Source organism: Macaca thibetana, chromosome 17 (genome assembly GCF_024542745.1).
Source record: "Macaca thibetana thibetana isolate TM-01 chromosome 17, ASM2454274v1, whole genome shotgun sequence".
Taxonomy (NCBI): Eukaryota; Metazoa; Chordata; class Mammalia; order Primates; family Cercopithecidae; genus Macaca; species Macaca thibetana.
The window spans coordinates 53277239-54430671 of NC_065594.1; the positions used below are offsets into that span (position 1 = coordinate 53277239).

At 38.1% G+C, this 1153433-nt stretch overlaps 1 protein-coding gene and 4 long non-coding RNA genes across 12 annotated transcripts; 2 read left to right on the forward strand and 3 right to left on the reverse strand.

Moving 5' to 3' along the window:
• Positions 1 to 139681: 139681 nt before the first annotated feature.
• LOC126940822 (uncharacterized) lies at positions 139682 to 164146 on the reverse strand. 2 transcript variants are annotated; one of them, XR_007720930.1, is made up of 3 exons: positions 164054 to 164146; positions 162881 to 162983; positions 139682 to 140079 (listed from the first exon to the last, which is right to left on the reverse strand). It is a non-coding gene; the product is annotated as an uncharacterized LOC126940822 (long non-coding RNA). The 2 variants fall into 2 exon arrangements; XR_007720931.1 differs by lacking the exon at positions 139682 to 140079 and adding an exon at positions 155417 to 155515.
• Positions 155735 to 772191, forward strand: LOC126940821 (uncharacterized). Its single transcript, XR_007720929.1, has 3 exons — positions 155735 to 155744; positions 769843 to 770192; positions 772051 to 772191. It is a non-coding gene; the product is annotated as an uncharacterized LOC126940821 (long non-coding RNA).
• KLF12 (KLF transcription factor 12) lies at positions 320331 to 942284 on the reverse strand. 6 transcript variants are annotated; one of them, XM_050766996.1, is made up of 8 exons: positions 942264 to 942284; positions 628628 to 628691; positions 577921 to 578010; positions 480373 to 480919; positions 447798 to 447933; positions 399089 to 399151; positions 350054 to 350211; positions 320331 to 329903 (listed from the first exon to the last, which is right to left on the reverse strand). In XM_050766996.1, exons 2-8 carry the CDS (start codon positions 628658 to 628660, stop codon positions 329722 to 329724), a joined length of 1209 nt encoding a protein of 402 aa, XP_050622953.1. In that variant the 5' UTR covers positions 628661 to 628691; positions 942264 to 942284; the 3' UTR covers positions 320331 to 329721. The 6 variants fall into 6 exon arrangements, with proteins under 6 accessions (XP_050622953.1, XP_050622951.1, XP_050622950.1 ...); XM_050766994.1 differs by lacking the exon at positions 942264 to 942284 and adding an exon at positions 768183 to 768638; XM_050766993.1 differs by lacking the exon at positions 942264 to 942284 and adding an exon at positions 767950 to 768173.
• On the reverse strand, positions 385659 to 399081 carry LOC126940819 (uncharacterized). Its single transcript, XR_007720926.1, has 2 exons — positions 388217 to 399081; positions 385659 to 388031 (listed from the first exon to the last, which is right to left on the reverse strand). It is a non-coding gene; the product is annotated as an uncharacterized LOC126940819 (long non-coding RNA).
• LOC126940820 (uncharacterized) lies at positions 872157 to 900328 on the forward strand. Of its 2 annotated transcripts, XR_007720928.1 has the most exons (5): positions 872157 to 873324; positions 890959 to 891158; positions 891916 to 892335; positions 892711 to 893639; positions 899238 to 900328. It is a non-coding gene; the product is annotated as an uncharacterized LOC126940820 (long non-coding RNA). The 2 variants fall into 2 exon arrangements; XR_007720927.1 differs by having other exon boundaries at positions 892711 to 900328.
• Positions 942285 to 1153433: the final 211149 nt, after the last annotated feature.

Genomic DNA, 1153433 nt, shown 5'->3' on the forward strand with positions numbered 1-1153433 from the left:
CTTCTGTCCCACTACATTTGTCAGCTTTTAAAGCAAGGTTTAGCAAACATTTTCTGTAGAGGGTTTTGCGTGCCAAATGGTCTCTGCCAGCCTCAACTCAGCCACTGCAGTGTGAAAGCATTCATAGATAAAATGTAAAGGAATACTCGCGTGGTTGGTTGTGTTTCCACAAAACTTTATTTATGGACACAGAAATTTGAATTTCATATAATTAATTTTCATGTATTGCTTGTGTTGCTTTGTTGCTTTTTTTCTTTTCCCCCCCCAACAATTTAAAAATGTAAAAACTATTCTTAACTTGACCGTACCACACAGGCTCGGCCCGTGTTCTATAGTTTGCTCATCCTGGTCTCAGTGATAAGGTTATTTCCCATTTATTTTCATATAACAACACACTAGGCACTGAAGGAACATTTGCTAAAATGAACCACATGGAGAAAAATGATTACCATTTGATGTTATCTTCCATCCCAAACTGCAGTAGTGTGATACAGTAAAGTTTTTTTCATTAACTGAAGATTAACTAGAAAATCACTTTTAAATTTTAATGTTTGTTAAAAAAAAAAATCTTCCTGAAGTATGTTATTCCAATTTTCTGCCCTAGTAAGTACAGTTTAGTGAACACATTTGATGATTGTCTTGCAGTGCCCCCAGGTCATGATTAAAGATAAGAATTCTCATTGTGTAGCCAAGTAAATGTAGATAGAGAAGGTATAGGTAATTGAGCCCTGAATGCATATAGACTGGGGTTCACTCTAGAAATTGACATTTTGATGCAGAGATTAAATCTCTCACATATACTGATTTTCTAGTGATATCCTTTTTTCTCTACAAAATGGGGCATAGGAGCCAAAATCAAAAGAAACAGCTATTTAATGAAAGAAAGGTTCTTATTAGTTGGTCCAGTTCCACCGCTCCCTATATAGGGAAGTGTGAACACTGCTGTTGAGTTCTTCTTTCTTCCTACTCCTTCACACAAGGAAATTAAAGATGCAATGCTGGTTAAGGAGAAATTACTAAAAATAAGCAAATTGTTCGTAACATTGACCTACAGGGGAAAAATCAGAGTTATCTATAGCATGAATAACCTGGCTTAAATGAAGTTTTCCTTTAAATTAGAGTACCAAAATGGGCATTCTAGAAAACACCAAACTCATCAAGGAGTCCTCCATGTGGCAAAAGCACAGAGTCTTCTAGTTTTTTCCAACCAAAATTCACCTGAATGCTTTCTTCTTTCCTAATCATAGTAGATTCTCTATCTTATTTTCCAGCATGGTGCCATGGAAAAAGCACTCATTTGGATCAGAAGAACTTGGGTGCCTATGTTTGTTCTATAAATTCTGAAACATATGTGCTCTCTCTATCTGATGCCTTAGCTGTCTAATTATAGAACAATAAGCAAAGTACTGATTGATATTTCTCATCATGTTGTTGCCTATTAAGAAAGGACCAAAAGAAGTGGTCTTGTTCAGCCATTGCATTGTACTAGAAGAGGCATCACTTTCTATTTTTACAAATACAACCTCAAAGGGATAAAAAAGATTAACATCTGCAAGGTCAATCTGCAAGGTCAACTGCATCCTTCTATTCCAGCTGTCAGTAATTAAATGCCATTCTTGTGATAGTTATCATTAATGGTAGAGACTGATTTGCCCCATGAATTTTGAAAAATAAATGCAGTGAAAGACAGTTCCAGAAAAGGGCTGATCTGGGCTCAGCAGCAGCTCTTCTCCATTCAAGACACAGAATGTGAATATCAACAGCCAGATGGTCCTCCAGGTAGTATGCTTTGAAAGACATCAGGGAGGACCCTCTGGCAAAATCTGTCTTTTATCCAAGCTGTCACTGTGTTTGGAATTTCTTAAGAATTTAATCTTTTGAGTTGAGCAGTGTGAATTCTTTTTCTTCTTTTCTCTATTCATTCAAGAATTATTTATTAAGCATTAATGATGTATCAATGAGTACGAGATGCTAGAATAAAAAAAAAAACTGTCTTAGCTATTAAGATGTCCACAGTCTACAGAAAGAGACAGAAAACAAGCAACGACACAACAGCTAACATGTATCACATGCTGAACACGGAGAAACAGTTTCTTGGTCTGCCCTAATTCTCATAACATACATATATATGAAAGGCCAATTTAATTTTTTTTCTTTTTTAAATAGAGACAGGGTCTTGCTATGTTGCCCAGGCTAATCACAAACTCCTGGACTCAAGCGATTCTCCTGTCTCAGCCTCCCAAAGTGTTGGGATTACAGGTGTGAGCTATTGCACCTAGCCTAGAAGCTAATTTAAAACTTCATTTTCCATACAGAAGATGAATCCCAAAGAAGTAGATAATATTTTAAGGAAACTGACCTACATTAGGCCATGGGAGGAAAGATAGAGAAGACAGGATAAAGAATCAACTAAGAGGGTTTCCTGCTACCTTACTGGTTACTTTTTCCTAATTGCAGTTTTTTCTCTTGTCACCAACTTTCTGATGTTGGAATATCCCAGTACCCGGTCCTTATTCTTTACTTTTCTATTTTTACTGTGTCCTTTGGTGAACTCATTTAATCTGACAGTTATGAAGACATATATATATATATATATGATTACTAATTTAATTTCTCTAGCTGGTCCTCTCTTCCAAACCCCAAACATATATCCAACTGCCTACCTGAAACCCCCATACAAATATCTTATAGACACCATAGACTTAACATGTTTCACTAAACACTGATCTTCCTCTAAACCTGTTCCACCTATCTCAGTTGATAACACTATCATTCCAGTTGCTCAGAACAAAACTGGAGTCATTCTTGACTCCTGATATTGTCTGATTCCCCATATTTTACTCTGTCAAGAAATCTGACTGGAAGTTAATATCACCAGTTAGTAAGACACATTGATGACATAGATATCTTGATATGATGCATTGAGGAGGACACACATCATTTCTGTAATATTCTTGACAAAAAATGCAATCCAATCATGAGAAAACAGCAGACAAACCTACTCACGGGTCATTCTACAAAAAAACTCACCATTACTCATCAAAAGTATCAAGAAGAAACCCTAGGAAATACTGAGGAACTGTCTGTCACAGATTGGAGAAACCCAGGGAAACACAACTACTAAATTCAGTGTGGGATCTTGGAATGAATACTGGAACAAAAAAAGGACACTGGGGAAAAGCTAGAGAACATAACTTGAACTTTACATAATGGTATTGTATCAGCGTTAATTTCCTGAATTTGAACTTTACAAAATGGCCACATAAGTTAACACTGGGAAAAGCTGAGTGAAGGATATATGGGAATTCTCTATATTTTTGCAATATTTCTATAAATTTAAAATTATCTCAAAAAAAAGAAAAAGAAATCTTGTTGTACCTTCCTTCAAAATTTATGTGGAATTTGGCCATTTCTTATAACCTCTGCAGAAACCACGTGGAATTATGATATTATCCTTTACTGGGATTATTGTCATAACTTCCTAATTGTTCTTCTTGCTTCTGTTCTTGCTCTCCTAAAGTCTGTTTTCAATACAGTAGCCAGAATAATTATAAGTCAAATGTAAAATTCTACCACCCTCCTCGCCCCCACCAGTAGACTTAGTGTTGTAAAGGCTAAAGTTATTCCATTACACACAGGTCTGACACTGCCTGGTCCTTGCTTTCCCTTCTGGTCTCCCCTTGTACCACTCTCTGACTCATTCCCTAGCTCTCACCTCACTGGCCTCTTTGCTGAGTATATTAGAAATACTCCCACTGTAGAAACTGCATGCACTGGCTGTTCCTTTTGCCAGGAACACTCTTCCCCCAGATACCATCTTGGCTGATGCCCTCATGCTCGAATATCACATCTCAGTGAAGCTTACCTGTCCTCTCTGTTTAGAATTTCACTCCCTTACTGGGCGTGGTGGTTCACACCTGTAATCCCAACACTCTGGGAGGCTGAGGATAACTTGAAACCAGGAGTTTGAGACCAGGCTGCGTACATAACAAGACTATGTCTTAAAAAAAAAAAATTAGCCAAGCATGGTGATGCATGCCGGTAGTCCCAGCTATTCAAGAGGCTGAGGTGGAAGGATCACTTGAACCCAAAAGTTCGAGGTTGCAGTGAGCTATGATCATGCCACTGCACTTTAGCCTGAGTGATAGAGCAAGACTCTACCTCTAAAAAATTAAAAATAAAAAGAAAACAAATTTCACCCTCTATTGCTCACTGCTCATCTTCACCGGTACTCCCAGTCCTCTTAGTTCTGATCTACTTTAAAAAATTGTTTTCCATCACACTTCTCATTTTCTAAGAGACTGTTTATGTTATTTACTTATCTACATCACCATCATCATCATTGTCATTATTGCCAATATCACCCTCAGTACTGGTCTTTTAACACTTGAACGTAAACTCCAGGATGGCAGGGATCTTTCCCCATTTTTCTTGCTGACATATCCCAAGAGCCTAGAAAAGTTCCTGGCCTAGAGTAGGCACTCCCTAAGAACTGGATAAATTGGATAAAAGGTAGACTAGACAGGACAGAAAACTACTGTGTTAGGTAAGGTATAGGGTGTAGTGCAACTCTATGGCTATTGACTAGGGTAACGGGAAGGAAGACTGCACCAATAGTCAATACAGAAAAATAGGTTTATAAGGAAAGATGTTTGCTGGATATTCATGTGAAGATGTCCCATACACTAATTTGTACCCTGCAACTCAGGGTAAAGATCTGGGATGGAAAGAGAGATTTGAAAGTCTTCTCTTGTAACTGAGGCATGAGAAGAAAGACAAAAGGAGGGTGTCTTGTGATTTTGATATTCATATCCTCAATAGGAGGAAGCCTGTGTGGCATGAAGCTCAGGAAGGCTAGAGGTGGGTGGGAATGGAGAAGAGATCAGAACTGAAGTTGACTGGGTGCCAGAGACACATTTTACCTGCTTCAGAATTTGCCATAAATCAAATCTGTTTATGGTTGAGGGAGGGAGAGGGTTAGAGAAGGCAGACAAACAATTCCTTGTCATTTAAAATAAAGCAGAACCAATGGATGGCAGGGCATTACTTCGAATGCCCTACCCAAAACAAATCAGTCTCAATCTATGTGCAATTTTGCTATTATAACTGGACCGGAGCTGGGGCAGGGTTGGGAACAGTAATGAGGTGCAGAGGAAGGATCATGGCTGAGGTCTTCATTTTCTAAACTCTAACAGTTGAGGGAACACTCAAAGGTGTTTCTCTTCGCCTTTTAGACTATCACCTTGTCCCTTCTTCAGAGCATAAATTTGTCATTAAAGCTTTCACTTGGCACAAATCCGATTCATCAGGGAAGACAGAACTCTGTGTTTGCATGCTTCAAGGCAGAGCTTGAGTCTACTTTGGCAAGTGTTACAAGGAAAGGGAGAAAAGAAAATAAGAGCCATAAATCATCTGGAGGCCAGAATACAGGATTAAAGACACTCGATCCATTTCAGAAACGGCTTCTGCTAGCATGTGTTTACTCAGTGACCCTGTATTCTCCTTTCAGCCTTTAGTCCCTCCCACTCCATTTGAGCTAGAGAAGTGACATCTTACATTAGAGCCTGCCCTGCTGTGGGGAAAGATCTGGTTCCATGTAGACTGGTAGAAGGCTTACTCCCGGTGGGGGCTTGTTCTTAGGCAGCATCCACTTTGAGAATTTCCCGTTCATGTTTATGTGATAGTACATCTTCAGAAACAATAAACACCTGTAACGCAACCCTTATTGGTCTGCGGTAAACAAAAGAGAATGGCGTGATTCCCATCTTCTAACTAATCTGCTCCTCTTCACATGACTGACTTAGCTGTGCATTCACAGTCTTGGTGAGAATCTGATTGTAAGGGAACATACATTTCATGAAATTGGGCAATTTCTAAAAACCTAAGCTTTCAGATTTGTGTTCTCTACAACTGAACTTTAATGAACTGTTCTTCCTTTTTAGATAGCTTGAGAACAGTTCTACACCTCATCATGAGTCACCTGGGTAATTATTACCTGGTGATTTTGTAATAAAATGCTACCTATCAAATGTATCATGCCACTCTTTGCATTACGAAGAAAAAACAATTTCTATATGCCAAATTACACCTGAAAATCGAGGAGAAAAAAATGTTGTTGTAGTTTCTTTTTAAATGTAATAACACTCTCTGTCAAGAAATACTGTAAGGAAACTGTTCAGATCGTATTCTCAGGTACAGAAAGGCATTTTACCTTAATTCTAGTTATCAGTATCCATTTGGAAATGAGGTAACTTGAAAAAGAAACCGACACTTTGGAGCCTCCTATAACCTTTTGTGTTAAAGCTGGAATTTAGTTAAAGGCAGTCCTCAAATGATGCCTTGTCAGTTCATTGTTTTCAATTAGAACGCATTTATCCAGAGAGAAGAAAGAATGAAACTAGTATTTATTTAACGAGGGTTTCCTGCTATAATCTTTCCAGTGTAATGATGCATGTACGCAAGAACTTAGTATACTGTGAATAAATATTTGTTGAATGAATAAATAAGCAATTAGCCAATGACAAAGTGTTCTCTTTGATTCCAGGGACAAGGGGAGCCTTTCAAGCACATTCACCTATTGTTCCCTGGAGACGAGTGACATTAATGGGGAAAGTACTCATAGACCTACCCCTGGAGGTTCCTGTGCCTCAGCAGTAGGGCTGGAAAAGTGTCCTCGCAGCCAGGAGAGGAGGCTCAGGCCTGTAACCCCAGCACTTTGGGAGGCCGAGGCAGGTGGATCACCTGAGGTCAGGAGTTTGAGACCAGCCTGGCCAACATGGTGAAACCTCGTCTCTACTAAAAACAGAAAAATTAGTCGGGCGTGGTGGTGGGCGCCTATAATCCTAGCTACTTGGAAGGCTGAGGCACAAGAATCACTTGAACCTGGGAGGCAGAGGTTACAGTGAGCCGAGATCACACCACTGCACTCCAGCCCGGGCGAAAGAGTAAGACTTTGTCTCCAAAAAAAAAAAAAAAAAAAAAGTGTCCTTGCATTTTCCTGCAGGCTATAAGAGAAGTAATCTCAGTTTCTCTGGGAATGGAAGGTTAAGAGTTGTAACTGGGTATCTTTCTGAGATTCTCAACCTCCTATCTTAGTCCATGGGTGACATCCAGGGAAACTCAACAATTCCACACTGGAAAGGAGTCTCCAGTTCCAACACTTCCCTCCCCCAAACACTCACTAATCACCTGGAAGTATGATTTCAGAGTTAGAGCATTTGGCATAGTTTTGAAATACTATATGTAGCAATAATGATTTCATATCAGTTTTTCATAACTTATGTGATCAGAATAACCTAAGTCAGAACCATTCACCAGCCAGGTAGACTTCACATCACAGGAGTGGGGCGCTTAGGATTTCACTCACCTTCTTTATTTGTATAAGTCACAAAGACAAAAGCTAATCCTGTTGCAAAGCCATGGTTCAATTCATCCATGATAGGCCCTGAGAGGTTTGCCTGGATTTCAGCTGTATCTAATTAAGCCATGGCAATTTGCAGTAGGAGAGAACAAGATGTGACTGATGGCATTTACTGTGGATCTGTAGAGTAAGCAGTAAACTCTTCTTTCTAAGGTGCATTTGGTTACTTCAGGTCAAAGAGATTTGCATGAGAAATTTTTACACCTGGCAATATAAATTGCATGCTTAATAACTGCATGTGTGGTAAAGGAAATTTTATTAAGGCCTTAGAGAAGATTGGACTTACAGACCATACATGCTAACACCAGGAAGGCGCAAGCACAGGGGCTACTTGCAAAGGATTATAATCTGAGTCTAGGTCTGATGTAGACTCCAATTCCGAGCAACACTTTTTATGGTTTGTACCAGGAGTCAGGGCTGGGAAATGCCTCTGAGCTAAATGAGCAGAAGCAGAAATTTGGTACTTGTCTCTCTCTCTCTATATATATATACACACACACATATGTGTGTGTGTGTGTATATATATATGTGTGATATATATATGAAATTGTCAAGTTTTGTAGGAGAAGATTAAGTTTAAGCAGTCTAAGAACAGTTTGAATAAGTTACACTCTAGAACTCTAGGGAGATGAAAGGTGAGTGATTAAGGTGGTGGTTTCGGTCTACAGCATAGTGAGTGTTCAGCACTCTCTTTGGCACCGATCAGTTTGCCAGAATTGTTACACCCTTCCCAGAAGCTTGGGGCTAAAAGATTAAGGACGGTACAGGTCAAAGGTTAGTTATGTTAATGTATTTATTTGGGAAAATATACAAAAGCCCTGATGAACCTTGGCTTTTGAAGTCTGAGCTGTCAATCCTTCATGTTCATGATCAGTTTTCATCTGAAAATGTTTTCAAACAGTCTAGTATCAAAACAGAATCTATGTACCTCAGGTAGAAACATGTTGAACTGCACGGTACCTATAATATTATGTACACTGGCAGCCTCATTTGGTAGATACCTATCATGTAAGCTACTCTTTTGTTCCTATAAATTTAGTTACTATTTTAGGAGAGAAGGTAATTTATTAAAAAAAAAAAAAAAAAAAAAAAGATGGGGTGGAAGGAACATTCTCTATTATTTAAAAAAATATGTACTTTTTAGAAATTAAGCTTTCAGCTCCTTAATCTGTTAGGGGAATACTTACTCAAAAAACAAAACAAAACAAAACAAAACCAAAAAACCCCACAAAACTCTATGTGTCTTTCAGTCTTATGGGGGTTTAGCAACAAACCATTATTGTTTGCAGACTGATTTTTCTGTGAGAAGGCAAGCTGCCTTAATGACAGCTTATGCAATAACAATCCGTGATATAGTACTTACCTGGATGTAGCAACAACTGTGCTTTAAGCCAAGAAGAAGGAGGAAAAAAAGTCAGTATCTTGTGCGTGAGAAGCTTGTAGATACCCTGAGGTGACTTCATATAATTCTAAAATAGCAGGTAGCTTCTTGCATAGCTAATCAAGGTATCAGCGCCTGGAGCAAATGGAGGTGGCTGACAGCGTGCTTTGGTTTCAGATGCATTCAGCTCTTTTTGAGTGATATGAGCTTAATTCATGGTCTAGTTTCCATACGAAAAGTTTATGCATTCTGATTTGGCAAATATCCCCTCCTATAACCTGACAGCTCTGTGCTTCGATAAAGCTGTTGACCTGAACGTCTTACTTGTATTTATTCATTATATGTGGTGAGAAAGTTAGTATAGTTTAAAAATGGGAACAGCCTTTCTTTTTAATAAAGCATTTGAGTTATATACCCCAACCCTCCACTTTTATTCATTGCTTAGCAAAGCAGGATACAGGGGGCTCACCTAAAAAACTTGAAATATACTCTGCAGGAAAGTGGAAAGAGCTTAAAGAGAAGGAAGTCTAAAAAAATTAATTTTAAAAAAAAAGAGAGAGAGAAAAGAGTCATCCTAACTTTGTAAGGTGGGTGGGTCATTTCGGGAGAGAGCAGTCCCTGGGTCAGAGTGAAGGTCGCAGAGTGACCGCCTCTGGTAATTTTAATTGCTAGTGTCTTGAGGTTTTCTAAAGAAAGTCTAACATTAGCAGGTAGCTTTGGTTTGTCATTGTGTCTATCCAATATCTGGGCTCTCCAACATGGTGAAACCCCATCTCTACAAAAAATAAAATAAAATAAAAACAAGTTAGCCAGGCATGGTAGTGCACGCCTGTAGTTCCAGCTACTCAGGAGGTTGATGTGGGAGGACTGTTTGAGCCTGGAAGGTTGAGGCTGCAGTAAACCATGATCATGCCACTGCACTCCAGTCTGGGTGACAGAGTGAGATTCTCTCTCAAAAAAAGTCTAGGTTCCCTTTCTGAGTCCCTCTGGATTACTGCCTAGAGGAAACAGTTTTTCTTAGGGAACATTGGCCACCAGTAAGGCAATAATAAGCCCGAAGTGGACCTGCCTTACAAAAAGGAGGGCTCTGAATCACATTTATTGCTTTGGTGCACAGGAAGCTACAAGTGAAAATGCCATGTGCAAAGAGCCCATAATTTTACTCTAATAGATATTTAGCAGCTTAAATGAAATAACAAGGAATACATTCATCCAGGCGCCATCCAGGAGGATTTGGTGGGTATTTTACATTCCACTCTTTGAAAAGAAAAACATAATTTTTGATACTTTCCCAAGATATATGAATATTTCAGCATGCAAAGCAATAATACATAGCATGCGTTTCAAGTTGAACCAAATTCTGTTTGGCCAAAAGGATTTATTGCTGTCACTATAATGCAAGCCAGTCAATCAAGTTGAATTTTTCTTCCAAATCAGTTGATTAGAGCTCAGTCAGGCAGCTACTTGCTTTCCTGTTTGTTCACATGCTGCTGATTTTCTTGTGCTTAGCTAAGAGGCATGGAATCAACAAATATGAATGCTATAACTTGCCACTCTGTGCATGTCTCTCCTTAATCCCTGGATCCCAGCTCTCTCATGGATGGTTTGCATTCCTATAGTTTTTCTTCCTAGCCACTCAAAATTCAATGGGTCTAAGGAGAGTTTATTATCCTTTTCCCTCATCCAATCTCATACTCCTTCAAGTTGCAGTCCTTAGAGCTTTTTGAATTTTTTTTTTTTTTTTGAGACAGAGTCTTACTCTGTCTCCCAGGCTGAAGTGCAGTGGCATGATCTTGGCTCACTGCAACCTCCACCTGCTGGGTTCAAGCGATTCTCCTGCCTCAGCCACCCCCGCACCCTTGAGTAGCTGGGATTACAGCTGCACACCACCATGACCAGCTAATTTTTGTATTTTTAGTAGAGATGGGGTTTCTCCATGTTGGCCAGGCTGGTCTCAAACTCCTGACCTCAGGTAATCCGCCCCCCTTGGCCTCCCAAAGTGCTGGGATTACAGGAATGACTTCTTTTGATCATTCATTGGCACCTTCATTCAATGCCTTCCCTCCATCGCTCTTGCCATCATGCAGTCTGTGTGCCTGCACTGAACTGCTGCCACCTTAGCAGGATTATTGTGCAGTGGTTACCCTAGGAAAGCACCCAGGCTCTCCAGTTAAACAGAGCAGGATCAAATCCTGCCTCTGTACTTGGTGTAGGACTTTGGTTATCACCCATCTGTGATACAGGAATAAATTACAGGACTTTCCTCTTAAATAAGAGCATGCAAATCAAGGACTTAGCATGTGTGTCTGGCTAGTCAGTGCTCAGTACATTGTAGTTATTATGAGTGTCTGTTGGTCTTCCTGCCTCTCTGTCTCATCTTCCCACAATTTTAGTAAAGTGGTCTTCCTCCTACAAGGAGTCAATTAGTCCCCTGCACTCTTCAGACATCTCTAGTCATTGCTAGTCCTAATGGTCCAGGCTTTTCAATGCACTCCAAGACTTTCCTCCAAAATGGAGGAACCCCAGTTCTTTATATCCAAGTCTTCATGTCTGTGTCCTGCACCCCAGACCCACAGGACATTTTGTGTTGTCCAATCCACTCTTGTACCTCTGGGCCTTTGCTCACGCTCTGTCTGGAATGCCTCTTTCTTTCTCTGTCTCTTGTTAAAATTCTACTCACCCCTCAAGGTCTTGTTCAAATGCCACCTCTTTTGGGAAATATTTTTGTCTAAATGTGTTTTGAAATATTCCTTGGCCATCTAGTTAGAATTGATTCCTCCATTAGCCACAGTCTCACAGCACTTTGCTTGTACCTTGAGTTCAACTTGACCCACTGTATTTTGCAAAAGAGTTAGTTGCTCAAATCTGTATCCTTCATGGCCTTCTAAACAACTTCAGGGAAGGAATAGTGGCTTTGTAAAATCAGTATCCACACAGTGCTTTGCTCCTAATACGTGATCTGTGTTTTACAATTGAATTAAAACTGGATATTAAATAGATGGCTTCTAAATATTTGTGAGTGAGCTGCGGCCATTGGTCTGGTCAGATCTGTTACAGAGCTTAGTAAGTGTGACTCTGGCAACATAATAGTGTAGTAAAGGGAAAGACACAAGACTTTCCAGTGTCTTTGACAGCAGCCTAATCTTCACTTATTCCAAACCGTTGATGAGATAGCAGATGGGATGTGAGCTGATGGATGAAAGTCATCTGTTACTTGAAGAAGTTAAGGGAGAGGGGTTTCCTCTTCTACTAAAAGGATGGAAAGAGGAAGAGCTACTTCTAATTGGTGCATAACTCCAAGTTGTGGTTCTTGGTCAGTCTGTGGTAAGATCTGGTCAGGGAGTTGGGATTCATTCCTGGATTCCAAGTGGTTTACAGGTTGTGCTGACATAACAGAGGAATTCAGCTTCCAGCATAGAGTCATGCTTTCTCAGTAGTTGAAAAAGTTCACTAGCTGTGGCAATGGGAAAGGTGTTCAAAGTGTCTGTGGTGAGGATACTATTTGTCTACTGAAACCTTCTTTCTCTTGTTCCTGAATAAGAGTTGCAGATGGAATATGGTTGCCTGCCTCAGGACCTCAGTTCCCAGCGTTTCTTGTAGCTAGGTCAGGCAGAGAAATAGGCTCAAGAATGTTGTGTGCAACTTCCCACTCTTCCTAAAGGAGAGTTTCTGGTGCTGGAGCTCCACTTTTTCCTTTCTTCCTGTTAGCTGGGATGGAAGCCCTTAACCTGGCCCTGGAAGCCACTTGTTGAAGACGGCAGAGGTCTGTCAGCCTGCCTCCCTGAACACCTGAGTGAATGGGAGCCTCCTGATGGGGCTGGGAGAGTTTCAGCCATTGCTTTGCAGTTGTTTTAGTAGCTGTCATTTCTGCAATACAATGTCTTTTCTTTTTCCATCTCTATAAAGCTACCAACAAACATTTATTGAGCAATGACTATGTGTTAGGTCCTGAGGGAGATAAACAGAAAATAATGCTTCATAGTCCCTGTCCTTAAGGAGTTTATAGTCAGGTTGACCAGAAAAACAAACAAACATGAAAAAAAAAAAAAAAAACTAGATAAGAGTAAAATGAACTGTGTAGTCAGGCTATCACTCAGATCACAGTGAATACACACACTAGGATAGAAAGATTCCTTTAGGCTACAGAGAGCTAGGAATTCTTTTGAAGGAAGTAAGACTTGAGACATTTCTTGAGGACTGATCAGATTTGGAAAGCTGAAGAGAAGCCAGTAAAGCACAGCAGATGGGCAAGTGCAGTGTGTGTCTTGAGATTGGGCAAGGTGCAATAGCGAGTCCCCTGATTTGAGTAGATGAAGCAATTCGTTTGCTTCAAGGAGTAGTGGTAGTTACCTTTGGAGAGATTGTTGGGGTGCGATTAGGCGAAGTCTTAAATACCAGACTGCCCAGGAAACTGGTTTCTCCCTGCAGCCAGTGGGGAGTTGCCTAGGGCAGCATCCTTGCATACCAGTGTGAATCTACCAGCGTGAATGTAGTCACCCAAGCAACTTTTTGTTGTTCACAAATCTGTTGTCCAGGCATTTTGTAGGAGGCTGTAAAAGGTCTGGGTAGGTCTCCAAAGTACAGTTTTCCTACAAATAGCTGGTTTGTGTGCTGAGGGCCTAAGGCCATTCTTCAGAACAAACTGTAGAGGAAGAAATACATGGATGGTTGTCTCACAGGTTCAACTCTTTCCTGTTAACCCCACCTTTAAAATAAACTTCCTTTCAGCTTCCTGGTCTCCCATTTTCTACACCAGTGACTTCTCACTGTACCTGTCTTTGTAGAATTACTTTTAAAAAATGCAAGTAAACTTTGCATGTTTAATCTCATTCTTCTTACCTCATTCACTGGCGTTTTATTAATTTCCCTGTTCAAGAAGTCATGTTCAGACTCAGTTCCTCTGCAGTCAATCTGTCTTGTTTTTATTTATCAGCCACCTAGCAACATAGTCTTTAAGAAAGCCCTCATTAACGATTGATATTCTACATGCATTTCTACGGTATTGTGTAGATTTTTCCAGCTACATGCAAACTTCTCCTCCATTCAAACTGGTGGCAATTATCTCAAAAATTGAGAGGGTATCAACGGCTTGTCTTTCTCTTCTCCTCAGGGAAAAACAGGCTCATGGAACAGTTATTTCTAGGTGTTTTTCTTTGTCTTATCTCCAAAGAGTTGGACTTCTGTTGTCTTGAAAGGTGCAAAAGTTTAGTTGAAGGAGAGTTTGATTGCAGCTGGCAATATTTGAATCACAGCTGTCAACTTGGGCGGGCTATCATTAACTTCAACGTGTTTCCTAAATATGGGAGGGTGGAGGACCAAGATGCCAGAACAGTTTTCTGTGACCTTTTGTCCAAGAGCAACCTTTCTTAAATTATTCAATCTGATGTGGGAGAAAATAGTATAAAAATAAAAAGTCTTCTCAGGTTAAAGTGTTTTAATTTTACAAAATATTACTTCTGACAATATGATGGAAAATGTTGTGTAATTCATTTTTGCAACTTAGAAAGTTAGGAATAGGGGCTCCTTTTGGGCTATCAGAAAAGATTCTCAAACTTTTCTATCTCAATAACTTCTTAACTTATAGAATATTGTATGGTTTTGGTGAAGAGAATTATGGTCAACATTCTGGTAATTTAGCTTCATTTTTATCATATTCTGGCAAGTTATGTTTAAACAGGTCATGATATTGTATTTTTTAAATACTGTCTCTGTGTTTTCTTTCCTTATAAAAGTGAGATTATCAGTTAGGAAAATGAGCCCATGTTGGTGTTAGCATCGCTGGGATACTTGCTGAAATATGGGTTTGAAGTGAACAACATGATTATTTAGCTCCATCCACATGCAGCTTTGCTTATAGTTTCCTACCCCTACTTTTTGCTGTTTCTTCTTTTAGTTCCCCCATATTACTTTTCTTAGTCACTACATACCATTGTTTGTAAAGTCTATGATTAGGGTTGGGGAAGAACGGGGATTGACTGTTGATGAGTACAGAGTTTCTTTTTGGAGTGATGAAAATGTTCTAAAATTGATTGTGGTGATGGCTGTACTCTGTGAATATACAAAAAACATTGAATTTATACTTTATGTGAATTGTATGGTATATGAATTATACCATACAATAGAATTGTCATTTTTTAAAAAAGGCTTATGGTTATTCAGATCTCTGAATTTAAGAAGTTTTCCAGAAGATATTGTTCTTTCTTGTATTTCCGACTCAGCTTGTCCTTATTGCTATATTAAGAAGTTCATCATGAAATCAGGTTGACACTACCAATCTTCTCCAAGTTCTGCATATTTTATTCAGTCTTGGCTGAGACATTGCAATGTGTAATTGAAATCAATGATTTGTGGGATATTACCCACCAAGCAGAAAGGTCATGTTTTACCTTAACATTTTGCTACAATCTTACCTTACTTAGCCTTAATTTTGCCTGTTGATTTAATAACTTTTTTCATCATAATCTGAAAAATTGACTTTAGAGGTATAACATTAAAAATCTTGGTTTTTTTTTCTTTACTCCAAACTTTGCAGATAGATAGATAGATAGATGGATAGATAGATAGATAGATAGATAGATAGATAGATAGACTCATAAAGTTTCATAAAAAAATTAATTGAACCTGACATGAATATTTATATTCCCATGAATCTGCTAAGGCAAATGCCCTTGGCTTGGTGACTTCAATGATTATTCAATAAAACCCGTTCTTCAACGTCTAGCTCAAACCTAACTGCCCCATAGAACGTTTGATGTGATCTCCAGCCTACTTTCTCCTAAGTTACAAAATATTTATAGCTTTCATCGTCAGAGCCACAGCATGGCAAAATATTTAACTTCAATGTATTTGACTTTGACAATAGATGTTCAACGTATCATGAGACTTATATTATTTATTTATTTATTTTGAGATGGAGTCTTACCCTGTCGCCAGGCTGGAGTGCAGTGGTGCGATCTTGGCTCACTGCAACCTCCGCCTCCCGAGTTCAAGCGATTCTCCTGCCTCAGCCTCCCAAGTAGCTGGGACTGTAGGTTCTCGCCACCGTGCCCAGATAATTTTTGTATTTTTAATAGAGACGGTGTTTCACCATGTTGGCCTCTTGGCCTCTTGATCTCTTGACCTCGTGATCCACCTACCTCAGCCTCCCAAAATGCTGGGATTACAGCGACTTATATCCTTTATTTAAATTTGTATACAAGTAAGATAACTATCCTTTATTATCTAAATTGAATTGGTTCCTGAGTTAAGATGGTTAACTTTCAGATTCAATCAATGTAACGGTATTTAGAATAAAACATCAAAGTTCTGTTTCACACCCTTTCCACTTCTATCATCTCATTCTCTCTCAGAAGTAACCACGATTAACAATTTGCCTATATACATATATATGGGTTTTTGTTTTGTTTTTCAAGATAAACAGGAACATTCTATATGAACTACTGGGCCACTTGCTTTTTTGTCTTTATTTTTGTTGTCGCTTGTATTAGCCCATTTTCACACTGCTGATAAAGACATACCTGAGACTGGGTAATTTATAAAGGAAAAGTTTAATGGACTCACAGTTCTACATGGCTGGAGAGGCCTCAGAATCATGGCAGAAGGTGAAAAGGCATGTCTTACATGGCAGCAGACCAGAGAGAAAAGAGAACCAAGTGAAAGGAGTTTCCCCTTTTAAAACCATTAGATCTCATGAGACTTATTCACTACCATGAGAACAGTATGGGGAAAACCACCCCCATGATTCAATCATCTCCTATTGGGTCCCTCCCACAACACGTGGGAATTATGGGAGCTACAATTCAAGACACAACCAAACCATATCATTCCACCCCTGGATATTTGAGAGGAGCCAAATATCATGTCCTCACATTTCAAAACCAATTATGCCTTCCCAATCGTCTGCCAAAGTCTTAATTCATTTCAGCATCAACTCAAAAGTCCACAGTCCAAAGTCTCATCTGAGACAAGGCAAGTCCCTTCTACCTATAAGATTGTAAAATCAAAAGCAAGTTAGTTACTTCCTAGATGCAATGGGGGTACAGGCATTTGATAAATACACCCATTCCAAATGGGAGAAATTGGCCAAAACAAAGGGGCTAAAGGCCCCATTCACGTTCAAAATCCAGTGGGGAGTCAAACTTTAAAGTTCCAAAATGATCTCCTTTGACTCCAGGTCTCACATCCAGGTCACACCAATGCAAGAGGTGGGTTCCCGTGTTATTGGGCAGCTCCACTCCTGTGACTTTGCAGGGTACAGCTTCCCTCCCAGCTGCTTTCACAAGCTGGCATTGAGTGTCTTTGGCTTTTTCAGGCACATGGTGCAAGCTGTCAGTGGATCTACAATTCTGGGGTCTGGAGGATGGTGGCCCTCTTCTCACAGTTCCACTAAGCAATGCCCCAGTGGAGACTCTGCACCACGTTTCAACCCCATGTTTCCCTTCTGCACTGCCCTAGTAGAGGTTCTCCATGATGGCCCCAACCCTGCAGCAAACTCCTGCCTGGAAATCCAGGCATTTCCATACGTCCTCTGAAATCTAGGTGGAGGTTCCCAAATCTCAATCCTTGACTTCTGAACACCTGCAGACCCAACAGCACATGCAAGCTGCCAAGGCTTGAGGCTTACACCCTGTGAAGCCACAGCTGGAGTGGCTAGGAGGCAGGGCACCAAGTCCCAAAGCTGCACACAGCAGGGGTCCCTGGGTCCAGCCCATGAAACCATTTTTTCCTTCTAGGCCTCTGGACCTGTGATGGGAAGGGGCTGCTGCAAAGGTCTCTGACATGCCCTGGAGAAACTTTCCCCATTGTCTTGGTTATTAACATTTGGCTCCTCGTTACTTATGCAAATTTCTGCAGCCAGCTTGACTTTTTCCTCAGAAAAGGGATTTTTCTTTTCTATGGCATCATCAAGCTGCAAATTTTCCAAACTTTCATGCTCTATCACCTCTTGAATGCTTTGTCACTTAGAAATTTCTTCCACTAGATACCCCAAATCATCTCTCTCAAGTTCAAAGTTCCACAGATCTCTAGGGGAGGGGCAAAATATACCAGTTTCTGCATAGTAAGGGTGATGTTGACTCTAGTCCCCAACAAGTTCCTCTTCTCCATCTGAGATCACCTCAGCCTGGATTTCATTGTCCATTATCAATATCAGAATTTTGGTCAAAACCATTCAACAAGTCTCTAGGAAGTTCCAAACTTTCTCACATTTTCCTGTCTTCTTCTGAGTCCTCCAAACTGTTCCAAGTTCTGCCTGTTACCCAGTTCCAAAGTTGCGTCCACATTTTGGGGCATCTTTACAGCAGCACCCCACTCTACTGGTACCAATTTACTGTAATAGTCCATTTTCACACTGCTGATAAAGACATACTGAGACTGGGTAATTTATAAAGGAAAAGAAGTTTAATGGAGTCATCGTTCCATGTGGCTAGGGAGGTCTCATGATCATGGCAGAAGGTGAAAGGCACATCTTACACGGTGGCAGACAAGAGAGAAAAGAGAACCAAGTGAAAGGGGTTTTGCCTTATAAAACCATTAGATCTCGTGAGACTTATTTACTACCATAAGAACAGTATGGGGGAAACCTCCCCCATGATTCAATTATCTCCCATTGGGTCCCTTCCACAACACATAGAAATTATGGGAGCTACAATTCAAGATGAGATTTGAGTGGGAACACAGCCAAACCATATCATTGCTGTTGATTTGAGAGAAACATTATATCTTGAAAATATCATTCATTTTAACTTCTGCATTGTATTTCATGGTATGGAAATTACCACTATTTATTTCAACCCTTAGCCTAGTAAAGGATGTTTAAGTTTTACAGTTGGTTATTTTAACAAACACTGTTCCCTCAGACATCCTTGTGTATGCTTCTTTGTATCCGTATAGAAGCATATCTCTAGGATGAAGACCTAAAAGTGAAATTATTGGGATAAGTGATATTTGCATTAATTTTTATTTTTTTTTCTTGAGACAGGATTTCACTCTGTCACCCAGGCTAGAGTGCAATAGCATGATCACAACTCATTGCAGCCTCGACCTCCCAGGCTTAAGTGATCCTCCCACCTCAGCCTCCTGTCTCTGGGACTACAGGCATGCACCACTATGCCTGGCTAATTTTTTAAGTTTTTGTAGACATGGAGTCTCCCTATGTTGTCCAGACTGGTCTCAAACTCCTGAGCTCAAGTGATCCTCCCTCCTTGGCCTCCCAAAATGCTGGGATTACAGGCATAAATCATGGTGGCTGATCTGCATTCACTTTTTAGATCAATGCATTTAAAATGCTGCCTTGGTTTCCTCTTTCTTTCCAGCAACAGGATGATCACTTAGGTATAATCTTGTTCAGTACTCAAAATTTATTTTCATTTTCTCTGATTTACAATAAAAATATTTTGTGGTATCAGTTATATAGATGCTTTTTTTTAAATTGAAACTTTCATATGTCAAAGTCAACACTGCTTTTATCCATTCAGCAGATGTGTATTGAGAGCCTTGGTGAGCCAGGTTCTGCTTAGGCCCTGGGACCAGTGGTTAACAAAATTAGTAAGTTGCCTGTCTTCATAGGATTGGATAGTCCTTTGTGATGGAACCAATACTAAATAATTTAAAAATTATTCTATATATTAACAAATTATCTAAAGAATATTTTAAGAGAAAAATATTGTAGAGAGTTTATTTAGGATGGAATCATCAGAAGGACTCTCTTTGAGACGGTAACATTTCAGTGAACCTGAATTTTGAGGGGAAACTCAGACATGTGAAAATTTGGTGCAGGAACACTCCAGGCAGAGGGAACATGTAAGGAAAAGGCCTGGTATTGCTGAAGCATAGAAAAGGAGGGCAGATCTTGCAAGGTAAGGAAACTGATTTTTTGGCTGGGTATAGGGGTGGCTCACACCTGTAATCTGAGCACTTTGGGAGGCTGAGATGGGCCAATCACTTGAAGTCAGGAGTTTGAGACCAGCCTAACCAACATGGTGAAACCCAGCCTCTACTAAAAATACAAAAATTAGTCTAGTGCGGTGGCAGGTGCATGTAATCCGAGCTACTTGGAAGGCTGAGGCAAGAGAATCACCTGAACCTGGGAGGCGGAGATTGCAGTGAGCTGAGGTTGCAACACTGCACTCCAGCCTGGGCAACAGAGCGAGACTCCATCTCAAAACAAAACAAAAGAAAAACAAAAACCAAGAAATTGATTTTTGTTGTTTTTGTAATGGTCAGTCACTGAAAGATCTTAGGTAGGGGTGTACTGTAGTTTGATTTTGTTTAGAACGACTTAGGAGACCTAATAGAAGGCTGTTACATTGCTCTAGATGGGAGAAGATGTTTATATTATGGTGAGAGTAGTAGAGATGTATGTGTTTTTAAAATATTTCCTACCATAGTATGACAAACACAACGGACATTCTGTTAAGTGAATGAATGTTTGGAGAAGACCATTTGAGGACAGATATCTAAACAACTACAAAAGGTCATTGATATATTGACCTTTTGTGGAATGAAATGTTGACATTTGAATTTACCAATAGTTGTTGAGATCATGGAGGATGCCGCTATGGGTTTCAGTCTGAACTTGTGTATCAGTAGAGATAATACAAGGGTAATTCCTTTGTACTTCACTGTTCATCACAATGCAATGCTGAAAGAAAGGATTTCATTAGAGGTTAAAGAGATTGTGCAATGGGAAAGTAGGGGTGGTTTGACTTTTAAGGTAATCTCTTTTCTGTACCTTTATATCTTCCTGTTATTGTCTCTACTTGTCCTGGTGATATTTGTTGAGTTAAAAACACCATTTCTAAAAATAGAGACCTAGAACTTAGAGGGTCAGTAACATTGTAATAATATTCACTGGGGAGCAGAAACCGGAGCTATGACATGTGGAACATATTCTCTGAACAATCTATCTCATTATTCAAGATATAAGAAGGCCATGATACCTGCTAAGAATTAGTTCCATATTTGGATTTCTTGTTTCCTAGAAATTAACTTTGTCACAACAGGTCCATGCATCTCTTCTGGGAAACAGCTGGCATGGAAGGGAGAGTATGTCCTTTGAATATCAGTTTATATCCTGGTTTTGCCACATACTGATTTCAAGAGCTTGGGAAAACTACTTCACTTCTGGGCTCATAGCTCTAAGCTGCAATATGGTAGCACTCATCTACTATTTTCAGAAATAACTGCTTTTGAATGCTTTTTATTTGTGAGATCACGTATATGAATTAGCTTAAAGCATGGTCTCTTTGTTTCCTTCCTAAGTGAGTAGTTGTCAGATATAATTTTATTGCTCATCCATATTGCTATGTTGGGAGAACATAGAGGATTGAGAGATCCCAAGACAAAGGCTCATCAAGGTATTAAATCGGGTGTAGAGTCCTGGCTTTCCCTTAGGACATGCAGGGACAGCCAAAGTAGGCAAGAATTAAGTGAGCTGATGGGTTTCGATGATTAAGCCAGAATCTGGGAGAATCAAAAGACCACGCTGGCTATAAGTACATTTGGATGAAGGCTGCTGAGAATGGGAAAGTACTGAACCTCCATTTAGATGTGAGTTTTTGACTTGGTTACACTGTTTCCTCTCCAAACTGGCACTTTATTCTCAGCCCTCAAATAAAGAGCAACCATTGGATTTTGTAATGTAAAAACCATTATTGCCCTTAGGGAAAGGATTACTGAACTTTCTTTACCTAGTGTTTATGCCTTTAATAGGCACAGTGTTTCCAAGAGAATTGAATGCCTTTTTGTACTATGATGTTTTTCTATTACTACGTCTAAGTTTTGTACCTTAATGTCTGGGAAGCTTGTTTACATAAATTCACAGAAACCTGACAAACAGTAGGAATTTGTTCCTGTAGAGATGGGTAAATCCCTAAAGAACTTGTTGGTTTCATGCTAACCACTTTGCTGTAGCCAGGCGCCTTTCCTTTCTAAGGAAAAGATTTATAGATGGGGAAAAGGTTCATGGGAAATAACACTCAGGTCACTCAGCAGCACCACACATTGAAAGTTCATCCAGCTCCATATGAAAACTCTTGCATGCTCTAACATTTGACTGAGCTTTAAGGTTTGTATATAGCATTGCATTTTGATCCTAAGTATGACTTAATAAAGGGCAATAGCATAAAAATACTTCTCCTAAACATTAAAAGCCAAAACATGAGGAGGAAGAATCTAAGAATGGAGAGATGAGAATGGAGAAAAAAGCAAGAGTCAGATGCCAAAGGGCTTTGTGTACCAGTTTCAAGGGTTTAAACTTTATTCTCAGGAAACTTTGGAAGAATGTGGGAGGCTCATAAGACAGGAGACAGTATTTTTAGAGATACAATTTAGAAAGGTATTTGTTGGGGATCAGTGGAGGTTTGATTTGAAGGGTGAAGCCTAGAGGGAGGTAGACCAGGTAGATGGCTTAGAGGAATTAAAGTGAAGAAAGAGGCCATGAAGTATGGCCATGGTGGTAAGGATGGAAAGATTGGGACAAGTTTGGAAGGATGAATGAATAAAGAAAAAGCCAGGGCAACAAAATAATGGCAGTTAGAACACATGATTAATTTACTCTCTTGACCAGCCAATTTCCTAACAAATCAACAGATTGTACCATGTTGAAAGAAACATTTTTGTGTAACATTTATCAAGAATATTTAGTTGGGTTGTGGAAACTTTGTAGACTCTGGACAGAGCTACTTTTCCACTCACTTTTAAAACACTGCTTTATCATCATTTAGAGTGCTTTTTAAGAGATTCTCCTTATTAAAATCAACCAAAGGGAAATTAAAATAGAGGTAAAATATTATATATTTATATATTTATTTTACTTCTGCTGTTGGATTCTTTGAAGGTCTACTGTGATTTCTTAGTTCCAGTAAGTTTTTAACGACTGTTAAAGAGTTCATCTCATTGGTTACTTTCATATTAGGAAATAAAGGAGGAGATTTAAACTGAGGAATACAACAGTAGTAGTTCATATTTTTATTTATAAAGATTTATAAAATATTAAAACTGATGAATGCTTGGTGTGGAATTAGACATTTTTTGGATGTTTTCCATCCCGTATCCTCTTTAGAAAGCATTTACAGTTCTTATTTACACCCCCCTGAGACCACTAGTTCACAAACGCAGGAGTCATATTGAGTCAGGAGAATAGGGTCTGGAGGCAGGGAACCTAAGGCCAGTTCACACAGACTTCCCAGATCTAAATCAAAAGGAAAACCCCAACTTTCCATACCCAAGTAACAAGAGGACCAGAGGCTCTCCCTTTGCACTGCCTCCGCTTTTCTGCATGTCAGAAAAAAATTGGAAGTACCTCTAATTGGTCCCCTCCCACAACCAATCAGACTGGTCGTCGGCCAAGTGTTCACTTCATAACAGTATAACTTGTAACTTCACTTCAGCCTCTGATTGGTCAGTTTCTGCAACCAATCAGACTGATCGCAGGCAACTACTTCATCTACATAGGGTGTACACCAAGTAACCAATGGGAAACCTCTAGAGGGTATTAAACCTCAGAAAATTCTGTAACCCAGCTCTTAAGCCGCTTCCACCTTGTGGAGTGTACTTTCATTTTCAGTAAATCTCTGATTTTGTTACTTTATTCTTTCCTTGCGTTGTGTGTTTTGTCTAATTGTTTGTTCAAGATGCCAAGAACCTGGATCCCCTCCACCGGGAACAGTATATATCACCTATGGAAAACATACACTGCTATGCATACAGTAGGCATTAAGCAAAATCACATCATCATGCATAAGTATGTGTTGTGAGCATAGCACTGAGTTGAGGGGGTGGAAAATGAAAGGTGGGTCCAAAAAATAAAAGTTTCTTCTCTTACAGTTTAGTTAATGAGACAATACATATCAATGTACAAGATTTGATGACAAAGTTGAATGGCAATCCAAGGTAATCACAGAATACAGCAACAAGAAACATATGGTTGCGAACTAAATGAGTGATGGTGACAATAAATGTCTGAGAAGGAGAGAAAGCCATATGGGCTGAGGTGGTCTAAGATGGGCCCCAGTGGAGCTTGTATAGATGGAGAGGAGGAAGCAGAAAACACAAAGACAGAGAAATGCCAGGTATGTTTTTTTTGAAAGTGAACAATGGATAGTTGCAGCCTGAAAAGTAGATTATTGTACAAGAATAAAGACAATATATCTTAGGTATTAAGAGTTGCTTTTGAGTTTTGAGTTAGAATTCTAGAACAGTCATCTGCCAACTATTTTTCTTTGGGCAAGAAAGTATCTTTCTAATCTTTAATTTCTTAGTAAAATTTGACTAATAACAATTATTCATTGGAGGTGTGTGTGTGTGAACACGCGGTGCATGTTTTAACTGACAATGTGTAAAGTGCTCGGTACAGTGCTGTTTAGTAAACAGCAAATTAAAGAACATAAGCTGTATAAATCCTTGGGTTATCAGGGATGGTTTTTAATGTGGACAGTGACATAAAAAACTCATAAGAAAGAATGATAGGGCCGGGCGCGGTGGCTCACGCCTGTAATCCCAGCACTTTGGGAGGCCGAGGCGGGCGGATCACAAGGTCAGGAGATCGAGACCACGGTGAAACCCCGTCTCTACTAAAAATACAAAAAATTAGCCGGGCGCGGTTGTGGGCGCCTGTAGTCCCAGCTACTCGGGAGGCTGAGGCAGGAGAATGGCGTGAACCCGGGAGGCGGAGCTTGCAGTGAGCCGAGATCGCGCCACTGCACTCCAGCCTGGGCGACAGAGCGAGACTCCGTCTCAAAAAAAAAAAAAAAAAAAAAAAAAAAAAAAAGAATGATAGGACAATGATGAGTAAGATAGGGTAAAAGTTATAGGGAAGGACGTGCTCACATTAAAGCTATCATATTAAATCTAGCATGAGCAAGTAAATGTACAAATTATTATTATGTTTTGTTTTGTTTTGGTTTGGTTTGGTTTTGAGATGGAGTCCCACTCTGTCACCAGGCTGGAGTGCAGTAGGGTGATATTGGCTCACTGCAACCTCTACTTCCCAGGTTCAAGAGATTCCGCTGCCTCAGCCTCCCGAGTAGCTGGGACTACAGGTGCACACCACCATGCCTAGCTGATTTTTGTATTTTTAGTAGAGACAGGTTTCATCATGTTGGCCAGGATAGTCTCCATCTCCTGAACTCGTGACCCACCCACCTTGGCCTCCCAAAGTGCTGGGATTACAGGCATGAGCCACCGTGCCTGGCCTAAATGTCCAAATTATAATGGTGATAATAAAGATTAAAAAAAAACAAAAACAAACAAACAAACAAACAAAAAACAATGGGGCTTAGATTTAAGAGATTTTAAATAGAAGAAAAGTAAGACTTTGTGACTGGTTGAATACAGGTAAGGGGTAAAGGCAAGAGGAAATCTACACAGATAATTCTGAAATTGTGAGAGACTCTGATGTAGGAAATGCTGATTCTATTTTCAGGGAAGTGTGAAGGGACAGCCAGTTGGGGGGTGGGGTGGGGTTTGGTTTGAGATACATCGTTTTGCAGGCAGGAAGTAAAATGAAATTGCTGAGGTTTAGTAAGAAAGGCTCACAGGGCAGAGCTCACACCTGGGAGAAGCTCACACCTAGAAGAGTGAGAAGGGACAGGGGAGGCTGTAAAGAAGGCAGGTGAGCAGCAGGCAGGAGTGGGAGGAGAAACCTCGGGATGTAGTAAGAATCCGCCACACAGAAGGGAACATCCAGCATGGATGTGGTGTCTAATCTGTAGAGTGACACTGCAAAGGAGCCTGAGGAATGTGCCAAAGCCTCTGAACTTGTCAGTGGGAGGTCACTGTCAACCCTTGAGAAGGCTGTTTTCATGCTTGAGAAACATGGTGGGTGGGAAAGAGACCAGAGTGAGAAGAGACAGCAACAGTAGGGACAGAAGACTGCAGGTGAGAAGTTGGACAACCAAAAGCAGAAAGCAAATTATAGGTATCAGGAATGCAGATGGTTTTTCAAGACGAGTGATGCCAGAACCTTTAGGCAGGCAGAAGGCATAGAACATTCAATGGAGAAAACTCAGTGTGCTGGAGAGGCAGGCACTAAGAAAAGAAGTAAGTTCTTGGAGTCGGAAGTTGATAAAATGGAAAGAAGGCAAGAAACTGGGTCAAAATGGAAAGAAGGCAAGAAACTGGGTTATCTCTACCTATGAGATAAGAGAGGGAAAAAAAATGATAGATATAAAAACAGGTATCTTGAATGGGGACTTTTCATTGGCCTTGGAAAAAACAAAATTTGAAATTTTCTGCAAATCGGGAAGTGAGAAAACAGGAACCAATAATGGGAAAATGAGAGACGTTCTTTCAGAAAGAATCATGGTGTTTGGCCATTATAAGGAAAATGAAAGAACAACAAATCTCACGTCCAGTATTGTGGGATGGGCAAAGGCATGGTCAACTAAGTAACTCTAATAACCCACAGTAATTCATGAAAGCATCTGCATCTCATCACAGAATTCTAAGATAAATTAATAAGGGTGATGACACATTCAAGGTAAAATGGTGCTGAAGGAAAACAAAGCTTTCAATGACGGACTATCCTGCACTGTGGAGGCAGAAAAACTGGCATTTCCTGATCAGGTGAAACTATGAGAAATGAAGGAGAAACCAAAAACAGTAGTGTACAACAGCTTAGAGTGTTTTGACATCAGTCAACAACCAGTGGGATTGCCCAGAAGGAACATTTAAACAGCCAATGGAAGTGATCCAGAGAATAATAAACTCTTGTTTTTAAGTTGCCTAATTAGAAAGTGACATGACAGCATATAAACATGCAATATGTCAGCATTTCGTCACCAAGCATCTGAAGTTGACAAACCAACCAACTGAACAAAATATTACTGAGTGGGACAGGCCATTGTGAAGGGAAACTGCTCACAAGCTAAAATAAATACTCTTTTATGTGACATTTCAGAATGGTGAGGCTTCAAAAAATAGCAGATGAAGAAGCCCTTGCTGATAATGAATGAGAAGAAAGAAATACCTGAGACTGTGGAGAAAGACAAATGTAAGAGAAGGCAGAATTTAGATCAGTTGTAGTTTAAGAATGTGGACTGCATTTTGAGAAACCTGTTATCTAATCAGTCTTTGTGCCTGAAGGTACAAATCAGAGTAGGCTGTTGAAAATATTTCCTTGGCCTTAAATGGCAGGGGGACCCTACATTACAGTTTGCCCGTTTCCAAAAGGATTGGGTTGAAACGATGATTAGGGTCACTTCTAGATGTGAAGTTCTGTGATATTTGATGTTCAGGTAGGCTTTTCATGCAAGAATTCAGACACTATTGGATATTAGAAAGAACATTGCTTAAGGAACAGAAGAATCAGAAACCATAACTGTGTGGCTTCTGACAAGGCATTTGACTTCTCAGGTTGTTTTAGAACTACCATTTGATCCAGCAATCTCATCATTGGGTATATACCCAAAAGAATAGGAATCATTCTATCATAAAGACACATGCACACATATGTTCATCACAGTACTATTCACAATCACGAAGACATGGAATCAACCTAAATGCCTATCAATGGTAGACTGAATAAAGAAAATGTGGCACATATACACTGTGGAATACTACACAGCCTTAAAAAAAAGATGAGATTATGTCCTTTGTAGCAACAGGGAGGGAGCTGGAGTCCATTTTCCTAAGCAAACTAACACAAGAACAGAAAACCAAATACCACATGTTCTCACTTACAAGTGGGAACTAAACACTGAGTACAAATGGACACATAGAAGGGAACAATAGGCAACAGGACCTACCTGAGGATGGAGGGTGAGAGGACGGTGAGGATCCAAAAACTACCTATTGGGCACTATGCTTACGAAATAATCTGTTCGCCAAACCCCTGCTGCAGGCAATTTACCTATATAACAAACCTGCATATGTACCTCTGAATCTAAAATAAAAGTATTTTAAAAATCAGGTTTTTTTGGCCGGGCGCGGTGGCTCAAGCCTGTAATCCCAGCACTTTGGGAGGCCGAGACGGGCGGATCACGAGGTCAGGAGATCGAGACCATCCTGGCTAACACAGTGAAACCCCGTCTCTACTAAAAAAAAAAATACAAAAAAATACAAAAAACTAGCCGGGCGAGGTGGCGGCGCCTGTAGTCCCAGCTACTCAGGAGGCTGAGGCAGGAGAATGGCGTAAATCCGGGAGGCGGAGCTTGCAGTGAGCCGAGGTCTGGCCACTGCACTCCAGCCTGGGTGACAGAGCGAGACTCCGTCTCAACAAAAAAAAAAAAAAAAAAAAAAAAAAAAAAATCAGGTTTTTTTTTGTTTTTTTTTTGCCAAATATCAGCTATCGAAACAACTACGTTATGGGTGACAGAAGCTGTATCACCCTCTAGAAAAGAGATACTTCCTATCGGGAGGGGATCTGGTGCCTAGTGCCAAAGCGTGGCATCTGGTGATGGCAGTGGGAGGCCTTGCTGTTCATGAAAGGGGTCAGTTGGTGGCTTTCCTGAGCTGGCTGCCAAGCTGTTTCCTTAATTAGGTCACAGGGGATGGTGCTGAAGGTCTGGGAAGACTCCAAGGCCTCCAAAGACTCTAACACTGTGGTCATGTACTGAAGAGTAAATTTTTACTTAGGCCCTGCGACTGGTCAGGGGTTACCATGTATGTTGGGGAGGCATCATGGTGGCATGTCATACCTCTCAGAAAAGGTGACATACACCTGCCAGGGTTTTGCTGTGATATGCTGAGGGTTGCTTGAAGCCATGAAACAAATATATCACATCTTCCTGGAATATCAATGATTCCTCAGACATCTTGAAGAAGAGTAAGAGATTTAGATTGTTAAGGCAAAGGTAACAGCTGTAACAAACATAATATGCAATGACTCAGGCATGTAGAAGTGTTTTCTCACTAATGTAATTGTGAGCTTGGCATACAGCTTTCCCTTCAAGGGGTCATTCAGAGACCCAGGGTTTTTCTTTGTCATAGCTCTGTCATCTTCAACATGTGTCTTCCAAGGTCAGACTGCTGTTTTAATTTTTTTTCAGAGAGAGATGGGGTCTCACTATGTTGCTCAGGCTGCTGTCAAACTCTTGGGCTCAAGCGATCCACCCACTTTGGCCTCCCAAAGTGCTGGGGATTACAGGTGTGAGCCACCACTCCCGGCCATCATGCTCTTTTGCTTAAAGTCACTCAAAGGAGAAAGGGCCTAGAGGATTGAGCTTTAAAAAGTTTATCAGTAAGGTTTAGAACAGGGTCACATGTCAACGACTGACACTCAAGAAAATGGTTACATATAACTGCAAAGAAGACCGGGCAAGTGACTTTAGCCCCATACATAGATAGATAAAATAGCTTTGGAGAGAAGCTATGTAGCATTCTAACAATAATTGATAATTCAATATTATCCAGACTTCTTTTTTATTAAAACAAACACATATAGGATGTAAGACACAAATTCACATAGATTCTGAAGCTAGTGTAACTAAAATTCGAAGATGCTTTCAGCTAGCTTCAGGCTACTCTGTGTTTACCATACCCAAGATTCTTGGAGTTCCACATTCAATCTTCTCTACCAGATTATTAAAAAGGGGCATAAACTTCATTCTACCTAGTTTATAACAGGCATTTAATATATATGTTTTGATTAAATAAATCAGTGGATGCATGAAATACTATCAGTCAGTACTTGTCTGATTCATAGGAAGTGGGCAAGTGAGTGTCAGAAAGGCCTCTTGAAAGTACTTTCCCTTGGTCAGCTTGTAAGTTGTCACCTGGATAACTTGGAATAACTGAAATTTTACTTTAGAGACTCATGCTGGTTAAATATGATAACTTTTAGGAGTCCTTGCTTTTTTTTTTTTTTTTTCCTTTTTGTGGAGAATGGGGTCTCGCTATATTACCCAGGCAGGTCTCGAACTCCTGGGCTCAAGCTATCCTCCCACCTCTGCCTCCCTGAGAGCTGGGATTACAGGCATGAGCCACCGTGCCCAGTTAGGAGTCCTTACTAAAGGGATAATATATTAGCAGTTATTCATATCTTAAGTTACAATGAAAATGCTGACTAAGATTAAAGCTGCTCAGATAATCTGCATCACTTTAAAGAGCTTCTTGTTTTGACTGAATTAACAAAGCAGTTTATAAACAACTGAAGTCAGTCATGTGACTGATGTGATAATAATTTCCATGTAATTGATTGATAATTTGACTAGATTAATCACCCTTCCCCCACCCCCTTTTGTTACAGTTACTCTTCACCTGAATGACTTAAGAAGAAAAAGTGGGTAAAATAACTGGCATGCATTAATGTAACTATGTATTCACAAAATATAATGTGGGAAGAAGTAAGAAGGAATAAGAATAGTAAGTGATAGAAGAATAAGAAGATCATATACTGTGGATTTCATCAGTCACCTGACTGCTAAAAAAAAATCTAGTGATTGACTGGGCGCAGTGGCTCATACCTGTAATCCCAGCACTTTGGGAGGCGAAGGCAGGTGGATCATGAGGTCAGGAGATCAAGACCATTCTGGCCAACATGGTGAAACCTCATCTCTACTAAAAATATGAAAAATTAGACAGGCGTAGTGGCGGGCGCCTGTAGTCTGGAGGCTGAGGCGGAAGAATGGTGTGAACCCAGGATGTGGAGGTTGCGGTGAGCAGAGATCATGCCACTGCACTCCAGCCAGGGTGACAGAGTGAGACTGCATCTCAAAAAAAAAAAAAAAAATCTAGTGAGTTTCAGGAAACTATAGATAAGACATTTGTCATTCATTGCTTAGTTTCCACCATAATTACCAATAGTCATTCATTTGTGTGTTCAACAAGTATTTACTATGTGCAATTACTGTCTTAGGAGGTAGAAATATATTCATTAATTCAATAAATATTTGTTGAGTACCTTTAATGTGTGAGCTATTGTTCTAGGAGAGTAGATATAGTAGTAAGCAGATAGCCAATAAAATAAATATAGACTATGGCAGGTGAGGTAGGGACAAAGAAGAGACATAAAAGACCATAAAAGAACAGAGAGTGATGAGGAAGTTGGATAGGGTTAAAGAAGACTTGTCTAGTAAGGTGATATTTGAGCAGACTGCTGCAAGAAAGGAGGCAGGAAGCCATGCAGGAATCTGGGGATAGAATGATCTAAACATAAGAAACAGCAAGTATAAAAGTCCAGAGGCAAAATATCCTTGGTGAGAAAAAGCAAAGAGGTATATATATTTGCAACACAGTGAAGGGGAGAGAGCGCTAGAAAATCTAAGAGGTACGAGGAGGTGGAGATGGACTAGATTATATATGCCCTTGAAGGCAATACTAAGACCTCTGAATTCTCTTCCTCTTGAAACTGGGTTGAGCTTAGTAACTGCATTAGTCAAATGGCATGCTGGGACTCCTGATGCTAGATCAAAAGAAACTTTACAGATTATGCTTACTCTGGGGAAGGTAAGATGCCAAGTAAGACATCTGGATACTGTGCGACTGCCACGTTGGATAGGCCACAAGTGGCTGCTCTGGTCAAAAGTCCCAGTTGAGTAAGATATGCAGAGCTAGGCCTACAAGTGTACAAACTGTACGGTTGCATAGGGCTGTGCTAGTGCCTTCTTGAAAATCTTTTAAGAATTATCACAGGAGCAGGCTAGTTTATTGCAAGAGTAGGTTGTTATAAGGCAAGCCCAGATCCTGGAGCTCCTCTCTTATGCACACTCTCACTTGACTGTTTGCTCTCCCACTGTGGAATAGCACAGCATGATGGTCCTCACAAGATGCTGGTGCCATGCTCTTGGACTTCTCAGTCTCCAGAACTGTAAGAAATACATTTCTTTTGTTTATAAATTACTCACTCTATGGCATCCTGTGATGGCAACAGAAAATGGACTAAGATAGTCCCATAGACCTGTCTATTCACTAAAGTACCCTTAAATGTTCTTATGGGGAACAGAAGAATCACCAGCTGAACCAAATTTGTGACACATAATAAAATAGTTGTTGTTTTAAGTTACTACTCTTTGAGCAATTTTGTGTGCAGCAGTAGGTAAAAAGATCAGTCATCTTATGAGCTGTTTCTGTGATATCCAAGTGGAAATACCCAGTAGATACTTCTCTGGGTTGAAAATAAATACTTGAGAACCATCAGCATATAGATGATATTGAAGCCAGGGGACTGAATAATGTGACCTGGGGAGTGAGTGTAGATTGAGGGGAGGCCAGAAGATTAAGTCTTACTTTTTGCCCTCCAAGGTTGTAAGGGCCTAACAAAGGAAATTGAGAGTAGCTTTGAGATTATAGGAAAACCAAGAGATAATAAAATCTAGGCGGCCAAAGAAAGTGATGTGCTATGGAGGATGCAATGATTAATGTTGTCAAATGCTACTGATCAAAAGAACATGAGGACTGAGAATTGTCTATTGGATTTGGCAATATGGGGTCATTACTGAAAGTGATAAGATACATTTCATAGAATAATGGCCATGGCAGAAAAGGAGAGCAGGAAGTAGATCTAGCAAGCACGGAAACCCTTTCAATGAATTTTGCAGTAAAGGGAACCAACAACCGAAGAGAAATATAGATAAGGTCAAGGAGTTCTTGTTTTGTTGCTCAATGGGAAAGAGAACGATGCAGTAAAGTAGAAAAATGGATTATTCAGGAGCCAATTGGCAACAGAGACACAAATAACTAAGCAAAGTAATTTCGGATTGTGGTAAATGCTGTGAAGAAACTACATAGGATGCAGGACCTAGAGAAATGTTGGGATTTTACTTTGGATAAAGTGGTGAGAGAAGACCTTTCTGGGATGTTTGAGTTAAGATCCAAAGATTTTCTTCAATCACCCAGGGAGAAGGATGAAGGGAGAAGAGAGAGAGAAGAATAGAAAGAGAGAAAGTTCAGGTGACCCAGCTGAGCTTAGTTGGGCATTTGGGGTGTGAGGAAAGGGGCCAGTGCTGTTAAAGAAAAGTGAGCAGGGCCGGGCGTGGTGGCTCATGCCTATAATCCCAGCACTTTGGGAGACCAAGGCAGGTGGATCATCATGAGACCATCCTGGTCAACATGGTGAAACCCCATCTCTACTAAAAATGCAAAAAATTAGCTAGGCATGGTGGCACATGCCTGTAGTCCCAGCTACTTGGGAGGCTGAGGTGGGAGGATTGCTTGAAGCCGGGAGGTGGAGGTTGCAGTTAACCAAGATCGTGCCACTGCACTCCAGCCTGGAGACAGAGCAAGACTCCATCACAAAAAATAAATAGAATAGAATAGAATAGAATAGAATAGAATAGAATAGAATAGAATAGAAGAGAAAAGAAAAGAAAGAAAAAGAAAAAGAAAAAGAAAAGTGAGCAGCGATAACTGAGCTGAAGAGGAGGCAGGTTCCAGATCTTGTCATTGTTTGTCAATCACAATAAGTTTAGATTTTATTGTAAGTGCAAAGGGAAGTCCCTGGAAGATTGTAAACAGGAGAATAGTTTAATATGATCATTAATAACATGATTAACAGAAATTTTATCATCTTGCATTTTGAAGTGCTTTATGATTTATAAGCGCTGAATCTCATAAATGGAGACTCAGAGTTTGAATCATTTGCCTAAGGTGTGAGCACAGATCTGGACACCCAGCTCAGTGGTAAGTGCAGAGAATGGACCCAAACCCAGTTCCATCACTTGCAAAGCCAGTGATATTTTCCACCACTCCAGTCTGCTATTCTCATTGCTTGTTTACACTCTCTGCACACTGGAATTCATACTGATCACTCTGTGCCTCAACAGAAACTCTCTACTGTTGTCCCTTATGTCTTGTCTTTGATTCTTAAACACATCAGAATTAGTCCACGCCTTTCACATTTTATGCCTCCTGCCACCCACCAAAAAGGTCAAGTGAACTTCTTCCTGCTCTCCTGCTTCTCCATCCCTTCTCACACTGAGCTCTACTGTTATTGTTGTCTATTGCTCTTCATTTTATGAAATTATAATGACTTCTTAGAGGTCAAAGACTTTATCTTAATACTTCCTTCAATTAATCTTACTATGCACCCAATAGGCAATAATACATGCCTCAGATAAATGAGGCAATGTGTTTCAAGGGCCAAAACTTGTTTTCATTTAGAGCTATAGAATGTCTATGTATTCTTAACAAGGTCAATGAAATAATCACAGAGGATGCTATTTCAAAATGTCTGGTGCAAGTAGCCCTGGAACTACTGGATGGCATTGTGTGTCATAGGATCAATGTTCTATAAGACCCTGGGGACATTTATGTTTACTGAAAAGATAAGCTTTTCAAATTTGATAGATTGAGAAAGCAGAAATGTTTCTACTATCTACAATTGAAAAATACTATTTTTTTGGTATTTTTAAAATGGATATGTCATCATACTTATTTGGTGGTACATGTGATACTTTGATGCAAGTATACAATGTGTAATGATCAAATCAGGATAATTGGGATGTCCATCATCTTGAAAATACTAATTTACAATGAGAAACTTACTTTTATTGGTAAATGAAAAAGATTTGGTATTTTAAGCAGAAGAGATTAGGAATTATGCCAGCTATATAAGAGTAGGTTACTAGAGACCAATATATTTTATTAAAATCAATGAGATTTGTGACTGGAACATATTGATTGAATTATAAAAGCCTGTAATATAGTTCTTCACTTGTGACTATTTAATTTTCATGTTACACTTTTCAGGCATTTCGATCATTAGTTTTAGGCATAAGTCAATGAGCAAAAGCACATCTTAAATCTTTGCAATACAGGAAGGATTCCCAAATTAGAGAATGTATTTTAGTCAACACAGAATTTACCTTACAACGGAGTCAGAGAGATAGTGACCGAAAATGTTCCATTGGCTCCAGTTGTCCCAACTCATGAAAAAGTCCCAAAGAGAAGAGCTGTTAAGTCCAGGTCTCTACCATCTTCACCATCCCCACATGGACATGGGTCAAGGTAAATAAAATTTCCCTTGGCCGGGCGCGGTGGCTCAAGCCTGTAATCCCAGCACTTTGGGAGGCCGAGACGGGCGGATCACGAGGTCAGGAGATCGAGACCATCCTGGCTAACACGGTGAAACCCCGTCTCTACTAAAAAATATAAAAAACTAGCCGGGCGCGGTGGCGGGCGCCTGTAGTCCCAACTACTCGGGAGGCTGAGGCCGGAGAATGGCGTGAACCCGGGAGGCGGAGCTTGCAGTGAGCTGAGATCCGGCCACTGCACTCCAGCCTGGGCGGCAGAGCGAGACTCCGTCTCAAAAAAAAAAAAAAAATAAATAAATAAATAAATAAAAAATAAAATTTCCCTAATATTTCATTCATTTCCAATCAGCTGCTGCCACATAGAAACAACAGTATGGTGCCAAATTTATTGCAGAAAAGTTTAAATTACTAAAGATTTGGTATAAGATAGGAACATCTGTATTAAATCATTATTTATAGGCAAAGATTATTAAAAATTTATTTTAACCTAGAACATAAAATTAGTGCAGCACAAGATTCATCTGCAGTGTAATTATTTCACTTTGTGTGGGAATGAAGTTATTCCTTTTGAGTTTAAGTCATCAAGAGGCAAAAGGAGAAAAACCTCAACCTAAAACTGAAATTGCTTTACTTGTTAGGGTGGAAGTGCAATAGAGCTACAACCTTAGCTACATATAGATGACAAAACTAAGGAACTACTTTTACAGTAAGTCAAATTATGAGATAATATTTTATGCCATGAAATCCTAGTAATATATAAAAAAATCTGTCAAGAAATTTGCAAATGATTCAACAGCAAGTTGAGACTTGGAAATGAAAAGAATTGCATAGTAGTCACCTGTATCACCTTAGTTATAATTATGTAGATAAAACTATATGTAATTTTTTTTTCATTCAGTATTCATTTATTCAATTAAATTAAATAGATAAAAATGGAGAACCTGCCACATATGAAGCACTGTGTTAGTCACCACTAGAGAAGCACAGATAAGTAAGATATGGTCTCTGTTCTGAAGGAGTTTATTGTCTGGTGGGGGAGGTGGACAAAAACTAGATGTAATACAGGTCTGGCTGTGACCAGCACTACATGATATAATAGCACACAAGAAAGTGTCATTGATTCTACCCAGAGGAGTCAGGAAGGCCTCACCATTCACTAAGGTGAATGGTAAGTAGAACTTCTATAGGCAGAGAGGAAATAAAAGCTTTCCAGGTAGAGGGGTAACATGATGGAACGTGTTTAATTATGGCTGGAACACAGAGCCCTGATAGGGAGTGACTAGAGACAAATCTACATGGGGGATGGGTTGGAGGTGGAACATAATGGACCTAAGGATAGATATTCAAACTAGGGTATTGACAGTCGGAATGAAAATGAAACAGGGGCTTTGGGACATTTGTGATTCTGCCTTGATTGGGCACTCTTTCTGTGCCTGAAATGATCTCTGGGAGATTTTCTGCTTGTCTTTTAAAAATCAGCTCTAATAGGCTCTTACAGAGTAAGCCTTCCTCCACCTTGTCAGGCAGCAAACGTCCCTCTACCCTTGGGGGTCCCATAGCATTTGGATCACATCATTCATAGAGTTCCTAGAGGCTACAGCCCATATGAGCAGCGGGCTTTGAGGAGGGTTTCATTTTGGATCCACTGTTTGCAAGGCGGTTTTTGGTAGAGGTGGCCAGCAGGCAGCTATAATTTCATCTGTAGCTCAGAAAGGAAAAATAAACTTTAAGATACAGATTTGGGAAGAATTTGCATAGAAATGGCCATAGGATTGAATAAAATTTAGGAAAGAAACTCTGTTTACTATATATTGAGTTTCAGATGTCTGTAAGATATGCATACTTGGTTGGGCACGGTGGCTCACACCTGTAATCCCAACACTTTGGGAGGTCGAGGTGGGTGGATCACCTGAGGTCGGCAGTTTGAGACCAGCCTGACCAACATGGAGAAACCCCATCTCTACTAAAAATACAAAATTAGCCAGGCGAAGTGGCACATGACTGTGATCCCAGCTACTCAGGAGGCTGAGGCAGGAGAATCATTTGAACCCAGGAGGCAGGGGTTGTGGCGAGCTGAGATCATGCCCCTGCACTCCCGCCTGGCCAACAAGAGCAAAACTCCGTCTCAAAAAAAAATATGCATTCTTTATTTTTTTAAATTCAGGACTAGCTGTGGACTTATGTCTTTGGTGAATTTATGATCTAGAAATGTGTGATCAAAAATAAAGTATACTGTTTGGTGGTAAGCTCAACATTTTTATTGGAGAAATTTAAAACAAGATAATATAAATTATTATTAATATAAAGCAAAGAAAACATTCTCTAAAAAATTGTAATTGTCAGTATTTTAATAAAAAATGGAATGCCTAACTGGGCATATACTACTTAAGAGAGTATCGGTTATAATTATCAGCAGCAGGATGCTGCTTATGTGAAAATCAGCAGTTAGCTTCCAAATGTAAGCCAATTTTCGACTTTTTCCAGGTTGCGTCCCCTACATGAGGAGACAAGAGGAATGTGTTGGGGTAAAGGAATACGTAAGGTAGGTCCTATAGGTGAGGAAGCCAGGATGAATGAGAGGGACTGAAAAAAAGGGACTTGGGAATGAAGAACTCTTGGGAACAGGATTAGGACGTGGGAGGGAAGTGCTCACGGAGGGAAGATACTGAAGGAATAATTGTAGACTCAGAAGGCTATCTACGAAAGAAACTGAGCAAGAGTCATTGCCAGGGAACCAAAAGCAGGGGGCAGGTAGGGAACCAAGAAGGGCCATAAAGCTGCAGACCAGGAAATCTGCCCTCTAAGGGCACAGAATTTAGAATGTACAGCAAATTTAGTAAAAGTAGGTGAGCATACTATGGCTCAGCAATGACTCTCAAATGTTTCCACTGTGCACACATGATCGAGAATGTTCAAATGTTTTATGTTATCACGGGAGTATATATTTTCTGGCAAATTAACTGTAATTAAATCTCATTCTCACCCACTCACAAAAAGCCTATAAAAGTGCAAATGAGAAAGAGTGACATTGAATCCTCTTTCGTTTATACAAATCACTGGCATGCATGTGCCCCCAAACAAGAGAAAGGGAAGCTCCAAAGCTATGGATTAAGAGGATAATAAATTAGGAAAGCAGACAGAGACGATTTTGTGTCTGAGCCATTTCAGGTTAAAAGGGAAGGCTCCTGTGGAACCTGTGGCCCATAACACCGTACGATGAAGAAGCTGTCAAATAAATGTGCCTTGAGAAGTAAAAAAATATGTGAAAGAGAAAAACCTGAAGTGAGGGGCAAAAACTAAAGAGGACTAAGAAGATGGAGAGGATATGAACAAAAAAACAGGCAGTGTCCCAGGGAAGAAATGATGGGGAGACCGAGAATTTGGGAAGGGGTTCTAGGAGCAGAGATGGGGCAATTTGCGTCTGCACTGTTTCACTGCTGGCCAGAAAGCAGGCATTGCCCCGAGATCGAGACGCCAGGCAGGGTGGTGAGGCCAATGAGCAGGGCGGCTCATAAAAGCAGTCTTTTTGTTGTGGAGTCAAGAGACTGGTGGGTTAGATAGACCAGGTTTTTCCCCTTTGTCCCCTTTCTTTGACTTTTGCAAGCTTCATGGGCAATGCGTATTTTGAAGTCTTTAAGTACCACTCAATCATAGGGGATTTTCCACAAGGACTTACAAAAATGCAGATTGCACTGTAAAAATGCTTTTCAGTCAATAAAAGTCCATTTTTACTGGGTAAATTTCTTTATGGTGTTTAACTTTGGTTCAGGTCCTGATTCCAAGAAGTGAAATTTGGTGCAGTGAGGAGGAAAAACAATGTGGAAAGAAGGAAACCCTGCGATAGCCATTCAAAACCCCACAATCAGACCTTGTTTATGTGATATGGACTCTGAGCTTTCTCTTAAAAAATGCATGCGATTAAGAAAATACTTTGAGAACCTAATAACAGTTCCCTGAAACCCGAGATCCACCTCTCATCTTTCTAACTCTTGGGAATGGAGCTAATAAGAATGTATGTTTTTAATACACTGATTCTTAGCAACAAAGTAGTTCTTTAATTAGTACAAAACTCGAATAATGCATTGCCCATTGTTGTGCATGGCACATAACATTCGGTGACTTGTATGGGCATATTCGTTTACATATGTCACTGCTGTACCTGTAATTTAGTTTAATGCCAAGTGTGTGTGTGTGGGTATATGTGTGTGCGTGCGTGTGTGCATGTGTGTGTGTGTAAAGCTCTTCCCAACAGTCGTTTCATGGGACTTCTCAGTAGTAACTAAAACAGTGTTCATTTTAGGAAATCACAATCAAAGTGCCTTTTTTTTTGCAGGTGTCCATAATATTCTTTACTCACACTAGGGCACTGAGTGACTCATCAATGGTTTTCCTTTTAGGAAATTATTTAATATTATCTTTTAAAAAGCAAAATACTTGGCTGAAGGAGCAATTCATTTTCCATAGTTTTGCCAAGAAAGGTGTTGAATTTTGAGTTAGTTAAATCAAAATAAAAGCACAGAGCATGAAATCAGCTCGTGAGACCCAGTCAGATGGTTAATTCAGAGGAAAGACCAGATGCAGATGATCTGACTGAACTTTTCCAGTTTTAATTTTTCTCATTTCTCATGTTGAGACATACAATTTCCTGATCCAGGGAATCATTTCTTGGCAGAGAAACTGAGTTTTTCCCACGTGACCAACTTGCCCAAAAGGAGGATGTCCGAAAAACAGTGCATGCCAGGTCTTTTCAGTATCAATATCAATCTCCATCAAAATCATCTTGTCTCTACAGATGTTGCAGCTAGAAGCTTTGGATGAAAAGGGATTCCAAGAAAATGAGGCAATCTCATCTCAAAACTGTTGAAAACTACTCTCCTGTCTCTCGATGAACCGTCAGTAGGAAAGGCGTCGTTTATTCCCTCACTGCACACTGGATTCAAATGGGCTGATAGCAGGAGGATTAAAAAATTTTTCATCATGAGTTAAAGCCCTAAGATTTAGAGTATTTTGTTTGTCTGAATGTCTAACTGGTACAAACCTTAGCAATCCGTATTAAAATGGAGAATTCCTTCTTTTGGTATTCACAAGCATAACATACATAATCCTTTATCTCTGGCAAAGCTATTCACTTTTTGGCCTTTGGCTGGTCGATGTATACAGTATCTATAGTTATTGCATGCAAGAGTTCTCAACTGACTTGCAAACTCTTTGGTTGGAACCAGCTAAACTTGATTTTCCAGATTATTCAAGAGACAAGGCACACAACTATCAGCTTTACAAGTCCTGGCAAGCAATCAAGACCCCATGCTCCCCACTCCCTTTATCAGAATCAAAGGTAAACAGGGAGCCAGTTCTCATTTAAATATTTAGCATTGGGATCTTGCCTAGACTTTCAGGGCTGTAGGAACAGAAGAAAAACAACAGTTGCCGTAAGAAAAAGGTTTCTTTGGCATGGATGCCAAACTAAATAATGACACCCAAAGCAAAAACATGCTTCATTGAAACTTGACTTTAGTCGATTCAGCCTACTTAAAACAAAGCTTTTTTTGTCATTTCAAAAGTGAACATTGTACTTTGCTCTGGCAGCCATTTATACGTTTTTGAATGATTCGCTTATACATAAATCTCCGGCCTCCAGGCCTTTCAGCACCTCAAACCCATGAGTGATTTGAAAACACAACTGAAAATTTCTGTATACAGCGCCTGCCTTTTCTTCCTCTTAACCTTTTAAACCATCCACTCTGAGTGACAATGTATTGACATACATCGTCATGGCGCACTTCTCCCCGCTCCTGCTTTTATTACCTTGGAAGTATTTACAAGAGATCAAGGACTGTATTTCCTTTTCCTGAGGAGCAAGCGTTCTTCATCACACCATCATCTCTTTCTTGCTTGCTCCGTGGATGCCACCATTCAATCGACTTCACTAAGGCAGAATTATTGGAAGACATCATTCGTGACCACCTTTGTAATCTGTGCAATCTGTAGTAGGAAGGCAACCAATGAAAATCAGATTTCTTTTTTTTTTTTTAAACTAAAGTAGCAATGTCAAGGCCTTTATTCAAACAGTGATAAGTCTGCTTGGTTAGTGAGCAGCTGATGGGGCTAGCAGAGTATAAATGGTACTAGTTTGAGAATGTGTGGTGGTTTGGAAGGGGTTGAGGAAGCAGAGGACCATTTTCTTAGCCCCTCTTTTCTTTGGAGGAGTTCTAAGCACTGATGGCATAGTCTTTGGTATAAGTGCCGTTCTAGAGGCAGGAGTTCTTGGTACATCCTGAACTAGGTCTCAGCACGTTTTCCAGTTAACTTCTTTTATTTTTTTTTCTTCTAAAATTGGAAGGGGATGTCCCGATCATTTTGGCTAAATTTCCAAATTGCCACTGCATCTCAGAAGTTTCCACAGATGTTAACAGAATACTTTCCTTACCTTGCTATGGCATCATCTGCTAGCTCTTGTTTGGCACTGCAGAGCAAGTTAATTGGGGGTTGCCTCTTGCATTAAAACCATACAGGTGTGACTGACAAGCATGGTGAAGTCAAAAGCGATACTTCCTACTACGGTAGATCCTCTAAGGGGACTGTTGAAATCGAGTCAAATTCTCCACAAGCTGCTCCAATGCCCCAGTGTAGCCATAAATTGATCTCTTAAAGCCAATTCTGGGGTAGGATAAGTCCACCAACCATTATGGGACTTCCTTGAAAAGTCATTATTCCTAAGACCTACCTTTTAGAATAGATAAATATATTTAGAGACAGAAAATTCTTGTGGCTCTCAGCAGCTGTTGATGCTGTTGCTTACTTCATCTATGAGTGTGTGTGTATGTAAAACTGCACTCTTTTTTTTTTTTTTTTATCCCGCCCCTCTGACAACTTCTTCCTAGTCTCCTTTGCTCTTTCCACTTGTTCTAGAAGTGCCAGCCAGGTAACATTATTTACTAGTAGAGTTTCAATTGCTGGCTCTATGGTAATAATTCTTTAATTTTGAGGCAACACTGTTCTTTAAGATTTTAGAGTCATTTATTCAACTAATAACTAGGTATCTGCACTCAGAAGTCCCCCAGATACCTCAAACTCAACCTGTCCAACACTGTCATCGGGGACAAAACTGCATCTGTTCTGTGGCCTATGACCTGCATCCCCGCGAATAGCACAATATTTACCATGTTTGTTTAAGCCATAAACCCAAGAGCCCTTCTGATTCTTTCTCTTTACTGACCTCATACATTTAATCAAACCAGGTCCTACTGATTCTATGTCTCCAAAATGTCTTAGATCTGCTCATTTCACTCCAGCCCCTTTGGCACTTGCCATGCACAGCTCTGTACCACCTCCTGCCTGGGTTATTATTTGGGCTTCTTGTTCTTGGCCTTGGAGATAGAACTTTCTGGACTATAAGCCAAACCTGCCCTTCTCTTTAAAGCCATCAATAGCTCCCCCTTTCTCTTTGGATAAAATCTAAGCCCCTTTACATAGCCTGTATAATATGATACTTTTTATACCCCTCCCACCTTATCTCTTCACTCTTCACTTCTTGAATGCTATCCTTCAGATACTGACTGTCTTTCAGTTCTTTCAAATGCTCTTTAACTTCTGTATCTTCCCTCACGCTGTTTGTAGCCTTTTGCCTGGTTCTATTTGCTCCTCCTTATACCTGGATGATGCCCAATTTTTAAGTCTCCTTTAGACATGGCTATTTCTAGGAATCCTTCTTCAGTGTCTCAACTCTGGGTAATAGCACCTCCTATTGCCCATCTACACTCCTGCACATAACACTGTGGATTTGATTGTCTCTTTAAGAGTTTTCTATTTTTCACTCTCCCATAAGTTCTGTAAGGCCAGTGACTTGGCAAATGTCTATCATGTAGTCGGCAGTTAATAAATAGTGGCTGGGCACAGTGGCTCATGCCTGTAATCCCAGCACTTTGGGAGGACGAGGGGCAGGTGGATCACAAGGTCAAGAGATCAAGACCAGCCTGACCAACATGGTGAAACTCCGTCTCTACTAAAAATTACAAAAATTCGCTGGACGTGATGGAGGGCACCTGTAGTCTCAGCTACTCAGGAGGCTGAGGCAGGAGAATCGCTTGAACCTGGGAGGTGGAGGTTGCAGTGAGCTGAGATCACCCCACTCCACTCCAGCCTGGCAACAGAGCAAGACTCCATCTCGAAAATAAATAAATAAATAAATAAATAAATAAATAAATAAATAAAATAAAAACAAGTAAAAATAAAAAATAGTTTGTGGAAAAAAAGAACAAATGAATGCATCAAAACAGGGTTCTTCAATACTAGCAGGCCCTCCTTGCTTGATGAGACAATGTGCCTCCATTTTATATTCCCAAATCTGGTGCTGTTAGAATCATATTTAATTGAGCAGGGAGAGAAGATCAAGGCAACCTGAGGGTTTGCAGGGTCCTTAGGGATTATATTCATTTTATAGATGAAATACGTAAGGCCCAGGAAGAGTAAGTCACTCATTACCATGCCATAGGATTACTCCTGTGACTCCCAGCCTAGCATCCTCTTTCCTCAGCCTTTCGAATTTCTGCCACCTTGATATGTATGAAATAGCGGCCTACCTTGGGATTTCTTTGTTTTAATTTGAATTACCCTGATTACTACCGAGTTGAACATATTTCTAAAAAAAAAAAAAAATATATATATATATATATATATACACACACACATATATATATGATGGAGTCTTGCTCTGTCACCCAGGCTACACTGCAGCGGCATGATCTCAGTTCACTGCAACTTCCACCTCCCGGGTTTGAACAATTCTCCTGCCTCGGCCTCCTGAGTAGCTGGGATTACAGGCGCATGCTACCGCACCAGCTAATTTTTGTATTTTTAGTAGAGACAAGATTTCACCATCTTGGCCAGGCTGGTCTCAAATTCCTGATCTCAGATGATCCACCTGCCTTGGCCTCCCAAAGTGCTGGGAATACAGGTGTGAGCCATTGCGCCCGGCCCCATATTTCTAATATTTAACAGCAAATAGGGGTTTCTCTTTTTTTTAGTTGCCTGTTTATATCCTTTGTCCATTTTTTATTGAATCATTTATTTTTCTTACACATTTGGAGGAATTGTTTATATATATTCCATATACTAATTCTTTGTTGTTTACATGACTTGCAAATATCTAGCAAATGTGCAGATTTTATAACCTGTAATCCAGCAATTCTATTCTTAGGCATATACCCTTGAGCAAAGCTCTCTCATACATGCCCAAGGAGCTATTTACGAGGATGTTTCCTGTGGTGCTATTTGTAAAAGCAGAAAATGTGAACTAGCCTAAATGTACATTCGGTGAGTGAATGACTTATCAAATTATGGTATATTCACATAATGGAAATAAGAGGTTAAATGAATAACTTGGCTTTACATGTTATTAACAGAGATGATGCCAGAAAATATTATATTGGTCAAAAATGCAAATAAAAAATCAATACATTCAGCATTGGATATATACAAGTTTCAAATGTCCCACAAAACAATTCTAAATAATATTTATGGGTAAATACATATAAGGCAAAAGCAAAAACCACACACTGCAGAACAGTGTTTGCTTCTGGGGAAGAAGATGGAGTAAAGGTAGAATATTCAACTGGATCTGCAGCACTTCTTTAAAAGAGATTAGTGAAAAACACCAAAATATTAGCATGTGTTAAAAGAGTTGTGGGTAAATGCATGCCTGTTATATGATTCTCTGTAGTGTTTGTGTGTGTTTGAAATATTTTCTAATTACAGGGAAGGGAAAAAAGGCAAAGAAGGTATGCCAGAACCTTCTTCCAGGCAGACATGACAGCATATGCACATCTTTGAGGCCTGGGATAACATGATCCATTTGAGGAATTATAGAAGGAGTGAAGGGTTCCAGTGATGGGGGAAGGTTCTGGTGAAATAGGTGGTCGGAGAAAGGCAGATCATGAAATACCCTGCTAACTGACCCAGGATTGGGAACAGTTACCAGTCTATGAACATTATAATTCCTAGAAGGAGAAATACATCAGTGGAAATAACAAGCTTCCATTAAACCTTTACGATTTATTCAAGTTAACCAATTATAGGAGCTTTAAAATAACTCAAAGTGTATGCAGTCTGATGCCTTCTCTTAGTCATAAGGAAAATGAGGTCCAAAAAAACGAAAACATAAGGAAAATGGAGAGCATTTTGCATAAGAACATTGAGATACAACTAACCCACTGATTCTGTATATTTACATTGGCTGACCTGTTCACTGATATGACAGCTAACGATACTGTAGATATAGTAGGTTTTTGAGACAATGTTACGGAGGATAGACACATTTTGATTAGGAGGTATGGACACTGATTTGACTAATGGGACATAACAATGCAGACTTTTGGGCATCAAACAGGTAACACAAAGTGGGCTATTCCTGTTATATGGAGAGAATGCAGAGGCTCCTAGGGAGAGATTGCAGTTAAACTGCTGCTACCTCACAGTTGTGCCTAGATGGGCTGATCAATATCTTGCTTGAATCTCCCAGGCTTTTATGGCTCCTATAAAGACTATCTTGTTAGGTAGCCCAAGGCCAAGAGATAATTGTAAGGATCTTCTATGAAGGTTTACAATGGTGATCTAAGGTCACCACCACTAAGGTGGGTCCCTGTGAGTTTTCTTAAGGACTTTCTTCTGGTCATGGGCAAGATGTGAGGCCTAGAAAGCCCCAGGGCATCTGCCTGAGGATCACTGTCAGGTCTCACCATGGTAAAGATAAAGGAGGCGGCAGAATGCAGTGTGAACCACTCTGTCCAAATTAGCTCATCTATCAGCTCTCCCATCATAGTTGATCTCAAATTTAGCCAGTTAGAAATACTGATTTATGAGGCTGGGCATGGTGGCTCACACCTATAATCCTAGTGCTTTGGGAGGCCCGGATGGGAGGATCCACTGAGCCCAGGAGTTCAAGATCACCCTGAGCAACATAGGGAAACCTTGTTTCTACAAAAAACAAATTAGTTGGGCATTGTGGCATGCACCTGTAGTCCCAGCTACGCAAGAGGTTGAGGTGGGAGGACAGCTTGATCACAGGAGGTCGAGGCTCCAGTGAACCTTGATCATGCCACTGCACTCCAGTCTGGGCAATAGAGTGAGACCCTGTGTCAAAAAACAAACAAACAAACAAAAACAAAACAAAACAAAAAACAAAATACTGATTTATGGATACCAGAGGGGCTTGATTTGTCCTTTGATGCAAACAAATGGAGCTGTTCAGAGAAGAGGTTCTTCTGAAGTTATCACCAGGAGCTTTTATTCCACAGGCATATCAATACTACAATGAATTTATTAGATTAGCTAATTGCATTTTTAAAAGAATAGGGAACTTTGTCCTCAAGAGGTGAGATGGAAGACTGGCAGGTTTCAACATGTTGATGATAGGCTAGACTAAATAAAAACATCAGAGCCTTAAACATCTCTTGGCCCACTCCCACGCCGACATGTTCAGGTTAGTTTCCTCTATCTTACAGGCCCTCATAAGTGTAACACATATGAACATTTTAATTAAAAACTCATTTGTGTGATTTGTGTTTAATGTTTGTCCTTCTAGATAGCCTGTAAACTTCACGAGTAGAGGGACCACATCTTTTATTGTTTACAACAAGGTGTCCAATCTTTTGTCTTCCTGGGCAACACTGGAAGAAAAATTGTCTTGGGCCACACATAAAATACACCAACACTAACCATAACTGATGAGTTAAAAACTTGCAAAAAAAATCTCATGATGTTTTAGGAAAAGTTTAGTAATCTGTGTTGGGCCGCATTCAAAACTGTCCTAGGCCACATGCGGCACACGGGCTGTGGGTTGGACAAGTTTGGACAATATCCCAGAGCCTAGCCTGGTGTCTAGTTTATAGTGTAGCTCAGCATAGACATGTTGAATGTGTATGTGAGTAAATGAGTGAATAAACATAAGAAAATGAGTGAATTAAAAATGAACAAATCAATGGTACTGGTGGAGCAGCAAGAATACTAAGGAGAAGGGTAGCCCACATAGGCCACCATGGGTGAGGTCCTGTCCTTCAAGCAATCAACATGAGCTGGGGCCAGGAGTAGCAAATGTTTTAGGGTCAGGAAGGAAAAGTTCCCAAGCAATGGGGGAATCCAGAAGCTGTTTCTGAGAATAAAGAACGTAAGTTATCCGTGGAGGTGTTCCAAAGTTAAATTTGACCTATTTCTTAATTTTCCCTGGGTTGACCACATCAGAATACACTGCACGATTACTGCAATGTCATCCCACAACCTCAAAAGACAGTATCTAGAGAAGGGCCATGACAGCGTCTCTTTAAATATGTATTTAGTCATTATAGAGTTTGTAAGTTCTGGACTCTGATAATCCTCAAACTCTTCACACAATGGTTTGCTGTAACTGATGTCATCTTTTATGCTTAATTGAACTACTTGTTCTTAAGATGACTCAGGACACAAAGACATCACATACATATGAAATATTGCCATACTGTAACCATTTGATTCTAGATGACTTACCTTAAAGAACAGTGTATTACTTCCACTTTCCCATGACATTTAAATCTTGGCTTTTGAGATTCCTAGGAAAGGAAGTAAAAAAAATCCAGAAGAACTCAGAATTCAGTTGTCTGTGTGATCTAGCTGCCCCTCCCATTACCTTTAAGCTATATGTAGATGGGCCAAAAATACAGAAGTCTTACAGGATATAAAATATTTTATCTTTTGTTCTGGGCTAATAAATAGAGGTATCAATTTCATGGTGATCATCACTGATCTTTACTTTAAAAACTGATAATTCATTTTTTGGTTCAAAGTAGACTAAGGACTCTGATATCATTGCTCTTTTTGAGCATGTCGCTCGTACACATAGGCTCAAGGAAGAGTCATAATCAGGCTGGAATTTTATATACTGCTTCTGCAATAAGAGGATATCATTAGTATTTTCAAAAATATGATCTCTTTGGCTTTTGTTCAAATATGATTCAAATTTTAAAAAGTAGACTTTACTTTTACGAGCCCCTTTAGGTTTCCAGAAAAATTAAGCAGAAAGAGAGTTTCCAGTACCTCCTCTATCCCCGATGTCACACTTTCCCCTATTATTAAAATTTTGTTTTGGGGTGGTACATTTCTACAGCTGAAAATATTGATATCCTATTAAAGTTCATAGTTGACACTAGTTTTTCTCTCTGTGTCGTCTAATTTTATGGGTTTTGACAATTACATAATGCCATGTATCCACCATTATACACAATAAAAACTATCCTAAAAATTTATTGTGTTCCACCTATTTATCTCTCCCTCCTCTCAGCCTCTCAATGATTTAATTTATAAAAAAATTATAGAGGTGTGCAAACTACCATGGAGGTCTCTATGTGGGACTCAAGTCATGTTCCTTTAGTTATTATCATGTTTCTGGCATTATTCTATTTTGCTGTAAAATTAGCCAGGGCTGCCACCGAACCACTAGGAGATTTGTCAACTTTATGTTAAAAACATTTTGCTTCTTGCCAACCTAAAAGACCTGCCTTAGAGAGAGAAATAAGGTGTTAGGGACTTGGTACCCATGTCCCAGGAAGAGTTCTGGGGCAACATAAGAGCAAGTCCCATAAAAGGCTCTCAGCATCTCTCCTTCCGCAAATGTGGTGCTGAAACCAAAGTTGACTATATTTAAATTATGTTCTTCATGCAGTAGGATGTTCTGCGGCTTCAGGTCCCAGTGCATGATTTTCTTTCTGTAGCTGTACTGGAGGGTGGACAGTGTCTGCTTAAACAGGGCCTGGGCCTTCTTGTCATCCTTGATGTGGCTGTGATGGTGTATTTAGTGGAAAAGCACTCCTTTGAGGGCATATTCCATCACCAAATAGAGGGTGTCCACCTGCCAATCACCTAGCTGAGTTTGATGATGTTCAGGTGATTCAGGGCCTTCATGATTTCTACCTCTTTCTGTAGAGAGAGGGTAGGGAAGCCACTCATTTTATAGATGATTTTTGTAACCACCTGTGTCCCAGTCAGTATGTGCCCTGTCAGCTTCACCTGGACGAACACGCCCCTGCCACTGGTCTTGAGGAACATGTACTTTTTGATCTCCTCCCTAGGTGAGTTGGAGGCCAAGCTCTGCTACATGGTGCCTCCTAACTACAAATCCTACCTATGCAAGCTATGCTAACTAATGAACAATGCCAACTATACTAACTAGGCTAACACCACTAACAGACTCCACCAATTGTATTAACTTTGCTAATACTACTAAGTATTATTAGTATGCTAATAATAACCATGGTAACAATACCAGCCAACAATACTAACTATACTAACTGCACTAGAAGTCCTAACTAAAAAAGTTAAATGGGAAAAAAGAAAAAAGTAAGAAAAATTTGCAAAGAAAATAGATGAAATGGGAAAAAGAAAAAATAAAGTGAGAAAATAAAAATAAACATGAGAAAAACAAAAATAAAGAAGAAAAGAAAAGAAATAAGATAAAGGAAAGAGAAAAGAAAAAATAAATTGAAAAATGAAGTAGAAAAAAAGAGGAAAAAAGGAAAAAATGTAGAGAAAAGAGGAAAAAAATAGGAAAAACAGTAACAATGAGAAAACAAGCTAGATACAATCAGAGTCCACAGGTCACCAAAAACAGCTTCCTGGTCTACACGAACCAAAAACCTAGGCCCAGCTGGAGACTTATATAGCTACGTGTAATTCATCACAGTGGCTCTTTTTTTTTTTGAGATGGAGTCTCGCTCTGTTGCCCAGGCTGGAGTGCAGTGACACGATCTTGGCTCACCCCAACCTCTGCCTCCCGGGTTCAAGCAACTCTTTGGCCTCAGTCTCCTGAGGAGTTGGGACTACAGGCACATGCCACCACACCCAGATAATTTTTTGTATTTTTAGTACAGACAGGGTTTCACCATGTTAGCCAGGATGGTCTCGATTTCCTGACCTCATGATCCATCTGCTTCGGCCTTCCAAAGTGCTGGGATTACAGGCATGAGCCACTGCGCCCGGCCCACAGTGCCTCTTTATAAGGTCAGGGCAAAACATGAACTAATCATGACTGGGGATAATTCACTGTGGTTTTTTCACTTTTGGCCCCAAGAACATTTTATTTTTTTTTAATAAAAATTGCATTTTGTCTACGTGGGTCATAGAGATTGATGGTTTCTTAGCTACTCAAACCTGTACAATGCCTCAATGGCATTTTTTGTTTGTAGTTTGAAAATCTGTAATAAATTTTGGCTTTTAAAGACCTCCTAATGTCTACATTCAAAATATTTCATTCGTTTTTAAAAAAACTCTGAATGATTCGTCTCAGTCATGGTGGGGATGAGGGGAATATTTTTCTTCTCTTTAGGGTTTTTCCTTTCTCATATGGTTGAGATCATGTCATGGATGCAGAAGGAAACAGACAGATCCTACCCTTATGGAGCTTATCCTTGTAGGGTGATGAGCATCAGCTGAAGTGGAGACCAGAGGAATAGTCTTCTGGGCCACAGGTTGGTATTGGGTGAGGTGGAAGGAGGCGCTTTCTGGAAGCCAGAGTGCTGAGCCCTGCAGTATGAATAGGAGTCACCTAAGTGAGCAGGGGACCACTTAGGAGGGCAGCCTCTGTGAAGGATGGGGATGAGAGAGTGTGGCACGCTTGAGAGATGACGCTAGTCTAAAGGTGGGATTGGGGCTGGGTTGGGAGAGCTCAAGTCTCACGACAGAATCGGAGCCTGTGTTCTGAGGGCAGAGGGCTCTACAGAATAGTTTAATGTAAAGGGGACGCAGTCAGGTCTGTGTCTCAGGAAGGGACATCTGGTAGCTCTTGGAGGGTAAGGTGGATGGGGCTGGCAGGGAACAGGCTGACAAGTGAGTACTTGGCAATCACCACAGTGGGACCGTCTGCAGTGGGAGGGGAGCCCAGCCTGGGCAGGGAGTCAAGGGGCAGAGCTGTAGGACCTCTCAGAGTGAACTCCTGCTCTCTGCACCCCAGCTGTGTCACCAGAGAGAAGGGTCCTCCTATGGAGCCCCACATTTTCTGGAGGTTGGGTGGGAATGACTCCCTGTTCCACAGACCTAAGCACCACCATTTTACATGCAGAGAGACTATGAGGCCCTTGGCACCATGGTTACCCTAGGCCATGAGTGGAAGTGAGAGTTTTGTGTGAAATATTTTAATTCTTCCTTTGTTTACTGGATATTATAAAGACTCCTTAGTTTTACTCATTCACTCATTTTCATCATTAAACAAATATTTTTTGGAATCTTTTGAAAATTTCAATAACTTTTGGGGTACAAGTGGTTTTTGGTTACATGGATGAATTGTACTGTGGTGAAATCTGAGCTTTTTAGTGCATTCATCCCTCAAGTAGTGTGCACTGAATTCAATATGTAGATTTTTACTCCTCACTTCCCTCCCACCCTCTTCTCTTCTGAGTCTCTGAAGCTCATTATACCACTCCATATGTGTTTGCGTACCAATAGCTTAGCGCTCACTTATAAGTGAGAACACGCAGTGGTTTTCCATTCCTGAGTTACTTCACTTAGAATGATGGCCTTCATCTTTCCTCTTTTATTGGAGACAACAGTCAACTGTGGGTCATTTGAGAGTAAAATTACCTCTTGTTCCCAAGTCATCAAAATAATCACATGCCCCCATAACTAACACCATCTTAGGCATCATCAACATCATCAACAATCTTTACCAAATACCTAGATGTGCATGATACTGTTAGGTTTGACCTATCAGAAGGAACTATTTCTGGATCCCTGAAACCTGCCCAGAGCTTTCTTTGCCACTCAGAGAGGATGCTTGAAATAGAAAAATCGTTCACTTGGCTTTGTCAAGCAATCAGGCTTAGATCCCTGGAGTAGATACCCCTTTCCCTGACATTGCTGCCATGTGTTGTAGGAGGAAAGCACATATAAAAGGTGGTAGAGGAGGCATCTCTCTACTCTTGACCAAAGGACCAGGAATTTCCCAGCTCTGCAGTAACTGAACTCTCTAAAGAAGAGCATGACTAATTCACATGAATATCACCTTCTTTAGCTTTCATAGAAGCCTCTAAAGCATGACACTTAATTGTTTTTCTTATTAGTTCAAAAATAAAACATGTTGAAGATATTACCATGGCTACTCCTTTAATTAATAAAAAGGCTTGTTGAGTTTAAAAACAACTAACTCTTTTCATATTCAAGTTACTTTTAGTAGCTATTATAAATTATTACCTTCTTTTACATCAGAAGTTTCTTATGACTAAAGGCCGAGCCAGCCCCCAAGATGCTCTTTAACAATGACTCTTATGTTTCTTTCGGTAAACTCATAATGTTAATTACACTGTGCAACAGATGGAGCGCCTTCCATCAAGGACCTCAATGCACCTTACATACGTCATGAGTCATCAAAGCCCTTCTGTAATGGAGGTAAATATCCACGGCCACAATTTTATAGTTAAAGAAGCACGAAGAAGGTAAGTGTTTTTGTTTTTTAAAGCTGAATATGTTTCTGTAAAACAATTTATCATTTAAGAAGGCAGGAAAACTCAGTGAATATTTATTGAACAAAGAAATGAATGAAATGACTCATCAGCAAGATTTCGTTGCCTCTCAATAAACACCTGAACGATATGAATTATTTTGGAGAGTGAGGGGTAAATAGATCAGAAGCTATCTACTGCTAGCTAATCAGTCATTATAATGATTAGTGTAGAAAATGGCTACCTGACTACCATAGTGATAGAGCAAATCTAGATAATAAAAATGGCCACTTTTGTAACAGGATACAGAAACACTGAAATTTAGAGCTAAAAGATTCTAAACGTTGTCCAGTTAAGCACTTTAACATTTTAGATGAGAAAATCGAGATCCAGAAATGTTAATAGGTGGCCTGCATGAAATCACTTAGCTTTTGAAATCTTAATTTAATTTAATACTTCTTCCTGTTTCAGACAGTATTTAATTGGCTTGGTCCCTCAGCTGGTTAGTGGCATTGATAACTAGAATCCAGGCTCCTGACCTTAAGCAATCCATCTTCCCACTAAATTTCATTAAAAAAAACTTTTACAAATGATTGTCTTCCTACACCCTAAGTATCATAAAAACCATATAAAGTGAAACTTGTTAGGAGGTTACTTTTGTTATACTTTTCTTTAATTGGTGGGGAATCTGATATTCAGGGAATTGAAGGGGATCACTCAGGGTCTCATGGCTGATTACGGACATACAGAGGCCTAGACTCCCCACTCCCCTCATTTCCACTACTTCAGAATCTGGAACTTTCATCTGTTAATCAAGATACCAATAACCAAAACCACGTATATAATTTCATTCTGATTTTTCTGCAATTTTCATTTACTAAAAACAAATGAGAAATAGACAAGGTAATATTAGGGATTTTAAAAATGAAAAAAAAAAAAGGGGTCCAGGACGTATCATTAGGTCAGTAGTAATTGAAATTCCAGTCATTTATTTGATATCTTTCAAACCTGTGAATCCAGGTAATTATTATAATTTATTCTAAGAACATTGAAGGATCATAAGATACCAAACTGCTTACTGACTTTTCAGAGATTAAACTACTTCCTTGAAGGTTTCAAGGTTGTACATTTTTTAATTTATGATGAAAACTGGCAACCACAGGCAAAATGTATAGTAATCCTCATTGAGCCAGAACATCTAAATAAAAGAGCACATTGATTCTTTTTTTTTTTTTTTTTTTTTTTTTTTTTTTTTTTTTTTTTTTTTTAGACAGGCAGGATCTAACTATGTTGCCCACGCTGGCCTTGAACTCTTAAGCTTAAGCAATCCTCCCACCTTACTCTCCCAAATTGTTGGGATTACAGGTGTGAGCCATTGTGCCCAGCCTACACATTGATTGTGAATCATCATTGATGACTAAGCGTTTCTAGCATTTTTATGTATTTTGAGTTTGCATCATCCCATTCTACAATCACAATTCTTTAATTAAATGGAGATCACCCAATGAAACAGAAGAATGCTTGAATTAGTTTCCAGGACAGTTTTTCCTCTAATTTTACATAGCCTTTCCTCCTGTAGAAGTTAGCATGCAAATATACACTTTGAACCATCTAGTCTATTTTTTTTTTTAATATTCTAAAGTGAAAGCATCCATGTGGCACAAAACTTACAATATAATAACACTCTCCAGTTATATGGCATTTTTAACTGAAGTTGGTAAGGAGTCTGGGCTATTCTTTGGAGAGCCCTGTGAACGAGTGAAACAGACTCCTCCTATTTCGGAGATGGAAAAGGTAAGGACTGGGGTGGAGGTGAGGAGGAGAATTGTTAAAGACTTCCCTTGAACGCAGTTCTCAAGTTGTCAAGTGCTCCTCGTATGTCTTCAACTTCAATGGCAGACACAGTAGAGCTAGGGAGGAAGTATTGGACTATGATTCTGAAAATATCATCTCTAGACCTATTTGCTATTGCTAATATTTATTCTGCTGCCTTTACATCTCGTTTCCTTGACACATTTAAGCTTACCTTATGAAAATGATTCCCTGTTACTATATGTATTGGAAATCATTCATAGAGCTTTGCATTACTCTGTTTATCTCTCCTTGTATACTAGGGTCTTTGAAAGGTTGTACTGTGGAATTTGTACTGTGAGTTGAATATTAATAAGATAAGGAGAAGAAATAAGTTCTCCCCTTTCTTTATAATCCCACAGTGGCCCTGTGAGCAGGAAAACCAGCTCACATGGGTAGGCCTAGACATCCCAGCTCTGCCCTCCGTATCCCGTTAATACCTCATGACAAATAGAGGGGCCGCTTTATGACAGTTTTGGATTTTCTAAGTAAAACATTCAAGAAGTCAGCATCCTCTGCTTTAATTGAGTGCTTTATTTATTAGGGGAACTATGAAATTTTAGCCTGTTGCTCTTCTTTTTACCTTTTTTTAAAAAGTATAGTTAAGGATTAGCAAAGACTTTTACCACAAGGAATAAAGCATTTCAAACTCCTTAAAAGATACACTAATATTCTACTTTATTCCTGTATTTTGTAAGTACAAAAACTAATTTTTGTAGATTTTTTCCTCTGGCAGACTCTTGTCTTCCTTTCCTTGTGTAGGCCCTTAACCTCAGTGTAAAAGAGGCAAATGATCTATACAAAAATATTTTAGGTGTGTATATAAATGAAGCTTAGAATGAGAAAGTTGAGATGGGAAAATTGAGACTAAGGTTTCTTTTTATTTTTTCCTATAGCTGATTGATAGGTAAACTCAGAGGCCAATTTTTAATCAGTGGTTATTGTACTTTACATTCTCACATCTATCACACCATCTGAGAATATCCAAGTGTTTAATGGCAGTTGGAACGGAATCTTCACAACATCTTTTCAAATTAAATAGATGGCTTGAATTATCAGCCTCATTTGTTAGAAAAAGAAAGAAGGAGATTGATTGTGAATTACGTGAACCAAAGAACATTGGTAGCCTAACTAGTAACTGAAAGTCTAAGTTCAAGTTCTTGCCTTAAAAATTTGAATTCAGGTCAGTTCAACAAACTGGAAGGAGTCTCTACCATGTGCCATGCACGAGGCTGCCTAAACATTGTAGTATAAGTTGGAAGGCAGAGTAAGGGTTAAATCAAGATTAGTGTTCAGGCCACTGACCCAAGCTTTTAAAATTATGACTGAAATTATATACTTTTCTGTATATTGTGTTCTGTAGTTGGAAAAAAATTATAGAGAGTGATGAGGCACCCAATAAATGCTCAGATATGGGAATGGAGTCAATAATTGGTAACTAAGTTATTTCAAAGCAAGATGAGAGTCAAATTTATTTCTAAGCAATAGGAATTTTGATATTTATTTACCAAAGCTTCTGAAAATTATTACAACTTCTAAAAGCCATTCTATCAGTGATATTAACTGAATCTTTATCATATGCAAAGCATCATCCCAGGTGCTATGGGGATCCAGAAATAAGAATCCAAAGGGAAGCATTGAGCACTAGAAGCTAACATGGAATACGTGCTTGTGCAGAGTCATGACCTCTGGTTTACCAATTATGAAGTCTTAGCTCATTTTTCTACTTTACTCCCTCAATTGCTTTGGTTTATATAGCTTCCCGCTTTCAGTAGAATTTATATTATAGAATGTTCCAATTTACTATTTTATTGTATCTCTTTAGCATTCTTGAGATTGAAGCAATGCAGTTGCTATGATCTCCATTACATAGACCACAAACTGAAGTTATTAAGAAGTTAAATGAATTTTTCAAGGTCAAGCAAAGAGCAAGGGTGAGACCTCTGTCTCCTGTCTGCCCCACTCATTTTCTTTTCACTAAACTGCCTTGCCCGAAGGACTATTTGAGCTTCCTAGTAAAAAGTTGAAAGGTACTTCATAATTTTTTCTTCAGTAAGCTTTCTCTTATTAAGATATTTTATTACACTATCATTACAATGAAAATAAGGAAATAAAAATACATCTCATCCCACTCACCCAATTTATTTTCCTCAATGATCTTCTATGCTGATATAAAGTTTTAGAAATGAGATCATACCACATTAATTGCTATATCCAATAAATGTTGAGTGATTATTGTACTAACTGGGGAAATGACTATAAAAGAATTTCATCCCTTTCTTATGGTATATATCGTCTGCTTCGATCATTTATTTATCACATTTCTTGTCTTCTGAATTAAGTTTTAGTTGTTAGGGGATAGAATCCATATCTGACCTACTTTTGTTTTAAATCTTCTCGGCACTTTGCACCACGAACTGAACGGAGAACAGAGAACCGTGCTCAGTAAACATTTGCTTAATGAATGAGTGATTACTTCTGCTGAGGAAAACAAAACATGAACATGTTGGTGACAATGGATCAATTCTCTGCTTGCTTTCTCTCCCTCTTCCTTTTGTTTGAGCTCCCTGAAGGCTCTTGCTGGGTGTTTTCTCTCTCCAGTAGCATAGCTGGTCATTGAAAGCCTAACTTTAAGTCCTGGTCTCACACTTCTAGTGTCTCTCTTGTGGCTTCCTGGTTCCACACAAGTACTCCATAAATGTTTGTAGAATGAAGGCAGCAAGGAAGGAGGGAGGGGAGAAAGAGTAGCTAAGGATGTGCTTAACAATTGTTGCATGCTTTCTAAGGGCTGAGAACTGCTTTAAATGCCTTATTTGGAAAGTCATTCACTCCCCTCAACATTGCTACTAAGTGGATTCAATCAGTAGCCCCAATTAAAACCAAACCACAGAGAGAGTAAGTAGTAGTTTGTCCAAGCTCACATAGCTAAGTGGTAAAGGCAGAATTCAGACCCAGTGTTTTGTTTTTGTTTGTTTGTTTGTTTTGTCACTGAGTTATATTGTGTCTTGATATAGCCACCTGGATTTTCAGTACAGCACAGGATAAAAGAGGGAAGGAAACAATGGTCACTAACAGAGCATCAGTAACAACCAACATAGTGGAAGAAGCCCTAGAGAAAGAGCCAAAAATTCTATGTCCCAATGAGAGTGTTTTTGTATTCAGTTAACTTCATCTAATGTCCCTGGACTTACTATTCTGATCTGCTAAATGGGTATAATTATCCTAGACCTGCCTTGCTTACAGTTGTAAATTTGTGCAAACACAATTTGAAATTAAGTGTATAATGTGCTATGACTATGTAAGCTAAGTATTTTAACAGCTGTTATATACATATCACAGCACATTTTACCTGTTACTCTCAACAAATCTTCATATAACAAATATTAACTTTATTCAACTGAATAGAGGCACAAAATGAGCACCACTAGACTTTGTTTAGATTCTGTGCAAATGCAGCTTGATAAAAATAGTTTTAATATAATCAAAGCTTTTTATATAAAGTTTTATGATGGAGCTGGATGGAGTCTCAGTTGAATATTAGACATATCGAGCATCACCCAATGAACTCACAATACAAGGGTGGAGGAAATGGTTGTTGGTGGTGGTGGGGTAAATAGATAATGAGAGAAAAGAGCTCCACCTGCTGATCAGCAGTGCCACTTCCTACCACACCCTTGGAAGTCAGCCTCATACACAGTGGATCATAGCCTGTTCACTTCGGAAGATAACGTTAGGAACATAATTACCATCACCACACACACGCAAACGCTCAAAGCCTACCACTTACTGAGTACTTATTTTTTCCCAGGCGATGGAAAGTGATTTCCGTTAATCCTAATACCCCGCCCCCGCCCCCGCCAATGGTAGTGATAGAGCAGAACCTGAATCCAGGCCACTTGGCTCAAAGCCTGAATCTTCCATTTTCTAGGTGTGGCCTTGGGCAATACATTTCCCTGGGCCTTCAATTCTCCGTCTCTAAACAGGGTTTATAATAACTTCTACCTCATTGGGTTGTTACAACGATTCAATGAATCAATGTTTGTAAAGAATTTACAAAAATTGGCCGGGCGCGGTGGCTCACGCCTGTAATCCCAGCGCTTTGGGAGGCCGAGGCGGGCGGATCACGAGGTCAAGAGATCGAGACCATCCTGGCTAACACGGTGAAACCCCGTCTCTACTAAAAAATACAAAAACATTAGCCGGGCGTGGCGGCGGGCGCCTGTAGTCCCAGCTACTCCTTAGGCTGAGGCAGGAGAATGGCGTGAACCCGGGAGGTGGAGCTTGCAGTGAGCCGAGATCGCGCCACTGCACTCCAGCCTGGACGACAGAGCGAGACTCCGTCTCAAAAAAAAAAAAGAATTTACAAAAATTCTTAGTGCATGATAAGTATTTGTGAGATAGATTTTTAAAAAGGAAAACAAGCTGTAGTTTACAAAACTTTATCACAGAAGTCTTAAAAGGGAAAGTCAGGAGTTGAACACAGACTGTCTGACCCCAGTGCCTATGCTCTTAAGCACCAGGCTATGTAGCTTCTCAATACGTGACTATGATGAAATACAACCTAAAAGAACTAAGGACATGTCCTTGAGTTAGTTACAGGAATGATGATTTGCTATTTGAATTACATCAAGTTTAGTTCTTTCCATTATTTTATTTCTTATGTTGGATTCCTAATCATTGCCTCCCCAACCCTTTAGCTTCAGCCAATTGTTGCTACAAGAATTTTCAGAAAACATAGCCATAATGATGCCAGATGACGGCAATCATGAAACACTTCTCTTTTTATTTTTCTTATCATTTTGATGGCCTTTCCTAAGCACCTCCTTGCCACTGCTTGCAAATTTCTCATTTCAAAGTTCTGTCTCAACTGGATTGTTAAAATCACATATCCAACTTCTGATACAAAGGCATGTAGTAGTAATGATAATCTGCTCACTGTGTTGAGGCTGCTTATGGCAATCTTCATGGTCCAGAGAAATCATAAAGAAAAGACTTCATGTTTAACATAGTGTCGAATTGGCTCCAACTGCTGAGGCAATGACTTTAGACTTATTGGAGAAATTTGGAATTTGGGTTGAAGGGTGGGACATCCTGCTTTGAGTTGACTGATGATTCCTATTTGAGAGAAGCGGAGAGTCTAAAGGTAAGAGGGATTATTGGAGGAAAGTTCTGAGCATCAGTAACTCCAAACTGAAGCTGAAGAAGAGACAAAGCCAAAGAGGGCCATCCACATACAGCTTCTTTTCCCACCTAATGTCAACATATTGCAAGATGTAGTCACAATTTAGTGATACGGGAAGTGGAATAAAATATTTATTTGGAGAAACTACTGGAAATTTATTACACCATTTTAAGTATAATTGGATCTGTCTGTATTTTACATGGCCTTTAAAAAATTTGTTAAGCACCCAAAAAGAAACAAAGATAATTAAAATGTTGGGAAATAGAATAGATGAAGAAAAGTTAAAGGGCTGTGGAAAATGTAATTTGAAAAGAAAGCAATTAGGGATAACTTCAGTGTTTTCAAGTCTATGGAATGTTATTTATTAAAGAACCAAGTATCTGTTCTCTATTTCCATAGAGATCAGAAATAGAAATGGGCTTAAGTTGCCGCAAGAAAGCTTAGGTTTACACACAAGAAAAAACTTCTTGATTAAACTCTAGAACTTACTAGGGAGGGAAATTGTGGGTCTTTGCTCCAGGAAATCTTTAAGAATTGAAGAGGTAAGCCCTGGGTAATCTGATGTGGTGTTGGGTTAAAGCAGAAGGCTTAACTGGAATTTCTTTAGGTCTCATCTAGTACTTAAATGCCATGATTGCATAAATAAGAATTTGTCCACAAAGCAGGAAGGAAGCAGACAGAACAACCAGGCATGGCTCATTTAGCAATGCAGTTGCTATTTCTGAGGGAAGATTTCTGGAAATCTCTGTTTTGAAGTAGAGTTACAATGTCATAGCCAAAACCTTGTGAACAACTTAGAAGGCAGACATTCACTTTTTTTAAGCCTTACTGATAGAGTCAACTGAAGTAATAAAGGACATAGTTATAATTTTCCTTTTGTGTCGGAATTTATGACCATTTTGAGAGTGCCTGTGTATCTACAAAATAATTCATGTTCTAATAAATAGAATATTTTAGATGAATTTGTCTGACATAGCTATAATCTAGGCAGTTGCTTTTTGGTAGTTTTCTGATGGTTGTTCTTAAATGGAAATTAAAAGCTGATGTATGAGGGTGATGGTAAGGCATCCCCTGAAATTTTGAAAATAAGGTGCTCTTTTTTAAAACATTAACTTTCCATGAAGTTAGAATTGTGAAAGTTTTACACAGTGGATATGATTAGCCATCTATATGAGGTGAATGGAGAATTTGGGAAATACCGTCATTTCAGCTTAGGTAAACAGAGGAATGTGAGAAAGAAAGACTGGAATGTGATTGTAACTTTGTACTCAGTTTGTGGAAACTCAAACATGTGTTTCCTCGCCTGACTGGAGGAAACGTCTCTGATAACAAGGCTCATCAACTACTGAGGCTTAGAAAATGTTGAGTCACAGAAGCCAAAACTCTCAGGGGAGACTTGACAACACTCTCCTCTACTGACTGAGGATCTCATGCTATTTAAGATCAGCTCAGTCTTCCATTCCGATTCCCTCCATGCTCCTCACCATGCAACCTTCAACATTCAGATGATTTGCCTTTCCACGTGGCTTGATGGTGGGAGAAAGTGTGCTGATCTTCAACCTTCCTGACAGTTGAATTTCTTTATATATATATATATATATAATTTCAATAGCTTTTGGGGTACAAGTGGTTTTTGGTTACATGGATGAAATATACATGACGAATTCTGAGATTTTAGTGCACCCATCACCTGAATAGTGTACGTTATATCTAATGTGTAGTTTTTCATCCTTGGCCCCTTTGCCACTCTCCCACTTCTGAGTCTCTAAATTATATCACTCTGTATGCCTTTGCGTACTCGTAGCTTAACTCCCACTTGTAAGTGAGAATATATGGTTTTTGGTTTTCCACTCTTGTGTTACTTCACTTAGAATAATGGCCTCCAGCTCCATCCAAGATGCTGCAAAAGACATTATTGCATTCCTTTTAATGACTGAGTAGTATTCCACGGTGAGTATATATATATGTATCACATTTTCTTGATCCACTCATTAGTCAATGGGCATGTAAGTTGGTTCCACATTTTTGCAATTGTAAATTGTGCTGTTATAAACACATGTGTGCAAGTGTCTTTTTCATATAATGACATCTTTTCCTTTGGGTAGATACCCAGTAGTAGGATTGCTGGATTGAATGGTAGATTTACCTTTAGCTCTTCAAGGAATCTTCATACCTGACAGTCGAATTTCTCATAGTAAATGATTTATAGATCAGCTCCTGAGCTGAATTCACCTAAATCTACACATGAGGAGATGGCTTGCCCATTGGCAGGCTGGTATGAGGGGTCTGAATCTATAGGTTTCATATCATGGTATTTTTTTCTTTTTTTTTACAGTGAATGCAAACAAGGATTGCATAAGCAGTCTCTCTCTCTCTCTCTTTCTCTCTGTCTCTCTCTCTGTCTCATTGCTTGCCCTCCTCAAGCTGAAACAAAAATATTATTTTAAAATATTTTCTATTAAAGTAATGATTCCTCTCCAGCTCACACAGATGAGATCTCCCTTCCTAGCCGTAGAAGGTGGAGATGATGGGATTGGGTTATGCCTTCGTAGAAGGAGGTACTGAGAGGCTCTCAAGCTGTGCAGCAAGAATAGTTCTCATGTGAGAACAGTGGTGGGGTTGATGACTCACAGGAGCACTGGCCACATTGAATAGACACTTTTTACTTCAATCATTTTGAAATGTTAACAACTCCAATATTCATTTTGACACATATTGGTAGTTTCCTGCATTGCTTTCCAGTGAGTCAATAGAAAGGCTTTGTCTACATGACTGGTAAGAATACGGTTCCATATATCATAAAACTGTGTAGATAAATGTGTATTGGTTTTAGATAGTCATGGATTTGCCAACTCTTAGACCAGCACTCTAGTGAATCTCACTACCACACTACCTCTGGTTGTGACCTTATCAGATTTCATAAGCTGAACAGGCTTTGGCTGGGACAATTTGTGAGTGGCAACAACCCAAAGAAAACCAGGTGCTACAGGAAGTGGAATGGGTGATTCAGTCAGGTGCATTCTTTCTTATGATTCAGGCTGACCCACTAACTAATCATTGTGAGTGGGCACTCTGCTCTCAGGGGTGCTTGTGAATAAGACGTATAGTAAAGGTCTTAATCACTTTTGCTGACTGAAAAGCTTTCACAGAGATTGTTTTTCAGAATTTCGAAATGGAGAAATCAATTCTATTGTGGTAATAAAAGTTATTGGTAATCCCATTGTGGATATGCTGTATGCTCTATTTCCTATCTTTACTCAATATTGCAATGTGCAATATGTTATTAAGTACCCAAGGCATTTTGATTCAGCACTATGTTTGCATTTGGCAAATTTGTATTTATTCTTTTTTTGAGTTTATTAAGTCTTTGAACTTTAAAGTAATATACAAGTAAAGTTACTTGTTTATTTCATTTATTTATGTTCTCTTTGCAGGATTTAATAAGAACTAACAAATAGAAGCAATAAGTTAATAAATGAGAATACTGAGGCAAGAAGAAAATACAACTAAGAAATTAAGGCAAACATAAATATTAAGGTTAGCATATATTATGGCTCATATAAAAAAAGACAGTTATAACAAAACCATCTTGCCTAATTCAGAGGAGAAAGTGTCATTATTAAGCTCTCACTGTTTGCCATGAGACAGATCTGCTTGGCCTCTCAACTCTGCCATTTACTCTGTCACCTTGGGGCCATGTGAAATGACAGTAGGAGTTATATCTACTCTCAGGAGTTTTTCGTGAGTATTAAAGGAGACTGCTCTGTGAAATGTATAGTGTGATGCCTGGTACGTAGTAAGGTTTATCAAACGGTAATTATTTATATTATGATAATGATTATTACATTAATTTCCATAAATTTCTGATTGAAGAGTTCCCAGTTGCCTTTGAAAAAAAAAAAAAAAAAAAGCTTTAATGCGACCCAGGTGCCTTTTAAAATATATACGTGTCCTTCTGACGATCAGAGGGGGCATGACTTCAGCAGGTCTTGGAGCATATGACATTGTTCATGTCCATTGTCTTCCTAAGCCGCAGAGCAGGATCCCTCAGTGATGGCTCGATCTGCTTCAGGGTCCTGCTATAGTTTAAGCCTCCCTTGCCTTCATCACTTCCAGCTTTTCAATGGTGATATGTATGCCTCCTAAAGGCTTGGATGGCCAATGCAGGAATCGGTTAATAATGTATTTGTTCATTTTATGAGCAATGTGAGTATGTAGGGAAATTTTCTGGTTCAGCTTCACTCAGAGGTGAGTAGGAGATCCACTTGCCTTGGCTGCTCCTCACTGCTCGTGGTCTGAAGAAAATGGAATGTTCCCAGGGCTTTGACAAAGACCTTGTACAACCTGCAGCATTCTTCACCTAATCCCCCAGTCTCTTCTTCCTTAGGAGGAGCTGCTTCTGACTCACTGCCACAGGCACAGCCACCTACAGTGCTTACTTAGAGTGACACTTTGATCCTACAATGCAAGAATCATCTTAATGACGCTGCAGCTGCCCTAGGCAGGATGGCTGCTCACTATCTATTTGGGAAAATAAAGATCTGCCAAGGAAGGTACATTCAAGGAGGCCCGGGGCTGGCTGTAGGGAAGGAAGAAGGGGCTTCGCTGTCCTTTGTTTTTTGTTTTGTTTTCTTTTTTGAGATGGAGTCTTGCTCTGTCACTCAGGCTGGAGTGCAGTGCCATGATTTCAGCTCACTGCAACCTCTGCCTCCCTGGTTCAAGTAATTCTCCTACCTCAGCCTTTCAAGTAGCTGGGACTACAGAGACGCACGACCATGCCAGGCTAATTTAGGTAATTTTAGTAGAGACAGGGTTTCACTATGTTGGCCAGAATGGTCTAGATATACTGGATTAAAGTGATCTGCCCGCCTCGGCCTCCCAAAGTGCTGGGATTACAGGCGTGAGCCATTGTGCTGGGCCTTCACTGTCCTTTCTAAAAATATTTCATTACATTAATAAAAAAATTAATTATAAGTAGTATTTACTTATTGAGAACATCTACTACAAGAAAAAGAAATTATTCTTCAAAAGGATCTTTTGAAGGTACCCCATATTTTCCCTTCTAACATTTCTCCTTAAAATAATTTAAGTAAATTCAAAACTAGTAGAACTTTCCATATGAAAATAGGTCAGATGTATTGGGGTGAGAAGCCTAGTTCACATTTCTGAAATGAGCTCATCAAGTGGTCCTTTACATTTCCCCAGCATCTTTTATGAACCTTTGCCCCGGATAGATATTCAATTAGGTAGAGTACCTGAACTGCTCAAATAACATTTCTGAACTGGACTTGTTTGTCCTAGTAAAGTCTTACCTTAGTAAATTCAGATCTTACATTTCAAACTTTTCTATAGTTTCTAAACTTGTTCTCTTCTCAAATTACTGAATATGATTACTTTTGGTGGGCTCTGGAGTCAGCCTAGGTTCAAATCCTGGCTCAAACACTGACTGGTTGTATAACATTAAGCAGGTCATCTCATCTTTCTAATCCAAAATTTTCTCATCTGTAAACTGAGTATTAATATGAAATAATAAGGTTGTGAAGAGTAACACATGTCAATTGCTTAACGCACTGCTTAGCATATAATTCATGTGAGCTACTACTGTTATTACAGTCATTATTTCAACACTAAATGATAACTTCAGAAGTGATCAATTCAAAGGATATGAATACACAATTTGCAAAAGAAAAAAATTCAAGAGGCACATACATTTATGAAGAAATACTTAAATTAACTAAAAGTGAGATAATGCAAATTAAACGTTGATAGATAATTTTACTTATAGAATTGGAAAAAACTTTTGAAAATGATCATCTTCTACTTTGGCAAAAGTACGGTTAAACAGGTGGGTACTCGGAGACCTAAGAGTGAACTCTAAATTGGTATAAGCTTTTGATAATGCAATTCAATATGTATTGTGTTTTAAAAGACTTCACACTCTTCAACCTTGTAACTGGATGAGTCCTTTAAGGATACAGGGAGGCTGTCAAGGATTTTTATTAAACCATAATATATTAATGATAATAAAATGAAACTAATGTGTGAAAGTGGATGAATGTTAAAATATAGCAAGGGACATTATAAAGTTTTAAAATAATATTCTCAAAGAACATTTAAGATTAGGAAAAAAATACTTCTAACATATTACAAAACTGAATAGAGTATTGTGTATGATCCCCCTTTGTTATTTACATACATATATAACATACACCTATCACTGATGTCTTTTAGACAGCTTCACATTGATAACCAATAATCATCTCAAACTTTACGTGTCTACATTCAGATTTTTAAATTTCTAGCCATAAAGTGTTAAATCTGTTTCTCCTGTAGTGTTCCCCATCTAGATAAAGGGAAACTTCATCCTTCCAATTACTCAAGTCAAATATCTGGGGATCTGTTTTGATTTTTTTCTTTCCTTCATACCCACATTCAATCCATTCACCTCTCCTCTCAAAGCATCCAGAATCCGATCCCTTTCCATGAATCCCAGCTTCTTCTCTGGCTCCCGCCTCCATCACCTCCTGCCTAAAGGTGACTGCAGGGATCTCTCAACTGGGATCTTTGCACCAGCCCTTCCTCCCTCCATTCTTTTTTCTCAGCACAATAGCCAGAGACAGAGGGAGCCTTTAACATACATCAAATCATGTCACTTCTCTGTTCAAAAGCCTCCAAAAGCAAAGTCAGTTCTGTGTATTGGCCTGCAAAAGCCTTCCTGATTGATGTTCTGCTGTCTCTCTGAACTTATTGCCCACCACTCTTCTCAAACTTTCGGTTTCGCCAGGCCCAGTGGCTCACACCTGTAATCCCAGCACTTTGGGCAGCTAGTCGGGCAGATCACCTGAGACCATCCTGGCCAACATGGTGAAACCCCATCTCTACTAAAAATACAAAAATTAACCAGATGTGGTGGTGTGTGCCTGTAATCTCAGCTACTTGGGAGGCTGAGGCAGGAGAATCGCTTGAACCCAGGAGGCAGAGGTTGCAGCAAGCCCAGATCATGCCACTGCACTCCAGCCTGGGCGACAGAGTGAGATTCTGTCTCAAAAAAAAAAAAAAAAAAAAAAAAAAAAAAAACGAAAAAAAAAGAAAGAAAAGAAAAGAAAAAAAAAAGAAAGAAAAAGAAAACAACAGCAACAACAACAAAAACCTCGGTTTCAGCCCCACTAGCCTCTTGTGTGGCTAATTCTCACCAAACACCTTCCTTTTCTTTCCACCCACACTTAACCTCCGCCTGGAATGCTCCACATGGCTGGTGCTGTCACCTCCTGGAAGTCTTTGCCTAAGGGCCATCTCCTTGAGTGCATACCCATGTTTAAAGACATTCCAGTCTCACCCCAGTATTTCCTCTCTCCCTTAGAAAGCTCCCCCGCAACCTTTTTTTTTTAATAGCACTTAGGAACAAGTGACTTGTTTTCCTTATTTATCCTTTCTCTCTCCAGTAGAATGTAAGCCCTTTGAGCTGGGGACTTTTTCTTGTTGCTCACTGTTGGATCTTCATTACTTAGAACAGTGCCTGGCTTATGTGGTGAATGAAAACATACATATTTGTTGACTAAATAAAGAAATGTGTAAGCACATGATACATATCTAGATAAATTTAATGTTTTTTACTTTCTTGTTTAAACTCTCCTGTACTTAAATTTTCTAAATTGACATTATTTTTCCATCTTTATTATCAGAAAAAACCCACAATCAATGTCATTCTTTTTTATTTTTAACTTGGTAATTACTGGTATTTATGGGCTAACTGAATGTATGAATCTTCCAGCCTTTCTGTATTTTGGATAGCTCACTATGAGGGACAAATCATCTTGATAAAGGATGAACTTCTTTGCTTTTCTGTAACTCTCATTTCCTCTTTTTCATAGCATTGTTGAAAATACCATATTTTCTGCATTTTCTAACTCCGAATCAGTATTAGGCTGGTGGGCTAGCTCCTTGCCCACTCTTTCAACGTATTATTACCACTACTATTGCCACTACTTCAATTATTTGCTATTAGTGGCCTTTTTTCTGTCTTTTCTCTCCATTTCTTCCTAGCACATAAGATCCTGTTCTGATCCCAGTTCTGAGGTCAGTGCATCTATGTACGTCTATGTACACTGGAAGAGCATTAATATCTATAGGGCAGCCCAGGTTCTGGGAACCTGGTCACGTCATCTTATGTATCCTATATCTATTCATCCTCAGAGTAGCCCTCTTTAGCAGCTATCATTACTCCACATGACAATGGGGAAACTGAGGCTGGGAGCTTGAGGAACTTGTCAGAAGGCACACAGCTAGGAAGTGGCAGAGAGCAAATGTCTTGACTTTGAAGTCCACACTCTTTCTACTTTTCGTAATGGTTGCCTCCCAGCTCTAAAATGTGTTTATTTCTTCATTTATATACTCTGTCTTTTCAGAAAGGATTTGAGAGAGATGACACATTTGTTATTGTTTCTAAGCTCTGGCTTCTGCCTCCATACTGCTTAAGCCCAGAAGATTGAGGAGGATGGTGTGGGCTGGAGGTGGACTGTGGGAGAAAGCTCTTCCTGTCACCAGAACCCTCTCTTGTCACCAAGTGGCCCACTTGCAGCAGACTCCAGGATGTCCCAGCCAGGGCAGTGTTGGAGTTGTTTGTCATCGGGTGATCCCAGGCTTAGCTTGGTGAGTGTAGTTTGGTAACTAGTATCATAGTAGGCAGTCTTTGATCTAGAGCTTTCATTAGTCCTTTAGTGATTCTTTTCTTTGGCAAATTATTTTTTCTTTTGAAGTCTTTTGAAAAATGTCATATATATTCTTATTCAATCTATTTTTGTGGTGAAAAACTCTACAACTTTTTAAGAAGAGAAGAGGATCTTAACTAACATCTACAGAATAGCACTTTAAATGTATTATCTTTTTTAATATTCACAAATGCTAGTGAGATAGATCTCATTATCCTTTTTTGATAAAATAGATGAAGGAATCTTGGCAGAAGAAAATTATGTAATTTACCTAACGGAGGCTTTAAGATTTATTTTTTTTCTACCTTTGAACTCATTCTACTATTACATATGCAAATATTGAGATAGATTGGACTGCAGCTCTGACACTCATGGCCTTTAAACAAAAAGAACTCATAGTGTAGTTACAGAATTTGAGGCTGCAGAGGAAAATGGCAATATTCCAGCCAATTAGAGAAAGGCAGCTCGGTTTCCTGGGCTTCGGGGGGTGCTCTGATCATTGGTATGTTATTGATACATCTATCTGTGACTTATTTTTTGTAATTTGAAATCTGTTTGTAGAGGAATATCAAGACACTGGTATTCCTCAACAACATTAACATTACCAAGTCACCTTACTGTATAAACATCTGTCTAAAATATTTAAATATTGATTTGTTGAGGGGCAACATGGGGGTTAACACAGGACTTCCTTAGCTCCTTTTCTGATTTTGACTGATACAATTCTATTGCTTAATTTCCACTGAGATTATACATTATTCACACTATCTCACTTACCTAGAATGTGATTTTCCAAGAGTTGCTTGTACTTAGGAAGAATGAAGTTAGTCTCTGATGGTATTTAAGGGGCTTCAGAAGTAAACTAGTTCCTCCAGTGTCAGGAAACTGTGAGTCATCTCAACTCTCATGCTTTCTGACTCTGAATGAAGAAGGGCAATGTTCACATAGAAACCGTATAATTTGTCACGTTAAGAACAGACTGATCTTGTTCTGATGCTCTTGCAGAGCTCCAGATATCCTTATATAAGGAGAAATTTTCAGAAATTAATAAAATGAAGTTCAGCGTTATGGAATGTGACTAATACATCTGAGGTAAGTGACTCAAACATTAGAAGAGGGAGATACTTGCAGTTTTAGCATTAAACAATTTTGAGTTACTTGAGATTTTTTTTTAATCATCGGAACTCATTGTTTTCATATTTGAAACATGAGAAAATTTCTTCACTTTGTAGATTTAAAAGAAACTCACTGGATAGAAATAGACCAAAAATTTAGTCCTTAGAAGATAATATTTTAGTAGTATTATCTCATAAAGAGTAAATAGTTGATGCAACTATTTGCATATTGACCTCAATGCATGATTTTAAACCCATGATCATTTCCCAAGATAATTTTCTAATGTCCACATTTCCCCGAGTGCTTAGTGCCACTCCCAGACATATCTATGTGTCATTAAGTCTGCAGGCCTGTGCGGATAAGTGTGTGCACAAGTGCATGCCTAGGTAACAGGAACCCTTCAGTGATGTCAGATGTGCTGAACATTGGAAACGGGAAATGTTCTGTTTGATGACCTTTGCCAAATTGCAAAGTGCAAACTGGCAAAGTGAGTTTCATCACTCAGAATCTCAGTTTTGGAGATAGCAGAGATACATTACTATCTAGTTAAATCCCTCATCAAATCAAGAAATAAAATGAGGTGTCTGGGCTGTGACTCATGCCTGTAATCCCACCACTTTGGGAGGCTGACGCAGGTGGATCACCTGAGGTCAGGAGTTTGAGACCAGCCTGACCAACATGGTGAAACCCCGTCTCTACTGAAAATACAAAAATTAGCTGGGTGTGGTGGCGCATGCCTGTAGTTGGGGGCTACTTGAAAGGCTGAGACAGGAGAATTGCTTGAACCCAGGAGGAGATTGCAGTGAGCCGAGATCACGCCACTGTACCCCGGCCTGGGTGACATGACAGAGTGAGACTCTATCTCAAAAAAAAAAAAAAAAAAGGTAGTGAAATTGAAATGAGGATTTTCTTATGGAATATATCTATCTTTTCATAATTACACACTTAAGACATTTCTACCCCTCCACAGTGTGTTCAGTACTCATTGCTCAGTACATGATTTCTAACTAAATATTTGTAAATGACTGAATAGATGAATGAATGAATGAATGGGTGAGTAAATGATAGAATGAGTCTCAGAGAGATCGTGCAAACACGTGCCAGGAAAAGAAACCCAGGTGTTTCTTTTTTTTCCGTTTTCTAGTTCCTGCAAGTTCTCTTTAGGTGAGCTAATCAACTCATTATCTTTTAATCTTTAAACCCTATTTCTGGACACACCACATATTCTTAGCTGAACTAGGCCCCTTTCTTCCCCTATTTTCACCTCTTCCCCAAAGCTTTGCTGGGTAACTGGAAAAAAGGTGATTTCTTCCTCAACCGTTCTTTGTCTGAACATGCAGCAATGCATGAGTCACTCTTCACTCCTAAGACACAATAGAGCTTTCCATGGCTTGTATTTGCTATAAATATTTACTGCCCTGATCTCTGATTTACTTAATGTTAACACAATTGTCTGGGTAGCCTTAGACCTTTGGTATATATACTAGTCTTAGTATTTGTCTGAGATACCAAACTACATTAGGGTTCTAAATTTGGTAAACATGGAATCCATTCCAATTGAGGTTACTGGCAAAGTTGAAAACACTGTCATTTTTTTTCTGGAATAATAGGTATTGTTCTAGCGAATGTCTGTCTGTCTATCTACTTAAACTCAAATCCCTCTAACAATCTTATGGGGTAGTAGCTGAGACTTCCAGAAATGAAATGACCTTTAGAAAGTACTAAAGCCAGTATTTAAATTGAGATTGGTCTGTCTTTTCAGGCCAATTTGTGCCCACCACATTACGCACTCCCCTCTTCCCATCCCATAATCATGGAGAGCATTTAAAGGCATCAGAACCATTAAATACAGACTACCATATCTAACAGGGCAGAAAATTTCTGCTCCATTACTCCTTCTAGCCTTTAGGTTCTGAGAAGGCATAGTGAACATGAGAAGACAATAATAGAGAAAGTTGCTCTCTGGCTATGTCTATCAGACCAGTTTATGGTGTCACCAAATGAGAATAAAGAGAAATGACCTCTTCATATTTCTCACAATCAAAGTTTATTAATCTCCCCTCCACAGCTATGAGGATGCTTTATTTTTTTAATTTTTTAAATTTTTTTATTATACTTTAAGTTCTAAGGTACATGTGCACAATGTGCAGGTTTGTTACATATATATATACATGTGCCATGTTGGTGTGCTGCACCTGTTAACTCGTCATTTACATTAGGTATCTCTCCTAATGCTATCCCTCCCCTCTACCCCCACCCCACAACAGGCCCCGGTGTGTGGTGTTCACCACCCTGTGTCCAAGTGTTCTCATTGTTCAATTCCCAGTTATGAGTGAGAACACACAGTGTTTGGTTTTCTGTCCTTGTGATAGTTTGCTGAGAATGATGGTTTCCAGCTTCATCCACGTCCCTACAAATGACATGAACTCATCTTTTTTTATGGCTGCATAGTATTCCATGGTGTATATGTGCCACATTTTCTTAATCCAGTCTATCGTTGATGGACATCTGGGTTGGTTCCAAGTCTTTGCTATTGTGAATAGTGCCTCAATAAACATATGTGTGCATGTGTCTTTATAGCAGCATGATTTATAATCCTTTGGGTATATACCCAGTAATGGGATGGCTGGGTCAAATGGTATTTCTAGTTCTAGATCCTTGAGGAATCGCCAGACTGTCTTCCACAACGGTTGAACTAGTTTACAGTCCCACCAACAGTATAAAAGTGTTCCTATTTCTCCACATCCTCTCCAGCACTCGTTGTTTCCCAACTTTTTAATGATCACCATTCTAACTGGTGTGAGATGGTATCTCCTTGTGGTTTTGATTTGCATTTCTCTGATGGCTGGTGATGATGAGCATTTTTTCATGTGTCTGTTGGCTGCATAAATGTCTTCTTTTGAGAAGTGTCTGTTCATATCCTTTGCCCACTTTTTGATGGGTTGTTTGATTTTTTCTTGTAAATTTGTTTAAGTTCTTTGTAGATTCTGGATATTAGCCCTTTGTCAGATGGGTAGATTGTAAAAATTTTCTCTCATTCTTTAGGTTGCTTGTTCCTCTGATGGTAGTTTCTTTTGCTGTGCAGAAGTTCTTTACGGTTTAACTAGATCCCATTTATCAATTTTGGCTTCTGTTGCAGTTGCTTTTGGTGTTTTAGACATGAAGTCCTTGCCCATGCCTATGTCCTGAATGGTATTGCCTAGGTTTTCTTCTAGGGTTTTTTATGGTTTTATGTCTGACATTTAAGTTTTTAATCCATCTTGAATTGATTTTTGTATAAGGTGTAAGGAAGGCATCCAGATTCAACTTTCTACATATGGCTAGACAGTTTTCCCAGCACCATTTATTAAATAGGGAATCCTTCCCCCATTTCTTGTTTTGTCAGGTTTGTCAAAGATCAGATGGTTGTAGATATGTGGTATTATTTCTGAGGGCTCTGTTCTGTTCCATTGGTCTATATCTCTGTTTTGGTACCAGTACAATGCTGTTTTGGTTACTGTAGCCTTGTAGTGTAGTTTGAAGTCAGGTACTGTGATACCTCCAGCTTTGTTCTTTTGGCTTAGGATTATCTTGGCAATGCGGGCTCTTTTTTGGTTCCATATGAACTTTAAAGTAGTTTCTTCCAGTTCTGTGAAGAAAGTCATTGGTAGTTTGCTGGAGGTGGCATTGAATCTATAAATTACCCAGGGCAGTATGGCTATTTTCACGATATTGATTCTTCCTATCCATGAGCATGGAATATTCTTCCATTTGTTTGTGTCTTCTTTTATTTCGTTGAGCAGTCATTTGTAATTCTCCTTGAAGAGGTCCTTCATGAGGATGCTTTAATTTTTTCTTAATTCAGCCCGGAATATCAGGTTGAGGTAGGAAGTTCAGGGCCATTGGTCAGTTGTATCTTAAAGGCATCCACCTATTCTTTTGACACCTCCATTCTTTTTCCAGTGGAAGCAAAAGACATGTAACTCCTGCAAGTTAAACTGTGACCAACAGCAAAAATTGGTTTATTTATCCGTCAACAAGCATTTATTAAACTATACTATGAGGAAAACATGAAATATTAGAATAAAAGGTAGACAGTGATAATTAGTTTAAAGGACATGCAGAGATGAAGGTTTAGAAGAGACAGGAATTACAGTTGGGGAAGAGAACCTGAAAGACTTCCTGGAGAGCATGGTGTTTGCACTGGATCTTGGTAGTTTGGGAAAGGAAAGGAGCCTAAGTGGAAATTAGTATGAATGGAAGGAGTGGGGATCAGGTTACAGAAAGGAAATAGCTAGTGAGCTAGTTTGAATGGAAGACTTTTAAAGAAAAGAAGTGGAGAATATGGAAAGAGAGGGTTAAGCTCCTTCTGGAAGACAGGGACCACATGTCTGAGAATATTGCTTTATGAGGGTTCAGTATATTCTTGGGGGCAAGCTCAATCTCACAAACCAGAAGAGTAGGTCAAAATGCCAGAAAAATATATGCAGGACTTGGTGATGATGGCAGTGGTAGTGGTGACAGTGGTGAAGGTGGTGGTGATAATGACAGAAGTGATGCAAATTTTGGTGATCTGGTGACAGGGATGACAGAAGAGGAAGAGGATGTTCAGCAGGAAAAGCAGTTTATTTGAAAAGAAATAGAAACTGACCCTTTTTTTTTTTTTTTTGAGACAGAGTTTTGCTCTTGTTGCCCAGGCTGGAGTGCAATGGCACGATCTCAGCTCACCGCAACCTCCACCTCCCAGGTTCAAATAATTCTCCGCCTAAGCCTCCCAAGTAGCTGGGATTACAGGGATGTGTCACCACCCCAGGCTAATTTTGTATTTTTAGTAGAGATGGGGTTTCTCCATGTCGGTCAGGCTGGTCTCAAACTCCTGACCTGAGGTGATCTTCCCACCTCGACCTCCCAGAGTGCTGTGATTACAGGCATGAGCCACCACGCCTGGCCAGAAAACTCACTTTTAAAAAAATAACATTACGTTATTGCTGAAAATGTATCCTAAGTCTACGTAAGGAATGCAGCATCAACTATGGTATTAGGTATGGAGGGAAACCGTGAAATTGCTAATTCAGTAGATTTCATAGTTAGCTAAGCTAATTAAAAAAGGCATTCTATTTAATTATTTAAGCGATTAAATTAAATCACCCAATTTAGTGAGAGTGATTAGGCCTCTTTCAAACAAAAGAAAACCCAGTTAAAAATAAGTAAAATTGGTAACAAGGAAATAACCTAACATATATAATTAACCTGTAGAACTTAGTGTCATAGGATTGAATTAATGATAGTATTTATTAAGGTAGAACTGTAAGATTGTAAAAACATTTGGCACTTACATGAATAATCAATGTTATTAGTATCTAATATCCCCAGAGATAAGTATCATTATCATTTATTAATTTCACTTAAGTGCTGAAATATACATTCTATAGCTTGCCCAATGAATATGAGAATTTTATATTTTATAGTCTTGAGTTAATTAGGAGCCACATAAATTCTGTAGTAGAACATCATTGAAATAAATGGAATCAACATGACAACTAATCAGTGTTTTTGCTGCCAAAATGAGTGTTCTTTTTTCAAAATCCTCATTAATATTACTTCAAGCAGGATTTCAGTGTTCTTATGATAGCTTCCATTACTTCCCTAGGGAAACTGTTCTATAAAATAATACTTGTTTCTAACAACTTTTTTCTTTCTTTCTTTCTTTTTTTTTTTTTTTTTTTTTTTTTTGAGACAGAGTCTCTCTCTGTCACCCAGGCTGGAGTGCAGCGGTGTGATCTCAGCTCACTACAACCTCTGCCTCCTGGGCTTAAGCAATTCTCCTGCCTCAGCCTCCCAAGTACTGGGATTACAGGCACATGCCACCACACCCAGCTAATCTTTGTGTTTTTAATAGAGACGGGGTTTCACCATGTTGCCCAGGCTGGTCTTGAACTCCTGACCTCAGGTGATCCACTCTCCTCAGCCTCTCAAAGTGTGAGCCACCGCACCCGGCCCCAACTTTTCGTTACTTGTAGTCTTCTTCTTTCTCTCTCTATCCATCAACCATATCTCACTACCAGATACACATTTTCAAAAACTGCAAAATTCTCATCCAAGTCTTAGATAAATTTCCTCCTCCTAATATTTTGGGTCCATTTCTCCCTCACCTTCTCATGTTTATGTATTAGTTTGACAAGTCTTTTTGGAACAGCTACTTACCACATCGGCAGGTAGTTTGAAATGGCAAAGAGGACAATGGCTTTGGAATCTGATAAATTAAGGTTTGAACCTTGGCTCTGGTATGTAACAGCTAGTGACCTTGAACAAGTTGTTTCACCAGCTTGAGCCTCCGCCATTATCTGTAAAAGGGATGGAAGGATGAAAATGCTTCCCTAGCAGGATTCTTATGAGGTTGTGAGAGAACGTCTGGTATCTGGAACATGGCGGACACTCATTCTGTAGCAAGCGCACTGGGCTACTTTAGTTTTGCCCTACTGTGTCATAGGAGAGAACACAGAGCAAAACGTCTTTTAGCTCTTCCCCATTTTTGCTGACTCTTCCTGTTTTCTATCTGTTTTACTTCTGGATCTCATTTCATGCCTAACTAAACTCCGATTTTCCTTGTTTCCTCCCACCACTTCCGCCTATTTTCCAAAATGTTGTGCACTTGTATTGACCAACTAGGCTACATGGAGAACCACCAGTGAGTCTTCAGCAGACAGTATTTTCTTGTCTTTTTTCCTCCAGGCTTGTAGGAGATCACAACAGGAAAACAAAAACCTTATTTTATGCAATAATTTTGCTTATCTGATTTACAGGAAGGGAACTGTTTAATAAGAAGGAGCTTGCATATAAGGGTACCAAAAGGCATGAATAGTATTTCTGGAATAGTAGAGACAATTTTTATCTGTTTGCTTTGTTGCTGGCCACAAAATAGATAAAATATTATGAAACTACAACATTACATAACATTTACCTGCTTGTTTTTCTCATTGCTAGCTTATATTTTTAGTACTTGGCTGTTGCTTTAGCCTTGGAAATATGTCAAATAGGTAGTGCACCCAGATTTGAAAATGGAAGAAAAGGAGAGAATCTCCTTCTCCATAACAAAGAAGAGGGAGGGAGAGACAGAAAGTGAAAGAAAGAGAGAGAGAAGACTCAGGTCATCAGAGAGCTAAGAATCAGTGAATCCATACATTTTACTGAGAAGCCAGAGTTTGCAAAGCACAGGGTATGGCACAGGAACTGAAATGAGCTTGATATCCAATGCCTGGTATGGGGACATTTACTCAATACATATCTGGTAACTGGCTAACAGCAGCTACTTGTTCTCTTCCGGGCCTCTTTATAGAAGAGACCCTTTTCTCCTGTTCCCTTTATTTTAAACTTACAGGGCAAGACCATCTACCCTGTTGGAACTATTGACTCCACCCATTTGCCCTTAAAGTAACAGGAACAATTTGCTGAGATAAGGCAGAGATAATGAACATCTTAGCATGTCCAGTTTAGATATTCTGGGCTCTCTCTTTTTCAGCCTAGCCTACTTGGAGGGTTGGGCATATACTTGTCCCCTCTTGTTCCTCCCATGTAAGGCACATCTTGATTAGGGCCCAGCACCTACTACCGAAAGACAGATTGGGGCCCATCTGAGCCTTGGGCCTTGATGGGCTCACTCCTGGCTGCAAACTTGGTCATGCTGCTTAAAAGATTCTCCATACAAGGGATTCTAGGTCTAGACTGGAAAAAAATTTGAAGGAAGGCCCCTATTGATGGAAGAGCCAAATCTTATTTTCCAGTCCAGGTTTACAACTGAAGTATAAGACACCTGGATTTCTATCCAGCTTTTGAAGATTTTGTTCAATAGGTGTTACTCTTAGAGGGGGTTTGGGAATGAAGCGTGCTTAATGTCCTCTTTGCAAAATACAAACCTTCAGAACTCTTGATCCCATAGTGAATTCACTAGGAAAGCTTGAAATTCAGGCACAAGGGCTAGCTTGCATAAAAACAACAACAGCAATAGCAAAAGCACTTGGAGATATCAAGGTTCAGCAGAGGTAGGAGATCTGGGTGCTTATTAAAACACACTATTCGACTCAAATGTAAAATTTCAATTTTATGAGGTTGTTTATTGAACATGATTATATACATGAGTGTCATTTAAAGTAAGCTATAGTTATACGAGGCTTGTTGAGATATGTGGCAGCTCAATGCCCCTCTACTCTCCTCTTTCTCTCCAATGGAAGCAACTTTTCAACTCATATAACTGGTTTTTCTTATTTTTTTTTTTTTTAGTTTTTAGTGGGTTTTTTGTTTTTGTTTTTGTTTTTGCTTTGCCTCCAAATGACCAGAGGACATACTTACTTCACTACTTTCTGACTTTGAGGTTGTAGACATTGCTTATTTCTTTAGCCCTTATTTATTGACTTCCCATTTTTGAGAATGAGGATTTGGGTCTCTTTCACAGCCCATCTTTCACCATACAACCTCCCCACACCCCATTCTCCAAATATATTATAATGTTGGTAAATTCAGTCTTCAGGATTTTATCACTGTGATAGTGAAAACATGATTGGTAGCTGAGTTCTACAGTATAATGTAATTGATGTAATTTTTTATTTTCCGCATTACTTTTTTGTATGTGTGGAGTCAATAATTGTCATTAGCTTAATGCCAAACTTACGCCTTCAACACATCAATTATCCTATCAGTTTCTCTTTTCCAGGATGTCTCTCCTGGAGGCGGTTGACCTCTCCAGTATGAAGGAAGTCCCCTCATTTCTGGTGTTCCACTGTCATTATACTCCTCATCCCTCTTCACTATAAGCCCAATGATTCTTTCTGCTGCTCTTGTGTCGGATCTTCTCCTTCCTGGACATAGTGCCATCCTTGTTCTTCACATGAGGCACATCCTCCGCAAGATTCCTGCCTAGAGCACTCGGTCTGGAGGAAGCTCAATTGCTCAGAATCTCAAGAAGGAAAAAGACTGATTTTTAAAATATGCTTTGGCTTTGATGTCTGAACAGGAGTAGAAAGAGACCAAAAGCAAACAGCACTCCAACCAGGCTGGAGTAAGAAAGGGATTTCTTTAGAAAAGAATCTGTTGTCTTGGAGATTCGGCCAGGCTAAACCTACTGCCTATGTAAGCCTAAAGGAGGTACTCTGCTTTTAAAGAAGCCTTCATTGTCTGTCACTACATGACAGCGTTTGACTGGTATCCAAGGAAATCTCATACAGGAAGGGAGGTAAGTTCTCAGATGACAAACGGAAATGACTCCCCCTGAGAGTATCTTATCTAGAGAACTATTCAGAGCCACTCTTTAGTTATTATTTTTTATTTGCATAAATTTAGGGGTGCAGGTGTAGTTTTGATGCATGAATATATTGCATAGTGGCAAAGTCTGGGCTTTTAGTACAACCATTACCTGAATAGTGTACATTGTACCTGTTAAGTAATTTCCCATCCCTCACCCCCTCCCTCTCTCCCACCTTTCCAAATCTTCAGTGTCTATTATTCCACACTCTATGTCCATGTGTACACTTTATTTGGCTCCCACTCATAAGTGAGAACATGCAGTATTTGACAGTATTTGACATTTTGTTTCTGAGTTGTTTCACTTAGGATAATGGCCTCCAGTTCCATCCATGTTGCTGCAACAGACATAATTTCATTCCTTTTATGGCTGAGTCATAGTCCATCATATACATATACCACATTTTCTTTATCAAATCACCTGTTAATTGACACTTAGGTTGATTCCATAGCTTTGCTATTGTGAAGAGTACAGAGTCACTTTTTCAAAGCTTTGTTTGGAGTAACAACCCCTTCAACACTGGGATGCTTATACCAAGTAGTTACATTTGAGGGAAGACTGGGATGATCAGGGAGAACACGCTAAGTATTATTAATACAGGAAAGTTTATAGGTGACAGTTATTTTAGCTGACCAAACGAGTATATCATCTATGCAGAGAAAGCAAGTATGTTGTATACCCATGCCCAGGAAATTCATTAAGTTATAGAACTCTAAGAAAGAACAGAGGGCAGATGAGACACAGCTATGGGGAAGCAGTGAGGACAGCAATATTTTGTTGAAATCATCTCCTGGAATTTCTCACTTTTCCCATAAAGGTGGAACCATTAAACAAACACTAAGAGCACTGGAGAGAACCCTGCACTTCTCCTTCCACGGTCACTGATGACTCCTTCTTAAGGGAGGGATGACTTGTCCTTGTGAGAATGCATATGCAGCATGTCTCCAAACCCTTCAAGTTGTCTCATTAAACATATGCAGCTTTTTATATGTTAGTCATACCTTAATAAAGTGTTTTTTAAAATAAAAAAGATTGCATATACAGCTCAGCTACTTCTGGAAGATCTGTTTTCTAGAGAAGCCTCCCCAGAAGGCAAATGTGTCCCCCCTTCACACTTGCCCCCAACTTGATAAGGCTTCCTGGGGCAGGGTCTTGGGTCTAGAGACCTGTCTCCCTCTTTCTTTTTTTTCTTTTTTTTTTTTTTTTTTTTTGTAAGAGACAGGGTCTCACTCTGTTGTGCAGACTGGCCTTAAACTTCTGGGCTCAAGTGATCGTCCTGCCCCAGCCTCCTGAGTAGCTGGGATTACAGGTACATATCACTGCACCCGGCTATCCTCTTTCTTGAGTCTTGACATAAGAGAGGCTCACCAGGATTTGCTGGGCTGCTGAGTGAGCAACTGTCTGATTTACAGACTCTCTCTTTAGCCAAGTCCCAAGGTCTAGATTGGGAGAAAGTTGAAGAAGCTTTGTTTTTATTGCAGACCCAAATCATATTCTTCAACCCTACTTTGGAGAGAAGAAAGCTGATATATTAATCACTATCTGACTTTTTTGTCCATTTCTCAAAGGATTCAAAATCTATGGGCACAAGGGGTGAGTGAGACTCCCACATCATGGAATATAGTCTAGCAAAGTTTAAGGCATTAATATGGTGATGGAAGAAATGGAAAATAGAAACAAAAATCACTTTTATAATATGGGTAGGAAATTCTTAAGTAAGAATGAAGAAGAATGGCTCAATTTCTTTCTATAACTTTGTTGAATTTATTGGGGGTTGCAGTAGATTTAAATCCAGTTTTTCTTTTCTTTTAAAATTTTTGGAAACCTGGAGACATTCCTACCCAGTAATAATGCATGAGTTACATTTTTACTAAGAATTTTAGAATTTTTAGATAAAACAAGCTGGAAGCTATTTGTTGAGCAACAATATTTTCAAGACAGTGTTAGACCCTGTAAGGAAATAAACATGTCTATAATAAAGACATTGCAAGTTTTTCCATTTTGGGTTGGGGAACAGTGTCTCAGTATGGTTGCCCAGGCTGACCTTGAACTCCTGGGGTCAAGCTATCCTCTTGCCTCCACATCCAAAAGTTCTGGGAATACAGGGATGAGCCTCTGTATCCCACAAGACATTGCATTTTTATCTACATGGTAAGCCTATTATTTGTTGAAAATTAGACATATTCCTATAATACAAGGAAGATATTATTTCAAAAGAGGTACATGAAGAGTTGAATAGACCTAAGTAAAATAATAATAGATACCATTTGTCAAATACTTACTGTTTGCTAGGCATTGTGCTATGCAGTGAATGAATTCACTCATTTAGTCCTCATAATCATCTGATGAGCTAGATACTAGGGCTGTTAGTATTTTAAAGATGAGCAGAATAAGGCCAAGAGAGTCAAGTAAGTCAGCCACATTCATATAGCTGCTAAGTGGCAGAATCAAGAGGGATCCAGGCAGCTTAGCCCCAGAGCTACCACAGTGCTGAAGGAGCTGACAACCAAAAGCCTTTATTTTCCCCAGAGATGAGTCTCTAGTCATACAGCTCCCCTCCAGGTTAATATATGAGTTACCTTTTTTTGAGATGAAGTCTTGCTCTGTCACCAGGCTGGAGGCTAGTGGCATGATCTCAACTCACCGCAACCTCTGCCTCCCAGGTTCAAGCAAGTCTCCTGTCTCAGCCTCCCAAGTAGCTGGGACTACAGGTGCATGCCACCATGCCCAGCTAATTTTTGTATTTTTAGTAGAGATGGGGTTTCACCTTGTTGGCCAGGAGGGTCTCAATGTCTTGAATTCATGATCCATCTGTCTCAGCCTTCCAAAGTGCTGGGATTACAGCTGTGACCCACCGCGCCTGTCCAAGAGTTACCTTTTAAGAGTTGAGATTTTCCAAGCAATTTTACATTACTATATCTGGGTTATTCTCACCTAAAAATAGCTATTTATGGCCAGGCACAGTGACTCACATCTGTAATCCCAGCTACTCGGGAGGTTGAGGCAGGAGAAACACTTGAGCCTGGGAGATGGAGGTTGCAAGGAGCCGAGATCATGCCACCACACTCCAGCTTGGCAGACACAGCAAGATTCTGTTAAAAAAAAAAAAAAAAAAAAGCTATTTATGAGACCTTTATCTGAATTTAGAGAGTTTGGCCTGCCATCATGATTAAAAACTCAGAATAGCATTGCAAATAAACACACATGAAATATATGCATGTGTGTATATATGTATTATATTATATATTATACATGCAGTTATAATATATTACATTATACATATAATGTGTATGCATGTCTTCACCTTTGAAAATCCCAAATGACTGAATTAATCAAACAGCGTATGTATTTTCTTCTTATTGCTGCTGTAACAAGTTGCCACAAACATAGTGGCTTAAAAGAACATCAATTTCTCTTACAGTTCTGAAGGTCAGATTTTGAAATGGCTTTCATTGGGCTGAAATGAAGGTGTAGGCATGGCTGCATGACCTTCTGAAGGCCCTGTGGGAGAATCCATTTTCATGCCTTTCCCAGCTTCTAGAAGCTGCTTGCATTCTTTGGCTCATGCGTCCCTTCCATCTTTGAAGCCAGCAATTGCTGTCAAATCTTTTTCATCATACTGTCTCCCTGGATCTGACTCTTTTGCTTCTCTTTCTCCCATTTAAAGCCCACTCAAATAATCCAGGATGATCTCAATATTTTAAAGTCAGCTGATAAGCAACCTGAACTCCACCTGCAACCAATCACGTACTATTGCATATTTCTGGGGATTAGGGCATGAACACTATTCTACCACCACAAACAGGAATTTTTCCTGCCCCTGAAGTGTACCCGTTTTTGGAAAAAGCATAATGGTCTTTAACTTTACACAACGAAATGATCAATTTTACCATTTAGGACAGAAAGTGAAGGATAACTATATTAGTCCATTCTTGCAATGTTATAAGGAAATATCTGAGACTGGATAATAAAGAAAAGAGGTTTAATTGGTTCACAAAAGAGGTTTAAGAGTTCTGCAAGCTGTATGGGAAGCACTGAGACAACCAGGTGGAAGAGGGGAACACTGGAGAAACTCCAACCTGCCTGCCCACTGAGGTAGAGCCTCAGGAAGTTCACCCCTTTGGCGGTGGGGAGGAGCCTGGCCTCTCCTCTTCCTATGTGGAACCTGGGATTCAAATGGCAGGCAGGAAGCACTCTAACAGGGGACTCTGGCCTTGCAGAGGAACCCTGTTTCCCCCTTTGTTTCCTTTTACCCAACAAAATACCCTTTAAACTGTCTGTGAGCCTAAATTTCTGTGGCCATGGGATGGACAAGTACCCTGTCCTTGGCTGAACTAACGAAAAGTCCTGCAACATTTTTGGCGCCCAACATGGGGCTCAAGAAGCCGTGATTGAAACGGGGACACAAAACCTCTCACTGTTGCTCCTAAGCATTTTCATCCTCGGACTTTTGAGGGTGGGGGAAACATGCCCCCAAACCCCGTCACTCCTGGAGGTTGGGGGAAATGCCCTTTCCTTCTTTTCTCAGTAAGGACAGGCAAGTAGGGGCTCCTTGCCACCCCTCCCCTCCATGCGAGGGGTGGAACACATGGCCCAAGGGTCACACATACCCGGCTGGCTGGTTCCTAGTCACAAGCTGCTGCAGCCTTCTCCTTCCCTGGTCAAGGGTTTCAGCTTTATCAGACAGTAACTAAGCTTTTCTCCTGATGGGGGAACCACTTGCCTAAGAATCAGAGTTTCCTCCCCAGCCATGTTTAAACTGTTTTTTCTTTTCTTCTCCCTTCTCTACCCCATCAGCAGTTAATCTTTAAAGTATTTTTTCCCTTTTAAAAGACGTTTGATATCTGCATGTTCTCCTAGCCCTGTCTCTTAAAGAACCCCACCCAGGGACTGAGTTTTCTTCTGCCTGTCTCTGTGTGTACTATATGTGATGTCTGTAAAAAGAGTTCTAATTAATTTGGCCTAAAGAAAGACAAGCACTTGGATGTAATATTTTTAAAGAGAACTTAAAAGCTGTGGAGCCTTTCAGTTCACATGACTTCAATCTTTAAGAAATAAAAATAGGCTTAAAGACTATTGGTAAAATCCAGGTCAGATGCAAGGTTTGCTAAGTGTTTTGAGGTTACAAACTGTCTTTTGGGTTTTGAGAACTATTTAACTTGCCAGCTTCACAACTGGTAAGGCCTGGGGACATAAGAAATGGGAACCACGCCCTTAACTAAGAATGCAAACCTTGGCTGCAGTTAGCACACAATTAAAGCAACTTACCAAGTTTTACCTTAAAGTTAAAAATTGCTAGGAGTTAATTGAAACTACTAGAAATAGATTTACATGGAAGGTGTGTAACAACAGTAAAATGTGTTTTTTTAGTAAAAGGTTATAAAAAGGCATGGAAATGTAAACTTTTGTTTAGGGTTAAAGGATTGTTTTAAATTAGATAGGAAAAAGCTGAAGGTTCAAAGAAATAGTAGAAGCATTGTTGAAATAATCTTGCAAAAGAGGTTCTCTGTGTGAACATGTTGACTAAATTAAAAAAGGATATTATATGGTTTTTCTGTAAATTGAGCATTGAAATAAAAGCATAACAAGGTTTTCCTAAGGTGCTAATATGCTCTTTGGCAAAATTTGTAAAGGGTTATGAAAGGTTTATGCTTCTTTAAGATTTTTGAGTCATCATTTCAGCAAAATAAATAACTTACGGCAACTTGGAATTCTATTTCACAACATCAAGTGTTTTAAATCTTGAATATTTAATAGCCTTCCCCAAATCAATCTTCAGTTTCAAAATTGTCTTTCCTGACACCTGGTTTTTCGGATAGTCCAGAGGGCCCCTGGAATGTCCAGAAAAGAGAGGTAAACAGGATTATTTGACATGTTTATTTAGGTACATGGAATTGGCAAAATGATGTTCAATCTTCTTTAGGTTATATCTTGGTAAATAATGCTAATATATGTTCCAAAATTGTATGAGATTTCTAAAATTCGAAAGTCTGAGTATATGCTGCCAATCATAATTAAGGTTATTATGTTAAGTTATTGTGAACTACAGAGATAACCAAACTTCTTTGTCAGTTGTGTTTCTAACTGTAACTACCCTGGACATTTTGCTCTTCACAGACAATTGTTTTGTTTTAATCCTTTTCAGAGATGGTTTATACTGAGCTATAGAAGTTTAACAGGTGCTGGCTATGCGCAGTGGCTCATGCCTGTAATCCGAGCACTTTGGGAGGCTGAGGCAGGCAGATCACGATGTCAGGAGATTGAGACCATCCTAGGTAACATGGTGAAAGCCCATCTCTACTAAAAATACAAAAAATTAGCCAGGCGTTGTGGTGGGCGCCTGTAGTCCCAGCTACTCAGGAGGCTGAGGCAGAAGAATGGTGTGAACCTGGGAGGCGGAGCTTGCAATGAGCCAAGATCACACCACTGCACTCCAGCCTGGGCGACAGAGCAAGACTCTGTCTCAAAAAAAAAAAAAAAAAAGAAGAAGTTTAACAGCTGCTTTCAAATACAGGCTTCTGATAACTTTAGAGATTGTACATTGGAATAAATGAAAATGTACAGGACTCATGAAGAGCTGAAATGCTCTTGAATATCAAGCAAAACCAGAGTTTACTAAATGGACTGAATTCAGAAAACTGAAGGAACTTTTTGACTTTTGCTTGGAATATTGCTGATTCTTATTTTGTTTTTCAGAGTCAAGGAAACCTATTTGAACTATTTATGGCCTTTAATAATTAAGTAAGATACACACTTCTGTGATAAAAATTTGGAACATGTTTGTTTACCTCTGCCTGATTCCTGTAGAATTTGGAAACTATCTGTGAGTATTCTAACCTGTGGCAATATAGTTGTTTGCATCAGTGCAATAAGATTCCATTTTTTCTTTTGCAACAGGACACAATTAGATAAAATGGTTATTTTACCAAGGCTTTGACTAGAAGAGTATTTTTCCCTTTAAGGAGTCAAGCTGAACTTACAGAGCTGATAAAAGCCCTATGGGAGACTGGCCTCATACCTTCATCTATACAGTCTCTGTACAGGGTTCCTGACCGGTGGTCAGTAAAGAATGTCACTTTTGGCAGGGCACGGTGGCTCACACCTGTAATCCTAGCACTTTGGGAGGCTGAGGCAGGTGGATAGTGAGGTCAGGAGATCGAGACCATCCTGGCCAACATGGTGAAACCCCATCTCCACTAGAAATACAAAACTTGGACATGGTGGTACATGCCTGTAATCCCAGCTATTTGGGAGGCTGAGACAGGAGAATCACTTGAACCCAGGAGGCAGAGGTCACAGTGAGCCAAGATTGTGCCACTGAACTCCAGCTTGGAGATGGAGTGAGACTCCATTTCAAAAAAAAATAAAAAGATTGTTGTCACTTTCTAACAGGTTAGGAGCTCCAAGTTTATCTTGGGACCTTAAGAGGAGAGGATCACCCAACTCACAGGTTTTTGAGGATGCGAACCCATGTCTGGGTTGGGCTTTAAAAGGTCTTATCTGAGATTCCTCGTGGAACAAATTTCCATCAAAGCCAGTCCAAAAGACCTTTGTAGAAATAATTATTCTTGCTGCACTTTATGCAAATAATCAGGCCAAATATAAAACTACAGTCTATTTTGCATACAACTCAGTCCTATCATAATTTGTTGTTGTTGTTGTTTTTTAAAAAAAATGAGGACTGGAAAGAGAAAAATTATGTTCCAAAACTTATCAAACTTATCATACATCGGTCATTAACTTCTAAACTCATTAGTTTTTAAGTTTTTGCCTACATTTTAGACTAACTCTGCTTGTTCCCGTGAACCTACCAGCAATCTCTGGCTACAGCTCAGAAAGAACAAAAGGGATGGGTAATGTAGACATCTGAATTGCTATTCTCTCTCTGAGCAATTATCCTGCAAATCCTGCCACGTGATGGGAAAAAATAGGATGCCCATCACTTGAAGGTATCATTTCGGGAAAGTAAAACAAAGAGAATTAACCAAAGCCAAGCACCATGCACCCAAATCTTAGCAAGCATAATTATAACCACCAGTTATCTGGTTGTGTCACAAGACATCCTTTTGTCTTTCTTGTTGGAGGAGGACTCAGTTCCACAGTTTCACCATAGCATTTGGCTTATAATAAGGAGTCCATGCAACACTGTCCAAACATGTTTTTGTCCCAGATTCAATTCCAAACTTTGGGTCAAAGCCCTAGGAAAGAAAACTGGATCTGAGGGATCCAGAAGCAGGTGATAACAGAAGTTAAAAGGTACAGCACAGGTGAGCATGGCTGATTCCTGCTAAATTAGCCAAGTCCAAGCTTCCTATTTCATGGATAAAGGCCTTTCTAATATCCACGGCATAAATGAGGTCCAGGGAACTCCAAGGCTACTGACAGTAGGTGGGAAAGAGACATAGGGGAGAATGGATAATTCCTGCTTCATGGGTGCAAGCTGCTTTGATGTTCATGGTGGTAGCTGCCAAGGTCATTGGAATTCAGAAATACGAGGATGGAAGAGGGAAAGAGGAAACTCTTCCCTCTCTCCCTTAAGTACCCTGGGTATCTGCTGGGAAGAGAGGAGAGCCAGGGACACCTGCTCCCCTCTTTCCAGATAGCTAGGCATTCACCTTCATTGTGTACCCCTTTCAAATGCATCCAAAACCCCGGTACTCCTTTGAAAAAACACCTTCTTTTTTTCCTTTCTTCTCCTCTGTCCTCTCTTCACTGATAGTAATTGTGTCTCTGTAGTATGGAACAGTCCCCACACATGCATCCTCCAAACTGGAAAGAGTTAATTTCTCAAATCTTAAACTGGTTGGCTTAGGACTGGGCTCAGGGGAAGGGAACCCAGAAGCCTGACATGCTGGCAAAAGAGTAAAGTTTTCTTTTAACCAGTTGGGCTTTTGGCCTCCCTCTCCCTGGGCAAACTGGTAAAAGGCCTCAGAATTTTTGAACTGTCCTTATTCCTCCCCTTGTTTCATTTTGATACATCATGTTTTCTAATAACTCGGTTTGTTCTTGCCTTCAGGCCATCACACTCGTCATGCAACTGGAGCCTCTAACAATGGCCTCTTTTGCTGGGAACCCTTAGATAGGCCTCTGAGGGAGATCTGACTGCTCTTTTCCCAAAATGGTGTCCCCTGTCAGCAGGAAGCTGTTAAGATCGGTCTTTGTCCTTATCTTCAATCTAACAGCGGTTAGAAGTACTTATTTAGAGGGGGGAATGAGACAGCCGGGTGGGAGGGGGACCCTGGAGAAACTCTAACCGGCCTACCCACTGAGGTGGAGCCTCAGGAAGTTCGTACCCTTTGCAGCAGGGAGAAGCTTGGCCCCTCCTCTTCCTGTGTGGAACCTGGAATTCAAATGGGGGGGAGGTAAATGCTCTAACAGAGGACTCTGGCCTTGCAGAGGATCCCTGTTTCCCCTTTTTTCCGCCTCTTTCACCCAATAAAACCTTGCTTTACCTACTCTTTAAACCATCTGAAAGCCTAAATTTTCGTGTCTGTGGGACAGACAAGAACCCTGTCTTTAACTGAACTAAGGAAAAGTCCTGCAACAGCATGATGCTGGTGTGTCCGGAATTGGTTCCTGCCAGTGGGTTCATGGTCTCACTGACTTAAAGAATGAAGCGGGGGACCTTCCCCGGTGAGTGTTACAGCTCTTAAAGATGGCATGGACCCAAAGAGTGAGTGGTAGCAAGGTTTATTGTGAAGTGCAAAAGGACAAAGCTTCCACAGTGTGGAAGGGTACCTGAGCAGGCTGCCACTGCTGGCTGGGGTGGCCAACTTTTATTCCCTTATTGTGCCCTCCCATGTTCCATTTCTGCCCTATCATAATGCCCTTTTTTCAGTCCTCCCTGTGATTGGCTACTTTTAGAATCCTGCTTATTGGTGCATTTTACAGAGTGCTGATTGGTGTGTTTTACAATCCTCTTGTAAGACAGGAAATTTCCCCAAGTTCCCACTCAACCCAGGAAGTCCAGCTGGCCTCACCGCTCACTGGCATCTTCTGGGGAGGCCTCAGAAAACTTTCAATCATGGTGGAAGGCGAAGGGGAAGCCAGCACGTCTTCCACGGCCAGAGCAGGAGCAAGAGAGAGAGACGGGGGAGATTCCACACACTTTTTAAATGACCAGATCTCATGAGAACCCACTCACTATCACAAGAACATGAGCAAGGGGGAAATCTTCCCCATGAGCCAATCACCTCCCACCAGGCCCCACTTCCAATATTGAGGATTACAATTCAACATGCGGTTTGGGCAGGGACACACATCCAAGCCATATCAATAACTCAACTAATCCAAACTGGAGGGGCAAACAAGAAGCTGGGGCCCTGCACTGATCCTCAGTTGCCCAACTTCTTTGGGCTTTGGTAAAAAGAGATACATTTCTGACATCATTTTTTTTTTTTAAATTAAGATTTTCTACAGAGACAGGGTCTCATGATATTGTTTAGGCCGGTCTCTAGCTCCTGGCCTCAAGCAATTCTTCCACGTTGGTCTCCCAAAGTGCTGGGATTTACTAACGTGAGCCACTATGCCTGGCCTGTCATCATAATTTAAATGGAGAAAACATTATCTTAAATCACTTGGTCCTGAAAAATCTTAATGGTTTGGTTGATTATATTCAAATATATGCTTGTGCATTCTTTGTGCTATTTCTAGTAGTTTTGCTTACAGGTTTATTTCATACAGCTGTTAGTGTCATTTTTCCAGTACTAAAAAATATTCTAACAGCAGTAATTCACCACACAATTAAAATGACCACACACACACACACACACACACACACACACACACGGACACGCACAGGCACATATCTATTGTTAACGGTCTAGTAGTCAGATTCAAAATGGAGAAATTTGTTGTAAAGGTATTAACACACGATGGTCTTTATAGATCATTGCTTCCAAAAATGCACTGAAAGTTAAAGCTGCGTGCATTTTCTGGGAAAATTAATATGTAACATTCTGAAAGTCTGCATCTTTCATTGGTCCTTCTAATAGGCTCATGGTTTCATTTCCTTTGTTTTGCTCAAGTCTGTAATGCAAATGTTAAGCTCCCTCTATTAGTGCCCCTTAAAAGTAAGTTGATACTTTGGAGCTTTTAAGTGGACCTAAATGGTTTTTCAGGCATTATCATTTCTGTTTTCTGCTAGCCAGGGAGACCCTAAGGGTGGGGAGACATGGCTTCTTTGTAACCCTCACAATGCCCATACAGTCCATTATGGGCTTAGTAGGATTTTTGTTATTAACTTGGGAATGCAGTAGTTGTCTGTAGAAATGAACAGGAAATAAACATTGTCTCCATGCAGAAATGATGCAAATTTTAAACTCTTATAGTACACTTTTGAAGCCAATTTTAAGTTGAGACTCAGAGCATAGAAAAGTAAGCATTCTATAATGTATCTCTGAACAGGGCCATTTGACTTAAAATTAGTGAAGTTGTCTCCTTGACCTCAAAGGTTGAAGACTCAATGAAAATAAATTAGAGCTGAGCTTTAAACCATTCATTCCTTCCCACTCCCCAAGTTTCCAATTGTTTTGGGTCCTGATTTAGAGAAAGCCAATAAAACATTACGGCTTTCTAAGCTATCAATTAATGGGCAATTCAGAAAAATGCTTATGGGTTGTCTTCCATCTCCAAACTTGGTGGAGCAAATTGAAATGGATGACTCATTTCTCGGGGATCCAGCATGTTAAATCAATGAGCATGTTTGCTTGAATCTCATCTCCTAATGAGCTGAAACAGATAGAACATTTCTCATGCATCCAGATGGAATTATTTTGGAAAGTAAACTAATGCACATGCCCACACAAAATTCCTCTGCTATCTCTAGCCAGATTCTGTTAGCTGTTCACCAAGATGATTTACCAACAATATGATGTTGGGCTGTTTCTTAATATTATTGGCTCCATAGGAATTCTTCCAGAAGACAATTTTTTTCTGTTTTGTTTTGTTCAACTTAATAATACCATGTACAATATTTTCTAGATGCTGTGAGTTTGTATGTGTATCTGTGAATGTGGGGGAGGTTTAGGTTTTATGACAGTAGGTGGAATTCACTTAGTAAGGTTATTTGACTTAGAATTGATCATTTGTGCCAATACTTGCTAATATTTAAAATTATTTCACTGTTCATTGTCCTTACTATGTAAAACTCCCTTGAAAGTCACTAAGAAAAAGCATAAACAACTCAAAAGAAAAAAGTAATGTGCTCTGGTTATGTACATTGGAATAACTTTTGGAGGGCAGTTTTCCAATGTGTATCAAAAGCCTTAAAAATATACTTCCCGTGCAGCCAGCAGCAATTATATGTCTAAGCTTATATACTAAAAAGTTAATTAATAATGGCCATGTATCAGATCTTACAAGAAATTTCATTGCAGTTCAATTTAATACAAACAAACAAACAAAATGCATGATAGCCTGTGTCCGACAGTAGGGAACTGGTTCGCGTTAACCTGGGTCTTCCAAAAAACAAAAACTGAGATAAGATTAATAATGCAACAGGGCAAACACCCAAGAGAGGAGACGGAGAGAGATAGCCATCAAACTACCATGCAGTTCTCACAGTGGCAAAAGAGAGAGGGGAAGAAGGAAGTTTGGGTGAAAGAGTCTTAAACAGCAGTATAGTTTTAACAAACTTTTGGCAATGTTGATAAAGAGTCCTCCAGCGAAAGGCACCTATCAAAGGGGTCCTGTGTCTCTCGGGAATACTCACTGGAAATGTGGTTTTTGCACAAGTTCAGAGGTGGATTCCAAGATTAGCAGCTGAAGCCATCAGTCAATTATGTTTCATGCAGTAGGAGATTTGAGAGGAGCATTTTTATGGCCACCATACATTAAATAAGTTATAACATGACCACACATGAATGTAACCACTAAAGTCAAGTAGATGAATAATTGTTGACAAGGAAAAATGTTTTTATCTTTATTAATAATTAAAATATTAATCCACTTAAAATTTAATTAACTTTATACTTTTTACCATATCCACAGAGTAATCACAAATCATTTTTATACCTTTTACAATTTCGGAGAAGGCAATATAGATTTAAAAACAAAAAAACTAACAGAATTGTCACTGGAAATACAATTCATTTACTTCACATTCACCCTCATTTTTGCTTTTTTATCCTGGGATGCCTAAGTTATAATTACAATAAAGAGAAAGAAACTTATAAAATTCAATATTGAACATGAGTCAGTCATCCATGAATATTAGATTAGGGAAGCTATTCTAGTTAAAGCATAGGGCTCTAACTGGGGCTATTGCTTTAAAATATTCTAAAAATAAATTTGATTTTATTTTCTGGAAAAAAATGGTAGAGATGTGATGAATAAATGCTGAGTAGAAAAACAGACCTTTTGATTATTTAGAGTCTCTATTGCTCCATACAGAAGGCGAGAAGAACAACAGGGTGCAATGAGTAATACCAGTAATGAGTAATACCAGTTTACACTATGGTGAGTCTGGGACCTTATCTCTCCAAACAAGGGCACATATGCATAGGAGATCAGCCCCTCAAGGGTTAAGAGAATAAGAGGAGAATAGAAAAACCCTCTCACTGAAGTAGGATTTTATATATTCTTGCTCTGTTCCATGTTCCCACACATTCACCTGTGAAGCACATCATTCAATGATGATTAATAATTGCTGTGATGATGACCTTTGTGTACGTGCCAATTTGCAATTAGCTCCTTCAGACTGAAAAATGGAATTTCAGACCTGGAAGCAACCTTGGAGTGCACTATTCCCATGATGCTCCTGTGGTCAAATAAATTTAGATATTGCTTCATAGTATAACCCCTCTCCCCAATTTATAATGGCAATTAGTATATTAAAAAACATCCACTGGTGAAACTCCATTTAAGTTTGTTTCATATAGCATTTCTGAAACATAAAAAAAAATGTAAAATTCTTTTTGCACATAATACCTTAATAGGTGTTATGTATACCCAGTGTACTCATGAAATGCACTGTAAGAAACCAGAATGTTATCCTATCTTTTCATTTTCATCTAAAAACTTTGAGGGGTTAAGTTACCTAAGGTCACACAGATGGGTACTGGAAAACCAAATAATAAGACTAAGGTACTTGGCTCAGCAATAATATTGACTATACCTCTAGCTTGCTATTATTGAAGTTGGTATGGCCATTTCACCATCTTCTTTAGATAAAGGTAGCTGAACTTCGTAGATCTTTGGAAATTTAACTAAAACTATTCAAAACAACTACTTGAGAAAGTATCCAAATTATTTTGAAGTATACCAAAAGGACAAGTGGAAAATAAGATTTGTTATCTTTTTCATCCTCCTCGGCTACTGTTTTCCGGATGTGTTTTAGATTATTGGGCTGAAGAGCAAGCTTCCTTGAGGAACTGCTTCTGAGTAGCGATTTATTAATTTCTTCTGAAATGATTTTGAGTTATGTTTCTTTTATTGGATTCCATAGTGGAATGCGACAGAGTATGTTGCTTTTTCTTTGATGCTTTCAGAGTTGTTATGGAGGCATCCCTTCGGCCAAGTGGAAAGCATATTTAAAAGCAAACATGGAAATGTGTGCTTTGCGGTGATTGTGGATTCTTCATCTCCTGAGGGGGACGAGCAGCTGTACCCTCAGGTTGCCCCTTCTCCTGCCTGGAAGGCTGAACTAATTTCCCAGAAGACTAGAAATAGATTGATGTAAGGGTGTGCAGCCTGGGGGTCAAACCATAGGCTAACTGGCTCTTCCAGTTGTTGATGTTTTTGTTAAAGTTTCCAGTGATCTTGATGCCTCATGTTGAGTAAGAGATCCAAGAATGTAGCCAGGTCGCTGGACTGAAACCAACTATACAAATTCTGAAGCTCTGCTGGGCTCAAACCAAGAAACACAGGTGGTCTTACCGAGTCGCTTCAATCTTAGCCCAGCCTTAGAATAGCAGCAAGTACCTGGGTGTGTTTATTATTCTCCAACAAATATTTTTCCATTTATTTCATTTTTAAAACAACCAAAGACAAAGCTTATTCAGCTGTAAAAATGAATTTATGTCTTGATTCAGTTGATTTTTCTTTTGTATTTTTCTCAGTTAAAGGGAAAAGGGAAAGTGGTAGGGAGCAGCAATAATTTATACAAGGGCATCAATTAGGGAGTCCTTCAGTGTAACCTGACATTTTTTAGGGGTAAGAATCTCCTGACTTGTTCAATTATTTCTGGACTTTTCTACAAAGACCCTCTGAATGTTTGTTTCCACAGAGATCTTGACAAACACTAAAGACCCATCAGCCGGAGTGAATTCCCTCGGTGAAATCACTATTCTCTGCCAAGAATCAAAGGTCATCCCAGTGGAGTGCCGTCTTCGTGTTCAGCCGCTACGGAGTGTCTGGAACAGAGTGAGAACAAAAATTATCCTCATTCGGTGCCCCTTGACTCTTTTGGGAAGAATCCCAACAAAACTGCCACTGGGAATTCAGAAAGCACATTTGGAGACTGGGAAAGGGCCAGGCTAAACAGAAGAGAATGGCAATTTAGAGTCAATAAGATAAAGGAAATAAATGACTCAAAGAAGAGTTTTAAGCCAATATTTACACCCATATTGCCATATTTACAGCTTAAACACTATGCACTGAACGTGCAGGAAGTAAGTTTTTATGGATCTCTTAATGAATGTTAAGTCAATAGTATCCCAAACAATGGGCCCCAGTGAACTTTCTTATGAAGGCCATACAGTGACTTATTCAAATGGAGTCAGAGTCAGGTTGAGCTCGGCAATGTACAGTTTTAGAAAAAAAGCAGTTTTCCACCAGGCAGTGTGGCTCACGCCTGTAATCCCAGCACTTTGGGAGGCTGAGGTGGTTGGATCACTTGAAGTCGGGAGTTCAAGACCAGCCTGGCCAACATGATAAAACCCTGTCTCTACTAAAATACAAAAAAAAATTAGCCAGGTGTGGTGGCAGGTGCCTGTAATCCCAGCTACTTTGGAGGCTGAGGCAGGGGAATTGCTTGAATCCGGGAGGTGGAGCTTGCAGTGAGCCAAGATCATGCCGCTGTACTCCAGCCTGGGTGACAGAGCAAGACTCCCTCTCAGAAAAAAAAAAAAAAAAAAAAAAAAAAAGCAGTTTTCAAAGTAGGCATTTCTAATATGATAGATGGCCTCTTAAATGTGTCTATTATTTAAGGGAACCATGACATAGAATTAGAAGTCTGCTATACTGTCTGACTCTAACTATCTGTACAGCAGATGTTATTGTAACAGAGGCAATGGTCAAAGATGCTACCATCACCACTATCATAAGGGAACAATCATGCAGACAAAGCTAATGAAAGGGCTAATTAGCAAATTAATATGTGCAATTGTGAGTCCATGACAACCAGGCAACTGAACAGTAAAATGGATTTTATCAATTGGTTGGTGCCATGGAGTCAGTAACTGCCTTTTTAAAACCGGTAAAACCAGTTTTTTCTTTTCCTTCTTTTTATGGGGGAGGGAAGAGGATCTTAGAGACGTCAGACCCGTATAGGCTGATTGGCAGGTCCAGATGAATGATCAATAAGGCAGAAACACTCTGATATGTAAAACAGAGGCCCAAGGAAAATACCACAGAGCTCTTTGATCTTGATTATATGCTCAGACAAATTTCTGGAAACTTCTATCTATTTTCGAGGGGTGCCCCATTGTTCAGCATCCTCTGGTTGCATTTACAAGTGTAATAGAAAATGACAGCCCTGCTATCCTTTCTTAAAATGTCAAAGACCACATAAAACAAACCTCATTCACAGACATCCCCCACTTTTAAACATCATGCCAGGTAACCAGCATGACAGAGCAGACCTCATATTTTGAGAGTATTCATTCTTGGAAATTCTGACTTTGTAAAAAAAAATCGTTCTGATTAAAAAAAAAACAGAGAATAGTATTCTAATTGATGGCTCATATACAAAATTAATAGACAATTATTGCACCAACTGACAGTCCAATAGAGCAGACATCCAGTTTTCTATCTGTAAAGACACAAAACTCATTATCACACAATTTAGATGGAAATATAAGTAAAGAGAAAACTTTTTTTTAATAGTCACTAGCACTTTCTTAAAAAGTAAAATCACGTAATTGTTCTGGCAGATGTTACTGTAAAGTTGTAGAGGTCAAGCCATTGGAGATAAACTTTGGTTCCAATTCTGCCTATTGGGGCTATGCAGGCCACAGATGTAGAAATCAACTTCTTTGAACCTCAGTGTACTCTAGCAAAATGGGCATAGTACTGGTCTCCCAAGGTTGTGGTAACAATGAAATACTTGTACATATGAACTTAGGTAGCACCTTGCCTTGTCACTTACATGAACTATATCTGAATAACTGTTTCTTACTATCATGGAGTGCAGTGGCGTGATCTCAGCTCACTGCAACCTCCGCCTCCGGGGTTCAAGCGATTCTCCTGCCTTGGCCTCCTGAGTAGCTGCATCTTAGAGACTTCTATTGTTCGAAACCTGTGGTGGGTTTCCAAACATGCACACTCATCACAGGACACGAGTGAAAACAAGGGATTAATAATAAACATCATAATACAATTATGAAACAAGTTTTGACCTCACGGGCTCCCTAAAAGAGTCTCAGCATCCCTGGCTCAGGGTTTCCCAGATCACTTTTTGAAAAGTACCAGACTAGGGAAAGCATTTGAACCTGTTGGCCAAGGAGAAGCCCTAACAGAAGTAATATGGTGAAAACGGAAGAGGAAGTTGAGTCCTCCTTCACTGAGTATTCTCCCCAAAATCTTCAGACAAAATGTGTCATGGTGTGCAGATGCCAAATAAGACGTGATTGCTGAGGAAAGACAAAATAAAATGCATGGTGATGATTCCCAGGAAAATCAGACAAGTTGGCAGTCAAGAATAGATATTTTTCCCCTTTAGGTGCTAACTCTTTATTATTATTATTATTATTAATCTTACTTTAAGTTCCAGGATACATGAGCAGAACGTCCAGGTTTGTTACTCAGGTATACAAGTGACATTGTGGTTTGCTGCACCTATTGACCCGTCCTCTAAGTTCCCTCTCCTTGCCCCAACCCCCAACAGGCCCAGGTGTGTATTTTCCCCTCCTTGTGTCCATGTGTTCTCATTGTTCAACTCCTACTTATGAGTGAGAATATGCAGTGTTTGGTTTTGTGTTCCTGTGTTAGTTTGCTGAGGATGATGGTGTCCAGCTTCATCCATGTCCCTGCAAAGGACATGATCTCATTCCTTTTTATGACTGCATAGTATTCCATGGTATATATGTGCCACATTTTCTTTATCCAGTCTATCATTGATGGGCATTTGGGTTGGTTCCATGACACTGCTATCGTAAATAGTGCTGCAATAAACATATGTGTGCATGTGTCTTCATAGTAGAATAATTTATATCCCTTTGGGTATATACTCAGTTATGGGATTGCTGGGTCAAATGGTATTTCTGGTTCTAGATACTTGAGGAATTGCCACACTGTCTTCCACAATGATTGAACTAATTTACATCCCCACTAACAGTGTAAAAGCATTCCTATTTCTCCACAGCCTCGCTAGCATCTATTGTTTCTTGACTTTTTAATAACTGCCATTCTGACTGGCATGAGATGGTATCTCGTTACGGTTTTGATTTGCATTTCTCTAATGATCAGTGATGTTGAGCTTCTTTTTCACGTTTGTTGGCCGGGTAAATGTCTTCTTTTGAGAAGTGTCTGTTCATATCCTTTGCCCACTTTTTGATGGAGTTGTTTGTCTTTTTTCTTGTAAATTTGTTTAAGTTCCTTGTAAATTCTGAATATTAGACCTTTGTCGAATGGGTAGATTGCAAAAATTTTCTTCCATTCTATAGGTTGCCTGTTCACTCTAACGATAGTTTCTTATTCTGTGCAGAAGCTCTTTAGTTTAATGAGATTCCATTTGTCAATTTTGGCTTTTGTTGCAATTGCTTTTGATGTTTTCCTCGTGAAGCCTTTGTAGCTCCTTTTTTTTTTTTTTTTTTTTGAGATGAAGTCTTGCTCTGTCACTCAGGCTGGAGTGCAATGGTGTGATCTCGGCTCACTGCAAGCTCCGCCTCCCAGGTTCATGCCATTCTCCTGCCTCAGCCTTCTGAGCAGCTGGGGTCATAGGCGCCTGCCACCACACCTGGCTAATTTTTTGTATTTTTAGTAGAGACAGGGTTTCGCCACGTTAGCCAGGATAGTCTCAATCTCCTGACCTCATGATCTGCCTGCCTCCGCCTCCCAAAGTGCTGGGATTACAGGTGTGAGCCACCACGCCCGGCCGTAGCTCCTTATTTTTGATATTTAAATTTTTGTTTTTAGCTTTTTATATCACCTTTTAAAAGTCAATGCTCTTTGAAAACTCACTTCTGTTAAAATTATTATTTGAGTGATATACTTCTGATCATAGATGACCTGATTTAGGGAAAGCTATTTACTCCCCACACTGTAGGTGAAAGAAGTTGAATGAGAGGTGACCTCTGACATGGAGATGAATGAGCTGACCAGGGTGATCTGTAAAGGGCTTGTGTGAGCTGTGCTGAGAGTGGAGGCTGGAGCCAGGGGTGGGGGGCTCTGAGGGACAAAGGGGATTCAAGAAGAGTGTGCACCAGGGAAAGAGGACCGGATTAGCACAGCAGAGTGTAAGAGAAGCAGGGGTCTCTGCTATATGTGTAATGGGCCAGAAATAATGTGTACAGGTTAGAGGGGCTTATCCTGGGGAAGCAGAAGTGTCCATCGCAAGGATAAAATTAAACATGGATCCAACATTGTGTTGTAGGTGCACAGACCCTCAGTTCTCTGTTAAGGGCTGCAAATTATTTATTCAAATGTGTTTATTCCAAATTAAGCAAGCATGTTGCTATGGTGGCGATGCTATGACAATTTGAAACTCCAAAAATGTAAGGAAAATCTTAATTCTTTATTTGAATCCTGATTTCAATCATCCTTATTTCAATCCTGAGAACATCTTTATTTCAATCATGAGAATTTAGGAAAAAAATGACTTTTAGAAATCTCAACTTTTTTAACAGGTCACAGAATGAAAATCAATGGAAAAAATCTGACTTGGTTTATGCAGAAGATTGAAACTGGACCCCTTCCTTACATCATACACAAAAATTAACTGAAGATAGTTGGGTGTGGTGGCTCACACCTGCAATCCCAGCATTCTGGGAGGCCAAGGCAGGTGGATTGCTTGAGTCCAGGAGTTTGAGACCAGTCTGGGCAACATAGTGAAACCTTGTCTCTACTAAAATTACAAAAATTAACCGGGCATTGTGGTGTGCACCTATAGTCCCATCGCTTTGGGAGGCTGAAGTGGGAGAATCACCTGATTCTGGGAGGTTGAGGCTGCAGTAAGCTGAGATTGTGCCACTGCACTCCAGCCTGTGAAACCAGAGAAAGACTCTATCTCAAAATAAAAAAAATTAACTGCAGATGGAGTGAAGACTCAAAAGTAAAATTCAAAACTACAAAAGCTCTGGAAGACAACCTAGGCAACACCATTCTGGACATGTGTATTAGTCCATTTTCACGCTGCTGATAAAGACATACACGAGACTGGGGGAAAAAAGAGGTTTAATTGGACTTACAGTTCCACATGGCTGGGGAGGCAAATCATGGCAGGAGAGGAAAGGCACTTCTGACATCGCGGCAGCAAGAGAAAATGACAAAGAAGCAAAAGCGAAAACCCCTGCTAAACTCATCAGATTTCGTGAGACTTATTCACTGTCATGAGAATAGCATAGGAAAGACTGACCCGCATGTTTCGATTACCTCCCGCAGGTCCCTCCCACAACATGTGGGAATTCTGGGAGATATAATTTAAGTTGAGATTTGAATGGGGACACAGCCAAACCACATCAACATAGGCACAGGCAAAGATGTCATGAGGAAAATGTCAAAAGCAATTGCAGCAAAAGCAAAAATTGACACATGAGATCTGATTAAACTAAAAAGCTTCTGCCCAGCAAAGGAAACTATCAACAGGGTGAATAGACAGCCTACAACATGAAAGAAAATTTTTGCAAATTATGCATCTGACAAAGGTCTAATATCCAAAACCTATAAGGAATTCAAACAAATGCATAAGCAAAAAACAAACGACCCCATTAAAAAGTGGGCAAAGGACATGAACACTTTTCAAAAGAAGATATACACATGATCAACAAGCATATGAAAAAATATTCAACATCACTAATCATTAGAGGAATGCAAATCAAAACTTCAATGAGATACCATCTCGCACCAGTCAGAATCGCTGTGATTAAAACGTCAAAAAATAATAGATGCTGAAGAGATTGTGAAGAAAAGGAGCACTTATACTTTGCTGGTGGGAATGTAACTTAGTTCAGCCATAGTGGAAAGAAGTTTGGCAATTTCTCAAAGAACTTAAAACAGAATTACCATTTAACCCAGCAACACCATTACTGACTATATACCCAAAGGATATAAATTGATCTACCATAAAGACATATGTGAATGTTCATCACAACACTATTCACAATAGCAAAGACATGGAATCAACCTAAATGCCCATCAATGTAGACTGGATAAAGAAAATACGATACATATACACCATGGAATACTATGCAGCTATAAAAGGAATGAGATTATGTCTTTTGAGGGACCATGATTGGAGCTGAGCCCATTATCCTTAGCAAACTAACACAGGAACAGAAAGCCACATACAGCATATTCTCACTTAAATGTAGTAGCTAAATGATGAGAACACATGGACACATAGAGGGGAACAACACACGTTGGGGCCTACTGGAGGGTGGAGGGTGGGAGCAGGGAGAGGATCAGGAAAAATAACTAATGGGTACTAAGTTAAATACTTGGGTGATGAAATAATCTGTACAGCAAACCCCCATGACACAAGTTTACCTGTGTAACAAACCTGCACATGTACCCTTGAACTTAAAATAAAAGTTAAAACAAATCTGGCTTGGTATATAATTCACAGCCTCATAAATTACATTCAACATTGTAGTTTCTTAATTTTTAAGCACAATTTGTACTCAATATGTTAAATCCAAATAGTGTTTCTTAAAAAAGGAAAACTATTACTATCATATTATCATTCTAAGAAGAATGCAAATGAGTAACCAATAAAAATAAAGTATATGAAAGTATATAATCAATTTTCATATAAGACTATAGCCATAATATTGCTTGATCAGGGATTGAGTCTTCTGTTAACTTGTAAAGTTATTTTTCAATACAAAGTATTGAAGTGTTATTAAAATCTTTTACTTTTTGTTTGGATTTTTTTCCTCTTACATACAGATAATAGTTTTCCCACTCTTATTTTTCTTTAAACAACAGAATATTCCAAAATTATGTTTTGTCAATATAAGTTCTACATGATGCTTGTAGATATTCCCCAAAAAGATTTCATCGTTAAAGAATTTTGGAAAACCATGAACACAACAAAGAAGTTTCTTTATGATATTACTTTCACAAGCCTTTGCTATGACACTGTTCATCAAGAAATTCCGAGAAGGTCATTTTTCCAAGATGACTTAGCTTGAAAAACTTAACTTCATAGGGGCTCTACCAACAGCTCTTAGAACTAATATTCTGAACGAAAGCACTGAAATAAATGTTTCTTTGAACTGATGAGCAAAATATCTGGATTTGTACATAATATTTTTGCAAAGCTATTGGGTTCAAATTTCTGGAGGAGCCTCCTTTAGGATTAAGGAAAACCAAGATGAAACATCAATAAGGCAGATCTGTCACCTTCATATTTTACTGCTTATCAAAATGAAGCTCAACAAGGCTTAAGTTAGAATAACTGAAGTAGGAGTATGTCATAGGAGAAATTGCATTCTTTCTGCTCTTCCATGCCCAGGGTGATAAAGAATTGCTAAGAAGAGCTTCTGCTTCTGTAAAAGAGAACGCTCTTGTTGTGGTGTGTATGTGTAGCTCTTATCCTATATATATATAGATAAGTAATGCTTTGTTCGTGATTGCCCACACGATTTTCTCATTTGGTTTTGCTGAGGCTAATGCATGTACAGTAGGATTTTCTTATTTTTAAAATTATAAAAATATTTAAGATTGACACATAATAATTGTACATATTTATGGGGAATAGCATGATGTTCTGATATGTGTATACACTGTATAATGAGCAAATCAGGGTAATTACCATATCCATCACCTTAAATATTTATCATTTCTTCATGATAAGAACATTTTAAAACCTCTCTTCTAGCTATTTTGAAATACATAACAATATTACTGTTAATTCTAGTCATCATCCTACTATGCAATAGAACAGTAAAACTTATATCTGACTAGAGTTTTGAACCCAATCTTTCTCTATCCCACTTTTCCGCTTCCCTCCCCATCCTCTGGTAACCATTATTTCACTCTTACTTCTGTAAGAACACCTTTTTAGATTCCACATGTGAGTGAGATCATGTGGTATTTGTCTTTCTCTGCCTGGCTTATTTCACCTGGCACAATATGCTCCAGGTTCATCTATATTGCTGTAAAAGACAGGATTCCATTCTTTTTTATGGCTAAATAGTATTCCGTTGTGTATATATGCCACATTTTCATTATCCATGCTGTGCAGTGTTGACTGTCAACACTGTCAGTTTTTTGCACAAAGTGGGGGAGGAATTGTGCAGTTAATGGAATGGGGGAGGTGGCTTGTCCTCCACCTTCTCCAGAATTAGGGCTTCATTAATTTGTTTAAAATATTTCAAATCTCCAGAATTGAGGCATATCTACAGTAAAATGTAAATACAGGAACACTTTTCAAGGAGAAATATTCAGGATTCATTGATTGTTTTTCTTTTCCATCAATATGCTGCCATTCTCCTTTATTGACACAGATACTCAAGAATCGGCTATGCAGTCATCCCTTAGTGTGTGTAGGGAATTGGTTCCTGGGCACTCCCCAGCCCACCATAGATACCAAAATCTGTGGATGCTCAAGTCATATATATAAAATGGCACGCAGTATTTGCATATAAGCTATGCACATCCTCCTATATACTCTAAATCATCTCTAGATTACTTATGATACTTGATTACTTATGATTACTTATGATACAATGTAGATGTTAAGTAAACAGTTGTTATATGGTATGTTTTCATTTGTATTGTTTTTATTGTTGTTTGTTACTTTTTCTTGTTTTTTTTTTTTTTTTTTTTTTTTAATATTCTTAATCCACAGCAGACTGAATCCATAGATGTGGAAACCATGGATACAGAGGGCCAAGTGCACTTTGTTTATCCTAAATTAAACTGTTCCTAAATTGGTTTTTTTTTTTTTTTTTTTTTTTTTTTTTTTTTTTTTTGACTGAGCTTCGCTCTTGTTGCCCAGGCTGGAGTGCAGTGGCGTGATCTCGGCTCACTGCAACCTCCACCTCCTGGATTCAAGCGATTCTTCTGCCTCAGCCTTCCTGAGTAGCTGAGATTACAGGCATATGCCATCATGCCTGGCTGTTTTTGTAGTTTTAGTAGAGACGGGGTTTCTCCATGTTGGTCAGGCTGGTCTCGAACTCCTGACCTCAGATGATCCACCCTCCCTTGACCACCAAAGTGCTGGGATTACAGGCGTGAGCCACTGCGCCCGGCCCCTAAATTTTAAGTGCCCCTCAATGCAAAAACACATTGTCACCCATAAGCTTATTTCAAAAAAAAAAAAAAAAATAGTAAACCTGAATAGAATGAAGCCTCAGAAAATTCAGAGACCAGGAAAAAAAAATAGCTGGAGTTACCTTAGAGGGATTAAATCATCAAAATCCAGTCTACAGGAAACTTCACAGGCCAAATCACTTGATTTCTTCAAATTGCAAAAAGCAAAAATGGGGAGGGGGAGCTATGAATTGAGAGCCCTCAAAGATACTTATTTTTAAATAGTTCACATACTGAACTGTTGTGTAGAAGGATGCACATTTAGGGGATAAACCATGAAGAAAAGGGAGGAAGTGATGACTGTCAACATCTGGACAGTTGTTGCTTTTAGGGAGGAGGTAAGGGCTGTCACTGGCACAGGACACAGAGGCAGTACTACCAAAGCGTTTGGCAAAGGTCTGTTGTTCCTAATTTTAAATGGGCTTAGCTAGAAAGGAACATATATTAAACATAAAAAGCACTACAGGGAGTTTATAATTTCACCATCATTGTATCTCCTGGTAGTTTCTGAACTATCACACAACCCCAGGTTCTCTGGAGTCCTTCATGCCTACTGTAGAAGGGCACAAATTCCTTATCACACTTCAACAGCTGTCTGTGCACATTTGGTCAAAAGTATCAGAGAACATCAACTCCTCAAAAAGTAGGAGCATGGGAGAGGGAGGAAGGTTTAAGCCTAAACCTAATTTCCCAGTTCAGACAGTTGTTGGCACTAAAGGGCTCCTATTTTCTTTCAACAGAGATAGCATTTGGTTTTTCATATTTATATTCCTATATACTTATGTGTACAATGCAAGCTTTGTTGTGCTGTATCTGGCCAGTGTTTTCATCCCTTTACAACAGGCAGTAACTGTAACTGTGCATAATGTACCTGACAGTGAAGGTGGCTGGCTATTGGAGTCTCCTGTTGGGCAACATTTGTGCTGGCACAACCATGGTATTTGTCTTTCTTCCTGTCCCTCCAAACTTTCTTGATTTAATGACAGTCTTATGTTTCATTTGTTTTCTCTGATCCAACGTGTTTATATGAGGGCAGCTCTAGAGTACATAAAAGTCCGTTGCAGGGTGGTAATTATTGACCATGGTTTTACACAGCACCTCATGTGGTAAGAAGATAAATGCATAATCACCCAGTAATAAGAAAAGCTCTGACTGAAGGACCAAAGGACGTTGTCATTTTACTCCACCCTCTGTGAGTCAGCGAAATGGATTGAATTATAAACCAGAAACCAGCACTTCAATCTGATGAAACTCATCCTATAGAGGAAAGTGTCACTACATGTTGGCAGTTTGTAAAATGTGATGATCTGCCCTAATCCATTGGAACTGACATGTCCTTAATAATAGCAACATTCTTTGTAAATTAAATAGCTATTATTTTTTTAAACCTGTCAGGATATGCTTATGCAGTTGACGCACGTGTGATCATAGGCATGTTCACTGTGTCTAAAAGTCAGAAAAATAGAATCCATTTTGGAATTTGTAAAATTAAGCCAGTATCTTGGTCTCTCAAGGCATGAACCAAAACTGAGCTGAAAACCCTGGGTTGATTTTCCACATATGAATAAACAGAGTCTGGATGGTCGCATATGTCCCAAGGTCATTGTGCAACAGTAATTAATGATTAATAATCATGTAGTAAACATTCATTGAGCACCTATTCTGTCCTAAACACAGTGGTAGGCAAGGTTGCAGCAGAGAAATGGCAAGAATCATTCTCATCTGTTTCCACTTCTCCACTGCTTGTTTAACCCTTGCTAGTCAGCAACCTGGTGCTCTGGCTTCCTTCTTTTCTCTCCTGTGAGGAGGTCTCCTGCTTCGGTGGGGAGATGACCTTCTGTGTTCCCTGTGCCTTCAAGGCTGCCCTTGCAAAGGACACTTCTCCCACAGAGAAACAAGTGACATATGGTTTATGTTGGTGGCTTAGCTGAAAGGGAACATATTTTCAGCATAGTGCTACCACCCTTTTAAAAAAATTTCTTGTAACCTCCACAAACCTCAGGAGAAATTCCCTAGAATTATTTTAGAGTACATGAACAATTCTTTTGCAAAGTTATTTCATGACTTGAAGATTATAACAGGTAAGGATTGCAACACGAAGTCATGCAAGACAGGCTTAAAATAATTTGAAATTTTCTGACGTGTCTTACAAATAAACCACTGTGAGAGTCATCTTAAATTCAGGCTTTATCTTGGACACATCAGCTTATAACCTGGGTAATGATGTGTCTGAAGCAGACAGGATATGGCAAACTGGGAAGCCAAAGGTTTAATCAGGGGGCTTACTATCAGCAGATCTCACTTAATGGACTGTTATCAAGGTGTTGCTGAAGATTGCAAATATTAAGCCCGAAACACCCGATGGTTGCTGCTTTGTTTATAATATTTGAATGAGAACAGCAAATGAAGAGTATAAGTTGGAGCTATTGTACATGTAGGCTGTGCCTTGCACAAGGGCACCCAGTGGAGAAGATAGCAGGCTGGGGCTAAAATCCCATGTGCACCTTGCTCACTGGGCCATACACCCTGAGGTGAGGCTACACTGACTCTGAGGGGTGCCTTTTGTGTGTTTGTATAAAGGTGCTATATGGGTGGCATTGGCACGAGCACTATTGTCTTCCCAAGATGGATTTTTGGAAACTGCTGACATGGCTAAGATAGAGGAAGGACTGTCTTACTGCTAGTGGAAGAACTAACTCCAGCTAGGATATATGTTCTTTCCCAGAACAAGCTGGGCACGCTCCAATGATTCCAAGTTACCAGGCAATTCTGGGGGTGGAAGAGCATTGTTGCTCCACCCACCTTCTTTTCCTGGAGAATTGTCAAGATCTAGGATTTCCCCAGAGCTAGAATAATTACTGAGCAGAGTCCAGCCCTGCTGAGAAATTGCAGAATTGCAGAGTAAATTTCCCCTGAAGGCCATGTCTCCTGCATCCTGCCACCTGCATCTGGGTTGTAGTTTAAAAGTCTTGTCCAAGAGGATTGCTAAAATATAAATGTCCAGACTGACAGCTGCTCTCTGCATAGTGTGAACACATTAGCTTATAAGAAATCCTAGGTTTCCAGTGTTTACCATCACATACCACTTCCATGGAATTAAGTTGGGTCTCACTAATGTGTGGAATGTTCCATATCCTAATGAAATCCTCTTTTGCATATGTGCATGATATGAGAGTGTAACAGCTCAGAAATTACCACAATGCTCCACTCTACATTTCCTAGCTCAAACACACACACACACACACACACCCCCCAACCACTATTAGTAACAGTAACATTAAGTGGAGGAAGCTATCAAGATATAAATAAGGAGGGCCAGGCATGGTGGCTCACGCCTGTAATCCCAGAACTTTGGGAGGCCAAGGCGGGTAGATCATGAGATCAAGAGATCGAGACCATACTGGCCAACATGGTGAAAACCTGTCTCTACTAACAATACAAAAATTAGCTGTGTGTGGTGGCGCAGGCCTGTAGTCCCAGCTACTCAGGAGACTTAGGCAGGAGGATTGCTTGAACCTGGGAGATGGAGTTCCAGTGGTTGCACTGAGCTGAGATCACACCACTGCACTCCAGCCTGGCAGCAGAGCAAGACTCCATCTCAAAAAAAAAAAAAAAGAAAAAGAAAAAGATATAGATAAAGAAACATACAAAACACTTTTTTTTTTTTGAGAGAAAAAGCCCAAGCAAATGGGTGTTAAAATTCTACTTCTATCACTGCACTCCATTTAAAAGCTGAAGGCATCAAGAGTTGACGTTGCTCATGGCACATCAAGGGAAAATTCAGAAAAGGAAGTATCTATTCACTCATTACCCAAATGTAAATTATATGTGCTCTTGAAGCATGCTCTTTATTTAATTTTAATGCATTTTAAATTTTAATATGAATTACTCTACATGAATCACCCTTTTTGTTTTCAATGCCATTAGCACACAAAAATTGAGGAAGGGATTCTATTTTCTGATAATTCAAACTATTTTATGAGGTGCAGCACATGATATTGTGTCTTCCATAGAGAAGGAACTCAGTATTTGTTGAAACAATTTCAATGTGATATGTTAGCTATGATCTAATGTGAGTAGGTAATGACTTCCCATATTCTTTTTATTTTCTGCAGCTAAAAGGGATTCTTCTATTCCCATTCATATTTTTAAAAGTCTTTGGTTCTCAGTAAAACCAAGGCATAATTTTTTAAAGAGTATCTTGACATCACTCTCAGACTTATGCAATCAAAGAGATTCAAAGTCAATATTGTGAAGATGACCATGTTGCCAAAAGCAATCTACAGATTCAATGCAATTCCCATCAAAATATCATCACAATTCTTCACAGAACTAGAAAAAACAATCCTAAAATTCATATGGAATCAAAAAAGAGCCCTCATAGCCAAAGCAAAACTAAGCAAAAAGAACAAATCTGGAGGCATCACATTTCCCGACCTCAAACTATACAATAAGGCTGTAGCTACCAGACAGTATGGTACTGGTATAAAAAATAGGCACATAGACCAGTGGAACAGAACAGAGAACCCCTAAATAAAGCCAAATACTTACAGTCAACTGGCCTTTGGCAAAGCAAACAAAAACATAAACTGGAGAAAAGACACTTATTCAACAAATGGTCCTGAGATAATTGGCAAGCTACATGTAGAAGAATGAAACTGGATCCTCATCTCTCACCTTATACAAAAATCAACTCAAGATGGATCAAAGACTTAAATCTAAGGCCTGAAACCATAAAAATTCTAGAAGATAACATCAGAAAAATTCTTCTAGATATTGGCTTAGGCAAAAAGTCTATGACCAAGAACCCAAAAGCAAATACAACAAAACAGATACATAGATGGTACCTAGTTAAACTAAAAAGCTTTTGCACAGCAAAAGAAATAATCAGCAGAGTTCACAGATAACCCACAGAGTGGGAGAAAATATTTGCAAATACTGCACTTGACAAAAGAGTAATATCAAGAATCTACAAGGAGCTCAAACAAGTTAGCAAGAAAAAAACAAATAATCCCATCAAAAGTGGGCTAAGGACATGAATAGACAATTCTCAAAAGAAGATACACAAATGGCCAGTAAACATGTGAAAAAAAATGCTAAAACTCACTAGGTATCAGGGAAATACAAATTAAAACCACAATGAGCTACCACCTTACTCCTATAAGAATGACCATAATTTAAAAATTAAAAAATAATAGATATTGGCGTGGTTGTGGTGAAAAGGGGACACTTTTACACTGCTGGTGGGAATGTAAACTAGTACAACCAATGTGGAAAACAGTATAAAGATTCCTTAAAGAACTGAAAGTAGAACTACCATTTGATCCAGTAATCCCACTACTGGGTATCTACCCAGAGGAAAATAAGTCATTATATGAAAAAGACACTTGCACACACACGTTTATAGCAGCACAATTAGCAATTGCAAAAATATGGAACCAGCCTAAATGCCTATCAACCAACAAGTGGATAAAGAGAATGTGGTATATATAGACCATGGAATGCACTCAGACATAAAGAAGGGATGAAATAATGACATTCGCAGCAACCTGGATGGAGTTGAAGACCATTATTCTAAGTGAAGTAACTCAGGAATGGAAAACCAAACATCATATGTTCTCACTTCTAAGTGAGAGCTAAGCTATGAGGATGCAAAGGCATAAGAATGATATAATGAACTGTGGAGACTCAGGGAAGGGTGGGAGGGGGCAAGGGATAAAACACTACATAATGAATACAGTGTATACTGCTTGGGCAATAAGTGCACCAAAATCTCAGAAATCACCACTGAAACACTTATCGATGTAACCGAAAACAACCTGTTCCCCAAAATTATTGAATTAAAAATAAAAATTTTTTAAAAATACTAAATTATTTTCCAGGTTTTTTTGTTTGTTTGTTTGGTTGGTTTTTTTTTTTTTTTTTTTTTTTTTTGAGACAGAGTCTTGCTCTGTCCCCCAGGCTAGGCTAGAGTGCAATGGTGCCATCTCAGCTTGCTGTAACCTCCGTCTCCCAGGCTCAAGTGATTCTCCTGCCTCAGCCTCCTGAGTAGCTGGGATTAAAGACATGCGCCACCATGCCTGGCTAATTTTTTGTATTTTTAGTAGAGACAGGGTTTCCTCATGTTGGTCAGGCTGGTCTTGAACTCCTGACCTCGTGATCCGCCCACCTTGGCCTCCCAAAGTGCTGAGATTACAGGCATGAGCCACTGCACCAGGTGTAAATCATTTTCTTATCCTGTAAAGGCACTCTATAAGGTCTGACTCTTTTTTCACTTGAATAAATCCAGTGATTTGAAAAACCTATTTGATATGTGAATACATTAAATTAGTGGCCTAGAGATAGTAGGAGACAAACATTATATTTTTAAAAAACTAGTCACGCACTGGCGGCTCATGCGTATAATCCCAGGACGTTGGGAGGCTGAGGTAGTAGGATGCCTTGAGGCCAGGAGTTTGAGACCAGCCCTGAAAACATAGCAAGACTCCATCTCTATAAAAAATTTTAAAATTAGCTAGGCATTGGTGGCTTGAGCCTGTGGTCCCAGCTATTTGGGAGACTGAAATGGGAAGACTGCTTGAGCTCAGGAATTTGAGGTTGCAGTGAGCTATGAATGTGCTGCTGCACTTAAGGCTAGGTGATGGAGTGAGACACTGTTTCAATAAATAAATAAATAAATATTTTTTAAAAACCAGACAGACACAAATACTTGGGTCATGATTTGATGTACTTTTGACTTTGAGAAGGAGAAACAACAAACATACACCTAACTCTGATGCAAGTTGGAATGTGATAAACACCAGACAAGAAGTTCTAAAATTGAAACAGAAAGTCAGAAAGCAAGGCTGAGGCTAGAGGGAGTATTTTATGGAGAAGACTGTGGAAGATGGCATGAACAAAGGCAGAGTAGTGGATGGCTTAGAGTCATTGGGATAAGTACAGCATATTTGATGGCTTATAGTCATTGGGATAGGGACAGTGTGGTCAATGGCTTATAGTCATTGGGATAGGTACAGTGTGGTCTCCTTTGATTAGAGGAGAAGACACATGAAGGGAGAAGTTTGGTGATCAAGCTTCAGGATAGGCTGGAACCAGGGTGTAAAAGGCCTTGAATACTGGATATGGGCAGTGGCATCATGCAAAACGTTAAATTACCAGGTATTGGGGTGAGGGAGAAGGGGAGCTAGATTTGCAGAGTTCACTGATTTTAATTCCTTTTTTTTTTGGATGGAGTTTCGCTCTTGTTGCCCAGGCTGGAGTGCAGTGGCGCGATCTCGGCTCACTGCAACCTCTACCTCCTGGGTTCAAGTAATTCTCTTGCCTCAGCCTCCCAGGTAGCTGGGATTATAGGTGCCCGCCACCACGCCTGACTAATTTTTTGTATTTTTAGTTGAGATGGGGTTTCACCATGTTGGGCATGTTGGTCTTGTACTCCTGACCTCAGGTGATCCACCCGCCTCTGCCTCCCAGTATGTTGGGATTACAGGTGTGAACCACCGCGCCCGGCCGAGTTCACTGATTTTCTAATCTCACAGGAGCCCACTGAACATGAAATTGGGAAGCGATGCTAACAAGCAGCTCTTGGGAGCTGATACAAGTCAGCTCCAGCACACCAGCACATAGGTGTGGAAGCTATGAGAAGGATGAGATTGCAGAGGGAGAGGACAGTATAAAGAAAACAAACAAACAACAGACAATAAGACCAAGCCAGAGCCTGTGGATTGCCAGTGTTTAAGCATAGTCAAGGCAATGTGGAGTCAGACAAGGGTAGAGGAGCTAGAAATTCGGAAAGCAGATCAGGATAAGCAAGTGTCACGGAAGCTAAAGGAGAGAGAACGCCAAGATTGAAAACATATTGCTCGATTTGAAAGATAAAAGAAAATTGGGGATTTTAGGAGAATAGCTTTAGGAAAATGGTAGGGATAGATGTTAGGACGTAGAGGATTAAGAGTTGGGTCAATGTTAATAAGCTGACATTTATTAACAACCACCATTGGGCCATATTCAAACAATTCCACTATCTAAAGGAAAAACTGTACAGGGAATTTAAATAAATATACAAATTAGTCCAAAACAAGTGAAATTAAAAATTCCACAGCAAAGATTTTTGGCACACACTCTCTACAACTTAGTTGGTTTGGGATGCTGCAGTGTCTTTCACATTTTCCTCCATTTCTTGACTTTGTCCATTCAACGAAAGCCTCCTCAAAACTTATCTGTGAGCCATTAGGTGGGACATGTGATGCCAATTTTTGGTGTAATCTCACACTGAAAATAATTTTTAAGTTATAAAATCCAGGAAGTCCATCTAACTCTCATAAGACCCTCATATTTAACCATCCATCCCTCTCCTGCTACCATTCTGAGACTTTCGCAGCTGCTTTTCTCTCTAAAAGCAAAAGTGCAAGAAGTTCTGCTTTCAAGAGTTCTCCACGTGCTTTCGGCCACAGAGAATCCATACATATCCAGCTTCTTTTTAAGCCCTTTGTCTAGAAACCATAAAGTTGATTGACAAACTAAGACACTTCAGAAAGCGGAATAGTGTGTAGTAGTCATTACCCTGGGACCAGATGCTCTCCCTATGAGAAGGGTGACCAGATCACATACAGAACAGCCAGTTACACTTGAATTTCAGGTAAAGAATGGATGACATTTTGGCATAGATATGGCCCATGAAGTATGTGGGATATGATTATAAGTATTCCCATGGAGTATTTGCTGCCTATCTTGAAACAGGGTGTCCTGTCTGTTTGTTTGCTAAATCTGTCAACCCTGCCCATTTACATGAGCAACACACTGTCTATACCCAGGGCAGCAAAACTGTTCTGACCCAAAACTTGCTGCATAATTTGCAGGATCCAGTGAAAAATTAAAATGTGGGCTTTTCCTGTTCAAAAATTATTACAAATTTGAAGAGATGACAGCAGAGTACTAAATCAAGAATGGGGCCTTTCTAGGTTGGGGGTACAGGTCACAAGTCCATAAGGCTGGCCCTGTTCTTACCATTGATATGCTGCTATATTTTACTGAAGTAAAAATTTAAAATATCTCATTTTCCATGTATAAAATAAATAGGTAGAAACCAGCATGCCTCAGACTTAAGATTTTGATGAAATATTTTGAGTGTAACCTCATTTGGAGTGGATCTTTTTTTTTTTTTTTTGAGAGGGAGTCTCGCTCTGTCGCCAAGCTGGAGTGCAGTGGCGTGATCTCTGCTCACTGCAACCTCTGCCTGCCAGGTTCAAGCGATTATTCTGCCTCAGCCTCCCAAGTAGCTGGGATGACAGGCATCCACCACCATGCCCAGCTAATTTTTGCATTTTTAGTAGAGACGGGGTTTCACCATGTTGGCCAGGAAGGCCTCGATCTCTTGACTTTGTGATCCACCTGCCTCGACCTCCCAAAGTGCTGGGATTACAGGCGTGAGCCACCGTGCCCGGCCTTGGAGTGGATCTTGGTTATAGGATATCCAAGATCAGGGATCACATTGGATTTACCCAGTGCCTTGTACAGTGCTCGACACATTAAATCATTTAATAAATATGTTAAATGACTGTACTATGGATATGCATATAGTATAACAAGTATGGTATCTATTTACCCTAAAGTGACATTTAAAATTAAATGAAGGACACGCTTTAAGGGCAATTATAACTTTCATTTCAGTACTAAGAGATCAGATGGCACAATTGCCCCTTAATATTCTGTATACTACATGATATGCGTGTCTGTATACTATGTAACATATGTGTAGATATAATGTTATGCGTGCACCTGGCTTCTCCAGTTGGTGAATATTTTCTTCTTTTTTTTTTCAGATGAAGCCTCACTCTGTCACTCAGGGTGGAGTGCAATGGCATGATCTCAGCTCACTGCAACCTCTGCCTCCTGGGTTCTAGCAACACTCCTGCCTCGGCCTCCTGAGTAGCTGGGATTATAGGCACATGCCACCACGCCTGGCTAATTTTTGTATTTTTAGTAGAGACAGGGTTTCACCACGTTGGCCAGGCTGATCTTTTACTCCTGACCTCGTGATCCGCCAACCTCGGCCTCCCAAAGTGCTAGGATTACAGGTGTGAGCCACTGTGCCAGGCCAATATATTCTCTTTCTACCCACATCCTGATGCTCTGAGCTTGCCTACCAGTCATAGATAGGTCCTGACTTCCTGCAGCTTCTCTTCACTCGATATCTCTGAGAAGCCTTAAAAGTACTTACTCAGGAATCGAGTGTCCCTTAGGCCATCCTGTTGGTGTAAGTCAAGTCTACTTGTCCTAGGAGTCCCAGAAGGGAAGCTTATGATGGAAGCTCCAGTGCCAGAGGCCATGTGTGGCCATCACTCCACCACCATCCTGTGGTCACACTGTCGCTTTTGACTATGGTGTCACTGCTGCCATTCTCCTCTGGCCCAATGGTTCTCGTATTGTCTGTGACCAGGTCTTTCACAGCAGGCTCCCACACCACAGTGGTTTGGGTCCCAGTGGCACACTCATTGACATCTAGCAGATCACTCAGGGGCTCCCGGGATGAGGGGCATTGGGTCAAAGATGACCACACACAGGACTGGGACCCTCTGGCATTAAGTATGAGAGTCAGGCGATGCTCTCTGTTTACTCCCAGTGTTCCATGTTTCCCTCCCTGGAAGGCAAGAGGCATTGTTTCACACACATCAGTCTAAACCTGAACCCTATAACAGTTCAAGACCTTTCCCAGGGAATCTTGAGCCCCAGGCAAATCAAAGATACATTGGGCTTCTGCTTCTGTCGCCCTGAGTAACCTGTGGTGGTTAGTTACTGAGCCTTAGTTGCCCAGTACACATGAGGGACATCTAGATGTGGAGGCATCCATATTTCTAACGCTGCAGGGACAGTGAAAGGAGTTCTCAGCTGGCATTGTAGCCAAGATGAGCTAATATCTGTATTAAATATGTAACTTCCAGAAGCTTCTTTTTTTTGGTACCATGCTAACTTGCCCTTGTTTATATTACATAATTTTCCTTAAATTTTTTTTTACTAAGTAATTTTTTCATTTTCAAATATTTTCATGTGAAAATAATGATCTCCGGTGAAACTAGGTGGGCATGATCTCTTATTCTCCAGTCCAGCCAAATCAGGGAGGTACTCAGGCATGAACTCAAGTACAGGCAATTTGTCTTCTGAAATATGATTTATAAACCCTTCAAACACTATAAACCCATTTTAATGAATTGTTTCTTATTTATACAATGCACTTAAAAATTTATCATTAACATTCCATGGAGTCAACATCAGCTTGAGATGGCACCCAAATCACCCTTTTCTGGTATAAATACACAATATATTAAGTTTTATACTGTATAGTTTTAGGTTTTCTTGAGTCTATATATTAATACTATATATGGTTTTATTTTTTCTAAATATGGACTAAATGGAATGATTGCAATAATAAGTTACTAACTGCTCACCCATAATGTCAATGGTAAAACGTGATTTTCATGGTGCACTAGGGTGTATGTTTTCTGGTGAGAAAGTTGTATCTAAGAAATGACCTAGAGCTTAGTTGCTTATTTCCAAACTAGATATACCTCAGCAGATGATACACAAGATGACATAGCGGGTCACTTTTCAAGACTGCATCATGAATTTCAAATCTACCACATGAGTTTAAGACCATACATTTGTCTTAGTGAGATGTTCATGTTATTTTGTAAAAGAAAAAAAGGGCTTTGGCATTCTCAAGCTTAAGGCAGCAGAACGTGGTAGAAATAATACTGGTTTGGAACTTGAGTACTCCTGAGAACTAATCCCCAGCAACTACTAACTGTGTTAACTCACTGATCTCCCTGAATCTCTGTTTACTCTTGTGTAAAGTCAAATGTTATTAGGATCAAAGGAGCTAATGCAGAACCCATGGCTCTGGGAACAAGAACATGTGCTGATGGCTGAATAATCAACTTTTCTTCAAACATACTTAAAAGTATTTTCTTCCTATAAGTGTTACTCCACCCTTCCTTATTGGCTGTTAATTATTTCTTCCTAGCCAAGCCATAAACTTTTGGGGCCAGCTCAAGAATACACATGGAGGCCCATATACCATATGTCTAGATGTTTACAAGTTATAAATCAGCCTAATACACTGCTAAATTGAATATATACTGTCTTCTAATTTGACAAATCTACATTTGCAATAGCCTGGAGGGCCAGTATGAATTTGGCATTCTCAGACTCTTTGCATGATGTGGTGGGTGGGGAGAGCTGGCTGCAGCCTCTGGCCCTTGGTCTGTCAGTTTTCTTCTCCAGTTCCCAGCTCCCACCCACGCCATGAAGATCTGCAGGCATTTCCCCCAGTTCACTCTTCCCTGCTTCTTCCACATGTCCCATAAACAGCTACCTCTTGACCATAAATTGAGCCTACCAAGATGAAAACCAGAGAATGGGCACACCCACCCCTCAGGAGAACAGACTAGGGAAAGAGCCACACAGGTCCTGGGTGCAGATAGGGCCACGGAGACAGATAATTATGGGATCCCAGATACCCGGAGTATGGTCTGGATGTGAGGCTGGCGTGGACCAGGCTCCTAGTGGATGTGTTCTTCTGGTTCCATGGACTTTTCATTCTATAGGAAAGGGAAAAGTTGGAGGAAGGCCAAGGTCAGTTCCTTCAAAGCACAGAGCTCAGGGCTGGGACCGTCTTTTCTATATCTAAAGGCAGTGCTTTCCAGATCGACTGTGGGCCTGCACGTATGTGTATGTGTGTGTGTGTGTGTGTGTGTGTGTATGTGTGTGTATGTGTGTGTATGCTTGTGTGTGGAACACCTCCAAAGGACAAGGTATAGCAAAAGCTATTCTAATCTTCTAACATCAAGTAATATTTATTCTTCTTCCTCCAGCTGCCTCTTAAATGCAGGGGAATTCTATCATCACCTGCTTTTATTATCTTGTTCCGTATTCTTGCTGGATGATTTCATCTATATCCAAGGGTTTAATCATTCTCTATACTCCAGTGATTCCAAACTCTCCACCTCTCACCTCTTTCCTGAGCTTTATACTTACTACTGGATACCTTTGCCTGGATACACAAACGGCCCAGGAAACTACATGTTGAAAACTCAAGTCGTCCTCTCCCTCCGGTTTTTCCTATCCCAATCTGCTCCTCCAGGGCTTCCCTTCTCTCATCCAGTGCTCCATCACCTAATTCACCAATTACCCTGGCCATAACCCTAGAGTCATTTTTGATTATTTTCTTGACCACATCTCCTCTCCAATTTATCCCCCAGTTTCATGGATTCCAGCTTGTTAGCATTCTTCCAAGCTCTCAGCTCTACTCCTTTTTCAGGGGTCTTATCATTTTTTTGCCTAGATTCCCATGGCTTTCCCTTTCCCCAATCTTTCTTTTACATTCCAATGAGAGTATTCATTTATAAATACTAAGTAGTTGTAAAAGATTGAGGAAGCTTTCTATGTATTGACAGGGGAAAATCTTCAAGATCTATTATTAAGTAGAGAAAAAAGCAAAGTGTAGAACTTGTAGTAGAGTATGTTATGTTTTATGTAAGAAAAAAGGGAAATGAGAAATATATTTATATTTTTGCATTTTTATGCAACTAATGAAAGTGGCTATCTGTTTATTAGGGGCATTTGAGATGAATGTTTTGGGGCAGGAATGAATATGAGATAATTTATTATATGCCTTTTTGATTGTTTTGATTTTTGAAAATGTGAATAATAAATTCAAAAACTGAAATTTCAAAAACTAATCAAAAATTTAAAACATATATAAAAAACTATTATATATTAATAATTATTACAAAATTATTACACATTATAGTATATAATATATAACCATAAAACACTTAAGAGTGAAGATGCATATCTAGTCCTGCCATTGCTTTGCTTACAATGTTTCTTAAGTCCACTATTACCTTCAGTACCAAGTGAACACTATTTAGAATGACAGAAATCTTTCCAGGATATGGCCTTTCTCCACTTCTCAGCCACATAACCCCAAATACTAATATATTTCATGTTATTAGAATCAAAGAAGCCCATAGCCATATTGAACGCTATGATTATTCACGTCACATATTATGGTCTGAAATGCCCAAGTGTTTCCACTATTTGGAATTTCCATTTTGCCCAGCTCAGTCTGCCTGCTCACACCAACTGAGTCTTTAAGACTTGGTTCGAAACTTCTTTCCTCTAAGTTGAATTAAGCAGTTCTTTTCTCTACTGCTTTATCACTCTGTAGCTTTCTTTCTAATTGCACTCACCTCTCTGTACCGTAATTATTGACTTACATAACTTGATCTAGACTGTGCACTCATTAAAGATGAAAACTATCATATATTCCTCTTTGTGTCTGCAGCATACAGTGTATAGTCCGCACAGGACTGGATAAATGAATCTATAGATGGAAAAATATATGAAAGAATAAATGAGCGAGTGAGTGAATGAATGGGGAAGAGTATTTACAATGCATTCATCTCCCTTACAGGTGCCTTCCATGCCCCCGATCAAGAACATGAGAGAGTGTTACTGTTTTGCACCTGGTTGTTCAGTGCACCTGACTCACAGAGTCTTGATTTTGGTGCAGCTTCTCCACCTAATCTATGTTGTTGCCAATTCCTCATATCTAAATCAGATTTATCCTTTGAAAGTGAGTTCCAAGTGTTTTCTTTCCTGACCTGAGTAGTTTAGCTTTATATTTCATTCCCCTTCAGCTTTCTGAGAAAGGGTCAATTTCTCAAATGATCTTTCCAAATATTCTCTGGAGCAATTTCTGTTGAGGGAGATTACAAAACTCCAACCTTGGTGTTAAGGTTCAGCCTTGGATGAGAAGACAGAAGAATGAAAAAAAATACAGTGTGGGTTTTCTTCATAAATAACTCTCATGTGTAATGATCAAACACAGTATCTCATTCTCTACCTAAAGCTGCCAAAAAGAAGAGGAGGGCAAATCATCATTTTGGGAATTGAGAGTTCAATTATTCCATAGTTCACAGAACAAGTATCCATCTAAAATTGAGAATTATTTTTTAAGTTTTAAGAATGTATGTTTAAAACTTACTTTTGGAACAAACTTTTTTGGAAAGATATGATGATCTCGCCAAATAATACCAAAAGACTAATTTTGATTCACAAAATCTAAAGTAAAAGAGATCAATAACTAATCTTTTAGGCCAGGTTCTAAGTATCCTAGATTCATAAAGAATAGGCAGGTTAATTTGGAACTTCAAGCAGAATCCAGCCCTGTCATTCGCTTCGCAGGCAGCAGATCCCTGATGTGAGGCTGCCCAGAGGACCCCATGAAGATGGTTGCTGCTTTGATCTTGGGGTGGAAAGAACCCAAGGAACAAAACCCTGGGCCACTGGCTTGTTTCTTCAAGGATCTGGTTTTATTGGATGAAATTTTCTGTGTTGATGCTATTTCCCTGAAGTGGCCTCTGGGCTCATCGATACCACAAGTTCATAAATACTTGAATATTAAAAGGAATTCTGCTCATGGACTGGACTGAGAAAAATTATCTTCTTGGACCCAACTACTTGAACTCAACTGCTTATTTTTAGCATTTTAGGTGAAGTCTCATGCTTTGTCTACTACTGTTCTGTTGAGAAGTAAAGACATTTGATTAGGCCGTGTTTCCAGTACTGTTTAAAACTGAATTAGAGAATGTGCACTCTGAAAGATGTGTTAGTTTTAGGATTTCCAACGTGTGGCTAAAGCACCCCGAAATTAAATAACTTGTCCAAGGCCAGTAAGTGTTATAACCTTAGAGTTTTGTACGAAGATTTCTGCACTCATTAATGTTGCATCACACACACACACACACACACACACACACACACAATATTATACACAGTAGGGATATAGTTTGTTGCCTATTATAAGTTGAGCACAAAATGCTAACTTTATGTTTTTAAATGTCATAGTCCTCAGGAATGTGAAACCCATAGAAAATTTAAGCTTCTATTTTTCTAAAGACTAAAGGATCGTTTAAATAAAGATGTCAGTACCCATGAAAGGTATCAGATAAACAGATAAATAGATGCTCTATTTATTCAATTTATGCACAGAATATCTGTTCAGTTCCTGTTGGCACAGGTCTTTCTGGTAAAGTCAGGGGACTTGAGGCATTTCAGTACTCTGTTGGGAGGATAATATGTGTTTCAATAAAGGAGCTTCCTTTGGGGAGATTTGAACTAAGAAATTAATTCATTTTCAGTAGGATTACTAAGTAGATCTTCTTGGAGCACAGAAGTTTTAATGACAGCTATGACAATACCTTATGTATGACAAGCCTGCTTGTTGCATAACCTTCATGTTTTGCCAACATGGCCTCACCCCTCTCATCTCACATCCTTGGACAGGCACTGAGGTATATCTGTCTGCGTGATTTTTCCTGTGTATACCTTCTTCCGTACTTCAATAAAGTTGGTCTAAGTATTAAACATGGATTTCAATCTGTGATTTATTGATAATTCATCTAGTAGTCCATTATAAACCTCATCTGTAATACTATTTTGGACCATCTCTTGAGTGGATCCCATAAGAAAACATTTGTTAGCTTTTAACTCTCCAGCAACTTCTGTCAGGTTTGGGCTCCCTGTCCTTGGCTGTGATGTTGCTGCTGCAGGCCAGGATAGCATGGATCAGAAGAGGTGTAAATCTGACAGCCAGAAGTCAAGAGAAAAGGGAAATATACAACCATAATAGGTTTGTTTTGAGGAAAAACAGGAATAGTCATAATGAGTCCCCAAAAGGACATTTACTTAGAAGCAGATTTGAAACCTGGCATGTAGGGAGAGTTCTAGAGTTAAATATAACTTCATCGCACGATCAAAGTATGGATTTATGAGTCCGTTTTGAGAATTACATGAAAAGATTTTCATAAAACACTTATTAAAATATAGAATTATTAGTGTTCTCTATGCATTCCATCGAAGTATTTAGTTCACATACTGTGGTTCTGCAGCATTCTCGTACATAAATACAAAATAAACATACATCTACGCACATTAAGAAGGCATTATTGGTGCTTTATCATAGAAATTTTCTAGTCTTGTTAATATTCAAAAACCTTCTTTTCAACCTTGTGATTATGGGATGATCTTCCATTTAAACTAAAATTGCATCTATGAGGCTCAAGCTATTCTTAAAAATATGATACTGTTCACATAATGTGAGAAGCCTTCATTTAGGACTGAGGACAAAAAACAAGGGGAGAACTTCTTGTAGCAAAAAAATCAAGCAATGTAACAATCTAAGGTAACCTTTTCTCAGTGGTTATCACCACGAGCATTGGTCAGCCCAAGTCCTGAGCATTCTGAAATGAGGAGAAAGGTTGCCAGTGCTCCTAAATGGGAACCTTGCAGAGAAGAGAGTTGGACTAGGAATTGTGAATATCAACCAGCTTTTTGGTGAGCAGCCAATAGCCTTCTTGTTGGAAATGCCCAAGTCTTTCCCAAACCATTTGGCTCACCTCCTGACGTAATTGCATCTGTAAAAGAAATATTTAAATAGGCTGGAGTGATAGTAATGGACGGATTTCAATTACCAGGGCGCATACTGGATTACTTTAAGTGGCATAAATTGGCTGTAAGGCAAACTCACGAATCAGGCTCAGCATAGCTTTCCAATGCAGTATTCTCTCTGAAGGTACCACTATGTGCTCTTAGGTAATGTAAAACAAAGGTTAGGAGTCAGGATGTAATTGGAGCAGATATTCTACTGGGAAACATACAGTATAATTTCGAATGTGGAGTAAGGCCAAAATGGTTGAGCATGCTGAAATAATGATCAAGGGGCTCTAGGTAAGTTTGAAATGATGTAAATAATTTTAAAAATTCATGGAAATGTATATTGAGAAATATTTGGAGAAACCAATTAAAAGCGGTTGGAAAGTTTTAGAGCAAAATATAATATCTTGCGTATCCAGCCAATACAAAGAATTAGAAACTTTGCATTTAAATACTTAAGCAAAATAGAATAGAGCTTAGCACTAAATGTAGTGATACATGTTTTACTGAATAGCTCTCACATCATTGGCTGTGTGTATGCGAAGTCTCCTTATTTGAGTGCTAAGGGATTTAGCTGGATCTGTTTCCAGTCATCAGGATAGCTGGCGCTGTGCAGTTTAGACAACATACTTCTCTTTCCTGGGATTTTACACACTGTCCTCTCCTTTGTATCTTGCCTCTTTGCTTTCTTCTCACACGGATACTCTCCTATTGCGTCTCCTAAACTCACCAGTCCTTCTCCTTCTCCTCCTTCTCCTTTCTAAAACCTTACCTCTGTCCCAAGACTGGCTTCCTCTATGAAAACACCACTTTCTTTTGGCTTACCAGCCAAGGCCTCCCCAGCTGGACTGGCATCTTCCAGACTTTTCCTTATTTCCTTTTTCAAGTTGCCTTATGTTGTACCTACTAAGCTCTTTTGCTACTTGGTCAAGTTGGCCAGGTAACATACACATATTTTATATAGGTTTTTTTTTAAAAGTGTCAATCAAGACGACTGCAACCGCCTATACCAGGAAAATAACAATAATTAAAATAAAATGTGATAATGGTACAAAAGTAGGCATATGTGTTGATAGTAAAAGAGGCCAGAAAGGGAACTAGTGAATTTTGAACCATCTTATGCTAACATTTACAGATCACTTACTGTTTGCCTAACACTAAACTCACTCCTTTCATCCTCTCTGTGACCTGATGGGAATATCATTAGAGGTGAAGGTGCTAAAAGTTGAAGTAATTTTCCCAGACTAGCTTCATCATCCAGAGCTGGAACTAATATTAGATCCAAGCCACTGGGCTCTAGAGCTATATCTTAACCTTTACACTCTACTGCATCTGAAAAATGAAGTTTAATAAAACAGTTGGGAAAGTTATTATTAACTAATAAGCACTTTAGGTATAATTAGCTTTTTGGTATTTTATACCCTAAACTTAAATGAACTAGGAAAAGTGTTACACACTTTTTAAGCCATGGAAAAACACTGGAAACCACAATATAGAATTCATTTCAACTCTGTTAGAAATGATAATTTTCTAACTATTGAACAATAGAAAATGCCATTATCCTCAGCAAACTAACCCGGCAAGAGAAAACCAAATATGGCACGTTCTCACTTATATGTAGTAGCTAAATGATAAGGACACATGGACACATAGAGGGGAACGACACACACTGGGGTCTATGGTAGGGTGGAGGGTGGGAAGACGGAGAGGATCAGGAGAAATAACTAACGGGTACTAGGCTTAATACCTGGATGATGAAATAATCTGTACCCCAAACCCCCATGACACAAGTTTACCTGTGTAACACACTTGCACGTGTACCCCTAAACTCAAAATAAAAGTTAAAAAAAGAAAAAAAGTTACAAGATCACACATTTGTCTATAATTTATCCTTTATACTATTGACTTTTAAACTTTGTTACTATTAAAAACAATAAAACACAACTTTAAAAAGCCAACAGAACAGGAAAGTATTTGTGATAAATGTGATTAATGAATTAATACTTCTAATATATAAAATGCTGTAATGTTTACAAAAATACAAAGGTCTCAATCAGCTAAACTGGCAAAAAAGTTTCACACAAGAGAAAACACAAATAACAATAAATAAATTTGTGCTGGTCAGGCCACATTCAGAGTGTTAAAATTATTTAAACTAATTTTGTTATAAAAGCAATATAGAACAGTTAAACATGCTACAAAAACCTACAATGAAGAGACTTGAAAATTTTTCAGAGGAGGAATGAGTGGTGAGGTTGCTGAGCAAAGAGGAGCTGGGGGCCTTGGAGAGGAGCAAGCGATGATGCTGAATGATATGTCCAGGTCTGGCTCATGGGGTTGCCTGGCCTGGAGCTTGGAAGAAGGCTCGGAAACTAGAACGAGGCTTATGGCAATAGACCTCAAACTTTGAGGTGTATCAAAATCGTCTGGGAGGTGCATCAAAATCACCTGAGAGCTTAACACCTGGATCGCTAGACCCCACTCCCACAGTTTCTTATTCAGTCAGTTTGGAGCAAGGCGATTGCCCGTATTTCTAAGAGGTTCTCCAATGATGCCAATGTTGCCAGTCTGGGACTCGCACTTTGAAAACTGCTGGCTTACAGAATCATCTGCAGACGTAACAACTGAAGTGTAATAAAAACAATGGAGCAAAGGAAGGGTGGTGGGAGAGATGAGGCAGGGATAAGGAAAGAGGAAAGGATTGAGAGAGACAGACAGGCAGAGAGGAATATAGGGCAAAGTGCTATTCCTCAAAATTTATCATGGCCATTCCCACACCCTGGCCCTGTTTTGTTCCCTTCCCTTCACTGTCAATCATTCTGAATGACTAGTAATCTGCTACAGCTTCTCCCTCTTCCACCTTCACCTCTAACTAGTCCACATTCCTTATCTCCTGCCTTCACCTCTTCACTGCAATTACTCTTTCAAGTCGTCGAATCTGCAGATCTGCTGTCAGCTCTGTATCCTTGACACAACAGCAGTGTTTGATAGTTCTGTCCACTTGCTTCTTCCTTGTTTTTCGTGACATACACTAACCTGGTTATGTTTCTGAATAGTGAGCACTGAATTGCATTTTTTTTGCAAAAGGCAAAGTAGACTTTACTGTATCAAGTAGAGTGAATGATCCTAATTACCAAGGGAAGAAAAGGTCCATTTCTATATAATAGGTGCAAAAAGGAATATGTTTGGAACTCAGGGTCTTCTCAGAGGCAATCATTAGCACTTTTGATCATTCAGGGGTAAAAGGTAATAGAAGAGAACAGCAACCCAGCAGAGGCAGGAGCACCAATAGCTCAGACTCTTTAGGAAAGAAAGGAAAGATCATCCTACCAAGTAAAGAAGCAAAGAACCAAGAGACACCGAAGTGCTGGCCGATGACAATGGGAGCCTGAACTGGGTCACCAAAGTGGCATCTGAATGGCTTCATGACCAGTTGCACAAACAAGGACTAGAGTTGCTATGCACAGGTTCTTCTGCACTTTATGTATATATTTGCATATATTAAGTTTATTTCCACCGCTGTGCCACACCCACTGCATTATACAAGATGTGTTTTGTTGGAACTATTAAGTTTTGTCTTTCAGTTACAAGAAGTCAAAGGCAAGTGTGACTAGACCCAAGACAAGCCAGTACCTCCCAGAAATGGAGAATGTTACTGAGGAGATTCTTTTGTCTTTTTTTTTTCAGACAGTTTCACTCTTGTTGCCCAGGCTGGAGTGTAACGGTGTGATCTCGGCTTACCGCAGCCTCCACCTCCCAGGTTCAAGCGATCCTCCTGCCTCAGCCTCCCAAGTACCTAGGATTACAGGTGCCCACCACCAGGCCGGCTGATTTTTTGTATTTTTAGTAGAGACAGGGTTTCACCATGTTGGCCAGGTTGGGCTCGAACTCCTGACTTCATATGATCCACTCACTCTTGGCCCCCCAAAGTCCTGGGATTACAGGTGTGAGCCACCATGTCTGGCCCTCTTTTTCTTCCTTTATTGGAACAAATTTTAGTTTCTTCTCAAAAAGCCCTTCCTTGCTCCTCCATCTAAAGTAGATCCTTATGTATAATACCTATGTGAATTGCCTGTTTGTTTTGTCCATTCTAAGCCTCATCAAAACTTGTAATGGTTTTCCTTCTTTAGCTGTTTATTATTCTTTATTTGACTATCCCACCAATAGGGAAGCTTCAGAAACAGTGCCTGTGTCAAATGTACATATTCACATGTAGCACAGTGCCTGACACACAGTAGGTAACTAATACTGTGGATCGAATGAATAAATTGGCACTAGTAGGAATGGTGGGCAAGAGGCTAGTTCAGAAGGGTTTCGGGTCCCTCAGTTCTCTACACAGCAGCCTCTTAAATATGATTGGAAAACCAAATGCTTCAAAGTCACAATATGTTGCAGTTTGGAGTAAAGCTTTTAGAATAAATTCTTCTAAGGTTCTCCAGAATCCATTTGTGTTGTACCAGAGGACATAGTATATTCTACCTCATTTGATCAATGAAGACAGTAACATTCTATTTTTGTCATTTAATACATATTTATTGGGTATCTGTGGTTTGCCATGCACTGGGCACACTGCAGTGAACAAGCTTGACAAAGCCTTGTGCTTATGAAGCCAACATTGTAGTGGGGAGGATGCAGGCAAAATATTGATCAACAAAGAAATAAAAGGGATAATTACAGCTAGTGAAATGTGCTCTTAAAAAATTAAAACAAATTGCTATAGTGGACAGTGCCCACAAAGTTTCCCTAACTTTGTGTTAGGGAAATCAGGAAGGTTTCTCCAAGGAGGTGATTTTTGAGCTGAGATCTGAATAGTACAAAGAAACAAATCAGGTGAAAACAAAGCCTTCCAGCAACAAGGAGGTCAGTGTGGCCAGTGAAGGGGACATGGAAAGTGATGGGGACAGAAGGATATACAGAACCATGTCACATGGGGCCTTGAAGGCTGATATAGTCTGGATGTTTTATGTTCTCCAAATCTCATGTTGAAATTTGATCTCCAGTGTTGGAGTTGGGGCCTAATGGGAGGTGTTTGGGTCATGGTGGCGGATCCTTCATGAATGACTTGTTGCTGTTCTTGCAGTAATGAGTTCTCACTCTATGTGTTCATGTAAGAGCTGGTTGTTTAAAAGAGCCTCATACCCCTTCCCTTTCTCTCTTGCTCCCTCTCCTGCCATGTGCCATGCTGGCTCCCCTTCACCTTCCGCCATGACTGGAAGCTCCCTGAGGCCTCACCAGATGCAGATTCCTGTATTTCCTGTACAACCTGCAGAACTGTGAGTCAAAATAAAACTCTTTTTTTATAAATTACCCAGTCTCAGGTATTCCTTTTTAGCAATGCAAATGAACTAATACAGAGGCCATGGTAACATGTTTGGAATGTAGTCTTAATACGATTTTTAAAAATCTACTGGAGAATTTTAAACAGTAAGTGATATGGTCTATTTTACATTTTAGCATAATCGTTCCATAAAGATGTTAAAGATGGTTGATTGCTCATGTGTGTTTTTTCTTCCTCTTATTCCAAAGACTGTGCTGAAATAAGAGCAAAGGAATAAAAAAAGGCATAAACCTTTAAGAACGATGAGGGAGGTGAGGAGATAATAGGAGCTATCATGTATTTTTTTGAAAATGGAAATAGATGGACAGAGGAATGAAGAGTGAGCCAATTCTTACTGTCCAAGACTTGAAGCCATGAGGTATCATGCAGAGCAGGATGGGTGAGCGTCTGAAAATAGGGATTGGATGACAGTTTGTACATGAAACTGTTAGTCTCCAGATGCCTGTGCCCATCAGGCATTGAGATGAAGTCCTCTATGGCAAGAAAATGAGCATGTATTCTATGGAGCATTTGGCTTTAAGTGGCTAGGGAACCAGGGCACATGGTAGAATGAAGGGTGGGTGTGTGCAGCTTGGGGATGAAAACAGAAGTTTAATTAAGAGCTTTCACACTGAGTAGGGAAATTCCCAGACCCCATATACCTGCCTGTTGTGTGAATATTGGTCCATACTCCACAGGAAAGAGACTTGGGGAAATTCTGCTCAGATGAAACTGAAAAGTCCCAGAGAGCACATTTTTACATAATTCCCAGACTGTGTGGCTTACAGTGAAGCCACCACTTGGCCAGTCTTGATTGTGGACTAGATCTGGTTTCCAAGCACCATTCAATGTAAACAAGGAGATAAGAATCATCAGACATTTGAGAGAAACCTCCAATATAAAAAAGAGAGCTCAAAGCAAATAGAAAAAAACTTCTAAGGGAAACAGAAATAAACCAAAGAACAACATAATAATTTGTAAAAATTGTTAATATCATTAGAGAGATAGGATATTGCATACCTAATACAAGATCAGGAAACTGTAAGAAAGGAACCGAAAAAGAAAGAAAGTAGTGATGAAATAAGAAGTACAAGAAAGGTGATAGAAAATAATGTTGAAGAAATCTTTCAAAAAGTTTAACAAAAAACAAAATGATCACGAAAAGAAGAAAAAAGACAAGACTTGTAGGACCAGAGTTTTTAACATTTAATTCATTTATTACAGAGAACTAAGAGAGAAAAAGATAGTACGAAAAAAATTATACAAGAACATTTCCCCCATTAGAGGATGTGAATCTTCAGATTGAATAGTTTTACAGAATTTCCAAGAGAATGAATACAAAAGACCCATGCAAGACACACCATAATGAAATATAAGAGCATCATGAGAGGCTTTTAGAAACTTTCAGATAGGAAAAGATGGGTTACGAAGGAATAAGATTTAACATACCATTTGACTTGCCAATACTAATGTCACTGAGAAAAGGAAATGAGGAATGCTTACAAAGTACCAAGGAAAATATTTTCTGCCTAGGATTTTATGCCCAGCCAAATTATCATCAAGTTTAAGGGTAAATTAAAATTATTTTCAGACATTTAAGTCATCATATGAGAACCCAAAAAATTACGTCCACAAACGAAACACAAAAATACGTAAAAAAGGAAACTACTTAGCTCTGGAGTGAAAAACTAACAATTTAAATGAACAAAATAAGTCCCTGATAAATTATTTAGTAATAAAATAGTAACATTATTCTGAAATAAATAGAGAAGGGGGGAAGGGTGGTATAAGAGAGCTAAGTCTTCACCAACCATAAAAGGCAGCCAATGAATAATACTGAAAATTCATAAATCAAGAAATAGTATTTTATTCATATTATTTAGCAATGTGTAAGTAAACACCAGAAGAAACATGAAAATAAAGGGAAGTGAGTTGTTTTTCAATACTTCACATAGTGTACGTTCATGTATCATAGTTTTTCAATACATCATATATTTTCAAATTTTGCATACATATCACTTTCACCAAAAAGAAACAAAACTTGAGACAAAAGTTTCTTGTTGCAGGGTGGACACTAGATTGCAGGGAGACAAGAATAGAAATAGGTAGTGATTTTTGCAGTTCAGCCGAGAGATGGCAGTGGCTTGGATCAAGTGGTAGTGGTAGAGAGAGAAAGAAGTGGACAGATTCAGAGCATGGTATGGAGTTGACATAATTTACTGAAGTATTGGCTGTGAGTATGAGGAAAAGAGAATCTTCAAGAGTGACATATAGGATATTAGATGGTGGTTCCACTTGTGAAGATAAATATGCCTAAATAAAATCTTAGTTGGGAAATCATCAATCAAGATTTCTATTTTGTACGTGTTAAGTTTGACATTCCCATCAAAGACGGGTGTCAGGGAAACAGTTTGATGGTGTCGTGAGTTGAACTGTACCCCTCTTGCCTGTCCCAAAAGATGTTGCAGACCTAATCTCCTGAAATAGGGTCTTTGCAGTTGATGAAGTTAAGATGTGGTTTTTAGGGTGGGCCCTAGTATATGAATGTGTCCTTGTACAAAGGTAACATTTGGGCAGAGGTAGACACACAAAGAAGGAATTGGAAGTGAAGACACAGGGAAAACACGATCTACAAGCCACGGAATGCCCGAAGCTGTAAGAAGACAGCAAAGAGGAATGGGCTAGATTGTGCCTCACAGCCCTTGGAAGGAACCAACCTTGCCAACACCTTAATTTCAGACTCCTGACCTTCAGAATTGTGAAACAATAAATTTTACATCGTTTAAGCTACTTGGTTTGTGGTACTTTGCCAAGGCAGCCCCATGAAACCAGTACAGGATAGAGATACATGTGGAGATGTCAGAAGAGGAAACAGTGGAGATACACATTTTGGAATCTCATGCATGTAAGTTGCATTTAGAGCCATGTGACTGGAGGAAATCACCTCAGTAGTGAGAAAAGAAGAAGAGGATAAGGTTCAGGAATCAGAATGGAGACTAGAAAACTCCCATATTTAGAGACTTAGTAGAGGGGGCAAACTCACCAAAGGAGAATGGGAGAACGATGGCCAGAGGGGTGGAAAGAAACTGGGAGAGTATGGCATCATGGTGATCAACAAAGTAAGGCTTTTTAAAAAAAAAAAAAAAAGAAGGAGTGGATAGCTGCCAAGAAGATAAGCAAGATGATAAGCAAGATGAAGTGAAGAGGGCTGGCTGCTTTTGGAAACGTGAGACTCCTTATTGACTTGAGAACCCCACATTCTTCTGTTCCAAAGGGGCTCAAGATAGAATTGCAGGAGAAGGAGGTGAGGACCATAATATATAGAAAGCTCATAAGATGATTTGTTCTGAAGGAGATCAGAAAACCAAGTGAGAGCTAGAAGAAGATATGGGTCCAAGAGGCAGTTTTAAAAGATGGAGGACACTGATGTTGGATGTGTTACCAAAACACCAGGGGTTTGGTCTAGGTCTTGCTGCTCGCTGCATGGAAAACCAGTCACTGAGACGACCAAGGAAGAAGGCTTTAATTGGGTGCTGCAGTCAAAGAAATAGGAACTCAGTCTCAAATCCATCTCCCTGACTGACTAAAACTATAGCAGGCAAGAAATATAGCAATGTGTAAGAAAACAGGAACTAGGAAGGGACAAGGAGGCATCTGGTGCCCTGACCTGATGAGTTTCAGTTCTTTAATACTTTTTTTGAGAGGCCTGAAGGTCCTTTCCTGAGAAAGAACTCAGATAAAACAAATGCAGTCCTAAGTGAGCCAAAATCCTCAGTAAAAGAAGGTAAGTGATCAGGGGAGGTTCGTAACAACATCAAAAAGAAAAGGGGGGTGTGTTGTCTGGTGTCATGAAAGTCAGAAGGGTGAGGGCTTTTGAAGGAAGAAGGAAAATAAAATGACTTAAAACCACCACTCTGGTCCAGTTTCAGGCTTTTGGGTACCAAGATGAATGAGGATAAACAGCCTCCTCCTTAGAAGGTTGCAGAGATCACTGTGACCTGTGCACAGAACCCCTCAGTTCTACTGGCCCCTCCCAGGGTGGCTATGGGCCTTCTACATTTCTCATTTTTACTGCCATCGCCCCAGGTATTTTGTAGTTTATTTATTTTCTTTTCATTAAGGGTGCTCTCCAAAATGTATGTTTCAGGACTTCAAAAACCCTGGATTCACCCTTACTTGAAGGGCTGGATGGGGTGGGAGTGCTGATAGTTTCAATAACTTACATTTACAGTCAAGAGAGCTTTCAGAGGAAAGGTTGACAAGTAGGGAATTTGCCAATGGTGCATAGTGAGATTTAGAATCTACTAAAAAGACAGAGTCAACTTCCCAGAGGACGTATATTCTGCAGAAAAAAAGTTGGAACCCAGATCTTTGAGACTCCCCTTTGGAACTTCTGTTTTGAAGCAAGGCATGCCACCTCTGTCACTTCTCTTGAGAATGGCACTTCCCTGGCCCACCAGTTGAATGGCTTGATTCAAAAAGATAAAAATAAACCATTGATAGTTTCATGTCTTGGTGTATGCAAAGATTTTTTTTTTTTTTTTTTTTACGTAGGGCAAAGTGCTAATTTAAAGGGGAACAATAATAAAATTGATCTACATTAAAATTAATAACTGCTCATCAAAAGACACCATTTAGGAGAGTAAAAAAGCATGCCACAGACTGGGAGAAGATACTCCTTGCAATATTATGCTGACAAAGGACTTGTATGAAGAACAGAAAAAAACTGCAATCAAAATATGATTTTTGTTGAGTTTCATTCCAGTCCTTGCCTGATACATATGTTTTCATTTTATTACTGTGTTTCCGCTTCGTTTCACAGAAATAGGATCACTCTGTACATGTTGGTTTGTACCCTTTCTCTCCCCCGCCTCTGTTTAGTTGTGTATTACAAATAATTGGATCTTAGCACTGTAAGACACAGATGATATCCTTTAGTCTAAACATTTCTTGCAGGGTCCTGGAGCAGCAAAGTGACTTGTCCAGGCTTGTGTAATTGAATGATACCAGGGGAGCACTGTGTCCTGGCCCTCGTCCACTCTCCTCATCCAGGGAGAGAAAGTCTTATAGAGGGCCCGAGTTTATCCTTTGCTCTCCCTCTGGGTTGTACCCAGTTGGGTGCCAACCTTTAGAAAAAAATATTTGTAAAGGTAGGTTCCATGATTTCCTTTACTAGCTCATTTTTGGGGGTGTCCAGATTCCTGTAGGGAGGAAATTTTGATGAATTATAATATTCCTGTGTCCCCAGGATAAAAAGGAAAAATTCTTCAGGAGCAAGAAGGAAGAGAAACATTCACTGCTAAGAAGGGCTCAGGTTGCAAACTCCTCTTGCTTATTTATTGAGGTTAAAAGTTAAACTGGATTAGGACAATCATATTTTTCTGACACATTGAATTGCTTCTTAAGAAAACATATTTAGCTTTTTTTTTTTTTTCATGAATCATTTCAGTCGAAGAGCCAGGAGTTCAGTTCATATGCTGGGTAGAAGCACTGAAGGCCCCTTTGTGAAGGACTTAGCTAGCTTACATGTATTTATTTGGCTCATTTTGTTTTTCTCCCTGGGTTAAATTTTGACTTAAATATTTGTATGTGGAGCAGGAGGTAAGGCAGTCAGGCTCATTTTTGTGATTTTCCACAGATAAAATTAGCACTAAATTTATGGGCATAGTGGCATTGTTCTGCAAGCTGTGGCCTGGAAGGTTTTCGTGTGGTTGTCACCATTTCCTTCTCTCCCAGCTTCCTCCAACTGTGCTTTCTCTTGGTTCCCAAGAACTGGCTCACTTTGTGCTGGTGAGTGAGATGAAATAGGGCTGAGAAGCAAATCAAGAGCTGCCCACCTTCAGAAAAGCAACATCCTGATACTAAGAAATCTCCCCCACAAATAGAGTGCCAGTCTGCAAAGCCTCTTCATGCCATGACATATGTGACCCCTCATTCCAAGTGATCATTCTGTCTGCAGAGGTCCACACAGCCACCGGATGTAGGGATTTCCCATTGACTTTGTCAATGTCTGGAAGTTTCAAGTACAGAGCACATTTTCCATTTAGATTTTCATTAGAATTTAAGTAAGGCTGGTTTTTGATCCATGGATTACATTTCACATCCACCTATCGAAAATGGCCAGAAATTACTTACCAGGACATCTTCTCCTTTATAATGGGAAAATGAAGGGGGGCAGGAAAATTCCTTTATTGTTTTCTCTTGATTATAATAATTTAGAAAATGTAGACAAATATAAAGGAGAAAGTACAAATTTTTTGTAATCTCACCACTGAAAAATAATGTTGATATAATTTTGGTTTGTATTTTTTTAAAAAATGAGATCCTACTATAAATATTCTCTCTGTGACTAGCTTTTTCAGTTACATGTACATTGGTCTTTTTGTATGTCAATAAAAATAAATTTGCATTCTTACCAAATGAAGGATATTCCATATATAAATGTACCATTTGTATTTAATTAATTCAGCATTGGTTGACAGTTGGACTCTTCCCAATTTTCACCAAGTGGTCAATCCTTGTGGTGAAAATCTTTATCATATCCTGTGCTCTCTTCCACCCATTACTGAGAAATAATTCTTAGGAGGGGAATTTCCATGTCAAATGATTTGTATGCCACTAAGGCTTTTAATACATGTTACCGTATTTCTTTATAGGAAATTTGCACTGACTTAGACTGTCACCAACAAATGCACAGAAGTGACTTGTTGCCTTCATCTTCATCAGTTGTAGGCATGATCACTCTAAAAACCCTTTCTTAGTCTACTGGGTGAAAGTGCTCTATCCCGTTATTATATATTAATTTGAATTTATTTATCAGTGAGATAGAATATCTTATTTTCTACTTGGCTGTGTTATGATGTAAATTCTCTTTTCAAGTCTTTGTCATTTTTTTTCTATGGGAGATGATTTTAAAAATTGATTTGTGAGAACTCATGTATTAATTGTAGTTATCTTTTGTCTATCAAGTATTTTACATATTCTGTTTCTAGTTTTGTGAATAGTTTAGTGGGTTTTGCGCTACAGAAAATGTCATTCTCATGTAGTTAAATCTAAAATGTTTTTCATAATGATTTCTGCCTTTGGGTGCCATGCTCAGAAATTCTTCTAAACCAGTTTTTTAAAGTAAATACACAAATAGGCACAAGCCTCCTTGTGAACATGAATAGATTAGTGACAGAAGGGTCTTCAGATTACTAGAAGGCTTCAGGCTGAACGTTTTTTAAATATAGAATTTACAGAAGTTTTTACTCATGGAAATTTACTGATGGTAAGTCTATGAAAGACAAATCTGTGATTCACAATTATGGATTTGTAACTGTGATTATAATTATAATTTGTAATTTGTGATTATAATTTCTTAGGAATTATTATATTTAAAATAATCTTTGCTCTAGCATTTGGCATTGAAAGCCATCTATTCTTTCTATCAGTCTTTATTTATGCCAAGATATCCATTTTGTTTTTCCTGTGAGTAATAAGTTCAATAGAGGTAAAGTTGAGTAAATAAATAATATTGAGAAGCACAATGCTTACAGTTCTACTTAAAGTGGTATAGTGTCATCATAACAAAAATTAGTACATTTATACTTCATAAACTAATGATGTTCAAATTATCTTAAGTATTATTTTCATAACTTACTAGGGTTACAAAAAGTAATAGATATGATTTTCCTTACAAGCTACAATTAATCCAGAAATCTCAGTTTTTAACCAGCAGAAGGCATAATCACAGTTTATCTCTTTCTTGAAAATATTATAAATGATGTAGTTAATTGAGGAGAAGAGGGGAGAATAGAGGAGAGAAGAGACATAATAAGACAGACAGGAAGAACAGTAGAGACACTGCTATTTTCCATGTGGCCTCATTCTTTAATTCTATGCGATGAATTCATCTCCAGGGTACAGGACATCAGCATTCAAAATGTTCAAAATGAGCTAGGTGTTAAACTCTGACAGCAATTCTGAAAAAATTTGCATAATATTTAGATTAAAAAAATCGTTTTAGGCCAGGCGCAGTGGCTCACGCCTTTAATCTCAGCATTTTGCAAGGCCAAGGCAGGTGGATCACCTGAGGTCAGGAGTTCGAGACCAGCCTGGCAAACGTGGAGAAATCTCGTCTCTACTAAAAATACAAAAATTAGCTGGGCACAGTGGCAGGCGCCTGTAATCCCAGCTACTTGGAAGGCTGAGGTAGGAGAATCATTTGAACCTGGGAGGCAGAGGTTGCAGTGAGCCGAGATTACACCATTGCACTCCAGCCTGGGCAACAGAGTGAGAGTCCATCTCAAAAAAAAAAAATCATTTTCTAGTCAACCAAAATAAGATCCTTTTATCTTCCTTATCAGTTTTGGAAGGAGCTTCCAAACCATCGAGGGCACAGCGTAAGTACACTTGATGTCAGAGTTATCCATCCTGCCCTGACCATTCATTACTGCCCGCCAGCGACCCTGCCCATCAGTGATTATGCCTACCCCTGCCCTTACCCACCAGTGATCCTGCCCATTAGTGACTGCCCACCAGTGACCCTGCCCACCAGTGGCCCAGCACAGGTTTCCATTTGCTTTGGTCGTCTTTCAGTCCTGCAAATCTTTCTTCCTTTCTCTCTTTTGCTGTATTATGATCCATTAATAAAATTCCACTAGAAAATTTCCTGTGAAAACATTTCATAGTTTCGGTGCCAATCTGTGTAATTTATTCAGCGTGCAGATAAAATATTCAGTATCTTCTGCTACATTGCATATAACCTGGGTTCCAAGTCAGAGACATATTAAAATTGTGATTATAATTATAATTTGTAATTTGTGATTATAATTTCTTAGGAATTATTAGATTTAAAATAATCTTTGCTCTAGGAAAAAGGAAGTGTAAAATGCTGTATGTAGGATGAATGTATTTATTATCCAAACTTAGAAAGTGAAGGGATGGAAAGGACTATCAATAAGTAAGCCAAAATAACAGAAATAAACCGGAAGTGTCCCAGGCAAGCTAGGGCATAGGATTCCCTTGTTTGGAAAAAGATTTTAAAATACCATGTGTGGATATTGTCATCACTGAGTACAAACTGCTTCTGAGATTGCCTGTTTGAATGGATCCATTTTAAAGGCTCTGATATCTTAAGGAAGGAGGAGATAATAGATGCTATATGCAACTCTATTATCTGGCAATCTTTCATTGAATTATAGGCTTCCTAAGACATCATCATTTCTTTTACCTTTTTTTTTCAAAAAATTAAGGAATAAGCAACTTAAGAAAATGGCAGATGTGTAGAAAGATACCTCCACTGTAAAGGCTTTTAAAGTCTGTGTTTATGCTTTCTTCAATTGTGTGTTTGCTTATTATTTATGATTGTGAAATATTTGTAAGTATTTGGATGTTGACTCACTGGATTAGAATGTAGTTTGTATATGGTAAATACAAAAAGCAGTAATAACTACAGAGCACTATTAATAAGCAGAAATAATAATAGTTATTCCACACATATTATCTTTAATCTTTATAAAAACCTTGTAATGTACCATTAGCCCCATTGTATAGAGAAGAAAGTGAGGTTCCCTAGCTTGATGAAGGCCCCAAAGTTGAGACTAAACAGGCCAAAACCCACGATCTTCACTACACGTTGTCTTTTTCTTAAGAAATACCTTGAGATTGTCCTTGTCTAATGTGCATCTTCATCTCAAATTTTTTCTGGAATGGTTAAAGACCTATAATTACAGTATAATAGTATGTACCTTTCCTAGCAAAAATAAATCTGTTATTTATGTTGTCTGTGGAGTGGATTTCCTAGTCTACCTGCTATACCAGCTTTACCAACATGTTTAACCAAACAAAATTATAACAGCCTTCTACAACTGATGGTTGTATGCCAGAGACAGGAGTGACATTATTTACTTAATTGCAGCAGTTTTGGAGGTTCTAGTGGACTAAAATGAATAGTTTTTTTCCTAAAACACACTGCGTCTCTGCTCGTTCCATTTCCCATAATGGCTATCTGACTTGGGAGCCAGTGTCACCCACTTCTTACATATTCTGGTCTACTGTACCTCACAGCCACAGCATCTTCCCAAGCCCTATTTAGATAACAAGTAGTAACAGGCCCTTGATGACTGTGGAAATTGTTCATAGGAACACAGGTCTAATGAGTGGTAATGACACACGGGTGAGCATAAACATCATGCCACTGATTTTACGTAACAACAATAACCTCACTCACGAAACCTGCCTCAGTGTGTTTGTACCCAGGAGGCAAGCCAAATCAGTCTCCTACAAGATCTGAGGTCCAGGAATATTGGGAACAGTGGTGCTGAAAATCCTGGCAACCGTTATCTCTATTCCCATCAAGACGGACCTATAATCCACCTGCTACTACATTCAAGAGTCACTCTGAAGTAAAGGGGTATGTTCTTGGCTTTAAAGCATTTGCAATCTACCTGAAAGCAAAAGTGACCTTTTTCCAGTTGCTTTCTTTCCACATCCTATGAAATTTAGCATGCTGGATTGAAGCATTTCTTAGAATGGGTTCCAGTTGTATTTCTCTTTCTAATTTGATCTTCTCCTCTGCCTATCACATCAAACATGTCAATATTCTCCTGATCCTAAAAAACAAAACAAAACAATCAAAAATCATAACAAAAATTTCACATTCCTTTAACAATGCCTCCACTCAAATTCTTGCCTTATATCCAGCTTTCTATTTTCAGTTTTACAGACGGGGTCGTGCTCTAACCTCGAATGCCTGGGTTCAAGTGATCCTCCCACCTTAGCCTCCGGAATAGTTGGAACTATAGGCATGAGCCACCACACCTGACCTTCAGCTTTTTATTGATGTTGTCATACATTTTTAATACTTCCTCTTTTATTTAAAAATAGTTTTAAGGAATTTTTACTTTATTATGGAACAACCCCAGCCTTTTAGAAAATGTGCAAGTATAGTATAGAGGACTTTTTCTCCCAGAACTACTTGAGAGTAAATTACCAACATTACCCTTAAATATTTATTATTTGGGAAAGAGACCTCAATGATGTTTCATCTTCGTCTTTCTCAGTGTAAGAAACCACACTGCTGTATTCATAGCTCTGCATTTGGAACTGTCGAGCCCTAGGTGTGTATATCTTAACTTTACTAGGCAATGCCCAAGTGTTCTCCAAAGTGACTCTCAGACTTCCTGAAACAGTCTTGTGGCCTCCACTTTTCTCATCAACAAATCTTTCTTAAACTCCAAATCGTGGCCTGTGTTCCTGCCCCTGTACAGGAAGGGTCCCTGTGGAGATCATATCAGACTCCTTACTGTCCACAATAAAGTGCTCTTATTGTCTATCCTCATCCTCCTTGTTTTTTTTTTTTATAGTACTTGACATTTTTATTACCATCCCATACTTTTTGAAACTCTGTCCTTTTAATTAGTTTCATTCACTTGTCTGTTAAATTAATGAATAAAAATGCTATTGGTTGAACACCTGTTATGATTCAAGCATTGTATATTCAATGGTGAATAAAACAGAGAAACTCTCTGCTTTTTGGAACTAACATCAAACTGAATTAATTTTCCTAAACCACAGATCAGATCATGTTATCAAATACTTTTTAATACCTTCTTCTAACTTAAGAAAAATCCTTTATAATCCTTCATTCTGCATCCTCCTAAAATGATAATATCCTACCAGCCTTGCCCTCTGTTACTATCATACCTGACATCAGTGAATTCTAAACAGTGGGCCAAGACCTCTGCCTGGGAGAACCAACTTAGTATGACAATGGAGCCATGAATCAATGTATATCTCAGTAGTAGACTGACTAAGTAATAGGTCTTGTACATCTAATCTCAATATTGTTCAAATGTATATAGATGTTGCTGTAAATTTATTCCAAAGTGAATTCAGGGTAACTTTGGAAGTCATACATTGATTTCTATGAAATACTGCTAGAAGTATGATATCATTTCGGGGTGGGGTGGAATGCAAACCTTTTTATAAAGTCTTAATTCTAACAAATCTGGACTTCTTTCTTCTTCTTTCTTTCTTTCTTTTGTTTTTTTAATTTTATTATTTATTTATTTATTTATTTTTTACAGAGTCTTGCTCTGTCACCCAGGCTGGAGTGCAGTGGTGCGATCTCGGCTCACTGCAAACTCTGCCTCCTGGGTTCAAGCAATTCTCCTGCCTCAGCCTCCCAGGTAGCTGGGATTACAGGCATGCGCCACCTCACCTGGCCAATTTTTGTATTTTTAGTAGAGACGGGGTTTCCCCATGTTGGCTAGACTGGTCTCGAACTCCTGACCTCAAGTGATCCACCCGCCTTGGCCTCCCAAAGTGCTGGGATTACAGGCATTACCACGGCACCTTGCCCAAATGTGGACATTATTTTCCCCCTCACTATCCTGCCTCTAAGACTCTGTTAAAGCTGATTATTCTGTGATGTTAGCTTCACCTGCAAGAATCCTGTCCAAGGTTCAGTTTTTATTTCAGAAATATCCTCCTCCAAAGTGTCCATTCATGTTGTAATCTCCTCCCGTACTATCCTTCCCCATGGTGGTCCCAGTCCTATGTGTAAAAGACTATGTTTTCCTTGTCTTTCTATCCCCTGAAACACCTAGCATAGTGCTGGCACATACGAGCAGAAAAATTATTGTAAAATCGACATAAAGATTGTCCATGAATAATCATCATCAACAAGTGTATAACATAATTACAGTCACCTATATTACAGCCAATAAAAGTTAAGTAATATATTTCAAGTAATGTTTACTTTATTGGAAAAAATGCGTAAATTCATTATTAGGATACGTTAGGGCTTTTAGAACTCTAGAATTCACTCTGCTTTTAAATTATTTTCAGCCCTTACACCTAATGCAGAAGAAGGGAAGGTGAATTATGTCATGCTTATTCCAGATGGAAAATAAATTTCCTTTTCCAGATGATTAATAAAATAATATTCTTCCCCCAAACAATGTTGCCTGATTAACATATTTCTATGAAGGGCTAATCTGTGAAAGTTGAGGCAGGAGCTCAGACTTGGCACTGTGTTGTAACAGAAATCTTGTTATTTACTGTACAACTTTGATAGATCTTTAAGTTATTATCAGGGACAAAGACCCTAACACGTTCATCTCTGTATTCTCTACTCCTAGAGAAGCCACACAGCTTCGCAGAGAATATGTGTTTAAAGCATCTATTAGGGGAATACACACATGAATCTGCTAGAGGAAAAGCCCTTCCTGACCTGGATGTTGGGTCTAGTTAAGTAAAACAGACCCCTGTGAAATAATGACTTACAGTCAAGGCCTAATAGGTAAGACAGGCCTTCATTTCTACTTATCTAAGAGAGAAGCATGTGGCTTTTCTTCTGTCTTGTTAAAAGTATCTGATAAATCTTTTCTCTATTCACAGAGAATTGTAACGAATTTTTATCAAACAAAGATACATACCTTTGTTGTGTAACCAGCATTCATTCAAATTATCCAGCACTTTCAGATCTGTTACGGTTATGAAGGTGTACATCTGAGAATAGAAAACTGCAAAGCAATCCTTGGAAAGTGGTATGGTCTGAATGTGTGTGTACCCCCCAGAATTCATATGTTGAAACCTAATCACCAATGTGATGGCATTAGGAGGCGGGAGCTTTGGGAGGTGATTAGGTCACGTGGGTAGAGACCTCATGAATGGGATGAGTACCCTGCTAAGGGGCTGAAAGGACTGGAGTTCTCCCCTTTCCACCTTGTGAGGACACAGTGGGAGGGCACCATGTATGAAGCAGGAGATGGTGGCTCACCAGACCCAGATCTGCTAGAGTTTTGTCTTGGACTTCTCAGTTTTTAGAACTGTGAGACAAAATTTCTGTTGTTTATAAAGTACTCAATTCATGATATTTTGTTATAGCAACCCAAACAGACTAAGACGGAGACCTTCCAGAATTTCTGAATATTATTTTGGTCTGTATATATAGATCAAGGAAAACCGGTAAAGGGAAGTTCAGAAATTGATTTTTTTTCTTGCTTTTTATGATTCATGTATGTTAGAAGATAGGTTCTTATCAGTTAACATTCAGCAGATCACTTCTCTGTCAGTTTAGAGAATAGTAATTGTGACTTTAACTGGCAAATCATCTCAAAATTGTAAGTGATACTTCTTCAGAAAGAACAAGCTCTTCTTGTCACAGTGCTAATAGTGTACTGAAGTAACATCATGAGGCCCAAATAAGAGACGCTTTTCATGGCAGGGTGTAGAAAGGCAAGGACTGATGTTCCTGACGCAACTGTGATCCTGATTCAAGGCAGCTTGGTGGACACATGAAGATTAGCCCCACTTCCCATAGCGGAGCTAGGAGCAGGATTTAGGGAACCTAGAAGAGAGAGATGGGACTACTGTCAGAATGACGGCCATACAGATTTGGAAATGAACACCTCATGGCAGTAGGATTAGGAAATATTCCTTAAGGTCAATTGATTCTATCATCAGACAAGCTATTTTTAAAAGTGTTTTTTAAAACCTCCATATAGTCTTACTGGGGCGCGGTGCTTATTTCTTCCTTCCTTTATCTTGGCAGAACATCCCTATAATAGATTTCCTACAAGGAAGTGCCAAATTCTAATATCAAACAGTTATACTCGGAGCAAATAAAATTATTCCACATTCCCCTTTGCAGACCAATCATTGTTACTATAACCCATTATATTTGTAAGAATGTACCCAATTTCTTGATACACTTGTACGCATTTGAACATACACATACACACACACACACACACACACACACACACACGTATGTATTTTGAGATATGGACTCGTTTTGTTGCCCAGGCTGAAGTGCAGTGGCGTGGTCATGGCTCACTGTAGCTTCTGCCTCCCGGGATCAGGTGATCCTCCCACCTCAGAACCCAAGTAGCTGAAACTACAGGCACTTGCCACCACACTCAACCATGTTTTTTATATTTTGTAGAGACGGGGGTCTCCCTGTGTTGCCCAGGCTGCTCTTGAACTCTTTGAGCTGAAGCAATCCTCCCTCCTCAGTCTCCCAAAGTGCTGAAATGACAGGTGTGAGCCATCGCACCTGGCCTAAACCGACATTTTGAAAGATCTTCATTTAGTAAAAATCCAACCAAAGGAGTGAGTAAAGCGTGACAGTAAATGAGACAACAAATAGACACACTTCAAAGGTTACTAGACCTTAACAGAAATGAGAATATTTCAAGACAGAGCTCTCTTCCTGCAGCTCCTAAATCTAAGTGTGGGCTGGGAGGGGCAGGAGAGGCAGGAGGCCGCAAGGTGTCCTTGTCCTGGAGTAGAGAGGATCCATTTTAGGGTTAATTACAATGGTTGAGAAGATGCCCTGAGAGGAAGGTGATCTTTTGAGTCATCAGAATTTAAAGTCCAGCTTAACAGTTGCTCACATACTGAGAAACAAACACGGAGGATGGGCAGTCCTCAGCCACCGGTGTGAACTGTCAGCATCCTGAACTGGTCATTATCCATCTACCAGATCTTCAGACCTCTCTGAAATTGTTACCTATCATTGAACTCTAATTCTAGGAGGTTGCTTGAGTTTTCTTTACTAGGTGGGGGGAAAAAAGCAAGGAGGACCTATTCTTCTTTAGTTTCATCTTAAAATGCACTTCACACTGAATAATCCAGAGAGTTAAATGGCATTTGCTGTCGTGAGTTTTCTAGTTTTTGCTCACAGCAAGATTAACAAAAACATTCAGTCTTGCATGTGATATCAATTCAGCAATATCAATGCTTTCCAGCCCCTTTGGAAGGACAAAAATACTGACTACAAAGATGCTGCTTTCTCTCTTCTCATCTTTTTTTTTTTTTAATTGCATTTAGAATGTCCATGGCATTTATTATTATTACTACTATTGTATGAGAAATGAACCATACTCACTAAAGAAAGATCCAATGATGTGCTGAAGTGGTAAGATAATTCTCTTTAGATTTTATCCTACGTTGCCAAAGCCCCCAAACTCCAAAGCATAATAGTGACAGTATTAATAGTTTCAAAGAATTGGCAAGTTTTAAGAGATTGGTGTAAGACTCATGGGTATTTTAATGACAAATCATCATTTATTTAAATCCAAGTAAATATCATCTACTAACCTGTATCAGAACAAGACATTAATACTTTGTTTGATTCTTTAGGCAAAATCACATTAAACTTAAGTAATCCCTCCCAGGGATTGTGCTGAAACACCTGTTTTCTTAAGCAGCGTGTCCTCCGTGAGAAATAAATTCAAAGTAAATAAATAGGACACGAGACCATTTTATAATTTCTGCCAAGGTAAAATCAAAAAATACATCCAAAGTTAAGCCCAGTGAAAACAGAAATATGTGACAGGTTTGTCGACTAATAACCCTGTGTTGTTAATTCAGGTTATCTCTATATAAAGCTGTTTGATTGAGTCTCATCTTATAAAATATGTGTAACCGAGTTGATGCCAAAACCTACTTCATAATGTACTCCACTTTCTTTTAATCTTGCTAGCAATTCAGACAGAAAATATACTTTAAACATATCAATATTATGTTTATTTTTAGCTTATTCATTTATAGAATGTCAGAGCAAATTAATATGGACCCAGAAAAGGCTAAATTTTAAGATGGGCATTTTTAAGACCTAATATATTTTACTTTCAAAACAGCACCCCATGTGTGTGCCTTAAGGATCTTAGTGTGTTTAGACTGTGTATTTCCTAACTATTTTTTGAACAAAGATCTGATGAACTCCCCTACATATGTCAATACTCAACTCATAGCAAAGGCATTTTAGAATTCTTCTCTATCCTCCTATTTCCTTTTGCCCTAATCTTTAAGTCACAGCAGGTGCCATACCATATATATTATTACTTGGAGATTCTTTAACTCCTCTCCAGAATGTCATATCTGGATGTTTATACTTTTGTGTATGACCCTGTATTAGTCTGTTCTCACCCTGCTAATAAAAAGGAAAGAGGTTTAATTGACTCAGTTCAGCATGGCTGGGGAGGCATCAGGAAACTTACAGTCATGGAGGAAGGGTATGCAAACATGTCCTTTCTCACATGACGGCAGGAAGGAGAAGTGCCAAGCAAAAGGAGAAAAGCCCCTTATAAAATCATCAGATCTCATGAGAATTCACTCACTATCATGAGAACAGCATGGAGGAAACTGCCCCCGTGATTCAATTACCTCCCACAGGGTCTCTCCTATGACACATGGGGATTATGGCAACTACAATTCAAGATGAGACTTGGGTGGGGACATAGCCAAATATCAGTCAGTCCCCTAATGCCTTTCAGTGGACACATGAATAAACAAATTAATACCTGCATTATATAAGGGCCTAGAATTGAATCATTTTAAAATCACATGAATAGTGAAACAAATATAAAATTTTTGTAGCATCTACTAAAATTTAGTGACTATTAAATAGAGATACACATTTTCATAGACAAGAAGCTTCCTTGCTGCTTATAGCCCTATCAAAAAGCCAAAAAAGAAATCAAAATAATAACAGAAATGTTATGGGGTCATCAGATTGATTAATTTGGCTTAAAATGTAAAAAACACACACACACAACAAAACTAGCCAGAACAAGAAAAATACTTTTGTCCTAACAATTTCAAATGCTTGATATCATTCACGTTCTGAGATGCACATCTTTGGTGATGGCTTGTTTGTTTTTGATAGTGAAAATGTGTTGCTGTAACAAAACCATAAAAGGCTGTGTGAGATGGAATCTGGAGAATCCAAAGGTATTTAAAATAAATATTTCTGCCCTTATTTCCACCCCTGACTTTAGGAATTTTGAAAACAGATGTCTTCTATCAAAGATAGTAGCAGATTTTTTTTCTTCTTTAACTTGGCAGGGACATTTGCATTTTCTATACTCTCAATTCCCTAATAGGGAAGGAGTTTGTTTTTGGATTTTTCTCTTGCATTTTTCCTGATTTAGAGCTGTACCCTGAGGGATACAGATAGTATGGCGCACTGGTTAAGCTTGGTGATGGGTTTTATAGTTCAACAGTACTAAGTTCAAATCCCAGATTACATAATAATAAAAGCTCATGTTTGTGGAGAGCTTATGAGGTGTCCAGCTTTGGTATAATAATTTTTGCATGAATTATTTCAATATCATTTGATTTTTCACAACTTAATAGATATTATTATACAAATTTATAGACAAGAAAACTGATATTTAAAGTATTACGAAAATTTACCGAAGGGATTCAGCTAGTAAGTGGAAAGATGGGATTTGAATCCAGGTCTGCTTAATTCCAGAACCATGTTTTATCCACTACACTCTAACCACCTACTAATTGTGACCTTGGACATGCTCCTGCACGTCTCTGCATCTTGTATTATTGTAGAGATGAATTAATATTTGTAAAACATTTAGGACGCAGTGCCTGATATAAAGTAAGCTTCAATAAATCATAACCTCAAAATGGTTGTTTGCCTTGTCTGTTAGACAATTAGAAAAAATTATATTTTATATTTATTCACATATTTATATTTCACATATCCTTCATTCCATCCTGTAATTCTAAATTTCCATCTAGTATTATTTCTCTTTAGCCTGAAATGCTCATTCCTTTACCCTTTCTTATAGGACGGATTTGCTCACAGCAGATTATCTCCACTTTTGCCTATCTGAGATTTTCTTTATTTTCTCTTCACTTTTTTGAAGGTTATCATTTGAAGGTTATATTTTGAATGTAGAATTCTAAGTTCATGGGTTTCTTGTCTTTTTTTTTTTTTTTAATTTTAGCAGTTTGGTGATGCCAATCCATTACTTTCCACCCTCCTTTTTTCTGATAACAAGTCAAATGTATTATTGTTCCTCTACATGTAATATTGTCTCTGGCTGTTTTTAAAACTACATATTTGGCTGGGTACAGTGGCTCATACCTGTAATCCCAGCACTTTGGGAGGCCAAGGAAGGAGGATCACTTGAGCCCAGGAGTTTGAAGACCATTTTGGGAAGCATAGGGAGCTCCCATCTCCACAAAAAATAAAAAATTAGCTGGGTGTGATGGCATATGCCTATAGTCCCAGCTACTTGAAAGGCTGAGATGGGAAGATCACTTGAGCCCGGGAGATGGAGGCTACAGTGAGCTGTAATTGTGCCACCACACTCCAGCCTGGGTAACTGAGTGAGACCCAATCTCTAAAAAAAAAGAAAAGACTTTTTCTTTGGTTTTCAGTAAATGTGTCCTATTTAGGGTTTGCTATGCTTTTTGAATCTGTGTGTTGATATTCTTCATCAAATTTGGCAAAATGTTGTCCAATATTCCCTCTTTTTTTTTCTGTTATCTCTCTCTTCTCTCCTTCTGGGACTTTAAGTATATGTGTGTTTGACCACTTGATACTTTCACATAATTTGTTAAAGTTCTGTTCAATTTTTCTTAATTGTTTTGCTTTCTGTGCTTCAGTTTTAATAATTCCTACTGACCTGTTTTCACCTTTACTGATCCTCTACTTTGTGTTGTCCAACCTGCTACTGATCTTAACAATGCTTTTGAAACTTCAGATACTGTATTTTTAAATTCTAGGGGTATCATCTGTTTCTCTTTTAGAGTTTCCATCTGTCTCCTGAATCTACCTGTCTCTTCATTTATTTTTCCTGAAGATCCTTTAACAGTATTTATTGTAGTCATTTTAAAGCCCTTGGCTACCAATTTCACGTGAGAGATGTGTAGGTCTGTTTCCATTGATTCATCTTTTTCTTGGTCATAGGTCACATTTTTATATTGTGTTTTGTTTTGTTTTTCGGGGTTTTTGTATGTTTAGTGATTTTTTTTTTTTTTTTGAGACAGAGTCTCACTTTGTCATCCAGGCTAGAGTGCAGTGGCATGATCTCAGCTCACTGCAACCTATGCCTTCCCGGTTCAAGCGATTCTTCTGCCTCAGTCTCCCTAGTAGCTGGGATTACAGGTGCGCATCACCATGCCCATCCAATTTTGTATTTTTAGTAGAGACGGGGTTTCACTATGTTGACCAGGCTGGTCTTGATCTTCTGACCTCAAGTGATCTGCCCACCTCAGCCTCCCAAAGTGCTGGGATTACAGGCATGAGCCACTGTGCCCGGCCCATGTTTAATTATTTTCTAAAAGAAATTTACAATGGGCATTGTGCATGATGATACATTACAGAGATTCTGTGCTCTGCAGTTTCCTCAGAAGAGCAAGGAGGCTTTATTTTTAGCAGGCAGTTAAAACACTAGTGGATTACCTTGATGCTTTCACTGTTTGGTTTTAGTTTGGGGCTTTGTTCAGGTGAATCTATTTCTGTTTTGATCTTTGTTTTGGGATGCGATTCTTATTCCTAAGGTGTGGCCATTCTGAGTTTTAATGGAAAGTCCAGGATGTTCACCAAGCCCTGTTAACTTACTAAGACTTCAATGCCAAATTCTGTTAACCCAGACTAGGCAGATGTTGAAATCTCGCCCAGCTACTTCAGCCTTTGAGCATTTGATTCCCACTTAAGACATTCTTTTCAATTGGCATTTCAGAATATCGCTAAAAATATGAAGGATCATTTTGTGCAGATTTGAGGATCTGCTCCCTTTGGTGACTGCTTCATTTATAGAATTTCTTCCCTCAATTTTCAGGTACTCTGGCAGCCCTGAACTCTGACTTTTGAGCTTCTCAGCGGGGAAGGATTTCTATTCTCTGACAGAGCTCTAGACCCCATATGCTGCACGGACTGGGGATTTCCCTAAAAAGAAATGCGAGAACAAATATATATGTATTACTCAACTTGTTTTGATTATTTCAAGGATCATATCACCTTCATTTTCTGCCTGCTTTTGGTTGCTCTTTGGTAACTCAAGCGGTTGCGTTTTATATTTTGTACAGAGTTGACCATTGTTAATGGCAGGAAATTATTCTAGTATATGCTACTTGCTATAACCAAAAGCCAGCAATGTGTGTTTTTAATAAATTATGTTATAAATGTTAATTATCTTTTTATCAGTGAGACACTATGAATGTTAAATTTTTGGCATAGGACCACATCTGACATAGAAAGCGCTTTCAAATTATAAGCCCATCATCATTAGAGGAATGAGTTAGAGCTTATCAGAAGGACAACTAAAGAGGAGACAACCACAGAAGAGAACGTTGCAGTACACACAAAGCCCTGCAGCAGCCTGAACTCATGATAACCTGCTGTCATTTGCACAGCATCCACTGCAGCTGTGAAGTCCTTGTAGCCAGATGTTGCCTCTGAAAAAGTCATTGTAAAGTTCATAAACTCAAAGCAAAGACTTCCAGTCTCTATGTGGTGTAGCTAACAGACTAAGGCTTAGCCAGATACAGAAATCAAAGAAATAGATAATGTTAGATAGATAATGTGAGTCTCGACCTACTGTGGCTAACAGACTAAGGCCTCAGCAGATAGAGAAATCCAAGAAAAACACAAGACTTATGACATTTCAAAATAATTTTCTACATTGGAATAAACAAGTCTCATTGGCGACAGATCATGTTCATACGCTTCTACTTCAGAAGCACGTAGAAAATTGTGTTGCATAATGTGCTCATGTAAAATGTGTGGTACAGCACCTACTTATGGCTCCTATCTAGTGTTTTAGACACTGGTTGCTTTTATTTTTATTTTATTTTATTTTATTTTATTTTATTTTATTTTATTTTATTTTTGAGACGGAGTCTCACTCTGTCACCCAGGCTGGAGTGCAGTGGCGCGATCTCGGCTCACTGCAAGCTCCGCCTCCCGGGTTCACGCCATTCTCCCGCCTCAGCCTCCGAGTAGCTGGGACTACAGGCGCCCACCACCGCGCCCGGCTAGTTTTTTGTATTTTTAGTAGAGACAGGGTTTCACCATGTTAGCCAGGATGGTCTCGATCTCCTGACCTCGTGATCCACCCGCCTCGGCCTCCCAAAGTGCTGGGATTACAGGCTTGAGCCACCGCGCCCGGCCTATTTCATTTTATTTTATTAAGAAGGAGACTCGTTCTGTTGCCCAGGCTGGAGTGCAGTGGCTCGATCTCAGCTCACTGCACCCTCCGCCTCCCGGATTCAAGCAATTATCCTGTCTCAGCCTCCTGAGTATCTGGGACCGCAGGAGCACGCCACCACGCCCAGCTAATTTTTCTATTTTTAGTAGAGACTGGGTTTCACCATATTGGTCAGGCTGGTCTGGAACTCCTGACCTCAGGTGATCCACCCACCGGGGCCACCCAAAGTGCTGGGATTACACGCCTGAGCCACCGTGCCTGGCCTCTGGTAGCTTTTAAATACAACTATGGGCCGGGTGCAGTGGCTCAGGTCTGTAATCCCAGCACTTTGGGAGAATAACATGAGCAGATCATTTGAGTTCAGGAGTTGGAGACCAGCCTGGGCAACATGGTGAAACCCCATTTCCACAAAAAAATTTAAAAAATTAGCCAGGTATGGTGGCATGTGTCTGTGGCCCAGCTACTCGGGGGGCTGAGGTGGGAGGATTGTTTGAGCCTGGAAGGTGAAGGCTGCAGTGAGCCTAGATCACACTACTGCTCTCCAGCCTGGGTGACAAAGTGAGACCTGTCTCAAAAAAATAAACAAATTATAAATAAATAAATAAATAAAGCTATGAAAATACATACAAAAGCACAGCTGGAAAAAAATCAACAAATATTTATTGTTGAAATATTTGAAAGAAATATCATGAAATATTTAAGAAATATTTGAAATATCATGAAAGAACCTCCATAGAGTACCTAAATATTGGCTTTGTTCTAAAAATTATAAATGCAATAGAAACTCTGTGAAGAATCCTGGACAGATAAACGTTCTAGAAAGCACAGCAAATTAAACTAGAATTTGAAAAGTGAAAGTAGAAACTATAGAAAAGTTGGATAGCATCCAGATACAGGGATAAACATAACCAAAAAATCTAGGCAATAAAACATATGATGGAGATGAGAGCAGGTCAGTTTAATTATGGTGGTGAATACATGGTAGAATATGAGATTGAGTTAATAGTATCGGGTAAGGTGAGGATAGAGCAAGTCAAATGCTATGGGGGAGGAGTTTGATCCTGCCAACATGACATTTTCCAAGTCTAGAAAATAGTAAAGGGAAAATGGTACACTTTAAGAAATACCTTTAATGGAAAGGCATATTTGCTATTATGATATCACACATTCAATTTTACTTCGTATTGCTTCTGAAATTTTTTTTAATAAAAAAGAGAAAACACAAGACACACTCAAGCAGTAGAGGAAAATGTCCGAGACAGATTTTGCACTCAGTGGAAGTTCAGTTACTGTGATAATTATGGAGATAATTATTATAATGAAATATGAAGGGAAAGCCCTTTTGCACAGCCTGACTTCATGCATTCACCCCTTTAGGAGCATATTTCTACTCTAGTATAGTCAGATAGTTTTAAAAGCAATTTTATGCCATACATACTGAAATTGACATAAAAGAGACATTTATTTTGTGCTCTGAATCATACAAATTCTCCTTTCATTCATTCAGGTATTCAGTCAGCCATTTATTATTAACTGACTGTCTACAATGTGCCAGACATCATTTTAGACACTGGGGCTACCATGGCAAACAATTTGATGATTTTCTTCCTCCATGGAGTCTACTTTTTGGGCTTGATCCTTACCTACTCTCTCTGCTTCTTTGGGGTCACAGCCTTCCTGCCCGCTCTCCTTCCTTCAGATTGATGGACAGTCTACTCTATTTTAGTTTGAAACCTCAGTTTCCCTGTCTTCTCTCTCCTTTCCTTCTTAGTTTCATGAGATCTTGAAGAACTTCTGGTGTAAAATCTAGCTTTGAGAATTGCTTCTTTTATATCCCAGCCTGCATACAGAACAATCCCAAGTCAGCCTCAGCCTCCTAAATGGGACCCAAGCCCAAGACCTTGGTAGGTATTTGGGAACATAGCTGGAAATTAACCTATTTCACTTTGAACAAACTAGTGAAGATGTTGCTGAATAGATTCAGTTTCAAGATGTAACAAGGGTTTCTTATTGGTATGCATAATATAAAGCCTCACATACTTTTTCCTCAGTCTATTAATCAAGTGTCTCCTCTTTTATGTTCTCTCTTTTGTTGAAATAAAGCAACAACCATAGCTCCATCATGTAACTCTTTCATTTTGTTACTCTTTCACAGGAGGACACATAATGTTAAATCCTAATGTTCTCTGTCGCAAGAAGAATTAAACCATATCTTGAGGCTGAATTATTTTTTATGTGGTATGAATGACGCTAACTCAATATAGATCTCAAAGCAGTAGAACCTATCATCAGTGCTTTGGTCTCCTAGTATTTGGGTACGTCAGCAACTCCATATGCATGGAGTTGAGAGAAGCTATGAGGCAGTTGAGGCCAGTGCTGAAAGCAGAGCCGGTGACCCAGAGCTTATAAACCCTGTGCATTGATATTAATAGCTTGATTTCTAGAAATCAGTTTTATCTGAGGCCAGCTGTACTAATAGCCATAGTTCTAAACATCTTAGTACCTCTTCTATGGCCTTCCAGGCATATTTATAAAATGAATTCATGTGGTGTTCATTGACAGGTATTTAGCCTATTTAGCAGATTTTATATTACTAGTAGCAAAGAAGTTCTCATGGCAAAAAGACCCCTGCATATAACTATGCCAACTTGGTTCAGAAAATCTTAATAAGGTCTATAAAAATATTCTCAGTAATAACAGACATGCCAACAAAAAGATTTATGAGAATGAGCAATTACACTTTACTTTCATTCTCTCTCTCTCTCTCTTTTTTTTTTTTCCCCCAAAAAACGGATGGCTTCTACTATAAATCAAGAACAAATTCCAGGATAAAATGTCTATGAGTGGAACAGTTAACACAATGGCTCTGTAATTTCCTTATGCATTTTTTTTTTTTTCCTTGAGATAGGGTCTTGCTCTTTCACCCAGGCTGGAGTGCAGTGGCACGATCTTGGCTCACTGCAATCTCAACTTCCCAGGCTCAAGCTATCCTTCCCACCTCAGCCTCCAAGGAGCTGGGACTACAGGCACATACACCATACCAGGCTAATTTTTGTATTTTTTTTTTAGAGATAGGGTTTTGCCATGCTGCCCAGTGATATGGTTTGGCTGTGTTCCCACCCAAATCTCACCTTGAATTGTAATAATCTCCACGTTTCAAGGTCAGGACCAGGTGGAGATAACTGAATCATGGAGGCGGTTTCCTCCATGCTGTTCTTGTGACAGTGAGTGAGTTCTCATGAGATCTGATGGTTTGATAAGGGGCTCCCCCTTCGCTTGGCACCCATTCTCTCTCCTGCTGCCCTGTAAAGAGGTGCCTTTGCCGTGATCGTAAGTTTCCTGAGTCCTCGCCAGCCATGTGGAATTGTGACTCAGTTAAAACTCTTTTCTTTATAAATTACCCAGTCGCAGGTGTTTCTTCATGGCAGTGTAAGAACAGACTAATACACCCAGGCTGGTTGATTTAAGTCCAGATGGTGACGTGGTAAATTTATTATTCAGAAAAGACAGTAGAAGATGACTGAAGAGCCCCCGCTATAAAAAGTTACCAGAACTTTCAACCGCATATTTTCCAATTTCAGAGCCCAAGCTACCTCAACTGTGCCTTACTGCCATGACTGAGGCCACAAGACATGGCATCCTCAAACTGGGGACTATATTTCCAGGCTTCTGAAGAACTCACTAGAACAATCTAATTCATAAAATATTCCATAGCTGTGATAAGTGTGAGTCCAGTGGAATTAAAATGAGAATTTAGATATATAAGTATAGTAGACACGTTGGGTTATCTGAGGGGTCCTTCTCTGGAATTCCCTTATCCCCACCACTAGTCACAGGGGCAGGTTCCTAACAGTCATCTTTAGACATTGTGACAAGGCCCAATAGGCTCCAGTCTTATCAGTCCAGTGTTAATCAGCTAAGCCAAGCAACATCCCTTTCTTGGCAATTTTGAGGGTGGCCGAAGAAATTTCAACTTCAGTTTGTGCTGGTGAAGGAAAATATAAACACTGAGGCCATATTTTCTGCCACATAGATCAGGGGCTGAGGAAATAGCCTGGAAAGATGGAGAGGAGAAAGAAAGGGAAATACATGGAAAAGGAGAAGCAGAGGATTGGCAGTGAAATGGTAGAAAGTAGGGGGCTTGGAGGAGGTTTCCCATGATGCCTGTTTCTGTTGAATGACTACTCTGTTAGATTGATGCTCCTATGTGTTTCTCTAATTCCCTCAGACCCCTTAGGGTGTCATGGATTTCCTAGTATCCATATAATAAATCCTCTTTTTAAAACTTCAGCTCTCTCTAGTTGATTTACATTATTTGAGCCCCAAAGTCTATATAATACAAGAAGAAAAATTAATCCTAAAACATAATTTCTAAGACATTTAAAGTAGACGTTCATTAGCTGTGTCCATTTTTCCTATTCATATCCTGCCCATGCATGGGGATTTCATGTCCTGGACTTGTATTAACAAGTCCTGGCTTCTGCCCTTTGTGTCTAACCACCAAAATCCAGGTCAAAATGCAGGTATTCCAGGAAACCATCAATCTTCACCAAGCCCCTTATGATTTCTTCATAAGTCTCTTCCTAACATCTCTCCACAGCCCTAAGAACACACTACATTATTCTTCATGTGTTTAAATGTTGCCTTACAATCATTCTTAAAATGCTTTGTTTGATTATGTTTTTTTTCTCCAGAGAGACAATGAATTATTTGACAAAAGGGATAAAATATTTTATTTAAAAAAAGAGTCAGAAAGGAAATATTTTACTGATTTACTTTAAGTAGTCCCTGTACTATGAATTGCATACCATAGGTGCCCCATAAATATGTTAACGGCCTCTAGCACATTGTGAATTGGTCATGAAAATCCCAATTTTCTAATACTCGAAGTGAATATTTGAAAACCACTGACTTAAAGAAAACAAGATAGTGATGATGTCTGGAAAGGGCAAAATGTTAACCATCCAAAGTTTACCTATGATGCATTACTTCACTAATAGATTTCCATTTTTCAAAGAGAAGCAGTGTCAGAGTTCTAATGCAAATTCTTTTATGCATAATATATCTGGGTGACTAACCCCAGAGGTCCTTCCTTCTAAATGAGGGCAAGCAAAGGGCAGTTCTCCTGTGAGTCCAATGCCTTGGATTAGATTTCCCAGGCCTAGCTCATCAATAGATACAGGAGATGATAAACATTTTAAAAAGAACACATGCTTGCAGGGAAAACACCAAACTGTCAAGAAAACGACACATTAAAACCTTTGAAAAAGTGTTTGTAAAAAGTGCAGGGGGAAAATTTTTAGATTCTAATCTAAAATCTATAATATGTCATTTAAAAAAATTACTCCTTTTCTAATGAGACTATTTTTTAATGGTAGAGGTACCCCAAGACATTTTTAAATTCATTGGCAATTGGGGAATAATACAAATTGCATGTACAAGAAATTTTAATATTTTCAGAGGGCCAGGAGGAAGCTATTGTACAAAGCTGACATACATAGAAATTTTCTTTAATGAGTCTCAAATTTTATACTGTCACATGCCCTGAAGCTGCTGGGATGGGAACATTTTTGTAAATCTAAAATAAATAACTGGAGTAGATTTGTTACTCACAGAAAAACACAGCATGTTTACATGAATACCTCTTCTACTTGATTCCTTTGACCTGAGAACTTGAGTAAAACTCTGAAAAAGCTGCCAAGTTCCAAAACTGGGAATGGGCCCAGCCCGGCATGATTTTTATTCTCTTCCTCTAGCTGGACACAGTATCTTAAGTGGACAGGGTTAAAAAATACACAATTCAATTTGTTTATTATTTTTCTTTAAGTTCTGGCATATATGTGCAGAATGTGGAGGTTTGTTACATAGGTATACATGTGCCATGGTGGTTTGCTGCACTTACCAACCTGTCATCTAGGTTTGAAGCCCTGCTTGCCTTAGGTATTTGTCCTAATGCTCTCTCTCCCCTTGCCTCCCACCCCCCGACAGGCCCCGGTGTATGATGTTCCCCTCCCTGTGTGCATGTGTTCTCATGTTCAACTCCCACTTATGAATGAGAACATGTGTATGCCATTCAATTTTTACCAAGCAATATTTGTGCTACTTTTGAGACTGCATATATACAAAGAATAACAAATAATTTTGTTTTAGTCATTGGTTAGATGTGAAAAGATTTTCACAACAGTCTTCTTGTTTTGTTTTGTTTTCCTATTTCCCTATCTCTGCCTTCTCAAATCTAGTATTCCATGGATTTTTATCCTGTGGTGCTCTTTGCCCCAGTGTATTTCGTACTCAAATCAGCATCTGCTTAAACCTGCAGACCAGCAGTCTTCCCCTAGCCATGGCCTTGATAGATGACATCTCTGGTTATCTCCCGGGTCAAAGGACCTTTGGTGACTTGTCAAGTTAGGAAAAGCCAGTAGGAAGCAGGAAAGAGTATCACCAGAGAAAGGGCAGAAGAAAAACCAGCAAAGGAGCTGTGCTCTTGGGGGGTCTATCTGTCAGGGGAGCAGCCATACCTACCCATTTACTGTGGCCACCATGAGACCCTCCAGGCTTTTCTTCTCTTTTCTGGAGTCTGACCCAAGTACTGGTCATTTTATCCACTGATGTTTTATTGGCTCCTTCTTCCAGTCTTATCTCAAGGCATTTGGTTTCAGGACCACAGAAATTAGACATGCTTGCTGTCTGACTCAGAGGGTATGTGACCATTTTTTAAAAATCTCAATTCATTACTCTTCCCAAATTATAGACCTCTTGGTTAACTGGATATTTATCAGAAAGCTTGCTTGGCTCTTGCTAGACTGACCATAAACTGGGATTTCTCCAGTCAGAGTTTCATATAAGCAGCCATCAAACTCTAGGCAAAACCATTCTACTATAGTCTACCCACTCTTAGCCAACTTGTGGAAAAATCTCTCAGAGACACTTGATGTCCTTTCAAGAATAAAGCCCTAGTCAACTGAACTCTCCTCTCCCTTTCTTTTGACTTTCCTTATTTTAACCTGTCTTATCAGAAAGTTGTGAGAAATTACACATTTCTTGTAATATTCCTTTGGCTTGGGGTCACAGAAAGATACAGCAGTGAAGATAAAAACATTAGAACTTAAAACAACCAAAAAAGCAAATTATAATTTTAGCTAAACGTCTATTTTCCTTTTTGATTTCTCCTTAGAGTGACCCGTATCACAGCATTATCTTATTTGAAGTATTTTTTTCCTCATTGGTTTTATGGTTTCCACATTATGTGAATGACCTGCCATTTTTTGTGTGTGTTAAAAAAATGAAAATTTTATCTACAAATTTACTCTTTTAATATATTTTTGACCTTATCATGCCTTTAATTATTTTTTTCCCACATGGCACATTACATTTTTTGTAACAGGAAGAAATAACTTTCAGATGCAGGGAGCTCTTGGAATGAAAGTTTGAGTATCTTAGAAATTCAAATAATCTTGACTTTTGGATGCAAACAAAACATAGGGACTTGCAAATGTTTGTGACTGCTAATAGAAATGCGTCCTTTCATCCAAGGGATTTTTCAGTACTTAAAAAAAGCTGGTGAGAATGCAAAATGGTACAGCCACTTTGGAAGAAAGTTTGGCAGTTTTTCAGAAAACTAAACACATTCAAATCATCTGGCAATTTTGCTTTTTAATATTTACCCAAATGAATTGAAAACTTATGTCCCCACAAAAACCTGCACACAAATATTGATAGCAAGTTTATTCATTGTTGCCAAAACCTGGAAGCAGCTAAGATGTCCTTCAATAGATGAATGGATAAAAAAATCTGTTACCTCCAGACAATGAAATATTATTCCTGAAATGAGAAATAAGAATCAAAATGAATGGTCTATCAAGCCACAAAAAGACATGGAGGAAAAAATACATAGTGCCAAGTAAAAAAAAAGGCCAGTCTAAATGCCTACATACTATATGATTCCACCTATATGATATTGTGGAAAAGGCAAAAGTATAGAGACATAGATCAGCAGCTGCCAAGAATTCTGAGAGAAGAAAGGCAGGATGAATAGGTGGAGCACGGGGGTGTTTTAGGGCAGTGAAACCATTCTGATTGGTACTGTAATGGTGGATGTATGTCATATGTTAGTCGAAACCCATAGAATTTACACTCAAAAGACTGAACCTTAATGTAAACTACAGATTTAGTAAGAATAACATATCAACATTGGCTCTTCAATGCAACAAATGTACCACACTAATGCGAAAATATTAATACTATTGTTGCAGGGCAAACCACCAAATTGGGGCTCAGCCCAGGAAACCAAGTGCATTTTTGGCTTCATGTAGGAAAAAATTCAAGAGCAAGCAGACAGAGTAAAGTGAAAGCAAGTTTGTCAGGAAAGCAAAGGAATTAAAGGGCGGCTACCCACAGGCAGAGTAGCCCTAAGGGCTGCTGGTTGAGTATTTTTATGGTTATTCTTTGATCATATGCTAAACAAGGAGTAGATTATTCACAAGTTTTCTGGGAAAGGAGTGAGGTATTTCCCCATTGCCGAGGATTTCTTTCCATTTTAGACCATAGAGGGCAACTTCTGGGAGTTTCTGTGGCATTTGTAAACTGTCACGGTGCTGGTGGGAGTTTCCTTTAGCATTCTCATTTATTATAATTAGCATGTAGCAGCAGCAAGGGTACCCGTCGCCATCTTGGTTTTGGCAGGTTTTGTTTGGCTTCTGTGTGGCATTCTGTTTTATCAGCAAGATCTTGTGACATGTGTTTTGGGAAACTAGTCTTGCAAACTCCTATCTCATCAGGAGAAATTGTCGGGGATGAGGATGGGGCAAGGCAGGGAATATGTGGGATCTCTTCATATTTTCTGCTCAATTTTTCTGTAAACCCTAAACTCCTCTTTTACAAAGTCTATTAATTTAAAGCAAAAATGAACTTGCTTCTTCTCAATTATTACAGAGTAAGAAAGTCTCAATGGCTTTCAAAGCTACTTTTGGTAACTTCATGGTCCTTTAGTAGGCTGGCAGGCAGAAGGAACATGTAGCACAAGGTGCATTTTGTGTGCCAGCCTCTATGCCAGGTGCTTTCCATGCATGATCTCAGTGGAGCCCTGGAAGGTGGTTATTATATGAAGCATTGAGGTTTAGAAAGATTAAATCATTTGTCCAAGGCCATGGTGCCTGGAAATGGTGAGCTAAGTCTCAAATCAGGTCTTTCTGGTTGAAGGAAGAAAGGAGGCAAGTCCCCTTTCACTCTCGAGGCTGGGGCAGGGTGCAATGAAGTGGTAAAGAGAAGCTTTTCACTACCCTTCAAGGAGCCCACTCTAGTTGTTACAGGAAAGGGGTCCCGATCCAGACCCTAAGATAGGGTTCTTGGATACCATGCAAAAAATAATTCAGGGTGAGTCCATCACTGAAAGCAAGTTTATTAGGAGGGTAAAAGAATACAAGAATGCCTTCTCCATAGACAGAGAAGCCCTGAGGGCTTCTGGCTGCCCATTTTTATGGTTATTTCTTGATGATATGCTAAACAAGGGGTGGATTATTCATGCCTCCCCTTTTTAGACTATATAGGGTAACTTCCTGACGTTGCCATAGCATTTGTAAACTGTCATGGCATTGGCGTGAGTGTAGCAGTGAGGATGACCAGAGGTCACTCTCGTGGCCATCTTGGTTTTGGTGGGGTTTGGCTTCTTTATTGCAAGCTGTTTTATCAGCAAGGCCTTTATGACCTGTATCCTGTGCCAACCTCCTATTACATCCTGTGACTTAGAATACTTTAACCGTCTGGGAATACAGCCCAGTAGGTTTCAGCCTCATTTTACCCAGCCCATTCAAGATGGAGTTGCTCTGGTTCACATGCCTCTGACACAGTTAGAACTCCATGGGCTCCAGAAACCATGCCAAAGCAAAGCCCATGACTACCCTGTGTCCATCCCAAGATTTTCCTGCTGTGTTGGGCACAGCAGGGAGTCTCTCCCTGAGGTGACCAGGAGTTCCTGAGTCAGAGGGAAAACACAACAGGAGAAGAATGGCTGTGTAGATGGTCTGCATAGTTGATCTGGTACTAATAGATCTTTCAGAAGACACTTGCAACGTCCTTTATGATCCTCTCAGGATATTTTTATTACAATTATGGGCAACAGCCCATGAAAGATATGCCACAGTTCTCAATTTACCCAAGCAACTACCATACTCTTTTCTTTACTTCTGTTCTTACATTAAAAAAAAAAAAAGTTTCAGGGCTTACATATTACCTTTGCTAATTTTGAAAGAGAAGGAAAACCTGCAGAATCAAAAGCTCAAATAGCTCACTTTAAAAGCACTTGAGAACAAGAGAAAGTTTTATGTGATTACATTAATAGCAGTGACAAATGCATGTAAAACACTTAACCGTGGTCTGTGATGCAAAGAAAACCCATTTAGGTGTCATTCATCTTTTTCACATTAGTACAATGAGTACTCTCTGCTTTCTCTTCTCAGGCAACACTTGAATTAGAATGCTGCATTTTCAAGAAGCAAGACTTCTAACTTTTCTTTCTAGCACACCCTTCTGTAGAAATGGTTTAACCTCTGAAGCCCAAAAATATGAAAACGAGATCTTTTTTTTTCCATCTAATTCCATCTTCCTAAAATTTTTTTGGAAACACTTTGTCTTTGAAGGGACCTAATTTTTCTTTACCGATTGGCTATCTCTCATATTTTTCTTTTAAAGAAAATAAAGTATGCAAAAGACCAGGCATGGTGACTTACACTGGTAATCCCAGCACTTTGGGAGGCCGATGCGGGAGGATCGTTTGAGTCCAGGAGTTTGAGACCTGCCTGGGCAACATAGTGAGACCCCCTCTCTACAAAAAAGTTGGGAGATGTGTGATGTGTGATGGCACGTGCCTGTAGTCCCAGCTACTTGGGAGGCTAAGGTGGGAGGATCTTTTGAGCCCAGGAGCTCAAGGCTGCAGAGATCCGTGATTGCACCACCACATTCCAGCCTGGGCAATAGAGTGAGACCCTCTCTAAAAAAAAAAAAAAAAAAAAAAAAAAAAAAAAAAGCACAATAAACTATACCCACTGGTAAGGTAAGGTATTTCCTAACTCAGAATCATGAAGAATAGAAAAGAAGCAGAGAGATGACAAAGAAGAAAACAGTGACAACGTGTGGAGAAAAGGTGGAAGGGTGCGGGGAAGAGATGGCGAGGAGACAAGTGAGGAAGAAACGGAGGTATTAGAAATGGCTGCTCTGAACATGCATCAACCCAGCTTCCCACAGCCATGGAGGCCGCACAGCATGAAAACTTCCAGAAACTTTCGCAATTCTTCCCCTCCACTCCTCCTAACTGCCAAATTCTCCCCACTCCCCAGTCAAGTTTTACAGGTGAGAGAAACTGTATGATGTGTGAAAAAAAAGATTTTATGAAGACTCAGATGACCCACCTCTAACTAACCGTGAGCTTGCCAGGTCATTCGGCTCCTCCAATCTTCTATTTCCACACTAGAAATAGCAGGGAGTTGGGCCTGAAGATCCCACAATCCCTTTCATCCCTGACTTATTTGAAAACTCAGACTCGGAGAAGTTACTTGTGCAAAGGCACATAGCTAGCTAGGGGCAGGGCCAGGCTGGATCTAGGGGCTCCTGGGGAATCATAAGGTTTTTATAGCTTCCTTTAGGTGGAGTGGATTGTGCAGAAATTTATTCCGTGGACTAACACAGGCACCCACCTTACTGAACCACCCTGTGTTCCCCCAAACCTCCTTACAATTTTGGTTTTTGTTTTTACATTTTTCCTGGAAGGTCAAGTCAGCCTGTACAAGAAACCCAGCAGTAGTGGCTGTCTCATTTTCACTGTGAAAGTGGAAGCTTGGAGAAGAGCAGCCTGTTTACTAATGAGAGCAGTGAGGTCTTACCTCACTAGAGAGGAAAGAGGACATCAGGCAGGTAAGAGCTTCAGAGGGTCTGGGTGGAGAATCAGTGCCAGTCTCCTCACACCAACCTCATCCCTTCCCCCACAGTTGCACACTGGAACTGGGTGGACAGGAGGTCCAGTGTTGGCTGTCCCTCCTCTCTGCCCTTCAAATAAACATTTAAAGACTCCCAGAGGGATTTCTTGCAAACTTGAGTTTCTGATGTGGAAGGAAATGTTTCCAGATATTTTTAAAAAATCACAACAAGCTCCAACATCACACAAAGGAAAAGAAAATAGTTAGATTTACAGCTTTGAAGGAATATTAAATAAGAGACAGAATTTTGGTTATGCCAGATATGAATGCCAGTACTATAGGAAAGAACCTCATAAAACATATCAAGCCCAGGCAAAAATAAAACAAGCAAAAATAGACTATCATTTGAACTATAGCAGGCCCATAAATTCAGCTCCAAAATTACAGCCAACACACATACCATATTGTACAACTGAGCCCGCAAAAGAGGAAATTAACAATAAACCAAAAAGTTTTTAAAAATAACATGTTGAAGTAAAGAAAAAATGCAAAGCTACAAAAGTCATAATAAGTAACTTTCTTGGAAAAAACACCAATGAAGTATCTGACTTTCCTTTTTAAAGATTCTGGATTGCAGAGAGCATCTGAGATCGTGGATGAGTCAATATGGGTGGGTAGGTTCAGCGTGTTTGACAAATAAGTTTTGCTCCTCACCAGGACATTTGGATGATACATAAATAGAAACCTTCTTTTCATCTTGAGAAGCATAAGGAAGTGCTTTCTCAGAGTGAATATTTTCCTCAAATCTCTTGGAAAATAGAAAGAACATTTATTTCCATGTTTCTTGTATCTAGCAAACTCTATTGACCTTAGGTTGAACTTGAAAACATTGTTCTAGTACAGTCTCTCTGTCAGTTCCCAACTTGTCTTTCTTTACCATCTGTCCATGGTCTTAGAAACACCATCTCCTGCAGTACCTCTCTATTTATTTATTTGAGGCAGAGTTTCACTCTTGTTGCCCAGGCTGGAGTGCAATGGTGCGATCTCGGCTCACTGCAACCTCCGCCTCCTGGGTTCAAGTGATTCTCTTGCCTCAGCCTCCCAAGTAACTGAGATTACAGGCATGCGCCACCACCCCTGGCTAATTTTATATTTTTAGTAGAGATGGAGTTTCACCATGTTGGGCAGGCTGGTCTCGAACTCCTGACCTCAGGTGATCCACTCGCCTTGGCCTCCCAAAATGCTGGAATTAGAGGTGTGAGCCACTACGCCCGACCCTCCCACTTTAAAGAATGCTTTTTTGTTTGCTGGAAGGTTGGGTAGAATCCCCTCCAGTGCTAATGCCAGTGTGTGAAGTTGAGCACAGGTCACCAGCGTCTGCCCCAGCCTCCCAGCAAACCTCCCTGACTACAGGGGGCTTTTGTGCAGGGCGATAAGCTACGGTGCTGCATGCTGGGACAACAAATTGAAGGTCACCATTGACACACCCTTGTTAAATCAAGGTGTTCTTTTTACTTGCTTGCACCTGTAGCTCACACCTTCCAGGACCTGGGGAGAACAGAGAATCTTTCATGCAACTTGCGCGAGAACCAGGCCCCACTCCAGCGTTCACTGTGCCAGGCTGCTGTGTTTCTGGAATGCTGAGCTACGTTCACATCCATTTCCACCCTCTCTAGAAAGCAGCAGCAGGGCAGCTCCCAGGCTGGGCTGCTCCCAGGCTTGGCCTCCTGTTGCCAAGGCCTGAAGTTTGTGGTGTAAGAGGTGGGTTATGTTTTCAGAAGGTGATACTCTGCTCCCCTGTTGCCGCCTGCTTCTTACCGGTAGTGTTCGAAATTTAAAATTCAAATTTGTCATTCACATCTGGTGTTATTAGACCTGTTTATTTCAATAGGGAGTAGGAGAGATGACTATACATAGGCCCTACAGAGTGAAAGGAATCGTACGAAGGAAACAGATCAGGTGCTTGTGTTTTTTGGTTTATTCGTTTCTTGGCTGCAATTCTCTTTGAGTCTCTCGTACTTAGTCTCTGACCCACAGTTGGAGCTAGAATACAGATCGCTATCCTTAGAAGGAAACTGAATAATTAAAGGTCATCTAATACATCGTCATTCTTTTATATAACCTCCAAGGGAAAGCCACTTAGGGTTAACAATACCATATGGTTCGGTTTTGTAAAAGTAGAATTATCATCGTAATCCTAGAATGTCATGCTTTCTACTCAGCATAGACCCGATGCTCATTCTTAAATAATTGCCGTTAAGTTAATTTGCTAGGGTATGTACTAGGGTGGACATTCTAAGGCATTCTGTTCCTTCAAAGAGCTGATGTTTGAAAATCCCAACTGTTTGTACTTATCTTAATTGCCAAATATATGATATATGTTTAATTGCTATATATATATATATATTTCCCCTTATAACACATTCTGCCTTCAAAAAACTCAGACTTCTCTCTGTTTTCTTTTAGATCAAATCTGAAATATAAGAGGCAATAGCGTTTCACTGTTATTCACTTATCAAATGTAATTCCATGAATATGGTATGGAACATAGGAATTCACGGGATTCTGTGTGGCAGTCCTTTCTTGACTGCCTTTGGAAATACTGGGAAAAGGCAGAGATACGCAAATGCATATTTATCCTATTGGGGAATGTCTGATTGAATTGAGTCGTAGCATTTCTCCATTTTTGGGCAGGGAGCATGGGCTGAACAAGGGGGAAGCTGGGAATTTAAGCTAGCCTAACTCTGGCTTGGGCTATCTAAAGGAAAAATGCTTGATTTTAGATTATCTGATGCTTTGTGTCTAAAGAGTTTCCCAACATTTTTCACATGAGGTTTACTCAGAAAATAAAAATATTTATACCACAAACTGGGGTCAACTTAATCGTATTTGGAAGATAGTTGAGGATCTTCTGTGCTGCAAGTGACTTGCTCAAGAGCTTGGCCCATCTCTGGCCTCATCTGGCTGCCCAAGGATGGGAAACATCCTTATCTTGGAGTGCACCAGTTGGAATCCAAACCCCAGTTTAGCTGCCCTGGAAAGTGGGATTGCAAAGCAGACAGGATTTGTCTTTTCTCCCCCATCTTGATCAATTTCATTCAATACATGAGTATTTAATAAAACTCTAAAACATGATGTCACTGGGCTCTTAATTGTCCTGCATGAAATGATCAGAGCTGTTCAAGACATGAAAAACAAATCTGCCAGTTGCATATCTGAGACTGTTATTATTATTTTAAAAAATGTATCATAGAAAAAATGAATTATTCTTTATCTTTACCTTCAATTACTTTATCTGTATTCTGGCTATCTGCATATCTTGTCCAGTCTTGCCACCATCAAGAAATTACTCCTTTCTTGGCCCCAGTTGAAACTTTTATTCTCTATCAATTAAAAATAGTTCAGGTTAAGAGGTATTTAACTCCATCTATTTAAAAGAGTTTGTCATCATAAGTCAATCTTTAATTATTGGAACACACAGTAACATAGCAGGCATTTTTTATTTCCTCACAAAATCGCTGGGACTTTCTCTCCTTAATTATGTCATTTTTCAAGGAGCAGATATAGGGAAGCCATTTTTCTTGCCGAAGAATCCCATGAGCTACCCTCCTCTTCCTTCTTGGAATCTTTCCCTTTCTTCCCAAGTTCAGAGAGAAAAGAGCCATCAATTTGGAAGAGTGCGTACTAGCACAGGTAGCTGAATTTTAGAAACTTAAATCTGACTTTCATGAGAAGTGCTTCTTTTATCTTGTTCTCAATTGTCTTGAGAGATTTACTTTTGGTTTGTAAACATCAAGCTCAGGCATGGTGGCTCACACCTGTAATCCCAGAACTTTGGGAAGCTGAGGTAGGAGGAAGACCTGAAGCCAGGAGTTCAAGACCAGCCTGGGAAACATAGTGTGATCCCGTCTCTACAATAATTTAAAAAATTTAAAAAATAAGAAATAAAAACGTTAAATTGCCTGAAACTTCAGCTCCATGTTTCAGAAGAGAAACGATCATAATATCATGAAGACAAAACCAGTTTACCTCCTGTTTCAGCTTGATTGATTTCAGCTTGATGCTTGATTGCCCACTGATATCACAGTAGCCTAGAAGCAGTGTGGTGAGGGGAGCCGCACCATCCAACAGAAAAACCAGACTTAGAATCTGGAAGACAAGTTTGAATCCCGATTTGGCCACTTCCTAGATGGGTGATTTTGTTTTGATTACTGAAGCTCTGACTTGTCTCTGCTTCTTCATTTGTAAAATGGGCACTTTTTTGGTGTGTTTATAGTAACTTCATTCTTAAAACCAGAAACAACCCAAATGTCCTTCCACTGATAGAAAGAGAAGCTTGAGTACATCCATATAAAGGACTACTACTCAGCAACAAACATGAAAGAACTACTGATAGAATAACACAGATGGATCTCAGTTTCATTATACGAAAGAAGCCAGACTCCAAACCTACATATTCTGCTGATTCCACTCAAATGATATCCTGGGATAAGCAACGGCACAGGAATCGAGAACATACCAGTGAGTCCCATGGATTGGAAGCATGGGGAGGGTTTGATACCAAAGGGACAATATGATGGAATGTTTTTGGGTGATAGAATATTTATACATTCTATTTATACATTCTGATTGTGATGGTTATACAACTGTGTGCAATTATAAAAGACCATAAAACTACACGACAAAAAAAGTGAAGTTTACTGTATGAACATTAAAAAATATATTTGAATATGATAAATCAATTGGATTTTAAAATCATCTGTGTGTTGCTTCTTTTAAGGAAACTCTGTGTCAATTAGAATCTACAGTCATTCCTTGGTATCCATGGGGGTTGGTTTCAGGACCCTCCATGGATGCTAAAATCCATAAATGCTCAAGTTTCTTTTTTTTTTTTTTTTTTTTTTTTTTTTTTTTGACGGAGTCTCACGCTGTTGCCCAGGCTGGAGTGCAGTGGCGCGATCTCGGCTCACTGCAAGCTCCGCCTCCTGGGTTCACGCCATTCTCCTGCCTCAGCCTCCTGAGTAGCTAGGACTACAGGCGCCCGCCACCGCGCCCGGCTAATTTTTTGTATTTTTAGTAGAGATGGGGTTTCACTGTGGTCTCGGTCTCCTGACCTTGTGATCCGCCTGCCTCGGCCTCCCAAAGTGCTGGGATTACAGGCTTGAGCCACCGCGCCCGGCCTCAAGTTTCTTATATAGTATTTGGTATGTATGATAGTATATATACTAAAATACTATACTATTTAGTGTACTATGTGTATTTCATGTATATATATGTATATATAATGTTATAGTATTTGCATATAACCTAAACATATCACCCTATGTACTTTAAATCATCTCTAGATTACTTGTGATACCTAATATAATGCCTACACATCATTTCATTCATGTAACTTCACACAGTACTTGGCATGCGACAAATTCAAGTTTTGCTTCTTGGAACTTTGTGGGACTTTTAAAAAATCTCACTGCTTGATATTTATTCAAAGGAATGGAAAATGGTATATTGAAGATATAGTTGCACTCCCATGTTTATTGCAGTACTAGTCACAATAGAATAGTTTATATGGAATCAATTTAGGTGTCCTACAGCAGGTGAATGGATAAATAAAATGTGTCACTTGTATACAATGGAATACTATTCAGCCATAAAAAAGAAAAAAAGTAATTTGAGGCAACGTAGGTGAGCCTGGAGGACACATGTTAAGTGAAATAAGTGAAGCACAGAAAGATAAGTACCACATGTTCTCACTTATATGTGGGAGCTAAAAAATTTGAGCTCATAGAAGGAGGAAGTAAAATTACGGTTATTTGAAGCTGGGAAGAATAGGGGCATGGAGAGAATGGGGAAAAGTTGGTTAGCTGATACAACATTACAGCTAGATAGGAGGAATAAGCCTTAGTGTTCTGTAGCAGTATAGGGTGACTATAGTTAATAATATATTGAATATTTTCAAATAGCTAGAAGAGACAATTTCAAAGGTTTTTAACACAAAGAAATGATAAACTTATGAGGCAATAGATATGCTAATTACTCTGATTTGATCATCACACGTTGTATACATGTGTTGAAATATTATTCTGTATCTCTAAATTAAATGAGCTATTAACCCTAGCTCAAAGAGGTTGATGTGCAAATGAAATGAGACATAAAAGTGTCTGAGCACACAGAATTCCATCTATAAGTGGTAGTCTGAAATTAAATGGATGATGCTATACTGTAGTTTATCTAGGTATTTCTTAAGCCACCACTCTGCTACAGGGTTTTGGATTCTAATTAAGTGAATCAAGGGTAACTATCACTTTCCACCTCAGCCTTAGGGGTAGAAAAAGGAGAAAGTAGGACTCACTTCTACATTTAGTCTTGCCCTAAATTTGTAATATCAAGCCAAGCTTCATTGGGAAGCCAGGAACTCAACCCCTTCAGGGCTAATTCCACCACCCTGGAGACCTGCTGTCTCAGAAGCAAAGCCCGGGTCAAGACTGATCTTGAGGATGTCTTCCTCTGTATCAGGACCCAATCTCCATACCTGCTGCACATTAGAATTTCATATGGAACTTGAAAAATACTGAGAGCAAGGCTATAGCCCCAGAGATTTTGATTTAATGGTCTAGGTTAGGACCTGGGCAATAGTAATTTTTTAAACTGTCTCCAGTGATTTCAGTGTGCAGCCAGAGCTGAAAACCACTGCTCTAGATATTGCAGATCTAAGTGACCTGGAGACATTAGAGCTCAAGGTTGTAGTTGGAGGCATCTGATGGCCTGATACTGAAGAACCCTCCCTTTCTCAGATGCTTCAAGCATTGAGTCAAGAGCAAGAGAAAAGGGATTGCAGTGATAATCTCACTTCCAAAAAGAAGAAAATTAGCAAAGTAAGCTTCACCCCGGGCAAATCCTGGGCGATGCTAAAGAGCCCTTTTCTTGCCTGCCTGTGGGTTCCAATTTTCCAAGTAGCACTTGAATAACAGAACACTGCAGATTTTTTACAATGTAGTTCCAGAAGCCTCATTTAAGCTGATATCATTATGGACTTTTAAATCTCCTGCCTGCATTTAGTTCCTTGGTTTCTAAATTAAGAAGTACTTAGAATGTAATGACTTACTTAGATTGCTTGTTCTCTAATGGTGGTTACAGAGCTGTGCTCTTAAACCACTGCACGCAGAGGATATTTTGATCAAGTCACAGCCAATTGTCTTAAAAAGCCAAAGTCAGAAAGAGCAATGTGAAAGCATTCAAATGATGGGAATAGAACAAAGATTTCTTCATTTCCAGTCTTCTTTATCAGTTGAATCACATAATAACAGTCAGACAGGGCTACTCCTCTCTTTTGAAATAGTGACATGTATATGTCTTTTCCCCTTTCTCTTACAGATGAGGATCTCTGACCAGTTGTAATGACCATATTTCTTTTCTGCCTCACCCAATGAAACCCTTTTTGCCTAATAAAATCCAATTTATTTATTTTTTTTTTTGAGACGGAGTCTCGCTCTGTCACCAGGCTGGAGTGCAGTGGTGCAATTTCAGCTCACTGCAAACTCTGACTCCCTGGTTAAAGCAATTCTCCTGCCTCAGCCTCCTCAGTAGCTGGGATTACAGGCACGCGCCACCATGCCCAGCTAGTTTTTGTATTTTTAGTAGAGACGGGGTTTCACCATGTTGGCCAGGATGGTCTCGATATCCTGACCTCGTGACCTCCTCCCACCTTGGCCTTCCAAAGTGCTGGGATTACAGGTGTGAGCCACTGCACCCAGCCAAATCCAATTTCTATTTTCATTCTTGTCTGTTCGCACCTCCAAATAAACTGAAGATCTTTTTGCTAGAATGGTCCCCACATTCCTTTCTAGTGAGCAAAGCCTCAAACTGAGTAAATGGTAATCTTAAGCATCTTAACAGAGCAGAAGCAATATCTCCCCTGTCATTGCTAAATAATTAGGAGCTACATTAAGAATTATATAAAAACTACAATTTCATGGAAAAATAAATATTTCTGACTTAGGCATCTGCACAAGTAGGGGATTCATTTAACCACCTGATCCCAAATCAAAGTTAAAGGACTTCTCTGTCCTTATACTACTTCCCCACTGAAAGATGTTAATATTTATCATCAGGGAGAAAATTGATAACTCATTGATATGGTTTGGCTCTCTGTTCCCACCCAAATCTCATCTCAAATTGTAATCCCCACATGTCAAGGGAGGGAGGTGATCGGATCATGGGCGCAGTTTCCCCCATGCTCTTCTTATGACAGTGAGTGGGTTCTCACAAGGTCTCATGGTTTTATGTGTTTGACAGTTCCTCCTTCACACACTCTCTCTCCTGCCACCTTGCGAAGAAGGTGCCTGCTTCACCTTCCACCATGATTGTAAGTTTCCTGAGGCCTCCCTAGCCATGCAGAACTGTGAGTCAATTAAACCTCTTTCCTTTATAAATTACCCAGTCGTGAGTATTTCTTTATGGCAGTGTGAAAACAGACTAATACACCCATTGGGGTCTGATATAAGCAGAATGAATTTTATTACCTTCAATTAATTTGGGCAGGAAAGCATAAGTGATAGTCATGAAAATAACCTCCTACTAAATCAGAATCTGTTTCTAATCCTACTGACAGGAGAGCTAAAGAAAAAAAATAAAGTTTTAGTGTCTAACTTGCAGATGAAGGCTGTCATAGGAGCCACGGGTGTTAGTCCCATAGAGGAGACTGCTTCAGAAAGTGAGCTCCCAAGATTAATGACTGGTTCACTTTGTATAGTGGATTCCTTTATTCCACAATTATTTGTTGAGTGCTAGGCACTTCTTAGACCCAGAACAATGAGTTTATTGGAAGTGTAATATCTCGTTAGGCAAGTGTGGTGACGCTGGTAAGCAAATCAGCCAGATCTGTTTGGGCTTAGTGTATCCTGAATTTAAAATGACCTCTGCATCCTTGGTTCCATGGCACTCTTAAAATGTATTTGAAAGTTTCTTGGAAAAAATATCCATTTATTACAATTCTTTTAATTTTCTACCTGTAGTTACTGGTTACTTCAGTGATATTGTTTCTTCTTTTGATATTAACTCTCAATTATATTTGCTACAGGCTTGTCAATATGTGGTAGTGTCTATCAATATAAAAACTAGCTGTTTATACAGATTATTGTTATATATCGTAAAGCATCTATTATTCAGTGAAAAAGTAAGGTGTATAACAATATGCATATTGTATTATTTTTTGGGTGATCGGTATATTTATGGGAATGTGGGTGAATTGAGGGACTAAAGAAGGAAGTTCACTTTTATTCCCACTTTCTTTGCCATTAACATTCTTTGTCATGATTCACTTTAGTAATAATTTTAAAGTTCCTGTTTTTTCATTAATTAGAGTGACTCAAGACCAATGTCCAGACAGGACTCAGTACACTGAGGGCCTGTTTTTACTTTTATTTGCTTATTTATTTATTTATTTATTTATTTTTGAGACAGAGTCTCACTCTGTCGCCCAGGTTGGAGTGCAGTGGTGCGATCTTGGCTCACTACAACCTCCGCCTCCTGAATTCGAGCGATTCTCCTGCCTCAGCCTCCTGAGTAGCCGAGATTACAGGCATGCGTCACCACCCCAGGCTAATTTTTATATCTTTTAGTAGAGACAGGGTTTCACCATATTGGCTAGGCTGGTCTCGAACTCCTGACCTCACGATCCGCCTGCCTCGGCCTCCCACAGTGCTGGGATTACAGGGGTGAGCCAGCGCGCCTGACCTTATTTTATTTATTTATTTATTTATTTATTTATTTATTATTATTATTTTTTTTTTCTGAGACGGACTCTTGCTCTGTCACCCAGGCTGGAGTGCAGTGTTATGAGCTCAGCTCACAACAACCTCCGCCTACTGGGTTCAAGTGATTCCCCTGCCTCAGCATCCCGAGTAGCTGGGATTACGGGCACACGCTGCCACTCCCGGCTAATTTTTTGTATTTTAGTAAAGACGAGGCTTCACCATGTTGGAAGGCCTGTTTTTAAAGCCCAGTGGTCTCAACTCTGCAGGCTTAGGCTTCAGTTCTACTGAACTTGATTGTGCTTTTGATAACTGGCAGTGTGTCATCAGGGTGGATTGCCAGAACACTTAGGGGAAGTCACTTGATCAACTTGTCCTTGGCACAATGGCCATTCTGAAAATAGACATACTGAAGTGAAATGAGTTATACTAAAAACTTTTTCCAAACGTTCAGTTAACTGCAGTGTTGTATGTTGTGTTTGAAAAACATTTTTTAAAATGTAGAATTGTTTTACATTAAAGTGATAACCCCTGCCTGAATGAAAGTATTTAGTGTTGACTCACGTATATGATCTGGCGTGCCCTTCTGGACTGAAATCCCTTTTCCCCATCCATTTGGGGATTTCTATGTGCTCAGGGCATACGCCAAAGCAGGAAAGATCCCTGTGTCTGGAAGAGAAAAGATGACCAGGGAACATTGAGACAAATTTGCTCACAAAAATATACCCTCCATGCAAAACCAGAAAAACATTTTGTGGCAAATGTGACACAGATAGCATTACCTTGTTAATTGTAAGATAAGCTTTTGCAGACTCACTCGGCACACACCAAGATAAATAGGCAAGGTCTATAAACCAATGGTTCTCAAATGAGGAAATATGGTTCATTCATTCACTAATGTAATGCAATTTTTATTAAGCCCTTGATACAGGAGTATAGCATATTTGTCATGAGTTCCCTAACTGAGACTAACCCATGTTGGAAACCAGGAGGAGAGAGAGAAACCTCACCTACTACACATTAGGAGCCTCCATCATGACTCCTAGTCTTGTGACTACAAAGAGCATTATTTGATAGAAGACAAATGGATTTGCTAGGAGTACTGGCAATACCTTCCCACCACACAGGAATAGCATGTGCTATGCTTGCTTGGTTTGTAGCCTTCAGACACAGCTAGACTCACTGTAACTACCAACAATATGCAACACCAAGTTATGCCTGGTACTATACTTGAATCTCTGGGCTTCACTTCTGGCATGCACCATTTCCATGAGCCTCACATTCCTGTTTATCCCCTTCTTACTTTCTGTCAGCTGGTTACTATTCAGTAATTTAGGACATAGAGTTTTATAATTTACGACGTAATTCAGGACAGGACCTGGCAAGTTATTGGATGCGGCCTATGGGTGGGAAAAAGGGAATAGTGAATGACTCCTAGGTTTTTCGTGTGAGCACCTGTGGGATTGTAGTGCCCGTAACAAAAACAGGAAAACCAGAGGAGAGTATGAGAAGGAGAGGAGCTCAGTTCTGAACATGTTGAGTTTGAGATATCTGTGAGATATCAAAGAAGGGATGTCCACAAGGGTTTGGTTTCTACTCATCTGGTGTTTTTAGATGCAATCAACATAAAGATGGGAATCAAGCCATTCATGGGTGTGGACGAGACTGTTTAAGACTTGTTTGTAGTATGACGTGATTTAGTGGGCCCAGGCTAGAGTCCTGTGTAACCCCAATTTTTTAGGAGTGGGTCAAGGAGGAAGAGCTAATAAAACGGCCACAAACGCAGAAGGAAAACTGGGACAGTGCCTTTGTATGAAGCTGATCCCTTTCCCTGAAGTAACCTCCCTCTCTTCTTTGCGTGGTGAAATACAGCTAATCCTTCAGCATCTCAAATGTCCCTTTGGTGCAGCAAACGTTTTCGATGCACTCTCTACTTCCCCAAGAGCCGTAAAAACCCCATTGCTCTCTTTTCTCTGCTTCTACAGCACTTCAAAAAAGCCAAAAATGAAATTGTGAATGTGGCTGTTGAAGACCTCTCCCACCTCCACCCCTATAATTTTCTGAGCTGATACATAGCAAGGACATGGCAGGTGATTCTAATTTATTTCCGTTTCCTAACACCAAGAAGCACATACAAAATGGCCAGTAAGTGTTGAGTTAATATTGTTTGCCTGACTTTGAAAACTTTGTTCCTCATTCTGACAAAGATTTAGGTCTAGTAGGACACGTTATTCAGAAAAGGCTTTAAAATGGAATCATTTCTTGTACAACATTGCAAGTTAATTAGTTTATTATTCATGCCACACCTACTTCCAAAAAGAATTTGAGATAGCTTGCAATGAGTCACTTGAATAATTACATCTTTAAAAACATAATGAAAGCATCGTGCAATGGAAAAAGGTGATAACATTATCTGATAAGGGAAGCCAAAGAAAGTTGCTGCAATTGAGATTACAATACAGTCTTATACTTCTTAGCAGAGACGTTGATATGTTCTTTTTGAATAGCTCATGTACTTTTGAGGGACTTTGTGTAGGTGGAGAACAATGCATAGGCATATTACCTAGACTAGCTAAAATTCTGCTGGGCTTCATTACAATCCTCAAACTCTTTATTTGCCATGTTGTGTATAATTTACTTAAAAGTGGCCTGTGAATTAAAACAACAAAAAAACAATTCTCTCACTTGCAAGAAAAACTAAACAGATCTTCTCTGCAGAATGAGGATTCTTTTTTAAGGTAAAAATATTTCAAGCTCTCTTATAATTGTACTTTTAGAATATGTTGCTTGAGAACATATGACAAAAAAAAAAAACCTACCATAAATTTAGTAACCCTTAAATGTTTTCTATTTATTAAAACATAAAACTAACTGAATATATTTTTAGGAGATGGCACAGGTATTTGCATAACATTACTTGTTTAGTACAGAGACATTGCTTGGTAAACACATGGGTTTGAAATGTTTTCTTGTATTGGCTCCAAGAGTCTTCTGACCAGAGAATGAGAGCACCCGGTCCAGGGTAGTGGTTTTCAAAGTTATTATTGTAATTAGTTGGTTTGTTTAGTTGTAATTGACTGTGTACCTTTTTGTTCAAAGAACTCAGGCTCTGAAGATCAACAAATCACAGTTCTGATAAGGTTGGAACTGGAGTCAACATGAATGGGTGTCCAGAAAAGACCTTATTTAAGAACTTATTATCATCCAACCAAAATTATACTAAAGAGAAAATATCATTAAAAATCATCAGTTTGCCTGCATGATGATGAGTAGCTTGGCAATTAATGTTAGCTTCAGCATACTCATTTAAAGATCCATAACTTTAAAATATGCACTGTCTTTATTTTTATGTCTCCAAAATTGCAAATTTCCTCTAAGAATTTTCCCAAAGTCCTAGAAGATTCTTTAGATTATAGCTTAGTCAAATATGCAGACTTTGAGGGGAAAATGATAGTCTGTAATTGCTTTATCAAATCAGATGGAGTTCAGATTTTTCAAACTCCTATCAAAAGAAAGAGAACTTTGAGGTGAATTTGTTCTTCAAGTTTTTGAGTTCCACCTGTTACTACTGCATCACAAAGCGTACACTGTAATTTTATTCTATGATAGAATTTCCGTCTTCTTAATGTTTCTGTAATTCAAAAAGATAATTTTGATTAATAATTTATTTAAATAACCTTCATTTCATAATGTTCATAAAATGAATATAAAAATATCTCTCTTTTCTTAATTTTTTTTAGTTCTGGGGTACATGTGCAGGATGTGCAGGTTTGTTACATAGGTAAATGTGTGCCATGGTGGTTTGCTGTACCTACCAACCCATCACCTACGTGTTAAGCCCAGTATGCATTAGCCATTTTTCTTAATACTCTCCTTCCCACAACTCCACCACCCTGACAGGCCCCAGTGTGTGTTGTTACCCTCCCTGTGTCTATATGTTCTCCTTGCTCAGCTCCTACTTATAAGGGAGAAGATGCAGTGTTTGGTTTTCTGTTAGTTTGCTTAGGATAATGGCTTCCAGCTTCATCCATGTTCCTTCAAAGGATGTGGTCTCATTCCTTTTTATGGCTGTATAGTATTCCATAGTGCATATGTACCACATTTTCTTTATGCAGTCTATCATAGATGGGCGTTTGGGTTGATTCCATGTCTTTGCTATTGTAAATAGTCCTGCAATGAACATATGCATGCATGTGTCTTTGTAATAGAATGATTTATATTCCTTTGGGTATATATACTAGTGAATTCTGTCACATTATAGTGATAAATGATATTATATTCATCTGTAGATTGATAAACTGATTGGGAAAAAAGCCATCTTTATCCGTTTCAAAAGGAGTTGTGTTTTCAACAAACTTTACTCTTTATATTAAAAAAAGAATATCTCTCAGTGTGTCTTAAACATATAACACATACATACCCCCATATCACAGTTAAAATCACCTACGTGAAAGAACGAGATTATCCTCCCTTCACAAGCCAGCATTTCTGAATCAGCACTCAGTATCATTGTGGGATATCTCCCATCTCATGGATTATCTGTTCTGTGATTTGACATAGATCCTGGGCCCTGGGAATTTGCTACTGACTCAAACTCCTTGAGGGCAAAGACAGCTTCCTGCTAATCCTGTTATATCTGGCAGCATACAGCACAGTCCAAGTCTGCAGAATTTAATTCAATTAAATGTAGATCCCTATGTAAGTATGAAAGAGGGTGGGTGACTTCTTGTTGTCCTCTCCACCCTTCTAAACCTATCCCCACATCTCCCCTCCACCCACCCAACTCTACCCTCAGTCATCATGAACTCAGATTAGTTCCCAGCATGCTTCTCCCTGAAATTGCCTTTAGCATTTTACAAATGCTATTCCCTTTGATTGGAATGTCCTTCCTCACCTTTCACCTAGCTAGGTCATACTCATTTTTCAGGTTTATGCTTTTTTGCCTTCTCTTTGGGGACACTTCATAACTCCCCACATTTGGATTAAATATCCTTCAAAATGTGCTCCTGTAGCAACGGTGGCATAGCTTTCATCAAACACTGTTGCAATTGAATTATCCCCACTAGATTGTAAATTTGAGGTGGCAGGCAGAGTATGTTATTTTATTCACCTGTATATCCTCAGGATCTTGATACACTGAGTGATTTACACTTAGTAAACGCTCAATAAATACTTGCATAGGTAAAGAAATGAATCAATAACATTCAATAGCCAGGAACCCTATCTCAAGAATCCTTTCTGCCAGCAACTCCTCAGCACTTATGACTTCATTGGCACAGAAGTACTGTTTCAGGTAAAGCCCCGTAACTGTGTTTATAAGACAAACAGCTGAAGTTGCTCATGAAGCTGGAAGTGCCAGAGAATCAAAGTTTGCATCTGTGTTCACATTACACTAGCCTATGTAGACAAGGATGGCACTTAAGCTTCTTGCCTTCAGCTGAAGCAAGCCAACCTGGTTTTTCTCGTTTAGTTTCTACTTTGTCAACTGGTATCACTTTGGATAAGGGAATGTGATCTCTTTATTTTCATTCATCCAACAAATATTGATTAACGGTCTCCTGTAAAAAAAAAAAAAAAAAAAAAAAAATCTGTGGACTTGCCACTTAGCCACTCAGCCACTCAAGAACCAGAATTCTGCTGAAGCATGCCAACATCTCAGCACTTATGAGCCAACAAATGCCAGGCAGAGAATGGGTAAGGGGAAAACCCTTACAAACCATTCTGAGAGTGCTCTTCAAGTTATAAATATGTATTGGCAAAACCCTTTGATCAAATCTCAACATGTGCCTTTCCTCATAGTAAGAAATCATCTCCACCCTCTCTTAAAAAACAGATGAAGGCACACTTAGAGCCATCTGGAAGAAGATGCTGGTTGATTAGGGTTCAATCTCTCTCCTTAGAGAACAGCTTACACAAAATTACACTGAATAGAGTTTCAGAATCAAGCTGCTTTTCCCTTTTCCTTTTACAATATGTACTTTACCAAATGCATAGTGATCTCTCTTAAGAGATTTTCTCTTTTATTTCCTAGTCCCTTTCTGACAGAAATTCTTTTCTTTGCAGAGAAATAAGGCTTTTCTTTCATTGCCTCTATTCCCTTGATGACATGAAATATTCAATCACAACCAATTTACAGATAATGTGCTAGTTTCTTGTGTGTGTTTGTCAGTTTCGTCACCTGTGCCAGATTGTCAAATGCATGCCCTAGATAACGTCGCTACCTTAGTCAACAAGTCTGATCGTGCTTCTAAATGGAAATGTTCTGGAAATTTTCCTCTCGGCTTCTTTTTTTTTATTCCCTTGCCTGTAACCTACTGGATGACTCTGAAGTGGATTTTTTTTGCCCGGCCAGTGCCTCCTGCTCTTTAGTCACTTTATTTAGAGAGTTAACTCTGTTGTTAGCTCTTCATTCAATAAGTCTGTGAACAAGTTGTCAAATTAACTTCCCAAGTCACAATAGGTCATGAGCCAGGAAATGCAGAAGGGATGAAACAAATCTTCCATCCGCAGGGCAGAAACGGATATGGAGGGTCTTCAACTCGGTGGCTTGCTTCTGATCTTCACAGTGGCAGGCCAATGAGCCAAAGCTCTTAAGATGGCCCCTGCTTTCCCCTATAAAGGCAAGAAAAAGTCCAAATCATATGAAATGCTGCAAAGAGTCTAGCCATTTAGTTTTGCAGTGCTGTTTGGGTAAAACAGCTTAATAAAATTTTACTTGGTTGGAATAATTTTGGTTTTGGTGAGAGGAGAGATTGGCCAAGAGAAAGAATTTAGTCCTGGCTTTGTTGATCTCATCAATATTAGTGACCTAAATTACCTTGCTACTAATAAAGTGAAACATAAGAGGCAAGGCAGCTGCAGATGAAAGATTTCTAATCTCCAGATCTCTACCTATACATGTACACAGCCAGACTCTCATTTTTTCTCTTAGTCAACAGCAGGAGCTATGTGGGTGTGCTTGTTGCCTCTCCCCTGTAGATTGACAACCACAACAAAACAGTTGGCGTGTCCCTAGATTGTGGCATGAAGGTGGGTTGTAATTTCTATGATCCAGTAATGATCAGTCAATGAGAAACAGATGCAGTTGTGACCAGAGTTAGAGGCAGAAGTTCTGGGTTCTGGGATCTCCATGAAAGGCTGACTTCATAAGCATGCAACCAGGGGCAGTTCCACAGGGCATGTGATTAAAAGGCCCCTGTGCTTGGTTTGATCCTCTGCTATTGCCCTCTTGATATTTTTAATAATTTTTGAACAAGGGGCCCCACATTTTCATTTTGTGCTGGGCCTAGAAAATTATGTATCCAGTCCTGTCTCCAAGATGTATTATTGAGTATTAAAAAACAGGGCAGAAAAATGTGTATAGGATATGTAAAAAAATAGAGTTCTATGCTTAAATTACCACCCTCCCCGCCACACGCACACACGCGCACACACACACACACACACACCTATGTATGCATTGAAAGGCAATTTTGTGTAGCAGTTAAGAATAGACTCTGGGCTGGGCACCATGGCTCACGCCATCCCAACACTTTGGGAGGTTGAAGTGGGAGAATCGCTTGAGCCCAGGCATTCAGGACCAGCTTGGGCAATATAGCAAGACCCTATCTATTAAAAAATTAAAAATTAGTTGGGCATGGTGGTGTGTGCCTGTAGTCTAGGTGCTCGGGGATTGCTTGAGCTCAGGAGCTTCAGGCTGCAGTGAGCTGTGATTGAGATACTTGTACTCCAGTCTGGGCAACAGAGCAAGACCCTATGTCTAAAAAAAAAGGATAGAGTCTGCAGCTGGATTGCCTGGGTTTGAAACTTACCTTAGGAAAATTACTATACATTTTGATGCCTCGGTGTCCTCATCTGAAAAATGGGGTGAAAATAATACCTATAAAAAACCTAAAAAATAAAAAAATAGTACCTATCTCATAGGGTTACTGTGAATTATCTATTATGTTGTTGTTACTAATTTTGGTTATGTTAGTATTATTTAATTAGATTATCTCTGGAAGGCTATATGATAAACTAGTAAAAGTGGTTCTCTGGAGATAGGGACTAGGCTAGAGAACAGGAGTACATTAAGCAAAAGTTGATTTTTATAAGATGCAAATTCACACAATTTTAAGGTCCCCCTTTTAAAAAAATACAAATTATAAATAAATATAAAGCAAACATTTATTTAGAAAGAAAACATTTTAGTGCTGACAAATACTACAAAATAGCCCAGAAAAAATGAAATATTATTCTTATTTATTAATGCACTAACCTCTAAAACTCCTTTCCCTCACATTTTTGCTGCATAATCTTTGATTGCCCCATCATGTGACATTAATTTTATAATATCCTTTTCTATTGTGAGAATAGAAAGATAATTCAGTTTTTTGGCCAGGTGCAGTGGCTCACGCCTGTAATCCCACCACTTTGGGAGGTCGAAGTTGGCAGATCACCCAGTCAGGAGTTTGAGAACAGCCTGGCCAAAATGGTGAAACTGTGTCTCTACTAAAAATACAAAAATTAGCTGGGCATGGTGGTGGGCACCTGTAATCCCCAGCTACTCAGGAGTCAGAGATAGGAGAATTGCTTGAGCTCGGGAGACAGAGTTTGCAGTGAGCAGAGATTGCACCACCGCACTCCAATTTGGGCAACAGAGTGAGACTCCACCTTAAAAAAAAAGAGAGAGAAAGAAAGAAAGATAATTGAGTTTTTCTCTGTCTATATAAAATGTTCAGAACAGGTGGAGGAAGTTCCCTTCTATTCCTTGTTTGCTTAGAGTTTGTATTGTGAATGGGCATTTGTCTTGTCAAATGCTTTGGCTGAATCTACTGAGATGATCATGTGGATTTTCCCTTTATTCTACTAATATGATGTATTACATTGATTCATTTTCAGGTGGTCTACTAACTTTGTCTTCTTTGGTAAAGCTGGATTTCTGCTACCTAGATTTTAAGCTGGTAGAATTACTACCATGGTTTATGACATTTTTATATGTATTCCTTTTTATATGTTGCTGGGTTTGGTTTGCTAATATTTTGTTAAATATTTTTCTATCTATATTCTTGAGGAACACTGTTGTGTAGTTTTTGTTTCATGATGTATTTGGATAACACTAACCTCATAGAATGAGTTGCGAAGTGTTCCCACGTCCTCTATTGTCTGAGTAAATTTGAATAGGAATGTTATTATTTCTTCCTTAAATATTTGAGAAAATTCACCATTCTAGGTGATTTTGATGTAGGGGTTCTTAAGCACAGAGGGGCTGGCTCTTGGGGGCAGGAAGCTACAAGCCTACCTGGTATTATTTTTTTCTGTGTGTTTGTGCTTCACCTCAAAAAGAGAGAATGAAAGAAATATTTGTTTACTGCGCCTCCACCCATACTTGCTGATGTCTCTAAGACTTTGACATATATTATTTGTATTTTACTGTGAGCGAATTTTAGATGTTGTCTTATAGGGGCAGGTTTTGATAGGAAGAAAGTATGAGCACACTAGGCCACTGCAACTGAGATGTTTCCAAGGAAAGAAGGGTCATAGAACTGGGAGGACAAACGACCATTTCTTCATTTTACTCATAAATAGTCGTGTCAGGCAGAGTCAGAAAGCAACCTGTTTACCTTTTGTGAAACTATGGGCAAATCATGGCAGTAATTTAGCCAGCTTAAAATCCAGCTAGTGGATCAGCAGGATCTGAAGTTTGGGACCAGTTATTAAGACTGAACCTAAAAAACAGGTTGAAAGCCACCATTGGACAAGGACTGTTTTCAGATTTCACCAGGTCAGGGATATTAATATTTTCTGCCAAATCTGTCCACAGATATTACTATGAACAGCAATCACTGAGGTCTTCTGACCTTTGAGATGTAAATAAAATGCAACTTGACCATAATCCAGGTGAATTTAGTGAGTTTGGAGCCTCTGAATTTTTCTGTCTTTCTTTCTAGAGCAAAGGTAAACAAAGTTTTTCTGTAAAAGGCCAGATGGCAAATATTTTCAGCTTTGTAGGCCATACAGTCTCTGTCACAACCACTCCGTTCTGCCATTGCAATGCAAAGCAGCTAGAGGAAACATGTAAAGAGATGAGTGTGTTTGTATTGCAGTAACACTTTATTTCTAGAAGTAGATGGTGGGCCAGGTTTGGCCCCCGGGTATAGTTTTCAGAAGATGAAGATGGTTCACTACTACTTGCTGTCTTAGTCCATTCAGGCTGCTATAACAAAATACCACATACTGGGTATTTCTGTAAACAATAAATTTCTATAAATAATATAAATTTATTTCTCACAGTTCTGGAGGCTGGGAAGTCCAATATCGAGGTACCTGTAGAATCAGTGTCTGATGAGGGCCTGTTTCTTGGTTCATATGGTATCTTCTTGCTGCATTCTTACCTAGAAGAAGGGATGAGGCAACCCTCTGGGACCTCTTTTTTTTTTTTTTGAGATGCAGTCTTGCTCCGTTGCCCAGGCAATGGCGCAATCTTGGCTCACCGCAAACTCTGCCTCCCGGGTTCAAGCGATTCTTCTGTCTCAGCCTCCCAAGTATCTGGGATTATGGGTGTGCACCACCATGCCTGGCTAATTTTTGTAGTTTTAATAGATACGGGATTTCACAATATTGGCCAAGCTGGTCTCGAACTCCTGACCTCATGATCCACCTGCCTTGGCCTCCCAAAGTGCTGGGATTACAGGCATGAGCCAACTCAGCTAGGTGGGACCTCTTTTATAAGAGCCCTAATCCCATTCAATGACAGCTCTGCTCTCACAATCTAATCACCTCCCAATGGCCGCACCACCTAATATCATCACATTGGTGATTAGATTTCAACATACGAAATTTGGGGGAATTCAGACCATAGCACCTGCATGTCTCTGGTTCTTAGCCCTTGCTTCTGCTGAATTATTTCAGTTTATTGGACATTTTATCATCCCGTGAATCTCTCCTTGTTCCACGGGTTTTAAGGCTAAAAACGGAGCCCAGGCAGCCTGCTTGGAAGCTTATTTACACTGAGATCCACTCAGGCACCTATGTCTAACCATGAGATGTATCCCTTTTTGGTAACTTGCTTGGCATACTCCACACTGTTATATAATTCTCAGCTGACTCACTCTTTGCAGTGTGGAAAACAGGTTGTACCACCTTGTGCTAAAGGAAGCAGGAATGAAACTGATGTCTTCTCAGCAAATTCTTGGAGTGGGGGGAGACAGATTGGGTTCCATATATTACTCTATAAACTAATAGTTGTCAAGCTAGTACTACAGATTAGGCTGGTCTGCTATCAAGTTGTCTTCTCTAACTGAAAAAGTATGGGTTACTCTAACACTTGGAATGCAAAAAATGTCACATTTCCCCATTGTGCTAAATTATATTAAATATAGCTTGAGCTTTTTATTTTTCAAGATTGATGAGAACTTCAAACTTAGTGATTTTCAGGACCCTCATTTTCTACCTTGGGCTAAGGACCTCAAGATTTGAGGGGTACAGGATGATGGAGGACAGCAGCATCATTCCTCAATCTCTATTTACTTGTGGCTGCCACAGCCCATGTTTCAATGGCTTGTTCACAGATGGACTGCTCTCGGGCAGTTCCAATTTTTCCAGCCACACGTGACTTGGAGACCCTCATCGGAGCTTCCTAGGTCACAGGACATCGTTCTTAGTCCTTTCAGCAATAAGGGGCTACATTTTAATGGCGCTGACCTATGTTACTTGTGCACCCTAAGCCTCTTTTTCTTCTCAGTTGAAGAGTCAAACCAATTTCCCAGTAACCTGGTTGTTCCCTTACCACATTTTAAATCAGCAGGTCTCCAAAGCCTTTCTTTTTCAGGTGATCCAGTTTATTTTTATTTCTTTATTTTTAATTTATTTTTAGAGATGTGGTCTTTGTCACCCAGGCTGGAGTGCAGTGGCAAGATCATAGCTCACTGTAACCTCCAAATCCTGGGCTCAAGCAATCCTCCCACCTCAGCCTCCTGAGTAGCTAGGACTGTAGGTGTTCACCACCATGCCCAGCTGATTTTTAAATATTTTGTAGAGGCAGAGTCTCACTATGTTGCCCAGGATGGTCTCAAACTCCTGGCCTCAAACCATCCTCCTCTCAACTTCCCAAAGTGTTCACACAACTGCACCTGGCCTCCAGCAATCCAGTCTAATATTCTTGTTGGGCCCAGAATTTTAAAGGTAGAAATCGTTTGTCTCACGTAGTGATTTGTTTTAATTAAACTTCAATACCTTTAGACTGGACATGTAATCTCCAGTTGGCCATCCCCACCGCTCTCTATTATCTTACTCCAACTTGAGGGGAGGTGGAAGAATTATTTTAGTTTCTTCCTTAAGAGTTTACAGTAGTAAGAAATAATACAATTTGATTTCTCTATAGTGTATTTTACTACATAAATTTTTCAACAAACCACTGTGTTATAGAATCTATTTATTCTAGCCCACTGGTTCTCAAGGAGTGGCCCATGAATCAGAAGTTTTAGTATCTCCTGGGAACTTGTTAGACATGCCAGCCCCCACCTCAAATCTACTGAAATAAAATCCTGGGTGTGGGCTCCGCAATCTGCATTTCAAAGAGCCCTCTAGGAGATTCAGATGCATGTGCAAGTTGAAGAACTCCTGTTCTAGAATGTCATATGCTTTGAGTATAATAATCCATAGAGAAAAATCTGTCATTTAGAACTATTGGTAACTCCTCAGATAAGTCCTTAGTTCTCTGTATTTTTCCTTCCATACTCTCTTGGAGTGCATATTCTTTCAAAATTTTAATTGATGCCCTCTTGTGGTTATGAGAATTCCCATGTACATCACTATATCCCAGATCTATTATTTTCTGTTTTTTTTTTATTATTATTATTTTAAAATCACTGTTTTATTCCAGGAAAACTCAAATTTAATATTCTGACATTATTGGAAACTACATTCGTCATTTGTCCCCCATAGCAATTTATCTTCCCTCTTTTCCTCTTTATCATCAGTGGGGAAAGGTAAGCTGAATGAGTCACTTATCTCAGGTGAAAAATTTAAGGGGGTAATAAAAAATGTCAATAATCAAGACAAATAATATTTTAATGAAATTTTTTAAAGTTAAGATTAATGCAAGAAAATCCACGATGAGTAAAAATAATTTTTTTAAAAAATAGAACTAGTAACCTTGCTATGCTAAGTCATATTGGAGCTTGAGGCAAACGGAAAAAAATCAGTAGTACTGATCCTGTCTTTATTGAAAATTTTGGTAGTTTTTATCATGAATATTTTTGCATATATTTTATCTTAAAAAATATTGCATTAAAAGATTATCTATCCTGATTGTTGTGTTATTTGGTGCTGACTTAAGTTTTGTGCCCAAGACAAGTCCTCACCAAATCACTGAAGGTTGGAGCATCAGTTTTTCCTGTGCCTTGCATACAAATACAGCTCTTTCAGGCAGGTGCCTGTTACTCTTCTCTGTATAAGAAATCTCTGCTGATTACAGATGGAGCCAGCAGGCACGAAAGAAAGTTGATTGCATTCAATGATTTGAGAGATACTCAAAGATCACCTGACCCATTAAACTAATTTCCCTCTCCATTAGGTTATAATGGCAAAGTTGATAATTTGGTTCAAGAAGAAACAAAACACATATTGGTTTCAAAGGGAATACAAGGGAAAATCTTGGATGTCATAGGTCTCTCTTATATTGGTTCATAAAGTGATTGAGCTCCTGGAGAATAAGTTCCTAAGGAAGAGGAATGCTGAAATATTAATAGAAGGTAGGAGTTCAGGAGAAGACAGGGACCACTACTTGCCCAGAGCTGATGCTTATCTGCACATCGTCTGTTTAGCAACTGCACACTTAGTGTATACTAAACAATCTTAGACTTGCTCACAGGCTGCTTTGTAATTAGTCTCTGGATGAATCACATGTGTATATTTATCTTCTCCAATTAGATGGTGATTTTAATTTCAGAAATCATGTGTCCTCTCTTTTTTTGAATCCTATTCTTTGAAGAGGATTTTCTTAAGGAGCCATTCCAGAAACTTTGTCTGAGTTACATCTGACTTCATTCATTCAGTCTTTTGTTTATTCTGTTCACACACAGTACACTTGAGACCAAATAGAATGGAGTAGATATTGAATTAAGTAACTAAGCATTAAAAAGAATTAAAAGCCCAGTTGCCTTCAGTGTTTATTAATTGCTGAGAGCTACATGGAGATAATTTCTATTCTCCAGGAGCTTCTAAAGCAGCAAGTGGATGCCTCCAATACAGATACACATGAATAGCACACATAAAATAACTCAAAACTTTAAATCTATGTATCAAAGCAAATTGACAGTTAAATCACATTCTTAAGGCATAGCAATATTTGTTTCATATATTTCCAAACCTAATGTTGCATGCCCCTACAGCCAAACTCATGAGTCTTTGAAAATTCAAACAGTCTGAGTACAAATTCACTTTTCACGCAAAAATTCCAAAACCCAGCCCACAAATGTGCCCTTCATAAATCACCAAATAGTTTCTTCAGTTGTAATACTATATGAATTAAAATTGTCAAGACGGTTTTCCTTTTATAGCAGTTGATTCAGTATCTTTTAAAGTCCTCAAAGCTGTCAGATTTCTACAGCTTGAACTTCAATAAATAAACTTACGCTTTTCTTTGTATTTAGAGGTTTACAAGAGACTTTCAAGCTCTGACATGTTTAGAAAATTACCTTAGTAGGTTGAGATTTGATTACTATGGTAACTTAACAAGACAGAGGTCTTAAGAGTAATTTCCTCTGTGACTTTCAGAAGAATTTACCATTTATGACTTGAGAGCACTGTCTTATATAAAAACTTATATTTTGGGAGATTATCTTTCAACAGAACATGTATCTCTCTCTATTTTTTATATTCTGGAATGCACTTACAAGTGTATTGGACAGAAAGAGTATCTTTTGGAACATTTTTGCACTGATGAAAAGTTGTTCCGCTTTTGTAGCGCTTCGTGCCATGAAGTCAGTGAATATGCCAATCCACGCTGCCTGGTTCAGCAACAGGCGAGAAGGAAACTCCAACTCCGTGATGACTTATTTGTATTGAGCTGATGAGCAGCAGTGTGAGATGCCAATAAATGAGGGAAGAAAGCAATTCCCATGTCAACAGGAGTCCCAGGGATTTACCAAAAGAGTCACCTCTATAAACATCTTCCAGAGGATAATGCCCATTTCCTAAGTTCACTGGGATTTGAGGACTCACCACTCTGGTATAGAGACCACCTCGCTGCAGTTGACCTCCAAACCTGTGAGGTACCAGAGAAGAGACAGGTAGAGGAAGAACAGGATATTTGTTTTTATGTCTCCTGGCTACAGAAGACTCAGAAAAGTGTACCTGGATGTCCAACACAAGGGAGGGCTCATAATGGTATTATACACCCAGTTTTCATTACTGTGAAGGCCATGACCAGATGGGAGGAAGGTACCTTCTGATGACATTACTGTCCTAGAGAACATTTGAGTAAATAAAAGGAAGATGCCACGGTCTTCAGAATCGTTTTGTACTATGGTATATATAATAAATCATGAAGCAAGTTAGAGTGGTGTGAAGTTAAGAGGAACTTTTTATTTTGAAAGATTTAAAATGATCACCAAGCATTATCACAGTAGAAAAGGGAGAGAAAAATTAACATATGTATATTAATTGTATAATCTATTACGTGATATAATAATATGTATGTGTGTGCATGTTTGTGGGTGTTTTGCTTTGTTCTCAGCTGTTTCTCTGACTGTTGTCCTTTTGGGATTTATCTGCTCCCACAATACCTGCTGAGGATGAGTCAATCCTCTTTCAGTTGGATATAATTTGTAGCCACATTATCCCATCTAATAGGAGCAAAAAGCAACCAGAAAGATTTCCTGAGAGGAATTGCTGGCACATGCAAATGGGAAACTGCTCATTTTAATTTTGGTTGTCATGACGTTTCTGCAATTACCTCATTGACCTGAATCATCACACTTCTTTACACTGTTTTCAGCCTCATTGTCTGGAAAATACAGACTTGTTTTCTTATTTGGAGAGCCTAAGGAAAAACCATGAGCAAGTCTGGATGTTATGGTCCTCCCAAGTGTTGCATATATGCAGAAAATATCATTTGAAGCTTTAACCTACAAGAGTATAATTGAATGCTAGTCAAACATTCACTGGGTTTGTTTCTTTGTCAAAGAGTCAACCCTGGCTGATATCTTCATTTTGTAAATTGAGAAAGATATACCTATAAATGACAAATGTGGAGGGTACCAAGCACATAAGGCTAAGAGAAAAAAATATAAATATATTCATGTGAAACCTTCTGGAAAGCATGGAGACAAACACTTGTATGTTCTATAAAGTAATCTGTCCTCATTTCTCCAGATAGAGGCTTAAAAAATGCTATTCATTATCTTCACTGTAGCTGAGACAATTTGATTAATAATAGCTATAATTGTTTATCAAAACATAAAGAAGAAAAAGAATAGTCAAATCTTTGCCATCACTATACAGCAATTTGTCCTTAGGAAGACATTCAGTATATTTTCTAGCTCTTTTTAATGATAAATAGGAAAGATTTTGGTAGACATTAGACGAATAGATGAACCAATTACTGACACATAAATATATGAGAAACAAATTAAAAATCTAAAACTTGTTCTCACAGGAAGAGACAAGGCATGAGTTTTAGTAATAAAGAAAGAAAGAATTAGTCTTGATTGATATCTACAAGCTCAACTCATTTTATAAAATTAGCCTGTGGGGTGGTACTAATAGGAAAATAAATGAAATCAATAATTACAGTAATAATTATCTGCTTACATTAAAATGCCTATGAAAAAAACTTTAAATTTCTTTTCTCCTCAGCTGGTCTCCAGCCTGCACGGGTAATGAACAGAGTTTACCAAACTCGTTGCTGGTGAAAATTGGACAAGCAGAACCTTGGTTCCTTTTCACTATGTCCAACCTATAAAAAAATTCAAGGCTGGTCTTTCCCAGAAGTGGTGAGGGTACATTGTGTGTTTGAGATCAGATGGTCAGGTGTGTGGCCTTTGTGAATAGGCCTGTTCTGCTAATATTTACCAAGGACCACAAGTTCCTGTAGCTAGAAGATCTAGGAGCTAGTCTATTGTTTGAACAAACTGAAGCTTTCTTTGGAAAATCTTGGCAATGAGAAGTGCATTTGCGTATTTATGCATAAGAACTGTCACACATTTTTCTCTCTGAAGAAAATAAGTCTTTAATTTCCTATTGAACTTGTTCAATTGACAGAATTTTTTTTTTATGCAGCAGCTTCATGCATAAAACATGAGGCAGAAACAGACTACCAGTACTATATGGAAATCTTCTGAAAGGAAGATCTTTTTGGTTAGAGTCATTTACAATGGAAACAAAAAAAATGATCTTACTGAAAGCAGTGCTATATGAAGTGGATGGCTAAAATAATTTTCAAGTTTCATCTCCTTATAGAGTCCAGATAATGTGGTAGTAAATTGAAACTGGCGCATGTTGATACTTTTAGAAATAGGTTTGCAACCCAATTTTGACAATAGTTTTTTCATAGCATTTCCTTGTGTGATATTTTCCAAATATTGGAGGATACTAGAAAACTCATCATAGAGATATACAACCTACATTATCTTATTTGCATGACTTTTAGTAGCTTCTATTCAGCTCCCAGGATATATAATTCCCTACCCTGTGTTGTTACTTCAACAATACCTTAAAGCATATCCTTGTTCATATGGCGATGCCACTGGAGGAAGGCACCTAGCTTATCAGAGCATTCTATCCTCAGCCTGGAATCTGGAGAGCTATGAAACCCCTCTATTTTTACAAATTTCTCTCCATTTGAATTTACTGGCCACAGCCTGGTTTCTAGATTCCAAATTTCTCTCTCAAAGCTTTGAGACTGAGTCAAGTCAGAAAGCCTACAGTAACACAGCAGATCCTCTTAGCCTAATACATTTGTCAGAAATTCTGAATGCCACTTACTTCCCATACTCCTCATTCCCATAGTTGTTTTGAGCCTAGCCTGAAACCACATTTTGAGAGTGATCTGAAGATCTTCAAATAAACCTATATCCTCCAAATGGACCTAAGTTTTCTGAGCAGGTCTTGGCTAGTAACAGTATGAGAACTCTCTGGAAGCAAAACAAAACAAAATAAATGCAATACTTTGCCAGCTAATTAGCTTTTTGGTTGCCGATAGGGAATTTTTCATTTCCATGCATTCCTTTTCTCTAACACGTTATGCTAGTCTGGTGTTAGTTCAGTCATAATATAGCAAAAGATATATGTGTGTTCTTAGCTTATCTGTGTATATATTTTCTTTCTGCCTGAGTCAATCAAGCATTTATTTTTAGTACCTTCTATTGCTAAGCACTCTGTAAGGTGCTATGGGTTACATAAAGAGTCAGAAGAGTCCATTCTTAGTTTCAGGTTTACAGTTCGGTTGAAAAGAACAAATTAATGGAAGCCAAAAAAGCAATGTATTGTTACATTATCAAGTATGAAGTTTAGCATGATAGAAGTTCACTGAATAATGAAAAGATAAGATAGAGTTCAGTTGGGGAACATTCAATGAATAAAGTAATGCCAGAGCTGTTTATTGAAGGATGGTCTTTTTTGTTTTTTGGGTTTTTTTATGGAGTCTTGCTCTGTTGCCCAGGCTGTAGTGCAGCAGCGCAGTCTCGGCTCACTGCAAACTCTGACTCCTGGGTTCAAGCAATTCTTCTGCCTCAGCCTCCCGAGTAGCTGGGAATACAGGTTCATGCCACCATGCCCGGGTAATTTTTGTATTTTTAGTAGAGATGGGGTTTCACCATATTGGCCAGGCTGGTCTCACTCTCCTGACCTCATCATCAGCCCACCTTGGCCTCCCAAAGTGCCGGGATTGTAGACACGAGACACGGCACCCGGCCAAAGGGTGGTCTTGATAAGGCATATTTATAGATGCGAAAGACAAGTCATATTTTCCCCCAGACATAATTGTCTGTCTTAACCATGTAATTTCCTTCCAATGCAACACATTATTCCAGATATAAAATGGTCACTTGAAAGAGAATCAGTCTTTTCCTCAGTTTTTCTGGAATGTAAGTGCAGTTCTTTTTCTTTAAGGCTAGAGACTTGGTATATTAAATGTACTAAGCTTTCTTTTTAATGTTAAGTAGAGTGAGATTTTGAGGATGTAATCTAACTAACTGTATCCAATACCAAGTAACTTACTGCACCAAGTTTTAAATACCATGATGAAAACAATATATATTTCTTATTAATTATAACAAAATAAACTACCTTTAAAAGTATATTAAGCTTCCCAGGAATCTAAAGATGCAGGAAGATAGTTACAATATAGTTCAAATTTAGTTTGCCCCACAGGGTCCATCATGAACACACTATGCCTATGTGTTAATGTATGCTAAGTTTGGTAAAGCCATGGCCACCTTCCTATGGCCAGAAACCAATCTTTTGCAGAGGAGTGGCCCCCAAACAAGCCCAAATGCCTGGCTTCCCAAAGTTTTTTCATGACTATACAGTCCCATAAAATGTTGCTAAGGATATTACAGTGTCACCGAGCTTTAGAGTTTGGAGGAGCCATAGAGATCATCATTCAGCTCTCGAAATTACAGTGAAGAAAGCACAGCTTCATGGAAGTGCCATCTCTTTTCTGCTTTGCTGTAGACTGATCATACTGGACCCTCTTCTGGACCTCCTTCTCAACGGTAGGCATCCTAACACATGGACTGCTTCTGAATCCTTCCACGGTATGGCAGGACTACTGGAATCTTGGGAGCCTTTTTTGTGCCTGATGACACCGAATAGAATGTACACCACAGGGTTTCCAGATGATCAACCAGCAAGGGAGCTGTTTAAGCAAATGTATGAATGAAGGTGGCCATGGTTGGTGTGAGGCCAGGGGAACACCCTGCTTTAGTCTCATTGTATGTGAAATTCAGTCCTTTGATGAAAATGTTAAAATCTGAATGCATATAGATAGGGGGAAAACTATTATTTAAGAGCTGCAAGCTGTGTTCTACCTCTAGCTCAAATTTATGTAGCAAACTGGGAGAAATCCCATAATCTGCATTTTTTTGTTATGTAAAAGGTAAGGCAGAAGTTCAACCGTAGTTTTTAAGGGGAAACTTAAATAAGTGAGATAAATTAGATTCAAATGTTTTAAACTAAGAAGTGAAATTCTCTGTTTGTTCATGTAAATGTAGGTATGTTTTAGCAGTTGCTACCTAGGAGCCAATGTTTCCTTTCTCTGGGTGGAATTAGATTCTTCTTGCATGTTTATTATTCAGTGGCCTTGAAGAGTGATTTTTTGTTTGAGGTTCTCTTCACCATCCCCGGGAAAGTTGGAGCCATTTCAGCGAGAACTTGATGTTTACCTTATCCTGGAAGAGAAAAAAAAATGTTGTGGTATGCAACCTATACTGAAAGATTGCTGTCTATTTAAAGCTAAATAAGGCAGATTTGGGTAAATATGTTAAGGTTGTAGTGCTATATATGGATGACGCCATAGGACCAGACCATATCTCTGAAGATGGAAGTTGTGGTTTCCCCTGAAAGTAGAGTGATCCACTGCCCATCGCCCTGGGAAGACGCGAATCTTCAGACTGCAAGTAAAACCTTGGGATTGTGGGGTTTTGACCGTTAGGTTCGGGAGAGAGTGTGGGGAGTCTTTTCTCTTTCTGAAGCTTCATGGAAACCAAATAAAGCAGATATGCTAGAGGGCACACCTGTTGAAGAGCGATTGCCATCCTCCTCCAGACACCAGACTGGAAGACAGACAGAGAAGTATTATTTAGGGACTCTGAAGAATGTTGTCCTGAACTTGGGGCTGGGAGGACTCTCCAGAGTAACTTGAGAGGACATCCACTGTAGCTTCTAATGTATTCTGCATGTGGATAGTCCCTTCAGTTTTCTATTAACTTTCAACAAAGCCTGATTAGAAGTTACCACCTGGTCTCTTTGCTTGAGGGAAAGAGCAGTGTCCTCTTTTAGAGGCCACGGGGCTGGTGGCATTGGTAGTCATCAGGAGAGGATAGCTGTGTCTGGTCCAGAACACACGTGACAGGGGTTCTCAGTACAAAGGCAGCAAAGTACAGTGTGATGAGCAAATGCATGAACAAGCCTGAACAAATGTGTGAGAACCATTATTTCCTCCCAGAAAATAGCTCAAAGATGCTTGGAAGTTCCCTAATTCATGGAAAACAAGTACATGGGACTCGAGCTATTACTGTGGGAGCTTTACAAGGAAATATAACCTTATTTTATATTCATACATAGCTGATGCTTGAACATTTAATTATACGTATTTGTGTAACAGGTACCAGAGACTGTTGCCTTCTATTTTACCAAACATAGTAAATCATCATATAACAGATCATTTTCCAGAATCTCACAGTTTTTTTTTTACATTAAATAAGGATAGGGTGACTACTGGGCAGTCTTTACCAAGGGCAAGAGTATAATGGGAATCTTTTGCAACCTGACCAAAGCTAGCTCCTCACCATACCTCTTAATCAGCATAGCTGGTCACCAGAGAGGAGTCTGATAAACTCTGGACTTTCTGACTAAAGTCTGAAATTATGGACTTTTGTTCACCTCTTGAGATGGCCTGGCATGGGTAGACCAAAGTGGGCAAACAGGATATCAATAGCTTCAAAAAGAAACAGAAAAGAAGAATGGGCTGTGTGGGGATGGTGGCCGTTGCTCTATGACAGAGGAAGGCTGTTTTGGAAAACAAAAATGTGGCGCTTGAAAGTTGCCTTAGGATCCAGCTATCCTGGCATATTGTTGTGGTTTGGGAACAAAGCTGAACATTTGAACATGGGACACTCTTTGGTTTAGGTATGAGGGTGTCCTTGCAGGATGGACATGCTTTCATGGCATGGTGCAAAGCTAGTTTTAACAATGATTTTCAGTGAGTGCAAAAAACAGAGCTGTAGTAAAGGATTAAACTCCTTTCCCTAGGGAATTGATAAGTCTTGAGATTCTTAAACTTAAATTCAAGTGTAACAAGGGTCTGTATGTGTGTGGGAGAGGAATGCTTTCCAGGGGAGGTTTCAAAAGTGAGATACTAGACTTCCCACTAATATGTCACGTGGGTGCTCACTGGAAATATAAAAGAATATGACTGCTTTGTACCCTTGCATTAATGAATCAGTCCATGCCTATTGCGTTTGTTAAATTATAGAGAAATTACAATGTTATATTGTGTAGGGCAATCTCAAATCACAATATATACTGTAATTTTTTTATGTTTATTAATTTAAATGAGAGATCCAGGGAACACATCCTAAAAACCACAAAGATGATTTGTTCTCTTTTGGGAAGTCTATGACAGGAAGTCACAGCACAGAAATTCTCTTGCACAGCTGACTGCAGAGTAATTCTGAAATATCCCCTTTTCAGTAAGTTCAGTGGACGCCTGAAAGCATATAATATAAACACTGGGTAGTCTATCAACCTGTGGCTTCTCATTATATATGTGATTGTGTGTCCGGAATTGGTGGGTTCTTGGTCTCACTGACTTCAAGAACGAAGCCGTGGACCCTCGCGGTGAGTGTTACAATTGTTTTTTTTGTTTGTTTGTTTGTTTTGAGGCTGGAGTGCAGTGGCAGGAGCTCAGCTCACTGCTAGCTCCACCTTCCGGGTTTACACCATTTTCCTGCCTCGGCTCCCGAGTAGCTGAGACTACATGCGCCCGCCACCTCACCCGCTAGCTTTTTGTATTTTTTAGTAGAGACGGCGTTTCACTGTGTTAGCCAGGATGGTCTCGATCTCGTGATCCGCCCATCTTGGCCTCCCAAAGTGCTGGGATTACAGGCTTGAGCCACGGCGCCCAGCCGAGTGTTACAGTTCTTAAAGATGGTGTGTCCGGAGTTTGTTCCCTCAGACGTTCAGATGTCTCTGGGGCTTCTTCCTTCCGGTGGGTTCGTGGTCTCGCTGTCAAAAGAGTAGCTGCAGACTTTCGTGGTGAGTATCACAGCTCTTAAAGGCAGCACGTCTGGAGTCGTTCCTTCCTCCCTGTGGGTTCACGGCCTCACTTGTTTCAGGAGTAAAACTGCAGACTGCAGACCTTCGCAGTGAGTGTTAGACTGTTACAGCTCATAATGGCAGGCAGCGTGGACCCAAAGAGTGAGCAACAGCAAGATTTATCCCAAAGGGCGAAAAAACAAAGTTTCCAGCGTGCAAAAGGACCCAAGTAAGTTGCCACTGAGTCTTCAGACAACCTGCTTTTATTCCCTTATCTGGCCCCACCCACATCCTGTTGATTGGTCCATTTTACAGAGCTGATTGGTCCACTTTACAGAGAGCTGATTGGTCCGTTTTGACAGAGTGCTGATTGGTGCGTTTACAATCCTTGAGCTAGACACAGAGTCACAGAGGGCTAGTTTTCCAAGTCTCCACTAGGTTAGCTAGATACAGAGTACCAATTGGTGTATTCACAAACCTTGAGCTAGACACAGTGTTGATTGGTGTATTTACAAACCCTGAGCTAGACACAGAGTGCTGATTGGTGTATTTACAAACCCTGAAGTAGATATAAAAGTTCTCCAAGTCCCCATCCAGTTCAGGAGCCCAGCTGGCTTCACCCAGTGGATCCTGCACAGGGGTTACAGAGGGAGCTGCCTGCCCCTGCCGAGCGGCGCCTGCACTCCTAAGCCCTTGGGCTGTGGACGGGACCGGACGCCACGAAGCAGGCGGCGGCGCCAGTTGGGGAGGCTCAGGCTGCGCGGGAGCCCACTGCAGAGGGGGAGCTCAGACATAGCGGGCTGCAGGTCTGGAGTCCTGCCCCGCGGGGAAGCAGGAGACGCCCAGCGAGAATTTGAGTGCGGCGCGGGCGGGCCGCTACTGCTGGGGGATCCGGCGCAACCTCCGCAGCTGCTGGCCTGGGTGCTAAGCCCCTCACTGCCCTGGGCGGGCGGTGCCGGCAGGCTGCTCCGTGTGCTGGCCCGCCGAGCCCGCGCCCGCCGGAACTCACACTGGCTGGCTAGTGCAGCCCCGGTTCCCGCCCGCGCCTCTCACTCCACATCTCCCCTCAAGCAAAGGGAGGAGGCTCTGGCCTCAGCCAGCCCAGAGAGGGGTTCCCACGGTGCCGTGGCGGGCTGAAGGGCTCCTCAAGCGCCCCCAGAGTGGAAGCCGAGGCCGGAGGCCGAGGAGGCGCTTAGAGTGAGGGCTGCTAGCACATTGTCACCTCTCAATTCAGTATGTTAACTTGGTGCATTATATAACTTCGCGATTTACAAAGCACTTTCACGTATGCTATTTGTGCCTCACAGTAACACTGATCAGTATGTAGAGCTGTGATTATTAACCACATTTAATACTTGAGGACACTGGGCCCAAAGATAAATTATATAACCATAAATAAGGACAAGAGGGTCTAAATTTAAAGAATAGATACTTGTTGCAAAAAGAAAAGGAATAGCTTTGCAGTGATCAAAGTTAACATCACCAATGAGGACACATGTCAACATCATGTACCTCCTGATCTTATGCTCTAAGAAGACTACAACATCACTTCTATAGGATTCTTGCCAGAAATACATAAACTGAATCATGAGAAAACATTAGACAAACCCAAATTGAAAGGCATTCATTCTATCAAATAATTGGCCAGTACTGTCTAGGTCGATTTTGTGCTGCTATAACAGAATACTTGAGATTAGGTAATTTATAATGAACAGAAATTTATTTCTCATGGTTCTGGAGGCTGGGAAGTCCAAGATTGAAGGGACAGCATCTGGTGAGGGCCTTCTTGCTACATTACCCTGTGGCAGAAGGCAGAAGGGAAAGAGATCTCCTCAGTGAGAGAGCAAGAGGAGGCCAAATTTGCTTTTATAATTGATCCACTCCCAGAATGAAAACACTAATCCATTCATGAGGGCAGAGTCCTTGTGATCTAATCACCTCTTATTAGTGTCCCACCTCCCAACACTGTTGCATTAGGGATTAAGTTTCCACACAGGAATTTTGGAGGACACATTCAAATCATAGCAAGTACTATTAAAAAATGTCAAAACCATAAAAGACAAAGAAAGAATGAAGAACAGTTGCTGGTTTAGGAGCAACTAAGGAACCGTAGGAGTTTAGGAGACTAAGGAATCGTAACCACTAAATGCAATTTGGGAATTTGGATCCTGGACCTGAAAAAGAACATTAGTGGCACAACTAGTAAAATCTGAATAAGAACTATAAATTAGTTACTAACATTATTGTCAAGGTTAATTTCATGATTTTGCTAATTGTGCTATGGCTATGTAAGATGTTAAAACTTGAGAAAGTTATGAGAAGGGTATACAGGAATTCTCTGTACTGTTTATACAACTTTTTTGTAAGTCCAAAATTATTTCAAAACAAAAGTTAAAATAAAAAACAGGCGTTCTAGTATAGCCACGCCAATTTTTATCTCCAATGACAATGTACATAAGCTTCAAAACTCAATGTTAATCAAAATAAATAGTCCATTAATCTAAATACTGGACTCATAAATGATCCTATGGGGCCCTTCTATGTTTTACCATGGAATACTGTGGAATTATGGGGAGAAATAGAACATAGTGGTAAAGACTTTAGGCCTTGGATTTGGATAGATCGGTTTTAAATACCAGCCCTGCCATTTTGCACCTATGTGAACCTCAGTTTCTCTATGTAAAAAATTGGAATGCATAGCAATATCATAAGATTGTTGAGGTAAGATTAAAAGGTGTCAATGCATGCTAAAGCCTGAACACAATGCTAGGTACAGGTCCCAGCTTTTGAACTGTAATTGAATTTAAATAAAAGGGTGAGAAGAGAATGCCGTGGGCCATTTGCCACTTTTTGTCAGAATGGCTACTTGGTTTAATATTTCATCAGCTTAAATAGGCATGTTTACTAACAAGCCGCTCATACATGCTTACTACTGATAATACAGAAGGGAAATAATGTCATTTAGACACATTTTCCATGGATATTTTGAAAATAACTGAATTGCAGCTGAAAGCTTGCCATGGAAAAGATCTCAGCTGCCACCCCTGCTGCATCTGGAGTCACTTGGGTACTGTCACCAGGAGAAAGTGGAAAAAAGGATCTCTGCTCACAGCTTCAGTGCCCATGACAGAGAGCTGGGAAGAAACCATGATTGCTCCCAGAGTACAGCAAAGCCTGCTCTGAGTGGGTGGACAGGGCTTTATAAAACTTGGAAAGGCTCTTCAAAGAACAATTAAAAACAATCTCCCGTAGTGGGAGGTGAATCTGGCTGGGAAGCTCCTGCTTGCTTTCCCCAGGGTAGAATTCCCAGGCTTCTGGATCCTGGTGGAGTGCCCTTGGCAGTGGACAGCAAATCATGTTCTCTTTTCACTTTCCTGGGGTTCAGAGTGGTGGTTTTGAGTACACGAAGTGAAGAACATCTGGCTCTCCTGAAGCTGAAAGAGATCTGAAGTCAGCAGGTGGGGGTTGGAGGTTTATGAAAATAGTAGGGTGAAGTTCATTTTGTGGACAACTCTTGGCCCTGGGTGTTATTTATTTCAAATTTTATACTGCTGAGCTCCTGTGGACTTATTACAGATCAATTCATAAACAAACACACACTAAGTTGTGTCCTGGGGATAAATGATGAGTTTATGTGACTTTGGGGTTGCGTGTTAGAGGTAAGAGGGGAGCCACAGCTGAGGACTCAGTGTAATAAACTGGAATTCCAGGCTACACCCCTATGTGGGCAAAAGACTTGAAGAAGAAATGTCCATGAACTATGCACAAGTTTTAAGGCACTGAACTCATATATTTCACATTTCTAAAAGGAATTACTGTGAATTAAAGGCAAAAACACATCCCACGGAGCAGCCAGCTCTAAGAGTGCATGAATAGGTGTGATAAATATTTTTGGAGAACTGATCTGATCTATAAAATCACTTTAATATGTATTTGATATTTCTAGTAATAATGATCCAAAATCATTTATGCAATCATCTCACAAATACCTATGTGTCAGAATGACATATAAGCCAAGATTTTAAATAATTTATGCTAAATATATTTCAATGATTTTATAGTTTTTCCTTCATAAGAAAGATTCTTATGATGTAATAAGCATCAAGAGACCCCTTTCCCAACTCAAAACGGATCGCTTTATGGTAGTTCTCTGTGCACATAGACTGTTAATCTGTGTGCGTTTGAAGTGGTGGAAACTCAGTAAATGAAAGGATGAGTAATCACGACGGTTATGTGTGGCAGCCCTGTCTGAGCAGAGCAGTAACAAGGGAGGCTTCACAGTTCCAAATTACACATGAAACAAAAGGATGTTCATTTCTCATGATGAAGTCAATTTCCATGAGATCCTGGGAAGAAAAGTCCTCATCCAAGAGAAAGAATGTTAGCAATTCTAAGAGATCATTTAGCCTAGAAGTCCAGAGTCTTTTTGCAACACAAAATGTCACAGGTAGGCAAAGATATAATTGAAAGAGAAGAATGAGGGGAAAATGAAGGAACAATTTGATCGGAGAGGGAGAGACTCAGACAGAAGACAGAGATTAAAACTGAGAGAATTCCCACAGAAGGACACAGAGCTTCCCCCGCCTCAGCCTTTCTCTGAATGTGACTCAGTAGTGCTCAAGGCATAAGCCGTTCTCCTTGCTTCATGCCCCCCTCATCCTCAACACAGGTTCCTGCACAGACAGAATGGCTGGAAGCTCTGGATAGAACACAATTCCAAGATTTCCCTATCCTAAAGTCAGGGAACAACCACTCTGTGAAACAGACTCTAGAAGAACAGCAATCGGATGCCTTTGTTGTCTGTAAAGTAACCAATGGGCAATGGATTGTAACTGAGTTGCTGATGGGATCATCATGTTTCTCAATCCAATCAATAGAACTCTTCATTGTATTGTGATCTACTCACTATAGGGTAGTTGTGATTTTGGTAACTAATAATAATAGTAATTGGATAGTTCAGAATGTTTTTGTGTAATTTGCTAGCATTTATTCAGTCTAGACCATGTGAAAAGAAGCACTCTATCTGAAAAAAAAAAAAAAAACAGCTATTTCAATCATTACAAGGGCGAATTTGGTACTTAGGACAAAGAATCTCTCACTCTCTCTCTCTATCTCTCCATCCATCCATCCATCCATCCATCCACACATACATCATCTTCACATCCTATGTATTAATTGTACTCATCTTCTCAATTCTGTACTCATTTCTGTGTCTCAGTTCAGACCTTATTCACCTTTTTATTTTGGAGAATTTTAATAGTTTCCTGAAGGGTTTTCCTGCCTTTATTCTTGCATACCACTAATTGATTATCCACACTTCAGCCGGAGTGATTGTTTTAAAATTCAAATCTGACTAAACTACTTCTGTACTTAAAACTCATTAGTGACTTCTCATTGCTTAATCACCCTTGATGTTCTTAGGTGTCTAAGGCCTGATGGAACCGTCCTCTGCCTGGCATGTTCTTCTGTCTACCACCACAGTCTATGGTCAGCTCAGTGTAGAAGTAGTGAATGAATAGCTTGAATAAAAGATCCCCACAGGCTTTTCTCATGTCTGAAAAGATAGTCTCAAATGGCTTTAGCCTTGATATTTCCCTTGCCTTCATCAGCATACACTCTGATTGTGTTGAATTTTGTGATTATTGGATGTTCCCTTGATAGCCTTATATCTTATTTCTACTGGCTGTTGAGGGCTCATGTGTTGATTTCACATCATATCTGGTGTTTGTTCCCATTGAGTAAAGAAGTCTGCTTCATGTTCTAACAAAAAATGGAAAGATTTAACATCATATTGCCAGAATCTGAGGATCTCTAGTAATAGCATATGCCATTAATTTCAGTGTTTGATAACTTCAAAAATATGGAAAATTCCCACTCCCCACTTTTTTGCAGGATTCACAACTCTGCCAATTTTGTAGTTCATCAGGATGTTGACAAGTTAAATTTTGAGCTGTGAGGGAAAAAATCTTCACATCTTTAGTTAGAAGCTTTATAAAGAGCAAAGCATTCAAATAAGCTAGTGTGGCGAGGCGGGCAAAACACGGGATTCCATTTCCAGCTTTTCCAGGAACAAGCGGTATGATCAGGGGCAAATCCCTCAACCTTTTTGGGACTCAGTTTTCTCATTTGTTAAACAAAAGCCTTGGCAGATGACTAAAATTACTCCCAGCACTAAAACAAAACACAACAACAAACAAAAACTTTGACAATTTTATTTCAAATTCCTACCCAAATTGGTGACTATAGAATATTTCCTTCATGGGGAGGGGAAATAAAAATAGGCATTTATATTTTTCAAAACTAAGTGATTCTTCTTTAGAGCCATTAGCCCTTCATTTCCTACAAATCAAGTTATTTCCTACAAATCAAGTTAACTACCATTTTAAAGTAGTTACTGAAAAATTAAAGGAATTTTTTTTTCTTCCTACCAACTGATGCTTCAGGTAACACCATTTCACTAATGCTGACAGTATAAAGTACAGCCTGGGAGAAAGTCTTCAGCTTCCTTGAAAAGGAAAAACATCTTTCCCTTGGAGTAAGAAATATTCTAGCGCATTTACTACTCTCAAGTTAGTATACAAAGATGAATGTTTTAAAAAGTGTAACTAGCTAGTGGCTGACTCTGATGAACAAGGAGTCAGGACCAGCATGAGCGAGGAAGGAGAGAGAGTTTATGTTGAAGGTGATCTAAAGCAGTGATTTCTCTATGGAGGGCCTTATCATGTCACTTCCACATTCTAGATCCTCAACACCTCCCCAGAAAAATGCAGGATTCTTCTCTTTCCTTTCAGATATATAACAGATGTATAATGTTTAGACTATAACCAAACAGAAACCATAGTCAGCATGTCAGCCGCAATCAAATCGGAAACTGTGATGTGATCTGGGTGACTGTATTTTCTGATTAAAACACAAATAGTAAGTTGATAATGGAAATATATCCGTGAAAAAATCCATATTTGGAAATTGACACATAAAACGTATATACACACACACGTGTGTCTATTACATACATATATAATTATAAATTAGAAAATACTCAGAAGTGAAATATTTGAAAATATGATATCAAGTATATGATATAAAAAATATATCAAAATATAATACCACATATGAAGATTTGTGGGTAGCAAAGCAGTAATGTACGTTTTCACTTTAAATGTTATTTTAGGATAGAAATTAATGAGTTACATGGACAACACAAGAAATCAGAAAAAATACAGCTGAAAAAAAAAAAAAAGAGAAGAGATAAAAGACCTAAAATTACTGAGAAAATATTTAATGCCTTAGAGAGAAACACAAAAATCAATAGCTTATTCTTTGAAAAGCTAATAAAATAGACAAATCTTTGGTAGGATTTCTCAAGGGAAAGAAACAACAATATTAGAAATAAAACGGGAGGGCATATCTGCAGACGTAGCCTAAATAGAAAGTAATGAGAATATACTCTCAATAATTTTGTGCTAATAAATCTGCATACTTGAGGGAATGTATAATTTTCTAGAAAAAATAACTTATCAGAACTGACTCTTGAATATAATACAACTGAATAGTAACCTCTTAACACACATTTATATACATGTAAATCCTAAGCACTGCCCAGACTATTTCACAAATTCTACCAAACATTCATGAATCAGATCATTCCTATCATCTCCAACTGCTCTGGGAACACTAAAAGAGAGAAAGCTCCCTAATCCTTTGTTATATGTTCATGTAAAGCTTGATCCCTAAATCAGAAAAGTATAATATGAGACAGGAAAATTATATATCCATCTCCTTTGTCCTCATAAATGTAAACTTTCTTTTAGACAGAGTAAGCAAAACTTAACAATGCATTTATTTAAATACATTTACCACATTACAGATTAAAAGAAGAAAAATCGTATGATTACTCAAATGGATTCAGAAAAAGCAGGTAAAATTGAGCAACTTCTGATTTGATAAATACTCTTAGCAAACTAGGAATAAGAATGATTTACTTATCTTCATAATGAGTGTCTTTCAAAAAACCTATAACAAACTACACATTACAAGAGAAATTTAAAACAATCACTTAAAATATGAAAATACAAGGGAAGAAGATGCCCATTATCCTGACTTAAACTGGAGTCTCACTCAGTACAAGACATAAATAAAATAAAATAAAATAAAATAGAAAAATAAAAGGAGAAAAATCTGTCATTATTATTGATGATGATTATAAACATAGAGAATGTAAGAGAATCTGCAGAAAACTAGAACCCTCAGAGAGGTTGTGTGATACATGATAATTATTCAAAAAGCAATAATTTGCCTCTACACTATCCGAAAGGAGAAAATGTAGTTTTAAAAATGTAGTATTAACTACAGCAAAAAATATAACGTACTTGAGAATAAATCGAACAACAGTGCAGCACAAGACCTTTTTAGAAAAAATATTAAAATATTGAAAGATATTAAAGAGGCTCTAACTACATGGAAAGACATTACTGTATCCAGAGGTAAGAAGAATCAATAATAAATGATGTCAATTCCCTCGTAATGCAGGCACAACATTATGCAAAGGTTGACCCGTGATATGATTCATTACATTACAACCAGTGCACCAGACACTTACATTGTTCTATTCTATATTTAAAATAATATAAATAAGAGCCAAGTTAAGTTGTGTTTGTTTTTAGTTATCAAAAAATTGAGGACCTTTTTTTTCTCACTAATCGATGCTGCTAGTGACATCATTTCACAAACATTGACAATATGATGTATAGCCTGAAGATAATAGGCAATATTTTTAGGAAGTTTTCATTGGGGGATTTTTTTTGAGACAAGGAAGAGTATTATTGTTGTTCAAATAGCATTATAAAGCATTCTTTCCTTTCACTCATTCTCCTACTCTGATCTGTTCGTTGAGTGCTCACTCTGCCTCTGCTCTCAGTCAGGCAGAAAAAAATACGTTTCATTTTGCTATGTTGCATAGTCCCTAAAATGTATTCACTAAAATGAATAAAGTGAATAAAGCTTATTCGCTAAAGTCACTAAAGATTATTCACTCCTCTACGTGAGGCTGGATTTCTACCTGGTGAGGAGCAGAAGAGGTTCTAGCCAAGCATGGTCCATCTTAGCTTCAACTCCATTAGTCTAGAGAACCCTGTCCCATTCCCGGAGCTTCACAAGTAAAGCCACGGCTCAAGGCTAAGATGACAGCAGGGCATAGATAGGTTTCCTTGACTACTGGAATCAAGCTTTTCTGCTTGGCACATAGACATAGGTGAGAAGCAGCACTCTTGCACAGAACTGGAACTTGTCTCCTTATTAGGCCCATAACTAGTGCTGTCAATTGGCTGTGGCAACAACAGACTTGGGATCTTAGAATCCAACACTAGAAAGAGCGTTGTGAGCATTTTACTCTGTCTCATTGAAGCTTCTGTCTTCCACTTCTAAACATTTTTTTGTCCTTTTTTTCCTCCGTTAACTTCCCTTTTCCCCTCGTTCTCATCTGTGTAGTATCTTTCCTGTCATTTTCACTCTATTTCATTATTTTCTTTTTTTCTCACTTCTCTCTCCTTCTTATCCTTATGTACTCTTTTTCTCTACTTCTTCAGCCACTCCATTTCCCCCAGTTTCTGGGTATATTCCCATACTTATACCAATTTCCATAGGTTCTCCTTCTCTCTGACCCTATTCCGTAGCCTTCTAACATTCATTCTTCTAAAACTTTTCTACTGATCATCTCATGCAACATGTAGGCCATCACTTTAACAAAGAGAAATAGCAACATTCCCAGTGCGGCAGATGCATGTTAATAGAACAGAAACATCATCCAGATGAAGAGTCTTTGCTCCATTTACCTCCAAGCCTCCTCTTCTCTTGGCAAATGTGTTTCTTTCTTTTCTTTTTTTGTGTAGGCAGAAAACATTTCAGATAATACCCCAGAGATTATTTATCGTGAATTAGCCCAATTCAGTTTTTACTGCTGTGTTTTTTATTGTTTTGTAGTTAAATATTGGCTTAGCCATGAATCCAGAAACTCTCACTGGAGCTCTATATCCAAGTTATTTTATCAATAAGACTATTACACAAATAACTGAATATTCATATGTGCTTATGAAAATTAGAATTACTTATGTGAGCCTCAAGAAATTAAAAAAATGATTAATCTATTGATTTCAGAGGGAAACAATGTCCAGGCTGATCAGTTTGGAGAATCATTTTCATCTTTGCGTCCTCAGTACCTGCCACGGTTCCTTGCACCCAATTGAATTTCAGTAAGTGCTTGTTAGAGTGAATATTGGTTTTCATCCAATGTGTCCTCCTGGGATCCCTAAATACATAACCAAAGGGGTTTCATATGACTACATATTTTCCACTCCTACAACGAAAAACAAAATTTGCATGTAAAAGATTAACATGACTGAATTATTTCTTGGTATTTGCAAGCCACTTGCTAGTTTTTATGAACTGGCTATTCATCTTGAAAGCTCTACGGAAAAGGGATCTTTAGAAATGTACTGATGCAAAACCCAAGGAAGAAAAATGTGCATCGATCCTAACAAGGAACAGTTTTCCCCTGAGTTTAAAACAGGTATGGGAGCCAATAAATTTTTGAGTCAATAAATTTTTAAGCCAATAATTTTAAGCCAATAAATTTAAAACTTAGGGAAAATCATCCTTTAATCTAGGTTTTTTAAGAAAGAATATGAACAAATGGTATGAGCAGAAAAAAAAAAAAAAAAGTACTGAAATTACCTCAAGTGACCTCAAGAGGTCTTTGGGTTTCACAGTTCACTTGGCCCCCCAGCTTTCTCCCAGTTTTCCTCTAGAAAACCAAAGACATAGCAACTTAATAGCAAAGTCCAGTGCTAGATTACCCAGTGGACACTGTTAACCCATGTTGGCAGCACCAGCAAAACAGAAACACAAAAATTATTTTTTAAAAATCGATATTTCAAAAAGAATTTTAAGATAGGCACCCCAGAAACTAAAATCCTCTTGGTCACCTTTTTCTCTTATAGTTTAGAAATATTTTAAAATTCTGAATTATAGATAGCAGGGTTTGAGGAAGCCTCAGTAGGTGATGATATAGGGTCTGTAAAAGACCAACCCAGGCAGGATTTAGTTATAAAGTTTGGCAATTTGCTTGATTCTTGGCTAAAGTTTTTACACCTTTTGAGCAATCATACACATATGCAAAAATAATAACTCTATAAAGAGACCAATCAAAACAGCCATAAGTATTCATCTAACCCATATTGAATACCACACATAATCATTACAGCACAGTTAAAAGTATTTCTTGCTCGTAAAGATGCTCAGGACCATTTCTGACCCTTAGTTCTCTCGTCCCCACCCTGCCACTATCAAGCTAAGACTGGAGATTTGTTAGCTAATGCTAATCTGAGTTTCTCACTGGATGAGGATGGTAAGGAAGAAGGGAGCAGCACAGAGTCAGGAAGAACAATGGACTTAGGTGTGAGACAGATCTCACTTTAAGTCCTGGCTCTCTTACTAGCTGTGTAATCCTAGGGAAGTTTCTTAAGTCCCTGATCTTAAAATAGAGGCAATAATACCTACCTCATAGAACTGGTGGGAAGATTAAAGAGATAAAATATATGAAGACCTACAAAATATGGGAAAGCTGCCTCAGTACAAGAAGTAGGTATTCAATCAATGGTAGCTGCTGCCACACAGTCATTACAACTCAGTTTCCTAGATTAGAAATTATTCATTTATTCATGTAATATCTATTGTGCACATATCATTAGCCAAGTACTCTGTTAGGTGTTGAAATGGGTTATAGAGGCCGGGCGCGGTGGCTCAAGCCTGTAACCCCAGCACTTTGGGAGGCCGAGACGGGCGGATCACGAGGTCAGGAGATCGAGACCATCCTGGCTAACCCGGTGAAACCCCGTCTCTACCAAAAAATACAAAAAACTAGCCGGGCGAGGCGGCGGGCGCCTGTAGTCCCAGCTACTCGGGAGGCTGAGGCAGGAGAATGGCGTGAACCTGGGAGGCGGAGCTTGCAGTGAGCTGAGATCCGGCCACTGCACTCCAGCCTGGGCGACAGAGTGAGACTCCGTCTCAAAAAAAAAAAAAAAAAAAAAAAAAAAAAAAAAAGAAATGGGTTATAGATTATTCCTGATGTGGGGGAAAAGGTGATATGGAAACTGGAATTGAGAAAAAGATATGGAATGTAACAGGAAGTTGCTCTGAATTCCTTGACAGAGAGGGCCAGATATTCCTGCTTCTCCAGTCTTAGCTTGATAGTGGCAGGGTGGGGAGGAGAGAGCTAAGGGTCAGAAATGTTCATGAACATATGAAAAAAATCAAAGGATCTGTAAAGTTGGTGAACCTACGACAAGGCAGAATTAAAAGAGGTATTTCCATTTCATGCACAGTTTCCCTATTTTGAACTTCTCTTGCAAGGAGTTTGCTCTATTCATTTAGTTGCTAAAGCCTGGCCTCTTCTAAGGTTGCTTGGACCTCATCTCCAAACAAAATGTATAGGGGAGAGAAATTGAAGTAGTTCTCACCTCTTCCTACAGCAGAAGAAAGTCTACAAGTTTTATTTTTTCCCTTCTCTGTCTCCATTATGAGATAACTCTACTCAAAAGAGTCCAGTTGAAATCAAGAAGTATATGCCTACCTGTAATACAGCCAGAAATATGACCCATTAAAGTTTTTTTTAACATTTGTAATCAAATGCCACAAGAAACTATAGACTGTGCCAGCCATTACAACCTTACTGCGAATGTGTTTATTTCTCCACTTTCTCCTTAATTCTTAGCCAATAGTTGAGGGAATGAAAGGTTTTCCAGAGATGATGGGTTTTAATTCTCCCATGAGAAACCTGAAAGCTCTAGTTATCTCAGTGTGGAAGGCAGAATAATGGCCCTCAAAGATATCCACATCCTTATCCTTGGAAACTGTGAATATGTTAGCTTACATGATAAGAGTGACTTTGCAGATGTGATTAAGTTAAAGATCTTGAAATGATGAGATTATCCTGGATTATGCAGGAGGACTCAGTCTAATCACTTGAACAGCTTTTCTCAACTGTGATCAAAGGAAGAGGTTCAGCTATGGAAGGAGGGTCAAGGAGATGCTAGATTACTGACCTTGAACATGGAGGAATGGACCCATGAGCCAAGGAACAGGTGGAGCCTCTAAAAGCTGGAAAAGGTGAAAAAACAGATTCTCCCTAGAGCCTCCAGAATGGCTGCAGCTATGTCAACACCTGGATTCTACCCCAGTAAGACCTACTTTGGAATTCTGGAACTGTGAAGTAATATGTTCGTGTTGTTTTAAGCCAATAAATTTATGGTAACCTGTTACAGTAGCAATAGAAAACTAAGGCACAGGGGGACAAGAAAGTGAGAACTTTAGGTGAGGAGGGAGGAAAGAGAAATTCAAGTCAGAGCAGTGGGAAGGTGAGTGGAGACAACCTCCATCCCTCGTCCGGAGACTATACAGTAGAATCACCATGCTGCTGCTATGGACAAAATTAGAAGCTGGGCATTAAAATATAATATGTCATGTTCACATGCTTGCTTACTTTCTAAAAACTTGATATTGCATTCCAGGGCATTTCTTCACTAAAGATCTCTCTTCTTATTGTGTATCACTATTTCTGTTTTATTACTTTCCTAGAAGTTCTCATGAGATATCACCATTTTAATTCTTTTCTGGATTATTTTAAATAATTTCTTTTATATTAGAATACAAGCTCCCTTATTCTGCATTAGACTGCAAGGTCCAAGACCCAAAGAACTACGTGTGTCCCTTCATCATTGTATTTCTAATATGGCAGAAGGAATGGGGAGGGGGGACTTCCCATCTGTCTTCTGAGCCTGCTATCTGGATACTCCAGGCCGCTACTGTCCTCTTAGCTCACACAGACTACCATGTTAGTCTAAGGAAGATGGGTGTGGACAAAAAAGGAAGTTTGTCCTTAAGTATTTCAAGATCAAGAAATTGATTTAGTTACAGCAGCTAAATCATTTATTAAAGTTCATTTTGTTTTATTCTTTGGGTTAACCTTTCAGATATGTGTACCATCACGTGTACTTTTAATATGACTGTGGAACAATTTCGAGAATCAAAACACCAAAATAGTCACCATACAAGGTGAGAATATATCTGGTTTTATTCAATGAATCAACTTGATATACAAAGTTCTTGAAAATTTTAAGGAAATTGATCCTAAGGGAAACCAAAGGCCAGTAGATTGGACCAGCCAAAGGTCATATATAAAAAGACTGGGTGGAGTTGGAAAACAATCTGGGACTCATGATTTTTAGTTTAGAAGCTTTTTTTTTTTTTTGCCTTGTTTTCCTTAAGCATCTTCTTTCCCAGCAGATCCATCTGAAAGTGAGCGTGACCCAGATAAATCCTATTTTTTCGAAGCCTCTTCCTCGACTCCTCCAAAAAATATGTTTATATTCATGAAATCAGGTGAAAATATTTGTGAGCCTCAGTTCTTATAATCACCACTTAGTCAAGTGGAGAGGTGGGAAGAGCTCCTCCCTCATCTGCTGCCCATCCCAACACAACCTGGAGCACGTGCCAGAAGGCGCCGCCCAGTGTTGCCCAAGAGGCCCATGTTTAGTCCTTTAAAAGATGCCCAAGAGTCAGACCCACCCACAGGAATCAGGTTTATTGCCCTTTCCTTCTCATCTCTTCTCTCCATTTCCTCCCTGTCTTCTTACTGAAATCTCATGATAGCCCTTAGACTGTGGTTGTGGTCTCACCCCTAATTCAGCTCTTGGCCTTGCTCTGTTCTAATATCCAGAAACCAGTTCTGGCCTTCCTGCATTACTTCACCTCTTGCTTCCTAGACAGGGCTTGATATTCATCTCTGGCTTCCCAGCCAAGGATGAGTTTGCTCCAAGTTTTAGTCTTATTAACTCAGCATGTGACAGGCTCCCTGTGCCTGGGACATCTCTCTGTTTTCTTATTTTTCTTTGTGTTTTCACCTCCAGTGATAATTAATGGATGGGGTACTCATAATAGAATTCTCCTCTTTGTTTTTGTTTTTTTTTTTTTTCCTTTTAAAAATGTTTTCTTCTTAGAAACTGGAAATAAAATGGAGGTGACTGAGGGCTACAGGGAGGGAGAAAAAGGGAGTTGTTATTTAATGAGTATGGAGTTCAGATTTGTAAGCTCTGGAGAACTGCAAAACTATAGTTGACCCTTGAACAACATGGAGGTTAGGGATGCCAACTTCCCCTCCCCACTCAGTGCAGTCGAAAATCCACGTATGACTCTCCAAAAACTTAACTACTCTCCAAAAACTTAACTACTAATAGCCTACTGTTGACTGGAGGCCTTACTGATAAACAGTTGGTTAATACGTATTTTGCATGCTATATGTATTAGATACTGTATTCTTACAATAAAACGTAGAGACAGAAAATGTTATTAAGAAAATCATAAGAAAGAGAAAATGTATTTGCTATTCATTAATTGGAGGTGGATCACCCTAAAGGTGTCATCCTCATCATCTTCATGCTGAGTAGGTGAAGTAGGAGGAGGAAGAGGAAGGGTTGGTCTTGTTGTCTCAAGAATAGCAGAGGTGGAAGAAGTGGAGGAGGTGAAAGGAGAGACAGGAGAGGCAAAGCACATTTGGTGTAACTTTTTTTTTTTTTTTTTTTTGAGACAGAGTCTCGCTCTGTCGCCCAGGCTGGAGTGCAGTGGCTCGATCTCGGCTCATTGCAACCTCCGCCTCCTGGATTCAATCAATTCTCCTGCCTCAGCCTCCCAAGTAGCTGGGACTACAGGCACATACCACCATGCCCAGGTAAGTTTTTTTGTATTTTTGGTAGAGACGGGGTTTCCCCGTGTTAGCCAGGATGGTCTCGATCTCCTGACCTCATGATCCGCCCGCCTCGGCCTCCCAAAGTACTGGGATTACAGGCATGAGCCACCGTGCTCAGCCCACTTGGTATAACTTTTATTGAAAAAAAACTCGTGTATAAGTGGACCCACACAGTTTCAAACCTGTGTTGTTCAAGGGTAAATTATATATTCACAACAATGTGAATATACTTAACACTACTGAACTGTACAGTTAGAAATAGTTGAATTTTATGTTGCGTGTGTTTTTTATCACAGTTTTCTTTAAAAATACTTTTTACAGATGTTTTCTTCTAGAGCTCTGCTCTTTATGCTTTTGAGTGTTGAATTGGGCACCAAATTTAATCAAATGCTTATTCACCTGGATTATTTTAGAAATAAAACCTACCAAATGGACCTATCTTTGGTATTTCTGAAATCATTATTTCTCACTTTACAAACTTGATCCCAAAAATATGGAAGTATACATTCCATGAATAATAGTTAAGCATCAACTAAACACTGCTGAACCCTGGCAGAAATTCAAAGATGAATTGCACACAAGCCATTACTTAGAGAAGTTTATACTCTTAAAAAATAATAGCAACAATAGAGCTGCTATTCATTATGATTACTCTGTACCAGGAGCCAAACTATATGCTTTGTATACATTATTTTAAAAACTCTTTTAACAGCCAAATTAAGTAGGTAATTTTTCTCCAATTCTACAGTCTTTTAGTAGAGATGATATATACCTACTTGGAATGCAAACACAGGATTAAGCTCTATTGAAAACGAGACTAACGTATATTAATGTCTGTGTGCCAAGTAGGATGCTGAGAAATCTTACAGATGACATTTTATCTCCATTTTACAGATAAAAAAATTGAGGCTCAGCCAGGTTAAGAGAATTGCCAAAGCCCACTTAGGTAATAAGACACAGAGATGGAATATGAAACTGGCGTCTGGCTGATCCTCAAGGCTGCATGAATCTTTCTGCCGCACCATGCAACCTTCCTATACAGCAATAATACAAGTTAGAAAATGGTTAAGTGTGTTAGGAATTCTATATGAAATAATGAGGAGATAAGAGAAGCGATTTACCTCTAGCTGGAGTTGGTGAAGAAAGAAAAGTAATCTAAAAAAAGAAAAAATGTAAGAAGCAGAATGAGGAATGTAAGTTTGTGTATGGTAAACAAGCAGTCGAGCTGGTTGGAATCTTCCAGGCAAGAAGCAGAGCAACAGGAGATCAGACTGAAAAGCCACACAAGCCAGGTGCTGTGGCTCACGCCTGTAATCCCAACACTTTGGGAGGCCGAGAAGTGCGGATCACGAGGTCAAGAGATGGAGACTATCCTGGCCAACATGATGAAACCCATTCTCTACTAAAAATACAAATACTAGCTGGGCGTGGTGGTGGGTGCCTGCAATCCAAGTTACTCGGGAGGCTGAGGCAGGAGAATCGTTTGAACCCGGGAGGCAGAGCTTGCAATGAGCCGAGATCGCGCCTCTGCACTCCAGCCTGGGCAACAGAGCGAGACTCCATCTCCAAAAAAAAAAGCCACACGAAAGCCTGGGCTTGTGGGATCCTGATGTTAGTCTAAGGGGTCTGAACTTCAATATCCACATGGTGGAGAACCACTGAGATTTTTCATGCAGAGAAATTACAGGACTAAAACCTGTGCTTTAGGTATATTCATCTAGCAAAAGTGTCTAAAATGAACTGGGGAGGGGTTAAGAGAATGTGGAAAAAACATAATGAACTGGGGAGGGCTTAAGAGAATGTAGAAAAAAAATAGCTAAACTTCTTCTCTCTCCTCAATTCTATCTATTTTAGGTTAACATTGGCCTTACATTGAAAACATGTCCTCAAAAAAATCAAGGATTTAATAGCGCATTTGCCTGAAACCATTTGTTTTTATGTAAATTAAACATAATTTTTTTTAACCTTTCCCCCCAAAAGTCTGTAGGTTTAAAATATAATTTGACATTCCTTTTCCAGAGAGCAATCCAATTTGGCTTTTGTTGTTTCTAGTCAGATATTGTATGATTTTATTTTTATTGAAAGCCTTTAGAATGGCTCACAGATGTTGGAGCTAGAATAGATCCTCTGGAACTATTTGGTTTGAGAAAATCTCTGTTGGAATGGATTAAATTAATAGGAGATCTCTTGTTTAAAATTTAAGGATATTTTCATATTTAGGAAATAATATTCCCTTAAATTTATATAAGGCAGTCATGGTGACAAGTTACATTTGGAATGCTAACCAGGGGTCTGCATTTTTTCACTTTAAGTGAAAAAATTATATTTTTTCTAAACCACTGCGCCCTTAGATCTCCAGCAGTAGACAGCATGTTTATTTTGTTTATCCCAGTATTTTATTTGATGTTTATCCCCTTTCTTGCATCACATCAATTAACATTCTGAAAAACTAGTGTTTGCAAAAGACACTTCTAGACAGCCACTATAGATCATTTTCACTCCTTCTATCCCCTAGCCACTAATAAAATTCATCTCCTTGTGTAATTGGACCTAAGAGCATGTCTAGAGTCAGGCTGCCCGAATTCATTTCCTAACTTCACCACTTACCAGTCATGAGATGTGAGCAAGTTGCACAATCTCTCCACTCAGTTTTTAGATCTTTGAAATGCTTCCTTCTTAAAGGATAGTAAGGATTACATGAAATAATGCATGGAACGCACTTAATACATACAGTGCCTGAAACATAGCACCCACTTAATAAATGTTCACTTTTATTGCTATTATTGTTACCTCTAAAATGTGTCTCAAACATTTGCTATTTCCTAATGCCTTTGACACTTCCATAGTTTAGGTACTCATCATTTCTTTCCTGGACCATAAATAATAGAAATTTACACTTAGCTTGGTTCTTTATAAATTTATGAAATGTTTTCTTGTATATTATCCAATTAACCTAATAAGTATTTAATTTATTCTAATCACAGACTCTCTACTTTGCAATTCATTCCCCCCACTGCCATTTAATTCTTTTAAAATACAAATCTAATGATGCCATTCTTATGCTCAAAAACCCTTAATGATCCTCCATTATGTGTGTAATGAAGGAAAGTAACAACTCCACCTCATGGTAGATACACCCCTGACTTCACACTTCACCACATAGTTTTAGAATCTGGCCACACTGCACCAGTCCTCGAGTTTAGCATAAACAGTGAACTTTCAGATCACCTGCCTTGACTGTTTTGTTTTGCCTTGAATACACTTCCTTCCTTCTTCTACTTGTTAGAAATCCTATTTGTTCTTTAAGTTTTGCTTAAAATTTCATCTACTCTATGACATATTTCTTAATTCTATATTGCTCATTCTTTTCTTTATTCTACTATATATATGTATATATACTGCGTATATATACTGCACATATATATAACTCATATATTTATGCTACATCTCACAGAACTAATTATCCAGAGACTCTTATCTATGTTAAAATGTGAGCTCAATGAGAGGAAATGTCTTATTTGTTCTTTTATACTTTACAAACCAAACACAATATCCTTACAAATATTAGGTGCCCATATAAGCATTTATTGACTAAATTTGCCTATGTAGAAGGCTTCTTACCATTCATTAGTGTATATCGTATCTTAAGCAAATATTACACTTACAGTAGTCATATGGTTGATAATTCTCTTCTTGCCAAAAGTTTCCACTCTTTACAAAAGAAATAAAAACGAGATGCCATTAATAGGGATGTGAGCCAGTATCTTTAAGTAAAAACACAGTCACATGGAACTTTTGCAAAACACGCCTACAACACACACCTGCATCCACCAACCTACCCAGGATTCTGATTTCTTGAGATATTACCATGTTTTCCTTGGGATTCTCTTGGAATAAATATAAAGGCCAATTAATATACTGGCGCTATAAGCATATTGTATCTTCATTTTTCCAATGAAGACTACCTGGTTGGCTCTCGGAGAGGTGATCTAATCTATAGTCTCACTCCCTAATCTAAGTTCACTTTCAGGTCAGATGTCCCTAGTTTGTTTCTGATTCAATGATCTCATCTCCTTCAAGGGAGCTACTCATCCTTCAAAGGACTGCTATTGAAAAATCACACTGGCGACTTACCTACTCCAGAGGAAATTTTCCAGCTCTGAAGTACAGTATTCCCTCTGTGTATTATTCTCCACAACTTCTTCCCTGGCTCTTGATTGGTCTTGGAAATACTGTCTAGGAGTAGGAGGAATAACTCTTTCCTAAACCTTCCATTTTCCTACAAGTGCATTTAATTAATCTGTTTCCCAAAGAAGTTTAAAGCTTATGCTTGAAAGCATATTTTCAGTATTTTTCTTACTTTATGACTGCCATGGGACTTATGTATCAGATTTAATTAGGAGACATCTATGGGGCATAAAAAGCTCAGGGCCAGTGTTGTCCATCACATTCTCTTTGTTTATCCTAATCTTCACCAAGTCACATTTATTATGCACAATCTAATGCACTGGACTTCCTAGCCATTACTGCTTCCCGTGACTTGGATAGTTGGATTCCATCTTGTCGGTTAATAATAAACTATTATCTATCCCTGTTATACCTCTGCCAAGAGCTTTTCTCCAGAAATTACTTTATAGTTATTATCTAATCTTTACAAAACCATGGAGGAAGTTTTCCCATCTAACAGACGGTAAATGATTAAGGAGCAGACAGTTACAGAGCAAGGTGACATGGCAATTAAGTGATGGAATAATACTGAGTGTTCCCAATGTTAATTTTCCATGGTTTAATCTGCAAACCTCACAATATTATCTGAGTTTAAGTTTGTGTAGAATGGCCTCACTTTCCATACAAATCATTAACTGGTATTAAAAAAATGAAAAGATGCATAGGAATGTATAGAAGAGAGTTAAAATGTAGTCTTTAGAGGGTTATGTGCTGATTTCATTATTGTTGTTCACCAACTCTGGCTGGGATTCACATATTTATTGAAACAATCATTTGATTACAAAAGCAGTTACAACCATAGGAATAATTACATACATAAAGTTATTATGACATTATTTAGAAATTTTGTAAATTACCAAAATAATTTTGAAGGACCTATTTTACCTTTTCTAAGTTAAGAAATGTTTTAACAATATTTTCCTACAATGTTTGTATTCATTTTAATAGTATACTCTATCTTTTATTAATAAAAATAATTTGTTATTGAGTAGCAATTAGATGGAAGAAGTGAGAAAAATGCCTGAAATCTCAGGATATTTTCACATTTCTGATGGCTATTAATCATATTAATGCTTTGCACATAAGTAATAAGTGTATAGATAGTAAGCACTCAAATGTTTTACTTAAATAAATTTTTTCAGATTCGGCATGCTGTTTTTTCTAAAAGTTTAAAGAGCCTAAAATTAGCTTGTATCTTAGAGTTTATAATAATTTTATCCCTTCACATTCTACAAGTATTTTTCAACTTTGAATACTTGATTAGATATTGGAGCATATGCCCACCAGAATATAAGTCCCACAGTAGAATGCAACCCCTGTGAACAAAGGGATTTGGTCATTCATGATGGATACCCAGTATCTAAAAATGCGCCTAGATGATAGTAGGTGCTCAACAAATATTTGCTCTCTGGAGGGAGACAGGGATACAAAGGTGAATATAATTATTTCTCTAGCTTCTAGGGTGCCTGAGGACTCTGGAGATGGATCTACTATTGCTATTCAAGAGCAAACCAATTTTCAAAATAAATATTTCAGTTCTTTCAAACCAACAAAATTTTGGTGTATGCAGTCATCTGATAATCGTGCATATGATTTTATTATGTAAACACACATGATGAAGATAGGAAAACGTTCTGCCTTCTCATGCATTTTCACCCACTGTCATTCTTGCGTCTCTGGAGCTTCCCACTCAGCATGGCAAACAGCCACAGTACAATAAGGTCATTCATTGCTCATCTCTGACTGTCCAAATAGATTTTTGGTTTTTTTTTTAAAGAAAACTCACTGTTAGGAAAATACATTTGAAAGTCAGTCATTGCCAAGAAAGATAAACTTTTCTAAACTTTCTTAGCTCCTGCATATCAAAACAACAGCTAGCCTGGCTGACCTGACTACAGAGTGTGCTGTGACCTTTGCTCACCAAGAACCCTGTTGTCTTCTTTTCTCTGGATCCACAGAGAAACTCCATTCTCAGCCTTCCTTGAGGTCAGGTGTGACCCTGTAGTGCTATGTGCCACTTTCAGGCCATGTTCAAAAATGTGTCGCGTATGTTCCCTCCTTCTTCCACATGTCTGGGATGAAGGAAACCCCTGGGATGACCTTAGAAGTTACAGGTTGAGCCCCTGAATGGCTACATGGAACTTAATAAAAAATATGGCAGCTTATTTTCCAAGATGGCTGCCATCAGTTCCTTTCTTACCTATAGGCACATGCCATTCCCCATCAGAAGATGGAGTCTACTCCTCCCCTCCCTTTAAATTTAGACTGACTTCATTGACCTGATTGTTCAATAAATGAAGTACCATTGTGATGCTACCTTAAAACTTCCATCTAGGCTTCTTGGAATCTAGGCACTCTACTATTAGGAAGTCCTACAGAGCCCTGTTAAGAGGCTTCTGAAAACCAGTATCACCTTGCCCATCCATATAGGTAAGTTGTCCTGGAAGGACATCCTCCAGTCCCAGTTGAGCTTCCCCATCTGAGATCATACAGAGCAGAGAAGAACTGTGCAATAGAGCCTTTTCTGAATACCAAATCCACAAAATTCTGAAATATAATAAAAATAAGTATTATTATTATTATTATTTTTAATTTATTTATTATTATTATACTTTAAGTTGTAGGGTACATGTGCATAACGTGCAGGTTTGTTACATATGTATACTTGTGCCATGTTGGTGTGCTGCACCCATCAACTCGTCATTTACATCAGGTATAACTCCCAATGCAATCCCTCCCCCCTCCCCCCTCCCCATGATAGGCCCCGGTGTGTGATGTTCCCCTTCCTGAGTCCAAGTGATCTCATTGTTCAGTTCCCACCTATGAGTGAGAACATGCGGTGTTTGGTTTTCTGTTCTTGTGATAGTTTGCTAAGAATGATGGTTTCCAGCTGCATCCATGTCCCTACAAAGGACACAAACTCATCTTTTTTATGGCTGCATAGTATTCCATGGTGTATATGTGCCACATTTTCTTAATCCAGTCTGTCACTGATGGACATTTGGGTTGATTCCAAGTCTTTGCTATTGTGAATAGTGCTGCAATAAACATACGTGTGCATGTGTCTTTATAGCAGCATAATTTATAATCCTTTGGGTATATACCCAGTAATGGGATGGCTGGGTCATATGGTACATCTAGTTCTAGATGGATTAGAGACTTAAATGTTAGACCTAATACCATAAAAATCCTAGAGGAAAACCTAGGTAGTACCATTCAGGACATAGGCATGGGCAAAGACTTCATGTCTAAAACGGCAGCAAAAGCCAAAATGACAAATGGGATCTCATTAAACTAAAGAGCTTCTGCACAGCAAAAGAAACTACCATCAGAGTGAACAGGCAACCTACAGAATGGGAAAAAATTTTTGCATTCTACTCGTCTGACAAAGGGCTAATATCCAGAACCTACAAAGAACTCAAACAAATTTACAAGAAAAAAACAAACAACCCCATCAAAAAGTGGGCAAAGGATGTGAACAGACAGTTCTCAAAAGAAGACATTCATACAGCCAACAGACACATGAAAAAATGCTCATCATCACTGGCCATCAGAGAAATGCAAATCAAAACCACAATGAGATACCATCTCACACCAATAAGTATTATTTTTAGCTGCTAAGTTTGGGGTAATTTATTATGTATTGGTAGAAAGCTGAAACACTACCTTACCTCCACCCTAAGACCACTCTGGAATGTATATGTGTTTAAGACATAATCTATTATTTTGAGCCTAGATGTTTAGGTGTAATTGCCATTACAGAAAGATGGAGAGGTATCCTTTTCTAGCACAAGTATTGTGAGAAAAGAAAAATGGAGAGAGCGAGAAGAAACAGAGTGAGATGCAAACTGTCCTAGCCTTTCCTCTCTGGATTGAAAGTTCAAGAAGTGATGAAAAGCACTTGAAATACACTGAGGAAAACAAGAGGGCAGGAAAGCTTCTGTCAAACTTTCCATTAGGATCTGAGAGGAAATCCCCTTGTAGACTATCTGTTGCAATCTTGGGGTACAGTGTAGTATTGCTTATAAGAAGAGAATTTGCACACACACACCACAGCATTGAGTCATAAGTGGAATTTATAGAGCCCTGGAGTTCTCCTGGAGTCCTTGGAGTGGGGTGGCACACAGTTGGCTGAGAGTTGGGATGAAGAACTTTGGCTGGAGTGGCCCTGGTGGGGCAACGAGTTGCTAATGTCATGAGCTGGAGAGTTGACAAGGACAAATTTGGAGTCACAACCATATCCATAAAGCAGGTAAGAGGAGCCACATCTTGATAGAGTGTGGCTAGGCCCTGTCAAGCTGAGAAACCAGTCCGCAAGCTACACAAGCATCAGACCCCAACAGCAGACACCCGGACTGTGCAGGGACATGAGGCCAGGACTAATTAGGCAACACTTGTCCCCACTCCAGACATAGCCCAGAGCAACTGGGGACCCAGGCTCCCCTCCGCCACCACGAGGTTGCTGGAGCCACACTTCCCTCTGTGTCCCAACACTGTCCTTAAGAGGAGCAGAAGAGAGAAGCTCAGAAAAAAAAAAGTCAATACTTTAGTCCAAATGAGACTGAGAATTTGTCTAAAGAGACTTTAAGTTATTTGATCTGAATTGGGCTGTGTTATTATGCCACTACCTAGCTTTGTGGAGACTTAGGAAGGAAAACAGATCTGTTAAAGGAAAAAATAAAGAGAGCCCATTTTTTTTCCTACATATTGGAGTGTATAGTTCGAGTATATTTGTGACCCCATTGAAAATATTACGTTGGTGCAAAAGTAATTGCGACTTTTGCCATTAAGAAATCACGGCCGGGCGCAGTGACTCACGCCTGTAATCCCAGCACTTTGGGAGGCCAAGGTGGGCAGATCACGAGGTCAGGAGATCGAGACCACGGTGAAACCCTGTCTCCACTAAAAATACAAAAAAATTAAAAATTTGGTGGGCGCCTGTAGTCCCAGCTACTTGGGAGGCTGAGGCAGGAGAATGGCATGAACCCGGGAGGCAGAGCTTGCAGTGAGCCGAGATCGCCCCATTGCACTCCAGCCTGGACGACAGAACAAGACTCCGTCTCAAAAAAAATCGCAATTACTTTTGCACCAACCTAATATATAGTCATTTTTACTTTCTAAATAAGTACATCAAACCATGAACATCAGAATTATATCCACGACACAGAAGACATTGAACCTCTTTTCAAGCTCAGGCAAGCGAGGTTTTGTATAGACCCTGCTGCCTCCTATCCCATATTCTATATTTATTATCCTGCTTGTGACTTAGACCTCAGATATAAACCTTGAACTTAGTTTTGGGATCTAACTATAACTGTAATAGGGGAGGGAGATAAAGAGTAAATGGTGCTTTCAAATGATTTAACAGAGTCACATAAATCTGAACAGCAAATATTTTCTATGTATTTACACACACAGAGGCAAACCCTGCAGAGTACACGTGTGCGGGTGCACAAAGTTGTGTCATTAGATGTAAAGAATTTATATTGCATACCTGTCCTGTGGAGTGATGGGTACCTGGAGAATTTTGTTAGGCCTAGGGTACTTGCTGTTCCTGTGCCCTATGGAGGAATGTCTGAAGAGGATTGTGATTTGTTTGCCAAATACTCACCTGGCGTCCACCACTTCTAGGAGGAAGTGAAGGGCTCTACACTGCCTTGCCCTTGCTGGGACACCTTTGGGGAATCTAAAAGTTCACCCTGAGCTAAAAGAGCATTAGAGGATCTATGATTTCCCTATAAGATTAATGAATGAGTGTTAAATAGCTGTTAAAAGTGTGATATCTTGCAGTACCATGTAGATTAATTTCCCCAACTAACTTTATAGGACTTGTAGACATTCTGTCTAAGAATTATATGGTCCTGGTGGGTTCAACAGAGTAAGAGTGACTCTGTTTATGTGGGGCTGGAGCAAAGAGGGATCCAGCAGTTCTTGGCTGTATGAGGAAGTGAGAACAGTGGCAACCCTCCGAAGATTTGGCTATAGGGAAGCAGTATTTTTTTTTTTTTTTTTTTTTTTTTTTGAGACGGAGTCTCGCTCTGTCACCCAGTCTGGAGTGCAATGGTACGATCTCGGCTCACTGCAAGCTCTGCCTCCTGGGTTCACGCCATTCTCCTGCCTCAGCCTCCCGAGTAGCTGGGACTACAGGCACCCGCCACCACACCCGGCTAATTTTTTGTATTTTTAGTAGAGATGCAGTTTCACCGTGGTCTCAATCTCCTGACCTCATGATCTGCCTGCCTTGGCCTCCCAAAGTGCTGGGATTACAGGTGTAGGGAAGCACTATTACCAACCATTACTTGAAGGAGCCCACACGGAAGGGAGCAGCGATCACAGGTGCTGTAAGGGGGCACCAGTGAAGCGACTAAAGAGAATCACAGAAAGGCAACCCCTACAGAGGATTCTTCCCTACAGTTCTCTTTCAGAGTGAGTTCCTCTTAATAAAAAGAAAGTCGGGCCAGGCATAGTGGCCCACACCTGTAATCCCAACACTTGGGGAGGCGGAGGCGGGTGGATCACCTGAGGTCAGGAGTTCGAGACAAGCCTGGCCAAAATGGTGAAACCCTGTCTCTACTAAAAATACAAATATTACCCGGGTGTGCTGGCATATGCCTGTAATCCCAGCTACTCAGGAGGCTGAGGCAGGAGAATCGCTTGAACCTGGGAGGTGGAGGTTGCAATGAGCCAAGATTGTGCCACTGCACTCCAGCCTGGGCGACAGAGCAAGACTCCATTTCAAAAAAAAAAAAAAGAAAGGGAAAAGAAAATCAATCCACTTTTTCTACTTAACAACAGTATGGGGGAAAAGGGAAGTTTCTTATCAAAAAAGTAGTGGACATGGACACTTAGAAACTCCAAATTGAAGTTTCTGTCAACACAGAGACTCTGCCCACAGCTTCGCAGCCTTGGGAGTGAACTGAAGGAAAGAGTATTACAGAAATATAAGGGGATGAGCGGTAAGTGACTGTTCTCGCAACCTTATATTAAAATCAACAGAACTTCAGTTGATAGTCCGTTTCTTCTCCATTTAAGGTACAAACTGGGAAACTGTTGAATTTGAAGGCCTTATTTTGAACACATGGCTTGCATCTGTGGAAAGATTTTGTAATATTATCACTCCTGGGAGAAGCAGGCACCCAATCTTTTTAAGAAGCCCCAACAATCATGAAAAAAGAGACCAGGATATAAGAGAGGCATATTTAGGTGATCGGTTGGGTCTTGCTGTATTTCTTAGGTTTAAAAAGGTATGAAATTTATCTGCTAGAAGTACTCTCTGTGTCTCTGATCTTTGTTCTTAGGTATAACCATAACTCTTCAATTACACTGAACTGCTGCTCTCTAATTTATTCATTTTGGTATTCTTTCCCATAAACACTTTAAATGTTAAGTCAGTCAGGCTCCCAAATTCTCTTGTCAGATACATGTTTTTCCAACGCTATTTCACTTACAACTCTCTAAGAAGATGGCATCTCCATACTAAGCACAAATGTACTTTTGTTACTTGATATAGGCAGACAAACCACTTGGCAAGTCTGTCTCAATTTTTTTTTTTTTTTGTATTTAATATTTTTTGATCCAGTAGATCAGTTTTAGAATGACAACTTGATTTAAGAAAGGATCTAGGAACAAAAGCAAAGTTACTTTTGTAGTGTTTTAATCTCAGAGTAAGCAAAGAATCAAAATCAGATCTGGAAGATTTCTTTATTTCTATTTCAGCAGCTTTTCTATCAAACAAAACCCTATCCATATTTTTTACAAAGAATAAAGAAACTGGAAACAGCAGCTCTTTTGGAGTATGATGCTGGGATTTGTTGAGTGGCTGGATTCTATGATTATATTGGTTCTTAAGCTCCAGAGGACAGTGACCTTCAGAGTCCATTGCCGAAGGCAAATGTTCTCTAGAAGGGTCCTTTAAAAAAGAGCAAGTAAGCAGATTCAGTCACTTTTTAATGCAACTTCCTTTTGACTTTTCCCTTGGCAAACACATCAGCAAATTACATGTAGAATGGAAATGTGCTTGATCCAGTCAAATGACTTCTATTGATATTTTACTCCTCAATGTTTAAGGGAGAAATTGAGAGCATTGCTTATTTTTTCTGATTACATATGGTAACAAGACTATATAATATGGTTGCACCATAGAGAAGGACAGGTTTGATAGCTAACTAGAAAGGCACTTTTAGGATCCATTGAAAACAAAAAGGGGTTTTCTGGCCCAGACAGGAAAGTAGATGGAAAAATAGAGGGCAAAAATATGGAGAGTGATTGTGAAAAGACTTGTTTCCTTGCACTCTGGGAACTTTACAGACTTTGGTCTTTCATGGGAAGTAGACTACATAGGCAAGAGCAATCTATGCCTTCATAAAAGATAAAGAAATGAAACTACCACTGGGTTAAACTGACAAGACAGGAGAAAGGACCAGACCAGTGAAGAAAAGAGAGCTGACAAAACAGGAGCTTAAAGGAGATTCCCAGTCACTTCTAAGACTTAGTGAATGCAGTTTGATCTTAGGAAACTAAAGTCGTGTGTTTGTTTGAAAAAAACAAATTAAATGGCTTCAAGAAGAGTGAATACATTTTACAGACAGATTTCTCAGGAATTCCCAGTGTCTATGTGTAAACCTGTCCATGAGTGTGGCTGTATCAAAAAGAGATGAATGACCAATGAAAGTACATACATCAAAAAAGAGATTAATGACAGAAATAGTAAGCAAAGCAAAATTTTAAACAAATTAATTTATTTGCTACAACATTTATTGATTCCCTATTATTTGCTCATTAAAAGCACTTGGGACTCAAAACAAATTTGCTCTTTCAGGTAATTTATATTCTTATGGGGAAAGACAGACAATTGACCACAGTAAATAAAATATATAATATGTAAGTTGATGAGAAGTGCTGTGGAGAAAAGCAAAGAAGTTAGAAAAGTTCTCAATGATAAAATTATATTTGAGCTCAGACTTGAAGGAGGTAAGGGAACAAAGCCTGGGGATAAAAGGAGGTAAAATATTCGAGGCAGACAAAAGAAGAAGCATAAAGGCCCTGAGGTAGGGAAAGGTTTGGCACATTCAAACATGTTCAGAGTAAAATAGATGAGATAAGATGTAGAAGTGAGATTTTTCAAAAGGTACCTAGGAATCACATTATGCTGGATCTTGTAGGTTGTGTATGTCAGTTATCTATTTCTTCGTCACAAGAAATGGGTCCCCAAGCCTAGTGGCAATAACAACCGTTTATTTTGTTTACAAAATCTGCAATTTAAGCAGGGATTGGTGGAAAGAGCTTATCTTTGCTCCACATGGCATCACATGGAGCAGCTTGACTAGGGACTGGAGCATCCGCTTAAATGATAGCTTAGTCACATCCTGGCAAGGTAGTGCTGGCTGTGATCTGTGATCTTGGCCAAAACTATGGGTTATAGACCTCATTTCTACTCTTTATTATCTCTTTCTCAGTATCTTGGGCTTCCTCACAGATTGGTGGCTAGTTTCCAAGTGTGAGCTTCCCAAGAGAGCAAGGAGGAAATGCACGGCACCTGTGACCTAGCCTTGGAAGTCACAGAGCATCACTTTCGATATACTCTACTGATCAAGTCCGCCTAAAGGTCTGTGCAGGTTCAATGGGAAGAGACATAGACCCCATTTCTTGATGAGGAAATGACAAAACTCTAGAAAAGTATACGAGGTAAAAGATATTATGTTCCTATCTTTGGAAAATACAATCTGTAACACCATAATAACAGCTTTGAAATTTACTTTGAGTGAAATGAGTGCCCATTGTAGTGTTGTCAGCAGAGGAGTGACTTAAATTTTCAATAGATTGTTCAGTCTTTTTATTGAAAATAGATTGTAGAGAGCAAGGGTTGAAACAGGTTCAACAGTAAAGAGGCTGTTGTTATAATGAGGTGAGATGTGAAAGTAACTTGGACCAGAGTTGTAACAGTGGGGATGATGAGAAGTGGGGAGACTTTGAATATATTTTGAAGGTAGAGTCAACAGGATTTGCGGAGAGATTAGGAGTGGGGTATGTGAGAAAGAGAGGAGTCACGTATAACTCCTTGACTCCCCTTCAGAGAGGATATCCCCTCCCTGCTATAAATGACTAGTTTTTATTAGATGCTGTCACCATAAACAAATTCAAAAATGAATTAAATACCAAAATAAAACCTGATTGAATGCAGCAGAAAGTTCCCAATGCAGCCATGATTTAGGGATCCGAGATGTCAAAGGGAAGGGAAACACATGAAAGCGAGCCAAACATCTCATGCTACTTTTTCCTTTGAGTCATTTGCCAGTTTATGAATGGGGCATGTCTGAGAGATCAGAGGCTGAGCAGAAACATGAGGCTAACTGGCAAAGAAGCTGGTCAAAGTTATCAGGAATCTCAAGGGGCTAAAGAGACAAAAACTGGAGTTCAAGGCTGTCAACATAGTCAAGAATAGAGGGAACAAGATCCCAGACAGCAGAGTGAAAAAAAAGGTACACCGAAAAAGTGAGCTAAACATTTGGTGATGCTTTTACCTTTAGGAAGACAGTTTCCAAAAGGCCTAGATGCTGAGAAGAAAAAGACAAAAGTGACTGAGAGGCTAAGAAGTTAAGGAGAGCTTTTAAAAGTCATAATATTCATGAAGTCCAGAGCTTGCTAAGGATGAGAGACCTTGATAAACATCCTAGACTTGCAGTAAATACCTAGTACGGCTAGGAGTAAGAGAAAACCTGAAACAGATTAGCATCCCCCAAAATTACAACTCAGCATAGAATCACCTTGATACCAAACTAAATTAGGACGATCTGCTTCTATTCTAACTGCCTGCCAGAAGCAGAAATACATTCTCCACATATCATGCAGAGCCTCTACAATTTTTCATAAATAATATTTATAATGTAATCAATAGTTTTCAGCTCCAGGTATACTAAAAGACGGGATAAGAAAAAAACAGGCAATATAAATAGACGTACAGGTGATCAAGATTAAATTGATCAAAATAGACTTAAAAACACCTGGGTTTAGTACATTCAAGATAATTGATGATAAAGTAAAAATTTCAGCAGAGGACTGAAAGCCATGAACAAAGTAGAAAATCTGGAATTAAAATGCAACAAATTTAACAAAGAACTTCAAATATATGTTTAATAGAATACTAAATAGAGATAAAGAAGAATTAGTGAACTAAAAGACAAATCAGGGGAAAATGACCAGAGAGAGAGAGAGAGAATATAGCAAAGAATGTAAGAGACATAGTATATGTGGTCAAAGGGTCTAAACTGTATGTCATTAGATTCCTAGGGGGAGAAGAATGAGAAAAGGAGATATTATAGCAAAAATGATGGTGTTAAGTTTTCTAAAACTGATAAAAACCCTCAAGCCACTGATTCAAGAAGTACTATGAGTTCAAAAGGAACATAAAGAAAACTACAGAGTCACAACACAGTAAAACTACTGAAACAAAACAAAACAAAACAACAGTAAGAAAATGTTGGAAAAATAGCCAGAGATGGCCAGGTGTGGTGGCTCATGCCTGTAATCCTAGCACTTTGGGAGGCCAAGGTGGGCAGATCACCTGAGGCGGGAGTTCCAGACCAGCCTGACCAACATGGTGAAACCCCATCTCTACTAAAAATACAAAAAAAAATTACCTGGGCATGGTGGCGTGCACCTGTAGTCCCAGCTACTCAGGAGGCTGAGGCAGAAGAATCTCTTGAACCTGGGAGGCAGAGTTGCAGTGAGCCGAGATCGTGCCACTGCACTCCAGCCTGGGTGTCAGAGTGACACTCCATCTCAAAAAAAAAAAAAAAAAAAAAAAACCAGAGATAAAGAAAACAATAGCTATAAATAAGTTACCTTAGACAATAAAATTGTATCTGATTTTTCAATGGAAACAATGCAAGCCAGAAGACAATGGAATGACATCTTTGCTAAAACAAAATAACTGCCTACCTAGAATTCTATACTTAGGGAAACTATTCTTTAAAAATAACAAAGGTGAAATAAAGATAGTTTCAGACAAACTAAAGTGATGTCATATTAACTATTAAACCCATATTTCCCCCAATCAAAATTCCTCAGTGCTATAATAGTAATTGTAACCACTGTACAATATTTATGGGAGATTGAGAAGTAGATTATTTGTGTTGAGAACATGTCTATTTTCATTCTTTTGTTTCATAACGTCCTGTGTCATGGAAGCCTTGAATTCCAGTGCCCATTACTGCTTCTGCTGCCAGTGGCTCCCATTTGTGTTCTCTCCTGTGACATCAGATTCCATGCAGAAATGGGGTAAATGGCCATGTCCAAATAATTGTTCTTTACTTTGTCCCTGAGCCTTTAAGTAGCAATGCTAGTGTCCAGACTCATAAGGAGTTTTACAAAAGTAGCTCCCTCAAAATCTAACTCTATGCTTCCTTCTGGTGGAGCTTAGGGATAGTCTAAAAGAGCCAGGATAGGGTCAGATGGCACTACTTCTACTCCTTTTACTCTCTTGCCTACAGATACTTGTGTACTCATGAGCTCCTATTTCTCCAGCTCAATCAAAGTTATTTTAACAGTAAAAACCAATATGCAAAGAAGAGGAGGGAGAGATGGAGCCATCAAGCCCTCCTGGGCTCGGAATATGTGTGTGTGTATGCATACACAGGTGCATGTAGTGTTGCAATGTAGGATTAAGCTGTACAATGTTCTGTAATCTCCATTTTTCCATTCACTATATCATGAACATCTTCCAAATCACCATATAGTTTTGTATAACACACATTTTGATGACTGAATAGTAATGTATTCTCCACAATTTGTATTTCAAATCTTTACTGACGGACACATGTTATTTACAGTTTTGATCATTAGAAACATAGCTTTAATAAACATTCATATCTCTTTGCACCCTTTTCTGGTTATTCCTTAGGACAGGTTTCTAGAAGGCTATTTCTGTGTCACAAATATGTTCGTTTTATAGATTTTAAAATAAATTTCAGGAATACAAGGACATGAACAGACATTTCTCAGAAGAATAAAAATATGTGGCCAAGAAATACATGAAAAAATGTTCAACATTACTAATCATCAGATAAATGCAAATTTAAACCGTAGTGAGATACCATGTTACACCAGTCAGAATAACTATCATTAAAAAGTGAAAAGACAACAGATGTTGGTGACGATGCAGAGAAAAGGGAACACATATCCACTGTTGGTGGGAATGTAAATTAGTTCAACCTCTATGGAAAACAGCATGGAGATTTCTCAAAGAAATAAAAATGGAACTGCCATTCAATCCAGCAATCCCATTACTGGTTATCTACCCAGAGAAAAAGAAGTCAAATTTAAAAAGACACCTGCACTTGTATGTTCATTGCAGCACTATTCACAACAGCAGTCATGGAACCAACCTAAGTGTCCATCATCAGTTGACTGGATAAAGAAAATGTGGTGTATATACACCATAGAATACTACAAAGCTCTAACAAGAATGAAATCATGTCCTTTGCAGCAAGATGGATGTAGCTTAGGCCATTATCCTAAGTGAATCAACACAGAAACAGAAAACCAAATAGTGTACATTCTCACTTATAAGTGGGAGCTAAACAATGGGTACACAAAGCCATAAAGATGAAAATAATAGACACTAGGGACTCCAAAAGGGGAAAGGGTGTGAGGAGGGTGGGGACTGAAAATTTACGTATTGGTACAATGTTCACTATTTGGGTGAGGGGTACACTATAAACCCAGTCTCCACCAGTATTCAGTATACTCATGTAGCAAACATGCACATGTATCCCCCAATCTAAAATAAAATAAAACTTAAATATATATAGATGAAAAAAGAAATATTCACAAGTAAAACTATATTTATTTATATTTCTATAAATGATATATGAGAGTGCTATGTTTTATTCTATTCACCAGCACAGGTTATTATCATATTCTGATCTTTGCTAATTTAGATACAAAATACTATTTAATTGTCATCCCAATTTATATCTCTTTGATTACTAATATAACCATTCTTTTCATACTATATTTGGTTACCTTACTCAAGTTTCCCTATAACTAGAAAATCTTAGATGATCCCAAAGTTTTGTGGATTACCCACTGATTATTACTGGCACAAAAGGAAGCTCTTTGCTGGGCGCAGTGGCTCACGCCTGTAATCCCAGCACTTTGGGAGGCCGAGGCGAGCAGATCACGAGGTCAGGAGATCCAGATCATCCTGGCTAATATGGTGAAACCCCATCTCTACTAAAAATATAAAAAATTAGCCGGAGTGGTGGCAGGCAATTGTAGTCCCAGCTAGTCGGGAGGCTGAGGCAGGGGAATTGCTTGAACCCGGGAAGCGGAGCTTGCAAGTGAACCGAGATCGAGTCACTGCACTCCAGACTGGGCGACAGAGCAAGACTCTGTCTCAAAAAAAAAAAAAAAAAAAAAAAAAAGGAAGCTCTTCATTGTGTCATTGTCTTTATTTTGTATCTGACCTCTTTTCCGAGCTCAGTTATTAGATCTAGTTATTTTCGATTGACTCTCTTGGGTTTTCCAGGTAGTGAATTTTACCCTCTGCAAGGAATGGTAGTTTAGTATCACTAAGAGATATACCTTTTATTTCTTTTGCTTACTTTTTTTCATTGGGTGTTCCTCCAAAAAAATATTGAAAAATGATAAGCAGGATTATATTGCTAGTTTCTTTATTTTTAAACATTCAAATAATAATGTTGGCTTTGATTTGTGATAAAAATGCTTTGTCAGATAATATAAACATCTTTCTATCTCTAGTTTACTGAGAGATTTATAATAAAGTGTTTAATTTTTATCAAAGGCACTTTTAACATTATTATAATAAAGTATGTTTTGTTTCTTTTGTTCTATCAATGTGGTAAATTACATATTAGATTTCCTAATGTTAAGCTATCACTGCATTTCTAAACTAAAGGGTGTTTTTCCAAAATCTAATATTCTTTTCAGTGCTTTGGTGAACTTGCTAATTGTTCTTGATTTTCTATCCTAGAATCTTATTTCTTCTTGTTACCTTTGTCAAATTTTAGTAACAGGTTATGCTAGCCACAAGTAATAAATATACTTTAATGTCCAGAGTTTTATATGCTATATAATAGCTTCATTAGCATAAACATAGTTTATTATAAAATGATTTTCTAAAAAATTATCATAAGGCCTATGGGGGACGCAGAAAAAGGGAGTAATATTTTGACAACTTTGTTTATTTCTTTTGTGACTATTTGTTGCTTCATTATTGTTTTAACTTCTTCCTTTTTCTCTATTTTTAAAATGTATATATTTCCTAGAAAAATTATATATTTCATCAAGTTTTTCCAAGTACATTAGCAAAGAATTACGAATAATATTCTCTGATAATTTTTTTATTATTGGCCTATAGTTATAACATTTAAATTTTTACTATGTTTTTCTCGACTAAAAGAGCCAGATTTTGTCTGTACTTTTCCCTGAAACTGATCTTAGATTATTATAAATCCTATTTATTTCTATTTTTTGATTTATTATTTTCTACTTTGACATTTATGAATTCTCCCTGCTTTCTTTGGGTTTATTTTGTTGCTATTTTCTAGCTTCTTGAGTTAAAATTTTAATTTACTTGATTTTATTCTTTCTTGTTTATCAAATAAGGTCTTTGAATTTCTGAATGTGTATGTCTTGGCTGTGCCCTCTAAGCATCCATCTTTTATACAGGAATTTATACACACACAAGCACAAGTGCTAGTTTCAGTTTTTGGGAAATGTATCTAAAAGCCCATATTCAAAAGAGATGAATGTGCAAGTGTGAGAAATTTGAGAATTATGGTGAAATGTCCATTAGCTATAACTGACTGGAATCATTTGGTTGGATTTTTGTGCTATTTTTTTTCCCTTTTAAAAGCAAATTGTATGGGAAAGAAACCCTCAAGTAGCTTATGCAATATAATTTTTGAATCTTCAAGGGGATTACTTGGGTCAATACATTATTGATTCTAAACTTCCATGCCCTTTTCAGTTTTTTATAATGATCAATCATGTTCAGAAGGATATTCTGAGGCACTGCAAGATTATCATCAGAAGTTACATTACTATACTAGTGTTAGGGAATATTACTAGTACTATTTACTATACTAGTGTTAGGAAATATTATAAATATTTATAAAATATTATATAAGGATTGGAGGAATATCTACAAGGATTTTGACAAAGAGAAGTTTCTATTCAATTCTTGACAAAACACTTCATTCTCTGACATTTAAATTAAACCTGGTTATATAGTGATTATTATATATCGATAATAATAATGCTTACATTTACTTACAATGAGTCAGTTAGTATTCTACCACTTTTTGTGTATTTTCTTATTCTTTAAGACAACTTCATGAAAAAGGCAGTGATGAAGAGACGAGGCCCAGTGGTTAGGTCACATGGCCACTCGGGGACTCAGACCCAAACTGCCCCCAGAACCCATGTTCTAAATTTTTTTTTTTTTCTTTGAGGTGGAGTCTCACCCTGTCACCCAAGCTGGAGTGCAATGGCATGATCTTGGCTCACTGCAACCTCCGCCTCCTGGTTCAAGCGATTCTGCTGCCTCAGCGTCCTGAGTAGCTGGGACTACAGGCATGCGCTACCAGGTCCAGCTAATTTTTTTTTTTTTTGTATATTTAGTAGAGACAGGGTTTCACCGTGTTGGTCAGCCTGGTCTCAAACTGCTGACCTCAAATGATCCACCCGCCTTGGCCTCCCAAAGTGCTGGTATTACAGGCATGAACCACCATGCCCGGCCTCTTAATTCTTTATGACAGTACCTAGTAATGGGTTGAAAAATGTGAGGCCACAAAACCACAAGAGAAATGCCCTGTTGAATTTACCTGTGGCAGGGATGAGGCAGGATAATGAGACCCAGCAATGTGGCAGCATAACTCTTTGTAAAGCTAACCCACCAGTGTGGGTGACACAATGACTCCCCAGCTCAGAGACACAATCCCTTAAAGAAGATCTGTGAGGACCCCCTGCCATCGCAGGGAGGGATGATGTCCATTCTAGCATTTACATGAACACCTGGACTGTTTCTAGATTATCTTCCAAATCATGTGTAAATTTTCCATCAATGAAATCTAACTTATAGGAGGTACAATGCCCCAGTATGATGCCACACCCAAAAGGAGTATGTGGTTTTATTTGTCTGTGACATCAGTGTTGGGAACCAGGTGCAATGTCCCTCACAGATCACAAGATGTGCCCTCAAACTAGGCCACCCAGAAAGTATGTTTTCTTTTACTTCCATACATTCTTTCCAATTTGGCATGGGATGGGAACTTTGGGTTTGCTTCTGGGGCATCCTTTGTTTTTAAAAAAGCTAATATTCATTTCCTCATTTTCTTTGGCAAAAAATAAAACAACAACAATAGTAATAACACTTGGCACTAACAATGAGAACCTTGGGAAAGATTAAAAGTGGCAACTACAGTAATGAAGCTACTCCACTGGGTAGCTGCATTTAAGGGAACACTCAAAAGATTCACTTAAAAACACCAATATGTATATATATCACATTTTCTTTATTCTTTCATCTTGTGGGGGAGGTGGGCAGGTAGGAATGGCTAACAGGTTAAAAAAACAGAAAGAATGAACAAGACCTCATATTTGATAGCATAACAGGGTAACTATAGTCAATATCTTAATTGTACATTTTAAAACAACTAGCAAGAGATAAATGCTTGAAGAGATGGATACCCCATTCTCCATGATGTGATTATTAATACTTAGTATTAGATAACATAATAGGGTGACTACAGTCCAAATAATTTAATTGTACCTTTAAAAATAACTAAAGGAGTGTAATCAGATGGTAACACAAAGGATAGGTACTTGAGGGGATGGATACCCCCCATTTCCCATGCTGTATTACACATTGCATGTCTGCTTCAAAACATCTCATGTACCCCAAAAATATATACACCTACTATATGCCCACAAAAATGTTTAAAAATTAACCAAAACCAAAACCAAACACCAGTATGTATACAACCTCAAACTTTTCTATTTTCATACATTTATTAAGAGTTTGCCATACCTTGGTAAAAATTAGACAAAAGATGATAACCTTATTTTGACTCTTATTCTGGATGAACTGTTAGGTATTTCACAGCACAGGCCTTTCTTTGCAGGAACCAGTGTCTGTCACTTTTAACGCACTTTGAACCTTCTCTGCCAAGCACTTATGAGTTTCTCTTAGTTCTTGAACTTGCACAGTCACGCAATGTCTTCTTTAAAAAGGAAAAATAAAAGAGCTTGAATAAAACAAACAGTTGATATTGATCTAAGCTAACTACAAAGGAAAGTAATTAAAGGACAGATCATTATTTCTCTGATGCAATTTTTAATCGCCCCCGCAATGTATTCTCCACCCTGATTAAACCGCTACATTGAGAGATTTCAACTATTGTGTTCGAGGTTTCATGCAGTATAGTTCACTTGAATCACCTCATGAAAGTGATCAAGGCAGGCTTATTGGGTTGTCATGAGCCTTTTTTTTTTTTTTTTAAATCCCTGGCAAATAACTTCAATAACAAGAAAGAGTTTACAGAGATGTAGTTGTATCAACAAGAAATTAGTTTCCATTGACTGTTATTCCAATTGTGTCTTATATTTACTTCACTGAATTCACATGAGAGGAAACAAAGTCTTCAAATTTAAACTGTATCTTTATAGAAGCTTTCCTACATTCTCTCTCTATGTATAAAACACCTGGTATATCAAACATGCTATATATGAATCAAAGAGAATAGTTTGAGTTCTTGTGAAAAGGAAGTTAATTTCGTTCCAGTATGGTCAGTCTTCAGAACATATTCCTCATTTAAGAAAAGCAGAATAAAATATATATAAATTACTGTTTTATTACATTAATTTGCTATTTATTGCCTTTTCCTCTAAATATTGAGCTACTCATAATTTTATAACAACACTAGATGTTGTAATAGAGCATTTTGTCTTTAGCATGATTTCACCTCTCCTTCATGTGAAAGTCTTTTCTATTTTTATTACTAAATTATTTCATTCCGATTCTATTCTCTGTGCTATTCATTGTTTTTTGTATATGTTATGCCTCCCACTTAGATTGCAATCTCCTTGCATAAAAGGGAAGGTAGCTTTCCTTCTTCGCATTTTTACCATCTGACTCAATCCTGTAAATGCAGTGGATAAAGAAGAAATGTTTCTCAATTATGATTTGGAATTTGTTTAATAAAAGTTATTTTTAAGTGAGAAAATATTAATGTGACACACGTAAAATAGTAATAAAACCAAGAGGATCAATAATATTTGTGAAGCATGTATGATATACCACCTGCTATATATACTTTACATAATATAACCCTTGAGGTAGTTATTTATTAGTTCCATTTTTCAAATATGGAAATGAAGACTCAGTGAGGTGAGGTTCAGGAACTTGGCCAGTGCCAAACAGTTTAAGAGCTGCAGAGCCAGGTGTTAGGTCTGGCTGACTCTAAAGCATGACCTCCCTCCATTATGCTGTAATGCCTTTCATGAAAACATTAAAACACCACCTTTAATTAAAAACAGATCTTGGATGGGCACAGTGGCTCACATCGCTGTGGGAGGCCAAGGCACTTTGGGAGGTCAAGCCAGGAGGATAGTTTAAGCCCAGGAGTTTGAAACCAGCCCTGGCAACATAGTGAGACCCCATCTCTACAAAAAAATTTAAAAATTAACCAGGTGTGGTGGTGTGCACCTGTAGTCCCAACTACTTGGGAGGTTAAGGTGGAAGTGTCGCTTGAGCCTGGGAGATCAAGGCTGCAGTGAGCCATGATTACACCACTGCATTCCACCCTGGATGACAGAACAAGACCCTGTCTCAAAAACAAACAACAACAACAAAAACAGATCTCCATATTGTGCAAAGTCAAGTGTGCAATATGAACTGTTAAAGAATAGATTTTAAAACCTGAGAGAAAATAAATGTCTGAACCCAAATCAGAGAATGTAAATGAGCGACAACTCAATGAGGAGAGGAAATTCCCAGCAAAGAGATTGTGACAGCACGAGAAAAAAAAAGATGAGGGTCTGTAAAGGAACTGATAGGATGTCACTATGTGGGTAAAAAGGTAGGGAGAGGAGAAAAGATATATATGGATATGCATAAAATATTTCTGGAAGCATCCATAAGAAATATTGGTTGCTCCCAAATAGTGACATTGAGTTGAGAGAGATTGAGAAATAGGAAGGAGGTTTTTCACTACATACTCTTTTTTACGTGTTGAATTTTATAAGATCCAAGTTAAAAATAAAAATAAAATGCTGGGTTACCTATGGTTACTCACACCTGGAATCCCAGCACTTTGGGAGGCTGAGATGGGAGGATTTCTTGAGGCCAGGAATTCAAGACCAGTCTGGTCAACCAAATGAGACTCCATCTCAAAAAAACAATATAAAAACATAAGATGCAAATGAAGAGACTAACATGGCTCTATAAGTATCTCTTGAACACAGAACTAAAAGGTATAACAGTAATAGTAATAACAAGTTTTTGTATATATGTGAAATACATAATTTATAAGGTGTTCTTGCATGTATTATGTAATTTAATCATAATTTCATAATGGCTTTCCTTATAAGATGGGATATGATTTAGCTTTATTTGACAAAGAAACTTAGATTAAGCCACTTGACCCAGGTCGCATGGGTAGTAGATGGCACTCGAATGCTTTGACTCCAACCAAGTTCAGTACTTCCATCATACAAAAGAGGGCAGGAGAGAAAAATCATCCAGAAACACACGAAGAGCACCCTTACCCTGTTAGAATAGGGTGGACAGAGTAAAGCCCAGATTAAGATAAAGCTAACAAAAATGCAAAAGACTGCAAATTTAAATATAGTCAGTACAAGAACAAGAATTTCCTACAGCCCACTTCCTGTGAAAGATGACAGAGAGAAGATGAACTTGGCCACATTCTAATTTGCTTTTATCATCTCTGTCGACATGATTGGCTGGAAAGAAGGAAGACACTTGAGAAAAACAACTGAAGCCTGAGATTAGTTAAGGGATAAAAAGAGAGTACATAATTACTCTAATGAGCTTGAATCTCATTACCCATAGAGATTACATTCTGGATACAAAATGAGCTTGTGTTAGTGATCTATAGAGGACAAGGGAGGTGCTGAAAGACTGAATATATGTACATCTCCAATTTTTAAAGGAATGAAGAAAACAAATCTTGCAAACCACATGCCATAAACTGGGTTTACTATTGGCTGTAGACACAATTCTAGACAGGATTAACAAAGAAATCACTTAGAAACCCTTTAAAATGCCCTAGTCACAGAATGAAATCAATGTTTTAATTAGATTATATATTGGTTTGCTTGGGCTGCCAAAATAAAATACCACAGATTTGGTGATTTAAACCACAAAAACTTATTTTGTTGTAATTCTGGAGTCTAGAAGTCTGAAACCAAGGTGTTAGCAGAGTTGACTTTTTCTGAGGCCTCTCTCTTGGCCTACAGATGGCTGTCTTTTCCCCATGTCTTCACATGGCCTTCACTTTGTACCTGTGTTTAAATTTCCTCTTCTTGTTAGGACACCCATTATATTGGCTTAACCTACCTTAATGACTTCATTTTAACTTAATTACCTCCTTAAATACTATCTCCAAGGTCACTTACATTCTGAGGCACTGGGGAGTTAGGACTTTAATACAGGAATTTTGGAAGGTTACAATTCAGCCCATAACAGATTTCTTTTTATTTTTAATGATGATACAGCTGAAAAGAGAAAAACAAAATACCATTTTTTTTTTTTAACTAAGATGGATGGTTGGTGTGTTAGAATCAAATGGAGTATTCTTCCAAATTATATTCCCTGTTTCTATCCCACACATAGAGATTCAGATTATTCAGTATTCTTCCCCAAAATCCTTGATACATAAATATGTGATCACCTTTGAAAACAGCTAGTAAAGAAGAGGTGAGGATATGATTTCTTGATCCTCAAACTTCAGCGCAGGGATAGTGGTGACAGAGACCAAATGTCTGAGATGTACCTGCAGGCAAGAAAGGAAGGCCCCTGAACCACCTAGGGCTGGGAAGAAGCCACAGGACATAATAACAGAAAGTCCTGATAGGGCCTTTAATGACTGGAGCTGTACAGTAAATAGATAGGAGTCTTCTTGAGGTAATGAGTTCAATACAGAGGATGAATAGAGTTGTAGGGGGATTTGTGTCGAGGATAAAGTGTTGGTTTAGATTCTACTACCAATCTATTGATTCTATCATTTATGATTCTCTTATCATTGAGATAAATTAAATATAGAGAGATTAGTTATCTTAAAGGATAGGTCCAAGTTCAGAGATTACACCTGAGATTGTACATTGATAGAAGCCTATTTTATACAACCACATACTGAATAAGGATGTTTTAGTCAACAATGGACTGCCCATATTAATACAATGGTGGTCCCACAAGATAATAATAGAGCTGAAAAATTCCTATTGTCTAGTGGCATTGGAGCAGTAAAATCATTGCACAATTACTTTTTATAAATTTAGTGTAGCCTAAGTGTACAGTGTTTATAAAGTCTACAGTAGTGGACAGTAATGTTCTAAGCCTTCACATTCACTCACCACTTACTCACTGACTCTCCCAGAGCAACTCCTAGTCTCACAAGCTCCATTCATGGTAAGTGCCCTATATAGGTGTACCACTTTTTATCTTTAATATTATTTTTTTTGCTATACCTTTTCTGTGTTTAGATACAAAAACACTCAACATTGCACCACAGTTTTCTACAGTATTCAGTATAGTTATATGCTATGCAAGTTTGTAGCCTAGGGGCCATAGGCTATATCACATAACCTGGGTATGTAGTAGACTATATCATCTAGGTTTTTGTAAGTACACTCTCCAATGTTTGCACAATGACAAAATCTCCAAACAACACATTTCTCAGAAGGTATCCCCATTGTTGAGTGACTCATGACTGTATTTGCATAACTCTTTACTGTATCCAAAGTGCTTCACAAACCGTATATCCAATATTAACATAATCTCCTTTAGTTATTCACTGGTCAAATCATTCCAATCTAGTTTCCATTTCCACTACTCTACTGAACTGTTTTTAATAAGCAACCCTCTATTTTCTACATAAAATAATGATTTTCATTTTTATCTCACCAGACCCAAACTCTTTCCATTCCTATCTTCCACAACGGCACACATTTCTAATGATATTGCCATTTATCTGACAATTGGTTTTGATTTCCTATTGCCATTGCAGGATTTTGAGCCTTAAAAAGTTGGGGCTTCTTGGGGTTTTGTCCTTTTTCCTGTTTAATTCTTAAGCTCCATATTCCCTTTGAACAATCACATCTAAATCCACAGCCTCAACCAACTGGTTACCAACATTTCCCAAATATCTCCAGCCAAGTCATTGTTTTTGACCTCCAAACCAGTTTTTCCAACTGTGTATGGAATATCTTTCACTTGGACATCCCAGAGGATTTTTGCATCTGCATGGGCAAAATGGAGTAAATCTAGCCTCCTAGTTTCCCTTTTGCTCCTCTCCGTGTTCATAATGTTGTCGGATTACAACATTGTTTTCCAACTTCCAGGCCATTCACATGGAGGTTGTTCCGGATTCTCTCTATTTCACACTCATAATCAGTCACCAAGTCCTGTCATTTCGTAATCATCTCTTGAACCTGTTCCCTTTTGCTACTTCCTCTGTTATTGCCCTATCTCCAGTATTTATCATCTCTTGCTATACTAGCGCAATAACCCACTGCAGTCATAGATTTCATCAGTCCAACCTCCACATCACAGCCCAAGGTGTCTTTCAGAAACACAAACCTTATGGCGCCACTACCCTGTCACTATTGCTCATCAATGTCTTTGGGATTAACAAAGAAGCTTTACACCGGCATGGAGTATATTCTGGGACATTTCTACCGTGCTAGCCTTCTCACTCAGCCCTCCTACCTTGACACCACATTTTATCTAGCAAGTCAGCTTATCTTGGATAGCTCTGGTCTTACATCATACTCTACCACATCCCTGTGCACATACTGCCCCTTCTCTTCATCATTTTTCTCATTTTCTCTTCTACTTAGCTCAGACATCACTTCCTTTCTGACATCTTTACTAGCTGTTTTTCCCACCTGAAAAATTAGGAATCTCTTCCATGCTTCATGAACCTCCCACAGATTTCTGTGTTTGTCCTTTCATTCTGTATTTTAATAGTCCCTGTATTTATCCCTTTCAAAGATGTAGGCGCTTTAGGAAGTTATCACATACCAATCCTCTTTATAACTCAGCAACTTACACAATGCCTGAGTTATGGTGGATTGCAAATATTTGTTGAATTATTAAAATATGTTCTGCATAGAAAAAAATACTATCCATATTTTTTTTTTCTTTTTTTTTTTTTGAGATGGTGTCTCGCTCTTGTTGCCCAGGCTGGAATGCAATGGCACAATCTCGGCTCACCGCAACCTTGACCTCCCGGGTTCAAGCAATTCTCCCGCCTCAGCCTCTCGACTAGCTGGGATTACAGGCATGCGCTACCACGACTGGCTAATTTTTTGTATTTTTAGTAAAGATGGGGTTTCTCAATGTTGGTCAGGCTGGTCTTGAACTCCCGACCTCAGGTGATCTGCCCTCCTTGGCCTCCCAAAGCCGGCCCACAATTTTTTTTTAAATGTGTTCTCACTCTGTCACATAGACTGGAGCACAGTGGCTTGATCTCTACTCACTGCAACCTTCGCCTTCTGGGTTAAAGCAATTTTCCTGCCTCAGCCTCCCGAGTAGCTGGGATCATAGGCACATGCCACCACACCCACCTAATTTTTGTATTGTTACTAGAGATGGGATTCACCATGTCAGCCAGGCTGGTCTTGAACTCCTGGCCTCAAGTGATTCACCCATCTCAGCCTCCCAAAGTGCTGGGATGTATAAAAACTGATTGATTCCCATTGCAGAGTGTGAAAGGAGTTCATATATCTTTGACAGGCATGCCTGAATTTCCTGAGATGAGTGGCTTCTTAACATTTTGGTATTGCTCTTGCCCGCTACTACTGCCATGACTTTAGTAGCAAAAAAAGCAGGCGAGGCTTGGGGAGGCACTCTGACCTTTAATCATCACCTGGGTTATACTCAATGCCTGACTACATAGATACCCCAACCTCCACTCTCACTGACTTTCACAAGGGATAATGAAGAGGATTTTTTTAAAGGGGGTATGGTGGGTGGGGAACAAATTTATAAAAGGAGGTAGAGAGAGCTCTGTGGAGAGGTTCAAGATCAGCAAACAGGCAGCAGAAGTTCAGCTCTCTAGAGAAGAAGGGAAGCATCACACACCACACCTCCCAGTTGCAAGGGGAGCTCAAAAAATATTTCACAAAACTCTTGTCACAAATCCAGAAATGCACCAGAAGGGAGACACTGCACCTCAACCTAGCTGGGCAAGAAATTCAGAGACAGAATGTGGCATATCTCCCCCCAAAGTGGGTTGTGATATTAAAGGAAATTGCCAAACAGGTAACCCAAGGCAGGCTGAATGCCTGTCGGAAAGCAGCAGGAACAAGTTCACGCATGGACACTCTGAACACCACAATGGTTGGCAGCCCAAAATCAAGTCTGGCAAACTAAGCCCTGTGGGGCAAATATAACCCAAGGCCTATTGCTGAATAGCCTGGGAGTGAAAATGATTTTTGTTTTAAAAATATATGTATTTAAATGATGAACATGGAATAGAGACCATATGACTGCAAAACCACATTTGCTATCTGGCCTTTTGCAGAAAATCTTTGCCAACCTCTGTACAGACGCTCTCTGTATAGCTAAGTCTTATATCACACCCAGATCCATAGTAGTTTACAGAAATGCACTCACTGGGATGAGATTGTTTTTTAAAATGTTGAAATTATTATGGCCAACTTGGATTTCTCCATGTGAAAGATTAAAGAGTAGACTTTATTATCTTGCTTCTAAGGATACTCTTTCTCTGAAGCGAGTCTCTAGTGTGGAGAAAGCATAGGACAAGAAGTCAGGAGATCTGACTTCCAGTGACAGCATCAAGATTGATTGACGATGTTAGGCAGCTCACTTAACATCACTGTATTCTAATTTCCTAATCTACCAAACAGGGATAATGTCTACCTTACTCTCCTCACATGGTGGTTGTGAAGATATCATGAGATGACAGATACAGTATGCTTGCAAAGCTGAAAGGGAAATACAAAAAGAGATATTATGAATAATGACATCATCAACCCTTAATTATGGCTACTTTGGGGGAAGATGAAAGACATGTATAAATTAAGTCATTAGTAGAACTTTCTACTTATTTTTATCTCTTTCCTCATTAAATCTTTAATAACACAAGTGTCAGGATAGATTGAGTTTAAAGTTTTCATCCTTTAATTTGGTAAGTGTATGTTTTGTTGATTGCATATTTTGTGCTCAGCACCTGTGGGAGGAGTGAAAATTAACAATGAATGGCTCCAATACAGTCATGAAACTTAGAGGAGGGAAGAAGTGAGAAGCCTAGAAATTTTAAAAGAAAAAATTAAACAAACCCCAAAAACCCACTTTATTATCAACCTCACTATCAAAACCTATTTCTTGAAAGCTGGTTAAAATAGTTTCTATTTAGAATTGAAATCAAAGTTAACCTCCTTGGCAACACCACAAACTCAGATATACTCTGACTTACTCTTTTCTATATCAGAGGCAACACTATTTTTCTCTCTTTCTTTCCCTTTCCTTTTTCTGAGCATACAGAAATACTGCTTTTCCCAGTGTTCCTTACAGTTAGGTAGGGACATGTGACTAGACCTGGATAATGAGCTTAATCCTGAGGCACCTGAGTCACTTCCAGGCCAGAGGATAAAAGAAAGATGTAAGTTTTTCTCTCGTCCTGCTCTGCTTATCATAGAAGCTCCATATCAGGATGGCAGAGCTCAACCTAGTACTGGTACAAAAACAGACTCATAGACCAATGGAACAGAATAGAGAACCCAGAAATAAGGCTACACACCTACAAGTATCTGATCTTCAACAAACCTGACAAAAACAGGTGATGGGAAAAATATTCCCTTTCAATAAATGGTGCTGGGAGAACTGGGTAGTCATATGCAGAAGATTGAAACTGGACCCCTTCCTCACACCATATATAAAAATTAACTCAAGATGGATTAAAGACTTAGTGAAATTCAAAACTATGAAAACCCTGGAAGACAACCTAGGCAATACTATTCAAGATATAGGCACTGGCAAAGATTTCATGATGAAGACACCAAAAGCAACTGCAACAAAAGTAAAAATTGACAAATGAGATCTAATTAAACTACAGAACTTATGCATAGCAAAAGAAACTATCAAGAGAGTAAAAAGACAGCTTACAGAATGGGAGAAAATATTTGCAAACTACACATCCTGCAAAGGTCTAATATCCAGAATTTATAAGGAACTTAAATAAACTTAAAGGATGAGGCAAAAAAAAAAAAAAAAAAAAAAAAAAAAACCTCATAAAAAAAGTGGGAAAAGGACATGAACAGACACTTTTCAAAAGAAGACATACATGCAGCCAAAAATCATACAAAAAAAAAACTCTACATCACTGATTAGAGAAATGCAAATCAAAACCACCATGAGATACCATCTAACACTAGTCAGAATGACTATTACTAAAAAGTCAAACAACAAACAAACAAACAAAAACACATGCTGGTGAGGTTATGGAGAAAAAGGAATGCTTTTACAGTGTTGTTGGGAGTGTATATTATTCAGCCATTGTGGAAGACAGTGTGGTGATGTCTCAAAAACCTGAAGACAGAAATACCATTTGACCTAGCAATCCCATTACTAGGCAAATACCAAAAGGAATATACACCACTTTGTTATAAAGACACATGAACGCACATGTTCATTGCAACACTATTCACAATAGCAAATATGGAACCAACCTAAATGTCCATCAGTAATAGACTGGAACAGAAAATGTGATACATAAAGGCCATGGAATACTATGTAGCCATTAAAAAGAATGAGATCGTGTCCTTTCCAGGGACATGGATGAAGCTGAAGGCCATTATCCTTAGCAAACTAACACAGGAATAGAAAACCACATACTGCATATTCTCACTTATAAGTGAGAGCTAAATGATGAGAGCACATGGACACATAGAAAGGAAGAACACACACTGGGGCCTATCGGAGCCTGGAGAGTGGGAGGAGGGAGAAGATCAGGAAAAATAACTAATGGGTACTAGGCCTAATACGTGACTGATGAAATACTCTACACAACAAACCCCCATGACCCAAGTTTACCCATGTAACAAACCTGCACTTGTACCCCTGAACTTAAGATAAATGCTTTTTTAAAAAAAGGTGGCAGAGCTATGAGATAGAAGCAGCCTGGATCCCTGAGCCATTATTCGAAGGGAGCCATCTTGAGGAGATGGAAGCATCTCCTTTGTATGAAGATTTTTTTTTTTTTTTTTGCAATAAGCCACTGAGATTTCAATATTTATTTGTTGTGCAGCCTTATCTATCTTTTTCCGACTAGTACATTTTCCCTCCAAGCTGGGTATCATCATCAATAGTATTCTTCATTGAAATACTCAACTCTACATTTTAAACAACTCTTACTGTTATTACTGAGATACAGGAAGTTCAATTCTTCCACATTTTTATTTCTGTATGCTTTGGATTTCTGTCTATACTGTTATCCTTAACACTAGATCCAATAAATCACAATTATTTATAGGTTATGACATATTCATTGACTATATAGAGTCCTCAGTCTCTTCTGATATGTGTGTGTGTATATATAGTCATCAAATATGCTGTAACCCACAAATAATTTACACATACACACACACACAATACAGATACATGTATCATATCTTAGAGCCTTAATTATTCTCTTTGCCTAAAATGTTTTCTTCCTAGATTCCTGCTTGGCCAGCTCCCTTACCTTCTTTAACTCTTTCCTTATGTCTCACCTTCTTAGTGAGGCCTATCCTGATATTCCTAGCACAACTTACATACACACACACACACACACACACACACACTACATATTCCTTGTAACTCTGTTTTCACCTTCTAAAAATTTTATTTTCCTGTAGCAAATCTTACCTTTTTTTCTAAATTTTACATGCTACACAATTTTAAAAAATTGTTTCCATTCAATATATTGTTCTGTTAGAAATAGTTACTAAATATATAATATTATTAATACTAATTTTATAAATGATTCCAGCATGGAAAAGTTCCAGTTCCTATTACAGGAAGAGTTATAAACATAGACACCACAGTTCAAAGGCACCAAGAATATGTAACTTCTTTATGCCTATAGTTACAGTATAATTTTCCCCAGGCTGCTGTACAGCAAGGGGAAGCTTAAATTCAAGGAGTGCCTCAGTCCCTTCTGATAGAGACAGTCAGTTGTGGGTAACTCAGCTTAACCTTCCAGAGGCCTGCTGACTCCTTGGCTCCTTCTCAAGCCAATGCTGGCTGAACAGGGAGACATGCCTGGCAGCAGAGGATGAATGCGTGGGATCTCTACATGTAAGTGTTGGGTCATCCTCTGGGTTCTCTGGCCTGGGCAGCACGTGTTGTATTTTTCCTGACTGCTGGGTGCCCTGTTGGCATCCACTGTTGAAGTCTTCAGAAGAGAAACTTGGAGTCTGTTCACTTGTCTTGATCGGGGCCTGGTCCCTTAGTCATATGGCCCCCACTTTGGCCCTACATGAGTAGACCCATCTCTATGAATCACATTTATACTCTCCATAGATCGTCTAGATCGTCTGTCAGTACCACGGCTCGGAGAAACAGGGGTCACTTTTATCCATGTCGTGGAGGTATTTTGGCAGGGTTGCTAGCAAGGAAGGAATTCCAGGTCTGTGCCACCCCATCCAGCAGAAGAGGGAGGCTCTGAAGTGCTGGTCCCAGGCCTCTCTCTGACTAACTATGCCATATCAGATTTTTTGCTCTCACATGGCCACTCCACATAGATGGATGCATTGGGGTTCCCCTCTGAAACTAGTTCCTTCAAGAATTCCAACTGGGAAGCAAGGTGAAAACCTCATTGCTTTTGGCATTCTCATTCTAACACAAACCCCTAGGTGTCAAGCAGCCTATGAGATGGCACCCAGTGATCTCTACCTTCCGATAAGCATACTCTTATGTAATTCTCTCCCCTTGAATATGGGCTGGACCTAGTGACTTGCTTCTAATGAATAGAATATACCAAAAGTGATAAAATGTCATTTCTGAGATTAGGTTTACAAAAAGATTGTAGCTTCTATCTTTCTTGTTTTCTCCTGTTCTCTCACTAGCTTGCTCCCATGGAAATCAGTTTCCATGTTGTGAACTGCTGTATAGAAAGGCCTAGATGCTTAGAAACAGGGCAGCTTCTGGCCAACCACCTGCAAGGAACAGAGGCCCTCAGCCTAACTGCCATGAGGGCCTGAATCCTGCTGATCGCTGTGTAAGTCAGCTTGGAAGTGGATCCCCCTCCATTGAGCCTTCAGATGAGCCTTCAGCCTTGACCAACGCCTTGATGGCAGCCTGTGAGAGACCCTGAGCAGAGGGCTCAGCTAGGGAATGCTCAGATTCCTAACCTGCAGAAGTAAAAGTCACTAAGTTTAGATAACTAATACACATACAAGATTTTGGCCCTGAGTGGGAGGCATTGGTATCTGACTACTTATTTCTCTATCTCATCCTACTTTTTCTCACTCACTCATTGGAGAGAGAGTGTGGAGTTTTCACTTCCTCTTCCTGAGAGCTCAGAACTCCTTTCATGTTAAACCCTCCACAGGTAGGAAGAAAAGCCTCTCCACATCATGGCAGAGACTGTATGGTTCTTGATATATGGGAAAAGCACTAGGAACTGGGGAATGCTGGTGGGCGGGGACAGGAGAAGAGTATTGTTTGAGGTATTATCTTTATTATACCACAAAAGATGAAAAGATGCCTTAGAGTAAATACGAATCTGCTCATGACTATATTCTAGAGTGGTAATGTAGTTCTGCCCATAGAGGAACTGTGAGCCAAATTTTCTGACACAGAAAAGTATTTATTAATTATTTATGTAATTATGTGTTGATACTTTCAATGTGTCAAGCAATAAGGTACTGTGGATCAAATAACGAGATCCTGTTCATTCCATCAAAGAGTTCATAATCTAGTGGACAAACAACTAGGCAGTTACATTGTGGTGTGATATATAAAAGCTCTAATATGACCAGGGATGAGTAGCACACAGAGGTATAGCTAATTCAATCGTGGAGCCCAGAAGGACTTCCTGGAGGAGGTGATGTCTGAGACTGAAGGAATAGTGGGAATTGGCTCCATAAGGCTATAGGGAGAGTGTGCCAGGCCACAGAGGAACCCACGCAAAGTCCAGAGGGTTGTAGAATGTGTGACAAGTGAAAAGCAAGAGATTCAGCAAATGAAGATGTGCAGAGATAGAAAATGTTGAGAGATAAGCTAGAAAATTCAGCCAGAAAATTCTTAGGAAAAGCTCTATACACTATGATAAGGAGTTGAAGCTCTATTTTGAACAACATAAAAGTCTATGAAGAATTTTCAGTAATTTACATCAAGTGTAAATATAAATATGTAAATGTAAATGTAAAATTCAAGTATAAAAAACTTAATGTATAAGCATATTATCCTGATCTGGGGGGAGGTGGCATGGATGATAGGGGATGGAGAAGATGTTCTGAAAGAAAGTCTCCAAAAATCAAACCAAAAAGAGAATTGGTGGGTTTGATTACATCAAAATTAAAGATTTGTGATTAATAAAGAATCCTATAGGCAAAGTTAATAAGGAGTCAGAGATATCTTTAAAAATAAAGAAAGATTATGTCTAGAACATATAAAGAACTCCTGAAAATTAGCAGGAAATACACAGGGAATCCAACTCTTAAAAGGGAAAAAAAGGTAAAAATGGGAGATTCAGAGAAAAGAACACTGAATGACTTAACCTCACTAGTGACTGGAGAATTCTGCTTTAAAACAACTATGAGATACTCCTCTTCACAGTCAGATGGGCATAATTTGGAAGGTTGAATAATATCAGGTTGTAAGCATTTGCAGGGAAATGGAAATTTTCAGCCACTGCTGGTGAGACTGTGGGTTGGTGCTGCTATACTGCAGAGCAGAATGCCAGGATTCAGTGAGATTACATACTCTAACACCCTGTGATACAGCTGGGGGATTAGACTTCTGGTACATGTCCCAGAGAATCCTGCATAAGTTCATGAAAGATGCAGGTAAGAATGTTGATTGCAATATGTGGTGTTTGTGGTAGCAAAAAGTTGGAAGTAACCTCGATGTCTGTCACTAGGGACACGCATGCATATAATGTCATATTTGCTGTTGGTGGAATACGTAGTGGTGAGAAGAAACTAAATGGACAACTATTAACATGAAAGGTCACAAAAATAAAACACTGATTGAAATAATTGTGAAACAGAATAAAGTTTACAGCACAGCTCCATTTATTTTCATTTTAAATCATCAATTGTACAAACACAACACAGCATTTTCAAGGAGGCACATTTATCTAAACAAAAGATAAGAAAAGAGGAATGAAAGGACATAATGTTTAAATATAATCAAAAGTTGCTATCAATAGAGATGGAAAATAATGGGAGGGGGATGAAGGTAGAAAATAATAATTAATAATAAAATAAAATAAAATAAAACTGCTGAGTTTTTATGCTCCTAAAAAATACACGTCCTTACTGGAACCTCAAAATATGACATCATCGTCATACCTCAGTATCCAAGGGGGATTGGTTCCAGTACTCCCATGGATACCAAAATCCATGGATGCTCAAGTCCCTTATCTAAAATATTGCATCATTTGCATATAACCTGCACACATCCTTCCATATACTTTAAATCAACTCTGGATTACTTATAATACAGAATACAACATAAATGCTATGTAAATAGTTGATATACTACGTTTTTACTTGTAGTATTTTTTATTATATCATTATTTTTTTGCTGATTTTGTTTATTTCAAATATAGTATTTCAGTCTGCAGTTGGTTGAACTTGCAGATGCAGAACCCCCAGATATGGAGTCTGACTATATTTGTACATAGTGTTATTGCAGATGTAATTAGTTAAGATGAGGCCACCCTGGGGGGGGGGCCTTAACCCAGTATGCCCAGTGTTCTTTTTTTTTTTTAATTTAAATTTATTTATTTATTATTATTATTATACTTTAAGGTCTAGGGTACATGTGCATAACGTGCAGGTTTGTTACATATGTATACTTGTGCCATGTTGGTGTGCTGCACCCCTCAACTCGTCAGCATCCCTCAACTCGTCATTTACATCAGGTATAACTCCCAATGCAATCCCTCCCCCCTTCCCCCTCCCCATGATAGGCCCCGGTATGTGATGTTCCCCTTCCCGAGTCCAAGTGATCTCATTGTTCAGTTCCCACCTATGAGTGAGAACATGCGGTGTTTGGTTTTCTGTTCTTGTGATAGTTTGCTAAGAATGATGATTTCCAGCTGCATCCATGTCCCTACAAAGGACACAAACTCATCCTTTTTTATGGCTGCATAGTATTCCATGGTGTATATGTGCCACATTTTCTTAATCCAGTCTGTCACTGATGGACATCTGAGTTGATTCCAAGTCTTTGCTATTGTGAGTAGTGCCGCAATAAACATACGTGTGCATGTGTCTTTATAGCAGCATGATTTATAATCCTTTGGGTATATCCCCAGTAATGGGATGGCTGGGTCATATGGTACAACTAGTTCTAGATCCTTGAGGAATCGCCATACTGTTTTCCATAATGGTTGAACTAGTTTACAATCCCACCAACAGTGTAAAAGTGTTCCTATTTCTCCACATCCTCTCCAGCATCTGTTGTTTCCTGACTTTTTAATGATTGCCATTCTAACTGGTGTGAGATGGTATCTCATTGTGGTTTTGATTTGCATTTCTCTGATATGCCCAGTGTTCTTATAAGAAAAAGAGAGGGGATGTAGATACAGCCACACACCGGGAGGATGATAAAGATGCAGGGAGAACACCACGTGACAACATGGAATGGTCTTGTAGAGTGACCACTCCATTTGTGTCAAGCAATGAGTTAGGCACTATGGATCAAATAACAACACCCCGTTCATTCCCTCAAAGAGTTTATAATCTAGTGGTCGAAAAGGACAAACAGGCAGTTACATTGTCATGTGATATATAAAAGCTCTAGTATAATAATCCTGGACAAGATAAAGAATGCCCAGGATTGCTAGCAACTGCCAGAAACTAGGAGGAGGCAGAGAAGAAACTTCACCTAGAGTCTTCAGAGAGAGTTTCACCCTGCTGACACCTTGCTATCCAGTTTCCAGCCTCTAGAACTGTGAGGCAGTATATTTCATTATTTAAGACACTCAATTTGTGGTATTTGTTGTGGCAGCCCTGGAAGACTCATCCTAAACCAAAAAAGATCTTGTTTAAATTCATGGTCATGAGCTGATGAATATGTGCCTTAGTTCTTAGAATAAATGAAGAAAGGGTAATGGAATTCTTTTTTATTTTGGAAATGGGAGATGTCTTAGTTCAGGCTGCTCTAACAAAGTACCATTGACTGGGTGGCTTAAACCACAACCATTTATTTCTCACAGTTCTGGAGACTGGGAGTTGAAGATCAGGCTACCAGCTGGGTACGATTCATGCCCAGTTTTCCATGCAGACTCCTGACTTTCTTATGTATCCTCGCATTGTGAAAAGAAGGTGAGCTAGCGTTGGCCTTTTCTTATGAGGGCACTAATCCCATTTGGGAGGGCTCCACCCTCATGACCTAATTACCCTCCAAAAACCCCTCCTTCAAATACCATCACACTGGGCATTAGATTTCAACGTATGAATTCAGGGGGACTAACACAGTCAGATTTCAACATATGAATTTGGGGGGACTAACAAGGGATGATCTTCACACCCATAGGAGAAGCCTTGTAAGACTTGTACTGTGTAGCATTGTTCTTTGCAAATTACATTATGCAGGCTATGGCTTGATTTATGCCACCTCTGTGGTTGTGTCAGAGCAGCTGTCATAGAAGAGGACTCCTCCTGTATTTCTGCTGAACTTGCTCAGAGTATGAGTAGAAAAAATATTTAGACAAGCTTGTGTAAATTGTTTCTGCAAGAGGTTCTTAGGTCCTTATCAATAACGTATAGCAAGAATGGATATTTTAAATTAGGATGTGGAACAAAAACACTGCAACTGGTCCCAAAACATCAGTTAACTGTTGGCACCTAAGGAAAGGTAAGCGAGCATCTCTGATTATTCCCTTAAATCTGATTTATTCTTAAAAAGAATGGGAACAAATTGCCCTAGGGCAGATGGTCTGAGCATCTTCTTTAAAGTGAGTATGAATTTGAATTAGGAAGCAGAGGGTGCTGCTCCAAGGCTGAGTTGCTTGTACCTGTTAATACCCGCAGCGGCCCTCTCTGACCTGCTTACAACCTCTTGCACAGCCTTTCAGATACAAGGCCTTAGCCACATTAGAAAGAGCCCGGAGACACTCTTTAAAACAGCTGCTCTCAACTTAGATGCTCCTAAGACTCACCTGGGTGATGGCTAAACTGCTGATTCCCCAGGCTCATTTCCTACCCTCACCCCAAGAGATTCTCATTCAGGAGCTAAGTTGGGGCCCAAAATATTCATAATTTTTTAATTAAAATCAGGTGATTCTCATGTAGGTTCTCTAACAATACTTCAAGAAAGAGTTATCCAGACTCTCCAACTCTACGGTACCTACAATTCATGCCCAGTGTCTTGTTAAAATGCAGGTTTTGATTCTCTGTAGGTCTAGGGTGGGACTTGAGTTCTAGCATGTCTAAGAGGTTCCCAGGTGATGCGGACGCCCATGGTCCACTCACAACACTAAAGGTGGGAAGCTTTTAAAATCTGGTGCCCCGAAGGCACTGCAGACCAGTTGATTCAGGAACCATGGGAGTGGCACCCAGCATCAGTATGTGTGTAAACCTCTACAGGTGATTCCAATCCACAGCTCGGCATGAGGCCTCCAGCAGCTCCAGTGGCCACTTTCAGGTGGCAATGGTAGCTTCTAACTCACGGACTCTCTCTAGGCACAGATAAGCAGTAACTAATATCTCAAAAGAAGAGATGACTGACTTCAAAGAAGTGAAATTTAAGGAAAATAAAGCCTTGGTATGACTATGATATTTTCAATTTAACAAAATCATTGTTACAATTGTTTACTTCTATCTGCCTCCAAGGGCACTTGAATTACCCTTAAATGTATTATTTCCTATGAATTAAAAACTATTGTGGGTAGGCCTTATTATGTTTTTGTCATTGTAAATCAGAATTTATTCTGATATGTTTTTCCTTTGAGTCTAGATTTACTACTGGTTTCTACACTGCTGGGTAGTGGTTCAATGACATAGCTGGACAGTCCCTGTGTCCTGTAGGTTAATGATGATTGGAATGTGAAGAACATCCACCTGGACACTCACATACCCAGCACAATTACCCTCCAATTTCCTTCAAATTTCTCCTACCGAGTGCTGCTGTGTGGTCAGGAACGACCTCATATATTCTGAGTGTTTGTTCTGCCCCAACCTGAAACCCAGGTTCCAAATCTTTTTGTTCCTTTCACCAAATGCTTGATTAACAAGGAAATAATTTATGTATTTAAATTCTGATTTCTATAGCCCTCACCTGCTTTTGTGGCAGCTTCAAAGAAGGAGTCTTCTGAGACATTTGCTTACAGGAATCAAACTTCTTTTCTTCTATATCTGATTATTAAAGGGGATAAAATATATGAACAGTGCTTTGGAAACTGTATTGTGCTTGGTCCTCTTACTGTTGACATTAGTAGGATTTAGGAGAAGTCTTCTGAGATAAACAGGAGTAGCATTTTGTCAGATAATGAAAACACTGAACTGAAACAAGGAATCATTTAAAAATGATGAAAACTATCAAAATGTTATACTTTAATGTAAAATAGTTGTAGGCAGAGCCGATATTTGGCCAGCGTGCACCGGCACGGCTATATAATTGCTTAACTTTGAGTATCTTTTCTGATGGGGCAGCATTTGTTCTGCTTGGTCACTGTCAAAACCTTACCAGTTAATAGAGTATTTGGATATAATCCCACCATATTCATCAATCTTTTGACATAGGATCAAGATCCTGTTTTCAGAATGGATCTTCTGATAGCAATTCTGAATCGTTCTTCCATAAACCACAGCCATAATATATTATCCTTAATTTCTAGTGTCAGTTTTTTTATTGCTCAGTGAGAATTAAAAATAACTTACTATACATAATAAGACTTCCACACGTTTATATATATTGCCCTTAAATGTATTATATATATGATATATAATATATTATATAATATAACATATTTAATATTTATTATATTATATATTTAATATATATGATATATTAAATATATATCATACATAATATATTAAATATATATATATATATTTTCTTTCGAGACAAAGTCTCACTCTGTCACCCAGGCTGGAGTGTACTGGCACCATCTCAGCTCACTGCAACCTCTGCCTCCTTGGTTCGAACAATTCTTGTGCCTCAGCCTCCTGAGTAGCTGAGATTACAGGCACCTGCCACCACATCTGGCTAATTTTTTGTGGTTTTAGTAGAGAAGGGGTTTCACTATGTTGGCCAGGCTGGTTTGGAACCCCAACCTCAGGTGATCCACCCACCTCAGCCTCCCAAAGTGCTGAGATTACAGGTGTGAGCCACCGTGCCCATTCCCACTTAATCTTTTAGAATATTTCACCTACACCTCATTTAATGGCAATTTTTAAATCTCACCAAAATGAGTCTTAATAAGCATTCAATCTAATTGTGAAAGAATCAACAACAGCATACTCATATTTATATTCTATGGGCTTACACAGTATCTAATTGAATTATGTAATTATAAGAACTAGCACAACTGTCTTGAAATATATGAAAACAAACACAACTGATCCTGATAAGCATAATTCAAGTGGTGGGAGCGGAAGTTTACTGGCATTTAGACTACAATTTAACCTGCTAGCACTAAGGATTTAATCTACCTGGGGCACTTTTTTATTAAGTAGAAATACATGAAAATGCCGGTTATTCTGGCATTTCTTGACCCACAAAACCAGCAATTTAATATGATTCAGCCAGTATGTTTTACAGGGTGATGACAAGCTGGTCTGGTGACTTAGTTAAGTGCAGGTCATCTGAGGCTGCTCCTATTATAATATTCAAAGAACAGAGCTGTTTTTCAACGTTGTGCTTCCTCTTTAAGTGTTTTGAACCGCACTTATTAATGGTGCTTATTCTTCTGCCAAGCATTTCACAAAAAATTTTCCTGTAATCTCAAAAAAAGTCCCCTCAACCCCACCAAAAATGCTATGGTTGAATAAGCTTGGGAAACACTATACACCATAGCCATCTAGGAGATTCACGATGATCATTAGCATGTTAAAGGCTCTGAGAAGTCCTGTAGGAAAGGCCTTTGTTTAACTTTGTTTACCTTAGGGTTTCATAATTTATTTCACAAAAGTAGGCCGTTTCATGTAACATCTAATCCTGAAGAGCTAATGTTTAATGAAACAACCCCACTTTGGTAAACACTACTCAACCAGCATTAAGGAAAGTATTATTCAGACTTTGTAGTGGATTAAACAAATATCATCTTAATATCTGTTAGAAACAGCACAATTTGTGCAGGTGTCCAAAGCACTATACAAATTTCATTTAGTGGTAATGTTCCCCCCTTGTACAAATAGAAAAACAAAGGTACAAAGAGGCAGTAGGTTGCTTGCCAGAATACACACAAAATTGAGACAAACTGGAACCAAGGCCCACAAGTCCTAACAGTGATTTCTAATCTGTGTTTACAAACAGAACCAAATTGCAAATTGTAGCCACTGGCCACTTCTAACTATTGAAGAGCTAAGGCAAAAAGTATACTCCTTGAGCCAGAAATAGGCAATAAGCCTGGGGAATTCTAGGAGAAGGTAACGTTGACTTAGCTATTTGATTGCTGGTAACTTTCATCAGTTATTGAGAGCAGGGACTCTTAAAATTTCCAACAGCTACAGGGATTCAAGGATTGACTGTCTTAGCTCAAAAGCTTCTTGCAAAAAAACATGACATGAATATATGACTCTCTATTGGAAGATTCCGACCTTGAGAGAATGAATCTCAGTCATTTCTAAAGTTAAATAGATTTATGTGTTCTAAAGCTTGTTAGAGTAATGGGTGTTTCCCAGCATTTTAGAATTGCATGCTACGTGACATGCTAATAACGTTTAGAGCATGCCTGCCCTTTCCCTCTGCCGGGGTGGGGGGTGTGGAGTGGTGATGTGAGACTTAAGAATCAGATTTATAGACATCTTTGTTCCATAAGTGTTATCTTTGAATACACTCCCACACCACAGGGCCTCGTTGCCTCTGTCACAAACAATATCTGTTACTTCAGAACACTGCAATGCTTACCTCAGGGCCAAGCGAGAGCTGTCAAATAAAGATGAAGAGCCTTTTGGCAAAAAAAAAAAAAAAAAAAAAAAAGTGCTCTTAAAATGTTTACCTTCTCATACCTAATGGTTTTAGATCATATCTTATTAGCCTAGGAGACCATTATATAAAGTACAATTAAGATCTCCTTGACATTTTCTAGGAGTTCCAATTCAACTTTCCTAATAGCTATAACTTCATTACTTTCTTTTTTTAAAAATTTAATGCCACACAGTGTTGGAAATGCAGTTTACAATCATGTGGACTACCCAGGGTGCACTTGCAGTAATTACACAGAATGTCAACAGCCTCTCAAGCTGGGTCCTGCATTGATTGCTTTTTGTGACATTCTCATTTGGGCAACTTGCTGGAATTACTCTTCTACCTGCAGGCTCCTTCCTCTCCAAGGCTGTGCAGAAAGTGTTCTCCAAACTTTTGGTTTGATCCCTTCTATTGAGTTTTATAGTACCCAGATTATAGGAGAAATTTGAGCTAGGCATAAGAATAGAATAATTGTTCCCATAGCCAGTATCCCACCCAGACAGTCAGCAACTTTTGTTTTTTGTTTTTGTGTTTTTGTTTTTTGTTTTTTTTTTTTTTTTGAGACAGTCTTACTCGGTTACCCAGGCTGGAGTGCAGCTTCGTGATCCCGGTTCACTGCAACGTCCTCCTTCCCAGTTCAAGCTATTCTCATGCCTCAGTCTCCCAAGTAGCTGGGATTACAGGCACGCACCACCATGACTGGCTAATTAGTGTTTTTAGTAGCGATGGGGTTTCACCATGTTAGCCAGGCTAGTCTCTAATTCCTGACCTCAAGTGATCCACCTGCCTTGGCCTCCCAAAGTGCTGGGATTACAGGCATCAACTTTTGTTCAAGAAACATCTATTGAGCATCTGTTATATTCAGCCCTGTTCCAGGCAGTAAAGACACCAAGCTGAATAAAGCTCTCTCTTGCTGTCGTTTGCATGTGTTGAAGTAGGAGGGTTCAGAAACATCTTTCCACACATGGAAGGATTTCTGCATAGAAAAGATGTCCCATAAGAGTTAAAACTTGAACCATAAAGTTCTATGCCACACCCTTTTTCCTTTACGTCTTTTCCTCTGTGGCCTCATGCTATCCAGACCTCCCATTATCAATAGGCTTAATGTGGTTCACTATTTGGTAAATAAGCAAGAGCTAATATTTATGGAGTTCCCACTGTCTACCAGCTCTGTTATAGCCTCTTTTATATGCCAATTCATTTGATCCTCACGATAAATCTATATAGCAGATATTATTATTATCTCCATTTTGAGATGTGAGGAAACTGAGGCACAGACAGATTAAGTGTCACACACCTAATGAGTGGAGAATCTGAAGTCTGAACCTTGATTATTTACAGTCAAAGACCCTGCCACTGCTCTGCCATTAGCAGGGAAGTTCCAATAAGGAATTGTGATGGCAAATTAAACAACATAGTCCCCAGAATACAATTAATACATGTCATAAAACCAGGATCGCTGAAAATAAACAGGGTCTGGACAGAAATACAACAAAGACTTTTCTCTTAGCTGTTTCTGCTTAAGTACTTACGGCACCAGTTCTTCTGAATTGAGGAATAGGGGCTGAAACAAGAATAGCCCTGTTTGTGATCTACAAATTGTTTTAAACATACTAATGCTTACGTTAGCTGCTTAGTGTAGCTATGTTGATAACATAGGAATGGGGCATTCAGTTGAACTAACTGATTTTGTTCTATTTATAAAGTCCTGAAATAAAGGGACGTTTTTCCAGTATTATGAAAGTAGAAGCCTGAGCAGGTAAGGTAATATCTGCTGCCAGGGCTGTGCTGTGTGAAGTGGGCAGATGAGGAAAGTCACACCTCTTACAGAACCCAATTAAATCAGACTCCTCCATTTTATATGATGACATATTATTTTGATAATAAATTAAAAGCAGGAAGCCAAAAGAGAGTTCAAATTACATTATGCTCCCAGCATACTAAGGGAGGATCCACCTTTGGGAATGCCTGAAGCAGTTATTTCTGAGACACTCATTACATTTCAGGCAATTTGGAATCTGGAAAGAAGAAGTCAATAAGCAGACAGGTTAACTGCTAGATCTAGTTAGCACTAGATCTCAAAAAGTGCTAAACCAGACATGGAGAAGTGTTATACCATTGATCACTGAGATGCCCTTCCTGTTACTCAAGAAGCACAGTCATTCTCAAAGCCAGGATTGCTGGGGTGAGGTTTTTCTCTTTACAGTATCGATCATGTTTTTCACTTGCTTGACGGGTTAAAGAACAGGCTTGGTCCTGTCACTAGATGTCTTCAGGGTTAAATGGGAAAGAATTGTAAAATGGTTACGCTTATTTGAACAGGTTTCTATTTCATTTTCATTGTCTGTGAATAAAATTTATTGTATGCCATTTATGTTCCTTTCAAGCTACTTAATTATCTCTTTTTTTTTTTTTTTCTGACTGTAAGTCCATTTGATACTGGCTGAAATAAGCTCCGACTTTTATTTCTGATTTTCTTGACCACTGAATTAGTTTTGGTCATGCTTTCAATATCGTCATGCTGCAAGTTATTGGTTATAAAACTTTTGTATATTGGTATAATTGTGTTGACTAAAAACTTAAGAATGCTCTATTAATATATTTGAAAGAGTATAATATACAGAGAGCAGATGAAATATGTTTGAGATGTTTATTTTTTGCCATATATTTATATGAGAGGCTTTTTTCTGTGTTTCATTATACTACCTATAGCTGGCTCTACAATCTTAAAACTATGCTGAACACTGAGCTTATAAAGTTTTAGTGCAACCTCCTAAACTTTTTGTAAATTAATAGTATGTGGATATATTTGTGGTATTAAAAAGAATGGCATTGGGGGATCCTATGGATGAAAAAAAATACTGTCCTCAAGTATTCATTCAGATGAGAGGGATTAACTGAGACTAAGTTGTTACCTTTTACTCCTGAGTGAACTATAGAGTATGAAGGACAAGTAAACAGATAAAATAATGATAAGAAAATATGTCAGCATAAATGAGTGCTATAATAGTGTTCATGGTGAGACTATGACAATAAATAGGTACAAGTTTCTCAAAAGAAACAGATTGCATGTCAAAAGTTACACATTTTTTTGGTCAAAACTTGTTGATCTATACAATTAAGAGCTGTGCATTTTACTATATGCCAAATAGTTTTTAAAAAATTTATGCATGATTTAGAAACTTGTGAAATGATGGCTAGAAGCACATTGGTGAGCATTTTAGTAACACTTTATAATTTTTATTTATTTAAAGTAATGTCTAGTAAAATGGACTACTGAATGCAAGTTGTTTGACTCTTAACACATGGACAGATGTGTCACTCCCCTAAAACTTCCTCATTCTATCCATCCCTTGTCACGCTTCCCCCATACCTTTAATCCTTGTAAATCACAGATCTCTTCTCTGTTTTCATAGTTTTGTCTTTTGGAAAATATTATGTAAATGAAACCACACTATATGTAACCTTTTGAGACTCATTTCTTTCACTCAGCATAAGATTAATGCATGCTTCTCTGTGTTTCTATAATTTATTCCTTCTGTAAACTTTTATTTTAAGTTCAGGGGTACAAGTGCACTTTTGTTACATGGGTAAACTTGTGTCATGGGGGTTTGTTGTACAGATTATTTCATCACCCATGTATTGAGTCTAGTACCTATTAGTTGTTTTTCTTTACCCTCTCCCTTTTCCCACCTTCTATCCCCCAAAGGCCCCCCCAAGTGTGTTTTATTCCCCTCTGTGTGTCCATGTGTTCTCATTGTTTAGCTCCCTCTTATAAGTGAGAACATGCAACATTTGGTTTTCTGTTCCTCTGTTAGTTTGCTAAGGATAATGGCCTCCAGCTCCATCTACGTCCCTGCAAAGGACGCGATTGCATTCTTTTTTATGGCTGCATAGTAATCCATGGTGTATATGTACCACATTTTCTGTATCCAGTCTATCAGTGATGGGCATTTATGTTGATTCCATGTCTCTGCTATTGGGAATAGTGCATATTCCTTTATATTGCCATGTAGTAGACCATTGTGTAGATGTACAATTCATTTATCTATTCAGTAATTTATGGACATTTCAATTTTTTATAGTTTGAGGCAGTTGTGAATAGAAAAAATACACTCATTAGTTTACTGATATTTGTGTGACCATAAGATCTTTATTTATTTAGGTTAAATATCTGGGAGTGAGATTGCTGTGTCATATGTAAGTGCATGTTTAATTTTATAAGAAACTTCAAACTGTTTTCCAGAGTGGCTGTGCCATTTTGCACTCCCACTAGTTCAGTTTTTCTTTATCCTTGCCAGCATTTGATATTATCAGTGTTTTTTAAAAAGTCATTTTAGTCATTCTAATAGATATGTAGAGGTAGCTCATGATGCTTCAATTAGTGTTTCTCTAATGATAATGATGTTGATCATTATAAAGGATTCTGAAGGTTAGCATTCTTACATGCTAACAAGCTAGCCTAGCAGTCTCACAAATGCTGACAAAAGACATGAGACTCCTGGGTCAGAGATGAAGGAGGGTGATTATGCACAGTAGTACCAGGAGCTAGAATAGCTGTATTTGTCTCAGTTCTCTAAGCCTCATTTCTACTGGGTGCCAGAAGAGGACCAGGTGACACCTGTATATGCAGTTGATTGAATTATAAGAGAGTAACCCTGAACTTAGAGAACCCAAATATTTATAATGGGCGACAACCTGCTTACCCCTACTGTGAAGGGGGACACCATATTTGTCATCCAAGGCTGTTTGCTACACAAACATCCTGAAAAAATGGAAACAAAGGCCACCAGTGCCTCTGGTTCAATGCTGGGGGATAGTGGAGAACAAGATTCTTGTTCTCATGGGAAGAGATTACAATATAAAAGAAGAACTGGGGAGGAGAGGTCCTGGAGAAAGTTTGCCAATAGAATATTGTTAAATAACCAAGTGTGAAGTGGTGCAGATTGGCCAGGGCTAGGGCAGTCAAGATGGAGAAGACCAGATGTGTGTGACATGGAGGCACTGAAACAGAGAAATAGGATTCATGACATTAACTAAAGAGGAAAGAAAAGAAAGCGCCACTCCCAAGCTGCAAGTTTGTTTTAAATAAAGTTTTATTTATAAAGTTATTTTAAACTTAATTTTTTAATTTTTTATTTTGATCTTTTTATTTTGATTGATTGATTGATTTTTTGAGATGGAGTTTCGCTTTTGTTGCCCGGGCTGGAGTGCAGTGGCGTAATCTCGGCTCATTGCAACCTCCACCTTCCAAATTCAAGTGATTTTCCTGCCTCAGCCTACTGAGCAGCTGGGATTACAGGCATGAGCCACCATGCCCAGCTAATTTTTGTATTTTAGTAGAGACGGGATTTCATCATGTCAGCCAGGCTGGTCTCGAACTCCTGACTTCAGGTGATCCACTTGCCTTGGTCTTCCAAAGTCCTGGGATTACAGGTGTGAGCCACCGCACCTGGCCTAAGTTTTTATTTTTAAGTAAAATAATTTTTACAAAATAAAGGTTTTTCAGTCATGCTATGCATTCAAAATTGGTACTAAATAAAGTCATACAAATTTGATGTTAGCTGTGTATTCAAACAAAAGGTATTCTGCAGTTCTATCTCAAATGTTAAACTGCTCAATCTGTGACTTTGAAGAAATCACTTCTTTTTTTCCGTTGTATTTCCACATGCAAAATTGAGGCAAAAATGTGTGTTTCTATTCCTTTCACAGGAAGATTGTAGCTCAGTCAGGTAAGGGCAGCAAACTTTTAGCACTAAGTGAAAGTTTCTCTTTTGGCATATTATGAGAATCTTTAAAATGAGAAGTATTTGCTTTTTGTAAAAATGTCAATGTTTCCAGCTGGAATTAATCCTCAAAAGTACAGCACATGGTGCTGCGGCATTGGCTCCAAAAATATGGTGGAAAAAGGAGTGAGTTTATGAAGGATGGGAAGAAACCTATTTCTCTTTAAAAACAGTGGCAATGACAATGCTTTTGCCCTTGAAAAATAAGCATTGTTTTACATGATTCTCAAAGCAATATTCTGTTTAGCTAGGGGTTTTTGTTCATCTCATTTTAGGAAATTGAGTCTCTAAGGGCTACCCAAGGTTACACATACTGGCAACCTACAGAGCTAGATTTTTAACTAGGTTTTCCTTTCAAAAGGCAGGCTTGCTTTCTCTCTCTCTCTCTCCCTCTCTCTCTCTCTCTCTCTCTCTCTCTTTCTTTCTCTTTCTTTATTTTGAGACGGAGTCTCGCTCTGTCACCCAGGCTGGAATGCAATGGCGCCATCTCAGCTCACTGCAGCCTCTGCTGCCCAGGTTCAATCGATTCTCCTGCCTCAGCCTCCCGAGTAGCTGGGACTACAGGCACACGCCACCACACCTGGCTAATTTTTTGTATTTTAGTAGAGACGGGGTTTCACTGTGTTGCCCAAGCTGGTCATGAACCTCTGAGCTCAGGCAATCCGGCCGCCTTGGCCTCCCAAAGTGCTGGGATTACAGGCATGAGCCACCACGCCTGGTCCAAAAGGCTTTCTAGTCCACCATAAATGCCTCCCTTCACACAAAAGGGGCCACGTTGTCCCTTGTAGACCTCAAAGGAGAGCCAAGTTGTCCGCCTCCTGAAGTGTACACATTACTGTTCTGTACACATTACTGTTCTGTTGTATTTTGTAGTCTCTGTTTTGCTCTTTGGAACATCTCTTTGGTATTCCTGTGGGATCTCTCCACTGCATTCTACTTTATGTAATAATCTGTTCAATAAAGTAATTTTTCAAAGGAGACAACATTGCCACAGGTGATCTGGAGGCTCCTGGAGGACCTCAGCGACTCAGGTCCAGTCCAAGAAGGGCCACATATCAGGCTGAAGAAGGATGGATCCACATGCTTAGAGGAGATTGAGAAATGCAGGTTCATTTGAGCCCATCTTACCCTTCTGTTCCAATGAGTTTCAAGAACCAGGATCCCCGAGAAATCTTGTCAGCTTGGCTAACCTCTATTTGAGAATAATTTTCCAGGGAAAGGATCATCATACTGCTTCTTTGCAAAGAATGTCATGCTAGAAGACAATTCTTCTCATGACTGCAAGTCTGTTTAAATTCTTACTTTGGGCCAGGTACTTTGCATTGTATGTTACCTTATTTCACCCTCCCAAACACTCAGACAGATATTTTTCTCTTTCCATAGAGCAGAAAATGGAGACTCAGAGAGGTAAAGCATTCTTGCCAAGCTGCTAAGTGTTCTTGCCAAAGTGTGAGCATGAATCCACCTGGTTCCAGAGCCTACCTTCCTTCCGCCATACCATATTGTCTCACTTCAGCTGTTACAGAATGGGCCTGCCAGGTTAGCAGTGTCAAGATAAGGGATAATTCTGTCTTTTGGTCCTGACATTTCCAGCATGACCTGCCTGGCTTCCCTGTTCTTAAGTGCCCAACTTATTCTCCTGGACTCTAGAAGAACCTGATCCTGAAAGGCATGAACATCTTAGACAAGTCTCGGCAAGCCGGCACCCCGGGATGCTCTGCGGGTGAATAACCCTGCTCCCTGGACAGGAAGAGGACCCTGGGACTGTGCTAAAATGGAATCTGATTTTCACTGGCGGATGCTTGGGGTTTCAAAGGCTTGTCCAACCTCTGGTGAAACGCCTCTTCTAGACTCCATTGTATTTATAAGTACAGAAAATTCTGAATGCCCACAGTGGTTTCACCTGTGCTCAATCAGTTGTTCCTCCTTTTTGCTACCTGAAAACCACTATTTCCTTCTCTCCTGCTCTGGGTCCCTGCAGAGACGTGCATTGACCACATCAGTTACGCTGCCAATGCCTCCAGAAGTCTCCCTCACTGCTGCCTGCTGATTACGTCCACACCACAGCGACTGCTGCCCAAAATGACTGCCCCAAAGCTACTTATGTACAGGGCACTGATTTGTCTGGAAGGCTGGCTCCATCTTCCAGAGCTCCCAGCAAAGTCTTTCGCCCTTGCCCATGCTGCTGGAACAAAGCTACCACTTTGCACTCTTAATATCCAGGCAAATTTTAGTGAATTTCCCGCACTTTCTTTCTTTTTTTCTTCTGTTATTTATATTCCCACACCAGGCCTTTTGGCCAAGGACTTCTTAGGAGCTAAGCCAAATATCCAAGTGGCAGATATGGCGTGGTTCTCACAATCTCTTCTCCCTCTCCAACCTCAGACCTGTGTCCTCAAGTCATCCTCTGGCACTTGGGATGAGTCTTTTCATAGGCTCCCCTTGGTCCTTCACTCAACCTTAAAGGACTCACCTCTCTTATCTTGCAAAGATGTCCAGATCGGCTGGTTCCTAAGTGCACACAACATCCCTGGATATAGAAATATGTATGTATACCCTCACGAAGTTAATTACATTTCATATTTCTGTTAGACAGTCAATAACATTCTCAATATGCTTGTTTCCAATATCTTTGAATAATAATAGTTAATATGTATTTATCTCCTGCTATATACCAGGCACTGTAGTGTTTTACGACATCATCTCATTCAATACTCTCAATATTCCCAGGTGGGAGGTGCTTCTGTTGTCTTCATTTTACAGATGAAGAAACAGATGCCTCAAGACACTAAATACCTACCGGAGATCACACAGTGAGGGTTACAGAGCTGTTTCTAACTCCAGCTGTCTGTCTCCAAAGCCTATAGGGTGCAGCACAGTCCTCTTTCATGACACTGGAAGGATGCCTATTATTATGGCTATGCATGAAGTCTGCAAGAGAATCTTCTAGATTGTTTAATTTTTAAAAAAATATTGCCTTTAAATGGGCATCATTGTGTCTAATTACGTTTTTTCTAAGCTCAGCTTAGTCTGTCTTGACTTACGTCCTTTTTCTGAATAACATTTTGTTAAAGAAAATATTTCATAAGGAAGCTCACACGGTAACATTCTAAAAGATGTGGTCTTTCCAGGCTTTTCTATCCAACTTGCCCCCATTTTTATTAAATATGCTGGAAAAACTTCTTTGGATTAAAATTGCCCTTTTAAAAATCACAGACAAATCTGGGCAAATAGTAAAGCATCATTTCTCTTTCAATTACAGTAGAAACTTCAAGACAACTAGAACTGATTTGCTCAGGAGCCCTGTGGGGGGACATTCATTGTGGGATTCAAAGGGGACTGCTGCCCCCTTTAACCTGAGCCGGGAACAGGAAGTGCCACAGCTCCACTGCCCAGTTCTGCAAATCTTCTGGCTTGTTGTTTGGCGCTGGGTGTGCGTTAATCATTCACCTCAAGGATTTCTTAAAGAGTATTTATTCCCAAAATAGAGATGTGGAAGTCAGCCTATACCACTGGGCAATAATTCCATCTCCTGTAACTTTCCCATAGGAGTAAATCTAATCAATGTCACTGTTGTTGAAATTATAAAAGTGAACCAACTACAGAGTGGAATTTCCCCCCAACCGCTCCCTCCCTCTTGTTTTCATGTACTTTGTAACCTGAGGAGAAGTTTCCATGAGGAAGCAGAGTTTATGTTGAAGTTAGTGAGTGATGTATGGGAGATCTCAAACACAGAAGCTGCCTTTAGACGTTAAAAAAGAATAAAACTCTGTTGTGCCCACGATGGACTTGTGCAAGTAGAATGCTCAATGTTTTCCTTTGCAGAAACATTGATCCCCTTACAGGAGGATCTTACAAGATATCCACTGTGCTCCATTCTCACGTCCCCATGGTTGTAGAGCTGCCTAAATAACATTGCCCAGGAGGGATTTTTATTCCTTGGCAATGACGCTCATTCATGATTGTGTGGCCAGCACATTTTGCTTTACTTGGGAAAAGATTTCCTAATGTAGTGATGCCTGCCTAAATATAAGCTGTCTTTGCACACATGAAACTAAGTGGAGAATTGACTTAATTATCTAGTAACTCTGGTTAGTGCTTCAATTTAGAAAGAAAAGTGAGTAGGCTTTTCTTTAGTTTTTCAACAGTAATTTCTTAAAAGCCAAGAAACTTCACATTTGTAGTTATGCCTAGGATGAAAGTTGTTGAAGCTTCTATTCTTGATTCCATCTTTGTTCATGATTGCTTGTTTTTTATCTTTTCCATCTCAACTGTATTCTGAAAATTAGTATAATCATGTGAACATTTCTGAACCACAACATTTAATAGAATTGAATCAAGAACAAAAAAGTTTCACCTAGCAGTTTTTTGACACTTGACAGATGATGTTTACATTTATTTACTGTCTGACAAAATTATCTGAAACGTAACTCAAGGTTTAATTTTCACAATGAAGGGGTTGACAGCAGTGTCCTCATTCAATCCTCAGGCTCAGCCCTTTCCTCTCAGTGGACCTCAGTGGCACTGAATCAGGTTAATCAGAATCCTTGAGGCAGAACATAGCGCCTCTTTGGTCATTCATTCATTTATGTAGGGGCGTTGTTTTTTTTTTTTTTTTTTTTTTTTTTTTTTTTTGAGACAGAGCTTCACTCTTGTTGCACAGGCTGGAGTGCAGTGGCGGATCTCAGCTCACTGCAACCTCCGCCTCCCAGGATCAAGAAATTCTCCTGCCTCAGCCTCCCAAGTAACTGGGATTATAGGCATGCACCACCACCCCAGGCTAAATTTGTATTTTTAGTAGAGATGGAGTTTCTCCATGTTGATCAGGCTGGTCTAGATCTCCTGACCTCAGGTGATTCACCCACCTCGGCCTCCCAAAGTGCTGGGATTGCAGGCATGAGCTACTGTGCCTGGCCATAGGTATCTACTTTTCACAATTCAGTAAGCACCTGTAAATTCACCATCCAACCTGAAGGCTAGGACCTTGACAATAATTTCCATCTAGCTACATAGCCATTCCCCTTCCAATCTTTCTGTTTCCCCATCCAAGGTAGCCACCATTTTGATTCACAGGTCTCTGGTTCCCTTACTTCTTTCGAATATAGTTTCTTCCTTTGAATATAGCTCATCTATATGTATTCCTCAAAGTAAATATTTTTAGTTTAGATGCTTTTACTTAGGAACACCTATTATTTCACCAAAAGAATACCTATTATAAAAAGGGTCTGTGCTATATGTAATATTCTGTCATTTCTTCCTCCATTTAATAAAACTTTTAAAGATTCATCTAATTTTTTAAAAAGATTTAATTTTGAGGGTCTTGCTTTGGGTACTGGCTCTCGAACTCACAGGATGCATTGAATTCCATTTAATCTTTATCTCTGGAGTCAAATTGGTTCCAAATTGAGGAGAAATTTTGATCATAAACACAGTCTACTTCTCTAGAGATCCCCGCATCCATTACACCTGGGATATTTTCTTTCTCTTATGTACAAGGTAGATTTGCATAAAGGGGATTGGGGGGCTGCTAAGATGGGATATTGAGTCCCTTGTTTGTCTTGAGTAGGCATCATATGCTGGATTCAGTCTCTGACACAGGAAAATATTGTCTGAACGAATAGGTAAAGGCTAAAATCATCTAGAGCAACAATGGCTAATTTGTTTAATTTGTTAGATTTTGCCTGTTGGCATTTTTATTCTCAGGAGAATGGTTGTGTTGTTAAGCAGTGGCTGTTGTTCCCTTTGGGAACTATTAATTCTGTGGCAATGCTAGAAATAGTACTAGCTAACAGTTATAGGTGCTCCAATGTTTCTGGCCCAGTGCTATGTGCTGTATGTGTAATCACTCATTGCATCCTTCCCACAACCACACAAAGCTGAAGTAAGTGCTATGGTTACCTTCATTTACAGATGAGAAGTTTGAGTCACAGAGAGGCACTTAAAGTTCTGAATGCATGCTGAATTTGGTCAATGGAGATGGTGGACCAGAAGAAAAAGGAAACTAACATATATTCAGGTCCTAGAACATGCTTAGAACATTATACAGTGTTTAAACAAAAAGAATACCTAAAGGAAGAAATCTAACTCTAAACAGGACCAATAGGGTCCTGAGAAATCAAATTATTCGCTAAATATACTGAGCTGAAAAATGAAAGTAACAGAGAGAAATCCAGGATTCCTCAGAATCCGTTCATCTGAGATCAATGAGGGACCCAATTAACAGCCCCCAGTACCCTGTGTGTAATTTCACGTTAACCATAAAGAGAAGAATGAAGTCTCTGGTGTAATGGATTTCGTCTTTATTCAAAATTGCTTATTTTTTATCTTTTCCATTTCAATTGTATTACGAAAATTAATATAATCATGTGAATATTTCTGAACCACATCATTCAATAGAATTGAATCAAGAATAAAAACATTTCACCTAGCAGTTTTTGACATTTGACAGATAATGTTTACATTTATTAACTTTCTGAGAGAATTAACTGAAATAAATAAATCTGACTCAAGATGTAATTTTGAGGGTCTTGCTTTGGGTTCGTGGGGGTGGGCGTCCAGGAGTTGTCCTTGATTTTTACAGCAGACGATGTCTACAATCATACATTTCTCTTCTGTTTGAACCAAATTGTCTATAAAGTTTAACTAAGATTTGTATTAGTTTCCTAGGCTGCTGTAATAAGGTATCACAAGCCAGATGGCTTAAACAACAGAAGTTTACAGTTTCACAATTCTAGAGTATGGAAGTCCAAAATCAAGGCATCAAGAGTTAGCTTCCCTGTGAGGGAAAGATCTCTTAAAGGCCTTTCCCCTTGGCTTGTAGATGGCCATCTTCTCCTTATTGTTTCTCCCGATGCATGTCTATTTCTGTGTCCAGGTTTCCCCTTTTTATAAGAACACCAGTTATATTGGACCAGAGCTCATTCTAATGGCCTCATTTTAACTTGATTCCCTCTGTAAAAACCCAATCTGTAAATAAAGTCACATTTCCAGGTACTGGGTGTTAAGACTCCAACATGTCTTTTTGGGGGCAGGGTCACAATTCAACCCACAACAGAATTTAATTTAGACTCTTCAGAAATGAGATGTCATGGGGCCCAGGATTCTGGATGCTTATAAAGTATTTTGCTTGGCATGTAATCCTGATGATCACGCTTGGTTGAGAACCAACCTTGGGCTGTGAATGAAAACAAGAAAAATCAACACAGAATGTGCCTGACTCTAGATAGTGTAGCTTGTAATACTGTTGTAATACTGACTGTCTCTCCTGGATGAGAGGTACACTGCATCTCTCCTACATGTGAGACTCCAGGAAGGAAAAGGACAGCTTGCCACGTGTCCCCCTCCCAAGTTCCTATCCCCACTGACTGTGGGCGACATCCCTCCACACTCTGGAGCAGTGCTGGAGTGAGTTTGTATTATAATCAAAGGAGTTCTGCTGGTCTGCTGCTTAAGTAGGAAGGTCTGAATTGGTTTCTCTCCTTCTATTCCTGAGATCCCACACTGTAACAACTAGTTTCCAAACTGCTTATGTTTATCTTTTGAACAGGATATGCTGCACTTCCTCTTTTCTTAGAATGTTTTGCCTTCACATTTTACCTAGTTGGCATGTAAGATAAATGTAATTTTTAAATGTTGTTTCTAAACAACTGCAAAAAAATTACAAAGAATATTTTTATATATGTCTAGTGCATACATGTGAAACTTTAGCAGTGTGAGGTGTGTGCCCGTGTGGGATCATTGGGTGGGAGATTATGTGCATGTTCAGTAACACATGTGTCAAGAAGTTCTTCAAAGTGCTTGTGCCAATTTAAACTTCCCGAAGAACTATCTGAGAGTACCACTGTTCTACATCTTTAATAATATTTAATAATCTTTTAATGTTACCAAAAGTTAAATTTTTAAATTCATATGAGTATTAATTATGTATCTTAATATGTATTTCCTTAAGTATTCATGAAGTTGAGAACGTTTTCATGCTATTAGCCAGTGGTTTTCCTCTTTTGTAAAGTGCTTATTCATACCCTTCACTCATATACCCATGGTATTGTTTGCTTTTTTGGTGTTATTTTATAGATGTTATTTGTAAGTTCTGAATACTAATTCTATAGCAATTAAATATCTAGCATATATATTTTTACAGTGTAGTTTGTACACTCTCTTTGTTTGTGATTTCTATTACATTGTCGTGTTAATGTAACAAAATAGAGAAAAAGAATTTTGATATTCATCTGATCTGCTGATGTGGGACATGAGGACAGAGGCAGACTCCAGGAGACACCTTTAGTACAGAGATATTCAGGTGCAGATTTATCTGAAATTATTTTCAATGTTCAAGGACATGTGTTTTGTGTAATAAGATTCTGAAAGCTCATAAGGAAAAAGATAACAAAGATCTTTGACGCCAAGGTGGTGGTAAATGTTGCATTGTTATCTCAGCTGATAACACTCTTGATGCTTATTATGGGATGTAGGCTATAATGGCAAGGGAGTGAGCAACTGAGTAAATCAGAAAATGCTAAAATGATTTGGAGATTATTTTTTGCACACATACGTATGCCCACTTGTGCTTTTAGGAAGGAGAGAGGAGGAGACCAGGACAGTGATAGAGATAAGAGAAACCCTTTAGATGTATTTCCAGGAGATTCATGGCCTGCTGTTAGAATGCACAAAGGTATAATTAAGTTAAAAAAAATCTGCTAAGAATCTGCAACCCGGGAGGATCTCTGTTTATTTTTACTCCAGGACCCAAGGAGCCATAGTTTTTTGTTTGTTTTGTTTTTGTTTTTGTTTGAGATGGAGTCTCGCTTTGTCACCAGGCTGGAGTGCAGTGGCGCGATCTTGGATTACTGCAACCTCCACCTCCCGGGTTCAAGTGATTCTCCTGCCTCAGCCTCCCGAGTACCTGGGACTACAGGCACACGCCACCATGCCCAGCTAATTTTTGTATTTTTAGTAGAGATGGGGTTTCCGTGTGTTAGCCCGGATGGTCTTGATCTCTTAACCTCGTGATCCGCCTGCCTTGGCCTCCCAAAGTGCTGGGATTACAGGCGTGAGCCACTGCTCCTGGCCAGAGCCATAATTATGAAAGGTGGGGAATTTCCTAGCAGTGGGATCACAGACATAGATTCCTAAATCCCACAAGTCTGACCTCTCTGAGTAACTGGGGTTCACTTTCCTGGACCAGGTGTCCTGTGTGGAGACCCATCTCTCCCTGGTGATGAACAGGAAAAATCCTCTTTGCTTTTACCTGTGGGCCACTCCTGATGCAGAGCGGTGAGGCTCTACCTTTGAATGTTCTCAATGAAAAACCATGTCAAAACACAACCTAGTAACCTTCATATTCGTGTGAGAGATCAACAGTCTTGGGTGTGTTGATACTTCACAATCTCAGAGTTCCTTTTAACCCATTCATAATGTTGCTGCCAATATGGATTGTGCCTGTATGACTTTTGCTTTATGAATCTTGGATTATAAGGCCTGCTGACTGCCTTAGGAGATACAGAAATAGGTTGAGATTTAGAGGCAAAGGCTCACAGACCAAGCGCTAAAAACCACAGGATTCAATTGATCAGATGTTAGTGTCCCTATTACTCTCATTCTTCCATCTTCCGACCATCCATGGCTGTCAGTCGTCACCCGAAGATACAACCCAGTAGATTCCAATTGGCCAAGAACCAGCCCGTGCTTCTTTTTCGTCTCCAGGTCTTTCCACTTTTATTAAGGCAGTTCATTTTAGAGTCTAACTTTTCAAAATTGACTTAGAGAAGGCAATGTGCAGGTTTTAGTCTTTCAGTTGTTTGTTTTAATGCAATTAACTAAAATAAGTACTTCTTTTTTATATATAAAATACATGTCAACACATAGTTTCCTGTTCAAAAAATGGTTTCTGTAGCTATATAGGTATAGGTATAATTATTATTGTTTTCTAATACTAATGTAACCATCTTATAAAACATTTGAAAACACTCTGTAGAGTGTGAATGGATTCAGAAAGAGGCATACTGTTCTACTTTCTTTATCAACAAGGTAAAAATGTTTTCCTATTTACCCAAGTTTCCAGCTTTTGATAGCTTTTTCTATCTTCCTATCTATTGAATTTCCCCAGAATCTCTGATAAGGCATAAGAGTATATAAAAGAGCCATGAGGTATAGAAAAAATGCAGCAATGAGAAATAGTGATGTGTAACTAGCAGTATGCTAAATTGTGAGGATTTTTGTGATGTGTTTCTGTAACTGTAATATGTTTATCCATCTTGTTTCCTTACACACATTCTAAGGAAGTTAAGAACTGTAATTTATTATGCATTAAGAAAATTGCCCATTGTGCGTACAAAAAGAATGTACATGCATTTTCTTGTGTACGTTTTTATCTAACCAATAGAAAAGAACCTAATTTTGAAGGGGATTATATAATTTACAAATAAACTGTATATTAGATTTCCCTAAGGGGTATTTTTGAAAACAAACACTGCTCCACTACAGATCCAGGCACACAGCCCTGAAGCTACATTAAAAAAAATTCAGTCTTGGCATAAGTTGTGATGAGCTGTAAATATTGAAAAAAAGTAAAATTTTCAAATATGCTAAATGTAGGAAAAGCATCACTACATTCATATGTAAGGAGAATATGTAAGGTGTTAGGAAAAGAATTAATATGCTCTTTTGAATGTCTTTGAATCAGGAATTGAAGTGGATTATGAATAATCCAGAATATTTACCTAGTAAAGGCAAAAAAGTTTTAGACCCACAGATATCCTTATATTTGGGATCAAATAATGCCCTGCTGATTATACAATTATACCCAGCGCATCTCGTCGCTCAAAGGATCAACACAAGGTTCAAAGAAGTCATATCAAGTATATGTTTTTAGAAATTGTGAAATCTAATAAAGCCTGAATTCATTACAGCCTGAATTAGTTACATACTAAAAGTGAGAATAAATTTATAAAACAGTTTATATGTGTTTATGTTCTGGATGCAATTCACACTTCTATATTCACAACCAATACAGTGATAGGATCTTAAGGTTGTAGATGGATACTGTGAAACCTGTCTCCCCTGACTCCTGCACATGATTCCTAAATCGGGTTCCAATAACATTGATTTGTAAACTATTTCCATAGTCCACTAGTGGCAACTCTGGCATCATTTGCTTTTTAGTGCTGTCTTTAAAGACATACAGGAGCAAGACACCTCTATGAAATGAGTTGCTACAATAAGGAAATTTGGAGCTTGAAGAAAAGAAAGGTCTCCAGAAACTATAGCACAGGCAAGACTGAAATTGTTTTAAAAATAGCTCATTCTTAAAAATTTAATCTCAACTCTGCTTGTGAAATGCTCCTTGGAGCAGCAGAACAAGTAAAAGTCCAGTAAGACCACAAAGGTTCCAGGGAACACCACCAGGAAACTCCAGTGATAATGCCAAGCTTGTTGAACCTTGGCAACTCCCGTGAAGGAGATCCTGGTCTACAGGAAGCTCTACACGTACAATGAGATGGGCTTCACAGCATCTCTTACTCTTCTTGGGGTCCACTGTGGCTTCTAAACTAAGGGTGCACCTGAAGTAAGTTCTATGTGTATCGTGATAGGGATTAATTTAAAATAAACTCCAGAAGCATTAAAACAACCAGCACAGATGGTTTGTCAATATCCCTGTGAATATCTGATTTTAAAGATTCAATTTCTTTTCTATGTTTACAGGCCAATTTTTAAATCTCAACTCTTCTATTTAAAAAAAAAAATAGCAGGTTTCCTACCTTTGGCATGCAGCATGTTTCTGATTACCTTTTAGTGGGCATGTGCTTAGACATCAAAATTCATTCTATGTGCAGAGCTTCCTGTAGATTGGGATCTCCTTCGCAGAAATGCTGTGTCTCTCCAGGGATGCAGCACACAGGAAGGAGAAGTCACCCACTCCCTATATACATCGCTAATCAGGACTTCAGTAAAATACTGTGTTCACCCTGAGGTCCCATAAATAAGATGTAGCTTCAAAGAATGTATAGTCAGCCATTTAAGAAAAAGAATCCCAGTGAATAAAACCTAGCTTTGTAGCTATTATCTACTGTGGAAGCCTGAAGAAAAATTAAGGATATAAATTATTTTTGATGTTATTCTCTGTTTACTGAGATAAATATGAGAGGATAATTAAGTCAATGCAATTTAAATAGTAATGGGAGGAAGAATAAGTAAGACTTGGAAATAATATATTTTGTTTAATAGTCATGAAACTCAGGGCTTTCAGTCAAAAAGCCATATTTTTGGAGACTATTTAAGAAATAGCTGCGCCGGGCGCAGTGGCTCATGCCTGTAATCCCAGCACTTTGGGAGGCTGAGACAGGCAGATCACAAGGTCAGGAGATCAAGACCATCCTGGCTAACATGGTGAAATCCCATCTCTACTAAAAATACAAAAAATAAAAAATAAAAAATAGCCAGGCATGCTGGCGGGCACCTGTAGTCCCAGCTACTCGGGAGGCTGAGGCAGGAGAGTGGCGTGAACCCGGGAGGCGCTTGCAGTGAGCAGAGAGATTGCACCACTGCACTCCAGCCTGGGTGACAGAGCAAGACTCCATCTCAAAAAAAAAAAAAAAAAAAAAAAAGAAAGAAAGAAATAGCTGCTCAGCTGACTTTATGGATGTTTTTCATACACTTATGATCTAAGGAAGAGGATAGACGAGATGACCAGAAGTTATTTCCAACCCTGTATGACAAGTAAGGTTTAGGTAGAGGTAAAATTTATAAGAAAACATTGTGGAAAATATAAACTTACACAAATGTCCAGCTGGCCCTGGTAACACTCATTAGTATGTTAAATATAAAACAAAATCATGCCTTACTATTGCTGATTTATTTTAATGGGACTATTCATGGATGATATATTACCGTAGAAGGTTACAATGGCCTGCTTTGCATGCAAAATTTAATACACTGTACATTGTCTAGGGAAAATCCAACCACAGTCAATCTTACCTGATTTTCATGTTGACGTTATCGTGTAAGTGGGTACACTGCACCTGCATATTTGAAATGAAGAGGGCTTGCCAAAAGAATCAGTGGATAACTGAACATGCTTTGAACTTTGAGATTGAAAATGTTTTGAATTGTAGTGTTGCTTCTTTTTTTGAAGACTCACATATTCAAGCCAAATCTTAGTGTCACTATTCATTCAACAAGTATTTATTGATATTTACTGTGTAGCAAACACTATTTGTAGTGCTGGAGATTCAATGGTGAACAAACCAGAAAAAAAAAAATCCTTATTTTAGACTTATAGCTTAATTGGGAACTTGAATAATTGTGCGAGAAAATACACCCAATAAATAAGTAAACTAATAACATTTAATAACATTTTAGAATGAAGGAAATAAACAAGGAGATTTGATAGAGAACAGTTGGGTGGGATTGAGGTAGATGGAGTCAGAGGTTACCAGATAATATGGTTATGTCTGGCCTAGACCAGAAACCAGAAGGGGTAGATTTTCACCCAACTTCTGCCACCAATCCAGCTGACTGGCCTTAGAAAAAGGACATCTGTAGACTGAGATGGTCATTTAGACTACGTAATTCCAGGAGCTTTTTACAGCCTATGGTAGGCAGAATGGACCCTCTAAAGTAGCAGTCCCCAATCTTTTTGGCACCAAGGACCAGTTTCATAGGAGACAGTTTTTCCACGGACCAGGAGAGGAGGAATGGTTTCAAGATGATTCAAACACATTCCATTTTTTGTGTACTTTATTTCTATTACTATCACACTGCAACATATAATGAAATAATTATACAACTCGTCACAATGTAGAATCAGTGGTAGCCCTGAGCTTATTTTCCTGCAACTAGATGGTCGCCTCTGTGGGTGATAGGAGACAGTGACAGATCATCAGATATTAGATTCTCATAAGGAGCACACAACCTAGATGCCTCGCATGCACAGTTCACAACAGGGTTCACGCTCCTATGAGAATCTAATGCCAGGGCAGATCTGACAGGAGGTGGAGCTCAGGCAGCAACACTCACTTACCTGCCACCTACTGTGTGGCCAAGTTCCTCTTTTGTTTTTGGAGGCAGGGTCTTGCTCTGTCACTCAGGCTGGAGTGCAGTGGTGCAATCTCAGCTGGCTACAACCTCCAACCCCCTGGGCTCAAGTGGTCCTCCCACCTCAGCCTCCCCTGTAGGTGGGACCACAGGGACGTGCCACCACCCAGCTATAAATAAAGTGGCATGCCACCACCCAGCTGTAAATAAAGCACACAATAAATGTAATGTGCTTTTTTGTATTTTTAGTAGAGACAGGGTTTGGCCATGTTGCCCAGGCTGATCTCAAACTGCTGAGCTCAAGCGATCCACCTGCCTTGGTCTCCCAAAGTACCAGAATTACAGGCATGAGCCACTATGCCTGGCTGCTGCCTGGTTCCTAACAGGCCAAGGACCGGTACCAGTCCTTGGTCAAGGGTTGGGGACCCTTCCTCTAAAGACTTCACATTCTAATCCTCAAAACCTGTGAATGTGTTATGTTACATGGCAGAAGCAACTTTGCAGATCTGAGAACGAGGTGATTGTTCTGGATTACCTAATCTAATCATGTGTCCTTAAAAGCAGAAAATGTTCTCTTCTGATTGCAGAAGAGAGATGCAGCAGAGAAATGCCACAGAAAGGGGAGCTGGAGAGAATCAAAGCATGAGAGGAATTCAACCTGCTGTCGCTGGAACGGGTCCAGATGGAACGCGTGAGAAGAAACGTGCGTAGCATCTAGGAGCAAAGACTTGCCCCTGGCTGACAGCTAGTAAGGAAGTGGGAACCTCAGTGCTGCAGCCTCAAAGAATTGACTTTAACCCACAGCCTGAGTGCGCTTGGAAGCAGATGCATTCACAGATCTTCCAGAAGGGAATAGAGCCCCGTTGACACCTTGATTTTAACCGTATGAGATCCTAAGCAGGGAATCCAGATATGACGTGCTGTGAGATAATACATGGGCATTGTTTTAAGCTGCTAAATTTGTGGTGATTTCCTATGACAGCAATTTAAAAAACTGATACAAAGCTAGTAACCCAAATCCTGTAGTCTTCCATCCTTCACAATTTCCTACTGGCACCTCCAAGCACTCAGCAATTCCAAACAATTTTTATCTCCAAAGCGTGGATTGACCCCATCCTCTCATCTCCCCAGAATTCTACTTTATCTATCATCTGGACCATCCCAAACTGTACCCCTGTTTTGTTCTGACTTTTGACTCTCAATCTGTTCTCCAAACCGTAGCCAATTATTTACTTTAAATATATATATATAATCATGACATTTCTTTGCACACAATCTTTCAGTGTTTCCACATAAGCAACAGATTCCAGTTCAGCCGCACTTTAATGCAAAGACATCCATGACACAGATCCTATCTCCCTGTCCAGCCTTTTATAGTACTCTCTGCCTTTCTCTTTATGGGCCTACATGGAGAATTGTAACTTCCCTTCAGTACCACTCCTAGACCCAGGCATGCAGGGTATCTGTGCTGAGCTTAGATCTTCAGAGGCCTCAGCTCTGGTGCTGCCTGGTCTTCCCACAGGTGAGGAATCTATGTAGCTGAGCAGAAATCACCTGTAGCCCAAGTTTCCTTCTTGTGGACTGTGCCTCAGATGTTTGGTATCCCGATTTCCCTGGACAAAGGGCCCAAAACCCTTCCCAAAGCTGGCATGGGTTAATTTTCTGAGTTTATGTTCTGAAGGATAGCACCTGCCTCCGGGGAGGGGTGAGGTAGGCTGGGAGGCAAATGTGAGCAGTGTTGCCAAAAAGAAGGGGGTGGACTGTGATACCAGGGGTAAGAAAACAGGAAGATGGGTGTCAGTCTGTTTAGGGGGTCCTATCACAAAATACCACAGACCGGGTGACTTAAATCACAGAAATTTATTTCTAACAGTTCTGGAGATTGCTAAGACCTAGATCAAGGTGCCTGGTGAGAACTTTCTTCCTGGTTTCCTCACACGGTGATGTGGGTTGGGGAGGTGGGCAGAATACGAAAATAAGGGTGTTAATCCTATCGTAAGGGTTCTACCCTCATGACCCAATTACCTCCCAGAGACCCCATCCCAGATACCATTATACTAAGAATTAGTTTCTGCATATGAATTTTGGAGGGACTCAAACTTTCAGCCCATAGCAGTGGACCACGGGTTAAGGGCTGTCTCTCCTTACCATCACATTTCTAGCCTGGAATTCCAATAAATTCCGTAATCCCAAATTAGAACCCAGCCTTCCAGGATGTTAGGAAGATATATTTGTCAAAGTAGGAGCATAAAACTTGTTTTACGTAGCAGGTGGTTATCTTGATTTATAGCATCTAACTATTTAGATGTAAGATATGCTACCTCCATTTGCACTTTTACCGGTCTCCATCTGGTATGTCTCCCCCACATACCATGTCTTCTTGTTGTTTCTTCCTGTTCTTCTCGCTTTGTGAAAAGGTCTGCCCACCATTCTTCACCTGGCCAACTCTCTCACATGGCTCAGGACTCAGGTTAGTGGCGGCCTCCTCCAGGAAGCCTTCAATGATTCTCCAGTGGCCCTCCATTTAACATGCATGTATGTGAAATTATTAAAACACTCCTACACTGTAAGACAAAGAACAGAGACAACATGTTATCCATTTTGTTTCACTACCATGGTGTCTGGTGCATGGTGTGAGTTTAATTAAAGTTTATTGAACTGAATACTGAAAGCAAATGGTAAATGCTTCATTCAGAATATATTCAACAAGCATTTAAGGAATAATAGCACAAAGTGAAGAAGAAAATTACTGGGGGTGGGAGAGGACAGATGTGGCAGATTCCTTGTTCCAGGTCACACAATAGTAATAATCATTGCCATTTCTCGAACACTAACCATTTGCCAGAAACAGCACTAAGTATTTCACATGGGTTACATTTAATCCTGCCAACCCCAAGAGGGAGAAACTATTATTATCTTCATTTTATAAATGAGAAAACTGAGGTTTACATAGGTTAAGCGATTTGCCTAAAGACTCAAAGCCAGAAAGGGCTCCAAAGCCTCTGCTTTGACTATGGGAGCATGCTGCTTCCTGACACCTCCCATGCACAAAAAAGGGAGCTAGACCCATTGTCCTTTTCTTTTTTTGGAGAAGATACAAATGGTAATTCTCAAGGGCCTGAGTAAATGTTAGTTGAAAGTTAATTGCATGTGCTTGAGAAATAAATGTGGGAACATCTGAAATGTGTAAATAACAATACGATTGCAAAGTAAGAAGGACCATTTGGATTACAATAAGGAAACGATAATGTCCTCTGCGGACAGTGAGCTGGGGGTGTGTCCCAAAGGAAGTTGGGAGGTCTTGTCTGGAGGCCCTCGTTGCAGTGGACTGGAAAGTTCTTAACACAGGATGTGAGAAGGGAATGTATGGGGGCTGAATTGGTCTTCAAATCCAAAATGTAATACCAACACACGTTTTACATTAAAATATTTAAAGATATAAATTGTTCTTCCCAACAGTTTCTCATTTAAAAGAGGAGTTGTAGCATTTCCTCAAATGTTATTTAAGGCCGTTTTCCATGCCACCTAATTGGACTGAATTATTATTTTTTAAGTTGAATTCAGGAAAGCAACTCTTTTGCCATTTGTTAAAACTACATTCAAGCCAAATAAGCAGTAAGATTATAGCAGGAAAAAAAGAAACAAACCTCACCCACAAACTCTTTTGTACAAGAAATTTCTCTATTTTCTTATGACTGAACTTTATTTTCATTTCCTATTTGGCCAAATGGTTGGAAATTTGATCTCAGTCAAGACAATGTGGTCTCCTACCCCCACATTCAGCTACTCCTTCCTTTCCTCGGGATTAGGTCTAAATATAGGGTGGCTTACGTAGTGTGGAGGCATGGGCAGAGGCTGAAGGGATGGCTGGCATCCACACCTGTAGGACTTACAGTGATTGTTGTAGGCCTCAGCTGCCTCCCTCCTCAGCCACAGCCTCAGCCTCCTTCTGGCTCCTCTGCTTTTGTGCCATGTCCATACTTCTTGGGTGCGTGACATCATTCCATTGCTTCTGTGCCAAAGAGTAGGACTGAGAACTTGATGAAGCTGTCTGGGGCCGTCTGCCCAGCCCTGCTTCTGCTCCCTGCCATGAAGGCTGGGGATGCTGAAGGCTCCCCCTGTCTCCAAGGGATGGGGACTCGGATCCTCTTTGCTCCTGGACCTTCCAACTTCATCCGGAGTTCCATGGTGCCCTCTCACGCTAGGTGTTTGGCTAAGAAGCAGCAGGTCACTGGCTCCCTTCTCAGAAACCAACAGTGTCTAAATTCTCCATCTGCCTTTTGAACTTCTCCTTCTTCATCCCAGATAATCTTTCTCCAGCTTGAGGCAGGAAGCCTTGCTCTTATATCATCAGGCATCGTTTCAAATCTCTTGTTTCATTCCAGGATCTAAGCTTATGAAACAACAAAGCCAGGAATAGACTCCTTTGACTTTGCAATTTTTTCTCTCCCTTGACAGCATGTATAAAAAATTCCTTGCCTTGGCTAAAGGGGCATCCATGGGGTGGAAGAAAGGGGATACAATAAAACTTATAAAACACTGCCACTACCATAGCTCAGAGAAAAGCACCAGATGAGGAATCAGGAGACTGGGAGTTTGCCATGTGATCATGTTACAGTAGGCAGCTAGTCAGACATGAGCAGGACAGAAGAGCCTCCCCCGACCCCACCAGGAACGTCAGGCAACCATCAGGAGATGGCCAGGAGGTTTTTAAAATTATCTCTCTAAAATCATAATGGGTTGCAGCCAGCGCCATGAAAAGACCGTCTCCCAATAGATAGAAAACACCGGAAGCTGGTGATCAGTAGCTTCCCGATAAGATCTCGGGAGTTGGGCAGGTGGACTCAAGCATGCACACTAAGAGGTGGCCACTCACCCAACTGAGGCAAAATGGCCTCAGAGCTTAACTGGTATATGATGGTATTTAAATGGTATATTAACTGGTATACTTCCTTTAGGAACACTGGACTGGTAAGGGAAAACGCCTGAAGTGAGCCTGCATACAACTTCACTAAACACACTGCACACACAGGCCCTCCCAAGCACCAGCAGGCCACTGCACATGCAGACAGCCAAGGGGAAGAATCAGGAGAGAAGGGCTGCAACCCCCTCAGGAAGCATGCCAATGTGTAAAACCCCAAGTCAAAGGTCAAACTGTGCCCTTGATCTCTCAAGTCTGCCACTTGGCCCTCTTCCAAGTATATATATTTTTTCGCTCTTGCTCTAAAGCTTTTTAATAAACTTCTCCTCGACCGGGCGCGGTGGCTCAAGCCTGTAATCCCAGCACTTTGGGAGGCTGAGGGGGTGGATCACAAGGTCAGGAGATCGAGACCATCCTGGCTAACATGGTGAAACCCCATCTCTACTAAAAAATACAAAAAACTAGCCGGGCGAGGTGACGGGCGCCTGTAGTCCCAGCTACTCGGGAGGCTGAGGCAGGAGAATGGCGTAAACCCGGGAGGCGGAGCTTGCAGTGAGCTGAGATCCGGCCACTGCACTCCAGCCTGGGCGACAGAGCAAGACTCCGTCTCAAAACAAAACAAAACAAAACAAAAAAAACTTCTCCTCCTGCCCTAAAATTTGCCTCAGTCTCTCACTCTGCTTTCTGCACTTCGGTTAAATTATTTCTTCTGAGGAGGCAAGAACTGAGGTTGCTGTAGACCCATACGGATTTGCCACTGCTAGCAATCATCGCCAAGTCATTTCCTCTCAGGAACTTGGTTTCTTCATCTATATGATATAAGAGTAGGCATTTTCCATCTTTTTTTTTTTTTTTTTTTTTTTTTGGCTCTAGAAATACTACTTTATCTGATTTTTAAAGAAGATTTCCACTAGCTCTGGTGACTCTGAAACTCTGTGATCATATACTCATGAGAAATAACATGGGGCACCATGATTTACTCTCCACTCCACGCATTTACGGATCACAAAAATAAGATCCCTTGTAACCAAGTTCAGAATTATTTAATTGAGGTTAAGATCTAATTTTCATAGCTCCAAAAGTCATATATGTAATGAATATGTCTCATGTCATTTAAAAGGTGTTCTCTAAAATTTGTGACTTGAAATATATAGGATTCTTATCACTCTCTTTTAATGTGTTCTAATTAGTAATAATATTTCTTATTTGCTTTATGGATTTTTTAGTTTTGTTGTTATTAGAACTGAGGAAAAAAAATTGACAAGGTTAATGAGTAGCTGATAGAGAGGTGTTTTACAAAATAATTAAAATTATATTCTTACAAAAATTTGTAGAGTAGCTTATTTTTAGAAATTGTGGGCTGTTTTAAATAAGGTTTTCAATTTTAAAAATAAATGACTTATAACAAAACTTCAGGCAAAGTCAAGTGTTCTTTTGACAATTTATTCCAAAATTCAGAGAAATAAACACTCACTAAATAACATAATAGAAGAATAATGTCTGACTTCAAGGTCACCAGGAGAAGTAGAAATGAAGTTACAAATATCACACAATGCTTTAAATCAGTGTGGCAGAAGGTCTATTTATGTCACCTGCTGGCTCCCTTGTTATTATTTTTTTCTTGCTAACATAGTTGATATGTTATATATAGCATACATGCTATAAAACACCAAGCCCATGTTTTCAGTTTTCAGACAGTATAAAGAGAAAATTCAAATGAGAATCTAATTTCAGCTTTGAGGCCAGTTACTCTTGTGACTTTGAGGAAGTCCTTTAACTCTGTTTGTATTGAGTTTAAGAAAGGTGACTTCTAAGAGTTCTGCCAGCCTTAAAATTATTTGATTCTGTACATTTTTTCCTTAGCTCTAAAATAGGGGCAATAATATTGGTACTATCTCACAGTGTTGATAGGAGAATTAAGTTCTTTTATTCAATAGAGTCTGTAATTTTGCATTTGTGTAATTATTTGCTTAATACCTACCACCCCAGCAGGCTGTCAGCTCCATGGGGATAGGGAGAGTGTCTGTCTGACGCACTGCTCTATTTCTAGTACCTAGCACAGTGCCAGGCGCTGGTGAATGAGAATAATCAACCTAAGTATTCATTTATAGGGCATTGAAAACCGGCGAGCCTCGACCCAGCTTCCTCTGAAAAAAGTTATAGAAACGTGGCCATGTTTTGTATCAACCATTGATAAAAACCCAAACTCTTTTTCTCAAAGAGAAATAGCATAAGTTAGTACTCCAAGTATGGCCCACAGAAAAGCCACAACAGCGTCAACTGAGATCTGCTCAGAAATGCAGGTTGGGCGCCCTGGTTCATACCTGTCATCCTAGCACATTGGGAGGCTGAGGCAGGAGGATCGCTTGAGCTGAGGAGTTTAAGACCAGCCTGGGCAACACAGTGAGGCCTCATCTCTACTTAAAAAAAAAATTAGCTGGATGTGGTGGTGCATGTCTGTATTCCCAGCTACTCAGAAGGCTGAGGAAGGAGGATCACTTGAGGCTGGGAGGTCAAGGCTGCAGTCAGCCATGATTACTCCACTGCACTCCAGTCTGGGCGACAGAGTAAGACCCTGTTTCAAAAACAAAAACAAAAATAAATGTAAATTGTCTTTTCCTATCTCAGAAGTACTAAAAGAAACTCTGGGGGTGGGGCTAGCACTCTGTGTAAATGTTTACAAGCCCTCTCAGTGATTATGATGTGCACTCAAGTTTTTGAACCACTGTCTCGAACAATCTACTTATCTTCTTTGCATACATATTATTTTACTTCTCTCAGTCCCAAATTAAGTTCTCTAGCTTCAGCTTAGAAAATAATAACAATTACATCAACAACAACAATAATAATAGCTAATACTTTTTGAGTACCTTCCTAGGCTCCAGGCCTTGATTATAATGTGTAAGTCCCACACAAACTTATTGGGGTAACAAACATTATTCTTTCTATTTTATATATTACAAAACCAAGATTTTATTAAATTTTCCCATGGTCAATAAACTAGTGCTTCAAATCTCAGTAGCCTGGTACTACAGCTGGGCTTTTAACTACTACATAATACAGATTCTATGCTCAGCTCCTGGCTGAAGTTCTACCTGCTCCTTTATATTTTGAATCCCAGCTATATAATGAGGGGCACGTGTGAGCAAGTCTACAAAGCTGACCTGACTGCATTCATGTGAAGAGTGAAACACCTTCCCAGAATATGAGCCATTTGATGTCATGCCTGACATCAAAGTCAGATTTTTCGTTAAGAATTATCTTTGGATCTTTTCTCATGAAAAGATGAAATTGTTTAGTGTTGTCTATATAAACTTCAGTGAGTGCCAAAAACTGATTATTTTCAGTTTGGCAGACTTAATACTAATCAGTCATTTCTGGAAACACTCAGACAATAGTATCCATTGTTTCTCGAGATTTATTTTCTCCTTCATCAACCTCAAAAGAGAACTTAGAAAATGGAAGAAAGGAGTAAGTTGAGATGGGATGCAAAAGGAGAGGGGGAAGCGAAGAATGTGTGAGAGGAGAAGAAAAAAAGTCAGAGATTGATGTTTTATCCTGCCTTCCATCATTGGTGTAGGAAGTGTCACTGTGAGGAATCAGGAGTAGGGAGGTAGGCTGAGAACTACCTGGTCAGGGTATCATGGCAATGAGTGAAGCAGAGTGTGAAGGTTGCCTGAAACTGTATGTGTGGACCTAGGGACAATTTAGGACTTACCTACTATACCTGGTGTAGGAAATCAGAGGCTAAATCAGGTGCATGTGCCTAGCATGACTGATAATGAAAAAGAATCAATGAAGGCAGCAGACAGATTGTGGTCAGAGGTCAGAGGCAACAGCTAATAGAGCTCCTAAAGAGAAGTTGTGCTAAGGGAGTTGGCTGCCATGGGCTTTCAAAGAAGGCTGTCCTGGGGACTTGCCTTTTCAACACCAGTCAAGGTGGTTTCTTTTAGGGGCCCAGCCAACAGCAGTGAGAAAGCAACTACTATTGACTGAGTGCCTACCATGCCAGGCAGTTTGCTACTCATTTTATGGGCACCAATCCAGTTGAACTTCCCAAAACATCTAGAAAGTGGTATTATATTCCCCATTTTACACAAGAGGACACCAAAGTTCCACAATATTAATTAACTTGTCTAAGAGCATCAATTGGTAAGTAGCAGAGCCATTCAACTTTTTCTGGTTGTTTTTGTTTTTTTCTATTGGACTCTACCTCTTAGAATGGTGGGAGGGAGAAAGGAGAAGAGAGAATTTTAGGAAACAGTGCCAGCTATTAAGGCTAAATGGGAAACCCTTGAGTGAAACTGGACTTCTCCCCAGTTATTTGAGTTATTGCTCTTTCAAGTTATATTTTTGGGAGCTTGATTAGGTCCCTGGTTGAAGTAATCAAAAAAGTAGCCCATGAATTCAAAACATTAGGCTTCATCAGTATATATGAGGGAATCCTCTTTTGTTTATAAAACTGATCAGTGTTTCCCAAGATCAGTCTTGGGGTAAAAATGAGACTATACGGTTGGTATAAATAACTCTTGGCTATGTACAGTGGATCACAACTGTAATCCCAGCACTTTGGGAGGCCGAAGCAGGCAGATCACTTGAGGTCAGGAGTTCAAGACCAGCCTGGCAACTTAGCAAAATCCCATCTCTACTAAAAATACAAAAATTAGCTGGGTGTGGTGGCATGCCCCTGTAATCCCAGCTACTCGGGAGGCTGAGGTAGGAGAATCACTTGAACCTGGGAGGCAGAGGTTGCAGTAGCATCACTGCACTCTAGCCTGGGTGACGGAGAGAGACTCCGTCTCAAAAACAAACAAAAAAACAAAAAAACTTTTGACTGTCATACTATTCATGTACTGTTATAAGCCTTACTTTAGTTTGAATGTTTGTCCTCTAAATCTCATATTGAAATTTGATCCCCAGTGTTGGAGGTGGGGCCTGGTGGGAGGGGTTTGGGTCGTGAGGGTGGATGCCTCATTAATGTCTTGGTGATGTTCTCATGGCAATGAGTTCTCACTTTATTGGTTCACATGAGCTGGTTGTTCAAAAGGGCCTGGCAACTTCCTCCTCTCTCTCTTCCTCTCTTATCATGTGATCTCTGTACGTACCAGCTTCCCTTTGCCTTCTACCATGAATGGAAGCAGCCTGAGGGCCTCACAAGAAGCCAAGCAGATGCCGGCGCCATGCTTCTTGTACAGCCTGTGGAACTATGAGCCAAATAAACCTCTTTTTAAATAAATTGCCTAGCCACAGGTATTCCTTTATAGCAACACAGATGGACTAAGGCAAGCTTCCTCAAAGCCACCTCCAATAATTTTAAGGACCCTACAAGGGTGTCTCATAGGGATTAACAAGTCTTCTCAGCTAGGATATGGCATCTCCCATTTTCTCCCTTTCATGCTTCTGGCAATGTCAGTTGCTGGGTCCTCTCAGCACTACTACTAGCAGAGTTGTTTGAAGCTATTTCATTGTTCTTCACTTTGCCCGCTACCCCTAAACTCAGCAGAGACTCAGCTTTACCCCAATAATAGAAGGAAAGGCTAGAATCACATCCTCTGTCAGAATTAGGGAACAATGAAATCAAAGAAAATAAACAGTAACAACTAACAGGAAGCAAAATTAAAAAGCACATGTTTGCTTCCAGTGTCCAAGACCAAGTTGGTCTGGGCTGGGCAGGAGCAGAAGTCTTGACTAGACTTCTAAATGGGAGGAAGAGAAGACCCCAACAGAGAGGAAGCCAGAATGAAAGCCAGATCATAAGAGCCTGCACCCTCACAGAAGTGAGCAGGCCTGGCCCTCACCTGGAAGGAATAGAGACAAGAAGGATGTCTGGATGTGTTTGGCAATGCTTGTCCCTTAGAAGATATATTCTACTCAATGCCTTGTGATTAGGCAGATCCAAACCAAAATTTCTCCTCTATAGATGTAGAATATAGGAAGGAAGAAGGCAGAGATGACTTCCATTTCTCGGAGTCAAAATACATGTTCCCAACTTCAAGTAAGATCAATGAAGAATATCCATGGAAAAACGAAAGGTAAAGAAATGGGAACAAACATAAAACTTACCTCCAGTATTTTCTGTTATCTTCTAACTGTTCTCTGTATTCAAAAAATTACTATGCTAGACTCCTGTATCAGGAAAAGTTGTCAGCTAAGAAAGCTCTGATTTTGAGTAAAAATGTATGCCCTGAGGGGAACGGATGGGATTCAAGATATATATAACGTAGCGGAAAAAACATATAACAAGTCTCCAGCTCACTCCACCCCATTGCTCTTCCACTAAATACTGAGTGGAGGGAAGGAGTCAAATTGGAAAGGAAAGGAGAAAAATTTAGATGCTGGTTGGTCCCTGAAAAGGACCTGAGTTCTATCCCATTCCACTTATGAGGCACACGAGGAATGACAGAGACTTCAGAAGAATTTTGGAAAACCTAGAAAAGAGACCTGAGCTCCATTTTATAGGTTTTCTCCAGAAGATGTCTCTGAACTCTAGAAATGGCTTCCTCCTGTGTGTGGGCAGTTAGGGTCTTAGCTTCACTGTACCCCATACCCCACCATGGCTTGGAAGAAGTTGCTTGGTTCCAGGAACAGCACACATGTGCCTCTCTGGGCCAGTGGAAGAGAGGACCCTGCGGAAAGGGGCCTGTGTAGGCCAATGATAAGAGAACCAGAGGGAACAATTGATACCTCAGGGAATATAACCTTCAATAGATGATCAATACTCAGTCCTCATTTTACTCAAATTGCCGACATCATTGATTACAGCTTGGCATTTTCTTCTTCTTCCTTCTTTCTTCTTTCTTCTTCTCTCTCTTTTTTTTAGATGGAGTCTTGCTCTGTCATCCAGGCTGGAGTGCAGTGGTGTGGTCTTAGTTCACTGCAACTTCTGCCTGCCGGGTTCAAGCAATTCTCCCACCTCAGCCTCCTGAATAATTGGGACTACAGGGTGTGAGCCACCACACCTGTCAAATGTTTTGTATTTTTGGTAGAGATGGGGTTTCACTATGTTGGCCAGGCTGGTCTCGAACTCCTGACCTCAGGTGATCCGCCCGCCTCAGCCTCCCAAAGTGCTGGGATTATAGGTGTGAGACACCACGCCCAGCCCCTTTCTTCTTTGAGGTACTTTCTTTACCGGGTTTCTAGCTCTCCACATGTTCTGGTTCTCCTCATACTTCCCTGATCTCATCTTCTCAGTCTGAAAAGGTTCTCAGTCATGAAAACTTCCCCTTCTCTTCTATCTAGAAAGCCCCAGGACTCAGTCTTCCCCTTTCTTCTCTTGTCTAGCTGGATATCTACACTTATTCTTATGTACTCAGCCATTCGTACGGCTCAAATGTCACCATATCAGAGAGGGCTCTGTAAACTCACCTATCTGAAATAGTAGCCCCTGCCTGAATTCCCCTGTCTCCATACACTCTGAGCTATTTTTCTTTTCATTCATACATACACATTTAATTTTGTGGGCACATGGTAGATATATATATTTATGGATTACATGAGATATTTTGATACACGCAAGCAATGCATAATAATCACATTAGGGTAAATAGGGTATCCATCCTCTCAAGCATTTATCCTTTGTTATACACAATCCATTTATACTATTTTAGTTATTTTAAAATGTACAATTATTTTTGACTGCAGTCACCCTGTTGCGCTAGCAAACACTAGGTCTTATCATTCTAACTACTTTTAGTACCCACTAACCATCCCCACATCCCCTACACTCCTACTATTTTTTCCCAGCCTCTGATAATCATCCTTCTACTCTTTATCTCCATGAGTTCAATTGTTTCAATTCTTAGATTCCACAAGCAAGAATATGCAATGTTTGTCTTTCTGTGCCTGGCTTACTTCACTTAACATAATGACCTCCAGGTCCATCCATGTTGTTGCAGATGGCAGGATCTCATTCTTTTTTATGGCTGAATAGTACTCCATTGTGTATATAGTGAGCTATTTTTCTTCATAGCATTTCTTACCACCTAATAGCATGTACATATATATTTACGTGTGTGTGTGTGTGTGTGTGTATATATATATATGTTTCTGTGAAAGCACAAATTTTGTTTATCGCTATAGATCAGGACCTAAAATGGTGCCTGTCACATTATAAGTGCTTAATGAATATTTCTTGAGTGAATAAATGAAGGAATTATGTCAGAGGACCCAAACCCTTCTCCTCTGAATTCTGGAAAAAAAAAAAAAAAAGATGGAATCCAAGATAGACTACAACTGATTTCCCACTATTCCTGGTAAAAAGGAACTTATATTAGAATTAAAACCAAGAAAGATCTCTGGCAAATGTGAGGTTGTGGCTTTCTAATCACAAAGAAAATTAAAGCTTAGTTGAGAGACATTTCTATAATACCGAATACTTCCCAACTTTTTGCTTTTTAAGTTCTAATAACCTATTCCCAAAAGCTTTCATCTGAATAGTGGCTAATTCTAAAATAAAACTGGGTAGTGGGAGGAAGGAGGAATCCCATAGAGACTTGTCGATTTTCTGATGAAGATACATAGTTTGAAAAATGCTTAATGATTTTTGAGACGTCTTGCTACACTGCCTGAGGACAGTGGTTTCAGTGTTGTAAGATATCAGGTTAAAAAAAAAGGCACAATTAAAATATTTCAAAGTGTACAAGAAAAAAAAGAAAAAGAAATAGATGCTGGTTTTATAAAAATAAAATTAGCCTGTAATCTCAGCAATTTGGGAGGCTGAGGCAGAGCTTGAGCCCAGGAGTTCAAGACCAGCCTGAGCAACATAGTGGGATATCATCTCTCCAAAAATAAAAAAAAGCCGGACATGGCGGCACACACTTGTAATCTAGGTACGTGGGAGGACAAGGCTGAGGCAGGAGAACCACTTGAGCCTGGGAGGCTGCAATGAGCTATGATTGCACCACTGCACTCCAGACTGGGCAACAGAGTGACACCCTATTTCAGAAAACAAAAGAAGAAGAAAATTATTATGGCACTGAACAAGAAGTTTCATATAATGGAGAATTACTTCCTTTATGAAATGGTTTTAAGAAGAAAAAAGGAAAAAAGCATCATCGGTACTAGTCTGTTATTGCACTACTATAAAGAAATACCTGAGACTGGGTAATTTATAAATAGGTTTAATTGGCTTATGGTTCTGTAGGCTGTACAGGAAACACAATGCTGGCATCTGCTTGGCTTCTGGGGAGGCCTCAGGAAACTTACAATCATGGTGGAAGGTGAAGGGGGAGTTACCACTTCACATGGCCATAGCAGAAAGAAGAGAGGGAGGGGACAGGTGCTATACACTTTTAAACCAGATATCATGAGAATTCACTCACCATCATGAGAACAGCACCAAGGGGATGGTGCTAAACCACTCATGAAGGATCCACCCCCCATGATTCAATCACCTCCCACTAGGATCCAACTCCAACAGAGGATTGCAATTGAACATGAGATTTGGGTGAGGACACAGATCCAAATCATATCAGCATCAAAAGAAGGTGGAAGTAAGAATAAATAAAGTCCATATATGGGTAAAGTTTTAATATACAATATCTTATTTAATTTTAGCATGATGATAAAAGAATAAAGAAGAAATGTACATCTTCACATAATAGGTATTTAGTCATCATCTACTCAGGCTCAACAGTGGGGCCAGTGCTGAGGAAACTGAGGTGCCCTCAGAGGGGTAACAGTCTCACTGGGAAGGCAGACAGGTCCACAGATAATGACAATATAATATTGGGCATATATATTTATGTATGTGTGTGTGTATGCACACAGTCAGTAGTATCCACCCAGCCTTGGGAAGAAATGGATCTTCAACTTACCAGCAGAAGCTTCCCTGAAGTTAGAATACCTGGGGACAAGGAGAAGTAGCCCAACAAGAAAGGGGTGGTTAACATATTAGGCTATGGATGGAGAAAAGTGGTTCACAGTACTCAACTTGGTACAAAGGCCCTTTGACAAGAGAAAGTAAATTATTTGGTAGCAGAAATGTCAGTAGAGGAGCAGGCTCCTGGCCAGTCTGACACCACAGCTGAATTTCTCCTGCTGGCTGCCTGACTGCCTTCCACACCCTCAGTTGCTCTGTTTGATGACCAACGGGAAAAAGAGGGACATGTCCAGTCTTCTGACATGAGTGTTGTTGGGGTTGGCGGGGTGAAGGGTTACAAAAAGACAGAAGGAATTAGTAGGAACAGATAGATATTGGTTGTACAATCTATTCTGGATTCCTGGGGACTGGATGTGACATGTGACTTCAAGGGATGGAGGTTTAGGGGAAATCATGGGGCCCACCTAAATAAGAAAGGTAGTGTGGATACTTACCATGGGTCAAGCCAGGAAGTGCTTTTGTTAGGCAAACTGAGGTTTTCTATGCAGAGGGCCTAAAGCTGCGGTAGTGTGGGAATATTAGATACTCTCAGTGGGTGTGGCATCCCCCCTCTCAGAGTGGGAAATGTAGGAGTGGACACAGTTGCCCACTCAGCTCCCGACTCTGGGCTTCCTGGATCCTCCTCCAAACCATTCTGAGAGTAATGCCTGGGAAACGTGCAGAAAGGGACCCTTTCATGGACATCCCCTCTTTGTATCTTGGGCAGGTTATGTCACTATGCAATAATGTTTAAATATACATGGATGTGTATTTGAATGGCTGCGACTCACAAGATTAAGAATCAGTTAAATCTAAGCAAGTTCATCACAATGAGGGACAATAATATTGCAACTGGAATAATGGAGGAAGTATATAGTTCCTGGGAGTCCACTTTAAAGGGGAGGAAGACACAAAGAGAATTGGGAAAATAGAAACAAACCAATGGAAACCTAATGGGGGGGGGGGGGGATTGGGAGTTACAATAGAAAATAGCGCATGTGTCTGGGCCCTATTACACGTGTGTAATCAGACTTGTAATGCCAGCACTTTAGGAGGCTGAAGGAGAGGGAATGCTTGAGTCCAGAAGTTCGAGACCATCCTAGGCAACATAGCAAGACCCCATCTCTACAAAAATTAGCCGGGCATGGTCATGCACTCCTATAATCCTAACTACTCAGGAGGACTGCTGGAGCCCAGGAATTTGAGGCTGCAGTGAGCTATGATCACACCACTGCAATCCAGACTGGGTGACAGAGTAAGACCCTATCTATAAAAAAAGAAAAGAAAGTAGGGCAAGTCCATCAAGCCTTTTCTGCCACCATATGTCCACCAGGACATGTTTTATGGCCCTATAGAGTGAGAGGCAAACAGAAGCAAGTTTTTGTGCTTACAATAGAAGAAGGAGGATTTGGAATGATGTATATAGAATTGTTTTATAGTTTAATGAGCCTCTCTTTCAGCTTTGAGGAAATAATGACAATTGTGTAGTGATAGTGGAGAAGATTTTTTCATGCATAAGAGCAAGATGTGAAAAAAGATACTAACTACCCTACTTATCTGCCTTTGCTCTTTGAAACCCTTATCTCCAGGCAAAACCCCTCTCCTGAATCCATACCCACAGAACCAGCCATGACCAGAGACTTCCATCTGGATGTCACACAGCATGATACAATCCATAATCATCTCATTATTTTCTTGCTCACGCTTATAGCTCTTTTCCTGTGTTTCCTCCCAGAAAATACCACGATTACCTAGTTGTGTAGGCTGGAAATACAAAAACCATCGCTGTCCGACCTGTTCAATCACCACAGCCAGTCAACATTCAAGCGCTTTTCAACAGTCATTTAATGCTTATACCAGACCTAGAGAGTTTATCATTTTATACCTATTTTAAACATGAAAAAATTGAGGTTGAGAAAGGTTCAAGGTTCAAGTTACATAAGTAAGGATGGCTAAGCTAGTTATGATAAATGAATCACAGCCAAAAAAAAAAGAAGTCCTGTAAATGACTTGCAAAGCCCTCTAAGAAACAGCCCCTGGACACCACTCGTAGCTTGTCTCCTATGTCTTTCACCCTCCTCCCTGTTCTAGAGTCTAACCATTTTGCTGGTCCAGTGAATTACACTGAAGCTCATGGCTTGGTACCTGCCAGCTCCTCTTCCCAGAAATGTCTCCTTGCTATATCCCCGAGGCTGTTCACTCATCATTTCTTGTTTGTGTCACTACATTAAAAACACACACTCTAAATGTCCTCCCTAAAAGAGAGGCTCCTACCTGGTGCTCCTAAATGTATTACTGTCCAGAGCACTCATTACCCTCTAACATCGATGCTGAGCACAGAATCATGTGTACTTTGTATCTCTAGTACCTAGAACATTCATTGCTATGGAGTTGACATTTTATAAATATTTGACAAATGTGTATTCATCCTAGCAAATGCCTCCTAGCTCCATCCTGTCTTCTCCATTCCCACTGTTCTACCTTGGCTCAGGTCATCTCAGCTTATCAGTTTCGGGTTACTCAAATTCAATATTCATTCTTACCTAAGCTTTACACTATGCCAAAGTTACCTTCCTATTACACACATGTCATTCATTTGCTTCTTCAGAGACCTTCAAAAGCTTCCACCGCCTATGGTAAAATCTGCATTTTGTACTGTAGAACTCTTAGTCCTTTATCACTTTGCCTTCACTGCCTTTACAAAAAATTCCCACCAGTAATATCTTGTGTTCTAGACACATCAAGCAGCTCACCAGTCTCTGCAAATATCACAGATGTTGAGATTTTTCACATTCTCTACCTACTAAAATTCCTCAAAAACCAGGACATATGTTACCACCAGAAGAAGGACTTACAGGATAGTACTTGAAGAAAAGGAAGGAAACAAAAAGAGTAAGTGTCCTGATCTAGGACAACTAAAAACTAGTCCGATGATGTGAGGATTGCAAAAACAATATAGAAGAGGAAATAGGACGCAGACTAGGAACACAGCGACCATGAGAGTAGTGATGTTGAAAGAAAGCAGTGTTCAGCCGGGCATGGTGACTCACACCCAGCACTTTGGGAGGCCGAGGAGGGCAGATCACCTGAGGTCAGGAGTTCGAGACCATCCGGACCAACATGGAGAAACCCCATCTACTAAAAATACAAAATTAGCCAGGCGTGGTTGTGCATGCCTATATTCCCAGCTACTCAGGAGGCTGAGGCAGGAGAATCACTTGAACTCGGGAGGCAGATGTTGCAGTGAGCCGAGATTGCGCCATTGCACTCTAGCCTGGGATGGAGTGAGACTCTGTGTAAAAATAAAAATAAAAATAGAAAAGAAAAAAAGCAGTGTTCATTGGCTGGAAACTTTGTAGCTGCATTTGGTATTAGAATAATTACTTATTTTTTCCACCTTGTTTCAAAAGGTTTAATGTTTATAATAATAGCTGTAGTTTATTGAGTGGAACGTATTCTGGTTCAGGTACTAAGCTAAAATGCTTTGCATGCATTAACTTATTTAATATTCACAACCCAATGGGGAAGGTCATACAATCTTTCAGTAGAGAAGAGTGAAGTTTCAATGACTCACTCAACAGTACAACATGTAATGAAAAAATTAGTTTCTTGACTCAAGAAAATCTGAATCCATGTCTCATGCTCTTTTTTTTCTCATACCACCTGACATTCTTGAAATTTGGAGGAGTGTCCTGAATAGTTCCTTTTCCTCCCTTTCTTTTCTGGCAAGGCCATCACATCTATGGCTACACATGTTTAAATTACTATGCTATACTACTAGTGTACTAGTACTATAGTAATATAGTAAACATACTTACTAGTATGTTTTAAATTACTATACTATACTATATTACAAAGTATAGAGCCTTAAAGCCAGGCAGGTACCAGTTTTTACAATGACTATCTATGATTTTCTCCTTTTAAACACTCCTTTCTTCACTCAGAGTTGGTTTTAGTTCTCCTCTGTTAGCAAAAAAAAAAAAAAAAAAAAAAAAAAAAAATATCTGCTCTTCAGCACTGTATTCATAATACTTAACCTTTAAAGCAAAAACTCTGAAATATATACCTAGTAAAATGATTTACATGTAGGAGACGGAATATAATGAGGCCATTAGGTGAATGAAGCTTTGGTGTCAATATGCCTGTGTTCAAATCCCAGCTGTGCTATGTACTTGCTTTGAGACACAAACCAATTTCCTTTACCTTTCTAAGCCTCAGTTTCCTCCTCTACAAATTGGCACCATAATAGCATTTATCTTACAGGGCTGTAGGGATAAGTGGCAGCTATTGGTACAGGTAGTAATAATAGTAATATTGGCAATACTACTTGTAAAACAAATGAAGTAGGGAGTTCATCTGGAAACTCCTTTCCTTCACTAACATTCAGACATTTCTGACTATGCTTGGTGAACTGATGATGTTATATTAAGGAATTTATAGAAAGAAAAAGCTCACAAGAAAGGAATGAGTCAGGTGGATGAGTGTATTTGTCCATTAATGTTGCTATAAAGAAATATCCGGGGCCGAGTAATTTATAAAGAAAAGAGGTTTCTTTTGGTTCACATTTCTGCAGGCTGTATGAGAAGCATGGTGCCAGCATCTGCTTGTGGTGAGGACCTCAGGAAGCTTACAGTCATGATGGAAGGCAAAGGGGGAGCTGATGTGTCACATGGTGAGAGGGAGCAAGGGAGAGAGGGAGGAGGTAGCAGGCTCTTGTAAACAACCAGGCCACGTGTGAACTGGTAGAGTGAGAGCTCACTCATTATCATGAGGAGGGCACCAAACCATTCATAAGGAATCCACATCCATGACACAAACACCTCCCAGGAGGTCCCATCTCCAACTTTGGGGATCACATTTTGACATGAGATTTAGAGGGGACAAACCTCCAAACTATATCAACAAGTCTTAATCATTGGATGGGGCAACCTGAAGATGAGTTTGTTATAAACTTAGACTTATCTTGAGTCAGTGTTCCTCACAACTTTCAATCTATAGCCAATGAAATTGTGATTGGTGGGAGTGGTAGGCTATATGAAAAATCTAAAAGAGAGTGTGTTTTCAAAATACTATGAGACACTGAGGCATGAGCAGTACTAGCAGCCAAGAGTAATGGCAAAAGGGAAGAATGGATTTCTCCCAGCAGTGCTATAACACACTATGTAACTTTAGTGCCTCAAAGACTCCACTGCATCAGTGGTAAAGGAGCTAGTGGTAGCAAAAAATCAAATACTCATGAGGAGAGCAGCATCTGGCAGATCTAGGGCACCCACTGAGCAGAGAGGAGACTGGTGCAAAAAGAAAATATCTTTAAGTAGGAGGCAACTGAGAACAATGAGGTACTCTTTGGAGACTCTTAGAGATGGACTCTGAGGACTTTGCAGGAAGCTGGAGATCCTCAAATAGTGGGAGTATGACTGGTGAAATGTTATTGGATAATAGCCAGGGAAACCTAGTCTAGCAAACTTCATGTAAAAGAACCTAAGCTAGCCCAGATGGTGGCGATTGTGAAGAAAAAAAAAAAAAAAGCCACAAATTCCTTCTCATCCATTTGTAATATGACTTGCAGCTCCTCCCATCAGAGATGGAGTTTATTTTTTTCACTGCTTAAGCCTGGACTTGGCCATGTTACCCGCTTTGGCCAGTGGCACATTAGCAAACGTAATGAAGGGGCTTGAAAAGTACTTACAATGGAAATAGTCCTCTTCTGTTAATCTTGGAAACCCTGCAACAACCACCATGTGAAAGAGCCTAGACTAGCTCAGTTGCTAGCCCCTGCCAATAACCAACAGGGAACCAAATTGTGAGTGAGGATGCTGGCTGCCAGCTGACTACAAAAGCATTACTGAGCCCAGCCACCACTAACTGCAACAGAGATGAGCTGTCGTAGCTGAACTCAGCCCAGCACAAATTGCTGACCCACTGAATTGTGAGCTAAATGAGGGTTGTTGTTTTAAATCACTAACTTTGGGGTAATATTGACATCTATCTACCCATCCATTTCTTATTTACCTTTTTCTCCAAAAGAATATGAGGTGGTTTATAGCAAAGGACTGAACACTCAGTAAAGTTAATATCATAGAAATAGTAAAAGATAGAGAAAGCATATATGTTAGTCCCAAGGTCTATGTGATTTCTGTCGATTGATATTATATTTAACTCTGAACTTCCTGGAACCTAAAAACAACAAAAAAAGTAAACTATCTATATATGAGTTTCATAAAGACAAGTCAACCATAAAGTTCTAGTTACTATGCTGTGTTAGCTAAGTAGGCTGCTATAACTATGTACTATAGGCTGGGGCTTAAATAATTTATTTCTAACAGTTCTGGGGGCTGGAAGTCTGAGAAGGGGTGCCAGCATGGTCAGTTTCTGGTGAGGACCCTCTTTCTGGTTGTAGACCACCAACTTCTCATATTCTCACATGGTGGAAAGCGAGATTAGCTTCCAAAGGCTCCACATCTGTTACTACCATTGTATGGAGTGGTCTCACTCTGTCACCCAGGCTGAAGTGCTGTGGCGCCATCATGGCTCACTGCAGCCTGGACCACCTGGGCTCAAGTGATCCTCCCACCTCAGCTTCCTGAGTAGCAGGGACTATAGATGTGCACCACCACGCCCAGCTAATTCTTGAAATATTTTGTAGAGATGAGGTCTCACTAAGTTGCCCAGGCTATTCTCAAACTCCTGGCCTCAAGTAATTCTCTCACCTCAGCCTCCCAAAGTGCTGGGATTAAAGGGGTGAGCCACCATGCCCAGCCAACATATGATTTTTAAGAGACACAAATATTCAGTCCATAACATATGGTAAGCACTTTATACACATTGCTCATTATTACAGCTCTGTGAATTAGACATTATTATTCCTATTTTATGGATAAGGAAACTGAAGACAAGATATTTCTCTACTCAGCTAATACCTGGGGAACTAAAATTTGATTTGAGGACTGTTTAAATTTCTGGTTCTAAAATCCATGCCCTTTCCAACTCAAGACAACTATTCTCTAAAATTTTATATAGGGGACAATAAAAATACCCTGAATATCTTAAACGCCTCTTCTCTTCATACAATTCACTGCTGCACTGTATGAAGTTAAGGATTTCAACATTTCCTACATAAAGTGTGGGGCTCACCCTATAACCAATTTATCTCAGTACAGTCTTATCCCTTCCTACCTATCTTCTAAACTTCTTCAGAAATGACCTTTGTATAATTAAAATACATATAATTGTGCCTAGCTCCTGAATAAAATTTTTCAATGACTCCCTATTATCTTGAAGATCACATACCTCTATCCATGTCTGGAGTCTCATTTCCCACTACTCACCACTAGGCTTTCCTTATTCTTCAGCCACACTGATCCACTTAACCATCCTTGAATAGTTACCATTAGTGTGCCTTCATGCTCTGCATTCCAAATTCCCTTTATCATTCCTCACTGTCTGCCCCCTCTCAATCTTCCCACTTAATACTGCTTCTTCAAGAGAGTTCAAACATGCCCGAACTTCCCAGGCTGATTAAGGTCACCCATGGCACCCTTAATGTGCTTCTATGAAAACTCATACTATATATCACAGCATACTTTCTTACATAAGAGTGCCTTTTATTCATCAACTTGTCCCTAGCACTTAACTCAGTGCCTGGCATAGAGTACTCAATAGATATTTGTTAAGAGAAAAAATATCTGTCTTCAACAACAGTATTCCCACAAATGCGCAGTCTCCATACAGCTGATTCGAAGAACAACCTCAATCCCTCTGAAAAGTCTGGGCCTAATTACATTAAATATAGAAGTGATCCTATGATCTCAGATATACAGCCTTTCAAGATCAAATACAAAAAGAATAGACTTTAGAACACCTGGGTGGATAGAAGGAAGGATTGATTTATTCCTCAAAAGCTTTCAGAGGAAGGAAAAGAGGGTTGGAGGGAGAAAGGGAGGGAAGATGGATTCCTTTCAGCTTTGAGCACTTCCTCTGAACTGGTAAAGCCACCTTCGCCCCTTCAAGATTATCACGCTCCTCCACCCTACCCTGCAACGCTGAAAACCTGCCTCTTCTGCTAGGGCCACTCTCCTACGCAATTCCAATGCCACACTTTCCATTTAGAGTCACAACCCCTAGTGAGGTGCCATAGAGAATTGTGGAAGACGTACAATTAAAGGGGAGAACAAACAATTCTGGGAGAGATAGGGAATTGTGGGAAAGAATGGAGCCTTGTTGGAGAAAGCAGAGAATTCTGGGAAAAGCAAAGAGAATTGTGGGAGACCATGGAGGTTCACTGGATTATGGAGGATTGTGGGAGGGCACAGAGAATTGTGGGAGGGCATGGAGGGCTGCAAGAGCAGGGAGGGTTGTAGAAGGGCAGAGAAGGCTGTGGGAGAGCACTGAGGATGGTGGGAGAAAACTGGATTATGGAAGAGAACGAGATTGTGGGAGAGCACAGGATTGTGGGAGAAAACAGAATTGTGGGTCAGGGCAGAATACTGTGAGATAGTGAATTGTGGAAAAGAAGGTACAGTGAGATAGAGAATTCACCCTGTGCTCTTCCACCTGCTTTTTCTATTGGGTCTGCCCCTGTCAGGTCTGGCTGAGCCCTCACGGTCTGGCAGAGCCCTGCCCCTCTCTCCGAGGACACACCATGTTTGCTTCTTCGTGACCACGCCCCCTCCTGCCCGACTACGCCTCTCTTGCTGGAGCCACATTCCCGGTTATCGATGGGCCTACTGCTGCACTCCATCACAGTCGCTTAGAATTGTGGGAGAGTCATGGAATTATGGGAGGGAACAGAGGCTTCTGGGATACTGTGGAAGAAGCAGGGACTTTTTGGAGAGACAAAGAAGTGTGGCAGACACATAAGTCAATGGCCTTCTGTGCTTGGTGTGGTTCCTCCTGCGGAAGCCATATCTGGTCCGTTATAACTACACCCCTGTGTTCCGTCTGGGCCACGATCCCTCAAAGCCACCCATCCCTCTCCAATCTGGCTTGGGCCATGACTTCACTAAATCCCTGTGCCTCTTCATGGCAACGCCCTGAAACCAGGCCCTTTGACTCCACAGAGCCACGCTTTTCCTGGCAGGGCCACAACTGCCCACACCACTATGCCCCTCTTTTCCAGGCCAAACCTCTGTACTCTGCCTTGGCCCCACCATTACCACCAGGACAAAGCTGCTTTTGTTTTCCTTGTTACTCCTTACCTCCCATTGCACTCTAGTGGCCAGACTGGGGCCTCTGAGCTCAGCTGTGGGCAGGGTCCTGCTCCTAGAGCCACGCTCTCTGTGCTCTGTCATAACCACGCCTTCTCTGACAGGCCACACCTCTGGGATTAGAGGCCGCCTCCACCACTCCCCTACCCGCTGGGAGGGGGTAAATGTGCTTTGGCTTTAGCATGTCCCCTTCAGGCACCCTGCATTTCTCTCCCTCCAAGGTCTCTTCCCTGACTGGCCCTTATGCTCTTCCATGTCACGCCTGTCCCCACAGCTATGCCCTATTCACTCTGATTGCTTTTCTAAAACGACCACGGCCACTCCCTAATTTCTGCCTCGAGTCTCTCACCTGGGCCATCCCCTTCCCTCTGCTCAGACCTCGCCCAGGCACTTCACTTGCCACTTGCAATCGGCAATGACCACGCCTACCCTGTCCCAGACAAGCTGGGGGCTGTATTTCTCTCCTCCTCTGCTACATGTGGACCACGCCCCATTTTCGGAAACCCAGGATGTGGGATTTGGGAGATTGGGGTTAAACCCGCCCTGCCCCTAGAGTTTGGCTCCAGTGGCATTTGTAAAAAATGAGGCTTATGGAGCCAGGATCCTCATTGAAAAAAAACTTTCTTTAGGGTTTCTCCCAGCTCCAAACGCCCCTACTTGAAGGGTGACCCAGTGATTCAGTGAGGAAACAACTGGTGGATGAGTCGTTGAAACATGCTCCTTCCAGCCAATGTTCATGTCTGATTTTCTTCCAGCCAGGTTTCATGTCCTCAAACCCAACCTTTGGGCTGTGATCCTTCTAGCTCCTCAGCAGACCTTAAATCTATGCACCTGAATGGAGAAAGAACAGCCCTCTACTTCCTATTGTCTCCTCCCAATGACCTTTCCTAAGCACCCAGTTCCCTCTTGCTATCCAGGGACTGACAAGACACCACTGCACTTAGAGCAATCCTCTGGTTGGCAGCCCTCTGCTCTGAAAGTACTCTGCTATTCTTATTCCTTCCATTGACAACTCTTGAGTTCACAAGAAAAAGGTGAAGAGGTTATAACTAGCTCTCTTCCGTGTTCAGAAATCTCTGAATAGACCTCCTGGGGAGAGGACACTTTCCATTAGCCACTCAGTTATTCATTCAAAATCATATTTATCAAGTACTGTGCAAGTTCTGGGGACAAATAAGAGAAGCTTCAAGAAGCTTTTGGCGTGAAGTTGCTGACTTGCGTTTTTGGTATGGTTTTGTTTTGTTTTCTTTTGTTTTTGTTTGTTTGTTTGTTTTGAGACAGAGTCTCGCTCTGTTGCCCAGGCTGGAGTGCATGGTGCAATCTCAGCTCACTGCACGTCTACCTCCCTGGTTCAAGCGATTCTCATGCCTCAGCCTCCCAGGTAGCTGGGATTACAGGTGCACGCCGCCATGCCCAGCTAATTTTTGTGTTTTTAGTAGAGAGGGGGTTTCATCATGTTGGCCAGGATGGTCTCAATATCCTGACCTCAAGTGATCTGCCTGCCTTGGCCTTCCAAAGTGCTAGGATTATAGGCATGAGCCACCGCGACTGGCTGCCCACTTGCATTTTGATAGAAGAAGAAATGCCTAGAAAGTTAAGATGTGGTAAGGGGTTTATAGGTGGGAAAGGACTTGGTAATCACAGGTTTTCTTGATCCAATTAGTAGGGATATTTTTGGATAACAAACATAGGAAGCCACTTTTATAGTACTTACTACAGTCCTTTACACAAACACTTCTCAATCTTTACTGAATGTAAGAAAGAAAAGGAGGCACAAGCAGCTTTCAACTTTGATAAAGAACCCATTTGTTGTGAAGTCTGTCACAAGTGTATTGGCAGCAAAAGTTCCAAAAATTGAAAACAAATTACTTTAAAAATAAATGAAAGTGGATTCAAGATTATTACCACTATTATAATGATGCTTTCAATCATTTGCTTTGTTAATCAGAGACAGGAAGGGGTATAATGTCAGGCTATGCATGGGAATTGAACTGGATACTGTCATGGAAGAATATCATAAAGGCGAATCTCATCCATCACGTGCATTCAGGTAGGAAAAAACTTGAGAATTCTGTCTTAGATGATCTTCTCTATCATTTCTCTTGTTCAGGTATTTAACAGGACTATATGGATGATCACTGGAAGTTGCTGTCTCTGAAAAGGGTGTTTTATACTGAGGCTGGTTCCACATGCTCTGGGAAGTGGAAGACCACGTAAAAAGTTAATATTCTACCTTCAAGCTAAGAAGGTAGATTTGCACTCACTTTGCATATTAGTTTTCTAGGGCTACATAACAAGATCTTGCAAACTTCGTGGCTCAGAACGACACAATTTATTATTTCATGGTGTCTGTGGGTCTGCAGTCTGGATATGGCTTACCTGGGTCCTCTACTCAGGGACTCCACAGGCTGAAATGAAGGTGTCAGCCAGGGCTGTAATATTATTAGAGGCTCAGGATTCTCTTCCAAACTCACTGGCATTATTCAGGACCTTATGGTTTTAGTACTGAGGCATTTAGCTACCAGAACCCCCTTCCCACACTGCTCCCTGCCACGTGGCCATCTCCACAACGTGACAGTTTGCTTCTTTAAGGCCAATAGAAAAATCTCTCTGACTTATTTTAAGAGCTCACCTAGTAAGATCATGCCCTGCCAGGCTAATCTCTCTAATTTACAGTCAACTGACTGAATTATATCTGAAAAATTCCTTCACGGTAGTGCCTAAATTATTGTTTGGACTGTATAACTGGGATAATGTGTATATACCAGTGGTAAGAAATCCTTAGGGCCATTTTGAGAACTCTGCCTTCCACATTTGAGATGGAAAACATTTTCCTATTTTAATATTTGTCGCTACTGTGTTGCTACTGAAATTCTTGAGAATCTAAGAACTGACTTTCGCAATATTTATTTTGGGGTAAAAATTATCTTTACAAAACTAGTACAGAGAATAGTTACCTCTTCTTGGTCACTTGGATATACTGAAAATCAAAGGAACTTTTGTGTCTTTAATAGATGTTCTATCATAGTAAAACTGGAAAGTCATGTGGGAAAATAAGACTGGTTAGATGCAAGAAATGTAGATCATGAAAGAGACTCCACAAGTAGAGGTCAAGGTACCATTCATTAAGAAAAGATTTTGTTGAATAGCCAGTCACCTGGATTAAATTAAGTCCATTTCCTTGGATACAGGCGCCTGGACTCTGACAACCAATTTGTTGTAGAATCCCTCTGTGCCTTTTCAGTAACCCACAGAAAATTTGGTATTCAATACTTTGAGTCCACAAATCTATTAAAAAAATAAGAATGCACATTACTCTCTGGGAGGTCTGTTTGTTCTAATGTGCAAAGAATAAAATAATTATCTCACACAATGCTGCAGGTGTAGCATGTAAGTGCAACTTCAATAACTGTGTGTGCAACTGATAATAGGTCTCCAGTGAAAGAACAGTTTTAGATCTCCCTTTTCCCACAGTTTCTTTTCTTGTAAAGTAGCTGATGCCAAAATGAGCTCAATTGCTCATTTTTGGGGGCCTTCAAATGCTGCAGTCATATTATCGGGCCTTTTGTTTACTATATTCTATCCATAAGCTGCTGGCTGCTCTATTCAGAGAGCTCAAACCTTTGTGTCTGCCCTTGGGAATAGATGCATGGCCTCAGTTTCGAGTCAGGAAGTGCAGTTTCTCATCTTGACTCTGCCTCTGACTTACACTCAATTGCTTTGTTTCCGTTTTTAAATGCCAATAAAGCTGAAAATGTCAGTACTATTCCAAACATAAATTTGTTTTTGTCCACGAGTAATTGTGAAGTCATTGTATAAGGAACTATGAGGTCTAGTTGAGTAGTGTTATTCAAAGACGCATCTGTGTGTCTGATGTTGTGAGACATACAGAAATGGATTCCTTTGCAAACGATTATCTTGTCAATAGTTTATAAAATGCCAGCTGTTCAAGTAAAAAACAAAACAAAACAAACTTGGCTCTGGACTTGAAAAAAATTAAAGACAGAAGGTTAATTTTAAAAATGAAAACAATTTTATTGGGTTAACGAACACATAAACTGAAAAACAATAAAATTAATGAAAAACACTTGAGTTCTAGAAACACTGTTGCTAACTGTCTTACTGCTTCTCCCCACCCCTCAGCAGAAGACGTGCTGAGAAAATGGACCACCCTAGACAGAATCTCTTCATTCTCGCTTCCCAAACCTTCACTGCACACTTACCTCCAGGTGCTCCATGAATAGCTATTTGAATGAATGAATGCAGTTCCCTATTTTTTTTGACTCTTTGACACTTGTCAAGTAGAAGAAATGCTCTCCTCTTGCTGAATTAAATCTTCTGGAGACTAAATCTTCCACCTGTGCTTTGGCTGCGTTCTCCAAAGCAGTTCTTGTGTCCTCCCACATCAGGAACCTGGCTTCATCAGTCAGTCCTTCTCTTGTATAACTTCTACCTCTCTTGGCTCTCTCCATTTTTCCATTAACATGTAACATGCTTCAGCTCTCTTTTCTCTGATTTATGTGTGTCTGTGTATACACATATACATAAATACTTAGTACACATCCACACATGTCACAATTTATTTAGACATTTCCTTGTTATAACCATTTTGTTTGCTTGCTCTTACAAACATTTCCTTGTCTTCTTGCACACATGTGTGATAGTTTCTCCAGGGCATCAGTCCTCAAGGGTTCTAGCCCAGACCTATTAAAATAGAATTTCCAGAGCTGTTTCTTAAAGCCTCACAGGTAATTCTAATGAGCAGCTTCAGATGAGAGCTACAGCTCTAGGGTAAGTGAGAAGTAGAATATATGGGTAAGAGGCTGTGTATATTTTGAGCTTTGTTAGATGTTGCACAATTACTCCCCAATAGTTATACCTATTTCTTCTCCATAGTAAGAAGGATTTTTGTTTTCAGCTTACTTAATACCATGTGGTATTGTCAGACTTTTTTTTTTTTTTTTATTCTTCCCAATCCAGGTGTAAACTTGTGTTTTATATTGTTTTGATTCTGATTTACCCCCAATTACTGGTGAAGAACAATGTCTTTTAATATATATTTTTTCATTCTGTTTTTTTTCTCTGTAAATTGCCTGTTCACACATCTTGCCTATTTTTCTGTTGGTGTGTTTGTCTTTTTCTTATTGATTTATAGGTGATGTTTAAAATATGTCTATCTAATAATTTGTCTATATGTAGAAAATATATTTTCCCCATCTATTGTTAGTATTTTACATTTATGGATTCTTCAGTGAAACTATTTGTATTCAGTTTCCAAGTCTACTATTTGTGATAAATTTTTCATTTTTTTAGAACTGGAATTGACTATTATTAGGCTTTTTTTCTTTCATGTAGATTTCAGTACCAATTTATGAAGTCTAGTGAGAATAGTATGTTGGGACTCTGCAGTTGCATTGAGTTGGTAGACTAATTGGCATCTTTAAGCTATTGAGTCTTCCCTTTTTTGAAAATGGGGGTATCTTTCCCTTTATGTAAGTCTTCATTCATATCTTTCAGTAATGTTCTTAAACTTCTTCATAACGATCCTTAACATCATTTTAATATCCTTTTAAAATTTATTCCTTGCTATCTATTTAGAGCTTTTATTGCTATTGTAAATTGGATCTTTCCATTATGATTTTTACTTGGTTATTACTGATGTCAAAAAAGAATATTGATTTTTACATGTTGGTACTTATCAAGTAATCTTATAAAGTTGTATTGACTCTGGAATGTCTTGGCTTTTTATGTATACAATTTTATTGACTGCAAATGAGAATTTTGTTTTTTTACTTTTCTAATCCTTGTATCTCATGTCTTATTCTTGTTTGTTAACTGTTTAACTGTTTGGAATGTTGAATAGAACAGTGTGTAAGGACACTGTGATGTGTCACCCAGATCCCCCTTTAAGGACAGGCTTGTTGCCCCAGCTGCTGGGAGCACCATCAGCAGACAGTCTTCAGCTCATATCCCCCTTTAGGGATTGCCTTCGCTGCAGAGAGCCACTTCGTGCAAGGTTACACCTTTCCTGAGCTCGCCACATCAATGATGAAAGATCTTGGCCCAGCTTTGGGACAACTCCAAAGAGCCATTCTAACTCCATATCTCCCTTGGGTTGGCTGAAGCTGTTGTTGGACCTACTTTACAGTTCAACTTTTCCCTTGCCCAATCCTGCTTCCTTCTTTTTTTTTTTTTTTTGAGATGGAGTCTGGCTCTGTCGCCCAAGCTGGAGTGCAGTGGCCGGATCTCAGCTCACTGCAAGCTCCGCCTCCCGGGTTTACGCCATTCTCCTGCCTCAGTCTCCGGAGTAGCTGGGACTACAGGCGCCCGCCACCTCGCCCGGCTAGTTTTTTTGTATTTTTTAGTAGAGACGGGGTTTCACTGTGTTCGCCAGGATGGTCTCGATCTCCTGACCTCGTGATCCGCCCGTCTCGGCCTCCCAAAGGGCTGGGATTACAGGCTTGAGCCACCGCGCCCGGCCCCTGCTTCCTTCTTTATCTTCTGATTGGTGTTGATGCAAGGACACTTCTTAATAAATCCTCTGCAAGCAAACTCCATTTCAGGGCCTGCTTCCTAGAGGACCAACTGTGATGTAACAACTGCAGACATCTTTGAGCTTTGTAGAGAATGCCTTGCTAGCAATCAGAGTTTGGGATCCAAGCAAGATGATGTTCATCTGTTTTATTTACTAATGTACTACATGTACATAGAAAGGGAAAAAAATACATTGAAGGGATATAGAATCACTTAGAAAGAAAGGGACAGTCAGAGATATAGGCTTGTAAGAAAAAAATCAAGGGAGACTTGAAAGTCATGGCCATAGCCAAACTCAAATATCTGGCATGGACACTGCTGCTGCAATAAGCATCTCCTTGTACCACTGCCACTGAACACCACGTCGTGCTACCTCCCCTGCTGAAAGGAATCCTCTACTGTCCTTTTTGATTCATCTCATTTTCTTCAGAATCAAAATCCAGAAGGGAATGGCATGGTGGTCCTAATCCTGGCAGCCAGGGCATGGATCTTTTCAGCTGTGGAAGTGGAAGAGGGGCTCTGTCCCTCCCCAGGATTTTTGAAATCAAGAGCTTCTCAAATAACAAGAAAAGTTGAAAAGCTGGGCAGCAAAAAATATGAAAAATATCCATTGCAGCTTCTAAAATTTTACTTATAGGCAGCTTTGTGCTGGTAAACACTTAGCAATTGGTACTCCAGAAGAAAGAAGCATTGATGTGTAGCATTTGCCAATTTCTGGGGTGAAAATACTCCTGCCGTGGCTAATTTCAAGCTACCAGTGTGATGTTTCTTCACACAGAATTGGTAAGATATGAAATCTGTCCTCTCATAAGCCATCATGAGCTGGCTCCTGAACACCACTGCAATAGTATAATGATTGTTAGAAGTTCTAGTTATTTTTTCTAAAAAACATGAAAAAAAAAAATAAAAAAGAAATCCCACATTCCCCTTAAGTCACAGCCTGTCACTGCTGATGGACACGGAAAGATTCTCTATACCTGCAAGCTGCACGACCTCAAATCATTCATCCCTCACCTCTACTTTAAGTCCATCCAGTTCAATATGTATTATCCAATTAGGATATGGTGGCCAGATTTCCTGAACAATTTCCTGTACTTAAATTGTGTTCTGCAACATTCTCTACCATGAACTTCTGTTGTCCTTCATGAAACTCCTCCGTTAGCACCTGCAACACTCCATTCTCCTGTGTTCTGATTCTCTACCTGGTCCTTCTTGGTCTCTTTTATGAATATCCAATTTTCTGGACCTCCCCATGAATGCTGGGATTCTCCACAGATCTTTCTTGGCCTCTTTCACACTCAACATCACTATCTATAAAATAGACTCTTCATTCTAAATTTCCAGCCCTGTTCTTTACATTGAAGTTCAGATTTATATAAGTAGTTCAAACTGCTTGTGGAAAATTTTGCCTGCAAGTCTCCTAGACATTTCAAACATGTCATGCTTAAAATGGAACCGACTGTCTTCCACCCAGCTTACTCCCTTGCTCCATCCCCACCCTTTCCTCTCACCCCAGCCAAAAACTTTTACTCCTTCTGTGTTTCTTATAAAAGCCAGAAACATATGAGCAATCTTCAAGTCCTATCTTTCTTTAACTCACAGAAAATTATTACCTAGTCTTATAGATTCTTCCATTTGCAATGCCATGGTTTAAGATGAAACCACCATTTACTTAAAAAATGTAATATCTTCCTTATTGGCTTTCTTGCCCCTCTACAAGTTACTGACTCCAAGACCCAAGTGTTCTTTTCAAAGTCACTTCTGATATTACCACCTTTCTACTAAAAATATTTCAATGATATCCAATAGTTCTTAGGAAGAAAAAATACTTTACCAAGACATTCATGGTTTATGTTGCTCTTTATGATTTACCCCTGAGCATTCATTGCCAATTCTAGCTTCCTACTGTATAGCAGTAAAGTGGTTTTAGGAATTGGCCCTTGCTTCAGAGGCAGCTCCTGCTTAGTCCAGACAATCATGTTATGCCCCTTGTCAATGATTGATTTGGGAAACTTGGGCTGAGACAACGCTGAACATTTGCCTGGTGACATTTACTGGTAGAGCTGTGGATGTGGTATCTAAGTTGAGCCAATCTAAGACCGAAGTGAGGAAGCTTATTCCATGAATAAGAGCATTCTCTCTTTTCATGTTGAGGTAAACAACAACAACAAAAATGTAGCCTTGAGTATTCTTGGCCACCACCTTAATAAGTTAAAATTGATGCTGTGGAAGGCAAAGCCGAATGACAGGAGAACCCAGTCAAGTCTGAACATGTCATGACTTACCTTATTTTTTAAAACTGATTTGAAATTATTCTGAACATTATCAGGCTCCTCATGATACAGTTTTATCTTCCTCTCTCCTTATTTGGCCTCTTGCTCTCAAAGTGTTGTCTGGGGAGCAGCAGCATGGATCATCAAGGAATTGGTTAGAAACACAGACCTCAGGCCCACCCTAGACCTACTGAATCAGAATCTGCATTCTAATAAGATCCCTAGGTGATCATATGCACATAAGAGTTTGAGAAGCAGCATTTGACTGGGGGGATTCTTAAAATTGTGGTTCCCAGACCAGCAGCATCAGCATCACCTGGAAATTCATTAGGAATACAAATGCTTAGGCCCCACCCAAGACCTGCTAAATCAGAACCTCTGGGAGTAGGGTCCAGCAATCTACATTTTGATGACTCTGTGATTTGTCCTCCAATACTGTGCATAGGATTTGCATTTTTAGTTGATGCTGATATTAGCTGTTCCTAGGCTGTTCTTTGGTAACTACTGCCCTACACTGCTGGTTCCTAAAGTTGACTGCGTATTAAAGTCAGCCAGAGAGCTTCAGAAATGACTGATATCTGCATCACACCTCTAGATAATTCTGACATGATATGGATTACGACCTGGGCACTGGAGAGTTTTCAGAGCTCCTCAGATTATTCTAATTTTCTCAAATTTAAGGCCATTGATCCATACTCTAATCATTACTAAATTACTTTGGCTGTTTCTCTATAGCTATAGAGCTTTCAGTCTTTTTCTAGACCAATCCATTTGTTTTTCTCCTCTCACCTTTCCCATCCCTTGACTGATCTGTATTTGCCTTTGATGAGTCAGTGCAGGAGTCACCTATTTCCAATATTTTTCCCTGTTGGCCAAACTTCGATTAAGTACCCGTCACCTCCATCACCTACTTATGTGATATACAAGGCTGTTCTCAGATTGTATGCTGCTTTATTTCTTAGGAACTGCTTTCCTCACAGAGTTACAGGTGTTTTTTGTTGTTGTTGTTGTTGTTGTTGTTGTTAGTGTGGTAAGTCAGTCATATACACTATTTCATTTCTTGTGTCTAAACAAGACCTGCTTTAAAAAAAATGGTGCTCAGTAAATATTTGTTGAATAAATGCATTATGACAGAAATTATGTCTTCTACTTCTTGATTGTCCTTCTGTCTGATAGATATATTAGCTTCTTAAAAAAATACTTGCCTGGTGCCATGAAGTACATCCAGATACTCAGGAGGCTGAGGCAGGAGGATTCTTGAACCCAGGAGTTCAGAGCCCACTTGGGCAACATAGTGAGACCCATCTCTATTTTTAAAAAAATAAATATCTAACCTTTCATAGTTGTTCTCAAAGGAATTCCTTTAATTTTAATCCCCCAAATAAAACTGGAAAATGCTATATATGTAGGAAATTACAACCAGGTAAACTTAGTTAATGCCATTGATTTACTACTGGGTAAGAACAGCACATTGTATAAATTGAGCCATTTTTCACTGGGGCTAGAATGTGGATTTGACTAAGATTGGATTACTAAGATGACTATATATAGCATCAGTGTGATTAAGAGCCTGGTTTTGGGAGTAGACAATTCTGCTTTGCCACTCACTCATCGTGTGTCTCTAGGTAGCTGCTCGACTTCTTTGAACCTCAACATTATTACCTCTAAGATCCATGTTGTAATGTCTTCCTCACAGGGATATGTAAGGCTTAGATGAGACAATGCTTATCAGGCAAGTAGCACCATATGTGGGATGTGTAAGTGTCCCATGTGTGGAATCAAGAGCTATTAGGGTATTTCCAAATTCTGCTTAGACTTTATCTCCATCTTTAGTAAAGTTTAAGTAGGTACAGTTTACCGTCATCTTTGCTGATCTAAGTCTTTTAAAAAATATAAGCATGGGAGCCTTTGCACTTTTTTTTTTAACTCCTGATTATCCAGGGGCAAAACCAGAAACTGTCTCTAGACCTACTCCCTCCCTGCCACCCACACAAACCTCTGCTCTTACAGCTATTAGTTTCATTTCTTTTTCCAGAACAATAGCTACTTTCCAAAGTAATGAAAACCCCGTAAAGATGGCCGAAAGGAACAGAAGGTTCAGAGGGCTAATCTGTGGATAACTGGCTCATACGCAGCAAATTATTGATCTTAATTGAGAGTTTCAAGGATGCAGGCCTCCATAGCAGATGCCAAGCTGAGCAATAGGAAAGAAATCACACAGTTTCCCTGGAGGTTGAGTTGTAGCCCAAAGCTATAAAATATAGCCCTTTGTGTGCTGAATGCTGAACCAGGACACATTAAGACAAGAAATGTTTATTTATAGACATCAGTAAAGTGAAAGCATAAGCCATATGAACAGAATTGGGCTGGTCAAGGACAGCTAATTCCTGCAAATACCTTGTTACTCATTGAATGTAAATGATCTACTTCTGCATTTTATCATGTTTACACAGTGATATTTTGTGGTGGCTGCTTCCAGGTTTATGTGTGTTTTTAATCTGGGAAAGTCCAGGGTTTATTCAACTCTTATGGTGAATGAAAGGTCATTGGTAAAAAATCAGGAACCAATCTAAACGGAAAAGATAGCAAGTTTGGTCAAATGTGTATTAACTTATTTCAATAGTTTCTTTAGAAATCTATCATCTTGACACAAGAAATGGCTTCTTACATGGCAAGTAAAAGATCAGAATTGTTTTGGCTATTCAAGGTCTCTCGTGGTTTCATATGAATTTAGGATTGTTTTTCCCATTTTTGTGAAAAATTTGATTGGAATTTTGATAGGGATTGCACTGAATCTGTAGATCACTTTGGGTAGTGTGGACATTTTTGCAATATTAATTCTTCCAATCCGTGAACACAAAACATCTTTCCATTTGTGTTTTATTCCATTTCTTTCATCAGTGTTTTAGAGTTTTCAGTCTATCACTTCCTTTGTTAAATTTGTCAATTAAGAATAGCAGATATTTTGATTAAATAAGCATCAACAACACCCCCAAATGGTGCCTTCTGCTCTCATTCGAGTCACAGAGGGTACTTTTGCATAGAGGTGCCAGGTGAAAGGGAGTAAAGTGAGAGAGAAACAAGCAGAACTCCAAACTGTACGTACCATATTTTATTTAAATGATCTCTTGGCCAATGAAGTAGTTACTGTGCATTATCCACATTTTACAGATAAAGAACCAGAGAATCAACAAGCCTGACTTATTGACCTAAGACTAACACAGTAAGCCACAGGGTGGGCCACCAAACCTTGGTGTATTAGCCTAGTTGAATTCTGAGCTTCCCTCTAAGTAATAATATTTTTATGTTTCTTTAGAAGAAAAAATGTTGTGTGTGTAAGAGTGTGTGTTTTCTTTCTTTACTATTATAATTTTTTGAGATGGAGTTTCACTCTTGTTGCCCAGGCTGGAGTGCAGTGGCATGATCTCGGCTCACTGCAAACTCCGCCTCCTGGTTTCAAGCGATTCTCCTGCGTCAGCCTCCTTAGTGGCTGGGATTACAGGCATGCACCACCACACCCGTAAAAACTTTGTATTTTTAGTAGAGACGGGGTTTCTCCATGTTGGTTAGGCTGGTCTCGAACTCCCAACCTCAGGTGATCTGCCCACCTTGGCCTCCCAAAATGCTTGGATTACAGGCGTGAGCCACCATGCCTGGCTGTGTTTTCTTTATTTATTGTACAACTCAACACCTGTAATAGATGAGTTCTTTAGCATATAGTGGTTAACACATGGGCTTGAGTGCTAGGCCTGCCTACTGGTCATGTGACCTTTGACAAATATGTTTAACTTTTGGACACTAGTTTCCTTATCTGTAAGCAGGAATAATATTGGTAGCAGGATTGTTAAGCAGATAAAAGTAATTATAATAAGGTAAAGCTCAAAGCATAGTGCTTGGTATATGATAAATGCCTCCAAAATGTTGGCTCTTGTTTTTAAGTGCATTCGTCACTTAAGGCTTTGGGTAAGGTGCATATAAAGGATACAAAGATGAAAAAGACAAGATTATTCTTCTTGAGGAAACTGGCCAGAAAAGAGAGGGGCATAGAGGTTTTAGGTGTGACATAGCAGTTTTATTTAATATAGGAAGAGATATTTTGGGGGAGGAGGACTGGATTTTTGTATACCAAATAAATGTGTGTTTTACATTCATGAAAAGTAATCATTTGCTATGAAATTTCTACACTGTGAAAATTCACCCTACTGAATTCCAGGTCAATAATATTATTACACCTAACATTATGTTCAAGGACAGGGAGAAAAAGGTCTCTTCCCAAATGACAGAGTGGTTTAGGAAGTTGCAAAGGATACGGAGTGAATTTATTCAGAATATAATCTGTTTTTTCAATCAACATATCTAATGTAAATATTCCTGGCAAGGCATTAGCAATTTTTAAAAGGTTTTATTTATTCTTCTGCTGCCTTGATCTGTTCTCAACCACACCCCAGAGGGACAATGAATCCTCCTAGAGGAAAGAACAGTTTGCAGAAAAAAACTAAAAACATAACCAAAAAAAAAAAAAAAAACCCAAGTATTCTACAATTCTCATAACTTGTGCTTTTGCATTTCTAGTGTTTTCCCCATTAGTTCTTCTTTTTTTTTTTTTTTAATTGGCATTTGATAGTGGTTTCCTGATAGCAAACTGAGTAGTGAAAACTAAATAAGTTGATTTGCCCAGAACCGTGAAACAAAATACACCAATTTTATTAATACAATTTGTAGGAAATTTCTTTTATAAACATATTTCATCTAGCTATTTCATCTGGGTATTAGATGGAATAGTCCATCTGAGTATTAGATTGTATAGACTCTTGTGAAAACATGTGTGTTTTGAAAATTCTACTCAACTAGGAATTGCTTATTGAACAACAAGACCTTTACTTCTCAGGCAAAATATTCCAGGGCAAAACTAAATATTAGGTAAAGATTAGTTTCCAGGACTCTTATCCTTCTTTTATATACCTTCACCAACTTCTCCCTCTACCTCTTGCCACTCCTATAATGCCCAATTTCCACAACTAACCACAAACAGGAGGTCAGTGTTTTTCACTGTCTTCGTTCTCTTAGTCCAAACTTGCTCTTCCAAATACATTTACAGATATGTTCATACTAAGGTGTGATGTTTGCCCTTTGAGGCTTATTTAGTACATGATAAGAAGCCTTAGGCAAATGCATGAAGTCTAACGTGTAATTTCAAACATGAACTGAACAAATAGAATATGTATTTACTGAGGAGAAGGGCTACAGGGGCATTTTTAGCTGTCCCCCAAATAAACTGGCTATTAATATGTGTTGCTGAAGCCAGGTACTGCCTCATACTTAAGTAGGTCTCATCTTTGTCCTAGCGTCATAGAGACCATACTAACAAGCACAAATATCACATTCACTTTCCAGGAGATGGAAGGGGAGATGGCCCGAAATGCCTTGTAAAGCAATGGTATTTATACAAGGGTCTTTGCTTTAGGTCTGATGGAGAACTTGGGAGTCAAGGTCAGTTGCTCTGAGAGAGGTAGAGGGACTGAGTCACCATGCACCTGCTCCTTCACCCCAGCTCATGAAACAGACAAGTTACTCCCGCAGTCTTGGGGAGGAAGCATGGAGGGGCAGAGAGTGGGAGGAATGAATCCTCCTAAACTTATCCTCCTGGCGGAGTAAAGTTCTTTCTCTCTATGACCAAGAGCAGGCAGGAATGATAACAAGCCCTTTCTGAAGGCCGCCTTTGTGCCAGGCTCCACACTGAGCTCCTCTGTGTGCTTCATGCATGTTACCCCGTGCATGTCTCACAACACCCGGGGAGGCAGTGTCTTTACCCCATGTGTTAAGATACGTCTTCTCCAGCAAGGCATTTGCAGGCGTCACTCTGCTAGTCAGTGAATAACCAATGTCTAAAACCACTTCCACCTGGTCTTAGAGTGAATGATCTTTCCACCGCACTAACACTTTAAATATCGGACTTCAAGCTTCTGTAAACAAAGACGAAGGTTGTAGCTCTACCAGTATATTTCAGCAAAAGTTTCTTTCTTAAACTTCCATCCTAAAAATGCTCACGGTTACCACATTCTGCCTCGTTCATTTAGTACACCTGGAGAAGAATCCATTTTCAATTTTGGTGGAAAGTCTTATTTTTTTTTCTCCCTCATGGAGTCGAAAATGCCATCCTCACATTACTTACTGTTAACTGACTGAGGCCACTCTCAGTCTTCTATACTTTTGCCTCAAACACACATATCTGTGAACTGATGCCAATAGGCCAGTGACATTTTGTAAAATCTAAGGCAGAGGAAGTTCACATCCAGTGCATTCTAGAGAAGGGGAAGTATAAGAAATCTAATGGAGGAGCCCTTCTTTAGTTGATAAGGAAGTGAAGAGATGCCAAACACTAGTGGCTGCATGGAGCTTTATGGAGCGGTTAACCTTGAGACTTACCTGTAGGTAAAGATAAAACTGCAACTTCTAGTTAACAGATTTATTGAGCTTTACAAATACTTTGGTTTCACTCATTGTGCTTTTATCTACTTCTGGACTTTATTACTGTTTTCTGTCCAGCTATAGTCTTTATATACACAGACTGCCAGAGATTAAACAGTGAAAAGAAGTCAAAAGGTTTCCTTTGTCGTCTTGCACGTCCTTAAGGTTTTAATAGAGAGGCACACCTTCCACTGATTAGAAATTCACAGAAGATACCACCCCCTCCCCCAAATGAATGACAAGCATTTTATGAATCACAATCCTCAGATAAGGGACAAGAAAACGTCACCACAGTGGCTCCCCAAGGTTTTGGTGAAAAATAACTTGCCCACATTTAGCAGTTCATTACACATACACAACATCCAAGTAAATACTTCATGTGATATAGCCAGTATATTTGTGGATAAATACGTCACAGTTAAACATCATACAAAAGAGACTATTGTTTTGGATGTATGTGAATAAAGACACAGCCACATCCGTGTAGAAGATGAAGCAAAAATAAAAATAAAAAAGGAAATGCCAACATTTTTTCAGGCCCCATCTGTGCTGAGTGATTCTAATATTACAGAATCCTTCACAAAAGACAGGAAATGACAATCTTAAAGTAAAAATACATGAATATTGGAAGCAGAAAGGAGACACCAATGAATGGTGTGAGGAGGTGGCCTGTTCACACTTGCCCTAGCTATGAGGAAGTATTGCATAAAGTCATTCCTTCTTGCTCCGCTAGTGCTGACTGTCACAGGCGCAAGTTACCAATCCACATGAATGCTACGACTTCAGAAAAAACATTTCTGACTAGAAAATCAAGTTTCTCATTTACAGTTCTACCTACTCAGCAAGAGCGACAGGCAATTTTTTTTTTTTTTTTTTTTTTTTTTTTTTTTTTACTGAAAGAAAACTATTTTCTGATTGCAGTGAATTCTGTATACCAGCTGCCATTCCAACTTTCAAAATTCTTTATCATATGTTTCTAAAATCCAACCCATAATCAAATAATCGAATGAAAGCCATTTAGAAATAGAGACTTATATGTGAGGTATGGTATCAATTCAGCACTTTCCTAATGTAAATTTGTCCTAAGGATTTTATTCTGAAAGATGTAAAAGTGTTAAAGTCAAATAAATGAAATGTGTTTTTTTTCTTTAATTGGGATAAGACTTTGTGGACTGAAATAATGAGATAGTAATCTGGTGTTAATCAGTGTGGTCACTGGCAGAGAGTTAGATCAGAAACATTCAGACAAAATAAAGGATTTTCATACTTAGTCATAAAGTGTATAGATAGGGAAATTCCAGTGAAAGGTTATAATTTGATAATTTGATAAGCCTCCCACTGATAATAATTTTGACATGTGACTATATTTTAAACGATCAATTATTTTATTATGCTTATTTAAGGAAACAATATGTTTGTGTGGGTGCCTCTAAAATATAATATAGTTTTCAAAAAATTTACTAGAACATTCACTTTTAGAAATAAAAATATCACTAACTCTGTATTGCCAAAATAATAAAGTCCAAATTCCATAATTTAGGTTTATTTTTTTATTTTATTTTATTTTATTTTATTTTATTTTGAGACAGGGTCTTGCTTTGTGGTCCAGGCTGGAATGTAGTGCTGCGATCATAACTCACTGCAGACTCGAACTCTTGGGCTCAAATGCTCTTTTCACCTTAGCCTCTCAAACAGCTGGGACTGCAGGCCGGCACCACCACACCCAGCTAATTTTCTTTTTAGTTTTTGTAGAGATGGGGGTCTCAACATGTTGCCCCGACTGGTCTTGAACTCCTGGGCTCAAGCAATCCTCCTGCCTTGGCCTCTCAAAGTGCTGGGATTACAGGCATGAGACAGCACACCTGGCCAGAATTTAGCCTTTAGATCTCTGCAATCTAATTAGAAAGTATACTTCCAACTTTATTGTTTCTATTCTCCTTATTAAATCTTATCTATTATTTGGATCATTTATGTAGCTATCAAATATTTTTTGAGTGATTAATACATGTCAGGGTCTGTGGATTCGAAGATGAATAAGGCACAATTTCTACTTTCAAACAGCTCACAATCTAGCAAAGAAGATAACTACTTAGCGTCTTACAAGGGCAATATTTGTGGTGTGTTTAAGGGCCAAGAGGAAATGCTGATCACTTTTTGGCTAGATGGATAATGGATTCAGGGAAGATTTCACAGGGAAGGTAAAGATTAATTTAGAATTCACCAGGTAGACACACAGAAAAGGGTGTTCAAGGCAAGGGAACAGCACGTGCTGAGGCATAAGAGTTTGAGACAGGAACGTGGGTTTGTTCAAATACAGATGTTTGACCATTGCTGGAACACAGAGGACAGGGATTTGCCATCTTCCAAATGCTGGTCATCCATTCATTCTCTTTTCATGGCTTATTCTGCTGTTTCTCCAGATCAAAGTGGACACTGTTGGTTGCTTATGGGAACCTAATGTCTTTGACAGGACCTGGGACCAGGATTTCTTAACCTCAGCACTATTGACACTTTGGGCAGAGGAATTATTTGTTGTGGGGGACCGTCTTGGGCATTGCAGGATGTTTAGAAGCAGTATGGGATTCTACTCACTTCATTAAATTAGTGTCTCCATTGAAACTCTGATATTATACAACTTCAACCACCTGAGAAAGTAACTCCTACATGAAATTTCATAATTGTTTCCTTTAATCACAGGACTACTTCTAATTAAATACAGAAATACTTGTGAATAAAAATCATAGGGTTAATATTTGTGTGTGAGGAATTTATGCAGATACTTTATACACTTGTAATAACTAAGAGCACTTGGGCTGTTAGAAGCTAATCTTGTGAATTTAATTTAAAATACATAATTAAGCAATGATTTACATTTTTAACATTTTAGGTTGAAATCTTACAAAATATACCTGGAAAATTGGAACATTTAGGAGAATTTAAGAATCACCATATTTAAAATTTAATAGATTTATAAAATGATTTAATTACTGGGGCTGCTTGTTGTTAATTTGTTAAACTTCTTAAAAGAGAAAGCAAATAGATATTTACTAATTCAGTTTTTAATGTTGATGGGAATCTAATTGTTATGAACCCTTATAAACTAATACTATATTTGCTAGATTTGTAAATATAATATTTGTAAGTTGAAGTAAAAGGTTAAGGAAGAACTAGGCTTTGGATGTTTTACTTCAGTAATTATGTATTTATCTTTTTTTCTTTTTTCTATTTTCTTGAGACAATCTTGCTCTGTTGCCCAGGCTGGAGTTCTGGGATTACAGGCATGAGCTTCCCAAAGTGCTGGGATTACAGGCATGAGTCACCATGTCTGGGCCTCTTATTATTATTGTTTTTTTCACTTTTTAAATAGATAGGTCTTGCTTTGTCACCCACGCTGGAGTGCAGTGGCACCATCATAGCTTACTGAAGCTTCAAACCCTTGGGCTCAAGTGATTCTCCCAGCTCAGTCTTCTGAGTAGCTGGGACTACAGTCACGTGCCACCACGCCCAGCTAATTTTAAATATTTTTTGTGGAGACAGGGTCTTGCTATATTTCTCAGGCTGGTCTTGAACTCTTGGTCTTAGGCAGTTCTCTTGCCTCAGCCTCCCAAAGTGCTGGGGTTACAGGTGTGAGCCACCAAGCCTGGCCCTATATTTATCTTAAAAAGAAAACAAAAAACAAAAAACAAACAAACAACGCAACTTCCACAAAATCTTTTTGGATGAAGGATGTAATAAAACCTTAAGGACAAAACAAAACCCACACAGAAGGACAAGGTACTTTTAATGGGAATCAAACTTGACACTACCAGTAATGGGACAAACTGGTATCATGTCTCTCCTGAGGCAATGCACTAAGGAAAGCACATCTTCCATGTCGTGTTCCTGTTACAAAATAAATGCTTAATCTGTATCTAAGCATGAGGATACAAACAAATCTAAATTGAAAGATACCTTCAAAGCAATTGGCCTGGATTTTTTAAAATTGTCATTATTATGAAAGTCCACCATTACACAAAAACCAAGAAACTAAAAGATAAACAGAGAGAACAGGAAAAAAGGGAGGGAGGCTAACGACTGTGATTCTTGTTTGGATCTAGATCCAAAAACAAAAAGTCTAGAGAGGACATTATTGAGACATTTTCACAACACTGATGCAAAAAATGTCATTGTTTTTAGATGACAGATACCAAACTATTCAGGGGAGAAGTCTAAAGATGTCCACAATTTGCACGTGAACAAAAAATGTGTATATACAGTGCACTGTGAATCTAGCTGCTGGGTATAGGGACGTTCACTGTCCCATTTTTGAACTTTTCTGTACGTGTTTCATTTTTCAAAATAAAAAATTGAAAACAAAAACCCCAACTCACATTGGACCCCACTTTTCACCCTTATGAAGCTCATGAGCTCAGAAATTGACCCCGATTTTCGGCACAGGGCAACTGGCCTGGTCTAAGGGTTTTCTAGCCAAGGACTGGCTCAGTAATGTGCTTATTTCTGAATTTGGATCAACAAAATTAGAAGAGAGGTTAGCTACGGGTTTTCGTCCTGTCTCCACTCCTGGGAGAGCTTTTGGGAGCGAGTCTGTCTCTTCCTTTTTCATGCTTGTACCCAAGTGTGAGACCTGATAATTTAGGAAGCTGCCAGAGGAAAATGGTTGACAAAATTCAGGGATGCAGAGTAGGAACCACTGGACCCATCAACCCTGAAGAGACTGTGCTACTGCTGGCCTTCTAATTATGGGAATCAATCAATTCCCTTGTTGTTTAAGCCAGTTGAAGTACTTGCAGCCAAACACATAATCTAATCTGATCCCTAAACTGAAGCTGCCTTCACACTCAAGTGCTACATCCTTCATGAAGCTGACCTAATATCTCCATTCCAAACTGTAAGTTTTTATGAGGAGTTGCTTTTGTCTGGCAAAATATTTTGGTGGGTCATGTAGAGAAGAAGGCAAGACTATGAGGTCAGGAAGATGGACAGTAGCCTCAGTAACCATGGACAGATGGATATATTAGGCAGGGCTCTCCAGAGATATTAAACCAATAGGGAATGTGTTTATACATACACTGAGAGATTATTTGCTCATGTGGCTGTGGAAGCTTGTCAAGTCCAAAATCGGATGCGGTAGGCTGACAGGCTGGAGACTAAGGGAAGAGTTGCAAGTTCAAGCCCAAGGGCAGTCTGCTGACAGAATTCCTTGTTGCCCAAGGGAGGTCACGCTGTTCTGATAAGGCCTTCACCTGATTGGATGAGGCCCACCCACATTATGGCGGGTCATCTGCTTTATTCAAAGTTCACCTATTTAAATGTTAATCTCATCCAAAAAACACCTTCACAGACACATCCAGAATAATGTCCAACCAAATATCTTGGCACTGTGGCCCAGCCAATTTGACACATAAAATTAACCATTTCAATAGAGGATCTGCTCAATGTGAGATGGAGTACACCTGGACTTGCCTTGGGAGCAGGTAGGCAGGAGGAGAGGAGAGAGACCACTCCACCGGAGGCTTTCAAAGTTTATTTTTTACATTGTGCCCTGTCACATGCATGCTAATGGACAATGAACTGAAACAAAAGCTCTTCTTCATCTTCTCTTCCTTCCTGCTTCATTCCATTCTATTTCATCCCATCTTATATATCTCACTCCATTCTTTAATTTTTGAAAATGCTCACTTTCACCCACTACATGGATTTCATTGCCATTAATGGGTCACAAAACTGCAGTTTGCAAACTGAATATACAATTCACATGTGTGTTGGCACATGTGCAAATCAAAGAAGAGGCTGACAGCATGGACAACAGAGATAGCACACGTCACACCTTGAAATGATCCATAAACCAAGAGAATGAGGTGATTGTGATCATGCAAACACCTCTGCCTCTCTTTTTCCAGTGTTGCACACACTCTCAAAATTCACAGAAATCTTCCAGAGGGCATATTAGGGATCTGAATATCTACATACAATGTGTATTTCAGGGGACACAGGGGCTGACTGATTACCTGTGTTACAGAGCTATTCTCTCTACCCTTAAAATTCCATCACGCTTTAGCCAGTTCTGGTGGTGCTTATCCATTTATAGTTCATACTAGGGAAATTGTGCATATATCTATCTCCCTAATTGGATACAATAACTTACTTTGGGTGAGGGACTATGTCTTAGGTACAAAGCTTTGTGCCACACATCAATTAGATATTTTCACAGAGTAATAACTCAAACGTGTTTTCCTTATTTTATGCACATAATAATTGCTATCAGTAACCATAAGAACACAGATTTATGAGTGGTTGAATAGAATACATAGACTTTATGTAATTTCTTAACCATCTCCTCCGTGTTTTAGATATATCAAATATAATTTGAACGCTTAGTTGGATAATGCATAATATTGGTATATATAATACAAAAGAGTCAATATCAGTGTTCAAATGACTGGATTCATTTATGCTGAACAAATTTCAAAAAAATAGCTCCAAATCAGCCAGGAAGGGTGAAGTAGGGTACACAGGCCCTAATTCAGCAACAGAATGCACTGGCCACACTGACACAAGCTTTCAGGGCCCTGGGGATGATCAATAATGTTTAACCCTCCAGGGCCACGTCTACCTCATGACCTGGCCATGGCCAAGTTTAAGAGGGCATAGTAGCCAGAGGCAGCGGCAAGGCCCCCCTTCAGACGCTGGAACCAACTTGAGTCTTTGGTACAGACTGAAAGCTCTGAGGGACTGGGGTATAACAGCACTCATGGCACAGGCCTTCTGTGCTTTGCAATCCTCTTCAAGATAACGGATTGCAATCTGTGCAATACAATACTTACTGCAGCTACAATAAGAGAAAAGGGGGCTATTCTGATGACTATATACCTATTTAAACAATTCTGGGGCTCTCCGGAGTAAATGATTTTTAGCACATACTGCTGATGTCATCATGTCCTCATAAAACTGGATTTTTCTCTCTCATACACTACAAACACACAAGCACACTCTTAACGTGGTGAAACTATAAAAGAAAAAAGATCATGTAAAAGTTGTTCCTGTACAAGGAAAATGTAATTTATTTCAGAAATAGACAATCACTCAAGTGTATGAGCTGTGTAGGCGTTCATTGGTGAATTTAGACTAAACAGGAAGTGATGTAAATTATAGTTATTACACTGCTGGGAGAGAAATATATTAAATCCAGACAGCACACGAACAAAGCACAAGAAGCTCATTGTGTTGAAGGAAACCACGCACTTTGGTGGGAAGACAATGCACTATATACTATGAAAACCCTCCATGGCCACTGGGACCAAAATAATGTTTTAGGGAGCATGATTTTGTTCTAGCACTGAAATATTTTTTTCTTTTCTGATAAAGCCCCAACGTATTCTAAGCTGAAGTACATCGCTGCTCCTGTACTTTTAACTATTTCATGTGTTTTTTTTGGTAGACTTTAAACTGGGGAGAATAAGAAACAATGAAACCATTAGATTAGAAATCATGGCTATGGCAAAACAGCTAGAGTAAAGGTAAAACATGAGATAGTGATTATCTATCACCTGTGTAATTCCAGCCATCATTGAAGTATCCAAGAATCATCCTGGTAGAGGAAATATCAACAAATAAATTACCCTGAGAGAAAAATAACATCATGTGATCTAGTCCATGAAATCTGTCTCATTGGTCTATGTGTATGACAAAGCCTCCTGGGGTGAGCTGAAAAATAAATAAAAAACAAAGCTGGAGAGCTGGTTTGGCTGCTTGTATAGCCTACAAAGAACAGTCAGAAAATCAGGCCAAAGATATATAAACTTAATGTCCAATTCACCATTTGGTTACAAAGTCATATCCAAAATGAAGTAAATGAATGGATTCATTTTAGCCTTGCAAGTATTACTACGTTTCAAAACAGAGTAGAACAAGATAGACTTTTTATTGGCCCTTGCCTTAACTGAATATTTCTAAAATGGCACAACTAAAATCTTTACAAGAAAATTAGTAAACATGTACTTAATGGCTTATGGCCTCACTTTTCAAAGAATCGTATAATCTTCTAGACAGTGATTTATTCTGTAAGGCTGGTGTCGAACTCACCAGGAGGTGAGGCTCTCACCGAGAGAGGAAATGACTCCCACAAGATCCTTTCCTAGTGCTCAAAGCAGGGCCAGCTTGGGGAGCGTCAACACAACCGTATGCTAAGCCTCCCAACTGATGGCAAAAGAGGAGGCTTCAGTGGGAATGGGGTGGGCCTGGCGGCCCCCATGGCTCCCTCCAGTTCCCCTGAATACAGTAGAACAACTTCACAGAACTCAGCGTTCATTTGGAAGTAGGTTCAAGTCAGTCATAAAGCGAACCAATATCAATTTTCGTCTCTGATTTGTATGAGTTATTAAACTACACTCTGGTCTGCTGAGTATGAAATGAAGGACAGTATTTCTGTTGGGTTTATTTATATTGGTACATATATAATCAAAGGTATTTGTTGAATGTTTTATGATAGTCATTGCTATTCTCTCTTCCACCTTAATCTCTGCTCCCCACCACCCATCCTTTCTCCATCTCTATAATACACTCATATCTTTTTAGTGACTAAGGACACTGATCCTGGAACCAGATTGACTGGGCAAGTCACCAACTCTCAGTGCCTCACTTTTTCATTGGTAAAATTTGGTTAATAATAATAGAACTCAGGATTTTTGCAATGAATAAAAGGGAACAAATAGAATGCTTATAACATTGCCTTGCATCTGGGAAGTACTCAAATATTATTTTAAAAATTACTATCTATCATCTATCACCATTCTATGTAATTATTAGTAGTATTTAATACCATTCCCTTTGTAGAATGGAATTTTTCTAGTTCTCTGATTAAAAGACACTAGTAAGATACTTAAACAGATTTTCAAGTGGTTATTTGAGCAATCATTTAAAGATATTCTACTCATTAATGGTCTTATTTTCAAAAGCCTTTATAACCCAGTTTTCTTAAAAATCTACAGAAATCAGCTAACTGTAGCAGGTGTTAGATGAATCATTCTATACTTAAATGATACATAAAGTGGGAAGAAATTACAATCTCCAAGGATTCAATTCTGGACTCTGAAAGATGCATTTTTCATATCACTTTATATTTCTGGACTACTTTTTAATTTTATATTCATTAAAATATTAAGCTAGCAATCCCTACTTAGGTGCTGGGTGTTATGAAATAAAAACGTTGCTTTTTTAGAATAGACTCTATTTTGTTCTGTGTTTTAAATTACTATACACAAATGGTAAAACTTTTCATAACAAAGGTTTAATTAGAATGGTTAATAACTATGATTTCCAAAGCGTCTGAGTCAGTTAGGGAGTTTTGTTCCATACAAAATGCTTTATTTAACCTTCATGCCTTCATTCAGATAATTATACAAATGCATACAGTTAAAGGTTTAAACTCTATTTCAGTTCACAGCTCAATTCATAGGAAAGTTGAATACAGAAAAGCAATGCACCAACAGAATATGTCTGAGACACCATTAAAAACAATAACACTTGTTCATTTAAATCTCTGAGAATAGACTGGAATAATCATCCTCTGAGAGAATCTCATTAGGAGGGTCTCCCTTTACATTATCATAGGGCAAAAAAAATCACCATTTTACAGTAAAAGGAAAAAAGCTCTGAGTATATTTACAATACATACACTATACATAAATACAAGAACAACACTTACATAATATTAATAAACTTATAACAGGGGTTGCCTAAACACTACAGAGTATATAAATGCAGAGGAAACTATTGGGAAATTAGGTCTTTAGATAAACTGGAGAAATAAATTCATTTGCAATTAAAATTCTGAACAGAAAACCAAATAAAGATTTAAGAACTCAACACATTTGCTTGCCAGCATCATTAGGGGGCTTTATCCTTTAATGTGTAGGACCTCCTCTGGGCACTCTTAACTCTCTGGGGTCAGAGACCCAAGAATCTTTTGTAAAATTACATCCACAAAGCAAATCAGATGCAGCCCATCTATTCAATTTGCTGTTCAGAGGCTTCAAGCCTAGAATAACTCTTTTGTAAACTAAAGGATGTTTTTGTTATTTTTACACGGAAAGATCTTCTGATCCAATTACCACGTATAATGAGTTAAACGTCAAGGAAAAAAAAAAGATGCCTGCTGGATTTGGCCAAAGATGATATTTTTCTTTATTCCCATGTATTTTTTTTCAAATATGACTGAGAGATTTATTCAAAAGAACATGACGTTAGAATTGACCCCCACACACCAAGAACAACGTCTAGACTACTACTAATTATAACTAAGTCATTTTAAGTGGCAGGTGGGTATCTTAAAGGTGGTCTGTTCTCATCATTTCACAACACAAAGTTCTGAGTACATTCTTCTATGGACAAACATGAATTTGCTGGTTTCTCTTTTTTTAAATGAGCATGTTATGATACACATAATTGCATTATGATGCAGGATGACATAATACATAAGACGATGTTTTCAAGCTGGTTTTATAAGTACTTATCTCACATCCACAGAGAGTTGGTTTGCCATGTGATGCAATGTGTCCCACAAAGACATGAACAAAACAATACAGTCACTATCCCACAGGGGGACAGTGATTTTTCAAAATGAAGTTTTAAACACAACAAATCGTGGACAGACACGTCGATAGGAAAGAGCCTTGAATATAGGCACCAGTGCCCCAGTTCAACAATATCCATCCAATGTAATAAAGTTTGAGGAAAAAAATATACACTATAGTCTGGATGTAATTACAAAATTCTGCCATGGGAAAACTAGAACACATTTTTTTTTTTTTTTTTTTTGCCGTATCTTTGGAGCATGAAATTAGCAGAAAGGGAAGATGTTGGCATGTCCCTAGAATATCTTACTTTTTGATTGCTTGGACACTTTTATCACTAGATTTGGATCCAAATTCTATCCTCCTATTGACCCTTACTTCTCAACAAAAATGAATCTCTGTGAAAGTCTTGGTGAACCTGCTTTGGAAGAAGACGCAATAATTCACACAAGGAGTCCATTCATTGGTTCTTGCCTTGCACAAAGGGTGGACTCTTGTCTTAAACACTTCAAATTTCTAGAGATGAAATCCAGAGAGAAAAAGTACTGAGGCGACTGTTTCCACTATTCATCTCTTTTCAATTCACTTCAAGCTGTGGTTTTTGTTGTGGAGAAATTATTGCTTGTGAAACCCAATTAACAGAGAAGAGCCCCAAGTCTGCAGCAGGTTGTGCACATGGAACACTTGCTCTGAGCATGGAAGAGAATTTGTTTATACAACTTTTATCTCTTTCCCCAGCCAAGTAACAGGGAGAAAGATCATAATTCAGGAGATTCATTTTCAGAAACAGAAACACTATGAGAAATGACATTCTCTTAATGTTTTCTAAGTCCATTAGTACTTCCATGAATCAATACTGTCAGAGACCTTGTTCTACACAGAAAAGTGCGAGGAATTTCATTTCTCTGATGTTGGACAGCTTCTTACATAAAATTCAATTAAACTAACAACAATACTATAAACAAATTATTTATAAGACTATTTAAAACATTCCAACGCAGAGCTGTTAAGTGAGAACTCTGAAAAAGAATTATCCATTATCTCTCCTTTATCATAATCTGCATGTTTGATTGCCACCCCATTACCAACTGCAAGAGTGGGCTCTGATATTAATAACTAGTTGCATGGGGGTGAAAATTTCAAATGCATCTGAAGCAGATTCTAGAATGTCTATATTGGTGGAAAGGCATACAAAGAGTTGAGGAACTGAGAAAGTGTACTCAGGCTAAAATGCTACTAAGTATTTGAATGATTTTGGAGCTCCAGGCCAGACATTTATGAGAAAAATGACAAGTTCAGGGAGACAACTGGTTGCTATTGTTTGTTTGTAATGATCCTTCATGCATGACTTTCCAGGAGAGGCCTGATTTCAAATATTCAGTACCATTGTTAAGTCATGTGTTGTATCATGTCCCGATATTTCACTTGAAAAATATGATGACTACTCATGCATGTTGTCCGTAATAAAATTACTGAGAGTCAGGAATCTGGGAAGGTGGTTTCGGGAAACCCACGTGCAGTGTGGTGGAGTGGAAAAGACACAGGCAGACCTCCAGGTCACAGACAGACGGTTTCACTTTCCTACTCTGCCATTTACTATTTCTCCATCCACAGACAACTAAGCCACACTTCCCATGCCTTCGTTTCCCATGCATAAAGTGTAGAAATGTTGTACAGGTTGGAGATAACGTATCTAAAAATTGCCTAGCCTATCGCTTGGCACATAGTGTTTAATAAAGAATAGCTATTATTTTCATCGTTTGCTGAATGTGTAACCTTTCAGGGTACTTCAGTTTTTTTCAGACAACACATGGAAAGAAGCCCAGTCAGAAGACTTGACTTCAGTGAGATTAAGGAACCCGGCAGCTTTCCTTTGACACTCAATTGGTTATTTTACCCCCTCATCCTGGTACATTTCCTTCTCCCTCTTCTTTCTAACATTGGGAGGAGAAAACAGTGGATGTTTTTTGAGGCCTGTGGTCTGAGTTCATCGTGGAAGTCTAAGGCCTGAATGTTTAATCACAGTCCTACTTTTAAAATTGCCCTTACCCGATGTGTGACTCTCCATGAGTATAATTTTACTGATAGCCTCAGTAGCTTGTTTGGGTGAATTTGTGCTCTGAGATGGCGGGGTTGGAGAATTTCCAGGGTTCATGGTCTATTCACATGAGTCTCATTGCATATTTCTATCCATGACTCCACTTTTAGCAGTACAGTAATTACAGGAAAGAAACCTGTGAGCTTCTGAATGTATATCTGGTAATTTTTAGGACTAACTTCAAAATTGGTTAAAGGCTAGGCTTACTAAGTGTCAGTAGTACTTCAACAGACTTTTTGGTGAGAAATGATTCTGCCAATATTCCTTCCAAAATGATTCTTAGATGATAATGGAAAATATTAGGGGAAAGGGGAATGAAGAAATGTAAAGATGAATTTGTGCGTTTGGTATGATTGGATAAAATGAACAAGCAAACAAATATCCTTCAGTCTTTTGCTCTAAATAAATTGGTGTTTTTAACTGAGCAAAACTTTTTGAATCATACATACTGTTTCATAAGTTTGGGGCAAATGACAGTCAACTTTTTATCCAGAAATTTTAACTACCATATGCAATAGTGTTCATTGAAGATAAATTTAATGTTCAGATTTGTGTTCTTATATTCTGCAAGTTAGAAAGATCAAATTAAGAAATGTTAATGTAAACAAGATTAAGTATATTTGAAAGATATAAATGCTTTTTTTGTGGGCATGTGAACAGATTTGATTTACTATGTGCATGTATTTACTCTCTGTGTGTGTGTGTATGTGTGTGTGCATTCACATGTGCAGGAAAAAACCCAGTCTTATTAAGAATTATTGCTGTGTAAAAGTATAGGAATATCTCATTGGTCATAATGTTTACTGACAGGCACTTTCAGCATTTAATTTATTTCTGAAAATGGGCATTAGCTTATTTCTATTGCGAGTATAGATTCATTTAACATGTGGCCATATCCATAGCACTTAATCTTGTCAACATGTAGTTATACCTAAAAGCAGTCTCCCTGGAATAAAACAAGAATAAACACCTGTATGATTGTTTCATCAAGAACCACTCTATTGAGGAGGGAGATAACTTAGAAAAGAGAACAACTGTAAGATGCTCCTCTTTAGTACAAGCAAAATCCTGTGCAGCTGTTTTGTCCTTTTCAGGAAAAGACATTACTAGTTTGGAATCGGTTGTCTGCAACTTAAAATGACTTCATTATATTTTAAACCATCCTGGCTAAACCATGACAAGTGGCCACTCTATTTTGAACAGAACACGAAGAACATGCTCTGACAAAGTTGGACAGAGTTCCCACGGCAATATTGCTCACTGTGTGTAAGATATACAAGGCATATCTGAACAAGATTTTTCTTTTTATTGTGATGAAAACTAGAAGCTCTTTTTCCCAACATACTTCATCAAACTATTTACAACCTCTGTAAAATTTGTGAGTTTGAAAATACTTTTTCCACTATCACATATGTTACGAATACAGTAAAATATCTTCACTCTATTTTTTAAAGATGCAGTATCCTTCTATTTCATTTTCTTATGAAAATCTGGATTTCTATTGCAATTGCTCAGTAATTAGCATATTTAAAGTATCAATGGACATGGGTTACTAAACAGACATTACTCTATAATGAAACTGTGAAAATATAGCAATTTTTATGTACATTTCTTAACTATAAAATGCAGGCAGAGTCATATATAGTATTATAAGCCGGTTTCCTAATAAGGTAAGTAACTCACATTTCTAGACAGCATGGATTATTACAAATTCTTTTTAAAAAAAGTTCTTTGTTGATATTTGTTAGCCCACTGGCTGCTGCATATACAGTTGTGTACACACATGTGCATGTGTTGGCGCTGTCTGTACAGGTTAAGTGGAAGGCAGTGTGGGGATGAGTAGAAATGTCATACGGAAGACATGACTTACCAAACCCCTTTCTAAACTAAAGCCAAAACAAACTGAAGAGACTTTTTTAATGGGATGCACTACCTCAGAAAAACTAAAGCGAGAGATTTGGCCAGTGATGTTTTATACTAGAATACATTTACCTGCTAAGTTTACAGGCAACACTGAAGAGCAAAATCTGAGACTGGATTATGAACTATGAATATTAAGGCTTTCTGGGCCTATTATGATTCCTAAGAGTTACCTCACATTCAGTCCCTTATACGCAGACTGTAACATGGATGCTGGTATTCTTAACACTGCTTAATTTCTGTCAATCCTCACTATAAATGTTAAGACACCGTTAGAACAACATCATGGCTACATTTCTAAGCAGTCATAACAACATAACAAAGGCGTATTAATACATTTGAAGGCCTCACCTCACCAGATTTATTCAGTTGCAGCTTTGGTAAGTATAATAAATCAAGTACAGAATAAGGAATACTGCATCTTTATCCATATAAATGTTATCATTCTAATGAACTGATTTCAAAGTGCAGAATTATGTTTAAAACACAAATGGCAATTTAAAGTTAAAAAGAATTGTAAAAAATGAACGCAATCTTTGCATAAACTATTCCAAATTTGAACCATAATGAAAATGGCCTCTTTAATCACCTGGAACTGGCATTTGTAAACACTGTAGCATTTTGTAAGTTCTTCTCCTGACAATCATCTTCCTTTTGCCCACTTAAGCTTTCAAGTGAATGAAAAGTGCTCATTTTTTTTAAAAAGTGTGGTTTATGTTGCTGTTACTCAACTGCTTTTGAAAACAAATGTCCTATAGTGTTTTGGAGAAATGATGCCAGGCAGAAGTATAATCTTTATGGTAAAGTCATTAGAAATCTCAGTCTAACTGCCTTAATAGAACTTAAGACAAGTTATCAAGCAGGCTTCTCAGAGTCCACACACAATTGACAGAATGAGGGCAGAGGTGGATGCAGAAGCATGAATCTTTTTCCAAACAACTTAAGATCAGAGCAGGAAAAGGGATTCTTAAAACCTCAAAGGCTGAACGTCATAACTTTTCAAATACTGTAACTCCCTTGAAATCAATCCCTATACTGCAAACAGAAAATCAGGTCTACTGCAGCTGCTTAAGCTGTTAACGGCTCTATGTGTATAAGTTCCCAACCGTGCACATATCCCCAGCTGCAAACTGAACAGCTTCAAATTTAAAATCAAGGAATGCTTCTAGTTATGGAACAACTGATAAGTCCTTTAGGATTCTACTGCTTTTCTGTTGCTCACGATGCACTGTGCTTTTTGAAAGAGGCTAGAAATGGACATGAGATGAAATGGAGGCTTTTCTATGACTGAAGACATTCCATTTCTTTCTGTCCCAAACCACTTTTTCCTTTCCATGGGGAAATACTTTTAGAGAATTTGCCATATCTCAAGACAAGCCCCAAAGAAGTTTTAGTTCCTGAGGCTAGACCAGGGACTCATTCACTTAATTGTGCTTAGATCCCTTCTTAGAAGTACTGATATGTCAAAAGGTGAAAATGATGGAATGCTGACAGGTTTTATCAGTTAACTTACCATCTCAGTCTGGTTTCCACTTTCAGAGGATAAGGAAAAATGTTCCCTTTCCCCAAATCCATCCTATGTTATTAGAAAAGTGCAACTCATTTAGTTCTGTGCTAAATTTAAACCAAGCTGTCACTCAGGAAGCTTACCCTGCCTGTCAGTTTTATGAATTCTAAAAACCAAGTCTACCTGTAATACTCTCAAGACATCTTTCAGCAGAGAAAAGAACTGGCTTTTTTTATGAGAGCAAGCAGGACTAAATGCAAATCTACACTTCCCTTGAGGGATGCACCGACTACTTGCCAACTAGGTGCTGGTACTAGTGCCAGGGGATTCATGGCTGTGTTTATCCCTCTCTGTGTTCTCTGTCACTGACTAGTAACCAGCGCTGGGATGCATCAAGAGACCTTTTTCTATTCTGAATGGTCACAGGCAATGTGAAGTAGGAGTTGCATATAGTACAAAAAAAACTTTCCAGGTGGTAAAAAACCCACTGGTTGATGAGTAGTAGATTGTGTAGCTCAAGATGCTATTTATCACTAGAACTGCAGCCCTTGTTGGAGGGAAATTGCCTGATGAATTTTTGAGACCTGGCAGACAATATAGAGCACATATTTGTGAAGCCATAATTTGACCTGAAAATCATTACACTGTTGCTTAATGTTTTAAAAAATTCCTTTGAATACCATCCAACACAAATTGTCCTTGTTTCAATGTTCATAGTTCTCGCTTCATCAGAATAAGATTATCTGAATTAGAAGATGATCCTAAAAAGGATAATTCTGTAACCGGAAATTATTTCAGAATGTCCAGACATTTAAAAATGAGCTAGTAATATTGTGAGGTTAATATGTGCAATTCCCAAAATCAAGTGTTTGTAATTAAAATATATTGCAAAGGTCTTTGTTGGAGACCTTTTATATCTAAGCTATAAAAAATTCTAGCAACAACAACAATAACAACAACAAAAATCTCACCAAGCCCCTCAGCCACAGAAAGCTGGAAAAAAGCCCAGCTTGTAGTGGGGACACAATATGGTAATTTTTCTGAAAGAATGCTTGTTGGTGATGTATTGCTTGTTTACTGTGTATTTTGCTAGTTGCAAAAAGGTTCATAATTTTAGGGGCTGATGGAACTAACACCTTCCTCTCATCCTCCGCACAGGATGAGTGGGTTCAATATCCCTGCAGATGCCAATGCAGGACACCTGGGTCCTGATACAGTTTAGAAAATGAAATCTGTATAGAAGAACCTATTGGAGAGTCACTTATCCTTGGCTCTCCAAGAGAGGAAACTAGCACCATGTCGGGCTTTCTATGGGAAGCATTCTCTGTCCACTGATTCAGTTCCAAGGAGAACTGACCCATTAACCGAAGAGTTAATTCCCGGCTATGCCTCCCTTGCCTTTCTAGTCACCAAATAACTGTTTTCAAACAAGAAAAGGGGAGCATAATCTTTAATTGTGGTACTCAACCAAGCTGGACAACAAACAGCAGAAAGATTACCTCAGTGCTGTAAATGGAACCAAGACATCTAAAATGCTGGGGTGTTTTTTACAATCCCTTTAGTAAGTATGAAAATTGGTAACGTGAGTCCTCAGTGAAGTTATTGTAGGAAAGTCCTTTTATTCATTATTGCTTTTCTCCTCAAGAGGCGCATTATTTCCATCTCTGCTTTGTCTGATTTTTCATGTTCACTGACTTTGCCTGGGCAGCCCCACCTCTTACCTTGGTGCCAGTGTGTCTAAGGAAGTTTTTTTCCCCCTGGTTCCTTGTAATCAAATACTAGGGGCAGGAAGAGATGATGCCTAGGTGAGAGAACACTGCAATTTGAAGTGGGGCAGTAGTTTTTTAGACAGGCTCTTCCTATTCAACTACAGAACACCTCTGTGCCAGTCCATGCCAGGGCAGAGACCAGGACGAGACTTCAACTGCCCCTCTGCTCGAACAGATGAACAAAACAGAATCAAAACAAAACAAAAACAATCAACGACAAACAAATGAAAGATTCAATGTTGGTTTTCTTCAGGGCATGGCAGAATGACAAGTTGCGAGTGATATCTAGTGGCTGCCATCGCGATTGCAAAGGGCTGCCTGAGTGCCCTTTCTTTGCAGGTAATGGGACCTCTCCATCTGCTTCTTCGTTTCTACTTTCATGCTGCTTGCTGGTAACAGATTGGATGTGTGTTCTAGCTTACTCAGATCGTAACTAAAATTTCTGTAAAAAGGGGTTAAGGGGTGGGATGACGGGAGATTCATCCAAATTTAAAAGGTCTTGCTCTAGCCATCAATTTGTGGTAGGTGACCTTTAAGGTATCAATAACAAAATGTCTGACAGCTCAGAAAATGTACAAGCTACAAACATCTTTAAATGGCAGAGGACACAGCACGGAAAACAATGCCTGTCTCTTCAACATTTATGTCACTGAGCTCCCAGGCCCGCGTAAAGACGGTTCTCGTGTAGTCAGGATGGGGGTTACCTTCAGACCAAAAGAAGTGTGCCTTCTTTTTCCTCCTCTGGTTTCAGACATCGTGGGATGGTGATGCCCTTTTGTGTTAACACTGTGAAGGGGATTCAGCCCTGCTGAATTGGGTGCCGCTAAGAGATCCAGCTCTTACGCTCAGCTGGACAGGTAGCATTCCTCACACCAGCATATGCCTCCGGCGGTGCAGGGCCAAATGATCTGACCGGGAAAAGCTGCGATCACAGTCCGCGCACTTGAATGGCTTCACTCCCGTGTGTTTGCGGTAATGCCTTGTCAGTTCATCCGAACGAGCGAACTTCCAGGTGCAGCCTTCCCAGGTACACTTGTAGGGTTTCTCTCCTGGAAGAAACAAAGGAACACAAGCTTTGGTGCTCCATCCATCCCTTTACCATAATAACCAGGCCGGTACTCGATTTTGGGAAACTTGTGTTCTCAATGAATTTTTCAGTTGGTAAATCTTTGTCGGGAAACCTTACCATCCCACCAGCGGGCTGGGTCAGACAGGTGAGGGTTTCAACCTCGTCTTGCCTGCTGTGACACCTGGCAAGCTAGTTAACACTGGTGTCCTCCTTTATGACTTTGCCATCAACATATCAAAAGGCATGGATTAACTGCCACTGGATATATCACCACTAGTAGACTAAAAAGAAATCATTAAAGCTTTACCCAGTTTGATTTAATTTTAAGGCTGAAAGTCACAAAGAATTCTTATGGTCAATCAGTTATGCTTTGTTTCAACATCCCCCCACCACTCTTCCCTCCAACAACTGTATATCACTTAGATGGCTTAAGGCAATTTTAAAACACAATGTCCAAGAATGTACACAAAATTTTACTGAACAATAATGTACTCTACTACCCCCAGATATCAGGTATTAAGCACATATTGCTCATAGACACCTACTTTTTGCTTGTTCTTTGGGGGAAAATCCTAGATGTCTTAATAGAGTAAAGTTTAAATACATTTTTCAGGACTTAAGAATCAGGGTAAGCCCTGAGAAATCATCACATTGGTCCTAGAGCTAAAATTCACAGAGAAAAGCTGTCTGAATAAGTATGTAATTTGACCGGGTCCCTCAGTCAACTTGTAAGGACAGTAAAATATGCAAAGGCTGTGCTGGGAAAAGATACACTAGCCATTGTCCAAATGAGCTCCCAGTGGGAGTGGGACAATAGTTGACCCAGGTGTGCTGTTTTCCTGGCTCTCATTCAGAATGGGAGGCCTGTCCCCATGCGACCCCACAAACACTGATCTCTTCTGCCCCTTACACCCAACTGTCTACAATGTGCTTCTTGGCCACACATGGCCTCTGGTGAAAAGAGTCTAAGATAGGGAAGGAGCTATCTGCTGTTCCCCATGCATGAAGCTACAAAGTGAGTATTGTTGACACCACTTTACAGATGAGAAAACTGAGGCTTAAGGTAGTAACATTACTCAAAGTCAGTAAAAAGATTGCATGGCTCTCAATCCAGCGCTTTTCACTATTTTACAGTGGAATGGATAATCCTTACCCCATCTAAATGTTGTCACATCCTCAGACAGAGTTAGTGTCACTTTCTTAGGTGACACTAGGTACTCTGAAATTATTCACTTCCTATTTCTATGACATCACCTATCACAATATACCATAAAGATTTCATTTAGGTGCCCTTCTCTACCAGTTTCCAAATACTTGGAGATCTGGGACTACTCTGCCTCCACTATTTCACTATCGCGGGAGCCTAGAATAGCTGCCAAGCAAGTACTTGAATGTGTTAATAAAACTGCAACATACACACACAAATACACACACATAGGAACATATACGGGAAACTATAGGACCTTGTAAATGAGATGTGCAGGTAATGCCTACGTGGGAAAACTAGACCAAACTGGACCCAACATTTTTCATTCAACTGTTAAATCAATGCTGTCTATGTGGATTCTTACAGGATCAAGCAGCCCTTTCAGAAGAGAGTGAATAGTTCAGGCCTGTTAAATCTAGAAATACTGATGCACTAATTGTGGCCCCAGGTTGCTCTAGGTTTTTCTGAAAGGGCTCCTTTTTAGAAAAAGCCTACTGCCTGGATTGACACCAAACCTCAACTTCTGATTCACTGTGGTTGTCCCATGGAGACAAAACTGTATTTGCATATGTGTACCGACCAAAGTTTGACAGAAATTAAACAAAAATCGGCAAAACTCCTAACTTAAAAAGATTGGAGGTCTACTATATAGTATGTATTATTACCTACATGCTTTTATGGGTTACATGTCATGTCTACATGTTTTTGAAATTTATACTATGAGCATGGATTCTAATAAGCTGAGCTTGATATAATTCATCTTTTCAAAAATACATCCATCTTTGGTACACTGAGCTGAGCTAGTTCTATGTTGGTCACTGACAGCCATTTCTTAGCTATTTCCTGTGTTGCTATAGAACCAGCTAGAGAGAGTGGAAGGCCTAGAAAGAAAACAATAAAATTTCATCTTCACTGGAGATGAGCATTGCTCAGTTGTGTAGTAGGAGGATGTGTTTCTCTCTGGGTCAGGAAGTGGCACATGGGATTAGATAAACTGGCTGGGTGTGGTTGTTTACGGCAGTAATCCCAGCACTTTGGGAGGCCGAGGTGGGAGAATCACTTCAGGCCAGGAGTTCAAGATCAGCCTGGGCAACAAAGTGACATCCTGTCTCTACAGAAATTTATTTATTTTTTTAATAAGCCAGGTTCAGTGGCATGTACCTGTAGTTCCAGCTACTGGGGAGGCTGAGGCAGAAGAATTGCTTGAGTCCAGGCCACAGTGAGCTATGACTCTGTTACTGCCCTCCAGTCTGGGTGGCAGAGTACAACCCCGAAAGAAAGAAAGAAAGAAAGAGAGGAAGACAGAAAAGAGAGAGGAAAGCGGAAGGGGAAGGAGGAGGGGAGGGGGAAAGAAAAGAAAAGATAAGCTGCTGGATCCTGCCCTGGACATTCCAGATAGTGGAGGAAGGGGCTCTGTAACAGGGGTGCACCTGGGGAGGGGCGGTAGACAAGAATTTCCAGGCTCATCTTAACAAGGATGTGAGAGGCTGGTACCAAGGTAGAGACGATTTATACCTCAGGTACTGTCTAGCTTTTTTTGTACTTCCAATTTAGTCACTTAAAATTCTCCAGTTTTTTCCTTAAAATGATACCATACTTTTATTTTCATGTTGGCTATTTAATAATGGTAGTTATGCCCTTTCCACTTGAAAATCTAGAGCAGGGGTTAGTAAGCTGTGGTCTGCACTTTTACAATTTTAAAGATTGAAAAAACAATTGGAATATTTTATGCATAAAAATTATATACAATTTAAATTTTAGTGTCCATAAATAAGTTTTTATCAGAGCACAGCCACATTTATTTATTTACACATCATTCTGGCTGTTTTCTAGAGATGGAAGAGTTGAGTAGTTGTAACATATAATGTACGGTCTTCAATGCCTAAGACCTTTACTATCCAGTCCTCTATGGAAAGGGTTTGCCAACCCCTGATTATAAGAGATGGCCATCTCTGCTTTTGGTAAGCTTCATGAATATGTTAGCTTGTTGAACTGGGGTTATATATTACACATTGGGAGTTTGAAATGGGTAGGTGAGGGAATGTTTTAGTTACAGTTCAATCACTTAATCTCAAATTAGGATCCCTGATTCAAATTCTAACAGTCCTCTCAGTAATAAACACACATGATATTTCAAAAACTTCAAATTGATTTCTGGGCAACAGGAAATGAGTGACCCTGTTAAAAGACTCGCCCACTGAGGACAGTGGCTCAGGCCTATAATCCCAGCTACTTGGGAAGCTGAGGCAGGAAGATCCCACTTGAGGCCAGGAGTTCGAGACCATCGTGGGCAATACAGTGAGACCCCTGTCCCTGCAATCTCTAAAAAGAATAAAAATAAAAAAACGTAGCCAGGTGCAGTGGCTCACACCTGCAGCCCCAGCGATTTGGGAAGCTGAGGTGAAAGACTGCTTGAGACCAAGACTTCCAGTCTACAGATGAGCTATGATCATGCAACTGCACTCCAGCCTGTGTGACCGAGCAAGACCCCGCCTCCAAATTATAAAAATAAATAATTTTAAAAAATGAAAATTACAAAAAAAATTGAAAAAGGCTCACTCAACTCAATCAGACCTAAAAATACCCTCAGAATCTTCTGCTCATAAATAAAGTACAATAACCTCACCTATGAAGGTGAAAGTCACATGGCCTGAAGTTCAGGAGTGCCTCTCTATACTTCACCTGGTAACCAAAAGTAAGGATTCTACATAATGATGGCGCCCCGCCTCATCTCCAGCTCCTTTAAATACAGTTGTGTTAAAATAGCCACTGGGAACACGAATGAGTTACCCTCCTATTGAGTCTGGGAAGTGGAGTTACAACATGAGAAGGATCAGAAAGTAGAAGCTGAGATGTTTGGAATTGTTTCTAAGGTGGCTATTTTAAAGGCAGAAGCAGCAGGGAAAATAGCACCTGGTAGAGCAAGGGTTTGTCTGAGCCCACAAATGTAGAGTGGGGAAACCGTGCAAGTGAAGTGTGATCAAGTGTACTAAACAATCATGAAAAGCAACGGAAGAGGCCTCAGAAATACAAGAGGCAGATACTTCCCTACTCCATGAATAAAATCAATAAAAATGATATATAAATTATAAGCTAGGCCAGATGCAGTGTTTCATGGCAGTAAACCCAGCACTTAGGGAGGCTGAGGTGAGAGGATCGATTGCTTGAGGCCAGGAGTTCAAGACCAGTCTGGGAAATATAGCAAAACCTTATCTCTATCAAATAAATAAATCAGCTGGGTGTGGTGGCACACATCTCTAGTCCCAAATACTTGGGAGGCTGAGGCACGAGAATCCCTTGAACCCAGGAGGCGGAGATTGCAGTGAGCTGAAATCGTGCTACTGCACTCTAGCCTGGGTGACAGAGCAAGATTCTGTCTCAAAAAAAATAAAAATAAAAATAAAAAAATAAAAAAAAAATAAATAATATATAAATTAAAAAGAAAAAATAATAAAAAAATAAAAATTTATAAGCTACTTGGGGCTAAGTAACTAATGAAGACATATAATAAGGAATGCAAACCTTCCCTATGGGGGGAGGGGGAAGAAAGTATACCAGAAAACAGCAAATTTAATTATCTAAGTGATAAAATTATCCTTATAAAAACATGTACTTTTATGATCCCCCCACAAATCTTATGCATAATATTCTTTGCTCCCATTGCCCCATTAATGAAACTGGAATTTAAGCATTCTCTCACCATGCTTGAAAAAAAAACAAGATCTTCAACTCTCTCCTCAAAATTAAGAGGCTGATATATGGGGGTAGGGGAAGAGAAGATGGCTACTGTGCCCAGCCAGAGAGCTCAAGAGAGACCTATGTTTTCATTATACGCACCCAGTGCCTAGTATTTCATTAAAAAAAAAAAAAAAAAAAAAAAAAAAAAAAAAAAAAAAAAAAAACAGGAAAGAAAGTCTGTAAGTGCTCTCCTTAGACTAGTCAAATTTTAGAAATGGATACCAAAAATTTGAGTAGCTACTGCATTGTGTTTTAACGGCACACTGTATCTTATGCTTGTGCTTTGAAGCAATTTAAAGCGCACAATCTTATAAACACATTAAGAAAGCAGAAACTAACTTCATGATGAGAGTAAAAAACTAATTGGAATGATAATTAAGTTTGTAAGATATCCAGTAGTATGTGTAAATGAGCCCTGAAAGGATATAATAAAGGACAGAATTGTCCTTTTTGTCTTCTTTCCTTTAAAAACTTGTTAGAAAATAGAAAGCTAAATTTAATTTTAAAAAAGTCAGCAGCAGGGACAGAATGGTGAATTTTCCATGAAAATGTTCCTATGGAAAGAGTTGGCTGGGACAATAAATGGAATCAGACCCCTACCAGGGCCTGGGCTGCTGCTGCACCCGGGCGACTCTGCATCAGGTTGACAATGGTGATCAGAAACTTGATTTCTATTAATTTCTTTAGAAATAATGCATTTCCCTTAAATTCATTTAAATTAGAATTCCTCAAATTACGTGAATTCTGCAACACACATAAGAGGAATGTGCTAATGTGTTATTCAAAACTGTTTTCTCTGGAAATAAGCTAAAAATAAAAATAGCCTACCTACCTTCCTTGCTCCTTTTGTCCAACTCACGAGTACACAGTTAATCCCTTTTGACAAGAGTCTTTAAAAATGTGTTTATATTTTTCTGAATAATCTAAAGTTTTGACTTCACTTTGATTTGATCATCTTTGATTTTGGTTTCTTGTATTAAATCTATGAAATAGCAAACTTACAGAAAAAGGTATTGTGCATTTATTTGCCAATAAATCTTAATAATTTTTTCTTAAGTTGAGACATTACATTTTTGATGTAAAGAGAAAAAATCAAAGAACACTAGTTGGGTAGCAGGTGTCTAGCTGGGTGATCCCATGCCAGTGCTTGGTGTATAGTTCATTAACTTCTAGGTCTTCAATTCTGAAGGGATGGTCTCTATGTCCCATGATAAATCCTTAGGCTGTTTCCAGCTTTTGTATTTTTTAAAAAAGAATATGACCATTTTCAGCACAATCTGTGCTTCTCCAGTTCTGTGAAAAACCTGGACTAAACTAGAAAAATTTCTGAAAAAGAAACAAGTTAACCAACACTAATAAGAAGCGCATCTATTTTTTAAAGTGAAATAGTTCTCTAAATGTTAAAAAAACACAATATACCAAAAAAAAAAAAAAAAAAAAAAAAAAAGGGTGAGGGAGGTGTGGTTGTTATTGTTCATCCTAAAAACTCTTTAACTCCAGTGCGGAGTTCATGTTAAATACAACTACGTATGCATATGCAGCATATAAAAATGTAGGTATTATATAAATAGAATAAGTGTTCTGGGAAAATAAAAACTCACATCAGGTTTTTTTTTTTTTCCTTGAAATAACTAACTGATTTGTTATGAAAACGACTGTCTCTTTCAATTTTGGTTAAAGAAAAGGATTAAGAGTCACTAAGTGCATTTCCATGACATTTACCCAGCAGAAGGCAGAATAAAGTCTAAAGAAAACACCAGGTATTGAATGAATTCCCAAAACCCACCAAACAAAAATAACTTTTTCAGGTACCTCCCATTTCGCCATCTGAAATGCTGAAAGGTAAATGTGTACTGAGACAAAAGACAGGTGCCCTTTCATATTAAAATGACATGTGAGCAACGCACATAAGAGGAATGTGCAGTTCGAAAAAGCCTGTGTTAAACAAAACACCCATGTTCTCATCAGCCTCTCTATTATTTTCTCAAGCAACTGAAAAGGAACACCTTTTGCAACAGGAAGCACAGGCATTTTCTTAGGTTCAGAAGTGCATTTCTGAAACGTGTCCCTGTTTAACTTTTATAAAGTTACGGGGCCCCAGACACTGACAAATGAGCTTCATTACATTCAAGGCTCAACGTATTTGCTGTGACAATCTGTTTCACTTGAGGAATGGTATTTGCATATGAGGAAAAAAACCAGAATCAAGATTCCTATCTTGTCTTCTGGTTTCTGTTACATTAGTTCATGAAAGTTCACAGAATTTAGATCTGGAAGGAAATTAGGTACTTTCAAGACGAGGAAACTGAAACCTAGAGGCCAGGAAAGAGCTGAGATTACAAGGCTCCTGACTTGTCTACAGATAGACCAGGCGGCTATACCTCTTCATAGGTTAAGGCAGCATAAAATACCACAGGTTTTGAAATCTGAAAGAGCACACAGCCATATGCAGGCTTAGTCACCTATATGAAATCGATCCAAGGCCAAAAAATTAAGCTTTCTGAAAGCTTCCCAGTTTCCTCATCTGTAAAATAGGAATACCATTTACTCCTACAGCACTGCTGTGAAACTCAAAAATACACACACTACATACCTGGCAAATAATACCCACTCAATAAAGGATATTTTATATTTACAAAATTCAAGGTATATCTGTTTTTATAAAGAAATATAAATAATATAAAGTTAAAAATAGATCCTGTTTGCTGTTTCTTCAGCAATTAATTATGGTTTTGGGGTACGTGGACGCCAATCCTTATGCTGATTTTCTTAACATTTTAAACTATAAAGCTACTATAGGCCAAGCAGACCAATCTATTATATAATATCCATTTGGTCCTGTCAATTCAATCAAATAAGTAATCAATATGCCAGTCTCCATTCTACTGAATTGCCTGGATTGAATTAATTGACTATCTTTTTCATTAGGTATTATGAAGACCAAGTGGGTTCCTTCTTTCCTCCTCTAAATAATACTGCATATTCTCTAATAAGTATCGTTGATAAAAATTATATTTGCTAAAGCATATCGTACTTTCCATGTATCATATTTTGCTCTAAGAGCTTTATGGATGTTACCTCATTTAATTTGGACAACTTCTTAATGAAGTCGTTGCAATAACTAACCCCACTTCACCCAGTGTCATCACCCAGTTAGCATGTGTCTCAATTACCACTCACCCTGCCTCTCAACATTTTAAATTAGTACTGTCATAAACCAGGATATCTGGTCAGAACTGGGCATGGAGACTGCAAATGTGAGCTACTACTCACAGGACAGGCAATGGTATTAACAAAAACAGGCTAGCCCTTCTCACTCAGAAATCCAATATAAATGAACTAAAATATCCCACAATAAAAGTGAACTTCAGTGTAAGTAAAAAGTTCAAGGTCAAAAGACAATATTTTATTTGGCTGTTCTGAGTTTCCATTTCTATGTAGTGACCTTTCTTTTCCTATGTGACTGGTTACATTTTCCTCTGTTTCTTTTGCAGGACCTCTTCCTTTACCTGTCACATAAATGTTTCCCAAGATTTTGACTTAACTTCTAACCTGGCAGATGTTCCTCTTGGCTCATACGGCTTCCAATACAACCTATAAGGGAAAGGCTCCTAAGCAGCTATACCTCAGTCTCTCTCCTAAGTGCCAGAGAGGGAGACAGGACATTTCCAATTGGCGGTCTGAAAGCATCTTCAACACGACCAAACCTTCCTCAGCATTTACCACCTAAACATGTTCCTCTTCCAGTTTTGCTATCTGGAAAAATGATAACTCCATCTACTCAGTTACCAAATCATCAGTGTCTCCAGTTGGAGAGATTTCTTGGACTCTTCCCTCTGTGTGATTCCCCCTGCCTGCCCTGCTCTAATAATTACATCTGTCAGTTCTGCCTTCCAAAATCTATCCAGCAGTCTTCCCAGTTTATCCCCACAGTGGTGGTCTACCTTGCTTTAGGTCCTTTCCACCTTTTACCAAGACCAGTTTCTAATGATTCTGTTTCTCCGTCTTGCCTCCTAGGCACACCAATTTATTGTCCATGCTGTAGAGAAAGAAAACTTTTTGAAAGATAATCTGATCATGCCACTTGTTGGTCCCACAGTACCCTGAGACACTCTCTTCCCACCACACTGTGATTGAACGGTTTTCCTCTCTGTCTCACTCAGCAGTGCCACACTGAGGATGGCTTTGAGCCTTCTCACCACTGTATCCCCGGGGACTAACACATTAGTGCTGTGTGCTAATAGAGACTTACTGATCAAATGAGTGAAACTACTTTAATTTAAATACTTTGTTCTTTTAAAAATAGAACATAGGAGAGTCAACAAAAGAGTAATCTATTTTTGTGAGACAAAGAGAATATACTGTTTACATTCTATCTATTCTATAATGTTTTCTTGTCTAATGAATTAGAATACATACTTTTGAAAAGAAAAATATATTTGTGAGGTATCATTTAATACTAGTGCCACTTGCAGTTCTAGTCTGCGAACAAATATTTTGTTTTAAACCTCTAAAATTAGTAACATGTGACTGAGCCTTGTATTTTGTTGCTCAAATGAGCATTATTTTAACATTAAAATATATTTCTTACAATTCTATTATTCTTGGTTATGGAGATTTTAAATTGAATTATCACGAGCATTATGAATCAACATTTTATTTATTTATTTATTTATTTATTTATTTATTTATTTATTTTTGAGATGGGAGTCTTGCTCTGTCACCTAGGCTGGAGCGCAGTGGAATGATCTCAGCTCACTGCAACCTCTGCCTCCCAGGTTGAAGCGAGTCTCTTGCCTCAGACTCCCGAGTAGCTGGTACTACAGGGGCATGCCACCACGCCCAGATAATTTTTGTAATTTTAGTAGAGATGGATTTTGCTATGTTGGCCAGGCTGTTCTAGAAGTCCTGACCTCAGGTGATCCTCCCACCTCAGCCTCCCAAAGTGCTGGGATTACAGGTGTAAGCCAATGTGCCCAACCCTATTTTTACATATTTTTAATGAGGAATTTATATTCTATCAAAATACAATTTCTTATTGTCTTTAATAATTCCATTAAAACCACAAATTTTATATTAGTAGCAGTTAATTTTACCATTTAGGATAAGATGACCAACACTCAAATCCAGTTATTCTTAGGCAGAACGAGAGAAAGTAGAAAGACTGAAGACACTATATTCCATACCTTTTATATAACCCAGCTTTGATGGATGTACGGATAAAATAAAGCCAGAAGCAAAGGAAGGAGAATGATGTCACGAAGACACTATAAAGATCCCATGGAGGCCGAGCGCGGTGGCTCACGTCCTGTAATCCCAGAACTTTGGGAGGCCAAGGCAGGTGAATCACGAAGTCATGAGATCGAGACCATCCTGTCCAACATGGTGAAACCCCATCTCTACTAAAAATACAAAAATTAGCAAGCACCTGTAGTCCCAGCCACTTGGGAGGCTGAGGCAGGAGAATCGCTTGAACCCAGGAGGTGGAGGTTGCAGTGAGCCGAGATCATGCCACTGTACTCCTCCAGCTTGGCGACAGAGTGAGACTCCATCTCAGGAAAAAAAAAAACCAAAAAATCCCATGGCATATTTAACTTTGTACCGTCATTGATAATTTATGTGCGAACATAAACAGAATTATGAAACAACTCATTTAGTAATTTATTTATTTAAATGAGGTAATAATGGATAGGTTTAGAAGTCTTTTCTAAACATAGGAAAAAAGATCAACTTATTTTTTCAAATAAAAATAATAATTGATAGGTTTGGAAGTCTTTTCTAAATATAGGAAAAAAGATCAACTTATTTTTTAAATAAAAATAAGGTAAAACTTTTAAAACAAAATTTGATCAACTATGTACAGAATGGTTGCCTACATTCCAATCATTGTAAATCTTAAGCATATGTCTCTAAACAGTAACTCTCCGTGATAGGTTAAAATGACTCCCTTCCCCATTAACGAAAATAAGTGCTACACCTGCAAAACATTTTGTTACCAATCCAAATTTTTTGTTTTCCTTGTTGGAGGTGGCACTGAAACATGCTTGCCTGCATAGGCAGGTGATGCTTGCTGCATCCCCCCAGTCAGGACGAATGACCCCTTCAGTGCTGCTGTAGCAACTGGCATAGAGCTCACTCGGGGCTTTCCTATACGTATTATTTTACATGCTGGATATGTGTGAATGAGGCCGTCTCTCCCACCAGATTTAGGACTCCTTGCTGTCTTCATTTGTACATGACACCATTACATTCAAAGAGCTGTGTGCCAAACAAGCACTCCAGAGCAGTCTATTTAATTTTATTTAATGATTAATGCTTTTGGCCCACATCTTCTCACTGGCTTCTAACAAAATTTTAGTAGATTACGGAGAGAGACCAGTCTATGTTAATTAAAGCCTTGAAAACAGATTAAAGTCTCTTGCTCTCTCATTACTTTACCATCCCTGAAGGGTCGATGCTGAACGGGTAGGTACTGCTGGGTAGACATGCATAGGAACATGGTTCCAGTGAAGAGAGAAGGCTCGTAGGTTATCAGCAAACTAGTCTGAGACCAGATGTAAGAACAAGCATAGGCTTGAGAGAAACCAGAGTTTCAACCCCAGCTCTACTGCTTTCCTAATACCTGCCCGTGTTCACGTGCCCTAATCTTGCTCCTTTCCAGGGAGACGTGTGATGAGGATATGTAAGGCACTAGAAGAGCTATGTTTGTGTTCAAAGGTAAAAAAGAAAACCTGAGAATAATTCACACGAGTAGTTTGTCTAAGTTCACCAGTCAGTTAGAGGCCAAAGACAGATTGAAACTTTTGTCTCTGGACTTCAAGTTTGGTGATATTTCTATTATATTTTCTTATATCTCAGCAGTTACCAATATAGCTCATATTCACGAGCTATTTGATCAGGACTTACAAACAACTTATAGGGAGAGGATTTTTTCCTTGAAAAATGTCAGTGTGCTCTTAAATGATTTATTATCTTGGCATCACTAAGCCCTATGCTTTATCTAACAAGGAACCTAGATGGGGGGGGGGTCTGAAATGGAGCTTTATGTGGAATGAGTTATTTAATTAATGAATACAGATGTGAAGTCATGAACAGCAGCACTCACTCATCTGAAGTTAAGACCTAGCAACCACAAGCACCTGCGAACAAAAGGCCACCAGGATGCACAGCTGTCACAAAGCCCCTGATTTTCTTTGTAGGAATATCCTCAAACCACTTCAGAATCTCATCCAGTAAATGAAGATGAAGATTCAAATTAGAAGCGAGAAATACAGGAATAGCAGCAAGAAATGATGAGACAAGTAAGAAAGTGAGAAAGGACAGAATCTGCAATCATTTAGGATCACTGTGTGGAGGGGGCGTGTGTACATATGCGTATGTGCATTCCAAATACGTAATCAAATATAATTAATGGAATAAATGTTATACAGTATTTGATATTAATTACAGAGGCTTCATTCATCAATAGAAAAAATATGAAATAATGTGTGGTTTCATAAAGGTTGGGAAGAACATACTCTGGAAACAATTAAATCATAATTGCTTAATATTTTTAAGTGTCTATATGAAAAACTTCCTTTATGTACAAAATTCAGATATGAATAATTCCTAAGAAACGTGACTACCTTAAGTTTACTAATTTTTAAGGTCATAGGTATATGGTTTTCATACGAATTAAAATGAGTATTCTACGGGATTACTTACAGGGCCCCACAAATTTATTAGAGAACAGTATGTCAATTGGGGATAGAAAATATTTCCAGATTCATTTGAAACAGACTATTTTTACATATTGCAATTCCTTTGCAAAAAAATCTGATTTTATCTTTGTTTTGCCTTTTTAAAACTTCATCATTAAATTGTAATATTCTGCAGAACACTGATAATGTCAGTGTCATTGTTCCATTTTAATGTCATGTCATATATACCGTGAGAGTTCTAGTTTCTTCTTTTCAGACCCTCTGCTAGACTAGACCCAACATCTGGTTCTGGTGCGCCATCTAGTGGCTGCAGGAATCACTGATGCCTGAATGCTACTTGCTTGTACTGCATTGTAGAAATTACTAGATCATTTATTTTTTAGAAAATAGTGAGAATTCTAAATAGCAAAACCAAATTCACAAAATTATTTTCTTCTAAAATTCAAATGCAAATCAGTTAGTAAGCAATAGAATTCTTAATGTGAGGGAATCCATAGTGCATAATTGTTTTGTACAGCACATATTTAAATGACCATATTAATTTAAATGGCAGTGCATGCTCATTTAAGTACTAATATTTATTTTTGAATATGAATATTTAAAAAAATACTCTGTAAACTGCTTCATGCACAGAGACCCACAATTGAGACAGTGGATATAATTTACCTGCTGACAATAATGTGTATATGACGGCTGAGATATAGTTTTGCCTTAAATGATTAAGCACAAGCAGGTCATTAAAAAATACTTGGTCACATCTTCATGTTGTTATCTAAACTGTACATTCATGAAAATATATTTATTTTTAATTTAGAAAGGCACTCCTCAGCATTTCTTTTACTACTCTAAATTCTTTGCTAATATCTAGAAAATGTTCCTCTTTCAAATACCTACAAATATGTGTAAGTTACTAAGTTGTAAATAAAAAGATGACTTATTAGGTACTTACATGGTACAAAAAGATCAAGCATTAAAGGCAAAATTAACTATCTCAAAGGAAGTTTCTCACTGATACTTACTCCCCTCCCATGGCTGCATGGCTCTCATAAGTCAACTGTTATAATCTCAAATTCCAAATTAATTGTGTTGGTCACACACAAGTAACTTACTCAATATGCCTGAAGCAAAGGTAAGGCTAAGAAGATACTTACTAAGAGCATGCAAACCAACCTGATTCCCTAGAGAACTAGTTTTGATTTCATTTTGAACGCTGTTATAAAATCTTATACATAATTATAAATCAGAAGTCAGGATGGGCTCATTCTGAACTAGTTACAGAAAATCAACAGAATTTCACTTTCTTTCTTTTTAAAAATAATGTTATTTGACTGATAATAGTTCAAGGAAGCCATGCCTGCACATAGTAACTATCTCTCTGCTAAGTGGATGAATGGATTTGACATATCTTGGTTTTGGGCAGCTATTTCACATGGAAATTTAGATGTAACTGTGAGGCAGAGAAATGTGAGCTGGAAACAGGAGAGCTAGGTAGATTTTGGCTACTGTTTAAAGAACTAAGACCTATTTGAATGGAGACCTCTCAGATCATGTCTTTGGGTTTTTTCCTTGAATGCATCCCATTCAATACATTCATCAATTACCTGGCATAGATGAAGAAGCTGAAACAGACAGCAAAAATAATAAAAGCAAAGTGGGTGGGGAGAACTTTCAAGTCATTTCAGTTTATTAGAATAATGGGCCCAAATCAAGAAAATGAATATAAAATAATTATTTCTTAGACTTGAAAAAGTATGTACAACCCTCAGAATAATGATTCTGTCCTGTATTTCCAGCCTGTGCCTCAACACTTTCAGTGATAGGGAACACACTACTTACAAGCAAAGCCATCATTAAGGGATGGCTCCAACCATACATAAAACATTGCATGCTTAGGTTTAAAAGAAATCTATTTTAGATACAAGGGTTAGACAAGATACAGTTGTCAGCAGTTTTTGATTTAGATAACCTAGTAGAGAGAGTAAACTGCTAAAAAACTTAACACCATTTTTGCATATACAGGCATATCTTATTTTCCTGCACTTCACTTTATTGCATTTCGAAGATATTGTGTGTGTGTTTGTGTGTTGTGTGTGTGTTTACAAATTAAAGTTTTGTGGCAATCCTAGTCGAGCAAGTCTACCGGTGCCATTTTCCCAACAGCATGTGCTCACTTTGCATCTTTGTGTCACAGTTGGGTAACTGTCGCAATATTTCAAACTTTTAAATTATTAGTATATTTTTTATGGTGATCTGTGATCAGTGACTTTTGATGTTTCTACTGTAATTGTTTTGGGGTTCCATGAACTGTACCCAAGATGGCGAACTCAATAGATAAATGTTGTGTGTGTTGTGACTTCATTACTGACCAGCTGCTACCCCATCTCACTCCTTCTTTGAGCCCCCCTATTCCTTGAGACACAACAATATTGAAATCAGGCCAGTTAGTAACCCTACAATAACCTCTAAGTGTTCAAGTGAAAGGAAAAGTCATACATCTTTCACTTTAAATCAAAAGCTATAAATGATTATGCTTAGCGAGTCAGGCACGTTGGAAGCTGAGACGGGCTGGAAGCTAGGCTTCTTGAGCCAGTTAGCCAAGTTGTGAAAGCAAAGGAAAAGTTCCAGAAGGAAACTAAAATGTTATTCCAGCTAACACACAAATGATAAGAAAGCAAAAACAGTTTTATTGCTGATTTGGAGAAAGTTTGAGTGGTCTGGATAGAAGATCAAACCAGTTACAATATCCCCCAAAGCTAAAGCTTAATCCAGAGCAAGGGCTTAACTCTTCAATTCTTCAAAGCTGAGAGACGTAAGAAAGCTGCAGAAGGAAAGCTGGAAGCTAGCAGAGGTTGGTTCATGAGGTTTAAGGACAGAAGCTGTCTCCATAACATATAAGTGCAAGTTGTAGCACCAAGTGCTGGTGTAGAAGCTGTAGCAAGTTATCCAGAAGATCAAGCTAAGATCACTGATGAAGGTAGCCATACTAACCTACAGATTTTCAGTGTAGATGATATACCCTCCTCTTGAAAGATGTCATGTAGGACTTTCCGAGCTAGAGACAAGAAGTCAATGCCTAGCTTTAAAGCTTCAAAGGACACACTGACTCTTGTTAGGGACTAATGGAGCTAGTAACGTTCAGCTGAAGCCAAGGCTCATATACTATTCTGAAAATCCTAGGGCCCTTAAAGAATTATGCTAAATCAAATGCTAAATCTGCTTACGCTGTATAAATGTAACAACAAAGCTTGGATTTTACAGCATGGTTTACTGAATGTTTTAAGCCCACTGTTGAGGCCTACTGCTCAGAAAAAAAGATGCCTTGAAAAATATTACTGCTCATTGACAATGCACCTGGTCACCCTAGAGCTCTGATGAGATGTACAAGGAGATGGATGTTGTTTTCCTGCCTGCTAACACAACATGCATAGCCCATGGATCAAGGAGTCACTTTGACTTTTAAGTCTTATCATTTAAGAAATACATTTCATAAGACTATAGCTCCATAGCTAGTGATTCCTGTTGTGAATCCGGGCAAATTAAATTTAAAAACCCCTGGAGAGGATTCACCATTCTAGATGCCATTATGAACATTTGTGATTCATGATAAGTCAAAAATCAACATGAATTGGAATGTGGAAGTAGTTGATTCAATCCTCATTGATGACTTTGAGGGATTCAAGGCTTCCAAGGAGGAAGGAATTGCAGATGTGGTGGAAACAGCAGGAGAATTAGAATTAGAATTAGAAGTGGAGCCAGGTGCGGTGGCTCATGCCTGTAATCCCAGCGCTTTGGGAGGTTGAGGTGGGTGGATCACCTGAGGTCGGGAGTTCGAGACCAGACTGACCAACACGGAGAAACTCTGTCTCTACTAAAAATACAAAATTAGCTAGGTGTGGTGGCACACGCCTGTAATCCCAGCTACTTAGGAGGCTGAGGCAGGAGAATTGCTTGAAACTGGGAGGCGGAGGCTGCAGTGAGCCGAGATTGCGCCATTGCACTCCAGCCTGGGCAATGAGAGGGAAACTCTGTTGCAAAAAAAAAAAAAAAAAAAAAAAAAGAATTAGAAGTGGAGCCTGAAGATGTGACTGAATTCCTGCAATCTCATGATAAAACTTGAATGAATGAGGAACTGCTTCTTATGGATGAACAAAAAAAGTGATTCTTGAAATGGAATGTATTCCCAGTGAAGATGCTGTCAACACTGTTGAAATGACAATGAAGGATTTAGATTATATAAACTTAGTTGATAAAGAAGCATCGGAAGATTGACTGCAATTTAGAAAGAAGTTCTATGGTGGGTAAAATGTTATGAAACAGCATCACATGCTACAGGGAAATCTTCTATGAAAGAAGAGTCCACCGATGTGGCAAACTTCATTGTTGTCTTAAGAAATTTCCACAGCCACTCCAACCTTTAGCAACTACCACCCTGATCAGTCAGCAGCCATCAACCCAGAGGCAAGACCCTCCACTAGCCAAAAGATTACGACTCTACAGGCTCAGATGACTTGTTAGTACTTGTTAGCAACAAAGTGCTTTTTAATTAAGATACGTACTTTTTTAAGACAATGCTATTGCACACTTGAGTACAGTGTAAACACAACTTTTTTTTTTTTTTTTTTTTTTGTAGGCTGGATAGTGGCCGGGTTCAGCTCTCTGCAAGCCCGCCTCCCGGGTTCAAAAAAGCTTGTGTGACTTTTTAGCTTTCACCATGTGATACTTACTTCATTGGAAAGTGCTGGGATTACAGGCTTGAGCCACCGCGCCCGGCCTAAAACTGAATAGAGAAACCACAATACTTACTTCTTGAGGTACACCTGTATTAAGAGAAGTCCATTCACAGGATGTGTTCCCTCAATTTGTGGTATGAAAACTTAAAAAGACACAATGATCAGCTGGAGTGAACCTATGAAGACACAGCTGAGAAAACTGGAGGTGTTTGATCTGGAGAATTAAGATGTGAGTTGGTTCATGACAGTGTTGAGAGGAACACCGGGGCCAATGAGTGAAAATTATAGCATTATCATTAGAGTCATTCTGTTCAACCAGAAGATTCCAAGACCTAAACAGCACTGTAAGAGGCTACTGGACATTGTAAGAGAGAACTCTGCCTTCAGATTGTGTTGCAGAAGAATATGCGGCCACTCAGGGCACTTAAGGAGAGTTGGTTAAACTACTAATGTGGGAACAGTAGTCAGTCAGAAGTGCAAAAAAGATAATAACAGCTACAACCATCTGGTTGTTAAGAACAAATTTTTAAAAATACACATAAGTATGCAGAAAACTGCATAGCAGTGACTCGCTCTCTGTGAAATATGACACGCAAGGGGTTCCCCTAATTAGGAAACACTAGACTGTAACATATAAAGTTCATTCTGACCCTTAGAGTCTGTGATTTCATTGTATTAATAGCCAAGCTAATGAATTCTGCTTCAGCATAGCATTCCAGGTTCAGATCGTTCTGAATGACAATGCATAAATGATGTCTCCTCTGCTCTCACGGTATATGTTAGAATCTGTAAGATGCAATCCTATACTGCATGGAGTTCAATCCTTTAATAGTACCTGATTACAAATTTTCCTCTCTTTCACTGTTCATCACTTGGGTAAGAGAAGTAGAGGTGTCTGTGTGAAAATGAGGCTAATATGTATTCCAGAAAGCTCAAAGAGAATAGGGATAACTCAAAATATGTGATGAATCATTGTAGAAAGTCATTTTTTAAAAAACAGAAATGCTCCTATAAAGTCAGTAATATGGCCTAATCATACTTCCTGCCATGATCTGTCCTCACTATCTACTGGTAGGATGGAATATACTTTTTTTGTTGTTGTTGTTTTGAGATGGCATCTCACTCTGTCGCCCAGGCTGGAGAGCAGTGGTGTGATCTCGGCTCACTGCAAGCTCCGCCTCCCGGGTTCACACCATTCTCCTGCCTCAGCCTCCTGAGTAGCTGGGACTACAGGCGCCCGCCACCATGCCCGGCTAATTTTTTTTGTATTTTAGTAGAGACGGGGTTTCACCGTGTTAGCCAGGATGGTCTCGATCTCCTGACCTCGTGATCCACCCGTCTCGGCCTCCCAAAGTGCTAGGATTACAGGCGTGAGCCACTGCACCCGGCCAGGATGGAATATACTTATTCAATTTCCATGTCTTCACACTCATTCTTTGCCTTAATGATAAAGAAACTGACTTAAAAGTAGAGCCTCACAAACAGATAAAAACCTCTCGTTGGGAAGCTCAGTATCATAGAGAAGGAAGAATCTAGAATAAGTAGAATAGGGAGTCTGGGTACAGTGGCTCACACCTGTAATCCCAGAATTCTGAAAGGCCAAGGTGGAAGGACCACTTGAGCCCAGGAGTTTAAGACCAGCCTGGCTAACATAGTGAGACCCTGTCTCTAATTAAGTAGGAAAGGGAAAAGAATAGGGAGCAGAGAGGTAACATGGGCTAAACGGAAAAGGATGCTAATTTCAATTATTTTGATACCTAAGCTGTGAGGCAGTTTACAGAGTTCAGTTACTTTCACATGTCTGAGACGGGAATCTGTTACATGTGAAGCCTCCAGTCAGTGACAGACACTGTCAAGGAAAGACACTGGACTGGACTTGCTTGCTGTGAGCCATGTTTTACTGGGAATGTGTGCATGAGTTTCCCTGCTCTATCGGCTTCTTTGGGCTTCACACAGTCCAGTCACCACTCTTCTTAGAAGAGGTGGTGGAATTGTGGCGCCCTCTTCCAATCTTCAGTCTTTTGCCAGGGCCTTGCACTAGAAGCATCCAGGAGGAACTGGAAGCTCAGGAAGCCAGAGGATGCCACCTGAGGGACACAGAAGGCAGAGGATGGGGTGGGCAGGGGCTAAGTGCAGAGTCACCAGTTCATTTCCTAGATGGATAGGGGAACAGTGGCAAAGGCAGTGAGTCAATTATGGTATCAATTTCCTTTTCTGTAAACTGTCAATACTAAAACTCCTCTCCCTATATAAAAAAATACCAGTGCAAATCAAATGGAGTTATGCCTGAATGTTTGTAAAAACTTCCCACAATGCTATGTATCTGTCATTTTTTATTTTCCAGTTGCTTACCTATTTGCTATTTGGGAGAGAGTTTTGAGGAGAGAAAAAAGCACCATCTAAAAGAATGGATAAAATACTAACTTTAAGAGAGAATAATTTTGTTCAGCTTCCTCTTTTATGTCCCACGTGGACATTTTTTAAAACTGATAGACTATATAATGATTAAGTGGTGATGCTGATTATGAGAAAGACTACTAAATCACTGTGTTCCCAGCATTCTAAAAGCTCAAATACTTCATTGGTTTCTCCAGTTTCTCTCTTTCTCGAGACAGAGAATACACTCCGCCTAGAAGGAGGGAACCGGATTTGAGAGGTACACAGGCTGAATGAGTACGAAAGGCTCCTGAGGTAACTGGCCGGCGCTTTATGGACTCCCAGTGGCTCACAGGTGAGAAGCCCTGCAGAGCGGTACCTGTATGTGTCCTCCGGTGAGCCTTCAGGTGAGAACTTTTTGTGTACACTTTGTTGCATCCCTCAAAATCACATCTGTGGATACGCCGTTTTCTGGAGTCTGGGGATTCAGACCGTCTCTGGCGTCTTGTGCTCTCAATACTAAATGGTGAAATTGAACTGGAAAAAGAAAAAGTGGAGTTACATGGTGAGATGCACAGCACCCCGTTTTGGTTCTAGTGGCATGGGAACATTGTCTCAGACACTACAGCTTCACAGACTCAAGGCCACACGACCACAGTTCTTGCTACCACGCTCTTGGGCATATCTCACTTTTTGAATCCTAAAAGGCAGGCAGCGTGAGTTCTTTCTGGCAAAACACTCCAAGGGAGAGAAAGACATGCTTCAAACGACAATAATAAAAACTGAAAGCAAACGAAAGCAGTGGTCGGTGAGTATTTCCTCATGATCAGAAGAAACAATCTGGTAGGGGTAAATTACCATCTCATGGTTTTGAATTTCTGAATATCCTGATAGAGAAGATTATAAGAAGCCTTGCTACAGACAAATGAATGACAAAATGATACATTTAATAAGTCACAAGAAGGTCTGCATTGCATGTGACAACATAGAAACTCCTGTAAAATCACAAGGTACACTTCAAAACAAGTGAGGTCCGGCTGAAAGGAATGACATCAGTAACATGAATCATGACAAGTTATTTCTGTTTGGTGAAACGCACCTGACATTTAACTTTTCTAGTTGGAGTTGCTTTGTGGTGAGGAATAACATGCATTGTCTTTAAGGATTAGCTGTACCACCATTATAAAAAAAGTTTTAACTAAGAAATTTGGCCCTGACTTGCATGCTGTTTAATCTGAATGCCCCAGTAGAAAAACAGGATTAGTTTATAATGTCACGTAATTGATTAACATGTACTTTAAAAAATCTTAATCTCTTTCGATTGAGACAGAAATAATGACTCATCTCTTTTAGTTATCCATGACGTTCTTTAAAATTACAGTGACATACAATAAAAAAGCAGTCACTCATATTTCTACTCTACAAAATGTATTACAGTTAATATTTTGACATATTTTCTTCCAGCTGGTTCACATTTTGATGCTTTTAAAAATTAATTTTTATTGGTAAATCACCTCTTTTAAAAGTTGAACATTACTGATGAAGATCAATTCCCCTCTTGTTTTCCACCATGATCCTGGTCCTTTCTCCTCCTTCCAGGGAAAAGCCTCTATCCTGAGTTTTCTTTACCTCTTTCCAATTCTTTTAAATTCTGTTTACCTATTCACACCTGCATTTACAGACATTCTTTTTTTTTGTTTTTTAAGTCATATGAATAATATCATGCTGTTTATATCATTCTGCAAATTGTTTTATTCTTATTTTTTTATTCAACATTTAACATTTGAGATTCATCCGTGTTGATATAAATGCCATAATTCACTTATTTGAAGTGCTATATACTTATAACTTACCAATTTTAAGATCTATTTTTTAATATTTTAACCATCTCTAAAATCAGAATGCTTCTTACAATTGATGGCTTATTGTAGTTTTACTGGTGTAATTTTTTTTTATTAGTGGTACATAAAGTAATGGGGCATTTCACAGTTGATGACATTTCAACTTAGATCAGGGGTCAGTGAACTTTTTCTGTCAAGGGCTAGACAGTAAATATTTTATTTCAACACTGAGGGCCACACAGTCTTATGTTGTAACTAATCAATTCTACAACTGTATCATGAAAGCACCCATAGATTATATAAAAACAAATGAATGTGGTTATGTTCCAATAAAACTTTGTTTACAGAAACAGTGGGCTGGCCAGGCACAGTGGTTCAAGCCTGTAATCCCAGCACTTTGGGAAGCTGAGGCAGGAGAACCGCTTGAGTCCAAGAATCTGAGACCAACCTGGGCAAGAAGGAGAGACCCTATCTCTACAAAACAAATAAACAAACAAACCAAAAAACAGTGGGCTGTATTCTGTCCATGAGCTGTGGTTTGCCGACTATGCAGTTACATGAAATATGGTGGGAGTCCAGTGAATATTCATTGCCATTTCCCAAGTGATGGACACATAGACTACTTGTAATTTGCACTTTTATACTGCTCCAGTGAATTTTTTTCTGAAAGTCTCTTTCTGCACACATGTGTCTTAAGATTTCAGCGTACCTTCTCCCTTTTACTAATAAATTAGGCAAACAAAGCTTTATGTTGGGTAAGGTCAAATATAAACAATATTTATCTACCTGTGTCTCAAACAGTTTTATGCAAGATCTACATTAGTAGAATGAAAGAACACATGTTATGTATGGCCAAGCCACCTTTTTCAGCTTTCTTATCAATGTAGACTTGTGACTTTCCACATAATTGACTCACAGTTGCAGGGATTGGGGTCTATCGTGAAAGGAGTCAAAATAGTGTGGCTGGCCTGCCTCATGTAAGAATAGCTGTAGTTACTCCTGACAAGGTATATTTTTATCACTGGGTTTGATTCCCATGAACAAGTAAGGCTGTGTGGTGATAACAGAGCAACAGTAATTCATTTCTGGAATATGTAGTTATGAAAATAAATATTGATCTTGGCACTTCCTTTTTTTTCCTGAAAAAAAGGAAGTCATTCATAGTGTTGTACAATGTTTAACATCTTTTAAAAGTGAGAAAATGATAGAGTATTTGTTTTCTGCAAGTTATAACTTAAAGTCTATAAGAACACTTTTTTTGTATAATATTTTCTACACATGAATATATAGAAGTCTAAATGTAACTATGCATAAACACACAAACAGAGGCTTTTGCTGAGTTTCATTGATTTTAGCTATTTATCTTGCTATCTGTATATAAGGAGAAAGGTAAAAAAATAAAAAAATTAAAAACCAACCAAAAAAACCCTGAAATCAGAATTCAGTCATAATGAATGTTTCTTTAGGGACCAATGAAGTAATCCTGCAACACAGCCCATCAACCACCAAACACACGGCAGGCAGGGAAACAAAAACAAAGGCTACAGAAGGCCATGAAATTGCTTCACTGTGAGTTTGTTTTGAATTTACATCAAAATGAAGACAGGTGGATTGTCTATAGGACCTCAGCCCTGGTTTTCCTCATTCTAAAGTGAAATGTGGGCCAGGTGCGGTGGCTCACGCCTGTAATCACAGCACGTAGGGAAGCTGACGCAGGTGGATCGCTTAGCTCAGGAGCTCAAGACCAGCCTGGGCAACATGGTGAAACCCGTCTCTACCAAAACATACAAAAATTAGCCGGGCGTGGTGGCTCATGCCTGTAATCCCAGCACTTTGCGAAGCTGACGTAGGTAGATCCCTTGAGCTCAGGAGTTCAAGACCAGCCAGGGTAACACATGGTGAAACCCTGTCTCTACAAAAACATACAAAAATTAGCTGGGTGTGGTGGCATGTGCCTGTACTCCCAGCTGCTTGGGAGGTTGAGGTGAGAGGATTGCTTGAGCCGGGAAGGTAGAGGTTGCAGTGAGCCAAGATCACGCCACTGCATGCAAATCTGGGTGAAAAAGTGAGACCTGTCTCAAAAAAAGAGTTAAGTGAAATGTTTTAGAACATTATGAAGAACAAATACCTAAAGGTATCTGTACAATAAAAATCATTTTTAAAAAGGATATATGCAATGAATAGTTGTGCCCAGTAAAGCTGTCTTTGAAATGACATTCAATGGGTCGATTTTCTCCTTGGTTTCCCTTTCTAAATGGCAGAGAGATCTTCACACGTCAAAGAATCCTAGCTAAGCTATGCCTTTCGGAACTGCTGATTTGATTTTTTTGTGGAAAGGTAGGAAGGTAAATGAAGCTGAGGTAACAGCGAACCAGAAGTGCAGAAGGACATGAAGAACACAGGAAGGTGACAGGACAGTCCAAGCTCCTAGAGCGCTGCTGTTGTGCTGGGATCCCCAGCATAAATCCACAGTCAGCAGGCACGGCAAGTGGACGACAACCGTGGACTGCGGTTTGTCTGAGCCAAGTCCATGGCTGGAAAGGTGACAGTCGAGTTGTTGGTACCAAGTAATTTTGTATTTCCAGAACCTAGGACATTGTGGGCATTCAAAAAAAAATGTTGGCTAAATAGAATAAATAATGCATTATTAAGCCTGGTATTCCTAATTTTTAATTTTATAATTAATTTATTAATTCTTAATTGGTTAATTAATTCTTACTAGGATACTTTGATTCCAAGTCTTCAGACAATGAGCACTCAATTCCACACTACTACACCCATTTCCCCGAGTTTCTTTTTTTTTTTTTGAGACAGGGTCTTGCTCTGTCACCTAGACTGGTGGCCTAGGTGGCACAGTCATAGCTCACTGTAATCTTGAACTCCTGGACTCTAGTGATCCTCCCCCTCAGTCTCTCGAGTAGCTAAGATTACAGGTACACGCAACCATGCCTGGCTAACTTTTTAATTTTTTGTAGAGATGGGGTTTTGTTATGTTGCCCAGGCTCCTGGCTTCAAGTGATTCTGCCTCAGTCTCCCCAAGTGCTGGGATTACAGACGTGTTCCACCATACCTGGCCAAGTTTCATATTTTCAATGCTACACAAAGTGGCTAGTGAATATCTGGGAATCTGGGTAACCATTAAAAATACATAGATATAAATTTCTCAATTATTTCCTCTAAGTTCAAGAGCAGTGTGTTCTAAAGTATTGCTTACAATTAAATTTCTCAGTGGGACGCCACTGATAAATGTGTAGGATGCTGGTGAATGAAATAACAAAAGTCTTTCTTTTGACCCTAATAGGCATTTCGATAAGTTGGAAAAAGTGAGGGAAAGACCCTTACTCCTGGCAATGTTATCTTGCCCCATCTCACTCGGGGGCTGCCCATAAGAAGGGGTGTTTGGTAATAGAACAGCTGGGTGTTTTCACTCTGCCTTACCTATGCTTTCTGAGCAACATGCCCTTTGTTCAGAAGGCACTTGAAGAATCCTCACAGGCATGCAACCTGACTTCTGCGCTTCAAAAACTGGCCTTATTTTAAGGAATAGGAATGTGCAAGTAACTACTGCACACACCAGTAGAGCATTCTTCCAATAATCTTTAGTAATAAGCTTGGTATGATGAAAATGGTTCAGGTAAAACACTTGTTACTGTGTTCCCAAATTCCATACCAAATACATCTGTACAGCCCCAAAGAATAATAACTAAAGGCCCACTTCTTTCCCCAGAAGGTTAGACCATTTAGAGTAGTGAATGAACGCCTGAGGGGGCCTCACTGGTACCACGTTGTAATAATTAGATCCAGAGAGAACAAATGAGTGAATCATGACTTTGGTTGCACAACAGTCCCACTTGGAATGGCAAGTTAAATTAGAATTAAATCCAGAGAGGCTCAAAAAATCACATCCAAGAACAGCTCTATTTAAATGGAAGGTGCCGCATGGCTGCCATGAAAGAAATTAGGGTTAACTGTAATCAGCCGGTAATAAAAGACCATTCGTCATGTGTGACCTTAGCATGATGAGATGTCCTTCACTGAAATTGGAGTTTTTACAGGAGTTAAAAAAAAAAATTAAAAAGGCCAGGACAATCTTTCAAGCCTGGAAAGAAGACATACACATCACAGATTTAAAAACCAGAGCAGAAGGAGCTTTAGTAAATTCACACACTCTATCGCAACAGAATTCCAAGGGGCACAGCTGAGGATAACAGCGGTATTTACAGAATGCTTACTGTGTGTCAGGCACTGACCTAAATGCCTTAACCTTCAGAGCAACCCTCTGAGGTTGACACTACTATCCCTGTACACTGTATCCCTCTTTTACAGATGAGGAAACTGAGGCACAAAGAGGTTAAGGCCAAGGCCAAGACAAAGTCTACGGCTACACCGAAACTCAGACCCGAGTGGCTGATTCCAGAACTTGATCTTAATTACAATGTTATGCTTATTCAGATGAAGATACAGGTATTACAAACCAACATATGATAAAATGGGAAAAAGCAACAAAATATCTGTAGCATTTAAATTTCCCCTTTAACCCAATTATATAAAACAACAGCACATATAAGTGTTACTGAATATAGCCTGCTATGATAAGACATATACTTTTCTCTGGAGAACTGTAAAAAGGTAAACCATTTTATAAGTACTGTCAGATGGGCTTTCAGTATACTTACTATCAATCTACCAAATAAAGTATTTTCTTTTCTCTCTTTTTATCTTTTTTTAAAAAGAGACAAGGACTCATTCTGTTGCCCAAGCTGCAGTGCAGTGGTATGGTCACAGCTCACTGGAGCCTCAAACTCCTGGGCTCAAACAATCCTTCTGCCTCACCTCCTGGGAGCTAGGACTACAGGCGCATGCTACCATGCCTAGTTAATTTTTTTTTTTTTTTTTTTTTTTTAGAGTAAGGGTCTTGTTGTGTTGTCCTGGCCTGTCTTGAACTCCTGGCCTCAAGTGATCCTCCCACTTCAGCCTCCCAGAGTGTTGGGATTATAGGTATGAGCCACTATGCCTAGCCAGTACATATTTTGTTAAAGTTGTTATAAACTATATATTTACAAGGGAAATGTTTTTTAAAGGCTGAGTTTGGCAGTGGTATATGATAATATCTTCCTTGCCCATTAATGCCACAAAATTAGTCCCTTCCCTGTCATTCCACTTTATTTACAATTGTACCAAAAATAATTGAGTTGGTTGCATGATAGAATTACCTTAACGGAAATGAGAACATTCAGTTTACAAAGTATATTGTGTACTGTTTCTAAAGTTCAATATTATTTAAAATAAGACATTGAACATCACCTACAGAATTCTGAATTAACTTCTGCCACAAAATACATGTAGGTACAATGACTTCCTTGTTAGTGAATCAAACACCACCCTGGAAATGAATTATCAAGAACATAAGCAGAGCAAGAGTGGATGAGACTTTCAGTTAACCAGGATTTACATAAATCTCAGTAAAACAGATTCTATTCACATGAACAAGCCAGATATCTGCATTACTTTGCAGGCTTTCCCTTAACCAGCAGATGGCTCTCAGAGGCAGGAATCCTCATATGTATCTTCCATACTACAACAGACTCGTGCCTGTCAAACCATGTCAATGTCTCTCCTATGATATTAATTAGGGAAAAAGCGCTGTTTAGATACATTTACTACCAAATCCCTGCAGCTACATTCAGAGGTAGAGCAGATTCACTGGTGTCAAGTTCCTCTTTCACTCCTCTCTGTAGCATTTCACAGAAAACTACTTTTGAACAGATTGAAATTGTAAGATTAGTAGCTGCCATCCTTTTTAGAAGCCCTGACTGAGACACTATATCATGTTCTAATTTGGATTCAATAAAAATGTTTTCACAAAATGTATGAATCAAGAGAAATACATTTGCTAAAATGCGTCAAAAAGCTCAATCTTAGCATCTATTCAAACTAGAGTTTGGCAAGTTTTCCATATGAACAGAATATGTCTAAAATGCATACTTAATTACTGTTTTACTTTAATAAACACAGTCTTCTACTAAACTAATTAAAGGATAATGGTTTACAAAGGAGCCTTTTGGGGGCCCAGGGGTTGCCCTGGGGTTGGATTCACAGTATTTCATGATTTTACTTAAACATAACAGCAGCCAGTAAGTATTTTTCCACATCACTTTCTAGACCGTTAAAAAACTTAAAACTATTACAAGCTTTCTGTTCTTTTTGTTTCAACATATTTCAGCAAGCAAGATCATAAGCTCTATTAGGCAAAATGGTTAATCAAAATAAAAAAAAATGAATCATTAACAGTTTGCTATGGTTGGCTTTATTATCAAACTTTTATGATGAAATTAGACTACAAGTTGAAAGAGGGCTATTGGCTAACAAAAAAATATCTATTTCAGATATAGTGTATCTATTCAAAATAGCTACTCTTTGGGGAATGTCTTATGCATTGCAAACACTTTACCCTATGAAATCAATTCATAATGTAGGATGAAACGAGGGTTCTGAAACAGGTATGGATTTCTAGATTATACTGGATGTACCCACCGAATGGAAGACACATAACATACTTAAATATTTAGAGGGATTTTCCCACAGCATTTCTTCAGAAAATATCACGGTTTAAATTATGTTTTATGCCAGAAGTTATAGCTTGGTGGATTCCATAAACCTTAAAAAAAAAACTTTCTAGGTCAGAATAGGATTAATTATTTTAATCTGAATGCCTTAAGGTAAGCCCTGCCCTCCTCATTCTGGCACGGCCCCAACCCATGCCCAATTACTTATGAGAACAGCACTTTATCTTATCCATGTGGCTCTTGAACACATCTGATTTTGGGACTCTCTAGAATCATGCTAAATTTTAAAAATAAGTTATCCTTATTTGACTACAGTTAAACTTCAAGCTACTCAAGAGTGAAGAGTCTTACACGTGTCTATTTATGTGGCCAATGAACATGAAAAAAGCTCATCATCACTGGTCATTAGAGAAATGCAAATCAAAACCACAATGATACCATCTCATGCCAGTCAGAATGGTGATCATTAAAAAGTCAGGAAACAACAGATGCTGGAGAGGATGTGGAGAAATAGGAACACTTATACACTGTTGGTGGGAGTGTAAATTAGTTCAACCATTGTGGAAGACAGTGTGGTGATTCCTCAAGGATCTAGAACCAGAATTACCATTTGACCCAGCCATCCCATTACTGGGTATATATCCAAAGGATTATATATCATTCTACTATAAAGACACATGCACACGTATGTTTATTGCAGCACTATTCACAATAGCAAAGACTTGGAACCAACCCAAATGCCCACCAATGATAGACTGGATAAAGAAAATGTGGCACATATACACCATGGAATATTATGCAGCCATAAAAAAGGATGAGTTCATGTCCTTTCCAGGGACATGGATGAAGCTACAAACCATTATTCTCAGCAAACTAACACAGGAACAGAAAACCAAATACCTCATGTTCTCACTCATAAATGGGAGTTGAACAATGAGAACCCATGGACACAGGGAGGGGAACATCACACCTGGGGCCTGTAGGGGAGTGGCGGCTAGGGGAGGGAGAGCATTAGGACAAATACCTAATGCATGAGGGGCTTAAAACTTAGATGACGGGTTGATGGGTGCAGCAAACCACCATGGCCCCTGTATAACTATGTAACAAACCTGCACGTTCTGCACATGTATCCCAGAATTCAAAAAAAACACAAAAAACAAAAAACAAAAAAGACTCTTATACACATCTGTCTAGAAGCCATTGTTATACAAGGATGCCTGAATGGGTGATGGGAAAGGAAGGGAAGAAGGACGCTGGGAAGCTAACTATATACACAGGAACCTCACCATAACACTGCTCTAAGGCAGAACTGAATAGGAGGAGGTTAATATTTCTACTTTAGAAGGATCTTATTATAAAGCAGATTTACTAATAAGGCGGTACTGTGGATGTTCCTGGACAAAGAATGTAGCGAGATTCCATGTTTTAAAGATGAAAACATTTAAGATGTTTCAAAATACACAGCTCTAATGAGATACTATAATGCAACCACAAAATGAACTTTTGGGTTCGGCACGGTGGCTCATGCCTATAATCCCAGCACTTTGGGAGGCTGAGGCAGGCGGATCACCTGAGGTCAGGAGCTCGAGACTAGCCTGGCCAATGTGGTGATACCCTGTCTCTGCTAAATGTACAAAAATTAGCCAGGTGTGGTGGCAGATACCTGTAATCCCAGCTACTCGGGAACTGAGGCAGGAGACTTGCCTGAACCCAGGAGGCAGAGGTTGCAGTGAGCAGAGATTGAGCCACTTCACTCCAGACTGGGTGATAGAGTGAGCCTCCATCCCCCCCAGTAAATAAATGAATAAATAAATAAATAAATAAACGTTTGATGTGACCATCAAAACAGGCCTACATCTATTTTATGCTGATCATTAACCAGATCTATGTTACACTAGAGATTTGTTTTATTAAAAAACACTGAAATTATATCATGTAACTATGTGGTACTTAAGCTAACATGAATTATTGAAAGTTTTTATTGCTTGCGTAGGATTATATAAATCAGACCAAACAGAAGTCATTGGTTCTGCCACATCGGCCAGGCTGGTCTCGAACTCAAGTCTCGAACTCAAGTTTTCCACTTGAGTTTGTGTTACCAAAATGACTGTCTGAGGCCACACGTAGGGAATTTTCTCATCATAAGATGTACAAGTATTTGAATTGTGGAGGAAAACAAAAATCTTCCCACCTGAAAAGATTATTCTTTCCTCAGTGAATTATCTTGACACCACTGACAAAACCAATTTACCATAATGTAAGGGTTGATTCCTGGACTCTTACTTCTATTCCATGGATTTGTCTATATATAATTATCCCAGTACCACAATGTCTTAATAATTTTATACCTTTAGGATCAATTTTTAAATTGGAAAACATTATTCCTCCAAATTTATTCTCCCCCTTCAGACTGTCTTCACACAAAATTTAGAATCATCTCATCAATTTCTTTCTTTCTTTTTTTTTTTTTGAGATAGAGTCTCACTCTGTGGCCCAGGCTGTAGTGCAATGGTATGATCTCGGCTCACTGCAACCTCCACCTCCCGTGTTCAAGTGATTCTCCTGCTTCAGCCTCCCGAGTAGCTGGGATTACAGACGTGTGCCACCATGCCTGGCTAATTTTTGTATTTTAGTAGAGACAAGGCTTCACCATGTTGGCCAGGCTGGTTTCGAACTCCTGACCTCAGGTGATCCACCCGCCTCAGCCTCCCAAAGTGCTAGGATTACAGGCATGTGCCACTGTGGCCAACCATCATCAATTTCTGTAAAAGAAAACTCAGCTGGAATTTGGATGAAAACCAAATCATAGACTGCTGCCATCTTAACAACATTATGTCTTTCAAACCATGAATATAGGACATCTTTCCATTTAATTAAAAAAATTTTTTTAACCATGTTTTGTAGTTTTCAACGTTCAAGTCTTACATGTCTTTTGTTAAATATATTCATAGGTATTTTCTTCTTTTTCATGCTATTGTAAATGAAATTGTTTTCTTAATTTCATTTTTAGATTGTCCATTGTTAGTATACAGAAATACAATTAATATTTGTTTATTGATCTTGTGTCCTGTAACCTTGTTAATCTCATTTATTAGTTCTAATACTTTTTGGGAGGTGACCTTTAGATTTCCTATATACAAGATCACGTCAACTACAAATAGAGATAGCTTTACTTCTTCCTTTCCAATCCACATTTCTTTTTTTTTAATTGCCTCGGCTAGAATGTTGAGTGAAAGTGGTGTGTATGGACATCCTTGTCTTGTTACTGATCTGAGGGTTAGGTGCTCAGTCTTCTATCATTCAGTATGTTAGATACGAGTTTTTCACAGAGGCACTCTATCAAGTTGAGGATACTGTCGTCTATTCCTGTGTGTGTACTGAGTGTTTTCATTACAAAAGGATGTTGGATTTTGTCAAATGCCTTTTCCGTGTCTATCGAGATAAATGTGGTTTTCCCTATTAATGTTGTGTATTATATTGATTTCCACATGTCAAATCAGCCTCGTTTCCAGGTTATGTCCCCATTCTCATGGTATGTAATCCTTTTTATATGTTGCTGGACTCAGTTTGCTTGTAATTTGTTGAAGGCTTTTGAGTCTCCACTCACAAGGGATATTGGCATGTAGTTTTCTTGTGAGGTCTTTGTCTGGTTTTGGTATTAGGATAATGCTGGTATCAAAGAATAAGTTAGCAAGAGTTCTGGGCTCCTCATTAACCTTGAGCTTCATGGCACCACGTTTACACTAAGATCCATTCCTTACTATGTCGACTATTCCCATTTGCCGATATTTCTAACCTCAGTTTTGCTTCCTCACTTCGGCAGAGTTGCTCTTTATGATATTTTTATGCTATTAGCCCTGCTCTTACCTAGAACTTTTCATATCACTAAAGTTTCACGGCCATGATGTCCACTGAATGCACAGACCTGGTTCATCCCTATTTGCCTATGAAGAAGGATCAAATAAGAACTTTTCAAGTTTTAAAGTATGTGTTACTTACTTTCCTAGATTCACTTTTCTGCATTATTGGCAACACACTGTCTAAAGTTCTCAGGATTTGAGCATATTGCTAGGTGTTTCTGTTCAAATCTCAATGTGAACTGTACTGTTTACAATATTCCCAGTGTATACTGTAAAACATTGCATGGTGTAATAATGGCTTCTACAGCGCCATACATAAGCTTGTCAGAAAAATTACTTGACAGCAGGCAGGGTAGATAGTGTTATTGGCAATCTTACAGCTGAGAAGTAGGTGAGGAAAGCAGAGCCTGGAGTGGTTAATTGCTAGGGAATGATAAACCTGAGAGCACTTGTCTCTATTCCTCTTCCTACATCACGTCTTTCCTAAGGAAAGATGAAAAATCTTAAAAATGTCAAGATGATAATGTTAAATCTCCTGTGCCATATTTATTGATGATTAAATACTACAAGCTCTGTTGGCTTTTTTTTTTTTTTAACTTGGCTTTTTCCTGCTGAGAAAATCAGTAAGATGAGAGTTGTAGATTAGTAGCAGTCAGCTGTGTAGGTATTTTTCATCTTAACAGTAGTGACTCAATAAAAAAAAAAAAAAAACACAATTATTTTCTGTAAGTTCACCATAGGGAAGCAAGTGAACACGCAAAGGCATCCTTAGCAAGTTCATAATCTAGTAAAGTGTAGAACTTGGAAATCTCTCTACCTCAAATGCACGAAAAATGACTCAAATCTTTGCTCAAATCTATGACGTGTGGAAGTGTAAAGCCTCTTCCCTAGCGCCCTCCAGGATGTATGTATATTTCTGGGACTTCAGTTCTCAGAACCACCTTGGCCTCCAGCATCAAGTTAGCACCTTCTTCAAGAACACCTTCTTCAAGAACTACATAAACCCATCTGAGCATCTAGGAAGCCCTCTCGCCTACAGACAGATGTGGAGGGACTCCTGGAGCTTCACTCTCCTTGCCTGTTGCTCCTTCTATCTGGAAAATGCTCTTGGCTGCCTCTGTGCCGCTCACTGGTCTCATCCAGCCTCACACTCTTTGCATCTTGCCAGGGAGCTCTCTGCTACGTCTCTTCTCTGATTTCTCACTCCACCCCCATCTCAACTGTATGCAAAAGAAAAACAACAGCTACCTTCCCTTGGCCCAAGTATGATAGCTTTGCCTTCCAAAAACCTTGGGGGCAGGTTATATCCAGGTCCCTGGCTAGGAAGTACGGGTAGGGCTCACGGCTCACAGCTTACCTCCAAGTCTTTCAGAGGGCACGTTTTCCACACCAAGAATTTTGTTCTGGAGGAATTCAGTGCCAGCTATTAAGATGATTAAAAACTCCTTCAACTTATTATATATGTAAATCATAATTATACAAGGCAAAAAACGATATGTGATAGAGGTGTAATGAAGTGTTACGGGAGTCAAGGGAGGGGGTGTCCGATTTCTGTTTGGAAAGATCAGGGCAAGCTTAACAGAGGACACCAACAAATGAGTCTTGAAGAATACTGGTATGTGGATGTGTCGGTGGTAAAGAGAAGGTGGAAGAGAGAATTTATGCTTATGGAGATAAAATAGCTCACAGTTAATCTTAATACCAAATTGTCTAACAAACAGGGTTCCTAATGGGCAGAAGAGGAAGATACAGGGCAAACAGGATGACCAGGGCCACGAATGATAGACTGAATGTTTCCTTACAAGAACTTCAATGTGTAGGCCCTGGAAGTGGCATGATTTTATTTTGTTTTGTTTTTTAGTTTTAGAAGGAAAATTCTGGCTTATGACAGTAAGCTTCCATGGTGAGAAAGTGATTAAAGTCAAGGCCTTTATCAATTACTGAGCCTACTGCCATCACTCAAGTAAGTGCAGTCTACCTGAACCAAGGCAGTGTCTTTAAATATGAATCAGAGAGTACCAATTCCAATGCATTTCAGAAGTAGAACGGTTAGTTCTTGGTAACTGACTGGATAACGGGGGATAAGGGAGAGAGAGGAGTGAATGGTGTCCCCAGCAGCTGGGCCTGGATGGCCAGGATAATGTCATTAGCCAAACTGGAGTCCATAGGAAAAGTGCCAAGATAAAAGCTAATGATTAAAATTAATCTATATATGAACAATAAATTTATGTTTAAATGACAACAGAGTAGCACTTTCTTTTCATTTGCTAGACAAGTAATAATTTTAAAAAAATAGTAGAAACTAGGTAATAAGGAAGTATTTCCAGAAATAACTTGAATGGATTTTATAAAAGAAAGCTCATAAAATAAACTTAGTGGTAATGGAATTTCATTAAATGTTGTCCAATGTGTAATTCTAAAGGCCAGGTACTTAGAAGAGGAAATTAGACCAAAAAAAAAAAAAAAAAAAAAGAGGCATAGTTTTTGTTTATTCAGTCGATTAACATTCATTAAATTATTTTAGGGATATTACTAAGTTTATAGTTGGCAGTTTACATACTTGATGACCTAGGTGATTCCTTTTTTGATTGTTTTTAATTATAGGAGTTTGTTTTTCAGGACCTCAAAGACATGCACTTAAGTGGAGGGAAGGACAAATGGATGAAACAAACAAGTTCTAAAGCACAAACTGTGGCCTTAGGCAGCCTGCTGAGTGTTTTACATACTAGAATAGCTTGAAAGAGTGAAGGGACTGAAAGATGTGAGTTCAGGACTATCAGAGGAAGAATCTTACCAATGCATTTTAAGCTATGTCTTAAAAAAATTTAACACCTTTCCTGAGCTTTGGTTTCTTTTCTTATAGAACAATAGTATCTATACTTTGTGGGGTTGTAGAAATAAAATACTTTGTGTAAGCAGGTAAATATTTGGGAAATGACTGCAGTAACTGCTGTTTCACTTTGGGTTAACTGTAATTATTAAACCTTTTTTTTTTTTTTTTTGAGAGGGAGTTTTGCTCTTGTTGCCCAGGTTGGAGTGCAGTGGCGCGATCTCAACTCACTGCAACCTCCGCCTCCTGGGTTCAAGCGATTCTACTGTCTCAGCCTCCTGAGTAGCTAGGATTACAGGCACCCACCACCACGCCTGGCTATTTTTTTTTTTTTTTTGTATTTTTAGCAGAGACGGGGTTTCACCATGTTGGCCAGGCTGGTCGCAAACTCCTGACCTCAGGTGATCCACCCGCCTCGGCCTCCCAAAGTGCTGGGATTACAGGTATGAGCCACCACGCCCGGCCGTTTAACTCCATTTTACAGATGAGAAATCTGGGGTTCACTCAAGTTAAGTAACTCACCCAAGAACACAGATATGAAGCAGTAAAAGCTGCCTTTTTGGTACTTGTTATTCCAAGTGCCTGAAACAGTGGCAGGCAGAGGAGTTGCTCAATAGATAGTTGCCTAATATTAAGGAAAAGCATCTCACATCACACATCTACATCTACCTCCTTCCCTCTTGACCTCTCAATGTTGGCGGTTCCCTGAGCTCAGTCTTCCGGCCATTTCTCCTTTCTGTTTCAACTCTTCCTTGAGTGATCTTGCTCATTCCCATGTTTCACATGCTGTGTTTCATGTATCTTTTTGTATGCCACTCAAATCTAATTCAAACGCCCCCTTCCCTGAGCTCCAGACTCATATCTTTTAGACCTTCCACTTGTGTGTCAAGCAGATAACTCTAACTTAACATGCCCAAAGCTGAACTAGTGATGCTTTTCCCCAAACCCACTCCTTTCCCAGTTTTCCCTATCTCATGAAATGGCCACTTCTCTCTTGGCAGTTCAGAACAAAAACAGGTGTCCCTCATGATTATTCTCCTCTATAGCTTATACAGGACCTATAGGCTCAACTTCCAAAACGTATCCCAAATTTGAATACTTCCCTCTTCACTGCCATACTCATCTCTTATCTGGCTACCTGCTATAGGATCTAACTGGAATCCCTGCTCCCACACCCTTACTCCTTCCCCCTAGTCTTTTATCTTTAATTGTAATCAAATACCATGAAATTTACCCCTTTAATCTTTTTTTTTTCTGAGACAGAGTGGAGTGCAGGGGTGTGATTTCGGCTGGAGTGCAGGGGTGTGATTTCGGCTCACCACAACCTCCACCTCCCGAGTTCAAGCGATTCTCCTGCCTCAGCCTTCCGAGTAGCTGGGATTACAGGTGTGTGCCACCATGCCCAGCTAGTTTTTGTATTTTTAGTAGAGACAGGGTTTCACTCTGTTGGCCAGGATGGTCTCGATCTCCTGACCTAGTGATCTGCCCACCTCAGCCTCCCAAAGTGCTGAGATTACAGGCGTGAGCCACCGCGTCCGCCTTTAACCGTTTTTAAGTGTATAATTCAGTGGCACCAAGTACATTCACACTCTTGTGTAACCATCACCAAATTTTTATGTACAACTTCTTCATCATCCTAACAGAAACTCTGTTTCCACTATATATTAACTCCCTGTCCCCTCCCTTCCTTTAGCCCTGGTAACCTCTACTATATTTTCTTTCCCTATGAATTTGCCTACTTTAGGTGCCTCATATAAGTACAATCATACAATATTTGTCTTTTTATGTCTGTCTGTCTTATTTTACTTAGCATAGTTTTCAAGGTTCATCCACATTGTAGCATGTATCAGAATTTCATTGCTTTCTAATGCTGACACACACACACACACACACACACACACACACACATACTCATACACACACACTTTATCTTTATTCATGGATGACAGATTAACATCTGGGTTGTCTCTACCTTTTGGCTATTGTGAATAATGTCATTATGACCAGTATCTGTTTGAGTCCCCACTTCCAACTTTTTTATACCCAGAAATGGAATTGCTGGATTACTTGCAATTGTATGTTTATCTTTTTAAGGAATCACCAAACTGCTGTCCATGGCTGCTGCACCCTTTTACATTCCCACAAGAAAAGCACAAGGGTTCCAATTTTTCTACCCCCTCACTAACACTTGTTAGTTTCCTCTTTATTAATAACCATCTTAACAGCTGTGAAGTAGTCTCTCATAGTCTTCTTAATAAAACAAATAATGTCCTTTCAAAACCCCAGTGGTCTCCTATTTCACTTAGAACAAAGCTTAAAGCCTTTATCATCACCTATAGGCTCTCTAGGAACCCTGAGACCTCTTTGTTCTCTGTTGAGCTTCCTCTGCTCCAGCCACAATGGCCTCCTAACTGTTCTGGAACATGTCAAATCCATTTCAACTCAGTGCCTTCGCTCTTGCTATTCTTCTGCTTAGAACAGTTTCTCACCATTATCACATGGCTTTGGCCTAATTAATATCTCTGATCAAATGTCACTTCTTCAGAGATGTTCACATCTTTAGATGTCACATCTGAAGTTGTTCTTCAGAGAGGACATTCCTAGCACCCAATCTAGATAGCCTCTCCTGACCTTTGCACATATAGACAGAACAGCTTCTGTCTATTGCTTGCTTTGCTTCATATACCTTATTCTTCATAATCCATCTCTCTCAGCAGAATGTAAGTTCTATGTGGATGGCGGACTTTTTATTCATTTTTGTGTCCCAAATACCTAAAACAGTGCCAAGCAAATTTAAGTACTAATTATTAAAGGCAGGCAAGGTTATCTATTTATAGAGACTTGATAGTTTGAGATTTTTATGGTACAGAATCTTAATCTACTTATTTTTATAGCGTTCATAATAGATGGCAAAGATTCTTTGATATCTGAAAATATTTTTAAAATGTCTTTTCTTCCTTTTTTTGGGGAGGGAAGCATGATTTTGCTATTATCTATTGGTCAGTTAAGGAAAGAAACATCTACTGATATTCTGAATAATAGCAATAATATCATTGAGCATTTACTTGTGCCCTGCACTGTGCTATGAAGTTAATATAGATTATGTCTAATTTTCAGAAAATTATATAGGGTGTTTTCACTTTACAGATAAGAAAACTAAGGCTCACGAAGGGTACACTGCCCAAGATCACATAGCAAGTAAGTGGAAGGTCAGGAATTCCAACCAGGCACTGTCTGACTCCAAAGGTTATTGCTTATTCCACACACCATTTTGCAAGAAGTCATACTCAGCAGTTTAGAGGCCATAGAGAATTATATCCCACAATCTCTCCCTTAAGGACCATGCTGGCTGGGCATGGTGACTTACACCTGTAATCTCAGCATTTTGGGAGGCCAAGGCAGGAGGATCACTTGAGCCTGGTAGTTCAAGACCAGCCTGGGCAACATGGCAAGTTCTCACCTCTACAATTAACAACAACAACAACAACAAAAATAGCTAGGCATTGTGACACATGTCTGTGGTCCCAGCAACTTGGGAAACTGAGGCAGGAAGGTCATTTGAGCCCAGGGAATTCGAGGCTGCAGTGAGCTATGATTGTGCCACTGCACTCCAGTCTGGGTGACAGGGTGAGACCCTGTCTCAAAATAAAGGGAACATGCTGTTTAGTTAGTAGTATGACAAAGTACTGATCCACATGTAATTTAAAGGATATCGGTCAATACAACGGACAACAAAAGTTGGTGCCTCCATTATGTTCATGGTAATGAGAGGGATTTTGAGGAGGACGTCACCCCTAGGGGCTCTGGTGGTCAGGAAGTCATCCTGGAGGGAGTGGGACTTGAGCCAGGTCCTGTCAAGTGGGAATGAGCTGAGCGAGGCATGCGGGAGATGAAGAGGGTCACTCCAGCTGTGGGAACCACCTGAGCATTGGCCTAAAAACAAAAAGGAGTGAGCAGCATTTGGTCAAAAATGGGTAAAGTGATCTACTTGGAATTGACAGCTTACTTCTGGAGGAGCTGAGGAAAAGGAAGAACAGTAGCTCATCTTTATTGAGCACTTAGTAAATGACATCAAGCACTGTCTATCTGCTATATTAAGTATCATGTATTTAATTTGCAGAACAACTCTATGAGATTGATACTACTGAGTTACCCATGTAACATAAAAACTGAGTCTAAGGGAGAGTCAAGAGTGCACAGTGAGACATAAGGATGCATAGGCCAACTGGGTCAAGATTTTGAATGCTGCAACCAAGTACTTGTCTTTGCCCTGTATGCACTGATTTTCTTTTTCTTTCTTTCTCTTTCTTTTCTTTTCTTTCTTTCTCTTTCTTTTCTTTCTTTTCTTTCTTTCTTTTTCTTTCTTTCTTTCTTTCTTTCTCTTTCTTTCTTTCTCTTTCTTCTCTTTTTCTTTCTCTCCTCTTTCTTTCTCTTTCTTTCCCTCCCTCCCTCCCTCCGTCCCTCCCTTCCTTCCTTCCTTTACTTTTTTTTCTCTTTTTTTTTTTTACCTGCTTGAAGTTTTACCATGTTTTAATAATAATCAGTTGTACTACCCAGGTGTGACATTAAAATTCTACCAGCTCCTCTCTCACCTGTGCTATCCTGAATACCATGCATCTAAATATGCTTGCATCAAGATGAATCTCCTAGTCTCCACTCATTCTAGACTGTCACTCCTAAACCCTACTAATTGAAATTCCTTAGTTTATACCTGTAACTCACCTCTTGGTTCCTCCATTCAAGGACTTATCTCCCAGCCATCAAAATCCATATAATGTAATTCATTTGTAGAAAAAATGACTGTGGAGTTTGAGAACTGTTTCATAGATGAATGACATTAACTAAGGATATCTCTAGAAAGCCTGGAGTTTCTGTAAGTTATAAACTATTCATCTCAATTCAGAAAGTTAATTATCAACATAATAAATATTTGATTCTTCCAGCTACCTACATAAACTATAGTATTTGAAAACTGTCTGACTCCAAGAGTCAGTAAAATAATTCCTGTACTAGAAAAGTCACCATTTTATAATTTCTCCCCCATTACTTCTCATAATTCCCATAAAATTACCTAGTATCAGGTGATATGTGTCTGCATATTAAAGATCATATTGTCAAGTGGGAACTTTATATATCGCCAAGCATTTGCTGTGCTTATGGAACAGGTAATGCACAAATGCACTCATGATGCATATTTTGGCTTCCAAATAACAACCCAGAGTTTGGTTGTCAGATGTGTTGCTGCCATGCAGGGTTAACGGGGCATGTTGTGGTCAAGTGTTCAAACATGTTTAACATCATCAGTGCAAGTTCAGGTTTATTCAAAGGGCAGGTAAGGTAGAGAAATGGAGTACTGATGCTCACTCTGAAAGAGAATGACCAAAACAAAACCCAGGAGAAAATTACATCCTAATAAATATACGCCAACATATATTATGGTTTCTAGCTTTTATTCAAAAAATTTAGAGCCATAAATGAAACATTTTCTTAATTTGCAGTTCTCTTCATTATATACTAACTTCAAAAATACATTGTGGTTCTGATGAAAAAGAGTACATACCAGTGGATTTCTGAGATTTCTCTCCCTACTTTCCAATCAATGCAATTTATTTTTTTCTCTTTCTTCTTTCTAGACTACCTGAGGGCAACTTCTGAGGCCTTGATTCAAAAAGCTAATGTGCTCAGAAACCTAACAAGTCACTATGGAGCTTAATGTATTAAATGTGTTATTGGCAATGCAGGGGAATTCTATTAATTTTATATTTTATATCCTGCCCTTTTTTCAGCTACAACTGTAACCTTTCTTTGAATCACAAATTAAAAAGAATTTTATCAGGAATCAGATTTATTTATTCTTCAAATTTACTTCACTAGTTACTAAGAGGTCTTTTCTTAACATTCTTCAAGGGTCCTTACAAATGAGTGTCAACAATAGGGAAGTGTTATTTTTGTGTAACCCTGGATAAGTCATTTAGCAACCCTGGATTCCAGTTTCTTCATCTGTAAAATAAGACAGTGGAACTAAATACTCTTTCTTGCCCTTTCAGATCCTATGATGCTGTGATTCTAGTATACTAAAATGTTTTAGACAAACACTGAAGTTAGATTTATCATAAAATACCTGTGAATCAGATATGAGGTTCATACTAATTAGAATTTAATTTTCCCTGATTACTAGGCAATTAAAATATACTTTAATATAGAACAGCAAGGTTCTGACATTTTCTATGCATGAATATTATGGATATGTGGAAATATATGAAACTGTCTCATTTAGGTATATCTAAAAGCTGATTTTCACAGCAAGAAGGTTAGCTAAAGAGTATGTACACTATCAATGAGAACTAATTAAACATCTTCTTCAGAAAAAAAATTCTCTCTGAGCCTTTCTGAAGAAGATCAGATTGGCCAATTGCACTCTGGCACTAATACGTGACTAAACCAACAACATCAAAATATGTGAACATTACATTCTGGCAGATGTGAGAAACAGCTTAATAATTAAAGTCAACATTGTTTAACTTCCTTCAATCCACTTCATTCAACACAGATATGTATATTTTTTTGAGATGGAGTCTTGTTCTGTCACCCAGGCTGGAGTGCAGTGGCACGATCTCAGCTCACTGCAACCTCCACCTCCAGGGTTCAAGCGATTCTCCTGCCTCAGTCTCCCAAGTAGCTGGGATTACCGGCACCCACCACCACACCCGGCTAATATATATTTTTTTTTTTGTATTTTTAGTAGAGACAAGGTTTCACAATGTTGGTCAGGCTGGTCTCGAACTCCTGACGTCAGGTGATCCACTCCCCTCAGTTTCCCAAAGAGTTTGGATTACAGGAGTGAGCCACCATACCCGGCCCATCACATATTTTTAAGTCCTTACTCTACTGTTTTTCCATGTGTTTTGTGAAAAATTGACAAGTCGTAAAAGACACTGTCTCTGATCTTTCGAATTTCAAATCTGGGTAAGTAAATATGTATTATGTTTGAGGAAAAACAACAATAACAAAAGTCATGCAAAACCCAAATATGAGTGATCATGAAGAAATTCAGATAGAATCTATACATGCTGAGGGATGTAACACGAGTGGTAAGAATACCCCAAAAAGGCTGTGTAGGTGAAGTGTTATAAAGAACAAAGACCATGATAAACATAGCTATAGTGATTTTCATACAACTTCCACTGATGACTGTTACTTCTGAAGTGTGAACTGCCAGCCATCTATTGAGGTTAAATGCCTGGTGCTGCAGTCAGATCACCAGGCCCCACCCATCTAACTGTGCCACTATGGACAAGTTACTTAGGGCCTCAATGCCTCAGTGTCCTTTCTATAAAATGGAATAAATAATGTACTTGGCTGGGCGCAGTGCCTCGCGCCTGTATTTCCAGCACTTTGGAAGGCCGAGGTGGGTGTATCACTTGAGGTCAGCAGTTTAAGACTAGTCTGGACAACATCATGAAACCCTGTCTCTACTAAAAATACAAAAATTAGCCAGATATGCTGGTGCATGGCTGTTATCCCACTACTCAGGAGGCTGAGGCAGGAGAATTGCTTGAACCCAGGAGGTGAAGGCTGCAAGTGAGCCAAGATTGTGCCACTACACTCCAGACTGGGTGACAGAGTGAGACTCTGTCTCAAATTAATAATAATAATAATAATAATAATAATAATAATAAATGTACTTGTCTTAAAGGGTGTGGAAAGGATTAAATGAGTTAACAAGCAAAGCATTGGAAGCAGTGCCTGGTAAACACCTTAATAAATGTTTTCTTAATAAATGATTTCTCACTGTTCCACAATTCTGGGCTGGGAATATATTAAGGTATTGTTGTTTACCTCAAGGGAAATTGCAAAAGTGCTCAACTCAGTTTTTAAAAAATGTATGTCATATAGCTCATGTAAGATGTAGAAGCGAAGGCATAAAATCAATAAAAAATTAATGAGTTTTATATCTCCATAAAGGTTGGGAGTCATTGCTCTGGGCCAGAGGCTGGAGAAATGAACATGCCCATGTATGTCCTTTATTCCACTGCTGTTATCTGACATTCTGTAGTGACTCTTTGCAGCACTAGAGACTCCTTTTTTTTTCCTTCTAATACTAGGGTAAGTTCACAACTGTTGGCCATCAATAGCTTCTGAATCGTTCTTGCATTTATATAGACATGATGATAAATAATCAGAGAAAATATTAAGTTAGCTTTGCCAATGATAAAAACATTTGTAAATTTATCTGGGTTTAGCATATTCTTGGATAATTTTATCTTTTAAACAAATTGTTTAATTTCCAACTCCAAATCACAATTTTTCCTTTTAGCACAAGCATATTAACTTCTGAGGTGTGTTAATTAAAAGAAAAAATGCAAAACTAGTAACATGCACAGGAATACACAGTCAACTATTTTGTCCAGAGTTGTTCTGCTGGGCTATAAGGGCAGAGCTCTTGTAGAATTATTCAGTTTTGTAGACTGTGTGACTAAAAACCTGTAACCTATCTACATGTTCTCAAAGTATAACAAGAAGCCTTCCCAGAAAGTCGTGAGAAGGCACTGGACCACTGTAGACAGTTGTGGGGTGCTATGGTCTGATGTTTGTGTCCTCCCAAAATTTCATACATTGAAACTGTCTCATTTAGGTGTATCTGAAAGCTGATTTTTTTTTTTTTTAAATTTTTCACAGCAAGAACATGAGTTAAAAAATAAGGTGAAGGTATCAGGAGGTGAAGGCTCTGGGAGATGACTAGATCACAGGGGTGGAGCCCTCATGAGTATTAGTGCCCTTATGAAAGAGGCTTTAAAGAGCTGCCTTGCTCCTTCTACCATGTGAAGAGACAGTAGGAGGGTGAGGTCCATGAAACAGAAAAACAGGCCCTTACTAGACACTGAATCTTTAGGTACCCTGATCTTGGACTTTGCAGCCTCCAGAACCATGACAAATAAATCTCTGTTATATGTAATCCACTCAGTCTATGGTATTTTGTTATAGTAGTTGAAAAAGACTAAGACACAGGGTAAATCTGCTTAAGCATTATCAGAGAAGATGATTTAGGAATAGGCATGTCATGGATCCTTTAGTTTATTTTCATTTTTTAAAAATAGAAATGGGGTCTCACTATGTTGACCAGGCTGGTCTTGAACTCCTAGCCTCAAATGATACTTCCATCTTGGCCTCTCGAGGTGCTGGGGTTACAGTTGTGAGCCACTGCACCGGCCTGGTTTTTAAAAATGAGTTCAATTCTTGATTTATTTTTTCAAAGCAACTATTTAGACTTTCTTTGCCAAATGTTCTTTTATCTCAAGAAGCAGGAATCAGGGAAAGCATTCTTCCAAACCCTCTAGGAGTCCTGGGGGGAAAGCATTTTGCGCTCTAACATATGTCTCAGTTTTGGAGCCTCTGTAGCATGTCAGTGTGTGGGCAGACTTGGGAAAGTGCAGCAAGAACAGCAGAGCAGTCTGCTCTGGCAGACAGTACCACTTATAGATGCAAAGCCCACCCAGTGCTAACGCAATTTACACATCCTGAAGAAAGTCCGAAAAATTCCAGGAGTAAAAGCAAAACATAAGACACAAAATGGGACACAGTCTCAAAGTGCTAAAGGCATTTTCACATAAAACTTTTTTTTTTAAGTTTATAATAACGCCTTTCATTTCTATAACATCGTTCTGCTGAAGAGTTAAATATCCTCTAAAGACATTTTATTCATTTTTAAAGTTCCAATTCATCCTGACAAAGCTCCCATGGAACAGAAGGAAATTTGCCTGCATCTTATAGGAGAGGAAACCCAAAACCCAATTAGATGAAACATGTCGATGTGATGAGGAAGCACGACTTAGAAAGCTCACATAAGCTCCGCCGTGGCAACCCATGATGCCGCCCCAATACAAGGAAGCCTGCCAGGGTTGGTCCCTGACCCTGGGAGAGCTGCACCAACAATGCTGTGAAGACCTACAAAAACTTTAGGTTGGTAAGGTATGGCTGTGGTTTCAAAGGCTTAGATGCTGGTTTCCTTGCTAGGTCAGAAACCTTGCACTCAGATTTACAAAGAATGACAGCACAGACTTCTACTGCAATCTGCCAGATCCCAACTATTCTTATAGCTCTTAGGCCAATAAGACCTTCTCTCTGAATTCTATGAAAGTGTTTTTGAAACCAAGTACCATGGAACCTTCAGAGCTTCAGGGTCACTCATTTGAATTATTTCAATTTCAAGTACCTTAAGGCGAATCTAAGAGGATTACAACCCTCATCTTTGACTTCCCATCATGTTTATCAATAGCTCCTTTTGGAGCTATTGTTTTTGGAGGTTGCCTTTAACAAGTTACTGCTTTTATCTTTTAAAATATTCTATGTACAGTTAAGTTTTAAAAAATGTTGTTTTCAAAAAATCGCCAGAAAATTGTGAGACTCGTTGCTCATTTATCATTTCACAAATATTTATTGAGCACTTATGCGCAGAGTGTAGCACTAAGCTCAGGGGATGCAGTCACGAGTGAGGCAGGGACTATCTCTACTTTCATCTGCTATGCATATAACAAAGATCACCAACTGACAAGAGACTTCCCATTCCTGCAGTCACTCACGTTGACCTTTCAGAGGAGGGTGGAAAGCCTACGGATAGGGTGAGTTTTAAGCCCAACCTGCTGAGGATTCTCTTGTTTTATGGTTGTTGAGCAGAGTCAACAAAGTCAATTTAATAAAATGTAGAATACTTAGAGATATACACAAAGGGGAAAAATAGAAGCAAAGGGCAGTGCTTATTTATATTTTAGATTCTTGTATTAGATTTGGAGAAGATGCTTGAATATTTAAGGTATCCTGTAGAACATACACATTTTTTCACTTAGGAAAGCAGAAAATTGTAAGAACTGAACCAAGTCTCTAAAATTACTTCCTAGTTTTACTTCAGTCAAACCTGAGCTCAAAAGATAGAGTGTATATAAATTTTAGTCTCTAGCTCGAGGATTACAAATAGTAATTTTCCTTTCATTGAACTTTTTGGTATTCAAATTTTGATAGTTAACAATAGTTAACAGTTATAGAGCAATTTAATGTTGGCTAGATACTATGTAAATACTTGACATGTGTCATTTTATTTAATTCTTCCAACATCTAAGATGATGGCATTATCATTCCCATTTTACATTCCCATTCTGCCCTGGCCCCTCCCAGATCTCATGTCCTTCTCACATTTCAAATGTATCATTTTATTTAATTCTTCTAACATCTAAGGTGACGGCATTATCATTCCCATTTTACACATGAGTAATATAGAGTTTAGGCAGATTAAGTAGATTAAGTTTGACATTCTCTTTAAGATAGAGGTCACAGAATAGAAATGTTTAGTACATCAACCGCACAGTGCTGACAAGATGAAATGGTGGGACATATGCTTTTCAAATGAGAGCTCAAGATTACAACTTGCTCCTTCCTTTAAGAAAATATTACAGCCACAAGAGAAAATAATAAACTATCCCATGAAGGACTTGATATGGCTCAGCCTCCCACTGCTTAAAGGAAAGGCTGTTCTTCAGTTCTTTTATGTCACCCTCTCATTAAGTCAGGAAGAGCCATAGGTTTGTTTTCTCTTTGGGATTAAAAAAAAAAAAAAAAAAAAACCAAAAAAGTGGGCCTTTAGTCTCATCCCTCTTGTAGTCTTTTCTCTTACATAAGAAAATCCTCCTTCCATTAGTTCTTCCACTTAAAGCAAGAGTTGCTGCAAAGGCAGCTGAAAGCAGCATGTAACATATCAGATGGACTGAGGACATCATGTTTATTTCACAGTAGATCCTCTTTCTTCAGCTCTGGGCTGCACTCTATTTCCAAACTTAGGCTTGGCATATGAGAAAACAGGGAGTGAGGAGTTAGGCATATTCATCTATGAATAACACAACTATTACATGTGCTAGGTGGTGTTATTATTACTCACTCTTACAGAATGTTGACAGAGGGGTTTAACATTACTTCTCTCAGGATCAACTCTTCTTGTGTAGAGAGTGTAAAATTCTGCTGTCTGATCAGTGCTATCTTATATAAAATAACTACTGCTCTGAGATCCTGAAAGCACCATAGAATATGGCTTTGCCTTAAGACTTACTATACAATTACATAACAAGTTGAATGTACTAGAAATTAAGGCAGGGTGGGGGGAGTGCTAGAAAAAAATGTTCTCGCATTCATTAAAGTTATAAGGAAACTTCTTTCAAAATGGCTCCCGAAAGATATAGCATGCAATTAGAAAATATAGAAAACCTCCCGAAAGATATAGCATGCATATTACATTATATGTGTGGGTTTATGTGTATTTATGTAGAGTTGAAAAAGCTGATCCAAGAAGATTTTAACTCTGCTTTGGTATCAGCATGCTTCAGAACCACCAATAATTTCAGAAAAATCACCTTATTTTTAAAAGTTATGCTCATCAGTGAGAAGAACCAAAGTTGCGGTTTCTAAGGAAGTTATGCTTCCAGGAAAGAGAGAGAAATAAAATGACTAGGAAGTACATGGAGGGCTCTTACCATTTACTAATTCCCTGAGGCAGGATTCTACGTCGAGCATTCCAGATAGAAGAAACTAATGTACACCTTTAAAAAAGTTTTGAAAAGTACTTGCAAGAACTTTAGTGACCTCTCCTATTTATCTGGAAACTCTTCTTATGTAAGAAAAGTTCTACATCTACAAATATTTTTCCATACCTCAATCAGAACCAAATGCCAAGACCTATGGCATCTTTGAACTAAAGATAAATACCGCTGGTAAGTCTGCTTTCAAATTCTCCATCTACAAATAAGAATTCAAGTCTGACTTTGGGTAGCACGGATTGGATTAGGAGATTCACTGCTAAATTTGGAATGTGAAGATCTAGATGTGCCAGGGCTGTTGCAAAGTGGCTTTGTTCCATAGGACACATAACTGAATTTCTATTTTGGAACTTCAATTTCATCACTGACAAAATGGGGTCAATACTACCTATTGTGAATGTCCCAAGGGTTGGTTGTGAATTTCTCATGAGGGCATGGATGAAAGGGTGTTTTGAAAGGGTGAGTGTAGGTCTCCTGCAGGAGGGGTCTTTTCAAGACAGGCCTTTATAAACTCTTTTGGCACGTTGGTGGTAGGAGCAAAAAGCAGGTGACTGGGGCCTGTGTGACGGACATCCTGGAGCCTGGGTCAGCTACCCAGGGGGTAGTAATGTAGGGTTGTGGGGGGTGGCAGCAACAGCAAATGAAGCCAGAAAAAGCAACACAGGAAGAACTGCTATGGAACCCCAGGGCTGCAGGAGTAGGTAGGTAGACGCTGAAGAGCAACGCAGGGAAGGAAAGCCTGCTGCCAAGGATGAGCATGACAAAATGAGGCTCAGCACTTGCGAAACCTGCATCAGGACATGAAAAAATAAAACTGCAAGGTGACGTATGGATGTCTATGCATAGGTGAGCATATGCGTGTCTCTACATATATTAGGGTTCATTAATTTCTGAGGGTGGCTAGTTGAGTTTACCTTTGATGAAGACTTGCGTGTCAGAAAAGAACTCAATATTCATGCATCCTGGTGTTAAATTCTGAGGCCACGGTTGCACTTTCTAGTTCTACAGAGCCTTCTAGCTTCAGCCAGCTGCACTCTTTAGACCAAGGCCTGCTAATGTAATCAGTCACTTTTATGAGTACCTAAACTTATAGCTGCTATGTACTTATTAAAATAACTTATTTATTCATTTATTGTTTATAAGAATTTGTGGTTAATGCATCCGTATCCTTTGTTTAAGCTATGGTTCATTACCACACATAACTGCAGGATGGGGTTATGTTTTATACATGTGCTCTTTTACCCCTGGGGACATAAGAGAACACATATTACAAATGCACATTCATTTAAAGCATATGTTTTAGGTAGGAAAGAGGGGACACTACTCTTATCCAATTGTAACTAAAATCATGATGTTGTGAAAGAGCTCACTATGAATGGAGTTGTGTCAGTAGCCTAGACGTAGGCTCTGGTTCTCCTCCTCCAGTGCATTAAATCATGTGGCATTTAGGTCACCTGGGATGAGGACTGAAGGGCATGCTCTAACCAGTACAACTGTAACCATGCATATTTATAAATACTAAAGGTAATTATTATCCTTAAAATATATCTAACAAAAGTCAACCCAGATTGTGACAATGACTGAATTTATATTTTATAAAAGTATCGGCCGGGCGCGGTGGCTCAAGCCTGTAATCCCAGCACTTTGGGAGGCTGAGGCGGGCGGATCACAAGGTCAGGAGATCGAGACCACAGTGAAACCCCGTCTCTACTAAAAATACAAAAAACCAGCCGGGCGCGGTGGCGGGCGCCTGTAGTCCCAGCTACTCAGGAGGCTGAGGCAGGAGAATGGCGTGAACCCGGGAGGCGGAGCTTGCAGTGAGCCGAGATCGCGCCACTGCACTCCAGCCTGGGCGACAGAGCGAGACTCCGCCTCAAAAAAAAAAAAAAAAAAAAAAAAAAAAAGTATCACATGTGGTAATTACTGTGTTTCACATACTAGGCCAAAGTACTCAGTGTAAAAAGAAAAAGAGAATGCTCCTTTCTTAACACGTTTCCTTGTTCTGCACCTATATAATTTCTAGAATCAAAGGCCTCCAAATCAATTAATAATCACAAATTTTCCAAAGCTATGCATTATTTCAGATAACACCAAGCAAAAATAGCACCGAGATTCTAATTTCACCTAATGATATTTTCAAGATACCCACCAGTTTGAAAGCATGCAAGTCAAGGGTATGCCACTACATAACTGAATCAATAACTGTGGAAAAAGTTAAATGATGTATCATTTTTACATTTGAAGGATAGTAATGTTCAGCAAAATAGGTAGTACACACCGTCTGCACCAGGCAAAACGCTATCAGATGCTCTCAAACTAGTTTTCTGGACCCAGAGAGAAATCAGCATTCTAATGACATTTTACAACGGTGTGGCACCTGGCTGGTAAAGATCTACAAATGAAATCACCAAAAAAAATTGTGCAGCGCCACAATTAGAAGTGTGTATATGTACATGTGGGCAAACAGTGCAGGGACTATATTAATTCAATTATATTTTGGTTTCTGCATGTGGTAAAACACATTAAGAGAAGTATTAAAGAGGTAAAGCAATAGATATAGATGTATTTAAAACTTACAAATGAAATGAAACAAATATGAATTTTATTATCTCAAACAAGGCTAACTCCCAGGGCAAACACATGATGTAATATCTAAATATGTTAAACTGGTGAGGAATAGAAAGACCAACCTGTGACAAACAGGCAACCTGCGTCTTTATAAAACTCTGTTAACACACAGCCGCAACATAACTTCACTAACTCATTCACAATAGCTTGAATTCTCTTCCAAAGGCAGAGCTCCTTTAGATACCTTTATATTCTTTATATATACCTTTATATTATATTCTCCTTTAGATACCTTTATATTCTTTATATTCTTCCAAAGACAGAGCTCCTTTTAGATACCTTTATATTAATTCTGAGCTTTACTATAGTGCCTGGCACCTAGCAGGTGCTCAAAGTATGTCAGACTTCCAATTAGCTCATTATTTTAATCAAGTGAAGTTTGAAAAAAGTCTTAAAACATTCCATTTTATTTAAATTTTGTGTATCTTTCTAAAAAATTAAGAGTGATTTAATTATGGAGTTGAAACTAGAAGAATTAGGATATTTCAGTTTAAAGCCAGGTCCCTCTCTCCCTTCCTTTTTGTTTTTTGAAATGGAGTCTTGCTCTGTCACCCAGGCTGAAGTGCAATGGCACAATCTCGGCTCACTGCAACCTCTGCCTCTTTGGTTCAGGTGATTCTCCTGCCTCAGCCTCCCAAGTAGCTGAGATTACAGGCATGTACCACCCCGACTGACTAAATTTTTTGTATTTTTAGTAGAGACAGGGTTTCACCATGTTGGTCAGGCTGGTCTCGAACTCCTGACCTCAAGTGATCCACCCGCCTCAGTCTCTCGAAGCACTGGGATTACAAGTGTGGGTCACTGCTCCTGGCCTTTTCTTTCTTTCTTCAAATATTTACTGTCTACTACGGGCCAGACCTTATGCTAGGTGCTGGAGATTTATAGTCTAAGAGAGGCATACATACTTCCTTACATGCACACAACTGAGGGCCATGACAAAAAGACATTGCAGGGATTCAGAGGAGGAATGAAGAATCCAGGCTGCCATCAGCAAAGAGGTGAGTGCTTTAGCTATGGAGAAGGCTGTTATCAAGGGAGAGTATGCAAAAGGATATGAAACTTTGAAGAACATGAACATTTAAAATGTAGGTAAAGGAAAAGGACTGAATGAGAAGGACGCAGTAGATATGTCAAGGTTAGCTTAGTTATATCATTGGGGAATTGAGTTAACCTAGCTCTCAAACTGTATTATCTATTAAAGGGTCAAAATACATTTTAGCTAGTAGATTACATAATTAATGTTAGCTATGTTATTAGTCATGGCCCTACATAAATGAGTCTTGCATCCCCTTATAATGATAGTCAACATGTATTTATTGAATTTGGTAAACACTGTTCTTTGAGCTTTATATGTAATATAGTGCATTTAATCCTCATGGTAACCATGAAACAGGTATTATTAGCAAGCCCCATTTTACAGATTAGGAACCAGAGACACAGAGATATAAAATAACTTGCTTGAGGTTACAGAGTTAATATATAGTAACTGAAGTAAGAAAATAGGCAGTCTGATTTATTGATCCCTACTCTACTCTTTCTCTTTTCATTTTAAAGATTAAGATAAAACCGTTTTTCAAGACATGTCACAGAATGGGTCTGAGAAATAAAAAAATGATATCGATGAACTGTGTGAAAACTGTGAAAAGCTTAAGAATATAGAATATTGAAAGGCGGTTCTAACAAAGTACAATGTCCAATTCTGGCAAAATCAGACTTCACTGTTTCCCCTGGAGGGAAGTGTTGAAAACGATGAATTTGTGGAGAATCACTTTGGAGACTCGCCTCTATCACCAGAGGATGAATTTTTTACCACCAATATAACCAGGCATGCCTGGGAGCAAATTACTGATTCTAGGGCCCATTTCTAATCCCGTATCAGATTCCTTTGTCACACAGAAGACAAAGTCAAACTGAAGTGATGTTTAAGTTTTAAGGGAGCTGATAATCAGAAGTTGGTATTTTAATAAAAATAATATTATATATGATCCTTGTCTGTCCAGACCTTTAATCTGAATTAACAGTTATGGACTTAATGTCTGTGTCCCCCAAAATTCACATGTTGAAGCCTTAATCCTCAATGCAATGGTATCTGGAGATGGGGCCTTTGGGGATTAGGTTTAGATCAGGTCATGAGGGTGGTGGGGCCCTTAGGATGGGATTAGTGTACTTTTATAAGAAGAGAAACACAGATCAAAGTTCTTTTCTCTCTCCACTTTTTGAGGACATAGAGAAAAGGTGCACCCTGCCAACCAGGAAGAAAGCCTTCCCCAAGAACTGAATCAGCAGATGCCTTGCTATTGGACTTCCCAGCCTCCAGAACTGTGAGAAATAGTCCTGTGGCTTTAGCCACATAATCTATGGTATTTTTTTTTTTTTTATGGCAGGCCAACCTATGCCAAATACATTTAAATTTTAGTATGTGGAGCTCTGGGAGAGATATTTTTGTTGTATTTTACCCCAGAGGAAATGACAGTGAAGAGTTTGATGATTTGTTTAATGCCAAAAGCCAATAGTAGGTAGGATTGAATCAGCATCCCTTGACTCCAAAGCTGTACTCTTTCCATTGAGTCGTTTGGACTCCTGTTCTTTATATTTATTCACCCCATGTCAGTTTTAAACACCTTAAAAAAGTTACTAGAGAATAAAAGCCTGTACATTCAGTACTCCAGAGGCCACACTCCCTCTGTGGCCAATTAACACTAGATTTACTTTGATGGTCATTTCCTATAGAGTACCTGTGTTCAGTTTTTTTTTATCATCAGAAGGGCCTTTTCAGTGTGTGTTCTAAGACCACGGGTCCTCAGCTTGCTACAATTCTGGGGGAGGCCCAGCTTCTCAACCTTCAGAAAGATAAGCGGTTTACCTCTTTATACCAACATGGATTGACACTTTACACAGTGCCACTTAAAATTCAGTACCTGTTGATTCAGCTAAGAGATTAAAAAGAAAAAAAGATATTTATTCTTTGTTCATATGAAAATGTCGTATGCATTAATCCCATTAAACAACAGAGCCTGCATTTAAATCTCATTCTAAATCCTATTTCCAGAGTTTTAATGTATGAAGGTGTTTGTGTCTTCAAAGGTGTGACAATAAAAACTAAAAAACTGATCTTCATATTCATGAATATGCACAAGAGACAAAAAGCCATGAAATCAGTACAGCCAAAGGAAAAAGAATTAAAAAAAAATAGCCACACAAAGCCCATCCGGGGGTGATGCTTTTTTATTGGACTAATTGCAAGGAAATATGAAAGGGTAAGCTTTTACTAATCAAGCTCTTTTCATTCAGCCAGGAAGAACTGCTAGGTACAGCAAGCAAAGAGACAGGGTGTTAATGTAAGCCTGATAATTAAATTCAGGATCAAGTGGATCAGAGGGAAGGCCACAAACGTAAAAATCAGGTGGAGGTAAGAATTAGAATCCCAATCTTTTATAATACTATATGGATTGTCGAAAGAAGAAGAGAAAGAAAACTTAGAACAGTTATCTTTTTCTTTTTAAAGTATCAATAAAAGTGGTTATATTTAAGAGAAAAGTGAACAGTGACAATAGTGCAGAGTATTTTGCAGTATCCTGCCTTCTGTGACATAAAGCGCTTTCCTACATACTCATCTCCATTTATTTTCACATAATCCCTGTGAAAAAAAATAGGCAAGATCAGGCATAAGGGACTCAATCTTGCCCCAGATCACATGATTAGAGAGTGACAGAACACGTCTAAAATCTTAGCTTCTGAAATTCAGGTCAGTAGCCACCATTTTTCTTCAAACATTTTGTCAGGCATAACAATGATGAACAGAGAAAGGGCAGAAATGATGTAACCAGTGTTTAAAGATGTCTCTAATGGGAAAACATGTCTTGCTACCCTCTGAATTTGAGGATTTCTACTTTTCTGAAAATATTGAATAAGGAATGGGAAACAGCCATCAAAATGTGGAAAGGGAACCACCAAAGTCAGGAGGCGGAAGTTCTAAGTTCTAATCCCAGCTCCTGTGCAAATTTGGACAAAAGCATTCAAACTCTGGGCTTCAGTTTTCCTACCAATAGATGAGGATAGTGGAAGAGGTGTCTTCATTTCACTGATCAATATGCCTTGAGCCTGCTGCCCCACGTGCTGTGCTCCGAGCCGGGAAAGGACAGCCTTCATACTGGAGGGCCTCAGTCTTGAGGAGAAGGTGGAAAGAACATTACACACAGGCCAACAAATACAATAAATCATGATAAAAGTGATGCTATGCTCCATGGGGTGATATCAGATCGGAGAGGAAGAAGAGGTTGATGGGTGGGGGGACTGCAGGGAAATCTTCACAGAAAAGCATTTTTCAATTTAAGTTCTGGGGTACATGTGCAGGACATGCAGCTTTGTTACATAGGTAAATGTGTACCATGGTGATTTGCTGCACCCATGAACCGATCACCTAGGTATTAAGCCCAGAATGCATTAGCTATTTTTTCCTGATGCAGAAGAACATTTTTTAAGCTGAGTTTTTGAGAATTAGTTTCCTTGGTGATCAAGGTGTTTTGGGAAATGTAACAAGTTCAGTGTGGCTGGGATTTAGGGTCCACGGGAAGATGGAAATAATTTATGAGAAGTGAGATGGAAAAGAGTTATGTGATACAAAGGGCCTCATATGTAGTGTTAAGGGCTTTGGACTTCTAAATCATGGCACACCACCACAGAGTTGTAAAGACAGGAGCAATCCCATTTGTATTTTACAATAATCACCATAGGCATGGCGATGACTGTATTTGGGGGAGGAGTAGAAAGAACTGAATCTAGAAGTCTGTGGTGTATACATGCTACATTTTCTTTATCCAGTCATCTGCTGATAGACACTTAGGTTGATTCCATGGCTTTACCATTGTGAATAGTGCTGTGATAAACAAATATGTGCAGGTATCGTTTTGATATAATGACTTCTTTTCCTTTGGGTAGATACCCATTAATGAGAACGCTGGATCAAACGGTAGTTGTATTTTTAGCTCTTTGAGAAATGTTCGTACTGTTTTCCATAGAGGTTGTACTAATTTACATTCCCACCAACAGTGTATAGGTGTTCCTTGTTCTCTGCATCCTTGCCAACATCTGTTTGTTGACTTTTTAATCACAGCCATTCTGACTGATGTAAGATGGAATCTAAAGAGACCTGTTAGGATCTTAGGGTAATGCTTCAGGCAAGAGATGATGAGGGGATGTGGGGTGAGGAAGAGCCAACACTGCCAAGAAATATTTAGGAGGAGAAATGCTGGACTCATTTGATCAAATAAATGTGGGTTATGACAGAGTTGGAGTCACCATAGGTTTCCAGCTTGGGTGATTTTGCAGATGAGGAATGAGAAGACTGAGGTTAGGGAATATGAACAAACAGAATAAACGGCTCTTCCAGTGCTAAAGTCTTCTTGTGGAAGAAAGACACCAGGGAACTTGGCGTTTTGGGAAAAGAGGTCCTCATATATTAAGATCTATTTATTCAGTTGAAGTCAGATATCTCACCGAGCAGTCCGGGGCTGGATGTCTACTGGGGGTAAGTGGCATCATTTGCAGTGGGCTGCTGACAGCATGTGCACGTGGGGTGAAGAAATTGGCTGAAACTTACAGGGTCCTTTGCAGCCTGAGGGCACACACAGGCAGCCTTAGATACATTGATACAGGTTCTGTCCAGTTTACCAGTGGATTTATTTTATTTTTTATTTTTTGAGACAGAGTGTCACTCTGCTGCCCAGGCTGGAGTGCTTACTGCAAACTCTGCCTCTTGGGTTCAAGCGATTCTCCTGCCTTGGCCTCCTAAGTAGCTGGGAGTACAGGCAAATGCCACTGCACCCAGCTAATTTTTGTATTTTTTGTAGAGATGGGATTTCGTCATGTTGGTCAGGCTGGTTTTGAACTCCTGAGCTCAAGGGATCCATCTGCATTGGCCTCCCGAAGTGCCGGGACTACAGGCATGAGCCATCATGCCCGGCCACCTATTGATATTTGTGGCTCATCCACTGTATAGTTTTACAGCCTCTAGTTGACGGTTTGCAGGCATTTTTACCTTCAGGTTTTCTTCATCTCAAGAACTGTTCTGTCCCTTAACATCAAATAGACACACCCACACCACACACAGGCACCCCATGGTAACTATCATTTATATGCTGATGGCAGCTACATTTGCATCTACAGACTTGCCCTCTGCTCTAAATTCCCAACCACAACCACCAGTTGCTCACACTAAAATAGGTGTCATCCTTGATTCTTTTCTTCTCTTCACTTCCTTCCATAAGCAACTGCTGTTAACAGTTTTTGGAACACATCCTAGTTGCATCCACTTCTCTCCTTCTGTGGATACCGTTCTAGTTGAGGCTAGCATGTCTTTCTCCTCAGCCACAGCCTTGGCCTCCTCACTCATTCCCCTGTTCCCTTCCACACTTTTTTTTTGAGACGGAGTCTTGCTCTGTCACCTAGGTGTGGCACGATCTCAGCTCACTGTAACCTCTGCCTCCTAGGTTCAAGTGATTCTCCTGCCTCAGTCTCCCAAATAGCTGGGATTACAGGTGCCTGCCACCACACCTGGCTAATTTTTGTATTTTTTAGTAGAGGTGGGGTTTCACTGTATTGGCCAGGCTGGTCTCGAACTCCTGACTTTGTGATCCGCCCGCCTTGGCCTCCCCAAGTGCTGGGATTACAGGCGTAAGCCACCACACCTGGCCCCCTTCCACACTCTTACAGCCCTTTCTCTACTAAGCCTGAAGCATAAAACTCCATCCCTTCACTCTCTCCTGCTCAAAGCCATCCCGTGGCTCCCGTCACACCCAGACTATGGACTACTCGTTTCTGCTCCCACCGACCTCTCTGAGCTGAGGTTGTTTCACGCTCCCCATCATTCACTTTTTGTTCCTTGAATGTCCATGTTTGTTCCCATCTGAAGGTTTTTGTGTGGGCTGTTTCTAGCACCTGGAATAATGTGTCCAGACCCTCACCCAGATGGCTCCTTCCTGTCATTCGGCTCCCAGATGCCAAGTCACCTCCTTTCAAGAGGCATTTTCTGGCCAACCCCCTCGGATTGCTTTCTAGTCATCTCCAATCATATCCTCATTACATTTTCATCAGAGCACTTATCACTACCAGATGCTAGCCAGTTGTCACTCTTGTTCCACTACACGGTACAAAGTGGGGGCCACGTCTGTCTTGTTAAATACTGTGCCCCAAGTACAGAAAGTGGCTGGATCATTGCAGGCACAATAATTTTACTGAAGAGGGAAAAAATGAATGAACACAAATATTCTGCAAAAGTGGTGATGCTACCAAGTGTTAAAAAAAAAAAAAAGTCAGTCTCTGGCAATTTCAAAAGAGGATCAGGTTTGTAAGTGACATAGAATTTAAATACTTAAATTGAGGATTAAAATTAAATACAGGCTAGGAGAAAATAAAAATGACAAGCAAGTAAAGGCCCACATGGAAGCTAGGCAGAGAAGAGGCTCGACTAATGCATTCTAAGGAAGCAGAAGGGTGTAAGATAAACAAGGAACACTCTGATTGCGATCCTCACTTTCTAAAAGGTGTTGCTTGAATCTTCTTGTATTTTTTGGAGCCCTTTTCTCCTTGAAAACCATCATCAATAGCATTCAATCAAGCCTCCCACTCAGGAGAGGAGAGAGGCAGACACGGAAACTCACACACATATTCTCTTCGTATTTTCTCACCTTTCTATGCCAATATGTTTTCCTTTAATGTTCCTGGAGGTACCCTTCACATAGAACACAATGTGAATAGTGCCCCCCGGGGTTGTGCAATATGGTTGTCCTGAAAAGAGAGAATAGCAAGCCAAATGTGGTGGCACCAAATTTCTGGCTACCCAGGCTTCTTTATTTGGGAGAATTTTCCATTTAAAAAAATGTTCTGACAAATTTTTAAAATGTTAGGGCTACGTCTAATCAATTTCTAACACTCAAAATGAAAACAGGCCCAATTGCATATTGTTCTGGAGATTGGTGCTGCTTCATTTATTTTTAGGTCTTGGCATAACTTAGGAGAGTCCCAGGGTCCCTTCCTCTGACTGCTCCAATCATATCCTCATTACATTTTCATCAGAGCACTTATCACTACCAGATGCTAGCCAGTTGTCACTCTTGTTCCACTACACGGTACAAAGTGGGGGCCACGTCTGTCTTGTTAAATACTGTGCCCCAAGTACAGAAAGTGGCTGGATCATTGCAGGCACAATAATTTTACTGAAGAGGGAAAAAATGAATGGGACCCTCGCATCTCATCACGCAGGCCTCTTCTGCTTCTTGCCCTCTCCTGGGAGAAAGGAAAAGAGCATCAGCCACATAATTTGATGAGATCTGTAGTTTAGTGGCGCTTCTGACAGTATATTTTAAAAAAGATAGCCAAGACTGTGAAAAACACATTCTCTATTAGCCATGGTAATGACAACTTCCAAATAATTGAGACTGTATTGTACAGGATGAAGACCTTCAATAACCTAAGTTCTTGTGACCAGTAACGAGGCTACTGCTGGCAAAAAATGCAAAAACCCACCCAGGTCACCAAAATCTCATGAGGAATATGGAAACACTACTAATGGGGAGTGAAGGGAGATGGAATAAATCTCGTCTCACCTAGAGGCAGAAACTAAGTCACCTGGCTGCATTTCAGTTTAGGATTACATTACATCAATGTCTACTCAAGAATCTTTGAGTATTCACAGCACATTATCAAAATTTACCAACTTTTACCTCTAGGTGGCAGCAACTTTCTTCTGTTCGTCACATGGCTGCCTTTAGCCTTTGTCTCCTACCTTTAATACAATTCCGTACTTCCTTGTCTTTCCCAAATAAATGCCTTATGGACTGTGCAGTTTGGGGAAGATTACTGTAAGTCACTTTCACTGTAAGAAATCAGTCCATTCTTCAGTTAAGCTACAAGGCTCTTCAAAGAGTACAAAATACTTCAGATCTAAAGTGAAAAATAATAGAAAGGTATACCCTTTTCTTTCTCCATACCTATAAACTGCAAACTCTCAGAAAAGCAGTATTTCTTTTTCTTTTCAGACCTCTGAGGAAAAAAGGCAATGAGTACAGGAATGAAAAAATAGATAGAATTGGAGAGATTTCTATTTTACAATAAATCAATTTAATCCTATGATATATCCATTTATGAGGGTGTTCCAAATACATTATATGATGGAAGAGATTTAAAGGATCACAAAAACATGGTAAATACAGGTACATATTTATGTAATGTATTGAACTGTAGTCCTACCTAAATATACCCTCCAGCTCAGATTTCTAAACGTTAGATTTGGGAAAGGCTCAAGAGACCTGAAGGAAATTACAGCCTTGTGTACCCAATGCTGGGCATGTCAATGAATCTCCTAGGTGGTAGTAAGATATTCCTTTTACATAAAGTTGAGATTTGATTGTGGGTTAATACTCACGGTTGATAAAGCATTTTCTCTCTCTCTTTTTTTTTTTTAATTTCAATGGGTTTTTGGAGAACAGGTAGTGTTTGGCTACATAAATAAGTTATTTAGTGGTGATTTCTGAGATTTTGGTGCACCCATCACCCGAGCAGTGTACACTGTACCCAATGTGTAGTCTTATCCCTCACCCCCCTCCCACCCTTTCCCCCAAGTCCCCAAAGTCCATTCTATGATTCTTTTTTTTGTTTATTTGTTTGAGACGGAGTCTTGCTCTGTCGCCCAGGCTGGAGTGTGGTGGCACAATCTCGGCTCACCGCAAGCTCTGCCTCCTGGGTTCACGCCATTCTCCTGCCTCAGCCTCCCGAGTAGCTGGGACTACAGGCACCTGCCACCACACTCGGCTAATTTTTTTGTATTTTTAGTAGAGACGCGATTTCACCATGTCAGTCAGGATGGTCTCGAGCTCCTGACCTTGTGATCCGCCCACCTCGGCTTCCCAAAGTGCTGGGATTACAGGCTTGAGCCACTGCGCCCGGCCCATTCTATGATTCTTACACTTTTGAGTCCTCATAGCTTAGCTACCACTTATGAGTGAGAACATAGGATGTTTGGTTTTCCACTCTTGTGTTACTTCACTTAGAATAATGGTCCCTTTATACATTCAGGTTGTTGCAAATGCTATTATTTCATTCCTTTTTATGGCTGAGTAGTCTTCCATACTGTATATATAAACCAGATTTTCTTTATTCACTTGTTGACTGACGGACATTTGGGCTGGTTGCATATTTTTGCAATTGCAAATTGTGAAGCACTTTCTTTCAAGGTGATGCTATGAAGAGTCTTACCTCTTGGGGATTCTTTCAAGACCTAATTTGAATAGTTTGGGTCAGATATCATTTATTTATTAAGATAAATATAAATATTATTTATCTTAAAGAGCCATAAAGACTAATTTAGTATAAGTGAGAAATTTATACCAGAACCCAGCTTGTAGACCAAAACTTTATACATTTCATAGGCAGTTCCTCTGTTTTCTGCCTATTGTATATGCGATATCACAATAACTATGTATGTTTGGTTTTAAGGGCTGCATTTTTAAATATGTGATCCCCAGTAGGGTTTTAGAGAAATGAAGGTTCAAAGTGATTAAGATCAACACTCCTAGGTTTCAAGGAGAATGGTGTCTATTTTGACTAAACATCCTGCATACGTTTTGGCTACTCAATAACTAAGAGTAAGACCAAAGAGAAAGGACCTAGTAACTAATGACAGAGTGCTTTCATTTTCTAAAATATAAGGCATTATGGCCTTGAAGGGAAAGTGTTAAAGCTTGTCATGGTAAAGCTACTACCCTTACGAGAACTTTCAGGTAATTTAACGGTATGGCAAATTGATGGTTCTAATTTATGAAGAGCAGTCTTTCCCAACATTTTTTGGTACTAACACTTTTCCTTTGGGAAACTACTCCCACCTCATCTCATCTTTGTAGGACTGTAACCAAGGGCTGGGCACCTAACCCAGGACCAATCATACTCTAGCTTCCTCTATTGGAATTACTGAGGAGGTGACATAGAGGAGCTAGAGCTGACCCCTCCCAGGCCTGTACCTGCTGATTATATCTTGCTTCCTGGACCCTGGGTGCTATCCTGGCTCCTGTGTTTCCTGAGGCCCAGATCCTCTGCTTTTCTTTTGTCTCCATATAACCTACCTTATGTACTGAAAAATCACCTTTTGCTTAAGGCAGTCAGATTCAGTTAGTTTTCATTACTTCCAACAAAAGAACCCCATCTATACAGCATACATTATTTAGGTGACGGATACTCTAAAAGCCCTGACTTCAACTCCACAATCTATGCATGTAACAAAATTATACTTGTATCTCATAAATTTATACAAAAAAAGAACTTCATCTGATAAAAGAGACTAAACTAAATGAATATTTAGACAGAGACAACGGCCACAAGTAGTCAGTGGATTTCAGCAGGGTCCTCAGCCCCCTAGCTATTGGTTAGCTGAGGGCTTATGCAAAATAGCTGTGATAAAACCTGTGTCATACTGAGTTGGTTTAAATCTTTTTTATAAATATATTGCACGCTATCTATTGTTCTCTTAAAACTAATTAAAAGAAATATATATTATTAGGATACTGGTCTTACCTTAGGCAAATCTAGTGCTATGCCAAGAAATGTAATAAATAGCTAGTTTTACGGAAATTACTAAGAAAATTTATGAAAATCTGGTGGTCAACTGAGAAAAATTACATTGAGGTGAGAATATGTTTGATTTTAAAATCGCTAGTTCACTGTCCATGTGTATACAGAGAAATCTCCATAGCTAGAAAGATGACATTGCAAATGTGACCAGCAGATGAAAACCAGAACAAAACTGCTGGCACATGCAGCATTCCTGCAGGGAACCCCTTAAGATTTATTATCCTGAGCAGTATTTCCAGCATATGCATGAACACATTCAGATTTTTGATTGGGTTCCAATTTTAGTCATTATTCTTTCAAATGCATATTTAGAAGACAGTCATGGTTTATAATTGATAGCCAATTTTTTTAGCCTAAATACATCCACTGAAAAATACTATGAAAGATGAAGAAAGGATGTGGCTTCATTCTTTATATATGAAATACAATCCTTCTTCCTTTTAAGTTGATATGTTAATTAAACATGACTGGTACTGGTGCTATCACAGATATATATATATATTTTCATATTGAGACACAGTCTTTTTTCTGTATGAGTCATTTATGACTCCCCACATTCCCTTCTTCATGTTTCATTATGACATGACCATTATTTTAAGTTTTAACTTTTCTTTTTTTTTTTTTTTTTAAGAGACAGGGGTTGGTCTTGTTGTGTTGCCTGGGCTGGTCTTGAACTCCAGGGCTCAAGGGATCCTCCTGCCTCTGTCTCTCAAGTCTCTGGGATTACAGGAACCAGCCTACTGCACCCATCTATTTTAAAGTTCTACATCTGAACAACTTTAAAAGGGAGAGTTTCGGGATGGAGAATAACCCACATCACACAATTTAAACCCCTATAAGTAGTAGTAGTTTAAGCAGCTTTGCTCGGGTAAATCATGATTTCAGACTGTGTGAATTTTAAATTTCCTCTGCTGTATAAAACCTCGCCGTAAGAACAAAAATAGACAACAATAGACTACAAACCCCAGAATTACCAAGTTGTCTGAACAATATTGCCTGTTCATGCTATAATTAGCTAGTATGTCGGAGATGTTTTATTACATGATAGCACCACACCTGGGTACAGTGCTGGGAAGATACCAAGAATCAACAAAGAGTACAATGACATGTCTTATGGGTTCACATGTTAGGTTTCCAGTACAGTATTAAAATGGTTCTGAGCTGCAGGTTGATAAACTATTCCCGGGTTTTTAATATGAAGATGTCTCAGAAGTGGTAAACTTTATGGCCTCAGCAGGATCTTATAGCTTTAATTCTCCTATAATTAGGGAAATAATTACAGAAAATTATCTACTTTAATTTTTTTTTTCCTTATATCATCTTTACTGTTACTAAAGAAATGCTAGAGACAAAATCAGCTGATACCAGCAGGAATACAGCGACTACTTTTATCATGAATCTTTCTTGCTGAAATTCTGGGTGATAGAGAAGTTAAGAAACTATTAGGCCTAAGTTCTTTCATACGGTCACTTTGGAAGACAGAACATAAGTCTGAAGTATATGCAACTGACCCCAAGCTAAATTTGAGGAGGTGAAGTCATTAAGCAAATTAATAGGTAATACCACATTATAACAAAGAAAAGATGGGAATTTGGAGGGATTTAAAATGTAACATCACCCTGCAGGCACTTCTTTTTATTATAATTCAATACATATACAGAGAACTTGCAAGTAGGTTAACGATGACATCAACTATGGCCCATATTCCAAATCTCTTATCAAACTGTGGAGAGAGTATGCTTCCAAACCAAACCAAAGGTAACCTTCTGTGACTTATTTGCCAACATGCATGGCTTAAAAAGACCATGAAGGCGTTGCATTCTAGGAACTGGAATTTCCACATATTAAAGTCCATGCATAATATAATTTTTGCTCTGTAAGTCAAGAAGTAAGGCAGTGAAATACTCTGGTAATTAAAATAACAAAATCAATATTATCTATAAATAATGAGCATGCAAGGATCTGCAAGATGATGAGTAAACATTTGGGCAGGGAGTAAGTGCCACATACTGGTGTGAGGAGCAATGTCTTCATTAAGCTTCTCCTGTTTCTCCTTGCTCTCCCATCCCATCAATCTAATGGGAATTTCCCAGGCAAAAGCCTTCTGCTTAGCTTGTAACGCATTAAACATTCACATTTCTCTTGCTCTCCGCACAGGTGGACAACTGCCACGTCATGGAAAGACTACCGGATAGGCATGCAGAGGCCTGGATGAACAGGCACAGAGAAGCTTGGATTGATGCCTGGGTTGGGCATGTAACATTTTTGTCTTGGGGCCTATATTTGTAAGGTAAGGAGGTTGAACTGCACTTGATGATGCTTGCATTTCCTTTATAGCCTTGAAGTTGGTAATTTGGAAATGCTCTGTCCCTCCTCAAAAGGCTGTTCTACATTAGATTTCTGAGAGATTTCCAATATCAACAACTTCAGTGCCTTCCTTTGTTAAGGAAAAAGGTTTAAGCAAGAAAGAATGTTCTTATTTTTATGACAAAACTCTCCTAGTTATATCCCTCAAAAAGATTCCATGAAGTCATGTCTAACATTTGTAACTGTTTGAATATAAATATTTAAGTTCACTGTAGCACCATAGATCCACACTAAAACATTAAAGTGTGAAAAGGTTCTTCCTGCCCTCCACAAAAATTTGTGACACAGAACTTTTTCACACCCAAATGTGAAATATGATTCACACCCAGAATGCATCATAATTTGCATAGAGACTTCATTAACACTGGAGCATTTTTGTGTATATAGCTACATAAAATCTTAGGCACATCAGTGATAAATAAATAATAATTGAGACTGGTAGTGGCAGCATCTAATTGGTTAGAGAAAACTACAAAATTACTTCAATTTTACTAACGACAATTCCTACATATATAGTTTTTTCAGAGAGTCTTGCTCTGTTGCCCAGGCTAGAATGCGGTGGCACAATATACCTCACTGTAGCCTTGAATTCCTGGGCTCAAGATTCCTGCCTCGGCCTCCTGAGTAGCTAGGACTATAGATGCATACCTCACGCCTGGCTTATTTTAAAAAGTAAATAAAAAATAGTGAGCTGGAGTCTCACTATGTTGCTTGGCTGGTCTGAAACTCCTGGGCTCAGGTGATTCTTTAGCTTCAGTCTCCCAAAGTGCTGGGATCACAGGTGTGAGCCACCATATTTGGCCAATGATTACTATTAATAATGCTTTATTTCCTATGTTATCATATAAATGGCCCATAAAGTTTGCATTATGTGACTCCCACTACCACTGTTACATAACAGCCCTTGATACACGTTTTAGGTACACAGCACAATCACTACCATCACCATTATCAAGCAACGACACATGTCCAAGTCCTTTAAAACCTTAAAAATGGAGCAGGATAGAGTGAGAAGTGGAGAGGAAAAAAGCAAGTGATGGGCATATATAAATGTGCACGTCTTTAGAATACGAACATGGATTCTGGAAATTTCTGGAGCCTTAAGTCAACTTCAATAATTGGTTCACAGATATTTCCCACTAAACACCACCCTGTCCTATGCCAGCCTACACAGACATAGCAAAATGTAGCTTACAGATTTCTGTCATGTCTTTAGGAATAAAACAGCTGAATATGACCTGGAAACAGTTGCTGTCCTGTGGGTTTGATATCAGGATATAATCGTTTCAATTAAAAAGAACTGCCAAGAAGAAAAATCTATCTTCACATTCAACTCTCTAAAAAGAAGTTTTCCACATTTGCCTCAAATGCAGAAAAACAGTTTTCTTCTGGCATTATCGTATGCAAGAAAGAGTGGCAAATATTCTAAAAATGGTTTATAACATGAAGGGTAGTAGAATATGCCACTTAAAAATTTGCCACTTCGGCATAAGAATTATTATGAGCTACAGGCAATGAAAAAGGAGGAAACACAAGAAAAGGTCTCCGCTCTCCCTCCTTCTACCAGGAAGGGCAAGGCAATCACTGGAGACAACTCTCCTGTATCAGCCCAGAGACGGCATCAGAGGAATCTGCACAACACATCTCACTATCCCTATCTTCCATTAGTGTCTCCCATATATTTACCTTCCTATGATTTTACCCCCTGGAAGCTCAAAATCCTTTTGTCTTTTTCACGTCTCTAAAAAACTTTTTTTTTTTTTTTTGGGTTAAGATGCTATACAAGTCCAAGCTCTAACCAACTCTCTGGGTTACTCATTCCCATGCGCATGTAAATACACATGTTAATAAACTTCTGTTCATTTTTCTTTGCTAATCTGTCTTTTACCAGTCTAATTTACACAGGGCCCCAGCCAATAACCTAAGATAGGTAGAAGGAAAAGAGGTTTTTACTTCCCTACCATCGTCATTGGAGAAAGGAAGGCATGCTCACCTCCATTTAGGGCCAAGGGTGAAGGAAAGAGGAGTGGTCTGATGAAATAGAGAATGAAATTCACATGGCTGAACCCCAAAGGCTTCATCAGTCTTCAAATCAGTAAATATTCCTAGTGCGTGGTGGTACTGAGGGGACAAACTTTCTGATGAACAGTTTATGTCTGGCCTGGCTTGCTACCTTTAATTAATTCAATAGTAAATGAGTTGTACAATGATCTGGTATTTGTTATTGGGGTGCTAATACACCCTGCATGAAGTTCTTATTGCCATTCTTTAATCCCTTGGAGTTAGCAGACAGTTATAGCAAGCCTGGCTCCACTCCAACATATGTTGCTGGACCTCTTAGGCCCTGGCACTCTCATCTCCTCCCTGGGTATGTGCAATATTACCACACTTTCAATTCCAGTGGATTTTGTTTGCCTTATACAGATATTCATTTTCTTCACCTTCAGGGGAAATGTTCCCACATGAATGAGGCCAGTGATGCCACCTCTCATAACAATATTATGCAGAAAACGCTAGTTAAAAGTTTAAATGACCTTAACTCGATAATAAACACTGGCTTGGGAGCTCAACAACAGCCATAGGCTTTCCCAACCTACTGATTTTCATACCTTACCTATACATACCTTAATAGTGTTAAGTTGGAGGCTTTTCTTCTTTTCCTGAACTTTAATTACTTATTTGATGAACACAATTTTTTAACTGATTGGGGTATTTTCTAAGTTACCTTCACAAAAATCACTGTTTCTCCTTCTTAAATACAGTGTTTCCAGGTTGAACCCAAGCCACAGCCCAGCTAGTGTTGAACTTGACATCTAATCCTACAAATTACCCAGCTGATAGATGGGGGAGAGCGACTATCACTTTCCCTTCGTCTTCATTGCCAACATGAGTCTTTAAACTTTCTGAATTTTCAGGGCCAGTATTTCACAAAGAAATAATAAGTGTTTATCACTTTACCAGAAGTAGAGGCTGGGTGATTCATGGGGCTTCTTCCTAACCAGGTGATTTATTTCCATATACTAGACTCACAGTATTTACCTAAGGAAGATTCAAGATAGTATATATCATAGAAATCTTAGCTAGCTCATGACCAAATAAAGTACACGTATTAAATCCATGTATGCTCCTACTAGAGTCAATTTGGAAATATCTCCAGGTCTTTCTATGCATGCATCAATCTATAAAGGAAACACTAGCTCAACCCTGCTTTTCTTACTAATTCTAGGTCTTTGCTCAAAAGCTTTCTTCTTTGGGATGGATTTTCTGACAGTCTTATTCCTTCCTTTATATTTCACCCCCTCCCGAGTATGAACCCTCAAATTTGTCTTAAATAAAGCCACTAACTTCTCCTTCTAAACATTATATTATAAATATATCTCCTTAGAGCATTACCCATATTGTATATTATGTGCTTGTGTGATATCGTATATGTGTCTGTGTATGTGACATTACACACACACACACACACACACACACACACACACACATCAGCCCTGCAAGACAGGTAGGCTCTTGAGGATAGAAACCATGTTTTATTTATCTTTCTAATCTAGTGCTTCTTACAGTGCCTGGAACTGTAAATAAATGTTGCTGAATAAATAAAAGTTGAATTTTCTCAAGGCTAGTAGTAAACATCACTTTTGTTTTTCATGGATTACTTCTCTGGAGATACAAGTGGTTTACACTTACTAAACAAATTACATGCTATGAATTATGCAGGAACATCATTACTTCAATACTTCAATACTTCAGAGAGGAAAAGTCAAGAAAAGAAACTGTTATTTACTTCATGTTTTACACTTAGCCATTGAGAACCAAGTTGCGGAAACTGGATCTCATACCTGACAATTCTGTAGTCTACCCATTAGCTTGTGGTGTGCGAAGTCAACAACAGACTGGATTTCTCCCTTTCCTTTTACGTAATGACCATTATATTATTATCCCCTTAGCTTTTCAAGCTGGACAGGGGATAATATGCTTTAGCAATGGTAAGAAACCAGGAAGGATGCCCCGGCTCTAAGGCAAGGTATAAGCAAATGACTGTATCCTCTGTGCCCCATTTCCCCCTCTGTGAAAAAGAAAAGCACAATATTTAACAACATCACCAAGCTATTGTGAGAATTAATTAGATTTAATGGGGGAAGGGAGGTGAGCTGATTAGGCATGATTCAAATTCAAAGTGTCATTATTCTGTGTCTAAAAATAATCTTGATTTAGGAATAAAATTAATTTGGAAGCTCAATCTTTGGTAATCATCTTGCCATACTTAAAAAAAAAGGCATAGTTTTAATCAAAATCTCATTCTAACTATAATTCAATGAAGTAAAATGGAATTTCCATTCATCTTTGAAGTAATACAGCCATAGTTCATTTTTTTTTGTTTTTTTAATTTTTCTTTTTTTTGCTTAACAATACATTGTGTTAAAAGGTTAATTTTGTGGAAAGGAGTAATATAACCAAATACACATATTGAGCCTACATTTTTGTTGTTGCTGTTTCACATGAAATATTTGTGAAACACTTTAAATCGCTTCTCTAAAGAATCAATAATCAATGTTTTCTGGTTGAAGTAACTTTTCAGGTTGTTTCTGCAAAATTCCATCTATATTTTTGTTCAAGAACCCATCAGTTAAAGAAGATCTTGATACTCCTCAAATTAAAAAAAAAAAAAACAAAAAACCCAAAAAATCCTGGATATTTAAGGCTACGGCAAGGAAAAAAAATCACTGAGGTTGTAATCCCCAAAACCAGTGTAACAGATTAATTAACTGTGAAAATCTTTGTGAGAAGTTGAAGTTGGCATCTGAGAAATAGCTGGGACTACATATCTTCGGAAAAAAAGGAAACATTCTTTAAAACAGGTAAGTGTTTATAATCTTAGGAACTTTAGGTCGTATCTGTTTTAAAAAAAGTTACACAGGGTTTTTGGTGAATGAAGAGTTTTGGCTGGAAAGGAACTCTATCCATATTTATTTCGAACTGTCCAGAGGAAAGGAAGACCGCATAGTCCAGTTAGCAGGAATGCACTCTGTATAGAGAAGTAGGAATTCTCTTAATTTTAACATAAGCCCTATTAACATTTCCCGTAAGACCTACAAATTCTCATGTTAGACTGTATACTCACCAAGGAAACTTTTGATTATTCATTCGATTTCCCCGGACCCTTGATACTGGGGACGGATGTACCCTGTAGACAGATGAGAATAATCCAGTTATTGAAAAAGCATATTCCCAATTGCAAATTTAAAAAATGGCATCTGTTTTATAAATAATCTCTTTCAGAATTGCTTAATACAAAATCCCCAGAACTTGATCCACTCTTAGTAAATGATGCAATTAAATTCCTATGCCTGCAAATCTGTGGTCCTTTTTTCCTTCTTAACCACTCTCAAGACAACAGGTCTGTCACAATGTTCGCTCTGAAGACTCCCAGAGGCAGGAATGATGCACTCATTCAGTCCAACAAAAGTTACTGAATACCTAACCCTTGCCAGGTACAAGAGTGGGTAGAAGTTATCTAAGGTATGGTGCCTGGGTTCAGTAAGCACTCTTTGTACCTATTCCCATGAGGGTGGGCACAAAGAGGCGTCTAAGTGCCCCCTCTTTCATTCTACCACATTTAAAACTCTAGGACGCAAGACAACGTCATTCAAATATGCTGCGACAGAATCTGCGGGCACCGGGGAGGAAGGAAGGGTGAACAGGTACTCCTAGGAGGAGTTCATTCTGGAAGTGATGCGCTACCACTGGGCTTTGAAGAAAGTAAAGTCAGTTCAAAATTTTAGCCAGATAAAGGAGAAGTGAAGAATATACTGCTTTCCAAGCTTCCAGGGTTGGACTCATCCACTGGAAATAGCTTAAAGCTTCCGGAAACTGCTGTTATCTTCCAATCAAAGCCTAGCTAGTAAACCTCCGCCTCTTTGTGGGTCACTAACTGGCAAAACAATACGCCCTACTTCCGGCTGCCAGCTTCCTGTTATGGTCTATCTTTAGCCAGGATTTGTGAGATCTAAGCAGTCTTAGCTTATATTACCTTCACCCTTTATGCTTCATACATTGCTCTTATTTACAAGAAGAAAAATGGGGATTTAAAACTGGTCTTAAAGTCCAGTTTGTAAGAAACTCAGCTCTCTGTAGTTATTTAGTAAGTGAAAATCATTCCGAAACAGATAAAGAAGTTCCAGCCCCGCCTAAGGGCCAACTGCAGTCTTTCCCTAAACCCAGAGCCAGACTGCACTTTGCACTCGGAAGGCTTATTTCTTCCAACATCCCTTATTAACATTCTTTTCCTTACAGTGCTTCTGAATGGCTGCTGCAGCTGAGCTGCTCAGCACAGATTTTCTGCTCGGCATGGGGGAGGGGGTGTTAATTATGCAGAAAGATGGAGAGAGGCCAGACAGCCCCTCTGGTGAACTGTCTCATTCAAGCACGGCCCACTTCCTGCTGTTTTGCAGCTACAAGGATCACCTGTTGGTCTTGGCGTCCAGCCAAACTGGGGCCTAGTGGAAATGACAGACTCAGCTAGAAATGAAAGCCAGTTCATAATCCAGTATCCCAAATTGGACAAAGAGGGGGGAAATGCAATAAAAGTACATAAAAATTGTACGAAAGGTAGCAAGCGTAATTTTTTTCTTTTATTCTTTTATTTTCTTACTTTCTGTCTGCTTGAAATACAATCCTTAAAATGGATATTTGAGCCAAAAAACTTCTCCCTGGTCAAAGCCCCCTGATCTAAGAGGAAGTGCAAGAAATTCTCCTGAACTTTCCCTATACCCTCACTGGGGTATCACAATCCTAACTATTTAAATAAAGTTTAATCAGCCCCAAATACTCACAGTTCTTTAATTTGTCCTCTATCCTTTAGACGTTTACTTTTTTTATATTGTCCCCTCCTTAACCCTAGGAGTACAAAGAAACTACTTCATGAAACTTCCACTGGGTGAAGTTTAATGACAGAAGTATTCTCTTATTGATGCTGTTTATTGCATACATTAGTGAAGAAAAAGAGGGTCTGTTTAATACATAATTACAACATTATCTAGGTATTTGTATCTTTTAGGAAAATTTCACTGATCCATAGATCAAATACTGTAAATGGAGAATTTCTATAATGGTTTAGCAGTCTCAGGAAAAGAATTCCTTAGGAAAGTCTTTGGAAAAGAAGTCCTGATTGTGTGTGTATGAACGAATAATTACAAGGTTTCCTAAATTAAAAAGGTAAATCAAGAAAGCTTTATTTTTGTCCTCAAAGGGAAGAAGTACACTGATAACTTGGCCCGTACTTCATCTGATAAAGTAAACCATAAGCCTTGCACTTCACCAACCCCCTAAATTTTATTTCTTCAAAAGGATATGGCATGTTTTTTTGAGCTCAGTCTTTAAACTGTGACACTTTTTGCCATCCTCTTTTGCCTTCTTTCCACATATAGAAGCCAGGCAGGTAGCAACGTCAAAACCTCAGTAGGAGAAACCACCACCTAATCTGCATGTCATGCATTATTCATGACCTCCTGATTCCTGCACCTGCATCTAGGCAGGAAGCTTGCAGGGAATGTTCATTATTCTTCCCTTAGCCTCACACAGGCTCGATTACTGCTAAGCCACTTTGTTCTGTAACTAAGGGTTTCAGGCCTTAGTACTAACTGCTGGATGTGGAAAGAAAAAACACCACGCTGAAGAAAAGGGCAATCTTGGTTGTTGTGTAACATGTATTGAATGTGCTCTTCTGAGACTGACAGTTTGTCAGGTGGAAATGCTCACATTTGGTGATTTACATTACATAGGGAACAGGGAAGCTATACCATTAGGGCCATGTGTACCAATTGTTCTATTTATACTCACTTACTCATCTGGAGCAGACAGCATGTTTATAATTTTACCCAGTGCAGAGCTTAATTTAGCTTTCTTGCTAAGCATATGAGAACTTTTTAGATGACTTAATACGAAAATGGCTCTTTCTTCTTTGGGTATAAGCACCAAAGAACCTAACCCTCAAAACCTTGCATCTTAATGACTACCATTTATAGCTAATCAAGAGAATACCATCACTCTGGTTTTCACTGTTTTCATAAACCTACCTGAATGGCACCCCCTGGTGACTGAAGGTGGGACGAAACACCCTGATCCCCAACACTAATCATCAGCCACTCATTAATTGCTGGGGAAGGATACTGGTCCCACTTTACGATCTGCACCACAGAAAAGCTGTGATAATGTAATGCAATCTTATCATCCCAAGTGGAATTAGGATGAAGTGGTTAAGAGTGAAAATTGTGTGACCAGCCTGCCTGACTGAATCCCAGCTTCACTGTTTACCAACTGTGTCATCTTTGGGCAAGTTACTTAACCTCTCTGTGCCTCAGTTTCCTCATCTGGGCAAATGGAGGTAATAATGGTGCCTATTACCTAGGGCTGCGACGTTTAAATCAGTTAACAGCTATAAAATCTTTAGAACGGTGCTCAGTACTTAGGAAGCAGTCAATACGTGTTAGCTATTATCACTAGCAGTGCTGATTAGACATGAAAGGATGGGAAGATAGAGGATAGAGCTGGACTATCCAGGTAATTCCAGGGGATTAAGATTACAAATCTGCTCTACAGAGCCTGCTGTCTTACCTACTATGCTTATACAACTTTACTAAAGATGAGGAAACAAACCAAGAAATAAACATGGACAGAGTAACACAAACCAAAAACTATGGCTTATAAGGTATGGCTTACTCTCAGGCAGCTCATTTTTCTGTTCTTTATTAGAAGATCTATCTTCTGTGTACTAAATTGCATAGTATTTAAGTTATGCCCAATTCAAGAACAAGAGAGTAATCCTGGCAATGCAAATTTGCACCCGTTGACAGAGCCTTTACTATTTGCTTGACATTATGCTAAATAATTAAAACATAATATCTTAATTTATCCTTATGTCATTACTGTCCATATTTTACCTTTGAGAAAATAGGCTTAGAAGATTAGGTAACTTGCTGGGGTCACACAGGTAGTAAAGAGAGAAGTCAGGATTTAAACAAAGGTATGTCTGACCTGTCTGACATCATCCTACTCAGGACGATGTAAGATTATCATCTGATACTTATATATATTCCCTCCAGCCAGCCCAGAGGATGTAATAAGATGAATTAGCATCAGTGTCTTAAATAGGAAATTTTCCCTGTATTTAAGTCCAATTGAACATTTTATAATATAAGTAGATATAAAGTGGAAGGAATGGTTTTCTTGGACTAAATATGAAGCATGTGGGTACTTACAAGAAGTACAGTCATAATAATATACTTTATCTCTTTAACTGTTTATGAATGTTCCTTGTTATATTAGCACTATATTTAAATACATAATGGACAACACATGTAAATTTTAGAGGGCAGAAATTGATTCTAGCTATATCCATGCTTCCTCACATTCCATTTTCTCTAGAATCCAATGTAGTTGGTGTCCACACCCCTCTGATGAAACCACCCTCATCACAGCCATCAATAGTCTCCATGTTTTCTAATCTGATGGGAATTTTCGGTCCTCAACTTCTCATATTCTCAGCAGTCACTGACATAACTTATCACTCCATCTTTGAACAGCTTCTTTACTCAGCAGCCAAGACATTCTTCTGGCTTTCCTTCTTTGTTTCTCCTTTGCTTGAATCTCCTCCTCTCATTCTTTCAAACTCTAAATGTTGGCATGGGCTAGTTGCCACTTTCCTATGACCTTTCCTCTGCACTATTTAAACTCACTCTGTAGCTAAAAGAGGCTCCAACATAGCTACCTTCATGACCTTCCCACCCATATCATCCTGACTCCCAAATGTCTACCTTCAGCCTTAGATCTTCTCTGAAAACCAGACCCAGGATTCTTAATATCAACCTTGCTCTGAAAAAAAAAAAAAAAAAAAAAAAAAAAAAAAAAAAAAAAGGTGTTCCTTCCGGTATCTTCTCAATTTCAAAAGTGGCGGAATGATTCACTCAGTTGCTCAGGCCAAAAACCTTAGAATAACATGTGAGTCCACTTGTGCTCACACCCCATAAGTTAGAGAGGCTATTTCATACTGAGAAGAATGAAAATAAATGATTATTCCACAGACCAGTGAAATCTTTCTTGTAGGACATCACTCATCTAGCAAGATATTTTATTTCAAGATTATAAGAAATTATTATGTATAAATATGTTCTTTTTCTAAATCCATTTAGGTTATATAATCATGAACCTATATTTTAATTAGGTTAATGATTAAATTATCTATACATTGTGAAAAGCATTAAACATAATACATACTTTAACAACTCAGTTTACTACATTTGCTGAAGAAAAGATTAACCTAGAAATAATTCCACAATTACTAAATACCAGAATTTTCCTATGCAGAATTATATAAAAGACAATTTAAAAATATTTCTTGGTATTGCTTTCTTCTTACACTCAGTTATATTGAATACAAGTTCTCCTGATTATTCAGGTTACTCTAGATGTTATTTTAACATAAATACACTACCCATGACCAAATAAAAATATGAGTGTGACCAGTGTTTAAATTCAGTGGGCCCTTTTTATTGTCAGGTTTTCCTCAGGCCAATGATTAAATGACTATTAGAAATGCCATATATTTTTTAAAGGTTCTCCACCTGCCTTTATACTAAAATTTCTCTCATGAAAAGCCATTTACGTTACTTTTAGAAAAGTGGGCTGAACTTAAATACTATATGCAATTAATATGTGAATTTTTTTTTTTTTTGAGACTGAGTCTTGCTTTGTCACCCAGGCTGGAGTGCGGTGGCACCATCTTGGCTCACTGAAACCTCTGCCTCCCGGGCTCAAGCAATTCTCCTGCCTCAGCCTCCTGAGTAGCTGGGATTGCAGGCATGTGCTACCTGTAATGGCTAATTATTGTATTTTTAGTAGAGATGGGGTTTCACCATGTTGGCCAGGCTGGTCTCAAATTCCTGAACTGAAATGATCCTCCTGCCTCAGCCTCCCAAAGTGCTGGGATTACAGGCGTGAACCACCATGCCCAGCCAATATGTGAACTTTTTTTTTTTTTAACTGTTTACTATAACTCTTATTCTAATGCCATAGACACTAAAAGAGAGAAGTTAAACTGTGTTAAAAAATATAACATTTTGAAGGAAACATTTATTTCTGATATACACCAAGAGAATGAGGAATTCTAAAAAGAGCATTTGGTGTGCAATTATAATGTATTAATTAATCCTGGCCCTATCTCCCATCATCCCCACTTGCTCTCTCTGGGGCAGTGACACTAGATGTTCTCCTCTCTCCTTGCTAAGCTGATTAGCTGATGCTCAACTGTAAGACGCCCTCCCTAACCTTCAGGTCTTGGTCAACTTGCTCTGAATTCTCATGGCACGGAGTACTTAGCATGGGTTAACTCAAGGTTATATTTGTTAGTATGTTTAGTTTATTTAACCTGTCTCCCCAACTAGACAGCATATTCCAAGGGACAAGGGAACTTTTCTCTTTTTGCTCACTGTCATATCTCCAGTACCTGTTACTGAAGTAGGCACTCAATAAATAGCTGTTGTATGATTGGCCTGATTTTCCTACTAAACTACAACTTCCAGGATGGATGCAATGACCATATCTGTCTAAGAAACTATTGCATCCTCAGAGCTTAGCATAGTGCATTGTCCACATATAATAAACATGTGGCACAGACGCATAAACATTTGTTAAACAATGAGTATAAAAAAATATAAAAATGTTTTAGGTTTAGAAATTTGAGCAATCTCAGTGAATTACTTACTGAAAACCTCCAGAGCACCTAAAGCATCAATAATTGAAAATTATTAATTCAATCCAACAAACTTCACTCAACAGTTACTATGTGCAAGGTCTTGCATTGTAAGCAAAATAGGATCCCTGCCCTCAAGCAGCTTACAGTCCAGTTGAGATAAACAGGTAGTAACTATTACAAAATAGGATAGGAAAATTCGAAGAGATTTCAAATTTCATAAAAGTAAAAACGGGGTTAGAATGAATTAAACTGTGAAATACCAGAGGTTTCCAGGAGGAAGAGACTTTTAGGCTAGGACAAAAAGAATAGGTACAATTTTCAGAGGCAAAATTGAACAATGGTAGGAAAGCACTCCAAGAAGAGGAGCTAAGTTACTCATCTAAGTATGAAAGTGAATTCAAGGTAGGAAGTGAATAATATGGCATGGCCAGAGGGGAAAGATTCTTGGAAGTATTTGCGGGAGATAAGCTTGATGTTAAGATGGGATTCAGATGCACATATCAATACATAAATGTCTAAGGAGTTGGGAACTGGGTCACAGAGCTGTGCAGCCATATCAGCCTTTCCTCTATTGCTCAGAGCCATACATACACCCTATCTTTTACTTAACCAACATTTATTGTACACCTATTACTCACTAATTCAAATATTAGTTGAATCTCTACTGTGCCAGGTATTGTTCTAAGTTCTCAAGTGTGTTCCAGGCTCCTACGTGCTATGAAGTGTGTTAGGGGACAGGATACTACCAGGATTCAAACACAGTCCCCGACTTGAAGAAGCCAGCACTGCAAGTGAGCTTAGGCAAATAATTGACCATGATGGTGCCATGTGATTAACAGCCACAGGGGAAGATAAACGGCCATGGGGCACCCGAATTAAGCTTTGGAATAAACATAGGAGTTTCCCTAGGACAATGAATGAGGTACACTTTAAAGGATACATTTCTCAGATGTGGAAAAGGAAAGGGGAATTCTGGAGATACAACAAAGCAACAAAGGGTGGAACCGTGTCCAATAGCAAAACCAAATTGGTGTAGACAACTAGAGGAAAGGGTTTAGTAAGCCTGGAGGGGCAGGAGATTACAGGTGTTGTGTGTTGTGGTAAATGGTCAACTCAAACAGAATTAAAGGACAGCCACCAAAGAATTTTAAGATTGGAACTGGCACAATCAGATTTGTATACCAGAAAAATCACCTTGGCAGCAGTACAGAGGGTGGCCTGAGGGCAATGCAAGGCACAGGAGGCCATGGGAGGACACCTGCAATAATGTCACAAAGCAGGATTCAGATGGACATAGCGGGAATGACGGTGGGTCAGGGGAGGAATGAGAAGAGGATGGACACAGATTAGGCATTATCTGCAGGACCTGGTCCAAGTATATGTGAGGTGTGGGCAAGTGAGGCAGAAGTAAGGTAACAATTTTTGGGTGACATCCAGGCTTCTGATGTGGGTAATCAAAGAAGCCAATACACGGAATAAAGGAGGAGGATCATGTTTCTGGATTAAAAAAGACTACAAGTTTCTAACTGTCAGATGCACATACATATCTGGGGTTCACCAGAGAATTCTCAGAAGAGCCAGAGACCTGAGTATCCTTAGCATATAAATCATAGGTTAGCCCTGAGCTTCATGGAGGCAGTATTTAAGTGAGAAGACCACCAGACCAGGGCCAGGACCCCAGGGAACAGGACATCTTGATTGACTTTAAACCTCTCTTACCACTCATACAGAGAATACCAGGGATCTCACCGGATGGGAGGTTGGAGTTTCATGACTCAGTTCAGTCTCATATGATCTCATGACCAACATCAGGACAGAAAAGAAAGTGTCTCCACCCTTTCTTTGATGTCAGAAAGGCAAAAAACAATCTGCTTTTCCTTCAGCGTTGCTTTGAGCAGTCATTAACACCAATATCAATTCTGTTAAACAACCCAGAAACCCAGGAGTTACCCTGGTCTGAAGTCTTTCCATATCCACCAACAGGGATGCCTATGACACTATCTCCATTCTATCTGTGTTCTGTTTCCACAGCTACCCACCTATTTTAACCCATTCCTCTTTTCTACCACCTCCCCTAATCCCTTGGCAGCACTATAGCATCGTGATATTTTTCAGCTCCACTGTCCCTTTAATGGCTTTCCACTGCTTTTGAAGTTGACCCAAATCTCAATACGGCCCGAATGCCTATTGGCCAGCACTCCCCTCTCCAAGCTTCACGATGCTACAACATCCCCTTCTGTTTCCTGTTTCTTGCTCTCAGCTCAGTATCTGTGCACATGCTAGTCCTTTTACTCACAGCCCCCCTTACCAGCCCCACCTAGTTTACTCCTATCCCTTGCTCAGCTCCTCAGTTCAAATGTCACTTCTCTCTCTCCAACTCACCAAACCGGATCATGTCTCCATCTTACAGATTCTTATCATTCCCTGCATTGCCCTTCACAGCACTTATAAGGCTTGTAATTATATGGAGAGTGATTATTTGATAAAAAGTAAGAACTATTTCTCCTTAGCTCACCACTTTATGCCTAGTACCAGGCCACATGTCCAGTACAAAGTAGGCACACATTACATACTGCTCTATAAATAAAAAGAGATGATGAGAACTCACAATAGTAGCCTTATTTTTCCTAAAGATGTGTTGCTGCAATAATCTGAAAAAATAAATGTCAATATATGTGTGTGTATATATATACAAACTATATATATAAACATCAAAAAGATAAAGTACAAAATGTAGGAGAAGGTGAGTGAAAAATGATGTACCTTAAAGAAAAGCTTTGGCCCTACAGGAGATGTGGGTTCTTTGGACCTGCATCGGCCTACATCTGGAACCATCCCAAGCCAGAATGTCACGGCAGATCCATCCGTCACTTCCTCACTGCCAGAGAAATTAGTGGACACAGTGGAAAAACTCGTGAAATCCAAATGAGGTCAGTGGTTTTGTTAATTGTTGAACCAATGATAATTTATTGGTGTGAGTAATTATACTATAAGGATGTAAGATATTAACATTAGAAAAACTGGGTTAAAGGTATATGTGAGCTCTGTAATAATTTTGCAACTTTTATATTCTAAAGTTATTTCAAAATAAAATAAGTTTCAAGTGCCAGGGCTTTGCTGGGATAATAATATAAGCAATACAGATCTATTAGAAATTATTTTTTCTACGTTTTATTTTGTGATATAGTTTTTCATTCAACAGTTATTATCAATAACACTCAACCTATACATGTTTACAAATATAAAGTATATGTGTGTCTGTGTGTGCATATATATGTACCTTCTCTCTTACTTTTTTTTTTTTTTTTTTTTTTTTAAGATGGAGTTTTGCTCTGTACCCCAGGCTGGAATACAATGGCATGATCTCGGCTCACTGCAACCTCTGCCTCCTGGGTTCAGGTGATTCTCTTGCCTCAGCCTCCTGAGTAGCTGGGATTACAGGTATGTGCCACCATGCTCGGCTAATTTTTGTATTTTCAGTAGAGACAGGCTTTCTCCATGTTGACCAGGCTGGCCTCAAACTCCTGACCTCAGGTGATCCACCCACCTCAGCCTCCCAAAGTGTTAGGATTATAGGCATGAGCCACTGTGCCTGGCCTATCACTCTTTTTTTAAAGTAAAAACTCATTAATTCCACCTTTCATGGTTTTTTGCATGAACTGAGTACAGAATTACTAATAAATGGAATGCTGAAGAGTGGTAGAAAGAAAAGAGTAAAAGAAAAAGAGACAAAAGCGTTTTTAAAGGTTGATAAAATAATGCTATGGTAAATTTTGGGGAAATTTAGATTATGTGTACAGAGAAACACAACCTGTATCACGGAACTGACATTCATCTAGGTTACACAGATCCCAAATTTTACTTTGACCCGAGATATCCTGATAATTGCTTCGACTTTCCACTTTCCTTTTCATGGATATAAATATATATTATTTTTCGCTGTTCAGTAAATGGTACATTAAGGTTCTAGTTCTTCATTACATGAACTGAAATAGTTTATTCAGTTGTTAGTGTGGATTGAGTTGGAGACATTTCATGAACTGGCAGACATTCTGATTGGTAGTTACTCTATTAGTCCCACTGGTAACACCATTTATTTGGCGAGCTCTGTTAAGAAAAAGTAATAAGTAGTTGAGGAATTACTTCAAATGCCTTTGCGATCTCTGGCTGCATTAATTTTGAGATGCCTCATTTAGGCTATAAAAAGAGGCAAAGTTAAAGTATGTAATACAGACATTTTGTCACCTCAAATTGGACCTATTACAATTTAGCATTCTCTCAAGAAGGTGTTATAGCTCACTAAACTGTATCATTTTTTCTTTGAATAGGACAAAATTTTACATCATTTGGTTCACAGGCATAATGCAAATGGCATAAACTAGCTTCTAAAGATGATAAGCCATCTCTAAGGAAAAAATATAGCTTACATTTTACTTTCAATAAAATTTCAAATGCTAGAAAACTTTCAATCTATTAATTAAATGTGACTATTATTATTTTAAATAATGTGTTAAAAAGAAACGGATTTATGTAGGTGTGTGTGTATTTAAGTCCCAATTTGTTTTTCTTTAAGTGGACACCAAATAAATCAAAAGGAACGGTGTCCAAGAGATGGATTCAGTACTGAATCACAGAGCAGTCTGATCCGTAAACAGCTGTAGTAGCTGTTTCCTCACTGCCAATACTGACAGCCAAGAAGCTTGGAGAACTTCAAGGCAAAGAAGCCAGGACCTGACCTACCAGCTTATACTGAGACACTTTATTTCAGGAGTTGGCATCTGAGTGTAAGAGCTGCCAAACACATAAATCAGTACCCACAGGGCTAAAAGGTACTTGTGGAGATTGGCAAGAAGCTTATAAAGTATCACATGCCAGCCCACCAATAGGACTGGACAAATAGCAATGCACCCACCATACAAGCACTTTCAAAATGCACTGGGACTCTCACATTTCATCAACATCATTTATACTAGTCACACTCAAATTCACCATTCTCCCCTGTGCCCTACTTCCAGCCATTGGTATTTGGTTTCCACTGCTTCATGTAGCACAAGCCAAAGAGGGTACAGAGTTTACCCTGCAGAAACACATATTGGTTATTACTGTATTAACAAAATAGCCAAATTAAAGCACATCTGGTTATTTTGGTTATTTTTGATATGAATCACTACATCATTGTTCTGGGTGTTTATGAAGCACTCTACCACTGTGATTGAAAAAAAATACATGAACAGGAAGGAACTGATTAAAATGGATCAGGCATTCCCACATTAAATGCACCTGCCAGTCAATTTAGGTAATATTAAAGAAATCTAAGATACAGCCTCTGATCTTAAAAAAAGACAACAGTCCAATTGGGGAAGTATACAATAGTTTCAGAAATGTTAAACAACAACAGTGTAAGATTAAGAACACCCAATTCTGTAAACAGAAGAATAGTTGGAAGGCAGCAGATAACTAAACAGTAAAGAAATCATGGAAATATGATTACTTCAAGAGGTGAGAGGAGAGAAAAATTTCTTCCAGTGAATGGTATGAGATTTGGGCTGGGTCTCCTAAGATACAACTTTTGTGCAGGCATGGAGAGGCAGCAAGGTATACGAGTGAAGAAAGATGTACGTGCAAAAAGGAAGAGGGGACGATTGGTTGAGCGCATGACTACCTTAGTGGGAAGAAGGAGTTCATGCTAAGGGAGTACATCCCAGAAAGCAGAATGTCCTTAATGACACAATCGATGTTTTGAGATTTTTCTCTCTTGAAAGTGGAAGATTTCACTTCAGACGAATAATGTACAAGGTAGTGTCATATAAGAATTCAATGGTGGCTGGGCGTGGTGGCTCACGCCTGTAATCCCAGCACTTTGGGAGGCTGAGGCAAGTGGATCACCTGAGGTTGGGAGTTCAAGACCAGCCTGACCAACACGGAGAAACCCTGTCTCTACTAAAAATAGAAAATTAGCTGGGCGTGGTGGCACATTCCAGTAACCCCAGCTACACAGGAGGCTGAGGCAGGAGAATCGCTTGAACCTGGTAGGCGGAGGTTGCAGTGAGCCAGTATTGCACCATTGCACTCCAGCCTGGGCAACAAGAATGAAACTCCGTCTCAAAAAAACAAAGAAAAAAAAATTCAATGGCAACGGGTGTGCAAAAGGCCTAGAAATGAAAAAGACTAATATCCAGGTAAACTTTCCCTTCCTCCTCTTTCTCTCCCTTACTCTGTCTTTTTTTTGAAGAAAACAGAAGGCCAGGCACGGTGGCTCATGCATGTAATCCCAGCATCTTGGGAGGCCGAGACAGGCAGATCACCTGAGGTCAGGAGTTAGAGACCAGCCTGGCCAACATGGTGAAACCCCATCTCTACGAAAAATACAAAACAGTTAGCTGGGCAGGGGTGGCGCATGCCTGTAATCCCAGCTTCTTGGGAGGCTGAGGCAGGAGAGTCATTTCAACTCGGGAGGCAGAGGTTTCACTGAGTCGAGATCATGCCACTGCACTCCAGCCTGGGTGAGAAGAGGGAAACTCCGTCTCAAAAAAAAAAAAAGAAAAGAAAACAGAAGCCACACATTTGTATGTTAAGTCAAAGGAGCCAATGGAAAAGGAGAGGCTGAAAATGCTTGAGGGAAAAACTGAGTGACAAAGAATAGGCATGACAGTGTTCCATGACACTTGGCAGTTACACAAACACAAGTGCGTTCTTAAAGCAAGAGCTTCCATGAACTTTGTACTGTGCTAAGAGTTTCTTTTTTGTTTTTCTTGAGACAGGGTCTCCCTCTGTATGACTCCAGTCATACAGGCTGGAGTGCAGTGGCACAATCACGGCTCTGCAGCCTTGACCACTTAGGCTCAAGCAATCCCTCTGCCTCAGCCTCCCGAGTAGCTGGGACTACAGGCGCCTGCCACCATGCCCCACTAGTTATTTCATGTTTTGTAGACATGAGGCGAGCCTCCCTATGTTGCCGAGGCTAGTCTTGAACCCCTGGGCTCAAGTGGTCTGCCTGTCTCAGCCTCCCAACGTGCTGGGATTACAAGCATAAGCCACATCGCCTGGCCTGTGCTTAGAGTTTCACTAGAGAGCCTCACCAAACAACAGCCTGTCATGCAAGTATTATTCTCACTTTGCAAACAAGAAAGGCAAGCTTAGAGAGGTTATGTACCTAACCCAAGGGCACATATCAGGGTTGAAACTCAAGTCTAGGCCTGAGGGACTCCCATGCCACACTCTTAAACAACACCTTACTTTGTTTATTTTATGAGCAAAGACGCAGCTCTTTTAAAAAATGTTAAGTAGACATAAGCTAGAATGGTAGAATGTGTGGCAAATATTATAGTTTCATATTTACCAAACAGTGATGTTGCTTACAGTTGAGGATTATGTTTAGAAGTCATAGACTAGTCTGGGCTATTTAAATGACCATCTAATTTATTTACCAATACACAGCATATAATACACATATTAGTCTGCCTATATGTTGTATAATAAAAAACTAATTATCTGGTCTTTGCCCTGTTTTCTGACACAGAGCTCCTAAAACCTTTGGTATTTCTTAAGTGATTGGAGTATCTTTTGTCATTCATAATTAACCTCCTCTGACCATTCCTTGGTTTATGTTAATGAGATGACACATGGCAGACCCCCCTAGACAGTTTCAGATTTTTAGCTCTTCACCAGTAACAGGGTTAAAAATTTCAGCCCCACCCTCCAACTTCTAGAAAAGGGAGAGAGGTGGCCGGGCGTGGTGGCTCACACCTGTAATCCCAGCACTTTGGGAGTCCAAGGCGGGCGGATCATGAGGTCAGGAGATCGAGACCATCCTGGCTAACACGGTGAAACCCCGTTTCTACTAAAAATATAAAAAAATTAGTCGGGCGTGATGGTGGGCGCCTGTAGTCCCAGTTAGTCGTGAACCCTGAAGGCGGAGCTTGCAGTGAGCCGAGATGGCGCCACTGCACTCCAGCCTGGGTTACACAGCGAGACTCCGTCTCAAAAAACAAAAAAACAAAAAAAAAAAAGAAAGGGGAGAGAGGCCTGGAGAGTGAGCACAATCACCAGTGGGCAATGATTTGATCCCTCATGCCTATGGAATGAAATCTCAATAATACCCCCTAAAGGGCAGGGTTTGGAGAGCTGTCAGGTTGGTGAATACATCCATGTGCTGGGAGGATGGGGCACCTGGAGAGGACATGGAAACTAAGGGTTCCCCCTCATACCTTACTACGCATTTCTTCAATCTGGCTGCCCCTGAGTTGCATCCTTTATCAAAAACTGGTAATCATAAGTGAAATGCTTTCCTAAGTTCTGCAAGGCATTCTCACCAATTACTGAACTAGAGACAGGATTATGGGAATTTCCCAAGTTCTAGTTAGACAAAAGTGTGGGTAGCTTGGGGACCCCATTTGGAGCTGGCATCTGAAGTGCTAGCAGTCTTGAGGGACAGAGCCCTTGAGCTGTGGCATCTGTGCTAACTGCATAGCTAGCATTAGAATTTAATTGAATTGTTGGACACCTCCTTGGCATCAGGGAATTGGAGAATACATTTCATAAGGCTATGGGTGCCATAGCTAGCTTCTGATGGATCTGAGCAAAGTTAATTGAAAACCTTCTGAGAAGGATTCACCATTAAGAACATACATAATTCATGAGAAAAGATCAAAATATCAACATTAACTGGAGTTTGGAAGTTGGTTCCAACCCTCATGGATGACTCAAGAGTTCAGTGGAGGAAGTAACTGTAGATGTGGTAAAAATAGCAAGAGAACTAGAGTTAAAAGTGGGGCCTGAAGATGTGATTGAATGGCTACAATTTCAGACTCCCACACCACACTCTTAAACAATATCCTACTTTGCTTATTTTATGAGCAAAGAAGCAACTCCTTCAAAAAATGTTAACTTAGTCAGATGAAGTCATTTCTTTTTTCTTTTTTTTAATTTCAGTAGTTTTTTTGGGAAACAGGTGGTGTTTGTTGGCATGGAAAAGTTCCATAATGGTGACTTCTAAGATTTTGGTGCACCTGTCACACGAGCAGTGTACACTGTACCCACTGTGTAGTCTTTTATCCTTTGTCACCCATCAACCGTCACCAAGTCTGTTATATCATTCTTATGCCTTTGCGTCCTCATAGCTTAGTACCCAGGGAATGGCTTTTTTTTTTTTTTTTTTGAGACGTAGTTTCGCTCTTGTTGCCCAGGCTGGAGTGCAATGATGCGATCTCGGCTCACGGCAACCTCCGCCTCCCGAGTTCAAGCGATTCTCCTGCCTCAGCCTCTGGCATGTGTCACCACACCTGGCTAATTTTTGTATTTTCAGTAGAGACGGAGTTTCTCCATGTTAGTCAGGCTGGTCTCGACCTCTTGACCTCAGGTGATCCGCCCGCCTCAGCCTCCCAAAGTGCTGGGATTACAGGCGTGAGCCACCGCGCCTGGCTGGAATGGCTTCTTACGGACGAACAAAAAAAGCAGTTTGCGATGGAATGTACTCCTAGTGAAGCTGCTGTTTACATTGCTGAAATGACAACAAAGGATTTAGAAGATTACATAAACTTAGTGGATAAAGCTGTATCAGAGGATTGACTCCAATTTCAAAGGAAGTTCTACAGTGGGTAAAATGCTATCAAACAGCACCGCATGCTACGGAGAAATCTTTCATGAAAGGCAGTCTCCATGGATGCAGCAACCCTCTCTGTTGCCTTATTTCGAGAAATTGCCACAGCCACCCCAACCTTCAGCAGCCACCACACTGATCAGGCAGCCTTCAGAGGGTCATGTTTTTGCTGGTGGAGGGTCTTGCCTCCAGCAAAAAAAAAAAAAAAAAAATACAACTCGCTGAAAGCTCAGATGATCATTAGCATTTTTTGACAATAACGTATTTTTATTAAAGCACATACACTGTTTAAGATACAATGTTATTGCACATTTCCTATAGTATAGTTTAAACAACTTTTATATGCACTGGGAAACCAAAAATTTGTGTGGTTTGCCTTATGATATTCCCTTTATTGCAACATTTGCTTCATTGCAGTGGTCTAGAACTGAACCCACAATATCTCTGAGGTACACCACTATTTTTTTTTTGTAACTTTTTTTTTGTTAGCGCTAATCTTTCTCCATCATTATTACAAAATGTAGATGGATGAATGGCTATAAAATAGATTTAACCTATATTTAAATCTACCAATCTCGATACCATCTTTTAAATAATCAAGACAAACTGAATTTACAAAATATGATTAGAGCAGTTTGCTTAAATTTGTAGTCCCTGATTGAATACAGATGTTATGCAAAATAGGCTAGGTCTGGAAATTACCCACAAATGCATCCTTATTATTTAGCTTTATTTTTGCTTTGACAAAAAAGAAAGCAAGTGTCTTTACAGAGTTCCTGGGATAGTTGTAGAAATAAGAATAAACCTACAGCCAAATAAAATAAAATAATTTCATACATGTCATCAACAACAATACACAAAGCATAGGCCTAAAAAACTGCCTATTAGCAAGCAGTAAAATAGAAATGCCACAATTAAAAAAAAGAAATGATAAAATTAAAATACGATAGAATCAACTGATGTTTTCACTCTTTCATTCTTGCCCTGGGAATTTAAGAAAGAAGGCAATACAATTTAATCATACAAAGGATTAACATTTCAATGTTTAAAAATAATAATTAATGAATCAGAACATGTTCTTAGTTTCTACTGTTTTCTAAGCCGGGTAACAGGCAGTAGTTTGGTATAAATGCATAAAATATTGCTCCCTCCATGAAGGACTTTCCAGGCTACAGAGTCAAATCAGCACAGAAACTTCATAGAAGGGCTACGTAGTAACATGGTTAAGAGTCTAGACTCTAGACCAGACTGGCGGGGTTCAAACCCAGGTTCTGCACTTACTGACTGTGTGGCTTACAGGTGAGAAATCTATTCTTCTATGCCTCAGGTTTCCTATCTTCATAATGGGGACAGTTCAAAACAATGCCTGCAGCACAGCATGTTCTGTCCAAGTCTCCGCTTGATGATCTTGTCCTTACCTACTGGAGTGTTATGCTGCAGTGTTGACATGTGTCCCTGGCTGTTCCATGTCTTGTGCCTAACTTTCTCCTAAAGTAAGAACAATAGCTAGTAGACTGTTTCTCTGGGTGCTAGCACTGACAGGCTAAATGCTAAGTGAGTATGATGAAGACTTGAAATACTCTTCATTTGAAATAAACAGCCAACTCCCAAACTGTACATAACTAGCGGAGTTTATCACAAAGAAATGTTTGAATGCTCAATTTTAGAATAAGAAGTAACCAGAGTGTCGCAACATGCTGTTAAATAACCAGACAAACTTAAATCACTGTAGCTGTAGTAGAGTGTGTTCTGTAAGAATCCCAGAGTAACCAGTATTTTGGAAATGCAATGTTGACCTGACCGTACTAATTATCTGCTGATTAGGAAGTATGACCCAGTGGTTGCCAAGTGACTTTAGTGTCTTGTTACTTTTGAGTCTGTGCATTTTAAAATTTGGTGTTGATTGTATCAGATGAGTGGCTGCTTTAGAAGTCAAAAGAGTTCTCTACTGTGTCTGGGGCTCTAATTTGTCAAGCTGTGTCCTAATTGTGGCTTGTATTTACAAAGTGTCATCAACCTGAATGGGGTGAAACAGGACAGGCAGTTGGATTGATTTACCGCATTCTGTATGCAGAGCAGTGTTAAAGAGCAGAGACCTTGAAATTCCCATCCTCTTACATATGTAGCATCAGGCTACACACAGGCCTGCTCCTCTGCTGGAATCATTCCGCACCACACAAGACAAATCATGGATGGATTACATTATGGCTTTTTAAGGTAATGACCAATATAAGGGTTGAAGGGCTTAAATAAATACAAGCTTTAAAAAAGTATAAAATCCTGTCATTTGCAGCAACATGCATGGAACTGAGGTCATTATGTTAAGTGAAATAAGCCAGGCAGAGAAAGACAAATATCACATGTGCTCACTCATATGTGGGAGTTAAAAAGGTTGATCTCATGGAGGTTGGCAATAGAATGATGGTTACCAGAGGCTGGGAAGGGTGTGGGTAGACGGGAGGATGAAGAGATGTTCATTAATGGGTACAAACAAACATAAATTAAATAGAATAAGTTCTAGTGTTTGATATAGCACAGTAGGGTGACTAGAATAAAGAATAATTAACTGTATATTTCAGAATAACTAAAAGAAAAGGTTTAGAATGTTCCTGACACCAAGAAATGATAAATGTTTGAGATGATGGCTATCCTAAATACCCTGATTTGATCATTACATGCTATATGAATGTATCAGAATATCCCATGTACCCTATAAATATGTACAAGTATTATGCATGAATTAAAAAATTTTAAAAGCAATTTTCTATTTTACTAATGTGAATTACTGTGAAATGCCATTGTAGTCTCATGATGGCCTGTATAACCCCTTTCTACCTTGACCATGAATGACCCCAAGAGAATGCAATTTGGAAATATATTTGCACAATATTAAATTCAAATTATGCCTTCCTAGTCTTCCTAGTATCTTTTATAAATCATACCATCTTTGTGAACTTTAACATGACTGTAATGCCTGGCAAACCGGACACAGGTCTAACACAAACGCATCCTTAGAATGGGCTATCATGTTATATTTGCACAGGTATGCATATGCTCATGTTAAAACACCTCCAATGTCACAAGTCCACAGAATGCTGCTGAATGTACTTAAGACTCCCAAGAGCATTTTATAAATGCAAATTGTGTTTATTTCTGATAAGAAATGCCTGACTTATATCACCTCTGTTTATTAAGTCTCTTTCCCTGGCCCTCAGTTCTATATGGAAGAGACTCCCTTTAAATTAAAAGAAGGAAAATAAGTCACAGTCTCTGTTGCTTCTTTCAGCTTAACATCTGCAGTGGGTGGCCTATATCTGACTGTAACTCTTATGCATCTCTTTCTTTCCATTCTGTCAACCATTATATCAACTATTTCTCTCACTATATCAACTCCAGTTCAAAAACCATCAAAGGGGTTCTCAATGCCTACAGAATTAACCCTTAACTTAGAGACCCTCATGTTCTGTCCCTAACCCACTATTTCACATCACTTCTCTATAAACCTTTCTCTCCAGGCTTGTATTTTTGCTGTTGTTGTTTTCTTTCTGTGATCTAGTTTCTACCTCCATAACTCTAATACTGATTTTGATTCAGTATGAACTTACTTTAGTAATGGGCCTTGCTGACCCCTCACTCCGCACACACCAGACCTGAAACCTGCACTTCTGTTGGCCTCCATGTCACTGTGCTATCCCGTCTCCTCCTCCACTCCAGCATCTCTGACATTCTTCCCCATCTCCTTTTTTTTTTTTTTAAGACGGAACCTTGCTCTGTTGCCCAGGCTGGAGAGTGCAATGGCGCAATCTCGGCTCACTGCAAGCTCCGCCTCCCGGGTTCACACCATTCTCCCATCTCAGCCTTGAGAGTAGCCGGGACTACAGGCACCCACCACCACGCGCGGCTAAATTTTTGTTTTTGTATTTTTAGTAGAGACCGGTTTCACTGTGTTAGCCAGGATGGTCTCAATGTCCTGACATTGTGATCCACCTGCCTTGGCCTCCCAAAGTGCTGGGATTACAGGTGTGAGCCACCGCACCTGGCCTCCTCATCTCCTTCTTTAGCTCTTTCTTTACCTCCTCTACCCTGTCTGCACAGGCATTCATGAAGGTACATCATGCTGGTGCCTCCTAAAGTTACATTTTCATAGTAGGGGCTACTCCAGAGAAAGAGCTACTCCCTTGGGTATCTATATTTTCATTCAGTAAATGATGTAATTATCTAATTTTTCTTTTCTTTTTTTTAAAGACAGGTTCTTGCTTTGTCACCTAGGCTGGAGTACAGTGGCAAGATCACAGCTCACTGAAGCCTCAGCCTCCCAAGCTCAAGTGATCCTCCCACCTCAGACACCAAGTAGCTGGGACTACAGATGGTGCCACCACACCATGCTAATTTTTGTATTTTTTGTAGAGACAGGGTCTCCCTATGTTATCCAGGCTGGTCTTGAACTTCTGGACTCAAGCGATCCACTCACCTCAGTCTCCCAAAGTGCTGGGATTACAGGAATGGGCCACAAAGCCTGGCCTGTTTTATTTTCTAATGAAATGTCTTTTCACCTCACTGCAGGTAGCCTTCCACCCAAAGTTACATCTTCAGCTTTAATCTTGCCCAAATTTTAATTGTGCATTTCCAACTCCTTATGGGCTATGTTCACTTGTATATCCACTATTAATACAAACTCAACATATCTAAAACCAAACTTACACTACCAATTCTCTGCCCATTTTTTTTTTTTTTAGTAAAATGAGTATTTTGAAAGATAGTAGATTTCAGAGCCATGTAATCATTGTTGACTTCTCTCTCATCCTTTATAGTCAATAACATTTACAGAGTCATGCTCTGAGGTATCTCCACTATCCCTTATTTTTGACTGCTATTGCAGTCCCTCTAAAGGAGGTGGTTAGCATCTCGCATATAGCACACTAGTATCTGTTGGATGCCATGCATGCATCTCTGTTCCTGCCTATCCATTTGACACATTACTAACAGACGAGCCTTCTGGGCAGATAGTGGAAGCCAGCTCAGCATCCATTCCAGCCCCTTGTCTTTTGACATCTTAAATAAAAGAGCCTAGTAAGCTAAAACGTACATTTTCCAGAGGCCTTTGCAACTAAGCTTCTGTGTGCAAGCTAGCTTCCACCAAGCCAAAGCAAGGCAGAGGTGAGCAGCGTTAGGGAGCTGCCCGTGCAGAGAGGCTGGGTCTTCGGGCAAGCAGGAGACCATCCTGGCTAACACGGTGAAACCGCGGAGACGTAAGTCATTCTGGGGCAGCTGGGGAGAGGCTCTGGCATCCATCTCCAATTAGAGGTGCAACTGGTGAGCAGTGAGTGGCAGAGGTGTTTTGCTAGAAGCATCCTCTGGCTGCTCTGTTGGCATAATGACATTTAACTCCCTTTCATCATACATTGTTAACGTGGTGGATTCTATTATCAGCAACCAAGAATCCTAAAAACACTTCTCTAAACTTCTTTCATTATCTCAACCCTAGTTCAACAACCATCAGAGGGGTTCTCAGTGTCTGCAGAATTAACCCTTAACTCCTTAACATGACATTAAAAACTCTCATGTTCTATCCCTAACCCACTAGTACTATTTCACATCATTTCTCCATAAACGTTTTCCCCAGGCTTGTATTTTGTTGTTGTTGTTATAGGGCTTCAGCTTACACTATCCCACTCATCAGAAATGCCTTTCTCTGCCACTGACATATAAATCCTGCCTATTTTTCAAAGCTCAGAACAAGGCCAGGTGTGGTGGTTCATGCCTGTAATCCCAACAGTTTGGGAGGCCGAGGTGGGAGGATTGCTTGAGCCCAGGAGTTCAAGACCAGCCTGGGCAACAGGGAGAAACCCCACCTCTACTACGCAAAAAAATATGAAGAAAAAAAAAATTTAGCCGAGCATGGTGACATGTACCTGTAGTTCCAGTGACTTGGGAGGCTGAGGTGTGAGGACTGCTTGAGCCCAGGAGGTCAAGGCTGCAGTGAGCTTTGATCACATCGCTATACTCTAGCTTGGGTGACGGACTGAAGGCCCTGTCTCAAAACAAACAGACACACACACACACAAAACAACAACAACAAAAAAAAAACAAAGCAAGAACAAGCCCCATCTCTGCCATGAAGCCCTCCTGGACCACCTCAGTCAGAAGTGATTTTTCTCTCTCACCTCCTCTAAACAGATTTGTTAGAGTACATGTTTTGGACTTACAGCTTTGTTTTCTTGATAATTTCTTCTTTATATGATGGTAAGTTTTTTTTTTTTTTTTTTTTTTTTTTGAGATGGAGTCTCGCTCTGTCGCCCGGGCTGGAGTGCAGTGGCCGGATCCCAGCTCACTGCAAGCTCCGCCTCCCGGGTTTACGCCATTCTCCTGCCTCAGCCTCCCGAGCAGCTGGGACCACAGGCACCCGCCACCTCGCACGGCTAGTTTTCTGTATGTTTTTTAGTAGAGACGGGGTTTCACCGTGTTAGCCAGGATGGTCTCTATCTCCTGACCTCGTGATCCGCCCGTCTCGGCCTCCCAAAGTGCTGGGATTACAGGCTTGAGCCACCGCGCCCGGCCCAATGGTAAGTTTTCTCTCTCTACTTTTCATTCTTGAAGAACTTAAATTGTAACATCTGTAACAACTACATATAGTTAATTTATGGAGCACCTACTTTTTTGCCAGGCACTGTTCCAGATACTCTTCAAGTCTCTCCCTGAAACAACCATGTGACAACGCTGAACACAACCCATCTTATGAATGATGGAACAAGTTCTAAGATGTTATATAGCTTGTCCCAGGTCATGTAGTTAGTCAGAGAGGCAGATTTGTACTCAAACCTAGCCAAGCTGTATTCTCTCCAGGGTAAAATATAGTCCCTTTCACAAAACAGGTCCTTAGTAGACACGTTATCCAATTATTGATTGAATAATCAGTAAGTTAATTTTTCAAATCACTATTGGTTGAGTTCTTGCTCTTTGCCACGTTCTCTACTAAGCACGTTACAAACGTTTCATTTAATCTTTATATGATGTAGACAGGTTGCTTGTGGAAACCAAGCAAATAAACTGCAATTTAGAGAAACGAAGTCACTTGAAAGACCACAAAGCTGGCACATGGCAGTTTGGAGACTGGAATCCAAGCATTTGGCTCCACAGCATATGTAGTGGGCAGTGGAGCAACCACTTCTGTTCTCGAAGATACAATGATTTGACTTGGAGACTATTTAACAAGATGATTCATAGAAAATATTTTATTTTTACGCAAAAAAATAGTACACAGTACTTTTTTTTTTTGTATTACAAGAGCCACAATGACTACTGTGACAACTTTAAAATTTCTAGTTTGCAGGAAGTAGAAATAACCAAATCTAAAAGGAAGTCAGGGAAAAGAGAGGGACAGGAAGGGTAAGAGAAACCTGGGGGAAAACAGTCTCAATAGACTGTATTTAATAAAAGTATTTTAGGTAATAAAAACAAACTTTATTTAATAAAAATAATTACTGATGAAACCTCTCACGGTTGTCTTATATAAAGTCTCCTTGCTCAATAAGACACTTTTCTTTACGACTTCTTTCCCTATTTGACTTACTTTTAATATGCAGCATTGTAGTTTGTTCATTATGTGTTGGGTTTTGTTATATATTTTCCCTAGTAAAATGATCATTTTGGAAAATTTGGCAAATGCAGACAATTATAATTCTTTCTGGAATTCACAAAAGTTTATTTTAAATCAGTTTCAAAGCAATTGATCTGGAAGTTACAGTAGGGAATTTGAGGAGTTTGTTCTAGCTCAAGCCAAATGCATCATTTCTTTATAAGGATCTTTTTGTTCCTTTCTCGATATTATTTTTGTCATTCAGAAAATCAATGAAGATACAAAATGATGGCCTATAGAAAACAATAAATATACCTACATCTCAAATGCATGTAGGCAGCTATATTTTAAGACCAAACATTCAGTTCAATAATACAGGGTGGTTCATGGTGACTGCCAAGGGCTGTTCTGTAAAGGACGGATCAGTCCTGGGCATGTGAAACATCTTTGTGCCCATATATCAAACACACATCATGTTCCTTTTGTCTAAGTGCCTGCTTTCTATTTTTTTTAAGATGTTTGTTCCCTCCATTAAACTGCTTTTATCTCAGTTTGCACTTTTGTTTCAGAACATTTCAATTTTATACATTAAATTTCAAATTAAGTAAGTAGCTAGACGAATGGGACTCCTCTGCAATTTTCTTATAAAGTATGAAACTTGCACATACCCATTCTGCTAATTATGATACAAATAAAAATCATACTCTAGTGAAAAGTGATGAGTTTAAATGCCTTTCTAGTTCACCGTATGGTAAGTCTCAGCAAATTTTGCTGAGTTCATTCTAAAGAAAATTTCACACTTTGTGTACATTTCAAAATAGTTTGTTGCTATTTCTGAAAGCTATTCAGACTGTATTTTCTGCAAGTTGTAACAGTTTGAGTCATTAATAAAACTACTGAGAATGATTTTTTTTTCAGCTTCCTTTTATGAGTTAAGGGCACAAATGCTCTTGATAACATAGAACAGTTTCATAAATCATATCTCATAAATGGAAGGTTGGCAGACCCTTGATTTCTACAAATATTTTCGATTGTTGGTCTTGAAGTGAGGGTATGACTGCTGGATCATGGTGATACTCTACATCTCTGAAGTACTTTAGAGTCACAAAATACCTTCTCCATGTTATCTGGACTTCACAAAAGTACTGCAGCAGGAAAAGAGGCATTAATTACTACATCTTCTTTCTGTAAATGAGTACCCTAAGTATTTTTGGGACTTGCTGGGTGCCATGGTAGTGCTAGTGAGACAGAAATCAGCACCAATTCTACACACATTTCTTTTTTCACCACCCTGAGAGAACTGGGAGCCAGAAAACGTTTTGGACATCATCTAGTCTGTTCCCACCTAAGCCCTAACCTGACCGAGGGTAAGACTATGCACAATTTACTCCAGCTCGCTGAGTGAGATTCTTGCCATGCAGGGACTAAGAACTGTGTTCTTCCCAAGTGTAATGGAAATAAAAAAGTTTCCAAGTTAGGGTTAGGTTTGGACTCTAGGCCCAAATACACTATCTCTAATCTTGCACAAGGTACTTGCACTTGTACAATTCTAGGTTCCTCATCTCTGAAGTGGAATCATTAATACCTATTTTGTGCAGTTGTAGGGATGAAAAACAGGTAAGGAATGTGGTGTGCCTGGCACATAATCACCACTGAGCACATAATATTTTATTTCCTTTTCCAATTCGCTGTTCAAATAACAGTACTTAGCTTTCAAATTTCAGGCCATAAACGAAAAACAATTCAGCAATTCATAGTAGCTTACAAAAATAGGCTGCAAATGTCTGTGTCTGACTTTCATAGGTAATCCTTAACTTACAAATGATGTTTGAATAGTCCAACTTTTCATTTTTTATTTTTATTAAAATACTAAAGCAAATAGTGAAACTTATTATTTTTATAATAATTTAATGTTTTAAAATATAAGTCAAAATCAACATCAGTTTGCTTTGGCCAATATATTTGTTACAATTTTATTTTTATGCTTTCTTTAAAGAAAATTGTACTGTTTGGTGATTAGAATGTAAGTACTCCTTCTATTATCAAGTATTTTGTGAAGTGACTCCTGGTAACATGATTTTGCAGCAATGAAAAGCCAATACTTTCTAGGGTGGTATTCAAAATAAAGTTATGCACATAGTTTTATCTTGCATTCTGTCTGCTGCATGCAGTGTAGGGCATGGTCCTGGGGGCTGACACTGCATAGAAAGCATTTTCTTAGAAAGCCACAGTGCATCATTTAGTACCAATTTCGCTAAGAAACCAAAGAACTCTCCAGCTAATACTAATGTTTCCCTCCTTACAGTCTAATGGGCAAGGAAGGAGCAGATACCCTTAGCTCCATTTTGCAGATGTAGGTACTGAGCCTGGTTGACTTGCAAACAGGGCCAGCCCAGCAGAAAGGTAGGATTCAAATTCAGGAGTAAAGGCTCTCAGCCTGGGCTTTCACTAAACCATGCTGTCTCTTCCATGAAAGTCCCCCCTATTCCTTCAGACAATAAAAATAACACATTGCCTTGGATGAAAATTTTTCTAGTCTGATCTTGACATTTTTGACAAAAAGGGGGAGTTGTCTCTTGGAAGACATGTTCTGCATTTTGAATTCACCAGAAATAAATTTTAAAAGAGTTCACTTTTATTATTTCCCAGATCCTAAACAGCTCTCTTCACTTTGTGTTTAAGTTATGTGAAAATTAAATGGATACAAACAAAATATGATAGAAATTAAAGTATGTATAATCCAAAATTTTTATAGTCAGAGTAAAAATCTTTACTAGAGTTTACTAATACAAGTGTATATTCATGTGCCTATTCATATGTAGTGAAAGCTACAATTTATTGCTACATTATTATCTAATGATGTATTTGAAATTAGAGCATTTTTATAAAAATAAGAGATTCTGCAGCAGAATTTCAACGCAATTTGTCACATTTCCTCTTTAAACTGTCATTTTCTTTTCTGCCACATGAGCTGTTTGTCATTTGAAATAATCTGTCAGGTTAAAAAAAAAATATTGTCTTCTTTAGGGTGACATTTTGTGGCTGTTATCCTAGGGTAAAACCTTAGAAATGTGACTTTTAGGCATGTGTAAATGGCAGTAGGATCCGGTCTCTATTTATTATACAGAACCTTATGCTCTGCATATCTAGGTAGTAACAATTCTTGCATTATTTTTTCCTGTAGTATGATTTGTTTGCTTGGTTGTTATTTTTTCAATTATATTACAGCAGATACCATTTATAGAAATTACCCCCAAATTTCTTCTGAAATGGAAAAGGAATAAGGAAAGAAATACAATATTCAGTCCTATTGTCAGATCAAATGTCATGGCTATCGGTCTGGAATTATGAGCCTTGTGGACCAGAGAATACAATAATCAAAACAGGAATCTAGTTCATTGGCATCATGCTGTAGTACTCTCAAATTGATTCCTCACAACATGCTATTTGGTTGGCAGAATGTACTAAACACGGCGAAACCCCTGACCTAAATCAGCTATTTTCAACTGCTTTCACCTCCATGTTTATAGACATGTAGTTCCTACATTTATATACATAGTCATATAGACACAGGCCAAGAGACACAAACCCAGATTAATGAAGGTCACTTGCCATGGCTATGGCACAGACAGTAGGTTAAGTGACATCTTCGGTAAATTAACTACAACTCTACTCTCCTCTCATCCAACCCAACGTACCGGTGAGTCCTAACCCACCAATGTATACTCACGTCTTAGAGGAAAGCTGCTAGTTCTAGAAGGAGACTTTTTACCATGAAATTGTGCACAGAATCTCAAAGTATAAAAAAGTTAATATTGATCTCTAGTTATAATAAATGTATTTTATAAATTAAAATCCTTATTATGAAACCAACATAAAAAGTTTGGTAAATCCTAAAATCTTATTTTTTGTGGTATCAATGGCAGCATCCAATTTATCTGTCTTGCATTTTGTTTCAATTAGTGCAAAAGAATCAAGATTTACTGAAATTCACAGTTTAAAAGCAAGAGTCTTTAGCAGGCCATTTTGCAATCTCAGAATCCTCTTCACTAGAATAATCTGGATTATCACAGGGTGGAAAAGTACTAAAATAATCTAAATTATTACTAGTTAGAAGGGAGTAAGGGAAGCTTCTGACTGCTCAAAACAGTCTATGTCATGATCTGTATGAAGGTCGCATGGGTGTATACAAATGTAAAAATTCACTGAGCTGTACACTTAAGATCTGTAAACCGAACAATGTACATGTCATGCCTTAATAATAACACAATTACCCAGAAGCTTGAAAAAAGTAATAAAAAATTTTTGCATCAAAGTTAACAAAAATTTCTAACGAAAGTTTATATTGTTTATCATTATAAACATTAAAAATTAGAACCAAAATGATTTGCTCTACATTATTGAGGCTGTACATGCAAAACATTCACTTATCATACAAGTGATTGCCAGGCTGTGAAGAGGGCACATGCTGAACACGGGTCTCACTCTGCCTGACGTTCAATTGAGTCTGGCACATGTGTGCTCTAGTAATGTACTCAACTGTGCAATTTTATGTGAGTGGACATCTGCAGACATGAATTTGAAAACAACTAGTACAAAGTGACAACCTTTCTACCCAATGGTATATAATAAAACGAGTGATAACAGGAAGCTGCAGCAACTACCATCTCTTGAGGTTTTATTATATTACAGGCACTGTGCTAAGTTCTTGCATTCAGCACCTCAAGGATCGCATTTACAGGAATTTTAAACACATCAGCAGAGACGGTAAGATGTGTATGCAATCTGCCCCCAAATAAGGTAATCTGATAGAACAAATTAACACAGTCATAGGCTCCAAGTTTGTAAAAATATTAGTAGGAAACTCTTTTACATGTGATTTTGATATAACTGCAATTTTAAACATAATTAAAATTCATTAAAATGATCCCCAAACACTTCTGTAAGACCTAGACATCTATAGGTACCATTTTAGAAAGCACATTGAGGTCAATTTTCTGACACCAACTCTAATTCTCATTCTGAGAGTTTATAGTTGACAAACTCCTTTGTTAGCCCACAGTAACAGTTAATAAGCTTGGAGCTGCAAATGAATTTCCTGGATTAAGACTCCTTTCCAGTACAACTATTGTCTTCATGATTAATATTTTTCACATGTAAATTTCTTGATACTTTTTATTGTACCTCTTATAAATCCCATTATATTAAATCTTATTTAATAGTTTGATAACTGAAACTCTAAATTTCAAACTCTTACTTAAACTAACTGATTGTTAAAGAACCAACAGATACATGTGAATCGAACCTCGCTAAATCACAATATCCATATTCTCCTACTTAAGGTGAATGTGTCATTTCAGACAGAGTCATGGTGTGTCATGATAGCGAGTGAAAACACAAACCACACGACTAAATGACAAAGGACAACTGGTAGTCCCAAGAAGTTATATTTACACAGGAGGGCTCAGTTTTTTCAAGTATGTTGATAAATCACTAACTCATTCCATCATAGACTGAATAGGACCTAAGACATAATTTAGTCCAAACTCCTTGTTTATTGGTTGCAGGAAAAAAAAAAAGTCCACAAAGGTGAGGCAACACTTCCAGGTCCACTGCTCGGCGGTGAGGGGTTTATCAGCTCCTCAAGCCACCTTTGAAAATCTGATTCTTCAACACATGTTGGGATAGTCTTTTAAAAAGGTTACAGGCCAGGTGCCATAGCTCACGCCTATAATCCCAGCACTTTGGGAGGCCGAGGTGGGCGGATCACCTGAGGTCAGGAGTTCAAGACCAGCCTGGCCAACATGGCGAAATCCCATCTCTATTAAAAATACAAAAATTAGCCAGGTGTGATGGCATGAGCCTGTAGTCTTAGCTACTCAGGAGGCTGAGGTATGAGAATCACTTGAACCCAGGAGGCAGAGGTTGCAGTGAGTCAAGATTGTGCTACTGTACTCTAGCCTGGGCGACAGAGTGAGACCGTCTCAAAAGATAAAAATAAAATAATAAGGTTATGAATACATAATTATACATACCTGTGGGTATAGTTTAGTACAGAAAACATTTAACTTTTCTATATGGAGTCCTGACTTTATATATATTCCAGCTGAAACATAGTTCAACCCTGCCTGTTATCTGACAATATTCAATATATTTAAAAGACAACTTTGAAAATAGCCTTAAGTTCTCCTTCTCCTGATGAAGTAATGTCAAAAACTTAACTCTTCCCAGATGTCAGCGTTTCATTCTGATCTTTTCACCATCTTCAATTCCCCATATTCCTTCTTTAAAGAGTATTTTCCAGAGTGGAAAGATCATGAAGGGATGTTTAAATTAACCTGTCCTTGTGCAAGGCTCAGCTTCTTTGTAAATAGCCCACAAAATAAAGAAGCCATTACATGAACAAACGGATCAGATTACTTATGGTTCTCTGTGCTCCGCACCACATGGGATATCTGACCCTAGTCTTAAAATGAAACAAGGAGTACAGATGTGTCTTTGTGCTCCCTGCCTCCCAGATAGAGCCAGGTTATCACTGTTCCGCTCTATCTCTTTATGACTGGTTTCAAAATCAACAAAGTCTGGATTTTACAAGCATGAGATTTGCTAAAAAGAAAGTTTTCATGATTTTTTTCTGGACAGAATTGGGACGACATATGAGACGATCCTGAATCTTATTTTTCCCCATGATAAAGATGGCTCTGTCTGATCCACACAGACCTTCCACACTGTCTGATTTTTGGCATATATTGAATGCTCAATAAATGTAAGCTTCCCTGTGAAAGAGAGCAGAAATTACTGTAATGCACACAAAAAATTTAAATTCACTGGAAATTCTCTTTGAATACAAACACCCTAGGTATAACGTACACCAAAGGAAATGCCTCTTGGCATGTTAAGGATGATATTCTCTACCTATCTCCTCCACAAACCTAGCGTGGTATCTTACATATGGAAAATGTTCAATACACATTGAATAAATGAAATATGAGAATGAAGTATGAGAATTTCCTTCTGGTGCTAGTGATGCCATTTTGTAGAACAATGCATTCACTGGAAGTTATATGGTGGGAATCTCTGGATCAATCAGTAATGTTTATTGGCAATTTTGATTTTACGATCCTAGTTTTATGCAATATGAACAAGTAACTAAATAATACCTGGGCACTTGACAAGTACAGAAATCTGAAAAGCACTTGAGAAACTCTTGCTTCTCCAAATGATAAGAGATGGAAGGCTAGAGAGCTATAAAATATGGAGATAGGACTATTACAAAAGAAAAGCTCCTTGTTTTCTAATCGGGACAAACCAAGGCTCAACATATACTTTGGGTTTACAATTTACAAGTGTTTATTCATAAACATTTTTAGAAGCTAACAGATCAAATGAAAGAAGAAGAATTTTGAAAGTTCATGTGGGTAAGAAGATAAAGATGACGTACCTAGAATAAAAGGTAAACAGAGAGGAGGAGATGAAAATAACTCTGGCATATACTGGGCTTTTAATAAGTACATTTTGATTGGGTCAGACTTCATATATTGATGCCTACATCAATCTATCTTGAGAATTATCAGATAAGCAAGCTTATTTTACAGACATACACAAAATCATGTTGTAATTAAGGAGTCTTCTCAAACGTAATTATTTGAGGGACTGTCTAAAATTTTCTCTTCACTCCAGATCGATTTCTAGTCTACAGAAATGACCTTCACTCCTCTGTCATTCTTATTTTTCTCATCTCCTTTACACATTTCTACACTTGCTTCCCCACGAATCTTAGGTTCCCATTCCATTAGCAATGACAATTCCTTCCTATTAACCTGCTATATATCCTGGCTTGTATGTCCTTTTCAGAACTAAACTAGATCTGTACTATCTCTAGTTCACTTTTTTCCCCTCAACTAAACAGGCTTCTCACTTTTTATTCTTCTGGAACCTCAGAAGGATGGAACCCATTTTCTTAGTGTTTCTCTAAGCCTTCTCTCTCTCTCTCTGTCTCTGTCTCTCTCTCCCCGCCCCTGTGCTCTCTGTGTGTGTGCGCACGCACGTGTGTGTTTGTGCATTATTAAATCTTCTTCCTTCATCTGTCTCCTTACTGCAGGCCTTCCTCCCAAACTGGGTCCTTGATATCTGTTCCTATGAATAGAACAAATCTTATAGAAAACTCTGTGGTAGTTTCTTCTAAAGATAAACACACATCTACCTTTGAGATGGCAATTCCCCTCTTCAGTATTTACCTAAGAGAAATAAAAACATATGTCCACAGAAAAGTTGCACACATAGACCTTCATCTAGCCTTATAATAGTCTCAAACTGAAAACAATCTAAATGTCCATCAAGAAGTGAATGAATAAGTAAATTATGTTATATCCACACAATGGAATACTATTTAGCAATGCAACAACATGCAAGAATCTCAAAAACATTATGCAATGAAAGAAGGCTGAAACAAAAGAACACATAGCCTACGATTCCATACATGAAGATCTAGAACTAACTGGTGGTTAACAGGCATCAGAAAGTGGCTGTCTAGGGGTTTGGAGGAAGCAGTAGATTTATTGGACAGGGACACAAGGCATTTCTGGGCAATGGGAATGTTCAGATCTTATATGAGAGTATACAATTGTTAAATTCTTTGAACTGTACCTTTAAAATAAGTGTTTTATTGTATGTTAAAAATACCCTCAAAAAATAAAAATAAAATAACCTCAGGGATTGTCCTTCTGCCACTGACTTCCTGTCTATATTTCCCATCCTTCCTGATCAGTTCCAGTTCCAGATCTCCAAATACCAACAGAAGAGCTCCACTTGGATGTTTCATTATTGTACCAAACTCCTTCACCCACCTCTCTTAGCTACATTATTCAGTTCAAAGGCATAGCCACTCCTTCTTCCTTCATCTTATTCTTCAGAGTTTAGTTATCACCAAAACTGTCAATTCTTCCTTTAAACACAAATCATAAATCTTTTCCCTTCAAGACAGAATGCAGGGAAGAGCAATCTTAACATGTAGTGGAGGCTGGGCGCAGTGGCTCACGCCTATAATCCCAGCACTTTGGAGGCTGAGACAGGAGGATCACTTGAGGCCATGAGTTTGAGACCAGTCTGGACAACATAGCAAAACCCCATTTCCACAGAAATTTAAAAACTTGCCTGGGTATGGTGACACACACCTGTAATTCTAGTACTAGGGAGGCTCAGGCAGGATGATCCCTTGAACCCAGGAGTTTGAGGCTTTAATGAGCGATGATTGTGCCACTGCACTTGAGCCTGGGCAACAGGGCAAGATCCCGTCTCAAAAAAAAAAAAAAAAAAAAAAAAAAAAAAAGCATTACATTTTTAAATCCTACCCTTAGGGTTACTGTTATTGTTACTTGCTCAAAAGCTGCCAATAGAGGCCTGGCACAGGCCCAGAGTCAATCATATCTGAACTACTTCAATAACTTCTGATACATTCTTCTTCCTGATTTTTTTCTGGCATTTAACCAATCTATTACTCATTTTCATGACTAATAATTTACCATATAATCCCTTTAAACCATTAATATTGACTTTTAACATGCAGCAAGAATTTTGAAACCCCACATTTGTTTCAAAGCAGAAGCCAACCAAAAAGCTTGGATAAAAATGTGGGGTTAAGACAACCAATGCTAAATCTCTTACCAAATAAATATATTTTTAAGCTGACAAAAACAAGCAATGGGGAAAAGACACCCTATTCAATGAATGGTGCTGGGAAAACTGGCTAGCTACATGCAGAAGAGTGAAGCTTGACCCCTTCCTTACATGATACACAAAAATTAACTGAAGATGGATTAAACACTTAAACGTAAAGCCCCAAACTATAAAAACCTTGGAAGACAACCTAGGCAATACTATCCTGGACATAGGAATAAGCAAAGATTTAATGACAAAGACACCAAAACAATTGCAATAAAAGCAAAAATTGACAAGTGAGATTTAATTAAACCCAAGAGCTTCTGCACAGCAAAAGACTATCGACGGAGTAAAAGAAAAACAAAAACAAAAACAAAAAAACCTACAGAATGGGAGAAAATATTTGCAAACTATGCATCTGACAAAAGTCTAATATTCAGCATCTATAAGGAACTTAAATTTACAAGAGAAAACCAAACAACACCATTAAAATGTGGGCAAAGGACATGAACAGACACTTCTCAAAAGAAGAGATGATGTCGCCAGCAAGCATATGGAAAAAAAGCTCAATATCACTGATCATTAGAGAAACGGAAATCAAAACCACAATGAAGAGCATCTCCCAACAGTCAGAATGGCAATCGTTAAAAATCAAAAGACAGATGCTGGTGAGTTTGCAGAGAAAAGGAACATTTTTACACTGTTGGTAGGAGTGTAAAATGGTTCAACCATTGTGGAAAGCAGTGTGGCCATTCCTCAAAGAGCTAAAAGCAGAACTACCATTGGATCCAGTAATCCCATTACTGGGTATATACCGAGAGGAATATAAATCATTCTACCATAAAGACACCTGCATGTGAATGTTCACTGAGCATTATTCACAATAGCAAAGACATGGACTCAACCTAAATGTCCATCAGTGACAGATTGGATAAAGAAAATGTGGCACATACACCCCATGGAATACTATGCAGCCATAAAAAGAACAAGATCCCGTCTTTTGCAGCACATGGATGGAGTTGGAGGTGATTATTCCCAGCAAACTAACACAGGAACAGAAAACCAAATAATGCATGTTCTCACTTATAAGTCGGAGTGAAATGAAGAGAACTTATGAACATAAAGAAGGAAACAATAGACACTGGGTCTACATGAAGGTCATGAAAGGGAGGAAGGAGACAAGCAAAACCGATAACTGGTGGGTACTGGGCTTAATTCCTGGGTGATGAAATAATCTGTATAATGAACCCCCACGGCATGAGTTTACCTACATAACAAACCTTCACATGTACCCCTGAACCTAAAATAAAATGAAAAAAGAAATATATTTTTAAAAATCAGACTAATTTTTGTATGTAAAGGGATTACATATAATATTTTTAATCCAATAACTACGTGGGCTTTCATGAACAATTTCCAATTTTACTGGCTACTCTCTCATTATAGAATCTTCACTGGTTTGCTGACTTAACTTGGATAATAAGTCTCCTAAAAATTTAGTGAAAAATTAATATTTTCACCCTACAATGTAATGTACCCAATACAAGATGACAAAAAGATATTTTAACCTTTTGATTAAAAAAGAAGTCGTTTGTTTTTCCCAATCAATTTTCTGATTTGCATTTTCCTATTATATATTAGAAAAAGTATCTCGTAATGTGCAATTGAAAATTAGTTTTATATTTGCCTTAGAAAACGGGTACTTCAACTACAAGATCAATTTCACCTTCTGCGTCACTTGTAACAGTGCTTACATATGCAAAACACAACAGAACATGGTGCAGAATTGAAGACCAAACACTTTCTGCTGAAAGGTCATGAAATTTTAGCTCAAAGATTTTATTTTCAATTATTTAGATAATAGTTTCAATTTTATATTTTAGTTATGTTTTGTCACTATTGTAGCCCATAGCTACGTAATTCCAGAAATCAGGGGGAAAGACACAATTGCTGATTATACTTTGTCATTTTCCACTACATGAGAGGTTAATCAATGTTAATTTGAGTTTATAGACTGAACATAACTATGTTTCAGAGATTTTGTGTATTCTCCTAGAATAAGCCTTTTGTGAAGCCCTGTATTTTAGAAACACTATTATACTTGGCAAAACAAAACAGCATTTCTGAGAGTGAAACCCTAGCGATAAGGATTTACATTACGAAATTAACACAAAACAAATATGGCTGTTTTTATGGATTTTAAAAGTTAGGTCATTACATGAGCCTAGTGAGAATTTATGAGAACCACCAGAATCATCTAGAAATTTTAATAAGAGAACATGACTAAAATTAGCTAAAATTTAGGAATTAGATTAGAAAAATGGGTACATCAGTTCATTTGAATTGCTTCTATAAGCAACAGTGTTTCTTTTCTAAAATATTAATACAGTAATCATCACTCTCCTAAAGCCTTCCTTCTGCTAGAAGGAAAATATTTCCTCACCCTACTGATGTTGGGCTTAGTATATGTGATTTCATTCACATTAATGAAGATGCAGAATTTTATCTAGAAATATTACATGACTTAGCCTAACATTAAAAATTAGGTTGACAAAATAATCATTTTAGCTAAGAATATCTAGTTACTTTTAAATTAGAGTTAAAGCATTAAATTAATGCATCCAGTTTTCTGTATTAGATTTGTTTTTCCATAAGTACAGATAAAATAATATTAATGATATATCAGATAGTTTTAAAACTTAACACTGGCAGGATTCTATTTTATTATAGAAGTAAAAGTTCAGAATTCCTTCCTTCACACCAGTAATTTTGCAGAAGAGCAATCAGGAATATTCTGAAAATGTGTTGGCACTCTTATTTATATTAACTGCATATGGTTTGGGATTCAACTTTTAGAATAAGCCATGATGCATGATGTATTAGATTTTACCCAGCTGACTACCCTTGGCTATGTGACTGTAAAGGAGATGGCAAAATATCATTGAAGATGGCCACGTGAAACATCAATGAGATAAGATTCACTCTTACCCAAGCTTTTTCTATCTATATCAGATTTTTCTATACAGCAGCAGGCTATTCCTGAGAATGTGTCCTTCACTTTTTTACTTTCATTTGATGCAGGTAAGTAAATGTACTCAATGAGTTTCAAGTGTGTTAAGAAAGCGATAAGTAAGGGAAAGTGATAAGTAAGGGAAAATTATGGTACAATGGCTATAACTCCTGGAAAGTAATAAAGAGAGAGAATGTCTTGAGCATTTGACTGGAAATAGAAGGGAATGTATCCTGGTGAATTGGGTTAATTTCAAATATATTACTCTATGGTTTTCTATCATGTGTACTCTCACTGGCTATATTAATAAATGAAATAGTGATGAATGGTTCTGGGAACTTGTAGTGAAACTTATTAATATTTCAACATTATCACCAAGAATCTATGTCAACACACATAAAAAATGCATGAGAAATGACTACCTACGCTCACTAGTTACACCCATTAGAAAAATATCTATGAGAAGTATAAATGACACACATAAATTTGCAATCTGATTATACGTAGAACATACAGCAAGAAAAAAGCTTCAAGAAGATACCACGTAGTGAAGTATGTCAAAAAATGAAAGCAAATTAATTCTTGCAATCGGTTTGGAATACACTGTATGACCACATTAAATACCATTACATTTTTAAGTTATGAGTTCTTAGAAATAACTGACACTAAAAAAATTTCAACATAATTTAAAAGTAGGAAAAATAAATAGTCACTTTCAAACTGTAAGTGGCTCATCAATTCTATCCAAGGTATAATTTTGGAATCCCCTACTTAAAACACAGAAGTAAAAACAAAACCTTTAGTTTTCAAAAGTTTGTTCTATTTTTCAAATTGATGACCAAGAAGTAATAAATTCACTTTAGAATGAGGCATGGCAGTTTAAACAATAAATCAACACTCAACCCAATAGTTTCCAAGTTGTTAGGGAGGCTTAAAAAAAAAGTCTGTTTATACCTATATCAGAAGACATTCGATTTAGCAGGGGAGTGTCTGTCAAATTGATTGTTTAGCATTATGCGTAGAGTATAAAATGTCAACCATAAAAATGAGAGACATAAATCACTTTCAAAATAGCAACATCTGTGTAGTAGCTTTCATACACATCTTCTAATGATCAAGAAGATTCATGCATAAAAAAACATCAGGATAAATTGTCACTTGGCACTAAAGTTGCATCAACTTTTAGGGAAAAAAGTACTTAATGACTGCTAGAAGACACTAGTCATATATTAAAACTTTCCAGTGTAATAGTTATTTTTGACTCATCAGGAGATATTTAACACATTATTGAAGAGAAAAATAAGATGTTCTTCAAAAAAATCACCTTTTAATTTTAATTTTTATTATTTTGTTTCTATAATTTCAACCTTTATTTCAGATTTACGGGCGACAATGTGCAGATGTGTTACCTGGGTATATTGTGTGATGCTGAGGTTTGGGGTACAATTGATCCCGGCACCCAACTAGTAAGCATAGTACCCAAGAGTTAATTTTCCAACCCTTGCCCTCCCACCCCCTCTAGTAGTTCCCAGTGTCTATTGTTGCCATCTTTATGTCCATGAGTACCCACTATGTAGCTCCAACTTATAAGTGAGAACATGTGGTATTTGTTTTTCTGTTTCTGGGTTAATTAGCTTAGGATAATGGCCTCCAGCTGCATCCATGTTGCTGCAGCAGACACAATTTCATTCTTTTTTATGGCTCCATAATATTCCATGGGATATACAGGTATGTACCAGCATAAAATCACTTTGAAGGAATAAACTGATTCAAACACAAATTGGTATGATAACCAATAGTAACATGTACACTAATATGGACATTTTATTGTTTTTGGTAAATAATTAAAATATTTCTCAGAACAAATATCTATATATGTATATAACTAGATTTCAAGAACCTATGCCTAAAAGAAGTACAAAGCAAACAAAGGTTTTGAAAGAAAAATTGGCTCTGCATGGTTTTTTTGTTTGTTTGTTTGGTTTTGGTTAAACAAGTATTTACAGATTCCTTTAAAAAAACAGAATTTTTATAACAACAAGAGGAAAAAGCAAGAGTAGATGAAGAGATTCAGGTCTGACTTCTCCCTAAGGATTTGATGCTAGACTATTCAGTTGGCCGCTATGAAGTTCAGTTTCTTCTGTAAGTTTAAGGAATTACAATGAATCTTCTTCAGTTGGTCAGTGAAACTGTTCATTTACTCATTGCAGAAAGCTCCCACCTCAGGGCCTCTGCACTTGTTATTCCTTCTGCCTGGAATGCTCTTCCTTTAGCTGTCCATGTGGTTTGACCTCCTACACTTTCAAGTCTCTCCTAAAATGTAATCTTATCAGAGTTCTTCTCCGAACACCGCTTATGAAATAGCAAACCCTGCCTACCACCTCCACACTGCCCAGTCCCCACATCCTTCCTGCTCCACCACCACAGCACTTACCTTCTCCAGGGACAGAAGAATCATATGCTTATTACAGAATCATATGCTTACTGTCTCTCTCCTCCCACCCCCTCCACTAGAATATTAAGCACCACGAGATCAGTGATTTTCGTCTATTTTATCCAATGTTTTTCTAGTGTTTAAAAGCAGTGTCTGATGGATACAGTACTAGCTCTGGAGATACAAAGAAGGCTAGGACATGTTATCTGCCCTCTGAGCAGCCCAACATACTGGAGAGTCACACACACACACACATGCACGCATGCACAAACACGTGTACACATACATATACACGCGTTGTACCATAAATTCCTGTGTCCAATTTTGGAAGTTGTGGACACCTAAGTAACATTAGTCATCTCCAAGATGATGTAAATAGCACACTTTCGGGTGTACAGTCCTCAATCTGTATAACCATACCCAGTTTCCTTAAGACGAGTATCTGTAGAACACAAAGTTGATCATGCCATTTCCACTTAAAAACCACCAGTGGGTTGGGTTCGTATTGTCTAAAGAATAAACTCATCCTTCCTGATCCAATCCTGACCTACCTCTCCAAGCAGCTGCATCTCCATCTCGCCTCCTCACTCACTTGTGCACCAGTCATTATGACCTTATACACTCCTCCACATGCCAGTGCGCTTACCTTTTCCAATCAGAGTTACACGTCACCCCCTCTGTTCTCATGGTAGCACTTAATGTTTTTATCCCATTAGACTTTAGTTCATCCCATAAAGTTTGACTCTGAGCTCCTCAGGGTCAGAACTATGAGTCATTCATTCTGTATCTCCAGCATGTAACAAAGAGTTGAATAAATGAATTAATCACTCTTTGAAAGAATATATGACTTCGTGTTGGCAATTCATGAAACAATTCAAGTATTAAATGATTAGCCAAACTTCATTATGCTTTTTTTTTTTTTAATTGAAGAGGGACCAACACAGTCCCACCACAGCAGATAAAAAGGAATATGTATGGGCATATGGTCTCCATCTGGCTCCTAAATACCCACGGACTGGGTTACTAAGTGGTCACTATTTTTAATTTTTTGAAGCTTAGAAGACTGGTGGACTGATAATGGCAAAGCATATACTTTAGGTTTTATCTACAGTCATTCACAATCAATCAAAGCTTTTTCTGACCTCCTTCAAAAAAGAGCAGCCTAACAGCATTTATCTCCCCTGGCAAGAATGAATGCCCCCTGATAGGCCCACCAGCAGCACCACAACAGGCACGATATTCAGTCACTAACAGAGAGCTGACTTCCACCTAAATACCTGAGTCAAAGAGTCTTTCTTTTGTAGTCGCTGAAGCGAGGATTTAAAGGTGTCTCAAAACTACTAGGCTTGTTAAATAAAAATGAAGCATCTTTTAATGTGCCAGGATTATGGGAAGCATCTAAGAGCAAAATTGAAATAATTTAACACTAAAATTAGAAACCAAATATGTGAGCTTTCTTGGGCTTTGTCTCAGAACACAATCAATGCAGCTGACTTAATTCTTGTCAGCGGAGAAGAGACATGGCCCAAACATTCTCAAGTCTTTCCATCAAAGGGTACAAAATAAGTTGACTCAGTACCCTTTTAACTCTCAGACTTTTTCCCAAGATTTTCTTTGAATATTAGTAATAGTAAAGTTTATTCAAAAGCACTCTAATATTTTACATTTCATTTCTTTACATTTCAATGTAATGTTGAGATTTATAGCTGAATTCTTTTTTTATGTATCAGAGAATGTATTTAATATAATTATTTCTCCCTAAACCAAATTATATTAAAGTAACAATGGATTTGAAGATCAGAAGTTTTAAAATTAATGTTGGGCGTGGTGGCTCATGCCTACAATCCCAACATTTTGGGAGACCGAGGCAGGAGGGTCACTTGAGCCCAGGAGTTCAACATCAGCCTGAGGAACATGGCGAAACTCTGTCTCTACTAAATATACAAAAATTAGCTGGCGTCATGGCACACACGTGTAGTCTCGGCTACTCGAAGTCTGAGGTGGGAGAAATGCTCGAGCCCAGGAGTTTGCAGTGATCTGAGATCACGCCACTGCATTGTAACCTGGGCGACAGAGGCACTGTAGGAAGGAAGGAAGGAAGGAAGGAAGGAAGGAAGGAGGGAAGGAAGGAAGGAAGGAAGGAAGGAAGGAAGGAAGGAAGGAAGGAAGGAGGGAAGGAGGGAAGGAGGGAAGGAGGGAAGGAGGGAAGGAGGGAAGGAGGGAAGGAGGGAAGGAGGGAAGGAGGGAAGGAGGGAAGGAGGGAAGGAGGGAAGGAGGGAAGGAGGGAAGGAGGGAAGGAGGGAAGGAGGGAAGGAGGGAAGGAGGGAGGGAGGGAAAAGGAAGCAAAAAGACTGCAATTGTTTTACACAACTTGTATGTGTATTGGTGTCCAAAGCTAAAAAATTCTGCTAATTTAATATAGTTAAGGCATAAAGTTTTTTTTCTTCTTTTTGAGATGGAGTCTTGCTCTGTTGTCCAGGCTGGAGTGCAGGGGCACGATCTTGGCTCACTGCAACCTCCACCTCCTGGATTCAAGTGATTCTTGTGCCTCAGCCTTCCCAGCAGCTGGAATTACAGGTGCCCACCACCAAGCCCAGCTAATTTTCATATTTTTGTAGAGATGAGGTTTCACCAGAGAAAGGCTGGTCTTCAACTACTGATCTCAAGTAATATACCGCCTTGGCCTCTCAAAATGTTGGGATTATAGGCATGACCCACTGTACCCTGCCATTTTTTTTCTCTTTTTCTTTTTTTTTTTTTGAGACGGAGTCTCGCTCTTGTTGCCCAGGCTGGAGTGCATGATCTCGGCTCACTGAAACCTCCGCCTCTAGGGTCCAAGCGATTCTCCTGCCTCAGCCTCTTGAGTTGCTGCGATTATAGGCAGCTGCCGCCATGCCCGGCTAAGTTTTGTATTTTTAGTAGAGATGGGGTTTCACCATGTTGGCCAGGCTGGTTTCAAACTCCTGACCTCAGGTGATCCAACCACCTCGGCTTCCCAAAGTGCTGGAAGTACAGGCGTGAGCCACCGCGCCCAGCCCTTTCTTCCTTTTTTGAGGAGGGGTCCCACTGTGTTGCACAGGCTGGTCTTGAACTCCTGGGCTCAACTGATCCTCCTGTCTCAGCCTTGAGTAGCTGGAAACACAGGTGTGCGCCACAGCACCCAGCTGCTTTAGAGATTTTAAAGGCACAACATGAAAACACAGGAAGGGAGCTTCCCCTTCATAAAGGAATGTAGGTCTGTAGTTACACAACCTTGGGACTGAATATGAACTTGCAAAAAAAAAAAAAAAGAAAAAAAGAAAACCTCTGAGACGTCTGGGGAAACAAGAAACCTTTCCAGGCCTCTGTTTCTTTATCTGTAGGATACAGACAGTATCGTGGGGCAAATTACATGAAAATTACATGAGTTTTCAGAGAATCTGCCAAAAAGTTGCCTCTCAGTAACAGTTCTTGTTTTCCCTTTATTCCTCATCTCTTCTACTATTCTCTACTGTGATTTAAAAGACCTTAACACCATCATACATGAGGAGATTAAGAAAAACAGGAGGGGTGTTAAGTAACTGTGCAAGGAGTTTAAAACAAGACAAATAAATAATAATTTAAAAAACCACCTTAGATTCTAACTTTCTTCGATTGTTAAATACAGTTTTCTAAATTAAGAATCATGGCCAGGCATGGTGGCTCACCCCTGCAATCCCAATGCTTTGGGAGGCCGAGGTGGGTGTGTCACCTGAGGCCAGGAGTTCGAGACTAACCTGGCCAATGTGGTAAAACTCCATCTACTAAAAATACAAAAATTAGCTGGGCGTGGTGGCTCATGCTTGTTAATCCCAGCTACTCGAGGGGCTGAGGCAGGAGAATTGCTTGAACCCAGGAGGCGGAGGTTGCAGTGAGCAGAGATCGTGCCATTGCAATCCAGCCTGGGTGATAAGATTGAAATTCCACCTCAAAAAAAAAAAAAACAAAAACAAAATCATAACATTCAAACTAGCAATAAAAGAAGTCTGAGGAAGCAACAGGATATCTAACTTGCTACCATATCTGTTCTTTCAAAGAGCATTTATGTGAAAAAGTACCAAAGATAAGACTACACATTTCCAGAAATTCGCTAGTTTTTCTTTAAGACGATGAGCACTTCATATAAGCCATATAATAATAAAAACAGGGAGAGAACGACAGGGAAGTGCTTTAATTAGCTTAAATGTAATTGACAATGAACCATTTAAAAAGAATACCCTTTTCACAGGTGCAGTTATCTGGGACGCTAACATCCCTGATTACCACCACTATCAACTGAGCACTATAATCAAAATCAGAGAGTAGACTACTACTCAGATACAGAGTAACTTAAACAGCAACATGCAATTCACCAGTTCTGAAAGGACTAATTCTGGGAAACAGGCATATCTCCTTAGCATCTTGTATCTTTTCCTCCACGTTTCACCCCATGCTTCCCCTCTTCAGTCTTACTGAAATTATACCCACATTCCTTAGCTTGTTCCTAGTAAAACAGAAATTCCTCCAGGGAGTGCTCTGTCTCAGATGTTATTAGCTGGAGTTTGGTGGAACTTGATTCTTCTACTTGCATCAATAAATGAACATTATGAATGTTTGGAATTAGAAAGAAGAAAAAGGGGAGCAAAAATCAGAGGCTTTAGATTTACCTATTTAAAAGACATCATTATTTTTTCTAGGATTAGAGTTAAATATAATCATTTGCTCTTATCATGTGCCTTTACCTCTCTTTCTCCAAACACTTATTTCATAATTATGTTTGTCAAGTTGTTAAGGGTAATGACCCTACCCTATTTTATCATCAAGGAGGGGGGAAAAAAGACCAAAACAAAACAGATGTTCTAAAATCTGCAGGAAATTGTCTTTGTCAGAATCACTGAATACATGATTTTTGACTTGGACGGTATCTATACAATTGAAATAGAAAAAATGCAGAGCCCGACTGTGGGTCTCTTTGTGGCTGCTTCTTCCAATTTATCTAAATTTACTGATCCTGAGTGGATAAATGAGTCAAGTTAATTAATGAAAATGGCTGAAATGATCAGTTCACGCATACAGTTTGTAGACTCACTACATAAATCTGTGCAAACAGAGGTCGATTCAGATTGCCGCTGTAGCCACTAAGCAGTGGTCTTTTTCATTTGAATGCAGGCATATTTGAATATTTGCAGTGTTGGATGGGGTGGGTAGATGCATCTTGCTTAACAATTTCTGCATATGAAATCAACGGGAACATTTTTTAAAGTTCATTTTAAAAACCAGTAAAACACACAACACCAGACATTTAAGAAAAATAATTTACTAGCTCAGGAATGTTCATGCTATATAAATACACTAATGTCAACAAAGTAAGGCACCAAATTAAAAACCTAAGCTTGAACAGTTATTGCATGAGGCAAGACTAGGAGCAAGAATGGGGAAGGAGACAAGAAGCATTTCAGTTAGAGATATTTACCTGTGGTTTAGCATCTTGTCAGAGGCCTACAGCAGAAAGGCTGGCCCAGGGCAAGGCGATTTCACCCTCTCTGGTGTCAATCTTCCTTCATATCCCTTTCCTTTCTCATTTTCCCCCTTCCCTTACCTGACACTCTACTGATGGCCAAGGAAGTAAGAGGCAAATGTTTGAATCCTTTTTAGACCATGGCTCCTTTGATCTTTAATTGTAAAGACAAATGTGAATTAGTTGCCCAGGGTTTCTAAAATGTGCTGCCTCTAATATATAGAAAACTTTTGATTTTATCACCTCCCTACCTGCAGCCATCCTTCTCAACCTAACTCTCTTAGAAAAGCTCTTCAAGTACAGGAAACAGAGATCCACAGATGTCTTCTGAAATGTTTTCATTTTTTTACATGCTAATCTGATATTTTATCCTTTTGTTATTTAATACATTAAGTTTATTGATCATATTATAATGAAATGTTTGGGGATGTTTTTGTTGTTGTTGACAGCCTTTGAGTGTACAGAAGTCAAAAAAATACGAAAGACAAACAGAAAAAGAGGAAAGAGAAATTAATGGTGAAATAGTCATATTGATTAATTAATAAAGGATAAACTAACAGAAAAGCAGAAAGAGAAGTTCATAATTGTGCACACGGAAGGTTAACTTTGGGTAAACCTATGTAGAGAATTAAAAAATTTTTTATATTTAATAAAATTTTAAAATATATTGACTTCCCTCAACACTTGCCATTTGACCTATGTAAAGAATTTTTTCAAAAATCTGTAACTATTATATATTCATTTCAGAATAAAATTTTAATATATTACACTTAGTTTTCAAAGATTTATGTATCTACATTTAAGAGGTTTCTGCGGAACATTCTTTTTGCTTCATCACACACTTCCCAGTGTTTACACATGCACATTCAGTCTTGAATGATGACTCATTAACTATCAATGGGTCCTGGCATTCTAGGACTTCCCAGTTGTTAGCTCAGTGTATTCTTTACTAAATCGTTTAATGAAAACACTGACATGTATAATGAATCTGGCACCTCCCATGATACACATGCAACTTTTGTAATAATAATAAGACACGCATTTGCACAATTACATAAAATACTGCGACTTGAAAATGTGGAGGCTGGGCGCGGAGGCTCATGCCTGTAATCCTAGCACTTTGGGAGGCTGAGGCGAGCGGATCACTTAAGGTGAAGAGTTCGAGTCCAACTGGCCGACATGGTGAAACCCTGTCTCTACAAAAAACACAAAAATTAGCTGGGCATGGTGGCAGGCACCTTTAATCCTAGCTACTCGAGGGGCTGAGGCAGGAGAATCACTTGAACCTGGGAAGCGGAGGTTGTAGTGATCCGAGATGGTGCCACTGCACTCCAGCATGGGTGACAGAGCGAGAAGAAGAAGAAAAAAAACAAGCAAATCAGAAAGGTTATGTTGAAAATTAAGCTCCAGTTCCTGAGGTTTCTATTAAATAGTTACACATTTAAATATACTAATATATAATAAGCACACACTATTAAAAGCACAAAAATAGTTATATTTAAGAAGTCAGTATAATTATTTGCTATATAAGCCCTAAATGGAGTAAATATACTTTTTAATTTTATTTTACTTTATGTATTTATTTATTTATTTATTTAGGCCAGGATGGTCTTGATCTCCTGACCTCGTGATCCACCCGCCTCAGCCTCCCAAAGTTCTGGGATTACAGGTGTGAGCCACCGTGCCCGGCCGTAAGCATACTTTAGATTTTAGTCACCACAGTTTCGAACTTTAAAGTTTAATTTACAAGAAATGCATATATTTATAAAGACACACACACACACACATCTCTCACACACACACACAAATTAAATACACATTAGAATGATGCAGGAAAACAATGTGATTAAAATGTCTGTGAAACGTACTCATCTCAGAATTGAAACTTATCATCATTTAGTCTAAATACACAGATGAGAACACAGACTCCTCAATTTTAGGATTTAGCTCACACAAAATCAGAATCACTGTGCTGACTGTGGTGAGTCAGGGATGAGGAAGATCTCAGCAATCTCTTGGATTCAGTGTCTATGCTGGCTCAAGTTAACATTTGCTTTGGAGAAACTAAGTTATTTGGCCAAAACAAGTAGGAGATAAACATTTTTTTTCTTTTTCTTTTCTTTTCTTTTTTTTTTAGAGAAGGAGTCTCACTCTGTTGCCCAGGTTGGAGTACAGTGGTGTGATCTCAGCTGACTTGCAACCTCTACCTCCCAGGTTCAAGCGATTCTCATGCCTCAGTCTCCTGAGTAGGTGGGGTTACAGGCGCCCACCACCACGCCCAGCTAATTTTTGTATTTTTAGTAGAGATGGGGTTTCACTATGTTGGCTAGGCTGGCCTTGAACACCTGACCTCATGATCTTCCTGCCTTGGTCTCCCAAAGTGCTATGATTACAGGCGTAAAAACAATGTTTTTGTAAGTGCTCAAGTAGAATAATACTACCGGTAACAGATTTATAGGCACTCTAGAAAAAGATGTTTTTGGAGCTGAAAGTTCTAAACTTTGCCTTGTTACCATTTATTATGTGACTAGAAAAGTCATTAACCTCTGATCCTTAGTCTCTTCATTTATAAAATCAGAATAATGACACCTGCTGTACTTATATTTCAGCAGTTATAAATTAAACTACTGCACTAGTACTATTACTACTAGTACTATTATTACTAATTACTATTATTATCACTAATAATATTAATTTCACCAATAACTGAAGCTTTCTATATACCGAACTTTGTAACTTACTGTTCATACCTCATAGCTATATCAAAACCTTCTCAATAGTCCTGTCAGGTAACTATTCTGATTTTCTTCTCATCTCAGAGTGATTAAATAACTTGCCAGAAGTCACACAGCTATTAAGAGCTTGCATGGAAATTTATATCCAGATCTGACTCCACATTTCATTTTAGATCCATTATATCTTGTTTTCTCTGATGTATTATATGTATATTCATATACAATATCAACATATAATACATATTATCTCTATAACATAGATATATTATTCATTTTATATACACACAGACATACACTTATGCTGTGAATTCTGAAATGCAATACCAAGGCTCTCTTTCATTATTTTTTTAATGTCAAAGCCTAATGAATAAAACAAAGTAGGTATTTAATCAACATTTGGGGGAAATAAACTGATAGAAGAGACATAAAGGTAACTAAGATAATTTTGAGTGAACTGTTCATTAACAAGTGTGTCAGCAATAACAGTGGCTATTTAAATCCTCCTCATCTTCAATATTATGTCATTAAAAATTACTCTTTAGAAGACACATATTGTATGACACTACTTATATGTGGAAGATTTTTTAAAAAGTTGAATTCATAAACAGAGAGGAATGGTGGCTGCCAGAGGCTGGGGTGTCAGAGAAAAGAGGAGATACTGGTCAAAGGGTACAAATTTGCAGATCGAAGAAGAATAAATTCTGAGGACCTAATATATAGCAAGGTGACTACAGTTAACAATACTGTACGGTATACCTGAAATTTGAAATTTGCTAAGAGTGTAGAACTTCTGCATTCTCACACACAAAAAAGACAACTATGTAAGGTGATGAATGTATTAATTAATTGTGGTAAACACTTCACTATGTACATGTATGTTAAATCAGCACATATACTTTAAATATATAAAGTTTAATGTGTCAATTAGACATCAATGAAGCTGAAAAAATTATTCTATGAAAAAAATACACGGATTTTTTTTTTCAATCGTTTAGGTTCAATTCTAGGTACAAAGTTGACTGATAGAAAAGCAGCTATTTTCAATAAATGAGGGCTGCAATCTAACCCTATGGTCCAGGTAAAAAGAGAGAGAAAAGATTCATTTAAAAATCATATATGAGTTCTATTTTTCAAAGGATGAACATATTACCTTCCAAATTTAAATCGTCTAAAAAGCTATTCTGTCATTTCCTATCAAAACAAGATAACAATACTTGCCATATTTCCCTTGACTTTGTGTAATGATGATGATGATAATCAAGTAGTGACGTTCAAAAAGAACAACTTTTTTTTTGCAGAGTTCAGAAGGGTGCAGGAGGTATTAGAAAAGATGCACAGAGGTCTTATATCTCATCAAAGCATGAATTTCCAACTCTTTAAATCACTCCATTCACTGCCCTAATCTCCCAAAGAGCATTCAGCTGAATGAAAAGCTGCTGACATTCATGCCAGTTCACAGCTAGAATGACACGGCTGGGGGACAGGAGACGCTGCAGTTTCCATTATCCATTGAACACCTTGGCAATTCTTATTTCATCCTGTGAATGTGATACTTACTCTTGTACTGCTCTGGCTATGGAAAGGGCCGTAGATCCAGTTTCATTAACGCTATCTAAGGTCACATTTGGCAGGTCATCATCATCACTGTCACTTTTACTTTGTCTGGGAGATAGGCCTCGGGGGTCCATTTGTGCTGGGGAGAAAAGGCATATATAATGAATTAAAATCAGTGCGCAGAAAGTTAACCTTGTCCTGGACCAACATCAAGCATGGAACTTCTCTTCTGTGCATATCAAGCAAACGGAATTCTTTAGACATCACAGGAATTACTGAAAGCTCCACATTTTATGTTCTGAGTACTTATTCTTTTCCCCTTCATTGGATTTACAAAACCTATACCAGCTCTCTAGAGTTTCAGGGTATGATTATAGAATAGAAACTATAAAATCCACAATATTACCAACTCCTGAGTGGTCAAAAGCTGATTACGTAGCTCCTGAGCCACTGTTCAACCCTCTGGTTTCTCCTCCTCCTTGCTTCCGCTGCCAGAGCTCTAGCCATTTCACTGCTCATTAGCACTCTCCCTGGAAGGTAGAGAGCATGCGGAAAGGAGATATTAGTTGCTTATAGCTCTCATAATAAGATAAAAGAAGAACAGGGTTTGCGTGACTAAAAGAAAGTATACATACTTTTCTTACTTCAGTGAATCACTGTTTCCAAGTTCATTACGACTATAAGGTGGGATTTGAAGGCATAAAAATGGCAGAAGTGGTAGCATTTTAGAAATCTTGTTTATATGTGCTAACAGTGCTCCTGAACTCTATCCTGATTTTATTTTTCAAAAAGCCACTTCCAGATATGATTCTTCTCCCACCGTGAATTTGCCAAAGCAGGAAATGGCACAATGTTCTGACCCCTGATGGCCAAGATTATCAGATCCTTGGGATGCTGTCAACATACCTTAACACATATTTTTAAAAATTAGATTTCATTTCCACCCCCTTTTCCCTATGAATAGATTTAGCAACCACTGCCCAGAATTTCTATCAGCCCTCGCTTCGAGCACAAACTAGGCATATCTTTTCAATGAAAAGTACCACATGAGCTACACACCCACACTGTTAAATGTATGGCTGCCTAAGAGTTCTAAAACCACCACTGCTTGTGGGGGAAGGCAAAATGCAAGTGAAATCATGGTCACAATGACATTTGGGTACATTTCATAATTTCATTTTTTTTTTTTGTCTCAAATCAGTTTTTTTGGTTACTGTATATCATACATTACATTGAACCACGTGGAATTGCTGAGAATGCACCATTTTTACCCACTAAATGGCAACTTCAAATGATTGTGTCTACTATTTACAGTCTGGCTAGAGAAACTATATCTAGACAGTTTCAACATATTTCATTACATTTCTAACTACACTTGGTTAGGAAAGAACTTACATCTAGTCAACCTCGTGTGCACCCGTGTATTTGACACACATCCTGCCTATAAATATACCAAAATGTGCTTTGCACAATGGAAGTGTTTGGTAAATACTAAATTTAAAAGAAGATAATTCAAATAATATAAAGTAGTGGTCTTCAACCAAGGGCAAATTTGCCTCCCAAGAGACACCTGGCAACATGCAGAGACATTACTGTTTGTCACAACTTGCAGTGGGGAGCAGGGACGGTGCTACTGGCATCTAGTTGGCAGAGGCTAAGGATATTGCTAGACATTCCACCATGCACAGGACAGTCAGCCCCTCACAGCAAAGAATGAACCAGTTCAAAATGGCAGAAGTACCTAGGTTGATGAACTGATCTAGAGATTTAAGAGTTTGTACATATAAAGGTATCACAGTTTATGACCTTCAGCTCCTATGCAACTATGCTCTCATTTCAACATTGCTAACAAGGAAATTGTCACACACCAGATTATCCATATTTTCTGGCCTTGTCTTACAAAACAACAACAACAACAACAAACAACAATTAACTGTCATATGACTCTCTACCTCCTCAAATGTTAGGAATTAGGCAATAATATTCATTAAGAGCTTTTGAATATTTTCTTTGTACAACCAGCTATGAGACAAAAAGACTGTTAATTTGCCATCTGATCTCTGGAGGAGTTCCACTAGAAGAGGGATGTTGGAGAAACCGTGGGGCAAAGCAACCAGTTCCATCACCATCTGGTAACAGGGAGCTTAACTACTCAGTCACTGGAAGGGCACTTGAAGGAACCGTATCACTTAAGATTTATTTTGGCTGTAGGCAACAGAAATTGGCTTGGGCTAACTTATATTAAAAGGAATGTACTGGAAAGATAATGAGCAGCTGACAGAATGGAAGGTCAAGATGAACAACCAACACTAAAAGAACGTAGGATCCAGGAATGACTTTGTGTAATAATATGAATTCAGTTAGGAATTCATAGATAGCTTCTTTGGGGGCAATCCTGTTCTAGAATGATTCATTTAACAGTCATTCCAACTATTCAAAGCCAGCCAAGAAAAATGAATATCAGATCTATCTAAGCTTCCAAATCACATATTGTGTGGTGCTGCATATACCTGTAAATGTCAACAATTTAACATTTAAAGTTGTTGAAACATCATGCACTACGACGCCTTTGCCAAGGTACCAAATTTGCAAACAGCCAAGAAAAAAGAAAATATTCTGATAGTCCCATTTTGTCTAAGACAACTAGAGCTCTTATAGTAAATAATACAACTCAAGGAAGATAGAGGCTGTTAACCATGAGCAATCTGGCTCTGAAAGTTAAAGTCTAATTGTATGAAAGATTCCAAAACCTTGCGTGAGAGTTGTTACATGATCATCTAATTATGTTATGTTTATATCTTAATGAAAGTTTAAAATATGTTAAATATGATATCTTTTTGATGTACTTTTCAGGAGCATAATTGAGGATTTCTTTCCAATATTTTCAATAAATATTATGAAATACATCTGCTACCATCATGCTGCGAAACTCTTTTTACCCATACCTTCAGCCAAGCTGAGGAAGTAATTAGAAAGGCTTTTCAAAATCTGCATTGCTGATTAGGTCAGATGATTAGCTTATCTACATACTTGCATAATTCCACTCTATTTTTATTAAATGTAGAATAGGGACATCAACCCTAGTTAACCTCCATCAGTCTTTGAGCATCTCAGCCCATTTAGGAAGGACTGATTCTCTGGGGTGCCCATTTAAAGACCAAAGAAAGTTACCTGGACACCAGAAACAAAAAAATATCAACTTCTGTAAGTAAGAGAACAGGAGGTGATCTATAAACACCTGAAAAAAATTTACACTGAAGATTGTATTGCTCTTTAATGAAGAAGGGATCAGACAGTTTTGGGTAACGCAGCCACTGCTGGTAGAGGTGTCATTCCTCAGAGTTGGAGGTGTTCTGGAATCCTATGTGAGTTTCATTCCATGTGTCAAAATCCTGGGGAGAAAATTTCAGAACCCAACACCTGAAGTTCAACTGATTTACTTTGATTTTCAAATACTCCCCTATGGTAGATTGTTACTGTAATGATCCCTCCAATAAATCATGTCTGTCTGTATCCATGCCCTGATGTGGCCACTTCTCAACAATGACTCTGGGCTTGGCTCTAAGACTTGATGTGATCAATGGGACATTAGCAAATGTGACACAAGTAGAGGCTTGAAAAGAGCTTGTACCTTGGGTTTCCCCTTTTCTCTTGCTGTTTTTAGAACCTAGTCACCTTGTGAAGAAGCCCGGGAGAGTCTATAAGAGACATGCTGCTCAGCAGGCAGCCAATCCCACTGCGAGCCATGTCAGTGAGCCATTTTAGACCCACCAGCTACATTACAGTCGCCAGATGACTACACCATGAGTGACCCCAGGTGAGACCTGCTTAAAAACTTTCTGGCTAAACGCATGCCACATTTCTGACTCACAGAATTTTGAGCAAATAAAATACCTGCTGTTTTAGGCGGGGTGCAGTGGCTCACACCACTGTATTCCCAGCATCTTAGGAGGCTGAGGCAGGAGGCCTGCTTGAGCCCAGGAGTTTGAGACCAGCCCAGACAATGTAGTGAGACCCCACCTCTACAAGAAATTAAAAAAAATAGCAGAGTGTGGTGGCACATGCCTGTAGTCCCAGCTACTTGGGAGGCTGAAGTGAGAGGATCACTGGAGCCCAGGAGGTTGAGGCTCCAGTGAGCTATGATCGCACCACTGCACTCCAGGCCTGAGCAACGGAGATCCTGTCTCAAACAAAACAAAACAAAACAAAACAAAACAAAACAGCAAAACAAAAAAAAAAAGAAAAAAAGAAAGAAAAGAAAAAAGAAAAAGAAAAAGAAAAAGAAAAGAAAGAAAAAGACAAGACTTGCTATTTTATTCTACTAAATTTTAGGGTGAGTTGTAGGGCAGCAATAAAAAGTCAATGCACCAGGTTATTCTCCCAGCTCCTTCTAGAGATTTCCTAGCAATGATGTAGATGAACTACAACTACAATTAGTTAGCCTACAACAATATTAAACTGAATTAAGTTTGGCCTAAAGCTGCCTCTATACATGTTTTAAGTTTGGCATAAAGTTTCTTCTGTACATAGTGAACTGTAACCTAACTTGATGTGGAAACAGACCGTAACCTTCTCTTGCAACAAGTAGCTGAGTTTCGGTCAATCAAAGGTGGCCAACTGTTGAAACCAGATTCAATTAAGGCATATGCTGCGTTTTAACCAATTGAGCTGTCTCTGTACCTCACTTCCATTTTCTGTATGTCACCTCCTTTTCTCTGGCTATAAATATAATCTGCACATGCAGTAGGGTGAAGCATTCTGAACATTTCTGGTCCAGACTGTTGTCTGATTCTGGAATCAAATTAAAGCCAATTAAGGTCTGCAAAATTAGATTTGTTTACTTTTTTTTTTTTTTTGGAATCAAGACCCATGCATTCATGTGTCCTATTTGACATTTCTTCTTCTTCTTTTTTAATTTATACTTTACGTTCTAGGTACTTTTAACAACGTTCTTCTTTATTCTCCTCCCAAGAGCCAACCTTGTTCTAGTGACATAAAAGCTACCTACTGCATTCTACATCATTTACTTTTCAATTCAAAATTTTCAAATGTATTTACAGGTGCTTCGGCTTTTGACGTATCTTCTTTGATCCTTCAGTATTGCGCAGCTAAGGTTCTTCTTGGGCCCTAAGGCGACATTTAGTTATGATGAACAACACTTATTTATTTATTTACTTATTTTTCAGATGGATTCTCACTCTGTCACCTAGGCTGGAGTGCAGTGGTGCGACCTTGGCTCACTGCATCCTCCGCCTCCAGATTAAAGTGATTCTCCTGCCTCGGCCTCCCAAGTAGCTGGGATTAGAGGTGTGAGCCACTGCGCTGGCCGAACACTTTTTCAGCTCTTCTCCTTAGCTGAGACTTGATAGGATGCTCATATGGGTGGGTTCTCCCTGGCGTATAGTCACTCAAAGGTATATTTCATGTTTTTTCTCTTCAACTCACATGAGACATTTAAACTTTGCTTGTGTCCTCCCCTCGTGTAACAGTAGACTGACACAGATGCAGGGGACACTAATTCATTCTCACCTCCCCTCAGCCCAGCGTGCGTGCTGTCTAAAGACCAGTCTTCTAATTTCTGTTGAAGTAAACCTGCCTATGCACCCACTCCTAAGGAAAAGTTGCAATATTAAACGTGTACAACACAACAATCTAAGAACATACACGAAAGCTTACAGACTAACATTTCCTAACAGGAATGAATCCCAGAAGCAGATACTGAATCTCTTCACCTCCACATGCCAGAACTGGAGAGGAGAGGGCCGGACATAGATGGAAGGTGTGAGGTGGCTGCCCAGGCAGGGGCCACAGGGCTGATGGGCCTCTTTTCTCCCTGTTTTAGCCACTGACAGGCTCCCTGCTACCTGCAGATGCCCTAATTGTTCGCCTTGCCAAGGCTGAAACGTGTCCCAGTTAGAGAAACCCCGGTTTCCAGGAGAGCTGCTGCTTTATTCTAGAAAGGAGGGCAGAGGAGGAGTGCGGGAAAAGGGAAAAATGAATGTTTGGGGAGGAATGTTTGGGAAAATTCATAGTATCAGTGGGTAGAAGAATCCTCCTCCAACACATTCTAGGCAGAAATTGTTCCAAAAAAGGAGGGTCATGAAGCTTCTTCAGTATAAAAACATGGCTCTGGCTTCAGGGAACATGGGATGACTTCTGGCCCTGTCATTTGCAAGCATCTGACCTTGGGTAATGATTTTGCACCGAGAATCTTCAGTTTCTTCTCCTGCTACTGCTGCTCTAAGGAGTAAAGATAATATATGCAAAGCATTTAGTCCCAGCCTGACTCTTAGTAGTCAATCATCATTCTGTTTTACCCTGACAGTAAATTTACTGCTGCTTCACTCATTCCCTTATATAACACTCCTTCTAAATCTCTCACCATCTCCTGGACTATTCAAATTAGGCAGTTTTCTTTTTACACGTACCTAAACTGAAAATATCATTACAGAGGCGGAACACATATTGGATAATACATAAAACTACTACTTCTTTACATCGCTTATGTATTTAGTCAACAGATATTTATTGAACACCTATGAGGTAGCAAGCAGTCTTCCGGCTACTGGAGAAACAAGAGTGAACAAGGCAGATTAAAATTCCTGCTCTCACACTGCAGAGATACAGATCATTAACAAAAAAGAAAAAGATATACTATGTCAGATAGTAAGTGCCATATAGAAAAATGAAGCAGGAAAGTAGATGGGGTTGCTTAGTGGCAGCTGGACAATTTTTGAGATGGTGGCCAGGAAAGGCCACATGGAGAAGAAGATACTTGAGCAACGGCTTGAAGGAATTGAGCGAAAGAAGCTTGCAGGTGAGGGTTTCTGGGTTTTGTTTGTGGGGTGAGGGGCATTCCAGGCAGAGAAGATAACAGGTGCAAAGGTGATAAGGTAGGAACATGTTTCCTGTGCCTGAGGACTTGCAAGGAAGCTGTGGCTGGAACCAATACAGGGAACTGGATGAGGACAGAGAGAGGAGGCAGAGGAGGTCATGCAGAGTACAGAGGGCCTTCGAGGGTGACAGAGGCTTTTCAGTTTTGCTTTGGGTGAGAAGGGAAGTCATTGGAGGGTACTGAGCAGAAGGATGACATGATAGAAAACTGTGTCATTTGATAGGATCCCTCTGGCTATCTGTGCCTGGAGCATAGGGGGATTCAGCTGGAGCCACACACATAGGAATCATCTATGACGTTAATACTCTCTAAAAACAACACTAGCTTTTTTCTCTTTGGCCGCCTCATGCTGGCTGCACACACAGTCAATTAAAACTCAGGACTTTGTTACATCAAGGTCTATGTGGCGCGCCCTTCCTAATATATTTGTACAACTGATATTCTGACTTCATTTGGTTTCAGAATATCAGTTGTTCAAACAGACTATTTTCCTAGCACATCAAGACAGATAGTGAGAGAAACATTCATGAGTAAATAAAGCTTGACTCAAAGGACGGTGAACTCCAAGATTAGAAATAGCTCTCCAGGGTCCCATTTTGCTTACTAATGCTTCGATGATGCCTTGTTTCTTGTTTCCTTTACTTCTGCTACTGCTAATGCCTCTATAGAGCAGCAACTGTGATGGCCATAACCCCAGATGACTATTTAAAATTTCAATCAGTTATGTAAATCTTGGGATGTTGGTACTGTGTAGATATAATATGCAATTTACTCATTTTTCCCCCAATTTTTGTCTGTGCACTTGACAGTGTAATGGCTTCTGCTACCGTTATATTAAAAAATAACCTCATAACGTTCTTATAATTCCCTAGTGCAAGGTCCACTTCTCAGTTGTAACGCTGTTGGACCTCTCTACAGTTTTCAAGACTGTTGGTTATTCCTTTTCACTTCCATTTCTGGCTTCTTCTTAAAAATTTCATCTCCCTTGGCCTCGGGGATAGGCAAACTAAGCCCTGTGGGCCCTGCCACCTATCTTTGTAATTAAAGTTTTATTTGGCCATGGTCGTTTACTTCATATCTGGCACCTTTAGTGCTACAACAGCAGGACTGAGTCATTGTCACAGAAACTGTAGGTCTGGTTATAAAATAATATCTGGCTTTAGAAAAAGTATTTGCCAACTGAAATACATTATTCTCTTGGGTCTTTGTCTCTCTCTGGTTATCTATCCTTCTAACCTCTTCATCTCCTTTCTGCATACCCCTAAGTGTTAGCAGCTGCCCTAGATTTCGCTACCTATTATTTTCTGTCACCTCTTTATTGGTGAGCTTCTCAGCAATTCCACAGAGTTCCATAATTTCCCCAGTTTCAGTTGCTATCTCAGAGGGGATGAATACCAAATCAGCATTCTCAGCTCTGACCTCTTCCCTAAACACCAGTCTCATTTCCAGCATCGTACTGTACTGACTAGTATTCCTCAAAAAACCATTTCAAACACAAGTCCTATTCTTTCTCCTGGTTTCTGAGTTTCAACTGAGAGATCCTTTTCCCAGTTACCCAGGTTCCAGAGTTTCCTTCATTTCATTTGTGCCCCTCATTAAATCGGTTGCTAAGTGCTCTTGCTTTTACCCAATGATTATTTTCTTTTCCCACTGCTTCTCATCGACTTTCTCAAAGTCCTGTTGAACACACTGTCCCATGTAGCATTTCTCTGGTAACTGAATGCATGCAGGGCTTTCCTTAAGACATTCTTTACTTAGAAATCCTTGACTTTTTCCCACCATCTACCAAACACAGTTCAGCAGCCCTCCACATCCTACAACTCATTTTCCACTGGGAACAACGATGAGTCTTACCCCCGAAGCCCCTGAATCCGGCTTTATCTGGCCATTTCCTTCCATTCACAATTCTGCCAACAAAACCTACCCTTCCTACAGAGTAATACCTTCATGGCCCTTCTTTTCATTCTCTAACTAAACGCATCTCTCCTTTTTAAAGGATACCCATGCTTTGGTATTTATATATTTTCATGGCATTTTTGCACTTTTCATTTTGAATTATAGTTAGGCATATACTTATTTTCTATCTCCAATTATCCTGTTTACTCCTTGAGAGGGGAGATCACGTCAATTACACTCCCTTGTACACAGTAAAATGTAATGTTTACTGATGAAGATGATGCTAATAAATGCAGATCTCTACAGAAAATGATCACAGTAATTCCCAGCTGGTGAGAGATTCTGCAATATAATGATACAAGTGTCTAGCTCACATTTCATTTAAAAAATTACATTCTGACTTACATTCTAATATTAACATTTGTGAGGGAAAAGTCACAATCATTAAATTTCTATTATTCTCTGAAGTCTTAGATTATATTTTTGGTTTGGGATGACATGGGAAGGAAAACGTTCATAATTTTTATTCACTTTTCAGCTAAATTCCATTTAACGGGCTTTCCTTTCCTTTCAGGAAATCATTTTAAACACTACTAAATACCTCTCACTTCTATCACATGAATTACTGCTTAGAAACTAACATGAAGGAATTTCATCCTTTATCCTAGTTTAGGCTGGGTGTGGTGGGCTCATGCCTGTAATTCTACTACTGTGGGAGGCCCAGGCTAGAAGATCGCTTGAGCCTAGGAATTCAAGACCAGACTGGGTCACAAAGTGAGACTCCATCTCTATTAAAAAAAATAATAAAATATAACTTAAAAATTCATATTTTTTGAAATCACAACAGCTAGTAGAGCTTAATTTTTCTAAAGAATCATGACTAAAACTACTTTTCTTGTTTATAAAAAGAAAATGAATAGAGATTTACAATTGTCTTGTTTCCTGAAAGTATGTCTTAGAGCATAGAAGGCTTTTGTGATTTCTGAAAGTTCATAAAATTTTCCATTAATAATAGGCTTTTCCACTGTGTGTGCTTCCACTAACTCTAGAGTTGGCCATGAGCCCTGAACTCTAGGAGCCCTTTGAGATACCACCACATCACTATTCCCCATAACCTTTGCCTTTTGTTCATTCATTATAACTGCTCCAAACCAAAGTCAATCAGCTCAAACTGATTTATTCAAAACTGAAACCACTATAGGCAGAGATGTAAAATAATAATAAAGTGATTTTGTGGTACACACATATAGGGAACAATGAGATCACCAAACTCATTTTCATCTGCAATGTACAGAGAAGGTTTTAGGCATTAATCCACGGCCATTTTATTCACTTTTCTTATTTCCCTTCGTTGGTCTGTTGCCCCATCTGTGTTTTCCAGTTTGTGTGCTGAGTAAAATGGAATCTTTCAAGGCAGATTAAAATCTGTTATAATAATTTTAAGTACCACCAAATCACAGCCCTAGTCTTAGGTACTTTAAATATAAGAAATACTTAAAAAAAAAAAAAAGAGCACAAAATCCACCTTGACTTTAAGTCTGCTTCTATATCAACTACGGTATATACAGCTAGATAGCATGTAAATGATTTACCATGGAAGGGTTCTCTGCTAGTTAAAAAGTTAAAAAAGCAAGGGGTGGGGCAGAGACATACAGAACTATTGTGCCACATTGAGAATCAGTGTTGCTGTCTCCCTTCAATTAGTATGCTCCCCGTGCCTCATTTTAGAGTATACTTAAACCTGCAAGGTTAAAAGATAAGTCTTGATACATAATCATGATTGAATTCCTTTTAGAAGCAGAGTAGATATTCTTGAAAATATGGTCTAAGACCATCAAAAATCCTCAAAATTGAGAATTATTTATATACATGCTGTTGGACCTTTCTATAGCTTTCAAGGTTTGGTTATCCCTCTTCATTTGTAGTTCTGGCCTCTTCTTCTTCTTTTTTTTCTTTTTTTTTTTTTTTTTGAGACAGAGTTTCGCTTTGGTTGCCCAGGCTGGAGTGCAATGGCGCAATCTTGGCTCACTGCAACCTCTGCCTCCCAGGTTCAAGCTATTCTCCTGTCTCAGCCTCCTGAGTAGCTGGGATTACAGGCGCCCACCACTACACCCGGCTAATTTTTGTATTTCTAGTAGAGACAGGGTTTCATCTTATTGGGAAGGCTGACCTTGAACTCCTGACCTCAGGTGATCCACCTGCCTCGGACTCCAAAGTGCTGGTGTTACAGGTGTGAGCCACTACAGCTGGCCTGGCCTCTTCTTAAAAACTCTCCTCTCCCGGCTTCAGGGATGGACACATTTGTCCCTACACCCTGAACACGTTTCCATCAAGAATTACATATTTCTTGTGTACATCTTCACATCACATTAAAAAAAAAAAAACACTATGAGAGTTTTCTTTCACATTTGATCGATGATAAACACGTTTACACAAAGGAACATTTCCACCCACACTTCACAAGAGTTACTGTACGGGCCACAGGCAGAGAACACAAAGCACCATTGAGATGAGCCCAGCAGTTGTGCAGTCGCACTCATAAACTGACCCCCCAGTGCATACGATTCTAACTTGGAACTTAAATATAAGCACTACATAACAGACTTCTGGGACACTGAGGAAAGCAGATATCTTAGATGTTGTATCATCTGTGAATGTCTCCTCTGCTAAAATCATAAAATATAATTTTTCTTTTTGAGAACAAAATTAAGTGCTGACTCTTCACTTCCCCAGTGCATTCCTCAGGATTGTCCCATCCTATGGTGAATGCTGTCACTATTCAAAAATGACCTGAATATCTTTGAGCCAAAAGAACAGTATTACTATATTTTTTTGCTGTGTTTCAATCTTGGTTGAAGGACATACTTGTTCATGTCTTCATCTTACACAAACTCCAAAGAGAAAAATGTACTCTGTAAAATTGGACGAAAGGTATTTTCCACATTAATTCTGTTTGGTGTTGCTTTTACAAGAAAGAACAATTCCATTAGGGTGCATCAACCTGTTAGAAACACAGATTTCTAATTTCAAGCTAGGCACAGTGGCTCACACTTGGAATCCCAGCACTTTGGGAGGCTGAAGCAGGTGCATCACCTGAGGTCAGGAGTTCGAGACCAGCCTGGCCAACATGGTGAAACCCCATCACTACTAAAAATACAAAAATTAGCCAGGTGTGGTGGCGCACACCTGTAATCCCAGCTATTTGGGAGGCTGAAGCAGGAGAATCGGTTGAACCCAGGAGGCAGAGGTTGCAGTACACTGAGATCGCACCATTGCATTCCAGTCTGGGCAACAAGAGTGAAACTCTGCCTCAAAAAAAAAAAAAAAAAAAAAAAAAAAAAAAAAAAAAAAAAATGTATTCTCTCTGTTTTGGAGTTTGTTAAAGAGATGTTATTTCCATATTTTGTAACACTGCTCCCCTTCTGCCCCTGTTATGATAAATTGTCTAGTCTCTGTGAAGGCTGGTGAGGTTTCCACCAACTAGAAATGGTATGACTTCCCTGGGCTTCAGTTATGGCCACTGCATTGGAGTTTGTTTGGTCAGACCCCTTCCCAAGCCCAGGAACTTAAGCCTCTGACTTGTTCAGGGAGGTGGCGGGGCGGTATCTCCGGAAATGACTCTTGAAGAACAAGATCAAAGTTAAAATTCTGTCTCAAGACAGGCCAGGTACAGCAAGTGAGAACACTGCTATAGTACATACTACAACACCAAGAGAGCACAGGAGTTACACACTAGTCTCTTTTCTGCTTTCCCAACTTTAAACTGGGCTTACACTAACTTCTTTAGAAAGCCCATTTTGGTTTTGTGAAAAGAGACACTTTCTGAAAAAGATAAGAGCTATGACAGAGGATGAGGTCTTGGGCTTTGCCAGGCAAATTACTGATAAATCGCATGGTACTTAAGGTTGTTGTGTGTAGTTGTTTCACAAATAGAAAGGTTGGATACTGTCTTTTGTAATGTAAGGAAAACAGATTTTCTACTGAAAAAAACAGTGAAATTCATACTGCTCTAATAATATGTATTCTAAACATCATCTGGCCTTGATTTCCTTGACCAAAGATGCCAGGTTACCTCCGCTCTAAGCACCTGCTGTCCCTGAGGCTAGCTGAGATCTGAGAGCCAGGGTGTCTCATTACACCCCAGCCAAATCCATCTGTTAATAAGAGAGTAGCTAAGCTTTCTATGTGCCTGCCACATTTAAGCTATCAAATAAGACGTCAGGGGCCAAATCAATTCTTCAACATTTTTATTTTTCTCATTCCTGAAAGGAGAACTCCCTAAATCTTGAAAATCATTTATTTCCACTGTTTCTCAAATCCAACTATCCTTCATATAAAAGAAAATATAAACAGCCACTTAACATAGGGTCAAGTACTTGCTCCCTCATTAACTTGCTTATAAACTTGTTACTTACAGATTTTCTTTCGTGCCAAGTCATTTCTCAGTTAAGAAATCCCAGGCTTGCATATAATGGCTATTTATTTTCCCAAAAGATTCAAAATATCTAAACATTTCATGGTATTTCCTTTAGATCATTAAGTTAAATATCACAGAAAGAGCTGAAAGCTCCTCTGTATTTTTTAAATTCCTATTTTGTTTCCTTCTTCCATAGTATTCTGGTGTAGATCCTTCCTACTCATATTTTTGGCCCTTAACTACATGTATATCCATGAACAATACCTACAGTTTTGCTCTTTTTAAAATGGCATATAACAATATCATATCTACACACACACACACACACACACACACACACACACACACACACATATATATTTTGAGACAGGGTCTCACTCTGTCACCCAAGCTGTAGTGCAGTGACATGATCTCGGCTCACTGTAGACTTGACCTCCCAGGCTCAAGTGATCTTGCCATCTCAGCCTCCAGAATAGCAGGGACTGCAGACATGGGCCATCACACCTGGCTAACTTTTGTATTTTTTGTACAGATGGGGTTTCACTGCACTGCCTAGACTGATCTTGAACTCCTGGCCTTAAGTGATCTGCCCAACTTGGCCTCCCAAAGCACAAGGATTACAGGCATGAGCCTTCACAACTGGCCAACAATATGATATTTCTATTTGATTTTTTCATTTAACATTGTATTTTTGAGATTTATTCATACTCTTTCATTTAATAGTAAAAGATTCCATTTTCTAAATGGAGCAATATTATTTATTCATTTAGTGATGAAAAATTAATTTGTTAAAAATATTCACTATTACAAATGCTGCTGTAACTTTCTTCCTAGTATACATCTGAAAATTATGGGGTGCCCATATCAATTTTACCAAATATTGCCAAATTGATCTCCAAAGTTGTTGAATCAATTTACACTCCCATTGGTATGTGAATACCCACATTTCCCCATCCTGTTGTAAGACTTAGTATTTCCAGATATTAAAATTTTTCAGAAGTCTAAAATTATGCCATGTTGTCAATTCTCCTCCCAAACACTAGACTGAGAATGCTATAACTATCCAAGGAACACTCCCACCTTCCCCATTTATCATTTGGTCCAGAATTTTTTATTTTTATTTTTATTTTGAGATGGAGTCTCATTCTGTCACCCAGACTGTAGTGCAATGGTGCAATCTTGGCTCACTGTCACCCAGGCCTTCCGGGTTCAAGTGATTCTTCTGCCTCAGCCTCCCAAGTAGCTGGGATTACAGGCGCTCGCCACCACAGTCGGCTAATTTTGTATTTTCATTAGAGACAGGGTTCCACCATGTTGGCCGGGCTGGTCTCAAACTCCTGACCTAAAGTGATCTGCCTGCCTCAGCCTCCCAAAGTGCTGGGAATACAAGCATGAGTCACGGTGTCCGGCCTATCCAGAATTTTGGTGCATGTTTTACTATCAAGAGTTAATTGAAAGTTATCTTCATGCATATATTTATCTATATTTTTCAAACCAGTTCTAAGCTGTCCTTTCCTTTTTGGTTTTTCTGTTTGCAAAAGTATATTCTTTATGAGTCTTTTCAGCATAAGACTCGTATGTGTGGGCAGTAAGCTCGTAGTCAATGTATGTACAATTTTTTTTTTTTAAATTTCACTCGATGGAATTTTATTTCAGCCCAGTACAGAATTTCAGGATCTTTCAACCCATTGAGGAGCCTATTGCATTGCTTTCCAGCATCTGTTGTGGCTCAAAGTCTTTATTCTTACATTCCTTTGCAGCTAAGCTTTTAAGGTTTTCTTTAGGGAACTCATGCTTGACAATTTCAAGCACTATATCTAGATATGAGTTGATTTTTACTGAGTTTGTCTACAATCTAAGATTCATAATCTCCCTTAATTTCCCCAAATTCCAAGACATCTCTCTAAATGTTGCGTTCTATCTATTCCAATAAATGTCATTTTAGATATACGTTGGAATACTTCAACCAATGTCTCTTAACTTTTCTTTCACGCTTTTGTCAGCTTTTCTACTTGTGCCAGAACAATAACCTGGGCATTATCCTAGATTTATCCTTTCCTTTATCCTTGACATCCAACTTGCCAACAAGTTCTATCACATTTCCATTCACACTGCCCTGCCCAGGCTCTCAGGAATTCTCACCTGGCTTCCTGAAATAGTCTCCTAACTTGTCTCCCTCCCTCTATTTTCAATACATTCAACCTTTCATGCCCCAAATTTTAGTGTTACCATGTTAACTCCCATCTACTTCCAAGTCTCCTGTGCTTCCCTGTAGAGTTCGGTAAATAACTTCTTAGCTTGGCACAGAAGGCCTGTGATAACTACATACATGAATACTGCCCTTAAGCTTCATTTCCATTTCTTTTAAGTACTTTTGAACAATACTAACCTATCTACTCGTTGAATCTATCTACCAGGATACAGTATACCTTTTTGTATTTCCAAGACTGCATTTTTAAAAAACTGCCCTTCCTTTCCTCCATTGTTACATAGAGAATGTAACTAATACTTTCTTCTGAGAAACAGCCTTCTCCTGGAGTGATAACCACACCTCACCGCCAACCAATACCACCACCCAGTGTACTGCCCATCTTCCTCTGCAATCCACCTCTGTGGGCCTGGGTTCACTGGAATAACAGAGCTCGTCTCACTGTGGCTTTTTAGTCTGCTTTATCCATTTGACTATGAACGTATTGTGAGTACTGTATGTTGTGCATGTGGTTAAATCATGAATGTGTATTAATCACATGAATAAGTGAATGGAAAGAAATACACTGCACAATTCCTGGGTAAAGCAAAAGGTTGAAAAATTGGAGATTAAAATTTAAAAAAGAAATCTTAATTTTTGAATCTGGCAGGCCAAATTTTATTTAGTTTTGACAGATGAGTCAGAGAGCAACAAACAAAATAAATCAATATGAAAATCAACATCCCTGTTGAAATAATAAAGATCTTTTTCTCACGGAGATATTGCAAGATAGGGAATAAAATCCAAGACTTTTATAACGTCAACCAGGTTCATTTGCTATATAAAGTTCTAGGTGGTATCATTTTTTAATAAAAATATATACATGTCCACATATATCTGTCTCTGTATATGTGCATTTATATTTATATATAGATGCACAAATAAAGTCTAGTACCAAGTTCTTCTCGGAGCATATTCTAACATGCCCGGGTATCAGATGGACACTGCATTTTGAAACTTACAAATACGCAAGGTCTCTGCAAATTCTGACTGCCTGAACAATAACAATTGGCTGGATTACTGACTGAATAGTAATAATATGGCTTAGCCCACCTATATCTTTTCTGGAATAAGGTATGGAATGAATAAATAACGCTAAAAAAGTCTGTGGTGGCTTACTCTTGCTATTAAGGATGATTGCATTCTCAACGTTCATCGTAATTATAAATATAGAACACAATACTGAAAAATAGTTATGAACCATTCAGTGGCTTATTTAGACTTGCAAATGGACAAAACTGTAATCCTCTGTTTATACCAGATCACACAAAATTATATAGTTAAAACTAGTGTAAGTTATGATTGAGAGGAGGTTTATTTTAAGTATGAGGGACTTATCACCGTGACTAACTATTAAAGTAATCACAATTGGCCAAGAAAGGCAAGAAATGTGCTTGTTAATAGTTGCATTAGTTGCAAGGTGGATAATGAGATAATAAAACACATAATTGGAGGTTATACTATATTGATTACTGTAGATTATACCAATGGGCACAATAATGCCACTAAGTAGTGAATCACCAGTGAGCGCTCATTTGTTAGATGTTAAATGGATAATGATCTACTTTAACAATGACTTCCAGAATGTGCTAGAAAATACTTCCTACGACATACCATGATACCAAGACATTCTGGACAGCACGCAAGATCTTTTACTCTTTGATAAACTTAATGAATAATGGAGAACTACAAAAACAGAAAAGATACTACATGGCTCTGAAAAGACACTGAAACAAAAACTGGAAGATGCCAGATTTTACTATGAAGCTATTCTCCATAACCAAACACACACTTTATTGAATTTAGTTTCCAATTTTGAAGAAGGCATTTCTGAACATCTGCTATATAAGCTTGGATAATTCTAAAACTGTAATGTTATAATGATCATTAGCTATTGGCTAGTGCTCAGAATTTTATTGAACTCATTAATCTAAGAAAAATAAATATAATTATAACAGTAATAATAAATGTTGGCCATGTCTTTATTTTGTAGTTTCCCCTTGTGTTTTCTAGAAAATTACTACTACCACGACGAGGCAAGAAAGAACAGGCGTGTCTGTGTTGTATATGTCTTTCTAACCAATTCCCTGATCAAAAGAGCTTCAGGCAGGGGCCAGACATGTCTAAAAATGACATGGATGTCGTTCTCTGAAACTCAGTGAACCACACTTTGACAAAATTTCCCTACACCTAGAAATGTTAACCTACAGCTTAAGGCTGTTGTTTTTCAGGCTGCAGGATGCTAAAGAAATGAAAATACATGATACAGTACTATAATTTCAATATTTAGCAACATGGAATTACCTCATGCAATTCATACACACACACACGTATTCACTTATTTACATATATAATAGATTTCAAACATAATAAATTTTAATCCTTGTCAAAAAACTAAATGATTTAAAAACAATGCCACCTAATTTGAGGAACTATGGAATTGGATATTTAAAACTGACACATTCTCTAGATAATTAAGGCATACTTTTTAAAGCATCAAGCCTAAGTACAGCAAAATGGCTATGGAGTATTTAGAAATTCTGATTTAATTCAAGGCTCTACCACTTTTAAGCTGTGCCCTTATAAGTGGTACAGAAAGTTACATGAGTCTTAGTTTTCTCAATGCAAAAGACTGACAATAATATCTATATGTTGGTTACTGTTGGGCTTAAAGATAACACATGTAAAGCAGAAAGAATGTAAAAGCATTCAATAAAGGTTATTTAATATTATTTAAATGATTTTTAATAAACATATTTACAAGATTTATTTCATACTTTGCTGCCTTTTTCAAATAGACTGATGATAATTTAACTTTTCTTTCATTACTAATGGTCATTATTTCAAAAGCAATTATTACGCTGTAATAAAGTATTCTCTCCAAGGACTAACGCGCCGTGTTAGCCCGTTTGTTCCCATCCAGAAAGACCTTGCTGCAATTATTCAAGTTCTTATTTTAATAATAATTTTGACATCTTATTTGCTGGCTGCCACTTTTTTACCCTCAGTGCCCCTACAGATAAAGGGAGTTTCCTAATTTGCGAAGGGAATTGGCAGAAGAGAATCTCAGGAGGTATTCAGCATCTATAAACTGGTAATGCAAAATCAGTAGATCTATTTTCTTTCAGTAACGAAATCTACAGAAAGAGAAGTGCTACAAAATTTTGTGGCTATTGGGCATCCATAAAAATCTACTGAGAAGACATTTTGGAGAACCCAATTTATAAAAATGACGATTGAGAAGTATTCCTATCACTTATTTTTCTTTGCATTTTTATTTGCTATTCTCTACTTATGGGGTTAGAAAATTATATTCACAAATAATATAACAAATATATCCAAGCCAAGAGTTAAAATGCTTTGAAAGAGGGAGGATCTTTCCTATAAGTAACACAGAGTACATATGATGTAGGCAACATATTTTGTATCATATGCAGTACCTGCGTGGGAGGGGACCTCGTGGGCTACTTTCCAGTACAAGCACAGTATTCTCCATTTTTTGTGTGCCCTGCATTCTCTACCCTCATTATTTACTCTTTTCCTGGTCTGAAACACTCCTACCTACTTTGAGTACCAAAGCTTTACGCTTCTCCAACTTTCGCCTCAAATGGCACCTACTCTCCCTTCATTATAACGTAAGACTTCCTCCAGAGTCTAGTTCATGTTCTTTGGAGATTTACAACCTAGGCCTCTAGAAGGTTTCCTCTGTTTAAAAGGTCTCTCTGTTTACAGAGGACTGATTTACAACATTCACATCTGACAAAGGCCACACTGGAGATGATTAGGGAGCCCTTGGATTTAGCACAGAAGAGACAAAAAAGCAATCAAGAATTGAAAATCCCCTCCAAACACCAAATACTGGAAACAATCCACACAAAGCTCTTTTAGATTTGTGCTGCAGTTTACTTAATACACTTTTAAGATCAGAGATCTGAGGAGGGAAACCAAATCTTCATTTTATGGATGCAACAAATGGGCCCACCATGGTAAATACATCATTTACTCTTTCTCTCAGAGAGATATTTAACTCTGTAGTACAAATAAAAATAGCAAAGTAGTATTTCCCTTCTATTTAAGGTTTGTTAAAGGAAATTCATGCTTTTAAAATGTTCTACAAACACCAAAAACTGATTGCATCATTATCAGCTTTTAAATCAAAACAGCTTGCTATCTGGTAAGGACAGGAGAAATGGTCGATTTATTTCATAAAACTTTATGTACAAAGAGACACTGTCTATGAACTTAATGGAGAGAATATAGAGTCTGGAGAGGTAATTTTTATTACAATTTATAGTGGGATTACCCATACTCCACAGTTTTCAGATTTTATGGCACCATGATGCTGATGCAGTTAACTGCAGTGGGGTAGGAGGCATAATTTGTTTCACCCTGACTGGGAAATGAAATTGGCATTACTATTATATAAGAAATCTGGCAGATTCTATTAATTGCCTGGATCCAATCAAAGCTATTAGTTATCCTAGTTTCACAGGTAAAATATTTTACCTGAGAGTAAAAGAATAAATAAGAACTGACTACAATTTTCACACAGCAATATCTTCGTATTAAGACTGTTTGGAAGCCCTAAGAATATTTCTTACCCTCAGGGGTTCATTCCAGAAACTACTAAAACCTGAATCACATCAAGTATAAGGTACCACAAAACATTATTCTTTAATATTAAGTACTGCAAAACAAAACAACTTGGGAAACAGCAGAAACAACGTATTCAAGAATACCAGACAACTACAGATTGACATACTGCAGCAAGAGCTTTGGTGATGTTATTCATTCATTCTGCACTTAAAGAGTGTTTATTGTGTGACAGATGTTGGGTAAGGCAGTAAGGCAATGAGAAAAGATGATGTGTGTGTGTTTGTGGGGCCGGGGGTGGTGTATGAATTGCCTTACAGTTTGGTATATACTGTTTCAGAAAAGAAGGCATTTGAACCAGCTCTTTTGTCAGAGAAAGAAAAGGCCTCCCTTTGCTTTCTACATGGATAAAGGTAGAATGTCACCTGAAGGGCCATGCAACATGGCTGGGACGTGAGACGTATTTGGTGGAATAGCAACAGACTGAGATGGACGGGGAGTATGTGAGGTAGATGTGAGGATGTGCAGAGGCTTGCTGGTTACGTGTTATGTTTTGGCAGCCTTCTACTTCACCATGGGAAGGTTTCTTCTATGGTCAAGGTTTAGGACTGCACGTCTATACTGGCCACAGCATTCCTAAGCATCTCCCACAAAACACTGCTCCTGCAGTGTTTCCTCCATTAATGCATTCATTTCTTCATCCATCTCTTCAATAAAACACTTACTAGTGTCAAACACAATGTTGGGGAAATATTAGCTAATAAGGATGAAATGGTACTTTCATGGAGCTTAAGTTTTAGTGTAGAATTCTGGGAGACCCCCCGCCACCAACACACACACACACAATTTCTTTATTTTAGAAATGAGGATTTATAACAATATAAACCACATTATATAAGCACCACAGTTCTCAGCAGAGGAGCTTATTCTTACTATAGGTTACCCAAGTCCCACTAGATCTTTCTCCCCAAAGAACTGAGAAACCCATATACCTACCAAAGTATTACGCTTCTTCTAATTCTACCGTGCTCCTACTGATTCCTAAGACCCTAGTATTTGAAAAGGCAGTTTAATCTGATGAATTCTCCAAGGGCTATTCCTAGTTCTTTCAGTTTTACTAAGTTTCTATATTCTGTTATCCTGAACTCTTTCTGTCCCAAGACATAACTGTCCATTGTATTTATTTTTATTTTATTTAATTTATTTTATTTTTTTGAGATGGAGTCTCATTCTGTTTCCTATGCCAGGGTGCAGTGGTATGATCTCAGCTCACTGCAACCTTTGCCTTTAGGGTTCAAGCGATACCTGTGCCTCAGCCTCCCGAGTAACTGAGATTACAAGGCCTATGCCACCATGCCCAGCTAATTTTTGTATTTTTAGTAGAGACGAGGTTTCGCCAGGTTGGCCAGGCTGGTCTTGAACTTCTGACCTCAAGTGATCTGCCCACCTCTGCCTCCCAAAGTGCTGAAATTACAGGTGTGAGCCACTGTGCCTGGCCCATTTTAATTTTATTTTCTCTCTATGACATTCTAGGGCACTGGTATCCTTGCTCAGCGGGTTCACCTCTCAGCAAAACTTCCTAGTAGCACACAAGTTGGCATACATATGCTTCCATTTAGCCAACAAACCTAATCCATAGTTTTAAAAAACACTAAGCACTGATACACAGAACACGGCATTTTTATTTCCACTAAATACAGTCATATGCAAATGTCCAGTATGGGAGGTGGGATAAGAAGTTAAGCCTTTTTATTTATTTATTTATTTTAGCTCAAATCAAATATAGTCCTAAAAAATTTTCATACGCTTGAGCTCTGAAAACAAAGTAGATAACTTAGGTCTCGAATTCAGGTTTGAGTTTTACTTAAAAGGGTCATATTCACCACACTGTCTTACAACACTAAACTAGCTGGGAAAATTCAGGGGCATGGTAGAAAAAATAATTAGATTGTAGAGTTGTTGTCTTTCCATTCATGTCATTCTAAAATTCTGCCACTAGATGGCAATACAAAGACTGTCATTTTCATTAGAGGTCTCATCGTTCCATATTACATGACTTCTGGTAAAGGTGATTTGATTGACATGAATGAGAAAAATCAAGACTCAGAAAAAGGTAGAATGGTGAGGAGTGGAGGGAGACAGAGAAAAACAACTGAGAAAAGGAAGAAGACAGAAAAATAGAGGGAAATTGAGAGAAAAAAGGTATTAGAACTGAGGAGGGTACTTTGAAAGGGAGGTGCAAGGAAAAGGGAAGTGGCTGAGTGAAAGCAGGGAGACATCCGGTGGGGTCTCTCAGTAAGAAATATATATTTCATCATGACCAGTACATATACACACCCCCTGTTCACAGCACCACATTTGCATATATGTAAACAAGTTAACGAACAAAAGTTTCATGGAATAATATTTATTTGGGTGACACTCTCAGATACTTTTCAACCTACACCATTCTATTTCATTTCTTTAAAATCACTCATTGTGAGCTATTAAATTGATTTCCAACAGGAAATGACCCACAGTATGATCATCATTTTAGTCTATTGTAAACTAGAGCTGGCTTTTATAAAGAATTTCTCTTTCAAGCGCCTTAGCTAGGACTGGGAGATATTCCTGGCCTTGTATATTGCCCATAAAACATTTGTTGAATAAATGAAATAATTATTAAAAGAAAAAAAGATGGTGTAGCTGCCTGGTCTTGAAAAACGAAACAATTGGCCAATGATCAAAGTAGCATTTCCCCTACATAAAGGTGGCTGGAGAAAGAATTCAGTATGTGATTATCACCCTGTAAATTGGTAGCTCTTTTTTACTTATTGGATAGAAAGACAAACATCAATTAGTTGTTTTCTAAAGAATACAAAGCAGAATACCCAGTTAATCAAATTCCCCATTAACAAAGGAAAACAGGCAGAGTGAAAGAGCTGAGAAAATAGTAACACAGTCTGGAACAGAAAAAGAATTATTAAGGGAGTAAGAAAAAAACAGGAAACAGAAACCGCAGCAACAGAGTTGTAAATTATTAAAAAGCCAATTTAAAACAGTGCTGGTAATGAATCTAAGATCAAGTTTCCCTCTTGGATCTTATATTCTTCCTTCTTTCATTTGTTCCTACTAATGAAAAACTGTCTATTTACTAAATACGTTTTCATATACGTATGTATTTCTTACAGTGAGTATAGATGCCAAAATAGCATCAAAATAATTCTACGAATACTTGCAATCTACTATGTAGAATAAGAATTCCCCTATAGCATAACAGCACTTGTATTATATGAAATGAGAAGCATATTTAGTAAGAACACAATTCCAGGAGAGAAAAAATTTGTTTTTTTTTTTTTAAATAGAACTATTCACAAGGGAAATAAAAGATATTACACATCAAACTCTAATATGTAGTATTAAATGTACTAAATATTATCAGATAAAACTTTTCAGGTTTACAGAAAACTTTTCAGGTTTGGTGAAAAAGTAAGTATGTAGATTAGAATACTTTACCAGTAAAATGTAATGTAAGCATAAAAGTTTTTCTTTAAACATAAACTAGGTCTTTTTATTATAGGAGAAAGTAGACCTAATAAATAAAAGTGTGCCAGGTTACCTTATTCAGTAGCACCTAATATCACTTTATAATGAAATGAAAACAAAGCCCATTTTTTTAACCTCTTCTTGCTTTAGCTACTTTACCTAACAAATGGATTTGACTGTCCTCTTTATCTTCACTTCCTTGAGTAACATCTACCTTTTAAAATGAACCATCCCGGGTATCCATACCTTCTCCTCTTCCTCCTCTTTTCTACTTTAAACTTTTATTTACTATTTCATGCAGGGAGGTGGGGGGAGCTAATCAAACTCATTTCTGGGCACTTGACAGTCTATGAGGAGCTTAGAGTTTTCTTTTTCCTGCAAACTTTCTTAGAACAATACAGACAGCTTCTGTCTCCTCCGTGCGCCAGTTATCATCATCATAGAACTATCTCAGTCTATGCCAGATGAAGCAGCGGAATCGACAGATTGTAGGCACTTCAGATAAACAAGAGCATAAGAAGCCAATTTTTTTGATGGAATCTATTCAACCTCTTGTGCATGCCCAGAAGTGAACAAATGCAGATAAGTGTCTACTCCATGTTGAAAATCAGGTAAAAACAAACCACAAATCTCCAATGTATCTGTAGGAAAAAAAAAAGGGTTCTGAACTCACAGTGAAAATTCAATGTTTCATAAATATGGACTGCCTGCCTTTCTCTCACTATTCAACAAGCTCCTATCTTTGTTTTGCCATAAGAGTGAAACGCTCAAGTCTTATCAAAGCCTATATTTAATAATCATAAACCATAAAACGGCAATATTCCAGTCCCATTTCCCAATAAACAACATTAAAAAAGTAGAGACCATAAGTAACTGGCTAGTTTGTTGATAAAAATCAAATTCTAAATTGAAGAATTAACCTATGGCTATTAGTCACCATACTTAAGAGTAAACAGAATCAATTCATCAAGGGAAGCAAAGATAACATCACACATAATCACAGGTCAGCTACCTAGGACTATTCTGTCATATGGACAGGTGATGCCAGGATTTCACCAAATGGTGAACAAAAAAGGACAGTCACATGTAAGGTAGACAGAAGAAGTGAGTCTGTGACATGAATGAAGTCTCCAACAACTGAGAACAGGAAGGATTCGTGACCTGAAACAAAGACACCAGTAAGTGAGAAAGCTGGCGACAAAAGAAAATTAGTGAGACAAAGAGATCTGAAATGGGAAGTTCCATGAGAATCAACTCCAGTTGCACCAACGGGACAGAACCTAAGGTCACAATGCCCAATGAGTTTTGCAGCAATCTCTGTGATGACTATATTTTCTTTCACAAATATAACCAGCATGAGACTAAAAATACACTCGTGGCTTCTTTCTATAGGCTGCTGAGAAAAGCAACAGCCTGTAGGAAGAAAATGGGGTGTATTTCAAATTAGTCTACAGCCACATCCCTTTGAAACTTCTGAATGGATGCTATGAAAATAACATATTTTTGGAGGATTCTTCACCGTGTGTCTGTGTCTAAATATAGTAAGAAAGCAACATTCTTTAAAAGGAGGAGACCAAAGAAATTGCACACCCAAATTGGATTGGTTTCTTAACAGCAGTATCAACATGTTCTACTCAGGTATTTTGGGAAAGGTACTTCATACTCAAGGATCTAAACACATGATTATTTTAATAAGAAAGAATGCATTTGGACCTATAATAAGTTATTTTTTTCAAGTATGACACTATTCCAATAAAAGTCTTAATGCAATAAATATGTTTTGCTAAAATCCTGGTAGACTCTGCTGCTGGTGTTAAATTTGCATGAGAAAATGTGGGTGGGTAGGAAACCAGAGCTGGGCTCCTTTTCTTCAAGCAATCTATTTTATTACTGTCCTGTCGACATTTGATTGCTTTTGCGTGGCTAAGGAAAAGACAGAAATGTAGGGAAAGGGGAGAAAGAGCAGAGCATCTACATAATTTAATAAAGAAGGAAAGGATAGTGGTTAGGAAAGAAAATTGGGCAAAGTAAAATACCCACTTGGCTGCACCAGGCCTCTGCAGGCCCTGACGGTTTCAAAGTCACTGATCAATCACGACCTTGCTCAAGTCTCACTCCCAGGCATCAAGGTTACCTATTCCTCCATCAACATGGAGAAAGGACTGGCTCAGGTATACAATGGAGGAGATGCGTCCTCTTGTTTTTTACTACCCAGGTCTTTGATCACAGACTGGCTATGACATTAACTCCTTTTTTTTTTTCCTTTTAAGATGGGATTTGGCTTTGTCACCCAGGCTGGAGTGTAGTGGTGTAATCTCAGTTCACTGCAACCTCCACCTCCTGGGCTCAAGTGATCCTCCCACCTCACCCTCCCAAGTACCTGGGACCACAGGTGCTTACAACCACACCTGGCTATTTTTTTTTTTTGTATTTTTGGTAGAAACAGGGTTTCACCATGTTGCCCAAGCTCATCTCGAGCTCCTGAGCTCAAGCAGTCTGCCTGCATCGGCCTCCCAAAGTGCTGGGATTACAGGCATGAGCCACCACACCTGTCTGACATTACCTTTTATGTATCTTCAATTTCTAAAATGTAATAAATACCTATTGATGTTTAAATGTAAAAAAAAAAAAAAAAAAAAAAAAGCCTTTAAAGGACAAAATGATTATTTTAGACTCATGGTTTATTTTCAGTTATCCTGCACATTCCACTAGACAATGAAGAAAAAAATGTTGATCTTATCTTTATATAATTTCTGGTATCATTTTTATAATTATCAATGGAACTCAAATTTTACTTTTATTTTTATTTGTTTGCTAATAATCCAGTAAAGAGTTGGAAATGGACAATTCTAAAGCAGGAAGAATTATAAAAGCAAAGTCCTTAATTGCACATTATTGCTTATATTGTACTGTAAACATACCCGCATCTTGCAGTAATTAATCTGAATTCTAAAGTCTATTTACTATGTTGAGAAAATTGTTAGGAAAAAGATACATGATGGAAAATGAAAGGAAATACAAAAAAAAGAAGATGAATATGTAGGATTATTCCTGATGGCATATAAACTTGCTATACTATCTCCTTCTTTTAAAACTCCTCCCTTGAGAACCTAAATGCCTCTCCAGTTCCCATTCCATTTTTCTACAACTCTTTAAAGCAAAACTACTCCAAAGAGCTATCTAGACTTTCAACCTCCTCTTCCTCACCTCCCATCTGAACACCAACTTACTTCAGGCAGTCTTTTGTCCCCACCATTCCACTGACACACTGCTGGTCAGTGTCAACAATGAACACTCCCTCGCCAAATCCACAATTCTCGGTCCTCATTTTATTTCGTCCCTGAAAGGCATTTGATACCATTGACAAGCTGATCTTGAAAACACTCTCCACCTGCATTCTCTTTAACATTACTCCACTTTCCTCATGAACCGATGGGTCTCCATGCTGACTGCTGCACCCCTCTTCACTTTCTAACCTCATAATGCTCAAGTTTCCAGTCGTCCATGCTTCTCCTTCTCCATTGGGCTCTCCTGAGATGATCCCTAGTGACTCCCAAATTTTATTTCTCCAAATCTGCCTCCTCTTTCATCTGAGCTCCAGGCTCACCCATCCAACTCCCATCTCAAGCTCCCTCTATTCAAATGTGGAACAGGCATATCAAATTTAACACGTCTCAAAGGGAATTCCTCTCTCAACTCCAGTATGCTCATCTTAGTAGAGAAAAATAGCTCAGCCAAAAACCTAGAAGTCATCCTTATTTCCTCTCCTTCCCTCATATCCCACCATCAGACCAACACTGCAATAGTCCCCCTTACTAGTTCTTCCTAGTTCTGCTCGCTCCTTCCCCATATTCTTTACAGCAAGCAGTGGCTCAATGATTTTTGTAAAAGGTAAAACAGATCATGTCACCCTCCTGCTCATTCTGAATTCAGTGGCTTCCCAACATATTTAAAACAAAACCAAAGGCTGTACAGCATTGCCTTGGGAACCTATCAGATCCTTCATTTACTCTCCCCTTCCCCTACTCAAGCCTCTCTAGTTCCACCAGCCTCCTAGTAGCTCTTACTCACAAAGGCTATACTCACTCATGCCTCAGAATCTTTGAAGCTATAGTTCTCTCTTTTGCAAAGGTCCTCCCTGCTATTATTGGTACAGCTTACTTCTCAGAGAGGCCTTCCTTGATTATACCTAAAACTGTGCCCCTCTCCTATTAACTTTCCAACTCCCTTATCATGCCTTATTTGTCTTCACAGCACTTATAGCATCTGATATACATGAACTGTCACTACTACTAGAATGTAAGGTCCCTGACAGTAGGGACTTGCTCATTTTGGGACACCAATTCCTAGAAATGTAGTTGGTATAAAGTAAATGCACACTTCATATCGGAAGAAAGGAGAATCCTAAACATGCCTGCTCTTCCATCAAGTCAATAATGAACCAAGAATAACTTTGCCTGAGATCTGTCTTGACCCTCGATGCCAGGGGTGTCCAATCTTTTGGCTTCCCCGGGCCACACTGGAAGAAGAAAAATTAACTTGAGCCACATATAAAATACACTAACACTAATGATAGCTGATGAGTTTTTAAAAATTGCAAGAAAGTCTCATGATGTTTTAAGAAAGTTTACAAATCTGTGTTGGGCCTTATTCAAAGCAGTTCTGGGTTGCATACAGCCCACAGCTGCGGGTTGGGCAAGCTTGCTCAGTGCTTTCCTTCTATTAAATATTGGTGAAAGCTAATGAATGTCTCCCAGGAAATGTGCCACGAACTTACCCAAGAAGGACTTAAATTCCTTTGTGAGGTCAAATAATCCCTTTAGGGTTCGGTTTATAAATATCATGTCTCAGATTCCATAGTATAGGCTGGTGCAAGAGTAACTACAGTTTATGCCATCCCTTTGAGAAAAACCGCAATTACTTTTGCACCAACCTAATAACAAAACTCTCCCCTCATGTGGTGAGCCCTGCACCTCCCAGCACCACCACTATTGGGGGCTAACTGCTACATGTCCTTATGTTCCAAGTGGAAAAATGTCTTCCTCAGGAGACGTTTTCTGACATCCTCCCTCTCATAACTCAATTCTGTTTGTTTATTGTACCTTCTAGGACATCATTCCATTTTTCTTCATATCACATACTATATCAAAGGTCCAATAGACATGTCAGGGTGTTCTTTGCTAGCTGACAACCTGCCATTGCTTCAGATCACTATTCTTTACACACTTGAAAAGGCTGTGGTTCTAGCCTCACTAGAAGGCATTTTCACACTTCTCAGGAAGGAGTTTAGAAAAAATCTTTTCATGCCATTCTGTCCTCAGTCAAGCATCCCTTGTGGAAGTTTCACCCCACCCCTTCCCAAACCCTCACCACACCCTAAGCATCACAGTAAATACGTATCTTCCTAGAACATGACATCCTACATGAAAACACTTTGGCCAAATACAGCTTTCTCTATTTGCGATTATAATTAAACCCATTCCACTGGGCAACTCCCTGGATGGTCTATTTCAGTCCAACTCTGTCCACAATTATCAGTTATTTGTTTCTATGATCGTTTTGTGGAAAGTCAGTAGCTCTCATTAGACTATAAGCACCATGAGACAGAAACAACATCTGCTTTGCCCAACACTGTATCTTTGGTGTCAATAAAATGCCTGATAATGATAGATGCACAATAGACAGCTGAAAAGACAAACAATTCAACTGACAGGACACATGAGCTTAGACACGGCTGTGCGCATTCACAGTCCTTCACGTAATGTGACATGTAGGGTAACCTATTTCTCTATCAGAGACCAGATACAACGTTGTATCAACTTTAAAAGGAGCCAGTACAATCATCTACATTTATGCATTACACTTTGTATTTTTATTATTAGCATTTTGAAAATCCAACTTCTCTATCGTATTTTCCTTTGCTCATGCATACCAGAAATACACATCCTAAGAAGGAAGGGAAATGGGGGCTCCCTTTATTCTCTCAGCCTTCATTGCTGGCTCGCTGCCCAGCTGTATATATGCTAAACAAAGAATTGAGGAATTACTGAAATGCCCTTTCCTTTATTCATTCTGTAAGGTAGGCAGGCTTCTTCCACTAGACAGTTTTACTATTACCTAATTAATCAGTTAAGCAATAAAAAAACATATAAAATGCTATAGCAACATTTGTAGAATACGGTGATTATAAAAACTTAGTATAAACTAATAAAAATAGAAAATATGGGATGTCCTCAGATAATTTCTCATACTAAACGCTCATCCCTTATAATTTGTTGTTGTAAAAACTTTGGGAAGCAGTGCCATACCAACATCTTGAGGTAGTTTTTCTTTTTAAAATTCAACAAGTTTTTGTTCCTCCATATTTGTTTTTATAAAAAAGAGAAAACTTTTTTGAATATTATTTTGATTTTTTTTGGAAGAGATAAGTAATTTCAATCATTTATTGATAATTGATGGATGTTAGACATTTATACATTATTTTTATTTATTATTATTTTTTAAGACAGAGTCTCACCCTGTCGCCCAGGCTGAAGTGCAATGGTGCAATCTTGGCTCACTGCAACCTCCACCTCCCAGGTTCAAGTGATTCTCCAGCCTCAGCCTCCCAAGTAGCTGGGATTACAGGCGTGCGCCACCACATCCGGCTAATTTTTTGTATCTTTAGTAGAGACGAGGTTTCAACATGTTGGCCAGGCTGGTCTTGAACTCCTGATCTTGTGATCCACCCACCTTGGCCTCCTAAAGTGCTGGGACTACAGGCATGAGTCATCGCACCCAGCCTATATATTATGTTCTTAATCTTCCCAATAATCTTCTAGGCTAGATCATGTTATTATCCCTATTTTATCACTAATAAAAATGAAGATTAGTGAGATTAAATAACTTTCCCGTTACATAGGTATAAGTGACAAAGCCAGGGTTCTAACTCATATATCCTTGATCCCAAATCTCTTATTCCTAATGATCATAGCACAGTCTGCAGGGTTTATGCTTAAATTTTTATTCTTGATATGAAAAAATTACTAAGTAAAAAATAATGCATGAAACAAATATATTCATGTAGACAGCAAATTATAGCATGAGTCTTAAAAGTTCTGCTACAATAATTTATTTTTCAGAAAATTAAATTTTAGCAATATACTTTATATATTATCCTTTTAAAATAAAAATCTCTCTCACAAAATGATCATGGCAAACAAAAAAAATCACTTTTGTTTCTTTCATTAGTGAATCAAAATTGTATGAAAGGTCATGAGCAACATTAATATCTTTATTAATTAACTTTATAATAAAATAACTTTCATCTTATACAAAGATTAGGTTCTATCATTACACATATACACATATACAAGATAATATGCAAGTTTGCATGTTTTGCTACTTGTTAATTCCTAATTCTTAAAAAATTTACAATCTCATTTCTAAATTGTAAAATAAAATAAATACCTGATTTGGCCTGCAGTTATGTTATTATTATTCAAATTTGATTTGTTCAGTTCAATCAGAAGTGTCAGCAATATCAAAGAGGGTTTGGCTCAGGTAAAATCCATGAAAAGGTTCCCTAATTCCTCTTTTCCTTTTATGTTTTCACTAGAGAATAGTGGGACTAGCTCCTGGCCCATTAGAGAACAAAAGAAAGAGATTACAGGTGTCTGCATCTCAAGTTTGCAGTCTAAAACGCCTGTATGCTCTGAATCATCAGATTTTGATTTGGTTAAACTAGGAAGGTGAAACTTATTTCACGTGTGATGAAGAAACTTACTGCAGATAAAATAATACCTTGCTAATGGTAAATGCACAATTTTGTAATTCATATCTGCAAAAATTTCTGTAAGTTCACAATTAAATGTTACTTCTATGTATTTATTCCCACCTCATACAAGAACCAAAACAACCATATTTACTAGCATCTTATGAGGAGGCAGTGTTTTATGTACTCATCGATCATATTTTAATTACAGGCCTCACTAGTAATATAGTGTCAAAGCAAAAAGTAATACAACATAAATCTTAATCCATCATTATTTCTAGGCTCTGAATACAAAGTACATACATATGTATTTACTTTAAAAGGGAATAAGTCAATGATTATGGACATTTTGAGTTTCTATTGAGGGGTGGCTTGGTTTTTAGATTCACGGATAGTGAAGAAAGAGAAAAGACAGCATGACGCTATCACAATTTCTTCTAGTAAAATTCGGGGAAAAAAAGAACTTAGAAGTAGAAAATAACTTCATGACCAGCTGCATAACTATCAAATTTAATTAAATAACTAGTGATGATTACACATAGTCATGCAGAAAAGTTATCTTCCTGCCTTCTAGACCCTAAAAAGGAATATTAATATTGCATCTTGAAATATTTCCCGTATACTGAATCATCCTGTTCCTTAAAATAATAACTTAGCCTTATAAGAAGTTAATAACACAAGCTACATGATACTATTATAGTCAAACACCTAATTTTAGAATTATTTTAATGGCAACTTAATTTTAGGTTACTCAAAAGTGAATAATTAGATTCCAGGCATTGCAACTTCACAACATTTTATATTATTACCACCTAAATAAATTCCAATTGAACAACTCAACAAAGAAATATCCTGATTTACTGAAGAAAATTTTACACTTCATAATCTATAATTTATACTTCATAAGCAATTATGTCCACCATAGATTGCCCTTCCCAACTGAGGACTTAAAGAAGAGCATTTCAAAGCAAGTATTATTTTGCAAACTTAGATATCTGAATTCTGACATTACATGACCTATGGTAAATAAAAGTACACTGAGCAAAACTGGAGCATATACCTACATAAACATACGGTGAGTTCCCTTCTAAACTGTGTTCTACTTGAAGGCTCAACAGCTGGTGTCTCTGTGTTGCTCTACACAGAACTTCTTCAGATGTAGTGTTTGCATACAATTTAGGTTTCGTTCACCGCAAAAATGAAGTCACCTGTAGTGCTGAAATAAATCAAGGCTTTGTTCACGTCTCTTACCTTTGCCATGGCCTCTCCCATCCTCCAAAAGCGGCACGACAATAGTGTTGTTCACATTTCCAGGTGACCTTACAGCTGTGTAGACAACAGGCACCGACTGTACCACCACAGGGATGCGGTGAACATGACTCAGTTTATTAGACTGTAAATTCATGGGACTTGAAGGCGGTACAGGATGGATAATGTGCAAAAACTGCTGGCCTCCAACACCAGATGCAGAGGCAACAAGGGGCCCTGGAGTTAATACTGTTGACGAAGATGACGCTGAAGATACTGATGTGATAACAGTTGGGGATGAGGCTAGACGACTAGAAGACGATGAAGAGGTTGAAGTTGAAGAAGGTGAGGAGGCAGACGCTGTCATGGAAACTGGGGAGGATGAAACGGCAGTAGGGGACGTCCTGGCTTTGTTTATTGACAAGTCCACTGGCTCAGTTTGTGTTTGGAAGTGATCTACAGATAACGAGTCCTCCGGGGGCTCCCCTTTCACATTATTTAGCAACAGGGGAACGGCTTCCATATCGGGATAGTTGTGGACGTTTGGAGACTGTGGGGAGAAAAATGGAACATATATTTATCTTTGTTTATCACACATTTTATCGATGCATGGCTTACCACTTGAATGTTTATTAATTTTTCTCTTACTGCTATGGGACATTTATTCGTTCTCCAAATATCTGAAGGATTGCTCAGTGACAGTCACTGTGATTAAAACTGAGGGCACAAGAGTACAAAACAGAATAAGGCCTCTACCATAAAGACATTTTCATTCTATTGGGACAGACAGACAATTATTAAAATACTATGAAATCAGTGCTCTATGAAGGAGAAAACAGGTTATAGGAATCTCTAAGATTCTAACCCTTACTCAACACTATCACAATATGGAAACGTAGTATCTGGCAATAATAGTGGGAAAACTCACCAGGAATTTCTACTTTCATACTTGGTGCAAGAGTTACCATACCTTTCTCAGTATATTCTGAGCATTAAAAAAGGACATAAAGTTCTTCAACCTCCCACACCTGATCACTAATTTATTAAATGGAAGTCACTTCTAATAATTAGCTAACTTTTCTCAAAATAATGTGCACGACTACAAGTGACATTTTAGGAAACAATTTAAGAAAAACTTATTCTGAAAATTATAATTTGTCTATGAATTTTCATTTCATCTAAAATAATAATGATAATGTTGTTCAAGTTCACCTGCACTCTTTTAAGTTTTAATGAGCAAAATTTGATAATAATAGACTCCAAGATTTTACCCAGATTAATGTGATCAGCATGCTATTATTTGCATGAATATAATTTTACTCATATATCTACTCATTCATAAATTCAACAAACATTTATGAAATGTCTGCTTGCAAGTCCCCAAATGGCATAAGAGTACTATTAGCAGTGTCAGTCCAGACTAAAAAGAGAGAATTAGACTATACTGATTATTTTGGTTATATCTGTTTGGCCAGGTTAACATAGACATTATTTTTCTATTACATGAGGAACAAAAACTTTTTTTCACTTTTTATGGTATCAGAACAATACCTACAATTATATTAAATTGGTTCATTTTGTTTCTCATTTAATAAAAGATTTTGGTGTGCTATTCCCCCTAAAACTTCAGCATACATTTAAAGGAACAAAACATGCTTCCTAAAGTCTTTTTAAAACAGAATATAAATTACAGCTCCATTCAAAACCTACAATAGGCAGTAGTGCAAGGGCATTTTACTCAGCAACTGAGAAAATAAAGAAAATAAATCAGTAATGGGACCAGATCAACTAAAATAGAAAATGGGTTGATGTTTTAATGCTTTTTTTCCTTTTTCTTAGCTAACATGGTTATTTACCTATAAAAACATATGACTTAGAAACAATTAAAATGAGTCATCTAAAATATCTACTGTATGAAATTCTAAATGACGAGATTTTCAGTTTATGTGCTGAAATTGAGAAATTTTTTAATCTCCTCAAAGACATTTAAAAAACAAAGAAAAAACAAACACTATAAATTGAACTGCTTTGATAAAAGCTATTAGCATTATCTACTCTTGTAACTAGAACAGTATTTCAATTTCAGCATTATTATTTTATTTCTTTGTAGAATAATGCAAAATGTTTCTTATTACTATATTATACCCACATAGAAATTCTTTGTTTAGGCTGCTTTCATAAAATATACCAACTAGTTTGTCATTAAAAGATAAAATATATCAGTAAGCACATATTACTAAACACCATTGGTTTGACTTTAAATATACTCTAGGTAAGTTTTTCTCCTTTTACCATATTAACATATCAAAAATTCTTACTTTAGAAATAGTGATTATTTCCACCACAAATTTTTCTCCTTCTAACTACTTAGACACAAGATTCCTACATACATTTACAAATCAAGGAGTAAAGAGCACATAACTGCAGAAACGTTCTATTACGTAAATGAAAGGTGACTGGGTAGACAGACAATACAGGAGGGGGAGCTGATAAATGTGGACCTTATCTGTAAAGAGATTGCTTGTGAGGCACCAAGTTTCACTGAGCTTTGCAGACTGCTTAGACTTCTCTAAATTATGAATAGAAGTCTACCTCTTGTGGATATCTTCTTAATCTCTTACTGAGGAAAATAATTTACCTCTTAAGAAGTTTCATAACAACACCTTGTTGTTATGAACATTATGAACAAGGTTATAGCTAATAAATAATATTTGCTATATATTATATGTTATATAACATATATTGTATATAGCATATAATATATACAGTATAATATATAGCATATATAATATATAGCTACATTACATATTACAGCTAAAGCATAATATTAGCATTCAAGAAATCTGTGAAGCCAAATATTAAGAGCCCCTAGGTGCTTTAAGACACTTAAGAATTATATGGCTTTTGCATGAGCTCAAACCAGAATATAGAAAAGGCTCACAAAAATAAGGAAGAATAAACCAAACCTTGGGACCAAAGAAATCTTATTTAGAACCTTCTACAAATTACACATGAATTTGTAAACATCACAGACAGACGCTGGTTCCTTTTTCATATGTGGTAGTTCAAAGGCAGCTAGCACACTCAAAAATAACGCTTCATCACTATAAAGAAGACAAAATCCTTCCTGTACCATTCATCCGTTTACAGTATTGACACAGCAGCATATCCTGACAGCTGACACTAATCTCTTGTGCAACGATTATGGGGCAGGTAAAATCACCCACAATTCCAACTTCAGATTACACAGACATATTTGTAAAGCCCGAAGTACTGCAAAAATATGGTCTCAAAACAGCTATGGCACATACTTGTGTTCCTCCTTTTAGGGAAGAAAAACAACCCAAAAGTCTTAGTCCTGAAATCATCATTAGAAATTCATTTCTTTACTTCTAGGAAATGGAAAATCAAAAGCATTGGTTTTGTGGTGCACACCTGTAATCCCAGCTACTCAGGAGGGTGAGGCAGGAGAATCACTTCTCCCAGGAGGCGGAGGTTGCAGTGAGCCAAGATCTTACCACTGCTCTCCAGCTTGGGCAACAGAGCGAGACTCCATTAAAAAAAAAAAAAAAAAGGCAGTGGTTTTGAGATTTGCATCTGTAAATGTGTAGTTGTACTGACAGGAAGGGAGCACTACAAATGGCCACAAGGGGGAACGAAGGCTGAGGAGATACAAAGGAAAAATTCCCAAGTGAGAAATACTTAGAATAGTGAAAAATTAAATGAAAGGATTATAGGTATTAGAGAAAGTAAGAGGAGATACGGGGTATGCCACTCAGGAACAGGCCTCAAAGGGGCTAAGAACACTGAAAAGAGGAGAAACAACAAAGAAAGGTCATAAGTTTTAAGCATAAGGAAGAGATACTTCTGCAAAAAGGTCAAAGAATTTCATACTAAAATTTTGCCCTCGTTTACTAACTCTTCAATTCTTGATTCATTAATGAATTCTCATGGCAGTGTCAACTAAGTGGGACTTTTTTTTGTTTATTTTTAAATAAAAGCCCATCGCGATCTTTGCTTGGGAGTGATGACTATAGTTGAATTTTTGCTGTTGATGTCCCTGGTATGAAAGATAGAAAACTTACTGTATTCATATTAACATGCTAAAACCCTCCTTCTAACGACATGAAGACTGTAGAAGAACACTGGGTTTTTGTCAAAGAGGAGAGTAATTTCGTTTTCCCAAAGATTATATAATATTCCTTGAAAAGGTCCACTGTAAACCTTAAATTTTTATAATACATATTAAATAACTGCATAAATACACACAAAAGGCCAGAAAAGTAAATGAAACAATATACTTCATTAAAAACAATGTGTGTGAAAACCTAAAGATAAACATAAGAAGGATTGTACTGTTACATTATCTTTTCTCCAAAACTCTCTTAGTCAGTTTTACTCACATTAACCCACTTGATAAAATATTACACATAACATTCTAGTGAACATGTTTTTTTGAGTGATCTGGAAATTACATTTGAGGTTTTCTAATCAGATAATTTTTTTTCCGAATAAACATCCTAAAATGTAATTTCAGCTTTAGGCATTTTGTTGAATGAATGTCAAATGAATCTAAAACCTCCGACATGTTAGTTGCGAGAGTACTAGCTGTGTTTCTTACAGTTATCTATTGCTATCAGCTGAATCTTATCATGGTCTGTCTGTGAACAAAAAGCATTTTAAATGATGGTCGTATATTTTAATCACCTGGAATTTAAAAAGAAAGGAAAATATGTCTGGATACTATTCCATCTTTAAACCCCTCTGGGGATTCTTAATGTGTAGTCAGAGCTGAGGAGCATTGCATAATATTCTACTAAATGTCATTCAAGATTCATATGCTCTTTCCTCTTGAGTAACACCAGGGATGTTTAGAGACGGGGCTGACATACACAGGCATGCACACGTACACACAAGATGGTCCCAGCTATCTATCTACCCTTTCGGTCATCTGTCATTTAAATAAATTATGTTCCATTTTATTTTACAAATGTGTTGAGAAATAATTTCATGGCAATTTTTAGAAAAGATTATAAAGTAACTTGCCTAACATTACATAGCTCATGGCTTCACCGTCACAAGAATCTTTGTTTTGTAGCCTGTTGTGTGATATTATTCAAAGAAAATTTGACTTGGACACAAAAAACTTAGATTCGTCAGCAATCCTTGTTGTTTATTAGCTGTGCCATCTTGGTATCATCACTAAAATTCTCTAGGTCTTAGCTTATCTGTCTATAGAAGTGTGATGTTAATTCCAAAGTCATACAACTGTTGTGAAGATTGGGTTAATGACATTAAGTGCTTTTAAGTAATACTGAGAAATGAGAGAGACGAGCAAATGAGCAGAACTTCCTCTGGTTAGAACCAAAAATTCCAAACAGAACTTACTCTATTACTAAAACTATCTCGGGAGGAACCTGACTCACTGAATGTAGCGTAAGATACATTCTGACACAGGATCTCATAAATACAGTCATTGCGGAGGCATAGTGTTTACCGAACCAAATAAATACATGTTACAAAAAGCTGAACAAGTCATCTTTAGGGATCTCTTATGATTATTTAGAAACAATTTTCTCTTAAAATACAGACAACTGTCATTTGACACTTTTTTTTCTCTACTTTCTAGCTGAGTTAGATTGGCCCACAGGAAGATCATATAACAGTTGATGGAACACATGTTAACTGACTGGTCTGATTTCTTAATTCCACAGTATAAATAACTTAATCCACAGTTCAAGTTCAGTGTGCATCCATTATGACAATAATATAACAAATATATTCAAATAATTGTTTTGGAATGTTGGTCATTCTTTAGCAGTCTTATTATGAGATGAAACAGGAGCATAATTGTTTCTTGTGTCTTGGTAGAAAATTAGTTTACATAAATTCCACTGTATGACTTAGTGATTAATTGAACATGTACCTTTTATAGGGGGTGTCTAAAGAAATTTACTGTGTACTTCACATTAAAAAGGAATTAAACTAAATCTATGACACCACATCCTTTGAGCTTTGAAGTTATATTGCATTATTTTAAAGACTAGTATATTTCAGGTAAAGAGCCAAATTCCTTTTGAACATGAAGTGCACAGTAGGTACATGACTTAGTTTTGGTGCCTGGATTTCCCTTAGTAAATACAATTTTTTATTAGTAGGAAATGAAATGGTTTTAAGAGATGAGCACCATCCTTAAAACAAGCATCCTGCAACTCTGGCTATTTCTGCTACAAGTATAAAAGTCAACACACATCTATTTGTGAATGGAGTATGCATTTCACTTTCCTCTATTCTTTTGTATTACTAAAAAGGGAAGCCCATTTTTCAATATTTGTCTTGCACGAGCCCCCATGGTCATAATTTACCTTGCTTTCAGCTCAGTGATTCTTCTTTACTCTACGTGTTCAAGGGCAAACTCTTAAACATAAATGCCGTAAAAGTGTGAATTTATAAAACTGACAAAGAAAAAAGTAAAGCAAAGTATATTCAAGAAAGATAAATTGTACTTCCTCTAAAAGTACAGATGAGTAAAAGGAAACAAGTAGAAATAACCTACACTGATAACCTGAAATTTGGTTTGAATGAGTTATCTACTGCATGTAAGAGGAAGATATTTGAAGAAATATTTAATTAAACTGCCTTATATCAATATGTCAATTGTCAGTTTAAGAAATGATTGATTCAGGCCAGGCACGGTGGCTCACGCCTATAATCCCAACACTTTGGGAGGCTGAGGCGGGTGGATCACTTGAGGTTAGGAGTTCAAGACCAGCCTGGCCAACATAGTGAAACCCTGTCTCTACTAAAAATACAAAAATTAGCTGGGCGTGGTGGCATACGTCTGTAATCCCAGCTACTCAGGAGGCCGAGGCAGGAGAATAGCTTGAACCCAGGAGGCGGAGGTTGCAGTGAGCCGAGATCGTGCCATTGCACTCCAGCCTGGGCGACAGAGCAAGACTCCATCTCAAAGCAAAACAAAACAAAACAAAAACACAAATGATTGATTCCTTAAGAAAATTCGAAGTCTATGCATAACATAATGTACTCTCTGTGCTTTTACATTTATGTTTTTATGCTTTTACATTTGAATTGAAAATGCTAACCTTTAAAATGTGTTCAATACCCACATTTAAATTTATCCTAAAGTTCTCTTATTTCCTAATAGTTACATTTTTTCATGACCTATTTACCAGGACTTTCACAAATCGTATCATTTACCTGAAGCGAATCAGAATATATGTTCACAGCTGACTGCTACTCTGAAACTCCGGTTTGGCCCGTGTGTGATGACATTAGGTTGGTGTGAGTGAGGAGGAGACAGGGAATTTTGTTTACACATTTTAAAAATTGATAAGCAGGCCAGGCGCGGTGGCTCATGCCTGTAATCCTAGCCGAGGCTGAGGTCGGCAGACCACCTGAGGTCAGGAGTTTGAGACCAGCCTGACTAACATGGTGAAACCCTGTCTCTACTAAAAAAAATACAAAAATTAGCAGGGTGCGGTGGTGGGCGCCTGTAATCCCAGCTACTAGGGAAGCTGAGGCAGGAGAATCGCTTGAACCCGGGAGGTGAAGGTTGCAGTGAGCTGAGATTGTGCCACTGCGCTCCAGCCTGGTCGACAGAGTGAAAGCCTGTCTTAAAAAAAAAAAAAAAAGATAAGCAGACATTCCCAAGGATTGAAAAGATGGACAAACATTTTTAAACAGGAACATAAATGTGTTTTAGATAAATACACAAACATTTAGCAAATAAATGATATTTTCTTTCACCATATAACTTAACTAGGGAATATACATCACACTTGCTAGCTGGGAATATGGTGCTCAAGATGTTTTGAATTTTAAATCCTACTTATATGGCCAGAAGAAGAAGCAGTATCACTATAACAGGTCAAAAAAGGAAGTCTAGGAAGTTGGATTAAGTCCTATTATCTTACAACTGTTTTTAAACAAAATTTCACAAAGCACACAAAAATGTCTTAAAAATAAAGAGGTAACTATTACAGGGTTATCTTTTCCCCATGATTAGAATTTTGTTCTTTTGGTTTTGAAGTAATGTTATTATTCATTGGATGACTTAAAATATTAATTAAAATTTCACTATACATGCCAGAAAAACCTGTTGTATAGAGTTTTAAGGGATAAAAGGTTTCATTTAAATCTTTATCCTAAACCACAATCTCACTCCAGTGCCTGAGGCAAATGTTCTGTGCTAGTTACATATTTTAAAATATGCAATAATGTTTACCATCCTCAAACAGATTAATCTCTGCTACCAGATGGGCCCTGCTTTTGATTCTATAAAATGTTCACCATAAACAGTTATTTCTTACAACAATATCTCATAGTATTGCAGTACATCACATTTCAGAGAAAGAAAACTTGACCTCAGAGTGGCTGTGACAGTCAAATGATACATTTGAAAACTCCTACACAGGATAAACATGTAAAGCAAAACTATAACCTTTTTATGTAAAAGAAAGTATATTACCAAAACAAAGGTATATTTGCAAAACAATGGCTTTGCTTTTGGGATAACACAGTGGTAACAGGTCCTGGAACCAATCCCCCATGGATGCTACCAAAGTTCCAGGACCCCTCCTCCAAGGATACCAAAACTACAGATGCTCAAGTCGGTGATATAAAGTGGCATAGCATTTGCATATGGCCTATACAAATCTCCTCATATACTTTAAATTATCTCCAGATTGCTTATAATATCTAACACAATGTAAATTCAATGAGAACAGTTGTCATTTCATATTTTTTTATTATCTCTCCAATCCTAAAACTTTCAATCGGCAGTTGGTTCAATCCGCAGATGTGGAATCCAGGGATACTGAGGGACAACAGTATATACTTGTCTTCTAATAGAAAACACGTTTAAAGAGAGATACATCACCAGGCCAAGGCAAGACTAATGGTGAAGTTGAGAGAAATCTCACTTTTCCCACCTCTCCTGGAAACAGAGGCAGCTCCAATGGGAAAGTGTCACAAGTAGAAAAACCAGAGTTTTGAAAGGCCCCAGAACTTTTTCATGAGCAGTCGATTTATTTATTTTTCAAATTTCATTTTAGAATCACGGAGTATATGTGCTGGCTTGTTATATGGGTATATTATGTGACACTGAGATTTGTGGTACAATTCATTCCATCACCAGGTAGTGAACACAATACCCAACAGGTAGTTTTCCAATCCTTGCCTCCCACCCCCAATAGTACCCAGAGTCCATGGTTACCATCTTTGTGTCCATGTGTACTCAATGTTTAGCTCCCACGTATAAGTGAGAACACGTGGTATTTGGTTTTCTGTTTCTGTATTAGTTCGCTTAGGATAATGACCTCCAACTTCATCCATGTTGCTACAACGACCATGATTTCATTTGTGTGTGTGTGTTTGTGTGTGTCTGCATAGTCTTCCACGGTGTATATGTACCACATTTCCTTTATCCAGTCCACTGCTGGTGGGCTTCTTGGTTGACTCCATGTCTTTGTTATTGTGAATAGTGCTGCAATGAATATATGGATGCATGTCTTTTTGGCAGAATGACTTACATTCCTTTGGGTATATACTAGTAATAGGATTGCTGGACCGAATGGTAGTCCAGCTCTTACTTGAGAAATCTCCAAACTGCTCTCCACAGTGCTTGGACTAATTTACATTCCCAACCAAGAGCGTATAAGCATCTCATTTTCTCTGGGGATCTCTCCAAAATATGCTACTTTTGTTTACCTAACAAAAGCCATTCTGACTGGTGTGACATGGCATCTCATTGTGATTTGATTGAGCAGTGGATTTAATTGCAACTCAATTCGCTACGAAATTAATAAAACACATTCACATAAACCAACATTTTAGCCTTGGCTTTTGTCTTCAGGAAAAGGAGTATAGAGTCATACAGGTGTTTCTGAGGATCCCAGAGGGTGACATTACCTAAGGCTGTTGTAATGGGCCCTTTTTGAACTACAACGGCCACCAGGCCCACACAGGTATATGTAATTAATGTACTTAAGTAGGAGAATAAATTGTACAAATCAAGCTCCCATTGCCTATACTGGTCAAGCAGCAGCATAAGCAAAATGGGAAAAGAGCCAGGCTGGGGACTTAGAGATGAAGGCAGTCACAGGGAGGCAGAAAGGAGGAAAACTGATGTTCCCGAAAAGGGGGCCATGCCCACCAGCCACAGCTTCTGCTAATGAGGTGTGAGTTACAGTGACACGAAGACCCTCAGCTCAATGTTGCTCTTGGCTGGGACGCTTATCCATCAGAAACAAGAATTTTAAAATATGATCATAGTAATGCTGACAAGGATGTAGGAAAACTGACACCAATATTATGCTACAAGAGAGGAAGGTAGGCGTTTTAAGGAATCCTGTTGAACTGTCTCAAAAGTCTTAAAATACTTTAGAACTAATAACTATACTTTTAAGAATCTAGGAACTGCCATCCTCCTCTCTCTCTTCCTCCCACCCTCCCTCCTCCATACACACACCCAGCCACCCACCTACCTGCACACTCACCTCTTAAGCAGAGAGGGAATGACCCTATATTCAGAAACCATTCAACATCTATCCCTAACTACTCAACTTTAAGAAACAAAATAATGTTTGGAAATGGCACCTTCAAGCAAACATTCTTTAAACCAAACCAAACAAAAAAAGGGCCTGGAGCGGTGGCTTATGCCTGTAATCCCAACAATTTGGGAAGCAGAGGTGGGCAGATTGCTTGAGCTCAGGAATTTGAGACCAGCCTGTTCAACATGGTGAAACCATCTCTACTGAAAATACAAAAATTAGCTGGGTGTGGTGGCGTGTGACTGTAGTCTCAGCTACTCCGCAGGCTGAGGCACGAGAATCACTTGAACCCAGGAGGTGGAGGTTGCAGTGAGCCGAGATCGCACCACCGCACTCCCAACCTGGGTGAGAGACTGAAACCCTGTCTCAAAAAATAAAATTAAATTAAATTAAAATTAAACAAAATTTAAAACAAAACAAAACAAAAAAGGAGTCAAGGAAAGTTTTAAGGCAGATTTAGTCATGATTCCCATGGACTGATCTCACAATTTCAAGTGTTGGAACACCAAAAGCAGCTTTCTAAAGACAGTCTTTATGTTTATATATATAACATATATAGCAACCATTTCAATTTCATGCAAATAAGTAGTTCAGATTGTTTTGAGAGAACATCCCAGGGGCAACATCATCACTGATTTAAATAGCACTGTATCTAAAGTGAACTGGACAAGAATCAAGATGACGTGTTCTAGAAAGCTTTGTTAGATGACTTAAAAAGGAGCCTGGTGAGGACACAGAAACTGATGTTGAAATTGAATGTAAAGATGCTGAATGAAATAATGACATAAAATTTGAGAATCTACGGAAACTTCGCATGTTAAAATTTATACATTTTTATATAAAATGTGATGGGATTTGTTTTTTAAGTAATTTAATACATTAAAATATTAATACTCTTAAGGTGAAATTATCTACACATTTATACATTCTACTTGGTTACAAAAATTCCTTCCTGGGGAAACAGGGCTACATTACTGCAGGGACTTACATTTAGACACAGACGGCAATTTCAGATTTTGAGAAAGATGTCTATAAGGATGCGTAACTTTGTCTTATTTTGGGGAGTAAAAATTACAAACCAAAACATGGACATAAAGACAATCAAGTTTGAAACAAAGATTTTAACCTTAGCTATTCACTGCAACCATTTATGAAACATTTTATGTTTCATATGTGCAAAAAGCAAAGAACAGAGACCTATGGCAGTAGATATGGTGAAGATATCAATAGTTTACAAAGCATTATATGTAATTCTAATAATCACGCAAGTTTGAGAAACAATATTTAATGGCAAGGAAACTTTTTACATAATGTTAAGTGAAAAAATGTTAGTATTACAAAACTATATAAAAAGTACAAGCTTAATTTTGTTCCCCAAAGCATTCTCATTTATACATGAAAATAACACATGGAAAAAAATGTTCTGGAATGTTAACAATAGTTTTTCCATTAAGTGAATCTGTGGGTGAACTACATTTTCTAACTTTTTTCCTATATTTTCTACAGCAAATCTTTGCTACTTTTAAAATTTAAGAAGTCATATTTTTAGAAAGAAAAATATTTTAAGAAAGAAACCTAAAAGAGGAGAAGCGCTTTTTAAATCTGGTTTTCATATTTCTAGATCCTAGTGAACAATAATGTCATTAGAAGAAAATATTCTCTACTGTTAAAAGATCAATTTGCTAAGTGTGTTACTAGTGTAGGTTTTAGATTGGTGGCATGATTTTTCTATAAAAATTAACACATCCACTTACAATTTGAAATTAACTAAGGAAAACAGCTAAATATAACTGATAACTGAAGGTATGTGATTCTAGTTCCCCCAGTGGATTAAAACTATGGTGTTCCCTGGAAATCCCAAACTGCAGCATTACTGGGAGATTTACTACTGGGTGAAGAATGTCATATTTGAGAAACTACCATAAACAATTACCTATCAGTATCTGGGTACTACAGGCCTTTTCTGTTTTGACGAAAAGTTTTCCATCAGTAACTATTTAGTGATCATTCTATTTAGTGATCATTACTATATAACCAACACAAATTGTGTTGTGTTGTGGTAAATCTGAGGATGCTACAAAAGGATTTTTAACCCTTGCTCTGATAACAGCATTTCCCCCTAGAGATTTAATGAGAGTTCCATCACTTTTTAAAAGTGAACTACATTTGGGAAACATGAAAAGGAAAAGTAATGGAGAAAGTTTCAATTCTATATTCTATAAAAATGGAGAGCATTAAGAACGAATTTGAGGAAAACAAAATTGTGCTCTTTAAATCAATGTCTTCAGAATGCATAAACTGAAAAAGTAAATTTCAAGTAAGTGTTATAAAGACTGTGAAATCAATTTTAACTGATCATTTTAAAACGCAGGAAAAAGAGATATTTACCATTAATATTTACTACAACATTATCTGGTAAAGTTTTCCTCTCTAGTTTTACAAGTGAAGAAATACGGTCTCACAGAGGTTGAAGACATTGCCCATGGTCCCAGTGTAACATAGACCTGTAATCTAAACCTAAGGGTAGGCTGGGCTCGGTGGCTCACGCCTGTAATCCCAGCACTTTGGGAGGCCGAGGCGGGCAGATCACGATGTCAGGAGATCAAGACCATCCTGGCTAACACGGTGACACCCCATTTCTACTAAAAATATAAAAAATTAGCCAGGCGTGGTGGTGGGCGCCTGTAGTCCCAGCTACCTGGGAGACTGAGGCAGAAGAATGGTGTGAACCCGGGAGGCAGAGCTTGCAGTGAGCCAAGATGGCGCCACTGCACTCCAGCCTGGGCGACAGAGCGAGACTCCGTCTCAAAATAAAAATAAAAAAATAAACCTAAGGGTAATTCCTAAGACTAAATTCACCTTCCCATGCTGCCTGCATCAGCCCTGGAGAGGAAGAAAAAGACCTCCTGTCCTTATTGGTGAAATTTTCTCATGGAGTTCATGTGCAATTAGTACTTGGAAATATCAACTGAAGAGAATATAAAATAATGGGCACTGCTAGGATAGTTGTTTGTAAGCTGCAACCCACTTCTCCAACATACCTTGCAAATAACAAATTTAATGGCATGACGCAGATGTCAATTACCAACATCATAATGTCTATTTCTTATTTAGTTCCTGTTTGTTCTCAAGTCAGGCTTTAGAAAAATAAGGACAATAAAAATCATCCCTAATTTAGGAATAGAATCCTGCATTTTGTTCAGTGGTCATGCTGTATGGGATATGTGTTTGAAGGAAATGAGAAAAGATGGTAGCATAAAATGGAAAAAAAAAATCCAAAACCAAAAACCTCATTATATTTGAAAGCAAGTACAATTAGCATTGCAAGGAGAAAAATCAGTTCACCATGAATGTAATTTCTTTTCTTCCTTTTCTTTCAAGCTAAAGACTCAGACATTTTTTTAAAAAGTTTTATTTTTGACCAATGATGAGTGCTCTTTGGTAAAACCAATGTAATAAAACATAACTTTTGCAAATGGGACAATAAGTGAGAAGAAATGCAGTGTGGTTTTGTAAAAAGGATACATGCCTGAGTTTCCGGTCTGGGTTGTGTTTTATATGATCAGTTCATTCACTGTCTCTCTTCAATTTCTAATTGAAGATGATGTTGATTATGCTTTTGCACAGTTCAGGTGTCTGTTATCTCTTCCAGCCGTACCAGATTCCACCTGTTCTAAATTAGATGCCACTCTTTTGTGCTTCCAAAGCACTCTGAGCTTTGTGCTTCTTTGTCTTATGAGGCCACGGGCCCACTGAAGGTATCATTTTTATCTTGTTCTTTTGTAGACAAGCACCTATCACAGTCCCCAGTACAAAGTAAGCACTTAATTAAAGCTCACTAGTAAGGCTCCAGTTGCTCTCTAAAGGCCTTACTGGGTCTCAGACTGAATATATCTATGGGCCAGGTGCAGTGGCTCACGCTTGTCACCACAGCACTTTAGGATGCCAAGACCAAAGGGTTGCTTGAGCTCAGGAGTTTGAGATCAGACTGGGCAACACAGAGAGACCTTGTCTCTACTAAAACTAAAAAATAAAAATAAATAAGCTGGGTGTGGTGGTGCACACCTGCAGTCTTAGCCATGCCAAAGGCTGAGGAAGAAGGATCACTTGAGCCCAGAAAATCAAGGCTGCACTGAGCTATGACTGCATCACTGCATTCCAGGCTGGGAGAGACTGAAAAAAAAATCTATGAATGAATTAATTACCCCGTGTCTAAAATTTAAACAGTAAATATATTAACTTATTATAACACATATAAAAATGAAAGTTGAAAGTTTCCAGTGGCTCATTCTTTTGTTAAAGAATTTAAATTTATCAATTGATATTTAATTCCTCCCACTACAGAACTTTAAGTGACTAGTTTCCATGTATTACAAGATGATTTTTAAAAGAAGAGATGAAAGGCACATACTTCCAAGGGGCTTAAAACCAAATGTATGAGTCATATTTTGTATTTTTGCTAATTTGAAATACATTTCTTTTTTATAACTAGAAAATTTATAATTAGCATCTCTCAATATGTCACAGTAACAGGAAGTTAAAAAATAACATTCTTTCTGGTTCCAAAACTCAGTCTTCATGTCTATCAAATTTTTCAAAGTTAGTTAGGATTCTGCATTTTTTCTGTCCATCGGGGTGTAATACATGGCATGAAGGTTATAAATCCTATAATTAGATACAATGATAAATCCATGTACCCCATTCTTGTTAATTTTCCATTCCATGATAAATAAAAACTGCTAACTCTGATCCTTTCAGTGTGGGGATGACCTGTACCAGCAAACCACAAACTCTGCCACTGCTTCCTGCACAGTGAACTCTACACTTGCCTTTCTCCTCCCCTTGGCTTATCTTGCTCAGCTCCTTCACGTTGATTCCATTCTTCTAGAACTTTTGCGCTGGCATTCTTATTTACACTAAGGGAGTAGCTATTAACCGCAGGTAGTGCATCCGCCAGGGGACAGTGAGCAGCATCTGAAGACATTTTTGATTGTTACAACTGAGGAAGCGGTGACAAGACAGTTCCCACGACAAAGACAAAAGATCAAGAGTGTCGAAGTTTAAAGAAACCCTGAATCAAGCTATCATCTTTTTCCTACTATTTCTTTTCCCCTAACATCCTATATTTTACTTTTTTTTTATTTGTGGAATTCTTCTGTTTTCCTCATTTTCTTTCTCTAACTCTTCTATAAGTGTTAATCATGTAAATATATCTACAGAGTCCAAATATATATACATACACCTCCGTGGGTATGTGAATATGGCTCAGGTATTGGTATGAATGCTGGTGGGCATGTGTGTATTCTTGTGACATCTTAGCATGTAGTACACTTAAAAATCATGGAAGGAGTCTGTGTGACAGAATATGTACAAAAATTAACTTGAAGTGTTTATTACCTATATATACAAATGTGTGTATCTACGTGTTCCTAGCCCTTCATTTTATAAGTATTAACTGTATAGTTTTCATATATTTGCTTAAGTGTACAAATAGAAGAGTGCAGATATAGTTGGCTTTTTATTTTTTTTTTTTTTGGAAAAATCAAAGGGCGTTGGGGTTGAGTTAAGAACCTTAACACATAAATGCAGTTGATGATCTCTAAATTCATTAAGCATCTGTCTTTCAAGAAAGGATTCTGGACATCAGCCCATGTGATGCTACTGTTAGCTAAATCTAGGCCCCAAACTTCAATTAGTTTTACAACATATAAAGGGGAAAAGCCATGTCTAACAATTATAAACATGCTGCACATATATTACAGTGTATTGTTTATTCCTCACAACATCTCAATATAAAAAACTATTATGAATCACATTTTACAGATAGGAAACAGATGTGGAGAGGTTAAGAAATGTGCCAGTGGTTCTTGACAATGTCAAGACACAATCTTTAGTGATCTCTGGCAATAAAATCCATGGCCGCAACTATTACTACAATACTAACTCCCACATCTGAATCTCTAATGTATGCCCACAGCAGATTAGGAAAGACTGAAATCACTGTAATCAATTCTAGAAAACGTTTGACTCTTATTTTGTGCGATTTTAAGATGACTATAATGTTTCGTAAAGAAAAGAGAGTCAAAAGGTTAAGTAAAAACTTTCACAGACTTCAACAACATATCTTAGCAGAATTATTTTTTCCTTTGTTGGTTTTCCTTATAAAATCTCTAAGAAAACAACAACTGTACATTATTCAATTATTTATCACTGAATAAATAAGAAAAAGAAAAGAGGCACATTAATCACTTCTTTGATCCAAATAGAAGTTTGGTTCCCATGAGATAAAGTTACTCTGTTTTTAGTTTTAAATAATTCCTGTGATAAAATCCCAAATTAATTATTAAGTAAATTAGCAAACTCACATTATATGATTCATTTTCTTCTTAGCATCAGAACTTTCAGTCGCAGTTAAGATAGCCAACGTTCAATTATCTACTCATAGCCAGGATCACAATACAAGTAATCCCAAGTGACAGATAATCCAAAAAGGTATTTATGTTGGGTTTAAAATTCATTATATGATTCCAGCAGATTTACCACCATAATTATATTTATTAGGCTCATACTAAAATTCATTTGTATTTCTTAAACACATGCCAACTGAGGGAGGATCTCAGAAACACACTGGATGAAGAAAGGAAGCTGATTTGCTATTAGCAATTTTCCTGTGAATAACTGACAAAGTCATGGGGACAGTGAAACTAAATTTCATACTTATTAAGAGTCTTATGTGATAAATTAGAGAATATATTACAGCAGTATTGTAGAGGTGTTGTGGCATGGGCTGTGGATTCCAACAGACAGGTTTGTGTACTGGTTCTGCTCTTGTTCTTTGACCATAATCAAGTTTTTCATCCTTCTAAACTTCAGTTATTTACTTACAACAGTGCTAATATTAGCACTCCCTACATATTAAGAGTGTTCTAAAAATCAAATTATTAAATGCACACTGCTTGACACAAAATAGTTAAAATCAGTTATGGCGGTTATTTTTTGTTGCAGCTATTATTTTATCTATTTTACTGTAGTGCTAAAACTAGAACATCTGATAGTTTGTATCATCCTTGCCTCCCATAAAATGATGCCATCTTTGATTATTCAATAAATTACAAAGTATACTGTAGGGTCAAATATTAGAATATGTTAATAATCTGGTGCAGAAGACAGACATAACTATCAAAACTAACTGGAAAATATTAGAGATGCACAATTTTCTAGTTTTAAACTTCTGGGGCTATATATATTCAGGAATTCAAACTTTTTGTAGGTTTTTTAGAAGGTAACAGCACACTGCCAGGAGGGCTTGGGGTGGAACTGGATACTCTGACACATTAATATTTCTGCAGTAAAACACATGAACATTTATACTGAGTGTTATAAAGACTGTAAATACTTGTATGTCAGTTTAGTACAGTTTTTAATTCTAAATAAGTATTTTTTCAGAATTTTTAAGGATTTTAGATTATAGATAAGTCGTAGAAATGGATTAAAGAGAATGATACAACCAATCTCGACTCTACAGTTTTCCATTAATAATAATGTACTACATATCACAGCATTATAGGGTCAGATAACTGGGGAATTAAAAATTCCTCTTGGTTTACATAAAATGGTCCTGAATAATTTCTAGTAAATGGAATTCTAAGTAGCAATTCAAGTTTAAGTAATTACTCTCCAATTTTAAAAAGGGTATGGCAGATATCCTGATTTGTATAAAGTGATATATAGATAGCATTATCCATTTTATACTTGGTTTCAATTATGAATTAATTTATCTCACAGTTGTACTTTACCAGTGAGTGGGATTAAATTATTAGATTCAAGGATTTAACAAACTATTAAATTCCTCAGTGATGATCAGTAGATGAAGCAGAACATACACAATATGATTGGAAATGGAGCAGAGTTCTCCAGGGAAAAAACATTGATCTTTACCTACTATCTTCCCACAGATACACAACAATTATATCAGATTGTAAATAGTCCCCAGTATGAAGCAGAAAAAAATCTGACGCATATTTATAAAAGACTGAAAGAAATCATTTATATAATTCACTGACCAGAGTAAGGAAAATATTATTGACTATAAATTCAAAATATTCAATCCAAAGGATTTTAAATTACAAAGGAGTTCAAAAGTTAGTCTAACTGCCTGGGTAAAAAAGTTAGTCTAACTGCCTGGGTAAAATTTGCTGAAAATTCTGTTCAACAGAAACATCAATCAACACAAAATTCATCATTCAGGAAGTGCTAAATTTTCAGAAATCGCTGACATGAGAAGATAACAGTAGAATGAAGGAACATATATGTGATAAAAGTGGTACATAAAAGACCATAAAAATAAGGATTTTGAAGAGGACTTCATGTTGTCAAGTTTGAATATGGTTAGAGTAATAGTTTTCAATCCAATATAAAATTAAGGAGTAAATAACAAGTAAACAGGTTTAAAAGCTTCAGTTGTCCAAGTACAGGTATAAGGAGAAGTCTGACAGAAAATGTATGATGAAAGACATATACAGTTGTATAATAAAAACAACAAATAAAGAATCAAGGCCCCTTCCACTAAACAGAAAAGGAGTCTATAAATAAGTCAAATGTTAAGGCCAACTTGATTGCCTAAATTCCAAATGTAACTTTGTGCTTTCTGTTAGGATAAAAATAATAATAATATGAATAGCTCTATAATCACATTATCGCAGTAGTGAGCTGTACACATTTCTTACCACTGTTTCAAAACCCACATTAAACTGCATATCTTTTTCATGAGGGGCTTTATGAAACGAACTCAAAGTGATGACATGGAAAATAATCTGGACAATTTACAGCAAATGAAATGTGGAAAAAGAAAAGCCCAAATTTCATTTCAGCCAAGGCACGGTAATTTGTATTAAATCAACTCTTGTATTAGAAACAGTAACAAAACTGGATTAAATTTGTAAAAGTGTATTTTAAGACACTGGAGAAGAACTAAACCAATCAGAACTTTAAGGTCCAACATCCAAAAAGGAAAGAAACACAAGGAAAGGAACTATCGTTGTATATCATTTTTTCCTTGATGCATAATCACAATGTCTGCTATTCACTTAAATTACAAAATATTTCAGAATACTATTCCAAATTGCTTAAAACTAAAAGTAGAGAAATAGATAAGAACAAACTAAAAGGAGAGAAATAGATAAGAAAAATAAGAACAAATTAAAAATTTTTAGTTATCCAACATGTACTTTAAAATAACAATCATGAAATGCTTAAGAAAAGAAGTATAAGAAAATTGTACTCCAAAGCTGCAATCTACAAAACCAAACAAAAACATAGTCAAATACACAGATTCCAGAAGCGAAAAATACAATATTTGAATTGAAAACTTGACACTTGTGTTTGACAGCAGAAGAGACATAGCAGAAATGATTAATGAACTGAAAAATGAATGAGCAAAAATGAGAATGTAGTTCAAGTGGGAGTAGTATGATATATTTAAAAGCATAAAACAGGCCCGACACAGTGGCTCACGCCTATAATCTCAACACTTTGAGAGGCGGAGGTGGATCACTTGAGGCCAGGAGTTTGAGACCAGCCTGGCCAACATGGCGAAACCCCACCACTACTAAAAATACAAAAATTAGATGGGAGTGGTGGTGGGCACCTGTAATCCAGCCACTCGGGAGGCTGAGGTGCGAGAATCTCTTGAACCCGGAAGGCAGAGGTTTCAGTGAGCTGAGATCATGCCACTGCACTCCAGCCTGGGCGACAGAGCAAGACTCTGTCTCAAAAAACAAAAGAAAACAAAACAAAAACACGTAAGATACACGGGAAAGGTATTATGTGTGTGTGACAGGAGGCCCAGAGGAGTGGAGAGAAAGAGTAGGGAAACAGGGCACAGCAACATTGAAAATACTGGTCAGATACTTTCTGAAAGACATTATGCTGTAAAATTCAAGAATCTGTAACTCCCAAGCAATATAAATTCAAAAGAAACTACTCAGAAGTAGTCAGTGAAAAGATGACCTCCCAACGAGTTTGAAGAGTTACTTTTCAACAAAATGACAGAGCCATAAGACAACAGGATAGGATTACATTCTGAAATAAAAAAAAGATTGACAACTTTGATACTTTTCTATCAAAAATGAAGACAAAATACAAACATTTTACATAAAAATGGAGCATTCATGGCTAACAGACCATATAAAAAGAAGTACTAAAAAAATTCTTCAGGCCCAAGGAAAATCATCCCTAATACAGAAATATGGAAATACAAGAAAGAAAAAAGAGCATAGGAAAAGGTAAATATGTACATAAATCTAACTGAGTAATGAAAACATCTTTCTAGGCTAATAATATACTGTCTTAACAATAATTATATTTTGGAGTTTAAAATGTGGGCAAAAAGGGCGGGGGGAATTTATAGAGTTAAAATGTCCCAAGATCTCTGCGTTGTCTAGAAATAAGTAAAAGGATTAAACTATGGTGAGCATTAAAAAGCCAGAGGGGCAATGCAAATCTATAGGATAAACCACTGAAAATTATATTTACAGAGAAGGTAGAGAAAGGAAATTTTAAAATATTAGAAAAAAGGGAATAAGCATACAGCATGATGGTATAATGTACAGTACTACATTCTGCAATTAAGTAGTCTAGTTTTTATGGTTTTAAAATTACAGCTTCTATTCCCCCCCCCCCCCCCCCTCGCCCCCCCTCGCCCCCCCCTCGTCCCCCCCCCTCGCCCCCACTACGGAGTCTCGCTCTGTCGCCCAGGCTGGAGTGCAGTGGCGCAATCTTGGCTCACTGCAAGCTCCGCCTCCCGGGTTTACGCCATTCTCCTGCCTCAGCCTCCCGAGTAGCTGGGACTACAGGCGCCCGCCACCACGCCCGGCTAATTTTTTTGTATTTTTAGTAGAGACAGGGTTTCACCGTGTTAGCCTGGATGGTCGCGATCTCCTGACCTCGTGATCTGCCCGCCTCGGCCTCCCAAAGTGCTGGGATTACAGGCGTGAGCCACCGCGCCTCGCCTACAGCGTCGATTTTTAAGAAAAACTTAAATGTAGTAACTTTTAAATATAAGAAAATAAAAGTTTAAAGTAAATGACTGAAAAACACTAGGCAAATACAAAGCAAAAGAAGGTTGGTAAAGTTATAGTCATACTAGGGAAAAAAGATGTAAAGCTAGAATAATTACTAGAAACTGAAAGGACAGTTTACTGACAAAAGAACCACTCCAACAGGAAAAACATTTTTTTATATATATATATGACATATATATGTCAATTTATAAAAGTCTTAAAAAGCAAAGACATAAAGAACTAAAATGAGTAATAGATAAATCTACAAATATAGTGTGAAATTTTAGCATATAACTCACTCAAAGAGAAAAAGTTAGCAGGGCTATAGAAGACGAAAAAAACCAAATTAACAAACTTAACTTAGAACAATGTACCTGATATCTATCCAATACACAGTGTTTTTCAAGTATTCATGAACTATTTACCACAATGCCACCGACCCTACACAGTGGGCTATAAAGCAAGTCCTAATAAATCTAAAGGGATACAATCATTCAGCATGCCCTCTAGTAACAGTGGAATTTCACCATGTTGGTCAGGCTGGTCTTGAATTCCTGACCTCAGGTGATTCAACCCTGTCTCTACTAAAAATACAAAAATTAGTCAGGCATGGTGGCAGATGCCTGTGATCCCAGCTACTTGAGAGGCTGAGGCAGGAAAATCGCTTGAACCTGGGAGGCAGAGGTTGCAGTGAGCCGAGATTGCACCATTGCACTCCAGCCTGGGCAAAAACAGCAAAACTCCTTCTCAAAAAAAAAGAAAAAAAGAGAAAATGCTGAGCGTGGTCGCTCATGCCTGTAATCCCAGCACTTTGGGAGGCCTGAGGTCGGGAGTTCAAGACCAGCCTGACCAATATGGATAAACCCTGTCTCTACTAAAAATACAAAATTAGCCAGGCATGGTGGCATGTGCCTGTAATCCTAGCTACTCGGGAGGCTGAGGTAGGAGAATCAATTGAACCCAGGAGGTGCAGGTTGCGGTGAGCCAAGATGGCACCATTGCACTCCAGCCTGGGCAACAAGAGTGAAACTCTGTCTCAAAAAAAAAAAAAAAAAAAAAAAAAAGGCGGGGTCGGGATATCCGTACAAAGCCTACAGACATTATAAAAATATTAAGATTTTTGTTTGTTTGTTTTTTGTTTTTGAGACAGAGTCTTGCTGTGTCACCCAGGCTGGAGTCCAGTGGCACAATCTCAGCTTACCACAATCTCCGCCTCCTGGATTCAAGTGATTTTTCTGCCTCAGCATCCCAAGTAGCTGGGACTACAGGCGTGCACCACCATGCCCAGCTAATGTTTGTATTTTTAGTAGAGATGGGGTTTCACCATATTGGCCAGGCTGGTCTCTCGAACTCCCAACCTCATGATCTGCCCGCCTCGGCCTCCCAAAGTGCTGGGATTATAGGCGTGAGCTACTATGCCTCGCCTAAAAACAATAAGATTGTTATAAACAGGTTCATTCCAATAAATTTTTAAATTTTAAAAAATAGAATTGTTTAATAAGTTTGCTTCATGAATTGTTTCAAACACTTATCAAATAAATCACCCAAATCTGACACAAACTCTCCCATGGAACAAAAAAAAGAAGAAACACATGGTGAATAACCTTTATGAAGCTAGCATACTTGTTATCAAAACCTGCCTAAATTTACCAACAGGCAAAACAAATCCATATTTTTTAAAGTCATATTTTTAAAAGGATAATCATTACTCTTGAAAATGGGATGAGACATCCATGGGACATATAAATTATTATTTCTTTATCTGATTGTTACATGTATCTGTGTTCACTTCGTGAAAAATTTGTAAACTGTACTTATAATCTGTACATCTCTCCATGTGTTATACAATTTTTAAAAAATTACAAAAACAAAAAATGTCCTTAATTTAGACCTTTCTGCAGGTAAACTTTAATTCATTAAACAACATTATGTATGTATTTTGTGAAGAATAAAGTTATTATCTGGATGCACTATTATTCAGAGTAAGTCTTCTCTTTTGTTCATCGAAAATGACTATAAGAAAAGGAGAAATATCTTGCTAAAATCATGCCAAATTATATTGATGGTATTTTTCAATGTCCACAAACTAAAAAATACATTTGTTGTGATTTCTTCTTAGGAAACACATGTAAGTTTATATGAACGTTAGTATTATTTTCCTACCTATCTAAACTATTGCATTTAACAATACATTGTAAATTCCAACAAGTATAGCAATATATATTTTTCAGGGTTTAATTTTACATTTTGAAAATCGTAGACATATCTGGCCCAGTCCCCTTATTTCTCTTTGATTTCTCCTAGATTTTCTATAATTATTCTGCAAGTACATAGATAAATTACATCTATATCCTTATCTATAACATATATGTAATATACTCAGCATATAACATAGTTCCTGGTAACTTGTAATTACTCTCCTTAATAGTTGTTAAATGAAGAAATGGACTCAACGACAAAGTGACAAATCAGATGATCTCTGATCAATTTCCCTTCTATTGAAGGCTTTAATTTCCTCTTAAGTAAATTTGTCTCCCTTTCTAAATGTTAGGAGGTTGCTCTCTCCTTCGACAAAACAAATATTGAACAGTTCTCTGGCCCTGGCTAACCCGTCCTTGTAGTTCAAAATCAGAAGGCTCCTAGTAGAGCCACACTGATTCTTTCTTGACATGGTATTCATGTCTAGCTTGTTTATACAACATTCAACTACCCAGGTAGAACATTCTTTGAATCTCTCATTTATGTTGAACCAAAAGAACTTTTCTGCCATTTAAGGCATTGTAAGTCAGCTTTCTTAAGGTTCACCTCTCCATTCTATATCTAACATTGCTTTTCTTACTTTTATAAACTCCAATATATATTCTCATTTTCCGCAGGTTGCCATCACTGTGATGTCATCAAGCAGTTCTTCCTTCTTATTCAGAACATAATCAGAGCACAGCATCAGTTTTCCCTCATTGCTTCATTTCCCATTTGGCAAACAAAACAAAACCAAACCTGTCAGCAAGCTGAAGATTTACCAGATGCCCAAGTACTATGCTGCAATAACATTTTACTTGTATGATTTGAGCAATGTGCACAGTATCTAGCTGATTTTTACAGTAACATTTAAAAATACATGCCAACACAACTCTGGTTGGTTTCTACAGTTAGCACTTTTCAAACATTTCCTTCTTTGAAGTCCATGCCTTGGTATTTATTCTGACACGGAGATAAGAAAATCTTAAAAAGTACTTAAAGGTAACTGCCACAGGGGTGTGCATGTGTGTGTTTGTGTGTGTGTTTAGATGGTTGTTTTAAATACATTCTTAAGGAATAGTTGTGTCCTCACACGTAGACAGTCATTCAGCTTTATGATATCCATAATGCTAGAACATTTGCCTTCAGAGACCTGGTGAGGCTGAAGTCAAGAAAAACAGAAGGTTAAAGTGGAAATTGGGATGGAGGGATAATCATTGAGAATAAACTCAAATTAGCTATAATAAAGATTTCCCTTTAAGCCTTGTCATCTCTTTTGTCTTTCAAATATATTCCTTTCCTCTCTGGATCAGCCAGCGGTCTTCTACTCTCCAGATTTCTTTTTAATCCCTTGTTGACTTCCTTGGACTTTTTTTTTGGTCACCAGATAGTTTCTTTGGTGAAACTGGGATCAGTAGGGCAGCGGGGGAGGGGAGGAGTCAAATTTAATATTTTTACATATGCAACATATAAATAAGTACAAAGTACGAGTTGTTGCTTGTCATCCATTGCCACTGCTTTCTAATTATCTCCCTGAAGCATGGAGATCCTCAACATTAAGGTTCTATATTCTGCCAGTGAGATGCCCTCATTTAACAGTCAGAAGGAGGAAATGAGAGGGAGGTCATCTTGCTGGTCTGGTTGCTGGCAACAACATTCAGCGTTGCAGAGTCACTAATCTGTGGGGGAGGCAGTTGTGTCAGCTGCAGTACTGGCAACAGCAGCAGCTGCTTCTCTGTCTCTGCTTCACAGCTATGGTGGCGGGTCCTGAAATTGATGGTGGGGAGGCAGACCTGACTTCCATTCCTCGTTCTCTTCAATGACTATGCGAGCATTCTCTATACTAAATTCCTGTTCTCCTGAAATACCTAGAGTGGTTCGTGTTTCCTGTACCATACACTAACTGACATAATTGTTGAGACTGGAAAAGAGACTATGAAAGAGAAAAAGAAATGTAAACTGAGCGGGGAGAAAATGCAGGCTAAGTCATCAGCAGGCGTACACATTCTAAGTTCCTGAACACGGTACAAACGGAGTCCAGTCCCACTCCACTTGCCTCGAAAGTGTACATAGTTTCCCCACATTCCTGACACTTCTGGGCCCTTCACACATTTGCTATCTCTAAACACAATTTTCTCCCAACCACTTTTCCTTCACATCCAACTATTTCTTAATTGCTAACACATCTTCAGGATGCAGTTCAGACATTCCCTGTCTTCCATGATGCATCCTGATATTCACTCTAGGCTGGTTAGCTTTCCTCCAGAATCCCGTAACACATTGTGTCCATCCAAATTTTTCCGCTTCCCAAGCTGTATTAAAGTTATCTGCCTGCGTATATCTCTCTTATAAGATGGCAAGCTCCTTGTAGTTTCGAATTACATTCAATAAATTTTGCCAAATGAATAAGACAAAATTCTATATTTTTTATTGGTCCACTTGCCTGAAAAGACTAGAATGTTGTTTTTGTGGAGTTCGTGGAAATGATCATATTAAGGCTTGAATCAAAGAGGGCTACAGAAACTTCTAATTCTCCTTGTAAGCTATTTCCCTGAGGGTGGAAGAAGGCTATGTGCTTGGGTCCTGTGTCTCATATAAAAGGGAAGGGATTCTGACACATCCTGTTCATGGCGGATGATTTGATTTTTAGTCTGGATTTTTCTGTGTGTCTGGCCATTTGCAATGCAAATATATTTCAAAATTTAATCTACACACCTACATGTCAGCACCACCCACTTTCACCCTGGGTAAATTGATTTAGGGGCCAAAATTCTTCCTTTAGGTTTTCAAATCCCTTTCAATATGAATATATATTTTTAAAAGGAATGAAAAAAATCAAAGTATTAGTTTCATGCAGTATTTTGAATGCTCAGGATTTTAAAGATGGTTAGACAGTATATGGATTACTATAACTCTTCAGTGCCATATCTGAGGGCAGAATGTAAGGTGGATGGCCCCTCACATGAGAACTGGCAATGGGAAGACAGTGAGATAGAAACCCAGCAGGAAACGTGACCACTGCCCAACACAGAACAGGGAACTTGGGTCAGACGCCACTGATGAGAAGGAAAGAGAGTAAATCTGGGAGCACCTAGGAAGCCACTGGTCATCACGAATCACAAGCTCTTGATGAGTGCAGAATCCAGTTCTTTGGTGCCAGAATCTATTCTAACTGATTGGTCCTTGCTCTACCTGCTCTTAAAATTTTTTAATACCTCACTTGGCTAAGACAATCTCATATGTGTTGTATGTTAGCAGTAAGCAGAATGAGCAATGGAAAGCTGAAGTACTGTCTGACATATTTTAAGAATATTCTCAAAAGCAGAGCCAAGCTTTTCGGAGTGGAAGTCTCTAGGCTCAGCTGTGCAAACCAGAAGTATCAGACGCAGAAGACATGAGTGAACCTTCATGAGAGCACAGACCTTATTTTGACCACTGCTACATTCCAAACACCTGGAATGTTTGTGGACTAAATGAGTGAAATGAGACTGGTGCTGTTAGCTGCCTCTCTTTCTCCTATTTGCTCATCTTTCTTGGTTACATCTTTTGGTTAGTGCATTGACCATTTCACCTTCCATATTTTTATGGGTTTAAAGACTAAAGAAAGACTCTTTATTTATATATATATACACACACATATACATAGAGAAAGAGAGAGAGAGAGTGACAGAGAGAGAAAATAAATGTAAGCTGAATCACATTAAAATCAAAGATGGAAAATTAATCACATAATTGTACCACAGAATATTCTAACAGATTCAACAACTGATGTAAACGATTAGCTTTGTTAGCCATTTGATTATGACCTGTTAAAACAACATAATTGATGATTTATTTGACCAGTTTTGCTCTCACCTCTGCTCCCATTAAATGAGGACTTCAATAAGAATTCAGAGAAATCACTTATAGTAAACTCAACCTTTATTTTTTAATAAACAAAAGGGTGAATAACCATAAACATAAAATGAACCATGAATATCATCTGCCAGACAACTGAAGAGACAAAACTTTCTTAAATATGGCTTGAGATTTCAATCATTTCATCACTAGACTGATTTTACAGAGACGATAATTCTCAAAATCTGGTTCATCAATTTTTTGTTTAGTTTTGGTATGGTTGTTGTGTCTTTACTGTTTAGAAACCACAGCTTAAAAGCAACGTAGATAGTAATGCTCTAAATGACCAAAACTACATTTTATAATCAAAGCACTCAGAAATGAGTTATTAAAATCCAATTTTATTATTCTTTCTCTGTGTTCATATTTGTTTTTGTGGATTTTTTCTAAAAACTATATAGACCTTTGCTCAGCCTCTTTAGTGAACCATTTCATTTAAAAAATAACAACACATGAACTTGACTGTGTTTAACTTCTGTTCCAGGTAAAAAAAGATATGCTATAAAAAGATTTAATACTGTTCTCAGGGAAAAGAAAATGTCAAGCTACAAAATATCTGTAATATGTATTAATTTTTAAAATATCTAAAAATAATTAATGTTGATGATGTATTCAAAAGTCCTATAATAGTGTTTAAATTAAGAAGGCACTCAGAATTTACAATTTAAATAGTAAACATATGGCACTACTCAAAAAAAAAAGCGTTGAAGCAAATAACTCATTAAAAATGCAAATGAATACAAGTGAACTTGCTTAAAAAAAGCAAGGAAGGGAACCAAAGGCTATAATGGCAATGGAAGAGGCAAGGTCGAGGACTGTTCAACGGGGGAGAATTCTGATGAGGTCAAACACAGCCTTCGGAGCTGTGTACTACTTATTAAGGAAGTAGCAGTTCTGAATTTTTATTACAGAGCTTTGCTCATACTGTGATGATTTCAGATAAGGTATTTATGGATTGTCTGAGTATTTGACCTTGGAACTATTTTATGGACACTAAATATATTGCTTTTTATGGAGAAAATAAATAGTTCTATATAGGTAAATCATTTGCATTATCAGAAGAGAAAGCTGGGCTGAGGTGGGCAAGGCAGTGGAGACACTTCCCCTGTGAAACATTTCATGCCTGTTCAATACCTTTAAGCAATTATGCACTACCATAAATTAGAAAAGATTATAAATCAATTAGTGAATCTTACTAGCAGCCATAGACCCATGTAAAATAAATCACATGATGCCCTTTTTACAATAAATTCAGTCTTGATAAACTCAGTTATTCAGGAAAATGTCACTGCAGTGATGTCAGTCTATTCTAAATTAGAATCAATCCAATAATCGACTTGTGTTTTCTTCAGCAAAGAGCACTTAACACTAACGTGTGGTAAATAGTCATACAGGCTTGAGGCTCACACAAGCATGCCCTATTATACCACCCTCCGCCTTGGCAGATGGCTTACCTTGAGTGATACCATTAACTATTCCCAGTTCAAGTGACTGAAACTAAGAAACATGGGCCAACTGATCATCACCTTGAAAATAATATTTTCTTCAGAATTGACACTTTGCTCGATACTGAAATTTTCACTGATAGGTTTTAAGTAAATCTCACTAATATGTTTTTTGGATTAGATATTAACCAAAGAGAAATTTTAAGAATTATAGCTCTTTGCCCTTACAAAGTTGCAAATATCTAGTCATTACTAAATACCATATTTTAAATAGGTATTTCAATTATGAGATATAAAAATATAATCAAGAATAATTTGAGTACAGTTTACAATTATGTTTCAACATTGGTCCTCTTAGGTTTTCATATATCATGTGCAAAAGAATACTTAAGTGAAAAGAACACAGTAGTTATTGCCAAATTAGGAAGATCACTTGCCAATCAATACTAAAAAAAAGAAATTGAACAGATTTACTTTTGTAATATTTGAAATATACAAAAGAATACAATTAATATAAGATAGCAAGCATAATAACATGAACTCCCATGGTGAGCTTTCTGTCTTTTCTAATATATACGTTTATTCTCTCTTAAGGTTACAAAGACCAGTTTGACAGCTTCCTACAAATTTATTTTCATTATTTTACAGTTCTAATATTTTTGAAAATTTCCATCATGATTTTTTGACTGACTCATGGGTAACTTATAAAAATGTCAAATCTCAAAATGTATTTTTTAATTTTACTGTCTTCCAATTAAGTGTAGTGGTTAGAAAACATGGTTTTTGTGACAGAAATTTTCAGAAATTTGATGAAGCTTGCTTTGTTTTATGTTGTGTGATACATTTTTGCAATTACTACATGTCCTTGAAAGAATGCCTACTTTCTAAACTGTTAGATGCAGGAATCTATATATGTTTATTCCATTTACCCTATTTGTGTTGTACAAATTGTTAATATTTACTAGCTTTTCCTGCTTGACAAAAATAATTGATAAAGGTGTATTAAAATCTACCTCTGTAATAGATGACTTTTTAACGTCTTATATTTGATCAATTGTACTTTATATATTTTCATGCTATTTTAAAAATTGCTTACAGGTTTAGTATTATTATACCGTCCTGATAAACTAGTAAAACTATCTTCACCCAGTTGTTTTCTGTGCTAAAATCTGAATGATCTGAAATAAAATGGCTGTATTTCCAGGGCAAATCTGTTACTATTCCTTATTTTCAACCTTTGTTTTCATGTTTAGGGGTGTAAGCCACATATGACTACACTTTTAAATCCAAACTCAGAGTCTCTGTCTTTTGGCTTTTGGAATTAGATGGTTACACTAGTTTTCTATTGTTGCATGACAAATTACTGCAAACATACTGACTTAAAACAAGACAATGTATTATTCTCAGTTTTTGTGAGTCAGGAATCCAGCACATTTTAGCTGGGTGCTATACTCAGCTAAAATAGAAAAAAAAAAATAAGGTTTTAGCTTGCTGAGTCTTCATCTGGAGGTTCAATTAGCAAAGATTCACCTTCACACTACCACGGATTATTGGCTGAACTCATTTCCTTGTGGCTGTAGGACTGAGGTCCCAGATGCCTTTTCAGTTTTTAGCTGGGACTGTTTTCAGCTTTTAGTGGCTACTCTCAGGTCCTTGCAATGTGGTAGTCTCTCAGATATGCCTTTCTAGGATCAGCCTGAGAAAACTCTCTTCCCTTAAAAGACTCCTGTGATAAGATCAGGTCCACTGGGACAATCTCCCTTTTTAAAGACAATTGTGCCACAGGACACAACCTAATCACAGGAGTAAAATCCATCAAATTCACAATTCCAGCGATGATGCAAAACATGCACTCTAGGCTGAAGCACACAGGAACTCTTAGGGACCAGGCAGAATTGTGCCTTCCACATTCATTTACATGGATTATAACTAGTGATACTTGGCTTTATTTTTATCTTATTCCTTTTCTTATTTTTTATCTTATGTTTCTGTTTGTCCTTTTTGTTTATTTGTTCTCAATTCTGATTTCTAAAAAATAAGACAGAAATACTTTTTTGTGGCCGGGTGTGGTGGCTCATGCCTGTAATCCCAGCACTTTGGGAGGCAGAGGTGGGCAGATCATCTGGGGTCAGGAATTTGAGACCAGCCTGGCCAACAGGGTGAAACGCTATCTCCACTAAAAAAACAAAAATTAGCCCAGGCACAGTGGCGTACACCTGTAATCCCAGCTACTGGGAAGGCTGAGGCCGGAGAATTCCTTGAATCCAGGAGGCAAAGGTTGCAGTGAGCAGAGATCGCGCCACTGCACTCCAGCCTGGGTGAGAATGAGACTCTGTCTCAAAAGAAAGAAAAGAAATACTTTTTTGTTTGCTTGCTGTCTTACACATTCTATTCCCATTTGACTTGTTTGGGAAATTATACATTGAACCTCTGTTCTTTCAGCAGTTATTCTTAATTTTTAAAAAAATAAGTATAATTAACAAAGTCATAGACAAACAATATAAGGACATTAGAAACTAACTCCCAATGTCCTCTCTGAATTTAAATGTTATTATAGTCTAATATTTCAGCTCTATCACTGTATAAAAATCCTATAAATCAAAGCATATTACTAGTATTTTAAGAAGAAAATGTGTGCATGCTTTTATAAAATGCCTTGTTTTAGTCATTATTCCATATTACATTTCAGATCATCATTTTGGGTTCTGTTTTTGACTCAAGCAATAATATGTTGGAATCTTTTAGCTGAATGCTTTAGAATTTCCTTTTAGTCTCTGTTTTTATTCAAAACTGTCCTTATTGTTGTCAATATTTTGGAAGGTATTTCACAGTATTATAGTGAGTGACCACACAGCTTTATGTGGACATTGTCTGTCAGCATTTTGAAATTATCATCCCATTGTCTTCTAGCTGCCACTGTTGATATTGACAGGTTGGCTGTCAGTGTTTTCTTTGTAAACTGATGCCACCTTCTTGCTAGTACCTACTCCTTCATACTGCTGGAAGTAGCATTTCTATGAAAAATAAGTGATCAAGTGAATATCATTAACTATTGGTTTTGTAAAAGTTGTTTTCTTCATTTCTATGAAGATATTATTATTATTGATATGGACAGGAGGCAAAGAAATACTGGGTAGAAGAGGGTGGTTCCCGAGCAAAGGCCCCAGCCTCAAGCCTGGAAACTGGCAGCCTTAAAGGGAATAGGTAATTCCCTGTTTTCACACCCAAATGTTGCCTTTTCCAAGACTACTCTGGCCTGCCACGACTCAATCCTGTGCTCATGTAAACCCCTGACCCCCATAGCCACCCCCTCACCAAACAGCTGTTTATATCGTTAATATACCCTTATCATATATAATCTAGTTGCTACTTTTCTTAGTACTTTAGCTGTCATAAAGGACTTCATGATAAAATAGTAATAACTCCATTGGCATTTTCCCTTGACCTTCAAATCTGAAACGGTATTAATGGATGTCTCTCATGAATCTTAGACTCTTAATGGGTCATAAGAGTTACACGGACTTTATACCTGGTTTTGGAAAAGCAAGAACTCAAAGTAAATTTAATTAAATCATCTATTCCACAACCTCTATTCACAGCAGCAAACTATATTCTCTATGGATAATCACATAAAATTATAAAGAGGCTAATAAAAAGGGAAAAACCTTTTTCCCCTTCCTATATGGGCCAAAAAGACATAAAATTTAACCTTAAAAATTCAATGTTTCTTACATAAAACTAGACTTTCTCATTTGAATGTGACATGGGGTGGTTCCAGGTAGGCAAAACTAAAAGGAAATAAGATAAAAATGCAAAGAAAGTACAAACTTTCTATTACCTATTTTAAACTATTTTTGACGGGAATTTGTTCTGCGTCGTGCACGGCTCAGCATGCCTCTGCCTTGGCTCCAGTTGTCTTCTCATGGTCCTCATCTATTTTGCAGTCTAACTTCTCTAGCGACGTAAGATATAATTCCTTAAAAAAGGGGATTTTTCTAACAAGAAAAGGCAGGGTAAAGAGCAAGAGAGTGCCATGGGAGGAGGTGCTACTGAGATGGGGTGTCCATAGAAGACGTGATTTGAAACCTGAATAGTCAGGATGGTGTCCTTATGAAGAGTGATCCAGTGACAGGAGCTGGGAGAGCTGTGAGTAGGCAGGGGCACCCAAGGAATCCCTGGGAGGCCAGGGGAGGTGTGGCAGGAAACATGGGAGGAGCTGAGATCAGAAAGCGGGGTGAGGAGCCATGCTATGGAGGCCCTGTGAGGAGATGACAGGATTATGAATTTTATTTCGAGAAGGAAAGTTTTTGAATAGAGGGGTGATATGATCTGATTTATGTTTTAAAAGGATCATTTTGGCTGTGATGGGGATAACAGACTGGAGAAAAACAAGAACTTTCCACAGCCTACAAGAGAAATTCAAACTACTGAGACTATCAGTGAAGATACTTTAAAATACAGGACAGACCTAGAGACTCTTCATGTTTACGGATGTTCAGAATAACCTGCTGTTCAGTGAGTATTACGCTGCCTTTCACATGGTTTTATTTCTGCTTATGCTATTTCCGGAGCCCAAAGTGCCATTTCTTCTTTTCACAGACTGGCAAAATCCTGCTCCTTCCAAATGGGCCAGCTCAAATGTCATTGTTTGGTGAAGCCTTCCTTTATGACCCTGGGGTAGCTGAATTGTTTTCTGCTTCTCTTCCACCCCAACATACAAAATTTTAGTCACAAAAAGAAAACATAACAAAAGATAAGAAGGTAATTATACACTGTAGACAACTGCTTTATATAACTCAAAAGTTAGACTCTCCATAATAGGAAACATAGATATCAAAACACAGAGTAAAACCACAATAATTAAAACACAGAAAAAAAATGTCCTGAAGACAAGGGGAGGTATATAAACACACATAATTCTATCTACATCATGCCTTGCAGATCAATCCTATAAAGATATCAAGAAAAACAATCACTTAATTACTCAAAGCAGTAGAGGGCCTTGGTGCCAACACAATCTCTACAACAGAAGTCCACAAACTGGGACCTGCAGGCCAAATCCCACCAGATGGTGTTTATAAATAGTGGACATGGAACACCACGCCCACTCATTTGCATATCCCCTCCAGCTGCTTTTGCACTACCTACACAGCAGAGCAAGAGTCTTTGTGATGAGCCATATGGCTCACACAGCCTAAATAAAATACTTACTCTTTATAAAACAACTTTGCTGACCCTTGCTCTGCCCCACTCCTCCACAAGCTCCTTAACTACTTGAGGTTCTCCAATAAGTCCTGATCCTTCAGTTGTCTCGGTGACTGCTCATGCTAGCCCTTCTGCCTGGAGCATGGTTCTCTACCGCCCCTGCCTGGCTAATCCCACTGTGCCTTTGAGACTCAGCTCAAGCCACCTCTAGTAAGATGCTCCTCACTCTCCACTGTGCACAAAGACCCCTCCTCTCTGGTCCACACCTGCTTATGAATACCTGGAACCTGACACTCAGCCCACCTGATTTTAACTATTTTTATACTTGCCACCCCACTCAAATATCCCTGAAACAGGAAAAGTTTTCTGGACTTCACTTTTCCTCTCCAAATGAACAAACACCGAACTGTTCAGCTTCTTTGTTTAGCATTAGACCCAGACTAACAAAGAGTTAAATGAGTCAGATGGGAGTTCAATTAGTTTATTGCCTTATACTACACATCAGCATGGTAAAGTGATACGTGGCGTAAGGCCATTACGCGTAAGGGTGAAAATTGTATAACGAATTATTCCTCTTAAACATCTATGTAGAGTCTTGGGTCCTGATGAGGAATTGCCTCCAACCTGTGTTGGAGGTTCCTCTGCCACTTCCTGCTGCTTCCAGATGCCTCTAGCCATGGCTCACCCATTCGCTTCCTAATGTGCTGCTTCCAAACCACTTTAGGAGCTGGAAGGCAAAACAAACGTGGTAAAACTGGTACCTAAAAATTAGAATAAATAGGCTTTTAAGGACCTATGGGATTTTTACTTTCACAGGTGCATGAACGGGGCTGGTCTCCCAAAGATAATTTTTCTAAATCCCAGATTCTTGGCTATGTTCTAAATAGATTTGTTTTTTTTTTTTAAAAATAAATAACCTAGCAGTATAACTAACCAAACTATTATTAAATGGAAAGTTATACTTTGACCTGCTTAAAGAAAAAAAAAAGCTATCAAGACTTTTGTTTTTAAAAAGAATAGACAATGTTATTAGCAAACAGAAGTTATTATTACATTAGAAAATAAAACATATACCTAATTTTAAGTAAGTCTGATATCTGAAAGTGTTAAAGTCTAAACAAATTAGAATTTTTAAATGCACCTATTTACAATCATTAATGCCCAAACATGTTCTCTGGAGATAACAAAAGTCAAATTTCAGGAGTCATTGCCAAGTGAAAATTAAAAAGAAATTAAGCTTGTTTTGGAAATGAAAGGTAAATTAGGAGAAACTTACTCCATTTTTACAAGTAATATATATATATGAACCATTATTTATAAAAACATAGATTTCACTATTATTTCTCCATTTTTGCATCCAGGTATAATCATTAAAGGTTATTTTCTGTAAAAGATAAAAATATTTAAAGTAATATTTTTTCTTTTAAATTTCTGAGAAGCTTAAAGCAATAAAATAATTGCTTTCATTTCTTTAGCAAGGTATGTTTTTTTCTTGTAATTAATATAAAGGAGCTAAAAATTTTCAACGTATTTGCTCAAAACGAATTAAAATCTAGTCAAAGATCTCCTAACTTATAAATATTAAGAAAACCATTCTTTCTTTCTTTTTTTTCAAATGGTATGATTTAGTTATAGGTTTGGCAGAGCCAGGAGAATTTCATTTTCTAATCTTTTATGTCCCATATGAAAAGTTTCTCAAATAATATTTCTTCTGCCTGTGTTTTTTCAAAATGCTTTCACTCTCATTTTGCATCTTGTCTGCACAGACAGGCAATTTTTGCACAACATGATTTTTTCTTTTCCAAAATAAACTCAGTTGTTTATGAGCTAGAGCTAAAAAGTACCCACTGTATGCAAAGCCTAATTTATACTGACAAATTTAAAACAATTCTCCACTTTGGCATTCCCATTCCAATTTACTGATAACTTTAGAAATCTAACCATGGTCCTAGCACAAGATCATGAATGCTTTTCCTCAATTTTTTACTCAGAGCACTAATGAAGGAAGAAAGTGGCATTATGTTCTCTACATAATGTTGACAAAACTTATTATAAAATAAAATTAACAGGTAAGTGGGTCTTTTTCATCCATACAACCCAAAATAAACAGCCTGATTTGTGGCTTTGTCTACAAAATGAACAGAAAAGAAAAACTAAGGGCTTGTAAAAGGGAATGTTCTATTAGCTCGCTTAATATTGCCTTTCCTACATTTGAAAATACAAAGTGAGGAGGGGTGGTTATGCTTGATTAGAACAGCTTAGCTACTCTTATCTTTTAGCTGGTGGGCTTCTCTGATTTAAGCTGGTTTACATCCATGGCTGGCACTTGAAATACCAACCTCTGCATACAAACAAATCCTGAAGTTTAAAAACTCCTCTTCTGTAACATTTGAAGAAGATATTCTTTTTGGAATTTTCAGAACTGCATCTTCCTAAATCATTCTCATTCTGATCATTTTTGACTTTCATACAAATGATAGTCACAGCACATACTGAAAGAGAAAGACGTGGAATATACAAAAACAGAGGAACATATTTGTACTTAGATTTTAGTTTATTACACAGAGTGTATATAGATTTAAGGAAGTAAACAATTTTGAATTTAAAAGCAAGTAAATGTATTTAGTGAATAAGTATGTAAAGAGTTTAAAAATCACTGATATGTAACACTTCCGTTTCAAAAATAGGCTGTATGAGAAATGTCAACTGCAGAATTTGATTTCTACAGACTTTGGATTTTTGTTTTACCAACAAAAGAACATATAAGTAATCATATGCCATTATTAAATGGTGATTTAATAATATGTGATAAGAGCCAATGATAAAATCCAAAATCAATGCTTCTAATATTTTGATACCGTATCTTATAAACATTACAAAAGAATTACAAATATTTCAAACCAGAAGCAACACAATGTATTATACACTAACAGAATTTATCATTAACATATTGTAAAGCAAATTATGGAAGGAGATAAACAGCAGCCTCATGTATAGGCGATTTAAGGAAACATCTTATGTTCAGGCAAAAGGGTCTTAATGGCAGGAGTCATACTCATTCTTCATTTTCCTTTTCATTGTATTGTTATAGTAGTGTCTTTGTAAATTGCCTTCTGTTAAATTTAAATAATCATCCCCAAATGCAAAATGTACTAATCCAATCATTGTGAGGAGGACTACTAAATTCAGAATTTCTTCTCCAAATAATTACTATGATTAAAATCAACATTATATTGCCCCCCTCTTTTTAAAATACATTCTGAAGTACGTTGGTCGCTATTAAATAAAAGATCATGCATTACTATATTTTTTTTAATTAAAAAGCAACTTCAATGAGAATAGCAGTAAACTCTTTAAAAATGAAAACAGTTATTTGCATGAGAAAAAAATGAGTGACTGAATCAGCCTCACAAGTTTCTCTTTGTTGAAGCACCAGTTATCATACAAGCCTTAGGAATGCGTGGCATAGTACTGCAGAAGTCAGACGATAAATTTAACTGTCCTCGCCAAATTGGTAACCTGCCTTACATAAACGGCATGGCATTCAATCGAACAAGGTAGCGTGTGGTTAGGGATTTTTCTTTTTTCTTTGGTAAACTGAAGAGATGTGACAGGGAAGAACACCATAAGATCAAGCACAAAAGGAAAATAGATGGGGGATACTGCTGACCTGAAACTGATTCAGCAGCAGTTAACACCGTAGTTAATTCAATCCAAGCTATGTCTATTACATGTCTAATTATTTGCAAAGCTTTGGGCAGAGCACGCCACGGTAAAGCAAAGACACATCCATCTTTGCTTCAAGGAGCTTATAACCCAGTGTGACAAACAGGCGTGTACGTAGTCTAACTATAAAGAACAACATGACAAAAGGTAGGGTATTTGCCTCTAGTAGACAGTTGATAAAATAATTAACTCATTTTTAAAAAGCATTAATTTTTGTTGGAAGTTAAATTTAGGGGGATATGACATTGTGTGAGATAAACCATATTTCTGTTCCACACTGAGTAGCTATACTGCCATAAACTCTGATGAAATAGAGTGGCAGTCAACTTAATTATAGATAGACATTATCTGGAGAAAGCATCAGCCTGCCTTTCTGAGGTACCTTCTCCAAATTTAACACAGTTGGGAAAAACACAAACATCTTTTTTGACCACTATATTAAAACTTTAATTTCTCTACTTACTTTCCAAAAAGCTAACAGAATAAAACCTCAGTTTACCTATCAATATTATTGTCTCGAAATAAGATGGAACTCTTTCTCATCTGGAAGATGAAGATATTAACAGTACCTGCCCTCCTAAAGTTGTTCTGAGAATTGAATGTATTGTTTGTCTAAAATGCAACTGTACCTATATTCTTCTCTTTTCTCAGCTGAAGAACGTATCAATACCCTGTTGTGGATCTGAATCTTACTCATCTTTAGGCTAGCTCAAATACGGCCTACAAAATACCATTTTCCCAGACAATGCAAGCCCTCACAATCACTTTCTCCAGTGTCCTGGACTCCCACAGGTGTTACTACAGAATTAAACACTTATATTCAATACAAGAAGAGACTTGTGATAATCATCCCCTTTAAATCAGGAACACTGGACCCAGTGCCATCGAGGGCCCTGCTCTGGTCTGCCTCTGGCCATGCTCCTCTCTGTAGAATGAGGAGTCTGTCAGGCCAAAGGAGGATGTGCCCATTTAGGGCCTGTACTTCCCTTCCACAGTACTCTCCAACAGAACTTTCTGCATGATGGAAATGCCCTGTATCTGTGCAGTCCCACATGGCAGCCACTATGCTCATGTGGCTACTGAGCATTTGAAATATGCCTAATATGACTGAAGAATTTTTAATTTTATTTAATCTGAATTAATGTAATTTAAACTTAAAGAGCCACAGGGGATTAGTGTTCACAATACTGGCCACAGAGAATTCTCTGGTCAAGGCCATCCATGACCTCTTGATTGCCAATCCATTATTCATTTCTTGTTTTCATCTTCCCTGATGTTCATCACAGCTGGGCAACCACTTCTTCATGAAGTACTTGCTTCTTCTGACCTCTGGGGCACCATACTTCCCTGGTTTTCTGCCTGTATCTCTCTGGCAGTCTTCATAATCTTCTTTGTTGGCTCTACCTGTTGTGCTCAAACTCTCAGTACTGAGATGCTTTAGGACTCAGTCCTGTACCCTCTACTCTAACTACTTTCCTAGGTAATCTCACATGTCAATATATCATTCACTATGAAATCTCAATGTCCAAAGACAGATTCCCATAGCCAACAGTGTATATGAAATCTTCACTTAGCATTTAAATTAACAAATCCAGAGTAGCAGTCTTAATTTCTCACTTCTGCAAAAAGCCATCTCCTCTTACAATCTTCCCCCTGTCATTTTTGCATCAACACCTACCTAGTAATTCAAGAGAAAACTAAGGGGCTAATCTTTGATTAGTTTCTCTTTCCTCACTCCAAATCCAATTCATAAGTGAGAACTTTTAATTAAACTTTCAAATACATCACATACTGGTTTACATTACTTCATCCCTAATATGACAAACCTATTCCCAGTCACCATGATCTCTAGTCTTGCTTTTTGCAGTGGTCTCCAGACTCATCTTCTACATTTACACTTGCCCTCATCACCACCCATTCTCTGCAACTGCTGATCAATGATGCAAATGTACTTTAAAACAGGTGGTCACACAAAGGTTTAGTGACAAGTGGTCATCTGAATCAAGACTTGAAATAAGAGAGGAAGAATCGAGTTTCGCAGGTATCTAGGAAAAGAGAATTCTAGGAACAGGGAAAAGCAAGGACCACAAGCTATAAATGAAGAATAGCACTAATTCAAAGGGAAATGGAAGGTGCTGAAAGGTTTTTAAGTTTGGGAGAAAAACCTGGTACATAGAGAATACGCTGAAGGGAGTGACAGCGGAAGTTAGAGAAACCATTTAGGAGACAATTTGTGAAGTCTGAGCGAACAGTTAGGGAGATGGAGAATAATCCAGATAAAAGGCATATTTAGAAGTTATGAACTGGATGTGGAATGTGAAGGAATGAGGAGGATCAAGGATAATTCCTATGATTTTGGCTTACGAAACTCGAGGAAGGTTGGTGTTACTTATTGAGTTATTTCAGGTACGTTAAGAGATAGTTTTGATGGGTGGTGGTGGTGGTGGTGGTGGTGGTGGTGGTGGTGGTGGTGGTGGTAAAGGTCAGAATCAAGGGACATGACAAGGGCAGGGACATCACCAAGGCAGTTTCCAAGAAGGGACAAAGGTCACTGGGTACCAATCTATGGAACTGTCACAAAGACAAAGTCTGAAATTCTAGCCTTCACATGCCATGTATCCTCAATGGGAAATGGGAGGCTTGCCATTCTGACTATATAGTTAAATAGAAGAGTCAAATGGTTTCATACACGAGCATGGAGTACAGATAATTTCTCTAATTCTCTCCACTTACCTTTCAGGATATCCATTAATTCTGCATGAATCTGTGCTCAGTGATAGAAAACCTGTGCTTAGTAACCAAATGACAAAATTAACTAGCAACAATATGGCCGGCAGTTATTTTTGTGCAAGGTGAATAGCCATATCAGAAGATGGAAAAACAGGGGGGCAGGGTAAGGGAGAGCATCAGGAAGAATAGCTAGCGGATGCTGAGCTTAATACCTAGGTGATGGGGGGATCTGTGCAGCAAACTACCATGGTACACGTTTACCTATGTCACAAACCTGCACATCCTGCACATGCACTCCAGAACTTAAAAGTTGATGAAAAGAAAATAGACAGGAAAACAAATCCATTGGATACTTCAAAATGCCAAAATGTAAAGAAAATAAAAAGTATAACTTTTTTAGCATATACAGCCAGAACAAAACCACTCACTCACTAATCCAGATCATGCACCCTCACATAGTTCATCACCATCAGGGACACCAAAAATCTTCAGAAATAGAAATTGGTGACATATGTGCTACTGAACAAATATAACTGCCTAATTTTAATCTAGATAGTCTAATCTAAATAAATTGTCTAACGTCATTCATAACAATAAAATTAATGTCGTAAAGATATCAAAGCGAATTAAAAGATTACATGGTTTAGATATTTGTCCTGCCCAAATCTCATATTGAAATGTGATCCTCAATGTTAGAGGTAGGGCCTGGTGGGAGCTAACTGGATCATGGGGACAGATGCCTTATGGAAGGCTTAGTACCACGGTAACGAGTGTGTTCTTGCCATGAGTTCACAGGAGATCTGGTTGCATAAAGCTTGGCCCTTCCTCCTCTCTCTTGCTCCTGCTCTAGCCATGTTATACGGCGACTTCCCATTGCCTTTTGCCATTGTTGTAAGGTTCCCGAGGCCCTCACCAGAAGCTGAGCAGATGTTGGTGCCATGCTTCTACCATGAGCCTATTAAACCTCTTTTCTTTATATTAATAGATTGCCCAGTCTCAGGTATTTCTTAATAGCAATGCAAAAAAAGCCTAATATAAAAGGTATCTGCATTTTTAAAATGCAGGTTCATTTTGTTCACATTGTTTTACAAAAAAATTCACAAATTATTCCTATTCATCTGAAAGTACTTTAAAAACTTTGTAAATTCCAGAATAAGCATTTGTCTGATATTGGTCAAGTATTATCTTCATGAATTTAAAAAATGATTTCTGAAAACAGTTCTCTTAGGAAAACCAGCATAAAGGATTACATGACAGGAAGTGACTGAATACATAATAATATGATGCTCTTTTGTAAATTTGTTTTATTTATACAAAAGAAACACTGATTATTGATCACTGTATTTATGCATCTGATTAAACATTTCAGATTTTTTTTTTCTTTTTTTTTTTTTTGAGATGCAGTCTCCCCCTGTTGCCCAGGCTGGAGTGCAGTGGTACGATCTTGGCTCACTGCAACCTCTGCCCCCTGGGCTCAAGCGATCCTCCCACCTCAGCCTCCCAAGTAGCTGGGACCACAGACGTGCGTCACCACGCCTAGCTAATGTTCTGTATTTTTTGCAGAGATGGGATTTCGCCATGTTGTCCAGGCTGGTCATGAACTCCCAAGCTCAAGTGATCTGCCTGCCCTAGTCTCCCAAATTGCTGCAATTACAGTCCTGAGCCACCACACCGGACCACAAAAACTTTCTAGTTTCTAAACAAAAATACTTTAGGCTGAAATGACTTTAGGTTACTTCTAATATTTTTATTACAATAGTCTAGCTAAGTCGTTAAGACTGTGTTTTGATTATGAACGCTTTTGGTGAAGAAATGAGATATTGCTCCTATTTAAAGCACTAAAGACAACTTGTAGCATGTATAATTCTGCCATTCATTGTTTCATAAAAACTTTTATCACTAAAAAACGTATTTTCTTCATCTTTCATCTGTGTTAGTTAAAAAGAGAAGGTTATTATGCTTCACTTTCTTAAAAACAATATGGTAAGTAATCATCCACAAAAATAAGAAAAAGATATATGCACGTATCTTATTGAGACTGTCACAAAAGAAACAACCATTTTACAGAAAATAAATGTTTTTATGCTTTATAAACCTTTCTTACAAGAATGTCATTTGAAAAGCAAGAAATCTCATCAGATTTTAAGGAGCTGTGAAGACTCAAAACTTGATTATTTGCTCTATCTGCCATGCTTCATGCTCTTCCTTTATCATTGAAAAGCTTAACTATGGAGGCTCCACTGCATTTGGAAAAGTCATTTAAAAACGTATGGTCAACAACTGAAACAGCAATAAAAATGCTAGAACTGTGTTCCTATAAATCTCCTACAGGATAGTAACCACACTGATTTTGTAAGCTAATGGGATTTTACAGATTATTTTATATCTTGACTGATTTATTTAGACTTGCCAACATCTCCTGACATCTTTAGTCTTCTTTTGTTATAATTTCTAGTAGAATCCACAGGAGTGTGTGTATCTCTCTCCTGCTTTTAGAAGGTGATTGGAGAGTTGAGTAGAGACAAAGAAAGCCAGAAAAGATAGGCAGAAGGTATATGTACATATAAGATATTTAACATTTATATATAAAATGTCTATATAAAATATGCATGCATGTATGTATATGTGTATGTGCATACACAGCGCCAACCTCCACTTTATCTATGTATATATTCCCTTTGTGGTGACTTATGGCACCAGAGTCTAAGTTCAAATTACACTAATTAGCATCTATCATACTGTCTTTGAACACCTGGAGTAGGCACTTGCAGTAGAATATCTCAATGTCTACAATGTGGGAATTATTATGCTCACTTTGCACATCAAGAAATGGGAAATCTAAGAGGTGAACTTTCTTTAAAAATATCTCACATAAATTTAGAATCTAGCCAGTTATTCTTTTTCTCAATTACCAAGTACTGGGACTTGAATACCTGATTGCTAAACTACAACTATAGAAAACTCAATGATAAATGTGTGACATAAACTAAAAAACTCGTATTTTGAAAGACTACTTTTTATTCAAAAGGACTGAAGAGTATCATTACGTTTTTGGTGCATTTTATATATTTTAAAAGTATAAGCAGAGATCATGCAAAATAAAGGTTAATAGAGTAAAAAAATTAGAAAAGTTGAACAAGCACAAAATAAAATTTTAAAATATTTAAGCAAAATGCCATTTGTTTAGAATAAATAAAAGGAACTAAATATAACTATGCTTTTCCAAACAGTAGGTGGTGAAGGTGTTTTTCTAAGAGAAAAGTAGTTCTGCATTTTTTAAATAAAAAAAGAACTTTAAAACTGAATTTTGAGGTCTACTCTTCACAAAATTTCCTCTAAGTAATTATATGACTAAATTATGAATATTATAAACCTATGGTAATGTGAATTATGAGGCATATATTGACCTTAATTATATGTGAAGTAGAGAACACACAAGAACACCATCTTTAACATGCCCATAGTAGGAGTGTATCTAGTCTTATTTGTAGTTTATTATCAGATTAATAATTATTGATTTCCTCTGATTTTCTCCCACCCAAAACTGTTTCCTTATCTTCTGCCTGACATAAATATTGAGGAGCATGGACTTTACAAGCTTTATTTTGGGCTATTTTTCAAAAAATTATTACCAAAAATACCTCCTTCTTTCAAGTAATGAAAGTCAGCCTTGCAAAGTTTCTGTGTGTTTCTTTAAATTTTCTGACTAGAAACCCCACTCTTTACATAAAAACAGCCAAAAAATCAGACATTGATATCAGGATTATTCCACAAAAGAAATAATCCTTTTTATCTCATTGTTATTTTAAAAAATCACTTTACATACTTGTAAGTGGAGTTATTTTCATATAATTTTAAACGATAATGATTGGGGGAATATCTACTTTAGTTTTCTAGTGGAAGCTTTAAAAAATTAACAGACACTTAATTTAATCGATTTTACTATGTTGTTAAAGTTTACGCAAGGCCATTGGTTTAGACCAGCCTCCTGCACTAGGTCGCAGCAGACCAGACCAAATCAGAATGGAGTCACCTACGCTAAGTAACATAATCAAAACATTCCTGAAAGAGATCAGTTTAATAAAAAAAATAAGATTCCAGTCAATCTGAATCTAGGCAATAAGTTCCCTCTCTTTTAACCTTATAGGGGAAGTAAACTTGAAACGACCAACCCGCTCTTGGTTCTGTTTCTGCTTTCCTTAGTCCTTTTCTGCCTAGAAAGCCAACTACCTCTCTCAGCTCATTGGAGCCCTTGTGCTATTTTAAAGAATGAAGTATTGGCATTCTAAAATTGCAAATGAAAGACAATTTGAACTTTAAATTTTGCCTTTTGAAAATGGTTTGTCCTTAAATAACAAATTAGAAGAAACCAGTCATTATATACTTTTAAATACTATATAACGTTGAAGATTAAAAAAAATACACCTTCTTTTTACATTAATAAGGCTAAAAACAGAAAGGATAAAAACAATAGGAAGCTGCTTTCAATAGGAAGCAGAAAGCAGAAAATATTGTTCTGGGGCACTCTGCCATTAGAAGACATGCACATATATATATATTTTTTCATGAGTATGGGTAAGTTAGAAAAGATTATAAAAGAAACTTCAACCAGAAAACACTTTTATATTAAAGGTCTAATGTTACTTAAAATATACTTTCACGTATTTTAGAAAATGTAGATTTCTACTCATACCATTGCTATGTAGATAAAAATCCCACTTGTTTAGAATGACCCAGATTAAAAACCATCTCCTCTCCTCTCAACGGTTGAATACATTAACATTGGGACAAATAAAGGTCACTCTTCAATGTTTTAATATTAATATATTTCATAACTGAATCACCTGTGCCTTAAAAAGAATGTTACAAATGAAATGAAGGTCCAGAAATACAGTTTTCAAGAATCATGGAAAACAACAAGTTCTGGACAAGTATACTTTCAAAACAATTGTAATCAAAACTGGTTTGGGAAGAAAACATTGCTAAGCTAATTGTGCATTTCCTTGCCTTCTTAACAAAAATGGAGATACTATCATCTCTTTCTGGGTAGGTATATTGTTAATATACCTCAATTTTTGTCTTCTTCTAAAGATACAGTTGGTGCTGCATATGCAGATGACAAGAACCGAAATAGGTAAACTCTCCAGTTTTCCTGTAACTTTTATTTTCTAAAGAAGTTTCTGTTGACAGTTTGCATCTCTGGATGATTTATCTTTATGAGTAAAACATAATAATGTACAAACTTGTAAATGATATAATAATCTCCGAACAAAAAGTAACATGAATCAAAAGTCAAAGTAATAATTTCCCAAGAGGTCACCAACCTCCTAGAAAACTGCTTCATCACTACTGCTGTGACTTGTCTATAGCATTTGTTGACAATATTTTTTTTTTCTGTGTTACTACAAGTAGCTCCTTCACAGCAAGTAGTAATCCTGGGGCCCAGTTTGTTGTTTTAATGGTATTAACTTATGAATTTGAAGATTCTAGATTTGGGTACTTTAAGAAGGCCTTTTAAAACATCTACAAATTCTTCTTCATCATCAGAAATCTCTCCTGAACTATTGTATAATCCAAATGGTACTCTGGAATAACAAATGAAAATAATGGGACAACAATGGAAGGCAAAGAGAGTAAAATAATAAGAAATAGTGATCTCACTTTTTTAGGATGAATTCTAAACTCCTACGGCAGAACAGCACTCCTGTTCTCAAGAAATAAAACTGAGGTTGAAAATAACTTTTTGTGAAGATTTTTAAAAATGCTAGAATCAAATGTCCACATATATATTCATTTGTATTTGAAAGGTATAGACATTTTACCACCACTAAGACTTTATCTACTCTAGCAGGTGTTTAAGTAAAATAAGAACATATAAAACTATGGCCAAAAAAAAAAAAAATCAAACAAAAAAACAGTTAAACTCTTATTTTGCTTAAGGTTGACATCTGCTAGTATAGAAATCTAATGGCCATCAATAAGGAATCTGACAAACTAGTATCCATACAACAGACTACTATACAGCTGTTAAAAAGAATGACATAGAGTTACGGATTGCTACAGAAAGACATCTAAGTTATTCTTTTTAGTAAATAAAGAAACTGAAAGACAGTTTTTGCACAGCAACATGCAATTTGTGTATTCTTAGTATACGCACAGACCACTGTCTCAGTTACAACAAACCATTTACTTTCGTTATATTTGTGAGAATAGAGGTGGGTAGGGTGAAGCTACTACTTTTTAACCATAACTTACTTAAAATTTTTCTTACCACAATAATATATTGTTTTTGTTATAAAAAAAGAAATAACATAAATCAGCACTCTTACTGGAAATGTAAATGTGTTCAGATAATACACTATGTTCAGAGGCAAGAGCTATGGAAAAAAAAAACAAAACCCTCTCTTATTTCCTATTCTGCTGACTGCTCATCAGCCCCCAAAGCAGACTTTCTAACATCTTATTTTGAAAAGGCACTCTTTCAAAAAAATCCCTGACCCACACCTCCACAATGCTTTCCCAATTAGCACTGGGTCAGAGAGAGAGGCACCTTCCAATCTCTTTTCTAATGACTAAATAAACACAATGCATGTGATCTAATTTAATTATGTGTATGGTGTGGCTCTTCTCATTAGGTTTAGTTGACTCAATTTCTGCCACTAATTTGATCAGTTCATTTTTTTTTTTTCAGTCTCATTGTTTTAGAATGCATTCAATCAATAATATTGACTGTTTTTTTTTTTTTTTTATATATTTTTTCTCAGACAGAGCCTGGGCCTCACTCTGTTGCCTAAGCTGGAGTGCAGTGGTGCGATCTCCGCTTACCACAACCTCCGCCTCCCAGGTTCAAGCGATTCTCCTGCCTCAGCCTCCCAAGTAGCTGGGACTACAGGAGCATGCTGCCACACCTGGCTAATTTTTGTATTTTTGGTAGACATGGGGTTTCACCATGTTGGCCAGGCTGGTCTTAAACTCCTGACCTCAGGAGATCTGCCCGAGTCAGTCTCCCAAAGTGTTGGGATTACAGGTGTGAGCCACCATGCCCAGCAAATATTGATTGTTTACTGTGTGCCAGATATTGTTCTATATAGATTTTTTAAATAAATAAAAACATAAATGTGCTTGTATAATTCACCATCCAGTCAAGAAACAGGTGCCATGCTGAGTATGTAAGTAGAGGAAATTTAATGCAGACAGCAATAGAGCACAGTAGTCAAAAGGGAAACAGAGAAGGATCCCAGATTAGCAAGAGCAAATCCAAAAAGCCACTTTCATCCCTAGAACTAGAAAGACCAAAGCAGGGACAATGTTATCAGAATCCAGGGCTGGCTCCATCAGAAGGGAGCTAGAACAACAAAGGCTCTTAGGAGTTGGCTAACAAGGGATGTAACTACTGCCAAGAAAGGCTGCCCAAGTTAGTGAGAGAGAGGGGAAGATGGGTCCTGGATGCCCCACTCCTTTTAGCCTTTCTGTCTGTCAATGCCTCCCATTGGAGGCAGGTGAGCAAGCAGACGGGACACAGTTTGCAGAGGGGCAGGAAATAGATAAAGCAAGGAGACGTTGAGACTTCAGTAATGAATAGCATTTAAACTACTCAAAATCTATAAAACTTTTCTCTCTCAAGATGTCTACAAACCATGCACACCAATGTATACGGGTACATATACTTGGGACACCACATTCACAATGAAATGATGCCCTGTAAGTAATATACAAAGAGTGTCATCTTTTGAGCCTGCAGGGATCTAAGAGAGTCTCCTAATCTCCCACCAATATCATCTACTTTTTGATTCTTTTAAAAATTTCTCTCTAGGTAATTCACAATAGGTTGTCACCATGAATGCCATTGTATTTTTAATTTAGTTACTGCTGAAGCACAGATAATATTATTTACTTTAGCATGCCCACTTTACTAAACTCATCATTTAATTTAATCACCTTTTTCTCTCATTTGAGGTATTCAATTTCTCTTAAGCTAATAAAATGTTCATCTCATTTAGTACTTTTCGTGCTGCATGTACACACTGAATAGGCTTTTCTAAAACAAAACAACAATAATGACTGTGCTAGGAGGTTGTTGGCTTATCTTCTGATTTTAATGAAAATTTTCTTGACTTTTTCTATTAAATATACTGTTGACTATGGGAAAAAATACCCAATCCACTATTAAATAAGTTCTATTTTTTAGCATTTTTATAAGGAATAGCTGTTGAATTTTATCAAATGTCAAAATTTAGTGACAGGATTATAGAGTAATAGTTCTTATTTATCAACAGATTTCCTTTTGATTCCTCCTTCTATCTCTGTTTTCTCTTAATCTTCCTATATTTCTTGGCTTATGTGGAAAATGTCTTGGCATTATATAATAAAGCCAGCCAACTAAACGTTATTTCTTTCTTGGTGGGTATCTCCACTTACGAACCACAAAATTAAAATCTGACTTGAATCTGTGGTTTCTCCAACACACTCCCTGTAGATTCATCATTGCTGGATAAATAAGTTGCTTTTTTGCTGCCAAATCCATGTTTTTAATTCGGTTTCCAGATTCAGAGCTGTTCTAGGTGGCTGAGGTTACTGTCTAACTTCTGAGTGACAGAAGATTTGTACAGATACATGAGATCCCAGAACTGCTCCCTTGGAACACTTTTGTTCTCACATGGTAAAATCACAGTTAAGTAGTTTTTCCAATGGTGTGCTTTAGTCTCTAGTCATCTTAAGGATAAGATCTCACCCTGACAACCAGGCAACATTGTTCACATCACATAATTCTCTTGTGCACTTGGTTTGGGTGATGGAATTTTTCATTTGGAAATTATATTTAAGACCTGAAACATCAGAAAAGTAAAATAGCTGCTCTGATCTATGCCAGTCCTTGTATCTTCATAGTGGGTGGTTAGTAATGTTGACATTGAAGACAAGGGTTACAGGGTAAATTATGAACCATAGGTCAAATAAAGAGTGGATGGCACTACAAAGGGCACAGGAGGAAAGTCAAGAATATATCAGGGAGAAATGAATGACAGGGAGCAATAAAAGGCTGTCCTGACTGCGATGGAGGGAATGGACAACAGGCAGTCTGATATGAGATTAACAAGTTTTGCAGCCCTAAATCAGAATTTTGATTATAACCAATATTGCAATGAGAAATCACCATGGAATTCTTTTTTTTTTTTTTTTTTTTTTTTAAAGACAGAATCTCGCTCTGTTACCCAGGCTGGAGAGCTGGAGTGCAGTGGAGTGATCTGGGCTCACTGCAACCTTCACCTCCTGGATTCAAGTGATTCTCCTAGCTCAGCCCCCCCTGTAGCTGGGACTACAGCCGTGTGCCACCACGCCCAACTATTTTTTGTATTTTTTAGTAGAGAGAGGGTTTCACCATGTTGGCCAGGCTGGTCTTGAACTCCTGACCTCAGGAGATCCACCCACCTTGGCCTCCTAAAGTTCTGGGAGAGAAATCACCACAGAATTCTATAAATGGGAAGAATACAGAGTGGTGCAGCAGAAGATGAGCTTTTGAGAAATCGGGTCCCAAGTCTACTTCACATTCAAAAGGAGGTACTAAAATCAAAAATAGTTGCTATAAGGCAAAACATGCTGGCTCTCATGTTCATGATGACTCAGACAGTAGATTATATTGAACAAATAGTTGCCAATTAACTAGTTTTAAAATTTTGGATGAGAAACAGTTTCTGATGAATTAAATTGTCACACTGAGAATGAGATTTTTTTCAAAGGCAATGCAAATGTAGGGGACTTTCTGGAATGCCTATGTGCCAAGCAATACACATTCTGAGGATGACGGATGAACCCTGCTACAGCGTCAGGGAGCCTCCAAATCTCTGACCGAGACATTACAAAAAGCTGACAGTAGAGGTGTGGTATATTCGGCTTAATCTATGAAGGAGTTGTTAATAGAGAAATCCTTAGAGCGGCGGAGTGAGGTCTGGTAAGAGTTTACATCCCCATCTAATTCATTTCTTCTTTGAAGCATTTTTAATATGTAATAAAATTTCTCTCAATCTAGGCTCTCTTCAGAATTAGCAATTCTCTTCACATTTTGTTATTTAACTTAAACCTAAAAACTCTTTTTGCTTATGGAGATTCATTAAATCCATATATATGGGTCCTAAATGATAGACTCACTTTTTTCTTTTCTATACTGCAAAGCCATATAATACAATGGCTTTCTTGGTTCTCTCCAAGAAAATGACAGAGATGAGTATTTGGAACGTTGAAGACTTCCCCTTTATTAGTTCTGTGTTTTATTATCCTAACATTCTAAACTCATAAAAAGTTCCTTTCCTGGGAAAAGTCTGTCATATTTTCTACCCGGTCTCAAAGGCAACAGGCCTGCAAAACTACGGTGACTTTTCAGATCTAGCAAGTCTATCTTTGGTTTGGTGGTCACATTACATACACCCATACTTAAGCTCTAAATTTGTTTCCCATGGCAAAAATGACCTTATCATTTCTGAGTTATAGTGGAAGGAGGGAATATCAAATTTACAGCATATTGAAAACATTTAATGAATCCCTCTGATGAAAAGTTTAAAAAAAAACAAAAAACAAAAACCTGCCTCAAATGAAAACAGTTCATTTTGCTAACCAAAACACACTACAGCTCAGTATGAGTGGTGTCTCCTTATTTTTATTTTGAATGAACTAACAGCTTTGGTAATAAATTCAGCTTCCCAAGCGCCACATGCATCTACAGGCCAGACATCTTCTGATTTGTCAAATCTCTATTTGACATATCCATGTTTATGACCCTTGGGCCCTTAGCATCCCACTCAGGTGGAACTAAATCCATCAGCTCCCCCGTCCAAATCAGGTATCCCTCCAAGGCTCTCTATTCCAGTATAGACCAATATCAAACGACCTGGCATTCCAGAACAGAAACCCGTGCCTCATTCGTGTCTCTTACTTTTTCAACCCCCAAATTCTGTCAGTCTTTAAATGTTGGCTATTTCTTACCCCAAATTGCTCTCTAATTTATCTATTTCTCTTCATACCTGTTACACATCCCTATTCTAAGCCACCATCATATACCACATCTGGATTAATGCAATAGCTTCTTAACTGATCTTCCAGGATTCCTTCTGCTTATTCAATCTATTATCTCCCAATCAATTAACTACTTATCAGCAATCTTTCTAAAATACAAATCTCATGATGCGATGCCCCTATTAAAAATGTTTTGGTTGTTCTCCAATTATTTTAGGCTCACTTTCAAACTTGTCTCATAATCTGGTTTCTGTTTATTTCTCTAAAATCAATAAGCTCACTCCTATGAGCCCCTACTTGCCCTATTAGTTTCAGATATTCCGGACTTTAAGTTTTTCAAGATTCTACATTCTCTGTTCATGCGGGGGTCCTTGTAAAGAGAGTTGCTGCCAGGGTACGCTCTTCTCCCTCACTCTACTCACCTGCCTAACTTCTGTTTCTGCTTCAAGCATCTACATAGATTTCACTTCCTCTAGGACAGATTTCTTACTTCCAAAACCTGAAGTATTCAGCCCTTCTTAACATATATTTCCTATGACAGCATTTCTTATCATCTTACCAAAAATCTTTCTCCCTTTTGTATGATCTGTGCCTGGGACACAATAAACTCCTTAAAAAAATTCAAGGGTAATTAACCAATGTTAAACAATCATTATCAGGTCAATAATCTTCAGATACAAAGGACGATAATCTCTCTCTCATTTTCTTAAAGAAAACCTTATTACAGGATACTTGCAGAATGTTTCCTATTAAATTTGCCCACTAATCCAAAGCTGAAGACAGAGATAAACCACTTCCTATTTAATGACAGTCATAAATATCTAGGGCCAGACAATTCCCTCAGGGCTTTTTAAGATGTGGCTGAAAAAGTTCTCCTACTTACAACCTTCATCCAAGCCTGGCCCACTTATTAAGTCCATAAGGAAAAAAACTAGAGAGAAAAAAGAGTGAATCATGGAGTCATGTGTCCTCTGTCTGGTCTGACAGGATGGGGAAAGGAGGGGGACGAGGGGCTTACCCTAACCAAAGGTAAATGGATAGATGCCAATAGAATCTCTCATAAAAATGACAGTACATGCAAGAAAGGGAAACTTACTATCTCAGTCCTTGCCTGGACATACATTTACAAAATACTCCTTATTAATTATCCTTCCATTTATCCAAAAATTAGAAAAAAGAAATTAGAGACCAACAGGTAAGGAAGGGTGGAAAGGTGAGGGCACAGCCTACACTCCCTCCTTATGGCATTACAATGGTGTGAGAGTCCCATGGATTAAAGGACACTGCAGAGGAAGTTGGCTTGTACCCTACAAGTTATCCAGCTATGCCAGGCAACTGCAGCAGAAAGAGGCAATGAAGTGTGATTCTGGTGGCAACAGTGGAGGAAAATGGGGTAAAAAAGTCATGCCAGCACCAGATGTCCGACATTAGGGAATGGATGCTGACCAGGAGGCTCCCCAGTTGGGGTCACCCCCCAGGGAGGGGGCTGGAGTCATGGTCTACTGGGAGACTGAATGCAAAACGGCTGCCCTACTTTAAGAGGTCCTCTAAGAAGGTGGAATAAAAGCAAGCATCATCTATATGGGAAACACCACATCACTAAGGCCACCAGCAGCAAGAACAAGACCAAGCCGGACCAGACTATAAAGTGTCTCTCATTGCTGCCTTCTCTCCCCATATCCCTCTGTTTCCACCTAATGGAAGGAGGGCAAGGAAGTGACCTGGAGGACAATAATCTCTCAACCCCAAAAAGCACATCCCTAGATGAGAAACAGAAAGCTGAATCTGAAAAAACAGAATTTACATTCCATCCCCTGAGCTATGTGGAAAAAGGAAGAGCTTAAAGTTGGATATGAGGCTTGCGATGGTTACATTTAGGTGTCAACTTGACTGGCTTAAGGAATATGCAGACAGCTGGTAAAAACATTTTTCTGGGTATAACTACCGGGGTATTTCCATGAAAGACTGACATTTGAATCAGTGAACTGAGAAGGAAGATTCACACTTATCCAATGTGGGCAGGCGCCATCCAATCAGCTGAGGGCCCAGCCAGAACCAAAAGGGAGAGGAAAGGTAAATTTGCTCTGTCTTCTGAAACTGGGGCACTCTTCTCTTGCTCCCAGACATCAGCACTCCAGGTTCTCTGGCCTTTGGAACTTGTATCCCAAACCCCCACATTCCCTGGTTCTTGGCTTTTGGTCTTGGACTGAGAGTTATCCCATTAACTTCCCTGGTTCTCCAGCTTGCAGACAGCCTACTATGAGACTTCACAGCCTCCATCATCACATGAGCCAAATCCCCTAATAAAGTCTCCTCATATATATATATGTAACATATAATATATATATATATCCTATTGGTTTTGTTTCTTTAGAGAGCCCTAATGCAAACCTGAAGAGTGAAACTAAACTGAAAGTTTTTTGTTAACCAAAAGTCACTAGTAAGTTATAGGAAATACTTGAGATGTCAATAAAGAAAAGGAAGAGAAACCTATCAGACTCATGAAAAGTATAAAATCACTTCATGTTTACATTAATATTTTAGCAAGTTCAAGTTATTCAATAAACTGACTCGAGATCCAGTCATCATAAGGGATTTAGCATACATGAAAATTAAATTATCCAAGGAAGACAACGATTTGCCAGAGTAGATGAGGGTTGGTATCTGATTAGACCTCCACATGTTAAAGAGAAAATTCATTTAAGCCATTTCATAATACTCAACATACAAAATCATTTTGTTGCAAACTACTTCTCTTTAAATTTATTAATTGCTAGTCACAATAACCATCAAAACAGGTGTCTATAAAACATGAGAATACATCCTGAATTTTTAATACATTTTTTTCAGTACATTGTAGCATAATTTTAAACATCAGTGAAATTCATTTATTCAGGACTCTACATATTATGGAATGATTACATGGTTTCCAAATATGCAATTTCATTACTTCTCACAAAAAATCCCATAAAGTACACAGAATAACTGTGAAAACTCCTGTATTTTCTCATTGAAAAAAAAAATCATGCATAGTAAAATAATTGGTTTCTCCAACACCACAATTGAAATTGCATTCTTGAAAGAAAGTGAACTCATTCTGCTGCCAAAATTAGTCAAATGTCTACGTGTTTTTCCATTAACAATAACATTGTATTGGCTCACTAGATGTATTGCTCATGACTATAAATGGAGGAAAACAAAATACTCCACACACATTCTAATCAGGGTTACATTTTTATGGGCCCATCTGCTTTAAATTTTAGACCAAGAAAAATCTTGAAAGTTCTGAGTTCTAGTTTTAAAACCAGAAGATAAATTCTGAATCACAGTCTATTAGCCTTTGGAAACCACTTCCAGGGCAACTTAGTTTAAAGACTGATTTGATACGAGTGTCCTTTTCTTTAAGAGAAATAGACCTCTGTAAACAGTCAGTGCATATACACTAAAATCATTTAACATACATGGGTCACTCTTAATTGTGTTTTTGTGTTGCTGTTTATGTTGTTTGTTCAAAAATTTCATCCACATTCAGCAAACATCCCATAATTAGCTACGACTTCACCTATGGAGACAAGTAGCACAATGTCAGGTTCTTAATATTCCTTTGAAATTTACTTCAAAGCTGGGCTAAACAAATCAGTCAGAAAGCTTCAGCCAAGCAGTCCACCCACATTCAACAACCTTTTTCTACCTAATGATAATTACAGTCTGTAGAACAGGCAGCCTCTAATAAACAGCATCAACTTTAGAACACAGATGTCTGGAGGGGCCTTTTTATTGCCATAGAAATATCTTCAGTCCATCTTGTCCTCAGCACTAAACATTATCTTTACATTAGCCTCCTATTAAGGGTGTGTGTGTATGTGTGTTGGGCTAGGTTGGAGGTATATATTAGCCCAAATTATAGGATTGCTCACTCTGTCCTGATGGTTATAAATGATTGTGGTCCTTAGTTCTAAAAAAAAAAAATCCCCAAAATGGAGCACACAAATCTTCCTGGTGACAGCAGTCCCTGACTACTAGGTTCCTGCTCCCTTGGCTCAACTGAAAACTTCCCTAATGCAGCAAAGCAATAAAGATCAGCAAAGAATTCTCTACGTTCCTTCTCTTCATTCTGAGCTCCAGGAATCTGGCTTTCTAAAGTAAAGGTATCATCCACAGTTATAAAACAGGAAAATAAATCTCATTATATCAACCCAAACATGAATAGTAATTTGAGAGTCATTAATTGAGGGTAGGGGTCTAGGGGACTGTAATCCTGTTTTATGATTATCATAAAGGTTTTACAAGAATCAGATGAACTTCCCTGAAGCATACGAATGGCTTAAAACTACAAATTCATTTTACATAGCCATAAATACTTTCAGTGGAAATACTATAGAGTTTGAGACTATAGGTACAAAATAGAATTGATACATCTATAATGCTTATAGTTTAATGTGCTGATTTTAAAGGCCATTTAAACAGAAAATCTTAACATGTATAAAGGATAATTTACAAAGGAAAAGAACAAAAGTGTAATTACTTGGACTTTTATTATCCCCAAATGCTTATGGTGTGTCAGAGATTAAGTAACGACAGAAAGACTGGAGAACAGTTTTAGAAGGGTAAGAGATTCAGAAACCGTACAGGAGAGCATAAAAAATTTTTTAATGCTCAACTATTTTGAGGCAGGCATTATATTTCTCAGTCATTTTACATATCTGATTTGTTCGATTCAAAAATGCCAGACATTGTAATTGGCCTTTTGACATACGTTATCTCAACTATTTTTAAAAAAACCATCACGGGAGGAAGTGGCATTAGAATATCATTTCCACTTTTATAGGAACGGATACCAAGCTTAGGAAGATTAAGTGACTTAACCAAGTTCACAGATGTGCTTACTGGGATGCCAGGAAGTGAAAATGATTCTAATTCAATAGCTCTTTCCAGAACTGCATTATGGCATGACTTTAGGTGTTACTTTATTTAGCAGAATGGTCACACTTACACATAACATTCTAAAGCGTTCTTCAGACAGACTTTCTCAGCACACAGTAATAATTCGCCATTAAATCACCAATATTTAATGTTCCTTCTATTCTTTTAATTTTCAAAGATAATTCCTAACTGCATAAGTACTAAATACCCCACTTCACTTTCAATGAGGTGACTCACTGAGGTGACTTTCAATGCAATGATTTAAAGTTCCGTGTTACTTTCAGTAAGATGATTGTAACTAGGATTGCTGAAAGTTTAACACAAGGAGAAACCTAAAAAAAATTCTGCCCAGCAACACGACCCTGAGTTATTTGGTTAATACCATTTCTTTTGGAGAACTGCTAAGACATCCATCTGTATATTCTCCATTAGTTTATCTAATAGGACACAGCTGGTTTATTCAGATCAGTTCTCCTGTATATGGCACTGATAAATTATCTTTGTAATTATTTTGACAAAAATGTTGGCCCACAAATCAAGACATTATATTTTGTCATCTGGGTTAACGGAAGTTTTCATGTTATATGATCTAACAGAAGATACCTTCTCACTTGGTTGATGTCTAATTGATACATTAATTTTTTAAGGCAATGCTGGTTTTTTTTAAAGGTCTGTTATCTGTGTGGCATTTGTGTGTGCTAGAACATGCTGTGATAGTGATGAAGTGATCTTCACATGAAGAGATGGGCAATAAACACTAAAATTAACCACAGAGTCTAAAGTCTTATTAATTATGGCATTCCACAAACACATAAGGCTGTAAGTAGAACAGTACAAGGGAAATAAAAGGGAATGATAAATTTGATATAATATTTGGAAATGAACTAAAAGGACAAAAGCCTGGCTATCTTTTCAGGATATTCATTTTACCATGAAATTTAGTAGTATTTGTACCTAAAGTGAAATTCAAGAATAGAATTGTATAATTACTGGTAAATGTTTATTCACAAATCAAGTCATACAATTCTCAAAAGGTAGACAGACTAAATTTTAACAACTGGGTGTGTGGGAAGGTTCATGCCCTAGAAGTATCACAATCTTCCACTGCTCTGGAACTCAATCTACAACAGAATCAAGCTAAAGATACACTAGTGCAGGGGTCCCCAATGGCCCATGGCCTGTTAGGAACCGCGTCGCACAGCAGGAGGTGAGTAGTGGGCCAGTGAGCCTTTCTGCCTGAGCTCCACCCCCTGCCAGCTCAGCTGTGGCAATGGATTCTCATAGGAGCAGGAGCCCTATTGTAACTGTGCATGTGAGGGATGTAGGTTGCATGATCCTTACGATGACCTGAGGTGGAACAGTTTCATCCTAAAACCATCTTCCACTCCCACACCTTTGGTCCATTCTTGGAAAAATTTCTTCCCTAAAACTGGTCCCTGGTGCCAAAAAAGGTGGTGACCGCTGCACTAGTGAACATATGACAGCAGTTGGCATCAAGGATGACCATAATCAGATATTTTTAATGACAAATACAACATGGGCAATCAACAACCTTCAGGCAAACATCTGGAAGGCAAGGTTAGCAATGGAGATATAAGCGCTCAGAAACGGGCAATCAAAATAATCTCAATCGTAACTTTCAGATTTTAAAAAGTCACATTTAAAGGCTTTACCTGTTAATTATAGCTATTAAGGATCCCCTAAGAAAATCCACTACCCGACACAAGTGCAACAAATTTGTTTTCTGGGATGTATAGGTTGATTTATGTAACAAGTATGGCCCAAAAATCTTTTAAGTTCTGTTTCTTTTTAATCTATTGTAAATGCAATTTTCAAGGGAGAAGAGAGAATAATGTGCTATTTCTTATTTACCTACTTCACCAACAGATGGAAAGACAGTTTCTCATGTGTGGAGTTGTGTTTTTTTGTTTTTTGGTTTTTTTTTTACTAACTCAGTTCATTTAACTTTGCCTCCATCATGTCACCATAAAATTTGGGTCCAAAAAGGCCAAGGAATGTATTATCAGAAATGTTAGCTATCTCTAGGAAAATCTGTCATTCATTTAAGTGATAATCTTTAAAATTAGCATAACTATATTCTGGATCATTTTATTACGAGACTATCATGTGATTTCAATGTCTCAGTTTATTACTGTTGTACGAGCAACATGTTAAGTTACAACTTTAACTCCCAGGGTTGGTTTAGCAGGAAAGTGACAGAGGCAGACTTAACAGTGATGCGTGTAGTTCAGAAAGGCCAAATGACAGCACTGGGAGCCATAATAGTGGTTTCCTAGTAATTCAAACAGAGGAAAGTAGCAAGAATACACTTATCTCAGAATACCAGGCTTGTCAAACTAAAAAAATCCTGTGCCCTAACAGTCAGTGGTTGACAGCAACTTATACTAAGCAAAAAAAAAAAAAAAAAAAAAAAAAAAATCATCATCTAAAACAGATGTCATGGCAATTTCAATTTTATAGCTTTCTGAAGTGCTGATTCTATTTAATTTGCATGTTTGTTTTGTTTTGATGGCTGTATAAAGACTTATTACACAAAGGTTCAAAGCCTGTTTTTAACATATACTTAATCTCATGCAACATTATAAGCCAAAAAATTAAATATAATTTTAGAGGTATTCTATTCAAGATGATTTTTCCCCTTTAGAAGGACCTATTCATTACTCAAATTCAACCTGCAGTTTACCATTGCTTCTCTGTTATTCAGCCACCTCTGACTTTGAAATTATTGTTTTACTTGTGTAGGTAAAAGACTTTTAATCTTTCCTGCCCTGCTAAAATCTGAGGCAGCGCTAACCTTTTTTATGTTCATGGGGCTCTGTTGAAATATGGTATCATCATGGATAATCACTGCTAAATTAATAACCCAGGCAGGTAATAGTACAATAACTTTACAAATACACAATTCAGAGTGAAACCAACATATCTTAACCTAAGTCCAAGAATCGCCATGAACATTAGTACTTGTACTCTTGCCATTGTTAATTTACGTTTAAAAAAAAATCAATTCCAGAAATTTAATTCCCAATTACTTTACTAACTTGAATTAATTTAGCAACTTCAGTAATCTGAATTTGTACTGTATTGCTCCCCTTATATCATTGCAATACACACATAAAAGCAGATAACATGGTGAAATACTGCACTGAAAACAATCCTTTATTTTTAACTCTGATATATAATAAAACAAAATTTTGTTAATGTGCAATACATTTTTTCACATGAAACATCCATCAGAAGTTTTTAAATGTTCATGAGGATGGCTTCTCTACTTGAAATTTTCATTTCAAAATGCTGTTATTCTCCCAAACTTAATTAACCTATCTAAAACCAAACATGTATCTTTTCCCCAAATTAGTTTACTTCACCTTCCCAACTTTTCTCCATGCCTGTGTTGTAATCATAAAAAGCAAGATGAAAACGGCTGTTTGATCTTTTTCTTTTCCCTAATATCAGATCATTCATTTGATTACACTGGAGTTTGGTTTAATATGTGTATTGATTGCCTTTTCATCATTACTCCTATATTATTCATCCAAGTCATCATCTCTCACCACAATGATGGTGACCAACTCTTAGCTGATGTCACCAACTAAATTTTTTAGTACCCCAAATGCTCTAAAGGGAAAAAAAAACTAAAATAGATTTTTTGACAGATACTCTAATATTCATATTTTTGTTTACCCTACTTGGGATACTTTGTACAACCTAAATCTTGGAATTTGCATGTTTTATTAATTTATAAAATTCTTAGCCAATGTGTTTTCAAATACTGACTCTCCATTTTTTCTTCTGTGGGAAGTCTGTTAATACAATCTCTCCATCTTTTTACATTTCCATTTTCCTTTGTGTGTTACCTTCTGGGTAATTCTTGCATATATTTTCCAGTTTACTAATTCCCTTTAGCTGTGACTCATCTGCCTCTTAATCTATTCCATTTTTTTATTTCTACAACGTTTCCCATTTTTAGAGGTTCCATGTGGTTCTTGTTCAGATCTTCCTGATTATTGTCAACAGTTTTTCATTACTTGTTCACTTTTGTGGTTCATCTTTTATTTATTTAAATAAGTACATACAGCCACTCTATCTTCTATGTTTAATAACTCCGGTATCTGTAACTCCCTAAGTGTTTAAATTCTCAGTTTCATTGCTTTGCCTAATTCTCACATGTAATGTCCTACCTCCTCAAGTTGGTGAAAAATGATTGTGACCTGCCTCATCTTAGTCTGTTAAAATCCTGGAAACCTACAATGTGGATGCCAGAGAGGGGATTTCTGCCTGCTGCTTCTGAAAGTCAGGGTGCTACTGACTTCAAAACAGTTTAGTCCATCTCAAAAGGTCCTACTTTAATCTGGGTATCTCAGGTTCGGAACTTTCCTCCTCACTGCTTGCCCAAATCTAGGTATTCAAATAGTGATGTTTACATACATTGGTCCTCAGAGCAATTACCATTCCAGTTACCAGCTCTGATTAGGGCTCATCTGTTCTATTGTGGTAAGGGGGGTAGTAGAGGCACATTTCTTTTAAGAGATTTTCCACTACTTAATCCCTACCAGTATAACCCAAATTGTGTTTATCAAAGATACGGTTGTGAAAAGATACATCACTGAAGGCAAAGTCCACATTATTTTCTTAGCAACATCAACCTGTTAGTCCCCACTCTAAAATATTTGATGGTTCTTTGTTCACTGGAGCATATTAACCTCCCCTGCCTGTTGGTCAATAATCTGTTAATGTCTTATGTTTAACTACGGTTCCTCCAGAAGCCCCCTTCACCCTCACCGAGCTGACCTCTTTGTGGTTCCTCACGTTCAATACATATTCTGCCTCCATTCATACAGCATTCTCCACATTTGGACTATCCTATCCTCTTTGCTCTACTGATCTAAATTCTGCCTACTTTTAAAACCCAGCTGAGACCAATTTCCTTCGTGTCACTTTCCTAATTCCAACATTTGTTTGTCCACTCTACTCAGCTCTCAGTGTTCTAAGCTTAACACAAAATGATAATGATATTTAATCGAGAAATTCAAAAAACATGAAAGATCCTTATAAGCTACCTATTAATATTTCAGTCCCCAAATTCAAAATCAATCAAGACCGAGAGTGGTTAAGTAACTGGAAGAAGGCCATCTAGGTGTTAGATGGCGCAGACCATTCTAGCATCTGGTTCCACACCATCAGTCCAGGGCTCATTTTAATTGATACTTCACTTGTCATTCCACACCTCTGTTCTCCCCTCTGAACATGATCTCTGCATTCAAGGCTTCCCCTCACAGTGAAAGCCTAAGTCAATACAGCGCGTCCGCCTTTCTTCTAGCAAACACCAACCTCTCTGGCCACATCATCTCCCAAATCTCTTCCCCTGGCTTTTCTGCCTCAGACACAATGCCTCTTTATTATTCCTCAAACCCAGAAACACACTCCTCCTTCAGGCCTTTGTACTGCCTGCCCACTTGCCTGGAAGAAGAATAGTCTAGATTATCTGCCTGGCTTAGTCTAATGCATCCTTCAGGTCTTGGTTCAATGTCTACCTATTGGAAAGGCCTGAGCATCTTATTAACCCTTCTAGCCAGGCGCAGTGACTCAGGCCTGTAATTCCAGCACTTTGGGAGGTCGAGGCGGGTGGATCATGAGGTCAGGAGATCAAGACCATCCCGGCTAACACGGTGAAACCCTGTTTCTACTAAAAATACAAAAAATTAGCCAGGCATGGTGGTGCGTGCCTGTAGTTCAAGCTACTCGGGAGGCTGAGGTGGGAGAATCGCTTAAACCCAGGAGACAGAGGTTGCAGTGAGCCGAGGCTGAACCACTGCACTCCAGCCTGGGCGACAGAGTGAGACTCTTTCTCAAACAAACAAACAAACAAACAAATTAACCCTTCTGATTAATCTTTAACCCCCCTAAATGTTTTCATTTTCTTTTTTTTTTTTTTTTGAGACAGAGTCTCACTCTGTTGCCCAGGCTGGAGTGCAATGGCATGATCTTGGCTCACTGCAACCTCCGCCTCCTGGATTTAAGCGATTCTCCCACCTCAGCCTTCCGAGTAGCTGGGATTACAGGCACCCAGCATCATGCCTGGTTAATATTTGTACTTTTGTAGAGATGTGGCTTCACCATATCAGTCAGGCTGGTCTTGAACTCCTAATCTCAGGTGATCTGCCCACCTAAGCCTCCCAAAGTGCTGAGATTACAGGCGTGAGCTACCGCGCCCAGCCGGTTTTCATTTTTCTTTACAGCACTCACCACTGATATATATTTAGTTGTTGATCTCTATGCTATCTGCCCCACTCCTCAAAGAAGTAAGTTCATTATTGTCTACTTGAACCCTACTCCCTAAAACAGTACCCAGTACCTGGTAGAAGCACAATAAAATATTTAATGAATGAACAAATCAATGAATGGCAACACCAGGTGCAGTTATGTACTGTACAGTTGGCATTGTGGCAATGGCCAGAGTATAAAGATCATACAGAGACTGCCCTTCTCCAGTAGTGCTCATGGTACAGGAGAAAATGGACAACAATACCTGCCTGCTGATCAACAGATGCAAGATTTATACATAAGATCTTTCAGAGAATTATAAAATCTTTCGAAGCTGCACCTAAAAGATCACCTTCTAACCCTCCTAGCTCAAGGTATCCAAAGTAAAATTTGCAAGGTCTTCAACTAGGTTCTGTTTCTGTACTACCAGTGACCGAGTATAAAGCACTTGTCATAAAGAGGACCTCATTTTTCAAACAACTCGACTAGTTAATACGTTTTTGCTTCCTCATATATTCCAGTTTTGCCTCCATATAACTTCCAAAGTTTGTGCTAACTCTGCCTCCTGAAGTACACATGATGAACATACAACATCAACAACAATCTTTCAAAAATCTGAAAATCTGTTCTCTCTTCACATATATGCCTGTTCCTCTGTGGACTAAATACTTTCTATTATTTCAGTGATGCTTAATATGGGATGATTTTCAAATCCCTCACCATCCTGGCCACATATACCTAAACAGATTGCTCATTTTCAAAGTAAAGTATATTGCCCTCACAGGATAGATGTAGCATTTCCAGCACAAAGCCAAGGGAATTTTAATAACTGTGATATCCAGCCAGCTGTCTATCAATTTACATATACCAGGCATCCACTAGGTCCCAAACACGACTTATGTCTGTTTAAAAACAAAATTTTTAATAGGCTCATTTAAATATCTATTAATCTTCTTGGTGTTACTTCATTCAGTCCACACTTATCCATTTCGTTCAAATAGCTTAAGGGAAACTTCTTTCAATTCTTTGTTTTTTCTTGATCTACTATTCCAAGAATCCTCTCAATTTGGTTATTTTGTATATAACCACCCTGTACTTGCACATTTCTATATAATTTATAAATTTTCTAATTTTGTGCTTTCAAACATTATTTCTTTGGACACATTTAATTGCTCAGCAATGTGAGTAGAACAGAATTATTAGTCTCACTGATAAATCGATAAGCAGGAGCTCATAGAGATTACAGCAAGTTAAATGCATAGCTGGTAATAAATTCCAAGCCTTTTGTTTCTTCATTTGTATTGTTTGTACTGTCTCCTCCCCCAGTCCACCTTCTGAGCAGGTTTTGTTTTTTTGGAAATATTCATGTTTGCTCCAAATTAACACAATCTATTTAATATTATTTTCCCCCAAAAAAGTTTGGAATTGACCATTTAAAAATTCTGTAGTGTTTGAAAGCTACATTTTTGCCCTATTTTGAAGGGATAATATTTGATAGAACTAAAAGCAGGCTTAATCCTTTTAGAGCTCATGTGTTCTAGTACTCAAATGCCTAAATATATTTGGCAAAATTTTGTAATCAAGTCATAAATGTAACACTATATAATAATCTTAAACTATAGATTGTTCTGCAATTTGTCTTTATTAAAGCAACTTGAATCTTAGCCACAACATTTTTATGTAGTGGAAATTCTGAACTATATAGCAATGAATTCAAACTTTTGACCCTTAAATAAAAAAACTTTGTAAGATAAATAGTTAAGAGGGGTAAGAGAGAAAGAATGGTTGAGTTATCATAGGATACAAAGTTTTAGATAAGATGAATAGGTTTTGAGATCTATGGCACAACAGGCTGACTATCATTAATAATAATGCACTGTATATTACCAAATAACTAGGGGTGCTATGGTTTGAATATCTGTCCTGTCCAAAACTCATGTCGAAATTTAATGCCCAATGTGTCTGTATTGAGAGGTAAGGGCTTTACGAAGTAGAATGGGTTAATCCGCTCATAGATTAATTGAATAATTAATGAGTTATTAGATTAATGGGTTATCATGGAAGTGAAACTGTAGCTGCATTAGAAGAGGAAGAGAGACATGAACTAGCACACTCAGCCCCTTCTCCATGTAATGCTCTATGTCACCTGAGAACTCTGCAGAGAGTCCCCACCAGCAAGAAAGCCCTCAACAGATGTGGCCCCTTACCTTGGACTTCTCAGCCTCCAAAACTGTAATACATAAATTCCCTTTCTTTATAAATAAGCAACAAAAAACAGACTAAGAGATTAAATACCAAATTTTTACCATGAAAAAAGTTAAGCTAGATGATTGATATATTAGTTTGACTTAGTTATTCCATACTGTGTGCATATCAGGACATCTCACTGTGCCCCATAAATATATATAATTATTTGTTAAAGTATTAATAAAAATTTTTAAATAAATGAACAAAAATAAATGGTTAATAAGAGGCAGGAGGATAAGGTACGGTGTTAGATGAATGAAAATATTTATTCAAACTTCATGGCTAATAAAATTTAAAAGTTTCATTAGAAAGCCATTTCAACTTTGGTTCAGAAAATCAATATAAAATGACAAACAAAGACAGACCTGAGTCTAACAATATAAATTTAGTGAATATGCAAGATAATCTTTGAAGATGCTATTTAATAAAATTCATGGCTTCAATACTGCCCATATACTCTGTAGATTAACAGACTAATAGCCAGATACATTCCTACAGTCAGGACAGAGAAACAGAACAGTGGTATAGAAGTTCACAGAAATGTTCTTGAATTAATGTATATGCAGTGAATTTCTAGGAACTGGAGAGTATTTATTTGCCTATTCTAATTGAAGAATTACAGATTTTTGAAGTGTACCTATAATGTAATAAACACTACATCAGAAGTTATAGAAATAAAAAAATATTTAGATAATAAGACAGTACAAACTAAAAGTTGCATTCTTTATGTTCTGAATCATGGAAATGGATTTTGTCTTTGTGCCTTCATTCTATGTCTTTATTCCAGAGCAAATACCATATAACCTTTTCAATACAACTCTGTCACGGAGGCCAGAGACTCTGCCATTAGCTTGTGTTTCTGTTCCTTTTATGTTTCTATAAGATACAATGATTTAGGATAGGATGTGTCCAGGGCTTGCTTTTTTTGTTTTGTTGCAATAAGGACATTGCTGATGGTTTAACTACTGACTTCTCCTTCACAATAACTCCCAAAAGGTAGTTTCTAAAATAGCTTCCACACAGCTTCTCAGAAAAATGCTGCCCATTGTTTATTTAATGAGGGCTACCAGAACTATAAATATTTAGTGTTCTTTTTCTCAGTTCATTATGTTCAAGTTTGCCTTTTCTTCTTCAATAGGCCATTAAAAAAATCACCACAGTTTATCAGCCCACAAGTGTGGGTTCCCACTGCGTGGCCTTCCTTTAAGCAACTCCCAGGGAAAAATATAAACTTAAACACTCTTTTGTGGATACCGTTTTTGGTTGAATTATGTTCTCCAAAATGATATGTTGAAGTCCTAACCCTCAGTACCTCTGAATGTGATCTTATTTGGAATAAGGTCATTGCAAAGGTAATTAGTTAAGATGAGGTCATACTGGAAGAGGGTGGGCCCTGAATCCCATAAGACAGGTGTCCTTACAAGAACAGGAGAAGAAAGACATAGAGACACATAAGGAGAAGCAGAGACAGAGATTGGAGTGACACATCTACAAACTAAGGAACACCAAGAATTGCTGGCGAACACCAGAAGCTACAAGAGGCATGGAAGCTTCTCTCCTACAGGTTTCAGAGAGCGCATAGCCCTGTTGACATGATAATCGTAGACTTCTAGCCTTCAGAACTGTGAAAGAATAAATTTCTGTTCCTTTAAGACACCACTTTTGTGGTCATTTGTTAAGGCAGCTCTTAAGAAGCTTATACATAGAATAATTCACACACCATAGTTCTTTGTTAACTCTTTAAGCAAAAACTTAACTTTTTATCTCTTCTTCAGGTTTTACATTCCTTCTACAATGTCAAGCTCCTTCTTCTCCCCTCACTTGCAGCACGAAGCTTTAGGCTTCTGCCTCTGGCTTCTCTCTCTCTCTCATATCCTTCCCCTACTTCTCCATGTTGTTATCTTTCATAATTTATCTCATGTGTTAGCTTCTCCAAGAAACCTTCCCTATTTCTGGCCAAGCTGAGTGCTGTGCTGAGCTGTTTTCCCCAAGCAGGGCACACATTTCTCCGACACATGTCTGTTTTCCCCATTAGACTGTGAGCTCCTGAGGCACAGTGTTTCTGTTTCTCACCACTGTACCCTCAGGACTGAGCTCAGTATCAGGCACACAGTATTTGTTGCATAAACTACTTTTGTTTTGCATTTTCACATACTTTCTTCTTCCCATAGTCTAGTCTCGCCTCTCTTTACACGTCACTTAGTCATCAGTTTGGTAGTCAGCAAGTCATGTTAGGATTTCCTTCCTTGGAGAAAATCCTTCCACTTGTAAATTTAGCAAAAACCAGCTGGTGCCGCACTTGGGAGCCACAGCCCAGCTACAGGAACAAGGGTTAGGCCTTAGGTGTGCCATAATTTTAACCATCAACTGAAAATCACAGCGCACATTTCATTCAGCTTGATTGTCCACCCTGATGGTGTGTGGCAAGGGGAGCATTCAGTGGATCTAAGCATGAATAAGAAAACGGTTTCCTTCCTATGAATATAATGACCAAGAGAGTCCTTGGTCCTGTTACTCCCAGAGTATACTGCTCCTCTCGCATAGTGAGAAAGGGAGAACTGGACTGGATGGGCTAATAAATAAAATGAAGCTTTTATGCTGGCAATGACCAAAATGACAAATTTAAACTTAGCAAAAAGACAGAAACCTTTTAATACCTTTAAAATAAAAAGATTTTTATTTTTAGAAAGCACTTTTTTGTAGAAATATCACCTTAATTATATTTTTATTTCAGCTGTTATTTTAAGTATAACACTTTTAAAACTGTACAAGTAGCATATGCCAAATTTCTAAACATGGTGATACAAACACAATTGCATCTGGAACAGTTTTATAAACATTTTTCTATTAAAAGAAAAAGTTTTTTTTTTTAAAAAAAGGAGGAGCACAGTCAACTGTTTTATAAGAAATCATTTATACTGCATATCCATGAATTAAACAGATTTATTTTTAATCTTTGCTTGTCGCTGGCCAGCCCAGCTCTGAGTCTTTAAGCTGACTGGTTTGTTCCTGCCAATATCAATAAATGTTCCCTGGCACCTTTCCCTTCCCAGCCTATACCCCAAACCACTTTGCTCTGACCTACCTTAAACCCCATTTTCTGACTTATTTCTGATATCTGCTCCTGATCCCCTGAATTTCCTTTTCCAGGTCCTTCTCTGGCACCCGGGTTTGCCACCTCTAACAGACCCACTCTCCCTATGTGGTTCACTCTGCTGTGAGTCTGGGCAGACATGAGAAGACCAACCCACCCGTCCCCTGGGACCCTACGCCTGCTGCAGGCCTTCATGAGCAGGGGCTGGTTGTGCATATTACAGCCCCAAGAATTTCACCAAAGTGAGACATTTTCACTAACTCCTACCTTAACTGTTCTGAGAATAGTACACATAGCAGGCACTCAAATAGATGTGGAGAGAGCCAAATAACTTTTTTCTTCCTTAAGAAACAAACATCTATAAAGTTACAGAAAAAGCCAAATTCTCTGGCTGGCTTTTGATAGTCAGTACGAGTCACACGGGTGAAGCAAATTTAAACAAGGTAGGAGAATGCATCTGTGAAGGACCCTCTTCCCCGCATTCATTCTTCAACAGGCAAAAATGCAGGAGACAGGACACAGGGCTATTCTAGTACAGTCTCTCTTTCTTCAAGAGAGCTCTCATCTGTTACATTAGCAAAAATGTAGTTTCTTTAGTAAATGGTCTGGGTGGGGGGTGATGGGCAGGGGAACGATGTGTTTTCCATTTATGTTTTCACCTTTCTTTTTCCTTTAAGGATCCTACATTTCCCCTTTTGCTTGTTTTTGCTTTCACTGAAGAATTCCCAAAAGTAAGTTTCCCATTTTACACTCTGTATTAGTTTCCTAATGCTTATATAACGAATTACCACAAATGGAATGGCTTAAAACAACAGAAACTTATCCTATTTTAATTCTGGAAGCCTGAAGTCCAAAATAAGTCTTCTGGGGCTAGCAGGGAGGCATCTGCAGGGCTGGCTCCCTCTGTAGGCTCCAGGTGAAAATCCATTCTTAGCCTCTCCCAGCTTCTAGTGGCTGCTGGTATTCCTTGGCTCCTGTCTGCGTCACTCCAATTTCTGTTCCATCCTCACACTGTCTTCTCTTCTGTAGTCAAATCTTTCCCTGCTTCCCTCTTACAAAGGCCCTTGGGATTTCACTTAGGGCCCACCCAGATAATTCAGGATAATTTCTCTATCTCAAAATCCTCAACATAATTGCATCTGCAAAAATTCTTTTGCAGATGATAAGGTAACATGCACAGGTTCCAGAGATTAGGACATGGATATCTTCAGAGGTCACTATTCAGCCTCCCACAGCCTCACTTCCGTAGAAGTGTTGCCTTTCCAAGACTGCCTGCCTGCCTGCCTGCCTCAGCCCCACACACAGGTGTTATACCGTTTCCCTGCAGTCGCTGATCTGATATACCCAGGTCTCTTTTTCAGTATTTTTGAATTTAGGATTGACTTTCTCTCTTGGTGATAGATTTTAGCTCAATTACATCTTCTCTTTTCCATGCAATTTTTCTAAAAACTCAACTCTCCACAAAGACTTGAGAAAGAAACTTGAGAAATCTCTTTTCCGGAAGTTAGTGTGTACCTTTCTACTTACGGATAATCTGAAATTTGTACTGTTCTCTGTCTTCCTCTTATGCCGAAAACATGGAGTTTTATGATTTTATCTGTTCTGTTCTTATTGATCTTGCATAGATTTTTAGAGGACTGGAATAATTCAGCTTTCATAATTGAAAAGCATAAATCCTGTATGAAACAGGCAAATAAACAGTACTCTAACTTGGGGAAGAGCTACTACTTACACACACACGCACGCGCGCACGTGTGCGGCTTTAAAGTGTTAATAATTTTACAAAATGGCTGACATTTTGAATAGCTATTCATAGAAATAACAACGAATTAAAAGATACAGCTTTACTGAATTCCAGAACTGGGATAGACCACAAGAACCAGAGATATCAAACATCTAGTAAATATCTCTGCCTCACTATAGCAGAGGAGTCACAGAGGTTATTTCTTCTGCAAGTATCTACCCTATAACACCCCAGAATCCTAAAAACTAAAAACCTGTGAATGAAATTAATGTTATTATGTTGAATGTAGCACTTTCGGTACAATGCTTTATATAGCCAATATAAATAAACACTGTCAATGTCTTTGCCTCCTATTCTCTGCCTATAAAACAGCAATCATAATATTTAAGTAAGAACCATCTGATAAATGTTATGATGAATTAGCCAGAGTCTGTAAGTTACTCTGCAGTGAGGGCTTAAGTATGATCATTTAGCTCTGATATATGGAGTGAGAAGGTAGAAGCTTTAGTGACAGACTATAGTCACATAAATTAATATATTAATATTTAACAATGAAATGGGAGATGAGGAATTGGGATGTCTGCATCTTCTACACTGTAAGTGCAAGGACTGACTTTGAGCTCCTGCAATGATATAATTGTCCTTATTTGTTAACTTCATCTGTCCCCAGTTAACAGATAAAAAACATATTCAAAACAGTAAATGGTGTCAGCAGTTATTTTGAAGGTAGGCACATGCACACTGATATTCCGTAGGCCACTCTTGTGCTCAACTAGGTCACAGAATGGCCATCTCTTTAAATTAAACTTTGTAGCTATTGTCCAAATTTGGACGAGCATCACCAAAAATTGACTATCCAAGGTTCAGCATGGATTATATACCAAGTGTCTGATTGGCCCTGCCTTAAAAGGAAGCATTCCATTTTCTTAGTGCCCATTTTATCTGCTACAAAAATGATTAGTTTATAAATGCTATAAAATACTCAATACATAGCATTTGTACTAGGAGACAGGCACTTATTATACTAATAAATCTCAACACCTTTCCTCGTACTACCCCTTTTGCCTAGAATGATTCCTCTCATAATTATACTAACCTTTCCAATGCCTAGATCAGTGGTCACCACCTTGGAGCCCTTCTACACCTTGTAAATCAGATATAATCACCCTATGCTCAGAAATCTATTATTTTTAACTACCTATGTTTTTGTACCCTCCCATACTGCTTATGACATACATATATGATGGCAACATAGAAGTATATTTAAGAGCCCAGCTTTTAGTTTATACTATGTACCAAGCTGGACTCTACCATTTATTTGTAGTTATCACCCTGACTGATGGATCATTCTGAAAACTCAGTTTCTTCAAGGAAGAGAAAGATAGTAATAGTTAACCTTAAGTTTGTCAGAAGAATTAAACATACGAAGTGCCAAATCTGGCAAACAAGCAATAAACAAACACTAGCTAATATTTTTATTCCTGCTACAAGTATCCTGCTTTGAGTGTAAACTCTTTGTATTGGAGATTACAGGTTACGTATTTGGTGACCCCACAGCATGTAGGCCAATGTCTTGTACATAATAGATACTCAGAAGGCATTTAAAAAATCAAACTGAGTAAAAAATACTAACCAAACAATATTTGTTGGGCTTTTCCACTGTAAAGACACAGTGAGAAATGAAAAAAATAATAATAATAATTCCTGACCTTTAGGTCATTAAATGCTTAATCTAGTTAAAAACTTAGTCTAGCTAAGGGGTAGTCTTTTAAATGCTTAGTCTGGTTATATACACACATACACATATATACAAACATATACACACACATACATATACACATACATTTACACACACACACACCATATACACACACACATATCTATACACACAGAGAGAGAGATGTATTTTCCTGCTCACACTCACAAAACAGAGTGAAAAGGACCAAGGAACCAGCTCAAAAGTGAACACAGACTTGGCAAACACAATTATAAATAAAACTTAAAATATATTTTTTCTTTTTTTCCCCAAATATTCCTCCTTTTGTAACTCCTCTTCTTACTCCTACTCAAATCTTTGTTTCCATGGCAATATTTCTACCTTGAAGTCCCACCACTGAAATGTCTACAACTATTTCTACTGTTCTCTCTTTTAAATTGCTACTAGAAAATTCAATCCTCCAGTCCATGATGTAGATGAACTACATAAATGCCTACTAACTTAAGGCACATTTCTCACCTCATCCCCCAGTACTATACAAGACTTTTTTTTATACAGAAGTATTTTAGGCCCATTTTTATACTTGATAAAAAATAAACTCCAAGAATTTAAGACTCTGTGATGCAAGCTAGATATAATCCAAACTCATTGAGACTCAAGCTCTTTACCCAATACAAAGACAACATTTAGAGAGCTATTTAACAATCAAAACTAGAAAATAAGAAAGGATGCCAGTAAAAGAATTATCCAACAAGGACTTATTTCTTACCACCTGATCTTGAGTTTGGCTAGACACTGGATTTATCCTGCCAGAACCCCAGAAGTGTTAAGAGAACCCTAACTGCTATTGTGAGGTTTGAACTGATGAACGCTAAACCATGCTGCTATTAGACTCTTTAATATTGCTTGGTTTACTCTTAATTCCTGTTTCGAGTTGTGCTGCCAAAGTTCTGAAGACCTGAAACATGTCATTACCTCAGAATTGACTTAGTTTCACTACTCTGAAAACCAGTCTTATTCTGGAGAATCCCTGCCAAATGCCACAAGCTAAATAAATGGGTTCCCTGGAATCAAACTGTTGGTACTAACTCAAAGAGCACATCTGCTCCGGAGCTTCTGCGAACACATGAGAGAACTTGTAACTACCCCAGGAGCACTGTCCACATCCACAGAGGCCTCCAGATACTGAAAGATCATTTTTAGGAAATCCTGAAGTTCACAGAAAATTCATCGATTTAGTTCAGCTGTTCCTTCAAGAATTCTAACAAGGCAGCTCCTAAAGTGTCACCCAGCATTTACCATGAAAATTCCTAGAATGGTTATCCGTAAGTTGAAGCAATGCCCTAGAAAATTTGCTAACCCCATGACAGAGGAGTTTTGACTCCTATAACAAAACCTAACAGTAACTAATCCAAAACAACTGCCTTTTATGATTCTGCTAGATTGCACAGAGACAACTTGGATTTTCTCCATTAATCCTGCTGCTGATCTTGACATAGGGAAGAATGCTGTCTTTCTCTAAATCCTAAATCTAAAATAGACAGAAAACAAAATGAATCCACAGTATCCTTCTCCAAAATTTAAAAACTAAAATGTGATTGTAACATACAAACTTTCAAAATCCCCTTTCTCCATTTTCCAATCTGAAACATTTAGCAAATCCATCCCTCCTGTCCACAGAATTCTCTATCTAAACCTGCCAAAACTTTTTGAGGCTCTTAATTCCCCTATTCCCATCCCTAGACACCCTTTCAAAGTTAATTATTCTCCCATTTGGCAACAGTTCTCTGTCCTTTCCTAAAAGTTAAGTCAAACACGATGGATTTCCTGCTTTTCACTTCTACCCACTCCCTCAAGAGTCATCTCTCTCTCCCATTCGGGTTCAGAAAATAATACCTCAAAGTATGGCTGTTTGATATGCTGAGTATTTGAACTACAGCAACAAGCCTCAGTACCAAGAGGTCTTTCTGCCCTCCTCCCACTCCCAGGCTCTTGCCTCTCTGCCTCTTCCAGAAGCACAGGGAGGGGCTTTCTCTAAGGTTCCCTTATCTGAGGAAGAGCAGTTCCTCCAGAATGAATGCAATGTCTTGGGTCTCCTTCTGAAATCTAATCAAACAGAGAATAACTGATAGGAAAGGAGAGAGAGCAGACACCACACCCATAACTCAGACTTTGTCCCAGGCTACTGTCTGTTTTTCAGGCCCACTTGTCTCCCCTAAAAATCATTCACTCTTCCTCTAAAATTGCCTACATCCACCACTTCCCTCTCTTCTATGAAGAGGGTATTTAAACTTCAACCACCTGGCCCCTCTTGATGTTTCATACTTGGTGTGATTCCTGTGTGCTGACCCATAATAAACTTACATGCTTTTTCTCCTGTTAATGTGTTTACTGTCAGATTCTTTCATGTACTCAAGTTGCTAAACTTTCAGAAGGTGGAAGTAGAGTTCCTTTCACCCTTACACTCCTATGATCCAGATTCTATATAACAAGGGCCTACCACACAAAAGCTGGCAGAAAGAAGAGGCTATAAATACTTAAGCATTAATATTTTTTCCTGTCCTGTGTCTATCAGTGAATGTGCCTAACTCAACATTTTTTCATTATCTGTGTATACTGGAAAGTATACTCCTAAGCTTTGAGTTCAGATAGGCACTTACATATTCCATAACTTAATCTCCCCAGCTGAAAATTCAGTTGTAAGACTCAAACATAATGGTAAAAAATGCAATAATACATATTAATGCAAATATGTAATAATACATGTGTATATACACAAATATATAATAATACATGTTAAAACTAATAATACATGTTAATAGTAACTCAAGTATGTTAAGAAGTGCCTTCCCTGGGGAATAAATAACACACATATTAAAACCCAGGCTTAACCCATATCTTTATGGATACATGTCTTTTGCAGTTCTTTGCAGCTAACCCCTATATCGTGCCCTCAGGATGGAGGAAGTATCCTCTTGATTTGTTAAAGTTTAAAAGAAATACTAAACCACTATTATCACACCTAGAAATTACAAAGGGAAGAGGAGCTTTAGAATTTGTGGGCTTTCTATTATGTGGTTGCAGAATTAGTAAATAGCATTATGTTTTTAATTGTACACAATCTTTTAATTAAAATAAAGGCATGCTTTTCACAGTATGAAGAATCAGAATTTTCTACTATTGCATACAATGCTTTTGGTACCTAGTTTTCATTTAACTGAATTCATTTATAGTCCAGTTTCAATGAAACTATTTTCTGTTTACACTGATATTACCTTCAAGGAGTAAAACCTTCATATTTTCTTTACACTGAAAATTACTTTATTCTTGCCCTTTGCCTTAAATCTTTTACATATGAATTGCAGACCAAAGTTGTATTTGCTTTTTCCCCTTCAGTTGTCTATGTTGGAAATTCTACAGATACTCCTGGTCATAAACAGATCATTCTTGTATTTCAGGTACAGCACAGGACTGAAGATGAGCTTAACATCTCAGCACCCATGGGAAAGACTGGCAAAATCAAGAAGCTGCACTGCCAAAGAGAAATCAGGAATTTGACTTTGGACTGGAGGAACAGTTGAGGGAGAATAGTGTGACATGAATCTTATCTGTAAGATTTTATACAATTTGTTTATTAATTTTGTTTTGTTGGGGGTGGGAGGTATGATCTGTCTTTTCTTACAACCATGAGAGAGGCAGATTCTTCTGATCATCCATGTCAGAGATAATCGAATGAGGATTCTCTGTACACTGTATCTCAGAAACACAGCATCTCGGACTCCTTGTCAGGCTCAATAAATTAAAAGGCAGTCAACACTGACTGGGAGCGTACTTTCTGCACTGTCCTAGGTATTGTGCAAGGCTTCAGCTAACCCAAAACCCTATGTTCAAACTTTTAAAAATCAGACATTTCTATTTCTCTTCAGGTAATTGGAAAAAATATATGCCATAATAGGGTTCCTGATTGGCCGGGCTAGCACAGACTGAATATTAACCCCCAGGCCCCCTCTGCAGGGTGGCTTTATGTGGTGCTCAGCCAGGCACAGCAGCCCTGCCGTTAGGCCTTCCGACACAAATTTGAAATCCAACATCTCAGGTTCACTCCAATAGCGAGTCTCATTCTGTATAAAAGACGTGGAATCTTTGGATATGTCATTTAAATGCCAATTTTCATGCTTCCTCTTCAAAGTTATGGCACTTATAACATCAATATTTTAAACAGTTCAAGTATTTTTTTTAACTTCTAAATGAGTCATTCACTCTCTTAGTAGAGAAGAGGTAAAATAAAATGTCAATGACTAAAATGTGAACTACTGCTTCAAAGACAGAGTGAGTACATTTCTCACGATTCTATGGTAATTGGCTTGGAACTTGGAAATACAATGCCGCCCATGACAATGGAAATTCACTGGGCTCTGCAGGAATTCAAAGGTTGCTGGAGAAAGTGTCCCAGTATTACCCATATCTCACTTACTATACTTCTTACAACTCAATTTCCTCCCAACTCTCACGGAGTTTTAAAGGAATCATTTGTGCCACTCAGAATTTATATGTATCTACTAACCAATTTCAGCTACTAAAAATTTCTCAGATGTCTCCAGGCTGCAGCAACCACTGGCTACTCTAACAGACCGTGCCCATCAGACAGGGCAGACATTCCGAGGGTCACGGCGGCCACATTTTAATTGTTCCATGACAGAAGGGTGGGTCCTGTGATTTAGAAAGCAGCACCTTAGAAGTCACAGTCCCCAGAAACCCAATGAACCAGGGACCTTATTGCCCCCTGTGTGTCAACTGTTCTCAGATTGCTGTTAAGAATGAGAATCACCTGGGGAATCTGGTGAACACCCAGGGTTTTTTTCTTCCTCCCAGAGATCCTGGTTTGGTAGGACTGGCGTGGGAACCCAGGATATTTTACAGTCACAGTCTGCAGACCACACTTTGAAAAATGTTGTATTTCATACACCAGGCTTCCGAGTTGTGAGGCAGATATATCTCAGACACTGATCATCAATACCATGCAGGCACACCTGCATTTTCTGGCCATCCACTGGAAATAATTATCAAATGATACCACATGTGGGTAAAACATGAATTTTTCAGTTTTCTCTTGGGAAAAATTATGATCACAATACTTTTATTCTACCTTCTCAATGAATTGACATAAACACCACAAGAAAAGGCACAAGAAAACACTCTGAAGCATGAAAAGCATATACACAGGTGTCAAGCGGGACTCAGGTAGAGCATGACCAACTCTTCAAATTACAAAGTACATAACAAAGTATATTATCCTAAAATACGAACCGTACAAGGCATTTTAAGTACAGGTAGACTTCATTTTATTGTGCTTTGCTTTATTGTGCTTCACATATACTGCCTTTTCCAAAAAATTTAGGTTTAGGGCAACCCTGGATTTAGAAATCTGTTGGTGCCATTTTCCCAACAGCATGTGCTCACTTTGTGTCTCTGTATTATATTTCGGTTTGGTAATTCTCCCAGTATTTCAAATGTTGTCATTATTATTATATTTGCTATAGTGAGCTGTGATCACTGATCTTTGATGTAACTACAGTGATTTTTTTTGGGGTGCCATGAACCCTGCCTATAAAAGACTATGAACTTAATAAATGTTGTGTGTGTTCTGACTGCCCCACCCACCAGCCATTCCCTTGTCTCTTTCCATCTCCTCCAGCCCCTATTCCCTGAGACACTAAGTATTGAAGTCAGGCCAAGTAACAACCCTACAATGGCTCTAAGTACTCAATTGAGAGGAAGAGTTCCATGTCTCTCACTTTAAATCGAAAGCTAGAAATGACTCAGTTTGGTGAGAAAGGCATGTTGAAAGCCAAAATAGGCCGAAACCTAGGCCTCTTAAACCAAATAGCCACACTGTGAATGAAAGGGTAAAGTTCCTGAAAGAAATTAAAAGTCCTACCCCAATGAATACACAAACATGAGAGTGAAACAACCTTATTGCTGATATGGAGAAAGTTTGAGTGGTCTGGATAGGTGATCAAACCAGCCACAACATTCCCTTACGCCAAGGCTTAATCCAGAGCAAGTCTCCAACTTTCTTCAATTCTATGAGGCTGAGAGAGATGAGAAGGCTACTGAAGAAAAGTCTGAAGCTAGCTTTAGAGTTTGGTTCATGAAGTTTAAGGACAAACTATCTCTATAACATAGTAATACAAGGTAAAGCAACAGCTGATATAAAAGCTGCGGCAAGTTATCTGGAAGATTTAGTTAAGATCATTGATGAAAGTGGGAATATACATTAAATAACAGACTTTAAATGTATACAGCCTTGTATTGGAAAAAGATGCCATCTAGGACTTGCATAGCAAGAGAGAAGTCAATACCTGGCTTCAAAGCACAGGCTGACTCTCTTGTTACAGGCTAATGTAGCTGGTGACTTTAAATTGAAGCCAAAGCACATTTACAATTCTGAAAATCCTAGGGTCCTTAAGAATGATGCTAGATCTACTGTCTGCTCTAGAAATGGAACAACAAAGCCTGGATGACAGTACATCTGTTAACAGCATGGTTTACGGAGTATTTTAAGCTCACTATTAAGACCTACTACTCAGAACACAAGATTCCTTGCAAAATATTACTTTGACAATGTACCTGGTCACCAAAAAGCACTAACAGAGGTGTACAAGTAGATTAATATTATTTTCATATTTGCTAACACATTTCATTCTGCAGCCCTTGGATTAAGTAGTCATTCTGACTTTCAATTATTATTATTATTATTAAAGAAATATATTTCATAAAGTTATAGCTGCCATAGATAATGATTACTTTGATGTACCTACACAAAGTAAATTGATAACTTTCTGGAAACTAGATACTCTAGAACCCTGAGAACATCTGTGATTCATGGGAGGAGGTCAAAGTATTAATATTAATATGAGTTTGGAATAAGTTGATTTCATCCACATGGATGACTTGGAGGTGTTTAAGACTTCAGTGGAGGAAGGAACTGTAGATGTGGTGGAAAGAGCAAGAGAACTAGAATGAGAAGTGAAGCTTGAAGACATGATGGAAATGCTTCAATCTCAGATAAAATTTTCATGGGCGAGGAGTTGTTTTTCCAGATAAGCAAATGGTTTCTTTAGATGAAATCTACTCCAGGTAAAGATGCTGTCCACACTGTTGAAACAACAACAAAGGATTTAGAATATTTCATGAACACAGTTGAGCATGCACAGGCAGGGTTTGAGAGGATTGACTCCAATCATGAAAGCAGTTCTACCATGGGTAAAACACTATCAAAGAGCATCGCATGCTATAGAGAAATCTTTTATGAAAGAAGAGTCAACTGATGCGGTAAACTTCATTGTTTTATTTTAGGAAATAGCCACAGCCACCCAAATCTCAGTAAACACCACCTTGATCAGTCAGTGGCCATCAACACACAAGGCAAGACCCTTCAGCAGCAAAAAGATTAAGATTTGCTGAAAGTCCAGATGATCGGTAGCATTTTTTAGCAATAAACTCATTTAAAATTAAGGTATATACATTGTTTTTAGATGTAATGGTCTTGCACACTTAATAGAATACAGCAGAGCATAAACATAACTTTAATATGTACTGGGAAACAAAAAAATTGTATGACTTGCTTAATTGCAATATTTGCTTTATTGTGGTTCTCTGGAACCAACTCTGCAGTATCTCTGAGGTGTGTCTGTATTTTCAGGATATTTCTTCAATGCTCTTTCTCTCTCTCTTTTTTGTTTTTTTACATAAATAAAGGAGAACCAAAGGTAGAACTTACTTTTCAGAACTAGTCAAACTGTATCACTGTAACACATAGTTTTTAGACACAGAATAAATGGTTCGGTTTTAAGCACACATAGTTTCTCTGCTTGAATTACTCAAGTAATTACGTCTCTGCAGATCAGGGTACATTTAGTGCATATCTGTAGAACTGGATCATTTCAGTAAAACAGAGAGTCTGCATAATCACATTCACTCCATGTTAAGAGACAACTGAGAACATGACAGAACAGCACTCAACTCCATGTCTCCTTCCTTATTTAAAAAAAAAAAAAAAGTGCCAAGTTATCCCATGAATTCTTCCCAAAGTGTTAACATGGAATTGAAATAAAGTCATGTGAAATAGCATAAAAAATGTGAAAGGGTGTAATGTATGAAACTCGAATGTCTAACCACTTAAAATATAACACAGCTTTTATGTGAACAAATAACAGTAATTCCCATTTTATCTAAATGAATGCTAGAACAGTTAAACAGGTTTGAAAATCCAGTACCACAGAAAGAAGTGAGGAGTTGCACCAGTGAGAAGGTGAGAAAGGGAAGAAGACAAAGCAGCCAGCTAAAAGTGAGATAGCCCAGAGGCTTCTCCCCTTGACCACTCCTCTCCTGCCCAAAGCAACATTCTTATTTTACATCACAAGTAACAGTTTTCTTGTACAAACTAACGGAGGAATGTAGCCTCTCTTACTGGAAAATAGCAGCTGTGGGACAGCACCTTGCACAGGATAAGCCCCATTCCTATCAGTGTTTTCCACACTATCTCCATCCAGCTTATAACACCCTTTCATCTTTTACCTCTTCTCCAAATCTTTACTAAATAGTCAACTCTGTTTCCACCTCTAACATGAGGCCAGAACTTCCTTATACTAATATTAACGTCTACCTCTTTATTTTATTTTTTATTTTTTGAGACCGAGTCTCACTCTGTAGCCCAGGCTGGAATGCAGTGGCGTGATCTTGGCTCACTGCAACCTCTGCCTCCTGGGGTTCAAGCAATTCTCTTGCTTCAGGCTCCGTAGTAGCTGGGACTACAGGTGTGTGCCACCATGCCCAGCTAAATTTTTATTTTATTTTTAGTAAAGACAGAGTTTCACCATGTTAGCCAGGATGGTCTTGATCTCCTGACCTCATGATCCGCCTGCCTCAGCCTCCCCAAGTGCTGGGATCTCTTTTTTTTTTTCAGACGGAGTCTCACTCTGTCTCCAGGCTGGAGTGCAGGGTCATGATCTCGGCTAACTGCAACCTCCGCCTCCCAGGTTCAAGTGATTCTCCTGACTCAGCCTCTCGAGTAGCTGAGATTACAGGCACACACCACCACACCCAGCTAATTTTTGTATTTTTAGTAAAGATGGGGTTTCACCATGTTGGCCAGGATGGTCTTGATCTCTTGACCTCATGATCTGCCTGCCTCAGCCACCCAAAATGCTGGGATTACAGGCCTGAATCACCACGCCTGGCCAACATCTGCCTCTTAAGTCCATGATGATTTGGGGATCTTGTCTATCCGGTTTTTACTGAAAACTGTAAACTGTATACAGGCACTTGAAATATGCAGGCAGTTAAACCTTTTAGCTAAAGGTTAAGTGTCAGAAGTTCTGGGCGATAATCTCACAATGGTTACAATTATCTCTGAGATTTAAGCAAGCGATCATTATGTTTTCAAGTGAAATATGGTGATCACAATACTCTACTCCATCTTCTCAATGAATTGAGAAAATACCAAATGGTAACACACAAGAAAGTGCTCTCAATTATGCAAGGGGTATATACAAATGGAAAGAAGTACTTGTTGCTATTTTTCTTTACACCACAAGCACTGAGTAAGTCAGAGGAAGCACATTTCCAACACCAAGGAAATTCAAGCCTAAATTAACCAAATCAGTTTCTATCTCCTAATCAACAGATGACATTATTTCAGTAAGCATTTTTCATGAAACATGATAAAATAATGAGATAATTCTTCAAGACCTGCAAAAATAAATGATTTCCCATGACTGTCTTACCTAACATGTTTTTGGCATTTAAGTTGCAGCTTTGTATCACAAAAAAAGCATTGTTAAACGTAGCTGATTCTGACACTGAGAAGCTGGGTGATCCTAAAGTTCCTTAACCATTATTAATTACAGCTGTCCTCACTGGTAAAGTGGCAATGATCACCACGAGATTACTAGGGTGTTAGATAATATAAACGCCCAAGCACATAAAAGCATTCATAAATAGTACCCCCCATAGACATTCTTGTTGAAAATTTAATATTAGGATCACTCTCCAAGCAAACTGTGGGGCTCCTTCAAGTCAGATTCTTGCCTACCTTTGTCCCTAATAACTCACACCACTTTGTTGACTAAAAATAAATGTGTCTGAAATCAAGCTGAGAAGAGAATTAATCCACATGATACAATTTGAGCTCAATTAAGTGCTAAATTGGGTGGGTAGTGATTGTAAGTAGATTCAATAAAAGTGTAAACACAAGAGAGATCAATGGAAATGCTTTCTGGAAGAGGGATTTTGTGCTGGTACTTGTAAGACAACTATGACTGAAACTAAAGGAACACAGGAGAGTGCTTCAGGTTGAAGTCACTGCTATTAGCTAAGAAATATTACTTATATTAACTTCTTTACTTTCCCAGAAACTCCATGAGGTAGATATTATTATAATCCCCATTTTACAGATAAAGACACTGAGACAGATTAAGTAGCTTGCCCAGGTTACCCAAAGCGTCAGAGTAGGACATAAATACAGAAAATCTGGCTTCAAAATCCACACATTGAATCACACAGTCATCAAAATAAGATCTATTTATCAGAAAAGTGAGTACATCTCACTGTATCAGCTGCAAACAACAGAATCCTCTCCGTATAGTTTAAGTGGATAGAGATATTTTTTCATGTATCAGCCCAGAAATCTCAGTAGATCAGAGAATCAGCCAGGAACAACATGGGTGGGACAAAGCGCAAGCACACTAGGTCTGTTCCAGTAAAAATACCACTGCTGCCACCTCCAAGTATGTGGTGCCAGAAATGTCACAGCCTCCGCCACAACGCCGTTAAGTCCTAACCATTGCACCTGCCCAAACAGCTGTTCTTCTGTGTGCAGGCAGCCTTACATTGCTCCCTTCTGCATCCCTTTCAGGCATGGTGCAGCAGATGGGCAACATGTCCATATCCTAGCAGCAAGAGAGTCTAGGAGATGCAGATGAAAAAATAAAGATTCTACCTTGGGAGGACTGGAATCACAATACAAGAAGCTAACGAAATGTCAAGATGATAAATAAAAGATGTCAGGCAATCACAAAAGGCCACTACACACCCTGATCACAAGCAGGCTGAAAGGTTCTGAGAAATAAAGTCAGCTATATCAAGTAGGGTCAGATTATACAGGTGCAACTGCATTTGAAAACAATTTACTCTGTCCAGTAAAAGCCATAGGTCTCTTACAATAGCAAGACATCGTTCAGGGCATAATGTAAAGATGACTGGTTCAAAAAATGCAAGTGCCAGAAACTTCAATTTTTTCCCTACCATTTATAAATGTTATATCATAAAAGCATAGTCACATGCATCATTATTTTTTAAAAAAGCAAGTATCTATTAAATAAACTCTATTAAACAAACTGGCCACATCATACATTATTTTTGCCTCTTACAGTTCTCTTAAATTTCTTCAAGGATCATTTTCTAAGACAATGGAGACACTGAATGCTAATAATGTTTTATGTTTTTGGAAACAATTTGAAATAAAATACTAGATATTAACTAGAAATTTTTTTTATTCAATTTGGGAAACAGAAACTTTAAAAAAAAACCATCATTCATTTAACTGTCACAACCATATATGTTTCTGAATAACATCTGAAATGTTTTCTACAGTAACAATTGTTTTTAGTAGTTCATGTTTAAGGAAAGATAGCCACATATGATAAGACACAGTATTTCTGAGTAAAATCCAGAATACAGAATTAAACACACCTATTTTTTTTTTTTTTTTTTTTGAGGCGGAGTCTTCACTCTGTCGCCCAGGCTGGAGTGCAGTGGCACCATCTTGCTTCACTGCAAGCTCCGCCTCCCGGGTTCACGCCATTCTCCTGCCTCAGCCTCCCGAGTAGCTGGGACTACAGGCGCCCGCCACCGCGCCCGGCTAATTTTTTGTATTTTAGTAGAGACGGGGTTTCACCGTGTTAGCCAGGATGGTCTCGATCTCCTGACCTCGTGATCCGCCCGCCTCGGCCTCCCAAAGTGCAGGGATTACAGGCGTGAGCCACCGCGCCTGGCCAACACACCTATTTTAAAATGTCAATTATTGGTAATAGGTAAATATATAACGGCACAACATCAATGTTTTAATTTTACAGTATAAACAGACTGGTAGTACCAATATTACCAATTTTTTTCCTGACAATACAGTAATAAAGCACAGCAATACTTTGGAGCATCATTAATATTAAATCTTTTTTCAACATCTATGTGAATAACTGGAAACTCTTTTTTTTTTTTTTTTTTTTTTTTTTTTTTTTTTTTTGTGAGACGGAGTTTCGGTCATTGCCCAGGCTGGAGTGCAATGGTATGATCTTGGCTCACCCACATCCTCCACCTCCCGGGTTCAAGCAATTCTCCTACCTCAGACTCCTGAGTAGCTGGGATTACAGGCATGTGCCACCAGGTCTCGCTAATTTTTTGTATTTTTAGTAGAGACGGAGTTTCTCCATGTTGGTCAGGCTGGTCTCAAACTCCCAACCTCAGGTGATCCACCCACCTCAGTCTCCCAAAGTGCTGGCATTACACGCATGAGCCGCTGCCCCGGCCACATATTTTAATTTTCACATCTAAAATATTTTATATCACAAAACTCAGGAGAAATGCAGATTAACAACAAATGCAATGGCAGTTACTTTTTACTGATTACTTGACATATCGTGTACTATGCTAAGTATTATGTATACAATTTCACTTATTCTTGCTGAATTCATACATTTTATTATACCTGAATTTAAACAGAAAAATGTTTTACATCGCTCTCAGACACATTTCTACAGCTCAAAAACACTGCATAGAAATGTGAATATACCCAAGGGCAATAATCCAAAGAAGATTAAGGTAAAATCTCTATTTATATATATTTATGTTGTATAGAGGTCAGAAGCTACTATGGCAAATAAAATTTGAGGGGAGAAGAGCAAATTTAGCATAGACACGCAATGTCAATGGAAAGAAATAACTGTCTCTATATCTATCTTCTAACTTGATAAAACAACATCCATTAAGGGTTTTGATGATGATGTCTATGAAAATAGTGTTACTTTGCAAAATTGCTTATGGTGAAAGAATGTTAAATTTTCAGCAATATGTAAGTATTTGTGAGTATAATGCTGATTGGAGAAAAATATAACCTTGAAAATATATCTATGATCAAAACCAGCAGCCCCTGCACTGTTCATAGAAAATGCTTTACCTCAAATACTTTGCTTTTTTTTTTTAACCATTTACAATAATATATTGACTATTTTTAAGTAGTCTGAATACTCATCTTTTATATGAAATTTATAACAAAACTTCAAGCAACCTAGAAGGCTCATTGTACTATCTTGTTAGAGCTGACTTAGCTAAGGGAGGCTTGAGGTTTTAAATGCACAGTTGCATTAATTTATTTCAAGTTAAAAATAAAGTGTATAACCAAGGTTAAAAAAAAGAATAAATTCCTTCTATATCTGAATTTTAAAGAAACAAGACTTGCTTATTTAGCAGATATAGGCTTTAAAGAGTGAATAATCTCAATTATTATCTTCACGAATTTCCTGAAAAATATATAATTAGTTATGACAAGAACATGGCAATGAAATTGGAGTTCGAGAGTTAAAAAGAAAATCAGTCATAGAGACTATGAGTCATCTTGAACATTATAGTTCATTTAAGATAGATGAAAAGAAGTTCATATTTCCTTATGACACTTTCTTCGCATTTTCTTAAGACAACAGACAGGACTGACCAATGACAGTGAACACGGTTTCATTCTTCTATAGCCACAGATATGATCACTTAGTGAGACATTAAACTCATCAAAATTGTCACCAGGTCGCATGCCTTCAGAGCACAGCATTTTTCTCAGTGATGATTCTCTGACATAATTTGTAAAGAAAACAAAAAACCTGTTGACATCTTTATTGTTACATAGGTTTCTCAAAACACTAGGGGAGGTCTTCCAGGAGTTGAATCTAATATGTGGTGTCAGTTCTGCTCAATCTACTGATTTCTAAAATTGATAGACACACAGTGAAATAGAATTTTGCCCATGTGGTGACCAGGGATTATTTCTGGCCATTAAGTAAATACAAACATTATTTTATATAAAACAAACATATCTGATGTAGTAAAATGTGTTTTAATACTATGAAATTAAGTTGAAAGAATGATCAAGAGTTCACATTTACTGTAGGATACTGCATAAAAGGGCCTGTGACTCTAGTTAGGCAAATTTGCATTTACTGGGGTACTAAACAAAATCTTTTCACAAGATCTATATTAGATTCTTCTTACACATCAATATATTAATAGGAATAATGTCTGATATCAGATCATGTCCAATGTGATAACTAGTTACAATGATCAAAACCGAGTTACAAAGACAAATACCCTGAATGACGAAAAGACTGATTCACAAGACACAGACTACATTCAGTGCCTGTTACTTACTGGTTGTGTGATCTTATGTGCACGACATATCTGCAATATTATTTACTAATAAAAATAATATTACATCTACTCAAAGGATTACTAAGGCAGACAAGCATGTGAAATTATTATGTTCTCTTAATGAATTGGCATCCTCATCATTATGAAATGCTCAATTTTATCTCTGGTTATATTATTGTTCTGAGACCTAATTTGATATGAATATAGGCACCAACATTTTGGTTTTGCTGTTATTTAGTGTTTGCATAATGTATCTTCTTCCATCCTTTCACTTTTTATCTTAAAAGAATGTTTACCAGAGAATTATTATGTTCCAGGAAGAAAACATTCTAAACTATTAATAGCTTTTATTTCAAGATGTGATCATGTCCTTTAATTTCTCTTGATGGGTTTTTTATAGATATTTAAACTTTTCTAAAATAAAATGTTATCAGACATAAGAATTCCAGTTTCTGATCTCAGGACAGGCCTTGTACACAGGCAATCAACAGGACTGGCATGGCTAAACATGAATAGTCTCACCTTTCATATGAAACGTCTTCCTACAGAGTTAGAAGAAGGATGTTGTTAAAGCCAAAATTCATTTAAGTTTTCATGGTAAGTACAAGGAAGGACATATACTCACACATGGTTGCTGCTATAACAAACAGATTTCTTAAAAAGTCACTGCCCCTTTCAACTATACAAAGCAATCTCCTCAAGTCTTCCCTTAGCCAGTTTAGGAATTCATATTTGCTCTCCTACACAGTTACAAATCCTAAGCCCTCTGGTTCAAAAAAATGTTTTTTCTTTTAATTATTAATTGTGGTAAAGAACATATAACATAAAATTTACCCTCTTAACCATTTTTAAGTGTACAACTCAGTAGTGTTAACCATATTCACAACATTGTATAACAGATGTCTAGAGCTTTCTTCATCTTACAAAACTGAAACTCTGTACTCACAGGACAACTTCCTATCTCCGTCTCCCCCAACACCTGGCAATTTCATTCTACTGTTGAAGATTTTGACTACTCTAGATTCTATCCTTTGATTACTCTAGAATGTACCATCTTGCTATCTGCACTCTGTTCCTTTTGCCTTTTCTTCTTTTAGATAAACTGAGGGGCCTTTTTTGCATGTTTCTGGTTCATCTCCAGGTTGTTTTGTGTGTATGGTTGCTCTAGAATTTACAACATAAACCTTTATCACAAGTTATCACTTATGACTTAATGACCTACCATCAAATAATACCACACCATTTCACATGTGGTGGGAGAACTCTACCTATACTTCCTTCCATAACCCTGCCCTGTGCTGTCATTACTACTCATTTTCATTCAATATGTCATGAACTCCACCATACATTGTTATATTTGCTTTCAGCAGTCAACTGTCTTTTAAAAAGATTTTTAAATTCTTTTATATTGACCCATATGTTTACCATTACTCATTTCTTGTAAAAATCTAAATTCCTACCTAGTATCCTTTTCTTTCTGCCTGCAATTTCTTTCTTCTTTCCTGACTGATTTCAGATAAGAAGACTGATTTATCTTCCTTCATATGTAAGGTGTATTTTTCGCCCCCTGGCTGCTTTTAAGACTATGTCCTTCATTACTTGTTTCTGGCAATTTGATTATTATGTGTTTTAGTGACATTCATTCTGCTTGGGGCTCATTAAACTTCCTGGGATTTGTGAGTTTATAGTTTCTATCCTATCTGAACAACGTCCAGCTTTTCTTCTTCAAATATTTTTTCTCATCTCCCTCTTCTGAAAAGTCCAATTGTATGTATGATAAGCAACTTTATATATTGTTCCACAGCTGCTTACTGAAGCTCTGTTTTTATCTTCAGTCCCTATTTCTTTTCTCTATGCACTTTGTGCTTTATTTTGAATAGATGTTTCTTTTTATTTATTTATTTTGAGACAGATGCAGTCTCACTCTGTCACCCAGGCTGGAGAGCAGTGGCACAATCTCAGCTTACTGCAGGCTCCACTCTCCTGCCTCAGCCTCTAGAGTAGCTGGGATTACAGGCATGAGCCACGATGCCTGGCTAATTTTTGTACTTTTTATTTTTTAGTGGTGACAGGGTTTTGCCATGTTGGCCAAGTTGGTTTCGAACTCCTGACCTCAAGTGACCCACACACCTCGACCTCCCAATGTGCTGGGATTACAGGCAAGAGCCACTGTGCCTGGCCTATTTCGGATAGTTTTTATTGCTATGTATTCAGACACTGATCTTTTTTTATGCAGTATCTATTAATGTCATCCACTGTATTTTTAAAATTTTAAATACAGTATGATATGCTTTGGAATTTTTTCCCCCTTCAAATTTCATGTGGAAATGTGACCTCCAATGTTAGAAGTGGGTCTAGTGAGAGGTGCTGGGTCATGGGGGCAGATCTCTCATTAATGACTTGGTGTTGTCTTCATAGTAATGAATGCGTTCTCACTCTGAGTTCACAAGTTGTTATCCTGGCACCACCTCCCTCTCACCACATAAGGCACCAGCTCCCACTCTGCTTTCTGCCGTGATTGATTGATTGGTTGATTGATTGATTTTTTTGAGACAGAGTCTCGTGTTGCTCAGGCTGATGTGCAGTGATGGGATCTTGGCTTACTGCAACCTCCACCTCCTGAGTTCTAGCAATCCTCCCACCTCAACCTCCGGAGTAGCTGGGACTACAGGCACGTGTCACCACGCCTGGCTAATTTTTGTACTTTTTGTAGAAAGAGGGTTTCACCACATTGTCCAGGCTAGTCTTGAACTCCTGCGCTCAAGTGATTCACCTCCCTTGGCCTTTCAAAGTGCTGGGATCACAGGCGTGAGCACTTGGCCTCAGGTATTTCTTTACAGCAACGCAAACATGGACATACACGGTATATGTTTCATCTGTTTCATTTTTTATCATTTTGTACCTTCCATTTCTCTTCTCATCATTTTCAGGTTTTCCTTCACATTCGTGAGCATATAAGATACAAAATAGATGTTTTAAGATCCTTGCCTATTATTTGTCATTTCTGGATATGTTTCTATTGATTCATTTTTAAAACTTGACTATAAGTTCTATTTTCCTACTTCTTTGCACATCTGGTAATTTTGACCAGATGCCAGACATTGCGATTTGTACATCATTCAGCACTAGATCGTGTATTCTTTGGAGTGCATTTTTGTTCTGATATACAGTTGAGTGACTTGCAGATCAGTTCGGTCCTTTCAATGCTTGTTTCTAAGGTTTGTCAGGGTAGGTCCAGAGCAGTCTATTCCAGGACTAAGGGCCACTAAGCTGTGACCCTTCCAAGCCCTCTTCCCAATGCCTCACATATGAAGAGGTTGCTCCAGCCTGACTTCTGTCAGCTTTATGTGAGCTCCAAGAATTGTTCAACCCACTGCTGTCCGGCTGGCCTTTCCTTGCCTTCCTCAATACACAGGAAGATAAGTACTCACCAAACCCTTTAGTGGGCCCCTCTGGAGATCTCCAGAGCTCTCTCTTTGTGCAATTCCCTCCTCTACGCTATTGTTCTTCTCACAAACTAGTTGTCCTAACTTCTCCAAATATCAAACTCTGCCTGCTTAGCTCAGTGAGACTGCAAGGCCCTATGTGGGTTCTTCCTCCCTGCTTTGCCGCCGGGAAGGTATCTCCAAGCAGTAACCGGAGGCCATTGTAGAGTTCCTCATGTTTTCTGCTCTCCTCTCGCGGACCACCACTTGTTGTCCAATATGTGAAAAAATATCTCTTCTTTCATCTGAGTTTCTAGTTGTTTATGGTGGGAGTGAATTCCCACAGGAGTTAATATTTCGTGGTCAGAAGTAAAACTCCTCCAAAGATTTAACAGGATATTTTGGCCGGGCGCAGTGGCTCACACCTGTAATCCCAACACTTTGGGAGTCGAAGGCAGGCGGATCACAAGTCAGGAGATTGAGACCATCCTGGTCAACATGGTGAAACCCCGTCTCTACTAAAAATACAAAAATTATCTGGGCATGGTGGCATGTACTTATAAATCCCAGCTACTTGGGAGGCTGAGGCAGGAGAATCGCTTAAACCTGGGAGGTGGAGGTTGCAGTGAGCTGAGATCGTACCACTGCACTCCAGCCTGGCAACAGAGCAAGACTCTGTCTCAAATAAATAAATAAATAAATAAGAATATTTTTTGTGATGCACTTTATCAACTCTGAACCAGCATGCAAACATTAGCTCAAGAAAACACATCTACAGAGAAAACATGCTTGATGGTTCAGAATTTTTAAAAAAAATTCTTCCACAAAGACAAGGAGACAAAGCAGACCATGGCCTTGTAGAAGCTGAAATATTCTGGAAAGGTTAATTTGCCTGAAATCAAAATGCTCAAATTACTCAGAGCATGAAATTTCCTTTAAAAATCTTCCTTTTTACAAAGCACTGACCCTATAAAAATGCAAATAACTCTTGGAAAGGACACTTTACATTCTCTTCAATTAATGAGATTGTGGTTAGAACTGGTCATCTGTTGGTACCTTGAACCATTACAGCACCATCAGAGGGCAGGGACATCTGGATTGTGGGTGGCAGGAGAATGAAGTTGAAAGAGAAAGTACATTGCTAAAGGGAAGAAGGGCAGACTTCTCAACTTCATAGCTTTGCCCGGGGCAGGCCCTGAGGGAAAGGATTTGTCTGCCTGCTATATTTCCCTTGGGTACTATCTGTAATCACTACCACAGCTCATTGATTTTCAATTCCTTCTATTAATATATTTATTGGCCATTCTGACATTATTAAAATCAGTCCAACTCTGCATCTTTAGTGGAGGATATCTCTTCTTAAAATATCAGTCTTGCAAGAGCAGATATTTCTTTCTGCTTAAAAAAAAAAAATGGTCTTCTCACATTAGACATAACACAGCAACTGCAAATGTTTTTCTTTGAAGCCAGGTAGTGACATGCACAGATTTCACTACAGATCAAAAGATCTCAAGCAGTGGGTCATCAGAGAATATTAAATGATAAGCAAATTCGTATTTCCAAGATAATTCTACCAATTTAGCCAAACGCTGGCCCCTGTTCCACAGCAGGAGAGGAAATAATGAGCCCCTGTTAAAGGGTAATGCAAGTGGCATTTTTAATAATGCCCTTTTTTCACTTCTGATAAAGTCATTAAAGTAACACTGTCTTACTAAGCCTTTACACACAGATGTAAACTAGATCGTTAGTGTAAAATTAAATAGGTTTGCTGAGGAAAAAAGTTAGGTTAATTGTTGGGTTTTTTCCCCTTAATGCTACTGAATTTTAATGTAATTTATTTCCTGCCTTAAGTAAACATTCCATAGCACATTTTCAGGTTCAGCTACAATACTCGCACTCATCTATATTTTTTTATTAAGCCTAAGGACTGGAGTCTTTTTCAAAAAAGCACCCGTCTCCAAATCCTCTCAATTCCACAGCGTGGCAAATAGTCTCACTTACAACAAATAGCACATGAATGAATCACCATTTATTGAGCCCTGCCTATTCATAAGCTCCTGTGCTGAGATGATGAGGAATAACAAGAAACATAAAGCATAAGCTCTGCTCTTAAGGAAGTTACATTACAGCTGGCTTCATGATGCTAGTCAGCTCTTTGTGATGTAGAAATAGCTTCAACACTTTGTTATTAATGTCCTGCAGAATGGTTTCTAAAAGTTACTGCAAGCTGCCTCTAGGGAAAAGACCAAGTCTCTCTTATCCTCTTTTGTTCTGCCTCTAAAATAAGGGAATGCATAGGAATCTGCGGTCTGGCCAAGGTGGATATTTCCCGGTAGTTAAGGCATGGAGTATTGACGTGATCCTATACTTGTCTGCAGCAATGCCTGCACCCCTCCTAGCTACATGGCTATGGCAAAGAGGCATTAGGCTCTCTTCCCCAAGGATAACAGAAAGGAGTCTGACTTCCACTCAATTACTGACTGCTTAGAGCACTTAAAATTAGCAAAACACCCAATCTCTTTCCCTGTTTCTGCCACACTATTGCCGCTCTTCTCTACCGGCCCACGGATCAGAACTGTACCTGGTTCTACAGGAGAGAAGAGAGGCAGGATAACCAATGGCTTCAACACCCTTGCAGTTAGTGTAGACACTCAGGTCAGCTCCTTCCCTGCGGCAGATTCCTCAGACTTAGGAAATAAACAGTGAGGGTGACTAAGAAATGTTTAGAAATGCTTTCAGGTCTCCCTCTCAGTCCTCTGCACCTATGTAGTTTTCAAAAATATTTTTATTTAGAGAGTTCATCTTTTCTTTTTAAAACATTTTAAGAATTTTAAATACACAAAATTAGGCAGAATAAACTATTTTCATTTCTTTGGTTCCATTATTCTGTTTTTATTCTGTTATTGACATTATTATTTGTGTTCCATTATTTCACATCATAAACTCTAATCAGAATTTGAAACATTCTTCCAGATATGCTTAAATGAAAATTCAAATGAAAAAAACAAGGGGTTCTAATTTCAGATCTACCCTGTATCTACTTGGAGAATTATGAATTAACGCAGATGTCGAAATCTTACTAGATACCTCATGAGGATTGCAGCAACATAAACGAAAGTAATAGGGCCTTTTTCTCCCGTTTTTCTTCTAAAGGAGAACATTGACTCAGCACCCACCAAAGGCAGGCAGGCTCCTGCGAGGATGGGTGGTTAATTCCACCTTCCAGGTGAGTAGGATTAGAGGAGACTAAGCATGACCCACACAGCTGGTACCAGGCTGAATACCATCTGAACTCAGGTCTTTCTCACTTTGAAGTCTGTGAATTTACACTTCCATACATAGGAAGCTTCACTGCAGTAAGACTCTTAAATGCATAAATAGAAAGGCTCTGTCTCACCCCTTGCTCCTCACCAGGATCCCAGAATGACAGACTTTACCTGGCAGCGAAGCCCTCATCTCCAGCACCCCCGTTGTATGGATGAGGACATAAAGGCCTGGAGATAGAAAATAACTTCCCAATGTCATTCAAGCTGGTAAACTGCAGGGCCAGGAATAAAATCACGTAGTTATCTTTGGGGCAGTATCCTCTATATACTGCCTTATAGCTGGGTGTGATAGTTTTAATACTCTTCTTCTTGTTTCAGTCCTTTGCTTAATAACATGTTAGAACATCCAAAGACTAACAGCATTTGGGAAGCTCTTATAACAGCAGGGCGCATACACCAAAGTCACAGACAAAGTCATTCAAACACTCCTTGCTGTGCCCCTGAAGTGTATCCCAAGGGAACATGCCCTTCCTAGAGACTGCCAGCAGCATGTGCTGTGTTACCAACAAGCAAGAAGAAAACCAAAGTCACATTTCAGGTGACTGCAATAATCATCTGCCTAGCTTTCACTTAACTAAAAATGCAAGAGTCAGAGAACTCCAAACAGAAGGCACACAGAGGTGGTGCCCATATGGTACCACACCTATCCGGTTCACATGGCTACAAGATGAGGACTCCTGTCACCAATGAGAACACGTATTTCCAATATTTACAATTTTGATTTTTACATTCACAATAACCCTATGACATAGAGCAGGTTGACAATTATCTATTGACTGGTTTTATATTTTTCACCATGCTAATTATAATGTCCAGAAAAGTTGAATAAATAATGTATTTACCATGTGCCAGAAACTATAAGAGATACAAACTAGAAACATAAGAAATAGTCCTTATCCTCTAGGAGTTTACACTCTGATTGAAGACACATGACCACACACACACAGCATAAATCTCATTAAGAGAATGAGGCAAAGCAGCCAGAACTTTCCAGAGAAGAGACGCAGGCCTGTTCCCAGTCTGTCTTTAACCTCTGAAATGTGCTCCTCAGGTCCTGAATTCCTTGGAGGGGTGGGGAGACATGCGGAGCCCAGCTGACAGCACAAGACCTAAAGGACTCACACAGCAGAGAACAACTACATGCCTTCCTGGTGCACCGATACACAAGGGCATGTAGAGTAGCACATCTTTATTATTATTTTTTTTTTTTGAGGCGGAGTCTCGCTCTGTTGCCCAGGCTGGAGTGCAGTGGCCGGATCTCGGCTCACTGCAAGCTCTGCCTCCCGGATTTACGCCATTCTCCTGCCTCAGCCTCCTGAGTAGCTGGGACTACAGGCGCCCGCCACCTCGCCCGGCTAGTTTTTTGTATTTTTTAGTAAAGACGGGGTTTCACTGTGTTAGCCAGGATGGTCTCGATCTCCTGACCTCGTGATCCGCCAGTCTCGGCCTCCCAAAGTGCTGGGATTACAGGCTTGAGCCACCGCGCCCGGCCGAGTAGCACATCCTTAAAATGCTGTGTGCAGCCTGAGAGAAATACCGGCTTTTCTTCACCAAAAGATTGAGATTAGTATCTACTTCTTAAAGACAGAGTACCAAAGCTAGGTTTTTCAGAGTGATTACACATTCCAACCAATGTACCGCCTTCAGGTTTTCTTCAAGCTCTCTCATTCATTGCTGTGACACAGACAAGTTTCTATCACTTTTTGTTCATTGTTAATTAACATGTCTCGTCTTTTTCAAAAGTCCATAATCAGCTGGGTATGGTGGCACATGTCTGAAACCCCAGCTACTTGAGAGGCTTATGCAGGAAGATCACTTGAATCCAAGAGTTTGAGTCCAGTCTGGGCAACATAGCAAGTAAAACCCTATGTCGTAAAAACAGATAAATAAACAAATGCCCATAATTGCACATGTGAGTGTAATTATTTATTGAAATTTCACTAATGTGTTTTTCTTACAAAGAATTAAACTTCAACCAGCCTTTAAGTCATAAATGAGGAAGAAGTCATGAAATATTCAAAATTCTAGTTCTCCTTATCTAAAAATAGTTCTAAGATTCTGAATATTATATGGTATATAACAACATCTTCTCCAATAAACCCAGTAAAGTGGCCAAAAATGAAAGTCACCAAAATTCCAGATTTTGTTTTAAAGAAGAGTTGATTTAAAGCACTACAAAAGTGTTAAAATTGTTGTATTCTAATAGAGTTAAATCATCATACATTTCATTAAACACTACAGGCTGATTCTCCTGAAGCTTTGCTACAAAAGAGAATGAAATTATATCTGTCATATATTTAAGAGGTACACATAAACCCAAAAGGAAAAAAATAAAGTTCTATTTCCCTTCAACATGCACAATCTAAAATACCAACATCAGCTCCATTCACAAAGAGGAAAATTGATTTTCATGAACAGGCATTAGGCAATACCTATGAACCCACAACTTTTCATGTCCCTATCTAAGGACAAAAAAACGCTTTCTATGATAACGTGACATGGGGTTTTTACTCACACTGCAAAACTGCTGGGAATACTGGCCTTTGTTTTTTTGTGCACTTAAATCTTTCAGGTAGACCTTACCTTGAAACCGAAAAATAAAGGGGAAAGAACTATATGGATATTGTTAAAGATTACCAGGACTGGTGACAGCAACCCACTATTCTGGCTTTGACCATTGGTCCGGGGCTAAGCTTCTAACTGATTTGCTGTAGTTTCTGCCTTCCTCCAACGTGCATAGTTTGAACAGATTGTCTGTTATTTCAAGCTGAAGAAATTATTGTGAAATACAGACTGCTTTTTCACTTTTTTTCCCCATGAGCAGTGGGAAAAGGCTATCCTTTCTGAATAAGATGCTAGACTCTGTATGAGTTGAGCAGAAATTTATTTTATTAAACTCATGATAATGCAACTAGATTAAGAAATGAATTAAGAAAACAGAACTCTAAAGAACTAAGACAAATCCTCCCCATGGTTAGGTTAATCAAAAAAGGTTAAAACTATCTATAAGGTTTGGAAGATATACAGAATTTAACGTAGTGAATCCAGCTAGGAAATCCAGTTGAACACATGATGTTTTCTGAAAGGTTGTCTATACTGAACCAATGTTAGTAATTGCCACAGTCTGCTCCCTCATGATCCTCTACTACCTGTGTCTTGCGCTGAATCTATATGAGTTGGTCATTATATCATGTCTAGGACCGTGGAGTCATGTTATTGGTTGACATACTCCACAAAGTTCATTTCAGAGCTAAAAACGTCAACCCAGAACACAGAGGTGAAAAGACATCTTCTATCACGATAAGGCTCTGTTCAAACACAGGCTTACAATGAAATAAATTATATTGACATGCCACACACTCCGCTACATGATGCTCAGGTAGGCAGAAGTTATTGAAGAGACCCTCTAAATACACCATCCGGATCCATAACCTTGAATGTCCTCATTATGAAATCCTTTGGGGACGTCAATACCCTAACCCTTTGAGTGGGATCCCAGATGCACTTATCCACATCGATTTTTATACTCTTAAAAGTGAGATTTTATTCACATTTAAAATTTCTTTTGAATGTTCAAGTACAAAACATTGCTAATTTTTAGTAATGATGTTTTAATAAGAGAGACACTGATAAGGTAAATACTATATACGTATTTATGTCCTTCTGTCAGTCACCTGTGCTGCCTCAGTGGTGGTGGTTTAATAAGATAGGTAGCCAATAGGCACTCAGCCACATGAGCAGTGCTTTATCCCTTAAAGTTGCCAATGCTGCAACCAATTATACTGCTCTTATGCTCTTAACTAAACCAGTGAAGACATTAATGTTCATTATAAAATCTATGTCATTTAAAAAAATATGCACTTGTAGTCCTTATATTTTCAGTACCCATAAATTAATTCATTGGTTTGGCTATGTATTGTTAAATAATCCTTTTGATTTAAGACATTTTTCAAATTCAGTGACCTCATCAACTATCCCCCAGTACTCCTACAGTAAGAAAGGACAGGTACAAATGTCAAAAGAGAAGCCCATCCAACAAACAGTAACATTCTCACAGCTGTACTTTGTCATTTCCTGATTAGAATCAACCAAACTATGATGACACTAAGGTTATATTCCCACCTGATTTTTTAATACTTCCTCTTTGCTTTGGATTTTTATTAGCTTTTCAAATCATTTACTAATTTAGATATAGCCATATGATTCTCATAATGTCACTATGCCTTCCAACTTTTAGGACACTATCCCTTCCAAGGAAATAACAGTTGAAGTCGCAAATGGATACAAATCAACCACAATCTCAGATTTGTTTGTTTGTTTTAACCTGAGAAAGAAAAGCTTAAGCAAGGGAAACCGTAGAAGTGCTCTGCAAACCTCAGGATACTCTGCAGAAGAATGCCACTCTCATCAAAAGGAGTGGGGCATTGCTGGAAACTTGTGCTTACCCCTTGTTCAGATTCCAGAAGCTCTGTTTTGACTCTGACTGCCGGCATCCCATCAAGCATTAACATTCTGTTCTCAAAGGTGTTGATATTCTGAAAATAAAAGGGAGACAGAAAGATTCAGCTCTAAAGCATTCAAAAGAGGACCTCTGGGAGAGTCTTCCCTCATTGTAGTACATTTAGTACTGCTAACCTAATTTTTTTAAACAATAAAGATAATTAAATGAGAATATCGGCATAACCAATTATCCCCCTACCCTGAACTTTCATTTGAAATAATGACCAAGCAGTTGAATTAATCAGTCTGATTCTCTGACCTCTGGGTTGGAGGTCAGACTGTAATAAACTGGAGTATGGAAACCTTACATTAATTTATATGGGGCTGCAACAATTCATCACACTTTCACAATAGTGGAAGGAAACAGAAGGCGAGTTTTTCTCTTTCCTTAGTTCTGGAAACTGTATTGTGCAAAGACACCCATAAAGGAGAAAATCACATAAAAATTCATAAACTCTCGTATTAGTCAAAGCCTAAATCATTTAAAAGCAAGATAATTCCATACGTTTAATTTTTATGTCATGGCAATTCTGGTCAAATGAAAATTTCTACCTATCAACCTCCAAATATCTACTTTACAAACAACCAACATAAATCTTAGATTAAGAGTGAATTTTTAGGCTGAACTAAATAACAAATAATTATTTGGTCTTTATTCTGGTATATGTTTTGCTCAATTTACCACCTCTTGAAAAGAAAATCTTATTTATATTGTAGCTCAATAACATTTCAAACACCATTTATAAAAGATTAAATCAAGGTTCTTTTCTATGTAATTGTCACTGCCTTGGGGATTTTCTACAGTCAGCAACCTAGGAAGGGAGTCAGAATCACACATCAGTGCTTGCATAAGGCCCAAATCAGGCTCATATTTTTAAACATGTTTAGAATGCTAATTTCTCTGTTACATATTGACTCAACTACAAATCTGATAGAACTAAATTTGATTGAGATTTTAGAATGGTTATTTTTATTTAATTACAGAATGTAACCACAGGACACTAAAGTGGTCTTATTAAGAAAAAAAAATCAGTTTCTAAATATTTTGCCTACCTGGTGAAAAAGGTGAGTATAATTTCTAAATCTTCAAGTGTTAATATGGTCGCTTTTCTACAAAATAGCAAGTTAAATAAAAACAACCGGACCGGGCACAGTGGCTCACGCCTGTAACCCCGCTGAGGCGGGTGGATCACCTGAGGTCAGGAGTTCGAGACTAGCCTGGCCAACACGGTGAAATCCCATCTCTACTAAAAATACAAAAATTAGCTGGGTGTGGTGGCAGGCACCTGTAATCCAAGCTACTTGGGAGGCTGAGGTGAGAGAATCACTTGAACCTGGGAGGTGGAGGTTGCAGTGAGCCGAGATCGCGCCATTGCACTGCAGCCTGGGGAACAGGAGTGAAACTCCATCTCAAAAATAAATAAATAAAAACAACTCTCCTTTCAACAAACCATAAATTACATGTTCTTGTTACCAAGTAATACCAACAGAGTGCAGTACAGTGAAACTCTACTTCTCATATTTCTTGACTCTTCTTTTTGTTAAGAAAAATGTTCCGAGAAATAAAATTTACAGTCTCTTATCATAAATATTTGCTCCAAGGAATCAACAAGGAAAAGCAAATTTACTCTGGAGTTAATGAGCATTTAAAAAGTCTACACCACCTAGTCTACTAAGTGATAAAAAGAAGAAAACAAATTACTGTCAATATTATTTCCCTATAAGTGTTCGATATATTCAAAACTGGCAGGATACTTTTAAAATATTCTTGCTTTGGAGTTGTCCCTTTTTTTCAGAATTTTACATCTTAATAGATAATTTAGAGTAGAAGGAACTGTGGTATATTACTGGTGAGCTTAGGTGAGTTGTTCTAAACTTGAAACCCTTTCATGGAGGCCTGTGGGTTGCTTTCATATGGGGCAGGGATCTCAATTCCTAACGTGTCACTGGCTTCCGTGGTTGGCAGCAGCCAGCTTGGCTTACCACCATCCAGTCTCAGGAAAGCCTTCCTGCAGCCGGCCAGCCCTCCACTCTCTGGAGTCTGGCAGCAGCTCTAGGAATCCACCTTAACAAAGCACCCTGTAGGCTGTTTGGCTGGTAGACAATGAAGGATGAACTGATAGTGCTTCCTACCCTGGAGGAGTTCTTGCCCAGATGAAAAGGCAAGAAAATGCCTTATAAGGAAGGCCCAAGCAAAAGAGGAGAAAAGACAGAGAGCGATTCTGGAAAAGCAGATTTAATGAACTGTTAGAATCTGATTAGAGGCTAATGTCCCTTTTAGTGCTTTGTACTAATTTACAGCTGATATACTTTAACCATCTTCCCCACTGGCTCTGATAAACTCATTAGTTTAAAAAATGCAAGCTAACCAGAGTCTTTGAAGTTAAAAACTGATAAATCATGAAAACCTGACTGGGTCTGTGTTCCACTTAACACATTTAAATATTAAATATATATTCATGATGGTTTTTCTTTAAATTTTTATTGTTCTTGAATAATTCTACATGTGTTAAAGTCAAGATGTACAGTTTAGTTTCATGTACAAGTGAAAAAAACAAAACATTCTCGATTTTTTAAGAAATCAAGTTTTCCTGGAAATCTTTCTATGATTTTCTAGAATCATTCACTGCCACAACTATAATAAACACCATAAATAACAATGTTCACAGCTGGAGAACTAAGCTTCAACTGTTAAACTCTTTCAACTAGTGCAGATTCAATCTGTATATATGCCTGTTGCAAACACATGTGAAGCATATTCATCTCTGCATTCACGGATCTAACCCCAGTTCTCATAAACAACAGCATTCAGTATCACGGCATGCTCCAAACTATCTAGGAAGGTGTGTGATTTTTAAACAACACATGGTAATTACACAGCATTGACAATACAGTCCTTGAAACAAAATATTCATAACTTTATCTCACAGAGCTAAGATCAGATACATATAATCCCAGATGACCATAGACTTTAAATATGTAATAGAGTATAATAATTTGGAACTGCTGTCAAACATATCTTGCCATGATCTTAATCAAAACACATTTGCTGTGGAATCAATAGCTCAACTGATTCCCAAGAGATAAATAAAATTACAGTCATCAATTTTAGTAATGTAGTATCTTTGTATATTTACAACATTTTGATGTTACACAACCCTCAAGAAATGCTTTATGTATGCTTATATACTTGTTTCACAAGTGAATTGTACCAATTAATGAAAAATCATCCATAGAATTTGTTAGTTGGCTGTTGACCAATTCCATGTGCATGGGATGGGAAGGGTACTCTTGATATCCCATTTACCAAATATGAATTGGCAACGGCCGAGCGTGGTGGCTCACTCTTGTAATCACAGCACTTTGGGAGGCTGAGGCAGGCAGGTAACTTGAGCTCAGGAGTTTGAGACCAGCCTGGCCAACATGGTAAAGCTTTGTCTCTACAAAAACTACAAAAATTAGTCAGGTTTTGTGGTGGGCACCTGTAGTATCAGCTACTCAGGAGGCTGAGGCAGGAGAATCATTTGAACTCAGGAGGCAAAGGTTGCTGTGAGCCAAGATCGTGCCACTGAACTCCAGCCTGAGTGACAGAGTGAGACCGCCTCAAAAGAAAAAAAAGAAAAAGAAAGAGTCGGCAACACAGTAGTCGAGCTGACATTCGCTCTCTCTGTCAAAAACCATGTAAGCACAACAGTCATTGATCCCAACATCTCAAAATATTCTGAATGTAATGTGCAGCAAGGAAAGGGACTGATCGTCAATGACCAGAACTCATAAAAACATACAATACGGGTGACTTTCCAGGTCAACTCCTACAATGTGCCCCACTAACCTCCCAAGGCAGGTCTTTTCCTTTCTCTCCTCCTGACCTTGACTCATTTTGCACAACTGGAGTAATAAGGAGCTAGCTAGTCAATACTCAACAGTTCTAAGATTTTAAACAAGGTTCCTGTCATTAGTCAAAAATAACTGCTGGTGTCTGTTTTGCTCTTTCTAGATATAGGATATATGATATATTTATTTAAATATACATCCACTTTAAATCTTCATATTCAGGTGCAGGTGATGAGAAATAAGAATATGTCACCCTGCCCCATGTCCACATTATGCTAGACAGTGATATAAGGGACATATGAACAGTCAAGATTCACCACATCAAGTTGCTTGGTACACTTTCATAGAAGAATCTTTTTTTTTTTTTTTTTTTTTTTTTTTAAGACAGTCTCACTCTGTCACCCAGGCTAGAGTGCAGTGGCATGATCTCAGCTTACTGCAACCTCTGCCTCCCAGGTTCAGGTGATTCTTGTGCCTCAGTGTCCTGAGCAGTTGGGATTACAGTCATGGGCCACCACGCCTAACTTTTTCTATTTTTTGTAGAGACGGGGCTTCACCATGTTGGCCAGGCTGGTCTTGAACTCCTGGCCTCAAGTGATTCATCTGCCTTGGCCTCCCAAAGTGCTGGGAATACAGGCATGAGCCACCAGGATGGCATAGCAGATTCTTAAAGGTTTACAATGCAAGAGTGCCAACTGGTTAAAAGTAACATCCTGTGGGTACCTCTTCCTATAGAAAAAATATCAGAATCAGATTGCAGGGCAATTAGGGGTTTGCATAAAAAAGATTTCTTAGAGAAGCCAACTGATCTCACCTCTACCCTAACAACAACAAACACCAATAACAACAGCAATTTTTTTCAAGCCCTTCTGCAGATGTGCCAGTTCCACTAATAAGTTAACAACTAACTGCAAAACGTGTGCTCATATACAAGCAAATCAGTGAATTCCTCCCTCTCTCTGGGTAAGTGTTAACAAACCTAATAGATTGAAATAATGTTTAGGTAATTATTTCAGTTGTCTACTGCTATGCAACAAATCACACAGTGGCATGAAACAACAATCATTTTATCATTATCTTGGTAACAAAAATAATACAGATATTTGCATATTTACTGTGAGCCAGACCATGTACTAAGAGTTGTGCATATAGCTGCTCATCTAATCCTCACCGCAACCCAAGAGATTGATGCTGTATTATCTTATGTTGAGGCATCTGAGACACAAGAAGGTTAAATTGTCCAAGGCCACACAATTAGTAAGCAATACAGCTGTGCTGAAAACCAATGAGTCTGACCCCAAGCCAGCAGTCTTAACCACCATACTCTATGTACCTACCTGTCCACTCACTTACCTTTCTCTATATGAATACACACTCCTAATATAATAGAAAAAAAAAATATGAACACCTTAGTGAAGGTCCCAACACAGACACTCTGGAATCTCAGTAACAGCTCCTCCCTGAGCTAAGCTAACTTAGTTATGGAACTAAATGTGAAACTTGTAGTCACTGGTGAGTAGCAACGATTTGGAGAATCAAGGCTCTGGTTTCAAAGCTATTTCAAAGCTATTAATATTTTTTTCCCTTTAAGTTTTCCACATATTTTCTTAACTTGATGAGATTATATGTTTCTATCCTAGCAATATCTCATAATTAATTTAGCAAGTAACTTCATCTGCTACCCAGCTTTTAAAAAATATTCTTGTCTTTGGCGGCTCACTCAGTATTTTCACAATGGTTTCATGTACTTCGATGAAACAGTAACTTCACCTTCTACATTTTATACTCAGAACAGACGCCTCTCAGCATTACATTTAATTTATAATGGCTAAGTGTAAAAACATCCTTTTCTCTACTCACATATCCTCACGCTGACAACTCAGCTTCAGAGAGGGCATATAACTAATCAAAGTACCAGAAGTGGTACAAAATAAGCATCCCTTCAAACACAGACTTTGCCATTCTAGCCCAGCCTTTCATCTTACATTCTTTTGCATACTGGGAGAATGGATAACAATGTCAATAACTGTATTTTATTAACAAAAATAAGAGCCAAAACCATAGGCCTATTGGGACTCTCAACTGAAATCCCCCATATGTTTCAATGACCCAAATTACATTATTCTGAAATATTTGTCTTCAGTTTCAAAAACAGAATCCTTCCATTAAAAACCTCACATTGAAGCACATAGAACAGTACCTCTCCTAAGGACTAGTCTGTCTGTGTAATGCAGCAATTTTTAATTTCCTGATAGCAATGATCAGCCTGTTTCCTATGTTGGTAAAGTGCTAAGCTATCACAACAATGTGCAGTTATACACTAATATTTAAAAAAATATTTCCTATTAGTGATAGTTGCTGAACTAGCCATGAAAAGCAGATGTTCTTATTCAAGTTGCAAATGGATGCTTTTCAAAAGGGCAACCAATCCAATCCAAACTGGGAGCCAAAATTTACTACTGGCATTTCCAAAGGCCTCAATACATTTTTAAGAATTACAACAGATGCACGCCTACCTTCCTGGGCAGAGGATAGTTAAAATGACATCTGAGCTTCTGAATAACACTTTTCATCCCAGCATTTACACAAATTATAATAGAAAAGTATTTCTGTCATTCATACTCTGAAAAGCTGCACACACTTGGGGGTTGTGAGTTGGCTAAATATTTCCTTAAATATGCAACAAGAGCCTCTCCTGTGCCCATCATTCCATTCCATCTGCACCACAGTCATGAACCATGGATAAAAGTAGTGGTCAGAAAGCACGAAAATATCAGGGTAAGAGAAGTATTAACCCACCAACAACCAAACCCTAGAGAAGGAGGACAAAACTTCAGTTCAGCTGAAGAGGTATTAACATTATGAGGAGAGATCCGACATGTGGAGGCAAGTGTTAGGGTAGAGATGGACTTACAAGTAGGTTTGATGTCAGGTAAAGATGAGAATTCACTTCAGTCCTGGAAAAGGAAGCCAGAAGCAAGATCCTTTCTGGGAGATGAGGCTAGCAGAAACTAATTCTCAGGACCTACCCCCAACAGCCCAGAGCTAGGAAACAGGAGTAGAGAGAAATCAGAAAGTTGGCCGGGTGCTCCAGTCCATGATGCTGGGCTTCCTTCCCTGGGCACATGCTTAGACACAGAAGCCAGGCACCAAGAGCCTGGGCAGAAGTGCCAATGCAGCACACAGGCCTCACAGACGATCAAGAAGTACATTTGCAATACAACCACAATATCCTCACAAGGCTCCCTAATTTTACAAATTATAACAGTTATAACAACAATAACATTTATTGAACACATGTAACAGGGGTTGTTTCATGTGCTTTACATTCATTGCATCATTCATTCATACATTGATTCATTCACAATATACTTATTTAGGGCCAGCCACTGTTCCAGTTATTTAGGATATACCAGTGAGCAAAAAAGAGGAAGTTTTGTGGAGTTTCATTCCAGTCATTTAATCGCACATCAATTTTTTTTTCTTTTACTACGGCTATTTTAGACAAGAAAATTATTAAAGTTTGAAGAGATTATATAATCTGTCCAAGATTATGAAAATGATAATAAGTCTAACTTCAGGATGACAATCAATTTTTCATTGCTTCCAGGGATAGAGATCCTCAACGCACAGGGTACTCTGGCACTGCTACAAAGCTGTGTAAGCCTAGAACTGTGCAGGCAACTCTGCCTAGTGGGTTTCAGGCTCCTAATATATCAAGAGACCAAGCACCACGGTTGAGGTGGAAGCAGCAAGGCAAAGGCAAACTGATCCCATATACAATGGAGAGGAGAGCTCCAAGCTCATTCTGAAGTTCTTGCCCTGACCTACAGCAGGTGCCTCTAACCACTTCCCTAACCCCATTGTCTGCCATTCTGCTCAGGCTTGACCATATCAAAAATGCTCCTCCTTCCAGGACTGTGTGCATTCTATTCACTCACAGTATTCACCACTACCTGACAGACTCTTTATGTGCCATTACATTAGAACGTAAGTTCCAGGAGGACAGAGGGTTCTCTTTTTGTTTGTAACAGTACTCCTATCCTAGACTTGAAACTTACACCGTTAAATAAATAAATATTTGTTGGACTAATGAAAAAATATAAGATCCAATCATTCTCCAGGATCTAGGAGATAAGCTAGTTGTTGAAAGATGGGATGAGAATTGGCAAAATCTTAAGAGATATGAAATTCCCCATATTGGTGAATAATAAAACAGAATTTGGCATGGCTAAAACATAATGTTCACTGGAGAAGTAACTAGAGATAAGACCAGAAAGGTAACCTGGAGTCAAGTCATGAAGGGTTGTATCAGTCCCTTCTCGCATTGCTCTAAAGAACTACCAGATACCAGGTAATTTATAAAGAAATGAGGTTTAACTGACTCACAGTTCTACAGGCTGTACATGAAACACGGCCGGGGAGGCCTCAGGAAACTTACAATCATGGCAGAAGGCAGAGAGGAAGGAGGCATGTCTTACATGGCTGAAGCAAGAGGAAGACAGCAAAGGGGCAGTTGCTACACACTTTCAAACAACCAGTCTCCTGAGAACTCACTCACAAGACAGCAGTAGGGCAGTGGTGCTAAATCATTAGAAACTGCCTCCATGATCCAATCACCTCCCACCAGGCCCCCAGGTTAAAATTTGACATGAGATTTTAGTGGGGACACAGAGCCAAGCCATATCAAGCTTCTTATATGTTATGGTAATTCATTTCTTCAAAACTGTTTCTGTAATGCCTGTTGGATGCTACTTGCTAGGGGTGCAAGTGCACAAGACAGAAAGGCTTTCTGCCTTAAGAGAGCTTGATGTAAAAGAGGAAGAAACATGTATGGGCATCACATAACAGGTGATGAGGAGTCATGAAGGCTTATTAAGCATAAGCTAATGTTTAAGCATTGTTTATAGAAAGACAGGACTAGAAGCAATTCGGAAGCTGACTTACAAAGATGTCTGATGTGATACAAAAGAAAGTGCAGCCAGCTCACAGCCCATCACAACAGGACAGGGGAAGAGGTGGTGTGGCAGTGGGAAGAAAGAGGAGGAAAAATATTTGAGAGACAGTTCATAGTTGTACAGCCTTTGATGACTGAGATGAAGGAAGTGCTGGTGGTAAGAAAGAGCAAGAAGAAGAGTGTCAAGAATAACAAAGATTTTTCTAGATTTTCCACTAAGGTTAAGACAGGAAACCAAATAGGAAAAGAAAACCATGTCACATTTCTCCTATATCCCTGGGATACATGAATATCTGGGTGTAGTATTCAATTTCAATATATTTTGTTTACCTAAAATCTGTTACACAGAGGGAAAGATCTCTCTTAAGCTGTGCAGGTTCGAATCACGTAAAAGAGACTAATAAAGTCAAATGTATCCAAACATGGAAATACAAGTTTGCTTAAAAAAAAATGCTATCAACCAATCCTCTGATTAGCCACATTTTTTTTTAAAAATTGACTACCATTTTATTCTACAAACTCATGGTTATCAAAACCAAAAAACAAAATACAAATTGCTATTTGCTGAAGTAGAAGTTTGAGTACTATACATTAACATATTCATTGGTCATTTCCCTTTATGAAAAGTTGAATAGTAATGAAAAAAACATTCAGAACACTGGAGTATGTAATGAAATAACACCACTGGTCTTTTGCGTCAAGAGAAAATGAAGATTACTATCAAGTATTAAGTCATTTATTTTCTGTGGGAAACAAAGGAAATAATTATTGACCCAAATTTCCACCTTTTCTTGTGTACAATGATTTCAAGTTGCTCCTTATCAAACCCAAAATGGATTAACTTTCTACAACACGGATCACTGAGTGTTTAGCTCCTGCATAGCCTGAAAAAAACAGCGCTGATGAGTTGGGGATAATAAAAGAATGTACCCAAAAAGTAAAAATACAAGTTAAGTTTTTAAAATGTGACCCTTGTAATGAAAACAAAAAAGAGCAAGCAACCTTAAATTTTTTTTGGCAGCCAGAAAAATGTGCACACTGCTAAACAAGTAAATTAGATTTTGTTTTCTTCTTTTCTTTTCTTTTCTTTTTTGAGAGGGAGTCTCACTCTGTCGCCCAGGCTACGGTGCAGTGGCGCAATTTCAGCTCCACCTCCCGGGTTCACACGATTCTCCTGCCTCAGCCTCCAGAGTAGCTGGAACTACAGGCACCTGCCACCACGCCCGGCTAATTTTTTGTATTTTTAGTAGAGATGGGGTTTCACTGTGTTAGCCAGGATGGTCTTGATCTCCTGACCTCGTGATCCGCCCACCTCAGCCTCCCAAAGTGCTGGGATTACAGGCATGAGTCACCGTGCCTGGCCCGGTTTTGTCTTTTTCTAAGACTCTACATTCATTCTCTTCACATATTTCTAATTTAAATATTTAGTTAAAACTTTGTGCTTATATGTAATTTTATCTTCCTCTGAAAACCTTGAGCATGATATTGGTTTCTAATGGAATGTATGTTTTCAAAAAAAAGTAAGTCAGAAAAAATGATCTTTAGATTTTTACTTCATCCGAGAAAGGTTATCAAAGCACATAAAAGCATGATGTAGTGTTTGCCGTGTTATTACGAAGTATAACAAAAGTAGTTAGGACTAAAAGATTATTATAATATTAACTAGGTTGCAGCAGTATGCATTGTCTGGACAGTCATGTCAGACACCTAACAAGAATGGCCATGCCTTTCCTCTCTTTTCCCACCAACACTCTGGATGCTCACAATGTAGAGAAGAAAGACATTTCTTAGTTGGCAGTCAAATGGCTAAATGCATATGCTTGGCCCAATATATAATCTATCAATTTTTCAAGGATATCCACTTCCCATTTATGATTTTTCCAGATTTCCCAAATGATGTCTTTAGTTATATTAAATTTTACATATAATCCAATTACTGTATTCATTTGACATTTTTACTGACAATGCTGTTAAATATCTAACTCATTTCACCCAAATATCCCCCAAGAATTCTGACTACGTTATCTTTTACCTTTTTGAATACATTCTTTCATGTCTACACGTTCTTCTGTACATTTTCATTATTGCACAGAGTACAAGTTAGAATAGGACATTGCCTCGGAGAGTGGGCCTGATAATCAGACTTCCTGGTTTAGTCTCTACTATGTATATAAGTCCAGGTATACGAGACTTTCTTCTGGTTTCAGTTTTCTCATCTGTAAAATGCTGATAAATTTCTGCTTCACATAATTTTTTTAAGACTTCAAAGGGACAATGTATATAAAGTGCTTAGCACATAATAAGTCTTTTACAAATGTTAATAAGTAATACTTAAATAACTATAATTAGTAATAGTAGTATTTCACTTATTCTTCCCAAACTGATTTTTAGAATGGATGTACTGACCTGATTTTCTTTGACTCTTTGCAGAAACCACTAAGTTTTGTGTTACATTCTTTATAAAACTATTATATAACTAAAACAGATATGTTAAGAGTTGTTTTTCGTAAATGATGACAGGAATTGACAGAAAACAAACCCACACAATTAATACATAATTGTGGAATACATTAATATATAATTAAGGTAAGTGGCAGCAATGAATTATTTTATGTTTAAAACTGTGACGATGTACACACCAATCACACAGAAATACAAGTCCCTTCATCCTAATGAGGACATCTAATGTTTTCTGTCTACTAAAGACAACCATGAAGTGTCTGATAGTGCTTCCTACCAAGCAAATTCTATATTTGATACAGTGCTAAATAAAAAGTTTTACTGGTTCTCCTTTATGTGATTATCCAGAAATATACTGTTTAAGAGAAAGACATTTATTACCGAACATATTTAACAAACAGATTACTGGAGAAGTTATCTACAAAGTGGCCTGTAATTTGAGCCCTGGAAAACTTTCAAAATTACTTGAGGAAATCAAAAGAACTACATGAGAAATAAGTTGCTAAATTTCAAAATTAGCTTGCATTTAGGGCAATATGAAGTCAGCAATACCAACACCTCTATGCCATTACACATGTTCCTGTCATCACCTTGACGATGTTCTTTCCTCACCTCTGCTTTTCCACATTTTACCAACCATGCTTGTCTCTTCTTGGAATTTCCGTAGGATGTGCAAGTGTGTATATAAATAAATTAAATCCAGCATTCTTTTTTCCTTTCTGGAGTATTTCTCCAATTCTAAAACGTACCACAATAAAGTCATAAAGCAAACAAAATTCATTCAACAAAAATTTGGAATATACTTTTAAATTAAGGAATTATATAACTGCACAGCATTTACTCAGGCCTTGTTACTTCCTGCCAGCCTCTTAATAAGCATGACCCATAAAAATAGAAACAGTATAATTTTGAATAACTGAATAACTTATTATACCCAGGAACTTTCTATTACCCTCTTTTGCTATTTGATGCTGAATATGGCTAAAACAAATGTTGCCAATAGAGAGAGTACATTTGAGGAAGTTCATTGTTGTAACTCAGATATTCTTTTAGACCAGGGCTTCCTAACATCTGTACTACGTACATTTACACCAGATAAGTCTTTGTTGCCGGGGCTGTCCTGTACATTGCAGGATGCTCAGCAGCATCCTTGGCTTCTGCCACTACATCCCTGAAACATCTCCTCAGTTTTAACCATCAAAAATGCCTTCAGAAATTGCCAAATGTTGCGGAGGAGAGGGAGTAAAGAGTAAAGCAGCCCAATTCAGAACCACTATTTTGTAATTACTGATTCTATGAACTCATTAGAAAAGAACCTTACTTTTGGCCAGGCACGCTGGGTCACATCTGTAATCCCAGCACTTTGAGAGGCCAAGGCAGGAGGATTGCTTGAGCCCAGGAGTTTCAGACCACCCCTGGCAACACAGCAAGACCTCATCTCTATAAAAAACAACAATTAAAAAAACTAGACGGGCATGGTGGTGTGCACCTATAGTCCCAGCTAATTAGGTTGAAGTGAAATGATCACTTGAGCCTGGGAGGTGGATGCTATGGCCCGTAATTGTTCCACTGCACTCCAGCCTGGGCAACAGAGGGAGGCCCTGTGAAAGAAAGGAAGGGAAGGAAGGGATGGAAGGGAGGGAAAAGAGGGAAAGGAGGGAAAGGAGGGAAGGGAGGGAAGGGAGAGAAGGGAGGGAAGGGAGGGAAGGGAGGGAAGGGAGGGAAGGGAGGGAAGTAGGGGAGGGATGGAGGAAGGAAAGGAAAGGAAAGGAGAAAGGAAAGGAGAAGGGAAGGGAAGAGGAAGGGAAGGGGAAGGGAAGGGGAAGGGAAGTCAAGGGAAGGCAAGGGGGAAGGAAGGAATCTTAATTTTATGTTGAATTATACTTCCCAATAAAATCATACCTCAATAATAAAAGAAAATAACACCTGATATAAAATCATACTATAATTTGCTTTAGAATATATCTGCTGGGAAATTAGCAATATTTTAAAAGATAATTTTATTATTTTCCTTAAATTCTATCCTTTCTGCATATCCAAGTTTTTCCAAGAAATAAGTGCAAAGATCCCAGAAAGGGGCTGCAAATTTGCTTATTAGTTCAAGCAATGGAAACTGAAAGAAACCTGAAGATTTCAATATTAATATAGTAACTAAGGAAAGCTTTCTGGCCCCATTCTTAGACATGGCCAATGAGGAGCTACTAAATTAGCCTCAGAAGTCTCGAAAGTAAGAAACTACAATTACCCAAATTAATATGGTGATTTAACTTTCAACAGGGAACTAGAAGACAGAGTTTTTATTCTTGGCTCTACATCAGATTGGCCGGATGAAATCTTTAGAATTTGCATTCCTTCACAAAAACAAAGACTGACCCCTATATCAAGAACAAAATATTTCACAATATGAACTGAAATATAAACCTGATTATATTTCATTAATTTTGTTAGAAAAAAGTAACATAAAATCTAATATATCCTTGTGGTTGTTCCATCTAGTTCCTGTGAAAAATAATAAAAATGATCACAAGTTATGTAAATCAATTGCTAAAGAAAAGGGAGAAGGGTGTTCCTTATAAAAAACTAAAAGATATGCTGGGCAGCAGGGCAAGAAGCACAAGTTTAAACATTGGATCCTTTCTAGAAGATCTTACTGTTGATTCATAGGAATAAAAGAAGGAATTGGTTTTAGAAGATAGGAGATATGCATAAAATGAAACCACAAATTCACTTCTTTTTGCACATGCAGTTTTGTTGCACCGTCTATATCTGTGCTGTCTGGGTAGCCACTTGCTGCAACTACTGAGCAGCTGAGACATGACTAGTCCAAATTTAGATGTATGCAAAAAGCATATTGGATTTTGAAGACTTAGTATGAAAAATACAATTTAGAATGTCTCGTAATTTTTGAATTAATTACATGTTGAATGGTATTTTGATTACACTGGGTTAAGCTAATTTTTTTTAACTTTTTTTTTTATCTTTTGAGATAGAGTCTCACTCTGTTGCCCAGGTTGGAGTGCAGTGGTGCGATCTCGGCTCACTGCAGCCTCCGCCTCCTGGGTTCAAGTGATTCTACTGCCTCAACATCCAGAGTAGCTGGTATACAGGCACACACCACCATGCCTGGCTAATTTTTGTATATTTAGTAGAGACAGGGTTTCACCATGTTGACCAGGCTGGTCTCGAACTCCTGACCTAAGGTGGTCTGCCCGCCTGAGCCTTCCAAAGTGCTGGAATTACAGGCATGAGCCACCGTGCCCAGCCATTTTTTTGTTTAAACTTGTAAAATGCCTACTACAAAACAAAAATCATAACTTCCTTTAGTGTCTACTAGAATACTGAAGATTACATATGTGGATTGTATTCTATATTTCTTGGACAAAGCTGTTCTACACTGTCATGTCAGTGGCTCTCACACTGAATTGGTACCATGATCTTACCTGTAGCTTCCACCCAGTCTTTCTGGAAATTGAAAGGTGGTGGGAGTGGGAAGTTTTGAACGTCACAAAATTGAAAGAATGCCACTTTCCTTTACTGCCCAGATGCTAGAGATGTTAAAAGTCCGTAGCGTATGAGTCAGTCCCAAACAACGAACTTCTCTATCCATAATCTCAGGTGTGCCCCCACTGGAAAACACGAACGTGAACTCATCTGCTAGGCAGACTTCAGCAACTAATTGCTGAAACCTAACTTTGTATCTTTAGCACTGGCTTCTTTATCCCTAAAGACCCAGAACTATATTCTAACGGACCCCTTAACATCTCCAACTGGACATTCCATGGGGATGGCACAATTAACAAATCCAAACCAAATTCAGTATCTCTGACCTCCACACCCCTTCCAAAAAAAAAAAAAAAAACCCGCAGGCAAGAAAGACAGATCTTGCTCTGCATCACGAATTTTCCATCAAGGAATGACATCATCATTGACACAACCCTGTTTCTCAGGCTAGCAACTTTTTCCTTGCTACCCCACTTAAAACTTGATACTACAATCCTTGGCCAGTCACAGCCAGCCTTTTCTCTCTATTCCAATTGTCACTGTCCCATATATAATGGTATTTTCTTCCATCCCACCACCAAAGACATTTTGGGACAGAGGGAAATCGTTCCTCTATATCTACTGGTTAAATTAACTAATTTAACCAGCAGCAGAGGAAAATCTCAGCAATTGTTGATGCTAGATAAAATGTAAGGTCATAAGGAAGCCTTAGAAAATATGACTGTATTTTATATTAAATATATATATTATTTATATTAGATATATTAAAAGAAAAATCATGATGTCTACTAGTAGATAAGGATAAGTGACTTACAAATCAATTAAAAGTATTATATATGATTAGATGTGTTTAAATGTAGTACATATATATGGTAATGTACTATATATGTATAATTATATATCTCATGTAATATATTTACATATTAAGTGATTCCCATTATGGTTATTTCAAGCAACTATAAAGAGACATTTTGAGAACCTTATTTTTCAACACATTATCAGGTAAATGCTATCTAAAAACAAAGATATTGCTTCTAGATTTTAAAAGGGCAATGCATAACAAAACTGCATTTTGCTTCTAATAGTTTAGTCTGAAAGATCAGATGATGGCAAATCATCACCACCTTTTGAAAGTATAAAATTGCAGGATGAACATTCTCAAATACTGCAAAATGCAAGTTTTTTTCTTTTACCATTAACTTGAAACCATATGAAACTCCCTGAAGAAAGCTGGAGATACACAAATGGAGGAGAAACATCAAGGCCTACTGGCATCCTGGAAAAATAACAATATTCACAGCCAATGTGAGTCTCAAAAAGTGACTGAACAACCAACCTGCTTCCAGTATTAAAAATAATAGTTGAAATTAATCTAATGTCAAATAATTGAGAACTAAATGAATAGATTATGAGACATTCAAACCACCGAATATTTATACACTAAATATGTAGCTCTTCGTCTTGATATAAATGACTGATGACAAAGAAGTGGAAAAAAAAACCAGTATGTTCTTATAACTTTAAAAATAATGCATATGGAACAGAAAAAGCATGCTAAAATGACAAACACTCAAAATTGGAGCTGACAGAACATGGAGTGAGATTTTTCACTTGCTCTGACATGTTTTCTCACTTTTTAAAATACTTGTAAATGTTATCTATACAATTAAAAGAAATGCTTGACAATTCAAAATGTGAGGCAAAAAAAAAGAGTCAAGTGGGCTAAAAAAAAAAAAAAAAGTCGATGGTTGGGATTAGAAAAAAAAACAAGTTCCTATGTAGGTTAGCAATCATAAAGTGTAAGAGAGTCATTGTTTCTCTAACCAGCAACATGCACATACATGCAGACACATACACACTCTTCCATGTATACTCATGTTACATTACAATTTAACTAATACAAACGTTAAAAATATGCAGCTGAAACTGAAACAATGTACTCAGTTATATTTGTAATTGATATGCTGAATCTGTCATACAGCTTGAAGTGCGCTATCAACACCTTTGTGAATATTTTCATTATGCAGAGATCTATATTATGCTGTTAACTCATCTGAGAATGATATAATGTATTTTATGTTCTAGGGAGTTCCTTGACAATAGACAAATGGACACATTATACTATTGTCTTGTGGTAAGTATTTAGCACCCTTAAAAAAGAAATTATGTGCCAAATACTTTTTTTTTTTTTTTTTTTTAACTTCAGGGAGTAGCCAGTGAGTGTACTTAGCCAGTGAGTGTACTTAGCCAGTGAGTGTACTTTAATTTCAGTGAGTAGCCAGTGAGATCTCACTCATAGGGGAAATAAATCTTTTCTGGTTCTATCTGGGGAAAGTACACAGGAGCAAAAAGATTTACACTTGTCAGATTTTTGAATAAAATATACTATCTTATAATTACAACAATTAGACTCTGCCCTCCTTTGAGCCTTTAATTATGATAGCTGCATTCTCAGATTATATAACAATGTTGGAAATGTTTTTTGAGAAAATTCTTAGAGAGTTACTACGAAGAGGACTGCGTTCTAACTAACAATGCATTTTTGGAAGAACCAAAAATATCCTCTGGGTATTTTCTTAAAAAAATCTTTCCAGTTTCCTGCCTAGCATGTAAGAAGCTTAGAAGTAGCCACTCCATCCTAACAAGTGAGAAGCTGAATAAACTGAAAAAATCAACAACTCTTCTCAGATCTGTTAGAGAAGTCAAGGGCAAATACTGTCCCAAAATTGGAGACAAAGATAGGAAGACACAGAGAAACAGAACTTAACAGGGAAGAAAACTCTGTGAGAACAAGTATTCAGGCTGGAAATCCCGAATTGTAATTGATGGATTGCTACGGACTCAGAGTGGACAACTCTGGGAGTTAAAAACTCCAGGGGGACCAAGTCACTGGAGGTTCTTGACATGTGTACAGTAAAATCTGCAATCTTACCTAAATTTAATAAAACTTAAGGAGTGTGTATTACAATGAGACTTTAGGGCAAAAGACCTGAATAGACACCTTATCAAATAAGACAAAAATGGCAAGTTAGCATAGAAAAAGATGTTCAACACCATACATCATTAGGGAATTGCAAATTAAAACAATGAGATACCATTACACAACTATTAGAATGGCCAAAATCCAAAAACGAACATCAGCAAATGTTGGGGAGGATGTGGAGCAACAGGAACTCTCATTTCTGGTAGAAATGCAAAATGGGCAGCCACTTTGGACAACAGTTTATTAGCTTCTTCCAAAACTAAATATATTCTTACCATAAGATCACACTGTAACTCTCTTTGGAATTTACTCAAATGAACGAAAACTTATGTCCATGCAACATTTATAGCACCATTATTCATAATCCCCAAAACTTGGAAGCAATCAAAATGTCCTTCAGTAGGTGAATGGATAAACTGTGGTACATCAGACAATTAATCAGCACTAGAAAGAAATTAGTTATCGAGCCACGAAAAGACATGGAGGAACCTTACATGCATATTGCTGAGTGAAAAAAAAAAAAAAGCCCATCTGAAAAGGGTATATCCTATATGATTCCAACTCTATGGCATTTTGGAAAAGGCAAAACTATCGACACAGTAAAATGATCAGTAGTTGCCAGGTCTTAAGGGGAAGAAAAAGATAAAACAGGAAGGGCATAGAGGATTTCAAGGACAATAAAATTATTTTTATGAGACTATGATAGTGAATACACATCATTATGCACCTGTCAAAACCCACAGAATGTACACAAAGAGTAAGTCCTATTGTAGAGTATGGACTTTGAATCACAATGATGTGTCAATATAGGTTCATCCATTGTAACAAATGTACCACTGTGGTGCAGGATGCTGAAATTTTCAAGGACGTTGTGTATGTGTAGGGATGAGGGGTAAATGGGAACTCTCTGTACTTTCTGCTCAATTTTGCTGTGAATTCAAAATTCTAAAAATAAAGTATATTTAAAAAATCTCTTTGCAAGTTTCATCACAACTACTTTTTAAAATTCAAAAACAGAAAGAATATACTCTGTACAATGGTCTCCAAAAAAAAGCGGTTAAAAATAAATGGACAATTCGATAATGCATTTCCTAATTCACTTCAGGGATACTATAATTAGTATTTAGACATATGTAAAAACACTAGTGTCTAAAAGTAACCACTATTGCCAAGTCTATAAAATTATAAAAAAGTAGCAAGGTGCTATTCTCAAGAGTTTTGAAGAAACAGACCATTCTCTCACACAATTTTATATTACTTAAGCATACTTGTAACAGAGATTCAAACATAATTCCATTACCCCACATTAACTTTTAGCATTTTGTCAACACTAATACAAGGGATTGGTTAATAATTTGAAATACCAGGCAACATGGCCAAATATATCATTCTGCATTTAATCATTTTTTCCCTAGCAGTAAAGAAAATTGCTACCTGGCATACTTCTTAAATAAAAGATTAAAATACAATTAAATAAAGCATAGTCATTTTGTGCCAGAAGATGTAAGAATATGTGTGTTCTATTGGGATAAAAAAACCAAAGTTCCTATACAGGTTAACAGTCATAAAGTATAAGAGAGTCATTTATAAACACACACACACACACGTGCATGTTTATAACTTGGAATTATTTGTATGTCCCTGAAAAACATCCTGTGGGAAAAGCAATTGCAGGCATTGAGACACAACACTCTGCCTCAACTAACCTTAACTTTTCTATTTATTTTCAATTTTAGAATGGATTACACAATGTTAAAAAATGGTTTTAGGTTTTACTACTTCTAACAACTAGGACAAGTCATTCAACAATGCTTTTGGAACATCTGTTTATATCAATTACCTTTTAAATTAAAAAGTTTTTGGAAAAATAATTCAAATTTTCTATATGGAAAAGTTTTATATATAATTTAGTACTTATATGACACTAATAATGCCAATGGTAAATTTTGCATTTTCAATACTCACTTCAGCAAATCTTAATATTTTGACATAGAAAATAAGTTGTCAAGGAGAAGCAGAAATATTTATCTAAATTTAATTACTTGAAAAAACATTCTGTTTATATTTCTGCAAGCTAATAATTTCAAATAAGAAATCATGTACAGCTTGGATGCTAAGGTCTGATAGATTGGTTCAGAAATGCAAACACCCAAAAGAACTGGTAAAAAGATTGTTCCCCTCAATAATAGATGGGAAGACAACCTAGCACTATGGGATTATGAAGTGGAACTTCAGCAAGAAATGTCTCTGAGGTTCAACTCATGCATTTGTTTTTACAATTTATTACAAACAAAATCAACAAATGGGGAAGTTAGCTTGAAAGTACTGACAGATCCCTTCTGAAGTATTGTTACAAATGTCTAATTTTATACCATTCATGATCTTCCATCCAAACAGTGGATAATGGAAAAGTAATCTGTGTGACAGTATAACTAGTAAGAGAAAATCCAGGCACCCTGTACTTTCTCATACCCACACCAACTACAGCCACGGATGCTAGGTCCATGCAACAGTGAGCATCTTACTGGCTCCTACCCACAACTCATTGATCTTTGCATCTCCCACTGTATACAGAATAGCTCACAGAAGACCGAAGCTCAAAACAGCCTGCCTTGGTCTTTTTTCCAGGTTATTGGACATTGACAATAGCAAAACCATTGCTCAAATTCAGAAACACTCTATAAGAATCTTAGGTCAGCTGGGCATGGTGGTTCATGTCTGTAATCCCAGCACTTTGGGAGGCCGAGGTGGGCGGATCACGAGGTCAGGAGATCGAGACCATTCTGGCTAACACGGTGAAACCCTGTCTCTACTTTAAAAAAAAAAAAAAAAAAGAATCTTAGGTCAGCCTAGTTTGAGTGTATACCCGAAAGCTTTCTGGACCCCCGAATTCTCTCAAAAAGGTATCAGAGGCTGGACATGGTGGCTCATGCCTATAAATCCCAGCACTTTGGGAGGCTGAGGTGGGAAGATTGCTTGAGCCCCAGTGTTCAAGACTGGAATGGGTAACACAGTGTGACTTGGTCTTTACTTAAAAAACAGAAAACATACCAGAATCAATTGTAGGAGGCACATTAAAGAGAATCTGACATTAGGGTTGATATGAACCTAGCCTATGATATTCCAAGGAAGCCAAAGACAAAACAGGACTGTAAGCAGTGCTTCCCAATTATTTTCACACTATGGAGCATGCAAAAAAGGTAGCAGCTCTGTTGCACACTGGGGTAGGCAGTTTAACTTGGCCTTGGCAGGCAGTCCCAAGGGGTAGGGATGCACATCTCAGGTACACTTGTAACACATCTGTGAGGGATCAATGTGACTCCAGATACCCTAACAGTCAAAAGCCTTTACCTTAGGATCCAATGCCCTGAACATGGCTACTTTACAAACAAAACTACCACCAATAGCAAAAAAAAAAAATAGTGCTGAGAACTGAAGCACCATCAAAATCTTTATACTTTAATAGGTCAATGCTGCCACCATTAAAAGTACATTATCCCATGACAATAAGTTTCCCAAATATTTTGGATGAAAGTATTTCAGATGAAAGACTTTAGGGCACAATATTTTAATGTCAAGTCTCCATAAGAAATATTTTATTCTAAAAGCACTTTATTTTGATGGCTCATTTCTTCATTCTTCCATCGAACCTAACTAATACATACAAGGATTCCAGCCTCTAATTACCTCTGTACAGTCCTCTACAGTGATGGGATGTATAGGCCAAGCAGATCTGATGGGTGGGGAATCTGGCTGTCACCCAGTCAGAGGCCTTGTGCTTGTATCTACATGGCTGTTTACGATCCATCCCCTTCTGCGTGGTCCATGCAGGGATAACGTGAAGGCTGACTTAGCATCCCAAAGGCAGATGCAGACAACATTCATGCACATAACTGCACATTGCTCCAAAACTCCTGCTCCCCTTTCCACCTTTCATCTTTCCCTTTCCAGAAGCAAATAAGTATATTAAAATCTCCCACTCTCACCAAAAGGCATAAGATGACTGGAATCTCTGTAGAAGTTATTAAGTCCCTATTATAACATGCTCTTCAAGCTAGGAAATGACTATTTCACACCAATGAGCTTTCTTTTCAAAGTTCTTGTGATGTAGCTACTATGTAAATTAAATTAAGAACAGGCCACTCTAATACTCTAGTAGGTGGGGCTGTAAACTGCAGGGCAATTTGGCAGAAAATATCAAAAGCCATCAAAATGCATGTACCTTTCAATCTAGCAATTGTAACTCTTGGAATTTATCCTAAGGTAATAATTAAGGATGTGCAAAAGAGTATTAATTTCCCTGCTGTTTGTAATTACTAAATCTTGGAAGCAAGCTAACTGCCACCAAATTGGATGCTGGTTAAATAAGTTATCACAGAAACATAAAAATCACAAATGATAATTTTGAAGGATGTAGAAATGTGCCCACTATATAATACAAGCTTGTGCATGTCATTCTTAAGTATCAAAATCAAAATACAAATAAACTAAATGAAGTTACTTCATTATTCCGAGTGCAGTTAAAATTATGGCAGCTTTACTTTTCTCTTTGTTTTCTGATGTTTCTCTAAGGAGTCTATAATGAACATGTATAGTTTTGATAAAGAAAAACTAAAAGAAAAAAAAAGTGAAAGCTTAAAGAAAGAAAAAAAAAGAGGCCAAATAGAAAGTATCTGAAAGAGAAGGATTAGGAACAAGTGTGATTGTGAGGCCCTGAAATGTGCAGCCAACATTGGTCATGAAATCTCTGTTCCTCGGGGATTTGTAAGAAAAGGGTAGCCAAGTCTCATTTGAGGGCAGCTTGAATGCAGTCCTGACCTCTGTGACCTCTTGCAGTTTCATGTGCAAAAAGACTCAGCCAAAATTCAATTTTCCCTCACTGAAACACAAAGTAGTCAATTCCTTACATTTGCACCTAGTCCTCCACAATCCTTTCTCCTGTTCAAGAGACAGCAACCCTAAAGTCTTCCACCCAGCAACAAAACCAAATGACACTGAATTTATATGCCCAGTAATGTGCCAGCACTTTACTCAGGAAACACTGTCAAATGTTAGTTAATATTCTGTAACATGCAACTTACTTCTAGCTAACTGACTTGTCCATGTTAAAGAAAAAATATAATTAATTTCAGTCACTTAAATATCCCAGACTAAGAAAAAGAAAATGTAAAATGATATGCATATTGACCTGTAAATTTTATAACTAAAAATGTTATGAACAGTAACCAAAGTAACTTCCAGGATATGCTTCAGGACAATTAAAAATACTCACTTCTGACAAGCTCCTTTGCTTTAAAAAGGCCTCTAATTTTGTTTTCTAATACCTTCCTATGAATGCAAATGTCACACTTCCCAAATCCACAATTAAATGCATCTTTGACTTGGGAATCCGTTTTCCTGGCCCACGAGAAAGAGTTCACAGAAGATGGGGAGTCTGAGCATCAGAGGGGTTTAACCAAGAATGATCAGTTAAAATAGGTTTGCACCGGTTACCAAAACTGAGAAAAATGAGTTTGAATCAGTGCAGAGAGGCACAGAAATGCCAAGGTGAAGGAGCCTGCCAAGGCTGGAATACATGGTCACAAAACAAATAATGCACGGTTCTCTTCAAAGCCAGAAGAATACGGTGGATGATGTGTAAATGAGAGTCTAAGGGACCCAGTTTCAAGACAAAGTCAAGATTTTAAAAAAGAAATACCACTCCTGCTGAGACTCATCCTTCTGCCAAGGAGGAGTCCATGCCATCACCTTTGTAAGCAAGGCATCTGATATAGATAACACCGTACAACACTTAAGGTATATTATTCTCGGTACCAAACATCTGCCATTTTCAAAGAACAGTCATCCGGTCATAAGGCAGGTCTGTCTCTTCATCAATAAGCCTCACTTACACAGCATTCTTAGGAATATTGTGTTCTGAAGAGTTTTGTTTTCTGGATGGGTGAGGGGTTCCCTCTTTTAATTGTAAATTTAAAAGACAAAATACTAAGTACTTGGGATGGAAATATTCCTAATATCTTCTACATAGAGGGCAACGGACATATGTTAAAATTTTCCTGATGACTCAGACTAATAGTTCTGAACACCAGTGACGATGCAATGCTGCATACTGAGATAACTTCAGGGCTCACTGAAGTGCATCCACGCTCAATGACCTGAAACTGCTGTGCTTCTCGAGTTCTTGTATCTGCATATTAGAGTCTGTCAGGCTACTACTTCTCAATATGGTCATGTTCTTTTTATAGATGCTCCTTCTGCCCTATGGTGAAACAGAAAGAACACTGAACTTAGAGTGAAGTCAATTTAGGTTATTATTTCTAGCTGAATGATCCTGGATAAGTCACTTAACATCTTTGGGCCCAAGTCAAATGAGGAAGTTCAACTCTCTCTCAAGGTCCTTTCTTTGCTCAGATGCTTAACTCACATTTGCTGCTTCTCATCTGTTGTAGACTTTGAAATGAGAAAAATAAGTCAGCTAAATTTGCATAGGAAGTAACATAAAATAGAAATATAAGCACACAACATGCTCTCTTGTAAGTGAAGCAGAAATATTTTATGACATCTATTTGTCTTCTCAGAGGCCTTACTTGTATACTTTGTAGTCACTCGTGGGGTCTCAGACAGCTATGATTTCTGGATAACTATGATTCTATGCATGATACTTCCCTATATTTCCATATGCTTCTATTTTACCTATTATTCTCAAGGCAAAACATTATTTGATAACAGCTTTATTTCAAGCCACCTAAGAAGATAACATGCACATCTTTTGTCATCATCTATGCATGTCAGCAAACTGCAAAATGAATACTCTCATCTTGGGACTTTGACTTACTGAATGGTTTCAATGACACTGACTACTTAAGAAAGTTTTCTAAAAGATGATGCCTGTGAAAACATAAGACACAGTAGAAATGTAAAGAATATTTCTGTAAATTCCACAAGGAAAGAGAATCAATTCATCTTTTATTTTCTAGAGTCCCTAACACATGATTTGTCTATTAGTATCATCATCAGGAACTTTAAAAGCCACATCTCTTCTCCCTCGACACGTTCAGCCTGAAGTCCAAGTCATGCTCACAGCTATACTTCTAGCTCCACACAGATCATCCATCTCCAGTTCCCAGCTCTCCCCTGAGTTCTGGATCTCTATTCCCTATCATAACCTCTGTTTGGATTTTCCATAAAGTGTCTAAGAAAGTTTATATTGCCTCCTCATCTCACATCTCTCTCCCTTACCCCATAGTTTAAAAAAAAAAAAAAACCTACAGCAATTATTCTAAAATTCTTCTGCTATATTGAAGTGGGAGGAATACTAATTCAAGGGCATACTGGGTGGGTGCTGCATTAGGAGGGAAGAATATCCAAGAAATATGAATCTATAATTACTGAGGGGTCAGAATACAAAAGCTACCTTTTTGGAGGTTCTAAAGCAGCCAATCCTAGGTAATGACTGGATAATCAAAGTTTATACTGCCTGGAGTGAAGTGAACATGTGACTATAAAAGTAGAGGAAGGGGTTATAAAGCCCATGGGGCTGGGAGTTATCTACATTTCCCTCCCATTTATCCCACATCCAAAAGGAATGCTGGCAAACAGGCCCCAGGTAAGCTTCTAAGTTATCCTCTACTTCCCTCAACAGTGTATACCACTGGGATTTTTTACACTTCTTTCCTTCTTCACTTTCGGACATGCCTACAACAAGTTTACCTTGGAAAGGATAAACTCCTTCTTTAGTGACAGAACTCCTTAGCATCCTTCAAGCCCTCATTCAAGTACGGGTCTGCGAAGACTCCTCCACTTCTGCCAAGCTAAAGAGTCATTTCCTCTTACCGTGTTCAGATTTTCCACTAGATTAAGAACTCCACAGGGAGGAGCCCTATATAACACTTACCTCTGTCTCCCCAGTCCCTGGGATACTGCTTGGCACCATGCACAACTACAATAAGCATTCAGGACATACATGGAAGAAGCAGTACTTCCACAGCTCTCACTTAACAACAGGCCAAGTCCATCTCAAAATCTTCTTCATAGGGCTACCATCAAACCTTCCTCTTAATGCAGTACAAAGAGAGAGAAAATGTATTATGTCTGCCTGCTAGGTATATACAGACAAGCCTCTTGACCTACCCATCTTTTGTTCTTAACATAGAGACCTCCTCATAATTTTAGACTTCATCTAACCAAAACCTGACAAATCCCACAGTGCTTAGTTAGGTTCAACAAATGCTTGTTGTTGTTGGACCTCCTCATGCCAGTGGTACAAGCAGAGTTACAGGTCCTTAATTTGATACACAGCTGGTGCAATTTTGTATCAAACTAGGTCAGTCCATCTTACATAGTTCATGCTTTATTTCCAGTGTGGCAGAGTGAGAAAACAGAGGGTAGAATCTAAGAGGGAGGATTTAAACCATAGCACCAACATTTCCTGCTTGTGTGACCAATTTCTTATCTCTAAAAATGGAGATACTATAATCTACTTGTTTTTTTTATTATTAACCTAATGACAAGACACGTGGCAATGCACTTTATGAATCATAAAGCATTGTACAAGAACTGGTGCTGGTTTTTTAAATCATAATATGTCTTAGTACAAAAATGGCATACTCAAGTTCAGATGTACTGTCTTGATTACCTCAGATCCAACATAACTGAGAAAACTGCTCTAAGAGTTCTGACTTCCTGAGATCAGTGTCACAGACGATCTGAGTGAGCTTCTTTGAGCCATTTTAGGCAGGCTGAAGAAGCTTGTTAGTATCTATATGCTTCCAGGTTGGCGGGGCCAGCTTCTGCCAGTTCTACCATATGCCAACTGGCGATATACAGGAGCATGCCAGTGCTACCAGCTCCACATATACACACCCACTTCCACCCCCAAGAGGTACCAGACTGTCGGACAACTTGGCCGCTAGCCTATGAAAATGTGGAAATGCTGAAGAAACATTAGCCAGCAAAGCACATACTGGCAGCTGAATCAAATGTTTAGGCTCTTCAATATACCCAAATAAATCGTTTGTGTGTTCTAACAAATGTTTTCTTTGGAAAGCATTTTTCAGTACAGATGCTTCAAAAGTACCCATTTTTAATGGGTTAAAGCAAGGGATCAAAGCAGCAGAAGGGTGGGGAATGTTTTTAAACAAAATTGCATCAGCTGCAGAAAAAAAAAAGTTAACATTGACTGAGGGAAGGCATCTCTGAAAAACAGAAAAGTTGTCAGTTTTCAAAGTTACATTTTTAAGGAACTTTAAGGGTTAAAAAATTGTAAGCACCCCAAAATAAGAAAGTTACTCAAACTTGGCAAGGGACAAAAAACTGTGTTAATTAAAAAAAATATTGATAAACATGGCTCCGCCAAAAAAATGCAATCAAACAAGGAGTCAAGAAGTTAGGAATTATAAATTAAACTCTTCTTGCCAGACACTTTTAATAAGCAATTGCAAACACATTTAAGGGTTTTTATACTGAGGATAATGGTTTGGGCGACAATCATAATGGAATCCAAATACATTAACTTCCTTCACAAAATAAACTACATAACCAAACCCCAGACAGAGCTCCTGACATACTGCCAGCCTCTAATGCAGGCACAGTAATACACTGTAAAAGACAGAACAACTGATCCCTGTTCTTAGGCAACAATGTAATGGATATATAATTTATTTGGGCTATATCACCCCTCTCCAATTTAAGTACATCTTCATGACAGTATCTTTTAAGACAGGAAAAGTTACTAAACCATAAACTATAAAGTTGATACTATGGAGGTCCCTGATTTAAAAAACAAGCATGGTGGATATTTCTCCTGAGGCACAAAACAAGGAAACTCCATCTTAAGAGTAACTAGTTTCATCACCATCAAGAGAACTTATGTTCAGCTACTGACGTCAATGAAAGTACTACGTTCACAATAGTGATATGAACTATGAATAAATACAGCTAATAGGCCCGGCACAATGGCTCCTGCCTATAATCCCACCACTTTGGGAGGCTAAGGCAGAAGGATCATTTGTGACCAGAAGTTCAAGACCACCCTGGGCAACACAGCAAGACCCCATTTCATTTATCAAGAAAGCTAATAGATTTTTTTAAGTGAATTCACCAGACGACGCATAAGGCAAGGGTTTTAAATAGTATTGTTTTCTACTCACAAATTAACCAGTTGTACAATTACACTGACCAAATCAGACTTTTGGTGCTACAGAATTATTAAGTGTTCATTAAATCAAACCAAATTATATAAAATGATGCTCAGGAAAAGAAATGCCAACTTATAACAAATGCCAAAGAAAACCTTAAAATTCTGAAATGCTTTGAGTAAAGGGAGGAAAAAACGTAATATCCATGAGTATGTAAAATCACAGCAACTTGTTAAATGATTTAAACCACAGACGAAGAATTTAAAGACTAACATTATGAGTTTTGATTCATCAGAATAAAGAAACACTGACAATAACAAACGTCAACAACAACTGAAACTTTCCCCATTATCCTAATACGTTTTCACTGTAAATGTTCCATTAAAGAATGTCTTTAAAACAATCTTCAAAGTTCAACTCCCTATAATTAATTCAATTCATAAAATTATCAATACAACTGAATAATAGTTTATAACAGTGTGGTGGTTACTCAGGCACATATAGTCCGTCTTTAATACATATTATGAGTAATTTGCTTATGAGACATCTCGGTAGTATTGAGTATAACACCAATTGCATTTAAACAGAAACATCGTAAGCCGGATGTGAAGGTTGATTCTGAGTTTCTTATAAACCATAAATTTCAGTTTATTTTTATCATCTAGCATGCCTCAGATGGAATTCGCAGTAATCACAGCTACAGTGGAGCAACTTCAAACATAAATGAAACAAATAACCAGCAGATCGATACAAGGTGACAGACTCCTGGCTGAAATCTTGCCCCAGCATGACCCACTGCTGCCCTTCTGCACTCTAAAGACTTAATGAATCACCAGAAGCACACTCAAGATTGTGTGTGTTTTGCCCACGTGAGAGCTGGATTTACATCAGTACCAAAAAAGCATCATCCCCTGCCATGAGACAAATACAATAAAGAACACGTTTCTACAAGGTACTGGACATGATGGTTTCATGAAGCATATGTACGTATCATATAAACATTTCATCATTTTAAACTGAAACACCAAGAATGACTGAAAATCACAAAGCCTAATGAGGGGATAATTTTAAATGATATGCAATTTGTAGTAAGTTGTTTCTATATTGGCAAAAGGAAATGGTGCAACAGCAATATACAAAAAGCAGAAATGTAAAACCCATTTAGCTTTCTGAATATGTTTTGCCCCAGGAAATGCGTAAAATAACTTCGTCATTTAACACTGCAGATGCACCTGTGGGCACCAAAGTAATCTTAGTTACTTAAAATAATCAGCCTGTGCAGAAACCTTAAGTTATTTAATAAATAAGAATCTATGCAATAGGGCTCGTACCAATAAAAAGGAAAGCCACAGTGTGGGACAAAATGCCACCAATCTCCCTTAGAGGTAGCTTCCTGCCATTTAGCTCAAAGGTACAGAAACAGTCTACATGCTTTTATACTAAGTTCAGTATATCTGAATGGCTCTTTGAAAAGGCATCATTGTCCATACATGACCAAAACAGACAGAGAGGGCAAAGACATTCTGACAGACTTGCACAGAATCCAGCCCAGCCCTTTTCCAGAATAAGTCCAATTCCACTCCTCACCTTGAATTACAGCAAAACAGAAGATACAATAACCAATTCTCAAAGTGTAGCTCCCTAAAGAAAATGGACAGGTCTCAACTATAGTATGAAAAGGTATAAAGAAGGATTAACCAACACAGTATCACAGGACATAGAACATCTGCCCAGCAAGACAAGGTAAAACAAAGTAATAGGGAAAATAGGTAAACATAGCACAGGGCAAAAAGGAAGTAAAGAAAGAAGAAATGAAAGAGAAGGAAGAAAACAAGCATGCAAAGGAGGAGAAAGCACTCACTCCTAACATTTACACAGCCTAAAAGCAGAAGGCTTCATGTTGCAGGATTTCCAAAAAGTGATTATTAACGAATAGGAGCTCAAAGAGGAAATGATAAGACAACAGAAAGATGTCATCAAGCCAATAAAACATACCAAATACCAAAAATTTATCAATTCAGTACTCATAAACAAAATAAAAACAGCATGGAAAGGAAGAGACATGATTAAAAATAAAGGAATATGGCTAAAAATTGAATTAATAATGTAGAAGAAAGGCTTGATTCCAAAGAATACAGAGGAGAAAGACAAATATTCTTTTTGAATGGAGAAAAGATAAGAGGCACAAAGAACAAAGAGAGCCTGAAAATTGCTGATCCTGAAGAACCCAAAAATTGGATAGAAAAATATTTCAAGTAAAAATAGTATAAACTTTCCCTAACAAGAAGAACAGACTGAAATAACATACAGTGTTCCAGGAAAAATTGTTACAGAATGATCCTTAAGTCACTGAACTTCAAGACAAAAAAAAAAAAAAAAATTCTGCAGGTGTTCAGGCAGAAAAGAGCAATTCACTTACGTGGGGGAAAAAAAGTCAGACTGGTCTCACCCTTCTATTAGGAACACTCAATGCCAGAAGACAAAGGAGCAACGTCTATAGATTTCTAAGTGCAATCCAAGAATTTCACAAGGCCAAATATCTTTTGACCATAAAAGAAAATACATTTAAAGATGCAAGAAGTCAGGAAATGCAGCATCTACAAGACCTTCACAAAATAAACTCTTTAATAATAAAATCCAGTCAAATGAGTCATTAACAGAGACGCTATGGCAAAAGGATTACCTCGACACTAAATTGCTACAAAGTTCTGAGAAAAAGTGTGATCCGATTAGTTTATTAAGTCAAATGGAACTTAGAGTAGAAAAGTGACTGTTTAATATACTCAAATATAAAACTTCTCAGGGAATGCAGAATTTGTGATATTTCCTTAAAATTATTTGATAATGAAACCTAGTTGACAAATAACTGAAAATGAAAAGTCATGATAAAGAACCAGGGAGGAACATCGAACAGATTTAAATACAACACTATTATTTGCTGTTTGTCTAGTAGATATACTCTTTAAGAGCACAGTACAGGTTTTTTAATTTTCCAGAGGACCAGGCAGAAAGTTCTAAATGAGCAGTTAGCTGGTACATTTATTAAATCCTCAATAAATCAGTAAAAGGAAATCTTGAAACTCAAGAGCAACTTTTATTGTAGCTTTATCACTGTATGTTCCTATTTTTAAAAACTTAATTATTCCATTAGTAAAAGATGTATGTTCATCTAAAAATCTAACTAAATATTGAGTATGTAATTCAAAAGTAACCTTTTTTTTATTGTGTTTGTTTTTTTCAGCTCTTTTCTGCCTATAACGCCAACCTTCTCTGCTCAGCTCACTAGAACACTCGTTCTACTGTACAGAATGAAGTACTGTCCAATTCTATAATTACAAATAAAATCCAATTAGATCTTTAAATTATATTTGTTGTAATTTTGTTTTGTAACAGGCTTAAAAGATCTCATTTTCCAAACCTGATTTTCTTGGTATCATTTCTAACTTCCTTCTTATGTTCAACCCCACATACACTCAATAATTGAATCTTCATTTTATCTACCTCCTAAACATGCTCTGAATCTACTTTTTTTTTCCCATGTCTACAGCCAAGCTTAGGCACAGCTAAAGACACCATCAGCCCCTCAATTCTGTTGTCCTACTTTATTTCTCAATCCAGTGCTTTTTATATGCACTCAGAGTTCCTTAAAATGCAAATCTCATCATCTCCATTTCTTTCCTAAAGCTCCTCACAAACATACCTTCTTAGGTTATAAGTCTCATTATACTTCGGGCTCCTCCTCCCTTCAACAGGTATATTTCTCTGAGCACTCTACTCTCAAATCCAATTAATCTTTCCTCAGTTCCTCAACTGTGCCGTGACCTCCTCCTGGCCTATGTTTTTTCTCCACCACTCTTAACCCTCCTTTGGTTTACCTCTAATCATCTGTAGGTCTGTCTCTTTCAGTTTAAGCTTCCTTTACACTGAAAAATCTTCACAATAGAACCCCAACCCCAACGAAATTTAGGTTGAGCGATCCCACTATGTAGTGTCACAGAACCACATACCTCCAATCAACGCTTTCCCACACTATATGGAGAAGTGCCTTTGTGCTGGTCTGTATTTACTAGTAAATCCCATACAAGCATACATTATATCCACCATATTCATGGTTGGAAGCCCAGAAACTGGCATGTGCCAGGCACATACTGAGTAATTTAAAAAAAAAAAAAAAAAAGTTGATTAATGAATGGACCATAACAGAAAGTGTTTTTGGTTTTGTTGTTGTTTTTTTTCCCCACAGCTGACCCATACATTATAAACCTTATTTTAATCCTCTCTAAAGCAACAAGTATGAAAGTTGTTCTTCAGCAACAACTCTTAATACACTCTTGAAAAATAAATAACTGAAACAGGTACAAAAATGGATTTAGGAGCAGGCCCCTCTGGAGCACCTCAAAGCTGAAAAATGATCATTCCAAGGAACTGGTTGCTCAAGATAGAAACTAAAGCTTCATCATCCACACACTCTTTCAGATCACCCTCAACAATAATCATCAGTATCTCTCAATTCTACTTCAGAAACATATGATGAACTTCCCTTTATCTCTATGGCAGGTGTTAACACTCCGAAGCCAAGCCAACACCTTCTCACGCTGCCCCACGGCAGCCTCCCTACTCCAGCTGTTTGCAATTTTCTAATCCATTTTCTATATAGAAGCCCATGTCATCTTTGCAGAACCCTTGATCATGTAACTCTCCTGCTTATAATTTTTTAATGACTACATTTAGAGTGAAGCGAAATAATATCCTCACTATGCTGAAAGAAACTAAGTAGTTGGAGTATGTATTTTTAAATTCAGACTAACAGGCATTTAGGTAAAATGCATTAAAAGGAAGATCACTAAGCAGTGAGACAGAGTCAATTTTCTAGGAGTAATTTCAAAAATTCTAAATGAGTACACCTACTTAGCATAGTTCAAAACGTATAAAGTCAAAATTTTTAGAAACACAAGGAGAAACTGACAAAACTATCATTGGAATCAGAGATTTCAAATAATTCTTTCATCCATGGGAGACTGGCAAAGCAAAACTCAGTAAGGTTATAGAAATTTTAAGAAAAGTAAGTGAAAGCTTTATCTATTGGGCAAATATACAAGGATGTATACAATAAGAAGGTAACATACTTTTTTTTTTTTGAGACAGGGTCTTACTCTGTCACCCAGATTGGAGTGCGGTGGCTTGATATCAACTCACTGCAACCTCTACTTCCCAGGCTCAAGCACCTCAGTCTCCTGAGTAGCTGGGACTACAGGCATGAGCCACCAACACCCAGTTAGCTTTTGTATTTTTTTTGTAGAGGTGAGGTTTCACCATGTTGACCAAGCTGGTCTCAAATTCCTGAGCTCAAAGTGATCTGCTTACCTCAGCCTCCCAGAACTGGGATTACAGGGATGAGCCACTGTTCCCAGCTAGATAACATATATTCTACATTCTTTTCAAACACATACAAAGCATTTACCAAAACTACCCTTGAACTACGCCATATAGCAAAGCCATAAAAAATTAGTACCAAGCAGACTACATGCTATAAATATATCACAATGAAATTAGCACTTGGTAATTTAGTATAGTGGTTTAACACAGAACTCTCAGAAAAAGTTATAATAAAATATATAAAATGAATTGGATTGAACGAAAATACTTCACATCACAACTGATGGGATTCTGGCAGGTTATTTTGTAATATTGACAAATTAATTCTAATGTTTATATGAAGAGGCTAAAGACCTAGAATAGCTAATATAATATTGAAGAAGAGCAATGTTGAGGAATTGACATTACCTGACTCCAAGAATTACTATAAAGCTACAATAATAATCAGGACAGTCTGGTCTTGGCAAAAGAACAAACAAATAGATCAGTGGAACAGAATGGAGTTCAGAAATAGATCCACATAAATATAGTCAACTAATCTTTAACAAAGGAGCGAAGGCAATAAAATGGAGCAAAGATAGTCTTTCCAACAAATCGTGCTGGAACAACTTGGCATCCATGTGCAAAAAACTAAATCTAGCCACAGAGCTTATACCCTTTTATACAAATTAACTCAAAACAGATCACAGACCTAAAAGTAAAATGTAAAACTCTAAAACCCTAGAAAACAAGAGAAAATCTAGATGATCCTCAGTTCAAAGATGATTTTTTTTTAGACACGAAACCAAAGACACAATCCATGAAAGACGTAACTGATAAGCTGAACTTCATTAAAATGAAAAATTTTTGCTATGTGAAAGACACTGTCAAGGGAATAAAAAGATAAGTAAAAGACTGGGGAAAAAATATTTGCAAAAGACATATCTGTAAAGACTGTCATCCAAAATATGCACAGAACTCAAAGTTCAGAAAAAAAGAAGAGTGTAAAAAAATGTCCCAAAGACCTTAACAGAGACCTCACTGAGAAAGATATAAAGATGGCAAATAAGCATATGAAAAAAAGTTCCACATTATATGATTATTAGGAAAATGCAAATTAAAGCAACAATAATACAACACCACACTCAGAATAACCAAAATCTAGAACACTGACAACTCCAAACGTTGGCAAGTATGTGGAGCAACAAGGACTCTCACTCATTGCTGGTGGGAAAGCAAAATGAAACAGCCACTTTAGAAGACAATTTGTTAGACTCTTACAAAAGTAAACTAATGCTTACTTCAGGATCCACCAATTGTTTCTTTTTTTTTTTTTTTTTTAACCCCCTGAAGTTCAGGTTCCCAGCTTAAGGATCTAGCAATCTTACTCTTTGGTATTTAGCCAAATGAGTTGAAAACTTGTATCTACACAAAAATATGCATACAGATGTTAATAGCAGTGTTTCTATAGTTGCTAAAAGTAGGGACCACCCAAGGTATCCTTCAGTAGGTGAACAGATAAACTGAGACATCCAGACCACGAAATATTCAGTACTAAAAAGAAATGTGTGCTATCAGTCATGAAAAGACATGAAGGAAACTTATATACATATTGCTAAGTGAAAGAAGCAAATCTGAAAAGGCTATACACTATTATAATTCCAACTATGAAATATCCTTGAAAAGGATAATAATCTAAAGACAATAAAACAATCAGTGGTTGCCAAGGGTTGGGGGGAGAGAGGGATGAACAGAAAGAGCACTGAGGATTTTCATGGCAGTAAAACTACTTTGTATGAAACTACAACGGAGGATATGTGCCATTGTACATTTGTTAAAACCCGTAGAATATACAACACTCAGAGGAAACACTAATATAAACTAGGAACTTTGGGTGATAATGATACCTCAAGGTAGGTTACTCAACTGTAACAAATGTATCATCCTGGTGGGGTATGTTGATAATGGGAGAGGCTACATGTGTGTCGAAGCAGGGGGTATTATGGGAAATTTCTACGTATTCTGCTCAACTTTGCTATGAACCTGAAGTTTCTTTCAAAAACAGTCTGTTTTTAAACACACACACACACACACAAATCATGGAATACAGCTAATGCTGTCTGGATAGAAATTTCTTTAAATTAAAGATTAATTTGCTTAGCAACTAAATTTAGAAGACAAAGAATATGAGAATAAACTCAGAAATTTTAAGAAAAAGACAAAGTTAACAAAATAGAGAAGATACAATGAAAATAAACAAAAGGAAATGCTTTCAAAAGACTATGAAATTGTCAAATCCGTGGTAAGATTTGTCAAATAAAAGAATAATGTAAAAGCAATCAATCATTATGAAACAAACTAAATAAAGCACAAGGGGAGACAAGTACAGATACAGCAAGGTTAAACATATAATAGATTACTGTGAACATTTTTGTTATGGGCTAAATTTTGGCCCTCCAGAAATTCATATGTTGAAGTCCTAACCTGTAGTGCTTCAGAATGCTGAGACTCTATTTAGAGATAGGGACTTCAAAAGAGGTAATTATGATAAAATAAGGTCATATGGGTAGATCCTAGTTCAATGGCTGGTGTTCTTATAAGAAAAGGAGATTAGGACACAAAGACACACAGGAAAAAAAGACCACGTGAAGGCAAAGGGTGAAGACAGCCATTTCCAAGCCAGGGAGGGGGCCTCAGAAAAAATCCCACCCTGTTAAGACCTTATCTTGGACTTCTAGCCCTCAGAAATGTGAGAAAATAAATTTCTGTTGTTTTAAGTCATGCAATCTGTGGTACTGTGTTATACAGCCCTAGCAAACTAGTACAATCTTACCCTAATGCATTTGAAAGCTTACAATAAACCAAATACAACTTACCAAATCTGACTCAAGAAGAAACTGAAAACCTGGTCTTATTACCATTAAAAATTGAATTTTAAGTTCAAATTTTACCCACAAAAAGCCACTCATCCCAGATATTTTATAAATGGCTTCTACCAAATCTTTAAAAAGTAGATAATTCTGTTAATGCACATTCTTCCAAAAGATAGAAAAAGATTCTAACATGGCTACCAAAAACCAGTCAGAATACTTTTTTAAAAGTTACAGCCAATCTCACTTATGAAAATAGATGCAAATATCCTATATAAAATATTACTAAACATATCCCAGTGGTATATAAAATTATCATGATCAAGTTGAACAGAAAAAGCATTAAACATATTTATAAATTCAACAAAACTAAATATTAAATCAAAATAAAAAGTAAAAAGAAAGTCCACCATCTCAGGGAAAATAATTTCTATACCTTTAATCAATCCTGAATATCTACCCCATCATCCTTCCCAAAAAAGACCACCATTCATTAGAAAAATGGGCAAAAGACAAAAATAATTCCACAGAAGATGAAGCCCAAATAATCAACAAACATATGAACCATTAATAACAAAATGCAATAAAACTACAGTGAGACACTATTTAACGCACACCAGATTGAAAAATCTTCAAATGTCAGCAGACACCAACAGATAGTATGGATGTGGTAAAATGGGACTATTAACCAGTACTATTTAAGAACTGTTGCAGGCTGGGCACAGTGGCTCACACCTGTAATTCCAGCACTCTGAGAGGCCAAGACAGCAGGATCACTTGAGGCCAGAAATTCGAAACCAGCCTGGGCAACGTGGCAAAACCTCGTCTCTACAAAAAATACAAAAATTAGCCAGGTGTGGTGATGCCTGCCTGAAGTTCCAGCTACTTGGGACGTGGAGGCAGGAGGATTGCTGAGCCAGGGCAGTTGAGGCTACAGCGAGCTGCGTTTGTGCCACCGCACTCCAGCCTGGGAGACAAAGACCCTGTCTCAGAAACAAACAAACAAACAAACAAACAAAAACTGTTGCAACTACATGGGAAAACAATTGGACATTATCCAGGAGAGTTAAAAATTTCTCTGCAATCCAGCAATTCTACTTCTGGGTATATATTCCAGAGAAAATCTTCTATATTTGTACCAGGACACATTTAAATGACTCTTCAGAGCACGTTTAAGATAGCAAAAAGCTTAAAATAATAGGAATGTCCATTGCTGAAAAATGGATAAATTACGGTGTAGTCATAAAATAGAATTCTATTCATTTGTGAAAATAAATAATCTTACTTATATGCATCATTGTGAATGAATATCAAAAATAACGTTAAGTAAAAACAGCAGATCATAAAAATATAAACAATATGGTATTATTCAAATGTCTCAAACAAAAGTAAATGATACATAGCTTGAACATGTATTTATATATGATGAAAAGAAAGGAAATGACAATACAAAATTCAGGATAAATGGTTATGTCTGGGACTGCTACTGTCTGATTGTGTCCCTCCAAAATTCGTGTAGAGTCCTAATCTCCACTGTGGTGGTAATAAGAGGCGGTGCCTTTTAGGAAGTGATTTACGAAGCTGCCTTGTCCCTTCTGCCATGAGAAAATGCAGCTAAGAGTAACCCCTGGCCAGACACTAAATCTGCTGGAGAGTTCATCTCGGACTTTCCAGCTTCCGAACTCTGAGCAATACATTTCTAGTATTTATAAATTACTCAGTCTAAGGTATTTTGTTATAGCAGCCCTGACAGACTAAGAAATGGACTAAAAGGGGTCTTGAAAAAAATGCTGGAAACAATCTATTTTTTTAAGTTAGGTTTCTCTGTTATCATGGTTTACAACTTACACAGTAGTCAATACATATATGTTCTTTTTTATCTTTCAAATACTTAATAACTTAAATTATCTCCCTAGTGCTTTGTCAACTAGAGTGATTAATTCTTTTGATTGGTGAAACAAGAACCTTTAAAGTCTGATTTTGAAAAACATTAACTTCATTGACTAGGATTTGCTTTATTAAGGTGATATGCTCATCACACAACAGAAGCAGTTATTTTATTTTTAAGACATGAATAGAAACTTAATTTGCAATACAAAAAGAACAAGGAAAAGTGGTTAAGAAGAAAATCCTCAGAACACTCAACGAACTAAAAGAAACGAAGGAGGAGGAGGAGGTTCCGTTTGGGGGGTTTTCTTGGTCCCATATGCATTGCAAGGTAAATGTGCACTTAGGCAAAGACAACTGTCAGAAAGGATATCTTCCATTAAAAAATAAAAAAGAAATCTTGTTGCTAGATGCCTCATTATAAAATTGTTGGGTTAGCACAAATGTGTAGATCATAAATACACTTGGTATAGGAAAAAACACCTTCATATTTGTTACTATATTTAACAATAGCCTAAGAAGTACATTCAGAGTATTTTTACCATGGTATCAGCCTAGCCATGGAGAGTAACTACTTAGGAAAATCCCTCTCTTGCCATTTTTCTCATAGTTAACTCCTGTAAACCAGACCCTTTCCTTCATCTACCACATACTGGAAAACTCTATCTTAATAAAAGAAATATTTAATATTTCAGGTTTTCCATCACCCATTTTTCATTTTTTTCAGGATTTCATTTTTCTTTCTTCTGTCACATATTATCATACTCTTTAACACTTCTTTCCAAAAAAGAAGAAAAAGTAAAATTCATTCTCATTTCTCTCATTGTCCTTCTTTTGCTCTTACTCACCTTTCATTCATCCTTTTGTTCAAATATTCATTGAAAAGATCTCTATAAGGCAACTTAATACTTATCCAGTATGATGCTCACACCCTCTCCCTGTCTACCATCACTCACCTCATCAAATAATCCCTTTATCTTTGTTCCTGGTAGTTCAAGTATACAGGATTTCCTAGTCCCGTACTATGGCTCAACCAGAATGCCAGGCAAGCAACCCTGGTACAGTCTAAGACTTAACATGTAATAAAAAAGCCCCTTGCATTCCAGCCCTGCTGTACAGAAGCTGCCCCATGCCACCACCTTTCTTGGTGCCAGCATGATTCAACTTAGTGATACTACCCACTTCATTCTTCTCTCCAGTATCAGTGCCTCCTGGTTCATGAACCTCCGTCTGAATTACTACATTCCTGCTTATCAGGCATTCTCCAGCACCATCTCCTCCCAGTTACTGCCTGCCAACCTTGCCTCTAACTTACTCCCAGCCTTTACATTATTCATTCATATTCTGAATATAAACTACTATCATGCTTGCTCATAATTTTGCTCTAAACTTTACCATCTGGACAAGCCCCTGATGCCCCGATTATTCACATACTTCCATCATGTTCAAAATCAGAATCCTCCTTTTCCTCAAGTTATGTTTTCTCTTTCCTAAACTCTCAATCATATACCCTGAGGCCACAAAGCCCTGGCCCAAGCCTGACTGGTCTACAGCATTACAGACAGGCAGTCAAGATCCAAAATCCAGGGAGCGGAATGGTCTCAACCACAACAGACAGCAGTAACTGAGTCAAGTACCATACAAAAAAGCAACAAGAGGCCATAAATAATCTTGCAGGTTCTCAGAGTTGTGCAAAGTTCATAAGCAGTGAATCCAGGCAGGTGGTATTCTAGGGCAGATGAGCCTTCCTCATGTGGAGACGTCCATTCATGTGACAGTACGGTCCTCTCCACTACAAGACTGGGTCCCACGAGCAGTGCTTCAGACAGAAATGGGAAAATCAAGGAAAGAACAGGAACCAACAGAGGTCTATAATCTAAGATCCTCGGGTGGGGAGGACAGCAAGAGGGTGGAGCTGCAAGTGAAACGGCAGAGAATAGGCAAGGAGAGACTTGGTGGATTTGAACTATCTCAACTACATGTCTACATTTTCAGAACTGTCTTTCCTGCAGCGTGCCGTCATTCTTGGGTTATAAGAGCCATTCAGGCGGGACTGGGCAGAAGTGAAGCAGCTGCTGCATGCATTTCACACTCGGAAGGTGCAGCTCACACACACTGTCACCAATGTGCCCTCTCTCCTCACTGGCACAGGAAAGTGGTCGGTCCATGGGATTGCCTTCATCTGCTTATTTTATTCATGGGCCATGATGTGTCTTGCTCAGGGAAGGATGCCAGCTTTTCCCACAGTTCCCCGACCTCTCTAAAGTTGGAGGCTTATGATCAGTGAGGACTGATCCTCACTGTGGACTGTGTGGACTGGCATGCACCCTCGCACATCCAGTGTGTCCGTCCTCTCCTGCCCTCCACTTTCATCCTTCCTTCCCAACTGCTCGCCCTGCTGACTTCAGCTCTGGCACCAAATATATAGAAGCAACAGCCATACATAATGTGCTTAACTAGTTCCTACCATCATAGGTGGTCAAGTCCTTTTAAGCCTTATATTTAGCACTTTTCCCCTCTTTCTGTTTCTCTTTTCACACCCCGATTGATACAGAATTTGGCACCAGAACTAGTTCCAGAAAAACAAAACGTTTACGGATTCCTCCAGTTTGAAGATGAACTGTAGCTGACGATGTTTTCCGGAACTGCTCACTACAGTATCTCCAGTCACATGTGCACTTCCATAATGTTTCCACTCTCCCATAAAAGGGTGGGGGATATATCCCCTCCTTTTGAATTAATGAGCCTCTTTATAATCATTGAGATGAACAGAATATGGGGAAATCACGTGGCATCACTTCCAAGGGTGACGCGGCTTCTGCCTAGTGTTCTCCCCACCCACCTGCTCCAGTACGCAGCTTTACTGTTAAGGAAGCCTCGGCCACATGAAGGCATTGCAGCCAACAGACTGGCTGAGAGAGCCAGCACTGACTGGAAAACATGTCAACGAGTCTTCATGATTCCAGTCATCAGCCTTTGAACCTCGGCAGTCACTGAGTACAGCAAGGAGAAGGCGACTCCACCAAGTCCTACCCAAGTAGCCACTTCAGGAGCAAAATACACACTGCTTTTGCTTTAAGCCACTAACCTGGGATGCTCCGTTTTGCAGCAATAGATGATGAAATCGCGGTTGTCACAATGTGCCTAGATTCCAACTCTCAGTTCAAAAGGACACTCAACTCTCAGTTAAAAAGGAACACCTACCCTTCAATTTGAGTGCATATGATTGAGAACAGGGAAAGGGACTACTCATGGCAGAAGGGTGCAAGGCCGACAACCAGTGGTTATCACAGTGTGCAACATTAGGAGGAGGCTTTAAACCAGGCTCAGGGTCCCAAACCCCAGACTCTCTGTGTAACTACTGCCCCCTTGTTACAATTCTGGCTCTGATGACTCTCCATGTGTTTGCTCTCAATCTTCCAGCTTCTCATTGTCAAGTGGCCTTTCATTTTCCCCTAGATGCCAGCTATTAGTATTCTAAATTAAAGGAGTCATCCCTGAGACGTGAAGCTATAAAAAATGCAAAAGGCCCCTCTCACAGATTTTGCTCCCCTTAGACTCTGCTGTGTGAAGACGGATGAAAAGAAAAAGCTATACAGAATTTTCCTCACTTTGATAACAAAAACAATCAAAAAAATTCCCCCTGAAAAAGTTCTTTGAAATCTAAAGGATCTCGCTACCCTGAAAGAGGCAACAGCCCTAGCCTATCGGTTAATTTTAACGGATAGCTGCTGGCTAGGTATTAACTAAACTTTAAATACAGCTCCAGAGCCACACCTGCAAGAGATACAGGGTGTCTTAGTAAGTGTATGGGCTGTAAGTGCATGCTATCACCTCAAGAGCTTTTAACAACATAACCAATCATGTTTCCTGAAACTAGATTTTAATTTTACCAGATATGCTACAAATAACAACATAGAAGAATAAAGGAAACTTTGTTAGGCCAAAAAGTCTGATGAATTCTAAAAGTAGTTCATCTAGCTTTGAAGGCACATAAAACTATAGCATCACCATGTGAAACTGTGTTAAACAATCTACTGTTTGCAAAATATTAGATATTTATTAGATTTTTTATAATGGGAAATTTTAATATTATCACTTGCTTCATTTAGCTGCAACAATGATTTGAATGGACTTTTTTCTTCCAGTCACAAGAAGGAAGAAAATTATATTTTGATTGACATAAATCATAATTTGTTTGACTATTGATGGAATTAGTAAAATGAGAATTCTTCCAAAATTCCCAACCATGTGTCTATGACAATAGTAACATGTACCTGTAATCACAGTCACTTATGTTCTTGAAAACCTGCGGTTGGCAGAGTAATGGCCCCCAAAGATGTCCATGTCCTAATCCCAGAAATCTGTTAGACTACATGGTAAAGGGGAATGAAAGTCACAGATGGAATTAAAGTTGCTAATCACCTGACCTTAAAATAAGGAGATCATCCTGGATTATCTAGGATAGGCCAAAGTAACCACAATAGTCTTTAAATGTGAAGAAGAGGAGAACCAGAGAGATGGCAATGCCAGAAGGACTCGGCCCAAAGTTGGTGGAGTTGAATGGACCAAGGAACCTGAGTAGGCTCTAGATGCCGGTAAGGAAATGGAATTAGCCCTAGGACCTCCAAAAGGGAACGTAATCCTCTCAATACTCTGAGTTTAGCCCAGTGAGACCATTGGACTTCTGATCACCAGAACTCTAAGATAAATTTGTGTTTTTTTCCAAAACCATTAAGTTTGTGGTAATTTGTTACAGTGGACATAGAAAACAAATTAAAAGCCTTTAATAAAAATAAATTCACTTTCATATTAACTGTCGTGCTCTAACGGCACAAATATTTGAAGCAGCATGTTAAATATGAATAATCAATTGAATCTTAAATTGGAATATTTGAGAAAGTTACATTCCATTAGATTATAAGATATACTGAAAAATTGATTATGTGTAAGACACAAAAAAATCACACTTCTTGAGTCAATAATTATTCATATTATTAAATAAAATTCTTTAGAGAAAGTAAGAAATTCTCACCTAACATCAGCTTGAGAGAAGGGAAGAAGCTGGCTTATTAAAATAGTATACAAATGTTGATACATAAAACTATATAGATATTATACTTCAATAAATGATATTAATAATCAATTACTATGCTGCTTTAACACTACAATGTTCTCATTATGTCAAAAAAATTTAACTAAAATGATATTTGAAAGATACTCATATTTTTATGATCACTCTTGAAAATTTCTGGTAAAGTATAATAATTACTTTGGTAAGGTACTCTAAATAGCTTAGCTGAAGAACCACTATAATCAAGTGGCCAGAGAATGAAAATGTGTAAACAGGGAAGAGAAAAAGAAGAACGGAGGGAGGGGAGGAAGTGGAAGTGGCAAAGGGGAGAGGGACAGGCAGAGAGAAAGTGGGGGGAGAGAAAGTGAGGGGAAGAGAGGGGAGAGAGGAAGTGGGAGAGGGGAGAGAAAGTAGGGGGGTAGAGGAAGTGGGAGGAAAGAGGAAGTGGGGGAAGGAGAGGAACTGCAGGGAGAGGGAGGGTAGAGAGGGGAAGAGTGAGAGAAGGAAGGAGAGGAAGGGAGAAAAAGATAAATGAACCTCAACAGATTCTGGCTGAAATGTAAATCTTTGACTTGTGTTTGTTATTTCCAATACTGTCTAAAGAAAGATGTCATTTCCAGAGTCTCCCCTCTGCTTCCACGGCACGTCAGTGCCCCTTAGGAGAAGGGCTCCTGTCTTCCTTTGTTCTGCCACTTCCAGTAGACCTTCTGGAATCACTGATTATCACACATTTATCTTTAACTCTAAAAGGAAATTTTTCAGGGCACTTTTGTGCCCAAAGAAAAAGTATATACTTTTGCATTTGCTAAGAATTTTTTTCTAAACTAACTTTTCTTGGCTGCTCCCATTTCTTCCAGTCAATGTCATACTGGCAACTCAAGGTCTAGCTCAAACGTCACTTTATATGTGAAGCCTTCCAGAACCCACATCCCAATTCCCTGGCTCTAATAAATATATTATGGCACCAATCACATAAAATTGTAGAAACTTATCTGTCTGTCTCTGAGATGATGAAGTCGTCAAGGCAGAGTCTAAATATAATTTATCTTTCTAGTCCAGGGTCTAACAAATAATAAATGCTAAATATAGGTCTGAATTGTAGTGTTTGCAACACTACAGGACAGAAGTAGCCAACATTCTGTAAGTGAACCAATAACATATACCCCAACTATCACAGCATATCCATTGTTATTTCCTCCAAGAGAATTGGCGATGATTCTGTTCTTTATCAACACAGAGTAGAACAATTTGGAAATCTCCAATCAGACCCCAACACCAGAAGCTGCCCTTTAAGAACACCTGGTACCCATCCCAGCATGCTCTTCAGTCAAAGGAAATAAATTATACAAATGCTGGCCTAGTAGCCAATTTTCCTAAAGCTAAACTGACTATACTCTAAACACAACTAACACAGCTTAAAATGATAAAAACTGCTATTTTGATGAGCACTAGTAACTACCAGGCAATATGCAAATTCTTTAGAATTTTTTTCTCATTTAACCTTCACACCAATTTTATGGAGTAGGAACTATTATTGTCATTGCCGTATCACAGACGTGGCAACTGAAATATACAAGCAAAGTTGAACACTGGCAGAACTAGGATGGAAACCAGGCAATCTGAGTACAAAGTCATTTTTTTAAACACCACAGCAAGTTTGATATTCTCCATGTGCCCCTTAAATCTATTTAAAAGGTTACTTATTCAAAATGCCAATGTAAAGGCATTTTTACAGCCTTCTTTTAAAACCCACTGAAAATGGGTAAAGAAAATAAAAAAAAATGAAAAAATTAAAAACCCTCCACCTTTAGTGAAAGTAAAAAGTCACAAACTCAAATTCCCAACCAAAGCACATCTGTCAAATACTGTGAAATGTGAGAGGCAACTGGGAGCTGATACACAGTTCCTCAAACCTCAAACAAAACACGGAATTTCCTAAAAGTAAAAATCACAGACCTATTCAATGACCCTTTGATTAGAATAGACATCAGACATAATCAAGTGAATACAGATCAATTTCTCAGAAAGCAGAGAAAGTGTTGTTAAAAGAACTAACACACAGGCACAGCCTTTTGTGGAACTTAGCTCCCTCATGAAGGGGTTCTACCTGACATGGCAGAAGGAAGGAAGACAGGAGCCCTTTACTTAAGGGGCACTGGAAGCAGAGCAAAGACTCTGGAAATGACATCCTTATTTACACGGTATTTGAAATAACAAAATCAAGTCAAAGATTTGCACTCAGTAGCTCATACCCAAATCACTGGTGCTCCTGCTCATACTGTGCTCTGGCAAACACTAGCCCCATATAAAGATAGGCGATACTCAGGGAGAGCCCATGAAAACCGCAGGTAAAAGCAACAAATACCAAAAGCCAGAGAGAAATGTAAGCAAGAGGCCAATGAAGAACAATCACAGTAGAAATAACCCAAGCAAACAGATGAAGAATTTAGACAAATATCTCTTCATAGACCCAAAAAATTAAAATAATTACAGATAAAAGTTTCTTTAAAAAAAATGTTCAAGGCGGAGGTACAAGTGTAAGTTCAGGATGTATAAGGGTTCACGTGATACAATAACAGATAACTAAAAGAAATGAAAATAAGTCAACACAGCTATGAAATACAGCTATCTTGGGAACAAAAAAGTAAAGAATTTAACTGAAAACATAGTTTTTTAAAAAGTTCAACTTGAAAGCACACTGAGTGAAATTAAAAAGTTAAAGATGAAGGCCACAGATATGGAAAATCAAGGACAAACATCACACATATTTTCAAAGTTACTAAAGAACAAAATAGTGTACTTTAAATATAATTTTAAAACCTCTTGTCATAAAAACAGACTCTACTTCTCAGATATTAAGAGCAAGATCCAAGAGAAAATGAAACAGAATGACAAAAAGTAAGACAATCGATGAAGTTCCTGAACTTTCAGGTTTAAAATAATTGTTCATTAGCATCCTGGACAAAAAAAGAAAAACAAGAACAAGTGAAAAGATCAGTTTGCTTCAACCTTCGCAGTGACACCAAACGCCAGATGACAGGGAAGCCATGTATTCATATTTCTGTGGGAAGTAATAATACTTCACAGCTTTGATCATTACAATTAAGAATCATAAAATAAATGTGAATAACCTTAATTTTAAAAGAATAGTAAAACAAAAAGAGGAAAAAGGGAATCAGGAAGAAACTTCATTAATTTTCCCATCTTTCTAACAAAAAGTCAAAAGATTCTGTTTAAAGTTAAATTCAGTCATTTCAAAAAACAGAATTCAAAGTTTGGGTTTTTTTTTTATTAACTGTTAATAATATCATTTTGGTAAAAGGATATTAATATGAAGTTAATCAAGTCCTTAAGCTTAAATTCAATTCCGATTTTTTTCATTCCATTGGAAGCAAACTACTCTTTATAAGAGATGCAAAGTATAAATATGATCTTATTTTTAAAAAAATGTTTCTAATTATTTGTATGTATGTATACAGAGAAGTTATAAATAATGTTCACCAAATATTAACAGAAGATATGAGGCAGGGAGATGATGCGGCTTTGCATGCTTTAATGGCTTTAAAATGAACAACGCATCATCTTTTCAAATAATGAAGGTATTTCTCTCCTTCAGTAATTCCATAATCTTTCCCAAATCTCTGTATATCATTTTGTCCCCATTTCCCAGATAAATGAGATCCCCAAAATTGAAGTGACTTGACAGAAAAAGGAGTGACCCAATTCAAGACAATATTTTAATAAATACTATGATACACCTACTAGTTGGTATCATTATCAAGTCTATTGATGTGGCTCAATAAAAAAAAAACTTTTAGTAATATTATATATGCCTGGAAATAGGATGAATGCAACATGAACTAAGAAATTCTAAGGCGTACTCAACATAACACTAATGTAGCCAACAAAGTCTTACAGATAGTAGCCATGCACCAAGTGCATGTTAGAATTAATCACCTTTGACGGCACTTCGATTTCTGAAAATGTCTGACTTTGTGATGTGAAATCATATAATGTCATGAATCTCTCTTACGCCAAAAATCAAATAATATCAATACCATGCACACTTTCAGAACTTGACAGCTTTAAATCTTTTTCACAAATATGTCCTTTTTTCATACCCATAGCAACTCTTGAAATGGGCAGGACAGGTGTTATTAGTTCCTCTTTGCAGATGAGAAAGTTAGAATTCACAAGTAGAGGGCACTGGGGTCCCAGATCAAACAGACAAATAATTGCAGAGCTAAGGCCTGCCTCTTTTTGATTCCACTTTTATTGTCCAGGCAACTACCCTACATACACTTACAGCAGCCAATGCTAACAATCCATTTCATTTACATTAATTGCAGCTTTTGGAGCAGCTATGGCTACTTAGTTCAAAATGGAAGAAAAGCTGGATTGCTGCTATTACAATCCCTCTATCCTGTGCAAAGAAAGAGCCTTGGAACTTGGAAAAGAAATGTAAAGCAACCACAAGCTATACAACCATCACTATGAAATAAACCCTTTTTGTGTGGCATGAAATCGTTCACATAGAGGCTTGCTCTTGTTCTCTTGGTTTCCAAATGCATAAAGTAAAAGTCACCCCACTGCTAATGCTGGGTGGTTAGGCAGCTGTTCATCAGAGGTAGTCGCAAAGCAAAGTTTTAATGTGAACTCTGATAAGCCGGACTAATGTATATGTGGGGTGGGTATGTTCTGAACACCTGCTTTAAGCCAGCTGCTGAGAAGCACTGCGTAAACATACTGAAATGGCTGCGGGGGAAGAAAAACGAAGCAAAGCAAGGAGCCAGGTCCACAACAAGCCACCATATTCACAGAGAGGATAACTGCTGAAATACGCTGAAGCATGTATCCACCAGACTTTATGCTGGTGTTTGTGAGCAGGAAATAATGGACAACGGGAATCTTTTTAGAATTTATTTGTCGTTTTCTAAAGGCAGATGGCAAAGGCACAAAACCAAGTGCAGTGAAGCTGAGTAAAGGAAGTAACTTAAGAATGAAGTAAAGAAAAACTTAATGCAAAAGTTGTGTTTTTTGTTTTGTTTTGTTTTTGTTTGTTTGTTTTTAAGGACAGGGCAGATGAAGACTGCTCCTGAAAGTAAAACTCTCAGTATGGACACAACAGAAATTTTATAAATCCCAAATAGGCTATTTAAATTTTAGAACCTAAGCAGAAAGGCACAGCATGATATTCCGTGGCTCTTGGCAGGATTTTGTCACCACTGGCAAACTGGAAACATACAAAACCGTTGTAAAAGCCATATTCAAATCCCTTTTCAATTATGTATACTATGGCAATGTAGCTTCCACTGCTGACATTTTAAAAACTTCATCTTAATATTGACCTTGTCAATGTATTTGAAATATAAAAAAGATAAATTTTCAAACTCTGCAATTTTCTCCCTGAATCAGACGTTGCTAAAACTAACAGCATCTGATTCAAGCAGACTTAAAAACAAGCATTAATGTATTCTCTGTTCAAAGGCATCTAGAATGGATAAAATGTATGAAAAATCATTTTTAAACAGGCAGCAGTGAGGCTGGGTACAGTGGCTCAAGCCTGTAATTCCAACACATTGGGAGGCCAAGGTGGGAGGATCACTTGAGGTCAGGAGTTCAAGACCAGCCTGGCCAACATGGTGAAACCCCGTCTCTACTAAAAATACAAAAAATTAGCTAGGCAACATGGCACGCACCTGTAATCCCAGCTACCTGGGAAGCCGAAGCAGGAGAATCATTTGAACTCAGAAGGCGGAGGTTGCAGTGAGCCAAGATCGTGCCACTCTACTCTAACCTGTGTGACAGAGCGAGACTCCATCTCAATGGGACAAACACATTAAATTAAATACTCACTGCTCCTTTCTCCTTAAAGACTTCTGAACTCATGAATTATGAGCTTTAAGGCACAATTGTTCAGAATGAATCACATATATTACAGTCAATCATAATATTTTCAGGGTTTATCTTCAGGGTAACTAGTAACACAATGATTCTTTTTGCCATCATCTTCAGTTGTCATAACAAAAATTAGTTACAGCATAATGACACTGCCAAAATTTATAAACCTACAAAGCTAACATTGATCTTTTCAAATATAAAAATTTGATGACAACTAAACAAAAACATAAATACTATCTCAACATCATTTCTAAAGGAAAGGGATAAATACATTTTGCATGATAAGTAAAGAACATTTCCATGTTTATATAGAGAAGAGAAAAGAAAATTTAAATTTACTACCTTCGCCACTCTAGTCTTATGGAATACATAAAATTTTTAACTTTACTATATAAATGGAATTATCAATGGTGTGCTGGAGCTAGCTCATCCCTGGCTCATGAGAGCAAATTGTTGAATTTTAAGGAATCTTGCAAGCCAGGTGGTAAAGCCTCGAAAGCAGCCATAGTGGGAATAATTACACCACAGGAATTGATAAACACTACAATCAGGCCTCTCCTCTCCCCTCCTCCTCCCAGAGAACCACTTTACTAACACACCACTGATCCACATGCAAATACGTCCACAGTACAGTTAATCCTCACAAAGTGAATGCACCCACCCAGGCAACACTGAGGTCACGAAAAAGAACATTACTGATACCTGCAGAAGTCTCCCTTGAACCATATCTGAATCAGTATCCCTCCACAGGTCTAAACGCTTTACAAATACTAGAAGGGAGCAATTTTAGCAATGAGGATGGAAGAAGGCAATATTAAGCGAAAGATACAACCTTGAAAATCACTTGTAAGTAGCTATGAAGGTAGGCTGGCAGAAAAAGACATGGCAAGTCATGCATCGATTTGGAAGCAGCAAGAGTAATATGGGAAGGAAAATATGAAATTGTATTGCTGAGCAGCTACATGAGGAATTATGAGGCACATGCCTCTGTATGAGACCTGCTCAGTGTAAAACTGTATTTATGAAATAGAGATGGTTTAACATATTGTAATTCTCTTAGTGTCACCTATGATTTTTACATTGTAATCAGTAGGAACTACAAGAAAATATCAAATAACTACCACAAATAAGGTAATGCCCATCATTTGAGGACTGTTGAAAATCACACCCCACCCCTGCGCCTGACACTTTAATTCATACTGTATTTGTAAGAAACCAAATATTAAAGTTTTCCGTGATGATCCTACTTCTATGAGGAAAGCAGAGACTTCAGGGGCAGAGGACTGCATTTGACAGCAATCACGTACCATATGGCACTGGTATTAGAATTACGTTTGTAGAAAAGTGATGTATATTAAACAAAATCTGGCTTCTTTTTTTGTACCAGTGATCAGTTGCATCAAGCAGTTTTCCATTTTTTAATATTCATCTGAAAGTTGATTCTTAAAATACCAGCTTAAGTTCTGGAAAAGAATTACAGCTAGACTTGCAGGAAAAAAATGAGGAGTTGCTTCCATATAATTTTTTAAGGGGCTAAAAAGAAAAATTACATTTTACAGATAGATATGCACATGTAAGTACTGACCTCTGTCTTGTATTCACACAAGAAAGTACTCTAATGAGAATAAACTGCCCAAAAGTAATGCTCAAAGTAGCAATATTTTCAATGCAATTTTAACATTTGACTAACCGACCTTTATTGTTTTTCTCTTCATATGGATATTCATTCATCCATTTGTTCTTAGAGTCACATTGATCCTGCAAGAAAAACACAAAGACAAATGATGAGAGAAAGTTCTACAAGTTGATGTTATTCCACCTTTGGGGAAAAAAAATACAACCTAAATCTACAGTTCCTTAAGTTCGTGATCATAGAGCTGAGGCATATCTTTTCTTCAGCTATGTGTTGTCGGCTTGTTCTTCAGCCATGAAAGGGCAAAATGCAGTAGAGGAAAAAACACCAGCTATGACACTAGGACAAGATCCTGGGCACTAAATAGTGAATACCTAGGCAAAAACAAGGGAAGAAGGGAGGAGGAGAATAAAAAGAAAGGGATGCAACGGAGACAACTGAGGAGAAAATGGCAAAAAAAAAAAAAAAAAAAGGTTTGTAAGTAAATTTCCTCTATAAAAGAGAAGCCCCAAATACTCAAACTGTAACACTTGGCTTCATTATTCTTAGCAACTAAGAGAATTTAAAGTAATGCCATTTTATTGGGGAAATGATAATTTCTTTACAGTTGATAAAAATGTGCAGAATAATGAATAGAAATAAATGTAGTGGCTCCATGTCAGCCAATACCCAAGTAACTTTTTAAAAATGACCTAAATTGGCCGGGTGCGGTGGCTCAAGCCTGTAATCCCAGCACTTTGGGAGGCCAAGATGGGCAGATCACAAGGTCAGGAGATCCAGACCCTCCTGGCTAACATGGTGAAACCCCGTCTCTACTAAAAAATACAAAAAAACTAGCCGGGCGTGGTGGCGGGCGCCTGTGGCCCCAGCTACTTGGGAGGCTGAGGCAGGAGAATGGTGTAAACCCGGGAGGCAGAGCTTGCAGTCAGCCGAGATCGCGCCACTGCACTCCAGCCTGGGCGACAGAGCGAGACTCTGTCTCAAATAAATAAATAAATAAATAATGACCTAAATTAATATATGTCCCTTCTTTTAAAAATTAAATATAAATTAAATATTCATGTGTTTTCTAAAAGGTTCAAAATCTCCAGGACCATTAGGATCTCACCAAATCATTAAACATTATGGGGTTGGGGAGTTCTGATTATAATAGACCATTTGCCCTATTTGGATATATCTTACAAGTCTTCCTATTTATTCTCTCTCAGCATTATGTTACTTGCTTCAGAATTTCCATCTCATGAGGCAAATTTTCTTTGGCATTCAGTTGAGCCAGCTTATTAGGCACAGTTGACTTTATTTTTCATTTGGAATTACACTCAAGAGGGGACACACCCTGGAGTTCTCAGCAGCGCCCATTCTGTGCCAATGTCTATGGGCTGTAGCACTGGGCCTGGTTTCCTGTGTATGTTTCCATACATTTGAAAAGAACTCACTCACTCATAAAGGCCTTAAATGAAATGCAGCAGAGTTCACAAGCTCCATGGGCTTGACCGGTGAAGGAAACTGGCGTTTAATTTTATTCCAGCTTTAAATATATATGTCTCTCTTGCTATAACAATGTCTCAAAACACGTCCCCTAATATGCACTACAGCTTTTACCAGGCATGCTACTAAAAAGGCAATCCAATATTTTAATATTATAGTGGCAGACTAAAAACATTCTCTTGAAATTCAGAGTATAATTCCTCTATTTAACATGATTAAACCATAACATGGTCTCCTTTGAAATACTTAAAAAGTCACCTAAGACACAGTGTTCTCAAAGATGTTTTATCCTTTCTAGTCTTCAAAATATATCTAATCCAATCAGTTCCAACTTCTTAGCAGAATGTTCAAGGTATGTCAAAACCTGGCTCATTATTTTTCACATGGTAGCTCTGTAATTTTTTTCATTTAATGTGCCATAGGCATTTTCTCATATTAAACTTACTAATGCTTAATCCTAAAATTTGTAATACTCCACTGAAAGAATATATCATTATTTACTTAACTTTTGCCTTATCATTTGTGACTTTTATTACGAATCACACATAAACACCCTTGCATGTAAATCTAGTGTGCACCAGCATCTCTGCTGGTCTGAATGATGCCTTTAAGCAACTAAAAAGGATGCCTCCTCTGGACAGACACAAAGAGCCTCCAATCTGGAAGAGGGCAGGGCCTGGCAAGCAGAGTCCACTGCAAACTACAACCACCACTCACCCACGCAACCTCATCCTACACTACTGCACTTAGCTGTACCAATTTATATTCCCACTAGGAGAAGACATAAGGATGAAACTGATCAGAAGTAAATTTTATAAACAAGGTAAAAGATAATGTCAAGGTTCTCACAAAACCCTGCCTTAGTCCCAAATCTTACTGCATGGCTCTTTGTGGTTTGTCATACCAACTATGTTTGCAATCTTCTACAATTTAAATTTGTATTTCTGTAGGTGTTAAAGCAGGGGAGGGCCTGATACAAAACTAGTTTTTGCTTTCCATCCAATTCAGGCTCCTAAGAGAGTGTTTCAAGATTCACCTCTTGCCTTTCAGCCCCTCAAACTTTTGTAGCACAAATGAAGGAAAGAGATGAGGACACAGATTAGAGTTGAGAAGACCTGTCTGTCCCTAGTCTCAATTCTATCATCTTCTGGCTGTGTGAACTTAAGCAACTCATTCAACCTCTTTGATGCCCAGTTTTCTTCTCCAAGAAGCAAGGATAATAATAATAATACCTGCTTTATCTACCTTGCCTACTCTAATTGCAGTAATGTTTATACAGCAATCTGTAAAATGTTAATGTCATACGTGTAAGAATTACCACTTTTTAATCAACAGCCTAGATATTGAATAGGAAATAAAAAAGATTTCTCTAAATGGAGGCCACATGATAGAACAGATGCATCTCTAATTTTATTCATGCTAAGGGGCCTTTAGTTTTTCCCCCCACATCCCTATCAAAAGCAAGCCATGATATAAAATAGTAAAATGGCACATTTCCAATAACAGTTAATAGCTCATCAATTTCCAAATTAAATTTACTTAGCTCTGCCAAATAGGTTTCTGAAATTATCCAGTAAATCTTCCCAAAGCACAGAAGTTTTAAAGGCCAGTGGCCTCATCAAAATGCTCATGACGCATGGTTTTGGTCCTCATTTTCCTGGCTTCAAAAATGTTTCTCAATTGTCATTAGGTGAAGAAAAGCAAAGGACTGGTCGCTTATTTCAATATGAAAAACATGAAAAATGGCAAGGCATAAAATATTACACTTTCGAAAGTATTTTAGGATTACTTTTTAATGAAAATATTGCTGCCTGGAACCATGGGTAAATACTCTTGGTTTTAGAGGAGAGACTGGAGAAATTCCACTTACACCTGTTTCTCTTTATTAGCTGAAAACCATAGAGAATGATTTTTAAATTCTTTCCTTTCTCTTTTTCTGTCTTGAAATTTCCACATTTGATCACTCAAGTTCCTTTATAATTCAAAGACAGTACACCCTGGACAACAGAAGTGACCTTGGCCATAATGAAAGTGAATGCTATCCACTTTAACAAATAAGCAGTTACTCTGTCATAATTACCTCAGAGTACAGGCGTTATATTATACTACAGTAGCAGACGGCTTGCTCTTCATCACATCTTAAATGATCTATTATGTTCTCAGTCTTTAAAGGTTAGTGTTTAATACATTTTAAATGTATTAAAATAGACCCATAAGTATACTTGTTGCTAGATCCTCTGAGAATCCCTTTATGTATCTTTAAATAGAGACAGAGAAACACACTAGACATCTAACTAGCCAGGGATTCCACTCTCTGCCCAAAGGTAATTTAGTTGCTGTTTCGAGTAAATTGAACGGTGGTGCTGATACAGTAATCTTATTTGGAATTCTGTCTTCCAGATTCAGGTTTACAAATCACTGCTTCATTAGTTATGATCTTGTGTTTTCCAGCACCGATTTAAAAAATCAACTAATAAAGGTTTATATACATATTCAATTCAGTTACCACAATTTTTTTTTCTTTTTTGAGACGGAGTCTCGCTCTGTCGCCCAGGCTGGAGTGCAGTGGCGCGATCTCGGCTCACTGCAAGCTCCGCCTCCCGGGTTCACGCCATTCTCCGGCCTCAGCCTCGCAAGTAGCTGGGACTACAGGCGCCCGCCAGCATGGCCGGCTAATTTTTTGCATTTTTAGTAGAGATGAGGTTTCACCGTTTTAGCCAGGATGGTCTCGATCTCTGACCTCGTGATCCACCCGCCTCGGCCTCCCAAAGTGCTGGGATTACAGGCGTGAGCCACCGTGCCCGGCCAGTTACCATAATTTTTAAAGCCAACTAGGGAACTTGACAGGCAGGCTTTGTGCATGTCAGTCTGTGATGTTATGTAACAGGTCCAAGTTTGCCTGGCTCTGCGCATCAAGGTTTCTACCACATAAGTTGCTTTTTTTCTACTTAAAGTTATTTCTGTTTCATCTGTCACAGTGAGTTATCTTGGGAACTAAAAATATTTGAAGGTTAATCTAAATATTTCTGGAGATAAATGCAAATCTAAGTGCTACGTTTTCATAGCTATTTTGACTAAAAATGAAAAGTAGCTAAAGACACAAAGAAGAATGCTTGTTGCTAGGTGACAGGTGACACCTACTGTGTCTCTTCTGAACTTGTACAGCATGACACATCTTACTACCGAGAAGAGGTACGTGGATTTCCACTGGACACACGTAATTCTCCACAGAAAAGCAAACTAGAGTTTTTAAATACAGGCCACAGTTAGCAAATCATGGCTATAGGAAAAGAGATGCCTCTCACAATAGGAGAGAATAGTACTTTACTTTCCATTTCAGGTACACATTTTCTAAGTAGAGTCTACACAGGAAACACATTTAACTTTCACAATTCATGATTAAGCATTAAAAAGTGTTAACAGACACCACTTCAATTAGGGTAGGTGGAGTCCATAAAGCAAGCATTTTTCTCCTATAAGTAATCCAATGCTCACTAAATTTAGTAACACAAGGTCATCATAGTAAAGATCTCATAAGTTAAAAAAAGAAAGCACAAAAAAACTTCTAAGTAAGATTTCCTGGACATATTTTATAATTATACACCTACTTTCTAGCATATATCCCTTCCTCCAGACAAAAACCCAGGTACGGCCGGGCGCGGCGGCTCACGCCTGTAATCCCAGCACTTTGGGAGGCCCAGGCGGGCAGATCACGAGGTCAGGAGATCAGATTGAGACCATCCTGGCTAACGCAGTGAAATCCCGTCTCTACTGAAAATACAAAAAATTAGCCGGGCCTGGTGGCGGGCGCCTGTAGTCCCAGCTACTCGGGAGGCCGAGGCAGGAGAATGGCGGGAACCCGGGAGGCGGAGCTTGCAGTGAGCCGAGATCGCGCCACTGCACTCCAGCCTGGGCGGCAGAGCGAGACTCTGTCTCAAAAAAAAAAAAAAAAAAAAAAAAAAAAAAAAAAAACCAAAAACCAAAAAACAAACAAACAAACAAAAAAAACCCCAGGCACAAAGTTCCACCCTCTCCCCTTTGACTCATCAGGCAATCCAGTTGACAATACAGAAGTTTCAGGAACTCCATCATATCTAGCACGACAGGCTCTCACATGAACGAATGGCATATTCCACTGCATGTGAGAAAGGCTGTGATGCCATCATGGAAAAGATCTTGCTTTGAAAGCCAGAAAAAAGGAACATCAGCCTTAACACCTGGGGGTAATGTGACCTGGGGTAAGTTGTTTCCATTTTACATGCTCCTTTTGCCCCTTGTTAAACTGGTATCATAAGCCCTACCCCCCCGCCCCACCTCACTTTTTTTTTTTAAGCTAAGAATATTAAAAAAGAGAATGTGTATACCAGAATGTCTGGTATATAATGGATATTCAAGAAAAGTCACTCCTATTTCTACCCCCTACATTTATAATCAAGTGCCCAAAACTCCTTTTCCACTTCAACTTTCCTGACAACTAGGAAAAGCTATGTCCTACACCTGATACGAAGTTATACTTCCTCAATATTACCTTCAACCATACTTGCATGTTTCTTATAGGAAGGTCCTGGGATCCACAGAAAATGGAATCTCCTCTCTAGGATCTCAGAGTATAGTGTTCATAATTCCTCCATTAAGAAAATTCAAAGATGCAACAGGCAATGGAAATAGGAGAAAGGGACTTCAGAGGTCAATAATAACCCATATTCAATAAAGATCCCCTTGGAATTCCGTTCGTTGCATAAGTTGACTTAAAATACTTCATTTATAAAACTGTCCCCCATTTCCAGTTTTATGTTTCCCTGAAATTATGCTTCCACCCAAGGATTCTTCACCACTTAATACAGCAGATACTACTACAGAAAGTAAAATTTAAGAATTAAAGTCCCACTTGGAGTAAGGTATGCCCCAAAGCTTGAGCAGTCACTTAAGAACAGAGCTCACTGAATAAACAACCCATTTTCAGAAGGAGAAGGTAAAGCAAAAGCACACGGACATGGAAATTACTCTTTTAATCTGTTTTCAGCTTTCATTTCATTACACCCCATCATTCTGTGCACCCAGAGAACAAATAAGTCTTTAAAAGAAAGTAACCATAGCAAATGAATTAAGCATTTCTTTTACATATATTGTTCTCAGTATAATAGTTTGAAAAGTAATTTATGCTATGCTCAGATTCAAGTGTAACTGCCATTTTATCAGGACTGCATAGTCAAAAATCTGATTTGTACTGCAAGGATTGACAAGATGATTAAATTTTGTCTTTGTATGTCTAATTTATGTGATTTAAATTGTAACAAAATAAAAACATGTGCCATTTGGACGTGCACGTAAGTACCATAAGTACTACCACATGTAGTACTGCATTCTGCCAAAAGTAACTTGGCCACACACACATTTGCACTGCCAGATAAAGAACACTCACATCTTTCCTCTTAATTCCATCTATCAGGAGGCATTTTTAACCATCATGCTGAAGATGTTAAAATCTTTGGGGTTTTGAGAGGCTGGTGGAAGAAGGGAAGAATAGTGTGCCCATTTACCCAGTAATCTCCAGCACTACTTGTAAAATGTAGTTGTGTGATGTATACATAGAATGCCAAATTAAAAATTTTGAAAGCAACTGAAAATCAAATCAAGCACATATTTGGTACCAATTACAAATGCATAGTTCACACAGCCTAAGAATTTATCTACTACTTCACTTCAATTGGTGTTGTTGGAACACAGCTAGGTACAGGACATTATGGGGTAAATAATTAAAAGTTTTAGATACTAGAGATCTATGACATAACCAAGAAAAAAAAAGTTGCTTTGCTCAGTATGCAGTATACATATTTGGCTTTCCTATTAATTGTTGCCTGTATGCTCAGGCTGCCAATGCTAAGCATGATAAATCCCATTCAAATGCATAGTAAACAGTTTGCTTAGTGAATAAATTTATTTTCTAGTCCATCACAACAATAGTTGATTAAAATATGTTGCTCTTATCCACACTTTTGAATTAATTCATGTGAAATAACACAAATATTTATTAAATTGTGGGGAAAACATTCCATCAAACTGTGAAACTTGAGTAGAAAAACAAATGGTACATGCTTAATTATGGTTGACATTTAAATGAAATTTGCATTCTCAAAATATTTTGTGATAATTAGAAAATATTAGTAGACAAAGTATTTTAGGAAACTTTACGTTCAATCTCTTTGCACATCTGAGCCCAAGGAACTGTTAACAAAGGTAGATTTTATAATATAATTTGAAAGATCAAAGGACTGAATAGATTTGTTCTACTGACATGTTGACATAGTGATCCAGAAATGAGACACTTTATTTGATATTTTTAATGATTATCTTACAGGTTGCCGAGTGCCTTACTGAATAATAGCTTTGACTGGCTGAGTTCATCAATCCAAGTTTGTGTATTTAGATATCATCTATGTACTTGAGAATCTGGTCCTCAACACATAGCTAGCTGTCATAATACATAATCAATTAGTATTTCTCAAAAAGCAAATTAGTAGACTGTCAAAGAGATTGCTTAACCATATGTTTCTCTCATTACTACATAATCCCAGAAAATAAAAATAACATTTGTTGAGAATGACAAATTATTTTCTTATTTAATTACTTTATTTTTATTTATGTTTTTGAGACAGAGTCTCACTCTGTCATCCAGACTACAGTGCAGTGGCACCATCATGGCTCACTGTAGCCTCGACCACCCCAGACTCAGGCTATCCTCTTGCCTCAGCCTCTTGAGTAGCTCGGACTACAGGCTCTTACCACCACATTCAGCTAATTTTTTGTAGAGATCGAGTTCTGCCATGTTGCCCAGGCTTGTCTCAAATTCCTGGGCTCAAGCAACAATCTTGTCTCAGGCTCCCAAAGTGCTGGGATTACAGGCATGAGCCACTGTACCTGGTCTGACTCTTATTTATAAATAAGAACCAAAAACAACTCCTTTAAAAATGGGAAAATACTAAAATTTGAAGAAGGTCAACTCGACCATATTCTAGGAATTGCTAGCAGGTAATAAAAGTCACTGATTTATAATACAGATGCACATTACATGGCAAACACATTCTGTTATCAATTTACACATGAATCGCCTATATCAAAGAACTGAGAATAGTAATATTCAATAATAGTAATACTCAATAGTAATAGTAATACATCAATAGTAATACTCCATGGAACCTGACACACAGAAGCTCACAGTCAACAAAGGTGGGCTGAATATAGAAAAGTGACATAATTATAACACTAATATCTACCATCTCTTGAATGTTTCACCATATAGTTAACAATGACTAGGTACTTTTACATATATTATTTAATTGAATTCATGGAAGAACCATAGTTATTCCAGGCAAGTTGAATTGGTGTCCACATTTTATAATGAAAGTAAGTGTGATTAAAGTTAGTATTCTGTAATTCAGATCAAGATGTCATCCTTAGAAACATCACAGGAGCTCTGGCGAAGAACAGAGTATAGTGGGAAGTGGAAGGAAATCAGAGAAGTTTCACAAAAGTGCTTACACAAAGCTGAGTCTTGAAAAACAGGGAAGACAAGACATTTCAGGGAAAAGAGATCGATTGGGTAGCAGATTTAAGTCTGAATTTGAGAATCATACACATATGTGAAAATATGCATAACTTACAAAGAATATATGTGTATATTAGAGTGAGTATCTCATGAGTTAACATATTATATTAGTCAGTCTATTCAACTGAAAGAGGGACTCTAATGTGGAAAAGAAGCCTGTGATATGAAAGGGGGATTCATTTCAAGGAAGTAATAAAAGCACTTCTGAAAGTCTAGCTTCTTGTGTCTCAGGTGTGTATTTGTTTTACAATGCAAAGGGATTTGTTAGGTATGCTAAATCAGGACCACAAAAATATAATTTCAACAATTCTATGAAAAAGTGACTAAGAATTATGTCACGTTCCACACGATTCTTGATATTTCTGACACTGCTGGCCATCAAAGATCAAATATTGCACAATACTTATTATTCAAACATGGATCAATGAAAATATGTTTACAGATGGTGTGTCTGCATGTGTACACATACACAGCTAAGCTTTACTGAAAAAATGGACAGGAGATAAAATCCTGAAGAATAAGTTATGTAAGTTTCAGAAATACTCCAAAAAATTAAGTAATTTTGAAAAATAGTGTAGCAGCCAAGGAATGTCAATGGCATTTTAAAAAGTAATCCCAAAACAAAAATTGCCCCACTGTAGGGTTAAAAATGTATTTGGAGACGCACACAAAACTAGTATGTTCACAAGTGAAATGACATGATCAAGTAAGTATTGAGAGTAAGCAGGTTAAGTGCTCACATGTATCTCCCCAATAAGCATAGGGAATGTATTTTTATATTTTAAGTTAAATATAGTATCATTCAAAAAACACCACGTTTTTTAAAGAATCCCTTCAGTTCTCTAACTTTATTCCCAAAGGTGGCTTAACACATCTTGGGAGATACAGGGAAGGAAAGCCACTAGCCAATGAACTGAATTAAAATTGTTCAGAGTGGAATGGTATCAAATCCCAGTAGTAAAAGTAGTAGTGATGACAGCAGTCCTGGCATCAGCAAATATTTAATATGAATTTACTATGTGCTAGCAACTGTTCTAACTACTCTATTGTCCATTAACTTGCATTAATCTTCACAACCTTGTGAAGTGGGTGGAATTATTATTCTCATTTTACAGATGTGGAAACACAGAGTAGTAACTTGCCTAACAAAATTCTGCGGCAAAGGCAGAATTTTGAAACCTGTATTTTGGCTCCAGTCTTCATGATTTTAAGTACTATTAGTTAAATGATGATTCTTATAAATAATCTTGGTATAACCTCATCATGCAATACACAAGTGTGGTATCTTTATTTGTAGAAAATATGCAGAAAGCCAATAGCAACCAGAGAGTTTTTGTGTTTTCCCCTCAAGCAGTTTAAAATAAGATATTTCTGAACTAATGGCATAAACTCAGATGCTTTTCCAATAAAGGAAAAGAAAAACATATTCCAAATCTGAGATTATTTGAAACCGTGCCCAATATTACAATAAAGCCAGTATTTTATTTCTTCACTAATTAGACACTAATCCGTTCCTTAAATCATTTAAGGTTTTGGGGATTTTCAAAGATTTGAAAATTTTTGTGTGTAAAGTCTCCTACACGAAATTTAGGATTAATAAATGAAAATTCTCCTCCTCCTTTCCTCACCAGTGATATCCAAACCTGTGCACAGACAAAAAAAGGAATTTAACTTTCACTTCACAAATAAACTGCATTCTTTGATAATGTCTTTAAAATAAAACAGTCAATTCTGAAAATACATTTCAAAAAATTATTTCTAACCTGTGCTTGAGGCTGTTATCCCAAACAGCTATAAATTTCATAATTTGAAAAAGTAATTTATGCATAGTTTTGGCAAAATATTTCCCTCAACTCAGATTGTTTAAATATAAATAACATTAGATTCTTTGCTGATTCTGAAGGTACTGATATGAACATAATATTAAACAATCTCAATAAGGTAACCAAATAATAAAGAGCCTACATCTCATTTTAAAAGCTAAGCAAATAAACTTCAATGCTGTCAAATAGTTAACTTCCTAAAATGTACTGAAATATGGAGAAATAAAAGAAATATAAAGGAACTATAAAATCTCTATAATCATATGTACTAATTCTGCTTTATATAATTATATATAAATAAATATCCCTGCCTATCAATGAGGATTCAAAGGTGAAAACAGACATCATATAACATATACTCCAAAATTTAAAAAGGCTGGCAGTGGTATGCTGCACTTTGGGGAAGCACCGATAAATCAAATCTGTGAACAGTAGGCACCAGGTTTGTGGTTTGACACAGTTCATCTCTCCATGGAGCCAGGATGGAGGATTAAAATAACTGCATTTCAGTTCAGGAAAACCAAGTAGATGACAACTTACTAGAAATCGGGAATAGAGCTATGAAGTATACACATGACTCTGTTCAACTTTAACATGAAAAGCGCAGCCAAACAGCATCTAAATGAATACAAGAGCCACATAAAGTGCATGGCACATACTATTTGGAGATCTTTGTAAATGGCAATCTTTGTCCAAAACATACAAATTTCCTTCATCACGGAAAGTGGCTGGTTGCTAACCTCTATAATGGTGTTTTTGTATTTACCCATAAGCTTCAAATTACAACACGCTTCAGTATTCAGCTTCATAAAATGCTTTATACTACATACTACTACTTCAACTATTCTTTTTAAAGGCTTTTGATCTGGCTCAGGGCGTTTCCCTTCCCCCCATCACATCTGGGTTCTCATTCTGTACTCTCCTCCAGTATAGAAGTCATCTCTCCTGCCTTAAAAATATTCAGATGTTTACTATACAACACTTTACTTTTGGCTAGTTCTACTGCTTCATGTAGTTGCAGAACAATTTCTGTCACTCCTCAAACATATAATCACAACCTATTAACTATTTTATCCACTCCCTCTCCGCCATGGTCTCTTTGATCACTGATGTCTATTTGGCATTATAGAGAACCTGCCCTAGAAAACTCTCCTCCATATTTCAGTGACTTCTCTGAATCTTACCTCTGTTCTCTCTAACCATTACCATCAGATGTCTTTTGAAGATTCTCTCTCCCTACAGAGGTATCTTCCAAGAGTCCCCCTAACTTTAAGACATGCTTTCTCTCTGTGTTTGATCTCCTAAAAGTTCAACTCTTAGAGTGTCAATTACCACCACCCCAGGTAACTCCCAAATGAACATCTTTGGGCAAAATTTCTCACCTAAATATCTACTTTTTGTCCATATATATATATATGTGTGTCATTGAACAAATCAAAATACATTTATCATCTTATTGTATGTCTGGAATTATGACAGCCATGAACATTTACAGCCAAGACTGTTCCCCTATACATGATGGCTTACCATTTAGGGAAGGAGACAGTGGCACTTCCAAGAACCAAAAACTGAGGTCATTGTTTTTCCCTCAATGAACTGTTTCCCCATTTCAGTCAGAAGTCATCAACATCCAACTGCTTCAACCTTATCTTTGAGTCAATGTTAACACCCTTTTCTACCATTGTATAACAAAAATCCATCCTTCCTTCCAAACGCTCTTTAGATTGACTTTTGCAATTTTCTTTTGCCATCTCATCTGCTTTAGGCCCTCATTTAACAAGTCTGAATGATTGCTCATCTCTAGTCTCTGCTCTTTCCAATGCACATGACAAACATATCTGGCTAATGTTTAAGATATTTCACCACGATAATCCCAGTCTCAAGAATTTACATTATTGTTTTCCAGTACATCTCAATTTACATTTACTTTCACAGCCCTTCTGAAGAGGAAGGGGTTTCCTCCTTTTCCTCTGGGAAGGGTTTCATCTCTGCCTGCAGCCAAATCTCTCCTGCATTATCATCTCCTCACACAGACACAAACAAGTGCTGAGTAAAATCAATGCAGTCATCTTTTTTTTAATTAACCTTAGAATCTGTAAACAAAACTGCCTTTAAAAATCTACTGTAAGCATCACATTTTGTGGAGAAATACTGAAAGCCTTCCCCACTGAAATCAGAAAAAAACAAGGATATTTTTCATCACCCCGATACAGCTAATGTTGGAGGTTCTGGCAAGTATCTAAAGCCTAGGTATGAAGATATAAACATTATTTCAAAACAAAACTATTATTCATGGAAAACATAATTCTGTAGTAGAAAATATGAAGAATCAATAGTCACAATATTAGAATTAACATGAATTTAGTATCATCACTGATTTTCGTATGCAGACATACACAAATCAATATACCAGAACAAAAAACATTTATACCTGGAAATTTTTTTTTAAATGGCATTAATTAAATACCTAAAAATAAGCATAAAAGATATCCAAAACATCTATGTTGAAAAAACAAAACACTCAAGAGAATTTTAAAAGTCCCAAGTAAATGGAGGGATATACAATGTTCATAGGTAGGAAAATCCAATATTGGAATGTAAATTCTCCTCAAGTTGATCTGTAGATTGAATACAAATGCAATCAAAATCCCAGGATCTGTAGATTCAATACAAACCCAATCAAAATGCACACATGCTGAAAAACTGATTCCAAATTTAAAAGATGAATGTGAGGAACCAAGAATAGCCAAGATAGTCTTAAAGGAAAAGAACATTGGAGGACTTACATTCTCACATATTAAGACCTATTATAAGCTCTCATGATTAAGACATTTTGGAACTCATACACAAGTCCAGATAAACTGACCCATGAACTCACATTATGATTGTGGTCACCTGATTATGAGAAAAGTAGTACTAGTCTGCAATTAGGAAAATACGACCTTTTCAATAAATTGTACTCAGTCAACTGAATTCCCTATGGGAAAACAAAGTGAACTTTAACCCCTACTTCACGTCATACACAAAAATCTATTCCAGATGTATGCAGATATAATATGAAAGGTAAACCAATGAAGTTTCTGGAAGAAATAAAAAAGAATATATAATCTTATAATAGGCAAAGATTTCATCAAACACCAAAAGTACTAATCATGAATGACAGCTAATAAAATGGACAATATTAAAACCAAGAATGAGTTCATATATTTACTGAACTACATACAAGAATATCATGTGGCAGTACTATGTGCATTAGACAAAAATATACACAATCAAAATTGCATCAACAGTAGAATGAATAAATAAGTTACAGTATATTCAAATAATGAAATGCTATACAACAATGAGAACAACTGGTACTTGGGGGAAAAAAAAACGCAATGTGAAATAAAATTAAACCAGTTACAGAAGTGCACACAATTTGAGTCCATTCAAATGACTCAAAAACAGTTAACATTAATTGATATGAAATCAAAATAGCAGTTACACTGGGAGAGTGACAATGACCAGTTGGAAAGGGATACAAGGGGCAGACTTTGGGGATAGGAATGTTTTAATATTTTATCTGGGTAGTAGTTACAAGGATGTGTTCAATTCTGAACATTTACTGAGGCATATACTTATGATTTATATAATTTTTGCACTTTTATTTCACTAAACTTTCCTGTAAGAGAAATTTTGATCAGACCAATTCCTAATTTTAAGTCACACTGCCCAAATTATAGAGTGATGCCCAGTATATGCATGAGTCACTCCAAAATCAGCTACCACCAAGGACCAATCAATTAACAAGAGAGGGCACATAAGCCACTTTTGTTTGGAGGAGACCAAGCAACTGGAAACACATCTGGTATTCCATCCATCTCATAAAGTCCTTTACACCAGCAACAGTTTTTAATGCAAACAAGTTATACAATGCATTTTGTTTGGGGTTTCTGTTGTTCCTTGCAATATGATGAATTCTTATGGCTGACCACTAAATATTATTTGATTCACTAATGAAGATTCACACCAAATTAGATTCAGAAAACAATTTGGTCATTTTTCCTTAATTAAACTGCAACACTACCATTAAGTACTGTATGTGCCAATTGGCAAGTCAGTTAAACTTTCTGGGTCTCAGCATCCTCATTTATGAAATTAAGGGGCTCAAGATCTTTGAGTCTCCTTTCATTAATAAAGTTGTGAATCCTATAAATCCTATATTTTGTACATGTACAAGTCTGCAAGACATCTGTAATGAGCTGGAATAAATTAATATTGTTAACAGAATTTGAGTTCTAACTCTGCATTGATGAATTCATAAAATTTAACCAATCTTCTCATTCCCAGCAGCTCCCAACCTGCTTCAGGCAGGAATAAAATCGATAACTTATGTCCGTTGTAACCAGTACTCCTCTTCTATTTACTAGATATCACTCTGAAAGGAGATTCTTAGGAGATACAAATGAGGACCGTGGAGTGAAGTATTTTCACTATTTCCCAGCTGAGCCTGTGAATGCAATAGTAGCTGAAGGATTCTCCAAAGCTGGCAGAGAATGGATTTGTGGCCTTGAGAAATTCTGAAGGTGAGTAGAGAGGATTTCTTTTCTAAGCACAGTTCAATAAAGCACTGCATTGTAACAGTTTATCTGCAACTGTAAATAATCTGTTTCCCTACTGTTTTACCACAGTCACTTAGAATGCTCAGGAATGTATCTGTCACTATCTTGAAAATTTTAAAGGAATATATTACTTACAATAGTATTTCAGCAGTAAAAATGCAATTCATAAATCAGGTTATGTATCAGGCAGTGCAGTAAGTACTTTACACACATTATGTTAAGTAATCTTCATGGTAACCTTGTGAAGAAAGGATAGTAATCTCCACTTACAAGTGAAGACAGATAGCTCAATGGCTATTCAACCAAATAGCTGGAATTTGAACCTATTTTTGTCAGATCCCAAAGTCCACACTCTTTTCTTCATGCCATTTTGCCTCTCCCTGAAGCTCTGGTCTGTGAGCTAGATGGAAGTGCTATGCCGAATTGTTCTGTAGGCAGCAGTCGGAATGGATTTTAGGGGAACAAGAGGGAAGGAGAGAAACATAGTAATTTTTGAAGAACTCCACAAACAGCATACTTCTAAATCACTTGATTTGCTGGTGTGTATGATCCTATAAGTACAGTCAATAAATGTATATAGATAAATATGGTCAGATCTCAGAAGTGCTACATGAATTGTCACTGCAGCATTTACTTGGTGGATCCAAGCAGACACAGAAGAGTCTGGAGCTCTCATTCTCAAGTTCTAACCAGGAGCCACTGGCAGACTGAGTCTAGCTACCATTTGGGAAGCATTTCTCCAAGGGTGGTCTGTGACTGAAGGAGTTTAAATTAAACAAACTATAATGAAGATCTTGTTTGCCAGTGTATTTTGCTTTTATTTTTATTTTTATTTTGAGACAGGGTCTCACTCTGTCACCCAGGCTGGAGTGCAGTGGTGAGATCTCAGCTCACTGCAACCTCCACCTCCCAGGCTCAAGCAAACCTCCCACCTAAAACTCCCAAGTAGCTAGGACTACAGGCATGCACCACCACACCTGGCTGATTGTTTGTTAGAGACTGGGTTTTGCCACATGGCCCAGGCTGGTCTCAAACTCCTGACCTCAGGTGATCCACCCTCTTCGACCTCCCAAAGCGCCAGGATTACAGGCGAGTACCACCACACCCAAACGTTTTACTTTTAATGTAGGTTTTCTCAAAAACATTATGCAAGAACACCACCCTACACACATACCCCAAAAGTCCCAGGGGCCTCAGAAGTTACTGGAAGGCAACTCCCCCACCTATTTTGGTAAGACCACGAACAATAATTGCAGAGTTCAGAGGCAATAATGTTTCCTTAAATGACCATTCCCCTCCTGATGCTGGATGAGATGTGGCATGCTACGCCCTACATTCAACGCCCAGCTTTTCTGTTTCCAAGTTATGGCCTAGCCATAATTTCTCTAAAATCCAGTTTTTTCACATCCAAAAATGGCTTAATACCTACTTGGCATCATTTTGTCATATTTGGAGAATTTAGAACATGTAATTTGTAGAAGGCATTTGTAGTTATTATTTTTTTCTTATTGATAAGTACTATTTTGGTTTTTAAAACACAGAACGAATCAATGCTACTAGAACTTAGAAGCTGCTGGTGTCTAACAAAATCAAAAAAAGCTGCATGAACCTCTCTGGGTATTCTATAATCTTAAATTATGCTAATTTGAGAAAGGAGAAAGGAGAAATGTAGTTAATAAATACAACCAGATTTCTAGAAACATGCATTAATGTCCAGTCCCCTTTTACAGAGAGGCAATAGAAGACTGGTTCATGATTTTTCAAAGTAATATCATCCAAATAAACTAAAACATACAAAGGAAAGGATCATTCTGAAAATCCATCATCCGGCATTCCTACTTATGTAGATTTTTTGGCTTTAGGTTTAAAAATTTAATCTATTTCAGAATTTGTCAGACTTTGATTTGCAGTAACTTCTACTCTCTCCTTTTTATTGCCTCTTTAATATCGGTGGTCTTATTCCCTTAATTATTAGGAAATCTATACCTTGATCCTTCACTGTGAACTTTAATCATTCATTCACTGAATCAACAAATACTTAAACTCCTTCTCCCCCTTTCCAGCTAAATCCCTAGTGTAGTTAAAAATAAAGGAGGACTCTAGATTTCAGAAAGCATACGTCAGAGCAAAAAAAAAAAAAAAAAACTTATGGAAGTATGAATTGGAACAGTATAAAATTTCTGTTCACAGTACTGCAGAGGCAAAAGGCTAGAACTGCTAGTGGTGACTTCACTGACCACCAAGCCTGTGTGTCCACAGAGCATATACATGTAGCTAGTACAATTTAAGTTATTCTATAAGTGTGCAATACAAAAATAACTTTGAAGAGTTCACTAATAATTTACTAGTCATTTTCTATTGATACATGTTGAACTGACAGTATTTTGGATATACAGTCGGCCCTCTCTATCTGTGGGTTCTGCAGATCAAAAATATTCGAGAAAAAAAGAATTCCACAAAGATCCAAAGAGCAAAACTCACATTTGCCACAGAATAAGTACTACATTAAATCCATGTGAATGAAACAATGTGCAGGCACTATGTTGTGAATTTTAAGTAATCTAGAGATTGTAAAGTGTATTGGAGGATCCACATAGGCTATATACAAACAGTATGCCATTTTATATCAGGGACTTGAGCATCTGTGGATTTTGGCATCAGAAGAGTGTCTTGTCTCCCATGAATACCAAGGAACAAACAGTACTGGGTTAAATAAGTATTAACATATTATTTTAAATTTCAACTATGTCTTTTCACTATGGTGACTAGGAACTCTAAAATTCCTGAAGCTGATTCAGTTATGTTTCTATTGAACAGTACTGGTCAAGGCTCCGCATTTCAAATACTTGTACGACACACTGGGATTTTTCCTGGCCTTTAACTGTATTTTATATAGACCTTAATACGTCCACTAAACTCCCCAAAGACTTGTTTTCTTGTTTAATCTAGCATTTAATGCATCTGATGTAAATGTTTCACACGTACTGTTAATTTAGCACAATCTTCAGCCCCTTGGAGAGCTACAATTGTGCGGAATGTATTTGATGCTTGCTGGTACCTAATTTTTATCTCACCAGATTATCAACCTTCAGTTCTTAGAAAACTCTACAAAGTGATCCCAAAAGTGTTGCATGTGTCTTCCAAAGCACAGTCATTCATGCACAGCCATGTCTGAATGGAAGTGTCAAGAGCTTTCCATAATCCTCATAGACTATTAAAACGAAGAGTCTCAGAGGACCGGAAATATAACCCAATATCTACTCCTGAGTCCACTGTTTCATGTCCTGAAGCAGGGCTGTTTTTTAAATTGATAAAATAAAATGTAACCTATTTTATATCACATACCTGCTACATTGTTGATGGGAAATGCATACAACAATACATATGATTAAAATGAGCACAACCAAGTATATTATGTTACAGTATCATCTGGAAACTCAGGCCAAGCCATCCTCCTAAATTCTTAAATGTCAAACCTCTGACAACATTTTCATTCATTCTGTTGTTATCTTGCTGTTGCTTCTAGTTATGTTTTTCCTTAAGCATTCTTCTGAGTAAACAGATTTGCTTAGCAGTTCATAATTTTCATAACATGTAAAAGTGCTGAAAGAAATCGCTGTACATTTAAGCAATTTTGCAGTACTTCAGTTCCTTTACAACTAGCAGTACTTAAAAAACAATCACATATTATATCTAATCACTCATCATTTTTTTCACGGAGTTATATGTAAAGACAGTGTTTTCAAATATATGATCTCTACTAACTATCCCTGCTCTACTTGGATAGAGCCTGTTACGGGTGAGCATATTGCCAAACTGGACCGTTTTTATGAGGCAACATAAGCAGCTAATTAAAATCTGTGACATCAGAAAGAATATCCGCCTGGTAAAGAACACATAGATTTCTTTCTTCTACGTCTGTGGAAGGCCTTTAAGAGTTGGCAGCCTTCCACAGCTGGGTACGAACACAAGAAACACGCCTCATGGGAATGGATTCCCTGAACCCCTAACCTTGGGACATCCTGGGGGATGCCAGGTTGTGCCTGAAGTTACCAAAAGGCTAACTGGGCATCTCCCAACTTTATTCCCATCATTCTCCAAGTGTCAGAGAAAATCAGTATCTCAGCATACCTGTAACAGACCACAGCACTTAAATTTACTTAGGGAGCTACAAGACTAAATGCTAAAAAGAGCCAGGGTTGAGACCGAGGTGGCTAGCCAGACAGACTAAGGCTGAAAGTGGCAGGGACAAGGAATGCACTCTCTGGAGAGAACCACTGCTACTCCACTCCTGACAAGTCTGTCCTGCAGTTATATTCAAGTGACATGCAGAATCTCTGTTTCTAAAATTTGATAATTATAAAATATTTCTGTATTAAACTCCTATAGTAACATCACAACCACCACCACAAAAACACCATCTACATATCAGCCAGTTCATGGTATGTGTTGTACCATTCTTACCTTCAGATTCAAAATATCTAGGAGGGCAAAGAAATTCTAAACTATAAACACCCTAGACTCATCTGGGTCCTTGCCAGGAGGAATATGTACTCACATAAAAAACATGCAGCTTCTACTGAAGCATCTATTTTACTTGTAGGGTTTTTTTGATAATTTATATTAAAATGAACAGTATGACTATAGTTCAAAAGTCACATAAAGCAAAAAGACTCAAATTCACTGCTTGCATGAGGCTACTTTTTGTTTTTGTTTGTTTGTTTGTTTGAAGAGATGAGGTCTCACTATGTTGCCCAGGCTGGTCTTGAACTCCTGGGCTCAATGTATCTTCCCATCTAAGCCTTCAGAGTAGTTGGGACTGCAAGCATGTGCCCCCACAGCTGGCCAACAGCAGGCTACTTTCAAACACTCACCTGGAATTATTTTCTATTTCTGAGGAAGAGTTTGAGAAGTAGGCTATTGAGCATACCTTGCCGGGGGCAGGAACCTTTTAAACTGACTCTGAAAAAATATCATTTTAAAAGATTCTTTCACAATTTGGAGTTCTTGTCAGCACGGGGCCATTTGGATTGATGATTCAAATATAACTTGTACTGTCAAAATGTTCTAGAAGGGTCCTGGAACACTGTATTTCAGCAGTTCAGGCATACCAACCCAGTGGAAAGAGGGCACCCCACTACCAGAGTGATAGATTTGCTTTTTCCATGCTAATAAAGTTTCCTTCTTCCTGTGTCCTGCATTTGTTTACTGGTAATGAATAAAACATTAAAACTGCCACTTAGAATATAAAGCACAGTAGTTCCTGCAAATGAAAAAAGTATAAAGCAAAGTTATGCTGGCTGTAGTTTAGGGTACTAAGGCTGTTATTTATAGAATAAAACCCATTATCACTACTCAAATATTGAACATGCGTAGTTTGTATTCAAAGATAAAGTTGCCACAGGGGACTATTGATACAGGAAATATGGCTGGAGAGATACGGAATGCATATTAAAATTTATATACTGAAAAGAAAGAATGTATTTAACAGGTATATTTAATATTCCAGTAGCATCGACTGCAATTGTTAAAGTTATATTTGCTGACATTTCAATTATAACCTTCTATTTTCAGTGCCTTCGCAGTTCAATCCAAAAATTTTCTGCAGGCCCAAAAGTATGTACTTTCCAAGGTCTCCGTCTGTAAAAGGCTTTTTTTGTTAATGTTCAGCAGATTGAAACTTTAAGACCCAGGGCAAATTTGAATGTGTTTTCCCTCACAGGACCACCAAATGTTGAAACGAATAGAGTAAGGATTTAAAATAATGTTTTTCCCGGTGAAGCTGTGAGGCTAAGAATTTGTCATGGTTAATTCAATAGCAAATGGTGAAGTCAGGAATCAAATCCAAAGCTTGTGAATCCAAAGCCTGTGCTCATAACTACTACAGTTTATTACCTTTTCATGATCATAGCTGGATAGAGGTATATTTATATATAATAAATTATATACTATTAGTATACAGTAGCGTATAATATAAGCAGTAGATGATATACATCTAATTGTAAAACAATACTAGAAAATGTTTGCTCTTCTTATGATCTTTCTAGTATCCTGCAATCCTTATTATTACCATAGACTGACCCATGTCTAATTTATTGCTATCGTAATCCTCAGTACACTTAAAATGTGTACGTGTAATTCTTTGTGCAATTTCTGAAGTCTCCACTAGGTTATAAATTTGGTGAGCATAGGGCACCATAAGGCTCACTGACGTTACTAAAACTTTCTAAGACCTATTTTCTTCTAATATAAAAGATGAATAACAACAGTGCCTGTATCATAAACTGGCTAAGGGAATTAAATGAAATAATGCGAGTGCTTATCACAGTGCCCAGCACATAGGAAGCACTCAGTAAATGATGATTGTTATCATTGTTGTTATTACTTTATCCACCCTAGAACCCTCATGAGTTTCACGTGTTGGGTGCATGAGAGAATCTCAGTAAATAATAAAAAGTGTTAAAATATTCATTAATTTAAGCAACACCCCCTAGATATACTTACATATACCCTCTCTTTCCACAGGCATAGCAATCTCTCCAACGTGAGTATTTGTACACTGTTCCCTCTATCTAACACTATTATCCAACCTAATTTTAATCTGGCTAACTCCCACTTCACCTCTAGGTTCTGACTCCCCTTCTTGCCCCTAATCATCAAAGCATTTAACAAGCATTCTTAATGTCATTGTATTTGCCTTAATACACCACCAGACTGCAAAATTCCTTAGCTAGATACTATCCTTTTATCATTGTAAGGACATTAGAGGTATGGACATAAGAGATAGAGATAAGAGATGTTTAATAAACACTGGTTTTTTAAAAAGAGCAAATAAATATGTCTATTGGAATAACTTTTCCATTATTCTCATCCTCCCTAGCAAATGTCTCACTGGATTTAGACTTTGGTTCAATTTCTAAAATGAACAAAAAGGAAAATGACAGATAAGCCCATTAAAAAAGAAAAATGGACCAAAAACAAACAAAAAATTTGGATAAGTTCCTCCCAAGAGATAGCCAAATAGCCATTTACATGCAAAGGCTATTCATTAACATGAATCATTAGGAAAATGCAAATTAAAACCACCAAGAGACACCAATACACAGCCATTAGAATGGCAAAAAGACAATGTGAAGAATAAAAAGAATATGGAGTATCTGGAATTCCTGATTTGGTTTGTTTGTTTTTTAAGAGACAGGGTCTTGCTCTGTCACCCAGGCTGGAGTGCAATGGCATGTGATCACAGCTCAATGAAGCCTCAAACTCCTGGGCTCAAGCCATCCTCCCAACTCAGCCTCCTGAGTAGCTAGGACTACATGCACGTGCCACCATGCGCAGCTAATTCTTTAAATTTTTGGTAGAGATCAGGTCTTGCTCTGTTGCCCAGACTGGTCTTGAACTCCTGGCCTCAGGTGTTCCTTCTGCCCTAGCCTCCTGAAGTGCTGGGATTACAGGCGTAAGCCACCATGCCCTGCCTCTCATGTAGCATTGACGAATGTATAAACTGAGACAGTTACTTAGGGAAACTGGCAGTGTCTACTAAAATGAAAATATACTCCTTAAGACTCAGCAATTCTACTTTCAGAAACATGCCTCACACTTTTTTGGTGTACATGGTGCACCAAAAGGCACTTCTAGAAAATTCACAGTGCATATTCCCAGCTGCTGTAAACTGGAAACAATCCAAATGTCTATCATCAGTAAAATGGATGAATAAATCTGTGGAAGCTTTTTGATAAACTCATAAAGGAATATTGTACATTAATTTAAAAAATATGAATGGACCCCCAAAATAATGTTGAGTGGAAGAGGCTGGACTCAAAACAGCACATGTACTCGTGGTGTTCAGGGACAGTCATCTATGGTGATGGGAGACAGCACAGTAGTTGACACTTGCGCGAGAGGCTGCTGGTAATGTTTTATGACTATCTGGATAAATACTGTGTGTCTATCTTCATTTTGTGGGGACTCATCCATTTGTACATTTGTAATATATGCACTTCTGTGCATGTGAACTACAATTTTGTCAAAAGGTGAACTAAAAATGAGCGAATAAATAAATGCCCTCAACCTAAAAAAAAAAAGTCAACACATAACTTAAGGTAGTTATGTGAATAAGTTATGTGAATTCATGTTACGTGAATTATCTCACAAAAACTTTATGAAGCCTGAAATCCTCAGATATGAAGTCTGAAATCCTCAGAACCAGGCAAGTCATTTGATTCTATTTGAGATCTTATCTTAATCAAATCTCTAATTCTTCTCTTCATTGGAAAATTATATTTTCATCGATTTGCTGAATGCACACTACATATACACAGGATTAACACTGCCATAAAAAGCTATAGTATGTTGGTACCAACTTTATCAAACGAGGCCCACCTTCCCGCTCCCCCCAAGAAAACCTTTTTAAGTGATGGTACGTACACAGCAGTGACCGGATCATTATCTTTTTCGTTACAAATGGAAGAATACGAAGGAAAGATTTTCCTGAGATAAGTTGGCGACTGTCAAAAGACAGAAATGACAATAATACTTATACATATATCTAAAGCAAATGGTCTGAGTTGGAAGAAATTGGCCAAGCCGCAGTGAAAGGCGCAGAGAAGCAGGGGCCCTGGCATATCAATGATTGTCTACCCTCCAGGGATGAACTAAAGAAAGGGGAAGAAAGCATTAGAGCAGACAGTTCCAGAGCTGTCACCAAGGAGCACTGTCATCTCTGCTAGGCTGGGAGGGCACACAGGGCATGAGATTATTCAGTGGTGCACGCCAGCTCCACTCTACCGTCCTCAATAATATCATGGAAGAATGTGATAACTTAGGATTGGAACAACCAAAGTCAGGAGAAAACTTCTGAAAATTCTTACAATTACTGCTTTTTTTTATTTAAAAAAATATATACACACTATTCAGCCATAATAAAGAGGGAAATCCTGCCATTTGTGACAACACAGATGAATCTGGGGGACATTATGCTAAGTGAAATAAGTCAGGCACAGAAAGGCAAATACTGCACGATCTCACTCATATGTGGAATCTTAAAAAGTTGATTTCATTAGAAGTAGAGAGGAGAATGGTGGTTACCAGAAGATGGAGTAGTTAGGGAAATGTTGGTCAAAGAATACGTATTTGCAATTAGACAGGAGAAATACATTCAAGACATCTGTTGTACAGCATACTGACTTTATTGATATACTGTATTCTTGAAAAATACTAAGTGACATTAAAGTGTTCTCTCCAAAAAACAGTAACTATATGAGGTAATACATTTGTTAATTAGCTGGATTTAACCATTCTATGGGGTATATATACTTCAAAACATCACGTTGTAAATAATACATACAATTTTATAACAGTTAAAAAAACAAACTTGAAAATATATATATATACATAGGCAATATCTTCAATAAGTGAAACTTCAATGGCATTTTACCAATTTAAATTAGTAATAATGTTTCTACACAATGAATTATTCACTAAGGGGGTGCTCACTACTGTTGAAAAAGTATACAAAATAAATCTACATATATAATTTCCACAAGGCAAATTAACCTTTGGAAATGGGCCACTGTTCAGATCATTCGCAAATGTAGTTTTTACTGAACATTTCTATCTCAATGGAAATGGTGTTTGACTCCACAACATTCAAATATTTAGGTATTTTCCTAGCCTTACCATAAGTGATTCAGCAAGGCCTATTACACTGAAAAGAACCCATGTTTTATCTTTTGCTGATGAAACCAATCAATATCAGGCATGTTTTATTCAGCTAACAGAAATTACAAAAACTGTATAAGTATTTTTTTAAAGCTTGGAGAAGAAAAAAATTGTTTTAATTTATAATAACATATTAGAGGTCTACATTTCTGGATCAAGGGTCTTCAAATGCAGACTGACAACTGAGGCAAACTAAGTCTTATTTTAGAAATATTTACTGACATATATATATAAATAAATCAAAATGGTAACTTATTAGGTGTCAAATACAAATATGCAGAAATTAGGATTGGTCTTGTCTACTGAAGCTCCGAGTTTTTACGTGGCTTTACCAAAGAGGATTAATACTCAAACTTTCATTACAAAACTATATTTCTACTCCCATACTATTAACTATCCATATGAAAACTTCAAAATGAAAAGTGTTTAAGTAATTGAATGTAATTCCATTTCACTGTAACTCTCTTTGGATAAGTATATTCATTATAAATCAATACAAAATTATAGAATTATCACAGAGAAAGCAGTTTCCATTTATGCTGTTCATGCTGAAAATCAGATTTCTCTGTCAAGAAGCTTACTCATGATAGGTCTTTTCAACTTACAAGTCCCTTGCAATCAAAACTCTAACATCATATGTTTAAATAAAAGTAGGAAGCAGATCAATATAACGTTACATCTCTTGTAATTAGACTAAAACACAATTTCTCCTTTTCCTGGAAACATCTTTTTCTTGTAGAAAATGCTTCCAATTTTAACACTTTTAAGAAAATAAAAATGTGCTCCTTTTATTTCCTCAGCAAAAGCAAAATAAATTGTGCAGACTCCAAACCACATTGAAGCCCCCTGGTCTTTTCTTTCAGGAACCTCTATAACAGTAACATAAACTCAAGTCCATGGTCCCTGTGATCACATGCTCTCATCGCTCAGGGTCATGGCCTGGACATTAAATATAAGTGTCAGGCAGTCATAAAATCTTAACAATTTCAAAATCTTTAGGGATCAAACATAAAATGACATTATGTTGTGTGGGGACTGAAATCCCATGGCCTGTGGCCATGTCTTAAAGGTGTTTGACAAGCTGGGAAAGAAAAGAAGAAAAATCCAGTCTGCCTTAAAACGAGATCATTCCCACATGGAATTTGGTTATAAAAAAGACTTCATATGTCTCATATCTATATTCACTAACATATCTTTTCATGCAATATATACTTCAAAAAGCAATTTCAGAAATTGTTAAATAACATTTGGTTTTTTTCCAATTACACAGTGCTCGTAAATGAAAGCTACTCCCATATAACCAAAGCATCTTAGAAAAAGCAAGCAGTACCTGCCAAGGATAGAATCAAGCTCTCTCAACTCTCCTCCTCAGCCTATCACAGCAGTGCGGAAGAAAGAAAACGGGTAACCTAATCACTACAAGGCAAATCCTACAAAGATGGCAGCAGCACATTAATGATGCCTAACATAACTCACTCAAGGTCTTAGCATGAATAGGAAGTTTGACAAAAGGTGATGATTTAGAATGCACTCTAATTTTTAAGGAAGTCAGTGTTATAGCCAGAATTAGGAAAAATGAACCCAAGACACATGTTCTCTGAGATTTACAATCAGGTGGAAATAGAGAAGGGCAAGGAAATAATTGTTTAGACTTATCCATAAAAATATGGAATGGGAAAGAGATGCTACTGCTGACCACTTCATTCACAATTTTGGAAAAAGGACTGACAAGTCTCATGGTTTTCCATCACCATCAAGATCCAGACCCCTTCCATATCTGCTACTACACAGCTGTGCCAAAAGCAAATCCTATCTTTATGTGGTTTCACATAAAGACGGTGAAAAGGTGGTTTCACCTAAAGACCACGCCAAGAAAAAAGGAGATGTGGAAAGAAGAAAGCATTTTGAATTAAACCACAAAAGAATGATTAGTGTCATGAGAAAAATCAGTTTGATGTGTTATTAAAAAGTTCAAAAAATTGCTACTCACATCAGGAATGATCAGATATTTGACTCAATAGCATTACCCACACTTTTCTCATCAAGAAAAAAACAAAAGATGCCTTACTATAGTAAATCCTATCCATTAATTCCATGTTAATCTAGGGCAGTAAGGGTCCTGGAAGTTGACAGTTGATTGTACTTCCACGTTGTTGAGAAACTTTCAGTAGAAGGGACTACAAACAGGACATGACGTTCCTTTGTGATGCAGGGGATTCCGTAAAATGACTGCTGTGGAAGGGGGGGGCCAGGGAAAAGTGGTGAAAGTTCGGCAGCATAACATAACAGATCCAGAGGAGAGCTGCATCTGACTAGTACAGGCATGGGAGAGCTGACTGAATGCATCTCTTTACAACCCCATGACTACACTTCAGTAGCTTGAAATCCATCATAGTCTGTGTATTTACATCAAGGAAGTCAGCAAATGCTACATATAAGGACCTTTTATTAAGAAAGTAGCTTGCTAGTATGCCACGGGTTAGTTCCAAAGGACAAATCTCACTGATAGTCTCCTATCAAGAAAATAGAAGTGCTATAATCTAACTCAAAGGATTGATATGCAAATTAAATAAAGCAAGAGTGCTTATCAGTAGATACACAAGAACTTCGGATAGCTATGACTATGAGCACTTTTAAGAACTGCCATCAAGCATAGATCTCAGAACCAATCTTAAAGAATTTCACCAATGATGAGGTCTCCCTAATGTGGTCTCTAAACACAGTGATGGTCATCAGTAAGGTAGTAAAGCATGTGGACAAAGCAAGGAAATGAGCGCAGGATGAAGGCGGCTTTCATTCCAAGTCATCTACATGCAAAACATCTGCTTTAAATCTGATGTTTTTGTGTCTTAGATATTCTAAATATACTGTCATTATGAAATAAATGGCAACAATACTAGATATTAGTCACTAGCGCAGCATCAGAGGTATTAAAATATCTCTTAGTCAATAACACCATAGGCACAACCCAAATGACTAGTCTACAAAGTACAAGGCAGACTGCAAGATGGAGAAATAGGAGCTTCTTGGAAATCATCACATAACACAGGGCAACATTCACTGCAAACAGAATTTCAGAAAAAAAGAACATAACTATACAGACATTTTTATGTCCTGCACAAAAATTACCTTTATGTATGTCTATACACACACATTAAGTTCCCTCTGTACAGGCACAATGGATTATACACAATGAAACAGCCACCAGTGGTCACAGTACCTTTGTCTCCCACTTCTGCCACATGGCATTTTTCAAATTTTGTTCCTGTCACTGGGTATCCCCTCATATCTATACCTTTGCAACCCTACATTTTCATCCTCATTTCCTTCATGTGGGCCCAAGACAGGTTTTCCCACAGAACAGGCAATGGTACAGAAAATAGGAGGGAAAGGGGTAAAAAAAAAAAAAAAAAAAAAAATTCGACCCCCTCCCACCCCACCTGCAGCCACCAGTGACCACTCCAATCCCCCCAACACACTCAACTCACATAGAACTCATTGGCTACCTCCTTTGAAGATGTCCGGGAGGCCTTGAATTATGAAGAAGAAATAATACAATACAGAAGAAGATATTTTGTCATCCATCCATCCATTGTGGGGAAAAAAAAAAATTCACTGGGAGCTTCAAAACTCTCCTCGATCCCTCTGCATCCCGAACCAATGGCAGGCTGCATCCCTTACCTCCGGTGTTGGGGCTCAGGCATTAGTAAGTTTCAGAAGCCAACAGGCTGATTCTAATGTGCACCTGGCTAGTTCTTACTCTTCCCTCTGCACTAGTGATTCTCTGCTCTAGCTGCATATTCCCAGATTCCCTTGGGAAGCTTTAAAACATACAGATGCTCAGGCCCTACCCTTAACCCACCAGATTAGAATCCCCCAGGATGGGATCCCAGTATGGAATAGCTTTCCCACGAAATGCCACACTGAAGTGATGGTTGAAAATGAATGTTCTTCACCTACAGATGCTCAGTTTTGTTTCTGAGAATTTTAGAGGACCTTAAAAATTACTTACATGTTTGCTAAGAAACAGACTTACAGGGCAGAAACCCAAAGACTGTGTTCTTCTCTATTTATTGGCAGGTGTATTAGTTTCCTAGGGCTGCAGTAAGGAAGTAGCACATACCAAGTGGCTTTTAAAAACAGAAATCTACTCTCTCACAGTTACAGAGGCTGAAACTCCAAAATCAAGGTGTTTGTAGGGCCACGTTCTCTCTGAAGGCTGTAGAGCAGAATTTGTTCCATGCCTTTCTCTGAGTTTCTGGTGTTTCCAATAATCGCTGGTATTCCTTGGTCTGTAAATATATCACTCCAATCTCTGCCTCTGTGACATGGTGCTCTCCCTATGTGTGTGTCTTCTTAGAAGGACACGGCCATATTGGATTAAAGGCCACTCTACTCTAGGATGACCTCATCCTAATTCGTTACATTGGCAACAACTCGATTCCAAATAAGGTCATGTTCTGAGGTCCCAAAAAGGACATGAATTTTGTGGGGACACTAACCCCATCTAGCAGAAAAGGGGGCTGACAGCTACTATGGCCAGAGCATCAGCTGTTCATTGTGGAGAGGTAGCAGATTAAACAAGTTTCTGGCGATCGTGAAGAAAAAGGGCATGTGAAATACAGCTAGGATTAAGACAGTTCCTAAGAGATCAAAGTGCAAAGAGATTCCAACCCTTAACAGTTTTATCACCACCAATGCACTGGAGCCCCACTGCAACTCCTAGCCTCTGAAATATCAAGTTGTGTATGGCTTGTAACTTTCAAATCCATATTTATTCTGTCAGAACTATAGCAATGCCCCTAAAAATTCATATGAAAACTCAAACATTTTCCAATAGATACACTGTCATATACAGTGTTACCACATAATGGCAGTACCATATTCTAATTTGGGGGACACTGTAGAGGAGATAAGCTCTGTGGAATTAACCACACCTCACAGACAGATACATAATCGTCAAATGTATTTCAGGAGAAAATACATTCTAAATTCCAACTTCATGCTCTAACCAACATCCAACGAAATAGTAAATTCTCCATGGCTTACCAGCTTAGTTGCCCGTCTAATGGTTTATGTATTTGATTGTACTCACTATATAGTTAGTACAGAACTTTTGTTTCCAATTTAAATAATGACTATATGCATCATTCTGTCATGCTCAAAAAAACTTATTTTTGATACACTAAGAGCCCTTAACCAGTAATAGCAGCAATCAGCTGGACCACTGCCGAGAGAGGGCAGGCAGCACACACAATGAACACATGGAGTGAAAATATTTTTGACCAAAATAATAATTCCATAGGTAAAAATTAGGCCCTCTGATATTTGTGTCTTCAGCTTCAAGTATCCTATAAAATAACTGACAATACTAACGAGCCTGTATTATTCATTTAAATATTACTTTAAGAGAGAGAGGCAACATCATTTGTTGAAGCCAAATTTTGTTTCTATATCTGCACATGCACTTGAGGGGGAAAAGGTCTCTCTAAAACATAGGAAATTAGGAGAAATTCCAATTAATCTAACAGATTTAATATACTTCAAATATTTGATACTCTACAGAAACCACCCACCTCTTCCCTGAAACTTTTCAAACTTTAACAACCCACTATTTTCCTATGTTAAGTTCTCAACATACATAAGGCAATGGAATCTCCCTTTATAACCATCTCAGAGAGAAAAAAAAATCTCTTCTAACTGAGCTGACAGGTACTTTGATCTCTTACAGACTCATTCAGGTAACAATGTATATATGACAGAGTTTAAAGCAAGCAAACTCCTTCGGAAATTCAAAGTGTCTTAGAAGCCATGAACAAATGCAAACAAACTGAAAATGCAAAGGGGCTGTATCTCTATTACTTGCCTTTCCTTACTTTGTTTGACAGCTATGTTTCAAACAAGCAAGGAAATAAATCCTTCAATTTGGCTGTGATACTTGGAAAGAAGCTTAAAGCAGTTTAATAACAGCAGTAAGATTACACCATAATTCTTTAAAAAAAAAACAAAACAAAACAAAGGTGGCAAAAGGAAGTGCCTTTATACAAATGTCATTGCTTCCCATCTACTTCTGTTTTCCAAGAGAAATCTCTGTTGCTAATCGACTCAGATGAAGTGTCTGAATATATCTGATGCTCACTACTGCTATAGCTTCAAGGTCATTTTAAGGTTCTTAGTTTTGCTGCAAGTGGGTTGTGAACATTAGTGAGTTACACATGATGGACATTTTGGTTTGTTCAGAGTTAAACAAAAAAAAAGATAAAATCAGTGAGTAGTCTAAACAGATGCAAGAGTTCTGGCACTCCATTGCATAGGCCTATCTAGGACATAATCATCATTTACTAACATGTACTGAGCAAGAAAGGTACCCAAGGGAATTGAGAACTGTCCAAGTTTACATACTGCCTTTTTATAAACAAATAGTCACTGTCATAAATATAATGTAGATTATATTGATCAATAAAGTAAATGAAACACATTTGCCTGACTGGATGACATTACCAAATGACTGCAGAGAGAGCTAAATGATGAGCCCACCTAGATATAAAGATATCTTAACTTCCTCCGACTTGACAACTGTCAGATAATCACTTCTCTCGAGTCCCCATAACAGGCTGAAAACATTATTTGGTAAAATGCAAACAATTAAATAATTTCAATTTGCTAAGATTTCCCTAGTAAAACAGTTGAGTTTTGGGTACCGTAACTCACAAACTTGACCTTATTAATCATCATAATTTATGCCAATTATGGGTACATTGTGAAATGTCAATTTCATATTTTTATTATAAAAATCGATTGCACATGGATTGCAAATTCATTCCATGAAAAAATTAACAAGATTTTGAAAGAAAAAAAAAATCTTTGTTTTGGAGGAAAACTAGGTTTAAAAACTTAGCAATACTTCTAGTATCAAAATACATGTGTAGAAAAACATAGAAGGATGGGAGAAGAAAACAATCAGTTATTTTAATTCCAAAAAAGTGAAATATCTGCAAATCAACCTTTTTTTAGTTTCAGCCTTCTCTAATAGAACTGTATATAATTCATTTATATAAAGCTCAACTTATATAGTGAAAAAACATCACTTTGTATTTTACATTTAAAATGGTTAATAAAATTTTAAGTTGTATTTCACAACCTAAAAAGAAAATTACGACAGTGATTTTTAAGGTTCTTCTATTACAAAATAAGGAAGGAATAGTTTTCATCTTTCTAAGTTACATATGCATGCACATATTTCCATGTTAGATATAGTTACGTGACAATATATAATGTTTTAAAAAGGGTTAAAACAGTACATTTCTGTTACATGTATTTTACTACAATTAAAAAAAAAAAAACAAATACCTGATTTGGACTCAAATATCAATATCATTCACCTTGATTTCTATCCAGGGTAATCTGAACAACATCAATTCCAACCTTCTGTAATTTGTGTTCTAGAATCTACTTACGTCAATCTTTAAATTTTTTGACCACTCTACCTCAGACCCACAGGAGACCAAAAGGTATGGAAAAGATTCCACAGCCCCATTTGTGCTTCAAGTCCATCAGCTAGTCCTACAGTTAATCAGGTGCCCTGATACAGCTTTTCAGGTCCTTTCCTGTGTGAATCACCACCTAGAAAAGTCAGGGGCCTGCCTTTGGTTTCTAACAGGAAACGGTGCCACTGAAGTGCAAATTCACACGGTGGGGAAGCTGCAGGGCTGGAGCAACAGTAGAGCAGAAAGAGCCAGCAAATTAGACAGTACTGCTCTTAAAAATAGAGTAGAATAAAGAAGCACAAAAGAACAATGGGAAAGAGATGCAGAATTAGTTTGACCTAAAATATGAATCAATTGCTTATCAATAAACCGTAAAAAACAGCCCATCTTACAGCTTGCCAGAGAATTTGTAAAGAAATACGACAGCAATGAGAACTCAAAATGTAAATCTACTTTTCTCATATCTCCATGTCTTCTTCTCTAATTGTCTTCTTTTCTCTGTAGTTCTCACACTTCCCCCTCACTCCCTTTTTTCATCAACTAATTCTATAGCTCAAGGAAATCCCCCCACTTTGCTATGTCCGTTTATTCAACATGCCTACATTTTGTCTTGGGGGTGGGGGAGAGGGGAGGTATGAGTGAGATATGTAATTGTTTCTAAAATACTAGGGTGTGTTCTATAAATGAGGTAAAAGCAAGCTAAGGAGGAAGACAGAGTATAGTCAGCTTTAATAGTAAAACTCAATAAGGCTTTACCAGTAAAAATGAAGCTAAAGATTCCGCTAAGGCTATTTTTAAATACCCTTAAAACCAAAAACAGTGGTTTCTAATTCTACATGTAGTGACTTAGGCTTCAGATAGTTAAGAGTTTAATGTAGATGGCACATTAAGAAATCAGCAATTGAATCTACAAGCTGGAAATACATTTTAAAGTTTTTTGGCCTGTTTTTTCTTTTTTACTTCAAAAACTTTAAAATTTTCTCATAATACTTTCAATTGTGACCATACACATTCTTCACATAAAAGGTCAACAAGATGTATTAAAGAGTCTTTTTAATTTAGTTTCAACAACGTGTGCTTTATTATAACTCCTACCAATTCCAAATTATTTCAACACGATTACCCACTTTAATCCAAAACAATATGTCAACAATTATTTCTGTCCCTTGTAAAGAAAGAAGAAAAAAAATGAGATTATCACTTAACATTGACTGAATTGGCCAATTTAATAGCCATTATATCCATTGCTAGAAAGTGGCAGGAAGGACCTTATTCATATGTTGCCTCTGGCAATACCAACTATCAGAACTCCTTTGAAAGGCACTTTAGTTTCAAGAGTCAAAAGCACATTGACAATCTTTGACTCAGTGATAAAATTCCTAGATTAATCCTACAACAACAAAAAAAGGAAAAATTATAAGTATAAAAAGTACATGGAAACACCATTTGTAATCTAAAAACTGGAAATAATTTATCACAAGGAAACAGTTGATTTAATGATGGTTGAAAACTGTAATGGACTAGCATGCTGCTATTATAAACTACGTTTACAAAAAATGGAAAAAAGAGTTTATTTAGCAATATTAAGTTAAAATGACCTGCATATGCAGAAGAATTAGTAAAGTATACAAAAACTTCTATCAAGTAAATGTGCTGGTTTCACTAGAAATATTTCTTATCTTAATTTGTATTACTGTCATAATTTCATAACATTTTCCTAAGTACTTATAGCTACAATATATATACATGTAATTCCCAATATTTTTTAACATTAATATAGATTCCAAATGGCAATACTTATTGAAAGACTATAAGGATTAGTAAGGTGGTATCTAGAAGTTCTCTTACTGTGATAAATACAAGAAACATGGTTGTTATGTGGAAAATGCTTCAAGTTTTAAAATGTTTACGTTAATAAGATTTTACGATGCATCTGGGTGCTGCAGAGAGTTACAATGTGTAAGAGAAGGAAGACAAGGGAATCACATCATTTTATAAGTTTAAATTAATATAAGAAAAAGAGAAAGAATTTTCCATTTTTTTTAAGGGGCATATATTATATGACCAATTGAAAAGCTCTAGAGAAATAGCAGTAAAAACATATGATATTAAAAAAGGTTTGCAATTATCACTATTAATACTTAATATTTACCATTGAGTACTAACTTCCAGATGCCCTGCCAGATGTTTTACATAGTTCTCTTTTACATAATTCTCAGTACCACATTATGAAGTAGGTAATTTTGATAACTATTTTATAAATGAGGAAAGTAAATCTCAAGTCAAAAACATAACTTGCCCAAAAGATTACATGCAGGATATCTAACCAACAATAAGCAGTGGGACTAAGACCAACCAAGTCCTGATCCTCTATTGCCTACCATTCCCAAATACCAGTCTTCAAAAAGAAAGGGAAAAAACTTTTATCAACCATATAAAACCAGCAGTTTTATTTCTATTTCTTCGTATAAATGTTCTAGATTTGCTTTTCCTCAGTTGTTTTTTTATCTGTTGTTGAAATAGAGGATTTGTTAAATTATATGTCAAGAAAATTTCACCATGATTGGCCAACTACTTAATTTTCAACGTTTTCCATTAAATATTTCCAACTAAATAAAAATTTTATCTTTAAGATCATAAAATTGATACAGGCATGTTATCTGGTCACATTTCTATTTAAGTCAGACTTAACTACACCACAATAATTTGGTAGAATATACTGGATCACATAAATCTTTACTGTTCTCTATAGTGTCCAAGTCACTAGTGATTTCTAAGGTAAGTATAGAGGGACCCTATTAGGTTTAGGCATTCAGGGTACCTAGTATCACTCTTACAGTTTGTTCTCAGGCATTTCTCAACAAGTCTTATTCTATACATCAGGACAAGTCTGGGCCCTAGAAAGGACCTTGCTTTCTAGCATAAATAACACCTAAGGACCTCCTAGGCAATTAGCTCCCTTCCTAAATCAAATGTTTGTTTCCCTGTGAGTTAAGTTTCATAACTTAATCTCCGAAGAACACTGTTTATCAAATCTTACCTCTGGGCTATAGTTAAGCGCATATCCAGAGTGAGGCACAAGGCAGCTGAAGTGAAGAAGTATGGAAACGAAGGAGAGTTGTGGCCACAGGCAGAGCCTGATTCACTCCACAGATGCCTCTAAATTATTTAAAGTTCTGTATTTTCTTATGAGTATATGTGAATTACCTCCATAAAACTCCACAGTAGATCATTTTATAGCACATTAAAAAATGTTTTAAGTGACTATTTGTTTTGAATTATCTGAGAACACTGATAGCCAAACATAAAAGTCAAAATGTCCTTAGGGATTTGAACCTCCAGGCTAAAATAAAAGTCATGGACGGGAATGGAGTGGGAGTATATTTTGTCTTAGCCAGTATGGTAGCCAGGGCTCACTACAAGAAAACAAATGAGAAGATTACCAGAAATACAGCCCATTGACAATAGAGAAACTACCTCTTTGGGATAAAGCAAAGGAACAGTCAGGAAAGAAGCTGTTAGAGAAGAGCAGAGCGGGAGTAGACAGACTCTGCCCAATGTTACACATTATTGCCTCTCTTTCTCTATCCCTGATTCAGACTCTGTGTCTATTCCTGCCAATGTATGGTCATTAGATGTCAACTTCTTTCATTAGAAAATAGGCTATTTCACCCTACCTTAAGATGGGTCTTAATTAAATTTTTAAATAGCTACATGAAGATGTCTGAACACCTCTACTGTTTCAGAACAAAACCTTCCTGTCCTTTCCTCCCACGCTCTCTCATTTTGGCCCCCATCCAAAAGAAAATAATTATATGGCACAGATAATATTTAAGCCAATTAGTATCACTTCTTAGAAGCCTATAGCAAACAATAAAGGATGCATTTATATGTTAATGCAAGCCACAAAAGTAGCATTCTGCCATGTTCCTGTTTCATTTCAGGGTGACATTTAAGATAGCATCATGATAAGTACTTCACAAGATTTATCTCATTACAATCACAAATTTTGACTTTTGATGTACCGCCTTGCCATGAAGAAATTATAACTTAAAAGATAAAGATCTTGACTAATATCAGAGGTAGAAGCAAGTGGTTAAACTAAGACTCAAGCTATAATCTCTCTAATCCTAAACTGATTTTTGAATGGCTGCACTATACTGAAGATTATTAAAGTCTACTTCCTACTCTTTATAATACCTACAAGGCACTATATATTTTTAAAATACAAATATGCACAAGGCACTGTGCTATATCTCAAACTACAAAGACTATATAAACAATCCAAGATTCAATGGATTCGCAGACTCAGCCATTTGCCATTTCTTCTAGGAAACCTTCCTTGGACCGCCAAGACCTATCTTTTTGCTCTTTGGAAATTTGGAAATTCTCCGTAATGTCCTCCTTGACTAAGTCTCCTCTAGCAACACTATTGATTGGATATGTGATTTAAAATTCATTCCTGCAATTTCTTGTGTTTGGATGGCTTTGTAAATTAGATTTCCACTCAACAAACAAACTGTGTCTTCTGCTTTGTTCTGAATTACCAGTTCTACCAACAATATGCTGCATGTTGAGTCAAGTAGATAATACCAGTTTGACAAGGGGGCAATCTCAGGTACACAGAACTAGATAAATCTTAACTCTAGGTTTATGAGAAATTATCATCATGTCTCTTTTATTTTATTTAGAGGAGGTGTATGTTACCGGTAATAACTTAGCTCTTAGGTAGGGTACTACTTCAGATTTTAAAAAGATGTGATTTAAATCCTTACTATTAAAGAGATGTAATCTTTTACCAAACCAGAATTTTTTTTTGTATGTACCCTTAACATACCGCCTTCTTCCATCTATAAGGAGTACATCATAAAACAACTCAAATAACTAAAATAGTTAATATCATGATAGATATTCCATGTTGCATAGATTAAAAGATAAAGTTACTTGAAAGATTAAATTAACTCATGATTTAGTGTTCCACAGGATTCTTTTCCAACAAGTACATATCGGGAAAAAAAGTACTTTTCCAACAAGTACAAATCTGAAAAAAAAAAAAAAAACCATGCTTCTCAATTTTCATTCATTTGAAATATGTATTTCAAAGATGAAATAGGCTACTCTAAATGTTGGACTAAGCAACTAATCAGGTCTTCATCTTCCTCTATTAATTATTTTAGGTAAACAGGAATAATCTCCTTTGGGAATTATTATAGGAGAAATTCCTTCACTGAGATATGAAGCTAGACTACACGATGTCCAAAGCCCCATCCAAGGCAGAGTTTCTTAATTAAGAACTTTGTTCACAAGCATGCAGAGGCCTGCTCACACTAATCAAATCATTTTCACATAAAAATCCATGGAATGCTGTTGGTGCACTATAAAAATACAGTTTGAAAAGTGAGAATAAAACCTATGATATGTAGTAGGAGCTTAGGATCAAGTCTGTTAGGCACAGACTTGATCATAGGACTCTCCTTAACATTTCTAATAGAAACTGAAGAACCTGTAGTAAACCAATATAATAACTAAGCCTTGTAGAAGGCCTTCAAATACTTTCTTATTTGTATCTAGATAAGTGCATCTACATATATTTATGCACCTACATAAATGCTTCACAGTGGAAGCTCTCCATAATCTGGTCTCACCTTACTTTAATTCCTGTATCTTCAGGAAAACCAGCCAAAACCTTACTGAACTGCACATTTCCAAGCTGCTCATTCTTGTGTCTGCTACTTGCTCAGGCTATTTTGCCTGCAGAACATGTTCTACTTTCATGCACTACCCACCCAGCGTTCAGTGTCAACTCAACGCTTGCTTTCTCCATATATCTTCTCTATGACACATGAGTATTATTCATCCTTACCCATCTTATATACAACCCCATTCTCATGACCCAGGCCTATCTCTATATTTTCATCTGAACTTTGTAATTTATCACCTGATCATGTAACTCTCTTAAATACAGATTACCTCTTCCTGAAGTTTTGTATCCACAACTACATCATAATTCTGCATCTTATACTTCTTCTTTGCTACTGGCAATGCTTGGTATTCAGTAAATACTTGATGGCTGATCAATAAAAAGAAAATTACCTTTACACTAATATTTTAATTTTCCAAAAAGTATTTAAAATTTTAAACAGAAATATGTGTTTAATGTTCAATCACTTTTATTCTTTATAACTCCATTTCTTTGTATCTACCCTAACAGCTACCTCCACAAACATCACTTACAAATTTCCTAATAATGCCCCATGGGTGTTATTAAAAAATGCCAATTAAATATGCTAACTATTCATTTTTCTCCATCTTTTCCTCTTGAAATAAAACATGACATGTACTGTATAAAATTAAAACTAGTGCTGCCTGCCCTTCCTATATAACAAAAACATTAAAAAATAAAAACACCTTTGCTTTTATTTCCTCTTAAGAAAAGCACAGGCTAAAACTCTCAGACTCTGCAAAAAGTATAAATAAGAAAGTTAAAATCCCTTGAAGTTCTACAGCCAACAGTATATATTGTTACTCTATTTGGTGTATGCCCTTTTATTATACATGTACATACACAAATGTAAAAATTCTGAAGCTGATCCTTAAAACCTAGCTCCCCACTTCCAACTGGTGTGACCTGGAGTTATTTAGCCCCCCGTTATTCCTGTTAACTAATCTATAAGATAGGGCTAATCATGTTATAATTAAACAATTATAATTGTTTAATTAAATGAGATATGTTTATATCTCAGAAGAATGTTATAATTAAATGAGATAATCAACATAAAGCATTTAGTCAAGTATCTAACACACAAGTGTTCAACATGTTACTATATATCCTTAACATAAATGTTATTTTGTAATCTACTTCCTAGATTACTTAACAATATTTCATGGACAAACGTCCATAGCAAAGAATTCAAAAAGACTTTGTTTTGAATGGCAGCTTAGTGTTCCTTCTATCGATGTGCCACATTTATGTAACTATCTCCCTATTACACATTTTGATTGCTTCGCAACTTTTAATTATAATAATCTGATGAGCATAATTGTAGCTAAATCTTTACACATACTCATAATTACATTTTTGGAATACATTCCTAGAAGTAAAATTTCTGGGTCATAGGGTAATCACATTATAAATGTTTATGCATGCAGAAAGTATACATTCACACGTTTCATCAGTGCACATATATGTATAGTTATTACAGTTTCTTCCATATAGCCATCATTTAAATCTTGCTCAACCTGAAAGCCAAAAAAAAAAAAAAAAAAAAGAAAAGGCACTGTTTTAATTTATATTTCTTGGACAACCACTGACATTAAACTTCAACTCATTTGTTTACTGGTCATTTACGCATTCTTTACTTTTTTTTTTTTTTTTTTTTTTGAGACAGAGTCTCGCTCTATCACCCAGGCTTTAGTGCAATGGTGGGATCTCAGCTCACTGCAACCTCTGCCTCCTGGGTTCAAGTAATTCTCCTGCCTCAGCCTCCCAAGTAGCTGGGATTACAGGCACCCATCACCATGCCCGGCTAATTTTTTGTATTTTTTTTTTAGTAGAGACAGGGTTTTGCCATGTTGGCCAGGCTGGTCTCAAACTCCTGACCTCAGGTCATCCGCCCGCCTTGGCCTCCCAAAGTCCTGGGATTACAGGTGTGAGCCACCACGCCTGGCCCATTTATGCATTCTCTTGTGAAATCCCAGTTCAAATATTTTCCCATCTATATATTGGGCAGTTGCTGCCTTAATTTATGAAGTTTCTTCATGAAAAATATTTTCACTGTCATATATATTTTAAATGGTTTCTACCACTTTATTTATTTTTTTTTTTTTTTTTTTTGAGACAGAGTCTCGCTCTGCCACCCAGGCTGGAGTGCAGTGGTGTGATCTTGGCTCACTGCAAGCTCCGCCTCACGGGTTCACGCCATTCTCCTGCCTCAGCCTCCCGAGTAGCTGGGACTACAGGCGCCCGCCACCTCGCCCGGCTAGTTTTTTTTTTTTGTATTTTTTAGTAAAGACGGGGTTTCACCGTGTCAGCCAGGATGGTCTCGATCTCCTGACCTCGTGATCCGCCCATCTCGGCCTCCCAAAGTGCTGGGATTACAGGCTTGAGCCACCGCGCCCAGCCTCTACCACTTTATAGTTTGCCATTTAAACTGACAAAACTTTTATTACAAAAGTGTTAGAAGTAGTCAAATTCCAACTTACAATTTCTGGATTAGGAGTCACTCTTTAGAAAGTTCTTCTCTATTCCAGATTTACAAAAATATTCACTTAAATGTTATTTTAGTACCTTTTGTCTATTACTCTGATTCGGGTTTTATGAAGCAAAGCATTAGGGAGATACATCTGAAATCTTAGAGCATTATTTCTGAAAATATCTCAGGTTGGACAAAGCCTAATGCCTAGGCAAACTGCTGTATTAAGATGCTATAGAAGAGGATTTGTCTAAGCTTCCAAGGTAGAATACTATAAAAAGGCCCATCATATACACTGGCTTAATAACTGTCACTATTTTTAGCAATTAATTTTTATCCCAATCCATATACCTCTGTTCTCTTTCCAGGCCTTTTTATCCCATAGCTTACCTCACATCTGTAGTCAAATATTACTTTCTCTAGGGAACACAGCCTCACCAGTTTCCTGTTATATGCTAGTCTAGAATTTTTCCCTTTATTCAACAGCAACTCTCGGGTGGAAGTGATACATATATACAGTCATCCCTCAGTAGTTGCAGGTGTTGGTTCTAGGACTCCCACCACGAACCAAAATCCAAAGATGCTTGAGTCCATTATGTAAAACAGTAGTATGTAGTATTTGCATATAACCTATGCATATCCTCCCATATACTTTATCTCTAGATTACATATAATACCTAATACAATGCAAATGCTATATACATAGTTGTTTTGCTGTATTTTTAAATTTATGTTGTCTTTCTTTTAATATTTTCAATTTTGGTTGGTGGAATTTGTAGATGAGAAACCCTTGGAAACAGAGGGTTGACTGTATTTGTATTAATGTGGTTATCTGCACCACTGCAGGAATGATGATTATTTTTGATCCCCATTGCAGGAGCTGGCATCTAAACAGGTGCTCAATAAATACGTCTCAAAAGAAAGGAGGAAGAAAAGCTCATGGTACATTTTTTTGTTTTGTTCTCATTTGTTTGTTTTTAAATGTGATGTATGAATGAAGCCGAACAAAAAGCTGGTACTACCCAGTTCTTTAGAACTAATCTTTCCCTCACAAAATTTTAGAAAAGCTGAAGAGAATCATAATCATTCTAAAAATTCATTTCTGATGGGTTGAAAGGGGAATGAATTTTTCATCCTAAAATGATCTGCTGTCATTTCACATCTTTAAAAGTGGGTAAGTATCAGCATCTTTTCAGACGCTCTTCAGTTTTAAATTGGACACACATTTTTAAAACTTTGATTTCTAAGACTCGTAATCTGAGAGTAATAATTCAAATCTGTACAGGATTTTGCAATTTAGAAAGCTTTTTTACTTTTTTATAAACATTTTATTTACTATTCATAACTTTAATGCGACATGGGAGTTTAGAGTCAGGGAAGAACCTCACCTTAAATTAACAGGTCTATTGGTAGAAGGACTTGAACCCAGGATGTCTGACTGGTCCAGTGCACTCATTAACCAGCCAGCTACAGTCACATCCCTAGCTCCTGCCTCAGAATGCTCCTATACGCTCCTATCTGCAAGGCCCAGCATTCATCAGCTCCTTGTGAACCATCTGACACTACCCACTCTCTAAGTCTTCACAGATTTTCCTCAGACCACTTCCATACTTTTAACAATGTATCCTCTCCATACTTAAATATTCCATGGCCTATTTTGCATTTCAGGTAAATCTCCTTTTCTCCCACTTGTAGATAAATCCTCTGAAGAGACTCTTAGTTCTTCAAAGAAAGACTTTTCTAACTTCCCACGGTACCTAATATAAGGGTTAAAAATTGATTGCTAATAAACTGGAACAGGGAGGCTATGTACCAAAAAATGAAAAACAAGCTATTTTTAAAGGCCTTGCCTGACACTCACCCAGACTCATTGTCCCCACGCCCACCCACAGGCTCCCAGATCCCCGCACAGTGCACACACAAATACATGAACGCCACCAGCAGGAACACAGCGTTCCCAAGAAGGTTTTTCAACCTGAGGATGTGGTAAGATTTTTCTATCCAGATGACAGGGGAGTGTGGCCTGGAGGCTTTTCTTTGCAAAACAGGATTTTCTTGCTGGCTTCTGCCCTAACATTCACTTTGCATGTCCCTGTGGTGGGACAGGAGGCAGGGTAGAAAAGAAGTCAGCAGAAGAGGGTGATGAAATTCCCAAGGAACTTCCATTAACCTGATCTTCCAGCACAATGAAATGTGAAAGAATAAGACAGGGAAGAGGATGTAGAAAAAGTGCCTTCTGTTTTATGCCAACAAGACAGCTCTCATTTTGACAAATTTATAAACCAAGTGTAAACTTGACCATGTTGTCTGTTTTTATCTTGGTGACATGAGCGTAAAAGATTTTCTTTCGGGCTGGGACCAGTGGCTCACGCCCGTAATCCCAGCACTTTGGAAAGCTGAGGCAAGTGGATCACGAGGTCAGGAGTTCCAGACCAGCCTGGCTAAGATGGTGAAACCCCATCTCTACTAAAAATAAAAAATTAGCCAGGCATGGTGGTGGGCATCTGTAATCCCAGCTACTTAGGAGGCTGAGGCAGAGAATTGCTTGAACCCGGGAGGCGGAGTTTGCAGTGAGCTGAGATCACGCCACTGCACTCCAGCCTGGGCGACAGAGCGAGACTCTGTTTCAAAAAAAAAAAAAAATTATTTCTTGAAAATGTGAACTATTTCCTGAAAGAAAAACATCCATAAGCACCTGCTTTTTCCCTTCTATATCAGAAGTTTCCACCTTGCTTACACAAACATGGATCACTGTATCTGCAACCCAGCCTGCAGTATGTTGGAAGGGATGGATTCCCTTACAACACACACTCACGCATTTAGAGCCCCCACGCCTACCACATGTATCCATCTTTACAACCTCAATTATGCAGAAGACATCCACAGCCATCAATTAAACCCTGCTGAACACTCCAATTCACTGCCTATAAGCCTGCAATTTTTTTTTGCTCACAGAAACATTTTCTAAGATGCACTTGTCAATATTTAGCTCATTAATACTGTGGATCCCAATTTTTAGCATTCTGCTTAAGTTTTGCAACTTGATACATTTTCTGGATAATGAACACAACATGTGGTCTCTAAGTTCTGATTAATAGGAGTGGACTCCCATTATGATAATGTTGACAATTCATTACTCTAGGAAAGCCAACTTTAAGATAATTTTTTTAAACAGGAAACGTGTAAACTGATCATGGATGAGGGATGATCTCTGGACTGGGGAATGGATACAGATACAATCACTGCTGCTGTCTCTTAATGAACAGAAACATCTTATAGGTCTTTGTGCTATAGTTAATGCAGAAGCTAATGTAAAGCACAAGGTCAGGATGATTAAAATCCTGTTATGAGGTGTCAGGGTTAGCTACAAAACAGTAGCACAACGAAGCCTTGTGGGCATGGAACCCCACATACACAAAATCTGTTATCTTGATTCTGGTGGTGGCCATGCAAATCAATACATGTGATAAAACTGCATAGAACTGATACAAAGTGCACACAAATGAGTGCATGTAAAGTCAGTGATTTTGAAGAAGATCTGTGGATTATACCAATGTCAATTTCTTAGTTTTGGCACTGTATTATGTCATGTAAGATGCTACCAGTGGGGAAAACTGGTAGGGAGGAGATAAGGAATCTCCTGTATCTGAGGGATGGGAGGCGGAATTCCTGTGAACTTATAACTATCCAAAATAATTTTTTCAAAAAGGCTGTCAGTTGCAAACACTGTTTGCTAGACATACATACATTCAGTCAATCATGTATTCATTCAATCAACATTTATCAACCACATACTGCTACCTGGCATTGCTCTACATGCTGGGGCTACAGACACAACATGACATGATCTTTGATCTTGAAGAACTCACAGCCTGGTCATCCAAGACAAAAACCAGTGCAGGAGGGAAGAGAAGGTACAATCGTACTCCACATGGAGAAAAGACAGACATAAACACCTGAAGCTGATCCATATATATTATAGTCCGGCTTCACATTAAAGCAAATGTATTTGTCAATCACCATTCCATTCATAAATGATTATAAATGACTAGTATAAAATGGTCATACTAACCTAAAGTTCCCATCATTAAAATATCAACCCTGTGGAGAAATTTTTGCTGAAGTCATTTCTAACTTCAGGGCAAAGAAATGTTCAGTTAAAGTAAGTTGACTGCTTTTGTAAGAAAGGGGGTTGGGTTTGACTTCAAAAGCTCAGTATTTCTTCTAAATTCCTTTTTTAGATACATCTTTGGAAATGTTATTAAAATTGTTCAAGCTAAATTTACAGCTTAGTTTAAAACATGTAAAACTAAGGGACGATAACATCCCAGGAAAGAAAAAAAAAATGCTTTACGCTATTAGAATTTGAATATCTATAACTAGCAAAAAAACGTTAACCTGGTAGGGTAGCCATTACTATTTTTTTAATACAGCTATGGATTCACTTTGCACAATATGCGTGTTGCTAGAAAGGTTTTGTAAAAGCAGACAATTTCATATTTAATTCATTTTAAATTAACATGGTATTTTATTTAAGCATTTTTTTCCTCTGCTTCTGATTAATTTCAATTAACAGTATCCTGGTATTTTAATTTATTAGTCTCTCTGCCAAACTGGTCTAATCAGATCTTTGGGTTCCCTATCCTAACATTATATCTGAAAAATGCTACATTAAAACAATGTAATTCTCAGCTGGGCACAGTGGCTCTTACATGTAAGCTTAGTACTTTGAGATGCTGAGACAGGAGGAGTGCTTAAGTTCAATTTGAGACCAGCCTGAGCAACACAGTAAGACTCCATCTCTACCAAAAGAAAAAATAGCCAGGCACAGCGGCACATGCCTGTAGTCCCAGCTATTTGGGAAGCTGAGGTGGAGGGACTGCTTGAGCCAGGGAGACTGAGAAGCCAGTGAGCTGTGATCACACCACTGTACTCCAGCCTAGGCAACACAGCGAGACCCCATCTCAAAAGAAATAAAAAATAAAAAATAAAAGTTTAAAAATGAAAAAGAAAAACATAACTCTCTAAGAAATTATAAAATAATTTTTATTTAATGATATCATTGTGCTTTGGCCTTAAAGATTTATTACAAAATGGATTGTGCTTCTGGAAATGGAGGGGGGGATGAAATATCGATGTTAGATTTCAAAAATGTAACACAATTAGTATAAAGATGGAAATTCTTCATACATCTTTAGCCTCAGCTTGGATGAGTGCTGGGTTCAAGATGACAGACGCAAAGATGGTAATGCTGACACACTAAACTGTTGTCTGACACATAACACTGTCCTGTCATGCCTCAATTTTCACACATGAGCTATTGCTCAAAATTCAGTATAAAATAGTGACTTACGGCTGTCAGTGTAAAAAGTATGGCTTGCTTGAACACCAATTCATGGATGTCAAAGACCACGTGTGGTGTTAAGACGACAATCTAAATGAAAGCATTCAACTGTGGGTTTAATGTATTAAAATATATAAATGGTAAATCACATATATAGGATCCTCTCTTCAAATTTTCCCTAATAAATGTCCATTGCATTATCTCTCAAAACTTATCTGTTAGTTCAAAATCTGTATATCACAGGGTTATTAATAAACAGGACAGATGTGATAGCCACAGACTACGGGAAGAATGCATTATCGATTCATTTATTTTTTTTTTTAGCCTAATGTGTATCACGCATAATGCCAGGTGCTAGGGATTCAACAATCATAGACAGGATTCATGCCATCAAGGAGGACATCTATGAGGAAGAGAAAAAGTGTCTTCATACTGCTTGTCTATGGAATAAGGTACTGTGCTATGCAGACCAGGCACCACTCCTGAAGCCTGACACCCCTAGTGGATGCACTGGCCATCTGCAGCCCTGGCCTGGGACGCTGGAATTCCAGAAGACCTGGGAAGCCTCCATTGTATCAAGAACAGTTTCAGGAACGAAAAAGACTTCCAGTATAAGAAACTCAGTGCCAACGTCAGAATGCCTACAAATTCTCACCTTTTCCATTTTCAAACAACTTGAGACTGACTAAAAGGTTCTTGGAAAAACTCACTTAGGCACAATGAATGTATTACACAGCAAAGCTGTTAACAGGCATTTTCTCCATGATTCCTTTAGGGAGTCATCCCCTCTCCTTAAATACACACCCTACATATAATATAGTCATACAAAACAGTATTCCCCAAGCTGAGGAAGTCAAAAATGTTCATAACAACTCTCACAATAATCCTTGCCTCTGCAAAGCAGGTCAGAATGAAAACCAGCTTTTCTGATTTCCATCTGCCCTCTCCAAAGCGCAACTTAAAAGCCTGACATCATCCCTGACCCCTCCTTCACCCAGACCTTTCCCATTCTATTAGTTGTCAAGTCCTACGAGTTCTATCTAAGAAACCTCTCAAACTGATCCCTTCTTGTCCATTTGCATTGCCACAACAATTGTCAAGGGTGACATTAAGTAAAACCCACAATACAACCCCAAATAACATCTCCAAAATTCTTTCTCCCCACAAACATATCTTAGCTGATATGACACTAGCCTACTTATACACATCTTTCCTCCTTAGCTATCTGCTCACATCACTCCTTTCACTTCAAATACCTCACAGAAATCCCACCTCCTTCACATCCTAGCTTTAAAGCAACTTCTTCAGAAAAAGCATGCCCATATTATCTACCATCTCTGAATTCCCACAATATTTTGCACCATTCATGTGCCCTGTAGTATAGTTTCTCATGTAGGTATTTATATAACAAAAGACTGGCCTTGTCCCACACAGTTCAAGGATGAGTTTTATTCGTCTTTTTGTGATTACTGTCCTTCAGATAAGACAGTGCTCACAGGATGTGATTAATAAATATTTATCAAATGAAACTGGCTTCCAACATTCATGTTAAGACGCTGACTTATTCTCAAATTCAAGCACTGTGTAAGTAGAGCTAAAATTTTGATGAGTGGGAGGATGGGGGCTTTTAAGAGTTCAATTTGCTGCAGCAACTCTTCCTTCTTAAAACTCATTATCAAAATCACCAGCATCCACAGCTCAACTTAACGAAAGAGAAATTAAAAATCAAAGACATAGCTATGCAATTCCCCAGATCGTTGATTTACACACACACACACACACACACACACACACACACACACCCCCCTTCAAAACAGAAAAGAAAAATCTCAGCGCAGAATAGCAAAGTTTTCAGAGCAATCTCCTGAGTCAGAATGCTTTGATCTAGTATTTCCTCTACTACATTATTGTGTGAAGGTATGCAAGCTATATAAATACCCTGCTCCTTAATTTCATCTACAAAATGATCATAATTCATATAAACATCTAAAACATGTAAATGCTAAATAAGTGCTATACAAGTGTTTGCTATTAACATTTTCTGTAATGTATAGTTTAGTCATAACTTCAATATGAAGGAGGTCATCGGTTGGGTGTGGTGGCTCACACCTGTAATCCCAGCACTTCAGGAAGCCGAGGTGGGTGGATCTTTAGGTCAGGAGTTCAAGACTAGCCTGTCCAACATGGTAAAATCTCATCTTTACTAAAAATACAAAAGTTAGCTGGGCACAATGGCGGGCACCTGTAATCCCAGCTACTCGGGAGGCTGAGGCAGGAGAATCACTTGGACCCAGGAGGTGGATGTTGCAGTGAGCTGAGATAGTGCCACTGCACTCCAGCCTGGGTGACAAAGCGAGACTTCACCTCAAAAAAAAAAAAAAAAAAAAAAAGAGGTTATCTACTGGCTACTGGCTAATTCTGAATAGATAAGGTCACAAGTGTATTCAGCTTAAGGACCCAATCTTGAAAATGTATCTGACCTGGTAGCATTTCACCCTGCCAGGTAACACTCCACGTTTTTACTATAACAAAGACATTAAAAGGTCAGAGTGTCCCAAAGATTGCTTTTTAGCTTCTTTTTAGAGGCGAAACCAGAAGAGTGTCTGCCTTGATTGAGCTGTGTTGAAAATCACTGGAGTTAGGACTATAAGAATCCCAGGTACAGTCTGAGTGTGAATTGACTCAACGACTTAATGGATTGCAGAGTCTTAACATCAATTAAGACAGATCCGATAAGTATGTCCAAAAGGGTAATAAAATAATTCAGCAGGTCTTCATAAATATGAAATATTAAATATTTGCAATGTGTCATTCAATCAAACAGATAAGATCTATGCTTCAGAGAATAGGAACTCATAAAGCTTTTAAATGAATATGAAAAAAGCATTAACTGAGGCACAATTAACTGAGACAGCACGGTGAATCTCTATGGACAGGAAGCCTTTCTAGTACCTCAATATCCCAGGAAACACAGCAAAGTAGGAAGAACCCTAGGAAAACAGGAATCAAGGATTCAAGAAAGTAGCAAAGTTTAGTTGGGATCTTTCACAAGATTATTCCAATATTAATACAAAAAAGAAAGGGCAAAAAGATTCCACGCATAATAAATAAGATCAGACAGACTGAAAAACCTCTCCACGAGGTTAAACAGAGATTCCCTTCATGAGATACTATATTTTCATTAATTCTGTAAATTTGAAAGGCTGAATGAAGTAAGGGTCTAGCACTGCTGAAACTTGCGTTAAGTATCCCACTCTTGGTCAGAGGAAAATAAAGACTGTAATCCTTCGACAGATTAAATGTTTCAAACCTCAAAAATTAATGCATTCAAATGCTTCAAAGGAATATGTTTATTGATGAGTAAATATGGGTATGGGAATAGAGGACAAAGAAAACTCAAAATAGCTTGATCTAAGGCCGTTCTACGCTAACACAGGAGTAACAAAACTAAGACAAGTATAAAACATTCTAACTTCCCTACAAACATGTAACAGGCCCCAGTGGGAAAATGGAATTTAACGTGTGTGTGTGTATGTTTTTGTGTATGTGTGAAAACTCTGATTTTTGACATTTCGCTAAAATGTAGTGAATCAGGATTATACAAATATCTTGGTCCTTGACTACCACAACCCGTAAAAGCTACCAAGCTCCCATTTCTTAAAAGCACAAATTAATTAATTAATACAAAGGGATAACAGCAGTATATGACTAAGTTTTTCCCTTAGAAAGAGTTCCTTCAGGAAAGCATACATTTCTCTACTCAATGTAATATTTATGTATTCAATCAAGACTAAAATTGTAAAAATTGGGCAATGGATCTAGTTTTGGCAAATTAGGCAGGTCCTCACCGCAATTGCTGTGTAGGTTGAAAAAAGAGTGGGAGAGCATTCAATTCATTAAACACTCCTACAGTGTTCTATCTTTACTGACAATCTTGCAGAGAATTCTGCATCTATTCTTATTGCTACCAACAATATACAATATTCTTTAGCACATCATGTTTCATTTCTATGCCTGCTGGCAAAGCTGCAAAAAACAAAAAGAATGATATGGTCAATCAATCAATAATTTCTCCAGTCAGAATATTAATAAAAACTTTCTTACACCTTGCCCTTAGACTCAATGCCCAGGAAAATAAACTACCTTGTAAAAATATCAGTGAGAGAGAAAAACTCTGCACAGTGAAGAGGAATGAAAAGGAAGCTACCCAGAATCAAGACCCCTACTCCACACTCTGACCACAACTGCCCCACCTTCTTCCTTTACTAGCACTGTCATTTGAGATGTCCCATTCCTCATCTGTAAAATGGGACAATAAAAATGCCTGCCTTGTAACACCCCAGTGGCAACGAACACACCCGGCACCCAGATCTTGGTTTCTAATACCATTTGTCAATAAGAGGAACAAGGGCTCTGTGAAGAAATGAATGATTCCAGGACTGAGGCAGGAGATATATAAGACGGGTACAGGGGTATGAGTATGGCACATTTTGAAAGCACCAGACAGTAGAGAAGCACAATTTTTAAAAAATGTTTAACATACAACAAAGGAGATATGGCAGAGATATACAAAAGCCAACTAAAAGAGTTATCAATGGCAAGCTGGATATGGTGGCTCACGCCTGTAATCCCAGCACTTTGGGAGGCCGAGGCGGGTGAATCACGAGGTCAGGAAATCAAGACCACCCTGACCAACATGGTGAAACCCCGTCTCTACTAAAATACAAAAAATTAGCCACATGTGGTGGTAGGTGCCTGTAGTCCCAGCTACTCGGGAGGCTGGGGCAAGGGAATCGCTTGAGCCCAGGAGGCAGAGGTTGCAGTGAGCCAAGATCGCGCCACTGCACTCCAGCCTGGGTGAGAAAGTGAGACTCCATCTCAAAAAAAAAAAAAAAAAAAAAAAAAGTCTCAAAAAAAAAAAGTTACCAATGGCCAAAGCTAAAACAATCTGGGCAACAAAATAAAGTTGTACTGGATTATAATCCACAACATAAAATAAATATCCATGAATCCACACTGATATAAAAATGATGTGATAGGTAGGTAGACAGATAAGGGAGATGAGACAAATCTCATAAGCAGAAGAATTCCAAATAATTTATATGTATACTTCACACTCAAGGAGGTGGAGTATAATTCCATACTTCTGAAGTGTGGGGTACACACAGTGGCTTCCTTCCAAAGAGAATGGTAATAAAGACCATAATCCTTTATGACGGAAGAGAACAACTTTACAGTGGAGAAAGCTGACAATCCCTATTTCAGCCAGGTAATCAAGGTCAGTATTGAGATAAGTCATTTTGACGGCATGTACCCTTGATGTGATGTAATGAGAACGGCACTTTACCTATGTGGTCCTCCTCCCAAAACTCATCACCCTAGAATTAACATGAGAGGGCATCAGACAAATCTCAACTGAGAGACACTACAAAATACCCGACCAGAGCACCTCAAACTGCTAAGGTCATCAAACACAAGGGAAGTCTGAACAATTGTCACAGCCAAGAGGAGTCAGATGTGATCACAAAACCTAATGTGGTATGCTAGACAGGATCCTGGAACACAAAAAGGACTGCAGATGAAAACTGAGGAGATCTGAATAAAGTACAGTAGGTTCTCACATAACATCACTTTGTTCAGCATCATTTGATTACAGCATTGATGAGAAGGAAAAAATATATATGGATGCCCAGCCCAAGCCACTGTCTGTGTGGAGTTTGCATGTTCTCCCACGTATTGCATGGGTTTCTCCAGGGAGTCCAGCCAGCTCCCACACTCCAAAGCTGTTGGCGTGTCTGTATAGTCCCAGGTAGAGTGTGCGTGTGTGTCACCTGCAGTGGGAAGGCATCCTGTCCAGGGCTGTTCCTACCTGCGCTCCAAGCTGCCAGGATGGGCTCTGGTCACCGCCCTGAACTGGAATAACTGGGTAATTATCTTACTGATTTTTATTAATCTTTCTGAAATATATGTATAGCTCCTACTTATTTCAGTGGCTAATATTAGAAGTGTTTTGTTCTTTATTTAGAAGCTGGGTGACCAGAAATTTGCCATAGGAACTTAACTCTTGTTTGGATCAATTAGTCTACAGTAAATTTGGCATTTTTAGATGTTGTTTCACTTAAAGTCTGGGTTTCTAAGAACTATCTATGACTTAAATGAGGACTTACTATATGAACTTTTGTTTAAAGTATCAATATTGGTTCACTAATCGAAACAAATTAGTGTTTCTAAATTGTTCACTAATTCGAAACAAATCCCATACCAACCTAAGATGCTAGCAACACGGGAAACTGGGCGTCAGGTATACAGGAACTTTCTTTGCCATCTTCTCAATTTTCCTGCAAATCTACAACTCAAAAAAACAACGTTTATTTTTTAAAATTCCTGCCTTGCCTTCCGTACAAGATTAAATTTTTCAAAATTTTATGGAAACACATAGTTTGTTAAAAGGCTACACCACTTACAAATTTAAAATAAATTTTAAAATAAATATTATAGGTTTCCATTTTTTTGAAAAAGGAACATACTCCAATTCACTTCCGAGGGCTCTTTCCAAAGAGCTTTTCCATCCAGGAAAAAAGAAGAAAAGAAAAAAGACAGAAAAACTATGTTACTGGGTGGGACCCTTGGAGAGGATACCAGAAAAAAAGAGTTATCTGTAAGAAATTATAATTAGAAGTAAATCATATGAGATTATTAGTTTCTTAACTGTAGTTTAACTGTTTGCATAAATACACTGCAACTACTCTAAGAAGGAATGTTTCATTATAACTTACATAAATGCTCATTACTTAGACAAACGTTATGATTTTTTTAACCACGGATATTTTCATTTGATATTACTACTGTGTCCTATAAAGGCAAAGAATATTTTGTATTTTCCTTACTATACCATGTAAGACTTAAAATACCAAATTATAAGTCTTAAATTTTATTTTTTATCTCTTCACTATCATTGATTCTCCTATAAATTATTGACTTTAATATTCATTGTTTCCTTTGGAAAGAACTACTGAAAAACAGGAAAAAAAATCAAGATATTAACACATATATTGGTTTTTAAACCATAGCATTATGAAATATAAATTGTATACAATGCAACTGGATGTATATTTATCTTCCCAGAATCCTCTCCAAACCGGCCCTCCTTTATGCCACAGAAATGCCACTTAGTCTATATCTTTGGGTAAGGATGTCCCCTCCCCTCCACATCAGCAGTGGCCATATGACCCAAGCCTAACAGCTCTAAGGATTTGCCCCTCGGTCACTTTGATTGGTTTAGTAAATAGGTGACCAGGCCAAGTGTTAAATTATCAGAAAAGTGCTTGCTCTAAAAAGATATCTTTATAGGCCAGGTGCAGTGGCTTCTGCCTGTAATCCCAGCACTTTGGGAGGCCGAGGCAGGTAGATTACGAGGTCACAAGATGGAGAGCATCCTGGCTAACATGGTGAAACACCGTCTCTACTAAAAATACAAAAAAAAAAAAAAAAAAAAAAAATTAGCTAGGCATGGTGGCACCTGTAGTCCCAGCTACTCGGGAGGCTGAGGTAGGAGAATGGCATGAACCCAGGAGGCAGAGCTTGCAGTGAGCCGAGATCACACCACTGCACTCCAGCCTGGAAGACAGAACGAGACTCCATATCAAAAAGAAAAAAAAATCTTCATGATGGAAATCTGAGGCAACCAGCAGCTGTATTGCTGCCACATTTTGATAGCCTAAGATACAGCAAACAGAGGCAAAATAAAATAAAATAAAATAACCGAGAAGTGAATAGAGAGAGTACTAAGGATACCAGTCAAATTGCCACATGCAGCAGTTCTTAAACACAGCTTCACCTCTTGGTTGCACCATTCCATAAATGCTTTTTTGATTAAACAAGTTTCAGTTAGTGTATCATTTAAGATTAGGTTTGGTTGCAAGTGTCAGCAAACTTAAAAGGACACTGGCTTAGACATTACTGAAGTTTCTATTTCTCACATTCCAAGTGCAAAGTCAGGCAGTCAAGGGCATGGAAGCTGTGCTTCCCCAAGTCTCACAGAACTCCTGTACATTCCAGCTCATAGCTCCACCATGCCTAGGGTTGGACACACCCAAACAGTTCAATATAGCACTGAGACATCCAGCTGTCACACTCACATTCCAGGCAACAGAACTGAAGAAAGAAGGACAATGTGGAGTAAAAGGAATGTACTGGGGGACTTTACAGGTGGAACAGCTTTACAAGCTGCTCACTATACATCCGCTTACATCTCACTGGCTAGAACTTGCTGGCCACATCTAGAGGCTGGAATATGTCATCTTTAAGCAGCCACACACACAATGAAAATTCTATTGTCACAGAAGAAGAAAGGAAGGAATAGACTGGGTGACACTCAGCGTCCGTCACAGCTGGATTTCTATATCTTCCAATAAGACAACTATCACAAATCATATGCTACATAATTGCTGTTCTCTCAAGGACGGTATTTTTTTTTCCAAAATGAGAACTTTTAGGCATTAATTCACCATAGTATTTATGTTTTGGGAATCCCATATAGCAATGACACATACTTAGAGAACAGAATATTAACACCTAATTTCACATTTTAGACCACTGCCGAGTAGAGCTTTATCATGTGGCCCAAAGTTGCTAACATAAGAATGTGAATTTAATAAGGAATTAAATTCTAGAATAGATAAGGAAATTCAGAAACACAATTTTTAAAAGTCAAGAAACTCAACAAAAAAAAAACCTGGTAAAACATAAATAACTGACAGAAACGGAAACTTGAATGGGCAACTAGAATATGACTTCTGAGTAAAGAAAACAGATTGATTATGAACCTTGACTTTCACTCTCTCCCCAATTCAAATAAGGTAAGATGGAATAGATTTTTCTTTAGAACTAGAATGTGAGATAAGTCAGTAAGAACAAGATTTCTGAAAAGGTTAAAAAGTAAGTGGAAGAAAGCTAAATGATTTAGCAGACCCTAGAAAGCTGAATGAGGCTAAGTCAATTGTGAAGAAAAACAAAAAGCAACCTGACATAGCCAACAAAACCTCCCAGAATCTGGGACACTCTCAGCTCCCTATGACCAGAAATGACAGTAAAAGTTTAGCCAAAATGAGGAAGACTGATTGACAATCCACTTCAGAATTAGATTTCCACATATCTTCATGAACACAGCTAGATGACTGTCCTTCCCAGCCCCAGAAGACCAGCAGTTTATTCCTAGAGTAGAGTCAAACAAAGGGCCTCCACTGAGAGACTCCATGGACATTTTGTACAAGAGAAAATCATACCAAGAACAGAGTGAGGAAACAAAGGGAGTTGAGATGTTCAGTTTCTTCTCATTTAAATTGCAAACTGCTGGCAGCCTGGTCTACACTGGTAGGCAGAAGCTTAAAAGGTTTTTCTATGGAGGACCTAATTAGCCCTAGACTCAAGCCTAAAGACAGTTCCTGCCATCAAGGGCACAACAAATAATAACCCAGCCAGGTGACTCTGCTGAGAAGAGCACAGACTAGCTCAGAGCTTTCAGGAAGCTGCTTAGTGCCCCACACAGAGATTACCGATACTATTAAAGAACTCACCAAATAAGAGGACGTCATTAAAAAAGGATTATTCTCAGAAAAACAAGAAAATGTTCTTACAAATTAAAAATATGGTAGTAAAAATTAAAGAATAAATAAGAGGAAGAAAAAACAATGATGATGTGGTCTTTCAGAAAGTAGAACAAGACTGAAAATAGGAGCAAAATAATAATAAAATTGGAATTCCAGCCTGGGATAATCCAACATTTGAGAATGAGAGCTAAAGAGAGAATAGAGAAAACAGAGGTAAGAACAGCATCAACCAAAGAGGGGATCCCTTGCTCTTCAAATTCTCATTCTCTGAATTCAGGAACCAAAATGAAGAGGAAAATAAGTTCTGCAATAGTATCTTTAGAGGAAACAGTACTCCAGTCCTCTGACGTGTCCTAACACTGTTGCTTGCTATCTGAACTCAGTAAATGAATCAATTTGGATAACATGACATTTCTGGTGATGGTGGTTTTGTTGTTGTTGCTGTTAATTCCCTAAAGGAAGGACTTATGTTTACAGAATGATAGGGCCCATTGAGTACCCTGCAAAACTTGACAAAAACAGGCCACATAAAGGCACATCATTGAGAAATTCAGAACATCTGGAACAAGACATTTCTACAAGATTTCAGAGAGAAAGAAAAAAAAAGAGTGGGGAGAGAAAAGCAATTGACAAATGTACTGGGAATCTTAATGGCATCCCAATGTAATCTAGAGTGGAAGGATGCTTTGAAATCCCAAAGGAAAATTATTTCCAATCTTCAGTTATAGACCATGCTACATTATCAGTCTGGTATAAATGTTAAGATATTTCACACATGCTGGATTTGAAAAACTTCACCTCTCCTGCAATCTCCCTCCTCAGGAAAGAAGATACGCTTAGCAAAGAAGAGAGTACACAAAGAAGGAAGAAATTCTGATATAAGGAGACAAAGGACACACAGGGAGGGAAGGATGGTTACGGGTAAGCCTGAGGATGAGGGCTGTGTACAAGGCAGAGCACACCTGATGGCCCCAAGGAGATGAGCTTGACAGACACCTCTGGAATCAGAACACACTGAGAGGAGAATCAGACAATTCTGGGTTTGAAGCAGGGATAACAACATCAGAAACTGAAAACATAGGAAAAATTACATATTATTGGTCCGGTCAATGATTTCTTCAATATGACCCCAAAAGCACAGGCAACAAAAGCAAACATCAACAAATGAGATTCCATCAACGTAAAAAGCTACACCACAAAGGAAACTGTCAACAGAGTGAAAAGACAACCTACAGAATGAGAGATAATATCTGCTAAACATTCATTTGATAAGGACTTAATATCCAAAATATAAAAGGAACTCAATATCAAGAAAATAGGCAAAAAAAAATCTAAACAGACATTTCTCAAGAGACGTAGAAATGGCCCATAGTTACATGAAAAGGTGCTCAACATAACTAATTATCAGGGAAGTGCAAACTACAACAACGAGACATCATCTCACAGCTGTTAGAATGGCCATTATCAAAAACACAAATAATAAGTGTTGGTGAGACTGCAGAGAAAAGGGAACCCTTTTACACCGCTGATGGGAATAGAAATTAGAACAGCCACTACGGAAAAGTGTGTAAGTTCTTCAAAAGTTAAAAATAGGACTACCATATGATCTATCAATCCCACTACCGAGTATGTAACCAAAGTAAAATAAATCAGATCGGTATGTTAACAAGATTATCTGCACTCTCATGATTTACTGCAGCACTATTCACAATATTTGTAACCAAGCTAACTGTCCATTAATGGATGAATGGATAAAGAAAATGTGGTGTGTGTATACACACACACACACACACATAGTGGAATTTCGCTACCAACTCTGTAAGAACTCCTGCACATTTAGGGACATATTTCAGGCACACTGGAAAGTATGCTTGGCTGGTGGTGCGAAGAGGGGCATGAAACAGGAAGAAGAGTAGAACTAGGGAATGAAGATAAAGAAGTAAAATGAGTGAAACAGGAGAGGTGTCTTGTCTTCCTGGTACTAATAAGAGTGGTGGAGCATGAACTGAGGAAAAGAACAGACTCAACCACGTACACCCCAGAATCAAACACAACATCACCAATCGCCATCGCACCCCACCCCCAAAAAAAGAGAAAGGGGGAGAAAGAATTGGGATCAAGTTAAAAAGAAACAGAAGTAGGGTCAAGTAAAAAGGAAAGGGAATTTGGAATCGTAAGATAAAAATTCCATAAAGTTAGAGTTATATAGGAGGAATAAGTTCTAACATTCCTTTGCACAGCAGGGTGACTATAGTTAACAATAATATAGTATGTATCTCAAAACAGCTAGAAGAGAATACTTTTTGAATGTTCTCAGCAAATAAATTATACATGTTTGAAGTGATGGATTTGCTAACTACCCTAATTTAATCATTATACATTGTATACAACTATCAAAATATCATACTATACCCCATAAATATGTACAATTATTATGTATCAATTAAACATAAAATGAAACTTGAAAAAAAAAAGAAGATAAAGATTCCAAAGTCTGACTCCAAAACCTTCAAAATGTATGACTTAAATTTTACCTTTCTATGCCTCAGTTTCCTTATATATAAAAAAGAAAGACAGAAATAAACTTCTTAGAGTGATTCTGAGAATTAAACCATAGTCTATAAATACCAGGGTCTTAAAGCTCAGAAAATAGAAAACAGCTTCAAGTGCCCATTATTTGGCATCAGAAACATTGTGCATATTGTGTAGGTCTCTCCAAAACAACTGGGCCACAGACAGGAATTGTCATGCTGTCTTGGTTCACCTGCTACCCATTACATAATTCTGAGAATTACATTTCAAAATAATTGTTGGAAGCTTCTATTTTTTTTTTAAGTTTTCTATTACTCCCATTCTTGGGATGACTACTTTCTACTGAAAATAAGTTTTCAGACACTATAGAAAGGAAATAACAATGAGCCAATTTATTAAAACTGAGAATCAAGTTACTAGGCAGGGAGGCACATTATTTACCCTGCCCAGTGCCACACTCCACCGTCGTGTCGTGGCCAGATCACAGACACGATTCGAAGGGAGAACTCTTCCCTTGAAGCAAGTTTCCACTCTAGCTTCCTAAGTTTTAAAGTCAATGTGCCAGAGAGTCAACATTTGCGTATCACGGCCGTAAGTACAGAATCAAGTGAAATCAAATGTCATTGCCTCTACACAAGGACATCCTTACTGGTGTCTGTCCTTCCCTCCCATTACTACAGCTGAGATGAAAAGTTGAAGGGCAACTGACTGTCTCTCCCCTGTGTATCATCTCCTCATTTCTGCCTCATAAACTTCTAAACTACTCCACTCCCTGGCTAGTAGGGCTTTCCTCATCATCTCTGCCAATGAAATATCTTGCTTTCCCTCTAAAACATCAGTCTTCCCTGGCTACCATATGCTCTACATCCACCACAGTCATACAAGAAGTCATTAAGAATGTGCATGTGTACTTATTCCTCACCAAGATGGCCCTTGTGTCGATCAGGAAACTCTACTATCCAGATTTTATTTTCAATCTGGTTGTATGTTGATAATGAACATCTTCTGATACTTGCTGTAATAAATGAAAATATCTAAAATAATTAAGAATAAATTATGTTCAAAGTATGCTTAACACCGCACATAAGCAATTCTACTGAATATAGCATTGATAGAGAAAAAATTCCATTTGCCATTTATGGTGAAAAACTGACTATATCCTATACAGACTTTATTTATACTAAATATACATTCCTTGTAAGAGACAGATCTCTCACCTTTCATTAAACTGTAAGAATCATGCTAGCAAGAAATACCATCTATTTTATTTGCCTTTCCTTCCATTACCGCTAACAACAAGGATGATCATGTGTCAGGCACTGTCCTAATTCCTTCCCATGTATTAATTAATTTAATACTCTCAACAACCTAATGAGCTGGGGTTAACATCACTATTTCACAGATGAGAAAACTAAAGTATAGAGAGTATAGAGAAGTTAAAAGCCCGCTCAAAGTCACACATTAAGCAAGCACTGGAACAAGATACAAACCCAAGCAGTCAGACCCTGAAACAGTTAACCACTGGCTTCCATAATAGCCAGAATAATGTTTTGCAAAGGTGGAAGTTACATGCCTGGAAAATTGGACTCAGCACAAGCAGATGTGTAATAAGTATAGAATGAGTGGTTGCAAGCTTGAATTATTGCATGAATATCCCTGGACTAGAAATGTTTTCAAAATATTGCTCAAAATTATATCAGTACATTGTTAAGAGGGAGAATGAGGTGGATGGAAAGCAGAAAACTTTCTGGCATGTTTGCATTTTAGTCACAATTAATGGTAAAATGGGACCCAGAGACACATACTCATTAAAAGAACTGAGGATAAACTCATTCTGTGGGACTAATGGGTGCAGAATATTACTATGAACATTTAGACGCATATTTCTTAGTCATAATTAAGACAGTATTTGTGTCATATCTTAATGAAATCCCACTCAAGAAACATTTCCATATATTTCATCATATAAAAATATCTTAGTGCACTTTAAATTTGAAATTGCTCCACAGTATCTTCAACAGGTTTGTCACACTACTCACAGTATTAAAATTCTGAGACCAAAGAGAGAAAATGACAAACCATACAAAGTCTGCTCCTAACTCCAAAGACTGACAACTAACAGGCTTGTGAAGGCCGCTGGGAAAATTCATAAACAGAAATCAAATCAACTGACTTCAGAATGATCATTTAAATTTTCAGATGCTTTGGCCAAAAATTTGGTATCATTCATACATGGCACAGAATATAAGAAAGCCATTAGGGAAGCTGGAGTTGTTCCATCAGCATCAAAATCCCATGGAGAGTCAGCTCACCATGACCTGTATAACTCCTTTGTAGAGGACCAAGCCCAAGACCTGATTCTGATGGAAGAAGCTGGCAAGGAAGAGCAAGGAAGTGAATACTTGGTTTTAGAAAGACAGAACAAAAGAGAACATCAAGATTATCAAGTTCAAATGATTCATTTTACAAATGAGAAAACGACTCAAGGCCTAACGCAGGAGCACATAAGCTTCTAAGATCAGAACCCAGGGTCATTCTCACAACTGTGCTGCCTCCTTTGTTAATGCAATTTTTTAGTGTTCCTAATATATCAGGGTTCCTATACATTTTGCTAACTACATTAACATCATTGGCTTTTATTCACTGAACCGTGTACTTTCCATTCTTGATAGAATTGCTTGTACCTCATTTTCCAAAATAAAAACGGCGTCTATGATCTTAAGAAAAATTACTCATAAGCTCAAACATCTTCAGTGCACATATACACTAATTTGAAATCAGCAAAGACTTAATACTAAATAAAAGTTCGTTGTATTGTACTTTGTATGGACACATGACATTTATTCCAAAACATGATAATACAGCATCACACACATCACAACATCGCAATGAAGAAGGTAAGAAATTACAATAACAGGGCAAAGAAATTAAAACAAAGAGAAGTCAGATATCTTGCTCAAGAGCTCCTAGAAGAATATGCAATTGTACAGCAGCCACTGACATTACCAAATATTTTTAAAGCATCAGAAAAATAATGTTAAGAAAAACTGCCATAAGAAAGCTAACAAAGTTGTAACAAGTCAAATCCTGCCCTTTACTCTCTCACCAAAATATCGTGTAGTGTTGACTTCAAGTAAGTTGGAAGTTTAGACTTCTATTTCTCAAATCCATTCCATTTACTTACATATCTTTAAAAGGCAAAACCGTAGCTGCAAAGCAATTTATTAGAAGAAAAAAAATGATTGTGCTGATGGACCACGATAACAAATCAATACAAAGCACTTATTTACTTTGCCATCAGATTATCTGAGGATGCCTGAAAATCATATTTTCTTGGTTCTTCACAAGATGCAACAGAAAGCTGCAAAGCATGCCCCAGTAGGTCTGATCTCATATCACTATGCACATATGATGTGCATCACCATCCACGCAAGAATATGGAAACAAATTATAGGCACAGTCAGCCTTCCACAGTGTTTTTACAAAGCTCTTCTGCTTTCACCTGGTCCTAGCTTCTCTACAGCCAGAGATCACTATGGCTTTTACTACGGACAGTCAAGACACGTCCAAAGCAAATTTTCCCTGTAACATTGGAAGGTAGGATAAGCAACGGTGGCATAGGGTAAAAATCAACCAACAACAATTTGCCCTAAACACTGAGTTGTTCTAGCAGCAGGTGGCCAACAAGCAGTGTGTATAAAACCTCAAGTCTGGGGCCAGGATAAATGGAGGTATGTAAGGCCCAGGAAGGAGAAAGAGCAAGCATGGATAATGATATCAAAACAACCCCAAGAACAGTGGTGAATATGCACAAGTGGGCAACAGAGGCTGAAGAAACGGAAAAGAAGCATCGAGCATGAGCTGTGCCAACACCTTCTGAGGCTATCCTCAACCCGGTTCAGGAAAACATGGGTGTACCTGAGAACTCAGATGCAGACACCTGTAGATACCTGCCAGAAGAAGAAAGGAGGAGGTGGTAAGAGTCCAGTAGGTCCCAACCACAAATGTTTTTAAAATAGGATATAGGAGTGGAAGAGGTCTGAGGGAGGAAGAAAGGGAGAGCAAGAGGGAAGGAAAGAGGGAGAGAAACAGGCAAGAATGGAGCCCACACTGTGATTTAAAGAGAAAGAAAACCAAGAACCATATTGGGTGTACACAGCAGCCCATCAGTTATGCAACATACATGTAACCCAAATTTCACTGACTGTCACTTCTTTCTAAAGCATCTGTTAGGGAATTTGTTCCTGTATGTTCGTTGGTAGTTTTTTAAGGCCTGGCTTTTATTGCTCACTTGTCATTCTACTTACAGTAAGGATTAATAACACTGCATATGGTGTGTGATGAATAAGAAATTCAACTTACACGGCACTAGGTGTAAAATTATGCAGTACATCCATCGCTTTGAGTGCATGAGAATTCGATTTAACATGAAGAGCTCCCTGCACAGAGGGGAGAAGTGCAACTTATCTAAGTATTTGCCATGCTTTAGTCTACAAATAGGCTCAGAAAAGTAATCTGTGAAATAAAAATTGTTACCCATCTATATTGTTGAATCAAAAAATGTTATTTCTAAGTTACAGTAAACCCCATCTAAAATCTACTAGACCAAAAAAGCCGAGATTACCATAATTATTTTTGGCTTTAATTCTATGTGTAAAAGAGGAATGGAAAAATATTTAAGAGCCATGTCTGTCTTTTTTGGGAGGGGAGAGAAGGGTGAAATTCATCTCAGTGGAAAAATAAATCTGCATACCTCCACACCTCCCTTGTGGGGCCTGGTAAAGGAGTGAAAAGACCTGGAGAAAATATTAATGGGTCTCTAGATGAGCAAAAGGAGGCCCAGAAGTGGGTGTGGGCACAGGAGCCAGAGAAAGTTGTAGTGCTCTGTGTAACTCAGACTCAACATTATTTTTGTACACTGCAGTGAGAGACAGAGAGACCAGCCATGATGAGCTGCCAGACACAAGCTGCTGAATCCTGAAGAGGCACTTTTAAAAAACAGGGTCTAATATTCGATTTCAGGCTTTTTTGTTTCTGAACTTCTGAACTTTTGTTTCCCTTATCTTCATAAAGTTTACCCAACATGATCTCAATTTTAAAAAACAGAAAGGCAAGGGAAAAGGGCTGTGTTCCTGTGTGGGTGGAGACAAAGTACAACAGGGACAGTCAGTTCATAATGGGGAGACAGACACAAAGCTGGAAATCCAGCTGCCCGAAACCTCCACCCCATCCCCAGGGACCGAGAGGGAACTGTGACCTCCTCCCATCCCTAATCTCACTGGGCTCCCAAAGAACAGGTTACAGCATGTACTACACTCTGAGAAGACAAAAGCAATGGAAATGATGGCTACAATGGTTAACTGTTAAGATCAAAGCACTCAGCTAGTAGAAGACAAAATATCTATAAATAAAAAAAAAAAATTTGACCATATCAATCAGTCACTTCCAACTCCTAAAGTGGTGTAACAACTTGCTTTTCTTATCCCTAGTCACTGATGTACAGAAGAGACAAGTCAATTCAATGGCCAGAAATTGCCAATGATAAAATTATTCAACTATTTTAAAAGAGAATATATTATCAGCTCTTAAAATTGAGCATAAAAATTCAAAAATGAGACACACTAACATCCTGAAAGTTATTTTTGTTATACATAAGGGAAATGAGGAAAAATAAGTGAATGGTAACATTCAAAGAGAGAAGAGAAAGATGAAGAGTAAGAAGGACAAAGGTCAAGAATGTACAGTGAAGGGAAGAATCAAATGAAGACAGAAATAGAGACTTGGAAACAGGGAAAAACAAAAACTGAAATAGAGTTCATGCAGCCACTTTATAGCTATGTAATTTTTTTTTTCTTTCTTTTTGAGACGGAGTCTCACTCTGTCACCCAGGCTCAAGTGCAGTGGCATGATCTCGGCTCACTGCAACCTCCATCTCCCAGGTTCAAGCAATTCTCCTACCGCAGCGTCCCGGGTAGCTGAGATTACAGGCATGCGCCACCACACCCAGCTAATTTTTGTATTTTCAGTAGAGATGGGGTTTCGCCATGTTGGCCAAGTTGGTCTCCAACTTCTGATCTCAAGTGATCCACCCGCCTCGGCCTCCCAAAGTGCTGGGATTACAGGCATGAGCCACTGTGCCCGGCCAGCTATATAATCTTTGATAAGTTTCTCAGAACCTTAGTCTCCTCATCTATAAAACGGGTGTGAAGAAATTTACCTCATAATTTTATCTTTTTTTTTTTTTTTTTTTGAGACAGAGTCTCGCTCTGTAGCCCAGGCTGGAGTGCAGTGGCGTGATCTCAGCTCACTACAAGCTCCGCCTCCCGGGTTCACGCCATTCTCCTCCCTCAGCCTCACGAGTAGCTGGGACTACAGGCACCCGCCGCCACACTCAGCTAATTTTTTGTATTTTTAGTAGAGACGGGGTTTCACTGTGTTAGCCAGGATGGTCTCGATCTCCTGACCTCGTGATCCACCTGCCTCGGCTTCCCAAAGTGCTGGGATTACAGGTTCATAATTTTATCATTTAAATAATATATGCAAAAGTAACACATATATAAAAATGCACAGGCATACACAGCAGAGTGTAAAAGAAGGGAAGAGATTTTAAAGTATACGATGACCATGAATGAGACCTGCTACTATGAATTTGGATTGTTCTTATTTTCTGTTTATTTGATTTGATTTTAGATTCAGGGTACGCATGTGCAGGATTGTTACATGGATATACTGCATAATGCTGGGGTTGGGGCTTCTAGTGAGTCCATCACCCATATATGATCATTGTACCCAAAAGGTAATTTTTCAGCCCTTATTCCACTCCCAATCTCCTGCCTTTTGGAGTCCCCCAGTATCTATTGTTTATGACTATGTGGACCCACTGTTTGGTTCCCACTTATAAGAACATGCAGTATTTTATTTCCTGTTTCTGACTTATTTCACTTAGGATAGTGGCCTCCAGGTTTCATCCATGTTGCTGCAAAGGACAACGGTTTCATATTTTTATGGCTGCATAGTATTTCAGTGTGTATACACCACATTTTCGTTATCCAGACACTGCTGACAGACATTTAGGTTGAATTCATGACTTTGCTATTGTGAATAGCGCTGTGATAAACATACAAGAGCAGGCATCTACACAGAATGATTTATCTTCCTTTGGGTAGATACCCAGTAGTCGGATTGCTTGGTTGAATGGGGTTGAATGGCAATTCTATTTTTAGTCCCTTGAGAAATCTCCAAACTGCTTTCCACAGGGCTTGAACTAGTTTTTCCCACGAGCAGTATGTATGCATTCTCTTTTCTCTGCATCCTCACCAACGGTTATTTCTTGACTTTTTAATAATTGCCATTCTGACTAGTGTAAGATGTTATCTCATTGTGGTTTTGATTTGCATTTCTCTGATTAATGAAGTTGAGCATTTTCTCATGTTTGTTGGCCACTTATATGTCTTCTTTTGAGAAGTGTCTGTTCATGACCTTAGTACACTTTTTAATGGAGTTGTTTTTTCTTGTTGAGTTCTACGTGGATTCTGGATATTATTAGTCCTTTATTATCAAAGGCATAATTTGCATATGTTTTCTTCCATTCTGTAGATTGTCTGTTCACTCTGTTATTTCTTTTGCTGTGCAGAGACTTTTTAACTTAAGTTCCATTTGTCTATTTTTGGTTTTGTTGCATTTGCTTTTGGGGAATTAGCTGTAAACTCTTTGTCTAGGCCAATATCCAAAACAGTTTTACCTTCCAGGGCTTTTACAGTTTCAGGTCTTATATTTACGTCTTTAATCCATCTTAATTTTTGTATATGGTGAGAGACAGGGGTCTAGTTTCATTCTTCTTCACAAAGCCAGCCATTTTCCTAGCACCATTTGTTAAATAGAGTGCCACTTCCCCATTGTCTATTTTTGCCCACTTTGTCAAAGATCACTTGGTTGCAGTATATGGCTTTATTTCTGGGTTCTCCATTTTTCTCTATTGATCTATGCATATATTTTTGTACCAGTACCATAATGTTTTAGTTCCTATAGCTTTGTAGTATAATTTGAAGTCAAGTAACGTGATGCCTCTAGCTTTGTTCTCTTTGGTTAGGATTGCTTTGGTTGCTCGGGCTCTTTTTTGTTTTCCTATGAACTTAAGAATTTTTTTTTTAATTCTATGAAGAATAACTTTGGTATTTTCATAGAAATTATGTCAAATCTGTAGATTACTTTTGGCAGTTTGGTCATACTAACAATATTGATGCTTCCGATCAATTTGTTTGTATCGATTAAAATTTCTTTCATTAGTGTTTTGTAGATTTCCTTGAAGAGATCTTTCACCTCTTTGGTTAAATGTATGCCTAGGTTGTGTGTGTGTGTGTGTGTGTGTGTGTGTGTCTATTGTAAATGGGGTTGAGTTCCTGATTTGGTTTTCAGCTTGAACATTACTGGTGTACAGAAATGCTACTGAATTTTGTACACGGGTTTTGTATCCTACAACTTTACTGAAGTTGTTTATCAAATCAAGGAGCCTTTCCAAAAAGTCTTTCGGGTTTTCTAGGTATAAGATCGTGTCATCAGGGAACAGAGATCATTTTACTTCCTCTTTTCCAATTTGGATGTCTTTTATTTGTCTCTCTTGCCTGATTGCTCTGGCTAGGCTTTCCAGTATTCTGTTGAATAGAAATGGGTCATTTTCTGTTTTCTAAAATGTTCACCAATCTCTATTCACAGGTTTTAACTTCTTGAACTTTACTCCTGAAAAAGCACTTCACTCTTGATAGAGCACTTATTTCCTACCAGAAGAGAAATTATTTTATAGCAGACAAAGGTGAGGGGAATAGTATCATCTCATGGGCTAAGTCTAGACCTCGGTCCCTGGGTTACCATGTGTGGTCCAATACTTTCAACACAAACGAAAATGCATCTTTTGAATCAAGGCCTTGAGGCATTTTACAATAAAATAACATTCATCATAGCAAGAGCTCACATTTACTTTGGTCTTTTTATGTAGGAGGTACCAAATAAGGCATTTCAGATATATTCTCTCAAAATATCACGACAATCCTTTAAGGTTAAGTTCTATCAATAAGGTCATCTTATAAATGAAGAAACCGAGGCCCTAATATGTTAGGTAACTTAGCCTAGGTCATACAACACTGAGGAAGGAACTAGGTTTCAAAAACAGATAGGTGGGTTCTGGAGCCTAGCTTTTAATCACCATGACAAATTTCATGATCCTTAAGAAACTTCTAAGTTCCAAACACAGATGAAATCAAGGTCCAGAAAAGTTTAATATAAGCATACTATAGTTTTTCCTAATTTCCCTCTAAAGTGGCAAGCCAGTTATTGAACATAGTGACTTTCAATTAGACTTATCCATCTAATTTCCATGATACTTCCTAGACTGTGAGACCACAGATAAAAAGGACACTCTGGGGTCTCAGTTTCTTCATCTGTGATTAAAAACAATCCCAATGATGCCCCAAGTTCTATCAAATAATGAAATATTATTCTGCAACCTCTGCCATAACTTTCAAGTATCCCTAGGCTAATCTGATCCTTTTCCCACTGAAACATGGTGGCACTCTCTGAGCAAAAGTCTTTAATTTGAAGGAAGCATCCTCCTAAATAAAGGTTCTATTACTTTGAATACATAAAGTATTGTAGAAATCAAGGTCACACATGATTTTCATACCTTGACGTTATATGATAGCTTTGTGAAACTTTTCTTCCGTAAGTTTTGCCTTTCTAACCATAAATGTTAAGAAGTAAACAAAAGAATGTATAAGCCTTAGTCACATATAAACACCTATACTACATACTTTTGTGGGGTTTTTTTTTTTTGCACTAGTGCTTGCTTTCAGAAGAAAAGTACCAGCAGAGTCTTCCTCAGTTGTCTTGAGACTGTGGTTACCCTATTTCTACTAAACAAGGCAGCTTCCTGTCTCTGGCCTCTCATTGCTAAATCAGGGTTGAATTCTGGCAGCTTTCATAGCCCTGACCCCTGAGTGCACCATGTTAAAGAGTGTCTACTTTGCTTCATTCCTTATTGTAAAAAAAGACTCATCAGGGAGCACCTCTTGCTTTAAAATCTTGCTTTTCATCAGTGAAGCTCAAGATGAGTTAATTTCTTACACTCAATACTTAGTCTCTCATTTTCTCTATATTTGTCTCTATTTGGTTGATGTATCTGGACTTTTTCTGAGTCTCTAAAGGGATGAAGCTGTGTACACTTTTAGATCATTTCGGAAGTGGTTAAAACAGCATCCTGTAGATGATTTGATGATCAATCAAGTATTCATTTATGCTTTTTTCTTAAGTATCTTTAGTGACTGAGCCCATAAGACAAGAGTTCATAGTCAGAAAATTAAAATGCACTTCATGTTACAAAACAATTTTTTTAAACAAGTGATAGAACTTGTTCTTAAGGGCTTAAAAATGCATTTTACAAGTATTTTCTTCCACTTCTGGGTTGTTCTGAAGTAATTTACTGTGCAGCATGATATTCAATTTGTTTTCAATATGCTGATAAATTATCTATAAGTCTGTCTTTGTTTTGCTCGTAATCTCTTACAGAGCTGTGTCAGCAAAGGGCATCCTTTGCATTTCTGACCCTTTTGTGTTAAAAAAGAAAAATGAAAAAATCCATCTAGCTCTACAAACAAAAGATTTCATCTCCAGCTTTTCACCATCACCATTTTCCTAACCCACAGGAACCTATCTTGCTGGATGGTTGGTCCCTTGACAATGGCACCCCACTTGAAATAACCTGAAAAGGCTAGAGATCCTCTTCACCCGCTTTCTGTGTGGGCCATTACACAAGCCCTCATGCTTCCCAGAGATGTCAGAGGCCCAGCCGGTGTGAAATGGTGATGCTGTCAGTCAGCAGGAACATTTTCTGCTTCTGAAAACCTCTCTCTCTGAGCTTCCTCTGTGCGGCACCTCCAGCTGCCTTGGTGCACCGTGTCAGGGTGCTAAAATAGCTCAGGCTTGATGACTTCACTAGTTCTCACAAACAGACCAGTTGGCAGAACTCTAATGCAGTCTGCTCCTGAGTGGAAGACATTTTTTTTCTCCCCACCATCCTCTAATATGAATACTTAGTTTCATTTTGACTCTGGAAGAAGTCTCCTTTCTGGGATTCAATTCAGCACACACTTAATGCAAATATTTCAAAATGCTTTAAGGAGGCTTGAACTAAAGAGCTACCCTAAAGCCAACACCACGCATTCAGACTGCACTATTATTTCCTATGCTAACCGTCAAGGACATCAAAACTGCTAGGTAAATTAATCTTATTTAACAAACTTCATATTCCATTTATCTTAGGGCCAAATATCTTCTGCAAGAATAGTATCAATAACTGATAATCAGCCAAGATTTTTAAAGTCTTATTTCTTAGATTTACCCCTTTCCACAAGTAAGGAGGTCAACGGAAAATATCAAAGTAAAAATTAACTACTACTACATCTACTCAGCATAAAATGACAGGGGGCCTTTAAAGGCAATGTCTTGTAATCACAATAAACTTTAGTGATTAATACTCAAATAGATTTAAATTTTTTTTAAGTATAAGGTATTTATGCACTAAAAAAGGTGTTCCATATTAGACTACCAAATTTTATTTAGTATTTATAATTTTCCCTTGTAGTTTTTCATTTTGTAATTACCCCATACTAGCAAAAAAAAAAAAAAAAAAAAAAAAATACTATGAGAAAAGCAGAACCTTCTGATGTTCCAGTATCATAATTCAGTGTCCAAGCTGCCCTTTGATTCCAAAAGAGAGCATTTAGATTAACTGCTTCAGTGCCCTATGGACACAAGATTTATGCCCACAGAAAAAGCTTCCATATGATTCTATAGACATGAGCTAATAAAATAATTTGGTTCACTGGTTTAAGATGGTTCCTCTAAAAGGGGTGCAATTCCTGTCCCCAAAAGAGGAAAAAAAATCACTAACATTCTATTCCCAGCACCCCTCAGTTCCTCTCACTATCTGTCCATTACAAAAAGCATCTAAATACCACTGCCATCTGGCAATGGTGATGGTGGAAACCTATCCCTCTCTGTCACCAACAAAAACATCACAGGGATTCTCAGAGAACACAAAGGCTCATATATAACTGTGTATTTTTAAAATACATTTTACCATACAATGATTTGTTCATTCCATAAACATTTGCCAAGTACCTTGCAAGTAGCAGGTATTACATATGTATTTTCTACAGACACGAATAGTGTCTTCGTGGATTTCACTCACTCAATATTTAGTTAAGTATCATAAAGCCACATAACTTTAGCAAAATGAGACATGGGTGGCTGCAATCATTTTGTTTATGTTAATCCAGTGACTTAGAAGATTCAGTGTTGATGATATATCCAAAGAAGCGTTGGAGTCTGGAATTATAATAACCAGGAACACTTTGGGCATAGTTCAGAGACATGACCCTGAAATTAAGAGTTATCATATCTCTCCCCTGTAGAGGCTAATAAACAAAGACACAATGGAGATTCTGAATGCTTAAAGGTCAATTATAAATGTCATTACAGATACAATAATTCACAGAGGAATGAAATAGACTGAGTAGTTTGTGATGCTGACTGTACTAACCATCAAATTTTAGAACCATAAAGGACCTTAGTTAGATCTAAAAATCTCACACTGTACTAATGATGTCTAGAAAGTTTGTGTGATTTGTACAACGTCACAAAGTCACATAGGTACTACGTTATCTCGGAATCAATGTTAGTTTTATTCATCCTGCATTCTTCCCATCATACCACTCTAAGTCCGATTCACACACACTGATGTATACGTTATTCTGTTGTGTTTGACTCATACACAAATATGCATGTATACACATGCACATACTTGTCTGCCCAATTCAAACAAAAACACAGATTTCAGTACTCTGCTTCTCATTCATATGTACATAGACACAAACATTACACTCTCCCGTATCTGATTCATATACACATACATTCCACTCCCCTCCATCTGATTCATACACACATTTTACTGATTCATACATTCAATTTACATATATGTATCATATTACTCTGTAACTGATTCTTCCACACACATATATATACTCTATACTACTCTGTATCTAATTCATATGCACATACATATTGGCATGTATATACACACTGAAATTTAAAACAGCAAATCATGGTCATATTCAACACATATATATTTTAAAGTGAGAAATTCAAGTGTGAGCCAGCCACTCACATAACTATTTCAAAATTACTATAACTTATACTATGAAGTAATTTATCTGGACCCTCATTTACCTCTGTAAGAGTCCCCAAAGAATTGAAAGAAGTAAGACCTATGATGATGCAGAAATTCAGTGAACCCACAGGCATCCATCTGCATGAAGCTTTTTGTCAGGTCAAGGATGAGAATATTAGTGATTTTGTGTGTGTTTTACTGTTTTCTATAATATGGGATAGAGAAGCAGAATCCAGGGACACAGGACCATATTCTGTGTCCTTGTTCCAGGATAAATTCCCAGTTTCTGAGCCCATGAAGCAGTGTAGGAGTGATGTGAGGGAAGTACATGAGCAACGTGGCTTGGGACCCCAACTACAAAGTGTGACAAAGTGTGACCTGAAAGAATACATCCTCACTGGAGTTAGAATCTCAATTATTAACCCCTCGCAGAGGTTTTATGAAGAAGGGGAGCAAGCAGTAGACAGAGATGACTAGGGTAACTAGCTGATGGACGACCCTGGGGGGACTTTATGGAGGCTCCTGCAGGGGCAGCCTGTAATCCCCAGCACCACCGTTTGGGCAGGCCAATGATTCTCAAAAAGTGGAAGCAGATGGTGAATATTATGAACGGATTGCTCTAAAAGTCCAGAGCCATTATCAGGAGATCGAGACCATCCTGGCTAAGGATCATGGTGAAACCCTTTCTCTACTAAAAATACAAAAAAAAAACTGGGCAAAAAAAGAATTAGCCAGGCGTGGTAGAGGGCACTTGTAGTCCCAGCTACTTGGGAAGCTGAGGCAGAAGAATGGCATGAACCCGGGAAGCAGAGGTTGCAGTGAGCCAAGATCGCACCACTGCACTCCAGCCCGAGCGAGACTCTGTCTCCAAATAAAATAAAATAAAATAAAATAATGGAGGCATTATTCCTAAAAAGGAAATATACAGCTTTAAGCAAACAAACAATAGGTACTTTGAAGACCATTTTAAAGAATTTATCCATAGCCCAAGATAAACGTCTGCTAAGGATCAAAACAATCAGGCCCTGGGCAGGGGCTTAGGAGGCAGGGTGGGCAGGCACACACATAGCTAACTGCTTTTCAAAAATTGGAAAATTAGAGCCCTCCTACCAAGGATTACAAGAAAGCCCTCAAAGTTTAGCAGGTCAAGTACAAACTAATAATCAGGCCTGCCAAGAAAGAATTTGAACAACCCTGCAAAGTATTCCAAAGAAAATAAAAAATGTTGTTTAACAAGATAAAACCTTTGAAAATAAAGTGGGATTTTCTGCAAAGCATGTACATCAGTTGAAAAAGAGTCTGTATATGAAACTGAATACCTTTATCCTTGGTCTCTATTAAGTATTAAGAATATTGTAAATACTAAGTTATCTTTGGAAACAGGTTGGAGGAACTAAATCAAATAATAACTAACTTAAGGGAGAGTCTAAATCTAATTATTAAATTAGATACAATAAAAGCAAAGACCTGATTGGCATTATCACAGTGTTAAAAACTCAAGAGGGAATTTGTAAATTGTTGGCACAGATGTAAAACCTGAATTACAACTAATCACTATATAGAAGGAGCAGTTGCTAACCGGGTACTTATCCACAAAATGTTCAAAATAAAGGCCTTTCAAGTATTGAAGAAACTACATATTGAGGGGAAAAAAAACACAGGAATTAATGATGGGATATGATTGAGCACTCACTCTACTTGAAAGCAATCAACAGACAGTAACCAACCAAAAAATAGTTTTAAAAATTACATTTTGCCCGGGTGAAAGCAGTGGATAAATGACAGAGAAACAGATACATAAGCATGCCCACTTCCGGGAGACGGGTGCTCAAAGTGGTCTTATTTAACATTTTTATAAATGACATCAGGGAAAGGGTATACAGGAAAGTAGGCAAGTTTGTATTAAGCTCCTCTAGTTACCAAAATGCCATGTAACAGAGATAAAACAACATTTCAGCATCAATCTGACAAATATGGTAGAATCCTTTTAACCAACTTCCACTTAACCAACTGTCCAGATTAACCAATGAGCTCCATTCCCCTTGTAAATCATACTGACTGATGCACCTGGAATGTGACCAGACAGCTGGCTCCTCTCTGAGCAGACCGAGTACCTCAGCTCCCATCAGCCGAGGCACATTTTTAATAAGAAGTTTTTATCCTAAACGTGTTTATGCAGTAATGCCTTATTTTTTAAATATGATTTAATTAAATTATATATTACTTCAGGAAGTGAAATAAGAGGATGAAATGCAGCACAGTGTCTATTTCTACAAAAAATAAGTTGTATGTTTTGAAAAATTTTAAAGATTCAGCTACTATAACAATTTTTTAAAACAATTTTTAATATGGAATAAAGAAGCTATCCTAATTGCACTACAATGGAAAAAACAAGAAATATCTTCAAAAGTGTTTACTTCTCTTTAAAGAAATATCAGAAATAACAGACAATCCATCATGGCTGTAATCCTGGTAAGGATTAACACTGAACTCCATCTAGGGATTCATGCTGGAAGAAAGTGTGGACCCTACATCCAAAGTTTGCTAGAAAATGTATTTCTTACGTGTTATGCTCAATAAAATTTTTTTCTTTTTTCTTTTTTTTTTGAGACTGAGTTGTGCTCTCTTGCCCAGGCTGGAGTACAGTGGTGCAATCTCAGCACACTGCAGCCTCCGCCTCTCAGGTTCAGATGATTCTCCAGCCTCAGTAATCTGAGTAACTGGGACCACAGGCATGTGCCATCACGCCCGGCTATTTTTTGTATTTTTAGTAGAGACTGGGTTTCACCATGTTGGCTAGGCTGGTCCTGAACTCCTGGCCTCAAGTGATCCACCCACTCTGACCTCCCAAAGTGCTGGGATTACAGGCATGAGCCACTGCACCCGGCCTATTTGAATAAAATGTTGAAGGTATGTATACATCATCTTTATACTCCTTCATCTTTTAACTAACTTTTTGACTAACTGACCAACTATTGATTCTTACTTCTGTCAAGGCCCCTGTGTATTTATTGTCATGTCTTTTATGTGCCAGGCACTATGCTAGTTGCTATGAATACAAACGAGACTAAGGTTTTAGCCTTCCAAGTGGTCAAATGTAATGGGATAGACAGACATGCTAACAAACAACAGCTATTCAACATACTAAGCATTGTAAGCAAAGTTGACCCCTGAATAACACAGGTTTGAACTGCCTGCGTCAACTTACATATGGCTCTTTTTCCCCAACCAAACACAAATGAAAAACATAGCACTAGACGGAAGCAAAACTCTGTATATGGAGGGCTGACTTTTCCTATAGGTGGTTCCACAGGACAGGACTTGAGTATGCACGGATCCTGGAACAAATCCCCCCCCAAATACGAATGGACACTGGAAAAGCATTCTGTTAAGCATGGAAAAGAAAATAAATCTGGGGAGATTAGACTTGATGGTGGTGAGACCTACAGAGTGAGTTCAGGTGACACAGATGAGGTACAAAGGCACATTCTGACAGATCATATGTGCAAAAGCATGGAGCAACACCACAGTCCAGGTACTAAACATCCCAAATAGCAGAGAGAGTGGCAAGGCTTGGTGGAAACAAGACCAAGAAGACAAAATTATTTGAGTTTTAGACAATAAATTATAAGGAATCATATTTTAAACAAAAGAGTGACACAATCAGACATATTTTAGCATAATATCTTTTCCAACAGTTTAGAAAATGAACACAGGTAATAGAGACAGAAAATAGGAGATTACAAAAATAGTCCAATAAAAAAACAGAATAATAATATTAAGAAAAGTGTATCAGCATGACTTGGTGACTGGTAAGAGGTGAAAAGAGTGAAGGATAATACCGACTTAAGGATGGTTCCTAGGTTTAGGAATCTGGCATCTGGTAGTCAAAGATTCATCAATAAAAAATAGGAAATGAAGGCATTTTAAAGCAACAGATAAAGAACACAGTTGTGAACATGATGAGTTTGAAACGCTATATATCCAGGAAAGAGATGATGAATATGAAGCTGGCCCTCACCAGCTAGTGCTCAAGAGAGGTGAAGAGATCTTTATAAGGACTCATTACTCTATGGGTAGAATTTGAAGTTGCAGAAATAAATGGGCACATGATATAAGGGCAAATAGAGAAACGAAGATGAAACTTTCAAATGCCAACTTTAGAGGCAAGAAGGAGAGGAGACCATCCAAGAGACTACGAAGTGACAGGAAGCAGCAGCAGCATAGGAATGACATGAGAGCCAAGAGAAGAAAATTAAAGCAGGAAGTAACCACATCAAATGCAAAAGCAAAGTCAAAGAAGATAATTCATGAAACCACTGTGCTTAGCAGATAAGCGACCAGCAGCCGAGTCGGAGCTTCAGAGCAGGTGTGTACACTCAGGCATCTTGAGCTGGAGACAGAATGGACGATGAAGTGGGGACAAGCTCTTAAAAAGCTCTCCTTCAGCCAAGGGCCAAAGACAGCAAGAGCCTTTTCTAGAGGATGAAAACAGAGGAATATGGGGTTTTGTTTGTTTTTTCAAGATACAATTTTAGAGATTGTCATAGGCTGAGGGAGGAGTAAGTGGAAAAGAAAATCAGCATAAGGGGCACGAAAGGGCCCTGTCCTCAGAAAGCCAGTAAGGAGTTAGAGGAGAGGACCCTGTCAGCAAACCCACGATCCAAAACAACTCACCTTCTGCAGAGTGAGGGGGAGGATGGAAGAGGACTAGGCAAGGATAGGCCCACTAATTGGTCATGAAGAAACTGACAGAGTTTTTGACTTACAGGGATCTACTGTCTTGGTGACACAGATGTTAATCTATGAGAGTGAGAACGGCATTGTTCAGACAGCAAGAACGAGAAGGGCAACGAAGTTTTAAAGCTCCCTGGGTGGGCAACGCAGCAGACCTTCTGAGACTCTGGGGTTGCGCCTGTAACATTTCCCTTATAGATAAGTAAAAGATATTTCATGAGGAAAAAAAATAATTGATTGAAGTTTGTGGGAACATGGATGGCAGTTGTGAATAAACAGGAAGTGGCTCCAACAGTCATTATGAACCACTTATAGAAGATAGCTAATACTGTTAACACAATGCAAATGTCAACAAAATGTAAGCATTACCAAATAGAACTCAAAACAAAAATTACCTTTACAGAGCTGTGATGCTCTTCATAATGTTAACCACCACACCCTAATAAGTAATGCATGTTAAAGATGAGAACTGTTTGCACTTTACTCATCACAAGAATGGAGAGTACTATATAAAAATAAGGTGGAGTTTCAGTCTAGAAACATAAACTAAATAATCTATGGAATCCTAGTTGCCAAGAATTTTATAACACCATTTGTCCATCTCATCCTGGCAACAGTACACCCAGGAGTATTTTTTTAAAACCTGAGAGAAATACAAATAATATAAAGAAAATGAATCAATTGCTATTTCATATGGCAGGTGTTACACCTATAATCCAGGAGACTAAAATTTTTTTAAACTTCATAAAGTTTTAAGAAATGACTGGGACTGGGCACGGTGGCTTACACCTGTAATCCCAGCACTTTGGGAGGCCGAGGCGGGCAGATCACGAGGTCAGGAGATCAAGACCATCCTGGCTAACACGGTGAAACCCCGTATCTACTAAAAAAACAGAAAAAATTAGCCGGGCATGGTGGCGGGCGCCTGTAGTCCCAGCTACTTGGGAGGCTGAGGCAGGAGAATGGCGTGAACCCGGGAGGCGGAGCTTGCAGTGAGCCAAGGTCGCGCCACTGCACTCCAGCCTGGGCAATAAGCAAGACTCTGTCTCAGGAAAAAAAAGAAAGAAAAAAGAAATGACTGAATAGCAAACCAAAACGGATTCAAACAAACAAGTAGGAGCTTAAAGAAATTAAGACATGAGCGAACTATGTTAAAGGGGCAACCCCATCATGAAGCTACAGGGGAGAAAACTGATTGGTCATGGGTCTGATTGTGTTTGGTGACTTCTTATTTTAAATCAATACCAACAGGAAAGAATGAACAATTCTCCTTGTATTAACAGAAGCATGTTAGTGTAATGTAATGAATAATATCTTGTAAATTTTCCTCCCCGATCCCCCACTAGAACAACTGGACAATCTACCACAGAAACTTAGATCACACAATATAGAATACTGGGGTAGTATCCAAACCTCCTTATGAACCTCCAAGTTCTCTCTACAAAAGAAATTTTAACTAGAAATGCAAATACCTAGAAATAAAACAGATGAAGGCAGATCTATGCCATTTGGCTTCACTTCAAATTATATTCTACCTTTATTATAACTCAAGTGTTTGTATATTATCATACATTTCTTTTGTACCTATTAGCACTTAATGGAGTGTCTGGAATATGGTACACGCTCATTAAAAAGAAATATGAAAATATGATAATGAAAAATGCATGAATTCTTATCAATTCCTAAATGTCTACTGTTTCCAAGATCTTTATAAGAATTAAGAAATACAAATATATACATATGATTATCTACAAGAAACTAAACAACAATGTTAAAAATAGCATACAACCTACTAGGTGCAGTGGCTCACACCTATAATCCCAGTACTTTGGGAGGCCAAGGCAGGAGGATTGCTTGAGGTCAGGAGTTCAAGACCAGCCAAAGCAACATAGCAAGATCCTCTACAAAAGATTTAAAAAGTTAGCCAGGTGTAGTGACACATGCCTATGGTCCCAACTACCTGGGAGGCTGAGGCAGAAGGATCCTAAGCTGCAAGCTGTGATGGCGCCACTGCACACCAGCCTGGGTGACAGAGCAAGACCCCATTTCTGTGTTTATAAATAAATACATACACACATTAAAAAACAAAACAAAACAGCACACGATGACTACAATGTAAGCTACAATTTTTGAAACTCTCCTTTCTTAAATAACCCAGCATCTGTGTTGCCATACTCCTCGGACACTGCTGAAGGTTGTCAAGGAGTAGCTAATATGACCACTGATATGGTTTTGCTGTGTCCCCACCCAAATCTCATCTCGCACTATAGTTCCCATAATCTGCACATGTCATGGGAGGGACCTGGTGGGAGGTAACTGAATCATGGGGGTGGGTTCTTCCCGTGCTGTTCTCCTGATAGTGAGTAAGTCTCATGAGATCTAATGGTTTTATAAGAGCAGTTCCCCTGCAGATGCTCTCCTGCCTGCTGCCATGTTAAGACGTGTCTTTACTCCTCCTTTGCCTTCTACCACGATCATGAGGCCTCCTGAGCCATGTAGAACTGTGAGTCCGTTAAGCCTCTTTTTCTTTACAGATTACCAAGTCTTGGGTACTTCTTCATAGCAGTATGAAAATGGACTAATACAACCATCTATTTGACTGATTTTTTTTTTCTTTTTTGCTCAGGAATTCTGATGATATGATTTTAAAATACAGAATTTTTTAAAAGTCAGTTATATGCCATAGAGTGGGGGTAGAAGAGAGGAATCACATGCAGTAATGTTAACCTTTGTACTTCCGTAAATCTCTCTAAGACTTTTTTGAGGAATAGGAAGTTCTAAATCCTGCTCAATGCTGCTTAAGGAAATGCTTTGTTCAGGCTGTTTTTAGAGAAAACAGTCAATAACCATGCTTGTTTCTTTGAATTCAGCTGCACCAGCTGCTGACTTAATGACACTGAAATTAGGAAGCTTTGTTCTAATGGTGGCCACACAGAAGCTCCATTGGTATGCTTAAAGGGTTACCAAACAAAATATTTTTTAAACACACACACACCAACACACAGGTCCACAAAATACACTATTTGCAAAATGGAATAAGGAGTCAAATGGTCCAAACAAAAAGTATAAGGATTGAGGGGGGAATGCAGTGTGAGGGAAGAATCCCAAAGACTAAACTCCAATCACTTCATTTACAAAGCAAAAGCTGAATTTACTTTTGAAAATATTTTCCTAAGAACATGGGGCATGCTATGTCTCCAGTTATCATTATGTATGGTCACATACATAAATTTAATAATGCCAATAGTAACAGCAAAGACTCAAACAGAAGGAATGCCTTGTTAATAAGCTTTGCAATCTTTCTTGCCCCATTTTATATTTTCAATAGAAGCACTGCAGAAATATACATAACCCAGCAATCTATACCTGTTTACTCTTATTTAGAGAACATTTTCTATAGGCTGAGAGGCTGGGAAAGCTAGAAATAACCAAGTAAAAGAATCACTGATCAAAAAGCAATATAAAACACTGTCCCTTCTGCTACTGTTTTCTCACTCTTAAGAGTGTGTGTGTGTGTGTGTGTGTGTATGCATGCACAGATGCATGTGCGCATTTTGCTACTTTGAAGCACTCTTTTTCGGTATGTAAAACATCCAAGCAACTCTAGAGAAGCACAGGAGGGATGAACAAACCCAGTGAGCTCTGATAAACTCGTACAAGGAGACAGCATGTGTCCTCTTGCTCCCAGAGAAGGAAATCTGCCAAGAGGCCAAACAGGGTTCTAAGACCTACAGAAGGTCTCCTGGGACAGCCTTCTCTAACTTAAAACCCATCAAAATACCCATTTTCCCTATCATCTAATTGGACTCTGATCTTACCCAAAACTCCATAGTTCAGTGGATTCCAGGTACCAGGTACCATTCCAATGCTTGGAATGTGCCTGGATATCAATGATTAGGCCTTCATGGCCTAATCACCTCTTAGAGGCCCCACCTCTGAATACCATCACATTGGCCATGAATTTCCTTTTTATTTTTTAACTTTTATCTTAGGTTTGCGGGTACATGTGAAAGTTTGTTATATAGGTAAACTCATGTCATGGGGGTTTGTTGTATAGATTATGTACAGATTATGTATGATTCATGGAGAAGGGAGACCAAAGTTACCTGTCTTAACCAACTACATCCTGATGGCTTAAGCCTGGCTAAAGCTGACATGACTAGAAAGGAGAAAGAGACAGATAAATGAGGAAGTGACAGACAATGCTTGGAATGTTCCTGGATATCAAAAAGGCCTAATTTCTACAAAGGAACTGAAGCACACAGCACAGCAGTATGCCAAGAGGGCTCAGCTGTGATTCTATTCAATTCAACAAATATTTATCAGGCATCTTCTGCCAACTCAAATGTAAGAAGGATTCCAAATTGTATTTATATCCTGAGGATATAAAACAGTGCTGGAACAGACAGTAGGCACTTAATAAATGTTGAAGGAATGAACAAAAGGAAAGGAAGAAAAGGACAAGAAGGAAGGGAAGGAAGGAACGTCTACCGGACAGGAATTTGCTAAGCACTGAGGATGTGAAGATAAAAAATATGGCAAATTAGCTTCAGAGGTTCTGGCCAGTGATTTAGTCAGGGTCCTTTTCTCCATTTGCTAATCTAGCTTTGGTTTAATCAGTCCTTTTTCTTGAACGATCAGACAGATAAACAAAAGGTAAGCTAGGTTAAATAATAATAATAATAATAATAAGCTACAGGTTTCTGTTACTAAAATTTGATAGCAAAAATGTAAAGCAATGGTTCTCAATCCTGCCACACATTAGAATCATAAACTTAAATTTGCCAAATATTGACATGTAGGTCCCATGCCAGATTAAATTACCGATTAAATTACAGTCTCTGGGGAGTAGGTAAAAGTATTTTTAAATACTCAAGTGATTCTAATCTGCATCAAACATTGAAAACCACTGATCATTAAACAATGCTATGTAAAGCTTTCTGCCTATGTTCCACTGTGAACTTAAAAAGCAAAAACATAAATCTACATTTATGAACCACATGTATGTTTATAGCTCCTCCCACAATATAGGAAACTCATACGTTTAAACAAGTATCAATGTACTTTGTTTTTCTGACTACACACAAAAAAGTGGAAAAATAGTAAGACACTGATATAACAACAACAAAAAGTCATACACACAAGATGGGCATTTTATACCCCTAGTTAAAGTTTCCCAGTCCAGCACACCAGCAGCAAGTGTCTCTAAATGGCTGAGAAATAATTACAGTATAATTAAAGGTTTTCAAACACAGTTCTGACATTAACTTGAGATTAATTATTTTGTTATAATTATCTATACTTTCTTAAAAGCAGCTCTGTTCTTAACAGCCAAAAACTGAAAACAAGTCGGATATCCCCGAATACCATTACTTTAAAAGTAGGTTTTCTTATGTTCTAAAATTAATTGTGGTGATGGTTGCACAACTCTGAATATATTAAGAACTGAAGAATTGTATATTTTAAATAGAGGAATTGTATGGTACATAAATTATATCTCGATAAAGCTATCTTTAAAAGAAAATTTTTAAAGGTAGATTTACTTTCTTAACTATATTTAAAATATGACTTTTCATAATTGCACATCTTAGTGCATTTGTGCTGCTATGATAAAATAACCTAGATTATAAAAACAAAATAACCTAGTGAATTTATAAAGTACAGAGATTTTTTTCCTCACAATTCTGCAGGCTGGAAAGTCCGAGATCACGGGGCTGGCAGATTTGTCAGACAGGTGAAGGGTGCTCTCTGCTTCCAAGAAGGCGCCTTGACTCTGCATTCTTTGGAGAAAAGGAACACCGTGGTGTTCCCCACACAGTAGAAGGGCAAAGGAGCTAAACGCTATGTGAAGCCTCTTTTATAAGGGCCTTAATCCCATTCATGAGAGGAGAAGCCCTCATGGCCTAATCACGTCTTAAAGGCCCCACCTCTTAATACCATCACATTGGCCATGTATTTCCTTTTTATCTTTTAACCTTTATCTTAAAGGTTTGGGGGTACATTTGAAAGTTTGTTATAGGTAAACTCATGTCATGGGGGTTTGTTGTACAGATTATTTCATCACTCAGGTATTAAGCCCCAGTACCCAATAGTTATTTTTTCTCCTCCTCTCCCACCTCCCATCCTCCACCCTCAAGTCGACCCCAGTGTCTGTTGTTCCCTTCTTTGTGTTCATGTGTTTTCATCATTTAGCTCCCACTTATGAGTGAGAACCTGTGGTATTTGGTTTTCTGTTCCTGTGTTAGTTTGCTGAGGATCACAGCCTCCAGTTTCATCCATGTTCCCACAAAAGACATGATCTCATTCTTTATTATGGCTGTATGGTATTCTGTGGTGTATATGTACCACATTTTCTTTATCCAGTCTGTCACTGATGGACATTTAGGTTGACACCATGTCTTTGCTACTGTGAACAGTGCTGCAATGAACATAGGTATGCGTGTGTCTTTATGGCAGAATAATTTATATTCCTTTGGGTATACATAACCAGTAATGAGATTGCTGGATCGAACGGTAGTTCTGCCTTTAGCTCTCTGAAAAATTGCTATACTGCCTTCCCCGACGGTTGAACTAATTTACACTCCCACCACCAAGGGGACACATTCAAACTACAGCACTGTATTTGGACTATGAGTACCCCACAAAATATTAAATCATGTTTTAATATCAAATCTCACTTCTTTTTCACGTTCTTCTAAACTCAAGGGTATATTCTATACTAAAAGAATTATGGCTTCAACCTACAGAAAAATTTTGAAACTATAAAAATTAACATTAAAAACTTATAATTAACAGCATAATAATTAGGGGGCAGGGGATGAAATGTGATTAAGTTAGTGAATCACTCAGCATGATGCACCAAAAATGAAGCAGGCCTAAGAGCAGGAAGTCCCAAATCCTAGTTCTGACACCCATCATTTGTGAGATGAGTATCCTTGGACGAATGACTCAAAATGGTGATAAAAATTGTAAATCACAAATTCATTCTGAGAATAAACTGAAGCGGTGTTTAAGAAATCATTTGAAAATTGTGTGGTGGCTTTAACAAGTGTTGAAATTATTTTGGCTTTGTTGCCAAAAGAGAAAGAACAAGCTCTCGGACATGGTTACTTTGTCCAGGAATCTCCAAAATTGTGTTCTCTGCCCAATTTTCCTTGTAGCATCAGTTAAAATGCCTTAATTTTTCTTGTCTATGTATTTTCTCATCTATAAGAGGGAGATGTGTTTGCCTTTTAAGAAGTTACTAAACTTCTAAATTAAGTCCTCCGCTTCACTCTGGAGAATAAATGCAGCTGATGTAACAAACTGGTGGCCTGGCTTCTTTCATCTGCCTTTTAGACCAAGGAAGATACAGTGTGTTTCTGTAATATTGCAATGACTGCATGTGAAGTTTGTTTGTTTAGTGGCTTTCTGACAAGAGTCCCAGCCAGCCAAAGTGAAGGAAAGCAGTTGCTGAGGGGCATGGAGTTCTGGAACCTACAAAAGCAGATTTACACAGTGGCTCTTAATCGGGAGAAGTGCACATTTACAGTCAAGGAGAAAATCCAAAATTCCATGCACAGAAGTATAACTTTTTACAATTAGTCTCTCTTAAGCTCTGCAAATTACTTGATCCCATTTCAATAAATTGTACTTTTCTCCAAACCACATAACTGTTACCCCAAAAGATAAAAACCATATTACTAAAAATGCTTTTCATCTAGAAACACAAGACATCTGCTTGTGGAAATGTTTCACCAAACTTTTTCAACAGTTAAAACTGTTACAAGGCATAATTATAAATGGCCATAAATTTAACACTCTTATTTAATTAAATCTTTGACTCTTTTGTAAGGATTACTTGTTAAATTAAATTTCAAATTTCCATAATTGTGTGATGATACAGAAACATATACATATACCCACATACGTGTGAGCTGCTCAACTGTAATTAAGGATGCACTTTTATTCTCTATTATTGCGTGGAAAACATTCTGACACAAAATAAATGAAGCATAATCATTCAGAGTAATGATTCAAATGTACTGATTAATGATACCAAATAACTTCTATGTGCCTGAGTTAAATTAAAACATTTATAGTCTGGGAATTATAGGGGTATCTCTAAATGAGTGTTTTCTAGACAATCATTTTCCCTCACAGACACCACCTACCCCCATCACTGGAAGTGAGTTCCCAGAGACTGTAAAATGTACCATATTAAGTGCAAATAAGAAACAAAAACTCTATCTGTTAAACTATTAGACAATGCCAAATTGCCTTCAGAGATGTTTAAAAGCAGGTCAGGAAAGAGTGGGAGAGAATACGCATGTATCCCAGACTTGATATATGGTATTCTGTTCCCACAGTAGGCACTCAGTAAATGTTTATCAAAAAGACATTTTTCAAATGTTGCACAAGGTATTTTCAAACTTTTTTAAAATTTGAAATAAGCCAGTCACCAGAAGAAATCACTTATATGAGGTACCTAAAGTAGTCAAATTCATAGAGACAGAAAATAGAAAGGTGGTTACCAGGGGCTGAGGGGAATGAGAAGTTACTGTCAAATGGGTAAAGAGATTCCATTTTGCAAGATGAAAAATGTTCTGGACATGTACGGTGCTGATGGTCACAAAACAATATGAATATACTTGATGCGAGTGAATTATACACTGGAAAATAGTTGTGCTGGTAAATTTATGCTATGCATATTTTATGACAATTAAAAATAACAAAAAGATTTCCATGGGAAAAGAACAGTATGTACGATGGACTCACAAAACTATAAAACTCTTGATCTGGAAAGGACCTAAATTCAACCCAACTTATAAGGTAACTTGATAAGGTAACTTTTCCTTGAAAACTACTTTTGCAGAAATACTGAGTCCTTTTTCAATGGACTGGTGAGAAATATGCAGTTTCCAAACAAAAAGTCTTGCTGAGATAGTGCTTTATACAACTAGCTTACCATCAGAATCACCAGTGGGCTTTTAAAAAATTTCCAGACACCTCACACCTATTAGGAAGGCTACTATCAAAAGAAAAATACAAGTGTTAGCAAGAAAGTGAAAAATCGAAACTCTTGTGTACTGTTGGTAGGATTATAAAATGGTACAACTGCTAAGAAGAACAGTATGGCAGTTCCTCAAAAAGTTAAAAACAGAATTACCGCACGATCCAACAATTCCACTTCTGGATATATATCTGAAAGGATTAAAAGCAGGGTCCAAAAGGGATATTTGCTACCCACATTCACATCAGCATTATTCCCAATAGCCAAGAGTTTGGAAGCAAACCCAAAAGTCCATCAAAGGATGAATGGATACACAAAATGTGGTATATACATACTATGTACTATTACTCAGCCTTATAAATGAAGAAAACTGTCACATGCTACAACATGGAGGAACCTTGAAGACATTATGCTAAGTGAAATAAGCCACTCACAAAAAGTCAAATACTGACTGATTCCACTTAAAGTTCCAAGTCAGGCATGGTGGCTCATGCCTGTTATCCCAATTCTTTGGGAGGCCAAGGCTGGAGGATCATTTGGGCCTAGGAGTTCAAGACCAGACTGGGCAACATAGTGGGACTCCATCTCTACAAAAAAAAACAGTTTTTTAAAAATATTAGCTGGGCATGGTGGTGCACACCTGTAGTTCCAGCTACAATGGAGGCTGAGGTGAGAGGATCTCTTGAGCCTGAAAGTTTGAGGCTGCAGTGAGCTGTGATCACCATCACCACACTCAAGTTGGGGCGAAAGAGTGAGTTCTGGATGCCTATTGCACAACACTGTGAATATACAACACTTAACACAATTTAACTGTACGTTTAAAAATGGTTAAGATGGTCCAACAACAACAACAAAAACACAGCAATGTGTTAGATAAGTAAATAAAGGATTTCCTGACTCCCATCCCAAGTCTACTGGCTTAGAATATCCAGAGATTAGGGTAAAATAACTGGTATTTCTAAAAAGCTTCCCAGGAAATGGCTCCACTATCAACAGAGATCTATCAATTCCATCAGGTTCCAAGTTGTAAGTAACTAAAACTCAATGGCAGCCATGTTTAACATTTCATTTTGTTTTTAAGACTGTTTATAGGTGCACATAAAGTATTTCTATAAGCAATGGAAATTGATCAGTTTGACAACATCACGAAAAAAGGCAGGGTGTGGATTTTAATACCAGTGTTGATGAGGAAAGAGACAAAGGAAGCCCTTTAAGTCTCTCTCTCTACAACATGCCATCTTCCTATCACTGAACTGGTAACAGTGGGAGGAGCCCTAGTCCACTGACAGCAGCTCTACCTGCATCACGCTTGTGATTGACACAGAGCCCCAACTCTTCCTCCATTGGGTCTGCAAGCCTTCAGAAAGCCTCTGTTACGAAAAAACCAACCAGTACCAACCCTGGTCCAGAGAGTTCTAGAAAACTAGTTAAAACTAGAAAACAATTAAACAGTAGTGTAGTAAAAGAGGCAAATAAAATAGGTCTTATAATCTAGCTCTGCCACATAACTGCCAGATGATCTTGAGCAAGATACTGGCTTTAATTACATTACAGAAAAATAACAGGGATGGTAATCGCAGATTTGTCGTGAAACTTCCACTGAGATAATACACATGTAAAACATTTAGCACAATAAATGGTGTAAAATAGGTATTCAGGATTCAGAAGATGACACTTTCACTGCTGATGCTTCTTTCACCTCCTCTTTTATAAAAATTACCTTAAGTACCATAGATGTCAGGACTAATCATTCCCTAAATATGTACTGATTTTTGTTTCTACTTCTAATTTACCTCAAGGACCATGCTTAATAGTATTACATTTTTTTCTATGTCCTTTGAAGCTCATCACATGGTACAAAGCAACAAGTAGACATGTTATTTATCAACTTAACTATTCACTCAACAGAAAATGGATCTGCCATGAGCAAGGCATCATCCTAGGCACTAGAATACACTGATCCCTACCCCTGAGTTTATGATCCATGCTCAATAAAATCTATTGTTTTACTGAATTATTTATTGCAACAGCAGAAACACATATATATCGCTGCATACAGGCATGGAAAGTCTCCTTCCATAGATTCACAGTAACCTATTCTCCTATGTTACTCCTGCCAGAGAATGTCAGAAAATAAAGCACCTTATTTAATTATTAAAACTATCAATTTCAACTACGTAGACAACTATAGTGTCTCACGTTCCAGCCCCCTCAAACAATGGATTGATCTAAAAATGAAAATTGTCTGTATGTGCCCATTAGCTTGTAAAAGAGCCAATGTAAAACCAAAGAATTTTTACCTAATCAAAAGAAATTTGCTGCAAAATTATTGATTCAAGAACAAAAGAAATTCACATAAAGAAAAATATTTTTGGCCAGGCAAGCTGGCTCACACCTGTAATCCCAGCACTTTGGGAGGCCATGGCAGGAGGACTGCTGGAACCCAAGAATTCAAGACAAACCTGGGCAACATAGCAAGACCCTGTCTCTTAAAAAAAAAAAAAAAAAAAAGTTATCCAAGTGGGGTGGTGCATACCTGTCATCCCAGTTACTTGGGAGGCTGAGGCAAGAGGATCACCTGAGCCCAGGAGTTTGAACTGCCATCCAACCTTCACAATTTCTTTCCAATCCACACATGTCCTTTTCACATGTAAAATTTCTTCCAGTTAGGAAAAAATATAAGTGAGCTAAAAAACATAGCTTGAGCTTTCACAGCTACTCCACTATACTATACTACTTATACTATAGGTAGTTAAGAAAGAGATTATGTTATATTAAACTAAAGATTCTATCAATAGAGTCTATCAATTTTCTCCATTCATTTAGCACCATGCTTAGTTCTCCCCAAATCCTTTTTTCTTCCAACCCCTCTGACACTCTCACCTCCCCCATTCCCTAGATTCTACACTGTGTGCTGGCTTAAACATCTGCTCCACTAAGAAAGATCAAATACAAGATGTTTTTAGTGAAGACGAACATGTACATATTTTTGTATAAGATGAGTATCTACTTTGCTATTTCTGGCAAAAGGGCAGGGAACATTCAAGGTTGTCAGTATAACTTTTATCTCTTGTGATTTAACTGGACCTTTAGCAAGCACAGAATACAGCTTCAAAAGGAAGAAAGGATTTTTTCCATGATTAAACAAACAAAGCCAGGGAGCATTCTCCCAGGGCGGGGAAGGGGAGGCACACTGACAGACCTTCCGGCAAGAGTTAGGTTAGTAAAAAGTTTTGAGGTAGGAAAAGAAGAAAATACAAGAATTACTGTTTTTACATTAAGCAAAGCAAAACAAGTACAGGCAAAATAAAGAAAAACGTTTCAACAAAGGTGACAACATAAAATTTAAAAACAAGGAAGAGTGACTTGACAGAAAGTTTATCTTGGGTTATCTGAAAACACTGAAATGGGTTGGACAAAGTACACTAAAGTATACAGTGAACTCAAACAACCTGGCTTTAAAAGCGTGGGGCCTACAATCAGGCATCATCTCTAGATCATCCATTATTATCTGTCTTATAAGGAGTAATGGTTATTTAGACAAATCCAATCCAATTTATTTGATCAAACATGTATTGAGGCCGGGCACAGTGGTTCATGCCTGCAATCCCAACACTTTAGGAGGCCAAGGCAGATGGATCACTTGAGCCCAGAGACCAGACTGGGTAACACATGGCAAAGCACTGTCTCTAAAAAACACAGAAAAATGAGCCCAGCTATGATGGTACGTTCCTGTAGTCCCCACTACTCAAGAGGCTGAGGTGGGAGGATCACCTGAGCCCAGGAAGTCAAGGCTGCACTGAACTGTGATTGTGCCATTGCACTCCAGCCTGGGCGACAGGAGCAAGACACACACATAAAAAAACAAACTTTAATACATTCTCATGTACAAAAACTCTAAGTACTCTAGGAGAGATACATAAATCCAAGTATAAGATGTGTTTAAGTAACTCATACCACAGCTAATTTTCAAGTTTGTCCAGTTAATGCTGAATTGAGAATTTGGCTCAACTATATGAACTTGACATGTTTTATAGCTCAAACATAATTGAATAATGGCAATTTCATAGGTTTCACGGTTTGCATACTACTGACATTAAAAGGTAATGAAGTAACTGTGAAATAGAAGTCTAGGCAAAAAGTCTCTTAGGATACAGAAATTAAAATGCAAATAAAGTAATTCATTTTGTCTTTGGAAAGCAGGATGGCTTCCTGGAGCAGGAGGCATATGAACTAGGCAGAAGTTTTTGAGATTTGGAATTGTTAGAAGAGAGAATACGGTGAGATAGGGAATGGCAGATGGGGATTTTAGACTGGAAAAGCAAGATTTCTTATAGCATAGAATCATAAAGTGTAACAGAATAATTTAAATAATAAAATCATCTATTTTAATGTTACAGAACAAGTATGTGAGGTTCACTATAAAAATAATTTAGACTCAATTCACTTGGGGACTTTGATATTACATGTCTCATAACCGAATAAACAGGGTGATATAACAAATAGAAAGGTTTTCTGATCAATGATAAAAGAAAAATTAAATAAGAGCATCGAATCAACCATTCCCTATTAAAGGGCTACCAACCTTCTCCACTTCAGAGAAGTGTCAAGTCAAAACACTAAAAGCTCCTTACTCTATTACAAGTGCAGTGGAATCCCACAGATCATCCTATTCTGTTCTGTGATGGGCAACAGACCTCCCCTTGACCATTGTCTTCATGGCTGTCTTTGCCCCAAACACCAGGGTTTTATAAAGGCCCCATTAGATTTTAAAGGTCAAGTTCTTCCTACCACTCCACTTAAAGATGACTAGAAGTCACCACGAAACATTTACCATGATAGTGGCAAATTTTAATAATCACTAGAATGTATTGAGTACTTTGTGGGAACACTGGCTTCTGCATGATTTTGAAGATGGTAATGAAGTCTAATCTACTGCTCCATTACACATATTATTCTTAGCCACAATAACAGGGTTCCGTTTGAGCTTTAGGGCTGTATTTAAATAGATGGTTTAGGAAACAATAAAGCCTAAAAGAATACTGTAGGTGTATTCCAAATTTAGTGTTAGTAGGAAACATTAGGGGAATTTTATCTATTCCATCAAACAATAAAACATTCTGAGCCAGCAACACAAGCGAGCCAAAAAAAAAGGGATAGGAACATTTTTTTTGCTTATTTGAAAGCCAGTGTGCTAATAAAAATATTCATTAGAGAGCATATCAAGTCTTTTCATCACAGTTTGCAGGAGGTTCTGCTGTTGTTGTTGTTGTTGTTGTTGTTGTTGTTGTTTTAAAGAGAAATGCTATATATTATGCTGGTTATATTACGTAAACATTAGAGCTAATTAATGCCCTACAGTTCTATATCATGATCCATTAAACAAGCAAGCCAAGGGAAAGAATGGAGTTAGATGACCAAGTGAAAGAAGAATGAGACAGTCCTGCAGAGAAAGACACAAACATCCAAGGAGGAAATACACATGAAAAGTACCTGCAAACAAACCCACATGACCAAAAAAAAAAAAAGCATTCTAATTGCTCGATCTTTCAAAACATTTTTACTTGTGTAGACATTGGCTTGTGTAGATATTGGCTGTGTTTTCATGAACATATGCAAAAATAGGGATACCTCATCACCTGCCCTAAGAGTCATATAAAATAATGTTAACAGCTGAATATAAAATCCACAGTCTGGAGGTTCTTTCCCAGCTAAAGCCCATGACAATGTCAAAGCCTAACACAAGAAAGACGTAGCTAGTATTACAACAAGCACCACCATAAATGCCCTGCTACCAATCATATGCCTTGAGCACTTGTTACATATGAGACACTACACTAATGAGCTTACACATAATTCACTGAATTCTCACACTTCCTTGAGGTAGCTGCTGTTATTGTCCCCATTTCCAGATACAAATGTCAAAGTTGAGAGAGACCTAAAAATTTTTCCAAAGTTTAGCAGCCTTAAATAATGGAGCAGGGACTCAACCAGACATTTGTAATACTGGTCCTGAACTGTGATCTACTAGCCAGGGGATTACTAACTTTAAAGCTCGCCACAATCAATGGACAACTTGATTGTGCACCAATTCCTGGGCACCACCTTCAAACAATCTGATTTAGCCATCTGGGGTTAAGCCCAGGACTCTGCATTTCAACACACCCTTCTGGTAATTCTGGTACAAACTGTGAAGTAAATACCAACTTCTGAGCAGAAAGGCAATTATCTGCATTGGAATAGAGATTGCTGGTACCTGCTAAAACGCTAATTAAAGCAAATGATCACCTGCAATGATGAAAAACCGCAGTAAATTTTAAAGTAAATTTTACTTTTAACCTGCTTTATATTTTTGAAATATATTATATGTAAAATTATGAAAGATATGCTGAGTTTTTAATATTTCATATAAATATTTTGAAAGTGGTTTAAACTTTAAAAATCAATTTTTGTTTTAACAATTAACTAAAGGAATCATTAATATTTTAAGCATGGGTAGCAGCTAATGATCACTTGCTAGCATTTTTGTTTTAATGGCTTAAAACTATTATATTGTTCTTTGTATATTCCAAAATACATACTGTTGACCCTTGAACATTATGGAGGTTAGGGGTACTGACCCCTACCCCGGGAATAGTGAAAATCTTTGTATAATGTTTGACTCCCCAAAAACTTAACTACAAGGCCTTACAGATAACATAAACAGTAGATTAAAACATATTTTGTGTATGTATTATGTCTTCTGTTCTTACAATAAAGTAAGCTACAGAAAAGAAAATGTTACTAAGAAAATCATAAGGAAAAGAAAATATATGTACTTTTCTTTAAGTGGAAGCACGTCATCATAAAGACCTCCACCCTTGTCGTCTTCAAGCTGAGTAGGGTGAGGAAGAGGAGGAGCTGGTCTTGCTGTCTTGGGGTGGCAGAGGTGGAAGAAAATCTACGTTTAAGTAGACGTCTACCGTGCAGTTCACACCTGTGTTATTCAAGGGTCAACTGTGCTGTCTCGAATATTTTGTTTATGTGCCCCTGAAGACGACGACGAACTGTGACATTATTTAGCAGTAACTTGATTTGGGGTTAATTCTGACAATAACATGAAACAGGAAGTAGGAAGCATGGCCCAAGAAGTGAGTCTCCGATAGAAAGCAGCAGCTACATGAATTCTGCCAGCAGAAGCACAAGGGACAAGAAGCTCAGGCACCAGCAAAAGCATGTGACCGAATGTTGACACAGGTCCTCTGTCAGAAGTTATGTAGGTCAGAGACAAGACAGGAGAATGGTTTAAAAAAAAATTTCTTTTTGAGAGAATTTTCTCACCCATTAAAGTAGCTGATACCCCTGTGCTCTAAGAGGAGAGGCTCAGTTTCACTGCAAGAGTCCAGAATCTTCTGCCAAAGCAATCTCACAATAGCTCAGAGTCAGGGGCAGCTGCACAATATGGAGGAGGAGGGGCTCAATGTCTGTTCAATACCTATTGGGGCTTCAACTAGGTGCCAAGATGTGTGTCAGTCAACTGCTTGGCTAAATCAGTGATGAAGATGCACTCCCTGCTCTCAAAAAGTTAATAATCTGATTGAGGTCAGGTTTCTAGCCCCAGTTTGTGCCAGCTTCTAGCCATATCATTCCAAGCATGTCACTTAAAAGTTCCTGAGCTCCAAGTTTTGTTATTTGGAAACTAGAGATAACATTTCTTCAATGTGTTGGCATCAAATGAGAATATCTGTAAAGTATAACATACTATTAATTGGTGTTTCTCGGTGTATTGTGTAAAGGAAGCCAGAACTGGGCTATCAAAGAAGTCCAACTGATGTACACACAGTTAATAAGCAAAAAGGAAGAAACTGCCAATTATTGCACTCCTGTGCATTCTTAACAAAGAGAACACTGATGAGGGGCATGACCCAGGTTAGTTCTACCAATATACTCTTATTCCTATCACAGGGATGAGTGACTGGAGGAGGGAGTGGTATCCTACAGACTGGAAAACAAAAGCATGGTCTTGCTGTCTTTCAGCATCATGGGGCACAAAGAGATACAAACTCCACAAACCATGGTGAGCTCGGCCCAAAGACAAAGCAATTCTTACTATTTAGCAAACTTGCTCAGAAATTCCATTAAGAATAAATACTCTTTTTTAGAGGAATTTTACCCACCACAGAAACTATTACACTGATAAAAATGTGGCTATAGCTTTTTTTTTTTTGAGACAGTCTTGCTCTGTTGCCCAGGCTGGAATCTCCTGGCAATTCTCCTGCCACAGCCTCCCAAGTCTCTGAGATTACAGACATGTGCCACCATGCCTGGCTAGTTTTTGTATTTTTAGTAAAGACAGCATTTCACCATGTTGGCCAGGCTGGTCTCAAACTACTGATCTTAAGCAATCCACCCGCCACAGCTTCCCAAAGAGCTGAGATTTCAGGCATAAGCCACCGCGCCCAGCCCTAGAACTTTCAACTCTAGCATAACGAACGACAAAAAGAGAAAGATGAGGGCTATTCAGAAATCAAAATATGGTCATCAGATGGTACTCTGATGTGCATAATCTGATTTACAAGAAAGAGCACAGTGCTGGATTCTGAACATCTGGGTTACTATCTGTCCTCTGCCATTATACACATCTGCGGCCTTAAGGTCCTTCAATGCCTAAACTTGTATTTCTGAAAAACGAGAATGGTCATATTAACTCTACACCTTTTTTACAGGGCTTTCATCATGACCAGATAAGGTCATGAATGTGAAAGCACTTTGAACTCTTAAAAATCACTCACAAAGCATCATGATTACAGATATAAACTTTACTTGTATGCATAACGGGATGTTTCAAGACAACAGGATTTTGTTCTGGATTGTACTGTAAACCACTTTATATTCAAGCTCTTAAAAAATAAAATGCCTGTGTAGTAAATTAGTACCTCTAGACAATTCTACTACCTCTGTGACAATTATTTCTAGAATTCTGATAAAGTAATTATCAAAAAAGTAGTAAAACTCTAAATACAAATTCAGGCTTAACTTCCATAAAGTTTATTGTACTTTATTCACACTATAAGATATTCATTGCTTTTCAAGTAAATGATGGGGTAAATGAGTCGTATAAACACATACACAAAGAGTCAAGGAAAACTTCCACCCACCCCCTACAAAAAAAGGCAGAGAATCAAAGACACATAGGCTCAGGTTCATGAATATAGTAGACTCACCCCATTTTTAAAACAGGTATTACTGTGTTCTCTTTCTAACCCTAAAAGGACCAAGTATCTTCAAAATAATGATGGTGGTGACTGTTCATTCCTAGGCCATTTTATCAAATGTAAATGTATATTTAGATAGGTCCACGAAAAAAATAACAAGTTGAAAATTCCACAGATAACCTAATTATCTAGGTATTTAAAAATTATTTGTGACAAAGATATCACTATAAAACTACAAACAGGTATTTCTTATGACGTGGATGCAAAAATCCTCAAAATATCAGCAAACCAAACCTAGCAACATGAAAAAATAATTATATGCCCTGATCAACTGAGATTCGTCCAAGGTATGCAAGGTTGGTTTAACATCTGAAAATCAATTAATGTAATGCACCATAGCAAAACCACAGGATCATATGAAAAGATGCAATAAAAGCAATTGCCTAAACGCCCTTCATTGAAAAAAAAAAAAAAAAAACCACACACACAAATCAAACTAGGAATAGAAAGGAATTTCCTTGACACGACAAAACATGTATGGAAAAAAAAAAAAAACACCATGGCTAATATCATACTTAAAGGTGAAAGAGTAGACGCTTTCCCCCTAAAATCAGGAAGAAAATACTCATGTCTGCTCCCACCACTCCAATTTAACATTGTCCTAGAAGTTCTAGCCTGGGTAGAAAGGCAAGAAAAATAATAAAAGGCATCCAGATTGGAAAGGAAGAATAAAGCTCTATTTGTAGATGTCTTGATCTTGTATATAGAAAATTCTAAAGAATACACTGAAAATAAATTACAACTAATAAATGAGTTCAGCAAAGTTTCAGAATACTAAGTCAATATACAAAAATGAAAACACCTTTTATATACTTGCATTGAACAATCCAAACACAAAATTAAAACAATTCTATTTATAATAGTATAAAAAATAATGAGATACTTAACAATAAATTTAACAAAAGAAGAATAAAACCTATACTCTGGAAACTACAAAAAATTATTCAAAGAAATTAAAGATCTGAATGCATGAAAAAACATCCTGTATTCCTAGATTGGAAGACTCAAGATTGTTAAAATGGTACTATGTCCCAAATTAATATACAGATTCAATGTCATCCCTATCAGAATCATAACTGACTTCTCTATAAAAATTGACAAGCTGATTCTAAAATGCATGTAGATTCTAATAAATGTATAGTGGCAGGTCACTGTGGTTTTAATTTGCATTTCCCTGACGACTAATGATTATGAACAACTTTCCACATGCTTAGTTGCCATCCATATATCCTCTTTGATAACGTATCTCTTGGGGTCTGTTGCCTGTTTTTTGATTGGGCTTTTTTTTTTTGCTATTGTTGAGTGTTGAGAGTTCTTTGTATATTCTGGATAGAGCCCTTTGTTAGATAAATCATTTACATATTCTTCTCATTCTGTAGATTCTCTTTTATTATCTTAACAGTGTCATTCACAGAACAAAACTTTTAATTTTGATACAGTCCAATTCAGTAAAAAACATAAAAATAAAAATAAAATTCATATAGAAATTACAAGAGATCCAGAATAGCCAAAATTACCTTGGAAAAAAAAAAAAGAAGAAGAAGAAAGTAAGAAAGCTCATACTCTTCCATTTTGAAACTTACTACAAAGCATCAAGAAACAAGACCAGTGTGGTTTTAGCATAAGGATGCAGGTCAATGGAACAGAATTCAGAGTTCAAAAAGGAGCTCATGTGTCTATGGCCAACAGATTTTTGACGGGAGTACCAAGATCACTGTATGAAAAATCAAGAGTCTTTTTAACAAACGGAGCTCAGATAACTGGATATCCACGTGCAAAAGAATGACTTTGGACCTTTGCCTCATACCATAATCAAAAATTAACTAAAAATGGATCCAAGAACTAAACATTAGAACTAAATAAATTTCTTAGAAGAAAATACAAGGGTAAATTTTAAAGACCAATGACTTGGCAATGATTTTTAGATATGACACCAAAACCAAAAGTAAAAAAAAACTAAACTGAACTTTTTATAATGTCGCCATAGTTTCGCTTTTCCCAGAATGTCATACAGTTGGAATCATAGAGTATGAAGCCATTTCAGATGGGCTTCTTTCACTCAGTGTTACGCGTGTAAGTTTCCTCTATGTCTTGTCATGGCTTGATATTTCATTTCGTTTTAGTGGTAATAACATTCCATTGTCTAAACGCACCACAGTTTATTCATCCATTCACCTACTGAAGAACTTCTTGGTTGCTTCCAAACTTTTAGCAATTACGACTACAAATGTAAAAGGAGTAGTGTTTGCCAGGGTTAGGGAGAGGGAGAGATGAACAGGAAGAGCAGAGGGGATTTTAAGGCAGTAAAAAAAAAAAAACCTCTGTATGATAGTATATTAGTGGCTATGTATCATTGTGAATTTGTCAAAAAGCTATGAAAAGCCAACACCAAGAGTGAATCCTAATGTACACTATTTATTTTGGGTGATAATACGTCAATGTAGATTCATCAATTGTAACAACGTACCACTCTGATAGGAGATGTTGACAATGAAAGAGGTTATGCATGTGTGGAGGCAGAGGGTATGTGGGACACTTTTTTGCCTTTCTCTCAATTTTGCTGTGGGCATAAAACTGCTCTAAAACAAAGTAATCTTTTTGTTTTTTTTTTTTTTTTTTTTTTTTTTTTAAAAAAAAAAGTCGGACGCAGTGGCTCACACCTGTAATCCCAGCACTTTGGAAGGCTGAGACAGGCGGATTACGAGGTCAGGAGATGGAGATCATCCTGGCTAACACGGCGAAACCCCATCTCTACTAAAAATACAAAAAAAAAAAAAATTAGCTGGGTGTGGTGGTGGGTACCTGTAGTTCCAGCTACTCGGGAGGCTGAGGCAGGAGAATTGCTTGAACCCGGGAGGCGGAGCCTACAGTGAGCTGAGATCGCGCCACTGCACACTCCAGCCTGGGCTACAGAGCAAGACTCTGTCTCCAAAAAAAAAAAAAAAAGGCGATTTGAACTTCATCAAAATCTAAAACTGTGCAAAGGAAACTATCAAGAAAATGAAAGACACATTTTCAGAGGCCGAAGCGGGCAGATCACCTGGGGTCAGGAGTTCATAGCCAGCCTGGTCAACATGGTGAAAGCCAGGTGTTGTGGCACCTGCCTGCAATTCCAGCTACTTGGGAGGCTGAGGCAGGAGAATTGCTTGAACCCTGGAGGCAGAGGTTGCAGTGAGATGAGACTGAGTCACTGCACTCCAGCCTCGGCAACAGAGACTCCAACTCATAAAACAAAAAACAAAAAAGAAAAAGAAAAAGACGACCTATAAAATGGGAAAGAATATTTGCAAATTATATAAGATCCTAGTATTCAGAATATGAAAAGAACTAAAACTCACCAAGAAGACAAACCCAGTGAAAAAAATGGGCAAAAAACTTAGACATTTTTCCTAAGGAGACATGAAACAGCCAACAAGGACATAAAAGATGCTCAACATCGTTAATTATCAGGGAAATGCAAATTGTCAAAAGTGACACCTGAGAAAGAAGCTTCCTCACCATCACTCTTCTGACAGAGCTTCCAGAAGCCCACTTCCTTTTCACTGTACAAACAAAAAATCCAGACAACTTCCTTCTCACAACTACATACTTGAGGTGGAATTTAAAGTGGATCAGAGACAGAAAGAAACTGGATCCATCTTTGATGGCACTGTTGAGAAGTTAAACCAAACTAATCCTGGAGACCTACCTACATCTGAACTTTCTATTATTAGACAACCAAAGTCCCTTTTATTACTTAAGCCTGCTTGAGTTCATTTTCTTTACTCAAAATCAAAAATCTTAACTGACTAAATCACACAGTTAAGAAATGCGACAGCGGGCGGATAACTGGAGCAGAAATATAATCTTGGAGGCAACAGTGTTGAAATGGCTATTTTTGAAGAAAGGCAAATTATGTTTTCCTCTACTGTACTGAATCATGTTTCAAAGCTTCACCCAGAACTTTATGTTAGAGATAGATCTTTTTCCAGCTCAAATGTCTTACCTGATCTCCGTTCCGTATTTCCAACAATGTGAGCACATCCACTCAAAATAATATAGCATAAAGAATAAGGAAATTAAAATACAGAGCTCATAGAATTGGGCAAAGCTGGAATTCCTTTTAATGAAAAAGAAAGCTGTAAACTATAAATAACCAAAGATGGTCATCACCATTTGCCTGCGAATAACCTGAAGGAATCAGACTAAAATAATTTTTAAGGAACATTCTAGCTCTGTCTAATTCTAGAGTTTTCCAAAATATATAATCACATTTAAAAAGAAAATAGTTAAGAATTGACTCCAAAAATATATATATAGTGAGAGAGTCTATATTCAACACATTAAACCTCAGATCATTTCTCCAGGTAAATAAAATAAACAAAAATATACACTAATGTAAATGAGCATTACTTTGGTTTAAATAGCAATCGACCACTCTGAGTTCAACATGTTACTCACCACAAACATTTGAAATTCATTCCTTCTTAGGAAAGGACTATTTTTCCCAACTATTTCAGAGTTCACTAGGAGTATTAGTAAAATTTAAAAAAAAAATACGATAGCTATAAGTTCATATTTACACAACACAAACACATATTCAACACTTTAGTATATTTGATACATGCTGAGTATATCATTTCAAAGCCGTTTCAGATGGGCACAAGTAGCTAGGACTACAGGTGCCCATCTCTACCTTATATATAGACTAAGCTCATAAATATTTGTCATATACATGCAAAAATACATACAGACACAGTAGAAAAGGTTTAAAATCTCATTTATCTATTTAAATTAGCTATATTTTCATCCCTTGATAGCTGAGAAAGCAAAGAATGATGGTTTTTATTCATAATAACTATAAAATTTACATTCTGCAGGAATTTAGAAAATAGTTATTGGCTTTAAAAAGTATATGAATATGCATTTGTGGAGGGGAAGAAATGATTCATGGTACAATGGACTTCCATAGCACTGTGCATTTTCCTTTACATATCATGATTTTCTTTACATGCCATGGATTACTTCTTGGCTTATCAACTCTCACTAGATCGTGGGTTTTAAAGGCAAAAGGACTAGGCCAGGAATCTCTAGGATCAATTACAATGCCTGGCACATAGGAGGTAGTAAATTCCTTTCCACCCCACAACCAGAAAAGCTTTTATATCTTTTTTTTTTTTTTTTTTTTTGAGATGGAGTATCACTCTGTCGCCCACACTGGAGTGCAGTGCGCCATCTCGGCTCACTGCAACCTCCGCCTTCCAGGTCCAAGTGATTCTCCTGCCTCAACCTCCCAAGTAGCTAGGGCTACAGGTGCCCACCACCACACCAGGCTAATTTTTGTATTTTTGGTAGAGACAGGGTTTCACCATGTTGGCCAGGCTGGTTATGAACTCCTGACGTTAAGTGATCTACCCACCTTGGCCTCCCAAAATGCTGACATTACAGGTGTGAGCCACCATGCCTGGCCTCCTTCATATCTATCTTTCATTTTTAAAGCATTTTTGAAACTATGTATTTCCAGTATAAAATGCCACATGTAAGTAATATATTTTACAGTTATCCTACACATTGCATATAGTATTATTTCCTTTCATTTGTTTTATAGTTAATGTATTTCAATTTTCATGGGAAAACTCAGTACTAATAAAGATTTCTGAGTTTTGATATAATAAAGTCTGCATTTTATGGACTCTGATCATATATACTCCAGACTGAGGAGTTCACGTTTTTCAAGTCTCCAGACAAAACAAAGATCAGTCATCTTTTTTTCAGATCATGTCTTTTTCAAGATATGATTAAAACCCCCACATGGGATTTCAGATATAAAATTTTTAAAGTTTATAGCAATATAATTATATTCAGTGAAACCTCACTTTTTTTTTAGAATCCTCAAGGAATAAAATCTCTGAGACAGTAGAGTTTTTGTTACAGTGAATACTTGTAGTGCCTTTTTATTGTAATTTTTTTTTTTTTTTTTTTTTTGGAGACAGGATCTCACTGTGTCACCCAGACTGGAGTGTAGTGGTGTGATAAGAGCTCACTGCAGCCTCAAACTCCTGGGCTCAAGCGACCCTCTCACCTCAGCCTCCCGAGTAACTGGGACTACAGGCACGCACCACCATGCCCAGCTTATTTTGTGTCTGTATGTAGAGATGAGGTCTTGCCGCATAGCCAAGGCTGGTCTCAAACTCCTGGACTCAAATGATCCTCCCGCATCAGCCTCCCAAAGTGTTGGAATTATAGGCAAGAGCTACTGTGCTCCACCTTTCATTATAACTTTTAAGAGAAATGTTTATGTGTGGCATTACATATTTCAATTCCTTACAAAGAATGTACTGAATTAAAACAATTTAAACTCTTCTTAGTGATTTGGGTTACCATTTTGAACACTGAGGAGCTACCTCTCCCTGGCCCCACATCTGAACCCAGAATTGGTGGGGTGGGTTGGGTTGTCTGTTCAGGGAGGTATTTCAATAACATCAAGGACCCAACAGTTCCACATAGAAACACACATCCTGTATCTCTCACCCCTTTGTAGAATCGTCTGACAGAAGTAGTGGTCTCTCCACCTAGATCCCCACCATTTTCCATCATTTCATAAGCTAGCTGGTTTGGTCTGAAAAGCCTCAACTTAAGTACACCTAGAACAGTTGTTCTCCATCATATTATTTGCTGGTGAGTGCACACAGGTCCTTTCTGTAGGTTCTCCTCTTTCCCTTTTAGTTAGAAAGCTCAAAAAACTTCCATTTGTATTGTCAATACTGAAAAGTACCAAGTTCAAGCAATTCCAAAAGCTTTCCACAAAATGGACTACAAGAGTTCATCGTTCTAACTAAACTCTAAGCTTCATCGTAAATTATCTTTACCTTCCTTTGTACCCACTGCCCCTTTCACTGATATTCAGCATGGTGCCCAGAAAATCTAAAAGTGAACAACTAGATCACATATAACTACAGGAAAAAGAAATCCTATCTCTCTCCAGCACAGAAAACAAAGACAGGGACCAAAGATTACAATCACGATGAACTTCAATTCAAACTTCACAGCATCATCTACCACACAAGATGCATGCTAAATAAAATGTGGTCACTCGAGATTCAATTATGTAAGTTGATCTCTTCAGAGAAACTATTTTAATGGCAGAAACAACAGCCTAGGGTTTCTTTTAAGCTTTTGAAAATCAATATTCATAAATCATGTTTCTGTTTCCTAGGAAACCAGGTAATACCTATGACAAGAAAACTCTACCAGTGTCATTTTCCTTTATCCTTGGCTCACAAAGTGGTTACTGCTTACTAGAAGAAAAAAATTACTTTCTAGTATCATTGAATATCCCAATAAAATGAGAAGGTAGATACATCGAATGCTAATATCTCAGACCACATCTCCTTCTCAGGTGTGACGGAGAATTAACAGAATAAATGTCTGCACAGAGAGCTCCAAAAAACTGGAAAACAGTTTATCATCTAGTTCATTACATGCTCAACACAGAGCATGACATTTTGAAACAAAGGAGTTAAAAGCCTGGATTCATTAGAAACATCACGTCAGACATTTCCAAGTTCAAATTCCAGATTTTTTTCCCTTGGGCAAATTAAAATTACTTCACCTCTCTGAACTACAGTTTCCAAGTCTTAATAAAGAGAAAAGACCTAGCTCATGTTGCAGTATATGAATACAATTTTTAAAAAAAACATGAAATACCAAGTTCAGGATTAATTTTGTCTCTAAAGAATTTCCAAGAACTATGTTTAAAGATAACAAAACAGGTAGTTTCTCAAGGACTTTATGACCAGTGTATAAGGTTTCATTTTTGAGTTCTCATCTTAGAGGGGTTACAAAGGGACATGACATCTTTAGAAAATTTAATGAATGTCACTTCTACAAACATCTGTGCATGACCTTTCAACTGTGAAAATGTGATCATTTTATACTGTACATCTGTGCTGGGACCACATTACCTAAGCTTGCTCTGACTTTCATATCAACAATCAAATACAGAAAGAAAACTGAGGCACAAATCACAACATGGTACAATTACACACTTGACTACAGAGTTCATTAAAACAGTCTTGAATTTCTAAAATCCATTATTAAATCACAGTAAGTTGTAGGGTAGAGAACCCTGGTCCAAAGATCCAAAGACTTCATATGCTGCTGAGATTCACTGTTTTACCAAACTCAGACACTGGAGACCATCATCTCAACATTTTAAACACACGTTTAAGAATCTTCCCAAACATTTAACTGCACAGAATACTTGAAAATACAATTTCATACACATACACACATATATGTATGTGTGTGTATATATATACACGTATATATGTGTATATATGTGTGTGTATATATGTATTTGTGTGTGTGTGTATATATATATGTTCATGTGCTTTTATTAGTTAAATGTCTGCAATTGCAAAGCAACTTTTTCCTAAAGCAGCAACACATAATTTTCCTATACTTCAGACCCCAACTCCACAAACTGCTCCTCCAAATATATATATATACACACACACACATATATATATACACATTTTTTTTTAATATTCCTTTTGACTTACAGGTACATCTGCTGACCCACCATGCAGATATTCAGAATTCAATTTTCTACTCTGTGAAACAATATTTACGTATCAAACAAAGAGACTAAGAAATGGTAACAATCAACTAGTTAATCTTATTTTTACACGCTACTACTAGCCTCAACTATCAAATAGATATTTAGACACTGCAGCTTTAATTTCCATATGCTGACCCCTCTGTATCATTAGCCTCCTCACCAAATTCCAGAAATCCTGATCCCAGGAATGTAACCATTTTGGCCATAATACTAAAGGCAATTCTGATTTTCTATTTATCATACACAGCTGATGCTGAACTCACTGCTTAGAATCTTGAGTTACACACTGAGGAGAGAACATTGCATGCACTTTTACTAAGTGCTAAAAATGGTCCGGGTAATTATTAACTACCAATACTGCTTACCTCCTGACAAAAGCCTGGTACTGCAAAATGTTAGGCTAGGTAATCAAATACAATAATAAAGATAATTATAACCACACCACCACATCTAGAAGCACTAAGACCTTTGGTATAGATTTTGACTTAGAGCGTTGTGGAGAGCTAAATTCTCATTCAGGTTCCTAGCTCTACAGAATTCAAGCTCTGTGATCTAATGAAGGTCACTTTACCTTTATCTGCAGAAGAAAGATGATTTCTAAAGTTCTTTCAAGTCTCTATGATTCTTTAGGCCTAATGCCCTAGAGCCCTAGAGATATGTATATTGAATATTGAATGGCTGTATCAAACCTCATAGATGGGTTTTGCTACACAACAGGAATGCATACTTCCCAAATATTTAGCCAATACGACAAGAAGGAACCATTATATAAATCAGACTTTGGTAAGCTTTGTTTTCAAATTTTTGTACAGAGTCTTCATAATAGGCTTAACATTTTTTAGAAAATATTTTGCTAACTAGTTTATGTAGCATTTAACCATTATTAAGCAATTACCTTCAAAATATAAACAGGTTTATATTTTGACAAACAAATTCACATGGAACACAATATTTTCAAACGCTTCCCATGCTAGTATTACTGTTACATGTCATGGGTCTTGTTCTATAACACAAACTCTGCTTACTTTTGTAAGGTTAGAAGGAGCTATTTTATGACTCATTTTTGCTACTGGACATTATTATCAGTGTATAATGGTGTTAGAAAAATATCTTTGGACCAAATGTGGTGGCTCACATCTGTAACTTCAGCACGTTGGGAGGCCAAGGCAGGAGGATCACTTGAGGCCAGTAGTTCAAGACCAGTATGGGCAATATAGTGAGACATCAAAGAATAAAAAATTTGAAAATTAGCTGAGCATGGTAGTGCACTCCTGTGATCCCATCTACTAGGGAGGCTGAGATGGGAAGATCACCTAAGCCCAGGAATTGAGGCTGCAGTAAGCTATGATCAAGGTCACTGCACTCTAGCCTGGGCAACAGAGTGAGACCCTGTCTCTAAAAAAGAAGAAAAGAAAAATCACTTTGCACTTTGCCCTACACCAACCCTCACAAGCATATGAACCCTTTACAATATAAATCTCATCTTGCTCAGAAACATGAGCTATCACCCTCCAACCATGAGAAGAACACTATGTAAAATCATCAAATCAAAGTGCTTCTCTTAGATTCTGCAACTCTCAGGGCCATTCCTTTAGCTAGGCTTGTCCCTAGACACATACATATAATCAAACTGAAATACCAATTAATTCATGCAGTAAATCCTAAGAGCAAAGATGCTCAAAGGCATTCAAAGAAAACCTACATGCAGGGTACCAAGGAAGCACCTCCACAGCACGCTGATCTTTCCATTTGGTAAAATTTATCAAACATAATTCAGCTATTTCACCCACTAGTCATGGCTCTGTAGAGGTGAAGACTATGTCTATCTTCGCTTCTGTAGTATACCTAGCATGATGCTTCAACACAGGGTAAACATTCTCTTTATTTAAAAAAAAAAAAAGTGCTGATTTAAACTGAAAATAGAAATACATACTAAACAGTACTGAAGTATAAAATGGTGTAAGTTTTTCAAATTGAACCTTAAAACATTCCTGTATTTTGTGCCCAGCAGCACCTAGAGCTAAGGAGTCCTGATGGGGAAGAACGGCATACACACAGGGAAGCATGTCCACTGGAACCAAGTACACAGAGTGTGGAGGGGAGAGACAGCAGGCAGCAATGGAGGGACGCTGGCAGTTGTCGGCTGGAGACCATGGACACAGGGGTTGGGGGGGTGAAGGAGGAGGAGATGATAACAGGCAGATGAGACACAGTGGATAGGGAAAATAAGTAAAATGATTAAGCTAATAAATATCCTGAGGATAATGAGAGCCAGACTTCTTACTACAGTAGCAGGTATTTACAAACAGAATAGGTGGAGGCTACGGAGAACCCTGAAGTGCTACACTGGAATTGGAAATGTAAGTATGAACTTGTAGTTTTTAAAAATATAATCATAGAAGCTGGATGTGGTGTTTCATGCTGTAATCCCAGCACATTGGGAGCCTAGTCAACATGGCAAAACCCCATTTCCACTAAAAATACAAAAATTAGCTGGGCGTGGTGGCAGGCCCCTGTAATTCCAGCTACTAGAGAGGCTGAGGCAGGAGAATTGCCTGAACGCGGGAGGTGGAGGCTACAGTGAGCCGAGATCACACCACTGCACTCCAGCCTGGGTGACGGGAGCAAGAGTCCATCTCAAATATATATATAAACATAGATATAAACATTGCTATAAGTGTATGTATTTATGGAGTGTGTGCTTAAAAATGTATGTGCACATGCCGTTGGATCATTAAATGATACTCCAAAGTATAGCACTTGCACATGCCAAGCACTCTGAATTAAGGGAAATTGGGAGACCTTAGAAACTGCCTCAAAATCAAGGTCTGACCTTCCCTTGTTTTTCAACCTAACCCATGGAGGGGTTAAGAAAAGTTCTTTCAAAAGAAAAAAATTGCCTTCAGTCCCGTCAGAAATCTCATCAACCACAGAAAATTAATCACCAAAGAAGAATCTGAAGGCCATCACCAGGCCCACTAAGGATTTTCATCTATTCCAAGTGCTGTTACTGAGAGGCTTCATCTGCATATAAGACAGCCTTTGTTCCCAGAACAGTTCTTCCCCTCACCTTCCTATAGTCTGTTGCCACCTCCCTGCAAGCCACGAGGAACTCTGTATCAGACTACTGTCCATTTTTTGGACCTCTTCACCTCCCCTAAAGATGATTTACTCTTCCTCCAAAATTGCCTACATCCCTCACTTTCTCCTCTCCCCTGTGAAAAGGGTATTCAAGCCCTTCTTTGAGTTTCCTACTTTGTGTAATTCCCATGCGCTTGCACATGAATAACTTGTATGCCTTTTCTTCTGTTAATCTGTCTTTTGTCAGCTTATTCCAGCAGACTCAATGATCAAATCTTCAGAGGGAAAGTTTAAATTTCCCCACATAGACATAAACATATTTCCCAGCTGTCCACCAAGAGGACCCAGGATCAATGAGCACTCAGAAAGCTAAAATTATAGTTTCTAAATACCACTCTCCACTAAAGGAACCAGGGTTAACTGGAGAAATGGCTTATCATGAGGATGGGGCAGCGAAAATACAAGATGAGCCTGGAACTGCCTATTGTGCCATAAAATAAAGAAGTGCTGAGAGATTAATCAGGATGTGTCTAAGAGACACAAGAGCCACCATGGCTTGCATTCACCAAATATAGGACAATATGAGCATCAAAACAGAGACAGTAATGGGTTATATAACCCACCAAGTAAACTGGGAATCTGTGACATAATATACGAAAAACACCAATAAATGGGGAAAAAGGGAGAATTATTCCATAAAGTAGATTACCAGTAGAAAGAATGGCAGAAAATGAAAATCACCATTTGGCAACGATCACTGTGGTGGCTGGTTTAGGCAGGGTAACTCAATAAAGAATACGCCTGATGAAGGCCAGGCACAGTGCCTCACACCTGTAATCCTAGCACTTTGGGAGGCTGAGGTAGGTGGATCATAAGGTCAGGAGTTTGGGACCAGCCTGGCCAAGATGGTGAAACCCTGTCTCTACTAAAACTACAAAAATTAGCCAGGCGTGGTGGCGGGTGGCTGTAATTCCAGCTACTCAGGAGGCTGAGGCAAGAAAATCGCTGGAACTCGGGAGGCAGAGGTTGCAGTGAGCCAATATTGTGGCACTGCACTCTAACCTGGGCAACAAAGCAAGACTCCATCTCAAATATGCCTGATAGATGGAGCTTTGATGAGGGAAAGATGGATATTGGTGTAATCTTAACACTAAATGCTTAACTCCCGATAGCACCAAACAACTACAAAGGGGAAAATGGTACTTTTATGGAAGGGAAACCTATCAAACACTAACAGAAACAGATGATCAAAAATTAACATCATCGGCCAGGCACGGTGGCTCACACCTGTAATCCCAGCACTTTGGGATTACAGGCTGAGGCAAGCGGACCACCTGAAGGTAGGTGTTTGTGACCAGCCTGGCCTACATGGAGAAACCCTGTCACTACTAAAAATACAAAATTAGCCAGGCATGGTGGCAGGTGCCTGTAATCCCAGCTACTCGGGAGGCTGAGGCAGGAGAATCGCTTGAACCTGGAGGGTGGAGGCTGCAGTGAGCTGAGATCGCATCATTGCACTCCAGCCTGGGAAACATAGTGAAACTCTGTCTCAAAAAAAAAAAAAAAAAGAAAAAAACAAATAACATCATCACTGACTGAGGGTCATCCTACAGGATCTCAGACCTGTACGCTTTAAAATTGTGGAAGACATGACAGGGAATGACTGAGGAAATGTTCCAGATTGGTGAGTATGAAAAGACGTCACCACTGACTGCAATATAATTCCTGCATGAGTTCATGACCATAAGGGCAAAGAGACAGCTTTAAGACAGTTGTTGAAACCTAAGTGCGTTTTGTGGATTGGATGGTTGTGTCATATTGACATGAACTTCCTCCCTTGGAATTCTATTCACCTGTTTTTTGGGGGGACAGTAACACACACTAAAGTATTTAGGGATGACAGGCATCATGGCTAAAGCCTGTCCTCAAATGTTTCATTAAAAGACCAAAGACAATGGGGGAGAGGGGTGTGTGATGGAGCAAACATAATGAAATGCGAAACTTGTGCTGCTCACACAACTTGCTATACATTTAAAATTATTTCTAAGTAATTTTAATTATTATTTCTAAAATTTGTATCCCAAAACTAACTGTAGGACACTTTACAATTTCATCCCAGCTATTGAAAAATTTCCATAATTAAAAAATTTCTTAAAATAGGAGTATCCTTGTAGCTGATCATTTGAAGCTTTCTCATGGCGGTAAATTAAAACCATTATTTGATCTTTAAAAACGTATGTGTTCAAAGATGTTAGTTCAGGTGCTAAGAAATATCAGCAGCACTGCAGCACAGAAAACGCCCTCAAAGGTACTCCAGATCTAACACAGCAGAGCAGGTCACAGGAGCAGGGATACATTGCCCACTGGCAGTCACTAATATTCTCCTAGAAGTAGCCTAAGCACACCCCCCAGGGAATTCTGAAGAGCAAACTCCACATCTTCAGTTGCAGCTGTTTGGTTATACAACAATATGCTATTCATATTTAACTATATTGATCTTTTTGAGGGAAAAACAGAAACAACCAAAATTAAGGAAATGTTTCATTTTTTTTGAGATGATCCCAAACTAAAAAGGCAACTTCCAGGTCACTATGAATATGTACTGATGAGACGTAATTCAATTATGCCTAATTTCAAATGACTTGATCTATTACAATACTATCAAATGAAGTACAAAGATTATATATAAAAACTTGTCATGACAACATGGGAACTACTTTATCATAGCATCAGTTTACAAAGTAATTGAGAAACAAATGATAGTTTTGTTAGAAGTATATGGGGTAAAGAAAAGCCTCATATTGTAATAGATCATGAAAAGCAAATGTAATACTAGAAAAGTGAGAATAATTTTTCCCATGGAAATAATTACCCTTAATTTTTCCACTGGGAATAACGGGTTATAAAATTATATCCTGTATTAAAATACACACACAAACACATACCCCATGCAACAATAGAGAAGCATGTACAGATTAGGAAATATCCCAGATAAGGTGTTTTGGGGACTTGTGAGTCATCACATTTAACATATTTTTAGTACATTATTTCAATGCTTTGCATATTTTCTTTCTGGACAGTTTTGAGTAGCGCACCATTACTCCTCTGCGGAAACACAGAGATATTTAGTGAGTGATTAAACCCATGCACTGTGTTATCTGACATTTACCCAACCGTAACGGTACAGCTCGGCATTTCTGCACATTCACATCAACTGAGATTCATAAAGATGCATAAGGCACCAAAACTTCTTAACTTGCATGTTCTATGAATCATTAAAGATTGTTCTTCAAAACACAAGAGTTTCAGTCAAAAACCAAAGTTTTGAATAACCTGGACCCACTTTATCGATCAATTCAGATGTGCCTGTTCACTGTATTTTTCTCCTGCTCCCTCACATTTCTCTCAGCTTTCTTATTTTCTGTTAATGGTACCCCTATTTGCCCAATATAACAGGCTGAAAATATAATATCTCTTGAGATAGTATACAATTTCCTGAGTCAATAATGTTCTATCAAGAAAACTTTTTCCTAGTATATGACTTCATAAATATGTCTAGTGCTCCAAATTAAATCTTACAACTTCTAAATTCATTAGATTTATTTTAAGAAGCAATAGAACAGCAGGGGAAAAGAGAATCACAAGAGCAAACCAAAAAAGAGTGGTGACCAGGAGATAAAATATGGAGGGCACAGTCTCTCATACTTGAAACTTACACTAGTAAGCATTACCAAAATTGGGTTAGGTTCCCCCCCCTTTTATAAGTGCACCTGTACACTTTTCCTCTACAGCTTTTTACCCACCTATATTAACTTCAAAAATTATTTGTTGGCATCTCTTTTTTAAGATCATAAGCTGCAGAGTCCACAGGGAGTTGGGTCACCATTACATTCAGTACATCCCCAGGGCCAAGTACAGCAGAAGTCAATGACTGTTTCACAGCTGGTAAGAAAGATCTGTTCTTTTACTAAATAAAACAAGGTTTATTGGATGACTATTTATAAACCTCTTAAGTTGGAAACAATTATACAGATATGGTCTATAAGAAAGATCTGGAGACACACTGTCAAAGGAAATATTGACTTAGCAATTTCAGAATTCTTAAAATAGCAATATTTTCTAGCAATACAAATATATGAGTCTTATATCTTCAAAACAGACTGAGTTTTGTCTCTAAATATCCCTAACTTGATTGTAGACTATCTCTTTAAATACATTTTTAAAAAATATTAATCTGTATAATGAAGGAAAATGGAAATCAAAGAAAAATAACTATTGTATTTTAAAACAGTATAATTAAAAGCATCATACACAGAATAATTTGACATTACTGTAGGTTTTTCCAAAAAGCAAACAATAATAATAATAATCCTGAAAAGGTAAGCAGGGGATAGACGGGTAGAGAAGAGGGGAAAAGATCTTCATTAAAAGTGTAAATTCATCGGTAATGGAATGCATAGGCTGAATTCTTGGATTCACTGAACAAGTGGGAGAAATAGCACTACTTGGCTTCCAACCTAGATGAGTTAACCTAAGCAGAACATCTGATGGAGGACCTTTCCCATGAAAGGATAAAGTGCTTGTTCAAATAATTGAACCCTCAAGCACTAAAAATAAAAGGAAAAAAATAATATGTACTATGCCTAATTGTCTCCAAAGGAGAAGAAGAAAATGGCTTTTGTGAAGTGAGTGGAAAAAGATGTCTTTGACACCATGAGAGTATCGGAGAGAGACTTCAGCATGGCCACTGATATTCCTAGTGTCACCTCTCACTGTAATGAAATTAAGGTAGCAGTGAGATGGCAATTTCTTGTCAGCTTTAAAAAGAAGTGGTGTAATTGAATTTCACCAACTTAATTGAGCCCTTCTCCTATATAGCTTATACCACAGTAAGTGGAAATTCAAGGCTATTTATAAAGCACTGTCACTGTCCTCAAGACACTCACAGTCAATTATATTTCATAATCATATTTGATGGCTACTACCTATTAAAGGTTCCATGTATATTTTACCTATAGATAGGAAATGCCTGGAAAGCCTTAAACAGGTACCCATCCAAATTGGTATTTGAGATCATTTTGATAACACAGGTAATTCAGCAGCTGTCTGTACCAATTTTTTAACTGGATATCTTAGACACTAAAAGTAGTGTCAAATATTTAATTAAAATTTCATTTAATTATCTAAAAAACATCACTTATTACTTTAAATATTGGTGAAATTGTGATTAATATACTTCAGTACAAGAAGAAATTAATAGTTTCTACCATAATAAAACTCAGAGCAATTTGGGGCACTTTATAAATGAATTCCCACTTCTTTTACTCAACACTATACTTCAAGGTATATATTTTCTTAAAAAGTTTTCAAAATATTCATCGTATTGCTAAGCAATAATGCTATTTTTCTAGAGATAAAAATCAGGGCATACTTAAAACAACTGTATTCACAGGAATTCTGCATTTCCACGGAGTTACCAAGACCATGAATAAATAATATTCAACAAAATGTAACTGCCTAGAAAACAGATGACTGCACTGCGCTAAACAGATGATCATTAGACACCTGCTCCAACACAACTATTGTTAGGTATTTTACTCTATATGCCAAGACAGTAAGGTGTGTAGTAACTCAAATCTATCTTCCCACAGCCAAGCCAAACAATTCACGAAAGACTTTCTGATGCTTCCTCTATATTATGATCGTAAAATCTTGGCAAGAAAGTCAGGTCCAATGCAAAAGAGCTCAAAGGAAAAAAAAACTAAAGATGCTGTCTTATATTATAGATGTTGCTATGACAAAACACCTCAGACTGGGTAATTTATAAACAATAGAAATTTATGTATCATAGTTCTGGAAGCTCAGAAGTCCAAGATCAAGGCACCAGCAGATCTGGTGTCTGAGGAAGGCCCATTCCTCACAGATGGCACTTGTCTTCACATGGTGGAAGGGATGTGTGGGGCTAGGGTACTCCCTTGAACTCTTTTATAAGGGCACTAATCCCATTCATAAGGGTGGAGCGCCCATAACCTAATAAGCTCCCAAAGGCCCCACTTCTTAATACTACTGCATTGGAGATTAAGTTTCAAAATGCATTTTGGTGGGACATCAACAGACCATAGCAGATGCCTTTAGGAGATACACATGTATTCCTAGTTTGGTTTCTAACTATTTTAGGGGAGGGTCCCTATGCAATCAATTCTTCTCCAAACTCTCCAACCAAAATTTGAAACAGCAATGTCACTAAGTTAAAATAAATAGGTTGAATTTCAAGGTAATAATATCTCTAGAGAAATAAAAATAAAAAGGAAAGTTAACTCTTCACTTTCTTAGATCATTGTATGTTGTACTTACTTAAATGTGAGGTCTCTCTCACCGTGTGTGTATTTGTGCGCATGCGCATGTATGTGAACCAATATAAAGAATAAAAGGCAGAGAAATAAACTACATATCAGAAACTAAAAATCAGGGAAAGCCAAGACATACCATTAAGGGTGGCTCTATCCTTGAAATAAAAGGCAGAGAAATAAACCACATATCAGAAAGCAGAAAGCAGGGAAAGCCAAGACAAACCATTAAGGGTTGCCCTATCCTGGAAAAGAATGTGTACCTCAACTGGGTCAGAGCAGGAATCGATGAAGAGCAAAGATAAGAAATACAAAGTGGAACATGACCTTTAGATTCTGGTGCCAACAAGTGGTCAAGACAATTGATCTTTACAAAGTTTTAAGCAACTGTGAAAGCAAAAATATTTAGTCATGAGGTACGACATCAGACAATTTGACTTATTAACAAAGATTAGTCTTATATACTACACATATGGTCCTTTAATTTCCATTCCATGAAAATACTGGCTAAGTTTTCAATGTGCTATTAAGTCACATTATTTTTACTACTTTACTTCTTCACTGTGGCATTATTCATCTTCCACACAAGGAAGTGAATGTATTATAAATGCTTAACTCACAATAGAAATCATTAAAAGGCTCTTTCAAATTTCTTTTAACATATGTCCCTCACCTCTTTGAGTATATGAATATGTTATCTGCAATAGCAATAATAATAATAATGGTAATTTGTCTAAATAAACCATATATCATTCTGGTTTACGTAGAGTCTCTTTGGATAAACTTTTTCTTTTTTTTTTTTTTAATTATTATTATACTTTAAGTTCTAGGGTACATGTGCATAACATGCAGGTTTGTTACATATGTATACTTGTGCCATGTTGGTGTGCTGCACCCATCAACTCGTCAGCACCCATCAACTCGTCAGCACCCATCAACTCATCATTTACTCGGGAAAGGGAACATCACACACTGAGGCCTATCATGGGGAGGGCGGAGGGGGGAGGGGGGGAGGGATTGCATTGGGAGTTATACCTGATGGATAAACTTTTTCAATACTATTAGCAATTCAGATGACCACTTCATTCTCACTCCAATTTCTATACAACTCTTTCAAAAACTCTAAATATATTCATTGACATATTATTTTTCTTCAAGAATCTAAGTGGAACTCTTTAAGAGCAAAAGATAGAAGTTAACACATTTTTATCAAATTTTATATGAAGAGTAAATACCCTGTATTTTCAAACATACAGTTGACCTTTGAATGTGGGAGGTGAGGGTCATGGGAGTTGGGGCACTAACCTACCGTGCAGTCACAAACCTATGCATAACTTTTGACTCACCAAAACCTTAAATACTAGTAGCCGGCTATTGACTTAAGCCTTATTGATAACATAAACACTTGATTAACACCACTGCTATACGTATGTTATGTGTATTATACACTATATTCTTATAATAAACTAGAGAAAAGAAAATGTTATTCAAAAAAATCATAAGAAAAAAACATATTTACTATTGATTAAGTGGAAGTGAATCATCATAAAGATCTTCATCTTCATTGCCTTAAAACTGAGTAGGCTAAGAAGGAGGGGGAGGAGGAAGAAGAGGAAAAGGAAGAATTTGTCTTGTCTCAAGGGTAGCATAGGTAGAAGACAATTCACATATAAGTGGACCTCTACAGTTCAAATCCATATTGTTCAAGGGTCAAGGATATGTGGAAATTTATCTAAATTAATCATTTTATGACAAAGAGTTTTCAATAAAATCCAAAACACAGAAATGGCATGTTAATTTTCTAACTAGAAATTAACAACTAAGTATAAAATCCAAACACTTTAAAAAAAGAAATAGAAAATGCAATCGAAAACAAAAAATGTAATAAACATGAATATTTGAAAAAAATAATTGATAAAACAGACAAATCATAAACTAGTTTATTTTTGAAGATATAAAAATACAAATATGAAATTAAGAATCACTTTTAACTACCACATGGAAATTTTTAACATATATTATCTTTAAATTTCTGCTACTAAATTTAAAAGTAGCTAGAAAATTATTGAACGTAAATGTTAATGTCAATTTTTTCCCCCCTAAATAAGAGACCTGACTAGATCAATCACTGCAAAACAGCTTTGCTGGAGTGCAGGGAGCACTGGGGGGAGTAAGTAATTGATTATTTTTAAAAGTTAACAGATACATAAAGTTTTCCAACACTGAAGAATAGATAATATATTTTGTAATAATTTTTAAAAGAACTGATCATTTCAATGATGAAAGAGGTACTCCAAAACACTTTTAATTTATTAGTTAAAAGCAACATACCACGATGTCAAAGCATCAATATTTCAAAGAAGAAAATCGTAAGATGTTCAAAAGCATTTGATAAAATTGTAAAACTATTCTCGACTGTAATTCTTAGTAAAATAAAAATTACAAGACAGTTCTTCAACACAAAAAGTTAGTTCAAGTCAATGGGAATTTCCTACAAGAACACACCAACAATGATCACTTAAGAAATATAAAGAGCAAAGGGGACATTCACAACAGCAACTACTATCAAGTATCTACCTAAGTGAAATTATGAAAACTTATCCGTTTTTACTAAAAAGAAACATAGAAGCTTTTAATAAACTGGAAGTTATATATCACATTTCTAGAGAAACAAAATAATTACGAAAGTAAAATGGAAAAATAAAGTGACAATCATAGCTAAAACTATTGGGGGAAAAAACAGGAAAGAATATAATATTGAAATGATGTGGGACTAAGAGAGGATAGTAAACTTTAGCCAATGGTTAGAAGATTTTCCATTTTTTCAAGAAAATTTGGAAATTTAGATTTTCTAAAGTGAAATGTCACATGTTTCTCTGTAGGCTTAAGTCTTTGAAAGCACTGTATTTCCCAAGAAAGCATTTCTGAATGCTAAATTGGCCAGAGTGGACCTCTGTCCTCTACACACCCAACAATTCCTGCCTCGCCCAGAGCTCAAGTTGCTTCCTATGTTGGACAGCCCCATCCTCTTTCTCCACCCATTCAAATGCAACCCACCCATCAAGGTGTGGCTTATAGGGCAGTCCTCAACAGATCATTCTTAGAACCTCTGGCATGGATTTATCATTACTCTCACTCTGCTACAAGAATTACAGTTCTAACGATAGATCGTAATAATAAATAGTAACCCAATGTATTCTGTCTCTTCCTCTAGATTGGTGAGTAGGAACAGTGTCTAATAACAATATCAGCTACTCTCTTGCTGGCCTTTCTTTATACCAAACACTGAAATGATGCTTTCTACAGAGTTGTTCTGTAACCCTCCCAACAAATGCGAAACATGCATTTTTCCTACTTTACAGGTAATGTAGTGCTCAGAGGGGAAAGCAACTAAACAGGCCCTGGAAATAACTAGATTCTAAATTATTTTTTGCCAACTTCACCAATCATATCACAGCTGGTTGGTCTTGGTTGAGTTAAATTTACTTGGGACCCTGTTATCAAACGAGGGCACAGAGGTGAGAGACACAGCAAAAATAAGAACAATGCCAAAGGTAAGAACTCAAGGGTTTGTAATCTGCAAATAGGATATGAGTACTACATGAAGCCCAAGAAGATGTGATGTATTCTAATTGTGTATTTGAAATTGACTTCAATAATATAAGTTATACCGGGAGGCTGAGGCGGGCATATCACCTGAGGTCAGGAGTAGGAGACCTGCCTGACCAACATGGCGAAACCCCGTCTCCACTAAAAATACAAAACTTAGCCAGGCATGGTGGTGGATGCCTTTAATCCTAACTACTCAGGAGGCTGAGGCAGGAGAATTGCTTGAACCCAGGGGTCAGGGGTTGCAGTGAGCCAAGATCGCACCATTGGACTCCAGCCTGGACGACAGAGCAAGACTATGTCTCAAAAAATAAATAAATAAATAAATAAATAAGAAGAATAAGTTATATCAAAAATTAACCTTTTACATTAGCAAATTTTATTGATTCACTTGAACTTGATGTACTCAGTGAAGGCAAAACAGAACAGATGGTACTGTACTGTAGCCTGAAAGAAAATCTGAATCATAAGACAACTTTTCAAATATTCTTAATATTCTTGTTATTTAAGGTACCAATAAAGTTCTTATAATACCTAATTTGTATGTTTTGTTGAAATCAAAAATCACCTTACAAGAGGCTTCTTTTTAAAAAATTAAATAAATCTTTAAAATATCTATAATCAATTTACCTTAAGAGAATTTAAAGTAATTCTAATGTAACCTGCCAAAAAATTCTAAAGCTACAAGCATTTGAGGATGTTTCATGAGCTGTGATTGAAAAAACAGAAGACAACCTAATAACAAAACTCTTTCACAAGATAATCTGAAAAGCCCAATTAATCATTCACCCTAAAGAACACATTTTTGTTTAAGTGTCTTTAAAAATTCAATAGAACATCTCGCATTGAAAAACATTAGTGCCAATGGGGGGAAAAAGGTCTTTTAAAAGTACTATGAGTTACTAAACCAGAAATGTATTATTTTAAAGAAGTTACAGAAATCCTCAAGATGATGTGTTTCCTCTTTATTTTTAGACCTGTGAAAGATATGTTTTTAAAAGTTCCACTTATAAAAAAGGCAAATATATCAAAGAAAACTAGATCATTTTTTGGCTATTTCTAAATTTGTTCAGTATTTGTTTAAGGCTAGAAAGCCATAAGTTTCAACCAATCATATTTTGGCTCATATTTTAAGTTATTCATATTTAATATCTGTTCTTTATAGCAGAAACACGTGACTCTTCTGCAAAAAGAAAAAAGGAACACCTAACTTATTACCACAGAACAGGGGTCAGTGGACTACGACCTATGGACGAAACACAGCCATGGCCTGTTTTTGAAAGGCATGCTCCCAAAGAATAGTTTTTACATTTTTAAAGGGCTGTTAAATAAATGTGTGTGTGTGTGAAATGTGTGTGTGTGTGTGTGTGTTTGTGTATGATATGTATGCATGACAGTGACCTTATGTGGCTAGAAAAGCCTAAAATATTACTGTCTGGCCCTTACGCAAAAGTTTACTGACCCTGTCAGAGTATAAAAAGTTCTCTATACAGGCATGCCTTATTTTGTTACACTCCATTTTACTGCACTTTGCAGATACTCTCTGTGTGTGTGTGTGTGTGTGTGTGTGTGTGTGTGTGTGTGTGTGTTTGTGTGGTTTCATTTGCTTTTTTACAAATTAAAAGTTTTAGGCAATGTTGACTTGAGCATGTCTATTAGTGCCATTTTTCCAACAGCATGTGTCACGTTTTGGTAATTCTTGCAATATTTCAGACTTTTCTATTATTGTATCTGTTATGGTGGCCTGTGATCTTTGATGTTACTATTGGGACTGGCTTTGGGGCAACACAAACCCTGACCTTCTAAGACAGTGAACTTCATAAATAGATGTTGTGTGTGTTCTTACTGCTCCACCAACTGGCAATTCCTTCATCTCTCCCCTGAGACTTAATAACACTAAAATTGGGCCAATTAACCCTCAAAGACCTCTAAGTGTTCAAGTCAAAGGAAGCATCGCCTGTCTCTTACTTTAAATCAAAGCTAGAAATGAGTAAGCTTAATGAAGGAGGCAGGATGAAAGCAGAGACAGACCAAAAGCCAGGCCTCTTGTGCCAAAGAGCCAAGTTGTGAATGCCAAGGAAAAGTTCCAGAAGAAAACTGAAAGTGTTACTCCATCAAAAACATGAATAAGAAAACAAAACAGCTGTAATGCTGATGACGGAGAAAGTCTGAGTGGTCTGGATAGAAGCTCAAACCAGCCACACATTCCCTTAAGCCAAAGCCTAATCCAGGTCAAGCTCCCAACTCTCTTTAATTTTGCGAAGACCAAGGGAGGTGAGAAAGTTGCACTGGAAGCCAGCAGAGTTTGGCTCATGAAGTTTAAGAAAAGAAGCCATCTCCATAACATAAAAGTGGAAGGTGAGGCAGCAAATGCTAATGGAGAAGCTGCAGCAAGTTATCCAGAAGATCTAGCTAAGATCACTGATGAAGGTGAATACACTAAAAAACAAAAACAAACAAAAAAACAGATTTTCAATGTATACAAAAGAGCAACCTATTGCAAGAAGAGGCCATCAAGGACTTTCACAGTTAGAGAGAAGTCAATGACTGGCTTTATAATCTCAAAGCACAGGCTGATTCTCCGTTAGGAAATAATGTATCCCGTGACTTTAAGTTGAAGCCAATGCTCACTTACCATTCTGAAAATCCTAGGCCCCTTAAGAATTATGCTAAATCTACCCTGCCTGTCCTTTATAAATGGAACAACAAAGCCTGGATAATGGCACATCTACTTACAGTATGGTTTACTAAATACTTCACACTTACCATTGAGACGTACTGCTCAGAAAAGATTCCTTTAAAAATATTACTGCTCATTGACAAGGTACCTAATCACCCAAGAGCTCTGACACAGACATATGTAGAACTGGATTAAAGCTGTTTTCATGCGTGCTAACACAACATCCTTTCTGCAGCCCAAGGATCAAGGAGTTAGCTCAACTTTCAAGTCTTATTATTTAAAAAATACATTATGCAAAGATATACTTGCCATAGATAGTGACTCCTCTGATGGATCTGTGCAAAGTAAATTGAAAACTTTCTGGAACTGATTCATCATTCTAGATGTCCTAAGAATATTTGTGATTTATGCAAGGAAGTCAAAATATCAACATCAGAAGGAGTTTAGAAGAAGCTGATTCCAACCCTCACGGATGACTTGGAGAAGTTCAAGAGTTCAGTGGAGTAAGTAACTGAAGATGTGGTGGAAATAGCAAGAGAAACAGAATTAGAAGTAGAGCCTGAAAATGTGACTTAATTGCTGCAATCTCACGATGAAACCTTCACAGATGAGGAGTTGCTTATTATAGATAAACAAAGTAAGTGGTTTCTTGAGTTGGAATCTACTCCTGGTGAAGATGCTGTGAAAATCAATGAACTGCCATGGCTACCCCAACCTTCAGAACCACCACCCTGATCAGTCAGCAGCCATCAACATCCAAGCAAGACTCTCCACCAGCAAAAAGATTATGACTCATTTAAAGTTCAAAAGAATGTTAGCATTTTTAAGCAATAAAGTATTTTTAATTTAAGGCATGTAGATTTTTTTTTAATCACAATGCTATTGTATGCTTCATAGGTCATTATAATGTAAACATAACTTTTATGCTTTGGGAAAATGAAAAAATTCTAGTGACTTGCTTTATTGAGATATTTGCTTTATTGCAGTGGTCTGGAACCAAACCCACAGTATCTCTGAGCTATGCCTATAATTAAGGTCTTATATGTGGGTCACTGACATCATACTACACTCTAAGCTGCCAAACAGATTGAGTCAGAAGATTAAGGGATGAAGTATGAATGAAAGGTGATTGTTTAAAATATCTTTAATAATATTTAGGGCAGAGACATACTATTAAAATTTTAGATATGGCAGCATCAAGCTGTCAATGTGGGTTCAAGAAATTGCTCTACTCTCAATACTTGAAAATACTGGAGTTTTAGTTGGGTGCTCATCTCACAGATGGTATTTAAAGGAGCATAATGTGCTATTTCATACACATGTCCCCCTGCCTCTAATCTTCCACTCCCTTTTTGCCTGGAATAGTCTTACTCATCATTCAAACCCAGACAAAATGCTTCTTTCTCAATGAATCCTCTAAATCATGGGGCCCCAATACCCAGGGCCATGGACCCGTACCTGGTCTATGGCCTGTTAGAAGCTAGGCCACACAGCAGAAGGCGAGCAGTGGGCCACGCTCTGCCTCCTGACAGATCAGCAGCAGCGTGAGATTCTCAGAAGCACAAACCCTACTGTGAACTGTTCATGCGAGGGATCTAGGTTGCATGTTCCTTATGAGAATCTAATGCCTGATGATCTGAATAGAAACCATTCCCACTCTCTCCCAGTCTGTGGGAAAATTGCCTTCCATGAAACAAGCCCTGGTGTCCTAAAAGGGCTGGGGACCACTGTTCTAAATCTTCCAAATTAACAAAGTTAGTTATCCCCTTCAAAGCGTTCAGAACTTTCTATACAATTATTTTTTACAGAACTTGTAACATTGTATTATATTTTTGTTTACTTTTCAAAAATTTCTGAATTTCTGGTAGCAAAGACCTTATAACCACTAGCATTTAGCATAATACATTGCCCATAGTGGATTGATTAATTTCCTGTGGCTGCCCTAACAATTTTCCACAAACCTGGTGACAACAGAAATTATTCTCTCGCAGTTGTAGAGAAAGGGAAAAGCAAGGCCACAACTCCTTCAAAGGCTCTAGAAAAGAATCTTTTCCACCGGGCGTGGTGGTTAACACTTGTAATCCAAGCACTTTGGGAAGCTGAGGCAGGTGATTCACCTGAAGTCAAGAGTTTGAGACCAAGCTGGCCAACATGGTGAAACCCCACCTCTACTAAAAATACAAAAATTAGCCAGGCGTGATGGCAGGTACCTATAATTCCAGCTACTCAGGAGGCTGACAAAGCGGAATCACTTGAACCCAGGGGGCAGAGGTTGCAGTGAGCCAAGAATTACACCACTGTACTCCAGCCTGGGCGACAGAGTGAAACTCTGACCAAAAAAAAAAGAATCTTTTCCTTGCCTCTTGCAACCTCTGGTGGCTGCTAGCACTAGTTGGTATTCCTTGGCTTGTAGCCACATCCTTCCAATCCTTGCCTCTTGTCTTCATATTGCCTTCTCCTCCTCTGATGCTTGTAAGGACACTTGTCATTGAATTTAGAGCTTACCCAAGAAATCCAGGATGTTCTCATCTCACATCTTTAACATAATTACACACGCAAAAACCACCTTCCAAACATGGCAATATTCACATATTCCCAGGATTCAGATGTGGGCATATCTTACTGAGATTTACCATTCCACACACTATCGTTGCCATACAGTAAATATGTGCTCAGTTTTCTTACCTTAGACCCACATGAAATAAACTTATAGATAAACCCAAAAATGAAGAAAAGTGGAAACAGGAAAACTTAATTTCTTCCCTTCTCTGATAATGTCCTCATTGAAAAAGAACCACTGAGGCATAGCCAGAAAGCTTCACCAGCATTTTTTTACTGAGAAGTTACTAAGGATTACTTAACACAATGCCCAGTGACAGATCACTGGAGACCATTTCTTTGCTCCTAGGGAAAAAAAGGCCAGAGATATATTTTCTTCCTCACAAAGCAACACTCTTATTCACATCAAGCAGGAACCTGCTTTAAGTGAAGTTTCAATTTCTTTAAATTCTTTATACATGGCCATGAATGTTTTACAGCATGTGTAGTTTTACATGAATGGTAGAAGCCAAACTACTAAGAATTTATCCATATAGGAAATTTAAGTGTTTAAAGCCTTATCTCTCAAGATTTCAGGCTTTCATTCGAAACAATCTCTTGCACATCATGAACATTCAGTGAGAATAAGTTGATTCCCATGGCTACGATTGTTTCCTACACACAGTTTAACATGTCATAGCAGAACTTTTCAGAAAATATTTTAACCTTACAAAGATCAAAGACGACTATGATCTTCAAATTAGGGTCGGAAACTAGGATAGAAATTTCAAAACTTCCATAAACTATAATTAGGCCTGAAATAATTGTTCTATTCAAGGTTTACACTATTAACTGAAGAGACCAATTAACTACTATTAATATAGTATTATCTAGCAGATTATAAAATAATGCTGGCAATATAATGCATCCATAGACTCAAACTCTTCAAATAAAACATCCCTAATGTCCCACTATACCAGGGAACCAAGATAATGAAAACTTAGCCAAGAGTGAATGTAAGAAAAATGTCAATCACCTTGCTGCAAGATTTGGTAAAAAATCTATTTTCTCTACTCTTATTGCAACATTATAAGTTATGAAAATTCCAATCAATTAGCCAAAATAAGGTAATCATTTCAAATAGAATTATTAGTATTCCTCTATGTATCAGTTTATTTAAAAAAAATAAGGTTTAAAGAAAGACTGATTCTGATCAACTCGATTCACAATTAGAACAGCACCTCCCCTGGTAGCAAACAGAACACTCAGCACCCAGATCGTGCTTTCTAGATATCATTCTACAATGAAATGAGAGACCCTTGGAAGATTGGCTGATTTGGTAGCTGTGGCAGGGAAAATATGAGATGAGCCTGGAGAATCCTGTAATACCAGAAAGTTAACAAAGTACTCAAAAACAAAGGACAGGTGGATGTCACTGGGCCACAAGAGCAGATCTGAAAGCGGTCTTTGGTCAAAGCCAGAAAAATCTAAGTAAGAGACTAACGCAGTATTAGCTTATGACTCCACATGTAAAATAAATATGCATGTATCCATGCCAATATACATTTAAAATAAATGGAGAAGAAAGTAATCTACAGAATTCTAAATATGATACGCAGTTATTTCTTAACAGTAGGCAAGACTTAGTGACTCACTTCCACAGAATAGAGTATGGAAAGGGGAAAAAATACAGTAAAGAAGCTTGGCAAATACCAATTTAACTAAGTAATTAAGGTTAAGACCATCAGTGGTATCTTGTGGACATCGTGATATGAAACAATGATACCCCTGATACGATACACTGAGAAGCGTACTTCACCTCTGTGATATTGTTTTCCAAGACCCCATAAGCCAGTTTAATCGTGAGAAAAGCATCAGATGAACCAAAACTGAAGGACATCCTATAAAATTCCTGACCAATACTCCTTAAAACTCTTAAGGTCAGGAAATAAAAAGAGAGACTAAGAAACTGACACAAAACAGAAAACAGGTATAACAACTCAAAGCAATATGGTACCTTGTTCGTAACCTAAAAGAGAAAGTAGACATTAATGGAAAAGCCAGTGAAGTCCAAACAACAATAACCTGCCAATGTTGGTTTCCTGGCCTTGATAGATATGCCATGGTAATTACACTAGGTGTCATTACACATTGTCAGTTTTTGTATGTGCATGTATGTGTGTGTTTTTTGAAGTCCTTATCTGCTAGACAAATATACTAAAGTTTTATAGTTAAAATGATATGTCTGAAATTAGTCGCTCAGGGGGAGTGAGGCCAGAGATTTATGAAACAAGATGGCAAAATGCTGAGATTTGTTAAGGTTAGTCTGGGTGCATGAGGGTTTCTTGTACTATTCTCACTACTTTTGTATATGTTTAACATTTCTCATAATAAAAGAGACATTAAAAAATACTTTAAATGTCTATGATTCAGTCAGCCTTCTTTAAATAAAAGTTTTTAAAACAAGCCATGTCTCACAATGCTTAATGAACTTTACCAAGTTTGTTATATTGTTAAATGAAATTCTTAACGATCAAAAGACAAAGACCTTTTTAAGTGCTTTATTAGTTATGTTGTAAAGGAAAAGTTGGTTTCCTGTGAATGGTGTGACTTTCCATACATTATGCTCATCTATTTCCTGGTAGATAAGAGAATGAAGGACAAAGTGGTTGACTCACTTGTGAAGGCTGGTAGGTCGAGGCAATGAAAGAGAAATGCACTCTCACATTACATTTATTAAATTATGGTCAAAAAGTTTCAAAACTGATATGAAAATGGAATTAAACGAGTCCCTTCAATATATTATCATCCCCCAAAACCCAATTTACAAATCAATCTTTCCAACATCTTAATTGTAAGAAGGTGCAAGTCTATTAAGATAGGGAGCTGCACATGCTCATGTGCACACACAAACACACACCTCTTCCCAAGAACAAAGTAAAACTACAAAGAGAAAAAATAATGAAAGAAAAGATGCAGTAATTTAAAGATCCAGGAAACCAAACATGTGAAGAGAAAACTAAAGGAGAAAAAGAAACAAATTAAAGAAAGACAATAATAATACATCAACTTCTTACCATAATAATTATTTATCTCAGTATCTACTGTTCTCTTATATATAATGGTGGGAAGTCAATCAAAAATTACAAGGGCAGGGCACAATGGCTCACGTCTGTAATCCCAGTAACTTGGGAGGCTGGGGCAGGCAGATCACTTGAGGCCAAGAGTTCAAGACCAGCCTGGCCAACATGGCAAAACCCCGTCTCTACTAAAAATACAAAAATTATCCAGGAGTGGTGGCATGCGTCTGTAACCCCAGATACCTGGGAGGCTAAGGCAGAGAATCGCTTCAACCTGGGAGGCAGAGGCTGCAGTGAGACAAGATCACACCACTATACTCCAGCCTGGGTGACAGAGCAAGACTCTATTTCAAAAAAAAAAAAAAAATACAAGACAGAAAAACAAAGCAAGAAACTACCCACTGTCAACAGATAAAGCTGTCAACATAAGCAGACCCTCAGATAGCAGAGATCCTGAAACTAACAAATTGAGAGTTGCAAAATAATTATAATTAAAATGTAAAAGAATCTAGAGAAAAGGGTAGACAACATGCATGAACAGAGAAATTAAGCAAAGGGGTACAAATTTTTTTAATTCATAAAAAATGCTAGGCAAATAACTTTCTATGAAAAATGAAGAATTCTTTCACTGATCTTACAACAGACCTGACAGCAGGAAGAATTAGTAAACTTGAGGACAGGTCAATGCAAATTATTCAGACTAAAACTTGAACAGATAGGGGAGAGGTGCAGAAGACCCAAGACTTGTGGGGCAATACCAAGTAGTCTAATGTGCTTGTCAACATAGTCCAAAGGGAAAAGAGAAGAGAAGGGAGGGAGGGCAATAGAAACACTGAAAAGGTAATGGATAGAAATTTATGAAAAACTAAGAAAAACAATAAAGCAGCCTAGAGAATCCAATGCATGATAATTATAAATGATAACACACCTATATACCTCATAGTAAAACTGCTGAAAAACAAATTTAAAGAAAAAAATCCTGAAGGCAGCCAAAGAAAAGAAAAAAAAGAAACATTGCATATAGACAAAAATAATTTCAAAAGATATCTTTTCAGAATTATATAAATGAGAGGATACTGGAGCAATATATTTAACATAATGGGGGAAAACTGTCAACCCAGAATTGAATATCCACCTAAAATACTTCAGAAACCAAAGCATATAGACATCTTTACACAAGCAAGAGCTGAGAAATGTCATTCCCAGCAGACTGCACTGCAATAAATTATTTAGGTAGGTCAGGTGCAGTGGCTCATGCCTGTAATCCCAGCATTTTTGGAAGCCAAGGTGGGAAGATCACCTGAGGTCAGGAGTTCAAAACCAGCTGGGCCAACATGGTGAAACCCTGTCTCTACTAAAAATATAAAAATTAGCTAGGTGTGGTGGTGGGCATCTATAATACCAGCTACTCAGGAGGGTGAGCCACAAGAATTGTTTGAACTCAGGAGACAGAGGTTACAGTGAGCTGAGGTCACACCAGTGCACTCCAGCCTGGATGACAGAGCGAGACTCTGCCTCAAAAAAAAAAAAAATATTATTTAGGTAAAGAAAAAATTTATTTAGGTAAAATTAATATGATACTATATAATTTATATAGTGTGGCTACTATATCCACACAAAGAAATAAAAACCCTGGAACTAGCAAAAATACGAGCAAAAATTTTAAAACACATTTTTGTCTGATGTTGAATCTTATTAAAGGTAATTTACTGTTTAAAGCAAACACAGTAGGCAGGAAATGGATAGGCTATAACATGTGTAAGTAAAATATATGAAGAAAATAGCACAAACAACGAAACAGAAAAAAAATGGCAATAGCAATATACTAAGATTCTGCTATCATACAGTAAGAGGTAAAGTATTATCTGAAGTTAGGCTATGAGAAGTTAATGATGTATATTAGAGTCACCACTAAAATTATAAAACAGAGATGTAACTAATAAGCCAATGAAGGAGATTATATAAAATACTAAAAAATAGTCAAGCCCAAATAAAGCAAGATACGGGCAAATATGAGAGAACAAAATGAGAAAAATAGAAAACAAATAGCGAGTTCCAGAAACCCAATCATACAAAAATTATTTTACATTAAATTGCCAAAACACTCCAAATAAAAGTTAAGAGATGGTAAGAACAGAGAGCAATTCACTAAGAAAACGCAACAATCCTAATGTGCACACACCTAATAACAGAGTTTCAAAATATATAAAGCAAAAACTGACAGCACTGAAAAGAGAATTAGAGAAACTCACGACTGTACTTCAATACTTAAACCCTCCTTTCCCAATAACTGACAGAACAAGGAGTCAAAAAATCAGTAACAATATAAAACAATATAGAATTATACAGTGAATTCTCCCACACTTTTATGGAAGAAATAGTACCAATTCTACACAAAGTATTTCAAAAAATAGAAGAGAATGAAAAACTTCCCAACTCATTATAGACGTTATGAATATCTTGAAACCAATATCAGATGAATACATTAAAAGAAAAGAAAAAAAGCTAATGACCATTATCCCATTAAACAAAATAAAACAAGCAAACAAAAAAAACTCTTAAAAATAAAATCCAGCTATGCATAAGATCAAACCTTATGTAAGCATGCATATTTTTGAAATATAAAAAAAGACATGAGCAAATGAAAAACATCCACATTCTTTAATTGGGATAATACAATGTATTGCAAATAACATTAAAATGTTAATTATCCCAGGAGTATATATAATGTAATACAATCCCAATTAAAATCACAACAGGGTTTTTGAATATTTTTTTCCCAGGGGAGGTGTGATGATGGATAAAATATTCCTCACATATGAATGCTAGTTACATGTATTAGAATACCTAAGAAAATTTATAAAGAAAGTTAGGTACTACAGGATATAGGAAAACATTATATGACAAATGTGAAATTTATATTCTCTGGAAAAAGAACAGATTACCTCAAAATTGCTGCTGATACAATGGTATTTCTATGCTCTGAAAGTAAAAAGTAGACCCCCTCTCTTAAACCATATACAATAAATTCCAAATAGATTAAAGACAAAAATGGGGGGGGAAATTAAATCTAGTGAGAAGATTGCATGCCTACTTTATCAATGGAGAAAATCTTAAAACAGGACACCAGAGAGAAAGAGAAGGAACTGCTTATATATTTTAAAGGTTGTATACCAAAGGATACTTCTTGAACAGGCAAAAGATAAAAGATTGGTTTATGAAAAAAATTACTTGCAATGGAGATGTCAGGCAGATGGTTAGCGCTTTAATATAAAATGAATTCCCACAAAAGGACAATAACCAATTTTTTTAATGGGCAAAGAATATGAAAGGACAATTCTTATAATAATTCTAATTTGCCTACAAACATTGGAAAAGATGTCCAAAGTCACTAACAATCAGCAAATACTAATTCAAGTAACAATAAGATATCACCAAACAATTATCAGACTGGGAAACATGAACTATTGCTGATGGTGATTGGGGATAGGGTATTTGCCTGCATTGCTGGTAATAATGTGAATTACTATATCCTTGTCAAAGCAATGTGGCAACATTTATGAACATTGATACATTTTGAATGGATCATCCTATCCCTGGGAATCTATTCTTTAGGTCTCTCAGAAGACACCTATAAAGTTATTTACTACATCATTAGTTTAAAAGCAGCAAAAACTGGAAACACAGTATTTCCCTCTAATAAATGAGTGATTGAGTACACTATGAAATAACCACTCCTTGGAGTACGATGTAACAATTTTTTAATTGATTAGAACAGTAGCAGCTGAGAAGGATTTCTCTTAGGCAGCACTGAATGAAAAAAGATAAAAGAGTTTCAAATAAACTCCTTCCATTTTTGTAAGCAGTGACTAAAAAACTGTGTGTATGTGTTCCTAACGCTTAAGAACATGAAGAAAAATATAAAAGGACAAATAATCGTGCTAAAAACCTAAGTTATGTACTAATGGAATGCTATTTTTGGCTAGAGGAAACAATTCCCCCTCTCCCCCGCCAAAAAAATGAATTTTAAAGTTTCCATACAAGTATACCCACTTATATCAGAATAATATATTTGTAAACAATGCCCATGAAAGCGAGCTTCTGCAAAACAATGCTTGTTTTCTAACGATCTTCAGTTGTGTTTCTTTGAAAACTTAAAGAGTCACAGAGGTAAAAAAGTAAAACTAAATCACATGTAAATATCATAAACACCTACCTGTGTGTTGGTTGGAAACATAAAATGAAATGCCTTTAAAATGTATTATACACATTTAATATAAAACAAATGTGCAAAAAGTTTTTGAAAGAAAAAACTTACAAAAGTACATGCTTAAATAAGAAAAGTTTTTCTAGTAAGATTAAAAGTACTTCAAAGAGACTACAGCATAAATCTAAAAATACCCAGAGTACCTTTTAGGCACATTAAAGATCTAAAAGAAATAAACTAAACCAGAATATACCAGCTTGGGCTTGCCTCTCAGCTTAGATATCTATCCTGCTTCTTTCTTGATCTGCCTATATTGTAGGACAAAGCCCATGTTTTATCTTTGTATGTATTTACACACCTAGCACAAGCCTTGGCACATGGTAAACGCCCTAATTTTCTTCAAAGAGTATGGATGTCTCCAACTCCACACTCTCTATTCCAGGGTCAATGGGTTGAGCTCTCTGGGCTATTACAGATGGATTCTCTTTACCTTTTTAAAGTGCATTTTGGAAGAAGGTAAGAATTCATCTGATATTCACTGAGCATTTCATATTAACTAGACACTAGTGACACTTCTTTTATGCATTGTGGACCTGCAAAGTTTTAACTTATCGAGACTAAATGAAAGTCAGAAAGACAGTAGTAATTATAAAACGGGAAAAAACTATTTTACTGGTGTTGGCAATTAGGGTTCTAGTTCTGCCAATTTTTAGACTTTTACCTTCTTTTGATTAGTTAGTGTTCTCATTATTTACAAGGGTAACATGTGTCCAATCCACCATACAGGACCATCAAGATGAAACTGAAACCACTCTAAACCACCAAGCACAAAGCAATTTTTGTTGTTGTTGTTGTTGTTGTCAGCCCATACTTATCAAGTATTCTAAACTGTCTTAATTACTGTTATTTATAAATAAAACACAAGGTAACTGCCTCAGCCTTGAGTTTTGGTATAATCCCACCATAGTCAATATAGCGCTAAAAAAAAATATTCTATCAATGCTTTTAATCTACTCATTGAGTTCATTTCTTTCCTCAATGAAGTATTTTGTGTTTGCTAAAGTTACCTGTATTCATATCTAAAGTAGAAGAGCTAATGTATATTCCAAAGTCTGTTAGCCTTGAAATATCCTCATACTTCAATGCTTCTTTCTAAATATTCCTTCAAGCAACACTTCTGATAAACTGCAACTGTGATCTTCTGCAAAATTTACGTTTTCAAGTTTTCCCTTCCACTGTTCTCATGTTTTAAAAAACTGTATTCCTCTTAATATGTAAACAATATTTTAATACAAATTAAATATTCCCATTATTTAAAAGATTTTTTGGTCAAAGTTAAAATTCCTAGCACTTAAAAATAAAATACATCAGATTTTTTCAAAAATATGGAAGACCTTCATTAGATAGTATCACATGAAGTACATTTAAAATTTTATTCATCAGTCAACTTTCTTTGCTTTTGTTGCCCAAATAAACCATCTCTAAACTCATTATAACACCATATACCCTACTGGCCAAGCACATCCTAGACTCTATTTTTGGAAAAGAAAACTTCCTAGTGATATGGCAAATGATAAAAATTTGCCAAAACACCATAAAACCATCAGCTCTAAAAGAGAACAGAAAGAAATAAACGGGAAATCACCACAGCTGCCAAAATAATGCTTTTAATTTGCATTCATCTGTTAGCAGGTTTGCTTTTTCTATTAAAAAATATAAACTGGGCCACGTGTGTTGGCTCACAACTGTAACTCCAGCAGTTTGGGATGGCAAGGCAGGCAGATCACTTGAGGTCAGAAGTTGGAGACCAGGCTGGCCAACATGGTGAAACCCCATCTCTACTAAAAGTACAAAACTCAGCCGGGCATGGTGGCCCACACCTGTAGTCCCAGCTACTCGGGAGGCTGAGACAGGAGAATCGCTTGAACCCGAGAGGCGGAAGTTGCAGTGAGCTGAGATTGTGCCACTGCACTCCGGCCTGAGCAACAGAGCAACACTCTGTCTCAAAAAAAAAAAAAAAAGTGTGTGTGTATGTGTATATATATATACATACACACATACACACACACACACATATACACACACACTGTTTATATTAAAAAACACAGTTTATGTAAAAAGATACACATATACACTGTTAATATAACAAATCTTTTCCGCATATCTACTAAAACCCTGAAACCTCGATTTCCCAGATAGAAAAAAATTTTCCCCAGGTACTTTAAACAACTTACAGCACTTGGTCCATTTATCACAAATTACCTTGTATTATAATTTGCCACATAATTCTTACCCCCCACTCCTTGATTTTCAACTCACTAATGATACTGGATATTGTCCTACCCATTTTCATATAAGGGTGCATAAGCGTAGTAGGAGCTAAATACGTGTAAGTCAAATGGATAACTGAAGCACGTTCTAATAAAAATAACATTATTATTGCTTATATTATGTCCCTAACTTTGATAGCTTTATCCAACAGCAGAATGCATATTAGCCAGAATTTATTGGTCTACTATTACCACTGCTGTAGAACATCCTATAGCAGTTTACTTCTAAAATAATTTTTTGGATGAGGTGTCATAATTTGTTTTACTACATATATTAGCAAACACTTAATTGACTTCTTTACTGAGGTATATCTTGTAGTAAACGTATTCTAGTAAACATAGTATGTCAATACAATCTACAACAAATATAATACTACAGCCTCTAAACCATATTTATTTGTATAATACTCCCAATTTTACTCTATTCTCCAGTAAGGCTAACTCTGGAATACTACATTTAATGCCAGAGGGAGGTAAGAGTAACACAAGGGGAAAGTCCAGGGGGCTTTCTACCATTCAACTCTCTAAAGCTAACTGGCTATTCACTATAATTTCATTACTTTCCTTTGCTGAAAATCAATTTCCACATCTATGAAATAAAAATCATAATATAGTTCATAATAGAGTACAACAGTAAAATAGCATATAGTGCACATAACACATATGTGCTGTATTACATGTCATATATACACTACACATGACATATAAGTTGTATGATTCAAATATATATTAAATGATACAAATACATATGATACATAGATTATAAAGATTACGATACCTATATTATACAAATATCATTGAATATTAATTTAATAAAAGATGGAATCTAATAATTGTATGAAATTCTGTATGCTTTCTCCTGAAAGCATACAAAACTCAAATATGTAAAAGTGATTGGACCAGACATGTTTTAAAGGAGACTCATTCTCACAGACAAAAGGAAAATCACAAAATCTGCATTTATATACAATCTATTAGTCATTAAAAGTATCTGTATATCATTTTGTGTGTTCTATTTCATTGTTTTCACAATTCATCAGCTTAACTCCATGTAGCACTTCTAATAAAGATTCATCACTTTCAGCACATCTAATGATTATCGTCTCAATTTTATATCAAGATAATAAACTGTTTCTCAAAACTAGATGCTTTCATTTTCCCTTTTTCCACTCGTTTTGTTAAAATAAGATAAAAAACAATAAAATTTTCCAAATAATTTTTGAAATTTTTGCCAGAAGTGGCAGTCACAGTGCTGTAGCAGGAGTGGGAGTTACCTGGCAAAACAGCAACACAACAGCCCAAAAAAAGGCATTCATCAAATGATGTTTGTAAGTCAAAATCGAGTACATAAATGGCATTTCAGAGGTGACACATATAGTATTCCATGTGCCAGTTATTTGAAAAGTCAATGATATAAAAACCAAGGTATACCAGTACCTGTTTACTAAAGAGTACATATTAAACAAACTAACATATGAAAAACCAAGTTCTTAACTTCTGTATTATACTAGGTATACAATAAGGAGTATTTTATTTTGTACCCACTATTTACTCTGAATGGCTGTTTGTTGGTGTTACTGTTGTTGTTTTAGAGACAGGGTTTTCAAGGCTGGAGTACATTGGCTCGATTGATCATAGCTCACTGCAGCCTTGAACTCTGGGATCAAGGGATCCTCCTGCCTCAGCCTCCCAAGCAACGGGGAATACATGCACATGCCACCACACCTGGCCTGAATGGCAGCTTTTAAGAGAGGCATCAATACACTGGAGCAAATATTTATAAATGCAGCATGGTTTAATTCTACTATACTACAAGATTTCTTTTTGCAAGAAGAAATAATTTTTTTTTTCTTCAGGAAAATAAAGCGAATTGAGGAATGGTTGACAGAGTTGAATATATTTAGCTACTTAGGCTGGAAAAGACCACGACAGTGGCATTTTGAACAAGGCAAATTAACAAACAATTAACACCAGAAGGAATACTATGAGCTGTGGGGCCTGAGAATACTGACTGGAACACAGTGTATTCTTAAAGCAAGAGATGATAAATAAGAAAGTCCCACAAAAAGTGATGTTGATATTTGCAGTGATAATCATAACATGAATCGAAGTCAGGCAAGATACCTGTGACATGGAAAGAGTCTAAAGGAGTTATATTGAAGAGCTAGTTTGAGTTCATTTCTTTGCTCTTGCAAAGGTATAAACAAATTTGTTTTGTTTCTTTTTTAACTGGAGAAAATGCAGTTGGGGAGAAGTCATGTAAGTGTGTGATTATAAATAGGTATTCAATAAATGTACAAATAACATGTAAGAGCCTTATTATCTACCTTTATTGTGCATTTTATATAATGTTTTAGTTAAGAACAACATATAGCATGTTGCAACAATGTTTGAGTCTAACCAAGTGACTTTTAAACCATAAATCAGACATAGCTTAATCAACACAATCTTGATTTAACTGGGGATTTGCAGTTCAATGTACTGCTCGAAATTATAGTACATCACAACTTTAATAATTCTATTTCTAAAATTAAGGGCTGTTTTTTAATGACCAGTTGATAGTACCTTCAGGTGACTCATTAAATAAGTAGTCTGCAGATTTTCAACCTCTAATCATTGTTCATCTTTATTTTCAATTTTCTGTAAATGACCATGTGAACTGTAATTTCATGTGTTTTTCTTTTGACAAGCTTGGATACTTCACCTGTATTATATAAATATTAATAATCAGTAACTTTTATACCAACTACGTTGAAACTTTTTAAGAGTGACTTTCTCAAGGTCACAGAGCAAATCTCTGGTGAGACAGGAATGGAATTCATGACCTTTGACTGCCAGAAGTTTTCTACCCACACTCGGAAATTCCTTCCCCATAAGCGTAATTTATATGCTCACTTTGAGAAGCAGGAAAGTTTATCCCTTTCAGGGGAGGGCAGTGTTGGGGCAGTGGAGGTACAGCTGGAGTGCTTTTCCCATCAAATCAGTTGCCACATGAGAACTTTGTAGTTTTACAAAGTGACTTTTGGCCACATTACCCCATTTAACCCTCACCACAGCCCTGTAAGCTACATATTATTTTTTCCATTTCACAGACTCAGAGAGGTTAAGAAATTTGACCAAGGTCATCCACAGCTAGTAAGCAAGAGAGCAAGACTCGAAGTGAGATATTTCTGCCCCTGAAATTAGTTACGATTCAAGGATGTATAATCTTAGAGGTTACCATTCATTATGAAATGAAGGAAGGTTTTCTTTACATTGTTTTGGAATAATTTAACTTGGTTGCCATTTAGGTTTGTTTTCTTTAAGGCAGGGTTGTTTTTCTGTTTTATTATGAGTTAGTTCAATAATCTCAAAGTGAGCACAGTATTACTAAACATAGAATTTTTTTAAAAGACTGTTTTTCCCCCTTTTGTATACACGTGTGGCTTTTTAATGTTTTTCTTAGTCATGAAATTTTACTATAATTCTTGCTCTTGTGTATGGTGTGTGTGGGTGCGTTATGTGTGTGGGTGCGTTATATACTAATATAGACTACAAAAACACGTAAAAACATATGAATATAAATAATAAATATATACATACACATATAGACATACAAGATAATGAATATATATGTATATACAGTATGTAGTTATTCTTCAGTATCCTTGGAGGATTGACTCCAAGATCCCATCCCCCAGCGGATACCAAAAACCATGGATGCTCAAGTCCGTTATAAAAAATAATGCAGTATTTGCATACAACCTGTGCACATCTTCCTACATACTTTATATCATCTCTAGATTACTTACAATCACTTATACAACGTAAATGCTATATAAATCGTTATGGTTTTTTTATTTGTATCATTTTTATTGTTGTATATTTTTTTCTTGAATGTTTTCAATCTATGGTTGACTCCCTTAATGCAGAATCCACAAATAAAAAGGGCCAACTGCACACATACACATCATCCCAGGAATTACCGTGAAAGGCCATACATACTGAAAAGCATGGCGAATGTCACACTTGGGACACAATTCACGGCTGTCAGAGCCAGCAGGTAGTTATCATGGTAGCTTCTATAGTCTTGGATAGGGGTGGGGAAACTATCCCAAAGGTCTCCTAATTTATTCCCCTGTCACCTTCCACGCAGCAATACAGCAGTAAGGGCTTCCTGCTACTTTTGCACCAGACAGCAAATGTGTTTGGAGCAGTCTAATTATTACACTAATAAATATTCAAAAATGTAGACCATGAGAGTAGCAACAAAAGAAATGCATGACTTTAAGTTGAAAAAAAAAAAGGAAGAAAGACCATACTAGAGCAGAATTCTTTGGGTGAATATCCTGTAATCTACTGTCGACCAAAACAAATTTTTAAGGAGCAATGAGACTACTCAAGTAGCCACTTTATGACAATAAACACCCAAAACAGAAAAATCCTTTTGTCACATAATTACTGACAATATAGAGAGAAAGTAACTATTTAATCCACAGCATGTGTTCTGTACCACAAGAACTCAATAGCTGACATCAGATGGGGTGTGGCCAACCTAGGCCCTAAAAATGAATTCTGGAGGGTGGATGTCAGGCAGCTCTCTGGGCTGGGCTTCGGATCCTAAGCAGGTCTAACAGAGCCTAAGACTGTTGACCTTCTGGGCATAGGGCAAGGCCCATCTGTTTACTTGCTTGCTTTTGGGAGGAGTGGTTGTGGTAGATGAGTTAAGGCTGTGGTTATAGGGCGTTGCCAGTTATTTAATTTTAATATTTTTACCCTTACATTTTGTACACAGTTAAAAGTTGAAAGCTGTGCATAAATTGCAGGCTGAAAAACAAGTAAGTGTGAGTTCGAAAGGAAAAACAAACACTGGGCAAAAATATAAGCCATTTCCAGTCTATGATAATACAGTATTTTCAAATAGAAAATGACAGAGAAGCAACTACAACCTATTTCAGACTTATTTAAAAAATTAAAGTTGTAGCCAGCACAGTCGCTGATGCCTATAATCCCAGCACTTTGGCAGGGGTTTACTTGAGGCCAGGAATTCAAGAACCAGCCTGGACAACACAGTAAGACCTCATGTCTACAAGAAAATTTTTAGCTGGGTGTGGCAGCGTGCATCTGCAGCCCTGCCTACTTGGGAGGCTAAGATGGGAGGATCCCTTGAGCCCGGGAATTTGATCTATGATGATGCTACTTCAGTCCCGCCTGGGTGACAGAGTGAGACCTTGACTCAAAAAGAAAAAAAAAAAAAAAAGCTGTTTTCTAAGCAGAAAAGGTAATAATGGTGTTGAGATTTTGAATGAAACTGTCTTGGGATTTTAGCTCATGTTCATTAATCAACATGCAACTGGCAAGTAGAAAAACTTATAAACACAAACTTTTCAAATGAGTTTGTGCCATTACTAGTTTTCTAGTTCAATACACAATCTACAGCTAGATTTATGAACTTGACTGTTTCTCTCACAATATAAAAAAAACAAACCATTTGATGCTCCAATTTAATGGGATCACTGTAATATTATTAATTTGCAAAAACATAAAGTTCCATGCTTTCCATGTTGTATAATGGAAAAAAAATGTCCAGGACCTTTATATGTTCATCTACTTAACAATATCCCTTCACCGGGTAAGGTTACTCCAAACTCTAGATTAACCAACACTGGCTTGAATTCAAAATGCTCTCAGCATAGGCCTAGAGGCCTAAGCACTTATGTTGTCTCTGCCAAGATAAAACACACCTATATTTAAGGCCGAATTATTTCACTAAGTTGATAACAGCCTGCTTCATGATATACTGTAACATCTAAAACTCACTGGAGCCTGTTTAAAGTGCCTAATTTCCCTGCACAGGAGGCAGGGAAAATAACCCTGAGCAACATGTATATTTTCACATGACCAGAACACGATGGATATTACAGGCCAGACGCATGCTCTTCAGAATGAACGTCAAGCATCCCGATTTGTTCTCCCCTTGGCCTGGGGAGAGTGAGTGCACTAGTGTTTGCAGACCTTCCCTTTCAGCACACACAGAGGCTGCAGCTGTAGTAAACAACCACCGGCCAAGAGTTGCTAAGGTCAAGGTCTCAAATGCTAGACCAGGACCATTTCCTCCCAAATGATAGTCATTTCTGAAAAAAGAACTTGGGGGGGGGGGCGGTGTGGAGAATATTAAGGACTCATTAGCACAATTTTTTTCAATAAATAGTAATAAAAAGCATTCCACAATTCAGCTGACTGCATTGATAAGTAGTACATAAATAACTGAAGGATTTCAAAAATAAACAGAAAGCCTGAAGAATGTTTTGTTTAACGTGGCACAGTTATGTTTGTTACAGGGTCTTAGTTCAAAATTATGAAAATTGTATGTGAAAACATTTCAAATTTCAAATTTTCCCAGTACGTTTCATAATAGTTATTAATTGGTAGAATAATAAACCTCTTTCCTAATTTTTATATGCTCAAATTGCTCTTTCCCCAACTCAGAGGAGCTTAATATACTCAATCTAGTACCAAGATTGACCGGTCTGCAACAATAAAGATGTAACTTACGCAACTGAAACGTTTGTCCTTCAACATCCTATTTCCACCATGCTTCTACAGTTTAAAATTTTCTATTCTAAGTATAGTCCTTTATCGGAACCAATTTCTATGGGGTTTTAAAATATGCACACAACATGTGAATGAGGTCTTGAGGACAGCACAAGCAAGCTTTTTTCCTTGAGGGAGGGGGGGTCCACTGTTTTAATTAAATGTCAGTTCTAAAAGCGTTTCTTAGAAGACGATATACACCCACTCTTCAAAGTGACCACTCCTATTCCCATCACAAAACGCTTCTTGCTAAAAGCCACCAAATTTATTTCAAAGTATTTACTTATCTAAACAACTCTATCGTCCAGTAAGAAAAGGGCATGGAAGCGTCTAGGTGGTTTTGCAGAATGACGTGTATTTGATTGGCAGATGTCTACCGAAGTCACTAGATGCACACGCAGTAAATGTAAATAGAGTTGCTCGTCTCTCTGATGTTACAGGGAAACAGAAGCTAACGCTGGTGTAAAATAAAATATCAGAATGCTCGGCCGAGAATTCCATTAGCTAGTGGAATTATTCAAAACTATCCCTACAGAACGACACTTAAGCCATCTACACAGTTAAATTAGAGGGCTGACAATACTAACTACACAAACTGTTTATCCACATCACACATTCCGTTGTATTAATACGCTTTAACTCAACAGTCAGGTTTTATCAGCTGAAATAAGACTATTACTATTAAAGTATGCAAAACTCGAAGCGCAGGGTGAAGGGGGTTGGGAAGCTGCAGGGCATATAACAAAGGAATTGGTACTTTTTCCAAGCATTTGCCTCAAATGCACTGCGAAACAAAACTGTTGAGTGCACCCCACCCTTTTCCCCCAAAGATAAAAGTTTTCAAAGTTCTTGCAGACAGCTCTCTACTCAACAAAAGCAGGATTGATTCTCCCCGTAGGGGAGCATCTAACGTGAACACCAACTAACGTCGCGGAGGTCAAGTCCGAACCCTCAGAGTGAGCTTCTAAGGCAAGAAGTGGCTCCCAGGCCGGCTCTGCGGGTTCCCGGCCCAGGTGGACGTGCAAAGTTGCCCCTTGTCAACTCCGGCCAGGTCCCCCGTAATTGAAAATAACAGCCACCGGCCAGCCCCTGGCTACTTGCATGGACCAGGCACTGTAGCAAGTGACAGTTACACATCATTACGACCAGAGACAATAATGAATGTAGCACCAGGAGCACTATTCATGCCAGCAGTGTCATCTCCGCCTTAACCCCTTCCCCTCCACTCTCTCCAGTGCGCACACACAGCCCACACGGCCCCGGTGCGGAGCTATTCATCCACCCCTCTCGAGGTCGGGGGGCCAACTACTTCCACAAGCCCCCCTCCCCCTCAAGTTCAGCCCTGGGGTTTTATTTCTCATCCTTGGCAACTGTCAGGCAAACACTGCAACCAACAATTCCACTAGGGGTAGAAAAACATTTGCTTAATTCACGTTACTTGATAACTTCTTCTGAAAAAAAAAATTAGGGGAGGGGGAAAGAAACCTCCTTCTTTCTTCTCCACGAATCCGACCGACGCTACTTGCTTTGCAACAGCATCGCCCTTCCCCGGCCCCCTCCCGCTTCCCAGCACTTTCCCCCTTTAAGAACACAGACCAACCAAAATGATTTAACTTGAGCAGATGACAGAAGGAAAATAAAACACGTTAAGAGAATACGGTCTGATTTGGGATGGCAAAAAAAAAAAGAGGGGGTTGTTTATTTTGATAAGAAACGGAATCGGCACAGACCTGAACAGAAGCTGCAGAGCAGGAGAAATTGTTTTCTTTCCCTCACACAGAGTCCCCCTCTCTCTCCCTTTCTCTCTCTCACACGCGCGCGCGCGCACACACACACACTCACTCGCACACACACGGCGTCACCCGCGCACACGCACACGCAGAGCCTCTCAGCGGCTCTCTGCAGTTCTCAGGAAATGAATGGGGGGCAACCCGGGGAACTGTTGTACTTGCAAATGACTTACCCGGATCACATGATGCGCTAAATGTAGGGTGGGCCGGTGGGTGGAGGCTGCCGAGACGCGAGCCCCGGTCTAGTGTGGGGAGCCTCGCCAGGCCCGCATCGAATTACCCCGGGGCCCAGCCGAGGGGGTTGCAGGACGCCGCTTCTCCTCCCTCGCAGCCCGCAGCTCAGGAAACCGGAGAGGCGCTTGGGGTGGGGCGGGGCGGGGTGAGGTGAGGGGGGGCCGAAAATAAGAAACCCCCAAACAAAAGAGCTCCGGGTCCTCCTCCCCAGAAACAAAGCCCCGCCGCTGCGGGCGAGCCCCGGGGTGGGGCCGAGGGCGGGGGCGGCGGCGGGGAGGGGCTCGCTCAGCAGGCGCTAAGTCGCTTTATTGCCATAAAATGGGGCCCCCGAGCCGCTCCGCCCGAGGATTAGGAGGCGGGATCTGAGTGTGATGGTTGAAATCCCCTGTGGGAAACTAACCCCTCCCCGCTCGCAGAGGTAGAAGGCAACACCCACTGCCCGGCCCTCGCCTCCCCACCCGGACCGCCGGGCTGGGTCCGCTGCGCCTCCACCCCGCCCCACCCCGCCCCACCCCTGCCCCCGCCCCTCGGCCCCGGGCCTCGGCCGCCCTTCCCTTTCACCTGCACCACTTTGCTGCGGCACCCCAAATAACCTAAACATGGCCCTGGGAGCTCGGGGAGTAGTCGGCCGAGGGGGCCTAGGTGGCCCGCGGGGACTCGCGGAGGGAGGGACTCCTGGAGGGCAACTCGCCGGGCAAGGACTCGCGCCGAGAAGCGAGAAAGTCCCCTCTTTTGTGTCAGAGCGCGCCAGGCAGGCTTAGGAGAATTCGGGAACACAGAAAGCGCGCAGCCCGCTTGGGCCCCCACCCCTCGCCGCACCCGCCCGGGTGGGGGCGCGCAGTGGCGGGAGGGGGCCGTCGCCCGGGCCGTCCCTGCGGCTCGCCCGCCAGCGAACTTGGAAAGGTGTGGGCGGAGCCGGCCCGGGCCGCCGGCCGGGGCTGCGGGGCCGCTCGCGGGGACCGCCCCCGGGAGCCGGGCATCGCCCGCGCTGGGCAACAATGGGGTCGAGCAGGGGCAGCCCCGCGCGCCGGTGGGGCGGGTGGGGCAGGCGGAGGGCCGGGCGCGGCAGGCAGGGGAGTCATTGTTTGGGTTCCCGAGCGACGCACGTTGCGGGCGAGGCGGGGGCGCCCCTTCTCCCGGCACTTCACCTTGGCGGGATGAATGGGGGCGAGGCGGAAACGCGCGCCTGGCCTCGCCACCCCAGAGAAGGGGCCCTGCCCGCGCCAGTTTTGTGGGAAAGCAAGCAAACTTGCAGGACTGGGGCAGAGGAAGCGGGAGCTGCAGACCCCACCGGCGCCCAGGGGCGGCGGGGAAGGGAGTCCAGCCCCACTGCCCCGCGCCCAGAGCGGAGCCCCGAGAAGCGGGCGGCCCAAAGCCGAGTCCTTGACGCTCTCCCTGGCAGCCCCTCCCTCCCCGCCTCCGCGCTCCGGGGAGCGGATCCGCGGGATTGTGGGGCGGGAGAGGGAGGAGGCGGCCGGGCGGCCCCGCCGTTCCCGCGGCTGCTCGGAGGGCGCAGGGTCAGCGCCGCGCCGGAGGGTCGGCGGGGGCGGGGAGCAGACGGGGCGGAAGCGGCTGGGCGGGCGGGGCGCGCGGCGGGAGGGGGCGGGAGGCTGCGGACCCGCCTCCTCACCATCCTAGGTGAGCGCGGCGCTCCCGGCACTACAGTACGTCCCTGCCCTGCGCCCCCGTCCCGCCCCGCCCCGCGTGGGAAACCGCCAGGGTGGTGGGAACGCCGGGAAGGGGAAGTTTGTGTGCGGAGAGAAAGCTTTGCTGTACTGTGGCGTGGAGTGGGGTGGGAAGAGAAACAAGGGAGAGGCCGAGAAGCAGGAAATGAGAGCGAAGGCACCAATGTGAGCCAGGGCCAGCCGGGTTCCCCATCGATGTGGCGGTTTCCAGCCACTTCAGGCCCAGTGTGCGTTCCTAATGACAACAAAGGCGGCGTCTGCCTGGTGCGTTCTCTGCCTCCTGCCACTCCTAGGTTCTGGGGAAAATGGGAAGGGTGGTCCAACCTAGAGGAGGAGTCCCACAGCCTAAGATGCGTCTTAGGAAGACAGCAGGGTGCAGAGGAGGGGTCTCTCCTGGTCTTGAGGTTTCGAAGAGGAACAAATGTCTGAAATTTGTGGAGCACTCCTCGAGCGAAGTAGCCTAGGCAGCGGGAGCGGGAAGGCACGGGCACAGCGAGGGCGTCGGGAACCCAGTGGGACTGGGGGGTTGAGGAGTCGGTCCTCGGTGTGCGGTCTCTGTTCCGGGGAACGCAGCCACAGCTCCTACTCCCTGATCCGATCCTGGGCCTACGGTAAACAGCCCTTTGCACTCTGCTACATCCGGATGGAAACGATGTAAAAACACAAGTTTGAAAAGCAGTAGACTATCGACAACTGCGCAGGATTTCAACGAGAAACTTGCCTCTACTAGAATCACTGAAGTTTCCCTCTAGGTTGGGCAGGGAGTGAAGGAAGGGAGTTTTACTGTAAGGGTGGAAGGATGCTGTAAGAAATTATGTCATTGTGGCAGTTCTTGTACTAACAGCTCTTTCTTGAATGAGGTGAGTGGCGGATAGACCATAAATATATTGTATAGCGAGTGCTTCTGCACGTGGAAAAGCAAACTGGACTCCCTTCCTATGGCAACAGCCACGGGCATGTTAGGAGAGTGATGAAAGATAGCAAACAAACTACAAGAACCCATTCCAGAGGGATAAGGAAACTAGGGGTAGGTGGAGGTTAGTACCTAGAGTCTGGATACCCTGTATGGTTAAAAGAAAAAGTACTTCAAGCATTGGGGAGGAAAAAAATGCAGATTTTTAAAATTGTTGACAGATACGGAGTAGAAATCTTAAAGTAAGGCAACTTGTTAGCTATGAAAAGCGAAAGGAGAAAGAAGAGAAAAACAGGTTTAGAAGAGAGAATCACTTCGTTGTGTGGACTTGGGGTGGGTGTAAAAGAGCAAAAACATTTGGAAGAATACAAAGCATGGATGATAACGGAGTGAGATCACTAGAGGAGAGTGTGTGTGTATGTGTGTGTACACACACAGGCATGCGTTTCCAAGCCAGTTCATGTAATTCTATCTCCATATAGAATTTAGATTTAAAGAAAAGTAAGTTGTGGACGGAAGGGAAGAAGATAGGGAAAAGTACACTACCTTGGCAAAGGTGCACATTTTTAATGTTCAGACCTTTTTCCTCTCTACCTCTGTGTTTGCAGAGATGTGAAAAGTCAGAAAATGTAAAGATGGCAAATTTATTTCAATCCTTAATCAGGCAGACCATGTAAAAGAATGTGTAGTGAGAAAGTACAATCATAGAATTTGGGGTTTGAAATTATCTGTCGAATCCAATACTATATGGCTTCAATTCTGTTTAAAACCAAGATGATTTTGATAAAGAATGATAACCCATTTCCCTAACTCTATATAAAAACTTCACTTACTTAGTCTTAGATAACCAAAAGAAGGATGAATTATGAACAAGGTAAAGTTTGGTATTCTGAATTGCTTACACATAACACATGCATTGAATTTCTTTTACCTAACACATTGTCCAGAAAAGAAAACCACACCCAAATACCCTCAAAGCAGATAAAATATCTAATTCTAACAAAAGGAAAATTTACAACTAGAAATAATGTTGTTAATATAAAAGTAAATGTTACCTGCCGACAAACTTTTTGTCAGTTCTTCTTATACTCAACCAGTGGTGATACTGTCTTTGAAAAATTAGTGGTTAGAAAAATCTTTTTTTAATTTTTTATTTCTATTTATTTATTTATTTATTTATTGACACGGAGTTTCACTCTTGTTGCCCAGGCTGGCGTGCAATGGCATGATTTCACCTCACCGCAACCTCCACCTCCCGCGTTCACATGATTCTCCTGCCTCAGCCTCAGGAGTAGCTAAGATTACAGGTATGCACCACCACGCCTGGCTAATTTTTGTATTTTTAGTAGAGATGGGGTTTCTCCATGTTGGTCAGGCTAGTCTTGAACTCCTGACCTCAGGTGATCCGCCCGCCTCGGCCTCCCAAAGTGCTGGGGTTACAAGCGTGAGTCACCACACCCGGCCGGAAAAATCTTTTACAGTATTACGAGCATTGCCTGTACCTCACCCAGATTTCTCTAAGGCAAAAACTCTGCTCTATATCTGTGTACATTTAGAGATGTAAGGCTTTGGATTAGTGAAACCGTATATGATTTAGCACTAATATAATTTCAAGGGAGAGGATAGGAATTAAGTCTATTTTATGAGTAAAAGCTATGTTGAAAGATTGAAATTAACTAGAAGTGAAAATAAAGCTTATTTCCAGAACTCTGAACAAATTTTAAAATATAATCTTTATTTTTTTTTTCCTAAGGCCTAAAGTGAACATGTACTGTTAGGTTTTCAATGCCTGTATTTTTCACGTGTCATATCTTGGCAATAATGTGCAGCAAAGGGGAATCTTCCTGTTGAAGTATGAGAAAGTGAGAAAGACATGTAAAAGCCTTACTATAACTGCAAACAGCTGGTGATATTATGTGATTACTTGGTAAACAACATGTTTTGATTTGGGGGATGAGCTGTCTGCAAATTAGGGGGAAAATGCCATTTCATAACTTTGTTTTATTGCAATCAATACAGTTTTCAGTCCTTCTAGTTTAAATGTCTTCATCACATCTTCAGATGTGTCTTCTTTTCCACCTTCCTCCAGTCACTTTCATGCAGGCCTTTTCCAGCGTCACCTCCACTATCATGTCTGCTTCCCAGCTCTGAGCTCTGCATCTAGCCCCCTTTCCCTCACATCCACTAATTACAACATATCTATCTTTAGATATGTTATAACATATCTAAATCTATCATCTAACATATCTATCATATCTATCTTTAGATAGATATGTTATAATTATCTAATGTTACAATTAGGCACAATTGGAATGTTACAATTAATGGCACAAATTAGTTACAATAAAATACTATGACACATAAGGGCCCCACTTCCATATTCATACCTCATACTTTCCCCTCCAGCCTGTGCACACATGTTGCGATGATCTTCCTCTGTCCTCTCTGGAATCCTCTAAAAACGATTCCTGGATACCCCACATACATGTGTACGTATCCATCCTCTCACCAAAAAGTTGTCTTTCCCTTCTTGGAGCTTCTTATGGTATAATGGAAAGAGTGCTTCAGCTGCTGACTAGCTGGGTTTTCATCTTTTTTCTGATTCTCTGTTTTTCCACCTACTTAAATAATATTTTCCCCACATTGAAGGATTAACATTTATTAGGTGCTTACCTGTGCCAATGGGAGATATATTGGCCCAAGTAAGCATCCAATAAATGTTGATTCCCTCATTTATTCTTCGGGTTCTCACACCTTTCTTATTTCCATGAAGTATTGTTGGCTCACCTGTTACATGTAACCCCTTTCGGAACAAGAGCTATACTTTAATCACCTATTTAGCCTTTCTTTTACTCTCACGCTGTTTTGCACATAGTAGGTGATTAATGAATGCTTCTTGAATCTATGAAACAACTATAATATATAAACTTAGAATGACATACATTAAAACTTGAGTTTCCATTTGGGTGCACATATTGAAAATAACAAAATTCTGCAATGTGTTGATAAATACCTTTTGAACATTAATTCTAGCAATGTTCCTCAAGCAACTTTCTTTTAAGTAGAAGTTTTTATATAAATATAATAGATTTGGAGCATTTTTACCTAATTCCATTTTCTCTTTCATATGGAATTATTTAAAGTTTATTCCATTATATTCCTCTTCATTTTTTTATTAAAATTAGATGCATTCTATTGTATTAAATTAAAAACATTCAATTTTTTAATACCAGAAGGAAAATTCACAGCAAATTTGTTTTTTAAAAAATGACATTTGCAAGTTTTGAGATTATAAACATTAGAGCTGTAAAGTAGCAAATAATCTGCATTTTAAAATATAATAAATTGAGCCATATGAGATCTGAACTATAGGTATACTTGCTTTTTTAACTTTACAGATGAAAATAGTACTCTCCATGGAAATAATTTAATTCCACTAAAGTATATCTAGTTTGCAAAATACCACCTTAATTTCTTGCTATATGTAATACATTAATCTAGCTATTAAGAAGAGCTTAGATAAAACTAATAACTATATAGCATATAACATTAGAATTTTCCCAAATGTTTGCAATTGTATTTACATAATAGTGAATGTCTTAGCCTCTCACTTGTAAAAACAAAATGTTTATTTATTTTAGATAGTTTCCCCTAAGTTGTGTTACTGAAACAGAGAATATGAGTTTATTTTTGCTGTTGTAGAAACCTACTGCCAAATTATTTTTCAAAAGTATTTTATCAGTTTATGGCCAGCTGCAGTGGCTCACACTTATAGGCTCAACACTTTGGGAAACAGAGGTGACAGGATTGCTTGAGGCCAGAAGTTCGAAACCAGCCTGAGAAACGTAGAGAGACTCTGTCTACCAAAAATAAAAAAATAAAATAAATAAGCTGGAAGTGGTGGCATGTGCCTGTAATCCCAGCTACTCAGTAGGCTGAGGTGGGAGGATTGCTTAATGCCAGGAGTTCAAGGCCTTAGTGAGCTAAGATCAGCCTAAGCAATTAAGACCCTGTGTCTAAGGAAAAAAAGCATTTTACCAGTTTACAATTACACCATCATATTTGAGAGTGCCATTTTCCCTGTGTTCTTGCTAGTATTGGGATGTTTTGGAGTAAAACATCTTAAATTGGTAAACAAGAATGGCTTGAGTTTTAATTCTTTGATGAGTAAAGACTGAACTCTGGGAATATAAATGGGACATTGGTGGATGGGATGGGCTAAATACAACTCCTATTACATAGCCTGGCTAAGAAATCATGAGAAACTGATATCATGTTGATATAATAAGAAATGAAGGTTGGAGCCAGGCGCAGTGGCTCACGCCTGTGATCCCAGCACTTTGGGAGGCTGAGGCGGGCGGATCATGAGGTGAGGAGATCAAGACTATCCTGGCTAACATGGTGAAACCCCGTCTCTACTAAAAATACGAAACAAAATTAGCCGGGCGTGGTGGCGGGCGCCTGTAGTCCCAGCTACTCAGGAGGCTGAGGCAGGAGAATGGCGTGAACCCGGGAGGCAGAGCTTACAGTGAGCCGAGATTGTGCTGCTGCACTCCAGCCTTGGTGACAGAGCGAGACTCCTTCTCAAACCAAAAAAAAAAAAAAAAGAGGTTGGAGGAGGGAGTATAGCTCAGGGGTATAGCATTGGACTGCAGATCAAGAAATGGAGGTTGGAACAACTATGAAAGACATTACAAATTCAGACTCTTAGAATTCAGCAACTTGATATTTTGAGGAAGGAGTACAAAGAAAAAAGAATGGGAAACGATCTTATATGTCACTCCTTAATTCAGGAGGATTCATTTATGTTTAGTTTTAATAAATTTGAGAGTCATCAAATAGATAATTGGTTCTACCACAGTTGAAGCCAAAATAAATTAGATAGCTGATAGAGAAAAACAGAGAGGGAGAAAGAAATGAAACTTGGTCAGAAACATGAAAATAAAATAAAATGAAAACAAGAGGAAACAAGGGAGGGAGGGAGATTATGATATTGATTTCCATAGCTTTCATCTACAAACAATGGAAAAACCTAACTAATCCCAGTTAAAGATACATATTTTTGTCCATCCCTTGCAGTGAAACAAGAAGTTCAAAAATAAGCAGCCACAGTTCACGACTGTGCAGCTCCCTGGCACCCCAAAGCCCCAATTTCATTTTATTTTCCTGCTCCCTTTCTTAAATATAGCTGCCCCTCCTTCTCCATAGTAGGAAGAAGAAAAAAGGCTAAGAGCAAAACCAAGTCTGTTCCATTTAGAAAGCTTTCCAGAAGCCTCAACCATATATTCTGCTTATATTTCAATGGCTGGAACCGGGTCACATGGCTTCCTGGAGACCAAACACAGGAAAGCAGACAGGAAGAAGGATCTCTTGGATGGAATTTGGGACAACCAACTGGCAGTTGCCTTTTTACTATATAATGTTTCATAATGTTTTAGTCCTAAATTGCAAACCACTGTATTACTGAGGCTCTCTATTGAATTCTTACTGGCAAACAGGAAAAAAAAAGAAAAATATACTGTTGGCTTACAAGTTATTGGCCATCATCATTTTAAGGACATTAACTCATAAACTACAAAAAAAGATTGATGTTTCTTAACTATATTTTCTGCACAATGTGGTCACTATATTATTAAAGTACACAAACCATAATGTAGTCCATTTTAAATGAATCCATGTGTGATTTACCTAAGGCAAAATGTGAATCACAGTTTAGCTTCACTGAGTTACATAGTCTGGTTATGCCTTATCCTTCCACTCCATGAATTTACATGTCTTTGAGAAATGAACATTAATTTTTGAAAGTTGGATAAGCAAGTCGCAATTAAAAAGGTAGATCTGTGTTTACCAAAATATAAGCTGCGTTTGCATTTCATATTCAAATGAGAGTGAAGCAGCAGCGCATGAGCTGATCCCTGAGAGCCAGAAAGACAAACTCATTTCTGGTTTCGCCACTTGATTGTGTGACCTTTGACAGGTTGCTCAATTTTTCTTGGTGTCAGTTTTCCTCCCAGTGCAACTGGGTTGGCACCTTCTTTACAAGGATGTGAACAACTAATGAGGTCTTCCATGCCCTCCCGTACAAGACTGTAAGCTCTACAAGGCTTGACAAGAATTGTGTCTGACCACTTCTCAGTTATCACCAGTCCTAACTTGGCACTCAGCACATAGCAAGTCCTCAAAGCTTTTTGATGAAAGAATGAAAGTAACTTCCAAAGGCCTTGGATATGGTGGGTACCCTATGATACCTGTAAATATAGTTGCCTACCAGAATAATAGAGTTATTTGTCAAGAAAAATAATCTAAAGGAATAAATAGTTTCTGTACTTTAGTTCAATAAAATATGTGTACTCAGTTAATTTGTAAAGATTAGTATTTGGCTAGATTTGGCATGCATCTCTTTTAACTGACCCAGCTTCCAAGTTAGAATACATATGAAGTTAAAAGAATCATCTCTGTGTCCTAATACAACTTTAAACTTAAAATCAATTCTTAACAAAGACGTTCCTTCCTTCCTTCCTTCTGTCCCTCCTTCCCTCCTTCCTTCCTTTCCTCCCTCCCTCCTTCCCTCTTCCTTCCTTCCTCTTTCCTCCTCTTCCTCCTTCTTGTTCTCCTTTTCCTCCTCCTCCTCCTCCTTCTTCTTTCTTCTTTGTTCTTTCTTCTCTCTTTCTCCCTCTCTCTTTCTCTCTTCTCGCCATCAAGACAGAGACAAATTGTGGATAATTTATCCATGAAGCATGAAGACTTGGGTTTCATGGTTTTTACATTTTATCCAGTTCACAAATTAGCTTTTTGAGCTTTTTATACAGAATTCAAATACCATTTCATTCTCAATTCCAGATAAAAATGGCAATAGCAAATAAAGAAATGTCACTATAGATCAAATGAAAACTTTTCTTAAAACCTCCTTAAATGACACTCCTATTTTTTAAACCAACATCTATTAAGCATTTACTATGTGCCACACACTGTCCAAAGCATGTTTCATGTAATAATTAATTTAATCTTCATGGAATCCTATGAAGCTATAGTACTACTTTCATATCCTCAAGGTGAGCCTTGCTAATTTATTGCAAGTTGCAAAACTCAGAAGCACTCCTGGTCTTCCTTCCCTTTTATCTTTCTCTATATAGTGCTTATCACCATCTAATAGAGATGATGCCCAATTTACAGTGTTCCAACCAATAATTTTTGACTTTAAGAAGCTGTGAAAGGGATATGCGTTCAGTAGAAGCTGTACCTTGAGTGCCCATACAGCCATTCTGTTTTTCACACTCAATAAACTACATGAGATATTCAACATTTTATTTTAAAACAGGCTTTGTGTTAGATGATTTTTTGCCAACTGTAGGCTTATGTTAAGTGTTCTGAGCAAGTTTAAGGTAGAGTAAGTGCATGGTTTACTTACAGTATTTTCAATTTATAGTTGGTTTACTGGCACATAACCCCATTGTGAGTTGAGAAGTATCTGTATATTATATTGCTGTTGTTGTTAGTTACAGTCTGTCTGTGTCTGCAGCCCACTTTCACTAAAGTAGGAGTTCCACAAGGCCAGATAATTTTTCCATCCTATTGGCTGCTACAGCCCATCATGTAGAAAATTGCCTAGCATGTAGTAGGCACTCAACAAATATTTGTAAATGGATGAATTCCCATTGCATAAATGAGGAACGTGAGGCATCTGATGCTTTCAAATCACTTTATCTTCAAAACTATAATTACAAGGATTTTGTACAGTGCATCGATAATTGTTATTATGGAAACCATTTTCATATTTCACTTGACAGACCCAACAGATGACTGTGGGTCTCAGGACTTCCACTAGTTATCAAAGACTATGACAAGAACAAGTTTCTTTAAAAATGAGAATGACAAAGGGCTAATATCCAGAACCTATAAAGAACTCAATCAAATTTACAAGAAAAAAAACAAACAACCCCATCAAAAAGTGGGCAAAGGATATGAACAGACACTTCTCAAAAGAAGACATTCATACAGCCAGCAGACACATGAAAAAATGCTCATCATCACTGGCCATCAGAGAAATGCAAATCAAAACCACAATGAGATACCATCTCACACCAGTTAGAATGGCAATCATTAAAAAATCAGGAAACAACAGGTGCTGGAGAGGATGTGGAGAAATAGGAACAATTTTACACTGTTGGCGGGACTGTAAACTAGTTCAACCATTGTGGAAAACAGTGTGGCGATTCCTCAAGGATCTAGAACTAGAAGTACCATTTGACCCATCTAGAACTAGAAATACCATTTGACCCAGCCATCCCATTACTGGGGATAAAGGATTATCAGTCATGCTGCTATAAAGACACATGCACATGTATGTTTATTGTGGCACTATTCACAATAGCAAAGACTTGGAATCAACCCAAATGTCCATCAGTGACAGACTGGATTAAGAAAATGTAGCGCATATACACCATGGAATACTGTGTAGCCATAAAAAAGGATGAGTTTGTGTCCTTTGTAGGGACATGGATGCAGCTGGAAACCATCATTCTCAGCAAACTATCGCAAGAACAGAAAACCAAATACCGCATGTTCTCACTCATAGATGGGAATTGAACAATGAGATCACTTGGACACAGGAAGGGGAACATCACACACCGGGTCCTATTGTTGGGGGGAAGGGAAGGATAGCATTAGGAGATATACCTAATGTAAATGACGAGTTAATGGGTGCAGCACACCAACATGGCACATGTATACGTATGTAACAAACCTCCATGTTGTGCACATGTACCCTAGAACTTGAAAGTATAATAATAATAACAACAATAAAAATGAGCATGAAACTAGGACATGAAGCATGGCCATTAACTACCACTACTATATAACTGCATATTTGTATTTAAACTACTGAGTCATTTTAAAATGAAAGTACAGTGTCACTTTTTTGTATTTCTTTCACATCAATCACTATGTATTTGTAGTGCACAAGGCATTTTTTAGTCTCAAGAACTAAACACAGTAACAACGGAAAATATATGTATGACTGAACACTGTATTTTAACCCACTGAGAGAAAAAAAATTAGGTGGGATCATAATATTTTCATCCTCACATTATGCCTGGTACTTTTATGCCTAAGTATTAAGATGATAGGTGCTATAGAAAGGGCAAATAAATACAATGGAGAATGTCTGTTTAGTTATTTTCGAGCTGTTATATTGAAATATTGTCTTGTTTACAATTTTCAACTCAACAAATCCTCATCAATTATTAAATATTTTTCTCATTGAATTAAACAGGGCGACTGTATTTTCTCAAAAGAAAACATCAGGTGAAATGTAAGGCTTACTTTTAACATATACAAATTTTCCTATATGAATAAAATTCTATAGCTTTATTATTACACTACTCACCCACCCCTACACTAAGCAGAAAGTGTACATCGTATTTATTACATAAAGAGAAACAGAATTTAAATCCCGTTCTTTATTCCTTTGAATCTAGAAGCAGTTTTTTTCCCTATTGCAATGAAAAAAAACAAAACAGTTCATGGAATTTAACCACTGTCTAACAGGCACCATTTTGCTTGGTCCTGTCCTGCTGACCACACAAAGATTATAATGAAGGCAACTAGACAAAAGTCGGGGAGCAGATGTGACCATCATATCTTACGGAACAAAGTGCTATACAGTCCGTCACCATCAAACTTGTGGTTATTTTTTCAATGGGATTATTATATTAATATATCATGTATTCATTTATCAAAATTACTCATTAAAAAAGTTTGGTTGAGTAGGGTTTGTTAGGATACAATTTGCTATTAGCATGGCTCTTTGTTTCATTATGAGTTACACTCATTGTTTATATGGCTTCTTGCCTGCTAGAACTGTAATCCACATGCATGAGTTCACTGGGCAGCCGCTGAGATAAGAAACATATGGCTGTGTCTGCTGTGAAAATCTAGACACACACCATGCGTAACTCTATCTCTTTTTGTGCGTGTGTATTGACTTGTGTCTGTTCATGCACATCTACTTTTGGGATCCCTATCTCTTATAATCATATGCTGATAAAAATATTTATATAATTTAACCCCAGCAGTACTTACAAATATCACTTTTATTTAGTAACATGTAATCAAGCAGCAAATAAATATTTTGCCATTTTATCTAGAAGCATCAAAGTTAGAAAGGAGAGATGTAATTCTCTGTAGGTTTGGCAATAAAACCTAGACTTCAGATTTTTAGCTCCTGTCTCTGAGCCTGGTCTTGGATCAGGTTCCAAGGTTAATAGCAGACATCCTCAAATACATTTTAAACCTATATGCAAAATGTAGTGTATTTCTTATTTTTAGTGTCACAGAATCTAAGAATTATCTTCTTAAAACAAGCAAGGAAATTTAATTCTTTGGAAGTTCAAATCTAAAGGAAGGTTTTATTTTTAACTTGAACATGTTTTTAAAAAACAATTGCTGTAATTACCTTGGAATTTTGTCAAAGCAGAACTCTGAAAATTGGTAGGTCCAGATCTTAATGTGAGCATACAGAAAGTATTTACAGGGCATTCATAGCCAGCAAAGCACATCTAAGTTAAAAGGCAAAAGGTTTAAATGGTCAGAGACCTTTAAATGAAGAAGAACATTAAGCAAACATCTTAGCCATCGAGTTATAAATATGTCAGGAATACAGACTTCCCTGCCGCGCTATGGGCAGAATGATTGTTCCATGTTGTTGACCTTCACTAAGTCGGTTAACCCTTCAGTAACCTTTATTTTTCCATCAGGAGCAATACCTGCTTGTAAAGAACATGCTAGACCACAGATCTAAAACAATATGATTTTATTACTATTATTATCCCCGACAGGAAAGCTGTTTCTTTCTGCAGTAAGACAGTACAAAGCTTGATAAAACTCTACATAGACTGTTGTCAAAACACTGGGGAGAAAAACAGATTAGGGATATTGGTTTTTAAAAGGATAAGGAGCAATGATTTAGAACCAAATCTATCTGTGTAATATGTTTTCTTTTAAAAAACAGTCTTAATTTAGTTTCCTTGGCTACACTATTAGTAAAAAACTAATGCTGCTTTACAATTTCATAGAGTTTTTAATTTAGAAGACTATTTTCTATCAGTTGTTGCTTTTTCTTGTTACAATATATGGATAAAAATTAATGTGCTAAGTGTTTGATGTATATTTTCTCATTTAACCCTCATGATAGCCAATGAGGTAGGTGAAATCTTTGCCATTTTACAAAAGGGAAAACTAAGTCCAATGGAAGTTAACTTGTTTCCAAGATAACACAGCTAGTAAGAGATGGAGCTGAGATTTGCGACTATGTTGACTGACTTCACACAAGTTCTCTTAATCACTGTGTATCCTATATCCGATACTGGTGGAGATAACTTATTTAGACACTTAAGTGTTGAAGACTTGCCAAGATTGCGTAGCCCGTGCGTGTCAGGTTTGGATTCATGGATCCCAGCACATTGTTCTTCCCATTAGACTGAATTGTCATTGAAGGCTTTTTATACCCTCATTGTGGTTCATGGCTAAGGAGCTTCAGGAAAAGATGAGTGAGCTTTTGCCCAATTCTTTATCCAGAGACTCTTAAGTTTTGCATTTTCCACATAGTTCAGACATTGTTCCTTGTGGATTGAATAGTGCTGACTGCAAGAGCCTCTATTGGGGAACAAGTGCAGTCCTTCCTAGTTGGAGGAGTCATTTTCCAAATTGGAGTTTGGGGAACATTGTTCTGTAGAATGCTAATAGGTGCTGCTACATTCTGTGCTCTCAAATATTTGGAAAAATTTTGGTTACACAATGTTAAACATCTTTCTTCAACCTTCCAAAGAGGGTGCTGCAGTGGCTGTTAATTTGTTAATTGGCATTGTGACTCTGGGAGACTGGGCCACAGAGTGTACAGTGGTTCCCCAAAATATGTAGTCACTCAGTTTTTTCAAACTCACTTTCTAACACTCTGGGAATATTTTCCAAGGAACCTGAGTTTCGAAATGCTCCTTTGGGACTTAAGTACCGTTCAGAACTCCTGCAACATTCCCCAGTCAATTGACTGTTTTATACCTCCAGTCTGACCTCAAGCTTCCAATACCTTGTCTCCTATCCTTGCTTCTTTTTTGTCTAAGAAAACAGAAGCCCCCAGAAGTGATTTTGCACACATACTTTCACAGCTCAGCTACCCGTCTTCAGACAGCTCTGAGGCCTTTCCTCCTACCGTGGGTAAACCATCACTGGTCCTATCTAAAGCCAACTCCTCCACTTTGGGCTTCCTTATCTCCTCACCCATTCATGTATATTGCTCCAATAATTGTTTTCTCACTTTTTTTTTTTGAAACAGAGTCTCACTCTGTCACCCAGGCTGGAGTGCAGTGGGATGATCTTGGCTCACTGCAACCTTTGCCCCTCAGGTTCAAAGAATTCTCATGCCTCAACCTCCCAAGTAAGTGGGATTACAGGCATGTACCACCACACCCAGCTAATTTATTTTTTGGATTTTTAGTAGGGACTGAGTTTAACTATGTTGGCCAGGCTGGTCTCAAACTCCTGACCTCAGATGATCCACCTGCCTCGGCCTCCCAAGGTGCTGAGATTACAGGCATGTGCCACCACTCTCCACCTGTTTTCTCACTTCTGCATCACCAGTTTTTCCTTCTCCACTGAATTCCTCCCTTCAGCATACAACATGCTATAATTTATCCAGTCTTAGAAAATAAGTTTAAAAACCATTCTCCTGACCACACAGTTTCCTCCAACTCCCATCCCATTTCTCTGTTCTTTGTCGCAATGAAAGTCTGCCAAAACTGTTCTTTTTTTTTTTCTTTGTGTGTGTGTGTGTGTGTGTGTGTGTGTGTGTGTACTCAGTTTCTCTCCTCTCTTCCTCTCTGGAAACAAATTCAATAAGACTTTCATCCCCCCAAACTCTGCTTACTAAATCTGCATTGGTTAAGGTCAACAACAATTAACTCTAGTATTTAAACCTAGTGGTAAATGCTAAACTTCATCATCTTGTCCTATGAGCAGCACCTGGCACTGATTGCTAGCTCAAGAAGGTGGAGTTTAACACAACCCTAACTGATAGTTAAAGAGATAATTTAACACCTTGTCCTCCTTGAAACATTTTCCTTCTCTTGCCTTCCAGAGATCCACATTCTCCGGTCTTTTTGTTTTTTGTTTGTTTGTTTGCTCTTATTTTGTCAGTGTTGGAGTGTTCATGTTTATTGTTGGATCTCTTGGATCTCTTTTGTTTTTATTTTGAAATGGAGTCCCACTCCGTCACCCAGGCTGGGGTGCGGTGGCATGACCTCGGCTCACTGTAGCCTCCACCTCCCGCGTTCAGGCAATTCTCCTGCCTCAGCCTCTCTAGTAGCTGGAATTACAGGGGCCTGCCACCACGCCCAGCTAATTTTTGTATTTTTAGTAGAGACGGGATTTCACTATGTTGGCCAGGCTTGTCTCAAACTCCTGATCTCAGCTGATCCGCCGGCCTCGGCCTCTCAAAGTACTGGGATTACAAGCATGAGCCACCTTGCCGGGCCTGTTGTTGGATCTCTTAACAATCTCAGCCCACTGCCTTAGTGATCTCAACCAGTCTTGATAGACTTAGAGGCCATCTATATGCTGACAACTCTCAAATGTGTATCTTAAAGGTGCACTTAACTGTAGATTTATATATTCTACTGCCTATTCTATAGCTATACTCATATGTATAATGGGCACCTAAAATTACCTTTTCTAAAACTGAATTCCAGATTTTACCTTACTCTATTCTGACCCTAAATCTATTCCTTGTAATCTTCTTCTTCTCAATAAATAAACATTCCTTCTTTTCCACCTTTGTTAGCGTAAAAAGCTTAGTATTATCTTTGACTCATTCTCTCATAGCTCACGTATGGTCTGTCAGCAAGCCCTGTTGACTTACCTTCAAATTATATCCAGAATCTGATATTCCATCACCACTTCCATTGTTACTACCCTTCACCTTTCACCTAGATTATTGCAGACACCTCACAAATAGACTCCCTGCTTCCATCTCTCCTTCTTATAGACTCTTCTCAGGGTATATCCAGAGGGACCTCTTACAACATAGGTTAGATCTTACAGCCTCTCTGCTCAACACCCTCAGAATGATGTCCCCTCTCACTCATTATGGGCAAAGTCCTTGCAAGACTTCTAAGATAGTCTTATCACGGCTACCTGTGACCTCTCCAATCCCATCTCCCAGGTTTCTCTCTCATTGTTTTCCACCCCCTCCGGCCTCCTTGTTGTTCCAAACCCACCAGATCATCCTGTCCAGCTGTGCACTTGCTATTCCATCTGCCTGGGGGACTCTGCCCCGAGATACGTGCCAGTTGCATTTCCTCACCTTTTGGTTTCTGCTCACCCAGTTGGTGAGGGTTTCCCAGACAACCTTTTGAAAAATAGCAGTCTCTTTCTTACCTCATCCCATGTCCCATCTCTACTTTCTCTCTGTACATTAACAGGAGCAATAAACATAGTGTGCTTGCTTTTTATTTTCTCTCTCCCTCTGCTAGATTGTAATTTCGGTAAGGACTGATTTTTTTTTTTTTTCTATTTCACTGATGTATTCACATTGCCTAGAATAATATAGAAATACAGTTGACGCTCAATATATATCTACTGAATTATTGCTGAATGAATTAGTAAATATCTCTCTAATGTATGTTGGAGCAATTCTTCCCACCCAATTGTCATTATTTACTCATCAATGGAGCGTTAGTATAGTAGTCTCCCTTATCTGAGGAGAAAATGTTCCAAGACCCCCAGTGGGTCCCTAAACTGTGGAGAGTACCAAACCTAACTGCCATCAATTGGAACACATTTCATTCATGCCTTTCATTCACAAATGTGATGCCTTTTCCATCCTAACTATTCATGACCTGTGGCTGTAACTTTTGCAGTTTGAGGTTCAACAGGAAAACTAGCATGAATTTCTTTTCCTTCTTCACAATTTCATGGATAGAAGCTTCATTCTTACTGTAGATCTTAGCAACATCAACAAACTATTTTTCTTTCCTCTTAATTGAGAACTTTTGCCTTTCACTGAAAGGAAACACGTGATGGCTTTTCTTTGGCATATCTGAATTGCCAGCATCAGTATTTCTGTGCTTTGGAGCCATTACTAAGTAAAATAAGGGTGACTTAAATGCGAGTACTGCAGCAGCACAACCGTCAGCCTGAGCACCAAGATGGCTACTTTTAAGGGACATGTGGGGGGCAAGGAGCACAAACAGTGTGGAGACACTAGATAAAGGAAAGACTCATGGCCCGAGGTGGACAGGCCAGAAAGTGCCAGATTTTATCACAGTACTCAGAACTAACTTTGAGTTTATTTCTGGAATTTTCCATTTAAATATTTTCAGACTGCAGTTGACCTTGAGTAGCTGAAACTACTGTATTTTCAATGACTTTGATTCTATGAATTAAATTATAAAACTATTAGTAACTAGTTATAATGTAATAAAATAGTGGTGCTCTGTCCCTGATTATTAATTTTATGACTTAACATAGGCAATAAGTTTTTTAGCAGTTGGTTGAATGACTGTTAACTTATTTAGATAATTGCAAGTGTGGATAAAGAATTTGCGTTAGAGCACCAAAAGAGGAATGAAGAGTAATAGTTTTGAATGCTAGGTCTTGAGATAGGATGAAGAAATGTCATTTGGGGGACATTTATGTATTACCATTTTTATTTAAAACTATAATTGCAACTAGATTAAAACAAAATATGATTAAATGTTTCATCAGTGGACAAAGCTATACAAGCCTCAAATTAAGAAGAATCTCCAGGCTGGGAACGGTAGCTCACACCTGTGATCCAGCACTTAGGGAGGCCAAGGTGGGTGGATTGCTTGAGCCCAGGAGTTCGAGACCAGCCTGGGCAACAATGTGAAAACCTGTGTCTACAAAAAACCACAAAAGTTAGCTGGGTGTTGTGGTGCACACCTGCAGTTCCAGTAACTCTGGAGGCTGAGACAGGAGAATTGCTTGAGCCTGGGAGGCAGAGGTTGCAGTGAGCTGAGATCGCGCCACTGCACTCCAGCCTGGGTGATGGAGCGAGACCCCATCTCAATAAATAAATAAATAAAATCTCCAAACCTAGGAGGAAGTCAAAAGAAACTAAGATATTCTAGCTAGGAAATGATTGAAGCTTATAAATATACAAATCATGGAATAGACTTGACAGAAGTAACCTATCTGCCATGTGATTTGAAGAATTACAGTAATGACATTAAGAATAAAGATCACTCTTTATGTGCTGGTGAAAGTAACCAACCAAAAATATTAGGAATAAGAAATAATCTAATTATTTGGCAACATGTTAAAAAATACACATTGAAAAGAAGAGAGATGAGGTGAACAAATGCAAACTAAAGAGTAGCAGCGCTCCAGGAGAACAAAAAGGGCAATTAATACTGTGAGGATGGCTCATTTCTGGCAGTATTTTCCAAGCACGAGGGTGGCCTGACTTTGGAATATAAATAGATGCTCTGGATGGTACAGTCCTTTAATGAAGAAAAACAGTCCACTGGGCTCCTACAGTGATGAAAATAGCCTGCGAGACCACCCAACACATTTGCTCTGATTCCAGATTTACTAAGCCATTTTTAAAAATTTGATTTCTCAAAACAGGCTGGTTGGCAGCAATATTACGCTAAGTTTCTCATTATTAATTATTTGTCATTCTGGTATACATAATTCATATGTGACTTAGGGTCCAGATGAACTTATTTTCCTTTCCAGGCAAAATATGAACTCAGTAAGTTTTTCTAGAGTACTCCCCTCTCAGACATTAGCTTCTACATCTTCAGGTTCTTACCCCACCATATTCGCATAATTGTTTTACTTCCCTAAGAACCATTTTTTTTTTTTTTTTTGCTAGTACTTTTGTGCCACCTGACAAACTTACAAGCTATTTTTAAATGCTTGCTTTTAAATAGAGGGCTCTTAGGCTGGGCAACGCAGGGTTTCTACATAAACAATAATTTAAAAATCAGGTGTGTGCTGTGGCTCATGCCTGTAATTGCAGCACTTTAGGAGGCTGAGGTGGGAGGATCACTTGAGCCCAGGAGTTCAAGACCAGCCTGGGTAACATGGCGAAAACCTGTCTCTAAAAAAATACAAAAACTAGCTGAGGATAGTCGTGTGCACATCAGTAGTCCAAGCTACTTGGGAGGCTGAGGTGTGAGGATTCCTTGAGCCTGGGGAGTTGAGGCTGCAGTAAGCCGTGACCATACCATGGCATTCCAGCCTGGGTGACAGAGTGAGACCCTGTTACAGATAATAATAATAATAATAACACATAAAAATAGAGGGCTCTTGAAACCTAAAAGTTGATAAAAACCAAAGCATAAATGTCAGATAAAAGTGGAAAGATAGAATAATTTCATACTAATTAAGAGCTATTGTTTATTAAATGTTTGCCGTGTTCCTATTACTCTTAACATATATGTTGGGTTTAATTTTCTCATAGAAAATTTTGGTGTTAAAAACAAAATGCTTTTTTCCTCCTCCATTATAATTCAAATGATGTAAATGTAAGCTCTCCCAGTCTCCTTGACAGTGGCAGTTTTTGTATTCCCCATTCAAGCTTACTCAGAAATTTCTTGAATTCAATAAAGTCAATTTAAGGTTTCAAATCCATTAGCTCATGATTCTTTCTCAATGTTTCCTTTGAAATCACGGGTTAAAGTAAAACCTGGGTTAGAAAGGATGTCAAGGAGGGACTGGTGAAAATATTGTCCTGGCCTAGGGATGAGTCATCTGGTCCAGAGGTTACCCTCTGTGCTTGTTCAGTCCATCAAGTTATAGCTGGTCCAGCCTGGACTTGAACATGTGCTGTATCTATGCTAAGTTCATACCCTTTCTGTATCCTCTAGCTGTCATGCTTTTTTCATCTTCCGTGTTCCAAATATGGGGTTTCTTTTGGTCCAGCTGTTGCCTCATTGCAAACCCCCATTGGCTTTTCCCACACTACACTCATGTTAGGAACCTCAGAGATTCAAGAACCAGAGACCTTACTCAGCCACTGTTAGTTGACAGCATTTGGTTTGTTAGAGTCAAAGCTTCTCTAGAACACTCGCAGTGGGATTTACCCGTGAAAGCCAAGTTATTGATTACCCTTCTGGTCTAGGATCTGCTGAATCTATTGCCCACTGTCCTGGATTTCTAGGCATGATCCCTGTGAATTTACCTTCTTACCTGCCTGCCTGAATTTTTAACCCTTTACTTTCAAATTTAAGTTCAATGGTGATGTTTTTGTTCTAGATTGTATATGAACCCCCCACTGAAGCAATAAATACTATTTATTTGGCTACATGTGGTGGCTCACGCCTGTAATTCCAGCACTTTGGGAGGCCGAGGCAGGCAGCTCATGAGATCAGGAGATCAAGACCATCCTGGACAACATGGTGAAACCCCGTCTCTAGTAAAATACAAAAAAAAAAAAAAAAATGATCTGGGCATGGTGGCACCCACCTGTAGTCCCAGTTACTAGGGAGGCTGAGGCAGGGGAGTTGCTTGTACCCGGGAGGCGGAGGTTGCAGTGAGCCGAGATCGTGCCACTGCACTCCAGCCTGGCAACAGAGCAAGACTCCGTCTCAAAAAAAACAAAACAAAAACAAAACAAAACAAAAAAACTATTCAATAAGTAGCGTCTTGAAAAAGGTAAAAACTTACAAACCTAAATAGCATTGGTTGAATTTTCAAAAATATTATCCTCCTTTTATCCCATAATAAGTATTTGCATCCCTAGAAAAAAGATTATTTTTATAAAATTATAGTAGCCAGATCTTTGTTCGATTTTTGTTTATATACAATTTACCTCCCAGAATCTCTGAGACTGTGGAGTTACACATACACCATGGGTTCAGTTGTTACATGTTCCAATATTAGATCACCAGGGTTTTCCCAAGAATTTCTCTTTCCTCCTTTTCCTCTGCCAGGGAGCTTAGCCTGTCCTACAGAAGAGGCTTCCCTGAAGTAGGGAAAGCAAGGGGTGGGCAAGTGTCTTTGCTTAGGGTTGAGGAAAATGATGTACAGGACTTCAATCCAAATCCCCTGGATTACCCACTAGCTGCGAGATACAGTGACGGTCCCATCACTGGGCCATGACAGAGTCTGCGTCAAGAGATGATGGGTACGGGCCAGTCTTTGGCTCTTCCATCATTATGGGATCTCTGCTTTCTGGGGTCCCAAGGTTCCCCCAGCCTATTTAGCTTCTACATCACTATGGGTTCTCCCTGCAGCTTGAACAGGATGTCTTGTTTCTTCTTCCAAAGTTAAACTCTTCAAATATATTGCCAGTCACCAAATTTATCGCCTAAGCTGGTATCCCCTAGAATTAGCTTTCCCTTTATGAGAAGGGGATTTATTTCTTTGAACATTTCACAGTCAGAGCTAATGGTCTTAAATATACTATTCTTTATCTCTTTATTTCCCTGCTGACTATCAATATTTGCTCAGTGTACTTCACATCACAGTTGACTTTCTGCATACAGTTCTCTCACAGAGTCATGGTTCTGACTTGCTCCAAGTCTTGTCTAAAGTTTGAATTAGTTCATGGTGCAAGTATTCTTTGTGTGAATGTTCCTTAGAATTTCAAGCACACCCCCGCATGCAGCGGTTTAAAATTTTACAGTCACTAACCTAGGTGTGCAAAATTCTAACACTGTTTATTTCTCCACAAGTGAAATTAAGTCAGTTATATAACTCCTATTTTTTTCTTTTCTTTTCTTTTCTTTCTTTTTTTTTTTTTTTTTTTTTTTGAGACAGTTTTGTTCTTGTTGCCCAGGCCAGTGTGCAACGGCATGTCCTTGGCTTGCTGCATCCTCCGCCTCCCAGATTCAAGTGATTCTCCTGCCTCAGCCTCCCAAGTAGCTGGGATTACAGGTGCCTGCCACCATGCCCGGCTAATTTTTTGTATTTTTAATATAGATGGGGTTTCACCATGTTGGCCAGGCTTGTCTGGAACTCCTGACCTCAGGTGATCCACCCATCTTGGACTCCCAAAGTGCTGGGATTATAGGCGGGAGCCACCACACCCAGCCTACAGCTCCTATTTTTAAGATGTCAGAAAAACAATCTGAGCAACTCAAGATAACTTTGTTCCTTATAGCTTATACATGGTCAATTCCAATTAAATCTTCAGCTGTGATATATTCCCTTCCTTTCCTTTCTTTTCTTCTGGGATAATCTGTGTTGAGAGGAGTGCTCTTGCTTTTGTGTCATCCATATTGGGAGGGGTTTCAGCCCAAGTGATTTCTTCTGACCTTGTCAGCCTCCAATGAGGTACAGCTCACCTGATGGATCCCTGTTGCAGTGACCTGGAATCTGCTACTGATACCAGTGTTTCCACATGGCCTGTTGTCTCAGCATGTACACAGTCTTGGTCCATTCTTGGTTGTGCCACATCTATGTTCATGGAAATCTTTTAATACACAACTTTCTCAGCCCTTCTTGTCCATCCTTCAGATGTGTTGTTGGAGAGAACGCACCTTCCAAAATTACATCTTGGGAAACTAAGCCACAGTCCTTTCTGCTTTGAAAATCTCCCCTGAATATAGGATTTATACTGCTATCTCTCTTCACAATTTTTATTCCAAATTGTTACAGAGTTCTGGGCACTTTTCAGAGGCCTCTGTATGGTATAGTTATGTTTCTTTCAAACCAATTCATTCCAGCCATTGGATTCCTCTCTCATCTCCTTTGGGATGAAGGAACCTGCTCTATGGTCATCATATATGTTTTTCTATACTACAGTTTATGGTATAAAATGTAGGCTCTGAGTCAATCAATAAACACTTCATGGAGAATGAGGTATCCATCCCCTCAAGCATTTATCCTTTGAGTTACAAACAATCCAGTTACATTAAGTTATTTTAAAATGCACACATTATTGACTTTAGCCTCCTTATTGTGCTATCAAATAGTAGATCTTATTCATTCTTTCTGTTTCTTTTTTGGAACACATTAGCCATCCCCACGCCTACCCTCAAACCCCCCACTTTCCTTCCCAACATCTGGTAACAATCCTTCTACTCTCTGTGTTCACCAATTCAATTGATTTTTAGATCCCACAAATACGTGAGAACATGTGATATTTGTCTTTCTGTGCCCGGCTTATTTCACTTAACATAATGATCTCCAGTTCCACCCATGTTGTTGCAAATGACTGTATCTCATTCTTTTTTTAAAATTACTGAATAGTATTCCATCATGTGTATGTACCACATTTTCTTTATCCGTTCGTCAGTTGATGGACAGGTAGCTTTCAAGTCTTAGCTACTGTAAACAGTGCTGCAACAAATATGTGAGTGCAGGTATCTCTTCACTTTGGAAATTTGACAGAGACACTTTGGTTAACATTTTATTCTGTATGTGTGTGTGAAGGTATGCCATATAAAGTTAACATAAATGAGATCATATGTGTTGTTTTACCACTTTCTTTTTGCATTTAACAATGAATCAAAGGGGACTTTCTATGTCAATGAGTAAAGATATACACATTTAGTGGCTGCCCAATTTTCTATTATATAGAGGTACAGTAATTTATCCATCAAGAGATATTTGATTTATTTAGCAAAGTTTACAAATATATAAAATGCTGTAATAAATATTCTTGTACATGTATCTTTATTTTTTCCAAGTATCTCTTTATGAGAGATCTCTAAAATGGAACTTAAAGGGCTTATGGTAAAACACTGGTTTACCTGATCCTACAGCCAAAGGTCCCATAGCAGGGCTACAGTTACCTGTGAAATCAATTTATGTAACAGATCAGGAGCTGATTACATAGGAAAATCATTGCTGTATTTTTAAAAACATGTTATCCTAGACTTAGATTTAACTTTTGTAGGGTAAGGGATGGAGCTTGGCTATGCTCACGCACCCTGAGACAGAGCAGCAGCTCTTAACATAGTAGACACAAATACTAGAATGAAAGAAGGGGAGCTCAAAGTGATCACTGGAGGTGGTCACCTTATGGCCATATTTTTCCTGATCCCTTAGGCTTCTAAGGGATCCTGGGGATCCATTACAAAATCCTGGGATGCACCCCAGACCACTCAGTAAGCTTCCTTCTGCCCTCAAATGCTGAAGAGAGAATGTTAACAGCCTAAGATTGGCCAATTGTTTGGGTCAGAGAAATAAGCACAAGGAATTTAGTGCTGGGCTTTTGCTTCTCTTAGTATTGATTAATTGGGACCAGATACCTGCTGAGTCCTTAAATGTCCTGCTGTCTCCAATGGCATTCATCAGGTGCCCTCACAACCAGCCCTCTTCTCTGCAACTCCCATTTACCTCCCGGGGCATCTTTCCTCCTCAGTCTCGTATTCATTGTGTGTGAGTTGCTGCTGCTTTTGCTGCACTTTATTAGCTTATTCTCACGCAAATTTAAAATATTATGGCTTAAAACCAAATTTATCTTTAAAGTTTCCTTCATAGTGACAATGGTAGAAATAAGTGGGGTATAGACTGGGCATGTTTGGGCTTGACTGAGAGAAGAGAGAACAAGGGAGGCATGTTCAGGGATTCAGGGGAAGGCCCTGTGGGTGGTCCGCGTAGGTCCGCATGAGGGCAGCGACCTGTGAAGGCTGCGGGGGCTGGACTGTGAGTGAAGACACATGTGCGGCTGCAGGATGTTTGGCTGAATTCCTGCCTGGCCACCCTGTGGGGGATTTACAGCGGGTGTAAGATGGAGGAGAGCTGGGAGGTGCTTGAGTTCTTGGAGCAATCTGCCGGTAGGATTGGGGAAGCCAGAGTGACCTGCCAGTGTTATAAAAGTGGGCAATTCACGGTCTGGGATTAGGTGAACAGAAGGCCATGGGGATCCCTCAGTAACACTCTTGCTTTCTTGTTAGAGTTTGCTTTTTGCTTTTCCTGAACTTCTGAACTCGGATTAGGAAGCAGTTGGCTGGCTTCTTGAGAAAGAAAGGGATGAAAACAAGTGAGTCCCAGAAAGAAAGAAATCTTGGGGTAATCACGGGAAAGGAAAACATGGACAGAGGGAGTTGGTCATGGAACAGACTATTAGATTATTAGAATAAAAAGGCCATACGTAAATATAGAGTGTTGGGTGATGTGGGGTGGGGATAAAAATATATAAATACATAAGAATATGAAGAAGAAAACGCTTAACATTAATAGGGTGGGGTAAACTTTCAGGTCAGAGACCTTGCCTGACACGTAGGTCATTTGCAATGAATGTTCACTGAATGACTAAATGGAAAACTATTGTTAGAGAAAAAAATGAACTAGTAAAAAGTCATCCATCAATCTGGATTTTAATTCACAAAGATTTTGTAAATGTTTTTAAAGTTAAAAGAGCTCCTACATTGATTCATTGATTCAATAAGCATGTGTGCCTACTGTGTGCTAGTCAGAGGGATTGGAAAATCATCTACCCCAGTTCTCTCCGTGTAAATATGAGAAAACAGGCATGAGCTTCCTACACCTCAGGTACCTTGAGGCAGAACTAAGATCAGAACCCAGATATCCTGAATCATAGACCTTTGCATGTCCCACTAGGCCATGTTCCTTCTAGGGATTAAGTTCACTGGAGATCCCGATGCTCACATGTGCCTGTATAACTTTGTGTGGCACCCTTCAGAAAAGGGTGCACCCTTCAGAAATAACAACTTCACATGAGTGAGTGCCACCTTTTGGCAAGGGTGTTTTTTCAAAAAATATAATTTCATACCAAGACAAATCATAAAAGTGTATCACAAGTAAGAGAACCATATCTTTTCAAATTCTGATCAGGATAACCTGATCTAAAAATGTAAGAAAAGTAAATGAAGGAAGTGTGTAATAATGCTGAAAATTCTAACAGTACAATTTTAGTCACAGAAAATGTTGTCCCATGTTAATGAAGTTTGAAAATTGACAACTGGATAATGCACATATTTCATTATTACTTTAGCCTGCTCTGGAGTAACTGAGAAATATTTTTGTCTGTTTAGCACATGTAACCCTAAGGGAGACAAGTTGCTGTATACCTTAAGATCACTCAATTTCTTTCACTCTTATTCAGTAATTACAAGATAGTCTCTACTTTTAAATTTATTTTTTCAGGTAGACATTTCTTTCAAAAAGGTACTTTTCCAACCAGGCGTGGTGGCTCATGCCTGTAATCTCAGCATTTTGGGAAACCAAGGTGGGCAGATTGTCTGAGCTCAGGAGCTCGAGACTAGTTTGGGCAACATGGCAAAACCCCATCTCTACAAAAATACAAAAACTGCATGTCTGTGTCCCAGCTACTTAGGAGGCTGAGGTGGGAGAATCACCTGGGCCTGAGAGGTCAGTGGTGCAGTGAGCCAAGATCGTGCCACTACACTCCAGCCTGAGTGACAGGGGGAGACCTTGTCTCAAAAAAAAAAAAAAAAAAAAAAAAGATACTTTTCCAAGTAGTCCAAATAAATATCATGGTCTATCTGATGGTTATCTTTCTTCTAGGTAAATTAATAAAGTGGCAATTTGGCTTATGAATGCTTTGCAGTTTGGTTAGTGTGAATTAGCCCCTCAGAGAGAACTTAACATCCTATTTCAGAATTTATAAAAGTAAGTAATATAATTTCTTCTTTAGTGTAGGACTGTGGTGTAAAGGTATGTGTTCCCATGTTCTGTATACTGAAATTCTGAACCCATGGAGACCTCACTGATACACTAACGTCGAATGGCACTCATTCTAAAATATTCATCTACCAGGTCTGTTGTACTCATCTCATTTGTACCATCTTGTAAATAGATATCAATTGAAAATAAACAAATGGATATATCCTTGTATATTTTTTGTTGCTGAGAGAAGAGAATAAGAAAACTCATCTACAGTGAAGTCTCTGTTTTTAGGGAACGTCTCAGCCTAATACAGATCCAGGCACTTCCAGAGGACAGACAGCATAGAACAAATAAAGGGTCTTTATGTAAGTGCTAAATGAGCCACAGTGGGAGAAAAGATGGGACCCCTGGGGTTTTGGCTTCTTTCTCGTAGCCTCACCTTCAGAAACCCAGAAAAAGAGTTCAACTCCTTAAGAAACTTAGAAGCAGATAATCCAGAAAGGGAAGAAACCTATGGAAGTTAAGGGAGACAGAGAATGGGACATACTGCATGAGGTTAGTAGGGAGGAAGAGTTCTCGGTAGTTGACCCAGAGTACTTGAATTTGAGTCGGGTTTGGCCTGCTCTAGTTAAGTTCAAGTGCAAGTACACAGGCTCACTGTTTTGTGGGAATTAAAAAAGTTCTGATAGGCAGAAGATGGGAATAGCTCCTCTTCACCCTCTTCAGCAAAGGAGCTGTCAGAACAGAGCAGAGGAGTAGCCAAGGTGGGAACACTGGAGACCTCACAACCAGGAGGCCGAGCTGTTCATGCAGGAGGTGTCCATAGGATGATGGAACATGGAGATTGGTTTCGGACGTTCAGTAGAGTCTTTGTTTTTTTGTTATTGTTGTTGTTGTTGTTGTTTTCTTTTTTAATTGACAAGGGAGTGTTTGAATCCACTCTGGTAAGCCTTCCCACGCTGGACTAGGGGGATTTGAGAAAGGTGGTTTAGTTAGAGTTTTAGCGAATTTGTTGATCTGTGCTGAGCCATATTTTATAAAACTGTTATTACCTGTAATGGGTTGTATAGTGTCTTCCCAAAATTTACATCCACCTGAGAATGTGACCTTATTTGAAAACAGGGTCTTTGCAGATGTAATTAGTTAAGGTTCTAAGATAAAATAATCTTGAATTTAGGGTGGGCCCCGAATTCAAAGCCTGATGCTTTTGCAGGGGAAAAAAGAGGGAGATTTGGACACATACAGAGGCACAGGGGAAGAAGGCCATGTGGAGACGAAGACAGAAGTTAGAGTGATGCAACTCCAAGCCAAGGCATGCCATGGGGTGCCAGGAGCCAACAGGAACTGGAGGAAGACATAGAACAGATTCTCCCTCAGAACCTCCAGAAAGGATAACCCTGTTAATGCTCTGATTTCGGACTTCTGGCCTCCAGACGCAGAGAATCAACTGTTGTTTTAAGCCACCGAGTTTGTGGTGATTTGATACAGCAGCACTAGGAAGCTTATATACATAATCTATAGTCCTCAATTTCAAACCCAGCCTCGGGTAGCCTGTGGAAATATGGGCTGCATGTTTAATTATTTAGCAATTGAGTAGAGATTAATTTTCATTCCACCTCAATTCTTTTCTTCTTGAGTGCTCCATATACATAAGCAAATCCACATGGATAAGTGCTCACGATAGACTCAGGGGTCAGGGGGAGTCATATGAAATGCTCAAATCAGTTTTTTTATTCTCTGATTAATCTAGAGATGATGTACTTAAATTCCTCAATTTTAAATCAATGTATTTTAAAATCTCCATCATTTTTGCAATTTCTCTTATAAGAAAATATCTAGACTGTCAGATAGAGTTCATTTTAATAAGTCATATAAATTCCATGGTGGAGTGGAGCACTGGAAAAGTGACAGCCACATATATTACTTTTATTTCCAAAAAAGATAGGTTTTAACTACAGAATCACAAGTCCACAAAACCTGGAGTCGTAGCAAAGTTAAGACCATGGGACCTTTTTTGTAAAAGATGTGAATGATGGGTTCAAGGCAGCTGTTCAGCTCACAAAACTTGTGTTCTCGTTCTCCCTGTTCTTTGTCTACTGGCCTCCTCCTCATCAGACATACGGATGAATGACACTACGAAGGAAGCCTCTTGTTTGACAACACAGATTGATCAACACTGAAGAGACTTTGACCAACGTCTCTGTTATCTCAACCTTTAACTCAGTTTCTGCTCTACCACTGACCTCTTTCAATTTGATTCTTAAATTAAGCCAGATGCTTAAAATTTGGGGGTTCCTGGTGCCTTCCTCCAGGAGTAAATCCCAACAACCTGAAAACTTGCCCGTTTTCTTTTGTCTGTGTGTGTGTAAAATAATATGGCTCTGAAATAGTGGGGTTTAATGCTACTTATTTTATCTTCTCTTGTATTTCTCTCCTTCATTGCTCTCTTACCCCTTGGGATTCTGCCTGTTTATTCTCTTCCACCTCCTCAGCATGTACATAGCTTTTATTTTCCACCCCTAGCAGAGATTTGCCGGTCAACTGTGGAATGCAGAGGCATTGGTTAAAGTGGTCAGCCCAGGTCCTTATGATTATTACTGCTCTGCTAACTTTGAAAAACAGCAGGAGATACGGAATAAAACAACAAGTAAGAAGGTAGCATGTGCATTTTTAAAAGCGTATGCAAGAAAAGGGATTAAGAATGAAAATCAATTACATCAAAGAAAAAACAAGCAAAAACAATAATAAAAAGAACAAATGAATTGGTACTCAAGTCCAGTGAGTTTATGTTAAGAAGAGAAAGTGGATTATTTGGTAGAAGAATGGAGATAAGAGTGAAAGGAATTAGTAAAATAAAAACAGGGAATCTGAAGGAAAGAAAAGGAAAGGTAGATGCCATAGAAAGAGAGAAAACAAATGAAACAGTGAGAAAAGGTTACCCCTGTACGCTGTTGGTGGGAATGCAAATTAGTACAACTACTATGGAGAACAGTTTGGAGGTTCCTCAAAAACCTAAAAATTGAGCTACCATATGATTCAGAAATCCCACTGCTGGGTATACACTCCAAAGAAAGAAAATCTGTATATCGAATAGATATCTGCACTCCTATATTTGTTGCAGCACTGTTTACAATAGCTAAGATATGGAATCATATCTGTTTATCAACAGATGAATGGATAAAGAAAATGTGGTATATATACATAATGAAGTACTATTCAGCCATAAGAAAAGAATGAAATCCAATCATTTGCAGCAACATGGATGGAACTGGAGATCACTACATTAAGGGAAAGAAGTCAGGTACAGAAAGACAAACATCTCATGTTTTCACTTATTTGTGGGATCTGAAAATCAAATCAATTGAACTAGAGAGTAGAAAGATAGCTACCAGAGACGGGGAAGGGTTGTGGGGGTTGGAGGAGAGGTGGGGATAGTTAGTGGGTACAAAAAAATGAAAAGAATGAGTAAGACCTACTATTTGATAGCACAATAGGGCAACTATAGTCAATAATAACTTAATAGCATATTTTAAAATAACTTAAAGAATGTAATTGGATTGTTTGTAACTCAAAGGATAAATGCTTGAGGGGATGGATACCCCATTCTCCATGATTGTGCTTAGTTCACATTGCGTACCTATATCAAAGCGTCTTGTGCACCCCGTACTTATATACACCTACTATGTACCCACAAAAATTTTAAAAATAATTTAAAAACTAAAAAAAAAAAAAAAGAAATAGTGACAAAGTATGAAAGAAAAGGTAAAGAAAGAAGAAAGATCAGTATGATGCATAAGAACAAGGACAGAAAATAATAAGGGAATAGTTGAAGATGACACAGGTAAATTTCAGGAAAGGTACACTGGCCATTGCTTTCTAGTGAAAGGATTCCAGTAATTATGACAGTTTCTATGTTTCCATTTGACAGTCAATATAATAGGGTGGAAAAACCTTTGATCTGAAAGAAGTGTATTCTAGTCATGTTCGTCACTGTCTAGTCAGTCAAATGATCACTGACAGGTCATTTAACCCTTCTGTTTTCTTCCCAAGATAAAATAAAAACAGATTTATGGTTTTTTTGTTTGTTAGTTTGTTTTTTGTTTTTTGCTTTTTAAGAAGCTATGACTTTACATATTTTTGAATACATTTTAGTTAAAATGATTAATCAGAAGTCAATATGGAAATTTTATTTTATTTTTTTTTTTTTTTTATTTTATTTTTTTTTTTTTAAATTTATTTATTATTATTATACTTTAAGTTGTAGGGTACATGTGCATAACGTGCAGGTTTGTTACATATGTATACTTGTGCCATGTTGCTGTGCTGCACCCATCAACTCGTCATTTACATCAGGTATAACTCCCAATGCAATCCCTCCCCCCTCCCCCCTCCCCATGATAGGCCCCGGTGTGTGATGTTCCCCTTCCTGAGTCCGAGTGATCTCATTGTTCAGTTCCCACCTATGAGTGAGAACATGCGGTGTTTGGTTTTCTGTTCTTGCGATAGTTTGCTAAGAATGATGGATTCCAGCTGCATCCAAGTCCCTACAAAGGACTCAAACTCATCCTTTTTTATGGCTGCATAGTATTCCATGGTGTATATGTGCCACATTTTCTTAATCCAATCTGTCACTGATGGACATTTGGGTTGATTCCAAGTCTTTGCTATTGTGAATAGTGCTGCAATAAACATACGTGTGCATGTGTCTTTATAGCAGCATAATTTATAATCCTTTGGGTATATACCCAGTAATGGGATGGCTGGGTCATATGGTACATCTAGTTCTAGATCCTTGAGGAATCGCCATACTGTTTTCCATAATGGTTGAACTAGTTTACAATCCCACCAACAGTGTAAAAGTGTTCCTATTTCTCCACATCCTCTCCAGCACCTGTTGTTTCCTGACTTTTTAATGATTGCCATTCTAACTGGTGTGAGATGGTATCTCATTGTGGTTTTGATTTGCATTTCTCTGATGGCCAGTGATGATGAGCATTTTTTCATGTGTCTGTTGGCTGTATGAATGTCTTCTTTTGAGAAATGTCTGTTCATGTCCTTTGCCCACTTTTTGATGGGGTTGTTTGTTTTTTTCTTGTAAATTTGTTTGAGTTCTTTGTAGGTTCTGGATATTAGCCCTTTGTCAGATGAGTAGATTGCAAAAATTTTCTCCCATTCTGTAGGTTGCCTGTTCACTCTGATGGTAGTGTCTTTTGCTGTGCAGAAGCTCTTTAGTTTAATGAGATCCCATTTGTCAATTTTGGCTTTTGCTGCCGTTGCTTTTGGTGTTTTAGACATGAAATCTTTGCCCATGCCTATGTCCTGAATGGTACTACCTAGGTTTTCCTCTAGGATTTTTATGGTATTAGGTCTAACATTTAAGTCTCTAATCCATCTTGAATTAATTTTCGTATAAGGAGTAAGGAAAGGATCCAGTTTCAGCTTTCTACTTATGGCTAGCCAATTTTCCCAGCACCATTTATTAAATAGGGAATCCTTTCCCCATTTCTTGTTTCTCTCAGGTTTGTCAAAGATCAAATGGCTGTAGATGTGTGGTATTATTTCTGAGGACTCTGTTCTGTTCCATTGGTCTATATCTCTGTTTTGGTACCAGTACCATGCTGTTTTGGTTACTGTAGCCTTGTAGTATAGTTTGAAGTCAGGTAGCGTGATGCCTCCAGCTTTGTTCTTTTGACTTAGGATTGTCTTGGAGATGCGGGCTCTTTTTTGGTTCCATATGAACTTTAAAGCAGTTTTTTCCAATTCTGTGAAGAAACTCATTGGTAGCTTGATGGGGATGGCATTGAATCTATAAATTACCTTGGGCAGTATGGCCATTTTCACAATATTGATTCTTCCTATCCATGAGCATGGTATGTTCTTCCATTTGTTTGTGTCCTCTTTGATTTCACTGAGCAGTGGTTTGTAGTTCTCCTTGAAGAGGTCCTTTACATCCCTTGTAAGTTGGATTCCTAGGTATTTGATTCTCTTTGAAGCAATTGTGAATGGAAGTTCATTCCTGATTTGGCTCTCTGTTTGTCTGTTACTGGTGTATAAGAATGCTTGTGATTTTTGCACATTAATTTTGTATCCTGAGACTTTGCTGAAGTTGCTTATCAGCTTAAGGAGATTTTGGGCTGAGACAATGGGGTTTTCTAAATATACAATCATGTCATCTGCAAACAGGGACAATTTGACTTCTTCTTTTCCTAACTGAATACCCTTGATTTCTTTCTCTTGCCTGATTGCCCTAGCCAGAACTTCCAACACTATGTTGAATAGGAGTGGTGAGAGAGGGCATCCCTGTCTTGTGCCAGTTTTCAAAGGGAATTTTTCCAGTTTTTGCCCATTCAGTATGATATTGGCTGTGGGTTTGTCATAAATAGCTCTTATTATTTTGAGGTACGTTCCATCAATACCGAATTTATTGAGCGTTTTTAGCATGAAGGGCTGTTGAATTTTGTCAAAAGCCTTTTCTGCATCAATTGAGATAATCATGTGGTTCTTGTCTTTGGTTCTGTTTATATGCTGGATTATGTTTATTGATTTGCGAATGTTGAACCAGCCTTGCATCCCAGGGATGAAGCCCACTTGATCATGGTGGATAAGCTTTTTGATGTGTTGCTGAATCCGGTTTGCCAGTATTTTATTGAGGATTTTTGCATCAATGTTCATCAGGGATATTGGTCTAAAATTCTCTTTTTTTGTTGTGTCTCTGCCAGGCTTTGGTATCAGGATGATGTTGGCCTCATAAAATGAGTTAGGGAGGATTCCCTCTTTTTCTATTGATTGGAATAGTTTCAGAAGGAATGGTACCAACTCCTCTTTGTACCTCTGGTAGAATTCAGCTGTGAATCCATCTGGTCCTGGACTTTTTTTGGTTGGTAGGCTATTAATTGTTGCCTCAATTTCAGAGCCTGCTATTGGTCTATTCAGGGATTCAACTTCTTCCTGGTTTAGTCTTGGAAGAGTGTAAGTGTCCAGGAAATTATCCATTTCTTCTAGATTTTCCAGTTTATTTGCGTAGAGGTGTTTATAGTATTCTCTGATGGTAGTTTGTATTTCTGTGGGGTCGGTGGTGATATCCCCTTGATCATTTTTAATTGCGTCGATTTGATTCTTCTCTCTTTTCTTCTTTATTAGTCTGGCTAGTGGTCTGTCAATTTTGTTGATCTTTTCAAAAAACCAACTCCTGGATTCATTGATTTTTTGGAGGGTTTTTTGTGTTTCTATCTCCTTCAGTTCTGCTCTGATCTTAGTTATTTCTTGCCTTCTGCTAGCTTTCGAATGTGTTTGCTCTTGCTTCTCTAGTTCTTTTAATTGCGATGTTAGAGTGTCAATTTTACATCTTTCCTGCTTTCTCTTGTGGGCATTTAGTGCTATAAATTTCCCTCTACACACTGCTTTAAATGTGTCCCAGAGATTCTGGTATGTTGTATCTTTGTTCTCATTGGTTTCAAAGAACATCTTTATTTCTGCCTTCATTTCGTTATGTACCCAGTAGTCATTCAGGAGCAGGTTGTTCAGTTTCCATGTAGTTGAGCGGTTTTGATTGAGTTTCTTAGTCCTGAGTTCTAGTTTGATTGCACTGTGGTCTGAGAGACAGTTTGTTATAATTTCTGTTCTTGTACATTTGCTGAGGAGTGCTTTACTTCCAATTACGTGGTCAATTTTGGAGTAAGTATGATGTGGTGCTGAGAAGAATGTATATTCTGTTGATTTGGGGTGGAGAGTTCTATAGATGTCTATTAGGTCTGCTTGCTGCAGAGATGAGTTCAATTCCTGGATATCCTTGTTAACTTTCTGTCTCGTTGATCTGTCTAATGTTGACAGTGGAGTGTTGAAGTCTCCCATTATTATTGTATGGGAGTCTAAGTCTCTTTGTAAGTCTCTAAGGACTTGCTTTATGAATCTGGGTGCTCCTGTATTGGGTGCATATATATTTAGGATAGTTAGCTCTTCCTGTTGAATTGATCCCTTTACCATTATGTAATGGCCTTCTTTGTCTCTTTTGATCTTTGATGGTTTAAAGTCTGTTTTATCAGAGACTAGTATTGCAACCCCTGCTTTTTTTTTCTCCATTTGCTTGGTAAATCTTCCTCCATCCCTTTATTTTGAGCCTATGTATGTCTCTGCGTGTGAGATGGGTCTCCTGAATACAGCAGACTGATGGGTCTTGACTCTTTATCCAGTTTGCCAGTCTGTGTCTTTTAATTGGAGCATTTAGTCCATTTACATTTAAGGTTAATATTGTTATGTGTGAACTTGATCCTGCCATTATGATATTAACTGGTTATTTTGCTCATTAGTTGATGCAGTTTCTTCCTAGCCTCAATGGTCTTTACATTTTGGCATGTTTTTGCAATGGCTGGTACCGGTTGTTCCTTTCCATGTTTAGTGCTTCCTTCAGGATCTCTTGTAAGGCAGGCCTAGTGGTGACAAAATCTCTAAGCATTTGCTTATCTGTAAAGGATTTTATTTCTCCTTCACTTATGAAACTTAGTTTGGCTGGATATGAAATTCTGGGTTTAAAATTCTTTTCTTTAAGAATGTTGAATATTGGCCCCCACTCTCTTCTGGCTTGTAGAGTTTCTGCTGAGAGATCTGCTGTTAGTCTGATGGGCTTCCCTTTGTGGGTAACCCGACCTTTCTCTCTGGCTGCCCTTAAGATTTTTTCCTTCATTTCAACTTTGGTGAATCTGGCAATTATGTGTCTTGGAGTTGCTCTTCTCGAGGAGTATCTTTGTGGCGTTCTCTGTATTTCCTGGATTTGAATGTTGGCCTGCCCTACTAGGTTGGGGAAGTTCTCCTGGATGATATCCTGAAGAGTGTTTTCCAACTTGGTTCCATTTTCCCCCTCACTTTCAGGCACCCCAATCAGACGTAGATTTGGTCTTTTTACATAATCCCATACTTCTTGCAGGCTTTGTTTACATAATCCCATACTTCTTGCAGGCTTTGTTCGTTTCTTTTTCTTCTTTTTTCTTTTGGTTTCTCTTCTCGCTTCATTTCATTCATTTGATCCTCAATCGCTGATACTCTTTCTTCCAGTTGATCGAGTCGGTTACTGAAGCTTGTGCATTTGTCACGTATTTCTCGTGTCATGGTTTTCATCTCTTTCATTTCGTTTAGGACCTTCTCTGCATTAATTACTCTAGCCATCAATTCTTCCACTTTTTTTTTCAAGATTTTTAGTTTCTTTGCGCTGGGTACGTAATTCCTCCTTTAGCTCTGAGAAATTTGATGGACTGAAGCCTTCTTCTCTCATCTCGTCAAAGTCATTCTCCGTCCAGCTTTGATCCGTTGCTGGCGATGAGCTGCGCTCCTTTGCCGGGGGAGATGCGCTCTTATTTTTTGAATTTCCAGCTTTTCTGCCCTGCTTTTTCCCCATCTTTGTGGTTTTATCTGCCTCTGGTCTTTGATGATGGTGATGTACTGATGGGGTTTTGGTGTAGGTGTCCTTCCTGTTTGATAGTTTTCCTTCTAACAGTCAGGACCCTCAGCTGTAGGTCTGTTGGAGATTGCTTGAGGTCCACTCCAGACCCTGTTTGCCTGGGTATCAGCAGCAGAGGCTGCAGAAGATAGAATATTTCTGAACAGCGAGTGTACCTGTCTGATTCTTGCTTTGGAAGCTTCCTCTCAGGGGTGTACTCCTCCCTGTGAGGTGTGGGGTGTCAGACTGCCCCTAGTGGGGGATGTCTCCCAGTTAGGCTACTCAGGGGTCAGGGACCCGCTTGAGCAGGGAGTCTGTCCCTTCTCAGATCTCAACCTCCGTGTTGGGAGATCCACTGCTCTCTTCAAAGCTGTCAGACAGAGTCGTTTGCGTCTGTGCAGAGGTGTCTGTGTGTCTTAGTTTACTGTGCCCTGTCCCCAGAGGTGGAGTCTACAGAGACAGGCAGGTTTCCTTGAGCTGCTGTGAGCTCCACCCAGTTCGAGCTTCCCAGCAGCTTTGTTCACCTACTTAAGCCTCAGCAATGGCGGGCGCCCCTCCCCCAGCCTCGCTGCTGCCTTGCCGGTAGATCACAGACTGCTGCGCTAGCAACGAGGGAGGCTCCGTGGGTGTGGGACCCTCCCGGCCAGGTGTGGGATATGATCTCCTGGTGTGCCTGTTTCCTAAAGCGCAGTATTGGGGTGGGAGTTACCCGATTTTCCAGGTGTTGTGTGTCTCAGTTCCCCTGGCTAGGAAAAGGGACTCCCTTCCCCCTTGCGCTTCCCAGGTGAGGCAATGCCTCGCCCTGCTTCAGCTCTCGCTGGTCGGGCTGCAGCAGCTGACCAGCACCGATCGTCCGGCACTCCCCAGTGAGATGAACCCAGTACCTCAGTTGAAAATGCAGAAATCACCGGTCTTCTGTGTCGCTGGCGCTGGGAGTTGGAGACTGGAGCTGCTCCTATTCGGCCATCTTGCTCCGCCGGAAATTTTATTTTTAAATCCTTATATTTATTCTAATATGTGTGTATTTACTGGAAATTAGTCATATTTTAATTTTCTTGTTTTTCTTTTTTATATTACCACAGTAGAAAGTGTCAACACATGAAAGTAGGTAGAACAACTGGTCGTGCTTAATGTATCTGGATTTGTGACGAAAAAAGAATGCGCTAAATTATTTTTAAAATGTTAGTTCAAGATGTTTCATTTGGTTTCTTGAATTTCTGAGATATATATTCTTTTAAAGCGTAAAAGACTAAGTGAAGGTCATAGGTTCAAGGCCTGGCCCTGATGTGACTGAGAGACTAAATGCTTTTGGGTTCAAATAAGAAAAAATCCAACTAAATAGTGCCTTATACCTGTAATATGCCTGGAAGCTGGCAGTTGCTTATATAGCCTCAGCAATAAAATGGGATCATCCAGTGGAACTGGAGGACATTATGTTAAGCGAAATAAGCCAGGCGCCAAAAGACAAACTTCACATGTTCTCATTCATTTGTGGGAGCTAAAAATGAAAACAATTGAACTGATGGAGGTAGAGAGGTGAATGATGGTTACCAGAGGCTGGGGAGGGTAGTGGAGAGTGGGGATGGTTAATGGGTACAAAAATATAGTTAGATAGAATGAATAAAATCTAGTATTTGATAGCACAACAGGGTGAGTACAGTCAACAATAATTTACTATACATTTGAAAATAACTGAGTATAATTAGAATGTTTGTAACACAAAGAAATGATAAAAGCCTGAGGTGATGGATATCCCATTTACCCTGATGTGATTCCTACACATTGTATGCATGTATCAAAATATCTCATGTACCCCATAAATATATACACCTTTAGTGCACCCATAAAAATTAAAAATTTCTAAAAAATGGGATCATCAAGGAACCTGACTCTTTTCATCCTTCAACTTTGTCATCCTCAGTGGGCTTTTCATATTTTCTTTTCTTTCTTTCTTTTTTTTTTTTTTTTGAGATGGGGTCTTGCTCTGTCACCAAGGCTGGAGTACAGTGGCGCAAGCTTGGCTCACTGCAGCCTCACCTCCTGGTTCAAGTGATCCTCCCACCTCAGCCTCCCAAGTAGCTGGGATTACAGGCACCTGCCATCATGCCCAGCTAATTTTTGTATTTTTGGTAGGGATGGGGTTTCACCATGTTGGACAGCCTAGTCTTGAACTCCTGGCCTCAACTGATCCACCCACCTCAGCCTCGCGGAGTGCTGGAATTACAGGCGTGAACCACCATGCCTGGGCTCATGTTTTCATATTTGCACTTGTCCCATGGTTGCAAGATAACTGCCACATCACCAGGTTTAAATCTTCACATCAATATCACAAACAGGAAGGAATAAACACTACTGTGTTCTTTTAAAGCAGGAAGGGAAATGCCAGGTTTCCCTGATGTCTCATTAGCTAGAACTCCTTCACATGCCACCTCTGGACCATTCAAAGAAGAGAATGAGATTATTATGAATGACCTACACCAATCATATCTCATTCCTTGGGGCTATGTTAGGATCCTACACTGCCTAAGATCAGAGGACCTCTGCCCATTGCAAAATCTAGTTTCTTTTTGCAGGAGGAAAGACATAATGACTACTGAGTAGTCAACTCACAGAAAGACTTGTTACACCTATGAGATATATTATGTATAAAATCTGGAGAAGGTGTTTAATTACTGGTAGGTAGTTCAGGATGGATCGATTGCACAGGATTTTGAACTAATGCATAAACACTTTTTTTTTTTTTTTTGAGATAGGTTCTCACTCCCGTTGCCCAGGCTGGAGAGCGGTGGCACAATCACAGCTTACTGCAGCCTTGACTTCCCAGGCTCAGGTGATCCTCCCACCTCAGCCCCCAAGTAGCTGGGACTACAAATGCTTGCCACCATGCTCAGCTAATTTTTGCGTTTTTTGCCGAGACAGGATTTCGCCATGTTGCCTATGGTGGTCTCAAACTCCTGGGCTCAGGTGATTTGCTGCCTCGGCCTCCTGAAGTGCTGGGATTACAGGTATGATCCACTGTTCCCAGCCAAGACTTTCTTTTTAAGACCTAAAATACACCCTAAAAGAAAACAAATGGAATGCTCTAACTAAGGATGATTCAGAGACTGAAAGCTTCCAGTAAAATCATGTGTAAGACTGCAACTAACAAATGATTGCCAGAAGTAGATACTGAAGAGTGGAATGATTACTGCTACTTAAGTAGCTCACTCCCATTAGAAAACAGACATATAAGTTCTCCCGATGTCATTTTTTATATTTTTCCCTATCTATGTATTTTTATTACTTATTTTCTCTTTAATCCTATTTCTGCATGGATTTCCCCCCCTACTTTTCTTTGCCTACTAGGCTATGACTCAACCTCTACTTGTTCTAATATTAAACACACAGCACCACACATTTGATGCTTACAATAGTTCATTGGTATTCTTCTGCACCTTCTTTAACCTCTTTCAAATATATGCTCAAATAATTAGCTCTTCTCCCACTGAAGCTGGGTTATCTCACTGATTTATATCACCCAGGCTTCTATCACCTTCCTTCACCCAACATGCACACTTTGATTTTCTCTGTTCTCTCTCTTCGGAAATATTTGTGGCTGATACTGTGCCTTTGTAATCATACAGAAGCAAGTATAGACAAACAAAACCATATTTTCTTCGTTCACAAAACTAGTGCTATGTATTGATCCTTCTCTCTGCTCACCTTGAACTCTTTCATTCTAATAAATTCTAGTCTCTACTTTTACATTCACATACTTTGACTCTGTATCTTGTTTATTTTCATTTTATTCTTTGCCTCTTTATCTGTCCAGCTAAGGCATATAGAGATGCTCAAGTAAGGAATGCATTAAAGCATAATTTAACTAGCTTCCACATGCCTAGCAAGTTCTATGGGGGAGAGGAAAGCATTGGAACATCTGGTATACCTCCCTTTTTTGCTTTTAGAGGCCAAAGGGGATAGGACAGAAGATTAGCTGTTTAGTATTAGGTGTAAGGGAACCAGTATAAGGTCAAGTGGAAATAGCTCCTTCTCCCAGACGCTGTTTCTAACTGGACTTTGGGAGAAAATAAAATAAACTGGAACATTTCAGGTTCTAAAGAGAAATGTTTTTAAAAATCTACTTTCCCACCTCCTCTCTACATCATAACAATTTTGATGGGATTCAAAGTGAAATGAAAAGTTAGCAAAAATCTGGCGAGTCTGAGATATTTCAAATATTAAGCCAGTCAATTTGGTACTGAAATGAATCTCTCATTTCTCTAAAAGGAACTAATATCAACCAAGTAGCTAACATATGCCAGGTACTGTGATTTTATACTTAATCTCGTATTTAATTTAATCCTCTGCTGAATTTAATCCTCTGTTGCATTTCATTGTTCCTGATGTCTACATCATAAAATACAACAGATTTTTTCTTTATTATTATCAAAACAGCAATGCCTCATTTAATGAGAGCAAACAGGATACTTGTTAATTTACTTAATAAATGTATATAGTTTATAAAAGTATAGATTAAAGAATGCAAGACACTAAAGTTATCATGAGCACGTTTTTAAAATATGAAATTGAAGTGGAAGAATGCTTAGACAAATTGGCTAAAATCCTCATATTGCTCCCAACTGGTACATTTTTACAGTAAATCTGTTAGAATTCAAAATTTTCCAAAATTGGTTGGAGGGATTATAAAAAAACAGGATGCATATTTCATTTTCTATACCAATTGAGGTAACTATCATTACATGAACAGGCTTTAAGCCAATGAATTTTAGCGGTATTTACCTGATCACATATCAAGGCTTTGAAACGGTGGCTGTTCGAATTCTTTGCATCTCTGTCTGTGTTAAATGGTGTCTGGGAGCCATTGTTTACCTGTCTTCTCACCGGTCACCCAATATGCACAGCTTTAGCAAGGGGACACACCTTTCAGCTGCTCTGCAGCCTGCTCCTGTCCTCTGACCCCTGACTGGACTCTGGCTCCATGTCTTATCTTCCTCTCCATATTACAACTTTCTTTCGGCACAGGCGTGCTTGGCTGTCAATGTTTACTTGTATGCACCTAACGCTGACTCCGAGTTTTGACTTCTGCCCGGTCCTCATGCCAGGCTGTGTGCAACAACTTGTGAAACAGCCCACTGGTGATATTCGACACAGAGACCATGTGCCTCTTGGTGAAAAAATCAAATCGCTCCCCAAGTCTGACCTAGTGCTGGCTGAAAAGGCTGGGTTATATACAGCAAACACAGTGACTGCAGTGTGTGAGCCTTCTCAAGGCTATCGCTGGCAATTTAAAATGAGGCATGCTATTAGAAATGGAAATAACGGATGGCAAAGAGTTAGTGAGTTAGGAGGCTGCTGAAGAATGTTTGTGGTTTTTGTTCAAATAAATCACCTATAAACAGTTTGCCAACTTGAAGAAGGTGGGTTATTTTGGCAATTCTAACCCAGAAGATACTTAGAGGATCATCGGATGCCTCTGGGAAGAATCAAAGAAGAAAAGGTTTTGTGCACTAATGCTACAAGTTCCTATAATGTGAAAGTATTAGGGATTAGATTCATATTTGTGGAGTATTGTTGCTGCCTTGCATTTCCTGGCTGTGCAGAGAGTACAAACCAGCTGTGGCTGGAGACAGCAATGCTTTTAATGATTTAGTTACTTTTTGGTAGCTTCAAAGCAAGAGTCTTAGACCATATAGTTTATTCTCAGGAAATGGGTTAGTGTTTGGGAACTTTAAAAAAAAAAATCAATGTTACTGACTAATTCAAATTATGGACCAAAGTATTATTAAGAAAATAATATTACCCAAGGAAGTATTTTAATAGAACATGGCTATAACTTTCAATGATATTATAATATTTAGAATATGCAATTTATGATGTTATTTGTGGCTGCAAGAGTTCTGTTCAGATAATAAAATAATAATCACTATTATTATGTATCTACTTTTCACCATCTAACACGAACTCTGTGAAAAGTACATCACAAACGTGATCTCATTCATGTAGTTATTTTATTCCTGTTTTACAGATGAAGACATTGATCCACAAAAATATTAAACAATTGCAGAGCTAGAATTAAAATCCAGGTATATCTTATTCTATTTGTAAAATGAAGAGAATAATAACTAACACAGAGAGCAATTGTGAGGATTAAATAAATCTACGTATAAAGAAGCATTCGGTAAGCTTTTAAAATGATATGCAACTGGTAGATGTTATTAATATTGCGGATAGGCTTAGAAATAAGCTACCACTCTTTGCCCTTGAATAACTTTTTGAAATATTGAAGTCTATCCCTTTTACATGTCCCATCCTCATACTGTGTAAGTTAAGTAAAAGAGGAACTATAAACTGCCAAGAAAATGCCCCTGGAACATTGAGTTACGATGCAGAAACAAAAGATAATGCCTGGAATGGCGTTGAGGAGGAAGAGACACTATGAACGTGAAGATTGTCTGGAGGGTGAGAAAGCCACTTGGGAGAAGGCTGCTTGCTTCGACTTCAGGCTTGCTAATTAGTTTTACAGAAAAGCAGCTGTGTTACACTGCCCAAGGGGTCAACAGCTGCACATTTTTCACTCCACCTTTATGAGAGTCAAATTGTTTAAAAGCAAACAAACATTGGCATTTTTTTCTAGAAAGCAAGGGACAGATCCATTGCTACCGTCCTTTGCATTCATCCTTATAGAGCACATAATTTTTTAACATCTGCATTTACACCTATAGACACTGCAAACCACAACCATTGATATTTATGATGATGAACTCTCAAATCCCTTCTAAAAGTGAAATTATGCCCTATATGATCTGCGCAAGAAGAATAAAGTACATTGTAGAAAGCATAGAGTATGTTATAAAAATGCTTTTCATGGAAAATAATTAAAATGTTAAAATTCTGCTCTCTGCTTTCAATGTCAGTCTCAGGAAATATATTTAATTAATATTTACATATTACTATTTTAGCTGTTAAAATAATAGATTACAATTTGCAAAGGCTTTTTTATATTTAACACATTTGGCAGTGTTGGGAATTGGGCATTATTATTGTTATACATTTTCAACTTCTTTAAGAATATGACACCAGAAATACACTATACTTCCTCAAAGGAGCTGATATTCATTCTCCTTAATGTAAACCACATATATGTACCCTTGTTTTCCCCTGCATTCCCTGGCTTCTAGGAACCTCAGATTCTAATACAATGAGTATGTTTGGCCATTACATCAATCTTTGTAGTTAGCATGCTTTCTCTCTTTCTTTGTTCTGGTTTTCTGTTTCCGTTTCATCAGCCTCAGATGATTATTGCATATATACATTTTCCTAATCTGCTTCACATGTTTGAAAAAGGGTGGTATAAGAGATCCAATAAATAAATGAATGAATAATTTGGCTCCTAGTATCTTATTTTATTTTATTTCTTTTTTTTTTTTTTTTTTTGAGACGGAGTCTCTCTGTGTCTCCCAGGCTGGAGTGCAGTGGCGTGATCTCGGCTCGCTGCAAGCTCCGCCTCCCGGGTTCACGCCATTCTCCCGCCTCAGCCTCCCAAGTAGCTGAGACTACAGGCGCCCGCCACCACGCCCGGCTAGTTTTTTGTATTTTTAGTAGAGACGGGGTTTCACCATGTTAGCCAGGATAGTCTCGATCTCCTGACCTCGTGATCCACCCGCCTCGGCCTCTCAAAGTGCTGGGATTACAGGCTTGAGCCACCGCGCCCGGCCTATTTTATTTTATTTCATTTTATTTTTGAGACGGAGTCTCACTCTGTCACCCAGGCTGGAGTGCAGTGGGGCAATCTCGGCTCACTGCTGCCTCTGCCTCCTGGGTTCAAGCGATTCTCCTGCCTCAGCCTCCCAAATAGCTGGGATTGCAGGCATGAGCCACCATGCCTGGCTAATTTTTGCATTTTCAGTAGAGATGGGGTTTCACCATGTTGGCCAGGCTGGTCTCGAACTCCTGACCTCAGGTGATCCGCCTGCCTCGGCCTCCCAAAGTGCTGGGATTACAGGTGTGAGCCATGGCTCCTGGCCAGTACCTTGTTTTAGAGACAGGTGAAGTTACATGAGCAAATTATAAAGCTCATAATTGACAAAGCTGGGCCTTCAAACCGGTTCTCCTGATTCCAAATCCCATGTTGTTTCTGAAGAATCCATCCCTTGAGAATAGGGGAGTTAAGATTTTACAGAATTAATGCCTTGCTCAAAGAGTGAAACTATCACATTTTCTGCCCAAGGTGGTGCACTGTTACCTCCACTATCTTCTTGAGGGTCCTTAAGCTGCTAAGAAGGAAACAGAAAGGAAGGCTGCTCTTGGCATTCTCAGATGCTCCACACACCCAGTTAGGAGATTGGGCATGTTAAAAAAACGTAGGGAGTGAGCGGAGGGACTCTGGAACTTCAATTTAGCTGCTAAACACATTCCCTCCCGTCTCATCCTGAATAGGAGGAAAAACCGCTTCCTCCCAAACAGTCCATACATCTTTGCCTGTGGAGGCATTGCAGCAGCTGCCACGCGGTTCTCCCTGCAGCTCAGCATGAATTTTTCTCTTTGTTGGAAAGATGATATAAAAAGTCAATGCATTATTTATAGTAGTTATTTACATCATTACATATTCACAATAATTGAAAGGTGGAAGTAGAGTATAATGAAATGGAATGGAAAGAAAATTATCCGCAGTAACTTCAGAAACATTTGTAGGAAATGTTCAGCTGCTAAAAAAAACCCCACAAAATACAAAAAAACAAACACTGGATCTTAAAATACCATGTAAGCCACCCACATCTGCAAAGAATTATTTCTGCTGCTATTTATTTGTCCAAAGCAATATAGTTAGTGTATAATAGAACCTGAGGGAGAATTCTCAATTCCCTCCATGTTGAAGGACTTGTAATGAAGTTATTTACTCTCAGAGTGAGCATAACTTCTGGTAATTGGCCCACCATTCTAATGAGGCTAGGATAGTAGGTTTTATTCTGATATTACTTCAGTCCATAATCAAACACTATACCATTGACCCCTGCCAACTAGCTATCAAATATATGTTTCAGTTACAAGGAGAACTGGTTGAGACAATGTATATGGGTCAATCCAAATTTATTTTCCTCATGAAACACACACACACACACACACACATACACACACTCTACTGACATGTGTTCCCAGTGCTGTCTTATCTACAAAAGATAGTGTACATTTATCAGATATAAACAAGGTATTTTCTATAAAAAGGCACTAAACTCTAGGCTCTCCATGTGTAATATGGAATATATGGATTGGATAGCACAAAAAAAACCTGTATTGGGAAAGCGGCTTTCAGATAAAAGTAACAGAAAGGTCTTAAACACTAATAAAAATGCATCACTCTACATAATAAGAAATTTGGAGACTCTTATCAGAGTGGCTCCAATGCTAGTTGATGTCATGGCTTAATGATATAATTGTAGCTGAAGTTTGCCCCATCTTTAGGCTGTTCCTGTAGACTTCACCGCAGTTCATCTCCCTTCATGGTCACATAGTGTTGGCACAGTTCCAGATATCTTATGCTTTCACAATAAGATCAAATGGAAAAAAGATCTCTTTCTCTCCATGAGTCTTTTTTATGAGTAGTGAAACCTTTATCTGAAGCCATCCCACAGATTTCCCTTTGTGTTTCATTGGCCAGAATGTATCATGTGCCTTTCCCCATACCACAGGCAAACGGAATGAGATGGCTAGGGTTGACTAAATAAAGTCAAGAAGAGAATGGGTGACCTGAATAAAATTTTAATTCTGCCCAAATGGAGGTAGCAGAGGAATTGATGTTGGGGTGGCAATAAAATATACCTGCCTCAAGTCCACCCTTTGTCTAATCACCATCTAAATATATACCCTTCATTCTATTCGTACTTGGAAAAAGTGCTTACATCTACATAAAATATGCCCATACCTCCCTGAAGGAACCCACGGTCTCATCAGTCAGTACCCAATCTGAGATTTTGGGGATTTTAATTTTGACTTCTTCCATCATGGTGTGTGAACATATGGCTTAGAAACAAGTTATAGTCAATAAACTAGCATATCCAATAAAAATAGAATAAACGCTTCCCCTAAGCTTCCCTCACCCCCAAATCAACTCCAATTCTGAGCAGGAGACAACAGGAAATGATTGGCAATCATCACTAGTCCATAGCACTTAAGTTCTTGAGAGCAGCAAGGACTTCCTACCATGCCAGTGGAGAAAGGGACCTTCTCACCCATTTGTATAGCTCCAGTTCTAGTCTTGGGAATAGTTTTTCGTTTCTTGCTTGTGGTAGAAATGGCTAACTTCTCTCCAATACCTCTTTCTTCCTTCTTTTGGGCACACAGCTAGGCCACCTTTTCCAGCCCTCCTTGCGTTTAGTTGTAGCCATCTAGACTGAGTTCTATCTCGTAGAATAGTAGTGGAAGTGCCATGCATTGCTTGTAGGCTGGGCTCCTAAAACCACCAACCTGTGTGCTTATGTGTTGTTGTTTTTCCTCTTTCCACCTCAAGGCAGTGGAGATAGCTGATAAACTTAAAATATATGTGTTGAATGTAGTACAACAACTTCTTTCAGCCTGGATCCCTGCATTACCAGATGGATGAAGCCTGCCCCACCCACCTTTTCACTTGCTCAGTTCTGTTATGTGAATAAGAAATAAATTCCTGTTGGGATTTGAGACATTCAAAGATTTGGTCTTTTCGTTATGGCAGTTACCTTATCCAGACCAATATAATTCTCCTCTATGGCAATACTGAAGATGAGTATTGGGGAAAATGCCCTTTCTGGGGCTATACAGCTTTAGTATTTTATATCCAGTTGGTGGGAGTTTAGGAGCTCAGGGAATTGCTTTACTGTCTGAGAGATCATAGGCCATTGTTTATTAACCTTGGCCTTTCCTTGGTAATACAATTCCTGTACAAACTCAGTAGGCTTCAGGTGCTTCCAGTCAATTCCATGGACTAATAACACAGCCAACGATCTTTTCTAGAAATAGACTGTGAGTCTGAGAATTCCTGACTCCATTCCAGGGACTTCTACATGATGCCGGTCCTCCTAGACCTCAGATTAATGACCTCTGCCCTGAGTCAATTTAAAACAATAACCTCGGGTGGGAAGGCAATACCCATAATCCAATTTTTGCCATCTTTGTTAGGTAGGAATGACTTTATAAAAATTGTTTAAGACATGTCTGGAAGATTAGGCTTGTCTACTGGCTCAAATTTATCTGCTGCTGCTAAATTTCTTGCTTTTCTCTTTAAGATGGTACAACCTTAGTCTTAACTTACTTTCCCCATGGAATCCACTGAAAGGCATCCACTGATGTTCCTACCATTTCCCCTAAGTCCAATGTCTCCCTAGGCCTGTGGTCTGTGTTCAAGAGCAACAGATGGTTTAACTGATTGCTTTATAACCTCAAAAAAGTCACAGATTTCCAGCCTGGTCTCTCAGTGCCTTCTACAGAACCTCTTCCATTTAGCCATTTGCTCATTTTCGTTTGTTATTTTCAGCATCCCACTTCTGGTTCAAACATCTGCATCAGTAGGGTTTTTAGTTGCTAGAATAAGGAACCAAATATACCTAATTTAAGGAGAAATTGAATTTACTAAAAGGATAGTGGATATAAATCATATGAGATGAAAAACCATGATCAGAGGATGTGTGGTCAGAAAAGATGGCACAAGTCACTTGCAGAACTGGCTGAGTTAGAACACAGCTTCCACTGCCACTAACCATGGCACCCTACAACTAACACTGCGAATGCCAGCAGCATGGAGCCCTGGGTGCTGCTACTGTCACTGCCACCAGTATTGCTTTGGGAAATTAATCTTGCTTCTATAGCCCCTGCCACAAAATACATTTCTTTTTTTAATCATTCCACAATGAGATCCCAACATAAATTCTGCAAAGTTGCATCCTGTTGGCTGAACCTAGGTCTTGTACATACTACTGATCCCCAAGGGAGGCTGGAAAAATGAGGATTTCGCATTTGTTTCTAACTCTAACTTATAAAATGGGAACTCCCTCAATTAGAAAGTGACTCAGATGTTGGGAAGCCAGAAAGAACAACACGTATGTCCTGCTGTCCTTTTCAGCAATTTAAAAATGTACCATCCAAACTTCTATTTTCTAACAGAGAGATAAAACTTAAGCAATCCATATCAGTTCATTCAACAACACTTTTTTGTGCTTCCTGTGGATCAGACTCAATGATAAGTTGATATTCTGAGCTTTTCATGCCTTTGAAAATGAGAGTCTCTTTTTCCTGAATCTCACCTCTGATACTGCCAGGGGCATCCCTGAGATGAGATCCAATCCAGGACCTAGTATATTTCTTCAAAAGCTTGAGTCATGGTTAAGGGGTTTCCACTGGGAGGTGCATATCTGGAGACTATGTAATTTTAATTCCAATCTACCTGGGTTGGAATTTTATTAGAGACACCATGACAACTTCTTAACAAGGTTTACATGTGAATGTGGAGCAAAGGCCCCAGAAGGCTACCACTAGCTGTCCTGAAACGTACTTGTGGCTCAGCCTGAGCCAGCCTTCAAAGCTCTTGTCCCAGTGGTTCCTTAAAACCTTGATGCCAGCTAATTCCAGGGTGCCTCACAACATATCATCCTTGCCAAAAAGGAACTCCTTGGGCTGTCTATTCTTTCCATATTTTTTTGCCAAGGATTTTCTGTGTTTCCTCTCCCCTGGCCAGCCTCCTACTATTCAACTCTCTTGCAGCATTTTATATTTCCAAGAAATTCCACTTCATGATGAAGAAAAACTCCATCATCTTAATCAACTTCACAGCGGACTCATTAAAACTTCTTGAAATTGATTTAAACCTGGTTTTCTCCCATGCATACAATTTCCCTTAGCCATTTCAACTAAACTAATTATTCCTCCTTATCAGCATTGTATTGGTGCATGTGTGTGAGTGATATGGAGGGGGAGAGAATCCCCAGTACTGGTTCCAAAACATTGTTCCTCCATCATTGTATAAATACCTCTTGTTCCGTAAGAGTTGAACTCTACAGCTCTACTACCCTCTGTGCTTCCCAACAGACAATCTTTTTCAAATACATAAAAATTTCATTTGATGGACATTCTTTCTCTTTACCCCAGGTCTAGCCATTATCCTGGAAGACTTCTCTGATCAGGAAATGGGTATTTTCTTCCCCAGGGATTGCTTTGGCACTGAAACCTTCAGCTCAGACTTCCTGTTTCCTGATCATGAGCTCCTGTTCTAGTATTTTCCTTCGTTATATCCACTGCACTGATTTTTGGTATGCATTGAGACATTCAGGTGCTGAATCTCGATTTTCTCTCAATTTTTAGCCTCTTTGGAGTTTCATTTCCTTCCTTGTCCAATCTGAACTCAAGGGCCTGCTAACTCAAGTTCTTATTTATACTCTCAACTTTCTTGCCTCATTTCACATATACTTTTTTCTCTCTCTCAACTGCCCCAGAAAACCCCTGCTGTACATCAATCTGTCTGCTTTGCCAGCAACTCTACTTAGGTCCATATGTTAGGAGCTTAATAAATATTGAATTATTTAAATTAATTACACTTGCTGCATTGGATATTACCCTTGCCTCTCACCATCGTAGAGCTGAATATTTTAACTGCCTTTGAGTTACTGGGAATCTGCTACAATTGTTTCTGAGTATGGCCAGTTCTAAAGAATCTCCCTTGATCTTCTCTAATAGCGCATTATTATTAATGGTCAGCTACCAGAAACCTAATTTATCTGTAGTAAATTAAGTGTAATTGTGAATAATACTTTTCAACATTTTTAGTAACTTTTCTGTTCTGTGACAGGGAAGGAAAGTACAAAACATGAAAATTGACTTCACATTATCAGAGACACATAGAGCCCACAGCATTGAAGCTGAGTCTTGAACTCTGAACAGAAGGTCTTCTGGGAGGGAAGGTGAACAAGAAATTTTAGGCAAAATTATATGCAAATTCAGAAGGCGTGAAAGTGTATGGTATGTTTGGAGAAGGGCTGAGGAAGACAAACCACATTTTATAAGTGCCTATTTTTGCCAGCCCTGCATAAAGCACTTTATATCTATTACCTAGCAAGCAGTTCAGTGAACTTGAAAATAGGGAGCCTGGAGAACGACGGTGATGGAAGGTGGTAAAATGAGGCCAGAAAGTTACCATATTGCAAGGTTCTGAAAAACCTTACATGAAATTTAAGGCTTTTAGTTTTACTTATAAATTATGAGAAGTCACTTTATTATTGTAATAAGAAATGACATGATCGTATTTATATTTTGGGAAGATCACTGGTGACAGTAAATTAATGAAGGAGACTGAATGTACAAAGAATAATCAGGAGCCTTTGTACAAGTTCAGGTGAGGGAAAGCCACAGTGGTGAAGATGGAGAAGAGAGGCCAGAAAGACTTGGAGGAGGAAAGCAGTGGATTTGTGGTTTAAGTGGGAGAGAAAAATTCAAACTACGAAAAACATTTCATGCTAGGTAATTCCTTTTGGTCTTTTAATAACAATTCCTACTCCAGAGGATTTTACATCATCAAATGTTAAGGAGCTAATATATATAATACATTACAGTAATAAATGCAATACACTTAAGCATTGTGTTTGCGAGCAACAGAAACCGCTCAAGTCTAGGCTTGAATGCATTAGGGGTTGCATTTTCTCACATACAAAAATCTGGAGTCAGGTGGTCCATGTCTGGTATAGCATTCTACAGTGTCACCAAGGAGTCAGTTCCTTCTAGTTTTCAGCTCTGCCATTTTTTAAATGTATGGTTTCGCCTTATGGTCATCAGCCTGTGTGGGGTGCATATTCCACAAAGGACAAAGGGGAGGCCTGAAGGGCGAAGGATGTACACTGGCTGATTCCATCTTCCTTGTGTGGTGTTGACAAGCTCCCAAGAGCTCCACTCACTAGGCTACTGCTTCATCACGTTGTCTCCTGATGCAAAAGTGACTAGAAAACAAGTGTTTTTTGTTTGTTTGTTTGTTTGTTTGTTTACACGCATTGCCTTAAAAAATGGGTTCTTTTTAAAATGGTTCTCTTTAAGGGAAAAAGTTCAGAACAAATATAAGCAGGCAATTAGTAGGGTCTGCCATAGCATTATAGAAAAGAGAGGTGACTCTGTAATACTGTATCAATACTGTATCCTAGTGCTTTTGACAGTCTCTGTCTTAGAAACACCAGAGGAGTTCCATGTGCTTCTTTGTGGTGCTTTCAGAAACAGAGGGTTTAAGTTGACATTAAATTTCAAGACATTGAATGAGGATGTCATGAAAAAAAGATAATCTCTCTAAAACATGTTTCTTTTCATTTATGAATAGTTCATCTCCTTAGTTCTTGGAGACACAATTTGCCTGCTTCTTTATGGACCCCAATCTATAGGCTGACACTGAGCCTAGGACATCCCTTTGTCAGAGGGAGTTCTTCCATTTGACCATCCCCAGCCCCAGAGCCTTCTTACAATACCTTCTTTCACTAGTAACCCACTGGAAATACTGGAATTCCATTTTTGCCTCACCCCCAGTTTTACTAACAATTTATAATCTGTTACAGTTAGTTATCCAGTTTCTTTTTACCTTTTAAAATTGTAACCTCTGCCTTATCTTAAAAGAAAAGAGTTATAGACACTATATGCAGTCAGTTGGCGGTCAATAAGTATTTCTTGTGTCTACTGTGTCCGTATGCTGTAAACATTGCTAGGCCTTTGGTCTTTCCTTCCTTTGTGCATGGTCCAAATATAGGCTGCCAGCCTGGACCATCAGACCTACTGCTCAGGCTCCTCCTGCCAAAGGCTTTGGACTTCATGACCACAGGCCTTTGGTTATAAAAGAGAGAGAAGCAAGAAAGCTCCCTGTGTGTAGTGAAAGCCTATTTGGACAGGAGTCATTACAGCTGCGGAGGTTGAGAGATATGCCTATTAGCAGGGATGAATAAAACCATGAGGTGACTAATGTGTATGTTCAACATGATTGGTTGTGTCCGTCCTGCAGGAGAGATGATTGCTTCTCGGACAATAGTATTGCATCAGGAAGATGCTCTTACCTATATATTACTGCCTTTTTGAATGTCAGTGTTACATCTTACCATCCTCCTTTTAGTATTAAGCAAAATGTAGAAACAAAATGATTTAAATGAAAGGAGCTGTACAATCTTGCCTGGAGATGTACTGAAAAATTAGGCTGTATGTTAGGGAAAAGATTTTTACCCATTTGCTCAGTAATTTAACTTCTCCCTGACCTCCATTTTAAGACATATTGATGCCACGGTTCTTCTGCCAGCTTGTTAAATTCTAGTTTTTCAGTGGCTTATGAAACTAAGGCCACTTTATCAGAATCAACACTGCAGAATGGTGTACTCCAGGTGGCTAGAAAACTGACAGCTTTATCCCTCTTGTTTCTATGAATGAATGGAGATTTTAACTCTAAATTGCTTTAATATGTCCTAAGAAATGAAATTGCAGAGGTACAACAACCTGTCCTTTCCAAAGAGTCCCCCAATCGGCATCTGGTACCTGTGAATGATTACATAACTAACTTGTACTTAAAAGGAGGAAAATGTTTCTTACCTGTTTTGGGAAGAAATAGCTTACAGGAGAGCTACTCTATCTAAAGTTCAGAGCATGAAGAAATATCATATTTGTAACAAATCTCGGAGATAATGATAAAGACATGTTCACTTATCATTTGTGTGCCTATTTAAGGCCTTCTGGCACATTGCTTGGCTGTTTTAAGAGTTTTGATTAACTGGGTTGTGGAGCTATCATGCAATGCATCGATTTCTCTATGGAAAATAAGTCCAACATGCAAATAAAACCTAAACTAATAGTAGGTGTGTAGTGTTCTTGATTGGACAAAAAACCTTAACAAATTGAAAAAAGTATTTCAAAAGACAGATTGAGTTGGTTCGCTGAATTTGGGGAAATGCTTGGTCTGACAGTTAATCAATTGAAATACTTGCCATTGAAAGATTGTGTTACTAATTCTCCTCACAATTTATCTTTCTTTTCTCATTTCTTCTAAATAAAGGCTCAGAAATTACTGTCTTTGCCAATGAAGTGACCCATTTAGCATTTAGCTTTCCTAAAATGGGATTGGTTAACCAGTAAAACTCTTAAGAAAGCCAGATCCTGCTTCTGAAAATCATCAGATTATGTTTTATCAGGTTCTTCACAATGATGGCATATGTAAGATGAAACACACACGGGTGATGTCTTCTAAACTCTAATGACCTGACAGCAATTCAGAAATCTAGATGGATAGAGGCAAATCTTTAAGAAGAATGTACCAACTCAGCACACTTAGGTTTTGACTCATTTATTTTATTGAGAATGGGTATTGCTGTGCCTAGGAATCAGTAGATCAGGTTTGGACTCCTGCCTTAGGTATAGGAATAATAAATTATAAATATAAAAAATTTAAATGTAAATATTAATCAGAAATTATGCTTCCTGAGCTAATCAGTTGCTTTCTTCCCCATAAAAAAATAGCTGAGGATAAATAAATGACATTCACAACCTAAAGGATGAAATATTAAGTACATTTAATTTTGTATGTAGTCTGCTCAAATTTTAAAAGGTGATTTACCAATCTGATTGCTTCAGGACATTTGATTATATTAGAATTATTCCTGAAAAATATCTCTGTGTTTTTTTTTTTTTAAGACAGAGTCTTGCTCTGTTGCCCAGGCTGGAGTGCAATGGAGCAATCTTGGCTCACTGCAACCTCCACCTCCCAGGTTCAAGCAATTCTCCTGCCTCAGCCTCCCGAGTAGCTGGGATTACAGGCATGTGCCACCATGCCCGGCTAATTTTTTGTATTTTTAGTAGAGATGGGGTCTCACCATGCTGGCCAGGCTGGTCTCGAACTCCTGATGACCTCGTGATCTGCCAGCCTCGGCCTCCCAAAATGTTGGGATTACAGGCGTGAGCCACTGCACCCGGCTGAAAAATACCTTAAAAATACACTTAGCATAAAAGAAAAAACAGTAGAAAATATTGACAAAAGTGAAAAGAAAAGAAAAATTGCCTGAAAATTGAAAATGAGGCTGGATGTAGTGACTCACGCCTATAATCCTAACACTTTGGGAGGCAGAGGCAGGCAGATCATCTGAGGTCAGGAGGAGACCAGCCTGGCCAATAGGGTGAAACTCTTTCTCTACTAAAAAAAAAAAATAAAAAATAAAAAAAATTATGCAGGCATGGTAGAGCATGCCTATAGTCTCAGCTACTTGGGAGGCTGAGGCAGGAAAAATCACTTGAACCCAGGAGGCAGAGGTTGCAGTGAGCCAAGATCGCACCACTGCACTCCAGCCTGGGTGTCAGCAGAGTGAGAATCTGTCTCAAAAAAAAAAAAAAAAAAAAGGAAAATGGGACATTGGGACATAAGAGATAACACAACGTATGAGGGCCTTGTTTGGATCTTGATTTGATTTGACCGTATATACTGTATATGTATCTTTGAAATAATCTTGGAATTTTGAATATGAATTCGGTATTAGATGATATTAAGGAATTATTAATTCTGTTAGGTTTGATAATGGCATAGAATATTTGTGGTATGGTGTGTGTGAGTTTGTGTGTGTATGTGTACATATATATATGCCTAACACACATATATAGTACGCTATAGATACGTCTTATCAGTTAGGGATACATAGCAAAAAATTCACAGTTGAAATGGCATACTGTTTGGAGTTTGCTTTAAAGTAGTTTAGAAAACAAACAAAGTGTGGGAGGGTATAAATGAAAACAAATTGACAAGTGTTAAAATTGTTCAAGCTGAGTGATGAGTGCAAATTTTTAAATACTATTCTTCCTGCTTTTATCTATATTTGAAAAGTATAATCTCAATTCACTGCATTAGGAAGGAGCAAATAAACAAATTGGGAACAACTTCCTTTTCCTTTATTAGTTTCTACTTTAGGCATCCTTGACAAAGAGTCTGTTTTAGAGATTTACATGTGTAAGGCTAGAGTCACTTCTGTCCAAGGGTGATTTTTTTTTTCTCTGTCTATGGTTATCAGAGAATTAGAGGACAAACTGGTTGCAGCATTGTAACACTAGGTTTAAATCAGTTCAAACAGCCTGCAAACACCACATATATGACGGTCTGCCTCAGGCCACAGTGTATACTAGGGGAGGTCCCAGGATTTACTTCCCTTTCTGTTCCCTCTACAGAGGTGAAGGGAGAAATGGCTGGAATTAGTAGCCCCTCTGTCTTTAGCAGCTGCAGAGGGAACCCAGGAATTCCCTCCAACTGCTTGCACAGTGTGCAGAAGAAAGAAGAGCAATCCTATTTTTGCTGGTTAAGAAATCCATAGGGAGAAAAATGTTCTTGGCATACTCAAATATTGGAATAATTGATATATTTCCTTATAGAAACCAGACCATTGCTTCCACAAAACATTAACAGACATTATATGCAGGAGCATGAAGAACGGGAAAATGTCAGACAAGTTTGGGAAATGCTTGGTTAAATACTTTAGCATATTTTTCCTCATGAAGCAATAGGAATATAACACTTTAGTACATGTGACACACTTCCTTAGGGGCATGTATAGGGGACCCTGAATGCAGTATTTCTCAAACTGCTGTGACCATTAACTCTTTTTCCAGGAACATCATGTGAGACTAGTATTTCTTGGAAAGCACTTTGGAAAATGCTGCCCTGACCAAACCATTTTTAACTCAAGCCTCAAGTGTACAATAGACTTTTAACTTCAGTTTCTGTATCCTTTTGTGCCTACTATAGCCATATTTCCTTGACATGAATTTATTGAATAGCATTGATTAATTGAGTGTCTACTATGTACCTACTCTTTGCTTGGTGCTGGGGATACAAAGATGAATAAGACATATGGTTCATGTCTTCAGAAAGTTTGTACTCTACAAGAGAAACCAGACACAATGCAAATGACCAGGTCAAGTGCTCAAAAGCCACATGAATGTAGGACTCGGCTATGACTTGTCAGGGATTTGCATCTATCTAAGCCCCTCTCTCCGGGTCTCTCAGTCTTCAGTGGTGCCCTCATATCACTGACAGAGCTGAGAAAAGTATTTCTCCTTTCTAAATGCTACCATCTTCATCAGCCATATGTCTCATCATCAGTCTCCTTTGACCAACACCCAGAAAAAACTTTGATGGTCTTGCCAAAATCACAAATAATTTTTTTTTCTGGTTATGAAAACATCATCATGACTACCAAATTATATACCAATTCCCTGCTTCGGGATAATTTTGTAAAAATAAAAAAAATCCATATATTTAGAAAAACTCTCAAAGATTATCAGAGGCTGGGTGCAGGTGGCTCACTCCTTTAATCCCAGCACTTTGGGAGGCCAAGGTGGGTGAATTTCTTGAGTCCAGGAGTTAGGGACCAGTCTGGCCAATATAGGAAAACCCCGTCTCTACAAAAAAATGCAAAAATGAGCTGGGCATGGTGGTGCATGCCTGTAGTCCAAGCTACTCAGGAAACTTACATGGGAGGATTGCTTGAGCCTGGGGGACACAGGTTACCAGTCAGCCAAGATCACACCACTGCACTTCAACCTGGGTGATAGAGTGAGACCCTGTCTCAAAAAAAACAAAAAACAAAAAACAAAAAACAAAAACATGAAAAGAAAAAGATTTTAAGAGCATTTATATTGTATTCTAATAAAGTTATGGTGGCAGATGTAAAAACAGTCCTTGCTGTTCAAGGTGTGATCCACTGACCATCAGCCTCAGCACCACCAGGGAACTTGATGAAAATACAGAATCTCAGGCCCAGTCTCAGACCTCCTGAATCAGAATCTATACTTCACCTGATCCCCAAGTGACTCAGATGTACAAAAATCTTTGAAAGTCACTAAATTATAAGCATAAAAGGTTTTTAAACACCAAAATATTTGTAGTGGTATTGCTGACAGATTTGTATTCTTATATTATGCTTTAGGAGCTTTCTGCCAAAACACTTTAATCAATATTATTTCAGAAGATCATTAAAATATACTTATAATCTCAGTCTGCCTGGAGCTCACAAACCTCTAGGGATGACAAACTTCTGTGAGAGCTAGAAATGTGTGTGACCAATTCAATATAGTAGACCAGGAAAGGCTTTAGTTTTTCCAGACTGAAAAAAACATTGAATATAATGTTTCCACTTGACCAACTCCCAAGGATGCTGCAATCTTTAACATGTATTTATGGAACACAGTATTATGCATTGAGAAAGAACTGTGTAACCAACATTCTTACAAATCATGTTTTGATGAGAATTTTCTCCAGCAAATATTTTCTCCATTATAAAATCTTCAAAAGTATGCTTGGATAAACCATAATTATGGAAAACTTTATAATTATGTATGCAAGCTCAGTGCAATCTACAGTAGGCTATACGGGTTGCATTCACAGAAGGTTGCAGCAATTTGCTGGAGCTGAGGCACACAACACTCAGTAACACAATAACCAACAGAATTCTGTTAGCCAGTAGGCCAAACTATATACAGAAATATTTTTATCGATTTTATTTAAAAAATATTTAACTTTGCAATCCGAAAAGTTTTATATAGAAAAGTTGCAGCATTTGCCTAAAAGTATAACTTGTTACTTCAATAAATGTTCTGCAGATAGGACATTTTACTATTGAAGTACAAGGTTGGCACTGATTTTTACACAGTGATTTGATGCAAATACTTCACCATCATAAAAATTATGTGCCTCTTTAAATCAGGTACTGGTAGGATAGACAAATATGGCCCTACTCACTGGGAACATATCTACTCTGTAATATTATCTTTATCTATTCTAGTCTAGGTCCAGCAAGATGGAGTTGAGGTACCCAATTGTTCATATGTATGCCAATATTTTCTTTAAGCTGTGTTGAGAAATAAACTATAACACAATAAATATTTTTCCTGTTCAATTAATAATATATTTAAAAATTCCTTATTTAGATCCTTCTCTCTATCCCCAGATAGTCTTACACAGTCTCGGAAATTTTGGCAATAAACTTTAGAAATCATAGAGGCCTCCGAAACAACAGAGGAGGCTAAGGATGGAGTGAGGCTGCCATACACGGTAACTCGTTCATCAGTAACTATTTCAGTCGGTCACCAATATTTTTTTCCAACTCCATCAAGAATTTGGAGTGCAATTTCAATTTCATTGAGAGGTTACTATGCATTGTGAGTCTCCAGGCTTAGTGTATTTTAAGGCCAAAGAAATTCAGGCTGTTGCACAGAATAGAATTCTGTTACTTGACCAGGGTCAAGTAACACTCCCGGAACCTTCAGCCCAGAATGGTGTCAACATTGGCCAGATTAATGACTTTGGTAAGAATTCTCTTTTTTTTTTTTTTTTTTTTTTTTTTTTTTGAGATGGAGTCTCGCTTCTTCACCCAGGCTGGAATGCAATGGTGTGATCTCGGCTCACTGCAACCTCCACCTCCCAGGTTCAAGCAATTCTCCTGCCTCAGCCTCCCAGGTAGCTGGGATTGCAGGCACATGCCAGCATGCCTGGCTGATTTTTGTATTTTTAATAGAGACAGGGTTTCACCATGTTGGCCAGGCTGGTCTCGAACTCCTGACCTCAAGTGATCTGCCCACCTCGGCCTCCCAAAGTGTGGGGATCACAGGCGTGAGCCACTGCGACTGGCCAAGACTTCTTAACTTTGCAGTAGGTCACTTGGAATTCTTTAATCAGAACAGTGATGAGCTGGAATTGTTATGTTTTTGGCTATGACTATTGATTAATGGAATAGAGTACTGAGGGTTTTATACACACCAGATGATAATGTAGTCTTTAAATGCATGATCATATACCAATTACCAGGCTTTTCCAGAAAAGAACACAACAAATAACTCAGAAATACAATCCTAAGGATCATCTTGTCTAAAAGATTTTTTTTTTTTTCCTTAGGAGATATATAGGAAACTATAATACTTTGATATTAGCAACATCTTCTCTTCCTGGTGTATTCTCATTTTAGCTTATGGCAATTGTAATGTGTTTCACTTAAAATTTAGTAGGCTCAATTCTTCTTACTTAACCACCTTGACCTTCCTGGGCATTTATATGAGGCCGTGAAGACCTCACCAAAGTCCAGTGTTCAGGTGGTAGATTGCATGAGAAAGGCCTGAGTCAGAGTCCTCCCCAAAAGACCAAGCAGTATCCCAGGAACTTTCAACAGCTTGTTTACAAATGGCTGGAAATTCTCAAAGGGGTGATGCTGGAGGGTGTATTTGATAGAGACCAAAAGTATCTTAAGGTTTAGAGACACATCATCTCAGTGATATTGGAAGCTGAGGACAGCAGCTGTATAACATCCCAAGGTGTTGTGTGAGACTTTAGCTTTCCTCCAACCCTTCCATTTTCCTCCATGATTGAAAAAAAAATTCCTTTTGTTGTGTTTTAAAACTATATTTTACCTACATTTAAAAAAATAGTTAAGCCATGTAGTGCTTGCTATGTGCCAGTCATGACTAGGTGTTTTGTTTATACAATTAACTGATAGACTCTATATTGCATATACTTTCCCCTTTTACAGATGAGGAAACTGAGGCATGGGAGGTGAAAAAAACATTTTCTCAAGGACATAGTATGTGCAAGAGCTGGGATTTAACTCTGGAGTTTAGCTAACAAGTCTAGTGCTCTTAATTCCCGTTGTCTACTGTTTCATTTTATAATTTTATTAAATGAGATATTATACAAAAATATAAAACACAGGGTCTGCACATAGAAGGTGCGCAACAAATTTTAGCCCCCCTTGTGTAAAAATATTGATTCACACGCTTCCTTCTAGGAATGACAGGGTCCATTATTGCTCAGTGGTTAAGATTGCAGACTATAGCCTGGGCAACACTGCGAAACCCCATCTCTACAAAAAATAACAAAATTAGCTGGGCATGGTGGCATGCGCTGGTAGTCCCGAATACTTGGGAGGCAGAGGTGAGAAGATCACTCGAGCCCAGATGATCAGGACTGCAATGAGCAGTGATCACACCACTGCACTCCAGCCTGGGTGACAGAGGGAGACCCTGTCTCAAAACAAAAAAAAAGAAAAAAAAAAAGAAAAAACTATTGCAGGCTCACCGGTTAACTAACCTTGCCATCCCTCACTAGCTGTGTGGCCACAGACAAGTGGCAGCCCCCATGTGTGCCCGAGTGTCCTCGTTTGTAATCGGGAATAACCAGAGTAGCTATCCTAGAAGGTTTCTGTGAGGTTGAATGAGATATCATGTAACGTTCTTGTACAATTCTCGGTATATAGTAATCACTCACTAAATTTTGTTGTTGTTATTAGGGAGCTTATATGGAGTGATTTAATACCCAGCATTCCATTGGGAACATAGTAGACAGTAAGTAAATATTTAACGAATGACTGAATGAACGTATGACTTAATTAATTTGCCCAAGTTTGATTTGCCCCAGGGATGACTGGGGGCCAGAGAGATTGTATAACATTTTCCTGCTCCCTGAAGGATACCAGGATGACTCAGCAAGCCTTCATTCTGGCATTTGACAGTGATATGCTAAGCTGTTTGGGCACTGTCTGACTTTGGCATGATCCAAACTCTGACACATTTCATGGTTTTAGACACTGACAAACCCAAGCCAGGCCAGCCCCAAGGTGCTGAAAGTTGCTGCAGATCAGGGCGTAGCCGGAAGAAAATAGAGTTATTTAACATTGCTCACTAAATGTAATGCGTGACTTTCAATGACCAGGCCTTACTCAATTGCAATGATTTCTTTTTAACAAATGTCTACATAATAAAGACATTTGTTCTTATTATATAGAACATGCTTATTACAAAGGAACGTGCTGTTCCTTTGAGGTAGTATAAGGCTGGGGAGTCTATTTAGAATAATAAAAATAACAGGAAAAAAGTAGGTTTAGTATAGTTGTGGTGTTTTGTGTACCTGATGCTTAGATAAGTTTTGTACTATTAAGTATTTGAATTAGTGTATTCTATCCATGCCATAATTTAGTAATCTAATAAATATTTATCGACTACCTACTATACCCAGACACTGTTCTAGGTGTTGAGGATGTACCAGTGAATAAAATAGATCCAAATTATGTCAACCAGGCTGTACAATAGAAAATTTAAATTAGAATTTATTCCTTTGATATCATAATACTTTTCTGAAAATATGCGAAGTCGATCATCAAATTAGTTGACGGAAGGTTGACGGTTCTAAGTCCCTTATCTTTACTAAATTGAAAATATAATTGAAATATGTTATTGCTTCTTTTAAGAAATATATTTATTAAATTGTGGCTCAATTATTGTACCTGGCAAAACATGATGGTAAGACCTGGTAAAGTTAACAGGGCTACTTCCTCTAAACCAACATTTTAAATATTATTTTTCATGGGCTGTCAATAGGTATTCAGCTTAAAAACAAAAAGTGGGTCAGGCGTGGTGGCTCACACCTGTAATCCCAGCACTTTGGAAGGCTGAGGCAGGTGGATCACTTGAGGCCAGGAGTTCAAGACCAGCCTGGCCAACATGGTGAAACCCCGTCTTCACTAAAAATACAAAAAATTAGCTGGGTGTGGTGGTGCGTGCCTGTAATCCCAGCCACGTGGGAGGCTGAAACATGAGAATTGCTTGAACCTGGGAGGTGGAGGTTGCAGTGAGTCGACATTGAACCACTGCATTCCAGCCTGGGGGTTCTTGAGACCACAAGAACCTGTCTCAAAAACAAAAAATAAAAAACAAAAACCCAAGAAGTGATTTTCCTGCTTAAATAAATTTGGAAGTGCTCCTGTACCTCATGATTATGCAAATATGCAAAATGACACTCAGAGTTTCATAAACCTATTTGATCACAGAATTATCTTTCCCGTGGAACTTTTTGTGGAACAATTGTTTCAGTGAACACATTTTGGAAAAAATATTTGCTAACCTTCTTCCATAATCTATTTGCAGTATATAAAGGAATTGTAGACAATGGTAGACTCACAAGAAAAACTGAAAAATCAGTTTTTCTTCTGGCTTTGTAAGACAACAGGACAAGAAAAACACATTGCAGATCAATAGCTTTCCTTCCCAAAGAACGTCTATATCTGGCACACATTCTTCCTCATGGAGGTGAGTCCACAGCGATGCTTCCTTTTCTATAGATGGCACTGAGCTTAACTCATATATAGGACTTTGTATGTGGGACTGTCCCCATTTAACAGCCCCCATGATCAGTCTTCCATTTCTAGGCCTTGTTCCTTCTGTTAACTGTGGGAAGAGGAAGATTGTTTTGCTTTCGGAATAGGTAATATATTCACATGGTTCAAAATTCAAGAGGTACGAAAGAGTGAAAGATCTGCCTTTCACCTCATTCTCCAACCCCTCAGTTCAACCAGTGTTGCTAATTTCTGGTGTATCTTTCCAGAGATATTTCACTTATATACATATTTATTTTATCTATTCATCCATAAACATTATACACTCTTTTCACATCTTTTTTCATCTTAACAAGTTATCAGAAATTGTTTTCGACTAGTCCTTAAAGGATGTCCACATTTTTTTCTTAACATGTGCAAGGTATTCCATTGAATGTAAAACATTATTTAACTACTACAATATTGAGTAATTTTTTCTAATATTTTGCTATTGCAAAGATTATCACAAAGAGTAACCTTGTCACATCAATTCACATGCTTGAGAGTATATTTTTAGTATGCATTACTGAGGTAGACTTACCGAGTCAAAAGTATGTACATTAGTAATTTCACAGATATTATCAAATTACCAAGATGCACTCCCACCAACAGTATATTAAAATGTCTCTTTCAGCTTCCCTGACAACAGTGCACCAAACTTTTGATCTCTGCAAATCTAATAGGTGAAAAAAACGATATCTTAGTAGAGTTTACATTTGGAGTTTATATCTTGAAGAAGCAAGAGGTTTTATTTAATTGAAAAATCTTTATAAAATTTATTGAAGAAAATACTGCATATTTCCCTTGCCTTCTTGTACAACTTACACTAATGCTGATCTTCCTTAGATGTTTAACCGTTATCATTAATTCTGTGCTATAATTTAAGGGGTGGTGATGAATGAAGGCTTTGCCAAGAATGGGATTGGTTTCTGAACACTGTACCCTGATTGTTCTTCTGGCTACTAAATTTCTTTCAGCTATTATTTTTTATGCAGTGAATATCCTCTTGGTTTCTAATCTGTTTCTTCAATTAATGCTTTATCATTTGAAGGAAGGAATGAAAGAGTTTCTTACAGTCTTCAAAATAATAATTATAATAGCTACCATTTAAGTGTCTTTTATGCTTCAGGTAGATGTTTATATGCATCATCTATTAAATTTTCAGAGAGACTTTATAAAGTAGATATTATTATTTACATTTTCCTGATGGAAGTAACCCAGGCTACTGACAATTTATCACTAAAGAGTGCTGGGATTCAATGTTTCAATGGCCATATCAACTCTTTCCTCTCCTTCAGAAGACAGTATCTGAGCTTTGTGACAACTGTTTTCCACTCTGTTCAAAGACCTTTTTTTCCACTTATGTTTGGATTCCCAGATGTGTTCTTGGGACCTGCAGTTACTCTGTCAGTGACCTCTGGAAGCACAGGGCACTGCTACACATTGCTTTACACTCAATATGCTTTTGAAGCCAGAAGCTAGGAGTATCTTAATGTGAACCAAAATAACTAAAAAGCCAGGTCAGCAATCATTTTAGCAATAAATGTCTGCTTCATTATATTGTGAACTCTCTCTCTAATGAATTCCCCTTTCAAAGGATTTTATGTGAAGCATGTGACAAGCAGTATATTCTGTTTCTGAATTAGCAGGAAAATTCAAAGAGCTTGGCATCTGTGGCAAGCAGGTGGCTGATTTATCATTTCCTATCTGGCTAAGCCACATCTGAGGTTTCTTTATTGTTGCTTTATCACAAGATAGGATTTTCCTTCTTGACCACTCTTAGCATCATAAGAATATAAATGCCCAAAGCCCTGAAAAATCTTTTTATTTTGTTGAGTTATATTTATTTTCTTTCACTTATATTTAACCAACTAGCATCAGTGCATTCTGATGTAATCCTAGAAGGAGCTCATTTTCTCTCTTGCATCTCAGTGTTCAATGTCTGTCTCCTAGGTTAATGAGAGCCGCGTGCTTCTGCACCAGGGTTTCAGGTCTCTTGTGACAAGGAAGTAAATGGTCTCAGATTTTTCCTGACATCTCCCTGAAGAAATCAGTGTTGCGTGGCTGCACAGCTCTAGCATATGGACCTACTTAGAAGACAAGTTAGAAAGTACAGAGCCCCGGACTCACACAAATGAGTCGTTCCGTAGCACCCTTGAAACAAAATTTCTTAGAGCATCAGACAGGCCAATTTCAGGGGGAGGTATTTGGTAAATATAAGCTATACAATTTACCTTTTATTTCTCTCTCTCTCTCTCTATATATATATATATACACACACACATATATATATATTTACCTTCACTAGCTCTGTCTTAAAAACAGAATGATTTAAATTCCCTTTTTAAAAATTCCATCATTCCCGTTTTTGAGAGAAATTGTGAATGAATGAGATTTTCTCCTTTTACTTCAAATTACCTATGTTGACCAGGTATCAGTGGCTTTTAGGTTTATGGCTCATACCTCAACAGTCACATTCAAACTTATTGTAACTAGGCCTTGTAAACAAAAGGCAGCGAACTGACGAGCTCTTTGGGAATTTGTGCTTTCCCAGACAGCAGAAGAATCACTCAAGAGGAGTGCCTTCACTATTAACTTAAAAAAATAGAAAATAGTAACAACTTACTAATACTAGATCTATAATGTAAGCAACCCAAACAGTCTGTGAGTTTATGTTAAAAAATACTATCTCTAACTGGTTATTCCAGTTCAATTCCTTTTGCAAACTACATTGAGTATAAAAAGCCACAGTTTGTTAAAGTCTTAAAGTAGAACTAATAATTTTAACTAGTCTAGGATACCTGAGCTTCCCTTTTAAATATGACTACAGCCATTGGTTTTACATTTAAAAATTACTTTCCTGAAATTTACAAATACCCATTAGATCTGTAAGAAAGATATTATGAATGTGTAAGTTGTAGAGGCTCTGTAATATGATTTATGCATGTTTATTATGCTTTGGTTTCACGTAGTGTGAGATGTGATTATGAGGTAATGAAATGGGTTTTTGCATGTGGCGTGAGAAATCAGTTTTGTTACTTTATATTTCAATAGTTTGACGTACATATTTTATAAAATGGGTAAAGGTTGCCAATTCAATGGCAGAGCTATGATCTGCACTTGGATGTCTTACATTAAAGAGGAGGCACAAGTAGAAGTTATTTTCATGCTATGGACATTTTGGACAGTCTAGTAAAATCTATGGACTTCTCCAAATAATTTTTTAAATTCTTGGAATACACAGATTTTCCATGAAAATGAATTATTCTGGCATAGTGTTTATTCACTTTTTCCCACTATCACACTATTTCCTGCTACCTCTCAAATTGTTACCACAGAGCCAGAAACAGCACACACAGGTACCTCTTAGAATCAGACTGAAAGTTCTTTCTTTTAAGGAACTTCTTTTTTTTTTGAGACAGAGTTTCACTCTGTCACCCAGGCTGGAGTGCTGTGGTGCGATCTCGGCTCACTGCAACCTCCGCCTCCCGGGTTCAAGAAATTCTCCTGCCTCAGCCTCCCGAGGAGCTGGGATTACAGGTACCTGCTACCATGGCTGGTTAACTTCTGTATTTTTACTAGAGACGTGGTTTTGCCATATTGGCCAGGCTGGTCTTGAACTCCTGACCTCAAGTGATCCGCCCTCCTGGGCCTCCCAAATTGCTGGGATTACAGGTGTGAGCCACGGCGCCCAGCCAAGGAACTTTTCTTTTTAAAGATGTGGAAGAAAACCACGGTGCTAAGTGGTCTCTGTATGTCACCTACTTTAATCAACAGACATACCTATGAGGTAGAAACTAATATTACCCTTTCTTTACAAATGAGAACCAGTGAGTTCCAGGCACTAGCTGACAGCCATACCATAAATAAATGGTAGAGCCAGGATTCAAACCCAGGTTTATTTGATTCTACAGCCCACACTTTCATTCTTATGCCATGCAAACTGTTTACTGCCAAAGTTACTCAAAGCCTGAGTTTCTGTGTGTTTAAGTCAACAAGGATCATTTCCCACCTTTTGTTCCAATTTCCTCCAAGCCTTCATCTACTTTCCATATGCAGCAAGAGCACTATGCACAGTTTAAATAATACAATTAAAGACTTCCTGCTTAGACTAAATAAAATTCAATCGAAAAAGTCAAAATATATGGAGGAAACCAGTATTACAAGCCTAACTCTAAGCAACTTCCTCTCTGCCCCACATACCTTCAGGAATCTAATCTCTTCCTTTCTTCTGGCCCCTTCTGTTAGGAAGAAAGTTCTGATGATTGCTAATGTGTCCCTATGCTACTTGTGTTTGTAACAGAAATGTATATTTATGTTCTTTAGCTTGGTTCCTCTGCCTTTGTTAAAGCCTTCTGAGGATAATAGTTTTCTAAGTGGATGGTGATCTTTTGTTTTGCTGAACATTTTGATGCATTTGGATATATATTTGTTGTAAGGGAAAGATTTCATTTTCTTTTTTCCTAAAGGGAACATAATTGGGAGAACTACAGGTACCCTTGGAAGGAAGAATGGGAGAAGGGAGAACAAGGAAAGAAAAGACAAGATGTGAGACAGGTGCATGATATATAACACTTCTCCGTGCCCACAAATCTGCAATCAAGTTGGTTTTTGGGGTGGTGGTGGTGAAAATGGTACAGCAGAGCATGCATGAGCTCTGGAACCAGAACATAGCACATAGAGCAGAAATGTTATCGAAGAATTTCTCAACTGCTTCTCTAGGAATTAATGGACACTGTCTTAGTCCATTTGTGCTGCTATAGCAAAATACCTGAGACTGGGTGATTTATAAAAAACAGATATTTATTTTCTCACAGTCGTGAAGACTTGGAAGTCCAAGATCAATGTGCCAGCAGGTTTGGTTATCTGGTAAGGGTTGCATCCTTAGGAGGGGAGGAACGCTGAGTCCTCATAGGGCAGGAGGGAGGACAAGCTAGAGGAACTCCCTTCATCAAACCCTTTCATAAGGACACCTAATCCCACTCACGAGGGGGAAGAGCCCTCATGACCTAACTGCCTCTTAAAGGCTCCATCTCCTAATACTGCCACTTTGGCAAATACCTAAACCATAGAAGAAACCAAATATATGTTGTGTTTTAAGGGTCAAGAGGGGGCCTAGATCGCATATGAATTTGATGTTTCAAGATGCTTGGTGATAGGAAAAAACAACAAAAAAATGCACTCTAATGTGTTTCGTTTGAGATAGATGTCACTCCCATACTTTAAACATTGACTCATAGCACTTTTTCTGCTTATGCTGAAAACCAACAAGATTTTTAAAATTCCTTTTATGTAGATGCAGTTGTATCTATAAAGCCATTCAACTCATAATTATCTTTTTGCCTCAACTTTCTCTAGAGCAACTCTTTCAGGACTCACTTCTTTTGAAGAGTTTGTTTAGACTTCTTAGGTGAATTAGCTTAGCAGATGGGGTGAAAAGGCGTTGCGGAAAGCAGACTGAACATAAGCTTTGGCACCAGAAAGCGCTCTGTGGTTGGCCCTTTGGCCAGCTACAAGGTGTGTAATCTTCACTTTTCCAAGCTCCACTTTTTTTTTTATTGGCAGGAATATCTCATAAGATAAAATTAAAATGTCACTTAAAATGTATATCACCATTCACTAAAAGAAACTTACAAACAGCAGAACTTAATTTAACTACTTTTAGTGGAAAAGATAATTATTAAAGATGGTTTATACAATCTTTGAGAGGGCCAAAAAATCAGACACAGTGGCCTCACAGCCAGGAAAACATTGAAATCACATTCTTGCTGGGCGTGCGAACTGCAGTCCACGCTGAAGGGCTGAGCAAGAGACACCTACTGCTATGAATACTAGAATGACAGGGTCTTGTGCTGTGTTTCACAAGCCTGCCAGGGAAAGGGGGTCCTCATGGAATGAAGTCTATGTGTTAAGGTTGAGAGGTAAGCTTCATGCCTGAGATTGGGAAGCAGTCTTGGTTCCTACCTTGAGAAGCAAGACTCACAAATAGGGAAGTTCCATACATTTAATTAAGATTTGTTATTTATTTATTTGTTTGTTTGTTTGTTTATTTATTTATTTATTTTGAGATGGATTCTCAGTCTGTTGCCCAGGCCAGAGTGCAGTGGTGAGATCTCATTCAGCTCACTTCCTCAGTTCCAGTGATTCTCCTGCCTCAGCCTCCCAAATAGCTGGGATTACAGGCACACATCACTATGCCCAGCTAACTTTTGTTTTTTTTTAGTAGAGATGGCTAGGCTGGTCTCGAACTCCTGACCTCAAATAATCAGCCAGCCTCGGCCTCCCAAAGTGCTGGGATTACAGGCGTGAACCACCACACCAGGCAGTTTAATTTTTTTATGGCTGATGGCAACACACATGACATTCATTACAATCTAAAAATGCATGATAATGGCACAAAAGAAAAACTCAAAAAATGTATTTACTGTGGTAATAAGGTATTATGAAAAGAAAATAAGAGAAATTATTTTACTCTTGATATGCATGCATATAGCCTTTCATTAGCTCTTTTATGTTTTTAAAGCATGTATCAAGTGCAAAATATTTCATTTTATTTATTTATGTAGAGAGCACACATACAACAACCAAGTGTCCTCTTAGAACATGCATTGCAAGACACCATATTTGGTATGTCGGATATCTTGTGTTTTTTCTCTAGCTTCACTTACCACTCTCACCACCCTGCTCTGGAAATTAGAACTCTGATCTACCCAAGCAGGCTTCCTCTGACTTCTGGTTGAGGTGGTCAATGTGGAGCACCAGCAGGAGATCAGAAGGAGGAGGAAGAGAGAAGACAGAATATTTATTCCCCAGGCCCTTTTCTTGCAGGGAGGGGAGAACATTTTGGGTTTGTGGTATCCCTTGACCCAAAGTTACAGATACTGTCAAGAAAGAGATGACAGCAAGTAGTGGGAAAGAAGATGGATTCAACTCTATGTCATTAAAAATGCAGGCAGCATTTTTAATGGAAATGTACATTTGTGTTCTACCATCTTTTGGTAGAGTCGTCTGGGGATGGTAGGGTTCATTGAATATTCTCCATCTAAGCTTTCTGCATCGTGAGTTTCTGCTCCACTGGCTTCGTTAGCCTGAGGATGGTCACAATGCCTCCTTTAACCCGCCCAGTGGTACCTTTTGTAGGTTCCCTACATTCTGATGACACCCTCAAAAGTAATCCCTTTAAAAAATTCTCTTCAAATTATACATTGTGAATGTGCCCTCTCTTTTCTTTCTGGACTCCGATACCCTGAGAATGGATTTTTAAAAGATACTGTAGGATATATAGTAATATTTGTTTAGAATTTTAAAAAATTATGTTTCTATGTGTTTTTTATTCAGTTAGTTTAATTTAAAATGTGCATGCATGGAGGGACAGTGAACCCAATAGAAGTTTGGGAAAGGTAAGATTTTACTCCTAATAATTAATTTGATGAGGGTTTATTTGGTTTCTTCAATATTACAGGCTCTGAGCAAAAATTTCATATACTGAGATGAATTTGACCTGTGTTCAGCTATAAGCCTTAAAGAGATAAGGTCTCAGAAAACTCAGAATTTATTTTTTACAGTAACTTTCCAGTGCATAATAGGTATTGAAATAAAAATATTAACTAGAATTATTCATATGGTTATAATAAATAATTGATAAGAAAACATACAAACACTGTCTTGATTTTCTATTTTCTTTTGATGGTTATTTTGAATTCTGTAAAGTAATTTTGCAGGCAACTTTACAAAATTGCAACTTTTGAAATTCAAGAATATTTATTAAAAACAAACCATTCAATTTTATTTGGGCAACTCAATTTTCATGAGAGTAAAGCTAAGGTTAACTGGTATGTAGAGTTAAAATTCCAAGAGTGTATAAAGATCATTCTCCCTCCAGTTGTTTACAGGCATACACACTTCCTCACACATGCACCCCACACACTCACACAGACACACTTACACCCTTACATACACTCACTCATACTCAGTGAATAACTCTGATAATTCTAACTTTATACTAGTGATACTTTTGGTTCTATATGTATGTAAATATATAACACATGGGAACTCTTCCTGTCTCCCTGTAAGATGAGGGTAATAGTAAGGGAAATATACAAATGTTTCCATCCAGAGCATCATTTTATGCATGCATCAAGCAAATATAATGTAATAGCGATAGTTTAAAAACCTTTCATAATCACTGCTATTTTTATCACCCAGATGTGCATGCAATAAGTGTTTTATGAAATATTTTCGTATTCTGTAAGTTTTTTTTGCCTCTGAGGCTCCCCACCCATTTTGTCAATGGCAGTCGTCCCTCCAGGAGGTGGGTGGATACCATCTGGAACAAAGAGGGCATTGAACAGGCTTGCGTTTCAAAGCCAACTTAAAAAAAATTTTCTAGCAGCAGAGTTGAGCCTTTTAGGGAGTGAAAGAGTTGTTTTTCCTAAAATGCTGAAAAGAAACAAAAAGAGAGAAGAGAAAAAAAAAAGAAAGAAGGAAGGAAGGAAAGAAAGAAAAGAAGGAAAGAGACAAAGAAAAAAATTTTATCTTGTTCAAATATCAAAAGCAAAGATGGGGAATTTTGTCCATAAACCTCAAGTAGAGAGAAAGCAAGAGGAGAGAGTGGAGAGGCTCCTGGTCAGAGAGGCAGCCACTGCTAGAGACCCAGGCAGGGAAGGAAGTGTCTCCTGGCTTTACTCCTGAGGCTAAAACCCTGCGGTATGGTGAAAGCAAGTATAGGTAGGTGTGGCTTTCAAAGGCTGTTAGAAAAAATATAAAAGAGAAACTGCAGAATCCCAGAACAGTAGGATTTTTCTTCCCTTCCTGGGCCCTGACTGGGAAGATCAGATATCACCCCAGAGAAGTGCTCCGTTCAACGTGGCACCTTGTAGACCGGCGCTACTCAAAGCGTTGTCCTGAGAAGGCGCTGGCCTGTAATCCTTTGTTAGACCTTCCATGTACACTGAGACAAGTTCTGAAGGGGAAAATAAGGATCTGGAAACTTTTAAAGCAATCTCATAGACTAGTCTTATGCCTGTTGAATCAAATAATAATTCATGAAAACTGGGACCTGCATTGTGTACCTCTTTGTTATCTTGTTTCTACTAATTTTTTATTGTATTTTACAAAAATGTTGATCTGTAGTGGGTCGAAAAGGAAAAACCCAGTATAGATAGTTTGAGAAATGTTATCCTAGAAGATGTGTTACAAGTGGCTTAGAGAGGGCTGTAAGTCCTGCTCTCCACTTCTTTCTAACTCTGCACACACCTGAGTCTCATATGCCATGGGAGGAAGCCAAGACTATATGTATTTGATCGGTAGGGGACATAGGAGGTATCTAGATGGAGACTCCATGAGTCAGCGGTGGAACTAGAGCAGAGTGATCCCACTGCTAAAGGGCAAGTGACCTAAACGAGAGCTGGAGGAAGTATTTAGCTGATACTCAGACAAGCTCACAGTGCCAGTGAGAGCTGAGGTGGGATGGAACCAGCATGAGAACAGCCCATGAGTCCACTAGACCCAGATTTCATTCTCACAGGACACTCAGAGACTGGCAGTTAGGGTATCCCTGCAGAAGTCAGTGAGGACTGAAAGGTTGTTCATTCCTGAGATCCCTGAGTATAGCCCTGTAATGCCTTCTCACCCAGTAACTCCATGGTCTTGAAAATTCCTGATACATTCAGAAACCATCTTGGGAATGCGGGTGGAGAAGAGTGGAAGGACTAAGGATTTACTTCAAAGTGACTGCCCCAAAGAAATGATATACTTCAATTCAACAGTCACATTGTTCTCATTACCCATAAGTGTGGTAGCTTGAGAGCAAAATTAGATAAAATGTAGGAAATAAAGAAATTACAACCTGACTGGTAGTGCATGAATTATTAACCCTGCTGTACACTCAATAAATGATGACAATAAAAACCATGCCTGGCATATAGTGCACTATTAATAAAGGCTTGCTGAAATATTAAGAGGAACTCACAACAATATTACATCTCAAATATTGGCACACAAAGAGAATTAGGATGTATGAGACCTGTAGAGGCTCTTTCTACTTGCAGGGTGGCAGAATCACAACTTTATTGCCCAATATTTTAAGTGAAACAAATGAATTGCATAAGAGTCATAACCATATTGATTGTCAATTATGTCCTGAATAAGTAATCAGATAGAAAGTTCTCCAAGTCATGGGAATGGGCCTTAGAAAAGAGGATTCGAAATTTATTCACTTTTAGATTTGCTGGGCTTTCCAAAAAAATGGGATACAACAGGTTGGGGTGATCTGTCCCTGAACTCTATACAGAGACTTCAACTTAGCAATCCCAAGCCCTGTCTCAGACATTACCTGTGACTCTTGATGACATCTAGTAGGTAATGATCACTAGTCATTCTTTTCAATCAACATTTATAGCATCCTAGTTAACTTCTGGGTGCTGAGGCCTTAAAGATAATTAAAGTTGATTTTTAAATTTAAAGAGCATTGTTCCCACTCAAGGAGATCACACGGCAGTGGGAGAAACACAAGGGTAAACTGAGAGACGGAGCTGTGATCATTGGCATAATGGCAGAGCAGAGAGCCAGAGAGGAATGGACGTGGGGACATGGCTAACCTTTTCTAGGTTTGTTCAGGAAGGGTTTCCTGAGAAGGCCTACTTGGATTCTTTTAACCTGAGTCCTGCATAATTCAGAGTTCACCAAGAGTGGATGGTAGATTCAGGCAGACCAGAGGAAGGAAGCAATGAGGGGAGAAAAAGCTATATGTTTACTGGCAGTAGAACTAACCGGCTAGGGGAACGTGAGATGTTTCTGTGATTGGAGCATGAAGCATGAGTGTGCTAAGCAAGGGAACTGAAAAAGTCTGCAGGATCATATTATGTGTCATGGAAGGGTTTGAAGATGGAATCATCTGCCTGGATTTTGTCTTGGAAATTTTGTTCTAGAAATTAGATGGCCGGTAGAGTGGAGGGAAAAGACTGAAGACTGAAGAATGTAAAACCAGCTTGCAAAAGCCCTGGTGAGAGATGATAGTCAAGACCTTCTGATTGCCCAAGTCAGACTCATTCAGATCTTTCTGAGAAAAAGGGGATCTCTTCATGTGCAAACTGGACATAGAGATCATTAGGACTGGTTAATCTCAGGTCTGCCACATGAATTCAATGTCATAGAGAGTTCCTGCTTCTTTCTGTGGTTATACACCTCTCCTCTGGAGAAACTAAAAAACTGAGCGAATGGCCCTTTCTCTCAGTTTTTAAATTGCAAATCCTATATTTTGCATATTAGTATTATCCTTACCAAGATGAAATTTACTGGAATGCCTATTAATTTGGTTCCCTTTTGGTTCTGGAGCCCAACACACAGATGACTTTAGATTTTATTCTATGGCACTAGAAATGGGTGCTACTATTTTATTAAATGCAGATATACTTGCATAATCTTTTTATTTTTTAATATCTGATTCTTTTCACTATCTGCACATCCTAATCAAAGATGCCGTTTTCATTCTCAAAATGCCTTCTCTGATTAAATTATTTTTAAACATTAAAAGAAGTGTGTGTGTTCCAGCTCAAAGAGAGCCTATTAGAAGAGTTGAGTAGGATACAAGGAGAGACATATGTTCTAATATTTCTATCTCCTGCATCATTTGTAAATCATTTTTTCACATTGGCCATTTCCAGTCTAAACCTTTGGAAGCATAGAATGATGTCTACGACACCAGTCTGTGTTGGTCACATCCTCTTGTTGTAATGTAAGGTACCATAAAGCTCAGAATGTGCCTACGTAGGTAAAATCCTCTTCCTTTTCTTCCCCTTATTTCCCTTCCTCTCTCATCCTGATCTTAGAATAAGTTTGGCTAGATCTTTTCAAATTATGTTTTGTACTCCTTGGTTAAGCACATGTAAAATTCACGTCTGCTTATTCCCAAGAAGCTCTTCCCCATACTCCTGAGACACCTCCTATAATTTCTTTTTGATATAATCCTTCTTTCCCCATAGTCTGATTTTGCATATCGCTGGATCTAAAGTTACTTTTGAATCATCATGACTAGCCTGCCCCTCATCCTACTCTTGGGGGAAGCAGATAAATGCAGAGATATAATCCAGAGGGACCCAGGAGTCAGGAAATCCAGGCTTCTCTGACTCCTCTCAGATGGTTCCAATTGCTGGTTTGACAGTCTTTGCCAAGCAGGGCATTAATTTTAACCATAGAAACCTGGCAAATCAGACAATTCAGCTTGACATTGCAATTCAGCAGTGGGAACTATTAGTTTTGGATCTGATTTTAAGTGGTCTCAGAATACCGGTTATAAACAGAAAGGGTTTCCTGAAGCCAAGTCATATGGTGGCCCTGCGTTTCCTTATCTGCCTTCAGCCAGGCTACCTGGGACCAGAGCATGTGCTTCTCTACTGCAAACCATCTAATCCTATGAGAGGCAGTCGTCCAGCTCTGGTGTTAGTGAGTTTTATTTTCCTTTTTGCTTTCTTATTTCTTTATCTCCAAACTAATGCATGTACATTGTTGGAGGAAAGAAAAGAAAATACATGTAATTTGAGATCTTAAAGGTCTTTTGTATTTCCACCAAGCAAAAGCAACACCTTTAATAACTTGGTGCCTATCCTTCCAGAAGAGGCAGTGCAGGGAGAAAGATACAGAGCGAGGGAGAAATTTACTTGCATTTTCTATTTCCTTGGAATTGCTCCAAAGCAAAAGCACCAAAGCCCTGCTTTGGCCAGGACAGTATCCACTTTATCTTGGCTGCACATGGATGGCTTATGCTCTACTATGAAAGGAGTTGTTCAACCTTCCATAACCCTACAAACAAACTCACACCCCTTCTGAGGAACTGGAACTGCAAGGCTACTCTTGATGCTGCCCCCACCCCTACCTGTGTTAGCTACATCTTTCTGGTTGCAAGGCATAGAGACTAATTTTCTTAGTAAAAAATGTGTGTTTATTTATGTATACTTGTGTGCCAGATTAACAATAAGCAATCTGTCTATGCTTCAGCACCTCTAAGGGCCAGCTTCTCCCTCTGTTTTTCTCACACCAAATCCTTGGCTTCACTCAGCATGTCTGCTCCACTCTCCTTTTTCTATGGATAGGTTAGCTCCCTAACCCCATTTCATATCCAAATTATGGAAAGAACTAATCTGCTAGATGCTGCTGTCTCTGTTTTACAGAACTTTATGAGTTAGGGGACCTCACTAATCACTGGACAGACCCTTGGGTCAGGCATTTGCTCTGAACCATTTAGTGGTGGCCCTTGTTCAAAAAATGGATTAATGCTTCTTTCCTAAAGGAGCAGGGTAGGAAAGGTTTGGGTGGGTGCAGCAGGCAGCAAGGCCTGCATGTTCAATAATGAGGCTGCCACTAAAATAACTGGTAAAGAACAGGAGGAAGGTATTTGAGTTAAAGTTATTTAAAAGTTGAAAATGGCAAGATAGAACTAGTGATTTACTATTAAACTCTTAGTTTTCTGGCTTGGATGAATGGGTTAGATGGGGTTCCATTAAGAAAGTCAAGAGATATAAAAGAGGCAATTAGTTTTGGAATTTATATCTGGGCATATGTAGTTTGAAGAATGTGTGGGGCATCTAGGAGATGATATCTCTTTGCAAACACTGATACAAATCAAGAGCTGAGGGTAGTGATCTGGCTGGAGATTAGACTTGGGTGTCATTACACATAGATTGCAGATCGCAATCTGTTGATTGAAAACCTCTGCTCTCTCTATCCTGGAATAAGGCTAGTTGCAAGATGATGGTAAATTGAGCTTTGGAGGGAACACTATTCCTTTGGAGAGATATTTCATCTCATTAGATTTGTAAATTAATTACACTAATAGTAAAAAATCAAGCATCAATACCTTCATAAATTTTTTAAATAAGACTATTATGGTCCGCTATGATTCTTAATGGAATCTAAGACAACCTGGCTACTAGGATAAGGCAAATAAAGGTAATGCTTATGAATTACAGCTACCATTCAGATGTGTCATGGTAAAAAAGCGGGACACATTATGATGCTATGCAATGTGAAAACCTGTACTGAACTTGGTGGAGATTGGCATGAAGTGACTCTTCTTGGCAAAGGGGGTTTAAAATGTCCTTCCCCTAGCCACAGGACACAAGAAATTAATTATGTCAGGGAAACACGGCTGCCAAGGAAAAGGCAGATCCAGTGCTCAGGTTACAGAGACAGAGAGCTACAGTACCACCCAGCCATTCCCATTGACCAATATAGGAGACAGTTTGCCAATTTGTAAGACAGCTTTGTAAATATGTGGTCCCCCAAGACTCTCTTTTGAATAGTAAATAAGTGGAGACTCAGAAGCAAAGCCTGAATGATTGGATGAAGAAAGGCCTTAAAAAAAGATACAAATACTACACAGATACCTGTGTTTCTTGAAAACTTAAGCTAGAAACTCCACAAAAGCACAAAGATGTCAGAAGTAAGTAGAGATATTGCAGTGCCTTCCTGTCTTCCATCACCACCATCACCATCATCATCACTGTAGAATGGGCTTTGAAATGATACAATTCTGGTTTTTAAATTCCCGTTTTTTTATTTACTATGTGTATGACTTTGGACAAGTTGTTGAACTTCATCTGTAGAATGAAGATGTTGCTTAGCATTGTTGCAAAATGGAAATAATGTATGCAAAATACCTGGCATAGGGAAGGTTTTGAAATGTTTGCAATTTTTTCTTTTTTCAAAGTTGTATAAATGTAAGGGTTACAAGTGCAATTTTGTTACATGGATATATTGTGTAATGGCAAAGTTTGGGCTTTTGATGTAGTCATCACCCCAATAATATACATTGGACTCATTGTTTACAATTATTAATCCCAAAAACCTTTGTTAGTAAATGCAAAAATACCTGTAAGAAATACTCTAGGTTCCCTTATAAAATTATTCTTCTCAATTTATTTTTCCTTAAGTTTGGAAATCTGTCAACTCTAAAATCTTTTCCACTAAAATCATTTAGGTTTTTAGGAGTCTTGCCCAATTATTTGAGGAGGATTTACTGCAGTTTTGAGAGATACATAGAACGGCTTGCCTTCTTCTCTAAATTGTAAGCAATTTTCAGATCTAAAAACATGTTGAAGATTCTATTTTATGTATGAATCTGGTATTACTTGAATGATTCAGAGACCTCAGTTTCTGCATGGCATCTGAAGGGACTTCAGGAATTTGAAGTTGGTGGATGATTGTACCATCATCACCACATATTTGGGATTTTTGTGCTATTATACCGAGGGTTGTATAGCATCTTCCTAGCAACTTCTTTCTAGTTTATTGCCACTATTGCAAATGTCAGATCTCAAGACTTTTGAGTTTTGGGCTTTTCATGAAGCCAGTAGCCAGTCTAAAATAAATTACTAGACATATGCTGATAGCAGAAAATGACCATAGAGTTATTTTCCCATTTACTCTTTATTGTTATATTTGGAAAGTGAACTTCTGTGAACACTGACGTAGTTGCCTTGTATTTTTTTTGGTTCTTGCTTGTAGCTTGCTCTGTGAATAGCCTAAAAACTATTTCACTAGTGGTCATCTACGTTAGCTAGAGGGTAAATTCCCTAAGGACATAGACTGACAGCAAATTTGCTTAGCGTGGGGAGAAGAGAAATCACTAAATACATTTTGTGGAATTAAACCAACTTAGTGACTTCATAATGAAAAAAAAAAGGCAACGTTTGACTGCACCAGAAAATATTGTCAGATGAAGTTCTTTCTGACAAAATCTGGGGTGATGTGAAAAATAACTTATTCTCCCAAGACAACTGTCATCTTTTCTCCTGAGACTCACTAGGCTTTGAGGACATGCTAAGATGGAGTGTGAGGTTTGGGAGAGGCTCCTCTTGGCACATAAAAACTGAAGTGCATGTGTAACTTTCTTCCTACTTAATTGTATTGAGTAAAGAAAAATATTATCTAAAAATTGATGTTGGTTCACTCTGACTTAGCAAACACAATCCTGGGTTTGTATGGACACATAAAGCTTTGGTAGCTACATACAGTTGAGGACTAACTTCCTTTGGCCTGCCACCTGACTTTCTTGACCCTGACATGGACACAGAGGAAGGACTAGTCTGTCTTTATATTATTTAAAAGAAAACTGAAGAGTCAACCGAAACAAAGCAGCTGGAGCAGAAACTCATTACTGGGTAGAGAGGTTGAGGACATGCTTAGCTGAGTTTGAAACCTACAACAAAGGTGAAGGCTCAGGACGGGCTGTAAAAAGATAACTCTTTCCTCCAGGTTGTAGAGATTTTTATAGTAGGGAGAGAGAATTGCCAAATAGGAACTCTGTCACCGGTAATTAACGGTTCCCAAATGTGGAAAACTGGGTTTCCAGTTGCCTTGGAGGTAATGTCTGACACAGAGATGACAAGAGATGCAAGTTTAAAAATATCAAATCTAAATTAAATAGTAATACTGAGGAGATCATTTTCCCTCTGTTTTTGCTTTGTGTTTTTGGTTATGATCCATTTCATTAACCTGAACTTCAAGTTTACACCATGGTACCCAACCATGGTAAAATCTAGGGATATAATTGTCAAGAAAGAATATCTCATCTGTTTTCATTACCCATTCATTACAGGGCCCTTCTTATTTTAGAATCCATTAAAAAATGACAGCAGCTAGTTTACCGAATGTATTTTATAACACTATAATCATTGAATTTCTTGTGTTTTTAGAAGGAGTGATGGCTGTGTGCTACTCTGGTTATCTTTGTCATAAAAACATTGACTTTACTTAGAAGTTATGGACTTTTCAAATATTTTTAAATAGTATTCAACAACAGACTCATTCAGTTCCAAACAATTACCTCAGGCTTCCATTCCCCACATTCCAGGCAACCACTTTTGAGTAGCCCATTTGTCTCCTGGAGACTCTGATATTTTCCTTCTTCTCTTTTCTTCCATTCTCTTTGTGTTCCCATTCACCCCCAGGAAATTGGGTAATTTTATAAATTATCCCTATCCTTCATCCACTGATCCAGGGATTTGGGCTGCATTGCATATTTTATAACAGGGAAAATAAAAAGTGTTGGTTCTAGAATAAGAATGAATCATTTTATAGTGAGAAGAGGTGGTTTAGGCTACATTTCGTCTTTCTTGCGAGGCAGCGTGCTCACTATGCACAGGATCATGGAAAACAAAATGAAATACAACATGACGCTTTGGCAATTTATTTAATTTTGTGTATTAGAACAAAACCAAGAACAGTTGTGAATTGAAAGCCAGTCTTCAAGAGTTTCTAAACGTTTGGCATCTGCCTCCTTGTCAATAATATCCTAAGGAGCACTTTTGTTCTGTTTTACAAACCTCATCTAAGTCATTGTCTAAGTCTGTTTTGTGCTGCTATAAATTACTAAGTTGGGGCAACTTATAATGAACAGAAATTTATTGGCTCACAGTTCTGGAGGCTGTGAAGTCCAAGACTGTGGGACTGGCATTTGTTAAGGGTCTACTTTTATGTCATCCCACAGTGGAAAGGCAAAGAGAGGGTGAAAGAGAGCAAGAAGGGGCTGAACTTGTCCTTTCATGAGGAACCCACTTCTGCAATAACGAGCTCACTCATATGATCAAAGCATTAGCCCATTTATAAGGACAGAGCCCTCGTGGCCTAATGTCCTCTTAACGGTTGCACCTCTTTCTAATGTTACAGTGGTAAGTTTTCAACACATGCTTTCTGCAGGACACATTCAAACCATAGCACTCATACATAATACATAGTACGGGATGGGAAAGTACAATTGTCCTCATTGCTTAGAACAGGAATAAAAAGTTTCAGGTCGGGCAGGCCAGTGGCTCACGCCTGTAATCCCAGCACTTTGGGAGGCTGAGGCGGGTGAATCACAAGGTTAGGAGTTCAAGACCAGCCTGGTCAAGATGGCAAAATCCCGTTTCTACTAAAAATACAAAAAAATTAGCTGGACGTGATGGCGGATACCTGTAATCTCAGCTACTTGGGAGGCTAAGGCAGAGAATTGCTTGAACTTGGGAGGTGGACATTGCAGTGAGCCGAGATCTCCACTGCACTCCAGCCTGGATGAAGGAGTGAGACTCTGTCTCAAAAAAAAAAAAAAAAAAAAAAAGTTTCAGATCATGCAACAAATGGTAGAAAGAGGATTCCATCCATCCCTAAATCAAGTGACAGGCTGTTCAGCTTTCAAACCACTAAGGCACATGCTTATTTGACTGTTGCGTTTTTATCTTATCATGATCTCTTAATTCAGGACAAATTACTTTACCACCTGAGCCTATAGTGAAAAATCAAAGTATAATTCATTCTATGCTACTCTGCTGATCTACAAGTAATTAAGTGAATTGTAAGTATTTTCTAAGATGTATTGTACAGATTTTGACACATCATTGAATTAGACATTTTTAAAGCTTAATTCCAGTGCACCAAAAACACAGGATGAAGAATTTACAGAATGAAGGAAAAATGCAGTAATAAGTTTAAGTTCAAAGAAGTTAATTCTGTTTTTGACTTTAGGAATGCTCACTTCCAAGACTCTTTTTGGTTAGGTCAAAAGGTATGAAACATTGAGATCATATCTTTGCATTAATAATGTGAACCTGCAAAGTTCAGCTATTAGAATCAAACACATTGAAGAGGTGATCTCTTCTCTGTGAAATCTGTCTAACCAATATCTTTGCAATCTCAATAAGGAACTGACTCTCAAACCTTGTAACATGATCTTGTAAACACAATCAGAATGCTGCGATATGGTACTTCAAGGATTTGAGCTTTTTGTGGCCAATCTATCACTAATTATGTGTAATTAAAGAAAGAAAAATATAGTGCTACAAAATTGAATGCCTATTTTAAAAAACAGATGCATATTTTGTCTGGGAATTTTGCTGACATTAATATTTTTGGAAATTATATTATAATAGTAAGTAAATTACAGATCATTTTATTAAAAGACAGATTGTCCTTAGATTCCAAAGATAGTCTTTCAAACTTCTATTTTCCGATAAAAATCAGTCATCAGAAAATTTTTTGGATTAATACTTTCAATGTAATGACAGTATTAGAATCCAGGAAAAGAATGGTGTTTAAAAATATGTGAGCCAGACATGGTGGCTTTTGCCTGTAGTCCCAGATGCTTAGGAGGCTAAGATGGGACGACTGTTTGAGGCCAGAAGTTTGAGACAGCCTGGGCAGCACAGTGAGACACTGTGTCTAAAATTTTTTTTTTAAACACTTCTTTAAGAAAGAGTGAAGGCGCAGAGCTTTATTTTGCATTGGGAATGGGAATTGTGGACAAACTGTTGTTTGGTTATCTTTGCAGCAGCTTAAGTGCTGTGGAAGAAAGATGAGAAATTTCCCAAGTATTTCATGCGAGAGTACTAAATATAGATAAAAAGATCCTATCTCAATTCAATTAAACCCAATCTTGAGTGACATAACAGTATACTAGATTTTGTGGCATTATAGAAATATAAAAAAAGTCTCGACACTTAAGGATCTTACAATCTTATCACATAGACAAGCATATTAAAAACATGTTCCACAGCCAAGGATAATGACACAAACCCCATTTGTATTCAATAGATATTGGATTCCATTCTTCACAATGTTCAAGTTACTCTCTGTGAAGTGCAGCGAGAGCCACTTAATTTCCTTCCTGCAACATCCAGATGTCCTAGGCTAACTTTGAGGGCCAAACACCCAGTCCTCTTCATTTTTTCCCATTTAAAAAGTTGTCATTTTAATTAGAAAATATTTACCATCTACCATAAGCTTCTGAGAACTGGGATTGATTTTTAGCCATTTCTGATTCCTATTAAACAACCTGTACACTAAGCAATGCACTAAATGTTCAATAAATTTCCGAAGAAGAAAGCAAAATTTTTCATAAAAGAATGAAAGAGATAACATCTTAATCACACACACACACACAACATTAAATGTACTGTTAAAAAATTTGAGAACTTGGTTAAAAATCCCAGGTCCACCTCTTACTAGCTGCGTGATCTTAGACAATCTTAGAACTATGATTGTAAAAGGATTATAGGTTGTTCATTTGCCAAATGGCAAATGTAAGGATAGATACTTGAGATAATCTTGTGTGGGTTAGATTACATCATATATGTGAAGTGCCTACAATAAATTCTTGCACATAAGTGCCCAATAATTATTAACTATATTGTTAGTTGTACCTCTCTATATCTTAAAAGATTTTGCACAACTAATACTAAAAACAGGTATAATAGTACCAGAAGAAAAGAGATACGAATCAGCCTATAAGGTCGACACCTAATTTATTCCAATTCTTTGACCAAATATGTGAAACTGATTTGTAGCTCTTAAAAAATGCCCAAAGCCAGGTAGTATTTCATGGAAGAAGATACTGCATATGTATGAATTTTGTTAATATTTATTTCTTATATCATTACTTTGGGGATGTGACAATACTATAAAACAGATACCTAACAAAACTCAAAACACCACTGCAAAGATATTAGAAAGAGTTGATACAGGTGCTTCGTTAATAGCAAATGAATCTGAATAGCAGTTGACTTAAATTTTTATCAAGTCATAGTAAATGGCATTCTCTAGGAATCCAGAAATATGGTCCTAAAACATGGTGACTTGGTAACTAACAGATTTTTAAAAATTATTATGATGAATGAAGAAGTTTCTCTTCTTTTAAATTTTATTTTTTTCATCACCTCATGTCTGAAGAAGCTTCACTTGAGGTGTTTAGCTCAATAAAACTATGCTTTCCGCCACCCAACTGCTTATCATCAAAATTGTCCAAAGATTCTAAAGCCTGCTGTATTTAAAAATCTAAGTTAAGTCACTGGTTTATTAATCTCTTAGTTAGCTATGCTACGAAATATTATCAGCCCAATTTCTCAGTCAAACTGTTTTTATCTGTGAGATAAAATGTCATTTCCTCCGTCTATGTCTCTTCCAAGGTCATAAAATTTGGTTGAATTCATACCCTTTGCTAAAGTTATGATCCAGTCAGTTACTGAGCATTTTCTAAATTAGGAAGTATCTGTAGCTTTAGTGCTTCCCTTTCATGAAAGTTCCCAATTTTTCATGGTTTAACATTAAGTCGGTACTTCAGACATGGTACCTGGTGACCCAGCTGGTTTCTTGGGCTCCTGTAATAAATTATTTCTATTGTTCTCCAGACCTCAGATCCGATGTTCTCTCGGGATCTCGCTAAGTGCCCATGTTGCCTCCAAATCCTGGCTGGTTGCCAACTCACAGGCATTTGTAGCCTATTTCAATCTGGCTTTTGCATTTGCTCCTTACACACCCAAGTTGGGCTTGTAACACTGCCCGACCAAGGTAAGGAGGAGAGAATCACACCAGTTGCACAGTTCTGTAGCCCACAGAGTCTCTGAGATCTTGTTGGAGTCTGTAAGTTCACAACACAACTCAAGGATGATGGCAGTCTTCCACGGAGATTATTATTGCCTTTCCTGTGCTCTGGGCTTGGAAGTCTTGGGCTGACTCTTGTCTGAATCATTATTCAACTTAAAATCAAGCCCAGTGCTGTGTCTCAGCTGCTCAACGGCATCTCTGAACTTCTACATTTAGCTCTGAGTAAGACCAGTTCCCTTGGATCCTTGCTGGTTTGATATTTGGGTCTTCAGTCAGTCCCAGGATTTTCCAGAGTGAGCTGACTTATCATGACTTGTGCTTTGATACCAGAAAGGAAAATAGCCAACTATCAGGTCAGGGTAAGGAGTTAGGGAAAGCATTTAAGACCTCCCTGAATGGCTGTGTGAATTAGGATTATGGTAGGATAGGATACTGAAATTAGTGAGAGAGCATTCTAAGTGGACGAACCACATGAGGAAAGGCAGATAAATAGTTTTGATTTTTTTGTAAAGGAAATCAAGCAGAACAATTTGCCCAGGGGCTTCAATGTGGATTTATGAAGTTTAATAAAAATTCACAGGAAATTTTGAATGTGAAAATCAAGAATTTGACATTATGTTATTCTTCCATGAGGAGCCATTGAATGTTTTTAGGAGGCAAACATTTTTTTAAGGGTGTTTAATTGGTGCTAGAGAGCAAAGAGTAAGATCTGTATGTAGTGATTGTACTCCTTTTCCAGTAGGAGGCAGATATGTAAATGAATAATTTTAATGTTCAGTTGAAGTTTTTTTAACTAATGCAGTTTGGTCCGGAAGTTGATTTATTGACCTGATTATAAAATTTGGTTATAGGAGGGAATTTAAAAATACCTTTTAATACTTACATTTAAAACATAAAATTGTGCACTCATTCACTGATCTTTTGATATAAGTCAAGACCTTTTCTTTGGGTAAATATCTTCTGCTTATAATATGCATTGCTTTTTTTTTTACATATACCACATAATGCATGACATATGGTTTAATGTTTTTATTTTTCAAAGTAGAGTGAAAACCCAAAGAAACTTGCAAAGTAATGAGTGAAGACTGTACTGGGTTTGTATTAGTTTTATAAACTAGTGTTTTAGTTATCTTGCCAACATTTAATTTAACAGTGTTATTTTTAGCAACTCACCTTTATTCAATTTTTAAAAATAGTCACATGCATATTCATAGAAACAACCCTTGTCACACTTTTCAAAATCACATTTAGTATATAATTTAATTATATAATTAAAATAGTATGGACAACTGGTTTGGGAAGAAATGTTACCAACTTTTTGGCACACATACAAGTCAACTGGCAGAAACAGAAGCTCATGATTAGTTTGGACAGCTAAAAGGTGAGAGCGTCTAGCATGCTTTGGGTATCAGCCATTGCATTTTACAAAGGGAATGGATGATATAATGGTAGTTTAGGTACATTAATTGGAGTTTCATTAAGAAGAGCTCTATGTTACCAAAACTGCGGCATGCACAGATGTTATGGGAGAGAGTCTAACAGCAATTAAGTATTTATGAAATCAAGTAGGGCCCAGATCAGAACCTTGGGAAGCATCAACTTTGGGATGAAACACTTAAAATTTGACTATCTCGATGAGTGTAAACAACCACCAACTTACACTCAAAAATCAATTCATAATTGATTTCAGGAAAACTGAAATGGAAGTAGAAGAGATGAAAAACGGAGTCAGGAAGCTATTGAAGAAACATCTCTTCAATTTCACCATTTTACTCAGGATCAATTCTTCTCTGAAGCGCAGAACAATACGTGGAGGTAATTTAAACATAAATGTTATTAATTTAAACATAAATGTTTAAATTGTTTTTTCAGTTATATTTTCAAGTTTATTAACAAAGACAGAAGGAATGGAGAAGAAGATGGCTGATAAGGATATGTTTTTCAGAAACGTAAAAAAAAATAAGAAAGTTTCTTAGAATGAATGTGACTCTAATAAAAATATAATATATAATAAACATGTGTAGAACAATGTATAAAATTTCAAAAATTCTGCAGCTGTAGAAAACTGCACACATATATCAGCAAATAAAAGCTAAAAGTCATCCACAATTCTACCCAGAGATGACCTGTGTTAAATTTTATTTTATATTACTTTTTAGTAGTATGTATACATACACACAAATGGGAACATATTAAAACGTCTTTTTTTTTTTTTAATTAACAATATACTGTGGCCGTTGTTCATGACATTGACTTCTTTTATTTTTCTAGTCTGTGGTATTGGTTGTGATTGTAAGTAATTACTAAATTTTAGTGTTGAGAGTAACTATTCTTGTTCTCATCTCGTTTGTCATTTTAATAGCACAGTGGTTGCTGTAGATTTCAGGAAGCTCTTTGTTAACAGATAAAGAAAAACTCTCCTTTGTTTTTGCTTTGGGCTTTTTCCCCTTATTTCATTTATATCAGCTATAGGTATAGAATTGTATCAATTTTTTTTTTTGGCATCTATAGAATTGACCACACAGTTTATTTCCTTTAACTGGTAGTTGTAATGTAATACATGGATGAAAAGTTCCTTTCTCCCTCCTTTCCTCCCTCCCTCCCTCCCTTCCTTCCTCCCTCCCCCTCTTCCCTCCCTCCATTCATTCCTCCCTCCCTCCTCCTCCTCCTCCCTTCCCTCCTTCCTTCCTTCCTTCCTTCCTTCCTTCCTTCCTTCCTTCCTTCCTTCCTTCTTTCCTTCCAAGTTTAATTAATTTTTATTCTATTTGAAATATTATTTTTTATTTTCCCAAGTAATATATTAACATAGTTTGAACTCTAAAAAAAAATACCTTTACAAGGTTGATATTGAAAAATATCTCCTTGAAGCTCAAATATCCTAGTCCTGTGTTTCCGTTCACAAGCTCTCTTGGCTATTTCCTTGGGCATTTGTTTTCTTGTATTTTCTAATGCTGTTTTTTAACTTGTCAATTTTAATTGCTATGTATTTCTCTCTTATCAAACGAAGATTTAGCATTCTTATCTCATCTCGTGCTTCCTCTTTACCTATTGTTTTAATATAATGTTTTAAAATTAGTTTTGTTGAATTCATGATCATTATTTATGTTGCTACGACTACGTTAGTATTGTTCAGAGTTGAGTCAAGTAGCATAGCTAAATTTTCTGTTTTGTGCAATTTTTGTTTTTCCAAAAGTTAGTTATGATTTTTATTTTTTATTTGCCTAGGTTTACATATCACAAGTATTATATCAATCTTTCCAACTGATCAATAAGACACTTTTGAATCTTAGTTTCCCCATGATCAAATAAAACTGGTGTTTTATCAATTCTGCCCCTCCCCAGCCTACCCCTAGCCCTAGAAAACATTCATTCTGGAGACTTCCATCCTCCAGGCTCCAATGTGGACTAGTTTCACTCTAGAGCTGTTGTGCAGTGATCCTGAACTTATTTTGAAGATTCAGTGTCTTCCTCTATTTTAGTTAACATCCTCGTTGTCCAGTAACTTCTTGAGATGATGTTCATGGGAGATCATTTTTTTAGACCTTGTATATCTGAGAATGCTTTTAATACATTTCCATACTTGATTGATAGTTTGACATTGATTGATTGATCGTTTGGTTGGGAACAGAATTTTAGTGTAAATAAAAATGTCCTTCACAAATGTGAAAGCACTGCATTATCATCTTCTGTCTTCAAATGTGGTTATAGAGTGTCTGGTGATACTCTGATTTCAGATTTCTTTTTTTTCCAAAAATCTATTTCTCTCTGAAAGCATTTATAATATTCTGTTTATCCCTAGTGCTCTGAAATTTCAGAGATGAGATGTGCATTAAAATAGGCATTTTTTCTTTTTGCAAATTCATATTCTTCCATTTGGGGAAATTCCTTTAACTTTTTTTTTTTTTTTTTTTTTTTTTGGAGATGGAGTCTCACTCTGTCACCCAGGTTGGAGTGCAGTGGTGAGATCTCGGCTCACTGCAACCACCGCTCCCCAGGTTCAAGCGATTATCCTGCTTCAACCTCTTGAGTAGCTGGGATTACAGGCACACACTACCATGCCTGGCTAATTTTGTATTTTTAGTAGAGATGGGGTTTCACCATGTTGGGCGAGGCTGGTCTCTAACTCCTGACTTCAGGAGATCTGCCTGCCTCATCCTCCCAAAGTGCTGGGATTACAGGGTGAATCATTGCTCCTGGTGTTGCACTAATTTTTGAGAATGTCTTCCTATCTTTTTTCTCCACGGTATTCTCCTTGTACTTGGATTTGTTGCATATTTTATCATTCAAACTCATTTTTAAATTATTTTATTTTTATTTTTATGCTGCAAATTTTGTATGTTTTTACCTTTTTATTATGTTTTCTGATAGAATTTCTCTACTTTATCTTCCTACACTTCTATTAACTTTTTAATTTTAGCAATGTTATTTTTATTTCCTGTTAAAAGTTATTCTCTGATTATTCTTCTTCTGTATTCCATAGTTATTTCACGGATGCAACATTTTTCCTTAAACCACTGATGACAATAATTTTAGGATTTTTGTAAACTTTAAAACAACCCTATCATATTCTCGTTTCCTCCGGGTTTTTTTTTTTTTTTTTTTTTTTTTTTCGGGAACTGAAAGCTGAGCCAAGTAGTTTGTTTGCTTAGGTCTCTGCCTTTTATAAAATTGGATGCTTTCCTCAAATTTCTGATGATGTTTAAAACTGAGTGCTTAAGAGAAAGGTCCTGAACATCCTGATTGGAACCTTTGTGTGTGTGGTTAGAGTAGAGCTTGCCACTTGATGGCCTTTCTTTGGGATTCTGGTCATTTTGTTGCAGAACTCTCCCCCTCTTTATGTCAGTACCTATTTGTCATTTCTCTGCACCAGAGATTTTTCAGAAAACAAACAAAAGTATTCATCCTCTAGTCCTCCTCCCGGAAGGTTATATGCCTGGTGGCTAGTGTTCTTGGAATTGAGGAATGCAGAAATGTTGGGGGAAGGTGTCCCACTGTCCTGAATGTAGACTTTTAATTATCCCTCTATTTTCATTTCAGCATCTCATTTCTTCTTTCCACATTTCTGGTGTCCATGAATCTGCAGCATTTTCTGCTTCTGCTAAAACAGGCTAGGGAAGGCACCATGGTGTTTCAGAATGTAGAGAGAATGTGGAGTCCAACATACAAGCTTTCAGGAATCAACACAAGAGCCCCTTCCACTCTCCTTGTAGTAAGGGGCATGTCCAGGTAATGAGCCCATCTGGAATTGCCAGGCAGGCTCTCTGTTGGCACTTGGCATTCAACTTTCTCAACTCCACTAACTCTTTCAAATTCTTTGTATCTCTCCCATATTTGAAATCACTTTTCCACTCTTAAGTCCTTGCCACTCTCTTCTTGTTAAAAAGACTTTTAAAAAGTCTTTTTAAAGTATAAACACACACACACACAAACAAAAGAGAACCTAATTTCAGTGGGGTTAGGTTTTAAATTTTAACCTAATTTCAGTGGGATTAGGTTTAAATATTCAAGTGTTTCATTGGCTACAGAGTAATGTACAAAAAAATTGGCCACAGGTTAAAATACAACAGCATAAGTACAATAAAAGGAATGGAGAGCACTGCCCATACAGATTCTGATGGGGATGGCATCCCTGAAAATTGGGCTGCATCGTAGCCCTGAGTGAGCCTTAGCAGGTGCCCTGGGTGAGTGACCAGGGTAGATAAGGATAGTGCTTCTGCGTTCTTCAATTCTTCATTTATTCTCGATTTCTAAGAGAAGTGTACATCATGAGACATAATGAAGAGAAATATGTGAAAAGGAGTGACTGAACTATTAAAATTAAAAGTTTCAAACTGCTAAAAGTAAAAAGGAGTGCAATTAGTAGATGCACAGGGCCAAGAGACTTAAATCAACTAGGACTGTTTCAGAAACTGGAATCTATGTTTACCCTAATTAGCGTCCTCTGTAGCAACAAGTCTTAACCAACCTTGACAGGAAGGAGAGTTTCAAAAATAAAGGTGATTGATTGACAGTGAGTTTCTTTTCAGCACTTTTACCTCCGAAGTAGTTTTCTATGGAAATTTATAACTTTATATTAATTATCAAGTTAAGAGTTGGCCTATATATAAGAAAATCTTGAGAATTATTTTATTTAACATATATTTCTTCCATATCCCCCAGGAGAAAATATCTAGCAATTTCTTTTTTGTGTTTTTATTTTAAAAAATAAACTCCCTCTTATATACACACGTATCTAGGGATTTCTAAAAGAAAATCTCAACTCATAAATTTCTGGGACCTTATCTATTCTTTCCTTGGTTATCAGAATATTAAATGGTAGATGCTTTTTTTGTTTCAGACGGAGTCTCACTCTGTCGCCCAGGCTGGAGTGCAGTGGCACGATTTCGGCTCACTGCAAGCTCCACTTTCCGGGTTCACGCCACTCTCCTGTCTCAGCCTCCTGAGTAGCCGGGACTACAGGCGCCCGCCACCATGCCCGGCTGATTTTTTATTTTTAATTTTTTAAATTTTTAGTAGAGACGGGGTTTCACCGTGTTAGCCAGGACGGTCTCAATCTCCTGACCTCGTGATCCGCCCGCCTCAGCCTCCCAAAGTGCTGGGATTTCAGGCGTTAGCCACGGCGCCCGGCCGATATATATATATATTTTTTTAGGTAGAGAAAAGGGTGGACTTTAATGTTTATTTACAGGACACTGTGTGATATGAAATTCCACATAGAATTAAGAAACCCATTCAGAGGACAATTGAAGAGATTGTGTACTTCATTCATTGTGGCATAATAGATGACATTTTTAAATAAAGAAATACTTCTCTACAGACACTCCTGCTAGTACAACTATTTTAAAAATGTAAAATGTCCTCCACAAAATAAAGAGAACTGAAACATTATTAATTGCTAACACAAAGGCCCACCACAGGCTGGGCACAGTGGCTCATGCCTGTAATCCCAGCACTTTGGGAGGCAAAGATGTGTGGATCATGAGGTCAGAAGTTCAAGACCAGCCTGGCCAACATGGTGAAAACCCGTCTCTACTAAAAATACAAAAATTAGCTGGGCGTGGTGGTGTGCGCCTGTAATCCCAGCTACTTGGGAGGCTGAGGCAGGAGAATTGCTTGAACCTGGGAGTTGGAGGTTGCAGTGAGCCGAAATTGCACCACTGCCCTCCAGCCTGGGAGACAGAGTGAGACTCTGTCTCAGAAAAACAAAACAAGCAAACAAACAAAAGCAAAGCCCATGAACATGTTGCAAAAGAAACGTGGAGAATGCTACAAGATCTGTTTCTCCTTACAATGTATTCATATGCTAGATATTCTTTCAAGAATTGTGAGATGACTTGTTTAGAATTTTACATAGTACATCACTTACAATGATGTGCTGGAATGTATAACCCCAACTCTTCCATATATTCAGTATAAACAATCCAACAAGCTGCTCAAATTCCTTCCATGACTCTGCTTATAAATGGACAGTGACATATTCAGATTGGAATGAAGCTGTGGGCTTACATGGCAGGCTCTATATGAGACAAGCGTCCAGAAAATGTTACCAGGTTTTATTATACTTGCTGCAAAGTTGAAAAGCAAAACTGCAAGCCTGAAAAAAATTGTGAGATTCAAATCTCAAAATTGCTAATGCTCCTCACCAGAACTGAAAAAATTAGAATGCCTTCTTGAGGCAATAGGTAGTGGTTTGGTCAGTCCCCATTTCTTGAGGTTTTATTATTAGAATGAAAATGGGAAAAAGGGGGACATACTCTGAAACAGAGAAAGTGGGGAACAATAAGGCAAATGAAAAGGGAGTGCTGAGAAATGAGAGTTTCTTGATTAGTGCACTTTTGTTTTGATTTGACTAATGAAATCTGGGAAATGCGCTGGTCTGGGAAAAACAAAAGTAAATTTTTCAGGCAGAATAAGATGTTAGTCATTCTTTCCAGGTGAAAGACATACTAACTGCCCCCACTTGCCACCCCCCGGCACCTCACCCCCTGGCACCTCCCAGGTTCACATGGTTCAAGTTGATTTTTCCATTTTCTATGCTGTGCAACATCCACGCAATGTCTCCTGCCATTGAACTCAGGTAAACTTGAAAGCCTGGCTCCTTGGGGGAACAGATAATGCACAAACGAGTCATTTTGTTCTCTGTGCAGAGCTAATTGACCTACACAGGAAACAAAACTTCAGGGTAGGCTTCATTAACACCATGGCCTGACCAACTGAGATAACGAGTCTAACATAAGTTAGCTGGATAAATATAATCTTACAGTAAAGTCTCAATAAATATGAGATTTTTCTGAAAAGCTTTTGTTTTTCCAACAAAAATTATGACAGTAAAAAATACATATAAAACAGAGAGTATGAAAATATCCCCTTATACAACGCCCCGGGAATCATGACTACATGCATACACTTCTTGACTTTTCTGGATGTAAACTTACAACAAATAAGTGTTTTTCTTTTCTTTCCTTTTCCTTCCTTCCTTCCTTCCTTCCTTCCTTCCTTCCTTCCTTCCTTCCTTCCTTCCTTCCTTCTCTTCTCTCTCTCTCTCTCTCTCTCTTTCTTTCTTTTTTTTTTTTTTTTTTGAGATGGAGTCTCACTTTGTCACTCAGGCTGGAGGGCAGGGGGGTGATCTCAGCTCACTGCAATCTCCGTGTCTGGGTTCAGGTGAGTCTCCTGCCTCAGCCTCCCAAGTAGCTGGGACTACAGGTGCGCACCACCATGCCTGGCTAATTTTTGTATTTTTTTAGAGACAGAGACAGGGTTTCACCACATTGGCCAGACTGGTCCTGAACTCCTGATCTCAAGTGATCCGCCTGCCTCGACCTCCCAAAGTGCTGGGATTACAGGGATCTCACCATGCCTGGCTGAGATGGGATCTCACCATGCCTGGCTGAGATTTATAACTTTTAACCCATACTGGATCGTATGAAACATACTGACCCATAAGATGGTTTTTACTTTTTCTTTTTTCTACTCATTGTAATTCTGAGACTATATTTCCATGTGCGTATAAAAGACCTGTATAATCTTCTTAATACAAATTATGAATGCGTCATATTTCATTTCAATAATCTCCTATTGATGTACATTTTGCTTGCTTTCAAATTTTTGAAAAAATAAGCAATTCCTATATACCTTGTATGTACATCTTTTTATGCTTGTCCTATTTGAGATAAATTCCTAGGATTGGAGTTACAGGAACTGTGGGTGAGTATATTCCATTTAAAAAATTAAAAAATTTTTTTAGAAAAAAGATTTTTTTAGAAAAAAATTTAAAAAATTGTTTAAGAAATAATTTCTTTAATGTAGGTCTTATTACTTTCTGAAAATATCTTTAGCTCAATCTTATTCTTGTATGGTATTTCTGACGTGCATAGAATTCACATTAGCCCATTGAAGGAAACATTCCATAGTCTTCTAAGATTGCTGGTGTTGAGGAGTCAGTTCTCAGTGTAATTGTTGTTGTTTGAAGGCAATCTATTCTTCTTGGCTGCTTTGAAAATTTCTTTGTCTTTGGTTTTCTGCAGTTGCACTCAAATGTATCCAAGTGTAAGTTTCTTTTCTTTTAAAACTTTATCCTTGAGTCTAATATGTTTAATCAGTTTTGGAAATGTCTTAGTCATTTTCTCTTAAAATATTGCATCTGCTTCAACTTTTTCCTCTTCTGGAAACTTCTTGCTTAACTTCCATGTTTTTTTCTTCTGCATTTTTCTGTTTTTTGCCTTTTTGTGCATTGTTCTGATAATTTCTTTTAGTGAAACTTAAATGCTAGCAATGGTTTCTTTAATTATGTCCCAGTTGCTGTTAAATTCATGTTTTAAGTTATTAATTTTGATTATAGTATAGAATAATGGCTTTAAGTGCTTTCCTTACTTCATCGGATTTTCACATTGTAGATTTTTGTCTTGAAAATAAGGCATTATCCTATTATCTTCCCAAAGCTGTTAAGAAGAAGCTTTAAAATTTTTGAGTCTTTGTCTTAATTAATTTTTAAAGTAGTGGTTTTATTTATTGTTTTAATTGACAAGTAAAAATTGTGTATATTTATGTACATGATGTTTTGATACATGTATACATTGTGGAATGGTGAAATCAAGTTACTTGACATAGGCATTAGCTCACATACCTATCATTTTTTGTGGCAAACATTTGAAATCTACTCTTTTTAGCTATTTTCAAATGTACAGTATAATGTTGTAAACCATCGTCAGCATGATGTACAACAGATCTCTTGAACTCGTTCCTCCTAAATGAAATTTTGTGTCCTTCGATCAACATCTCCCTGGTCTACCCAACTCTAGCCCTTGGCAACCACCATTCTCCTCTCTGCTTCTATGAAATCGACTTTCTGCACTCCACAAATAAGTCATGAGGTATCTGTGTTTCTGTGCCTGGCTTATTTCACTTAACAGAATGTCCTCCAGATTTATTCACATTGACATAAATGACAGGATTTTCTTCTTTTTAAATGCTGAATAGCATTCCATTGTGTATATATAATGTTGTCTTCATCAGATTATTTAAAACATTTCATCTGAATTTTTCAGTTGTTCTCATTTGTCTAACCTGCCATTTATGAAAACTTATATATATATCACTTAGTCTTTTCTCTTTTTTTTTTTTGAGACGGAGTCTTGCTCTGTCGCCCAGGCTGGAGTGCAGTGGTGCGATCTCAGCTCACTACAAGCTCCACCTCCCGGGTTCACGCCATTCTCCTGCCTCAGCCTCCCAAGTAGCTGGGACTACAGGCGCCCACCACCTCGCCCGGCTGATTTGTTGTATTTTTAGTAGAGATGGGGTTTCACCGTGTTAGCCAGGACGGTCTTGATCTCCTGACCTCGTGATCTGCCCGTCTCGGCCTCCCAAAGTGCTGGGATTACAGGCATAAGCCACCGTCCCCGGCCATCACTTAGTCTTTTTTTTTTTTTTTTTTTTTTTTTTGAGACGGGGTCTCGCTCTATCGCCCAGGCTGGAGTGCAGTGGCCGGATCTCAGCTCACTGCAAGCTCCGCCTCCCGGGTTTACACCATTCTCCTGCCTCAGCCTCCCGAGTAGCTGGGACTACAGACGCCCGCCACCTCACCCGGCTACTTTTTGTATGTTTTTGGTAGAGACGGGGTTTCACTGTGTTAGCCAGGATGGTCTCGATCTCCTGACCTCGTGATCTGCCCGTCTCGGCCTCCCAAAGTGCTGGGATTACAGGTTTGAGCCACCGCGCCCGGCCCATCACTTAGTCTTTTTTAAAAATAAGATTATACTTTATGTTTTTAATGCTTCCTATGTTTTCTATTTTTGGTTATCTGGTCTATGTATTTTTTTTTTCTTCGGAGTCCCTTTCTCACCTCCTTTTGGGTCACTTGGAATTTCTGTGGCCCATATTCTTTCCTTTAGCTTTACTTCTTTGACACCAAATAATTAATGTAGATTTAATTTCCTTGATATTAGCTTTAGAGGGCATCATTAATTCTCTAACATAAAAATGAAGAAATTAGCACAATCATGCCTCCTTACACATTTCTATTACTCTATTTTTTCTTTGTTATTTTTACATTCTCTCGTTCTGTAACACTGGCATGCTATTTTATAATTGGCTATTAGACCCAATTTTATGATCTCCTTTTATATTTAAGTGGAGTTAATATGCAATTTGAAGAAAGGCAGTTTTATCTGCTACCATCACCTGAGGGGTGCACGATCTTGGGAAACTGAAGCTTTAGTTTGGGTTTGTTGTTTCAAGACAATTTCCTACCAAAGTCTACTCTGTGTGAGGACCTTAGATTTAGAAGCTCACATTTTGGGATGGGCAGATCACACAGGCAAGAAGACAGCACAGTTCATGGGGCAGCCCTCTAGTTCACAGGTCATTTATGTGGCAATTTATCTCTGCTCAATGAACTCTGCTGGCTGATTTCCTTCCCTTTGTGCTAGCACACCTGAAAGCCATTTCTCCAGTATTGAATAGTTGAATGAAAGGAGCTAGATGGTAAAGATGAATGTCTACGTAGGTATTTCAGTTACCCTCCCACCACTTGTCAGTGCAGAATTTGACCCTCACATTCTCCCTTCCACAGCCATGATCCCAATTCTTGTAGTTTGAGTAAATAAAACAGAAATGTGGTTAGCCTCTTGGGGCACTCTAATTTTCTTTCAGAGGAATCTATACTTCAACCAAGATCTGGATGGCAGTGAATTAACATTTGGCATTCTCCTTGGGGGTGAGAGCAAATGTCTGTATTTTCAATTTAAAAAATAGTTTATGGTTTTGATTTTCAGATGTTTTGGTAAGTTTCATGGGAAGGAGCACAGTAAACATGTGAATTCCACAGTCTTTTACAAAAAGCACATGAGTCTGTTTCTGGGATGTTTATTTCTATTTATTAATCTAGTCATCAGGGCCTATATCACTACTATACTCCTTTAATTACCAAAAGTTTGTGTTGTCTTTTGTTATCCACAGACCAACTTTATTCCCCTGATTTTACCTTTTTAAAATAGCTTACTTAGGTGCCAGCTCTTATTCTTCCAAAAAAGCTTTAGAATCAGTGGACAATGCTGAAACAGTCATAATAGAATTATAATTATAAGTGCATTACATTTTCAGATAACCTGGGAGATATTTGGTGTTCACTCAAATAGTTAATTTAATAGCCTAAATAAAATAATAAATTTTGCACTTTTTCCAAAGTGGTCAAGTTTATTTATAACTAACTAAAAGGGAACAATAATGTTATTTCATGAGAACAGTGATCATGTTGGTATTGTTCCTTAAAATAGTTTCAGAACCTAGTACAGTGCCTGGCACCAAATACAAACTCAAACAATAGTAGAATGAATCAACAACTGAATTTAATAAAACCAAATCAATGTTTTAGAAATAACATTCTTAGTAAGACTTGAAAAATAATTGCTAACCCTAGTTGATTTAACAAAGTACTTTGAATCAAGTGAGCCAAAAAAAGAAAATAAGCACATAGTACCCCCACCCTTTTCCCTTCTGTAAACATCTGGATCCTTTTTGTGGTGCTTTCAAATTTTAAAATGGCTTAATTTAGTTGGCTAGGATGTTCTGGAAGGAAAACAGGGAGGAAGGGTAACTTATTTTATTAGTAAACAATAGTATTGTAAATAGCTCAATTTTCTTCCGTTGTGGTTTTAACAATACACAATTGGGCTCTTCCATTGTAGAGCATGACTTTGTATGAAGATGGTGAAACCATACATGCTGCAAATAATATCTGGGAGTTTATGAGTAGAACTTTTGTGAAAATCTACTGAGAACCCCCGTCTATTGTTTTTAGATTTCTAGTACAGTTTATGTGTCCCAGCATAGTTCAAATGCATTTGTCTTCATTTACTCTGGATTTCCCAGATCTTCTCCATTACCACAAGACAGCTCCCAGATGTGCCATTGAACTGTCTCTGGGACCCAGGAGAGTCTTCCCAGGGATATGACCTGAATGGAATAGAGATGGAAAGTGGACTTCCCTGTGGTCCAAAAAGCTCAGGGCAGTCAGTTCCCACCACTTATGTGTTGGGAAATCAAGGCTGAGCTGCATCAATGTTAACGTATTTCTATTGAATCAATATCAGTAATTTTCCCCCTTTTCTTTCAACTTTGGAGTTTTGCCTTTATGCTGCTGGCTCTGCTGTAATGGTCCTAGTTGCGTGTGACTGTCTGGGTGGCTTCCATAGCCACATGGGTTTGACCATCAGTCATCATGTCTGTATTATTCACAACCACATATTTCACTTGTTTTAACTTTCCTATATTTTGCCATCTGTGAAGTGGAGAAAGTCAGTATCTCGTTTCTTGGGCCAATTCATTCATTTGCTAGAAGGGGGAACTTATGTAATGGAGAACTGAAACATTAGCTGGCTCTCCTATCTGCTTCTCCTATTGTGTATTTTCCCTAAAAAACAAAATCTTCCCTAGTGACTTTGCCCTTTTGTTCAAGTTAGAGAATCCTTCAAAAGGATGATATCATATTTCCACAGATGCTCTCATTCTACCTCATGTGATTTCCAATATATGCGCTAATGTGTTGATGGCTCAATGGGATCAACATTTCTATTGATCATCTGCAGAAACATAAAGGGTTTGACCATTTATTCATTATTTTATTTGTTCAAAAAGGAAATGACTGCAGGCCCTGGGCTACCTTCTGGGATTAATGCAAATATGTTTCCTACACCCTTAGATTCTTGATTCTAGGATTTATTTCACCTATTAAGGCCTATTATCTCACAATTAAGGCTAGTGAGATCTGTGACATCCAGGATCTTCTAACTTTCTATATGGAAAAAGTTTAACCATTAAGCCAACCGATCAAAGCATAACCATTAAGCCAACCAATCAACCAACCAACCCACCAACCAATCTATTATACTCTACAATGTGATTAATTGATGCTAAATAATGGAGATTTTATAAAAAGAGGAAATGTTCTTTCTTCCATTTCCCTAGCATTTGAGTGAGCTCTTCCTCAGTTATATTACATACATTCTAGCATATAATTGCTTGGAATGGAGTGTTTTAAATCTCCATTAGGTAATTGGGAACATAACGTGTGAAAAGGCTCTCTAACAGTGGAAATGGTTTGTTGTTTTGCATTTCCAACATTTTTTCCTCTCAAACTGTCTTATAACCAGTTGTTAATAAGTAGTATAATGAATAAATATTGTAAAGAATATGTTGAATATAAGATGAATATTGTTGTGATTTTACCAAGTATGCCAAAATGTCAATTTAACTTCATCAGGAAAACCATTGCAAGAATTGGCAGGTAATTGAAATCTGCATTATTACTTGCTCAAGTGAAAGGGAAAAGAAGAGAAGTGCAGAAAACAGAAAAGGTAGTGCATTTTGATGTTGCCTTCAAATTTGCCCTTTATTTGAACAGGATGCCCAGAAAAATTGGAAGTTTTAATCAGCTGAAAGCATTCTTACTACTAAATGGCTTTCTCCTTGATTGCATACAAATTAGAGAATATCAATGACATAACATAACAGAATTAAGTAAAAGCTAAAACATAACACTACCCATACTCAGACACAGCAATGTTTTAACTGTAGCATCTTCAGGAAGAATTTGAGAGTCACATGGATCATATATGTAGCCTTCTCTCCCTACACCTGATCCCTTGATATCCTCATCCTATTCCAAAGCTTCACTTACCACCTCTATGAAGAAAATACTTGACTAGAATGCCAATTTCCCTAATTTCTCTTTTACAAGCAGAGTTTTGATTTCACACTACCTTAAGGATGTTAGTTGATTGTTTGCTATCAAAGCTGTGCTGTTAATGAGGACAGAGTTACGTTTTCTTTCAAAATATTCCTTGCAGATAGATCTCTAAATCTCCGTGAGATTTATTTCCTACCTCTTCTCCAGGAAGTATTCTGTGTAGTCTTGGCCTACATTGCGATTATTCCTAAAGGGTAATTACTTATTTGTATAGTATCCAATAGTGATAATCAGTCATTCATTTATTGAACACATGCCATTTACCAGGCTAATTAGAGACATGGGAGATAAAAAGGTCAATGAGATCCAGCCTTTACCCTTGGTAATTTTGTTGCCAATTGAAAGAGTTCTGACATATAAACAGATAAAGTTACAATAAAATGGGAGTAAATGCAAAAATAAAGGTAGAAACAATGTGCTCTGTGGATACAGGGAGAAAGTAATTTTGTCAGGTTCAGTTAGGGAAAGAAAAAGTGATTTTTCATATGTGTCTTGAAGAATGAAAAGATGTTCAGTCTTAGAAGAGGAAAGAGGACATTTGAGGCAGAGCAAATAGCATATGCAATGGTCAGGGAAGGATACTTTTCTACAGTGGCAAACCATAGTAGTGATAAAGTCAATGCGACTGAAGATGGGGAAATGTGTAATTGCTGCTGGAAAGGTGTATTATGGGCACATTTAAAATGCCCTTTCATGCTCTATCCAGGAGTTTGAGTTTTGTTTTCCAGGTAAGATGTAGATATCTAAAATTTTAAGCAGATAAATGATGGAAATAGATTTTTTTTTTAAAAGGAAGTTAATTTGGGAGCTGTGTAGAGGAGGGCCTTGAGTAGACAAATACAACAAGATTAGATAGAAAAAAAAAATGTAATAATCCAGATGAGAGTTGATGGAAATCTGAAATAAGAAAAGGCAGTGACTTGGGAAGGAGAGGAGGGGACAATTCCAAAAGAAGTTTCTGAGCAAGAATGGCAGGACTTGCTAATGGTTTGACTAGACAGTTCCAGGATGGAAAAAGAAATAGAAGGTGTCTTTGGAATTTTTCGCTTGGGAGACTGAATGAATCTTGAAAGACAGTAGGAGAATAGGTTAGCAGAGAGGGGAAGATGTGCTTGATCTTGGATGTGTTCATTTAACAAGTTTGTGGCACATCCATGTCGGCATGTCCATTAGGCAGTGCAAAATGTGAATCTCTGTGGGCAGAAAGACAAGGGATGGAGTTTTGGTAATAATTAACAAGTAGATCATCATAAAAGCTATGGGTTTCAGTTAAAAAAATCAACTCAACCCATATCCTAGTTTATCTTCTATCTGTCTTCAATATGCTTTAAAGAAAATTGTGAATTTTTTTCTCATACATTCTTTCCAAATATCAATAATCTGGACTCCTGCAGAGTGTTGTACCTCTGTCATAGGATTAAACCACATTTTGCCTTCAATGAGTGTGTTTGTGGTTAATATCACATAAACTCTTGGAGAAAAGGGCTGTCTTGTTCATTTTTGTGTCGCCCCAAATTGAATCATGCAGCCTCTTACGGAGTGGTTGTGCAATAATAGTAGATAAATTTTCTACATCTCTTCATATTTTTTGCCTGTTTAACATTGTAAAGTCACATATAATAACTCATTTTCAGTGGTGTATTCATTTTGATTCCTTGGTCAAAGTTTTTTTTTTTTTTTTCTATTTTTAGTAAAAATGGCTGCTTGCTTAAAGGTTTAACTCTCTTACCTCCATCCATAGGCTTAGCAAACAATAGATAAGAATCCCTGTGTTTATAGAATCAGCTCCCCACAACCCTAGCCTTCTCATTCTAGAGTGGAAAATATTAGGAGACAGTGGGCAACTCATGGAAACGTAGAGTTTATTGTGATAACAAACACCTAGTTTTATATTTAAGAAAATAATTCCTTTAGAAATTCCCAATTTATCTGGCAAAAAGAATAAATAAAAACATAGTCCAACCAAATGAGGTTTTGGGTTGATATATCAGGATAACAGATAATATAATTTTTTTAAAAATGTGTTCAATTTTCTAGTTTTTCTCTTTGGTAGAAGAATGTTTAGTCAACTTTCATGGACCTTAGACGAGCCAAAGATCAGTATGTTTAAGCTAATCAGTAACTTGAAATGCCTTTTTCTTGTGTTTGGGAGAAAGAAAAGGAGGCAGATTGCTGTGAAAGTATAAGATGTTATTTCTGCAAAAATACTTGTGTCTTTACCAATTTTAAATGTCAGTTTTCTTCTCCCAAGGTTTATTTTACCTGTCTACTTGGATGAGCTTCAGAACTATCTATGTCTGAGGAATATTATCTTTCTCTTCTACATTTTGCTGTAGAGCAAACTTTCTTTCACCGTATGTTAAAAAATCTGAAACCATATTATATAGTAGAAACAATTCAAGACTTAACTTGGAAAAAAGTCATGAATTAAACTGGAATGAAAATAATATATTTTGAAAAAGCAAACCAGTGAGAGTTGGACATGTTATGTTCTAAAATAATAGGTTATACATCTTTAATCATAGAAATAATATTTATACACTATTTTCCTATAAAATATTACATATTCATAAGATTTTAGAATAGAATGGAATTTTGAGGTCACCTAGACCAGTTGTATCACTTTGTGAGCAAGGAAATATTAAGCTTAGAAATGTTAAGTCCCCTTTTCAAGGTCACACAGAAATCAGTAGCAGAGCTTAAACGAGAATTTTTTAACTTGTCTGATTCCAAATCAGTGGCACTTTTAACCCATACTCTGATATCTATATTATCTGAATTTGGAACTAGGATGTATATTATGACAATCTGATGTGAAAAAATGGAAACAATGGGAGAGAATATTTGAAATTGAAACTGTACGCCCAAGTCAGGTCACTTGATAAAAATAAGTTTATTTGTGTCATAGTTTATTTATGTCCCCCTAATGTGTTTTTCTTTAAAAAAAAAATGTAAAGACTAAATTCTAGTGTTTTATCAATTTTCATGGTCTTCATTAAATTGAAAAAAAAAAAACCACCAGAAAAATGAAGGAAATCAAACACTGCTGCTCCAAGCTTAGGGAATAATTTCAGTACCATTCAAATCTACATCATCAAATATTAATAACCCTCAGTACATGAAGCCAAAGTTAAATACGGTGGATCTTTATGTTCTAGTAATTTATATGCTGAAACTTGTAATAGTGCTGACTACCTTCAACAGTAAAACAAACAAGGAAGCATGCCCTCTTAGAGCTGTGAGTTGGGATAGTACTGGATATTGAGCAAATATAATTATGTTGCCATTTCTCTGGCTTTTTGATTCTTGGAGCATATCATCAAAGTTATATATATGTCACCTTTGTGTGAAATTATAACAGGGATAGTCATTAGGAATGAAAGCTTTGAACCAAGATAAAAATATATAATAAGCAACGTGTCCCTAAATATTTTGAAGAATATATTCCTAAAGAGTTAAATCCTGGCCAAAAAGAAGTCCTCTGACTCTTGTATTTATTATTCATGGTTTTGAGCATGCCAAGTTCACAAGTTCTACCTGCACTTGGCAACAATTCTGTACTTTCCTCAGCCCCATGGTGTGCTCAGCTGCTGGTAAAAAGTAAGGAAGCTCTGGTGATGGTGATGCATGGTATCAACAGTTTTTATTCTTGTCAGACTTGAAAGGGTGAGAATTTGGAAAGGTAACAGTTTATCAGATAGTCTGAATTAAAGAAAACTATTCACTTATACCAACACTTGGAAAGTTATCTAAAATAATAACTACTTCTTTTAGATTGGAAAAATTAGAAAGTAACTGTTCCTTTCCATTTTTTCATAGGCGCCATGGGGCAGCCCAGGAGCCACCAACAACCAAGGCCTGCACCTGAATAAGCTACAAGGACAGGTTTGGAAGGCCAAAAACCTCAACTGACCCTATTTCAGTTCTGTTTCTTATACAGACTATTTCAGTCCCTTCTCTCCAGTGTTACCAATGTGTTTCCAACTAATCCCAACTCCTTGTCTTCTGAAATGTGATTTGTTTCCTTGGCTCTTTAAAGCGTAATATGGAAAGAGGGAGAGATTCAAATCCTAATGCTGTCCCTTAACTGTGCGAAGATGGGTAGATGAGGTACATTACTTAATTTTTCTGAGCTGTTCTTTTCTCATTTTTAGAATGAGATGATAACATATGATATGATTTGGTTGTGTCTCCACCCAAATCTCATCTTAAATCGTAGTTCCCATAATCCCCATGTGTGTTGGAAGGGACCTGGTCAGAGATAATTGAATCATGGGGTCAGTTTCCCCCATGCTATTCTTGTGATAGTAAGTTCTCATGAGATCATATGCTTTTACAAGGAGCTTCCCCCTTCACTTGACTTGCATTCTTCTCCTTCCTGCTGCCATGTGAAGAAGGACATGTTTGCTTCTTCCCCTTCTGCCATGATTGTAAGTTTCCTGAGGCCTCCCCAGCTCTGCAGAACTGTGAGTCAGTTAAACCTCTTTCCTTTATAAACTACCCAACCTTGGGCAGTCCTTTATAGCAGCATGAGAATAGTCCATTCTAATGTGTATTAGTCAATACACATATCTTTAAATTTTCTGTGGTGAAGATTAAGTATGGCAGACACAGAGTATGTACCCAATAAATAATAGGTATAATTGTGCTCATCCCCACTCTCATCAATTACTTGGCAAAAATTCTATTCAAGGGCTAGGACTCTGCTACTCTACTCCAATCCTCTTCAGTTCCACTATGTTTATTTCAGTTCCCTAACCAAATGGGTAACAGCTGGTTTTGCATGAAAGTGAGCAACCATGGAGGCAGAAGATTGTCTCCTCACATACTTGGGATGAATTCTACCCTGAGGCACCACACCCTTGTTGGGCCAACCACACAGAATTCTGTGCATGCATGACTGTCAAGTGTTTATCTATTGCCCCAGAAGCAAACTTCTCTATACCTGGTGCATGTTTCTCTCCTATTCTTCCATCTCCTGTTGACCTGCCTTCCAATTCTTTCCAATATGCCTCATGGAATTTTCATTCTCTTATGAGTAACCCTCTGTTGATCTCCTAGCTTTCATTAAACTTTGTCTGTGCTGCAAGCACATCGAATATCTTTTTGCTATGTTAAATCCAAAACCTAGTTATCAGTCCTCATCTTAGTTGAATTATCAGTACTTCCACTACTACTACCCGTATACAAGCCACTATCATTTTTTTTTTTGCCTGAAATGATACAGTAGTGTATAAACCAAGTATCTCTGCTTGCATCTTCATCTGCCTGTCATGTATGCTCAACATAGTAACCACAGTGATCCTTATAAAACCAAAGTCAGATAATGTCACTTCTTGACTACTTCAGGTCAGGGACCATGTCATTTTATTCCCCCTCTGTATCTCCAGGGCTTATCACTGAAACTTAGCAGGCACTCACTAAATATTTTGCTGAGCAGTTAAAACCAAGAGAAGAAAGAGGAGGGAGGTATATGGCAATCATTTACCACATCCTCTTTTAACCTCTTGAATATCTTACCTATGTCTTCTTTTGTCCTTACCTTCACATCATTTTATTTGACAAACAAAACTGTTTTCGAGAGAGGTAAGGCAGACGTGTGAACTGGACCCATAGAAGTTAAGTGATGACCCTGTTTGCAATGTCAAAGAGATTGAGGGCTTGGACTTGAACTCAACCTTCTCCCTCCAAATAGCCTGCTCTTTCTGTTATGTCATGTTTCATATACAAGTTTGGGAGCCTCCAGCCCTGACTATCCCAAGGTATGGTTTTAATGTATATGTTGTCTTTGGAAATGTCTTCTGTGAAGGCCAAACATTTAATATTACAGGAAACTTTGAAGTGGATATGGAAGCTTGGCGCCAGCTTGGATCTTCCGAAGAGCCTCTTTCCTTCATACTGTCTTCAGAGTACATATCATTCAACAGAGACTCTCTTGCACAGGAATTATTATTATATGCTTGCAAATAGTTTCAACCAAAATCTTTAACTTGGAAATGAAGATGGGCTACTGTCTAGGAAGCCTCTGATTTTGTTATTGGTTTTCATTATCACATTAGGTTTGCATTACAGAGAAAAATTGGCAGAAAGCATCTAACCTATTAAAATTAGATATTCAAAGAAATTTAATTTTGGGGGGTCTGAATTGATAATATAACAAATGGAAGTTAAAATTCTAGAAGCTATGTTTATTATATGAATTCATGGTGTAACAAGATCTGGGAGTAACATAAACTAATTTACCTTCCCTTGTAAACAATCATCTTCCTTCTGAGTCTTGCTGGAGGAGGAAGAGGTTATGGGACAGTGTGGGAAGAAGGAGGGAGTCAGAGTTAATTTCATTATGGGCTTCCTAGAGAATGGGTTATTCAACAAAAACACTAGTTACAACAGCAACAATGAAACTCCACCTCTCCAAAGTGTATGGAAGATTAATATGATGTATAAGTACATTTTAAATAGATTTTCTGTTTCCAAATTGATAACTATGATCATGTAGACTTTTGTGATCCTTTGTGGCTGACTCTCTTATATATTCATTTGGCAGTCTCAGTTTCTGCTACATTAAATTGACCTTGATAATTTATTCGTTCATATATGTTTGTACTATTTCTTGAATTAGATTATTATAAGAAAGTGTCTTGTTCATGTCATATCTTTATTCACGCTCTCACACTTCTAAATAATTACCTAAATCTAAAAGAGGATAAGTACTTTTTAGAAATTTACTTTGCATTCAAAGTAGAGTGTCTTGTCTAGGTTTGACAGTTTTTACACTGAGAAATGAACCTCTATCAACAAAAGTAATTTTACACACTGTCCCAAGCTTTTAAAAAAGTGATAAATATACACTGTATGTGATATTGAAGTACATTTTGGATAGCTTTTCTATTTCCATGTTGATAATTGTGTGGTCCCATGTACGTCAACAACAACAAAAAAGTGTTGGGCCATCCCATGTAGGTCGACAACAAAAAAGTGATAGTTATACAGTGATCTTCGTACCTGTCATATTTTGTTGATCTTATTTATTTATTATTATTATTTTTTGAGATGGAGTCTCGCTCTGTTGCCCAGACTGGAGTGAAGTGGCATGATCTCAGCTCACTGCAACTTCTGCCTCCCGGGTTCAAGTGATTCTCCTGCCTCAGCCTCCCAAGTAGCTGGGACTACAGGCATGGCCACCATGCCTGGCTAATTTTTTGTATTTTTAATAGAGACAGGATTTCACCATGTTAGCCAGGATGGTCTCAATCTCCTGATCTAGTGATCCGCACGCCTCGGCCTCCCAAGGTGTTGGGATTACAGGCGTGAGCCACTGCGCCCAGCCTGATCTTATTTTATAAAGATACACTGTATACCTATCACTTTTTTGTTGTTGTCAACCTACACGGGATGGCACAAGAAGTTTTTACTTTTTCACGACTTGTTCAGGGCCCTTCTGATCATACTGGTCCCATGGTCCAGCAGCCCTGACCTGCTGCATCCACTGTGTGCCCTGAAATGCATTCCTGTGGTGGGAAACCGTCCCAACAGGAGCTTATGTCACATATATGTGGCCAGAAAAACACGAGAGTGCCTCGGGACATATATTTTGTGAGCAATGGAAAAAAGCATTTTTGTTACCAGTTCTTCCAGAAGCATATTCACCCATGCAGATTCATAATCTGTAATACTTAAATACAATTTCTTTGTTTCTAATTACACACTGTAGTTTGGAAAAGCATAATAATGTTCAATTAAAAGTAACTTATGAATTCTTCATAGATATCCCCCAGATGACTAAATATTCTATATGAAGACAGATGAATGAAATAATTTTAATCTCAAATCTAGAATATACTTTTTAGAATTAAAGAGCAGAGGGTCTTTTATAATAAGGCAACTTGTCACCTTATGGGCATTTTGAGATCATCATATAAGAATGTTTAATAATATTAAAAAGTGGCATTCCAATAAATAACATGGTGATATTGCAGGATACAAGCTTAATATACAAAAATCATTTGCTTTCTATATACCAGAAATGAACAATTGGAATTTGAACTAAAAAACACAATGCCATTTACATTACCAACAACAACAAAATGACATACTTTGATATAAATCTAACAAAATATCTACAAGTTCTATATGAAGAAAACCACAAAACTTTGATGAAAGTATCAGTATTGGCTCGTTAATTGTAACCAATATACCACAGTAATGCAAGATGTTGATGATAGGAGGATAACAGGTAGGGAGGGGATAGATGGGAACTCTCAGTACTTCCTGTTCAATTTTTTGGTAAACATAAAACAGCTTAAAAAATAAAGCCTATTAAAAATAAGTGCCATCCATGGAATACATATGGAAAAATGCTGCTACATTAAATATTACCTATAGATAAAAATGCATCCCAAGACACAGTACAGCATATTCAGATGAATCTCTGTGAAGCAGTGTAACACAATGGGTAGAATTCAAATTTTAGAATCAGAAAGACCTGGATTCAAATCTGAACTCTAACTGTGTGAATCTAAGCAAGTGGCTTAATTTTTTTCTGAACCATATTTTCATCATCTGTAAAGCTTGGAAAAGAAGGACTACCTTACTTAAATGAGATTATGTTTGCAAATCACATAAAACATTGTATGGCACACCATACCTGTCCAACAACTGATAATATCCAATCTTTAATGTATAAAGCTACACTTAAAAGCTGTCCACATTTTTAAAACCAACAGAATGAAGTCAGAAATAAGAAAGGTATTGGAGCAAAAGAAAAGTCATTATGCAAGGAAGGACAAGTTATTCATTCCTTTGGCTATACATACATTTGGAGACCATTCAGTAGATTTACTTACCTACATTTTGTAGGTTTTGCCACTCTTACCTCTAATTCTGGAGAAAAAAAAAAAAAAAGGCTTCAGAAACCTCTTTCCAAATCTCTTTTGCCTGCTGAAGACCATTATATGTCATATTTTGGAATTTATGGAAAGATCTTTTTCTTTTATTTAAAATTTGTAAAAAGGTATACATTTACTCTACATAATGATAGAATCTTAGAGACAGTTCTAAAGTCTTCTTCTGAGTACTCACTCTATCTATCTATCTGTCTGTCTTTCTGTCTATTCTGTCTATCTATCTATCTATCTATCTATCTATCATCTATCTATCTATCTATCTATCTATCTATCATGTATCTATGTACATATATTTTTATCTTAAAATGTGACATAACACAGTCTGGATGCAAGAAACCAACATGGACTCAATGGTCACTTGCTTTCTGTTTTTTGATGAGACAGTTTCTGGGAGTGTTGGTCAACTCATGAAGGCAGATATATCTCAGAGGTTTGAGGGTCATAGATGATGTTTGTAACCTCGTTGATGTAAGCAAAAATCGGGCTTTGACTCCCCTTGTTTTGATACTTGATATAAATTGCCAAGGCATTAAATTCACATTAACAAGTACATGCAGGTGCTATTTGTATTAGGTGCCAGTAAGAAAAACCAGAAAATATTTTAAATATTAAATCAGATAGCATGTGTCAATAGTTTATCTCAGTTATTCTGTATAGCAAGGATTCAATAAATGCTATAATTTATTTTCCACACTTCCCTATGTTTATTTTAAAAGTTTAGTTTTTATGACTCAGCTTTATGCCATGAAGTGATTCAATATCTCAACTTCCTCATTATAATAGACAGGGGAGAAATCAAAGAAGAAGATAGTTACAAAATATCTTTGACTAACGTATGTACATCTGCTATTGTGGATGACCTCCCCCTCACTCTAAATATAAAAATAAAATACTACAGGAAGATGAGATAAGGTCTTTATATGTTAATAGCAATTTATTTCTATTTACATTTGCTTTTTATAATTATCAAAAACTATCCTTTTATGAGAAGTATTTCTCTCCTTTGAAGTATGTAAGGCATATCCAGAAAGTAGATTTAAAAAGCCATGCAGACTTATCTTCATCTCCTTAAATATTATTACCCTGGCATTTTGTTTTAAATTAAAATTCATAATAACATATATAACAGCATCTTAATAGAGGATCAGCAGTGGAATCTGGATATCCACACATTCACTTTCATTCTCAGCTACCAAATTTTTAAAGTAGGAATATTAAAAGCTCTTCTGCCCACTCTATGGAGTGTTATTGGAGAGTCAAATTTTAAAGCTTGTGTATTTGCATGATCATTACTTAATTACCCTCAAACATAAGATGTTTGTTAATGATGTTACTACTTACAGGAAGTATAGATCAGTTGAATAGTCAAATTTTATAGAAGGTAGATTTAATCTTGTAAGATGGACTTTTATTTTTGAAATGAGTTTACATGTCCCTGAATTTTTTTTGACATGTGTATTAGTCTGTCTTCATGCTGCTGATAAAGACATACCTGTGACTGGGTAATTCATAAAGAAAAAGAGGTTTAATGGACTCACAGTTCCATGGGCTGGGGAGGCCTCACAATCACGGTGGAAGGCAAAAGGCATGTCTTACATGGCGGCAGGAGAGAGAGAATGAGAACCAAGTGAAAGAGAAACCCCTTATAAAACCATCAGATCTCATTAGACTAACTCACTACCACAAGAACAGTATGTGGGAAACTGCTCCCATGATTCAATTATCTCCCACCGGGTCCCTCCTACAACACATGGGAATTATAGGAGCTACAATTCAAGATGAGATTTGGGTGGGGACACAGCCAAATCATATCAACACATGTGTGTGTATATGAGATGTAGCAAAGTCATGAGGCTAGTTTCTTTGTGAGTTTTAATTCTTTAATATGCTCATCCAATAAACTCTCAATTGTTTAGTAGGTATAGGGCTTGAGCATCCTGCCCAAGGATACTGGGGATAAAAGGGGACAGAAGGCGTGGGCCTATTTTTAAGAAGCTCACAGTCTAAAGTGAGCTGAACATGCAGAAACATAATTATATTACAGCAAGGTGAGGCTATCAGAGCCACGTGTACACAGAACTTCTCGGGGAAGTTGCCTCTCACTGCCACCCACTGCAGAGCCCTGATACAACTTCATTTGGTGGCAGTGAGAGGACATTTCTTTTCTTTTACTTTAAGTTCTGGGATACATATGCAGAACGTGCAGGTTTGTTACATCGGTATACATGTGCCATGTTGGGTTGCTGCACTATCAACCTATCATCTAGGTTTTAAGCCCTGTAGTCATTAGATATTTGTCCTAATGCTCTCCCTCCCCTTGTCCCCACCCCTGACAGGCCCCAGTGTGTGATATTCCCCTCCCTGTGTCCACGTGTTCTCATTGTTCAACTCCCACTTATGAGTGAGAACATACGGTGTTTGGTTTTCTGTTCCTTTGTTAGTTTGCTGAGAATGATGGCTTCCAGCTTTATCCACGTCCCTGCAAAGGACATGAACTCATTCTTTTTTATGGCTGCATAGTATTCCATGGTGTATATATACCACATTTTCTTTATCCAGTCTATCATTGATGGGCATTTGAGTTGGTTCCAAGTCTTTGCTATTGTGAATAGTGCTACAGTAAACATATGTGTGCATGTGTCTTTATAGTAGAATGATTTATAATCCTTTGGGTATATACCCAGTAGTGGAATTGCTGGGTCAAATGGTGTTTCTGGTTCTAGATCCTTGAGGAATTGCCACACTGTCTTCCACAATGGTTGAACTAATTTACACTCCCACCAACAATGTAAAAGCATTTCTGTTTCTCCACATCCTCGCCAGCATCTGTTGTTTCCTGACTGTTTAAAGATCGCCACTTTAACTGGCGTGAGATGGTGTCTCATTGTGGTTTTGATTTGCATTTCTCTAATGACCAATGATGATGAACATTTTTTTCATACGTTTGTTGGCCATGAGAGGACATTCTTTAAGGAGGTATCATTTGTCCTGGGTTTTGAAATGCGGTTAAGGGTTCCACAATTGGAATAGGGTCCGTACTAAGAAGGGCATTCTAAGCAATGGGAACAGAGTGTACAGGCAATGTGGAGGAGACCTGACACTAGCACACAATTTTGAAATTGTGGACTCGATATGTGCAAAAGACAATTGTGATCTGTCTCTCTGGTTTTAATGAACATATGTTGGGGTTAGAAAAGCTGAATTTGCTTGCTTTTACTAATATGAGTATCGGAAACATCTACTACAGGATGTTTACCAAATGAATCATTATCACAGTTCCTGCTGTGGTTGAATTTTTTGTTTTTAACCTCAAGCCTTTAGAGTGAAAAGTGTCACTTATATTCCCACGGTCAACTCTTCAGTAATTGTTAAGAATATCATCTTTGGTAATTGTTAAGAACATCATCTTTGGTAATTGTTAAGGATTTCATCTTTGGCAATTGTTAAGAATTTCATCTTTGGCAATTGTTAAGAATTTCATCTTTGGTAATTGTTAAGAATTTCATCTTTGGCAATTGTTAAGAATATCATCTCTGGTAATTGTTAAGAATTTCATCTTTGGCAATTGTTAAGAATCTCATCTTTGGTAATTGTTAAGAATATCATCTCTGGTAATTGTTAAGAATTTCATCTTTGGCAATTGTTAAGAATTTCATCTTTGGTAATTGTTAAGAATATCATCTTTGGTAATTGTTAAGAATGTCATCTTTGGTAATTGTTAAGAATGTCATCTTTAGTAATTGTTAAGAATTTCATCTTTCACCTGGACTTCACTCTAGTCTTTGATCCATATGTCACTTTATTACCAGAGGTATCATGATGTAGCTTAGTCTTTTATTTATAAAATACAGATGATCCTGCCATTCCACTACCTAAAACATTCAGTGGCTCCCCATTGTCTACTGAAGTAAGTCTTATTGTGGCATGAAGAACATGAGCTGGCTCCAATCATTCCTTTGAACTTCCTCCCAAACTTCTCACTTTCTACTTTCAAGCAGGTCCACCAAGCTTACACACCATCACAAGTTACTCATTGCCCACCATGCCCATGGTCCCTCCCCACCTCATATTCTATACTTTCTTCAAACTCATGCCTTTGTACATGAAATAACACAGCATGTTGAGATGTAGGCACCTCGTGATGGTTGGAGTCCTGGGTGGGACAGGGGCAGAGGGAAGAGGATGAGACAGTTGAGGCAATTAGGTATGAATCAGATGATAGAGAAATGCAAATGTTGTACTAAGAAGTCTTGGTTTTATTCTGCATTCGTGATACTTCTCAAACATTTCATCTAAAGTATTCCAAAGGGGTAAGAAGAATATCTGCCCTCCACTGTGGGTTTTGGGGGCATAGCCTGAAGTGGGCCATCACAAGTGAAAAATGTATTTATGATATCCCTTCATGTTTTTTGGATTCTAACGTGTCTTCTCCTACTCGTTTTAATGTTAGGACAATTTTTCAACTTACTGCTACCAAGTAAAATTGAATTTCAAAACCAAGATGTTATCCTGGGTTTTAAATTCCCCCAGCACATTACCAGGCCTCCTGAGCAATGTGTATTCCAAATTGAGAAGTACATCTTGGTGATAGGGAACCACAGGTGGATTTTAAGATGGTGACAGCAGCAACAAACTTGTGGCTAAATGATTCAAACTTACAAAAAGATAGATTCATATATTTGGGATTTGGAAAAGTCACTCTGATGACTCTGATGATAGCCCTGGAACATGGATTAGAGGTATGAGAATGGAAGAGAAAGAATCAGCAGGTCAGAGAACCAGTTGGATGGCTAGAGAAGCTATCGTGGAAAATTTACAGTTTTTTGTTTTGGTATTTGGGTTGACAGTATTATTATTTACCGAGACAGATACAAGAAAAGAAGAAGGTTTTCAATTTTGAATGTGAACGTTTGTGATCAATTTGGGACATACAGGTGAGAAATTTGATAGGAAGCTGTATATCAGGTTTGAAGAGTGAGACATAAGTCTATCTATCTATCTATCTATCTATCTATCTATCTATCATCTACAACATTTTGGGATTAAAAGTCTGAAAGTGGAAACTAAAGCTATGGGAGTAGATGAAATTGCTAGGAAAGTAATATAGGATCAGAGAGAGAAATTGTTGCATGGAAAAAAAGAGAGGTTTTAAAACAAAGCTGATCTAGTAGGAGGAAAATAAAGACCCATGAGGGAATGTTAACATTGTAAAGGAATTTAGAAACCTCCTAATACATTTTCTCATTTGATAGATTAAAAAGTTAAGGCTTAAAAACAGGAAATGATTGCTCTGAGAACCTTGTTTTATTTTCTCATTTCTGGCTGAGAGTTCTTACCATATTTTATTGATCTTATTTTATAAATAAAATTTGTTGTTTTATGAACCTTGTATCCACTGTGGCACATAGCAAAGTGTTTCACTAAGAATAGTCACCTAATACAGTTTTTCAAAGAAAGACCTGAATTACTTACCCACTTACCTCTTGTAAATAAGAGGGGACAACAACTTAGTTTTGAACAGATGAAGTTAACATGGAAGACTAATAGTAGAATTTAAAAAAAATCATTGTAACCATATGTTTAATTATCAATGAAAAACTAAATGGATCACATGGCAAAGCTGAGTTTCAGTAATTTTTCCCCAGACACTAGTATAAGGGTTATTGTCAGTAATCAAAACTTCTTTCCTTGCACCTAAAGGTCTTTTTCTCAAGCTGTCTTCAATGTCAGTGTTCCAATTCTCTGGCTTTGACATGACACCCAAGTCTGCCTTCCCCAAATACCTATGCTTCAACATCATTCCTAGAACTCTAGTTATATATATCAGAAGAGACAGTCAATAATTTTAGATCAGCTTCTGTTATAAGTGGATACATGCTGTTTTAAATGGATGACGCACTCATGACAGGGCCACCTGGTACTAGGGTTTGATCAAATTCTGTTTGGGAGTTCCAGGATGAACTAGGAATAGCACATTCTGGTACTCAGAGTGTCAGAAGGTGGGCGGCTCCCCTTGAAGACAGCCCATTTTCTACACTACTTTTCTGTCTTTTAGGAAGGAAAAGCTGAAGTATTTAGAATGCTGCCTTGGCTTATTCCTCAGGCATAAAATGCAGTGGGTTCAGTTCTTTACTCTCATTTTTTAAGGAATGATTAGGTTGAACAAGGCAGCATTTGCCTTTTTAAAATACAGGGGAACCACTCTGTGCTTCTGAGAAAATAGAAAGTGGCCCCCTGCCAGCTTACTGGCTTGGTGGGTGGAAAAAATAACACAGACCAACGTTAGGAGCACATCAACTCTCTCTCCTCCAACATGCGCCCATGATGCCTCCCCAGAAACACTGGACAGATGGCAAAGATCACCTCAGTGGCGTTTCCATCAGAAATCCAAGTCTTTGTGCAGGAAGCCTCCAAGGAGAGAGGATCTCAGCACACTTATGCATGTGTGCATTTAGAAGTCAGAGGGCTGTGGCTGTGACTTGCCTCTGTGTGCGGCAAGGATGAGAAAGCACATCTGACTCGATGCTAATGACAGTGGTTCATGGTGTTAAAAAAGATGAGGGAGGGTCAGAGGAGTTAATTACTTACACTAAAAAATCTGAATGCTCAGAGGAGTTAACTGGTATTCTGTAATTAATTTAAAAAGAGACTTTTAGTTGAAAAATATGATCATAATATAGATGTCGGTAGTTTGAATTCCATCCATAGTTATTACATTCTGTGAAAACTACCTTATTGTACTAATAATGAGTTTTGAAGCAGTAAGCTTCTTTTTTTTTTCTGACCAGATTTCAAAGAAAATAAATTTAAGGTGCAGAAAAGACAAAACAGAGAAAACAAACTCTTGGATATCTTGCTTCTTACATTGCAGTTAAATGAATACCTGCATCACAGACTCTCTTGATGATGAAGATGGGTTTAGATTGTTTTCAGCCAAAAAGATAATACAAGATGAAATAATTTCCTTGTTTTTACAGATTTGATGGTGTGCAGGGGTGACATGGACTAAACAGCAGCGTTTTGCTGTAATAACTCTTTGAAAAAAATACCAGCCACACATGGGCAATTTGGGGGAATCTTTGCTACTGCTAATTGAATTTTCCTCTTGAATCAGTTTTCTGGCACATATCCAGATGTACCAGCCCTGTGCATAGGTGAAAAAGAAAGATGAAGTGCCCTAAGTATCCTACCTGATTTTCTTATCTCCCACAGTGTACCTCATAGCACTTTCTCCTGTAATTCAACTCTGATAATTTACCTATGAAACCAAGGTATAAGAAATTAGAGTTATGTCAAGTTATCTTGTTTTTAGTTATTTGTTATTATTATTATTTTGTAGAGGCTGGGGTCTCGCTATTTTGCGTGGACTGGTCTTGAATTCCTGGCTTCAAGCTATCCTCCCACCTTGACCTCCCAAAGTGCTGGAATTACAGGCATGAGCCACTGCTTCCAGCCAGTCAAATTACCATAAACAGATAGAGTGGTTTTCATGTCTGTGAGATGTAATAGTGACCAAACTGAATGAATTAATGTTGCTAAAGAAAGATATTTTGAATATTATGGAGGGAAGGGGAGAGGATCACAGAAGCTAATAAGTGATCTCTCAAGCACTGTGCAAAGGAATGGGGGCCAAGGGACTATCAGAATTCCAGTCCCATTGTGGCACTGGATGCCTTAAGCTATCTTAGACTAATTCTATTATGAACTTAATTGAGGTAACTTCTTTTCCTCTCATGCCAAGCTCCTCAATCAACTTGCTTTTGGTGCGGCTTTTTGTATTGGGGAGGAGAGCTGGTTATGCTGCTTCAAATATTGGGGACTTTGCAACAGGCCTTATATGTAGTTGCATTCTGGTTTTGTACATCCATTTATCAGTTTGATTCTTGTGAGTTTACACTGAGAGCTTGTGTTCACTCTCAGTACTCTGGAAACATTCAGCTTTTGAGCCTGAAATGGTGAGGGAGAAGATGCTATTGCTATGAGGAAACATGCAGGCGGCCAGCCAGTCTTTTTCTGCTGATGCTTGGATGCATTGCTGTTGGCCAAGCTAAAGACTATTTGCACTTTTATTATAGCGACTTAGGTTTCTCTGTTGTTTGGCAAAGGTGGAGATGTTGGTTCTAAAAGTAAGCTTCATATGCTTCTAGGAAGAATAAGGAGAGCTTAAAGAAATTAGGAGAAATAGCCTCCATCAACTAACACAATTTCAGCCAATGCTTAATCGTATGTGTATATGCTAGATTTCACCTTGGGACACATTTGGGGAGTTATAGAACTTATCCAGTTTTGCATAGTCAGCTGTTAAAACATGTGGTACAACAATCATAAAAGTGCCCACCATTAAGGGCTAATCTGATGTTTGTGGTTCACCCGAGACCAGTCCTGCTGGCTGGATGTTTCTCTTCAGCTCTGAGCCATGGGAAGGAAGCAGACACAAGGAAGTGGAGTATTGGGTTTAACTGGGATTGGAGTTTTACCAAATGAGCATGCAAAGAGAGCAAACCACCGCAGAACCAAAGGTGTGAGCCAAGGAGCGCTTCTGAAGATCAACCATGGATTTGAAGTGGGGAACGAGGGAAGGAGGGACATGAGAAGGGTGGGGTACAGTGAAAATGTGTAGAAACAATGGACAGTCAATCTTGGGAGGCTGAAGGATTGATAGAGGTGTGGTGATAGAGGAGTGAATTGGAAAGATGAGAAGTAAGGGTGGGAAAGTAGGTTGGTTGAAATTGAGAAAATTGATGGACCCTGGAGCCAGACACACGTGAGTCCAAAACCACCCTCTGACACTTGCTGTGTGATGATGCTAGTTGCTTCTTTTTCTCTGCCTCAAGACTTTTTTTTTAAATTTCTAAAATGGCAATAGTAATATCTACTTTATAAAAAAAAAGCTACAAAGATCAAGTGTTGTGATGGATGTAAAGAACCTAGCATAGTGAATGGCAAATATTTGATACTTTTAGTAAATGCCAACTCTTGCATTTCTACTACACAGTAAAGGCCTTGAAAGCAGGAGCATCACACCCACACCCACACCCACAACAACACACACACACACCCCCTCACTCAATGCCATAAATGTCTGCTGAAAAAGAATACAGAGTCGGGCCCTGGTGCTTTGGGGGTATGCAAGTCCAGATCATGAGTTTGGATCACAAGCTTCTCAGGGATTCTCACAAACATCTTGGGTTAAGGATGGATTGAGATAAGGGTGGGTGGGTAGGAGGAGCATCAACACAGTATGTGAGAGTTGGGGAAAAACGACAAGGTTTCTTACTTTTAAAATTTGGTTTTCATCAACCATAATTCTGTTTGAGGGAAACTTATGGAACCAGAAAGTTCTGATAGTGGTGTTTTAAAAAAATATGTAAGTAATGCTTTTGAAACAATGTGTTCCCTGCTGTTGTTTTGAGGAGTCCTTAACTGAGGAATGCTCTGTGGGGTCCTTGGAGAATTTTTAAATATATGAATATCATGAGGAGTCATTTCTTCAGTTAGTACCTGATGAGGTAAACAGAGTCAGTGGACACTTTCTGGAAGTTCCTGAGACTGGGGGACAGGGCAGCAGGTGGGAACTCTGCCCTTGTGCTTTGATTTCCAGTTCTCTCTTTAGTAATCAGGTCACTCAACAGTCTCCAAACTTTGTAACCAAAATAGTCTTGCTGGAGATGCTCAATCTTAGGCTCAGTAATAAGACACATTGAGATATATTTATGACATACATCTGAGGTACTCATTTTGGGAAGAGGAGTGAAGGGTCATTATGACAAGACAAAACAAAAGGGACAAATGAATAGAAAACCAATCAATAAATGGATGGATATGTGGAAGGAGTCATACTTTGAGAGGGAATATTGAGGAATTCAGGGTGAGAGTAGTTGTCAGGGAATGAAGACGATGAGGACAAGAGTTCTACACACACACAGCTATGTGCTTGAAGAAAAGGAGTAGATCCATCTCCTTCATGCTTTAGTTGGTAAAAAATGTTGATGGCAGGACTGTCAAATTATTCCACAGAGATTTTGAAATCATGCAAAACGTAGTCTTTGAGGTCATCAGCAGGTAGGATGAGGACGAGAATTAACACCAGGTGAAAGGAGAAAGGTGTGGAGAAAGGAACCCTGGAGAACTTAGGAGGAAAAAGAGGCTGAAGAAGAAGGGTATCAAAAAGGAAAAGGTTAGAACCATGAGACTATTGGAGGGAATGTTGGAGGCAGCCTTAGGGAATGGGTAGGGGCAGAGAAGGCCAGAGCTAGGCTTCTTGGTGAGGAAGCTTAACCTTGTTTTTGGTAAGAGATTCCAGCAATTCTGTGCTACATCTGTCAGGCACTCATTATGTCTAACACACCAATGACTGATGGTCTTATTACATCAAACTTCAAAAAAAGATCAAGACTGTTATAAGAAGATACCTAAGAAAAAAAAAAAAAAGATCAAGGTGCAATAAAAATGAACTCAGCATTGCATAGTTTTATATTTTTTTCTAACCATTACGTGCATTAATCATTACCTCAAAAAAGAAGCAAAAAGATAGAAGTGCCAAAAGTGGTAGAGAAAACGTGCCAACATTCAAAGAATAATTAACGAAAAGTGTTGCAGTTTTAACACCATAAATTAAAGTCAGTCCCAGTCTTTCCCAGTTCTTCTCAAGGGAGCCCAGGATCTCCATCCCCTGGATACGACCATGCCTGCTGCCTGTCCTGACATTGCCCCAGGCTACAAGTTTAATGAAAGCTTCATTACCATAGTTCTGAGTCTGGTGTCTGTCATATCCGAGTAAATCACCCAGCTATGAATCTCATGAACTCATTGTACTGAGTAATTTTCTTGGTAATCTTTTTTTTTTTTTTTTTTGAGACGGAGTCTAGTTCTATCACCCAGGCTGGAGTGCCGTGGAGCTATCTGAGCTCACTGCAACCTCCACCTCCTGGGTTCAAGCTATTCTCCTGCCTCAGCCTCCCAAGTAGCTGGGATTACAGGCATGCATCACTGTTAATTCTTTTTTTTTTTTTTTTTTTTTTTTTTGTAGATACAAGGTTTTACCATGTTGGGAAGGCTAGTCTTGAACTCCTGACCTCAAATATTCCGCCCACCTTGGCCTCCCAAAGTGCTGGAATTACAGGCATGAGTCGCCACCCCCAGCCGATCTTCTGTGATTTTCTAATTTTCACTTTATATAGAATGGGTTTTTACTTTTCAGAACTTCATTGTGGCTGGACCCCTGCATTCTGCTGAGGTCTGATGTGCTAAGTTCCTGATGCACTTCCTGCTCCTTGCCACCTTCCTCTCCTCTGGGATTAACATTCTCCCATCCATCCTCATCTTCCTACCCTCCCACACCAGGTGAGAAAGATTCAGCTCCCCAGTTGGCTGACTGGCATTCAGAGATAGGTTCCTGATTCCCTACCATGGAGAAGTTGCTTGCAAGAGAAACCCAGCATTATAAACTTGAACTTTCGAAAGGGTCAGTTAGACAAGCTGGCTGTGACATGAGGGTTAGTTTGGAAACTTGAAATGTAATATTCTTTCTGGCACAGAGGATTCAGTTGACCTCCAGGCTGTATGACTTAAGACAGCAATGGACAGTTTCCAGACCCCACTTGCAAGTGGGCAGGGTCAAAGCTTCTAATTCTGCTAGGCTGAGTCAGTTATTGGTGCCCAGATGGGTGTGGCTGAGAACACAGATGGCAGGTGATCATTAGGGGATGTTGGGATCGGCCTGGGACAGGCTGAACTTGACAGCTGTGGTTCTGATTCACACGGGCAGGCACCACTTCCCCCAAGGACTGTGCAAGCCTCACCATCTTATACCATGTTGTTTTGTTGTGTGTGTTTATTTTTCTTTAGTTATCCCTTAGTTGTTAAGAAACTAGACATATAGATTATTGACCTAAAACTTCTTTACCCTAGAACAGTTTTGGTTGCTGTGCTTCACCTTGCAAGAACCCTTAGGTGGGGCTGCCAGCCAAGTCAGCTGACTTTACCTGCTCCTCACACATTATGACTTAGGCTGTTGTCCGGCTGCAGGGCCTGCCACAGAAATGTGGTTAACTCTTGACCCCAGGCTTTGTTACAGGTATACCTCTTTCCCACTGTTCTTAGATGCAGGCTCATGTGCAGCTTTTGGCTAGGACCCAACAGTCACCATAAAAGACTGACCCTATCACTGTCACTAACTGCCTCTACAACCTTCAGCATATCACAGCACCTAGATTCCATGTTCCTTATTTGGAAGAGCAGGTGGAGAGGGGTTGGCCACTAAAGATAATGAAACGAAAGCTGCCATAATTCTAAGAGATTTAACCATTACTTTCTATAGGCATTGAACTCAGTGGCTCTAAATCAAACTATTTATTATCCTTAATTATGATTATATAAGACAAATTCTTCCCTTTAAACTACCTTAATGAAATAGAAATATTTAAAGACAACTACCAACTGTTCTCTTCCTCCTTCCCATCCTCCCTTCTCTTCCCCATTCTTCCTTTTCTTCCTTCCCTTCGTCCTTTCTTTATTTCTCAGTTTGAAATAAATAAGTTAGAAGTTCGAGTCACCTCTTTGCAGGGACAAATTATTCCAGCAAAAAAAAAAACCTAGAAATATCTGGTCTAGATTATCCCTATTTATAACTTATGTATTTAAAACCCTTGGAATCCATCTATTATCTATCTATCTATCTATCTATCTATCTATCCATCTATCTATCATCTTTAAACCCTTGGAATCCATCTATTATCTATGGGTCATCTATCCATCCATTTGTCATCTGTATTTCTAGAGAAATATCTATGCTTTTAGAGTTTAATAAGATAGAGTTTTGATTAGCTATTATTTTAAAATAATGTTAATCTAAAGCAACATTTAAAAACAGTATAGTCTTAACATTACCTGCATAGAGGAACCTGAGATGTTTGCTAAAAGTCCAGGAATCTGACTGCAGGCTGAGAACCAACAAGATTGCACACCCCTCCCTGCAACATTCTTAAGCACATCATATTCTGAGAATCCTGCATGTGAAGACTTTGAAACTACAATATACCATGCAATGTAAAGGACTATTTTGAAGTGGTAGCTAAGTGGTTGTGAGGGGTAAATATACCTCTGGGAGCCACCTCAAATCCCTTGTGGATATTAAAAGTATGAGTGAAATGAAAAGGGAATGTTATAAATAAATGAATATGTAAAAATATCTCTAGCTATGTATCAATTTATTAATTCTGATGTTGAATGCTCTGTCCTACCCATTCTTCAAAGAGATTAAAACCTCTTTCCCATTAAAATTTGCCAGCCTGTTAGAACCCATAGAGCTATCTATCTGCTAGAATAATAATACTTTTTCAAATTTACCAGTATTTTTCAAAATATATTCCAAAGAACTGTAGTTCATGAACTATCTCTACTACCACCAAACAAACAAGCAAACAAGCAAAGAGTGAGACACATTTGCAAAAGTCCAGCCTACATAAATTATGAAAACACTACAAATTATGTACCCACTATGTGAGCTCCATAATGCACATTAGCTTATTAGAGATTATGAGAAGCCTTAAAAGAGGAAAATTTTAATGTTTTTAAACCAGAATTTCTAAAACTTATGTGACCAAGGAGTCTTTTAAAAAAATCATGTTTGTCAATTTCTCTCTTTTCCTCTTTTCCTCTCTCTTAAAGCTGGTTGTATATTTGATTGCTATTTAATTATGTGAAGCCTTAAATTATCTTTTAGTTATTGTTTAACCCTTCATGCAAAATTATATGCACTCCATATATGTATATGTCATGCAGGATTGTGTATTTTTATTTATTGAGTGGATTATTCTGTTTTTGCCTGTTAGTAGTGCTGCTGCTAAATGTCCACATAATCTTTACTGATTGGAGTAGACTTTCTTGGTACCAATTAACTAGGATAAAATAGGCCCTGAGACAGAAAATGAAAATATTGATGGCAGGCTCTAGGTAAGCAAGAGATAACTCCATTCACCTTGGGTCTTGCTATCTCTTATGCTTTTACATGATCATTGTTATAATGATGATAACGTTAATACCACTTATTGTGCAGTTATGGTCTGTGATGTGGCAAGTACTTGTTATTTCTTTAAATGCTGAAAAAAACCCAATAAAGCAAGCATTATTAATGCAATTTTCAGAGGATTATAGATACTTACAGTTGAAATCGACACAGAAATATAGCAAAGCTGGGTTTTGAACTCATTTCTAACTGACCTCAAAGCCCAGGATCACAACCATTCTGTCCATTGCCTGCTGAATCTAGAAATTCTCAACTGTGCTTCTAAGGTGGTAAAGTTTATAGGTAGCCTCTTCCATGTGATGTGAGGCTCGGAGCTAGACAAGGAAGTGACTCCCCAAGCTGAGGATAAACACATATATGCTCTAAATCACACCATCGCATGCCATGGTTTGCATGTATGTGTGTTTGTGTTTGTATTTGTGTTTGTGTGTGTGTGTGTTTATTTCTCTTTTGTTATTCCTTAGCTATTAATCAACCTCGCTGAAATATGCAGGCTCTACCTCAGTTGTGCTCTGAATAAGTAAAGAAAAGGTGAGGTGACTGTAAATGGACATAGAGCTCAAGAGGGAACAGTTCTTCTCACTCTGAATGGCCGCCGCTGTGATCATCAGCTAAGATCGACAGGAATTAGAAGAAAGTTGGAGAAAAGACTGGTGCCTCAAAGGTTGGCTGCCTGAGCCTTGATCAATACTCCCGTCTAATGTCTAGTATTTATTTTTAGAAATTTAGCATTAAAAAAAATCTTCTGTAACAGATAGCTAGTAAACTAATACTTTAAGGAAGGGACCATTTTTATTATTCATTTTAAGACCCCATAATGGTTAGCATGGCAACTTGTCCCAAGTAAGTGCTCCATAAATACTGGTTAATAAGAGAGACTGAGCCTCTCTTCAAGTTAAAGAAGGAAGGTGTTGGGTACAAAGACAAACTTCACTCAGCACATTGCATGTGCCAGAGTGCAATTTTAAGATAAATGAAGAAATATAACATCATTGCTTTTGATGTATACTCATTTGCTTAGGGTATATAGCCTAGTTAAGTTTTTAGTTGCTTATCAATTAAATGACATTTTGCCTTTTATGTGGTATCATTTAACAGCAGGCTACTAATCAGAATTTCACTGAGCTTTCAATTGCATGATGTAGTGAGACCTAAAATGGATATAATTTCAGGAAGTTGTTTTACCAAATTATTTTTGACCTGAGAAGGATATTCACAAAACAGTTATTTGCAGCTTCTATTATATTGAATGGTTTCTACTTAATTAAAATTGTGTCTCTGGCCTAGAAATTATTTTCTAAGAAATGCTTTCTTGCTAAATAAGATTGTTATATATAGGAGAACTAACTCTATCTACTGACTGCTGCTGCTTACTGAGGAGACAAATATATTTCCATAAAATTCAAATAAAATGTTTTTAGGTTCCAATCAAATGCCATCATCTACTGAGATGACTGAGATGACGCCTACTACCCTAAAGAAGTCAGGAATGAACTGCTTCAAGGCTAAGACATATTTGGCTCACATCTCTTGATATCGGCTAACACTGGAGTCAGCATGGCCCAGTGGATAAAAACAATAAACAACACAAACAGAACAAAATAGAACAAAATACATAACTGAAAATAAAGACAACTGAATTCCAGTCCCAGCCCAGCCACTGTTGTGCTTTGTGGGTCTTGTTCTTGTACATTTCAAATCAAGGAGATGGAACTCGTTTATCTCATTGTTGTGAAGATGAAAAGTTGAGTAACTTGTGGATCTGGGTTGGACTGTATTAGGGATTGGTAGAGTAAAACAATTGAAATGAAATGATCAATAGGAGACACTTCCATCAATAGGTAAGTTACAGTGGGTGGGATAATGAGCCCTTCAACCCACTGGCAAATCAGTAGGGTAAAGCTAGCACTTCAACACATCGGTGGTGGTGGTGGTGAGGGGGTGAGTTTATCAGCATTAAGCTTTTCTTTCATTAGTGGACAACTCTGAGTAGAGTTTGTTTTTAAGATTTTCCTCTCTGTTGCCATGTTGTTTTGGAAATGGCCTACCGTTTGCGGAGACTCACTGTCATTCACTAGTCCCAATTTTAATCACTGTTTGATCTTATATTACACATGAAATGGTAGAAGAATAATTAAATTTTGTGTCACTGTCCCTGAAGACATATTTTCATATATTAATTGCTGATTAATCTTCTACTTTTTTTGTTGTTGCAGTTGTTATTCTGTGACGTCTTCTCTACTTAAGCAGCTCACCCACGAGGCATCCAAAACAGAGAGAAAAAACAGAGTGAACATTTTGCCTTATGGAATTGTCAAAAGTTGCAGTCAAAACACAGGCAAGATTTGGAAGAATCTGTAATGAGTCAGGGCAAGTTTTCCTAGCTATAGAGGCTGGGGAAGGAGAGGGAATTAGAGATTGGCTGTTCCTGGAAACTCTCTGCCTGTACTCCATGACCTGAGTCCCAGGACCTGGAAGCGGCTGGACATCTGAGCTATAGGAGAGACTCGTGCTGCCTTTCTGAGGAGGGCTTGGGAAAACAGCAAGTTTCCTGAATTTTTCCATGGCACAGGATCAGATGAAATGTCATGAATGGTGTCCAGGCCAGTGGACTGAGTTAGCTCCTGAGAGTCCCTGTACTCTCCAGCACGGCACGAGGAGAAGCAGACCATTCTCCCATGCAGCCATAGGAAAATGGTACAAACATGACACCGAAATTCAGCTGACCACAAGAGCTTGATGGTCAGTGCGAGCCAGATGGAGCAGGAACATGTACGGATGGAAAACCTAGATCCAAAGTTCATTCCCCTCTCCTGCTGATGTTCCAGCACATTGCAAGCTTTCCCAGAAACTTAGAGGCAACCTTGGCACAAGGACATGATTTGTTGGAAATTAAGTTTTGTCACCTGGGGGACTGTGAGCTTGATATGGAAATTAATTCAGTTATATAATTATAAAAATGATGTGCTTCCTACACATCTGATTTTGTGAACCCAAATTAGTTTCCATAACACAACTGTATTAACATTTGCCAACCTCTGGTGCAACATTTGTTGTCTTTGTTGCATTTTTCTAGAAGTTTTCAGCTCTAACCCATCTTTCCCTGTTTTATTTTCATTTCTAAATTCTGGTGAGTGGTGTTTTGGTAAGTAGCTATCAGTTATTTTTCTGTCTTACTTGAAAAGTCTTCTCTGTATTAAATAACAAAGGTCACTTAGATAAATATCTTATTATTACCAGAAGGTAGGGAACTGCTTCTCCTATACATTACTTCTATTATCTTTCAATCCAGAAAAAAAAAAAAAACATGGCAAGAGGACAAGTTTTTGAATTTATGAATCATGATTTCTGTGTCTAAAATCTGCTCTTTTGTTAACACTAAGAGCAACTTCCTTCAACGTGGTTCATCTTGGTTTCTTACCGTGTGTGTGTGTGTGTGTGTTAAAACCAAAGTTTCCTATTATTTTTCGAAGGTGTTTGACCCTGCTGGAAGACAGCTATGTATAAGGTGAAATTGGCAGAGAGAAAGGGAAACCGGATCTTATTCCCAGGCCTCCTGTCACCAGCTGTGTGACTTTGCTGAAGTCATTTCTTTCCCCTAAGTCTCGGTTCCCATACCTATAAAGTGAGTGTTCTGCCTGGGTGTCTTTTAGGTCTTTATTAATGTTGAAATATCCTGACTTTATGGGTTCTTATTCACTGTGATGTGGTAACCAAAACAAGCAGAGATTAATAACCCAGGACTCAATAATGTAAAACACAAAAATTGTATTTTTGCAAATTTTTGTAAATGCGGGATCATGTGACAGTATTGGTGTGATCCATAACTCTACATTTAGTGGATAAACAGAATGTAACTTAGAAGCATTATCTTTGTTATCAGGGGAACATGGAGTTGGATGTATATGATGGAGATGGGCAGTTAATTCATAGGTTGAACACCCAATGAGGGAATATCTCTTCATCACTATCTCCAAACACTCCCCACTCTTCCTCAATTTTCTTAGTAACTCACTGCTCAGACTGGGTTTCCCCAGAAGCAGACTATGAGACCAGGATTTGATGCAAGCAGTTTTTTTGGAATCGATCCCAGAAAGACTGATAAGAGAGTAGAGAAGTAACACAGAGAAGTGAAGAAAGCTAATAGAAGGTCCCGGTGCTCTCTCCTGAAAGAGACTGCCGGAGGACTGAGTAGAACATGCCCTAGAGTTGTCCCCCTCTGCTGGGGCAAGAGAACTAGGGTACCGATCAGCTAATTTCCATCCTTCACTGGTTAAGGGCATTAACCTCCCCAAACCTCTGGCGTGTGCCCCAAATAGACCAGGCATGCTTCTGTGGCCAGAGAAAGCCCAAGGGTGGAGAGTCACAGATGCTTGTGGTAGGTAGCAGGTGGTGTGTATGGAAATGGGAATGGGATGCCAAGGGGATTTGGGCAGGGCACCAAGCATCTGCCGCATTACCCTAATCCAGGCAATAACACTCGCAATATCCCAGGGATTCCCCTTGTAGCCTCGAATTCCTCTTATTCTCATTTATTTTGCATTTACCTTCTAGAACATAGTTTCTTAGATAGTAAAGGTCCTACTGACTTTCCTCATTTCTGTGCAACCTCCTTTCCTGCTTAGCTTCTCTTCTGTGGTCAAGCCAATATACACAGAATTTTGCCTTCCATTCTTTGCTAAGGTGTTTCTTCTACTTGGAATCTGTGCCTCAGTCATTTTCACTAATCCATGTCCCTCCCAGTACACAGAATTTTTCACAGAAAACATAGTTAATCCTTTAAAAATATATTTTTAGATTGAATTGCATGCCCCTCTTAGGGTTTCTTTCTTTCCAAATGCCTTTTTTTAATCCCAATTTAAGAATTTCTTTAGCCAGTACTACAACCATGCAGTCCTTGTTCTCTACTTCTTTCCTTTTATCTACTCAATGTTATTAATCTTTTTAGTGTAAACATCAGTGACTCAAGCAAGCCTTTTCTAATCCCCATGATTAGGATGAGTTTTTGTGTTACCTGCTCCAAAAGGTTTGTCCTTTGTAATGCTCACCACATTTCAGGTTTCTGTTCACTATTAGCTATCCAGACACACTTCAAAGGCCATGAGGCCTGATACCATGATTTTGCTGCACTCCTAGACCTGGCCTACTGGTACATAGTAGGCATTGATAAAAATCTACTGGAGCATTGAGTAAATAAACTATGCCATTTGGGACTGATTAACATTTTAAAGAATAATTGATTTTACTTCTTCCAAGCATTTTTCTAGTGAATTTATAAATACATTAAAGGTGGAGGCTGTTTCTCTTGCATCCCCTCTGGAGTGCTATATGCAATGTACCTCATACAGTAGGAGCTTCAAAATGTTAGTAAAGTGAATACACACACACACACACACACACACACACACGGAGGTAACTGCAAGGTCTCAGAGTATACGCTTTGGTAAGAGTTTACTTGGACCATTGGAGCATGCTGTTCTCTCTCACGTGACACATAGCAACAATTCAAATAGAGTAAATCAGGCAGGATACAATGGCTCATACCTCTAATCCCAGTACTTTGGGAGGCTGAGGCAGGAGAATCATTTGAGGCCAGGAGTTAGAGACCAGCCTGGACAACCTAATGAGACACCATTTCTTCAAAAAGCAGAAACATTAGCTGGGTATGGTGGTTCACCTGTAGTTCTAGCTACTTGGGAGACTGAGGTGGGAGGATTGCCTGAGTCCAGGAGTTCGAGGTTATAGTGAGCTATGATTGCCCTACTGCACTCCAACCTGGGTGACAGAGTGAACCACTGTTTCTAAAACAAAATAAAAAAAAAATAAAATGAGTGAATTAATTGCTGGAGAGGTACTAAGTAATAAAATTGGACTTCAAATGGAAAAGCAATAAAAAAAAATAGGTCCTGTGATTTGGAAGAGTAATGAAGGTGCTGAAAATAGACACTAATTGTAAATGTGTAGGATGCTAGGAAAAAAAAAATTTGGGGATATGTGTGCTAATTGGTGTTAATAACAAACATACCAAGAAAAACAAATTGGTTTAAAGAATAAAAAGAAACACAGGATTTGCAGTCATTAATTTTGTAGAAAAATGTAGATGAGAGAAAAAGGAAAAAAGCAAACTAAATTTTTTGAAAACAAGTTCATCAGCATAAGAATGATACAATGGACTTTGGGAACTTAGGGGCAAGAGTGTGAGAGGGTGAGGGAAAAAAGACTAAACACTGGGTACAGTGCTCAGGTGATGGGTGCACCAAAATCTCAGAAATCACCACTAAAGAACTTACCTGTGTAACCAAGCACCACCGGTTCTCCAAAAACTATTGAAATTTTAAAAAAATTAAAAAGAGATCAATATGTATTAAAATATCAGTGACACTTTTGAGAAGACCTAGTGTTTAACAGAATAATATCAATAATCACCGAAGAAAACTATTCTGAAATGTGTTGTGCTTCACTGGTATAACTATAATTAGAGAATAAGCAGAATAGAAGAAAATTATCTTCACATCTATCTATTTTATCTGTTTATGGATGCAATTTCCAAAATACATACGCAGAATTTTTTCTAAACAGAAGCATGAAAATAAAAAAGTATTTCAAAATAAAAGTGCTTTGGCTGAAGCACCTGATAGAGTATGATAGGAAATTTCATTTGCCCATTCTATTCAAACCAAATCGGGTAGAAGCCTGCTGGCTTTTCTTCAATGTTATCTCAAAAACAGAAAAGAAAAAAAAGTATGTGATAAAGTTACAGGCTACATAGGCCATCTTTGAACAACATATAAAGACTGTATATGAACAAACACATACACAACAGATATACATGATTTAGATTTCAGTGTCTTTTAACATTTTCTGCAGACATTTCAAATATATATATATACACACACAAGTATTAACAAGGATACAGAAATCTAGATGTGCCTGATTTTATGTTTTTTTGTGCAGCATTGATTTGCTTTGAAGCCATTTGTCTCTAACATCTTTCTGAAAAAATGTGCACATGCCGACACAAACGTGTGTGTAGTAGTACCCTGGTAAACTCTGTACTTGCTGAATGTTCTTGTACGCTCTTAGCCATCCAGGGCTTCATGACCAAATGAACGTGCCGACCCATTGAGCAAGAACCTACCATGCTGCAAATTCTCACCTTCAGAGAGAGCTGCACTGTGCTGTCCCAAGCTGAGTGTGCTCTGCAGTGTGTGTGGGTCACTGCACTGGGGCCTCTCTTTTTGTCATGTGTTTTGTGGTCTTGTCTACAATTTTGAAAGACTGTGGCTTCCGGAAGGGGTGTAAATAATCAGCTTGCAAGAAAACACAGGTAGAGTATCATGGTTGATGGTAAAATGCATCTTTAATAGTGACTTGAGGTATTTTCAGAGAAATTGTCAAGTAGAATTGAACAAATGAGAGGCGATTAGAGGTATTGTTGATCTTCAACATTGTGAAAGGCACCACTCATAATTGTAGCTGTAGGAGGTTGGATCAATATTTTGTGAATAACGGCTGGAAGAACCGATGGCCTGAGACGTCATAACTTCATGAAATTTGAAGGAAGCACAAAAGCAATTGTCAGTTTTAAATGCTAAGAAAGAATAGCTGTCCCTTAGTATCCATGAGCAACTGGTTCAAGGACCTTCTCTGGATACCAAAATCTGAGGATGCTCAAGTCCTTAATATAAAATGGAGTGGTACTTGCATATAATCTATGCTCATCCTCCTGTGTACTTTAAATCATCTGTAGATTACTTGTAATACCTAATACAATGTAAATGCTATGTAAACAGCTGTTATGCTGTATTGTTTAGGGAGTAACGACAAGAAAGAAAGACTGTACATGTCCAGTACAAACACAATTTTTTCTCGAGTGTTTTTTTTTTGATCCACAGTTGGTTCAATCCCTGAATGTGGAACCCACCGATGTAGAGGGTCAAATGTATTTCCATAGAAGACTTGCATGATCCTGACTCAGGACCTCAGGAAGGCAACCTCTTGGAATAATAGTATATATATATATATCACAGAGTCTCAAATGTTATTGACAAATATGCATTCATAATTTTTTTACCTGGTTCTCAGTCAGTGTGCATAATTCATAATATTTTAAAAGGTTGAAAATACAGTTGAAAATAAGATAAAATTCAGTAAAAATACCAAATGTCACCCTCAGAGCTAAATACTTTCTAACAGCTCCAAGACATAAAAGGAAAGGAATGTTCAAATTGATGAACATTATTAAAGACAAGGACATTTTCATTTATAAAAGAGAGAAAGTATTTAAAGTAAGTTCTTTATACTTCTAACTAAAATGCTTTTCATTTTTAACTCATATAGCTATGTAAAAAATAATGTAATGCTCCTTGTACACATCTTTTTACTTATAGTAGCCTTGAGAAAAATTACACATAGGTAGTTTAACTTGCTCAAACCCATCAAAAATTAAGGGAAATTGAAGAAAACAGTATTAAGGATTTTATTCACATTTAAGTTGCTATTGCATGCAGCAAGAGATTAAAGGAACCATAAGATAAAGACTCTGACTTCTGTGAGTATATGCCCCAGTAGAAGAGCATATAGAATTGGGTTTGAAATCATTGCTTTTTAAAGTATTTGTCAGCTTACTTGTGACACTCAACCTGTTACTCTCATCCAATAATATGGTACTAATATTTATCTGTCTATAGCCTTCTCCACACTTCTTGTAAGATACTGAGTTTAATTTTCTCTTCTCATTCAGAGCAAGCTAATGGGAGTCAAGGATGAACAGAAATTCCCTCTGCAGCTGAGGCAGGAGAATTGCTTAGACCCAGGAGATGGAGTTTGCAATGAGCCAAGATCTTGCCACTGCATTCCAGCCTGGCGACAGAGCAAGACTCCGTCTCAAAAAAAAGTTTCCTCTGTCTATCGCATCACCTCAAGTCTGGTTATGACGCTATACTAAGCTAGTACGATACTCCATGGATTCTTGACCACTTAAAAATCTCGTCCTTCAGGCCTTTTATTGATTTTGGAGTATATAATAAATATCCTTCAATTATTTTGGGTGCTTTATAGCCAGGTTTGTTTTTTTTCTAGGCAGCCACAATCTTGACTAGTATGAAAGTTGGTTCCAGGAGCAGATTATATACCAGATCTCAGGGAAAAGGCGGAAGTCTGGGATTGTACTTGGCATAATTAGGGTTAAAAGCAGTGAAAATGCAGTTGTGTCAGTGATTGAAGGATGACAGACTGTGGTAAGCAACGACAAAACGGTTAACTTTCCTGTCATCATTTGGAATCTAGTGCAGATTGAAGATCAGGCTTTGGGTATAAATTTGCTGATGTTGAACAACAGCTGAAAAAAATTAACTGGGCATGTGAGGGGCTGCTTTTAGACATAATAAGTGGCTTGGATTAAAAAAAGAATGACAATTTCAAATATTAAATTCTTGGGTCACAAACTGAAGCTTAGAGAACTTTACCTGATGATGCTAGCAGAATATTTGGACTCTTAAAGCTGTAGAGATGAGGTATCCAAAAAATCAATACAAAGGTTAGTCTTGGGTTTCCAAGTTAACACATTATTTGTCCCCTCTTCAGCTTCTTTGGTGAGAGTTAAAATATTAAATGGGACAGAGTGACATTCTGAATATTAAAATAGGGATATATGGGAGGATTTGAAGGACTTGAAATAGCCACAAAACCCAATTTTTTTAAGCTTCCCTTGCCAGTTGATGCATTCAAAATAGCTCAGGTAAAAACCCTTTTCTTTGTTGTAAGAGGCAGTCCTTCCCATTCTTAAGCCAGTTCTCTTCAGATCCTAACCCTCTTCCCCCCATTTTCATTTCAAATTGGTAACTGAAGTTGGATTTCAGCATACTAATTTATGTTGTCAAACTTTGTAATAGTTTAATACAAAAAAATACAAAATAAATATACTTAACAATTTGTATAATAAAATACCTAGGGGAAAATATGTCTTATTAAATTCCAAACATGCTTAACCAAAAAGTGAATAAATGTAGTTTTAGGTTAGTCTATTTTTTTTTTCGTATAGTGCAATTATCTGGATTCACTGAGAGGGCAAGGTATTTTTAATACAGGAAGCTGTATAGATTATTGATCATGCTAAAGAAAATTAAGATGCCATAAATTATTTACAATAGTACCTAGAAAGAAATAAAATGACTGAATTTAAAACATGAATCTCATCTACTTCCTATGTTGCCTAAGTAGACATAGATGACCATCTTTTTGCTAAGACCTTGAGAAACACTTCAGTGAGGGAACTACTAGTACCTACAAAAATGTGATTGTGGCTTCTCTTGTCAGTTGGGGATATTGATGGGAGGGACTGATATTGAAATAGTCTGTCTGATTACAATGGAGATTGGAAAGATCCTATGATTGAGAAGGGCAGGTGCAGAAGTCAGGCACTTAACCTCCAGAGGCTAGTTATTTGTGCTTTCCCTAATAGAGACACATAGATATTTAACACTGATTTATTGATCATGGAGTCTATAGATCTGAGATATATAGGCAACTCACAAAGTTCCTAATAAATTTGCATAAAATCACCATGTCTCAGGATAAAGCTTACCAAAAGAAAGAGTCATTACCTTATTTCTAGACCTGTGGTCATTTTCTGGTGTAAGTATATTCTGAAGAAAAGAATATAAGTAGACCTTTCAGTTGTTTTAAGATAATGGCTCTCAAATTACACATTTCTAATATAGAAAAATGGCACTGTGGTTCAATGGTCAGACTAGAAATGTATTATGTTCAGGTAATAAATAGAGTCTTGACCCAAGCCCATCTCACTGTAGGCATACAGGGACCTACAGACACATCCTCTTCTCTTTCCCTTCATTTCCTGTGTGTTCTTGGAAAAGATATTTTAGGCAATTGGCTAAATACTCACATTTACTTCTTAACTCAGGAATAAGAGTTGTTATGAAAGGAAAGAACAAGGATGGAAGTCCTGGATCTTACCTTCCTTACTAAAAGAAAAAAACAAGAGCAGTAGGATATTCCCATAGAATCTGAGAGATTAGTGCTACCATCAATGACTGAAATGGTAGGTTGTGGTCATTTCTATCGCAGCTCCATTTAACTCTCCAATTAGGTTGATGGGGAAGACAGATGGGTCTTGGAGAATGAGTGTGGATTATTGTAAGCTTAATTAGGTGGTGCCTCCAAGTGCAGCTGCTGTTCCAGATGTTGTCTCCTCACTAACTCATATCAACAGAGCTCCCGGCAATCAGTCCAGGCTGCAGTGCAATCAACTCTACCTGGCAGCCCATATGATCCAGCAGATCCAATGAAGCTTGAAGAGTTTGTAGCAGATTGGGATGCTTTATGGAGCTGCAGTAGTAAATTCACAGTCAAGACCTCTAATGTCATTAAAAAAAATAAAAGTTATGACCTCTCCAGCAACTAACTAGTCCTATTTTGAGAAACAACTCTTGAAATTCTACTGGACCTTGGTAGAGACTAAATGCCTGGCATTATGATCTGAATTTCCCATTATGAACCGATCATAAGCTCATTCGCTAAAAAGTAAAGTGAGGAATCCACAGCAGTACTCCATCAAGTGAAATCCACACATTCCCATGCGCCTGCACACACACACACACACACACACACACACAGAGGAATGGTTCCAAGCCAATCTTAAATGCATATGTTAAATCGTACAAGGAGGATTGTCATCTTCCTGGGTATCATCCTGCTACCCCGCTGCTCTCTCTCAACCCCAATGGCCTCATGGAGGGATTCCTGTGACTAGTTAGTAGCCTGAGATGCCAGATAAATCAATAAATGGATAGATATGTAGATAGATAGATAACTCTGGGTTTACAGATGCTTCTTCCCAATTTCCTGGGGCCAGCATTGGTGGACTTATAGTAAGGGATTGTACTTCTTAATTCAATGCTGGTCCTAAAGGGAAGTAAACCTGTTGTCTAATTTGCCTGGAAGAAGTCATAGATTGAGTTAAGTAATAACAAAAACCAGTGGGTAATGATTAATAATTTGAGCAGGTAGTCAGAAACTTAGAAGTAATGACTATTTTGGTAGAGGGTAGTGGATATCTTTTTCCATCTGAATGCTCTCAGAGTGGAAAAATATTAATGTAGTATATGAATGCTTATTAAGAGTCTCTTCAGGTTCAGGATATGATAACCCATTCTCTAGATGTCAGTCAGTCTCCTTGCCCATTCTCTTCATGCTTGCATAAAGATCTCATGAATTACGTAGCAATGGTGATAGTGAAACCCATTGTGTTGGACTGAATGATGGTGCCCAAAAGATATGCCCACATCCTAATCCCCAGAATCTGTGAATATGACCTTATTTGAGAAACAGCCTTTACAGGTCTAATAAAGTTAAGGAATTTGAGACAAGGTCACCTGGATTTCCTGAGTAGCTACTAAATCCATCGAAAAGTACCCTTATAAGAGATGGAACAATAGCCAAGATGTGGAAGCAAACTAAGTGTCCATCAACGGATGAATAGTGGTATATATACAGGATGGAATATTATTCAGCCACAGAAAAGAAAACCCTGTCATTCATGGAAACATGGATGAGCCTGGAGCTCATTATGTGAAGTGCAAAAAGCTAGGTACAGAAAGACAAATATTATATGTTCTCACTCATATGTGGGACCTTTGAAAGTTGATCTCATGGAGGTAGAGAGTACAATCATGGTTACTGCAGGCTGGAAAGCATAGTGGGAAGGAGGGATGAAGAGAAGTTGGTTAATGGGTGCTAAATTATGGTTATAGAGAAGAAATATGTTCTAGTGTTAGCACAGTCATGTGACTATGGTTAGCAACAATTTATTGTATGGTTAAAAATATCTAGAAGAGAAGATTAGGGCTCTAAATATGAATAAATGATAAATGTTTTAGGTGGTGGATACCCCAATTACCCTGATTTGATTACTACATAGTATATGCATATATTAAAATATCACATGTACATCCAAATGTGTACAATTATTATGTGTTAATTTTCTTAAAAAGAGGCAGTGGAGGAGAAGAGAGACACAGAGAAGGCCATGTGAAAAGATGGAGGCAGGATTGGAGTTATGTAGTCAAAAACTGCAGGATACCTGGGGTCACTAGAAGCTGAAAGAAGCAAGAAAGGAGATTCCCCTAGAGTCTTCAGGAGGAACAAGGTCCTACTGATGTCTTGATTCTGACTTCTGGACCCCAGAACTGTGAGAGAATGGATTTTTGTTGTTTTAAGATACTGAGTTTACGGCAATTTGTTACAACAGCCAAATGGACAAATATACTAAGGAGAGACTTCTCTATATTATTTTGCTATCACTAATGCTGAGGGCTCAATTTTTCCAGTAGAATCATTAGTCCACTTTTAGCTAAGGAGCTAGAACCTGGGTGGGACTTTGGGCAAGGTGATTACTTTTTTTAGTGGGACATCAAGTATTTGTGCCAACTGAAAAACACCTTAAGGATATGGACTGGATTTATTTTTTCTGCCTATTGTATTTCTAGAAGCACTGTTAATTATGAACTTAACAGATACCTTTTAGCTCATCAGAATATGTCGTCCAACATTTCTCTGGCCATGAAATTGTTATTTTGTGAGTGAAATCAGGTAATGTGCTGCTGGTCATGGGATAATTGGTTTTATCATGTACCCTGTTATCCCAGAGCAGCTAACTTACAGCATTGGAGGATCTCTTACAGTTTCGTTTAGGAGATCTCCTTATGAGATTGGAAAGCCTGTTCAGGAGAGCAGCATATGGAATGATTTCTCTCAGAGATAGACAATATGTGAGTCTGGAGAAGAAGGATGATAGAAAATTTGATGCTTTTCAGGTTACAGCTCATAATGTGCCCTAGAAATTGTGCTAACTCCAAACACTTCTGGCTTAGAGGATTTAGTAAGCAAGAGATGAATGCATCCACCAGGCATTGTAACAAGGGTTCTTTTGAGTTAGAAGCTGAGACAGCTATTTGGTCTTTTTAGGTTCTTCACCATGAGTTGAATATACTAAAAAGAGGGATTATAGTGCTGTCTGGGGTGATTAATCCTGACACTGAAGAAAAATAGAGTTGCGAGTTCACAGTGGAGGCAGAAAGGAGAATGGACAGAATCAACTGAGACAGAAGTGGGGTTGGGGAAGATCTTTGCATTGCCAAGTACAGCAATAAATTAAAAATGGCTTAAAGGTGACTTTAGTTGTATACAGTAGGATCATCTAAGACTTAGAATTCTCAGGAATAAAGGTTTGGATTATCCCAGAGCTAATGTTATTCAACCAGTTTTTGTGCTGGCTGATGGCAAAGGGGACACAAAATGAAGGAGTGAGGAAGGTATATTTGTCTTCATGATTTTTCATAAGCAAGAAGTGTAGTCACTTCTATATTATTTTACTTGCTCTGTCTCTATCTCTCTTTGTATATAGTTACATATTTAAGTAATCTACCTTTTATTTCCTGCTCAATTATACCACTATTTCATATAGAGCATATTGAGTTCACAGGCTGAACAATATTTATGTGTGATGGAGGCAAAATTAGAGAAGAATAGGTCGTAACTAAAGAGCCAACACGTGTATTTAGATTTGTATATAATGGGACTCTGGATGGTCTCCTTGTTGCAGGAGTAAAAAAATGTGTTTCAATTATGTAAGAGACGATATCATTATATTTGGCAGAAACAGATTTTTGAGAGAAGGATATATACAGATTTTAATTAGTGAAAGAGTTATAGTTTAGGGGTATTTGTCATATTTTTGCTGCCCAGGAACTCAAGTTCCTATGTGATAGGAATTCTATTATTTCAAGCAAGATCCTTACTTCCACCTTAGAAGTCCACGTGGCATAAATGTTCGTCTTTCTCATGAGCTAGTGTGTGTGTGTGTGGTCTAAATTTGGATAATGAGCCACTCATGCAAGGGATTTTGAATGTGGGAGAAGTGACACAAAGAATCTAGACAATATCTGGTCATTTTGAGGTGACATTAGTGTTGTTGGTACTCAGTGTACACAGTGCTATCTGCTGTTTGTGGTAATCTCAGTGGAGAGTTCCAGGGAAGTCTTTGGAGGTGGCAGTCATGTCCTAAGATAACCATTCCAGTGGAGAGGTCTTGACTGTAACTCTGGTTCCTACTAATTTCCTGAGCCTGGTTCTTCAGTACTGTATAACATAACACTTGGTTGGCCTTTGTCCTGTTTACTAGGGGGAGCCTCTAAACCCTTGGAATTCTCTGAGTAATAGGAGTGTCTTTTTTTTCATGATGAGCCATTCAGATCACACCTGATAGTGTATGCTAACAAGGTGATTCATGGCAGACTCCTAGGTCATTTATACTAATGAGATGACTCAGGATTGGGCTGGCCGTGTCAAAAAGACGAATCAGATGAATAGAGGGTTAGGGCTTTGCTCGATATGGTATCATACCAACCTCCTAACATCCAATGAGGTAAAAGGAGCTGGAGATTTAGTTCTGTCATATGACTGATGATTCAACCCATGATGCTACATAGAGAAAACTCAATAAAAGCTGTGGACACTGAAAGCCTAAGTGAACTTTCCTGATTGGCAATCACACATCATTGTGCTGCAAGTGTGAAGCATCCTGAGGACACGGAAGCTTTGTGTTTGGAAAACTTTGTGTTTGGGACCTCCCAAACCTTGACCATCAATATACATCTCTTCATTTAGCTGTACAGTTTTGTAATCTTTGTAACAAAAAAATGATCGTAACACTTTCCTGAGTTCTGTGAGTTGTTCTGTGAGCAAATTATTGAGGGTGTAGTGGGAATCTCCAAAATTGTAGCTGGTTGAGTAGATGTGCAGGTAGACTGGGAACCCTGGAGCTTGGGGTTGGTATCTGAAGTCAGGGGAGTGTCATGGACTATGCACTTAATCTGTGAGATTTGACCTCACTCTGGGTAGTTAGGATTAGAATTGCATTGGGTCTGGCTTTCCTGTCAATTCTGTGAGCCATTTGATATTCCAGTAAATTCCCTATTTGCTTAGGTTAGTTAGAGCAGCAGTCCTCAATCCTCAGGCTGGGTACCGGTTCATGGCCTGTTAGAAACTGGGCAGCACAGAAGAAGGTGAGTGGTGGTTGAGTGTGCATTACTGCCTGAGCTCTGCCTCCTGTCAGATCAGCAGCGGCACTAGATTCTCATAAGAGCACAAACCCTATTGTGAACCGCGCATGTGAAAAATCTAGGTTGAGCATTCCTTATGAGACTCTAACTAATGCCTGGTGGTCTGTGGTGAAACAGTTTCATCCCAAAACCATCCCTCCCACCCTGTCCATGGAAAAATTGTCTTCCACAAAACCAGTCCCTGGTGCCAAAAAGATTGGGGACTGCTAAATTAGAGTAACTTTCTGTTGTCTGCAATCAACATAAAGCTTAAGGAGGAAAAGGGCAATTATGCTTAAGCATTAGTAGAAACTAAGAATAAGCCTTGGATATTAATATGAGCTCTCTAATTCCCTAATTTTCTCTTCTTCCTTAAGCAAACTTATGACCAATAGACAGTAAAAAAGTAAAAAAATGGAAGGACCTTTTTTATATCATAGTGGAAGACATTTGTAAGGCAGAAGAGCCTCTTAAAAAAAGAATGACTCTGTTGCATCTACACTTTAATTTTTAGTCCAAAGAAAAGTCACTTTCTCAATGATAAACACATCTTCCTAAAATATATTTGTTTGTTTATTAAAAATTTCATATCCAGCTTTTGCCAACTATATCTATCAGTTAAAGATATATTGGACTACTAGCCACAGGAAACACTAAATACAGTGGCATAAAAAGGGATCAGTTTTTCTCTCACATAACAAAAGTGTGAGGGTAGGCAAGCCAGGTATGGTATACACAGTGTCATCAGAGATCCAGGCTTCTCTTTCCCCTCAAATGTTTGTTGTCATCCTCATGATTTCAGGATGGCTCTTTGCCCCATGGGTATGGAGACCAGACTCTAGCTAGCAAGAAGGGTGAAGGGCAAGGGGCAAAGAGCTCACGCCAGTGGAGTCAGCTCTTTATAAAAAATTTTTTGAAAACTCCTTCAGTGACTTGTATTTGCAATCTATTGGCAAGAATTGTGTTTCTTGACCAGCCCTAGCTGCAAGGGAGTCTGACAAAATAGCTTATTATTTATTTATTTATTTTTTGCTGTACATATTGCCATCATAAATAAAAATCAGGGTTGTAAAGAAAACTGGAACATTTTTTTCTTTAACTTCTAATGTGCTACTTATAATTACTCTTGTCATATAAATTGCTCTCTAGTCTGGGACTTATACTTCTACCAATTTAACAGTTGATTTCAAGATTAATAGTCAATTTAGTAAGTATTTATATGTGTAAAGGCTAAACATACATGTGGAATAAAGTTAAGACTTCCCTGATGTTCCTTTCTTGGAAATTCCTGCGATAGTCACTTTCTTGGATTGTCATTGAAGAGGAAAGTTAAAATATCTGGGAGGTTGGTGTAGCAAAGCTTAAAAATAATTGTATAGATTGAGAAGCCACAGCATTACTGAGTCAAACGTAAATGTTACAAGTTGTATGATAGTTGTCATATTAAAGTCTTTGAGAAGAGAATATGTCTACACAAGAGGGCCTGAGATAAGATTTCGGACATTAGGTTTGAAGCTATGGAAAGAAGGATCAGTGTCAGGTGGTAACACATACCTAGGAGGGGACTAGGCAGAATGCCATAGAACATTTATAGAACATGAGAACAAAGCGCTGAAAGAAACAAGAATAAATTCTTCATCCACTAGGGAGGGAAAAATAAAGGAAATTTTGAAAAGTAAAATCTTAAATATTTAGAAGTAGGCTATACATCTGGAAGGGAGAGTGAGTGATCTAAAGAATATTTTCAGGGTGGAGTTTAGGAAACTCAAGAAATATCATTTTCCTGAAGCCAAGGAGGGGTCTGATTTGTAGACAGAAAAGACCTTGGTATGCTAGGTACCTGGTATTCTGAATGAGATAAACCAGGTTGTGTCCAAGGAATAAAAGTAAAAGCTTAAAAAGAATAGACCAGCTGTAAAGGCAAGGACCTAAGGAGAAACTACATTGCTTTAAAATAAATTAAGCGAACTGGGTCAAATGGGCTGTGGAAACCACAAACGCTGTCTTCTTTTCCTTTTGGTAGGGGTGTGCTCTACTAGCATCCTTTCAAATAGCGCTCATTTTAGTTTTTCCTTTTACTGCTTGGAAAAATCTAAACATAGAAATAATCGCTAAGAAGTCATTACAGAATTCCTTATTTTGTGACATATAGTTATGATGCAACTAGAGAAACAATGCCAGATTTTGTTTGTTTGAAAAATGAGGATATTTGAAGTTTATTGAATATGAAAATGTGATTCTTTAAGCTGTAAATAATACAGTAATATCCCTTCTAATTTCCATATAAGCAATTTATATTCTTTTCTCCTTAGGCTCATTTGTTCCTTTGGTAAGTGTATCTGTGCTGCCTTGAAAAATGATTAGAATTGACTTAATGTTAATCTATTCCTGTAATAGTCTTTACATCTAGCTTTTTTTTTTTTTTGAGCATGTACAAATCTTTTTTCCATATTTGTGAAGTTTTCTCTTTATATTAGAACTTTGCAATGGTTGTGTGCAATTCTGTTATACTCTAATAGAATTGTGCTTAATATTTGCTGTAATCTTAGTCTGCAATAGTCAGTAAAAATATCATAATAAAATTAATAATCATAATAAACCCGAATGAGTTATGCAAACTAGAAAGCTTGTTTCTACTGTAATTGAGAAGTGCACTTGGAATATTTTTGACTTTTTAGAGGGTTGATAAATTGGTTTCAGACTCACAGCTTTCTGGGAAAAGCCAAGATCACCCAAAGGAGTTCAAATAGTACAAGGATTATGTAATGCATGGCAGCTGGTGGGTTGAAGACAGTCTTCCACCCTGATTCTTACTGAGAAACCTATTTCATTTGGGTAATAAAGAATAATTCTAAGTATTATTTTAATGAGATGAAGGGACAGTTACTCTAATATGAACCCATGCCACACAATGCACAAATTCAGTGATCAAACATCATAGTGTAATTAAAAATAGAAGACTGGCACATGAACTTAAGACACCAAACTCTGCTTCTTGAGGCATGCACCGAAAATCATCTTAATTTGATAAAAATCTATTCTCCAGGAAAGTCCTCCAGGGAATGTGATTATGCCACCTCCTTCTTCACCCAATACCAATGTTTACAAATCTTCTTGTAAGGAAATACTTTTCTTATATTTAACCTAAATCCCTATGTGGAAGCTTAAGCCCACTACTTCCTCTCCTAGCCTTAGTGAAGATGCAATACAGCTGCCACTTCCAGATGGCACTTAAAAAAAAAAGACCTAAGGCTTATTTACATATAATCAGCTCATAAGTCTCCTTTCTCTATCCTCATCAACAAGAGAAAAATATTGCAGTGCTTCTTCTTACATTACTTATTACCGCTAAGATCGCACATTACCATTTTATTATATTTTGTAGTTAAATCTTTCCACCTGTTCCTAATTATTTCCTTATGACCAATTTTCAGAAGTGAAATTCCTGGGTCAAAAGGTAAGCATATTTTAAATATTTTTACTCATATTGCCAACTTACTCTTGACCAAAATTGTACTTATTTATGAATCTAGTGACTGTGTGGGGAAAAAGAAAGAAGTCTTTCTTCTCACTCATGACAATGTTGTATATTACCATTCTTTTTGTGTTTGCTAGTTTGGTGGCTCATTACTTTGTTTTTCACTTGTCTTTTTTTTTAAATTGAAGTTGAATATTTTTCATGCATGTTGGCGATCTGTCTTTATGCATGCGTAAGCATTTTCTTTGCCATTCCTTTACCCATTGTTACATTGTTATTTCTCTTACATGTCATAGCTTTTCATAGGAAATAAATCATACCTTGGCACATGTTGCCAATATATTTCTTCCACTTCGTCAATTTTTTAAATTCCATTTGCCATATTTGGATGTTTTTAATTTTTATGTGGTAAAATTTATTAATCAGTGATTTGTGAGTCTTGATTAAGGAGCCTGTTTACACCCCAAGATTACAGACGCAGTTGTATTTTCTTTCTTAGTATTTCCATACTTTTAGTGAAGCAAGGCACTGAGAAGGTGACATTTGAGCAAAGATCTGAAGGAGATACAGAGAAAGCCATGTGCAGATTTTGGGGGAAATTGTTCAAAGCAAAGCTAACCACAAATATGAAAGCCTTGTAATTTGAACTTTTTGTGTTGTTTGCAGACCAGTAAGGAGGCCAGTGTGGGTGAGGTGGAGTGATTGGCGGAGCAGAGCAGTACAAAATGAAGTCAGGTAGGAAATATATGTCACGTTATTTAGGCTTTTCAACGTCACTATGAATCCTTTACTCTGAGAGATACGGGAAACCATTGGGAGGTTTTAAGCAAAGAAGTCATGTGACCTGAATATAATTATAATTCTAATTATAATTCTATATTCTGTTATAGTCTAACTAGTTGCTTTCAAATTACATGTTGAATAATCGAATTTTTCCTAGAGATAGAAGCTTGCTTTTAAAAATGCAACTTGCATAAATTATTAAATTCTTATGTAGAGTTAATATATGTGTTGAATTTTCACCTTGCTTGCTTTAGTCTCCAGAATTTTTCTTGCGTAAATACAGTGCGGTTTAATTATTGTATCTTAAAGTATATTTAAAATGTAATTGGACAGATTCCTTGTTACTACTTCTTTATCAAGACTTTCCTACCTCTTTTTGGATATTTTTGTTTGTATATAACCTTTTTTTTTTCTAGACACAGGGTCTCACTCTGTTGCCTGCAATCAGACTATAGGTGCACACCATTATGTCTGTCTGTCTTTCCCTCTCTTTCTTTCTTTCTTTCTTTCTTTCTTTCTTTCTTTCTTTCTTTCTTTCTTTCTTTCTTTCTTTCTTTCTTCTTCCTTCCTTCCTTCCTTCCTTCCTTCCTTCCTTCCTTCCTTCCTTCCTTCCTTTCTTTCTTTCTTTCTTTCTTTCTTTCTTTCTTTTCTTTCTTTCTTTTTCTTTCTCTCTCTCTCTTTCTTTCTCTCTCTTTCTTTCTTCGTTTGCTCTATTACTTTTATTTATTTCTTATTTTTACTTTACTTTAAGTTCTGGGATATATATATACAGAACATGCAGGTTTGTTACATAGATAGACATGTGCCATGGTGGTTTGCTGCACCCATCAACCTGTCATCTAGGTTTTAAGCCCTGCATGGATTAAGTATTTGTCCTAATGCTCTCCCTCCCCTTGCCCCCTACTCTCCAACAGGCCCCAGTGTGTGATGTTCCCCTGCCTGTGTCCATGTGTTCTCATTGTTCAACTCCCACTTACGAGTGAGAATATGTGGTGCTCGGTTTTTTGTTCCTGTGTTAGCTTGCTGAGAATGATATACCTGGCTAATTTCTATTTTTTTTTTTTTTTTTGTACAGATGGGTCTCGCTATGCTGCACAAGCTGATCTTCAACCCCTGGCTTCAAGCAATCCTTCTACCTTGGCCTCCCAAAGTCATATAAATTGTAATATGATCAAATTTGAAAAAATTCCATTCACTTTGGGGGCTTGGATAAATTATGCACATTATTTTGAACAGGAATTGAAATACATACCATAACATCTTCCAGTAATGAAGCCTTATTTATTTAGTAAAGTTTTATAATTTACCACATCTAAATTTTGCACATTTCTTCTTATTTTATAAGTTTATTCTGTGGTTTGAAGATACCTCAGTATTTACCTTAACCTGATTTCAGCTTATAAAAAGTAAGTTGTCTTCCTAATAAGCCTTCCTACAAATGACTTGTGTTTTTCTATATAGGGTACAGGACAGGCAAATCTTCATCTTGTTTAACCCAGTTGGTTTGACTCAGCCAAACCCATCTATCAGGCTATTCCATTTTAATTCTCTTTCAGTTCTCTTCATACTTGAACCTAGTCTTTTGTTCTTATGGCTTTACCTTTAACTCCTGCTTTCAGAGTTAGCTGATTATCTTTTGCTTGCAAAAGATGATTGGAGAAGCAAAGTTCTTTCATGTCTGAAAAATAAAGTGACTCTATAAGTTTCAGGTACCCACTGCTGTCCGCTGATTTGGCAGGATCTTCTGGAAGATGTCCATGGTAGTGCCCTTGATGGGCCTCTGGTATGTTTCTCGGTCTACTCTCCTTGAATCAGGTTCATCTGTTTCTGTCTTGGGATCTGCCAATAGCCTGATGGCCTTGGCCTTTCAAATCTCATTCAATCTCATTCTTGTTCTCCTCTTGCTCTCTATTCTCTTTCACTATCAAAGGATTATATTATACATTTCTTCACATTGCCATCCACACTGTAGTTATTGCTTTCATTTTGGGAGGCTACTGGATCACCTCATCTCTGCACTTTCTCTTCTGCCACTACATTTTTCTTGAGTTTGTTGGTCTAAATAGGTACCTGGTGGAATGCACATGGTCCATATCACGTTTGACCACATTTGTGAAGTATTCTTGACCTGCCCAACAGGATGTGGCTCCTCCCTCATTCAGACTCTTGTAAATCTCTTTTTGTTTTCCCTGGTAGTCATGGTATTCCCTTCTGTACTATTCAGTAAGTGTTTAATGTCATGTGCCAGTTACTAGACTAGATACTGAGAATACAAAAATGAATAAGAGAGAGCTGCCATCAGGGATACCAGAGTGGGCAGAGAGGCATGTGAAAATAACTTAGTATTATATGGAAATAAACATGGCTCAGGGGCAGTAATCATAAAGCAATTATAGATTATTTCCCAGAGCCCCTTACAATGAACTCTTTAGGGCTATCCCTTCCCCTTTCCCTGGATGAAAATTTAGGCAGGAACTGCGACTTTTAAAATTTGTTCTTAGGGCACAAAACTCTCTCTCTCAATTTAGTAATTAGAATGTCTTGTCTCATGGGATGTCACAAGGTCAGTCTTGCTGTCCAGTTGAGGCATCTCCCATAGGTGCTCAGACACATTTCAGGTTGGAAGCCTGAGCCCAAAGGATGGAGAATAGATGGCTTTTTCCTCTCTGCCAAGCACATCTACCCTTCCACATGCTCCTATTAGTGAAATTTTCTTTTCCCTTCATGGTCAGAGCTGATGGGAGAAGGGTAGTAGGAGAGATAGATTGGGGCAAGCTACACCTTACATGCCTGGTACTAGTGTGGGTTGGGTGGTGCTGTTCTCTGGTCCTGATGTGTGTTTAATCTGGATGTGTTCTCTTACAGGTGCTCTCACAGGTTCTTTGAGACCTCCACCAACCTCTGGCTTCCCAACTTTCCCAGCATCCCCTCCCTTGCCCCAACCAATTTCTGATGATTTCTATTTCTATTTGGGTTGATTATTTCCTGCTCCCTCAGCCCTAGGAATCTAGTGACAGCTGCCAGTTTATCTCTGGTGAGGTCTATTCCTACTTCAGGTAGCTTTCTGGATCAGGATCTAAGATGACCAGAAACAACAGTTTTTTCACTTATTAGGCCATATCTGGCCCAGTGGAAACTTTCATACATTCATTGCCAACATACCCCTCTCCTTATCTACATCTAAATTCTTGGTCTACATACTGATTCCAATTCAGCAACAACTCTCTTTCCTTCTTCCATAAGGGAACCTGTCAGCCCAGGTTTTACATTTTAGGTTTTCCAAGCAAGATCAAGGCACCAGTCCACAGTGCCCTCCAAACAGGCAAGGACACATATTAAATCCTTGTGGTTGTTCCTTAAAAACACTCTCTTTTAACTTGAGACAGAGGGTGAGGACCACATTGCACTCCGATAGCTGTCTCCAAAAATCCTCCTCAATCTCTACCCACCCTTTTCTCACCTCTTCCTAACTTTTTAAAGGAGGGCTATTATCTCAGAAGCTGCAAAATTAATTTTCTGCCATGGGATATTTTTCAAATCTCACTTTGAAATGTAGCATCTATTATTTTCATGCCTCAGCCAAAACAGAGAGAGGATCTCATTTCAATATACAGTTATATAATTAGTGTCACTGTTAAGAACACTAATTAAGGAACTGTTAAGGAATGTTGATTCTCTGGCTCCTCGTATTCAATAAGAAGGTACCCTACCTCTTTCCATGGTGGGGAGATGACTTTGGCTACTTTTGCCAGGAAGAGGTAATACATCTTTTCCTATAGTTACCCAGGAAGCTCTGGCAGTATCAACTCTAGTGAAACTGGAGACAGCCCATATCCTTTGGCTACATCCATGTACTAGTGGGTCATATTACTCTGCCCAAACCGGTTCTAGACTCATTCTTTTCCTCTTGGACATATCTGTCCTTAAAATCCCATGGGGCAGAGTCTCTTCCATCATAGCACTGGGATATTAAACCATAATGGGAGATTGGAAACCCCACTGTGCACTTTAATTTAGTTGATGCTAGACAGCTCTGTCTAAAGGTAATGCATTTGGCTCTGATCCTTGTGTTGAGACGCTTTGCCTTCTATCCTGAATGTAAAGCATTTTACATTCTGACTTCTATGACTTCCACCCTAAATGGAAGAAATGTTATGTAACCCCCAAAACTAACCATGCACATTGGTAAAGTGTGGTTTAACTTTTGGTGGGTAAGAAATTTTTTTTTTTTTTCTGCACAACAGTTTAGTATCTCTCACAGTGGTTTGAAATAAATTCTGTTGCCTTTTTTTTAGTCATAAGTGCTCTTTGAGGAATATATTAAGGGCTAAACTTAATCCAGCACAGTAAAGTGTTGAACTTAATCAGCACATTAAGCACAGTGATGGGAACATCAGTTCTGTAACCAATGAACAAAATAGTAAAAGACACGTCAGTTTGGGAGTGTAGCCTGAACAAAAACCATGTGGTACAGGAAAACACATCAGGAGGTTGTCCCATAGTGGACTCAATAGAGAAAGAGCATGGAGTACATAATGAACATTGTCAAGTGTTGCTAAACTGGTTTGATTTGAGATTTTAAGGACCCTCAAGCTCCATGTTAAAAAGCTTTCACTTATTCTCACAGGCACAGAGGATCTAAGTCTTGGGCAAATATATGAGAGAAGGTGAAGTCTCTAAGAGCGGAGGAATGCACAAGAATGTTATCTTAAGCACAGAGGACCAGAAGTGTTGAATATCTTTGGTCTGGACAATGGGGCAAGGAATAGATTTGAGTAATGTTTCTTGTTAGCAGCTTCTGTAGGATATCCTTAGGGTTGCAAATGGGCTTACAAACCTTCCTTTTAAAATTTATCCTGAGTGGTTGGTGAGCATATTAATAATTGCTATCATCTATTAAATTCTATTGTCATATAAATAATTACCAATCCTCACAACAATGCTGCAAGCCAGTCTTGTATCTCCTTTAAAGATTAGGACACAGTTGCTCAGAGAAGTTAAGAAACATGTCCAGGCTGGGCACGGTGGCTCAAGCCTGTAATCCCAGCACTTTGGGAGGCCGAGACGGGCGGATCACGAGGTCAGGAGATCGAGACCATCCTGGCGAACACGGTGAAACCCCGTCTCTATTAAAAAATACAAAAAAATTAGCCGGGCGAGGTGGCAGGCGCCTGTAGTCCCAGCTACTCGGGAGGCTGAGGCAGGAGAATGGCGTGAACCCGAGAAGCGGAGCTTGCAGTGAGCTGAGATCCGGCCACTGCACTCCAGCCCGGGCGGCAGAGAGAGACTCCGTCTCAAAAAAAAAAAAAAAAAAAAAAAAAAAAAAACATGTCCAAGTTTCCAAAAGTATAACTGCAACCTGATATGGTCTAATGTTCTTTTGACCAGTTTTGTCCCTGCTACGCCGAATACAGAAGTCCCTGAAACCACTGGAAACAGGTTAAACTTAAATCTGTTCCTTAGACTTCTGGTTAAAGGTGTGGTCAGGGAAGTGACCTTACCTGAGTTACCCTTAAACAATATAAAAATATACACTGGAAATGCACACATCTATACACGGATTGTTTCTCATGGTGGTGAAAACTGTTCAACTTTGGGGGTAGTCAGGGAGGCTAATGAAAGAGACGCAATGGGGAAAGACATCTTAGGATCAAAACATGATCTCTGGTCACATTCCCTGGTTTTCTGCAAGTTGGTGGTAGAAAGTACCCTCGTGGATGGGGTCAGACCTAATAGTGAAAGAACCTTTGGTTTTCAGCCACCCTGTGAAAATCACAGCAAAGATTGTTTTGTGAACTCTCCTATCTACCCTTTTCCCTAACAGATGAAGTGTATGTAGAAACCACACCACACTCACCCATTTTTTTTTTTTTTTTTTTTTTTTTTTTTTTTTTGCCAAGGCCTGCGCCATAAAAACTGAGAAAAAAGGAGGAAAACCAAAATAAATATTAACCTTATCTGGAGCCACAATCAGCCACTACTTTTGATATGTCTGATACTCTCTCCCACAACTACTTTACAGTGGGGTGAAAACTATTTGTAATCCATTACTAATGGGTTCTTATGCTTCTCCTAGACTTCTGTCTCTCATGGTCTTGTATATAATATCTATACTTTGTTGTATTTTATTTTTCTGCACATTTTTCTTTCCATCTTCCCCCCTTTAGATCTCATTTTGAAAAGAATAATTTTTAAAACTCTTCTCTATTTTTTTTTAAAAATATTATCGTCAGGCACCCACACACTATTTCTTACCACGCTTCATGAGTTGTTCTGGTAGAAATTACACTTGCAGGGAATGTATTGGCCCTCCCTGCTGGGATGATGAAGTAGTTTTGCACTGACTGTCATCAGAGACAAAGGTGAAATGTTATTCCTGTCCCTCTTTCCCGCAAAACCTTGAGGAGACAAGAATTAAGACTTGAAGAATGTTAAAGTATTTTGGTGTGATAAGTGTGGATGCAAGGTATTTAAAAAATTAGATATGGCATAGTTATTAATCAAAGAAAACCAGTTCTTAGAGAAATAGGAATAAAGTAAGTACTAGGGTATATATTTTATTGTAAGGTACATTAATTGCTTTTAACTATATCAAAACTATAAACACATTTTAAAAATCAGTTAGAATCTAAGTTTAGAAACAGATAAATATTTTCTTCTGTCAAGGTAATGGAATAAGACTATAGAATGAATAGCATCAAAATATGTACAAATTCAGTGGCTCACATAAATCATATTTTGATCTATGTGCTTGGTTACAAGGCATTCTCCAGTTTGGAAGATTGTTGCAATCTTCTCTGTGGGTGTGGGGTGGGCATTTTTCTTGCACAGTAATTCAATATCTCTCACAACAGTTTGAAATAAATGGAAACTTTGTTGACATTTTCTTCAGTTAGATGTAAAATTGTTTCTACTAACCATTGCTAGCTTCTGTAAGGGAGATTTCCTTGGAAATTCTTATCGGAGAGGGCTCCCTTCTGCATTCACAAATAATATCCTTTTCCTCAGGAGCACCTTCAGAAGCACAGCTCAGCCCCCAGACACCAGGGATCATCGGAAAGTTCAGCTCAGTCAACCTTAGTAAGGTCAGTCAATTACCGGAGGAGGTTAGGGGACGGTGGGAGTGGGACTTGCAATTTAACCATAGCCCTAGCAAGTATGACTCAGTTTCTAGTGGCAACGAGCTCCATTCTCCTCTGTGGGGCAGCTTCATAATTAAATGTTAAAATAAAAGTGCTTTTCTATGAAGGAAAGCATGTTTTCCTTCCCAAATTCTAATTTAATATTTGTCTTCAGAGCCCACAGCTTAGTAGAAAATTCAGTCTTAAGATTCTGCACACTTAAGCAGGTAGTATGTGATTAAGATGATGACTTGGTTCCAAGACTTTTAAATCCAGTCCTCTTCCTTGCCACATACATGGTTTATGAATCTTAGCGATTGGATCTATGTATTTCCTCCATGTTAATACCACACACTATTTTCAGTGTTTTCTGTGGATTCACCCTGCAGGGGTGGGAACTGAGAGGATGAAGCCTGTTAATGGTCTGAAGTTCCCTAGGGCTACAGGGTGATGATGTTAAGATCTTTTCACACCAGCATGGTCTCAGTGTGATGGGGACGCCTCTCCTGAGAGGCTGTGTGATGGAAATTCAGATATATGGGTGACTGCACAACAGCATGTGCAGAAAAGGAAATATGGAAATAATAACTTCAGGGAAGAAGAAAGAGCAAACCAAGGAATAGAAATGAACCAAAGAATCAAAACTGAATAGAAAGGGTAATGAAATAGGGATGGGTATCAGAGGTTGGGGACCTCCATTATGGTTTCAGTTCTATTAATGAATGCTGTGTGACTCAGGGCAAGACACTTAACTTCTCTGAGTCTCAGATTCCCCCCTGGTTATATACTGGCTATATGATTCATGAAGTATTTTGTGATTCTAACCTCCAAGTATTCTATTTTCTCTGTGCTCATATTTTGATTTTCAATATGTTGATAGATTTTATTATAGCAAAACACAAATGTGTCTCAATTCTTTATGACATATTGTAAGGATTGAGCAAGAATGTTAGTTAAAAAGTGTCCAAAAAAGACATAAAATTCACAATATTTCTCTACCTTAAAAACGAACAATATGCACATTAGTTTCCAACCCACCAAATTGGAGAAACCAGAGGAAATGTAGACGGCAAACTGCACCGAAGAATCTTTTCTGAGCAAATCATCTAAGCCAGTTTGAAAATGTCTTCCAAAAATTCAGACTATATTGTTTTAATACTTGCTATATATTTTCAACAGTTACTTCATGAATATTCTGATGCAAATAAGATGCTTTCCTTTGATTACTAAAACTACTAGGAAGACATTATTAGCATAATCCAAAATTTCTGCAAAAATCCCATTTCTATACATGCTGAGCCATAATTTGGAAAATAGTAAAACACATAAAAATGTGAATAAGTCCAATGGAATAACCCAAGAGTTTCATGTTAATAAAACAGAAAAATCAATTCATCTAGACAGAGTATAAACTAAAGATACATACTACATTCCATGCAGATACTCCTTTACAGGTATTCTGAGCTTTTCCTAATTAATAAAAGAGTAGGCACAAGTCGGCAGACCAAGCATTACATTGGAAGTCAGGGGAATTGGGGCTGTATTTAGCATTTTGCATTCCTTACTCCATAACTTTCAGTACTCTCAGCCCTGGTGTCTCAGTTTTCTTCTGTTAAAATGAGGATAATGATACTCACCTGACCAATGTGAGATTAAATTGTGAACTCTTAAAGAGGTAAACCCTATGCATTTCTAGAAAAAAGATATGATTTTTACTACTTCACTGAGACTGAAGCTTTTGGCAAAAGTATCATCCATAAGTGTATATAAATCTTGTAAGTTCCTTGGTGCCCTTGAAATTTCCAGGTATATCTATGATTTTTAGTGAGTGGACCCACTCTTAATGCCCTCAGTTCATTCAGCTGACCCAGGCCTTTTAATCTTAGAGCAAGGCTGAATGCCAGGTGAAAAATCAGGGGTTGTCAATTCCTTAAAACAGACTCAGAAACAGAAAGTCTTGAAAGGGGATGTGAGAGTGTTATTCAGAATGCGATCCTCAGCTACTGTGGAATAAGCCCCCTTCTCAAAGAACAAATGGAAAACAGTGTGATGATTTTTGTGCAACACAGGACTCCTCAGGATGGTGAGTCTATTGGCCCACTCCGCTAAGGTGATCCCTCTGTTACAGTGCAGAACCGCATCCTCACCTTGAAGGCAGTGGGACCCCAGTCCAGCCTTCCCTTATGGAGTAGTAGAGTCAGAAGCCAAGGCCCAGTTCCTTCTGGCTGTGCCCAACTTGCTTCTAATTCATGGCTCCCTGACAAAGTGACAGAAGGATCCAATGGCTTTAAGCCTGATGGGCAATGGTGGCCTTGGAGGTGAGAGGAGAGCCTTTCAATGGGAATGTCAATCAAGGGAGGACATTCGAGAGGGGTTTCTGTGCATGTTCTCAGCTTTCATATATACTATGAAGTCCATGAGAATTATGGACATTGTAGTATATTTACACTATGGTATAGAATTACGACAATATCCCATATCCTATTTGAAAGTGTAAATGTGTTTTTTCTTCACCCATTATAAGTAGGGCCTTTTGGGTAAGCATGAGCTCCCTGAACCGTGAGCTAATAATTTCCACTGTCATGGCCTTGAGATTGGAGGTTTGTGAAAATTTCTTTTAACTCATCAAATTTCTCTTATATGGAGGAGGACAAGTAACTGCATACATTGATCTTCATACGGCACATGGTTTTCCTTTGGGCACGTGAAATTCACTTACAACCCCTTAGAACACTTAAGTAAGATCAAATGCATATAGCCAGCCCTACCTGATTTTTTTTTTTTTTTTTACACCATGGAGAATTTGGCTTCTTGTTAATTGCATCGGCAGTCTCAAAGCTCTTTATAGAATCTTTCGTAAGTGATATTAATAGTAATGGTGGTCTTTTATTAATAATGCATGATAACAATAGGTGGCATGAAAACAATATTAGTTAAGCGATTAGAGAAATGGCTAGAGTTGCGGTTAGAAAATGGGCCTGTAGACATCAATACTACTAAAGTCATTTATTCTTTCTCTCACAAAACAGAAAGAAATATAATGGCCGATTAAGCTCTTAATAAAATTCTGCCACAATGCATAACTGCAGGCTGATGTTTTCATTTGTGGGAGCAACCTTGTTGGTATTGCGTGATGGGGTGTCCCCAGGAGAAATAATAGAAAACAGAGGATTATTGGCATAATTTCCCTATACTCCCTGTGATATTCTTTCATTCTTCCCCATCTGTAGTTACCATCCTTAGCAGACATGCAAGCAGAGGGCCTGGTTTCTAGTCCTGGTTCTGTTACACAATGGCAGGCAATTACATGACTACGTCCCTGAGGCTCAGTTTCTTTCATCTGTGAAATGGGAAGGATTACATCTATTCGACAAACATTTTATTGAGATTGCAAGGTACAAGTGCACCTAATCATGCTTTGTAACATGCTCTAAAACAACTATAAGCATTTTCCTAATAATTCTCAGCCAAGCCCTGAAGCCAATGCACTTCTTTCCCAGGCTCATACCTCTGTTCCCAGCTTCTACTCTCCTACCTCTTCCTATAGTAGTTCACAGGCCCAGAGTGCTTACGTTGTCTTCTTAGGCACAAGAAATCCTCCCATGCACATACAAAATTAGGACTACCCCTCTCCCCAACCACTACTCTTAGCTCACTCTTTCTATCTTCCAAAGGATAACTGAAGACAAACATGATAAACAAATTCATCATAAAATGCTGAATGTTGATAACAGGGTCATTTTACCTCTTCCTTTTTTTTTTCTCTGTCTTTCTCTTCTCCCTCTCCTTTCTTCTCTTCTTTCGAAGAGGGTGTGCCACACTGAAATGGATGTGAGGTAATATATACAACGAAAAGTACAGATAAAAGTACAAATGTGTTAAAACTATAATATGATTAAAACAAGGTAGGATGTCACTGTTCAAATACCATAGAATGGATGGAGAAAATCTAAGCTAGGGAAGCTACTGGAATTCATGACATTTCAAAATATTGAGCTTCCAGGAAGACAAGATGAAAAGGGAAACAGTAAAAAGCATATTCAGGAGAGACAAATTTTCTCTAACATAATTCTTAGAAAAAAATTATCATATGCATATTCTTGGTGCATAAATTAGAAGGCAGGTAATACCATCCATGCAGTCTTTTTTAATAAGTAGGGATAGCCTTCATATGGGTTTGTTAAAAAATTGTTATCACTGATAAAATACAAGCTGACATCACTTTTACAGGGACTCCTGGGGAATTTGCATTTTTAAAGTGAACTCTGATCTTAATCCTGAGATTACTTACAAAATCAGCATCTGTGGTGTTAGGACATGGAGGCTGATTTTGTAGGCAGAGATCTTCACCATAATAATAATTTTATGCACTTGCTTTGGTTTTGCACATGTATTTTTCCATTGTGGTTGGATTCAGTGTGCCTTCCATGAGTTTTATGTCTCTGTCTGGTTTTTGGAATGCGGACTCAGTAAATGGAGGTAGAGCCTTGGAGAAAATAGTCCAGAAATCATTTAAACCAAGCTGTAGCTATCATTTTAATGTCCCTTTGAAGGAGGAAGCCTCAGAATTATTTCAGATATAGCCTCTCAAAAATATTTTAAAGTAAGCTTTATAAATCATTACATGGCTCTTTCCTAGCCCTGGTCCCAAAGGTCTGGTAAGCTTTAAATCCCTAGTGACACCTGCTGGGCAGACCTCGGCTCACTGCTGCAGGCTTTCCATCAGCCTACCTCTTCTTTAGCATGCAAAGCTGCAGGCCACTAGGTGAGGGGCTGGCTGCCGCTTGCACAGCTTGCAGCCAGTCTGCTCATTGCTCATGCAGGTGACCTCTGTCGGCAGAATCGTGTGCCAGAGTCTCCCCAGTGCTCTCTTGGGGAAATGATTTCCAACCTGTCCAGACCCCAAGAAACAAACAGGGATCTATCAAAGTTGAGAGAGAGAGAGAATCCACCGCTATCCACCCCCAACCCCAGCCCCAAGTTACTAAGCTGCTTCTTTGTCTGAAAACTCGGAGGTGAAAGATGCTACTTGAGCCGTATGTTTTGTTCAAGCACAAACCAAATTATGCTATACTTGCTTATATCTGAACATATTGGTTTATCTTACATAGAGTTTAATTGATGCAAACTTGAACTTCAGTATGTTAGATTTTCAGGAAAACACCATCCCTGTGATTTAGATTGCTATGTTTTTCTTCGAACAAAGCAAAGAGGAGCAAGGCAATTACACCCCTGCTTTGGTTTATTTCCTCCATATTCACCAACCATTACAAAAATAGTGTTTAACCTCTTGTAGTATGACCTCTTGTGTCCTCTACTGTCCAATTGCACTATTTCTTTCTGAGCCAACATCTGCATCCTTGGACAGAGCAACTTGTGTGCAAAGTCCATGTTAGCTGATCAAGCATGGCTTTGTTTGCACTTATTCACTGCTCATCCAGCACTGCATAAGTGGTTTTGCATATTAACTAAGTGCACAGTAACCTTCCTTTACCTCCTTAGAGCTCCACCCCCTCCCACCCGGCCCAGGGAAATCAACACTGTTACTCGCCGAGGAAGCTGCCAAGGGGTTGCCATGGCAACTGTTCTGCTTTCAGCAGCTACTTTTCTGGTTTGAAGGGGGGAAGAAAAAAAAACCTGGGGAGAACTAGGCGGCTTTCTGATCAGAGTTCAGATAAAGAGGGTCACAGTAATTTGTGGGCACTGACTAAAATAACCCAATGGATTTGAGAGTTACCGCAAAAGAAGCAAACAGACAAACTAAAGAGGTAAGTCTAGTGAAAGGCAAATAATTAAATTATTTGGTAGTGGTCTTAAGCTGAAGCATTTCAAGTTTATATCAGTCCAGCTCATCTAAGATGCTATTTTATGAGTCTTTTCATTTTTGTCCAGAGCCAAACACAGACGATGAGTTTTATGGGATTATAAACGGCAGAGAAGCGAGGTAAAGGGGTAAAACAGCAGCAGAGTGGGACTCTGTAACATCTGAAAGTCATTTTCCAAAACTTCATTCAGCACAGGAACAATGCGGCATTCAGGCATAATGAGCTGAAAATGTGTGGTGCTCCAGGTCAAATCAGCAACCTCTGCACTCCTCTCAACAGAGTGGGGAGTGGTTTGCCAAGGTAGGGCAGGAGACAGTCTGATTTCAAAGGGAGGGCTAGGATTAGGCAGAGAACTGTGCAGAGTCAAGAAATGGAAGCCTGGGAAGCCTAGACTGGTGGGTTTCAGCAGCATACAGAGAGCTGTGCTAAAAGCCACTCTAGACACCTTGTTGGTGGGATTTTGGCAGCTATCCAGCAAAGAGCTGAACAGCTCACAGTGATCCTTGGCTGAAAACTGGCAGGGTGGCGGCAGGGCCGGTCATGCAGCACTAGGGGAGTAGAGCCTCACCCTTCCTGCCTCTGTTCTGCCAGTCTCCCCAGTCAACACCTGCTCCCCACTGGTCAACAAGCTTCCTGGCGCTCCTCTGCATTCAAACTTCTCTTGCATTATTTATTCACTTTAAGGAATAGTAGTGATGAAAATGTAGTACACGAACCATCCTCATCTAAGCTACTATTTTCCGAATATTTATAGCTTTATAGCTTTATTTAGAGCCTAACAACAGCTACAATACCCAGATAAAGGAATTTTTATATATTTTTTCTTTTTTTTTTTTTTAAGACTAGTCAAGTGCAGTAGTGAGGAAGGGGGAAAGGGTAGAACAAAGAGTTCGATCTGTAACTGACTGCGAACAATCAATTGCGACAACTCACTACCTTGGGTCCAGCCAGTTAAAATGAATTTTAAGTTAAAGAAGCCATACAAGTACAGAGAGATGGAATGGGATGGTAACTAAATGAGAATGTCATGTCGTTTTGGTGACATTGTCATTAATGTGTGGTGACATGGTTATTAATACTCTCAGTGGAGTAGTAAGGGAAGCTCTAAGCTCTCAGAGGTTAACACCTCTTTAAGGATATGCAAGAGTGGAACAAGGAATCTTGAGTTTGGAGCAGAGAGAGCTTAGCTACACGCAGGCAGTAACTTATTTCTGACCTGAAATATAGCCATTTTGGCCCAACTTCATATTATGGCAGAGGTGACAGGTGTATAGTCAACATTCTGTATTCTTTTGTCATTTCCATCATTTTGTCTTTGACAAGTAGAGAAATTTTGAGGTAGAAAGTAATAGGTAATAAGGGAAGGGAAAAAATGTAAATAAATTCCCCAAACAGGAAATGACCAAGGCAAATATATGCTACAGCAGGATTCAAAATTTTACATGGCTTCTGTATAGAGTGATTTTCGTAGATGACAACAGACAGTAAAACAGAAGCTTAAAGAGAGAAAATAAAATAAGGCCAAAGACCTAAAGCATTTTATTTAGGCAAAGTTGTGTGAAGTCCCAGAAACTAAACTGGGAAAGGAAGAGATAGATCATTAAAGGACAGCCACCTTACATTGGAGCCCTCATAAGTTAAAACAAAATACTAAGAGTTAAAAACTTGAGTGGGCTCTCTCGTGTATCATTGATGTAGCTGGAGGCCCTATATTATATAACAGTAACAGGATACAGGATGACAGTTCCTCACAGACTACAGTAAATGTGATTAAATTATCTCATCAGCTTCATACTCCTGAGTATTTCTACAATGCCAGAAAACCATCCATTAATCTGACCTGTCTGCTAGACCCCCAGACAGCACGGACTAGAGGTATTAATATTCAAAGAAATTTCCCTCTCAAATGGCCGATTGGAGCGATACCAAGTTTAGTCTCTGCAGCCGTTGAGACCACGAATGAGACACAGAGAAATAATAAGGGAGAAAGAATAAAAGCAAGAATAAAATTCAGAAATTTGTTTTAACTCAGCCACAGATTCTTTTTCATTCCTTTCCACTGACCTGATCTAATTCCAGCAGCCACTATCCCTGTGAAACACTGCCACAGCTGAATTTATTTTTATTTTGTCTGCTCAAAGGCAATGTAAAGCGAATTTGAGAGCACATCACCTTCAGGGAAAAGACTGCAGCGTATTACTCACTACCTCCCTCCGCCCCTCTGCGTGAAAAGGTTAATTTGAATAAGGCTGCTGCTTCCACAAATAGAGCAGTAACCAGCACACAGAGGAACCGCCAATGAGACTGTATTTCAATGATGTCATACTTATACCTGCCTCTTATTATTTGCTGAGTAGCGACAATGTGTTCCTTGAATCTCACGTATTATTGGTTAAGAGCCCTGTCATTCTGAGTACTTCTGGAGAGTTTTAGGCACTGCAGTTTCTTTACAAGCCCAGAATTTTTTCAGCTTCTGCACTTCAACAAACTGTTGGAGAAGGCAGAGTACGTTAAACATTGTTGTCCTGAAAACAAATATAAAAACCTTTATAATTTATACCTGATTTACATGCCATCTGATGCTAGGTCCGTTTGCACAGCAAACACAACATAGGGAAAGTCTGTTTTTCGTTAAAACAAATGAACAAGCAAACACTTGGACAGAACTTTCACTGAAGTGTTTCCAGAAAGAGTATGCTTAACTCAGTATTGTCCCACTGGCCTAACTGAAAACAAACTTATTCCACTTATTCTACAACAATTTGTTGCCCCAGCAAGCAGAACTTTCTTACAAAGAAGTAGATCTAAAATTTACCCGTTTGCAGGATAGAGGGAATTGGAGGAAGGAAAACCTACCTGGTTTATTTTTGTCCGAAGTGGGTTTTATTTTTAAATCAATTAGGTTTTTGTGCCATTAAATGTGTGCTTCAGGTCACGCAGATTCCTGGACTTTTCTGAGGAAACTCCTGTAAATAGGTTTGAAAACTACACTACCTTATAATGAAGCTGACAAATAAATCAGTTGCGTATGAGTTAGGAATTATTCAACTAACTGAAACATTCAAGTAAATATTCTGGTCAGCATGAGATGCAAGGGTGATTGGGAGTCCAGGAAGAAATGTTGGCAGTGATCTTAAGCTGAAGCTCAAAAGTCTCATCATCTATGGTGCCAAGTGAGGCCCCAAGCATGGCTCTCTGGGCAAAGTCACATCCTCAGAGATACAGACGACAAGGTCAGGCTGTCCATTGTCAGTTGGCGAAGCAAAACATATACAGCGAAGGTTAATCCAGTCCACAGCCATGGCTGTATATTAGATGCTCCAGTGAGAAGGGCAGGCCATTAAAGGAGCAACTTGATTTTAACCGGCAGAGAAAGACTAGAAAGTATTCGTGTGTACGAGAATGAGATGAGAAAGGATGACCATGTATGGAATAGACCTTCCTGACTGGACATACATATATGTATATACATCTTAGTGAGAGAAATCTGGAAAAGCAGGCACACAAATCAGTAAAGATGATGTAAATTAGGAAGAGGTAGAAAGCACCAGATATTTTGGGCATCCATACCTCAAATTCAGTAGCTAATACCAACTATTTTTGAAATGAAAATGTCTTCTCAGCTATGTATCAGAACTTACTGTCTGCAGAGTCTGATCACAGGTTAGCCAGATGTTCTAAAACTTGATTATTTTATACTTTAAATGCTTTACAATATTATTGTAGACACTGAACATTCAACGAGATGCTCACTGTGTTAAGAGCATGGGAAATGAGACCAAAGTTAAGTTTAATTGCAGTAAAAAGTGGAGAATAGACTACCATTCTATTAAAGTTAGAAGGACCTAGAGCCGTATCCACTGTACTTGAACTTCCTGGTATTTCCACCAACAAAGTGCATGTGATTTTTTTTTTTTTTTTTTTTTTTTTTGAAACAGAGTCTCGCTCTGTCACCCAGGCTGGAGTGCAGTGGCGCGATCTTGGCTCACTGCAAGCTCCGCCTCCCGGGTTCACGCCATTCTCCTGCCCCAACTTCCTGAGACTACAGGGGCAGGTCGCCATGCCCAGCTAATTTTTTATATTTTTAGTAGAGACGGGTTTTCACTGTGTTAGCCAGGATGGTCTTGATCTCCTGACCTCGTGATCTGCCTGCCTCGGCCTCCCAAAGTGCTGGGATTACAGGCGTGGCCACCGGGCCCGGCTGTAAATTTTGATTGGAGAGATCTCTCTGTATGGTGTTGAGTACAATGGCGTTTGGTGTCAGACACACCTGAATTCAAATCCCAACTCCAACAATTAGTAGCTTTGCAACCTTGATCATTATAATTAACCTATCTAAGCTTCAGTTCTCTGGAAGGATAATGATGATACCCAGGTGTGGGATGGGAAGATTGTGAGAATTAGACTGAATAAAGTATATATGTTTGATTAACATAATGCCTATCTCAGTAAATGAAAGGTTTCTTTTATTTTCTTTGTGTGTGTGTGTGTGTGTGTGTGTGTGTGTTTGGTTTTTAACTTTGTTATGTCCTTAAGGTCCTTCAAGAATCTACATGACCTGTCTCCTGACTGATCATTTCTTGTCACTCCTTTTCTCCTACACTCTATCCCAGCCATAATGACCTTCTTGCGACTTCCCAAACACGCCTAGTGTGTTTTGGCTGGAGGACTTTACTTTGCAGCTCCCCTTGCCTGGACTGTTTCCCCTCCCAAGTGTACCTTGGTCACTTTCTTCAGGTCTCAGTTCAAATATTAACAAGAGAAATCTGGCTTAACACCCTGCCTGAAATGGCTTCCCTGTGACTCTCTTTCCCATAACACTATGTTATGCTTTTTCATTGCCACTAGACATGATTTTGTTTATTCTTAATTTGTTTATTATCTGTTTTGCTCTCTTGAATGTCAGGTCCACGTGAGTAGCATCTTTGTTTGTTTCTGAGCCCTGAGCCTAGAAAAGTGCTTGGACATAGCAGATTCCTAAAAATCATTGTTAATGAGCATTGATGAAGACAGCAATAGGAACTCTTAAGTTCTTCAGGACAGGGGTACAACAGGCACATAGGTGCAATGGCCAGAAAGGGGATCTGAACACCCCTGTCTCATACCAAAGTTGAGAATTTATATGAGCTTTTCTTATTGAGCCAAGAGGAAATATTTCATTTTACCCATCACATTATAAGAATGAGATGTTAAGACAATGAGAATATACAGTTGTAGTATTCTTTACCCAAAGGGCTCCAGTGCTCATTAGGATAGATGAGGTGTGGGAAGCTGGGCCAGAAGAGATTCCAGGGAAAATCCTGGGTGAAGATTTTTAGCTGGTGTACCCTTTCTGAGGTCTACTATTTTTTCCCCCTTCAAACTCTCTCAAAACTTGTTCATGTTGGCTGTGATTCTCATGAATTGTTGGGTACGATCGAGGGACTTTGAAACAGTAAGAATTGGAGATCAGATTAGTAAATGCAGGAAATAATAGTAAATTCAAGAATTCCAGACATTCTCAACATTACACACACCTACACACATATTAATATGCATATGTGTGAAATGAACTGATGGAAGTGTCACAGAATATTTTAAGATCTTTCTGTTCTCTTTCTCAGTCCATCGTAATGATAAAATAGACTCTCTTCTGGATTTCTATTTTCCCAGTAACTGTAGGACAATATAAGACAGCATCCAGCTGACGTAAGCATTATCCCTGCTGACATTCCAAATGAGCAGTTCAAATGCCACCTAATCATCCAGTTATAGCTTGGATTTTGGCAGTCTTGTATAAAACACTGCATTTGAAGGAGCATCTGCCTTTTATATATTGGCCATGTCAGCACCTGTGGCTGCTTCTTCTTCTAGAAACTTCTGAACATAGTAAAAGTAATATGAAATAAAATTAGTGCTAACCAGAATGCTCTTAAAAATGTATAGAGCCATGACTGAAATTCTGAATGTAGAGCCCATTTTTAAAGAAAATTGACTATCTCCTCTCACCTCTTTCTCCTCCACTACCTCAATGTTAATTCTCTTAGATTAGTGCTTCTTAAACTTCAAAGTATCTGAGATCGCTCAACCATCAAAGGGACCTTATTAAAATAATACGTATTTTTCCAGAATGCCTGGACTAGGGCATGAGATTTGGCATTGCCAAAAACTTCTAGGTGAAGCCATGTGCTGGTCTGTGAACCACACTTTGAGTAGCAGGAGTTTATTTTTGTTTTTATTTGTACGACTTTACGGGGTACAAGTGCAATTTTGTTACATGCATAGATTGTGTAGTGGGGAAGTCAGGGATTTTAGGTGCCCATCACCCAAATCATGTACATCGGACACGTTAAGTGAGGCACTGGTTTAGATGACATAATGCCACATGTTTGGTTTTCTAATCCCCCAAATTAATGAGAAAATTTCTCAAGAGGTCATTTACTATTCAGTTTTTTTAGACGGAGTCTTGGTCTGTTGCCAGGCTGGAGTGCAGTGGCGTGATCTCAGCTCACTGCAACCTCTGCCCCCCGGGGTTCAAGTGATTTTCCTGCCTCAGTCTCCCGAGTAGCTGGGATTACAGGTACGTGCCACCATGCCCGGCTAATTTTTGCATTTTTAGTAGAGATGTGGTTTCACCATGTTGGCCAGGATGGTCTCCATCTCCTGACCTCATGATCCACCCACCTCGGCCTCCCAAAGTGGTGGGATTACAAGTGTGAACCACTGTGCCTGGTCTCTTCCACATACATTCTATTGTAACTGTGTTAAGAGATTTTATTCTGAGGTATATTCACATCCAATTGGTAACCAAGCCTTTTTGAGTCTAAGAAATGTTTCTCTCCTCTCCATTCCCACAGGCGCTGCCTCAGCTGAGGCCTTCCTCATTTTTCCCCTGCAAAGCAGTAATAATCTCCGATTTATCTCCCAAGCCCCAGCTGCACCTCTGTCCAATCCATCATCTTATATTTTATCTCCTTATTTTTCTTTCAAAAATTGTTTTGATGAGCTCCTTTCCCGATTAAAGGCCCCTGCTGGCTCCCCTTGCTTAAAATAGAGGTTGGCATAGGCTCTGTCCCCTGACAAAATTGGGCTGGAATCCAAACTCCTTCAATTTCCTTTTATGTAACGTTGGGCAAATTGCTTAACTTCAGAGAGGCATACTTTCCTCATCTGCAAAATGGAGATACTACTGCTTATCTGGTAGTGTCGTCATGATTTAGATGGAAGAGTGTAGCTAAAAGCATCTAGTGTATGATGGCCATAGTAGATGTTTAGTAGCTTAATTACTCCTCCCTCCTCCTTTCCTTTCCAGCCTGACCAATTTTTGCTTTTCCAACCTCTTTCTTTTGAATCTCTTTCTTCTTGTCCTGCCTCCACTCCCTATAAACCACACAAATGCATTCTCCAGCCCCACTGAACTTCTCATTTCCCAATATATCTGCTGAAAAACTCTTCCTTCTCTCCTCCAACCAAGAAAATCCCCTTGGATTTGCTCTCTTCCCTAAGAAGCCTGAGCCTTTGGACTTGGGCAGAATCTGCCACTCCTTTTTGTCCTCACAAACCACTGTGATTATGCCTCTTTCAAAACATACTTGCTGTGATGTGCTGTTGTGGTGTGTTGTTATGATTTGTGCTCATGGCAGTTGCCCCAACGTGATTGTGACCTCTCAGTGGCATGAACATTCCCTTATTTTTCGATCCTTAATGATTCAAGCATTTGTTTAATAAAATAATAGAATCAATATATGTAGTTTAAAGAAATGGATGCTCAAATATTATATTCTAGAAATGATATACAGAGAAAAATAATTCTGAAGGTTTTCCTAGACTAAAAATAGTGGTTTAGAGTACTTATCTCCATTTTCTTTTCTTTTTAAAATTTATTTATTTATTTATTTTGAGACAGGGTCTCACTCTGTCACCCAGGCTAGAGTACAGTGGCATGATCTCAGTTCACTGCAACCTCCACCTCCCAGGCTCAAACAATCCTCCCACCTCAGCCTCCTGAGTAGCTGGGACAATAGGCATGCACCTCCCTGACCAACCTAATTTTTTTTTTTATTTTTTAGCAGAGACGGGGTTTCGCCATTTTGTCCAGTTCTGGCACTCCTGACCTGAGCTCAGGTGATCCACCCACCTCAGCCTCCCAAAGTGCTGGGATTACAGGCATAAACCACTGTCCCTGACCTAATCCCCATTTTTATAGCACTTTTTTTTTTTTTTTAAATTTTCAGGGCTGGTTGGTTTTAAATGCTTTGTGTCCACAATCTTTCCAGATTCCTTGATTATTCTTTGTTGTAGGTGCTATAATATTTCACAGGTTGAGAGAATTGACATTCAGAAAAGTTAAGTAGCCTTGCATAGTTACATAATTTTAACTGTTAGAGTGGGGATTTGAACCTATGTTTGCTGACTCCAAAGTTTATCTTCTGTATGGTACTATCTCATGCAATCTACTGCCATAGCCTAGTTTCATCTTAAACGTCGATGAAAAGTGTGGATTAGTATCTGTATTAGAGAAAAATTTGTGAAGCAGATAAGAGAATTGTCTGCAATAGTCACATCTTTGAGTGGTCGGAGATAGTTATTAGGTAGATAAAACATAACTAATGAACTGTAAACTTCTAATATCTGGACACCTCATAAATCCTTTCATTTTCACTCATTATTTGTTTTGAAAAAGTCATGAAGCAATTTTGTTCCTGAAAGAAAACTATTATAATGATGCCTTTTTGACTTTCAAAGGTATTTTTCGTTTTCACCATACAATACTTCAAAAGGAGATCCTTACACAGATAATTTTCTTGACCAAATCACGTAAGAGAGCTTATTCCTCTAGTCTCAAAGAAATCAAACTAAACCCCAAGCAAATCATGTAAATTGCTGTGTGTTATCCTGTCCTGGGAACTGCTATTTGTAACAAACTGTCCAGGTATTTTCAGTAGGGAGCTCTTGTCTACAAGAGCCTACAGATCTGGAGAGTGATTGTATAGCTAATTGCATCTGCAATTAATGACAAATTTGTAGCTTGATAAGCAATTGTGATCCCAAATATGTTTGAAACCTCTTGGTAACATAGCAACTATAAACTGTCAGAAAAGTTCTCATGGGGGGACTCTTGGAATACACAGTGAAAGTCATTCATTCATTCATTAAGTCAGTCATTCATTCATCTTCTCAACCTCTTGAAAACCTCTCAAACTTAGACATAGACAGTCAGTTGGGCCTATAGGATTTCTGTATTTATTGAACCTATTGAGATCTGGAGTATGCCAGACTATTCAGAAACAGGAAATTGATCCCTGGAATAGCTTAATGCCTAGACAGGATTTCTAAAAGTCTATTCTCTGGAGCACTAGTTGCAGGGCTTATTAAAAGATGGCAGGTGAGAAAATAGTGTTTTAAGGCCAAATATATAGAGAAACACTGGTTTTTAAAAATTCCAACAGATTTCTTTGCTAGTGGACTTCTCAGAACCTTTAATATGTCACTGTGTGTTCTGACTCTCCTGGAATAGTAGTTACTGTTTGTTCGATTTGCTTTGTTCAGGAAGTATCTCAAAAACAGTAATCTGCAAAATAGGAAGCACAAGTCTGAAGTGTCTTTATAGGTACTGTGGAACTGTGGGTGGCTGTATTTTGTCCCCCCGAGATTTTGATAGATTTTGTCTAGCTGGGAGCTGAAATCTTACTCACTGGTGTAGCACCATTGTAGCAACTTTGAGAAGATACAATGTCAAGAGAGTAATAAACAAAATCCTACCTAAAAATACAAAGAGGCAAAGATAAATAAAACGTTAGTATGGCCCATGTTATACAGAGATTTCTGTAATTATAAAGAAAGAACAATTTAAAATCAAATACATTCTATATAGCATTTTAAACATATGTTGAGTGAATTCCTTTGGACGAACTTGAATTCTTATATTTTCTCCACAGTATTTCTAAGAACACTGTTAATTTTTATGTAATGTCAAATTATCACAGGTAATAACAATTCATTGAGGAAAATGGGAGAATTTACATTTTATGTAATCAAACATTTGTGATGTTTCAGAAATCAGGTCATGAATGTCTCTATGTCATTGTCTCTTTCTCTTCTGAATCTTGGTCTACAGTCGGCTGTATAGTGTGGTCAAGAGAAATGAAATATATTCTACTATTCTCGTAGCAGAGTCAATGTAGGAGGTTCTAAACCCGAAGTTAATGTGAAGTCCTAGTTTTATTATATTGTTGATAAACATATGTACTCTGTCACTACAGATGCCTGAGAGTTGGCTGTCAAAATAGTTTTATGACATTTAAATACTTTTCAGAGAAAATTGCCTGAAAGACATTGGGTAAATAATAAATTGTGTGTTAAGGAGAAGAAAGGAACATGGGGTTGCAGATGGATCTAGAAGTAGATTGTGAAATTGGGCAGGTGTCATCCGCTGTTCCCATGTTAAGTAGGTGAACTTTACCTTCATTAAAGATACCCTTCTAGAAATTAAAAATGTGTTTCTCAGTTGTTCTAGCCGAGTTTCAAATGCTCCATAGCCACATGTGGCTAGTGGTTTCTGTATTGAACAGGGCAGATTCAGAATGCCTCCATCATTGCAGAAGGTTCTATTGAGCAGTAGTGTTTATGTTAATGTACAGACTTCAGACTCATATGTGAGTTAGGAGTAGGAAAAAAGAAGAGAGGCTAAAATGGCAGGGTTTTATCAGCAAGTGGTATATTTTGAAGTTATAGAGACTGGAGAAGTATAATGTCTTAAATTCTTTAGAAATTTAGAGCACTATAAAAAGAGTTTCATGCCTAAGAATAAAGAAGCATTGAAAATATGGAAACATGGGAAAAATAGATTAACATTTAGCTCTGTATTTAGCATATTCCTGCTTCTTAATGTATTACTCTTAAGGAAGGGAAGAAGTTGGCTTGTTTTGAAGCACATCTTTTACATGACTAGTTGAAACTGGGGACTCCTGTGCTCAAACAGCATAGGAGTGAAAATTCAGTTCCATGAGGGACCTCAGTCTACTATATTTGTTCAAAGATTACAGTTGGAGCAACCTCAAAGAGCAGAATTCTCAGCATTTCAGGAAAGAAAAACCAATGCAATGGGTAAGTAGGACCATGGGAGAGAAAAATTCAAGATCTGAGGGAAATGTGGGTGCCCACATAGGCCCATCTGCAGGAACACTATTCCTGCAGTTGGAATAGTGCATGGGAATTGGTTTATGCAAAGGCCCTGAGGCTGACACGTGTTTTGGACTGTTCAATAAATAGCAGGATGTTTAGTGTGTCTGGAATTGAGTGAATGAGAAGGATGGGGGAGAAGTGGAGGTCTGACAGGAAGGTGGAGTAGAGTACAGAAAGAAATGCAGACCTTTGCAAGAGCACTGGACATTCTCTGAGAGATGGGAAGCCACTGGAAAATTCTGAGTGGAAGAGCAATGTGACTTGGCTCAGGCTGTGCTGGTGACTTTCTGTCCTTTCACCCTATATATGCTTTCACAATATCTTTTTATTTGCTTACTACATAAATTAGAGTGCATATATACAATTTTGTCAGTATTGTGGCAGTATTTTCTATCAAATTTGGGGCAGATTTCATTAATCGTAGATTTTCCACTGTTTTTCAAATGATATCAACCTGACTTAGGTTACACAGCAATGATCAACAGAAGCAAATGGAATTCAGGTTTCTTTACATCTCCTAATACTTCCCCCCTTTTTATAACCTCTCCCAGTGTTAAGGGCTAGTAAGACATATTTTTTGAGGAACTGCCATAGAGAATTTTGATGAAAAAATTGCAGCATGGGCGTGCCAGGGAGTGAATTTAAAGCCGAGAAGCAGAACGAAAAAATTTTCAAGTAGTGTTCCTATTTTCTAATTCTTCTTCTCCTTTTTTAAGGCTCAAGTATTATTTGGGCCAATGGAGGACCCAGGCAGCAACTGCAGCCCCAAGCCTCTAGCTCTGTTTCTTCAGTGCCAGCAGTTCAGGAAAGGCAAAAGGAGGACAAAATAAGAAAGAGGAAGAGGAGAGGCTGCTAGGAGTTCAGAAAGAAGTAGAGAAATGGTGAAAACTTTTCACTTCTCTTTTTCCCAGCCTAGGAAGTAGAAAGCAGACTCCCTACATGTAAAAAGTATCCTTAATGGAAAAAAAAATCACTGTAAAAAGGGGAAATCACCTTTTGTCCCATGATATCAGCTAATTGGGCATCTTTTAAAAATTTCAGATAATTGAGTAGAGGAAGTTAACGCAGAAAAAATATTTTAAAATTTTCTTTTAGAACGAGGGGAATTTCAAGAGGAGGGCAATAAAAAATGCTATCATCTTTGATAATAAAAAAAAGTGTTTATTTAATCAAATAGTCTATTGGCTTCCTGACTCATACATCTATCTCTATTTGTTTTACAGATTGTTCTTGATTGCTGGCATATTACTTTCTTTGGTTTTACACAGTAGCCATTGTTTAATTCATAATAACATGAACAAGAATGGGGTTGGTAAAGATGACCTCTAAGGTTTGAAGGTCAAAGGTATTATATAGAAGCAAGAATCAAGGACAAAGCTGTAAAATTCATGTTCAAGGAAGGTGTGGTAGGGATGGGTGGATGGACTTGTTTCTTCATTTCTCTTTAAGCCTTTCTCTGGGCTGGTTTCATTTCAATGAGAAAGACAACCATCACCTTGCCGTGCTTCCTAACTGGATCACTGCAAGTTTGAGGAGTAAACGATGTCATGCCCGTGGCTTAGTCTAGAAGTCATCGCATATAGCTTTTTATATAAAATTCATCCTTGCAGTTTGAGATTAATTTTCTGTTTGCCATCTGATAGTAATATTGAGGAAATTTGAATTGTAAAGATTTTAATAATCACTTGCAATAAAGATAAGTAGTTTTCAGAATTATCTCTGGAAGCTGATTTAAGGGAAGTCAACAGTTAGGCCTGGGTTCCTGGGATGGGATTGAGAAAACCAAATAGGCTTTGAGTCTTGGAGGACTCTCACAGTACTTATTCAAGCAGTTGCTCTTGCAGATGGACACTGGTAAATAGAGAACTTCCTGGGACATCCTTTGGCTTAGGACAATGATTAAGCAAATATTATCTTCATGAGAAAATTTCCATCAGGTTTTGGTATGTTGAAGATTCATTATTATATTTCTAACTGCCTTAGCTTCTTAAGCCATGTTCTGAAAATCAGCTAACTCTGCTGTGTTTTAAAAAACTTTCTGACTCACCTACCTTTTATTTTATTTTATTTTTGTAGACATCTGCAATGAGGAACAGTACATCTAGAACAGTATTTCAATATGGCCCTTAGCTGACCATCTTAAATATACCAGATCCCTGATTACTTTTGCAGTGAACAATGTGAACCCAGAAAAATCCCTACATGGAAATCCTAGTTCTCCTAATCACCAGCACTGAACACTGTACAATAAAGTCCACTCCAAATAGTTCAGGGCCATAATTTCCATGATGACAGTCCCCAATACAGCATCTTGTTATTTTTTCTTTCAAATCACTAGAATTCTTCCCATGTGCTGTCATATCTTCAGATAAGAGCCACATGGAGATTAAATGTGATTTTAAATGAACTTTTACAGGCCTCTATATTTTCTTCGTGGGTTTTATTATTTTTAGAGGCAAGTGATGAAAGGTTATTCCCTGCAAGATCTAGCCAGTTAAACGTGCAGCATGAAAACCTGAAGCCCTGCAGTCAGACATAGAAAAGCAAAGGGGAAAACGAGAAAATGTTCCACTGGGGCTGCAGCTTTTCAGAGTATGCAGGAATGATGTCATTTGTTTTCACAAAACCCAGTTTAAATTTGTTCCTGCCTTTCAAGAACTGCAGCAGGGAGCATCTGTGGAGACTCCTGCATCCCATATTTCAGGGCGTTAGAGTGTACGCTGCATCGGAATTCAACCAATCGCAGTACTCTTGCCCGCCCCAATTTTCATTTGTTCCCCCTACCTGAGCTGCCCGTGTTAAATGACCGCCCAGCACCCTCTCCCGTGTTACAATTGCAGAGGCATAGCTCAGTGCCTTGAAGGGTTTAAAGGAGAATAATACCACAATAAAAACTTACTTCTGATCACCCAGGGACATTCATTTCAATGACAAATAACCTCCAAGAAAAGATCTATCTGTGAAGGATGTTTTTGGTTTGGTTTGGTTTGGTTTAAATGACATCTTAGCCTTTTGTTTTTGCAGCCCCTGGGTAGCACTGGGACCATCGTAAGAAGCAAGAAAACAGAAATCCTAGGCTGTTTAACTTTCAGGGGCAGAAGCAGGACCTCCAAGTTCTATACCAACAATTATCTTTTCACAAAGCAAACCCCATTTCTATGTATGTAGTCATACGTGATGATTGGAAAATAAATAATGCGGCAGAAACAGCATTTTAAAAACTATATTAAAGTGATAGAGGGAGATGATGGTGTGAACTTCACTTACAAGAATAATGGATAAGATATAGAGTGAAAAAGACAGTGTTGGGTAGCATGTCACCTCACTTGTTCTTATTTTGTCTCCTCCATATATAAATACAGCATATTGACAATTACAGTTATCAGCGTAGGTTCTCTGGTTGTGAGCAGCTGCAACCAAACTAAACTAAAGGAGTATTTATTGGAGGGCCATGAGGAAACTTACAGAATAAAAGGAAGACTGAAGAAACTGACTCAGAGATAACAGGCGTTGTGGCATCATGGCATTTTCCATTGGAGAAACTGCTTGTTGGGATTGTCAGTCACCACCGCTAGACTGAATGATTTCCAAGTTTCCATCCCACCTTTCTCATCGTTCTGCTCAAGGGACAAAATTCCAGGAGAGAATGTCCCATTGCTCACATGTCCAATGTGACTGCTTGGCTTGGAAAAAGCAGGGAACCCTCAGCCTTCTGATTCACAGGGACACCTTCTAAAAGGAGAGGAGAAATTCTGCCAGAGGAGGTGGGGATGCTGCTTCTAAAAGAAAAGGGGAAATGAGTGCTGTGTGCTATTCTCTGTCACCATGATCTATGTCTTGGGTCAGGGCCTCCTAATTTTCTTGCCTGAGTTAACAGTCCTCCTCCTTTAGCTCATTTCTTTAAACTCGATTTTTAAACATTTCAGTGGTTCCCTATTTGTAAAGGCCAAGCCAGGACACTTTTGAAAATGAACCCAAGTGGTATTGATTGTTATACCAGGACAAGAGGCATAAACTGGGACCATCTTTGGCAAACTGGATGTATGGTCATTCTTCCTTTAACCATACTTTCTTCTGCACTTGACCAATATCTAGCCTATTCTTCAAGACTTGATTTAAGGAGAACTGAAAGCTCTTTGAGTATAGAAATGGTGCCTTTTTCTTCTTGTGTCCTCTGCATCTTATCTCATGCTTGGCTCATGGCAGTTTCCCCAAGAACCTTCACTGTGGAATTACAATCGAGTGTGACTACTGAACTCCTGTCTTTCCTACTCCTATATGCTTTCGCATCCACATTTTCTATGTATCCTGGGAGTACACTATTCCCAGTATTCACCTTGGAAGGCATAGCTAACTTCTGTTTTATTTGGATACCTGTCATTCTTTCTTTCTGATAGTGACCCCAGTGGGCCTTCCTCTCCATCATATAAATGGGTAGGGCAGAGAACTAAATGAGCTCTGACCATTTCTGTTTATAAAAGGTGCTATTGATGAAAATATACTTTTTTGATGAAATGGAAAGTGAAATATTTAAAAAGAGATTGTCCTTAAAACAGAATGACTTTTACTGAACACCTCTTTTGTGGCCTACAGTAGAGTACTATAATAGATTTTCAACAACCAATAACTTATTCTCTGCGTTACCAGACTTTGTCAATGCACAAATCCTCTAGGTATTCTTTCAGATATGTCCTCCTGGTTTCAGAAATGCTGGAACTGGAGCTCTACCTTGAATTGTGTTTTCCGAGGCCCACTCTGTCATCAGGATTTATCAGAAGGGTGCATTATTTGTCCATGTCAGTGCTCAGATCATGCCCTAAGGACTTTTGCTAAGCAATATGTTCCCTTTAAAACATTGTTTTGAAAAATCCTGACTTGTGCGGCACAGTTGCATCCCAGAGTGAGAATCAAAGAGGTTTCCTAGGTCAAGCAGAACCCCAAGCAGATTCCTCCTAGGCCTTTCCGAGCGCCCACTCTGCAGACTAATGAGGGTGCGCAACTCCATGCTGATCCCTTTCCGCCTCTAGCTGGATGCTGTGGGATTTCGGAACCCAAGCCTAGTGAGTACACTGCCTGCAGCTCTGTGATAAAGGCACAGGCTTTCAGCCTTGACCAAGGGCCCACAATCAACAATTCTGTATCAGAAACCAAATAATTTCACATCGTTTGCACTGTACTCCACCTTATCCATACTGTTTTTCTTTTGTGGAAATGTTTTTTCTTTTCATCAGTCACTCTGAAGCATTGCTCACTCATTCACTCAATTCTAGAGCAGTACTTTGTGGCCCTTCTTGTAACTGTGTTGTCTCCCTGTTCAGAACTTATGATGCAGAAAGCAAGGCATCGGATGCTATTGAAATGTGGAGTTATCTCTTAAATCTCCATGTCAGTATCAATTACAGCACCAAAGCAATGACATGAAAGTTTGTGGGTAAAAATGGAAAATGAGTTATGTTTATATTATGCTAATATATATATATATATATATATAATTTTTTTTTTTTTTTTTTTGAGACGGAGTCTTGCTCTGTCGCCCAGGCTGGAGCGCAGTGACCAGATCTCGGCTCACTGCAAGCTCCGCCTCCCGGGTTCACGCCATTCTCCTGCCTCAGCCTCCCGAGTAGCTGGGACTACAGGCGCCCGCCACCTCGCCCGGCTAGTTTTTTTTTTTTTTGTATTTTTTAGTAGAGACGGGGTTTCACCGTGTTAGCCAGGATGGTCTCGATCTCCTGACCTCGTGATCCACCCGTCTCGGCCTCCCAAAGTGCTGGGATTACAGGCTTGAGCCACCGCGCCCGGCCATATGCTAATATATTTTTAACTTAAAATTTAAAAAAATAAGCTATTTGGCATTGTAGTTATTAATCTGAGAGAAAAATGAATTAACTGTGGAACAAAGAGAGGATGATAATTTCATGTAAGGGGTGAAGTACCTATTTACTACTTAGACGGTATGGTAGGGAGACGGCCCAGTTCGTTGGAGGGTAAATGAAAGAAGATGTAGGAGAAAGTGAAGTGTAATTGATAAACTCAGCTGAGGGTAGAGAAAAGCAGCTTGCAAGTTAGAGAGTTGTGAAGTTTTTGATAAAAGAACACATGCATTAGGACCCATCAGACATCAAGTTCTACAAGACAAGAAAAAGTATTTTTCTTATTAGAAATTCTACAAGACGTTTTCTGTCATTCCACATTGCCGAGGATAATTCTTCCACACTCTTATTTAAGATGGCTTTCTCAGAATCTGTGTCTATACAGTCAGAGTTAAGGGGAAAGATGGTAACGTCTGGGTAGTTCAATCAGTGTAGCTGGTAAGGCATGGTTAACCTCCTCCCTCCTCCCCACTCATTCTCTTTTCCCCAGTAACAATTTTGAGAGTATTTTCCCCCCTAAATCTTGAATTATCTGGATAATCGTTTTCTGTACTTCATGTTGCTGGAAATCCACAGCTTGACTGATATCAATAACAGTTCTTGAAAACCTCCACATCTGCAGAGGGTACCACAGAGAAAAAGTATGACGCTACATTTCCGTTGCTTTTGCTGGTTACCTAATCCAACATTTGTAAATGCTCTAAATTTTAAAAAGTTGTTTAGGGAAACATCTGTACAGCCAGGCACTGAAACTGGCTTATTTACTGATCTCTAACTTTTCTTCATTTAACTTCATATAATTGTCAGGCCACAGAGGGTCACTACATATTTAGTTGTTGTTTGTTGTTGTTTTTCTTTTAAAATTGTTTTTAACTTAAATAAAAATTGGGAAAAAAATTAGTGTGCTATCTTGTTCTCTCTTTTATTTTTTAGGTTTCAAATCTGTGAGGGCAAGAATTACATATTCTCTATTTATAAAAAACATGGAAACTTATTCCACTGCTTACAGTTCAGTGGGGGTCACTTAATAATATCAGTAAAATTCAGTGTCAATCTTTAAAAAGAAATCTTTTTCATCTCCCCGAAAACATCTCCCTAGTAAAACTTGTTTGTCAAATGACTAGAGCTCCCCTAACAAATAAAACATAACACTATTTGCTGCTCTTTTCCTCTGAAGTGATGATAAATTGCTGGGGAGTAAAAGCCTTCACACTAATAACAGAAGAAAATTGACTCTAAGATCCCATCATTTTGTTTACCAGCTGTCTTTACAATTCTATAATAACCCAGCCCACATTAAAAAATTGTTCAGAGATAGTAAAATAGACTACAAACAAATGATCTCTCTGCTGAAATTAGTTTAAGCAGGGGAACAGGCTGGAAAGAAAGATTTGATCCGAAAACTTACCTAGCTCTCAGGCATGATACCCGGTGACCACATAGTCGGTGCTGAAGCACAACTCAGGAGCATTACATCATCGTGACAAACTTTCATTGGCTGCAGAAACCCCAAGGATAAGACAGGCTTTTAAGGTGCTGTGTGAAAACCCCTGTTGGTTCTTTATCAGGCTATGGCCAAAATATTGAAAGAAAGACTTTTCCTACATTCATGTTGTCATGGCTGAGCTGACAAAACATTTGTTAACCATTTCTTATGCATGTTTATCTCCACTTTAGTCACTAGTTTTGTATTTAACTCTAACCTGTTGGGAAATTATTTTCTTAAAACTATTTGTTTTAAAGGCCTTGTTTTTCGTTTAGCTTGTTTTCCTTGAGGGTGCAGAGTATCACTCTGGGAATGGCTATTTCCCTTCTTACTCTTCAGACCATCTTTCTTATTTTTAAAACTATATTTGAGTCAATACATCTGACTTTCTATTATTTATTTTGTCTTTATTCTCTCTAGGCAAACAGGACTAGCACCCACAGATTTGAGAAAGCACAAGTGGATTTGTTTATTTTGAGCAATTTAATTGGAACTAGTGCACAAAGTCCTCACTTCCTAATTATTCATTGTCATTGTTAGTTTTTTTTTCTATTGAACTCTATGAGTTATTTATGTCGTGCTTATTACCATGGTGATTTACAAACCAAAACCATGTGTGTAATTTGAAAGTGTGAGGAGCTTTAAGTGACTGAGTGAAAGTGATAGGATGGCTACGACCCTGCACCACTGCTGCACCAGTCTCTCCTGCCTGAGGGGGAAGCATTTGATGTAGGGAAAGTGCTCTTGTTATAAAAGTGGAACATTTCAACAATTAGATTCATCATTCAAGAAATGACAACAATATCACATTACTATTGAATGTTAATTTCTCTCTCGCTTGCTCTCTGTGTGACTTTCTTTATCTCTTGTTCTGTCTCTCTCAAATTTAGGAGTACAGAGGAGCAGAATGATGACAAGAGTGACTGAATTAGTGTCTTTTTAAAGTATCTCATGTCCTCTCTCTCCTAAGAACTTGACTCTCTAGTCTCTAAAAGATAAACAAATATACACGCAAATACCCTAAAACATCCCCAAGGCTGGGAACTGAGAACTATGTTTCTAGTGCATGTCTGGGCTACTCAGCTCTGCTGTGAATACTCTCTTATTCCTCTCAGACTCTTCTCAGCCATGGTTCTCAGCCATGTGCCTTGGAGGAGGCCAGTCTACCTATTGCAAGAGGAGTGGCTGCTGAGGCTATTACCTTTCTTCCATTGTTAGGAACATCTTTCTACTATTGTTCCTTAGACCTCTGGTCTGCAAGAATAGCTAGTCATCCTTTTTTTACTGTGTAGAGTAATACTGAGGATTCAAGGGCCTAGATTAGGGTCTTGAGATATTTAGGAGCATTTCTAATAGTCATGAGGAAAAAGAGAGAGAAAAAGAAGAGGGAACTCTTTCTCATTTTTTCTCCACTGAGAGGAAGGAAGGGATAAACCAGTCACAATCTCTCTGTTTTGTAGTTAGAATTTACAGAGTAAAATAAGATCTATCCCTTGCCCTCAAGATGTTTCATACAAGGAGGGAGAAAAATAATAATCCATAATGACTATTAAAGTCTAATAAAAATATGATAGGTATATATACATTGATGGGCCTCTAACTGAGACTGGAAGAGCCAAGAAGAGGGACATTTGAGCTGAATTTTGAAGACATAAGTGTTAAGTAGCCGAAGAGAGGGAGTAAAGAATTCTGTAAAGGGAAAACAGAATGTAAAGGCAAGGAGGAATGAAAAGCATGGTTTGTTTCAGAAAGATAAAATAGTGTTCTGTTTATGGAAAGAAACAGTGGTGTGGAAGATAAAGCTAGATCAATAGATATGATCACATCATGGAGGCCGTTGTGAGCTAAGCTAAAGGATGTGGACTTTAACTTGAAACTATTGTAGATCATTGAGGAACTATAATCAGATTTGTAACTAAGCTGTATTAGTCTAGCAGTAGCCTGGAATGCATAGGAGTGGACTGGAACCAGAGATCCCAGTTAGCTTAGATGTATTTCAGTTGAACCTTGGCAGGAAACAGATAGCACTTTCAAAAAGTGTAATGGTAGAGAGTTTACCGAAAAAGCCATTTTCACAGGTGTGGATGGGGTTAAGGGAATCAACAAAGGAATGTGAAGCACCCAAAAAGCCACAACAGTAGCAAGTTGTTATTGGGCAAGGTCTGTTATCAGACACTGAATCCAATTGGTAGCCACTGAGAAGAAAATCTGGGTGTTGCAGTAAATAGAAGTCAGCCTCTCGGGGCATGGAGAAGAGTAGCAATATTTAGAGAAAGTAACTGGAGATGGAATGAGACAGACTATAGACTCAACAGTACTGGCGTGTGTGTGTGTGTGTGTGTTTGTGTAAGAGAAAGAAAGAGAAAGAAAACAAGAGAGGGGAAAAAAATGGAAGTATCTAGGTAGGACAATTTGTAGATTGTTTTTTAGTCCTAACAAACAGATGAATGGTTATTCATTCATTGAAGAAAAAAGCTTCATGCATGCATGATAATTGGTAAGGTTCCATTTTTATGCTATTGGAGTATCTGGATAAAAATGTCAATTGTATTCATGTCTAGAGCTCAGAAAAGAAATCAAGGATCAAAGATGGGGCAGAACATTTGGTAGACATTAGCAGATGCATTGTTTTTTGGGCCATGAATGTGGATGAGATCACCCAATGAGAGAGTATATAATGTGAAGAGAGTGAGGTTGAGGTGCAAGCCTGGGATCACTAACATTGAAGGAGCAGCTGAAGTAGAGGGGCCTCTAAAAGAAAACAGAGAAGGTATGTTACTAGCGAGTAGGGTGTTGGGAGTAAAAAAGTGGTAAGCTGGAAGGACAAGCTGTCAAGGTAAAATAAGAGTTTTAACTCATGTTGTTAATGATCATATCCAGCATATTAGTCTGCTAGGGTTGTCATAACAAAACACCACAGACTGGTGGCTTCCAGAACAGACATTTATTTTCTCACAGCTCTGGAAGCTGTAAGTACAAGATCCAGATGCCAGCAGAGTTGATTTCTCCCCAAGCCTCCTTCCTTGGCTTGCAAATGGCTGCCCTCTCACTGTGCCCTCACATGGCCTTTCTTATGTGTGAGTACATCCTTGGCATCTCTTCATCCTCATACAAGGACATCAGTCATATTGGATGAGGCCCTCAGTCTTATAATCTCCTTTAACTTTAAGTACCTCTTTAAAGGCCCTATCTCCAAATACAGTCACATTGGGTAAACCAGTGGTTACCCATTGACTTCAATGTAGATATTTTGAGAGGACACAATTCAGTCCCTAATGCCTAGGCAGAGTGTGGAGTGAGTTACTGAAATGAAGAGCAGATGAAGCTCACTGGAGCTAAGGCTAACAACTGCTACTCTCACAATAATTGACCCCACACTTAAAATTGAATTTTTAAAACCATCAGGTTCTGGTGAGTTTTCTACTATTTTTGCCAAATGAGCCCAGTAGAATAATGATGACTGCTACTAGTAGTGTAGTTATCATATGTAGCTATAAAACATGCAAAATATTTATCTATATAACTTGGAGATCAACTAAAACATTTTACATTGAAAATATTGTCATATTTATAGGTCAAGTTGAAGAGTCTTCCTGTATATGTAATGCATGTGTGTATGTATGTATCTATATCTATATATATATATCATGATCAAATTTTTTTTTGTCACTGGAGAAGCTTGTTTGAAAGTAAATATAATTGGTATAGAAATTTACATGAAATAGTCTAAAATAAAAATTGTAGAGAAATTCACACAAGATAGTCTATTTTTTCACATAGTGTCTTCTAACTTTCCATATGGGATGATCAAATTCTGAAAATGGTTACAAGATACTCAGCTTGTGTTTTTATGTATTTATATTGCCATTACAGTCTTAGTGGGTAAATTACAGAATAAACTAATCAGGTATTACTTATCAATTTTGATTTCTCTAAAGAGGAAACTGAGGCTCAAGAATAATACATAATTAGCAAAAGATTAGCAAAACACTGGCAGGAAAGAGTTTAGCTACCATTTTCCTAATTTTCACACTGGGACATATTCACTTATTTTTATTTTCTAGGTAAGTGAATTTGTTTTAAAGTTGACTCTTTTGACATGTCTTCCCTAAGAGGTACAAAACTGTCATTTTAAAGTGAAAAGGTTGTAGTACCACCTACTTAACTAACTTGCCAGTCTTCAACTCAGAAACAGAGCAAGGAAGGCTACCCAAATCACTGGCTCCTGGTCTTATGAACCTACACCTAGGCCATGTTTCTTTACTTCTCAGGTGTATTAGTCCATTCTCACACTACCCGAGACTGGGTAATTTATAAAGGAAAGAGGTTTAATTGACTCACAGTTCTGCATGGCTGGGGAGGCCTCAGGAAGCTTACAATCATGGTGAAAAGCAAAGGGGAAGCAAGGACCTCCTTCACGTGGTGTCAGGAGGGAGAAGAAGCAAGCAAGCAAGCAAGAGAACTACCAAACACTTATAAAACCATCAGATCTCGTGAGAATGGACTTACTGTCATGAGAACAGCAAAGGGGGAACCATCCTTCATGATCTAACCACCTTCCATCAGGTCTCTCCCTCAGCACCTGGGGATTACAATTCAAGATGAGATTTGGGTGAGGACACAGTCAAACCATATCAGCAGGGTTCAGTCTGTTCATATGAAGATGAGAGGTTTGGTATGGATAATATCTTCTCACTTTAAATTTCTATATGCCCATAACCTTTGCTTTCTAAGAATTCTAGGGATTTCCAGGGAGTCAACTCTTACACAGTTGTAATCCTTGAATACAGAGGATATTACCAAGGCTACAGCATGGCTATCATTCAACACAGTAAATTCTGAGGACTGCTTTGGTATATGAGTGTGTCTGCGTATATTGGGTTGGTGTAAAAGTAATTGCAGTTTTGCCATTAGTTTTAATTGCAAAAACCATGATTACTTTTGCACCAACCAAATAAAAGGTATTGTGAAAGCTCTCAAAAGAAGATTAATTGTACTGCACTTAATTCATACATATCATAGATGAAAAAACAATGGAATGCATTCATTAATCACATGTCATTTATTGTCAAAATTCAAAGATGCTTAGAAACCATTGGAATAAGAGTTATTACAAATAGACCAAAATAATCTATTTTTTTAAGTGAGAAAAAATTGAGGTTTTAGAAGCATCGCCTGTATAAAAATGAAATAAAACAATTTATTTATATAAAAATAAAAAGAAGTTTGAAATTTAGCAAATGCTAAAGGATCCTTAAAGAAATAAACAAAAAACTGGAAGACTGCATCACCATTTCAGAGATGCCTCAGAGATAGAGTACGTGATGTAAAAATAGGAGTCTCCACTCTGTCTTAAAAAAAAAAAAGTGTCTCCAAAAATTCTTTAACTAGATTCTAGGCAACTTGGTTAAGAAAATTCTAAAACACTCACAAGACATTAAAAACTAGTGTTTCTTGGTGCCAACTATAACTGAAATTGCACAGTTCAAAGGATTTCTGAGGCATGCCATTCATGGCAATTTCTAAGCACAAACTTTTTCTCTAGGCCAATGATGTTAATGATTTAAGAGCTTTGAAAGAAAGAGATTGGAAAGCAGAACAAAATGAAAAGCGTTATATCACCTCCAGCAGGTATCTGGATTACCAAATGTGATGGTCAATTTTATGTATCCATTTGGGTAGGCAACGGTGGTACCCAGACATTTGGTCAAATATTATCCTATATGTTTCTATGAATGTATGTTTTAATGAGATTGACATTTAAATTAGTAGTCTTTGAGGGAAGCAGATTACCCTCCACAATGTAGATAGTAGAATCAGTTCCTTTCCTAGAAGAAGGGGGAACTCTTCCAGCAGACGGTCTTTGAACTTGAATGGCTACATTGCCTGCTTTCTGGGTCTCCAGCCTGCTGGCCCACCCTGTAGATCTTGGACTTGTCAGCCTCTGTAATTATGTGAGTCAATTTCTTGAAACAAATCATTTTCTATATACTATAGACACATTCTATTCTGTTTCTCTAGAGAACCCTGACTAATACACCAAGGTTCTGTTAAATGGAAAAATGAAACAAGACAGATTTTAAATCAATGACAGAATTAGGAGTTCTCTACAATGTCAGTTAACATTCTGAATCTGGTATATAAGAAAAGAAACAACCCCAGGACTGATGAATTAGTTTTTAAAAAAAAACCCAGCTTAAATATTTTACCCATTGCTGCAAAATTTATTTTTATTGAAAACCAAAACCATTTTCTAAACATCATTAATTTCATTCTTCTTTCTAGATATTGATATGTCAACCTCACTTTCCATTTTATTATCTAAATGAGAATCCTAGGTAGCAAAGAATAATGACAACAGTTGATAATCACTTCCATTTCTTTTATACATGTGTCTGCATGTGTGGATGTGTGAATGTTTATCTGCCTCTTCTAGTCCTCTTTATTACTGCCTGTCCTACAGAAAACATGGTTTTTTGAAAGTTTAAAAAATATTATTACTTTTTACTAAATTACTATAACTTAATTTTTAGAAGACCTTTAGTGTTTGGAATGAATTGGGAAAGTATTTGGGGAGGGGAAGAAGCTTTCTTATTACACTTAAGGAAGGTTGGATCTTGAGACCCTTCACAGTTATTTTTCAAATGGCTTCTCATCTTCTGCAATTTCTCCAGCAACTTGCCTTCACCTTGTAATCAGATTCATAATTGTTGAATCTTTCCAGAATCATGTAATATATAATGTTATTCATTTTACACCAGACATTATGCAAAATTACACAAGAGGTTTCAGACTCTAAAACATTGCAATTTAAATTTTCTCTTTGAGAATACAAACAAATCGGAAAGAAAAAAATAATCCCACCAAAAAGTGGGCAAATGACATCAACAGACATTTCTCAAAAGAAGCCATACAAATGCCAAGAAACATGAAAAAAATGGTCAACATCACTAATCATCAGGGAAATGCAAGTTAAAACAATGAGAGACTACCACACTCCAGCTAGAATGGCCACTATTTTTTTTATTTCTATTTTTTAGAACTTTTTTTTAGGTTCAGGGCTATGTGTGAAGGTTTGTTATGTAGATAAACTTGTGTCTAGGGGTTTGTTGTACAGATTATTTTGTCACCCTGGTACTAAGTCTAGTACCCAGTAGTTATTTTTTCTGCTCCTCTCCCTCCTCTTACCCTCCACACTCAGGTGGGCCTGCAGTATCTGTTGTTCCCGTCTGTGTCTTCGTGTTCTCATCATTTAGTTCCCACTTATAAGTGAGAACATGGGGTATTCAGTTTTCTATTTCTGCATTAGTTTGCTAAGGATAATGACCTCCAGCTTCATCCATGTTCCTGCAAAAGACGTGATCTAATTCTTTTTAATGGCTACATAGTATTCCATGGTGTATATGGTCATGTTTTCTTTATCTAGTCTATTGTTTATGGGTATTTAAGTTGATTTCATGTTTTTGCTCTTGTGAATAGTGCTGCAGTGAACATACATGTGCATGTGTCTTTATGATAGAATAATTTATCTTCCTTTGCATATACCCAGTAATGTTGAATGGTATTTCTATTTTTAGCTCTTTGAGAAATCACCACACTGATTTCCACAATGGTTGAACCAATTTACACTCCTGCCAACAGTGTGTAAGTAAAGTAACCCTTTACTCTGCAATCTCACTAGCATTTGTTATTTTTTGACTTTTTAATAATACCCATTATGACTGGTATGAAATGATATCTCATTGTGATTTTGATTTGAATTTCTCTAATGATCAGTGATATTGAGCTTTTTGTTATATGCTTGTTGGCTGCATGTATGTTTTCTTTTGAAAATTGTCTGTTTATATCCTTTGCCCACTTTTTAATGGGGTTGTTTTCTTCTAGTAAATTTTTTTATGATGCTGGATATCAGACCTTTTGTCAGATACATAGTTTGCAAATATTTTCTCCCATTCTGTAGATTGTCTGTGTACTCTATTGACAGTTTATTTTGCTGTGCAGAAGCTCTTTAGTTTAATTAGATCCCATTTGTCAATTTTTGGCTTTGTTCCAGTTGCTTTTGGTATCTTCATCATGAAATCTTTGCCAGTTCCCACGTCCAGAATGGTATTGTTTCTATTGTCTTCCAGGGTTTTTATAATTTTAGGTTTTACATTTAAGTTTTTAATCTATCTAGAGTTGATTTTTGTCTATGGTATAAAGAAGGGGTCCAGTTTTAATCTTCTGTGTATGGCTAGCCAGTTGTCCCAGCACCATTTATTGAATAGGTAGTCCTTTCCCTATTACTTGTTTTTGTCAGCTTTGTCAAAAATCAGATGGTTGTAGGTGTGCAGTCTTATTTCTGGGCTTTCAATTCTGTTTCAGTGGTCTATGTGTCTGTTTTTGTGCCAGTATCCTGCTGTTTTGGTTACTGTAGCTCTGTAGTATAGTTTGAAATTGGGTAGTGTGATGCTGCCTGCTTCGTTCTTTTTGCTTAGGATTGCCTTAGCTATTCGGGCTCTTTTTTGGTTCCATATGAATTTTAAGACAGTTTCTTCTGGTTTTGTGAAGAATGTCATTGGTAGTTTGGTAGGAACAGCATTTAATGTATAAATTGCTTTAGACCATTTTAATGATATTGATACATATATAACAATCCATATCTGAAAGGCACAACTGAAATATTGTGTGGTACAGTTGGAGAGGCAGGCAAACCTTCTGGGAAAACACTCTGACCGTTTTAACGATATTGATTCTTCCGATTCATGAGCATAGAGTGTTTTTCCATTTGTTTGTGTCGTCTATGATTTCACTGAGCAGAGGTTTGTAATTCTCATTGTAGAGATCTTTCACCTCACCTCCCTGGTTAGCTGTATTCCTAGGTATTCTATTCTTTTCTGTGGCAATTGTGAGTGGAATTGCATTCCTGATTTGGCTCTTGGCTTGGCTCTTGTTGGTGTATAGGAACACTAATAATGTTTGTACATTGATTTTGTATCCTGAAACTTTGCTGAAGTTGTTTATCACTTTAAGGGGCTCTTGGGATGAGACTATGAAGTTTTTTTAGATGTAGAATCATGCTGTCTGCCAACAGGGATACTTGGACTCCCTCTCCTCCTATTTGGATGCCTTTATTTTTTTCTCTTGCTTGATTGATCAGTCCAGGACTTCCAATACTATGTTGAATAGGAGTGAGAGAGGGCATCCTTTCTTGTGCCAGTTTTCAAGGGAAATTTTTCCAGCTTTTGTCCATTTAGTATACTGCTGGCTGTGGAGAATGACCATTATTAAAAAGTCAAAAAACAATAGGTGTTGATGTGGATGTGGTAAAAAGGGAATGCTTATACTCTGTTGGTGGGAATGTAAATTAGTACAACCTCTGTGGAAAACCGTATGGAGATTTCTCAAAGAACTAAAAGCAAAACTACCATTCGATCCCACTACTGGGTATCTACCAAACGAAAAGAAGTGATTATGTAAGAAAGACACCTTGCATGCATAAGTTTATCACAGCACAATTCACAATTGCAAAGAAGTTGAACCAACCTAAGTCCCTATCAATCAATGAGCAGATAAAGAAAATGTGGTATGTACACATCATGGAATACTACCCAGTCATAAAAAAGAACAAAATAATGCCTTTTGCAGCAACTTGGATGGAGTTGGAGGCCATTATTCTAAGTAAAGTAACTCAGGAACGGAAAACCAAATATGTGTTCTCACTTGTTAGTGGGAATTGAGCTATGGGTACACAAAGGCATACAGAGGGGTATAGTGGAATTGGAGTCTCAGAAGGGGGGTTATTGGGAGGAGAGGTGAGGGATAAAAAACTACATATTGGGTGCAGTGTACACTTCTCAGGTGACAGGTGCATGAAAATCTCAGACTTCACTATTATACAATTCATCTAGGTAACCAAAATCACTTGTACCCCAAAAGCTATAGAAATATAAAAATACTAAAATTTAAAAATATAAAATATAAATATAAAAATACTAAAAATACTAAAATATAAAAATACTAAAATACCACTGATTTGTATACTTTAAATGGGTAAATTGTGTAACATGTGAATTATGTCTTTTTTTTTTTTTTTTTTTTTGAGACGGAGTCTCACTCGTCATCCAGGTTAGAGTGCAGTGGTGCGATCTCCGCTCACTGCAAGCTCTGCCTCCTGGGTTCACGCCATTCTCCTGCCTCAGTCTCCCGAGTAGCTGGGACTGCAGGCGCCCGCCACCACGCCCGGCTAATTTTTTGTATCTTTATAGAGATGGGGTTTCACCGTGTTAGCCAGGATGGTCTTGATCTCCTGACCTTGTGATCCGCCCGCCTCAGTCTTCCAAAGTGCTGGGATTATAGGCGTGAGCCACCGCGCCCGGCGTGAATTATGTCTTAATAAAGCTGTCATTAAAAACTTGCTCTTTGAGTTTGACTTGGTGTTCATATTTTCTAGACGCAGACTTATTTTTTTGTTTGTTTGTTTGATTTTGTCTTGCTGTGTCGCCCAGGCTGGAGTGCAATGGTATGACTGGGGCTCACTGCAGCTCAAGGAATCCTCCCACTTCAGCCTCGCAAGTAGGCAGAACTACAGGTACATACCACCACTCCTGGCTAATTTTTTAAATATTTTGTAGAGGCGGGGGTCTCACTATGCTGCCCAGGATTCTTTAAGAACCAAATCCACAGTTTTTCTTAGGAAGGTTTGCCTGCCTCTCCAATTGTGCCACACAATATTTCAGTTGTGTCTTTCACATATAAGTAGCTATACATATATTTTATTTTTCACTTGCAGACCCAACATACATGAGCAAAGTGAACATCTTCAGAGGTTTGACTTTCAGTGGCAGCAGGGAAGCACATAAAATTGAGATAGGTTCTTACCTAGGGATTATCTCTCATTGGTGACTAATGGACACTTTTCATCATAGAGAAATCAAGGTATTTTTTATAAGGTTGTGGTCTGTTTATCTACTGGAAGTACTTTCGGAGAGTTCATTTCTAATGTTCGCTTCTTTTGTCAGGAAGGAATTTCTGTCATTTATTTGAGAAGGCAGTACTTTCTTTACTAACCACACATCAACCAAACAACACATCCTCCCTCACACAGCATCTATCAAACAACAGCAGTCAAGGAAAGAGAGAGAGGAAGGGAAAAAAGAAACCTCCCACATAACTGACAGTCTGCTTAGACAAAGCTCATGCTGCATTAGACAGTTGTATTAGAATGGACTATTATAAACACAAGCAGGAAGGGGAGTGCTTACACTGTTCCATTAATAACTATGAATAAGCTATAATTTAAAGTTTGATGTTTTAATAGATGATGGCTCAGCTTGTTTATTGAACATAATAAGTGGAGCTCTTGCTATACATATTATGAGTAATTACATTAAAAATGCTTGACCTGGAAGAAAACACAGCATATAAACGATCTCAGAATTTACCAGGCAGTATGTTAGCTCATTTCCTAATAACTATTTATTTATTTATTTATACCAAAACATCAATGGAAAAAGTAGTCTATACTATAATGGCTAATTAGGTGAGATACAAATTAGGCTTATGACATTTAGAAACCTGCACAATTATGGCTTTGTAATTACTGACTATGGGTAGCACACTGAATCTGATAAAAGCCAAAGCACCAAGCTGGAGAGTTTGTTTTCCTGCTAGAAATATATCCCATGGCTCCCCTTTTGGTAATTGCAGTTTACACATTGACTTTAAGAGTCAACCAGCCATACTCAATTTTATGATATCAAGATTAATTTGATATTCGATTCACTACTCTATCTATGTATACATGTGTGGTAATACAGACACTTGACTTTCATCAGAAATTTTTTATTATATCCTATATAACATTAAACATGGTACCAAGCTGTAGTTTCTGCTTCCTGATGTAATTCTCTAAAGTGACTGAGGTTCTGTGGTAGTTGCTTTGATGTTCGTGATGTGGGATTATGTGTTTGACTCCCCAAAAAGAGTACACCTATTTGGAATATGTGCGATTCTAAAAAGTTCAACATGAGAGAAAGACTGTATGTCAAGTTATGGAAGACAATTTTCATCATAGTAATTTAATTATCAACGATAACTTGATCTTATTATGCACAAGAATATTTGCTTAGAAGGGTCACAAAGTGATGTGAAAGCAAAATATCTATTCAGAAAATACAAATCTTTACATGGTCTGTGATATGTTAACTTATTTTTTACCTGGTTTAGTATAAATGGAAGAAAAAATGAACATTTATTGAATACTTACTATGAGCTAGATATTATACTGAGTGCTGTATATACATTAGTGCAGTTCATGCCCTCTTCAACATTGGTAGGCTAAAAGTCAAAGAAACTCGATTCTGGTCAAGGAGACAGGATTTACTCAGGTCTGTTTTGTGAAAGCTACATGGCAATGCCACTTGATTTAAATACACCAGAAGCCACTTTAAAGATCATTAAGTTAGTTAAAAGCTGTAAGAAAAATGAATGTTTCCTTTTTTATTGCATATCTTAGAATATTTTCAGTGGTAATGATTAGAGGCTGAATACAGCTAACTGGTTGAACGTATGTAATTTGCTGCTTCTTACGGAGCATGTTTCATCTCATGACTTCCCAAACTAATTGCAATACTAGATTTATCTATTAATTTCCAACAAAAGTAATTACAATTATGGTGAACATATATAAATTTCAACTTCCTTGGCCCTAAAGGGGCTGGTCCCAAATATATAAAGCATTTAATATCTACTACCATCTCAGGCACTGGAAATTCTTCAATCTCTGATTCTCTTGATTTTCTTTAAGCTCTCTATTAGATCACGCAGACAACTCAGGGTCTTTTTTTTTCCCCCGTGGTCACTAGCAACCTGTTTTGCTTTTTAAAAATCTTTCGTTTCCAGTTATCTCTTTTTAGTTTCATAATTTCACAATTAACTTATTAGAGCTAATACAACATATGATTCTAGATACTATGATTTTCTAAGTTATGAATATGAATTCATTGATGTGTAAGCCTCTTTCTGTTGCCTCAAATCTAAATTTATTGTATTTCATTTTATGTTGATCAATAAGTATCTCTTTTTTAGCTGTCTTTATTGATATTGATTGATTCATTTATTTAGCACACAACTATTGAGTGGTAGTTGTGTGTAAGGCTCTAATCTGGATGTTCCAGAAGAAATAAATATGACTGTTAACTGATGCTTTCCTTCAAAAGGACGAGTTACTGTGCAATGGGCAACTTAAGCATAGGAAGAACAAGTCAGAATTAGATTAAGCTATGTGTTATGGGAGAAATGAGTGGTTCACTTTTCATCGAATGAAGAAATCATATCATTTCTTGACTCAAAACCTTTAGTGATTCCCACTCTCCTTAGTCTTACACAACCTGTATCCAACACTGATTTGTTCAATTAGAATTTCATTTTAAACATTCAATCATACCTAAACATTAGCCTTTGGTGCTTAAAGTCTCCTAAATATATTCTTTATAATATTGCTTAAATTACTTCCTTCAGAAAGTGTTCCTTGACCAGACCCCAGGTACAATGCTTTCTTCTTCTTTGCAATCTGTACTATTAGTTTAGTATCATCATTTAATACACTGGATTGATAATAATACATATATTTTTGAGTACATGAGTGCAGTTTGTTTTTCCAAATTTGAATTCATATTCCCTAGGAAGAGATCATGTCTGTCCTTTTTTGAATTTTGTATAGTACCCCACGTTATATATGAAAGGAGTCCAATAAATGTTTGTTGACTGATTTATATAGTCTTAGAGATCAAAGAACATTTTTGTCAACTTAAAAAAAAACATTTGCTTTGATGCTCCTTGCAGATGTAGTTTCTGAGGATTATAGCATTGCTAAAGTTAAAATGCAGTCATATCTATTGTAAAAAGTTAGCATATGCATTTTTTTTCTAATTTGGCCATAATACTTTTTTGTAAGATCAAATATTCATTGTTGAGATGTTGTCACTGAAAATAAGAAATAATATTAGACTTACCATCAATTTACCATTAAATACCTAATCAACATATGAAAATAGCATGGCTAGTAAAAGAAAAACTAAATAAATACATATTCATTTAAAAATGACATACATACTGATACTTGCACAAATCACAAGGGAGTACCCTTGCTTGATGAGCAACCACCCTACAGATCAAGAAATAGAATATTATGAGCACATTAAAAGTCCCCTCCTACTATTAGCTATTGCTACACAGTTTTCCAAAAGGTTTTTTCCAATTTGCAATCTTATCAGTAGTATGCAAGATTTCCAGTTCTTCCATATCTTCACGATCACTGGTTTTGTCCATCTTCTTAATTTTAGCTATTCTAAATTGATATAATTTAGAATGTATAGTATTATCTTGTTTTATTTTGCATATCCTTCATGACAAATGAGAATAACATGTTGTTCTATATTAGTTGGCAATTAGTTTATCCTCTTTTATGAAATGGCTTAGACTTTTACCCATTTTTCACTTGAGGAATTCTTTCTATATTTGGCATAGGTGATACCTATTGTATAAGCATTTCAGATGATATCTCCTCCCAGTGTATCTAACCTCTTAAATCTCTTAAAGATTTCTTTTGATAAACAGAATGTCTTAATTTTAATTTATGATTAATACTTTTATGTTTTGTTTGGGAAATCATTGTCAGTTGAAAAGTCTTGAAGATAGTCTCTTATGCTACTTTCTTGAAATCTTATTGTTTCACCATTCACATTTAGATCAACACTCTAGCTGGAATTAACTTTTGTTTGTGGTGTTTGCTAGTAAGGAGTAAGCCTTCATTTGACTCCATATGATTATCAGATGACTCAGCATTATTATTGAAAAACCTGTCCTTTTCCCACTATTTTGAAGTATCACTTTTGTTGTAAGTCAAGTGTCCTTGTATGTGACTTGTCTTTTGTTCTGTTTCTGGACTTTCTCTTCCGGACGTTTTCCATTCTTGTGCCAATACTACACTGGTCTAATTACTATAGCTTTACTATAAACCTTGTCAGTCTTCCATCTTTGTTTTTCTTTTAGGTTGTCTTAGTTACTCTTCGTCATTTAGAAAAAGTTGATATATTTTTATAAAATACAATTTGGCACTTTTGGGGAGGAAGGTTTACATTGGCTCTTTAGATCAATTTGGAGAAATTGATAGTGAATCTTCCAGATCATGAACATGATATATCCCTCTATGCGTTTAGATGTTTTTTCTTCTAAAAAATCTTATGTAGTGTTTGTATAGAGAGTGTATTAATTTTTAAAATTAGATTTATTAGGTGTTTTCTATTTTATACTGATATTGTAAATGTGTCATTTCTTAAATTTATTTTCTACATATTTGTTGATGGTATGTTGCTGTTAGGGTTCTTCAGAAAACAGAACCAATTTTATATATATATATATATATATATATATATGCCCACACATATAGATATATACACACACACACGTATACACTCAAATATACATATGAATATATATTATATGTGTGCATTTATAATACATATATTCATACTCATGTACATATGAACATATGTATTATATAAGTACACATATAATAGATATATTCATACTCATATATACATTTGAATATATATTATATATGTATATTTAAATATATATGTGGAGTATGTATATGGGCAAGTTGGCCACACTCTCTGTGCCTTAGTTTTCTCCTATATAAAATAAAGATGATTACAGCACCTAACTTTTAAGGTTGCTGTATATGCGTATAAGTAAGCATATGTAAAGTTTTCACACAAGGTGTAAACACATATACATATGTGTACACATATGTACACACACATAAATATGTATACACATATGTATACATACACATACACATGTGTGCATATATGTATATACACATATACATATGTGTGCATATATGTATGCATGCATATGTGTGCATATATGTATACACACATGTATGCATGTATACATATACATATATGAACATGTATATACACAAACATATATACACACATATATACCCAGATATAGGTGTGCATATGAATATATACATAGTTGTATATGTATGCATATATATGTGTATATAGATTCTATTGTTTCTGTTCTCTGTATGTATTCATACACACACACACAGAGGGAGAGAGACAGAAATCTATTACGAGGAATTGGCTCACGTGCTTGTGGAGGCCGAGAAGTCATGATCTGCCATCTGCATGCTGGTGAAAGCCGGGGTGTCATGCAGTCTGAGTCTGAAGGCTGGAGAAGCAGCAGAGCTGATGGTGTAAGTCCCAGGCCATGGGCAGGGGAAGATGAGGGGAGATGCCCCACCTCAACCAGTGAGGGAAAAAAAGGAGAGGAGGAGAATTCCTCCTTCCTCTGCCTTTTGTCCTCTTCAGGCTCTCCATGGACTGGATAATGCCCACTCACATTGGGGAGGGGATTCGACTTTACTGAGTTCTCCAACTCAAAGGCTATTCTCATCCCAAAACACGCCCCTACACATTCAGAAATAATGTTGAAACAGATATCTGGGCATCCTATGATTTACTCAAGTTGACACATGAAATTAGCCACCTCATAGTAAACATAAAATTGATGTGAAACATAATATTGACCTTGTATCTAGTGACCTCGCTAAATGCCATTATTAATTCCAATAGAATGCTAGTGGTTAGAAGCCAGGACAGTGAGAAAGGCAAAATACATGTGAGGATGGAGTTGCCTAAGGATCCTAGGGGTAGAAAACTTGGCTACCCAACATAAAACATGAAAGGAGAGATCAGAAATAAGAAACTAGTCAGAATCTAAAAAAGAAAGTTTAGATGGGTTGGAACAAAGTCTTAAAGTGAGCACATTTTGGGGTTGGATTAATTTCATTTCATAAATTAAGACCTGATCAATTTATGTAAAAAATATTGTAGTTGGAAAGCTTTGACAGAGCTAGAACTTAAAAATGTGCTTTCTTGGAAGTCAGACAGAAAAATAACCAAGCAGAAAGAGTTATTCCAACTATCTTGAATCACATTACATCTCATATGGTATAACCTGATCTCCATATAACCTATGTCTTTGACAACATGTATGCCAGATTACTTAGATTACAGTAATAGAATTAATGGAGGCCAGTTTTATTATGTTTTCTCTTGTGTCAGATATTTTGAATGAATCTTCATAAACATTGTGCCTATTCCTTTAATACACTCAAAAAACCCTTCAAGATACATGCAATTCTTTTAATCTTGTAAACACAATGTATTTGTAGGAGATCCTTGGTTCTAAGAAAGAGAAAACTTCTTTGAAAGAGTTTAAACAAAAAGCTTATTTTTTGGAAGCACTTGTTTACTGAGTTATCTCAGAATAACCCAGGTGTGAAACTGCAGTTGAGCCTTGCAGACAACTCGTTAGAATTGAGTATCACGTGTCTACACAAAAACATGTACAGAAATTATCTTAGCAAATGTATTCATGGTGTCTACAAACTGGAGTTAATCCAAATGTTTATCAATAAGTATATGGATAAATAAATAATGTTATAGCCACAAAATGAAATCCTACTCAGCATTAAAAAGGAATAAATTACTAAAAAACAAAAAAGAATTAGGTCTCAAAAGCCATCAAAACATTGTCTTTCGTCTCTGCTCTGCTTGTGAGGTTAATTTCTTTGTCTGTCTTTCTCTACCCCCACCCTCTTTCCTTCTTGTTAGTGTTTCCCACTGGCTCTCTCTACATCTGGGGTCACCAACCCCCAGGCCGCGGACCGGTACTGGTCTCTGGTGGGTTAGGAATTGGGCCGCACAGCCGGAGGTGAGCGGCAGTCCCGCAAGTATCACCGCCTGAGCTCCGCCTCCTGTCAGATCAGCAGAGGCATTAGATTCTCATAGGAGTGCAAGCAACCCTATTGTGAACTGCGCATAGTCTAGGTTGTGTGCTCCTTATGAGAATCTAATGCCTGGTGGTCTGAGGTGGAACAGTTTCATCCTGAAACCATCCCCACCCCCACACTGTCTGTGGGGAAATCGCCTTCCACAAAACCGGTCCCTGGTGCCAAAATCGTTGGGGACTGCTGCTCTACATGGTGGGAAATATTGTTGCTAATGACTGGAATGTTACCTCTTTCATGATCAACTACCATTCTTTTGGTCCTAACTTGAAAAATCCCCAGGAAAAGATTCATTAACTCCAGTTTGGCCAGGTGCCTGCAGACAACCTATGGAAGGGTCATATAATATTATGTTGAACTATATGAAATGGCCATTACATATTCGATTCTAAAAAATGTCAATTTCATAATTTAATCTAATAATAGCCAGTATTAATAACAATAGTTGAATGTTTACTATGTGCCAAGCATTGGTTTAAGCACTTCACATATATTTACTCATATGCATTTACAACAACCTTAAAAGTTAGGTGCTGTAGCCATCTTCATTTTATATTGGAGAAAACTAAGGTGCAGAGAGTGTAGCTAACTTGCTCATCATCACATAGTAGTAAGTGTTAGAGCCAGGATTCTAACCCAAGCAGTCTGGTTTCAGAGTCTACTACATTATAAGATAGTAGCTGAAGGAATCGTATAGAACTGGGGAAGAATATTCACTAATAGGTGTGACATTTACTTTGGTGGGGACTCTCTGCTGATTTTATTCTGTGGATTTTTGCATTGCCAAGGGTGTATAGGTCCTTAGAGTTGGTCATGGTGTTAATTTAATATACTCTGAGAATTATGACAAGATGGGGCTGCAGAGATGAAGGCTTTCTTTCAATGATCTTCCAAGGTGCCATGGCCAGAGGACTGTGGTGAAAGCTGATCTGGACATTAAAATTCAGGGTTTATTAGTTAGATAAGGCAAGGTTTTTATGGACCGAGTGCTGTTTAACTTCTCTGTTGAAGTAGTGGCTCTCTCAGCGTGGGGTCTGTAATTGAGTCTTTTATGGTGAACAATTTGGGGATTCTCAGTATGAACTTACCACTGTAATTATATTTTCTTGCACTGGATTGTATTAGACTTAGATGCTCTGCAATAAGGTGTTACTTTTTCTAAGAGTAACAATGAAACACACATAAATAGAGGTTCTTATGTTCCAGACTCTGTCCTAAAATTTTATATCTGTTAAATAATTTTATCTTTACAGGAACACATGAATATATTAGGAAAGATACTTGCTAAAATGCACAACCATAGAGTAGGGGGGAATAAGGGATCCCAGAAAATCTTGGTCTAGAGTTCAAACTCCTATCTGTTCTATGATAATAGTACAATAATTATAATAATAAACACTATTCAAACATTTAGAAACATAATCTCATGCATTAGAGACATGAAGATTATTTCTTTCCACTAACCCTCTAGTTTTAAAGGTAAAATACAAAAGCAAAGGAAGGAGGAATTTGAAAGAAGAAGAAGAAAAAGACAAACATCCTGGAAGTAAGTTGTCAGAGAAGCAATGAGATGATTTTTCCAAAGGCATAAAAGCGAATGTCACAGCTGTGTTTTAAGTTGGTATTTTCACTGGAGTTTGGTCATATGTCTATATAAGAACAATGTCAAATAAAAGCTATAGAGTCACTCATTTTTACAAGGTGACTACTATGTGTAAGCACTTCTGCAGGATCTATGATTTACACATCTCTCCATCACAGATAAATACAGAGCAGCTCTCGATGTAGCCAAGAACTGTCTCCTAACATGGCTCCCTGCCAAAACACACTCAGCTTCCATACTCTGTCTGCTGTCCACATTGCTGCCCGCCCAGAGAGAAAAGGAGCTCTTTGTGGTCTTTCGGTTCTTCTAGTGGAAAATTTCTATAGACTAAGCAGAGAGATAGCACAAAGCAGACCATTTGCAAATGGACACCATCCCCTGCCAAAGGCCATGGGGACTATAAAAAGAAACAGACTCCTACGGTGTGAATCTGCTAGTTTCATACTATAAATGGAAATTGTTTTTAAAATCTAAAGGGATTGTAATGACTAAACATCAATACTAGCTTGTCTTTACCCTTGATGAAAAAAATGGTTAAAGGACATGCTTTCACACCAGCCAAGGAATGACGAAAAAAACCTCTAGGCAGCATCAAAGGACACAACACAAATGAATACCATAATCTAATTGCTGGGAACGGAAAATCCATCTAAATGTTTGTAAGAATGTGTGTGTATGTGTGTGCATGTGTGTGTGTGTGTGTGTGTGTATGTCTGTTTTAACATAATTAAGGAAGAATTCATTTGTAACATGAAAGACAGAATTTTTCCCTTATTCAGTGTGAATGATTGTGTCTATCTGCTTAAAAGATCACCTAAAAATGGTCGCTATCATATTTTTTTAGCTGGGTTCAGGGAAATTTTTTATTGTAGTATTCTGAATCTGTTCCAATTTAGAGTTGAAAGATCCAAAATTACCCCAATGTGATTGATTCAGTGACTGCTTATAAACACGGCATGAAACTCCACTTGTCTTTTTAGGTAGAAGAGGCCTTCAAGTGATCCTGGGGTTCCCAAAGGAGCTAGCAATATACCTGTTTTGTGGTGTTTTTACTGCTGTCACTTGAAATTATGTAATTTGAGAAGAATATTAATTTTTTTTGCCTAAAACTTTCAGTTATATGGAAGTTACAATCAATTTTGCTAATGAAATACAACATACATAAAATATAACATAGCTTTAGGACATAACATTTGAATGTAATTTTGTAGCTTATTACAATTGGTAGGATGAATATAGTATTAACCTTATTTTAGCTAATTTACTAAGATAACTCGAATGCAGATTGACTCCTTAGATTTTCTTCCATATCTACTTACTATTAAAAACACAAATAAACTCTATACATTCTTCTGTCAGTCAGGTTGGAATAAGTTATGCTGTGATAACAAGCAATCCTGAAATCTTGCTGACTTTCAGTCACAAAGATTTATTTCTTATTCATATGACTTGCCCATCGTGAGTTGACCAGAGACCCTCATTCATGTGTGCTTACTCCAGGATGCAGGCTGATGGAGCAGACCTCATCTTGAAGGTTCTTGTTTGCCCACACAGGTGGAAAGAGACCATAGTGAATTTTGCTCTAGTTCATAAAGCTTCCACCTGGAGGTGACATACATCACTCCTACCAGAGGTTACACGGGGAGAAAGCAAGCTCAATCCTACCATGTATTCTGATGGAGAACCAGAAACATTTGGTGAGCAGTACTAATTAATACCATAATCTTCAGTCCCCCGAAGTAGTAAAAACTGGTAAATCAAATCCAGTATGTAAAGCACCATGGCACAGTGTAAAGCTCTCCAGTGGGCAAAGAGAACATCAGAAATGTTTTCTCAGTTTGCATCAAACTTTCTTATGAGTTAGTTATACTTCCTTTAATTGGTCCCTGCTCATTCTCTTGGTAACCCACTTTAATCCTGTTATTTTTCTTTATAGTCACTCTTCTGGAGCCACAAAGACCCCCTTATTTTCCTCCATGAACATGTTGGACACAGTTCTGCCTTAGGACTCCTCCCTACCCCCTATACCTGACATATCTACTGATTTACATGAAGGCTGAGGATCCATCTGGAAACAACCACACTCCACTAATGAACTCTGATGTTTGGACATACGAAATCTTGGCTGCTGGATGGAGGTGAACCTGGAGGAAGTACAAGTGCACGTTAGGTGTGCCTCCCTCCCAACCATGGTCTTTATTCACATTGTTCCTAAGGTCTGACTCCCATTTTTTTTGTAATCTTTTGGCAGCTACCACTCTCTGTAAATATCAGCCCTTATCAAATTGTCTGTAATAACACTGGCTCCATTGAGGGGTGCTTTCCATCTTTAGTACCCAAAGTGCTGATGGCAAATGAGCAAAATAGAATTATTTAGGTTGTTGGGGATTCTCCTGATGGGTACTAAAAGGTTATACTAAATGAAAGTAAAGCTTATGTTTCAAGTACAAAGTGGTATGCAGGCAATGGTTCCAAAGGAAAAGGGAGTTCTCTTTCCTATGACTAGGGCATGGGGAGGGCAAGAGAGTAGCTGTCGTTCCATAAATGGCAAGAACTCGCTGAAAAGATAAGAGTCTCTGATGCAAGAGTATTGTCCCTGTGTGCTGATGGAGGGACATGGAGGAAGCCCCAAGAATAAAGTGAAGATGGCATGAAATGAAGTGAGCTAGACTGAACAACAAAGCTGGAGAGCTGGAGAGGACAGATGGCTTGGTATCACAATGCAACTCATTGGAAAGTTCATTCCAATCCAGCCACCATGATTTATGGGTGCATCATGAGAGAAAGAGATATGTGTGTATGTGTGTTTGTGTGTGTGTGTGTGTGTGTTTATATTAATAAAAGACTTTAACATGTGGTGACAGAAGTGACCGGTGTTATGAAAGTTTTGCAGTGGCACAGAGGTAACGACATTCCATTCACTAGCGTTGAATCTCATTCATACCTAGGTTGACAGTACTGGAAATGAGAGAGGAGTTTGGTCTTGGAGTACCACCTCCACGAGCTCTCAAACCTGAGATTGCAGAGCCTGGCTCAGCTGGCAGTGGAGGGGAAGGAACAAGGGATATCACTAACCACTGTGACATTTTGGAAAAAGGCGTCATGACTAATGGAGAATAAATGAGACATAGAGCCCTGACGTGGAGTTGTGGCACTGCCTTCGGGCACAGCAGAGTTGCAGCTCCGCTGGTAGCAGTAGCCATTAGGATTCAATATGGTTGTTGCTTCCTCAAGCACTTGGGAGTGTTTTTTTTTTTTTTTTTTTTTTTGTCATCCTTCCCAAGGCCCTAGCTTCTTGTGATCAGCCCATCAGCACACAGGGACAATACTCTTGCATCGGAGACTCTTATCTTTTCAGCGAGTTCTTGCCATTTATGGAACGACAGCTACTCTCTTGCCCTCCCCATGCCCTAGTCATAGGAAAGAGAACTCCCTTTTCCTTTGGAACCATTGCCTGCATACCACTTTGTACTTGAAACATAAGCTTTACTTTCATTTAGTATAACCTTTTAGTACCCATCAGGAGAAGCCCCAACAACCTAAATAATTCTATTTTGCTCATTTGCCATCAGCACTTTGGGTACTAAAGATGGAAAGCACCCCTCAATGGAGCCAGTGTTATTACAGACAATTTGATAAGGGCTGATATTTACAGAGAGTGGTAGCTGCCAAAAGATTACAAAAAAAATGGGAGTCAGACCTTAGGAACAATGTGAATAAAGACCATGGTTGGGAGGGAGGCACACCTAACGTGCAATTCTTGTTTTACTACTTAGTGGAGAGAAATTGGATCTGTGTACTCTTGGTGAGCCCCGGTTTCTTTCACTGTAAAATGGGGATAATAACACCCATCACACAGCACAGGACTGTTATTAGGAATTGAATGAAATTGCACGTGCAAAACTCGTAGTGCATAGGCATAGAGTAAGTGCTCAAGAAATATCATTTCTCTTCACTTAATGAGGTGGATCTTTTGATGAAATTTGGATGCATAGCTCCAAGGCCAAACCATAGGGCTGTTTCCAGTTGGTATCATTTAGAAGCCTAAGAAAAATTGTCCTGATTCTCACTTATGTTTTATCACATTTCCTGAAACGTCAAAACTAAAAATATATTATTTTCGCTTATGTTATTTACTTCCCGAGTGTCCTCATTAAATATATAGCTGTTATCAAGAAGGATAAAACATGAAGCTGTTGTAATTGCCACTGTAATGTGGATTTGTTTGTCAGAGGCAGGTTGATTGAGTAAAAGGCAGGGGCCATTGTTTTGTTCGTTGGTTTTGAGTGAAATGGAGAGGAGAAAATAAGTTTCTGTTGAGGTACAACTCCCCAAAAGGTCAGATCTGATTGAGGTGCCAAATCTGGCAGTGTCTGGACTTTTCTTTTGTGGAGAGGGAACAGAATAGAGGAAGAAAGTGAGAAAGGGGCAATACCAGAGGGACTGGCACTCACATTTCCCCACTGCTCGTAGGTATCTAAGGATGGCCCTGCTGGCTTGATTCGTTCAAAGTCATCTGTTTGGGGAATGCTAGAGGATGTGTTCGTTATATTACAGTTGGACGCAAACCTTTAGTTTCATTCAAGAGTAACACTTCTACTGTGGGAATATCAAATTCGAAAGTGTCATCCGTTTTGGATTTGGAGTCAGATTTCTGAAAGCTTATTTATTTCTTGGGGAAGAAAGAAACCACGCCAGACTCAGGGAGGGATTTTCCTGTCTATGAGCATGGAAGCTGAGTGAACAGAGGAGCAGAACCAACTTGGCTGGGTCCTGGGCCCCGCACCAGGAATTAGGTAATACTGCAAGCGCCTATGAGGGGAGCTACGCATGGGGCAACAGGCAGGTTGCTTACATTCTGACAAGGAACAAAGTTAAATTCAGATATTACACTTTCATTTCAGATAGGGAAGAGAAGACTGAGCTAAAGCACTAGGACAAGCTTGTCATACCCACGGCTTGTGGGCAGCATGCAGCCCAGGATGGCTTTGAATGCAGCTCATCAGAAATTTGTAAACTTTCTTAAAACACTATAATATTTTTTGCAATTTAATTTTTTTTTTTTTTTTGAGACGGGGTCTCGCTCTGTCGCCCAGGCTGGAGTGCAGTGGCCGGATCTCAGCTCACTGCAAGCTCCGCCTCCCGGGTTCACGCCATTCTCCTGCCTCAGCCTCCCGAGTAACTGGGACTACAGGCGCCCGCCACCTCGCCTGGCTAGTTTTTTGTATTTTTTTTTTTTTTTAGTAGAGCTGGGGTTTCACCGTGTTAGCCAGGATGATCTCGATCTCCTGACCTCGTGATCCGCCCGTCTCGGCCTCCCAAAGTGCTGGGATTACAGGCTTGAGCCACCGCGCCCGGCCTAAAAAATTTTTTTTAGCTCATCAGCTATCATTAGTGTTAGTGCATTTTGTGTGTGGCCCAGGACAATTCTTCTTCTTCCAACGTGGCCCAGGGAAGCCAAAAGATTGGACACCCCTGTTCTAGGGCTAAGACCCATGTTTGATAGCAATACCTATATTATCAGAAGATAAAAACTTTCACCTGGAAAGACAGTTTGGAAGGGTAACACGGAAGGCCACCATTGCATTAAGATAGCCTGTAAAGGAATGGTCTTACTTTAACTAGTTACAGGAGCAGTTTTTGGAAACTTGGCCACTGGAGATTGGGATATCAGCCATGACATATATTGGAGAATAAGTGCTAAGACAAGGTCTTAAGGAGATAAATTATTTTTTGGAGAGAAACTTAAAATAACAGAGAGGCAGTGTGAAGGAAAGCTAAGTGTGAAGGCTCTGGGTGAATGCCCTGAGGCTGTCAACTCCTCCCCAGCAATGTGGACATAAAATGATATCCATCTCATAGTTTTGTGATGAAGTGAAAATGAGGTAATTACTACGAAGCTCTTAGGGCAGTGATTGGGCGTAGTAAGCCCTCAGTCCACTTCAAGTGTTACTGTTTCTTTTAATGATTCTGAGCCACGGAGCTATTTCTCTACTTCCTTTAGATGCTGAGATGTGGGTTTGTTCAGTGTTGGTATCCAGGCCTCCTAGAATCTGAGAAGAGTGCAACGGGAGCTTACAACCTCCTCTTTACCCTACTTATTTTCTTTTACTGTGGATTAAAATTTAAGTTGGCATGTGATCAGCTCATTTGAAGAGTATTTTCCTCCATATATTATTATAAAGGGTATCTTCTTTTCTGCCCCTTCATGAAATTAGCATCAATTAGCATCATAACTCCAATAATTTATCCCATCAAGCACTTAAGAAGCACATACATATTAGGTAGTATTAATATCCAAATATCCCCTTTTATCAGGGGATAAAAGACTAAACAAAAGTTGAAATGCCTGAAAGGAATTTGCAATGTAGAAGTGTCTAGTCTAGGAAATGATCATCACTGAAGGTTGTCAAAACCTACTCCAGATAGTTTAATAAATAGTCGAGATAGAGAGCTTATTTTCTTCCTAATATTATCATGGAGGAAATTTTGATACCAAAATTTCATAGCAGCATATTGTTTCTGTCAAGAATAATAATGACATATATTTCAAATCACTTTTATTCACATGTTTGTCATTACATATCATCACTATTAAAATCACAGTCTTGAGTGGAAAAAGAAAAAAATATGAATGGCAAATCATATAGAGAAATCAAATTGGTTCAGCACATAAAAATATTCCATTTTCAAATGCCTTGCAAGACAAATGAAAAAGATTGAGTAGTGCTATTTTAGGGGCTGTCCCCAGCTCAGCATTTGTGATGAACTCTCTTGAAACAAGAGAGAACATTCAGTTTTCCATTCAAGTGCTCCTGGTAGTTCTTAAAAAGATGACTTTCAGAGACTTCACAAAAATAAATACCAAAGAAAACTAAGTTAGGAGTATTATCATGATTAGGTAAATCTCACATCTTGAAGAGTTTAAATTAGAGTCTTGATTTTTAAAAATGTAAGAGCAAACTCTAGGCTATTAGTAAATTTCTCTTTAGGAGAAGTTTAGCAATTAGAACATTTAAATGAATATATTACATGCTAAAACACTCACTCAACCCAACATTTGCAGCCCCAGGTAAATACTTGGATCCACTAAATCCATTAATAAATTAATACATATTCATCGAACACTTGCTACATAACTAGTTCTGTTGCAGGTGGTATGACGTTTAAACTATAAATCAATTATAAATTATAATTCTTGGCATATAGGAGCTTCTTATCAAGTTGGAAAAGCAAACATAGGAGATTATATGTAGTAAAGTCTTGAATGGTGAAGTTTAAACTGTAACAGCAATGGGATTTTAGAAATGGAGAAGTTGAACTACTCCAGGAAGACTTCTTGAAGGACGTTGTACTTGAGCTGAAACTTAAGAGAGGTGTTGGTTTTGAATGAAGGGCAGTGGTATTCTAGACCTGAGAGAGACAAACAGGAGTTTGAATGTGGTATTAATGAAAAAGAATGAGAAGATAAAACTGGCCAGAACAGGGGACCATAATAGGAAAGAATTGAACATAGAACCACAATATGGGGTGGCCTAGATGTAAAAATCAAAACGCAGTTAAAAACATGCATGTTCCAAGATTGAATTTGTTCAGTCCATGTGGTCATCTAACATAGATACTATTATTCTTATAATAGTATCTTGAACTTGGGTACTGCCAAATGAAGATGATGAATTTAAATGTTTTTGACCTTCTTACCGTGTAAGTAAGCCATGTGACTTATTTTTAAATCTACTCACACCAACATATACACAGATGATGTAACATGATGTCTGTTATTTACTTCAAAATAATCTGACAGTGAGAGAGGGAGGTAGGTGAGGATAGAAACAAAATTAGTCATGAACCAGTAACTGTTGCTGCACATGGAATTTGTTATACAATTCTGTCTGCCTATTTTTTATGTTTGAAATTTTTTTGTAACAAAAAACATTCTTCTACTTTATCTCTGCCATATATATCATCCTTGTAAAACTGGATCCCCTTGCCACATTTTCTAAGTATTACAAGTACGTAAAACCAGCAAAACAATCTAATCTACAGGAAAGTAAATACACACACACACGCACACTCCTGAAGAATGAAAACATTAAAAAGCACCTAAAAAACTATCTAATTATAATGCTCTAATTTGTAATTCCTCTTAGTTTGAAAGAGTAGGTCCTAAGCCTGACTGACTCTTAATCTTATGGGTAGAATCTACTTTAATGTTTTGCATGGAGGATGCCTGAATACCTCGTAATCTGATTAGATTGTTGAGCAAGTATTTGTGTAGGACACTTATTCTTTGTTGAATTGTGTACCTTACCAAATGTTGGAACCAATGTCCATGTCTTCATGTAGTCATTCATTTAATGGCTTTCTAGTTAACCATATTTTTTTTTTCTGAAATAATGATCGGTTATGTATCAATTATTAAACAATTGTTTATCATGCAGTGGAGCTGACATTGATTATCACAATTGTCAAAAACAATTAGATAAATTGGAGAGCTTTTGGGAAAATAGATTTGGCTTGAATTAGAATCCTGGCTCTGCCTCTTGCAAATTATTTAACATGTTCGAGCTTCAATTTAATCAATAAATGAACTCCAACTACTTACCTCACAGAGTTGTTGAGAATATTAAACTAGACTTGCCTTTGCCAAATTCTCTCCTCCCATTCTATCTTGAACCCACTTCAGATTTTCACCTCTACCTCTCTACTGAAAAATCATGATGACCTCCATGTTGATAAATCTAAAATAACTTTCTCAGTTCTTGCCTTACCTGCCCTATCTTTTGTTTTCCTTCAGATAGATACACAGCCATCACCTTCACTTAATTTAGGTCTTTACTCAAATTTGTTTTCTCAGTGAGGCTCTCCATACCTCTGTAATCTAAAATTTCAGCCCTTATGACATTTCATATTCGTTTCCTAGTATACTTCTTAGCACTATTTCTTATATTTTACTTGTATTTCTTGTTTACTTTCTATCTCATTCTCTCCCCGCCTACTTCTTCCTGTCTCCCATATAAGCTCCATGAATGCAGGGTTTATCTTTTTTTCCCACTGTTTACTATGTATCTCTAAAATAGTTGCTAGAACATAGTAGCACTCTGAATATTTGTTGAATGAATGAATGGATGAGAAAATGTATTTGTGTCAGCAAAGTGCCTGTACATAGTAGATGCTTAATCAAATTAACTTACGCTCTAATTTTTTCTTTTTCCTGTACTTCAATGGATGCAAACAAATTAATTTACTCTTTCCCCTTTTATACAGATCATTGAAATAATTATTTTAGTTAATGTTGAAAATAATTTTGGATAAGTTAGACCCCTAATCTAGCATCTCTAAAATTTCATAATGTAGCATTATATACCATCATAGATATTATGATATTCTTTAATTCATTAATTTATTTTTCAACACACATTTATTCAATGAGCATTATGTATCAGGCATCTATATAAAATGCATGGCTGTCTTCAAGGAGTTTCCAGCCTAGTGGGGAGGCAGATACAAAAAGGATCAACACGTCAGAAGAAATGTAATAAGAGACCTATGTAGTGGGGAGACCCAACCCATTCTGCGAGGCCCAGTGAGACCTCCAAAGGAGATAACAGCTGAACTGAGTGTTAAAAATGAGTACGAGCTGGTTTGGAGAAGAGAGGATACAAAAGCAAGCCAGACAGGGAAGCTTGTTTGAGCAAAGAATCAGGTGAGAAACAGCTTGGTATGTTTTTGTCTGTATGATGAGTGGAGGGGCATCAGGATCAGATTAAGCATCAGTGGATTTTAAAGTGTCATGTGGCTGGATGTCTACTTTCATCTTCTCCACCCCCTCCCTTTTTTTTAGACAGAGTTTCACTCTTGTTGCCCAGGTTGCAGTGCAATGGCGTGGTCTTGGCTCATCGCAACCTCTGCCTCCTGGGTTCAAGCGATTCTCCTGACTCAGCCTCCTGAGTAGCTGGGATTACAGGCATGCACCACCATGCCTAGCTAATTTTGTATTTTTAATAGAGACGGAGCTTCTCCATGTTGGTCAGGCTGGTCTCGAACTCCTGACCTCAGGTGATCCACCGGCCTTGGACTCCCAAAGTGCTGGGATTACAGATGTCAGCCACGGTGCCTGGCCTCATCTCCCCCTTCTTAGACTTGTGCTTTGTTTGTAGCTAATGTATAGGTACAGTAACCCATGTTTCATCTATAATCATAAACTTAGTGCCTTGCTCTTTTATATATCTTAAAATACTCTTTTTATGGGGCCAGGAATCTTTGGATTATATAATCACTACATGAGAAAATAATATTTTACTATTATAATTATCACTTAAGACATGTAGAGATGATTTAGGGAGGTTAAATATTTAGATTGAAAATAATAATCATAATAATATTTTTCTATGTCTGGGGGAAGATCTCTTGCTTAGTTCTTCTAGAAACTTGTATTATAAAGGAGGTAATTTGTTCAACACAACATTTTGCACATAGAGAAAGAATCTTGCTTATACTGCCTATAACAAGCCAAATGAGACTTGTAAAAACAAGAGCATAATACTTTGGTAAATCACAATTAGGTACAATTTGGGAAATTAGGAATTTGAAAATTAAAAGCCATGAATATTCAAAAAGAGAATTCCTTACAGTTTTATACAAAAAGAAGAGTGTCAACATTTTTATTTCATTTTCTAGAGAAAAATAATCTTGTATTTGTCGAAAGGGAAAATTGTGTTACTCATATAATGACTTAGTGCAACTATCATATGAGAGGCAGCCTATTAATCTCAAGAGAGCAATACTGAAGAAACACCATCTTCTGATTATTCATCACAACAACATTGTAAGGCAAATACAGGAAAACCTATACTAATTTTATTTTGTAAGTGAGCAAATACGTGCCTTTCAAAGGAGGCCTACATTTGTATTCTAGATGTGTTAGAATGGTTGTATATTCCAGGTGTGATGCAATGATCCAAGTAATCAGGGAGCACCTATAATTTGATTTGTTCATCTTAATCAGGAACTCTGATAAGCTATTTTACTATTACTGTGGGCTACTAGTTATTTTTTATAATCCATTTCTCCCCTTGTCCTGGGTTCAAAACTATACAGCTAGTGATTATTGCTGCTTCCTTGCAGCTACGTGCAACCTGCAACTACTTTTGAGTCAATGGGATGTGAACAGATCTTACTGCCCTGGTCTTTGGCTCTTTTCTCCTTCCTGTTTTCTGAAAATGGACATGCCTTTGTTTTGGCCCAGCAGGCAAAGAAAATATGACATGGTTCGAAGACAGGAAAAAACCTATGTCATTGAGTGACTTTATTCAAGTGAGTACCCTGCCAATTCATACTGGCCAGTCTGTTGTGTGAGAAAAAAACTTCTGCCTTATTTAAGTCAACATGTTACTGGTTTCTTTGTTATATCATTCAGGTTATATCATAATTAATATAATTACTAAATACATTTAGTTGGGACTGATTATTAGAAACTCAAGACAACTGACAAAGTTGACAACTAAGAGTAAGTTATTGAAGTCACTATTAAAAAATACGCAAAATTATAAAATTCATAAACCATGAATGGCCTCTTTTGTGTATAGTTTACATGTTTGTAGTTAATTCATCTGTAACTTTTAAAACAAATATTTGAATAGTTTCTCTGGTTAGATTTTATTAATAAAAAGTAGTTTTTTTAAAAGAACAATTTTAACAGAATTTTCCTGGTCTCATAAGACATGTATTCTACATCACAGAGAAGATAATAAATAAGTAAGTTTTTTTTTTTTTTTGAGACGAGTCTCGCTCTGTTGACCAGGCTGGAGTGCAGTGGCGTGATCTCGGCTCACTGCAAGCTCCGCCTCCCGGGTTCCCACCATTCTCCTGCCTCAGCCTCCTGAGTAGCTGGGACTACAGGTGCCCGCCACCTCGCCCGGCTAGTTTTTTCTATTTTTTAGTAGAGACGGGGTTTCACCGTGTTAGCCAGGATGGTCTCGATCTCCTGACCTTGTGATCCGCCCATCTCGGCCTCCCAAAGTGCTGGGATTACAGGCTTGAGCCACTGCGCCCAGCCAATAAATACGTAAATTTTAAAATGTTCAGTAAAATTTCTGATTTTGGGAGACACACCTTGAGGTGACCACTCTTGAGTCATGCCGTTATATAAATTCCTCCCCTTGAGTAGGAACAGATTTGTGTTAATCCATTAAATATGGCAGAGATGATGGAATGCCGCTTTCATGATTATGTTACATTACATTAGACTCTGTCTCAGAAGACTGTAGAGTATAGAGTTTCTCTTGTTGGCTTTGAAGAAGCAAATAATGATGTTGTAAGATGTCCATGGAAAAGAGCATGTGACATGGAGCTTCAGAATGACTTCTAGGATTTAAGTGCGGTCGCCAGCCAGCAGCTATTAAGAAGTGAGGCTCTCAGTCATATAGCTGAAAGAAAGTATTAATAAATTCTGCCAAGAACCAGGATGAATGTGAAAGTTAATTCTTCCCCAGTCAAGCATCCAAATGAGAACACATCCAGGCCAATGTCTTGACTGCAGTCTTGATAGAATCTGAACTAAGCTAAGCCTGGGCTCCTGACCCACTGAAAGTGTGAGACAATTAATGTGTGCTGTTTTAAGCCACTAAGATTGTGGTAGAATTTCATGCAGCAGTAGAAAACTCATCCTTTGGCAGCAATGCATTTTAAACAGATAAAACAAAAACACATTGACATGAATCCAAAATATTGTCTAACTCGATTTGGATCTCTATGGATGAAATTCTTACTCCTCTCAAGTTATTTTCCTAAAGCTTCAGGATATAAGACAACAGAATCACTCACTAAAATAATTAGATTATACAGCAACAGTAATAACAAAACAGCTCATCTCATGTTACATCTCCATCTGGATAGCTACTTCTAATAGATGAATTTTTTTCTAATCTGCTTTCTTTCTTTCTTTCTTTCTTTCTTTCTTTCTTTCTTTCTTTCTTTCTTTCTTTCTTTCTTTCTTTCTTTCTTTCTTCTTTTCTTAGAAAATAGTCATCTGTACAATAAAATTATTTGGCCTATTTTTTTTTCCTTTTAAAAATTAGCTGTTGGCATTTGATGCAGCAAATTGTAATAATGGAGACAGAAAAACATTGTGGTCTAATAAAATTCTAACAATTTTTGGAAATTGCTTATGTTCCTTATGCTTAGAAATTATGCAAAAAGACATTCTTCTTAAGAAACTGTAGACACAAAATATTTATAATTAGATACAATTAGAATTACTTTGAAAACATGCCATTAAATTAACAACTTGTGGTTTGGAGGCTTAGAACATTACTAATTTATTAGCATTATGAAAATTTTTGTATCCCTTGGTAAATATCAAAACTCATTATTCTCTAAGGGCATGTCTGCATAACATTTTTTTCTGGGAGCAAAATTTTGTTTTAGTAAAAGTGCAAATGGAAATATACATAGGTATATATTTCCTAAAAAGAAAGCTATTAACTTACATGGAGGGTTTTATCTTTAGTTCCTTAAATTCAATTTCTATCACCAGAATTTTGATTTAACAAGTCCCCATGGTTTCAGAAATGGGGACAAAAGGAAGTGAAATGCCTGTGCATCTGAATGTTTATTGTCTCCCCACAGAGTCGGATATACTCTCTAGATTGAGATCTACTGGTTTACTAAATCTCAGCTTAGCAGGTCTGCTGTGAACACCTAAGATTTCTGGTAATGCTGTAATCACAAGAACTAGTTACTTGTCATCATCTTATAAGTAAAATTTGTGCTTTAAGTTCCAGAAATTCTCAATAATTGATAGAAATGTTTCCTGACTAGATTGCTTCCCCCACCAATAACATTAAATCTCTGGAAAATAGGAGAAGTATGAGAATGTGAAGGAAGGATTGTGTGTGTGTGTGTGTTTGTGTGTATGTATACAAGCATTGATGGTTGGGTGCATGACAGCAAGAGAAATAACAGTTACATGCTGTAACCAAAATATCCCTGTGTAGTTGTGTAATTTGTACTCAATCTTCAAGGCTCAGTTTGGTTATTACCTCCCCTAGGGACATGGGTATCTGTCCTTCCTCAAGCAAAACCAGGCTCCACTTGATTTCTGCTCTCATAGCACCCTGTAAAACTTCTTCAACATGTATCATGACATTTTAGAGTTGTCTTTCCCTACTGAGTAGCCGAAGTCTCTTAAGGGTGTGGATTTACCTTGTCTGCCTGTGGTATCCTGAGTCCCTAGCACAGTATGTGGTATGGAACTGGTTCTTGAGATATGGAGGAAATTGCAATTGGAAAGTGAAGAAAGGGAAGAAAGTAAAAAAAAAAAAAATGTGAATAGGAAAGTAAGAATGTAAAAAGGGCGTATGAGGTAATATTATAAATCTTGATAATGTCTTTGGATGTCTCATTCATTTAGAATTTGTTGCCATGGCTCTTTTTTATACCATTCGTTTTTTCCCCATTACTCTCATTTACTTCTCATCTTAGCATACTGAATTTAGAGTTTTAAAATTGATGACATAGCATTCATGTCTTGCTTCCCTTATGATGATATAGTTATTAATATTCTTCTTAATGTTTATAGAATTGTTTAAAGTATAAGTACAATCATAATTCTCTGCTTTAGTCCTTCATTCAATAGTAAAACTAGATGTGAGCACTATCCTAATATGGACATAGATATAAGAAAGAATAATTCCTCTTAAGAGGGCAGTAAAAACTGACATTTGCTGTGCATCTATTATATCCCAGGCACTGTGTTAGAAACATGTACGTAGATTATTTTGTGTGATCTATTTAGCAACTGTTGAGGTAGTTACATTCAACCAGGAAAAGGCAATATTAGAGAGGTTTTAGAAATGGCCTAATGCCCTGCAGCTGCTGGAAAAAAGGAGTAAAAATTTAAATACAGAACTGTCCCACTAAATTCTTGTGCCTTGCACCCTCAGTAGCCTGAACCAAGTTTATTTTAAGGGGTACAACAGCCCTTAGGGAGCCACCTTTACATTTTAACATATCAGAAACGCTGAACCTGCTTTGGGGAGGATCTTGTCTGACTCATCTATTTTGCTTTGTGATACTTTGAATATTTTAACACCTTATCATTTTCATGCCAACTATCACTCTACACCCAAGGATAATCCTCCAATCCTTGGTCAATGAATGTCTTCCATATCTAAAGTTACCCCATACCTATTCTCAGAATATTATTGTCTTAAATTTTGATATGGGAAAATTTATGGGGTCACACGTGAAATTTTGTTACATGCATAAATTGTGTAGTGGTCAAGTCAGGGCTTTTAGGGGATCCATTACCCAAAAACCTTACCTTTACCTTACATTCATTAACTAATTTCTCATCATCCACTCCCGTCCTTCCCCTTCACACTTTCAAGTATCCATGTCTATCATTCCATACTCTATGTCCATGTATAGACGTTTTTTGGCACCTACCTATGAGTGTGAACATGCAATATTTGCCTTTCTGTGCCTGGCTTGTTTCACTTAAGATAATGACCTCCAGTTCCTTTCCTGTTGCTGCATAAGATGCGATTTCATTCCTTCTTATGGCAGAACATTTCATTGTGTATATGTACTACATTTCCTATATCCAGTCCTCACTGATGAACACTTAGGTTGATTTTGGATTTTGTTATTGTAAATAGTGCTGTGATAAACATATGAGTGCATGTATCTTTTTGATATATTGATGTTTTTTCCCTTACGTAGATACTCAGTAGTGGATATTAAATATACTCACTAATATATTAAATAGTAGCTGGGTTAAATGGCAGTTATATTTTTAGCTCTACTAATTTCTATAGAGGTTGTACTAATTTATACTCCCCCCATCAGGGTGTAAGAGTTTCCTTTTCTCCATATCCTTGCCAATATCTCTTGTGTTTTGACTTTTTATTATTAGGCATTCTGACTAACAAAAATGGTGTCTCAATGTGATTTTAATTTGCATTTCTCTGATGATTCGTAATTTTGAGCATCTTTTCATATGTTTATTGGCCACTTGTATGTCTTCTTTTAAGAAAAATGTATGTTCATATCCTTCGTCCACTTTTTACAGGGGTTATTTGGTTTTTTCCTTGTTGAATTGTTTGAGTTCCTTATAGATTCTGGGTATTAGTCTCCTGTTGAATGAATAGTTTGCAAATGTTTTCTCCGTTCTACAGGTTGTTCATTTTGTTGATTATTTCTGTTGCTGTGCATGAGCTTTTAATTTTAATTAATTTCAATCTGTCAATTTTTGCTTTTGTTCTCTATGCTTTTGATATCTTAGTCATAAATTCTTTGTCTGAACCAACGTTTAGAAGAATTTTCCCTAAGGCTTCTTCTAGGATTTTTATAGCTCAGGCATTACATTTAAGTTTTTAATTTATCTTGAGTTGATTTTTGTATATGGTAAGAGATAAAGGTCCAGTTTCATTCTTCTGCATATGGCAATCCCATTTTCCCAGCACCATTTATTAAAAAAGGTGTCCTTTCCCCAAAGTGTTACTATTGGCTTTGTCAAAGATTAGTTGGTTGTAGGGATGTGGTTTTATTTCTGGGTTCTCCATTCTGCTCATTGATTGATGTGTCTTCTATTATACCAGTACCGTGCTGTTTTGGTTTCTATAGTCTTGTAATATCACTGGAAGTTAGATAATGTGACACCTCCAGCTTTGTTTTCCAGGATTGCTTTGTCTATTTGGTCTCCTTTTTGGTTTCATACAAATTTTAGGATTTTTATTTCTAATTCTGTGAAAAATGTGGTATTTTGATAGGGATTGCATTAAGCCATTGCTTTAGGCAGTATGGCCATTTTAATGGTATTCATTCTTTCTATTCATGAGCATAGAGTGTTTTTCTGTTTGCTGTTTTCATCTACAATTTCTTCCATTGTTGTATTATGGTTTTCCTTGTAGAGATCTTTCACCTGTTGGTTAAATGTATTCCTAAGTTTTTTTTTTAAGCTATTGCAAATGGAATTACCTTCTTGGTTTCATTCTCAGCTAGATCATCATTGGTGTACAGAAACACTACTGATTTTTGTCCATTGATTTTGTATCCTTAAACTTGACTAAAATCATTTATCAAATCTAAAATTGTTTTTGGTAAAAGTTTAAAGTGTTTCTATACATAAGATTATATCATCAGAAAACACGGATTATTTTACTTGCTATTTCCCTGTTTGAATGCCTTTTACTTTTTTCTCTTTTCTGATGCTCTGGCTAGAACCTCCACTACTATGTTGAATAGGAGGGGTGAAAGTGGGCATCCTTGCCTTGTTCCAGATCTTGGAGGAAATGCTTTTGAGTCTTCCCTGTTCAATAAGATGTTAGCTGTGGGTTTGTCATATATGGCTTTTATTATTTTGAGGTGTGTTCCTTCTGTGATTAGTTTGAGGGATTTTATAATGAAGAAATGCTCAATTTTATCCAATGTTTTTTCTGCATCTAGTGAGATGATTATATACGTTTTGTCCTTGATTTTGTTTATGTGATATATGACATTTATTGATTTGTGTATGTTGAGCCATCCTTATGTCCCTAGTATAAAACCCATTTGGTTATGGTGTATTGACTTTTTGATGTGCTGTTAAATTCAGTTTGTTAGTATTTTGTTCAGGATTTTTGCATCTATGTTCATAAGGGATATTTTTCTGTATTTTCACTTGCATGTGTCATCTATCAGGGTGATACTGGCCTTATAGAATGAATTAGGGAGAATTCCCTCCTTGATTTTTTGGAAAGTTTCAGAAGAATTGGTATTAGTTCTTCTCTGTATGTTTGGTAGAATTCAGCTGTGAATCCATCTGGTCCTGGGCTTTTCTTTGTTGTAGGATTTTTAAAAATCGTTGATTCAATTTCACTACTTGTTATTGGTCTGGTCAAGTTTTCTATTTCTTCCTGGTTCAATCTTGGGAAGTTGAATGTTTCCAGGGATTTATCCATTTCCTGTAGGTTTTCTACTTTGTGAGTATATAATTATTCACAGTATTCTTTGATAATCTTTTGTATTTCTGTAGTATAAATTGTAATGCTGCCTTTCTCATTTCCAATTTTGTTTATTTGGGTCTTCTCTCTTCTTTTCTTGGTCAGTCTAGCTTGTGGTTCATCAATTTTATTTACCTCTTAAAAATCAACGTTTCATTTTATTATCGTTTGTACTGTTTTGTTAGTTTCTATTTTGTTTGGTTCTCCACTGAGCTTTGTTATTTCTTTTCTTCTGCTACATTTGGTTTGATTTGTCTTTGCTTTCCTAGTTCCTTGAGGTACATTATCAGCTTGTTAATTTGTAATCTTTCTACTATTTTGATGTAGGCATTTAATGCTATAAAATTCTCTCTTAGCGTGATTTTGCTGTATCCCACTGGTTTTGGTATGCTGTGTTTCCATTTTCATTTGTTTAAAAAAGTTAAATTTCTGTGTTAATTTCTTCCTTGACTTGAACATAGTCATTCAGGGACATGTTGTTTAATTTCCATGTATTTGTATACTTTCTGAAGTTCCTCTTGGTATTGATTTTAGGTTTATTCTACTATGGTCTAAGAAGATGCTTGATATAATTTTAATTAAAAAAATTTTTTTTTCTGTATACATTTTTTTAAATTTAATTTAATTTTTATTATTATTATTATACTTTAAGTTCTAGGGTACATGTGCATAATGTGCAGGTTTGTTACATATGTATACTTGTGCCATGTTGGTGTGCTGCACCCATCAACTCATCATTTACATCAGGTATAACTCCCAGTGCAATCCCTCCCCTCTCCCCCCTCCCCATGATAGGCCCCAGTGTGTGATGTTCCCCTTCTCGAGTCCAAGTGATCTCATTGTTCAGTTCCCACCTATGAGTGAGAACATGCGGTGTTTGGTTTTCTGTTCTTGTGAGAGTTTGCTGAGAATGATGGTTTCCAGCTGCATCCATGTCCCTACAAAGGACACAAACTCATCCTTTTTTATGGCTGCATAGTATTCCATGGTGTATATGTGCCACATTTTCTTAATCCACTCTGTCACTGATGGGCATTTGGGTTGGTTACATGACTTTGCTATTGTAAATACTGCTGCAATAAACATATGTGTGCATGTGTCTTTATAGTAGAATGATTTATAATCCTTTGGGTATATACCCAGTAATGGGATGGCTGGGTCATATGGTACTTCTAGTTCTAGATCCTTGAGGAATCGCCATACTGTTTTCCATAATGGTTGAACTAGTTTACAATCCCATCAACAGTGTAAAAGTGTTCCTATTTCTCCACATCCTCTCCAGCACCTGTTGTTTCCTGACTTTTTAATGATTGCCATTCTAACTGGTGTGAGATGGTATCTCATTGTGGTTTTGATTTGCATTTCTCTGATGGCCAGTGATGATGAGCATTTTTTCATGTGTCTGTTGGCTGTAAATGTCTTCTTTTGAGAACTGTCTGTTCATATCCTTTGCCCACTTTTTGATGGGGTTGTTTGTTTTTTTCTTGTAAATTTGTTTGAGTTCATTGTAGGTTCTGGATATTAGCCCGAGGCATCACGCTACCTGACTTCAAACTATACTACAAGGCTACAGTAACCAAAACAGCATGGTACTGGTACCAAAACAGAGATACAGACCAATGGAACAGAACAGAGTCCTCAGAAATAATACCACACATCTACAGCCATCTGATCTTTGACAAACCTGAGAAAAACAAGAAATGGGGAAAGGATTCCCTATTTCATAAATGGTGCTGGGAAAATTGGCTAGCCCTAAGTAGTAAGCTGAAGCTGGATCCTTTCCTTACTCCTTATATGAAAATTAATTCAAGATGGATTAGAGACCTAAATGTTAGACCTAATACCATAAAAACCCTAGAAGAAACCCTAGGTAATACCATTCAGGATATAGGCATGGGCAAGGACTTCATGTCTAAAACACCAAAAATTTTTTGAGACTTGCTTTGTGTCCTAATATATGATCTATACTGGAGAATAGTCTATGCGTTGGTGAAGAAAAGGTATATCCTACAATTATTGGGTAGAATGTTCTGTCAATGTCTTTTAGGTCCACCTGGTCTAAAGTCTAATTTAAGGTTTTTTTTGTCTGAATGATCTGTCTAATGCTGTGAATGGGATGTTAAAGTCCTCGACTATTATTGTATTGCTATCTATCTCTCTCCTTAGGTCTAGTGATATTTGTTTTATGAGTCTGGGTGATCCAGTGTTAGGTGGATATATATTCAGAATTGTTATATCCTTTTGCTGAATAAATCTGTTTATCATTATATAATAACCTCTGTGTCTTGCTTTATTGTTTTTGATTTAAAGTCTGTTTTATCCATATAAGTAGAGATATTCTGTCTCACTTTTGGTTTCCATTTGCATGGAGCATCTTTTTCCATCCTTTACCTTCATCTACATGTATCTTTACAGGTAACGTCAGTTTCTAAAAGCAGCATATAGTTGGATCGTGTTTTTAAAAATCCATTCAGCCAATCGATATTTTTAAGTGGAATATTTAATTCATTTATGTACAAGGTTAATATTTATGTACAAGGTTAATATTGATTTGTGAAGTTTTGTTCCTGTCATGTTGTTAATTGTTTTCTAGTTGTTTATGCATTCTTTTTTTTTTCTTTTTCTCTGTCATTGTGGTTTGTTGGAATTCTATACTTTTGCCACTGATTTCTTTCTCTTCCTTCTTTGTGTAATTGTGTTACCAGTGAATTTTATACTTCCAAGTGTTTTCATGATGGTGAATGTCATTTTTTGTTTGCAAATTTAGGACTCTCTTGAGTAGTTTTTGTAATTTCAGTCTAGTGGTAATGAATGCCATCAGCATTTGTTTGTCTAGAAAAGACTTCATTTCTCCTCCGTTTATTGAGGTTAATAGTGCTGTACATAGAATTCTTGACTAACAGTTTTATTTCTTTGACATTTTGCATATGTCATCCCATTTTCTTCTGGCCTGTAAGGTTTCTGCTGAGAAGTCTGCTGCTAGTCTGATTTTTTTTAATAGATGACTGGAAGCTTTTGTCTTGCTGTTTTTAGAATTAGCACTTTCATTCTGACTTTTAGACAGTCTGATTAAAATTTGCTCTAGTGAAGTCTTTCGCATTGTATTTTCTAGAAGATTGCTGAATCTATTGTATCTGAGTATTTAATTCTCTTGCTATATTTGGGAAGTTTTCATCTATTACTTCATTAAATAGGTTTTCTAAGCCTTCTGATCTCTCTTTACCCTTGGGAATACTGGTAACTCATACATTTGGCCACTTTATGGTGTCCCAATGTCACCATTTGACAGCTTTGTACATTCCTTTTAAATTAACTCATTTTTTTTGCCTGATTGGATTATTTCAAAAGACCTGTCTTCAAGTTCTGAAATTATTTTGTTTGGACTAGTCTATTGTTGAATTTCTGTTTTTTTTTTTTTTAAGATATAGTTTTTTAATTTTTAATTCTTATCCTGAATTGATTTTCTGAGTTATTTGTGTTGACTTTCAGATTTCTTTTGCATCTCATCAAACTTTTTTTTAAAAAGTACTTTGAATTCTTTATCAGGGATTTCAATAATTTATTTGAGTATTATTGTATTCTTCTGAGGGTGTCATATAACCTTTTTTTTCATGTTTCCCATGTCTTTCCATTGATTTCTGTTCATATGATGTAAAAGTCACATCTTATTTTTGAATTTACTTACATTGAAAGAGAAACTTTTTCCTGAAGTTGTGACATTGATGTTGGTTGGCTAGGGCCCTTTGCTTCTGCTTCTGGGTATGTGCTATAGTGAAATCTAAGTGTGATTTTCTTGACTAGACTTGTGTCTGTGGTTCCCTTGGTGTGTTAGACTAGGGTTATTGGTGGAGGCTGTGGTATAGTTGTGCTGGGGATTGGAATGCCAGATGGGCCTATCTTCAGGTTTTAGTAGTAATGGTGGTGGACTAAGTTCATCTATCCTTCTTCCCTGGGAAGGCATATGCTGACACTTGAAATTTCCAGACAGGCCAGTTCTTGGGCCTCTGGGTGGCCTTCTCAGGTGACAATTATAGCAGTGGTGTACTGGGTAAATGAGCAGGCTCTCAAGCCTATGGAAAGTCGGTGTGGCATGACTGATGGCAGTAGCAGTCATGATGAGATTCTCTTCTAGATCCCAAGCATTGTGTACCTTTACTTTGGTAGTGGTTGGAATGGGCTGTGATGACCAACCTCCAGGCCAGCTGGTGGTGCTTGCAGATAGGAGTCAGCTGAGATGGTAGTGGTAAGGAGTTTTTGTCCAACCTCAGTTACCTAGGAGGAGTGCTCATCTGTCCCAGGTGATAGATTGGGTTGTGGAACCCCCACGATTCTGGATCCAATACTCTGTTTTGAGGTGGATGAAACTGTGCAGAGTTGTACTGGGTAAGCTTGCATATAGGCCCCCCAAAGGTGAGTGCATGCACCAGTCATCATAGGTCAGGTTAGGGTGATCTTCAGGCCTCTGGCAGAATGCTTGGATCAGAGGCAGCTGCTGCTACACTGAAATCCTGCCATGGAGAGGGTGAGTCCAGTCGCAACAGTCACAGGTTTGGCCAGTGGGTGGGGAACTTGCATCCCTTCCATGGGGCAAGTGGCAAGTTGGGAGGCTTGTTTCCCTGTCCATATCGTTGCCTTATTTAATAAACTATATTAATATGCTTATGTTTGAACATTTCATCTTGAAAGCAATTTGTATTAATATGCATGATTTTCCTACATATGAGGATTTGGCTTATGTATAGTCATCTATTTTCATATGTTATTGATCATTTCAGTCTAACCTTTGAAATTAAACTTATGCTTTAAACAGGACTACTTTCTGTTTCCTGCAGGAATTAACTTGCATTTTTGTCTCTATATCTTTGCTCACTTTTTTTCTCTAATACCTTTAAATCCTGATCTATCTGTCCATTTTCAAAATGCTATCCATCTTCAAAGACCTGCCTGCATGTACCCATTCCTCTGCACTGAGTAAACATTGGAAAAGAAGATCCTGAGGCTTGGTAGGGATCTCACTTTTTAAGTTATAGGAGAGAAGACATATTGACATGGCAAACAGCAGTGATAGTCCGAAGTTTGGTGTCCAAAGAACATGTGAAGATCAAGTATGTTTTAGATGGTGTAAGAAGTCCCACCCAGACTTTTTTTAACTTGCATCCTTGAAGTCTAGTGGTATTGCAACGGATTTGAGAAATTTTTGAATAGGGCAAGCCCACTTGCCAAAGTGATGGAAATAAAAATATATGCCTTAGCCTTCTGTAAGAATGGTTGCTAAGAATTAGCTGGCTTGTGGGGAGGGGCCAAGATGGCCGAATAGAAACAGCTTTGGTCGGCAGCTCACAGAGAGACCAATGCAGAAGGCAGGTGATTTCTGCATTTCAGTTGAGGTACCCAGTTCTTCTCATTGGGACTGGTTAGGCAGTGGGCACAACCCACAGAGAGTGAGCAGAAGCAGGGTAGGGCGTCACTTCACATGGGAAGTGCACAGACCCAGGGGTCCTCCCTCCCCAGCCAAGGGAAACTGTGAGGGACTGTGCTACCTGCTGGGGTACTATGCTTTTCCCACGGATTTTTTCAATCCACAGATCAGGAGATTCCCTTTTGAGCCTACAACACCAGGGCCCCTGGTTTCAAGCATAAAACTGGGCAGCTGTTGGGGCAGGCACTGGGCTGCCTGAGTTTTTTCATACTCCAGTGGTGCCTGGAATTCCAGTGAGACAGGAGAACTGTACACTCCCCTGGAAAGACAGCTGAAGCCAGGGAGCCAAGTGATCTCGCTCAGCAGTTCCCACTCCCCCAGAGCCCAGCAAGCTAAGAACCACTGGCTTGAAATTCCCACTGCCAGCACAGCAGTCTGGAGTCTGCCTGGACCACCGAGATCGGTTGGGGGAGGGGCAACCGCTATTACTGAGGCTTGAATAGGCGATTTTCCCCTGACGGTGCTAAGGAGGCTGGGAGATTCGGACTGGGTGGATTTACCACAGCACAGCAAAGTGGCTGTGGCCAGACTGCTTCTCTATATTTCTCCTCACTGGGCAAGGCATCTGCACGAAATCCAGCAGTGCTAGTCAGGGGCTTACAGACAGAACTGTCACCTCTTTGGGACAGAGCACCTGGGGGGAGGGGCAGCTGCAGTCTGAGGTTACACCGGGAACTTAATCTTTCCTGCCTGCCAGCTCTGAAGAGAGTGGCTGATCCTGACAAGGGAGATATTTTCCGCAGACAGTGCACCAGCTCTGCTAAGGGACAGACTGCCTCCTCAAGCGAGTCCCTGACCCTGTGCCTCTTGACTGGGAGAGGCTTCCCAACAGGGGTCGACAGACAGTGCATACAGGAGACCTGTGGGTGACATCAGGCCGGTGCCCATCTGGGACAAAGCTTCAGGAGGATGGAGCAGGCAGCAATATTTGCTGTTCTGCAGCCTCCACTGGTGATACCTAGGCAAACAGGGTCTGGAGTGAAACCTCAGCAAACTGCAGCAGACCTGGAGAAAAGGGGCCTGACTGTTAGAAGAAAAACTAACAAGCAGAAAGCAACAGCAACAACAAAAAAGACCCCCTTCACTCCCCCAAAGAAAACCCCATCCAAAGTTCATCAGCCTCAAAGATCAAAGGTAGATAAATCCAGGAAGATGAGGAAAAACCAATGCAAAAACATTGAAAATTCCAAAAGCCAGAATACCTCTTCTCCTCTACATGATCTCAACACCTCTCCAGCCAGGGTGCGAACTGGATGCAGGATGAGATGGACAAATTGACAGGAGTAGGCTTCAGAAGTTGGGTAATGAAAAACTCCACTGAGCTAAAGGAGCATGTTCTAACTCAAAGCAAAGAAGCTATAAGAACCTTAATGAAAGGTTACAGGAGCTGCTAACCAGAATAACCAATTTAGAGAGGAACGTAAGTGACCTGATGGAGCTGGAAAACATAGCACAAGAACTTCATGAAACATACATGAGTATCAATAGCCAAATTGATCAAGTGGAAGAAAGGATATCAGAGATTGAAGATCAACTTACTGAAATAAGGCATGTAGACAAGATTAGAGGAAAAAGAATGAAAAGGAATGAACAAAACCTCTGAGAAATATGGGACTATGTACAAAGACTGAACTTAGAGACATGAGAGGGGAACCAAGGTGGAAAACATGCTTCAGGATACTATCCAGGAGAACTTCCCCAATGTACCAAGACAGGCCAACATTCAAATTCAGAAAATACAGAGAACACCACTAAGATACTCCATGAGAAGATCTACCCAAAGACACGTAATCATCAGATTCTCTAAGGACAAAAAGAAAGAAATAATGTTAAGGGCAGCCAGAGAAAAGGCCAGGTCACCTTCGGGAAACCTGGCCCGAAGGTGGATCTCTAACAGTGGATCTCTCTGCAGAAGCCCTACAAGCCAGAAGAAAGTGGGGGCCAATATTCAACATTCTTAAAGAGAAGAATTTTCAACCCAGAATTTCATATCCAGCCAAATTAAGCTTCATAAGTGAAGGAGAGATAAAATCATTTCCAGACAAGCAAATGCTGAGGGATTTTTGTCACCACCAGGCCTGCCTTGCAAAAGCTCCTGAAGGAAGCACTAAATATTGAAAGGAAAACCTGGCACCAGCCATGCAAAATCACAACAACACTATGAAGAAACTGCATCAACTAGTGTGCAAAATAACCAGCTAGCATTATAATGACAGGATCAAATTCATACATAACAATATTAACCTTAAATGTAAATGGGCTAAATGCCCCAATTAAAAGACACAGGCTGGCAAATTAGATAAAGAATCAAGACCCATTGGTGTGTTGTATTCAGGAGACCCATCTCATATGCAAAGACACACATAGGCTTAAAATAAAGAAATGGAGGAAAATTTACCAAGCAAATTGAGGGGGTGGAGGGAAAGCAGAGGTTGCAATCCTAGTCTCTGATGAAACAGACTTTAAACCAACAAAGATAAAAAAAGAAAAAGAAGGCCATTACATAATGGTGAGGGATCAATTCAACAAGAAGAGCTAACTTTCTTAAATATATATATACCCAATACAGTAGCACCCAGATTCATAAAACAAGTTCTTAGAGACTTACAAAGAGACTTAGACTCCCATACAATAGTAATGGGAGACTTTAACACCTCACTGTCAATATTAGATCAACAAGACAGAAAATTAACAAGGATATTCAGGACTTGAACTCAGCTCTGGATCAAGTAGACCTAATAGGCATCTACAGAACTCTTTACCCCAAATCAAGAGAATATACATTCTTTTCAGCTCCACATCGCATTTATTCTAAAATCAATCACATAATTGGAAGTAAAACACTCCTCAGTAAATGAAAAAGAAATGAAATGTAACAAACAGTCTATCAGACCACAGTGCATTCAAATTAGAACTCAGGATTAACAAACTCACTCAAAACCACACAACTACATGGAAATTGAACAACCTGCTTCTGAATGACTCCTGGGTAAACAATGAAATTAAGGCAGAAATCAAGAAGTTCTCTGAAACCAATGAAAACAAAGAGACAACATACTAGAATCTCTGGGATAAGAGGGAAATTTATAGCACTAAATGCCCACATCAGAAAGCTACAAAGATTTCAAATCAGCCCCTTAACATCACAATTAAAATAAATAGAGAAGCAAGAGCAAACAAATCCAAAAGCTAGCAGAAGACAAGAAATAACTAAGATCAGAGCAGAACTGAAGGAGGCAGAGACATGAAGAACCCTCCAAAAACACAGTGAATCCAGGAGTTGGGTTTTTGAAAAAATTAACGAATAGATAGACCACTAGCTAGACTAATAAAGAAAAAAAAGACAGAAAAATCAAATAGACACAATAAAAAATGATAAAGGGGATATTACCATGGACCCCACAGAAATACAAACTACCATCAGAAAATACTATAAATACCTCTACACAAATAAACTAGAAAGTCTGGAAGAAATGGATAAATTCCTGGACACATATACAGTACTAAGACTAAACCAGGAAAAATTTGAATCCCTGAATAGATCAATAATTTCTGAAATTTTGCAGTAATTAATAGTGTACCAACAAAATAAAGCCCAGAGCCAGATGGATTCATAGCCAAATTCTATCAGAGGTATAAAGAGGAGCTGGTACCATTCCTTCTGAAACTCTTACAAACAAATGAAAAGGAGGGACTCCTCTCTTACTCATTTTATGAAGCCAGCATCATCCTGATACCAAAACCTGGCAGAAACACAACAAAAAAAGAAAACTTCAGGCCAATATCCCTGATGAACATCAATGTGAAAATCCTCAATAAAATACTGGCAAACTGCATCCAGCAGCACATCAAATAACTTATCCACCACAATGAAGTCAGCTTCAGCCCTAGCACGCAAGGCTGGTTCAACATATGCAAATCAATTAACATAACCCATCAGATAAACAGAACCAAAGACAAAAACCACGTAATTATCTCAACAGATGCAGAAAGGCCTTTGATAAAATTCAACATCCCTTCATGTTAAAAACTCTCAATAAATTAGGTATTGATGGAACATATCTCAAAATAATAAGAGCTATATTATGACAAACCCATAGCTAATATCATGTTGAATAGGCAAAAGCTGGAAGCGTTCCCTTTGAAAACCGGCACAAGACATGGATGCCGTCTCTCACCACTCCTATTCAACATAATATTGGAAGTTCTGACCAGGGCAATCAGGCAACAGAAAGAAGTAAAGCGTATTCAAATAGGAAGCGAGGAAGTCAAATCGTCTCTGTTTGCAGACTACATGATTCTATATTTAGAAAACCGCATCCTCTCAGCCCCAAAGCTACTTAAGCTGACAAGCAACTTCAGCAAAGTCTCAGGATAAAAAATCAATGTGCGAAAATCACAAGCATTCCTTTACACCAACAACAGAAAAACAGAGAACCAAATTATGAATGAACTCCCATTCACAATTGGTACAAAAAGAATAAAATACCTAGGAATACAGCTAACAAGGGACATGAAGGACCTCTTCAAGGAGAACTACAAATCACTGTTCAAGGAAATAAGAGAGGATACACACAAATGGAAAAACATTCCACGCTCATGGATAGGAAGAATCAATATTGTGAAAATGGCAATACTGCCCAAAGTAATTTATAGATTCAATAATATTCCCATAAAACTACCATTGACATTCTTCACAGAATTAGAAAAAACTACTTTAAATCTCATATGGAATCAAGTAAGACCCTGTATAGTCAAGACAATCCTAAGCAAAAAGAACAAAGCTGGAGGTATCATGCTACCTGCCTTCAAAGTATACTACAAGGCTACAGTAACCAAACAGCATGGTATTGGTACCAAAACAGACACATAGACCAATGGAATGGAATAGAGACCTCAGAAATAACACCACATATCTACAACCATCTGATCCTTGACAAACCTGACAAAAACAAGCAATGGGGAAATGATCTCCTATTGAATAAATGGTTCTGGGAAAACCAGCTAGCCATATGCAGAAAACTGAAATTGGACCCCTTCCTTACACCTTATACAAAAATTAACTCAAGATGGATTAAAGCCTTAAATGTAAAGAAGAAAACCTAGGCAATACCATTCAGGACATAGGCATCGGCAAAGACTTCATGATGAAAACACCAAAAGCAACTGCAACAAAAGCCAAAATTGAAAAATGGGATCTAATTAAACTAAAGAGCTTCTGCACAGCAAAAGAAAGTATCATCAGAGTGAACAGACAACCTAGGGAAAGAGAGAAAATTTCTGCAATCTACCCATCTGACGAAGGGTTAATATCCAGAATCTACAAGGAACTTAAACAAATATACAAGAGAAAAACAAGCAACCCATCAAAAAATGGGCAAAGAATGTGAACAGACACTTCTCAAAGGAAGATTTATGTGACCAACAAATATATTTACACAGTCAACAAACATATGAAAAAAAATCTCAATATCACTGATTATTAGAGAAATGCAAGTCAAAACCACAATGAGATACCATTTCACACTAGTCAGAATGGCAATTATTAAAAAGTCAATAAACAACTGATGCTCACGAGGCTGTGGAGAAATTGGAATGCTCTTACACTGTTGCTGGGAATGTAAATTAGTTCAACCATTGTGGATGACAGTATGGCTATTCCTCAAGGATCAAGAACCAGAAATACCATTTGACCCAACAATCCCATTACTGGGTATATACCCAAAGGATTATAAATCATTCTACTATAAAGACACATGCACACATATGTTTATTGCAGCAGTGTTTTCAATAGCAAAGTCATGTAACCAACCCAAATGCCCATCAGTGACAGACTGGGTAAACAAAATGTGGTACATATACACCGTGGAATATTATGCAGTCATAAAAAGAAATGAGATCATGTCCTTTGCAGGGACATGGATAAAGCTGGAAGCCATTATCCTCAGCAAACTAACACAGGAACAGAAAACCAAACACTGCAGGTTCTCACTCATAAGTGGGAGTTGAACACTGAGAACAGATGGACACAGGGAGGGGAACATCACACACGGGGGCCTGTCAAGGGGTGGGGGAGAAAGGGAGGGAGAGCATTAGGACAAATACCTAATGCATGTGGGACTTAAAACCTAGATGAAGGGTTAATGGGTGCAGCAAACCACCATGGCCCCTGTATAACTATGTAACAAATCTGCATGTTCGGCACATGTGTCCCAGAAAAATATTTTCTCTGTCTTTCTTTGTGTCTTCCTCTCAAATAGAGAGCAAGTCTTTTACAGCAGGAACCATGTAATATATTTCTATGCACAAGGAAGAGACGCAATACAAATATATTGAATAAATAAATAAATAATTCAATTTGAAGATTTCTATCTACAGAAAACGAAAAAATAATTCTGTTGTTTTTGGAATGGTACTGTTACTACTATTTGCAGTGAGGAATGGAGAGGGGAAGAAAAGTGTAGATTTATGGTGAGGACCCTGGGCTTTATCATATGACAGTGCTGGACTTCACTGCTAGTTACTAGCTATGTTTGCATGGAAAAGTTAATTTAATCTAAGATTTAGCTTCTGTTTCTGTAAAGTGGGAATAACAACAGCTACCTCTCAGAATTGTCTTGAGGACTAAGTGAGAAATGTACAACATGTTACTTGCATATTATTTTGCCAATTCTAGTAATTATAATAATCACTCAGGAATCCATAGTGGTGTCTTATAAGAGGTATAGAAATGTAACAACCTTAACATATGACATATCTCTTTCTTCCTATTATATTTTATAAAGTTAAGGACATTGACAATAAAATAGGGTAAGTCAGTAAGCATTACTTCTTCATTCATCTGGAAATGCATTATGCTCTGTTTTGGGACCACTTCTGAATTCTTATCTTGTATTATTCTGAAGAATTTCACTTGTTTGGCTTGTAACAAATTAGGTTAGGAGTCTGTAAGAGACTGTGTCTCTGATTGTATTATAGTCTCAGCTGTGTCAGGGTCTGTTCCTTATGTTGAGCATCTTGGTATTGTAAAAGTATGTCTGATTCAACTATAGGTTGCAAGTTCTAAATTTGTGTCCGAGTTTCCCCATTGCCATTAGCAAGAGACCCACAGACTGGTTTCGAATCCTCCGTAAAGCCATTTGCTTAGGTGTAAAATGAGCGTAATCGTCTGAGTGTGCTCAACAGCTTATTGTGAGCTGAAAATGGGTTAATGCATGAATAAGAGCTTTGGAAGTTGTCAAGTGCAGCACAATATATGACTAATAAATCAACAATGATTTATCGATGCAGAGTGAGTGGTTAATTTCGTCAATGCCTAAGGCATTTAGAAAGTTACATTTGTGTTGTGTATTCACAATTGCAAGTACTTGAATTAGAATACATTAAAAAACATGATTGATTTGGGAAAACTATCTTGAAGATACCTTATGTTCTCTTATGTTAAATCTCACATTTAGATTTCATTTTGTGGTTATTCATCATTTTTGGAATTGCTGCTTATTTCATGTTAACATTAAGGAAAAATAACTATTTTATGGTTTGGGTATAACTCCTACTTGAAGGGTGCAAGAGAATATTTACTACTCGGATGCTTGAGACATACCAAAAAATGCTTTTTGATCCTTTATCAAGAGGACATAATGACCAAGACTGATAAAGAAAAACGCCGTGGTTACCTGCAATCATCTCAAAGATGCTCTAATGTCATTTCAGAGTGAGTACTTCAAGTGGTAGGGGCAGAAGAATAAGATGTAATTAAATACTTTTTTTTTACTCAGAGATTTTAAAGATTATTACATACACAGTAAAATTGGTAATTTTTCTCTAGCATCTAAATCCATTACTAATGACCAAATCCTTTGCTTAAACAAAATGAGAAAACCTTGTTGATTGAAAAAAAATAGGGGTAACTGTTAATGGAATTTTAAGGCCTGCATTCTTTTGTATCCTGTATGTTAGCTTAGTTATTAAATTCCTACTATAGTTGTCTGTCTTCCGTGAGAGTTCATATATACTGAATGACTTGTCTAACAGTAAAATGCAGTTTCTTAAAACATTATTTCAGTGGGTTTATTTGTTTTTTGTTTGTTGAATTGTTTAAGTTCCTTATAGATTCTGGATATTGGACCTTTGTCGGATGCAAAGTTTGTGAAAATTTTCTCCCATTCTGTATGTTGTCTGTTTACTCTGTTGATAGTTTCTTTTGCTGTGCAGAAGCTCCTTAGTTTAATTAGGTCACAGTTGTCAAATTTTGTTTTTATTGTAATTGTATTTGGGAACGGAGTCATAAATTCTTCACCAAGGCTGATGTCCAGAATGGTATATCCTGGGTTTCCTTCTAGGGATTTTATTGTTTAAGGGCTTACATTTAAGTCTTAGTCCACCTTGTGTTAATTTTTGTATATACTGAAAGAAAGTGATCCTGTTTCAATCTTCTGCATATTGCTAGCCAGTTATCCCTGAACCATTTCTTAAACAGGGAGTCCTTTTCCCACTGTTTGTTACTGTTGACTTTGTTGAAGACTAGGGGGTTGTAGGCAAGTGGTTTTATTTCCGGGTTCTCTTTTCTGTTCCATTGGTCTATGTGTCTATTTTTTGTGCCAGTAACATGCTGTTTGCTTACTGTAGCCTTGTAGTATAGTTTGAGGTTGGATAATGGGATGCCTCCCGCTTTGTTCTATAACCCTATTAAAAAATGGGCAAAGGGCATGAACAGACACTTCCCAAAAGAAGACATATATGTGGCCCACAAACATATGAGAAAATGCTCATTATCACTAATCATTAGAGAAATGCAAATCAAAACCACAGGGAGATACCATGTCATTCCAGGCTGCATGGCAATTATTAAAAAGTCAAAAAAGAACAGATGCTGGTGAGGCTGTGGGGAAAAAAGAACAGTTATACACTACTGGTATGAATGTAAATTAGTTCAGCCACTGTGAAAAGCAGTGTGGAGATTTCTCAAAGAACTTAAAACAGAATTACTATTTGACCCAGCAATTCTACTACTGGGTATATACCCAAAGGATAATAAATCGTTCTACCAAAAGACACATGCACTCAAATGTTCATTGATGCTCTATTCACGATAGCAAAGCTGTGGAATTAACCAAGATGCCCATTAACAGTGGACTGGATAAAGAAAATGTGGTTCATATACACCATGGATTATGATGCAGCCATAAAAAGAATGAAATCATGTCCTCTGCAGCAATATGGATACACCTGGAGGCCATTATCTTACATGAACTAATGTAGGAACAGAAAACCAAATAACGCAAATAATGTGTGTTCTCACTTGTAGGTGGGAGCTAAACATTGAGAGCACATGGACACAAGGATGGGAACAATAGACACTGGGGATTGCTTGAAGAAAGAGATTAGAGGGGGGCATGTATTGGAAGGCTAGTTATTGGGTACTATGTTCACTACCTGAATGACAGGATCATTCATACACTAAGCCCCAGTGAAACACAACTTACCCATGTAACAATCCTGGACATGTACCACCTAAACCTAAAATAAAAGTGGAGGAAAAAAAATTTATTTCAGTGCAGAGTGTCATATACTACTGAGATAGGGAAAAATCTTGAAAAATGTCAGCATCTCCATTTCTGGATATGAGGCTTAAAGCATTAACTTCTACAACAAAAAATATTTTTTAATAGACAATTTCAAACATACACAAAAGAAAAAAGTACAATATGAACTTCATTATAGCCATAACCCAGATTCCCGAATTAGCAAGATTTTGCCATTTGTGCTTCCTCTGTCATTCTTTTCTTCTCTCCCCTCCTCCTTCCTGACCTTTCTTCCTTCCTTTACTTTACTGAAGAATTTCAAAGCAAATCTCAGATCTCATTCCATTTCACTCCCACATACTTCAGTATGCATCTATACAACATGCAAACCTTTTTCTATATAACCTTAATGCCATTATCACATATAATAAATGTAAATGTAATATTTTTGTTATGATTTAGTTATGATTTATACACTACTGGTAAGAATGTAAATTAGTTCAGCTAATAAGTTCATACTAAATTTCCCAGACTTGCTAAAAATGTCTTTTTACATTTAATGTTTGAATCAGAATTCAATGTTCACAAATCACATTTGTTTAACTCTTTACCTACCTCGATCCTTTTCTCTTCTTTTTTTTCATGCAATTGACTTACCACTGAAACTGGATTAGCTGTTTTCTTGTAGAATTTCCCACAGTTTGGATTTGTTTGATTGCTTCCTTGTAGTGTCATTTAATTTACTCTTTTAACTCCCATAATTTGTATAAATAGAAGCTAGTTCTAGACTCTTAAAGAGTCTAGGTGTATATATATATATATATATATATTTTTTTTTTTTTTTTTTTTTTTCAGCTGGAGTACTTAGTAGATTCTATGGGATCCATGTTATTCCAGATAAGGAGGAACCAGGTTTTTAATTTTCTACTTTTAATGGAACAGCCAGAATTGTTTATTGGAATGTTTCAGTCTACTTTTATGTAATGATTGTATCCACTGATGATTATTGCTGGAATCCATTATCTCATTGAGGGTTGCATGATGGTGGTTTCTAATTGTATTTTTCCTACCACATGTGTTTGCTACAATTTATCTAAAAAAATAACTTCCTCACACCATTTAGGACTATTTAGTTGCCCTGAAAGACAATTTATACAGACAAGCAAGGTAAATGACTATTTCTTTTTATTCAAATTGTCAGTCTTCATAGTAACTAATGCCCTAGTTATCTCTAATAGTAACGAGTGGGGCTAATATGGTTAGGATCTGTGATCTCCCATCCAAATCTCATGTGCAATTGTAATCTCCAATGTTAGAGGTGGGGCCTGGTGGTAAGTGATTGGATCATGTAGGCAGATTTTTCATAAATGGTTTAGTATTGTCCTCTTGGTACTGTCCTCATGATAGTGAGTGGGTGCTTGTGAGATCTGGTCCTTTATAAGTGTGTAACGCCTTCCCCCTTGCTCTCTTGCTCTTCCTGCTCTGGCCATGTGATGTGCCTGCTCCTCCTTTACCTACCACTGTGATTGTAAGTTTCTGGGGCCTCCTCTGAAGCTAAGCAGATGGCAGCATCATGCTTCCTACAGCCTGCAGAACCGTGAGCCAATTAAAACTCTTTTCTTTATAAATTCCCCAGGCTCAGGTATTTTTTCATTCTCTCTTGTCATTAAGTCAAAGATTTTGATATATTCACATATGTAAATCAAATGTAGCCATAACTTTAGGTTTACACAAAAAAACTGCAGAGAATTCCCATATACTCCATACACAATTATCGCTATTATTAATATCTTACATTAATGTGGATCATTTACCACAATTAATGAAACAGTATTGATTCATTATTATTAATTAAAATGCATATTTTATTCATATTTCCTTAGTTTTTACCAGATATCCTTTCTCTGTTCTAGGATCCCATCCAGGATACCACATAACATTTGGTCGTGATGTCTCTCCTTAAGCTCCCCTTGGCTATAACAATATTTTAGACTTGTTTTCGATAATCTTAACAGAGAACTGGTCAGATATTTTGTAAAATGTTCCCCAGTTGAATTTGTCTAATATCCTTTTCATGATTATACTGAGATTATGGATTTCTGAGAGGAAGACCAAAGTGAAAAATTCAATTTCATCACATCATATCAAGGATATATGCAATCAACATGACTGATCACTGTTGATGTCCTCGATCACCTGGCTTGATCAGTGTTTTTTAGATTTCTTCAGTGTAAAGTCACTCTTTTTTTCTGCCTTTCCATATTGTATTCTGTGGAAGAAATTCACTATATGCCATCCGCATTTAAGGGTAGAGTATTACAAAATTATCTAGAATTCTTTCACATAGGAGATTTGTCTCTATTTTTTGATCATTTATTTCAGTAAAGACTAATGTATTTATTTCACATTTTAGGTTATAATCAATCACTCCTTTGTTTATCCTGTTGCTTAAGTAGTTCCAATTTTGACTTTTGGGAGCTCTTTCAGTGAGTTCCTGTGTCCGTTTGACATACTCCTATTGCTGTGAATCTTTGTTTGTTTGTGAACATTGCCTTACCTTCTGGCACTACTAGATGCTCCAGTCTCATCTTCTAAAGTTCCTGCCTCAGTTCTGAATAAGCTCTTTCTCTAAGGAGCTCTGATTCCTTTTTTTAGAGAACGGTATTAAAAACCAAGATCTAGGTGCTAGATATGTTCATTGCTGCTGGGATTATTGCTTTTAAGCTTTTATTTCATTTTGATTCTCCAATTTTTCCATCTCTGTCCAAAGAGAGCCTCTTTAAGTTGGCTTTAGTGTTATTCTTAAATAATTCCATAGGTCTTTAATTGCTTCCTTCTTTTCCTGGCCCCCAAAAAGGCTCCCAGGCTCAGTTGGTATATTTTTTTAGATCTAGAATTAGCTATTGGTCCCATTGTGGGAAATTATATTTAGACACCAAAATCTAGGGACCAGTAAAAGAAATTGGGCCAGAATTAATTTTACTGGGTTCTTATTGCTTCTAGGATTTTACAGTGAACATATTTAAGAAATACATATTTTTTGGGAAAAAAACACATATTTGTACTGATTTTTATAATTTCTTTAATATTATACTTTTATTTATTTTCTAGCACAATGCAATTCTTAGTTTTCAGTGTAAGAGAAGTATATGTGTATTGGGTACAGTATATATAAATAATATAGTATATATAAAATATATATAATTTATATAAATATATAAAATAATTTAGTATATATAAACAAGTATATATATATATAGTGTGTCTATACATATGTGTGTATGTATTTTTATATATAATCTTAGGGTAATAGTACCAAAATTACTGTTGGTACTATTACAAAGAAACTGAAATTACTGTTGCACCAACCTAATACTAACAATAAAATTAATGAACAAAGTTTCACATATTTTCACAGCTCCTTTTGTCTTCAGAAAATATTCCAACGTGGGTATGTAATCAAATATTGTCTTCTAATGTCACATGATTGTTTTCTTTGTTATATTATTTTATTAATTTTGTATACAACCACATTAATTTATTTTCACTTATTTTTAGAGAAAGCTCTTTTAAATTTAAAAAATATGTACATTATTTACATGATTCCCAAGCTGAAACTATGTAGCAAGGTATATCCAAAGAAATCTTTGTATTCCTGTACCCTTCACGTTGTTCATTCTCTCACCATATAGGTACCCATTTGTATTTGTTTGTTTTTGGTTTTCCTTCCAATGTTTTCTTTATCAAATTTTCTGTACCTTGCTTTTTTTAAACTTAAAAATATATCTCAGCGATTACTCCATGGTAATAAGAAACCTCCTTATTCCTTTTATACATTGTATATTTCCTTGTGTGTTGTGTCTATGCCATAATTTATTCAACCAATCCTCTATCAATAGGTGTTTGGATTTTCTCCAATCTTTTACCATCACAAATAATAATCTTGTGCATTTGTCACTCTATATCATTGCTAGTGTGGTTTTTTTATCTTTTGTAAAGTAGGGATAACAGAAGTACTTTGTAGATTCGTTGAGAGCATAAAATGTGATGTGGTGTATGATATGTTTGGTATAATTTCTGGCACATGGTCATTGCAGGTGCAAATATAATTATTATTAACTTTAAAGTGCTACAATTCCTGTTTTAGGGTATTGTGGAAACACATTGGAGAGATGTTTAATCCCAACTCTGTGTGTGTGTGTGTGTGTGTGTTGGACACAATGAGTGTGAGCAGGAGAGGGGAAGGTTAGATAGAAACAAATGACACTTCAGCTGAGGCTTAAGGTGAACAGATTTTTGGGTCGAGGGAGGATGTTCCATGCAAAAGAAGCATATCAGAAGGTCAGATCATGAGAAAAAACAGATATTTTTGAGAACTTCAAGTAAAACTTAGGTTATAAAGGAGAGGAATGGTGACTGATGACGTAAAGGTAAGCAAGTGGTTGATACCGGAGGGATTTTTCTGCTACTCAAATACTTAATTCTGAAGGTGATGGAGAATTAGGAAAGGATTATATGCCAAGAAAGGACATGACAAAATTTTTATTTTACAAAACTCATGCTAGCATTTCCTCTGTCATGCAGGAAATTCAGGCAAGAAATACGAGGAACTAAACTGTGGCAGTGACTGTGGACGTGGAGAAATTATTCCCAGCTCACTCTTGGGACTCTTTAATCTCTGACTTTAGGACTCCAGCCTCTCCCAGTTCTCCATTTTTTAAAATTTCTTTGCTTATTCTTCCAGCAACTGTCCTTTAAGGAAGTCACTTCCTAAGAATTGATTTGAAGTCTCTTTCTAGCTCTATACTCTTTTGTGGTGCTCTCATTTACTCTCATGGTTTCAAATGTTACCTCTATGCAGTTGACTTGCATATCTGCATCTCTATTTCTAACCTAACTCTTTCTGGAATTCCAGATTGGTTTATCCAACTGTTAGCTGAACATTTCCAGTTGGATTTCCTCTAAACACTTTGAACTTAGCATCTTTCAAACCAACATCATCTCCTCTCCTTCCCTCTCCTCTGGCCCCTCCCCCCAACACAAACCTTATCTTTTTGGTTTCCTCCCTCATTACCTGCTTTACCTTGTCATTGAAACAAGAGCACTCCTTATATCTTATCCATATACCTCACAGACATCTGTGCCTCAGGTGCTGTCACATCTGTGGTCTGAGTCTAACTTTTCTATCTGTTTCCTCTGACACAGCCTTGGCTCTAGCCTTCATCACTCCTCAATTGTACTATTATTAATCATAACTTCAATGGTTTCTCCTCCTTAATCTTTTCCCTCCCTCTACTTATCTTTTACTACCAGCATGGCGCTTCCAAAATCTGCAATGGATTCTGATTGTCTTCAGAATACAGGTCATGGTCCTGTGGTGAGACATTTGGAGCTCTGTGGCTGCCCATCAATCTACCTTCCAACTCTGAGCTGCCACCATGCTCCAGGAACATCAGCAGGTTCAACAAACATTCCCTGTGTTTTCCTTCAAGCCTCTCCTTGCATGATTCCTTGGGTGACAGTGCCATTTTTCCTGTTATTTCCCCTCCAAGTCCTCTTTACCTTTCAAGTTCCACCTCTTACGTCCCCTCCCCAGTGAAGCCCTCTTTGACCAGTCTCCTACCAGTTTTAGCATAAATTGACCCCTTTTTCCTCTGAACTGCAAGGCATTTCTAAGAACCTTGACTTTGCCAACTATGGCTATAATTGTCCTCCCTGTACTTGATTGTATATGTGGGTCTCCCTTACAAAACTACACATTCATAAAAACCTGTCATTATACCTTATATACGGTGGTGCTCAGAGTATCATCTGGAATTATTTATATACAATCTCTTGTAATTCGTTGCCTTTAGGTCCAGAAGGTATAATCAGCATAATGAAATTGGTTGAATTCTAACAATTACAACCAAACATTTTAACACATTGTACTGAGTACTTAGTAGGTATCAAGCAACATGCCCAATGCTTTATAGATTTCATTTTCTTATTCATTCTGACTACTCTATGAGATAGTTTCTGCTATCAGGTCCACTTTATCAAAGGGGAAATTAAGATTTAGGGCCACTAATTAAATTGCCAACATCATAAATCAGTAAAAGGAAGAAGTAGGATTCAAATCCAGCTGAAAAAGACCTGTGCCTTAGATACATCAGACGCTTTCCTGCTCCAACATTGTTGAATGGAAGAACTGGTGCATAGTGTGAGTTCAGAAAGTCATTAAATGTCAGTAACTTGGTATGAGTTTGATGGGGTTCAGAACATAGTACATGAAAATATGGCACCTCAGCATTTGAGAAAACAGTAGAAGCATGAATATTATTCTCATCTTCCCTGTCCCTTCTCCCCTGCAACAGGTCATAAGACCCTCATTCTAGAGGTGCCCTCCCTATACCTGGAAGACACAGGGACACAAATAACACATGAGAACACAGGGACACAGAGAATAATGTGAAGAAATAGGCCTTACGAAGTTCCCTCCAGTTTATTACCATTGGATCATACCCCCTTTGTTCAGTCACACTTCTGCATGACTATCCATTTCTTCATCAAAACTGGCATTAGGCGGCGAGGCATGGTGGCTCATACTTGTAATCCCAGCACTTTGGGATGCTGAGGCAGGCGGATCACTTGAGGCCAAGAGCTTGAGACCAGCCTGGCCAACATGACCAAACCCCATCTCAACTAAAAATACAAAAATTAGCCACGCTTGGTGGGGCGCACCTGTAGTCCCAGCGACTTGAGAGGCTCACACAGGAGAATTGTTTGGCCCCAGGAGGCAGAGGTTGCAGTGAGCCGAGATCGCACCACTGCACTCCAGCCTGGGTGACAGAGTGAGACTCTGTCTCAAAATCAAAACAAAACAAAACAAAACAAAATACCAAAACTGGCATTAAAAATACACAAGTTTTCCTATTTATTTGTGTATTCAATTCTTATGGTTCCCATGTCACATAAAACTTATATTAAATAAATTTATATCATTTTTATATTAAATAAATTTGTATAATTTTTCTCTCACTAAGCTGTCTTTTACTATAGGGACCTCAACCGTGAACTTGGTGATGAGCCAGAAAAGGTAACTATTCATTCCCTACAAGACCCGTAAGTCCAAAACAAAATTTTGTGCATTTGCTGGCTAAGGACAATAATTCCTGTAGTGGGAATATTAAAGACAAGTCTAGGAGTACCATAAAATAATTTTAAAAAGTCAAACTTGGAAGAAAAGTTAGACAATTTGTTTATAAAGAAATATTCTGAATTTCTGAGGAATTTCGTGTTACTTTTAAAATTTACATTTTCTGAGATACTGTTAATATAATACTGAAAGAAGATGGAATAGTAGTCCCAAGAGAGAAACTCCACAGACTTTAAATGTTGGTGCATTTATTCAGCAAACATATTAATAAATAACCATTCTGTACTAGGTGCTGTAAGAAGACACAAAGTGGGATCAAACATCTACACATTGCTTATGATCTAACAGAGGGGTAAGAAATATACTCAGCAGGGTACAAGAGCTAGTGATAACCCATCACTGCTATAGAAGGGTTTCAGTTCCAGCTGCAATTTCCATAGGAATTCTATGGAGAGAGAGAAAACGCTCTATACTACCAGGTATAAATAGACTTTTGCTGAAGACAGCAACTGGTGGCAAAGGTATAGAAATACAGTTTTGCCAGGATCAGACTTACATCTCAAATAATTACTTTAAATCTTTTGAAAAAAATCATTTTGTAAACTTCAGTGTCAGTCAGTCAAATAATCAATATGTCCAGTTTGGTTAGAATTGCATAAGAAAGTCATACATTTTTGAAACATTTCCACTATTCCAATAAATTACAAATGATGAGGTCTGTCAATAAGAAGCATCTAATTATGTTCAAAATAAAAACCTTAAGGTTTGCAAGTACTTTCTGAGGTAGCATGGATACTGCCTAGTGTTTAATAAAAGGAACATACTGTCTTGTTGAACTGAGAGCAATTTTGTGTTCTGCCTTCTACCCTGCCAAGAACTAGCTGTTCTTGAGACTTAGCACAAGTCCCTCAGTCTCTTATTTTAAGCCGAGTAGCTAGGTGATCTTTAAAATCTCCTCTGTCAGTCAAATTATTTCATTTAATGTCATCTTATTTAAGCCCATGCTAACAATGGAAAAGGTAGTGAAGAGTTCTCTAGTGCAAGTCTATCTAAAAGCTAATCATTTTGCGACAAAAAGAAATAAAATGCTCTTCAGATCATACCTTCCTTTGGGAATTTGGGCTTTGGGCAGTAATGTTAAGAATAGACCTTCTTATGCCTGTAATCCCAGCACTTTGGGTGGTCAAGGCGGGAGGATAACATGAGGCCAGGAGTTTGAGACCAGCCTGGGCTACACAGCGAGCATAGTGAGACCTTGTCTCTACAAAAAATAATTTAAAAAAGAGCCCATCATAATGTAGTCCCAGCTACTTGGGAGGCTGAGGTGGGAGGATCACTTGAGTTCAGGAGTTTGAGGCTGCAGTGAGCGATGACCATGCTAATATGTTCCAACTTGGGCAATAAAGCAAGAATCTGTCTCTAAAAAAAAAAAAGAAAGAAAAAAGAAAAGAGAAGAAAACAAAGAGATTTATTTCAGAAATGAATAAATAGAACAGAATTTGTTGATCTAACAAATATTTATTGAGCACTTACTATGTACCAGACACCATGTCAGGTGCTGAGGAACACAGTAGTGCACAAAGTCTCTGCCCTTATGGAACTTCTAGTCTAGAGGAGAGACGTTAAGTAAATGAATGTATTAGGATGCTGCAGTGGGGCTTTTATGTCCTTGTTTCTTCTCTCAAAGGCGACAAGGACATAAAAACTGCGACGTAACTCTATGTCCCTAAGGAAGGACACGTAGCAGATGCCAAGGGTAAACCAATGTCAGCTACCACTCACCTCCAGCCTATAAAACAGTGGAAATTTGAAAGAGAGCAAGAGCAGGAGCCCGAATGAGCGTGTGTACATGAAGAGAAAGGGGAAAAAGTTTTCAGGAGCTTTAAGAGAGCGAAATGGAAGGCTTGACAAATGTGTTCTGGAAGTGGAGGACTGCTGTTGCCTCCTGCCAACAGACTAGTGGTAGGGGTGCCCCCATCTTGTATCAAAGAAAAATGGCAGTCCTGGAAGATTTGCAACCAAGGTGCTGGATAAGAGAGAGAGCGTTTCCTTGTGGACCCAGTGGTGACAGAGCCCAAGCACACTGCCTGAAAGAACAGAAGGACCTCCGAAAGGCATGAGTGAGGTGGGTTGCTTGATGCCCACAGGCTGAGGGAGGAAAGCCTAAAGACAGCGCTAGGAGTGGCACAGTCTTCCTTAGAAAGGCACAGAGAGAGTTCTACTTCTTCCTCCCCGCTAACAAACGAACAAAGACCAAACCCACAAGAAAGCATCCTGAAAGCAAGGGATGATTGTACCATGCTCTGTTTAGAAGGAACCAAGAGCATATCATGACTACATCTGCACCCTAAGTTTGCGCTCTTTGCCCACAAACTCTCTTCCGCTTCTTTGATGCTGGCTGATGAGGATCCAGGAGCTTGAGTTAGAACATGCTGGAGTAAGCTGGAAACGCTCAGCTCTGCACTCAAGGATTCCATGCCTGCATCAGACCTGAGCTGCAGACAGCTTTAATTAGAAGGATCTTACAAATTGTACTTATTTCATTGGTCGGCTATTTTCAAATCTGAAATGAGACTTTTCCAGTGAGGGGGCCAGAAAAGCTATGGGATTTGCCCATGATCCAAGAGGAGAAATACCCAGAGAGAAGGCTTAGAACGACTGTGTGTGAAACAAGACAGTTGCTTCAAGAGCATACATCTTGTTCATTTAACAAAGATTGTCTCACATCAATCACACAGACACACACTTCTATTATAAATGATCAAAAGGCATTATAGTGAAAGTGTAATAATACATAGAAATGGGAGCTTAGGCCAGACATGCAGACCACTGCTTTAAGAAACTGAATGTAATGAAGAAACTGAGCACGGATTTTCTTTCTCTTTCCCCTACCCCATCATTTCCTGTTCTCTATCGCCTCATTTATTTCTATCATTTCCAGCACTTGGGGACATTTTTAGTTTAGTTTGATTACATTCAGTCCCACGGTGAGGCTGTATAGAGATAAATATATCTGTAAGTCAGAAATATCGCAGATCCCAAGACGAATAATCGTACTGCCTTGTCATGTTGCTCTTAGTCAGAAAGTAGTGTCTGAAAACTAAAGAATTACTCTTAATATACAGTTCTCTTCTAGGGACAGTATTTGATGTTAGATCTTTAGTAATGTTGTTTTGTGGGAAGGGACCTTTATCTTATATATCACCATCAAAGGACAATAAATAAGAATGAGCAAGTTGAAGAGAACTCAAGGTGAGAGATTTCTTTTTCAATAACGTTAAGTAGAAAATGACAGCATATAGAGAGCAGTGTGCTTTCTTGTGGGTTTTGAAAAATTTAGAATATTACAACAGGCATTTGATTGCCAAAATACATACAACTTTGATGCTCAACAATCATTATGGTTATAATATTTACTAGAACCTTCAAATGCCCTCTCAGATTGATCTTCTGCATTTCTTCATCTTTTCTCACTTCCTCCAACTTCTGACAGTCATTGGAAGAGGTGTCTATCCTTGTGATCAAGGTCATTACCTCCCATGGCCTTAGGATTCCTCCGCGACCTTTGCTCTATGGATAATTTCCTCTGTGTTCCACAGACTCATTCTCTTTTTTTTTTTTTTTTTTTTTTTTGAGACAGAGTCTCGCTTAGTCGCCCAGGTTGGAGTGCAGTGGCGCGATCTCGGCTCACTGCAAGCTCCGCCTCCCGGGTTCACGCCATTCTCCTGCCTCAGCCTCCCGAGTAGGTGGGACTACAGGCGCCCGCCGCCTCGCCCGGCTAATTTTTTGCATTTTTAGTAGAGACGGGGTTTCACAGTGTTAGCCAGGATGGTCTCGATCTCCTGACCTTGTGATCCGCCCGCCTCGGCCTCCCAAAGTGCTGGGATTACAGGCGTGAGCCACCGCGCCCGGCCCTCATTCTCTCTCTCATGGAAAATATGAACTGAAAATTGTCTGTTGAATTTGACTGCTAGGAAATGATTACTAACACAGGGATGGTTAGATAGCAGCTACACAGAGATGCAAAGTCAAGGAAGGTTTTTGTTCTAATATTAGGACTCAAGGAGATTTAATCCTTTTTTTTTTTTTTTTTTTTTTTCTTTAACAGCCTGAGCACAACTCATTCTCTCTCTCATGGCTTGTGCTCAGGCTGTTAAAGAAAAAAAAAAAAAAAGGATTAAATCTCCTTGAGTCCTAATATTAGAACAAAAACCTTCCTTGACTTTGCATCTCTGTGTAGCTGCTATCTAACCATCCCTGTGTTAGTAATCATTTCCTAGCAGTCAAATTCAACAGACAATTTTCAGTTCATATTTTACTTACGACAATAGTAGTTATTATAACAACCCCCCCCCCCCAAATTTTAGAACCTTGACAGAATAATTTATTTCTTGCTCACATCATAGTCTGACATGGGTGTTTTTTAGGTGAGAATGGCTTTCCTCTGTGTGATAACTCAGGGACCCTCTCTCTTTCCTTCTTGTTGCTCTGTCATGAGTTAGGACCTTGGAGTCCTCTGCTTCCAGAAATGGAGTAAGAGGACAGAGGTGGCATACCTCTCTTTCAATTGCCTTGGCGCTCACATTCTATTGATTGAAACTAGTAAAATGGCACCACCAAAATACACATGAGGCTGGGGAATATATTCCTTGCTGGGTCAGTGGCAACTTTTTAATAAAGAAGGGGAAGCATAAATTGTCAATGAAGAAGTGACTGTTGGCTGCCATCTATTCTTGAAACTGTCTACCCTTTTACATCATTTTACAGAACTCTTTCCTGTCTCTCCTTTTACCTTTCTGACAATGCAGTATCTTCTTTCTATTCCTTCCTCTCACACTTTGCTGCATGTCAGAACTCTTTATGATTTCCACCCTATTCTGCCCTCTCCACACAAGCTTTTATAGGTTCAACTAAAATCTGCATACTGATTGCTCACAAATTTCTATCTTCAGCCAACTTCTCCCTGGAGCTTCAAACTACGTATTAAATAATTTTTTGGACACATCTGCTGGAAAACCAATAGTATCCTTGAATTTGCTGTGTCTGAAACTAAACTCTTTATCTTTTCTCACTCTCATCTTCAAAAGGAATCCTGCTTCTGCATTAACTAGTTAATAACGTTACCATATTATTTAGTCAACCAATAGAAATCTGGGAGTCACCCTAAAATACTGTTTGTTTTTCACAATTCTCTCCCTTCCTATGCCCCACTTCCCATTAAAAATCAACCTCTAAATAGCATTCTTTTAAAGTATTTTACAAACTATTTCATCCATTGTTTCAATAACCTTATTTTATGTTAATATTTTATGACACTAAAGCAGATGCATATACTGTGATGATAAATTTTAGGGGTCAACTTGACTGGATCATGGGATTCCCAGATAGCTGGTAAAGCACTATTTCTGGGTGTGTCTGTAAGGGTATTTCTGGAAGAGATCAGCAATGATTCAGTAGAATGAGTAAGGAAGATCTGTCCTCACCCAGTAAGGGTAGGCACCATCCCACTGGCTAAAGCCCATATAGGACTGGAGGAAAGGCAAATTCTTTCTTTTTGTTCCTCTCTCTCTCTTCTGGAGCTGGGACACCCCTCTTCTCTGGCCCTTTGATACCAGAACTCCAGGTTCTTTGGCTTTTGAACTTTACTTGCACCAGCACACCCCCGGCTCCTCGGCCCTTCAGCCTCAGACTGAGAATTACACCATTGGCTTCCCTAATTCTGAGACTTTCAGACATGGACTGAGCCATGCTGCTGTCTTCCCTGGTTCTCCAGCTTGCAGATAGCTTGTCATGAGTCTTCTCATAATTCTCCTAATAAACCCCTTTCATAGATGTATGTGTACGTGTATATCTACATCTCTATTTATCTATAATTATATCTCTATATATCTCCTATTGGTTCAATCTTTCTATCAGGAGAACCCTGATACATAGACAATATGTTTAAAAGCATTTTAAAAGACAAAAAATTGGTTACAGTTTGAACATTTGAAAAATAAGGATAAGTTAAATGAGAAATTAACTAACTAATTAACTAATATAAAATGAGAAATTGGCTCATAATGTTGTCGAGGCTGAGAAGTCCCACCATCTGCAGTCAGTGAGCTGGAGACCCAGGAGAGTCAATGGTATAGTTCCAGTCCCAGTCTAAAGGCCTGAGAAGCAGGGTAGTGGATGGTATAAATTTCAGTCCAACTCTGAGTCTGAAAGGTAGGAGAGCAATATGCCAGCTTAAAGATAATAATGCAGAGATTAAGTGAAATCTCCCTTACCCGAATTTTTGTTTGATTCAGTCCTCCAGTGGATTGGATGAGGTCTGCCATCCAATTTTCCCCATGGGAAAGGTAATCTGCTTCTTTTAGTCTACTGGTTCAGATGTTAATCATATTTAGAAACACCCTCAGACACACCCAGAATAATGTTTAATCAAATATCTAGGCACCCATGGCCAAGTCAATTTGACACGTAAAATTATCACACTAATATATTGTGAACATTTTCTGTATTATTATTTATCAAAGCCATGATTTTATTCCTGGTATAATCATAAATTTTATAGATATATTATTAATCATTTAAAAATCCCCCGTTGCTTGATAAAAAATTGTTATGAACTTTTACCAACAGAAAAATGTAACAAACATCTTTGTATGCATATCTCATATCTTTGCTTCCATAGCTGTCTATAGTGATATGTTGTGGAATGGTCTGTCTGCTCATCTTTGCTTCCTTTCAGGAACTCCCACTTAGTGTGACTCTGATGGGGCAATTTAGCCTAATGCACCACCCCATCCAACCAACACCACCACAGGAGTGGTAACCGGATCAAGTTAGACAATCAGAACAACCCATTCTCATCTCTCAGGGATGGTTCAGTGATGGGTATGGGCACCACACCCAGTGACGTGGAGTGCTCCCTGAGACTTTGTCAATGGAACCGTCATGGAAGATGGATTTATTATGTCGGAATTGCTGAACTGTGAGGATGTGATGTACATTCTTGGTGGCCAGCTCCTTAGCCTTGAGGATAAAATGTTTCCATGGAATAAGGTGAATGTACAGAGAAAGGAAGGGTTAAGAGACACAGAGAAAGCAAAGGTTAAGAGATGCAGAGAAATACAGACTTCCCTGTAACTTTATTGATCCCTTATTCATTGTTGCCTATAGAAAATGTCCTCTTGGAATTCTCAATTACTTAGACTAATAAGTCCCATTTGTGTGTAGATTACTGTGTATGAATCGTAGATCTGTCATTTTCTTTTTTTTTTTAATTATATTTTAAGTTCTAGGGTACATGTGCATAACGTGCAGGTTTGTTACATATGTATACTTGTGCCATGTTGGTGTGCTGCACCCATCAACTCATCAGCACCCATCAACTCGTCATTTACATCAGGTATAACTCCCAGTGCAATCCCTCCCCCCTCCCCCCTCCCCATGATAGGCCCTGGTGTGTGATGTTCCCCTTCCCGAGTCCAAGTGATCTCACTGTTCAGTTCCCACCTATAAGTGAGAACATGCGGTGTTTGGTTTTCTGTTCTTGCGATAGTTTGCTGAGAATGATGGTTTCCAGCTGCGTCCATGTCCCTACAAAGGACACAAACTCATCCTTTTTGATGGCTGCATAGTATTCCATGGTGTATATGTGCCACATTTTCTTAATCCAATCTGTCACTGATGGACATTTGGGTTGATTCCAAGTCTTTGCTATTGTGAATAGTGCCGCAATAAACATACGTGTGATCTCTCATTTTCAATTGATGGGGACAGATTTTTAAAAATTAGATTACTTAGACATAAGTAATGAACACCAATTAAATAATTTTATCAGATTACTTTTTAAAAACATTGTATTAATTTATATTTTTAATCAGCAGTTTATTAAAATAATAACATAACAAAAATATAAAAATAATAGAAAGAATAACATAGCATTAGGAAGAAATATTTAAGTAAGTACTATTATATAGGCACTAAACCCAGGGTTATTTTTGCCAGGGAGTAAATTGTACATATGTTTGCTTTCCATTCATATATATATACTCATTGTTTACTAAGGGCACATTGAAATAGACATTAATAAAATGGAACAAGAGTCTTAAATATAGAGAATAAATCATATACACTGCGATTTATTGTGTGTGACTTTGTTTTTCTTTTAAACTTTTAAAACAAAAATAGCTGGCTTAGCCATTGTATGCTAAAGAAAATAAATGTACGACACATAAAACCCAATGTTTTCAGAAAGGTAATGCTGTTTGTCATAATATGTAAATCTCGGTGACCTATTACTACACAGACTACATTTATTATTCAAACTGGAGCAATTGTAAGAATGAAGGGGAGAGTTCTTAATAAATACACTGGGACGAGCAGTGTAAACTGAAACTGTTCTGTGCATAGTGGGACATATAGTCACTTGATTTCATACAATGTCTATTTTTACTTAAATAAAGAGATGCTGTTGTATTGGCAGATATTTTGAACTCTGATTCACACAATTATTTGTGGGTCCAGAGACTTTCATCTCTGACATGTGACTTCTAAGAGTACACTGGGTGTTGCCTTCGAGGAGGATTTATGGATGATGCCTGGAAATGAGGCAAATCATATTCACCCACATTCCATTGGCAAGAACTCAGTCATTTGGCCACATCTAAATACAATGGTGGCTTCAAATTGTAGTCCATTTAAATACGCAGGAGGAAAGGGACAATGGTTCAGCAACAGCCAGCCAGTGTTTTTTCACAGCTTAAAAATAGAACATTTTAAATAATCTTTGTATGTTTATAGAAACATGGAAAAAAATGGATCCAGAAGAAAAACAACTGTAGGTTGATATTATATTTTATCTCTAGAACATTATTGTTCTGATATTTCTAAACTAGCCCTGAAAGAGATTCAGTTAAAATATATAAGATAAAATTTATCTCCTATTAGATTACACTGTTCAAAAATTCTGTCACATCTAATTTTTATCAGAACCCATGTGCTTAATCCCATTTTATTTCAACAACTCTATATAATATGAAGAGCATGAGATTCCGAGTCAGAAAGACCTGAGTCACAATCCTGATTACTGTTTATTCGATGAAGGATCTTGAAGAAGATACTTTACCTTTTTAAGCCTCAGTTTTCTGTCCTGTAAAATGGAGGCAAATGCTTATCTCAGAAGGTTGTTGTGAGAATTAATTAAGATGAATACTTAACATGCCAAGTTTAATGCTTCCCCTATAGAAGATGGTCAATAAGGCTGATCCCTTTCTCCTAGAGTACTTAACTTCTGTGGGATTAAATAATTGCTACTCCAAACAACTGTCCCCTCTCTCTAATTAATAAAGCATGTCAACTGCAAAGACTTCATTTTAATCTTGAAGTGCAGACATTTTGTAGTTGCTAAAGTGTTTACAAAGGTTACTCTTCTTCAAATACATTTTAAAAACAATTCAGTGTAACAAATCCTATTCTCCCCACCTCCCTAATTTTGTATGATGGCTTCATACATTGAGTTCATTGTTCGATAGATTTCTAAGATGTTATGAGTGCAGAACACAAACTAATTTTTCATGCCATAATAAATTTATTTTTTTCCCAAAGGAAGGGAGAGTTTTTTTTTTTTTTTTTTTTTCAGAAATAACGGTGCCTTGAAAGATAGTTGAGACTAGGGAAGAATGATGTGGAAATAGAAGGTGAGCTCTCAGAACCTGACAGTACACCGCCGCAGTTCATGCTCTAACAGTCAGTGTGTGTCACAAACTAGGTGATTCTTCAGGAGGTTAAAGGTTGAATATAATCCTAGCAATCTTCGTGTCTAAGTAGGCTCTTCAGCAATATCTTTGTTTTGGGGCTTTGGTAACACATACAGTCTACTTGAGTTTTAAGGCTGCTTTTTACTAATGTCTCAAAAGAATGTGAAAGCCTAACAGAATTTAATACTAGCTACTAAAATCAGACCAGGCTGTCACAGAGTTAAAATTTTTTTTTTCTGAAAAGTAAGAACATGTTGCTTTTCTGAGACCTTTAGTGGAATGACCTGAGTGCATATCTAAGTGATTTTCAAATATGTAGTTATTACCACGTCTTGCCTATAAAGATCCACTTAAAAAGAAAGAGAGAGGGAGAGACAGAGTGCTCTGTCATCCAGGCTGGAGTGCAGTGGCACAATCCTAGCTCACTGCAACCTCGACTTCCTGGGTTCAAGTAATCCTTCCACCTTAGCCTCCTAGTAACTAGGACTACAGGTGGGGCCCACCATGCCCTTCTAATTTTTATTTTTTCTATAAAGATTGGGGTTTTGCTATATCACCCAGGCTGGTCTCGAACTGCTGACCTCAAAGCGATCCTCCCACCTCAGCCTCTTAAAGTGCTGAGATTACAGGTGTAAGCTACTGTGCCTGGCCAACAGCCCACTCTTTTAAGTCTACACGTGGTATTAAACTATTTCTCTGCTTAAAGGATTTATAGCAATATTAAAGGACTAATTTCATTCCAGGCTACGTTTGGTTGCTTAATAACTTTTGGGAAGGGAAGAATCCACTGGCAGCTAAGAAAATACAGGCAAACCTATGAAGAATCCTGCCTCTGTTTTCACATTTAACTACCTGCCTTATCATCCCAGATATTTCCTGTTTGGCCACGACCCTCATTGTGTCCCTTTTCTTGATGGCCTTAATTCCCATGAGTTGCGAACTGCCACACACTACATCTTTATTGCACCTCATTTATTCACTGTTCCAGATGCAGGCTATATTTTCTGATAAAAGAATCTTGGCCAAGTGTTAATGAGCAAGGACTAGTAAGATGATTTTTGGTAATATATTCATTTTAGCTGAGACGTTTAGACAAATTTACTCTGCACTTGTTTTCTAAAACATAAATGGCTGGCATTTTAGGCTTGCACAGAGCTGATTTTAATGACACTTAAATATAGGGTGGACCGTGGTTATCAGCAACCCTGTGTTCCTTTGTGGCAAGAAAAAAGGTTGGACCAAATTGAATAGTCTGGTGGCTCTTTATTAATATTTTGAAGGAATGTCTGTAAAATAAATTGTGGTGCGGTGCCATGTGCCTCCAGGGACCTCTAACACATTTTTAGTGCTTGTTAAATTCGAAGTGATGCTGAAATTATAGCAAAGTAATAACAAACTGACCAAAGTTTAATAGCAAACTTCCATTTTCTGCATCAAGCATTTGCTGAATACAGATCTAGAAATTTAAATCTTTCCTTCTCTGGAGATGAGCAGTTCTCATGAACAGACCAAGAAATTCGCCTGTAGGCCTTCAAAGAGTTCACTTGAAGGTCTCCTTTCACTAGGACAGATGACTTAGCAGGAAGGATGGGCTGCAGAAATGTTGTGTTTTCCAATTTTACACTTTTCTTTCCTCAGTCTTAGCTTATAAAGATCTAATTTTCCCTCCTTTTTTGCATCACTTTTCATATCTTGACACAGGGCATCTCTCATATTTCTGCTCAGATCAAGGGCAGAGCTAGGCAGATCAAGGTAGAATAAGTTTTAGCCAAATGTTTATGCCTGTTCTGAAAATTTACAGCTTGCATGGAACACTTGCAGAGGTCATAGAAAAAAACCATTTTTTTCTTACCTAAATTACTTTAATTTAGTCTAACAAATCAAAAGTCAAATGCAATGCAACCTATTCTATGGTTCGTGGGTTTCTAAAATAAAATTGAAATTGATCCCAGAAGACTAGAAGGTATTCCAATGTTTTGAAAATGAGCGATAAAAATAATTGTTCATTCTTTTCAAGCAAAATATTATTTATGGGAAGAACAATGAGAAACCGGGAGATTCCACAGCCAGATGGGTGGCCTTGTGTAGACAAAACACAACTGATTAAATTTTGTACTTTGGTGTCAGGTAGACACAGCAAATATTGGTGACTCATTCTATAATGGATTCCTTGTCTTTTTAGGATTCATGTGGTCAGCCTTCTTATGAAAATTTAAAAAACAAAGTTTGTTTTTTTAATAGTTATAGTCTGCTAAATTTTCATAAGAAAATTTATAATGTGATATCACATAACATGTTCAAATGGTAGCATCATAAAAGCTTTAAAGTTCATGTTTTCAGATATCTCCCCAGGTTTGTGCCATTAGTATATCAGACTCACAGTTATCAAAGCCTCAACAGTATTCAAATGTGATATCTACAAAATTTGATCCCTGCAATTATACTGATATAATCTATACAAATGATATATGCTAAGTTAACTATTTAAGAGTGGTTTACTCTAGGTCCCCCAGATAGTCTAAAATCTAGAAGGTTTTTGACACTATGGATTTGAATGATAATACTATTGTCATCCCCCTAAAATCAACACTAGTTTTTTGGTTGGTTCTGGTACTTACGCGTGCGCGTGTGTGTGTGTGTGTGTGTGTATGTATGTGTTTTAAGCATTGGCCAAAGGTAGCAGGTGGCATAGATGGCTGACAAGATCTTTTGCTTTGCCAAAGTAGACCAGAGATTTTTAAAACAACTGATTTCAGATATTCTATAATTTCTACTGTCCGGGGAAGGCACTGAAGGCTTTTAATCATCTGTAGAGAAGAGTTGATTTTAAAACAGCTTTTCTGGTGTTCCTCTTTAATCAAAATCTTCTCATTCTCTTTCCTTGCAGGGTCTTAGGCCCTTGTTTTCTGAGATAAATCACTCTCTTTCTTCCCAAAGCAAAATGAAAGGGGCAATTATACCCTTGGTGATTCTTAATTGTCCCAATTAACGAAGTCAGTTTCTGGAGTCTGAGCTGAAAATGAAGCTTACAATGCACCCTCAATACATGAAATTTGGAAAGTCAATTTGAATATTTTTTTGTTTGTTCAAGAAAATTTGACTATTTGAATATTGAACTGCAGTCACTATACTGGTACTCTAAATTTAGCTTAGAATAAAAATGCTTTCTCTCCCTCCCTATATCCTCAGTTAAATTAAAGGGAAGAAAAACAAAACAAACAAACAAAAAACAGTATTATCACTCAAATAAACTTTATTTTATTTATTTTTTACAGCCTAGAGGACTTTATTTTTCTTACAGCAATTCTGCTGTGAATTCGTAGGGAATGGGCTCCAGCAGCCCAGGCTACTTTCCACTGGGTCTCACAAAGTGTACTTCTCGAAGCAGGCTGGGACTTCCCTTGAACCCATATACTTTTCTCTTTGGCTTCCTTTTGTTGTTGTTGTTGTCGTTGTTGTTTTGTTATTTTGTTTTGAGACGGAGTCTTGCTTCGTCATCCAGGCTGGAGTGCAGTGGTGTGATCTAGGTTCACTGCAACCTCCGCCTCCCGGGTTTAAGTGATTCTCTTGCCTCAGCCTCCCGAGTAGCTGGGATTACAGGTGTCCACCACCGCACCCAACCCATTTTTGTATTTTTAGTAGAGACGGGGTTTCACCATGTTGGCCAGGCTGGTCTCGAACTCCTGACCTCAAGTGATCCGTCCACTCTGGTCTCTCAAAGTGCTGGGATTATAGGCATGAGTCACCATGCCTGGCCTGGCTTCCTTCTTTTTCTGGTTGTTTTCTTTCACGTGTTTCAGGATGCTATCTTGGCTCTTCAAGTGCTTAAAATGCTGAACATGTATATTAATTCGCTTGGCAAGAACCTTGCTCTTACCTTTTTTGCTGACAACCCTGCCAGCAGCGTGCTGGGGAACATTGTAAACTCTTCCAGTCTGGGCATGGCAACACTTACAGGGCATTCTCTTCTGAACAATACCTATTCTACAATGTCTACAATATCACCTTTTTTGTAGATTCCCATTTATGCACCCAAAGGAGCAACTCCATGTTTTCCAAAAGGCCCAAAGAACGTATAGTAGGCACCTTGTCTTTTTCTCTTTATGTTTGTCATTTTGGTGAATTACTGAAAAATGGAAGTTCAGGCCAAAAGGCTTAACCAGATACTGTTCTAAGCAGTAAATTTTTACTTTTTCCAAATATGTTCCTCTTACATCAAATAAGCATTTTCTCTCTGTGTTAAAGCTAATTAATTTGCCAGTGACTATCAATATATCAAATAACTTTACCAAATACTGTTGTAAAAAGCACTGTGCTGGCCCAATAGACAAATTAAAACCTAGGTTATGTAATCTAGATGTACCTTTTGCTTACATATGGGAGAATTTGAAAGATTCATTTATTAGTGACTGTAATATACAGAGGAATTTAAGTTAAAAGATGTTTTGGAAAAATTCAAATATTATTACTAAGGGGAAGTAAAAATAAACATATATGTTTCACATCACTGGGTCAGAAGAAAGCAAATGCAGTATCTATCAATCCAACTCAAAAAAATAAACAGCAAGAAAATACAAATACTTTATACTCTGTATACTCTATTAAAAGTCAAAGAGTCTCAGAAAGATTTGAAATCTGACTGTATGCTGTTTTACAAGAGACACACCTAGAACCAAATGATACAGAAAAGTTTAAAATAAAAGGGCAAGCAAGCATTTTTTTAACATAAAGGCAAATAGAAAAGACAAGCATATGATATTTGTTTCAGACAACATTAAATAAGACAAAAGGTGCTTTTTTATATTTTCAAGTGAACAATTCTCATCGCATTTCTAGCAGTCGTGATCCTTTATAAAAAATAATATGGCATTAAAATACTTGAAACAAAAAATGTTAGAAATACAAGGGAAAAGAGAAATTGAGTTGTTGTGGGTAAATTAAGGAAACTTTCCAGGCTTATTTAGAAAGAGGTGTATGTACTATTTTCTTAGGCATTTTTGATGGAACATGACCCATCTAGTTCTTGGCTGGGCCTAGAATGAGCAGGCTCAGATATTTTTTCTTAGTTTAGGTTACATCCTGCCCTAACAACGTTTATTAACAACTGTTGTAGAGATACCAATATCTGTAGAATGAAATTCATTATTTTTCCCTCAGAAATCAGTCTGTCTTGGATGCTAAAACCCATTAAATTGTAACACAATTCACTCAAGCTGCTAAACTGTAAACATGTCATCCTTGACTCTCCTTATCTCTAAAGTGTATCTATTGAATCCGGCTCCTCCTCTCCCCCTCACTATCACTGTCTTATTTTGGGCTTTCTTTGATGTAACCAGTGTTGTCCCTAGCATTGGACTCATACAAACCTGATCACACCGTTTTCTTTAGAAACCTGTGTTAGTTTCCTTTGCCCAGACTATAGGATCAAAATCGAACTCCTTACATGGTTTAAATGCCTTTAACAATCTGCCCTTCTCCCCACATCTTTCCAGGTTTCTCGTTTTCCATTCTTCCTCTAATCTTCCATTCACTTAAAATGTATTGCTATGCTAAGTTTCAAATAATTAACCAAAACACCAGACTCAAGAATAACTTTCTCTGATTCCTTTTTTTACTCATTTTTAAAATCTTTAAGTTGCATATAATTTAATCAGCATATATCTATGTGTATATATGAGATATATAGTCATGTTCACTTAATGATGGGGTTATGTTCTGAGAAATGTGTCATTAGACAATTTTGTCATTGTGCAAACATCATAGTTTACTTGCACAAACCTAGATGGTAGCCTACTACACAATTAGGCTATAAGGTATAGTCTATTGCTCCTAGGCTACAAACTGGTACAGTATATTACTGTAGTAAATCCTGTAGGCGATTGTAGCGCAATAGTAGTTGTATATTTATTTACTTTTTGTTGTTTATAAGGTTTTGTTAAAATTAGCTTTAACATTAATAATACACCATACAAAGGTAAAATATGATTTTCTCTTCTGAACAAAATGTGTAATATTAAAAGAAAAGATTTTATTTACTTCTTGAGTAAACTGCAGGGAGAAAATGTAACAGGAGAGACAGATTTAGTTGGCCTCATGTTGTCTTTATTAGGTCTTACTGTGTGGGAAGCAGAATCTCCTCTCTGTTAAATGGTAAATGTTTTTATCACTGTCGGTAAATGAAGGACCATTCTATAGTGACTCATGATCCTGTTTTGTGATATCAAGCGTCTTAAAACTTTGATATTTGACTGACTTTCCAATAGCAAAATTAATAGTTCTAGCTTCAAACTTTTTGACCTTAAACTAACTTTTTTGGATATTAGGTTCCCTGAAGTCCAAGAGAAATATATTAGGCTTATTAGACTTATTTGTTATGTTAGTACACAGTAAGCCTTGTCAAATGTAAGGTGGTATTTAGCTTTCTTTGGGTTATATTTATATAGATATGTTGTTCGTATATGTTCTAGGATTGTATGACATTCCTGAAAATCTGATATGTCTTGATGTATGTTTTCAGTAATAATTATGATTATGTTAAATTGTTATGTGCCACAGAAATAACCAAATTTCCTTGTCAATGGTGTCTTTGACTATGGCTGTCCTAAAAGTTTTGTTATCCAAAGTTGTTGTTTTGCTTTGATCCTTCTCAAAAAGTGACTGACTTACAATCAGCCACAGTCCAGGGCTTGCTTTGGAGGGATTTATGAAAATAAACTCTCTTCTTTTCTGTAAAAACAGTAAAAAAAGAAAGAAAAAATATCATTTTCTTTTTTTGTGTGTGTGTTCATTTGTATATCTTTCTTTTTTAACCTATTTTTTATTTCAATAGGTTTTATGGGAACAGGTGGTGTTTGGTTACATGAATAAGTTCTTTAGTGGTGATTTCTGAGATTTTGGTGCATCATCACTCAAGCAGTGTACACTGTACCCAATGTGTAGTCTTTTATCCCTCAACCCTCCCACCCTTTTTCCCAAGTCCCCAAAGTCCACTGTATCATTCTTTTTTTTTTTTTTTTTTTTTTTTTTTTTGAGACGGAGTCTCGCTCTGTCGCCCAGGCTGGAGTGCAGTGGCCGGATCTCAGCTCACTGCAAGCTCCGCCTCCCGGGTTTGCGCCATTCTCCTGCCTCAGCCTCCCGAGTAGCTGGGACTACAGGCGCCCGCCACCTCGCCCGGCTAGTTTTTTTGTATTTTTAGTAGAGACGGGGTTTCACCATGTTAGCCAGGATGGTCTCGATCTCCTGACCTTGTGATCCGCCCGTCTCGGCCTCCCAAAGTGCTGGGATTACAGGCTTGAGCCACCGCGCCCGGCCCACTGTATCATTCTTATGACTTTGAGACCTCATAGCTTAGCTCTCAATTATGAGAGCATACCATGTTTGGTTTTCCATTCCTGAGTTACTTCACTTAAAATAATAGTCTCCAATTCCATGCAGATTGCTGCAAATGCCATTATTTTTTTCCTTTTTATGGCTGAATAGTATTCCATGTTGTATATATACCACATTTTATTTATCCACTCACTGATTGATGGGCATTTGGGATAGTTCTATATTTTTGCAAATTGTGCTGCTATAAACATGCATGTGCAAGTATCTTTTTCGTATAATGACCTCTTTTCCTCTGGGTAGATACCAGGAGTGGGATTGCTGGATCAAATGGCTTCTACTTTTAGTTCTTTAAGGAATCTCAACACTGTTTTCCACAGTGGTTTTACTAGTTTACATTCCAAAGAACAGTGTAAAAGTGTTCTTCTTTACCACAGCCAGGCCAACATCTATTATTTTTTGATTTTTTGATTATGGCCATTCTTTCAGGGGTGAGGTGGTATCACATTGTGGTTTTGATTTGCATTTCCCTGATAATTAGTGATGCTGAGCATTTTTTCATATGCTTGTTGACCATTTATGTATCTTGTTTTGATAACAGTCTATTCATGTCCTCAGTTCACTTTTTGATTGGATTATTATTATTATTATTTTGCAGATTTATTTGAGTTCTTTGTAGATACCAGACATTAGTCCTTTGTCAGATGTGTGGAATGTGAAGATTTTCTCCCACTGTGTAGGTTGTCTGTTAACTCTGCTGATTATTTCTTTTGTTGTGCAGAAACTTTTTAGTTTAATTAAATTCCATCTATTTATCTTTGTTTTTGTTGCATTTGCTTTTGGGTTCTTGGTCATGAAATCTTTGCCAAAGCAAATGTATAGGAGGGGTTTTCCAATGTTATCTTCTAGAACTTTTATGGTTTCATGTCTTATATTTAAGTCTTTGATCCATCTTGGGTTAATTTTAGTATAAGGTGAGAGATGAGGATCCAGTTTTACTATTTTACACGTGGTTTGCCAATTATCCCAGCACCATTTGTTGAATAGGATGACCTTCCCCCACTTTATGTTTTTGTTTGCTTTGTTGAAGATTGGTTGTCTGCATTTGACTTATTTCTGGGTTCTCTATTCTGTTCCATTGGTCTATGTGCCTATTTTTATACCAGTACTATGCTGTTTCAGTGACTATGGCCTTATAATATAGTTTGAAGTTGGGTAATGTGATGCCTCTAGATTTGTTCTTTATGCTTAGTCTTATTTTGGATATGTGGGCTCTTTTTTTGTTCCATATGAATTGTAGAATTTTTTTTCAAGTTCTGTGAAGAATGATGGTTGTATTTTGATGGGAATTGCATTGAATTTGTAGACTGCTTTTGGAAGTATTATCATTTTCATAATATTCATTCTACCCATCCATGAGAATGATATATGTTTCCAATTGTTCATGTCGTCCATGATTTCTTTCAGTAGTGTTTTGTAGTTTTCCTTGTAGAGGTCTTTCATGTCATTGGTTAGGTATATTCCTAAGTATTTTGTTTTATTTTTCAGCTATTGTGAAAGGGGTTGAGTTACTGATTTGATTCTCAGCTTGGTCACTGTCAGTGTATGGCAGAGCTACTGATTTGTGTACATTAATTTTGTATCCTGAAACTTTGCTGAATTCATTTATCAGTTCTAGGAGCTTTTTGTGGGAGTCTCTAGGGTTTTATAAATATATAATTGTATCATCAGCAAACAGTGACCATTTGACTTCCTTTTTTACCAATTTGGATGCCCTTTATTTGTTTCTCTTGTCTAATTGCTCTGTCTCGGACTTCCAGTGTTAGGTTGAATAGAAGTGGTGAATGTGGCCATCCTTGTCTTGTTCCAGTTCTCAGGGGGAATAATCTCAACTTTTCTGTGTTCAGTATAATGTTGGCTGTAGGTCTGTCCTAGATGGCTTTTATCACATTGAGGTATATCCCTTTTATGCCCATTTTACTGAGGGTTTTAATCATAAAGCGATGCTGGATTTTGTCAAATGCATTTTCTGCATCTATTGAGATGATCATGTGATTTTTGTTTTTAATTCTGTTTATGTGGTGTATCACATTTATTAACTTGTGAATATTAAACCATCCCTGCATCCCTAGTATGAAACACAGTTGATCTTGGTGGATTATCTTTTTGATATGCTGTTGGATTCAGTTACCTAGTATTTTGTTGAGGATTTTTGCATCTGTGTTTATCAGGGATATTGATCTATAGTTTTCTTCTTTTGTTATGTCCTTCCCTGGTTTTGGTATTAGGGTGATACTGGCTTCATAGAATGATTTAGGGAGCATTCTCTCGTTCTCTATCTTGTGAAATAGTGTCAATAGGATTAGTACCAATTTTTCTTTGAATGTCTCATAGAATTCACCTGTGAATCTGTCTGGTCTTGGACTTTTTTTGTGGTTGGCAATTTTTTTATGATCACTTCAATCTCACGGCTTGTTATTGGTTGATTCAGAGTTTCTATTTCATCTTGGTTTAATTTAGGAGGCTTGTATATTTCCAGGAACGTATACATCTCTTCTAGGCTTTCTAGTTTATGTGCATAAAACTGTTTGTTCATAGTAGCCTTGAATGATCTTTTGTATTTCTGTGGTATCAGTTGTAATATCTCCTGTATTAGTCTGTTTACATGCTGCTGATAAAGACATACCTGAGACTGGGTAATTTACAAAAGAAAGAGGTTTATTGGACTTACAGTTCCACATGGCTGGGAGGCCTCACAATCATGGCAGAAGGCAAGGAGGATCAAGTCACATCTTACATGGATGGCAGGAGGAAAAAAGAGAGCTTGTGCAGGGCAACTTCCTTTTAAAAACTGTCAGATCTTGTGAGACCCATTCACTATCATGAGAATAGCACGGGAAAGACCTGACCCCATAACTCACTCATCTCCCACCAGGTCCCTCCCACAACATGTGGGAATTGTGGGAGCTACAAGATGAGATTTGGGTGGGGACACAGAGCCAAGCCATATCATTCTGCCCCTGGACCCTTTCAAATCTCGTATCTTCACATTTCAAAACCAATCATGCCTTCCAACAGTCCACCAAAGAAAGTCTCAGCTCATTTCAGCATTAACTCAAAAGTCCACAGCCCAAAGTCTTATCCAAGATAAGGCAAGTTCCTTCTGTCTATGAGCCTGGAAAATCAAAAGCAATTTAGTTACTTGCTAGACACAATGGGTGTACTGGGGTTGGGTAAATATAGCCATTACAAATGGGAGAAATTGGCCAAAACAAAGGGGCTACAGGCTCCATGCAAGTTCGAAATCCATCAGGGCAGTCAAATCTTAAAGCTCCAAAATGACCTCTTTTGACTTCATGTCTCACATCCAGGTCATGCTGATACAGGATGTAGCTGGCTTTGCAGGGTACAGCCTCCCTCCTGGCTGCCTTCATGGGCTGGTGTTGAGTGTCTGCAGCTTCTCCAGGTACGCAGTACAAACTGTCAGAGGATCTACCATTCTGGCGTCTGGAGGACAGTGGCCCTCTTCTCACAGCTCCACTAGGCAGTGCCCCAATAGGGAATCTGAGTGGGGACTCTGACCCCACATTTTCCTTCTGCACTGCCCTAGCAGAGGTTCTCCATGGGGACCCTGCCCCTGCAGCAAACTTCTACATGGGCATCCGGACATTTCCATATATCCTCTGAAATCTAGGCAGAGGTTTCCAAACCTCAATTCTTGACCTCTGTGCACTCACAGGCTCAACATCACATGGAAGCTGCCAAGGCTTGAGGCTTGCACCCTCTGAAGCCACAGCCTGAGCTCTATGTTGGTGCCTTTCAGCCATGGCTGGTGCAGTCACTAGGCTGCACACAGCATGGGGACCCTGGGCTCAGCCCACAAAACCACTTTTTCCTCCTGAGATTCCAGGCCTGCAATGAGAGGAACTTCCACAAAAGTCTCTGACATGCCCTGGAGACATTTTCTTCATTGTCTTGGTGATTAACATTTGGCTCCTTGTTACTTATGCAGATTTCTGCAGTGGGCTTGAATTTCTCCTCAGAAAATGGGATTTTCTTTTCCATTGCATTGTGAGGCTGCAAATTGTCCAAACTTTTTTGCTGTTTCCCTTTTGAAACTGAATGCCTTTAACAGCATCCAAGTCACCTCTCGAATGCTTTGCTGTTAGAAATTTCTTCCACCAGATACTCTAAATCATCTCTCTTAAGTTCAAAGTTCCATAAATCCCTAGGGCAGGGGCAAAATGCCTCAAGTCTTTTTGCTAAAACATAACAAAAGTCACCTTTGCTCCAGTTCCCAACAAGTTCCTCATCTCTATCTGAGACCACTTCAGCCTGGATTTCATTTTCAATATCATTATCAGCATTTTGCTCAAAACCATTCAACAAATCTCTAGGAAGTTCTAAACTTTCCCACATTTTCCTCTCTTCTTCTGAGCCCTCCAAACTGTTCCAACCTCTGCCTGTTACCCAGTTCTGAAGTTGTTTCCACGTTTTCAGGTTTCTTTTCAGCAGCCCCCACACCTGATACCAATTTATTGTATTAGTCCACTTTCACACTTCTGATAAAGACATACCTGAGACTGAGCAATTTACAAAAGAGAGAGGTTTATTGGACTTACAGTTCCACATGGCTGGGGAGACCTCACAATCATGACAGAAGGTAAGGAGGAGCAAGTCACATCTTACGTGGATGGCAGGAGGCAAAAAGAGAGCTTCCATTTTTAAAACCGTAGGATCTTGTGAGACTCATTCACTGTCATGAGAACAGCACAGGAAAGACCCGCCCCCATAATTCAGTTATCTCCCACTGGGTCCTTCCCACAACACGTGGGAATTATGGGAGCTACGAGATGAGGTTTGGGTGGGGACACAGAATCAAACCATATCATCTCTCATTTCATTTCTAATGGAGCTTATTTGGACCTTCTGTTTTCTTGGTTAATCTCACTAATGATATCAACTTTATTTATCTTTTCAGAGAACCAGCTTTTTGTTTCATTTATCTTTTATACATTTTTGTTTCAATTTCATTTAATTCTGCTGTGATCTTTGTTATTTCTTTTCTTCTGCTGGGTTTGGGTTTGGATTATAGTTTCTCCTGTTCCATGAGGTGTGACCTAAGATTGTCTATTTGCGCTCCTTCAGACTTCCTGATATAGGCATTTAATATTATGAACTTTCCTCTTAGCACCACTTTTGCTATATCCCACAGGTTTTGATAGGTTGTGTCACTATTTTTGTTCAATTCAAAGAATTTTTAAGTTTCTATCTTGATTTCATTGTTAACTCAACAATCATTCAGGAGCAGGTTATTTAATTTCCACGTATTTGCATGGTTTGGGAGGTTCCTTTTGGAGTTGATTTCCACTTGTATTCCACTGTGATCTGAGAGAGTACTTGATATAATTTCGATTTTCTTAAATTTACTGAGACTTGTTTTGTGGCCTATCACATGGTCTATCTTGAAGAATGCTCCATGTGCTGATGAGTAGAATGTATATTCTGCAGTTGGTGGGTAGAATGTTATGTAAATATCTGTTGAGTCCATTTGTTGTAGGGTATAGTTTAAGTCCATTGTTTCTTTGTTGACTTTCTGTCTTGATGACCTGTCTAGTGCTGTCAGTGGAGTACTAAATTCCTCACTCTTATTTAGTTGCCATCTATCTCATTTTTTAGGACTACTAGTAATTGTTTTATAAATTTGGGAGCTCCAGTGTTAGGTGCATATAGATTTAGGATTGTGGTATTTTCCTGTTGGACTAATTTTTTAATCATTATATAATGTCCCTCATTGTGTTTTTTAAGTGCTGTTGCTTTAAAGTTTGTTTTGCCTGATATAAGAATAGCTACTCCTGCTCACCTTTGATGTCCATTTTCAATGAATATGTATTTCCACTCCTTTATCTTAAGTTTATGTGAGTCCTTCTGTGTTAGGTGAGTCTCCTGAACAGAGCAGGAAATTGGTTGGTGAATTCTTATTCATACTGCCTTCCTCTATATTTTAATTGGAGCATTTAAGCCATGTACATTCAATGCTAGTATTGAGATGGGAGGTACTATTCTATTCATTGTGCTATTTGTTGCCTGAATACCTTGTGTTTTTTTTCATTGTGTTATTGTTATATATGTCCTATGAGACTTATGCTTTAAAGAAGTTATATTTTGGCATATTTCAAGGATTTGTTTTAAGACTTAGAGCTGCTTTTAGGAGTTCTTGTAGTGACGGCTTGGTAGTCACAAATTCTCTCAGCATTTGTTTGTCTGGAAAAGACTGTATCTTTCCTTCCAGTGAAGTTTAGTTTCACTGGATACAAAATTCTTGGCTGACAGTTGTTTTCTTTAAGAAGACTAAAAATAGGATCTCAATCCCTTCTAGCCTGTAGGGTTTCTGTTGAGAAATATGCTGTTATTCTGATAGATTTTACTTTATAGGTTACCTGATGCTTTTGCCTCACAGCTATTAAAATTCTTTCCTTTGTCTTGACTTTAAATAACCTGATGACTGTATGCCTAGGTGGTGACTTTTTGTGATGAATTTCTCAGGTGTTCTTTAAACTTCTTGTATTTGGATGACTAGATTTCTAGCAAGGTCAGGGAATTTTCCCCTGATTATTCTCTCAAATATCTTTTCCAGACTTTTAGATTTCTCTTCCTCCTTGGGAACACCAATTATTCTTAGGTTTGGATGCTTAACATATTCTCAAACTTCTTGGAGGCTTTGTTCATTTTTTCTTATTCTTTGTTCCTGACAGATTGGGTTAATTCAAAAGCCTTGTCTTCGAGCTCTGAAATTCTTTCTTCTGCTTGTTCGAGTGTATTGTTGAGATTTCGCAATGCATTTTGCATTTCCCTAAGTGCATCCTTAATTCCAGAAGCTGTGATTGGTTTTTTTTTTTACAGTATCTGTTTCACTGAAGATTTTTCCTTTCACATCCTGTATTATGTTTTTGATTTCTTCAAGTTGGAGTTCACCTTTTTCTGGTGCCTCCTTGATTAGCTTAATAATTGACCTTCTGACTCCTTTTTCTGGCAATTCAAAGATTTTGTCTTGGTTTGGATCCATTGCTGGCGAGCTGGTGTGACCTTTTGGGGGTTGTTAAAGAGCCTTGCTTTGACATATTACCAGAATTGTTTTTCTGGCTTCTTCTCATTTTAGTAGAATATGTCACAGGGAAGATCTGGGATTCAAGAGCTGCTGTTCAGATTCTCTTGTCCCATGGTGTGCTCTTTTGACGTGGTGCTCTTCTCCTTCCTCTAGGGATGGGACTTCATGAGAGCTGAACTGCAGTGATTGTTTTTGCTCATCTGGGTCTAGCCACCCAGCAGAGCTACTGGACTCCAGGCTGGTACTGGGGAGTGTCTGCAGAGTCCTGTGATGTGATCCGTCTTCAGGTCTTTCAGCCGTGGGTACCAGCACCTGCTCCGGGGAGGTAGCAGAGGCACAAAGAGGACTCTATGAGGTTTTTGGTTGTATTTTTGTTTAGTGCACTGGTTCTTCATTGATTGGCCTCCAACCAGGAGGTGGTAGTTTCAAGAGTGCATCATCTGTAGTTGTATAGGGAGGATCAGATGGTAGATGGGGCTATAGAGCTCCCAAGAGATTATGTCCTTTGTTTTTGCAACCAAATGGGTACAGAAAGACCACCAGGTGGGGGTGTGTCGGAGCTCAGACTCTCCTCCAGCAGGGCTTGCTGTGGCTGCTGTAGGGGATGGGGGTGTGGTTCTCAGGCCAATGGAGTTATGTTTCCAGGGGGATCGTGGCTGCCTCTGCTGAGTCACACAGGTCACCAGGGAAACTGTAGAAATCCGACAGTCGAGGAATCACCCCACTCCACTGCAGTGGAGTCCTAAAGGCCAGTCTCACTCTGACCACCTTGCACCCCCAACAGCACTGAGTTTATTTCCAGGCAACTGGTGACCAGGGATGAGAACTTGCCCCAGACCACCAGTGTCCCTGCTGAGAAACCCAGCTGACTTACAGTTTTTTAGAGTCTCAGGGAGCCTGTAGCAGTGATCCAGTTCCTTCAAAAGGTGTGTGGATTCTCTCAGCTTTCCTGGTATGTTGCTGTGGTAGTTGTTGGAGCAAAAGTTCACAATGTGAGTCTCCACATGCTGCTGTGTCTCTGCGAGTGGGAGCTACAAGCTAGTCCAGCCTCCTATCACCATCTTCTCCTCTAGTTGTGTATTTAAACATAGGAAAGATAATATGCTGCACTATGACACTATGATGACTACAATATCACTAGGTGGTAGAAAATTTTCAGTTTCACTAATGATCTTAAGGGTATATACTGTCCATTGTTGACCCAATTGTATATCATAGTGGTCTCATGGAATTATAATATTGTATTTTTACTGTACATTTTTATTTTTTACTTTTCTTTTTTACTATACCACTTTTTTGGTAAAATATTCACATCTTTTGTGTGATTTTTATTAGATTGTTGTGTATACTTGTGGAAAAATATGTTTTATAGATACAGTTGTTGCTTTAAAAAAACTTTTTGACAATGTTTATCTTTGAAATGTTCAGACAACTTTAAAAAATAATTATGGAAATGTCTGCATTTACAGGTAGCATTCTCTATTTGTTTTCTATTTGCCTCATCCATTCTGTGTTACTTTATTTCCTGTTTACCCGATTTATTTTGTTTCAGTTGCATACATTTTAGTATTCTATTTTATTTCTGCTATTGACTTAATCATAATTATTTGTATTATTATTTGTGTAGTTGCTTAAGTATTAACAAAATGTATCTTTAGCTTATCACAGCCTATCTTTAAATAATAATATATTGCTGTATGTGTAATATAAGAACTTTGTAAGAGTACATTTCATTTCTTCCCTACCATACCCTTTGGGCTATTATTTTCATACTTTTTATTTCTACATATATTACAAACTACACACTAACCTACTATTTTTAAAACAATAAATTACTTATTGAATTTAAAAAAAAATTTTTTTAACAGTTTCCTCCTTGTGTTCAGCCTGTCAGTTTTTTGTTTTTTTTTTTTTTTTTTTTTTTTTTTTTAATTTTATACATGTGGGGATACATATGCAGGATGTGCAGGTTTGTTACCTAGGAAAACGTGTGTCATGGTGGTTTGCTGCACCTATCAACCCATCACCTAGGTATTAAGTCCTGCATGCATTAGCTATTTTTCCTGTTCTTTCCATCCCATGCCTCACCCTCCACCTAGACAGGTTTCAATGTGTGTTGTTCCCTTCCCTGTTTCCATGTGTTCTCATCATTCAGCTCCCACTTGTACATGAGAACATGTGGTGTTTGGTTTTCTGTTCCTGTGTTAATTTGCTGAGTATAATGGCTTCTAGCTCCATCGATGTCCCTGAAATGGACATGATCTTGTTCCTTTTAATGGCTTCATATTATTCCATGGTGTATATGTACCACATTTTCTTTATCCAGTCTATCATTGTTGGGCATTTGGGTTGATTTCATGTTTTTACTATTGTGAATAGTGCTGCAATTAACATATGTGTGCAAGAATTTTCATTTGAGATAATTTTATATATAGAAAAGTTGCAAAAATGATACAAAGAATTCATATATTCTTTCATCCAGCTTCCCTTAATACTAACATCTTATATTAGCAAGGATAATTATCAAAACAAAGAGACTGACTTTGGCATAATACTTTTAAGCAAACAATAGAGGCTCCTTGAATTCCATCAGTTTTCCAGTAGTTCATTGTTTCTATCTCAGGATTCAATCCAGTATCCCACATTGCAGTTACTTTTTATATCTCTTTAGTCTCCTCTAATCAATGATAATTCTTGAATTTGACACTTTTAATGAATACTGGTTAGTTATGCTGTAGAGTGTCTCTCAATTTGGTTTTGACTGTTGTATTCTTGTGATTAAATTGATACATCTTTGGCAAGTACACTGTAGAAGTGATGTTGTGCCCTTCCCAGTGCATCATATCAGGGTGTACATGATGTCAATATGTCTCATTACAGATGATATTAACTTTAATCATTTTCACTGAAATATTGTCTGCCAGGTTGCTCCACCATGAAGTTATCACTTTCCTTTTTGCAATTAATAAACATATTGGGCAAAATATTGTGAAACCACTCAAACATCATTTTTTCTGAAAACCATGCTCACTGATTTTAGCCATCATCAGTGAGTTTTGCCTGCAGCAATTATTACTGTGATACTTATTTGAGGTTGATTTTGTATTTCCCTCATTTCTTTTATATTTATTAATTGAAATTTTTCTGTAATGAAGAAAAATTTATTCTTCCATGTTTATTTATGTATTCAATTATTTGAAATGAATTGTGAAGTCATAAATGTTTACTCCTTTGAATATTATTTAATATTATCATTTTTAATTTTGTGACTCATGCTATTCTAGTGTTTTCTACACCATGATATATTTCAGGTTCATTTTATTTTATTTTATTTTTTGAATCAGCCTTGGAATAAGCCACTTCTCTGACTAGCCATGGTTCTTTTGATGGGCAAATGGTATTTAGAAACCAAGATCCAGGCACAGAATACTTTTTGTTATGGAAGTATTATTGTTTTTAGGATCTCTCAAATGACAGGGTTTGGAAATACAAGTATACAACTCACACATACATACAATTCTGCATTTATAATTCTATATATATCTTAACATATATTAAAGCTCATGAATTCATAGTGATGCCTCCAATTATAATCTGACACTATAGGATTAATTGTGTCCTCCTTTTTCTTATGTGTAACTTCTTTCTTTGACAATGGAAGCAGAGTCTCTTTACAATATATTTACTTATTTGTTAGATCATTGTATACACACGCTCCTATCAGAAACAGATTTACTAAGTACATTTATGAATAGTTACTTATATGTTTAGCCTTATAATATCCACACTAAATTCTAAGTTACTTAGATTAGTGCTTTTCTACCTCACTCTGTTCAGTGTGGTTATCCTATTCACTTGTAATATATTTAGGTTCATCTGTTACTGTCTTGTATTCAGTTTTGTGATCCCCCAGTGACTTGAGTGATTTTAAGAACTACTTAGTTTTCTGGGTATTTGAGACTTTATTATGGTTCTAAGAATCAAAGCTATACTGAAAGTATACCCAGAGAAATATCGTGAAGTAAAGGAAAATATTTTCATGTTTGTGCTCAATTGGGGCTTCCTGAGTAATGAAAATTAGGACCTGTATTAAACGATAAGTCTTGGAAATCAAAGGGTATTAGACCATGAGACATTTGCTCCTATTGTGAGTAGTAAAACTTACCTTTCTAGAGCCAATTGTTTGCATTGCAGGGTAGGAACTTTCTCCTTTATCTTCCTGAGAGACTTTGTTTTATTTCAAATGGGGATGAGACCTAGAGCCCTAAAGCCTGTCCTTTACATTGCATGTTACTGTAAACAACTAGGGAGTGGATATTGCCTTTCCTCTGGCAGAAAAGAACAGAGGGCAGCTTTTCTTCTCCTACATAAACTGTCAGGCTCACAATTTTGGGGGTATTCTCCTTCAGGACCCACCTCATATACATATATATATATGGTAACATTTGGTTTTTGTGCTTTGTTCCTAGGATATTAGGGCAAGAGGAACTGATGTGATCATTACTATAAGTAATAATAATTTGCCTTGATTCAAAAACCTCATGTTTGTATCCTGTATTAGTCTGTTCTCATGCTGCTATGAAGAAATACCCAAGACTGGGTAATTAATAAAGGAAAGAGGTTTAACTGACTCACAGTTCCGCATGACTGGGGAAGCCTCAGGAAAATTACAATCATGGTGGAAGGGGAAGCAAACATGTCCTTCTTCACATGCTAGCAGGAGAAGTGCAGAACAAATGGAGGAAAAGCCCTTTATAAAACCATCAGATCTCATGAGAACGCACTCACTATAATGAGGACAGCATGGGGAATCATGATCTAATCACCTCCCACAAGGTCCCTCCCCCAGCATGTGAGGATTACAATTGGGATTACGATTCAAGATGAGATTTGGCTGGGGACACAGAGCCAGACCATATCATTATAAATAAGATAAATATATACATTAAAAACATATTAAGAAATATTGCTTCCTTTTAATCTCCACTACTCTAATCCTATTTTCCCCTTCTTTTAGTCATTTCCTACCCACTCTCTGTTGGAATGAATCTTTTAAGTTTATGATTTATCTCTCTTGTATTTACTTTGCATAAACAATGTATATTTTCTATCTTCTTCTTTCCTTCTTGTTTTAACATAATAGCTCTATTGAGATGTAATTCACATACTGTAACATTCACCCATTTCAAGTGTACATACTTTTAGGGTATTCACAGGGTTGTGTGATCATCACCATGATCAATTTTGAAATATTTTCATCATCCCTAAAAGAAACTCTGTAGACATAATTTGTTATTCTCCATACCCCTCTTCCCAGCCCTAGATAACAACTAATTTATATTGTCTTTAGTGACTGGTTTCCTGTAACATGTTTTCAAGATTCATCCATATTGTAGCATCAATCAGTACTTTATTCCTTTTTATTGCTGAATAATTTTTCACTGTGTGTATATACCACGTTATTTATCCATTCATCAGTTGATGGGCATTTTGGTTGTTTCCATTTTGAGGCTACTATAAATAAGGCTGCTACGAACATATGTGTACAACTTTTATGTGAACATGTTTTCATTTCTATTCATACATGAGTAGGAATAGAATTGCTGGGTCATTGATAACTCTATGTTTAACTTTTGATGAACTGCCAGACTGTTTTTCCAAAGCAGCTGCACCATTTTACATTCCTACTATTAATAGGAATATATGGGGGTTCCAATTTCTCCATATTCTCACCAACTTGCTATTATCTGTCTTTTTGATTATAGTCATTCTAGTATTCCTTTCTTTCTCACATGACATATAGAATCTTATGTCATAAGATTATGACATAATGCTTCATTTGCTTTTTTCCACTGACCGATATATCCTGCAAAAAACAAGTCATCTTAGAGGAATTTTCCTCATTCTTTTTATAGCTGCATAGTATTCCATTGTGTAAATGTATCATAATTTATTCAATCCCTCTCCAACACATGGATATTTGGTTTATTACCACTGCTTTGCAAATATGAACAATGCAGCAATAAATAACCCTATGCATATTATTTAAGTCGATGCATAATATTCACATTATTGGAAGAGTATTTTCAGGATATATATGTGGTTGTGCTAAATATTGCCAAATTTTCATCCAGAAGGCATAGACCAATTTTCATTCACATAAGCAGGGTATGAGAAAATTTGTTTGCTATGGCTTTGTCAACAGAATTTGCTGTCTTGCTTTTAGACGTTTCCCAGTCTGATAGGTGAGAAACGGTGTCTTATTGTTGTTTAATTTCTCTAATTTTAGTGAGATTGAAGGCTTTTTATGCTTTTTATGTCATTTTTCAATATTTTTAGTGAATTTTCTGTTCTCTTAATTATTTTTTAAAGAGGTTAATAAATAACAAAGCAATCTTTTATATTTATTCACACTTATTATTTCTAGCATTCTGTTTTCTATGGATTCTAATTTCCATCTGGTGTCATTTGCTTTTAGCTTGAAGAACTTCCTTTAACATTTCTCTTTGTGTAGGTGTGTTAGGAGCACATTTCCTCAGCTATAGTTTTTCTAAAAATGTGTTTACTTTGCCTTCATTTTTTTGATGGTATTTTGCTAGCTAGAGAATCTAGTCTGCTGGTTATTTTCTTCCAGTACTCTATGTTGTTCCATTGTCTTTTGGCTTATGCCCTTTCTGAGGAGTTTTCAGGCTTTCTTATTTGTTTTCCTGCTGATGTCAGCCTTTGATATACACTCCTGAGCCCTCAGTAAGGACCTCTGGCTAAGAGTTTTCAGGTGGGCACAGTCCTGTATTCTCTCTGTACCTCCTTCAAGTTTTTAATGTCACAGTTACCCACACTTTGCAATTAAATGCTTATAAATGCTTTGGCTGGCACCTCATCATCCTACTATTTTTCTAGAGATAAGAGCAGCCCTAGATCTTTTCTCCCGTATGAAAACTTTGTTACTTTCTAGAATTTTGTTCACTCAGGTTTCTTTGTGTACTCAACTTTGCAATGAGTTAAAAGTAAAAGACTATGGTTTTGTAGCTGCTTCAGCTTGGTTCAGTTGTTAAGATGATAACAATAGTTTCTAATGATATGGATCGAATGGAACCTAAGTGCGTGGCTTCAATGAGAATGTAGTAACTGTATTTAGATCACTTGTACACACAGCCAATGTGTACTTATTCCACAACACTCACTAATTGAGCTCCCCTTTTAAGATATGATCAACCTTTGTTTTACTGTAAGAAATGTGAGTTTTTGCAAGGAGAGGTAAAGTTTAATTGTCACACCTGAAAATAATTGAATCTATAGTCCCCTATGATAACAAGAGTGATTGACTTGAGTTTTAAAAGCTTAGCACTGTTAAAGAAATTCCAACAATATCATGTGTAAAACAACGACGTTAAATTGTAATGAAACACTCTACTTTAGTCATAAAATAAAGCAGATTTTAATGCTTTATCACCTCTGATAAATTGCAGTTTTTTCTTTTGATTTTCTGTTGAGCTGATACTTCATGCACAGACATGTAGCAGTGATCAAATGCAAGACCATGAAAAAATAAAATTTGGCATAATGAATGCCGATTTCTAGTTTGTATTACTTTCTCTTCTCTTATGGTATATGTCAAAGAAGAGATTTAATCAGTTTCACCAGTAAGATCATGTCACTGCCAGAAAAGATTTTAATGGTCAAGAAAAGTTTAGGCCATAGTTTTCTTTTGTATTAGAAGGTATATTGATTTACATTATTTTATCGTACTGAATTTAAGATGAAATCATTTGCATAAATGAGCAAAATATTTCATTTTAAAAGTAACATTTCTAACATTTCTTTTGTTTTCTAAAGAGTAGGAATTCAAGATAGATTATGTTACTTTTCATTTGAATAAGTGTGAGATATCAGGAAGAGAAATAAATTGCCTTTGCATTTAATTGCATCACAGCTGATTTTGGAATAATGAGATATTTTAGTTTTTCAAAAAATATTAGTGTGCTGCAAAATCAATGTTCTTTCTATTATTTTTTCCAAGGCGAATAATCTAAATGTATTAGTTTTTATTTAGCAATTGATGATTTAATAATATAAGGCTATTCATAGCTCATTTAGAAAGTCTCTGAATGTTTCACTCTCTTGGTGTTTAAAAACCCTTTCGATTATTTTTATGTTTGGGCAGAATTTGTATAAGCTGAGTACTCTTTGCCCCAGGCATACTTTCTCCATGTTTATTTTTCTGTCTTTGGCTTCAAATGAAATGGGATGAAGTATATGCGGAGATAGTTGCTTTTTCTTTTCCACATTCTTACCTTACCCATAGAAAAATTGAGAGTAGCCATCAGCCAAAAATATGTTGGCCTTTAGGGAAAGTCCTACGTGTGTGTAGCAGGGTTAAGAGGAGATACGCCGGGTGAGAAACTGTATTTCCTCTCTCCCTTTCCACTAAATACCCTCCTCACATGGAAGGTTGTATCTGAGTTCTTTATCATCACTTCTGCTACAACATGGCAGGCCAAGAGGAGCAGGGCAGCACAGGGAGAAGACGGACCGTGAAAGACAGGAAAAAATACTTCATGCCTTAAGTTTGTTGAAGCTTTATCCTACCCAGGCCAGGTGGGAGGAGAAATGTAGTCTGTGTGATTTCATCTTATATCACCTGCCAGGCACTCTAGAATTGAACTAAACTTTCCCCACTGACAGTGTGGTGGAGTGGAAGATAAAAAGACTATCAGTTTGTTGAGGGCTTTACAACTTATCTTATTATCTTAATCTCTGCAATTTGCTCTTCATAAAATTCTAGGGTAAGCATAACCCAGACTGTTATTTGACTTTACCTGTGAGGTGACTGAACTGAGAGGATAATTAATCACGTTTCTACAGTCTGCAAATGGCAGAGCCAGACTCAAACCCAGGATGCAGACTTCAATTTCTTCTATGACTCAATAGTGCTACCCTGTCCCCTCTTTGCTACCTGAAATTCACCTATCTGGGTGATTGCAGGTTTGAACTTCTAGGAGTGCTCAGTACTTGAATGTATACTAAATACATTTATGTATATTGTTCTATTGTTTTTTTTTTTTTTTTTTTTTTTTTTTACTAAATCCATTAGCAAATTTGCTTTAAGTAAAGGAGAAAACTTGTACCAGATAGATAGAATGAAATGAAAAAGAGAATAGCAAGAAATATGAATTCTCAAGTACCCTGAATTTTCCTACTAGGGCTTTGTTCTCTGATCTCTTTTAGATCACCACCCTGTTTTGCAGTTTAATAATAAATTCCCTTGTTTCCTATCCTGAAGTCAAATAATATTTAATAACTACAGGCATTTTAGCTTGTTGTTTGTCCAGTCATTTTTATTTGTTTATTTAGACAGAGTCTCACTCTGTTACCTACGCTGCTGCAGCCTCAATCTCTTGGGCAAAAGCAATCCTCCTGCCTCAGCCTCTAGAGTAGCTGGGACTACAAGCATGCACCATCACATCTAACTAAATTTTTTCTTTTCTTTTTATTTTTTTTTTTAAGAAACAGTCTCACTATGTTGCCTAGGCTGGTCTTTAACACCTGATCTCAAGCAATCCTCCCACCTTGGCCTCCCAAATCCCTGCTGGGATTATAGGTGTGAGCCACTGCACCCAGCCTGTCTATTTATTTGTTCAGCACTTATTGAATCCTGTCTAGATACTAATCATTGTATTTGGCCTAGGGATTAAAAAATAAAAAGCAATTCCTGTTTTCAGGGAGCATGTCACATTGTGAACAACACAGAGCATTTAGCAGAGATCATGGTCCTTCTATTGGTTAAAAGTAAAGATTATATACATTAGTTTGTCTTTCCCTGTGCCACTCTCCTTTCCTATCACTGCAAGACTCAAGAAAATGGAACTCTACTTTTCCATATGCCTACTGATTCTGAATGGCTCTGCAAAAGCCCAGGGTTCTATCTGTTACGTAAACTCAGAACGGATGTGTCTTTTCACTCACAGAGCTTCTCAAAAAGGTTTCTCTACTCTAGAAAACATTCCACATCTATCTCCGTGCAACTATTGCCCAGTATTATTTTGCAGAACAATACATTTTGCTATTGTGATGAGATTTTGTTTTCTGTTAGAGTGGAAGCTCTCAAAATGTGGTTTGTGGAATCTTGGGGGAGTCCCTTGGAGTCTGTGAAGCCAAAACTATTCGTAACAGTAAGAATATATTTGCCCTTTGCACTGTTTTGACATTTGCCCTAGTGGTGCAAAGCCATAGTGGATTAAACTGTGGTGCCTCTGCACAGATAGAGGCAGTGGGCCCAACTGTTGGCAGAAGTCATTGTGGTCCTTATCACTACGGAACAAAGAAATGAAGCCAGTTTGCCCTGAGTATGCCCTTGAAAAGGCAGTACAAATAATCACTTTTATTACATTTTGGCTTCAAGTACACATGTTTTCAAATACATTCTGCAGAAACCACTCTGCTGCACAATGCAGCATGACAGTTGCCTCAAAGAAAGCACTTGCGCAGTTGTTTGGGTTGTGAGCTGAACTAGCTGGGGTTTACACAGAACACTATTTTTACTTGAAAGAATAACTGACTATGGTTTTTCAGTCTTGTTATTTGGTAGGTATTTCCTCAAAAATGAATGAAGTGAGCTTGTTGGGAAGACACTGACTGTATATGTTGTCCACAATGAAACTCAACCGCTCACGTAAAAAATTAGAATTTCGTAAGACTTGTATTTGCTACCATAAACTTGAAAGATTATCAACACTTAAAGATGTTTCTGATGAGATTAGCAATGATATTAGGAATTGTGGGCTTTTACCTCTATCTTCTAATTAGATATTTAACATTTAGAAAATCTGCATAAGAAATATTTTTCAAATGATTGAGATGTGATAGTACAAAATCACATGTAGATAAAAGTTTGAAGTGCAAAATAGTCCAATAGATTTTAATGGAACAGCGTGAAAAAGAAGTTTTATTATGGTTTCAGATTCCATGTCGCAGCTAACCTTAAAGAAATCATCACTTGGTAAGTTTTGGTTTAGTATCAAAGGAGAATATCCACATTATCAGAAAGATTCTAAAAGATATTCTTCTTCCCTTTTCAACTATATACCTCTGTGAGGCTGTATTTTATTTTTTATTTACTTCAACCAAAAAAACCCAGCACCACTCTATATTATATATTATAATAAACTGAATGTTGAAACAGATACAAGAGACCAAGTGTTTTCTTTTAAGCCAGACATTAAGAGATTTGTAAAAATGTAAAATAATGCTACTCTTCTAATTAAATATTTTTATTTTAAAATATATAATTATTTTTCATAAAATTGCTATTTATGTTAACATTTAACTGGATAATTACTTTAAAAATGAATTAATAAATACATACCTTAACATTTCTCAGTTTAAAATTTTGAATATTGATTTGTTGATATTGATACCTCTATAAACAAAAGCTTTTTGCTGTTCTTAATAATTTACAAAATCTTTTTATTGTGAGCTTCTTTAGATGTATGAAAAATTTGTAAAAATAGTACAGAGAGTTTTCAAATATCCTTCTTGCAGCCTCTCACAATGGAGAACATCTTACGTAACCATGATATACTTATCTGATCAGTAAATTAACATTAGTACAATGCCATTAACAAAATAAAAACCCCATTTAAGTTTTACTAGCTTTTCCATTAATGTCTGTTTTTTGTTTGTTTGTTTCAGGAACTGATTCAGAATCCCATACAAATTTTGTTATTACTTTTGCCTGGTCTCCAGCTATCTGGAACAGTTTTTCAGTCTTCCTTCATTTTCAAGAGTGTGAAAGGATCCCAAGACTAAAAGTCTGGGAACTGCTGGTTTAGAGTCACAATACTGACTGCTCAAAATGACTTTTGTAAATAAAAGTGCTTTTAGTCTGTAGATATACATGTAATTGTACACATCATTTAAAGTATTTTTATTTAAGCAAATTTAAAAATTCTTCCTGTGCTGATAACTTGGCTAATTATTATTAGATGTAGTTCAAAACAAGCTAATGGCTAACCTGGATAATTCTTGTCTATTTTAAGAATAGACACTTTGGCTGGGCGCGGTGGCTCACGCCTGCAATCCCAGCACTTTGGGAGGCCGAAGCGGGCGGATCACAAGGTCAGGAGATCGAGACCACGGTGAAACCTCGTCTCTACTAAAAATATTTTAAAAAAATTAGCCGGCGCGGTGGCGGGTGCCTGTAGTCCCAGCTACTCAGGAGGCTGAGGCAGGAGAATGGCGTGAACCCGGGAGGCAGAGCTTGCAGTGAGCCGAGATCGCGCCACTGCACTCCAGCCTGGGGAACAGAGCCAGACTCCGTCTCAAAAAAAAAAAAAAAAAAAAAAAAAAAAAAATAGACATGTTTAACAATTGTGTTTAAAACAATTCCCACCAAAAGACTCATAGCAACTTATTTTGGTAATCTAAAGTATGATCTGACCAGCTCTAAAAAGATTACTGACATATTTCTACATGGAATTAACTTATCAGTGAGATTATCATATTTTGTGTTTGATCTATTAATACTGAAGTTTGGATTTGTCTAAATAAATCTTATTATTTTAATAAATAAAAAATAAATAATAAAAATAAATAATAAAAATTTAATAAAAGATTTAATTAATACATATTATTTTTATGCTTCAACATATACTGAATCAGCAAGTCAGAGAAAAACTGAGCATTGACTGGAAACAATTACCCATTCGTTTTCCTGGAGACTTTCTCAATGACTTACACTGAAGTGCATTCTATTTCCAGGTCTGTTTGGCACAGCAGCAAAGATGACCTTAGTTTGTACAAACTCATTCCTTATGAAAACCTGACAGTTCAGAATTAAAAGAAGGCATATTGTATTTTAAAAATTATTCAATAAATTACTTACTTTCAATTATAATGGAACTTTGGTAATGCTAAGATTTGACAACTGGCCTAAGAAACTGACAGATTTTCTATATAAGTTCTTCCTACCTTTAATTCTATAAAACACTATGTCAGCCCAGGGAATTGGACTTCGGTGACATATCTAAATCCTTATAAGGACAAGGCTTTGGTATATTATTCCTTTCTTATTAATGCATATACTTTGCTTGTCTTAATGGGTTTTAGCAATGGTTTATTTAATCATTAGAGAAACACAACTAGAAATTAATATATTTAGTAAAGAAAATATTCTTTTTTAATTATTTTATTGCAGGTTTGATAGTTGGTGTTTAGTATTGTAAAGTTTTGTCTCAGAAAAGATTTATGGTCTTTTCTCAAAATTTATGAGAGATTTAAGTTAAATAAGTACTATGTTGAATATTTTACAACTTCAAAAAATTATTTATGTAAAAATGAATTTGGGATTGTAATGAGAAAAGAAGAAGAAAGCTACTTCAGAGTCGATATTACCTTGACAGCAGCTGAATTCCTTAGCAAAAACCTGCAATTAGCAAAGGGTACCAATCACATATACCTAAATTGGGTAGAAGAAATTCAACTTCTGGGATTTTCCTTTTTCTTTTGTTTGCCTGATGTGTTAATCCGTTTTTATGCTGCTGATAAAGACATACCTGAGACTGGGAAGAAAAAGAGGTTTAATTGGTCTTACAGTTCCACATGGCTGGGGAGGCCTCAGAATCATGGTGGGAGGCTAAAGGCACTTCTTACATGACAGTGGCGAGAGAAAATGAGAAGGATGCAAAAGCGGAAACCCCTGATTAAAACCATCAAATCTCGTGAGACTTACTCACTACCACAAGAACAGTATGGGGGAAACTGCTCCCATGATTCAAATTATCTCCCACTGGCTCCCTCCCACAACACATGGGAATTGTGGAAGTACAATTTAAGATGAGATTTGGGTGGGGACACAGAGCCAAACCACATTGTTCTGTCCCTGGCCCCTCCAAATCTCATGTCCTCACATTTCAAAACCAATCAAGCCTTCCCAACAGTCCCCCAAAGTCTTAACTCATTTCAGCATTAACCCAAAAGTCCACAGTCCAAAGTCTCATCTGAGACAAGGCAAGTCCCTTCAACATATGAGGCTGAAAAATCAAAAGCAAGCTAGTTACTTCCTAGATACAATGCGGATACAGGTATTGGGTAAACACAGCCATTCCAAAGGGGAGAAACTTGCCAAAACAAAGGGGTTACGGGGCCCGTGCAAGTCCAAAGTCCAGCAGGACAGTCAAATTTTAAAGCTCCAAAATGATCTCCTTTGACTCCGGGTCTCACATTCGGGTCATGCTGATGCAAGAGATGGGTTCCCATAGTCTTGGGCAGCTCTGCCCCTGTGGCTTTGCAGGGTATAGCCCCCTCCCAGCTGCTTTCATGGGCTGGTATTGAGTGTCTGTGGCTTTTCCAGGCACACGGAGCAAACTGTTGGTGGATCTACCATTCTGGGGTCTGGAGGATGATGGCCCTCTTCTCACGACTCCAATAGGCAGTGTCCCAGTAGGGACTATGTGTGGGGCTCTGACCCACATTTCCCTTCTGCACTTCCCTAGCAGATGTTCTCCATGAGTGCCCCGCCCCTGCAGCAAACTTTTGCCTGGGCATTCATGCATTTCCATACATCCTCTGAAATCTAGGCGGAGGTTCCCAAACCTCAGTTCTTAACTTCTGTGCACCTACAGGCTCAAGGCCATATGGAAACTGCCAAGACTTGGGGCTTTTACCCTTTGAAGCAACAGCCTGAGCTCTACCTTGGCCCCTTTTAGTCATGACTGGAGGGGCTGGGACACAGGGCAACAAGTCCCCAAACTTCACACAGCAAGGAGACCCTAGGCCCAGCCCACAAAACCAGAAACCATTTTCTCCTAGGCCTCCAGGCCTGTGAAGGCTTCAGAGAAGACCTCTGACATGCCCTGGAGACGTTTTCCCCATTGTCTTGGGGATTAACATTTGGCTACTCGTTACTTATGCAAATTTCTATAGACGGCTTGAATTTCTCCTCAGAAAATGGGATTTTCTTTTCTATCACATTGTCAGGCTGCAAATTTTCCAAACTTTTATGCTTTGCTTCTCTGATAAAATTGAATGCCCTTAACAACACCCAAGTAACCTCTTGAATGCTTTGGGGCTTAGGAATTTCTTCCACCAGGTACCCTAAACCATCTTTCTCAAGTTCGAAGTTCCACAAATCTCCAGAGCGGGGCAAAAGGCTGCCAGTCTCTTTGCTAAAACATAACAAGAGTCACCTTTGTTTCAGTTCCCAACGAGTTCCTCATCTCTGTCTGATACCACCTCAGCCTGGACCTTATTGTCCATATCGCTATCGGCATTTTGGGCAAAGCTATTCAACAAGTCTCTAGGAAGTTCCAAACATTCCCACATTTTCCTTCTTCTGAGCCCTCCAAACTGTTCCAACCTCTGCCTGTTACCCGGTTCCAAAGGCACTTCCACATTTTCAGGTAACTTTTCTGCACCGCCCCACTCTGCTGGTACCAATTTACTGTATTAGTCTGTTTTCATGCTGCTAATAAAGACATACCTGAGACTGGGAAGAAAAAGAGGTTTAATTGGACTTACAGTTCCACATGGCTGGGGAGGCCTCAGAATCATAGTGGGAGGGTAAAGGCACTTCTTACATGACAGCGGCAGAGAAAATGGGAAGGATGCAAAAGCAGAAACCCCTGATAAACCCATCAGATCTCATGAGACTTATTCACTGCCATGAGAACAGTATGGGGGAAACTGCCCCAGTGATTCAAATTATCTCCCACCGGGTTCCTCCTACAACACACGGGAATTATGGGAGTACAATTCAAGGTGAGAACTGGGTGGGGACACAGAGCCAAACCATATCACCTGATGATTGATAAAGAAGGAAAATAGTAAGGAAAGTCGAGAGTGAATTATTCTTAATATTTATATATGCAAATTTCAGGAAAACCTTTACTAAACTCACATTCAGCTGGTTTGAAACAAAGAAGAAAATGCCTCAGGTTACATCAAGTGATCACCTATTCCTTTGACCCAATGGTGCCAAGCACTCTTCTAGTTTCTGAATGATATATATTCTGTCTATTCATACAAGAAAGCATTTCTTCAGTGACTGTTATGTGTTAGACAACACGCAGGGCAATATGGTTACAAAGATGAAAGAAACTCAACCTCTGCCCACAAGGAACTCACAGATTAATTACAGACACAATCATACAAACATAACGTGGAACTAGCAGTAAAAGACTGAGTTTATATTTAAAGAACTAAGTGCTACAGTCCATTGTAAACGGAGTGATCAAGGAAGTCACCAAGGAAGTGACTCTGCAGCAAGGGATGGTTTTGCATAGGTGGAGGTGGGAAGGCAGAGGTCATTCTAGGTGAGAAGATTAAAGACATGGAAGAAAATATGCAAGAAGTGACACAAAGCTAGCTTAACGAGGGGAGGGTGCTGCACTGTATTTTCTCTTTCACTGGCTTAACTACAATTCAAAGATAGTAGTCTTGGTATTGCTAAGATAATTTTGATGGCGCTCTGCAAAATTATTGTTTCATGCAACTTACAACTTTTACATATTTCTCCCTGTTATTTCCCTTCCTTTGAATCTCACTTTCATCTTTTTTTTTTTCTCTCTCACTTTTTAGCTTTCATCTATAGTTCCAATAGACATTGTTCAGGTGTATTAATGGCTTTGCTTTTGTAGAAGTTCTTAAGCTCGTTATATCTTCAGGATAGGTGAGAATTGGGAGGGAGGGTGCTGGTAGGTGACTATGATTAAAAAGTTTCTTGCAAATAAAATTCTTAACCTTTAGCACATGACATATTCCTCAAAAGAAAAATGTAATCTTTTCTTAAGGCTTATATTGTGAAAAATATACTCTTGGTCTTTGTAGTATATGAAAAAATTGGTATCTCTTTTTAAGAGAACACTTAAGCCAAAGAACATGGTGAATAGTCAAAGAAAAAAGATTTGATTGTGATATCAATTTTAGAAAATGAAACTGTATATTATGCAATGTATTATAATTCCATCTATATGTTAACTCAACATGACTCAGAATGAATCAAAGATTAATTTTGATTGATGTAAATTTTCAGACAAATTAATATATTAAGATATTATCATTTTCATTTCATCTTTGACTGTGTAGTGTAATTATAAAGTCATTTGTCCTGAAGATCAATCTCTAATCCTTTGTTAGTCATCATTCTTGTTTCCTTATCATTCTGTCCATTTTCTCTAGACTATTCACTAGTCTAACTTTCCTAAGCATTAATTTGTCAAAGTTTTTGTGTATGTGTCATGCAATCTTTCAATTTTAATTTCTCTATGCAAGTGATTTGCATGGCATTATCAGATGTCCCAAATCAATAAGAGACAGAGGCCCAAAGGTATCACTAAACACTGGAATCATCTGGGAAGTAGTGTGAATTTATTAGTGAATGTTTTCAGATTAGGATTTCTTTTGCTTATGTGTGCACCATCAGAACAGAAGGCACACATAGGATGAATAGTTGGATAACAAGGCGACATTTCTGCCTATGTATGGAAGCTCCCAAGTAAATGTACTTAGTTCCATTTTGGGGATTTATTTTAGGCATCTCCAGAGCTCTGTTTGCTTGAGCAGATAGACACACTGTTGATGCAGGGATAGATTTGAACTGATGGATCCTCTTCTAACCTGTCAGAACATCATGCTTCTCTGCTTAGTTGTGCTGAGGGATGATACTTAAAAAAAACAGAATGCATCTTTTTATTTATTTATTTGACAAAAAAAAAGTACATGTTTATTGTGTACAACATGATGTTTTGAAATATGCATACATTTAGGAATGACTAAGTCAAGTTAATAAGATATGCATTACATGTTAACGTATGTATTACATATGCATTACAAAATAACATTGCATGACAATATGCAATTTATACATACCCAAAATTGTATATCTATGTTTTTTAAAATCAGAAACTTTTTTCATGAAGAGTGAAGTGATTTTATGATATTGTTTTAGATTAAGATTTTTTAAAAAATGTAATCTTCCTCTTCTTAATTGTTGTTTGTATAAGTTCCAATTTGTATTTTAATGGAAATACTGACAAAAGCTGTTTGTCATACAATACTGTCATATTTTGTAGTCATCTGCTTGGTTTTACTATTTAAAAACATCACTTGTATCAACCTCCCCCAAATATATAATTTTAAAAAATTTTTTATTTTAAGATAATGATACTATTTTGTTATGAAAACAGGACAGACTGATTAACAGAAAATGTAAAAAATACAGGAAAGTGGGGAAAACGTTGCCAGAACAATTACTGACATTTCTAATATTTTCTTTGTGTTTCTCCCTATGCTAAATAGATTTTATATATTTCAAATCAAACTGTAGATTATATTATACTTTCCTTTTTCTCCTTATAGTAAAGAATGTAAGCCCTGTATTTTCACTCCTTTTATATAAATTAAATGAAAACAAAAAAATTTATTATTCTCCTCCTTAAACCTCTACTTTTTTAAGGCACTGGTAATCAGTCCAAAATATGTTCAATTATTTTTTGCCTACTCAATAATTTTTGTATTAAGACTCATGTTTGCCATGGATTAAGTTATTTGCCAAAAGACTGCAAATAATTGTAATAATTGCAAATGACTGTAAAGACTTGAAAACCCTTGAGTGAATGGTTGATATTTACAGACAAGCAAATGTATGGAAGAGAAACAAGAGACCCAGCCTGAATCTGTTGAATGAACAAAAGGGGAAATGCCTTAAGGAGTCAGATGGAAGAAGGTTTTCTGGGACGAGCAGAACAGAGGAGTTGGGGTGCAGATCTCCTGAATCACCAGCAGAAAGAAAAAAGCAGTGAGACTTTAAAGTGATTGAGACAAAAATGGAAGTAAAACAGCTTAAGACTTTCTGAGATCGGGTTCCTGGCTGTGTCATTAGCAGATGGTTTCTTCTGAAGTTCATGGGAAGAGAAGATGCTCGAAGGACTCTCCAGGGACTGAGTGGGTGGTACAGCGCCAGTGCTGTAGATGCCAAGTATACAGGCAAATTCCCCAATGAGTGTTTTCCAATATGAAGTTTAATTGGCATTTAAGATATATGCCAAAGGTAGGTAAATTATTTTGGCCTCCGGTTATAGGTTTATTTCACTGGATGAAGCTATTCGTCTCTGTCGTAGTGCACTGTAATAGATGCAGGTCTTCCCATACAATACATTAAAAGCATCTCATTTTAAATATGTTATAGAAACTCTGATCATACAATACATATAAGATTTTTAAGATCAGCGTTCGGTCAATTTTTTTTGCTTTATTTTTTTTCTGGAGGTCAAAATGAATGGTTAGCTGTCTAAGTTGATTGCAGAGAAAGTTACTACTCATTCTAAATGTAGGTTTTTAGAAAAGTGTTCTTGGCAATTGTTTCCGTTGGCTTTTTCAAACTTATATGGGAATCAAGATTCAGAATTGGTACACCAGTGGGAAAAGCCTGGAAAATAGACTATTGATCAAGATGAATCTGATCCAGATATTTTAAGACCTTTTCAGTGTATTTGAAAGATTATAACTTTGAACTAACAGAAACTTCAATGCTGTTTTTTCACAAGTCAATATGTAGTGTACTTTGTTATTCTTTTTTTTTCCTGTAATAGCTTAATAATATTCCTGACTGTAAGGAAAAGTTAACACTATACCTATGTTTTGACTTATTTTATAGAAGACACAAACAATAACAAAAGGATTTTTCTCAAATACTATTTTGAAATCACTATATTAGACACTATCTTAAATTTATTTCTCAATATGCTTCTTTTTGAAACTTCCACATTTTGGTGTTCTTTTCAGCATCACTCATTTTCTCTCATAGTAAAGATACCCAATAATGATATCATAATAAAGATCTGATAACAAATCTCCAGTTTTGAAGTGTTACATTTCATATCTACGTGCTCACAGAGAACTTAGTATGAATATTGCATATACCAATGAATATTCCCTGGCCTTAGTTCCTCTAAGCCTAGGATACTTGCAGTCATTTGGCAAATAATTTAATCCATGGCAAACATGAGTCTTAATACAAAAGTTATTGAGTAGGCAAAAAATAATTGAACATATTTTGGACTGATTACCAGTGCATTAAAAAAGTAGAGGTTTGAGGATGAGAATAATAACTTTTTATGTTTTTACTTAAATTTATGTAAAAGGAGTGAAAATATGGTAGCCTATAGTACTTACTAGTGTGGGTATATTTTCAGCACTTCATTAGTAGTTGAATTGCATAATATGGGACTATATCTGATATGATTTGGCTCTGTGTCCCCACCCAAATCTCATGTTGAGTTATAATTTCCAATATTGGAGGAGATACCTACTGGGAGGTGACTGGATCATTGGGGGAAATTTCCCCCTTGCTGTCCTCATGATAGTGAATGAGTTCTCACAAGATCTGATGGTTTAACAGTGTGTGGCATTTCCCCCTTTACTCTTTCTCTCTCCTGCTGGCCATGAGAATAAGTGCTTGCTTCCCCTTCACCTTCTGTCATGCTTGTGTTTCCCGAGGCCTCCCAGCCATGCTTCCTATTCAGCCTGCAGAACTGCGAGTCAACTAAACCTCATTTCTTCGTAAATTACCCAGTCTCAGATGGCTCTTCATAGGAGTGTGAGAATGGACTAATAAAATATCTCTAGAGTTATGTTTTTGGAGATAATTTAAAGATAAACAAATATTGGAAGCCTCATTTGATCACATAGAGAATATTAAATGGAAGGTCTACTTTTTGTCCAGGGACTTTCTCATGCTTATGCAGGGATTATTCACCCAGATATCCTGAAATAAGACATCCAATTAAGGTACCTGCTGTCTCATGTAACTGGCAGAAGCAAGTTGAGCATAGAGGTTAAACATTACCTAATATTGTTGGAAAAGCTTCTAAGCATTCATTTTCAAAGCAGCTAGTATAAACCATGATAATCACTAATAGCACTATGCCATTTTAAATACTTCAATATTTTGTAGTTATTAGATTCTAAGTAAGTATAAAATGTGGTGAATAAAAATTTTATTTGCCTAAACAGTGTTAGACAATATAAATGGACGAGTTATTTTTTATTCTGTTTAACATTTTCAAGCCAATAGACACTTTACTGAAGTATAGAGTAGCTATTCATTATTACTCTGTGTCTTATGTTTATGATGTTAGAAATGAGTAGAGATGGTTAGCTGCCTGGGTATCTGTTGAAAATTCTGCTTAAACTATGTATTATAAAGTTCTATACATTTCAATGATTTCTTGGAGATTTACTTTCTAGTTCAGTTATAAATAATTTGTAATTCTAACATGAGTCAAAACATTTGTGGGAAATGCTCCCTGACAGTTATAGCTTGACCATGAGAACTGCTTTTAAGGCCTTAATTAGAAAGGTCAGCCTGCATTATTTAAACCCTTCCTATGTATTCTTTGTATGCAATTCTATTTTTAAACAACTCCAGAGAATGAAAAGAAAATTCTCACAAAAGTAAGCAATAATTTTGGAAAATATTTATAACTGAACACAAATCTGTAGAACTTTCCTTGCTTTGAATCTCATTTGTAATAAGTTTCTAGCTCAGCATTTGATGGCTAACTCAGGAGGTGTTGGTATTGGGCAGGGTGACCTGTTGAGTCTGATGGTTGTGATTTCTATTGTTACGGTCTCCTTTTAATTTAATTTGGTGTTAAAGTCTGTCATGAGACTGGCCATAAGCCAAGATAGCCACTCTCCGGGAGAGCCCTGACCAGTGAAAAGTTAAATGTGGGTGTGTGTGTCAGGTGAGACACAAGGAGGAAGTAAAACCAAAATGTGTGAAACAGAAGAAAGTTATTACTCACAGGACCAGAGAGGCAAGGGATGCTGATGGGAGGACTGCAAGAAGCCCAGAGGCAGCAGGGAGCTCAACATGTGGGTGCTGGTGAAGAGAGACAGAGAAAGAGAGCAACTGGTGGGACTATGCGTTTATTAAGGTCCGTGGGCATTATTCCTTAGGCTTTCCTGTGGCGGTTGTGGATTGGCTAGTTTAAAGAAAACACAGCAAAGGGAGAACTTATTTACATAACTCTGGTGTTAACCATGTGTTTTATTGTAGTTAGCAGATGTGGGGTGTGTTGGATTTGGGCCTGTGAGAGGAGGAACAAGCAGTCTATATTGTAAACAACCACTATGGGGAGGGGAAGTTTTAATTTAACTAAAGCGATGGGGTTGGACTAGGTTTCAAACAACTTATGTCAGGTCTACAACTGAATGCTGATGCAGCAACTATATTAAACAAATTTATGACAGTGATGCTGGCATCACTTACTGAGTTTAGTTCAGCCCTGCAACAGGCTTTCAAACATGACCATTTTGGTTTCTTATACTTGCAAATCCGGAACATTAAATAGTCTACATAAAAAATAAGATTTTTAAAAAACATTTTCTAAGCAGAATGGCCAATGTCACGATAAATATAAAATAATGACCATGCTTATTCTCTTTCATTATTTGATCAGCTTATTCAGATATATTATTCAACACACTTAGTCGTAAAGGTCTCGAAGCATCTTTTTTTGTTCCTCATAGTTCATATTTTTTTGCACTTTTAAATCTATGGTTAATGAACAAAAGCATTCACACACAATTATTTTAAAATAAATGTAATCTGTGGGAAGTTTTAGATAATCCAGGGATTTTTAAGTAATTGAGAGCTTTGAAAAGAATACTTTTGAAGTCAAACCTTGGCCTCAGTTTGTAGCAAGGGAACAAACAACAAAATGTAAGCTCTATATGAAAGAGACACAAATAGAAAACAAGGGAATCCTTAATATAAAGAGGACTCAAGTCAGAAAAAAAAGCCATATTTCTTTCTTAAGTTCAATAAATCAGTATTCTTAAGAGATATATCTCTCTCCACCTCCATGACCCTTACACATACATGCTGCTTTTTAGCATTAGCAATGAACTTTACCATAATTAATTTTTTTTACGTATGTGTAAAATTAGCACCAGGTCTGAAATGAACTCCAAGCCTCTGCATCCTTGCCTGTCTTCTCTGGAATTACTGAGGGACTATGAGCTATTGCACCATGAGGGGAAAATATAAAGGCCAGTTTATTAACGTGTGTCTGCATATATCTTATTGTTATTTGCAAGTCTTAATGCTAAGCAGTCACTTCAAGTTTTATAGGATGTAATCTGGTACATGTAAATAAAACTCAGAGTTCTTGAAAGAAAATCATAAAAGTAGCATATTGCAATCAAAGAGCAGATGCCTTTTGATGTCAAGCTGAATATTTATGGTCTTACACCAAGCCAATCTCTGAAACTGACAACAAATTCCAAATTATTTGAATATCTGAAAGAGAATAATTTCATTAGAAAGGTGTTAAAAGCTTTGCTTTGCAAACAAACAAATAAAAAACAAATATATTTTTAGTTCTAAGAAAAAGGAAAAAAAACACACACAATACTGAAGGAGAAAAATTCAACAATGTATTCAAGAATTTCTGAAGACTACTGATGAGTGACCCAGAACAACTAGGTTAGACTTCTTTTAATTAGATTGTGCTAAGTACTCTAACATACCTGAAAGATGAAAAAATTATTCTTAATTTGATTCTTGCTAATTTAAATTATCAACCAAATTAACTTCAGTGATTAAATTTGACACATAAAAATGTTTAACATCTTATTTTTTAGTTGGCCTTGGAAGTGTTTCTAGTTTATTCTGGCTCTTCTGCAGAAGGTCTCAAAAAGAAATGTGGTAATTTATCTTCTGTACTCAAACATGTCACTTTTGCTTTTTATAATGAGGCAGAAGGGATACTGTTATTTACCATGTTTCTCCTATGTTAAGATTTGGAAGTTAATTGGGTAGAACCATAATAAGGTCTTCAAAATCCAAACGCTTCAGTGAAACTTGAGCCCCCTTTACAACATCCCTAAAGTGTTATTTTGTCTTTGCTGGATATTCCAGTGACATGTTAATCTGATCCATCTTCAGAGGGTTGTATCGTTCAAAGTTTACTCATTGATATGGTTTGGCTTTGCCCCACTCAAATCTCGTCCTGAATTGTAGCCACCACAATCCCCATGTGTTGTGGGAGGGACTCAGTGGGAGGTAACTGAATCATGGGGCTGGGTTTTTCCCATGCTGTTCTCGTGATAGTGAATAAGTCTCATAAGATCTCATGTTTTATGAAGGACAATTCCCCTACACCTGATCCCTTGCCTGCTGCCATGTAAGATGTGTCATTGCTCTTCCTTCACCTTCCACCATGATTGTGAGGCCTCCCCACCCATGTGGAACTGAGTCTATTAAAGCTCTTTTTCTTAATAAATTACCCAGTCTTGGGTACATCCTTACAGCATTGTGAGAACAAACTAATCCACTCATTTAAAAGAATTTTGATTGAGGTCTCACTGTATGACACAGTCCTAAGAAACAGAGATACCACACTGAACCAAATCCCTGGCAATGTGGAATTTATAGGCTGTTTTTTCATACTATGCCAAATTCTAACTCTCCCTAACTTCTATCTTTTGTTATCAGTTGTTCACATATCAGCCTTATACTACTATTATCTGCCAGCCTAATGAGGCCTTCTTTTGTTAACTGATCTCTAAACTGATGATGTTTTCATCAAATCTGAAAAGAAATATTTTAAAGGTGAAAATGTTGAGCTAGCAGTGGTATAGGTTACGTGTAAAACACCTCAGCGTAAATATGCATGATTCTGAGGCAGAAACAGATGCACTGAAAGTTTACGATTTTTCTTCCTCTGGTCCATGTTCTTGGACTTGCTTCATTAAAGCTTGGTGAGTAAAACTGATTGACAAGTAGGGCAATGTAAATGCAAATGCCTGAATCCACAATAGGACAGCCCCTTTAGAAAGGAATTGATGGCTCTGTAAATACAGTACTAACTGAACACTCATGTATTGCGGACAGTCTACAAAAAATAGTATTTTGTCCAAAGAGATGTTTTGTTGTTACCTTGTAGATAGGCCCCAAATTATTTTGTAATGATATATAATAGACATGAATTATCTGCAGGTTATATATGAAAAAAATATTCAGCATATAGTCTCACGCACGAGCAGACCAATTATTCTTTGAATCAAACCTCCCAACACCAATAATGGAATGCCAACCATATTTTCTTAATTGGCTCATGAATATGTTAAGGGAACTGAAGTTATTCTTTGCATATTTATTAATTCTATGTTTTCCTATTTATCTTGAAATATTAACCTTGACAAAGAAAGAACTTATGTTGATTTGACTTATATTTTTAAGTCACAAAAAATATTTTATGTCTCAATTTCCTGTCTTCACAGTATATACAAAATAGTAATGGATTTTTTCATTCAGTAAAATGGTAGATGGGTTATTTCCAGCCCCATTCTTTACTTTATATTAATTCAAAACATCCTTTTCAATAGTTTGAAATGTTACATCCACCTTGTCAAGTAGATCCAGTTGTTATAGCCACCATTATTCAGACTATTCGCTGTAATAATTATTTTCATCATAAATGAAAGCATCCATCTTATTGGCATATTTCTTTATCAACATTGTGGTGTGAAATATGTTCTAGTTGATGAATATTGGCAAAATAGGTCATCTTGTTGGCAGTGGCAGCCCGTCTGGAGTGGCTGCTGCAAAGACATGGGCTGAAGTTGGGGAGGTGCAGCTAGGACTGGGAACAGGGGGAGCCCTGCCCCCTTCTGAACTGGCACGGTGGGAGCGCTGTCCTCCCAGGCACTGCTGCAGCCACCCAGCCACAGCTGCAGACCTGGGCACCGTGTACTCTTGGGGACCTGTGAGCCCCCTCAGCCTCACAGGCTCAGAAGCGCTTGCCCCCGCTGCCTGACTTCTCCCTGTGCCTGGTGCCCACTCTGATTTCAGAGCAAAGTTGAGGCCAAGCCGGAGTGCTCTTCTGAGCTGGCCGTGTGTGCGCATGCTTGGGGTGACGCTGACATGCCAAACACTGGCCCTTGGCCCCATCGGACTTTGAGCGCCGACCAGCATGGGAGGGAGGCTGAGGCAGAATTGATGGCAGCTTAGAAGGAGCCTGCAGGCACTCCTCGGCATGAGCAGCGTGGGCACTATGAACAATATGATTGATAGCAGCAGGAGGAAGACAGACGTCCGCACAGAAAACGGTGAGTCCACAGTGAAGCCCCCACTTCAAGCCAGGGATTGCTTGAAGTATGGGGTCTGGGCTGTTAGTTCTGGGTGGAGTCCATGGCTTGGAGTAAGAACTTACGGTGCTTTTTCCAGGCCTGCCTATGGCTGCCCATGGATCAATCAGCACACACAACGCATTTTCTCCCTTCTAAAGCTCATAAACGACCCTCTCCCACTTCCGCCCCTTGCTCAGCTACACTCACAGAGATGTTGGGACAACCTGCCTGCAGATGGGAGCTACCCACACCTGGTCTCTCCGCTGAGGGTGGCAACCTGCCAGCGGAAAGGAGCTACCCATTTTGGGTCTATTGACAGTTCTTCTGTAACTCAATGAAGCTTCTCTCCGCCTTGTTTACCCTCCAGTTGTCCATGTACCTCATTATTCGTGGATGTGGGACAAGAACTCAGGACGTGCTGAATGGCAGGACTGAAAGGGCTGTAACACAAACAGGGCTGAAACATACCCTGCCACTCACCATGTTGTGAGCGAGAAGAAGGAGAAAAGACCTGCGGCCCTTAGGGGAGCCCAGACCTAGGGGCTCCCCACGTTAGGGCTATGATGATACCCAATTTGGGGCTCTGTGGTTCCTGGCATCTCCAAGTTTCCAGGCACCACTGCATTCCCCTTGTCCAGGCATGGGTGCCCACAACAGAAGCTGCATGTAGTACATCTGGCTCAGCTGCAGTGCCTGGAGCTGCCCGCCCTGTCGCAGCAGCCAGTGTGCCTGGCTGTGCGCAACGACTGAACCCCATATTCACTTGCCCACACACCCCTCACCGATCGGAGCCTGGCTTGCCCTTGGCAAGTATGGGATCCAGGCTGATAGCATGAGCCGCGTGCGGCCTTCCAGGATGGGTGGGCAAAAGGAGCCCATCAGGCATGAGCGATACTCAGGCAGAAGGTACCACCAGCCACAGAGGTTTCCAGCTGGTGAAGCAACACCCCAGGAATCCCGTGACAATCTAAGTAGCAGGAAGGGAATACCTGAAAGCTCTGTATTTCTGTTGCAATGACTGTCTTCTTGGTTTCTGACCGGGAAGACTCAGAATAAGTATGGTAGCATTTATTGTCATGGAATAGAAAGACAGGAACAAATCGGCCGGGCGTGGTGGCTCATGCCTGTAATCCCAGCACTTTGGGAGGCTGAGGTGGGAGGATCATGAGGTCAGGAGATCGAGACTATCCTGGCTAACATGGTGAAACCCCGTCTCTACTAAAAATGCAAAAAATTACCTGGACGTGGTGGCGGGCGCCTGCAGTCCCAGCTACTCGGGAGGCTGAGGCAGGAGAATGGCTGAACCCGGGAGGTGGAGCTTGCAGTGAGCCGAGATTGCGCCACTGCACTCCAGCCTGGGTGACAGAGACTCCGTCTAAAAAAAAAAAAAAAAAAAAAAAAGGCAGGCACAAATCATGAGGACAATTTAGTTAATAATAGCAGGAAAGCAAAAGGGAGAGGAAAGTTTCAATGCATGTCCAGATTTAAGCAGGGAATTGAGTCAACCAAAAAATTCTTTGCTCTGTGATTACTCTTCAATCCCAGCACCACTGTCATGTCCAGCTGTCAGAATTAAAAGACTGTTTCCTGAAATATAGTTCTGCCCAGTCTGAATCAATAGGAAACTGGCCTGTTCACATAGTAGGATCACATTTTCCCTGACTAGTAAGTGAGATTTGGAAATCATCTCTTGCCATTATGTACCAGGACAATGCTTCTCCACCTTTATTCCAATCATGAGCATTCTTGAAAATTGGATAGAAGACATAAACCTTCTTAGAAAGCTACATATGCACTTACATGTACATACGCATTTTTGTAAACAACTGAAAGGGGTTTGCACGTGTCTTCCCACCCAATTGTGATTCTCCTTGGGGCCATGGACTCCAAGATGAGAACCTCCTAAGCTAGAGGAGAAGAAAGTAGCTTGAATCATGTAGTCCATGTGTTAGATATTATACTAAGCACTTTATACATGCTATCTCATTTACTCCTTACAATAACCCTGTGAAGTCGTTTTATTGACCCCATTTTTCAAATGAACTGTTCAGCATCAGGACTTGCGCATGGTTAAGCAACCCACAGGTGAAGACCTCAGAATACTAAATAGTCTGTTCATAGGCATGTAGTGCCATATTCTCCCAGTTTCCTTTTCTGGTTTTCCACCCTGTGTTGCTACTAATCCAAACTGTTCAACAGAGATTATTTAGTTTCCCCTCATCCTCACCTAGACAATTACTTCTCCTCATCTTCCCATTGGGAGCTACTGTTCTGCTTCATAGCCGCCCTTCTGTGCTATAGTATCGCTACCTTCGCCAGCTGCACAGAAGCTGAATCTTCTGATGTGCATACAACCTCCGTACCCTCATCTAGCCTCCCGCCACCAATTACCCCTACATCTGTTCCTAAGCCAATACTAATTGAGGCAGGAAATAGACCTTGGTGTAGTCAGTCTGGGAATTAAATTACTTTAACAAGATCCACTGATCTGGCATCCAATAGCTGGGCTTTCAAATCTCCATTTCCATCAACCAGATGAGGAATCCAATGTGTCTATGTGGATACCTTTGTGTGCTTCTGTAGTTTCTGTTTTATACATTTCCTGTTGACAGCATGTAAGTACTTTTACTATCTTGGAAATTAAACAGAATATTCCTTGAGAGTTAAATTTTGGGTAAAAACCAGAGCAGAGATAAGCAAAGTATTGGGAAAGGTAAAGAATGGTTCCCATGCTAACAGGATTTGATTGCAATTCAATTGTCCATATTAATTCACTTAAATAAAGACTGTTATCTATGAAAATAAGGGTTAGCCAGTAATGGAAATATAGAAAATGGAGAGTTTCAGGGAAATAAATGTTGGCAATGCCAACTCAGGGATAGCCAAGGGAGTGAATACTGCTAAATATTCCTTTGAAACTCAAATGCTTCCCTTACCAAGAAAGTTGTCCCTTTTGTGATGAGAAATGCAATTAGTTGTAGGCAATGAAAACAGCATGTTCTGGATCCATTCACAATAATAATATTTATATGGGCAAGTGGATATGTTTCATGTTTTCTTAGCATAATGCTCTTAAACAGTTTATACATCAAATCATCTTTCTACTAATTCCAAGCTTACCTGGTTACCAGCTAATTATGATTTGATTTTCCATTTAGTTATTTCTACAGGCAAACATTTACTACTCCTGTAGATGATAAATATCATTGGTCATTAGTGCTATGATAGTCATTTTTCAAGATGACTTAATAAAGTGGTATGGAATATTATTTGATTTCTTTTAAAGTCCAACTGCAGTTTAATATTTGCTGATGCAACTGTTCTGCTCAGCATGACACTTATACTCATTGAATTTTTCAAGTTAGGAGTTACAAGTGTACTCTAGTCTTGGGCACATTTTAGGTCATTCAGGCTCTCATCACGTGTTGCTCTGAGCACTATCAAGAAGGGGGCATTGCATATTGATTATAGAAAACAGAGCCTCTGAAATGACTTACCTAATTGAGGCATTTTCTGGGGAGACTATTCTGAGCAGGAGGCAACCTTCCCTTTATGGCATAATGACCAATTTCATTCTTTTGAATAGATTTTTACATTGTCTGCTCTAAGATGGAACTGGGCTTCTCTTTGCTCCCAGCTCCCCAGTTGGTATGGTTTCTTGGCTTATTATGCACATATCCAGTCCTTTATTCTGTCATCCCTCTAGCTGCTTGGATGATATCCGGATGTCCAGAAACAAAGCTTTGACTTGACTAAACTAATGATAGTCCTGCCAAGTGTCTGGCTCATGGACTGTGCAATGGCCTGTCCCATCCCCTTATACTCTTGGCTGAGGGCCTTTAATGGAAACAAGCTGTGAATGATGTCGCCTGGCCAGCTAGTGTTTCCCAATCCTCTGGATCTGCCCCTCTGGTGTCTGGTATTGATAGAAACGTGAGTGGGCACTGACACTGCTCCATTTTATGCACAAAGTGTCTGTATCTTTTGAAAATGTTCCTCAGACTGTTTGCTTGTCCTCGCCAGAGCCAGAATGCATGGTTACATTAGATTTCTCAACGCTTCCTTCTGTTTGGTCCCAGCTTCCTTTCCCTCTCTAATAGTCACATGGTAGAGAATCGTCAATGCCAGATTGAGAAATAGGTGTATAAATTGTGTCATGTCAGCAGGGGAGGTTGTGCCCCCTAAAGATTATTAAGCAGAGAATATGGAATGAATTGAACAGGGAGGATATTTTAAGATGGGGACCAGATAGTCTAAAACAATTCACAGAAAACTGTGAATTGTAAGCTAAATTTGGCCCACTATTTTTGTAAATAAAGTTTAATTGGGACATAGTCACATTCATTCATTTATGTATTTTCTATGGCAACTTTTGTGATACCAAGAAGAGTTGACTAGTTGTGACAGAGATCATATAGTATGCAAAGTCCAAAAAAATTATTATCTGGCTCTGCACAGGAAAAGTTTGCAGACTCCAGTGGGCATGATGATCATTGAGAAAGAGGTTAGCAATAAGATTGAAAAAAGTATTAATGAGGGGCACTGAAGAATTTTATTGTAATTTCTTGACAAATGCCTAAGAGGTTTTATGTCCAAATCCACTTCAGATAGTACATTTGACTTTTGGAGTAATTTTGTCAGCGTGAGCTACAAGCACTCCCAAACTAGTGGCAAGAACAAAGCACCTATTCTGATGTTCAAATCTGTTAGAAAACAACAAATTTCTGCCTTTGAAACATTGTACACCTTCCATATGGTTTGGAAACTCTATGATTTTGGAAATAAACAAGGGACCCAGTCAACTGGTAAATGGAATAATTCTAGAGAGTGAGGGTAGAAGATATGTTCCAAATGTTCACTGAAGTAGAGATTCCAAACAAGTGGGGAAAATTGTAGAATTGTAAGAAATAAAAGAAACGGGTATACTTGAACTTTCTAGAGAAAAAAAAAAGCTATCTGGAAAGATAGATAAGTAGGTTGGTAGATAGGTAGCTAGCTAGCTAGATTAGATAGATAGATACATAGATAGATAAGATAGATGGAGAGATAGGTTACCTAGATAGAAATCTATAATTTAACTGAAATTCTTCTCTCACAATCCAATCTATTTCTTTCTTTGCTGTGACCTTTCCACTATTAATTAATTAATATGCACTGTCTCAGGGGAGAGATTATATCAAACGTAGAGGATAAAATGTCAATACCTTGGCTTCTGAGTTACAAAATAGACTCTTGAGACTCACAGCAGACACAGATTCTTGAAAGTCAGGGCTTTTGACCTGCAAGGGTCAGAATACTCCATTTTTAAAAGGCTAATCCAAGAAGACATCTAGTTTCAGCTATAATTAATAGTTTGGAAATAAGATAAGAGTCTATCCCTGGAGATTAGGTAGGTATTGTCCAAGTTGGGGGAGGAAAACTCAAGAGAATATGACTTTATTTTAGAAAATTACTGTCTCCTAAGAGAGTAATGGCATATCAACACAATATCGCAAGAGAGTAACATTTTATCAATACGATTTTCTGAAACAAAGAAAGTTCAAATCTCAGTTCTGTAGCCTGGAACTGAGATATAAGTGAATAGAGTTCTAGAATCTCTAACTACACTTGGGGGAGGAAAGTGCAGGATACTGAAGGGACCTGTGTCTTGTGTTTCAGATGGTGAGTGGAGATTTGGGAAGCCTTATAGAGAAGTCCTGTATTCTGTTTCCTTTCCTTTCCTTCCCTCCCTCCCTCCCTTGCTCCCTCCCTCCCTCCTTCCCTCCCTCCCTCCCTTGCTCCCTCCCTCCCTCCCTCCCTCCGTCCCCCTCCCTCCCTCCCTCCCTCCCTCCCTCCCTCCCTTCCTTCCTTCCTTCCTTCCTTCCTTCCTTCCTTCCTTCCTTCCTTCCTTCCTTCCTTCCTTCCTTCCTTCCCGTGGTTTCCCAGGCTGTCACCCAGGCTGGAGTACAGTGGCATGATCTCAGCTCACTGAAGCCTCTACCTACTGGGCTCAGGCAATCCTCTCACATCAGCCTTCCACATAACTGGGACTACAGGCACGTGCCACTACATCTGGCTGTTTTTGTACTTTTTGTAGAGATGGGGTTTCATCATGTTGCTCAGGCTGGTCTCAAACTCCTGGGCCAGCAATCTGCCTGCCTTGGCCTCCCTACAGGCATGAACCATGGCAGCCAGCCTGTGTTCTGTATAATTTCTATGATATCGAGTAGTAATGACCACAGAACTGCCCTGGGCAGGTGGATTTCAAGGCAGCTCTACGATTTCAGGAGAGTAGCCATTTATCTTTCCTGTTCTTCAATTACAGGGTATGCATGTAGCTAAAGGAGAGCTAGAGAATCAAAAATCTTGTTGTTGGAAAGAGGTGGGTGTAGAAGCCATGATCTAAGGGATACCAGATGGCATATAGAATATCTCATTAAAGGCTAACAAGAATAAATGCAAACAAAGTGCAGTGTGAACAGATGATCCGGGAGAGGACCCACATCCTCCCCAATGTGGTGCCACTTGAGCTGAACTAAAACCTGGGTACAGTTCTAGATGGGGAGAACCTAATTCACTGCAAAATTTTAATTTATCTGAGAAAATACTGCAGGGCCTCTATAAATTGTGATTAGAATGAGTTTACATTGAATTGAATAAGATTAAGTTCTTGTGTATAGACAAAATGATTATTTTGACATAAGAATATTTTTAAAATATATAGTAGATATTTTGTACTCTGAATATTTGTACTCACCATTTATAGATCAAGAAAATTTTCAAAGTTGTTTTCCTTTAGGTTGTAAGATTATGCCATTTACTTTTTTTGTATATATTGTGTTATACATGATGCATTTTTACAATGGATATGTCTTATTTTAATTAATATGAGCACTGATAGGTTCTGGAAGTATTGAATTGGTTTTACAGCCAAAAAAATGTGTACTGATCATACTAGGAGAATTTTAGTCATGTCTTTATACTTAGAACATGACTGTCAATTGTGACTGTATTCTGGAAAAGGGATGGCGTCTCTCTTCCTTTCACTGCACACACATGAAGGTGTCTCTTTCAATCAAGCAGGATAGTGGGAAAAGCCTGAGAGTGGACTTACAGTCCAGCAATCTGGGAAGAAAAGGTGGTATATAACAAAGAGGTGTTTGTTATTACTGTCGTTAGGTCATCCAAGCTGATTAATGAGAGAAGAAAGAGAGAGAGAGAGAGAGAGAGAGAGAGAGTGTGTGTGTGAGAGAGAGAGAGACAGAGAGAGAGAGAACACAATGGTTTTGATAGGTAAATCCACAAGTTTCCCCCTGGCCCCCAGCCCCATTGCTGTCATAGAGGACATTCTGATGCACTAAGTAAATTGCCCTGATGAATCATCTTGCTGCTTGGCTTCTTAGTGTCAGAAACAACTATGAACAAAACTGAAATCTCATTTTAACATTTTGCAGAAGATTTATACCTTTAATACTCTTATTAAAGAATGAACAAAACCTTGAAACTGACCTAGAATTTCATTTTATGGCCCAATGGAGAACTGTTTTCCCAATAAGCATAAATGCCTTTATCAATATTAATTTTCTAGGTTATTGATGATGATGTGAAAAATTTCTTATTACAATGAGTAAAAATATTGTGAGGACACAGGACATTTTTTGACATAGGTGCTGAAGTGAAATTGCTTTTATAGAATACTTGGCAGCACATTTAGAGTGCTGTGTACTAAAATTTAATCTGGCTATTGTAAGTTGATTAATAATCCATTTATTATGGTAATATAGTGACAAATAATGATATGTAACATGTACTTTATACTAATTTATTAAAAATAAAAATTATGGGTGTGTGGAGTGGGAACCAGATAATTCATAGGCATATATTTGCAAATATCCTGGGAGGTAGAGAGGTTTATTCCTGTTGAATAGAAGACCCAAGAAATACATAAATCAGTTATCATAAAACTAAATGAAAAGAAGCTAGAATTGAGATGTTTTCCTTTCTTTTACTCAGGTACATATTTCAGGTATAATTATTACCCAAAGGGGCTACATTATATGGTTGATTTAGATTAGCTGAGCAAAAAGAATGTTATACTTCAAAGTCAATAGAAATAGGCAATGACAATTTATGTCTTTACTGCCAAAGAAACAAGGAGCTTTAGGAAGAAGATTAAATGTAATGATAGTTTAAAATATTTCAGTATTACTTATTGCTTGTCAAAATAAAATTGTCAAAATTGAAAACTAAGGCTATATATAAGGGAACTTGTGTAAACTTTAGAAATAATATACATAAAATTGGAGTTGGTAATTTATTTCTACCTTAACAAATTCATTGTTTCTATTTTATTAATCTAACTTAGTTTGTGGGGTTGTTTTGCTCTTTTCTTTCTTCTTTTCTTCCTAGGATTCCTATCTTATTGGCCACAGGTTGACATTTACTGACAGGTGTATGTATGCAAATACAAACACTAGTGACAATTACATAAACTTGGGAAATACACCATTTGGCTATGCATATTAGTAGTTGAAAATGTTTATTGAACAGTTCTGTACTTAACATTTTGCTGTATTATAAGAGTTTTTTTTTTTTTTTAACATAGTTTCAATAGCTGATAACTTGATTCTCAAAACAGCTCTATCAGTTAAGGAGCTGGGTATTATCCCCATTTGACAGATGAGGAAACTGGAGGCCAGAGTCATAACACCTAGTTGGCATCAGAGCCAGGCCAAGGGGATTATGCTTTCTTTCAGGGAAGAAAGAAATGGAAAAGAGAGACTGGTGCTTATTTAAAGCTGAAGAATGAATTATCAAATCATGGCCAAGCAAGGTCTAGAAGTGGAAGGAAAAATTATTCTGGACATCTTTAAGTCAAGTGTATCATTATCATAGATTCCAAGGCATTCTGATCAAAATTGTGGCTATGTTAAGAAGCTTTCCTGAGTTAGCTTCTGAGAAGGTGAAAAATTTTAGGCTGAAAAATCTGCTCTATTCGTCATCTTTAACCAGGTAGACAGATTATATTCCTGTTTTTTTTTTTTTAATATTTACATTGAAAAAATTATCTTTGAATGTTTTCTTTAAGACACAATTCAAGCACTATTTTAAGGGCATCTACCTTCTCATTCATCAAGTATGTATTGAGCACCTACAATATATCTACAAGATACTAGAAATTCTGTTAGGTCTAGGGATGGAACATAGCCTAATAGAAAACAATCTAAACCCTATTATTCTTAAAAATGGCGGATCAGCATTATACAAATAAATGATCACATTAATATATAATTAGAAAGTATAGATGTAATTGAAGAAATTAAAGAGCGTGATGATTAAGGCAACTGATTTAGATTCCGGATCAGTGAAAAAGTGACGTGAAATTTCAGACCTGAAGGAAAATTAGGAATTAGGCCAGGTGGGGAAAGAATCCCCTGACCAGAGTGACAAGTGAAGCTGAAGACAGAGGCTGCACCAAGCTGTTGAGTCTTACAGGCCAGGCTGACAAATTCGATTCTTTTTCCTGGGGAAAATATTGAAGAATTTTAAGTGGGCGATTACAAGGTTAAATTAGCATTTTCAGTTAATTTACTGCTAGATGGAAAATGGATTGAAGGAGAATAAAGGAAGATTCATAGAGTCTGTATCAGAGATTAGGGTGACTTTTACTAGAGCTGTGGCTGGGGAGATAGAGACACAAACCTATTTAAGTCATAGCTATGTCACCAGAGAAATGAGCACTGCATAGACGAATACTAATTATCATTTTGGCCAACCTTATATTTTTTGTTAATAAGAAACAGTATTTTAGAATAAACCCATAATCCAAAATATTAGCGAAATCCTATTGTTTCTGGAACTTTGCAGGTCTGATACCAAATCTATGGAAAGAAGTTGAAGTGCTGAAACCAAGAGCTTTTCAAAAATCCAGGCGTTTGGCACAGTGTTCAAAAGAAGAGAGTCCTAGACTTGCTCAGTTTTGAGGCTGCACGTCAAGTACCTAAAAAGCAATGTGTAAGTCCCATCCTGCCAGAGGTCAGAAAGGCCAGTTTTGTTTTGTTGTTGTTTTGTTTTTAAACAATTTTATTTCCAGTAGTTTTCTGAGTAGCCCCAGAGAAAGTTGATGTGCTTCCCACATCTGTCCTGGTTGCCACCTGCCACTTTAGTCAACCAAGGGTCTCTAGACCACAGCATGACTTTTGTGCATGTTACCCTGTGCTGTCTTGAGATTGGGATCTCTCAACAGTCTGGAACTTCTTTCTCATTTCCCCAGTGCATATTACATTGTCTGGTCTCAGATTCCCCATGGTGATAAGTGAATCTATAATCTTTAAGAATATTTTTCTGAAGACTTTGGGATAACAGAAGAGATTTGCAATTCAGAGAGAATAAAACTGGAAACTATAAATAGTCATTCTCAGTTCATAACGCAAGCCCCAGCAACAAGTATCACCTTCTCTCGTCAGCCTGTGATCTGCAGCCTGGGTGCCTGAATATACAGAAGACTTCTTGTTCCCAAAGTTACTCTCCTCTAATTATTTCTCTCCTATCAGGAGCGCACTCCAGCCACCAAAGGAAAAAATGCACGTCTCTTGGTGAAAAATATCCACAAGTGTGCAACTTCATCCCCAGTGAAGACCATCTTACTGTCATTTTGCAGAGCTTTAGCCTCTTTATCCTGGGTCTCTCCATCATAGGATGGGATTTGTGCTTTACATTTGTAAGGCAAAAAGGACTTAAAGTCATTACCCTTGAACAAAACAAGAACTGCCCTCCCATGTGGTTTCAACCTTTAGAGAAACAGATTCTTGATCAAACTGTCAAAAATTATTGGGTTTGTATTCGTTTCCTAGGGCTGCTATAGCAAAGTACCTCAAAACGGGTAACTTCAACAACAGAAATGTATTGTCTCACAGTTCTGGAGACTATACACACAATTCTAGAAGTCTGAGATCAAAGTGTCAGCAGCATTCGTTCTTTCTGAGGGCTGCAAGGTTAATTAATTTGACTGCTAGAAGGAAAATGGCTCCATGCCTCTTCCCTGGGTTCTGTTGGCTGGTGGCAATCTTGGGCATTCCTTGGCTTCTAGAGGCATCATCTTTTTTTTTTTTCATATTTACTGTATTTATTATTTTCTGAGACATTTGAGACTCAGTTGGAGGCGTTGCCCCTCTTTACATCTAAATACTTCATTTTTTAATTTAATTTTTTATTAAGGGCAAACAGCAGTATTCATCTAAATACTTCAATGTATATATCCTAAAAGGAAGGAAATTCTCTTATATAACCATAGTACAATGATCAAAATAGGAAATTTCACACCGATACAGTGCTAACGTCATAGCCACTGTTCCTATGCAAACATCATCTTTGTTAAGGACCCAGTCCAGGGTCCCTTGCTGCACTGAGCTGTCCTATCTCTTTGGTTTCCATTAATCTGGAACAGTTCCAGAGTCTGTCTTTGAATTTTGTAACACTTAAATATTGGAAGAGTACTGGCCACATTTTTTTTGCAGAGTGTCTCCCTGTTTGGCTTTGCCTGATGTTTCCTTGTGATTGAATTCAGACTCTGTCTTTCTGGCAGGAGTATCACAGGAGTGATGTATTCCCAGTGTGTCATGTCAGGAGGCACAAGACTTCAGCTTGTCCTAATATTGGTGATGTTAACTTTGATGACCTAATAGATAGACGTGGTATCTGCCAGGTTTCTCCAGTGTGCTCTTTTTTCTCTCGGGAAGTAATGAGGAGAGTTACCTTGAGACTATTTAAGTATGCTTTTCTCCATCAGACCTTCACCCCCTAGCATTGCTGTCTATTGATGATTCTGGTTGGCATTCTGCTATGCTCCCTTCTCCATAATTTGCCATCATTTTGTTGAGGATTTTCATATCAATATTCAAGAGAACAATTTTCTTTTCCTATTATGTCTTTGTTGGATTTTAGAATCAGAATTATTCTGGCTTCAAAAAATGAGTTGGGAAGTATTCCCTCCTTTTCTATTTTCTGAAAGGTTTTGTTTAAGATTGGAGTTACTTTTTTCCTTAAACATTTGTTAGAATTCTCCAGTAGAACCTCTGGTCCTAGAGTTTTCTTTGTGAGATGGTTTTTCATAACAGATTTAATTCAGATACGATGATGTTCAGATTTCTTAATCTGTGTCACTGGGCAAGTTGTACATTTCAGGAAATTTATTAATTTCATGTAAGTTGTTAGATTTATTGGATTAGACTTGTTCACGACATTCTTTTATTATCTTTTTAATGTCTGTAAGATCTGTAGTGTTATCCCCTTTCAGTTATGATCTTGGTAAATTGTGCTTTTTTCTCTCTTGATCAGTTTTGCTAGGGGCTTACCAAATTTATGTTTTCAAGCCAATTTTCGGCTTCGTTGGTTTTATCACTTATTTCTTTTTCATTGATTTCTACTGTTCATTATTTCCACCCTTCTCCTTTCTTTTTTTTTTTTTTTTATTATACTTTAAGTTCTAGGGTACATGTGCACAATGTGCAGGTTTGTTACATATGTATACTTGTGCCATGTTGGTGTGCTGCACTCATCAACTCATCAGCACCCATCAACTCATCATTTACATCAGGTATAACCCCCAGTGCCATCCCTTCCCCCTCCCCCCCATAATAGGCCCCAGTGTGTGATGTTCCCCTTCCAGAGTCCAAGTGATCTCATTGTTCAATTCCCACCTATGAGTGAGAACGTGCGGTGTGTGGTTTTCTGTTCTTGCGATAGTTTGCTGAGAATGATGGTTTCCAGCTCCATCCATGTCCCTACAAAGGACATGAACTCATCCTTTTTTATGGCTGCATAGTATTCTATGGTGTATATGTGCCACATTTTCTTAATCCAGTCTGTCACTGATGGACATTTGGGTTGATTCCAAGTCTTTGCTATTGTGAATAGTGCCGCAATAAACATACGTGTGCATGTGTCTTTATAGCAGCAAGCTTTACAATCCTTTGTGTATATACCCAGTAATGGGATGGCTGGGTCATATGGTATTTCTAATTCTAGATCCTTGAGGAATCACCATACTGTTTTCCACAATGGTTGAACCAGTTTACAATCCCACCAACAGTGTAAAAGTGTTCCTATTTTTCCACATCCTCTCCAGCACCTGTTGTTTCCTGACTTTTTAATGATTGCCATTCTAACTGGTGTGAGATGGTATCTCATTGTGGTTTTGATTTGCATTTCTCTGATGGCCAGTGATGACGAGCATTTTTTCATGTGTCTGTTGGCTGTATGCATGTCTTCTTTTGAGAAGTGTCTGTTCATATCCTTTGCCCATGTTATGATGGGGTTGTTTGTTTTTTTCTCATAAATTTGTTTGAGTTCTTTGTAGGTTCTGGATATTAGCCCTTTGTCAGATGAGTCGATTGCAAAAATTTTCTCCCATTCTGTAGGTTACCTGTTCACTCCGATGGTAGTTTCTTTTGCTGTGCAGAAGCTTTTTAGTTTAATTAGATCCCATTTGTCAATTTTGGCTTTTGTTGCCATCGCTTTTGGTGTTTTAGACATGAAGTCCTTGCCCATGCCTATGTCCTGAATGGTATTCCCTAGGTTTTCTTCTAGGGTTTTTATGGTATTAGGTCTAACATTTAAGTCTCTAATCCATCTTGAATTAATTTTCATATAAGGAGTAAGGAAAGGATCCAGTTTCAGCTTTCTACTTATGGCTAGCCAATTTTCCCAGCACCATTTATTAAATAGGGAATCCTTTCCCCATTTCTTGTTTTCCTCAGGTTTGTCAATGATCAGATGGCTGTAGATGTGTGGTATTATTTCTGAGGACTCTGTTCTGTTCCACTGGTCTATATCTCTGTTTTGGTACCAGTACCATGCTGTTTTGGTTACTGTAGCCTTGTAGTATAGTTTGAAGTCAGGTAGCTTGATGCCTCCAGCTTTGTTCTTTTGGCTTAGGATTGTCTTGGCAATGTGAGGTCTCTTTTGGTTCCATATGAACTTTAAAGCAGTTTTTTCCAATTCTGTGAAGAAAGTCCTTGGTAGCTTGATGGGAATGGCATTGAATCTATAAATTACCTTGGGCAGTATGGCCATTTTCATGATATTGATTCTTCCTCTCCATGAGCATGGTGTGTTCTTCCATTTGTTTGTGTTTTCTTTTATTTCACTGAGCAGTAGTTTGTAGTTCTCCTTGAAGAGGTCCTTTACATCCCTTGTAAGTTGGATTCCTAGGTATTTTATTCTCTTTGAAGCAATTGTGAATGGAAGTTCATTCATGATTTGGCTCTCTGTTTGTCTATTACTGGTGTATAAGAATGCTTGTGATTTTTGCACATTAATTTTGTATCCTGAGACTTTGCTGAAGTTGCTTATCAGCTTAAGGAGATTTTGGGCTGAGACAATGGGGTTTTCTAAATATACAATCATGTCATCTGCAAACAGGGACAATTTGACTTCTTCTTTTCCTAACTGAATACGCTTTATTTCTTTTCCTTCCTGATTGCCCTAGCCAGAACTTCCAACACTATGTTGAATAGGAGTGGTGAGAGAGGGCATCCCTGTCTTGTGCCAGTTTTCAAAGGGAATGCTTCCAGTTGTACAAGGAGGAGCTGTTACCATTCCTTCTGAAACTATTCCAATCAATAGAAAAAGAGGGAATCCTCCCTAACTCATTTTATGAGGCCAACATCATCCTGATACCAAAGCCTGGCAGAGACACAACAAAAAAAGAGAATTTTAGACCAATATCCCTGATGAACATCGATGCAAAAATCCTCAATAAAATACTGGCAAACCGAATCCAGCAACACATCAAAAAGTTTATCCACCATGATCAAGTGGGCTTCATCCCTGGGATGCAAGGCTGGTTCAACATATGCAAATCAATAAACGTAATCCATCACATAAACAGAACCAAAGACAAAAACCACATGATTATCTCAATAGATGCACAAAAGGCCTTTGACAAAATTCAACAGCCCTTCATGCTAAAGCTTCTCAATAAATTCAGTACTGATGGAATGCATCTCAAAATAATAAGAACTATTTATGACAAAGCCACAGCCAATATCGTACTGTAAAGGCATAATCTTAATCTCTGCCTTCATCTTCACGTGGTGTTTTCCCTTTAGGGCTTCACCTGGCTTTCACTCTGTGCATGTCTCTGTGTCCAAATTTTCCCTTTTATAACGAAATCAGTCAAAATGGGTTATGGGCCTACCCTACCCCAGAATGACCTCATCTTAACTAATTACATCTGGAATTATCCTGTTTCCAAATAAGGTCGCATTCTTAGGTACTGGGGATTAGGACTTCAACACATGAATTTTTCAGGGACACGCTTATCCCGTAACAGGGTCTTATCTCATTGGAGCACATAGTTGATGAGATAGTATAAATCATGTCATCTTGCGTCATGACTTGACTAACAAATCACCAGGAACAAAACCTTGAGTGCATTTGGCCTGGGAGGGAAGTAGACCATAGGGAAAACTGCCTCCTGTCCCCTCTGTAAAGATTTCAGTAAAGAAGTACTTGCCCATAAGAAGGAGGGAGAAGTGGTGGCCATAGGCAACTTAATTATCCCAAGTTTCTTTTTATTTTATTTTTTAAGACAGGGTCTTGCTCTGTTGCTCAGGTTGGAGTACAGTGGCACCCGTCATTGCTCACTGACCCCTTGATCTCCCAGGCTCAAGCAATCCTCTCACATCAGCCTCCTGAGTAGCTGGGACTATAGGTGTGTGTTATAATGCCTAACTAATATTTTTTCCTTCTAATAACCTGGTTGTTTTATTTTGGTGTATGAAAATACTACACAATCATTGTAGAACATGAACAAAATATAAGTAATTGCAGAGGAGGGAAAAAAAGCATAATCCTAATACCTAAAATGACCAGTGTTTATAAAGGAATCATGTAGTTTATTAAAAATTGTAATAATCTTGTATAAAGTTTTGTATACTGCCTTATCCACTTACTGCTGTTACAAACATTTTAAAATATAATAATATGCTCCAATACTGTGTTTTTGTTTTGTATTTCCTAATGACTGTATGGTATTTTATTACCAAATACAGTGTAATCTATTTAATCATTCTTCTCTCAAGATTTCTTTCTTGAGATTATTATTTCTATGTTTATTTTAGTATTATTTTTATATTTATATTAAAAATGACAGAGCAATGAAGATTTTTGTTGATGAATCTTCATTACCTAATTATTTTGATATGTACATTCCTAGAAGTGAAGTCACAAGTCTTATATCCAAAGCTTTTAATTTGTACTGCAATTATAACTTCCCAAAAGAGTGATTTATATGTTGCACTCTGTCAAATAATACTTATTTTCTCAATCTCTTGTCAACATTAGATAGATAGAATGTAAATTCCAAATTGAGGGGTAAAACATTTCATTGTTGTTTTATTTATTTGTTTTCCTTTTTATAATAATGTTGAACTTTTTTTTGAAAATTTACATTTCTGTTTTTACGAATCACTGTTCATGTTCTTTGTTTTTCATTCAGCATTTTTATTATTTTATTTTTCTTACTGACTTTCTAAAGCTCTTTATCACTCATATATAACCCAATGTATGTTTTTTTCATTTACAGGATGTCATTTACTTTTTAATTCCATATATGATTTGTTTTAAAGTATAGAAACTTAATCTTAATGCTCTTGGTTTTGTCAGCCCTTTCTTTTATAGTTTCTGTCTTTGATTTTATGCCTTGAAATTGTTATCTCAACCTAAAAGCTAATAAAAATTTATCTATTTTTTTTCTATTTTGTGTGTGTGTGTTTTAATTCTTGCACATTTAACTTTTTAGACTGTCTAGAATTTATTTTTGTGTGTAGAATAAAAATGTGATCACGTTTATTTCTTTCACATTAAGATTTTAGACAGAATATATCTAAAGTGCATATTGTATAACCCTTAAACACCATTTTTGTCATATACCAAATTCTCAATCTACTAGAGTTGGATTTTGGGTTCTGCATTCTCTTTCATTAAGTGATCTTCAAGGACTCTCATCTTTGTGGTCATCATTTTTACATCTTAATGTAGCTGTAGTATCCTTTTAAAATTTTGTTGGAAGCAAGATCTTTGGAAAAAAATCATTTCCTCTTTCCTACAACAACCTTGATTAAAAAGATTTACTTCTTACACTAAGTTCTCCAGCATTTTCCTTCCTTGTCTTGGAGAGCTGGTGTTTGCTTCTCCCTAGAGAATCCCTGATGCTGGACTGCCTTTGAGCTTGTGGGAGTAGCTACAAAGGTGGAAACCGTGTGTGACTTCCAGATCACACACGACCTGGTGGTCATTCTGGTTGGCCTGGGTGCAAGCAGGAAGGGTGTGCATTGACTGTAGAAAATTTACAAACAGCAACAGAAAAACCTGCTAAACATTGATTTGCTTTTCATTATCATTATGTACCAAGAAGTTTAAACAATGTTAATGACACAATGCTCTCTTAAAAAATCTTTTATTGGTCTAATTCTAAACAATTGCCATAGCTATTGAGTTCTAATAACAGATGCATGGCTTTAAATTCGTACATTTTATAATTGCTTATCACTGGATAAATGTTATGTTCTCTCTGAAAGATAATTCAGAGAACTCCAAATTATATAGTCAGTTTCTAACACACGAAGATTAACTATATTTGAGCTTGCTTGGGGAGTGGTTTTCCAACTCCAGAGGAACTAGGTATTCCTGCATTCAATGGTATATATAAAATGAACAAGAGAGCACAGTGCTTGTAAATTGGAAGAAACAGAACGTGATGAATTTTCTGGTGAAGCTATTTTCGAGGAAATGTTTTGGCTGCAAGAGAGATTTGAGATTTACTAGAATTGATCCTGAGGAAACAAAGACATGGGTGGCATTGCAAGCTCTGGAATGTATTGTAAAATGAGATTTTTATAAACATCTGCAACACTTACCTGTATGTTTAAGAGTTGTGTGTCTGTTGCCTCATTTGAAATACCTTTTTGAACTTAAAATGAATATAAGGTTTAATATTGGCCAACTATGAACAATGACAGATTAACAAGGCTGCACTGCCTACGAACGTAAATATGCGAAGAAAAATAGTTTTGAAGATGTTATTTACTAATTTGCAGGAGTTAAGGCCTAAAAACAAAAACTTTGTTTTCATTCATTACTGTAATAGACTAATATGTAGGTCTGTGTTTTATTTCCACTTATATGTAGTACTTCATTACTTAGTTTTTCTTTCGGCATTGCGGTATTTATTTGTTGTTAATTAAAATATTTATTTTTTTACTGGCACAATTATATGACAAAGTTTAATAAAAGGGAATTTTCAATAGCTGCAATCATTTCTGGACATTATTATAATTTATTTTATTTCATGATTATTACTGCAAATAATTGTGTTGCATAGAAAAGAGGGTGTTAAAAAGTGCTCTGCTCCAAGTTTGAAATATGCTAGGTGTGCTTCTACCTCTGGGTAGCACTCCTTTCTGGAGGGAACTTTCCATACTGTCAGCATGTCTGGCCATCATCTCAAAAAGAAGCCTCTACTGCTTCTACATCCTCTGTACCTGCCCATGTCCTAACCTCACCCTCCTGATTTAGAGGGTGTGGGGACACATCTCTGCTAACTTCCCAGGCATGTTAGACAGCTAACAATGTTTCCTTTAAGTCAGTCCCATACATATCAAGGTTTCTGGTATGCAGATGGCATTCTTTCTAGTATCCAATGCTGTTTTATTTTTCTACCACTTTCCTCCCAATTTTACACTTTGTATGTTATTCCCATGGCGTTCCCTTTCCAATGTCTTATCTGGAAGTCACACACTGACCACTAACAACAGGAGAAAGGACAAAGAAAGGCAACAAGAGACTATTTCCAATGCAAAATATGATCAGGTAGCTCAACACACTTTTCTTGGGCATGTGGGGTGGACAAAGGTAGGATGTCCTTCTGAAGGGTACAAAGAAGTTAGCTCATCCTTTGGAATGCCACTTAAGCCTCCCAAGTTATTTCTATCTTGGATAATAAGAATTCTGGTTTTGAAATGAATGATTGGAATGCATTTTCTTTGATAAAATATGCACAGAATTTTAGAGCTAGAGCTTAACAAACCAAGACCTTTATTTAATAGATGAAAAAAAAATAAATCCCAGAGGAGTCAAGTCACTTGAGTTAATTCCTCAAGGTAGTTAGTGGCAGAACTGGAACCAGAGCTCAGATCTACCTATTCCTAATCAAGCATATTTTCTTTTTCTTTTTTTTTTTTTAATTTATTTATTATTATTATACTTTAAGTTGTAGGGTACATGTGCGTAACGTGCAGGTTTGTTACATATGTATACTTGTGCCATGTTGGTGTGCTGCACCCATCAACTCGTCATTTACATCAGGTATAACTCCCAGTGCAATCCCTCCCCCCTCCCCCCTCCCCCATGATAGGCCCCGGTGTGTGATGTTCCCCTTCCTGAGTCCAAGTGATCTCATTGTTCAGTTCCCACCTATGAGTGAGAACATGCGGTGTTTGGTTTTCTGTTCTTGTGATAGTTTGCTAAGAATGATGGTTTCCAGCTGCATCCATGTCCCTACAAAGGACACAAACTCATCCTTTTTGATGGCTGCATAGTATTCCATGGTGTATATGTGCCACATTTTCTTAATCCAATCTGTCACTGATGGACATTTGGGTTGATTCCAAGTCTTTGCTATTGTGAATAGTGCTGCAATAAACATACGTGTGCATGTGTCTTTATAGCAGCATAATTTATAATCCTTTGGGTATATACCCAGTAATGGGATGGCTGGGTCATATGGTACATCTAGTTCTAGATCCTTGAGGAATCGCCATACTGTTTTCCATAATGGTTGAACTAGTTTACAATCCCACCAACAGTGTAAAAGTGTTCCTATTTTTCCACATCCTCTCCAGCACCTGTTGTTTCCTGACTTTTTAATGATCGCCATTCTAACTGGTGTGAGATGGTATCTCATTGTGGTTTTGATTTGCATTTCTCTGATGGCGGATATTGCTGTGCTTGCTTTGACGTCATACTTAACCTTTCTCCCCAATTCCTGCTTCCTGGTTGTTGCAAGGATTAAATCTAATAATATATATTAGAATGTTCCTGAACCTCTGAAAGCCTTAAAAAAGCTTGACAGCCTTACTGTTATTCTAATAAATGTTCCAAATAACGGAAGTTTCCAAAGGATGTAAATTGTGCCTTTTTGTGGAGTCCTGTATGAAATGCAGCCTTTTCTCTTTTATGGTGATATTGACATAATTCTGCTCCAATGAACTAATGTTCCTATCTCAAATGACTTCTTTGGCAAGAACAAAAATTAACATGTTAATGCAAAAAAAGATACAGAAAGATTTCAAAACGGGGAATGGCACAATGTCTTAAAAGTTACCAAGAGACAAATGCTAACGCTTAGAATAAAGTATTCGGCATCTATAGAGTAACCTTAAATGCACAAGTGTTGTTTGTGATCATAACCCCTTCCCTTCTTCTATCTAGGAGAAAATTTGCTAGTCTTTTATGTTTCTGTTTTATTCATTTATTTCTTTTCTTAAGCAAGTATTTATTGGAACATTATTTTGTGCCAATTCTGTGGTTACAACAAGGAATGCAAGAAGATTCTATAGAGAGAAACAGAGGCAATTATAATAAGTCATGGAAAGAACTAGGGTAGCAGAAGTAGTGTTAGAGAAGCAAGGAAAATAGAGTTTAGTAAAACTTGAAACATTCAGATCTTCCATTAATAAGAAATTCTGTTTAGAGTATTATTGAGGGATTTGAGTGAAACCAAAAGTTTAAAAATCATTTGAATTTTTAAAACTCAAAGGTTTTAGTCTATCTTGACCAAAGATATTGAAAGATGGCTACTATTCAAATTCATTTACAATTTCTCCTCTGATTAATTTTTACTTTGTGAATGCAATTCTAGTTTCTTTCATTTGAGAAATAATGAATAAAGAGCTAGATTCTAAATTTCCTAGGTTTTGAGGACTGATAAAACATTTCCCATTACTAAAATGTTATCTATTAAAACTGAAAAACTTGGTTTAAATCTTTGGCTGCATCAGCAATATGATCAATAGTTATGATTAAGATAAACAGTGACATGATGAGGGAAAAAGTATTGATAGATATGGTTTGGAAATAAGAAAACTGTGAATGCATTGCAGATAGGCAGATTAAACAGAAAATGTAGAAAGCGTTTTTATAACAAGTCACTTAATTAAAACATATGATTCTGACTGATACACTAAATGGCTCTTTCTTTGAGGGTACACAAAATGTATTTCCAGCTTGTTAAGAAATAAGGAAAAGTAAATAATTAATGCTATGTTCCTTAATTGTAAGAATGAGAACCCCAGGGGAATTATTGTGCAATACTCAATTATGAACTAATAAAAAAAGAGCATCATGAGAAAAGATCATGAGATCATTCTTTTCTGTGGATAATTCCAGTAATAAAGTCAAAGGACATACCATCTCTACATAGATGAATAAGAAATACCAAAAAGTAATCAAGAATCAAAATTAATGGAAAAGAATTAGAAATGTGACATAATAAACATGGGAGAGGGAGGGATGGGTGAAGCTAAGGGAAGAAAAAGCTCTCAAAAGCTGTTACATGTTCCTATTGTGTATGATCTATGTGAACAAGGTCAGCAACAAAGGTAACACGAACACTGAGAGATACTGGAGAATTTTTTATTATTCAAAAATATAATGAATATATGAATGATTTTCTGAATATACAAGTGATAGGACTACCGACTACGGGAAATGAATAAGGCTTTCTCTAAAAGAAAATGAAAATGTTGAAACAAATCGAATAATGTGAATATATCTTTAAGAATTTAGATGACAGATTTAAATCTCGAGTGTGTCATAAACCAAAGCAAAATAGCAGAAGATAAGTGAGATTACACTTGCTGTAGGACCTCAAATTCTATTGTTTTGAGATCTGTAGGCAAAAAAAAAAAAAAAGAGAGAGAGACAGAGAGAGAGAAAATTTAGGAGCATCTTAAGGAGGCCTTCTTCTTACGATACTTGAACAGCTTTATCATACTTTGTGGCACTGTTGGTGATAGATGAGGGAGATGTTTGGAGAGAAAGTGAGAAAAGTGTTTTTCTATGCTCTTGACAGTCTGATTACCTCGGAATTTCACACTCCCACTTTCAATGTACAAAACACCTTATTTTTCTCTTTTTGCTAAAGTATAGAGTCACATTGTTGGATACAAAACAAAGATCATCACTCCACTAAATTTTATAGAAACACTTAAAAGTACAGAAGACACATGAAGAGCAATAATTATAGGTAACAATATATGCCAGTCACTGTCTATGGCCATGTGTCTGTATTAAATCATGTCAACTTCACGACAGCCTGGGAAGAAGGCTGTTTTCATAGGAAGAAATGGAAACACTGAGAGGGGAAGGAAATTGTCCCATACACACAGCTGAGAAAAGGTGGGACAGGATTCAAACCCATGCCATCTGACTTCAGTTTAAGTCACTTTAGTACCTCTTTCATGTGGGTAAAAATGAAAGGAAGCATTGAAAAGACAATCTTTTCATACGTATTTAGCCATTGCTTTCCAATCGTACAGAGCAATGCAGAATCCCTTTTAATGTTGTTGTTTGAAAACAACCTAATCCTGTTTGCTAATTCAGTGCCTAGATTTTTCTCTTCTATCTCTCACACCGTTTCTTTTTCTTTTTCAAAACCTGAACATTTCCAATTCACTTGACACATTTGTCGAAAAGAGTTTGTGAAAAATATCGAATTGGAGGGCAGCCTGTCTGTATCAGTGAGAATCAGGGTACTCATCTAGGAACTACTGAAGTAACTTGGACACTCAGGGTTTATTTCTTCATGTAAACAGCAACAGCAAAGTTCAGAGGAGAGAGCCTGGAGAAAGCATACAATTATTAGAGACCCAGGGGCTTTCTCTTTCTGCTCACATTAGTTGTCTTCCATCTGCAAGGTAATTGCACTCTGTAAGGCTGTGGCAGGAGTTCCATCTGCATCACTGGGGTTAAAGAAAGGAAAGAAAGAGAGAGGAGAGGGCATGAAGCACTTACGTTTCCAAGGAATATCCCAGAGAATCCACAGAGCACTTCCTTTTCCCATTGACCAGAAATTAGTCAGATGGCCACATCTAATAGCAAAGAATAACTGGGAAATCTAGTCTTTTAACTGGACACAGTGCTATCTTGAATAAAACTGGAGATTTGTTACTAAGGTGGATGGTGGAAATGGATGTTGGTGCAAAGAACGAATAGCTTTTGCCACTGTGTCATCAAGAAAATTATGGGCATCCAGAGCGACATGAGAAAGAAGACTGGGGTGAAAGCCCAGTTTGGAAAGCCAGTATAAAATTACAAGAGTCAATGGGAGGCAACTGTGTGCTATAGAACTGGATTAGGTTTGCTTGTGATTAACTATAATGGATTAACTTTTCAAATTGGTTGATGTTAACTTCTACCTAAAGGGGCTTCTTATAGGCGGGATTTACATAGGAATCATTACCTTAAAATTCTTTGAGAAAGGAAAGAGAGTCCCAGCTTGATTATTCTAAGCCTGAAATCCTTAAAATCAATCAGACATGGACCCAGCCCTCCCCTTTCTGCTCCTCAGAATATAACACACTGGCTTAGGAGTAAGGGAAGAACCTCTCTTCCTTTCCTTTTTTTTTTTTTTTTTTTTTTGTCTTAAGCCACCATCTCTGAGTACCAAGGTACAGTAGAGATACACACCAAAGAAATCTTTAGAGAATTGCACTCCATTCTTTTTATCTCACTTCAAATTATAGAAATGGAACTGCCACCAGATAAGGACATTTTCATAAACACTTTACTTCTATGTTCCAATGGATGCTGATGAGAGAACATATGTACACGCAGCCATATTCACAAACATTTATAACCTCCAGCAACTATAAAGTCTCATCTGTTGTAGAAAGAAAGCTTCTATTTCCAGTGCAATTTGCCAGCGGACGCTGATCACTTGACAGTTATATTTAAAGGCAGCAGGCTCCTGACTCGAAATCCTATGCACTAAACACCTGTTCCCTGTCAGAAAATGCAGCTGACATTTTTCTAAAAGACCTAGTTATTTTGTTGGAATAGTTCTTTGCCCCATGGACTTCATAAAGACAAGTCGGTGGATTGTGTGAGATTTCAACAGGCTCTGTGTTGAAAGTAGAGCCCTACAAGGCTCTTGACATGTGAAGCAAACACAGGAAGACCTGTTTGCCAACAGACAAAATGCCATTAGCTGCCTCATTCTCAGCCATTCTGCCATGAGAAACTAGCATCCTCTGATACTATTGTTGCATAGTATTGTGACATTGCATCTGACTTTCAGATTCTTTAAAAAAATCATTAAGCATCTGGTTATAAAGATTCTGTATGTTTACTCTAGTTAATTATAAATGTATAAAAATCACAAATAAAAGAATACATATTGTCAAGATTTGCAAGCTGAAAAGTTAACCTGCTGCAGTTTTATAGACACTGGTAGAAGACATGAGACTCCTAGAGCAGAGATAAAAGTTTATTACAGCAGTAGAGTATCAGCAGGTTTTGAACCATTTCCTGAGCCCTGGTTCCCAGGGGATGATACAAAAGGGGCATGATGGCCCCTATACACGCAGTGGGTTACGTTACAGGAAAGGAATACTGAGCTTAGGGAACCTGAATCTCTTTCTATGGGCAATAGCCTGGATGAACTTTGTCTTGAAGGGAGACATTCTCTTTATTAAACTGGGCATTGAACAAACGTACCCCTTGTTCTAGAGAGAAACACTATTTTCCAAACCCTTTTCACAATACAAATATTCTCGGAAAGGTAACCTGTAAAATGAGCAGTCAGTACCTCTACGTGCAAAATTAGCAGAAATTTAAGAGATCCATGGAAAATTGTCTGCCAATACACATAAACCAAATCCCCAGGGTGTGGGGTGGTGGTGATATTGGTATTTTGGTGTATATGTTTGGATAAACATATATTTATTTAAAAAAATTAAACCTTTAATAATACTACCTTAAGTACATATTGTGCATTTTACTCCATAATTTTATAGAATATAGTGTTCCAAAATACAGATTTACTATTTTAAAAAAATAAACTTTTTTTTATTGTTGAGCATTGCAAATGTTTCTAAATTGCTACTATTATAATCAATACTCACTAAAAAAATTTTTGTACATGAATTTTTATGTATAGACGTGATGACTGACTTAGGGTAAATTCTGAAAGCGGTGTTTCTGGGAAAAAAAGTTAAAGGTTATTGTTGAAGCTTTTGATAAATCTTGCCAAATTATTCCGAGAAAAGATTGTACCAATTTGCACTCCCATCAACAATTTATAGAGGAATTTCCATGTTTATGACAATAATTTAATTTGAAAACAAGATTAATATTAAAATACTGAAGTAATAGCTGTGATTTTAATCATCAAATAATAATGATGTTCATAAACAAACATAATTGAATACTGGTTTTCTTCTTTTCCTAAGTGCTATGTCATGATTGCCTTTCGAGTAGTAGTTAGAGTTCAGAATAATCAGTGTTCTGCATCTAGCAAGCACTCAACCAGGAGAGGGCTGGGAAGCTGTTCCACACCATCTGTTTGTTTATTTTAGCAAATAAAAGTAAATGCTAAGCCACATCTTAGACATAAGCAAACCAAAAGAAACAGGTTTCCTACTTTATTGGAGTTTGCAATCTAGGATTGACCATGCATAAAAGAAACTCCAAATAAATGTTGATGTCCTCTTATACACTGTAATCTGAAAGTTTGCTTTGTGTATGGAATTTACTTAGATAAAATACATTTACACACACATGTGCATGCAAAACAATAAAACAGTAAATGTTAGATTGCTTCATTTGTTTTTTTTTAAAGTTTTAAAAATTAATTGTACTGTATATAAGGCATACAACATCATGTTATGATATGAGATACATATAGATAGTAAAAAGGTTACAATGGTGACTCAGATTAGCATGTCCATCATCTCACATGGTTATCCTTTTTTTGTTTTTGTGGTAAGAACAGCTAGAATCTACCCATTGAGCAGAGATTCTATATACAGTATAATTTTATTGTATCTATAGTCCTCATGCTGTATATTAGATCTCTAGACCTGTTCATCCTACATATCTGCTACTTTATATCCTCTGACCTACATGACTTCATTCACTCCCCCTACCCTGCTCCTTGTAATCCCTTTATTATTTTCTATCTCTATATATTCAATTTATTTTAGATTTCACATGTAAGTGAGATCACGCAATATTTTCTTTTTTTTTTTTTTTGGCTTATTTCACTTGGCACAGTGTCCTCCAGGCTCATCCATATTGTGGCAAATGGCAAGATCTCATTCTTCCTTTAGGGTGGAATCATATTCTATTATATATACACCACAGATTTTTATCCATTTGTCCAATGATGGACACAGGATTTTTCCTTATCTTGGCTATTGTTAACAATGCTAAAATGAACATGAGTGCAGATATCTTTATGAGGTAGTGACTTCATTCCCTTTGGGTATAGATGCAGAAGATGGAATTACTGGGTCACATGTTAATTCTGTTTTTATTTTATTTTTTTTTTAGAAATCTCCATACTGTTTTCTATAATGGTGGCACCAATATATATTCCCACCAACAGTGCACAAGCATTCCCTTTCTCCACGTCCTTGTCAATAGTTGTTATCTTTTAACTTTTCGATAATAGTCATCCTAACAGTTGTGAGGTGGCATCATGAGTGGTTTTGATGTGTATTTCCCTAATGACTAGTGATGTTGAGCACCATTTTATGTATCTGTCGGCCATTTTTATGTCTTCTTTGGAAGAATGTTTATTCAGGTCTTTTGCCTATTTTTTAATTTTAACTATTTTCCAACTATTTTAAATATTTTTCACTATTAAGTTGTATGAGTTTTTTTAATTGGATATTAATCCCTTATCTCCCTTGGTTTCCAAATATTTTTCCCAATTTATAGGCTGATGTTTCAATTTGTGAATTGTTTCCTTTGTTGTGTAGAAGCTTTTGTTGTTTGACATGGGGCCGTTTGTTTATTTTTGCATTTGTGGCCTGAGTGTAATACCAAAAAAATTTATTGCCAAGGCCAATGTTCAGAAGCTATTCCTCTATGTTCCCTTCTAGGAGTTTTATAGTTTCTGGTCTACTACGCAGGTCTTTAATCAATTTTGAATTGATTTTTGAGTATGCTGTAAGGGTCCAATCTCATTGTTTGCATGTAGAAATCTAGTTTTCCCAGCACCATTTGTTGAAGAGACTCTCCTTTCTCCGTTGTGTCTCTTTGGTGACCTTGTTAAAAATCCATTGACTGTGTATGTTTGGATTTATTTCTTGGCTTTCTATCTTCTATGCATCTGTTTTCCTGCCAGCATTGTACTGTTTTGCTTATTATAGCTTTATAATATAATTTTAAATGAAGTGTGATGCCTCCTGCTTTGTTTTTCTTACATTGCTTCATTTAAATCAGTGCTATGTAAAATTGTTCTGCTATGAAATAACACACATAATTTGTTTATTCATCAGTTTATTCAGTCATTCAACAAATATACATAAATTTTTCTCCAATCCTCCCTTCCTTCCTTCCTTTTTTCCTTCCTTCCTTCCTTCCTCCCTTCCTTCCTTCCTCCCTTCCTTCCTTCCTCCCTTCCTTCCTTCCTTTTTTCCTTCCTTCCTTCCTTCCTTTCCCAATTCTAGTTGTTCTCATCAAATCCTTGCTCCTCTAATTAGGATATTTTAGTGGGCTTAATATATAATAGCTATTTCCTATCCCTTCAAGTTTAGAACCAATGGAGAGATAATCACAGGAGTTGGGCAAATGAGCATCAAATTATCCACTTTATAAAGTTCTCTGAAGAATATAACTTGAGATATGCTCATGTTTTGCTCCAGAATTAAATTTACTTACCCAGTCATAGTCTGAACTAGAAAACCATCAGTTTTTCCAGCAGAAAACGTAAGGCATAGAGGAATAGAGTAAGTGTGCTTCTGGGGACCAAACTGATGTCCAAACAGGAATGAGCTTGTAGAACAAGCTTATTCAACCCTCGACTTGTGGGCTGCATGTGGCTCAGGTTTTGAATGCAGCCCAACTCAAATTTGTAAACTTTCTTAAAACATTACGGGATATTTTTCAATTTTTTTTTTTTTTTTTTTTTTTTTTTTTTTTTTTTTGCTCAAGAGTTATTACTAGTGTTAGTGTATTTTATGTGTGGCCCAAGACAATTCTTCTTCTAATGTGCCCCAAGGAAGCCAAAAGATTGGACAACCCTGTAGACTCATCAGTCAGAGGAGATGTGAGGGAGAAGCCTGAAGTGACCCTTTCTGGAAGTTCTTCCATATGAAAACATGGGAGGAGGGAGTTGAGTGTTCTATCCTGATGCCTATGAGTTATAAAAAAAGAGAAGGATTTTAATAATCTCTTTAATCTTCTGATTTAATGGTGTACCAAAAGAGGGGAAATAAATTGCCCAAACTCTCTCAATGAGATAGGGGTAAAACCAGGACTAGATACCAATTTTTATGGATGTCAGCACAATGATATTCCATAAAGTATCTGGCAATCTGGCAAAACTCAATCTGCATTTTAAAAATATAGCCAAAACTGGGAATTAGCAAACATTTGGTGTGTTTTTTTTGGGTCAGGACTCTGTTTTTCAAAATTAACAATGATTATTTTTCATACTCATGGTTTACATTTAAAGTATTTACATTTAAAGGGTGAATAATTTTTTGTTCTGTTTTGCAGAGAAGAAATCTATTTTATAAGGAACTTCCATTTGTATTATTTCAAGTTACAGTGCATTAGGATTAATATAGTTGAAACTTGGCCTGAGAAGAAAGAGGGGAGGCTAATTGCCAAGAGCTAAATTCCACAGCTATGACCATTTTCGTGAGCTGATTCACTCCTGTTTATACTTTGGAGGAAGAAGCTTGCAATACAGAGAAGCATGCAGGCAGCAACCCAGGTTAACTGCTTGGAAGAACTCACAGTATAATGAAGAAATTGGCTAAACTACCCTATAATTTTTATTTAATGATTTTGCGTTACGCTAGGAAGAGAAAAGCAGTTTCTCAAAATTTCTTTGTTTAGAGAGGAGGAGGGTGTAGTGCAGTAAAAAGAAGGACAGAGGCAATGTCTATTGTTTATGGTTGCTTGTCATTTCATAGGTTTCCTATGTAGGCACCACATGTGCAAAAATGGCAAAAGAAAGAGAGGAGCAAGAGATCCGCTTATGATAATCCAACAAAACAGTAACTGGGACAGAAAAGAAAATGACTGTCAATCAAACCCCTGAGTGACTCCACATTGTCTTTAATTCTCCTCTAATCAAAGAGCAGTACACGGTTGTGAGAGATGCTCCGAGCCGGGGAGATTATGCAGAGTGACTCCATTTAGAGAAATTTTGGTGTGATTCCTAACCTCTTAGCCTGAGGGAGAATTTCTTAAATTTTATTTGTGGTCCTCACCTGAGAGAATTGATGCCTTCAAGAGAGCACCAGACAGAGGCTAAACAGACATGCAATAAAATTGTCCTCCTTGGATGGGTCAGGAGCTGGCTGATAACTTAGTCTGTACCTACATCAATCAGGGAGCAGCAGGGGCGTCCACAGTCAAGGAGAGCTGAAGGTGGCAGGGCTTACAGCCGCAGATCATCTTAAGTAAAGATACAGAAAGCAGGCCCTCATAAAGGAAACCATAAACAAAACAATGAATAATGACCTCTGTTTATCATTCTGTATTGTTTGCGACTTCCACAATAAGCATGTATTGTTTTCTTAAATTAATAGCAAACAAGAAATTCATATTGATATGGCATCAATTTTGACTGAATACCCTAAGAGGAAGCCATCTTTTTCCTGCACTTTTGTAAAGCTTACAGGTGGATTTCTTTTTTCTTTTTATAAAATGAGTACATTCGGGCTGATCAGTGAGTTCATGCATCTGGGTAAATGGATAAGCAAATATTAAATTTGATGTCACTGTTTTCATTATTACTCATTTCAGAAATTCAGGTTTATAAAACGCATTTTAGCCGAGTTTTTAAAAGATCAGACTATCTTGTGGTCATCGAAATTTATGGAACTCTGTCTAATACCCTCAACTGGATTAGATTTTAGCTCTACAAACAGCCTTATCTCTTAAGAGCTGGGACCCGAAATTAAATTATAAATTGATACTATCAATAGCAGAAATGTTATCTTGAGCCTGGAAAGCCAGAAGGCTGATTGAATCTCATTCATCACAGATGCACTTTGCTAGTGATGGCTGTGTTTGGGCATGAGGGGGTGTTTATGTGTTATAACCAGTGGGTTGGTTAGCTGAGCTGGTTAGCGCACAGTGCAAATGGGTGCAGCAGGAAAAGCTCTATGGTGCCTTAAGCCAGTTTCCTTTGATGTGTTTAGTGATGATTAATGGTGATCCAGATCCTAGATGGTGGTCTCATATCCCACTGATGAGCCCAATAGTAGAATCAACTTTACGCATGAAAAACTTAAAGCTATTTTTTAATAGATTCAAGGAGGTACAAAATCTAATAAAAGTCAAATAGATCAACCATTCACTGTGCTTACAGGCCTTTTTTAAGTTCCCACAGAGAACTTTCCATGCTCACTGTCTCGTTTTTACAAAATTCTATGCCTTGCTCCATTTGAATCACTAATAGTGACATCCTTGAACTGACCTAAAAATGACTGTCAACTAAAACCCAACCATTTACAGAATAGTCCATGGCCCTAATGAGGGAGCCTACCAGGAGAGCTGGGCTCAAAAATTAAGTAGCAAATCTCATAAGATCTTCTTTTTTAGGGGATTTTAAGTATAAAATACACAGAGAGGGACACAATCACATGGGTGATGCATAAGAGAAGGTAGCAAGAAGAAGGGATAATCCAGTAGCAATTATGAGGTGGCAGATATTATGAACAAGGAAGAATTGTGTGGCAGATTGCAGAGTAGAGAATATTTCATCAGGAGCAGCCAGAACAACAGCAGGAAGGTGCAACAGGGAGTAGCTGGATAACCGTTCTGAGTAATGCATAAAGGAAGCCTGCTGCTGCGGGCGGTGAAATGACAGCAAGGTCTTTACAGCCATGTTATAAAGTGAATGGCATTTCTCTTCTCCACTATGCCCAACTTTGTTAATGTGGAAGGATCCTGAAAGTTATTCTAGACTCTTGGAAGCCTGGCTATGTAGCTGTTTCCAATCTCTTACTTATTTGTGCATCCTTTATAATAAAACTCGGTAAGTTGAGGTTTTCTGAGGGCAGCTTTGTACTTGCTACCTGAAGGGTCTTAATATGCAAACATAACTGTATTTGCAGGAAAGAAAGTATTTTATTGCCCTAGAAGTTAGTTTTTTATTTTTATAGATTTAGGATTACAAATGCTGTTGTGTTACATGGTATATTGCGTAGTCCTGAAGTCTGAACTTTTAGTGTACCCACCACCTGAATAGTGTGCATTGTACCCATAAGAAGTATTTCATCCCTTACCCCTGTACTCCTGCAACGCTACTACATTTTTGGAGTCTCCAATGTCTCTCTCTCTCACTCTCTCTGGTTGTTTTTGTTTGTTTGTTTGTTTGTTTGTTTGTTTTGAGACAGAGTCTTGCTCTGTTTCCCAGGCTGGAGGGCAGCAACGCAATCTCACCTCACTGCAACTTCTGCCTCCTGGGTTCAAGCGATTCTCCTGCCTGAGTCTCCCACGTAGCTGAGACTACAGGCATGCACCACCATGCTGGGCTAATTTTGTATTTTCAGTAGAGACAGGGTTTCACCATGTTGGTCAGGCTGGTCTCGAACTCCTGACCTCAGGATATCTGCCTGCCTTGGCCTCCCCTGCTGGGATTACAGGTGCTGGCCCCTCCAATATCTTTTATTCTACTCTGTATGTCTATGTGTACACATTGTTTAGCTCCCACTTATAAGTGGGAACATGTGGCTTTTGACTTTCCCTTTCTGGGTCATTTCACTTAGGATAATGGCTGGAATTAATTATCCTAAGTGGATAATTGGAATATTACATAACTGATAATATTTGCTAGTGGCTCTATAGGTGGTATTTAGGAGAGATTTAATAAAGAAACATGTACACATTCAAATAGTGCTGGGACTAGAAGTGTAGAAGTGCTTGAGATATGGATACTACCTAGTTTACTGATTGTGTTTCTATATTTTCTTATTGGAAAGATACTAGAAATCAAAGCAGGTTATTATGTCAATCCAAGGTCTGGAGGTTGATAAAAGCCTTCCATGTATTTATCACTTGAAGGCTACATTTAGATGTAATGGAACTCAATTAAAACAAACTTGGCTTTATACTCAAAAATCCATTTTGCTTATCATGTTTTGTATATTTGATTCTGTGTCTATAGGAAGTTTAAAATTTGACATTAATTCATAAAATAGAAGGACACATAAAAGAATAATGTGGTGAAGAGCCCTTACCACTCATAACTATAAGATGAAAGGAGGATAAAAGATAACATCCTAACTTAAAAAATTAAACAAATTTCTTTTTACAGGATAAATGAAACATTAATAAATGCTACGATTGTATTGATTTGAAAATAACATTTCTGTGACAGGGTTTTGTTCTGTTGCCCAGGCTGGAGTGTAGCAATCATAGCTCACTTGAACTCCTGGCCTCAAGCAATTCTTTTGCCTCAGTCTCCCAAAACACTGGAATCACAGAGGTGAGCTACTGTGCCTGGCCTGAACATAACATTTATTTGGTTAATTGCTGTTTCAATTACAAACTGAGACATAGGATGAATGGTTCTTTGTCTTAGCAGGGTTGGCTGTGGGTGGAGTTTTGCAGGGTCAGTTAAAGTACCCAGACAGGGACAGCAATGGCATTGGCAGAATCAGTTAGAGCAGCAGCAGTGGAGGACAGAGGCATATGTGGTGGCCATTGCCGTTTGCATTGGGAATAGACCCTGATGCAAGATTAGCAGCAGCATCAATAACCTCAGAAAAAAAGCCGACAACTATAGAAGGGGCATCAGGATCTACTCCAAAGGCCGAGAGGGATTACTTTACCTGACAGTACATCTGTACTTAAAAAGTCGAAAAAGACCATACTCTCTGTTGTTGAGAATAGTAGTGGTTCTAGGGGGAATGAAGTCTCAGTAACTCACACTGTGGGGTGTGTGCAGGTGGGTGGAGGTGGCCTGAGGGAGGATGGGGAGAGAGGAAGGGAGAAAGGAGGAACAGTGCAAATATCTGTGCTGATAACCCAAGACCTTGATTTATCCTCATGCAATTTAACTGGAGGACGGGAAGAGGTTATAGAAGCAAACATAACATGGAAAGGAAATGTAACTAGATTTTCTTTCTCTTCTCACTTTTTCCCTCCCTCCTTCCTTTACTCCATCTCTTTCTTTGTCTTTTTATTCTAAATATTTTTAAACTTTTTATTCTAAAGTAATTTTACATTTATAAAAATGTAAAAATAATACTTGTAGTGTTCCTATACCTCTCCCTTAATGTTAACATCTTATATAATTAAAGTATAGTTATCCAAACCAGGAAGTTAATGTCGATGCAGTATCACTAAGTAGTCTACAGGCTGTATTTGAATTATGCCAATTGCCTCACTAGTGTATTTATCATGGTTCTAGGTTCAACCTCGTATCTTACATTGCATTTAGGTCGCATGTCTCCTTAGCCTCCAATCTGGTGACTTTTGTGACTCTTCTTATTTGTGTCTCATGAACCTTGCACTTCTGAAGACTACTGGCTAGTTATTTCATTTGATATAATTAGAATTGAAGTTACGCATTTTTGACAAGAATGTAACAGTAGTGATGTTGGGCCCTTCCCAGTGTGTCATATGCAAAGGTAAAAGGTTTTGGTGTGTTTTATTACTGGTGATATTAACTTTAATAATTTGGTTTAGGTGGCATCTGCCAGGTTTCTCCACTGTGAAGTTACAATTTTCTCCTTCAAATTAATAAGCACCTTGTGGGAAGATAATTTGAGACTCTACAAATATTCTGTTCATCATCATACATTTGCCATCTAATTTTAGTGTTCAAGGATGATTCTTACCTATAACAATGATTACTGTGGCATTTGACAAATGATAATTTTTTCTATTTTCATTTTCCTGTTTTTGATTAATTGAAATACTCCTGTAAGAAAGACTTATCCTTTCTCTCCCATTTATTTATTTATATGGATTTGCTTTATCTCCAACCAAACTCTCCCCTCAATTCAAATTATTACCTCCCTTAGGCCATGTCACCTTTTCTTTCCTGGGGGCCTGTATTAGTCCCTTCTCACACTGTTATGAAGAAATACCCAAGACTGGGTAATTTATAAAGAAAAGAGATTTAATTGACTCACAGTTCTGCATAGCTGGGGAGGCCTCAGGAGACTTACAATCATGGTGGAAGGCACCTCTTCACAGGGCGGCAGGAGAGAGAATGAGTGAGTGCCAGCAGGGGAAATGCCAGATGCTTACGAAACAGTCAGATCTCATGAGAACTTATATTATGAGAACAGAATGGGGGAAACTGCCCCCATGATTAAATTACCTCCCACCAGGGCCCTGCCACAACACATGTGGATTATTGGAATTACAATTCAAGAAGAGATTTGGGTGGGGGAACAACTAAATCATATCAGGGCCCCAGAGTTAATCATGAACATGAAGTTATTGGCCTCCCACACGTTTGTTTATTCTCCCATCTTCTTTTGTTTTGGGTAGTGTATTCACTGATTGACCTGACCCATTACTTTGGGTTTCCAAGCTAATTCATTTAACCTGATGTTTAATGTTTATCTTTCATTAACTCTACTCATTCTGGCTTTCAGTACTTCATTCATGACTGTCCATAGCCCTTACATAAGGCTGACTACCAGTAAATTCCTCCTACTTTTAAATTCTATTTAAGTCAACAAAGTCAAGAGAGTGGTGCTACTACTCTCAATGGTGGGCATTTTGTCTACTAGCTTCTATTTCTTCTTATTTTAGGAATGATTTCCATTGGGGGTGACCTCTTGCTATTATGTGTGGTCTTGGTTGGGTTATATGTAAAGGTCACATGCCTTTCCCAGGCAGGAATGAGCATCACCATTCAACTGAGGCTGCCCACACTCTCTGTCCTGGTACTCTGAACTCTGAGTGGGTTGAGGCAAAGAGAGATAAACTACATAGAACAAAAGCAGTGGGGGCATGGGAAACATTGTCATGGCCTTGATGGAACCCTAAAGATGCCGTTGCTTAATTCATGCTAACAAGCCATCTGACGCTTTTTTGGCTTCTTAATTTCAGAGCCTAATTCTCCATCCTCCCTTCCAAACTGGTGACTTTTCTGAATTTTCCCAATCAATATATTTCGTGTACTTTAGCCAGAGTTATTTTTCTGCAGCTTGGGGAAAAATAACAACAACACACTGATATACTCTTGTAAGAGAAGTAAAGGAAATATTACTGTTTTCTTTAAGCTAAAGAATTCAAGAAAGAATTGCCACACCTTCTGTTGATGAGAACTGGATTAGCAGCAAGTCAGAGGGAGGCTGACCTTCCTCACAGGCATTAGCTGGTTGCTGGGGGCCATGGGCATTTAGACTGTTATATATAGCTGACTTAGAAAGACAATCAGTGTATATGCCTTAATTTATACAAATATCCATGTGTCCCTCTCCTGGATTTGCTTCTATACTTTTGCTTTCTAGTTTCTCTCATTCTGCTGCCCCATGCCTGGTGAGTGTGGCTTGTGTTTGCCCTTCCTATCCTTCAGAGTCTGGGCAAAGGCAGGTTTCAGCTGCCTTTCTTTCCCCAGTTACTCACCTGGGAATGCCACAGCACTTTCAACGTACCTCTACACCTCAAGTTGTAACCCTAAACTCTCCACTGAGAGTGGAATAGAAAATACAAGCTGCTATCCTCATATTCTCTCCTGTCTTTACCTGGGAGAATGAATGAGAAAATTCTTAACAAATTTTGCAGTGACAGAAGAAAACTGTGGTCCCTTTGCTAAACTTGCCTCTGCCCCCTGAGAAGGAGTCCCTAGGTTGCAAATTAGGCCTCCCTTCTCTCTTTGTATACCATGTCCCTTACTCTCAGGGCAAATGTACACTTCCTTATAACAAACTACTTCTTCTTCTTGCTTGACGAGGGAGTGGTAGCATCAGCTTGTGATAAAGACAGTGTGTAAAATATTTTAATATCTCAAGATTATGAGATTCAAGAGTAAAAGACAGACTTTACACAAGCCTATGTGGTTGGCACTATGCAAATCCCTGCAGTTTGCATAAACCACAAGCAAGGATGTTAAAATGCATGAAATAGTTTTGTGACTTAATATTGAAAAAACATGTTATGCTCACATTATTTCCAAAATATTTTCTGAAGGCCAAGAGAGCAAATCATGTCAAGACTGGGTCAAAGTAAAGAAATAATTACAGTAATATTCGTGTTCTCAAATGCCATAATGTTTTATTTTGGAAAACTCTGATAGCTGACCTCGAGGAAGGGACACAAAGGGGCCATGCTCCTTTGTATACATTTCCTTTTAGAAGTGAGATGCTTCCTCTCCCTCTCCAAAGGATGCATCTGGTCAGTCATCCAGGCATTTCTGGAGTGGACATGGCCAGGACCGTTCAGAAGTAGGGCAGAGAAGATGGTGAGTATCTTACTAAATATCTTACTCAGTGAATGTCTGACTTTGATATGAAGACTTGTATCACCAATTTTCTCCTTAAACAGGAAGTGCTCTGGAGCCCCAAGGAGTCCTCTTAAAGTGATGAGGTCCAAAAAGACTCTCAAAAGTGACTGAAGTCCTGCTCTGTGTGCCATGGCAGATTGATGTGGAGAGAATTGCTCTCCAAATGGGATGGGAACTTGGTCCTTTGAGATGTTTTCCTCTCTACATCCCTGGGCTGAGTGCCTCCTCCTCCCCTGTGTTGTCCTGGAGGCTTGCTTCTCTGCTATTAGGCCCCTTCTTACTGTGTTATAATTGGTTGCTTATGCATTTTTCTTCCCTGCTAGACTTAAACAGAGTCTGTGGCATTTTCAAGGTTCATCCTTAGTACCTAGCAAAGATTGGCCCCATACAAGATGAGTAAGCAAATATTTTAATAACTCTTTCTGATCTCTGACCTTATGATTTCTTTGCTTTTTTGTACTATATCTTATTGTTATTTTTCTTTTCCTGTGTACAGATTCTTAGAAAATCTGTGTCCGTTGTAAAAATGTAAACTTGTAAGTTTCAGTTAGAATAGATAACTTTAAAAGAAATTAAAAACAGAACTCCTCCCATAATGTTTTTGTTTTAGATTATGTAAAAAAAATGAAAAATGACTGCTGTTGAATTAAAGTTCATATCCACTGTGAGAAGTAAAATTCAATGCTTATTTCTAGAAATGTTACAGATTATTCATCTCATATGAATATGAAGGACAAATCAGCACAGAAAAAAACTAACAACATGGGAAGAAACTTGCCCTGTCTGTGCTCTTTGGGTGCCCGTAGCACATTTGCCCCTCTTTGCCCCAGAAATTTTCCATAGGGTATCACCACAGCACTTAGTGAAATGCAGGTTGCTAATCACCCAAATGGAATGGGGAAATACCTTTTCTGCATATTCAGGAGAGATAAGACCAACATTCTTCATAATAGTAAACTTTCATTAGAAACTGAGAGTAAATGAGCAAAACAGAAATGAGCAAATTTACAGAGTGGCTCCTAGAAGATAACCTCTTTATGGTTAAACAATATTGGACCACCAGTGCCTACACTTCATTCCATAGGCTTCTGGGGTTTCTCTCTCATATTCCCCAGGGGCATATTCTATTATTGCACACATTTATGGGACATTAGAAGTGCTGTTATTTGACTCTAAAAATCAGTGGTAGCAAAAGGACTTTCAGAATGGTGGAGGAAGGACCTCTGAAAAACTACTCATTCATAAAAACAATGAAGACACTGGCAAAAATAGTCAAATTTCAGAACTCTAGAAATTAACCAAAGGTTTGCAGCAATATGAGAAGCATTAATGCCATACAAATGACTGTGTTTCATAAGGCCAGTGAACTTTATGATATTGTAATATTCCCCATTCTCATTCCCCTCTCCAGAGATCTGCAGTGATCTTGAAAACTGTATTAGTCCATTTTCACACTGTTATAGAGATACTACCTGAGACTGGGTAATTTATAAACAAAGGAGGTTTAATTGACTCACAGTTTCACATGGCTGGAGAAACTTACAGTCATGGCAGAAGGGGAAGCAGGCACCTTCTTCACACCTCAGCAGGAGAGAGACAAGCCAAGGGGGAAGAGCCCCTTATAAAACCATCAGATTTCCTGAGAACCAACTATTATGAAAACAGCATGGGGAAAGCCACCCCCATGATCTAACCACCTCCCACCTCCCACCTCCCACCTCCCACCTCAACACCTGGGTATTACAATTCAAGATGAGATTTGGGTGGGAACACAAAGCCAAACCATATCAAAAATCAACATCCTTGCGATGAATGTGTCTGCAAAACACAGAAGAACAGCATCAGAATATAGGTGGCAGAAAAGTTTGCAGCTTCCCTGTCAAGCCACCTAAACTTCATTTCCAGATAATCTTTATTTGACCGGAGTCAGAATTAACTCATTCTGAACAGCTTTTTCCCTGGGAAAAAACGATTGAAAACAATCAATGGTGATTGTTTAATATCACAGCTATCTGAGGCAGGGATAACATTTGAGGCAAACAAGAGGCAGACTAAAAACAAACATAGAAACAAAAGCAGGACATAAAATGCCCATGAGGGCTGTGAAATACTCTGATACAATCCTGGGAAACCACAGGGCGATGCACAATTGCCTACCCTAAAAAGTCACTCTCTGTCACCTCTGGCTGACCTTGAAGCAGAAATTAAAGGTTAGGCAGTATTGCAAACTGCCTAAATATTGAATATGTGCTCTAACACTTACACAAAGCCCGCAGCAAGGTTGAAAGACTTATTGGATCAAGGCATTTAACAAAATCTCTATTTCAGCAGCCTCAAGTATCAAAAAACACAGATATTTTACAGGATTAGTTTGGGAAAGTCACTAAACAAAAAAGCAGTAACAACAACAACAACAACAAACAAAAATAATAACAAGCCCTGGGGAGGAGAGGAAATCTGATTTCTAGAGTTTCCATATCATATTAATTAAATGTCCAATTTTCAACAGAAAATTATGAGACATGCAAAGAAACAGTAAGTATGGTCCATACACAGGTTAAAAAAGCAATCACTAAGAACAATCACTGAAGAAGTCTAGATGTTTCATCTACTACACAAATATTTTAAATCGGCTATTATTAATATGTTCAAAGAATAAAACCAGATGATATCTAAGGAAATAGGGGAAAATATGAGCAATGTCTCACCAAATAGAGAATACCAATAGATACAAACTATAGAAAAGAAATAAAGAATTATGGTGTTGAAAATTATAAGTTACTGAAGAAGTTTAATAGCAAGATTGAGCTGGTGGTAAAAGGAATCAATAAATTTGAAGATAGGTCAATTGAGATTATCCAGTCTAAAGAATGGAAATAAGACCGGGCTTAGTGGCTCATGCCTGTAATCCCAGCACTTTGGGAGGCTGAGGCAGGCGGATCATGAGGTCAAGAGATCAAGACCATCCTGGCCAACATGGTGTAACACCAACTCTACTAAAAATACAAAAATTAGCTGGGTATGGTGGTGCACACCTGTAGTCCCAGCTACTCGGGAGGCTGAGGCAGGAGAATCACTTGAACTCCGGAGGCAGAGGTTGCAGTGAGCAGAGATCATGCCACTGCACTCTAGCCTGGCAACAGAGAGAGACTCTGTCTCATAAAAAAAAAAAAAAAAAAAAAAGAATAGCAATAAAAAAGACTAAAGAATGATAAACAGAGCTTGATAAAGAGCAGCTAAAAAAAAAAAAAAAAAAACCCCAAAAAAAAAAAAACAGCACTTCTACAGCTAACCCCATACTTAATGATGACAAACTCGATGATTTCTTGCTAAAATTTCTTGCTAAAATGACAAACTCGATGATTTCTTGCTAAAATGGAAGAATGCTTCTTCCATTACTCATTCAGTGTTGTACTGGAAGCTCTATTTAGTGCAATAGGACAAGAAAAGGAAATAAAAGAATACAGATCAGGAATAAAGAAACAAAAATCTCTTTGTTTGCAGATGAGATAATTGCCTATGTAGAAAATACTAAGGAACCCTCCCTCCCCCCAAAAAAACCTACCAAAACTAATAAGCAGTTACAGCAAGGTTGCAAGATACAAGGATAATATACAAAAGCCAATTGTTTTTTCACACATCGTAAGTGAATAATCGGAATTTGAAAGCAGAAACCTAATGCCACTTACATTAGCAAGAAAAAGAGAGAAATAAGGTACAAATCTAACAAAAGACGTTAGGTCCCTAAACTATATAAAAAAACTACAAAACTCTGATAAAAGAAATCAAAGAAGATCTAAATAAATGGAAAGATATTCTATGTATAAGAAGAGAAAGATTCAATTTTGTTAAGATGTCAATTCTTCAATGTTAAGATGTCAATTCTTCACAAGTTGATCTGAAGATTCAATGCAATCCTGATCAAAACCCCAATAAGTTATTTTGTGGATATTTACAAACTGACTCTAAAGTTTATAAGGAGAGGCAAAAGACTCCAAATAACTAACATGACATTGAAGGAGAAGAACAAAATCATGGGACTGACTCTATCCAACTTCAAGGTATACTATAAAGCTATAGTAACTAAGACAGTGTAGTGCTGGCAAAATAATAGACAAATAGATCAAAGAAACAAAATAGATAGCCTAGAAATAGACTCACACATACAAAGTCAACTACTCTTTGATAAGGAGACAGAGGTAAATCAATGGACAAAGCATGGTGTTTCAAACAAATGGAACTGGAATATCCACATGCCAAAAACAAAAAACAAAAAACAAAAAAAACAAAAAAACAAAAAGACTCTAGACATAGATCATCCTACATCTTCACAAAAATTCACTAAAATGAAATCAAAATGAATAATAAACTTCACTATAAAAAGTGAAACTATAAAACTATGAGAAAACATAGGAGAAAATCTAGGTGGCCCTGGTTTTGGTGATGGTGTGTTAGATACAGCACCAATATGATTCATAAAGAAAAAGGTAAGTTGGTCTTCACTAAAATTAAAAACTTCTGCACTGTTAAAGACACTTAAGAAAATGAAAAGATAAACCACAGATTGCAAGAAAATCTTTATGAAGTACATATCTGATAAAGCATTGGTAATCAAAACATACAAGGATACCCATTAAAAAAAGAAGTCAGTTAAGCTGGAAACCATCATTCTCAGCAAACTAACGCAGGAACAGAAAACCAAACACCGCATGTTCTCACTCATAAATGGGACTTGAGCACTGAGACTACATGGACACAGGGAAGAGAACAACATACACCAGGTCCTACTGGGGGGTGGGAGGCGAGGGGACCCAACGTAGAGGATGGGTCAACAGGTGCAGCAAACCACCATGGCACACGTATACCTATGTAACAAACCTGCATAATCTGCAAATGTATCCTGGAACTTAAAGTAAAATAAAATAAAATTTTAAAATGAGCTAAATATTTGAACAGATATCTCACCAAAGATGATATACAGATGACAAGTAAGCATATGAAAATTTGCTCAATATCATATGTCATTGGAGAATTGAAAATTAACGCAAGAATGAGATACCATTATACATCAATTAGAATAGCTACAACCCAAAACAATGACATCCCTAAATGCTGGTGAGGATGTAGAGTAGCCGGAACTCTCATTTACTGCTTGTGGTGTGCAAAATAGCCACTTTGGAAGACCATTTGCCAGTATCGTACAAAAATAAACACACTCTTACCATATGATTCAGCGATTGTTCTCTTTGATGTTATTCAAATGAGTTGAAACTTTATGCCCACATAAAAATTTGCCCACAAATATTTCTAGCATCTTTATTGATAACTGTCAAGACTTGAAAGCAACAAAGATGTGCTTCCATAGGTTAATAGGTAAACAAGCTCTGGCACATTCGTACAATGAAATATTATTTACCAATAAAAAAATGAGGTATGAAGCCACAAAAAGACATGAAGAACAATAAATGCATATTGCTAAGTGAAAGGAGTCAATTTCAAAAGGCTACATACTATATGATTCCAACTATAGTACATTCTAGGAAAACCAAAACTAACAACAAAATAATCAGTGGTCACGAGGGCTTTGGGAGAGAGAAGGAGGAATGAATAGGTACGTCACAGGCATTTTTAGAGCAGTGAAACTGTTTCATATGATACTGAGATGGCGAATACATGTCCTTATATATATTTTTTAAAATCCATAGAATGTTGAATACAAGAATGAATCCTAATGTAAACTATGGGCTTTAATTAATAATCATGTATTAGCTTACCAAGTTTAATAAATGCACTACACTAAGGCAAGATATTCACAATAGGAGAAACTGCATGCGAAAGAGGGGATTAAGGGGAAAATGGAAACTCCTTATACTTTCCACTCAATTTTTCTGCACATCTAAAACATAAATCTAGTAATCTAAAAAAATGAACAACACCTCAGAGACCTGTGAAAATCGTCAAACCAGAATGCACATAATGTGAGCCCCAGAAGAGAAGAGAGAGAAAGCAGCAGAAAGAATATTTGGGAAAATAATGTCCAAATATTTACCAAAGTTTATGAAAAACATTAATTTACGTAGGCAAAAAAAGCTAAATTATTCCTGATTCTTCTGCAAAAGAGACATGAAAGTGGCCAATAAGCACACGCAAAAATGTTCAATATCATTGTTCTTTAGGGAAATGCAAATCAAAACCACAATGGGAAACTGCTTCATACCCACTGGGATGGCTAAACTAAAGGGCAATAATACATTGGGAAAGATGGAAAAATTGAAGCCCTCATACATTGCTGGTAGGATTGTAAAATGACACAGATATTTTGGCAAACTTGTAAACATCTTGGCAGTTTCTAAAAATACCAAGCATTGAGTTAGCAAACGACTAAGCATTCTTCTCCTAGGTATTTTAAAAGATATATCCACATAAAAACTTGCACAATCATGTTCACAGCAGCATGATTTCTAATAGCCAGAAAGTAGAAACAATCCATTTATCCACCAACTGACATATGGATTAATAAAATGTGACATATTCATACTATTTGGCAATAAAAAGAAAGTACTAATACGTGATACAACATGTATGAACCTTGAAAGTAGTATGCTAAGTGAAAGAAGCCAGTCATAAAGGACCATTTATTGCATGGTTTCATTCATATATGAAATGCCTAGTTTAGGTAAACCTATTGAGATAGAAAGTAGATTCGTGTTTGCTGAGGGATGGGGGTTGAAGCAAAATGGGGTGTGTCTGCTAATGGTTGCAGGGAATCTTTCTGGGATAATAAAAATGTTCTAAAATTGATTTTGGTGATAGTTGCACAACTCTGTGAGTGAACTAAAAAACATTGACATAAACTCTAAATGAGTCCATTTTATGGTATGTGAATTATATCTCATTAAAGCTGTTTCTAAAAGAGAAGATTGGCTGTGGACTGGGGTTCTCATGTGGGGGAAAAGAAGAGTAAATAAAGAAACTTCCTTTTCAAGGTCTATTTGTATCTGTCTCGTTCTTTTCTCCTTCTCTTTCTGCTTGTTTTCCTCTTCGCTTTTCCTTTCTCTTCTTCTTCCTCCTCCTCTTCCTCTTCTTTCTTCCTCTCCTCCTCCCTCTCCTCTTCTCTTTCTACATATTTCAAACCCAAAACAGTACAGTAAATGAACTTCTATAGAACTCCATCTAAAACTTTCTCTAGTTAACCAAACTAATTCTTATAATATTAATTTATGAACTCCCACTTCTTATGTGTTCTATTAGCAGCCTATAAATAAATCATTCTTAGTACTTATATATAATATTGTCATATATTATCGAAATAATTTATTTAGTATTTTATCATTCTTGATAGACTTTAAACCCCTCCCCTCCACCCCAAGGGCTGGAACATACGATTATGTTCCTTAGTTACTCACTTAGTAGATTCCCATTTTACCTCCAGTTATGGTCTAGATTATAAAAGTTTAACATTAAAAATTTACTAGCCAGGCGCGGTGACTCACGCCTGTAATCCCAGCACTTTGGGGGCGGGCAGATCATGAGGCCAGGAGTTAGAGAACAGCCCGACCAACATGGTGAAACCCTATCTCTACTAAAAATACCAAAATCAGCTGGGTGTGGTGGTGTGCGCCTGGAATCCCAGCTACTCAGGAGGCCGCCGCGGCAGGAGAATCGCTTGAACCTGAGAGGCAGAGGTTGCAGTGAGCCGAGATCGCGCCACTGCAGTCCAGCCTGGGCGACAGTGAGACTCCGTCTCAAAACAAAAAACAATGACAAAAGGTACCAGAACTAAGGACTTCATAAAATCTCTATTAGACAGACTCTGACTGCTTGGAGAAGGAACTGAGTCCTATTTCCTTGTTTTCTCCACAGGCTATGTAACATATGCTCCTTCAACATTTGTTTGTTAATTTTTCCAAAGCTAAGAAGAAGCATATCAATGACTCTGGAATCATGGTAAACCCACTGGCAAGATCTTCGTTATGTTTGAATATGTATGATTCACTTATAATAGACTTTCTTTTTATAAGAAGACAAATTTACATCATGTTGATCAAGTTTTTGTAATCATGTCTATAGAGATCACATCTTTTGAACTTTTTGTGTTCAAATACCAGCTCTAGCAGTGTGACCTTGGGCAAAGCAATCGCTTCATTCCTCAGTTTCTCCATGTGTATAGCGGGGATGATATTATTATCAACCTCATCAGATTACTGAAAGGCCTACTGAACTAATATACATTGATGTTTCTGGCACATAGTAGGTGGCCAATAGTTGTTTGCTGTCATCACTGCAGTTAAGGAATGCTATCCAAGCAGTACTCTGTGTAAATACTGAGCCTAGAACTTCCTATGGAGAAATGTTAAATAATGTGGATGAGGAGCTTGTACCACATTGTGGTCACAGAGCTCTACACACTTTATCTCATTTGATTGTTTCAGTAACTCTTAGGAGGCAGAACAGGCAGGAATTATTTATTAGTATACTCATTTTATAGATATGGAAACCGACCTTAGTTAACTGACCCCATAGCTCTTCAGGAACTAGGCAATTGGTTTATTTGAACTACATCCTGAAGAAAAATGAGTGCCGATAAAAATCACCTGTTTTGTTTTTATTTGGCCAAAGTTCTTACACTGAGTTTGAAACACTCTTGACATAGTTTCAGGGGCGTAATATCTCAGTTTTCTATATCTTCTTTCAGTTATTTATACTCTTATATACCCAGTCTTTCCCCCTTTCTTTTGCCAGTTATAGAAAAACAAATAAGTGAATAAAACACACCTGTGTGCTTCTCAGGTTCAGGAATCACTGGCTTCCAGGTATCTCTAGCCTTGGTACCTTTGTTAATAAGTATCCTATAGTCCCTCTGCGCCTCAATTTCCCATCTGTAACATGGGAATAACAATACTCACCTCTGTGGGTTTCCTAAGTACTGAATTAATACAAAGTGCCTAGAAGAGTGCCGTGCGGAGTGAGTGTTCAGACTGCATTGCTGGAACCTTGAGGCCAGCACCCTCCAGAGAGGCACCTGGCTTCAGGGCCTCTTTCAGGCCACCCCTCCTTTGCTCTCAGTCTCCTGCTGGTGCTCTTCATGTAGGTCAGTGAAAATTGCAAACGACTCATGGCTTGAAGCAAAAGGTAAAAGAAGAAAGTGATCAAAGAGAAAACAAAGCAAGGAAAAGAAACAGTGAGGAAGACACGCCTTGGTGAAGGACAGGAAGGTTGGAGGAGGCCTTGAAGGGATATAGGAAAGTCTTAGGAAGAAACTAACTAGAATCACTATTGAACTTAAAACATATTTCCCTCCCTTATCCTTTTCCTTAACATTTTGATGGACAATGTACGGACTTTTGGTAACACTTCCCATTTTTGCTATAAAATTATGAATATGCATTGTGTGTATGTGAGGTCAAAATTATTCCGTTTTTTAAAGGTCAGTTATCCTTAAGCATAAGGAGACAAACACTAAACACATCCAGAGATATGCACTGCAACAAGGACTTGAATTCACAAGAGTAAGAAAATTAAGCCTCTGAGGAAAATTAGCATACTGAGCCACTGTTGTATCCCACTTTGCTGTATGAAACTATTTCTCATTTCTGTTATATACCATATCACTGTGCAGACTCTTAAATATTTTGAATGGTTACTGGTTAATATTTAGACATCAGTGCTTCCAAGAAATCCTTTCTCTTTCTTCATAGTATCTAAAACAAGCTTTTTTCATAGAAATGTGTTATGCCTATTAGTTCAGTAAAACTTCTGTGTTTCAAGGGAATGAGTAGAACAAGCTTTTTGAGCCACCAAAAGATGATTTATATGTTTTATTCTAAAAAACATTCCTGACTGGGCACCGTGTCTCACGCCTGTAATCCCAGCACTTTGGGAGGCCGAGGCAGGCGGATCACCTGAGGTCAGGAGTTTGAGACCAGTCTGGCCAACATGGTGAAACCCTGTCTTTACTAAATATACCAAAATTCGCCAGGCATGGTGGTGGGCACCTGTAATTCCAGCTACTCAAGAGGCTGAGGCAGGGGAATTGCTTAAATCCAGGAGGAGGAGGTTGCAGTGAGCCAAGATCATGCCACTGCACTCCAGCCTGGGCAACAGAGGGAGACTCCGTCTCAAAAAAACAAATAAATAAAATAAGTAAATAAAAATAAGTAAGTAAAAAACATTCATATGTGCTTGAACATTATTTAAATACTGTAAAATTTCTGAACTCTAAACTAGGCTGGCACCAGTGACTCTTCAGGGTCACCATCTTGTCTTTGATGTTTTCCTCAAACTAAGTAGACCTGGTGTGTTCTTATCCCTAATGAGAGGGTTAAGAATTACTGCATGAAGTAATTAGTAGGGAGACAAAGGTAATGTACAGAGATGAATTCATAATACAACATTTATCATGTAAGGTCTAGAGCCAGGACTCGTTCAACCTGCCCCAGATAAGCAAATGTCTTTAGAGAAGAGAATGAAGAATTTAAAATGTATCCATACCTTGGAACCAATGGCAGGATTTTACTTCCAGATCACTTAATTTAAAAATACAGCTGATCCCAAATAACACTGGTTTAAACCACCTGGGTCCACTTTTAGGCAAATTTTCTTCCACCTCTGCCATCCTTAATATGGGAGGACCAACTCCTCTTCCTCTTCCTCTTGGCCTACTCAACATGAAGATGACGAGGATGAGCTTTATGATGATCCACTTCCACCTAATGAAGAGTAAATATATTTTCTCTTCCTTCTAATTTTCTTAATAACATTTTCTTTTCTCTGGCTTACTTTGTTGTAGGAATACAGTATAAAATACATATAGCATACAAAATATGTGTTAATTGACTATGTTATTGGTAAGGCTTCAGTCAACAGTAGGCTATTAGTAGTTAAATTTTGGTGGAGTCAAACATTATATGAGGATTTTTGACTGTGCGGGGTTTGGCAACGTTAACCCTTGTTTTGTTCAAGTGTCAACTCTACACATAGTCTAAAATTTCTGGCTTTAAATTGGTTGCATCTTAGCCCAACACTTTACTTAACTACGTTAGATACATGGCAAGTCACAGAAGCAGTTCTTTATTATCTTTATGATTGTAAAAATTGTACTACTAATGAAAAATTAAATTCATACAACTTGATACAAGTTTGTTGTATTCATGTGTGTATGATGTATTTATAATTAAACATCACAGATAACTGTGAGCTCTGTATTTTGCTTAACAAAGTGTTAAAATTCCCAAATTAACCTGAGATTGATAGCAGCCGTAATTCAGTACTTGCTGTTTTCTAGTTGCTTGTACATACCTATACTGTGCACATACTCCCAAAAAAAGGTGGAAGCTTTTTTGTACCTATGGTATGATTCTTAGTGGAAACAATGCAAGAACATGGGGTTTGGTAGCACATTGAATGGAAATCTTCACAGTTTTACAGTAAGGGCCTGATGAGAGAACTCAATGCTGTTTTGTTTGTTAATCTGAAGAAGTGAAAGAAGTGCCATCCCAAAATATGGGAGATTGTGATGTTGACTATTTTGAGTTGAATACGTTGAATAAATTTAGTTTCAGTAAGGGCTAGCTTGCCTTCTCTTCCTACATGTAGCAAGCCATAAGGATTCCCCTGGCAGGGGTACCCTCCTCCTCCTCCCCATACGAGGGTGAGGAAATAGCTTGATCACAAGAGACAGGGAATTAAGGGCTGCAATGGACCTGAATAAATGTACTTAATGAAGTAATCCTTATTTTCCACTAGTTTTACACACACTCCCACAAACTATATTTTCTATTTCCCTAGAAATTTACTGCCTCAGCCTGGTTTTCTTTGTCCTGTAATTTTTTTCTCAAATTCATCATTCTTTGTCTAAAAAGTATAAAAACAAATTGTTTTGGCCACTTCTTCAGCCTCAATTCTCTTGTTAAGATCTCCACATTCATGAAAAACTAATAAAATGTGTTTGCTTTTTTCTTGTTAATCTGCCTTATGTCAATTTGGTTTCTAGATCCAGCTGAAGAGCCCACTGAGAGCTAAAGGGGTTGGAGGTAGGATCTCTAGCTCCCCTACAGATCAGTTACAAGTTCTAACTCTAACAGGAGAAAGTGTTTTCCCATTAAAAAGAACTGCGTATATATTTAGGAATGACTTACATAAGCAAAAACTGGTTAAAGTACCATTTTCATGTAAAGCATGCACTTTAATACCAATCCAATGATTATAAATTCAAGGTTTTAGTATCTGCGGTAAAATACTCAGTGTATCTGAATGGAGGGAGTGGGCAAGAAGCAGGGAAGGAATATATCACAGAATAGAATGCAGGCAGGACACGCTTTCTGTTTCTTCCTCTTGATTGCATCTCTTCATGCTGGTAGTTAAGATTTTCCTACTCTGGCTCTAGTAACTGCAGAGGTTCCAGCTCATGGGTTCCTGCTCTGGTAAGTTGTGATCCTCTGTATTCGCCTGTCAGTCTCTCCTGTTTTAGGGGTAGCAGTTTTCACTGTGACCTCACTTCTCTTATGGATCTAAGAAGACCTGTTGCTTTTTCAGTTTATTCAGTGTTTTCTTTGTTGTTAGGACCGTGGTGACTTCCAAGCTTCTTACCTGCTAGACTGAGTACCACTCTTTAGGCTTGTAGGAAGGGTGATTTTGAGCCTACCTGTGAGCTACGAGTTCATTGCTCCATGTTAGCAAGAGAAAGTGTAGTTTGACTGGTAGTCACATTTGTGAAGAATCTGGAAGATTTGTGCCTGGGTGCAAGGTGCCTCACATAGAAGTCTCCCTCCCACTCACCAGGAATGAAGAAGGGTGCCCTACACCCTCCCAAGCTGTGGCTGGAATCTCATTGGTATTGCAGAGAGGTAGAAAAGAGAAGTGGGACTGACACAGAAAAGATGTTTCTAGATGTTTGAGGCATGTACTCAAAGAGACCCAGAGCAAAAATCAAGAAAGGTGTGATTGAAAAGGACTATTAGCAAATATTTTCTCCCTGGAAACAGATTATACTTCTACATACTTCAAAAAATTACAGGATACAATAGAGGGGTACAAAATAAAGTCTGCAGTGGTTTTCAATTGTGAATATACTTTAGATTTATTTTCTCCCAAAGTTTTCCTTGTAAAATCAAATCTCAAAAGAAGAAAATCCACCTAAAGATCCTGTATCCCACTGAACTAAACTGTAAAAAGAATTATTTTAGGTGCATTTCTCCAATTTAGTCCCAGTTTATAGGAAATCTTGTTAAAATTTCCAGCAGAGGATAATATTGTGAACTTGGCCCAAATCCTGCTACTTGGGGTGTAGCCCGGAAACAGCTGCTCGGGTAGTTGCTCCCCTCCCTGCTGCTTTTCCCTCATTCACAGTCCTGGGGTTTTGCTAAATGCCGCCCATAGAACAAAATTATCTCAGTGCTGGTTGCCAACCAAAGAAAGGCAGTTAGCTGATTAAACAAAGAGAAGATGCCTGCCTTCCTTCCTAAAGGTGTTAAATCAATAGCTTTATTCATTTATTTATTTATTTTTAGTTTTTTAAAAGAATAACAAATAGTAGAGGGCATACAGCAGTTGGTGAGTAGAAACCACAAATTCCATCTTGAAATCTTTGTTGTTTTTGCAGGGATGCCCAGGATAGTGGGGACACCATAGGGCCTGGCCTGGGCTCCAGCTGCTCATCGCTTTCCAGGTTCTGATTCCCATCTAACTGAACCTACCTGTCCCCCTTGTTCACTCTCTGCCACCCCCGTTGTAAATATATTTTCCTCTCCCTCTCAGTTAAATATGGTCCAAATTGAACTTGTCATTTTTACCCTTCAAGTCCTACTTTATAACAAACAAAAATTTCTGCTGGCAATCCAGCCTTCCCTGGGGCTGCCCAGCTGCCATGGGGTGATTAGGGTGTTTCCTGCAGCTGAAGTCTCTTGTAATTAGCAAGCCCCTCAGGCAGTCTGGACTCTGAATTTAGCTGCCATCTGGTATCATCTGTAAATGACAATAGCACTGTATCTCCTCCTTTGCCTCAGCCCTTCCTGCACTACACATTCCCAATCCAAGCAACCCTTGAAGAGATTTCACTGCCTAGCTTCCCTGTCGGTTCCTAAGTATCAAGACACCTTGGGCTCTGGTTAATTTGGGAAGCTCTAAACAAGGTCAAGGCAAATGAGAGCCAGGAGTTTCCGGAACCATCGAGAGGATACAGCCAAAGACCACAGTGGGCCAAGCAGCATCTCCCGGCCCTCTGTACCAGTGTTTCTCAAAGTACAGCTTCCAGAATAGTGGTATTGGAATTATCTAGGAACTTGATAGAAACACAAATTCTCAGGCCCCAGCCCAGACCAACAGTCAGAAACTCTGAGGAGGGGCCCAGAATCTGGATTTTAACAAGCCCTCCAGATCCTTCTGATAGAAGCTACAGTTTACCTGGCCCGCAGTCCTTGGCTTCTCACTGGTGCACTGTTGACATTTGGGGAAGGTAATTCCTTGTTGTCCTCTGCATTGCAGGATGTTTAACAGCATCCCTGGACTCTACCCACTAGATTCTAGAAGCATCCCCTCAGTTCTGACCATCCAAAATGTCTCCAGACGATGCCAAATGTTCCCTGGCAAAGTCACCCCCACTTGAGAGACAGCAGTTCGCTACAGGTTCTATATCTAATTGCTTAGTGCCATTTGACCAATGATTGTTGATGTGAAAAAGTCTGTATACAATGGAGTGCTGTGTATGCAGTGCTTTTCAAGCTTTAATGTGCGTACAAGTCACCTGGGGATCTTGTTAAAACCTGTTCTGATTCAGGAAGTCTGAATTGGATTTTAAGACAGTGCATTTTTAACAAGCTAAAAGTGATGCCCATGTTGCTGCTCTGCAGTCTACACTTTGATTAACAAGGTCCTACAGGATCCCGAAAGATTTATTGAATGAAGGATGAATGAATAATTAAAAGCTAAGGATTCTTTTTGTGGAATGGGTAGGAATTTTTCCCTCTGTCACTGAACTCCCTATCTCCAGATTTTTCTCCTTATGTCTATGTTTTCATATTAAGAAAGATCAACTTTATTATAGTAAATATGGCTTTATATACAAAAAAGTACCAATGACCTGTGCATACGAATTGTACCATATTTAGAGATACACAAAAATAAACACCCAAAATTCATTGACTAGCCAGTGAAGGATATGCCATGTGACTGTAAGTCCTAATTCACTCAACTAACATCTTTTCAATACTTTCTCTGTGCAGAGCATGCTACTCAATTGCTCATTAAAAAAACATATGTATGCAACTTGCATTAAATGAATACCTATAGCTGTACGCTTTCACCATGTGTATTTTCAAAATGATGTAAAAGTCAAGTTTGCTGGGAGAGGCAAATGCCTTTTGGCCGAAAATACATATAAAAGAGAGAATTAGCCAGCGGGGCTAAGTTGTTTTCATTGTCATCTCAGTTACTGAGAAACTGGTTTCAAATGATCTTTTATCACCATAGGAGAATGAGAGCATTTGCAACTGCTGAAGTGGAGGGGTAATTTCCTTCTAGAGCTAATGAATACCTGGTGCTTTCTTTGTTTCTCAGTTAATCCATTGGCAGATGTGGCTCTGAGGTACAAAGTTGTCTTAAAACCTTGGGGATTGAAAACTGGCCTTTTGTTTTAAGAAATTCAAGAGCTATATTTTTTTTTCTCTGAAATTGGAAAAACAGACTGGCCCACTGTGAAATATTTCTGTATGCAAAATGACATTGTGTGATAGATAATAGGGAAAATATTAAATCTGACATGCTGTTTGCTTAAGACAGAACAATGTGGGATGCCTCAATTTCAAAAACACACGAATGAGCTCAATGGGCTCATTTTCATTGCAGTATCCCATCATGCCACTGCCCTTCAATTGAAATTGTGGTTGTGTTGCCAGTAAATCACTGGCCATAGGTGAATATATTGTAGTTAAAGTGCACTCTTTTTAGAAGCACATGCATTCTCATTTTACAATGTGTGTTGGAGACTTACTAATTGTTCAGCAAGACTGTTTCCTCTCCTTCCTGGGCACAAAGATGATATTTCCCAGTCTTCTGGTGGTTAGGCATGACCATGTAACTGAATTCTGCTCATTGTTGGTAAAACAGATGGGTCCCAGCTTCAAAGGTGGCCCATGAATTCTCCCCATGCATAATCCTCCATGTTCTTATGGCTCCTGCTGGCTCGAGGCAGATGAGCACAGTGACCTTGGAAGCCATGGTTTGAAGATGTAGAAGCCAGCATATGAAAAATTGAATTGAAATTCTTTGTCCCTGTTTGAAGGGAGCTGTCTACTCACGAATCAGGAACATTTGCTTTGGTCTTTACATAAATGAAAAACAAAATTTTCTCCTGCATGAACCAATATACATGTTTAAAAAACTTCATTTGTTTCAACTGTTAGCATTACCCAAATTAATATACAATGTATTTTTCATATATAATTGGTTATTCCCAGCCAAGATTCCCTCTTTCTATCCTAGATTCTGCTGTCACATGTTGAATTTGGTTCTTCCTCCTCCTTTGTTGCAGATCCTAAATCATCATCACCTTCCTGTAGGTCCTTATCACTGTTCCATACTTACCAGCCCTTCCTACTTGTAGGCACCTCTCCAATTATCATCTTATTTTACAGCTCATTGGTGATCAGGTGTGTGATGCAGTGAGAAGGAGGGAAAAGGCAATATAAAACACTACCTCGCTACTCCTATTCCTAATCTGTCTGTTAATCTTTCCACCTTCCCTTCCTCTCTCTCCCTACCCTTCATCCTCCTTTTATTCTCTTCCTATTTGTCATTTCCTAGAATTTCTGTTCTTATTTTTCACTATGTCAGAGCCTCATTCTCTGCTTTCTATTGTGTAGTCTTAACTCCCTCTGCTCCGCTAGCCTCTGGTTGTAGCATGGCCCCGCCATCAGTGGGCATCTCCTCATATGGAGGTATAATTTTAGATGTAACAGATAGCATAGAGCATAGAAAGAGGAGAAAAAATCCCAAGACACTTCAGTGAGGGCAGTAGTGGGACATGGAAGCCAATAAATTGTTTAAAGAAGAGCGGAACAATCATGTTGAATGTAGCTGAGATATCAGCCATGGCAGGAAAACATCCTTTATGCTTGGCAATTCTAAGAGGTATTCAGAAGAAATGGTCAGAAAGGAAGTTAGACTGGAAAAGAGTGAGAGTATTAGTGGGATAACTGGATACAAATATATGCATATAGACAACTCTTGAAAATTCTGTGAAGTGTAAACAGTTAGAGAATGAAGAAAATGGAGCAGAGAATAAAGACCCAGGTTGGGGTGATGAGTAGCGACAGGGTATGAAGATAATCCTTAGCAAATGGGTAAGGGGAGGAGACACGTGGGAAGAGAAAGCTGAGAAGAAAAATATGGAACAATTATGATTATGGATGAGTCTGATGGCATTTTGTTCTCCTCTAAGGAAGTCATATTCTCATAAACAGAAATTATTATGCATGATAAGAAATAGAGGTAAATAAGAATTGTAACCAACACTTACATTTAGATGCACACATTTACATATATTTATTTGTGCAGTAGAGAGTAGTATTGATAAAAGCATATCAAAATGGAGCTGAAATACTGAAAACACGAAATGGTCTCCCAACTTTACCAGAATTCATGTTGAGAGGAAAAAATATTATTCATTTGTTCATTGCATAACTTAGCATTCCATTTCTAGTACCACAACCGTATACTCTTTTCTGATTTTACTTGTTTAAAAATTATTGCACTTTGATAATGATCAGCACTTTAAAGCCCAGGGACGCTATACAACTTTAGTTCACCCGCACAAAAATGGAAATAAAAAAATATCCAAGAAGATTATTGACCTTCATTCTAATGAGCAGGCTGGGTAATATGCATCACTTTGATTTCATTTCCTAACATAAAGCATCACCAGAAAATACAATTATAAATTTATCTCCATCCACTAGGATTCTAATAGAGAGCAATGAGAAAGTAATGGGACAGCAATGAATGATTATTTAATAGTAACAGTGTACATATGATAAAAGTAGAATATTTCTTTAAGTTATACTTTTTATTCTACTTTACAGCAAACTCTTATTAAATAAGTGAAGCATAGTTCCCCAATTCAATTTACTTTGATTTGTTTCAATTCAGTCCAGTTCAGCTCTACTCAACTCAACTCAAGAAACATATTTATTTAAGAAGCCAAAAGACATACGAAATCTTAGGCTTTGAAAAGAACTGTTTCTTTTTCTCCCCAGTACAAACTATGTAGATGACTATCAATATAGCATGAAAACATATTAAATTTGAAATTGGAAAATTTGGCAAGAGGTTTTACTGGAAGAATGAAACCATTAAAAAAAAAAAAAGAATGAGCCAAATTTATGCTTGGGGATGCTTTAGAGAAATTAAAAGTTTTCTTAATCACAGCTATCATATAATTGATGCTTTCTATTGTTAAGAAACTTCATAAGAATGAAACTCCAGAATTCTTTTCTTGAAATTATACAAATTGAAATGGCATTATGGAATCTGTATTTTTTTTCAGTTGTTATATAAAAACACTGGGGAGTTGAGGACAGAGGATGTTTCTGAGACAGACAAGGTGGTATCTTGGAGAGAGGCTGGGGGACATTAGGAAGGAACCAGTTAGTCAGTGAGAAACTTCTTGTGGTAGGTGTCCTAGTTTGCAAGGGCTGCCATAACAAAGATCTCAAACTGGGTGGCTTAAAAAATAGAAATGTATTGTTTCACAGTTCTAGAGGTTCGAGGTCTGAAATTGAAGTGTCAGTAGGGCTGTTCTCTCTCTCTGAAAACTGTAGGGGAGAATCCTCCATTGCTTCTTTCTAGCTTCTGGTGGTGGCCATTGATCTTTGGCGTTCCTTGGCTTGCAGCAGTGTCTCGCCAATCTCTGTCTCTGTTGTCATGTGGCATGCACCCTATGTATCTATATCTTCTCATGGTGTTTTCTTCTTTTTATGAGGAAGTGCTAGACATATTGGAGTAGGACTCACCTTCATGACGTTACCCTCACTTGATTCCATCTACAAAGACCCTATTTTCAAATAAGGTCACATACAGGTACCAGGGGTTAGGATTTCAACATATATTTTGTAGGGACACAATTTAACCTATCACAAGAGATATGACTTGAATACTTTTTTATAGAGAGTGACTTCTAATATTCTGTATTAGGCTCTCTCTGCAGAGCTGTTCTGTGTCTAATGTTACTAGATCTTTAGTGTTATTCCCAAATCTTCAATAAATTTCTACCAATTCCTGATGTGAGCAGCATTTTTACAAAATCAAGGTAAAGAAACTTTGTTCCATGCCTTAACCAGTGTGAGGCAGAGAGAAAAAGAACAGATTTGAGTACCAAATAATATAGAATGATACAGAATATAAGCTAAATTTCTGTAACAAAGAAAACCTAAGTACAGTGTGTTTAATAAAACAAAAGTTCAATTTTCTCTGATCTTACGGTCTATAGTTTGGTTGCCAGTTCAGGTAAGGCAGGCAATTCCACACAAGGTCACAGGGAACCCAAGTTAGCAAGCATTTCTGGGTCGAAGTTAACTATTTCCTTGTCACCATTTTCTAGCGAGCAAGAAGTAAGAAAAGAACATAAAGGCAAACTGCTTCCTTTTTGAAGGACATGATTTAGAAGTCCCAAGCATCATTTGCTCTCAACTATCACTGGCCAGAAATTGATCAGATTGGTCAGACCTAGCTGCAAAAGAGTCTGGGAAATGTAATCTTGGTCTGACCAATGGTGTGCCTTGTTGAACTGATAGGAGGGGGATTCTGGTTCAAATAATAAGAGAGGAAATGGATACCAGGAAACAATGAGCAATCTCTGTCACAGGTAACAATAACGTGAGACTGAGAGTTCACTGAGAATAAAAAATGGTCATCAGAATTAACTAGGTTAAACCCCCAGGAATTCTCAGGCACCTCAGGACTTCCAAAAGACAGCATGGCAGTTGAAAATTGTCTCGGAGTTGGAAGTGTGGTGTTTACCAAAACAAAAGACCTAACTAATAGTATTAATAGTTTTTGTTTTCAAAGTACAAGGAGACCACAGTGGATAACTAGACTTCATGTAACAGAAGGGAGAAGTTTATGTTGGAAGCTCAGCATTAAAAAGAAAGGAGGCAACTATAGTAAGCTATATTAAAGTAGTGTTGCAACTGTGGTTTTAAAGATGGGGAAGAAGAGGATTGAGAGTTGATTTGTAATTAATTGTCACTTATTTATTGTAAGACATGCAACTGAAGAGTTTTAGAGAGAAATTATGGAAAGCACAGGGGCAAAAAACCAACAATAACAAATGTAATTACGTTCATTTTGAGATTTAAACAAGGCATTCATATTTAAGGTATAAAGTTACATATAATAAAGTTAACAAAGTTCTGGTAGCAAGCCCCAACACATTTGGTTGTACACAAATAATCTAATATTTGCTTAAAAATGTTTAAAAACTACTACTAGCATGATAATTAATGGCAAAATACCCAAAGCTTTTCCCTCAGCTTGAGAACAGCCAAAGATAATCACTATTATATTATATCGAAGGTTCTACCCAGTTCTACCCACTATTATATTGTATTGAAGGTGCTACCCAATAAGGCAAGCAAACAAATGAACCCCTTGCCCCGCCCAAATTATTTCTCAAAATAATTGAGAAATAGATCTGTAAGGCTGTCTTTTTTTCTGATAGACAATATAATTGTACACGTAGAAAGTCCAAAAGAATTTACAAGTACACTACTAGAACTTAGCAACATTGCTGAATTAAAAGTCAATATAAGAAATACATTTTATTTTTATATTACAGTAACAAATAATAAATTAAAAATTAAAAAATACCATTCACAGTAGCATCAAAGAAATCAAATAACCTGCAATGAATCAAAGAAAGATATTTAAGACTTCTACACGGAAAACAATGTTATTAGCGTTATTAAGGAGAAAAAATAAGTAGATATATCTTGTTCATGGATTGGAAGACTCAAAAGTATTTAGATGTCAATCCTTTACAAATTGTTCTATAGATTCATCACAATCTCTATTAAATCCTCAGTAAGCTGTTTGTGGAAATGACAATTCTTAAACATTTATATGGAAATGCAAAGACAAAAGTTAGCTACATCAATTTGAATTCAAAAAACAAAGTAAGAGGACTTACGCGCCCAGATGTTAAGACCTATTGATAGCTATAGTACATAGTTATTATTGGCTGAATGATAGGCAACTAAACCTATCCTCTCCTCTCCAAAAATAATCCATACCTACACCATCACCAGATTTATATCAAACAAGACACTGTAGTATAGTGGAAAGCCTTTTTAATAAATAATTCTGGGTCAATTTTTATCCACATGGAAAAAATTAATTTTGACCTCACACCATACACAAAAATCAATTCCAAAAATCAATTACAGATCTAACTTTAAAAGGTGAAAATAATAAGACTTTTAAAAGAAATTGTGGGCACATTTCTTTGTAACCTTGAAGTAGGCAAAAATTTATTAAATATAATACAAAATGCACTAGTTTTAAAAATAAAATGGATAACTTCAATGATATTAACATTTTGAAATTCATTTTATTAAAAAACACTATTAAGAGAGTGAGAAGGCAATCTTACCATGGGATATGACATTTCTAATTCATATGTCTGAAAAAGACTAAATCTAGACTACGCAAATACCTATTAATCAATAAGAGGTAAACATCTGAACAGAAAAATGGGCAAAAGTTTTTAAGGCACATCACAAAAGAAAATATCAAAATGGCCAATAAACATATGATATAAAAATAAATATATAAAATACCAATGAATATATGAAAAGGTACTGAACTTTGGGAAAAACTCATGAGGGAAATGCAAATTAAAAGCACAATGCTACATACACCATTAGACATACACACACATTCACATTCACACTCACACTCACACTCACATGGGAATGGTTACAAAGCAAATGACAGATAAATCCAAGTGTTTACAAGGATGTGGAGCAACCTGAACTTTCATGCACTGCTGTCAGGATGTGGTGTGATACAACCACTTTGGAAAGTCTTTGGCAGAATCTATTAAGTTGAAAGTATGCACATCCCATGACTCAGAAGTGTCGTTACCTAGGCATATATACCATTAAAATGAGTACCTATTTTCACCAAAATATATGTACAAAGATGTTCATGTTGGCAATATTTAAAATGGCCAGAAACAGAATTTGTCAAATGCCTACCAACAGTGGAAAGGATAAATAAATTGTTTATTATTAATTATTAATTTATTTATTATTAATTAATTCCCTCAACAGGATGCTCTATGGAGATGAGAATTAATAAACAGAAACTGTATGCCACTACATGGATAACTCTCACAAATATGATGAGAGACAAATAAACAAATAAAAAAAGCCAGACACAAAGAGTCCATAGTGCATACTATTATTTATTTCAGGTTCAAAATCAAGCAAAACTAATCTGTAATGTAGGAAGTCAAGATAGCATTTACTCTTGGTTGGGGTAGAGAAGTTACTGGAAGGATGAGGAAAAAAACTTCTGGGTGTTCTATTTCTTGATCTGATAGGTGGTTACCTGGATGTATTTAATTTGTTAGAATTCAGAATGCTGTGCAAATACAATTTGTGTACATTTCTACATAGAAATTATACTTTAATGCAATTAAAAACATCAATTCTACTATCTTATGGTTACATGCCAGACAAAATAGTTAGAAGGCACAGTTTAAACTCTTAAGGAATTTCATAAATCCAAGTAAGAAAAATGAAATTCATGCCATGATATGATTTGAATGCAAAGAAGCAATAATTAAAATGAAAATAATATACCAGAACTGAAATGAGGAGGCAAATTCAAGGAAAAGCAAATGGGATTAAAATAATTCCTAGGATAAGCCCTTTCTTTACTTTTGTTTTGGGTGTAGTGTTTGGAAAAGACATGCAACATTATATTTTAAAATAACATATATCTTTTAATTTTAAAAAAGTGGTAATTTTTGCAAAATAAAATTTGAGAATTCTAAGGAGGTAAAACAAGTTATAGAAAATCTTGAAGCAGATTTAATTAACAAACAATAAAAAAGTGTTAGAAGGACATTTGCCTAACAAGTGAAGGATTCATAAAGGTGAAAAAAGTCAATGACTCCATGACATTCTATGAGTGGGTGAAATTTGTCCCTCCTTAATGACTTTTTCTAATCTACTATAGTTGGCCCTCTGCATCTGTGGGTTCTGCATACATGGATTCAGACAACTGCAGATAAAAATATTTGAAAAAAACTCCACAACAATAAATAAATAATACAAATAAAAAACAATATAGTATAACAACTATTTACATAGTATTAGGTATTATAAGTAATCTGGAGATGATTTAAAGAATATGAAAGGAGGTACACAGGTATATGCAAATACAATACTATTTTGTATAAAGGACTTGAGCATCCTTGGATTTTGGCATTCTGCAGGGTGGGGGTAAGCAGTCTTGGAATCAATCTCACATGGATACCAAGGAAAAACTGCACTTTTCTACCCGCCCCCCACCCCCCGCCTTTTTTTTCTAGTCCAAGTAAACCTATCTAGGTGGAGTTGAAATGAAGATTTTGTAACCCAAATACTGAGTAATTATTATAATTGCCATGGGTTCAACAGAAATGATCTCAAAATGCAAAAAGCGTCATCTCTTTCAATGACAAATTATATCTCTTCTGAGTGATCTGACGTTTTCAACTGTATGGTAAAATTAGGGATACAAAATGTAGACACCAGCCATAGCTTGTACGATATTCTCTGACTTCAAGGCAGTTATTTGCAACTCATGGTCTCTTCTATGGAAAATTAAAAGAAAAAAACTGTTTTTCTACTCACTGCACTTCTGGCACAAGATATGTGGGTTTTCCAAACTAAGCGATTCTGTGGTTCTCTGTGGACACCAAGAGGGTGTCCTATAATTTAATTCAATTCTGACACCAATTGCCTGGAATTAGTGCAGACCCCTGAGATTAAGGAATCAGGCCCATAAGACTGTCCCCCTAGTTCAGATATCAATCTCAGTTAGTGGATCCCTGTGTTATCCACACTTCTATCTTACTTGTCTACAAATCAGGAGTTCCTACAAGCCCCTCTTCATATTCAATAATTTGCTATAAAGGGTCACACAATTCAGGGAAACACTTTACTTATGTTTACTAGTTTATTTTAAAGAATATCATAGAGGATACAAATGAACAGTGAGATAAAGAGATAAATAGAGCAAAGTATTAGGGAAGGGGTGTGGAACTTCCATATCCAATCTGGGTGCACCCCCATCTCAGCATCCCAATGTGCTCATCAACCTAAAAACTTTCTGAGTTCCACTGTCTAGAGTTTTTAACAAGGTTTCATTAAGTGGGCATGATTGATTACATCATTAGCCATTGATTAGTGACTCAATCTCTAGCCCCTTTTCATTGCTTAGGTTGAGCTGAAAGTTCTAACCCTGCTATCATGTTTTGGTTTTTCTAGTGACTGGCTTCCATCCTGAAGCTATCTAGGGATGTTATCTAGTCATCTCATTAGCATACAAAAGATGTTCATCACTTTGGAGATTCCTAAGGTTTTAAAAGCTCCTGTGTCTGGAATCAGGGTCAAAGACCAAATATTAGAACAAAAGATGCTCCTAGCACCCCATCACTCAGGAAATTACAAGGATTTTAAGAACTCTGTATTAGGAACTTAGGGAAGAGACCAAATATGTATTTCCTATTATGTCATAAATATCTATTTCTCAAAACAGAAGTTGAGTCTCTTCTGTGACGCATCTAACAGTTGGAAAATCTCTTCTTATCCTATCCCTGTAAAAAATCGCCTTTGTGGGGGCTGAGGCAATAATGATCCTCTTAGCAGGCCTCATTCAGGCCACTTGAGAGATTCTAATGCATTGAGAGGATTCATAAGATAGTTTCTCCGAAGTAAGATTACATGTTTATTTTGTACATACACCCAGACGTTTTGCAATAAGTGCATTTTTATAATTCTAATAGATTTCCAGGGTACCACCTATTCTTTTTTCTATGCTAGTAGCCAGAGGCTGTTGAGATGGGAGTAATTTTTTTAAAATTCTGAATATAAACAAAGTAAATATCACTGCCAATTTGTTCATCTGCCAAACCTTCCAATTGCCTTATTTCAAAATTGTATTTATTTATTTATTAAAATCTGGTTTGTTGTTAAATAAAAACAACAATGACCTCTAGTTTATCTTCCCCTATTTTGTGTAGCCAATTTTTAACTGGCAAAATCAGAGAAATTCAGATGCCACTATTACTTAAATCATAGGGAAAAAAAGATAGTGGCACTAGGGTAATTCATTTTAAAAACACTGTGGACCATTATTTGGAGGTGTGGTTCTTTTACTTCCCGCTGTCTCAGGCACTCAATCTTATTTTCAAGGACTATGCCTTTCCAGTGAAGAACGGAAGAGCAGTATTTACACGTAAGCTCAAAAGAAATGCCGTGAAAGGAAATGAGCAAACTTTAAGTTCTATCTTTAATGCTGCATTATAGAGAAATTCCTCAAATCAAGTATTGCTCTTGAAGAGAGAGGTCTCTCTAGCTCTAGGACTATTATTACCCCACTGTGTGGGATTACTAAACCCGTCCAACTCAAGTTGCTTGTTTCAAACACCTCTTTCCCTTGTATTTTCAAGGTGCATTATGTATGTATTCAGATATATTCAAGGACATCGCCCTGTGTGTTCTGTTTGTAGGGTTCCAACCTTGGTACCTCACATAAAGACCTACAGGGAGTGCTAAGCAGACAGCTAGCTTTTGAGTGCCTGTCTCATTCACACATCTCTACTTCCGCTTTTAATTTCCCTCTCTCTTGCAAATTCTTCAAATTCTTCAAGTTTACTTTGTTTTTGTTCCTCATTTTTCCCATACTTACTTGAGTTTCTCCTCTCATTTTCTTCTGAAAACTTCAAGCCTTTTTTTTAATCTTAAATCATGACTGCTTCTTTTTCTCTGTCCTTCAGCTGAGACTATATATATTTTAGTACATGAATGTTGTATTTACATCACAATTAAACCATTTAACACTAAGTACAATAAAATTTTAGGGGACTAAATACTGTGTTCTCTTCTGTGGAAATAACATAATTCCTTTATCTGAATCAGAGTTTGTAGTGGGAAGCTGTTATTGTATCGTATTGCTACAGAATTACTAAAAGGTACCAGCAATCAAGAACTCATGAATAACTTTACTACTGTATATATCACTAGACTTAGCACTTGGCAGTTCTTGGGAAAAGGAAAACTACAAAAACTCTTCCAGATTGTTTTGGAGAAACAGTTATTGTTCCTGAAAGTGGACGTCACATGAGCTTTCATCAATTCTCATGAGCGGGTATACCATTTGGCATTTTAAACTTCCTTTTTCACTTATGTTGCATCCCTATAAATGAAGCATAATTTTTGATAAAACGTATGAAAAACAGAGGTAGTCATTTAGCATTTAGAGAAGTAAGAGATCTAAGAGATATGAGTTCATTTTAGCACTGGGACCAGGAGAAGTGAAATGAGTTTCTCAAGGCAAGTTATTGATAGAACAAGAACTGAAACACAACTTGACTGAATCCACTGGGCTTTTTACTATTCCACTGTATGTCCAGAGTCAGATGTAGATGATCACATTTATTTCCAGGGTCTGTGATTCTCATTACATGATGTGGGGGAAGAAACAATGAAGTTTCAATAACCAAAGTGTTGGGATAGCTCAGAGTTGGCTCCTGCAGCCATTTCTAGCTGGCTGCAAAGAGGAAGCTGCAAGCTGGTGCTGAGGAATGAATGTTAGCCAGCATTCTAGGATTCAACAAGAAGACCAGATTAAAACAATGGAAGATAAAGGGTGACTTATTATATTAGTCAAGGTTCTCTAGAGAAACAGAACCAAATGTGTGTATGTGTGTGTGTGTGTATTATGTATGAAGAGATTTATCATGAGGTATTGGATTACATGAATATGGAAGCTGAGAAGTTCCACAATCTGTGCTCTGCAAGCTGATGACCCAGGAAAGCTAGTGATGACCCAGGAAAGCTTGAAGGTCTCAAGCCAGAGAACCAATGATTTAGATTCCATTCTGTGTTTGAGGGCCTGACAACCAGGAGCACCAAGGGCAGAAGAAGATTGATGTTCTAGCTTAAGCAGACAGGCAGGGAGTAAATTCAACCTTCTTCCATCTTTTTCTTCTATTCAGGTCTTCATCAGATTGGGTGGTGGCTATCTACATTAGGGAGGACCATCTGCTTTATTTAGTCCACCAATTAAAATGTGAATCTCTTCCAGAAACACTCTTACAGACACTTCCAGAAATAATGTTTAAGAGCTATCTGGGCATCCTATGGGTCAGTCAAGTTGACATGTGAAATGAACCATCATACATAGGGACAGCCATTTTAATACCTGGGTAACTATTAGTCTGTTTTCACGCTGCTGATAAAGACATACCCAAGACTGGGCAATTTACAAAAGAAAGAGGTTTAATGGACTTACAGTTCCACATGGCTGGGGAGGCCTCACAATCATGGCAGAAGTCACATCTTATGTGGATGGTGGCAGGAAAAGAGACAGAGCGCTTGTTCAGGGAAACTCCTCCTTATACTACTGTCAAATCTCATGAGACTTATTCATTATCATGAGAACAGCATGGGAAAGATCTGTCCCTGTGATTAAATTACCTCCCACTGGGTCCCTGTCACAATGCATGGGAATTCCAGATGAAATTTGGGTGGGGACACAGCCACACTATGTCAGTAACCTTTGGTGAGAATGGGGAAAGAACTAGGCAAGATATAGATAAAGTAAGAGTGATTTCTTTCTAGGCAGGGCAGCAATCATTACATGATGGTATTTTATTCTAAAGAACATTCACAATCTTGTCTGAAACTATTTCTCAAGCCTTATCTCTACATTTTCTGCATGACCCCATTTTTCTCCTGCAGTATTGATTTCAGCTAGGCTAACTGGCCATCCCTTATTGTGCTATGCATCTACTTATTCATTTTTCAATGTTTTCATGTCTTTATATACAGGCAGTCCTTGACTTTCAACATTTCACTATGTGTGAATTCAGTTACTATGGTTTAGTTATATGACACCAGTCATCCAGCAAATCAATTCAAAATTTAGTTACCAGGATATGTTAACTATAATAATAACATAAAACATAAACTTTGCTGCTATGTCTTCAGTGCAAAAATCACTACTGAAATAATATATGCACATCATGACTGGTGACCAATCATATTGCTTCTTTCAAAATATGTTGGTAATTGGTCCTTACTCATCTGTTACTCAGTTCATGCACAGACAGTAAGTTGTCTTGCTTCCTTGATCCCAATGATAGCCCCATGTGATATTTTAGAAATACAGATAATTGAAAGAGAAAATTGGTCAACAATGATGAGAGTGTAGCAAAAAAAGAAAACTCATAATGCTAAAAGTGAAATTTGAATTGGATATAAATGGAGTTATAGGAGAAACAGTTGCCTGTAGGAATGTTGATACTGCCACTGTTTGAAAGACTCCAGATGTGCAGCCAGAGGAACTTAGTGAAGGTGAATTTATTGACATAAATGAAGAAAGTGGTTGTGATGAAAGGATAAAGATGTCCCAGTAGAAGTGTGACATTGGCAAAAAAAACTTCACATTAAAAAATTCTTGGGATATTTCCTGATGCTGAAAGCATAAAAGGTTAAGTGTTAGAAGCTGATTTCCTTTAGAAGGGAATGTGATGAGAAGAAGGAAATGAGAAGAAGGAAAACAGTGTTCAAACTACTCTTAAGTATTTTTTTTAACAATAATATGAGACACTTTAATTCTCAAAGTTTCTAATATTTAAAATTTCAGTGGACTAAAGAAATATTGAGTTTGCTATTTTCCATTCTTTTATTTGTTTAGAACTAAGAGTAAGACAGTTTTAATGTTTTGAGAAAAGATGTAAAGGTCATATATTTGTAGTTTTTGTCAATAATTGTAGTTTTTGTTTTGATTATTAAGATTGTTTTTCATAATTTCAGCATGCAGTCATTTTCATGGCCCTACACTATTGTGCAAAGCAAGGACTGCTTGTAGATAGCATTTTGTGTCCACCTCCATCATAGTAAGTATCATGTTTGATTGTCATTATTTATATGTGTCTGTCTCCCACATGAGACCATTGAATTTCGTGGAATAAGAACAACATCATTTCTACATTTCCCCCAAATGTCTTCTATAGCAACTGGTATATAGTATGCCTGCAACAGTTTTGATGATTGAAAGAAAATATAACTTCTATTTAATCTCAGGAATTTTACATAGGAAGCGTATTGAACAACATATACTTTCTACATTTGTGTGCTTTTGTGCTCAAAATCGTTAAAGAACAGGAGGACTAAGTGATAACTTTGAGAATTTTTACCTTTATAGACAAAAGGTATTTATGTCAGTCTGTTTAGTGTTGCTATAACAAAATATCTATGGCAGGGTAATTTATAAAGAAAAAAGGTGTATTTGGCTCATGATTCTCGTGGCTGGAAAGTTCAAGACCAGGAAGCCCATCTGATGAGGGTCTTGTGCTGTTTCAATCATGATGTGTGCAAATAGACAAAAGACAAGAAGAAACAACTTGCTCTTTTGGTAACTAATCCAGTCCACAAGAGTAAGGACTCATTCCTGAGAGATGACATTAATCTATTCATCTGGGATTTTTCCCTCATGACTCAAACACTTCCCACTAAGCCCCATGTCCTAACACTGCCTCATAGGGGATCAAAATTTAACATAAGTTTTGATGGGGACAAATCTCATCCAAACCATAGCTATATATAAACCCCATACCTCAGAAAAAAAATACTGACAAATATCCACTATTAATAGTTAATTCCTGTCACTATTGAACAAAGAATGCCCTAATAACAATTTATAGATGCAACTTTTGACTTCAAACTATGAGGAAGAGAAAATATTCCCTTATTAAGGTTTGTTTGATGAAGGAACATCAAAATAAGCACATTCATAGACACAGAATATATCTAAAACACACTGGATACAAAGTAGATTTTTATTCTTGGTTATTACTATGTAGTCACTTTTTGTTGTAAGTGGGATTATAGTAGATCTAGAATGCTATGGTATCTCACTGGAAATTAATCGTTGGTAAAATGGCAAAAATGGTTGGTATCTTGCCTTTTATGTAGTCTATTCTGTTTCTCTGCATCTCAAACATCAGATCAATTGTTGGAAGTCATTAGGGAACGTGGATTAGTTGATAGTAAAAGAGATTTTGCAACCTGAGGATTGTTTTGTATTGCTTGTAAACCAGTGATTCTTAAACTTTCTTCTGAAGTATCATTGAAGTATCACTGACATGCAGTCTTACCATGCATGACTGGTACATAGCTCATATCACAGGCAGCTAACCATGTGAATTCAACCACACAAAACTGATCAATATCCTGTTTAACAAGATGAGTCCATTGGTCACACACACTTGGATATCAGAGCATGTCAAAGTGCTATAAAAGTTTCTAGGAGCTTACTTTCAAATTCTGTTTTGATCTTGCATTGCACCAATATGTGGTCCATATTTTGAGTGGTGCTGCTTTATTCTTTATTTATTCTATAAATTCAGCATTTTGAGCTTCTTGATTATTAAAGACTTTCACCTTCTTCCTTCATCACCTATTCATTCTCATGATCATGTCCTGTATCATGCTGAGCACAAAGCAGGTGTTTAAAAAATGTTTATTAGTTGAATAAATATGTGAACAAATTAATAAATGATGAAGAAATTACAGAATAAAAGACGAGTACCTATGAAGAGAATAGGAATTCAAAAAGTGAGAAGTGAGAGGCAATGAGGGCAGCCTATGCTTAGGTGAAGGTTCTACCTAAGTGTTGCTGGAGGTGGCATTTTACACTGCAGGTGGATGCTCAGTTACAACCCTATTTGAAATATGTCAAGTAACATATGCAATTTTGATTCAGGTAGAATCAAGGTGAACTCAATATTTCTATAAATCTGTCTTTCAAGATTAAATTCACAGTCTTTAAATATCTGTCAACCAGGACTCTTCTGACTCCATGTCATGGAGACTCTTAGAGACTCTGAGAGTTTTTTGCTCTTTGGGGATTAAAATGGGGTTGTGAGTTGCATTGTGTGCAAGACTTACACTCTTAACAACCTGTATTAGTCTGTTTTTATTGCTATAAAGCAATATCTGAGGCTGTGTAATTTATAAGAAAAGAGGCTTATTTGGCTCACAGTTCAGCAGGCTGTACAAGAAGCATGGCATCAGCATCTGCTTCTGGTGAGGGCTTCAGGGAACTTCCAATAATGGCAGAAGTGGAAGGGGAGCTGGCATGTCTCATGATGAGAGAGGGGACAAGAGGAGGAGGCATGAGGGATGCCATGCTCTTTTAAACAATCAGTTCTCAAATGACATAGTAGAATGAGAACTCACTCATTACCCCAGGGAGGGTACCATGACATTCATGAGGGATCTGCCCTGGTAACCCAAACCCCTCCCTCTAGGACCTACCTCTGACATAGGGGGCATGGGGGAGAAAAATCGAATGGGACAAATATCCAAACTATATTACAACCCTAGTCTACTGTTACAATAAACAAAAAATAAGATTAAAACATTAAAGTAGATGTTAGAAGTTTTCATGATCAGAGGATTGATTGTTCTCCAAAAGCTCCTCATTTTGGCATACCTATGGTATACAATTTTTTCTGCGGAAAATACAAAAAAAGGGGAAAATATTTTGTAAAGCAAATATTTTCCTTTTGGGGGTAAGATTATAAATGCTGAAAGATAATACAAATAATTTTTCTTAGAAGCATATTATAGATAGATAGATAATTCAATAACATTTTTAAGAGGCCATTGTTATGGACTGAGCTCCTGCATTAGACCCCAACAGACCAGAACAAACCATAGTAGAGTTGCTCATGTTAGGTGTCACCTACTCAAACTAGAAATAGAAATGTGCCAGTTTTACAAAAAAATAGAATATTCATAACCAATCATAAGTGGCCAGTCAACTGGAGCTGGCATAATAAGAAAACTCCCTCTTCTTTAATTCTGTAAGAAAAATAACCTGAAGTAACTGGATATCAACCAATTTGCTTTTTGCACTATGCTGTTTTCTTGTTCCTGCTCAAGCTACCTTGCAAAAACTGACTGTTCTGCCGTGCCCAATGGATTGCCTAGTTTGTAGATGAGATGCTGCCCAATTCATGAATTATTATTCATGAATATTATTTTATTGGTGATTATTCATGAATCACCAATAAAAGCTAACTAGATTTTTAGACTCAGTTTGTTGAAATTTTGATCTTTGACAATGCAGTATTCTCCCCTTGTCCACAGTTTCACTTTCCATTGTTTCAGCTATCCCAGGTCCCAGCCTACGTGAGGTTAATCAAATTCCGAGAATATTAAGTGGAAATTCCAGAAATAAACAATTAGTAAGTTTTAAATTGCTCACTTTCTGAGTAGTGTGATAAAATCTTACGCTGTCCTACTTTGTGGGATACACTGAACGGAAGGATGATTTATGTCCTGGGCAGACATACAGGATGTAAATCATCCCTTTATTCCACGTCTCAACACTGTCTGTCCTACCCACTACCCAACACTGTTTGTCCTACCCATCCCTTAGTTATGCAACAGTCATGTTGGTTATTATATCAACAGATCACAAGAAGAAAGGTAAATACAGCACAATAAGATATTTCTGAAGAGCGAGAGAGAGAAAGAGAGAGAGAGAGAGACACTACAGTCGTATAACCTTTATTACAGTATACTACGATGATTGTTCTATTTTATTATTATTGTTGCTAATCTCTTATTGTACCTAATTTATAAATTAAAGTTAATCATAGATATGTACGTATAGATTAAAAACAGTATATGTAGGTTTCAGTATTAGCTGTGATTTCAAGCATCTACTGGAGGTCTTAAAATCTCCACAGATAAGGGGAGATTACTATATTTAATCCATATATTATGTATATCTGTATCCACATTAAAGTTAGAAGAGAATTAAATTAGCAATGAATAAAGAAGTAAATATTTTAACCAGTATCAGTAATTTGCACATACAACTAGGATAATGAATTATAGGATAATGAGCAAAAGAAGCATAAAATGCTTAATGGCCCTGGTACTCACGGCTGTAAAATTCTACTCTGAGTCATGTTTAATTGAAACATATGCTTTCTAACAGTTTTCACATTGCTTTAAAAAGTTAACCTGACAATTTTTTACCTAATGAAAAGATGGATCAACACATAACAATACATATATAGACAGCCTTTTAAAAGTAAAATATTACAGTAGATTAATGTAAAGTAAATAGTCAAAGTTTGGGTTTTTTGAAGAATTTTTGTAATGATCTTGCATTAAAAGAGCACTTTGTTGGTAATATCTCTGCACAAACTCTATTTTTAGTATTCAAGTCATGTTTATTCCACTCCTGTTAGTCTTCTATCCCCTCCAAAAGAAGCTGAAAAGCAAATCCAGCCTCCATTGACGGGCAGCTGGTTTACACAATGATGACATCATTCTCAGAGTGTTCAAATGAATATGAATCAAGTTATAACTGGTGACGAAAGAGGTAAGGAAAGATAACTTTCTCCTTTCACAGGAGTGAATTCTGATAATGTAGTCCATCTAACTGATTCAGCTTTGGCAGCAAGTTTGAAATTAAGATATTACAATATGGAGTCAATTTTGACAAAATCAAAAGATTCAGTGTAGAAATAGAAATAGGAAAGAAACTCCATTAGGTAATTACGACAACCTAAGCACCAAAACTACTAATATCTTTAGTCTCATATGATAGTCCTGGAAAAGTTGGATATGAATGGAAAGTAGCTGGAATCCTACTATAAGGGAAATAGGATCAAAAATCCTTTGATCTTTAAAGGAATTATTTTGGAAACTGAATGACCTAATTGTACACTGTAATTTAGGCCACTTTCCAGTAATTTATATAATAGCATTTCTTAGATATAATTGAAATAATTTTGATTATATGACAGCAAATACATATTAGGTGCTGACAAATAAAAATAACAAAATATAACAAAGATAAAAAAGTCTACAAACAATGTGCTTATATTATATTCATACTGTAAGTATGAATCTTTCATTAAAAGGGGAGACATTCTTTTCCTTTTTGTTTTCCTCAATTACAGCAAAAATATTAATTTGATAGGTAGTTGCAGCTACTTGGTAAATTTTAAGATCGTCATTCCTTTGAAGTAATTAAGGATTTATAGTATAATTTTATAATTATAGTTAATACAGTTTTAAAACTTAATGCAGTTTAAAATACTCCTTTAGAACCTATTAGTTAAATGTTTCTTTTCATGTTTCATCTGATTATATGCAACAATTGTGATTTAAATCTGATTTGTACAACTAAAGTATTTGGTGGCCATATATAATGGGGAGCTATTAATTCTTTTAAATCCATAAATGCTATTTTAGAATGGTAATGTCTCTTTGAAACACAAAGATAATTGAATCCAGTTATAATACATCAATAAATGTGTAGAGCATGGACAACCTCTGAATAGTATTACAATATTTCGAGAATTACAAAAGATGGGGCTTATGTTAAAGATTCCTGTACCTAATTAATCACTCAGTTTAGTAGAGATATTAGTCTCAGACTAGATTAGGACTACCAATTATAAGGAGAAAACAGATTGAGAAGATTCTAAAGAGACAAAATATTTTACAAGAGATGTAGAATTATTTCTAAATCCCAAAGTGCAATTAGTTTTTTCCAACATTTATGCCATAAGTTTCCTTTACAACATTCCTGTCAACCAATCCAGCATCTTCTCATCTTCCTCCATGAAAGGGAACTCACTGTCCTTTAAGGCAGCCCAGTTTTGAGGCAGTCAAGTCGTTGGTTTTTCTTATTGATTTGACATCTACCCTTCTAAACTTCTCCCCAGTGAGACAGCACATCCACGTAATTGAATAGGACTCATTCTCCAAACTCTTCTGCCCACCCTAACTTCTATCTATCCTGCCTCTGTTTGCACTAGCCTTGCCTTTCACATTTTCATTCTCTCATCTTGTAATCCAAAAAAGGAAATTATCCTGGAAGATTTTTTTTGGGTCCAATGGAACAAATACTAATAAAAGAAAAGATACCTACTTACTTCTCCCTGGAGAAGTTTATCCACCGAATATACTTTTTGTGAATAAAAGAACCCATTGATAAGATTAACTTTCACTAGGCAGCATTGCAAATGCTTGCGTGCACATTCTGAGCAGAGGACCTTATTTTAAATTCTGGTTTTGTAATTTGCTAGTTGTGTGACCTTGGGCAAATGACTTAAGTTCCCTGAACTTAGTATCCTTATCTGTGAATGGTAATATTTAATAGTTTTTCCTAGGGTTACTGTTATATGAGGTTTAAATTATTTAATACAAAGCATTTAAAATGGTGTCAGATACATAGTAAGAATCCAATAAGTGAATGATTAGTGTTACAGAATACATGGAGATGAGAAGAGAGACGAATTGGGGGAGGAGAGAAGAGAGAGAAAGGAGAGATGGCAGGGTAAGGACAGCAGTGATATTCTGCAGACCATGAACCTCACACTCTCACCTAATTTCATTCCTGAAATTGCTCATCCAGAGAAGGTCTCAGCCAGGAGGACTATGGCAAGTGTGAAATGAACTAAAAAGTCCAGAGGCTTATACCTGATGCTGTGTAGTTCTTAATGCCCTGCTGAATAACATCAGATAAGTTTTGGTTGGCTTTTACTTTATTTTAAAACATTTTGTATATTAATTTTTGTTTAGATAATATATTTACATAATTCAAAATTCTAAAGCTATAAAGAGATAGGGCAAAAGTTAACCACCCACTCTGTTCCCTATCCACTCAATTCCCAACTCATGTAGCCACCAATTTTATCAGGTTTTCGAATGAAAAGATATTATTAGGTGATAGGTAGAGACAGAGTTCTTTAATCTCAACTCTCTGATTTTGGAACACAAGGACAGCAAAAAGGCAGTTTGGAGAAATGTTTTCCAAATATGTCTTTGTTACTGGTTTTTTCCATTTTTACCAGTGGGATAGTTATTCTCCATGAGTGCATTTTGGAAACCGGATAAATTTTTCAAAGATGCTGCTTTGTTAACTTGTCAAGATTTTATGTATTTCACACTGACTGTACACATTATCTATACCATAACAGAAAATCTTTTATGAAGAAAAACCAGATACATTATATTTCATGTAGGCTTTCATCTATGAATTTGTCTTAGGCTTGTGTTTCAAAAAAGAAAAAAAAAATAGTCGGATACAGTTTTATCTATCAAACCTAGCTTCCTTAACAAAGTCTGAGGAAACCAAATCATATTATGTTGGATTGATTTCGCTTTTTTAGACAGTATATAGAAGGGGTAAAAGGTCTCTGATTCTATCAAATATGCCCTGAAAAATAAATCTTGTGATTTGTTCATCTTCTCTCCATCTATCAAAATGAAACTAATAAACAGCCCCAGATGCAGCAGTAGAAAGACGAACAAATTTTTTTCCACACCAACCAAGTAGAAACTAGTATCTTCCGGAAAAGGGGCTGATTGTCAGTTTCCCCATATGGCCAACCCTCTTGACTTGAGAAGACACAAGTGAAAGAGTGGAAGTACTAAACTCTTCTATTAGCAGAGCTTCACTGGTAAACATTGGATTTCACCTAAAAGTTAAAATGTGGGCATATACTTAACTGGTGAATAGTGGCATGCACCATGAATTTTCTCTTCCTGTTATTTTGTGAATTAAAAAGTATTTGCAAGCTTTAGCTTTATAGTCAGACATCTCACGTTATTGGCTTGCAGTGGGAATGCTTCAGGAAGAAGCTGTTTATGCAAGGCTATACACCACATTTTTACACAGTGGGTATGCAAAACAATTCGTATTATGCTACGAGGGCACTATGACATACTTGTGAATGGATGTTTGTGTGTGTGGCCCTCAGGTGATGAAATCAGGATCTTTCTCCATTTCAGTGTCTTACTAGTTTTTATCAGTCCCCGCTCTTTCATGACATTATTAGGGTGTGAATAGCAAGATGATTCTGTTTACCAAAGATTCTTACTCCAAAATGAAGGTGGAAGTGTATATTAGTCAGGACATTACTCTTGCTAAATGTCTATGATAGGTTGGCAGGGGCCAGTATGGGGAAGGTCTCTGCTCCATACAGTCACCCAGGGATTCAGCCCATCAGAGGATCCACCATCTTGTAGTTGCACAACCTGGAACACACAGCCCCTATAGTCATCACGGCAGCAGAAAAGAATACATGGATAGCTCACACCTGTCCTTGTGTGCTTTAGCCTGAGTCATGGGTTTCCTAGATCCTGTCTTCTGGTCACTAATTATTAAGTTGATTCCTCCCATTAAATGTGGATCACACTCATCTCCTCCTGAGGACCTCCTTCAGGAGAACTCCTGTCACTTCTCTAATGACTGAGGCCCATTCATTCATAGCATTGAACTCAATCCCTCAGATTTCTGGGTGATTCACAATAGTCCATATATCAGGGACGAACGTGATTTTTCTTGATATGGAGCCTTTGAAATAAAAATATAAGTTAGTTGCTCCTTTTCTGAGTGCACATGCATGTGTATTCACACACACATACACACAAAATACAGTGGCAGAACAGGGAAAAGAGTAACTACAATAAACACTTCTCCCTGAGAAGAAAGAATAGGAACACATAGCAATCACTGCACTGTACAACTCTGAAATCCTGTTGGGCAGGCACTGGGGGGAGGTGATGGTGAGAAAATGTCGGCTCTTGCTGTAATAATAATTCATTTAAAAGAAATTCTCAAAATCTCTGTTAACCAGAATAGCAAACACTTATTCTTAGTCTAGGGTATATCCAGGAATGGGAATGTTTCATGATTTGGCACAGATTGTAATCTCTGGGAAGAGTTCCTTGATTTATCGAACTTTATAACCCCCAACTTTGCATTATAGGTAGTTTATTTGCTCTTGTTCTTCCTGGCCACTTCAGAAGTTTTAGAAGTTGGCATCGGGTAATATGCACACCTTGGGGGCTATAGAACTTTTTGTCTACTTCCTGCTCCAGGAAGTTTTGAGAACCTAAGGGTTATTTTAAATATTCAACAGGTCATAGGATCTTTTTGTTGGTGGGGATGTCTAAGTCTTAACTTCTCTGGCCCTACAAATCTCACAAGATTTATTACACAATCTATTTTTATTTTAGTCATTTCCAAATTCCAGAAATTACAACCACAGGTCTTTTGAGACTGTTTCACAGATTTGTTACATATTTTTGCTTTCTCTCTTTTAATAATAGATAGTGCCCTTCTGGAGGAAATCCATGCCCTTAATCTTATCTTTTCTGAAAGCCTCTTTACCCACTGTCAGGTTTTATTGGGGGCTATATCCACGGTCTGATTTTTTTATTTTTATTTTTTATTTTTAACTGTGGCTTGTTTATGCATCAAGAGGTTTGTTTTAATGGATCTTTCTCAACTTTGTCTCTTTCTGTTTGGGCTTTCAAAGCAATTGACCTTCCAGTATTGAAAAGTCTTGATTGCTGGAATCTTTCTCTTTGGTCATTTTTAAAAGTCTTTTTCAAAATTATTATTATAATTTAAGTTCTAGGATACATGTGCAGAACATGCAGGTTACATAGGTATACACGTGCCATGGTGGTTTGCTGTACCCATCAACCCGTCATCTACATTAGGTATTTCTCCCAATGCCATCCTTCCCCTAGCCCCTCACCACTCCCCAACAGGCCCCAGTGTGTGATGTTCCCCTCCCTGTGTCCATGTGGTACTCTTTGTTCAACTCCCACTTATGAGTGAGAACATGAAGTGTTTGGTTTTCTGTTCTTGTGTTAGTTTGCTGAGAATGATGGTTTCCAGCTTCATCCATGTCCATGCAAATGACATGAACTCATCCTTTTTTATGGTTGCATAGTATTCCATGGTGTATATGTGCCACATTTTCTTTATCCAGTCTATCACTGATGGTCACTTGGGTTGGTTCCAAGTCTTTGCTATTGTGAACAGTGCTGCAATAAGCATTCATGTGCATGTGTCTTTATAGTAGAATTATTTATAATCCTTTGGGTATATACCCAGTAATGGTATTGCTGGGTCAAATGGTATTTCTGGTTCTAGATCATTGGGAATGGCCACACTGTCTTCCACAATGGTGGAACTAATTTACACTCTTACCAACAGTGTAAAACTATTCTTATTTATCCACATCCTGTCCAGCATCTATTGTTTCCTGACTTTTTAATGATCACCATTGTAACTGATGTGAGAAGGTATCTCGTTGTGGTTTTGATTTGCATTTCTCTAATGATCAGTGATGATGAGTTTTTTTTCTCATATGTTTATTGCCTGCATAAATGCCCTCTTTTGACAAGTGTCTGTTTATATCCTTTGCCCACTTTTTGATGGGGTCCTTTTTTTTCTTGTAAATTTGTTTAAGTTCCTTGTAGATTCTGGATATTCTCTTGCCTGATTGCCCTATGTCAGATGGATAGACTTGCAAAAATTTTCTCCCATTCTGTAGGTTGCCTATTCACTCTGATGATAGTTTCTTTTGCTGTGCAGAAGCTCTTTAGTTTAATTAGATTGTGTCTGTCAATATTGGCTTTTGTTGCCATTGCCTTTAGTGTTTTAGTCATGAAGTCCTTGCCCATGCCTATGTCCTGAATGGTATTCCCTAGGTTTTCTTCTAAGGTTTTTATGGTTTTAGGTCTTATGGTTAAGTTTTTAATCCATCTTGAGTTAATTTTTGTATAAGGTATAAGGAAGGGTCCAGTTTCAGTTTTCTGCATATGGCTAGCCAGTTTTCCCAACACCATTTATTCAATACAGAATCCTTTCCCCATTGCTTGTTTTTGTCAGGTTTGTCAAAGATCAGATGGTTGTAGATGTGTGGCATTATTTCTGAGGCCTCTGTTCTGTACCATTGGTCTATGTATCTGTTTTGGTACCAGAACCATGTTGTTTGGGTTACTGTAGCCTTGCAGTATAGTTTGAAGTAGGGTAGCGTGATGCCTCCAGCTTTGTTCTTTTTGCTTAGGATTGTCTTGGCTATACGGGCTCTCTTTTGGTTCCATATGAAATTTAAAGTAGTTTTTTTCCAATTCTGTGAAGAAAGTCAATGGCAGCTTGATAGGGATAGCATTGAATCTACAAATTAGTTTGGGCAGTATGGCCATTTTCACAATATTAATTCTTCCTATCCATGAGCATGGAATTTTTTTCCATTTGTTTGTGTCCTCTCTGATTTGCTTGAGCAGTGGTTTGTAGTTCTCCTTGAAGAGGTCATTCACATCCCTTGTAAGTTGTATACCCAGGTATTTTATTCTCTTTGTAGCAATTGTGAATGGGAGTTCACTCATGATTTGGCTCTCTGTTTGTCTATTATTGGTGTATAGGAATGCGTGTGGTTTTTGCACATTGATTTTGTATCCTGAGACTTTGCTGAAGTTGTTTATCAGCTTAAGGAGAGTTTGGGCTGAGATGATAGAGTTTTCTAAATATACTATCCTGTCATCTGCAAACAGAGACAATTTGACTGCCTCTCTTCCTATTTGAGTACTCTTTATTTCTTTCTCTTGCCTGATTGCCCTGGCCAGAACTTCCAACACTATGTTGAATAGGATTGGTGAGAGAGGGCATGCTTGTCTTGTGCTGGTTTTCAAAGGGAATGCTTCCAGATTTTGCCAGTTCAGTATGATATTGGCTGTGGGTTTGTCATAAATAGCTCTTATTATTTTGAGATATGTTCCATTAATACCTAGTTTATTGAGAGTTTTTAGCATGAAGGAGTGTTGAATTTTACCGATGGCCTTTTCTGCATCTATTGAGATAATCATGTGGTTTTTATCATTGGTTCTGTTTCTGTGATGGATTATGTTTATTGATTTGTGTATCTTGAACCAGCCTTGCATCCCAGGAATGAAACCAACTTGATCATGGTGGATAAGCTTTTTGATGTGCTGCTGGATTCAGTTTGCCAGTATTTTATTGAGAATTTTCACATCGATGTTCCTCAGGCATATTGGCCTGAAATTTTCTTTTTTTGTTGTGTCTCTGCCATGTTTTGCTATCAGGATAACTCTGGCCTCATAAAATGAGTAAGGGAGGAGTTCATCTTTTTCTTTTGTTTGGAATATTCTCAGAAAGAATAACACCAGCTCCTCTTTGTACCTCTGGTAGAATTCAGCTGTGAATCTCCTTTGTTGAGTGTTTTCTCTTTATTTTGCAATATCTTAACAAATATAGCCAATAGCAATGTCTTTTTCCAATGTCTTCTTTAAGACCAGAGTCTCTCAACCACATTGACTTCTGGGCTGGAACATTCCTTTTTGTCAGGGGTTATCTTGTGCATTGTAGACAATTTAGCAGCATCCCAAACCTCTATCTACTAGCACCCTACCAATTGTGACAATCAAAAGTATCTCCAGACATTACCAATGTTCCCTATGTAGCAAAGATTGCCTGTTTGAGAATCACTGTTCTAGAGCCACAAGCACATTGGATATGTTGTCTGTTTTATGAGTTATATACAATAGGCATCATTTTAATTTAATGTTTTGTCACTGGAGCCTCTGATGTCTTTTTTCTTTTTCCTGCTGACACAGGACTGCCAAGCCCATGTGACATGTTTTAGGAGTTTGTAACAGAAGCAGTCAACTTGCATGAATAATTTCTATATTAAGCAGGGCAATTCAGTGGCTTTACATGTAACAAATGTTCTTTCTACTCTCATTTTAAATGTATAATGGATTGGCAAGTTGGAGGGGAGATTTCTCTGATCTACAGTCATTCAGGTTCCCTGGTTGATGGAGGCTCCATGATGTTAAAATTGCATCATCTGGAACATGCAACCTTTCTCAGTGTAAGTAGCAGAAGAACATCTGGAGCTCTCTCCCTACCTCTATTATGTTCTTACTGTAAATAAATTATGTCACTTCCACTCATAGCCCATGGGCCACATAGAATTATCTAACAGGAGAAGTTATATCTTCATGTCCAAAGGAGAAGAGATTAAGATATTACTAAGTACCAGTAATATCTACCACAAATTGTTAGCAATGGAATTATATTTATTTCAATAGTTAACATAGAGTTAAATTGCCTTATTTATTGATGTATTTGGGGGTGTAGAGTTTTATCACATGTATGGATTACCATATCTACCCCCACAATCAGAACACAGAACAGTTCAGTCACCCCCACATGGCCTCTTTGTAGTCTTAGCCTCCCCTAATCCCTGCAAGTACTGATCTGTTTCCTATTACTATGCTTTTGACTTTTCCTGCATTTATATGCTTTTTACATATAAGTGGAATCATATATTAATAGTATGTAACATATGGAAACTGGCTTCTTTTATTGAGCTTAATGTCTTTGATTCATCCGTGATGCTGGGTGTATACATGGCATATTCCTTTTTATTGCTGAGTATTATTCCATTGTACAGATGTATCAGTTTGTTCATCTGTTCATTGTTCGAAGGATATTTGGGTTATTTCCAACTTTGAACCAGAATAGAGCTCTTATAATCATTCATACACAGATGTTTTATATGGCATAACTCTTCATTTCTCTAGGAGGTAAACACCTAAGAGTCGAATCATTGGGTCACGTGGTAAGAGTACATTTTACTTTGTAAGATACAGCCAAAACTGTTTCCTGAAGTGGCTGCACCATTTTATATCACAACCATGTATTAGCTCAGGCTCCCATAACATAGGATACCACAGACTGTGTCTTAAATAACACAAGTTTATTTTCTCACAGTTCTGAAGTCTGGGAGTCCAAGTTTAAGGTTCTGGCCAATTTGGTTTCTGATGAAGGCTCTCTTCCTGGCTTGCAGACAGCTACCTTCTAAGTGTATCCTCACAAGTAGCTCCCTGGTGTCTCTTCTTAAGAGATAATAGTCCCATTGGATTAGGCAACACACTTATGATCTCATTCAACCTTAATTTCTTCCTTGGAGACCTCAATCATCTTCAAATACAACCATATTGGCATTAGGGCTTCATCATATGAATTTGGATTGGGGAATAAAAACACTCAGTTAATAACCAGCAATATGCAAAGTTTGAAGTGCTCTTCATCCTCCCCAGCACATGTTATTGTGAGATTTTTTAAAATTTGGTCATTCTAATAGATCTGTAGTGGTATTCAAAATAGTTTTAATCTGTATTTTCCTAATGGCTAAGGATGTTCAACATCTTTTCATCTACTTATTTGCCATCATAATACCTTCTTTGATAAAGTACTTTTTCAAGTCTTTTACCCTTTTTTTTTTTTTTTTTTTTTTTTTTTTTTTACAGCTCGAGTTGTTGATTTCTTATTATTGAGCTTTGAGAGTATAAAAAATATATTCTAGATACAAGCCTATTCCCAGGTCATAAAAATTTTTATCTTGTGTTTCATATTAGAAGATTTTTATTTTTAGGTTTTACATTTAAATCTGTGATATATTTTATGTTAATTCTTTTTTAGTTTTTAGGTAACAAGGTTCTTTTTTTGAGGGTGATATGGATTGTTATAGACTGAATATTTGATCCCTCAATGTGATGGTATTTGAAGGTGGGGCCTTGGAGAGGTGATTAGGTTTAGGTGAGACAATGAGCGTGGGGCCCCCATGATGAGAGTAGTGTTTTGTTTGAGATGGGGTCTCCCTCTGTCACCTAGGCTGGAGTGTGGTGGAGCGATTTCTGCTCACTGCAACCTCCACCTCCTGGATTCAAGTGATTCTCATGTCTCAGCCTTCCTAGTAGCTGGGATTACAGGCGTGCACCACCACACCCATCTACTTTTTGTATTTTTAGTAGAGATTGGGTTTCATCATGTTGGTCAGGCTTGTCTTGAATTCCTGACCTCAGGTGATCTGCCTGCCTCAGCCTCCCAAAGTGCTGGGATTACAGGTGTGAACCACCATGTCTGGCTGAGTGTTCTTATAAAAAGAGGAAGAGAGACCAGAGCTTGCTCCCCCTTCTCACCATATGAAGACATAGCAAGAAGGCAGCCTTCTGCAAGCCAAGAAGAGGGCTCTCTCTAGGAATCAAATCTTCTAGCACTTTGATGTTGGACTTCCCAGCCTCCAGAACTGAGAGAAACAAATGTCTTCTGTTGAAAACACCCAGTCTGTAGAATGGTGTCAGCAGACGGAACTGACTAAGACATGAATATACATTTCTTCCATCACTGTTGAAAAGAGTATTTTTTCTCCATTGAATTGGCTGTGGAACTTTGACAAAAAGTGTGAGTCTATTTCTAGATCATTTGTTCTGCTTAAATGATTTATGTGCTATACTTTAGCCAGTTCCACACTACCTTGACTACTGAAGCTTTATACAAAGTCTTGAAATCAGATGGTGTGAGTACTCCAAATACATTCTTTCAAAACTGGCTTTCCCTTTGCCTTTCCATGTAAGATTTAAAATAAGTTTCTCTATGTAAAAAACAAAACTCTTGCTGATATTTTGACTTTCCAAAATTAATGCAAAATTGCATTAAATCTGTGGATCAATTTGGAAAGAATTGACATCTTAACTATATTGAATCTTCCATTGAGTCCTACTGTTTATGGAGTCTTCTATTCCATAAATAGGGTGTGTCTCTTTGTTTTCTTCAGTCTTCTTTGATTTCTTTTATCAATGTTTTGAAGTCATCTGCATATAAATCTTGCCATGTTTTGTTAGATTTATACCTCAATATTTCCAAAAACACCTTAAGGTATTGTAAATGTTACATATTTTTCAAATTTGATTTGTACTTGTTCAATGTTACTATAGAGTTGATTCTAGTGTTGACTTTAATTTTTCTTAATTTTTGATCCATTCCTAAATAACATGTTATGTTGACTTTATATTTTCAAAACTTATTAAATTCACTTATTGGTTCTGGAAATTTCTTAATAGACCTCCCTTAAGATTTTCTTAGGATTTTCTCCATAGACCATTATCTCATCTAAAAATAGGGACATTTTATTTTTTTCCATTCAAGCGTATATATCTTTTTTTCTTGCCTTATTTTGCCTGCTTGATCTTTAACTACTATGTTGATAGCAGTTACATTGGTTTCCTATTGCTGCTGTAACAAATTGTCACAATCTTAGTGGCTTAAAACAACATTATCTATTATCTTACAGTTTTGGAGGTCAGACATCTGAAATGGGTCTAATGTAGCTAAAATCAAGATATTGGCAGGGCTGTCTTCCTCTCTGGGGGCTGCAGGAGTGAGTCAGTTTTCTGCTCACAATCCTTGGTTCATAGACCCCTTTCATCTTTGAAGTTAACAATGTAGCATCTTCAGATTTTTCTCTAACTGACTTATTTGCTTCCCTCTCCCACTTAAAAGAAGCCTCATGATTATATTGAACCTGCTGGGATAACACAGGATAATCTTCCTATCTCATAATTAGCTCATTAGCAATATTAATTCCATCTGCTACCTTAATTTTCCTCTGTCATATAACCTAACATAAGCATAATTTGGGAGGATTAGGGCCATGAACATCTTGGGGGGACCTTTATTTTGCATATCACAGTAGTATTGAGAATCCACATGCTTTCTTTGTTATTTCTGATTTTAGGGGAAAAACGTTCAGCGTTTCACCAAATGTGTAATATTAGCTGTGAGTTTTTCTGAATGCTTCTTATCAGGTCAAGATTCCCTTATACTCTTAGTTTACTGAAAGTTTTTAATCAAGAATGGGTGTTAGATTTTGTCAAATGATTTTTCTGCATCAGTTGACATTTTTTTTTCTTTTTGTCTGTTAGTTTGTTGTATTATATTAATTGATTTCAGACATTCAATCAGCCTTATATTCCAGGAATAACTCCTCTTCTCATTATGTATTGTTTATATATATTTCTGAATTTAATTCTTTTCTTTCAATTCAAGATTTTCTTTCATCTGCTCACATCAAATGTTTTTTGCTTTTTTTTCTGGTTTCTCAAGGCAAAACTTCAATCACTGATTTGTGATATTTCTCCTTTTTATTATAAGCATACAGTCCTATAAGTTTCCCTTTAAGTGCTCATTTAGTTGTGTCTCACATGTGATATGTTGTGTGTTCAATTTTGTTAATTTTAAAATATTTTCTTATTTCTCTTGAGACTTCCTTTTTGACCCATAAATTATTGATAAATGTGCTGTTTAATTCTCAAGTGTTTGGAGATTTATCAGCTATATTTCTATTAATATTTTTTAGTTTAATCTCATCATATTCAGACTATATATGACATAAATTATTTAAAAATTGTTCAGGCTTGTTTCATGACTTTGCTATGGTCTATCTTGGTGAATGTATCATGGACACTGGAAAATAATATGTATATTTAATGTTGGATAAAGTGTTCTATAAATGTCAATTAGATACAGTTGGTTGATTGTTCCATTTTTTGTAAACTCTTGCTGATTTTCTCCTTATTTGCTTTGTCTATCATGGAGAGAGGAATGTTGAATTATAATTGTGAATCAGTCTATTCTGCTTTCTATTCGAATAGTTTTTTTCTCATGTATTTTGAGACTCTGTTTTAGATGCAGGCATGTCTATGATTTATTTATTTTTGTCTTCCAGTTGAATTAACTTTTTTATCATTATGCAATATTCCTCTTTATCACTAGAAATGTTCGTTGTTTCCTCATCTACTTTGTTTGACATTAATGTAGCTACTCTAGCTTTCTTTTGATTAGTGTTAGCATGGTGTATCCTTTTTCATCCTTCTACTTTTAACCTATTTGTATTCTTATATTTCAGGTGAGTTTCTTATAGGCAGTAAATTGTGTCATGCTTTTTAAGCTAATGATTTATTATTTTTATTGGGAGTTTAATTCATCTACAGTTAATGCAATTACTAATATGATAAGATTCAGATTTGTCAATTTGCTTTATTTTATTTATTTATTTATTTTTGAGACAGAGTCTTGCTCTGTCACTAGGCTGGAGTTCAATGGCTTGATCATGGCTCATTGCAGCCTATCTCCCAGGCTCAAGTGATTCTCACACCTCAACTTTCCAAGTAGCTGGGACTGCAGGCACATACCACCATGCTAGGGTACTTTTATTTTTTGTAGAGAGGAGATCTCCCTATGTTGCCCAGGCTGGTCTTGAATTCCTGGACTCAAGTAATCCTCACACCTCAGCGTTCCAACCAGTTTGCTATTTGTTTTCTAATTGTCCCATATGTCCTTTGTTTACTTTTTCCTATTTTTCCGCCTTTTTATTACTAATCAGTACTCTTTTATATCTCTATATCTTTTGTTGGATTACTTGCTATAACTCTTTATTTTCTTATTCTAGGGGTTGCTTTCTATGTTCTGTGGTTTCAATATGAGGTCAGTTTTCAATCTTTGCACTGTTATTTGGCAAGGACCTCCATTTCTGGGTCCTTGGAAGTGTTCTAGCGCATACTTCTCCTCTTAAAGCCTTTGCCATTCTATGTAGGGTCTAATCCATGCAGAGATGAGCCCAGAAATGTATACGCCACTTTATGGGATACCTCTTTTGAGATCCCTCCTCACCAGGATCTCCTCGACACTTTATGGTTCACTGGGATCCCCATTTTACCTCTTATAGCCGAAAGTATGAGGCGTTAGTTTCTCCACCCTATCATTTACTTCCTGCAGTTATGGCTGCAGATCTGGGGTCAGGTGGTGAGAGGACAGAGAGGAAAAACCAGCAGGCATTCTGCCTCTGATCTGGGGACCATAGGTGCTCTGGTGGGAAAGGATTCTCCTCTCTCAGAGATTTCCACACATACCCAGCCTCTGTGGCTGTCCTGCTGCAACTTGATTTTCTGGGTACTGAGACACAAGAGAATAACAGAAAAGAAAACGAGGGATTTTCTTCACGCTCCCTCAGCTCTTTCTTGCTCCTCTGACCAGAACATGAGGATACCGCCTAAAGCTTTTTCTGTCCACACCTGGCTGGCTTTGATTTCAACCCAGGAGATGATAAGTGGAGAATGGGGAATAAAAACTTCTTGCTGATTTGAAGGTACTTTGAATTCTGAACTCCTTTTCCAATTTGCCTGCTACCATCTACTTTTCAGAGTCCTCAGATAGCAGCTCCATGAATTCTGTCATGTTTATATTTGCGTTCAGTGAGAGAAGCAGGATACAGTTTTTTTCAATCTTGCCTGAAACCAGAATTGCACTAAAGTATTTTAAATAATGGACATTTAAGCATAGCATCTAGAGTGGAGTGTGGGAAAGAAAAGTCAGGGGAGAGGATTTGGACCCTTTTTTGGTTGAATCCCCAATGAGAAAGACTAAACACATTCCTACACATCAGCAAAGCAAAAAGAATTATTTTTTCAAAAGAATTTGGTATTTAATATTGCTCTTTAAAAAGCATCAAAGTAGTCAATATAAAGAAAAAATACCATCAGATGTCATCCATTTATTTTGCAGGTTACTGCATTTTTATTTTGATTTAAGTATTGGGTATTGCTATACCCTGTGTTTAGAGTTTCTAAAGCCGATGGCTAGTGATATTGGCAGACATTCCCACCTAACCCTGTCTCTAACTGTAGCCTCAAGATCACCATAGAGCTCTTAAAACATGAATTCTGAAAAATAATTTTTAAGTTTGGATGAAACATAAGTTTATCCTCTCTTCTCCTATCTCTTTCTTGCCACTTATGCTCATAATATATGGCTAAAAAGTTTTCACGTAACAATGTACTTGGTACTTCAGGAACTGAACAATTATTTTCCAAAAGGTCAAAAGCTATCATTAAATAACTAGGTACAACGTGAGAGACACATTCATCATCTCCTCTATTCTCCACTCCGAGGTAGGTATTTTGCAGCAGGTTCACTGCATACTGGTTACCAACTTATCTGAGTTCTGTGAGACAGAGCACACTCACACACAAGTTTTCAGAAGTGGATTTATTATTTACATATAGGCAACAGGGACAAAAGCAGCCTAGGATCCGTTGTGAGCCAGACCCCCGAGGCTCAAGGAAGCTGTCCGGGGAAGATAAAGTCTTGGTTGTACGTGCTCCAGTTGCACCACAACTGAGGGACCCCATAGGACAGCTCACCTTGCCTTCTACTCCTCAGGAGCAACATGACTCACTGGGGAAAGCTTTGATGGATATCCCACTTCCACAGGAGACAGGAACAAAGCTTGGACTATCCAGGGCAGTTTCTCCCTAACTCAAAATGATACATTCCCTAGGAGAGACAGGGACAGAAATAAGGCCTGGGCTGTTTCAGGCAGTTCCTCCCTATCTCAGGTTATTGCATTCCCAGAACTCTCTACAGTTACTCTTGAGAAACATAAGGAAGAACAGGGAGAGAACTGGGTCATTCTAAAGCCACCAGAGAACTGTCCTGTAGGTTTATCAGTTCAGTATTCCTGTCATCATTGTACAGGTGAGGAAACTGAGACTCACATTCAGTTACTCGTCCAAGAATTGCAGGGCTAACTCCAAAACTGATGTTCTCTCATGATGCTACACATTTCTGTCCATCCGTGTCCTCCATCTTTGAGAAGATGAAATCAAACAGACAACTTAGCAATGGAGATAGTTCAAGAGATTAGGATCTGCTGGGAGTGGAATGCAGTTAGAAAGAACTTTTTCACGTAAGAGACTGCAATTCTTCACATCTCTGTCTGTTCTGTTTTCCCTTTGAATGCTTCAGCTAGAGTGAAAGAAATCTATTTTCTAATTACAAAAAAAAATCTTTATTGAAACTATGGTATTGGGGCAGGGATGCTATACTTCCATCTCTCAAACCCATTGACGATTAATTTTTAATTTCTCTCTTCGTGCTCTGGGACTTCTTCAAATCTACACACAAATTTTGCTTCTGTTGCTTTTTCTCTACTTTCTAGGCCAGAAATGAAAAATAAAGAATGAGGGTTTTAGCTCATGGTTAAAAACATATGTGTGATTTTTCATACCTGGCCATAGGTAATTATAAAGGCTTTACCTGGCAGGACGTCCAGGAGGAAGCTGCCTCCTCACAGCATGGGTGGTGCAAGCCAGTGCATTAGTTTCTGAGAGGAATTGCGATAAGGACTCGTGTCCCTCTGGCAGGTCATGCTGTTTCACATATTTACAGTCCTAGCCCAGGTGCTTTCATTCCTAGGTCTCTTTATTTGAGGCCTGCAGTAGAGGTCTTCAGTTGCCTCTGCCAAGGACCCCTTATAGGAGGCAGAAGGGAAAACCTTGAAGACACTTTCCCCAACTCTGACTCAGGACTCAGTACTTTTCCACTCATAACCCTCAGCCCTTGCCCTCTCTCCTAACTGCAGAGTCTATAAAACTGTGTAAGTCTTTTATTAGGGGCTCCCTTAACAGTGAGATGACCCCCAAGTCTATGCGGATCCACCTGACCCTTAATTTGTGCATTGTCCCATAGGTGAAAACGGAACAGGGAGAGTCGGTACTTCCTCTGGTTTTAGACTATTGCTTATACCATCACAGTAAGTGATCAAAACTTTGGCTTTTTCACTTTTTTGACTTGTTGCCTTAATTTGCTACGCAGACACCTGACAGCTCAGGTGAGTAGCTCGCTCTCTCCCACCTTGGCTGAGCTCCTGACAAAGGAAGCCCACTGGAAGATGAAATGGATCTGGAAGCTGTGGACCTACTGAATTTTCTTGAAGCAAACTTTGCAGACCAGCTTTCAGAGGAAGAAGAAAAACAACTGATCCCAGCAAGTAATAGCTTCACTTCTTTATTTCTCACACTACACCGAATTTCTCTTAAGTTCCAGCTTTCATTATTGCCATCTTTGGCAAGCTTCCCATCATAAGAAACAGTTTTATAGTGATGTCTGCTATATGCCCACAACATTGTAAAACAGTTGCGCTTTTATTTCATAAAATTATACAAATTATGTGAATATTAATATAATAAGAACACCCCAAACAATATATGCTTATATGTTCAATTAACCACTGATTGAATGAATGAATGAATGGTCAATCATATAAGGACCTCAGTATTGAATCCTGGAATGAGAAAAGAGAGCAGCAGTAAGCAGATGGCACGTGGGGATTGTGGAATCTATAGGGGAAGGACGGAAGGAACAAAACAGCAGGTAGTAGGTTGGGAGGAAAAAACACAGGAAATAAAAAAGACAATACTGTACCTTTTGTTCTTACCTCAAAAGCTGAAAAATCAATTTTCTGTCTCCTGATTGATGTTTCCAAAAGCTTAATATGCTGCTGTAGAACAAGACCAGGAAATTGGAGAATGTCCCTGGCACCACCCTGCTGAGTTCTACCAAGTCTGGTTTGAATGAAATGAAAAATCAAAGTACAGATATGTTCCATTTTCATTGGAAGCTAAAAGGTTTTTTTCCTTCAGTTTTTTTTTTTTTTTTTTTTTTTTTTTTTTTTTTTTTTTTTTTTTTTTTTTTTTCCCCTCCAGAAAAATCTTCTCCTTAAAAAAAAAAAGCTAATACTATACCGGGGTCCACATTAGTCCTCTCCTTTCAGTAAATATAATTGTGACCAATGTTATCCTGGATATCTCATTGTCTTGTCAACAACAACATGGTAATTGGTATTAATGCCTGAAAATCAAAGCCTTTTGGAAATGATAGGCTTGATTTAGTACCACTGGCATGGCTCTCATTAAATCAGTGAAGACTGTGTAGTACAAATGTGCAGATTCCTTTATTCATCACTGTAAGAACCTCAGGGAGCCTCATTGAAAATGCACATGACAGATCAGGCGGGTACGGCTGCGGCCCAAATAAAGAAAATAGAAAATGTGAGCAACATTATATAAAATTTACCTTACAGAAGTCATTAAGTAATCATTACTTAAGTAAATTATGCTTTTTACATAATCGAAAATGTTCTGTATTTAAGAGTCTCGGAGGGACAAATACACATTGCACTAAATATTTGAAGATTCTGAGTTACAGCTGAAAGGAATTTCTTTTCATTCTTAGCTGTGAACGTAGGTTCCTTTGATTCCTTTAGGCAAGGATACTCAAATCCTCTCACTTATGAAACTTTGAGCTAGACTTCTGCCTCAATGACTGTATCTTCTCCATCTCTTCTCCCCACTGTGCTCATTCCTGACACACTCTCGCACTTGCATCCACATGCCTGCACACAGACACACATAGACCGACATACAGAAAAAGGATATGCTCTACAAAAATCTCTCCAGAGAGGAAACCCTAATGAGTAGAGGGAGGTGAGGAGTAGGAAACAAGACGGAAAGCAGGAAGCAAAGAAAAACAAGAAATGATGGAGGAAGAAGTGAAGACTGTATGGGAAAAGGACAATGATGTATGAGGAGAGAGGGCAGAGCAGAATCTAGAGATGGGGTTCAGGGGAACATGCATATAGGGCCCCAAGGGTGCCTTATATTGCTATAAGGAGTCCATTTTAAATCTCATCCAATGTAATGTAATTACTGAAGGAGCAAAGGCATTTTAATCTATAAAACCATCTTACAGATTAATGACTGAGAAAAGTGAGTAAGGCATCAGTTTGGCCCTTAGAGGTACAGCAGGATTTCAGGCAGGAGAAGCAAAACTGCATGATAATATTGAGAAGCAAGGAAGAGCTATCCTCACGCATAAGAATCTATTAGCCTGGAGATCCAGTGGATCTCTTAGAATCAATGATATTGAGGAGTTTGAAAGATTTGGTGGTATGGTATACAGGAAGAATTAAGACTGAAGGGGGCTATTTAAACAAACAAACAAACAAAAACAGAGCAAGGCTAGCTTGCTTGGGAGTCATCCAAATGAATTAAAATACTCTTGGGAAGAATGTGTAGCACATCTGCCTTACCGGTAGAAATGAAACGGATGGTGAAGGTGCTTTTGACTTCACAAAAAAGATAAAGTCAAATCTCTTCTGGCCATGACAGGCCAGATGCAGGTGCAGCAGTTTAAGACCACAAGTGCTAAGGTGGAGGGAGCTCAGCTCCTGTGACTAAAACAAGAATATTTGGCTTGTTTTGATAACTTTCAGGGTGGGTATACAAACCTGAGGCAATTTTCCCTTTTATTGTCACTCCAGCCAGTCCCTCTTGATTGACCTCTTGTGCTTCGAAGCAGCCCAGGTATGCCTGGACAGGGCAATAGTTGCAACAGTAAAACAGGAGTCGAATCAACGCATGTAACAGAGGAAGCTTGGGTCATGCTCAGAGTAAAGTGCTTCAAATTTAAAATAAATCAACACAAAAGGGAAAGTCATCACTGTTTCAGAGACTATAAATAATGCAGCAGTCTTCCAGAAAGAAGCAGTTTTTTACTTAAGATCATGTTTGTTAGTTGAGCTTTGGGGAACAACATCACACCCAAAAAGCTGGTAATCTTATTGTTTAAATTATCCCTGAAATTTATATGTCACTGCATCCCTGAGGAGACAGGAACAGTTGATTTTGGTCCAGAACTTAATGGTTTATAGTTTTTCACCTGTGTGATGTGAAAATATCCACTTTTATTTATGTGACCAGAACATTTATAAATGCCTCATTTAGTTATTTGGGTAAATTCTATTCTTGCTTCTCATAAATTGCTCCTCATAACATTTGGTTGGCAAAGCTTTCAGCAAGCAAGTTCTTAAATATTGGAAATTCACCCTTGCTGGGCGCAGACCTGTTAAGTTTATGAGTGATAAAGGAATAAAGTACACTGAAAAGTAGCTTAGATTAAGCCACAGGACATTGGTTGAGCATGAGTGCCCCAGGATGCATTTGAAGAATTCACTGAATCATAGCCCAAAGCAATGTAACATCACAGCAGAGAGCTGAGGAACACCTGTAAGCTAGAGAATGTGCTAGTGTGTGGTAGTCAAGGACAGGTGACTTAGTTGGAGCAAAATTGCTGTCTACAGCACAAGAGTGCCATTCTTCAAATAGCAACAAGACCCATAGCACAGTCACAAGCAGCAGATGTTAGGGAAATGCTTTAAGTCTTATCAATGTGACATAGCTTTGAAGACAGATATTATATATTTACCTATTTCTGTATCCAAGTAGAAAAATCATTCATGCATTTTTATCTATTTTTGAAAGAAATGAGTCATAGGTATATAGAAGGACACAAACATATTACGAACTCAGAATAACATTATTCGATAGAAAGCAGAATTAGAGTTGAGAAAATGAGACGTATCCATGCCAAATGAAATGAATGAAATAAACCAGGTGTGAAATTATGAGGCTGCCTTACAATTTGTGCCATGAGTTCTAAGGAAAGTTGATATTTAGAAATTTTGGTAGATTGTCGGCCTGGTGCAGTGACTCGTGTCTGTAATCCCAGCACTTTGGGAGGCCTAGGCGGTGGATCACCTGAGGTCAGGAGTTTGAGACCAGCCTGACCAATATGGTGAAACCCTGCCTCTACTAAAAATACAAAAATTAGCTGGGCATGGTGGTGGATGACTGTAATCCCAGCTACTTGGGAGGCTGAGGCAGGAGAATCACTTGAACCTGGGAGGCAGAGGTTGCAGAAAGTTGATCGTGCCATTGCACTCCAGCCTGGGATGACAAGAGTGAAACTCCATCTCAAAAAAAAAAAAAAAGAAAGAAAAGAAAGAAATTTTGGTAGATTGTAAAAATGTCTGCTAGTTATTTTATACCCTCCATCCATGTCTTTGGTTAGCGTCTTCCCACACTGACTCATGACCCTTGTGATCTGCCTGGCGATTTGCTCTGGCTAATGAGATATTAGCAAACAGGAAGTGAGCAGAGTCTTGGAAAGTGTTTCTGTACTGGGGCTTGCACTCTTGTTCCCATTTTGAACCTTAAGACATTCATGTGAAGAAGCTTATACTATCCTGCCACAGCATGAGACATTATATGGAGCAGAAAGAAGTCATCCAAGTTGAGGATCTCCTAAACCAATAAAGTGCCAACTGCCAACCACATGAGTGAGGCAATTTTGAACAAACTAGCTCCAGCTCAGCTAGCCCTGAGAAATTGCCAGGCCAATCCACATAATCATTAAAAAAGAAAAAAATTTGGCATGAGGTGATGGATATACTAACTACCCTGTTTTGATTTTTATGCAGTATATACATATATTCAAACATCAAATTGTACTCCCCATAAATAGGTACAATTATAATGTGTCAATTTGAAAAAGTTTGTTATTTAAGCAATGAAGTTTGGAGATGTTTTGTTATGCAACAACTTACCATTACACTCTTAATACAATAATAACAACAATAATAATGTCTACTAATGTTTGAGGATCTATCAAGTGATATGTTAGGCACTATAAGAGGTGATTTGTATATATTACTCCTAAACTTTAAATAAAGTATATGTTCTTAACACCATTGTTATTTGTAAATATTACTTCTAGCCTTTAAATAAGGTGGGTGTCCATAGCACCATTTTACAAATGAAGTATATTGCAAAGTAAAAATCTAGTCATGCTAATAGTAAATAACAATGCCAAGATTCATCTACAAGTCTGACAGTCTATCAGTTTCACGGTCCTTCCGTTGGATGAAAATGTTGATGGAGGCTCTCCCCGGATGGGGAAATGAGGCATGGACTTAGATAGGCTTCTCAGATTTGTTCAAATTGGTATAACACAACTGTAAACTTCTCACTATTTTCTTTATTTGCCTAGTGCCTAGTTTAGCAAAATATTTTCAATAAATATTTCTTGAACAAATGTGCCAAGAACTGAAATGCATTTCAGAACAGGCTAGTCTGTTCCACTCATCTGAAAGTAAGATACAAAAGTGGTGAAGGAACAGAATTTCATGTCAAAAAGTACACATTGAAATCCTGAGTTGAGCTACTCATCAGAATATGTGGCCTTGTGCGAGTTACTTACAGTCTCAACGATCTCAGTTGAAAATGGAGGTGATAATCCTTTCCTTACAAAATTGTAACACAAGTTAATGGAGTAATTTTTTTTTCTAAAAAAGAATTACTCATATGATCTATAAAAGTGTTATATAAATAGTAGATACTGTTAACTCATGGCCTGAAAATAGAAGGTTTTCTGAATGTAAAATATGCAATACATTATTAACTATATTAGTATATTCATATTACGTATACCATTGTTTGCAATCAGTATATAATTATTGTCATATAAAACAAAACATGTTCACAAATTGTTTTTTTCTGTTAGTGTATCAGATATAACTTTTTCCAATATTTGATAATAATATAAATATTAAAATATGTATATATGAAGCTTTTATGAATTCCCATTTCTGAATTTATTGGTCATCACCAGAAATATTTTAAAATATTGCGTTTTCTAGTTTAGCACTTTGAAATATCTTTTTGAAAAAAATGAAAAAACAGTTTAAAAGGAATTAAAATATCTTTCTTAGTATTACAAATTTGGGATTTTTCATTCAAATAGAAATTTTGTTTCAGCACTCAGCAATGGCTGGGATCCACTAGGAAAATCCATATTTGCTCCATCTACTTCCAATTTGGATGGGGGCAAGGGCTTCCCCTCATACCTCCACTCTCCATACCATGTGTCTTGCTACTCTGTCCCCTGTTCAATCAAACTTACCATGTCCAGGGCTGCTAGGCAGCATGTTATCCAAAAGTGATGAGTCAAGCACTTCATGGCCCAGTCACATCTTCCTTGGTGGAAAACTCACAGGGTTTTAACAAAATATTTGAGACTCTTCTGATATCTGTCATAGACCAGCTATAAATGAACATTTGATGTAATCCGAAGAAACAAGAACAACCTAACGATTGTTTTTCCATTTAAGGGCAAAACCTTCTTGCTTTTTCTCCATAATTTTCCTCATTGCCAACATAGAGGAGGTAGGACCATAAAAGAAATCTCTACTCCTCTCTCCAAGAAAGGTTTCTTTTAGCATGGACAAAGTTTGAGCTGTGGAGATAAGAGGAGATGAGACTGGGATTTTTCACCAAATTAGTTCTTTTTTTGTGATGGAGTCTCACTTTTGTCACCCAGGCTGGAGTGCGGTGGTGCGATCTCAGCTCACTGCAAATTCTGCCTCCGGAGTTCAAGCGATTTTCCTGCTACAGCCTCCCGAGTAGCTGGAATTACAGGTGCCCACCACCATGCCTGGCTAATTTTTGTACTTTTAGTAGAGATGGGGTTTCTTTATGTTGGCCAGGCTGGTCTCGAACTCCTGACCTCAGGTGATCTGCCTGCCTTGGCCTCCCAAAGTGCTGGGATTACAGGCTTGAGCCACCACGCCCGGCCCAAATTAGTTCTTAATACTAGACCTGATATGAGAGCTATTTTTGCTGCCTGGTGGGGGAAGTGGGGCAGTCTTTACAGAAAAATAAAACTATTTCATGTCTATCATGAATTCAGACCTTTTACTTAACTGGTAATATTTGATTAATTAGAAATTAGAGTCCTACTGAATGATAAGATCATATGTCTCTTTTTTATATAATGGGTTAGCACAATTTTCTGGCTTATGAACTTCATAGAACAGTGAGGACTAAGTAAGTCTCTATTTGGAGAAAGGTCTTTATAAACTCTAAAATAACTTTTTTTTTTTTTTTTTTTAACAACAGGTCCAGGGCTTGGATTATGTAGAAAGTGAGCTAATATGGAGGAATAAAAATGATTATTTACTGTATTTAAAAAATAAATAATTTTATAGAACTTTGAAAAAAGGGAATTGCCACTTCAGCAAACAAGTTCATTTCTCTGCTTTCAACATTACACTTTATGACTCTTTTAGAAAGTTGGACCTCCACTTGAATCAATGTTTCTTCAGGCAAGCCTGTAAAAAAGCTCCCTTTAGCCTGTTGGTGATGACGAAATGAAAAGTCCATTTTAAGATGACTATTTGCTCTTATTTTAGGCGCGATTGATTTCCTTCTTCATTTATTATATTGTATCAACAATGTATGTTAAGCTGCATCTTCCCATACACAACAGTGATTTGAAATGATGACTCGCAAAAGAAAATGATCACAATGTTTTATAAAGTTGTCCCAATTCACACAAGCACTAAATAAACACAAAATAGTGTCACAGAATTACACAGCATAAGCAACCTAGAATTTGTAAACCCTTTGCCCTAATTTACACATGAACACAGACACATTCCTCAAATAAAAAAATTTATTAGTCATATTAATTATGATAAGCCTTACTGCTGTTACAGAAAATCCTCAGTGGCTTAACAAAATAGAATTGTATTTCTCACTTGCATAAATTCCAGCCTGCTGCTCTAATTTTTCAAGGTCTTAAATTTCTGGGCTCTCCTATTTTCTTTCATTTTTGTCTGCAAATGAGTCAACTTGCTCCTGAGCTTATACTTTTCTTGCGATACTTTGCTAAAAGATTAAAGCAAGAGTAGGTATAGATTACCCTCATTCATTCCTACCACTTATCCTATGTCTTGGGCTCAGTATGCGTGTAGTTTGCCTTCCATTCCATCATAAGTGATGGTTTTGCTAGATGTTTTTTCTTAGTTTACTTTTATATGAAAATGTCCTTATTTTGCCTTCATTATTGAAGGATTAACTGAATTTTAAGTTGACAACTTCTCCCCCACGTCCTCCCTGCTCCTATTCTCTCCACTGCCATCCCCCCTCACCTCAGCCCTCACTCCCAGCACTTCTTCAGTATGTTAAAGATGTTGTTTCCATCTTCTGGTTTCCATTGATGGTAATAGCAAGTCAGGTCGTTCGAATTACTCTTCCCCTGTAGGTAACTGCGTCATCTCTTGCTGACTATTTTCGAGGTTTTCTCTTTATCTTTGATTGGCAATTTGATTAGGAGATGCCTAAATGTCATTATACATGCATTTATCTTTCTTGGGCATCACCAAACTTCTTCAATCTGTAAATTTATGTCTTTCACAAAACTTAGGACAATTCCGGCCATTATTTATTCAAATATTTTATTCTTCCCTATTTTTCATCTCCTGCTGAGACTGTAATGACACATATGTTCTACCTTTTGATGTTATTCTATAGGTTTCTGAGACTATTTTCATTTTCTTTCAATGTTATTCTTTCTGATTTTAGATCGGATATTTTTTATTGATCTATTTTCAATGCTGACTACTCTGTAATCTCCCATTTCCTCTAAGACCATCCAGTGAATTTGTAAAATTTCAGATATCCTTTTTTGTTTCAGAATTTCCATAAATTATCTTTATAGTATCTGTTTCTTCACTGAGCTTTTCTATAATTTCACTCATTCCAAGCATATTATTCTTCCCATCTTTGAGCTTCACTAATGTAGCTGCTTTAAATTTCTTGTCTGCAGCTGAGTCAACTCATAGTCTCTATTGATCATCTTTTCTTTTAAGAATGAGCTATCATTTGCTTGTTTCTTTATATTGTGGGTACTTTTGAATTGTATCCCGAATATTTTGAATGTTTCGTATGGAGACGTTGCATATCATATTGCTTTGCCAAATCTTGATTTTTATTTTTATTTTATTTGGTCTATGTGTTATAGTCTTAATAGTAGTTTAATTGGACTCAAACTGAAAACTTCATCTCTTGGGAAGGAGTTAAAATAACATTTCAGTTCTGTAATCATTAGTTATGGGGCTCAGAGTCTTCCCTATGTATGTATGGTTCAGTGATTAGCTAGAGATTTGGGCAGAGCTAATATACAGATTTGAGGTTCCAGCTCTAGGATCTCTTCTTTCCAGGATTCCTCCTCACTTTGCAGCAACGTTGTTGCCTGAAATGTATCCACTGCTCTTTCTGCTGGAAAGACTGGGTTTTCTGTCAAAATTTTAGTCACACTACACATTACCCACTAAGGCCTGTTCTTGGGCTAACAACCACAAAAATCTTCCTGGGACCATTCTTTTCTTTGGAGAGTTGATTCCTTTCCAGAATCTACCTGCTTTTGTTACTCTCCAGTGCATTCAGGCAATTGTTTGCTTTTTCATTGTTATCTGATTAAGGGGTTGGTTAGTTTGGCCATTCTGGAAGCAGAAAGATCTTTACTAATTGGTTTGTCCTTGCGTAACATAGGTCTCAATTTTCCAAGCTTGGATATCACTTTCCTGCCAACATCCTAGCACCACACCAATGTCCCTTATTTTATATTTTTGCAATGGAAGCAAAATTGCAAGGTGTGTTCAGAATACAAATTTCTGTATTAATTAAGCTCACATGAGCCTCTGATAGATAACCCCTTTATTTTGGTAGCTTAATGTAATTCAAAAGTTCTTTTCTTTTTTCCTTTCCTCATGCAACAGTCCAATGTGAATATTCCTATTGGATGGCTTTCCTTGAAGTGATAAATCAGGAGTCTAGGCTCATTTCTTCATATGAATCTATCCTATTTGACATGTGCCCTGGAAGCTCATCTCCGTTGCAGCCATACAATGGAGCAAAGCCATGGGAGAATTGTATAGGAGATACCCGAAAGTGGTAAACACAATTTCTGACCACCTTCATGTGGTTAACTCTCAATCTTATGGTAAAATTAAGGAAGGGTGGGAAATGCATTTTACATGGGCTACCAAAAAAATGAATAAATTTGGTAAGCAGATATCCAGTGATATGGTTTGGCTGTGTATCACCACCAAAATCTCACCTTGAATTGTAATAATTTCCACATGTCAAAGGCAGGGCCAAGTGGAGATAACTGAATCATGGGGGCAGTTTCTCCCGTACTGTTCTCGTGATAGCAAGTGAGTTCTCACGAGATCTGATGTTTCCCCTGCTGGTACTTCTTTTCTTGCCTGCTGCCATGTAAGCTGTGCCATTCACCTTCTGCCATGATTGTAAGGTCTCCCCAGCCATGTGGAATTGTGAGTTCATTAAACCTCTTTTTCTTTATAAATTACCCAGTCTTTCGAAAGACTTTATTAGCAGCATGAGGACAGAGTAATACATGCAGTCTTTTCTAAGACAGATTCTTTATTGCTTACTCTATCGCAGTTTAATTCATCTTTATTCCAACTACTCTTCGCCAGCAAAAGTCACTGTGCCCAGTGGAAGGTGATCCAGGAGAATCATTTGTGAAAAAAGGCTGGAGTGAGGGGGCTGTTTCTGAGCACACCTCTTTGAGTTCTGTGTGGCTGAACAGACATTTAATGAAGCCATAGCTACCCACTGTGGTTTACATTGCTTGAGGAAAGAGAAGATAGAGGGAGGAAAGTGTATACCAAAATATGTAGTTTTGGTGAAATGACTAGATTTGAGTGGATGAATCAGTGGGGTTTTTTTTTAAATGACCTGCAGGGAGGAAAATGGGCATTCTGAGAAGGTGTGTCCAGGCTATGCACTTTTTTTGAATTTTTTGGTAGCCAGTTTTGTTCTTGACAAATGATCAAATCATCAGTTTAAGTTTAGATGTAGTTCATAATGTTAGCATTTCATATCCTTTCAACAATTTCATGTGATTTTCTTTCAGAACTTGCAAAATATGTCTCAGCTTTTGGCAATTTGACTTCGCCTTGCAACTAAGTGAAAAAATTACAAAATGAGAAAACAGACTCAGCTCCCCTGAACAAAAGGCAAAAATATTAACTCCATGCAGTATTTATTATAACATCTGGAAAATTGTGTCAAATTTTCTGAGTATCTTTTATGACATCAAAATCGTGACAATAAAAAGGAAAATACAGATCCTGAGAAATTTATCTAGTTTTGTAATTTATAAAGTGACAAATCTTCTGTTCTGCAAGTTGGATATTATGTTCACATAGAAAACATGCTAAATGTTTAAAGAAAAATAGATCCTATGATTGCATTTATGTTTTCCCTCTTGTTTTTATGAGATTTGGAAAAATTTTGATGTATCTAAAGTCTTGTTAATCTGAATGTTACATGCATTTGAAATAAAACTTATAATCTTAGGCTGTGATTTGTTCCATTGTCATCATCAATTTTGGTTGAGACAGTAAGGGAAAATACGTCTTTTAGAAATTATGGGAAGTTGAAGAAATAGTAGCTTTTGCTATTTGAAAAGTTCACAATTAAAAAGAGAAATGAGAGTGGTAAATATGACTTAAAAATATTATGAAATCATTGAATTATCAACTAATGATCATACTTGAAGAGAATTATAGAAAATCGCAAAAGAATTGTGTGACTGAATGCAGAGTGGGTGCTATGGTTTGAATGTTTGTGTTTCTTCACCCCAAAATTCATATAGTAAAAACTTTACCCCCAAAGTGATGGTGTTAGGGGGTGGGGCCCTTTGGGAGGTAATTAAGTCAGTGCAGAGTCCTCGTGAATGGGTTTAGTGCCCTTAGGAAAGAGTCCAGAGAGAGACCCTTGCTTCTTTCACCACGACAGGATGCAGCAAGAAGGTGCCGTCTATGAGGAACAGGCTCTCACCAAACACTGAATCTGCTGACATCTTGATCTTGGACAACCCAGCCTCCAGAATTGTGAGAAACCAATGTCTGTTATTTATAAGCTAATCAGTTCTGATATTTTGTTATAGTAGCCCAAATGAACTAAGACAGAAGGAGTGACAAGATTCAAGAATGAACAATTTACAATGAAGGAGAAATTTCAAAGTCTGTGTCGACCAGGGTAAGCCTAATTAACAGAAAAATCGGAGATTTTATGGAGAGGAATGGGGAATATTGTCATAGGTAGAAAGAGTCCATTAGGGTGAGTGAGCCTCTAATGAAAGCTCTGCACAGGCTTCCTAGTAGATTTAGGACCGAGAGGCAGGAACAGTGGAGGGATAATGTGGGAGGAGTCCTCACACAAAGTGAATTGTGAGGAAATATGGAGTTGAACAGATTATACTAGGGGGAGTGCTATAACTAAAATGAAGCCTGAGCAAGGAAAGAGGGGAAAACTGCAAATTACTACACACATTCGTAGACTATATAGAGAATTAGACCAATGGCCCTCTGTTCAGAATTAAGAGGATTATAATATTGCTTTATGCTCATAAGCACATCAGGGTTTAAATTTAGTGAATGATCCCACAACAACCTAACAAATTAACAAACTCTCTTACTGTGATGTCATGGTTTTGGTGTCCCCCAGAATTAAGTTTAAATCTTGCCCCTGTTTATTACCAGGTGCATGATTTAGTGCAAATCACCTTAGTTTCACTAAGCCTCAATTCTTCATCTATATAATGGGGATAATAATATTTCCTTTGCAGAATTATTGGACTGTTATCTGAGACAATTATGTAAATAACCTATTACAGTGTTCGACATATAAGAAAGCCTCAATCAGTGGTAGCACATTCTTTCTTTCAAAGCCATAGTGATTCTTCACCGAAGGCTATAGTAACTGAATTGGTTCAGCACAGAAGTTGGTCCTTGTATAGTGGTGACTTTCTGAGCTCCATCTGATGCATATAATTTGAGTCATGAAAAATGCACATACAGATAACCTCTTAGGGACCCTAAATTCTTTATGGAAAAAGATTAAATGTAAATAAATAAATAGCCTAACTACTTTAGATTTTGGAGCTGGAGAATATGCTAGAGGTTGAACCTAATTAAAGTCACTGGAGCCTTAACAATTAATCAGTTACTGACACAGAAAGAAGCAGGGGAAGAAAAAGAGATATGAGAAAAACGGGAAAGGGAGCATGCAGCTTCCAAGAGTGGTGCGTGAACTTCAAGGTCACAGTTCAATGGGCTGTACAGCAGCTTGTAATTTCTACCTTTATTTCTTACAAGAGCAATAGTTTCACAGTACCTCACCTCTATCCCTAAAACTGAGAATTAACACTATAATGGATTATTTCAACCAAGTTATGATAATTAAAATAACTTACCTTTTAATTATATGCTATAGCTTAAAAAATACCTGCAGAATCATTATCACATTTGATTCTTATAGCAACCAGATAAAGTATATAGAATTGGTATTCTCATAGTGATGAAATTAGTCTTCATGGAGAAAAAGCAAATGAAAATATTTAGAAGCAGCAGTGCTGCAATATCCTCAAATCCAGTTTACAATTCTTGAAAGAAGTAGTACTGATGTTGAAATTCCTATTTTTAAAAATACTTCAGAGCATATTTCTCCTTTGCCCTCACCTCACTTAGTAAAAAGGATAAGAGCTAAGTGCAATTTTCTGAAGCCATTAACAGCAGAGATAAAATTCACTCCAAATTTGTGACTGTCATCTTACAGTCATGTGTTGCTTAATGACATGACTATATTTTGAGAAATGCATTGTTTGGTGATTTTGTCTTTGTGCAAACATCTTAGAGCATACTTACACAAACCTAGATGATATAGCCTACTACAAACCTAGGCTGTATGGTATAGCCTATTACTCCTAGTCTACAGACCTGTACAGCATGTTACTATACTGAGTACTGTGGGCAACTGTAATACAGTGGTAAGTATTTGGGTATCTAAAATATTTAAACAGAAAAATGTACAGTAAAAATATGGTATTGTAATCTCATGGGACCACCGTTGTATATGTGTTGTTGACCAAAACATTATTATGTTTTGACTGTGCACATTATTATGC

Coding starts and splice junctions, on each gene's coding strand:
- KLF12 (XM_050766996.1), bottom strand. CDS start 628,660: ATGAATATCCATATGAAGAGAAAAACAATAAAG. Junction 480,920..577,920: donor TTCTGGAATCTGAACAAGGG/GTAAGCACAAGT, acceptor TTCTCCCCACAG/TCTCCAAACGTCCACAACTA. Junction 399,152..447,797: donor ATAGCCAGAGCAGTACAAGA/GTAAGTATCACA, acceptor ATCTGTCTACAG/GGTACATCCGTCCCCAGTAT.